Source organism: Ambystoma mexicanum, chromosome 12 (assembly GCF_040938575.1).
Source record: "Ambystoma mexicanum isolate Mex_15411 chromosome 12, UKY_AmexF1_1, whole genome shotgun sequence".
In the NCBI taxonomy this organism is placed as follows: Eukaryota; Metazoa; Chordata; class Amphibia; order Caudata; family Ambystomatidae; genus Ambystoma; species Ambystoma mexicanum.
The window spans coordinates 1,174,197,298-1,175,350,730 of NC_090936.1; the positions used below are offsets into that span (position 1 = coordinate 1,174,197,298).

At 47.7% G+C, this 1,153,433-nt stretch overlaps 2 protein-coding genes and 1 long non-coding RNA gene across 8 annotated transcripts; 2 read left to right on the forward strand and 1 right to left on the reverse strand.

The window, feature by feature from the left end:
• Positions 1 to 28,352: 28,352 nt before the first annotated feature.
• On the forward strand, positions 28,353 to 217,960 carry METAP2 (methionyl aminopeptidase 2). The gene is made up of 11 exons (XM_069629818.1): positions 28,353 to 28,717; positions 54,694 to 54,795; positions 70,357 to 70,422; positions 92,208 to 92,310; positions 93,805 to 93,966; positions 110,130 to 110,311; positions 110,402 to 110,496; positions 132,999 to 133,095; positions 156,832 to 156,935; positions 164,005 to 164,120; positions 217,179 to 217,960. The coding sequence occupies exons 1-11, from the start codon at positions 28,564 to 28,566 to the stop codon at positions 217,429 to 217,431; spliced, it is 1,434 nt and encodes a 477-aa protein (XP_069485919.1). The 5' UTR covers positions 28,353 to 28,563; the 3' UTR covers positions 217,432 to 217,960.
• Positions 217,961 to 314,308: 96,348 nt separating this feature from the next.
• USP44 (ubiquitin specific peptidase 44) lies at positions 314,309 to 881,641 on the reverse strand. 6 transcript variants are annotated; one of them, XR_011281915.1, is made up of 10 exons: positions 881,261 to 881,597; positions 791,390 to 791,449; positions 779,897 to 780,001; positions 769,122 to 769,226; positions 607,052 to 608,523; positions 492,359 to 492,570; positions 490,906 to 491,013; positions 389,387 to 389,495; positions 357,976 to 358,181; positions 314,309 to 316,160 (listed from the first exon to the last, which is right to left on the reverse strand). XR_011281915.1 is itself a non-coding variant. In XM_069629819.1 (10 exons), exons 1-10 carry the CDS (start codon positions 881,490 to 881,492, stop codon positions 315,979 to 315,981), a joined length of 2,778 nt encoding a protein of 925 aa, XP_069485920.1. In that variant the 5' UTR covers positions 881,493 to 881,641; the 3' UTR covers positions 314,309 to 315,978. The 6 variants fall into 6 exon arrangements, 5 of the variants coding, with proteins under 5 accessions (XP_069485920.1, XP_069485921.1, XP_069485922.1 ...); XM_069629819.1 differs by having other exon boundaries at positions 492,372 to 492,570; positions 881,261 to 881,641; XM_069629820.1 differs by having other exon boundaries at positions 389,387 to 389,453; positions 492,372 to 492,570.
• Positions 691,121 to 807,963, forward strand: LOC138514360 (uncharacterized). The gene is made up of 3 exons (XR_011281916.1): positions 691,121 to 691,256; positions 717,491 to 717,605; positions 806,068 to 807,963. It is a non-coding gene; the product is annotated as an uncharacterized lncRNA (long non-coding RNA).
• Positions 881,642 to 1,153,433: the final 271,792 nt, after the last annotated feature.

Below are 1,153,433 nucleotides of genomic sequence, written 5' to 3' on the forward strand. Positions count from 1 at the left end.
GGGCTGATGGACCCACTCCGTGGGTATCTCCCATAGTAGCTGTTCCCAAGAGAGGGTCCATCAACAAGATACGCGTATGTGTCAACATGCTCCAGGCGAACAAGGCAATCAGGCGCGAGAGACATCCCAGAATGCACCTGGATGATATGATCAGCCTAATAAATGAAGCAAAGGTGTTTTCAAAACTTGACCTGAACAAAGGATATCATCAGATTGTGATAGATGAACAATCCAGGTATATCACCACATTTGCCACACCGATTGGGCTCTTCAGGTATAAGAGACTCAGCTTCAGCATCTGCTCGGCTGCTGATATATTTCAAGAGAGTGTGAGGAGAGTGATTCACCATGTAAATAACTGCTTCAATTATAGTGATGACATCTTGATATTTGGGGCCACGCTGGCACAGGATGATCATATGTGTACATGGCACTGGTGGATGTTGGGTTGACGCTTAAGAGCGAGAAATGCGTCTTTCACAAATCGCATCTCAAGTTCTAAGAAAACATCTTTTCACAAGAGGGCATAATTCCAGATACAAGCAAGGTTGCTGCCATCTAAGCGATTTCACCCCCAAAAGATGGCAGTGAAGTCAGATCATTTCTGGGAATGGCTAGCTAGCTACTGTGGCCGATACATCCGAGACTTTGCGACTACCAGTGTGCCCCTCCGAGAGCTCACCAAGCAAGGCAGGCCATTCCAATAGTCACAACACTGCAAACGTGCATTTGCACGGATCAAGAATGTCATTGCATCAGCAGAGCACATGGCCTACTGTGATGTGAGTTTGTGCACAGAATTCACTGTTGATGCTAGTCCAGTCGGCCTGGGATGGATTTTGGCACAACATCAGCCGGGATGGGAATCTCCCCGGACTGTCGTAGTCTATGCCAGCAAGAGCCTCTCAGATGTGGAAACCAGGTACTCACAACCGGAAAAAGAAGGCCTTGCCATCGTCTGGGCATGCAAACTCTTCAAAATGTTTCTCCTGAGCAAACCTGTCACGATTGTCACAAATTATCAGGCGTTGGTAACCAACTATGGAAGTTCTCAGTGCAAGATGCCCCCGACCCCTGATGTGAAAGAATGGGGCTTGAGATTACAGGACTTTGACTTCAGGATCATTCACAAGCCGGGCAAGGAGTACAACCCGGCAGACTTTGTCGCAACATCTGCTGCCATGCGACTCCAACGACAAAAGCCTGGCGGAAGAATATGTTAATTTCCTCACATGCCATGGCTCTCCCAGGGCTATCCCATCTGAAACCACCCGAGTTCACACTAAACGAGATGTCGCACTACTGAAGGTACAAGAACTGATCCGGTATGGGAGATGGAGCGATCTGTGCAGCACCAGTGAAATACGAGAAACCCATCTGGCTGTAGAAATGCACGCGTTCAAGAATGTAAGAGAAGAACTGTCAATATCTGCGGATGGACCTGTCATGAGAGGGCTTTGGATAGTTATTCCCTCGGATCTACGACAAGCAGTAATTGATCATGCACATGAGAGTCACAGTGGAATGGTGGCCATGAAGAGACAAATTTGAGACACCATGTGGTTCCCAGGGCTGGATCAAATGGTAGAGCGCACCATCAATGCTTGCCACCTATGCCAGAGCACCTCCAGAACAAACAGGCCAGAGCCTCTGGTAATGTCGGTATTGCCTGAACAACCGTGGACCCATCTCGCAATTGACTTCTTCAGCCCCTTCGAGAAAAATAAGTACTGGCTTGTCATCATGGACGTGTTTTCTCGATTTCCCCTGGTACACCTGATATCATCCACGGCGGTCAGCACCATCATACTAGTACTGGACAACATCTTCTCCACGTGGGGCAATCCAGAAGTCCTAAAGTCGGATAATGGACCACCTTTCAGCAGTCTGGAGTTTGCGAAGTTCATGTTGCACATGGGAATCCGTCACAGAAGAATTACTGCAGTATGGCCACAGGCCAATGGCATGGTGGAGCGATTCATGGTCAGCTTGAAAAGAGTTCTCCAGCAAAATGAGTTAAGAGCAATGTCGCTCAATTGGGCTGTGTGCAACATGCTCAGGGACTATATGAACTCGCTATTTGGCACAACAGGGAAAGGTCCCTCTGAACTACAGTTTGGTAGGAAAATAAGGACCCGCCTGCCTCATTTCGCAGAAGAACCGAGCAACCACTTGAAACAGACGAGAGATGTAGATGCTTGCAGGAAACAAGAGATGAAGGAATACGCAGATAACAGACAGCAAGCAGAAAGTACTGACCTGCAAATAGGTGTCAGGAGTGGCACTCTATTAAGAGTGGCACAGGACACCCAGAAAGGGTTTGGGTGGTTGTGCCAAATAAAGTGGACAGATAAGAACACACACAGCGGAAAGGAAAGAGAACGAAGAGTAAGCAAGAGTAGCAAGGGAAAAGATACAGAATGAATACCCTCTTGGGGTGTATGCAGATATAGGAAAAGAGTATTCCGCGAACCTTGGAAATACTCTAGCCTTCTGCACAGTTTGCTATAACAGAGGCCCACGCTGATTGCTCATGACTTGGAACAGCAGCTCTGGGTGTCTGTAATGTAGAAACAGGACAAGGGAAGGGGCAGAGGTTGACTGATGGGAACCAACAGACAAGCTCTGTACAAAAGGGTCTACAAACAGTACAAGAGAAGATACTACAGACAAATCCAGTAACAGAGGTGATAGCAAACTAGCAGAAGGAAATGATAGGAAAGTCGTGTAACAGGATAGGATAGCAGAGGACAGTAAGGAACAAGGTTGAGAGCTCAGAGGAGCAGGAAAGCAATGAGTAAGCCCACAGGGGTAGGACTGTAAGGTAGAACGCCCAGAGGAAAAGGGCTTAGGGCAGCAGAGTAAAGCAGACTGCACGGCAAGGATCCCGTAAGGGCCAGGCAGTAAGGAGTGAACCCTGAGGGACAGGGCCGATGAACGTAGAAGGTAGCAGAGGACTGTAGAGAGCTGCTAGGCTGAGAACCCAGCGGAAAAGGTAGGTAGTAGGCAGCGAAGCGGGATAAGCTGCAAAGTAGGAAGGCCCAGAGGACAAGGGCTGTAAGTAGCCAGAGAGAGGTAGGCTGCAGAGCAGGGAGCCCCAGAGGACAAGGGCTGAAGGCAGCCGGAGTGAGGCAGGCTGCAGGGCAGGGAGCCCAGAGGACAAGGGCTGAGGCAGAAAAGCAGCAGAGCGTGATCAGCTGCAATGTAGAGGGTACGCAGGGCAAGGGCGGAGGCTGGAAGGCAGCAGAGCGTGATCGGCTGCAATGTGGAGAGCCCGGCAGGGCGAGGGCGGCGGCTGGAAGGCAGCAGAGCGTGATCGGCTGCAATGTGGAGAGCCCGGCAGGGCAAGGGCGAAGGCTGGAAGGCAGCAGAGCGTGATCGGCTGCAATGTGGAGAGCCCGGCAGGGCAAGGGCGAAGGCTGGAAGGCAGCAGAGCGTGATCCGCTGCAATGTGGAGAGCCTGGCAGGGCAAGGGCGAAGGCTGGAAGGCAGCAGAGCGTGATCCGCTGCAATGTGGAGAGCCTGGCAGGGCAAGGGCGAAGGCTGGAAGGCAGCAAAGCGTGATCCACTGTAATGTGGAGAGCCCGGCAGGGCAAGGGCGGAGACTGGAAGGCAGCAGAGCGTGATCAGCTGCAGTGTGGAGAGCCCAGAGGAGCAGGGCTGTGAGGCAGGGAGCCTGGAAGGCTATGGCTGGAGGCAGCAGGGTGGAGCAAGCAACAAGGCAGGGTCCAAGCAGGAGTGAAGGTAAGCAGCATACAAGATCCGTAGAAAGATGCAAAAGGTGGAGGAAGAACTCTCAGATGCAAGAGGCTGAGCCACTGCAGGCAGCAGCCTTTATACTGCCTAGCCCAGCACAGAGGCAGGCTAATTGGTTGCACCTAGCTAAACACACCTGCAGGCAATCGGCCACCTCCCTTTCTGTTCCTGGGCTGGTGGAAGCAGGGCAAGTCTCTAGGGCTTCTGGGGGGTGTAGTTCCATTGATAACCAATAGGAACAGCCAGGAATCAATGCTTGTAGCCAGGTGCATTATGGTATGCGTAGTTTGTTGGAAATAATAATTAAGCAGCAAAGTCTCGCAAATGGGAAATAAAGTTTCCAAAGTAAATATAGATAGATCCAAGAGTCTGTTGTAAATAAATGATAAACATATAGTCAAAATTGAGTGTAAATGGATGCGCCCATGGCGCAGGCATGACAGTATGCCCCTCTCCAGGCCCCTCTCCAGGCCCCTCTCCAGGTTCCCTGAAGACCGACCTATAGGAAGAATGTCTGTCACACCGTACAAGAGTCTTACTCCAAAAAGGCAAAACATGAAGCACCAGAAACGGGTTGCAAGGTGAGAGTCTTGAATGGCTGTAGAGAGTATCAAGGCGGTAGTAACTGGGTGTGTGGGTGTCATGAGAGAGCCAGCGGGCTGGAACGCACCTGAGACTGGTAGAGTAGAGTCTGGCAGTCTTAGTGCTATAGATACACCAGCAGAAACGACTGGAGCAGTAGTCTTAACAGGAAAACCCTTCGCTGACCCTGCAACAGTTAGCATGGCGGATGTAGGATCAGGAAGAGAAGGTGCTGAGGGATCAGGTTGTGTAGCAGAGGATTCTGCTGCAGCGAGCACAGCTGCGAAGGAAGTAGAAATCTGGGCATCAGGAGCATCAGAATTAGCAGTAGCTTCAGGAATCACAGTAGCTATAGCATCCTCAAGATTTGCAGCAGAGACTTGAGGAGTCTCAAATGTGGCAGGGAGTTTAGGAACCACAGCAGCAGGAAGATCATGGATTGCAGTTGGAAGTTCGGGTGCTGTAGCAGCTACAGATAGTTCAGGTGTTGCAACTACTGGTAGGTCGGGTACCACAGCCACTGGCGATTCAGGGGGTATCGAAGAAACTGAAGATGTTGATTGCTCAAGAGTGTTGTCTGATAGCACAGCCACACTTTGGCAAGCCCCGCTTGCCAACTCAGCATGCTCGGTGTGAACTGCGCCAGTCTCTTCAGCTGCCATTGTGATTTCATAAGAGGTTGTAAGTGTGAGTACTGGACAATAGGCAAGGGTGAGGGCGGAACCATCCTTTGACTCAGAGGGATTTCCAATCAGAAGACCAACCTTGTTTTGTGGTGTAATGGCTGTGTGCGTGATTTGACCCACCGGAGGAGTTAATTCTTTTCTGTCAGTACAACAACCTGAGTTTCTGTGGCTGGAAGGTGAAAGAGCTGTGTCAGTCTTTAGAAGGGATACATATGCTATATTTAGGTCTTCCATCTGCTTGGTATAAGTCTGTATACTTTTCTGTATGGCAATTCCAGGCCTTATCCTGTCGATCTCTAAAGATAAGATGTCAGGTGTTGGACATAGTGTCAGATGGTCTGGTGACTTGTGTCCCTTCATAAGATTCTTATAATGCAAATAAACAAAGTCATCATAGAGGTCTTCGGTCTTTCTTTTAAGGCGTAGGAGTTGTTCGTGTAGCAGGTAAGTATCATTAGTTTGATCTAAAGCTTCAGAAGCTGGTGTGGCAGAAAATTCGGTTGTAGCAATGGGAAGACTGACCTTAGGGTTATTGTGGTTAGTAGATACTGTGGAAGCATTAAGACAACCGATGGTTAGTATAGGTCTTTTGTACCCAGGACCAGATGCACAAACCTCAGGATAATGACTGCCTTGTCCTGTCAAATAAGGGTTTCCAGCATTCTGGGGAGCTTGCCAAGCTGATCTTGCGCATATCACTCTGGCAACAGCGTATTCTGGTTTAGAGTCTCCCGCAATGAGTGCTATATCCTTGGCTGTTGTGGTGTTAGAAGGCTTGTCAGAAGACGCAGGAGTGTTTTTCACTGTTTGGTTTAACAAGATCTGTAAGAATTCATTATCTTGCTGTAGCTCTGCAACAGATAAGGACTGCGGGTCATAGTCGCAGATGTCATAATAATTGTACATGGAAGAAGGGTCAGCTAGCCAGTGAGTATAGTACCGTGTTTGTAAATCTTTGTTTACTGAGGCGAGACTGTCCTTTAGACTAAGGTTCTTGTTTGCTGTCTTTAGGGAAACCATAGGTTTATGCAAAGGTTTCTTTACCCGAAAGGAAAGCATCTTTGTTCTGTGTGTGCCTTTCCGGCCTATGGAACAAGAAATTTTTGGCTCTTGCATTCTGTCAGGAGTGGCACTCTATTAAGAGTGGCACAGGACACCCAGAAAGGGTTTGGGTGGTTGTGCCAAATAAAGTGGACAGATGAGAACACACACAGCGGAAAGGAAAGAGAACGAAGAGTAAGCAAGAGTAGCAAGGGAAAAGATACAGAATGAATACCCTCTTGGGGTGTATGCAGATATAGGAAAAGAGTATTCCACGAACCTTGGAAATACTCTAGCCTTCTGCACAGTTTGCTATAATAGAGGCCCACGCTGATTGCTCATGACTTGGAACAGCAGCTCTGGGTGTCTGTAATGTAGAAACAGGACAAGGGAAGGGGCAGAGGTTGACTGATGGGAACCAACAGACAAGCTCTGTACAAAAGGGTCTGCAAACAGTACAAGAGAAGATACTACAGACAAATCCAGTAACAGAGGTGATAGCAAACTAGCAGAAGGAAATGATAGGAAAGTCGTGTAACAGGATAGGATAGCAGAGGACAGTAAGGAACAAGGTTGAGAGCTCAGAGGAGCAGGAAAGCAATGAGTAAGCCCACAGGGGTAGGACTGTAAGGTAGAACGCCCAGAGGAAAAGGGCTTAGGGCAGCAGAGTAAAGCAGACTGCACGGCAAGGATCCCGTAAGGGCCGGGCAGTAAGGAGTGAACCCTGAGGGACAGGGCCGATGAACGTAGAAGGTAGCAGAGGACTGTAGAGAGCTGCTAGGCTGAGAACCCAGCGGAAAAGGTAGGTAGTAGGCAGCGAAGCGGGATAAGCTGCAAAGTAGGAAGGCCCAGAGGACAAGGGCTGTAGGTAGCCAGAGAGAGGTAGGCTGCAGAGCAGGGAGCCCCAGAGGACAAGGGCTGAAGGCAGCCGGAGTGAGGCAGGCTGCAGGGCATGGAGCCCAGAGGACAAGGGCTGAGGCAGGAAAGCAGCAGAGCGTGATCAGCTGCAATGTAGAGGGTACGCAGGGCAAGGGCGGAGGCTGGAAGGCAGCAGAGCGTGATCAGCTGCAATGTGGAGAGCCCGGCAGGGCAAGGGCGAAGGCTGGAAGGCAGCAGAGTGTGATCGGCTGCAATGTGGAGAGCCCGGCAGGGCAAGGGCGAAGGCTGGAAGGCAGCAGAGCGTGATCGGCTGCAATGTGGAGAGCCCGGCAGGGCAAGGGCGAAGGCTGGAAGGCAGCAGAGCGTGATCGGCTGCAATGTGGAGAGCCCGGCAGGGCAAGGGCGAAGGCTGGAAGGCAGCAGAGCGTGATCCGCTGCAATGTGGTGAGCCCGGCAGGGCAAGGGCGAAGGCTGGAAGGCAGCAGAGCGTGATCCGCTGCAATGTGGAGAGCCCGGCAGGGCAAGGGCGAAGGCTGGAAGGCAGCAGAGCGTGATCCGCTGTAATGTGGAGAGCCCGGCAGGGCAAGGGCGGAGACTGGAAGGCAGCAGAGCGTGATCTGCTGCAGTGTGGAGAGCCCAGAGGAGCAGGGCTGTGAGGCAGGGAGCCTGGAAGGCTATGGCTGGAGGCAGCAGGGTGGAGCAAGCAACAAGGCAGGGTCCAAGCAGGAGTGAAGGTAAGCAGCATACAAGATCCGTAGAAAGATGCAAAAGGTGGAGGAAGAACTCTCAGATGCAAGAGGCTGAGCCACTGCAGGCAGCAGCCTTTATACTGCCTAGCCCAGCACAGAGGCAGGCTAATTGGTTGCACCTGCAGGCAATCGGCCACCTCCCTTTCTGTTCCTGGGCTGGTGGAAGCAGGGCAAGTCTCTAGGGCTTCTGGGGGGTGTAGTTCCATTGATAACCAATAGGAACAGCCAGGAATCAATGCTTGTAGCCAGGTGCATTATGGTATGCGTAGTTTGTTGGAAATAATAATTAAGCAGCAAAGTCTCGCAAATGGGAAATAAAGTTTCCAAAGTAAATATAGATAGATCCAAGAGTCTGTTGTAAATAAATGATAAACATATAGTCAAAATTGAGCGTAAATGGATGCGCCCATGGCGCAGGCATGACAATAGGTGACAGAGTGCTCGTATGCAGACGACAAGATAGAAAGTCAGAGACAAAATTTGATTCAGAACACCCGACAATATTGCATGTGAACAGAACAATGATTACTGCTCGATCACCCAGGAGAGTGGTTACTCGGAACGTCCCTCACCAGGGGTGTTGCTAGGCCCGGAAAAGATCTGGGGCTATGCTAATGTCGGGGCTGCCGGGATTCGGGGCTAGCTAGTTGTTGAGATTCTATCCAGGGCTACAACCAAAGGACTCGGGGCTATAGCCCCCAAAGTCCCCCCCCTAGCAACGCCTCTGTCACTCTCACGTCAAACTATACAAAGAAGAAAGTTGTGAAGATCAAGGGGAGGAAGAGGCGGCTGCGACACAGGAAGGGTCGATGAGTGAGAGAGTAGATGAGCCAAGAGAGCAGCAGACCAGGCGCAACAGGTGTATTCGAAGGCCTGTACCCCTCATTGAAGAGATGTGAAGACAAAAATCTGTGGGTGACTTTTTGTTTGCCTGAAGGGGGGAGATGTTATGTCCCAGCAAGGACACAGTTAACAGAGCGCCTGAGCTCCGTCATAAGAGGCGCCAGCCAATGAGGGGAGTGTACATTGTGCATGCACACTAAGGTTTCCTGTGTGCAGGCAGTTGCTGAGAGGGAAAATAAAGAAGGTTGTAATGTTCTCTGGCTCCTCATAATTATTTCTCTTTACACTGGAGTTAACCCCCAGGTCCCTCCAGTGCATCCAGCTCTCCTTCATGCCATTTCACACATGAAGGACAGGACAGAACCTGTTGAATGGATGCAGGTGCAAGTCCTTCATTTTAGTTGCCTTACCATAGTTAAGCCTATTAACTGGACATGTCTGGCTATTACAATAGGACTCCTCCATAGCCCTCTTCCTCGTCTCAGTACCAAAGTGGTGTGAATGAATGGAAGTGTGCATAACTCCCAGTTGCCCCTCCTTGAAAAGTGAAATGGCTGTGGGACATTTTGTGTGTAAGAAAGAGTTAAAGACTGACAATAGCCTACGAAGGCAGGGGAAATATGGGGTGCCTTTTGATAAGGGAAAGGGGGATACCATGTCTCACCCAAAGACATCCTCTCCCCACCCCCCCTCAAGTTCCCTCCACCCAGGTGATACTCCCTCACATATCTACCCCCAGGGTCGGGATCCAAAAGCGATGCCCCTTCCCTGGCCACCTGAGAGGAGGACCACAGGGAAGAAGAAGTGAGTATGCCGTTAGGCTCCTCACACTGGACAGAAGGGGCTGCAGGGGGGGAGAAAACCCCTTCCTCACACAAGTAAACATGAGCAATGACAGAGTAGCAGACTGCAGGGAGGAAGTCACAAGAGACACGAGAACACCAGAAGAGTCCGGACAGCTGAATGCATCAGTGGCTGCAACACCCCAATTGGCAATGTTCTTTAAGATGTGTAAGGAACTCATGGTGGCCACAGTAAAGACAGACACACGTGATCACAATTGAAGGGTGTTTATTAAACTGCAAAGGTAGGTTGGAAAAACGCCTACTCTAAACCTAAATCTAAGATGGGAGCCTGCTTCAACCATCAAATAATAGTAATATGGCAGTCCTGGTGGTGTTGTGTCATGTAAAAGGACCCATACTAAGAAAAACCTATTGCCAATCCTTACACTAAATACAAAAAGCAGTGTGGGATAATGTTCTTTAAGAAAGAAGGAAGTGTTCACAAATGATAAAGGATGCAGTACTTGAGATATCCCTTCACCATGTTTTTTCAGCACGGGACAAGGTGGGACTTTGGAGCACAGCACACGCTCAAACTTTCCCAGTACGAGCCAACAGTCCGTACCAGCTATAAGGTTCTTCAATGGTTAAGACTCTTTTAACAAAAGTCTCTTGACTTCGAGGGCCTAATGGTTTTAAAAAACAAACACAAAGTTCTATTCCACGTATACTTTGCGTGATGACTTCATCCCTGGGTCTCCCTCTTCTGGGCGCAGACCCCTCACAAAACGCATTAAATCAATCAAATAAACAGTTCCTTTCTCAGTGAATTCTGGGTGAGGACTTTTCACCCATGTATCCCCCTCTTTCTGGGTCGGACCCCTCTTAAAAGTCAGCCTCCCTCTTTCCCTCTTTCGGTTTCACTATGGCTTTTCTTGCAGTCACAAATCACAATGTCCTTTTTAAACAATTCTTCAGACTTTCTCCAAATTAGCTTTGGAGTGACGAATTTCCACCCCTGGATCTCCCTCGTTCGGAATCGGACCCCTTTCAGACATCAGCATCCCTCCTTTCACTTCACTATGGCTTTTCTTGCAGTCATGAATCACAATCTTCTTTTTAAAGAATTCTTCAGGCTTTCTCAAAATTAGCTTCAGGGTGATGAATTTCCACCCTTGGATCTCCCTTGTTCGGGCTCGGACCCCTTTCAGACGTCAGCCTCCTCCCTTCGGGTTCACTATGGCTTTTCTTCTGTAACACACTGTTCATAGGGAATTCATAATTCGCCCCTTATTGTCAGCATCCCCCTGCCGGGTTCACTCTCCCTTTGCTTCACAATCACGTGTCAGTCAAAGACTTTCGACTGCACAGAGGATTTTTCAAGACCCCTGTATGACCACTTTGACCCCCTTTTTGCCTTCTTCCAAGGCCTTCTGGTTATCGTAGTTTCAACAATCGGGTAATCGCCAGACTTTCCTGAATGAGCACCCACGTGGTGCAGGACTCCTGTGTTGCTGGTTTTCCCCCTCTTGCTTCAATAGCTCTTTATGCTTTCACAGTTCAATTAGCCGCTTGTAACTTTTCATTCAACACAGTTTGGTTTCTTATTGACTTTTCCTTCAAGTCGCCAGCTGTGATGAACCACTTTGCCTTCTTTCTCTTTGGAGTCAAGGTCGGTACTTCGGAGACCAGTGTCTCTCCCCGGCTTGGTTATCAGCGGAGGGAGGAGGGTCTTGTGTACCGTTGACATCTGCTGCAACACACGATGGCTATTGTTCACAGTATTACGACTCCGTCCTCAGAGGTTTCACAGGCCTTTGTCAAAAATGGCAAGGTCTCTTGTGTCCTTGTCAACCTCTTGGTATGCGCTGTCTTTCTCCTCCTCTTGAACTGCCATGCTGAGTTAGCTCTCATGTCGTGTGATCTGCCTTGCTCGTACTGTGCTCTCGCGCCCCACCTTTTATTCCAGTGGGGACGGGAAAGGGCCGTCGGTTGTGTGTGATTCTGGTCAGTTGCCTGACTTGGCCTGACCTTTGTATTGGGACATGTCAGGTAAACAGCTCTAGTGTTAGTCCGTTGTCTTTTGTGTTGTGCGAACTCGTTCATGTTGGAAAAGGGGAGGCAGTGTTTTGGAATATCCTACATGGTCAAATGAGGAAAAGGTATTCAAGGAAGGGGGATACCGCTGTCTCACTCTGTGGTCTCCCACTCCCTCTCCGGAAGGACCCCCCATCCAGGTGATCCTCCCTCACAAGTCGACCCCCAGGAACTGGATCTAATATCGATGGCAGTGTCCTGGCCACCTGGATGACAGACCTCCGGGGACTAGTCACAGAGACACCTTCAGGTTTCTCACAGATGTCAGTTTTAAGGCATCACGCTGCTGTACGCTACCTGAGGAGGGGAGGCAGGGTGGGAAAAGCAGCTGGACCTGAATACGAGAGACACTACTGGGCCATTGGTTTATGGTTTGGGAGAAGGTTATAGGTTTCTCTCCCTTTTTTCACTTTTTGTTGATACTGTGATGGATCCTGCAGAGTCCTCATAAAAAGCCTACCTAAAGTCTCCTCCCAGGTGGCCTGGGAAAGGCAGACTCTTCCTAATCCTGACCGTGAGGGTGGTATTAGCTGGGAGGAGAAAGGCCCCAGCGGAACGGGAGGACTCCGTCCGGTGAGATGCCATATTTGTCTTCTTTAAAGAAGGAAGTATCGGCACTGGAATATGTGAGGGCTTGCTGTCAGAGAAAGGTTCTATTTTCCCAAGCTTACTTTTACGAAGTGGTGAAAACTATCATAGCCAGTTATGTATTGAAAGTAAGAAGACTCCTTGTAAAATCACTGACATTCATAAGGATGGAAGCTTCCATGATCCCTGCTGGAATGCTAAAAATGAGTCTTTAAAAATGACCAACTTAAACTCTGAAAATCATAAATCTCCTGTAAAATTAAACACCTCATTAAATCCTTAGATTACTCCTTTGGGGAATATAAATAAGGAAAGAAGTGAACTTTGAGTTGATCCTTTCATTAAAAAAGCTAATTTGGCATTGTGGACTTCAATTCCCAAAGTACTGGGACAAATGAAGAGGTCTTCAGAGGCACGAGACTGCAAGCTGCAGATTGTTAGGGATAATGACCCACACCTGAGGGGCACTAGGAGGCATACAAGGGCCCTCAGGTGCATGCCATTGAGAAGAGTAGCAGCAGGAGGCGGGGCAGTCGTGATCTCTCCACGTTGCAGTAGAATCAGAGGAGGAATCTAGAGGCAAGCAGAGATGCCGGGACCACTGTTGTATGTTGAGCAGTTGCCGGTCCTGAGAAGGTCTCTTTGTCCTTAAATCTTCATTGCAGAGGTCGCTGTCAGGATCAAGTCCGCCTCTAGTAACCTCAGTCGAGAATGATGACCGGGGTATCCTTTCACAGGGAGACTTTCCTCCCGAGAGCACAGCCTGCAGAGAGGGATAAGGCAACTGTCAGGCTAGAGGCTCAGGTAAAAAGGCAGGAGCAACAGCAGAGCTAAAAGGAGGGAATAAACACATACATTACATTGACGTACCCATTCAGCAGACGTATGCTGATAAGTAACACCTCACTCAGACAGTACCCAAGTCCTACCTATTTCTGTGAAGATGAAGATGATGAACCTACTTGATGAGCTCCTGCCAGGATGTCCAGAGAGTAAAGGTGTCCCAAAAGGAAACCACCAGTAAGAAAAACTCTGACAAGGTCTTTGCATAACAAGGATACCTGACCCATACGGTATGAGGATGCAATCTAGGGAGTAGGATGATAGTCCAGAATCCACAGGAGAAGGTCCAAAAAGAGCCTCAGAGCCAGGACAAAAAAGGTAAAAAGAAAGCCAAGAAAATCCAAGTTCAAGACGAACAAGTTCAGGGCAAAATCCAGAAAACAAAGGCAATCTAGGGCGAAAGAGAAATTGAGAATCCTTCGGGTAGTTGAGTGAAGAATCCGAGAGGGGTGAGGTAGAGCAGCCCCAGCCAAGCAGGAAGAGAGAAAGCAGCCCAGGGAGAGGAGCTGAGTTGGGGGGGATCCGGGTGATCAGTCCAGGGAATTGATGCGTCAGAAACAGACAAGGGCAGAGCAGATGCAAAGTCTAGGTAAGCGGATGCTAAGGAAGTCAGGAAACCGGAAAGAAAACAATCGAAGAGCCAAACCTTTAAGTGGTTAAGGAGTGCCGCCTGTCAATTTCCCATTGCATATATACAGTCAGCTTCCGGGTCGCGTCTGCGAACCGAACACATGACAAACCAGTGAGCGAAGGTCTGGGATTCATGGGACATGTAGTCAGTGGCGAACGGCGTGCCAAGCGTTGTCCTAAACACCATGGCAGACGCTACTGTTGGGGTAGATCGGCATCATGGGAATGAGGGGCTGCAGAGGGTCAGCGGACCATGACAGACGCGCAGCGGGATGCGTTCAAGTTGGATGCTTTCCCCCTGAAGACCTGAATTGCAGAGGATGCGAGGAGGGAAGCATTAACGTTGTAAGCATTCCATGAAGGGAGGCAGGCAAGCACTGGAGAGCCTCTGGAGCAGAGGAAGCTCCTTTTCTGAGTGGCACGAGCCACAGGGGACCGAAGGAAGTAGGTTGCCGGGTTGTGCTAAGAAGCAGAAGCAGAAGACCTGGATGCAGAGGAGTGAGCAAACACGCATGCCAGACTCAGTGAGTTTACTATTGAATTGTGACCCCGGAGCACTCCGTAATCACCCACTGACCAAACTGGGGAGTTCTAAACAGAAAACCGTCAGAAAGAAAGGAAAGGGACAATTCACTATTATTTTGAACTAATGAGAAGCTGACTACCATTTCATGTGAAAACCAAGCTGATATAAAAAGGAGGAGGTGGCAGGCTAGGAACTTGACCAACAGACAAAAGCGGTGTGGGGGTGATTGTATGGGTCAGAATAAAGGCCCACAGCAGGAAAAGGCAATAACCAGAGAAAACTTTACAAACAACTATGGTCCAAGCCAAAAGAGAATAATACCAAGACAAGTTAGAAAAAACCAACATTGCCAAAGTGAAGTTGTCCACCTCAAATTTCTGACCCTTCACAATACCCTTTGAGTGGTATGTTTGTCTTGTTTATTGAAGAGTTTGTAAGTTACCAATGTTACACCTACAGACAAAGCATACACATTGTTACTAATTTCGCAGATAGCGGCTCACTTTATAGGGTCTGGCCACCCTCCACAGGTGCACAATGGCCTGGCTCCGGCCATTTTGGCCTGGTTCCGGCCACAAAGCTGGCTCCGGCCGCTTACATGTGCTGGAAAATGAGTAGGGACAGGACCTGAGTTAACATGATGAATGGCTAGCACCGTGAAAGTTGTCAGTTGGAATCTCCGGGGCCTCAATAGTTACATTAAGAGGCTCCGAGTGCATGTATAATTACAGAGGATGGGAGTAAGGATTGCATATCTCCAGGAAGCCCACCTCACGGTGGACAGGCAAAACTCAATAGCTAAGAAATGGAGAGGGAACCTGTACGGTTCCCCATTCGTGACATACACCAGAGGCGTTATCACATGGGTTGCACTGTCGTTCCCCTTTCAACTGATGGAAACCACACATGAAGACCCATGCAGAGTGGTTGTAGTGCATGGGTTTCTCAAAAACAGGAAGGTGTGCATTATAAACACCTACGCCCCCAATCATGATGCCACAGTCTTTTTCAATTCACTCTACACTAGAGTGGCGGCTTATAGGGGGAGCATGTGGTTTTGGGGAGGAGATTAGAACCGCACCCTTAACCCAATCAGGGATAGATCAGGTGACAAATACCAGAAGCCTGCTCCCCCGGCCAAGGCCTTTGGCTCCCTGTTGAGACACGAAGAGTTAGAATACATCTGGCGAATGACACACGGCAATTCCTGCGGTTATTCATGATACACGGCTTTACAAAAGGTGCACACTCGTATCGACTATATCGTCACTGGGCGGGAGACATTGTGAGAGTTTGCAGCCATAGATTCTAAGCTGCGTAGACTACTGACGTGGCTGTGCCGTGGAGAGGAGCTGTGGGAGATGATTTGCAATATTAAGGATGATGAGGCTGTCACAGTGAAAACCCAGGCTGAGATTAACACAGTCTTTTCTAGATATTATGAAACCTTGTACAAGGTAGGTTCGGAGGGAAGTGAAGTAGACATCAAGGATGCTCTGGCTCAGATTAGGCCAGCCAGGCTTGACATCGAGCCGGTAGACGTGCTGGACACCCTGTTCACTTTGGATAAAATTAGGTCAGTTATAATGACCTTTCCATCAGGCAAAACCCATGGACTGTCATGCATGGCAGTCAAGTTGCATCTGGGCTTGTTACACACTCTGCGCACAGACTTGTTTATGCCCATAGAACCGCAAAGCCTTTCTATTCTAGATGGAGGCTGTTTGTTACCTTGCCCGGAAAATGACATCTGCATTATACACGTCATTAGTATCACGTGATTTGAGATTGTCACGTGGGTTCCACTTTACGTTTATAAGCAGCGTTTGGACATCGCTCGCTGCTTCTGATTGAACAAAAATGGAGTCCTGTAGCCGAAACATTGATCTGTGTCCTAGCATCTCTTCAACAACTGCTTTGGCTTTCCTTCTGTGTGTAAATCCCACACGCAAACTCCGGTAGCTGCTTCCACTCATCGCCTTCGCGAATGCGGACCAGATTGTATGCTCCCCGTAGATCCAATTTCGTAAAATAGGTAGAAGTGCCTAGCTGATCTAACAACACATTTATCGGTGGTTAGGGATACTGGTTCTTTATGGTGATGTCGTTAAGAGCTCTATAATCTATGCAGGGTCTTAAGTCTCCTTCTTTTTCGAAACAAAAAATAATGGAGATGCAGCAGAGATGGCCGTTTGAACCCCATATCGAGAGCTTTGTCTATGTACTCTTTCAAGACAACGTCTTCTTTGGGAGTTAAAGAATAAACTCGGCCAGTAGGGACTTTGGCCCCAGGAATCAGTTCAATCGGACAGTCATACCGCCTATGTGGAGGCAGCTGTTCTGCCTTGCCTTTGTCGAATACATCTGCATATTCAATATACTCGCTTGGTATGTGTGTACCCCCCTGATGTACTGCACTGATGATAGCAGAACCTTCCTCCATGGAGGCCACAATATGGGATTTAGTTGACACCACCTGATTAGGAAAACAATGCTCATTACAATAAGCAGGTGGATATTGAATCTGTCCCGTAACCCAGTCAATAGTTGGATTATGGAGAGTAAGGCATGCAAGACCAAGTAACAGTTTGTAATGAGGAGCCGCAATGACAACAAAAACCATCTCCTCTGAATGACCGTTCAGTAAAACCACCCGAATAGGTACGGTCTCTTTAGTTACCATTCCGAGGTCAGTACTGACCCACCCACAGTACTCACTGTTTCAGGTTTATCCTTGGTTATCATGGGTATAGAACAGTTCTTAGCAAATATGATGTCTATATAATTATTCGTGGCTCTGGAATCTACCATAGCCCTGGACGGTGCTGGACTGGCCCACCGGGAGACCGGGACTTTCCCCGGTAGGCCACGGGCGCATAGGGCCTCTTTTCTTGGTTGGGGGAAGGATACATACATTTAAATGGGGACGAACAACGAACATTATGATCATCTCTGATCCAGTCCAACCTGAGCCAGCCTCGGTGGTTTGCTCGTCATCGCTTTTTGCTGGATGCTGCTTTTCTGTCCTTGCTGGCCGTGGCTTGCGCCTGCGCCTTTACGGAGCGGCACTGCACAAACCGCACGTGCCCTAGCATCCATGGGACTGTGCTCGCATGCGCAAGTGCAGCCCGGGCCGACTTCGGTGCTCCGTTGAGGACTGCAGCCTGACGAAACTGGAGGCAGGCATATGGTGAGTGTAATTCTCACATATTAAGATGATTGCAGAGTAATAGACATGTTAATTGTGAATGGCGCTTCTATTGTCCACTCTCGAGCTGTCACGAGAGGGGCATTTCTGCAGTCCTGGCATCATCACATTAGCAACGTGCGCCTGCAGAGCGGTGCATTAGGTGGTGTCAATGCCCGGGCAGATGGGCGGGCTGGCTGGCAGAGCACACTGTGAAAACAAGGCCTCGCTGACAATTCACACACCAAGCTTTTTCTTTTCCCCTGTCCTGAAGCAGGCATTATTCACCATTTGGATCATTTTCCTGCGTGCCATCTATTAATTTAGCATGGAACCCACTAACGCCAGAGGCACGAGTAGCATGGCTGTCTGAATAGAGCGCTTGGTCGTAATATTTGCAAATCAGCAAACCTTTATCATGGGTGGTGGTGAAGGGATTTCATTTGAAGTCTTGAAACTGCAAATCATATTCCTGACTGCAGGTTCACAAAGAGCAGATTTGTAGCAATCTGGAGCTGAGAGCGGGGCTGCACAGGCACTAGTGACAGGTTATTTAGGCAAAGAGGTTAATGAGGACGTGCGTTGCCTGCACCCTCCAGTGAGTATGGGCAGCATAGGACTAATACCCTAGACTTCTTCACTATTCGCTTTTGCTCCCTGCCTTGTTTCCTTTAACTAACACGAGCCTGCCAGTGGAACTCATGTCATGCGCAATTCCTCGTGGTTACAAACTACAGCCACATTTCCAGCATATATTGAGAGAGACATTTTAACTGCTAAAGAAGGAATTGCTTGCCTGCAATCGGCTCTCACTGACATTTTGCACCTCTGTCTGCAATCCCTCGCTTGTTGTACATTTGACTGAATTGAATTCTCTTCCTTATTTTACCACCACCATCTCTACTCATCCTGTATTATACGTTAATGTGCGATGCACCGACTGCCTTGCTGTACATCTATTTACACTCACTGCCTTATTGTACCTTATCACCCCATCCTGAAGACTACAAATACCAGAATGCAATTCCACAAAATGATTTTTAAAAAATGGCTTTAAGGCTGTGTTTCAAGATTTAATCATAACAAAAGATAATGTGAAATGCTAACCTTTTGCATCTTTTAACAAAGGCATGCTTCATATGATGTGAGTTAAATGTGACATTCTCCCCCCCCCAATTCTTTTTTTTATTGAACTCACGAAATGTGGGCATATGAATACTATTGAGATAGTGCACAACTCTTTTTGTCAAAATATTTTAATTGTCTTCAAAGAAGACCGATTTGGGTGGCATCCAGTTTTTCTGTATGTGCTTTCAGAATAAAATTCCCCTTTTCAAGACCTTGTCCAAAACAAAAGTTCTTAAATGGGCCATTACTTTAAACAAAGAGGTGATAAGCCCTAACTGTGAGGCCCCATGGGTCTGATGGGCTGCTCAGGAGGTGGGTGGGAGGTATTTGTCTCTAGAAGCACATCACATGGGGTTGGGATCTGACAGCACGGCCTTGCTAAAACAGGCACAATGAAAAGCCTTGTGGCTGGAAGCAGCCCAGCCTTTATTACTCCTTATACTCACGGCAGCAGGTAGCTGTGCGTCCCCACAAGCGCGGGCCCAGGGCGACTGCACAGACTGCCCATGCCTTGGCCTGGCTCTGAGGGCCGGTACTAGGATTTACAGGGTTCTGGGAGGCAAAAGATGTACAGGCTCCCTTTATTTGCATACAAAGTCAAATCAGTGACATCACGGAAGATGACGTCACAGAATGAGATTTTAATACTCAAGGTGATCATGCAAAGTTATGTTAAAAGAAGTTGCTAGAAGTAAGAGGACAGACCAAGACACTTTGTGATGTCCAGTATATGATTGGCCGCTGTTATTTTTTACATATGTGGCAATATCATGAATAAGGCTTCTTTGGAGTAGTGAAAAGTGTGAGCAGAATCAGTTCTAGGCTCTTTTAATTTTGATAAACTCCAGGGCCTGATTTACAAAATCACACATTTGTGTGCAATCCCATTGGAAAATGCTTTGTAAATAAGCAGTCTCTTGATTCAGGCACTTGAACCAGGGTTGGGATGGCCTCTAGCGAACTCAGGAGATTTTCTGGTAGGCCTCTGCACCCTGGACCTCTTTCCAAATGTTTTCATAGGAACATGGTTGGGCTTGCTAAAAGTGTGTAATATGGGGCCACTTTGAACATTATTTCCAGGGCCTCTTTTGGTTCCCAGTCCAGCCCTGGCCGTGGAACACATTTCTTGGTCTGCAAATTATAATGTCACCTCCATGGCTATAGGAGCAAAAGCCGGAAGTGTATGGGAGTCCGATGTAGCATGTGTGGACGCATTTTCCTGAACTATTGCAGTCGCGTGTAAAGACTAACGTGCTGCTTTCCTAGCTGCGTGCATTATTGCTGCGTGTCAATCCACACGCAGTCTCTTGAACTCTTGCAGCTGCGTGGAAGAAAATCAACGTGCAGCTTTCCTGGCTGCGTGTACTATTAACACACATAAAATCCACATGCTAGTTATTGTGCTACGCTCTAATTGAATCCTGTCGCTAACGTACTGCTTTCCTGGCTGCGTGTATTATTGCTGCGTGTAAAACCACACGCGGTTTCTTGTACTCTCTCTGTCGCGTGGAAGAAAATCAACGTGCTGCTTTCCTGGCTGCGTGTACTATTAACACGCATAAAATCCACACGCTAGTTATTGTGCTACGCTCTAATTGAATCCTATCGCTAACGAGCTGCTTTCCTGGCTGCGTGTATTATTGCTGCATGTAAAACCACACGCGCTTTCTTGAACTCTTCCTGTCGCGTGGAAGAAAATCAACTTGCTGCTTTCCTGGCTGCGTGTACTATTAACACACATAAAATCCACACGCAAGTTATTGTGCTATGCTCTAATTGAATCCTGTCGCCTGTGATGACACAACAGGTGGATTTCTAACTTCTCCTTTGACTCTTTCTTTTGTGCTACATTGGAAAGGAAGGACTGCCGACAACTGTTAATTAGGAAGGTGATTGTGCACGTTACTTTGGACGCTATCCTGTGGTGCACCAACTCGGTATCTAGCGTGACCCTCGTGCCGTTCAGGATAAGTTTCCCTTACTAACCTTCCCTCCTTTTTCGTTGGTTCTATATTGGATTACTTCTGAGACCTGTTGTCCGAGCCTCCAGTTATCTGCATCCACAGGTTAGTGTGTTGTCCTAATTGCTGAATTATTAGTGAGAATTAATGTTGGGATACGTATTCATTACTCCTTAATTTATCCTAGGCTGACTTCTGCTGGTTTTCCCACGCTCTTTCCAGTGATTCCTTCATCTGCCTGTTTTATTAGTCAGAGAGTGGTATCATTTGGAAGGTCTATTTTGACTTCACTACCCTCAAGCAGTTTGCCTCAAGGATCCAGAAGAACCCTATCAATTGTATCCTTTATGGTTATACCTGTATCCTTTACTGGGCAGTATACGATACGTGGTTGATTTATGACATGGACCTGATGGACTACCAGGGGAATTTTATAAAACGTACACAGAAACACTGGCGCCGAGATTACTGGAGATGCTGGAGGAGGCTTACGAGGTGGGAATGCTACCTTGAAGATTGAGAGAATCCATAATAGTGCCTGTCCTCAGACCTGTTATGCGCGCAGGTTCTCGGAATGGTGTACGTACTTTTCGTTCCACCAGAAAAACACGGGAGTCAGCCGAATTGTGTGTTGTGGTTCACGGGGAGGAATATCCCGAACTTCCATCTTTCGAGGTGGCTGGAGGTTGCCATGGAAGCTTAGCAATGCGTTGCTAAGGAGACGCAACATGCGTGCTGGTTCACGGCGGTGATCATGTGACATTGGGTATTTAATCCCGCCCCCCTGCTTGCTCAGTGCTTCTGATCAAGTATTTTTGGCGCTACTTGTTTTCTAGCCTTGCATCTTGTTTACCTGGTATCTTGAACCCTTGCTTCTCTAACCGACCTTGCTTTTGGATATTCCTAGTCTGTTTTGGTGCTTCGGTGATCTACTGGTTTTTCGACCCTTGCCTTCTGCCCTTGGATGTTGTTATTGCCTAATCCTCAGTCTAAGTTTGCTCGTATGGATTTGACCCGGATTGTTTAAAGGATTTCTATGAAGTTTTTGACATCATTCACTCTTGCTACGTTTCTGGTTACTTCTTGTACTGTTAAACACAGTATCAGTTATTTCGTTAACAGCCTCCGCTGCAACGTGGGACAGCCTCAGCTGCCCCACGGGACAGCCTCCGCTGCAACGTGGGACAGCCTCAGCTGCGCCGCGAGACAGCCTCCGCTGCAACGTGGGACAGCGTCTGCTGCATCACAGGAGTTGTTTCACCATTAGGTAAAAACACTTCAACTTTCCGTATTCCTTCTAACTCAGACGGAAATTATCTTTCTCTTTCATCACAAACCTTTACCATGTGCAATTAACCCTGGAATCCCTCTGGTAAGAATCTCTGTGCCTTTTCTTGTTATTGGTAGTTTACTCTTAATAGGGATTGTAACCAGAGAGGTTGTTTGTTTTTGCAGAATATTCCTAGTATTTCCCGATTCCTGCTCAGATCGTGGTTAATCAACTTAGGATCAATACTATCTTTGAGAAGGTTAGTGTGGGAGGAGTGTTAATATAGTGAAGTCACACAGTATACTTGGATACTAATTGTGCTTCTTTCCTTCTACAGCTACGGTGGTCTCGGAGGGATATCCAAACATCTTTCAATTAATTGATTCCTCTGTATGTGAATTGTTACCATTCAGAGGGGTACATTGGTGAGAAGAATTCTTCTTCTACACTACGGGGTCAACCAGTGAAGAGGAGTTCTGACAAAACCTGGCAAGCCCTCACTAGATTGCAGCTCTTAAAGGCCCCTTTCCATGATCAACCAGGACCATAAAATCATCACAGCCTTATTGGCGAACATGCTCAAAAAAGTAGTTCGCCTTGATAGACGCTGACCAAACTGGGTACTGTGAGAAACCTGAGGGTATTCTCACACCTACTCCCCTTGGATCCTCTTCTCAGGTGGCCAGGGAAAACCTGTTGCTTTTGGATCCTGACCCTGGGGGTGGAGACGTGAGGGAGGATCAACTGGGTGGATGGTCCTTGGGGGTTGAGGAGAGGATATCTGCAGGTGAGACATGGTATGCCCTTTTCCTTGTGATGACCAACCTTACCCTCCCCTGCCTCTATAGGCTGTTACCAATCACTTCCCTTCATATACCCTCATTCATACCACTATAGTACTGGGACGAGGAAGAGGTGACTAGGAGTGGTACACACTAACATGTCATTTCACCACTCTGGTACTGAGATGAGAAAGAGGCCTGAAGACTGTTGTGAGGGTCAGGCATTTCCAGAGAACACCAATAACTATGGTCACACAACTGGACTTGAGGACTCACACCTGCACCCTGTTAAATGGTTGCAGGTGCATAAAAGGTGGGGCCGACAATCAGGAAAGAAAGACAGCAGGAGAGAAGCTGGGCCGAGCATTTTGGGCCCGTGAGGGGAGACATCCTGTTGAGAAGGAGGCTGCTGAGGAGGGTGCTGCCTGGAGGCCAAGACACCGGCATATATCCTGGAGGGACTGCAATGCAGAGGCCGGAGGGGCCCTTGAGAGGGTCACAGTCGTTGAAGCCTCCCTGTTGGGTGCCCACAGCAGGAGCTATGACTCACAGAAAAGAACATGTTGCTGCAAGGTACTGCAGCGTCCGTGAGAGGTGAGCAGCGCTGCTGGCAACCCACAGAGGGAACAAATGAGGGCGAGCACGGCTCGCAATCATACCAGAGACCTATATGTGGAGCAGATGCAGAGGAAAGAAGCTGCTCAGGAAGAGCCGCCAGCAACCAGTGAGCTCCTGGGGGCTACTACAGAGCAAAAGTAATTACTGAATGAGCGTAAAGCTATTGGCATGCTAAAGTGTACCCAAAGAGAAGGGTTGCATTGAGCAATACGAAAAAGTTGAAATGCAAGTGAGAGCATATGAATTAAGAACTACTGAATACCGAACTAAAGGAAAGCTTTGATAAACCTATGAATGGAATGCAAGTTTGTGTGAAGCAATCATAAAATATATTGAAAGGCAAAGAACGAATCTTATGAAAAACAATGAAAAGCAAGTAATGAGTATTACTGAAGAGTATGAAAGTAATATGGTGAAGAAAAGAGAGCACCACAGAGTGAACTGTATGAAAGAACACATTGTGGCAAAGTCAAGAAAGTGGCAAAGATGAAAACACATTGTGGCAAAGCCAAAAGACTGGCGGAAAGTAAAGTGAATGTGAACAGGGTTACCGGTTGCTTGACCTGTAATGGGTGGGCCATGTGGCCCGACAACTGCCCCTAGACCGAGGATACCCTCTCTGGGAAAGTTAAAGAAACATAGAGATAAAAAATCTGCACGTATTAATGAGATTGCTTAAGTGAAGCAGAAGAAAGCAATCTGTATAAACTGTCAGGGAACAGAAGGAGCGTAAAGTTGACCTGGAAATGGTTTTGAATGTCAGAGACTGACACAAAGGGCTTCATTACGACTGAGGCAGAACGGGTTAACGGGCTCCGCTAAAGGAGGCAGACCCGTTAAACCCATTCCGCCTCATTACGAGGTTCCCTCGTGGGACCCGGTAAGTAACCAGGCGTCCTTACCGGGTCCCGCGAGGGGACCAGGGAGCTAACAATGAGCCGCTCTTAATCGGCCCGTTGTTAGCTCCCTCTCCCATTCCCATTGAGCCCTATGGGGGCTCAGATGGGAATTGGGAAGGTCTGGGCCCAGGTACCTGGAGGGAGGAATTACCGGGCCCTCCAAACTCGGAATGGCCCGGTAATTCCCGATTCAGGGAACCCGGACCCGATTTTGGCGGCAGCCATGCCGCCAATAGCGTCATGGCTACCGCCAAAGTCGTAATGAGGCCTTAAGTATGAGTTGGTAAACTGGACAAACTGATGTTTTGGGAACGGGAAACCTAAGACCTTATGAACTTTGTTGTTGCCTTGAGAAAGGGAACCTTGAGGCCCTTTTGGAACTGTGTTGTCTTCTTGGGGAAGGGAACCCCAAGATTTTGTGGAACTGTCTTGAACTTCTATATAGAGGAGAAACCACTTCAGAGAGCTTGGTAAACACACAGTCGGTTGTCCCTAAAAGTCATAAGCAGGTGGTCCTAGAGATAGCCCATTCACATCGGATGAGAGGCCATCTGGGACAGTCCAAGACTCAGTTTAAAATAATGAATACATTTTACTGGCCCGGATTACATGCTGATATTAAAAACTTTATTCAGGCTTGTGAAATCTGCCATGAGACTAGCACTCATATACTACCGCCAGTTCCCTTAAATCCATTAACAATAATTGAAATTCTGTTCTCAAGGATTGGTCTGGACATTGTGGGACCACTAGAAACTTCCAAACTTGGAAATAAACACATTCTGGTAATTGTGGACTTTGCAACATGATACCCAGAGGCCGTTCCCCTGAGTGCCAATAGCACACAACAAATTTTGAAGTACCTGCCCCCTTTCTTTTCCTGAGTAGGGTTTCCAAAGGAAATATTAACCGACCAAGGCTCTACTTTCATGAGCAAACACATGGGGGAAGTTAAACAACTGTTACATATAACCATACTTTGAACATCAGTATATATCCCCAGACAGATGGTATTGTGGAAAGATTTAATAAAATCCTAAAGACCATACTACGGAACTTGGTGGAACAGGATGGTAGAAACTGGGATCAAATTATTCCATGGGCTTTGTTTGCAATTAGAAAGACCCCTCAGGCTTCCATGGGATTTTCCCCGGTTGAGTTACTTTATGGGCGGGAACCCCGGGATGTCCTGGTTATGTTTAAGGGGAAACTTGGGAGAAAAGAGAAGCCCCAACCCCACTCTCTCAAACTGTAACTAGGCTTAAAGAACATATGACGGCTGTTAGATCTTTGGCTTAGACTTACATGGTCATAGGACAGGAACAACAGAAAACCTCTTATGACAAAAAGGTCTCTTTAAGGTATGATATGATATGATATGGCATTTATAACGTGCCTATACACAAGTGATTCAAGGCGCGAGATCTTTTCCATAGGTCAAAAAGTACTAGTGCTGTTGCCCACTTCTGAAAATAAACTTATATCTAAGTGGCATAGACCATATGAAGTGCTGAAACAAATGGGTCCATGCAATTATAACATTTCACAACCGGACAGCCGTCTTAAAACCCAAGTCTACCATGTAAATCTGTTAAAGGAATGGAGAGAAAATCCTTCTGATTCCCATGCCATCATAGTATCCTGTCTGTTGCCATAGGGGCTGGATTTGTGGCTCAGACTAATGCATCCACTACAGGGACCTCGTGGTCACAGGTTCGTATCCTGGCAGGTTCACTCAGCCCTTCATCCTTCTGAGGTCGATAAAATGAGTACCATTAAGTTGGGTAACAATAAACATCTGTTATTAGCACCAAGATGCGACTTCGGGGGTGAACATCATTTATCAAATACGCCTGGTATGTTATAATAATGCCTTCATTTGCCCTGATCTTAGTAATGACCAAAAGCAAGACCTGGATGACCTTATAAGATAGTTTACTGATGTGTTTAGAGAGGAGCCCAGAAGAGTGAAGGATATTTATCACCACATCTGTACTCCAGAAGGCAAAGTGGTACATTCAAAACCTTACCGATTATCAGAGTGTTGAAAAGATACCACCATTCAGGAAGCTAAACAAATGCTTGAGGCCAATATCATTGAAACTTCTAATAGCCCCTGGTACTCCACTATCGTGTTAGTGGCAAAACTCGATGGAAGCTGGAGGTTTTGCATAGACATTAGAAAGGTGAATGCTATCTCTGCCTTTGACGCTTACCCAATGCCACGTATTGACGATCTTATTGACCAGCTGGGTAATGCTGTCTACCTTTCAACGATAGATCTCATGAAAGGTTATTGGGAGGTTCTTCTATATGGATCTAAAAAAGAGAAAACTGCCTTTGCTACTACCATAGGACTGTTTCAATGTACTGTTTTCCCATTTGGTCTACATGGTGCTCCAGCAACATTTCCGAGATTGATGGATAAAATCTTAGTCTTACTCAAACTTTTGCAGAGCCTATATAGATGACATAGTGATAATAGCAAGACATGGGAACATCATTTATACCACCTTTACACAGTCATGAGAGTGTTAAGAAAAGCTGGGTAAACCGCCAACCCCAGAAAATACAAATGAGCTCAATCTGCGGTTAAATATCTAGGATTTGTTGTGGGTAATGGTACTGTTCAACCCCAACAGGAGAAAGTTACAGCTATTCTCGATAACCCCACACCAAAAACCAAGAAAGATCTGAAAGCCTTTTTGGGGTTATTAAATTTTATAAGCAAAATGTTGTGCCTATAATTACTTATGGTGCCTAGACCAGAGCTTGTAAGAATACAGCCTTCTGGACTAAGCTAGAGGGTGGATTCTGGAAGCAGGTGCTCTCCTTGCCAGCTAGCCAACCCATGAGCATTATACGTCACGAACTTGGATTGTCATCGCTTAGCATAATCTATATGTGGAAAATGCTTAGTCTATATAGGAAGTGTCTGCTGGCCTCTGATTCAGATTCTTTGTTGTCATCCTTGGCCACTTACTTGAATTCCACCACGGGCAATACTACGGTAGCATGGAAGCAACAGATTGTTGATTCAATGTTGATGGCAGATATCTCTATATTACTTCTAACTTCCAATCCAGATCGAGCCAAAAGGAAGTTGGGGCTTTACGATTAGATATTGACCCGATATGAATGTATGTGATATAAAAACTTAAAAAACTGAAACTTCAGAATCAATGGCCTTAATGAACCCGAACTGTATTTCGTAAAGTTTCCAAGTCCTGCATACAGAAACATGTTTCTTCACTCTCGGCTTAATCTGTGGCCCACAAGGGATGTGATAGGTAAACAGACCAATGCCTTACAAGCAAACATAATGTGTAGCTACTGCAAAGACATCAATGCACCTGAAACACTTAAGCACCTTGTCACTTCTTGTCCGGCCTTACTATCAAAAAAGAAACTTTTTCTACAGCATTTATTTCAGGATAATAAATGCCTAACCTGTGATGCACTATGGTATAAAATGTTTAATGGTGAGCGTACTTTTGTTATCATTGCAGCAATTACATTTTTAGAGTCCTTGCAGTTTGAACGGGAACATGAGGGCTGATTGCTGGAAATATAAAGGTCTTATTGATAATATGCTCGTGCTTAAATTTTACTGATGATTGCACATTTGCCACCAATTCAGTGGCAATGGAATCGCTATTCTTTGGTGTTCGAATTGGACACACGGGGTCTAGTTTGTTAGAATATTAACCATCATCATAGATTGAATTTTAACACATCACAATTTTAATGAAATATTTTTATAAAATTATCCAAAAACGGATGACTGCATTTAAGTATTAATTGGAAATTAGTATTGTAAAAGTAAATGTTGGTCTTGTATATATATACTGGAACATGTTGAAAGGTTGAAATGTCAAGCATAACAATAACAAACAAAAAAATTAAACTTGGTCACAGAAAGTTGGCATGTATGTTTATAGACTACGTTGAACTGTAACCATGCAGCAAGAACATCACAGATCTGTATGATGTGTTTTAAGTTCCAACTTCCAAGTCCAAGTAGAAAAGCTGTACGGAGCATTGGTCGTAAGCAACAACTGATGTTATCTAATGGAAGTGGATAATATATATATGTTGTTTGTTGTTGAATACAATTTGCTTACAAAAACATGAGGACATATAAAATCAAACAGTGAGGACGCCGCGAAATATGAGCGAACGCGGCGGCCATGATTAAATGAGCAGGTGCCCTCCTTTCAGTGTTACTTTGTAACATAATTCTCACTGAGGCAAATACCCGTTTGCGACGGGGCACTGTTTTTTATAGTATATCGGAAGGGGCGGAATATCCAATGTATTTTCGGAAAGGTTTTTTTTATGATATACATATGAAAGTAGAAATGATTTGGGACCCAGCCGCATGTGCAATCGCGTCATCCATTTTGAAACGGTTTCCTAATGGCAAACAGTAAAGGATTGGCCATTTTGCGATGGGGTGTATTTTCATTTTCTTCTGCTATCTGCGCGAGGCGGTGGGCCGTCCTCCATAGTCTGTCTATTGTGTCTACAGCCGAGTCCTCCGGAATGTCGATGTTACATGAAAACGGTCCCGTCACCCCCCTGGAATGGTGTTTGGACCATAGAGTCGTGACAGAGTGGAGCACCGGGAAGCCCCAGCCCGTACCATAGAGTTGCTTGTGGGAACCACACAGTAGCTGTCAGAAACGCAGCCCCCACTCCCCTAACAGGAACATGGCGGCCGTGAAGCAGCCCCAAGTGCTGCTGGAGGAAGTGCCGTACCTTAACGGAGTTCTGGAGCACGAGGACAAGGAGGAGGCGGCCGAACCGGCGGAGGAGCCGGGCAAGAAGAAGAAAAAGAAGAAGAAGAAGAGCAAGGCCCCTGGGGGTGAGGGCGGCGACAGACCGGGGGGGGGTGAGTGAGGTCAGTGGGGACCCCGGTGCGACCCCGGTGCGGCCCCGGTGCGGCCCCGGGCTGTGGTGGAGCCCGGAGAACTAGGGAAGGGGTCGCAGAGGACCAAGGAATGGAAGAAGTGGCAGAGGGGGATGTGAAGGGGTGCAGGAAGGCAAGGTGTAAAGTAGTGGCTGTGAAGGGGTGCAGGAAGGCAAGGTGTAAAGTAGTGGCTATGAAGGGGTGCAGGAAGGCAAGGTGTAAAGTAGTGGCTATGAAGGGGTGCAGGAAGGCAAGGTGTAAAGTAGTGGCTATGAAGTGGTGCAGGAAGGCAAGGTGTAAAGTAGTGGATATGAAGTGGTGCAGGAAGGCAAGGTGTAAAGTAGTGGATATGAAGGGGTGCGTGCAGGAAGGCAAGGTGTAAAGTAGTGGATATGAAGGGGTGCAGGAAGGCAAGGTGTAAAGTAGTGGATATGAAGGGGTGCAGGCAGAAAGGCAAGGTGTAAAGTAGTGGATATGAAGGGGGGCAGGAAGGCAAGGTGTAAAGTAGTGGATATGAAGGGGGGCAGGAAGGCAAGGTGTAAAGTAGTGGATATGAAGGGGTGCAGGAAGGCAAGGTGTAAAGTCTGGGAAAGCAACTGGTGCAAGCTTTAGGGGGCAGTGGGGGCAGAGTGGGTATGAAGGCATGAGTAGTGGGCGGGTGTGGAAGGGACCGCCAAGTATGGGGGCGGAAGGGAAGAGTGCGGGGGGGGTGCTTCGTGTGGTCCGAGCAGCCGCATGAGTTGCAGGTGAGGAAGGGGCTGGTTGAGGGTTTACAGATGTCTCTCGGGGGGCCCTCATGGGGGTTAAAAGCATAGCACCCAGAGCTGTGTGCATCACATGTGCCTGCGTGTTTTAGGAAACCTACTCGCGGAGGCATGCTTGAGGGGAGGGCAGTGCATCTGGCAGATCCCAGGCACTAGGGGGCGCTGATGTAGTGCAGTGTCACTATTGGTTTCTCGGCTGTTTGTCAGCCCATTGCTCCATCCAGGCGCGTTGTAATTGGGCAGACACAAGGGATGTGCCCGACGCTCTGGAGGTGTTTAAGTGCAGCAGAAAATAAGACTAATGCAGCTGTTCGGTTTTGGAGCTTACTGTGGGCGAGGCGGCCAAACCATTGCATTATATAGCAAGCCTGGCTCCTGTTTTGGGCGATTTCTCTGGTGTCAAGCTGTATTTCGTGCTCTGCAGCTTTTATTGCAGCGGCTAAACCACGAGGCTCGACTTAATGACGCTCATTAAAGATTTCTCAAAACTTTAGAAACACAGCTTCTGTTTACGTGTCACATACACAATGTTGTTGTCTGTGGAATCGACCGACCTATGTAAAGCACGCGTAGGCATGCACCTCCATCTCCCTTCATTGGTCTTTTATGTAGTAAAATGTATAATCTGTTTCATAACCGGGAACCTTTTTTTTAAAACACGTTTTGCCAAAACATACGTCCTCCTTGCTTGAATACAACGTTGATATTTGTGGGCAAGAACATAGTTGAGGAAATTTTTCTGCATTTGATCTAAACACTTAAGTGTAGAAAACTTTGGAAATTGTGGAGAAACTACCTGTATGGTGTGTGGATGAGCCTCTAATCACCTTAACCCTAAATTGCCCACCACTTAAGAAGCGAGTGTACGTTTTTCCGTAAAACAAGTTTATTGTACAATAAACCGGGAGGAGCTAGATGACTCTGTAGAGTCAACCTAACCAGAGTCTTCCTGAAGCACGCCAACAGTTCACATTATATACATTTTACATCAGTTAAAAAAAACTCCTACATAATGTTTTACAAATCACCCTCCCCCAACACATGATTGGTCAAATGTATACAATATTGTCTAATGGCCACGTTCTCATTGGTCACATTTATCTAACTACCGTCAACTCCTACTTACAGCACACCCCTTTTTGGGATTTGGCCATGGTAGGTCATGACATCATCATAGTACACTTTTTAAACATTTTAACAAGCATAATTCATTACAAGTTCCAGCTGGCCTGGGACCTTCTAACCCCAGGTGTGATGCACATGGTTTGCAAGGACACTTCAAATAATATGGGGAGATGGAGAATAAAGTTTCCTTTGAACTGGTGACAATGATCTCACCTCCCAGGACTTGCTGGCGTCCTTTTTGTACTATATTCTAAAATACTACCAATTCAACACGTATGGCCTTGGCACACAACCTGAGAAAATAATCAAAAACTATAAAGTATTGGTCAACACTGCCCTTAGGTGTGCCTGCACCCCGGGTTTGTTTTGTCAAAAACAAATGGCCAGGCTACCGTGAACAATGAGTAACAGAATCCCATGTATTTAAAAATATTGCATCTCTTTTCCCCAGTAGCGCCAAGTCATAAAAACCCAGCCTAGCTGTTACTCATTGCATTCCCTCAGCCTCCAGCCCTGCAAAACCAGTTTTCCCAGTCACACAAGAGTTCACCTCGCAAACTCTGGCTGCAGGGACTGGCTTTGGAAAAGCACACAACATATAGATTTGTATAGTCCCCATGTACCCCCAACTGTTATGTTATGGTACTTATAAAGCGCACTGTCACCAACGAACTTGGTCCCCAGGCACTCTGGCGGATCTGTAAACAAGGAGAAGGGGGAGTAGGGTTAGGCGGGAGGCGCGGGAGTGGGAGAGGTGGTGTGCTGTTGGCGGCTTCAGCTCAGTATACACCGCGTGCTGGGCTTTGGTGCAAGTATCGGATCGGGCGGGTCCTCGTGTGCTGTAGGTGCTGATTTATGTGGTGTTGATGCAGTGTGGTACAGTCCGTGTGGATTGCTGGGAGTGAAATGGTTGTGCAAGTCTTGTGGGTTGAGTATGTAGAGATTTGACGGTTGAGTTAGTGGGGTCTGTATCCTGATTCTGATACTTCTGTTTCTGTTTGAGCTGTATCCCTGTGGGTGGCGATGTTGCAGATTCCTTGTAGGCAGTCTCGCTGTGGTGTGTGGTGGTGCGGCGGGGATCCGGCTGTATCCTAGTGAGTATTGTATGGAGTGATAGGTATGCCTGAACCTTTCCTTCGGACATGTAACCGAGGTTGGTGCTAACTATTCTTTTGTTATCTACTGTGACAGTGGTCTGTTGGAGCTTGGAATGGGTCAGGGCCAGTGTGCAGTTGATGAGGCGTCCTCGTGTTTTTATCTTGGTCAGCCTGTGTATTCAGTCATTAGTTTCCTCCTATAAAGACTATTTTTCAGTAAGTCCTTCGGTTTTCCGTGGAGTGACTTCCTTAAGAGCTATTGTGTGTGATGGCGCGTTGTGCTTCCCGTTGTAGCTTGATGAGCATTGTGTAATGTGAATGCTTATGTTCCTCACCCTCTGGTTTGGAGCTAATGGATGGGAGTTCCCCATTTCCTTGCTATCTGACGTGACTAGGTATGTTGGCTATGGCTGTGGTTTAGGTCCAGGGTGCTATTGATGAGTCGTCCTGGTGTTTCCGTCTTGGTCTTGCTATGTATTCAGTCTTTTGGGTCTTATTACGGCTGTCTCTCGTTTAGTCGTTTGGTGTGTCATGTAGTACTTTCCTTAGGATCTTTTCCCTGTCGATTGCTTGGTGTGGATCAGGGTCTGTCTCTTTGTTCATCAAAGTTTTAGTTGTGTGTGTGTGTGTCCCTGTGGGTGGTCTTCTAGTTATGACGTGAAGAGCCACATTTTGAGTAGTTTCCTGAATAGTATGTGGTTTCGTGTTACGTATGTACTTTGGAAGGTCTTTCAAGGTTTTCGGTGCTTGGTGAGAGAAAGAAGATCCTTTGAGTTTTCTTTTGTTGTAGGGTTTCGGTTCCAGGGGGATGTCATTGCTTGATCTGAGCGTTCTTGTTGGTTGATGTAGATGCAGCTTGTCTCTCAGGAACTCGCCGCCTTGATAGTGTACTGCTCTGTGCATGATGCACATTGTTTTGAATTTTATTTGTTGTTTAATTGGTAGCCAATGTAGTGTGTTTAGTGCTGGTGTGGTGTGTTCTCTTCGGGGTAGTTTCAGAAGCAGTCTGGCTGCCGCATTTTATATGCGTTGTAGTTTTCTTAGAAAGCGTTCAGGCATACCCAAGTATAGGCTGTTGGCGTAGTCTACTCTAGATATGACGAGAGCGATGATGGTGGTTGTTTTCATTGGCGAATGATGGGAACGGTAGGATGATCTTTGCCGCTCGCAGGAGAAAGAAGCATTTCTTGAGTAGGGCGTTTACTTGTGGCTCTAAGGTGAGATTGTCCATCAGCACCCCCAGGTTTTTTACAATCTGCAAAGGTGATGGAGAAGTGGTTTTCTCCTGCATTTTTTTGTGAATATTTCTGTTGTTCCTGGGTTGATTTTATGGCTGTTTGAGTTACTCCAGTAAAATACATTGCAGAGGCAGTTTTCTAGCATTGAGTTTATTTCTAGGTTGTCTTGTATTTTTAAGATTATTTGTGTATTGTCGGCGTAGTTGTAGTAGGTGAGGCTGTGACTTTTGATAATTCTGATTAGTAGATCTAGGTAGATGTTTACTAGTAGCGGGGAGAAGGATGATCCATGTGGTACTCCACAGGTGGAATCTCTCGGGCTGGATTTGAAGGGTTTCATCCATACGGTTTCTGTTCTGTTTGTTAGGAAGGATTTGACCAATAGTAGGACGGTGTCTATTATTAAGAGTCCTTCTAATCTCTTTATTAGGGTGTTGTGATTAACTGTCAAATGCTGCGGATAGGTCTAGAATGATCAAGGCAGAGCTATTGTCCGAGTCTGTGTTCCTTTTTAGGTTGTCCCATAATGAGAGGATATCTGATCCTGTTCCTCTCATTGATCTAAGACAACTTGTGCCTGGTCTAGTAGGCAGTGCTCTTCTATGAATTCTTTGGTTGTTTTGTTAATGTACGAGCAGCTTGGCTGTGTACGGGATGTTAGAGATGGGTCTGCAGTTGGGAAGGTCCTTTACGTTTCCCGCTGTAGCTTTGAGTAGTGGCCTTGTGTATGCTGATTTGAAGGCTTGTGGCACTTTCCCAGTTGTGATTGAAAGGTTGAGGGCGTTCCTGTGATATTCCATGGGCGTTCCTTGTTTAAGGAAACAATTGTATATGTCCGAGGGGCAGGTGTCCTCGGGAGACCCGGAGTTATTGCTTTGATTCACCAGTTTGATGAAGGTCTCCACTGATATTTTTTGAAAGCGTCATAGTTTGTTCAGGTGTTCCTCCTGAGTGTAGGTGGGGATCGTAGTAAGATCGGGTGGTCTGTTTGTTGGATGCTGGTGATTTTGTTTTTGAAGTGGTCTGCAAGGTCATTGCATAGTTTCGTAGACCGAGTTGGTGTGTTGTTGCATCCCGGTGAATTTTTAATTTCATTTGATTTTGAAGAGTTCTTTTTGGGTGTTTGGTGCTTCGAAGATTCGGTTGTCGTAGTGTTTTCTCTTCGCTTTTTGTATTTCATTTTTGTATGCACGGTTGTGTTGTAGAAATTTCAGCTTATTCGCAGTGTCGTTTTTGTTTTCTCCAATCTAGTTCTAGTCTTCGGTTTTTCCTTTTCATGGTGCCGAGTAGTGGTGTGAACCATTTTGACATTGCCCTTTTATGTGAAGGAGTGAAAGGTCTTTCTTTGGTGTTGAGTGTTTTGTCTGGTTGCCTGTTTACTGGAGTGGTCATTTTGATTACGAAGGGGATGATGAGGTGGTAGCTCCAGAGTATTTGAATTGGGGGTGCCGTGGTAAGGAGCTGTTTGTTCGTGAAGATTACGTCAAGTGTATGCCCTGCCGAGTGGGTTGTTCCTTTGACTAGTTGTTGATTCATTGCTGCTAATTGGCTGGTTAGAGATTTTTGTGTAGTCGTGGTTTCTTCTCCGAACCAGATGTTGAAATCTCTGAGGACGATCAGGTGATTGTTTGACTAGGATGGTGATTGCTTCCGTGAAGGCGTCTAACGAAGGTTGCATCGTAGGTTGGTGGTCTGTATATTGGTATGAATATCCGGTTTGTTTTGGGGCTTACTGATGGACGTTTGGTTAAGGATTCACATTTATCGATGTTTAGTGGGTCTTCCAGTTTGATATCCAGGTGTTCCTTATGGATTGCCAGCCCCTCCCCCCCCCCCCCCCCTCTTTTGGTTTTTCTGTTTGCTTGGACGCATTTGAAATGTTCAGGTAGGCAGTTGTTGAGGGTGATCTTGTAGTTGCCGTTTAGCCATGTTTCTGTTAAAAATAGGATGTCGATCCCTCTGTCTCAGAGCAGATTGTATATATTTCGGTGGAATGTGTGGACATTGACCTTGCATTGATTAGGTTGCAGTGGATCTTTTTGGTGTGGTTTTGCTTGTTAGTAGTTCCTTCTTTTGGTTTGCAGTTGTTTGGTTGCGGTGCATCTTTAGAGGAGGATCAGCGAAGGCTGCATCTTCATTGAAGCGGTCTGCTAGATTGAAAGCTTGGCTGTTCAATAGCGGCGCTTCCCTATTCATGCAGGTTTGATGATCAGCAAAGGCTTCTTCATTGAATTGGTCCATTAGGTTGATGTTTGTGTTGGTTATTAGTGCTTCGTCATTTTGACTGGTGTGCCGTGGGTGTTGACGGTGTGCTTATGTTCTTATGATGTATGGGGTTGGGATGCAGTCTTTTTCTTGGTTGTCTCGGGCTGTTTTTTGTGTGTCTTGATGTCTGTGTTGTTGGGGTATCTGGGTTCTGGGGTTGTTGCGAGATATGGTGTGAGATATATATATAGATAGATAGATTTTTCCCTTTCGAAGTTCGTTCTGGTCGTGTTGGTTTTTGGCAGGGTTTCCTTCATTTGAGACTGTTGCTGTGGGGATAAGTTGAAGTTGAATTTGTGTGTCTGTCCAATGTGGTGTGGTCTTGTGCTCTTTCTTGGCGCCCCTTCCTGGTCCGGGGCATTTTGGTGCTCGGTGCGGAAATGCCGGTTGAGTGGTTGACTGTGGTATTTTGTGCTAGGCAGTACTGGCGTTGTTTCTTATGTTAGTAAGTTTGGGTGCTTTTGAGCGGTCTATTCTTCACGTGGGTTGGGTATGTCTCCTCGGAGCGCTGTCGGGTCGGGGTGATGGGTGTACGGTTGTCGGAGGTGTAGGCCTAAGTTCAGTAACTGTCTATGTAGGTCTCTAGAGGGTTTTTGGTGTAGGGTTGGAACTATACTATCACGGTCTAGTTCTCTCTAGGTGTGTGTCCAGTTGGTTTAGACTGAGTCTGAGTTCAAGATTAAGCACAGCTATGCTTGATAATCCTGTATAGTAGGAGGGGGGGGGGTCCACCCCTGACAGTGCAAGATGAGTACGAGGCCAAACACAGCAATATTTGAGTCCTGTACAGCGGGAGAGAGGCCTACACCTAACAATGCAATTTGAATATCAGCCTAAACTCAGTTGGGGCCTAACAAGGCAATTTGAGTATCAATGTCGAAACGGCTAGATTTGAGGGTCCTAGTATCAACCTAAATACAGTTAGAGCCTAACGGTGTTATTTCGATATCGGCATAGGCGCTTGCTGTGGTGTAGTGTATTAAGTACATTACTGGCTTGGAGGCGCAGTCTTAATAGTCACATTACTGTTCCAAGGTCTATAGAATTGTGTAGCAGGGTTTCTGGAGTAGAGTGATTGCTCTACTCCCCACCCTGGCATCTCCTACCTTGTTCGTTGCTGCTGGTTGACAGCTGGCTACTGGCTTCCCCATCATAATCTTAACTGTCCCAAAACACATTTCCCTCAAGACCCCGATGTATTGAATGTCTGTACTTATATGTTCCAAACTAATGCGTTCTGTTCCCTCTGTTTCAAATCTCCTTTCTTGCATGCAAATTATGAAGTCCCTTGTCCAGTTTCTAGGCACTTTGTGGCACATCATACCTATATTGCATTTATTTAATCAGCGGTTTTGACATTTATCTTGATGCGCGTGCAAAACGAAATGTATCCACTCAAACACAAGGTAACACTATAAAAGTAACACGTATCCCATTCTCAGTAACTACGCTAGATATATGTAAAATTGCAACCTTGTGCTCACTTCTCTGTCACCAATATGGCGTGTGCAACGTGAACCCCTCTTTCTCATTGGGACCTTTCCTGACCACCCCAACAATGGCAAAATTACTTGTACTTTATGAAGGTTATATTGTAGGTGATGGAAACTTGAACAATAAATATTACATTGTTGTGATTTCAAAGCGGACAGTTCCATGCCGTTTTTCTTGAATTCTGCTCGTAGACTTTGCAGGTGAAGTCCATTGGGACTATATATGCTACTACTGATCATTTTATTGGTAAAATAACAGCGGTTCTGCGTAAAGCAAATTCCCTCTATTGCTTATACAAGAGCCAAAACCGTTGGCTTTGAAGTACAGAAAGCAGGATGTGGGATATGAGGGGGTACCTATCCTGTGGGAGATGTTTGGCTTTTTACTCCCATAAGACCACCTGTGGCCATGCTAGTCGTTACTGTGATTCCCAACCACTCCCTGCCCCCCTTCACCCAAAACACCACCCTCAGCCCAGAAAATCTCTGAGCTAGCACTGTGGTGTTTTTGGGGGATGCAGCCTTTTAAAGGTAATTGCTTATTTGCTGCTTTAAGCCAGCTCCTGGTGTAAGTGTCTTTAATTGTGCTTTAAGCCAGCTCCATACGTACTGTGTGTATCCTTGCTTCTAGCGCTGAATTCCTGTTCAAGAAAACGCACATTGGAAAAGCCAACTCGTCTGGCTTTGTTAAAGGTACTAAATGGGCATTTGTCAGGCGCTGCCTTAATATGCCCAAGTATTTCCACCATTTTCCAACCGTTGCCCTCATGTGGCCAGATATTACCATTATAGCATAGCCTGTAAAATACATATCACATGCCAAAGCCTTTGTTGCTTCTTTTCTTGAGAGCGTATAGGATCGCTGCCAAGATGCATCATGTGGAATCTTTTTGAAAAGGGTCACAATTTTGCACTGTAGTGGCTCCTTCCGCATACCAGTGTGGCTTTCTTTGCTCCTCATGAGCACAATAGGTCAGAATACATTATCTGCCTGTGACCGCAAAGCGCTACTTGCTGCTATTAAGGACATCTTCATTTTGCAACCTTCCCTCAGTTGATTTCAATGGAACTCCAGAATATCTGTCCGTTTTGGTATGTTTGCTGCTTTTTGTGAGTGGGACGATTTTTGTCTCCTTTGCTTGTTCAAATCTTTAGTTTTGGTCACATTTGCTTTTTCCTACGTTTTTAGCTTTTTAACACTCCACTTACGGTGGTTTGTGTTCCGCTGGCTGGCAAAATGTATGCCTTTTGTACAGGCTGGTGGCAGGGAACTGTTTTACAACGGTTTCTGTTGGGCTACTGTATCTCTTTGTGTGATGATGCGTGTTTCATTGGTTAAAACATGTGCGACACATTTTAAGCAATGTCCTTTGGCCCTTTTTCTTTTGGCTGCATGCCTGCCCCGTCTGGTTTGAAACCTCCAAATAAGGTAATGTGAGTGAGATCCAGTACTGGATCCCCGGGCAGCACTTTGTGTCACTGGTATTGGGACCGTCTGGTGTGAATCCACATTTCTCCAAGGGGGGCTTGGAGGGTGGGATGCTTTCAGATGTGCGATCCATGATGGTAGTGCCACTACCTTTCTGAAAGGTGCAGATACTTACTTTTGTATGGCTGGGGTAACACCAACCTGAATTTGGGATAAGAGGCGCGAGTCTGGCGGCATTCTGGCTATTGCCCACTGGACAGTAAACTAACGAACATATTCTGTCACAGCACAATATTTTCTATTTAGTTTTTTGTATTGTACTTAATATTTTAATGTGCAGGTAAAGGGTGAGTCCTGTGCCTAAACATCCTTCATCTAAGTGCTCCGAGACAAATCGGATAACTTTCTAACGCCGCAATTTAAAAAAACTTTACAAATCTCAACATCCTTTTGATTGAACATCGACAATAATTGTGCACAATTATAAAACCTCTACATGCTCTTTTCAATCCTGCAACATTACTTCAGGGACTTATATCAGGAAATGTTCCCTCTTATTTGGCAACTGCCAACATTATCCGGTGTATACTATTCCATTACCAAAACCTTTTTTTTCCGTTTAAAATGGTGTCAAGTATTCGACAAATGCTAGTGCACACTTGTCAGACACACAAACAATTGACAGGTATGTCTCAGAATTATGGGGTTATTCCAATGTGCTTGGCAATCGGCAAAAACAATTGTATTTTTATTAAAGAAGCTTATTCCTCTATCACCGGATACGTCGGATATACCGCTCACATTGGGGGTACTGGGCATTGTTTGTGCCATTAAAACTAAGCCTGTATTGTTATGGTTAAAATTGTATCTGCGAGGATCTGGATGTTATAAGAGCAATATTGGACCTTAGAGGTCATGGTGTTAAACTCTCTGTGTGACTTTCCCAGATGAGAAGGATCCTAAGAATTGAGATGGGCCATCTATGGGATAGCCCTGAGACACTAGGAATGTGACATGAATTTTTTATTTTATTTATTTAATATTTATATTGCGCCGGTAGCTCGCGAGCGAATGTAGTAAAAAGGCATATTGGGTTTTTATGCTAAAGGACCAAACCACTGGGGCGACTCACAACCCATTAAATGAGGACAAAAACCCACCTGGGTTACGAAAACCACCTTCACTGGCACAGTTTCACTAGAGAGGAACTTGTATGTTAAACCCTGGTTGGGACTCTTGTCCGCAATGAGTTATACTAGTAACATAACCGTTGCCCCCCCAGAGGAGGGCATCTTGGCGCTATTGACAGTTAACATATGTTTGTTAAACAATTTAATGATACTCATTTTATCGACCTCAGAAAGATGACGTGCTGAGTGCCTGCCGGGATGAGAGACCATGAGGTCTAACACAGGCCCCTGTAGTGGATGCATTAGTCCAGTGCCGGCAGGATTCCAGCACTAAAGCATGTCTGATGTCCCTGCATCCTACTGAGGATGTAAATAATTTCATATTATGGTGTCCATGTTTGAACAATGTTCGAAATTGGTTGATTGCCAGGTTTTATGCACTTTGGAATTCACACTTTAATTGAAGCACTATATCTGTGCAAATCCATTCGGAAGGAACTTTGTGTACACACAGTCGCAGGTTTCTTAAATGGAGCAGGGAAAAGACGGAGATTTATGACTTGACTTTTATTTTATGTGACCTGTAAATATTGGACATTTATGTTAATGCACAATTTGTGTTCCTGCGTTTTCTCACTTCATGTTTTTAATGTAATATTTTATGGAAATTGTTTCCGACATTATAACTAATTCTAGGGTGGGGAGTCATAATGTCGAAAATAAAATGTCGACAGACAAAAATGTCGACAAAATAATGTCGAAAAAAAAGTCGAGTTTCGTTTTTTTAAATTATATATTTATTTTAGGGGTTCGGGAGTAAAAAAAAAAAAAAAAGGGGGGGCTGGGGGGGAACCCCCCCATTTCGAAAAAAAAATGCATTGAAAAAAAGTGTCATTTTTTTTTTCGACTTTTTGACTGTCGACATTTTTGTTGTCGACATTATGACTATAAACCAATTCTAGTACTTCCTTCATGGTACCAGGAAAACCCCATCACTGGAAAATGCTTGTTGAATTGAGTTTTCTTATTTTATCTTACAGCAAACAGTTTTGTCCCAATTCGAGGGCTTGGTATGTATGTATCCTAATCCTGCTTCTCCATGCCCCACTTTTAGACTGGTTTTCCTTTCTTCTTCCTTTACAATATACCGTCTGTTTAGCCCAGACAAGGTCACCATGCGCAGTTTTCTAGGACAGGCTATTGGCGCCATATGACCACTATGGTGGTGACTGGCGCAGCATAAAAGCTTCATAAAATAGTTTCATGGAAAGGTCAGGATTAATCCCACGACTTTGACCAATTAAAAGTTTGGGGAAAATGAAAGGATTGAAGTGGATTCTTTGCATCCTTGCAATGTCTGGCATTTCCTTCCATGGAAGATATGATGGAACATACAAGTCTTTTAAGTAACTGATTTTCCAAGTTCCCTTCTGCTGGCGTTCACCACCATCTCTGTGCCCTGGTGTTGTGGGGAATTCTCAGAAATGTGCTAAATACCTCTACCTTAGAGACCCCCAGCTATTTTGCTGGACTTTTAATTTTTATCCTCTCGTATTTTTTATTTGATTTGAACCCTGTTTCTTTTGGTTTTGGAGTACTCCATAGGCATCATCCTTTTACATTATGACACACAGCACCTTCAGTGCAGTGTCACAGAGAAGTCCTTTCGATTTCTCAAAAGTTTAAATACCTTCTCTTGGATAAACTACTGTTTCCAAGAGCAGTAAAGTGAAATTGACTTTACTTCCCTTTGTTACTTTATAGACCCAGCACACACTATCTTACATAGAGTGCTGGAGGGGTTACTTAGTATCCTTTGTCTAGTTTCTTAGGCAACATTCTTATGTTGCCCGTTCTACAATTAATGGCTGGTGGCAGTGGTTTATTTTTCCACCATTGTGCAGTTTTTACTGCAGACTGAATCCTTAGCTGCAGTATTACACCCATGGGTGCCTGTTTTGTAAAAATGGCCCGGTCTTCTTTTTTTGCCATTTCTGGTTGGAAAGCTCCTTCTTGAGATTTACTCTGCGCGCCAAACCAGGTTTGGTCCCTTTGTTCGTTTTCTTTGGCGGGGTTCACTGCTGAAGCCCGCCTCTGGCTCCAGCGTGTCTGGCAGTGCAGGAAGCGAGGGAGGTTCCCAAAACTCCCTATACTTAATCTCCTTGGTTGCAGGAATGCACCCAAAGGTGATTGGCTGGCTGCAAGGACAGCCACCCTGCTGTGAGTGATAGGTTGCGAATGAATGGGAGAAACTTGGATAAAAGGCAAGGTCTTTTGCAAGGAAGGAAGTGGACCACTGGATGAAGGAACCGAAGAAGAAACCGAAGAAGCTTGCTGCAACCTCCTGGACTGTTGATTTGGCCAGTGAAGCCCTGCTGCTGTGCTGAAGCTCTGATTTTTAATCGTCTAGAGAAGCCCTGCAAGGAAGACTTCTCCCCTTGGGTTGGTGGGGCCAATCAGCCCCAAGACTAACTTACCTGGAGCCCCGCTCTCTGCTGGCTGTACTACTTTGCTGCTGCAGGAACCAAGTGCCAGTGGACAGGAACAGGACAATTGCATCACTTTTAAGCCAGATCCGAGCTCCAGGAAGATCCTCTGGACTCCCTCGAAGCAGGACTAACCAAGCCCGAGCCACCCCAACAGTGCTGGATCCCAGAAGCAAGGAAAGTCCACAAGGTAAGAACCATGGTGGTGCTATTTGCGAGTAGCTGAAACCACAAAGTGCTGCTGATCTGAAGGTTGCCCATTGCTACCGCCGACCTTCAAACGTAGTGCAGGAGTACCCAGACGTCCTCCATCTTGTCCCCACGACTGAGGCCCAGGAACAACAGGATCTGCAGGAACTAAGAGGAACAGAAGCCAGCTAGAACCTTTTTTTCAGACTCTAGGTACTGTGAATTAGGGGAATTTACTACTTGTTGTGTGCAGCTTGCTAGCGCCCAGTTGAGACTTGCATTGGTTGTTTTTGCAGAGTTGCTTGCAGCTTTGCTCTTCACAAGCCTCCCAGCTTGTGGCCCAACAGTAATTTCTTTTACAACAGAACTCTCTCACATTGTGGAAGACTTTTGTACTAATCTTCAAGCAGTGCCTCAGCTCCCCTAGACTTTGCCCAACTGACATGGGCTGTCCTGGCTCCAATCATATTGCATTGGGGGATTGAAAAGTGCTTACCTGTTAAAGAAACATGTTAACCTTTGTTTCCTTCCCTAACCTTTTCCTTTTGCCACAAATCTCAGTATTGCCTTAAATGTACAAGTGATATATTAATATCCAGTGTCCTAACAATTGAAGTCACCTTAGGGTGTAGGAAGTGTCTGTATGCCTTCCCAAAAGTGTACCTACTTATTTACTGAACTGGGTGTATTTTTGGAGTATATTTTAGTGTTGCATATTGTTCCCTCCTAAAGAAGGCTTATTTTAAAACTGACTGTTAAAAATTAATACATTCTTTTATCAAGAAACTATCAAGAAACCTTGAGTATAAGTGTTAATTGAGTACCTGTCACTGTGGGTCTGTTACGGTACATTTCACATTGAGCCCTCAGTCACCCTACCAACGTGTAGTACAGGCCTATACCAAAGGTTGGGTTACCTATTTCCTAGAGTACAAGGCTGGTGTAGTCTCCCTCGGGGTTACTACATACAATCTTGCCTAATACCTGGTCTTGGATGCCTGTTCTGTAGGATCACAACCATGTTTTCTGAAAGATAATCTGCCACAGTGGAAATGTTGGGGTTCTGTATTAATGGAGTGAGGGTCACTGGCCGAGAGCAAGCAACCTCCCAAAGTCCACCATGGGAGTTCAGGCAGATTTGCGAGAGTGGTCACCTACACTGCAGTCCGCGTGTTGGCCTTTCGGATCAACTTTTATTGCCCGTCTGTGACCTCACCTCTTCAGCCACTATATTCTCCAATCTTCCTCTTCACTTTCTCTGGCCTCTTGTCAGTTTTGCTCCATCTCTTAATTATTCCTTTACTTGAACAATGGCTTACTTTTGTGCTGAGTCTGAGATGATCTTTTTTGAAATTGTGCTCCAAGCACATTAACGGTGTTTGCGTGGAGTATCTGTTGTAGCACTCTGCTCTGTGGTGCGGTCTTCATGTGTTCCGACAGTAAATAGAATGTACCAGGGCAGGGGGGAGGTTAAAGGCGGGGGAAGCACATATTGCTTCAGAGAGGTCCTACCACCATCTTTAAGCTATCGGAGCTGACGGTAGGGCCTCACTAGCCAGCAGGAATGTCTTGAATGCATGGTACTATGGCTCTGGTATGTGGCTTAAAGTATGAGGTGCATCTCTGGCATCACCCCTTTCAGGCATATGCACCTAAATGTAGGTAACTCCACTATTGCACCTGGACAGTATTTTTCACCCCACGCAGGGTGACGTAAGTAACTCCTCACCACTCTGCATGCTCTAATCTCTGCTTTACCTCATTGCAAACTGGTTGCAGAGGCCAACTTGCATTGTTGTCAGACCACCCAGACACCAGCTCTTCACCACATACAGGAAATCCTTCACAAAGGCTCCACCCAGACATGCTGTCAGTTTCCTCAGTTGTGCAGCAACTGTACTTTCAGATGTCTTGGGAGGATAGCTCAGGGGCAACGTACTGTCCTTGGAAGCAAGACGACGCGGAGCAACACAGGTTCGATCCCCAGGTCTGCGCTTAGAAACCTCTGGGTATCAAGCGCATTATAAATAACCTATCGTATCAATACAATGATCCGCACCAAAGGCATATGTGCTGTAAAATAACACTATTGACACCCCTCTTGAGGCATGTTTGAAAGCTGCTTTCCTTGTTGGAATTCTGTTTTCTCTTTTTGAATAGCCTAAAAAAAAATGGATTGTGCTCTTGTATTTTGAATTCTCTGAAAAATATAGGTGCCTGCCAAAATTGCCAGGCATTTAGAACTAAAACTAATCGGCATAAGTGTGATGCAAAATTAGAAACTTACAAACTGGAACCCTCTCTTAAAGTTGCAAACACCAATGAGGAACCCAAACACCTCAAAGTAACTCTTCTTGCAAACGTTGTACAAAGAACTAACAGCTTCATGTTTCATCCACTCATGCTCACGGACCCAAACGGCTATACAAATCCTTCTATCAAACTATTATAGTCACAGCAATACACCTCTCCAATCAACAAACATGTTCCACTGCCCAAAGCATCCACATCCTCACCAGACTCCCGACGTCTTCCATCTAGAAAGAGAACTCCGGAGTTCACATTAGTCTACCAAGAAATCCGAAACCAGTTGCCCTTAGTGCTACACGCATCCCACAGTTGCCCTTAGTGCTACACGCATCCCACAGTTGCCCTTAGTGCTACACGCATCCCACAGTTGCGCACAACACTTTTTTCTTTTCCCTCTACTGTCTAACCCACTTTCCATGGCAGTGCCTTGAGACCAGGAGAATGGCAGTGGTGCAGATACCAATAATTAACTCTGTTCTAATTCCGCAGTTAAAGTATTCTGACATTTGTGGCTAGAACCGCAGTGGGGATTACAGTGTGTACTAGTAACAATACAACATTTCACTAATGAAAACAAAATGGAGAACAACTAAAACGGTTCCAAGATTGGTACAAAGCGCAGACATGTAAATAGAATTTGTTGGGGCAAAGTTACTTGGAAAGAATGCTTGTTAAGGATCCATACTGCTGTTAATGTGGTGCACTCAAGTTTGAAAGTTGTTTAATGGAAAGTAATTGTTAGTAAAAGGGTGCTGTCGTTCACTAGCACAGTGGAACTTCAGAAAAAGTGGAGACTAAGTGGAGAATTCTGTGTAATCGTGGTCCACCAAGGTCTCACCCCTAAATTAGCAGTCCATTCACAGTCTTGAGTTCTTGGTTCATTCAACCGGTAAAAAAAAAAGCCTCAATTAGCCTCATGGATTTTGAGCATGTTGGCCTTGAACAGGACAGCACCGTGTGGATTAAGTTTGATATCCCAGTTGGACAGGATCAGGTCTTCCTACTGAGGTTGATGAACTGAGTAAAGCGAGTATTGCAGTTCTTAGAAGAGACTAGCTATGAACTCCTATTGAGTTATCTTCAACTAACCGTTAGCCATTTTTTTTTTATTTCTTGCATGCATCAGTTTACACTGAGTGCAATACCTTTCCTGGAAGCTCCCTGCTTGTAACTTCTGGCATAGTGACTTTTCTTATTTTAGTATCAGCGGTGCTGCAAGTAAAGTTTTATTTGCTTTAGTTCAAAAAACGTGTACATTTGTAATGCGGGCATACACAAGTATTCGTTATCTTTAAGCATAAATACTCTAGTGGTGGGTTTCCTTTGCAATTCATTATCGGAGCAATACACACTTTTCTGTTTCTAAATGGTTTAACAATATATTTTGCACAATCGCTCCAGTTGATCTAACGCTTGATATATGGTATTTTTAATGCGCCTATACACCAGTGTTTCAAGGCGCGATGCAGCAAGGGAGGGGGAAAATAGGGGAGACAGACAGCGATCCTACTAGGTCAAGTGTCATTCAGATAGTGCAGGGGAAGGGGAAAATTGCAGAGTGGGGTGGGGACAGTGCAGTACATGGGATAAGAGAATAAATAAACAATAAAAGTACGGTCAGCTGGTGGCACGTACAAGGGTAATTGCAGACATCAGGTGTCAAGTGCTGGTGGAGGACTGTAGGGGAACACTAAACAGTCCCTGAATGCAGGGTTTGCCAGGGAGGCAGTACCAGTGTCTAACTGGCGGAGGAGGAGACCCGGGCATGTGATCAGAGGGTGGCTAGGTAACCAGTACAGTTTCAGCCAGGAATTCAATAGGGGTGAGGAGGATAGAAAGCAGAAGCAAAGAGGAAGGTTTTGAGGTGCTTCTGGATCCAGAGATAGTTCTCCTCATTTCAGGGAGGCTGTTCCAGAGGGAGGCCCAGCTGAAGACGGAGATCTACCACCAACCTGTTGCTTGTAGAAGCGACTGACCCTGAGGGAGTTGGAGGCGGATGAGCAAAGAGCTTGAGAAGGAAGATATTTAGGAAAAGAGAGTTGAAGGTATTGAGGCCCCAGAAGGCCTTGTGGACAATGCAGAGGGTTTTGAACTTAATCCTCACCGCCACTCGGAGCCAGTGCAGAGATTTCAGTCCTGGAGAGATACGATCCCTGGGCTTGAGGCCAAGGACAATTCTCCCAGTCCTGCTCTGGATGAGTTGCAGAGGGCGGAGAGTAGAGGCAGGCAGATTTTAGAAAGAGGCTGTTGCAATAGTCCAGCTGAGAGAGAACCAGAGCTCTGGAGACTGAGCTTCTGGGGGGGAGGAAAGCAAGAATACCACTGAGGAGGTGCAGCTTGTAGTGTGACTTCTTAGAGACGTCAGAGATGTGAGGAGAGGACTGTGGGGTCGAAGATGACCCCAAGGTTTTTAGCCTCGCAGGTGGGAGCAGGAAGAGGGCCAAGATAGGCTGTCCAGAGAGTGGCAGGAAAGGAGGGAGCGGGTGTGCCGATGAGGAGAATCTCAGTCTTACTGGCATTAAGGCAGAGATCATTGGCAGCACACCACTCCTGGATGGGAGATGAGAGACTGAGAAGAGTTGGCCGAAGGTAGCCTGAAAATGAGCTGAGTGTCATCCGCATAAGCACTGAAAGTTGGGGCAGAGAGCGGCAATGCGGTGGGCAAGAAGTTCAGCTATTGGTTGAACAGCCAGGGAGAGAGGTTAGACCCCTGTGGGACATGACCGGTAGAGCTAGGGGAGAGGAAGGACCCAAGTTGTACCTGGGAGGGTTGGTCAGAGAGGAAAGAAGTCAGCCACGGCAGGGCCTGACCAGTGATGCCCAGGTTATCACGGAGGTGGTTGAGCAGGATGGCATGGTTGACCATGTCAAAGGCAGAAGAGGGATCAAGTAAGATGAGGACACGAGTGTTGGAATCAAGGTTGGAGAGCAGGTCTTCACGGATGTTCAGGAGAGCAGTTTCCGTGCTTCTGGCAGCTCTGAAGCCAGACTGATGGTCATGAAGACAACCAACAGATTCAGTGTGGATGATAAGCTCGGAGATGGCCATCTTTTCCAGGAGTTTGCCCAGGAAGGGAGTGATGGATATTGGGTGATAGTTAGCCGGGCCGGACGGGTCGTCGGAGGGTTTCTGAAGAAGAGGGTGCACAAGAGAGTGCTTCGGGGGGATGGGAAGACTCCTGTGGCGAAGGAGTGATTGCAGAAGTCGGCCAGAGCAGGCGCCAGGGAGTCAATCTGGTCCTTTTGTGGTTTTGGAGGAACGGGGATGAACATGTTTTGATGAGCTTTTCATAGATCGTACTGGTCTAGAAACCTCAGGGGAGAACAGGGGACGGGCAGAGAGGGAGGAGGAGAGGAGGCCGAAAAAGGGCCAGAGAAAGAGCAGGGAGTAGAGGGGGCAGGGGGAGAGGGAGAGGACAGGATGTCATGAGTTTTAGAGATGAAAGGACAAGCCAGAGCCGTGCAGAGGGCCTGGGAGGGGGACAGGAGAGGTAGACACTGCAGCAGGATTGCCAGTTCCTTGCAGATTTTGAAAGAGTTAAGCCTAGTTGTTTGATGCTGCAGAGACACTGGCTTGGATGCGAGCTCCCCTCTTGGTGCGGACAGAGAGCCGGGTTTGCCCTTGGAGGAGGCAGCAGGCCAGTTTGTCGGAGGATGTACCAGAAGCATGCCATTTCCGCTCAGCCACCCTGCACTTGCGTTTGAGGGTGATGAGGTCTGAGTCGTCCCAGGAATTGCACTTGGCTGTGGGCTTCAAGCGGATCCTCATGACGGGGCCAAGAACATCGAGAGTATAAGAAATAGCAGAGTGGAGCATGGAAAGGGCTGTGGCGGGGTGTGAGGGGTAGGGGGTGGGGGTGAGAAAGTGGTGGCGAAAGCCTCATCTGACACACACGTCATGGGTCTGATAACCGAGAAGGTGGGTGGCAGTGCTGAAGTTGGCTTCGCCTGGGGGGAGGAGAAGAGGAGCTGGAGGAATGGAGAAAGTGTTCACTCCAGGAGAGAGGAATGGTGAGAGGGATAGAAAGGGGAAGGTCTGAGGAGATCAAGAGCATCCAGAGTGTGCCCTGCAGAGCAAGTTGGGCCAGGGGGCAGAAGAGGGAGGGAGTCCAGAGGAAGGACAGGAAGCATCCAGGTGGATGCAAAGTCTCCAAGAAGGAGTTGTTGAGTGGTTGAGACCAGGAGGGAAGAGGAAAGGTCCGCCCATTCAGAGCGGAAGGAGATCTGACCAGGTGGCCGATAGTAGCAACAATAAGGGAATGGTTAGGAGAGAGGGAGCCTGCAGACGAGGCATTCGAAAGGGGAGTAGCCTGCACCCCCTCCGGAGCGGTCGGACTTTGGTGCGGAGAGGATCTTGTAGCCGTCAGGGAGGAGATTGTCAAAGCTCGTGACAGAGCTGGCCGAGAACCATGTCTCGGTGAGACACAGGACAGCAAGGTCGAGTTCCTCCAGGAGGCGGCAGATGTCAGAGGAGTGTGTGACAGCTGAGCGAGAGTTAAGAGTGGCCATGTGGAGAAGGTTGCCGCCCTTGAAAGACTTCCGGGGAGGGGTACAAACAAATCGGAGGTATTCCCTGCGGAGGTGTAGAAGAGGAAGGAGAGGGCAAGGTAGCCAAGGAGGAGACGGCAGGGGAAGGCGAGGAAGCCGTGGAGGGAAGAGAGGGGACAGCAGGAGAAGGAAGGAAATTGATGAGGCGCATGAAGCGTCTATCAAAGAGAAGATTGGCCCAAGGTCCTTGGGCCAAGACGGTACCATTCCAGTAAACCTTAATGATGACCTTGGAGTGGAAGGAGGCCAGGAGGGCCTCCCACCGGGTGCCACCATTGATGGGAGAAGGAGAGAAAGGAGACGGCACAGAGACCATATGAAAAGTCCATAGGTCTGGCGAGGGAATGACGGAGGATGTCAGTGAAGGTTTGCCTAGAGGCGGGACTGGTGTAGGTGTCCGCGATAGGGAGGCCTGGGTTGGAGACCAGGATATCCTTTTTAAACTTCTTCCTACCAGATTTAGTGAGAACAGGACTGTCAATAGAGAAGCAGTTAGAAAAGCTAGGAGAGACGGAGAGCACCATAGAGTAGGAGAGCACCATAGAGTAGGTGGGGATAGGAGAGAAGAAAGGGGGTCAAGTCTGAGTCCTGCAAGGGGTGGGGGGAGAAGGCCTAGGTATACCAAGGCAGTTTTAAATGCAATGCAATTTTGTTTGAACACTCCTATGAGTACCCACACACCTAACATTTGTTGATTTGAACTGATTCTGTAACCATCACAGTAAGTCCGCCTCCTTTTTGTATTAATTGAATAAATCAAAGAGCACTATTACGGGACCAGAGCTTATTGCTAATTTGATTTACACAATTGGTGTGCATAGAAGTGTTTTCCAGTGTTTCGTAATTCGATTTGTTTTAAAAACTCGTATGGGTTAAAATAAGTACAAAATCTTCGCTCTTTGCAGCATGTTTATGTATGTTTAGTTTTTAAACCTGTGCATTTTGGGGTTTAATGTTGCAGAGTTAACTGAGCAGTGGAATTACTGTACACAGGAAGAAAGGCTTTCAACTGCTTTTCGGTAAGGTTGGCGTGAGGAGTTTGCAGTTAACAGTGCTCTTGAAGAATTATGCACAGGATTGCTGTGGCGTGTCATGACGACAGACTTTGAGGATATTTTTGCCATATATTTATTAGAGCAATGAACCCAAGTGAGGGTGCGGGGGGCATTACCATTCGTGTAATGCCCCCGGGCTCCATTTCTAAGCCTGAGCTAAGCGAGGGCTTTAACTTGGCCAACTGGTAATACACCTCTCCTCCTCGGGTTCTATTGCTATTAGTACTCCCAGACATTTTCCGGGGATACTAATAGCAATTGTACTCCAAACTGAGCTTCTTTTTGCGTCAGCAGTTGCATATGAACGCAGAGCTGAGACGAAATGGCCGCCAGCTAACTGGCATCTGAATAGAACGAGAACACTAGACTTGTCATTCTGTGTACAGGCGGCTGGTGGCCATATTGAGTGTCTTCTATAAACCGAACAGCATAGGGATATACCAAGTGATCCCAATGCTGTTTGATTCACAAAAGAAGACTTTACAGGGGTATCCTCCCTCCCCCTAACCCCCCAGAGGTGAAGAATCTGAAGTTAGTCTAGATTTGTTGGGACCTAGTAATGCTGGCGCTTCTGCTATTATTCCAGTCCTGTCCTTTTAGTCATGTTTCATCTGAAGATAGTGTTCAGGTAGGAGGTGTAAGTACCTCTAATGTTAGAAACACTGGGTTCAGTCCTACTGGTGTAGCTTCCTCTATGGTACATCCACATGTTCTTGAGATCCTGTGGGGAATTTTCAGTTGACTGGTAGGCCCTCTCTCAATGCTCCCAGTAGCACCCGTCATGAGAGTTGGGAATAGTGAAATGGTCAGGGCATCTGTAAATATTGCAGAACTGTTTCTAGAAGAGTTCTGGGTGAGATTAGTCAGACTTGGGTCATGATACTCACCAGACCCTTCAAGCAGTAAGTTTCAGAATCGGACTGCCTTAGCCAAGCCTAAGGAAAAGCATAGCCCCAAGGGGAACACCAAAGGCCAAGGAGTCGGGAAGAGGGAAAGAATATTCCCCTTGTCCTACTGTTGAGGTAGTTGGTAGTGTCCCTAATCCAAGCTTGGAAGGAGGACAGCCAGAAAATCATGGATCCTATGGGGCTTGCTGGTAGAGAGATCTCTAGCGGAGAGACTAGTATGGGCCAAAAAAGAAGGAAACCTCATTAAAAGGCCTGTGGATAACCGCTTTCTTCCAATGGGGGAGGGTTCTCCCTCCAGTGAAGCAAATGATACAGTAGGAAGGTGGGTTACTGAAAAGTAAGCCTGCAGAGGACACCTTCAGAGGTTGGAGGTTTCTCAAGATGTGTGGCCCTTTCTCCTACAGTTGGTGTGTGCATTCTTGCTGAGCCAAGATGGGGTTCCCAGGAAAAAATAACTATAGGGGTATCACTGTCTGTCATCAGGCTGACGGGAGTTAAGTATTCAGCTCCTACAGGATTCACTTTTAGGAGTAGACTCATTTTTACCAGAGACGAGACCTAATTTGGTTAGCCCTTTGACTCTGGAGACCTCAGGGTAATACATTACAATTGGTGGTTGCTGATCACACTATTTATTCTTTGTGCCAGCCCACAGAGAATGACTGCGAAGACAGTCATTGACACTTTGTGTCTGTACCAGAGGTAGCTCCTCTGCTGTACTTGGTAATGGTCAGACCCATTGGAAGGAAGGTGCCGTGACCGGTCATGTTTCACCTGTCATCCTTAGGAACATGGTCTGATGGGGAGACTTGTAAGAAATCTGTTTTATTGGAGCCCTTAGTGAGCGCCAGAGAAGGGAATGGGCCCTTCTCCTGTCAAAACTTCTATATCCCTGAGCACGTGAGAGGTCTGGGCAAGGAGAAATATTCCAAAGGCCTTGGTGGACCTAGAAAGGTTACCATAGAGAGCCCTATGAATAGGATCGAGGGTTCCGTCTTGAGGGATATAATTGGAACCCTGCTTATTGCTACAGAAAGGGAGGCGGAGAAATCTGAGTCTATCCGAGTCCTGTGCCTAAGCAGCCATTCCAATGGCTGAGGGTGGCCTAGAGTACCCTCCCCAGTCCACACATCAGCAGGGTGCGGTAGAGATGTTGCTGAGGCAATCTCCCCCTTGGTTCCACTGAGACCCACAATAACCGTTTGGTGAGAGCCATACTGTATTATGAGAATTGGTAAACCTACCAAGTTTGGGTGTTGTGGTGGTTCAGACCCACAAACAAGTTCTAACAAATGGTTTGAGATCAACCCTGTGTTGGAACTAGGTGGAGTGTGAGCCCTCTAGCTGTCATGGGTCCAGTTCTGAGGAGATGGGGGTGGGGGAGGGGCAACATACAAGTAAATCCAGTTTGGGATTCTGTGTGGACACTAGAGCTCTGTATGCTGTCCCTGGGACAAATGCACACTCCCTACCAAGAGGTGACAACTTGGTAGTCCAGCTCTGTACTGAAAAGTGCAGTAGCATTTATGATCTCACTGCAGGGTATGGCAACCTATCCCTGTCAGTTAATGTGAAGGAGAAGACGGCCGTTGAGACCTTTTCAGAGCCTTACTTCAGTGTATCGTTTTCTGAATTGGTATGTGCAACTGACGCCTCTTAAAAGAGATAAGACCCTGTTCTAAATGGGAGAGTGTGTCTCTGCAATATACATCTCGGTGATATGGCAGATTCTGAGCCCACTTGGAAGGAACTTGGAATAACTCAAGACTGACTAGCTGCTGGAACCTGATTGCCGGGTACTCCAGCCTTTGCAGCAATCTACCTTCCTGCTTTTTATTCTAGCTTGAGGGGCTCTCTTCAAGTAAGGCTTTTTGTTTTTGAAATTGTTGCTGTTGTCATTGGCCCAAAGATTAAGACACTGTCTTAATCAAGTAAACCGTGCTTACAAAAGGAGCCTTGTACTGACTGGATTGATTGTTTAGCCTTCATGGAACTAACTTTCTAGGATGTGCTACGAGTACATGCCGCTGGGACTTTGGGTGGTAGTTATTTGTAATTGTATTTGTATTTGGGTGGTAGTTAGTCACAATATCTACCCTCTGGGGGACCCTGTGGTCTGTGGTAGACAATTTGCAGACTGGTCTCACCTGCATTTTCCCATTGGATTCCATTGGGGCTTTTCCTGCGGTGCTAGATCTTTTCTGGGGCTTATGTATTCCACTTCTTTTAAAGTCAATGCCTGACACATTGGTGCTCTTAACTAAATCATCTCGTCTTTTGGTGGCCTCTGGCTGTGTTAAGTAAATCTGCCCATCTTCTCCCCCCCGTCTCTAGGCCCTTCGTGTACTGTCATGTGTATATTTGTATCTTTGAAATAGTAACCCTTTTTGTTGTGTTTTCATTGGGATCCTGTAATGACTATTTTAACTTTCTTAATATCTGCTTCTGTTCTATTTCCACCCCTTGTGTTTACATGCAATGCGCCTATCACCAGGTAGTAGGCCCACAATATAAAATGGGGAGTGTAATGTCTTTCTGACTTTATACTATCCTAGTTATTTTAACTCTATTTTTGTAAACTAGAGAAGTTAATTGAAAAATTGGAGTTATGAATACATGTAGGTTTGTGTGTGTATATAGATCTCAATGTGTTTTTTTTCGGTACACCAGCATGGTTTATATCCTATGATCAGTGTATGAACGAATAATACCTTTTGTGCCTGCCTATTCCTGGAGTTAAGTCTGATTGCTCTGCTATGTTGCAATTTGTGAGAGATTTGGCTTCCCTTTCGGGCTCGGCTGGGTGCTCTGTCCCACTAGTTTGTGACTATACAGCCACAACAATGAGTTTGATACCAGACTCTTTTCAGACCAAAGAAACAAAGTCTGGTGGTGCTCGGTAAACTACAACTTCAGGAGGAATAGCAAGACCTGACCAGATCACCGATGGCCAAGAAACATTGAAAGATTGACCAGAAAGAAATATGGGACAGTAGTATAAATCTCAAAGATTTCAATTGTGTGTTAACCAACAATAATTGGGACTTAATTTAAGGGGGAGAGGCAAGGACTAAGGACCACTGTAACCTGAAGAGAAAGCAAGTTCTTTGTGAAAGTTGGAAAAGTCCTGTTGTGCACTCTATGACAAATTTCAGTGTATTTGTTCTGAGAATAAAGTTAATCCACATTTGGCTTAGTCTTGTCTGTTGATCCCAGCTGTGACTGAAACTACTGCATGTTTCAAACACGTGGGATATATAGTCCACATTTCAAGGAACGATTTTCTGCAGTGAGGAAGAGTGCAAAGGTAATTTCTTATTCTAACAACTGCTCCAGTTCCTTTTCGGAGACAGCAGGCTTAGGTTGAAGAGCGAGCCATGGTGCTAAATTTATTCAGTGAGTTTCTTAAACCCGTTCATGCTAAGAAGACCGAAGCTGTACATTTTCTGTGGGAGAGTCGAAGTAGTTTTGTAGATATTGGTCTGGTTGAGGGTAAAATGTGGTGCTCTTTGAATTGTCCCTCGTATTGAAAAGAAGCAATTTTGAGTGCTTGCTTTTAAAAAAAAATGAAATACATTGTTAAAGTATGATCCCATTACTGTGTGCCTCAACCCATGTAATCTGAGGTTGACATTTTGACTTTCTTTAGGAACTCCATATTGGGACTATTTTTATCTTACCACGCCCCGAAATGAATAGTCGATTTAGGTCTGCAATGTGCATAAGAAACTGCACAGTAAGAAGCCATCCTCTAAACAAAGGTGGTTAGCATAATTGGTCAAATGGAGCTCTGGATACCTTTAGTGGTCTGAGCAGGATGCCGTTATATTATTTATTAACCTTTGCTCTCCAATCATGTTCAAATGTATCTTTTTATATCTTTGTCCAATCAAGCCCCAGATACTGAGAAAGAGGAGGCAGCAGCTGTTGATGGTGTAACAAAACAGTTGGAGAAGCAGGTCCTGGATGACAAGGAAAAAGATGAAGATGATGAAGGTAAGCATGTAACAATAATTTTGTTATCATATACATATAGTTGAGTACGGACTACCCCACCCTTCCACACATAATAGTACGGGTAATAGCCAACAGCCAGACTGGGGTATGGATCCCCTCGACGTTTTTGATCAGAAAACCATCAACAAATACTAAAACAAAATGTATTCAGCATCAGTAATACAAAACAAATATTAAGTCATGAATCATATAGCACAATTAAGGTGCTTGATGTGATGCTGATGGTATTCATCAGAAAAACGCAACAAAAGTGTGGTTAGTAACCCCTATGATTTGGTGCACTATGTTGATCATAAGTGCACTGCAATTGTCGACACATTTTGTGTTTTCAGCCCGGAGGTAAACTAACAACAATTCCAATTTGCATAGATATTGTTCCCTGTGAGCTTTCTTCAGAACACTACGGCTCAACATGTGGTATGTTCCTAGACTCCCAGGACAGAGATGTTGCCCCAAGTATACATTAAAAATGAAATGACTAGAGTTGATATGCAAGCATATAACTCTAAAACTGATCATCCGCCTCCAACTCCCTCGGGGTCGGTAGTTTTCCAAGCAACAAGCTGGTGGTAGATCTTTCTTCGGCTGGGGCCTCCCTCTGGAACAGCCTCCCTGAAACTTGAGAACCATCTCCGGTTCCGGAAGCACCTCAAACCTTCCTCTTTGCTTCTGCTTTCTCTCCTCCTCTCCCCTGCTGAACTCCTGTCTGAAGGGCCCAGGCCCCCCACCCCGTAGCACACCTGCACTGCCTCCCTGGCAACTTCCACACTTGGGGACTGTTTTCTGTATCCCTACAGTCCCCTACCAGCACTTGACACCTGATGTCTGCACTTTTTACTTATTGCCTTTATTTATTCTATTGACTTTATTACTGTCGATCCCATGTACAACTCTGCCCCGTCCGTCTCCCCTGCACTTTTCCCCTTCCCCTGCACTTGTGCGATCTCAATTTCACCTGGCCTAGTAAGATCGCTGTCCGTCTTCCCTCTGTCCCCCGCCCTTGGCTCGTCACACCTTGAAACACTTGAGTATAGGCGCGTTATAAATGCCATGTCGGATCATAACATGTAATTTGTCTCTCCAGGCTGTGGTTCACTACGCACCTAACATTACTTCTTAGTGTCTTGCATGCTTGCGCGGTCGCTGCTTGTCTTGCATGCTTGCGCGGTCGCTGCTTTGTTTGTTTGTTTATTTATTTGTATGGCGCACCTTACCCAGGGGCAACAGGGCGCAGGCAGAAGATAATTCGAAGCTTACAATGTTGCAGAAATATACACTTTGAGGTAGTATGTCTTGCATGCGGTCGCTGCTTGTTTTGGTAATACCTTGATTATCACTCCGTAACTCATAACTGCGCACACCATTACTGCGGTATTCGCATCATTTACAACAAACTGATGCGAAAATATAGATTTGGTGGGGGTTAGGGTATTCATTAAATGCAGACCCCTCTTCAGCGCCGCACATCGTCGGAGGAGAGCAGGAGCCCTCCCTCTCCCCCATTGTCCCGGTGGCTTCAGGAGAAGCGGGACACCCATCCAACCAATCCGACCCAGAGACTTGCCCTGCCGTACATCTATGCAAGTGTTTGCCCCAAATGAAGTTCGGAGCCCGATTGATCAGCCGATCCATCCGTGCCGTGGCACATTAGAATATTCTCTTTGAACCGTGAATCCAACGCGGGAAATGGCCGCTGCCTCGTCATTAGGTTGCTAAGTGACCGTATTCCTCAACCAGCCCAGCGATTGGTTGCCGCTTCCTACTACCAGAGGCCAGCCCCAACGGAAGGCGAGAGCCGGCCTTTGTCAGATGGGCCTCGTTAAAAGTGTCAGGCCTGTTGTCCGTGACGGGCCGGCTGCAAATCACTTGAACACCTTCCCTGTACTCTCGCCGCATGTGACTTCACTTGCCCGCTCATTGGCACTTACCGCTATCCATACCCCCTTGGAACAGCGATCCGACCGTGCATTAACGCTCTGCATATTCCAGCTGCCACACCCAGGACGCTGCCCATCTCGCTCAACCGAACGATGGAGATTCATGCGAATGCACTATAAGACTTTCATAATCCCTCCCTCTCACTTCTGCATGCTTATTTGTAATTCCGCCTGTATATGTAAGAGTGCATTCACCGCTATCCCAGACAGCCCATCTAATGACCGCAGCTTTAGACTCCATTGCCCCTCAAAATGAGAAAAAGCAAACCCAAACCGGACTTGAATACCTGGTTCACCCCACACCTCAAAAACCTGAGGGAGGAAAAAATGCAAATCTGCATGGAGGCAACTACCTTCAGACAACGGGTCTAATTTTAGTAAGCTATCGGCAGAATACAAGAAAGAAATGATCCTTGCCAAACAATATACCTATAACTAGAGAATCCTGCAAGCTAATTCAAGCATGAAGGAACTCTTCGTAATTCTAAAAACTCGAAACAATGATCCCTGTGCCAGACAACTGTACGAAGGATAAACATTGGTGCACAAACATACAATAAGCTCTATCGAATAAAGTAGCTTCCCTCCGGGATAAGATCGATGATTAAAAAGCCAACGACCCCACAACCAACCACTCCCACACCTCTCTACAAACCCTCACACCCCCCCTACTTAAATGATCTATTGACTCTACAATACCCACAAACTACAGGCTGATTAGCACAGTACCGTTCATGCTTAAAATCTTAGACAGGGTAGCAGACCTCCAAATACAGATGTACCTAGAACAGAACCATCTATTAGGAGTCCGCCAATCAGGCTTTAGGCCCCAACACAGGACAGAAACAGCACTGATAGACCTGAAGGCTCAAATCGACGCACTTAGAGACAGTGTAAAAACTGCCTTGCTACTACTACTTTACCTCTTGGCTGCGTTCGATTTTGTGGACCATAAAGTTCTCTGTAACCATTTAGACTGAGCCGCACACTTCTCTCAAGAGGCTATAGGCTGGATACAATCCTTCCTGAACAATGAGTCTTCTCACCGTCTTCATTAGCCGATCCTATTCCCATCACTTGAGTGGTGCCACAGGGATCTTGCGCCTCACCCACCTTGTATAACATATTCACTAAGCCCCTTTTTGAGGATCTGGACGGTCTTGGTATCACCTACACTAATTATGCAGATGCTACCCAGATCCTCATACCACTTACAGGAGATTACGACAAGGATTTGGCCTTGGTGAATAAAGTTTACCTCCTCATCCAGGCATGGATGGCTGCCCACGGTCTATGCCTGAATGATGACAAAACCGAGCTCATCCTCGGCACCACCCCAAATCTCAATAAACTTGGACTCAAATACTCCACCTTTATCATCGATGGCAATATATCAAAGTTGCCAAAGAGGTAAAAACACTAGGTTTTTATCTAGACACCGCCCTCAACTTTACCAAACGGGTAAGCTCTATGGCCTCGGCCACTTCTTACATCTGTAAGCTCATTAGAGCCGCCAAGCCATTCCTCTCCATAAACAGTTGCATCATCTTGGCTAGAGCTCTAATTCTTTCAAAATTGGACTACTGCAGCTCGCTATACCTGGGGTCCAATAAGTATAGCATCAACAAAATCCAGATACTCCAAAACAATGCCCTTAGAGCAGTGCTGGGCATAACAAAAAAAGAACACACATCGGAGATCAGACAGAATAACTGGCTCACTATCGACGATAAAATCCTGCTAAAAAAGGACCAATCACTGCGCCAGGTGCATGCCACCCTGTTCATCCTTTTGCATTGTATATAATTCTGCGTTTTGCAACGCCTACTGCCTGATTAAATCTGATTGTATATAATACCTAAGATTCTGTGTGTATGTTTGCTGTATACATCCGTACATTTATGTAACGTAACCTAAGCTGAACACTTGCCTGTTTTCTCTGCGCGCTGATGCCCTCGGGTCTGGCGTGCGTTACAAATAATAAAATAAAGTGGGCAGGGGGGGGAGGTGTCTCCCCACATTTCTTTTCACATTTGCTGTAAATGATTCGATATTTTCGCATTCACAGGAACGGATGCAAAATGTTCATAGATCAGATTATTCAGTGGATTGCTGGGCTGGTTCTCCCCGAGATTGTTGCTGGCTCTCAACTTCTCCTTACTTTTTGATTGACTGACATCCATGTTTGGTGGGCCTGAGGATTCGAATAACTGGTCACCCCTTTTGAAGTCTGATGGAAGGGTGTCCATCATGCAGATCAGCTCAAGGCTGTATCTGGTGCAATATAAACTGTTCAGACAGTGTAGTTGTGTGGGTTCCACAGTCAGGGCATGGTGGCAATCTGGAACAATGTGTACACTCTCGCCATGGAAGCTAACCACACATTCTTGCCAACCAACAGTTCGATGTGTTTTCATAGACCGCTGTTTAAAAGTCAGCCGTTTGTTCGAGCAATTTTGGTCAACATGCATTCGACCAGTATGTTTAAAAATAAAATATGTATTCCGATTTAACGGACCACCCCCAGATAGACATATATGTAATTCCTCGATTTTGACCAAAATTGCATGAACAAGCTGCTGACATTTATACAGCAGTTTATGTATTACACAACGGACCTCCTTTATTAACTATCACTGCTTGTTGTCGGAGTGGTGAGCCTGTTTAGGGTTGTCCCTGGATTCTCAAAGTGAGTTGTGAGAAGCTTTGTTGGTATTGGCTATGAACCTGACAGCATAGTCCTGCCACAAATGTGTTAGTGTTATAGTTTGGCAACCTGGGTTTTGGATCTGTTTTTCAAAGGGTTGAACTGTAACATGGCTTCTGAGAGAAATGAGATTGGGCAGTGAACTTTATTCCTCTCAGTATATGGGAATTCCTCTCTGCCCACTATTTCAAACACTCCTCTATTCTCATACTTTGGATTTCTCTGCTGCCTTTTACACAGTGGACCACTTACTACTTCTCCAATCTTTCCTCTTTTGGGTTTTCTGGCTCTGTACTTGCATGGTTTCAATCTTATTTGTCTAATTGCACCTACTGTTTCTTGGGCTGGTACTTGTTGTGATCCTCTCTCGCACAGTGTACCCCAAGGTTCTGTTCTCGGCCCATTTCTCTTCTCTTTATACTTCTTCACTGGCTAATATCTCTTCTTTTGGGTTGTCTCATTTTTATGCTGAGGACACAACTTATTTGTAGCATTTTCTTACTTCAGATCAATTGACACATCTTTCAGCCGGTCTCTCTGCTATCAAAACCTGGATGTTTGATCACTTTCTTGTCCTCAATCCTTCAAACACGAAAGTTCTTTTTCTAGTTAACACTATCCCTCTGTCTGTTCCTCCTCCCTTTGTCTTGTTTCCTTCTTCCTGTCTGCCTATCTGTCACTGCCCGCAATCTCAGCCTTCACCTTGATACTAGTCTTTCTTTTGCTCACCACGTTTCCATCATATCCTGCTCCTTTTGGTTCCGTCGTCTTAACATTATTAAACTTGGACCTCTCCTAACTTTTAATGCCACTAAGCTTTTAAGCTCCTCAATTTTCTCACCACTGTTGTACTGTTCAGTACTTCTCTTTGGTCTGTTTCTCGCCTAGCCCCTCATATCGGTTTTTAAAGGATAGTTCCGGGACTTTTTTTTTATTGTCCCTACGGTTCGGCCATGTGTTTTTAAGCATAACTCGGTAGATCGTAGAAAACTTTCCTATGGACCTTACCCGACTTTTCGTCCATTAACGCACTCGAAATCAGCCGCCATTTTCTGATAATCCTATCATTTCCCCCCATCGCCCTGGCTCACCTGCTTTTGCGGCACTAAATCAAATCCCCCGCCCCTGAAACAGACTTTATCAAAACATTCATATTCCCCGCCTCTATCCGTGACGTGTCTGTGCTGCGTAGGCAAACGCGCCCAGGCGTCTTCTACGCGACTCCACACAGAACCCGGAAATCAACACAGATCAGCTCACAACACAGCGCGCCACAATTCGGAATATGAAACTGTACTTTTAAATCAAACCGCAAGATTGTAAATTTGGTAAAGTACATTTATTTGACAAATGTTTAGAGAATATTCAGCGATTTTCATTTTTATTTGCTCACGTTCCAAAAAGTTCGTTTTGAGGCACGCAATGTTCCTTTGCTGTACACAGGGTCTTAGATCATCTCACAATACAGCGCCACAATTCGGAATATGAAACTGTGGTTTAAAAGCAAACTGCAAGATTGTACATTGGGCAAAGTACATTTATTGGACATCAAATTTTTAGAGAATATTCAGCGATTTGCATTTTTCTTTGCTCTCGATCCAAAATAGTTCGTCTTGAGGCAAGCGATGTTCGTGTGCAGTACACAGGGTGTTGGTTTACGATAAAATAAGCTCTTCGGTCGCACTGATAATCGCATGGCTGTTCCAACAACGAGGCACTAGGCCACCACAACGGTCTGTATGTTGCATCTAGCCGTTAGTACCGCGTAAGGGCATACTTGTACTTGGCGATCGTCCCACAAAATGGTCAGGGTGCTAACGTTGTTCACGCGGAGAAGCAATTGGCGATTATAGAAGCCATCCGCCGGTGTCTGGTACTCGTGACACAGACAATAATGGATGAAGTACCTGTTTGAAAAACATAAAAAATGAAATTAGTCTCACCATCAGATCTTTATTAAAATTATTCATTTTATATATTAGGTCGGGAAATTATTTCATAGCTAGGACAGTGCAACTGGGTTTTATACGTCAAGGGGGGGCTGTAGGATACTGAGACAGTCCCCCAGTGCAGGGGTTGACAGGGAGTGCAGGTGGAGAGTGGAAGGGTCCAGGACCGAGATCGCAGACAGTGGACCAGTTGTAGCAGGGGAGAGGGAGAGAGAAAGCAGAAGCAAAGAGGAAGGTTTTGAGGTGCTTCCGTAAAAGGAGACGGTTCTCCCCAAGATAGTGCGCGGTACAAAACAATATGCCACATAGAACGAACAAGTACAACTTAACCCGTCTTTAAAGCTACTGTATAGTAATTAAATTGCGGTATAAACTCATCTAAAGAGTTACTTACACTATATTTGCATTTTCCATTGTGTCTGTGCGTAGGGCAGCCCCGAAATACCACTCCTTCTATGCCGACGTTATTTCTTCTAATGAACGAACATGAAATGGCTTTCGTTTCTGAAATTATATTCATTATCGTTTCTTACGTGGTCCCGGCCTGTCAAGGTCAAATAACAATAGAACCTTATACTGAGTCGTGGGCCATTCTGGCACCCGAGAAAAAATCAAAGCAGCTGACCTTCACTTTGAACGAGCACACATTCCTAGTTAGCTACATTCAGTGTAAGGCCATCTCACAGGACTTGAAATTTACACTCCATCTTTGCATTTTGTCTGCGTGCTTTGCAGCCCCACAGAACCATAAATACGGAGACATTCTATATTTTTTGAAAAATGATTTATATTACTGTTTGGTTTAATTTAATGCGCAAATGAACAAGGTTAGATAGATACACATATTCAATGGGCCTGCGACATGAGGAGACTCGAGAGAACAGACAATCAAATTACAATCATTTAAACCGTGATGTGTATTTCTCAATGAGCTCTTCTTTAGGTGGACATGGAACAGAGGCAATGTTGGGTGGCAATGCAGTTGTCCCCTGCACAGGTTCGTTCACAACTCCATTTATGTGCCTATCTAGGACGTCAACAATAAGTCTCTCAATAAACTCATATTGCATATCCTCAAACACTGGTTTGATCACCCATTGTTTACTTCTTTTAGTGAAGGCCTTATTGTAGCGAAGCGTCCCTAAAGTTCCGGTCGTCCTACTTTGTTGACGGCCAACATTATGGTTATGTGCCAAGACCGCTAAAAGAGTCCGATTTATCATGCCCTCCATGCCAAAATGCAATCGTTTTGGCCTGTACTTTAGGCACATATTGTGGAACACCTCCAAATCTCCTGTGTGGCAGAATTCCGTGAGTCCCCTCAAAGCTTTTGTTATAGTTTTATCAAATACAATCTTTTCAATGGCTTTGTGAGTGGGTGATGAAGGAATCAACCACTTCTTCTTCCGTGCCTCCTCTGTGGACAAATGGCCATGTTCACAATTGTGGAAATGTTGGTTCGTGTTCCATCGGTGAACGTTTGTACAGTGTGGCATTACTGACCGCCATTTTTCCAGTAGAATTTCCAACGACCCTCCACATGTTTTTGAGCTCCACCAAAGATGGTTGCTGATTGACTTGGACCACTGTGAAATACCTTGCATATCTTTTTTTTTTACCTGCAGCCGACAATTTTTTATTGATTGTTTTTGCAAGATGCCAAACGTCAAATTGGTGATTTATATTTTTGTACTGTTCTCTCATTGTCTTGGCAATTGAAACGTGTCTGTCCGTGGCTATCAGGTCGATCACCATTCCCCGCGATTGTAGTTCTTGCAATGATGCTACAAAGCCAACTTTCTCCATGGCCACTGAGGATGTACTTTGTGACACCTGCACGACCACCGAACTCACAATTTTCTTACTTTCCATGTCCTGAAAGTGGTAAGTGCAGTACTTGGCTGAAAATCCTGGGCTGTCGCACTGTCCATCACCGGCTAGCCTGAACCGTTTGCCCGCGAATGTACTATCAATAGACATTTTTTCCATTCTCCAAGCTTCGCTAATGGCTGGAAATAGATAATCGGTTTGTTATTTGTAGAACTGAGTTTTCGCAATGAAATGGATTCCCACAAACTGAAAGAAAGACTCTAATTTTTTAAAACTTGAACCACTAAAAAGTGCAGCCGCTGCACAAAGTAGATTGCCTGCTGGCAGTTGTCCCAGCATAGGTTGTGCAGACCATGAGAAAGGATGATATTTTGTACAGGTGGCATGTATTTTAAGGTTAGTTCCTCGAATTGCACGAGTCACATTAATCAATGGCTCCCCACATACTTCCCCACCAACCGAATGCCCACATTTCATCCGAATAATAATATCAATCAAACAACTATCGAATACAATGAATTTGGCCTCTTTCCTTATACTGTCACTCTGCATCCCAGCTGGTTCGGCCTGTAACGTTGAGGACATGTCACTCACATGAAAGGTAGAATCTCTGATATCGTCTTCCGCTATGTTCAGTGATATTGATGGTGTTTCATTGTCGTCCACTTCATTCTCTTCCATTGCAACATCTGTTCCTTCTCCGGCGATGGGTGAATAAAACAATTTCTTCAACTTTCTCGCGGTCTTAGTTTTTGCGGGTGTGGATTCTGTGAATTGATCTCCGACTGCATCCGAACTACCAGGAGGACATTCACTATCAATGGCTGGTGGTGGTATAGCTCCGTTGTCAATCACTTCATATTCTTCCCATTGGCACGATGCATCTCCAGTCTCAAGTCCCTGCCAAAAGGTTTGACAAGCAACATCTCTCGTTCGCTTAACTGTCTGTGTAGATCTAGTTCGTACACCCACTCGCAACTAGAGGACAGATTGGAAAAGGGATGTTCAGTTTAAACACAACTTACAGTATTGAACTATTAACAGTGAAAAACAACATAATATAGTGACCAGGACACTAACCTTCTTTTGCTTTCTTTTCTTTGAAACTTTCTTGCCTCGAACTTCAACATCAGGACGCTGTTGCTCCGACTCGTGTGTGCATGTCTCCACTTCCTCTTGCGCTGCAACGACTATATTTTCATGATAAGCACATCCATCACGCACTGACGCTCCATCGACTCCCTGAAACATAGAACTTTCATTAGTATGTATAATAATATCGAAAACACAAAATGTACTTGGGGACCAATACCCACGTACAACTCAATAGCAAAACACGAATGAACGCTTTGTGTAGAACATTCAAACGACAATTATTCACGCATTGTTGATCTAGTTAGATGGAACTGTCAAGATCCATACCTCGGGCTCCTCATAGACTTCCATTGATGATATTATTGAAGATGATGCTTCAGTAACTCCCTGAAACACAGTAATTGCATTAGTATGGTTTTCTATTTTGTTAAAAAGAACATAAACTTTGTGCAGGCGTCAACGGCTCATCTAAATAGACCTGCACAAATGATCAGTTGTCTAAAATAAATAATGGATATGTAAATATGATTCGATTTGCTCGATCGTTGGAAGTGTCACCACCCAGAGATCTGCATCAACTACTAGGGGTGATGTTCTTGTAGAAGAAGCTCCGTCATCTCCCTGAAACATAGTACTTGCGTTAATAAAGAAGGAAGTATAGCGGATGTAATCACGTCATATGATTTCGCTTGATCGAACTGTCAGTATCCATACCTCGAAATGCATAAGAACATCAAGGGACGATGTAACTGCGGTGCACACTTCTGCAAGCTGTTGCGCCGACCCGTAACTGCATGCTCCCCCTTCTTCTTGGATTAATGCTCCATCGACTCCCTGAAACATAGGACTTTCATTAGTAATGAACACAATATTGAAAAAAGAAGACACATAGGAGGGCGACGACAGAAGGACATATCAATGGCTAAAAACGAAAGAAACATTGTGTGTAACAATCACGCTACAAGAATGCAAGATCTGATGATCTCCATCGATGGAACTGTCCGGAAACGTACCTCGAGCATCTGAGTGACATCAACGGTTGTCGTCAATACGTTGGACTCCTCAGCATCTCCCTGAAAGACAGTACTTGCATTATTTTGGATAACAATAATTATAACTGAAAACAAAGACTAGAGGACGAGTACAAGGGTGTACCATTAGGTAAAATAATTACACGATAAATTAAAACTATTGATTTACATGCCTAAAACAAGTCAGTGGCAGAATAGCCAAGTAAGATTACCCGATAGGCGCTTGAAGTGGCTGATGACTGCAATAACGACACGGATGGAGAATCTTCCGCCTTCATATTGAGTGGATACATAAATGGGGAAATTATTGTTAGCTAATGCTACACACTACCGCAAGGCCGAGAGATAAATACGTAAACTTGACTCACCAGTGGAGGGATGTGGACGAATAGAGTGGGAATAGCGTTTGAGAGCAATTTTCGCCTCGCTCGCGGTGTGTTCTTCTTTATTAGCAATGATGTGGAGTACATGTCTGAGCTAAAGTGCCTGCTGCAGATGCGGTATCGATCACCCCTCTTGTCCGCAAAGACTTCTAGGACTCTACTTTCAAGCTCAGACGGTGGATATCCGCAATATCGGACCCATTCTCTTATCTGATCTATTGTCTTAGGGAAAACATGCATTATAGTACCTTCAGATTTATTATGGGTCTTCGAAGGGCAACCGCCAATGGAACAGGCAGGCATTGTGGAAAGTTCTGAAAAGTAAAGATCAACAATTCTCTATGAATACCAATGTAAACTCAGAACATGTGACTAGTTCCTTGCATGTACTGTCTTGAACGAAAAGAAATTGGACGCAAAATGATTATGGTACATGGCCTTACCTTGACGAACAAACAGTTAGATGCAGGGATCAGAGTAGTTTCTTGTCGTAGAACAGGGAGCAGTTCACAGGTTGCAAACTGACGAGTTTCCTCGAAGTGGTCACGGAAGTTCACAGAGACGAAGAGCAGATAACCAGCACCTTCACGGGTTGACTAGCAAAGTGCAAAGAAGTTCTCATTAGAAATATGAAGTGGGTTATAAAGAATTCGAAACAGGGGTGTGTTTGTGAATGAATGACGTGTATATGTCGTGGCATTATGCGGTTTGCAGGGGGCCGTCCAGCGTGAGGGGGGATGCTTGGCAGGAGACACGGGGTCTGGAGGTAGACATGGGAACAACAACCCATGCTCTATAGACCACTTTGAAGTGTACATGGTCTTTGGCACCTCTTGGCCTTTATCGCTCCCTGACAGCTCCACTTGCCAGCACAAGTACCCCGGTGCGAACTGCCTTTGATAGGGCGGGGGGTGGATTGGGGCGGTGGTCGTGCAGACAAGACACAGGAACACTCGTGAATGGAGACACACTTATGTGGATTGCAGGGGGGCGTCCAGCGTGAGGGGGGATGCTTGGCAGGAGACACGGGGTCTGGAGGTAGACATGGGAACAACAACCCATGCTCTATAGACCACTTTGAAGTGTACATGGTCTTTGGCACCTCTTGGCCTTTATCGCTCCCTGACTGCTCCACTTGGCAGCGCAAGTACCCCGGTGCGAACTGCCTTTGATAGGGCGGGGGTGTGGATTAGGGCGCTGGTCGTGCAGACAAGACTCGGAGAGGCCATCTAACTGCATGTAAGAGGCAGGCTGCAGGATCTAGTACATGGAAGGCAGGGGGGTGAGTTTATAAATACCTCACCCTCCCAGGAGAATATATGGGTGCAGTTCACCCTGGAGACCCTGGATGCCTAGGCAGTTAGTCAGCAGCAGGCTGGCCTGTGGTGGCAAGGCGGCACGGGCCAGAGGTGGTCATCTCTGTACCCGGTGCCCAAAAGGATGATTTATTATGATCAACCATATTGATTATTTACCTATAACCATGTTTTGTATCAATAAAATCCAAAGGCCTTCCTTTTATTGCCAACGCTTGAACAAAGTGGTGTGGTAAGTATTTTTGGGGGAGGAGGCAAGGCCGGGAGGCTTGATGCCAACCCGCAAAATAACATATGTATGTCTGCTGCATATGGGTTCAACGGTTATGTGGATTGAAGGTGGGCGGCCAGCGTGAGGGAGGATGCTGGCCAGAGACATATGGTGTGACAAGACAAGGCACAGGAAGACTATTCAATGGAGACACACTAGATTCATTTAAAAAATCAAAACAACCATTGTTAAAATATATGTTGGGTTTTATTTTAGATCTTAATTTCAATTGAACATAAATAATAAACATTACACATTGTAAAGTTGCGGTTGCAGCACATCCAGGGAAAATCCGCGGTATTGTCCACTGTCGCTGGGGAAATGTTGTCTAATGGCAAGTACCGCACAGGCAGGTATTACTCTCCGAACGCGGTGTCCGAGCCTCCCGTGAAGCCACCAAGTGAAGCAACGATAGGCCACCAGCCTGTACCACCTGTGAAAAAGAAAGATGCAAACTGTATTAAAATGACAAAACTTTATCACTGTCGATTCAGGTAAAAAATGTCATTCTGCTTTGAAAAAAATTCTATCTAGTAAATGCACAATATGGAACCAATTTACATGCATTCGAATGATATGTAGATGTAATTTTATATGTGGGAGACGACCATGACATAGTAGTGGCATCACTGACATCACAACCAGAGTATACTTACTCGTTACTCGGATTACGCGGACGAACAGTGCCGCGAAGTTCGTGCATAAGCACCATCATCATCCTCAACACGGTCCGTGAGAGGCAGGCTTCCCTGAACTCTGGCAGCTCGGTGATGCATTGCGGACTTGGCTCGCCTTCCGAAATGTAGGCCAAGCACCCGGAATTTTCACGGCAGCAGCAGTTCTCCTCCTCAGTTGGCATTAGCTCGCACCGATTGCACGTGCACCAGGTGGAGACGCCGTCCATGCGACATGGTCCAGGCTCTTCATCCGTTGACTGGTCCTCCCAACTGCCGTCCGAATCCCCATCGTTTTCGCGTGCTTGCCTTTCCAGTAGTTCTTCCTCGGTGTACTCGGGCTCGTACATATACGGCATTATTGTAGCCATTGTGTGGTAAAGAAAGTAAAATAATTTATAGCGGTGGTACTGGTATCTGTTCACACGGGCTACAATCAACGAAGGTAGCTGACCAGAGCACAGAAACGAGTCACAGAATACTCAAAGTAACACAGAGAGAGGAATCGATTCGAAAATCTGCTGCTGTGTGTTGTGAAACGGTGTGTTTATACTTATTGAGGAAAGAGGCGTCCTGCCATTTCCATGGCGACACTTCATTAGCTGAGGCGCAGCGATTGTTGACACGAAACGTGCTTTGGCGTTGGGAAATGGGCGGTACGCGTCTGCTGATGTCAGGCTCAGGGGCGGGGGATTTGATTTAGTGCCGCAAAAGCAGGTGAGCCAGGGCGATGGGGGGAAATGATAGGATTATCAGAAAATGGCGGCTGATTTCGAGTGCGTTAATGGACGAAAAGTCGGGTAAGGTCCATAGGAAAGTTTTCTACGATCTACCGAGTTATGCTTAAAAACACATGGCCGAACCGTAGGGACAATAAAAAAAAAAGTCCCGGAACTATCCTTTAATTCCTCTATTCGTCTCTTGTATTTATATATTCATGACTCTATTTCTACTTCTGTCCTTTCCTTTTCATTCTCAACTGAAGTACAATTTCCACTGTATTGTTTTCAAGTACCTCTATGGTCTTGCTCCCATTTATCTCAAGTCTTGTTTCCTTTTATGTTCCCTCTCGTGCTGTTCGCTGCCAGACTCCCTTTCTTCTAACTGTACCCTGGCCCCCATGTGCATCGTCACGGTTTTGCCCTCTTTGCTGGCTCCTCTCTATTGGAATGCTCCAACGCTTTTCATTCGGTCTTTTCACTCTTATCCTACTTTTTGTGCTTCAATCTTTGTATTTTAAGTCTCACTGTAGTTTGTCTACTGTATTAATATTTATACTCTATTGCACTATACATTTTGTTTTTGTCAGCGCCTTGGCATAAGGCGCTATTTAAATGACAAATACGAAAATAAATACGAAATGGGTCATAGTTTTGTGATCTTATCCCCAGTGCGTAATACCCTTTTTATTAACGTTGGTAAGCATTTCATGTATTATATCCCCATAATTATCGATGGGCAGCTCCAACAGGTCTCTTTACATTCACACTGCCTTCCCACCATCACCATGGTTGGTTGCTCCTTTTACTGAATACCAAAAGAAAGTATGTCCTTGTAATGTTTTGTTACAGGGCCGCACAATCGGGAAAGCTGTGTGCGTTTTCTCTTGTGACATTACATTATCCGATTAAATTAAACCTAGTTCTGGGGAAAAAGGTGCCAGTTTTCCGGATCTGGGTTGTTTGACCGAAGTCAAACAGTTTGCGGTGAAATTGTTCATAATCGATTCTGCCGCAACTGTGTTTGACCTTCGTTCAAACAACCCAAACCCCTGCACCCAAAGCAGCCTAATAATAATCCCACCCCCACCCTACTTCGCTTCTCGTCGGCCACTGGTGTTTCTTCCACAGCCGAGCAGTGTCGGTTCCGTCGCTGAAACACGGGCCAGAGTTGACACTGCAGGATCACCTTATTTGTTTTTTTTTTTTTTTTGTCCTCCGCTTCCCATGTCAAGGAAGCGGGGGACACCCCATCAACCACCAAAGCCTAATATACCGAACATGGGTAGCTGGGGACACACATGCAGCCCCTGCTCCTCATGTTCGGAATATTTGGCTTCAAACAAATGGTACCACCCAAATTCCATCAAGTCGTTCATATGGACACTTTGATTCGAACAAATTGGGTGATCCTGGTTTTCCTACTCTTGAATTGGGTGCATACAATACCTTAATTGTTACTTTTGATGAGGCGCCTGATTTAGGGGGAAATGCTTGGTAGGGGGATGCTCAAGTCTGTACCCCCAGGCTAGGAATCCATTATGATAACCTTGTCTTTGGCATCAAACTGGTTAGAGATCTATCTGTTAAAAGTTTAGTTTGGAGCTTAATTATGTTTTCTCTACTAGATGGAGAAGGTGACTGCGATGGAGCAGGTGGAAAGAAGAAGAAAAAAAAGAAAAAGAAGAAAGGATGTAAGTTCTCTACTTGCAGATCTTTACTTGGTTGCGGACAGTACAACTTGTAAAACTCTGCAGACAGGTTTCCAACACTTAAACGATAGCAGCCACGTTCGTCTTCATTCCTGAGGGTGTATACATCTTATTTTCCTCATATGATTCCTTTGTTTCTATGTTAAGCATTGAAGTTCAAATGTGCAATCCCTGCTGCAAGGGAATAGCTTTGAGAAACATTTTTGCACTTTTTTCTTTTTTAGCTAGCAACCTGTATGCTTAGTTGTATTCTCTTTGGAGATGCTCTGCTGGATAATGTCTACTTGAGCTGAAGCAGAGTCACTGCTGGTTAGGACTAATGACCTGCTTTAAATGTCACACTTTTCCCATGTTTACCCCATGCCTGCAGTCTAAATAGAAAATGTCCATTCAGGGTTAGGGAAACCATTGTGGAGTGTGATGAAGGCAGAGGGCGGAAGGTGCTCGGAACACAATTTGTGAATTATGTCTCTTACCTTAGGACTGGTTTCCCTTGGGCCAACAGAGTGGCACGCTTGCTTTCCTGATCTATGGATCTGCGCGAGAGTCAACCCTCAAGGCATTGTGGCAAAGCTGCTTAGCTTGAGTTGTGAAAGATTTTATTTTTTTGCAGCATTCCAACCATTGATATCAATGAAACCCGACAACTTTGTGCTATTGTGTCCTGTCCTGACTTTTGAAGATAAAGTATGTTTGCTTTACTTTCCCTGCTTGGCTATCTGTTTTGGAGGCACTGGTCAGTCCCTAGTGCTACCAGTGCAGGGGGGACCATGTCACTTTCTATTAAATGTGTATATGGGCTGCACTCATCCCCTTAAAGTGAAGTGCAGCATTTGCACTTAGTCTTGGGGTCTCCTGTAATCATGGTGGTCTACCTCTGTGCCTATGTTGCCCAGCATCAGGAAAGTAGCGAACCCAGTGAAACAGGAACCCTTGGTTCCGAGTTAAAAGTAAGGGGGACAAGCCTCCCTAGCGAATTACTTCTGTCCTCCCATGGATTCCTCAGTTTTGATAAACTGATATCCTGCTTGCAGTCTTTGTACAATTTTTAACAGCAGAGGGCATTGTGAATTGTCAGGTCGATGTGCCTCGGCGGTTTCCATTTCCGCGCTCGGACGTCGACGATGGTATATATAGCACACACTGCACCCATTGCCTCAGTTCCATTCTTCCGCATGCATGGCATAACGATTCTTCTATGGATTTCTTGTTTCCTTCCAAGTGTGCCTATTCTAAAGACTGTTTATCAAGAGGTTTGCTGACTGTGACTCGAAGATGTTTATCACAGATACGCACAGAATATGCCTTTGGTGTCTCGGTAAGGAGCACAAGGTAGTCTAATGCGGCTCATGTCGGTTGATGATTAGCAAGGCCTTGAGAGAGAGAGAGAGAGAGAGAGAGAGAGAGAGAGAGAGAGGAAGACAAAACTCGCCCTTGGCCGGTCTGTCTAAAAATCTGTCCTATACTCCTTCGAAGAGGAAATCCTCTGGAGGCAGAAATTCATCTGAAATGCCTAAACAACAAAGTGGTCGAGGTCTAGGAGCAGTTTGCATCATTCTTAATCGAGAAAAAGATCAAAGTAGAGATGTTGTCGGACATCAGACTCCTTTCTCGAAAAGAGACGTGCATGTTTTCCAGATAAGTCTGTCTTGGCAGCTGATTGGGAAGTTCAATCATAAAATGGACGTCTTTTGGAAGGCGGCCCCTCTTGGTCCCTTAAAAAAGCTACCAATCCCACCATGCCTTGAAAAGTCAACGGGGAACTGTGGAGGCTTCAACTCGCGTGCCCAAAATCCAGGTCAGAAGGCCTCTGAGATGCCTACTTGAGTAGCATCAACCATAGGGCGAGTATCAAAGCCTTTAATATCCTCGCTTCCAAAGTAGTCTACGTCAAATCCATCTTCAAGCTCTAAACCGCAATTGAAGAAAATCGTTTTCAGGTGTTTGGATCTATTTTCGAGGAAGATAACAGTTGTACCCTTCGGGTCCGGCTGTTTTGGTACACCTAATGTTTCTGAATAATCTTGTTTGGAGGACTTGGCTACTTGCTTAAAGAAGCCAGTGGCTTGGGCACTTCTCCTGAAGTCTAATTTGCTTCACCTGACACAGCTGTCCATCCAAGTGCTGCATACACTACAGTGATGAACAAGGTCACTGAAAACTTTGGTTGGGGGCATCCTGCGAAGTACATGGCTCATGTTGACCTCCCGAACATCCTTGATAAAGGCCCTCCTTTGTGTTGCCTTTTCATTCATCAATCAAAAATACCATCTTTGAGATTTGGCAAAAGCCTGACCCCAAGCCTGCTGTCAATAAGGAGCTGGAAATATAGACCATCTAATCTTGAATTTCTCTCTCTGCACCCTCCTGTGGTACATGCTGCTACCTCAACTTCTTAGGCAACTGTATAGCCATCCATCCCAACTGATTGGGATGTCAAAGTTTGCCAAAAGGGTTTTTTCTGCAGAGTATGGCCCTTAAGGCCATTAATGTGCCTTGGCATAGTATACATTCACACTATGGAATGTAATTTCCAAAGCAGCTGATAACATTCCTCAGGCAGAGATTAGGGTTGGTTTCAACAACCTCTTTGGTGATGGTAAGGAAGCAGCATGTCAATCATCCCAATCTGGGTTAGATGCATTAGACTGCGTTGGTTGCTCTATGGGCTCAAGTGCAGTCATCAGGAGGTTCTGCATGGCTGCGAACATATTTGCTCCTGAGGTCCAGTCAAGGCTTGTGGACATGCCCTTTGATGGGTCCAACCTTTTAGGGGCCACGGCTGAGCGTGTGGAGAAGCTTCATGCTTCTAAGGTGGCTGGAAAGTCCTTGGGAACAGCCATCCATCAGCCACAACAGCAGCGGCGTCCGCCTTCCCAGGTTTGGAAAAGGCACTCTTTTTGCTTCCTCTCTTCTTTTGGATAAAGGAAAGGAGATTTCATTGTGGTACTAGGGGCTGTGGAGGAAGAACAGCTCAGGCAGTCACCTCCTCACTGCCCTCAGCTATAGCCCTGAAACCATTGAGCGCTTTGCCTCCCACCTGAGTCCGGTGCGCAGATTGACCCAGAATCTGCAAGAAGGGCATTGCATTACTGGCCCTTCAGTGGCTCATGGGTACTGTCTGGGAAGTTTTGTTTGGAGTAACCTGCATGTGGTATCACTTATAATTCGTTCACATTTGTTACATTCATACAATTTTGCATAGTCTAATTTTTTTCTAAAGTTTTTTTCTCACACATTTGTGTACGTAGAAAATGTCAAGTGTTTATTTTAGAGACAAAGGCCTTCTTGTGGGTGTCCAATGCATTTTGGTCCTAATTATCATCTTCAGGGATGGTTTCAGGCTTTGTTTCCACTTCTGTGCACCTTTTTAATGGCATCTTTACAATTGGTGTAAGTTATCAATTCAGAATTGATATCTTGTATTCTTGAAGCGTTTCCACAGGACACCAGGACCGCAGTGATGCCGTAATGGGTACTGTCTCCTGTTTCTGAAAATCTCTCCAGATTCTTCCCCGAGTGAGCAATCTCTTCAGGAACCAGATCCGCTCCTTCAGGAGATTCTTTCCCTGTTGGAGAAAGGTGCCATGGAAAGGGTACCTGTAGTGGAACAATAACAAGGTTGGTACTCCGCCTATGTTCTAGTTCCCTAGAAAGACTGAAGACTGAGTCCCATCTTGGACCTGAGGCGCCTTAACAGGTTCCTCAGGAAGGACAGATTCAAGATGGTCCTTCTTTCGCACAGATCCTCCAGGGACCCTTCAGCTCAAGGATTGGATGGTGTCACTCGATCTTCAGGAGGTTTACTTTTATGTGCCTAAACATCTCAAGCACACAGTTACTGAAGTTCGCCATTGGCAATTCACTTATAGGTTTCGAGTACTACCTTTCAGACTTCAAGGTCCGTATAACCTATTGGTACATATCTTTACACTATTACTAATCCAGGAATAGATGGTTGGACCGATGACACTTTTGAGAAGTATATAATACAGTCCTATTAAATAAGAACTCTAGCAGACTTTTAAGAAAGGCAATCAGCAGTTCAAGATAAGGACCTATATACTTTTCAGAGGGGCTACACGCAACTCCAAGACTCATTTAGAAATTAATCGTACACTTTAAGAATGGCAATACATTATTCAGGGTAGGTAAACTGTTGCACTCATTCAGTTAAGAATAATAAAACACTACCAACATAATTACTTTAAAGAAGGGTGGGACACCATTCAAAGTAAAGCGCAACACTATTCAAAGTAAAGCAAATGATATACTTTTGAAAGGAGCAACTTGAAGGTAAGTAATAACTTTTGTAACTTATTCTATTTCAGAGATAGTTACAACACTAACTCATTTACAAGTAAGTACTTTTACACTTTTATAGTTCTCAGACAGAAGCCTTACCTTTTGTAGTCCTTCCCTAGTCTAGCATGAGTTTTCTCAGAGCCAGCTGTAGGCAGGCCAGGATAGGGTGCAGATGCAGGAAAGTCAAAGTTCCAGTGGCTATCTTCTTCAAGTAAGTATTGGCTTTAGAGTTGTTGGGGACTTCACAGAAGGCTCTCTATATGCGTTCCAGTATTAGGTTTGGGCGAATGGTATGGGCAAACTCTCAACCACACGAATCACACTCTGCCTCACAGGATTCACACAAGGCTTAATGTAGGTATTACCCAAGCGAACACAGTACCTTTAGGAGAAAAGAGCTGGGTGGATGCCTTCAAGATGCAGCAGCAGCACAGGACCCTGTCCCTGGATTCTTGGCCTGGAGACTGAGAAATGGACACTGGATGGGAACTTGCTGCATCAGTCAACAGAGGGGGCTTCCAGCAAGCGATTCTTCCTGGTTTTTCGCGGCTGTGGATTTGGTGCCTTTTTACGGGAACCAGATGGACTAAGATCACTGGTCGGATTCTCTTCACTCTCCGTCCTGCACTCTAGTGAGGGGATTTCAGAGATTTAAATCGTGTCTCTGGAGGGCCACCAGGAGCCCACCAAAGTTTCAGCAGGATTCAGACTTCGGAAGACCATGCCATGCACTCTGGCTTGAGGTTCACTGATATTGGCGTTTTGCAGCCCAGGAAGGTCACAGCACTTTGAGTGACTTGTTTTGCAGGTCTTCTTGACTAGTGGATCTTATCAGCCTCTGGGTAGGAGTCATCTCATTCGGGAACCCCAGGTCGATCGGAAGGCTCTGGTTACACAACAGGCTCTCCGGTTGCTGGAAATCGCTACGGCTTCCGTTTCTTCATCTTCCTCTTTGGTTTCAGCTCCAGTGATCGACTTGTCAGCAGCTTCCAGGTTCGGAGTACTTAACAGGACTACAGCACAACTTATGCAAACTCTCCCTGCAGTTTACTGAAGGGGGTGGTCTGGCTGTCCAACCAGGGCAGCCACCCCCAACCCCCAGTGGAACTGGTTCCTTTCAGGCCAGGTGAAAGACAAAGGACTGTGTGGACGACTCACTCGCTTCCTGCCTTTTCAGACACTGGAGCCTCTGTAGGGAATACAAAGGCTTCTCGCCAAAGACCAAACTTCAACTGAGGTCGTTCCTGCCTAGAATGGAGAAGATGACCTAGGAAACAACAAGCAAATAAGAAATGGCAAAAAAGGTGCCCACTGTTCTAGCAGCCCTCCTGTGCGTTACCACGGCTAATCTGCCAGCTTGCGAGTAATGACGACTAAAGGGCATAAAAGTAGTTTAACTTTCACCATCAAGTAAACTTGCAAATGTAACAATGTTACCAGGTAAGCAAGCGAGGGGATACGTTGCATCTCTCCAGCACTCCACATAAGGTGGGGTGTGCTGGCTCACTACCTAAAATGTAATGTAAAGGGGGTGTAAATCCCAATTTACCCCTTGGAAACAGTACATTAAAGAGAAATTAAAAGGAAGCCACTGCATTTTAAATGCGGGGTGGGTTGCCTTAGTACTTTACAGTTAGTCCAAAGTTAACACTCCAATCACACACTATGGAGAGTCATAAAAAGGTCTCCCATATAAAGAGTAAAAGACTAGGTGAGAGGGGGAAAAAGATTCCGACTTGGGAAGAAGGGACAAACAGTCTTGGGGCTGACAGAAGTCGGGAAGATTTATCACTAAAATGAAAATCTTAACCAAAATGTGTAACCAAGAGGTCCAAAGCAAGAATATTAGGACTGTGAGGGCCAGACAAACAGGAGCAGGATCCTGGCCACAGAACCTTGGTGAATGGAACTTTACCCACTGTGTATGAGTAACCGTGCCACTGTGGGCCCAACAAAACACCAGGAATTGTCCTGTAAGGAACGGTTTGTGATATACAGGATTCGCACCCGAGAAAGGCATATTGATCAATCGCAATCTACCTTTCCAGGGCACGATTCTGCATTACCACCAGTGGTAAAGTCAATAAAAGAAAAGGATTACAGTGGCCATTTTGGAACCAGTTTTTCATGGCTGCCGTCATCTGAAAAGGGACAGCCCCTTTTCTATTTTAATGGTGGTGGCCATTTTTTTAAACTTTTTATTTATTTAATTTTTTTCTTCATTCCGACAGATGTACTCACTCTGGCCTACAAAGCTAGGGCTGGTGGGCCGTTCAAACCCATGTCTGCCCTGCCACCGGGGCATGGAAGGTAGTCGCCCTCTAGAACCGGGATTCTTTATCCCAGAACTTTTTGAGTTAAAGTTATTTATTCTTGTAAATGTTGATGTTAAAGGATATTTGTACCACGCACTATCACCACCGGAGTGGTCCCCTGGCGCTCTGGCAGCTCAAAGAGGGAGACGAGGGGGGTAAGTTAGTGTGAATAAGCTGGAAAAGTGCAAGAGAGCAGTGATGTGCTGTTGGCAGCCTCAGACCGGTGGGTCCTTTGGCTGGGCTTGGGGTGTTTTATGGTCGGTAGTCGTCGTGTGCTGTTGTGCAGGTCTGTGCGTTTTGTTTTGTTGTTGCAGTGTAGTGAAGTTTGTGCGGATTGCTGCGTTTTAGGCTTGTGGTTGTTTGGTTAGAGTTTGAGAGGTGTATGCAGAGGGTTGAAATTGTTAGTGGATTGGTTAGTTGGCCTTGCTGTCCCTGCAATTATGTCTAGGTGTGATGGTTGCCATCATTCACCATTCCATCAGAGTGTGGCGCTTGCCAATTTCAATATTCCGTCTAGATGTGAGGAAGGCCAGTGATCATGATTCCATTCAGGTGTTGCACTAGTCATCCAGTTTCATCTAAGTGTGCCGCTAACATTCACATTTCTATCTAAGCTAGAGTCAAAGATTCCATGCAAGTGTGGTACATGCTAACATTATTACACCCATCTAGAGGTGACGCAGGCTAATCTTGACCGTTCTCTATAGGTGTAGCACTAGTTGGCATTGGCTAGTACGTTAGTGTGTAATGCAATGCAACCAGTCCAGCCAAGAATGGATTTATGCTGGTGGTCACAAATTTCTCGAAGTATACATGATGTAAATCTATGGCAGTCTACTTTATGGAGAGGTAAGGTAGAGTGGTGATGGCTTTCTGGAGTAGAGTAATTGCTCTACATCCCACCCATGCCACACTTAGTTTTGTTGATGTCTGTTGGCTGCTGGCTTCCTCTGCGGTCACCTGCAGACACTTCTTGGAGCCGTCAATGCAGGAGCGCCCTTTGCCGCTGGGGCTGCCAGGCAGAGGGCTGCCCAGGTCTGGCCCAAGATGAGGAAGGAATTGACCAATCAGGACTGGAGGAGGGATGGGCAGGGGAAGCTCTGGCACTGCTGGAGAGCCCGCAAGACTCACAAAACTCAGCGCGCCGCCATGATGGTTCCAAGGGGGGGGGTCCAGGGGGTCGCAGCACACATGCTCACCTGCTGCCAAGATGGGAAATGGCACAGGGAGTGTCTGTGCAGCAACTCGGGCCACAAATCCAATGGGATTAATTGACCAATCAGGACTGGAGGAGGGATAGGGAGGCGGGACAAAGGCAGGGGAAGCTCTTGCACTCCTGGGATGCCCGCGAGGCTCACAAAACTCAGAGCGCCGCCATGATGGTTCCAAGGATTGGGGGGGGGGGGCAGAGGGTCACAGAACACGCGCTCGCCTGATGCCAAGATGGGGGAAACACTTCCGCCCCGAAGCACCAGAATGGTTTATATTCAAGACCAATCCAGGGGAAGGGAGTCACCCTCTGGAATAAGGATTCTTTATCTTAGAAGAACTTTTCAGTTGGAACTACTTATATTTTCTTTATGAACACTTTTTTTTCACAAGGCATCAAAGGTTAATTTCACCAGTTTTTTTTTTTTTCTTCGTTTATAGTGGGAGGGTCAGGGTAGAACTTTTGGACTCAAGAACAGCTTAATTTTGACATCCTGACACTGATCCTTAGTTTTGGTTTAGGTAGGGCCAATCTTCCTTCTTGGAGCAGGGTCAGAGGCATTTTCTTTTGTTTACTACGTCTTTAACCAGAAACATAACCAACTTGTGTCTGAATTTCACTCCTGACTCATAACCCTACCTAGAACCAAAACTAAGAATCTGTCAATTGGAAGAATGTCCAAATCAAAACCTGTCCTGTGTCCAAAGTACTATTCTGGCCCTCACACACAAAATATAAGGTCAACAAGATGACGTCTTTGGCCTTACGTGATGAATACATGTTAAAAAAGGAAAAGGTATAACTCCAACACAAGTTCCAGAAGGATAAGTGTTCCTTATCCCAGAGGTAGGTTCCCTTCCCCTGCCTTCTGTTGTAGATTCAAAGATATCAGTTTCTTGAGTATCACTTGCTCCACAACACGACTGATGCACAAATCTTAGACTGTCTGAGTTTCTCTTGTTAGAATACCTGGTGTGCACTCCTGCTAGGCCTTACCTTACTACTTTTCTTCTGGGTTTCACGCAGCCTTTTTACTAGTCCTGATTTTATCCTTCTCAGCATCCTTTCTACACAAGCTATTTCCTATACACTCTTCAGTTCGTCATTGCCTGGTAGGCTCTCCTGCCAGGACTTTCTCAAATGCACTTTTCTGCAACTGCCTGGTATACTCTGGCATACTCTCCATCCAGAACTTTTCTTATTGTGGCTTTGCACCCACTCTCAAAAGTAATGTTTCCCTTTACTTTATCTGACACGGTTTGCTTGGTGTATTACTTTGACAGGGCTCTTATGTGTATTTAATACTCACCACTTTGAAGGTGCCTTGCTTTCACACTTTTATTCCCTTTAAAGAAATGCTCACGCCTTCTTTCTCGCTCTCATATATTCCATGTGTTTTCTTTGGATTTGTCTTTGGCAATATTGCCAATACACCCCGTTGTTCCCTGTTATGGAGAATTCTGAAAAATGTGTTAATTTCCTCCACCTTGGAGACCCCCAGCAACTTTGCTGGATTTTGAGGATTTGATCTTTTAACCTGGAGAGAATAAGACCTTTTCCCATTCTCGTATTTTAATGTGATTTTATACACTTTCTTTTTGGTTATGGAGTCTAACTAACTCCATAGGCATCATCTTTTACAATTGTGTCACAAAGTACCTTCAGTGCAGTGCCACAGGAAAGTCTTCCAGATTTCCCAAGGTTTAAATACCGTCTCTGGGATTAACTGTTTCCCAGAACAGTGGAGTGAAATTGACTTCACTTAGTCATGTAAAATTCTAGACCCAGCACACCCTATTTTACAATAGAGTGCTGGAGGGGTTAATTAGTATCCCCTGTGTCTAGTTACACATGTAACATTTATGTTACCCTTTCCTCTCAGAATGGCTGGTGGCAGTGGTTTTGCAATGAACTACCATGATGTACCCTGACCGCGAACTGTTCGCAGCTCCGGTAACGTTAAATCGGGGGAGCCTAGTTTTTCAAAATGGCGCTGAGCCTCCTTTGTTAAAATGGTCCAGTCTTCTTTTTTTGCCATTTCTTTGTGGAAAGGTCCGAGTTTTTCTCTGCGCGCCAAACCAGGTTTGGTCTTTGTTCATTTTGCCTTTGGCAGGGACAGTCTCTGGCTCCAGAGTGTCTGGGGTAGGCAGGAAGTGAGGGAACTCCCTGTGCTTAGTCTCCTAGGACACCCAAATGCACTCTGTGGGGGGAGTGACAGCTAGGCTGGAATGAATGGAAGAGAACTGAATAAAAGGAGTCTTTTGATTTGTATTTGTATTTTGTTTATGTAGCGCGCCGGGCCCAAGGGCATCTGGGCGCATATCTTAGGAGGCAAAGTTACAATAGCAGACTCTACCGGCTTACAGTAAACCTGCGGGTAGGGCTACGGTATGACAAATATATACAACATAAAGTCCAAAGAAGCATGTGCGGGAGGGATCTACAGACAATTCCTCTATCAATAAATCATAAAAATGTGGGAGGTGCACAGGAAGATAAGTTAACGTACAAGAAATAAATGCAGAGAGGAATACAGGCGTTATATACACGTGAACTATACAGCCGAATGCTAAGGTGAGTGACAGAGTAGCAGAATCCATAGTATGACGTCAAATATCTTGTGTTGTGCTGAGAGCCACACTTTGGGTTTTTTCTTAAAGTTTTGGAAGGAAGGCTCAGTTCTGATAGCATTAGGGAGGGTATTCCAGAGCTTAGAGGCCAGCTTAGCGCCGCCAGCTTTTTGTAGCTTAAACCTAGGGAGGTATAAACTGTGGGCTTGGGCCGCTCTCATGGGTCGATTGGAGGTATGGGATGTGAGTCGGTTGGCTAAGTAGATGGGGGGGGGGGGGGTTATGGGGGGGAGCTGGTTGGTCAAGCACTTGTGAGTTAGGGCAAGTGTTTTCCAGGAGAATCTGTGCTTAACAGGAAGCCAATGTAGATTGCGCCTGTGGTTGGAGATGAGGTGGTTTGTTTAATGCTGCTCTAATGGCATTGTTCTGAATGACTTGCAGTTTAAGGTTAGATTGACTAGTCACTAGATAAAGGGCACTACAATAGTCTAACTTGGACATGAGTGTTCTAGCCAGGATGATGCAATTGGGAGTAGTCAAGAATGGTCTACAGGCGGAGATAAGTTTGCATGTGTGGGCCGATGCTGCCCTGTCAGCATTGGTTTGTCTGCATAATGATAGTGTAGAGTCAAGGTAAATTCCTAAAGTTTTAGTATCCTTGGAGACCTTAATGATGATGCCATCGATGAACAACTTGAAGGTTCAAGTTTATGAAGACGGTGTGAACCCAGAATAAGTAGTTCCGTCTTGTCGTCATAGAGGCAAAACTCATGTTGCGCCATCCATGCCTGAATAACCATGTAGACGTCATTCACGGTTAGTGTCCACTGCATAATCACCCGTGATGGGGATAAGTATCTGGGTGTCGTCGGCATAGTTGGTATACGAGACACCCAGATAGTCGAACATCAAATAATGGTTTGGTAAACACATTAGAGTGTTGGTGACTTACAGGAACCTTGGGGTATCCCACAGTGAATGGGGGCAGGCTCAGCAGATGCTGACGGAGAAAAAACCTGCATAGATCTGTTAATTAAGAAGGATCTGAACCAAGCGGTGGCAGTATCAGAAAAGTGGGCGGCTGAAGTGAGGTGCTGGCAGAGGATTTGGTGATTAACCAAATCAAAGGCTGCTGAGAGATCGAGTAATAATAGCAAGGCTAGTTTCCCGTTGTCTTTCAGTACCTCAATCTGTGTTTTTAGGTCAATGAGGGCGGTTTCCGTCCCATGCCTAGGTTGAAAACCAGATTGCCTTAAGCCAAGAAGACTGTTGACTTCCAGATAGTCCTGGATCTGGAGGTAGGCGGCACAGTCCAATATTTTGAGCATGAATGGGACAGTGGTGATGGGCCTATAGTTGGTAGGTAGGCTGGGATCAAGGGAAGGTTTTTTAAACAGGTTGATGACCCATGCATCATTTAGTTTGTCAGGGACTATGCCTGTTTTGAAGGATGAGTTTATAAAGGCAGTAATGAATGGGGCTAGATCGTGGGAGGCCTCCTTGATAATGGGGGCTGGGGACGGGCCGCCTTGACAATTGGAAGGTTTGATTTTATTAATGATGCATTCAACTTCCGCAACAGTGAGTGGAGAGAAGCTTAAAGGTTTAATGTTAGGAGTGGCCTGGGTGATTACAGTTGTCGGAATAAGTTGCTTGTCTGTAGACAATTTTGCTTATCTTTTTAGTTTGGGGGGTGGCAATTTTGTCCAAGAGTGCTTTCTGTATGTTCGAGCACCATTTGCGGTCTTTAGTGTAAGAATCGGGGGGGGGGGGGGGGGCTAGCAGGCGATTCAAGTTCCTTCAGAATCTTGAATAATTCTTTGGTGTTAGAATTTGCTTGCGTAATACGTTTGTTAAAGATATCTTTTTTTAGCCTGGAAGATAACCTCTTTGTAATTGATGGAAGATATGAGACTGTCCTTATGGGCATCAGATGGGTGACTTTTCCCACGGGCTTCATTCAGCATTGTTTTATTTTCTTCGTAGCAGCTGTGGTGTAAACCATGAGTTAAGATGTGCACGAGGTTTAGATTTCCTACGTTTGATTGGGGCGATTGAGTTCAATGCTGTGAGCATAACATGGAAATAGGTTTCCGCTTGAATCAAAGGGTCAGAGCAGGAAGCAGATAGTTTGCTGAGGGTGGGAAGAATAAGTGGGAGAAGTTTCTCTTGTTATATCCCTTTTCATTTCTAGTAGGCAGGGCCGGAGCAGTAGTCTGTTTGGGACATTGGACAGCTTCTATGTTGAAGGTGATATGATGGTCAGACCAAGCGCAAGGTGAATTAGTCTGAAGGCTAACATTTGAGTCGACTAGCCAGTTGAGTGTCCGCCCTTTAATGTGAGTAGGTTCTGTGATTTGGTGAGAGAATCCCAAGTCAGTTCAAGTATTCTCAAGGTCGGCCGCAGTAGGATCATTCAGATCTTGGAAGCCCAACTTGAAGTCCCCTAGTAGTATAATTTGAGATTTGGTTTCAGAATTATCTAATAGGGATGTGATGTCCTATCCAAAGGATGTGGCAGGGCCTGGCGGTCTGTAAATGAGATGTAGGGTGGCGAGTAGTCCAAAAGTATGGCGAGAGAAAGAAGTGGTCCGGAGGGTGCATGGAGCCAGGTCTCTAATATGGCGATAAAATCAAGATCTTGAGTCTTAATAAGGTCTGCAATGTCCAGTGCATGAGCAGTGTGGGACCTAGCATTGAAAAGAGTGCCCTTAATCAGCGTAACTTTAGGGGTGTGCGGTAAGATGTTGGGATTGGGTTCGGGCTGGGATGTGAAGGGCTCAGGGTGACTAAGACTGGGAGTAGATAATTTAATAAAGAGTTTCTGCGTACGGCTGGTAGCACAGGAACTCTAGAGGGGATTCTAGAACCCAATCTGTAGTTTCTTAGGTGCAGAGCACAAGGTTGATTAGGTATAGATTTCTTGGTGAAATGTTCTAACCATAAGGCAGGTGAGTTTAGATGTGGATTGGTGGATGTGGGTGTATCGCTAGGTAGTGTGATTTAGCTGGAGGCAAACCAGAGTGTAGCTTTGGGAAGGAGGTAGCTGTTGTGGTGGCTGATTCAAAGAATTAGCAAGGTCTGTCATCGTGCCAGTGAATGTGTTGGGTATGGTGGAGCTAGCAGGCTAATGGTAGGCAGTGTACATGTGTGCCCAGGCTAATATGGTAAAGGGTGTGAGTAACCTCTGTGAGGTTAGTGCTAGATGGCCCAGGAGTATAGTGCTAGATGGCCCAGGAGCATATTAAGCAGCAGTGGGGCACAGTGGAGAAGTAGTAATGTAGTATAAAATACTGTACTTTAACGTAGTTACTGCACTAATGGTGGGGAGAACTATTAGGTCTGAACTTGGGCAGCAGGTGTGGAGGGGACAGAGTACGATAAGGCAGTTGCTGGGGCAGTTTGTTTTGGAGCCCTATGTAAGATGCAACTAGGATCGTATTAGCATGGCACGTTGACGGGCACCAACATAGTATTAGCACAACACGTGAAAGGCAGCTGCAGAAACTTTGGCATAGCAAGTAGTAGGCAGCTAAATTTGGCTTGGAGCAACACAAAGAAGGCAACTAGAATCGTGTTGAGCACATTCAGGAGGCAACAATCATTTTGGCAGAACATGTGAAAGGATACTGCGCAACTTTTAGCAGAGCATGTGTAATGGCCACCTTAATTCAGTTTGTGCAAACATGTGGGGAGCAACTAAAATCGTGTTATAGCACGTACATGCTGCAAAAATTGAATTGGCACAACATGTGGGAGGCAGCTGGATTCATTTTGGAGCACCATAACCAATGTTTGTGAAATACAGTACGTAGAGCCTAGGTTTGGTAGGGCTCTTGGCTGTCTAATAAACCTTAACAATCACATACATTGGCTAGCAAGTTAGTATGTATGAGTTATTGTATGTATTAACAGTATTACAGGCAGCGTGAAGGCAGATACATGGGCAACTTTTTCACAATGGCAATAGAATGTAAGGGTTTAAAGCGTATGGCTTATTTGCCGGTAACTATGCAATGCAAAAAGGTCTGATCAGTGGGGCAAAAACAGCAGTTGTTGGGATTGGTAATGGGGCAGATTACATTGGGATGCCACGGGTATGAGAACAGTTTGGAATGCAGTGTCGACCACTGGACGAAGGAACCGAAGAAGAGCTTGAAGAGGACGGCTGCTGCAAATCCTGGACCGTTGGTTTAACCCGGTGAAGCCCTGCTGCACGTCTGAATCGCCAAGTTTGCATCGAGAGAAGCCCCTGCCAGGTCGACTTCTCCCTTTCAGTTGGTGGGATCAATCAACTCCCAAGCAAGCCACCTGGACACCCATCTCGGAGCTGGTTGTATTTCCTTAGATTTGCTGCAGGAAACCATAGAGCCAGGGAGAGGGACACCAGATTGTGTGCGTTGCTTGTAAACTGGCCTAATGCTTTTGGAAGATCCTCTGCACTCCCACGAAGCAGGACTGACGATCCTGACACCCCCTCACCCCCACTCTTTCACACTTCCGCCCCCCGCTCTCCCCTGTCCTCAGTTGAGTGCGGGACCTCATATGTGAGGAAAGTCCATCTCGACAGCCAGGAACCGTGCTTATTGCTATTTGCTGTACTGCAAGGAGTTGAAACACGAAACAACCACTGAAAGTAAAGTTTGCAGGTTGCCAGTTTGGCCAGTGCAGTGCAGAAGTCCCCGGCGTCCTCCCTCTCGTCCCCACGACTGAGGCCCAGGAACAGGGATCTGCAGAGCTGCACAGGAACAGAAGTCTTCAGCTGCATCTTTTCTTCTTTACCACGGTACTGTAAAACTAGTCTAAGAACTTACCTCTTACTGTGGAAGCGCAACTCGCAAGTCTAGCTTGTGGCCCTAAATTTGATTCTTCTTTTTATCAGACTCCTAAGAACTTAAGCAAAGACTTTTCCTTTTACTTACCTGAAGTACTGCATCCTATACAAAGACGTTTGCCTATTGACTTTGGCTTAGCCTATTGAATTGAATGACTCTTCTCTTGCTATCTAAAAGTATTTGCCCTGCTTAAGAATATTTGTAATTTCTTGTGTTCTAATAAACTTTGCCTTTACAAACTCTTGAGAGTATTCTGTATGCTAACAGTAAGGTATTAATGTCCCCAGCACCCTTGTTACTGAAGTCACCTGTCGGTGTAGGTTGTGTCTGTGGGCCATCCCAAAAGGGTCTTGTCTGATTCAGAAACTCAGTGTACAGTATTGAAGTGTATTTGTGTGTTACTAGTATACTGCTCCCTTCTAATGAATGCTTTATAACTGACAAATTAATAATGGTTTATACACGAAACCTTGAGTGTAAGTTTATTTGAATACTTGTAACTGTGAAACTCTGTAACTCCACTACTGCTCACATTTCCCCTCTTGAGATAAGCCTGGCTGCTCAACATGCTACCAAAACTGTGTAGTACAAGCTTCTACCAAAGATTGGGTTGCCTATACCTGTAGTCATAGTTGCTTGTAGTGTTACCAGAGGGTACTGCATTCAAACTTTGCCTAACAGTCCCTGCTTCTCATCCTGGGACACAGCAGCTTTTGCTGGCGTGTTCTCTCGCTGGAAGCTGGTGGCAGGCGTTCAGTGAGGTTCCTAGTGACTTTTTCGAATGCAATATTTTCGAAATGCCATTTTGTCGGCACAATTGCCAGGGGGAAAAAAATTAAATATTTTTTTTTTTGTTTTTTAAATGGGGGTGCCCCCAACCCCCCTCATATAAACACTTTTTTTAACTCGCGAAACAAAAAGAAAATAAAAAATAAACACATTCGGAATTGTTTTTCGGCAATTTGTTTTTGACAAAGACATGTCAAAAATATTTTTTCGATAATTTAACCGGATACTGTTCAGTTATTCTTACCGTCTTGCCACCTTCATTCAGCTTCTCCATCTCTTGCTGTTGGTGCTGGACTGGTCTGCCGCGTGTCGGTAAGGCGAACGCTGTCTCGTAACACCTGCAAACATCCAGCAGCCCTTTTCTGGTTTCACGCGTTACCACAGCAGCAGCTTCTCTGGCTCGGTTAGCTCTCCGACACCTTCAGCCCATTGGTCTCATGGGTAGTCTAGAGAGAAGCAGCTTTCTCCCTCCAACCGCAGCGCACAGCAGTTAGCTGCGGCTGCAGTTTAATTCTCTGGGTTCCAGGTATGTGCTCAGAACTAGAGCGCAGCCTGTATTCTTGGTCTTTTCTGCTCTGGTTTGCTCTGCTCATCTTCCGCGTCACAATATTCCCATGGTTATGGGAATGGTAGTCCATCTTTGTGCACGTTTTCTCAGAAGTATTTGAAGGAAAGTTGGTTTTGAGTAACTTGTCTGAGGAGATACTTTCGTGAATCTTAGGAGAAAAGCCAAATGTATTTCACATGGGGACCTTGTTCAACTGTCTTACCTTTTCTAGAGAAATGAGGGGAAGTGTAACCGTATGCTATGAGGCCATTGGCTATTGATGGGGGAATACCTTGCCTTGTTTTTGATGTCTCACTACTCACCGGAGGTTGGCTCCCCGCATGTGATCCTCCCTAATATAGACATCCCCCAGGGTCAGGATCAGTTCTCGGCTGCCGTACCCTGGCCACATGAGAGGTCACCGCCGGGAAAGAAGTGACGACCCCATCAAATTCATCACATTTAATAAATCCTAAAATACATTTTTATAACTATCTAAATTGTGTGCCATACTGTATGGACTCATTGAGCGCCCCCTGACCCCGCTCACTCTTGAGACCAAGACTTGACCACTACCTTGATTGGGTTTTGGTTATCTTCTTGGAGCTCCCAGTTCATCATTACTAGGGTGGCCTCACAAAATCTGTCCTCCAGGCCAGATTGTAGAATCCATCATAACAGCTAGTTTGGCCACCTAAGAACATGTTGGCTCTGCCATAAATGCCAGTATGAAATGCAGTGCCACGTAAGAAAATATGCCCATGCTAGCTGCCCAAATGGTCCCTGCCACATATTTAAGTCTAGTCGTCATGTTGACTTTGCCCTTAACGCCACATAAAAATGCCATCGTAAGAAAACCTTTGCAGACTGTTTGCTCCAAGGTAGGCCACTATGGCCACATAACACTTAATGTATATGCGCAAGGAAAAAACCAAGCCTCAAAAAGAAATCCCCTTTTTGCTGGTGGCACATATGCTCCCCAGGCGTTATAAGAACACTCATGATGTTGCGTTCTAAACCTCAGTCCAAAATGCCATGCCACTTTAAACATGGCTTTGGTTGCTGCAGACATGCTCCCCGCCCCATGTAAATCTCTTGTTGGCATTACCAATAACGCCTTTGTAAAATGCAATGCCATAGTAAGATATTTTGGATGGCTTCATGCATGAATGCGCCAGCATTGTGTGCACACCCACTCCTACACGTACTTCCATTCACGAGTTTCACCATATTCCACTTCTCTCAATCATTCACTTGTGCACTGTTGGGGAGCATTCTCATTTCTGTGCTAATTCCCTTCTGCCTTAGAGTCCCCCAGCTCTTTTGCTGGATTTAAGGACTTTTTAATTTTAATCCTGGACTGTGTCCTTTTCCCTACTCTCATGTAATTTTGTTTGATTTGAACTGTTTCTTTGACTTTGATAGGCATCGCCTTTTTGTATTGTGACACACAGCACCCTGTGTGCAGTGTCACACAAGTCCTTTGGATTTCTCTTAAGGTTTAAATACCTTCTCTTGAATGAACTACTGTTTCCAAGAGCAGTAAAGTGAAATTGACTTTACTTAACTTAGTTACTTTGTAGACCCAGCACACACCATCTTATGTGGAGTGTTGGAGGGGATACTTATTATCCTCTTGTGTCTAATTTCTAATGTAACATTTTTGTTACCCTTAACTACAATTAACGGCTGGTGGCAGTGGTTAATTTTTCCTACCATTGTGCGTTTTTACCACAGAATCCTCAGCTGCAGTATTGCACACATGGGTGCCCGTTTTGTAAAAATTGCCCGGTCTTCTTTTTTCACCATTTCTTGTTTGTAAGGTCCTTGAGATTTACTCTGCACGCCAAACCAGGTTTGGTCCCTTTGATCGTTTTGTCTTTGGCAGAGTTCACTGGTGAAGCCTGCCTCTGGCACCAGTGTGTCTGGCAGGGCAGGAAGCAAGGGAGGTTCCCGAAACTCCCTGGGCTTAGTCTGCTTGGTTCCAGGAATGCACCCAAAGGTGATTGGCTGGCTGTCTTTGGAGGACAACCACCCTGCTGTGTGAGTGACAGCTAGGCTGCGAATGAATGGGAGAAACATGCATAAAAGGTGCAGTCTTTTGCAAGGACTGCAGTGTCGACCACTGGACGAAGGAACCGAAGAAGAAATGAAGAGAAGCTTGCTGCACCCTCCTGGACCGTTGGTTTGCCCAGTGAAGCCCTGCTGCAGTGCTGAAGCTCCGAATTTCTAATCGACTAGAAAAGCCCGGAAAGGATGACTTCTCCCCTTGGGTTGGTGGGACCAATCAACCCCAAGACTAACTTGCCTGGAACCCCTCTCCGCTGGCTGTACTTCTTTACTGCTGCAGGAACAGAGTGCCAGGGGACAGGAACACCAGGACCAGTGCATTGCTTTTAAGCTGGACCCGAGCTCCAGGAAGATCCGAAGGACTCCTTCGAAGCAGGACTTCCCAAGCCTGAGCCACCTCAACAGACTGCTGGACCACAGAAGATAGTGGAGCCCACAAGTTGTCCAAGAACCGTAGCAGTGCTATTTGCGAGTAGCCAAAAGTGCAGTTGATTTGGAGTGTGCCCATTGCTGCTGCCGACCTTCAAACCGTAATGCTCGAGTCCCCAGACGTCCTCTCTTGTCCCCACGACTGAGGCCCGGGAACGACAGGATCTGCAGGACTACAACAGGAACAGACACCAGCTGGACCTTTTTCTTCAGACACAAGGTACTGTTTTACAAGGGGTACTTACCTCTTGTGTGTAGCTTGCTTGCTCTCACTGGAGACTTCCATTGGCTGTCTTTGCAGAGTTGCTTGCATCTTTGCTTTTTCACAAGCCTTACAGCTTGTGGCCCAACAGTGATCCTTTTCTACAAACTCTTAACAATGTGCAAGACTTTTGTGCCTATCTTCAAAAAGTGCCTCAGCTCCCCTAGACTTTGCTCAATTGACAGTGGCTGTCGTGGCTCCCTGCAGACTCTTCCTACCCTCTGACATTGACTTTTTGGAAGGACAGATAAAAACATTCAGAAGTTACTTATATAGCTGGGAAATGGTTAACCTATACTGCATTGGGGGATTGTAAAGTGACCTGTTGAGAGAAAGTTGTTAACCATTATTTCCTTCCCTAACCCCTTCCTTTTTCCATACCTCCAGTATTGCATTTAAGTGTTAGTGATATATCAATGTCCAGTGTCCTAACTATTGAAGTCACCTCAGGGGGTAGGAAGTGTCATCCCAAAAGGGTATCTACTTAACTGAAAGAGTGTATTTTTGAAGTGGATTTTAATGTTGCACATTGCCCTTTCTAAAGAAGGCTTATTGTAAAACTGACTGTTTAATAAATAATAATTTTAATGAGAAACCTTGAGTAGAAGTGTTATTTGCATACCTGTCACTGTGAATCTGTTGCATTTCTACAGCTCAAACTGACCCCTCTTGAGAGGAGGCCTGGCTGCTCAGTCACTCTACCAACTTGTGTAGTACTGGCCTATACCAAAGGTTGAGTTCCCTATTGCCAAGAGGACAAGGCTGGTGTAGTCTCCCATAGGGTTACTACATACAATCTTGCCTAACACGCACTCACACTTGGACACCCTCTTCCCCCTCCTCGCATGCATGCATGCATGCATCCATCCTCATGCACGCATCCATCCTCATGCACACATACAAAAATGTTTTTTTCCCCCAATTATGTTTCTCTCCAACTATGGGCACAAGGCTCTTCTGTCCAGGCGTTTGGCCCCCACGCTCCTCGAGACAGGATCCCTGAAGCAGGGAGAGCTTTTTACATGCACAGTAAAGCTGGAGTGGCTCCATCTTGCCACTTGACCTCCGTGTGAGGGGAGGAGCAGTCCAAGGCCTAGATGTGCTTAGTCTAGGCCTGCATTTCCCTGGCCCGCATCGCAAATGGGCCATGCATGGCTGGGAAAGCAAAATGCCCCGGCCTCGCATTGCCTATTGGGCAAGTGTGCTGGGGAACTGAATTGTAAAAGGAAATCAGACGTGCCTTTACTCTGTAATGGGTGAAGGAGCGGTGCCCTGCTGGCCATTATCGCCCAGCTGCCCCTAGCACTCGTTCAGAACTCCCCCACTTGAGTTGAAAGCAGAGGTCTGCAATGTAGGGGGGGTTGGCTTCAACTAATTCTAGTCGTCGTGGCAGTCCTAGGGTTCTCTTGCAGTCCTTTGGCGTTGTGTGGTTGGGTCATATAGTTTACTCTCTATAGTTGCTCCATTCAGTCTGGGGGAGACTCCAGCCCTCCAATGGAAAGGACCTCCAACATTGAAACTGGTAGACTGTCCAACCATGGACTGCCAACTACATCACCCTCTGCCCAGCAGCCAGACACACTGGCTGGGATGTAGATTGGGAACAGACAATACCAATACCCAGTTCCAACACAGTTCTGGGGAGAACGGTCCAAAAAGGACAGGGCTTGGTCCTCCAGGAGCAGCCATTTGAGATGTTTGTGGTATATGGTACTCCAAGGCATTATCGCTGTGAAAAATAAAGGTGCATGGTAGTGCACTGGAAGGAGTAAAAATCTGTTCACTGCCACCAGTCTGTTCTATAACCAACATGTTAACTTGCAGAACAGAAAAGGGGACAGTGTCCCTGTAGCACTCATCTAAAGATAGCTTGTGATGCAGTGCAATAATAAAGGTAAAAAGAAATGCAACTAGCTTTCCCTGCACTTGAAACCTGAAGAGAACCCCAAACAAAGTGAGTTGAGAGGGGTGAGTGAGACTAAAATGACATCTACCCAATAAATCAAGTTTTAGTCAATGGAGGAAAGATGCAAAACAAGGGTTGTATAAATCTAAATTATGTATCGGTCTGTTTTGTACCGTATTCTTTTCCACATACCTGCTTCCCCGGAAATATTTAAATGCGTATTGTTTGTGTTTACAAGAAGGATCACATAGACCAGTCTTGTTCAGTTTCTTTGTTTTGCATGCATTCAATTGTTTTCCTACATATTGGTAATAGAAAATGGTTTAAACAACCAACTATGCAAAACATTTAATAAAAGCCCTGCATTATTGTATTAATAAGCTTAAAAAACGGACGTGCTTTAAATCTACAAGGTATTGAAAATGTTTGTGATTGACCAACAGCACACCGGTAAGATTGATCTTAGGGTTGTTGGATACATTTCTGTGCAAGAAGTGTCCACTTGAAACTTTTTTTTTTATGTTAACAGCTAAAATTCAAACTGATCCACCATCTGTTCCAATATATGATCTCTATCCCAGTGGTATATTTCCAAAAGGACAGGAATGCGAGTATCCGGCATCACAGGATGGGTAAGTGGCTTTACTCAAAATCTGTCAATCAACTGTCTTTCAGAGAGTGGGAACAGAATGGACACCAAGAGAATCTAAATAAAATCTGTTCCATAACCTAACTTCACATGTTTCATGCTGTCGGAATTGACAAAAATATTGTGCATGTCGCTTGCAGATTAGTAATGTAGTGTCCTGTGAATTCTAGGAGTGATCAAGGTGCAAGCATTTACCAACATTATTGCCATAAATTGCTGTATTTGTCCTTTTGGGTTTCCAGAAAGTTGGAATGCTACTAGTTGATTGTACGCTTTTCAATTCCATAGCACACTTTCTGGCCATCCCCCGACAATCATTTGAATTTAGCCCACTACTACAGGAGGCAGTGTCGTTCCTGTCTGGGCCTCAGAAGCAAACTAATTTTGTCCAGTGAGCTTTACCTGCCAGTTTGCAAGCTGCAATTTTTCATTTCAAGCAGTGAACTTCTTTATTTTTTATAACTATTTTGTAGAGCGATTAGTCCTCTTTTGGCTCAACGCTGGCCTCTCATCTGCATCTTGAGGCAATTTGGTTTCCAAAGAGCACTCTAAATATTAAATGTCGTTGCTGCCTCAGCATAACCGAGACAGATCTACGGGTTTCCTACCAAGCACAAAATTGCGAATCCGAAAATATCAAAATCCAAAATCGCGCTGTGTGAAATAATCATATAGATCACTTTCCTGGCATCCCACATCCCTCTGTCGACTCCCCCCTCCGCCCTCCCCACTTATCTTGTGCCGCAGACTCTCCTCTATCCCTGCAACGTGATTTGCTTCCCTAACGTGGGTTGGAGCTGGTGCCGCAGAGTCCCTTTTTTTTTGTAAAAAAATGTTTTTCTCCCGCTGCCAATGTCATGGAAGCGGGGGACACCCCTGTAGCCCCCAAAGCCCATAATGCAGAGCAAGGGTACTGGGGGGTGGGGAGGGGGGACAACCCTTCTCCCCTTAAATGCGCATTCAGCATTTATTTTTCATACAAAGCGACAGAAAATCACTTTACAGTATCCTAGGTCCCTGCTGCTTAGACTTCTCCTGTACCACCCGAAACTCCCAGTTGTAATTTTTCCATGTAATATGTTAAATTCCATGTCTTGACCATTCTATAAATGCATCCATCCATAGAAATGGCAGATCTTGTGCCCCTTAATCTCTTCAGTGGAAGTCCTCTCTGCTCGGCCTTCATTAGAGGTTTACTTGTAAATTCATTACAGGCACACGTGGCTCATTCGGTTCGGTCTTGTTTTTGTTGTTGCTTTGGCTGACCTAAATCAGTTTAGTCTGTGAACTGTCCCTATCGCAATATTTGTTGCTTCTGATGACCTGCCATAATCCACTGGGCATTGAGGCCTAGAAAATCTGGTTTGTCCTTAAATTGTAGTGAGTCCGTGCTCCAAGGGAACTTATGTGCATGCCTGGATCTTTGGAAGGATCTGGCCATCTTTTTGAAGCAGATTATATTTGTTTTATTATTCAGGCGTTCTGCTGCTTGGAGGGCAACAAATGATGAAAAGAAAGCCTTGGATCAAGCAAGCGAAGAGACCTGGCTGGATTTTAGGCAAGCTGCAGAAGCACACAGACAAGTGCGGAAGTATGTGATGAGCTGGATCAAGCCTGGCATGACTATGATCGACATATGGTAAGAAGTTTATGGCATTCCATGTTACCTGCATTTGATGGATTGCCTACAATTGGCATACTTTCTCTTTACAAACCTTATTTTCACTGCTTGCCGTGTTTGGCACTTGGTGATTTTAGAGCCTCTTCCATCGACTCCATCTTCTTCGCCAGCCACTCTCATGACTCGTCTTCCATTCTGTATTTTATCCATATCTAAGGGCATGATTGACTTGGAGTTTAAAAAAAAATCTTTATTAAAATGTTCAAATGGAAACTAATTAAAATAAAAATATAAATAGAGTTAATACAATAACCTTAGAGCAATATCCGTAAATAAATTCAAATGTTATGTCTTTCCCTCTCCCCTAACTCCATTCCTCACCTATTCTCCCCCACCTCCCCTTTTATTTTCTTTCTTCTCGTTATATTACGGATGTCTACAGTTGGAGGGATGTTGAAGGAAATAAAAGAATCAAGAGAGGTGGAAGTGAGAGGGAGGAAGAGAACGAGGACCGAGAAAAAAATACAGATAATTGAAAACATCCCATATGGCAACGTATTTGTCCATTTTTCTCAACCTCTGATACATTACTTTCTCCCTACTTGAAAAAAAAGAAAGGTCATGTAACCAGGCATCAATAGAAGGTATGTTAGGACTGTGTCCAACTAAGGGCTTAGTAAAACCATTCAACTGAAGCAGTACAAGACTCCACTCTTAGTATAAGGCTGTACCACCTGAGTTCAGGGTAGCGTAGTGTGAGCAGCCAGGCTCATCTCAGGAGGGAAATAGGCTGTAGAATCAGTACAAATGAAATTGTAGTACAAATGGTCCAAAGAAACACTATGCAGTAAATATAAAGGGTTTATTTAAATGCAAGTAGGCCAGGCTAACTATTGGGGGAAATTAGTACTATCAGATTAGATATAACCACAATTCTAAAAACACAAAACTGTGCTGAAAGGACCTAATTTGGAACACCTAACAGGAGTTCTAGGGAAGTCAGACCCGATAGTTACTTTTAGTTTGTTTACTTTCAGTAATACCAGGGTAGTAGACCCTATCAGTTGTACTGTGACGCTCAGCAAGAAATCATAGTAATAACTGCTGATATAGTGAAGCACAGAATCTAGGGACGGTATAAACCTATAATTCTGATTCAGGATAACAGTTATTCTAGGAGAGTTGGACCTTTTGGGTGTAATATTCAATAACAGTTAGTGATGGGGAGAATTTTCATTTGTGCCAATTCCCTTTAACCTTAGAGACCCCCAGCTCTTTTGCTGGACTCTGGGCTTTTTAATTTTTACTCCTGAGGGGGACCTTTTTCTCACTCATGTGTTTTCCGGTCTATGATTTTCTATGTTCCTTACTGTTTTATGGAGTCGGGTGAACTCCATAGGCATCTGCTTTTACATTGTGACACACGGCACCTTTTGTGCAGTGCCACTGAGTCCCTTGCACTTCTCTTAATGTTTAACTACATTTTCTTGGGTGAAATACTGTTCCAAGAATAGTAAGATGACCCCTGTCTGTCTTACCTTTACTTTATAGGCCCAGCACACACCACCCTATGTGGAGTGGTGGGTGTTACATATTAACTCCTTTAACCCATTCCTCATGTAACATTTTGTTAAACTAACTTACTTGAATGGCTGGTGGCAGTGGTTTCTTTTTTACTAGCTAGTGGCATGTATCTGCAGGCTGATGCCTCAGCTGCAGTGCTGCATCAAAGGGTGACCATTTTCAGAAAATGGCCCAGTCTTCTTTTTTCACCATTTCTTAGTTTCTTCTGGGCTTTTACTATTTGCATCAGGTTTGAGTCCTTGGTGTGTTTTTGCCTTTGGAGGGCTTCAGCCTTAATGCCCTCCCAGGCTCCAGTGTGTCTGGAAAGGCAGGAAGTGAGGAAGGGTCCTGAAACATTGCTGTCCTTGGTCTATAGATGTGCCTGAGGGAAACCAGTTCCAATGGGCAGGCTGGCTGTTCTGGAGGACGACAGCAACCTGGCTGTGTAAATGAATAGGAATTTGCCTAAAAAGTGAGGTTTTTGGGACTAAGGACAGAATCAACCACTGGAGGACAACATCTGAAGCATAAGACAAGAGAAGATGCCAGCAGCACCTTCCTGGACCGTGAAGTGCCCAGTGAAGCCCTGCAACTGTGCTGATGCCGTTTTTGAATTGACAGGAGAGACCCGTAAAGGACTTCTTCCCTTAGGCTGGTGGGACCAACTAGCCCTGAGACAAACTATATATTGGTGTAACCCCCCACTTGCTACGACTTTACAAGGCTACATAAGCCCAATACCCGGGGTACCTTGACTACTTGTGAGTGCATTGTCTTCTGAAGTCTGAATCCGTCCGGATCTTCATGAGCATCCAGAGGACCCTACAGAACCAAGAAAACTGCATCCAGAGCCCCCTCGCCAAGTCCAGGACCGAGGGATCAAGGAAATCCTAACTAGAGCTTTTTCGTTGTTCAGTAGAGCTGAGAAAAAGGCACCAAAATCATAGAGCTGCTGAATCGACAGAAATCAATTGCTGCCAAGTTCCTCTCGAGTGCTGCCGCAGGAGCCTGCCAGACATCCTCCCTTTCGTCACTACAACCGAAGACCAGGAACAACGATCTACTGCATTGTGATGGCAACCAGCTGGAACACTCTTCATTTTCAAGGTACTGTGGGGCTTAGGTATTTTATCCTTCGGCCATTTGGGGTGCTTCCCATCTTTGGGAGTGCGATTTAACCCTACACTAAGTTGACCTCAACTTACCTGCACTGGTCTTAGAGCTTGTGCTTCTAAAGGTGACTTCTCTTGAGTTGCTGTGATTTCTCTTTTGAACACTATTTGAGAACATAAGAGCATGAGACTTTCTAAACCTATTGGCTTAGGCAGTGCGTGTTCCCTTACAGGTTTTAAATGTTGAACACTTTAATGCTGGGATAATAGACTGCCTGCATCCCTATGGGAGAATCGAACTGTTCTTATAAGCTATCCGTCTGGTCTAATCTAACCCTAACCGTTCCTTAAATATTAAGCAAAGGTGATACTATATAAATGCTTTACTGACCTCAAATGACATCACTCCCGGGTGCTGGAACATGTGTAACATATGAATGACTTACTCACCTGCTTTGTTCACTTTTTGAATAGAATCCTAACTTGGGATTGATGTTAAAGCTAATTATTGCTTTTAAAAGAATGCTTTAAATATCTGTGTATAAATAAATGTATATAACGAAGTGTGTGTGTGTGTAAGTGTTTAATTGCATACTTGTATTTACTGGTTTCATTGCACAGCTCTACAGCTCACATTACCCCTCTTAAGACAAGCCTGGCTGCTCCGTCACACTACCAACTTGTGTAGTACAGGCCTATATTAAAAGGTGGGTTACGTAATTCCAAGAGATGTCTTTTGTAGCCCTACACCAGTTGGACTGCACTCATTCTTAACACACAGACTAAGGGAAGCATTAACTAGAACTTATGTTTTAGGAGTTATAGGCAACTTAAAGTCAGGTATAAACCAAAGACTGTTTCTGTGTCTGTCTATAAGAGACCAAGGAAAGCAATACCAAGTGTTACAATTGATGAATGACTCCAAGGTATTCTAGGTAGGTAGAACCTAATGCAGACTTATTCTTGACAAGTTAACAGCAAGTCAGGGAAAACAAGACCCAGGTTGGCACAACAAAATCACAGCTGAGTAATATACCCTTGCATCTACTTTCTGTTAAAATGGCGCAACAGTTTCTAAGGAAAGAAATAGGTTGCATATACTTTTCAGAATGGTAAAACATTTCTCAAGTGAGTAATAACTTTTGTAACTGTTCACTTTCAGAGTTAGTTACCAACCAACTTCTTTTGCAAGTAAGTCACTTTTAAACACTTCTTTTATTCTAGGCAAAAGGCCCAATCCTTAGCCTTTTCCTTTGTTAGGGATAATTCTCATTTCTGTGTTAATTCCCTTCAACCTTGGAGACCCCCAGCTCTTTTGCTGGACTTTAGGACTTTTAATTTGAATCCTGGAGTGAGTGAGACATTTCTCCCTCTCGTATTTTGATCTGATTTGGATTATCGGTTTCCTTTATTTGTGGAGTCTGACAAACTCCACAGGCATCTACTTTTTGTATTATGACACACAGCACCTTCAGTGCAGTGTTACAGAGAAATCCTTTAGATTTCTCAAGATTTAACTACCTTTTCTTGGGCGAACTACAGTGCCCAAGAAATAGTAAAGTGAAATTGACTTTACATGCCCTTTTCCTGTGTAGGTCCAGCACACCCCATCTTATGTGGAGTGCTGGGGGGGAGGGGCTAGCTAGCCCCTTTTCCTACTTACTCGGGTAACCTTTTTTTGTTACCCTCACTAATTTAAATGGCTGGTGCCAGTGGTTTCATTTTCCTACCATTGTGCTTTTGTACCGCAGGCTGAATCCTCAGCTGCAGTAGAACACCTGTGGGTGACCCATTTTGTCAAAATGGCCACGGTCGTCTTTTTTCACCATTTCTTGCTTGTGAGGTGGTATTAGGTTTTACTCTGCGTGCCAAACCAGGTTTAACCATTTGGTTTTTCCTTTGGCAGGCTTCAGTACTGAAACCCGCCTCTGGCTCCAGTGTTTCTGGCAAGACAGGAAGTGAGGGAGGTGCCCGAAACTTAACTGTCCTTAGTCTCCTTGGTTACCTGAATGCACCCAGCCCTGATTGGCTGGCTGACTGTCCTTGCAGGACAGCCAACCTGCTGTGAGTGACAGCTAGGCTGTGCATGAATGAGAGAAACCTGCATAAAACGGGGCTGCTTGAAGTGAAGACAGTCTACCACTGGATGAAACATCGGACGAAGGAATTGTGAAGAGAAGCTTGCTGCATCCGCCCGTGTGGAACTGCCCAGTGCAGCCTTGCTGCTGTTCTGAACTCCTTTTCTGAATCGACAGTAGAATCTCCGGAGGGTACTTCTTCCCTTGGGTTAGTGGGGCAAACTAACCCAGCGACTAACTTTTGCTGGAGAACCTTCCTCAACTGGCTGTACTACTTTACTGCTGCTGGAACAGAGTGCCTACGGTCGAGAAATCTGTAGTCGAGTGAAACGTCTTTAAGCCGGACTGAAACTCCAGGAAGATCCTGAGGACCCTCCCGAAGCAGGACAACCCAAGCTTGAGTCACCTCACCAAAGTGCTGGACTCAAGGAGTGAAGGAAACATATCCAGTGTCCAAGATCTGTAGTGGTGCTATTTGCCGGTAGCTGAAACCACAAAGTGCTGCTGAATTGAAAATAGCCCGTAGCTGCCGCCGACCTCCGAACTGCTGTGCAGGAGTCCTCCTGACATCTTCCATCTCATCCCCACAACTGAGGCCCAGGAACACACGATATGCAACACTGAAACCAGGACAGAAGTCAGCTGGATCCTCTGTAACCTAAAGTACTGTTTTGACTAAAGGTTACTCTTTGTCTGTAGCTCTCTTTTCTCAGTTGAGACTTGGAGTAACTGCTTTTCTAGAGTTGTTCTCTGTTCTAACTTTACACAAGTGTCACAGCTTGTGGCCCAACAGTTGTTTTCTACAACAAACTCTAACTTTGCAAGACATTTTTGCTATCCAAGTGTGTCAGCTCCATAAACTTTTCTCCAAATTGACTTTGGCTGTCCTGGCTCCCTGCAGACTCTTCTAACCCATTGACTTTGATTCTTACTGTCCTCATAGGTGATGCACTGGGTTTTAACTAATATTGCTGGGAAAGGTTTTATCTAGTCTCCATTGGGATATTTAGAAGTGCTCACATTTTCTGAGAACCTGACCTTTTTCCTTTCATTAACCTTTCTTCTTTTACCAACCTCAGAAAGTATACCAAAGTGATATATATTCAACCCTGTACGCGAGTGCAGGGAAAGCGGAAGGCACTCCAGGAAGCGAGTTCTGCTGGTAACAATTACGGCAAAACACTGAGGCAGCAATCCATTAAGTTCAGTCAAAAAATTGTACTTTATTTGTTATTTGGACATATGTCCAGGACAGAAAAAGAAAACACACGGTAAACGACGCGTTTTGCGGCAACTGGCCGCTTGCTCACGTTCAGGGCAATGAACACTAAGGAAGGACAATTTATCCACATTGAAACTCTATGATTGCAGTGTAGAAAGTCACGCTCATTCTCTATTCGTTCGTTTCACATATCCACCATTTTACGTTGGGTTCAAAAGGTAAAAAGTTAAAAACTCGCACGTATTTGTGTTCAAAACGACCATTTCTAAACATAAATGGAAACATATTCAAGTCACATCAATAATATTAAATCTTTTGATTTTTAAGTTTTTAACGTAATTGAATCAATGCAGTTATTTTACCCATTTGATAAAATCAAGAAAGGATTGTAGTGCATAGTGCACACAAACTTCATTTTTAAGACACAAGTATGTTTAAATTACAAATTCTAATACAGTAGTACCTTTTTGGAATTGTTGTGCAAAATATGCTCTGTACAGCTTAATGCTGTTAAAGTGCTATGTGCTAGCAGCCTCCACGGTGTATAACTCCGGATAATAAAGTGCTTAGTGCATCTAATGACCTTCATTAAAATTCTCCATTTCAATATGGAATAAAGTGCTTAGTGCATAAAAGGCTTCCCTTTGGTACATTAAAGATTACATGTGTCATGATTTACTGCATGAATATAGAGTTCTAATTTACCCTTCTGGAAAGAGAAATGAGCGTATAGGTGGTAAAGTTCCTGTGTCCATGCATATTTAAGCAAAAAATAAAATGCTAGCCCTGCCAAAAAAAGAGAAAGATATATATTTTCTCCTAGTTAGTGAAGTCACCTCAGGGTGTAGGAAGTGTGTATGAAGCATCTCTAAAGAGTGTCTACTTGCTTAGCATTGATTCTGAAAAAGTATTTTGAAGTCTATATTGTTGCACATTGCCCTTTTTAAAGACTGCTTATTTAAAACTGACCGTTAAATAATTTACTAGAAAACCTTGAGTGTAAGTTTTATTTGGATACTTGTATTTGTGGATTTGATGCTACAGCTCACATTCACCCCAAGTCTGGCTTCTCGGTCACAATAACTTGTTTTGTACAAATCTGTACCATAGGTGGGTTACCGAATACCAAGAGGACAAGACTGGTGTAGTCTCCCACAGGGCTACTGCATCAAATCTTGCTTAACACCCTTATTCCTGGAGCATGAGTGTTCAGTGGCACAAAGGGGAGGGGGGTCCACTAGGGTCTAGTGTCCAACAGGCAAGTCAGGATAGGTTCTAAGTAGCGAAGACAGTTGGAACAAGTAAGCACTTTACAGAGTCCAGGGGCTTAAGAGAAGAGCTGCTAGGAGGATTCCGTAAGGGACCTGGGTGCACTGATGTGTCGCCTCCCAATCACAGGAAACACCCAACAAATAAACACAAATTGCAAGAGACTTATGAAGTAAATACCCAAGCTAGCACTGTACCTCAGCACTGAAGATTATTTTGCAGCAGGAGGAATTTGGGATCTGCAGCCAAAAACCTGGTCGTTTAATTTCTTCATCCACAAGACAGGGCACTTGTAGGACTTTTGCAACAAGGATCACAGGGAAGGCGCTAGGCAAGGTGTTCCTTGCGGCTGGATGCGGCTTTGTGGATTTGGCAACTTTTTCAAGAGCACGGAAGACAGATTATCGCTGGTCGGATTCTCTTTATTTTCAAGGTCCATCCCTCTGGGGTGAGGACGTTTCGGACTGGAATCGTGCCTCTGGAGATCCAGCAGGATGCCCACGAAGTTTCAGCGAGATTCGGAAGACACTGCACCCCACGATGGCTTGAGGTCCCAGGGTATTGGGGTATTGCAGCCCTACAAGGTCAGAGCACACCGTGGGATGGCTCAAAATGCAGGTTGTCTTGAATCTAGTGGGTCTCACCAGGCTCTCGGTTGGGGTCGTCTTTTTCGGAGTCCCCAGCAGGGGCGTCATTTCACAAAAATGCCTGGGGTAGCAGAAGTGACTTGACATCACAGGAAGTGATTGTCATTTGGCCGAGCCCCGAAGTGACGTCACGGGAAGCGAAGGAACACAACCCTTCGCCCCTTGACAAAACTGGAAGGGGCTTCACATACCATTGTCCCGAAGTACACAACAAAAAATATGGTTACGATATCACTATAATGTGATACATTTCATACAAGAATGGATCACCATAGGTATTGTTGATGTCTGTATGTATAGACCCATATCAAATTACTGTGAATGCAAGCAGACGTCCAAGGCCAAATAATGTGTCATTATAAAGCACTTATCACCAAACCTGTGTTGGTACTCATTTATCGACCTCAGAAGGATGAAAGGCTGAGTTGAGGTGTTTAAGAACCGACTAAATCAGGAAGTCGCCCCTTGAAGTGTTCCTTAAATAAACCTTTAATGAGTCTAGCAATTACTGTATAGAATTCCAGAAAGAGAAATAGTTTGTTATTCCCATTCTTTATTTAGGGTCATGTCATGAAGTCAGGGGCACAGGCATGCAGGGGTTGTATGCACAGGAGACCTGAGTGGACACTGTCCTGGCACCTCTGACAATCAAAACCCAGCTTTTTGTCTAAACTGTATGAGTCCGCCATTTTATGCTGTAATAATGATTGCGTTGCATAATTAATTTAAAACTAACCATGTGAACTAAATTGTATTGATGTTTGTAACTCTTGTATCTTTATCAATGTACCTAAGAGACCACCGTGTCACAAGTCACCTCTAATTCAATATTCTTACAAATACTTCGTAACAGCGCCTCGATGTCTCTGGGCTGCAAGTGCGCTATACAAATGGAAATAAATAAATATACAAAAGTAAACTAACATCTATTTAACACCAAAAAGCTTTTATTATGGACACAGCACTTCAGATGCATTAACCTTGAACATTCCATCCATTAAGCAGCCCCAAGTGTATTCTTGGGTGTGGCTGCTAATGGATTGCCTTTGCACGTTTAGGAGTGGCAGGGTGTGGCTGGTAAGCCGGCCCTAATGGGCATGCCCACGATCTCCGCTATATAAGCTGACCCGATCCTCGGACGCTTCGCATTATTCTGCACTTGCAAGCAGCGTACGTTACGCTCACCGTCACCTGAGGACAGACTTGCCTTTGAAGATCCTGCATCCTGGTTCCTGCCAGCACACTAACCAACTGGGGAAGCTGTTCTTACCTGTACATCTCTCCGGCGAACCAAGTATTCATCTTTACACTTTCCGGAACGCCGACATCATCATCTTGGCCCCGCAGCACGACAATCTCCATCGTCGACAGCAGTGCCTGCAAGGAAAAACGGAAGACCAGGTTAGACATCGAAAACAGTCCGTTTAAGGTTGCGCTTCGCCATACTTCACGCTTTTCCTTAAACCATTGTATCTTGGGCAAGGTACAACGGCTGTTGCCATGAATGTCGCATGGGTAAGATCCATCAAGTCCCTACTTGGCATGATGTAGTCATGCATTTACCTCATTCGGCTGTGCATGCTGCGGATGCATCCACATCAGGAGTTCCTCGATGCCTGCTGGATACAAGTGGAGGGGAGCTTCGAGGACAAGATCACACAACGAGAGTCTGTCGAGCGATACAGTGGTGGGGAGTGCGTGCACAGCTGTCCGCAGGCGCACATTTCCGGATCCCACCTCATCAGGAGACAGTCACAATGGATGCCTCCCTGGAAGGATGGGGAGCGCATTCCGGTAGTCTTCATGCAAGAGGCCCATGGCTACTGGTGAAGTCGTTGCACATCGTGTTGGAGCTGCGGACAGTTTTTTGGGCCCTCAAGTCCTTCCTTCCATCCTTCAAGGGCAAAGTGGTACGGGTCTTCACAGACAACAACACCACAATGTTCTACATCCGGAAGCAGGGGGAACCAGATGCCCAGCGCTCTCCAAAGAGGTGCAGGACCTTTGGCACTGGGCCGTAGCCCAGGGGGATGTTCCTCGTCCAGTTTAATCTAGCAGTAGTGAAGAACACAATCGCTGACTCTCTCAGCAGGGAGATGAGCTCTTGAGTAGGAACTTCAGCAGGACCAATTGGATCACCTGTTGAGCAGATGGGGCAATCCCCAGATCGATCTGTTTGCGACGGCGACGAACACCAAGTGCTGGAGGTTCGCCAGCAGGTTTCCCCAGCCAAGGAGCCTGGGGGACGCATTATTTTTCCCCTGGGACAGCCTGTTTCTGTATGCGTTCCCTCCGTTGCTGTTGCTTCTTTGACTAGTCAATCAACTCAGACGGTCCCGGTGCAGGATGATCCTCGTTGCACTGGCGTTGCCGAGACAGATATGGTACCCAGACCTTCTGGACATCAGCGTCCCCTCCAGTCAAGATTCCGGCGGACGCAGATCTTCTCGCCAGGGAAGGAGGCGCGATTCTGCACCACGAACGAGGAGCGCAGAACTTGAAGGCCTGGCTCCTGCAGCACTAGAGTTTGGGGGCTACGATCTCCCGGCAGAGTGTAAGGAGATGCTCGCCAGAGCTTCATCTACTCTCAAATGCTATGGGCACAAGTGGAAGAGGCTCGCCGTTTGGTGCCATGCTCAGAAGATCGACCCTCTACGAGTCACTGCTCCGCAGGTGCTTCTGTATTTGTTTTTGTTGGCCAAGGCAAAACTGGCCCATCCTTTTTGTCGCATTGTTTGGTCAAGGAGTTCCTCAGGACTATTTCGCTCGTTCCTGCCGGTGAAGGCTCCGGCCCCAGCGTGGGAGCTCAATGTGGTTCTTACTTTGCTCATGGGTCCACTGTTTGAGCCTATGCATTCGGCGCCACAGAAATGTTTGTCGTGAAAAAAAACGTTTTTTGTGGCCATCACCTCCGCATGACGATTGGGAGAGATCCAGGCCCTCTCATGTAAACCAGCTTACTTGACATTCCACAAGACTAGGGTGGTGCTACGGACGCACTCCTCCTTCATGCCCAAGGTGCCGTCGGACTTTCATCTAAACAAGCCCTTGGTGTTACTTGTAGTCTTCCCGACGCCTTTGTCGCCGGCTGAGAGGACTTTGCACTCTGTATGTGGCTAGAGCGCTGAAGTTCTATGTGGACCGCACAAAGTTTTTTCAAAAGATGTTGCAACTTTTTGTGAACTTTGGCCCTGTGAACCATGGGGAGGCCCTCTCCAAGGCTTCCATTTGCAGGTAGCTCTCCGGCTGCATCACCCGTTGTCACCGGTTGCCAAACTGACCATTGCCTGGCCATCTAAGAGCCTATTCGTCCAGAGCGATTGCTGCAACTATGGTGTTCCTGTCTGGTGTGCCCCTGCAGATGTCTGCAGGGCTATTTCGTGGAGGTCGATGCACACCTTCACGAAATTCTACTGCGTCGACAGGGATTTCAGGGAGGAGTCCAGAGTCGGCCAAGCAGTGCTGCGCAACCTGTTCGCGAAGGTGAGCCTGGTGAGGAGGTAAGATGTTTCATGTTGAGCCTTGCCACGTCCCGTGGTTGTGCATGTGTGCACTGCTATGTATTCTTTATGCATGAGCATGTGAATCCATGCCAGACCCCATGCTGGAGAAGGAACAAGTTACTTACCTGTAACAGTTATCCAGCATGGGTGTAGCATGGATTCACATGCAAACCCTCCCGCCTACCACTCTGCGGCTCTTCTCTTGGCCCTACTGCCACTTTACGTGCTACTAAATCTGAAGATGGCTGCCAGAGGAGGGGCCTGGGTAGAGGGCAGTCATTGGCCGGGGGCAGTTTGACCCAGAGACCAGTGATTGGTTGTCAGGAGATTGACATTTCTGAAGTAAAACAAACTGATTTTTTTCTTTACCTAGCCTGACTGGGAATATTCATGAGCGTGTGAATCCATGCCAGACCCATGCTGGAGAACAGTTACAGGTAAGTAACTTGTTCCTCAACCTTCCTTCCAATCAACCTAGGTCGTCTGGAAAACGACCCTCGACCCAGAGCCCGTGCTGCGACCTTGCATGGCTGCAATACCCTTGGACCTCGAGCCATCTTGCAGTTCATGTTCTTCCGAATCGAGTTCTTTGGTGGCCTACTCCTGGCTCTCCGGAGACACGATTTATGTCCTTGACGTCCCTTCACCAGAGTGCTGGACCAGATTAGAGAAGAGAATCCGACCACTGATATTCAGTCGTCTCCTGGCTCCTGAAAAGGGTACCAAAACCAGAGCCGCATCCAGCTAAGGAACTCTTGCCTGGAGCCAACCCCATTGATCATTGCTGCTAAATCCCTTCCTGTCTTCAGTCTTCATGATAAGGAATTAATCAGCCTGGTTCTTGACTGAAGATCCTGAAGTCTTTCTGCTGCAAACTCTACTTCTGTGCTGATGTAATGTGTTGGCTGGGGTGTATACTTGCCGTAAGCTTTTGTGATTCCTGTGTATCTTTGGGGTGTTTCTTGTGATTGGGAGTCCTCTCAAGTACACCCAGGCCCACTGCTAGAATCCTCCCAGGGTGTCTTCTCAGAAGCCCCTGGAACCTATTTAACTCTAACTTTGAACAGGAACTCTGACTTTTCCTACAACTGAACCCCATCTCACCCTGCCTACAGCTGGCACCTAGACCACTAGGGTCCCTCTTCCTCCTCTGAGAGGACTCATGCTATAGACTAGGGAAGGACTGGATAAGAAACGGATTCTGCCTTAAAGTAGAACAAGTTTTTAAAAGTGAGGTACCTGTGAAAGAGTTGGTTGGTAACTGCCCCGTGAGAGTGAGCAGTTACAAAAGTTCTTACCTTGAATGTGTGCTGCCATTCTGTTGTTTTTCCTGATAATTGGTTATGCCTCTTTCCCAAAAGTAATGCTGTTGGCTTCACTTCAATATTTCTTTCAGAATATTAGTGTTTAACTATACCAACTGGGTCTTGTTTCCCCTGACATGCTGTGTAGCCGGTCTAGAAAAAGTCCACCTTGGGTTTTATCTTGAATAGCTGTGTGCCATCTTAAATTTAGTTGGCTACTGCTTAACCTGGTCTGTGTTCCACTGATCTGAAAAGCATCTATAATTGTGCATTACTCCATAAGGTCTTACTCACCTAGTAAACTGTTATCCTGAATGTAGTTAAAGGGTTGTACTGTTCCATGAATTTGTGTTGCACTAATCAAAAAAGGATCCTGGTAACAGGGTTGGTTTACTAAGTGATTACTTAACTGAGTCACTGTATGACATGGTCTACCACCCTTAAGTTACTGTATTTTTGAATTTATTTTGCATTTATTTCAGCACACCTAACCCTAAGGCATCTGGGCGCTAGTTATAGAGTGCATGTTTCAGTTCATAAAGTGCGAGAATGTGCAAAATAGATTAAAGCAATGGTAGTAGGTATCCGCATGTAATCAAGAATATTAGACAAAATAGGTGAGTACATGGACTGTTAGACCTTCACCTCATGGTACTGGGGCTACCTCAGCAATGCAGACAGCATGAAGGCATACACGTTGTGTAACAGACTGGTAAAGCATTGTTGCATGGTACAGGGGGCTACTACAGACATGCAAATGTCAGTGGTTGAGCCTTGCGTCGTTTTAACATCAGGTGGGTAGGCCTTGTGGCCAGGTAATATCATGGTCCAAGTGTCAAGGTATGCGAACATTAGGTAAGGTTCGTCATGTTCCATGTCTCAAGATGGGCATGCCATACACTAAGATATAGTAAGGTAGGGCTCTTGTTACCTTTGCAGGTTGTGCAGATATAGCATTCCAGTGTGATCCAAGTCTGTGTGATATTAGAGTGGGGAAAAAGCAGGGTCTCGCTTCAGCAGAAGGGTGCAGGATCCGCCAGGACAGGCCAAAACGGGCAGGAAGGTGAGCCTTAGTAAAGAGCCTTTGTGAAAGGCTGGCTCCACCTCCCGGGGCTCCAGGACCATTTCAGATAACGGCCAATGGGAAGGCACATCTGAGGCACGTGGCTGCAGGGCTGTTGGGGCCATGCTGAAGATGGATGCTTTGGTGCCGGCCATCTTAGTTTGTCGATCCATTGTGTGAAAGAATGATGGAAGTGCTGCAGGGGTCTTGGAGTCGAGCTGCTTTCCATGGCAGGAGGCTGCAGAATGTGCAAAGACTGTAAAGTAATCTAAAAGTAACTGATGGGTTTTACTCCCTATGAAATAGGTGTGTCCTATGCTAAATGTGTTTGATAAGGTCTGACTTCCCTAGAAGTACTGTTGTCTGAACAGGGTCTATGCTTTGGTCTGTGTACTTGAAAACATTGTGTTGTGTTATAATTGTGTTTATATGTAATGTGATGGGAAAATAAGTGCTAACATTCCTCTTGGCCTACTTGAATTTAAATAAACCGTTTATTTTTACAATACATAGTGGCTCCGTGTTTCTTTGGACGATATGTATGCTACAATTTTTGTACAAAGCTACAGCCCTCTCTCCCTTTTAAGAAGATGAACCTGGCTGCTCTGTCTATGCTACCATATACTCGGGTGGTACTGCCTTATACTAAAAGTGGAGTTGTGTCCTCTCTGTTGTATGGTTTTGCTAAGCCCTTAGTTGGACTTCAGAAAAACTGTCCTAGCAGCGAGTTCAACTGGACTCTACAGCTACCCATTTTGAGTCAAATATAATCGGAGTAGTGTAACTGTTCGGAATGTGACAGTTGGGACCGACCAGTCTCTGAGGGGAGTTGGTAACTGGAGCCAGGAGAGCAGATGGTGTATATATCCTAGAACTAAACGTTTCCTCTTAAGAGCTTCTGGTCCCCCTCCAACATGCAACATACAATAGACATCTATACTTTAAATGTATAACCGGCATAACTATCGAGTGATCATAGGGGTTTGCCCCCCTGGCATGCCCTGGCACCAGTGAGCTGAAAATGTGGCCTATCCTGGCTAGTCAAGATGCATCTTGGGAGGGGAAGTTGGCCTTTGCTGCCTTGAAGGTGCACTAATAATTCATGTAGCACCTCCCTAAAGCTCACTTAAATAGTTTGAGTATATTTGCCCTCCTAGCCCAAAAATGTCAATAAAGGTGTCATCTGTCCTATTTGCGTTCAGAAATTGAGATGCATGTAGGCATTTCCCAATTCGCTGTATACAATGAACCTACTGAATAATGGCACACGTCCTGTGTGACCCTGTTGTTCTGAGGCACTCTTCAGTGCAGAATGAACGCTTAACTGTTCGTGGAACCCATGGTGCTTTGCGGTTAGTGGCTATCCAAGCTAGTCTGAGCTTGTTTCAGTACCTTTGAACAGCCTGGCTGGGGCAAGGGGCTCTGTCAGCTTATTTATTCATATTTATATAGTGCGCAGCAGCCCAAAGGCATTGTGTTGCAACATATATAAACCTGAGGCAGAGCCACAACCTCAATGCCCTGCTGTTCTGACCCGCCGGTTTGAGGCAGTGTGCGCTGTTACTTTCCTTGTCAATTGGTCCAGTGTCGGACCCACTTGTAACGATTAATGAACTTCGATATGCCTGTCTTTTTATTTTTTTATTTTTTCTATACCCAGTGTAAACTGTTCATGTCTCTAGTGTATTGCCTGGTGAAGGGTATGCGTTATATTGTCTGTTGGTTGGAGAGGGTCCTTTTAATCACCTATTTGTGGAAACTGGAGGAACTATTCATTTACTCAGTGGTTGTACAAGTAGTACTTTAGGTTGCTCTCAGACTCTCTGGTCTTTATGTTCATGGTTGACCAATCAGCTGGCTGGCAGCATGGGCTGACACTGCTAGTGGCTGTCCATGTTCACAGCCACCCGTGCCCCAATACCTGGATGCTGCCTTTTTGTTTTGAACCTTTAGTTATCCTTCGCGCTGCCCGACGCTTTCCTGCTCCATGGACTTACCAGCGGTCTTGGCACTTTCCTCTCCCATCCACTGCACTCGTTCCCAGCCAGGCTCACCACAGAAATGGAAAAGGTACTTAGAAAGCCTATTTACTATGGCGCCAGCCATCTTTGAAATTGGGCTCACGCAGTACGGGTGGACACTTTATTCTATTGAACGCAACCCTACTCACTATTTGCACCCAGAAGGGAGCACTAGGGTGCGACTAGCTATCCCCTCATTTGGGGCGTGCAGCAACCGTAACCTAGGCTCTGGCATTTGGCTGGCCCTTTATTCACCCCAACGCTGGGGTGATAGCTATATTAAACTATAAGGGTTGGCAATTGCAGATCCATGCTCACCAGACACAAAGAAGGATAATGGCTGAAAACTTGTGTAACATATTTTATAATGGCTAATCCTCTTTTTCCACCTTCACATAGTGAGAAGCTAGAAGACTGCTCACGCAAGTTGATCAAAGAAAACGGGTTAAATGCTGGCCTTGCATTTCCTACTGGCTGTTCTTTGAATAACTGTGCAGCCCACTACACGCCTAATGCCATGGATCCAACGGTTCTGCAGTATGATGACGTTTGCAAAATAGATTTTGGAACCCATATTAATGGTTAGTTTGATGTGCATTCTAAGACTTTAGTATATTTTTATTTAAAAAAAAGTTGTGCAAAATCTAACTGAATTAATCTTGTCTTTGCAGGTCGTATCATTGATTGTGCTTTCACAGTGACCTTCAATCCAAAATATGACAAACTGCTGGAAGCTGTCAAAGATGCCACAAACACTGGAATTAGGGTATGGGTTTTGTGGGGAAGAATGTTTTAAATAGTCAGATTTTAGCTTCACGTTCGACATTACCTGCTTACCATAAATCTAAGGGAATATTCAGCATCACAGCTGCCTTCCTGCTTTCAGCATAGTGACGTTTCTAGCACGTCTACTAGATCACCTACCTTGCCACCTGACCAGTTTATGCAACTATCGGCTGCTCCAAACACATTTTGCTCCTAAATGGTTTTAGGCTGTGTTGTGGTCATGATTGTATTTACTCATTCAAATTCCATGTGAATTTACTGGCTCCTTTGCCAACCATGATAAGTGATTTGATTAGGAACACTGTACAGTAGCAACCGTATATATCCAAGCATTCAACTATAAAGGTTACAAAATGGCGGTCTGGCAATTAAGTCCTAGACCTGCATTATCCACAAGGCTTTCTGGGGCCTGCATCCAAAATACCTTCAACTATCCCTCCGTAAATACCTCCCCTCTCGAGCCCTTCGCTCCTCTACTTCTAACTCCCTCAGGGTTTGTGGTTTTGCAAAAAAAAACGAGCTGGGGGTAGATCCCTGTCTTCGGCTGGTGCCTCCCTTCGGAACAGCCTCCAGGCCACCTTGAAACTTGAGGAAAAACATCTTCGGTTCTTAAACTTCTCAAGGCCTTCCTCTTTGCCTCTGCCCCCCTTCTCCCATGTTGATCTGTTTCTTCTCATGGCATTGTGCACCTGGCCACCCTCTGTTCTTTCGGGCCCAGGTATTCTGCTCACCCTGTCACCCTCCTGCACTGCCTCCAGGCCACCATCTGCACTAGGGTTCTGTATCTGTACCCATACAGTCCCCCTCCCACGTTTCTTCTGCACTTATCAGATATACCTTTCTGACTAACTTTCACCTGCCACTTGCTGGCTGCACTACCATGGTTTAAAGCCCTTATTTATTATTTATTCTATTTAATATTTATTTGTTTTCTCTCCTCGGCTTCGTACTTTCCACTCTCCCACCCCCTTCCTTGCACTTTGCCCCCATTTTTTCCTTTCCCATGCACTTGCACTTTCTTAAATGTCACTGGGCCTAGAAAGATCGCTGTTTTTTTTCTTCTTTTTTTTCTCTCCCTGTTCCCCTCCCTTTTTGCTTGGTCGCGCTCTGAAACACTTGTGTACGAGCGCAATATAAATAAAGTATCATTTCATTTCTAGTGATGCAGGAGGCACATGATAAAATGAGGATGTTTCATTGCACCTACTTTAAATCCCTGGATCATGGCTTTTATTTTTGGGGGACGGAGCAGTGGTTGGGGCAGTTAAGGTGTCCCCGTTTATCTAAGTCTTACCCAGACTTCATAAAAACGATATCTGAAGCAGTACATAAGCTCCACTCTAAGGCTGTACTATTCCTTCAGACAGTTTGTGTGATCCCAAGGGGCCTCCTTGGCTCAAGTCCCAAGGAGTAAACTCCAAAACACACACACGTCTTGGACTGTTTAGGGTTTCATACCTTGAGACTTCCCCATTCAGATTTTCACACAACAGAATCTCAGGTCAGTTTACTACAAAATTTAACTAATGACTTCAAATGTAGTTCTAAACTTCCTTGCCCTTCAATCCCTCTGAGCTAAACCCTTATGTATTACTATCCCTAGGTTGCACTGTTTGCTCTGCTTATCTAGGGTGAGGGGATAGTACAGAGAACTTCCTATCGCTAGACTATTATACACACCATGAGATCTAACTCGCATGGTTTTTCTAAAAGACACATGACCCATTTCTCGTAGCATGTGTCTGCCTTCCAAATAAATGTATTTCTGATGTTTGTTAATCTGCTTAGAATCACATGCTGTGCATGGGTCCGACATCCAGTGGTCACTGCAGAGTATTGCATTTTGTTTTTCGTAGTCGAAAAGGGACGTCGACAAGGCGTGTCTGAAACACTATCCCTATAGTGACGTGCGTTGTACCCACAATCCTTCACGCGTCGAGGTCCCTCAGATTGTTTTTTTCCGCCCAGCTACTGGTCGCCTTTACGCGGAGCTCCTCGAGAAACATTGCAGATTTCATCTCCTCGACCTTTGGTCGTTTTTTCCTATTAATATAGAACATATCGATCCCTCCCTTGACGCAGTTGTGAAGCTGTCTCCGCCGAGCAAGATCTTCGACGGAGGGAACGAGAGGAGGAGATCCTTCGGCGTTGCCGAACACGTGGCCTGGCCTCGCAGGCCATATACAGTAGGGAGAGTGGGGTCGTGGGACATCTCTGGTTCTTTCTGAGAATGCCTTTCCTTTTCCCCTTCCTTTCCCTTGGGGTGGTTATCACGATTTATTGCCTCGGCTATGGAGAGGACACCCTTTTAGGTTTTGCCCGCTTTGCAAGGGCAAGTTTACTTGGAAGGACAAGCATTCACGGTGTAACCGCTGCTTGCCCCTCGATCACAAAGAGGAGGGTTGCACGGCTTGTCGGCTTCTTAAACCAAAGACTCTAAAAGACCGTAGGGTCAAGAGGTGGGCGGCCTACGCTATGTCGAAGGCCGATGCTTCACCCACCGTTGCTACCACTGACAGTGACGAGGAACGTGATAATACGACCTCCGCTACGGAAGTCGAAAACCCCTCTAAGAGCGCTCACGCGCTTCGTCGTCTGTCCCCGGCCCCGACGGGCTCGGCTCACGCCCTGCTTATGGGGATGAACACCCCGGCGACATTGACGCACACAAAACCACACATAAACACACAACCCATGGCTCTTCTTCGTCGAAGGCGAAGAGAGCATCAGTGCCCAAGGAGACGCAGGTTCCACCAGCGGCCTCCTCGGACCGTTCGGGTTCGAAGCTCCTCTCGCAACCGCAGCCGCGACCAGCGACTGGGCTTTCGGCAAATAAGGGCGCCGCCCCCAAATCATCGGCCGGCGCGCATCAGCAGAAAGCGCATGCCGCCGTAGAGCGATCGACACCCGTAACGTCGAAACCACAGCCCTCCGCTGACAAACGAGTCGCTGAGAGCTTGGCGAGGATCGTGGTAGCCGACGCCCACAAGCGTAGGCCGAAAGACTCGTCGAGCGCTACGCAGAGGTCGAAAGACACGCCGAAAAAGCCCGAAGTTAAGCAGGGACTACCCCCTTCAGTCGAGGGGACCCCCAGCACACCTGAAGGCTTTTCGGAGGGCGACGGGACACTTTCCTCGACGTTGTGGGAGAGGTCGAGCCGTTTTCAGCTTGATGACACTACCCTTCCCCCGCTAGACCGCTCAGGGGTACCCCATGAAACCATGGAAAGGCTCCATCTCTGCATGGAGAGAATGGAGAGGTTTATGAATACCCAAAACCCTCCCACTCCCAAGAGAATAAGAGAAGAGCCTCAGGAGGACCCCAGGGCCAAATATCCGAGACAGGACACAGCCTCAGACTTCCATAGTGTGTATGACCTCACTGGGGAGGAACATTACTTAGAGGAGGAGGATGATTTTATGGACGATGAAGAGGGACGGAACCAGGAGGAAGGTCTGGAAGACAGCCCAGACATGGTAGGAGAAGGCTTCGGAGAAAATCCGGAAGAAGGACCTTCTCACCCCTGGCAATCCCCATCAGTATATTCCGACACTGATGTCCTGAACCTAAATCCTCCTGACAATTCACCTGTTAGAAACACGTCTCCCATTGACGATCAGCCCACATTCAATGCCCTGTTGCGCAGAGCAGCAGCACATTTCGAACTGGACACTGGGGAGCTCTCTCCCGAATTAGACTTTGTGGAAAGAGTAATTAAAGAGAAACCCCCGGTCAGTCAGACCATTCCCCTCCTCGCTTCGGTGAAGAGAAGAAACATCCCTTCGCTATCCACACCCGCACTAATCAGAGGGGTTAATCCTAGAATTGAAAAAACTTTTCACTCCTTCACCCTCAGACCCGCTGTACATCAGGGGACATTCCATTCCGGATTCCCTGGTAGTAACCAACACAAGGAAGAGGGCAGGGGTACCACTTTCCACCAGTGAGGCACCACCTGACAAGGAGGGCAAGAGGTTATATGCCCTTGCAAAAAGAGTTACATCCTCGGCTGCCTTTTCGGCAAGAATTGCGAACAACAATTCTTTGCTCGCTAGCTATGCGGACGCGCAGTGGGCCAAACTGCGCAAAGACGCCGAAGAAGCGCTGGAACCACTACGTACACGCCTACTATCAACTGTTGGCGAGGGAACCCAAGTCAACCAGAGTATTGTAAAGAACTCTCTGGATGCAGCAGAGACAGCGGGACGTTCCTTGGTTCAAGGAATACTCCTAAAACGCCACGTATGGCTGCGCAACTCAGGGTTCAAACCGGAGACACAGGCGTCTTTAATAAATAAACCTGTTGAAGACTCAAACCTCTTCGGGAAAGCGGTGGATGAAGCTCTGGAAATGGCCAAGAAAGAGTTCGATACTATCAAAACTCTTGACCAAATCTGTAAGCTCTCTACCAGACACGGTTATGGCAACAAACGCTTTTTTCGTGGCCAACGCCAACAGCAAAACCAGCAGCAACAGTACCCTGCCACCAATTTCCAGACCAATAGTGGGCAGTACAGCCAAAGAGGCCAGCGCCGGGGCAAAGGAAGAAGTCGGGGGTCCACCCCCAGAGGCTCCCAAGCCCCCAACAACACCAAGTGACGCGAAGATTCGCGTCCCCTCCCATGCAACACCGGTCGGGGGCCGGATAACATCCTTTCTTCCAGCATGGGAGGGTATAACGTCAGACCGCTGGGTACTTTCCACCATAGCCCACGGATACTGCATCGAATTCAACAGTTCCCCAACATACAAACCCCCAAGGGGACCACGCATGACACCGGAACATCTTGCCATCCTTCTCCAAGAAGTACAACTGCTGGAAAAAGGAGCCATAGAGGTCGTGCCTCTATCTCAGGTAACGGAAGGTATTTATTCAGTGTACTTCCTTGTACCCAAAAAGGATCTAACCATGCGCCCTGTATTAGATCTGCGCCCAGCGAACAAGTTTATCAAACCCCAAAAGTTTCGTATGGTGACCTTACAGGAAGTGATCCCACTGCTTTCACAGGGAGATTACATGACAACATTGGACATGAAAGATGCATACTTTCATATTTTAATGTTGCCAGCGCACAGAAAATACCTCAGGTTCATGATAGAGGGCAAACACTACCAGTTCAGAGTGCTACCCTTCGGCATAGCATCAGCACCAAGGGTATTCACGAAGGTGCTGGCAGTGGCAGCGGCCCACCTGCGCAGGTTGTCCATCCCAGTTTACCCTTACCTCGACGACTGGTTCATAACAGGGGATTCTTACGAAACATGCTTCTCCAATACCCAAAAGACTGTAGACCTTTTGTTCCAGTTGGGCTTCTCTATCAACGAGAAGAAGTCCAGCCTAGACCCCAGCCAAATCAAACAATTCCTAGGGGCTCTAATTCAAACAAAGGACGGCCTCGTCTTCCCCTCCAAAGAGAGGGTCCAAAACATGCTGTTTCAGATCCCTCAATATGTGACCGTCGAGAGGTGACGGTACGCAAAGCAATGCGCTTGCTAGGCATGATGGCGTCGTGTATTTATTTGGTACCTCACGCGCGCCTGCGCATGCGCCCAATGCAAGAGTGGCTCAACAGCCAGTGGTGTCAGGTCAGAGGACTATGGGACGATCTAGTGGTGGTCTCGCAGGCCTTGGTTCTCTCGCTACGGTGGTGGACAAAGGAAAACCTGGAAAAAGGGAAACCCTTTGCCACACCCGCGGTGGAAGCCACTCTAACCACAGACGCATCCCTCACAGGATGGGGGGCTCACCTATCCCATCAGACTGCTCACGGAGTATGGACTCCGAACGTAGCATCCAAACACATAAATCTACTGGAGCTACTAGCGGTGTTCAAGGCGCTGAAAGCCTTCCAGGAGCACCTACAAGGCAGGACAGTGATGGTCCTTACAGACAGCACCACAGCCATGTATTACATCAACAAGCAGGGGGGGAACCCACTCTCCAGGACTGTCCAAACTGGCCCAAAATATATGGAAGTGGGCTCTCAAACAAGACATGTTCCTACTGTCACAACATGTACCAGGGGAACTCAATCTGCTGGCAGACAAACTCAGCAGAGATTTCCCCCCTGCCCGTAGAGTACGAATGGCGACTGCACGAAGACATCGTCTTCGATGTCTTCACACAATGGGGATTCCCAGAAATAGACCTGTTCGCAACCCTGAAGAACTCACAATGCCTAAGTTACGCCTCCAGGTACCCCCAGAACCAATCCAAGGGGAACGGTCTGTCGATACAATGGTCAGGGAAATTTGTTTACGCTTTTCCCCCCCGACTCCCCTTCTCAACAAGGTGGTGACCAAGATGCACCAGGAACAAGTAACCATGATACTGGTGGCCCCAATGTGGGCCCGACAGCCATGGTTCGCTCACTTAATGGAGATGTCTCTATCTCCCCCAGTGAAACTCCCCTGCCCATACAACATGCTGTCACAAGACAAGGGCAGGACTCTGCATCCATGCCCCCAGAACATGAACTTAGCAGCTTGGCTCCTGAGATCATAGAATTCGGACATCTACAGCTCCCGCAGAGATGCATGGACATCCTCAAAGAAGCCAGAAAACCTAACACTCGCCACTGCTATTCTAGCAAATGGAAGAGGTTTGTCATCTGGTGCAGGGGTAAAAGCATCAACCCGATTGACTGCTCTCCCACACATATTGTTCTATACCTGACCCACCTGTTGGATTCAGGTCTAGTGTTCAATTCCATTAAAGTCCACCTAGCGGCACTTTCTGCATACACCACTTCCCAACTCAAGGTGTCGTGGTGGAAGATCCCTGTTATAAAGGCCTTCATGGAGGGAGTAAAAATAATACACCCCCCGATAGCTGACCCAGCTCCCGGATGGGACCTTAATGTGGTACTTGCCAGACCCATGGGCTCACCATTCGAACCCATGCACAAAGCATCTCTTAAACACCTCACTATTAAGACTGCTTTTTTAATAGCTATCACCTCCATCAGGAGAGTAAGTGAACTTCAGGCTCTTTCTGTTCTAGACCCCTTCGTTACAGTTCAGAGATAAGGTGGTTCTACGCACTCACCCAAGGTTTGCTCCGAAAATCATCTCAAAATTCCACGTAAACCAGGCTATAGAACTACCAACGTTCTTTCAAAATCCTTCCAACTTGGGAGAAAGGACTCTGCACACACTAGATGTGCGCAGAGCGGTCATGTTCTACATGGAAAGAACCAGACCACTGAGGAAGACTAATCAGTTCTTCGTCTCGGTGGCAGCAGGAAGAGAAGGGGATGCAGTTTCAAAGTCCACTATTTCTAGATGGACTGTTCAATGCATCACTCTCTGCTATACTCTTGCTAAGAGAGAACTGCCCTTTAGGCTAAGAGCACATTCTACTCGAGGCACGGGGGCGTCCATAGCATTCATTGCAAATGTTCCCCTTGAGTCCATCTGCAAAGCGGCTACCTGGAGTTCTGTGCACACCTTTACAAAACACTACTGTTGAGATGCACACTCTAGATCTGACTCCCAGGTGGGACAGGCAGTATTAAGACATCTTTTCTCTACTGTTCCTTCGCATAACCCACCGCCAACTCCGGGTACTGCTCGCTAGTCTATACACAGCATGTGATTCTAAGCAGATTAACAAACATCAGAAGACAATGCATTACTTACCGTAAAAGCATTTCTGATGATTGTATCTGCTTAGATTCACATGCGCCCACCTTCGGAAGGAACATAGACTTCCTTTTATATCTCTTTTCTGTACTCACTCACGTCTAGAAGGCTCCCTCAGGGCAGAAAAATACAAACAGAGGGACCTCGACGCGTGAGGGATTGTGGGTACAACGCACGTCACTATAGGGATAGTGTTTCAGACACGCCTTGTCGACGTCCCTTTTCGACTACGAAAAACAAAATGCAATACTCCGCAGTGACCACTGGATGTCGGACCTATGCACAGCATGTGAATCTAAGCAGATACAATCAGAAATGCTTTTACGGTAAGTAATGCATTGTCATATTTTTTTATTTTATTGGGCTTTTTGTTCGGCAGATATTTTAAAAAATAGGATTCAATGAAAGTCAGTTTCATGTATTATTGATGGAGTAACACAAACTGAATATGTAATGTCAGAGAAATCTAGACAGACTATCTCTGCATATGTTGGCTGCAACCCCAACTGTTGCACAGAAAGAATTCTTTACACTAAGCTTGATCTGTGTTTAGTTCGTAGGAACTATGATCTATATTCTTCCTAAAGATTTTGAAAGAATCTTTAGTTATTACCGACCTCTCGCCATCTCAATGGTCAGTTTTTTAGCGAGTTAAATGTAGTTAAAGGGTTGTACTGTTCCATGAATTTGTGTTGCACTATTCAAAAAATAATCCTGGTAACAGGGTTGGTTTACTAAGTGATTACTTAACTGAGTCACTGTATGACATGGTCTACCACCCTTAAGTTACTGTATTTTTGAATTTATTTTGTGTTTATTTCAGCACACCTAACCCTAAGGCATCTGGGCGCTAGTAAAGCCTACCGGTTTGTGGTCTGTTTTCAGTGAACCACTTTCTTCAGGGCTATATACAGCATGTTTTGCTATGCTGTGTGTTTTCAAGCAGAGAATGTGTTTTCCATATAGTGCCCCACCCTGCTCATTCGAATATCCAAGTTCAATTTCATTTAGTGCTATTGGAGCAGGTCAGGTCTATTCACCTGTTGGATGCCTTATTTTTCAGCATTCCATAATACCTTGTCTGTGTCTCAGGGCCCACTATCTGCAAATCCTGTGTTTCGAGAACGGCATAGACCAGGAGCCGTGATTCGGCGCACGCAACATGAATACCGATAGATCAGAAAAGATAAACAAAATATCAATTATATACCGCTCCGCACAGGATTTGTTTGGATTCTCTGGAGGAAAAGTCTTCACTGTTTCTGCACCCTTGGTTAAAACAGACGTACCTCCACACAAGAGGATGGTCCATTGACTGCACCCTATTGCTTCATATGGAACTTTATACCTTCCAGGATATCACCTAAACAGACTCTGGGGGTACTTGCCTGCCCCTGGATGACTTTCCTGTAACCGTAAGGTGTTGCAGGTGTTGCAGACCAGTACTAGAATTTTCAGACTTGTCTTTTTTTTTTTGTGGTGTTTTTATAGTCGTGTTTTGTACTTCTGTCATTGTGACTGCTAATTTTGATGATTACATATTTTTTTCCTAAAGTGCAAAGATAACTTTCTAAAATGTCTCTTGGTGGCCTTTGGCTAAATGTTTCCTAACCTCGATCGCCATATTTAATTCCTCTAGAGGATCGCAGTTAATTTAGAGTGTGACATGGCTTATTTTCCTGTCTTGTTCCTCCTTCTGACCCATGGTCTAGGGCCTACTAGATCTAGCATGGGTGGGTGGTAGCTATAGGACACTACTTAATTGTGCATGGCCTTGGGGAGGGATTTTACTTCTTTGCTAGGTTATGTTTCCCTAAAGCTCCCACTGTGCCCCCGTTATGGAGGGTGACTGATGGTAGGCCCAAACTAAGGCAGTGCTTTGAGGAGTCCTTAGACGTTTCTGGTTTATATAATGTACTATGTATTTTATTATGTGCAAAGTAAGTCTTGGACTTGATCTATGTGTAACATATAATTGAAGTATTTATTCTCCAGCATGGGCTCTGGCATGGATTCGCATGCTCATGAATATTCCCCGTCAGGCCAGGAATCCTCTGTAAAAGAAAAGTTTCACTTACCAACTGTATTTCTCCTCTAAACCAATCACTGTACTCTGGGTCACACGGCCCCAGCCAATGACGGGTCTCTCCCTAAACCCCTCCTTTGGCAGCCATCTTCAGATTTTTACTTCACGTTCAAGTGTTGGGTGTCCTCAAGTTTTGCTCTGAGAGCTACTTCTACAGTATTGTCATTTTTCGACAGAAAAGGTTTTTGTCAAAGAGCCTGTTTGCTTTTCTCTCAATCTTCTGACAGCAGGGATCGGTTTGTCTGTGAATTTCAGCGCCCCTCAAGGGCAAGGCTCTTGGAGTTACGGGCCATGCTGCAAAAAGGGGGCGATAGATCTGTTTCCACGATGACTCCAGGGACCGGGAGTCTACTCCAGATACTTTTTGGACAATAAGAAAACCGGGGGCTGGCGGCCCATTCTAGACCTGCAAAGAGTCAAGTCCCTAAAATTCAGGATGGTCACGTTGCAGCACATGCTCGGCCAACTGGAAGAATGAGACTTATTGACGTCGCTGGACCTGGAGGATGCCCCATCCAAAGGAAGCACCAAAAGTTCCTATGCTTCGTAGTGCAGGGTCGGCATTGCCAGTTTGGCCCACCCCATCAGTCTGAAATCGGCCCCCAGTGTGTTCTTGAAGAGCCTGGCACCAGTGGCTGCCCATCTGCGTCTAGGGGGGGGGGGGGGGGATACTGTCATGACCCTTGCCCCTGGCCCTCACTGGCAAGTCAGCCTTCCAGTTAGGGCCAGGTCAAAGGCCTTAAAACCTCATCCAAGACTTTCTTGGTCATTCCTGGCGCCTTTGGCGCCATGCTCATAACCATCATGAAGACCAACATTAGAATGGGACTATTTACTTGGGACTATTTAACTTTGGGGGGGGGGAGGGAGGCAGGGAATGGTTCAGCCAACATGGAGGCGCACACATAGCTCAGTTACAAGGAACTGAGCTATGTGGTCTAGTCTTTTGGGTGTGGCAGGCCTGGGACTATTTTACCTGGACTACTTTACCTGAGACTATTTAAACCACACCCAAACAGCAGAACATGCTTTGTGTTATTCTGCTGTGAGCAGCGTAACACTCACTGTGTCCAGTTCTTTGATGCCAGGTTACCTGAAACCAAGGACCTGCAGAGAGAGAAAGAACACTACGAAACTTACCTGGAACAGTATCCTGTCTTCAATCCATCGCCGACTTCAGTTCCACTCACCTGAAGGTACGAACTCCATCATCCGGCACCACAATTCTTACCTGGGTAGTCATCCCCTGGTCATTATCATTGCTGGAACATTACGGCGCTCGGCGAGGAACATCACAACTTCCAAGGAGAGAAAAGACACAGGTTAGCAATATAAAAGGCGAAACGGCGCTGTGCATCGCGCCTTACTCACAGGACAGCATCGCGCACACCGCGCTTTCGCCTACCGGCCCATGCTCATCTTCAAACTGCATGACAACACCAAAATACCTTTCCATACCTAAAAGGAAAGAAGCAAGACATTATTATTCGAACTAAGAGGAACATAAGAACTGCATATAAAGACTGTAAAGCAGCAAACCTACGGAGTCGCAGCAGGCCTGGATTCCCACAGGGGGGCTTGCACCAGTGAAGGAACTTGGTTGCTGCTCGCCCCCACATCTACACGCCCCTGCCACGAGGAGCAGGACGGAGAATCCACCTTTTACAATATTAAGGTGAGGAGAAGGCCCAAGGGGGAGGAAGGAGTTGAGGCCAAGGGAGGTGGGAAAACATAGACAATCTGGTATTGAATCCAGCTCTCCTATATTGCAGACCCATCTTTAACCAGAGGCATAACCAAGGGACCGGGAGAGGGTTCGAGAGTGCAAATCATCCAACCAGGGCTGGGTGGCGTCCCCGTGGATATCAGGTGAGTGTAACAGATACACTTGTACCCGTACCTCGATGACTGGCTCATCTGGGCCAGTTCGCCAGAGTTGGCTGTCAGACCCACGGAATAGACTGTCCAGCTGCTGATGGATCTGGGATTCTCCATCAATTTTCCAAAGTCCTGCTTGACACCATCGCAGAACACAGTTCCTAGGAGCCATGCTCAATACGGTCTCCTTCCTAGAATCGGCCTCGGAAGAGCGGGTAAGTGGCCATTTTGGGGAGAGTGCAGCAACTGTTATTGCTGAAGACTGCCCCGGTGTGGACCATCAAATTGTTGCTTGGCATGTTGTCTTGCATCTACCTTATCCGACTTTTCAGGTTACGGATGTAACCTCTTCAGGAGTTCCTGGATGCTTGCTGGGATCAGATGTCCGGAAGCTTCGCAGACGAGATCCCTCTCGACAAGGAGTTCCAACCAGTGGTTTGGTGGTGGGGAATCCACCCCAACCTCGTCCGGGACACAGGGTTCGAAAGCCCCACCCCTCCTCTCCCCCCCTGTACCAGGAGATGGTCACCATGGATGTTTCCCTGGAGGGCTGGGGAGCCCACACTGGACGCCTGCATGCCAGGTGGAGGAGAAGGAACTTCACAACCATATCCTGGAGCTGCGGGCAGTGTTCTGGGCCCTCAAGTCATTCCTTCATCTCTGAAGGGCAAGGTGGTGAAGATCTTCATGGACAACACCACCACAATGTTCTACATCAGGAATCAGGGGGGCACTCGATCCCCAGCGCTCTCCAAAGAGATGCAGGCCTTGTGGCACTGGGCCTCAGTTGGACCACATCGTCACCAAGTGGGGCAGGCCCCAGATCGATCTGTTTGCGAAGGCAGCAAACTCCAAATGCCAGAAATGTGCAAGTAGGTTCCACCAACTGGGGAGCATGGGGGAACGCGTTCTCCTTCCCGTGGGAAGGCTTGTTTCTGTACGCGTTCCCTGTTTCCTCTCTTGCTGCAAGTCCTCAATCCTCTCTGTGACGATGCAGGATAATGCTCATCGCCCAGCGTGGCCGAAGTAGATTTGGTACCTGGACCTTCTCACCCTGTAGGCGTTGCCTCCGGTCCAGCTGCCGATGGTCACAGATCTACTCACCAGAGGAGGCAGCGCAATCATGCATCACGACCCACAGTTGCCAGCGGACTGCAGGGAAGTACTTGCCAAGGCCAGATTCTCATTGACTCGGTGCTACAGTCACAAGTGGTGTTGGTCGCAGAAGATCACCCCTCCGAGGGTCTCGGCCCTGCAGATTCATCCATACTTGTTGTCCTTGGCCAAGGCGGGCCTGGCACACGCCTCTATCAAGTTGCATCTGGCGACTATCTCCCGCTACACCAGTTCTCAAGGTAGATCTACTTTGGTTCCACCGTCTAGTCAAGGAATTCCTCAAGGGACTGTTTCGATCTTTCCTGCTGGTGAAGGCTCCTGCCCCGGTCTGGGAACTCAACGTGGTGCTTACTAGGCTCATGGGGGATCCCTTTGAGCGTGTGCATGCTCTTGTGCCTCTCGTGGAAGACTGCTTTCCTTGTGGCCATCACCTCTGCCAGGAATGTAGGGGAGATCCAGGCCCTATCCTGCATCTGACTTTGCGTGAGTCGAGGGTGGTGCTGCAGACGCACCCCTCATTTATGCCAAAGGTTCCGTTGGAATTCCACCTTTATGAACCTTCAGTGTTTTTTACGAAACAATAATCACCGACTGGAAGGGACTTGCGCTCGCTGGAAGTTGCTCGTGCCCTGAAGATCTACATCGCACGCACAAAGAGTTTTTGGAAGACCTCAACTGTTCGTGAACTTTGGTCCTGTGAACCATGGGAAGGCCTTGTCCAAGGCTTCATATCAAGGTGGCTCTCCAGCTGCATCGCGCACTCATTGGCTGCCGAACTGACCGCTGCCCGGCTGTGCAAGAGCCCACTCCACCAGAATGAGCTGCGACGACTGCGTTCCTGCCTGGTGTGCCCCTGCTGGACATCTGCAGGGCTGATATGTGGAGGTTCACCCACACCTTCACGAAGTTCTACTGCGTCGACGAGGATTCCAGTTAGAGTCCAGAGTCGTCCAAGCAGTGCTGCGCAACCTGTTCGCTTGAGGTGAGCCTGTTCCAGAGGTAAGGGTATTACTTCTGTGAGCCTTGCCACCTCCTGTGGTTGTGTAATGTTGTACTGGTGTGAATCCATGCCAGGCCCATGCTGGAGAACAGCATTTACAGGTAAGTAACTTTTCAGTATCGGTGTGGTATATTTTGTAGAAGTGTGTGGAATAATTGTACCTTTTGTGGCAGTCTGCTACCCCTACTTGAGAGTAGACATGTCGGTCTATCCACGTTCCTTACCTTTAATGCAGGTTTGGCTTACCTTTCTTGTTGGTACTTTTTCCTCGCTTTAAGATCAATGCTAGTAGATCTCTAAACATACGGTTGTTCAAAAACTTGTCTTAACACTGTGGCTCATATGAGCCCCAGTCTTACCTGATCCACATCGAGTGTCTGCACTGCCTGGCTACTGGATCCTTCTATTGCTGCGCCATACCCCTGCCTGATGGGCAACAACCTTTGTAACTGTAAAGGTTCCCTTTTCATGGGCACATTTTCCTCATCGGCAGACTTTTCTTTGCTTAACCAGACATTGACAGAGGTGGCTTTGAATTCCATAACTATTTCTGAACTTTTTGCCAGATAATATTGCTTTCCAACAGATGGCTCTTGCCTGCTGCATTTACCCTGCTGTTGAATCCTATTACACAAGTTTAGTCCCTTTAGAACAGACATTGGGGCATTTTAACTCCAACTTTAGGCCATGTGGGTCTCGGTTGGCACTGGTTGACCACTTTAATTTCAAAAGTAACTTCCGTCCCACCATGCTTGCCTGTAATACTTTACGATACATAGCAGACGAGTTCTATTTTGATTAATGTTATGTGCTCATTCTCTTTACAGCGGAGGTACTTGGCCTTTATACAAGCTGCTCCCCTCCAGAGTGTTTAGCCTTTGTGACTCTACCAAATGTACTGTTAAGATTGAGGTGGGGTGTAATTCTGCTGCCAATTTGTGGACTGGCTTCTCTCATACCTTGAACGGGAGTGGGGGGGTGGGCGCAGAGGGACTCTTCGAATAGATTGTGTCTTCCGACATATTCCACATCTTTGACATGTAATGTCCACAGCTGTGCTGCTTCTGAAATTTTTCGCCAGAGGGTGTCCTGCGTTGATGGATCCGGGTCGAACTCCCTCGAAGGCCTCCGTCGAGGGTGACGTCATCGGATGTTATAAGTAGGATGCACGGCGCCCGTAGCATCAGTTCTGTTTTTTCCGGTGTCTGGGTGAGGGCCACGACACCAACTGCTCGAAGTGCCAGTCGTTGACTGCCAAGGCCTTGCAGAAGCGTTAAGGGGAAGTTTCAGGTAGGTCGGGTATCCAAATGCCGGAAATTCAAGAAGTCTACTGTCTTTCTACCGAAGACTTGAGGGGTGACTCTCCCCGTCGGAAGGAGTCAAGGGGATCTGTGTCCCGGAGTGGTTCTCGCCACTCATCCTCGTTCGGGAGAATTTTCAAAAATGTATTCCCTCCACCTAAGAGACCCCCAGCAAGTTTGCTGGATTTTTAGGACTTGATATTTTTTAACCTGGAGAGAGAGCCTTTTTCCCACTCATGTATTTAATGTGATTTTATACACTGTTTCTTTTGGTTATGGAGTCTAACCAACTCCATAGGTATCCTCTTTTCCAATTGTGTTTCAAAGCACCTTCAGTGCAGTGGCACAGAGAAGTATTTCAGACTTCCCAAGGTTTAAATGCCTTCTCTGGGATCAACTACTGTTTCCCAGAGCAGTAAAGTGAAATTGACTTTACTTGGCATTGTACTTGCTAGACCCAGCACACCCTATCTTACAATAGAGAGCTGGAGGTGTTACTTAGTATCCCCTGTGTCTCAATGCTCATGTAACATTTTTTGTTACCCTTTCCTCAATTGACTGGCTGGTGGCAGTGGATTTGTTTTGTACTACCTTGGTTTTCATTTACCGCAACCATTTGCGGCTCTGGTAAAGTAACTGCAGAAGCAATCGTTTTCAAAATGGTGTACAGCCATCTTTGCTAAAATGTTGCCCGGTCGTCTTTTTTCGCCAGGTCTTTGTGGGAAGCTCCTTCTAGAGAGTTTCTCTGCGCGCCAAACCAGGTTTGGTCTCTTTTTTGATTTCGCCTTGGCGGGGTTTCTGAGAGAAACCCACCTCTGGTGCCCGAGTGTCTGGGGTAGGCACAAAGTGTGGCAGGTGCCCAAAACCCCCTGTGCTTAGTCTCCTAGGAGACCCAAATGCACTCTGTGGTGATTGGCTGACTGTCCGGCAAGGACAGCCAGCCTGAGTGACAGCTAGGCTGGAATGAATGGGAGATAACTGAATAAAAGGTGAGTCTTTTGGCTTGGAAGGCAGTCGACCACTGGACGAACGAACCGAAGAAAAGCTTGAAGAGGACAACCGCTGCAATTCCTGGACCGTTGGTTTGGCCGGTGAAGCCCTGCTGCAGTGACTACTTGCCAAGATCGCATCGACAGAGAAGCCCCTGTAAGGACGACTTCTCCTTTTGAGTTGATGGGACCAATCGGCTCCAAAGTAAGCCACCTGGGCACCATCTCGGAGCTGGTTGAATTTCCTCAGAGTTGCTGCAGGAACCGTATAGCCAGGGAGAGGGACACCAGATTGTGTGCGTTACTTTTAAGCTGGCCTAATGGTTTTGGAATATCCTCCGGACTCCCACGAAGCAGGACTGACCAAGCCTGAGGCCCCTCAGCAGAGTGCAGGACCCCAGAAGTAAGGACAGTCCACCTTGACAGCCAGGAACTGCGCTTATTACTATTTGCTTTACCGCAAGGAGCTGAAACGCGAAACCGCCACTGACAGTAAAGTTTGGCGGTTGCCAATTTTGACAGTGCCAGTGCAGGAGTCCCCTGACATCCTCCCTCTTGTCCCCACAACTGAGGCCCAGGAACAGTGAGAGCTGCAGAGCTGCACAGGAACAGAAGTCCTCGGCTGCATCTTTTCTTATTTACCAAGGTACTGTAAAACAAGTCTAAGAACTTACCTCTTACTGTGGAAGTGCTTGTTACTTCTGCAACTCACAAGTCTAATCAGCTTTTGGCCCTACATTTGATTATTCTTTTTATCAAAGACTCCTAAGAACTTGTGCAAAGACTTTTCCATTTACTTGAAGTGCTGCATCCTATACAAAGACTTTTGCCCATTGACTTTGGCTTAGCCTATTTGAATTGAATGTCTCTTCTAAGGGCCATCTGAAAATATTTGCCCTGCTTATGAATATTTGTAAATTCTTGTGTTCTAATAACCCTTGCCTTTTGTGTTCTGAATGGCAACAGTAAGATACTAATGTTCCCAGCACCCTTGTCATTGAAGTCACCTGTGGGTGTAGGTTGTCTGTGGGCCATCCCAAAAGGGTCTCCTCTGATTCAGAAACTCAGTGGACAGTATTGTAGTCTATTTGTATATTGCTCTCTTCTAAAGAAGGCTTTATAACTGATACACTCAAGGTTTCTTGCATAAACAATTAATGTAAGAGTTTATTTGAATACCTGTAACTGTGAATCTTTGTAACTCCACTACAGCTCACATTTCCCCTCTTGAAATAAGCCTTGCTGCTCAACACGCTACCAAAACTGTTTAGTACAAGCTTTAACAAAAGGTCTGGTTGCCTATATCTGTAGTCATAGTTGTTTGTAGTGTTCCCAGAAGGTACTGTATTGAAACCTTGCCTAACACTCGTCGAGGCATTCCTGGAAGCTGCATCACCGGTCACCTTCCCCGTCTGATGATGGCTTCGCGAGGAAAGTGGCATGCCCCACTAAATCCTCTACTCCGGAGATGTGGGAGGCATTCAGGGAGAAAATGTTGGAGATTTTTCAATCTCGGGGGCACTGCCCTGCCCCATCCGTGCCTTTGGTTCAAGCTGGCGGTGGAACGGTCTCGGTCCGACGTGCGCGCGCCTTCGGGCCCAGGCGGTTGGCGCAATAAGCATCGAACAGATGTGGTCCCGTTCGGACAAGGCTCCAGTAAATCGTCAGGGCTCATGCTGAGTTCTCCTATAGGAGGTTGATGTCAAGTGTTCGAGAGTACCTGGGGTGGTCCGGCCCTCCAGTTGAATTCGATCAGGATGACCTGACTGACATTTTAGATCAGCGTACGTCCACTGACCCAGTGTTACCGTTTCACGTGGCGTTAAGATTGTCTGCTGCTTGGAACACCCCAGGGTCTCTTCCGGCGGTCAACAAGTCGTTGCCTAAGAAATACTGCCCATCCTGTAGCGACCCCAGCTACCTATCCTCTCACCCCACTCCGGAGTTTGGTGGTTCAGGTGGCCATGGCCAGCTCGAGGCAGGCGGCGTTACCCTACCATGCCTTCAGATTGGGACGACAAGCGCTTCGATGGAGGGGCACAAAGGTATTTTCGGCTGGGAGTATGGCCCTTAAATCTGCCAGCTCCACCTGTGCCTCATTTTTGCACACTCTGTGGAATTCTCTCTGGCGGCTGAGCAAATTCCCAAAGGCGAAGAACGGGATGGGTTCCTTGTGATTATGCAAGATAACAAGGATGCCATGTGTGAATCCCTTCAGTCTGGGTTGGACACGGCAGACAGTGTCTCGGTCAATGGCTGCAAGCACCGTAATACGCAGGTTTGCATTGTTGCAGAAGTCGGGATTTGCACCAGACGTGCAGGCCAGTCTTCTCAACATGCCCTTTGACTGCTCTCATTTGTTTGGCAGCAAGGATGACGAGAGTCCTGAGGTTTCAGACCCCAAAGCAGCTGCTAAATCTTTGGGCGCAGCTGTGCGTCAACCTCCGCCTTTTCGTCCTAGGGGACAGCAGTGGAGGGGTTCCTTTCGCTACTTCTCTTTTGGTAGAACGAGAGGAGCGGCCAGTCAAAGGGGCCACCATAAGGTTCTTCGTGGTAGACGGGGACGAGGTGCCAAAGCCGTTCAAGCAGCTGCTTCTTTGCCTTCAGGCGCTGCCAGAGCTGCTCCGAAACAGCTATGAGGCCAGGTCTCATTGTTCACCGGTTGGGGACAGACTGTCTCAGCATCTCGAAGAGTGGCAAGCCATTACTTCAGATGCGTGGGTTCTGGAAACAATAGCCCACGGCTACTGCCTAGCCTTCCTAAATCGGCCTCACGACAATCCACTGGGAAACTCTTAGAAGATTCCGGATCCGCTCCTTGTGCAGAATATCTTGACCCTGCTGGAGAAAGGCGCTATAGAACTAGTGCCTGTGACGGAGAGGAACAAGGGCTGGTATTCCCCATATTTTTTGATTCCCAAGAAAGACTGAGGACTGAGACCCATCGTGGACTTGCGTCGCTTGAACAAGTTCAAGATGGTCACGCATTCTCAGGTCCTTCAGGCCCTTCGACTTCAGGATTGGTTGGTGTCATTGGACCTACAGGATGCTTTTTTTCACGTGCCGATCCATCCAAATCACAGAAAATACCCGAAGTTTGCCGTTGGCAGCTTGCACTTTCAGTTTCGGGTCCTGCCATTCGGGTTGACCTCCGCCAGAGGGTTCACCAAGCTCCTGGTGGTTGCAGCGTATCTCAGGAGATGGGGGGTGGGGGGGGGTTCACGTCTACCCCTATCTGGATGGCTGGCTGATCCGAGCGCGTTCTCCCGAACAGGCCTTGGATCATCTCAGCCTCACCTGCCACTCCCTACACGGGCTGGGCTTCTCCCTCAATTTCAAGAAGTCGCATATGACACCTCAACAGCTCCAGTACACAGGGCTGTGTTGGACACATCCTTGGAAGTGCTTGCCTCCCAAGGTGAGGGCTCATCACATTGTCCAGATGGTCGACAAATTTCAACATTCCCAGAGTCTCCTGGCTTTCTAATTCTTAAGGTTGCTCGGCCTCATGGCATCCTGCATTTTTCTTTTGCCGTTGGCAAGACTGCGGACGAGGTCCCTTCAGTAGACCCTCAGGACGCAGTGGTCCCAATTCTCGGGCAAGATGTCGGATCTTCTTCAGATTCCGCTCGCGGTCTCACAGGATCTTCTTTGGTGGGCCAGCAAAGGGAATCTGGTGAAGGGAGAGCCGTTTTGGTAACCATGGCCAGAGGTGACTGTAGTGACTGATGCTTCCCTCACAGGATGGGGGGGGGCTCACGCGAACAAGCTGACCGTCAGCGGTCATTGGTCTCTTTCGGAGTCCAGTCTTCACTTAAATCTTTTGAAGCTGAGGGCCATCAGCCTAGCCCTGAAGGCTTTTCTGCCTTTTGTACGTACGCAGGAAGTGTCTCCATGCATTACGTCAAAGAAAATGGGGGTGTAGGGTCACCCCCGCTGTGCAGAGGGGCGATGCTGCTCTGGTTCTGGGCAATACAGCAGGGAATATAACTCTCGGCAGTTCATCTGACCGGAGAGGAGAATGCAGCGCCAGACATTCTGAGCAGGCAGAGCGCGGTATCCCACGAGTGGGATTGGGAGTTAGCTCAGGAAGTCCTGCAGGAGATCTTTGCCCTTTGGGGAAACCCTCAAGTGGATCTGTTCGTGACTGATGCCCACTGGAAGTGCGAGACATATTGTTCAAGGGAATTTCCTCCAAGAGTAGCTTTAGGGGACGCGTTAGTTGTGGATTGGTCATTCCCACTTCTGTACGTGTTTCCTCCGGTCCCCGTCATTCCTCAGGTTCTAAGGAGGTTGCGAAGGTTCGGGTTCCACATGATCCTAATTGCTCTGGATTGGGCCAGGAGAGGGCGGTACCTGGACCTTCTAGAAATGTCCTTCTGCCCTCCACGCCGTCTTCCCCACAGATAGGATCTTCTGTCTCTCGCGAGAGAGTTAAGGATCTTCTGTCTCTCGCGAGAGCGTTAAGGGGGAGTGTGGGGCCGGGGGGGTGTTCTCCATCTAGAGGTCAAGACTCTCCACCGTCACTGAAAAGTTGAGGTACAAGGATTGGGACCTCCCGGATGACGTGATGGAGGTGTTGCTTTGGGCCAGGCGTCCGGCAACCAAATCCCTGCACTGTTGCCATAAGTTTTGCGACTGGTGCAGAGGACACAATGTTGATCATTTTCAGTGTTCCATTCCGATGGTTCTTTCTTGCTTTGGCCCACAAGGGTCTTCAAGTAGGTACCATTAAAGGTTACCTGCCAGCGCTGTTTATTTTCAAGCGCTCGTCTGAAGAATGTTCTTATTTTAAGATTCCATTTGATTACCCAGTTTCTAAAAGGGCTTCTGTGTTCCCCGCTGTCCCCTATTCAGGTGCCGGTTTGGGATCTGAATCTAGTCTTGACATTCTTGATGGGTGCTCCGTTTTAACCTTTGCACTCTTGTCCTTTGAGACTGTTGACCTTCAAGACAGTTTTCTTGATTGCAGTTATATCTGCTCGCAGAGTGAGCGAGTTGGAGGCACTTTCGTCTAAGCCACCCTTTACTGTGTTCCACACGGATAGGGTAGTACTGAGGGTATGTCCATCCTACCTGCCTAAGGTAGTGTCTGAGTTGCATTTGAGCCAGAAGGTGGCACTTCCTGCTTTCTATCCTCATTGTGGTAAGGAAGAGAAGAGACTCCATAGGTTGGACCCTAGGAGAACGTTGAGCTTATATATTGCTAGGATGTCCAGGGTCAGAGTGGACGACCAACTTTTTGTGGTATACACTGGACACCGATTGGGCCAGGCTGTTACCAAACATACCTTGTCCAGGTGGATTATCCTCACCATTGCTGAATGTTAGATTGGCTGGCAAGGACCCTCCTGAGGGTTTGCAAGCTCACTCCATCAGGGGTGTGGCTATATCCACACCCCTACAACAGGGAGTTCCTGTTAAAAACATTTGTGATGCTGCAACGTGGTCTTCCATCCACACCTTTGTCAAGCATTACTCCCTGGATACTTTCCATGGTCAAGATATGGTCTTTGGTAAAGAAGTGCTCTATTCTGCCATCTGATTGGGTATATCCAAAATCTTCTCCCTCCTCCGTTCACTGATCCTGCTTTGACAGTCTGTCAAAGATGTGGAATGCTTTGGAGGACCCAATCCATTCGAAGAACAAGTTACTTAACTGGTAACGTTCTTTCAAGTGGATGTTCCTCCAACGTATTCCACATTGCTCTCCCAGCCTGCCCCTCTGAAGAATTTCCCATGCTATTGCAGCTTACGTTCCCACAAGGCTATGTGCAGTCATGGAGGGTTGGTGTGCGTTTATGGCACACGTTGTGGAGGGAAAAATATGAACTGAGGCTACGGGCCCCGTGCGTCCTACTTATAACATCCGATGACGCCACCCTCGACGGAGGCCTTCGAGGGACATCAACCCGATGCCAGCAACGCAGGACACCCTCTGCTGAAAAATGTCCGTTCCAAAGGCGCACAGCTGTGGACATTACATGTCAAAGATGTGGAATACATTGGAGGAACGTCCAGTCGAAAGAACATTACTAATTGGTAAGTAACTTGTTCTTCTAACTGGCACAAATAGAAACCGATTGCTGTGATCACAATTCATCTACTCCGCACACAGAAAAGTACAGGTGGCTGGAGCATGAGAAGATCCTGCAAGGGATTGTGGCTTTGCATTCAGAGAAGCACTCTGACCGATAATCTAAAATGCTACTTTGGCCCCTACTCTTGACCGATGTGCTTTCTGGGTATGACAACCTATGAGGTGTGAAGGAAAGGGGATTGGCTGTAAGGAGTATGGTGTTAATTCAGTGTGCTTCCCCATCAGCTCAAGCTCACCAAATAGTAGGATGTGACCCTTAAAAATACATATCTACCAGTACACATCTGGTTCTAGTGTTAAGGAACAAAGGCTTGCTGTACACCTTAAGCATTTTCCCAAATTCCTAACAAATGAACTTTTCCTTCCAGTGTGCTGGGATAGATGTTCGCCTTTGTGATGTTGGGGAAGCCATTCAAGAAGTGATGGAGTCCTACGAGGTAGACCTTGATGGCAAGACCTATCAAGGTAGGCTGCATTTCTGTTCAAGATTTTGTGCCAAATTAAAACCCATGGGTGGTTCGGACTACAAATGGGTTGGGGGATGGGTAGGTTTTACAGTTTAACAAACTGTCAGGGAGAATTTTCATTTCTGTGCCAATTCCCTTCAACCTTAGAGACCGCAGCTCTTTGGCTGGATTTAGGGCTTGGGACATGTTCTCACTCGTGTTTTTCCTGACTAGGATTTTTGTGTTTTACTGTTTCATGGAGTCTGACAAACTCATCAGCATCTGCGTTTTGTATAGTCACACACCGCACCTTGGGTGCAGTGCCACTGAGAAGTCCCTTGGACTTTTTTAAATGTTTAAATAGATTTTCTTGGGTGAACTACCATTCCCAAGAATAGAAGATGATCCCTGGCTTTTCGCTTTGTGGGACCAGCACACACTACCCGATGTGGAGTGCTGGCGGGGGGGAGTTACTTAGTAATTCCTAGCCCACTTCTCATGTAACATCTTTTGCTACACTTAACTAACTTTAAATGGCTGGTGGCAGTGGTTTAATTTTATTACCAGTGTGACCAGTGTGTGTCTTTACCGCAGGATGAACCCTAAGCTGCAGTACAGCACCCATGGGTGTCCATTTTCTCAAAATGGTCGTCTTCTTTTTTTTCCCCATTTTCTGTTAGTTTCTTCTGGGCTTTTACTCTAAGTTGAAACTGGTTTGAGCCTGTTATGTGTTTTGCCTTTGGCAGGCTTTCAGCCCTGAAGCCTGCCCAGACTCCATTGTGTCTGGAAAGGTAGGAAGTGAGGGAGGGTCCGAAACAGCCATGTGCTTTGTCTCTAGGTGTGCCTGAATGAAACAAGTCCTATTTGGCCGGCTGGCTGTCGTGAAAAGCATAAAAAGCAAGGTTTTTGGGACTAGGGGCAGTCTACCACTCGAGAGGAACATCCACAGCAGATGTGACGAGACACCAGCAGCACCCTCTTGGACGGCAAAGTGCCTGGTGAAGCCCTACAACTGTGCGGACCCTATTTTCCTATGGACTTGGAAGACCCGTTCGGGACGGCTTTCTCTCTTTAGCTTGTGCGACCGGTATTCGCAAACTTGATCGAAAAACATTTGACCTTTTCAATTTGATTGAATTTTTATGCTTGTTTTTTTCATTCAAATTAAGTTAAATAAATGGGGAGTGGTAAGGGAATAGGTTAAAGTGGGTGGGGTGCGGTGGTCTCCCCCTGCATTTTCGTCAAAAAAATCAACCAAATTAAATTAGGTAAAATTGGAAAAGGTCAAATATTTTCTATTAAGTAGACTTAAACCAGTGGGACCAACTAGCCTCAAGACCAGCTTCCATTTGGCACAACCCCCGACTTACTGTACCTCACCATAGCTGCAGCAGCCCAATGCCAGGGTTCCTGTGACCATTGATAAGTGCATCGTCTTGCAAAGTCCGAATCCAGTCAAATCTTTGTGGGCATCCCGTGGACCCTACAGAGACAGAAAACCTTGATCCAGAGTCCAGGTCTGAGGGAGCAAGCTTCTTCCAGCCAGAGAGATTTGTTCTTTGACACTGAGGAAAAGGTGTTGAAACACTGCAGTGCCGCTGAAACAAAGGAAATCCGTAGCTGAGGAGTCCCTCTCCTGGGTACTACCGCAGGAGACCGCCAGACGTCCTTCTTTTCGTCACCACGACCAAGGTCCAGGAACAAGGTCTGCCAAGCTGTAGCAAGGTGGAATCCAGCTGGAACCTTTTTTTCTTCGAATCACAGGTACTGTGGGGCTTAGGGTGTTCACCTTTTAGCCATAAATTGTACTTCCTGTCCTGCGAAGTACTTTTGTTCAGCTTCAGAGTTGAGACCAACTCACCTGCACTGGACCAAAAGTGTGTGCTCTCTACAAAGTAGCTCGCTATAGTTACTGTGGTTTCTTCTGAACTTATTAACTTTGTCAATACTTTATCTAAGAAGTGCATCAGAACTCTTGACATTGTCCATTTGACTTTGGCTGTCCTAGCTCCCTAAAGGCACTCCTCAGAACCTACTGACTTTGGCAGCACTTGTTCCCTCATCGGTTATAATTGAAATACAAGTTTAGCTGCCTCACTTTAGGAGATTGTAATTGATTTACAAACTGTTGAAAGTATGTTCAGTCTTATTCTGTCCTTTCCTTACTTTATAAACTCAATAACTGAATTGGTAACTGACAATAAGTGCAATACTGACCTTAATTGAAGTCACATCCGTGTGCTGGAATATGTTAGCATAAAGTATTTACCCACTGTCATTGTCCTTTACAAACTGAATCCACACTTTGATTGTATGTTACTAGTAGATACACATGTTTAAATAATGCTTATTTAAACCTTGTGTATATTTTAAATAAATAATTATATAGAACTGTAAGTGTTACTTGGCGATTTCAATTGTACACCTCTACAGCTCACACTACCCCTCTTAACATGAGCCTGGCTGCTCAGTCACAACTTGTGTCGTACAGGCCTATATTAAAATGTGGGTCACCTAATACCAAGCAGATGAGTATTGTGTAGTCCTCACCAGTTGGACTGCACCAATTCTTCCCCAACACTAAGCACTTGTGTTATATACATTTGTTATGTTGCAGAGCTTTAGTAATTTTCTCTTCACCACTGTAGCAGTCTTCTTAGTGCACTGTGCCCACGCCAGGATTAAACCAGACTCTAGTATGGAGGTAGGAGAAACTAAATCGAACAATGGTGTGTAGGAAGGGTAAAAAAGATGCACAGTACTGTTGGGACAGTTATTCTGAAGTCCTACCCGACTTCATCAAAACCATACAACTGAGCCAGTACATGACTCCCCTCTTAGTATAAAGCTGTACATGGTAGCGTAGACAGAGCATCCAGGCTTATCTTGGGAGGCAGAGAGGGCTGGCTGTACGAAAGTACAGAGAACCTGTAGTATACCAAGGAATCAATAGAAACACTTGGAACCAGAAGTATTATTAAAAAATAAAGGTTTATTTCAAATAAAAGTAGGCCAAGTTAAGTCTTGGGGTAAGTACTGGTCAGTCATAAATACATTTCTAAACACAAACCACATCAAGGTGATACATGCTGAGCATCTGTCATAAAGGAAGAGGCAAGTGCACTTGCCCTCTTCATTACCAAGCAAATCAACGCCTCCTTCCTCACCTGTACTGTAACCACTAATCTAAACAATTCTTTAGTCCTCCCACTCCTAAAAAAAAAAAAATCTAATTTTTTTAAAACCCTTGTTGGACCGTAACATCCCCACCAACTTTAGGCCCATCGTGACAGTCTTTTTTACTAAAGATCATTGACAAAGCGGCATACAATCCTATCGGGAAAATAATAAGCTTCTTGGACTCCCATCAATCTGGCTTTAGACCTCAACATGGCATTGAAACAGCCTTGATTGATCTAAAGATTCAGATTGACGACCTGAAAGATGAAGGAAAATCAGCCCTCTTGCTTCTGTTGGACCTTCAGCCACCGTTTGATCTTGTTGATAACGTGGTGCTATGTAACCACCTCTCAACGGCCCATTTTTCAGCATAAGCAACAGCCTGGATTGAATCCTTCCTTAGCAATAGATCCATGAGTCTTCTCAGCATCAGCTGCTGCAGACCCCATTCCCAAATCCTGCGGAGTCCCCCAAGGATCCTGCATATCAGACTATGTACAATGCATTCACCAAATCATTGTTGGAAGATCTGGGTGTCACCTATACTAATTATGCAGATGACAACCCAGATCCTCATACGTCTGACAGGTGACTATGACAAAGACCTAGTGCTCATCAACAAAATCTACCTCATCATTCAGGCCTGGATGGCCACACATGGTTTATGCCTGAATGATGATGACTCCTAGCCACACCTACCAATTGGAAAAAAATAGGCAATACCTATCCTTTAATATTGATGGGAACGACATTAAGGTGGATAAAGAGGTAAAAACCCTAGGCTTTTTCCTAGACTCCGCTCTGAATCTGCACAAACAGTTCAGTGCTACAGCTTACACATGTAAGCTTATCCACACGTGTAAACCCTTCCTTTCCACTAAAAGCTGTATCACATTGGCCAGAGCATTAGCTGTATCTAAAATTGACTACTGCAATGGATTATACCTAGGTGCTAGCAAATATATTACTAGCAAACGACCGATACTGCAGAATAATGCACTCTGAACTACCTTGGGTATCAGACGCGACAACAACTGGCTCTCTATCAATGAGAGAATGCAATTATAAACAGCCTGCCTAACCCTTAAATACTTCAATAACTCAGCCCCTCCCTACCTTGTCGATAAGTGCTCCAAAGATAACACTGCACGACTAACCAGATCCACAAACTCTGGCTGCCTGAAAGTGCCCAGATGCACATTAAAAAAGAAAGGGCCCGTAGTTTCCCGGTAATGGCGGCTCCACTCTGGAACTCACTACCTAATTCCTTAAGAGCTTACCCGTCTTTCTATACATTCAGGAAAGAAACCAAACTTTGGCTTACCGCCAAAGATTCACCTGAATAGGCACCCTCCAAAGGTTCCCCATTACACTCCTACACCTGCTCTTACACTCGATAGCTAGCTCTCAAAACTGCCGTCTGACTATGTAGATTCTGAGTAACTCGGAATTGTATATTAATGTATATTCTTAGATTTCTTTGCAATTCTCACTTTCCTAGACTGTTAGTAAGCCTGATTCCTCCTTATTGTATATTATTGTACACTCCCCTGTGTTCATCTGATATTTTTGTTATTCTCATTATTGTAATACCACCTGTGTAACCAAGAAACTGAGTTACTTTTAAACTGTGCCCAGTTACCCCCAGTTGGGAGGGTATTATAAATAAACATGATATATATTTTATTTGTATCGCGCCCATACACCAGTGTTTCAGAGCATGCAGAAAACAAATGTGTTCATTTCAGCCTCTTTACTGCTATTTGATTTAATTATACTGGGTGCCATTGCTCCTCTTGGCCTCTTGAGACTGGCTCACTCTACCTTATATAGACTTTATACGCGTTTTAATTGTCTAATACTTGGCTCTTGTGGATTTCCTCTTTTAAACGAAGAGAAATGTGTCTCGTCCATGGCTTATCCACCTGCCTCCCTTTGAGCTTTGCAGCTATTCCTTAAAACTAGCTTCCTTGATCCCAAGCCAACAGACACCTCTTTGCTTTGCACACAAAGCTGTTCTTCCAGCATCTCCTGACTCTGCAACTCATCTGTTTTCTGAGGTTGCTGTATTCAATATTAACCTGAGCCGGTGTCCATTTTCCACCTAGGGCCGTCCTTGCCACGTTATATATTCCTCTATAGCAAGCTTCTATGTATCTTTTCTACCTTGCGTTACTGCGTCTTTACACTTAATCAGCAAGTTATTTTATCTTTTGCATTCATGGTTACTTTGTTTCATGCATGTTTCTCTTCGCTTCAGTTAAATCGTTCCTCTTAAGTATTTATGGTATGTGCCGACATCCTTCCCTATGGCATTCTTCCATACTTTCAGTGCGACGGTACATTTGATACAGCTATCTGAGTTGATATGGTCTCTCGTACACTCGATGCGGTATAGGCAGAACACATGGAGTCTCACATGGTGCCCTTCTCCTACTGTTCCACTATGACGGCAGTGAGGGGGTGGGAGTTTGGGGAAAATGCGTTCAACTGCCCCTCTACACAGGAGTTCTCTCGGAGGCAGAAGAGGAAACTTGGTGGTCTAGATGCCAACTATAGGCAGAGTGAGGGGGTTCTGTTGTAAGAAAAGTCAGTGTTTCTGCAGAAGTCTCTTCAAAACAAGTAGTTTCCTTTAGATTTAGTTAGGGTCTAGGGACTTCAGAGAAGACACCCTAGAGGGATTCCAGCAATGGACCTGGGAGAACTGGATGAGAGGACTCCAAATCACATGAATTACCCCAAAGCTTCAGAAGACTCCCAAAAGGCTTAAGGTAAGTAATACCACAGCAAACACAGTACTTAGCACAGAAGTGTGTGACGCACGAGGTCTTCCTGGATCCTCAGCCAAAAACCTGGTTGATTAATTCCTTGTCGTGAATACTAAAGACAGGACACTGTAAGGGAATTTGTAGCAGAGATCAAAAGGGAAGGCTTCATTCAAGAGTTTCCTCAGCAGCTAAATGAAGAACAACTATCGCCGGTCAGATTCTTGTCACTCTCTCATTCCTGCACTCTGGTGAGGGGGCTTTAGGGATTCAAATCGTGTCTCTGGAGATAGTTTCGTACCGATTTGGATGTCAGACCATGCACAGCACAATGACTCGAGGTCCCATGGTATTGGGGTATTGAAGCCCAGCAAGGTCGCAGCACGTTGTAGGATGGATCAAAATGCATGTCTTCTGGAGACCAGAGGGTCTCACCAGCCTCTGGGTAGGAGTCTCGTTTGGGACCCCCAGTTCGAGTTCGATTGGAAGGAAGAGTTACAGCAGGCTCCGGTTACACAGCAGGCTCTCTGGTCGCTGGAAATAGTTACTGTTCATCTTCCTCTTCGGTCTCAGCTCCACTGGTCGACTTGTCAGCAGCTTCCAGGTTTGAAGTATTTAACGGGAACTAGAGCACAACGTCTGCATTCTCTCCCAGGATTTTACAGCAAGAGGCGGTCTGGCTGTCCAATCAGGACATCAGCCGCCATTCCTCCCTGTGGGAACTGGTTCCTTTCATGCAAGGTGAAAGACAAAGGGCTGCGAAGTCGCGTCCTGCCTTCTCAGACACACTGGAACATGGGCAGAGAATACAAAGGATCCCTGCCGAAGACAAAACTTCCATGAGGTAGTTCCCGACTAGAGTGGCAGGGGAAGACCTCACACTGCAAGTACACATATGGCAAAAAAAGGAACCCACCATTTTAGAAAATGTGGCCTTTCTGTGCATTACCAAGGCTGATTTAACAGCCTGCGAGTAATGAGACTAAAAAGTCACTAAGGTAAAACCACTGCCACCAGCCATTCATGTAAAACTTTCAATTGTAACAAAATGTTACAATGTATCCCCTTCCTTACTTACCTGGTATCTCCCAGCACTTCACTTAAGGTGGGGTGTGCTGGTTCACTTATACAAAATGTAAAGGAGATGGAAATCCCCCTTTACTAATTGGGAACTGTAGTTCACCCAAGTATAGGAAAGAGAAATTAACAGGGTAGCCCAAAGGGACAACCCAGCCTGAGCCCAAAAGTTGTAGGATACAAACTTCAACCATACACTATGAAGAGACATAGAAAAAGTAAGACGGGGCGATTGGGGGGGGAAGAAGGGGAGAAGGGTTTCCCTTCACCTAGGAATAAGGTAAAAGTTACCAAGTTCAAGCAAAAAGTTCTGGGGTTCACATAGGGCAGGAAGATATATCATAAATATGCAAATCTTACCTAATGCTGGTATTGGGAGATTACCTTTAGAAAGGTATACTGAACTTTTATCCTCACCGGCTTTTAAGCCGGTAAGATAGCTTGGTGCAGGATAAGCGGGTCCGAATCCTGACACGGCCAACTCAGCCATTCATCCTTCCAAATTTGATAAACACGCACCAACAAATGGGTGCTATGTACCATACTTTGGCAATATCGCTATATAAATCAAAATGATTGTAGTCTTTAATGCTTTGTACACCGTATTGGCGTTGTAAAGGCTTGTTCAAATGAGAATTTAAAGAGATTGCTTCCTACACATACACTTACCTGGAACTGTTATTTTGATTTACTGTGCACTGATGCTATATTCATGGTCTCGGGTGCTGTTGTGGCTCTGTAAGGCAAAGTGGGAGTGGGTTGGTTGGGGTGGACAGAGGAATACGACCAGTGTTGTGCTGTGTGTGTGTGTGTGTGTGTGTGTATAGCCAGGAGTAACTTGTCTGTGCTGGTAGGCTTTCTTGGTTTTTGTGGAGCACTGGGGTGTATTGTTTCTGGATGGGAGACCTCCGGTGTTTGGATAGTCGTGCGTTTGCAGCATAGTAGTGTTATCAGTTGGTTTCCAAAAAGATGTGCGGTTGAGGGGTGTTTGGTGGGTGGCTTTTCTAGATATCTGTAGTGTATGGTGAGGGTGGTTGAGAGAGGAGAGGCTTAGTATGGTTAAGGGATCCGGGTTATGGGTAGTCCCTTCGTACAAACATGCGATTTTATTCTTTCTTGCCCCCGCTCTTATTTTACTTTGGGCTATTTCCTTTTCCGTAGGTGTCTTTTGTTTTAGAAGTTCATGTTGCAGAGTTGGGTTTATTCTGTGACTGGGGTGCAAAGCCTACTTACCTGGAACGATTTCTCAAGTTATAGGGGCCTTATTATAAGACCAGGTATATGGTTTTTCGTTTAACTGCATTGCTGGTTTTCGCTTAACTGCTCAGTGGAACTACTGTTAAGTACTACGGCAGCACACAGCATTTTAAACGCAGTGACTTACTTTCAATATATTTTGATTGTACTGTTCCCAAAAAGTAAAATGGTATTCTGTTGGGGAGTATTCTCTGAAATGTGCTAATTCCCTTCTACAGACAAGACTCCCCCCTGCAATTTTGCAGGACTCTAGGACTTTTAATTTCTATCGTGGAGAGAGAGCTTTTTCCCACTCATGCATTTTGTTTAATTTGAACTGGTTTTGGAGTCTGACGAACTCCATAGGCGGCATCGTTTTACACTGTGACACACTGCACCTTCAGTGCAGTGGCACAGGGAAGTCTTTCAGATTTCCCAAAGGTTTGAATACCTTCTCTTGGTGAAACTACTGTTTCCAAGAGCAGTGAAGTGAAATTGACTTTACTTCCATTTAGTAACTTTCTACACCCAGCACACACTTACAATAGGGTGCTGGAGTGGTTACTTGGTATCCCCCTCTGTCTAGTTTCTCAGGTAACAATTTTGTTACCGTTGCTACAATTAATGGCTGGTGGCAGTGGTTTACTTTTTACTGCCATTGAGTGTTTCTACCACGGGCTGCAATTGCTCTGCAGTAAAGCACCCATGGGTGCCCATTTTGTCAAAAGGGTCCAGTCTTCTTTTTTTCGCCATTTCTTGTTGGCAAGGTCCTGGAGATTTATTCTGCGCGCCAAACCAGATTTGGTCCCTTTGTTAGATTTTCTTTGGCGGGATTCACTGGTGATGACCGCCTCTGGCTGCAGAGTGTCTGGCAGGGCAGGAAGCGAGGGAGGTGCCCGAAACTCCCTGTACTTGGTCTCCTTGGTTACAGGAATGCACCCAAAGGTGATTGGCTGGCTGGCTGTCCTTGGAGGACAGCCACCCTGCTGTGTGATTAACAGCTAGACTGCGAATGAATGGGAGAAAACCTGCATAAAAGGCAGTCGTTTGCTTGACCACTGGATGAAGGCATCCGAAGAAGAACTTGGAAGACACCTGCTGCAACTCCTGGAGCATTGTTTTGCCTGGTGAAGCCCTGCTGCAGTGCTGAAGCTCTGAATTCTCCTAGACTAGAGAATCACCGCAAAGAATGACTTCTCCCCTTAGGTTGGTGGAACCCATCGACCCCAAGACCAACTTACCTGGAAATCCTCTCGGAGCTGGCTGTACTGCCATTGCAGCTGCAGGAACCGATTGCCAGGGAGAGGAACTCCAGAATCGAGTGTGTAGTCTTTAAGTAGGACCCGAGCTCCAGGAATATCCTCCAGACTCCCATGAAGCAGGGCTGACAAAGCCTGAGCACTCCTCAACAGAGTGCTGCACCCCAGATGCGAGGAAAGTCCATACAGTACCCGAGAACTGCAGTTGTGCTATTTGTGAGAAGGTGAAACCGCGAAGTGATGCTGATCTGATGTTTGCCCATTTCTACCGCCAACCTTCAATTCGTACTGCAGGAGTCCCCACGACTGAGGCCGAGGAATAGGATCTGCCCTATTGCAACTGGAACAGAAGTCAGCTGGAAACAATTTCTTCAGACCTAAGGTACTGTAAAAATAAGGGCTTCTTACGTCTTGTTGTGCAGCCTTGCTAGCTCTCAGTTGAGACTTGTCTTGGTTGCTTTTGCAGAGTTGCTTGCAGCTTTGCCCCTCACAAGCCTCCCAGCTTGTGGCCCTACAGTGATTTCATTTTCTACAAAAACTTCTAAAACATTGTGGAAGACTTTTTACTGAAGTGCTTCAGCTCCCCCAGACTTTGTTCAGTAGACATAGGCTGGCCTGGCTCCCTGAAAGACTCTTCTATCCTCTCACTTTGTGCTTTAAGTATCATTCAACAAAAGTCACACATTCTATAACTTGTTTAGCTGGGAAAGGGTTCATTTACTTTGCATGGGGGGTTCAAAAGTACTTGCATGCTTAAGAAATATTTGTTAACCATTGTTTTATTCCCTCACTATTTTCTTTTTGACACCAAACTCAGTGTTGCTCTAAATGTGCCAGTGATATATCCGTTTCCTAGTTATTTGTCACCTCGGGGTGTAGGAAGTGTGCGCCATCCCAAATGGGTATCTACTGATTTATTGAAACATGTATCTTTGAAGTATATTTTGTCACATATATTGCTCCCTTCTAAAGAAGGCTTATTCAAACTGTTAATTGTTAAATCAAGAAACGTTGAGTGTAAGAGTTTACTTGGATGCTTGTCATTGTGAAACTGTTACAACCCTACAGATCACATTGGCCCCTCTTGAGATAGGCCTGGCGGCTCAGTCATTCTACCAATTTCTGTAGTACATGCTTATACCAAAGGTTGGGGGTTAACTATTGCCAAGAGTATAAGGCTGGTGCAGTCTCCTACAGGGTACTGCATACAATCTTGCCTAATAGATTCCCATCCCCATTACATTGATTTTAGTGAGCCAGTACACCCCACCTTATGCGGACTACTGGTGGGATACAATGCATTGCCTTTCTTACTTACCTCGTAACTTTTGTTACAATTGCAAGTTAACTGAACTTGCTTCTGGTAGTGTAACTACATTTATGACTTTGTCATACTCATACGTCCCGTCTTAATAGCTCCCCTGAGAGGGGCCTCGAACCGTGGTTCGGTACAGAAAGCCTCGGGGCACACCCCGGTGTCTGTGTGGGATGCTCCAGACAAGGAGACCTTGAAGCAAACTCTGGTACCCAATGCCTCAGCACGACTATGCTGGCTATTAACACCGGGTCTGTGAACCTTGGATCGTGAGGAAACCCCTCAGAAAACCCTCTTATGCCTATTAGGCCTGCGAGGCACCTCAGGGATAACCCTGGTAGCAGAGCTTTTGAAGCCCCTCCCGGACCTGAAGGACCCCAGGAAGGAGTCCTCTGGCCGGGGTGCCCTGAAAAGTAAAGAACTTACCGGGCATCTCTTCTTCCCATCAATGAAGAGTTGGAAATGCGATGGAGGAACCTTCTGGAAGATTTCCTCCCACCTACGAAGACGAAGTTGAGGGACCCGGAGCGAAAGGGAGTCGCAGAAGAAACACAATTCCCAACAGTGATCCGGCCCCAGACACTGCAAGCAGAGAGAATGGGGATCCACCCTAGCAAAGCGAGGCTCGCAAGAGGAACAAGTGAAAAATCCCAGAAGCTCCGGCATAGACATACTACGAGACCACAGAATCGGAGCAGGAGAGAAGGACAACAGGAAAGAAAAAACGTCTTCCCGGCAATGAGAGTGCGTCCAATCACGAATGTGCAGCGAAAAGGACTGAAGGGTGATGCATGGGGCGGAGCTAAGGAGGGCGGGGTTACGGCTGCGTGCAGTACCCCGCATAAAAAGGACACATTTTCAATTTGATGCTTTCTTTACAAGTTCTCTGGTCCCGTCCCACCGGACGGAATGTCCCAAAAGTATGGAGGAAAGAGGACTATGGTGTAGGGGTAAGGTAGTCACTACGGTGAGTAACTTTATTATTGCTCGCAGTCTGTCAAATCAGCCGTGGTAATGCACAGTAGGTTCACCATTCTACCAGAATTGTGGGTTCCTTCTTTTTTCCTAATTTCTTGTTTGCTTTTTGTTTGAGGTCTTCTGCCGTTCTAGGCAGGAACATCCTCGGTTGAAGTTTTGTCTTCGTGGGATTCTTTTGTATTCCCTGCTGAGGCTCCAGAGTGTCTGAGAAGGCAGAAAATGGGGGAGGATTCCAGAACTTCGCAGCCCTTTGCCTTTCACCTTGCCTGAAAGGAACCAGTTCCCATTTGGGGGGTGAGGGTAGCTAGCTTTCCTGGTTGATCAGCCAGGCCGCCCCTTGCTGTAAAATGCTGAGAGAATGCAGAAGTTGTGCTGTAGTTCCTGTTAAATACTCCGAACCTGGAAGCTGCTAACAAGTCGACCACTGAAGCTGAAACCAAAGAGGAAGATGAAGAAACGGCAGCCGTGGTGATTTCCAGCGACCTGAGAGCCTGCTGTGTAACCAGAAACTGCTGTAACTCTTCTTCCTTCCAATTGACCTGGGGGTTTCAAGCATGACGACCTACCCAGAGGCTGGTGAGATCCACTAGTCTCCAGAAGAACTGTATTTTGAGCCATCCCACAACGTGCTGCGCTGCAGTACCTCCATGCCCTGGGACCTCAAGCCATTGTGCCTTGCACAGTCTTCCGAATTCCCAATCTCGCTGGAGCTTTGGTGACATCCTTCTGGCCCTACAGACTTGATTTCAGTCACGTCATTGCTCCTGAAAATGGTGCCAACAGAACCGCAGCCAGGCTTGAAGAAACCCTTGCCTGAAGCCTTTACTGTTGATCCATACTGCAAATTCCCTTTCATTGTCCTTTCTTTAGTCTTCACGACAAGGAATTCATCGGCAAGGTTTTTGGCTGCAGATCCTGAAGATGTTCTGCTGGAAACTAGTCTTCTGTACTGAGGTACTGTGTTGGCTGGGGTATTACTTACCTTAAGCCTTGTGCGATTCCTGTGACGCTTTGGGGTTGATTCATGTGATTGAGTCCCCTCATCCAGTCGCCCCGGCCCAATGCTAGAATCCTTTTAGGGCGTCTTCTCTGAAGTCCCCAAACCCTAGCTAACTCTAAAATAAAATGCTTACTTGTTTTGAAGAGACTTCCTCAGGAACTCTTGACTTTTCCTGCAACTGAACGCTATCTTGGTCCAACTTGGGTCCTTCCTCTCCTCTATCTCTACTGTGATGTTCCCCAGGGGTCTAACCTCTCTCCCTGGCTGTTCAACCAATACCTGGCACTTGTTGCCCACCGCCTTGCCGCTCTCTACCCCAACTTTCAGTGCTCTGCGGATGACACTCGACTCCTCTTCAGGCTCCCTCCTGCCACCTCTTCTCTCATCTCAGACTTTCTTTCCGCCATCCAGGAGTGGCGTGCCGCCAATGATCCCTGCCTTAATGCCAGTAAGACCAAGATTCCATCGGCACACCTGCTACCTCCTTTCCTGTCACTCTCTGGCCAGCCTCTCTTGGCCCTCTTCCTGCTCCCACCTATGAGGCTAAAAACCTCCGTCATCTTCGACTCCACACGTTCCTTCTCTCCTCACATCTGACTTCTCTAAGAAGTCACACTACCAGCTGCACCTCCTCAGAGGTATACTCCCTTTTCTCTCCTTCCCCCATAAGCTCACTGTCTCCAGACCTCTAGTTCTCTCTAGGCTGAACTACTGCAACAGTCTTTCTAAATCTGCCTGCCTCTACTCTCCGCCCTCTGTAACTCATCCAATACAGGACTGCGAGACTTGTCCTTGGCCTCAAGCCCAGGGATCGTATCTCTCCAGGACTGAAATCTCTGCACTGGCTCCCAGTGGCGGCAAGGATTAAATTCAAAACCCTCTGCATTGTCCACAAGGCCTTCTGGGACCTCGATACCTTCAATTCTCTTCCTAAATCTCTTCCCTCTCGAGCTCTTCGCTCATCCACCTCCAACTCCCTCCTGGTCATTCGCTTCTCCAAACAGCGAGTTGGTGGTAGATCTTTCTTCTGCTGGGGCCTCCCTCTGGAACAGCCTCCCTGCCTCTCTGAAACTTGAGGAGAACCAACTCTGGTTCCAGAAGCACCTCAAGACCTTCCTCTGTGCTTCTGCTTTCTCACCAGCTCCCCCCTGCTGATCTCCTGGATGAAACTGCACTGGTTACCTGGCTACCCTCTGTTCTTGGGCCCAGGTCCCCTCCCTGCCAGTTGAACACCTGCACTGTCCCCCTGGCAACTCTTGCACTCGGACTGTTTCTGTATCCCCCCAGTCCCTACTAGCACCTGACACCTGATGTCTGCACTTACCACCAGCTGGCTGCAGTTTTATTTATTATCCTTCTTTATCTTACGGTTATCCTATGTACTGCACTGTCCCCTCCCCTTTCTGCCTTCCTACCCTTCCCCCTCTCCCTGCACTTGCGCGATCTCAATGTCACTTGGCCTAGTAGGATTGCTGTCTCTTACCCGTTTCCCCTCCCTTGCCTCGTCGCGCCTTGAAACACTTGTGTATAGGCGCGTTATGAATGCCATATCATATATCGCATCTCCACCTGCCTACAGCTGGTACCTAAACCACTAGGTTTCCTCTTATGCCTCTGAGAGAACTCCTGCAATAGAAATGGGAAGGACTGGATAGGAAAAGGATTCTGTCTTTAAGTATAACAAGTGTTAGAGTTACTTGTGAAAGAGTTGGTAACTGTCGCTCTGAAATATGAGCAGTTACAAAAGTTCTTACTTTGAATGTGTTTTGCCCTTCTTAAAAGTGTTTATATAATGTTATTTTACTCGCCTGGGAATTGGGTCCCCCTCTTCCCGAAAGAAATGCTGGTGGCTTCATGTAATTATTTTTCAGAATAGAAGTTTACCAACTGGGTCTTGCTTTACCTGACCTGCTGTACAGCTTGTCTAGAATAAGTCTGCTTTGGGTTTTACTTAACTTGAATAGCTGTGTGGAATTCATAATGTATTGTGGGTTGTACTAACATGTGTCTGCCTTGTGCCATCCTGAAATAAATTAAGGAGCCTTGGTCTGTGTTCCTCCGACCTGAAAAGCAACTAATAGTTTTACAACATTAGGTTTTACTCACCTGGTATAACTGAGGGATATCCTGAATGCAGTGTTGGATTCATACTGTTCCATGAATTTGTGTTCCACTATTCGGAAAAGTATCATGGCAACAGGATTGGTTTACTAAATAATTCCTTAACTGTCACTGCATGACTGACCGGGTCTACTACCCTTGAATTGCTGACTGTATTCCAAAAGTATATGTAACCTGATTTTACTGCCGAAGAATAGCTGATTTCATTCTGAATGTTAGTTTTACCTAACCTTGAACTGCTGACTGCTATTCTTAATAGTCATACTTTGGGTTGTATCCCTTTAAGTATTGAGTCGGTTTTTATAATTGTTTACATATTATGTGCACTTATTTACCCAAGATTAATTTTGGCCTACTTGTATTAAAATAAAGCTTTTTTATTATAATTTAATATAGTGTTTGTTTTTTTTGGACCATATGTATGCTACAATTTGTACCATGCTACAGCTTTCTGTCCCTACTAAGATAAGCCTGGCTGCTCTGTCTATGCTACCAAATACTCTGGTGGTACAGCCTTATACTAAGAATGGGGTTTTGTACTCTGTTGTATTGTTTTACTTAGCCCTTAGTTGGACTGCAGAAAAACTGTCAACACTGTGGCTTTCGTTGGCAGAGGGTTCAAGTCTTAAAAAGGTGAACCCTACAAACCACACATGCAGAGAAGAGACTTGCACTTACTGAATTGTTTTGGATCTCTGGAGCCCTTTCCACGTCGTGATTACTTACCTTGGGGGCCTCAGTAGAGTGATTGTTCCTTCCCCGGTCTTTCCCTGTTCCATGATGGACCTTCCTGGGAGGCAAGTCCTGTTAGGACAGTTTTTCTGAAGTCCAACTAAGGGCTTAGTGAAACATTGAACTGAGACTGTTCAAGACTCAACTCTTGGTATAAGGCCGTACCACCTGAATTCATGCTAGCGTAGATCGAGCAGCCAGGCTTATTTTAGGAGGGAGAGAGGACTGTAGAATCAGTACAAATAAATTGTAAATCAAGTGGTCCAAAGACACCAAAACACTATGTATTTCACACATAAATGGTTTATTTAAATACAAGTAGGCACAGAAAAATCTTGGGGGAAATTAAGTACGATCACATATATAACCACAATTATGAAATCACAACACTATGCTTTAACTTACACAGACCAAAGCATAGACCTTATTTAGAAAACTAACAGTATTTCTATGCAAGTCAGACCTTATCCAACACATTCAGTATAGGTCACACCTATTCTTGGGGTAAAACCATAACTAACTTTCAGATTACTTTACCGTAATTCCAGGGTAGTATCCAGGGTGGTACTGTCAGTTGTACCATGACGCTCAGCAAGAAATTACCTAATAAGTCAACTGGACAGTATACTTTTCTGATCAAGTGAAACACATGAAACACAGATTCTACGAACAATATAAACCTATAACTCAGATTCAGGATAAGTTATTCTTGGGGTGTAATATTCAATTTACAGTTGATTTTCAGTTCAGACTAAGGGAAGCAATAACTTCTTTTAGAATAACAGTACTACTGAAGATGATTAAAACCTATAAACTTTTTACAGCCGCTATCAGCAGCTTAAATGCCGGTATAAACCGATGACTGTTTTTGTGTCTGTCTAAAACAGACCAGGGAAAGCAAAACACAGTGTTACAAGTTATGAATTACTCCGTTATTCTAGTTTGGTAAAACCTAAGGCAGACTTATTCTGTACAGGCTAACAGCAAGTCGGGGGAAGCGAGACCCAGTTGGAAAATGTATACACCTATTCTCTGAAAGAAATATTTGGTGAAGCCAACAGCATTACTTTTGGCAAGAGGCACAACCAATTCACAAGGGAGTAAAATAACTTTACATCTACTTTCTGTTAGAATGGCAAAACAGTGTCTAAGGAAAGTGACTTTATATATACTTATCAGAATGGCAGAACATTTCTAAGGTAAGTAATAACTTTTTGTTACCTACCAACTTCTTTTGCAAGTAAGTAACTTTTAAACACTTCTCTTTTCTAGGCAAAAAGCACAAGGCTTAGAAGTATTTCCCTTATTCTTGGCGGATGAGTGTTCCCAGTGGCAGAAATGGGTGTCACTATTGTCTAGTGTCCAACAGGCAGGGCAGGGCAAGTCGGGCTAGGTTCTTAAGTAGCAAAAGTCTGAGTTCCTAAGGAAGACAATTAGAACGAGTACTTGCGGCTTCACAGAAGACACCCTAAGAGCATTCCAGCAAGGGCCTGTGTGCACTGGACAAGAGGACTCCCAATCACAGAAAACGCCACAAAACTACAAAGGAATCACAGGAGACTTAAGGTAAGTAAATAGCCAAGCCAGCACAGTAGATGATTTTGCATCAGGATGACATAAGGATCTGCAGCCAAAAACCTGGTCGTTGAATTCCTTCATCCAGAAGACGGGACACGAAGGACTTTTGCCGCAATTGTCACTGGGAAGGCTCTAGGCAAGGTTTTCCTCACAGCTGGATGTGGCTCTGTGGATTTGGTGCCTTTTCAGGAGCACAGAAGACAGAATATCGCTGGTCGGATTCTCGTCATTTGCACTCTTGTGACGGGACTTTTCGGACTGGAATCATGTGTCTGCAGATCAGCAGGATGCCCATTAAGTTTCAGCGAGATTCGGAATACTGTGCACCGCACAATGGCTCGAGGTCCCAGGGTATTTCAGCCCCACAAGGTCGCAGCACGGCATCGGATGGCTCAAAATGCAGGTCTTTTTGAGTCTAGTGGTTCTCTCCAGGCTGTCAGGGTCGTCGTTTTCTGTAGCCCCCAGATAGATTGGAAGGAAGGGCTACAGCAGGCTCTGGTTACACAGAAGGCTCTCCAGTTGCTAGAAATCATTTCAGCTGTGAATTCATCTTGCGCTTCGGTTTTGGTTCCAGTGGTTGACTACCTCTTCAGCTTCCAGGTTCAGACTTTTATGCAGGAACCCAGCAAATCAAACAGCCTTGCAACATTCAAACGTGAGGTGTTTGCAATCCTTTCCGGACAGCCAGCGTCCCAGTTTGAACTGGAATCTCGCACTCGGGTTGGAAGACAAAGGGCTGCCGAGTTTTTGACTCCTGCCTCGCTTCCTGCCTTCACAGACCCTCTGGAGTCTGGGCGGGCAGTCCACAGGACTCCCGCCGAAGATGAGAATCAGTGGAATTTCCTACCCTGTATTTCGGGGGACGGAACAAGAGGACAAGGAACACTAAAATGGTAAAATGGCAAAACAAGACAGGGGGGCAATTTTTGTAAAATGAGCACCCATGGGTGCAACAGCGGTAAAGGTGTACCGAATTAATAAAAAAGGTACATCAGAGGATAACCTTTAAAAGACACTATGGAGGGTATTAAAATGACACCCATAAAGAGTAAAATATTCTGTGAGTGTGGGAAAAGGTTCCCACTCCGAGGTATAAGGAAAAATAATCCACCAGCAGTAAAAGTGAAACTTTCTGGGATTGACACAGGTCAGGAAGATTTCATTGCTCTGAAAATCATACCTAACAAGTCCTAACTGCGGTTCCCCGTAGGGAGCGGGTTTGTGGATGGGGGGTTGGGGGGGGGGGGGGGGGATTTGTGGCCTTCCCTGGGACTGATCGTTGCAGCATCTGCACTTGTGGGGTACAATCGTACTTGCCGCCAGTGTGGATGGCACTTTTTTGCCATCATTTCCTATGGCGCTTTAAATCAAACTGGAACTCTCCTTAGGGACTCTGGGGTACTTCTCTTCCCCAGAACATAGTTTTACTGGATCCCCTACGGCTAAGCAAGTATAAACACCAAATGCCATATCATTGTTTCCAGGTACCCCAGGCAATGCGTTGTGAAATGGTTGGATATTTGCATGTACTTCCATCACCTTCAATCCACAAACTACAACACAAAAGCATTACTCTAATCCCCAGGTGTGGTAGGCCCCACCTTCGCAGCATGGCTGTAGAACCGCCAATTGCACAATACTGTTGCATAAATACAGATGCAGCACACACAGCACTATGCACTTCATTATTCTGGGCCAAGTTATAAGCTATTGTCCTTGTTCAGAAATTGATGTTCATTCAGGACACCTGGATTAAAGGAATGCAAGATGGACAACGTTTATAATCACTCCAAAAGCACGACACAGCTGGTGTTTTAAGCACGATGCATTGGCAAATGTACCTGTGCCAAGCACTAACAATGCCATCGCAGTAGCGCACACTTTCAAGTGTACCAATTATTATTTAATATAAATTGCTAATGCATGGTCCAGAATGCATGCCGTAGCAGGGAAACCTGCACAGAAAGTATGACTAAAGGAATGAGCAGTGAATCACTTTTCAAAAACCGCTCCAGGATTACCCCACGAGGTAATTAAAACCAAATATACACTGCCTATTTTAACAAAGATTTAATGGTAAATCCAATGGTTAAGCTAATTGGACATTGTGAACTAGTGTGTAATAATGTATATGACCAGCCCTATTCAATATGGTGGTACAACGACGAGGCTGCAGCAAGAGTCACCTTTTCAGTTTTCACAACCAAGGGGGTTTTATATGTTCAGGTGGAGACACTGATCAAGCCACTAGCTTGTGGCGAAACGCGTCGGGCTGCCTGCTGGCATGACTGACTGGGAAAATTATGCTTTTAAAACTTCAAATGAATGGAACGAAATAAAGGTTATCATTTTTTTTTCAACCTTGGTAGTCATTTTTCCTGTTCTTGGCGTGTCTTTATACACCATGTTTGGCAATTTCATTACGGGAGTGCAACCCGCCGGAACAGCATTTCTTTTCGCTGTTCAGCTTTGGAAATACATGAACAGGTTCACAGGCGAGTCGAGCATTACGTCATGTATTCACTAGCATGTTATTGGCATCCTCTCTTCCGCACTCACACTGCTCTGTAATATATGCCCAAAACCCAGAAGAAAGTTGTTTTTTTCTGATTCTTGTATTTAGTCTCATATGCCAACCCATCCTCAACACATTGACAGAATATAAACCATAGTGGGAGGGTGCATATTGGAAGCCTACACACGTAGAAAAGGAATAGTGACGGGCATAGCGTGTTACCTAATGTTACTTTAGAAGTAAAACACTTGTAATACACTGGACCAACCACTATATGCACATGTGACTAAACAGTTACAAGCACCAGAAACACTATTGCTGGGGTAAGTAACATGTATAATGGATAGATGTTTATCTCCATAAGCCATCTGCAGAAAAACCTTTAAATGGAACATTGTGCACATGCGTTTTATGTCAGATTGGGTCAAGATTCAAACGTCCTGTGGCTTTGACTGCACGTTAGCAACCCTCTTATGTTCAGCTGCTCTGCAGCTAATGCAGCAAACTGCATTCATAAAACTCCATAGCTCATCAATTTAAAGTGTGACTCCAGGTGCAAGTTTGTCCTGCACTTTATTTTATCTGTAGGAGCATACACAGCTAGCTGCAAGAAAGTAGCCGCCTACCAGTAACATTTTCTTTGTAGCTTAATCATGGTATAAATGTCTTCTGTTTTAGTTCAATTCCATTTGAGTTGGAATCCAATCAGAAGTGGGCACTATAATGCCTGTCGGTCATTAAGTGTAATAGTCCTGGATCCAGTACAGTGCAACCTTAAGTGCCTGGGATCCAAGGATTTGGAATGATCTACCCCTCCATCAGGCTGCTGCCATCGTCTGCCCAATTCAGGAAAGCCCTAAAACAGACCTGTTTGAGGGCAGAGGAGGAATCTAGATCTTTATAACTTTCCTCATTTCCTGGACTCACTGCCTCCTGTCTTTGTTTTCTGTTTGTATTGTCTGTGAATGCTCTGAGGCCCGTGGGCGAGTTGGCGCCGAATATAAATTCAATAGAATAGAACCTTCAGAAGACTAAACTGAAAGTGTAAGTGTATTATGTATGCCTACATTATCTAAAAGTGCATTAAACAATGTCAAGTTCAAATGCAATAATCAGTCAAGTGGAAGATGTCAACGCAATATACTGTCGTACTTTGAATTATCTGTAACTTTGTAAGCTTTGCACCATCTTACTGCTGCGCCCTGTTATCCTTGAGTCTGGTGCACATTACAAATAAAATAAACAAGCATCCATTTCTAGCACTACCCAGTTACACAGGTATGGCAAGGAGATTTGTTAAAAACCTATGCACCACTTAGTTATCCCTGCACATTATAATCTTTTATGGGTCATTGTAGATCCTTAATCCGTAGCCAAGATTTAAAAAAGACTAACCATAAATAAGCCATTTTAAGTTGGTTACCCCGGTGTTGCGACCAGTAGGTACATTCCTGTTGAACTGTAAATGAAGGTGGCTGTAAATTTCTGTCTCTGTAAAATCATTCTCGAATCCTTCTCTTCTAATTCACACTTTTGCACCAAAACTATTTTGATGCACACGCAGTAGGGTCAGATGGAGAAAGCAAAATAATGGAATCCTTTGGAAATTAAAAACAACTGCAAAAGTCCCAAAATCTGAAGCTGCAAAACCCATTTGGTTATGCGCAGTAGGTCCCCCTCCACACATCTCACCCCTGTCTTCCCAGTACACAAGAAATTCCTCTATCCTAATGCACACATCACCAAATGTCACCCCCTTGCACTGTTTTCGGAACCACCTATATGTATATCCATCACATAATCTGCACACAAACCAAACAACTTGCATGCAACTATTACAAGAAATACGCACATACATGTAATTTCAAACAAATGTAACTCACCTACAACTAATACAATATACCCTTAAAAACCAGTTGGTTTTAAGGTTAATGCCTATAAAATTGTCTGCAAATGTTGGGAAGGCCAACATTGATTTCATCTATTCAACAACAAATCTAAAACTTAGATTTAACATTGTTGGAACCTTAAATCGCCCTTTTGTTTTAGTTTAATGGTTCAGTGAACACACTGACGATCTAAAACAAAAGGGTGAGTTAAGGTTCAAACAAAATGTTTAGGGTAAATTGTGTATTGTTTTTTGCGATTGTCTGTGCTCCTTTGTACTTTGCATATGGAAATGTGTAGTAAAAGCTCAGCGGGTTAAGCGCTTCTGCAATCTGAGTGAGCTGCAGGAAGCAGGTTTGAATCCTTGCAAGACCAACTTTCCCTTTTCTTCGTTAAAGGAGCAGGGTAAGATAAAGTTTTTGTACAGAGCTTCGGCAGAAGAGCTATAGATTTGTTGCTGGGGTGAAATGTATACGTTTCTGAGAGTTTGTTTTATGGTATCGCACGAAAATGCCGTGTATAAATACCAAATGGTTGAAATGATCGGATTTCAGCTGTACCAAAAGTACGTACAGCCGAAAATGGCAAACATTTTAACAATTTGGATTTCATTGTAGCGAACAAGGGAAGCGGGGGTTGCAGCGGTGTCCCCCGCACATTTGTTCACTATAATGGTATCAGGGGTGACCGGGGTGTCCCCGGCTTTTGGAGAAAGAAAAAAGAAAAGGACTCTGCAGCACCAGTTCCCATCCATGGAAGTGAACTGGCACTGCAGGGACTCGGCGGCACACAGTGAAGTGTGCCGCCAAACGCTATGTAAGGAGATAGGGGGTGAGGGGAGCGGGGTGTAGAAAGGCCATGTAGCACTGGGGTGCCTATTTCGAATACAAACATTTAGAATGTTCGATTTTCGTCTTAGTAATGTTCGTATTCGAAATGATCACATACATCCAGTAAGCTTGGGTGTATGTTTCACATTGTGTGAAACGGGGCTAGTTTTAAAATGTGTTTGTATTGTATGTTTGCTAGATATCTTGGTTTGTTTATTTGGCACATATGTCGCCAATACTCGTACTCTTTTGACTTATTTGTTAGAGTGAGTTAAGGTTACAGCAATGTTGGTTTTAATTTGTTTAAGCTATTAAACCGTACATTGGTATTTTCAAGTTTTGCAGACTAACTTTCTATAGCTAACTTATTTTTAAAACCTTTTTTTCCTACTGATGTTTGTTTTCATTTTACATCATGGATAATGGCAAAGTGCTTTCCAGTAAAGTCGCAGTAAATGGGGCAAAGCATGACTGAAGCAATCTAATTACTGAATGCTTTACCGCATGGTGCCATGAGGGGGGACTAGTAGAAAGGTTAGAATTGCTGCATTGATGGTTACTGAACTTTCTCACTTAGTTGCAATCCATTTTCAGCAGAATTTTCCATCCCTGCTATTCTGAAGACCTTAAAGGGAGGGTGGGGGGGGGAGCTGTAAAAGGTGTCAAACTTGATTGGAAATGGTGCTTGACTAGAGCTATATCTAAAAACATCTCTGAAATATGTACAGTCGACTTATAGATCCAACATTGAAGCAGCAGAAACACCAACGCATTTTGTCAAAAGTAATCTGTTTTGTCACAAAGTATATCTAAACTCTGTTCATTCTGTCTGTCTCTCTCTCTCTCTCTCTCTCTCTCATTATTGTAATCTACCCCTATGGCGCACATGATGCAGCAAACTTCATGTTCCCACAGGGGCTTGAGGACCTGCTATTCTGGTGCAATGGTTGTAGGGTAGGGCATCCAGGCTTTTAAGTTGTTGCCTACAACCCCACGCCTGCCCTCACTGGGTAGGAACCCCAAAATAGCACAAACCTGCTGCTTCCCTATATGTATCAGCACTAAGCAATTCTGCTATTAGGCTGCTTTTTGGCAGAGGTTGGTGGTGTGGATGCACTCGCTTGCACAGGGTTGTACCTGCATCCAAGTTCATGACCAGAGTATCTCATAAATTGGGCTGCAGTATAGGTGTTAATGATTGCTACCTTCTTTAATAAAACTGGTTAAGTAGCATTGCTTTGTATGTCTGCAATACATAGTGACTGGTATTTCTTTGAAACAGTGAAACCCATACGCAATCTCAATGGACATTCTATTGGACAATATAGGATTCACGCAGGCAAGACTGTGCCAATTGTCAAGGGAGGAGAAGCCACGAGAATGGAGGTAAGGTGTCATCTACAGTGTTTGACTTGTGCTGTAAATCTGTTCTGCTTGTAATCCTTACTTTCGCACTGCGCTTAGCTGCAAGTGTTTTTGACAGATTCCGCAATCAAATCAATACTCTGCATAATGATAGCCTGGGGAGGGTTGAGTTAATGGGTTATCACTCTGTCTCTCCAAGGGCACTTTCCTTAGAGCCCTTTCGTATCTGGTATCAAACATGTTTTTTCCATATGCCTCTGGTGAGCGGAGTGTAGAGATCCTATCAAGTGCCTGCCTCGAGTACGAGTCCCTCTGCCCTGGGTTCCTTACTCTTTCTTTGCCAATAACAGTGCTTCCATATGAGCGACCAACTTGCTCCAAACGAAACAGTCCCACATGAGAAACTCAACAGATCCCTCGACACTCTGGTCCAACCAGTCGATCCCTCAGCCTTTTCTCAAGCCGCTTTCTGGTAGCACCTACGAGAAATAAAGAAACCATGATGGTGGCAATGCTCTAAAGCTCTTACAGTATGCACTCGCATGCGTGAATATCAAGACTTTTGCCATTTTGGGTGCGCTATAATGCTCACCTCCGTGTCTTTAATAGAATCAAGACTACCCTGCGCTGTAAGCCTGGGCAATCTTCTTTCTATGTCCAGACCGGAGGTGAATGTTATGCTTGTTCAAAGCTCGCTACCACCCTACTAATTATATCTGATACAGGCTTAAAATAAAACGTTTTAAATGTTGATTCAGAAGACCAATCGGCTGATTTTCATTGTCCTGCAATGACTCCTGCCGGGAAAGCTCGAAGCCATCGCTCCCCTTGCTGAATGTGCACCAAACAAGATAAGTCTATGCCAACCCACTGCATCACTTCTCGAACCAATTTAGCAATTATTGCTGTAGCTATTGTGTGATGAGGCCTCCTACGCGCTATAAGTAGTTACGCTCTACGGTCTAAGATGCGCTGTCGCCGCTTTATAATCCTTTATGCATTGTGCTATGCATATTTTCTTTTCAGCAAAGAGTAGGAAATTATCTTTGAGTCACTCTTCGTCCTCTTAGCTTTGTTGAATGCTACCCCTTCTGGGTAAAATCTTCCTGTCTATTTCCAGCGCCTTGACATGTGATACTCTTCGACATGCTACTAAACATAATGGCATTGCTAGTTTACCTGAAAACTGAAAACTACAGAGGTTATCATTCTCGGGCTACCTGAGAACGAGACGAAGTAAGTCTGACGTCCCATAACATTGCATACTTTAGTTCTAGCGGCCTCTTCAGCTTTATTCCTTTGAGAAGGCTCACGACTGCGGGGTGCTTCCCCACCAGTTCGCCTTCTACTTTGTCGTGCCCTGCCGAAACAGCTGATCTATAGACTCCTAGTATCCTAAGGTGCCACCTTCTTGAAACCGATCAGCTAAGAAGTTGAGGTGAACTACAGGGGTTGAAACAGGATCCATACCACGTTCTGCGCACCATTGGGTCCAACGGTCCCATGCACCGCCATAGCTCTGTATGGTGGAAGGCGCCCAGGACTACTTGATACAGTCGGCAGGAAGTTGCGAAATGCCTGGCAACTCCCATCTCTTCCTGAAACCCTGCAGACGATTAGGTGTAGTGCGCCCGCTTCTATCAACGGGTGAGGCAGGCCGGTTTGGGCCGAGAAGGTTGTCATGCTGATGAGGAACTATCCTCTGGAAACCCGAAGAACGTTCCATCGCTACTGGAAACCAGGCTTGGGACTTCCAAAACAGTAATCCTCACAAGCTCTGCTCCTTCCCTGCGGACCTTTGCTAAGGCTTCTGTCAACATGAACGGTGGGAAGGCATAGTGCACTGCCCCGCTCCACAGGTACAAGAAGGCATCTGTCCCCGCTGCTCCCAGGTCTTATTTCCAACTGAAGTATTTGTGCATCTGCGCATTCAGTCTGGACACAAACAGTTCGGTGTCTAGAGAACCCTAGATCTCCTGTAACTGGCTGAATATTTGGAGAGGCAGCTTGCAGTCGCTAGAGTCTGCGAAAATGCAAATTCCAGTCTGCTACATTGTTCTGAACCCCTGGCAAGTACTCTGCTGACACTGCAATTTGGTGTTGAAGGCAATGATGCCAAAAGTCTTTCGCTAGCTCTGCCAGCATCTTGAACTTGGTCCCTCCTAACTTGTTTATGTAGCGTACGGCTAGGATGTTGCGCATCTTGAGCAAGACACAACATCTGGCTTTCTTTAGTGAAGGTGCGTACTGCAAAAAACCCTGCTAGGAATTGGAGACAGTTTGTATGTAATTTCAATTCTTCTCACCATTTCCCCTCCTGTTTCTGCCTGTTCTGCTTGCGTGGGACTCTATCACTAAGTCTATCACGTCGCCGAAAATCGCTCGACCGTTCCAGGCTTCCATTTTCTGAAGCCACCAATGGAGCTCGGTAATAGCCTCCTGATCTAGAGTCACTAGCTGATGGTAGCATACTCCTCCTCGCAAGTGCCTGATCTTGAGCCTCTGTAAAGCTCGGTAATGCAGAGGCCCGGTGAAAATTGCCTGAATCGAGGCCACGAGCATACCCACTATCCTGGCTAGACTGCGAAGCGAAATGGTGGTCTTTGCTATGACCGCTCTGTTCCTTCTTGATTGCTCTCACTTTGTACCCCAGAAGTTCGAGAACTGCTTTTGTGGTATCTATTGTGAAACAAAAGAACTCTATCCTCTGCACTAGTTGAAGCTGAGACTTTTCTAGGTTCACTAAAGTCCAGCGAGGATAATGGATTGAAAACCCAACGTGCATTCTCGCCGAGGGTCATTTTGTCTTGACCCAACACTAGAATGTCGTCCAGAATGATAATTCTTATTCCTCTCTTATGGTTGTTGCGACGGGTCTCATTATTTTGGTAAAAGCCCAAGGGGTGGATGCTAGACCGAATGGGAGGCACGTGAAGCGCCATGTCTCAGTTCCACTGAAAGCGAAGGAACCTGCGGTGCGCTGTCGCTATTGCAATCGTCAGATGCACATCTTTGAGATTTAGCCGCGCTAGCGAATCTCCTGCTCGCAGGAGGTCTCGGAGCAGATGAATACCTTCCATCTTGAAATGATTGTATGCAAGCCATTCCTTTAGGCTCTTTAGCTTTATTATTGGCCTTACATTTTCTCCCTTGTGCACTAGGAACATATTGCTGATGAATCCCGCGCCCCCCTGTGTATCACGCTCTGTTGCACTCTTGTCCACTTGTTTGACTAGTTCGCTCTGCAGCAGCGCCATTTCTTCTTGTTGCATATGTATGGGTTGAGGCTCTATCCTCTGTATCGGGTCGCTGACAAAATTGTAGCCGCAATCCTACTAGTGGTTGGAGCACCCATGCATAGCTTGATAAAGCTTGCCATGAAAAAGCTGAGGGTTCTCCCTCACCCCACTTGTAAAGCCGGTTTGCTTGCTGTACTCACCAACTGCAGCACTCGACTGTCTGTAGGAGCCTCTTCCTCTACGACCTCTTCCAAATCGTGTTCTAGCCGAGAAGAATGTGTCCTGTTGGCTTCCCGCCCAATATTGAGCTCAAGGCCTTTGGGGTCTGCGCTGAAAGTTGTAGCGACTGGACGACTGACCCCCGGTGACATCCAGTCCCGGCAGAAACTTGCCCTGGAAATATCTTCCTGATGGAGCTCTGGCCCTTTACCAATGCTGAGTAAGTTCTGACGAATTGGACCATCTCCTTTGCAAAGGATTCTCCAAAGAGTAGCCCTTTAGCCCCCTCCCTCACCTCATAGGAGGCCAGGTCGCTGAGTTTACTGTCAATTTATAGCTGTACTCCTCTCTGAAGAGGGCGCAGTTGCCATTGCCAAGGAGGCATACTGGGCGTTGGGCTCCCACTGGTGTTTTCCTGTATCTTTGGACTTCTCACCCAGATCCATTATTTTAGCCAACGACCCTGCCATGTCTAGGAGCTGGCACCCTCTCCAGGCGCGGTTCATGGGCCTTCCTGATGTCTCTGCTTGCTTTGGTCACGAAGGTCACCAATTTCGGGTCCAAGTCTGGTGTCTCCGCTAACTTGCCAGGTAGCTCAGGCCGCAGACATTCTGTCCTCATTCGGGAACATATTTCCTGTCCAGGGGCTTCCTAATATGCTGCGCCTTATATAGCGCCACTCTTGGCGGAGGCACCCATTCCGATGATTTGAGGTGTCCGATGGCTTCGGGGTCAAATATATCCCCTGTATTGTCGTCCCCCTCTGGGACTGCACTCTTTCATGGCCTGTTTGAGGACCTCTTCCTCTGCTTCGTCATCGGGCATGTAGCCCTCATTGTTCCCTAGATTGTCCATTCCCCTGCGGTAGGGGGGTCTATCGTGGCGTTCAGCAAACTTTAAAAGGAAGGTTTTCTTTAATCTGGCGACAGTTGTCTGGTTCTTGGAACAGTGTTTGCCCTTTCCACCTTGCTCGTGGGGAGGTCAAAGGTCTTTCCTTTGCTCAACCCCTTCCTGAGGGTGTCTAGCTGATGTACCTTCTCCAGGGCTATCCGCCCATCTTTTACTAGATGCTCCCTGTGCTCTATTGGGGCTTCTAGCATGTCCAACCTTTGTGCTATGGGCTGCACCCCATGAGCGACTGCCTGAGACGGGGACTCTCCCAGCACCTTCTTAAAACTGTTTCTTCCTGCATGGGCTCCTCGACCCATTCCTCCTCACTCCACTCTGGGGAGGATGACTGTGATCCCCTAGGATCTTCATAATGAGCCATAATTGTTCTGGTTGGCAGAGCCAACTCCGCTTTGATAACGAGGCTCAACAGCAGAGTAAAGCTTACTGCTAGTACTCTGTGCATCCGTGTGTTCGGCTTTAAATCTTTTTTTTAATTCTTTCGGTACAAAGCTGAGCTCCTTGTACTGTTCTCCTCTGTGTGCCGTGTTGCTGCGTTTGCAAAACGCTAGATGGCTGTTGGAGAGTCCCAGGGGATGCTGGGAAGCCTGGAAGGCTTCCCGCTCCCCTGGGTCCTACTACCCGCTGTGTTCGGGCCACGAGTGGAATCTCCAGAGAGGGGCTGGGTGCCTAATAAGAGCGTGTTTGCACGTGGCTCCGGCCCGACACTCCAGTACCTTTGGGAAGTATAAAAATGAGTTATAGGAAAGGTAGTCACGCATGTGTTAATTCCTCATGTGAGGCTGCCGCTTACAAGCTCTGAAACGCAATGTGCGCGTCGCTATCATAACATTAGACATTCGCTTTGCGCAATTTCCCATAAACGAACAAAGTTCTACAACATGCTATGGCAAGTAAAGCAGTGAAACACTTCTAAACAATCTTAGCCAATACATGAGTCGCTTATCTGAAGCAGCAAAAAGATAGAGGAAAGAACCTACGGCAGAGAACCCTTATAGCCCAGGCAGTCACCTGATAGGTGGAACAGAGGGGCCTCAGGACTACCAGGGACTGCAGACTCATGGGACTTGTGCCATGTGGAAAGAAATGCAGAATGCTTGCCTCCGGTCTTGACACAGACGTAGTTTTGCTAATATTGTAGCTACCTAGCCTTGGTGGTGCACGTGGGTTTTCTTTTTTTAAATGTGGCGATGGGAAGTTTGGGCAAAACAAAAGGATGATGGCTGGAAGGTTAAGAAAAAATGTTAACCTCTGGCATTGCTCTGGGCAACCCTCCAGACCATTGTGCTTTGCCTGTCAAGCCATTGCAAAGGGGGGGGGGGTGCATATGCAAATCTGTCATGGTCCCACGTCCGGCCAAACTGCTGGGTCACATCCCTTCTGTACGAGACAGCAAGCATCCCCAAACATGGATAGCCCTTGTTGGGTGTATCTGTGAGGAGTAGTTTGGGTCTCTAGGCTCAGCAGGCACAGGGCCATATGCCTGGGCATACCCGTCCCTTTCAGGGTGACTATAGCAAAACAAAAGGATGATCGTTGGAACGTTTAGAATGAATTCTAACCTCCGGCATTGCTCTGGGCAACCCTCCAGACCATCAGTTTTTGCCTGCCAAGCCATTACAAAATGGTAAAAACCTTATCCAAATTGTGGGGCCGTGCCTGCTGGGCCTAGACTCCAGCTACTCCTCACTGAGGTCCAACAAGGCCGAAACATGTCTGGGGATGCTTGTGGTCTTGTGCAGAAGGGATGTGACCTAGGAGTTCGGGCTGGACTGTCCCTTTTGCCTGATTTGCATACGTTTCCCCCTTCTGTAATGGCTTGGCAAGCGAAAAACTATGGTCTGGAGGGTTGCCCAGAGCAATGGCAGTGGTTAAGATTAATTCTAAAACTTCCAGCCATCACTGCTTTTGTTTTCGTAATGGGAAGTTTGGTGCAGCAGTGCATTGTCTGCATACCTTTGGAAATGTACCTCCCGTTTGATATTTTGAAATGGGCACAGTATTGGTAAAAAATGGTTCGCATTGGCAGATATCTGTCTGTCAGTGAAGTAATTTAGCCATGAAGAGTCTATAAACAGAATCCTAACATTGATTTTATGCATGCCTATGTTGGCACATGTTCCTCTGCCCCATCCCTTTACAAGAGTGACCACCAGTTTCATTTTGTAGCATGTTAGAACTAAATAAAATGTAGAAATACGGAGGTACTTCTAGTATTTCCCGCTGCAGGGGTCATTTATTCTAACCTGGCAGTTGAATGGAAGAGATTGGATTCAGCCTTGATATATTTCCCAGATGTACCGACCTCAAACCTCTTAACAAAATGTCATGGTATATAGTGCCAAATGGTACAAAGGGGTGTAGAAGTAACCTGGTGGCCAGTTGCATATCGCTTGGACTGCTGTGCGTCTTCCGTGATGATCAAACTTGTTCCTGCCACAGCTTCCTTGGATTGACAACCGGGCTGAGTGTAGATATGACTCCCGACCCGCCCTGCCCCCCCTCTCCCCCCACCCCCCCTCCAATCCGAGCTTCTCTCCCTTTCACTTGGGATGGCAGTTGGACAGTTGGAACAGCTTCTCAATGATCTGCAGTGGTCAAAGGTCGACAAACCAAGAAATGCGTATGAATGGGGATGCATTTTGTGATGGGCATGTTAAGAGCTTTGGGATCCACTCCTGCTATGGATCGGCTTGATCATGCTCTTAAATCTCATTTCCCAGGAAGGAGAAGTCTACGCCATCGAAACCTTCGGGAGCACAGGAAAAGGGGTTGTTCATGACGACATGGAATGTTCTCACTACATGAAGAACTTTGATGTTGGACACGTGCCAATAAGGTATGTTGGAATGGTTTAGTAGACACTTTACTAATTGGTATTTCATAAAACACTGAGATGAAAATGGATTGGCTTTCAGCTATTGAACTCTCCTTATCCTCACTTGCATGCCAATATTTGGGTGACCGTTTTACGAGCATCAAGAATGACAACCTGATACCTCTCATAGTATTGTGATCACACACCTCGTTTTGTTTGCTTTGTAAAAAAAATAAAAGAAATAATTCAGTGGTCGGGGCACTATTTTGTGCAATGCTATCAAATTTTATGTGGATTTTAATTTTGGCGGCCATGGGATTCCGTCGTCTTCAACTGCTAAACGTTGGCATTAATTCCTCATAGTCCCTCAAATTCACCAGTACATTTTTTTTCTCTAGTTTGCAAAGTTTGCATAAGTAGACATTATGTTCCTGCATAATCCTTAGTGCCCGTGTTCTCCTACTTCTGATTAAGTGGTAGCTTAAATAAAGGGCATGGCATTGCTATGTATTGAAAATGTTTTCCTAAAATAGATTGGATTGCATTTAAAGTTTACTATGCTGTAAATGATATGGGAAAATAAGGAAAACCACACAGCAGCGTATGGCGACTATGAAACAATGACCTGTTGGAACAGCGCACAGGTTGGGAAAATGACACCTATCCTGTTGAGTCTATAACCCATACAGGCCAATAGCGGTCTCCCTACAAAGGCAGAGATGTAAGCAACACGAGTCCAGGGGAGACTAGGGATTGTAGCAGTCAATACCCATGCAAAGTCAGTAACCAGCTCAAGTCCTCCCATGCTATCTTTGTTGCTGGAATTATCCCAAAAAGTATAACCCCCTTTGTGGGATTCTGCAGAAAAGGCACACCTGTGTTGCAAATCCCACCACACAAGCCTGTTTTGTGCCGACTGTGTACTTGCTGCATCAGAGCCTCATAATCACTTGGGCAAACCTGGGCATGTTTTTCTTAGTTGTCACTGCTCTAAAGTTTTATTGATGGGGAATGGAGAGATAACTGACTTCTACACAGGGGAGTTGTTAGGAGGTGGTTACATTTACTTCATTGAGTTTACAATCACATCAATTCAGCTGCTGCCATGTAACCTAGTTACCAAGGAACCTTTGTTGTTATGATTAAGCAAAGGTTCCACATTCTAGCAGCAGAGAGAGAGAGGATTGAGAGCAGGAGGACAGCCACAGCTGGGGGCCTTTCTCTTGGATGAACTAAAGAAATAAAGCCTCTCCATAAAGACAAGCATCAGCGTGAAGCGTGGTCATTTACATATTAACATTGGCGACGAGGATTGGGCCAAGGAGAAAAGGCCCCCAGCAGCAGCAACACTGCAGCAATATTGATTACAGTTTGGATGCAAATGGACGGAGTGTTACACTAGATGTGTTGTGTAATAGCAGGCGAGAAACACGGCCATCCTCCTGGAGCGGAGTAAACCAGCAAAGCGCATTTTGGAGCGGAGCACCAAGAAAGAAGTCAGTGCCTGGCAGTGGAGAGAACCATAAAAGCATACTGGAGCTGAGCACGAATATTGAGGAGGTTGGATGACCTGTGGATCACAAATTGGATCACCTGTGGATTACGGAGGAGGCTGACCTGTGGATCACAAATTGCAACTACCACAGACAGCGCTGACAATATCAGCACAGGTTCCACCTGAAATCACACCTTATAAAATTTAAGTACAAGTAAGTGACAGTGTGGCTGTGTAAGGTTTCCTACCTGGGGATGACATTAATTAATTCACAACATGGCAAACGTCCCAGCCCCAATTTTCTTCCTGCCTACACCAGGTGAGCCCAGAGTGCGTTGGATAGACTGGAAAGAGGGTTTTCAAAAATATGCACTGGCAGCATTTGGACCCAATTTCTCCAATGAGCGCAAAGAGGCGCTCCTATTTCACTGTTTAGGTGCCGCAGGACAGGAAGTGGTCAAAAAACTACCAGAACCTCCAGACATTCCTGATGGGGGTCCATATGAGAAAACATTAGCAAAATTAGACAAACACTACTGTGTTGAAGAAAATATAATTCTTGAAAGGTACAAATTTGCCACGAGAACTCAAAAAACTGGAGAGAGTATTGAGGAATTTGTAACTGCTCTTAGAGGTTTAGCCATCAAATGTAGATTTGACCATTGTCGAGATGAGCATGTCAGGGACCAACTCATGATTAAGTGTTCTAATGATAACATCAGGAAGGAGTTATGGAAGGAAAGAAATCCTTCTCTTGATAGAGCAATTGAGATAGCGAAAATGATAGAACACACAGACAAATGTATACAAATGCTTCAAGTGGATAATACATCTCAAGATAAGCCCAAAACTGATGACAATGAAGCTGCCATACATAAGGTTTCGAGAGTGATGCAGAGAGGTGCGGCAACTGCGCGTCGCACTTGGCAAATGGGTAGGAGACCTGAGGGTCGCCAAGGTCCCTTTACCAGAGCATGGGGACAAGGATCATCTACCAGAGGGTCGCCCAGTGAGAATGTTACATTCAGGGGTGGCAGGGACTCTGGTTATCCTAGAGGTGCATCAATTAGGAGGTGTTTCAGATGTGGGAGTCTATATCACAAAGCATCTGACAAAGAATGTTATGCATCAAACATCATATGTAATGAATGTGGGGTCAGAGGACACATGGCTAGATGCTGTAGGAATTTTTATACCGCCCCAAGTCAAATACATGAAGTCAATGCAGATCAAGAATTTATATCAATTGATGATGCTGGTAGAGAAGTTATATTTTCAGTCAATGCCATTGATGGGAAGGTCAAGAAAAAGAAACCATATGCAACTGTGTTAGTTGGAGGGGTGCCAGTATCAATGCTCATGGACAGTGGAGCAGATTATACTTTGATAAGTGTGCAAGTGTGGAAGGAGAAATTTGGATGTTGTACATTGTGGGAGAATGTAGTCAGAGCAAATGCTTATGGAGATGTGCCCATAGAAATTTTAGGGTGCTTTGAAGCTGAGCTCCAATTCAAAGACAGGAAGGCGTTAGGGACTATCCATGTAGCCAACAGAGGTGGAGAGCTGTTGTCCTGGAGCGATCAGGCAGAGCTCAAGATAAGACTTGAAGCAAGCCACCCAGAACAGGTTTTGACTGTTGAAGGTGGAAAATCCGGTGGAAAATCGGTCTCGAGCATTGTTATGGAAGGGGCCAGAGGGCATATGAGTGGCACTAAGTTAGGGTGCTTGAAGGGATTTGTGCACAAAATTCGTTTGAAAAGGGATGCCATTCCCAAAGTTGCCAAATTACGGACCATTCCCTTGGCCCTGAGAAAAGATGTAGAGAGTGAATTGAATAAAATGGAAAGTGAAGGGGTGATAGAGAGAATTGATTCCTCAGAGTGGGTTAGTCCTATTGTAATAGTGAGAAAGAGCAGTGGATCTCTGCGGATATGCATAGACCTTAGACACCTGAATAAAAATGTAGTGGCTGACAAATTTCCTTTACCCAGAATAGATGATTTATTGGCAGGGGTGTCTGATTCCAAAGTATTTTCTCTTATTGACCTCAAATCTGCATATCACCAAGTAGAATTACACCCTGATTCGAGAGATCTCACAGCTTTCATTACCCCTATTGGCCTTTTCAGATGTATAAGAATGCCATTTGGATTGATTTCAGCAGCTAGTGTATTTCAGAACGTCATGTACAGATTACTGGGAGGAGAGAGAGGTGTCATGTGTTACCAGGATGATGTGCTAGTATGTGGGAAAAATGAAGCAGAACATGATAAAAGGTTAGAGAGAGTGTTGAACATATTCAAAGAGGCTGGCCTTACAGTATCGTTAGAGAAATGCATATTCAAAACTGACAAAGTTGAATATCTAGGTCATGAAATTACAGGTGAAGGGATAAAACCCAAAGAAAAGGCCATAGAAGCTATTCGCAAGATGGAAGCACCAAAATCCAAAGCAGATATACTATCTTTTCTAGGTCTGGTTGAATTTTATGGCAAGTTTGTTAGAGGGTTGGCAAATTTGTCAAGGAACATGAGGATGTTGACTCGTAAAGGTGTTACGTTCAAGTGGAATGAATCTTGTGAGGAAGAGTTTGGTAAGATTAAAGATGCTATAGTCAATGCACCCATCTTGAAAACGTTTGAAGAAAGTAGACATTCATTAATATTTGTGGATGCAAGTGACTATGGTATTGGGGCAGTCCTAATGCAGGAAGATCAGGAGGGCTTACACACCATAGCATTTGCCTCTAGATCTCTCAAAGGACCTGAGAACAGATATTCAGTGGTAGAAAAGGAAGCATTGGCTTGTGTCTGGGGAGTGGAAAAGTTCAAAAGATATTTGTGGGGCAGAGAATTCACAGTATGTACAGACCATAAACCCCTAATAGGAATATTTACCAAAGGTGGTCTGGAGGGAGTCTCCAGACGCATCATGAAGTGGGTGACATCCCTACAAGGCCTGCAATATGATATGCTTCACATTAGTGGTGAAACCAACGTAGTTGCTGATGCCTTATCCAGATCAGTAGTGAGAGAAACAGTGTCTGAGGAGTCTCCTCTGACTCGTGAGAAAGGTGTTGAAATATTTCAGGTTCATGAGTCAGTAAAGAAAGAGGAGTGGGACAATGCATGTTCAGAGGATGAATTGTACCAGAGAGTTTTAACATTGGTGACGCAGAACAGAATAAGAAACTATATTGGTGATTTAGGCGGGTTTGCCAAAGTTAAGGAAGAACTCTGGATTGATAAAGGATACTTACATAGAGGACATCAGATGGTTGTACCTATTAAAATGAGAAAACTAATAATTGAGCTAGCTCATGTTGGGCATTTGGGACTGCCTAGAACCAAAGGCTTGGTTAGAGCAGAATTTTGGTGGCCTAATCTTGACAAAGACACTGAAGAAGTGGTCAACAATTGTTGTGATTGCATTGAAGGTAATAAGGGTCTCAGGATTCAAAAAGTACCCATGACTGTTAGAAAGCCATCCACAGTTCCATGGGATGAGGTTGCTTTAGACTTACTAGGGCCTTTCAATATCAAGGGTGGGAGAGACACCTATGTACTGGTTGTCATAGATTTATTATCCAAGTGGCCCGAAATATTTACACTAAGAGACATATCCAGCAGTAGCATCATTAAATGTTTGGAGCAATTATTTTGGAGAGAGGGATTCCCCAGAAAGTGTTTATCAGATAATGGGACCCAATTGGTTTCCAAGGAATTTAGAGAGTTCTTGAGTAACCATGGAATAGAACAAGTAACCACTTCATTATATCATCCCCAGACCAATGGGTGTGTAGAACGCTTCAACCGCACTCTCATGGATGCAATTAGAATTGCGGTAGCAACAGGAGGTGACAGGATCAGGACCATAATGGAGAGAACATTCCAATATAGACTAGCACCACACAGTGTTACGGGTGTATCCCCATTTGAACTATTAAGAGGGAGGAAACCTAATTCACACATGTGTCCAGGCTGGATGGGAAGGTCAAAATTCGTAGGAATAGATCTGGAGGGAGTGAGAGAAGATATTTGAATCTGGGGTCAGATCCAAGGAGCAATATGACAGGAAGAATGCTTGTAGAGAATTCAGTCTTGAGGAAGGTGATTGGATCAAGATCAAACTTCCCACCAAGGTGCGCAAAGGTGCATCCATATTTTCACAGCCCAAACAAGTTGTTAAAGATTTGGGATCTTCGGTGCTTGTTAAAGGGGGTGGGGTCTGGAACAAGGAGAGGATAGCAATTTACAAAAAGGTAAACAACAACTTGTAACTGCACTGCAAGGTATTTAAAGCAATTTAATTATTTCTTCATATAGCGGTGTATCAGATACTATGTAAATAATGAACTACTTATGCTCAATGAAATATATTATCTAGTTTAGGCAAATACTTATATTTTGGTAAAAGGAAGGGAGGTGTTAGGAGGTGGTTACATTTACTTCATTGAGTTTACAATCACATCAATTCAGCTGCTGCCATGTAACCTAGTTACCAAGGAACCTTTGTTGTTATGATTAAGCAAAGGTTCCACATTCTAGCAGCAGAGAGAGAGAGAGGATTGAGAGCAGGAGGACAGCCACAGCTGGGGGCCTTTCTCTTGGATGAACTAAAGAAATAAAGCCTCTCCATAAAGACAAGCATCAGCGTGAAGCGTGGTCATTTACATATTAACAGGAGTGGTGGGTGCTCTGGTCTCTAGCGGCACGTGCAGATCTGCTCCATTCCAAAATATTTGCACATCTTGAAAGGGGACATGTCTGGAACATGGATATCCTGTTGCTTGCTGCGCTGTGGAACTCTTTCTAGGGACACCGTTGTAACTCTGCTCTTGTGCCCATCAGGCTGAGCTAGCCCACAAGAGTTGAAATCCTTTGGCTCCCCAGTGCCAGCAGGCCCTTACTGGATCACCTATGGACTGCCCTCCTCTGGTATCATGGGACATCTGTAGGTAGGGGTATCCTGAATTACAGCTACAGGCACCTTCTGTGACGAGTTATACCGTCGAGACTCTGGTCTCCTGAACTGCAGCCATCTGCGTGAGGTCTTCTGATTTAGCAGAGTCATTGCTTGCCTTTTTGGTGGACGGGAAGGAGGCGCTTGCGTTCACTCCTGCATCTTTTATCATGCACCCCCCCCGGCCCACCTAAATATCCCTAGTGTACAAAGCCCTTGCCTGTACCCATCCATGGCCTTGTTTTTTGGTGATGGTAACTGGGCATAGACATCTTCCGTGGGGTCCATTTTCCTATGTCTCGTTACATTCTTATATTCGCTTTCTACTCTAGTTTCACATTGCAATAGTTAACCTGTCATACAATTTTCTCCAGCATTGGATCTTTCATGGATTCACATGCTTAGAATATTCCCCGTCAGGCTGGGAATCCTCGGTAAATTATATAGACCTTTTCCATAGGAAAAATGTTGACACTTTTGTGTCCCATCTACGTCGTTTTGGGCCGTGTACGCCTGCGCCACTAGGACGTAGAGGTATAAGTAGCCCCGCCCCTGCGGCTCCCTCAGATTTCAACCGTCTTCCAAAGTAGTGGGATTACCTCAAGTTTCTGATATTTTTGCTAGGTTGTGCGTTCTTTTTCTTCGACTTCCTTTGAAAATGTCTTTAAAAGGTGGTGTTCCGTCCGTGTGCTACCTGCGGTCTTAAAGTGTATGAAGGTGATGGGCATATGGACTGTATTTACTGTCTTCACCCTCATCATTCAGCCGACACGTGTGAGATCTGTCAAGGCTTCTCCCAGAAGACCCTGAAGGACGGAAACAGACGCCTGGTGTCTTGGCTCAATGACGGGGCGGGTGCGTTCCCTGCATCACAGGTAGGCTCTACAACCTCAAGATGTAAATCTCCGGTACCCCCTCGTCGCTCTGCGTCGGCAGAGCCCCTGACGAAGAAACCACGTTCATTGGAAAAACGCCGCTCTTATAAACATCCTGCGAGTGACTCTTCGTCAAAGAAAACGTCCTTCTTCCTCCTCATCAAAAAAGAAGAAATTGAAATCCTCCTCGGGAGACCGCCATGGCTCTACCTCGAGCAGTGTCGTCGACCCCCAAGCCGAGTTCAAAACCGGCGAGTGCGCCACAAGGCTCTGCGCCAAAAACGCTGTTGTCGACGGTCAGATCGTCAACGTCTTCTTTGCCATCTGTGCCTGCTCTTCCCGCGATCACTTCGGCGGGTCAAACGGCGGTTATGGAGAAGATTTCGTCGACGGTGGCACCTTTGGTGGTTTGGCTGCCGGACGTTTTCGTCCCGATCTTGCCTGAGGCCTTGTTGCAGCCAGAAGCGGCCCTTTCCATCTCATCGGCGGAGGATGACCGTGGTCCAATTGTACAGCCGACTGATCTGGGGTTACGTGCAATCAGTTCGGGGGAACTCCCGAGTGGAAGTGCCATCCCAACCACCTCTTCCTTGCTGAATCCCCAGTCTCTATTATCCCTGGAGGTGTTGAACACGTTGCAGAAGCTGTTAACAGCGTCTGGACACGCAGTTGCCTCACACTGGTGTCCCGACGGTACCGCAGGCTACGCCGGTCGTCGCCGAACCAGGCCCGGCTCCGCGCTCGACGATCAGAATACCTACAACTTGCCCGTTGGGGGAGGATTGTTCTCGCCAACATTCGGAGGAGGGAGAACTGCCGGAGTCGGAATCCGAGCATGAAGGGTCCCTTTCAGACGTCTCATTATCCCCCTCAAGGGACCCCACATGGGAGTCGGATGCAGAGATAGAACCTCCAAAGAGCCCGGCGCAACCATCTCCGCCGGATGACATCGGGGCCTTTCATGCAATGATGGGAAAAGCGTGTGCGGAATTTGGCCTGGCGCCGGAAGAAATGAAGAAAGATTGCTTTCTCTTCGATCATATGGGCAAGAGAGGAAAATCGATGTTTGCCATCCCAATTTTGGACCATGTCTAGCAAGAGGGGTTGAGGACAATGCGTCATCGTTTCTCAGAACCGGCGATAAAAGGACGGTTAAAAGAAATTCAAGGCTCTGGAGTCAACCCCCAAATGCTTGACATCTCAACCTTCGCCGGATTCGGTGGTGTCGCTGCTGCGGCCAGAAAAGCGAGGTCGCAACACAAGCGCATGACCCCGCCGGACAACGACGCCAGGAGACGAGATGCGTTTGGAAAGAAGGTATTGTCAGTCGGTGCGACTACAGTGAAAACAGCCAACTCCTCTGGCCATTATGGCACGGTATGATAGAGATGTGGCATCGTTTGGCTCCTATCTTAGACCATCTGCCAGAGGAACACAGGAAGTCCACTATGCTACTAGTACGTGAAGGGGAAGAGGCTTCCAGTCACTCCATAAATATCGCTGTCGACCTGGCGGAGGCTGGTTTTAAACAAATTAATAACGGCGTAGTGTTAAGGAGGCAAGCCTGGCTTAAATGCACAACTTTTAGACCAGAGGTGCAGTACAAGGTGCTGGACATGCTGTGCGAAGGGGAACAACTGTTTGGCGAGAAAGTTGATGAAGCCTTGAAGGGCATGAAAGAAGACTGACACTGCTCGGTCACTCGGAGCCCTCCAAAGTGGCAGAAATATTCGTTCCTTTGGTCCTTTCAGGGGTGCTTCCGGAAACTCCCGGTTTGGATCACCTAGAGACCGAGGTTTCAGTCGACCCTCCTACTCTTCCCAAGGCTACAGACAAGCGGCCCAAGCTACTCGTAGAGGCAGAGATTACCAATCCTCAAGAAGGAGAGGCTCCTACTCATCGTCGGTGAAGGATCGACAGGCAAAAACCCAGCAATGACATGTTTCGAGACGTCCTGGGGGGCAGTGTTTCGTCGCGTCGAGTGGGAACGCATAACGGACCAATGGGTTTTGGACACGATACGTCTGGGTCACTCCCTACAGTTCAAGGACAAGCCACCACACATTCCGCCACTGTTCTCGCCGCAATCCCATATTCAGGTACTGGTGCAGGAAGTAACGCTTATGCTGCCGAAAGGGGCTATAGAACTGGTCCCGGTGGCCGAAAGAGGAAAGGGAGTGTACTCCTGTTACTTCGTGGTCAAGAAACCCAATGGAAAATGGCGTCCCATTCTAGATCTACAGGCTCTCAACAAGCTGCTAAAGAATCTAAAATTCAAAATGCTTACTCTGCAGGAGGTTATCCGATCGATACAACCGGGAGATTTTTTGTCGTCGCTAGACCTTCAAGACGCGTACTTTCATATCCCGATGCGTCGACACAAGATTTCTGCAGTTTGTCGTCGGGCGAACCCACTCAGTTCAAGGTCCTCCCATTCGGACTAAAATAGTCTCCCAGAACGTTCACGAAATGTTTGGCACCAGTGGCAGCCTGGTTACGGAAGGAAGGTCATCATGTGTACCCATATCTGGACGATTGGTTAGTTAAGGGGCTTATATCCGGAAAGGGCACGGGAAAGTCTGAATGCCACCATGTCCCTCCTACAGCGCTTGGGCTTCTCAGTAAACTTGAAAAAGTCCTCCTTATCGCCATCAAGGACCTTGGTCTTTCTGGGGGCGGAGTTCCAGACGCAGTCAGGATTGGTAAAACCATCCGTCGAAAGAGTTCTGAAACTACGACACAAGGCATCAAAATGGAAAGTCAACACCAGAGTGTCGGTGAGAAGCTACATGTCCCTGCTGGGGACCATGGCGTCCTGTATACCCTTGATCAACAATTGTCGCCTCTTCATGAGGCCCATTCAGGAATTCTTGACGGATCGATGGGCACAGAGTCAAGGTCGTTGGTCGGACATTGACCATCAACAGCAGGCTTGTGCAGGCACTTCAGTGGTGGAGAATCTCCAAAAAATCTAACAAGAGGGGTGCCCTTACTGGAACCTGGGTTCCAGATGACGGTGGTGACAGATGCTTCTCTGACTGAATGGGGAGCTCATCTGGATTCCCTTCAGGTTCAAGGTCGGTGGTCATCGGAGGAGTCCAGCCTTCACATCAACGTGCTGGAGTTAAGGGCAGTGCGTTGGGCCCTGAAGTCCTTTCTGCCACGCACAAAAGGATCTGTTGTACGGATAATGACAGACAACATGACAACAATGTTTTACCTGAGAAAGCAGGGGGGTACTCGCTCCAGGACTCTGTCGACTGAAGCCCAGGAGATCTGGCATTGCGCCCTCCGCCACAGGATACATCTATTGGCGTTCCACTTACCAGGAGTCAAAAACATGCAAGCAGACTCTCTCAGCAGAGAGATGAATCGACTACACGAATGGGAATTGAATGACCAACAACTACACCGTGTCTTCAAAAAGTGGGGTCTTCCGGCTCTAGATCTCTTCGCGACGAGAGAGAACAGGAAGTGCTCACAATACGCGAGCAGGTGGCCACAACAAGACTCACTGGGAGAAGCGTTCTCCTTCCCGTGGATGGACAAGTTTTTGTATGCGTTCCCCCCGTTTCCACTCATACGTCAGACGCTGCAATGGATTCACAGATATCCATGTCGGGTGATCCTGGTGGCCCCGTACTGGGCGAGACAAGTGTGGTTCTCCGATCTACTCCATCTTTCAGCAGCGGAGCCCATGAGGTTCCAGAGGGTCCCGAACCTTCTGTCTCAGGACAAAGGGGCAGTTTGGCACCATGACCCGGACAGCCTGTCTGACAGCCTGGCTCCTGATTTCTCAGTTTGGTATGTTAGCAATTCGGTTACCAGTCAAATGGTCGAAAACATTTGGTCGACAGACAATTTGGTCGACACCATTTTGCAAGCTGCAAGGGCGCCGTCCACGAACGCTTCGTATACGTACAAATGGAAGAGATTCTGTATTTGGTGCGGGGGATCAGCCAGGTTTACGTCCACTTCACATCACACCGGAGCAGCTTCTACCATACTTACTACTCCTGGCTTAAAAGGTTTGTCTTTCATCGATTAAAAGTGCATCTGGCGGCCATCTCGAGATTTACTCGGAAGAGACATTCAACTCCATTATTTAGTGACCAGTTGATTAAACATTTCATGAAAGGATTGTTCTGAACTTTTCCTCCTAAGAAGTTGTTTCCTCCGATCTGGAGTCTTAACCTGGTTCTAGCAGCACTAATGAAGGCTCCTTTTGAGCCGATGTCATCGTCCTTGAAATTCCTATCATGGAAACTGGCCTTTCTGGTGGCTATTACTTTGGCTAGGAGTCTGGCAGAAATGCAAGCGTTAGTGATCGATCCACCATATTTGAGGTTTTTCAAGAATAAAGTCGTGTTAGCTACTAATCATCATTTCATTCCTAAAGTCCCTACCATGTTCCATAAGCACTCTTCTATGGTGCTACTGACATTTTTTCCAACACCTTCGTCTGCGGCGGAGAGGACTCTCCATACGTTGGACGTGAGAAGGGCTCTGAAATTTTACCTCCATCGCACTCAAAATCTCAGGGACACAAGACAGCTATTTGTGGCCTGTGGCCCTTCGGCTAAAGGTAAAGCCATCTCAAAACAAGGACTGTCCCGCTGGGTGTCATCTACCATTTCTTTTTGCCACTCAAAAGCTGGGAAACTGCTGGAAAGACGTCCACGAGCCCATTCGACGAGATCTGCTTCGTCGGCAGCATTGTGGTCTGGGATTCCGCTGGGAGATATGTCAGGCGGCTTCCTGGTCGGTACCACATACGTTTACCCGGCATTATTGCCTCGAACAACCTGCTGAGGATACACAGATGGGTTGTGCAGTCCTACGGCACCTGTTTCAATAAGCTAGGCCCCAGTAAAGGGTGTATATCCTTCGGCTAATGTACAAAGTGTTGTTTTTTTTAGCTGTTCATGTACTATGATTTGAAGTCTAGCCAGGGCGAATATGCATTCATGGTTGAAAATGTTATTGGTTTGCATACACACCTCCATCTATGGGGGATACTGCTGTACAATCTATTCTAAGCATGTGAATCCATGAAAGATCCAATGCTGGAGAAGGGATTAGTTTCTTACCTGTAACTCCATTTCTCCAGCATTGGCATCTTTCATGGATTCACATGCACCCGCCGGCCTCCCCTGGCATGCAAACCAGATGTACCCCCATACTACTTAGGGGGTCAATCTGAGGGAGCCGCGGGGGCGGGGCTACTTATACCTCTACGTCCTAGTGGCGCAGGCGTATGCGGGCCAAAACGACGTAGATAGGACACAAAAGTGTCGAAATTTTTCCTGAGTGCTGACGTAGTTTCGAGAAGCAACGGAGCGTTATACAGAGGTATACAACAATGCAGATGAATAACAGAGCACTTTTCAGAGGAAGCAGAGCTACAGCGGGGGTGCAGGGTTTCAGAGAGTAGAGGGGCGGATGGCGTCTAGCGAGCCTGGTGGTCCACGTGATGGCCTACTAGGCGTTGAGGAGGGTTACGCCTTGAAGGTCCTTGTTGGTCTCCCTTGTAAGTGATCTGTGCTCGATACTGCTTTCCACACCACCAGTTTTGTACCCACTACCCCGAGAACGTTTTACAATAATGGGTTGGAATGGTGCATTTTACAGCGCATACCTTTGGGAAATTGGATAAAACCCAGTTTGCATTCTGGTTTGCAGGGTAACTTATAAAAAGATCCAATAGATGCAAGTCCCCAACAATGCACAGTAGCATTTTCCAACACATTTATTTCCTAACACATTTTCTAGTATGGCTGTGCCCATACATGTCCGTGCTAGCTGCACTAATATATGCCAGTATTTACATATAAAAACCCACTCTGGTTTCCTTTGTGCATGATGCCAATAATGCTACCGTAGGGAAATACGTCATGCAAGCTCTGCCAAGGTATGCCATTCTCCCACTTAAGAACATAACTCCTGTTGGTTTAGCCCATAAAAATGCCATGCCACAATAATAAAGTACACGCAGACTGGTTGCACCACTGTAGGCCAGTCTAGCCACATAGTACCACGTTTGCTTTACCTTTGCTGCCAAGTAAAAAAAAATCCAGACAAAAGCATTCCAGACATGTTGTAAGAAAATATGTTCAAAGTGGATGCACAAATGTAGGCCATTCGCGCAGACCATGTAAGAACACTTATGATGTTGGCTTTACCCCTTATGACTAAAAAATGCTGCGCCAAAGCTAGTCTGGACATAAGTTCTTACTGTAGATGCCTACGAAAATATGTCCAGACTGGCTGCACAGTGCACCAATGTAAAGACCCCTTCCTCAGACATCCGAAAAGTCACGTTCTCTTTGCCCATTATTACATATTGTCTTTAAATATTGCTGGAATAATGAGCAAATACAGCATGGGTGTTTTTATGATGTCCCCATACCCTCACTCTGAGTGAAGTGGATACATTCACTTGTCAGTCATCATACACAACCCCAGCCTCCCTCCCACACACAATGTACTCCTATGCCCTGTCCCCTTTCCTCCATACTTGTGGGACATTCTGTCCTTCGGGAAGGGACTGGAGCAGGTTTTTTTGTCGCACCATACAAAAAACTCTTATGGACCAGCGCATGCGGGGCTGTAGGCTCTGCCTCCCCAATCCACTGCGCAGGACCTTTTCACTGCACAGTTGGGGCTGTAGGCACTGAGCCAGCAGATATATGTATATGTATTCCCCAGCCATGGTTTCCTGCGGTCAGTTTTTTCCCTTGTCTCCGGTCTGTCTTTTTCGTCCGCTTATGCCGGGACTAGAGGGCTTTGCCTCTTGCACGTTGTGTAGTCTGAGCTACTTTGCTTAGTGTCTTGGCCAAGATCACAGGGGAAAGAAATGCTTTGCCTTTGATACACTTAAGTAAGATTTTCATAGTAATGATAAATCTTCCTGACCTGTCAACCCCGGAACCTTTTGCTTTGCGGATGGATTATTTTTCCTTATAACTCAGTGAGTGGGAACCTTTTTCCACACTCTGTCTTTTACTCTTTTTATGGGTGTCATTTTTTAGGCTCTACATAGTGCATTTTTTATTGTATCCTCTTTGATAACTTTTTGGCAATAAGTGCCTGTTGTGCTGGGTTGCCCTAGGGGCTCCCCTTTTTAACTTTCTCTGGCTAACGTTTAGAGAACTACAGTTCCAAAGGGAAGAAAGGATCTTTGGATCCCCTTTACATTTTATTTGGTAAAACCAGCACACCCCACCTTATGTGGAGTGCTGGGGAGATGCTGTGTATCCCCTTTCTCATTTCAAAAGTAACATTTGTGCTACAAGGATGTCATGATGCCTACCCCCGGAGCACCAGGCCAGGCCCAGCACCCCCGGAGCAGGCATCAGGCCCCCGGCTAAAAGCCCAGCGGCCCTTTATAGGGGCTCTTTGGACTCTGTCCTGGCGTCGTTGGCGCCAGTCTCATGTTGGACATCAGTCCTGGCGCCATAGGCGCCAGGCACATAAAGGGAAGTGTTTGGTGCACTTACCTGAAGCAGACCATGCTGCACACTCACCTGATGCAGACCATGCTGCATGAAGAACCAAGCCAAATGAGGCTTAGGAGGGACTATTTTTCTGAAGGAACTATTTTGTTACTTGGGTGGGGCTGTGGAAGAATACTCACCTGGAACTTCTTCCAAGGCTATTTAAGCCACACCCGGACAGCCACACGTGCTTCGCGTTGTTCTGCATCCCAGCAGCTGAACGCTCACCGTGTCTGCTCCTGCACCTGGACTCCAGCCACGCCCGCCTCGAACCTGGAACACCTGTAAGGGAATAAGAGAAGAGAAAGGTGAAAACCAAGAACTATTTCAACCTTCTTACCTGCATCCGGAATCTTCACGCCAGCATTCCTGAAGGAAGACTTCCATTTGAAAGCACCGCGTTGCTCGCTGCAGTGCCGCGCTTCACTCACCTGTTCCCGAGACCCCGCCCGGCTTCATCGCGGCTCTCAGTGCCGGTCGCCACATCTCTGCACCGCACTTAAGGGAGAGAAGAGACAAAAGGTGAGCCAGGGAACACAAGAGGAAAGCCGGGTTTTCAGCCATATTACTTACCGGCTATTCTTGGTGAGCCATTCCACATCTCGGGTCGGCGCCACATCTCTGGCAGGTACCGCACCCCGGCCCCTATGGGGAAAGGACAAAAGACATTACTGGGGAATTATAAAGACATTTAGAGGGGTCGCCCTCATCACTGACTCACCTGATTTTACCCCGGCAATTTAACCCCTCAACGCATCGCCTTTGTTCTGCACCTGAAATAAAGGACAGAAAAAGGCAACATAATAGGAGGCTCACACTTGAACTTTTGCATCTTCATACTTACGGCGTATCGCTCAGTAAAGTCAAGTGGATTTGCCAGCGCCATTCTGAAAACCAGTGAAGTAACTGGACGAACGCGCGCCCCTGCATCAGAAGCAGGATGGAGAGTTCATCCTTCCAAACCATAAGGTGAGCTTAAACCGGGGGTTTTGGAGGAAGTCAGAGGAGAACGAAGGGTGTAAGGGGGGAGCAAGCACATTATTCAGCAGACAGTTAATCCCCTTTCTCATCTGCAGAAGGATATTCCTACGGGCCAGACAAGCAAGATTTGGGGGTCCTGTTCAATCGGTGGTCCGTATTCTGCGCATCACGCTTGAAGAGGCCACAGCAACCCAGACCAGACCAGCGCCTCCGTGGGAGCCAGGTGAGCGTTACAAAGGACAAACTTTAATAGCTGGTGGCGGTGAACCTTTTTATTTGGTACACTTTTACTGCAGGCTGTTTGCACTGACACGGTAAAGGCACCCAGGGGAGCTTATTTTACCACAATGGCCCCGGTCTTGTTTTTTTTGCCATTTTAGTGTTCCTTGTCCTTTCTTGTTCATTCCCCTGACATCCAGAGGGGGAAATTCCTTTGTGTGATTCTTTTTTTTTTTGTATTTATTTTTTTGTATTTTTTATCTTCGGCGGGAGTCCTGTGAACTCCACACCCAGGCTCCAGAGGGTCTGTGAAGGCAGGAAGCGAGGGAGGAGTCAAAAACTCAGCAGCTGTTTGTCTTCAAGCCTAAGTGCGAGATTCCAGTTCAAACTGGGAGGCTGGCTGTCCAGAAAGGATTGCCAACACGTCAAGTTTTAATGTTGCAAGGCTGTTTGATTGGCTTGGTGCCTGCATAAAAGTCAGAACCTGGAAGCTGCAGAGGTAGTCGACCACTGGAACCAAAACAGAAGCAGGAAATGAATTTGCGCCTTTAATAATGTCCAGCTACTGGAGAGCCTGCTGTGTAACCAGAGCCTGCTGAAGCCCTTCCTTCCAATCAACCTGGGAACTCCGAAAATGACCTTCGCATAGCCTGTATAGACGCACTAAACCCGAAGACCTGCATTTTGAGCCATTCGACGCCGTGCTGTGACCTTGCAGAGCTGCAATAGCCCAATACCATGGGACCTCGAGCCATTGTTCGGTGCACGGTCTTCTGAAGTTCCGAATCTCGCTGAAACTACATGGGCATCCTGCTGATCTGCAGAGGCACGATTCCAGTTCAAAAAGTCCTCTCACCAGAGTGCAAATGACGAGAATCCGACCAGCAATATTCTGTCTTCTGTGCGCCTGAAAAAGGAACCAAATCCAGCGCCACATCCAGCCGTGAGGAACATTTTGCCTAGAGCCTTCCCAGTGATCATTGCAACAAAAGTCCTTCCAGTGTCCGGTCTTCTGGATGAAGGAATTCAACAACCGGGTTTTTGGCTGCAGATCCTTAAGTCCTCCTGCTACAAAATGTTCTACTGTGGGGACCCCCAATATACACGAAAACATGAATACATTAGATGGAGCTGTCCAGTGCTTAAATGACAGGAGTGGACAGCTCCATGTAACATTTCAACATTACAAACAAAACAGCATTGAAATGCTACTTTTAACATGTAAACGTGCATTTAAATTGAAACCAATCCATGACTATTGTCGACGGATTGGTTTAGAAAGAAATGCACTTTTTGCATGTTAAAAATAGTATGTCGAGCCTTTTTGGTTTTCGATACTTTTGATTCGAAACTTTGACCATAAATAAACCGAGTAAGTTATTAAAATGTTTTGCCATTCTGAAAAGTATATGTAACCTCTTGCTTTGCTTAAACTGGTTCGCTATTCTAACCAAGTAGATGTAAGGTTATATTACTCAACTGTGAATTGGTTGTGCCTCTTCCACAAAAGTAATGCTGTTGGTTTCACTTCTATCCTGTTAGGATAATTGTATGTGTCCCCCAACTGGGGTCTTGCTTCCCCTGACTTGCTGTTAGCCTGTCCAGAATAAGTCTGCATTAGGTTTTATTCACAAAGTGTAACACGTTTTGCTTTCCCTGTTCTGTTTTAGACAGACACAAAATCATTCTTGGCTTTATAGCTGCCCCAAGTTGCCGATAGCTACTTGAAAAAGTATGGGTTTTTTACCTACCTTGAGTTTCCTGTGTGCCATCCTCGGCTACGTTACAAGAGTTATTGCTCATCTCCAATCTGTGTTTCACTGATCTCAAAAGCACCTGTAATTGAATATTACATCCTTGGGTTTCACTCACCTAGTATAACCATGTTATCACACAAGTAGTTCGTTTTTACTGTACCTAGAATAAGTGTTCCACTATTCACAACTTATTTTGTCCAGTTGACTTATGTGATTTCTTGCTGAGCATCATGGTACAACTGTTAGAGTCTACTAGCCTGGTATTACTGAATGTTCTCCGAAAGTAAAAATTGGTTTTACTCCCCAAGAATAGGTGTCTTATACTGAATGTGTTTGAAAAGGGCGGACTTCCCTAGAACTGCTGTTGGGTGTTCCAAATAAGGTTACATGCTTTGGTCTGTGTACCTTCAAGCATCATGTTTTTTTTCTTTCTTTTGATAATGCGCTTGTCTTTGACAGTACTTACTCCAAGAATTAACTCTGCCTCATTGTATTTAAAATAAACCTTTATTTTTTGTATACTTCTGGTTGTCGGTGTTTTTCTATTGATTCAAGTGTTATAGATTCTTTGTATCTGTCCAAAGACAAGCCTGGCTTCTCTGTCTAGGCCATCATGAACTCAGGTGGTACAGCCTTCTACTAAGAGCGAGTCTTGTACTGACTCAGTTGAATGGTTTTGATGAAGATTGGTAGAACTTCTGAAAAACTGTCCTAACATCCACTTTCTGCTCTGGCCTTCACTCAACACCTTCAATGCTAGGAAGAAGTCTGACAGCCAGCGCTGGAGCACATTTGTGAGTTTGTGTGGCGGTAGAAGCATTGACCACTAAGTGACTTGTTTTCCTGGTACCCCGGGCCAGTGGTTAGTCTTAGGTCGCAGGAGGGGTTGACTGCACCCTAGCACTACCGGGGACATGTCCCAAGCCCATTGGGCTAAATTGGATACCAGAGGTTCCCCAACTTGGGGGGGAAAAAGTGAGTACTGGCAGCGCCGAGGTTCCTCTGTTGGAGGCTAGATCTAACACCCCCCTAGATGTCCTCAAGTAGGGCTTTTCTTTGCAATTTAGCTGAAGTTTCCGTAAGCAGGGGCAAAGTATATTGGGGCTACACCCGACGGGCCTCACAGAGGGCTAAACCTTGTATCGGCAATACTGAGGATACCTGCACAAGGGCTATAAAGACCAGGCCCAATCAAAGGGGCCTTCGGTTGTGCCACAGGCCACAATCCAGTCACCAAAATGGAGCCAGCTCCCTCAGTTGTTCGCACATTCCCCTGTGAATTCTACAGGGTCATCTGCAGCAAAGGATCGTCCCAGGTCCACTCCAAGTGCATCCTTGAGACAGGACCCTTCTGGGCCTTTCCCCAGAGCTCCATCTGCAGGTGATCCACTTGCCCAGAGAGAGGAGTGGTCTGCCACTACTTGTATGTCCTTACCACCAACTGCCTCTGCCCCTCCCATCTCTGCAGATCCATGTATGTCTATGCTCTCTTGGCAGCCGATCTCCACAGAATTGTGGTCCAGGCCTACACCACCTGGGACTACTGGTCAGGAATGAACCAGCATTATTCCTTGAGGACAAGGAATATATGCTGGGTTTCAGCAAAATCTCGACAAAATGTAGCAGGGACCTAATGGCTCTTACCATAACAGCACAACGCATCCACGCCAAAATACAACAAGATCTAAAAGAAGAAGAAACTAAATTTCTAAATGACGCAAGTTTGTCTAATGCCAGGGAGAAGTTGAAAGAAATTGACAAAGCCTTTGACCAATTTACCTCTATCACATTGGAGAAAAAACATAAAAAACTAACAAAAGACATTAGCAATTTCAAAATAGAATTGGTATACCCATACCTATCGGCAGAATACAAGGACAAAAAGGAAAAGGAAAGACTGGCGAACCAAACCTCAGCAACCCGAAACAGACGTAAATGGGTCTCTTTCTCAGACACCTCAAGTTCGGATTCATCTTCAGGAGATCCCAACCAAAGTAGGCACAAAAACAGACAACATGGGCAATATCAACCACCCAACCAGATGCCTTTTTTAGGACAAATGGCCCCCAGAGGCGCATACTGGGGGCCCCCTCCACAACCACAGGCAATGGAGTTTTTCAACTATCCCCAGTGGGGACAACGCAACCAGAGGAGGAGAACCAACCGCAGGTTCTAACTGAAATACCAATCTTCAACTTATCAGGATATGTGCTCTCAAAAGAAGAAACTTCCGTCCTTACCAAAGGACTATCATTTGTACCCACAGAACATAGACTGGTTCCAACTAGACACTGAACTATCGAATCTCTTTAGAAGTATCAGAAGGAAAGTGTACTTCAAGGATAAAGACCTTCGTCCAGAACAAGAAGACACAGGACTAAGAATTAAATCTACATTCAATCCCTCAGAAAACGAGGTACCCAGCTCCTTGCTTACTTTTGAAAAATGCATATCAAAAGAAATCAGAAAACTCCAAACCAATCCCCAACAGTTGAGACAGAATTTGACCACTGGGGAACGCAAGGCTTTAACAACAGTAGCAGAAAACAAGGATTTGATCATAAAAACAGCGGATAAAGGGGGTGGAATTGTGATTCAGAATCTCACGCAATACAAAGGAATGGTGATGCAATTGTTAAATACAGAAGGCAACTACAAAAAACTAAGGAAAGATCCTTCATGTGCCATAAAACATAAAATCCAGGAAACAACTAGATTTGCACTAGAGCAAGAGTGGATTACAGAAAGGGAAGAAATTTTCCTCAACACTTCTGAAAATAGAACACCAGCATTTTATGCTCTTCCAAAACTCCACAAAGACAGCCTAAATCCTCCAGGCAGACCGATGGTGTCTGGTTGTGGTTCAATCCTTGAACCAATCTGCAAATTCATAGACCATTTCCTGAAGCCCCTGAGCCAACAAACTCCTACGTATCTAAGAGATACTATGTCCACTATCTCAAAATTTGAAGAACGTCAATTCAACAGTGAACAGGAAATCCTAGTAACCATGGATGTAGTTAGCCTCTACACTAACATCCCACAAGAAGCAGCTATAGAGTGTATTCGACACCATTTAACCCACTATATGACCCAGAGAAGAGTTCCAACCAACTTTATAGTGGAATTGCTAGAAATTGCACTAATCAACAACTTCTTCACTTTTGATGATGACTATTATCTCCAAACAAGTGGGACAGCAATGGGAGCCGCCTTTGCCCCGAGTCTGGCGATAATCTTTATGGCAGAATTTGAAAAGCAACACGTCATTAACACTTCTAACCCTTTCCAAGATCAAATCTCCTCATGGTACAGATATATCGATGATGTCATCTTAATATGGAATGGGAATGAAAACAGCCTCACCTCATTCTTTGAGTGGATTAACACGCAGACCCAAGAAATAAAATTCACCATGAAAAAGAGTAATACCGCCATCGATTTTTTTGGACCTCACCATCCTAGTCAAAAATGGCAAACTACAATGTGATCTTTTTACAAAAGAGACTGAGAGGAATACTCTGCTTCACTACAACAGCCACCACCCAAGAAATCTAAGGGATAACCTTCCATATGGACAATTCTTAAGACTAAGACGCAACTGTACAGAGATGGAAAAATTTCAAGAACATGCCATTAAACTACAAAGTAAGCTTCAAGAAAGAGGTTATCCCAAAAAACTTGTTAAGCGGACCATAAAAAGAGCAAAATATACACCCAGAGAAAGCCTGCTAACACCCAGAGTCAAAAATCTAGAGCAAGAGAATATCCTCACATTTGTCTCTACTTTTGGCCCTGACACAACTAAAATCAAAGGTTTACTGAAAAAATTCTGGCCTTTGGTACAATTGAGCCTGCCTGAAGAAAAAACTCCACGAATGGCGCTTAAAAGATCCAAGAATCTAAAAGACATGCTTTCACATGCCAGACTAGAGAAGAAGTCACAAAGATCCACGCTCTGGAACATGCGGGAAATAAGGGGGCATCACCCCTGTGGCACTTGTACGGTTTGCCGCTTCACCAAGAAAATGTCCTCATTCAGAATAGGGGAAAAAGACTGGCAACTCAGACAGTTTACAAACTGCAAAACAGCTAATGTAGTTTACATTATTGAATGTCCTTGTGGTCTTCGCTACGTGGGGCAAACTACCCGACAAATCAACAAAAGGATCGGTGAACATAGATCTCGAATCCGATGTAAGTCTGCATCTGCCCCAATGGTAGAACATTTCATCGAAAACCATCATGGTCCAGACGATATCCTGTGGTGGATAGCAGACACAGTACCGAACACAAGTAACGTTACTAACTCACTTAACCACAAAGAAGCGTGGTGGATATTTAAACTCAAAAGCACTACCAACGGCCTGAATGAGATAGATCCCATACACTTCAGCAGATAAACATACAAACTAGAGCCTTACTCCCCTCCTCCTGTGGTACCTGACAATTCTCCTGTCCTCTTGTTGAGACCACGATTGGTGGCAACTTACCATATTCTCATTTAATTGGATGCTGTAAAGAATTGGTCCCCATACTTCACTGCTACTCACACAAACCACAAGGACACAGTCCCCTTCGTGTACATACAGCAATGTGAACCGCGTTTCCCAAACACGCATGCGTTAGCGACTAGCATTTCCATCTTTTGATAGGCTCGCTCGGCAACGCTACAGGAGTTCAGGCACGGGCATGCGCAACCGCCGAATACTACTCGCGGCGCGCATGCGCACCCAGCACCGCTGTGCACAGCTCGGCTTTTTCTTTCTCTTTTTCACTTACTGCTAAGAGCTTCCCCAAGTGAACGTGGCGCTCCGTTCGCAAGCTGCCCACGCAAATTTACTCGCCAGACTGCAGCACACTTTGAACTCAACTCAAGGTAATAAGAACCCCTTTTCCTCTGTAATACTTTACCTATACAACAAATCTGGATCTTTCACTCCCTTTCTTTATTTCATTCTTACTAATGCAGACCAGACAACGAACCTGGCTCAAACCAGCAATCTTCACGTTGAAGTCAGACTTCTGCTGACCTTGGCCAACATACCGGCTTCCCATGATTCTCCAGTATTTTTGGACACAGAAAATACCCAGTAAGGTGAGCGCCCGCCATTCTCACGCTTCATAGTCATTATATATCGGCCCGTATTACCCTGTACTATATGTTTTTGACTCCTGCATATTTTTCTGACTCCTGTAGCCTTTCTCAGCCTGCCACTAACGCCCAGAAGCTTACTCAACCCTGCACCCTATTTGTCTTGGGTGCCACAAACAATCCACAGAATCTAGCAGCATCGCAGCCCCCAAGGTCAGTTCTGTATCTCCCTTGCCCTTGATTTTATTGTGGTGTACCATATTCTTGGAACAGATTGTGTTTTTTAAAAAAAACAATAGTTTTTAACCCCTGATTCAGACATTAATAGTGTCCCCATATCTCTATCCTAGGGAGACCTATTCCAGGCCCAAGATGAAGGCTACCAGCCGAAACGTCTTAAGGACCAATATCTACATATCTCTCCTGGTCCCAAAATCCTTTTGATCTAAATCTAGACGTCGACCACGTGTTGGGTCACCCTCCAGCCTGGCTACAGACAACCAAGAATTTTCCCATTTAATGTTTTTGTTTTGGGTTGTCTTGCATCTGAACACACGATAATCACTTGTCACTAATTGTGGTGGTTACCCTGCTTTTTGTTTTATTGCATTTTGTCAATTAATTTGGCCATTATAATGGTGTGAGGACAGGGCTAAGACTGTGTTCTAACCTCCTGCACACCAAGTATCTCTGAATGAAAAATTTGTTTTGCATTTCTGTTTGCTCTCGGTACAAACAGTCTTTCATTAATAATACTGATGCATGATTAACTAAATGCACCCAACAGCAAAATAAACTTATAAGCTGTACATATGATACCTATTTTTGTCTGAACTACTTCATGTACATCTTCACATTTACAGTGTTTTTGTATTTCCTTGGACACAATAGAAATTACTTGGGCCTACTAGAATCAGGAAGTAGTCCCGCCCCTAAAACGTTACACGTCAGAACAGACCCCCCCTTGTTAACCAACTACACCACCTGAGAGGCCTATCCCACAACAGCAGAGATCACAACAGTCTGAAGTCCTATGAGATAGCTTCAAGGAAATCATTTTGAAAACACCCCTCTTTTACCCCCAGTGAAGCCACAGCCCCTTCCACTACTGCCTCAGGCCCCAGAGCCTCCCATGGTTCCTCCTGCCTGGTATCCTGTCCGCCACCACAGCCAACCTTAAGGACCCTGATCTTGCCATGGTGGGAGAGGAAATCCCGTCGGCAAGAGCCTTTCACGACAGGCTCATCGACCTAATGGTATTCCTTGAAATTCCTGCCCCAGAGCCTCCACCTGCGGAAGGAGGCATGCTGGCTGTCGCTCAATCCTTTAAAAGCTAGAATGGGGCTTCAAATGGCATCCTAGAGGAGGCAAGGAAAGTTTGGGCTAAACCTTGCATCAACCTAAGATGGACTACTTCAGACTGAGGTCTCTTTGTCCTGCCATCAGCTGTCTTCATCGGTGGTTGCGGCTGCTATGTTTTCTGGGCCTGGATCATCCTTTTCTGCCACCTTTAAAGTGCTGTGCAAGGAAATTCGCGTGCTGCAAGCCCTCTGCAAAAAGTCTTTGTGAACTCCGCCCTCTAGCTTAGACAAGCTAATGCCACATCACTTAGCAGCAGCAAACCAAAGGCTGCATAAGGATCTGAGCATGTATCAATTTTTAGGTGTCCTTGTGGATGCCAGATTGGTTGAGCAAGATCTCTTGGAAGTGGCTGCGCACCATGTACTCCCTTCCGCTAGGGGCATCACTATTGGCACAGACTTGTGCAGGCTTGGCTTCATGCTGTCAAAATTCACAAGAGGTCCAGACGGAAAAAAGATGTGTTCCATAGCACAACAGATGAGAAGCTAGCAAAAAAGACAGCGGCAACACTCTCACCAAGATCCCTGTCTGCTGACAAAACCGCCAGTAGCCATTGGCTATCTTTAGAGCTGATTCACTCTCCAGCTTCTTATCCGGTTTATGGGGTTTTCAGGAGTGAGTCTGCAGGACGGGTCAACAGCACCCAAATGCTGCAACAGCAGAACACCTCTGCTATAGGTTTCTTTCTCACGTCAGGCCTCAGTTATGGAGCCATTTCCGCCGATAAAACATAAACAATGTTCTAGCTCGTTCCCACGGGACTCCGTGTTTGGGGGAGAATGGATGCTTGGAGTACCAGTGTTGGGGATAATTTTCATTTTTGTGAAAGTTCCCTTTAACCTTGGTGACCCCCAGTTTGCTGGACCTGGGGCTTTTTAATTTTTACTCCTCGTGGGACTTTTTTCTCAATCCCTTGTTTTACTGACTATGATTTTCTGTGTTTCTTACTGTTTTATGGCGTCTGGTAAACTCCATAGGCATCTGCTTTTAGCATTGTGACACACAGCACCTTTTGTGCAGTGTCACTGAGAAATGCCTTGGACTTCTCTTAATGTTTAACTACATTATCTTGGGTGAACTTGTTCCCAAGAATAGTAAGATGATCCCTGTCTTAACTTTACTTAAGGGTCCAGCCCACACCACCCTATGTGGAGTGCTGGGGAGGTGGGGTTACATAGTAACTCATTTAACCCATTCCTCATGTAACATTTTGTTACACTAACTCACTTATGGCTGTTGGCAGTGGTTTCTTTTTTACTACCTGGTGACATGCATCTTCTGACTGATACCTCGCTGCAGTACAGCACCCACGGGTGACCATTTTCACAAAAAAGCCCCGGTCTTCTTTTTCCGCCGTTTGTCAGTTATTTTATTCTGGGCTTTTACTCTGCTGTTTGAATCGGGTTTGAGTCTTTTGTGTGTGTTGCCTTTGGCGGGCTTCAGCCCTGAAGCCCGTCCAGGGTGTCTGGAAAGGCAGGCAGTGAGGGATGGTCCCTAAACGTCCCTGTCCTTAGTCTCTGGGTATGCCTGGGTGAAACTAATTCCAATTTGCTGTCCTAGAGGACAGCCATCCTGCTCTGTGATTGACCGCATAAAAGCAAGGTTTTTGGACTAGAGCAGAGTCGACCACTGGAGGGGACATCATCTGAAGCAGAAGACGTGCAAACAGCACCCTCCCGAACCGCAGAGTGCCCGGTGAAGCCCTGCAGCTGTGCTGGCCATGTTTTCGTTTCTACTGTTAAGACCCGAAAGGAACGACCTCCTCACTTGCACTCTTGGGACTAGTTTCATTTTGGCGCAGCCATCGACTTGCTGTGAATTTCCAAGGCTGCAGAATCCCAATGCCCAGGGACCCCTGACCATCGAGTGGCTTGTCTTCAAAGTGCAAATCCAGCCACATTTTCGTGGGCATCCAGAGGTCCCTACAGAAGAGGGAAATCTTCATCCAGAGTCCTCACCAGAGTCTAGGACCGAGGGATGAAGTAACTTCCAACCTCAGCTGTTTGTTGTTCTTTGGTGCTGAGAAAAAGGTGCCAAAACCACAAAACAAGTAGAATCCATTGCTGCAGAGTCCCTCTCGAGTGCTGCTGCAGGAGCCTGCCAGACGTCCTCGCTTTCGTGACCAGGAACAAGGTTCTGCTACGCAGCAACAGGAGGGCATCCAGCTAGAACCAATTCTCAGGTACTGTGGGGCTTGGGGTACATGTACCTTTTGCTATTTGTGGTGGTTCATAGCTCGAGGGAGCACTTTTATTTTTAAATTTTTTTTAATTATTATTTTTATACCCTTTTGAGTTGACCCTCAACATGCACTGGCCTCCCAGCTTGTGCTTCTTCAAGGTGGCTCCTCTTGAGCTTGTCATTTTCTACTGAACTAATGACGATCTTAAATACCTGTTCTAAGAAGAGAGAATCAGAACTTTGAACTGGTGCATTGACTTTTGCTGTCCTGGCTCCCAAAAGGCCCTCTTCTAAACCTATTGGCTTTGGCAGTGCTTGTTTCCTTACACGTTTTAATTGTTGAACACCATTATTGCTGCCTACATCCCTCTGGGAGAAGCTAACTGTTTTTCTTAACAAGTATGTTCTGACTAACTTTTCTCCTCCTTGAAACTCAATATTGTAAAGGTAAACACAAATAAGTGCCAATACTGACAATATGTGCTGGAATATGTTCAGCATAAGAAGTTTTTACTTGCCTACTTTATTGGTCTCCTGACATTTTAGAGGTCGGTAAAGCCTTCTTCTTTACTTCCTTTGCCGGTTTGCTCATTCGTATTTAGAAACAGACTAGTCCCTAAGACAATCGGTACTGAGAGACTCATGTGTACAATTGTACCAGTACAAGAATTCACAATCGCCTTCCAGGGAATTGCAGTTGGAATGCTTTGCATCCTTAGAACTATTTAATATAATAACTTTTAGGTTACTTTTAGAAAGTGCTGAAAACAAGGTGGTGCCAGCAGTGCTATATTTGTACAGTTTTGAAAGCTGTTTACTCCTGCACTTTTGCATTTACTGTTAAGAATTACTGAAGGGGGCTAGCACCCGAAGATGTCCAAGCCACAAGGTTTTGCGGTTTTTCTTTACCCCCTGAACGGGTGGGTACAACCAGTTTCAGCCCCTGCTCGAGGATCTTGGAAGTGTTCTTGGGCTGACCGGTGGAGAGACCAGCTCTCTTCTAGATTAGCTTGCTGCAGCTGTCACTGTGCCAAGTGCATTCTTGGAACCTGGAGAATCTTCAGCTTATGGAACAAGACACCTCTTGTATTTTTAGCCTTCATCGGTGGATGAGCACAGGAGCAGGCCAGCACAACTTCGTTCATGCAAAATGACCTGACGCCGCCTTACTGTGGTGACTCCTGTTGCAACTCTTCTTCAGTCCATGGAGGTGCTTGATGGTCTGCACCGCAATCCGTTTGGGTGTCCTACTGGAAGCTGTTTGGAACTGTGACACTAACTTTTGACAATGGCAAGTTTACATACCTGTTCTGCCCCAACCCCCTCACCAAAAATCCCTTTCCTCCATAGCATCCCTTCCTGGGGATTCCCTAAGGAATGGCATTGAGCGATTCTACTTTTCTTACCTTTGACTCTAAGCCATGCCAGTGGTTATGATTATCTTTATAAACCCACCTGAAACATCTACTTTGGAACTGGTGACTTTTGGGCACAAGGCCCCAAACCATTTTAGGATTGAAAGCATAAGAGCTAGGCAAGCTGTTGTCTGTTCTAATTCGGATGCATCCGAGTACTTACCTGTGTTTCACTGGTCTTCGAATCAAATGATTATCGATTTTCTCCTACAAGTTAATGTATATTTCTCCAGCATGGGGTCTGGCATGGATTCACATGCTCATGAATATTCCCCGTCAGGCTGGGAATCCTCGGTAAAGAAGAAAATCAGTTTGTTTCGTTTCTGAAATGTCTTTCTCCTAATAACCAATCACTGGTCTCTGGGTCATACTGCCCCAGCCAATGACTGCCCTCTACCTAAGCCCCTCCGCTGGCAGCCATCTTCAGATTTTTACCGCGCGTTCAAGTGTTGGGAGTCCTCGTGCTATAGCGCTCGAGCTTTTACTGCGTTTTGCGTTTTTTTTTCTTCTTCAAAGAGTTTACTCATTTTTTTCGGTCAATTGAGCCTCAAGCTCCACTGTTTCTACTTCTGATCAACGGGGACCCGTTTCGGATTTTCCTATGCCCCTCAAGGGCGAGTTTTCGTCAGGTTTCACTTCTTGGAGGATTTTGGAAGATCTTTGAGGCCTACCTTGCGTGGACATGGCCCAGGACAAAGGAAACACGACACCCGGATCCAAGCTTTTCAGGAGCTGCCCTGGATGCGGATTACAAAATGTCTTCAAGGAAGATGAGCACTCTCGGTGCCTCTACTGCCTTCACGACGACAAATCGCACATGGAAAAGGACTGTGTGTTTTGTAAGAATAAGTCCAAACGGACAAAGAGGGATCGTCATACTCGACTCACCAACTGGCTGGAGGGGAAGAGCCCAGCAGCAGGTGAGAAGTCCGAGCGGTCTTCTAAGAGCTTTGAAGGCGCTCCGGTGGCCCAACAGAAGGCAACGCACTGCGAGTCCATGGGCACCAGGAGCGCCGATGGGTCGGGCTCTTTGGCTGCCAAGCAGGGCGCGATGTCACTGATGCCATCAACCATGGCCCGGGGGGAAAAGGAAGTCTGAGAACCCGGGTAAGCTTCGGGAGAAGTCTGGTCGATCCCAACGGCGGCAGCCGAGGGGGAGCGAGGCGGCGACCCTCCATCCAAACCCCCCGCCCGCCAAGGTTGAAGGCCTTAGGCGCGCCCAAAGTCACAAAGACCCCGATTCACCCGGCTAAGGCCTCGATAGAGGGAGTCGTGGCGGCCCTGGCGAAGCCTGTGGAGGCGACCTCCGGGCCTAGATTCCCTGCCACCACTGAGGGAATCCTCTTTTCAGCCTTATCGATAAGACCCCCGTGAAACCCCGGGCAGAGAAGGGGGGGGGGGGGGGGGCACAGTAGATGTTGCGGACACAGATACCACCTCTGAAGATGAGCTGGCTGGCGTCGCAAAGATCCTGGACAAGAAGTTCGAGGAGGTCCGGTCCTATGGGAGGGATCCCGATGAGGCGGATGAAGAAAGCGACAGTGGTGCCAATGAGCCTCGTGCCGTGGAGAAGACGGAGGATTCTACTCCCCAACCGTCGCTCCTGACGCAACCGGTACCTATGCCACAAGACAACTCGGGAGCTATCTTGATGGCTATTCAGGCCTTGTGTACGGAGAATAGGACAAGGTTGCCCTTACCCCCAGCGGACGATCCAGCGGAGCCTGGACCGTCGGGAAGCCCACTGAGCAAGCAGAGGCGAATCCATCCCCCTCCTGTCCAGCCTTCACAACCTTCTCAGCCCTCACCACGTTCCCCTCCACCGAGGGATGAGATGGGAACAGAGACTACTGGGACGGACGACGGTGGTGACGATGGAATGAACCTCCCATCACCACCCGCTCGGGCCTGCCCTCCCTCCGACAAAATTGGCTCCTTCCACGCCATGATCACCAGGCCATCTGAGCTCTTCCAGCTCTGTCCCGAAGAACAGGAGGACTTCCTCTACCAATGGCGGGAGGCCAAGAGGAAGACAGTTCTTACAGTCCCGCTACTGGACGACATCTGGGACGAGGGGCTGTTGCTCCTGAAGAACCCGTCCACGGCCCCTGCTAAGAGACTGGTACAAGAAGTAGTACCGGGTCCCAGACTCCGCCCCTATGTGCCTCGGGGCACAGTCGTCCCCGGACTCGGTGGTCTCCTTCCGGACAAGAGGGCTGAGGCCCTAGAGATCCTACAGGAAGGCGAGGTGGCGTCGGACCATGCCATTACGGTGGCCACGGACGTCGCAGACACCAGCTTTCGTCAGATGGGCAACATCGTTTGCCTTCGCCGGCGCGGTTGGCTTAAGGCCACCGACTTCCGCCAGGACATGCAGACCAGGGTTCTGGACATGCCATTTGACGGAAACAACCTGTTCGGCAAGACAGTGGACGAGTCACATCAAGCTATCAAGGCCATCCAGTCGGACACCGAGACAGCTTGGGCCTTGGGAGTTCTTCAACAATGACGGCCGTCCTTTTGGAACTCCGGAGGCAAGCAAGGTGCCTCCAAAGGATTCGGCTCTGGTTCCTCATACCGCCAAGCGGTCCGCTCTTTGTCGCAAGAAGCCTACAGAGGACGCGGCAAGACGGGAGGATCGCGTCGTCGCCAGGGAGGCCAAGGCGGCAAAGCCGTGACAAAACGGGACTGAACCGGTTGTAGCGTCAGGCCCCCACCCGACCACCCCGGTGGGAGGCCGGCTGGCGAAATTTGTCAGCGTGTGGGAGTCCATCGCCACTGACTGTTGGGTGCTGGATGTCCTGGCCCGCGGGCACACTATGGAATTTCAGAGAAGGTGCCCCCGTATACCACCCGTGGCCAGGAAGGAAAATCAAGACCCACAACTACTTCTGGAGGTACGAGCGATAAGGGAGCCATAGAACCCGTCCCAAAAAGGCTCCGGAGTGTACCTCGTCCGGAAGAAGGCCGGCGGTTGGCGACCCATCCTGGACCTTCGTCGTCTGAACAAGTACATCAAGTCTCAGAAATTCCGGACGGTCACCCTTCCAGCACGTGCTGGGACAGCTGGAGGAAGGCGATTTCCTATGGTCGCTGGACTTGGAGGATGCCTACTTCCACATCCCCATTCTAAAGGGACATTGCAAATTCCTACGATTCGTGGTCATGGGGCGGCACTATCAATTCAAGGCCTTTTCTTCGGATTGAAGTCTGTGCCCAAGGTGTTCATTAAGTGCCTGGCACCTGTGGCGGCGCGGCTGCGCCTGCAGGGGATCCATGTCTACCCCTACCTGGACGATTGGCTCATCCGAGCAAAGTCAAGGGAACTCGCCGTCGATCACACAGCGAAGACCGTCCAACTGCTCACAGATCTGGGATTCTCTATCAACTTCACGAAATCCCACTTGGTACTGTCGCCCTGTTCCTGGGAGCCAGACTCGACAAAGTGGCGCGTTTGGCTTTCACTGTCGGAGGAAAGGACGAAGGCCATCCTGGTCAAGGTGCAACGGCTGTTAACCATGGACGCTGCCAGGGTGAGGTCCATCAAGTCCCTACTTGGCATGAAGTCCTCGTGCATCTACCTCGTGCACCTATGCAGGCTGCGGATGCGACCACTGCAATTCCTCGACGCCTGTTGGATGCAAGCAGCGGGAAGTTTCGAAGACAGGATCTCACTCAACGAGACTTTCCACCAAGCGATCCGGTGTTGGGGCACCCGTGCACATCTTGCGGCGGGCATGGACTTCCAGACTCCGGCACATCGGGAAACGGTGACGATGGATGCCTCCCTGGAGGATGGGGGGCGCACACCGGAGATGTCACGCTGAGCCCTGGCCGATGATCTGCAGAAGCTGCTGAGCCCCACCAGACCCCCAAGAATGTGAAAAACTCAACTCTTGTTTCCACAGCTAGGTAAATCGCACCCCAAAGGGAAAGGGGGAATTGGAGAAAATAACAAAGAACAGACACCTTCCGGACCTATGGACCCTCAGGATGATCTGCAGCATAGGAGGAAAAGATTGGTTATGACAACAAAGAAAATAATGTACAATTTCCTTTTGTATAGAATTGACCTCTTATGCAGCATATCTATTTATCCTCTGCAATATGCTCAGAGGATGACTGTAATGCTTGTCTTTATCTGAAGAAACATACTATTAAGTTTCACCAACAAGGAATTAACAATCACTTCTTCTCATATGTTCAAAATAACCTGTCAGATACTTGATCAGAGTATTTTTAAGCAGTTCCTTAAGAGAATCTCTTCTTTCAACTGACAGCAGACTCGTGCATAAACAAACGATAATATGGAGAAGATGCACTATTTTCACTTATGAAAGTTATATTGGAAAGCCTTCTTTACAGTGAAACAGTGCTCCTGTCTCCATGGATAAGGGTTTAGTCTCTGCAATTTATTTTTATCCTGAAGTTCAAATCCTTGTTGCCTAAAAGTTTATAAGTATTCACTCCTTACTGGCTATTAAAAGCCTTTCGCGTGCCTGTAGAGCGGGCGGCAGCGCTAACCAAACAAATAAAAAGGCTCGAATGTACCCGCGAGCCGCTGGCAGCTGACTCTTAATTACTTCAGTCAGCTTAAATAAACAAACACGGCCGAAAGTCTCTGGTCGAGCGCCACTCGCAATTAATTTCATGCGTCAAAATGTCACTGCACAGTAAGCCTTAAAATGTACATTCAAATATATAGTTATTCTTTAAACAGAGTTTCTTCCTACACTCCCAAATAAAATGGTAAACGTGTTCCACTCAAACAAAATTTCTGAGGCTTGTGGAATCTGCTTAGATCACATGCTGTGCATAGGCCGACATCTAGTGGAAGCTGCGGAGTATTACAGTTTGTTTTTCGAAAATGGGCGTCGAGACAGGGCGTGCCAGTAATACTATCCCTAGTGTGACGTCCACTGTACTCATGATCCCTCACGCGTCTAGGATCCTCAGATTGTTTTTTTCCGCCATTCTGGTCGGAAGCACTTCATCGGAGTTCCCTGGCTTTGCCATATTTGCACTCAAAACTAATTCTAATTTGCCCCGTTTTGTCACCCTTACGTCGATCAACATCTCGACGCCGAACCGGGGAGGAGATCAACGTCGAATACCCGACGGATTGGGCCTTGAGGCTTCCGCCTCGGCTCGGGCCTGGGCCGCTGGCCTCGGCCCTACAAGTAGGGAGAGTGGGGGGTGGTACACTTCCACACTCGGATATATATATAATCATATAGACACCTTCTTACCTACACACACTTGCCCGCTGCCCACAGGCGCGTATGGAGGGTACGCCCTTTCAGTTTTGCCCCAAGTGTAATAAGAAATACCCTTGGGTAGATAAGCACGCTACGTGCAATCTTTGCCTGCCCAGAGACCACCCCGAGGCGGGTTGCAGGGCCTGTAGTAGGTTTAAGACCAAAACTCTTAAGGACCGCTCCACCAAGCGTTGGGCCCACCACGCCAAGCTAGCAGCTATGGAGGCGGAGGGTACCTTCAGCGACGGCAGCGACGCCGGACTTTCGGACGGCGAGGGCACCAAGGCGTCGAAAGACAGCCTAACGCACGTCCCCGGCCTCGGAAGGTCGTCCGTCCCGGCGACTATGGGGAAGTCCCCCGGCGACAAAAGCGTTACACATACACACGCTAAACACAAAAAAGCCACCCGAGATTCGACGTCGTCGAAACCTCGAAAAGAGGCACAGAAGGAGCGGTCCGAAAGGACGTCCTCTGGGCGGTCGAGGTCGCCGCACGACGTCAGGCAAGCCTCCACACTTGCACATAGTGCCTCGCCCATTAACATCACGGAAGATCACTCGTCCGGAGACGAACACGACTTCCATCCCCAGCCTGCACCCCAGGAAAAGGGTACATCACTTGGGAGTAAGGAGGGCCCAGTTTCGAAGCCTAGTTCGAAACACAGGCATTCCACCTCCGATCCTCGACGCCAGGCGTCGAAAGATAAGGGAAATGGTAAACACACTTCCACCCACGGGGAAGGGGGTAAGCAGCAACGGAAACAACCCTTGCAATCCTCCACAACAAGAGAACTGACTTCCCCGTCCAAGTCTTCTCAGGGACAGTCCATAGAAAGTTCCAGCAAGGTCACCCCAAGCTCCAAACTCTGGTCATGCGAGGACATTGACAGAGTAATGTCAAGGATGTCTTCCTTGGCAAATTTCTTCGAAAGACACCCTGACCAACTCCTAGCTTTAAACCCTCAGGAATCTTCTCCCTCAGGTTCAAGGGACCCTATCCCTTCAAATAAAAGGCCCCGGGTCGAGACACCATTAAGGGCTTCAGACCCCTTTGAGGTCCAACCCTATTCTTGCCTTTTCCCTACAGGCCAAGGAGACTCTTCCCTTATAGAGGGTCAAGAATTTGAGACGCCAGAAGATCTCGCAGTGTCAGATTATTACGGGGAGGACGAAGACGAGGATGAGCCAGAAAATAGCCCAGATATTTTCAGAATGGACTCACCAGTCGAAAGGGAAGCCCCAGTGTCTGATTCCCCAATAGATAATCAGCCCCTCCTGAATGAACTGCTCTCTCGGGCAGCTAACCACTTCCACATAGACACACAAGGTGTCCAAGAAGAGAGGGACTTCGCGGAGGAACTAATAGGGGAAAGGAAGACAGTAGCCCAGACCATTCCCATCCTGAAATCTATTCAACGCAGAATAGCACCATCCCTTATCAACCCAAACCTGACAAGACCCGTAAACCCGAGAGTAGAGAAGCTGTTTAAAGCAGCCCAGTCGGACCCTCTATATATTAGAGGTCAACTTAAGCCAGACTCTCTAGTCGTAACTAACACCCGCAAGAGAGCTGGAACCCCATTATCTTCCTCTGAGGCTCCCCCCGACAAGGAAAGTAAGAAACTCTATGGTTTTGGTAGAAAAGTAGCTTCCACGGCAGCCTACCAAACCAGAATCGCGAATTCCACCACACTGTTGGCCAGCTACAACTGCCATCAGTGGGAAGAAGTGGCAGCACTAATAGATTCCGCTCCCGAACCCCTTAAGAGCCAGCTATCTCGCATTTGTGCAGAGGGAAGAAACGTCTCAGGCTGCATTTTAAAAGCAACTTTAGACGCCGCAGACAATGCGGGTAGAATTATAGCAGAGGGGACTGTCATCAAAAGACATGCTTGGTTGAGGCAGTCGGGATTCAAAGCAGAAACACAAGCTGCACTCTTAGACAAACCAGTGGAAAGTGATCTCCTGTTTGGTAAGGCAGTCGAGGACGCTCTAAAAAACGCTAAGGAGGAATTCGACACCCTCAAATCCCTTGGCCAGTTAACTACAAAACCACCTAACCAAAGAGGGAACGGCAATTTTCGTCGCCCCCGCGGCCAAAATTCCAATAGAGGAAATAGCTATTCCCACACCCAGGGTACACAGTGGAACACCAACTCACAACAGTCTACCCAGGGGTATGGTAGGGCTAGTAGAAGAGGACGTGGTAGAGGCAGAGGCAGCCCCAGTAAAGGAGGCGGCACGCCTCCACCAAAGCAGTGACGCTCATTTCAGGGTCCCTTCCCATGCAACCCCAGTAGGGGGACAAATATACAGCTTCACCCAGGCATGGGAAGGGATAACATCCGACAGGTGGGTGCTGTCAACGGTATCCAATGGGTACTGTATAGAACTACTGCAACGTCCCCGAAACCATCCTCCAAGACAAAAAGTCCACTCTTTAGAGCATCAGAAGATCCTCCTCGAGGAGATCTACAATCTGCTCCAAAAGGACGCGATAGAAATCGTCCCAAGCCACCAGGTAAACTTCAAGGTGGACAGCCAACACTATCAGTGCTGCCCTTCGGGATAGCTTCGGCACCAAGGGTATTCACCAAGGTACTGGCGGTGGCGGCTGCACACCTACGCAGGAAAGCTATCCCAGTATACCCTTATCTGGACGACTGGCTCATAACGGGGGAAACCCCAGTGATTTGCAGGACAAACATTCAAAGGACTATCGACCTCCTTCACGAATTAGGCTTCTCAATCAACGAGAAGAAATCAAGCCTAGTGCCAAGCACCTCCAAACAGTTCCTAGGAGCTATCCTGGATACTCAAAGAGGGTTAACGTTTCCTTCAGAGGAAAGAATTCGGAATATACTACTGCAAATTCCGCAATATCAGGCCGGTCGCCAAATAACGGTACGCAGGGCAATGCGTTTGCTGGGCATGTTGGCTTCATGCATTTACCTGGTCCCCCACGCGCGACTGCGCATGCGTCCCATGCAGGAATGGTTGGCGAAACAGTGGTCTCAGGCAAGGGGTCAGTGGGACGATCTAGTGGTCGTTTCGCCAACATTGGTACAAAGCCTTCACTGGTGGACAAGAGTAAATCTTGCTCAGGGGAAACCTTTTCACGATCCCGAGGTACAGGCAATAGTCACTACCGATGCATGCCTCACTGGGTGGGGAGCTCACCATCTCCTCCACACAGCCCAAGGTCTCTGGTCTCCCTCAGTAGCCAGGAACCACATCAACCTGCTAGAACTTCTGGCAGTATTCAGAGCACTTCTAGCATTCGAGCCCTACCTGCTCAACCTGGCAGTGCAAATCCGGACGGACAGCACAACAGCCATGTTCTACCTGAACAAGCAAGGAGGGACTCGTTCACCAAATCTGTCCAAGCTTGCCCAGAAAATCTGGATATGGGCACTCAGACGGAACATCTTCCTGTCAGCACAACATGTTCCAGGGGAACTCAATTCCCTAGCGGATGCTTTAAGCAGAGACTCCCTCCCAGAGGAACACGAATGGGTTCTACACAAAGAGGTCGTAGAAGACATCTTCTCTCAGTGGGGTTGCCCCACTATAGACTTATTCGCCACAAGCGAAAACGGACAATGCCCAGGATTTGCATCCAGGTTCCCCCAACCAGACTCCCAGGGGAACGCCCTGTGGATGAACTGGTCAGGGATGTTTGCGTACGCTTTTCCACCAACTCCTCTCCAGGAAGGTGGTCAACAAGATGAACAGAGAGTCGATGACGCTCGTCCTAATTGCTCCCATGTGGGCAAGACAACCTTGGTTCCCACACTTACGCAGGATGGCGGTGTGCGAACCCATCAGACTTCCAACCTGGTACAACCTTCTGTCCCAGCACCAGGGTCAAACAGTGCATCCTCAACCCAACTCAATGAACCTCGCAGCATGGCTCCTGAGGTCATAGAGTTTGGACATCTCAATCTACCACAAAGATGTATGGACATCCTAAAAGAATCTAGGAAACCAAACACAAGGCACTGCTACTTTGACAAATGGAGGAGATTTGTTATTTGGTGCCAGAATAAACAAATCAACCCAATTGAATGCACTCCTTCCACTATTGTTACATACATGCTCCACCTGCTAGATGCAGGTCTGGTTTTTAACTCACTCAAGGTGCACCTGGCAGCTCTATCAGCCTACACCACCTCCCATAACAAGGTATCGTGGTGGAAAATACCAGTGGTTAAAGCTTTCATGGAAGGAGTAAAGAGACTTCATCCTCCAATTTCCAACCCACCACCAGGATGGGACCTGAACGTGGTGCTATCTAAACTCATGGGCCCGCCCTTCGAGCCCATGCATAAAAGTAGTCTCAAACATCTGACTTATAAAACAGCCTTCTTAGTAGCCATTACTTCTATAAGAAGGGTCAGTGAAATCCAGGCTCTGTCAGTGCAGGATCCCTTCTTTACTGTCCACAAGGACAAACTGGTTTTACGCACACACCCTAGGTTCTCACCTAAATTTATCTCTAAATTCCACGTAAACCAGTCCATCGAGCTTCCGGCTTTCTTCCAAAACCCACAAAGCTCGGCTGAGGTGAAACTACACACACTAGATGTGCGTAGGGCGGTCCTCTACTATGTAAACAAGACCAGACCGTTACGAAAAACAGATCAGCTGTTTGTCTCCGTAGCTACAGGCAGAGAGGTGGATCGCGTCTCTAAGGGTGCCATCTCTAAGTGGATTGTTAACTGTATCCAGCTGTGTTACTCACTCGCTGAAAAGACTCTGCCTTTCACGCCTAGGGCCCACTCTACAAGAGGTATTGGGGCCACTCTGGCTTTCATTGCAAATGTACCCCTTGACACCATTTGCAAAGCAGCTACTTGGAGCTCTATTCACACTTTTACTCAGCACTACTGCATTGACACTCATTCCAAGACAGATACACAAGTGGGACAAGCGGTTTTAAGACATTTATTTGCTCATGACCCTTCTCACACCCCACCTCCTTCTTCAGGTACTGCTCGCTAATCTATGCACAGCATGTGATCTAAGCAGATTCCACAAGCCTCAGAAGAGATACATTACTCACCGTAATCGTATTTCTGATGCTTGTATCTGCTTAGATTCACATGCGACCCACCCTTCCTCCCCTCTGAGAGAAGGCGCATGGTTGCTTGTAGTCCTACCTTTCTACCTATCTGCTTGGATTATCTGTACTCGCGCTACTCCTCATGCTACCTCATGTCAGGAAAAACACAATCTGGGGATCCTAGACGCGTGAGGGATCATGGGTACAGTGGACGTCACACTAGGGATAGTATTACTGGCACGCCCTGTGTCGACGCCCATTTTCGATTTTCGAAAAACAAACTGTAATACTCCGCAGCTTCCACTAGATGTCGGCCTATGCACAGCATGTGAATCTAAGCAGATACAAGCATCAGAAATACGATTACGGTGAGTAATGTATCTCATATCTTTGTCACTTATCTTAAAGGATGAAACTTTCAAACTTCCAGAGATAACAGCTTTCAGTTCAAGGAAACGGATCCAAGATATTTCTTGTTACAGGAAAAAATCTGCTCCTGATTGAAACTTGAAAATTGGCCCAAAACACTGGAGACTTGAAACGCCAGACCTGCTCAGCTGATTTTGAAACGATGAAAGGCAGTTGGAATACCCTTCCTTCAAACACAAGGAATTCCCAGCCAAGCAGCTCACTGACTTTGTCCTCCATCTTGGCTTTGGTTCCTATCTGTACACTATCCTGAAGTTAAGGAAACCTTAACAATGGAATGAATTCTTAACATATTCTCCTCGAATAACTCCCCAAACTAATAAACTCACACACCAGACCTCCTTAAACATTCTCAGTAAATAATCCTGACAGATCTCCCGGAGGAGAAGTCACTACACATCAATGTCCTGGAGCTCCGAGCCGTGTTCTGGGCCCTCAGGTCGTTCCTTCGTCCCTCAAGGGCAAGTTGATGAGGGTCTTCACTGACAACACCACCACAATGTTCTACATCCGGAAGCAGGGGGGCACCAGATCCCCCAGCCCTATCCAAGGAAGCGCAGGATCTGTGGCACTGGGCCGTCGCCCAAGGGATGTTTCTGGTACCCTTCCATCTGTCAGGAATAAAGAACACCATTGCCAACTCACTCAGCAGGGAGCTGCGCTCGTGCCACGAGTGGGAGCTGCAGCAGGATCAAGTGGATCTCCTATTCCAACGATGGGGAAATCCCCAGATCGACCTATTCGCGACGAACTACAAGTGCCGGAGATTCGGCAGCAGGTTTCCCCAGCCGGGAAGCATGGGTGATGCCTTCTCATTCCCCTGGGACGGCCTGTTCCTGTAAACATTGCCGTTGCTACTGCGACTCATCAGTCAACTCGGACAGTCCCGGTGCAGGATCTTCGTCGCACTGGCGTGACCCATGCAGAGTTGGTTCCCGGACCTTCTGGACATGTCAGCGTTCCTCCCCCACAGTCAAACTGCCGACGGACGTTTCTCACCAGAGAAGGAGGCGCCATCCTCCACCACGACCTGGGGTCGTGAACCTGCAGGCCTAGCTCCTGCAGCGCTAGAGTTCGGAGGGTACGATATCCCGGTGGACTGCAAGGAGGTGCTTGCAAAGGCCAGGGTGCCCTCGACTCTAAGTGCTAGGGACACAAATGGAAGAGGTTCTCTGGTGCCGCGCACAGAAGATGAATCCTCTGCGGATTACGGCCCCTCCAGTGCTGCCGTACTTGCTGTCACTGGCCAAGGCGGGGCTTGCTCATGCCTCCATCAAGATCCGTCTGGTGGCTATCTCCTGCTACACCAGAACTCCAGGGCGATCATCACTGTGGTCCCATCGCCTGGTGAAGGAGTTCATGAAAGGACTGTTCCGATCGTTCCCGCCGGTGAAGGCCCGACCCCGGCGTGGGAACTCAACGTGGTGCTGACCAGGCTCATGGGGCCACCGTTGAAGTTCCTGTCGTGGAAGACAGCGTTTCTTGTGGCCATCACCTCCGCACGACGTGTGGGAGAGATACAGGCCCTTTCCTTTAAAACTCCATACCTGACATTCCACGAGACGAGGGTGGTGCTGAGGATGTACCCCTCCTTCAGGCCCAAGGTGCCGTCGGACTTCCATCTCAATGAGCCCTTGGCGTTACCTGTTTTCTTTCCATCGCCTTCGTCGCCGGCTGAGAGGACTTTGCACTCGCTAGATGTGGCTAGAGCGCTGAAGTTCTACTGGACCGCACGAAGAGCATGCGGAGGACATCACAGCTGTTTGTGAACTTTGGACCTGTGAATCAAGGGAAGGCCCTCTCGAAGGCTTATGCACTGTCACTGGTTGGCAAACCGACCCCTGCCCGGCCGTCCGAGAGCCCATTCGAACAGGGCGATCGCTGCTACCACAGCATTCCTGTCTGGTGTGCCCCTGCTGGACTGCTACGTGGAGGTTGACGCACACCTTCACGAGCTTCTACTGCGTCGACCGGGATTCCAGGTTGGAGTCCAGAGTCGGCCAGGCAGTGCTGCACAACCCGTTTGCCTGAAGGTGGGCCTGGTGAGGAGGTAAGAGATGCTTAATGTTGAGTTTATGTAATGCTTAATGTTGAGCCTTGCCACCTCCCGTGGTTGTGCATGTGTGTACTGCTATGTATTCTTATATTCATGAGCATGTGAATCTATGCCAGACCCCATGCTGGAGAAGGAACAAGTTACTTACCTGTAACTGTTGTTCTCCAGCATGGGTCTGGCATGGATTCACATGCGAACCCTCCCGCCTACCCCTCTGCGGCTCTTCTCTTGTTCCTACTGCCACTTTATGTGCTACCAAATCTGAAGATGGCTGCCAGAGGAGGGGCTTAGGTAGAGGGCAGTCATTGGCTGGGGGCAGTATGACCCAGAGACCAGTTATTAGGAGAAAGACAGTTCAGAAACTAAACTGATTTTTTTTCTTTACCGAGGATTCCCAGCCTGATGATTGGGAATATTCATGAGCATGTGAATCCATGCCAGACCCATGCTGGAGAACAACAGTTACAGGTAAATAACTTGTTCCATCTGGTTTATTGGTGTGACATATTTGACTAAAGTTTTTACTTGCTTAGTGTGTATTTTAAAGGCCTGGTGCTGGAGGGAGTGGTTGCTGGGTGGGGTGTTTGGGGGAGGGGGGGTCATGCGCTGCATTCCAGCACAGGCAGAAGTCACGAAAATATATAGCAGCATCCATCTCAATCACTCATCACCAGGGCTTTAAGCGGGGTAAGAATTTGAGGGGGGGTCCTCATTTGGGTGCGTGGCCTATAAGTGCACTAACCATAGTAAGGTATGCAAACAAATATATAAATGCATGTACGCATTTTATGTTTGTGTGCGTACCTGGTTTGTTTACATTTCAAGCCATCTTTTATAAACATAGCAATATGTCATTTCTACGTTTATAAAAGATGGCTTGAAAAGTACACAAACCATAGTAAGTGTTGGGGAGGATTCTCAGAAATGTGCTAATTCCCTTCTACCTTAGACCCCAGCTCTTTTTGCTGGACTTTTAATTTTTCACCTGGAGAGTGTGACCTTTTTCCCCCCACTCTCTCTCGTGTATTGTTCTGTGATTTGGACTCTGTCAGACTCCAAAGTCAAAAGAAACACTAACTCCATAGGCATCATTTTTACATTGACACACAGCACCTTCAGTGCAATGACACAGGGAAGTCTCTTAGATTTCCCAAAGGTTTAAATACCTTCTCTTAGTGAAACTGTTTCCAAGAGCAGTGAAGTAAAATTGACTTTACTTTTTATAACTTTGTAGACCCAGCACACACTGTCTTACAATGGGGTGCTGGAGGGGTTACTTAGTATCCCCTTTGTCTAGTTTCTCATGTAACTTTTTTATGTTAACCTTTCTACAATTAATGGCTGTTGGCAGTGGTTTACTTTTTCCTACCATTGTTCCTACTGCGAGCTGCAATTGCAGCTGCAGTAAAGCACCCATGGGTGCCCATTTCATCAAAATGGCCCCGGTCTTCTTTGTTCACCATTTCTTGTTGGAAAGTTCCTTATTGATATTTACTCTGCGCGCCAAACCTGGTTTGCTCCCTTTGTTCGTTTTGTCTTTGGCAGGATTCATGAGTGAAGCCTACCTCTGGCTCCAGCGTGTCTAGCAGGGCAGGAAGTGAGGGAGGTTGGTCTCCTTGGTTACAGGAATGCACCCAAGGGTGATTGGCTGTATGGCTGTCCATGGAGGACAGCCACCCTGCTGTGTGATTGACAGGCTGCAAATGAATGGGAGAAACCTGCATAAAAGGCGGGGCTTTTTGCTTGGACGGCAGAGTCGACCATTGGACGAAGGAATCTGAAGAAGAACTTGGAAGAGACTCCTGCTGCAACTCCAAGATGGTTGGTTTGCCTGGTGAAGCCCTGCTGCAGTGCTGAAGCTCTGAATTTGCCTCGATGAGAGAAGTTTTGCCAAGGACTACTTCTCCCCTTGTGTTGGTGGGACCAATCGACCCAAAGACAAGCTCATCTGAAAATCCTTCCCGGAGCTGGCTGTACTTCCATTGCTGCTGCAGGAACTGAAGTGCCAAGGAGAGGAACACCAGAATAGTGTCTTTAAGTTGGACCCGAAGTTTCAGGAAGATCCTCCGGACTCCCAGGAAGCAGGACTGACCAAGCCTGAGCCACCTCAAAATAGTGCTGGACCCCAGATGTGAGGAAAGTCCATAGTGGTATCAAAGAACTGCAGTGGCGCTATTTATGAGAGCCATGAGTTGAAAGCGCAAGTTCTGCTGATCTGTTTGCCCATTGCTGCCGCTGACCTTCACTTCATAGTGCAAGAGTCCCCACACGGCCTCCCTCTTGTCCCCACGACTGAGGCCCAGGAACAACAGGATCTACAGACCTACACAGGAACAGAAGCCAGCTGGAACTAATTTCTTCTAACCAAAGGTACTGTACAACTAAGGGGATTTACCTCTTTTCCTGTAGGCTGCTAGTTATCCATGAGACTTGTCTTGGTTGCTTTTGCAGAGTTGCTTGTAGCTCTGCCCCTCATATCTCCCAGCTTGTGGCTCTACAGTGATTATTTTGTTTCTACAAAGACTTGTAAAACATTGTTCAAGACTTTTACTTACCTGCAAGAAGGGCTTCAGCTCATCTACACTTCTCATCAATTAACATTGGCTGGCCTGGCTCCGTGAAAATGCTAATCTTACCTCTGACTTTGTGCTTTACCTTTCCTCCAGGAAAGGGTTAATGTACTTTGCATGAGGGGGTGGGCTGAGGGGGGGGGTTCAAAGGTACTTACCTCGTTCAGAATATTTGTTTAACCTTGTGTACCAGTGATTTATGTCCAGTGTCCTAGTTATTTAAGTCACCTCAAGGTGTAGGAACCATCTGTGTGCCATCCCAAATGGGTACTTGCTGATTTAAAGAAACTTAGTGTGTATTTTGAAGTGTAATTTTGTGTTACTTATATATTGCTCCCTTCTGAGGAAGGCTTATTCAACTGACTGTTAAATTGTTTAATCAAGAAACCTTGAGTGAAAGAGTTTATTTGAATACTTGTCATTGTGAATCTCTGTGTAAAAACTCTACTGCTCACGTTGGCACCTCTTGAGATGAGCCTGGCTTCCCAGCCACACCGAAATATCTAACTTCTCCAGCATGGGGTCTGGCATGGATTCACATGCTCATGAATATTCCCAGTCAGGCTGAGAATCCTCGGTAAAAGAAAGTTTCACTTTCACTTACAAACTGTATTTCTCCCCTAACCAGTCACTGTCCTCTGGGTCATACTGCCCCATCCAATGACAGTCCTCTCCCTAAGCCCCTCTTCTGGCAGCCTCAAGTTTGCTCTGCGAGCTTCTTCTACGTTTTTCATGTGCTTTTGCAGAAAAGGGTTCTATTTTTGTTCCAAAAGAGCACTTGTGCTCTTTTCTCCATCTGCTGACAGCAGTGATCCGTTGTCTGTGAATTTCAGCGCCCCTCAAGGGTGAAGATTGCCAAAGTTTCCAGAAGGCCATCAGGCCTACTTCGTGCCCTCAACCATGACGGAGGAGAAGGAAGGAAGATGCCTCTTCAGGCCCTGCACCAAGTGTGGGCTATTGAATGTGTCTGTGGAAGACCAACACCTACAATGCCTCTATCTGCATCCAGACTACAAAGGAGGAGAATGCGAGATATGCCTTGGTTTCTCCAAGAAGAAGACAAAGGACAGGCACAGTAGACGGGTGTCGTGGCTGAGCATGGTCATGCCTCACCCAGGACTGGCCGGTCCAAGGAGCAGTCTTCTAAGTCCTCCAGGGCGCATCATCCGTGGGGGGCCCACACAAGGCCAAGAACTGCAAGTCTGGGTCCACCGTGGTCACAGCGGAAGCGGGTCCCACGGTGGCCAGGGAATGCTAGACAGTCGTCAGCCTCCATTGCCACCGGGCAATCAAGCTCCTCCTCAAAAAGGAAATTGTCCAACCCGGCTAAGCTGCGGGAGAAGCCACAGACGGAGGTGAAGGCTGAACTGCCTGAGAAGCCCAATTGGTGCAGGATAAGTCTTTGACAATAGAGCTGGTGGCGGCAGCTCTTACAAAGGTGTAGGGGTATGACCCTGTGAAGGTATCCCCCGTGGCACAGCTGTCCCTGAGGCGCAAAACGGCTGCATTGACTGGTGAAGTCTGCTGGCACGCTGGAGTAGTGGTGGTGCCGTTTCTGAGCCCGGTCCCGACTCGTTGGGGTGGAAACAAGGAGAGGGGGGGGTGCGGAGCGGCGGATGCCCCAGATCAGTGCCTGGCGGTATCCTATGCCATGGAGGTTTTGTCCAGACTGTGACCAGGAATTCTTACACACGCTCCATGAGGGTGTGGAAGATGGCGACGACACAGGCAGAGTGTTCTGATCACGCCAGCTCAGCCAAGGGATGTCTCTCTGGACATTGTCAGCCATCCACACCTTGGGGTCGGAGATTCAGAAGAGGATGCCACAAGTCCCAGTCCCAATGGTCCCCCATGCCCTTGATCATCAGCCAGCGAAGAGGAAGAGTCAGCCGATGCCCCCACATCTGCATCGGGCCCTCTCTGCCCCAGCGGACACAGACAACCACGATGGACTGCAATATCGTCACGGTGGGTCTTTGTGCCGTAGGACGTCCCCACCGATGAGGTGGGGTAGTTTTATTCCATGATTGCCAGAGCCTCTGAGCTGTTCCAGCTTGTGCCCGAAGAAACCAAGGAGTGTTACTTGTACCAGAGGCGCCAGGCCAAGAGACTATCATGGCTGTCCCCCCTCCTGGACGACATATGGGAGGACCCTTACGTGGCTCTGGCCAAACGGGATAGGCTGGAGAAGAATTACTGGAAAGCCCGAATACACACCCAAGTGCCTGAGGTCGCAACCATCGCCGGATTCTGTGGTTTTTGGTACCGTGAGTAAACTGTCTAGCCCGTCCTAGTTGTCTTCCGTTCCTCTGGACAGCGAGGGGAAGATAATGGCCACCATGGGAAGGAAGGTGATTTACACTGCAGCGTCCACCATCAAGGCTGGGGTCGGGCAGCCCCAACCGTGCATCCTGGTGTGAGGCCAGCTGACAAGGTTTGTCAGTGAATGGGAGAAAGATCACCACCGACAGAAGGGTGCCAGATGCTCTCGTCCAAGAACATAACCTATAGTTTCAGCGCAAGTGTCTGCGGATCCCTCCAGTGGCCCGTCGGGAGCAGCACATCCCTCGGCTCTTAGAGGTGGTAAGGGAAATGCTGCGAAAAGGGGCAATGGAGCTAGTCCCCCAACAATGGGGATCAGGCGTCTAATCCAGATACTTTTTGGTCAGAAAAAATACAACGGGCTGGAGGCCCATTCTGGACCTACGACGACTTAAAAAAAGTACCTCAAGTCTCAGATTCAGGATGGTCAAGTTTGCAGCACGTGCTCGGCCAACTGGAAAAAGGGACTTTCTTGACGTCGCTGGACCTGAAGGACACCTACTTCCACGTCCCTATTCACAGGAAACTCTACTGCTTTGTAGTGCAGGGACAACACAATCCTTTCAAGGCCCTACCCTTCAGCTTGAAGTCGGCCCCTAGAGTGTTCATGAAATGCCTGGCACCGGAGGTGGCCCATCTGTGTCTATGGGGGATACATGTATCCCTGTACCTTGACGACTGGCTCATCCGAGCCCACTTGTGAGAGTTGCCCGTCGAACACACGGAGGGGAGCGTCCAGCTGCTGACAGATATAGGATTCTCCATCAACTATCCAAAGTCCTGCTTGACACCATCACAGAATGTGCTGTTCCTAGGAGCCTGACTCAATAGTGTCCTGCCTGGTGTCACCCTCGGAAAGAGGATACCGGCCATTCAGGGGTACATCGGCTTTTGTCGGTGTAGACCTCCTCGGTGCAAACCATCAAGTCGATGCTGGGCATGATGTCCAGCATCTACCTCATCCGGCCCTGCAGGTTACAGATGAGCTCTTGGGTACAGGTGTCCGGAAGTTCCGTGGACAAGCTCCCGCTCAACAAGGTTCTGTGGGGCAATAAGGTGGTAGGGAGTCCACTCACGTTTCAAACCCTTCCATATCAGGACACGGTCACCACATGGATGGCTACACACCAGAGGCCTGTGGTTGCCGCAGAAGAACCGCCTTCTCCAGCATGGAGTCTGGCATGGATTCACATGCTCATGAATAGTCCCTGTTGTCGGGCCAGGAATCCTCGGTAAAAGAAAAGTTTCACTTGCAAACTATTTCTCCTCTAAACCACTCACAGAGCTCTGGGTCATACTGCCCCCAGCCAATGACTGCCCTCTCCCTATGCCCCTCATCTGGCCGCCATCTATAGAGTTTTACTGCACGTTCAAGGGAGTCCTCGTATTTTGCTCTGTTTATCGCCAAAAGTTCAATTTGTCAAACCAGAGCCTGTGTGCTCTTTCTCTACATCGGCCGACAAGCAGGGATCTGTTTGTCGGTGACTTTCAACGCCCCTCAAGGGCAACAATTGAGAAGGCCATCAGGCCTACTCCGCATGCCGGACCATGTCGGAGGAGGGAAGCTCCCTTTTCAAGCTCTGCTTCTGCTGCGGACTGCGGAACGTGTTTGTGGAGGCCAAATTCCTTCAATGCCTCGGTCTCCATCCGGATCACAGGGAAGTGGATTGTGAAAATCTGCCTCGGGTTCTCCAAGCGAACCGTGACGGGCGGCGTGGCTGAAAGCCAAGGCCTCTGCCCCCCTGCGGGAAGCATCCCTCACCCAGGACCCCAGACCAAAGAGCGGCTTCTAAGTCCTTTGAAGGTGCTCCATCCGTAGGGGCCCAAGCACTGCAAGTCTGTTTCCGTCAGGGGCGCCCTCATCTTCACCATCTACCGCCATCACTCCAACTGCTCCTCGAAGAGGAAATCTGCTAACCCGGCGAAGCTGTGGGAAAAGCCTGAGAAGACGAAGGCGCAGGAAAAGACTGACCTGCCCCAGAAGGCCCAGACAGCCCAGTCGACGATCGAGTTGGTGACGGATGCCCTCTCTGAGGCCAAGGGTGCTGACCCAGGCAAGGTAGCCCCGGCGGTGCCCAGAGTATCCCTGAGATGGGAGGCATCGGCCAAGGCAGTGGAGAGGACAACAGAGAAGAGGATGCCATCCCTGAGCCCAAACCTGCCCCCCCCCCCCCGGGGAATCAAGAAAAGGGGGGTGGGGGGTGGCCCTCAACTGTACTAAAGGGCATGGATATTTCTTCCTCAGGCGATGGAGCACCAGGCATCTGTCCACACAATCCAGGAGGACGTGGGAGATGACACCTACAATCCCAATGGGATGACGACTGAGGTGACGACAGCAGATTTACTGACGGTGCAGGGCCCTGTAGGTCTACTGCCTGACCCCTCTGAGGGATGTATCACTGCACATCCTTCCAACCCTAGACACACACACACACACTAGTGTCAGTGATTCAGAAATGGATGCCGATGACACTGCTGGCCCTGGACCAACCTCCCTCATAAAAAGAGGAAGCGGCACCCTACGCTGCTGTATCAACCTCCCCATGCTGTCACCCCCCAAGACTCTGGGACAGACATGACGACTGGCACGGACATGGGCACGGCAGGCAGTTCGCCACAGCTGAGGTAGTCTTCCCCCGGGTGAGGTGGGGTTGTTCCATGCCATGGTCGCTAGAGTGTCGGAACTCTTTTAGTTGACACCAGAGGAGACCAGGAAGGAAGGTTTCCTAGATCAACGACGTGAGACCAAGAGGAAGACCATTTTGGTGGTGCCTCTCCTGGATGACATTTGGAAGGAGGGCCTGGCTTTGAGGACCCGGCCAAATTGGCCAGACAAATACCGGGTGCCCGAGTCTGCACCCAAGTGCTTCTGTTCAAAGCCTTTCCCCGGAGTCAGTGGTCTCGGCGGCAGCAAGGAAGAAGTCTTCATCCTCCATCCCTCCGGATAGCGAGGGGAAGAGGTTGGATGCCATGGGAAGAAAAGTAACCTACCAGGCGGCGTCAACGGTCAAGGCGGCCAACGCCCTTGTTATCCTGGCTAGATACGACAGTGAGCTGTGGTGTAAGATGCACCACTGCTGGAGTTCCTACCTGACGACAAGCAGGTCAAAACACTCTCCATCCTACAGGAGGGGGAGGTGGCATCGGAGCATGCCATCGCGGTGGCCCTGGACATAGTGGATGCACGATTCTGACAGATGGGGGAACAGGGTCTGCCTCCATTGTTCTGGCTGGCTGAAAGCCACCAACCTTCGTCGAAGACCAGACGAGGATAGACATGCCCTTCGACGGGGGCAACCTCTTCGGGAATGCCGTCAACGAGTCGGCCTGAGATGGCCCGTGCCTTGGGCACACTTCAACACCGCCCAGCCTTTCGTGCCTCCGGTGTGTAGTCGGGCAGATCGTTCAAGGGTTTCGGCGGAGGGTCCTCTTCATACTGCCAACCCTCCTGGTCCATGACCCAGGAGGCCTACAGAGGCTGTTCTAAGGCTTTCTGTGGAGGTGGCTGTTGTCGCTCCCAAGGCGGCACGCATGCCCTGAAGCAAGATTGAACAGGCCAGGACGTGGGGCCCCCCCACCCATGCACCCTGGTGGGAAGCTGGCTGGCAGGCTTGTCAGCGAGTGGAAGATCTCCACTGACTGATGGGTGCTGGACGCTGTCGCCCACGAACACTCTAGAGTTCCACAGAAGTGTCTGCGGATACCACCGGTGGCCCAGCAGGAGCAGTGCATCCCTCAGCTCCTGCAAGAGGTACGGGCCATTATAACAAAAGGGGCGATAAAGCTGGTTCCAAAGCAACTCCGGAGTCTACTCCAGATACTTCTTGGTAAAGAAGACCAGTGTCTGGAGGCCATTCCAGAACTGCAGCGTCTCAACAAATACCTCAAGTCCCAAAAATTCAGGATGGTCACGTTGCAGCACGTGCTCTGCTAACTGGAGGAAGGAGAATGCTTGACGTTGCTGAATCTAGAGGACGCATACTTCCATGTCCCCATTCACGAGAAGCATCATAAGTTCCTGTGCTTGGTGGTACAGGGAAGGCACTACCAGTTAAGGTCCTCCCCTTCAGACTGAAGTCGGCACCCAGGGTGTTTACGAAGTGCCTGGTACCAGTGGCGGCCCATCTGTGTCTACAGTGGATACACGTGTTTCTGTACCTCAACGACTGGCTCATCCGGGCGGGTCAAGTCTAGGGAAGTAGCCGTGAAACACACGTAGAAAACTGTCCGGCTGCTGACAGATCTGCGATTCTGTCAACTATCCAAGTACTGCTTGATACCATTGTAGAACGAGCTGTCCCTGGGGGCCAGGCTCAGCAGTCCCCTGCCGTGCGACCCCCTCGGGAGAGGGTAGCGGTCATGCTGGGCAAGGTTCAACATCTGCTGCCACAGTGCGGACCAGCAAGTTGCTCGGCATGATGTTCTGTATCTACCTGATCTGGCTCTGCAGGTTGCAGATGCAACCCCTTCAAGAATTCCTGGACGCTCAGTGGATCCAGGTGTCCGGAAGCTTTGCAGACAAGATGGCTCAACGAGGAGGTCCATCAAGTGATAAGGTGGTGGGGCGTGCACCAGACGCACAGGTTTCCAGAGCCCCCGTACCAGGAGACAGTTACCACAGACGCTTCCCTGGAGGGCTGGGGAGCCCACACCACGCGTCTCCATGCCGGAGGACCGTGGCTGCCGGAGGAGAAGGATCTCCACATCAATGTCTTGGAGCTGCAGGCAGTGTTCTGGGCCCTCAAGTAGTTCCTTCCCTCAAGGGCAAAGTGGGGAGTGTCTTCATGGACAATACCATCAGTGTTCTACATCGGGAAGCAGCGGGGCACCAGATCCCCAGCGCTTTCCAGAAAGGTGCAGGACTTGTGGAAGTGGGCTGTCTTCCAAGAGATGTTCATTATCCCTTTTCACCTGTTGGAGTCAAGAACACTATCGCAGACTCACTCAGCAGGGAGCTGCGTTCCTGCCACGAATGGGAACTTTGACAAGATCAAGTGGACTGCCTCTTCCTCAAATGGGGCAGGCCCTAGATCGATCTGTTTGACGGCAACTAATTCCAAATGCTGGAAATTTAACAGCAGGTTCCACCAGCCTAGGAGCATGGGGGACAAGTTTTCCTTCCTGTGGGAAGGCCTGTTCCTGTACGTGTTCCCTCTGTTGCCTCTCCTGCTGCGAGTCCTCAATCATATCAAACGGTGCTGATGCAGGATGAGCCTAGTCGCCCCGGAATGGCCAAGGCAGGTTTGGCGCCCAGATCTTCATAGCGTGTCAAATTGACCCCTGATCAAGCTGCCAGTGGTTGCGGATCTGCTCGCCAGAGAATGAGGCTCAAGCCTACATCACGACCCAGGGTCGCAGAACTTCAAGGCGTTGCTCCTACAGCCTTGAGAGGGTACGAGTTGCTGGCAGACTGCAGAGAGGTCCTTTCCAGGGCCAGAGCATTGTTGACTCTTAAGTGCTACGGACACAAGTGGAAGCGTTTTGCGATGTGGTGCCTGAATCAGAAGATCAGTCCTCTTAGGGTCATGGCCCCGCAGATTCTGCCGTACATATCCTTGGCGTGTCTGGCGCACGCCTCTATCAAGGTGCATCTGGAGGCTATCTCCTGCTACACCTGATCTCCAGGATGGTCTTCTCTTTGGTCCCACTGTCTCGTCAAGGAGTTCATCAAAGGACTGTTATGTTCCCGCTGGTGAAGGTGCAGGCCCCGGCGTGGGAACTCAACGTGGTACTGACAAGGCTCATGGGTGCACCCTTCGAGCCTATGCATCAGGCCTCTCTTGTTCCTTTTATGGAAAACTGCTTTCCGCATGGCCATCACCCTCTGCCTATCCTGCAAACAGCCTTATTGGACCCCTTGCTGGCGAAGGAACAAGTTACTTACTTGTAACTGTTGTTCTCCAGCATGGGGTTTACATGCGAACCCTGCCTCCTGCTCCTCTGTGGCTCTTCTTGGTCATGCTGCCACTTTGCAGTGCTTATCAAATCTGAAGATGGCTGCCCGAGGAGGGGCTTAGGGAGAGAACTGTCATTGGATAGGGGTAGTATGACTTTGAGGACAGTGATTGGTTTAGGGGAGGAATAGAGGATGCCCAGCCTGGTGGGTAATACTCATGAGCATGTGAAGCAACTTTTATATATTTGTGTGTATACTTTTCAAGCCATTTTTTAAACATAGAAATATTTCTGTGTTTTATAAAAGATGGCTTGAAAAGTACACAATCCAAGCAGTCTCTTATAAAGCTTTGCCGATGGACAAAGACGCCGTGAACTTTGTCCGTCAAAGCTCAGTTAAAGCACTGCTCATCAAACTGTGAAAATTGGTACTGGGTTTTAACAGGAGCTTTTAGAGCATCCCCTTCCAGTTCAGCAAGATGTAATACCACTATTCATGGAAGGGTAAAGCCTGCTATTAACCAGCAGAGACCACACAACTAACCTAATGATCTTACTTGCATTTTGCATCTTAACTGGAGACATTTGGGTTTTCACATGTGACACATTAGTGATGTCCCGGGTTAGGCTGTGGAGCGATGCATCTGGCTGAATGGGTCTGGGGTGCAATTGGTTGGCAAATCAGTTAGGGAAAAAGTCCTGCCCTTTGGCCAGAACTGCAGGTTAGCATATTTTTATAATCTCCATCAATCAATAGCTGAAGTTTACTTTTGTGGCCACTCACCTTCAAACTACATCGTTGTTTTGATTTTAAAAAGGCTTTTCACACATCACCATGGTGACTGTTCCGGGTAGAATACCTTTTACATTTGTAAGACAAACCCCTTTAGCAATTCCAATAGTTGGTATGTGGATGATTTTTCTACAAGGAATGTCTAGATACATGTATGGTTTTCTTGGCATTACTGGAGAGTGGACTTTGAGTAAGCAATATGAGTTTGCTATTATAGCAATAACGCCCGATCTGGTGGGCCCCAGGTATAGGCCTGAGTGCAGCAACAGCCTTAATGATGCACCCTGGGGGCCGTTACCACAGGCCAGATTGGGTGTTATTGCTCCTAGCACCCCAGGTTTGAAATCTGTAAATCTGGGGAGCTAACAGCAATGCTCTGTGTTTCAATGAGCTGGACGCCTCATGGTCTCCCCATCATTAAAACAAAATATTGAAGTTGGTTGAAGTGGAAGGCGAGGCTTTATTCTGTGCCCCTCTTCCATTTCCATGGCAGTAGGTGGGGACATGCAGCAGTGGTTCCTCTGCCGAGTGACTCGGGTAAGTTGGGCTAGAAAGGTAACCGAGACCGAAGGGGAAGGGAGGGGGGGAGGGGATGGCGTGGAGCGCCGGATGAGAGCATGGGATTCAGCTTGTGATCTGAACAACCTGATTGGCTGTCTCCCTCGCCCTGGATGCTAATTATACAGTTAACAGGCCTTCACCACTTTCTATTTGCAGGGGTACTTTGGTGCTCTGGGTCTAGCGCCTTGAATTACATTACAGAGAATGCATGTATTTTAGTTGGTCACTGTTAATGACTTCTAAAAGGATTCACTATGCTACTCATGGCTGCCTGTTTTCTTTATTGCAGACTTCCAAGAGCGAAACACCTGCTAAATGTCATCAATGAAAACTTTGGCACCCTTGCCTTCTGCCGCAGATGGCTCGATCGACTGGGAGAGAGTAAATACTTAATTGCTCTCAAGAGCCTGTGTGACTTGGGTATAGTGGACCCGTATCCGCCACTGTGTGACATAAAAGGCTCCTACACAGCACAGTTTGAGCACACCATATTACTGCGCCCAACCTGCAAAGAAGTTGTCAGCAGAGGAGAGGACTATTAGGCTACATCGCCATCTTTATACCTTGCTTTTTTTTAAAAGCATTAAACCAGAGTTAATTTGCAACATGTGTGTCTTAACAGTGGACCTATCTCTTCCACTTTTTGCAAAGGGATTTATTCAAAGGCAAGTCTTCTAACTTAACACGAAGTGGGGTAAAACACGATCTAAGGCCTTTCGGATATTTAATGTTCAACTGTTCTATCCTTGTTTTCTGCTGGAGGTGTGCAACAGCACACAATTCTTGGAGTTCTGTATTCCCATTGACAGCCTATTTTCTGATGTTCAAAGCTTCTTCTCTACCACCAATGGTTTTCATAAACTAAACTCCAAGATTCTTTCACTCAATAGAATTGCCTTTTAAATTCCTAGAAATTAATTTTGTAAAAAAAAAAATAAAGTTGAATTTTGAGACCTTAAACTATAAACCATTTTAACCCTTGTGTGGGTGATTGGATTATCTGGGGCTCTGCAATTTTAAATATATTCTATTAAAAGAAAGAGCATGTTATGTTTTTGTTTGACTATGCAAGTTGTGCCTGGTGATTTGATTTCATTTAAAATGCTTAATGAAAAGTCGCCTTTATTATTCCTTGATGGAGTTCGACAAATGATTGCATGAGGATCAGACCAATATTGATTAATAAGCTGGCTGCCACGGAATTCTTGGGGTGCTCTGACAGTCTATGGCGGTTCTTATGCCGATAGTCTTGTTTAGAGCCACAATGGGATCTTGACATTTGTTGTGAGTGGTAATTTAGACCTTGCTCAAACCAAGATACAAATATATCCTGTAGCCAAGGTGTGAATGGCTTTTGATTGAAGTGTATCTTATTTGATAATGTAGGCTGTGCTTTACAGAACTTTGCACAGCATAACTTTTTTTTTTTTTTTTCCTCTTAATTTTTGGATCTGTGTTAGAAATGCTGCTTGTTCTTGTCTGGGTGTAAAACACTTGTAATTAGTTTTCCCCTTTTGAATGGAAAGGTTGTGAAGGGCTTTGTAAATCAAATCTGTGTAAAAACAATCTAAGAGCTGATCTCATGAGATCCAATATGCCATCCTGTCACTGTTGTGGAAATGGGTTTGATTGTCCCCCCATTTCTTTCACCCCACCCTCCAATGTGGCAGCTTTTATTCTACTGTGGTAAAGACAGGTTTCACATAGTGGTTCATGTTGGGGATGTCTGGTCAGACACTTACTAAAAATAAAAAGTAAATGGTGGACAAGGCTGTCTGTGTGAAGGCTAATGTTGCCTTAACTAACTAGCTATGACATGTTTATAAAAGGGCGTTCTAGAATGCAAGCCTGGCTCCATAGCTGTCCCACACCATCTTTGCCACACATGCTTTCAGTCAGCTGGACCATGTGTGGCCCCTCTCCGATTCTTTCTTCCTGTGCCCGCTCATGCCTTAATTTTAAGATGTTTTCAAGTAACCAGTCCTGCAGACCTTGTACTTCATATAAAGTATGGTCTGTGGTTTCTCACCACCCCAACGCCCCCCTCCTTTTACCAGCCTGCAATGGCCCCTCCTGGCTCCACATAAGGATCACATCTTCCCTACATCTAGTGGCCAGGTTTGTTGCACTACCACGTCCATGAGCGCTACTGTGGGGGACTCAGCAGTGCTCTCTTATCCTAATAGATTAGACCCATTGGGCTGAAACCTTGAGATGCTTCCTGGATGGTCTAGTCCTGGTGTTGTGATAGGCATCAGGTTGAGACTCTATTGCTGGCTGTGCTGTCCTATGACCTACGCTTGTCTAAACCATGTTGGGGCATGAGGGGGCTTGCTCTGTTGAGATTAACTGAAGGGCATTACAGGAAAGACCTCACGAGGGGCATTGCATCCCCTCAATGGTCAAGAGATAGGCTTGGAAATGTCATATCACTCAGATTGGGTGTCTCCACTTTCTTGCAGCTGTGGCACTGCCTCACCTCATCGGAATGTACCTGCATACCCCATGTACCGTGTTTAGATTCCTGGAACAGCTCTGGGCAACTCCTATGTTCAATCAGATCTCTCAGCAGGGTTTCCTAATACGTTTAAGCAGATCTTGTTCATAGATACTAAGGTTTCTATTTTTTCCCCACAATGTCATCTGGGAGCTGGTCAGTAGTAGCAGGGCCCCACCCAGTGTCTGCTGACTCCTCCTACAGTTCTCCAGATTTCTCGGACACCCACCTTGATTCCTCCGCTATTGCTGCCTGCATGTAAACCTGCACCCTTTACAGATGTGGCCCCAGTTGTGCCCACCACTCCTCTTTACGAGTGATGCTGAAATGGGCTTAGATGCTGGAGACACCCATCTGTCAATGCTTTTCCTGTGGGGTTGATCATGGGCTGCCTATGCCTTTGGATTACCCTCGACCCCTTCTATAGAAACACATGGTATCGATTGTTTGGATGGTTAAGGCTTCCAGAATGGGCATCCCTTTCCAGTCCAATGTGCTTTCAGAGGCAAAGAGGGTATGAGATGTTGCATGCCATCAGGACCAGTAACCAGTAGTGGTGGCCTCTGGTGGAGGGCAAGGAAGTTTTAGATGCAGCGGGAATGCAAGTGTGTGCTAATGTGTCTCCATCTCAGGTGGGGAATGCAGACAACAGGCCAGCGCTGTGGGATAGTTTGTGGATTGTCTCCTAAAAGAGGGGCTGGACTTGGCTGAAGCTTGGAAAGTTGCTGGAAGCAGCAGTCACCCATGTAACCAGACGTACGAGCAGTGCTCCAGATAAGATTTGGAGGTGTGAATATTTTACTCTCTATTTTCTTAAGTTGGGAGTAAACTTATTTTTTTAGGGAGTACATTTCCAATAGATGGGTAAAAATGTGTTTGAACTAGAAAATAAGTGTTTTTGTAATCTTTCTTTGCACCTAGTTATTCATGCACATTTAAAGATGCATGTTTACTTCTTCTGATCAGGCACTATTGGTTTTCTTCCTATGGTACTACCAAACCTATCCATGGAGCTGTGTGGAGCAAAAGGTCCTACATGTCTGTTTCCAATTTATTTGGTGGGAGTATTTTTACTCCCTATTTCTGGGGATTATTTGCCTGTTTTTAGGGAGTAAAAGTGGCCTATAGACCCCTTATCTGTAGGGCTGCGTACGGGTAATGCGTACTGCATGCCCTCAAACACAATCTTGAGGTCCTTGGAGAGTATTGCAAAAGCTTTGTCCTGGCTGTAAACCTAAAAAAAGGACCCAAATCCTGGTATTCCAGACAAGGCAAAGGACATAAACACTTTCTTTCTCTCACTTTTTTTTTTTGAGTCATAAGTTATGCAATTCACAACAACGGTTGTTAATCCATGATAAGAAAAACTCCTCGAATTCAATAATCAGCTGTATAAACAAACCTGCTTATTACATATGTAGTCTAACTATTAAAAGGCAGTCTGATACAGCATCAATCCCTAATATCACAGTCTGCAAAACATGTTCTTCCTGTGAAGCCACGCTCTATGTATATACTTTGCAGCCAGAGGCACATTCCTCTCATTGTACGAATGTCTGCAATGGACCAAGGCTTCATTTCCCTTTTCTAAGGGAATCTGGCATTAGAACTGTTAAATTATATAGTGACCAGCATCACAGAAAATGGTAATAAGCTTCTGTATAAATCGTACGATTCCTTAACGGCACCCAAAAGTGAATCCTCTTAGGAAATACACTAATGCTGACGTCAAGTGAATGTATCTGGACGTTTTAAACGGCCAACAAAAAGCACAATTAAAGAAAGAAATGCCTCTTTGTGCGTTCTATGCCACTGAGAAACAATGTGCATATTTCAATCCATCTTTAAAATTTGACAGCACCATCTTTCCGTTCCTACTTTATAGGTGTGAGGTTCAATGTTAAATCCTGTGCAATGGGTCAAAACTACAGAATGCCCACTTCCAGTCCTGCAAACAGGTGCTGTGTCACATGCTTTTCACAGGCTGCCATGTAGTGGCTGATGCAGAGTATTGCATGTTTTTCATTTTAAAAATTGTGCGTTGACTGGGGTGTACCGTAACCCTATCCCGCGTGTATGGGTACCACAGATCCTTTGTGCTGTGACATCCTCGGATTTCTTCTGTGTCCCTCCATTAAGGTTGTATGCTAAACTTTGATTATGCCACGACTTCTTCAGAGTCCAAGTCCACTTCACAAGAGCTCTGCAGCATTTGACACTGGACGCTGAAAAGGCGATGCAGTAGGGAGAGTGGGGGCAGGTAAGAGACACTTTTCACAAAACGTTTAGGGAATTCCTTTAACGCGCATTTAGCTCGCCCATTTCCAGGTTACCCAATGGAGAAAACGTCATTTCAATGTTACCCTAGGTGCAATATCAGATTGCCTTGGAAGGACTCGCACCAAGTCTGCAATGGCGGCCTTCCAAGGGTGTACTGTCACTCTTGGTATAAAGCTTTTAAACTGAAGAAGTGTTGAACAAAAAGGTGGGCAGCCTATGCGCAATGCAGGCCAAAAAAGAATTTGAGTGAATATACTGTTACAGTGGAAGATTTCAAGGCAGAGGAAGCGGGCATCTGCTATAAGAGAGGCTGGCTGCGAGCTCTTTAGGGCCAACCTCAAATCATGCTTTGGAGATAACTCGGTGGCATCTGGAAGGTTATGCATGACCCCAAAACCAAATCGGATGAACAGTGAAATAAACATTCGTCTGAGAGTTTGCTTTCAACATCAAAACACTCCAGTCTGATGCCTTAATCTAGGCTGTTGATGGGTTAGGGCAGTTTGGTACAAAAGCGCATTTGATGATTGTGTGAAAGCTGAAATACAAAATGGAACCAATTGCCAAGTTGAGCGGAGAGAATCCTACCTCAAAGGACATTTTGGTGTCCGACACAAATCAAGTTCCACACCTACAGAAGGAAAGAAGATGTCCATGGAAGAGAAAAGTAAATTGTCATCTATGCAGAAGAAGGGTAACCTCTGCACTTCATAGTCAGAATTACTGCAAGAACCATTTCAGGCTAGGGAACACCATAGTCAGAGAACACGCAACAGCGACCATAACCTTTTTCAAATGACATGGTCAACTCCATGCCTCAAAGCCCACGAAAGTGCAAGAGCCTTGAACGACCAACATGGAGACCTACGTTAACTCCACCCGCCTAAGGTTGAAAACCTCAACTGTTACGACACTAATCTCTAATTACTGTCAAGCAAAAGCATTGGACAACTCAAAAGAGGCCGGCCACTTCACGGATTACTGCCCACTACTTCAACCATACCAGATTAGAAAAACTGGCAACGGAAAAAAAGTAAAGACCCACCACCACAACAACGTAATCCTCAGAGAAAAAAGGCTGGTGATGAGACGAGCCTCAAAAATGGCCAGAAGGTTCCCCACACCCACCAACATTGAAACAGCCAGGACAGTTACCAAGGCCTATAAGAACTGGCTAAAAGGTTTTAAAGTCCAGTTACATCAAGATGACTCTGAACAAATGCTGCAAGTGTTGGCCGGCAAGCAAACAAAGTCGTTCTGGTTACTAGTCGATTCTAAAAGCTCATCAAGAGAGGAGGCTATAACATCCAGTGTCCCAGAAGAAGCCTGGATCATGCATTTTTCGGCTCTCTTTGGCTCATTGGGCAATGAGTCGAAACATGGGAAACATCGAAGTACCCGGTGGGCCATATAGCCCGACCCAATCGGCATCGAACCCAAAATTAAGAAACTCAAATCATCGCGAGCACCCGGCCCAGATGGCCTGTCAAACATGGACTTAAATCTAACTCAAAAAGCTGGTCCATTCTGATAGCTGAAATCTTCGAATCATGTACGGCAACCAGATCCGTTCCGAAGTCTTGGAAAACAGCAAACGTTGTGCCTATTTACAAGTCAGGAGACAGAAGCGATCCGAACAACTATCGCCCGATAGCACTCCTTGACTGTATCGGTAAACTTTTCGGATCCTTCCTACTGGACAACTTTAAAACCTGGGTGGCCTCTTCAAAAGGGTGGGACAACTTTCAAACAGGTTTCCGAAAAAACCTGAACACCATGGCAAACATATTTACCATCAACATTCTGAAGGCCAGAGTCCAGGAAGGGGCGCCTCCCCTATGGATGGCCTTCATCGATTTATCCAAAGCATTCGACAAAGTAAACAAACTTTGGATAAAACTTGCAAACTGGAATTGTCCCCCGTCTCTGCTAGATCCAATACAAGAACTTTACTCTGAAACATCAATGAGAGTGAGACTTAACGGCACAGGGTTACTCTCGCCTGCAATTGGAACATCTAGCAGAGTAAAGCAGGGATGCCCTCTGGCACCGGAACTTTACAACGCCTATATCGGCGACTACCAACAGGCTGAAATGAACGTAAAAGCCTTCCCGCCCTCCTTAGGATCCGAAAAAGTCAGCAGATTGCTCTATGCTGACGATATCCTAATCGACCGAACAAAGATAGAACTACAGCGAAAATTAGACAACCTGAACGAATACCTCCATACCAACGATCTGGAAAGCAATGCAATGAAAACCAAAGTGATGCGACTGACAAAAGCGGCCAAACGAAAAACCTCAGAGGCATGGTTTTTCAACAACACCCGCCTCGAAGAGGTAGATGCCTTTTAGATACCTGGGCACTGGGCACCATGTTCAGTAACAAACGGAACGAGCAATCCATGCTAGACCTCCTGACCAGCAAAAACAAAACCCTGTCAAACCAACTGATCATCATGGACAAAATATTTGGCCGCTTTTCAATAAAAGCGGCAACAAACTTTTACAGGATGAAAGTAGTCCCAGCGCTCACATATGGTATAGCAGCCATGTTCGGTATCCCAGACTCAACTTGGCCTAAATTGGAGGGCTCACTCTGGAAAAAAGTGCTCCGACTGCCCACTTTGATCCCAATTGCCTTGGTAAGAAGAGAACTTGGTCTCACCTCGCTCCAAGGAACAGTATCCATCAACAGTCTGATGTTCTATAGAGAAGTTGGATCATCCGTGGAGAAAATTTATACATTGATTAAAGAGGAAATTGAAAAAGAATCAAACAAAACGCTCAAACTCTGGCTAGAGAAAAATCAAACTCTCCTGAAATCAATAGGTAGCTCAGAGGAGGAGCTCTTGACAAACCCGAAAAGAACGGCAAAAAAACAAAGACTCAGATTGGTGTGAGACTCAACAGATAGCAGCAAATTACAAATCTGTGGGCCACCTTCCGGCATTTGCCCAAAAACTAAACAAGCCCATTAACTACCTATTGCAATTTCCGAGCAAGACACAGCGCTCGACTTTTCTGAGAGCAAGATTGAATATTTTAAAGACCAATGAGGTCCTGAAAATCTGTGGTAAATCTGCATCGGACGCCTGTCGATTCTGTCTGAACGCAGACTCAAAGGAAAGCCTGAAACACTTGATTATTCATTGCCCAGGAACCATTGGTAACAGAGAAACCCACTTGGGCCACCTTTATTCAAACTTTTCAAGAATGGACGAGGACTACTGGTGGTCATACCTAATGAACGGGCTAAGTCGAAGACCGGTAATCGCAGTGGTAAACTTTCTTCATAGTTTGAAGCTTGACACCATCTGCGAGAGATTAAAAAGCTCCCCCTATCCCCCTCCCTAAAAGGACTTAGCCCCTTTGACAAGCATCTGGAACAAATGCAAACGGAAAAAGGACTTTTCTTCTTTTGTAAAAACTGTTAGCAGTTAAACACAATAAAAAAAAAAAAGTCAGAAGAAAGAGTTGCTTTATGTAATGGGTAAAATGCAGTTCATGGTATTTTGTGATAAACTGCCACCAAAGCGAAAAGGGAACCACATTTTGAATACACTTCTAAAAGGGCTAAACTAGTACCAGAACAGATACATGACGAAGAAATAGTTCAGGAACACATGTATACAGATGAGAACATTATTGGAGATGATGAGGAAAACAGATTGATTATACTCTTCCTTCACCAGACACAGAGCCCTCAACCACAGATGATATGATGGGTTATTTATAGTGCACTTAATACCCAGAGGTTTCTATGCGCGGACATGGGGATCGAAACTGTGTTGCTCTGTGCCGAGCACGTTGCCCATGAGCTATCCTCCCGAGATCAGGTTCTGTATGCTGATCTAAAAAGAGTAGCATGGATTCAAGATGGCTGCTGGAATCAGATAGATGTACTGGCCGCCACTCTGTTAGCTTGTGGACATGTGGCTCCCCCACAACACCGAGACCACATACCCGACCGCTGTGCAGAGGAAGGGATAGGGGATACCTAACCCCCTGACTGAGGGCCCCAGATCCGCAGGACTAGGAGCAGTGTGCTTGCGGATGGGGTGGTGTCACCCCATCTGGGGTGATCGCCCTGTTGCAGGAAAGCTGAGACCAGGAGCCTGCTCAGACATTCTGGCTAAAAAGGGGCTGAGCGGGCAGTGGCTGCAGTTTGGGCCAATTAAGAACTCGCTGGCAAGGAGGAGTGGGCTAGATCAGCGTCCGCTGGTCCAATACCTGCTGTGCACAGTGAGTGCAGGAAGTGCCTATCAGCATCGCCCGGCTGCTGGAGCAAGAGTGTGAACAGGTGCAACCCCATCCCCTTGCGGAAACGTTGAAGTGGGAGAGAAGCCCTGACCGAGCAAAAACACAGCACTCAGTGGAAGGGGAGGGTGCAGTGGTGAACCGAAAGGGAGCCCAGCTCACTTGGAGCACTGGACACAGTCTGACACCTACTCATTGTGCCCCAGCAGTCAATAGGTGAGCAGGGGGCTTTGGAGTGGAGCAAACCCGGCCTGGATTACCCCCAGTGGGAGAACATGCCCCCCTATGGGTAAGAGGCCAGGATGAGCAAAACTGTTAATTGAGTGAGAGGCTGTCCCACCAGAGGGACCCCCAAAGGAGACCCACAACCAGCGAAGCCTGTGGAGTAAAGGAGCAGGTAATTGTGGGCGGGGAGAGGTGGTGCCACCAGCAGGATCGGCCCGGCAATACTTTCCCCTGTCCCCCACCAAGACCAGGGGGTGGGGGGGGCAGAGATAAACTGCATATCAGTAGCCACGGAAGGGGAAGGCAAAGATGACCCCAAGCTGTCCCCATCACAGTCTGGAGCCTAGGCGACCTGGGTGTATGTCAAAGGCCTCATCGGGCAATAGCTACTGGGAACACGCTGGGCTCCCACCCTACCATATGGGGTCTGAGTGAAGTGATCGTGGAGGATCAATGTAAGGATCAAGAATTTGCCCAGACAGTCTCAGACAAGGACTTGTAGGGGGAGTCCTGGAGGGTTTTTGCAGACCTCCTGGGAGGTATGAACCCGGAGGAGATTGAGCTGGACCGGATCCACAGAACCGGTAGATTGGCAAGGGGCTCTAATGGCAGGCCAAGGGATGTCTTGGTGGCATCTTTGCACACTATACGCAGTAAGAAGCGGTCCTGTGAGCAGCAAGGGAGTGAAAGAACCTAGATTCTACCAAGGAACCCGATTTCCCTATTCCAGGACTTGGCAGGCAGCACCCTGCTCAAGAGGAGGCAGATGGGACGGTGGTATGGGAGCTGGCCCTCAGAGGAATCTGCTACAAATGGACTGTTAGGGAGAATTCTCATTTCATGGCTAATTTCCCTTACCTAGTGAGTCCCTCAGCAGCTTTGCTGGATCTCTGGAGTTGTTTCTTTTCCACTTAAGAGTGTGAGCTTTTCACCACTATTACTTGTATTTTGCTATGTGTTTTCACCTGTCTTGGGGATTGTGTGCTCTGGAGCACACCACTTCAGTAGCCCCCTTCTTTGTGTGTGTCACACCGCACCTTCTGTGCAGTGGCACAGGGTTGCCGTTTAGACTTCCCACCAACTCCATTTTTGAGGTGACCACTGTCCCCCAGAAAAGGGTAAAGTTACCATTAACTTTACTTAGTCAAAACTAACCACAGATCCAGTACACCCCATTTTACATGGAGTACTGGAAGGGTTAACTATTAACTCTTCATCTGTACCTCCTAGAGCATTGTTTCGCTCTTTTAACATTTAAACATGGCTGGTGGCAGTAGTATCTACCCTAAATTTCTACCGCGGTTATCTTATATAACCGTGGTAACATTGAAGGCTATTGCGTTAGCCTTAACCCTAAACCTGTTTGGCTCCGGTGCGGTTTATTCGCCATTTCTTTGTTAAACTCCTTCTTGTGTTTTACTTTGCGCGGCAAACTAGGTTTGCCTTCTTTGTTCACTGTCTTTTGGCGGGCTTCTACCAAGAAGCCCTCCTCAAGGCGCCTGGGTGTCTAGGTGGGCTGAATGTGAGGGAGGGGTGTAATCACCCTCTGCACAGGGTATCCTAGGAAACCGAAGTCGCACTTTGTCAAGATTGGCCAGGCTAGTTTTCCGGGCTGGACAACCCCCCTGCTGGGTGATTGACAACCAGGCTGTGTGAATGGGGTTTTTTTTGCATAAAAGGCAGGTCTCTTGGGCTAGAAGTCAGAGAGTCGTTACTAGAACTACAAGGAACCGAAGAGAAGCGGAGAGAACGACGGCTGCTGCAACTACTCCGTCCCGGTGAAGCCCTGCTGCAGTCCTGAGCTATCTGCCCTTCAACGACTCAGAGAAGATCCAGTCCGGAGTCGTCTTCCCTTGAGCCTGGTGGGGATAACCAGCTCATCTTCCACAGCCAGAGGATCCTCTTCCTTGGTCGAAATCGCTGCACACAGCTGTAGTGGTCTGGATAGCCATTTGAAGAGCCTTGCCTGTGTTTTTAAGGAGCACACCTTTTTATTCGTCGTTGCTGCTGCCGGCTTCATCCCTGTGTGGTGCAGACCCCCTTCAGACGTCCTCCTTCACAACGAAGCTCCAGGAATCGTGGGTCTGCGGGAAACCAACAGGAACAACTGCCAGGGCACCAGCTGCACCATTGGAATAAGGTACTGTGTTCTGCTTGAGGAAACTGGGTGAACCCCTTTTCTTCATTTCCAAGGCTTGCCCTTGTCTTCCCTTCTTATAACTTTTTTTGCTTCTGAACATTGACAATATCGAAGTACTCTTGGCTACGTTGAATTGGGAACTCTGACTGTGTGATCTTCGGCAACAGGACCCAGTGCCACTTGACCCTGGCTCCGGCCCTTTGACTTTTGAACTCTTGTCTGAGTGTTTCTCAATTCTGTTTGCCTAACCAAAATATTGCCCGTGATTTTTGCCTCCAACTCCCTCTGAGTATCTCAGGTGCTGTGTGTTTTTGCCCCGGTAGCATTTCATGTCACGGATACGCGTTTAATTAGTAGACCGAACTGTCAAAAAGTGATCGCAATCGTATTTGCGGTAACATGTTTTGTGCCTAACACCGGTTCATTCAAACACTTACCTTGAGACGTACTGTACAAAGTGAATTGGTTAGTTGTAGTATATTTAACGTGTGTTTTTTTTTGTTTTGTTTAAGTTTAATAGAAGTGTTGTGTTTATAACGAATGGTTTAAAAATAAATGTACTTATATTTTTCTACCTGAAACCTTGAGTCAGTGTTTACTTGAGTCACAGTAATTGTGGTCCCTTTGTGTAATCTCTGCTACTGCTCATATACTCTTGAGATAAATCTGGCTGCTCCGCCACTGCTACCACTCCGACATGGCAGTACAGGCTTGTACCAAAGGTAAAACATGTATTGCCACCTGTAGTCTCAATTGTGTGTAGTGGTCCCTAAGGGCACTGCACAGAATTCTGTCTAACGTGGACCTTTAATGGGAGGGTGCTCAAAAACTCGCCACATCCACTGAGGAGGGAGCTGGCCTCCTGCAACATGACTTAAACCAGGGTCTCCAGGAAGATCTCGCTCCACAGGTGGAGAACCACACAAGACCTCGGACCTGGGAATGGGCAAAAGCAGGAAAACGATGCAGACGCGGGGCCTGCAATCAAGGGCTTGGTGGCGAAAGAGAAGGGGATCTGGAGCATACATATAGACCCACTTTAAATGGGTGGTGGGATTGGAAGGTAGGAAATTGGGCCATGGGAGCGCAGGCGGATGTTTAATCTTGTTTCCAGTTAGGGTGGGAGCGCCGGAGGGGAGGATTGAGGAGTGGGGAGGTGGTTGGGGTAGGAATGGAAGGGTGTGGGGCTCACCCCGGAGGTGGAGGGGGGGGGGCGATGAACAGGGGAGGTTGGGGACGGGTGAGGGGGGCAAAACAAAGTTTGGAAAGGAGACGATGGCGGCAGAGCATTGGGAGAAAGCAAAGGGGGGCAGCCTGGTGAGAGACCTGAGTGGGCGCACCAGTATGATGACCATTAGAGATTAGATCTTGACACATAATGTAAGAGGGCTTAACCTCGCCTCTCAAGAGGAACGAATTGGAGCATTTTACTAGGGAATCCTTCCCAGATGTCTTTGCGATCCAGTGGACTCCTCTCCTGAGGAAAGATCAGACGAGACTCGGACTGAAGGACTTTCTCTCAAATCTTTCACGCCCCCAGTCTGACTAAGACATGTGGGGTGGCTTTGGATATTTGGGAGAGGGTGGACCTCAGGATAAAGGACTCCATGGTGGACAGATGAGGCAATTTGTAATTGTAGTAGGGGAATATGTGGCAGTTGCATATACTCTAGCCTCAATCTATGCACCTAACCCTGTGCAGGAAGCTTTTCTGAGGGATCCTTTAAACGCTCAAGGGGTTTGCGGAAAGGCCATATGAACTTGATGTGTAAGTTCAGTTTGGCTGTGTTCCCGGAACCAGACAGTTGTTCCCGGGACAAGGGGGGGGGGGATTGGAGACTCGCATGTGAGGGGCGGGAGCCACTGGTTCGCCTTGTGAGACATGTTCAACTCCACTATGGGACGTCTGGAGGGGTATGCAAGGGGACAGGTAAGGCTTCCCAGTTTTTTCCAACGTGCATGGATCACAATCTCGGATTGACTATGTGTGGGTTTTGACCGCCTGCTGGGAACAGTCTTGGATATTGGGGTGGGCCCCCCTTGGAGTAGCCGACCACACTATAGTCCCGATGAGGTGGTCAATCCTAGAATAGAAAAATGCAAAGCAGACCCCAACGACCCGCTATAAAAAAGGGGTCACCATAAAGTAGATTCACTTGTAACAACAACAAGAAAGGGGTGGTGCACCCTTATCAAGTACCCACCAGACAAAGGAAGCAAGAAAATAATAAGCTCTCAGGCGAATAGCTACTTCAGCAGCTCACAAGGTCAGAATTACTAATGCAGCAACCCTCATGGCAAGATATAGTAGAGATCAATGGGGTGAAAGTGAAGGTCTCACTGATCGGGCTGCTAAATCCCCTAAATCAGCAATGATTAGAATCATGACTGAGGATAAAAACCCTACCAATGCAGTTATTAAAAACACCCTAAATGCTGCATAGACAGCCGGGATAATATTGGGATCTAGCATAATCAAGAGACACTTCTGGTTTAGAGGGTTGCGGTTTAAACCCGAAACACAAGCTAACCTATTAGACAAAGCAGTTGAGGATGAGTTTGTTTGGAACAGCAGTACATTAGGGTCCCTAAAGAAGATCAAAAGGAACATGACACTATAGAGCCTATTACAAATAACAGGCAAAACCTTACAACTATGCATAGGTTAAGCATGTGGTAGAGTACAGGCCTCAAGGGGGGCAGCACCCACCACAGAATGACTGCCTAGTGTCCAGACACAATCGAAACGGTCCTCTGAGGAAAAAGGCTCAGTGCACCTCTTGCAAGGATGAGATTTATTTTGTATACAAAAAGAAAAAAGGTGACTGAGGGTGCCGTAGAGCCCAACACCACAGAGATCTCTGGGTTAGACATTCTAAAGTACTTTGTCACTGGTGATGCACACAGGGAACTGCATTCCTTCCCCACCTCGAGTGGCCACCCCCTATATACATACTACCAGTCCCCTATAGCACCTTGGCTGATTGGCTACTTCTAATCTAGTCCGACCCCCGACATGTGGTCTTCTGCCCCCATCCCCATTCCTCTTGGGTTCTGCTTCCATGAATGGCGGGCATTTGATAATGTTACCCTCCCCAGGGGTCAAATCCCATGATGTGCACCTGGTCATTGATATAGGTTCAGTGGGTACTTTTGAGGTCAAATTGGTCTTCTAGAATAAAGAAGCGCTTATTGTGATCTCCGATATGCAGGCACCTCGCCATGCCACCGTGGTGCAGAACTGAATTTGTTGTCATCACCCCCTGCACCTTGTACTACACATCACAAGATCTCTTGCTCTTTGCTCCCACCCCCCTTGGCAGCTGCCCCTCCCTTGAGCTTCTCCTGGCCACTCTAGGACCCCACTAATCAGCCAAATTGTGAAGGATGTAGATGTCCTGTTCGTGGGCATTTGTTAGTTCAAATAGGATGACCATTATTCTGGGGGCGCAAGTGCCCTAAATCTGGGTTGGATTGTTTGTCAGCTCAGGACCTCGCAAGGGGTTGTCCTTCGGGACGTGAGCAGCCCTACCCATACTTGGCCATTCACATTCCTTTCTGGTCTTGCAGGTCTGAAACACAATACAATTATGTTTTATCTATTAGGCCTGAAGGCCTCTTTGCCCAGTTCCCTTGCTGGGGAATGAGATGGAAAAGTGACCTGGGACTTATTACTAATATGGCTGTGCTTCAATATAATGTATAAGAGCAGAACCGAAGGTAATTACCCCATTTCTCAAACCTCTAACAGGATAGTGCACCAATATAGGACTTGCAAAAATGTCCCAATGTAATTTGAATGGCACAACATGGAATTTGACAAATTTTACCCAAGACCAAACAATATACAGAAAAATATATTTATTTTAGTGTTAGTAAAGGCTGGAATTAAAAAGACCCTTTAGGGGTGTCTGAGAAAAATAACCAAATGCTACAAAATGAACACAAAATAAATTCAGTTCAATACAATTCAGAAAACACAGTGGGATTAGTACGTGTTTTATATGTGCGCAGCTAGTTGCACAATCACAAAATCAGTATTAGCAGAGGTATAACATTTATCAAAACTCTGTCAGACAAGCTTGTAGGTGTTTAGAGCTAGTGTGATAGTCGACATATGTTTCGCCATATTGCAGTAGATCAAACACTATCACTAATGTCAGTCTTTGCGGGTGTAGCCGTATTCAGGACGTTGATATGATCTTGAATAAACAATACCATTTTCTATTGTAAATATTTTGTTCTAGATGTTTCAGACCCCCTCTGAAATCAAATAACACAAGATTCTAATAAAAAAAACGATAAAAATACATTTAAAAACCAGCAAAATGGTTGGGTTATGAGGGAAAACAGCAATGCCCAGTAGTGTGCACTAACCTGAATAGTTAGAAAATGCTTCAATATAAGGCTGGCTGTTAGGTTATTCTGCATGGTCTCTTCATAATTATATTCGAACACCGCCCCCATACCTGGGCCTACCTAAGGCTCCACAACTTGCTACACAAATACCCACCCACGTTACCTCTACTTTGCATATTTCCCACCTGCAGGCGCACGTGTCCATTCCTGCATGCACCTAAGATAATTCCTTCAGCCTAAATTGCTTAGGAGGGGGGAGGGGGTTGGAGCATGGGAGATGGACATGCATCCCAACACCCCCACCCCTTTACTTAATGTTATGCTATGTTATTTTGCATTTGTATAGCGCCTGCTTTATGTACCATTGGTATGATCTCAAGGTGCTGGTAGGTTGAACGCCCTCGGGAAACGCAGTTCAAGTCAGTTGAGAGAGAGTCGTAAAGTGTGTGGGCGCACCAGGTATGTGTGCAGCTGGTGTGGTTGTTGCATGATCGCTGCTTCTTAGCGGTAGGTCTGGTGCTGAGGAGATCAGTTGAATGTGTTCAGTCTGGAGGGTGGACATCCAGACTGTTATGGCTGCGTTAGGCCTGAGGAGACGCCTAAGCTAGCCGGTGTGTGCTAGCTAGCTGTGTTTTACTAGGATGATGGGTGGTTTGATGGGTCATGTTAGTATGAGAACAGCTTTACCGAATGCGTCATAGTACTGCTGTCTTCTAGTTGAATGGTGGTGTATAGGAGAGAGTAAGCGTAGTAGTGTGATATTGTGGTAATCAGTGAAGTGTATGCAATCGGGCACAATCTACCTACTAAATTTAACTTTTAACACAGTGATGCTCTAAGGGAACATTCAATGTTGTTGGTGATACTATCTTAATTCAACTCTAATACAGTGACTCTAATAGGGGATGCTTCTAGGCTGAACTTTAACACAGTGACGCTATTGGCGCACACTCAATGATGATGGGAATACTGTCTAGGTTCAACATTAACAACTTTAAGATAATGACCCTATTAGGGCACAGACATTGATGTTGGGAATATCTTCTAGATCCTCCATTAATTAACCCATCTGCCTCCTGGCCCCTATACTCGTCATCCTTGGGCACCCATACCCTACACACAAGACATAAGCATTCCCCTGCTTGGGCATATTTCTCTGTGGTACAAGTGAGGTAGATGCACCCCTCTCCCCCTGCTAGTACGACCCAATGCTCTACATAATTTTCTGGGTCTGGTTGGGGGGGAGTCAAGAGTTCCTGATGGATCTATGGGCCTATCAATTATCACCATCTGTTTGAGCATGCCCATTTTTTGTACTAGAAGGTGCCATGCTTTCCCCCTATTGAGACCATCATCATAGCACTGTTCGGGAGTGTCTTTACATAGCACTGGAGTATCATTTCACACGTGCAGAACATCACCAGCAGGAGTACCCTGATGGGGACCAATATCTTCAGCACTTCTCCGAGCCATGTTGGTGCCCATGAGAACATTGTGTCAAACAAATCTTCAGTTTCCACCAATGCTTCACTTTCCATGCATTTATGGAGGTTATGGAGGGCCCCTATGAAGTGCGACGGGGACCCGTTTTCAGCATCGTTTGGCGGGGGCGACGATATGCAACATGGTAGTCTTTTTTTTGCACACGCTCCCTTCTATGGCCGTCAACCGGTCTAACACGTGCCAGTTCTGGATGGTCAACAAACGGATTGCATGCATCTTGGTCTTGATTGCATTCAATCCTTTCTCTGTGTCATTTGCCAACTGGACCATTTCCCACCTGATGATTTAAAGCTGTTTTGCGTTTGCTGTGGCCTGGACCCCTGGTAACAAGGGAAGCGAAGAAGACCTCTGTCTTGGTATATGAGCGATATTTGTTTGTAATTTCTTTCAGCAGTTTGGAGGAATCTTTGGATAGTTTGGCCGCCTCTTCTGTTGTCGTAGTGAGTGCTTCTTTCTTCTTACTTGTGGTTGCTGGGATGGGGGTTGCTCCAACTGTGCTGTGGCATGTTTTGGTGCTATGATTAAATGTGCTTCAGGAACCACGAGGATGGCTGAATGTAATGTCGCCAGCGAACGTGTTCCTCTCCATGATGGTGGGAGATGCATTTACGCCTGCTGGCCACACACCCAATAAATGTCCATGAGGGCTGCTGTGCCCATGCTTGGATCAGGAATGCATAGTGTCTTGTTGCATTTGCTGTTGGTTCCCACTGTAACAGTTCTGTGTCCTCAAAAACAGAACTTGTATTATTCTGCCGCCTGCACCTTCACAGGTGTTTCTTTTGTTTCAATCCATGTCCGTTTTGGAACGTATGTGGCCCAAATGGTGAGACAGTTATTATTGACATTCCATATGACATCTATGTTGAACCTCACCAACCTTGCAGCTCATTACCGCTTCTTGCCACCTATTTGATGCGAATAGCACACAATCCATTTTTAGCAGTGGGCGTAGCTTACATTGTGGGTCTTGGTTGTTTGCACACTTCTCTTTGTCCATCAACACACCTCGTACTCTGTGTCCCTGGAACATGCTGTGGACCCAGCATAGTGCTAGATGAACTAAACACTGCGCGTCCAGTGATGGCATTTCTGGGTGCTCCCGACGTGTGGGGCTTCAGAGAGAAAACATAGTAGCTCCCACTCGCACTCTGCTTCCCCACTGAGCGCATGTGGCTGTACCATACATTACTGAATCCTGGATGGTGCAAATTAGGCAGCGTATGGAATATGACCCCTTTATACTAGTCACTCTTTCCGTCTCTTCATCCACCACCAGCCTGTAACGCTCACCTGATCAAAACCATTTCATGATCCACATAATTGCCGATGGCACCACTGTCGACGTAAGCTTCAATTGCATGTAATCGATCCGGATTATCAGGGCTAATGAGGACCATAGGTATCACGAAATGCGAGGTCACGGAACTGGTTTTCACGCTCGGCAAGAGGACCTCTATTCTTGTCGGGCGAGGTTGTTGCCCTGCTCAGAGTTTGTAACTTTGGTAACTGCAGCTCCTACTGCCTTCTTGGCAGGTTTCACCGGACAGTCTCGAAGAAAGTGCCCTGAGTTTCCGCAATAGAGGCATAATTGCAACTGTTTTCTCCTTTCCCGCTCCTTTTGTGTTAGAGGACCTTTCAGGCCCCCTATTTGCATGGGTTCCCCGGAGTCTACTCCTTTGGAAGGAGTTGGCGGTTTGGAAAATACTCGAGCATCAAACTTGGAACGATCGGCCTTCCTGTTCTGCAGTCTGTGATCTATTTGAACGACTAAGTCTATATAGTCCGAACAATCTTGTGGGGGATTCACTACTTGGGCTAACACATCTTTGAGCTCTCCACGTAGACCTCTATAAAACAGCGTAATCCTTTTGTCCTCAGGCCATTGAGTTTCCACTATCAGTCTGTTGAAAGACGCAATATAAGCCAAAAGGTCTTGATTACCTTGTCGCAGCGAAAGAAGCTCATTGTCCAAGGCCTGCCCCTGTGAATGTCTTGCGAACAGTTTTTCCATACTGAGCTGAAAAGCTTGAAAATCATGGAGGACCGGATCATCTTGATTTACTAGAGGGATCGACCAGTCTGCCGCATTGCCACTAAGGTACGAAAGCACGAAAGCTACTTTAGCTTGATCAGTTGGAAAGGCTGCTGGCCGGCATAAGAAATGCAACCGGCACTGATTGATAAATACTGCAAACCTCTTTGGGTCACCAGAAAATCGTTCGGGCGGAGCCAGAGGTACATTCCCAGGTAGGTTGATCTGCACTGGATTCATAGAGGATGTAGAAGGAAGATTTCCCCCAGATGCGGGTAACGGGGTCTGTCCGGCTTGTGACTGTAGCAATTGTCTAGCGAGATCATCTGTTCGCTCCTTGGAAATAATCAGTTCCCTTCTTAGAGCGTTCGTTTCCTGACGGGCTGCATGCACTTCTGCCCTTAGTTCCCCAAGTAACTGGGCTAGCTGGTCGGTATCCGAGGTTTCCATAGCGCCTGGACGGGAGTTTTGCGGTAGGCTTTGCGTTCTGTAACGCTCACCTGATTCCCGTAGAGGCGCCGGTCTTGACTGGGCGTATACCGTATCTTCAAAGGTGATGTGTAACACACGGCTGGCTCTTTGGGCTGGACCTCCGTGCACTGTATGTCTGACTCGAAGGGTAAGATGTCTGCAGATAGAAAATATGGGATTAATGAACTGGGTTATTGAATGTCTCTCTCTTCTTCCCTTTCTCTTCTCCTGTAGAACCCCAAAGGTTAACGCTCTCACCTTAGGTAAGTGAACGCCGTGCTCTCCATCTGCCTCGGGGCAGGGTGCTGTAACCAGTTTCTTCACTGGATAAGGGGAGCAGGCCTCTTGACTTCAGAGGACTGCTGTCCGTCGTTTACTGCACGAACGGTAAGTTTCGAGTAATTCTAATGTCTTTAAAAGTCTTTAGTAATGATGTCTCTTGTTTTGCAGGGTTCCGGCGATGGCGGATGACGGGCTGAAGTGAGTTGAAGATGGAGCCCGTGTGATGAATAGAAGCGCCTGGAAGCACGTAAGTAAGCGCTTGTTGCCTGCTTCACGATGCGCTCTAACTGTCTTTTTATTTTGCAGGTACAAGTTCGGAGCGGCTGCAGGGTGCCGGAATACCCACTGGGTTAGATGTGGAAAGGAGTAATGGCACGTGAGTATTAAAGTTCCCCAATGTCTTTAAACGCACCTTGTTTTGTCTTTCAGATGCGGGATGCAGCGCCGAAGACCTCCGGAGCGTGCGAAGAGTTGGTAAGCTTTTGTCTTTCAGATGCCGGAATGCAGTGCGAAGACCTCCGGAGCGCATGAAGAGTAGGTAAGCCTTTGTCTTTCAGATGCCGGAATGCAGCGCGAGGCGTTGGTGACAGCCGATGGACCAGGTAAGTGAAGCGCTGTCACTGAAGACCGTAATGCTAACCTGTTCTTTCTTGTCTTTATAGGTGTTGCTGAAGACTGGATTCAGGATGGTAAGCCTTTTTCCTTAGGCCCAGGATCAGATGCAGAAGACACGATGAGCGTTCTGCTGCAGAGGATGCAGAATAACGCAAAGCAAGATTCATCCATCGGGTGTGGTTTAAATAGCCTCCTGTAGTGCTTAGGTGTCTCCTTCCACAGCCACGCCTAGGTAAGAAAAGAGTTCCTGCTTTCCAGAAGAGTTCCAGTGTTCTGAACCTAGGGAGTGGCTCCTGCCCCACCCAACAGGAAAAGTAGTTCCAAACAGAAGAGGATCAGAGGCTCAACTGGCAGGCAAGTAAGCAGCATGGTCTGCTGCAGGTAAGTCCACCCAAGCATTATGAGCCCGGTGCTTCCAGCGCTGGGACTGGGCATATTTATGAGCCTGGTGCCACTGGCGCCAGGACTGGGTCCCAATTGGGACTGGTTGGCACTCGGAACCTGGGTTATGGATCTGCTTCCAAGGGAGTTGGGAAAACCCTGACCTTTTGGAAGCAGAGATCATGACACAGCCCCCCCTTTTTATTATTATTTTTTACATCTGTTTCCATTGCCATGTGACTGTGTCAATGATCCATGTCCTTCGCAAATTCATTAAATTGTCCAGAAGACCATCAGTGTGGAGAGTACCATACCCCCAACAGGTCATTTTCGCATATACCCCCCCTCTGTATATGCCTCAACCATATAAACCGGTTGACTATATAAATGCTGAAACCGAAACATGGGTATAACAATACATTGATCAACCGATGCATGTAATGAGAACTCTGTAAAGGGCGGGAAATATTAGTTAATGTTGCTTTTCCTAGGGCTTGCTGCATATTAGCAAATGCAGCAATAATTGCTGATGGCATTTAGTGAACATTATAGCAGGAGAAATCCACATCTTCTGATGATGCCATTATTAATGCTGGAAGAGCTGAGGTAGTACGGTTGGCTCAATGCAAAAGAACACTACTTGAGTGGAAGAAAGTGGACATGTAACACAATAGGCAAGCATTGAAAAAGATCAATCTGCTGTGGATGCCCAGTAACCAAAGAGCGTTCACGTTAATTAATCTGGGGATGCAGATTTGGGCTGTGTCCCTATACCGCAGATCTTTAAGTTTGACTGCAAATGGAGTGGAATACACAACTGTGAATGGACTGTTGTACCTTTGTTCACTCGTTGGCTTGAGGATGGTAAATGGAGCACAATTTGTGTTTGACCCCCTAAAAAAAGCTGATTCCTTTAAGTAGCTCATTAAGGAAGTGGGTGCCACTATCGAATGTTAAGTGCTTTGTATACTCCACAGCGGGGAAACACTTCTTGCACTAGAAATTTAGCCACTGACTTAGTGTCTGGATGTGCACCAGGTCCAGCCTCAACCCAACGGGAGAAGAACGAAATGTGTTGCACCGTTCTCCCATGTCAGCAAATTCAATGTGTAGCTCTTTGAACAGGCGCTGGGGTGCTGTAATATGTCTCACAACATTTGCTATATGTTGTATGCTTGAATGATCATGCAATTTGAAATGGAATCATTCAGTATCTCTTGTATGTTTGGCATGTAACAATCCTCCTGTATGTCCACAGAGATGTGGTGTTTTGACACATTGAAGGGGTGGTGCTTCTGCTCAAATGCTACCATCACCAATTCCTCTGGCATTACCACCTTACCTGTGGTGCCCTGCCTCCATATTAGAACAGTGGGAGATTGTGCACACCCTCTTTTCTGCAATAGCTTTTCGGCCTGCAGTGCTTGACCCTGTAGCTCTGTTATCTAAGTCACTGGTAGTGATGTGTACGGGACCTCCAATTGTAACTGCGTGCTCGCTATTGCTGGGTATTCTGTCATTTCTGATACCGGGAGATTGGCTGCCTGGTCTGCTGCATTGTTCACAAGAGAAATTGGGTCTGTGTGCGCCGCGCATTTGACCATTGCTACTAAAGCCGGCAGCAAAAAGCATCAATTAACCTGTCTAGCAGGGCAGCATGTTGCACTGGGGACCCCTCTGCTCTTTTAAATCCCCTTCTTTTTCATCGTGGCAGCCCTGAGTGCACTGTGGTAGTGAGTAGGCTGAACCTGAGTAGATGGTAACTCAACACCCCTGGGGCACTTCTATCAAATCAATGTTCTGCAGCTTGGGCTGAATAATCCACGGGTAGTCTCTTCTGCACTAAACTTATTTTCCCCATCCATTAACCAGACCAGGGCTGCACCTGTGTGCCTTTTGGCCGTTTCTTAGTCTCAATAATCGCTGACCGTCAACAAAGAATACGTCATCATCCAGAGCAGAGTCTCGTGCCTTTGGGATGTCATCATTGGGAACTTTGTTAGTGGCACGGTCATGCACATTGTCCGCATCAGTGATTGGTTCAGTCAGAAAAGTGGCTGGGCTCACAGCCTTACATTGGACAATGTGAATGGACGGGCTGAACAGTATGACCGTGTATGCAGCAGCCCTGTCTGTGGTGGCAAAAACTGTGTGCTTCGTATATAATACAGAGCATCCCATTGTGGTAGTGGCAGAGCTTTCTATAGCAAAGGCTGCTGCTGCAGCCAGTGCTTTTTTTTTTTTTAAACCGTACTTTATTAGTTTAACAGTAGATAAACAAAAACACCATTCTCATGTTATTGCCACAGAGACAGTAATAATCAGAGACATAATCATGAACTCATAGTAGCACCCCGACGTTATTGCCCTAACTGTTCACACACTTCTCCAACTTACGTTTACACAGACCGGGCCAGGTGTTCAGCATAAAAAAAGTCAGTTTGTAGGGTGGCAATGAGCTGTATGCCTCCAGAAAGGTGGTGTTCAATAATAACGAGAACCTACATTTCTCCCTCCGTTTGTCCCCTGCCACCATGCATCAGAGATGTATTCTAAGCATCACTTTTCACATAGTTGACCTGTACAATGCACCATATATTCATCCTTTTGCAATCTAGTCTCTGCTTACATCCAAGACTAACTTTTAGATCCCCTCACCGCGACCCACTCCAGCGAGGGTCGCAGAGCAAAGGCATCACGGACCACTTGTAAGCACCAGTGCAGGCCCCCACTTTCCCCCTCTCAATCTGGACCCACCTCCTTCATTGCTTCCCTGTGCGCTGTGTAGAAGCCAAATCGTATCAATGTGAGAATGGGATTCTAGCAGCCCTGCTGTTATGCTCTCCATCTGATATATAGAGTATGCTTTCATAAGCTATTCCCCTTTTGTCGGCACCGCACTGCTGTTCCACTTAACTGTCAGTCACTCTCTAGCTGCAGCAACAGGTTTCTAGGCATGTGAGTTAGAATCATATTCGTGTCACACTGGTCAGTGTCGATGCCCACCAAAAAAAGCAATGGGGAGAGCTCTCTGGAAATCCCATCTATATCGTGAATCCACAGCAGAACCTCCTTCCAAAAAGAGCCTGTGCCTTCACACATCCCCGCCATTGATGCCAGTAGTCGCCTATGTTTCCGCACTCCCTCCAACATAGTGGCACCATCCCTGGAAACGTTTTTGACAGTCGCTGTGGGGTGGGGTGCCACCTCACCAATAATCGTCCATTGTGCATTTTATATTGCATAGATATGGATGTATTCCACACAGCTCTATATATTATGGTTACTAGTCTTTGCATCGAATTCTTTGCATTGAGAATTAGATGCATCAAATCATTTCCATCGAAAAATGATTCATTGAATTCCAATTCATGAAGTGCAAAGTGTTTATGCATCGAAACCCTTCCCTCGAATATGGTTTTGTCATATAAACACTTGACATTTTTTGCATGGAAATTCGATGAAACATGCCTAACGTTAGAGGGAGCTGTCCAGTGCTGAAATCTTAAGTATTTCAGCACTGGCCAGTTTCCTCTAACTTTATTGTGGGGTGGGTGGGGGGGGTTCCCCCCAACCCTAACCATCCATCGAAATTCATTCAATTAATATGAATACATTTCAATGGATAGTAATTCGATGCAAAGACTGGCTACCTATATCACTGCCAATACCTCTGGTTGGTCTTGTAGCTTTAACTCTTCCTCCAATTTAGTCTGAGTAGTGGGTTGTGTTAAATGGCCCCTGGTGAGCAAGGCGCTGTATAGTTGGGCAATCAACCCACTGGTTCCCTGGCACTCGCTTAGGATGTGTTTGAATGTCGTAAGGGGCCTTCGCAGGGAGTCCGCCCAGCAATGGGTCCTGTAGGACGCCTCTCGGCTGGAGGTATGGCAGTGGCGTTATTATGGTGCTGTGTTGCGCTTCCTCCAACTCTGGTGGTACCCGCCTTCCACATCTGTCCCGCCCTTACCAGACCATTTTTGTATTGGGGCTGAAAGTGGTGTACACCAATCAAGTGGTCTCAAATGGGGGGAGCCCAGATACAACTAAGGGGAGAAGGCCAGGACGTGATTTCCTTCATGCTTTGGGTGGGACGCCATAGAGCCTGCAGTGCTACCAGGATTGTGTGTTTGCGAATTCTACGTGGCAAGGATTGATGAGGAGCCCATAACCATTTGCCCAGGGTAATGGGCATGAATAGGTCATTCTCCAAGGCTACCCATTGTTTTTCTGAGTTTTCCCATAGGTGATCTGCGAGGATGCAGAATTGGTATCCCATGCCCCCCCCCCCTGTCTTTTGGTAGAGTCAGGGTTGCAGAAGAGACTCAGGGTTTCAGGTCTGCCCACAGATGGGCCAGAAGGGATCGCTTGGCTTCCGTGTGAAAGGCCGCAGGGAGAATTACCAGGAGAGATTGGAAAAGAAACAAGAATCAGGGGAGTATGTTCATTTTAATTAATGTGAACCTTGTGTCCCAGGAGAGTGCAAATTTAGACCACCTCTCCAGATCTGCTTTGACGGCACTCCAAAGGGGGCCATAATTTGCATCAAATAGGCTGGCCAGATTCTTTGTGATTTCTACACCGCAATATCTTAGTCCCGAGGTGTGCAATTGGAAACCCCATTCTGCCACGAGGTGAGCTGTGAGGGGCGCATTTGGTTGAAGAGTTAGTGCTACGGTTTTTCCTAGATTTGTGCGAAATCCTGACTATGCTCCATACTCTCTCAAGGTTGCAAACCGAGCGGGTACTGATTCTAGTGGCTGGGAAATATAGGTCAAGATGTCATCGGCGAATAGCGCCAACTTATACTCTCTTCCCCCCTTTCTCCATCCCATGAATACGAGGATTGGATCTAATTGACTGTGCGAAGGGCTCCACTACCAGGGCATACAAAAGGGAAAACAAATGGAAGCCCTGTCACATACCCCGCATCAAGCTAAAAAGCTCTGAGGCCCCTCAGTTAACCAAGACTTTAGCAGAGGTGTTGCAGTAAAGTGCCAATGCCCCCCATATCCATTGGTCCCCCAAACCCGCCCACCTCATAACCGCACGCAGGAAAGGCCATTCAACTCTGTCGAACACCTCTGCGTCGATCGACATCAAAATGGGACAGTCTTCTCTGTCATGAATGGTCGCCATCAGATCAAGGGTTTTGCAAACATTGTCCACTCCCTGCCTACATCTTACGTAGCCGACCTTGTCGGTGTGTACCAACTGGGGCAAGCGATTCGCCAGAAATGCTTGCATAGATCTTTGCATCCACATTTATGAGTGCAATAGGGTGATATGATGCGCATTCTGTAGGGTATTTACCGTCCTTGGGTAAGACTACTATTCTGGAATCAGTGAGCGATGGTGGGGCTAGACTTGTTTCTAGTAAAGAGTTAAAAGGTTTAGCTAGAAAAGTGGTCACTGAATTGGAGTTGCCTTTATAGAAGGCTGGTGTGTACCCATCCTGTCCGGGCGCTGAGTCAGCCTTCATCTTGGAGATGGGTGCTTGAATTTTGTCTGTCGTGATTGCAGCATTGAGCATGACCTGGCTTTCATGCGACAACAGCATGCGGGGGAATCTTGACAAATACTGTTCAGTCTCAATCTCCTCCCCGCCCCTTCAGCAGTGTACAGGCAAGCGTAGAATCTCGAGAAGCACTCTGTAATTTCCAAGGGATCTGACAAATCCAACCCTAGTTCATTCTTAATTCTAGGAATTGCCCTAGCCGCTCTTTGCTTCTGCAAGCGGTTGGCTAACAAGGTGTGGGCATTGTTGCCTTTTTCATAAAACTTCTGTTTTAAGTATCACAGTTGCATTAGTGCCTTTCCCTGCCAAATATCTTTTAATTCCCCCCAGAGCACGCTAATCTGTGATAGGATTTCCTCTCTCCCAAGGGAGTATGCGCTGAGATCTCGTTCTTTGCGTGTTATCTCCAGTTTGAGCTCTCTTTCCCTTTTCACCCTAAGCCTGTTTTTATATGCTCCCTCCGCGATTAAGACACCCCTAATCGTGGCCTTTGCCGCCTCCCACACAGTGTTTAAGGGCAGTTCACCCGTGTCGTTGGTAGTGAAGTAGTTTATTATCCCTTCAGTGAGGGATTCTTGGAATAACGCTTTTTTGTAGAGTCTCATTGCATATCCATCTTCGGTCCGTACAAGAGGGTGGACCTACATCTAGTTCCAGTGTACAGAGATGATCTGTCCAGGCCACTATCTCGATAGACGTGTTTAAAATGGAACCCTCCCTTTCAGCCCCAACCAGTAAGTAATCTATCTGCAAGTAAGTGAGATGGGAGAGGGGGGTGGGGGGAAGAGTTAAAAGTGAAAGCACTCTCGTTTGGGTGTGTTATGCGCCAGGTATCTATTGGGTTGCTGGCTTGTAATTGGCTAAGGAATTGTTCCCCCGTGGAGCTGCTTTGCAGGCTTGCGTCCTGTCTCATGGAGTCCCAGTCCAGGTTTGGGTCTGCTATAATGTTAAAATACCCTCCCTCCAACTATCCAGGAAGTCAAAGAGGGGCTCGTTAAAGTGGGTTTGGTTCTGATTTGCATCATAAACCGAGCAGAGTGTAATTGTGCGTTATCCTATCTTCCCTTTTAGGGCTATGAACCTACCCTCCTCATCCCAATGTATTTGTTCTATATGGAGGCCTACTGACTTCTTGTATATAATTCCCCCCACCCCCCTCTTGTTACCCCCAGAAGTCCATAGCGTGCATCCTATTTCCTTATTGGTAATCTTGAATTCTTTCTCTTGGGCACATTTTGTTTCCTGCACAAACAGCACTTCTAGCTTGGAGAGAGAAATTCCCTTGCTAGCATGGGGCGCTTTTGCAGGGAATTGAGGCCTTTGACTTTGAGGGATCCAAATCTTATGCCTCCAAGTAATGCCATGCTGGTATATTCGATAGCGTAGCGTGTCCCAGCTGAGGTGGGTGATCGTGTCGTAAGTATTGGGCGTGTGCCTGCGCTGTGGCGAAATAAAGGGTGCATGTGGCCGAGCTGGTGAGCAATTAGTGACATTCAGATGTGATTCATTTCCCTACTGATGCGTGTCCCTCCCTTCTCCAGAACGCCATCTTGGGCGTTTCTCAAAGTGTGATGCCCTTTAGAAAGAAGGGCCACACTTCAGGAGCCCCTCTCCAGGCTTTTATCTAAGACTCAATCATACAGTAAAAACCAATGGTCGAACCATCCCACGACATAACTAGCTTTGACAACTTGCAAACGAATATGACCAAATTGAGATTACGTTTTCATTCTCCATCTTGCTTTTCGTGTGGATCGGTTTACTCTTGGTAACTTGAAGAACTGTACCCCTCAGTGAAAGGAGTGTATCGACACCACCCCAAAATATCTCCACTAATATGGAATTCCCCCCAAGGGTAATGACTCTCAGGGAGTGTTGTAGCGTTTATATTTTCAGGATCCAGGAGCTCGGCCTCTCCTTGGTGATGAAGGTAAAGGTCTATTCATTGGGCCCATGGGTTTTCTAGATTTATCCCTGCCAGAGCGTGACGTGCCTGCTTGTAGGCCCTCCAGGACTCCTCTTGCTTCATCCTCTGAAGTAACATGGTAGCCCCTTCCTTCGTGTTCAAAATTGAGCGAAAAGGGAAATCCCCCCTCCCCCCAGACATATCGAATTTCGTGCTCCTGTAACCAAGTAAACAAGGGACAGCAGCCTCATTGCCTGTTCAACGTGGCCGCTAAGCGATCTTGAAAAGTTTTTACATTTGAACCTTCCAACTCTTATAGGTTCCCTCTCCCTTGCCCTCTGAAGTATGTCCTGCCTTTGACGGTAATAGTGACACTTGACAAAAACGGATCTTGGGCAGTTTGGGGGCCCCCAGCTCTGTGTATTCAGTCAAATGACTGGGGCTTCAGTGGGGTCAAAAAGTGTTGCCACCAGAGCTTTTACTCTGCTCTTGAGACCGGCCGGGGTCTCGCCTTGCTTCTCGTTGAGGCCTATTATACGCACATTGGTCCTCTACTCCCGGTTTTCCAGGTCGTCCAGCTTCAATTCTATGTCTCTCTTTTTTGCTCTAGATCTTGGAATCTGGTTTCACAGTTCATCACTGCCAAGTCTCCCAGGAGTTGATTGTTTTCCACTGCTTCGAGCCAGTCTTTGACTTTCACCATCCTGGCCTGTAAGTCTGAAACGGTTTCGGTGAGGCTAGATTTTATCGAGCGGATTTCCCTGAGCAGGAGGCGGATGTCTGATTTGGTGGCATTATCCTAGTCATTTCCAGGTATTTCAATGGAGCTCTGGACTTCGTCCTGTTCCATTTCTCTCAGTTGGCGGCTAAATGTCCTCAGCCTTATGAGCGTGTTCGGGTCCAGTGCACCGGGGAAACAAGATTAAGCAATCAGCGGTACTATGGGTTCGCTGAGGGGCTTTTTGGGTGGCCAGGCCCACTACCAGTTTCTCCTTCCCATGTTAGGAACACCTGCACTTTGGCTGGGCTGGTTACCAGGTCCTGGATCTTTGCCTTTCTGGTTGCACTTTGATTTCCCCCCACCCTTTCAAACATGTTTATCTGTGTTTCCTCGGGCTCCAACTTTAACAGTCGCTCCAGCGGGCCCCTGTGCCTCCCTAGCAGTAGTTTGATGGCAATAATATGCAATGGGGGTGTCTTGCGCCTGAGTGTGCTATTTTCTCTGCATTGGTGCCCTCTGTCTTGTGTGAGCAGTTATTGAGGTGTTCTGTTGCCCAGGGTGGGGCAGCGCGGCAGTGTCCCAACTTTGAAGCCCTTCCAACGACATACAGCCTGGTCAGGCCCGTTTCCAGACCATAGCAGTTTTCCTTCCTTACAGAGAATGAGCGGTGCTCAGAGACTCGTGTCTCACCTTGTGTTCCCTGTGGGTCCTACTGAAGCAGCAACTGGCCACTACGTTGGGTGGGCGACCTCCGTTCCTCTTGCCGCCTGGTAGCTTGAGCAGGACGGCTTACAGTCGCATGTGGAACCAGCTGTGAGGGTGGGCTGGTATAGCCGGCGTTCTGCATTCCTCGGATTGGGGGAGGGGGGGTTTGCAACAAAATGTGCCAGCGAGCATCAATTGCTTACCGGCCTGGGTATTCATGCCACTCCTTCCTCCCGTTCCGCTTGCCTGCGGTGCTGCTGCTGTCAGGCTGCTCTCTGCTCCGCAGGAGGGCTGGGATGTCTTTACTGCCCTTCACGCGGTCTGCCTCGGTGATGTGCGCAGTGGCCACTTCAGGATGCGTTCAGCTGCTAATTACACAACCCTAGGAACTTCTGCATGTCCTTAACCGTCACTGTTTGGGATGTGCTGCACAATGCTGATGCATACTCTAGTATAATTTTTTTTGCCGTGGACAGAAACAGTTGGCTGCGGTTGTTCTTCAGCGCTACACACAAGTAGATCATCTACATATTGAAGATTGGTACTCAGCACGTGCATATTGCCTGAATCTGCATGTAACGCTCTGTTAAAAATACTGGAGGATTCACAGTGCCCCTGTAGGAGCCTCATGTGCTGGACTGGCCTTGCCTTCCACCATTTGTAAACACTAAGGTAATGAGAGTCGGGGTGCAATGGGACAGTGAAGAACATATTTTTCAAATCAATGACCGTGAAATTAGTTGCTGTGGTGGATAGGTTACACAATATGATTGCAGGATTGGGCACAACCAGAAACTCTGAATGATATAGTACAAGCACAGGGCATACATCCTGGATCATCCTTCAACTAATCCGCTCTGATTTTTTTTTTTTTTTGTAAATGGGGTATATGGCTGTTGCTTCCTTGGACAAGGAATACTGTTTGACCTTAGGCAATACCGCTCCTGGTTTAAGTGTAATCTGTACTGGTGCCACACTCCACAAGAGTCCTACATCATGGGAATCTAGTTGTCTGGTACCTGCAATACACGGCTTTGGGCAAAGGGTGGAATGCTTTCTGCCACAAACATGGGACACAGGATATGATGATATTGTATCATGATCTTGCATGGGAGACGCACTGCCACAATCATTTCCCCCTTATTGTTCGTTTCTTCGAGCAAGCCGGTATGTCACTTCCTTTAAAGGCTGGGTTGGCTCTATGCACAAAACTGTATGCCACTTTCCTCCCTTCACATCTGTCCCTAGCAGGACAACCTCTTTTGACACCAACAACTCTTCTAAGTCCAGCATAATGATGGTCTCTGCAACATATTCTTGGGATTGAGTTGGTCTAAACAGGAATTCAGATGGTACTCTCCAACACTGATTGGCAATGTGTGGCACTGCATTCAGAAGCGCTGTAACCCTGTGTAAAAAAAAAAAAAAAAGTAAAAAAAAAATATTGGTGTGCACTGGTATCCATCTTGCTGCTGTTTCACTCCCTAGTGTGTGTATGACCAGCAAGGCCCTTATGTGGCATATTCCTGGGGTTGGAATACACCACTCCCCTCTCAGTGAAGGAGCTGGTCATATTCAGCTTGCTGAGCACATCTTGCCCCAGCAAGTTGACAGAGGATGCTATCAAAACCAATGGTGCCCATACCACCATGTCCCCCACTTTGATTAAATTTGATTTCCATCTTCGGTAATTATCCCCTACCATGGATTGATAACTTAATTTATTTATTTTTAATGTGATAGTTTTTTAAAAACAAAAACTTTACACATAAGTCTAAAAAGAAATTTTTGAATTATTAAACAGCAATTTTTAAACAGCAATTCATCATTAAAATGAAGAAAAGAAAAAACGTTTAAAATCATGTTCATATTCATTCTTATTAAAAAATGTCACAGGTTATAGTCAGAAGTTAACTTTCGTGCAGTTTCATGTGATAGCATGTAAAGGCTCATTTATTATTATTATTTATTGATGCAAAGAGAGTAAGCTAGCTTTCAAATTTCTAGTATTCCCTTAACTGTATACCATACTCTATATAAGGCCAAATGTAGGCTAGGATTCAAAGTGTTAATACATGCTATCCAGAAGTCTTTGGACTTAATATGGTCGAGATTGTGTACGTATCTGCTATAATGTTTTATGTAAGTTAATCCCAATCTAGGGCATAGTGTGAGAACGTGTCTTGCAGTTTCAGGTAAGTCTTTATTCTTACATACCCTGCAAAAACGCTCTGTTTTAGAAATGGCCCGTTCGGGGCCCAACACCGCTAGGACTGGTAGATGGTTGATACGTAGGAGTAATAGGAAGCGTCTTAAATTAGCCGAGGGGCAAAGGTTGAGATATCCTTGTGCTCTCCTGAAGGTATATAAAACATGAGTTATAAATCCGTAACTGGGAAGACTCGCAAGATGGCTAAAATTGTCTTGCCAGTCCCAAATTTTAAGTCGTTCTACCATTTGGGACTTTAGATTTATAAAATTGTCCTCCCAGTTAGGGGTCCATTCTATCGCCTTAAATAGAGCATTCATTTCTCTCACAAAACGGGCCTGCTTATTCCTGTCGATTTCTTCTTTCACGGTTATCAAAAGGGGATTAATCGGGTTAGTATGCATCTTAATATAGACCTCGGCTCTTTTCTTCAAGATCAGAGCTTTTAGAGAGGGTAAACCTAGCTCTAATCTTAGTATCGCCATGGGTATTCCCGGTGGCAATCCCAACAGCTTTCGCCAAAAACGTCCTTCCAGTTTCTGCAGCCAGTCCAAATTAAGGTTAACTAGGGCTTCCAGTCCATAGATTACCGTGGGTATCAGGCACTGGATATAAAGTTGGCGAGCTGCCCACATGGAATATCCACTCTTCTTACGAGTGAACTGATATATCATAGAGGTAAGTTGCGCTGCTTTTGCTTTGCGGGCTTGTACACATGATTGGGAATTACCCTTAGAGTCGAATTCAACTCCCAGATATTTATAGCTATGGGTATATTGAATTTCCTGACCTCTTATAGTCATTCTGGGACGGCTCACTTTGCCTTGACTATATAGGATCAACTCTGTTTTCGTGTGATTAATTGCGAGTTCATTCTCCTCCGCATACTCCCAAAGTCGCTCGGCCGAGCGTAGGATGCCACTAAATGTGTGGTCAAAAATAACCACATCATCTGCGTACGCCAGAATTAAGCAGTGTTGGGAGCCAACTTTGGGAGGGCAGTTACTCACCTCTCTGATACATTTTGGAATATCGGAGACAAACAAATTGTATAGCATGGGTGCGGTGACACAGCCTTGTTTCACCCCTCTTGTTTGCTCTATCACCCTAGTTGTAGATCCACTTCCGTCAAGCCTCAACTGGACTGTGGTGTTATGGTGTAAGAGTTGCAGATAATGGAGCAAGCCTTCAGGGCACGCCAGGCCCCTAAGTTTCCTCCATAGCTTCTCTCTATTAACCATGTCAAAAGCTGCCTTAAAATCTATATATAAGGCATACAGTGGCGGATTATTGGGGAGTAGAGCTTTATCTCTAAGGCTGTTCATGATGAGAAGATTGTGAGTGGTAGAGTAACCAAATCTGAATCCACTTTGAAAGTGGTCTAGAATCCCTTCCGTTTCAGTCCAAGATTGTAGTTTCTGTAACAGTAAGGAGGCAAATAATTTACCAGAGCAATCTAACATAGATAGCAAACGGTAATTGGCAGGATCAGATCTATTGCCTTTCTTAAAAATAGGCACTAAAATTGCTCTTTGCCAGGACTCAGGTATTACTCCCTCTTTTAAGACTTTTTCAAAGAGGATTTTCAAAAGGTTAGCCCAGAAAACTGGGTTACTCTTCATAAGTAAATTAGAGAGACCGTTAGGCCCCGGGGCTCGGGAGGATTTAAGTTTAGTAATCTTACCTATCAGGTCTTCTAGGGAAAAAGGAAACGGCTTTGGAACTAAAGAGATGGTTGGAAGAGTTCCGGGGTTAACTGCTGTCATACCATTACGCGTTTCCAAAAAATTAACCCATTCCTCCGCATCAATCGGGTTTATTTGGGGAGTTACCCTGCTTCCCCTAGCTTCTCCTAGAAGTGCCCAGATGTTCCGGGGATTTCTCGAGCAAATAGTCTTCACAGTTTTTTGCCAGTTTACCAATTTTTTCGATCTGTTCCAGTGTTTTAACCATGTTCTATACCTATTTTTTATCTTTCTGATCTTAGTATGTGTATCCATAATTAGATGGGAGTAGGCTCTGATTCTACGTATCTCCCCTCTGAGTACGCTTAGCATCACAAATTGTTTTGTCATAAACCTCAATCGAGCCCTGTTCTCTAATAACAAGTAATGATTTTTTTTGTAGCATACTTACCCGTAAAATTATAAATCCACCCTTCGAGTTGTTCTATTGAGAGGTTAACAAACATAGTGTGATAATCAGCATCCCATTCACCACAATCTTGACAAGCTTTAGCTATATTTTTCTCAGACCATATTAATCGTGAACCAGCATGATTAACCAACACACTTCCTATAGCTATTGTTGAAGGAGATACCGGATCACATTTCAGACTTAAACTCAGGCCTCTATGATCACTCCAGTCATTGTCTATTATTTCCATGTCATTAACCAGGGAAGCCACCTCCGGGCTAATGAAACAGTAATCAAGAGTGCGGCGAGCAGTACCTGCTTTCCAAGTATAATGTCCCGGGCGGTCGCTCATAGTTCGACCGTTTAGGCATTCCAAGTCCCAGCTCTTCATAAAACACAACCACTTCTCCCCTTCTTTATCGCTATAATTCTGAAGCATGAGGGGATACGGGTGTAAATATTTGTTATTAGATGTACCACCATCCCCTTTGATGGCGCAATTGAAATCTCCAGCAATAACAAAAAAATTATTTTGGTGTTCATTCGTCCACTTAGTGAGTAAATCGTGTAGTCTATCTTGTATTTGATCACTCATTGATGCATCGTATGGATTATAAACATTGACCAGCAAGAGTTTCGTCTGACTATTTTTGATCGGTATAATCACCTCCACCGCATTAATATTAACCTCATGATCGTTAGTAATTTCACTAGATGCTATAGTTTTACTTACACCGATCAACAACCCCCCCAAAGGTCTTCCCTTTTGGCCTTTTTTGGCAAAAGTGTGGTACAATTTATACATATCTATTATAATTGGGGCAGTTAGCCAAGTTTCCTGCAGCAGAAAAAAGGTATAGTTCATAATGAAAGGTAACGAGCCATTAGTTGCGGTAATATGTTTGAAACCCCTGGTATTCCAGGATAGTAATGAGCAAGTTCAGGGTTGATTTATAACTGTGGGCAAGGCCTCTGCGAGCCATTTTAGAGTGTTCTGGATGTCACTCATTTGGACTTTGGTCCCAGCAAGAGGAGGTGGTTTAGTTTTATTGTCAGTTTTAGTAGACTCGGAAGCTTCTTTGATCAGAGGGTCTGCATCGTCAGGATTCACATCTACCCCCAATCCTACTTGCGCTAAGTTGACTTTATGCTTACGGATCAGCTGAGCTGAGGCCAGGACCGTACAATGCAGTGCTGTAACATTAGGATTAGTGGTACATAAAGGCTCAACAAATGAGAAATCCTCAGATCTAATAACTCTTAGTTGAGGTATTAGGTGAAGTTTCTCGAGCATGCCTGTCCGAGGAAGCCATTTGCCACGGCATTGCTGATTCAGATTCTTCACAATGCAAATCCTATTTCCTTCTCTATTCTCTTCCTTTGCTAGAGCTGGTGTATCTCTATCAGTTTCCATGCTTTCAAATGTACTATTAGGATTATTCCTTTGAGGGGTGGAAAACTGATTGTCAATAGAATGATTTCCTGTAAGAATAGAGTCTTGGCTAGCATTGCTCACTGCGGAAATTTCTTTGGATTTTTCCGTCAATATCCAGCTGGTGAGTGTACCCGGACCTTTATTTCGGTTTTTCTTTCTTTTAAGAGCCCTTTTTCTAGCCTTTTTAGATTTCTGTTGTGGAATTGCTGTATTTGGTAGTGGAGAGGCCACCTCTACCGGAACATTTCTTAAGGCTGCTCTTTTCGCCATTCTACGCTGTTTCTTAGTCAGGCGAGCATTTCCTTCGTTTGTCGGGTGTTCGTTCCCCTCGACGTTAATTGGGCTAGATGGAATCTGAGGCTCCTTTACCTCTACATGACCTACTTCATGATCTAAATCTGGAACGGGGAGATTCAACTGTAGAATTGTATTCACGTGTATTCTACCGCATAGTTTTAGGAGAATTTTTAGGGCAAATTGGAGAGAGGATAAGGACGCCTGTATCTCAGTAATAGCTGCAGAGTTTAACTGTGAAAGTTCACTAGGTTGGTCGGCCTTACTTTGCTCTAGCTCCTCTAAGTCGATCAGTAGATTTGGTGATTCAGACAGTCGCCCAGAACATAAAGATCTCTGAGGGGGATTGGCAGGTTGTAGCACTTGAGCCTCCACTGTTATACTTGCAGCTTTCTTGGCAGTCCCCATCTCGATAATCCCTAATTCTCCTGAATTAGGAAGAGGGGCCATAGATTTTTGTATGGACAGGCATAAATCCAATAACGAATTATTGTCAATATCGTCAAAGGATGTAGCATCCAGTGGTCGGCTTGCGTTCTGTTCAGCTGGAAGTATCACCTCCGTATGTTCGTCGATGCATTCAGACAAGTATTTTTTTTTTATGAAATAGCTCAGGAATGGTGCCTTTAACGTTAGCTGGCGATTTCAAACTGTCCCCACCACTTGGATTGATAGTAGGTGTATAGGGATGATTTGTTCTGCCTTTCCGTAAATTGTAGGGCGCTTTTGCCCCGCGTGCTTTAGGCAGCATTTAGGCTCCGAGGAGTAGCGAGGGAGAAAGTAAAAGTAGTAAGCCGAGAGAGCCAATCTTTAGGAGTGGCAAGTCGTTCAGCAGTAGATGCGTATAATTCAGGTTAGAGGGTCTATGTAGAAGGTTATTAGTTCCTAGTAAGGATCGAAGGAGATTGTAATCTTCCACAGACTCCCCAGGACTATGCCGGTAGATGATACTTAATTGTGCGGTTAGACTTACCTTATTCTTCACGTTCTGCAGTGAGGCTTAGTGGCTGATGCGCCCACGCGCCAAACAGCCGCACAACAGCCAGTGGGCTTTACTTGGCCGGGCTTAACGCCGCAAGGGTGGCTCTCGGCTCAATATGAGTCCCAAAGATGTCACGTGACGTCGCTCGGCTCTGCCTCCTCCAGGAAGCCCGAGGTCTCAGCAAGAGCTGCGTTCAGCTCGCAGTGCTGAGGGGGTGAGTTTCACAAGGATTTACTTCCTTACTCCAACGCGATCCTTCAGCATACAATTAGACAACTTAATAGAATAACTGGATATGGCCAAGTACATTTCTACACTCAACTTGACTAAAGGATACTGGCAAGTTACATTAAATTCAGTGAATGAATGAAAACGGGCCTTGTGGTGTTGAAAGGGCAAAGTCCTACCCTTTGGGTTCCATGGAGCTCTGGGCACGATCAACAGCTCATGGACTAAGTCTTGAAACCATACACCGCTTTCTGTGGGGCCTATGTGATGACATAGTCGCCAGTAACAGCTAGCCAGAGGACATACACCACCTTTATTCAATTACACATGCCCTTAGGAAAGCCAGTTTAAGAGTGAAACGCTGATGTTCCTTTTAGACCAGCCCGCTGTAAAATATCTGGGATAATTTTGTTGGGAATGGCCTTATCCAACCCCAGGCTGAGAAAGTGAAGGCGGTGCAGCAAACACCAACCCCCTAAGCCAAAGAGAAATCTCTTTCCTGGGACTATCCGGATACAATAGGTTTGTCCCAAATTACTCCACTCTGGCGGCCAATCTCACAAACTAATGGCCACTCAACCCCAGAAACTGACTTGGGACAGGAAAGACCAAGCTAGCTTTGAGGGCCTGGAAAACATCTTATGTCAGGAACCAGTTCTTAAGATGCTAGATTTTAACAAAGAATTCCTTAGACAGACTGCTGCCTCTAAAGTTGGCTTGGCGGGGAGGAGGGGGCTCTCTCAAGAATATGTCAGTATTGAGCGTCCAGTCCTCTACTCTAGCAGGAAGCGCTCTACTCAAGATCAGTCATATGCCACTGTAGAACTTGAGATCTTGGCGATCCATTGGGCCATTGCACACCTCTGATATTACCTAACAGGGAGGAATTGATCACTGACCACTCACCGTTAACCTGGATGAGCCTTAGGAAAGCCACTAACCAGAGAGTAATGAGATGGTTCCTGGATCTAAAACCTTTCTGTTTCACTGTGGAACATCAAAAAAAGGTAGGAATAAGGAAATGTGGCCTTTGAGTCGATACCCTCTTAATACAGATGGGAAGTCGCAACCGTAAGGGGGAAGGGTAGATGACCTATCAAGGGTATTTTGTCCCTTCTCTCCAAGGGGGAGCCACCCCCCTTTGAGGCTAGGGAGGTGAGCCTGCTCTGCAAGATGCTCCCTAGGGGGTCTAGGCAAGTGGGACTTGAATCAGCGTGACACCCCCTTATGGGACAAGGACTCTTGTTCCCATGAGGAACGCCCTAGACTTATCACATCAGCACATATAGCACTGCCTGCTATGAAGAATAATGTGGCCTTACATTTGGCTGCAGGCAATGCTGAAGCGAACCAGTCATCAAAAGGAAAAGATGTCTCTTTAAGGAGATGCGTGTATTTTATTGGAACGAGTAGATTACAAGGAGGGAGCATTTATAGTGTGCAGGGGAATTCCCCCTGACGTAATCAAGCCTTGGAGGGGCGGAGCTGAAGCAAGCCACGGAGCCTGTGACTTTCAGAAAAGCAAAGAATACCAACTTAAGACGCAGAGGGACTGCGAGTTGAACAACGAGTAAGCCATTGGCACTAGGAGAAGAGGAACCATGTGCAAGGTGGTGGTGTTGGTTTGACCACAACCTCATCGCAGTGGGCGAGATGCCTGGCTAACAACATTAAGACCCTCATAACCAGGAGCATTAGCAGCTCCCAACATCTGTAGATGGCAGCAGCATTCAGGGAAGCATAGAATGGAACAATGGTGAAACCAAAGACTGAGAAACTAGAGAACTAAATCAAGTGACAAGCCCTGCAATGTTCCCCTGCATACACAAAGGTACCGGGGAGAAGCGGGAGGCTGCCGGAGCAACAGTATATGAGAGGAGAAACTCATCCCAGTTATAAAGATGATATAGGAACACTAAACTAGTCTAATTGGAGTTGTGAGAAGCCAAGAAAGAATGTAGCAAATAACCATGTATGGGAAGTAAAGACAGGCTGCAAACAAATACCCTCGGAAGAAGGGGAACGACACCATGAGCACAGGGTGGAAGAGTGCAGAGACCGAGCCACAAAAACAAGTAATGTGTATTGTGAGATAAATGAACAGTATAAGAGAAGGCATACCTCTATACAGAGAACCCAGGAGAGGGGGGACACTAAAAATTGATAGTCATGTCAAACTTAGGAGAGGTTAAAATTTAAATACAGAGATGTATGACCAAAGACAAGAATGTGACGGCGTGTCTCAAGGAAAGGGGTCATAAGCTTATCACTAGATAGAGTACAAGATTCAGGAATGTTTTGCAAGAGCTACAAGAACTCAAAGGAGATATCAAGAGAATATCCAAGAAGATTGTCTTAAGAAACAGATGTTTGAAAGAGAGACATTTCTATAAAGAGAATACGCAGACATGACCAGGAGAAGAGAGACATTCATTTGACCTACTCTGAGATCTTCATATTGTATTTGTATTTATTGTTTTATATAGCACCTTAATCCAAGGCACTTTACAGTTAACAAAAACACATCAAACATGGAACAGTAGAAGCAATAACAGTATACATGAATCAAACCATAAAATCTGTATTTAGAACAATTTACATGTAGGAGAGGATGGGGGTAGGGAAGGAAAGAGAAAATAATGAGTTAAGTGAGCAACAAAAGAAAGAAGATCACAGGAGAGAAGGGAAAAGATAAGGAGAACAGGGAGAGGGTATTAGGAGGAAGGTGGGAATGGAGAGAGGGGGGAAAGGTGTCTGGGAGGGGAGTTAAGAAGGGGTTTCTGTCAATGAGGAGCAGAAGGAGGAATACGTGGGGGAGGAGCAGATAGGGAGAGGTAGGGAGTTCGAGTGTAAGGGGGGCAAGGAGCGGAAACGAGAAGAGGCACATGGAGGTGGGGGCAGGGGGGCAGAAAGTTAGAAGAGATCAGCAGAACGAAGGGAGCGAAAGGGGGTATAGAATGAAAGGAGAGAGAGGCGCGGAAAGGAGGGGCAAGGTCATATTAGTGGTAGAGTTACGTTTGAACTGAGAACATTTGTTCTGGACTTCCTGATGATAGACTAGCACCTTTAGTTAGGCGGGGTAATCCCTTTAGCGATAGGGAAAGTTGGGCCTTTTCCTTATAGTTTAAATAAAAGAACCCTTAAAATGTCCTTAAAGTGTCCGACTCATTCCGACCCGCCACACCAGCTATCAAGCTTCAGCCAATCCAAGACCAACTGAAACAGACAAACACCACCAGACACCTCAGACAACCAACTTCACATCCTGGCTCCTGAAGTCATAGTTTGGTCATTCAGATCCCCTCACGATGTATAAATATTATAAAGGAGGCATGAAAACCAAACTGCTATTTCAATAAGTGGAAAAGATTTGTCATTTGGTGTAAGAAAAACCAAATCAATAGCATAGATTGTTCAGCTACAGATGTGGCAATATACTTTCTATATCCATTATATACCTAGGTGTAGTTTCCAATTCTCTCAAAGTACATTCAGCAGCTTATCCCACATCACAACAGAACATATGGTGGCGGCTACCAGTAGCTGCAGCCAAACCCATCTATCCTCCAAAGCTCCCTTCCCGACTCCAAACAGGGTGGGATTTAAGCACAGTGCTCTCGCAGTTTATGGGTCCACCCTTTGAACCAACGCATAGAGCCCCACTTGAACTGTCTAACAAGGTGGCCTTCCTGGTTGCCATCACATCAATCAGAAGGATCCGTCTGTTATAAGCTTTCCTGGTATAGTAACAATTTGTAACTATACATAAAAGTAAGGTTGTGCAACAGAATTCATCTTAAAGCTCCATGTCAATCAATCTATCGAATTACTAGCGTTCTTCCCAAATCCACAAAGTAATGGTTTAACTGCAACAAGTAGAGAAGGCAATGCAGTCTCTAAAGCAACTGTTGCAAGGTGGATTGCCGGATAGATTCAAATGTGCTGCTACTATTTAGCAAACAAAACACTTTGGTTTACCTCAAAAGTGCATTCAATCAGAAGTACGCAAGCAACACAAGCTTGCCTTGCTAAGGTCCCTTTGGAAGTAATTTGCAAGGCAGCTACATGGAGTTCTGTACATACTTTTACACAACATTGTATGAACGCACAAACAAAAGCAGACCGGCAAATAATTTCAAAACATTTTTTACATCTACTCCTTCAGCACACCCACTGCCTTCACAAAACACTGGTTGCTAATCTATGCCAACCATCTGAATCTATGCAGATGCACAAGACCCAGAAGGTAAATATTACCAATAACAGTCTTCCTATGGATTGTACCTGCTTAGAATCACATGTGCCCACGCATCCTCAACACAAAAGGGGAAATAGAAGAAAAAATTAAAAAAAACATACTTTGATATAGCATGTCAGAACAGTCTGAGAATGTTGACATATGAAGGATTATTATTTTAATTTTATAACACGCCTAATACCAACCACTAAATGGCAGCCTATGCAAAGCAACTGCATTGCACTCGGCTGATAGCAAAGGGCCCATCAGCCCGCCATCAGGCATTTTCCTATTTTAGGATACAAGCGTTCTGAACACTGCAGCACTTGCACCAGCTCCCTTGGGCCGGAGTCCCTGTCTCTCCATCCTCTCGCCACCTCTGATTGGTGCCCCAGAACACTGAAACATCTAGGCAAGGGTGGACAAAGAGCCTCCCGCTCCCACTGTATGCACCCGGGGGATAGCACAGGGCCCAGCAGCCCTCCATCAGGTTTGGGCCTGCATTTTCCTTTTTAATTTTTTTTAGAACACCAGCACACCGAGTGCCGCAGCATTCATATAAGCTCCCTTGGGCCAGAGACTTAGCATCTCCCTCCTCTTCGCATCTCGTTGGTGTCCCAGAACAACCTACTTGAGCCTTCTGCCCAAGGCAGCCTTGCCCGGGCAGCTGGCTAAGGACACCACCACCTGTTTTCCTGTTCACCATGAGCGCCATGGCCATGCCATGACCCACATCTGTTGCAACAAGTTATTCTAACTAACAAAAGTTACGTCACGGGTCCTCTTGACGGTAGCACTCCGAAGGTTCGCCAAGGTAAGTCTTGTAGGACAAACTGAGGATCCTCCAAGTTCCAGTGCAGAATGGTGACGTTGGCAGGCCAGTATCCTAAACTCAGAGCTGGTCAGCCACAGGGCAGTGCCGGGGCACTTCTGAAGGCTCTTCTTCGCAATGTACCGAGCAGACGACATGAATGGAGGCTCCCTCCACTCCAAGTGTCGCAGGTCCAGCGCAGGACTGCTGGAGATCAACAGCAAGACAGGGATTTTCCAGGACAGCACAGAAGTTGGTCACCAGGCCTCCTTCAGACCGGTCACCGGTCTCCTTATAGGTCTCACAGCTCGACAGAAGTCTTGGCTCCTTCAGGTTTACCCAGGATCTCTCTAGATTGGGTGCAGGGGTCCTCTTCTTATCCCAAAAGCCATCTAAGAGCAGAAACTCCCACTAGCCAACAGCAGACTAGCCCCCACACACATCCCAGCAGTGGTCCAATCAGGACCACTGGCAGGATCACTCATTCAGACACACTGAAACCAGTTTGTGGATTGGGACCAGATAGTCCCAGCCCACATCCTGCCAGCAAACACGCATAGCCCTCTAGAAGCCCACCAAAAGCCTCTGCTTTACCGGGCACTGGAAGTCCACATAAGGATTTTCCTGGCCTCACAGGCCAGGAAGAAGGCTAAAAGACAAGATGGCCAAAGGACCAACGAAAGACCTGGTGGCGTGGCCATGTTTGGTCACTAGCTGCAGTTAGTAGCCAAACACGGTAAGCACAGTAAGGCTAAAATGGTAAAAAAAAGCACTGCTGCCACCAGTTTGTCTATTTAGCACACCTAGAGTAACCTCGGAGTGTTAGTCTAGGGTAAAAACAAAAGTGTACACCCATTGTACAATGATAAAAGTTACAAAAGTGATACAAAAATTAACAAAGTAGTATCATCAGTATCAAGGCCAAGTGAAACAATGTTTCCCAGTACTGACAGCTAGAAGGACATGACAGTTTCCCCATAACAGATGAACAAAAGACAGTGTAGTGAAGCTTATGGCTTCACTGCACTGTAACCAATAGGACAGATTCAAACATAAAAAGCTAAATGTTTGGGGGTCCATTACAATGGAAGGAAAGGTGCAGCAAAGAGAAATCTTTCCTAACAATCAACGTGATTCTAAGCAGATACAAGCCACAGAAAGACAATTACTGGTATGTAATATTTGTCATTTACTCATACATAGACAATATAATATGCTGCTAGGGTTGTAGATAAACTATGAGTCTTCACCTGCCCCTCTACTGCTCAACACCCAATAGCAATTTATTTTTATTCTGGTGCAAATCAAGAGCTATAACCAAAACTCCCTCTAATACCAGGTGCTGCAGGATGAAAACTGTAAACCCCACCAAACAATCCCTTGAACATTATTTTACAAATCTGCAGACTAATTGAAGCAGTGCCCCCACAGAGTCCCAGTGTAGGAAACAAAAGAACGGAGGAGAAATTGGGTAGGGTCTCAGACACTCCCTAAAGAAGGAATATACAATGTTCTGGAACCATAACCAGGACAGGAAAACTAGCTAAATTACTAAAAGCTAAAAGGCTCACTTAGTAAAAACTGTAAACATTCTGAGGACTTCATGGCCAAAAACTGGAAATCAAGACTGGCTGGCTGAATTAGTGTCAACAAGAAGATATGGAAGGACAGAATCTGTCACTGTTGTGACTTAGGAGAATTATAGTATTTCACCTGCACTGAGGTGCATATAAGGAGGTCTTTACAAGTAAAACAGGACAAGAACATCTCTGCACCTTCCTTGGATAACCAGTAGCGATAGCAGGGAGAACAGCATAATGTCAATGTAGGTCAGTCACCAAAGCAGGCAGGTGTGTGAAGCAATGAACAAGTTATTTTCTTACCTGGTAACGTTCTTTCGTTGGGATGGTCCGATGACATATTCCATATCTATGACATGTAATCACCACGGCTGTGCTGCTTTGGAAACTTTTTTTGGCATCTGCGTCCTGCGTCGATGACGTCGATGCGCCGTCGTCAAGGACCTCCTCCGACGTCCGACGTCATCCGATGTGATAAGTAGGACGCACGACGCCCGTAGCCTCAGTTGTAGTTTTTTCCCCCAGAACGTGTGACATTAGTCAACTGCCAGTCAGACACAAAGCCTTGCGGAACATAAGCTGCAATCGCAAAAGAAATTCTGCAGCGGGAAGGCAGGGAGGGAGCGATATGGAATACGTCCTCGGACCATCCCATCGAAAGAACGTTACCAGGTAAGAAAGTAACTTGTTCTACGAGGGGATTGGGTCCTCCGACGTATTCCATATCTATGACAGACTCCCAAAGCAGTACCAGAGCAAGAATTTAGAATCAAAATTTAGAATTGCCAATCAAATAGCAGAGCAAAGGACCGCCTTGCCAAAGGCCAGATCCTGTCCTCGGATGGAAACGAGGGAATAGTGACGTACAAACGTATGTACAGAAGCCCAGGTGGCTGCATCACAGATGTTGCGAACAGGAACACCCCTCTGCAGGGCAGTAGATGCAATCATACCCCTGGTAGAATGGGCCCGCAAGCCAGCCGGCGGGTCCTTACCCGCCAAGCGGTAACACTCCGAGATGGCCAAAATAATCCAGCGAGACAAAGTCTGTTTCGTCAAAGCCTGTCCAAAACGCTTTCCAGCGTAACCAACAAAGAGTTGATCATCCACGCGATCGTCCATGCGTGAAACAAAAGCTTAAAGCTCTCCTAGGATCAAGCCTATGGAGTCTCTCCTCTTCCTTACCAGGATGCGGAGGAGGATAGAATGCCGGAAGAACAACCTTCTGGGCCAAATGAAATTCCGAAACCACCTTCGGAAGAAAAGAAGGACTAACTCTAAGGACAACCCTGTCCTTGTGAAATACAGTGAAGGGTGGCTTAACTGAAAGTGCCTGTAACTCACTCACTCTGCGAGCGGAAGTAACCGCAACCAAAAACACAGTTTTCAGAGTTAACAGCCTCAAAGGGCAAGAGTGCAAAGGCTCAAATGGAGCACCCATAAGAAACTTAAGAACAAGGTTTAAATCCCAACCGGGCACCAGGAAAGGTGACGGAGGGAACACATTAGTGAGCCCTTTCAGAAACTGTGAAATCAAAGGGATTTTAAAGTAGGAACACTCTTCAGACGAGCGCTTGAAGATGGACAGCGCCGCCAGGTAACCTTTAATGGTACCCTCTTGCAAGCCCCTGTGGGCCAAAGAAAGTAAAAAGGACAGAACCATGGGGATGTCACATGCAAAAGGATCCACATTCTGAACTCTGCACCAGTCGCAGAACTTACGCCAACGGTACAGAGACTTTGTTGCTGGCCGTCGGGCCGAGAGCAACACCTCCATCACATCTTCAGGGAGGTCCCAATCCTTATACCTCAACCTTTCAGAAGCCAAGCGTGAAGGTTGAGGGATCTGACCTCTGGATAGAGAACCTGACCCCCCTCCCGTGAGAGCAGATAGTCTCGGTAGGGAAGACGACGTGGAGGGCCGATGGACAAGTCGAGAAGGTCCGGAGTAATGAGGATCATCCGTGAACCGAACTTCCGTAACCTCCGCAGCACTTGCGGGATGACGGGGACTGGAGGAAACGCGTACAGCAGCGGGAATGACCATTCCACCACAAACGCGTCTCCTAAGGCTCCTTTTGGAGGAAATTCCCGAGAGCAGAAACTCTCGCACTTCCGGTTGACACTGGAGGCAAAGCTATCCACTTTAGGGGTCCCCCAAAGGGCGAAGATCTCCAGGAGAATCTCCTGAGCCAACTCCCACTCGTGAGAGATCGTGCTCTGCCTGCTCAGAGCATCCGCCGTCACGTTTTCGTCTCCGGCCAGATGAACTGCCGAGATCGAAACTTCCTGCTGGATGGCCCAGAACTCGAGCTGCATCGCCTCCCTGCACAGAGGAAGTGACCCTGCCCCCCCCCCCCCCTTTTTGTTGAGGTAGTGCATGGCCACTGTGTTGTCCGTCAGGATCAGGACATTCTTTCCTCGCACAGTCGGCAGAAAAGCCTTCAGGGCTAGCCTGACGGCCCTGAGCTGCAACAGATTGATATGGAGTCTGGATTCCGACGGAGACCAACGACCGCTGACTGTCAGCTCGTTGGCATGAGCTCCCCATCCCGTAAGGGATGCATCCGTCACGATCGTCAACTCCGGCTAGGGAAGCCAAAATGGAGCCCCCTTCATCAAGTTGCCTTCGACGGCCCACTACAGAAGGTCCTGGGCGACCGAGGGCGGCACCTGAACCGGGTCCGACATCCTGCCTGAGGCCTGCGACCATTGCATCTTGAGTGCCCACTGCAAAGATCTCATCCGCAGGCGAGCCTCTGGCACCAGAAGAATGCAGGATGCCATGAGGCCAAGCAACCTCAAGAACTCGAACGCTGGGAGCGTCTGGGCATGCTGAAACTTGTGCACCATCTGCTGAATGTGAAGAGCCCTCACCTGGGGAGGAAAACACTGCCCCAGGGAAGTGTCGAGCACTGCTCCGATGTACTGGAGCTGCTGTGTTGGCGTCAAATGGGACTTCTTTAAATTGAGGGAGAAGCCCAGCCTGTGAAGGGAGTGGCAGGTGAAGGACAGATGATCCAGGACTTGCTCGGGAGCGCTCCCCCTGATCAACCAATCGTCCAGGTAGGGGTAGACGTGAATCCCCCCCTTGCCTGAGATGCGCTGCCACCACCACCATGAGCTTGGTGAAAACCCTCGGGGCGGAGGTCAATCTGAACGGCAGGACCCGAAACTGAAAGTGCGAGTCGCCAACCGCGAACCTCAGGTACTTCTTGTGCTTGGGATGGATCGGCACATGGAAGTAAGCATCCTTGAGGTCGAGAGACACCAACCAGTCCTGAAGCTGAAGGGCCTGGAGGACTTGAGAGAGAGTAACCATCTTGAACTTGTCCTTCCTGAGGAGTTTGTTCAAACCGCGCAAGTCCATGATGGGTCTCAATCCCCCGTCTTTCTTTGAAATCAAAAAATAAGGGGAATACCATCCCTTGTTCCTCTCCGCTACAGGCACCAGTTCTATGGCGCCTTTCTCCAGCAGGGCTTGAATTTCCTGCGCAAGGAGCGGATCCAGACTCTGCAAAGAGAGGTTCCCCGGTGGATTGTCGTGAGGCCTCTGCCAAAAAGGAAGACAGTAGCCGTGGGTTATGATCTCCAGAACCCACACATCTGAATTAATGGCATGCCACTCTACAAGATGCTGCGCCAGTCTTCCCCCAACTGGCGAACCATGGGACATGGCCTCATGACTGAGTGGTAGCGGCTGCGGCGTTACCTGAGGGCAAAGAGGCAACTGCCCGAGCCGCCTTGGCACCACGGGTACCCTGTCGTCAACCTCTGGTACCCCTGCGCTGGCCTCTGACTGCCAGCCCCTCTCGCTTTACTGAAGGACGAGTAATAGCGAAAGGAACCACCCCTCCATTGCTGTCCCCTAGGACGAAAAGGTAGAGGTTGGCGAACTGCAGCGCCCAACGACTTCGCTGCAGCTTTGGAGGTCTGCAACCTCTCAAGGCTCTCGTCAGCCTTGCTGCCAAAAAGGTGTTCACCATCAAAGGGCATGTTGAGGAGCCGGGACTGCACATCAGGAGCAAACCCCGACTTCCGCAACCAAGCAAACCTGCGTATCACGGTGCTCGCCGCCATGGACCTGCTGACGCATTCAGTCATGTCCAAACCCGACTGAACGGACTCACACATGGCACCCTTACCATCCTGGACCATAGCAAGGAAACCATCCCGTTCGTCCCCTTCGGGAATATGTTCAGCCGCTAACGCAACACAGTTCCACAGAGTGTGTGTGAAACGAGACAAGGCACAAATGGAGTTGGCCGCCTGAAGCGCCATACCACCAGAAGAAAACAGTTTCTTCGCCCAGCCATGAAAAAGTTTGTCGTCCCTATCAGGAGGGATGGTAGGGTATGACGCCTGCTTTGCCGGGGCCGTGGCCGCCTGCACCACCAAACTCTCCGGAGTGGGGTGCCTGGTCAAGTAGCAGGGGTCCCTACTGGCTGGACGGTATTTTCGCGAAAAGGACCTGCCCACCGCCGGGAGACTCTTCGGAGCAGTCCAAGCCGCCGCCACCCTTCTCTGTAGAGTCATATGAAACGGCAGTACCGGGTCAGTTGGGGGACCAACATCAAGGATGTCCGTGAGATCATCCTGCACAAACTCCCCTGGGGGAGCAGACCATCCCAAGTACTCGGAAACCCTAGCCATAATGGCGCCGGTACGCGGAATCGGCATGAGAGCCAGGCTCAGGCCTACAAAACTCTACCTCCGGAGAGGTGTCCAGTCCACTGGCATCATGCAGTGACTGCCTCAAATGGTCAAACTTACTATGGCCCGAGACCAGTTCATCTGGAACCTGACTAGGAACGAGGCCATCAGAATCCTCATCCACCTCCGAAATATATTCCAGGTGGCAAAAAGAAGGCACCCGAGAGTGCTTTCTCTTAACCAGAGCCTTCCTAGGGGGTTCCCCCGTGCCACGGGGTACCTTTGACACCCCGGCGTCGAGTGAATCGGCGTCAGATGCAGTGCCGCCAGCATCGACGGCGTCGACACAGTCCTCGAAGCCGGAGCCCTGTGCGTGTCCTTCGACGACCTGAGCGTCGACGGCTTCGACGACTTCCTCGGAGCATCGAGAAAGCCTGTCGACGCCCTCGACACCTCAAGCGTCGATGTCTTCCTCGAAGACATCACAGGTGCACACGGTCTCGAACGCGTCGAGGACCGGGACCTGGAACGGGTACGTCGAGAACGAGTCCCCTTGTCCGAACGGGACCTCTCCCGTGACTCGTGCCAACCACTCTTGCGAGTGGTGTCTCTCGACCTCTCACGCCCGACCAAACTCGGGGGAATCGCCAGCATTTTCTTCCCGAAGGAAGCCCATTCCTCCGGCGTCGCACGGCTGGAGGGGTAAGCGACGTGCCGGGCAGAGTCCTCAGAAGAGGACCTGGAAGACGACCGCTGTCGGCGCTTCCGAGAATGCCTCGAAGAGGCCGAGGAGTGACGAGACCGACTCCTAGAAGGAGACCCACGAGACTTCCGATGATGACGCGGAGAGTCACCTCTCGAATCATCCATCGAAAGCCCCGCAGACTTACACTTCCGGGGCTTGGACACCCGACCTACCGACAACTTCTTACGTTCCCGTAAGGCCTTGGACGTGAGCAACTGGCAGTCGATACAGTCATCCGTGTCGTGGGACCTCCCCGAGGCACCAGAGGCAGGCATCGTGCCAGTCCGTCACCGACATCTTGGACCCACACTCCCCGCACTTCTTGAAACCCGGACGCAGGGTCGAAGACGAAGTAGAAGACATCTTCACACGAAGGATTTTCTCACAAACAAACAGGTTCGAAGAACCGAGAAGAACAGAACTCCAAAGAGTCGAGGCGTAACCGAGATTCACGAAGCAACACGTTCGCGGAAAAAACAGAACTGAGGCTACGGGCGTCGTGCGTCCTACTTATCACATCGGATGACGTTGGAGGAGGTCCTTGATGACGGCGCGTCGACGCAGGACGCAGAAAAAAGTTTCCGAAGCAGCACAGCTGTGGTGATTACATGTCATAGATATGGAATACGTCGGAGGACCCAATCCACTCGAAATGCATTTTTATAAAAACCTGAAAATTAGAATCCTTGAGAGAATGCGGTCACGCCTAGAAACACTTGTGTAAAGGCACGTTATAAATGCCATATCAGATTATATTTTATTATCCCCTTTTGTGGCTGTATTGTTACATTTGTCATGCTAATGAAGTACCTAGTATAATAGGCAAGTATGGAGGCATGTGATCAGCTTTTCTCCAAAGCTCCAGCAAGGTACTGGGGTTTCCATTTGTTGGTCTTCAGTTATTTCATCCAACACCCTTGCAGCAAATTCTTCGGGTCTCACGTTGTTTCCTCGAAGTAAATTACTTCATGGAAATAACATTGCATTACTTCAAATATATATATATATTTGTGGGTTAAAGGGCAAAAGAGGGGCGGGAGGGGTGGTAGTGTAGAGGAAAGGAGGACTTGGGGTGATGGGGGCATAAATACAAAAATTAATTGAAGTACAATTCTGAGGTTATTTCCACAAAGTAATTTATTTTGTGGTAATGACGAGTAACCATTCTTAGACCACTTTCTGAAAGCCCTTGTAGAAGCAGACTACATCTACTCCTCCAAAGACTGGGGATGTCCCTTGTAGGGGGTTTCAGCAAAGGTAAGGAGCACAGTGTTTGGCTAAACTGTTCCTCTGGTGCCCTTTCCCTCAAAAGTAACGAACCAAGGGCTTTTTCCCCCTAATCTTCAGCAGGGGGATATCAAGGTAAAGATTGTGGGCTCGGGGAGAATCACCCAGGAAGTATGGACCAGATCAGTAGTTTTATATTTGATCACTTCAAACAACACTACAGTGACCTCAGAAGTGGGGGGGTACTGCATGTACCTCAACTGTCCCCCGATCCCTGTTGTGCAATAATGTCTCCAACCTTGGAATCAGATACAGTCACGAGGGATCCTCGAGGAAGACCAAGGGTTCAGTTTAAATTGTTTCAGTCAGAGGTCCAGGCTGAACCTAGACCTCTCCCACTTCAGTCTCTTCCTGCCCCCCATCCCCAGTGAAACGTTCATGTTGGCGTCAATCCTCTCCTCCTTCCCGCAGGGAGGCCTAGCTGTTTTCAGTGAACATATAAGATGTTTATCTACACATCCCTGCCAGGCTCCCCTCATTGAACATTCCTATACGTTTCACTGCGGTCCCTTCATCTGCTGTACCATGTGCTTTATGTGGCCCCAGCACTGCCCACTCGGTCCCTTTCCTGGTGATGTGACATTTGGCCGCTGAATTTAGCTGCAATGTCTTGCACATTTCAGATTGCCTCCTGAGCATGTATTTATTATTTATTTATTTGTATATGGTGCTCCTGAGCATTTACCACACCATTACTGATGATCCAGATACTGCAGCTTCCTTGTTTGCTGTGTATTTCAATCAATAGGAGAAGTCAACAATTGAACTGTCCCAACTTCTTTTGTTCAATTGACACTTGCCGGTCACTTGAGCATTGGCCTAGCCTCCAGAGAGCAGGACGCTATCCCTCACCAATATGTTGCACCTAAATGGCTGACCCTCTTGTGGCTGCATTCTTTGTGGTGGTTCTAAGCAGACTCTATGAAGTGGGCCCAGTTGCACTTAGCCTAAGATTGGAAGCACTACTCAGCAAGTCATGGTTTGTTTCGACCCCGGCACTGGAGGCCCTTATTTGGTTGGCTCAGTCGAGGTTCCTGCCCACTCCCCTGAATCTGCATCCTCTGACCTCCTTGAGTCACCTTCGTATCTGCAACCCTTGGCATTCTTAGGACCCAAAACCACAATTGTTTATTTTATTTGTGGAGTAAAGTGTTTCTCTTGGTTCCTACCCTACACATCCAGGGACCTGCGGCTTTGATTCTCACAGATGAGCAACAAGACATCTAGGAAACACTAAATAGACCATGGCAACTCTCAGGGAGCATATCATTTCCAGTCAGAGGGGGCCTTTATTCACATACCTCAAGTCTTATCTGAGCTTTACATTTGCATTGCACAGGGACAACAAAGTTACCAAAAGCAAGGACGTTATAGGTAGCGGGGATGAGGGTGTGGTCACAGTCTTGGTGTCTCCAAAGGCAGGCCTGCACCAAATAAGTAACTGCCTGTAAACATCCCTCCCTTGCTACTCCAGCACGGGGATGAAAAAAGAACTGCACCCAATGCATGGGAGAAGATAACTATGTAAGATACAGTGAGGGGACACGGTCTAATTTCAAAAACCCATGCACAATACCACCAAGTAAAATGCATGCATGACAGGAACAGCAGCTACTGCTAAAGGCCAAAGTAGCGGCTGTGTCACAAAAGACAAGCATTGAAATAGTACCACCGCAATAGATCAGCAGCATAGTGTAGGGGAGGACAGGCCTTAAAGGCCCCCCTCTCCTGCATTCTTCTCCCCAGGTGAGGACCCTGGCTCGCCAAGCGTCCCCCCATGCCACCTGAGCCCAGGTGGAGGAGGGCTTGCCCGCCGATGACATTGCCCCCGCATATCCACCATACACTCACACTAACGTTTAGATAGGCCTAGAAACCTTCTTGCCCAGCAAAGATGGCGTGAGTTCAGCGCGCTGTAACACGGCCCCCACCTTTGGAGAAGCTTTCCAAGTATCCCTGCCGCTGCAGCCCTGGTAGATCCGCTGCGAGCGCGTTCCCATGAGAAAGTCTGGTATGAGCTAACCCGAGATGCTAACACTGTAACATTTTATCGTTCACACTGTAATATTGCACCTCGCATGACCTGGTCCGCGAGGCCGGGGTGACGGGGAAAAAGCTGAAGCATCACTTTCTGAAGAAAGTAGAAAATAATTCAAGTATTGGTATTAACGAACTACCTCTGTTTAAACGGATTTTGTAAACTATGAATCAACCATAAAGATGTAACGTTATATGATGTCACCCCAGGTCTGGACTAATGCTGCTATAACTACAGAGAAAGATGTCGACAAAACGTATAACCTTTATCTGTATAAGTGTTCTCCCAATTTTATGTAGAAACCTGAACTCGTATATGTTTTCTTAAAATCACCCCAAGCGGCGAGTATCAATCTCTGTAGGCCATAACCTAGAACTACCTCATGTACTGTAGTGAATATAATGTTATGCAACGAAATGATTAATGAACTCGAAGTATATATGCATGGTATGATAGTTTATAGAAGACAAATGATATAAAAGTTTTGTATTCAGAATCAGGCAACACACGAGGAAGATACCTTTTGTGAATATATGCAAGGCCATTCTCCCTCCCGCCCTACAAAGCCTGCCAAGGAGAAGAAAGCTAAGGCCTGTACCGTGCTCCCCCACCTCCCCCGGCCAAGCTGGAACTACTCCAGAGAGTCAGAGGCCCCAACACAAGCATCCAAGGCCACCGGCCGCCACCTGTGTTATTTACAGCACGATAATAAACGTGCGTTTGAATCCTCTGATCTACCAGCACCCTATCGTAAATCCCACAATCCCCCAGACCAACCCAAGGAGACCCCCGACAATGAGACAAGACACAGAGCCCCCTTCCTAGTAGCGTCTAACGTAGTAACAAAACATGTACCACCCGGCACAAGCCCCCAGAGCCTAGCCCCTCGACCTGAAATACCAGACGTCAGAACACCGGTAAATCCAACAGATGACCACCAGACCCCTCACAAGGTGCATTCCTCCAGTGTTGTATTGATTGAAAGATTTACTGTAGAAGTTAGATATGGGGTTTCAAGTAACTGCAATGTGCATGATCTAGGGTACCTAAGTCAGGGAAGGCATTCATCTTTGTCACAGGCTGCCCCAGCGTACCAACACCGCCCGGATGACCTCGAGCCGGCCTGCCAGGCCCAACCCAACCCACGCGGCTGACCAGTGACGACATCTCACCCGGACCAACCATGCTGCAGCAACACCTATAGTTAGTCGACGCCACCCAATCCCAATTAACTTGTGCCCCCTATAGTGTGTAGGTTCTGATGACGTTTTTTGTATTAGAAATACGCCTGCCTTTGCGATTGTCAGGCAGAGCGCTCTCGGAGGTTGCAGAGTTCTTTGCATGCCATTTTCTTTGGATAAACTCCCACTTACGCTCACCCGCACTCTGTCTTGGCCTTATTCCCATTACGGGAGTGTCCATTATTGTCTCCCATTGCGGGGAGGATCGTGCTAACTTGGGGGCGCTTCCACTCAGTGGTGACCCCGATAGCGTGATATTTCCAAATTTATTTTTCCTGAACTCCTTTTAACGACCCCCTTTTGGCACGAGAATCTCCGGTCAGAAAGGGAAACGCACGGTGAGCCGGCTCCAGGAAGCTACCCACCAACGGCGACCGGTACGCTTAGAAGTGCGCACTCAAACTAGATGGGGTACGGGATCCCGGTTGCAAAATCCCCTTTGAGTACCGCTCGCCGGAGCCGGGGCTGACTGTTGAGCAGAAAGGCAACACCGCCTGGACGGACCCAGTTTCGGAGACTATCGATTCAAGACGGGCACGTGAGTACCGAGTGCGAGCGATCATAAAGGGGGAGGGAGGGGAACTTGTGAATAGGAGAACGTGGGCAGGTAGGGGAGAGAAGTACGGGAGTCTACTAAAGACAGGTCTTAAAACTTTCTTTATCTTTTCTTTGCATATGGCCATTAGGAGTAAGAAGTAAGTGAAGAGGTAAAAGTGACGGCAACCTAGCTCCGAGAGGGGGTGGAAGGCGGCGCCGCATAGTGCTATCTAGACTAGTACTGGGAATATATGAAGAAGTAAAAAATAAGTTATTGGTGTCTGGCAAAGGGAGACACTTAGGATACTGTTAGTGATTGCTACTCTTTCTATTTCTTTTTTTCCAGTCCACGGGGCAAGGGGTGAACGTGAAAAGGGTATAAGGTAGACATACTTGTAGAAGAACCATAAAATAGGGAGCACTTTTTTAGGAGTGGGATTAAGTAGTGGCACGTACAGACGTGAACACAGTAAGCTTAGCAGAAAAACAGGGACAGCTGGCCAGGGAGGAAAGGGAGGAAAAACGAAGAGGTGTGAGTGAGAAAGTATTGTGAGGGGTGCGCGCACCGTGCGAGTAGTGGAGACGAACGGGTGACCGCGAGGGGGTGCTAGAGAGTGGTGGCCATAACCAGTAGTTGCTTGGTTGTAAGTGAAATTACATGAGTGTATGTGCATGGGAAGGGGATGAGTTGTGGTAAGTAAGAAAGAATTTGTGCAGTGAACAACTTTGGGTGATATCGGTGAGAGGTCCGCTCTTGTCTGTGCCATAAAGAGATAGATAAATATATCTACACCTAACTAAAGGTAAAGAAGGTGGACACGGTTGTTGCTAGTGATTTAGAATATGGGGGCGGAAACTCCCTTGTCGCATATTTGTAAGAGCTTACCGGGGTACGCTGAACGAATAAATAAATATCACGATCAATGGGTAACAGAATTGAAAGGGGAGGGATTGCCCCAGATTTGGCCAGAGGGAGGATCTTTTGACAAAAGCGTTCTTGATATGGTACGAGCATGCATTAGCCTCAAGTATAAGGGGAAACAATGGCAAAATAGGAAGGAGGTATTAGACCTCTGGAGATTGTTTGAGGAAGTACCCCCACCCAAAGATCCGGCACCTACTGTCGATCTGCCGCCCACAACAGACAACCCACTCCTGATTCCAAGGGGGGAAAAGGACCAGCTAAATGCAGAACAACCTACGGAGGTGATTAGCTTGTACCCAATATTGAACAGACCAGCCCCCGCAGCAGGATATAGCGACCCTACTTATGTGCCTCCCCCCACAACTGTTACACCACCGAGACCAACAGCCCCCCCGCCATACGAAAGCACTAGAGAGCGCGCCCAGGGAAGCACACAGAGGGTGAATATAGAAAAGCTAACGAGTGACTTAGAGTCGAGGCTTTTTGTGGCAAGGGATGAGCTCTCAAGAATAAAAGACATATGTGAGCGTACAGCGTGCGCCCCTACACAATCAGGACGCACGTCTAGAGCGTCAAGTGAAAGTAGAGAAATTGAGGAAGGATGGAAAAAGGGGGAAATACTGTTCAGAATTGAGGAAGAGCCGACACGAATAATAGAGGTAGGAGCAGTAGAAGGAAGCACTGGTGATGCATCACGAGATAGAGGGATCAGAGAGGACCTGTTGTGCGATGTCAGAGGAGGGTTAGATGAGAATGATAGGTTGAGTATGGCAGTAGGAGGGGAAAGTGAGGAGATGGACGGTGCATGTTCGCTAGGGACTATAGATGATGAATGGATGGGACGATTAAGAAATCGAGTGGGGAAGATGGCGTCATTGGAGTCAGCAGCGACTAAGGTAGGGGAGGGGGCAACTACAAAAGGGAAGTTACAACTTCCATTGATACACAGAGGGGGGGGGAGACCAAACTACATACCGTGGGCCCAGATGGACAAGGCTAATTTAATGAAACTATTGCCCCCGTTGTCAGGAGGGGCGAGCAAGTGGATATATGCATTTGAGAAACATACCGCCGGCATACCGTTGGCAGTAGGTGATGTGAAAAGCCTACTAGTATCCGCAGTAGGGGATCAAGCGGACAGAGTATGGGCTAAGGCTGGTTTCCCAGGCGTGGCGTTGAGTTGTGATCGCCATGACGGGGCTTCCTTCAATACAGTGCGAGCAAGGGTGTGGGACGCACTGCGGGAGACGTTCCCAGATACCCCTGATTTACAGTCAGTAATGCAATGTACAATGAATGACGGGGAGGATGCTATGGATTATATTCTCCGGGTGCAGGAGATGTGGAGAGCGGAAACGGGCACGCCCTGGCATCAGTCAACGTCTCTGTTTTACTTTATCATCAAGAGAGGGCTCCCAAAAGAGGTGCAGAAGGCGCTCGACAAAATAGCAGGGGTTGAGGCGAAGGGGTGGCCGGAGATCCAAAGCATAATAGTGCACCACTGCAAAAGAATTAAAGAAAGAGAGAGGGAAGTAGCACAGAAAAGGTTGGCAGACGAAGCGAAGTTGGTACAGTCAAAGTTAGTGAAGGTTGCAGCCGCGGTAGCCGGACTCCCACTCATGAGGGAGGGAGATGAAGGAGAGGAGGGGCAGATAGCAATACAAGGGAGAATAGCAGCTAATTGGGCCGGACAAGGCCAGCGACAGTGGAACGAGCAAGAGCAGAACGGAGGTCTGGCGCGGCAAGAGTGGGCCCCAAGAGGAGGAAGAGGTGGGTACAGGGGCCGGAGAGGACAAGGGTATGGAGGAATGGGAGGAAATGGGTGGCAGGGTCCCAGAGGTCCACAGGGGAGCTGCTGGAATTGTGGGAGATGGGGGCATTACTCAAGGGAGTGCAGGAGCGGACAAAACAGCGGGTTCCAGGAGACAGAGCAGTACGGTCACCCCCACCCAGGAAGCCCATACGGCCTCCCCATGGGACAATACCAGCAACCAGAAAATGCAGGGCAGAGAAGTAACGCACAACTACACGGACATCAGTACAGAACACAAAACCACCCACAGAATAATGACGATATGCACTACACGCCAGGTAACACTTTCGCCACAGTAGCTAATGGAGCGCCTGCCCCCGCACCTTATAGCGGGGTGTCGGTAGTTTCGGGGAACATTTTTGATCAAGGGGGGACAATGAGACACCCCGCATAGGACAGCCCACAGAGAACACTTGCGTGTCCAGTACTATCTACGACCCACAATGCATCAGAGGAACCATTGGTAGGAGCGCAGATAGGAGACAAGCAATTCATATTCATGGTGGATTCGGGAGCGGAGAAATCATGTATTAGAGAGGGCCGGTTCCCGTTATCTAATAGAACGTTAGAGACGCAGGGGTTCTCTGGGGCTGTAATTGAAGTTCCTTACACAGAAGCATTGGATGTGACAGTGGGGGGTAAGACAGTGAAAGCACCCCTACTGTACTATGAACGCTCTCCCATTAATTTACTGGGGAGGGATCTCTTAGGCAAACTAAATATGACAATATCATTCACAGAAAGCGGTATCGTATGTTCAACACCAGGCATATGTCCCCTCCGCGTATTAGCAGTAATACACGGCCACACGGTCATACAAGAGATCAGAGGGCTACCAAGAAACGAGGAGATGTTTGTTGAGGGCATGAGAACCTTGGCTCTCATAGTACCAGAACTAAAAAGGTCGGATTGGAGGATCCCAGCCGAATTCCTTTTCCGCCCCATAGTGAGCCCCGACACTGCTCCCGGGTCAGTACTATCATTGGATTTACACGCAGTACACGTGTCAGCAAACAGAATATGTGTGATTGGAGTTGACATGGAAGGATGTGAGTGGCGGACAGTACTGTGTACAAATGCAAATATCCCACTGCGGGAGCTATCGGACGAGGAGCTATTTTACGACACTGAAACAGATGGCGAAATAGTGATGGAACTAGCAATGCCCTGCGACATTGTAGTTACAGCAAGAAACACTAAAGTTGAATTGATGGCGGTAGTAGGAGCGCCACATACATTTTTTGATGAGGACATGAGGTCAGTACCAACTAACATATGGACAAATGGCCCCCATGATGTGGGGTTACTACATGGGGTTCCGCCTGTGGTAATTAAACTGAAACCGGGAGCAATTCTACCCCGGGTAAAACAATATCCATTGTCACGCGAAGCAGAAGAAGGGATCAGAGAGACAATAGATGCACTACTAGCGCAAGGAATAATAGTGCCCTCAAACTCCCCATGTAACACATGCATTTACCCGATTAAAAAGGCAAAGGGAGGTTCTTGGAGGATGATACAAGATTTACGCCCACTCAATGATGTGATTCAGAAGGAGTTCCCTTTAGTGCCGAACCCGGCGACAATACTATGCAATATTCCAAAACCAGCGTCCCACTTCACGGTCATTGACTTGAAAAATGCATTTTTCTCGATTCCCTTAGCAGAAGAAAGCAGATACTTAACAGCGTTTACACTAGGGGGGAGGAGGTTCGAACATTGCAGATTACCGCAAGGATATTGCGAGAGCCCAAGCATATTCAACAGGGTACTACATGAAGATTTGGGGAATTTGCCTGTAGAAAGCACAGTGATTCAGTACGTTGATGATTTATTGGTTTGTGCACAAACTGAGGAGGAGTGTAGAAAGGACTCAATAACACTCCTGACACTATTGGCCAATAAAGGGTACAAGGTGGACAAGGGGAAGTTACAATACTGTCTGACAGAGGTCCTATACTTGGGACAGCTGATATCAAAGGATGGTAAGCGAATCATACCAGACAGGGCACAGGCGATTAGAGCAGTTGGGGAGCCCAAAACAGTAAAAGAGATGCAGAAATTTCTGGGTATGTGCAACTACTGCCGTGCATGGATATTGGATTATGCAGCATACACAAGGCCCTTATTACAGGCACTAAAAGAGGCCCAACAGGTAAACAAACACGTAGCATGGACAGAAGAAATGAACACATCATTTAACTCACTGAAAGAACTGATATCAAGCGCTCCAGTGCTTGCGAATCCAGATTATGGGCGCGAATTCTTCTTATTTTCACACTGCAAAGGAACACTGATGACAGCAGTACTGACACAGAAAACATCGTTAGGGCACAAGCCACTGGCTTACTATAGTGGCACCCTAGACGCAGTAATGCAAGGCCATTTCGCGTGCGAGCAATCCCTAGCTGCAGCTGCGTTCGCTATCGAGAAAAGTGCCACGATAGTAATGGGCTGTTCTGTGACACTTTTTGTAGAACACTCACTCTTTGCAATATTAGAAAGATCCAAGAGCACATTGACAACACAGCGCGCCACAGCATATGAAATAATATTGTCGAGCGCAAACATCCATATAGTGAGATGTAAAACAGTAAACCCAGCCACATTCATCACAGAGGCATGCACTATAGAAGACATGCAAAACCACAACTGCGCAACGCACACAGGTGACGAAGGTCAGGACCAGGTGGTTTTTGAGAATGCCCTGAACGAGGGAGAGGTGTATTTCGTGGACGGATCAGCATCAATAGACATGGAGACAGGAGAGAAACATGTGGGTATGGCAGTTGTACGATTAGAGGAAGATGAGTACGAGACACTAGTGCAACACCGCCTCCCATCACACTATTCAGCCCAAGCAGCAGAACTAATAGCGCTAATAGAAGCATTGCATGCAGCCAAGGGGTGCGCAGTGACAATATATACAGACTCAGCATACATGACAACAACAGTACATGGCGGGCTGGCACGGTGGGGGCGGAGAGGGTTTCGACGAGCAGATGGAACACCGGTTCAGCATGCAGAATTATTGAAAGAACTGATTGAGGCCCTGCAAGACCCCACGGCAGTAGCCATCGTAAAATGCCAAGCCCACACCACAAATACAGATTTTATATCTTTGGGGAACGCGGCAGCAGACGCCGCTGCCAAAGACGCTTCATACTTGCAGAAGGGTGAAGTAGGAGAGTACATATTGCACCACACAACAAGCCACGAGGTCCCCACAGGATACAACATGATGCCCACACAGGAAATAATAGAGCTGCAAGAGGGAGCTAGTGCAGACGAAAAATTGCTGTGGACTAAGAGGGGATGCAGTAAATCGCCGACTGATTTATTGTGGCGACAAGAAAGTTCAGGAAAAGCGGTGATGCCAGTTACATTGTTAGAAACAGCGTTTCAACAACTACACTTCCCCGCACATAACACAAAACAGCACATTATGGCAGAGATACAAGAAGATTGGTTTGCACCTTGCCTCCAGGAACACATAACAAGGTTGGCATTGGAATGCACAACATGCCAAATTTATAACTCAGGTATGACATTGCGTACACTAAGAGGCACGATACCAAAACCAAATGGCCCATTCAGAGAGCTCCACATTGATTATGTAGATATGGGAGAACGATGTAATGGGGCTCGCTACATGATTGTGGTTGTATGTCCATTTTCAAGGTGGGTGGAGGCAGGTCCCTGTGCACGCCCTGATGCGAAGGGCGCCGCGAAGTTCCTAGTGCGGGAAGTATTCCCGCGCTGGGGAATTTGCGAGGTCATTCGCTCAGACAACGGCACACATTTCGTCAATGAACTATTCAAGGAAGTGACTACGTTATTGGGAATAAAGCACAAATTATGTTCGATTTATCATCCTCAAAGTAATGGCGTAGTGGAAAAGATGAACGGCCTGTTAAAAGGCAGATTGTCAAAATTATGTTTTTCCCTCAAAAAAACCTGGATGTACTGCCTACCTCTGGCCCTGTTCGAATTGCGCAATCAGCCAAGTAAAGACCACCATTTGTCCCCGCATGAGATCGTCACGGGAAGGAGAATGAACACAACACATTCGCCTCTCCGTGAACGTTCTGATGCACACAGAAGCGCAGCGGTATTGGGAGAGGAGTTCACAGAATACTTGAAAAAACTGACAAGGGCAGCGCGCATAATAGCGAAACAACTAGCCCCCCCCTCTACAAGAGAGGAGGGGAATACAACAGAAGTAGTAACACTGCCTGATAAACCATTACAGCTAATGCCCGGCGACTTTATTTATGTCAGAAGTTTTGTGCGAAGGTGGAATGCGCCACGTTTCCATGGCCCTTATGAGGTAGTATTTTGCACGCCCACGGCAGTCAAGGTGAAGGGCCTAAAATACTGGGTGCATTTGACAGACGTGCGCAGAGCCTATAGCGCCGTGGAAGGTGAGGCGCAGGACGAGGCACAGGCAACCGCGGACAGTGGAGTTGTGCAGAATGAGTGAAGGTGATTTTCTGTATGTGCAGCGATTGACAATGAATGCAACTGATGACATGGCATTTGTATGAAAAAAAAAAAGAGAATATATTTCTGCTCTTTTAATTGAATGTTTTTTTGGTCTCTCATTTTTTGAAATATCTCTTTCTTTTGAAGAAGTTTTTTCTATACAAGATACAATGATCTAAAAGTATTGATTGTAAATACCCGTGTCTGTGGAAACAATCCCTTCCCCCACCCACGTCTATGTTTTATGAAAAAAAAAAAAAAGAGCTTCCAACGTTGGAAATGTTTACATGTCTGTACTTAATGAACTTTTGTATCTCAAACAGGAATTACCATGGCATCCAATGGGCAGCCTGCAACTAATAGATTTGTTAGAATTAAAGAAATGTTAATAGACTTACATATTCATATGAATGTGGATTGTCAATTTGTGTTATTGTATTTTTCCTATCAATATTTTGCCTGGTAACATATTGGTTTATAGCGTTCATCTCTATCGAGATGACCGAGGGGGGAGGGGGGAGCAACGTCACCCGAGCTCCTGGGAGCAATGCAACCACAACTGTAAATTTTAAAGAAGGTGACTTTCTGGTGTGGGATGGATCACACTTTGTATGGGGTTATTACACTGAACCACCAACTGTCGCCCTGTCAGATTCAAGAGGTATACAAACAGAAATGGAAAATAACACAACGTCCACACCTGAACTTTCTAACGGCCCCAACACCCTCCCCACCCCATCAGAAGAAAGTGACTTGTTGTTTATTGAAGAAGATGGGAATGTTATAACTATCAAAGAACATAAGGAAACATATCAGAACCTTGACAAGGGGGGTGGGGAGGAGGAAGGGGGGCTCATTTTTTCTTCTATCAAAAACAGCAGACAAAGGAGAAGCAAGGATAGTAGGTGGAGAAGAGAGACAAGCAGGAGGGGGTATGACGAGTACTATGGGTTAGGGTTAGACAAAATGGAAGATCCTCGGCACCCCCACCAAGCAAACAAATGGTATGCTGATATGAGTGCCACAGCCAAACAAACTACAAATGAGAGCTGTTATGTCTGCTCGCTCATTCCCCATGCATCAGGCACACCTAAAGTGTTGTTGCCCAGAGAATTGCCCATTATAGATGCCCAGTGTCTCCTTCATCTCACTCTATGCCGTATAAAAAACACCTTCCAGGCACACGACGTCACTTTCAAGGTTATACAGACTGAAAAAACATGCTACCCAAAAGCAGCTGGAGTGGTGTGTCTCAAAGAACCATTTTTTGCGATACAAGGGACACTGTTTTCTGAAAACAAATGGAAAGATGAAGAAATACTGTGCAAAGCGGAAGCACTGAAAGGTGTCCAGCCAGCCAAACTACGATGGATGGAAGAAACATGCACACCAGTATGGAAGGAGCACATTTCCAAACTGACATGGGTAACAGCAATGGAAAAGCCCTTCAAGCTACAAAGTGAGATCAAGAACGAACTATGTTTTAAGGGAGAAGGAAAAGTGACAATAGGGACGAATAAAAACTGCAACAAAACCCTCACCATCCCAGAGATGAGAAAAGGAACAGCCGCATTGATGGACACATACTGGGTATGTGGGAACCAGGCCTACTTACACCTTCCCCAGGCATGGAGCGGCAGCTGCTCCATGGCCACTCTGCACTCGGCCCTAATGGTAATTCCAGAAAGCCACGTTGACGAAAATAAAAGAATGCCAGGGAACATGCACCAGGGTGTGGTTCCTCCCACCGCAACATCACGCCTCTATGTCCTGTCCTCCGGAGAGAAGGGAGAAGAGCTATCACGGAACAGACGGGCATCCAATTACATATCTCAAGCCTCGTCTGATTTATTGGCACAGATCCCAGACAGGTACCGACTGTTCAGCTCTGTAGAAACATTCTTTGCCTCGCTAATTTCAAGTGTCCAAGCAAGGGCAAATGCAAAATGGCTCCAGATAACACGGTGGGAACTAATTCAGTTAGCCAATGACACTGAAGAAGGGTTTAACATAATAAAAGTAGAACTGAGAGCTCTACGCCTGATGACCATGCAGAACAGGTATGTTCTGGACCTACTGACGGCGATTGACGGAGGTGTTTGCCGAAAAATAGGAAGTGCCTGCTGCACTTTCGTACCTTCTGAAGACGCGGAAAATGGTTCCTTATCCCACGTGATCGAAGCAGTACACAATCTGGGAGAGAAGATGAAGATGGAAGGGGGAGCAGAAGCCAGCACGTGGTTTGACAATATCTTCTCCTGGGTTCCCTCTTGGCTTGGAATAGCAATGAAATTTCTGGTACCAACTGTGGTGTTCCTCCTCGTGACGTTCTGCCTGTGCCAGTTGGGCCTCCGGTGTTGTGCAAATGTGGTCCCTAACGGCGCAATGATGATGGTGACAATGGGCAACTCTGGTGGTACAATGAGGGCAACACAAGAAGTATATGTGCAGACAGGAACAGATAACACCCCCCAGTACCGATTAGTACCTATGTACCGTGACAAGGACATAGTAGATAAGCTATGGCATACCACTATCAAGGAGCCCCGAAACGTGGAATTAGAATGGTACACAGAGGTTTGGGTAGATTTGGAGGGAAGTGGTGACTGTATATATTTAACGTGCACACCAGACGAATATGCCAGAAGAGGAGAGAGCTTAAGGGGGGTGTGTAGGGCATGGATGCCCATCAAGGGAACACCTGCATGGGATGACGCGATAGTAGAGGAACAAGAATGCAGAAGGTTGGACGACCTGAAGAATTCGTTACTTTAGTAACGAAAGGGGGGAAATGTAGGGGAGGACAGGCCTTAAAGGCCCCCCTCTCCTGCATTCTTCTCCCCAGGTGAGGACCCTGGCTCGCCAAGCGTCCCCCCCATGCCACCTGAGCCCAGGTGGAGGAGGGCTTGCCCGCCGATGACATTGCCCCCGCATATCCACCATACACTCACACTAACGTTTAGATAGGCCTAGAAACCTTCTTGCCCAGCAAAGATGGCGTGAGTTCAGCGCGCTGTAACACGGCCCCCACCTTTGGAGAAGCTTTCCAAGTATCCCTGCCGCTGCAGCCCTGGTAGATCCGCTGCGAGCGCGTTCCCATGAGAAAGTCTGGTATGAGCTAACCCGAGATGCTAACACTAACATTTTATCGTTCACACTGTAATATTGCACCTCGCATGACCTGGTCCGCGAGGCCGGGGTGACGGGGAAAAAGCTGAAGCATCACTTTCTGAAGAAAGTAGAAAATAATTCAAGTATTGGTATTAACGAACTACCTCTGTTTAAACGGATTTTGTAAACTATGAATCAACCATAAAGATGTAACGTTATATGATGTCACCCCAGGTCTGGACTAATGCTGCTATAACTACAGAGAAAGATGTCGACAAAACGTATAACCTTTATCTGTATAAGTGTTCTCCCAATTTTATGTAGAAACCTGAACTCGTATATGTTTTCTTAAAATCACCCCAAGCGGCGAGTATCAATCTCTGTAGGCCATAACCTAGAACTACCTCATGTACTGTAGTGAATATAATGTTATGCAACGAAATGATTAATGAACTCGAAGTATATATGCATGGTATGATAGTTTATAGAAGACAAATGATATAAAAGTTTTGTATTCAGAATCAGGCAACACACGAGGAAGATACCTTTTGTGAATATATGCAAGGCCATTCTCCCGCCCTACAAAGCCTGCCAAGGAGAAGAAAGCTAAGGCCTGTACCGTGCTCCCCCACCTCCCCCGGCCAAGCTGGAACTACTCCAGAGAGTCAGAGGCCCCAACACAAGCATCCAAGGCCACCGGCCGCCACCTGTGTTATTTACAGCACGATAATAAACGTGCGTTTGAATCCTCTGATCTACCAGCACCCTATCGTAAATCCCACAATCCCCCAGACCAACCCAAGGAGACCCCCGACAATGAGACAAGACACAGAGCCCCCTTCCTAGTAGCGTCTAACGTAGTAACAAAACATGTACCACCCGGCACAAGCCCCCAGAGCCTAGCCCCTCGACCTGAAATACCAGACGTCAGAACACCGGTAAATCCAACAGATGACCACCAGACCCCTCACAAGGTGCATTCCTCCAGTGTTGTATTGATTGAAAGATTTACTGTAGAAGTTAGATATGGGGTTTCAAGTAACTGCAATGTGCATGATCTAGGGTACCTAAGTCAGGGAAGGCATTCATCTTTGTCACAGGCTGCCCCAGCGTACCAACACCGCCCGGATGACCTCGAGCCGGCCTGCCAGGCCCAACCCAACCCACGCGGCTGACCAGTGACGACATCTCACCCGGACCAACCATGCTGCAGCAACACCTATAGTTAGTCGACGCCACCCAATCCCAATTAACTTGTGCCCCCTATAGTGTGTAGGTTCTGATGACGTTTTTTGTATTAGAAATACGCCTGCCTTTGCGATTGTCAGGCAGAGCGCTCTCGGAGGTTGCAGAGTTCTTTGCATGCCATTTTCTTTGGATAAACTCCCACTTACGCTCACCCGCACTCTGTCTTGGCCTTATTCCCATTACGGGAGTGTCCATTATTGTCTCCCATTGCGGGGAGGATCGTGCTAACTTGGGGGCGCTTCCACTCAATAGGAAGGTACTCCCCATGTCCTTGTTACAAGAGGTAAGCTATTACTCAAACCAGGGCATTACATGGCATTATTCGACTTGAAAGATGCGGAGGTTCATACTTCCACAGTCCCAAAACGCAGGCAACATCTAAGGTTCAAGGTCAGCTCACTACTAGTCCTAAATTCTCCCTTTTGGGATAACATTGCCGCCATGTGTGTTCACAAAGGTACTCTCTGTGGTAGATGCAAGTCTAAGATGACAGGGTGTTAATGTGTACAATTTTAGAGACAGACCACACCACAGCAATGTTCTACATCAACAAACACGGGGCCCGCACTAGCTGGTACCATCTCAAATTGCTGAACAGATTTGGCACTGGTGATTTGCGATGTATATCCGACTTCAGAGCCAACATGTCCCTGTGGTGGTGAACTCCCCGACAAGACAACCTCAGTTGTCCAGTGCAGCAGAAACACAAATGATCACAGAGGCATTCAAATGAATTGTCGACAAATGGGGCACTCCGGCATAGAACTGCTTGAAACAAGCATACATGCAAAATACCAAAGCTTCACATACAGTTACCCAGAAAAGGAGCCACTGGGAAATGCACTGTAGATAGCAAAGTCGGGGATGTTTGCTTATGCTTTTCCACCATCACCCATGACGCACAAGGTAGTACACAAGGTACTGCAGGAGAATGTAACCCTAATTGCCCCAATATGACACGTCAAATATGGAACCCCCAATCAAACTCCACACAGCACACAACCTGCTCAAAAAGCAAGTAATACATTCAAAGCCTCAATGATCCTTGAACTTAACAGCATGGATCCTAAAGTCATAGAACTATAATGCTTGCAACTGCCTTTTAGATGTAGGTAGATCATAAGGGAGGCTTGCAAGCCAAGTAGATGAAGAAAGGCTCACTATATCAAGAGCCATGGTTCTCTCTAGGCTGGACTACTGCAACAGCCTCTTTCTCAATCTTCCTACTTCTAGTCTCCGTCCACTACAACTTATCCAGAACAGAAACAAAAGACTTATCCTTGGCCTCAAGCCCAGGGACTGCATCTCTCTGGTACTGAAATCCCTTCACTGGCTCCCCTGGCTGCTAGGATCAAGTTCAAGACCCTCTGCATAGTTTACAAGGCTACAACAATCTCTTCCTAAATACTCTCCTTCTAGAGCCCTCCACTCGTCCTCCTCCAACTCTTTGCGGGTGAGCAATTTTTACAAGAAGAGATTTGGGGGTAGATCTTTATCCTCTGCAGGTGCCTCCCTCTGGAACAGCCTCCCCCTGCCTCTCTCCATCTTGAGCCAGAGCTCCTTAAGTTTCGGAAACTCATCAAGACCTTCCTCTTCTCTTCCTCCCTCTCCACCGCTAACCTCTCTTTTTCTCTCCTGCCTCACTCCTCCTCCTCTTCCCTAACTGTTCAGTTTTTTGCTGACAGGTCGCCTGGTTCACCTCCGGAGTCTCACAGGTCCCAGGCTCCCTTGCCAGTCTTTGCACTTGCTTCCGGGCCTCTGCACTATGTTCAGCACTACTGCACTTTCAGTCTATGCTCCATGAGTGGGGTAAGCTCTCTGCACTTAACACCAGGGACCTGTTGGACTGGTTGCACTTGTATCCCCCTAACCGCTGCCTCGCACTTCCATCTGTACACTTGCATGACCTGAAATTACTAGACTAATAAGTTCTGTCTTGTCCCCCCCTTTGTCTCCCCTCCCTAATTTGGTTGCGCCTGAAACACTTCATGCACTTGCACTAGTAGTGCTGTCAAGCCTAGTACGCTAGTTACTGTTTTGTTAGATCATTCGGAAACCTCAGGGCCCAAGAATGACTGCGGTATTCCCTTGCTCCCCTCCCACCTTGAAGTGCTTTGAAGCACTTTACTTGTGTATAAGCTCTGTACAAAAAAACAATTACAACACGCTACTTCAACAATAGCAGAGGTTTGTGGTTTGGTGTGGAAAAAACACTACATCTTTGGCCGTACACTCTCTAGTGTTAACAGTTACCCATTTGCTGTACCTTCCAGATTCGGGACTAGTGTGTAGCTCTTTGAAGGTACATTTGGCATCTTTGGTTGCATGTACCACACCTGGACACGTTTCCAGGCGGAATATCCCAGACACGGAAGCTGAAAGCTTCCATGGAGGAAGTTAAACAGATCTACCCACCAGTGTCTAACTCGGTCGCACATGGAATTGTAAACATTGTGAACCCATTCAAAGTGCTTGCTAAAACATCCAAAATAAAAGGGAGCTTTCTCAGTAGCTATAAGCTCAATAGGATGTGCAAGAAAACTACTGGCTCTGTCAGTAGAGAACTACTGTACTGAAAAATGCAGTAAAACCCTACGCTCTGGACCAGGGTATTATCATACCAGAGGAAACTGAAAAATCATCCAGAGGACTCTATTAAAATATTATGTATCAAAATTATTTATTTCACTTGATACCAAATTTACAAAAATGAGTCAATCATGTATAAATCAACACTCTAAAACACATTTAAGTTGCAGGAAGAACAGAATTAAAAAAAAAACATTGCAGATAACCAAACTCATTTCTGCAGTGAGCAATTTAATCATTCGTCAACAGACATTCTTATACGCACATACAAAAATACATACACAAAGGTTTAATCTATATGTAAAAAGGGCATTCAGATGACAACATGAAAGAATTTTGAAACAAATTTCATAATATTGCAGTAATTTAAGAACATGTCATCAAATATTGGAATGGATCTGGTTAGTAACGTTTACAAAATTCATTTGGTCTTGTCTCCAACAATCTTCGGTTTGACCGGTTTCGATGTATTGGAATTATTAAATCTGCAACTTCATCAGGGAATCCTAAATATTATGCCAAATAGTCAGCCACTAATTTTGTGGACACAGCGGAATCTGCCTGCAGTGGAGTGTCTGTTGAACTAACACAGGTCTCTCAAGTAGGGAGAAATTATTGTACACTTCCACTTGGTAGTGCCGCTACCAATAATCTCGTGGGTCTACAGCATGAGATGATTATAATAATCTGAAGTGGCACTTGTGAAAAGAATGCAAGTTGCAATTTCACTGTACTTCAACAAGGTCATTTTTCATTCTGACATCCTTTCCGGCAAAGTACGTCCTTTGGCCTGGCATAAACTATGCCGTCAGTAGATAACCATTTGTAGCCATTGACATAGACGAAGTGGTCTTTAGAGCTTGCCTCAGTACTCACTGAAATGTTGCTCTACATTTCACCTTAATCAGTGAGTTCAGATACTCCCTGTCTTTGCAAAGCCACAGACTGAAAAGTCCTTACATAACTCAGATTTAGGACAAACCTGTTTAACATGGACAGGATTAAACAATGATAAACCAATTCTTTGTTTCGTTCGTGCCAAGTCAAGAAACATGCTCCATCCAGTATTGCTAGATGGACTGTGTGTTGCACACAAGAATGTTGTTCCCTGGAATAGATCCCCTTGCCATCCACACCATGTGCTTACTCTGCAAAGGGAAAGGGGGCCTAAGTGCCTTCCTAGTTAATGTCCCCTTAGGCTACGGATCAAGTTGAGGGTACGAGTGGGTGGACGCCGTCCCCCACTATTTCCAGAGGGCGGACACCATCCCCCAGGGTATTTTAGGGGCCGTGTGTAAAAGAAGACAGTTTGACTGTCTGTGTCTAAATTATGATTTTAAGTTCGACTGCGGTTGCAAGGTTCACAGGTCGGGCACTGCACCATCTAACCTGGTGAGCAATAACAAACAACTAAAGGTGAAATGTCCCATTTTGGGAGTGCACTCTCCAGGTAAAATATGGACATTGATTTTTGGGGTTTAAAACATGAACACTTTTTAACATTTTCAAACCCTATTAGAAGAAAATCTCCTCACTTTCATTTTTGTGTATGTTGATTTTATGAAAGGCAAGTGCCCATTTGTCCTGTGAAATTTGTATGGTTATCCAAAGGCATTTGAATCAGATTTGCATATTTCACCTGGATATGCTAATTTCTGGTGACATCACATCCCTTCGCGTATGTTCACGAGACCCCCCAATTAATTTTTTTTTAGGACTCAACCCCTGCCTCAGCCAATATATGCGCAGCGGCAAATTGAGACTCTGTGCATGCTTTCACAAAACCCTGCTGTGTAGACACACAAGAGCAGATTCAAAGGCGGTCGGCAATGCTGTATAATTTGTTTTCTACCATTCCATCGTAATACCACCACCAAATACTACACTGCTCACTAGTATATAGCATATACAGGTTCACTAGCCCCAGAAGATAAATGTTACTTACTGAGTAATAGTCTTTATGGTGCTTGTATATGTTTGGAGTCGCATTCACTTACCAAACCTCTGTTGTATATGCACAGAAACCAAAGATGACAGCATTGGTAAACAAAGCATTAATCCTAGGCCACCCTGCAACACATAAGGAAAGCAAACAATCAAAGAGTGCAGGCACCGATGGGCAGTATGGAGAGTAGCTAGCAATAGTGCCACTGGAATGCCCCTTTGGAAGTGAATGTGTAATACTCTAGACAACCACTAGATGGTGGGATATGCATAACATGCGACTAGATAAAAGCATCATAAAGACTGATATTGGGTAAGTAGTGATTGTCATACTCTTGATACGGTTTTAGCATTAGCGATAATGTGCTATGTTACAGGCAAGTAGCATTTTAAGATATTCTTTGAAGGCAGTAACTTCAAAGGTCTCTAAAAGTTCAGTATTTTAGTATGCATTGTTTTCAGATAGTGTTTCTAGAACTTTACAAAACACCCATGTCAGTCAATAGGAAGTTTGCGGTTTTTGTGAAAAGGAGTTGTCAATCTACCGAGAGAATGTTAGGTAAAAATGCCATTTTTTGCCTCTAGCCCGCAGACTTTTTGTGCAACATTTCTGACAATTTAGCTCGAGTGAGTCGCTCTCCAAGTGTTACAGGGGGATGCAACTGTGTGCCTCTCATAGATTCTTAATGCCCCCACATTTGAGGCAAAGACAACGGACACCTTTAAGAAAACGTTACATGCCCAGGGAAATTAGACAGCCTGCCTTGGTTGTGGTTGGTGGAAGTGTTACCTTATGCTGAGACTTTATTACCACGCAGGGAGACTCTTGTGTTCCCTAGTATATTCTTAACACGGTGGCCTGTCTCAATTACATCCAGGAATCCGGCAACTGTACCTGGTTGCCCATTGTGTGTCTATGTGGTGACCAAGAATTCCCATACAGAGCTGGAGTGCCCAGAGTGCTTGTGAGAATGTGTCATCTTATGCATGGCGGTGGGATGCATAGGATTCCTCTGGAGCCCACCCCAACCCCTCAAGTTTTCCCTTGTAAATCCCTAACTGCAGAAGTTTGCATTTGCGATCCAGCAAGGATTGGCTGTCTGCCAAATGTGTGGATGGTGCATGGCTCCATGACTGAAGCCTAGGGTCAGATCCTATCTCTGATTTAGGGATATAAACCAAGTATCTTGTTAAATGCTGGCGCATGTTCCTAACACTTTGGGATGGAAGGACGCGCCCATTGACAGCAACAGCAACTCTGTAAACCCTGAGTGCGAAGCTCCAGTATTCCTATGACTCAAGGATTCCCGTTAGTCGCTACTTTCCCTTGATCCTTTAGGATGAGTTGGATCTCCACCTCAGAGAGGTTTTGTGTTCTTGACCTCCAGCACTTGCTTGTATTGCCTGGCCCTGGCTAGCAAGCACTGCACCCTTCCAGGTATGGCTGTCACTACTGCTAGAGACTGAATTGTTCAGCAGGACACTGGTTCCGGTCAGTGTGGGGACCCCCTCCCCCAGTGGCTTCTCCTGCTCTCTCTATTTAGATGACAACTTGTGACCCTGGCTGGGGTCACCATTGTGCTTTTCTGAACATGGAGCTGTTCCTTCACTGAATCCTCATCTGTGGGTCCTCCAGTCTTGCACAGAGATTCTCTTTCGTTCATTTCCTCTGGGGGCCAGGTCCTTTGTTGCTGCCCATGCCCATCTGGCAGACAACCAGACTTCTCTGGCTGCACATTTGGGACATCACTCTGCAGGCTGCTTATCCATGAGACACCAACTCTTTTGGGATCTCTTAGCTCGGACTGGCTTCTTGGTTCTGCTCCTCTGGCCATAGGGTCCTCTGCTGATGACCCTACCAATCTGGTAGACAACAGCAATATCTGCGATTGCTGTCCTAAGACCACCTCTCTGCAAGCTCGAAGAACACAGACGGTAAAACGAATACACCATCAGAACGAGAGTAGGCTGCAGAAAACAAGATACACCACAACCTGATCAACATTGGCTTGATGTCTAAGCACAGAACAGAGATCTTCTGCCAAGAAGGCACTGACATACTGTTCCTCACAGAAACCTGGCTATCTTGTGTTTACAAAGCAGTAGAACAATAAACCACCCCCAATCAATATAAGTTCCTATAGGCCAATCTAGAAGGAAAAAGGAAAAATATGAGGAGGAACAGCCATTGCACACAAAGAGCCTTTGCACATTTTGGAACGCAAATTGCTCCTTATCCATCTACATTTCAACCAACAGTCTAACCTACCTTTGCTGCTTCAGTACAGAGTCATGCCTCATTTCGGCAGGACAGGATGGTCCTGCATATCACATCTGGTAAGAGGTCCAGGTCGCACGAGGTCCAGGCCACCAGCAAAAGGAGGCACAAGGAAACCTCAGGCGATGTACCAAGATCCTCGCACAAGGACTGTTCTTCACCAAAGGTCAAGGTCCATGAGGTGTCGGCAGGAAACAAAGGCCAAGGCCTTTTTCCATTGCCCCAAGGATGCAACATCATCTAAGTCCATGTCCAAATCGGGGGCCACTCTTTGGCCTTCAGCGTCAAAAGCTGCAAGTACATCGTCGACGACCAAGCCGTCCTCCAGGTCATCTACCCCAAAGCAGTCAACTGGCAATCTGTTGACTAAGTCATCATCGGCCAGGACTAGATCTACTATGTTGTCTACAAAACCGTTGACAGCCATGACTACGACTACTGCATCATCGAAAACCTTGTTGACAGCATCTATGTCCACGGCTGCCACTCACTCATCGACGGCCTCGTAGACGGGGAAAAAGTGCATCTTCTCATCGGGTGGTTACCACTGCCATTGTGACGAATGTCGCTGACACCCAAACCAGCACAGTGTCCGCGTCAACATCTCGTCCATGGGCTTCATACCCTAATCTTGGGGTGGCCATGTTACCGGGAGGTACTATAGTATTAGATCCAAGTCCTTCCCTATCGGAGGGTGTGGAAGTGCCAGGAGGAGGAGACCATCATGTCACCACCTTCGTCGCCACAATGCATAACATTGCCTCCCAGGAGGCAATCAAGTTTACCGCAGGGTGAGGCAAGCCTGATCAGATTGCCACCTTTACCTCCTCTGCATTCATTCCAGGCACAGGTCAGTTTGCCTGTAATGCAACCGGCTCCAGTACTGCATCCACAAAGAAATGTGTCACTGGACATTTTGTCTACCTTCACCCCACTGGTGGCAACCTTACAACAGCTGCCTGCAGCAGCCCTGTTCCAATGCCTCATAGGTGTCCTCATGCAGATGTCCCGAGGCTCACCAGGGAGATGAATGACATCCCCCATCCCCACAGAAGGGGTGGACACCTGCCAGTACCGGAAAGGATGTCAGGCACTGGGAATGACACTGATCCTGACCAGCTGGACAACGTGGTTCACACGCATATCAGCGCAGGAAATATGTAATGCCCATCCTGTTAGAAGGTGTCTGGGAAAAAGGCCTAGTCACCTTGTCACATCCTGCAATTCCCCGGCTAAAAAGGACTGGTTTGATAAAAAGTACCAGGCCCCAGAGAGCACTGCCACCTGCCTCCGCACCCAACCCACTCCAGACTGTTGTCTCTGCAGCAGCCAGGAAAAGGTCAACCATCGTCCTCCTGCTCTGTCCCTCCGGACAAGGAAGGCAAATGCCTCGATGCCTTCGGAAAGAAGGTTATTACCACCACAGCCACATCTGTCAAGGCAACAAATGCAATGGCCACACTAGCACGCTACGACCGTGAACTATGGTACAACAGGGGTCCCCTGCACAGGTTTCTTCCATGGAAACAAGAAACAGGAGGCCATGGACATCTTCCATGTGGGTGAATTGGCGTCAGACCATGCCATCACAGTGTCAGTGCACATCGCAGATACTGGGGTTCGTCAGCTAAGGAATGGAGCGGTTCTATGCAGACAAGGTTGGTGAAAGGTCACAGACTTTAGAACCGACGTCCAGTCCGGAGTCATGAAAATGCCCTTTGACCAATCTGCCCTTTTTGGAAAAAAGGTGGATGAGGCCCTGCAGTCCATTCAGCACCAGGTGTGTAAGTCTAGAAACTACCCTAACAAGTATAGAAGGTATATTATGTTGGCCGAAAACCAATCGCATCCTATGCCCTACATCGCCAACGCGGAATCGCCAGTATAACAATAGGGCGTCCATTTTGAGTAACATCTGTCATTTGCTTTCTCTTGCCTTCTGTGAAATGCTTTGCAAAATGTATTTTATTCTGAAAGCTTATAGAAGGTGCGAGGCCACAGTCTGCATGTTGAGAGATCAGCCCAGACAGAAATGTCAAACAGTACAGAAATACATTTGTTTCCTCCCTCACAACTCCTTGAAGGCGAGCAGAGATGCATTTAATCAGCGGCCCAGGTGCCAGTTGGTCTTGCTAGAACTGAAGAAACGGACCGTTAAACACGAATTATACTTTTCCAGCGGCCCCCCTTCGGGGCTCTCCTTAGAGCGTGCTGACCCCTAGTTCACGAATAGAAACCAGTAGATAAGCTTTAGAGTGTGTCTCTCCCACAAACACAGCATCCTTGCCGAACAAGTGCCTTATGTTTTTCATAAAAAAGAACTATGTCTGCAAGCTGTAAATTGCAACTGTTGCTAAAACGCGTATAATAGATTGAGTAAGAAATATGTCATAATGTGTCATATTTGTCATAATTGCCAATTACCAAACCCTAGCTCGAGAAGAAACATTATGAGCGGTTTTGATGCGTCACAAAAAGATTGTATGATTGCATGTTTATATACATGATACGGTTGTAGAATGTTCGCTCTCTTGCATCTCATGAGGTCTGGGTGACACACGTTGCGAGACGTTAGACCCAGTCGGCCGACTGAGAAAAATATTTGCTTTGCAATAAACCCTAGTACTTGGAAATCGAACCTCGTGTCTGTCGTATCACTAGTGATTGTGCCTTGTTTCCATATGCAAAGGGTCTTCAGGGCCTAGCAAAAAATGGCACCAGAATAGGGACCCTCCCCCTTTTGCTCCATCGTGTACATTTAATTTGAAGAAGGTGAAAACGAATCAAGGACGAGGCGTCAAACCGGGATCGAAAGGTGTTCGGGGTGCCCCTATGAAAGTGATGAGACTCCTTTGCAGATCTGTACACACCCGATCCCTGATCGACGAGCTCATGATGTATGAGCCTGGCGCCACAGGCGCCGCGACTGGCCCCATGAGGGCTTTTGAAGAGGATGCCAGGCTCTAGAGGCCCGAGTCCGGACTCCACCTGGCCAATGGGTTTGCCAGAGGGGGTTTTGGGCGAGGGTCGTGACATGGTCCCAGATGACACTACCATTCTAACTATGATTCCAGCATCCGCATCGCATTTTAGTTTTGTGGATCTGAAGAACGCATTTTATAGCATTCCAGTACATCCAGATAGCAGATATTTATTTGCTTTTACATTAGGACGATGTTCTTTCACATTCACACGAATTCCACAAGGTTACACTGAGAGCCTGAGTATTTATAGAAGAGCATTAAAAGAACTAGACATGCAAGAGCTACCAACAGGCTGTGTACTATTGCAATACATCGATGACCTATTGATTGCTGCTGACACAGAAGACATTTGAAAGGAGAGTACCGCTAAATTGTTGACACATTTGGCAGTACATGGGCATAAAGCTTCATGAAAAAAATTCCAGTATTGTCGAAAGGAGGTGGCCTATTTGGGCTACCTACTTTCGATGGAGGGAAGGTGACTGACACCAGAAAGAATAGAAAGCATCTCTGGTATGCCTATTCCAAAGACACAGAAGGAAGGCAGAGCTATAATAGGCATGGCTTCATATTGTAGGCAGTGGATTGCTAACTTCGCATAATTGTGAAACCAATGGTGGCATTGACAAAGACGGATGTTGCATTGCCTTTGCCATGGAGCGTGGAATGTCAGGATGCATTTGATCTGTTCAAAGTTGCATTGTGCTCAGCTCCAGTTTTGGGCACACCAAATTATGAAAAGGATTTCAAGTAATTTGTGCGAGAGTAATGGTTGTGCTTTGGCTGTTTTGACTCAGGAACAAGGAGGGAGAAATAGACCATTCGGTTATTTTTCTTCCGCAGTGGATCCTGTTGCATGCACTTTGCCGCACTGTTTGTGAGTTGTTGCTGCGGCTGCCGCATCAGTAAAACTGAGGGAATGGTTTTGGGTCACACCCCATCCTTAATGGTGCCTCACACAGTAGACGTTCTTTTAAATAGAACGCAGACGCAACATCTTACATCAGCTAGACTGACAAGATATGAAATTGTCCTATTTGCACCACATATTCTAAGTTTGAGATGTTGCGCTTTGAATCCTGCAGAGTTAATGCCCCCTCACAATGAAAGAATGGGTGAAAAGGAACCGTCACCCCATGATTGTATAATGGTTACTGAACAAGAAACAAAAGGAAGAATTGACTTAACAGATACCACACAGAAAGAGCCAGATAGAGAACTGTTTTGTGACAGTTCTGGTTTCAAATTACCCGATGGTACATCAACTGCTGCATATGCCATCACAACACTAAAAAGAGTATTGTAGAGAACAAAAGGATCCCATATAATTCAGCACAGGCTGCAGAGATAATAGCGTTAACCAGAGCATGTGAAATTTCTGAAAACCTGAATGTAAACATATATACTGACAGTCAGTATGCATTTGGGGTGGTACACAATTTTGGTCGACTCTGAGCTGAGAGGGGCACTTGCGCGTCCTAAACGATTAGGTATAATGAAATGCGAAGCTCATAAGAAAGTAACATGTAACATTGGAAAAGGAAACAAGTTTGCAGACAAAATTGCGAAACAAACTGCCACTGATCTACATACAAAAATGTTTGAGAGGTCAGCTGAAGTACCCTGCGTGATAGAAAATGGGATTGCCACAGTTAAGAAGATGCAAACAGAAGCAACTGCAGATTAAATAAAAACTTGGTCTGAGGGTACAGCAGAATTAGACATGGAGGGTTGCTGGGTAGACAAAGAGTAAAAAGTGGATGCTGCCCAACTCCTATGTAACAGCAATGGCCATTATGGCCGACAGACAGACAGACAGACAGACAGACACGAAAAACTGCTGAAAGACTGGTTCAGAACTGTATGACGTTTACAACACAACATTGGAAAAGGAACAACTACTCCAGTAGGTAGTTTTGGCCCCCCCCCTCCATGCCATTCGAAGTGGTACATTTTGATTTCAAAGAAATGGAACCTCAAGTACGTCTTTGTGGTAGCCTGTGCATTCAGTAAATGGGTGGAAGCATACCCGCTTAAGGAGTGCACAGCGATGAGCACAGCAAAAGTGATGCTGAAGGAGTACTTTTCCAGATTTTGCCTGCCACGAGTCATATGGTCAGATAACGGCCTGCATTTTGTTGCGGCTGTGATACTACAAATGTGTGCAGGCCTCAAGATTGAACAACGATTCCATTCGGCCAGGCATCCAATGAGTGCCGGTCTTGTTGAGCGCCAGAATGGTATTTTGAAGAACAAAATTAGTAAAATCTGTTCAGGAAGTCAGTTGAAGTGGCCTGATGCGCTGCCATTAGCTTTGCATGCGCGCGTCTGTACAGGCAAGGACTGGACTCTCCCCATACGAAATTGTGATGGGGAGACCCGCAAACGTTTGGAGCACCCCGCAGCGTAGAGGTTTCAATGAAATTGTATACCCTTTGCTCAGCACTTATTGAAATGTGTTAACTCAAAAACTGCGTTTGATTCATCAGCAGGTGCAGGAGTTTCTTCCTGTCAAATACACTGGCCCAGGGCATTGTCTGCAGCCAGGAGAATGGGTTCTGGTAAAGAATTTTGAAAGGAAGTGTTCGCTTGCACCGCGCTGGAAGGGCCCATACCAGATCCTCCTGGCAACACAGACTGCAGTCCAAGTGGATGTTCGAAAGGCATGGATCCATGCCACACACAAAAAGAATTCCATTCCTGTTGAAAGAGCTGGCTGATCCAGACGTCGGAAAAGACAAAGCTGCACTTGATCAGAAAGACATGATCACCAGTTCTCTGCCAAAAGTGCTGCCTAAACACAAGAAAGGGCCTGGGGAAATTGCAATGAGGGAAAGAGGGCCAGAGGTGCCTCCTCAACGTTGCCCAGCTGTGGCTGCATCATCGCTCATTGCATCACAGGCTAACACTAAGCCTGCATCCGGAAGCGAAACTGCATTATTTTTGGATCAAACAGTACCTGGAGCGATAAGATACAACCTACATTCTCAAAATCGGAAGTGATCTGATCTGCATGTTTGTTTTGCCTCTATTCCAGACACGGATGAATTGGGAATCGGAGGCCTAGGGAAGTGGAGCGTGGGGGCTGTATCAATCTGCATCAAATTGAAAGCTCTGAAACGCAGCTTCCCGGTGCTACTTTTGGAAAGTGAAGGACCAATGTAATCACCCCGTGCGGTACAAGCCGGGGCATATGGTACCGACACAACTGACGCTTCCTCCAACGTCGGAGTACTGTGCAGAGCCACAACAAGCTTGCTACTCCTTTATCAAGCAGGCCAATGAGAACTGGCCTAGACGCTTTGCTGCTGAAACGAGTGCTGCTGTGTAGAAATTATGCGCGGGACGAACAATGCCGAGAGTGGAACTGCAGACAATGCCTATACTTACTTCTGTTCCCTCCTGCACCAACGCTGATGATATTATAGAGACTAAAAAATGGTCTAGAAGGATTTGCTGTAGGTAATGTATGCTAATGATTATAACACTACTTTGTATTCTAGGTACACTGATCCCAATATTATGGTATCTGGAGAGTGTGCATCCATCAAGTTCTCTTTTGCCAGCTACCAATGCTCCTGCCACCGACAGTTCAGTCCATGTACTCTTATACTCTCCCTCCACTAGAAGACACAGAAAAAGGTACAACGACAACACATTGCTTTTGATCATGAATATGACTCACACGGAATAGAACAAATTGTTGGGTCTGCTCCCATTTGCCCCAGCATGGCGGGAAAGGAATGGGTTGGTATGTACAGCCATTACCCCTTAACACGGCGTGTTATGCACCATTGAGTGCACTATTTTATGGGAAATGGAACAAGAGTGATACGGGTCAATTGGACGGAACAAACATGGAGGAGTTCGAAAGAGTGATAATGGAACCGGGGGATTGTTCCATATTTAATAGAGCAAGGGTAATCAAACCGGTGGTGAGACCAGTAGATAGACTTTATGTGCCTTATAAATCATCTGTAATCACTTTTCACATGAATCTAGTAGGCAACAAGGATGTTGTGCCCCCCCCCCCTCCTATACCATAAATTACAACCCGCGCACTGTCCCATTTTGCTTATGAAAGAAGGGTTCCTATTCAGTAGGGACATTCACTAGATGCATGAATATTTCAGTACTTGAGAAAGAAGAACCAATATATGTAGGTGATCCTGTATATTTCATATGTGGAGAAAAAGCTTATCCCTGGTTGCCTAGAAATTGGAGAGGGACGTGTTACTTAGGGATCATTTTCCCTGGTATATTCCTTTCCAAAATGTCAGATATATCCAAATTATCCAGATCCAGGCCACAGCGGGATGAGACAGGATTAATTGCACAGGACATAGCTAAATCATTTGTCCCATTCTGGGGGCAAGCCATAAACTCTTGGAATGCAAGGAGACTGTTCAGGATATTAGAAAAAAACGATAAATGGAACAACCAAGATATTATATAATATGACATTGAAAGAGAAGGCAGTTAGATTAATGACACTTCAAAATAGAATGGCTCTTGATATAATCTTGGCCGATCGTGGAGGTGTGTGTAAAATCGTGGGGTCAGTGTGCTGTGTATTTGTGAGTGACTCCTCCCCTACGATTTTTGAGGCAATCAAGAAATTTCACATTCTGAGTTCTGACATTCATACCCCGACAGGCGGTTGGGGGCTGAATAGAAGTTTATGCGTTTGTTAGTTACTGCGCTTCTGGGGATGGAAACTAATTGCAATTCTAGTAACATTACTTGGAATCCTTATGACATGTTGTTGCATACACTGCCTGCCAATCTTTTGCTCTGAAATAACAAATGAATGTGTACACATGGGAACAGAAAAAAGAACTCCCAAGTTGAATACGAATGCAAACAACGGAATAGAAACAATGAAAGAATTCATGTCAATTAATATTGATGATGAAGATTACAGTAGCATGCATAGTTCAGAACTAGATACAGGGTCAGATGAAGATGCGATGTATGGATGATGCTCTTGGCTTATGGCCAAAAGGAGGTTTTCTAAGTCTAGAAACTACCCTAACAAGTATAGAAGGTATATTATGCTGGCCGAAAACCAATCACATCATATGCCCTACATCGCCAACAGGGAATCTCCAGTATAACAATAGGGTGTCCATTTTGAGTAACATCCGCCATTTGCTTTCTCTTGCCTTCTGTGAAACGCTTTGCAAAATGCATTTTATTCTGAAAGCTTATACACAGTGCGAGGCCAGAGTCTGCATGTTGAGAGATCGTCCCAGACAGAAATGCCAAACAGTACAGAAGTAAATTGTTTTCCTCCCTCACAAGTCCTTGATGGCGAGCAGAGAAGCATTTAATCAGCGGCCCAGGTGCCGGCTGGTCTCGCTAGAACTGAAGAAACAGACCGTTAAACATGAATTATACTTTTCCAGCAGCCCCCCTTCGTGGCTCGTCTTAGAGCGGGCGGACACCTAGTCCACGTATAGAAACCAGTAGATAACATGCTTTGGAATGTGTCTCTCTCACAAACACAGTATCCTTGACGAACAAGTGCCTTATGTTCTTCATAACAAAGAACTATGTCTGCATGCTGCAAATTGCAACTGTTGCTAAAACGCGTATAATAGAATGAGTAAGAAACGTGCCATAATGTGTTAATAAATTGTCAATTACCGAACCCTAGCTTGAGAAGATACATTATGGGCGGTTTTGATGCCTCACAAAAAGATTATATATATATATATATATATATATATATATATATATATATATATATATATATATATATATATATATATATATATATAGATACTGTTGTAGAATGTTCACTCTCTTGCGTCTCACGAGGTCTGCGTGACACACGTTGCGAGACGTTAGACCCAGTCGGCCGACTGAGAATAATATTTGCTTTGCAATAAACCCTTGTACTTGGAAATAGAACCTTGAGTCTGTCGTATCACTAGTATATGGGGATTGTGCCTTGTTTCCATATGCAAAGGGTCTTCAGGGCCTAGCAGGTGGGAGGACTACTGTCAAGGTTCGCTGCAGAATGGGCAAACATCAAAACAGACTATGGCTGCTACCCCTCCTCCAGCAGGACCACTCACTGGAGTTCGCAGACTATCCACCGGACGTTCCTCCCGCACACAAACCAGAAAAGTTACGACACCTCTTGTTGCAGGAAGTGAAAGCTCTACAACTAAAGGGCGCAGGGGAGAAGGTTCCAAAGGACAAAGTGGGTACAGGCATCTACTCCCGCTACTTCCTGGGAAGGAAAGAATCACTGCACAGTAAGTCAGGGGGGTGGAGGCCCATACTAGATCCAAGGGTGCTCAACAAGCTTCTCATTGCACAGACGTTCCACATGGTCACACTGCAACAGGTGTTGTCCCAACTGCAACACAGAGATTACTACATTTTGTGGTGGCAGGAGTGCACCATCAATTCAAGGCCCTTCCATTCAGCCTGCGGTCTGCTCCGCGCAGGTGTTTATCAAATGCCTGGCACCAGTGGTGGTGCACCTGTGGCAGAGGGGCATCTACATCTACCCGCATCCAGACGACTGGTTGGTGAGAGCCCTCTGTCCTCTCCGTTAGCAGAGGCCAACACCACAATCACCATTCAGTGTCTACAATGACTGAGTTTCTCCATCAACTTCCCCAAGTTGTGCCTGGTCCCATCGCAGCAGGCACACTATCTCAGAGCAAGGCTCAAAACCCCCACCACGCCCTCGGAAGAAAGGGTGCCACCAGTCCGCAACTACAAATCCCTGCTAAGGATGCTGTCATCATGCATCCCGTAGATCAACTTCCGGCTACACATGAGGCCAGTACAGGAGTCCCCGTTTGCCCGTTGGATCCAATCCTCATGGTCCTGGGACGACTGCATTGCCCCAACGCCAGCTTTCAGACAGAGTCTTCACTGGTGGTCAGTGAGGGAACATCTGGTGCAGGGCACACCCGTCAGGTTGCCGGACCATCAGGCCACCGTCACAACGGACGCTTCACTGGAGGGCTTGAGAGCCCACTCTTAGGACCAACACACCACAGGCCTTTGGTCGGAGGAAGAAAAGAGCCAGCACATCAACATATGAGCTACAGGCAATCTTTTGGGCCCTGAAGTCCTTCCTCACCCTCCTGACAAGGAAGATGGTTCAGATTTACGCTGACAACACAATATCCATGTATTATGTCCGCAAGCAGGGAGGGACGAGGTTCCCACAGCTTTCCTGGGAGGCCCAAGCCCTGTGGCATTTGGCTTTACAGCACAGCATCTTTCTCATCCCCCTTCACCTACCAGGAATTCAGTACACTTTGGTGGACTCCCTCAGCAGGGAGTTACACTCTCGTCACAAGTGGAAGCTGCACGCCGATCAGCTTCGCCTGTTTCAGACGTGGGGCACTCCAAAAATCACAATTCTTGCCACCTACAACAACAGTCGCTGTAAGACCTTTGCCAGCCACGTTCCCCCATCCGGAGAGCCTGGGAGACGCCTTTGCGTTTCCATGGGTGGGGAAATTTCTGTACGCATTTCCCCAGATTCCTCTGGTGCCTCAAGTCCTACACACTTTCAGATTATCAGTGCAAACTGATATTAGTGGCCCTTGCATGGGCAGACAGTTTTGGTACTCCAACCTCCTTGCCCTCTTGTCAGCGGTGCCGATCAAGCTGCGCCTGCTGCAATCGCTCCTGTACAGGAACCAGGGGGCAGTGCTGCACCACAACCCAGCCTCTCTCAATCCAATGGCCTGGCTCCTGTGCTCTTAGAATTCAGGGCGCTGTCCCTTCCGCAAGATTCCCAGGAGTAATCTCTGCAGGTACTTAGGAGTACATTTCAATTCTCATCCAAAACTACCTGGTGCGGTTCATTGGAAGCCATGAAAGTGTGGACTGTTGCCTTTATGCTCATTTTCATGTTGCAAGGCTAGGCTGGCAGCCCTTGCCTCTCCTTTGGTCTGAACTATCCTAGAGGCTAAACACCAGATGAGCTGCGGTCGCTCTCACATCCTCCTGTCTGGGGATTATCTCTTTGGGGCCCTGCACATCTGCAACTTACTGACAGCCACTATTTGGGGGGGGCCTGCTGGGAGTGGCCCTTAAGGTATGCAAGTGTCCTACTTTCTATGGGAAATGACCCTGCCCTTAACTGGCTCACCTTTGGAGCAATCCATTGGTCTGACGCCGCTGCTTGCAAGCTTAGGTCATCCACCTTGGAATCCGTAAGATGCTGGTGCAAATGTGTGCAGCAAATGTCCAAAGTGTGTTCTAACATGATGAGGTTTATAAAAAGATCCCCGACACCAATTACCCGGGTTCCACAATTAACATTCTCTTTCCTACGGAAATCCCCAAAACTTCACTGCAAACATTGAGCCAGAGTGCTCCCAAAACCTTGCAGTGCCTCTGGCATGCTGCTCAATTTCTTTTGTTCCCTCACACAATTCCTTAATAACTTGACTACCGCTCTAAGGTAAGCAGCTGAGTAAGCAGGCACCGTTGGCCTCATTCACTCAGTGTACTGTACAGGTCCAAATCAAACTATACTAGCCATACTACAAAAGGATAACTGTATTGAGTGGGTGTAAATATGCTCTATTCAACTTGTACTGACCATCTTTGTGCAATTGAATGTAATTCTGTTTCTCGACTGTCTACATTGTGCAATATGTGAATAATCTTGTGTGATATGTGAACTATCGCTCTGCAACCACGCTGTGATACCCAAGGGTCTGGGCGTGTAACAAATGTAATAAATAAAATAAATAAAAATATGGGGTAAAATACCAATAAGGTACACATCCATCATACTGTATGGTTCAAATCAAACTATACTAGCCAGGGTAAAACACCAATAAAGTACACACCTATCATACTGTACAGGTCCAAATCAAACTATACTAGCCAGGGGTAAAATGCCAATAAGTGGCACACCTATCATAGTGTACAGGTCCACATCAAACTATACTAGCCATACTACGGGGTAAAATACCAACCAGGTACACATCTATCACACCGTACAGGTCCAAATCAAACTATACTAGCCAGAGTAAAATAGCAAGAAGGTACACCTATCATGCTGTACAGGTCCAAATCAAACTATACTAGCCGGGGTAACATACCAATAAGGTACACACCTATCATACTCTCAGCTTTGTGAGATTGTCTTACCTTGGAGCCGAGATGTTCTGTTAATGCTATGTATAGTATGTCCATTTGTATGAGAGGACACTATACACACACTATATACACAAGTCTACCTAATCTCAATATGGAAGGGAGCAACCCACAGCCGTGCTCATCTTTGAGCCCTGTGGGACGTGAGGCAAGGCTAGTCATTGCTTCTAAACTCTCCCTGAAAATAGGAGAATGTGTTTTAGACGACATTGGAACATCACAATCAGGTAACTATAGAAACGACATGACACTGTGGTCCAGACTGTGCATGAGCAAGGGAGTAGTGTCACCAGTACCACACACGCATACATACCTAAGAACATGATGAAGACTAACATCACAATATGAGTTTAAAAATGTGTAGTTCATAAATGTGCGGTTGGGCGAGTTTGAACGCGAAGGATATTTTGAAGGATTCAATTAAATAGGGCTTATGGGCTCCTTTACTTCGACCATTAATGTCATGGGTACAAATGCGCATGCGCGGCGTAGGGTTCCCCATTTTAGCTTCCCGCGACCCGCGGTGTGGCTTTTCGGAATGCAGTGCTCACATAGGAGACAGCTCTAAAGTAAGCCAGTCTCACAAAGCTGAGAGTGATGTATGCTAGGAGATACGCTGCAAATGTGTTCTAAGCAGATAATTTAGCCAAACATGTGGTTTATGTTTCCACAGAGCGTGACCATCTGATACATCAAGAGCCTTTAAGTCAGGGGTAGTTAAATTTGGGTTAACAATGTTATGTTCTGTTATTTTGCATTTATATAGCACCTTATGTACCATTGGTATGATCTCAAGGCGCTGGTAAGTTGAACGCCCTCAGGAACTGAAGTTCAAGTCAGTAGAGGTGGAGAGAGAGGTAGAGGTAGAGAGAGAGAGAGAGGTAGAGAGAGAGAGAGAGGTAGAGAGACACAAGGTGCGAGTGCACCAGATGTGTGCAGCAGGTGTGGCATTTGTGCGATAGCTGCTTCTTAGCGGTAGGTGTGGTGGTTGGGAGATCAAGAGTATGTGTTAGTTCTGGCAGGTTGTTATCCAGACCGATTCTGGCTGCGAGAAGCCTGAGGAGAACGCCTAGGCTGGAGGGTGCGTAATCAGGTATGTTTAGTTAGGATGATGGGCAGTATGAGGCAAGTGATCGTACGAGAACAGCTATACCGAATGGTGTCATAGTATCGCTGTGTTCTAGTTGAGCGGTGGTGTGAAGAAGAGCGTGAGCATGTGGATGCGATATGGTGATTTATCTAGTTGCTTGATATCGAGCACACTCCAATAGTTCCATGCACTCCGACTGTTCTATGCATTCAATGCACTTCGATCGTCTTATGCACTTGAATCATTTTTGTAAGTGTCCATTTCATGCACTATATCTGTTCTGTGCATTCAGTCCGTTGCATGTACTCGCTCAGTTCTATGCACACTATCAGTTCGATCATTTCTATGTATTCCTTCTGATCAATGCACTTCGTCAGATCAATACATCTATACATGTCATACCTTCATCATCCGGTCTGCCCATTTCCACGTTATCCATTCTCCATGCATCATCCATCCACATACTTGACCCGTTCCATACACTGTTTCACCCATTCCATCCACTTGTGTCATCCGTTACTCCACCCACTTCACCCGTTCCACTCTCATATTTCACCCGTTTCAACCTAACACTTTGTCCGTTCCAAACACATGCTTCATTTGATTCATTCACTTTACCCGTTCCATCCAAATACTCCATCCATTTCATTCAACACATTTGATCCGTTCTGTCCTCATACTTCACTCGTTCCATCCACATACATCACCCGTTTGATCCACATACTTCACCCGTTCCTTCCACCCACTTCACCCGCTCCGTCCACATATAACACCCGTTCGCTCCACACTCCACAACCTACATCCGCTCCGTCCACATACTTGACCTGTTCCTTCCGCCTTCATCACCTGTTCATTCTACATACATCACCGTTTCTTCCACCCACTTCATCCGTTCGTCCACATACTTCACCCATTCCTTCCATATGTATTGCCCGTTCAAACCACATACATTATCCGTTCGCTCCATGTTCTACACCCTCTCCACACTCTACATCCCTTCCATTCATCATACTTGACCTGTTCCTTCAACTAGATCACCCGTTCCGTCCACATACTTCACCCGTTCCTTCCATATGCATCACCCGTTCCTTCCACGTTCTACACCCTCTCCACTCTACATCCATTTCACTCATCATACTTGACCCCTTCCTTCCACCTACATCACCCGTTCATTCCACCCACATGTTCCGTCGGTATACATCCGCTCAACACCCTCACATCCGCTCCCCACCCTACATACGTACCACACCCTACCTCAGATTTACACTCTAAACTGCTCCATGCTTTCATCCCCTCCACGCTCTCATTCATTCTGCGCTCTCATCTGTTCTACACTCTCGTCCGCTCCATGCTCATTCATTCTGCACTCTCATCTGTTCAGCGCCCTCATCCGCTCTATGAACTTTGTCTTCTCCACAGACATTCATCCGCTCTACCAACTTCATCCACTCCGCCGACATTATCCATTTCATTCATTTCATCCATTCATCCTGCAGTATCGATTCAGCCCATGCCACTTGTTGCACGGACTCGATCTGTCCCATGTTTTCCATCAGTCCCATGCACTACACCTGTCTCATGCACTTGAACAGTCTATTCTATTCGTTGTTTATACCATGTACTCTTACATTCTATGCCATCTATCAGTTTCATGCACTCTACCTGTTCCATGCACTCCTCCGTATCATGTGTTCATCTTTTCCGTCATCTCCACTTTATTCCTCGTCCATTTTGTTCTTATTGTCCATTACATTAGTTGTATCCATTTCATTAATTTCAACCACTTTACTGCTTTCTGCAATTTATTCTTTTTAACCACATCACTGTTTTGATCCCCTTTACTTATTCTATTCTGTTTGTCCTTTTACTTTACATTAGGTGTTATTAGTTTTCGAATTCTCCCTTGGGTCTTGATGTTGGAATGTTATTTTATGTTGTTAGTTATGATCTATTGGTTTGGGCTAGTTGGATTGCTGTTATCCATTTTATTCCTCTCGTCCACTTTGATCTTGTCCATTATATTTATTTCATCCATTTCTTTAATGTCAACCCTTTTTACTGTTCTCATACAACTTAGCGGTTGGTTTTAGGGGAAAAGCCATGTTTTCAGTAATTTGCAGAAAGTGGGGGCCAAGGCAGAGATTGATGATCCACCTAACCTGACTGAGTTTGTTTTTGGTATGACCAGGAGGCGGGCAGAGCTTGATCTTAAAGTGCGTGGTGGATGGTAGGGTTTTAGTTTGTCTTGAAGATATTGAGGTCCTGTTTTATGAAGTGCTTGGTGAGAAATACATAAGGTTTTGAAGGTCACTCTTCGGGCAACCGGAAGCCTGTGCAGAGTTTTGAGGGCTGGGGAGATGTGGTCTCTTGGGCCATGCGCTAGTAGCAGTTTGGCTGCAGCGTTTTGTGCTCTTTGTAGTTTAGTCAGTTGGTATACATGGACTCTGAGGTAGAGGGGGTTAGCATAGTCCAGTCTTGATATAACAATTGATTGCACTGTGGAGAGTCTGTTGGGAAAGGAGAGCTAAGGAAAAATGCATCTAAGAGTTTTAAGGTGGTAGTGGCAGGATTTTGAGACGTCGTGTCTTGGTGTGAGAGGTTTAGGTCCGAGTCCAGGGTGCATCCAAGGTGTTTTACTGAATTAGAGGGTGTGGGTGAGCTGCCCATGTGCTGGTATAAGTTGGTGAGAAATGACATGGGTTTTGTTAAATTCCATTTAGGTGCACAATACGTGTGAAAAGACTGATCTTGGTCTTAATATTGACAACATATCTATGTAGAAAACATTAACTGAATATGTTCAAGAGAGATGTTGAACATGGACCAATAACAGTTTATTGTCATGAATATCGCTAGTGGCATTCCTAACCCGGCTTCTGAGCCTTACCTGAAGTGGAATTCCTTCAATATGGAGTTCAGAGTAGTCCCGAGATGCGGTCTAGTGAATTCAGTCTGGAAAGACTCGCAGCAAGAAACGCCTACTTCCAGAAGAGTATATCCACAGACGGGATTCAGTGCATTTCGCGTTGCTACTCTCCAAGGAGTTCCGCAACGCTCTGTGTTCGTTAGGCAGTATTTACGCTGGTTACGTGCTTATTACTTAAGTAACTCTCTCATTCTAAACCTACTGTACCTACTGTACTACAATTCTAACCTTTACTTCTGTTCTATCCTACTTTCCTATAGATTTCGGTATTGCCCAGTTTGGAGAAACGGTCGAGCCCTCTTTCTTCGAGTCTGATTACCTTCAGGGATTCGGACGCCTCACGCGCAAATAGTGGGTCCTTTCTGCTAATCTTACGATCAGTTCCGGATTCGGTATGCGACTCCCGATCGTCGTGCTTACCGCTTTGTCTATCCTTTCAGACCCAGCTTGTAGCACCACATCCCCGGCATCTCGCTCCGACAAGAATCCTTCCCCGAACTAGGAGCTTACCAATTCTCTAGCGGTAAGCTTATTTCCAGATCTATAGATTCCGCAGAGGTATTTCCTTATTAGAGATGAGGTACTCTACTCTTCTATTTGTCTTTTGTCAGGGATTCTATTTCCGCCCGTGCGGTTATTCCTTGGAAGCATTCCCCACTTTGTTATCGCGCATTTGCAGGAGTAAGCAGGTAGAGGGAGGGGGTAGAATCGGTTCACTCTTTAGTACAGTGCTAGCCCTAAAAATCTACCCTAAACCTATTCTTGTGTGCTCTAGTGCTCTAGTGAACACCGTCCATCATCGACCTTCCAACTTCAGCCTGAGTGCAGAGTGAATCATCAAGTAGAACAGGAGCCATTTCACGGACCTTCGCTCTCAAGCCGCCCTGCACAGGTTTTTTTTTCCCTTCGGGGTTTCCCTGGAAGTCTCTGTTTCCAAGCCTTGAACAGGGGATCAGAGGGACAACCAGGTAGGCTCTAAATTCGTCCCAAGTAGGGAGATCCAATCCTGTAACCTCAGTTCCCCAGAGAAACAGGTGGGTGATTTCTAGTGATTACGTGAGCCTGAAGATTGTAATTAACATTAAGTATAACAGTTAGCAACGCCCGTGTATTTATCAGGTTTCTGAGATCACGTGAAGCACCCACCTGTGGGGTGGGTAGCAGCTGGTATGGATCAGCAAATACAACAATTAATTGCCGCAGTGAAGTCCCTTACCACAGAGGTACAACACCTCAAACAAGAGAACGCAGCTTTAAGACAAGGTCAACAACAAGCTGCACAAGCTAGTCGAGTTCCCCACTGCTCAGAGGTACCCCCCCGGTCCACTGGTCCACTCCCCGGGCGACAATTTTCTGTTTACTCTGCGTTTTGTTTTTGTTGCCACCACGAACTTCACAAACAGTATGTGGATTTCTATAATATTGGTTATATTTATGACTGTCGATGTTTATCTATAATTATATATATATATTATTATATATATCAGTGCCAAAAAAAGCTCTGACGATGGACTATGTCCGAAATGCATTGGCACATGATTTTGGCTCCGAGTTGTCAGTCAGGCTTGATGCCTCTTATTAAATATTTTGGATATTTGAATCGCAAAGAAGAGTGGTTTCTTCTACAATAGAAGACAGAAATGCAATTTGCTTGAGTGTGTTGGATTTTGATTTCTTTGATTTTGCATTGAAATTACTAGTAACTCTAGCAGGAGTACATGGAGTGAGCACACCTAGAATTAAATTGTTTTTTTGGTTCTACTTTTCGTTCATTACAAGCATTGGCCCCAAGAACCCCAATCGAGACATCCCAAGAGTCCACAGCAGATCATATTGGATACACTCACAGTTCAGAGAACATGATTTTAGCACACAACCGCAATATAGGGACCGTCAAACTCTCGTCCTTTCCAGAATATCAAGTGGAAATTCAAATCTTTTAACTATGGGTGTTCTGAAATGTTTTGGTGATCTAAATCAGATTAATTTAAAACTGTGATCCAGAATTGTTTAAGACTTGCTTAATTGATGTAATTCGCGTGTTTATGGTCTATTAACTATCAATTGTTATACATGGTTTTAACTTGTTTTTTTATAGATACTAAAAGGTGTAAGGTTGCTAGTTTAACAAATTCACAATAAAAGAAAATAAAGGATGCGCTACGCAGTTTTAAAATTCACTGGAATCGAGCAGTCAGACTTCAAGAGCGACTGATAAGTATGCCAAGATGTCCTGGCCTCTCCTTTTACTGTGAAGATTGAGGCATCATGTGATGAGCCAATGACCTTGTATGAAGTGGACATGGTAGATTTTCAGGTTTGCACACGTGCAAATAAATCGTGGACAGATTAGCAAACCCAGAAATACCTTGCAGAATTACACATCTGTGGAAGAGGCTTTCCATGTTTACAGTTAAAAGGAGACCATCCTGCCTATGTTCCATACATGAATGAATGCAACCCCAATTCCCCCTTCTGTGCATTTTCTCAATTTACCTTACCCTTTTATTTTGCTCCTCTATTTGGCCCCTGCTCCCCAGAGAAAGAAACCTGTTCTTCCTTTATGCTTTCCCATTACACCTTCCCTCGCTCACTGAACTCCCAGATTTGGGGGCTTGGGAGAGGATTTAGACCCATGTATTCACCACTATTTTGCAAACAAATAATTCTATACTGTTCTTGAACAGCAGCCCTCCAGCCCCAAGAAAGTACTTGCTGTGCCATTTCATTATCTCTCATCTAAATCTACTAATGCAAGTGCAACCATGGAAATTGGTCCCAAGTTAAACTATATGCCACTTTAGCCCCCACCAACTGGTATTAAAATGCATTGAACTGCAAAATAACCTTACTTTACAAGTAATTTGTATATGTAGGTTTAGTTTTGTCTTTATAAAGTATGATGTTGAGTTTCATCTGTAATGTCTCTAGACTATATCACATTGTGATCCACCAGCTGGACCTCAATACATCATGATCATACTTCTGCAAAGAACCAAACAGGTCTGGGCACCTCATCTCTGTACTCTTGTAAGTTTTTAATGTTCACCATGACTAAATAAAATGTTTATTTGTAGCACCTTTCCCAGTCTCCACGCAGCCATCATCTTACCTTGCGTTGCTGCTACCTCCACATTGTTGACCATCTTGTTGGTGTGATGGCTGTTTGCACAATAGAGTTACACCAATCTCAACGTTTCCATTTCATAAGGCAGTGATTCAGACAGGTTTATAGTATATTAACACTCACCTCTCACTTTGAAAGGGGATTTATGAAGCATATAATGACCACTAAATCTATAGGTACCTGGTCTGTCACAATTTGTTGTATGATTGGCATGTTGTCTTGCAACCGTCTTCATACACACATTGGACTATAGTATGCATGGTGGTGTGGCCTCTAATAAGCAATTGGCATTAATCAATATATTCCAAGGTAGTTTATATACAACATAGAACCAAATACCAGTCCTCACAACTATCAATAGCCCCCAACCACAGGTCATCCTACTGGGCAATCAGCAAGTACCATTGACACTCTTGACCTCATCTTCCACGCCCACCCTCCAACCCCACTGGTTTAGGTGTTTGCTATGTTGCACCATTCAGCTATGGGGCACCCACTGGGCCAGTAAACTTCTCTAGAGTTCCAAGAGTTAAAATAGCTTACTCTCAGATGACCGCACCCTGTCGGCCAATGGTGGAGCTTCTTGATGCGCCTTTAGCCTTGGCCAGCCGGCAGTGTAGCCACCGACAATGCGGGTGTGCCGTCCATCTTCACTGCACCTCTCCCAGTAAAGATCTTTGCCTTCTTGCTCATGATCTTCAGCTCAAGCTTCTTCACTCCTTTCTAGGACAACGACCGGTGCCCTGACCTTGGATTCAGAGTAGTAATTTTTCAATAATTCCCAAATGTCTTCTTCCCTCACACAGCAATTGGTTATTCCCACTTATGGCTCATTTCCCTGTGGGGGCTTTCCGTTCCAGATAGCTCGGATCATTTGTTTCCCTATGAGTTGTTGCCAACAATTAATCATAGGGCAAGAACAGGCGAGTCCTCAAAAAACATTATCCGTCATCTTGCGTCAGGCAGAAGGGAAGAAACTGCTTCCAGGCAGGTTCAAGTCCTCCTGTTGACTCAGTCCTGTGCCACAATGTCTAGGACAAGGTATGAATGTTTTACTTCACAAACCAGACTGCAACAGAAGTAGTCGTGCATGCAGTCTGAAGAGCTTTAACAAAGACACCATTGATGAAACCAGCCACTGGCACTTCATATTTATTTCAGGGACCACAAAGGACTGCTAGAGGGGCAGGTTCGCTCTCCTTTTAACTTCTTGTGCTGGCAAGCATCCCTTGTTCATAGAGAACCACTAGGACTAAAGAATGAGGTATCCCATGCAACTCACGGATGTCTCAAGCAGTTCTATAAGGCGAGGTGCTACTTGATACCAGACAGGCCTCATCGGAAAGCAGGCTCCCAGGTATTCTCTGCAGGCAGAGGCCTCTTAAGTGTGAAGAGTATTTCAGGAAAGTATGTTGGTCCCCACTCCACACAGGGAAACGGGACAAGATGTACTCTTTTTTTCATGTGTCTGGGGGATGATTGGATTGTGCTGAATCTCAAGAGATGCAATGTATGGACTCCTTCAATCCCTTTGACAATGCAGTCTCTCCGACTGGTGGTTCTGCTGGTAAGGACTGGAGAGTTTCAATAGGAGGACACTTTTCATATCCCAATAGCTCAGTCACAAGAGGTTTCTCAGATGTCAGGTAGTCAATGCAATGTTCTATGGTTAGGTGGCGAGGCAGAGCTATACCAAGGCCCAATTGGGGAATTTTTCACAAAAAGAAATCATGTTATATACATAGCTTGATGACTGCCAGAACTACACAATAAATGTCTGGTGTGTGGTCGCCTTCAGAAAGAGGGGTTGCTTAACCTCCAGAAGTCAGGCTTGAGAGATGGAAACTGAAGTACTCCAGAGTTCAGATTGTGGGGGAGAGGCCATATTGTGCCATGTCATGTATTTGTATGCTCTCCTGCATTTCACATCTAGCTATGCCATGTTATAACTTGTTTTACACCTCATAATGCCTTATTAGGCTTCAATATGAAAGTTAGACCATTAGGGTCACACTCCGCCTGGGCACAAACTGAGCCTGCAAAACTCTGCCAGGGTGTGAACTCTGGGCTCACAAATTATAGTAGATTTGCCAGGATCTTCCTTCCAACTGCTCATGGACCTCAGATATTCCTACCAATGCTACTCATCATTCTGTGGGGTAACTATACAGCACAGTTGGACAAGCATCTTGCACAAGCAACTGTCAGGGCAGGGCACACCACAGTGCAACCACAGCATGATGCTGCTGGCATTCACTGGTACGGGACAGCCAAATATGTTCAGCCAATTTCATATGCTATTATGCATGCAATGTTAATGCCAATTTGCAAATATACATCCAGAAACTGCATACCTTTCTGCAATATCCTACACAATGACACTTTGTGCAACAGGTTAGCACCACATGTCAGCCAACCATTTGTATGCCAGCATTCACTCTTCCTCCTGCCAATATCTGGCTCCCATCACACCCACAATACTTCAAGAAGTTGCCCTAGTTCAGACATTACTATAGAGGAACTTGCAGAGGTATGCACATCACCTCATTAAACTTGTAATGGAAGGTGAGATAGGGCAGTCAGGTCTCCAACCACCAGCAAGGACCAGCCCTTCAAAAACCCAGCATGGATGGAAAATTATTGGGAAGTCTGCTGGGTTTCATACCACCTGCAAGGACCATCCACTCAGCAACCCCAATTTATATATCATGTCTGGCCAACATAGGAATTCTTAGCTATCACACAAATTTATGGTCCACACCGAGGTCAGGTGAATGGCAGATGTGTGCTATTCAAATTACGCACACAATGACATATCTTAAACATAGTTTTCTATGGGCACAACTCTGAATCAGGTCGGTCTGTGTGTACTTCGAGGTTGTTCATGCTCCAAGAAGTTTTATCCAGAAGGTAATCAACCATCAGATTGTTCAAGGGTGCCAGTAGCCAAGACTGATGAGAAACCTGGAAAGGACACATCACAATAACACTGGTTGGAGAGTCTGCTGAACTCTTAGAGCTGGAATCTGTGCTCATCTGATATTTGGAAGTAAGGCCAGCAAACTCTTGATATGAGCAAACATGGTGCTCAAAGCTCATGAATCTCAAGAACAGCACTTTAGCATCTTGACATAGTTGGCAGCACAGATCATCCCCTGGGCTTAGATGAACTTTGGGTCCAAGAATAAAACACATTCAGATGGTAAATGGATGGTGGGATGGCTCAGCAAGGTATTTGTCCTTTCTGAAGATCTGTCACTTAACAGATAGCTTGCACACCGACTACAAAGGGTATTGATTAAATTGAAGAGGGAGAAAGCAAACTAAACTGAATTTCGGTAGTGGACATTTGCTCTGGAACAAAGGGAGGCTCTGCAATATGGGGGTAGATCAGGTTTGGCTTGATTTTGAAGCTGGTTCTTCTCAGACTGCTTTCAAATTGCTCAAAATGTCAGCATGGCTGTTCAGCAGGCAAGAGGTTTCTAGATGCATACATTTAACGATTATCATTGGATGACATTCCACCAATGGTGTTTGGGTAAGCCTACTGATTTTCAGTACAGGACTGAAATTGTGGACGGTCAGGTTTGCATGAAAGTGTAGATGTTGCTGCTCTGAAGTTCGAGATGGCGACAAACAGCCCATATAAAGTCCCTTGAAGTGGCGGTTGTAGTGGACCTTAAAGGTTTGAGTCTTTGGTTGCAAGGCTGCCAAAGGGCTTTCTTTCCTCAAATCCACCATCTAAATCTAATTTCTTTTGGTAGGACTCTGTTATTAGGGTGCTGCCAGGCCCTCATCAGGATGCTGAATGGAGAGGATCAAGACTTTTCCTAGAGGCTGTGCCTTTGGTAGAGAGCCTGGGGGGGATTTGGGTGCTTGGCTTTGTTGGGTTGTCTTCCCCATTGTAAAATCATTCCCGAGGCCCTAGTGTTCGTGCATTTTTCTTCCCATGGCCAGTTCCTCCTTCCACTAAAGTCAGGTGGTTTCTCTTTGTCTGTGCCCTTGGCCAAATGGCCAAAAGATGTAATGCTTCATCCCGCGGATGTTAAGAGAAGCATTCATTTATCTACCCATCAATCTTACAGGTTGTGTGGCAGTTTCCTTCAGGAGGATGAGAGGATATCAAAGTCAGTGGAGACCTTAAATTGTTGGATTAGGCAGGTTACTTATGTTTAAATCCCATTAGATGTCCGGTGCCCCCCTTCTCCAAGTTATCCAGGATTGTGCCACTAGGAGCTGCAGCCTCATGGGTGGAAGCAGCAGGAGTTCCCCCAAGTTAGGTTTGCAGAGTTGCAACTTGGAATCTCCCTTTCACAACATATTACCAAGTACATTTGGGAGTGGGCTAGCCAGGCCATGTATGGGACATCAGTAATGCCTTCGTAGTGGGTAATGATTCTAGATTTCAGCGAGATTTGGCAAAATACAGGTGTTGTAGCCGTTTCGAAAATTGGGTTCTTTTCCTAGATCACAAAATGGGCAATCACTAGCCATTGGCAAGTGATTACTCACTTTTGGCCTTAAAAAAAAAAAAAAAAAAAAAAAAAAATGTAAAAGCCGTCCTCTGTACAAATGATTACTGCCATTCATTCTGGGACAAGTGACTTACCAAACTACTATCTTGCAACTTTACACCAGAATGCTGTATACATGTCCATAAAAGATCAGGTACTTCTTCGAAGATGCGAGGAATGCGATCAGAGGGTACACAACTGGGGTAATTTCCAGATTACATTAAGCGACCCCTCCTTACGCTAGTAACCTTTTTTCACACGACTCAGTCCCCACCCACCAGCCCAAGGAGGGACCAAAACACCAGAAAGCAGCATTGGGCATTACAAGACTATCATCTTGCTCCCTCGGCTTACTGATCCAAACGGCAGCTTGAGGGACAGAGCAGTCAGGAACGCAGTAGTTTGTCACCTTCTTTGGTATAGGGTTCGTTCAGAGACAAGAGGGTTTAAAGATCAGAGTCTTGTGAAGAGGGAGGCGACCCAGCATAATGAGATTTGCTGGATGCAACTTGGAAATTTGAGGACTAGGTGGAGTGATCGGGAGGACATGGGCCACACCTCAGGTAACATTAATGCGCTTTGTATAATGGATGATTTTCTGTCCTCTGTAGCATTTGCTACAGCAACTTTGCAGAAAGACACCATACTGAGCTATTGACATTGGAACACCACGAGAGTGGGAAGAGTACATACTGAGTCACTGACATTGGGACTAAAACCGCTGACCGGAAGGTCAATTAAAAAGCATGTACATATCCATCACACAAATTATCTTTACAAATCAGCCATGTAGCTCAGTTAGCTCAAAAGGCTACTGTAAGGCACACTGAAGCTTGATTTAGGGCAACATTAGGCAGAGCAACTTTACACATCACAAGACGCTCAATGATCTATCCCAACATGAAAAAGTAACACCACACAGCAGCACACAAAAAATACACTTGTTTAATGAGGTATGAGCCAACAGCTGAGGTAACAATTTGCATAGGTTTTCATGTAATGGCAAACACATTCAACGTCTGACTGTAGATACACGTTAATACTTCAGGTCAATGCTTTCCCATTTGCAGAAGGCAATGGTTTCATTTAGTATTCTTGTTTCCTCACTCAAAGAATAAAGTTTGATATTTGAAGCAGAAAAATACTGATGTAGCAAGTTACAGAATTGATGCATGAAAGACACGCTTAGCCTTCAGAGAGATTGTCCCTTAATGTCCCTTATAACCATTCCCTTTTAAAACATTTTACTCCTAGCCAACACCCCCAAGGAAGGTTAGCTGAACCTTGGATTTAATTTGAAGGCCGCCCCAATTACCCAACTGGCACCATTCTGAAATTCATTCTAGCCTATTGCCAATCCTTATGCAGTGTGTCTGGGGGTTCGACAACATCCATGCACGTAGCCCAACCAGACCGCAACATAAGATGTCTGAAATGCTTGCCTAGATTAAATTTAAAACGGGACAGAAACCATCACATTTTTATAAAACATTCCACCAATGAGAACATTGAAACCCTTCAAAATGATTCCCTGAGATCAAAAGGACAATGTTGGATGAGCAGAAGCCAGCTGGGAATTTCACACACTCCAACTCGGACTACAACTCCTTTACCAATATCTGCGTAGCTGTTTGGGAAATTTTCAGGTTATTCTTCTGAAAGATGCCCCACATCTAAGCCTAGACTTCCTTTCTTTCCCCAAAATGGCAAGACTGTAGAGGCTATGCAGTGTAACGGGAACACACACTATAAAGCAATTCCAAGAGTGACTTGCACAGGGCTCTTTGTACTACATAGGTATTCGTTTAAAAAGGGGATGAGTTGCTTGGACATGCACACCCATTTCATGCGATCTGCCAGGTTGCAGGAAGGTGCTTACTGAAATGATGGACCGGGCTCTTAATGGGACACAGGTTTCAGTGTTCTCATAGTATTGGCACATCCCCATGGCCCGCCAGTGCTCGAGGGTGCATGTTACAGTGGAACAAGAATATTTTTACAGAAACCACAATGCTAAATGGTCTAAAAAAGTAAAAACTAGGAAGAGCCACATTCTAACATGAAAATGATTCTTGGCAGCCCATGGAAATTGTAAATCGTAGACCTCAGCTGTTATGAATATCTGCTTTGAACTGCTTCATCTCCCTGAACTAAAAATGTACTTGATAGTTTGTGACAAGTTACCAGAATTGAATATAAAGATAGACATCAAGTGAAACTGCATGATTTATACCTTTTCTTATCCAATTATAATATTTTATCAAAATAGGACAGCTGAAAATATCCCGAGGTAAGAATAAAAAAATGTTAGGTTCTCGGTAGAAGCACTCTAGGTACTTTTAAAAGTTTCTACTGCTAATATACAAATGTTAATCTGTACTAACCATTTAAAAAGAGTGCTTGCTTTGTTAATACAAAAATGTACAAACATAATGTACACTAATTCACAGGATAGAAGGTACAACACTATGTGAGTCTTCTATTTAAAACTATGTACACAGGATTCAGAAGACGTTTATTTCCACTGTACATGTACATTGTCTTTGGGTTATTTGCTGCTCTTGCCGTTCCCATATATAAAAAAGCACATTGTCGCCTCAATGCACTTCCATGAGCGCAGAGTTACTCAGCGGTGGTGCAGGACATGGTATTTCATTTAGCGAATGTCCAGTTTCTTGAGCAACTCTCTGCGTGTAAAACAAGATGTAGGCTTGCACTTTGCACACCTCTTCCACAGTGCATATGTTGAGCTTGGAATCGTTGCAGTGGACCCAGAAGCCTAGGAGGAAAGGATAGCATTCCTCATTAAACGGCAACATTCTCACTTTTGTTTTTACACACACTGCTGGTTTCTTGATGTCACAACTGTACATAGAGAAAATCACAGATCGCCCATATTGTTGGAAACCACAGTAGTCCTCTGCACAAACCTAGACATTTTCTGATGGCCTCTCGATTAGCACCGAAACACATTATCGACCGACCTTTACAGTAGCCACATTTTTACATGCAATACATCAATTCCTGTACAGCTGGCAGAATGCTGAACTTGCTACCCATGCAGAAATGTAGGTTTGAAGAAGCAAAGCATAGTGGTGACTGTGTAGTACCATAGCTAGAGCTGCTGCAAAGCCAAAACAACAAACTGCCTGATGGGAAGAGGGAATAAAAGATTCCCGCATTATGCATCTCTCCAACCATGTCTCCATCCATCCATCCATCCATCCATCCATCCATCCCTGAAACATTTGGTCATGAATGCAGTCATTATACACATGCCTCGACAAGGAGCAGTCCTACTTGTAGATATTCTCTGTAGTAGAGCAGAGACCGGAACCTTCACTGCTAAATGAACGTGCAACCCAAAGGTTTGCTGCGGTATCAAGATCTATACGACCATTACATGGTCATGTTTGGTCCATCAGAACAGCGCCTGATTTTGCGTTGCGTCAAACGCCATAAGAAATTCTCAACCCACATCGCCTTAGAGAACCCATCATCTACCGGCTGTCTGATGTCCATCCATCCAAGTCTTCAACAGAACAATAAACAAGGATTCTTGCTACCAGGAGGGTGACAGTCTGCTAGTACACATTCATCCACATATCAATGATCCGCTTGTCAGGTTTCCTTCCAGCACAGTCATTCTAAGGTTATGTTGAATTGGTCTTGCTAAAGCATGCACTGTGCCAGTCTTTCACAGTTTAGGCTTCGCTGGATCTTCCTTTTGCTGCACATTTCCTCTGAGATGCAGCCATTCACAAGACCAATTGCCCCTGGATATGAAAACTAACACCAGAAAGACCTTCCAAATCCGCCATGGTAACATTGTTAAGAAAGTGAAGATTACAATACTATGTAATAGTTAAATAATTCAATTGGCAACACACATACAAATCAAACAACTCGATCATACCTACCCAGTGCAATTCAGGAGTAGCAAGAATCAAAACTGGGGGGGGGGGGGGGGGGGGGCGAGGGGGGTTTGGGGTGAGCCGACATGGGTTTTAAAGAATAATTCTTTGTAAATTGTCCACACTTGTTCTGTTTAGGGCAAAGATCTATACCACCTGCACCAGTGCGCATGACTCGAGGCAACAAATCGAATTCAAGAGCGTCGCAGTCATAAGTTATCTTTTCTTCATTACACAGAAAAGAAGAAAGTCTCACATTCAAGATGCAAGGAAATGTCCTTCAAAGATGCCATAGCATATACAGCCAATGGCGTTAAAAGGTAACCCTACTGTATAGAAAAAGGAAACGGACAAACGCAGGCAGCCTGATAAAAATATATCCCATTGGAAAGGAACATTTAGTAAAGTAACTCTCCTAATCATATTTGCAGTATGGTGTATGGAAATTCCCACTCTCCACTACACTGCTGTCTGGATAGGGGTTGTGTATAAGAACACAGACCCAAGTCAATACATAAACACTGATCAGGGATACAGGAAAAGTAATGAGCAGAGGCTTTATAGGTAGAATAAAGTCTTAGTTACTTACCTGTAACTGTATTTCTCCAGCAATGGTATCTTTCATAGAGTCACATGCTTGAATATTCCCTTTCAGACTTGGAATCCTCAGTAAAAGAATCTATAAAAACGTTTTCCTTTGGGTAAAAAGCTACACCTATAGAGCCCTATAGTCCCTCCACCAACTTTGGCCCTTTTATGCCCCAACCAATGAGGTGGCAGGGCTTAGGCTTCACCCCAGTCAGCCATCTTCAGATTTTGGACCGTGAAGGCTAGTAACTGACTGGAGAAGGAGCAGCCACTCACCAGGGGAGGAGGGCAGGGCAGGCACATGTGAATCTCAGTGGTCGAAGTGTACGAAAAGAAGTAGTGGAACTATGCTCCCTGCTGGCCTACCCCCGCTCCCCACAAACCCCATCACCACGCCCCCCTCCCACGCACCATACAAACACCCAAACACTTGCACCTGCTGTTTAAGGGAATGTTCAGTGCAGTGCACTGAAAGTGCAAGTTTCAACTTCTTCCTACACTTATTTTAAAACGAAACCATTCTGGAACGGTTTCTTTTTAAAATAAAAGTATAGGAGCTGTAAAAGGTAATTAAAGAAAAGTAGAGGAGCACCGCTCCCGCTCACTTCGACCACTGGGAATCCATGAAACATACCAATGATGGAGAAATACAGTTACAGGTAAGTAACTAAAACTTCTCCAGCATTGGATCTTTCTTAGATTTACATGCTTGAATAGAATACCAAGCAGTTAACTACCATCTAGCATGTCTGATAGCCAGAAGGCTGCACCTGTATGTGCATGCACTATATATATAGCTTGTGTAACATACTTCTAGCGTACAAAGTAAGGATACCAGAGAAATACAGGCAATGGGACGGTGGGAACAAACAAGAGTCAAAGTTAAGGAACAAAAGGCTGCTCCTAAAGTGAGTAAGTGCTGAAGTACTGCTTGTCCTACCGCTTATTCCCTTCTGCTGTCTTCTTCCAAGCAGTAATGCCAGGCAAACATGTGGAGAGTACTCCGGTGTATGCCCAGCAGATGTCCTTCAGAGACACTACTGGCTGGAACGCTCTTGAGGCTGCTCTCGCTCTGGTGGAGTGCGCCGTGGGCATGGCTGGTAGAGGGTTATTTCTGATTTCGTGACAGTGAGTAATGCAACTGGAAACCCAACGTGCCCTTGGCTGTTTCTGCAAAGGAGACAAAAAGTAGTTTAGAGGTCCTGAAATCCTTTGTTCGACCTATGTAGAAGTGTTCTCGCCATATCCAGTGAATGTAGCGTCTATTCCGCTGCGGTTGTGTGGTTGCCAAAGAAGGTGGACACAACGATTCTTTCTTCTAAAATGGATTCAGATATGGCCTTTGGAATGAATTTAGGGCGAGGTCTCTGTGAAAGTTGGTGAGCCGTGGCTCGGTGGACAGTGCTTGTAGCTCCCTGATGCGCCTGGCTGAGATGATGGCCACCAAGAGGGCAGTTTACCATGATAAAAACATTGTGTCGCACCTGTGAATGAATGGGTTCATAGGGCGCTCTCATTAGCCTGGCCAAGACTTAAGACTCCAGACAGAAGCAACGTTCCTTTACCTGGGAAAAGAGCACATAAGCCCATTAATTAAGGCCTTGCCCGCAAGTGTGAAAGCAGGGAGTGTTTGAGACCTGGTGATATAAGAGGAGATGGCCGAGATGGACCTTGAAGGAAGAAATTGATCCTTGCTAGATGTAGAACGCAAGATTTGTTCCGCAGATGCCAAGGAGGTATGTGCACCAGCTTCCAAATATCAGGAGTTGAACTGTCAGTTTTCTAGTATATGCCAGTTCGGTAGACAGCCATGGCAGCTCACAGAATACCCCAGCTTTCGGCATCTAGAACGAGGTTGTGTAATTTTCGCTGCCGAGGAGCCAGCCCCCGAGGGATAAGCTGGCTGTGTTGTGGTGAAGTAGTTCGCTCCTGTGCTGCGACAACAGATGCGGGTGAGGCTGGAGATGAATAGTCTTCTCCAGTGCTAGTTGGAGTGCAGGGTACCAAATCTGGCATGCCCACGTCGGTGCTATCAGTATCATTGTGTAGGGTTGCTCGTTCATCCTGCGTTGCACCTGCAGGATCAACGGTGTCGGAGGGAACCGGTAAAGGAATTTCCCTTCTGTTGTATGGAGAACGCGTCTCCCAGGTACCTGGAAGCAAACTGATCGCATTTCTTGTTCACGTGGGTTTTCCCCACCCGAGGAATAGTTTGTCCAGGTCACAGTTGTTGATTTCCCATTGAAGGAATTGCTGGCTGAGTTTGTCTACCAACACGTTGTCCTTGCCGGGGTGATGGTCTGCCCTCATGTGCATTCTGTGGTGTAGTGCCCAGTTTGAGTTCCAGCCAGAGGGTATTGGACTTGATGTCACCCTGTTTGTGTAGTGCATCGACGTGGTGTTGTCCATCTGCACGGTCACCATTTGCCCGGAACGTACTGGTAGGAAGGACATTAGCAGCCAGAGTACCAGCACATTTATGTGCAGACGTGATGGTGCTGGTGACAACGCGTTGGCTTTTAGATCACTCAGATGGCCCCAGCCCGATGATGCCTTCCTTGTTCAAGAGTAGAGTGGATGTGGACAGGTAAACCCTGTAGAAGATTGGCATGCCTGGTCCATCAGTTGAGGGCCTTGTGGAAATTTGGCATGAGGCGCACAATGTCATACACGATCTGCTTTGTTGAGCCCATTGGCTGTCGAGCACCTCCTGAAGCCGTCTCATCTTCAGTCTGCAATTTGCTATGAGGATAATACAGGAGGCCATCTTGCCCAGGAGGGACTTGTATGACAGTGGAGCCTGTTCTCTTTGAAACATGCAATGAGGTTTTTGCACTGTCGCCACTCTGCCCAGGGAGGGGCGAACCCTGGGAACTTGAGTATCGAGATCTGCTCTTGGAAAGATTGCCCTCTGTGCGGGTAGGGGCAAAGATTTGTCCTTGTTGATCGAGAACCCTAGGTCTACAAGCAGGGTTCTTCCCACTGCTTCTGACGCAGTTCCCAGGGAGCTTTCTTTCACTAGCCAGTCTAGGTATGGAAAAACCTGTACCCCCGGAACGTCTGAGGTGAGTGCCCCCTGGGGTCAGGCATTTTCGTAAACGCACTTAGTGCGGACTTCAGCCCGAAAGGAAGTACACCTTGAACTGGAAATGGCCGACAGTGAACCGAAGGTACTGTTTGTGGGATGAATGGGGACTCAAGTCTAGGGTAGTGAGAAATCACCCTTTTTGAGCCATGGAAGGACAAGTTGAAGGGAGGTCATCTTGAATTTCAGATAAACAAACTTGAGGGCCTGTAGATCTAGCATTGGGCGCCACTGGCCATTTTTCTTCCTTATTAGAAAAGAGTGCGAGTCAAATCCTTTCTCCTGTTGTAGAGGTAGTACCCACTCTAAGGCGGCCTTCAGTAAACGTTTGGCGACTTCTGCCCTTAGTTGTTGCAGCCAGAGTATATTTTTTCTCGGTATGTCCCCCTTTTACTAACTGAAGCACCCATTTGTCCAATGTTAGGGTGTACCAATGATTGAGGTACAGTGAAACGCGTCCTACCACATTAGAATCCCAATCGTCTGTCTGGAGCGTCCTGAGGCAGTTCCCCTTCTTCAGGCTCGTCATGGGGGTCGGAAAACTCCTTAAAATTGTCACCAGGTTCCCCGGCGTGGTCTGCGATGTCGCCAAGCCATGCAGAAGCTGTAGCAATTCAGAGCGCATTGTGCGCTCTGGTTCTTGGAGGTGAAGCCTTGGAGGAGATGGAGTCTTTTTTGAGGCCTGGGTGACCCACCATAGTGAGAGCGTTGCCCTTGCTGGCTGCCAACTGATGAAGATTGCTGAGGCGGCGGTGAGTTGTGTGGGGGTATGATCTCTAGGAGACTTGCTTCCAGTGCATTGCACTGGTGTTGTGCTTTGCATGGGCCGGCTTACAGGAATTGCTGGGTGACAAGGAGCCTTGCCCTTTGCCTCCTCTGGAACTCTTACATAATTCTGCGCATCAATTGCATTAGAGTAGTGTCAAAAGGGTCTGCCATGTCTTCTATTATCGGTTGCCAGTGTGGACTGTTCTCTTTAGGTTGAACGAGCAGTTGCTTCCCCTCTCTGAAAACTCTTCCTGCAAGATGTCAGGCAGTTAATTCATTTCAGTTATAGGGGACGTGCCTTCAAAACCCTCTAGTTGTGCTTTTTGAATGCTTAAAACTTCCCATGGCTGTGCAAAAGGCTCACCAATGATGTCTGGTGGTATTAAAATAGACTGACGTTTTGCTCTGGTTTTGGGAGCACGTTGAGTATTCCTTTGTCGACTAGGATGGGTCCCTTCGTTGCCAACTGTTTGGACGTCAACGAGTGAGTCATCGACGAGGTGGTCTTCACCAACACGTGCTTTTCACTAGTGTCCTTTGTGGACAGGTGCTTTGTCGACGATTCTTTCGTCGACTAAGTGGTTGGTTTGACGGTGGACGACAGTTTATCCGTCAACGGGACAGTTTTAGTGGACGGGGAGACTAGTTTAATCGTGGATGGCCGTTCACCCACAGAGAAAAAGTGGACAAACCTTTACCTTTGTGTAGTTCCTTCCAGCTGTGAGAAACCCAAAGGTGTCTCACCCGCTAGTCCCTGGAGATCTGTCATCCAGGTGGCCAGGACACGGCTATAGTTATTGGATACAGTTGCTGGGGGTGGATCAGTGGGGGAGGATCAACTGGATGAAGGGTCTTCGGGGAGTGGAAACGTGACACCGGAGGGCAAGATGCGGTATCCCCTTCCTTATAAACCATGCATTACTTATTGTAATAGCATTTCTAATGATTGTATCTGCTTAGATTCACATGCTGTGCATATAATCCGACATCTAGTGGTAACCGCAGAGTATTGCATCTCGTCTTGCGAGGATTGAAAGGGGACGTCGGCATAGGCATGCAACACTAGCCCTAACGTGATGTGTAGTGTACCCAGAAATCCTCACATGTCGAGGTCCCTCCGATTGTATTTTTTCTGCCGTGAGGGAGCCTTATGACTATCGTGAGCGAGTAAAGAAAGAGAAGTAGTAAGACGTCTATGTTCCATCCATCCATCCATCCATCCAAGTGGGAAGGAAGGGTGGGCACATGTGAATCTAAGCAGATTCAATCAGAAATGTTATTACGGTAAGTAATGCATGTCTTCTGATGCATGTTAATCTGCTTAGAATCACATGCTGTGCATAGACTAGCGAGCAGTACCCGGAGTTGGAGGTGTGATGTGAGAATGAACAGTAGTGAAAATATGTCTTCGTACTGCTTGTCTCACCTGAGAATCAGACCTTGAGTGAACGTCTAGGCAATAGTGTTTTGTAAAGGTGTGTACAGAACTCCAGGTTGCCGCTTTGCAAATGGACTCTAGAGGAACATTTGCAATGAATGCAATGGAAGCCCCCGTGCCCAGAGTAGAGTGTGCTCTAAGCGTGAAGGGCAGTTCTCTCTTGGCAAGATTGTAGCAGAGTGATGCAGCGGACAATCCACCTAGAGATGTCTGATTTGGAAACCGGGTCCCCTTCTCTACCAGCTGCCACTGAAACAAAAAACTGGTTTAGTTGTTTCCAGATAGTACATGACTGCACTGCGCACATCTAGTGTGTGTAGACTTTTTTCTGCCACGTTGGTAGGGTTCTGGAAGAATGTAGGCAGTTCTATAGACTGGTTTGCATGGAACTTTGAAATGAATTTAGGCACAAACCTTGGGTGAGTGCGCAGAACTACCTTATCTCTGAATTGTGACAAAAGGTCTGGAATAGAAAGGGCCTGTAGTTCACCAACTCTTCGTATGGAAGTGACTGCCACTAGGAAGGCTGTCTTGTGAGTGATTTTAGACTTGCCTTGTGCATAGGTTCAAAGGGAGACCCCATAAGTCTGGTTACCACCACATTAAGGTCCCATCCGGGAGCTGGGTTGGAAATCTGAGGATACATTCTCTTAACCCCTTCCATAAAAGCTTTAATCACTGGGCTCTTCTAAGACACATTCTGCTGGGACGTAATGTAGGCTGAAAGTGCATCTAGGTGAACCTTTAGGGAATTGAATACAAGACCCGAGTCCAGCAGGCGAGTCGGGTATAACACTATGTGTAGGGGAACATTGAATGGCATTGATGTCCTTAGTATTACACCATATGACAAAGCGTTTCCATTTATTGGAGTAGCGCTGTCTGGTGTTTTGTTTCCTTGCCTCGGAGAATATCCATACATCTCTGAGGAAGCTGGAGATGCCCAAACTCTAAGATTTTAGGAGCCAGGCCGCTATGTTGAGAGCTTACGGGCATGGATGGAGCGTTTTCACTTGTCCTGAGACGTGTTGTAAGGGCAAGGCAGCTTCACTGAAGGAAATAGAGACATTTCCATCAGATGGGAGAACCAGGGTTGGCGTGCCCATTCTGGGGCCACCAAAATCATTGTCACTGGTTCCTGGTGCGTCTTGCGCACAATCTTGTTATGTAGGGGAGTTGGGGGAAAAGCGTAAACAAATCTCCCCGACCAAGTTATTCAGAGACCGTTCCCCTTGGACCGGTTCTGTGGGTACCTGTAGGCGTAATCTGGCCATTCCGAGTTCTCCTGAGTTGCGAACAAGTCGATCTCTGGGAAACCCCATTCTCTAAAAACTGGAGACAAGAACTTCGTGTAGTTGCCATTCGTACTTTAAGGGCAGTGGGACGTCTCAGCTGAGCACGTTTGCCAGAAGATGGAGTTCCCCTGGAATGCATTGAGACACTAGAAACATCCTGTGTTTGAGAGCCCACTTCCAAATGTTCTGAGATAGTTTGGACATCCCTGGAGCATGAGTGCCCCCCCCTGCTTGTTCAGGTAGTACAAGGCTGTTGTGCTGTCCATGAGGACCAGTACTGTCTTTCCCTGTAGCTCCGTCTGAAAGGCCTTCAGTGCTTTCAACACCGCTAGTAGCTCCAACAGGTTTATGTGTTGGAACCTACCGCTAGGGGCCATGCCCTGTCCGCCGTCTGTTGAAGGTGAGCCCCCCCACTACGAGGGATGCGTCCGTTGTAAGAGTGGCTTCTACTGTGGGGGTGGTGAAGTTTTCCCCTTCAAGAGGTTTTCCCTTGACCACCACCTCAGCGAGAACGAGGGCTACCGAGACAACCACTAGATCGTCCCATAGTCCGCTGGACTGACACCATTGGCTGTTTTGCGCATGTGCTCCATGCAAGAGTGGCTAAAGCACGGGAGGAACCAAGTAAATGCAGGACGCCATCATACCTAGCAGTCGCATGGCCTTGCGTACAGTCACCTCGCGACTGGCTACATACTGAGGGATTTGAAACTGCATGTTTTGAACCCTCTCGTTGGAGGGGAAGACAAGCTAGTCTTCTGTCTGAATAAGAGCCCCCTAGAAACTGCTTGACATGACTGGGGTTGAAACTGGATTTCTTCTAGTTTATGGAGAATCCCAGACTGAATAAAAGGTCGACCGTCCTTTGATTATTTGCTAGCATGTTTCGTAGGAGTCCCCTGTTATGAGCCCGTCGTCGAGGTAAGGATAAACTGGGATGGATTGCAAGTAAGCCGCTGCAACTGTAAGTACCTTCGTAAATACCCCTGGGGCTGAAGCAATGCTGAAGGGAAGGACCTTGAACTCTATCATGAACCTTAGGGAGTTTGTGTGCCGGCAACATTGAAATATGAAAATATGCATCTTTCATGTCTAATGTTGCCATGCAATCCCTTCATGAGAAGATTAATTACTTCTTTCAGCGTCACCATATGAAACTTTGGTGTTTGACAAACTTGTTCGCTGGGTGCAAGCCTAGCACAGAGCGCATGGTTAGATCCTTTTTGGGTACAAGTACGTACACTGAATAAATACCCTGGTTTACCTGTAGAACGGGGATGACTTCGATGGTGCACTTTTCCTGCAGGATCTTGACCTCTTGTAGCAGGATCTCGAGGTGTTCCGGTGTCAGGCGCCTGGATCTTGGGGGTCTGTACCGAGGAGGCCGGCTGAACTCTACAGTATCCGTGGGTGACTGTCCTGAGCACCCAATGGTCCGATGTGATCCCTTCCCATGCATGCAGGAAAGATGTTAATCAACCCCGACCGGGGAGGCATGGGAGGCTACCCCAGACTAGTCATTTTTGACCAAAGGCCGGGGAGCCTCTAGGGGTGGCGTTGTGACCCCTTCCCCAGATGTTGTCCTCTGGGAGGGTAAGTAGTGGGGGTGTCAGAACCTTGTCCTGAAGACCAGTTGTTCCCTGAGCCACACCGATTATGGGGGGAGGGGAAAACGTTGATAGGATTGGCCGTGAAAGGAGCAGCGAGAACTTCCCCCTCTTTGAAAAGGTCTTTGGGCAATTTGGTTCAAAGACTGCAGGGTCTCATGTTCCTTTTTGACTGTCTACAGTGCCTCGTCCACCGCTTTTCCAAACAATCTTACACAAGTTTGTTAATCAACGATGCCAGAGGCACGGGTTTAAACCCGCAATTTCTCAGCCAGGCATGGCACTTTAACGGGGTACCTTGTGCCAGGGAGCGACCAGCTGTTTCAGCAGCATCCAAGGTATTCTTGAGAATGGTGTGATGAACTTGTTCGCCCTCTGTTACGATTGCAAGTAGGCGGGTGCGCACTGGTTCTGCAACCTCCTGCAGACCCTTTTTCAGTAGGTTCCACTGGACATCTGAATAAATAGCCAATAGGGTGGTATTATTGGCTATGTGCGTGGAGTAAGCCGCAGCAGTGGTCATTCTTTTCCCCAGAGCATATAATAAAATTACTCACCGTAGTGACTACCTTACTCCTAGTACATAGTCCCCTTTGCTCCATACTTTATTTTCTTTTTAAAGGGACATTCCATCCTGTGGGATGGGACCGGAGCACTTTTGTAAAAAAGCATCAAATTGAAAGTGTGTCTTTTTACGCGGGGTACCGCACGCAGCCGTAACCCGCCCTCATTAGCTCCACCCCACGCATCGCCCTCCAGTCCTTTTCTATCGCAAGGTCCGAGACCATTTAAGCAATAATAGCAGATACTTATTAGAGGGGACGGCGGGCGTATGGGGGAAAGGGGACTATGGACTAGTAGGAAGGTAGACACTATGGTGAGTAACTTTATTATACTCCTACATCCCGTCCCCTTTCCTCCATACTTTCGGGAGATTACCAAGCACTTCTTACAGAAGAACGGGTGGATGGAACTCCTTTATTGAAAGAGGTTTCTAAGAACAGCCTGCCCGGACTGAGCATTGGCCCTGGAGCTCAGATCAAGGCAGTAATGTTTCACAAAAGCTGATGGGGAAGCCCATGTAGCTGCTTTGGCAATGGTTTCCCAGGGAACATATTCTTGGAAGGCAATGGCAGCTGCCTTGCCCCGCACAAGATGGGCATGAATCCCCCTCGGAGACTGAAAGACCTGAACGGCATAAGCCTCAGAGATACAGAAAGCAATCCATCGGGTGATAGTTGCTTTCGAGGCCGACTTTCCTTTCGGGTCTCCGAAGGTCACCAAGAGCTGGGTTGAGCTCCGAAGATGAAATGTTCTGTTCAAATAAAACCTAAGCGCTCGCCTTACATCCAAATTATGTAGAAGCATCTCGGCATCAGAAGCCGGTTCTGGGAAGAAGACAGGCAAGGAAATAGACTGGTTCAGATGAAAATCGGATACCACCTTCGGAAGGAAAGGAGGATTGGTCCGGAGGACAACCTTATCCTAATGAAAGGTGAGGAATGGGTGCTCTACCGACAAGGCCTGAAGTTCGCTTACACGCCTTGCCGAAGTCACCACAATCAGAAAGGCCATTTTCCATGAAATAATTTCAAGTCTGCCAGGTTTATGACAGAGCAGCAAGGACCACATTCAGATCCCACCTGGGATGTGGGTTACACACAGGTGGATATAGATGCAAAAGACCTGCAAAATGCCTTTTAATGACAGGGAAGCGGCAATAGCCGACAAGTAAGTCCTACAGGACAAGACATGCATGCCCGAAGCTGCCAGATGAGAAATGAAAGACAGGACCGTATCGATGACAAGCTTCTCTGGGGTCCAGCCTTTAAGCTAAACCCCAGTGACAAAAACTGAGCCATTTGCTCCTATACTGAGACCTGGTCGAAGGTTTTCTAGCCGCTTGGATAATACGCATATTATCAGTGGATCTATTTAAAACTCTAAAGATTTTAACTCTGGCACCAGGCCGCCAAGCTGAATGATTTTGGGGAGGGGTGCCACATCTGCTGATCGCTCTGAAGCAGGTTGGGAATCAGCGGAAGCTTGATCGGTGAGCAGACTGACAGATGAAGCTCCGAACACCAGAATATGGTTGCGAACAGGAGAGTGCAATTCAACATGTTTCTGAGCTTGCATAGCGCCCAGTGAATCAGAGGAAGAGGCGGGAAGGCATAAGCCCTCATGTTGTGCCACGGAATCTCGAGAGCACCTTCAGGGAAAAAGCTCCAAGCCCGTTCCTGGAAGCATAAAGAGGAAGTTTCTTGTTCAATGACGTCGCCAAGAGGTCCACTTCTGGAGTGCCTCAAAGGTGAAAAAGTCCGGAGAGAATCTCTGTGTTCAGCTCCCACTCGTAGCTGACCACCGCTCGCCAGCTGAGAGAGTCTGCCGTTACATTCAGCTGGCCCAGAATGTGTACCACCAACAGCCAAACACCAAATCTGAACGGCTAGATCTACAAAAGGTAGGTGACCTGGTACCCCCCCTGCTTGTTGACGTAGAACATGGATACCGCATTGTCCGTGCGGATGCGGACAACCTTGTTCACAGTGCCTTGCTTGAAAGATTTGAGCGCCAGGAAAATCGCCAAAAGTTCCAGATAATTTATGTGAAATGGTCTGTCCTGCGGCGACCACAGGTCGCAAAACCTGAAGTCGATCCATCGTCGTGCCCCACCCGATAAGGGAGGAGTCAGTCGTAATGGTCACCTGAGGGAAGGGCCTGAAAGGGCGCAGCCACTGACGGATTGCTGGAAGACGACCACCAAGGGAGATACATCCTCCTGTAGGGTGGAACCGGGATCATTTTTGTGTCCGGGTCCACCAACTGGAGCCAGGAGCTCTGAAGAGCCAACTGTGTAAGTCGCATCTTGAGACGTGCCAGAGAGAGCAAGCATGCACAAGGCCATGAGGCCCAGAAGCCTCTGGAACCACCAAGCGGACATGTTTTCCGACTGAATGAAGACCCGACACGTGGTTCACAGATCCGCCATCCTGTCCACAGTCCAGTACACTCTGCAGTCGATTGTGTTCCAACGGAAACCCAGGAATATCAGGTCCTGAGAGATCATCATGGAGTATTTACGCCAGTTCACTGACAGCCCAAGACAGAACAGGAGCTGAAGGAGAGACTGAAGATTGCTCGTGGCTTTCACTGGGCAAGGACTGCGCAGAAGCCGGTTGTCCAAATATGGATACACATGAATACCCTATAGGCTTAAAAAAGCCGCAATGACCGACATCTTTGTGAAGACACGAGGCGCAGAGCTGAGACCAAAAGGGAGCACTCGAAACTGATGGTTCTCCTCTCCCAGAGAGAACCGCAGATATTTCCGATGCGGCCTCCAAATCAGGATATTCATATAAGCATCCTGAAGGTCCACAACGCTGAGCCAGTCGCCCTTCTGAAGAGAGTACTTTATTTGGCAGGGCGTAATCTTAAATTTCTCTTGGGGAAGAGAAAGGTTGAACTGAGAAAGGTCTAGAATGGTGCGCAAGCCAGCCTGGTTGAGTGGGTTTGGGCACCATGAACAGACTATAGTAGAAGCCCTCCCCTCGTTCCCCTAGGGGAACGGGTTCTATCGCTCTGAGATCTAGAAGTTTCTGGGCCTCAGCCTTGAGAGAGGGAGGAGTGAAGGGTGGCGTACGGGGGAGGGGCAAGCGGAAGCCCACCCGAGCGATGATAAAACCCACCAGTCGTCGGTGACGGTTTGCCACGCCTCCAGATGAGACGAGATTCATCCTCCCACCGGAGTCTCATGCGAGCGCCAAAAAATATCATTTTGCAGACTTTTCGGCAGAGAGAACACCTGTCCCTGAAGAAGAGGCTGAAGACAGAGAAAAAAACCAACCTCGTTGCTGTCTCGATGGGAGTGCTCTCGGCAGGTCAGACTTTCGAGACCTCCGGTCTTGGAACCCCCTGAAGCCTGAGGAGGACTGAGGCTAGAAGCCAGATCTGAGTGTTGACTGGGGCCTTCACTAGCACCGATAGAGACTTGGCAGTTTGCGTGCTGGCCTTGGTGAGCTCCTCATCCGTCGAAGAAAGAAACAGCTCTTTGCCCTCAAAAAGGCAGGTCCAGAACTTTATCTTGGACCTCCTTTGAAAACTTGGTTGCATGAAGCCAAGCTTGACAAGAGTGGTTCACCCCCAGCATGAGGCCTTGAGCCGAAGTGTCGACATGGTGCGCAGCAGCCTCCAGCATATCCTGCGCCAACATCTTGGCGTCTGACGGACCGCCCATGAAGTCTTCCAATTTGCCTGCCAGAATGAACTCTTGGAAGTCAGCCAGATCTCTCCAGTTTCATATTTGCTACTGCCAAAATGAGCTCAGTTAGCCTGATGCAACTGCAGCGCTGACTTAGCAAGAATCTTCTTGCCTAAGGAATTGAGCAATTTGTTCTCCTTGGCCAGAAGCTGGGCCACAGCTGCGGAAGTCACAGCAGCCGGCTTAGATGGCAGAGTGTTGGCCGCTACCACCATCGAGGACGGAACCGGACATGACGCCAAGGCTACTCCCTCGGAGGTGTGAAGCCTATAACGGCCGTCAATTCTTTTATTTGTGTAGCCCAGTGTGGGGCTTATCCCAGACCTTGCAGGCTTCTGTCAGGACGTCCCTCTGGAGGAACAGGCCAGTGGGATCCTGTGGAAACTAGATTAGCGCCCCCCAATAGCACCCCTTCCTGCGGAGCAGGTGCCTCAGGCACTGGTATGTCCAGGAGTGACATGTCTAGTACCCGGTCCTGAAGTGCTCTGAGCGGGGCTGGTCTTCACTATCCTGATCTGCCAAGGGGTCGGCTAAAGCATCCGGGTCCCCCAACTGTGATGCGACAGGTGTCAGATTGACATTGCGCTCTGCTGAGGACTTGTCCATCGGTGACAAGGGAGGCAGAGCCGGAAGAGCCGGAAGAGGCCCGCGAGGCAGAGGAGGTGCTGCCGCCGGAGCAACAGGTGCCATGACCCAAACCCCCAATGCCTCAGTGAAAAGAATCATAAGACCACGAACTACAGCTTGTTTGTGGTGCAACAGATGCCAACAGTGACGGGCCCCTCCCACACTGAAAACCAAGGCATGGACACTTGCTACTGTCCTAGACTCCAGAGACACGAAACGGCAAGGAGTTCAGCACATCTGGTGAGTAGGAGGGAGAACCGTTAGTAAACCGGACTGTGTTGAGCGAAAGTTGCAAACGGCAACATGATATGAACTGAAAGAACCTATCTACAAAGAACTTGTGTGTTACTGAACTTTTAAAGCACAGGCAAAGACCAGCTGCAGAGTGGTCCGGCGCCATGTAGGCGCTCATTCGAAAGACTCTGGCCCCTTTGTTGAAACTACAAATACAGGGAGGCTCGAGGAGAGCCCGACGCAAGAGGTCAAAGTGAGCATACAAGGGTAGAGTAAGTCTGACAGTCAAGAGGAAAGCTAAGGGAGGTGAATCCTGCATTGTGATAAAGCAAAGTGAACGGTGTATCTGGCCGTAGTGAAACCGACTGAGGTAGGATAACATTAAAGTAGTATCGTAGCATGGTTGAGAGGGATCCAGGGGTGAAGAGTCATCACCCAACGTAAAATACGGAAAGGAACTTTTGTTTCGTTATCGTCGACACATCAGGCCCTTGGAGGCAAGGGACTTTGCATGAAAGACTTGGCCACAGAAGGTCTGGATAATCATGGAAAATAACTTATCTTGTGCTGGAGAAACCCAGAGTGTGTTGTGCTCAGGAGTCCCGTCTTGCCCCGTGCTAAAACCACCCAGAATTCTCATTTTGTGAACACTTTGCTTTTCTGGTGAACATTATCGAACATTATTTTGTAACATATATTTGATAGTTGTCGCTTGCTCCCATCTTAGATTTAAGTTTAGGTTAGGTGTTTTCCCACACATTTATACAGTTTAATAAAAACCCTTGACATGTGATCACTTGTGTCTGTCTTTACTGTTGCCACCATGAGTTCCTTTAGACAGCAGACCTTTAGGGACTCCTGTTTGAGTATTTCCCCACTCCTCTTGTTGCCCTTTGGTGGCAGAGAGTCTGCTCTTTCCACTGCCTTGAGGGCGCCGTTTTTTTTCTGGCTACTTTATCAGATGACGTCTTGTCTGCTCTGCAGGTGAAGTAATCGCCTCCTAGATCTGTCCTCCAGTCTCTTCTCGGAAAAATTCTGACATTTTACATGACTATGTCATGTGAGTAAAGGCAATAGATGCCGTTTGTGGGGATCTCTGATGAAGATGATCCTTTCACCACACTTGGAGCAGTCCCTGAAAAGTGAGGTCTTCTCCTCAGTCTGTACTTCAGTATCAGCCATGAGGTGAAAGTAGGCAGCCTAAGAACACGACTTTTTAGGTATTAAAAAGGTGAAAACCTGAGCCCAAGAGATTAAGCCAGGAAGCCCAAGTGATGTGGAAGCTAGAAAAGCTTTAAGTATGACATAAATGTCTAGGATTAGTTTGAATAAAAATAGAAGTAGCCCAGAGAGTTGAAGAGGATTCCCCTGTTCAGTAAGACAGTGAAAGATCTTAAGATGGCTGACTGGGGAGGAGCCTAAGCCCTGCCATCTCATTGGTTGGGGCCTAAAAGGACTCGACAAGTGAAAGGCTACACAGGCTCTATGGCTGTAGCTTTTTTCCGAAAGGAAAACATTTTCATATACCCAGGATTACCAGTCTGACGATGTGAACGTATGAAAGATCCAATGCTGGAGAAATATATGTGCCTACCCCCCCCCCCCACCTTTCTTAGTATGAATTCATCCAGTTTCCTCACCCTAACGTCTATTTTTACGTTGCACTCCTAGCAGACTTTTTCATTAGAATGCCCCTTTTGACCCCATTGGCTTTGGCCAAAGCTGGATATTAACTTGGCTGCGCATGTGCATCTAAACTGCTGACTAAAAACATTTGGCCTACCTGAGTGCACTGAGGCAAAGGTAAGTTTAAGATGCCAATGGATCATGCTGGCTTGAACCAGCAAAGACAATGGACCGCATTGACGGTAAAAATCGTGTGAAGGGGTGGGAGGCTTTTGAGGCCCTACGTCCCTTGCATGAAGTGTATGAGACCTCGAGTTGATTACAGCAGCCATGTTAGCCCAGAACTTGGTCACATGATGCTGTTCAGCATTACCACAAAGGGACTGTACTTTTGAAAAAAGTATTTTAGGCAGGAGGCAGGAATAGTATGCCGGAAGTCCTGCCAAGTTTTGCTACAGAGTTGTCATGATCACCAAACAGTATTACAGTGGTGGACTTGGCGATCATCTGGTACCTCGGGATTGGAGCCTTCTCTCTGAGGCATGACGCCTATAACTGGAAGGTGATCCTGAATGGGCGGCGAGATGTCCCTACTGCAACCCTTGACACTGCATGTGGCAAAGCCACACCCCAGTACCTATTCACATCGTGCCTGGTTATGAATTCCTCCTACCACTAAAATGCATACTCTCCCACCCTTCACCCAAAGAGGAACAAGGCAGTGACTGTTGGGAACGCACAGGAGTTGGCTTGGAGTCTGGAGACATGCTCACGCAGGACAGCCCATGTGCTACATTTTAGAAGGGAATGTTCGCTGGTGTAGCTTTTTATTTAGGTCCAGCCTGGAATGCAGGCTTAACAGACAACATACCAGTTAAGAAGTTATCCTATGCACGAACACCCAACAGGAGAGGGGCAGTCTAAGCAGAGAAAACACTTCAATGCAGTACCGTACATTGTTACCATGCCAAGGTAACCAAGACCCACACTCAAATAGGTGTTCATTGGAGCGCACACTTTACTTGAGGTAGTCACCCGTGCCTGTGGCTGCCTTGCAGGATTTTGGGATTTATTCTCCTAGTCAGGCTTTTTCCAAAGCCTGACAGTGGCAATATTTTTGCGTTCTGCCTTAAGAGTTCACTCCTAAAATTGTGGTACCCCTACATCCCCCCCCCGTTAATCAGGCAACTTGACTGCAGGTGCCTTCCCTTTGTATCGAATGACTTGCACATTGTGGAATCGATTTTACCTGGCTTGGAGGTGGAGGTTGCCCATTTGTCTCAAATAACTAGGAAGGGGCCACTTGACTCCTTTTTCCCAATGCGCGTGTGGAAGGAAGTGGCCATATTTGGGCACAGGATGCTTGCAGCCCCCAGTCCTGGGATACAATCAGCCCAATAACCGTTCTGACTGGCATAAGCAGATGCGGTCTGCAACTGGAGCACAAGAGCCCTTCCCCAATGCCTCATGGGATTGGGGTGAACAGCCAGTGGCAGACCACCCCTGTATTTGAAGGTTGCATGGTTTGATCGGTTCATGTGCTCACTCACTGCCCCCCTCTAGGGGATTAAAAGCAGACAGCCTTACCCACATATCTGGTTTACTGCTGGAGCTCAGAACCTGCACACCTGAAAAACCTGCTGCACAAGGAAGGTCTAACTCTCTGCATCAGCGTCCTTACATGCTCCACCAAACCAGATGGTGAAGCTCTGCCTTTCCGGAAGGCCAGAATAAACGGACTGCTCCTCTGGCTTTGACGCTCTATCCCGAAGAAGCCAACTCTTCAGTAGTTCTTCACAAGGCTCTTGGGGTCCCTCCTGCACTGGTGTCATCACTGGAACCCTTTGTGGTCACCCAACAACATGCACAGTGAACCCCTTCTGGAAGTGACAACTACCTGTTTAAGAGCTACTTCTAGGACCTAGGGTATTGCATAACCGACTCTGTTATTGTGGGAAACTCATCTAAGTGCCCCCTCTTCTTCACTAAGCCAGAAATGTCCCCTTTGGATATTTCTGCAAAAGGTAACTTTTTGCAAAAGTTTCCCTCGGCCTCTTTAAACACTAGATTGAGAAAGTATCTCACTTCCTTGTCATCACATTTTCTCTTCTAGCAAAGATCATTTAGCATTTTCTAAACTCTTCAAACTTTTCTAGTTACACTATAAATTGTTGCATATTTGTTTTTAAAAGTTTACTTTTAACCAGGTTACTCACCGTAGTGACCACCTTTACTCCTAGTCCATAGTCCCCTTTGCTCCATACTTAAGGGATATTCTCTCCGTCCTGTGGGACGGGACCGGAGCACTTTGTAAAAAGGATCCCTAACATTTTTTCAAAAATGTGTCCTTCCTCTTTCTTGCGTGGGGCCCGGAACGCGGCCGTAACCCCGCCCACCTTGGCTCTGCCCCACGCATCGCCCATCAGTACTTTTCTATCGCCAGGTCAGAGACCTATTAGAAATAACAGAGGAACCTTATTAGAGGGGACGGCGGGCGGGTCTATGGAGGAAAGGGGACTAGGGGTAATGTGGTCACTACTGTGAGTAACCTGGTTATACTCCTACGTCCCGTCCCCTTTCTTCCATACTTGTGGGAGATTCCCAAGCACTCCTAACAGGAACTACGGGTGGATGGAAATACCCCTTACTGAAAAAGGTTCTTCAGCACAGCCTGAACAAACTGAGCATCAGCTCTTGAGTTCATGTCAAGACCATGCTTACAAAAAGCAGATGGGGAGGCCCAAGTAGCTGCCCTAGCGATGGACTCCCAGGGGACATTTCTGAAAAGCAACCGCGGCTGCCTTGCTCCGCACCAGGTGTGCATGAATACCCTTAGGAGGTTTCAGCCCTTGGATGGTGAAAGACTCCGTAATGCAGGCGGCGATCCACCGAGAAATAGTCGCCTTAGACGCCTGCTTACCCTGATGGTTACCAAAAGTCACAAACAGTTGAGAAGAACTCCTAAGCTCGGAAGACACAAGTCCAGATAGAACTTAAGAGCCCTTCTGACATCGAGACAATGCAGAACCCTTTCTGCCTCCGAGGTAGGGTTCGGAAAAAAGACCGGCAGGGAGATCGACTGATTCAGATGGAATTCAGTTACCACCTTCGGCAGGAAAGCAGGATTCGTCCGTAGGACTACCTTATCCTTGTGAAAGACGAAAAAGGGATGCTCCACCGACAAGGCCTGGAGCTCACTCACCCGCCTCTCTGACGTAACGGCGACCAAAAAGGACACTTTCCAGGATAGGTACTTGAGGTCCACTGTGGCCATTGGTTCAAAAGGCTTATGGCACAACGCCGTCAGGACTACATTTAGATCCCATGGCAGATGCGGACTTTCGAATTTGGAGGGTAGAGGCGTGTCAAGCCTGCAAAATGCCTCTTAACCACTGGATTACACAGAGAGTAAGAACATTGGTCCGTAGCAAGATAAGCAGAGACCGGTGAAAGGTAAGTTCTGCATGACAGAACGTGAACACCTGACTCTGCTAGGAAGGATACGAAGGACAGCACCGTGTCAATCGTAGCCCCCCTTGGGTCCAACTGTTTTTCCAAACACCAATGACAGAACCTGAGCCATTTACTTCTGTATCGGGATCTAGTCGAGGGTTTCCTGGCTGCCTGGATAATACGCAGGTTATCCGCAGACAAGTTAAGATGTTCTAAAGACTTGAACTCAGGCACCATGCCACCAAGCTGAGCGATTGTGGGTAGGGGTGCCACACCTGCTGTTCCCCCTGATGAAGATCTGGGGTCACCGGTAACCTGATCGGCGGATACACCGACAGGTGTTGAAGTCATGAGAACCAAAACCTGGCCGGCCACCACGGGGCTAAGAGTAGAAGGGAACAGTTCACTGAGTTCTTCAGCTTCCAAATTGCTCGATGGACTAGAGGCAGAGGTGGGAAAGCGTAAGCTCTCATGTTGTGCCATGGAATCTCGAGAGCATCCACCAGAGAGGAGGCTCCCAGCCCCCCTCTGGAGGCATACTGAGGAAGCTTCTTGTTTACCGCCGTAGCGAAGAGGTCCACCTCCGGTGTGCCCCAACGCAAGAAAATCCATGAGAGGACCTCTGCCTTCAACTCCCACTCGTAGCTGACCACTGTCCGCTGGCTGAGGGCATCCGCTGTGACATTCAGCTGGCCCAGGATGTGCACTCAAGCAGCCAAACACCATGAAGCACAGCCCACTCCCAAATCTGGATGGACAGGTCCACGAGAGGGGGAGACTTGGTTCCTCTTGCTTGTTGATGTAATACATCGACACCACATTGACCGTGCGTATGCGGACCACCTTGTTGGCTATGATCGGTCTGAACACCCTGAGCGCTAGGAAGATCGCCAGAAGCTCTAAATGATTTATGTGGAGGAGCATGTCCTGAGGCGACCAGAGATCCGAGACCTGAAGAGGATCTAACGTCGCACCCCACCCCAGGAGGGAGGAGTCCGTCGTGATCGTCACCGTAGGGGTTGGGTCCTGAAACCCCACACCCACCGACAGGTTACTGAGAGATGACCACCATTCCAGGTCCACTCATGGAAGCCGGAATCATTATCAACTTGGAATCCGGGTCCACAGCCTGACCAAGAACTCCGAAGAGCCATCTGGGTCCGCCTCATCTTGAGAGGAGGAAGAGGAAGAGCCAACACGCACGAGGCCATGAGGCCCAGAAGCCTCTGGAACCACCAGGCCGACATGCTCTCCGACTGCGCAAACATCTGACACGTGGCTAACAGATCCACCATCCTGTCCCCGGTCAGGTACACTCTGCAGTCTAAAGTGTTCCAGCGAAAACCCAGGAAAATCAAGTCCTGCGAGACAGTCATGGAAGATTTCCGCCAGATGGAACAGGAGCTGAAGGAGAGACTGAAGATTGCCCGCTGCTTTCAACGGACAAGGGCTGTGTAAGAGCCAGTCGTCCAAATATGGACGTGAACATCATCTTCGTGAAGACACGCAGCGCCGAGCTGAGGCCAAAAGGAAGCACTCGAAACTGGAAGTGCTCCCCTCCCAAAGAGAAACGGAAATATCTCCTGTGAGAATTCCAAATCAGAATATGCATGTACGCATCCTGAAGATCCACCACGCTGAGCCAATCGCCCATCTGCAAGGAGGACCGTATCTGGCTGGGCGTCATCTTGAATTTCTCTTGGGGTAGGAAAAGATTGAACTGGGAAAGGTCTAGGATGGTGCGCAGGCCAGCCTGTTTGGGTTTGGGCACCATAAACAGCCGGGAGTAGAAGCCCTCCCCTCGTTCCCCGAGGGGAACGGGTTCCACAGCTCTGAGGTCCAGAAGTTTCTGAACCTCGGCTTTGAGGGAGGGCGAGCCTGACAGCTGAAAAGGACGGTTGAAGGGTGGGGTAGGGGTAGGGGTAAGCGGAAGCCCGCCCAAGCGACTGACGAGACCAATCTGTCTTCATTGATGGTCTGCCACGACTCTCAATGAGACGCAATGCGTCCTCCCACCGGGGTCTCGTGTGAGCGCGGATAACCCTAAATGTTGTATGTTTTTCAGTGGGGTTGCCACCTGAACTTGAGGAGGAGGATGAGGAGCGGGAGAAAAACTGAGTCCGTTGTTGCCTATGGCAGTTATTCCCCGAAGGGGTATCTTACTCTGCGAGATTTCCGATCAAGGAAGCCTCTAAAGCCAGAGGAGGGTCGGCTTTGCGACAACGGTCTCTGGGTTTTGAAAGGGGTCTTAACAAGGACCGACAAGGACTTAGCTGTCTGAGTGCTATCCTTCGTCTTGGTGAGCTCTATATCTGTTGAATGAAAGAGCTCCTTACCATTGAACGGAAGGTCCAACACCTTGTCTTGCACTTCTTTTGAGAATTTAGTGGCATGCAGCCATGCCTGCCATGAGGTATCAACCCCCAGCATGAGGCCCCGAGCCGAGGTGTCTACGTGAGGAGCTGCAGCCTCCAGGAGATCCTGGGCCAAGACCCTGGCGTCGGATAATCCCGCCTTCAAGTCTTCTAGCTTCTCGACCGGGATGAACGCTTCAAACTCCGACAGACCTTGCCACATCCGCATATTAGCCCCCGCTAACACCAGTTTGGCATTGGCCTGCCTGAGCTGCAAGGCCGAGTTGGCAAAAATGTTTCTCCCAAGGGAGTCAAGGAGTTTATCCTCCTTCCCCAGAACCTGAGTAACCGTCGTGGAAGAGGATACTGCAGGCCTGGACTGCAAAGTGGCCGCAGCCACCAGTGTCGAGGAGGTGGGCGGACAAGACAGGGCCACCTCTTACAAAGAATGCAGCCTGTATCGCGCGTCAATTTTCTTATTGCCAAAAAGTCCAGAGTGTGGCTTTTCCCAGACCCTGCGGACCTTGGCCAGAACGTCCTTCTGCAAGAAAAGGCCGGTACGCTCCGCTCAGAGCACACCTCATATTGACTCTTGTACTTGTAATGGCATACAGTGCTGGTAAAGCATCTGCATTCAAGTGCTGCATCTGGTCAGGCAAACGTCTAACTCTATATAATGCCCAGCCTAATGGCCAAAATGAGGCTTGCACACAAAAGAAGTACTCCACCAGTAGGGCTGACGCTGGACACAGGGGTCCACCCGTGAGACCCAGGGAGACGGAGGCAACAACTCCAGCCAACCCTTACCATCCCCCACCACCCGTACAGCCACAACTAGGTACCACAGGGCTGTGGAACGGACGAGATACCACCAATCACCCCACAATCGGAAGTATGGACACTAGCAGCTGCGCTAATCATGTGGGGGGTGGGGGGGGGCTGAGGAGCATGCAAAGTTATTAAGGGAGCGGGCGGGACAGCTAAATCCTCAAACGGCCTCGAATGCAAAAACAGGCACATACCTCCTGAGGCACAGGGCGTACAAGCATCCCGTTGTGTAAGATTACACAAGGCCAACTGACTCAATCCAGGATAGAGATACCAACTAACCAATACCACTAACAATTTCCCTCTCTGCATACACCTCTCAAACTCCAAATCAAATAACCACAAACCTCTAGCGCAGCAAACCGCAAGAACTTCACTACACTGCAACAACAAAACACACAGACTCGCACATCAGCACACGACGACTACCGGCCGCATACACCCCAGGCCCAGCCGACGGAACCACCGGCTGAAGCTGCCACCAGCACATCACTGCAATCTTGCACTTTTCCAGCCTCCACCCACTAACCCACCCCTCCCTCCCTCCCTCCCTCCCTCTTTCAGAGCCGCCAGGGGACCACTCCGGTGGTGATAGTGCGAGGTACAAATGACCTTTAACATTAACATAACATATTATTAACTGTTTCCATTCTCACTTTCTTTGTTGCCCCATCACGTAGCTCACTGCACTCTTCCTGTTGCTGGAATTCCGGTATTTGATTGTCTAGTATCTTCTGTACCTTCACCCCTCCTCCCCACCACACCTTTTTTCTGTGTTGCTTAGGTTCAGAGTTGCTCTTCCTCTTCTGTTTTTCCATTTGTCTTAACATAGCAGCAATAAAAATCCAAAAAGCTGAAAATGCCTTTTCTATTTAAAAATCTACTGCAGTTTTACCATCGGGTGCTCCTTTTTAGATGTGTGCAAGCCTTCTTTTGGCCATTAGGCTGGGCATTATATAGAGTTGGAGGTTTGTCTGACCAGATGCAGCACTTGAATGCAGATGCTTTACCGGCACTGTATGCCATTACAAGTACAAGAGTCCACATGAGGTGTGTTCTGAGCCATTACAGGTATAGCAGCCTCAATGAGGTGTGTATTCTGAGCCATTACAAGGGAGTCGTTTCTTACCTTTAACTTCATTTCTCCAGCGTTGGTATCTTTCATGGACTCACATGCTGTGAATATTTCCCATCGTCAGGCTGGGAACACCTCAGTAACTTTAACATAAGGTTTTCGTATGGAAAACTTCGATAGTGTCCTATCAACGTCTTTTTTGGTGCTTTAGGCTGCACCAATAGGACGTCTAGTATAAATGAGCCCCACCCCCTCGGCTTCCCTTCAGATCTTAACCTCCCAAAGTAGAGGAACCAAGGTTTGCCTTCAGGGGCGGCCGGTGGGCGCATTTGAATCCATGAAAAGATACCAACACTGGAGAAATGGAATTATAGGGAATAAACTTCTCCAGCATTGGATCTTTCATGGATTCACATGCTGTGAATAGATTACATAGCAGTATGACAACTTGGTGGTGCATGACAGGCAAATAAAAACCCCAGGGCATAGTAACCACATAATGAAAACAATCCAACAAAAGGCATGAAACAAACTTTATTAGAACAAACCAAACCCCGGAAGATGTGGGTCTTCCCTTATTGGAAAAGGCGTTGAAGGACAGCACGTCCAACCTGTACATCCTCCACATGTTGTTGCCCCAGACAGCAGTGTCTGGCGAAGATATGCAGCACTGCCCACAACGCTGCTCGGCAAACGTCACTGAGCGGTATACCCACCCACAGCGCCGTCGACACCATGGATCTTGTAGAATGGGCCTTAGGGAGTGGCCCGCAAAGGCTTGCCAGCTGTTCCAGGGCAAAAGGAAATCGTAGAGGAGACCCAAAGGGAAAGGCCTTGCTTAAAGATTGACTGCCCCCTGCTGAGGGACCAAAAGCCACAAACAGCTGCCTCGACTTCCTGAAGACTCGAGTTCGGTCGAGATAAAACTTCAATGCCCAAGGAGTGCAGTGCTCTCTCCGCAGGAGTGGCAGCTGTAGTGAAGAAAGTGGGCAAGGCAATTGTAGAGTTCTAGCAAAACTGACAGCCCTTCAGGGATAAATTATGGATTAGTAGACCGGAGAACCTTGTCCCTTGAACCAGAGATACAGCGGGTCGATGACCAAAGCTTTCAGCTCAGAGACCCTCCCGGCCGATTTAATAGCCACCAGAAAAGTGAGTTGCCACGCGAGGAACTGAATAGTCGACATCGGTTCAAACGGTGGCTTCATGAGAGCTGAGAGAACCACATTGAGACTCCATACCGGAGCAAACCTCTTCTCCGGGGGAAACTTCCTGAAAAGACCCTTGAAGTGGTCACTGAACAGAGACGTAGAGTGGCTCTGTCTCGTGAACCTGGAGATCGCTGCCAGATGGATCTTGATCAAAGAGGACAGCCCACCCTTTGCCAGCAGATGGCAGAAGCTGAGCTGGTGACCTGTAATTGCTGCACATCTGGTTCCTCTGCGCACCAGGCACAGAATCTAGTCCACTTTCGACAGTACAACACGTTGGTAGACGGCACCCTTGCCGCAGCCAAGATCGGACGGCAATCCAGCAGGATTTCTAGATGTCCAGATTCAGAGTGGTCAGGCGCCACGCTGCAAGCCGGAGAGAACCTGGGTCGTAATGCCACACCTTTCAGTCGTCCTGGGATAGCAGATCCGGCTGCGACCCCAGATGAAGTGGGTTGTCCACTGCAAGGTGAAGCAGATCCGAGAACCACGTTTGCCTTGGCCAAAATGGGGCCACCAAGATCACCCTGCACTGGACCTTGCAGATCATCTGGATCGTTCTCCAAATCAGAGGCAACGCGTATGCGAACAGACCCGTCCACGGGAATGAGAACGTGTCCCCCCCTAGAGTCTGAATGCCCCACCATGCTGGCAAAAAGCGGGCACTGCTCGTTTTCTGTGCTGTCAAGTCTAGATGGGAAGACCCCCATTTCCTGAAAATCTTTGTCAACTGGGCATCCTTCAGCTTCCATTTGTGCAGCTGAACTGCGTCCCTGCTGAGAGCGTCTGCCTGAACATTCTGCACTCCCGGTAGATGGTAAGTGATGTGAATCCCGTGAGCAACGGCCTAATGCCAGACTGCCTGAGCCTCTCGGGACAGGAGCCGTTTACGCAGGTAACACGTGGTGGTGGTGTCTGTCAGAATGCAGACCACTGTACCCTAAATGAGCTTCAGAAAAGACTTCAGAGCCCAGTGCACTGCCTTCAATTCCAAAACATTGATGTGGCAGGATGCCTCCTTGAGAGTCCACATGCCCTGAACCTGGTCGAGGTGCGCACCCCAACCCACCTGGGACACATCAGTTACGTCATGTATCGAAAATCCGGCTCCAGCAGGGGCATGACCCTCACAATGTTGTCGGAGCAAGGCCACCACCGCAGGGCCTCCGCCAAAGCCTGGGAGACGACCACCTTGTCGGATCAGGAACAGAGACTCTGCTACCACCTGGAGGCGAGAAACTCCTGCACCAGCTTCAAACCGACGACAATTTGGGATGAGAGGGATGCAGGATGCCATGGAATCCAAGAAAAGACATGTACCCTCGGCCCGTGATCGATGTTCCTGGCCCCCATGGAGATCAGCTTCTGTATCCCGTCGACCAACGGCTTCACGAGATTGAGCTGCATGTGAAACTGGGCCTCTAGGAAGGAACAAGTTACTTACCTGTAACTGTTGTTCTCCAGCATGGGTCTGGCATGGATTCACATGCTCATGAATATTCCCCGTCGTCAGGCTGGGAATCCTCGGTAAAGAAAAAGCCAGTATCAGTTTCGTTTCCGATCTGTCTTTCGTAGTAATAACCAATCACTGGTCTCTGCGTCATACTGACCACAGCCAATGACTGCCCTCTACCTAAGCACCGCCTCTGGCAGCCATCTTCAGATTTGGAAGCACGTGAAGTGGCAGTATGACCAAGTGAAGAGCCGCAGAGGGGTAGGCGGGAGGGTTCGCATGTGAATCCATGCCAGACCCATGCTGGAGAACAACAGTTACAGGTAAGTAACTTGTTACTTCTCCAGCATGGGGTCTGGCATGGATTCACATGCTCATGAATAAAGAATACATAGCAGTACACACATGCACAACCACGGGAGGTGGCAAAGGCTCAACATTAAGCATTGCATCAAACTCAACATTAAGCATCTTACCTCCTCACCAGGCTCACCTCAGGCGAACAGGTTGCGCAGCACTGCTTGGCCGACCCTGGACTCCTCCCTGGAATCCCGATCGACGCAGTAGATCTTCGTGAAGGTGTGCGTCGACCTCCACGTAGCAGCCCTGCATATGTCCAGCAGGGGCACACCAGAAAGGAACGCCGTGGTAGCTGCGATCGCTCTGGTGGAATGGGCTTTCGGACGGCCGGGCAGCGGTCGGTTTGCCAACCGATGACAGTACATGATACAGCCGGAGAGCCATCTGGAAATGGAAGCCTTCGAGAGAGCCTTCCCCTGATTGACAGGTCCAAAGTTCACAAAGAGTTGTGACGTCTTCCGAAAACACTTTGTGCGGTCCACGTAGAACTTCAGCGCTCTAGCCACATCCAGCGAGTGCAAAGTCCTCTCAGCCGGCGACGAAGGCGACGGGAAGAATACAGGCAACACCAAGGGTTCGTTGAGATGGAAGTCCGACGGTACCTTGGGCATGAAGGAGGGGTGCGTCCTGAGCACTACCCTCGTGTTGTGAAAAGTCAAGTACGGGGCCTTGCAGGAAAGGGCCTGGATCTCTCCCACCCGTCGTGCGGAGGTGATGGCCACAAGAAACGCTGTTTTCCACGACAAACTTCAACGGGGCCGAGTGCAGAGGCTCGAACGGAGGTCCCATGAGCTTGGTCAGCACCACGTTGCGCTCCCACGCCGGGGCCGGAGCCTTCACCGGCGGGAACGATCTGAACAGTCCCTTCATGAACTCTTTCACCAGACGATGAGACCACAAGGACGTCCGTCCCGTGGTTCTGGTGTATCGGGAGATCGCAGCAAGATGAATCTTGATGGACGCGTGTGCCAGTCCAGCTTTGGCCAGCGTCAGCAGGTACGGCAGAACTTGGGGAGCCGTAATCCGTAGAGGGTTAATCTTCTGTGCGTGGCACCAGACAGAGAACCTCTTCCATTTGTGTCCGTAGCATTTAAGAGTCGAGGACGCCCTGGCCTTTGCAAGAACCTCTCTGCAGTCGGCCGGTATGTCGTATCCTCCAAACTCTAGCGCTGCAGAAGCCAGGCCTGCAAGTTCAGCGATTTCGGGTCATGGTGGAGGATGGCGCCTCCTTCCCTGGAGAGCAGATCCGCGTCCACCGGCAGCTTGATTGGCGGGGACGCTGACAAGTCCAGAAGGTCCGGGAACCATATCTGCCTCGGCCACGCAGGTGCGACGAGGATCATCCTGCACCGTGACCTCTTGAGCTGGTTGACGAGCCGGATTAGCAGTGGCAAAGGAGGGAACGCGTAGAGGAACAGGCCCTCCCAGGGGAACGAGAAAGCATCGCCCATGCTCCTCGCCTGGGGAAACCTGCTGGCGAACCTCCGGCACTTGGAGTTCGTCGCCGTCGCGAACAGGTCGATCTGGGGTGTGCCCCACCGTCGGAAGAGGCGATCCACTAGATCCTGCCGTAGTTCCCACTCGTGGCACGAGCGCAGCTCCCTGCTGAGTGAGTCGGCGATGGTGTTTTTTTATCCCTGCCAGATGAAACGGCACCAGAAACATCCCTTGGGCGACTGCCCAATGCCACAGGTCCTGCGCCTCCTTGGACAGTGCTGGGGACCTGGTTCCGCCCTGTTTTCTGATGTAAAACATGGTGGTGGTGTTGTCGGTGAAGATCCTCACCACCTTGCTCTTGAGGGACGGAAGGAAGGACCTGAGGGCCCAAAACACTGCACGGAGCTCCAGGACGTTGATATGTAAGGATTTCTCCGTCGGGAGCCAAAGGCCCCTTGCATGCAGATTTTCGGTGTGCGCTCCCCACCCTTCCAGGGAGGCATCCGTGGTCACTGTCTCCTGGTGGGCTGGGGTCTGGAAGTCCATGCCCGCCGTCAGATGCGCGCGGGTGCCCCACCACCGGATCGCTCGTCGGAAACTCTCGTCGAGTGTGATCCTTTCCTCGAAGCTGCCCGTCGTTTGGATCCAGCGCGCGTCCAGGAACTCCTGCAACGGGCGCATCCGGAGCCTGCACATGGGAATGAGGTAGATGCAGGAAGACATCATTCCGAGGAGGGACTTGATGGACCTCACCTTGGCCGCGTCGGCCACCAACATCCGCTGCACCTTGCCCAGGATGGTCCTGGTCCTCTCCTCCAACGGGGAGGCCAGAAGGGACACTGTGTTGAGCCTCGCTCCCAGAAACAGAGTGTCTTGCGCGGGTACCAGGTGGGATTTGGCGTAGTTCACGGAGAATCCCAGGTCCGTGAGAAGTTGGACGGTCCTTGCCGTGTGAACCACGGCGAGCTCCCTTGTCTTGGCTCGGATGAGCCAGTCGTCCAGGTAGGGGTAGACGTGGATCCCTTCGCGGCGCAGCTGAGCCGCCACCGGTGAGAGGCACTTGGTGAACACCCTGGGTGCCGACCGTAGACCGAAGGGGAGGGCTTTGAACTGGTAATGCCGCCCTTGGACCACAAACCTGAGGAATTTTCGGTGCCCCTTCAAGATGGGAATATGGAAGTAGGCATCCTCCAAATCCAACGACGACAGGAAGTCTCCTTCCTCCTGCTGACCCAGGACGTGCTGGAGGGTGACCATCCGGAACTTTTGCGCCTTGATGAACTTGTTCAGACGTCGCAGGTCCAGGATGGGGCGCCATCCCCCCGTCTTCTTCACGAGGAAATATCTCGAGTAGACTCCGGAGCCCCGAAGCCTCTTTGGGACGAGTTCGATGGCACCCTTCTTGAGCATCGCCTTCACCTCCAGGAGAAGTTGAGGGACGTGAAGTTCTTTCCTGGCCACGGGGGGGACGCGCGGACACTTTCTTTGAAACTCGAGCGCGTGGCCCCGGGTCAAGGCGCCCAGCACCCAACGGTCGGTGGAGATGGACTCCCACACGCTGACGAAGCTCGCCAGCCGGCCTCCCACCGGGGTGCTTCGGTGGGGGCCCGACCCCCCGGCTGGTTCAATCCTGCTTCGACGAGGCTTTAGCGCCTTGTCCTTGGCGACGACGGCGGGGTCCGCCAGGCTCGCCTCGTCCTCTGTAGGCCTCCTGAGATGACGAGCGGGCCGCTTGACGGTAGGAGGAGAAACCGCCGCCGGAACCTTTGGATGCGCCCTTGCCTCCGCTGCTCCGAAAGGGCGTCCGTCGCTGTTGCAGAACTCCAAGGGCCCGGGCCGTCTCGGTGTCCGCTTTAATGGCCTGAAGGGAATCGTCCACCGTCTTCCCAAACAGGTTGTTCCCATCGAAGGGCATGTCCAGGACTCTGGTCTGAACGTCTTGACGGAAGTCCGTAGCCTTGAGCCATCCACGCCGCCTAAGGCAAAAGCCGTTGCCCAACTGGCGGAACCCAGTGTCGGCGATGTCCGTCGCAACGGTAATGGCGTGGTCCGAAGCCACCTCACCTTCCTGCAGGATCTCCAGGGCCTCTGCCCTCTTGTCATCCGGCAAGAAGTCCAGCAGGGGAGCCAGTTTGTACCAGAGCTCCCTGTCGTATCGGGCCACGATAGCCAAGGCGTTGGCAGCTTTAATCGTCGTCGCTGCAGACGAGATGACTCTGCGTCCCATAGCGTCCAATTTCTTTCCCTCGCCGTCCGGTGGGGAAGTCGATGTGGAGGCCGCACCCCCCCCGCTTTTTTCCTGGCCGCCGCGGAGACGACGGAGTCCGGAGTAGGCTGCGCCCGGAGGCACAGGGGGGCCGTGTCCGGGACCCGGTACTTTTTCTCGTACCGGTCTCTTCTAGCTGGCGTCGTGGACGGGTTCTTGAGGAGGGTGAGGCCCTCATCCCAAATGTCGTCCAATAGAGGCACCGCGAGGACCGTCTTCCTTTTGGCCTCGCGCCGCTGATAAAGGAAACCTTCCTTCTTCTCCTCAGGGCAGAGTTGGAAAAGCTCGGATGCCCTGGCGATCATTGAGTGGAACGATCCAATCTCGTCGGGCGGAGAAGCCCTGGTGGGAGGCGACGACGGTACATCCTCGTCGTATACCTCGTCGTCCGTACCCGTCGCTGCCGTGTCAGTCCCCGTATCATCCCCTCGGGTGGACGGGGAGGAGGGCTGGAAGGGGCGCGACGGCTGAAAAGGAGGTGGAGGGTGGATCCTTCTTTTCTTGGTAGGGGGAACACCAGAAGGTCCCGGTTCTGGGTCCCCCGACGGGAGAGGTTCCGTCGGCAACGGTAGTCTCGTCCTTATCTCAGAGCATAAGGACTGTATAGCCAACAAAACGGCCGCCGAGTTGTCTCGCGGCGCTGGCAGAGGGGAATCCGACGGGCGATCAGGGGCCCCGTCGGTACCCTCGACGATGTCGTCGTCACCTGCGTTGGGATCCATCCCGACGGGCCGGTCTTCTTACACGCCGAGGCCGTGGCTTAAGACCTCGACCAGCTCCTCCTCCGAGGTTGAGGCCGAATCTACGACGACGCCCTGCCCCCCCTGTTTCTTCCCCACGGGGGATTTCACGGGGGTCCTATCGATGGGCACAAAAGAGGACTCCCTCCGAGGTGGCAGGGAGACTCTGAGCCCCGAGGTCGCCACCACTGGTGTAGCCTCCACAGGCTGAGCCAGGGCCGCCGCGACAGTTTCGATAGAGGGCTTGGCCGGATGGATTAAGGCCTTCACCACCTTAGGTGCGCTCACCGCCTTATCCTTGAGGGGGGGGGGACACTGCCTTGCTCCCCCTCCGAGCTCGACCGGGGCCTCTCCAGGAGCTTCGCCGGGTGCTCGGCCTTCCTCTTACCCGACCCAGAGCGTTGGCTTGTGGTTGATGGTGCCGGGGAGGGTGCGCCCTGCCTGGCGCCCGTAGAGCCCGACCGTTCGGCGCTCCCGGTGCCAGCAGACTCGCGGTGCTTGGCCTTATGTTGGACCCCCGTCGCCGGGGCGTCCTCAAAGGTCTTAGAAGACCGCTCAGATTTCTTCCTCTTCTTCTCGCCGGACGGGCTCTTCCCTTCTAGCCAGTTGGCGAGACGTTGATGGCGGTCCTTCATGGTCCGCTCCGACATGTTGCCGCAAAACGCACAGTTCTTCTCCACGTGCGTCTTGTCCTCATGTAGGCAGTAAAGACAAAAAGAGTGTTCGTCCTCCTTGAAGACGTTCTGCAGCTGGCATCCAGGGCAGACCCTGAACAGCTTTCCGGGCGTCGAGCTTCCCTTCTCCTGGGCCATGGCCGGGCCTGAGAAACTTCTGGAGTCCTCCAAAAGCGTAGCTCGACGAAATCTTCACCCTTGAGGGGCGCAGACGAATCCGAAACGGGTCCCCGTTGATCGGATAGAGAGTCGGTGGAGCTTGAGGCTCTTTTGACCGAAAAAACGAAGTTTTTGAGAAAAAACGTGAAAAAATAGCACTAACGCTCGAGAGCAATAGCACGAGGATCCCAACACATGAACGTGCGGTAAAAATCTGAAGATGGCTGCCAGAGGCGGTGCTTAGGTAGAGGGCAGTCATTGGCTGTGGTCAGTATGACGCAGAGACCAGTGATTGGTTATTACTACGAAAGACAGATCAGAAACGAAACTGATACTGGTTTTTTCTTTACCGAGGATTCCCAGCCTGACAACGGGGAATATTCATGAGCATGTGAATCCATGCCAGACCCCATGCTGGAGAATACCAAGTTCCTGGATGGCATCAAACAAGTTGACCGCAAAGCCCAGCCACTGTAACAGTAGCACTGCTGCCTGGAGAGACAGACGTCCTTTGAGGAGACGCCCCCTGACCAATCGTCCAGGCATGGGTAAACATGATGCCCTTCCCTGCAGAGGAAGGGTGTCACCTGAGCCAGGCACTTGGTGGAGGTTTGGGGAGCCGATTTGAGGCTAAACGGGAGAACCCGAAACTGGTAATGCTTGCTGCCGACCACGAACCTTAGAAACTTGCGATGTTTGGGGAGCATCGGGAGGTGGAAGTAGGCGTCCGAGGTCCAACGACGCCAAGAATTCCCCTGGCTGAACCGAGCGTATGACATCCTGCAACAGGACCGGTTCGATAGCCACCTTTTTCCAACAGACGCACCACCGGCTGGAAAATAGACAGATACGGCTGCGCCACCTTCACTGGTGGGATAGGGAGTTGCGGGCGCTGAAACTGAGTGGCCATAACGTACTGCATCCAGCACCCAACTGTCCGTCGTAATTAAATGCCACTCGTCGACATGGTGCCCCACCCTGCACCCTAGTTGACTGCCTATATGGCAGTTATTGCTGAGGCTTGGACTGCCGGCCTTTACCAGCCGAGGCCGCCGGACCTCTCCTCCACTGCACTCGAGTCTCCCTGGTCCTTTGTGTGGACTGGAAAGAACGTCGGAACCCTTGGGAGAAATTATCGGGGTGACCGTAGCCCCCATCGCGGGAACCTGTAAAACTGGAATTCCCGAGGCTCCTCGAAAGACACAAAAGGGCGAAAAAAAGCATCCACTCTGCAGCGTGCCCAGAGACCTCGCTGTATCAGAATCCTCCTTCATCCCTTTCAATGCCTCATCATTCTTAGCACCAAACAGCTCCTCCCCTTCACATGGCATGCCTGCCACCTTATGTTGCACCTTAGGCCGGCAATCAGTGCAGCACAGCCAGGCCTGTCTACGGAGCACCTTACCATTGTTGCTCTGCTTGCACCCCGCCTCTGGCAGGTCCACCGCAATGTTAATGCTGTTCTCTCGAACCAGCAGCATCGCCTCCTTCCTTTGCTGCTCTGGCAGATGATCCAAGAGTGGAGCCAAGGGGTGCCACATCTCGTCATTAACGGTCAAAGAGTTGCCCGCCTTGACCCCCACCGTAAGAACCTTCTTGCCCAACGCAACACTTGTGCTGACTGCGCGCCTTATGACCCCGCCACCGCTTACACCACCATGGGTTGTGACGCGAGGCACTTGGATGAAGGCTCTGGTGCCTTAAACTTCTCCAAGCAGCCCTTGATCGCAGGCTCCGAGAACAGATGGTGCATCGTACGCAGCCACTCTAGCCACACATGGTCCAAAATGGGGACAGAGAAGAACACCTTCCACCTCTTTCCCATGTGATCGAACAAAAAAACAAAAGAAAAAAAAAAAAGGACTTTTCACCACTCCTCCGGAGTAAGGCCAAACTCCGGGCACGCCTTCGCCATCATTGCATGAAAAGCACCAACATCATCTGGTGGAGAGGGATGAGCGGGCTGCTCGGGGGATCCACTTCTGGGTTGGTATCCCAGGTATCTCACCTGCCTGGGAGATCATGCAGCCGACAGGGTCACGTCGAAAACTCTGGATCCGAATCCACCAGCTCCCCTACTTCTGAATGTGTCTGAACTGTAGGTGACGCACGTGGTAGGGCCAGGCGAGGTGCACCCACGCACACATCTTGTCACGGCACAACCCGTACCTCCTTCTCCACGGGACCCACCGGGCTCAGCGGGACTGGGAGCCATGCATCCAACTCCCCCAACAACAACTGTAGCGTGGTCAGCAACGAGGGCGGATTCACCAGCGGGTACTGCAGCGGGACAGTACTCAGGCCAGCTGACGTGGACGGCACTGCCAGCTGCAGATCCAATGCTGACGGATTGAAAAACTGATGATTTTCTTCCTCCGGACTTGAGTCCAAGTCGTATGTCGCGGGGTCCTGCTGCAGAATCTCCAACGGGATCACTGGTCCAAGGCCGGACCCCGACTACCACGGCACCTCTGAAGTCAACAGTGCACCTGCCTGTCATGGCCACAGAGCAAGGACCACAAGCTCCATCACTTAAAGGGTCCAGTTGGACCCAGTCCTGGCGCCTTTGGCGCCAGGCTCATTAGAAAGTGTGCTCTGCACACTATTTCTAGTGCACGTGTTATTTAATCTCTTACAAGTCCCCCACGTGCATCCAGGCTGGGCGTGGCCATAGGAATGCATTGGTCTCCACGTGCAGCATCTTCAGGGAGTGGCAGGGTGGAGCCATCACACAGAGCAAAGGGGGTGTGGCTGGGACCAGGCTATTTAAGCCTGCCCCGCCCGCATGCCAGCTTCGCGTTAGTCTGCTCATGCGTAATGCTCACCGCCGCCTGGAGCGCTTCTTACCCGATTCCAGCAACACCATTGCCAGAAGCGCATCTTACTCGATTCCAGCAACACCAATGCCAGAAGCGCATCTTACCTGCTTCCAGCAATACCATTGCCTTCAGCGCATCTTACCCGATTCCAGCAACACCATCGCCTGCACTGCTTCTTACCTGCCCTAGCAGTCACCTCAGTCGGGGCGCATCCGTACCTGTTCTACAGTTCCAACACTTCCGCAGGAGCTATTCTCGGCCAGCATCCATGCGGGCCCAGCCATCCATCACCCGCAGGCAGATCTTCGGATAGCCAAAGTAAAATTGGGGCTCCCGCACCTGGGGTGGTGTGGGCATTCACTTTACTGGGTCGCTAGAGAAGTCACACTCAAAAGTAATTATGGGACAGTGCAAGATCGAAGTCTAAGGAGAATACAACCGGACTTCATTTGAAAATACAGTTAATAATGCAATTTTAATAAAACTCATACAAATATTAAAACCAACTGTGTAAAACTGGCATATAAAATCTAACATACGTCCTGACAAAAGTGACTAGTGCTCACAACACAAAGTGCTAAGTGCTGTTTGCCAAATGGCTACAAACGGGTGAGGAAGACAGATCATATCAAGCTCCCATTGTACATACAGATTTATAAACCATTTGTATACTTTTGAATGAGTCCAGTATACAGCTTCAATTTGAACAAAAACAACAGCCACACAAAGTGTGTAAATAGAAGCCTTCTTTGTTGGGTGTCTCCAATTATGATGCCTTAGTCATGGAGTACCTAAAGTGCATCCATGGCGTACTAATCCAAAAGAAAATACTTCACATTAATATCTATCCAAAAAACCCAACAGGTTTCGTTCCTACGGTCCAATGGGTTGATAGTAGGAACTTCTTCAGGGGAAAAAGAATGTGTGGGGGTCGGGGCGAGAGACACTCCCAGCCCAAGTTGAAATGGTAGCTGTCAGACTCTCGTAGAAGTGTGAAATCTTGTTCTATGTTTTAATGGACAATTCGGAGAGATAATGTCCATGTAGTCTTGTTGAAAATACAAGAAAATCGATCCAGGCCACACCTATTTAAGCAAAACACAAGAAAACCACATCTTAATTAGTGTGGTTGCTCAATAAGCTACATCCATACTCTATTGTAATTAGAAGATGCACTTAGAGTGGGCGCTTACCGTCAGTGTCGGTAAGTGGTCCATAAATACTGCGAAGAATCACAGTGTTGCAGTCTCCAGTAGGAACCCTATAGGTATACAGATACAAAATACACCATCCTATCAGACCCAATAGATTAGGGTTCTAAATGAATGCTATAAAAAATGTTATGTAATAAAGACGTTCAAATAAAGTTGCATGGATATAAGTAAAAAAGGACTTACTTAGAACTTCACTCATGATCTCGGAGAGTTATTGATGGTTAAGAATGCTTGTTAGAATATCGTTGATGTAGGCGTGTAGGGTTATGTACCAAATTCTGTGGGATAGAAAATAATTGTCCATGTCAATATGTATTTAGTGATAGTCATCTAATACATTCATCATTAATGAAATAATGTAAGGTATAGTGCTGGAAGCAGTAAAAAATCTATTTTGGAAAAAGTGGAAAGTTAAAATCCACAAGATTAAAGACGCCGCCTGTCCAGGTGCAAGCCAGAACTGGGGCCAGTTGGTTCCGAGGCAATGGACAGCCATGTTTCTATGTGGCGAGGTCGAAAAACGAGTGCGGTCACTCGGGCAGTTAATTAAAATACAAAGAGAGGGCTGCAGTATAATCTCTATTGCAAAGCTCAAAAGGACACGTTAATGGTATGATAACTCACTCAAAGTGTTCCCTTCAAAGGGATGTGCAAAGACGCTTCGTCATGGTGTAGCTGCAGTAGGAGATTCCGCTCGGGAAGAAAGGCTGCCATTGCTAGGGTAGCCTTTTCTGTACAAGCTGATACGTGTACAAAGCTGCACGCGCGTAAGGTGACTAGTGTCTATCTTGGCGCGTTCATAGAGAGATGAGAATATATAGAGCTGTTCGCTACAAAACAGGGAATATGTGAGGTCCTGTTGTAAAAATATTCCCTTTAGTAAGATGCCACCATAAAGTGTTGGCATCTAAAAGTCTATAGAGAAAATAGTGCAAGTGCGCTCATGGCTGGAAAGTGTTGTGTCGATCTAAGTAACGAACACGCGCAGTAACAGGGATGCTGGTCTCTGATGTCGCTGAGCTGTGGTCGAGTGATTTCCAGCATCCCTGGAAAGAAGGGAGTGGCGGAAGCTCTGGGTGGGGAGGGTGGGGATGGGTAATGAAATGACGTATGATAGTACATGAATGCAATATGCTGAGTAAAGCATTTGACAGTGACATTCAGATTTCCTGAGTGTATCTTCCAAAGAAAGCCGTCTGATTTTAAAGTGGAGCACATAACTAGAAAGAGGGATGTTGTTTGTAAACGCAGCGTGCGTAGTGACAGCATGTATCACGGCACTTGTGTGTCACGTATTTTATCTACCCTCGGGGTGCTAAAATGTAGACATCCTCGGGAGAAAAAGTAGTAGAGTCCCACATGTCTGAAGTCGCCTGGGGATGTAGTATATTTTAAGTATGTTAAAATTATGGAATGAGAAACACCCTTGGTTGTCAGGGTTCTGTAGTTGAACACAAATGGACAGCTGGAAAAATACCTTGGAATATGGGTGTAAGTTGAAAGATGGCTCATCACTAGAGTAAATAGAAAGTACCTCTTAAGTCTGTAAGATACCAAAGAGTTCTTACAAATGATTAATGGTTCATTTTATAATCTTCGGACAGCTGCTCCTCGTCCGACTTCGCCAGGCAATACCTGCAGGAGAAAAGGGCAAATCAGGTTAGAAACCACGTAAAGACAATACAATAAGGTTGCGCGCCATACAACCCTCGCCCTGACCTTGGACCAAATTTACCATCTATTTGGGACACTTAACTCCTCAGCACTCCATTGGGGCTCACTTCCAGCTCTGCTTGGCCTCTCAGCACCTATTGGGGAGAAAGAAAGACATTACAAGGGATACGAACAATAATCATGGGAAAAAGACATTGCAAAAGAATACAGACAATCATTGTTGAAGAACACTTACCTTAGAAGTGGATCAGTCACAGCCGGTCTGAGCTGCCACGCACATGGACCAGTGAAGGAACTAGGTCCACTTGAAGCGCCCCTGCACTTGAGAAGCAGGACGGAGAGCTCATCCTCATAATTAAACAGGTGAGACTATAGGCTCACCACATTCTGGGAAGAAGGGTTCGAGAACTACAGCCATATCGCACCATTCTCACAACCTCTCGTATCCTCACAGGGGCAGTTTCAACAACCGGAGCAGTTGACTGCACAGGAGCAGGGGAAGAAGCCTGATCCAGGGGAGCCAGTTCCTGGGAGGGGTGCAACCGTGCCCCAATGTCCCCTCAGAGACCAGGTGACCGCAACACTGCCACCGCAGTCGATGAAAACATCCAGCGCTGTCGACGGAGCAGTCGTTACCAGAGTCTTAGGAAGAGAGGACAGCACCAACACCGCCGACAGCAGGTTTTCCGTCGATGATGGAACCAAGGCCGTCACTGGCCTGGCCTTCTCTGGCGTAGTGGACCGTTTGGACATGGACCTGGATTGAGGTTTGGAAGATTCACGGCCTGAAGAGGAACGGTGCTGGTCCTTCGACAATCGCTTCGTCGACGAGGACGCTGCCCGAGACTTCGCCTTCTCTCCATCAGCCGCTGAGGCCTTCTGCGATAGCGTCACCGACTACTCCGTCCTGGAACGCACCTCCTTCGACTTGTCAATCCTGGGAGCCTTGTCCTGAGAAGGACTGTTCGAACCCCCCCCTACTCAGCAGCACCGACCTGGTGCCCGACGACTCCCCGCCATTCCCCACCTCCGATGCAGGCCCTGCCATGCGCTGCTTCTTAGGGGTTTCCGCTGACCGCGCCCTCGGGAGCGAAGTCGACACTTTCTCTGCCGTAGTCGAGAACTTGCCCCTGCCAGCCGAACCAATCTCTTCCCCTTGTTGAACCAGCAAATTAACCGAACTACATTGTACAGGAAAGGCTGTAAAAACCTTCCTTTTGCCAGTTCGTTCTGAAAGAGCAATGTATGCATGTAGGAGGAGAAAAAGCAAAATATGTATATAAAAAAAAGGTACATGTTATCATTCTATACCCTCAGAGCTGGGTATCGTAAATGACATTATATATACAGATCACTGGATCATAAGAAGTACGCAAGCCAGAGCCTCCACTGCCTTTCAAATCTCAACATTTAGCCCTCTGCACTAAGGCAATTACCTCACAAGTAAACCAAGATCAAGAAAACAGATTGCTTGTACATCTAGGGGTCCAGTATTTAACTTTAATTATGGCTACCAAAGTACCCTGCTTTTTTTTTGTTTTACTTTCACTTTCTCAAACATTCTAATTTTGGACAAAGCCACCTTATGGACTACTCTTGGCAGCTGCAGAATTACTATTTGGGAACATGCCTATGGTGCTGTAGACACTGCAGTCTTGTTCACATCTGCCAAGACTGCCAGAGCATACTTTCAATCCCCTCATACATCCAAATACTTCTCTCTTTAACCTATAATTAAGGCTCTGTCTTACTGATTCAATTGGTTTCCCGGTCAAGATATTTCCATGCCTGCACAGATATTCGTTCGGGCAGCAGCTTTTAGCAGGCCATTTGTTTTTAAGGTGAAAATGGATTGCGGCATGATGTGCAAGAACCAATCTCTGAGAGCACCCCATTGCAATGAACCAAGCACCACATTTTCATTTTATTGTATGTGGATAAATAAGACAGTAAAGTTTGAAAAAAAGTAAATACAAAAAATAGGCAGCCTCTTCTATAACTTTCAAAACTGCCTATGAAACAGAAAACGTAAATTAACTCAAAATCTACTTTTCAGTGCCTGCTCTCACTAAAAAAGTTTATATAGTGGGCAATACACATCCACATTAATACAGAGTCACTCCATGAGTGTGCAACCACGTTCCCTTGCTCTCTGTCTTCACTCTTCCTCTCCCTTTGCCAGTAGACTAGAGTCAGTACTCCACAGAAGAGGAGTGCTTTGAAACTACTATGATGGCGATTTGGCAGAGTATAAAAGCATAGTAACATAACAGAAGAATGCCAGACTCTTACTGCATAAAGGAGGAACCTTCTCGTCCTACCTGCCAAGTTTGTTAAATATACACCTCCACCTTTCAGAGTCTTGTGAACACAGCCTGCATAGGAAGGGTATATTGTCACACCATAGATGGCTAGGTATTAAGATACCTGTAGCCTACCCCCAAGTAAGGTTTTTAATTGTACTTGTTTGACCACTTCAATTACCTTCTGCAACAAAGTTTCACCTACATATACAGTCTGCTCAGTACTACACCACTCTTGGCTCAGGCTGTCAGTAACCGAACATCGTGGTGTATAACGTATAGAGATGCCTGGGCAAATAAGTCACCAAGCTTCCAGGATTGCCCAAGCACACACTCGTGTACTTTCTGACCCCCCCCCCCACATCATATTACATAACTTGCAATTCTTCAAACCTGCCTTGACAACACCAGCAGATTATCACAAAACTGACAAATAGACTGCCCCCCTTTTGCAGAACTAGGGGCGCCTAACAGGACAGACATCCGTCCTCCCGGTTTTGTAGCATCCTTTGCCTGGTTTCCGACCATCTTCACCTAGATCCATTTCCTTTTTTCAGCAGATTGAGGTCTGGATACCCCTGGCGGGGTCACAGTACTCCATAGACAAGCCCAGCAGTCTATGGTGGTGATATGGCTCACTATAAAACCATACTAAATATATAACAACCTAGAAAATGGTAGTCTACAAAAATGAAAACGTTATTTTTAAGTAGCAAACATTCAGCCCAAGTTCAAAGATCCATAAAACCACAAATTAAATTATAGAACTGGTTTCATGGGTGTGCAGGTGCCTACATATAAAACATTCACAAAACCTACCATGCCAGGGCTACTGAAGTAATAAATTGGAGGATGGGCAATGTACTTACACTTCTCAAACATGACCTGCTAAGCAATTTGGCATTGCACCAATACTGATCTATGTAGGCAATTGCGAGGCAAACTCGCATGCTTCTTTGACAAGATTTTAAACTTTCCAGCGGAAGAACAGAACTCCTTTCTAGGTTACCATCGGTAGATCCAAATATTTCTTAAGTTTAAACCAGAAGGGCGGCATGCATACTCAGATGTTCTTAAATCACTGGACAATGAAAACAAGAAAAAAACAATTTCTGCAAATGCTCATACCTCCTTCGGGATTGTAGCAGAAAGCAGTGTAATGCCCAGATCCAAATCCTTTCCCATGATGCATGACGACTGCAGAGAGATCATAAATAAAGCATTCTGGGAGGAGAGATTTTGTGGACTCCCTGCAGCAGTAAGGCTCCATGTTTAGCATCTGGTCAAAGTTGACGTGCACGCCGATTTTCTCACGATGGTTACGGCCTGACCATCTATAACGAAGCAGTGTATTTTTCTGTTAAATTTACATCAGAGTAAACCATTAAAAAAAACAAAGAACACTGGCGTTTTTCAAACGTTTAAAACAGACTGCAAAATTCATCAGAACAATAGAGCACATCAATGGTTATTTCCGAGCCATGTCATTGGTTTCCAAGCCACGACAACCGTATGGAGCAGGACTAAAAGGGAACTATATGCCTGCTGGGCTGTTTACATAGCTTCACTACTATCTGGCTGTATGTTTCCTGTGGACAGGACCAGAGAAAGCAGCCTAATATTCTGAGACTCCACATCCATACCTTTTCTAAATCCATGTTTTAATACTTTTGACACGCATGCACTCCATGTGTTTCAGTGTGGCCTGTGGCGCTGAATTGAGATCTGACAAGTTTATGGTGATTTCACACCTTAAAAAAAAGAAATCACATTTACAGAGTACAGACCCAATGAGTCCAGGGATTTGCGTTCGGCTTTTGTCTTGATGCTCCATTACTTTCAATTTAACAGAGTGCAGTCAACTCCTTGAATCCATTTGATAAGATTTTAAAGTACACGTTAGGTTTTCTGTCATTTTTACAAAGCACAGAACTCTATGGTACTATGACCTATACAAATGAAAGTACAAGTTACTCACCGTAGTGACTACTGTTCTAGTCCAGGAACTTGCAACTTTTGGCCCTCCAGATGTTTAATGTAACTCCCATCATCCCTAGGCAGCATAGTCATTGTTGAGTTATGGTAGTTGTAGTCAAGTCCAGAACATCTGGAGAACTTCATTTTGCAGACTGTAGCCCCTTTTCCCCCATACTCATGTGATTGTCTCCTCTGAAGAATGATGTACAGCAGCATTCAATTATAACAAAAACAATGTGCCCGGGTACTTGTGCAGGTTCCATTCATGGACTCCTATTGGCATGGAAGGTAGGAGGGTTGCATATAAGGGAACTAAGCTCCAGGAGCACAGACGACGGTGAATAAGAAAAATGTTACCAGTAATAGTAACTTCCATCTTGTAACTGGATTAGAGACTTGATGCATAATTAATCTACTCGTGGGACCAAATCACAACTTGTAATATTTTCGAAGCTAGGCATTGACAGTAGTGTTCTTGTAATCTATGTATTAAGTGTACCTCCTGCTTCCCATTGACAGATTTAGAAACGCTGGCAACTACTTGAACCTTAAGAATTAAGTATTAGTCTTCCTATTTAACTTCAGCATTCTTCACTAGAGACATGTTAGTTATTTTTATTATTTCACACAGCACGTGTGTTGCCTTAAAAACTCCTCAAACTAGCCTTACTGCTGTCGGATGATGTACCACTTTGCAGGGAGGTTGTGTTGGGTGCATGTGACTAAAATGGATACAAGCTGCAAAAAGACGTTTGCAGCTTATGATCAGTTTAGATTCACGTTAATCATGTATTGAGGAAAATGCCCTCCTGATTGAGGGTGTGTGGAAGTAAAACCACGTTTACAGAAAAATGCAGAGAAAAAACAGTCCTAAATAATTCAACATGTTTGCGCAACCTGTGCACAGCATCAGAAAAAAACATGTGGGAAATCTGTGATGTTGGATGCCCTAGGGCCTGGCGGCGCTATACAAATAATAAACTAACTAACTAACATAGAACAAGAGCATATGTCCAAAGTAAAAGACAGGCACAAAAAGACATTTTCAGGTACATGGTAGAATCAGTTGTTGAATTGAAAAACAGTCCAATCTGGGAAGAAAAGCACAACAGTTTGTAGAAAATAAAATACCGAATTGGGCCCTGCATTGTTTTTCTTTACATGACTGGTAATCCACTTCATATAAAGAAGCATACAGATACATGAGATACACATTTTCATAGGAGCTTCCTTGCAAAAATGTATAATGTTGCCCTGTTTTGTGCAAATGTAATAGAAATGGGGGTGGGGGCGTTAGGGGGAATAACTCCAAGCTGCATTTGTGACTAAAGGCAGACGTGTGGCCTTGACAAGCCAAATGGCATTCCTTCTGCCAATCACAACCACAGCAACAGGAGGGGATAGCTTGCTTTCCAATGAGAAACCTGAACACTGGTTTTGAAGCTCAATTGTAGAGAAGTGTATGACTTTTCTTGGAGCTCGTTCTCAGGAACTAGGCATTGCAAGCAAAACAAAAATGCTCCCCATTTACTACTTCCAGATGGAAGTTAAGCTTAGGCTAAAGTTAGGCTTGGGCTCCCCACAATTTGGCAAAGACTTGAACATGCCTGTTACCACTAATGTTGTTTGCATTATTGTGACACTAGCGATGCTCCTTGATAAACCACCACTCTAGATTGCTCATCCGTTACCCCCAATTACACTAATGCTCTTCCATGACTCTTTTCGTCAAAACTAAAACCGATCGCTTCTGCTCGCTGTGAACACCTATTAAAGCGTCTACTCCCTGTGTATAACTATTAGAGTGCCTATTCGCTGCGAATACCTACTAGAGTGTCTGCTTGCTGTTGTATACCCATCAGCACGCCCAATTGCTGCACCCCACATCGTATACACTGCTGGTCACACAGTGCTGCCTCGCCAAAACATATTACTGGAGTACTACCACGGCAGGGTAACTGCCCGACGGAAAACACTACCTCACCAGCATTTGTTGCTGCCACCTCCACTGCAGCGCGCCTGCTTGCCACTCTGTATACCTTATTGAAGTGCCCGCCTATTGCTCACGCTATAGACCACACTACTGCTAATCTAGCGGTCTACCTAAATACCATATTAGCCTATTCTTCCTATCGCCAACCATATTGAATGTATTCCGTACCCAAAAATATCAGCCAAATACAGAGAAGGTAATTTCATACCACTAGAGATCGCACCCTCAATTCACTAGCCCTGTGCCATTGCCAACGCTACATATCCTCCCAACTACTACCTTATACAATATTGGGACAGCCACGAGTATGCCATGTTATGTCTTCTAGCTTCTCACATCTCTCCTAAGTCTTCTTCACGTCCATACTTATCACAACATATTCATTAACATGAATCCCAGCTGCAACCATACCAGCAAAAGTCAACGCACCATCTCAAGCACCCCCGACACTCTGACAACATAGCCAAACATTCCTACCACCATGCCCTCCAGATCACACCAGCAGACTCTAAACTCACTTACACACACCTCCCTACAACACTGCTCCCACTTGCATCACCTAAGCCATACTCTCTCAGACCTATAACCAACTAATCCTGGCCAACCATAGCCAGAAACCTTAGACTAGGATCCAGGACACACCAAACACCCACCTTGTTCAAAGCGCAACATAAATCCAAACCTTCCACGCCCGCCACAGGAACCACAGCATCCCCCAACACCACCCACATTCCCAACGACTCCTCTACAGCTCTCCACAACAACAAGTCACAGACCTCACGCCCAACCACGACCAGAAGGACAAGTTACTTACCAAACTGGTAACGTTCTTTCGATGGGATGTTCCTCCGACATATTCCTTACTTTTGATAAATCCACTTCCAGCTCGCTGGCCTCGGAAAAAAATTCTCAGTAGAGGGCGCTAGGCGTCGACATCCCTCGAAGGCCTCCGTATCGACACCGACGTCACCATGAGTACAAATAGTCTTGTGCATGGTGCGTTGCTCAGTTCCGTTTTGCGATGTTTTGCATGAATCGTTTAACCTTGAAGGAGCGCAAGCTGCAACTACAAGGAAAGTTTTACTGCAGGGAAGGATGGGAGGGGCGATAAGGAATATGTCGGAGGAACATCCCATTGAAAGAACGTTACCAGTTTGGTAAGTAACTTGTTCTTCGAAGGGATTGTGTATACTCCCATAGCAGTAATATATAGAGGAGGCGGGAGTACAAATTAAATGTTTCCCTTTAAAGATGCAGAGTGCAACACAGCTTTTCGAAATTGTCTCCTGGCTGGAGGAGGAATCAAGACTGTAAAATTTGGTAAATGTGTGTGTGGACGACCATGCGGCAGCCGCATATATGTCCTTAATTGGAACTCCTCTTTGGAAAGCTGAAGAGGCTGCGATACCACTGGTTGAATGAGCCCTAAGATGTTGAGGGGGCTCTTTCCTAGCCAATTTATAGCATTCTATAATGGTTAAAATAATCCATCTTTAAATGGTTTTTTTGTAATGGGTAAGCCTAATTTGTGCCCTGCATACCCCACAAACAATTGGTCTGCTTGCCTGATCCTTGCAAGTCTGCTAATGTAAAAGCTTAAGGCACGCCTTGGATCCAGCCTGTGTAATCTCTTCCTTTTTCCCTGGATGGGGAGGATAGAACGAGGGTAAGTTTATCTTGTGTGATGTGGAATTCCGAGACCACCTTTGGGAGAAAATTCGGCTTCACTTGTAGAACAACCTTATCTTTGTGAAAGATTGTATGTGGAGGTTTGCAAGATAAGGCTTGTAATTCGCTCACTCTTCTGGCAGAAGTTAAAGCCACTAGAAAGACTGCTTTAAGAGTAAGAAATCTTAACGAACAGGAATGAAGGGGTTCGAATGGAGTACCCATTACAAATCTCAAGACTAGGTTTAGGTCCCACATTGAAACTTGAAAAGGAGTTTGGGGGGGGCATTAGTTAACCCTTTCAGAAATTGAACCACTAAGGGCAATTTGAAGTATGAAGGCTCCTCTGCAGTGCGCTTGAAGAGGTAACCCTTGATTGTGCCAACTTGAAGACCTGAATTTGCTAAATAAAGCAAAAAAGATAACACCATCGGTGTATTACATGAAAAGGGTTCAATATTCTTTTCTCTACACCAGCTGCAAAATTTGTTCCAACGGCAGCGGTATAAAGAGCTTGTTGCTGGCCTTCTGGCTGAAAGCAACACCTCCATCACGTCATCCGGGAGATCCCAATCCTTGTATCTCAGCCTTTCAGAAACCAGGCGTGAAGGTTGAGGTCCTGATATCCGGATGGAGAACTGGCCCTTCCTTCTGCGAGAGAAGATCCGCTCTTTGTCGAAGACGAATCGGAGAACAGATGGACAGATCTAGAAGATCCGGGTACCACGTTCTCCTGGCCCAATCCGGGGAAATTAGGATCATGGGTTTCCGGAATCTTCTCAACCTCCTGATCATTTGAGGAATGACGGTGACTGGAGGAAACTCTTACAGAAGTGGAAATTCCCAATCCACTACGAACGCGTCCCCTAGAGCTCCCCTCGGGGGAAATTCCCTTGAGCAATACTGATTGCACTTCCGGTTGATACTGGTGGCGAACAGATCCACTTGAGGGGTTGCCCAAGGGGCGAAGCTCTGTTGAAGGACTTCCTGAGCTAGTTCCCACTCATGGGAGACTGTTCTCCCTGCTCAGAGCGTCCACCATCAAATTCTTCTCTCCGGCTAGGTGAACTGCCGATAGAGGGATTCCTTCTTGGATTGGCCAAAACCAGAGCTGCATTGCATCTCTGCACAGTGGCAGTGACCCCACGCCTCCTCTTTTGTTGAGGTAGTGCATGGCCACTGTGTTGTCCATCATTAACAGGGAATCTTTTCCCTGTACTGATGGCAGGAAAGCTTTCAGCACTAGTCTGATCGTTCTCAGCTCTATCAGGTTGATGTGTAGTCTGGAATCCGATGGAGATCGACCATTGATGGTCAACTCATTGGCATGGGCTCCGCACCCTGTGAGTGAGGCATCTGTGACTACTGTTATCTCCGGCCATGGTTGCCAAAATGGTTCTCTTTTGTTTTTTTTTTAAATTTCAATTTTATTGGTTTTGTAAAAGTTCGACAGACAATTACATTCAAATTCCAACACTGAGTCGAAAGAAAAAGATTGTTCATAGCAAGTAACATTTTCATATCAAGAGTATAAAGTCTCTTGGAATCAAATAATTACCCAATAACGTCTACAAAACCCACTTTCTTTACCCCGCCACCCCCCCCCCCCCCCACTCCCCCCTTCACATGTCACCGTCCGGGGATTGAAAACAAATTTAAACATTACCAAAGAACCGCTAATATACTCATGTCATAAAGCAAGTGTACCCAGCATAACACATGACCCTGGCATGACAGGCTCCAACAGCAATTGACTAAAATGACACAAAATTCGGCAGTGTTTTGCACACATTCTTTTCACGTGATATATGTAGCACGAAATTTTGACCATGCGTTCTCAACATTGGTACGATCTCCATGTAAGGCTGCAGTCAGGTTTTCCATTCTGTAAATACTCAGAGCAACACCCAGCCACTCAGTCTTGCTAGGGAGTGTGGCTCTTTTCCATACCATGGTTAGACAGGCTTGTGCAGCCATCAACAGACCTAACACCATTTTGGGTGCTTTCAAACTGTTCTCTTTTCAAGATGTTCTCCCGACAGGTCCACCAATGAAGGTCTCGAGCCATTCTGTCCGGGTTTAGTAGGAGATGGGACATTCTCCCTGAGAATTGTGACCACTTGGTCCTTAGTGCCCACTGGAGAGATCTCATTCTTAGGCGAGCCTCTGGCACTAGGAAGATGCAGGATGTCATGAGGCCGAGCAACCTCAAAAGGTCAAAGGCTGGTAGATGTTGGGCATTTTGAAACCTGGTGACCATCTGTCGAATATCTTGAGCCCTCACCTCAGGTGTCGAGGCTTTTCCCAGGGATGTGTCCAGGACTGCTCCAATGAACCAGAGTCTCTGTGATGGTATCATCTGTGACTTCTTTAAGTTGAAGGAGAAGCCCAGCTTATGGAGGAAGTGGCAAACAATCTAGATGGATCTGAGCTTGTTCCGGGGATACTGCTCTGATCAACCAGTCGTCCAGGTACGAGTAGACGTGAACCCCTTCCCTCCTTAGACTTGCAGCCACAACCGCCATTAGCTTGGTAAAGACCCTTGGGGCGGAGGTCAACCCATACGGCAGAACTCAAAATTGATAATGGGAGTTGCCAATTGTAGACCTCGGGTATTTCCTGTGTTTGGGATGGATTGGCACATGGAAATAAGCTTCCTGAAGGTAGAGACACCAACCAGTCCCGAAGCTGGAGAGCCTGAAGGATCTTAGAAAGGGTTACCACCTTGAACTTGTCTTTCCTGAGGAATTTGTTCAATTCTCGCAAGTCCAAGATGGGTCTCAATCCTCCGTCCTTCTTTGGTACTAGAAAGTAGGGGGAATACCAACCCTTGTTCCTCTCCGCAACAGGTACCGGTTCTATGGCACCTTTCTCTAGCAGGTCTAAAATCTCCTGCATAAGGAGTGGGTCTGGAAACTTTAAAGAGTTGCTCCCTGGTGGATGGCTCTGAGGAGTTTGGAGGAAAGGCAGGCAGTAAACTTGGGCAACTGTCTCCAATGCCCAAGCATCTGACGTAATAGCCTGCCATTCTGCCAGATGCTGAGTTAACCTGCCTCCTACTGGTGTCTTGAAAGGGCCGACCTCAGAGGGGTTTAGAAGCGGCTGACGCAGATGCTGAGGGTAAAGTAACATCTGCTGGTGCGGATTTGGTAACTTTGACCCGTCCACCACGGGTAAATCGTCTCTGGCCCCTTTGAGCTGGCTGTCCTCTGCCTTTTCCGAATGCGGAGTAAAAGCGCAAGGACTTACCTCTCCAGGATGTACCTGTGGGGCGATTTGGAGTTTGCCGGATTGCAGCCCCAAGAGATTTCGCTGCAGCTTTGGATGTCTGCAATTTCTCCAGGCTGTTGTCAGCCTTTTTTCCAAATAGAGAAGTGCTGTGAAAGGGCATATTTACAAGTTTGGCTTGAACGTCCGGAGCAAAACCAGACTTCCGCAACCACGCAAATATTTGGATTGTGGTACTCGCTGCCATGGCTCCACGGATGCTGTCGGCAGAGTCAATGCCTGTTTGAAGGGACTCGCATTCCATCCTTCCCATCCTTGACGTTCAAGAATGCTTCCCATTCTTCACCTTTTGGAAGACAGTCAGCCGCAGATGACGCACACTACCAAAGGGTGTGGCTGAATCTTGCTAGCGTGCAAGTGGCGTTGATAGATTTCAGCGCCATACTGCATGCCGAAAATACTTTTTTTGACATGGCGTCAAATCTTTTGTCATCCCTGTCTTGAGGAATAGAGGGGTATGCCGACTTGCTGCTTGATGAAGTCGCTGCCTGCACAACTAGACTCTCTGGAGTAGGATGTTTGCTTAGATATTTAGGATCTGAAGCTGACACTATTTAGCAGAGTTTTTTTTATTACTGCAGGGATAACTTCAGGAGTCTCCCAATTTGCAGATATTTTCCTTTGCACTGCAGCGTGAAAAGGGACAATAGGATCCTCTTGGGGTCCTTTATCTAATACATCAGTAAGGTCATCTTGCTGAAAAGAGGTTGTAGGTGGAGTCCACCCCATAGATTGCGTTATTCTAGCCATAAGGGCCCTGTAAGGTATCTCTGCATGTTCTCCAGGTTCTGGTCTAGCAAATTCTGCCTCTGGAGCGGTATCTATACCACTGGCCTCCTGTAGAGACTCCTGTAGGTCCTTCAATCTATTTTCTTCAGAAATTAATTCCTCTGGAATGGGTACTGTAGTCCTTTGTAATCCAAAAGGTCTCATTGTCAGAGTCCTCCTCTTCCTCATATATGGAAGATAATCAGATCTAGGATAGGGAGTAAAACCCATTTCTAGAGAGGAAGGAGCCAAGTTTGTGGTTATTGCCTGTGAAAACGTTGTGGTTGTCGACGTGGATGTTGTAGGCTTCGACAACCTCTCCGAGGGGTTGAGGCTGCTTTCTCGAAGACGCTACAGAATTCTTCCCACTTAGCCGGAGAGCTGTGTTTTGTGGGGCAGGTGACCCTTTCCGGGGAACTAGAGGAAGGAGATCTATGGCGCCTATTCTTAGAGTGTCTCGATCTCGAAGAGTGATGGGAACCGCTTCAAGATCTCGATCGGCAATGTTTCTTTTGACAGCGAGGAGACGAATGTCTCGACTCAGCCGAGGAAACCTTTGAAGGGCTAGAAGTTTTAATAGCCTTACCTCTTTACAACTTCCCCTTACGCTCCTTTAAGGCTTTCGCCATCATGGACATGCAGTCCTCACACTCTGAACACTGATGCTCTGATCCCAGGCACCACAAATAGATCCTGTGAGGATCTGTTAGAGACATCTTATTTCCACAGTCGTGACATTCTTTGATCAGTCATGCCTTATCCTTCCAAATCCCAAAACCAGTGTTACAACTTAAGGGAGGAGCAGCTGCCACTATGGATGCGGTTCTGACCAAAAAAGGGGCTGCAAGGGGAATATAGTCGGTAAGGGTTCCTTACCCTGCACAAAGGCACCATACCTGCATTTTTTTGCAGGACCCACAAGCATTTACCTCGCAACCGTTAATCGAAAGCCCCATTGCAAGAAGGAGAGCGGCAACGCGATTCGATGAATTTTGAAGACATTGACAACAATCCGCTCCTTGACTTGTACCTCTCCATACAGCAGAGTATGGTAACAGCTACAGAAGCAGTGTCAGCAGGGAGAGGGGAGCCACTGGTGATTAATGCACAAGTTAAGGGCGGATACTGGCTCGTCCTTGCATATGGCTCCTAACACTTGTCAGCTTCCCCTAACCTGAGCATCGATTCCTCAAGGTGCTGTTCAGGCTGAGGACTCTGTACAGAATGACCACTCAATTTTGGGTGAAGCAGCATTTGCTGAGCTGCAATCATTTATGGCTTCCATTCTATTTGCCATGAAAATTCTGTTAAAATTGTGTGGTCTAATACATGAAAATATGCAGGCCACACCGAGTATGACTAATCCTCATATCACCATAGAAGATGAACACCCCATTAATACATCAGTGGTGGGAACACATCTGACGTCGGTTTTAGCTCCCCCCCCCCAATGACAGTGTGACCCCCCCCTCGGATTCTTCTGCTGCTTTTTATTCGAGGAAACAGCATAGGCTTGCAAGACCGGAGTGCTCTCGTAAGATTCCTTGTGACATAGCGGCCTCTCTTCCTGCCACAAAAATACCTGTAAAACAATCTAAAAGGCACATAAACAAGGTTGCCCGCAGCAAAAGACATCAGCAAAGAGTACAAGGGAACCTTACTAGCTGGATATTAGCTGGTAAGACGGCAGAGAGGGCACACTCCCCTCATCAACAAGATGAGACTAGTATGGAGTCTACGATGTCTCAGAACTTCGTAAAGGATCCTGATAATGACTCTACCCCGATCTCATGGAAAAAGCCAGGAGTCACCAGAACCCTGCAAAAGAAGGATAAGGAGGGCAAGGCAAGCAACCCCATTTAGGAAACTCTACTGGGGGAGGGGGGAGTCTGTATTAAGAACTTCAACCAAAGTGTTAGGGAGAATTCTGTTTCGGCTGAATTTCCTAACCTAGTGAGTTCCCCCCAGCAGCTTTGCTGGATTTTTAGGGTTTATTTTTTTCTCCTGCCAAGAGTGAGACTCTTTTACCCTCACTCTTGGGCATGATTTGAGTGTGTTTCTTTGAATGGGCTATGGGGTCTTTTACTCCATAGGGCTTCATGTGTTTTTGTGATGTGTTACACAGCACCCTCAGTGCAGTGACACAGGGGTGTCATAGTGACCCCCCCAGTATAGACTCCATACCCTGGGACTGACTGTCTCCCAGGGCATGTAAAGTCACCATTGACTTTACTAGTCTTAAATTCTGAACGGAACCAGTACAAACCATCATATTGTGGACGTACTGGCTGGGGCAATTCAATTGCCCCAGGGTCTGTTAGTCGAGGGGGCATGTCTCCGTCCCCCCTGATCGAGTTTTGGCTGGTGGCAGTGGATACTACTTTTTATATTCAACCGTGAATATTTTCCTATGGGATTTCCCATTGTTTTAGGCTACTATCTTTAATCATTTACGGTAGCCTCGAACATACCGCCGGTTTATTTAATTAATATTAATTCTCCGTTGGTATTTTTTTGCCAAAACTTGATTCTAAAATGGCATTTGTGTTCTCTTCTGTGACTCCAACCCAAGTCGAGCCCTTTGTTCCACTTTTTGGCGGGCTTCTCCACAGAAGCCCTCCAAAGTGGTGCCACTCTGTCTGGGGTACTTAGGAGGGGTGGAGGGAAATTTAGGCACCCTGGACTGAGTTGCCTAGGCAACTCAAGTCGCACTCCATCCTGATTGGCCCAAGTGGTGAGCCGGCCGGCCGGCTCACCACTTAGCATGTTTGAGTGACAGCTAGGCTGAGTGAATGGGGGTTTTCTGCATAAAAGCAGGGCTTTGGGGACTGGAACTTCAGAAGTCGCCACAGGACCTAAGAATCCGAAGAGGGAGAAGCTGAGCTGACCTGCCACGACACCACCACCACCGGTGGAGCCCTGCTGGACAGCCTCACCACTTTTCCCAACGACAGATCTCCCGCCGGAGAGTCTTCTTCCTTTGACTGGTGGGGATAACCAGTTTCACCGTCTTTTCGCCTTCCCGACGTACCTCGTGGCCGCCTTGCCTGTGCCAAGCACCCCGGCAACCGGGATACCACGTTTTACCACAACCGCGAAACAAAAGGTACCACCTTTAACCGGAAAACTCCGCGGCTGGTTTCTTCCCTGGTAGTGCAACGACCTTCATCTTTCCTCCACATCGAGATCTTCTCTTCCCCTGGATGACGACGCAACTTGCACCCACTACCAGGAACAACTGCCACCGCTGGAGGATCCTTCCCACTTAAGGTACCGTGTCCCGCCTGGCTTCCCTTGCTACCGACTGTACGGGGTAGATTTAGCCCCCGGCTTTCGAACCTGGGTTAGCCTGGGACACCCTGGCTAAACTTTCCTAAGCCTCTCTAAACTCTTTTTGAACCCTCTGCAAGAATTTCTAAGCCTAGTGTAACTGTGTGATCTTGGGCGCATTTGTGCTCTGCTCTCTCTAAGAGTGGGCCCAGCCTTTGGACTTTGGCTCACCAGTGACTTTTGCTCTTCTGCCTTGCGAACAGTGTTCCTGAACCTTGGTGTACCTTTCCATATTCTGTCTTTTTCCCTCCCTTTTTCACAAACTTATTGGAGTGCCATTTAGTTAAGCGCTCATCTCTGTATGAAAATAAGTGGTGTTTTACTGTGACTTATCTGATAAGGAAAAAGGGGTGTATATATTACAATAGTAACTGTGTTTAGAATATTTTACAATAAGAGTGCTGGAGTGTTTCAAACAGTGCGTTTTTAAATAAATAATGATATACTTTGATACCCAATCTCTGGTCAGGGTTTGCTTGTATTATTGTATCTAAGTGCCTATTGTGTATACATTTCATACTGCCCAACTCTTCTTGAGGGAAGTCTGACTGCTCAGCCGCAGCTACCAGGTAAATCTGGGTGGTACAGACTGCTACCAAGTGGGTTTACTGCCAACACCTGTAGTCTTAAGCCTTTTGCAGTGTTCCCTAAGGGGACTGCACAGGTTTCTGCCTAACACAAAGGACCAGAGATAAATTGCTCTCAAGGTCAGTCTTTTAGCTTGCCTACAGCGAGTAACCCAGTTACACGTTCTGGTGTCAGACTGATTTTTTTTGAGCCACCAAGGGGCTCTAACCCGAATGTTTCTGCAGTACATTGCAAACATCTGGAAACAGCTTACTTTCTGCATAGCTTTCAGATTCAATTACTTGCAGCAGGTGTCAAGTAGGATGTCGAAGTGGATGCGGACAATCTGGTCTTCCAACTACAGGGGGTTGGGGTAGAGCACCATCGTCGGTTCTAGCGCAGCTCCCCAAAATGGACAATGTTCAGCTATCGGACATACAATGCTAAAGTGGCTACCAGAATCACTGCCGATAGCGATTGGTAAACAATGAAAATGCACTGTACCATCGTGGAATACACACGGTTTCTCCCATCTTTTTTCTTCCCCAGACTCACTGACGTATATTACCCAGAACACCCATTTCATGCTGCAAGAAATATGGTTAACCACTGCGGTGGTGGTGGATGGTTACACTATTTACCAGATAATGGACAAAAAAGGCAGTAAAGTTAGACCATTGGGGGGCCTAGTTATTGGGGTAACATTGCATGAACTCCCGTAAAATCTCCTTTACACATCACGATGATGCACTAGTACTTGAGATTACTTTTGGCCCGATTGGTGATATAGGGAAAATACTAATAAATGTTTATAATCTCCCTGCGGCCAAAGACAGAACAGTTCCAGGAGGAACTGCATGATATTATGACCTGTTGGGATGGTGGACAGGGGGAGGATTGTGTTATTGGGGGAGATTTTAATTGTAGGTGTGCCGATGGGAAGGGTGCCACCATAAAGGACATACTTTCGTCTGGGAGCACAATGAGGCAGAGTTACTCTGATGAGGAGGGCATGGGCTGGTTGAGGTACTTCGACAGCTGGGAAATTGAGATCCTGAATGGGCGCACAAAATGTGACATCCCTGGTGAGCTCACCAGGAAGCGAGGCAGCATGCATGTTACTGTTGACTATATGTTTGTCACTAGGGAGGCAGCACAAAGGGTCTTGGAACTCTGGCAATAGCATCTGGAGCGACCATGAGGCGCTTGTCCCAAGACTAAGAGCACACATCTCCTATCCCAACTTGCAGAATCTTGGGGATCTGGTGACCAATCACCAGGCCAGCTGCACTAGATGGACAGAATGAAATATACAAAGGGCTCTAAACACTGCAAGGCTCCAGCCTGACAATAACATCGAAGCCCTCCGCAATATGAATGTGGAGGACATTGAGAGATGGATCTGCTCATTCTCGCATGTACATACAAATATTAGGACTCCATCAGCAGAGAATTTAGACCACACCTTTAATTTCGACATGGGTATTAGAGACATGAAACGTAAACTTTACGGGGACATACGCAGAGATGAAGTCTCTAACCTTTGTCTTCGGTCTTACCTCACTGAGGCCAGACGCCGTAAAAACGCATACCGAAACTGGATGCATTGGTGGCGTTGTTCTAATAGAGACGCAGCACGGCAAACTATGGTGGCTGCCCTTTGGAGTGTAAACTCACGCAGCATGATAAACACCTTCAATGAACATTCATGGGTGACTTTTCTCTACAAACATAACTCCACCAATGTCCCAAGTACATAACCACAGATCGAGCACAAACCATCTGTTAAGACTCAAGATGGAGGAAGCAGACACATTTTTAGAAATTACAACACTCAACTCCTCATGTGCCCCTGGACCGGATGGTCTTGCCAACATGGTCTTTAAGAGTAACCCTACATTTTGGGCTGCTATTCTTAAGATCCTATTTGACAAAGTACTGAAAGAAGGGATTATACCTTCCTTCTGGCAGACTGCTATATTGATCCCTGTTCTTAAAAGGGGCTCTGCCAGAGACATCAATAACTACTGTCTCTTATCGATGCTGGACTGTACAGTGAAAATATTTGCTTCCTTTCTCCTAGTAGAGCTGCAGAGGTGGGTTGAACAGGCGGGTATACTCAACAGTATTTGAGTGGCTTTCGACCTGAATACTCCACATTCCATAACTTGCGTCTGTTAGACTTCCTAGAAGAGGAATCACAGGGGAAATGCACCTCCATGTTACGCTTTGTCGACTTTAAATCAGCTTTCGACACCATTAATCGATAAATATTATGGCAAAAATTGGAGTATTTAGGCTGCCCGCTGGGGATCTTCTATTATCTCAAACTATTGCATGAGAACACCACTGTTTCCATCAGACTCTACTCGAGAGGCACCATTGGTAGAACAAACTAAGGGGTGGGGGGGATGTGTTAAGGCCCCACTTTTTTTAAAACGTGTACACTTCAGCTCTACCCCGGTTTTTATCATCATCCCGGGTCTGCCCACCCAAAATCGATCAGACATTGCACAGTTCTTGCATTTGCCGACGATCTTGTCCTTTTAGATCATACGTTCTCTGGTATACAGCGCATGGCAGCTACTCAATGGTCTCACGATCAACAAGGACAAGACACAGCTTATGCTGTTCAGTGCAAAGCAGGTAGCTCGTCCCAATCTAATTACTCCTAAAATGGCAATTCTGTATACTCCCTCAAATAGAGTAGAATTTGATGTGAAATCAGGTTCTACAATTTGTATTGAGACCCGTATTCGGAAGGTTAACCAACTAACCTTTCAGATTCCTCAATTTAACAAAAGACGGGGCGGCTCTGCGCTATACATGCAATACCCCACTCCTGCCGTTATCTATGGCCTTAAGATCTTGGTGAACATCGGCTTGGAATGGTTATAGAGTGTGGAAGGTCGATTTTGGAGATGCATATTGGACTTGCTGCAAAGTGTCCCTATGGCGATTCTGCGTTTAGAACTGGGTCTCCTGTCCCTCAAGGCCTTGGCACTCAAGAAAAGAGCTGGCATGTTCCTTAAAATGATGGGTTATGCCAACTTGCTGCTTAAGAGTCTTCATCAAGCAGAATGCAGATTGGGCCACAGATCTAGTTTCAACTGCGCCATGAACACTTTTGTGAAAAGGTTGGACACCAGAGAGTGGGGAGAAAACTATCACACCCTTCGCCTGGTTCCAGGAGGCTGAGAAGGGTAGCTGCAGTCGCCTCATTTTGAGCCTTGTATGCGGCACTGCCAAGAGACATGAGGCCATGACCACCATGCCAAGGTCAGTGCTCTGCTGAGAAAATGCCCAATGTCCCTATTGATCGCTGCAATCTTGTCCACTAGGGGGAAGATCCTCTCGGAGCTCGCGTTCCAGATAAAGGCCAGGAAGGTCAGCCTGTGGGCACCAACTGCGACTTTTTGAGATAGATCGAAAATCCTGGGTTGTATACTGTATCCATGAGGGTGGAGGCCGTATGCCGGACCGCCTCCGGAGACCTCGCCCTGTCTAGATATGGATAAATGTTATGGCCCCGAGTAAGGCTGCCACTGCTTTCATTAGCCTTGTAAAGACCCTGGGGGGCAAATTGAGTCCAAAGGGTAGACCCTGTATTGAAAGTGAAAACCTGTGAGCCTGAACCTCGACCGATGGGGTTCCCAGATCGGGACGTGTAGGTAAGCAGCCTTCCGATTCAGGGAGCACACCCAAAGCTCCCTCACAAAATGTCTCAGCTATGAAGGCTGGGATTACAATCTTGAACTTTTGGAGGAGGGAAATGTTCAAAGTGGAAAGGTCCAACAACTCTCAGGCCAGCCTGGTTCTGTGTGTATGGCAAAAATGTGTGAATAGAAGCCCATGCCCTGCTGCGAGGCTGGGACTTCCTCCACTGCCTGGCTCGCTACTAGCGAGCGTATTTCTGCCAACAGAGTTGCTGTACCAATCTGTCGGAGGGGAGGAAGGTGGAGAAGGAGGAACGGGGACCCGGAAGCCCATGGATACTGCCGAGAGGATCCAAGGATCTGAACTTTGTCCGCCAGCGGTGTATGTGAAGGGCAAGCCTGCCCCCCCCACAGGAGACTCGTGGATCCGGATGGGCCCGTCACAATTCCTTCCCCTCAGTGGGTGGGACTGAGGAGGGGGATTGGAAACTAAGACCCCCCTCCCCATTAGCCACCTTGCGCTGTTTGCACCGGTGCTGGCTAGGGGATCTGTCCGGTTGCCTGGACTCTCCTGGAAGCCTCTGAAGGATCGACCCATGTCCGAGCACTGGTGCGTTCGGCTGTAGGTCTTATGAGTGTACTTGGTGAGGATAAAGATTTAGCTGTCAAGTTCCTCATCCGTTGTTGAATGGAACAAGTCTGCCCCTCCGGTCTAGTATACGTTCAGGCACATCTGGATTGAATTTTGTTACCCTTAGCCAAGCCATCCTTATATCAGTGCCAATACAAATGGCGCCACCTGAAGTGTCAATGTGGGCCACCGTGGACTCCATTATTTCTTGTGCCACTATTTTGGCCTCAGCCAGCCCAGCCTTGAAGCGAGCCTGGCTGTGAGCAGGGAGCTCCGGGAGGAAATAGTCAATCTCACGCCATAGCCTCTGGTTGACAGCCGCCAACATGACATTCGCGTTGGCCTGGCACAGGAGGAGAGTGGCGTTGAAATACATTTTCTTCCCAAACGCCTCCAAGCTCTTTTCCTCCTTACCCAGAAGAGCTGAGGCTGAAGTCACCGAGGACGATTGGAGTACAGTGAAGCAGCTGCTATAACTGAGTAATGTGGTTGGGGTGCGCCGACAATGACAATGGGGGGGGGGCAAGTACCCTTCCGTACCCCTGTACTTAGCAATGAGAGAGCCATTACATCCGTCTGAAGTGGGATTCCAGTTCTAGCAGTAGGGCGCAGCGCGAGAACCTCAGCCAGTACCCCCGCCTCCAGTATATCCACCTGTGGCTGCTGGATTCCCAAGTGCTCAGCCAGGCCTGCCAGCCGCACATGAAAAGCTTTTGCCGACGATGGAGTGTCTGGGTCATCGTCCTCGTCCACTGTTGTCCCCTGCGGGTTCGGAGGAGCCAGAGGAGTGCTGGGCGCAGGCAGCTGTGGCGTGCTGAATATCAGTGCCAGAGACTGCTGAGGTGGCAGAGCCGTGACTGCCTTGACTGCTACAGGCATGGGGGCCAGGGTTGCACTTGACCCAGGAGCGGTGTGTCCGTGGGTGCTTGCAGTTGTACAGGAGGGAGCAGGTCCCTGAGGATGGTACCCATCTGTTGTGATCCCATGAGTGCGAAGAACTTCTCAAAGAACCTGTCTTCACAGGCCGGAGGAGCGCCTGATGGTATAGGCATAGGGGTCAGGCCCTGAGGCTGCTGTGTCCTGGGCACGTCCTGCTTTGCTGCATAAGGTGAAGTATACCTGTCCTGCAAAGTGGATGGATAGGATGTGGACCAGTTGACAGCGGTTCACCAATCCCACCTGGAAGCTCTTTCCCCTGCCTGGTCTCCGAAGGAAAAAGGCGTCGGGTGAGCCGCCATTTTGTCAGGCCCGGTGGCCATTTCGTTTTGCTCCGTGCCACGTGCCTGTATCATGGAACTTGCCGAGCTGGGACTGGCTTCCACCAGTGCGCTGAGTGGTTGTGACCTACCATGCAACCCAGGTTGGGACTTGGTAGGCAGAGTGCCCTCGGCTCTGGTGCCAGTAGTGCTGCGTACAGGCACCCCCTCAGACATGGGTCCTGTGTTAGGGCGTCACCCATTGGGTTGGGACCCAGTAATAAAGCCGTTGGCTCCTCAGCTGTATCACCGGTAGGATCTTGTGGACCCCCCCCTCGGTCTGGTGGCCGGCAGGTGGCGCAGCCTTGTGTTGCCGGTCTTAGGAACCAATAGGTCCCTCCCGCATGGGCGCTTCCTTGGGAAAGAGTCACCCATGTGGGGTGCGGAGGAGACCATGGGCCTGGTCTTCGGCTTCACAAATGCTTTGAAGGCGATCTTCTGCCACCTGGCTAGTCAGTTCTTGAGCGCGTGTGTTGTCAGGGCATCACACGCAGTCCAGCTGTCGTCTGGGCCAAGGCACCGGAGTCAGAAGGCGTGGGATTCTGAGGTTGGGAAGGGACCCTCACAGGCTGGACACCATCGTCATGCATCGGGGATGAGCGTGGCACCAGAGGACAAAGCAGTACCAACTAATTGAAAAGAAAAAAAGACAAGAATACTTCTCCGGGGAAGAGCATGTGGTGTTACCAGGCTAGAGGTCTATGCCAGGAATGCTGGTGAAAGCGGTCTGTTCCTGTCAATGCGGATAAGAGGAATGGGGAGTGGTGCCGGTGGGCAGAGTCAGGGGAGCGCATGCTCCCAGGGCCACGCCCCTGCGTGCATCTAAATTTAAAGGGGAAGATGATTTTTCTGATGAAAAAGGTTCTGTTGGGGATAATTCTCAAAAAATGTGCCAATTCCCTCCACCCTAGACACCCCCAGCAACTTTGCTGGGTTTTGAGGACTTAATTTTTTGTAACCTGGAGAGAGACCCTTTTCCCCCCCACACTCATGTATTTTAATGCGATTTTGAAATCTGTTTCTTTTGGTTGTGGAGTCTGAAACTCCACAGGCATCTTTTACATTGTGTCACACAGCACCTTCAGTGTAGTGACACAGGGTTGTCTTTCAGATTTCCCAAAGGTTTAAATACCTTCTCTGGGTTGAACTGTTTCCCAGAGCAGTAAAGTGAAATTGACTTTACTTACATTTGTAATTTTCTTGACCCAGCACACACTATCTTACAATAGGGGGCTGGAGGAGTTACTTGGTATCCCCTTTGTCTAGCTTCTCATGTAACATTTTTATGTTACCCTTTCCGCGATGAATGGCTGGTGGCAGTGGTTTACTTTTAACTACCGTGGTGTGCATTTATTGCGGGCCGCGTTCGCAGCTGAAGTAAAGCACCCAAGGGAGCCATTTTTTGTAAAAATGGCCCGGTGGTCTTTATTCGCCATTTATTTGTGGAAAGGTTCTTTGAGATGTACTCTGCGCACCAAACCAGGTTTGGTCCCTTTGCTCGTTTTGCCTTTGCCGGGATTCACGAGTGAAGCCCGCCTCTGGCTCCAGGGTGTCTGGTGGGGGCAGGAAGTGAGGGAGGTGCCGAAACTCCCTGTGCTTAGTCTCCTAGGAACCCAAATGCCCTCTGTGATGATTGGCCAGCCGACTGTCTGGCAAGGACAGCCACCCTGCTGGGTGACTGACAGCTAGGCTGGAATGCATGGGAGAGAACTGAATAAAAGGCGAGGCTTTTGGCTTGGAAGGCAGAGTCGACCACTGGACAAAGGAACCGAATAAGAACTTGAAGAGGACACCAGCTGCAACACCAGGACTGTTGGTTTGCCCAGTGAAGCCCTGCATCTGTGCTGAAACTCCAAATTCGTATCGACAGAGAAGCCCCTGCAAGGACGACTTCGCCCCTTGAGTTGGTGGGACCAATCCAACTCCAAAGTAAGCCACATGGACATTCTCTCAGAGCTGGTTGCATTTCCACAGAGTTGCTGCTGGATACCGAAACGCCAGGGAGAGGAACACCAGATTGTGTGCGTTGCTTTTAAGTTGGCCAAGAGCTCCAGGAAGATCATCCGGACTCCCAGGAAGCAGAACCTACTGAGCCTGAGCTCACTTAGAGTGCAGGACCCCAGAAGCAAGGGAAGTCCATCTCGATAGCCAGAAACCGGGGTGTTGCTATTTGTGATAGTCGCGAGGAGCTGAAATACCGAAGTGCCACTTGTTGGAAAGATTGCCGGTTGCGAGCTGTGACCGTCCCATTGCAGTGCAGGAGTCCACAGAAGTCGTCCTTGTCCCCACGACGGAGACCCAGGAACAGTGAGATCTGCAGAGCTGCACAGGAACAGGAGTCATCTGCTGCACTTTTTCTTTAATACAAAAGGTACTGTAAAGTCTGAGAGAACTTCCCTCTCATGGTAGAGTTGCTTGCATCTTCTACTATTCACAAGCCTAACCGGCTTGTGGCCCTACATTGATTCTTTTCTTCAAAGACTTCTAAAACATTGTGCAAAGACTTTTCTACTTACCTACCAGAAGTACTTCAGTCCATATAAGAGTTTTGCCCATTGACTTTGGCTTAACCTGTTATACTGAATGAGACTGCTTAGGGGACCCAAAGGGTATTTGCTTGCTTAGGAATATTTGCAGATAACCTTTTTCCTTTGAACAAGTTCTAAGAGCATTCTAAATGCAAACAGTAAGATATTGATGTCCCCAGCACCTAGCTATTGAAGTCACGTGAGGGTGTAGGTTGCGAATGTGGGCCATCCCTAAAGGGTCTTTACTGATTTAGAACTTAAGTGCGTAGTTTTGGAGTGTATTTGTGTGTTGCTTTTATATTGCTCCCTTCTGAAGGCTTATTCTAACTGACTGATACATTAATAATTGTTTTTTCAAGAAACCTTGTGTGTAAGTGTTTATTTGGGTACTTGTCACTGTGAATCTCCCCTACAGCTCATATTGACCCCTCTTGAGATGAGCCTGGCTGCTCAACATGCTACCAACCTGTTTAGTACAGACTTATACCAAAGGTTGGGTTCCTATTGCCAGGTCATCAGGGTTGTTGTAGTGCACCCAAAGGGTACTGCATACATTTTTACCTAATAGGTTCCGTCTCCCTTCCCTAGAGAGGGAGGCCCATACAGTATGGAGGAAAGGGGATGGGACGTAGGAGTATTAGAAATATAAATTGACACTAATGCCACAGAAGCACCATTGAAGGGAACCTAGCAGACATACATTTTTATTTTCTAAGTGATACACATCTGGGAATTGTAAATAGCTTGTCCTTTGAGTTTTCTAGAACGCTATTTAAAATTCTGACCTGTCCATCGAGTGTGGGGGGACAATGGGGACGAAGTTTACTTTTTAAATGAAGTAGAGACAGATATAACAGGGTGCTTCAGGTATGAACGAGGCTGCTTGGTTACTGGGTTATTGCGTTCTTGAACGCGGTGAACTAGTGTTTTATGGATGCCGTATCCTTGAACAGGTTTGTAATCCACAAATGACTGGCTCGGGTCAGAAACAAGCGACTGACAAAGTTGCATTTTAAGGGACCTTTTTACTTTTCCCCGCAGAAAAGCTGAGCTGTCGCCATGTTTAAGATGCTACTCTAAAGAGAACACCTAGAAGGTGGATGGTCAGGATGGCTTTACAAAACCAAGAATGTCCTCGGACCAGAAACCTATACTAACTGTCCCCCGCACTAAAGAAAACGCAAATAAAGAATTCCAATAAAAGATGCACTCTTCTTTTCCGACGTTTGCATTATTCACGTTGAATTCACGTGATTCAGGGTAGTCACGTGTGTTACTGCAGTACGTTCATAAGCAGCGTGGAGACCTTGCTCGCTGCTTCTGATTGAACCAATATGGCGTTTGGTAGCTGACCTCTTGATCTGCGTCCTCGCATCTCGTCAGTTAATTCCTTGGCTTTCTTCGGCCTGTTCCTTCACACGCGAGTTTTGGCAGCACTGTCTGCGTGCTCTTTTGTCGAGTGCATCTCCACACGCGGGTTCCTGATATCTTCGCATGCTGCGTTCCTGACTGCGTGTAAATTGTTGCGTGTTAATTCCCACGCAGATGCTCGAACTCTCCAAGCGCGGCTGTCCTGGCTGCGTGTACTTTGTTCGCAGGTAAAACCCCACGCGGACTCTGGAACTTTTCAGGTGCGTGCACTTCTGTTTGCGTGTAAAATCACATGCGGTCTACTCTACTCTTTACACGCTGTGGTCCTGTTTGCATGTACGTTTGTTGCGTGTAAATCCACGCGTTTTCTACTGTACTTGCACAAGCGCAGCTGTTCAGGCTGCGTGAACTTTTGTCGCATGTAAATCTGCACGCGGGTTTTTGAACTCTTTGAAATGTAACTCCACACGCATCCCTGGCACCTGTGATGAGATAAAGGTGGACTCATTTCATTTCTGTTCTACGTGGGAAAGGAAGTATTAACAAATGTTTATTTGAAGGGGATTGTGCACAGTACTTTGGACGCTATCCTGTGGTGCACCAACCCGGTATCTAGCGTGAGCCTCGTGCCGTTCGGGATAAGTCTCCCTTACTAATCTCCCCTCCTTTGTCGTTTCAATTCCTGGATTCCATCTGAGACTTGTTGGTGGAGATTCCAGTTCTAAGCCTATAGGTTAGTGTTGTAATTAGTGCTACTGCTGTATTATCAGTGAGAGTTTAGTTGGGACAAGTTCTCATGATGCTTTATTTATCCTAGGCTGACTTCCTATAATGCTCCCACGCCCTTTCCAGAGATCCCTCTCCCTCTGCCTATTTTACTAGTCAGACAGTTGTATCATTTGGAATGTCTAATTTGACTTCACTACTATCAAGCCGTGTGAATTCGAGGATCCGGAAGAGCCCTACCAATTGTATCCTTTTTGGTTACCGTATCCTTTTCATAAGATACCTTGGTGATCTATGACAATCAGAAGCCATAGAGGGTACGGATCCTTTAACGGTCTTGACTCAGTGAATCACGGATTTGAGAAACGAAATGATTACGGCACAGGACACATTGCGTCATCGCATGGATGTTATCCAAGACGCCATTCATGCCGCACCTCAGGGAGCACAGGCTCCAGCGGCCACTGCATCTGGATCCGGGACACCGGCACCACAACATGAAACCCTTAAAGTGGTTATGCCAACAGTTTCCTTTGGCTCCCGCGGAAAGGTTCACAGGTGATCCTAAAACCCATAGAACCTTTGCCAACCATTGCCGACTTAATTTCTGTGCCGGCCTAACTCGTTTCCAGATTTAACTACAAAGGCAGCATTTGTGTTTTCCCATTTGGGGGGCACAGCTGCTGCTTGGGCTAATCCTTTCTTGGAGTGAAACAGTCCCTTGCTGTACGATTGCGATGATCTTCTGGCTGCCATGAGTAAGGTCTTTGACATGCGCTATGCCACTCAAGCCACAGATTTGGAGTTGCTAAGTTTACAACAAGGTAGTCAAACCCTGTTGGCTTACATAGCCAGATTCAACCAGTTAGCAGCTGAGACCCAATGGCCTGAAGACAAGAAAACGGCTGTTTTTACAAGGGTCTTTCAGAACAACTAAAAGACCCCTACAGGGTTCACAGAATTGCTCAATCTGATTCTACAAATCGATGCGACGAAACGCTTGCAAAGGAGAGAGAAAACCTTTCTTGCAAGCACATGTTCGTCCAGAGGTACCGGCAGCCTCCTCGAATGACCCTGAACCAATGCAGATTGGTGCCGTGAGAGGCCGATTATCTAATGCAGAGAGAGAGAGAACCGAATAAAAAACAATCTATGCATGTATTGCAGTTCATCTGAGCATTTACTGGCGGCATGTCCCAAGAAACCAGTTAAGCGTTCGGGAAACACCAAAACTCGACATTAGCAGGAGTCCCTGTGTCGAGTGTTACATCGGACTCCCATACCATTCCGGCATACGCACCTATAGCTGTGGCGGTGACGTTACGTTTTGGTGACCAAGAATGGTTTCTAGGGCTATGGTTGATTCTGGAGCCACAAATAATTACATTGACATCACATATGCTAAGAAATGTTCTATACCTCTTATAACCAAGAAAAATCCTGAGACTGAACACTGGATGGGTCAGTTTTGACTTGGGGTATGGTAACCCAGGAGACTGCACCTATTCAAATGACTTTATCAAATGGTCATTCAGAGGAAATGATTTTTGAGGTCATTGCGGCTCCTCAATACAAACTATTGCTTGGTCTTGCCTGGCTGACTCTTCATAATCCAACCACTGACTGGGTTACGGGATTGATCCAATATCCTTCCGTTTATTGCAACGAACATTGCTTTACCAGTCAGAGGGGTGTCAACCAAATCACATCCTGGCCTCTATAGAGGGAGGTTCCTCTATCAGTGTTGTACATAAGAGCGGTACACATACCATGCAAGTATACGGAATATGCAGATGTTTTTGACAAAGGCCAGGCAGAACAGCTGCCTCCACATAGACAGTTTGACTGTCCAATTGAATTAAATCCTGGGGTCAAAATCCCTACTGGTCGTGTCTACTCTTTAACTCCCAAAGAAGATGTTGTCCTGAAAGAATACATCGATAAAGCTCTTGATATGGGGTTCATACGGCCATCCCAATCGCCTGCTGCCTCACCATTATTCTTTGTTCTGAAAAAAGAGGGAGATCCAAGGCCTTGCATAGATTACAGGGCTCTTAACGACATCACCATAAAGAACCAGTACCCATTACCATTAATAAATGTTTTGTTAGATCAACTAGGTACTTCCATGTACTTTTCTAAATTAGACTTACGAGGAGCATACAATCTGGTTCGCATTCGAGAGGGCGATTAGTGGAAGACCGCTTTTAAGACTCGTTACGTTCTTTATGAATATCTTGTGATGCCTTTTGGCCTTTGTAACGCTCCCGCCACGTTTCAGTTCTTCATGAACGATATCTTCAGAGATATGGACCAATTCGTGGTGATCTATTTGAATGACATTGATATATTCATCGTCTTTCCAAGAAATGTTAAACATGTGTCCGCTGTCCTACAAAGGCGCAGAGAGAACAAACTCTTTTTTAAAGCCGAGAAATGTGTCTTTCATACACAGGAAGTGGAATTCCTGGGTTATGACATTACAAATCATGGTGTCCGAATAGAGTCGTTCCAAAGTGAAGGCCATATTGAATTGGCCTATTCCACATAATGTCAAGTCTCTACAGTCGTTGCTAGGTTTTGCGAATTTTTATCGCAGATTTATTTGTTCCTTCTCCAAAACAGTGGCCCCATTGACAGCTTTAACCAGTTCAAAAGTACCATTCTGTTGTAACCATAACACCCAAGCATCTTTTGAGATGTTAAAGGAAGCATTTACCACTGCACCTGTAGTACAACATCCTGATCGTCATTTTATCGTAGAGGCGGATGCTTCCAGTGTCGCTACAGGAGCTGTACTTTCGCAAGTTTGTGCAGAAACCAAGGAGAAGCATCCAGTTGCTTTCTTTTCTCGTAAGCTAACCCCATATGAACAAAACTACACCGTTACTGAGCGGGAATTGCTTGCGATCAAGGATGCTTTCCGAGAATGGCGACATCTTCTGGGGGCCAAACATCGGGTGTTGGTGTACTCTGATCGGAATGTTCGGGCATTCAAAACTATGAAATTTCTTACAGCTCGACAGGCCACACGGCATGTGTTTTTTGCTCAATACGATTTCCAAATCACAAGTCGCCCTGCCAGACAACAGATCAAATCGGATGCTTTATCCCGAATCGGTGAGCAGGTGAAGGAAGAACCTTCGGTTCAAAATACGTTGTTGGCAGACCACGTGATACGTAGTTCTGCACAGTTTTCCCTAAAACATGAATTACAGGAATGGGTTGAACAAAATCCACGATTGGTTCAGGAATTTAATCTAGACATACACAACGGTTTGCCTTTCACACAAGGGGTGCTTTATCTACCAACAGATACCACTCGGAACAAGGCTCTCATTTGAGGACATGACTTCATTGCGGCAGCCCATCCTGGACAAAAGAAAACCCTAGAGCTGCTCAAGAGATGTGTTGGTGGCCTTCCATTACACGAGATGTAATAGATTATGTTTCTACATGTTCTGTATGCATCCAATGCAAGAACACTCCTGGCAAACCAGTGGATTTACTACAATCTTTATCTGTTCCTCACAAACCATGGTATATGATATCGATGGATTTTGTGGTAGAACTCCCAAGAAATAAAGGTTACAATACCATATGGGTTGTGGTGGACTACTTTACGAAATTGGCTTTTTGTCCCCTGTATTGGGTTACCAACAGCTGCTGTCCTGGCTGAATTATTCATCCGCCATGTATTTCAGTTTTTTGGTCTGCCTTCAGTGATAATTACCGACAGGGGTTCACAATTTGCGTCCCGTTTTTGGAGAGCACCAACCTCTGCATTGCTTATTGATGACCGGATGTCTAGTGCTCATCACCCCCAAATGGACGCACAGACTGAGAGGGTCAATAGCACTATGGAACAATACCTGCGGTGTTTGTGTCTTCAGTTCCAATCAGACTGGGTCACTGTACTGCCGGCAGCAGAATTTGCCTACAATAATTCCTACCATAGTGCCATAGGCACTTCTACTTTCTATTCTCTGTATGGGCAACACTCCAGATTCATTCCTTTGGATTCCAGTTTGTCTATGGATACTCCTGCAGCAGTTTGTAAATGCTTTAGATCTCTGATATTACGGACGAAGGTGAAGCAGCAATTGGAGCAGGAGATAAGATCTATGCTGATGCTCGTAGGCTACCTGCACCAGTCTACAAAATAGGAATGAAAGTATGGCTGTCTAAACTTGAGGATACCTGGTAAAAAGAAACTGTTGCCAAAGTACATTGGGCCATGTGAGGTGCTCAACGTGATTAACCCGGCTGCTGTCTGTCTGGCATTGCCACAACGATGGCGAGTGCATCCAGTATTTCACATGTCGCTCATCAAGCCATGCTCTGTTGCTACTAGATTGCCTCTGCGGCCTGTTGCTGTTTCTGTGAAAGGTTCAGATGAATTCGAGGTACAAGAAATACTGGATATGAGACTGCGTTCTGGTAGGCCTTATTATCTGGTGGACTGGAAAGGATATGGTCCAGAAGATAGGTCCTGGGAACCTCTTTCCAATATCCATGCTCCCGCTTTATTAAGAAAATTCCACTTGAAAAGGGGAGAGGCTGCTCCTTTGGGGGGTGGCACTGTCATGCATGCTGGACACATACCCTCTGGACCTGGAATACCATCTTCACGCAGAACGGGTTATGCTCATGGAACTGCTAGACCGTTCTATTCTAAATGGAGGTTGTTTGATGTACTGCCGGGTAAACTACGTTTGCATTATTCACGTCGTTGACTTCACGTGATTCAGGGTAGTCACGTGTGTTACTGCAGTACGTTCATAAGCAGCGTGGAGACGTTGCTCGCTGCTTCTGATTGAACCAATATGGCATTTGGTAGCCGACCTCTTGATCTGCGTCCTCTCATCTGGTCAGTTACTTCCTTGGCTTTCTTCGGTGTGTTCCTTCACACGCGAGTTTTGGCAGCACTGTCTGCGTGCTCTTCAGTCGCGTGTATCCCCACACGCGGGTTCCTGATATCTTCGCATGCTGCTTTCCTGACTGCGTGTAAATTGTTGCGTGTTAATTCCCACGCGGATGCTGGAACTCTCCAAGCGCAGCTGTCCTGGCTGCCTGTACTTTGTTCGCGGGTAAAACCCCACGCGGACTCGAACTTTTCAGGTACAGCTGTCTGGCTGTGTGCACTTCTCTTTGCATGTAAAAATCATACGCGGTCTACTCTTTACACGCTGTGGTCCTGTTTGCGTTTACTTTTGTTGTGTGTAAATCTGCACGCTTTCTACTGTACTTGCAAGTGCGGCTGTTCAGGCTGCGTGAACTTTTGTCGCGTGTAAATCTGCATGCAGATTTTTTAACTCTTTGAAACGTAACGCCACACGCATCCCTGGCACCCGTGATGAGATAACAGGTGGACTCCTTTCATTTCTGTTCTACGTGGGAAAGGAAGTATTATCAACAAATGTTTATTTGAAGGTGATTGTGCACAGCACTTTGGACGTTATCCTGTGGTGCACCAACCCGGTATCTAGCGTGAGCCTCGTGCCGTTCGGGATAAGTCTCCCTTACTAATCTCCTCTCCTTTGTTGTTGTTTCAATTCCTGGATTTCATCTGAGACTTGTTGGTGGAGATTCCAGTTCTAGGCCTACAGGTTAGTGTTGTAATTAGTGCTATTGCTGTATTATCAGTGAGAGTTTAGTTGGGACAACTTCTCATGATGCTTTATTTATCCTAGGCTGACTTCCTATAATGCTCCCACGCCCTTTCCAGTGATCCCTCTCTCTGCCTGTTTTACTAGTCAGAGAGTTGCATCATTTGGAAGGTCTAATTTGACTTCACTACTATCAAGCCGTGTGAATTCAAGGATCCGTAAGAGCCCTACCAATTGTATCCTTTTTGGTTACCGTATCCTTTTCATAAGATATCTTGGTCATTTATGACAGTTGTTCTCCAAAGTGCTGAAAACAATTCAGGAAGATTTCACTTGTTTGTAGAAAGGTTGGGAGCATACTTTCAATCCTAGTGATCGATTTAACCTTTACTGTACCCATTACGTTGGTAGAATTATTCAGCTCGTCAAATGTCACTCAAGTAGTCACATGTTTGGGAGCTAGAAATGAACATAATTCTTTAATAGTCTCAAGAGCAGGAGTAAAGAGACATTTGAACTTTTAGCACATACAGAAAGACCCCATTTGTATCAATGTATAGATACTACTGCTCAACAATGAAAGCAATCTCTCGCATATTCTTGTGATGGCCATTGTGCGGGTATGTCACGACTTACACAATCAATATTGTGTTTCGTCACCATTAAATTGGCAGATTTACTTTAATGATTCTGTGCAAAGGTCTTTGTTGCATCAAGCCAACTCGCATGCAATTTAATCTGAAACGAGAACATCCCTATGGACTAGTCTTTAACTCCAAACAAGACCTTATACTGTTGATTTGATTTTGTAAATTTGTATAGCTCATAACCTGAGGGGGTCCCGGTGGAAACCGGGATCTGGTAGCAGATGGCAATTTCACACAGAAATTGGGGAACTTGCAAAAAAATAGGATTGCACATGAGCAAATGAGTCTACAGTTGCTTCCTAAATGTACTCCGGGATTCACTTTGTCGTAGGTTATCGGGGAGTGAGTTCCAGGTCTTGTGAGGGAGAAACGTCCATCACCCCACATAGATGTTCTAGAAGAAGGAACAACCAGCAAACCTTGTCGCGCAGATCATAATGTATGGTTGGGACAGATGGTAATTTTAGATAAGTAAACTGGGGCCAAGCCATAAATACATTTAAAGACCAGACACAGAATTTTAAGCAGGATCCTTGGCTGCACCGGGAGCCAATGCAAGCTCCTTTGAAAAGATAAATAGCAATGTTCCTGGGTAGATCAAAGATCAGTCGGACCGCCAAATTCTAATATTTAGGAATGCCCATCAAAAGGGCATGACAGTAATCCAGCCTGGCATTGAGGAGCATCTAGTCTGGCATTGAGGAGTGTTCCGACCACTGTTGGTCGATCTTTCTCCAAGATAAGAGGAAATAATGGTTTTAGGAGTTTAAGCTGGAAGTAAACTGATTCCACAGTCTGATTGACATGGAGATTGCAGCTCAGACTGGACTGCCAAAGGCAGCCAATATGTTCTGGTTAGAACCCCAAATAGGGTTCACAGGGCACATGTAGAGCATTAGCTAGTTTAGCCAATGATCTCAGTTCTTTACGGATTTTGCTGCAGCATACAATTTTGGATTTTTTTCGGCACAGGACATAACTCACTCCAATGCCTCCCTCCAATGGATGCTTTAGCCCGAGTTAGATCTGGGTATCAGCGTAGGAATGATAGCAAAGATCAAATTGGGAGAAAATATCAAGCAATGGGCGACAAGGAAGAGCCCCGAGGGACTCCACAGGTAACAGGCAAGGGGTCAGATAGATATGGACCAGTTTTAACCCCGATTGGTCAAGAAAGACTTAAACCAATTTAGTGCATCATCAAATATTCGGGCCATTGATAGTCTAGACCTAAGGACGTCAAACTCTACTGTGTTGAAGGTTGCTGATAGGTTCGGAATGACAAGCATGCTGATATCACCATCATTGGCAGCCAAAAGTTTGGCAGGCCACAAGAGACTTACTGTACCAGATCCTTGTATGCCTGTGGCCAAGCCTTGCAAATCAATAAGAGACTGCGTGCAGTTATCACAGTGGGAGGTTATCTGTAAAGCAACAGTGCAGTAAAAGGATGATACAGTAAGAGTACAGTAATATGGTATGATTAGAAAGATCGACTATTAAGGGTACACTTGAAAGGTCATGTAGAGCAGGGACAGAGAGGGGAAGTGGATAGAGCTTAGGAAGGCAAAGCCCGACCAAGTCTTAATTAGCAGATTGATATGCAGCTCTCCTCCCCCTGTAGCTATATTTGTGAGCTTTACACAATACAACCATCCAACAATGCAATCACTGGATGGATCAAGGATGCAAGCAAAATGTGCCATATGTTAGCAAGTTTGAACTAAAGCTTCAGCACAAACTATGTATGCTATAAGGTTGAACCACCTCTTCATAGACTTATGCAATTGGCCTTTTAGAGAGAACCCATCTTTTCCTTCAGACATCAATAGCTGAAGTTTGGACCAGAATGTGTATTTCAGAATAGGCTTAAGTATGCCAATCTAGATCAAATGCTTAAGTGCTCAGATTCCGTAAGATGCTCAATATTTATGACTGGTTACATACCGTAATCAAGGTAGTGCCTGAACGTCTGAGGCTTTGATGTGAACGTTTTAGGATTTTTTGCATTACTCCAACTTAAGAATGTAGTTCTCTCAGGGTAGTCTTGGTCTACAACATTGCGTGATATCAGAATGTGAAGGTTAGGTTGACCTTGCTCACTGCAGTGGCTGGGGAGTGTATTTTCTCTCAGGGTGGTCAGTGTTTGCAAACTTCTGCCACAGCCGACGGTTGGGAGAATTCTCTTCTGGTGAGATTCTCAAGTTCGCCTTTTTCTGAGTGGTAACACTTGCCAGCTTCCCGTAATACCTGAATGTTAATAAGGGTGTATGGAAGGCTTTGATATCTTTATTATGAAAAGGCCCACATTCTAAAAAAGGACATTAACATCAGAAACCTGTTGAGCAGAAAGGACAAGCTGGGATAATCCTAGCTAACTGAAAAACAGTTCCAATCAATGGAAAATCCCCACCGTAGAATGGAAATTCACTTTTCTTTTTTAAGCAAGACTCCCTCAGAACAATTAAAGATGCTACATGAGATGGCTGGTTGACTAACAACGTTGCTGTACAATGCTGCTTACCTGAATCTCTTAAGATGCAACCGCAGAACCTGAGGTAGTTGACAGACCATCAGCTGCTTCTGGGCTTCTGTAAGAATAACTGGCTTTGATGAAAATTTCCTACGTTTAGCTGTAGCAGACAAAGAACACATTTATTAATAGGGAAGGCAATGAGGCCCCAGTCAACAGTGGCAAGCTCTACAAAATGAACAGACAAGAGTCCATACAATCACACAAAGGAGTACTGAAAAGGGATCTACTGCAAAGATTAATTTATGACACTTAGAATTTAATTACAGCGTATAATGTTGCACACTTGCAGAAATTGCATTTTCTATTCATGACAGATGGAAAGCAGGCTACAGCACCGTGGCAAGTATCTTGACTTTGGTGGGCCCATGTATCCCGGACAACATTTATTTTTATTTTATTGGTAAAGCAACACTGTTGGCTTTGAGTATGCTTTCCATCGATCAATGGGAGGTAGCATGTTTAAAAGAATTCTGGGTAAATTGCATAATGAGGAAAGGAGGGGCGGAGATCATTTATTGGTGGGCAGGACAATACATAGGCGAGAAAGAGTGAGGAGGACAAAGGACATTACACAGAATTAATCTGTTTATTCTGTTTGACATGCAAATACAGTGGATGGAGATTTACAAAGTTACGCGAGGTACATAACAGTACTAAAAACGATGGGGAGTTGAATAGTTTCCACCCAACACCAGGAAACTGGCAAAATCCATTTTGGAAGTGCTACTCTAGTGACTCGACTAGGTTGAAAACAATTTATGGCCACCAGGGATTAGCTGCACCTCACAATAAGTGCGTTAATACACTGGGAGATGAGTGCAGCGCAATGACCTGGGCTGGAAATGAAAATGCTGGGATGCTATGAAATCAGGTGGGGCGTCACAGGGCAGGGAGCAAAGGGGTATTGCAGGGGATGCCTGCAACAAGTCAAGTGATGGGGTTGCAGCACCTTTCTTTAACTCAGTAGACCACTTGAGGACTGATGCAGTTAATAATTTAAGGCAGACCGGAAGCACGAGCAATGGGCAGTATTTGTGCCGCTTCATTCTCACAAGACACCACTCATTTTTAATATTTATTTATTGTGATCTGTGGGTGTACCAACATTACAACATAATGCAACATAATGCAATTAACCAATCAAACAGTCAGATCAACCATATACATCTTTAGCTTTTTCAAGAAACCGGACCAAACATTCATCCCTCCCCCGCCAAGGAGAAGAGGAACAAAAGCAAAATAAGGGGAAGAGTAGGAAAAATGTGTGCCTAACTATGGAAAGCAAGGTAACAAGACAAGAGAGAAAGAACCGAAAAGTGGACGTTTCCATGTCATGAATTTCCTTTGCTTTTCGCAGCCACTCATTTTTGGATGGGAGGGTCGGGGCCTTCCACCTTATCGTGATGCAGACGCGCGCTGCTAGCAGAAGGTTCCTGGGCATGTGTCGGAGGAGGGCATACTCTTCGTCGGGAACCTCAAGTCCGAAGAGGACCAGCAGGGGGGTTACGTTTCTGTGAATGCCTTCCACCTTATAGATCCACCCCAGAATTTCCTTCCAAAAAAACCTGTATGCGGGGGCAGCTCCACCACTGGTGCCAGGAGGTACCCACTTGCATGCATCCCCTCCAGCAATAGGGGGAGATCCCATTATACATTTTGGCAAGTCGTGGGGGTGATAGGTGCCATTGTATGAGAATCCTACAGTTGTGCATTTTATATTTCACAGCAATAGAGGGCTTCCACACTGCTCTATAAATTGCACCCCAGCCTTTTTGATAGTCTTCTAACCTCAGTCCTACTGTACTAGGAGGCAAGCAGTGTCCCCTGTCTATAAGAGCTCTGTATATGCTAGCTATGAGACCTCTTTGGTGATCGTGTGCATGTTTAATATTTTCTCGAATGGGGTGAGCAAGCACTGTAGCTGGCCTTTCCATCTTTATCTGTGAGAACCCCTTTTAATTGCAGGAATGGCAAGGGATTGATCTCAAGTTAGTCTTTGGTTAGAAAGGTCCTGTCTCTCCACATTTGACCTGCTCTGACCAGGCCTTGCTCTTACTGGGGTTGGAAGCGGAGGGGTTCTGCGATGGCATCCCTGATCGGGAGGGGGTGGGGGGGAAGAGAGGGCCCAGATGCAGCCAAGGGGTGAGGCCCAGGTCGTGACCCCAGCCATGCCGCGATTCCCCTTGTCCCATAATGCTTCCAATACTGGGCGTACCCTAGCTCTATGCGGGATTTCCTTGCGGGGAGCCCATAACCACTCTCCCAGGGTGACTAGGGCGAAGAGGCCGTTTTCCAAACTAACCCATTGTTTGCTTTTCATTTCCCTGATATGGTCAACCAGGATGCGCAGCTGAGCTGCCGCATAATATTTGTGACTATCTGGGTAAGCTAGACCGCCTTTTTCCTTTGGGAGGATGAGGGTACTATACTTGATTCGTGGCCTCTTTCTCCCAAAGGAATGCCAGCAAAGCATTCTTAGTCGTGGTTAAGTATGCCCTCGGGAGCGCTATTGGCAGCGATTGGAACAGGAAAAGACGACGCAGCAAAATATGCATTTTGATTGCTGTGAGTCTGCCCGCCCATGTGGGGCCAAGCTTGGTCCAGTTGATTAGGTCTCGTTGAATGGTGGCCCAGAGCAGTTTGGAGTTAGCTTGGTATAGATACCGCATATTTTTTTGTGATTGTGATTCCCAGATATCTAATGCTGGTCTGGAGTCCCCAGGTTCAGAGCTGGCGGGGTGTCTGTATCCTTGAGGGAGAGGACTACAGTTTTGCTGCGGTTTATACGTAATCCGGACTGTAACTCGTATTCCTCCATCTCTTGCAGGAGAGCTGGGATGGACTGTGTGGGGTGCATGACATAGGCAAGCACGTCATCTGCGAATAGGGACATCTTATATTCCGACCCGTAGCGGACTAACACCTTTATTCTGTCATTATTCCTGATGTTTTGGGCAAGGGGCTCCATTACCAATACATAGACTAGCGGGGAAAGGGCGCACCCCTGCCTCGTCCCCCTGGTTAGCCTAAACTGGGTAGATGCAATTCCGTTTACAACCACTTTGGCACTTGTGTTTTTGTATAATGCTTTTGCCCCCCCCTCTTATCCACTCAGGGCCCAGACCCGCTTTATGAAGGACATTTGACATGAAACTCCACTCTGTCAAACGCCTTTTTGGCATCGACCGGGCTCAGCGTGGGTTCTACCTCTGGGGCCTTGAGAGAGGCCATTAAATCTAGTGCCTTGTGGACATTGTCAGCTCCCTGTCGCTCCGTGACATATCCCGCTTGGTCGTTGTGGACAAGTGTTAGGGAGAATTCTCTGTTTAGGCTGAATTTCCTAACCTAGTGAGTCCCCCCAGCAGCTTTGCTGGATTTTTGGGGTTTATATTTTTCCTCCTGCCAAGAGTGAGACTCTTTTACCCTCACTCTTGGGCATGATTTGAGTGTGTTTCTTTGAATCTAGATGTGTTTAATGGGCTATGGGGTCTTTTACTCCATAGGGCTTCATGTGTTTTTGTGATGTGTGCTACACAGCACCCTCAGTGCAGTGACACAGGGGTGTCAGTGACCCCCCCAGTATAGACTCCATACCCTGGGACTGACTACTGTCTCCCAGGGCATGTAAAGTCACCATTGACTTTACTAGTCTTAAATTCTGAACAGAACCAGTACAAACCATCATATTGTGGACGTACTGGCTGGGGCAATTCATTTGCCCCAGGGTCTGTTAGTCGAGGGGGCACGTCTCCGTCCCCCCCTGATCGAGTTTTGGCTTGTGGCAGTGGATACTACTTTTTATATTCAACCGCAAATATTTTCCTATGGGATTTCCCATTGTTTTAGGCTACTACCTTTCTTTAAATTATTTACGGTAGCCTCGAACATACCGCCGGTTTATTTCATTAATATTAATTCTCCGGTTGGTATTTTTTGCCAAACTTGATTCTAAAATGGCGTTTGTGTTCTCTTCTGTGACTCCAACCCAAGTCGAGCCCTTTGTTCTACTTTTTGGCGGGCTTCTCCACAGAAGCCCTCCAAAGCGGTGCCACTCTGTCTGGGGTACTTAGGAGGGGTGGAGGGGAATTTAGGCACCCTGGACTGAGTTGCCTAGGCAACTCAAGTCGCACTCCGTCCTGATTGGCCCAAGTGGTGAGCCAGCTCGCTCACCACTTAGCATGTTTGAGTGACAGCTAGGCTGAGTGAATGGGGGTTTTCTGCATAAAAGCAGGGCTTTGGGGACTGGAACTTGAGAAGTCGCCACAGGACCTAAGAATCCGACGAGGGAGAAGCTGAGCCGACCTGCCATGACACCACCACCGGTGGAGCCCTGCTGGACCGTCTCACCACTTTTTCCCAACGACAGAGGAGATCTCCCGCCGGAGAGTCTTCTTCCTTTGACTGGTGGGGATAACCAGTTTCACCGTCTTTTCGCCTTCCCGACGTACACCCTTGCCGTGCCAAGCACCCCGGCAACCGGAATACCATGTTTTACCACGACGGCGAACAAAGGTACCACCTTTAACCGGAAAACTCCGCGGCTGGTTTCTTCCCTGGTAGTGCAACGACCTTCATCTTTCCTCCAATTCGAGATCTTCTCTTCCCCTGGACGACGACGCAACTTGCACCCACTGCCAGGAACAACTGCCACCGCTGGAGGATCCTTCCCACTTAAGGTACCGTGTCCCGCCCGGCTTCCCTTGCTACCGACTGTACGGGGTAGATTTAGCCCCCGGCTTTCGAACCTGGGTTAGCCTGGGACACCCTGGCTAAACTTTCCTAAGCCTCTCTAAACTCTTTTTGAACTCTCTGCAAGACTTTCTAAGCCTAGTGTAACTGTGATCTTGGGAGCTTTTGTGCTCTGCTCTCTCCAAGAGAGCCCAGCCTTTGGACTTTGGCTCACCAGTGACTTTTGCTCTCCTGCCTTGCTAACAGTGTTCCTCAATCTTAGAGTGGTGTACCTTTCCATATTCTGTCTTTTACCCTCCCTTTTTCACAAACTTATTGGAGTGCCATTTAGTTAAGCGCTCACCTCTGTATGAAAATAAGTGGTGTTTTACTGTGACTTATCTGATAAGGAAAAAGGGGTGTATATATTGCAATAGTAACTGTGTTTAGAATATTTTACAACAAGAGTGCTGGAGTGTTTCAAACCGTGTGTTTTTAAATAAATAATTATACTTTGATACCAAAGCTCTGGTCAGTGTTTGCTTGTATTATCGTGTCTGAGTGCCTATCGTGTATACTTTGCATACTGCCTAACTCTTCTTGAGAGAAGTCTGACTGCTCAGCCACAGCTACCAGGTAAATCTGGGTGGTACTGACTGCTACCAAGTGGGTTTACTGCCAACACATGTAGTCCTAAATCTTTTGCAGTGTTCCCTAAGGGAACTGCACAGGTTTCTGCCTAACAAGCCGGGGGAGGACATTACTAAGTCTCTTGGCTAGTATGCTTGCGTACATTTTAGCGTCAACATTTATTAACGATATAGGCCTATAAAAGCCACAATCAAATTTATTTTTCCCTTCTTTGGGGACGACAATAATTCTGGCCTCTGAAGGTAGGCGGGGCTATGCCGGTTGCTATTGTACTGTTAAGGAGGAGTGCTAGGAATGGGATTAATGCACCCTTAAACCGCTTGTAGAACGCGGGTGTGAACCAGTCCGACCCCAGCGCGGGCCCTGTTTTTAGGCAAGACATAGCCTGTTTTACCTCTTCTGCATCGATTGGGGGCGTGGAGTCCCGGTCTGGCACAGACAACACCGGGAATTATATTTTAGCCATGTACTCCTCGGTACTCTCAGGGGTTGGGTTTGAGTCTGCTGTGTATAACCGCTCGTAGTACTGTGCAAAGCGAGCTTTGATTTCCATTGGACAAAATAGGACCGCATTTGAGGCAGAGTTAATTTTCAAGACTGCCCTACCTGCTCTTTCTTTCCCCGAGTCTGGCTACCAGCAGGGTTTAGGCTTTGAAGGCACCCACCCTGTATAATTTCCAGTCCAGAGCCGGGGTCATAATCAGATTGAAGTCCCCCCCACAGATTAGGTGGCCCGCTCCCACCCAATCTAGCTTTGCAAATAAGTCTCTGCTAAAGGAAAGTTTCTGGGCGTTTGGTACGTAGACTGAACACAGTATGACTGCTGTAGATCTCACATGACTTTGCACAATGAGGAACCTCGCCCGCTGGATCTCTGGTTATATGTGAGGTTTGGAGTCCCAGAGAGGAGCAATACAGGATTCCCACCCCTCATTTCTTTTCCAGTCCTGAAGCCCATATGGTTTCTCCCAGGTTTTTGCCTCTCAGATCCCTTTCGCTTAAACTTGGTCTCCTGGACAAAAAGAATGTCAAGGTTTGCCTACATGAATGTTTGAGTTAACAGATCTTTTCTGCTATGAATTTAGCCCTTTCACATTAAGAGTCCCTATCCGAATGGCCTCACCCACCATCGCTCTTATGCTGTATGCATGCTCTGTATCGAATAGTGTGCTCAGCAGCTTTTTGGACCCTCTGCTTCACACCCTTCCTGTGGACATCATCAATTCCTTCAATGGCTCGATTGGACACCTGGTTTCCCACCCCCTTCAATCCCCCTTGTGAGCGAGATAGAGTAAAGAGCATTAGAGAAAGTGAGTAAAGGTAATTTGAGACAATCTGAGTCTTTGGAGACGACCTGGGTTGTCACTCAGGGCCACACAACAGGCGTCGCCCAGGAAACCCTCGAACACTCACTTAAATCATAACCTTCAGGTATGCAAATGCGCAGTGTCAACTAATTATGTGCCCAGCCCGGCAGCTTTCATCTTCATGCTAGCATTCCTTATGCTTTCTGTTTCAGTCCCTTGTTAAACCCTTTCGTGATCTTGTTTTATGGTGTATTCAGTCTCTGAAACGTCTTGCCACCCTTGGATTTAATACTCTGCCTTCGGGGGCCCGAGAGCATTTATGCTGTCTCTGATGAGGAAGGCATTTCTTCGCTTTCCGCTGTGCCTGCCCGACCCTGCAAGTTTCTCAGAACACCTTTGGCTTCCTCCCATGAAGAGATTCTGTATTCTTCCTCATTGTGGGTGAAGACCAGTGTGAATGGATGGTTCCATCTGTATGTCATGCTGTTATCTCGTAGCCATTGGGTGAGCGGGCGGCATGCTCTTTGGGCCAAGGTGGCTGCCGACAGGTCCTGGTAAATTCTGACTTTGCAGCCCTCAAAGTCCACTGTATCCGTTGCTCTTGCCTGCTGGAGGATACCCACTTTATGTTTGTAGTGATGACATCTAGCCAGGACCGATCTTGGGCCCCCGTGAGGGTCAGCCGCCCGGTTAACTTTTTCGAATTCCAGCTGCGGTGACATTGGCAGGGGGGGCATGGTGTCAATCAGATCTTTAACCCTTCATTCCAGGGATGTCGGTGTTTCACCAGGGAGTTCCATAAGGCCCTCGATTCTTATATTCAAACAAGTCTCTATTTTCCAAGTCGTCTACTTTTGCCTCCAGGTCTCGTCTTTTTTGTTCAAGTTCTTGGAATCGCCCCTCGGTTTTAATTTCCATTATGTCTGCCGACTCTTGATTTTTCTCAAGGGCTTCGACCTTGTCCTCAATTCTGTGGACCTTTTCCTGGAGTACACTAACTGTAGATGTCATACTTGTTCTAAATGCTCGGATTTCGTCGAGCAGGAGACGGATGTCTGCTTTCGTGGACGTTTCTTGGTCCCCTCCCAGTATTGAGAGCTCCAACTGGGGTGGGGAGGATGCCATGCTGTGTACTCCTCCCGAAAGTCCCATAGCTTTAGGGCCGTTGATGGGGCCTAGTCCATCTGTGTACACAGTGTCAGCCCGCTCACACGTCAGGGAAAAGTTGCAACTACGCCACGAGTTAGCAGTGTTAGACCACAGGTCAGTGGCTCGATGTGGCTGGCTCCGTGCCTCTGTTAGTGTGCCTTGGGCGTGTATTGTCCGAGGGGGCGGCTAAGTGGGGATGGGTCTAGTCTGTGTGGGCTCCGACTCTTGGCTCTGGGGGGGGGGGGCGCACGGCCCAAGAGCCTGTTCAACTCTTTGGGGTTCCTTGTCCACTTATCACTCTGGAGTTGTACGCGAGGAGCAGACTTTCCCCAAGGCCTCCTTTCTCCGACACCGGGGGGACTGAGGAACCCTCCTCACCCCTGCCCTGGGAGACAGAGGTCTGGACTGGCGCCCTATTTTCCTTGGTCCGTTGAAGGGCCCCACACTCGTCCGATCAAGGACCAGTACCGCTCACTGTGCCGCTGTATGCTTTTCTTCACTAGGGGCGTGGTGTGGCACTATGTTGTCAGGGGAGGACCAGTGACCACCACCCGCTCCGCTCTGTGCCAGACCCAATAACACAGTTTGCCCCCGACTCGAGAAGTTCCGGCGAGTGGTTCGGGAATACCACAGACCCAGTATCGGCAGCACCCACCAGGGCAGACCCAGCTCCCCGGTTAACGCCAACCGCCCGAGCCGCCCTGTATGGGAGCTAAGGCCTGGTCGCTTTCCCGGGCCCATCCAGGGCTTCACAATGGGAACTGGAGTGCTGGCCGCCCTTCGACACCCCTACCACTCTCCTTACCCCAATGTGTCGCCCGATTGGGCGGATGGTTTCCTTCTAGGGCAGCAGGTAGGAGCCACCTCCGAGCGGCTGCGCCGGGTCCTTCTCCGTTCTACAATGCGGTCTTCAGAGTTCGGGCGGGAGTTGACCACGACCCTGAATGGTCTTAGTTTCTTGGGCCCTTGAGATCTCCGTTCCATGGGCAGGTACGTGTTTGCCTTCACTCTGCTCCCCTAGGTCCAGGACCTCCTCGGTAATGGTGCCGTTCGATGCCTGCAGGGCCGACTGGGTGTAGCTCTCCAGAACAGGGAACAGCGGTGGCAAGCTCAGCCTGATGTACTTCTGGCAGGATTCCGCCTCTGTCAACCTCTGCCTCGAGACCCTGACCACTCTCCGGGATCATACAAGACGTGGTCTACGCCGCTTGCGCCGCAGTTCACTGCTCCGAAATGGAGGAGCAGAGGGGACAGAGAAGTGTCTCTGCCCCTATGCCCCAATTGTGTATTCACTTCGTGGAGAAGGTCCGCGGGGGTTTAGGGGGCGGTCGTTTGCTGTGTACTGCTAATATGGATCACTGGGCACGGGTGTCGGGTTGACTTGGCAGCTCTGTGGTGGGACACTGTAGATGGGATCAACCCGTCATAACACTGTTGGCCTCCAACGGCATAGCTCCACGTTGGGGTACCCTCTTGATCGCTGTGTAACAGGACGACTGCTCGGATCGGGCTCGCTCCTCTTGATGTTCCTCGTCGCTGCTCTGCGCCCTCAGGCGTTACTGCACTCCATCTGTGTGACCCAGCTGTTCGGAGCCACGCTGGTGGGGGGGACGGGGGTTGGTGGGCGAACACCTTATCGTGGTAGTTCAATGGGGTCCCCGCTCAGTTTTCCCCCAGAGTTTGATCGACAGCTTCACAAACCCTTCAGCTTCAACCCACTCCAACTTCCATTGGTTGCGGGCTGGGCAATCCGGTGCTTTTCGCTGCTATTAAACGGTGTACCGTGAGACGAGCGCTCATGCGGCCATACTGCCATCTCACCACGCTTATTTTTAAATGAAAAGGCGACGAGTTGGTCTTTCAAAAGAAGAATCTACGCGTGAAACATATGTAAAGCTGGTGCCCTGCTGCGGGGGTGCAGGAAGGAAGAAGAGGACAACACTGCCCCCAAACGAAGTAAGGCCCATCACCCAGGGTGGCATAAGGGGGAGATGGAGTGGTGTTTCCAGGTGCCCAAGTCGGAATTGTCTGCCCACGTACTGCAGGGCTGAAAAAGGGAAGCTAACCCTTATGTTGAAGAAAGGGAAGCTGTTTCCATCAGCAGGAGAGAGAGGCACAGCTAGGTCCCATAAGCAGGAGAGGGAACAACGGATTGGTTATTAGCCGGATTATGATCCAGGGACATCTTTATGGAGTCATCTTCCCAGTTTTGGGGTAGTGCCAATTAATGGAAGATGCATAGAGCTTGGATGCAGAGCATGAATTGCATGGCAGGTGAAGCGAGTCTCATGTGCAGATGAGGAGTCTGATGGTCTGGAGAATAACTGCTGTGGTTATGTGCACTAAAAACTACTGCTGCGGTTATGTGTACTGAAGCCTAACATCATAGCTGGGCTTATGTGCATGTATTTACTGCACTTACAACTGCGAAGGGTGTAGATGTACCTGAAATGGTGAGAGGCGGACCAGCGTTTGCTCCAGGTAACTGTCTGTTAACATGGTACAGCGCGGGAAAGATCCATGGAGCCTGGATTTGGGTAGAACTACTTATGATTTACCCCATCATTTCTCACCCCTGACACGATACAGCCGCATTTTTTAAGCCTCCCGATTCTTGCAACTCCTGAAAGTTCAGCTGGTTTAAACCTCGCAAGCAACGATTCCTGCATCTCCTGAGCATTCGGCTCATTCGCCAACTCCGTTCACTTCCATACTGACGTCACCATTCCCTTGGCAGACACAGGGTAGTGGAGATCTCTGCTCACCCAATGGTCACTGTCTCTGGCATCTACTGATTCTGCTTTATGCGCCATGATCGCTTTACCAGTACAAAGGACACATCCCTTCACCCTGGCTTCATTTACTTTCATTTTCTTCATCATGGGGAGCTTTCCCTTGGTTTGCCTTTTCACTTGTTTTATCTGCTGGGACATATGATTACACCTAATGGGACAACTCTGCTCTTCCTTTATGGGCAAACCTCCCACTTTACATTGAAAGCACGTACTTTCCACTTCACTTAACCGGGACAGCATCACTTTTCTCCCTATGGGCCAGCTCCTTTCTACATCCTATGCAGCATGACTTCTCATTTCATTACTGGGACACAGCTTCCTTTCATCTTCTGGCCCAGCTCCCTCTCCAGCCCCCAGGACTCGCTCTCCCTCCAGATCATGAGCTGCTGGTCTCTCATGCTACGGGATCTACAGGGTCTTTTTCCTCCCCCTTTGGCACCCTGGGTGATGGGTCTTACTTGTATTGGGGGAAGTGTTGCCCTTCTTGTCCTTTCCTTTCCTGCACCCCCCGCAGCAGGTTTCTTCAGCTTCCTACTTTTTCTTGCACTTGGGTTCTTCTTCTTTAAGACCGACTCGTCACCAATGTTACGATGGGCGTGATTGTGATTAGTTGCGCAGGGTTAAACAGTGTACGTGGGTTTATGGTGGTAGTGCCACCATATATGTCGGGGCATGACTAATGAGTTATGCATGGTTATCCCACGTATGGCTGTGTGAGGTGGTAGCGCACCCAAGTGTTGGACCTTGACTGTGGTCAGTCATCCGAGGTGAATGGTTTGGCATCTGGGTGGTAGCGCCCACAGTAAGTGTAGGGTTGTGACTGCAGTTTAGTTTAGTTTAGTTTATTATTTGTATAGCGCCGCCTGGCCCTAGGGCATCCAGGCGCTTGCGATGAATACAACAAGAATAATGAATACAACAAGAATAATGCAGCAGAAATGTACAAATCGATTACATATTTACAAATTTACAGTCTTGGTGCATGCTAGTGCGGTAGGGCTAGGCAGTTTCTTTGGATAGAAGCCAAGTTTTGGTGTTGTGTCTAAATCTGTGAAAGGACGGTTCTGATCTCAGCTCGAGTGGAAGTGAATTCCAAAGTTTGGAGGCAAGCACGGGGAAGCTGGAGCCACCTGCTTTTTGGAGCTTAAATCTTGGGATATTTAAGCAGTGTGTTTGAGCTGATCTGGTAGGGCGCGCTGGGGTGTGGTGCTTGAGGTTGTCGGATAGGTATCTGGGTGCTTGGTTAGCTAGGCATTTGTGTGTGAGTGAGATGGTTTTATATTCAATTCTTTGTGGTATGGATAGCCAATGGCAGGTGCGTCTGGCGTCCGAGATGTGTTCTTGTTTGGGTATGTTCAGGGCTGCTCGCAAGGCGTTGTTTTGTATGACTTGTAGTTTGTTGATGTTTTTCTGACTGGTTCCCAAGTAAAGCGCATTGCAGTAGTCAACTTTGGAAAGGACTAGCGCTCTGGCTAAGGTGATGCAGTTGGATGGTGAGAGGTAAGGTCTGCTGGCATTGATAAGTTTACAAGTGTAAGCAGTGGCTGAAGAGATGGAGTTGATCTGTCTTGTCAGTGTGAGGGAGGAGTCGAGGTAGATTCCTAGGGTTTTGACGCTGTTAGAGACGGTGATGTTATTGCCGTCTATGGTGAATGCTTGATAGAGTTTGTCGAGTTTATTAAGTCTGGGTTGGGAACCTAGGAGGAGAAGCTCGGTCTTGTCGTCATTAAGGCATAGGCCATGCTTGGCCATCCATTCTTGTATAATGGAATAAATGTTGTTGAGAGCAGTGAGGTCGGTGGAGTAGTCGCCTGTTAAAGGGATCAGTATTTGGGTGTCATCTGCGTAGTTGGTGTAGATGACACCCAAGCGGTCCAGTATGTCAAAGAGGGGTTTCGTGAATACATTGTATAGAGTGGGGGAGACGCAGGAGCCCTGGGGGACACCGCAAGTGACTGGGGCTGGGATGGCAGAGGCTGTGGGTGCGAAGACTCTCATGGATCTGTTGTTAAGGAAGGAATGGATCCATGCGTTGGCGTTATCTGAGAATTTGGCTGCTGAGGATAGATGTTTGCAGAGGATGTCGTGGTTGACCAGGTCGAAGGCGGCCGATAAGTCAAGGAGGAGAAGGAGGGCTAGTTTACCATTGTCTTTAATGTTGTCCATCTGTGTCTTAAGGTCAATCAGGGCGGTCTCAGTGCCATGTTTGGGGCGGAATCCTGATTGTCTGAGTCCTAGTAAGTTATTTTTCTCGAGGTGGTTCTGTATCTGGAGATAGGCAGCTCTGTCGAGGATTTTTAGTAGGAAGGGTACAGTCGTTATGGGTCTGTAGTTGGTGGGGACATTAGGGTCAAGGGTGGGCTCCTTGAGTAAAGGAAGAACCCAGGAGTCCTTGAGGTTGTTGGGCACTATGTTGGAGGTGAAAGATGCGTTGATGAGGGTGGTGATGAAGGGAGCAAGTTGTTTGGCAGCATCTTTAATGATAGGGGCTGGGCAAGTGTCGCCTTGGCATTTGGACGGTTTAAGGGAGTAGATTATTTCTTCAACCTCTTTAATGGTTATGGTGGAAAACTCAAAGAGGTTATTGTCACCATTTTGGGGGGTGGTGTGGGTGTGTGTAGAGGGGGTGATGTTATCGGAGAGGGTGAGGCTTTCTTTCTTTGTCAAGATTTTGGCTTGTAGCGTGGCAATTTTGCCTAGGAGTGCTTCCTGGATGTTCGTGCACCAGTGGATGTCTTTGTTGCAGGTGTCTGGAATGGGGGAGGGTGATTCGAGTTCTCTCAGGATATTGAAGAGCTCTTTGGTATTAGATTTGCCGTTGCTGATTCTTTCATTGTACATGTTTTTTTTAGACTGGATGATGGCTGTTTTATAGATGTTCGATGCTAGTGCGTAGGAGGTCTTGTTAATGGTGGATGGTGACTGTTTCCATGCTAATTCAGCTTGTCTTTTGGCTTTGCGGAGTGTTTTTAGTTTGGGGGTGAACCAGGAATTGAGGTGTGCTCTTGGTTTGGCTTTCCGAAGCTTGAGTGGTGCTATGGTATTTATGGCCTTAAGGATAGTTGTGTTGTATAGATCTACTAATTCAGTAGGGTTGGTCATGGTGGGTGAGAAGTCGATGATGGGTTGGAGTAACGGGAGGAGTTTCTCTAGTGTGATATTTTTGTTGTTTCTTGTGAGTGTGGGTGGGGCATTGGAGGAGGGCCCTGGTGTTTGAGTGCCTTTGTTGATGGTGAAGGTAATAAGGTGGTGATCGGTCCAGGCGCATGGAGTGTTGGAGAGGATGGTAGTGTTGCAATTGAGGTCAGCTATCCAGTCAAGGATGCGTCCTTTGTTATGTGTGGGTTGTGCGATATGGTGGGTGAGTCCTAATTCTGAAATAGTGTTGGCGATAGTGTGAGCTTTGTCATCTTTCTCATCATTGAGACCTAGATTAAAGTCTCCTAGGATGAGTAGTCGAGAGTTAGGTTTGATATTGTTAGAGAGTAGAAGGGCTATGTCGTCATTAAAGGATAGTATGGGGCCTGGCGGTCTGTAGATGAGGTGGATGGTGATAGTGCTTGTGTGCGTTGTGGATAGTTTGAGGGTGAGTAATTCCGCTGATGTCAGTGATTGGTTTTGTATGTGTCTAATGTTGATGGAACTTTTTGCAATAACGGCTACTCCACCACCTTTAGCTGTTTGTCTGTCTGCACGATAGATGGTATAGTCATTGGGTATAGCAAGTGATAGAGAGGGGCCAGATGCTGGGTGGAGCCAGGTCTCTGTAATAGCTATGAAGTCGAGATCATTAGCGGTGATAATGTCTGCAATGTCTAAGGCATGGGCGACTACAGATCTCGCATTGATGAGTGCACCTTTAATGATTTCGGTGGTGATGCATGATTTTTTGATGTGGGTGCGGGGGGAGGGTGCGATCAGGCCGTGTGATATCTGGTCTGTCGGGGGTGTAGGGCGTGTGCAGTGAGGGGCAGATTTGGTAAAGGTTATGTTTTGTTTGTTGCCTAGATTGGGGAAGGATGCGGGTGTGTGTGTTCTGGATCTGAGTCGGGTGAATCTCGATAATCCTGAGCAGGGATAGGATCTGCTGATAGTAAGGTTCGTGATAGTGGGTTTGCCGATGGGAGTAGTTTGTGATGCTTCTTGGGGGCTGGGGGTGTCTGCTATGCGATGAGAGTCAATGGAGGAGGTAGGCTGGAAGGGGTTGATGTTAGGTAGGAAGGGGGTGGGGCAGGGTATGGGATAATGTCTGGGGCAGGCTAGTCTGCTGAGGCCGTTGGGGTGTAAGCGAAAGTGTGACCCTGTACAAGGGGTGTCATGGGGGACCAGGCAGAATGGGAACATAATGAGGAAGGTCCAGGTTATCATTTCTGAGTTTAGAGGGAACTGACGCACAAAATCGTCAGAGAGAAGCTAGTGCGCAATGTTAGTACGCAATGGTGCTGCAGTGCGGGTACTAGCGCAGAGAATCGGAGAAATGCTAGTGCACAGTGCTGATACTCAATACTAATACGCAGTGTAATCTGGCGACCATAAGGCACTACACAGTGTCACAGTAGTCTCTAAGCGACCATAAGGCACTACACAATGTCATAGTGGTCTCTAAGCGACCATAAGGCACTACACAATGTCACAGTAGTCTCTAAGCGACCATAAGGCACTACACAATGTCTCAGTAGTCTCTAAGCGACCAAAGGCACAACACAAGTGGTCACAGTGGTCTCTACGCGACCATAAGGCACTACCCAATGTTACAGTGGTCTCTAAGCGACCATAAGGCACTACACAATGTTACAGTGGTCTCTAAGCGACCATAAGGCACTACACAATGTTATAGTGGTCTCTAAGCGACCATAATGCACTACACAATGTCTCAGTAGTCTCTAAGCGACCAAAGGCACAACACAAGTGGTCACAGTGGTCTCTACGCGACCATAAGGCACTACACAATGTCGCAGTAGTCTCTAAGCGACCATAAGGCACTACCCAGTGTGAGCAGTAGTCTGTGTTATACCGTGCTGCGAGAACAGGGTTCAGTGAAGGCTAGAAACAGTTCAGGTTGCTGGCTGGAACAGTTGAAAAAAGGTTGCAGTAAGGGGCGGTATGTTACCCCAAAGGAGAAGGGCGGGGGATCTAGCCCTATGCTCGGTGGTGTGTACAGGCTAGAGATAGGCACAGTGCACAGTGCCTTCGAGGTGGGCCGGTTCGGAACCTACTGGCTTGTGGTTGGCTCCCAATAGAGGAGAGGGGCCAATCACGATGTTTGCAGGGTAGCAGGGCCGGATGGAGGGGTGAAGATGCGGCGGGCAGCCATCTTTAAATGGTGTGAACCTCAGGGCTTCAATAGGTGGCTGGATGCACTTAGAGTGCATTAATGGGGCAGATCCTGGCAGGAAGGGCCGCACTGGGCAACGCAGGAGCAGTGCGGATATTGCTAAATAATTTGCCGCGTGTTGCCTTCAAGATGCACGCTCGTGCTGTAGCTAGGGACTCGTGACATACCTGGTGTCAGCAGCTCCTGCAGTACAAGTCACGCATGGTTAGGGGTATGTGTGAGAATGGTGACGTCAGTATGGAAGTGAACAGAGTTGGTGAATGAGCTGAATGCTCAGGAGATGCAGGAATCATTGCTTGCGAGGTTAAACAAGCCGAACTTTCAGGAGTTGCAAGAATCGGGAGGCTTAAACAATGCGGTTGTATCGCGTCAAGGGTGAGAAATGATGGGGATTTCCGAGTAAGGAACCCAAAGGCGTGAGGCTGCGTGTTCGTTCATTGAGGAATAGTACGGCACACAGAAGTTGTGTGCGCTGTGTTGTACTGTGGCGGGACGTTCAGGTAGCGGTCTACCCAGCGAAGGGAAAGTATGCGATGCCCCGTTGGAGTACTACTTATGCATTCTGAGCGGCATAGAGAGGGAATAAGTATGTATTGTAGGTTCTTAAATATTAGAAAGCAATGAACCTTTGATAAAAATGCAAAGATGCAACAACTGTACCAATTGCTAGGACACAATCCTTAACTCAAAATGCAAGGTGGTTTGCACTCAAAAGCTTTGGTTCTGCCAGGAAAAAAGTCTGACGAATTGACTTCTGCCCTGCAGAAGTGAAAGGTTGAGAAGAGGCCCTCAATCTTCTACAAACTAAGGGCCAACACAAAGCAGGCACCGTTGAGATCTAGCCACCTTTGCCTTTTGTGGAAACATGGGCGAGGGAAAGCTATAGTCGCAGAAGGGGTGTGAATATGACCCAGAAGCAATCCAAACAGCAAAGTACAAGAATCCAAAATAAAGGTAATGTCAATCAAGGTTATATTAAAATATAAAGACTAATTAAACACACAATATGCAGTAATAACAAAATAGAAAATGCTACAAAAACCCACCCCTGTATAAAGAACACAGAATATGCAAGATTCTAAGCTGCAACACTCTGGGTAATGAGACGGGGGTGGGGGGAACGCAATAAAAACCACAATGCTCTTGTAGGTTCTTGAAGTAAAAGAGGGGTATTAAGGTTACCTATCCAGCCTCCAGGGCCCAAATGCACCAAGGGGGCAGTTATCAGGGAAGAATACCTTTGCAGTGAGTCTGCTGTTCGACAATGGCCAAACAGGCTTCTCGTGCAGTCAGCGGCTTGATTCGGTTCAAAATGTAGCAATCGTGGTAGTCCAGGGGCAAGCAGATGTCAAGGCGGCGGCGAACAGCTGTGGTTCCAAGTAACGATCTAGCGATGCGTATGGTGGCTGTCACATGGTTCAGTTCGACAGCAGATGGGGCCGATAACTGATTAGCAGTCAAGTCTGTTCGATGCAGTTCTTGAAGGATGCAGCTTAGAGAAGACCAGGGTCAGTTCAATCATAGGCTCCATCAGCAATTAAGACAATAGTGCTTTTAACAGAGGTTCAAGCAATGCTTCTTTGTTCGAGTCCATCAACAACATGGTTCAGCTAGCACGGCGTGGCAGCGAACTGAAAGAAATGCGGTTTAATTGTCGGTGAGTGCCAAAAGCATCTCTGGACATTTAGGTTAGTTCAAGACTGTCAAATGGGCTTGAATCACAGCTCGACATCGAAAGAGCAGTCTTGGCTCGCTCTGTCAACACTAACCATTCCCCCTTTTCTCATTCGAATCAAAAAAGCCCTTTTGGTATACATCACCCTGGTGTGAGGCTACTCCTTTTATGAATGGGTGTGCCCTTTGATTTCCAGTTCCCAGGACAGATTCCTGTGGAGTGGCCATCTGTCTGGGGAGGGTATTACCCACCCTCGCAAAGGTACAAAGAGGCTTTGGGGAATACACAAATCCTTCCACAGCTGAACTTGGCTTACATACAATATCATTTTAATGTGGCTTGGATAACTAAGATGTAGCCACTATACCTATACCTCAAACTCCAGTATGGCTTAAATTACAGTTTAACGTACCACCAGGCCAGCATTTTCATAGTTCTGCTGTTTTTGGAACAAAGACGCATATCTTAAATGCTGGCCCTTTTACCATGTCCATTTTTCCTCTGAAGGGCCAGTAAAGAGATTTAAAATATTTGTAGGTGAAGGAAACTGATTTTGTTTAGGAAATTATATTACTGATGCAAAAATATGCAGCACTAAAGTGAAACCCCAAGAAGTTGACAATTATGCAAAAACTATAAAGCCCTGGCGCCAAATGGTAGAGGATTTAGAAATGACAGTGCCCACATTGCGTTTGGGCCTTCCTTTTACATGCTATACTTTATTTCAAGGAAATACCTTTTTGGGACATTTAGGCTTTGGGTGCACCAAACACGTCTGGACTGGCCATGTTTGCAGAAATGAAACCATGATTGTATTGTTTGGTACCTAGGAAGCTGTGCATGTTCTCAAAGCTTTTGTCCCAACAGATAGATTATTTGGTGGTGCGATAGAGTAGGAGTTTTTTTTTTTTAATCTGATGGGTACAGACCCATCTCTTAAGGAATCTCTCCTCAACACCCAAGCCATCACATCGCCCCTCGTGCCAACAAGACGCTGCCCGCCCCTCCCTGCCACCAGGTACAGCTGTACCCCTCCGTTTCCTACCCCCCACTGTAAATCTGTTTTGTTACCTCTGAAAAGTGCTCCGTTACACATCTGTTGTATAACTGTAAAGCACTCTGTTGCTTCTCGGAGCAAGGTCTGCGCTCAATAAATACAATACTACATCGACAGACTGTTTAGCACTTTATACCATGCTAGAAACAATTCCTAAAAGATCAGGGTTTGTATATTTCAGTAGAAGAGTATTTGGATGGTGGTTTTAGCAATAATGAATTTAGCTGATGGACAATGTTAATCCATTATGCAATACGTTTGAAATACTAGTTAATAGCCCTTTAATTATTATGGATGAAGTAGGCGTGGAATGTGTTCTAAAACTATACAATAAATCAAAAATATGAATACAATAATCATTGGCGAGGCAAACTGTTTTAAGCTTTCGTCTAGGCACGAGAAGGTATTTGTCAGGCACTGCCACAATGGTGCGAGCTGGCCCTTAAATAGATACCACTGGAAAATAGTGTTAATAACTCACCATATGATGCAAAGGTCGGGCAAATGCCTACCTAATGCCTTTACAAAGCCAAAACTGTTATATTTGACAAGTTTCATTGGAACTTCGGTGCAAGGAACAGATTCAAGGATACAGCAATTATAAATCAAGTGGCTGAAGGCAAACCTACTTGAGACATTTTATTACACCAGGAGCTAATTTACAGTGACAATTAAGCCATTCACACAAGATTACTTCGAAATAACAATGGCAGAACCTATACACATCACTAAGTTGGATGTTCATGCATGGTCGAGGTAGCCCAATGAGACTCGGAGGATGCGTTTTATCTGGGCAGAGACAGGTAGTGGGTGGTAATGGTCATAGGGTTTAGCACGGCTAGCTGGTCATGGGCAGTGGGGGTAAATAACTGAACACCCACAGGCTGTGTCCCACCAGGCACCCCATCTCGCTTCCATTTGTATGCAATGCCATGGTTTCGGCCTAAAGGTAGCACTTATTCACCAAACTAAAAAGCACACCATATACTTGGAGATCAGTACGGAAATTGAGACATCTCTCCCACACTCTTCAAAAGCCAAGTAGTACTTAAAACAGTTTATTGTTTATGGTAGCATACACTAGAAGTACTAAGCAAATTAAGCCCTACATCAATGTGTATGGCAACTCTTATTTGGGCAAATAAGAAACCGGAAAATCCTCAAGGTCCCGGTTCACTGGGGAGCCAATATTAATATGGGTGCGCTTCCTAGACAATCTACCCCCAGCCAACAAAGGGAGAGGGCTCAAGGTGCACAGCTGAGTAAAGAATTTTCCCACAAATTAAGTATACTGGTGGGGTTGTCCATGTTCCAACAGCCACTTCCCACAAGGTTAAACCATTTTAGGGTGGGCGCTGATGGTAGTTAGAAGGAATAGGGTAGAGAGGAGTTTGACAATCATAAGGGGTAGCCATGAACCGACTCATAACAGGCAATTAAAATGAACAGTGCATGATTAAAGGGGGAGATGGTGCTTATACAGGAGAAGTAGGGGGGTTTGAAACGGATGCCCAAGGAACCGAGGCTGTTCAATAGTTTTCTTCAACTGATTCAAGACTTCCAGCTCCACATCAATTCATTTGACCAGCTTTAATTTCAGCGCTACAGGGCCTGTTGTGACGGGCTAACTCATTGTTCCCAATTCCTTTCTGAAATGCTGCCTTTAAACCCTCTCACTCCACAAATCAAATGTCTCCTAACTCCACTGTGCTCAAAGATGCGCCATGCTTGTCCAAAATGCGAAACTATCGAGTGGATATGAATGCCATGTTTTAAAACAACAAGACTGCATGCAACATATCAAGAAATATATTGGAAATTGACTTAATTTGCATTCTCTAAATCAGGAATGGAGTAAACGAAATTCCACAACTACAAAAAGTTGGGTGGAAGGGAGACTGACAAACTTATCCACTTACTCAAGAAAAGATGCCTGGCAGCCTCTCCTCCACAAGCATTCATTCTTCAAAATCCAAAAGCGCTCCAATTTGTCGAAACTCTTCACACCAAGTTTCGTCCATTTCCGAGCCCTGCCAAACTAATACTAGGCATCATCTAGAACATCTAAAGAGGAAAGTATGCAGATTTCTAGATCGCCCTTCAACAAAGCTGCATTCTCTGCTGGCAATTCATTGTATTTGTATTTATTTAGGGTTATAAAGTGCTTTCGACAAACTGGTAAACAAAATCAGGCACACGAGAAATGAAACAGCCCACATATGAAAGCTGCAGTTAGAAAGAGCAGAAACAATGTGAGCTTTAAGACTAGTACTGAATAGATGAGGGTGTGGAGCGGATAAAACAGTGGAAGGGACTAGAATTGAGAGTAGAAACGAGAGGGAGAACCAGGAAAAGTAGCAGTGAGCAAGAATTGGGATTGTGAAATTGGAGAGCGAGGAGTGTAAAGTGAAAAAGGAGGAACGAAAGGAACAAGACTATGGATACACTTGAAAACAGTAGTGAGAAAAGGAAAAAGGCTCCAAGCGTAAAAGGGAAGAAAATAGATATAGTGGAACTCTAGATGGTGCAGAGGGGTGCGTTAGGAAATAGGTAGACCAATCAGGGGAGAAAAGCTAAAGTTAATGAGATGAGAAATGAAAAATGTGTTGGCCTTGAAAGTCAAGTAAGCACAGGCGGGAGGAATGTTACAGAGAAGGAAATAGCAGACACTAGCCATTTTAGATATATGCAGTGCTCCAGATAAGATTTGAAGGTGGGAGTATTTTACTCCCCATTTTTTAAAGTTGGGAGTAAAATGATTTTTTAATTTGTAAACAGTTAAGTCAAATTTCCAATGAGAGTATTTTATAAGCGAGTAAAAATGTTTTAACTGAAAAACAGAAACGTTTAATCATTAAACGCCTCAAACCATCCAGGTGCCTAAGGGGACATTTGTCCCGCCCAGTCAAAGAATCCACAGAAGCCCTGGCTCCTTTCGCCTCTTTATCCACCAACATAGTCTCATCCCAACCTCAAAGATGGCTGAGTCCTACCGTTAGGAACAAGTTACTTACCTGTAACTGTTCTCCAGCATGGGTCTGGCATGGATTCACATGCTCATGAATATTCCCCGTCGTCAGGCTGGGAATCCTCGGTAAAGAAAAAACCAGTATCAGTTTCGTTTCTGATCTGTCTTTCGTAGTAATAACCAATCACTGGTCTCTGCGTCATACTGACCACAGCCAATGACTGCCCTCTACCTAAGCACCGCCTCTGGCAGCCATCTTCAGATTTGGAAGCACGTGAAGTGGCAGTATGACCAAGTGAAGAGCCGCAGAGGGGTAGGCGGGAGGGTTCGCATGTGAATCCATGCCAGACCCATGCTGGAGAACAACAGTTACAGGTAAGTAACTTGTTCCTTCTCCAGCATGGGGTCTGGCATGGATTCACATGCTCATGAATAAAGAATACATAGCAGTACACACATGCACAACCACGGGAGGTGGCAAAGGCTCAACATTAAGCATTGCATCAAACTCAACATTAAGCATCTTACCTCCTCACCAGGCTCACCTCAGGCGAACAGGTTGCGCAGCACTGCTTGGCCGACCCTGGACTCCTCCCTGGAATCCCGATCGACGCAGTAGAACTTCGTGAAGGTGTGCGTCGACCTCCACGTAGCAGCCCTGCATATGTCCAGCAGGGGCACACCAGAAAGGAACGCCGTGGTAGCTGCGATCGCTCTGGTGGAATGGGCTCTCGGACGGCCGGGCAGCGGTCGGTTTGCCAACCGATGACAGTACATGATACAGCCGGAGAGCCATCTGGAAATGGAAGCCTTCGAGAGAGCCTTCCCCTGATTGACAGGTCCAAAGTTCACAAAGAGTTGTGACGTCTTCCGAAAACACTTCATGCGGTCCACGTAGAACTTCAGCGCTCTAGCCACATCCAGCGAGTGCAAAGTCCTCTCAGCCGGCGACGAAGGCGACGGGAAGAATACAGGCAACACCAAGGGTTTGTTGAGATGGAAGTCCGACGGTACCTTGGGCATGAAGGAGGGGTGCGTCCCGAGCACTACCCTCGTGTCGTGAAAAGTCAAGTACGGGGCCTTGCAGGAAAGGGCCTGGATCTCTCCCACCCGTCGTGCGGAGGTGATGGCCACAAGAAACGCTGTTTTCCACGACAGAAACTTCAACGGGGCCGAGTGCAGAGGCTCGAACGGAGGTCCCATGAGCTTGGTCAGCACCACGTTGAGCTCCCACGCCGGGGCCGGAGCCTTCACCGGCGGGAACGATCTGAACAGTCCCTTCATGAACTCTTTCACCAGACGATGAGACCACAAGGACGTCCGTCCCGTGGTTCTGGTGTATCGGGAGATCGCAGCAAGATGAATCTTGGACGCGTGTGCCAGTCCAGCTTTGGCCAGCGTCAGCAGGTACGGCAGAACTTGGGGAGCCGTAATCCGTAGAGGGTTAATCTTCTGTGCGTGGCACCAGACAGAGAACCTCTTCCATTTGTGTCCGTAGCATTTAAGAGTCGAGGACGCCCTGGCCTTTGCAAGAACCTCTCTGCAGTCGGCCGGTATGTCGTATCCTCCAAACTCTAGCGCTGCAGGAGCCAGGCCTGCAAGTTCAGCGATTTCGGGTCGTGGTGGAGGATGGCGCCTCCTTCCCTGGAGAGCAGATCCGCGTCCACCGGCAGCTTGATTGGCAGGGACGCTGACAAGTCCAGAAGGTCCGGGAACCATATCTGCCTCGGCCACGCAGGTGCGACGAGGATCATCCTGCACCGTGACCTCTTGAGCTGGTTGACGAGCCGGATTAGCAGTGGCAAAGGAGGGAACGCGTAGAGGAACAGGCCCTCCCAGGGGAACGAGAAAGCATCGCCCATGCTCCTCGCCTGGGGAAACCTGCTGGCGAACCTCCGGCACTTGGAGTTCGTCGCCGTCGCGAACAGGTCGATCTGGGGTGTGCCCCACCGTCGGAAGAGGCGATCCACTAGATCCTGCCGTAGTTCCCACTCGTGGCACGAGCGCAGCTCCCTGCTGAGTAAGTCGGCGATGGTGTTTTTTATCCCTGCCAGATGAAACGGCACCAGAAACATCCCTTGGGCGACTGCCCAATGCCACAGGTCCTGCGCCTCCTTGGACAGTGCTGGGGACCTGGTTCCGCCCTGTTTTCTGATGTAAAACATGGTGGTGGTGTTGTCGGTGAAGATCCTCACCACCTTGCCCTTGAGGGACGGAAGGAAGGACCTGAGGGCCCAAAACACTGCACGGAGCTCCAGGACGTTGATATGTAAGGATTTCTCCGTCGGGAGCCAAAGGCCCCTTGCGTGCAGATTTTCGGTGTGCGCCCCCCACCCTTCCAGGGAGGCATCCGTGGTCACTGTCTCCTGGTGGGCTGGGGTCTGGAAGTCCATGCCCGCCGTCAGATGCGCGCGGGTGCCCCACCACCGGATCGCTCGTCGGAAACTCTCGTCGAGTGTGATCCTTTCCTCGAAGCTGCCCGTCGTTTGGATCCAGCGCGCGTCCAGGAACTCCTGCAACGGGCGCTTCCGGAGCCTGCACATGGGAATGAGGTAGATGCAGGAAGACATCATTCCGAGGAGGGACTTGATGGACCTCACCTTGGCCGCGTCGGCCACAAACATCCGCTGCACCTTGCCCAGGATGGTCCTGGTCCTCTCCTCCAACGGGGAGGCCAGAAGGGACACTGTGTTGAGCCTCGCTCCCAGAAACAGAGTGTCTTGCGCGGGTACCAGGTGGGATTTGGCGTAGTTCACAGAGAATCCCAGGTCTGTGAGAAGTTGGATGGTCCTTGCCGTGTGAACCACGGCGAGCTCCCTTGTCTTGGCTCGGATGAGCCAGTCGTCCAGGTAGGGGTAGACGTGGATCCATTCGCGGCGCAGCTGAGCCGCCACCGGTGCGAGGCACTTGGTGAACACCCTGGGTGCCGACCGTAGACCGAAGGGGAGGGCTTTGAACTGGTAATGCCGCCCTTGGACCACAAACCTGAGGAATTTTCGGTGCCCCTTCAAGATGGGAATATGGAAGTAGGCATCCTCCAAATCCAACGACGACAGGAAGTCTCCTTCCTCCAGCTGACCCAGGACGTGCTGGAGGGTGACCATCCGGAACTTTTGCGCCTTGATGATTTTGTTCAGACGTCGCAGGTCCAGGATGGGGCGCCATCCCCCCGTCTTCTTCTTCACGAGGAAGTATCTCGAGTAGACTCCGGAGCCCCGAAGCCTCTTTGGGACGAGTTCGATGGCGCCCTTCTTGAGCATCGCCTTCACCTCCAGGAGAAGTTGAGGGACGTGAAGTTCTTTCCTGGCCACAGGGGGGACGCGCGGACACTTTCTTTGAAACTCGAGCGCGTGGCCCCGGGCCAAGGCGTCCAGCACCCAACGGTCGGTGGAGATGGACTCCCACACGCTGACGAAGCTCGCCAGCCGGCCTCCCACCGGGGTGCTTCGGTGGGGGCCTGACCCCCCGGCCGGTTCAATCCTGCTTCGACGAGGCTTTAGCGCCTTGTCCTTGGCGACGACGGCGGGGTCCACCAGGCTTGCCTCGTCCTCTGTAGGCCTCCTGAGATGACGAGCGGGCCGCTTGACGGTAGGAGGAGAAACCGCCACCGGAACCTTTGGAGGCGCCCTTGCCTCCGCTGCTCCGAAAGGGCGTCCGTCGCTGTTGCAGAACTCCAAGGGCCCGGGCCGTCTCGGTGTCCGCTTTAATGGCCTGAAGGGAATCGTCCACCGTCTTCCCAAACAGGTTGATCCCATCGAAGGGCATGTCCAGGACTCTGGTCTGAACGTCTTGACGGAAGTCCGTAGCCTTGAGCCATCCACGCCGCCTAAGGCAAACGCCGTTGCCCAACTGGCGGAACCCAGTGTCGGCGATGTCCGTCGCAACGGTAATGGCGTGGTCCGAAGCCACCTCACCTTCCTGCAGGATCTCCAGGGCCTCTGCCCTCTTGTCGTCCGGCAAGAAGTCCAGCAGGGGAGCCAGTTTGTACCAGAGCTCCCTGTCGTATCGGGCCACGATAGCCAAGGCGTTGGCAGCTTTAATCGTCGTCGCTGCAGACGAGATGACTCTGCGTCCCATAGCGTCCAATTTCTTTCCCTCGCCGTCCGGTGGGGAAGTCGATGTGGAGGCCGCACCCCCCCCGCTTTTTTCCTGGCCGCCGCGGAGACGACGGAGTCCGGAGTAGACTGTGTCCGGGACCCGGTACTTTTTCTCGTACCGGTCTCTTCTAGCTGGCGTCGTGGACGGGTTCTTGAGGAGGGTGAGGCCCTCATCCCAAATGTCGTCCAATAGAGGCACCGCGAGGACCGTCTTCCTCTTGGCCTCGCGCCGCTGATAAAGGAAACCTTCCTTCTTCTTCTCCTCAGGGCAGAGTTGGAAAAGCTCGGATGCCCTGGCGATCATTGAGTGGAACGATCCAATCTCGTCGGGCGGAGAAGCCCTGGTGGGAGGCGACGACGGTACATCCTCGTCGTATACCTCGTCGTCCGTACCCGTCGCTGCCGTGTCAGTCCCCGTATCATCCCCTCGGGTGGACGGGGAGGAGGGCTGGAAGGGGCGCGACGGCTGAAAAGGAGGTGGAGGGTGGATCCTTCTTTTCTTGGTAGGGGGAACACCAGAAGGTCCCGGTTCTGGGTCCCCCGACGGGAGAGGTTCCGTCGGCAACGGTAGTCTCGTCCTTATCTCAGAGCATAAGGACTGTATAGCCAACAAAATGGCCGCCGAGTTGTCTCGCGGCGCTGGCAGAGGGGAATCCGACGGGCGATCAGGGGCCCCGTCGGTACCCTCGACGATGTCGTCGTCACCTGTGTCGGGATCCATCCCGACGGGCCGGTCTTCTTCCACGCCGAGGCCGTGGCTTAAGACCTCGACCAGCTCCTCCTCCGAGGTTGAGGCCGAATCTACGACGCCCTGCCCCCCCTTTTTCTTCCCCACGGGGGATTTCACGGGGGTCCCATCGATGGGCACAAAAGAGGACTCCCTCCGAGGTGGCAGGGAGACTCTGAGCCCCGAGGTCGCCACCACTGGTGTAGCCTCCACAGGCTGAGCCAGGGCCGCCGCGACAGTTTCGATAGAGGGCTTGGCCGGATGGATTAAGGCCTTCACCACCTTAGGTGCGCTCACCGCCTTATCCTTGAGGGGGGAGGGGTCACTGCCTCGCTCCCCCTCCGCCTTCGAGCTCGACCGGGGCCTCTCCAGGAGCTTCGCCGGGTGCTCGGCCTTCCTCTTACCCGACCCAGAGCGTTGGCTCGTGGTTGATGGTGCCGGGGAGGGTGCGCCCTGCCTGGCGCCCGTAGAGCCCGACTGTTCGGCGCTCCCGGTGCCAGCGGACTCGCGGTGCTTGGCCTTATGTTGGACCCCCGTCGCCGGGGCGTCCTCGAAGGTCTTAGAAGCCCGCTCGGATTTCTTCCTCTTCTCGCCGGACGGGCTCTTCCCTTCTAGCCAGTTGGCGAGACGTTGATGGCGGTCCTTCATGGTCCGCTCCGACATGTTGCCGCAAAACGCACAGTTCTTCTCCACGTGCGTCTTGTCCTCATGTAGGCAGTAAAGACAAAAAGAGTGTTCGTCCTCCTTGAAGACGTTCTGCAGCTGGCATCCAGGGCAGACCCTGAACAGCTTTCCGGGTGTCGAGCTTCCCTTCTCCTGGGCCATGGCCGGGCCTGAGAAACTTCTGGAGTCCTCCAAAAGCGTAGCTCGACGAAATCTTCACCCTGGAGGGGCGCAGACGAATCCGAAACGGGTCCCCGTTGATCGGATGGAGAGTCGGTGGAGCTTGAGGCTCTTTTGACCGAAAAAACGAAGTTTTTGAGAAAAAACGTGAAAAAATAGCACTAACGCTCGAGAGCAATAGCACGAGGATCCCAACACATGAACGTGCGGTAAAAATCTGAAGATGGCTGCCAGAGGCGGTGCTTAGGTAGAGGGCAGTCATTGGCTGTGGTCAGTATGACGCAGAGACCAGTGATTGGTTATTACTACGAAAGACAGATCAGAAACGAAACTGATACTGGTTTTTTCTTTACCGAGGATTCCCAGCCTGACGACAGGGAATATTCATGAGCATGTGAATCCATGCCAGACCCCATGCTGGAGAAATAAAGCAACCCACGCTAGATCCAAACATCCCCACCAACTACCACCCCATCACAACCGTCCCGTTTCCCCTCAAAATCTTAGATAAAGCAGCCCATCTACAGATTCAAGCGCACTTTGAATCCAACAACCTTTTGGGCCTGCATCAATCTGGGTTCCGCCCAGGCCATAGCATTGAATCAGCCCTTCTAGACCTAAAAACCCAACTAGATTAAAAGCAAAGACAGCAGTAAAATGGCTCTCCTGCTATTGCTGGCCCTTTCAGCTGCCTTCGACCGGGTCGACAATCAAATCCTCTGGAATCATCTTGCCATAGCGGACCACTTTTCCAAGGAAGCCACTACCTGGATATACTCATTCCTCACTAACAGAACCATGAGAGTTTCTCACCCTCCGCATCTGCCCAGTCACCTGTGGCGCCCCACAAATTTCTTGCGCTTCTCCCACCCTCTACAATGTCATCCCAAAAAGAGTCCAAAGGTATCTCCTACACAAACTATGCGGCTGATACGCAGATACTTCTCCCCATTTCAGGCAACTACACCACAGACAGCAACACTCTCACCATTCAGGTTTGGATGGCACATCACTCTGTCTAAATGACGATAAGACGGAACTGCTCCTGCAAGGCATAAATTAGTTTTGCAAAATTGGTCAAAAATCGCTACATAAAAAATGTATTATCAAACGGCGTTAATCACAACAAGACATCAATAAAGACTCAGCAGTTTGTGTGTGCAGTTTTTATTTTAATACAAAGATAGAACGTTTGCCACTTTCGGCATTAACGTATGCAGTGAGAAGCAATTGGTTGGTTTAACAATAGGGAAAACATTTAAAAAGAAATCTATGGCCCACACGTGTTCAATCAGTGTGCCAGCTTGCTTTTTCCTGATGCTGCTATATTGTTTTCTGGTTACCAGGCATTATGCTCTTAGTGTTTGGGCAACACTTGGTACACAAAGGAATCCAATCAAATTTGTCTTCTCAGATTCTGGGCTTTCTCACCTTAGAGGTGGTGCTTACCGAGGGGTGGGCTGGACCACAGGGAACTCTGGAGATTCCCTGGTAGGCCTCTGCGCACTGGGCCTTTGTATTTTATTTCCAAATGTCATAGGAAAAGGGTTTGGGTTCGATGGAAATGTGCAATATGGGGCCAGTTTAAAAATGATTTCCAGGGCATCTTTTGGTTCCCGGTTCATCCCTGGGCTTACCACATCCAATAGCAGAGGAGAGCGATGATGCACTTTGCTCTGTCCTTGTCAGCATGCATGACCTCTGCATGTAAAGTTTGCATGTTTGGAAGTAATTCCTTTTTGCTACACATGCCTATGTCCCTACGTAGTACGGTGTGCTGGGTGGCTTCCATGGTAGGAGCTGAAAAATGTGTTAAAAGGTTGTTCTCATAGGCGGCGAGTATACAGGGGCCAAGTGGTAAAATAGCAACATGACACTATGTAAATTATTATAGCAAGATTATAGCCCCTGCGCGGCATTGAGCATCAGTTGTTTCTGCTTCCCCGAGGAGCGTGCTGTGATTGTCTGGGCTCAACTTCTTCAAGCAGTCGGCAGGCAATCCCTGGCTCCCTCAAGGGCTTGGAAGACACCAAGCTTCGGAATAGACCCTGTGAACAGCAGCCCCCTGCACTCCAGATCTTGCACATATTTATCTTCTCTTGGCGACGTCTCTTTATCCACACCAAGGATGCTGTTTTCGCTTGGAACTGTCCTCTTGTCTGGCAAAGTGCAAGATTCTATGAATAATTTGGCATAAGGCAGCATCAGATGTACACCAGCAAATGGTTGAAGCCCTAATTTGTGGAAGCTGGTGGACTTGAATAAAGGCCGGAGCTGTGAGCCTGAGGTGTGAGCCAGTCTACTGCAGCTATCCACATCGTTGTGCTAAACCAGCAGGAAGTGCCCATTTCTACTGAGATACACTGCGGAGCGGTGAGCGGAGCTGTGAGCCTGAGGTGTGAGCCAGTCTACTGCAGTCCGCTGCGGACGCAAAGCCAAATGGAGCCAGAGGTACGTCCAGAAGCATGTCCTTTGAAAACCTCTAAAGTATTCAAAAGCCCAAAACACTCCTGAAAGAGTCGCACCCGAAAAAAAATCGGCATACCCGGAGGGGAAATCCAACCCCGGTATGAGGTGGAGGAGGAGCAAGTCCGATTCGACTCCTAGGCTGGGGGCCTCCCAAACGGTGCCTCCATCGATTCTAGAATTGTTACACACGAAGCAGCAAAACTCGAAGCCTGCCTTATGCAAGGCACTGAGGAATACTCAAGACGCAGCCATGGCGCCCGAGACGCCAGAGAATACCAAAGCAGGAATGACGACCATACCTGACCCACGAGGACAAGTGGGGGAGCTTGTCGGGGTGGCGGTTCCCCTGCTGGTGCCGCCGCCGCCGCCGCCGAGAGCAGAAAATCAGCTCTCGAGTATCCGGGCGTCGCGGTCGGCGCCCGTCCTCAGCTCATGGGACGTTGACCTGAGTCCAAGGTGTGGGCTCGGAGATGAGCCCGGTGCGGCGGAAGAGACATACCAGCAGGATCGATACAGCCAGTTGAGTCACGGTGGAGAGAAAGACCTGAAAGACGCGCAACCTGATGAAAAAAGTGAGTGCCCTGCAACACCTCACCCCTCCAATCCAGTCTCATCTAAAGAGGTGAGACGGACTGGAGTGAGAAACGCTACTGTTGCCAATGGGGACTCAGAAGGGACAAGGGGGATAGCGCTCCAAGAAAAAATATCGGACAAATCAGAAAAAAGAGAAACAGCAAGTCACAGCAAACCCAGTGAGGAGGGGGAAATAAGTCTTGTAGTGGAAGGAATAAGGGCGACTAAACTACCCTTAGTTTCACTAAAGGAAAACTCCATGCCAAATGGGATAGCCATTCGAGCCCAGCTCCACGCATTGGAGCAGGACACCGAAAAAACGGCGCAAGGCCTGGGGGAAATTCAGGCTAACATTGCAAAGCTCTCAAGGGAAGCCAGTGACTGTGTGAGAACTCCTGATCATGATAAAGACACGGATTCGGATAATTAAGACTCTGAGAGTGAAAACTCTTGAGGGCGAGCCGGATGACTCCAATAAAGAAACAGATGGGGAACAGCTAAAAATGGGCTCTTGCCCTAAAAGAAAAAAACGAGGCAAAATAAACACCATAGTAAAATCTGGGCCTCAAGGAGCAAAGAAAACTGCGAAAATACGAGCGCAAAAAAATACCACTCTGGGGGATCAAAAAGTGAGAAAATTAAACAAAAAAGGGTTGCCAATTCTGTTACTTTCACGCCCGCTAAAAGCCTTTTTCACACTATAACAGAAAAGAAAACAGAGCGCTGATACCGAAGTATCGGACGCAGAGATGTTGGAAATAGCAAACCTAACCCAGCCGGTACATAAACAGAGAAAAACTGAACCGCTTGTAGCGGCAACAGATAAACAAGTCCGGCCAAATGGATGTGTGCAGGATAAAATCATGGCTATCTCACATCTAAATAGTGGTATCAAAAAAGTTAAAGAACCAGAAACCACTGAAATTAGCCAAGTGGGCGAAAAGGATCCCCAAAGAGGTAGGACCGAGATGCCTCAGACTATATCCACACCTAAAGGGGTTCATCAATTTATAGAGGAGATCTTAGTGTCCGATAATGATCAGGAAGAAGAGCCCTATGAGGGGGAGAGTCTCGACTGGGAAGCCAACCGAACGAATCAGATACAGCAAGATAAAGAAGAGCGTCTGGCTTCGACAAAACGCCATTTTTCCAGGAAGGCTGACGCTGCGTCTCCGCCTTTATTGACGAATTCCGGATTTCAAAGAAACCCCCCTAACAACGACAGAAATGTAAGACCAAGAGGGGAACGCCCGGATCTTAACTCTTCAACACCTTCAAGAAGATCTGACAAAAGTCAACAGTCACCAAAAAAGAGACGTCTCAGCGAAATCGCTGTGGCTCTACAAAATGAATCGCCAAATAAAAAACCAGAAATGATTGCCATCATGTCGGCTATGACAATCGTACTGGCTCCTTTCTGCAAGCTGTACGAAACAATTAAAGACAACGTACAAGACAATTCAGCAATTCTTTCCAACCTAATGGCTAAATTAGCCAAGATGGAGTCCAATTTACCAGGAAATGCAGACCTCATGCTCACATTGGAAAAAAAGATTGAGAACTTGAAAAATGCGACGGGGACCCAAGGTGAGAGAACGATAGACAGATCGCAAATGTGGCCAAATCAGAAAACAACGTGGGAAACCAACTTTGAAGCATTGGAAAAAAAGATCGAAAGGTTGGAAACTTTGAATAAAGGTTTCTCAACCATCCCTACGATCTCCGACGAAGGTGCAGACGAGTCACTGACCCACGCGAATGGAAAAAAGAAAACTGTGCTGATCCTGGCTCAAGACAAACCAGATGGTAGGCTACAGGCTACAGGCTAAAGCACAAAAGGCGCATCTCGTAAAAACAGATCTGAGTAAGAAAATAATATATGAACAAAAGGAAGCCATATCAGCGGATAAAGTCGTCAGCATGGGGCAGAGGCCTAGCGAACCGCTGGCGAGTAAAAAACGACAAGAGTCAAGCACTAAATCAGAGGCGATTGGCCTGATGCGATCACCACGATCAACAGAGGATTTCCTACAATGCACCGACTCAGATAATGGGTCAGTTAAACTAAAGGATGACGACAAAGAAGTAGGGGCGAAAAAGTAAAGAGATCTTGCAGAAACATACACAGCAAAGTCTAAAAATGACAGTGAGAGACCTAGCCAGATGGAAAAGACTGCACCTAGTCTGTCTGATGGACAGGGAGCTGTTTTTCAACCAATGCCGGAAAGTGAAAAAATCCAAACGGAGGGGGAGAAATCAAGAAAAAGCCCTCATAAACAGCGATCAAGGTATGAAGGTGAAGACTGTCAAAAAAGTCCACGTAAGCATCGAATGGAAAGAAGAGATGTGGGTAACAGAAAGGTACCCAAAGAAGCGATACGAATTTTCAAGCTGGAGCAAAGGGAACTGGAGAGAAACTTCCATATTTTGAACAGACCAACAATACTCCAGATAACAAAAAAAATGAAAACCCTAAAAAAACTTAGGACAGAGGATCTGGTGCTTGTCGAACCCTATCATAGGGAAAAGAAGGCGAAAGCATTTATACACCTGAAATCAGCCGCCATCGAACATATCGACGAGGCAGTCTATGAGGAATTCCAGCAACTAGGCCTGTCCTTGATGGAACATAAGAAAATTACGGAGTACCAAGAACCCGAAGAGGAAAGGACAGAGCAATATAAACGACAAATTCACTACAGATCGAAAACGGAGGATCTATACCGGCAAACCCGAGGGTATAACACTCGAGAAAGTAGGGAGTTGCACAGACGACCATTCTACCAAGGCTGGGGTACAAGACGGCCCTCAGATAGGAGGAGGAGAGAATATATAAACCAAAGTCACGGCCAATACACCAAAATACACTCTGACTGGATAGAAAACACTGCAAAAAGCAATAAAAATGATCAGAGATCGATTAAATACTCCTCCAGATCTGACTGTATCGCCCGAAGTGTTCACAAATAGTTCTGACAAGCATCGGAAAAATACGGAAGATGAAAGAAAACCGAAAGGCCCATGGAAGTGGCTCATGTCAAACTGGTCGAAAAAGAATGACAAATAGCAACGACCTGGGTTAGCTTGTCGCAGTGACTTTAACAAAACCTGCAACGATAAATGCAACGAGCAACCCGAAATGGCAGCCTTAAAATTGGGCTCATGGAACACGAGAGGCCATATGCACCTCACGTCACCGGGAGATGTCGATCTGGGCGCCTATGATATTCTCTGCCTCCAAGAAACCTGGCTCGTCCACCAACCGTTTCTGGACGGGTTCTCCGTGAAGATCTCTCCTGCAGTTAAAGGCCTCTTAGGTAGACCGTCATCGGGTTTACTTACAGCTATAAAAACAGGGACAGGACTGAGTGAACCTAAAAACTGAAAACAGTCCTACGAAATGCTTGTCATCCTGACATCCATATCCCAGGGAAAGATCAAAAGGAAAAATGGACATCAAAAGACGATAGCTATTATAAACTGCTATTGGAACCCCCAGCGAATGTCTACCAAAATATTCTGCAACAACATCGCCGAAACAATTGACCAGCTATATGCAGAATTTGATAAAATCGAGCTCATCCTATGCGGCGACATGAACGCCAAATGTACCGAGGGCTTGGAGTCCACTCCGAGGGTCCATTAGGGAGACATGGATTCTGCTACCGAAAGAGGCATAGCCTTGAATGAAGTTATGAGTAAAAGAAATGTCCAAAATGTGGCGAGGTTATTCCCCTATCAAATTAACTGTCCGACATGGGAACATAATGAATCAAAAGCAACTTTGGACTACATCTTTATCTCCAATGGCTTCATCCAGGAGCTGTCAGGTTTCGAGGTCAAAAAAACCATCCATAGTGATCACAACCTTCTGTGCTGTTCATGGAGTATCACTACCAGGATATCCAAAACCTACAATTGGACGACAGAGGTAAACCAGCAACAGACTCGCCTGCGGTTAACCGAACGAGACATTGAGAAAATTAGAAATACCTGGGAGGTGAGAGTAAAAGATCAGGCTTGGACCAACAAGAGAGAAAGACCAAACTACCTACCGTTATTGCTAGCTTTCCAGGTCAAAAGGAGCAGGGAAAGCGAAGAATATGCCCCAGAACAATCACACGTATGATAAGACGGTGGCAGAAAAAAGAAAAATTGTACGTCGTTTGCGAAGAAAAGCTATGAAATCCAACGATAAGCTTGATTGGGAAAATTGGCGCAAGGAAAATTTAAGCTACAGAAATTGGCATAAACATCACAAAGCCACTCTGTACCAAAACGATGCCGAGGCGATGATGCAAAAACTTCACACAAAAAAATCTAGTGACTTTTGGGGTTTAATAAAAGAGATGAACAGGCCCCTGTCCGCCGCAATGGGAAATGCTGTAGCGGAAGAAAACTGGATCCAATATTTTACGGCCGAATTCGACGGCCCCACCAGTGATAGCCAAGGGGCAAAGCAAAACCAAGGGATAACGTGGGTCGATCTGTCTAATACTATGGACATCGAAACAGCCATACGGAACCTGAAAACATCTAGAGCGCCGGGCCCTGATGGACTCTCCAACATGGACCTGAAAATGTTCCTGAAAAAATGGGCTGAAATGATCAGTGGTATCTATTCGGAATGTGGTAGAACCAACATGGTGCCGGAATCATGGCAGAAAGCAGTAATTGTCCCGATTTATAAAAAGGGACCGAGACAAGAACCGGCGAGTTATAGACCAATCGCCCTTTTGGACATTCTGGGTAAAATCTATGCGACCCTGCTACTCGTCCATTTTCGAGCTTGGGAAAAAGTCAGCCAGGCTAAAGATCAGCTTCAAACTGGCTTCCAGAAAAATGGGTGTACATCAATCAACCTTCTCATACTTAACATCATGAAAGCCAAAGTCAAAGAGGGGGCGCCTAAAGTATATTTGGCATTCGTGGACCTCTCAAAGGCCTTTGATAAGATCGACAGAAAAAGCCTGTGGACGAAGCTTCAAGATTGGAACTGCCCGGCAAAAATATTGGAGCCAATAAAAGCGCTCCATTCGAAAACCAAAATAAGAGTTAAACTCAACAATCAGGGCATGCTCTCAGAGGAGATAAATGTTAAACGAGGAGTAAAGCAGGGATGTCCTTTGGCAAAGGTACTGTTCACAGCTTTCTTGGGCGACTATCAACTCTCCGAAGAAAAGAATTCGATCTTTCCCCCCCAAAATCGGGAAAACTGAGATCCCACGGTTACTCTACGCAGATGACATCATTGTGATTGACCAGACGAAGGTGGGCCTGCAAAGAAAACTCCGTAATTTGGAGGCCTAAATCCTGGAAAATAAGCTGGTACTCAACAAATCGAAGATAAAGGTCATGGTGCTCGAGAAAGTCCCCTGCAAAAAGATGAAAAATCTAAAGATCTTCCTGGACGAGTCAAAAATCGAAATCGTAACCAACTTTAAATATCGGGGGATTCAATTAGACAGTTCAGGTGTTGAAAAGAGCCTTGTTGACCAACTCTGGGAAAAAGTGAAAAGACTGACTACGCAAACCAGAGCAGTAGACCGCAAATATGGCAAATTCTCCCTGATCCCGGCTATAACTTTCTATAACACTAAGGTTGTTCCGGCCCTGACTTATGGTACGGAGTGTGTGCTATATCTCCAGCGCAACATCTGGAGCAAAATCGAAGGCCACCTCTGGAAAACGGTCTTAGGCCTACCCAAATCTACCGCCATGCCAGCCATAAGGAGAGAGTTGGGGCTCATATCATTAGCATCGACAGTGGATCAAAGCGCCTTGCGCCTCTACAGACGAATCATCATGTCTGACACCCTATCCATTTATAATACCATACGGGAAGAAATTGATTTAGGCAAATGTACGGCTTTGAATAAATGGGTGGAAGCGAGAAAGAATGATCTGAGAAAAGTTGAATGCACCGAGAAAGAGCTAATAGAAAACCCAGAAAGAATTTAAAAAAAAGACGGAAAACATGGGCTGGATTGTGACAACAGAAAAGGCGGTGGAAAACAAACTCCTGAAACATCTCCCACCCACTTTCAACAAGGGGAAAAAAACGCTCCAGTACTGTGTAAAGTTTCCAAATAAGAAGCTGAGAATTTCTGTCATGAGAGCCACATTCAACCTCCTCCCTACGAGAGAGATCATAATTTTAAGAAGAAACGGAACCGAAAGCCGCTGCCGTTTATGTAAAAACGAATCCGCTATTGAGACTTTAAAACACCTCGTGGTCGAGTGTCCCAACACAATGGAAAACAGAAGGCTATACCTCCCCTGCCTGGCCGAAAATATGTGGATTTTCCAAGTAGATGAACTATGGAATAGACGGATATCGGGTGAGAAGACAAGATGGACCCTGGCTTTGGCCAAACTCATCGACCTAGTATTTGAACAAATTAACAGTCTTCGGACTGAAAGTACTTCGGTGACGGTCTCTGACCCTGCTGAATGAGGCCTTTTAGCTTCCCGGACAAGGTTTAGGACTTGGACTGTGGCCCGGTTTGCCAGCCTCTAGGGGAGGTTTTTGTGAGAAGCTACCATTCGTGGGTTCGCTTTCTTTTATGATATGCAAGATAGAGAAGGTTTTTGACAAAACTCAGTCTTTACTGAGTAAAGTTCAAATAAAAAAAACAAAAAAAAAATTATAGCAAGATTTTGAGCCAAAAGAATATCACTGTAGCTTTATTTTCCACATCCTGCATGGAAAACTACACGTCCCAGAATGCAATCAAAGCGATGCACATTCCAAAATAAACGGTGTACAGTTACCTAGGTATAGAGACAGTTTTCACATTTCGAATTGCTAAGAACATTCCACTAAAAATCAATATTTTTCTCATGTCAAGCTGTTAAATACATAAAGGTATATTTAAAGGGGAATTTCATTGTGTTACTCACTTTAATTGTGCTGTAAGCAGACCAATTTGGTAGGAAATATGATATGGCATTTGTAACGCGCCTATACACAAGGGTTTCAAGGCACGATTAGGCAAGGAAGGGGGAACCAGAGGGAGGACAGCGACAACAATCTTACTAGGCCATGTGACATTGAGATTGCGCAAGTGCAGGGGAGGGGGCAGGGGAAAAGGTGTTGGTGCTGTGTGGGTTGAATAGGTGGAGAGTCTTTCACTTGCAAATGTCCCATTAAATGCCAAATTGTTTAGTCATTCATACATAAAAGTGCTACAGAGAACAAGAATGTAACTGTGAAGCCTTTTTTTTTGCTGCAGAGCCCTAAACGCTGTTGTCCTGCTCATGAGTTCTGAAGGTGAGCAGGTCTCTTTAGCAAAAGGCCAAGAATTTCAGAAAGCTGGAGAGGAGGTGAAGACCAACACCAATTAGCCCATTAATGGTGTTGCTGGCTTAGGGCAGGAAGTCCACTTTGGCCGTCCACGTTTAGCGACTTAACATGGGTCAAGCCATATGCTGAAGCACATTTATATAGTCCTTCGGGCTCCTGGATCCAGCCCTGCAGTGGCTACTTGGAGCAGGTACGGGCGGGGATCTTTTTATTAGCCTGCCTCACAGCTGTCTGAACTTACTCAATAGACTCTGCCCGCTTTCTTTTCTGCAGTTGACACATGCGTTGTGTGTCATGTGCAAGTCCTAATAATTCTCACTGTGGGGTGGCATAGCTTCAGCAAACATGTAATAAAGTAAATTCTACGCTCCTGAAAACTGCAAAACCAAACAAAGTGAAACAAATGCAACAGTTTCTGGGATTATGCAACTATGTTAAGAGCCTGGGTGTTTGATAACAGTTCATATAAGACCTCTTTTGCAAGCGTTAAAGAAAGCACAAGTAAAAGTGAAAATAGAATAAATGGAGGAAAGGTTTGAGGAGTTGAAAAAAGCAATTTGTACGGATCCTGGTTTGGGAATTCGCAATTATGCAGAGGATGTTTTATTTCACACAAATGGGACAGTTATGACAGCGGTACTCACACAGAGGACTCCACTGGGGTACAGGCCTCTAGCATACTACGGTGGGATTTTAGAACCAGTTGAACATATGGCTCTTTGGGTAGCAAGGCATGCAGTGGATGGGAGGCAGAGTAACTCTTACACCAAATAACGGAACCAACTCAGGAAGATGGCAAAGTATATCCGTTTTAATATCAATTGTCTAAAACGGGGAGTTACAATGGACATTGCACAAGCTCTGAAACAGTTTAAATAAAAAACATGCTTGTATACTACAAATACGCCATACGCGGCGTCATACTACGTGGCAAATAAGAAAAACCTACGATGGGTTGTGATAGGATCAAGGCGAACACCCAAGTAGATTTTCTATAAGGGGGTGGGTTGCGATTGGAGATCTACTGTCAGGTGGACAACATATGCCCTCCTTTAGTGCAAGTCATCTTCAACACTATTAAGCACACGGTATTTCATTGGCTATCAAACTATAAGCCCCTTTGGTATATGGCCCTCTATAATTGGTTGGCACACTCGTGCTAGTCTGGAACATTCGGTTCACTTAGCAGCACGTAAGCGCATACCCAGGTGCTAGGAGGTGGACATGGCTTTGCCTCCCCACCCTATTAGCCCAACGTCTCATCACCCATGCCTTCTGCCACGAAGGTGGTCTTTGAACTTGGCCTTGCAGAGTATTCGTGCCTCTAGGAATATAAGGGAGTGTGAGCACGTGCTATCATAATTCTGGAAGGCAATGCCCAACTCTATTTCCATCCTTGACTCATGTGACAGGAGACCACGATCTGGTCCATTTTGCAATAATTAAACGTCTTAAATGAATAAACTTTGGCATGCATGGCACCAACTGAGTGAGGCTGGTCGTGCCGCACTAAGGAACTCTAGACTGGGCACTAGACTACTCAAAAAGCCTGCGCCGTTCACCCAGACCCTACAGAGTCAAGCCTACCCCACCGAACTAAGGAACCTCAGACTAGGCTCCAGACTTCCCAAACCACCTAGCGTACACATAGCCCTTAGCCACGCTAAGAAGGAGCTCAAACACACCAGCCGAAACAGGCACACAAGGAAACCCAGCTGCAATCAAACCCTTTGCACCAAATCCTCTGAAACATTGCCCAACAAGGTCCACACTAGCAATAACACTGAAATAACTCAAAACCTCAAGGGAGGTCTCATCAACGCTAGATCCCAAATAGCTCACCGCTCGGAAATTGCTGACATCACCACCTGTAACCAACTTGACATCCTAGCAGTCACCGAAACATGGCTATACAAAGCCGCTGGCCCTGCCCTCATGATAGCCATACCCCCAAACTTCACCATCTTCAGAAAAGACAGGGACATAGCTCTTATCTGCAGGGCCAACCTCACCATCAAAGAAATCGACAGCATCACTATGCCGTCAGCTGAACTACTTTCCCTTAAACTAGAAATCTCTGCCACACCTACTATCACAATACACCTTATCTACAGGCCCCCTGGTCCACTAGGCACCTTTGAAGATGACTTAACCACCTTACTAAACACTAATGCCAAACCGGGAACAAATCATCCTATTAGGCGATTTCAACTTAGGTTATAAGGACCCAAAAGACTCCAATGCCTCCACCATAGCTAACACTATTGGGGACGCAGGCCTCACTATTCGGAATAACGGCCCTACTCATTCTAAAGGCCGCACATTGGACTGGGTCGCAGACATCAATTGCGTCTCGCTCATAACGGCATTTGAACCTTGTATATGGACAGATGACTATCTGATCTCACTGACCATTTCGGACCTTCCACAACCCAAATCTACCAAACCTCATGCTCCACCTGCTGCAAAACAATTATAATACTTGCGAATCTTCTCCCCCTGCTCCAACCTATCACTAATCACTCTAGCCAGTACTCTAACCCCAACGATCTAGTCGACCTCTACAACAACACCATCAACTCGGCGATCGACGCCATTGCGCCGCTGAAACCCATTAAATCAAAACCTATTGCCCATCTGAACACCTGGTTCACCCCCGCGCTAAAAGCCTTACGCAAAGAGAAACGACATGCAGAAGCCTGTTGGAGAAAAAAACCCTCTCCCCACAAAGACCTTCTCACTGCCCTCACTAACAGCAACAAAAAACAAATCATTCAGGCTAAAAATAAAAAGGGACCTTTAATGACAGAATCAAAAAAGAGAATTCGAATACCAGGGAAATCATCTCCATTCTGAGAGAATTAGAATCCCCAATTGCACCCATGATTCTTGCACCAAAGACAAAGCCTGGTGCACTAACATTCAAAAAGCCCTATGCAAAAAAATCACAATGTTACAAAACAAAATACGAGCCAAAAATTCCGCCCTCCACAATATCGCCCTCTCCACGCAAGAAACCATCCTCCAGGAACTTGCCACCAACCAAACTAAACCCCCTAACCAATAGCTTTAGAGCCATCTCTACTGCAGAAACTAAGATCATCATCTTGTCCTTGAAACCGTCCCGATGCCTTGGGGACACCTGTCCAGCCCCAATTATTAAAGAGGCTGCACATGAACTAGCCCCCTTCGTCACATCATTCATTAACTCCTCATTTAAATCATGCTTTGTGCCAACAAACCTTAAAGACGCATGGATACTACCTCTACTAAAAGTTAACCTGGACCCTAGGGGTGTCACGGTATTAGTTTTATGATGGTACAATAACCTTCTTGCCAAATGACAGTGTATCATGGTTATCGCGGTATAGCAGGTGGAGTTAACTAATCTTAAATATTTTCTAAAAGGTCATAAATTGTCAGATTTATCATCACAATCAAAACCATGCACCCAGGGACAGAATTGGGCTTTTCAACATACTTTCCACTGAAATGCCACCCCTTGCTTGCACCAAACACAAACGCACGTGTGGAGAGGAGGGGGAGGTGGGGCCCTGCTGCGACTGGCAAAGCAAACTGAATAGCTTTTCTTAAGTGGTCATTTAGGCTTTTAGCTCCCCCACTGGCTACTGGTGAAGATGAACATGTTGCCATATTGATAATCTGCATGCCACAGATCAATGGAGTCTGATGGTAGTATACGCTTGTGCGCATACACACACACACACACACGCACACGCACACGCACTCTCTCTTTACGTTACAGCCTTTAGTTTACTTCTGGGCCAAAAGGTGTTCAGTAATCACGGACATGTTACCCTTTGGTATGGCAGCAGGGAATACCCACAGAGATGATTAAATTTCGCAGTGTGACTTATTATATGTAAATTCAATGATAGAACCAGAGAAATCCGCCATTGTCATATGTTTAGAAAACATTATCCATTATAAATATATAAACCCCAAAGCCGCCAACCCAAAGTCCCGGGAGGATAGCTCAGCAGCAACGTGCGTGCCTTGGAAGCAAGACGACACAAAGCAACACAGGCTCGATCCCTGGGTCCGCGCTTAGAAACCTCTGGGTGTTTAAGCACGTTATAAATACGCAACTAAGACAAAAACAATTACGCAACAAAATAAACAAAACCAATTTCTTTAACAGTGCCTCGATGCCCTGGGGCTGTGTGAGCGCTTAAAAAAAAATGTAAATAAAAAAAAGTAAACCCCTTTCCTTCTTGGCACTGTATTTATTCTTCCTATTGCTAACATGTTGATTTTGTGTCAGGCACGTGTGGTTTATGGAATGGCATTAAAAACTGCTCAAACTGAAACTACTTGGCAGACGGCACATCCAACAGTGCAAGACCAAGACTGCGCAGAACTTGCTTACTGCAGCCTTTCCAAATCAGATTGAAAAGCACACTTAACGGTATGAACGGTATACCGGTATAAACAATGTGACGGTTATTATTGTTCAATTAAGTGGTTCACGGTATCTTGAACGGTATACCGTAATACCGTTACAACCCTACTGGACCCCAATGTCCCAACGAACTACAGGCCCATAACTGCCCCGTTCCTCCTTACAATCTTAGATAAAGCTGCATATCTTCAGATCCAAGATTATCTTGAGAGCAACAATCTACTAGGGACAAAAGACAATCAGGATTTAGGCCAAGTCATGGAACCGAAATGGCTCTCCTTGATCTTAAAAACTAGCTAGACGAGCGCAAAGACAGAGGAGATGTGTCTATACTCCTAGACCTATCAGCTGCTTTCGACCTGGTAGATCACAAGGTACTGTACAATCACCTCAAATCGGCAGCCAACTTCTCTACAAAAGACACGGCATGGATAAATTCATTCCTGGACCAGACAACCATAAGAGTTTTCTCACCTTCATGAGCAGCAGATCCAGTCCCCATCATCTGCGGAGTCCCTCAAGGGTCATGTGTTTCCCCCACGCTATACAATATTTTTACAAAGCCTCTTTGATATATTGGACAAACTAGGGGTCTCATACTAACTACGCCGATGATACCCAGATCCTTATCCCAATCCAAGGTGATTATGAAAAAGACACCAGACTCAAACAAAATTTACCAGATCATCCAAACCTAGATGGCCACTCATGGCCTATGTCTTAATGGCGATAAGACCGAGCTCTTAATCCTTGGTTCTACCAATAAACTGAACAAACTACCCCAGCTTTACAATTCTATCACGATCGATGGCATCAAAATCAAGGTAGCTAAGGAAGTTAAAACCTTAGATTTCTACTTAGACTCCGCTCTCACCCTCGACAAGCAAGTAAATGCTACAGCCTCAGCAACCAGCTACACCTGCAAACTCATCCACGCCTGCAAACCATACCTTTCCACAGATAGCTGCACCACCATAGCGCGAGCCCTCATCCTCTCTAAATCAGACTACTGCAATGCACTGTACCTAGGCACCAGTAAACATAACACTAACAAACTCCAAACCCTACAGAACAATGCCCTCAGAAAAGCCCTAGGCTTCCCCAAAGGACAACACATATCTACCCGGAGAAGAGCCGTCAACTGGCTGGCCATCAATGACCGTATCAAACTCAAACCTTTGAACATTACACACAATTGTCTGAACAACAAAGCTCCTGCATACCTGACAGAAAAATTCACAAAGCACACATCAGAAAGGCCCTCTCAAATAGCATCAAAGTCCCTAACTTTAAACTGAAAAGAACTGGTGGTTCCAGCTTCCCGGTTCTAGCAGCGCAGCTGTGGAACTCCATCCCAGATGCACTTAGAGCCACCCCTTCCTTCCATGTGTTCAAAGCTAACGCTAAACTTTGGCTTAACACCAACGAGCGCTAAATGCCCCAACTGTACCAAATACTATGTATATTTATTGTAAACACTAACTGTAACTTATCTTTACTGTAATTCATCCGACAGTGCAACACAAAAAGATTCTGATATATGTAACATCTCTTGTAAGTAAGAAATGCTTGATATATGAGCTTGTAATATATGATCCTGTAACCTAAGCAATGTAACGTATTCATGTACCTGTAACCCAAGATTTATTTTCTGCAAGCGCCCAGTTGCTTAACGGCCAGGCACGCTCTATAAATAAACAATACAATGGTGTTCTTTCTTTGCACCTTTACAAGGAATGATTCAGCCTCACTTTTTACTGCCCTGAGAATAGATAACTGGCCTTGGCTTTCCTTAACGTTGATACCAGGCCAGACAGCTTCATTCACCATTGGAATCCTCAATATCAGCTAATCCCTTGCTGCGACAACTCTCCATCGTCCTTTCACCATGGGTCTGAGCTTACTAATTCATGACACCATCTATTCACTACGAATAGCCAGCTTCTAAGATCACTTAGTCTACTTGCGTTGCTGCGTCTGAACATTTATTGAACAACGTGTATTTTCAGCAATGCTTTTCACACGCACACTTTTCTTCGCATCTGAAAGTTTGAGTCTTAACTTGGTCATCAGTTTCTATAACGTCCACCACATTTCTTTCTTCTTTAGCCAGTCTTCTCAGGGAGTCAAGAGAGAGTCCCTTCCTCCCTCCCTCCCTCCCTCCCTCCCTCCCTTCCTTCTGGTATGGTTTTCTCAGTGGATACCTTTTCACGGATATTCGCAGTGGTATGGTCACAACTGCTGGTGTGAAGCATGGCACAATCTCAGACTCCCAACATACTGGAAGGAGGGGGGCGGAACTTCCTGTAGAGGCATTCAGCTATACCTCTGCACTCCCAGCCTATAGAGCTATTAGTATACAACCCGCATGGGACCACATACATAATTATGGTCCTTTATGAACAGAGAACTCCCTTGGGGCATCCCTACCCCCACACGATGGGCAATGACCCTCGCCTCAGCAGCTACAAAAGGAGCACCGTGCTGGTGCCTCAGTGAATTCCCCTGTCCTCATGTCCACAATAGGGCAGGCGGTGCACAAACACTGCAGCTCTCAAGTGCTCCTGCGCAAATGCCTTCTACCATCAGCAACGTGCGTTTGGCGTCCGAGTTGAGTTCATGAATGGAAACAATGTTTCAGCCCAAAGGGGTGCCTCTTACTCGCCTGCACGCTCTGCGCACTACGGGCTCCAAACAGCACCACTTTGCGTTAAATGCATTGGCTCTACTAATCATGTTGCAGGTAGAGCGACATAATTAAATCAAACTCAAATCGGTAGTATTTAATCGCAAATTGCAATGCAATGCCACCAATTTCATGCCTTGTCCTGGTCGGCTCTCGTGCCACCTAATAAGCTTGACATCTACAAATCGATCATCGAAGACCTCTCAATTTCAGTCTCTCAGGAAGTCAAAACGCTTGGGAGTTTCTCTCGACTGCATCTCTCACACCACACCGAAATATTCATTTGCCAAATTCAACAAAACTCAAACCTCCAGGCCTACCCGATCTACTTACTTTAATCGCCTCATTGCACCTAGATACAAACTCCGCCTCAGCTTCCCAGTGATCGCGGCCAAGAATTGGAATGCACTCCCTCATTAAGATCAGAACCTGCATATTGGTTCTTCGGCAATAATCTGAAAACCAGGCTTTTCTCATGGGACAGTACTTAAGACACTATGCACCCCCCAACATGTTGCTCGTTTTTGGACTCTACTGAACTTCATGTATTTCTTTGCTATGCATGCTTTTTTCTGTGACAGCGCCTTGATGTTTAAGGGTTTAGCGTGCTTTATAAATGGCAAAATAAATATTTATTTCTTTGCACCTAGTTATTCATGCACATTAAAAGATAAATGTTCAATTCTACCAATCAGGCAGGTAAAATCGTTTGTGATACTTTGTGCACTGCTGGTCCAAACATACCGACGGAGCTGTGAAGGTGAAAGCAGGAGCACAAAATACTAGATGTCTTTTTCTATTTTCTGTCGCGAACACTTTTACTCACAATTTATTTTATCGGAGTATTTGCCACTTTCTTAGAGAGTAGAAGTGGCTCATACACCCTTTATCTGTATGACTGGACATATGTGAAGAGAAAGATAAGAGGAATGAAGGTTAACAGCGAGGTTACAAGTGGAGGACAAGAAAAGTAAGGAAAAAAAGGAGGACATTAAGTGGTTGGGGGTAGGGTGGAGATCAGGTATTGCAGGAAAGAAGAATAACTCAAGCTTCAGCAGGATTAAGATGAAAATAAATGTCGGAGGCCATCCAAGATTGGATGGCAGAAAAGCTGTTGGAAACAGTGTGCAGGAAGAGAATGTGAAAAATATTGGAGATGTTTGCATAGAAGTGACGATGGTTTGCAAGAAGAAATTAAGGGAATCATAGGGAGACAACAGTAAAGGGCCAAGAACAGTAGAGTGCACTAATCCAGCATCAGCACGGATATGATAGTGTGGATGCTGGTATCCAGAGGCTAAGACTAAATGGCTGATAAGCACACCCAACATTACAATTAGATTTAAGATCTCCCCTTTGAGGTTAGGTAGGGGAGTCCACCCCGTAAGACCCTCCCTAAGGGTCTGGGCAGGTGGGACCTCACTGGGAGAGACCACCCCTTAGGGTTATACTACAATTGAGGTTGAATGTTGGCAGGCATGCCCTCAGACCTCATTGTCCTGATGCGAAGAATGGTGGTGGCACCATTGTGATGGATCTATCCTGGATCACCCACAATAGAAAGCCCAAGTAAAGGAGCCATGCTTCAAACCAGCACTTTTAAGCAAACAGTGCTTGCTCCCCAAGCATGCTCCCTAGGCTTGCCTTCTCAAACGTCAATTACAGCACTTGTGCACTAGTCTCATGAAAGACGACCGTAGCTCTTGACTGCAGTTTAAAAGCACATAGGTTGGAAAGGCATTTCACTGAACGGAATGGATCCCTGGACTAAAACCCTCAGGATGAACTCCTTGCTCTTAACCAAAACGTTCTCCTACTGGTTTCCTGGGGGCTCAATCTCCTGGGACAACATCTCAAGGAGCATGGCTATATGAGGACGTTTTACCACAAACCTGAATACCAAAGCTGGGTGCTTCACCCAGCAGAAGTCTCACAGGATCTTTTCACCCTTGATGATCAGGTCTGTACCTTTGCATCAGGAAGTGCGGATTGCAGTCTCCATCCAGGAACAATGATTGAGAAGGAAAGATTTTTGCCACCAGAGACAAGTGCCAGACTCAACGTTCGCCAGGAGGACCACACAAATGAACTACTTCACTTGAATGACTATTGACATCCAGTATGATTTTGCTAGCACACTTTAAAGGAGGAGTACTCTGCCAGTTCACTTTTTCTTTGCACCTGAGGGAGATCTGCAGGTCAATTAGGTGGGGAGGAATGCAGGTGGCATCCAGCATTAACACACTTCATTCTCCTGGCGACCAGTGCCTTTGCTGTGTGCCATTACCTGCCACACAGCCACTGCCTCCAGAGCTGGATCCCCACCCCCCCCAACCTCACCACCACCCCCGCCCCCCAATCTCACCACCCCATCCACCATCAACTGTCCCACTTTGCCAGCCTACTTCTAACAGCTATACATAAAGTAAAGAAAAAACATTTTTGGTATTCAAGGGAAATGGGGCATGCACGTTAATCTTTACTTAAAGGAATGTTGCTCCAGCGTGAAAGGTCTGATGTGCTAATATCCATCATCCCATTCCAGCAGTTGCCAGTTACTGCCCCTGTGTACTCTGGAAGAAGGTGTGATAACCTTTCAGCAATCATACTTGATACTGGAAAAACATGAACTTAATTTTAAGGATTGACCTTTTCTAGAAACAAATGCCTACTTGAACAGTATACAGAACGTATGTACAGAACCTACTTCTGTACAATCATTCACTAAAAACATTTTCAAATGATATGCCCACTGGTCGGTTTGTTCAGCCATGGACTTCAGAAGGACCGCTCAAGTGATTCAGCCTCCCATATAGGAGCTCTCTCCAGCTAATTTCACCGGTTCTCCATTGAAATGCAGGTACAATGCAGCAACACACTGGTAAGAGTAATACTCGGTTTATTGCGTGTCATCGCATTACTAGGAAATGTTTTCCACGTAACTCACCGCTTGCCACTCACAGAAGCTACTTCTTTAAAGGGAGATAAATACCTTTCTACATCATTGGCCGAGCTCAGGCTTGATGGAAATTAATTTACTTTCTTTCGAATTATGAAAGGGAGATTCAGAGAAGGTGAGCTGATCCATTATCCAAACCAGAGGGGACAGCAGTAGCCCGGAAGAATGTCGGTTTTATTCTGGTTGCCACCGTCAATACTCAATAGCCATCACCAAGGAACTCCTGCTCACTGGAAAGGTTGCGGCTCCTCATTCGATTCTCCTTCAAGCGAATCAATCTGCTCAGTCTGCAAACATGGCATTGACAAGCCTTTCCACAGAAGATTAAACCATTTTAGTGCAGTTAGCGAAGTCAAGCCACACTTATTAGAACATTCTTTAGCTTCTTCACTGTCCACCATCAACAGGTTATATACATGGCAGATTCATATTTGAATGGGCAGAAATACTGATTGCACAGAAACATTAAAAACCTGAGCAGAACTAAATCTGTAGCAAACACGTACAGAGCGAAACAGAGGTGCTGATCAACTCCAAACTGGGAAGGGGGTGTGGCGGTAGAAAGTTGGTGTCAAAGATTGCACATGGGGCCAGTGAAAGAGGAAGTACTTCAGGCTTTTCCTTAAGGACAGGTGGTTGGTGTCGGATCTCCACAGGTCAGTTTAGAGACCAGCAAACGAAAGGCATGTCCCTGAAATCTCTTACCAGAACTCTGAAACTGCCATAAGCAGTGGATTCTTGTAGCAGTTATAAAGTGTTTCATGCCCGACTCCTCATGCTGCTATACAGTCAGTGTTAAACATTTTCAAAGTACTAAGTGAAAGGATTAAGTACTTAGTTGGCCTTGCAGGCCAATCACGTATGGCTTGAGGAGATTACTCCACTCCGGGCCAAAGTTTTGAATTGATCCTTAAAAATTGGCTCTTGACATTAAAACCACCATGCAACATCCTATACTTACCATTTACAAAGTTAATTACCAGCCCCGGTAATGACCCTCTACTCCGCCCTGCAAGGGTAATATTGCTATTACTAATAGTTTTTTTTATGTTGAGAAACGACAGGTTCACTGTTTCTCAACTTTAAAAAAACTACAGTACAAGATGGCCACCACGGATTGGGTTGTTCTCCCCATCCATTGCAGCTATTTGCGCATCAAGGACGCGCTAGGAACACTACTGTTCCAGGTACCAGCGAGGGACCACAGCACAGGGTTAGTGGGACGAAATATGTGGAAAAGGGGGTGGGAGGATGGGAACGCACTTACATGATTATCCAGCAGGGGAAGATGGCGGACTCCAACTCTGAGGTGGCTTTACCATATGGTAAAGCCCCTGTTCTGACCCTCCTCATTGGCTGGTAGGCAGAAGCCATGCCGCCACCGGGTGTAATATTTATTAATTTGTACAATAGCAGGACCTTTTGCAGGATGACGGCCATAGATCACCTACCAATATGGTAAATAACTGGAAATTGTTTGTCTGTGGAACAAACAGGACACCTGCGCTGATCACGCACCACTTTGCAGCATGTAGAATCCTGTTGCTGGTGTTGAATTTCTATCGGGCAAGACTACTAACAGAAATGAGGGGCCTGTGTTAACATTAATGTGACCAGACATTAGCAAATCAACTCTACAACTTCATAACAGAGGCCTTTAGAAGATTTCCAACTCAATGAATTACAAGATCACAGCACATGGTCCTATACTTAAAGCCCTTTAGAGTTGCTTTGGTTAAAAGTAGACCTTTGGTTAAAAGTAGCAGGTGAACCATCACTACCCAAGTATAGATGTGACTCCCTGCAATGCAGTGGAAATGTCCGATATAACACCTTGTACTAGGCGTGACGGGGGGTTGCTATCATAATAGGTCCAAGGACAATTCTGATAGAGTAAGTGCATAGAAAAAGGTGAGGAGAGAGGTAGGGGAGGATAGAACAGAGTAAAAGCAGTGAAAGAGGAGAAGAGAAGCAAAAGGGGAGAGTGAATACAGTTGCAGAAGTCAGTAAAAACAATGTTGCAAGAGAACAGCAAATGCGAGCCAGGATTCAAGATGAAGATGGGCACAGCAAGATACAGGGCCACCATCAGTACGAGATGCTGGGGAAGTCCAGCATGAGTCAATGAGGCCATAAAAGTAAAATCCAAGCATTGGCCAACAAGACTGATGGTGAAAGGACAGACTCCTGCAGAGGTTAGATGTAGGGGGGTTAAGGGGGAAAGGAGCAGGGTAGAATAATCAAGCAAAACCAGGCAGCACCTGTATGTGAGAAGGGGGGCACACGGACATCACAGGCAACCAGAGGGGGTGGAGGGCACAGAGACATCACGGAAGGGCAGAGGCGGTTGGGGGATACAAAGGGAGATCACGGGAGGCCAGGGGGACTTGGGGGTGTACAAAGGGACATCAAAGGAGACCGGGGGGGGGGGGGAGGAGGGAATGCCCTTGCATGCCTTATGGAGCAGGTAGCCTATGTATAGGGTCGCGCCAACTAGCCATTTGGATTTGTACATTATTTAACTTCCGTCACTGATGACGCTTTGTGCCTTCATAAAATGTTGCTCGGACTGAATTTCCCCGGAAGTTTGTGGCAGCAGAGTACTTTGCTGGCGCATTTATTTTTTGGTGGGAAAAAAACCACCTCCTTGCAAGAGGTGTGCTGCGCCTTTTTCCATAGTGGGTTGTATTTTTTCTGGTGTGACCTTCCTTTTGTATACTTTAATGTGAGCGGAATCTCAATATTTTTGTTGAGCTCGACGTGATCACAGCAACCCCTGCAAAGACAGGGGCTTTCAGGCCGCATCTCTCGAGAGGCCGTGCCCACCTACAGTGACTAGTCCCAAGTGCGCAACCCACAGTGGTTTACAGGAGCAGTTCACACAGAATTCCTGTCTGCTCTTTGAAGCACGGCGTGGCTCCTAGGAGGGTGCCTGCTGCTGTTGCGACCCTGTGACGGAGCAGCTCAGGTTAATACACAGTTGTAAGTACACCTCTTGCAAGCGACAACAGGGGTGAGGGGGTGAAGGGAGGGCAACGTTTGTGTATGTAAAGAGCGTGTGAAAGGCCATTTGGCGGGTTTACCATTATTTTTTATTATTGAGGAGATCGAGGAAAACGAGTGTGGGTTCCTTTCCGAGTAAGGGGAGGTGGTGGTGCCATTTTTTATTGTGATAAGGAGGATACAACAGTAAGAGCAAAGTAAAATTAGAGTGCTCCGCTTCCTGTGCCCAATATGTTCCGGGTGGGGGAAGGAGGCAGAGTAGTGGTTGTTTTAGCTTATTATTTTCGTTTTTTTCTCATGTACAAAATTATTATTGAACATTTAGTGGAGGCCAAATGAGGGCCTGTGGAGGTGTGAGTGTGAGGAGTGAGAAGCATGAAAGTGCACGCAGAGGGGGAGGAGTGGACAGGGGGTGACTGGGAAGTGGGGACGGAAGACTGGTAGCAACGGCTGCATTAACATTGTGTGTGATGCATACCTAGAAGCTTCTTTCGAATACATGTTTGTCAAAATGGGGGTGATGACTCCGCTGGAGTACATGTATAGTGCATTGCCATTGTAGAAGGATAGGATCGAGCAGTACCAGAGCAGTGGGTGGTGGAGACCCAAGGGGGAATGCCCCGCCCCTGGCCAGCACACGGTACTAATAATTGAGAGATTAGAGAACATTCCTAACTGCCAAGTATAAAGGTAAACTACTGCAGAAGCAGAAAGATTTCAGACAAGTGGAAAATGGTCGAAGATGTAGAGCAGCGGTATTCATACTGTGCTTACACCCCCCCCCCCCCCAGGGGTCCACAGGTTCATCCCTGGGGGGCCCTGAGAGCTCAGCATGACATTCTAAAAATTAAAATTTAAAAACGGTTCTTTTTTTAGATTGAAGAAATGGGAAAGGGTGGATCACATGGTCGGGCTGAAGCATGAAACTGTCTGAGGCAACAATGAAAAAGTGGCCCGCAGTTGTAAATGGATATTCATTCCATTAGTCACAGACTGGGCCTCATAACCATAGTAGTACGGTAACAACTGTGCCGGTAAGCTACCAGCACTGTTGCTACCATACCGCCATAGTAAGAGTTGTGCTCGTGGGTGCCTGACAGCCTGCCAGGTCTGACCTGGTGCCGGTGCATCCGAGCTCCCCATTCCCATTGAGCTCTATGTTTTTTTAGAAGACCACTCTGCTGGGAATTAGTAGAGACCAAGGGATTAAAAGAAAGCCCAATCTGCTGGGGCTCAATGGGAATGGTGATCTACCGGTACCAGCACCCGCGAAAGGGCAATTATCAGGTCCGCCTAACTCGGCATGACCCAGTAATTGCCCATTCGCGGGTGCTGGACCCGGATCCAACTCTGGCGGCAGCCGTGCCGGTTTTACCGGTATAGCTACCGCCAGGGTTGTAATGAGGCCCACTGTTTCAATAGTACCCAAGGGGGTGCTTTGTGTTAAAATGTAAGTAAATTGTGATATATTCAGCAACAATGGTCAAAATTACTAACTGCATAGTTAGTTAACTCAAACTGGAGGCCCATTTTGACTGGCCCACACTAGCATTTTACATTTTTGGTACAGGCATTGCCCTATAGGCCAGTCCAAGCCTGGCGGCTCATCCATAATGGCGAGGGGGCGCCCACCCAGTGGCCCCTCACCGATTATGGAGGAGCTAAGGAGCCAGCCCAGTGAAACAGTGAGCACTCCCTCAGCTGCTTTTTCCAGCTGATGGAGTGCTCCTGGGCTGGCTGAACTGCCAAAGGGAAACTGTTTCCCTTTGATAGTTCAGTTTAGTTCCCCAGCGGCACATGCTCACTGAGCCATACAAGTGCTGGGGCGTTTTGCTTCGCAGGCATGGCACAGCTCATTGGAAATGCTGGCTGGGGCACTGCATGTCTATGTCCGAGGGGGAGCTTCTGCGCCTCCTCGCACATACGGAGGGAGCACCCTTGAGCAGGGCGTTTCAACACCCACACGCAGGCCAATGCAGAAGGTACGTTATGTTCATTGTTTTTATTTAAACATGTGTATTGATGCGTGTATGCTTATGCTATGAGTGAGTGTATGGTGATGAATGATAGAGGGATTGCTGTATGAATGTGCAGCGCCTTGCATACACACAATCATGTTGATTGTGTTAGGCCCAATGGGGCCCAGGAGGGTATCTTTTTACTGGACATCTATGATAGATGTCCAGTAAAAAATGTCATGCTTGTCCCCTGGGCCCCCAATCACCAATTGAAAACGGTTTGGCTATTTACCCATTTTTTTGTTAAAAGTATGCTCTACAATGCAACATTTTAACCCATTATTTAAAAAAAAAAAATCACAGGGGACAAATGCCCCCCCCCCCCCGAAACCCTTTTTATTGGTTCAGGCTCCCTCACTATGCTCGGTTGCTATGGCATTTTTGGGGGAAATAGTTCTGCCCCTCCACTTAATAAAATTACCAGCCGCCACTGGCCCTCAGACTGTGTTGGGAACCGGATTTGGGGGGGGGGACCCAGGGACTATGGTGGGAGCACAATGGGTGGGAACCATGGGATAGTCAGACCCTCCAGAAAATTGCGGCATGAAATGGAAAATTTTGCGGCACAAAAAAGAAAAAAATTGCGGCACACAACTGCGTTTTTTGCGGCATTTTCTAACGTTGAAAAATATATCATTTAACATCTTTTTTAGCCTAAAACCAAGTAATTGCAAGGCTTTTGTTAGTGAGGAACAAAATGTTGTGTTCTGTCTGGCCATGCTCTGTAGGACAGCCAGGTGGAGTCACCACAGCCTAACATTTTGGATTGTGGTGGGGGAGGGGGGATATTGCCTGATCAGCTCCATGGAAATGGTGCTGCGCCACTACTTCCAGCAGACAAGTGGAAAGCAAATAAACAGATAGGCTTGAATTCAAAAGTGTAACCCTGGTTGAAGCCCACAGGTTTGCTTTTCGCTTGTCCTATGACCCCAGGAGAGAGGGGGAACAACTCTACACTTCTCAATGGAAGGAATCCATGAGGCCCAAGACACAGGGGCAATGCAGTGGCAGTACCTGCAAGCCCATAATACCTAGCCAAACAATGAACTCTTGGGTGGTAATCATTCCTTGGTTATGCCACCCACACATGGTGACTTAACACACCCACAAACAAATGAAACATCACAACACTATCAGGGGTCAAGTCCTACAAATTAAAGTGGGGGGACTCATCAACAAATGCAATGGCATGTGAGGTCATCAGAAACTAGCATATCAAGGTGAAATATGCATATATCATTAAATTGGCTTTGCATAACCACCAAAATTGCACAGGACGAATGGCGTTTGCCTTTCATAATTAATAACCCAATTTTGTGCGTAACATGGGCTGCATGATACCAATTGTATGCAATTTGAAAACTAATACAGCTACGAGCGTTTGTATCATGCAGCCCAGCCTTGACTGAAGACTCTCGTTTCAAATTGCTTTACAATAATTGTAAAGCAATTTGAAATTAATACAGCTACGAGAGTCTTCAATTGGTATCATGCAGCCCAGCCTTCAGTCAAGGCTGGGCTGCATGATACCAATTGTAGACGACCGTCAGAAAGCATTAAGTTTATGCTTTCTTTTCCGGTACTCGACAGGAAAGTAATTTACTTTCCTGACGAGCGCCAGTAATGAAAACAGTCCAGTGGCCTCTTTGGGGGCAGATGAGCGGATAGGCCAGTGCTTACCTGGCTACGCTTCACCAACTGTCAGCTCGGCAGGGCGGGCACTCAAAGTGCCTTGGAGGTGCCTGGGGTCACAGCCAAATGCTGTGCATCTCGCATGCCTGCGTGACCCTCCACCAATCCTGGGCCTGCACTAATCTAACAAACTAAGTTCAAGAGAATTACCCCCTTCTCCCTTTGGTGTATTGGTTTTCTACAGAGTTGCTCTTAATATCACATTTTTAGATAGTTGATGTAGTAGGTGACAAGAGACTAACTCAAGGGTTTTGGCCTTTCCCCGATCATTGTAGTCTGTCCTCCACAAGTCCTTTTACTTTGTTCGGTCCTTTGGTCCAGGCTATTGGGCCTTGGGTATTCTTGAAAGTTCTACTTTCCTGGATGGGGTATCTCTTCATACACATTTTCCGCCTTCTCAGCCGTGGTATTTCCTGTGTACCTTTTGTCTCATATGCTTCTCTTGATTTCAACTTCATGGTATTTTCTCTCTTCCCATGGTAGTTACCCCAGAGTTAATTAACGTATTCCCTGGCATGTTCGGGGTTCTCCTTCTCAGATTAGGATTGTTCAAGCTCATCAGTTTTATATTTAAAGTTTTGTTAATTTCAATGGGACTAGTTTCTTTCCCTCCATAATGAGTCCCCTGTGGTCCCCTGGTCCTCCTGTTCTCCCAGTTACCTCTATCCTTACGGGGGAACATCTACTGGGCCTGCAGTCACTCGCGACCGTTCTCTTCCTTCCACTTTTGTCAGCATGCTTTCACCAGCATCCTTTTCTCATTCCACTCAACGTCCCGGTATTCTTTCTGCTATCAGGATAGGTTTCTACACTCGCAACTGGGTTGTGTTGGCGTCGTTGATCGGGCAGCCTGCCCACCACAGAGTCACTCTGGTATTCATCCTCATCTGAGGTTTTCCCAATGCCAGAGTATTTAGTGATATGTTGCCACAGTAAGGCCTCCCCTCCCATGCTTACCCAACATGCCATGTATGAGATCCTTTTTGTAACTATGGAAACGACTATAAGGGACAGGGAGTTAATACAACTACTTTTAGTAGTTCTGATTCGACCCCATGGTATTAAAATAGACCGCTGTGCAAGAAAGCATTTTTTGAATAAACCTTTAAATTAAAGCACGCTGGCCACAACTCTCCGATTTACAGTAATTGGATAGGAGAATATTGTAACCCGCATTGCCAAAGCAAACATGGCCAATAATACAAAACCAAGTGGATGAAATGTTCCCGAAGAGGGATATCCAACAAGGGGACATCTGAATGTAGCAGCCCCAGAACAAGATACCCTGTGGGAGAAAGTTGCAAACCACATTGCCAACAGGCAATAGGTTGTGTAGAAACTTTCCCCATTGAGGATGTAAGGGTGGAAAGTTTGGAACAAGCCTCACAAGAGTACGAGTTGTACAAGCTTTATTCTGGCAGGCGAGTACACCAAGAAAGGGATAGTGGTTAGTCCTGGAAGGTGAGTGGACCAGGAAGAAGAGTATTTTTAGTACTGTGAATGTGGTGGAAAAGTGGCAATTTCATTACTGTGTTTTGATGAAGTGTTGTATAACCATCATGACTAAGGTGTTGCTTATGAAGGAGGAGTTTTGATAACTGTTGTATAATCAACTGGACTAAAGTATACTTTTCTGAATGAACCATCCTGACTGTTTGAAGCAAGAAATATGATGGGATGGAAAGTGAATGTCTTCAGAGAAAAACACATTGACTTTCGATGAAGAGTCCTTTTGGTTTGCCAAGCAGAAGGCTGTGAAAGAACAATGGTCTTAAGAGTGAGAAACCTTTTTGGAACCGAGAGTCACTTTGCCAAGGGACTGACATATTGAATGAAAAGAACTGTATTCTCTCCCTGGAGTGGAACGTAGCTAGTGAAAAGAACTTTCTTGAAATTGAACTTTGGTTTGAAACATCCTGAATTGAATCAGTGGAAGGTGATCCAACTCTGGTCACAAGGATTTGATTTCTTTTTATAACTTTTATGTTTGAATGCATTTTATTTTTGTGGAGTTTAAACCGCAAATTCATTCCTGTACGATTTTGTTGTATGTAGTAGTGCGAGGGACAGAAACCTTTGGACACTAGGTCACTTTCCTGTAGCCTTAGTTTGATAGGTAGGGAACCTCTTGTTAGGTTTGGGAATGATTGGCATTGTCTCCCCCTTTATCATTTAATAAACAGCGACTTGTGGGAAAACTCCACCTATGTGTCCGTCTCCCATGTCTGACGTCTCACACTAGACTTACAGTAGCCTCAAAGGGGGAGGCTCCCCCTTGGGGAGAAGGGACAATTTGTCAGTGTGCTGGACAGCACCCAGAGCTTGTGGTGTAGGATGTTTTAACTGGGTGATATCCAATTCAGGGGAATTTCCACCCACGCCAAACCAGGAATGCACACTTTTCCTTTATTTAATAACCTTGTTATGAATCTGAGACCACAATTTAATATAATCAATTGCCATAATCTCCCTGCCCTTTTGGGAAAAATATGCAGGGTTTCACAGGTGGTCTATTAACGAATAGAAATAATTGAATAAGATTACAGAACAAATTGTTTTTCAAAAAAATGCAAATGGTAAAAAATAAACACACAAGTCACTTTAGTTTTTTCAATGCCACAGACCTGGAAATAGACACTTTAGTAATGCACACCATAGGCATCTATGCATTTAATTCACCCTGAGCACACAGGCACCATAGATTGGATGCATGAGTGTCCAGGAGGAATCTTTCATTCATCAAAACAAAGGAGTTAAAATATCCCTGAAAATCCACTTCTTGATACTTCGGCTTTATTCAAAATACCACCGCCCTTAACTCAATAGATAGGTCAGAGTTGCAACACAATTGTAATAAGCTATTGGACCTTCGGGTATGTGAATGGCTTGTTAGTGCATTCATTTGTAATGAGCACAAGAACCCGAGGTATCAGGGCGCAGCAGGAAGATACATTTATACTTTCATTTATGTCACCTTTGTAACACTAAGCTGAAAGATCATGGGTTCCCTAGTGCGATGCCACTGGGGAACTGGCAGCGTGTATATACAAACACTAGACCCAGAGGTCTATGAATATTAAATGTACAGCATTAATATGGGATACATTACTCACCGCAATCGTATTTCTCATGCTTGTATCTGCTTAGATTCACATGCTGTGCATAGGCCGACATCTAGTGGAAGCTGCGGCGCACTACAGTTTGTTTTTCGAAAATCGAAAATGGGCGTTGACACATGGCGTGCCAGTAATACTATCCCTAGTGTGACGTCCACTGTACCCATGATCCCTCACGCGTCTAGGACCCTCAGATTGTATTTTTTCTGACATGAGGTAGCATGAGGAGTAGCGCAAGTACAGATTATCCAAGCAGATAGAAAGATAAGACTACAAGCATCCATGCGCCTTCTCTCAGAGGGGAGGAAGGATGGGTCGCATGTGAATCCAAGCACATACAAGCATCAGAAATAAGATTACGGTGAGTAATGCATCCCTTCTGAGGCTTGTGGAATCTGCTTAGATCACATGCTGTGCATAGATTAGCGAGCAGTGTTAGGAGGTGGGATGTGAGAAGGGTCATGAGCAAAATAAATGTCTTAGAACCACTTGTGTATCTGTCTTGAAATGGGTGTCAATGCAGTAGTGCCAAGTGAAAGTGTGAATAGAACTCCAAGTAGCTGCTTTGCAAATTGTGTCAAGGGGTACATTTGCAATGAAAGCCAGAGTGGCCCCAATGCCTCTTGTAGAGTGGGCTCTTGGCGTAAAAAAGGCAGTTTTTTTTGAGAAAGGGAGTAACACAGCTGGATACAATTTATAATCCACTTAGAGATGGCACCTTTAGAGACGCGATCTCCCTCTCTGCCTGTAGCTACGGAGACAAAGAGTTGGTCTGTTTTTCTTAGCGGTCTGGTTTTGTTTACATAGTATGGGACCGCCCTACGCACCTCTAGGGTGTGTAGTTTCACCTCAGCCGAGCTTTGGGGGTCTTGGAAGAAAGCCGGAAGCTCGACGGACTGGTTAACGTGGAATTTAGAAATAAACTTAGGTGATAACCTAGGGTGTGTACGTAAAACCAGTTTATCTTTATGAACAGTAAAGAAAGGATCCTGCACTGAGAGCCTGAATCTCACTGACCCTCAGATGTAAAGGCTACTAAGAAGGCAGTCTTACAAGTCAGGTGTTTGAGACTGCTTTTATGCATGGGCTCGAATGGGGGGCCCCCATGAGTTTGGATAGCACCACATTAAGGTCCCATCCTGGTGGTGGGTTAGAAATCGGAGGGTGAAGTCTCTTTACTCCTTCCATGAAGGCTTTAACCACTGGTACTTTCCACCACAACACCTTGTTATGGGAGGTTGTGTATGCTGACAGAGCGGCCAGGTGTACCTTCATTGAATTAAATACCAACCCTGCGTCCAGCAGGTGGAGCATGTAGGTGACAATAGTGGAAGGAGTGCAATCAACTGGGTTGATTTGCTTATTCTGGCACCAGATCACAAATCTTTTCCATTTGTCAAAGTAGCAGTGCCTCGTGTTTGGCTTCCTAGATTCTTTTAGGATGTCCATAAATCTCTGAGGTAAACTGAGATGTCCAAACTCTATGACCTCAGGAGCCATGCTGCCAGGTTCATTGAGTTGGGTTGAGGATGCACTGTGACCTCGGTGCTGGGACAGTAGGTTGTACCAGCACGGGAGTTTGATGGGTTCACACACCGCTAGTCTGCGTAAGTGTGGGAACCACGGTTGCCTCGCTCACATGGGCGCATCTAGGATGAGCGTCATTGATTCCCTGTGCATCTTGTTGACCACCTTTCTGATGAAGGGTTGGTGGAAAAGGGTACGCAAACATCCCTGACCAGTTCATCCACAGGGCGTTCCCCCGGGAGTCTGGTTGGGGGAACCTGGATGCGAATCCTGGGCACTGTGTTTTCGCTTGTGGCGAATAGGTCTATAGTGGGGAAACCCCACTGAGAGAAGAGATCTTCTACGATTTCTCTGTAGACCCCATTCGTGTGCTTGTGGGAGGGGATCTCTGCTCAAAGCATCCGCCAGAGAATTGAGATCCCCTGGAACATGTTGAGATGACAGGTAGATGTTCCGTCTGAGTGCCCATATCCAAATTGTATGGGCAAGCTTGGACAGATTTGGCGAACGAGTCCCTCCCTGCTTGTTCAGGTAAAACATTGCTGTTGTGCTGTCTGTCAGGATCTGCACTGACAGGTTCAACAGGTAGGGCTTGAACGCTTGAAGCGCTCTGAATACTGCCAGAAGCTCTAGCAGATTGGTCTCACTCAGTGGACAAGAATCATATCAGAGACCCTGAGCTGTGTGGTGGAGAAGATGTGCTCCCCACCCGGACAGGGATGCGTCTGTTGTGACTACAGCCTGTACCTCAGGATCGTAAAAGGGTTTCCACTTCGACAGGTTCCCTTGTCCACCAGTGAAGACTTTGTACAAGTGTTGGCGAAACGACCACTAGATCGTCCCACTGACCACTTGCCTGAGACCACTGTTTTGCCAACCATTTTTGCATGGGACGCAGGCGCGCGTGGGGAACCAGGTAAATACATGACGCCATCATGCCAAGCAAATGCATCGCTTTGTGCACCGTTATCTGGCGACCGGCCTGATATAGCGGAATTTGCAGCAGTAGATTCCAAATTCTTTCCTCTGATGGAAAGGCCAACCTCTCGTGTGTTTAGGACAGCTCCTAGGAACTGTTTGGCGGTACTTTTTCTCGTTTATGGAGAAACCCAATTTGAAGAGGAGGTCGATAGTTCTCTGAATGTTTGATCTGCAAATTACTGAGGTCTCCCCCGTGATGAGCCAGTCGTCCAGGTAAGGGTACACTGGGATTGCCTCCCAGCGTAGGTGTGCCGCCGCCGCCACCGCCAGTACTTTGGTGAATACCCTTGGAGCCGAGGCTATACCGAAGGGCAGTACCTTGAACTGTTAGTGCTGACTGTCCACCTTGAAGCGCAAGAATCTTCTGTGCGCTGGGAACATGGAAATATGAAAATAGGCATCTTTCATGTCCAATGTTGCCATGTAATCCTTTTTTAGGAGGGGGGGATTACCTCTTGGGAGAGTTGTCATGCAAAATTTTTGGGGCTTGACATACTTGTTTGCAGGCCGTAAATCCAATACTGGGCGCATTGTCAAATCTTTTTTTGGCACAAGGAAGTAAGTTGAATAAATACCCTTGTTTACCTGGTGTCCCGGGACGAGTTCTATCGCGTCCTTTGCTAGAAGATTGGCGATCTCTGAGGAGGATCTTCTGGTGGTCTAAGGAATGTACCTTTTGACGTGGAGGGTGGTTTTGGGGACGCTCTAACAGTTCTATGCAGTATCCTGCGGACACTCTGGACAGCACCCATCTGTCTGATGTGATCCCTTCCCAAGCTTGGGTGAAGTTGGAAATGGTCCCCTACTGGGGATGCATGAGAAGGGACCCTGAACGGAATGTCACTGCTTTGCGGGAGGCGTGCCACCGCCTTTATTGGAGATGCGTCTACCCTTACTGCGTCTTCTTTTGTTACCCCTGCCATAACTTTGGGTAGACTGCTGGTTGTTATTCCATGGAGTACCCTGCCCCTGGGAATAGTTGGAGCCTCTCTGCGAAGTTTGGCTGCGTGGGCGACAAAAATTGCCATTCCCTCTTTGATTAGGGGGTTTGTTGGTTAACTGGCCCAGGGATTTGAGTCTCGTACTCCTCTTTGGCATTTTTTAATGCGTCCTCTACCGCCTTGCCAAACAGTAGATCAGGCTCCACCGGTTTGTCTATTAAAGGCATGGTCTAGTAAAAATGTTTATTGTCCCTACGGGTCGGCCATGTTTTTTTAAGCCTAAGTGGCTCGATTTTAGGAAACTTTCCTATGGACCTTACCCGAGTTTTCATCCATTAAACGCACGCGAAAACAGGCACCAGGGAGCTGCCATTTTGTGATAATTCTATCACTTGCCGCATCGCCCTGGCTGACCTGATTCTGCGGCACTAAATCAAGTCCCCCGCCCATGAGCCTGTCATCAGCAGACTCGTACCGCCCATTTCCCAACGCCAAAGCACGTCTCGTGCCAACAATCGCTGCGCCTCAGCTAATGGCGTGTCGCCATGGAAATGGCAGGACGCCTCTTTCCTCAATAAGTATAAACAGACCGTTTCCCAACACACAGCAGCAGATTTTCGATTCCATTCCTCTCTCTGTGTTACTTTGAGTATTCTGTGACTCGTTTCTGTGCTCTGGTCAGCTACCTTCGCCGCTTGTAGCCCGTGTGAACACCTGTACCATCTCTGTAAATTATTTTACTTTGTTTACCACACAATGGCTACAATAATGCCCTACATGTACGAGCCCGAGTATACCGAGGAGGAACTACTGGAAAGGGCAGCACGCGAAAACGATGGGGATTCGGACGGCAGTTGGGAGGACGATTCAACAGATGAAGAGCATGGGCCTAGTCGCATGGACGGCGTCTCCACCTGGTGCACATGCAATCGGTGCGAGCTAATGCCAACCGAGGACGAGAACTGCTGCTGCCGAGAAAACTTGGGATGCCTGGCCTACATTTCGGAAGGCGAGCCACGACCGCAATGCATGACCAAGCGGCCAGACTTCAGGGCAGCCTGCCTCACACGGGCCGTGTTGAGAATAATGATGGTGCTTATGCACGAACTTCGCGCTACTGTTCGTCCTCGTAATCCGAGTAACGAGTAAGTATACTCTGCTTGTCATGCCACTCCTATTTCATGTTGTTCTACTATATCCAAAATTATATATTCATATCATAGCAACGCATGAAAGTCGTCAATAGTGTGCATTGTCCATGCAGAATGCCATTAGTTACAAGAATTGTCATTGACAACAAACGTTTATTAAACTTATCTTGGTCATTTAAAACCAGTTTGTTTCATTCCTTTTCACAGGTGGTACAGGCTGGTGGCCTATCGTTCCTTTACATGGTGGCTCCATGGGAGGCTTGAACACCGCGTTCGAAGAGTGATACCTGCGCCTGTGCCGTTCGTGCCATAAGAGAAACGTTCCCGAGTGACAGCGGTCAGTACAGGGGATTTTCTCTCGCTGTGCTGCAACCTGACCTGTATAATCTTTGTCTTGTATTTTTGTGTCATGAAAATAAGATACAAAATAAAACACCACATATTTTAACAACGGTTGTTTCGATTTTCTAAATGAATCAAGTGTGTCTCCATTCAAGGATGGACGTCAGATATCTGTGCTCCGAATGGGTGAAGGTCTGGTCGCTGTGAAGCAGGGGGGTCACTATCTATCTAAGCTAACATAAAATATTCTCGATAATGCATGCACTAAATAACACTTGTTCAAAGTCCTTCAGTAGGTTATGTCTCTATAAAAGTCACATATCTATACTAACAATTACCATTGGATTATACAGGCCTTAGGTTAAGGGTCTTGACCACTATAATACACCGGTTGAAGTGTGGGTCTGTGCTCACAAGAATCTCCGGTATGTGGCATTTGTTATTGATAAGCAACGATATACTATCAAAGGCAGTTGGCACCCGTGGATGAGCACTGGCATGTGGGGCTGTCTGGGGCGCAAACAGCCAAGGTGCCAAACAACATGTACACTTCAAAAGGTATCCCACGCCAAGGGGCCATCGCCCACATGGCCTTCTCAGACCCCGTGTCTCCAGCCAGGCCTCCCCTTCAAGCAGGCCGCCCCCCTGCAATCCACATAAGTATGTCTCCATTTAGCAGTCTTCCTGTGCTTTAACTGCACGCCCCAGGCCCATCCATCCCACCCCCTCTATCAAAGGCGGTTCGCACCAGGGGATGAGCTCTGGCATGGGGGGCTGTCACGGGCGCAAACGGCCAAGGTGCCAAACAGCATGTACACTTCAAAAGGTATCCCACGCCCAGGGGCCATCGCTCACATGGCCTCCTCAGACCCCGTGTCTCCAGCCAGGCCTCCCCTTCAAGCAGGAAGCCCCCCTAAGACCACGACATACATACGTCATTCATTCACAAACACCCCTGTTTCTAATACTTTATAAACCACGATATGTCTCATGAGAACATCTTTGTGCTTTGCAAGTCAACTCCTGAACGTGCTACCTGGCAACCACTGAGATCTACGCTAATCTGCTCGTCGTCGTGCTATCCGTGAACTTCTGTGACCGCTTAGAGCAAACCCATCAGTGTGCTACCTGTGGCCACCCACCTATTCTCCTGCAACATACTGCTCTGCTTGCTGAATCCAACTGTTTGTTGGTCAAGGTAAGGCCATGTATCCTAGTCATATTTCGCAGATTTTTAAATTTCTATCTATTTGCGATTAGAGTACACAATAGTGCTATGTTCATTGGTCTCATTGCTATTGACTTGAGTTTCCATTGCTATGCTATCAATAGATCTATTTATTTTCATCTTTGTCTATAGTCATCGACTTGCATCCTTCGGGGGTCCAGTCTATAATGTAAGCATGTTTCCTTCTCGTGCATGACAGAACATCCAAGGGCTGAGTCACATGTTCAGATTTTAGTCACATCATTTATACGTTTCTGCAACTTATGCAAATACTAAGCCGCACATAATGAACTGGTATAGTTCCTGCGACCAAAACAAACCTTGCATTGATCATTGTATGATTCATTTACTTTTGTATCAAATCTTTATTCATGAAGATTGTATAATAATGTCGATATTTACTTTTCAGATTTATCAACAATGTCTGCCTGTTCGATTAGCGGTTGCCCTTCAAAGACCCATGCGAAATCTGAAGGCACTACAATGCATGTATTCCCGAAAACTGTTGATCGAATAAGAGAATGGGTCAGACATTGCGGATATCCACTGGAGGAGCTGGAAAGTAGAGTCCAACAAGTCTTAGAGGACAAGAGGGGTGATCGATACCGCATCTGCAGCCGGCACTTTTCCTTGGACATGTACACAACATCTTGGGTAACAAAGAAGAATAAACGGCGAACGACACGGAAATTGCTCGAAAACGCTATTCCCACTCTATTCGTCCACATTCCGCCACCGGTGAGTCAAGTGTCCGCATTTAGCTTTAGGCCTTGCGGTAGTGTGTAGGTAGCCGAATGGATTCATTGATATTGTAGGTGTTCTATCCCTTGTAATAATTTCGATATTGATATGAGTATAGCTTTTTGAATAATAACATTTATCAGTATATTCTTTTTCGATTTCATAACCCACAAACGAAATGTATATATGGGAAGAGGGAACTGTGCTGTATTGAGCATTTTTCAAGTATTCTGTCGCCTTACATGGCTATTTTTAATATTGTTATTTCATTATCAATCATTAATTTACCTTTACAACTTCTTGACTATCCCTTGAATCTGAAGCAAGAACATTCTACATCCTTGACGTGGTCGCAGTTATCAACCACTTCTAGCGCGTATCAGGTAATCTTACTAGGCTAATCCGCTACAGGCTTGTTTTCTGCATGTCAAGTAATAGTTTTATTCTATCGTGTAATTATTTTACCGAATGGTTGGTTAGTGCTTTCCAATTGATATACACCTTAGTTATCGTCCACTGGTGTTTGTTTTCATTTATAATTAGTGTTATCCATACTAATGCAAGTACTGTCTTTCAGGGAGATGCTGAAGCGTCCGCCACATCTACAACATTTCTAGATGTTCTTCACCAGCAGGAGGTATGGATACTGACAGCTCCATCGAGCGTCAGAGCTGGAATTCTTGTCGTTTGATTGTTCTACACAATGTTTCATTCGTGGTTAGCCGTTGATATGTACCTGTGCTGTCGACCCCAGGTGTGTGTTACGTTTTCACTATTGTAATCCTCACTAATGCAAGTACTAGGTTTCAGGCAGTTGATGGGAGCGTCAACCCCTGCACTTGATGCGGAGCCTGACATTCACGTAATTCCAGGGGAAGTGGAAGCGGGACCATGCGTATACGAATCAGCGCAACAGCTTTCCAAAGTGCGCACTACATTTGCAACATCCATAGATATTCTTCAGCAGCACGAGGTATGGATACTGACAGCTCCATCATGCGTGATCATATAGCGTGATTCCATTTGCTATACTTTCTTCCCTATTAACGCAAGTGCTGTGTTTCAGGGAGACGACGGAGCTTCCACTACAATCCCAACATCCCATTTAGATGATGCAGATGTACATAAATCGGAGAAATAAGTCGATGAAATGTGATCATATTTAGATTTTCCTTGATTCTTTTACACAATGCATCATTTGTGGTTATCTCTTTATATGTACCTGTGCGTTCGACCCCAAGTGTGTGTTATGTTTCCAATATTGAAAACCATACTAATGCAAGTACTGTGTTTCAGGGAGACGACGGAGCTTCCACTACAATCACAAGATCCCATTTTGATGATGCAGATGTAAAGGAATCGGAGAAATAAGTCGATGAAATCTGCATACTTCTATTTTCCTTGATTGTTTTAGACAATGCATCATGTGTGGTTATCTCTTTATATGTACCTGTGCCGTCGACCCCAAGTGTGCGTTAGGTTTCCAATATTGAAAACCATACTAATGCAAGTACGGTGTTTCAGGGAGATGCTGATGCCTCCTCTCCAATACAACCATTCATGGCAGTCCATGCAGTGCCAGACGTATGGATACTGACATTTCCATCGAAATAGATCATCACAGGTCGAATATTTGTCGTTTGATTGTTGCACACAATGTTTAAATCCTGTTTGGCTATTGAGATGTACCTGTGTGTTCGTCCTCGCGTGTGTTTTATGCTAGCAATATTTTGATACATAGTAATGCAAGTACTATGTTTCAGGGAGACGATGGAGCCTCATTCCGTGCTGTCTATGCGGATACAGAAAATATAGTTGTTGCAGCGCAAGAGGAAGGGAGGACATGCGGAAACGAATCGGAGCTAGAGCGTGCAGATGTTGAAAGTCGAGTCAAAAAAGTTGCAAAGAAAAAAAACCAAAAAAAAGGTTAGTTACAAACAGTTCATAACTTTAAAAAAATGTTTGTGCTGGGGACTATTTTATGTTTTTTTCCAGTCAATTGGACTACATTTTCCAATCTCTCCTCTAGTTACCCGTGGGTGTCAGAACTATACATACACAGACAGTGAAGCGAATGAGAGATGGTGCTTGCCAGACCATGTACACTATGGAGGAACTATTAATTGAGGCGAGGCGTGTTCAGGCTCGAGATGCTCATGTCCAATGGCCAGAACATGCATTAACTGTGTTTGGAGAATATAGCAAAGTTGCATTGGACCATTGCTACAGTACGACCGCACCACCACAAAAAGATGATATTGAATGTATTGAAGATAGCTCAGAAGAAGTTGCAGATCAATTAACGCAATCTACACCCGCCAAATAATTGCCACCCAAAAACATGTCGACATTGTTGTGTTCTCTCATCAATGTTGAAGTAGCAGATGTCGAAATGACAGAGAATGAACCAGCCGCAGCATCCATAGACGCATCTGAACTTGATAGCAGCGATATTACTTTCCAATGTGTTGAAATCGCCGCAACGTCACAGGCCGAAACAACGTTGACGCAGGATGACAGTCTAATGAAAGAGAGCAAATACATTGTATTCGACAGTTGTTTGATGGATATTATAAGTATGCTGAAATGTGGGCATTCAGTTAGAGGGAAAGTATGTGGGAAGCCATTGATTAATGTGACTCGCCAAATAAAAGGCAGTAACGTCAAAATAAATGCTGCCTGTCGATTAAATCATAGGTTCTCATGGTCTGCACAAACGATGCTGGGGAAAATGCCAGCAGGCAATCTACTGTGTGCAGCTGCATCACTTTTTAGTGGCTCCAGCTTTAGAAAGTTAGAGGCTTTCTTTCTGTTTGTGGGACTCCATTTAATTTCTAAATCGCTGTACTACATATACCAACGTGATTATCTGTTTCCGGCCATTAGTGATGCTTGGAAAATTGAACAATTGTCTCTAGCAAGTACATTCGAAGGGAAACGTTTCAGGCTAGCCGGCGATGGACAGTGTGACAGCCCTGGATTTTCTGCCAAGTACTGCACCTACCACTTTCAGGACATGATTAGTAAGAAAATTGTGAGTTTGGTGGTCGTGCAGGTAACAATGCACATCCTCAGTGGCCATGGAGAAACTAGGATTTATAAAATCAGTGGAATATCTACAATCAAGGGGAATGCAAATCGACCTCAGCCACGGACAGACACGTTTCAATTGCCAAGACAATGAGAGAGCAGTTCCCGCTTATTAATCATCAATTTGACGTATGGCATCTAAATCAATCAGTAAGAAAATCTCGGCTGCAGGAAAAAAAAAAAAGGTTTTGAAAGTATTTTGCAGTGGTCCCAGTCCATCATCAACCATCTTTGGTGGAGCTCAAAAACTTGTGAAGGGTCAGTGGAAATACTACTTGAAAAATGGCGGTCACTAATGCACCACTGTACCAACGTGCACGGCTGGTCGGAAAACCTACATTTCCACCAATGTGAACATGACCCTTTGTCCCCAGAGGAGGCACGGAAGAAGAAGTGGTTGATTTAATCTTCACCGACACACAAAGCCATTGAGAAGATTGTTTGACAAAACTATCAAAGATTTGGAGGTGTTCCACAATATGTGCCTAAAGTACAGGCCAAAGCGCTTGCATTTTAGCTTTCGGGGCATGAAACATCGCACTCTACTAGCGGTCATAGCCCATAACAGCAATGTCGGACGTGAACAATCTAGGACTAGGGGTAAATTAAGGATGCCTCGCAACACTAAGGTGTTTTCAAAACGAAGTAAGCAATGGGTGATCAAACCAGTCTATGATGAAATGCAGTTCGACTTTGTGAAAGGCCTTATTGTTGCTGTGTTAGAGAAGCACAGATATGGAATTTTTGACGTTTCTGTGCAGAGCAGTGATCCATTGCCACCGAACATTGCAACTGTGCCATGTCCACCCGAAGCACAGCTGGTTGTGAAGTACAAATCCCGGTTTAAATAATTGCAATACAATTGTCTTTTTGTAAATGTTATTGTACAGTGTACCTGTATAACCCTAACCCCTACCTTCACCATCATGGGTGGCGAACAAGCTGGGTGTCATCTTTGAATTCTCTCTATTCACCTCATATGTGCATGTATATATTTTTCTCATGTCTCATCTCATGTAAATGCTGCGCACTGTTGCGCACTGTTAACGGAGGGGAGGCTTGCGTATTGCAAATAATAAAACAAACAATAAATCTCACTTTTAACTCAACTCCTGTGGTACTTTATACTTTCCCTGACCTTCTGCCAAAAATTAAATGTCTCCATAGTTATGATTCTTTGGGGCTGCAAAGCTCGCAGACAACGGGGACAAAATTGGGGGCCTTAGAACGCGCTAAGCGGGCCGTGGCATTTGGGAGAGAAGCCAGTTCGCATTTGCACATTGTGGCGCACTACATAGAGGGATTCTAAACTTCAAGTTCTCACAGATGCCTTTACTACGGGATGTTGCAAATAAAGAACGCGAAGGACAGCGGCTTTGATTTTCAGCTCACGCCCAGAAGAGGCCCACAAGTCGCACTGGAAGTATAAGGGTCTATTGTTTTTTGACCTTGAGACAGGGACCATGCCGAAAGAACTTCATTTGAAGGGGGTGCATAATAACGTAAGACGATAAGGCAGAAAATTCAGAAACTAGACCGAGTTTCATTTTAGTTCAGTATATGAAAAATCGTCAAGAGCACGGTCGGATTTACAGACTGCATTAACGCAGAGACACAATGGAAATTTAAAATATAATGCGAGTAAATCTTTAGACGCTTTTATACCGGAATGAAGAATTAATGAATGGATGCATGAATGAATGAATGAATGACGAGCTAGGAAAATCAAGGAAAACGTGTATGTAGTGGGCACATGGGCATGCAGGTCCACAGGTCTCACCGATCTCGGTCCTTGGCCCAGCCACTTTTCCCTGCACTGCCTACCTTCACTACGAGACTGTCTCTGTATCCTTCAGCCCCTTCTCCCGGCATTTACCTTGCACTTGCCACCAGCTGGCCCCATTATTTATCTTGTATTCTACTAACCATGTACAGCACTTTTACCCCCCTCTCCCCTTCCCATTGCGCGATCTGAAAGACACCTGGCCTAGTAGGATCGTTGTCTGTCTGCCCTTGTTCCCCCCTGCCTCGTCGCGCCTTGTAACACTTGTGTATAGGCGCGTTACAAATGCCATATCATATATTATATCATTCCACACGCATGTAGACAAACTGTCGTTTCTCATTGTGTGTTGGCCTGGATTTATTTCGTTACTTTTCGCATTGATTTTAGAGCCGAACATACTCCATTGAACTATCCTTGCAAGCAAATAGTTTCTGATCGACCGTAATAAATAAAATAATTTTTTTGTTTTCATAACAGGTATTTGATCCCGTTCTGCTACTGTCATCTGTTTGAGACACCGGCAGATGTTTTTTTTCAACAGACACCTGCAGCTTCGTGTGAACAACTGGAGCACACTGACAATTTTATGGGATGATCGCCAAGGGCCCACATGCCCTTACGCTGTACTAGTGGCTAGAAGCAACATATCAACCTTTACGATGGACTGTGTACCATAAAGGAACAGCGCGTGACTCAATATAAACTTATACGGATTTGCGGATACAGATAAAAGAAAATAAATGGCTTTCGGAGTTCATATGGCAATTGCTGAATATTCTCTAAACATTTAATGTACAAATAAATGTACTTTACCAAATGTACCGTGTTGCTGTTTGATTTTAAAGTACAGTTTCATATTCCGAATTGTGGCACGCTGTGTTGTGAGATGTCCATGTTGGTTTCCGGGTTCTGTGTGGAGTAGCGTAGAAGACGACTCGGCGCGTTTGCCTACGCAGCACAGTACCGTCACAGAGAGAGGCGGGGAATATGAATGTTTTGATAATGTCAGGCTCAGGGGCGGGGGATTTGATTTAGTGGCGCAGAAGCAGGTCAGCCAGGGCGATGTGGCAAGTGATAGGATTATCACAAAATGGCAGCTCCCTGGTGCCTGTTTTCGCGTGCGTTGAATGGACGAAAACTCTGTTAAGGGCCATTGGAAAGTTTTCTAAAATCGAGCCACTTAGGCTTAAAAAAACATGGCCGACCCGTAGGGACAATAACATTTTTTACTAGACCATGCCTTTAAGGATGCTTGTGTCTCTGGTTTAAACCCAGATTGTCTTAACCAAGCATGCCTTTTGATAACCGTGCTCTCTGCTATCAGCCTGCCGGCGTTATCCGCTGCATCAAAGGTTGCTTTAAGGATGCAACCGGACACGGCTCTTCCCTCCGACGCAACCTGTGCCAGCTGGCTTTTTAAAGGTTCCGGAGCGGAGTCGATGAGTGCCGCAACTTCTTCCCACTGATGGCAGTTGTAACTCGCCAGCAGTGTAGTGGAGTTGGCAATCCTTGCCTGGTAGGCGGAAGTGGAGGCTACCTTCCTTCCCAACCCATAGATCTTTTTGCTCTCCTTGTCGGGGGGGAGCTTCAGACGATGATCGGGGTGTTCCCGCCCTCTTTTGGGTATTAGTCACTACCGGGGAGTCAGGTTTCAGTTACCCCCTTATGTACAGCGTGTCTGACTGGGCTGCCCTGAACAGTTATTCGATCCTGGGGTTTACTGCCCTGGTGAGGTTGGGATTGAGAAGGGAAGGGTCTATTCTCCTTTGTATAGACTTGAGAATAGGGATGGCCTGGGCAACGGGTCTCTTTTCTCCCACTAGTTCCTCAGCAAAGTCCCTCTCCTCCTGTGCTCCCTGAGTATCTATGCGGAAGTGTTCTGCCGCTCTAGACAAAACCTCATTTAAGAGAGGTTGGTTGTCGACAGGAGAGTAGGTAACCGGAGGTTCTTTGCCTACTGGGGAGTCTACTCTGTAGGCTTCTGGGTCTTCCTCGTCCTCCTCTTGGTCCTAGTCATCCCCATAGTAATCCATCCCAGTTTGGTCGTCCAACGTGGCCAATTCTGGATCTACATTTAATGGATCCTCATACTGAGAGTATGGCTGTACGTAGAAAGGGTCAGAAGACCGACCTTGCTTTGGCGCCTCAACTCGAGGTTTCTTACCAGGGGTTTGCGGGTCCCTAGACCCTGAGGGAGTAGCCCCGTCAGGGGTATAGGAGAGGAAGTGCTCTGGATTCTTGGCATAGAAGTCTGCTAGGGATGACATTCTAGACATAATGTCTATATCCTCACTTGACCATTCTTTAGAGCTGGGGATTACCCTTTCCTGGGAGGGTTTCCCTGCTATATCCTGACTGGACCTATGGCCTTGTGCAGGGGTCTTGGATATTTTTTACAGAAGACTGTGACCTGTCTTTATGTTGTGGTGCAGATGAAGGCTGAGAATGTTTCTGGCGTGGTGGGCACAACGTTTGATCGAACGGTCCTTTAGAGTCTTTGACTTAAACAGACTACACGCTCTGCAGTTCGCCTCGGGGTGGTTCCTCGGCAAGCAGAGGTTACAGGTGGTCTGTCAACCCAAGGGTACTTGTGGTTGCACTTGGGGCAAAATTGGAAAGGGGTACCCTCCATATGCACCCTGTGGCAGCGGGCTAGTGTGTGTAGGAATATATATATGAGTGTAGAGTATGTACCACCCCCACTTTCCCTACTTGCAGGGCCAAGGCCAGAGGCCTTCCAAGGCCCGGGACGAGACCAGAGGCCTTCCGAGGCCCAAAGTCTGTCGTGCAGCTCTCGACGGTTGTATTCTTCTCCGGGCCGGCGTAGAGCGTCGAACTTCGCGGACTCGACGTTGGGATGGAGAAAATTGGGAAATATGATATTTTGCAAAATTATGGCTAAAGTCAGGGAACTCCGCGGGATGCCTATGACCAGTATGGCCGAAAAAAAACAATCTGAGGGTCCTAGACGCGTGAGGGATCATGGGTACAGTGGACGTCACACTAGGGATAGTATTACTGGCACGCCCTGTGTCAACGCCCATTTTCGAGTTTCGAAAAACAAACAAATACTCCACAGCTTCCACTAGATGTCGGCCTATGCACAGCATGTGATCTAAGCAGATTCCAAAAGCCTCAGAAAAAAGGTTATGAATAAATTTACAATATTAATATACAACATATTTAAACAATCACAAGTACTTTCTACAGTTAGAGAAAGTAGTTTATGTTCATACAATAATAAGGCAGTCAATGAATGCGAAATTTACAGTACTAATCTACAAGATGTTCATGCGTTGCAAAACAGGACACCATTAGAGCAAGTAGCTACAGCTGTGTGGTGTGCTGGGGAGGGGCAAAGTAGTACTAAGCAATCTGAGTTAGCAGTCCTGGTAGGGCGGTTAGTAACTCGATTCTCTCCATGAGATAGCGAATAGCAGCATTGCTAAGGCATTTGAGAGTCAGTGATACCGTTTTGAGCTGAATTTTGTCACTAATGGACAGCCATTTGATCTGCCTTCTTGCCTCAGAGATGATCTCTTCTTGCTATGCCATATGCCTTATGCCTTCTCAAGGCATTGTTCTGTAATATTTGGATCTTATTAATGGAGTGTTTGGTGGCTCCCAGGTACAGCGAGTTAGAGTAGTCCAACTGGGACAGAATTAGGGCTACAGCAAGTACAGTCTTTAGATTGAAATGGTTTGCCTGCTCTAATCAGCTTACAAGTGTATGCTGAGGTCGAAGCCAAGGCGTTAGCCCGTTTGGCAAAGGTGAGAGTAGAGTCTAGCCTCTTTAGCAACTTTGATAAGATTGCCATCGATGTTGAAGGAGACATTTTGGGCCAAGTTTGTGGCGGTTGAAAGCAGTCCCTAGAATGATGAGCTCCGTTTTGTCATCATTCAAGCAGAGACCGTGGGCGGCTATCCATGCTTGGATGAGGTATATTTTGTTTACTAAGCCCACATCCTTGTCATAATCCCCTGGAAATGGTATGAGGATCTGGGTATTGTCCGCATAGTTGGTGTAGGTGACACCCAGACCATCCAGATCAAACAGGGGCTTAGTAAAGATATTGAACATTTTGGGAGATGCACGAGCCCTGCAGCAGTCCACATGTAATAGGAATGGGGTCTACCACCGCAGTTAGCGAGAAGACTCAGTCCTAAGATTAAAAAATTATTGAATCCAAACTATGGCATCCTGAGCAAAGTGCGCCCCTGAATCAAGGCGATTGCATAGTATTTTGTGGACCACCAAATCGAAGGCGGCCAAAAGGTCAAGAAGCAGCAGCAAGGCTGTTTTCCCCTTGTCCTTCAAGTCGTCAATCTGGGTTTTAAGATCTATCAATGCTGTTTCCGTGCCGTGTTGGGGTCTGAATCCAGATTGTCGGAACCCAGGAGCTGATTAGGCTCGAAGTACTCCTTAATTTGCAGGTAGGCAACCCTATCTAGTATTTTAAGTAGGAAGGGCACTGTCTTGATAGGCGAGTATGGATAGGCCTAGTGATTGTTTTTTTGAGAAGTGGAAGGACCCAGGATTCTTTTAAGTTGCTGGGGATTGTACCGGATGAGAAAGAGGCATTAATTAGTTTGGCTATGAATGGGGAGAGATCTCTTGCAGCATCTTTAATGATTTGGGCTGGGCAGATGTCTCCTTGACAGTTCGAAGGTTTCAGTGAGAGGATGATTTTTTCAACTTCAAGGATTGAGACTCTCGAGAAGCTAAAGTGTTGGTTTAGTGGCGAGCGCAGGAGTGAAGACTGGAGTGTCAGAGATGTTATTTTTTTTTAACAGCAATCTTATTCTGCAGTAGGGTGATTTTATCAGTTTGGACATTCTGTTTGTTGTAGCACCAGAGTTTGTCCTTCGAACAGTTGTCAGAGGGGGGAATGGGCACTTTAACTCTTAAGATTACAAAAAGTTCCTTAGTACTAGAGTTAGCTTGGAAAATCCTCTTGTTATACGAATCCTGCATGGTGAGTATTATTTCTTTCTTGTTTCGGGCTGAAATGTTAGTAAGGTTAGTTTTGTTTCCCTCATTAGGAAGAAGTCTCCACATGACAAGGGTTTTAAGTTGCGGAGAGAACCAGGAGTTGAAATGAGCTTTGGGTTTACTTCTCATTTTTAATGGGGTGATCTTATTTAAGGCTTTGGTGATGTTTTTGTTGTATGCGTCTACTAACGTCCCAGGGTCGTTTGTGTCAGGCAGCGAGTACAGGAGGCTATGAGGGGAATAAGTTTGTCCGCCGTAATGTTCTTTTTATTACTAGTCAGGGTTGGGGGAGCTACTGGGTTGTTTTGGGGGGTCGGGGGATGAAATTTGAGCGCAAGGGTAAAGGATACGAGGGAATAGTCAGTCCATAGTTGGGGAGTAAATGGAAGTGATTAAGGCATTACAGTTGAATTCCGCCACCCAGTCTAGAGTTCTGCTTTTGTTATGTGTGGGGGGCAGATTCACACTTTGGATGAAGACAAATTAGGTGAGTGCATTGGAAATAGCTGTAGCTTGCTGGTCATTAGGGTCATTAAGGCCCAGGTTGAAGTCCCCCAGTAAGAATTTGAGAGGCCGTTTTCATATTGTCAGATAATATTATCGAGATATCCTCTTCAAATGCACTGCTAGGGCCTGGGGCTGTGTAAATAAGATGGATATGTTACGCTCACCTGGTTCCCACAGGGGCGTAGATCGAACCCGCAGCTGCGGACTCCACCAGCGTGAAGCGTAGGGCAAAGATGACCGTCTGGACGGACGCCCTCAGTCTTGTAAGCTTGACTCGTAGAAATATTCTCCTGTAGATGGAGAAAGGTATTTAGCCCCGTGGGTATGAATGCAGACCCTGCTCCCGTTCTCCCCACTTGCCACCTCCGATATTCCCGGTCAGTGTTCTCACCTTATATTTTTGATTGGTGAGCTCTCCATCCTGCGTGGCATGCAGGGGCGCGTAGATACCAGTTACTTCACTGGTTTTTGGTGTTGGGGTTGGGGTTCTGGACGATTATTGAGTCCTGAGTTTGCCAAGTTTTTAAAGAGTTCAAAATGTCCAAAGTTCAATCTTGCACTCCCCTGTTGATTTGCGGCGGCAAATTCTGTCTGGAGGTTGCTGGCGGCGTTCAGGTAAGAGTCTGTATTACCCAAACTGTCCTGTAAAGGTGCGTGAGAGTTGCTCACTGTCTTTTCCTTTTTCCTAGATGCGGCGTATTGAAGGATAAAGCCTCCGGTGATAATCAGGTAAGTCTTGTAATATAAGTGATTGTCTTTTTAGTCTCTTTAGGCTCACCTTGCTTTTTCTTGTCTTTTCCCCAGGTGTTGAAAATCCCCGAAAAAGTGATGAGGCAGCGCCGAGTCGGAGATGCTGTGGGCTGGTGAAAATGGAGCGGCGCTGCAGCTGGGATGCGACGCGTGCCGGAAGAATGACCCTTCAGGCTCGGAGTGATGCAGGATCCAAAATCAGATTTAAGTCTGTAATCTAACCTCTTCTTCTATTTTCCTTTCTCTCCTAGGGGCTCCGTGTTCGAGGCGGGCGTGGCAGAAGGCTGGATGCAGGTTTGCTGACACGGTGAGCGTTACGCTGCTAAATGCAGAATAACAGGAAGCGTGTGTTGAAGATCGGGCGTGGTTTAATTCGCTTTGAAAATAGTCTCAGGTAAGAAGTCCCTAGAACCACACCCGAGTGAAAAGTAGACCTTGTGGAAAAAATAGTCCCTCCAGGTCTCACATTGGCCTGGATACATGTGCAGCATGGTCTGCCTGAGGTAAGTGATGACTATGAGCCTGGCGCCTTAAGCGCCAGGCCTGATTTCTATTATGAGCCTGGCGCCCAAGGCGCCAGGACTGAACCCAGATAGCCCCTAGCTGGGGCTTTTGAGGTTTAAACAGATGTCCGGATGCCTGCTTCTGGGGCAGATGGGCTTGGTCCAGCTGCCCGGGGGTAGGCATGACAGGATAGTCAACGTTTGGGAGTCAGATATGGGAAGATTAGCAGTAAGTAATTTGCATGATTTGATATCAGGTGCCAGGGCTATTCTTTTAGCCAAGTTGGATTTAGCTATAAGTGCTATACCACCTCTTCTAGAGTCCGTCCTGTCAGCTCCAAGTATGGTATAATTATCAGGGACTGCGGGCATCAGGGCAGGGCCGGCAGCTACATGAAGCCAAGACTCTGTTATGGCTAAAATGTCGTCGTTTTCGGCACGTATTACATCAGCTATCTCGATGGCATGTGCACCAAGGGATCTAGCACTGATTAATCCGCCTTTGATGTCAGTGATATTGTTAAATAGGGGATTAGACGGTTTAAACTGACTGGCTGTTTTGGCAGGCAATAACTTAAGTGGTTCATTCAGTGTAGGTTTTTTTTTTTTTTTTAAAGGAGTGCACATTGGGCTTTGGCTTGAAAGAGGTGGTACTGTCATGTATGTCCTTAATGTGAGATTTATTATGTGGGCGATCTCTCATAAGGCTTTGGTGAATGGTCTTTCTGCTTGGGGGCTCAGAGTCTGGTCAGTCTCGAGCAGAGCCTAATGTTTCATATTTGGGTAGGGCATGGGAGGTTAGTTTTACTTGGACCACGGTTAGGATTGTGGTAGGAGGGTGGACACTGGTCCGGAGTGGCAGTGTAATGTTGGGCAAGTCGGGCTTTGATATCCATCATTGTCCCAGTGGGGTGTGTTAGGCTGAGTGTTGCAGTTCCTCTAGGATGGGGAGGTAGGAGGAGTGGTCCCCATCATGGGTACACTAGAACTTCCCACAGTAGAGGAAGGTGAGATTGTTATGTTCTACGGCATAGGTTAGTTGTGCTAGTAGGGCAATTAGTGAGAGTAGGTGTAGATAGGTAGTGCCCTACATAGTGCAGTTGACACCAGTGGGTTCAGTAGTCAGCTAATGCGAGGTGCCGCTAGGCTGGTCAGTGCAATTGTGTGCTAGATCAATGCAGCAGTAGTCTAGTTCAAACTAAGGATTAATGAATATAGCAGTAGCCAGTTACAAAAAGGTGCAGCTAGACTAGTTCAATACTGTGGTGGGGGTTCCATGTAACAGTGTAGCAATAGACTAGTTCAAGCAACAATGGGCTAAGTCAGAGCAGCAGTAGGCTGATTCAGAGCAGTGGTGGGTTAGTTTGAAACAGTGGGCAGTCGTGTGGGTATTGAACACCTAAGGGAGTTAATACCCTACTGATAATACATGTGATGTATTCAACAATGTTAATGAACCATATACAATAGTGTAGCTGATGGTCACATTAATTTAGATAAAACAATAACCAAATAACCTCCTGATCACTGCACCAGGCTAGCATTGGTTAGCTCTGCTCATCTATAAGTACGGGCAGTACCAATCGAGTAATATAGTCAGTGAATCCGACACAGACAATATTCAATAGTCAAATAGTTTGGATGTTACGTTCAAGTAGACCGCTAAGTGGCAATAGCGGCCATGCTAGGGTAGAGCCGAAGTAATGCTGGGTGCTCCGATTCGGCGTGGTGCGCGATTCCCCTCTGCCAAAACGGGGATTCCACTGCAAACCGATGTAGTCTCCCTGGTCAAGAACGGTTGGCTCAAGCCCTGCTCAGTACAGCCGGTCAATGGACGTCTGGACGCCAAGTACAGGCAGACAGAGGGATACGCTCTTGCTCTCGGTCCATCCTCAGCCACACTGCTCAGTGATCACTGCAGCATCACTATACTCAGTCGTCCTCAGCCTCCTCTGCAGCGCTGCTAGGCAAGGAGGAGATTATCTTGGAGGCGTACGAGAAGAAACTATTCCAACGCATCCTTGCATCTTCATCAGGCCGATGCGATGCTGGCTGCCGCTAACCAAACGTTAAGGTGGGAAATTGCAGACTTCCTTCCAGAACTCCCTACACAGAGCCAATCACGTTTTAAGGCGGGGCTGGCTGAGGCCAAGCTGGTGGCGCAGGACCTCATGGAATCCGTGTCCCATATTGACACCTCTGGCCGTGCCATCTGTATCGCCAGACAGGAGAAGGACAGTCTGGCTCCGGATGACGAAATTCAACCCAGACGTCCAGGAACACATTAGATCTACCGTTCGAGGGGGCCTCTTCCACTCCTCCACGGATGAAGAGCTGGACAAGAAGAAAAGCAGGTCACAAACGGCCAAGTCTTTATCCATCTTGACAAAGACCACGCCCAAGCCGTACACCCATTCACAGCAGCACTCCGACAGGGGGCGTATGTATGAGGGTTCCGCGGCTTCCAGGAACGGATATCCAGGCAGCTGGACCGCTCGGCATCTCAGAACTGGCGCAAGCCACAAAAAAAGCAGGGGGGTGGCAAGAAAGGGTTTTTTTCCAGTCCCCCTCCTCTGTGACAGCCTCAGAGGGAAAGAAGGCATGACACACCCTTTCGAATCCACGTGTCTCCAGGGTCGGGGCAGGCTTGCTCTCCATGTACATTTCTGGCGCCAGAATTTCACGGACCCCTGGATCCTCTCCGTAGTATCCACGGGGTACTGTCCACTCCACTCCAGTAGGGACAGCGACTCTTCTGGCAGAGATCCGCTCACTCGTAGAGAGCCAGGCAGAGGAGGAAGTCCCAGCCTCCCAGCGAGGCTTGGGCTTTTACTCCAGGATTTGCGTCATTCAGAAGAACCACCAGGGGTGCCTGAGAGTTGTGCTGGACCTTTCCACCCTCAACCCTTACCCCTACCCCTACAAAAATTCAAGATGATTACACCAGCTTTTATAGCAGACACATTGTGCAAGGGAGACTGGATGTGCTCCCTGTATCTGAAGGACGCATACCTACACATCCCGATTTGGCAGCCCCATCATTCTTTCTTAAGGTTCAGGATCATGGGCTACCCCCTTTCAATACATGGTCCTTCCTTTTGGCCTCATCTCAGCCCCCCAGGGCCTTTACCAGGCTAATGAATCCGGTGGCTGCCCTCCTAAGAGCGCAGGGCCTGCACATCTACCCATTCCTCGACGACTGGCTCATCAGGGCTACATCTCCGGGAGCGGTTCACCACTCTTCCCATGCCCTTATGAACACACTGCATGATCTGGGCTTCTCGCTCAATCTCAAGAAGTCACAGCTGCAGCCCACACAGACTGACATTCTTGGACCTCATCTGGGACACGTGCTCCAAGAAGGTATTTCCGTCAGAGGACAAGATCTCGGCCATCAAGAGGGCCACCACCCACTTCCTCAGCAGAGGGGTGACCTCGGCATGGTGGTACCAGCATCTCCTGGGTCTCTTGGTGGCGGTCCCATTAGCCGTTCTACACACGAGATTGGAGGATGATTAGGATTCAGCTGCACTTTGCGGCTTCATGGAACCAGGAGCGGGGCTCCCAATCCGAGATGATCAACGTTCCTCCATCTCTCCACCCGGACCAAACATGGTAGTCCAGGGACTGCAACCTACGGATGGGCAACCCCTTTTGGCCGCCCACCCTGCAGGCCACTATCACCACAGATTCCTCGCTCGAGGGCTGGGGAGCACCCTAGACGATCTCAAGGTCCACGGCACCTGGACTCGACAGTAGCAGGAATACCACCTCAAGGGCAAGGTTGTCCTCATCCAGACAAGACAGAGACAGACAGACTCGACCAGCATGTACGTCAACAAGCGGGGAGGCACCAGATCCCCTCATCTGTGCAGACTGACAATCAGAATGTGGGAAAACTACATCTACCTCACAGAAGTCCGGGGGAATCCAACCAGGAGGCAGACAGGCTCAGCAGGTTGGGAGCGGACAATTACGAGTGGCAGCTAAACAATCTCGTTATTCAGGAGATCTTCAACAGGCGGGGTCATCCCCAGGTGGATCGCTTTGCCACCGAAGCCAACAAGAAGTGCCCTCAGTTCACCTCCTGGCAGGGACAGGGTCTCTCTGGGTGACGCATTTCGGCTTCAGTGGAACAGCATGAAGGCTTACGCCTTCCCGCCTACTCTGCTGATACAGAATGATTTGCAAGATCAAGGAGCCTCGCCAAATAATTCTAATAGTTCCATGGTGGCCAGCCAGGCCATGGTTTTCGGAGCTGCTCAGCCTCTTTGAGATGCCCTGATTCACCTCCCGATGGGCCCAGCACATCTTCTGGCGGAGCAGAGGGGGTGCGGGGGGTGCAGGGTCATCCACCCCGTGCCTCAGAAACTAGCCCTCACAGCATGGTGCCTTAGCAGGTAACGCTGCAGCACCTCAGCCTCTCCCAGGCTAACCTGGAAATCATACAGGGCGCAAGGAGCAAGGCTACCAGGGACCAGTATAAAAGTAAATGGACCAGGTTCGGCCACTGGTCAGACGCCAAAGAAATCGACCCCCTGGCATGTACTTTGGACGACATATTTGCCTCCTCGGCGCACCTTGCCGACTCTGGTGTGCATGTGGACACCTGCCGTACATACCTCGCAGCCATCGGGGCATACAGGAACTCAGAGGAAGGAATTTTCTCCTCCTCCAATCCTATCGTCAAGAAACATTTGATGGGGCTCGCAAAGCTCTACCCACCGATCAAGAGGCCGCACCCCATGTGGGACCTTTATAGTCTTAGACGCACTTGCACACAAACCGTTTGAGCCAATGGCGTCCGCTGACATAAGAATGGTCACCAACAGGACGGCCCTACTAGTCGGCCTCACCTCGGCTCGTAGAGTCAGCGAAATCCAGGCGCTGGTCGCATCAGAACCATATACGACCTTTCACAGGGACAAGGTAGTCCTGCAGACACACCCAGCATTTCTGCCCAAGGTGCCGTCTGCTTTCCACTTGAACGAGGGAAATTGTCCTTAATATGTTCTTTGCCGATCCTAAGGACGAAGCACAGAGTGCTGCACTGCCTGGATGTCAGGCGTGCCCTGAAATTCTACTTGGATAGGACCAAGGGCTTCCGCAAATTAACACCCCGTTTTGTCACTTTCAGAGGCTCAAAACCAGGCCATCACGCCTCCATATCCCGTTGGATGGTCTCAGCCATCAAAGAAGCGTACGAGGCCAGCACAGGCTGCTTCCGGCCAACATGCATGCCCATGCAGTCAGGGCCAAGGCAACGGCCATCGCTTTCCAGCGCCATGTCCCTTGACAAGTCATAAGCAGGGCGGCCACTTGGGCCACTCCCTCGGCTTTCTGCAACCATTACTGTTTGGATGCCGGCTCTAGATCTGATGCGGCTTTTGGACAGGCGGTTCTCAGGTCTCCCCTCCACCCTGAGGCTACATTCATTTGCAAGTGCCCTCCATCAGCCTTGCTGGCCCAGGGGGAGGAGACGACGATGCAAGGCTCTTTTAAAAAGGGAGCATGTTGATGGCTTTTAATAGAAAATATAAGCTGATCTGGAATCTGGGGAGGCCCTGCAACAATATTTTTACTCAAGGGGAGGCTTGGGAACAATATATTTAAACAAGTGGGGGTCAGGGGCTCAAAGTTTGAATACCACTGGCGTAAATAGTGCCAAGACATCTTGCCACCATCAGTACAGCAACAAACACTGCCCTACCCACATTTCCACTGTCCAATTCCCATTGTTGGGTGAAATGTACCAGTTTTGTAAAAATGTTTTGGAGCTCTAGTAACTGGATCTTGCTATGAAAGTCAGATCTGCTCAACAGTCTCACTTTCAGACAGAAACAAATTGTGAGGGGTAACCATCTGCACAGGCTGCGCTTGTTACCTGTTGTATGCTCACTAGATGTGGTAAGTTTGAGCAGGGTGGATGAGGAGTATTCACAAAAAGGCACAACTGATTTGTGGTTCAATTGATTTATGGTTCAAAAAGCCCAGCTTTTTTTCATTCAAGTAAGTAATAGTACATACTGATTTAAAGTTACAAAAGAAAAGTGGTACATTCTTGGTACACATAGGTACACATTTCATGTAAGGTACTTGGTACTAAAAACAGATAAATACCAGGCAGTGTCCAAAACGAAGTTCATGCAAACAATGCCAAGAAATACAGAAGATGCCAAACAATGCCAAGAAATACAGAAAATGCCAACACGTGTTTCAACCTATGAGGTCGTCATCAGGGCATATAGATACATGTAGTACATTGGACTATAATGCTAATGCTAAACCTGAACTGTGTTCATTCTAGAAATCTTATTGTAATTGTTCTCAGAAGGGTCATAGTCAAGCTATAGAAAATATTAAGCAGCGGATGATTCCCAAAACATGTTGCTGGTCAGTTCAGTATGCTTAACTCGGGGCAAGTCGTGATGTATTGCTTGGCCGAGGTACCGTAGCTTGACCGAGGTACCGTAGCTGTAGCAATAATACAGTATAAAAGTTCGTGTTTGGTGTGCTTATTCCGGATATCTAGCCGTGATCGGCTTGGGGATTTGGCGTGCTCAGTGGCGGGTCGTTTCTCAAACGCTGGGCAGACAGAACTGGTGTTGTGAGTTTGTACCCAGATGGGCCTGCCAGAAACTGATTGCATTATGGTACAGCACACTTTTCACACAGCCATTTTCCAGATATGCAGCTTTGCTTGCACCACGGCCTGTCAGGAATTGCTGCATGTGCCGGTCGCAAACTGACGCCGGAGCAGAGACCGGTAAGGAGTGGGGCTTTTGGTGGGGGTCTGAGTGCACAGGGCCAGAAGAGGGGAAAATAAGGGTTCGCAAGGGGGCCTGGGGAGTTGTCCTCTGCACAACAGAAGGGAAAGGGTGTTAGAAGGTGCAAGGGGTGGGGAGGTAATGGGGAGAAGGTTAGGAATGCCCTCCGCACACCAGGAGAGTTGGGGAACGACGACATTAGAAAATTGACCACAATGCCAAAGCAGGCCCATGAAACCACATCTTGGCAAAAGTAGCTTGCAGGCAATTTCATATATCCTGCATACACTTTGCAATATGTCTCCAAGAAACATGGCTGCGAGATACACCTGCAAGAGACAGCTACCTAGTCCTATTAAATCATGCTGAAAAAAAGCTACAAGGAAGGCCATTTTCTGGAATAACAATGATAAAAAACGGCATAGGATGGGAAGTGATCTCGAATGAAAGTCCGAACATTTCCGTTCAAGCAACAATCATATGAAGTAGTGGTTTGGGAATTGAGAAAATGAAGCATCTGCTGTTGATTCATATGCACTGGAATCCCGCAAAGGTAACTAAGTTTGTGGATTCAATCACGACTTTAATAGACAAGTCAAATACAATATAATCTAATTATTCTTTGAGGTGACATGAACCTTTCTTGGCTTGGGACAATGAAGCAACAAATCAATAGAGATCAACATGCAACAAAGTCAACAAGTAGACAAGCCCGTTGGGAAAACACCATGGACTCACGCAATTGTGTGATGGTAAATGGAAATGGAAAACTTCACATAGCACAATGAAGGAAGCCACAAAACATTGGATTATATCTGGACTTCTTTAAATGTGTGGCATAAAATCGATACATTTGCAATAATATCAGCTGCAAGAAGAGATCATGATGTGTTGGAAATGATCTGGCATCTGCAATGCAAAAAGTCCACACTCAAACATAACCAACAAATTAAGAATTATGGAAGAAACAGGCTAAGAATTAATGCTAAGCAGATTGACAACTTAACTACACTATGCACAACGACAAGCTTAACAGAAGAGATCATAAACTACGCACCATTGTTAATGCAATTTTACAATTCAAAACAGCTGGAAAAACTGTCCAAAAATGTGTATTTAATTGTGGAGTATGAAAGTGAACAGTGAAACGAATTACACAAGGAGGTTAGAGTTCTAAAGAAAAATCTAGGAGCACTAGCCGCAAGCGCAATCTAAAAACGGAAACAAAAATACCGAAACTGGTTAAAAGGATTCACGTGCATGCGCGATCAAGAACGTAGAGAACAGATGTTGAATTTAATAAATAAACACAAATCAAGAGAAATTTGGTCAATTCTGAATAAAGGATTCTTAAATCAAAGTGCAATGCATGCAACCGGGGTATCAGAAGGTGCATGGATCAAACACTTCACAGAGGTGTTCTGTGCAAAATCAACCACAAGGCTGCATGAAAAGAGGCAGAACCAGACAGACATATGCGAAGCCGCAGAAGACATCGCCCAGGCAATAACAAAACTAAGAAATTCCTGTACTGCCGGGCCCGATGGCATTACTAATGTCATACTGAAGGTAAACAAGATCGTATGGGCAAGATTTATTGAATCTGTTTTAGAAGTCGCTGCCCTGAAATTACTACCACAATCATGGGTTAGTGCAATAATCGTGCCAGTGTATAAGAAGGGTAATCTGGATGATCCATCGAAATATCGCCCGTTTGCCCTTCAGGATACGATCGGCAAGATTCTGGCTAGTTTTTTGCAGCATAAATTAACCCTGTGGGCACAAATGCCAGAATAATGGATGGTCGACAGACTGGGTTTACAAAAGGCGTCGGCACCGAAGCCAATCTAGTCAAATCTGCTAAAACGCGAAACAATGAGGAAGTAGTCAAACCTTTTCTTGGCATTTGTGGACATGCGTCAAGCATTTAAATCGTGATATCTTGTGGGGAAAATTACAGACCTGGTCATGCACAGAAAGCATTTTACAACCAGTTACGGCATTGCATGCAAATATAACTATCCGGGTTCGTATAAACGTAAAGGGCGATTTATCAGAGGCAATTACCACAAATAAGGGAGTGAAACAGGGCTGCCCCTTAGCTGTCATGCTATTTAAGTTGTTTATTGCAGATATTCCGAACGCACTGATTTCGGTGAACTGCTTCCCTCCAAAGATAAATGGCGATCATAAGTTTGGCAACATATGCTGATGACTTGGTCCTATTTGACACCACACAGATTGGCCTTCAAAGACTCCTATTTGCTCTACAAAGATACATGCAAGTAAACTTCAGTTGGTCGATCAGCGAAGAGCAAATTGAAATAACGCCAGAAATCTGCTATTTAGGAGTCCTTTTCAATAAGGTCAATCAGGGCATGGAGCTGGACACAAGATCTAATCCAGCGGATAACAACCTTTTTGCTGAAAGGAGCAAAAATACATAGATTATATGGAAAAGTCAGCCCGATTCCTACTTACTCCTTTTACCTACAAAAAAGGTCATTCCGGCAATCACTTTTGGTGCAGAAGCCGGCTGGAACCTAAATTATTATATCTGGCCCTACTTAGAAGAGCTATATTGGAGAAGAGTACTGAGATTACCAAAAACATCTAAATGATCAGCATTCATAATGAACTTGCACTAGACGCTCTATACGCAACAGTGCTGTGCAGATCAATAGCACTCATGAGGAAGATGTGTATTAACAATCCTGAACCTGCATATGAAATCTTTGTCCCAACAGACAAGAACCCGCATGATGGATTGTTAAAGATATGGGTAAAGACACTGAAGGAGATACTACAGTCTGCAGATATGAATATGGAAACAGTATTTTGCCAGCCGCAACCGGCAAAAAAAACAAACAATGGCACTGGATTCAAAACTTGGAAAAATATAATACCCTAGCATCTTCCCTCTTTTTAGGCTCTGCATCGAAAGCCTTAGAGAACCTTCCAAAATATTTACAAAAATGTCCGTCAAGATACCATTGAGATAGTATCATGCGATGGGCTAAATGCTCAAAAAAACAAGGAAACATTATTTATGAAACAATCTGGAGACCAAGGATAATGTATGTAGATACTTCCAAAAAGATATGGAATCAACTAAACACCTGATAATTCAGTGTCCAGTACTAGGTCAGTTTACCTTGAAAAATGTGCTCCCTTGAATAATATGGAAGGCTGGTGGTTTCTCATTCTGAGCGGACACAACATACAGCTAACCTGTGCAATTGTTAATTACCTAAATAAAATGTTTGCTTTAACTAGATGCGAGACAGAATCGATGCTGTAGAACCAGAAAGCATTCATAAATGACTAAGAAACACAAGAGACTGAGAAATAAGGGAATGGAGAGCTTGTGACAAATGTGTAAAATGTGATAAATGTGATAAATGTGATAATTTGTGAAAAGTTTGTTATAAACTGAATGTTACAATAGAGGAAAAATAAATCCTGCATAACAACTTACCAACCTTCACATATAATAAAAATACACCATATGCAACTGGCCTGATGCCAAAAGTCTTCAAACTGCTTGGGGCACTGGCATGGTCCCGTGTAATTATGTGCGTGCAATCAGACTGGGGCTGCCCGGGCTCCCGGTCATATCACAGTAGGAAAGGGAGCGCAGCGAGTTTAGATATAGGGGATTCAGACACAGTAGCTGGCACAGCGCAATAGACCACAAGGGGGAATGGAAAGGAGGGGGCATCATTTGCTTGGTACTGGGGTAACTGGTGCAGCTCAGGGCACAGGGCTGGGCTTTATGGGGTATTGTGATAGGGGGATTTTAACCAATTTGATGACATTAGAGAAGACATCGTTTATAGGCCCACTTTAGGGAAGCATTTTTGTAGACCGCTAATAATAAAGAGCGGCAGGCTTTCGTGTTATTTTGACTATCCAGCAGAAACATTGCCCAGTGATATTGCAAGACTGAAGTTTCCACAGGAGAACACAGTCCAATCGAAGTCCTTCCATGATACTTTCGAGGCCATGTGGCTAGGCACCTGGGTGTCCAAAGACAATTGGCAGGGAAAGCAGAATCAAATATAGTTAATTAACATATATTCACAGTGTTGGATTCGTTTCTAGAAGCATGCCTGGCAGTGAGGTGAGAGAAGAGCTCTGGGGCTAGTGCGATGGGGCAGGAGCTGTCAGGCACACGACAGGGACCATCCAAGAGGTTCCTCAAACAAAATACTTACTATTGACATTAGGGACACAGCATAGCGTAGCACCATTATTGCATTCAAAAGACACACCCATTAACATTAGAAAGATATGCAAGCAAATTGAAAGCCACAATTTCATTTTCAGAAAAAGGGATGGCGCGCACCACACCTGGGATGCACCCAGCCAGGGAGGCAGTGTGGATACAAGCACCAGCACATTGTTTGTACGGGGTACAGGTACTGCTAGGATAGATCCCAGCGATAGAAGGGAAGGCGATTCAACTGTCAAATGAGTTCCAGTTCAGACCATGGTGCTCCTCCATCATCACTCCAGAGACAGACGGACAGACAGACAGACACACACACAGCTATACCTAGAGGAAGCAATAGTGAGGAAAGACATGGTTGTACTGTTTGCTGCAGATGACAATAACGGAGTGGCGATCGCTACTGTGCATCAACCCCACACAAACACTGACAGGAGGGACAGACAGAATTGCTTGCTACACTAGGTGGAGAGAAGTGGGAGATGGGGCATACCCTGTCCAGTGCAGATAAAGGAAAGAGCAGTGCCCCAGATGCCAACTGGCGAAAAAAGAAAATACATAGGAGGATTTGGAAAAAGTCCCAAGGAATTTATGGACTACAGGACCTCATGATGTGGGAATACCGAACTGAAAGTGCACCTGGAAGTAACTCACCTTGGATCTCCCAGCTGTGTTCTTGAATGTCATAGTATACTACAATTGACTACCTCTTCACTCTGCCGATGTATTGCCTTTTCTCCTTGTGAACTGTATCCTAAAAGTGTACTGACCGCATGTTTAGAAAAAAAAAAAGGAAGCAGCACCTACCACGAGTGAAGCAATACCCCCCTCTCCCGAGAAGCAGGCAAGAGCATTTATGAGACACTGCATGCCTTATGGCAGCAAGGAAGGATACAGGAGTCTACATAAAAATAGAATTCAGCTATCAATCCGATAAAAAAAACCAAAGGGAGGCGCGTGGCGTTTCATACAAGATTTACGCTCTTGACATTATCGAAGCACAATGCCCACTAGTTCCAAGCCCTGTGACAATTATCTGCAGCTACCAGCAGAGGAGAGTTACTTCACTGTAGTAGATTTGATGAATGCTTTCTTCTCCATTGCCCTGCATCCAGACTACGGGAATCTCACAGCGTTTGCGTATTGTGGTACGAGATTTGAACACACTAGAATGCCTCAAGGGTACTGTGAGGGACCCAGCACATTCAAAAGGGTTATACAAATGGATTTGAGCAATCTGCAGGTTACAAGTACAGTGATACAATACGTGGATGACCTTTTAGTGTGCAGCACAAAAGAAGATTAGTGCAGGAAGGACTCCGTGACACTAACGTTACTGGCTGACAAGTGGTACAAAGTAGACAAAGAAATTGCAGTATTGTCAAAAAGTGGTTTACTTTGGACAGATTGTGTCAGCAGATGGGAGAAAAACACCAGAAACAGTTGAGGCAATACATAAAACAACCCAAGACAGTGAAACAAACGCAACAGTTCCAAGGACTTTAATTATTTCAGAGGATGGGTTTTCGAATACTCCACTTACACCAGGCCACTTCTCCAGGCACTCAAGGAAGCTCAGAATAACAAAAGCAGCATAAAATGGACATCTGAAATGAATGAAAATTTGGAGGAACTCAAACATGAACTGGCACATAAACCAGTATTGGCTACAACCAATTATAAAGAGATATTCACTTTTATTCCCATTCAGACGGCAAGGTAATGCATAGCTGCGTTGACACAAAAGGGGGGCGGGGGAACAGGGACACAAGCCACTAGCCTATTACAGTGGATCACTAGATCCAGTGATGCAGGTAATTCATTGCAGAACCAATAAAGGAGGGTATTACACACATGACTATTGAGTGTATGGACAGGAATGAAGTGTACCCATGGTAAAAGAATAAATAATTGGGGTGGGCGCATGATTGACAGGCGCTCAGGTATCAATCCATAGGGGCACGATTATTGAAGGGCGTTCAGGTATCAATCCATATTCAGGACAAAGGCATTCTGGTTCAGCAGTAGTGGGACACAAACAGAATATGTAAGGAAGGAGAGTCAATCGTGTACTCCCAAACACGTCAGCACTACTCCGCACAAGAGGCAGAATGGGCGGCATTAATTGAGGTACTAAGCATGTCAGAAGGGCAATCAGTGAATACATTTTATGACTGCGTACTAACATCCACTGTACATTCAGTACTAGCAAGGTGGGAAATGAGAGGATTCAAGATCAAGAGAATTGAGGGCACACCAGTGCAATATGCAGCACTTGAGTAAATTATTGGAAATGCTGCCGCTTCCAGTAGAATTGGCAATAATAAAGTGCAAGGCCCATACAGGGGGACAAGATTTTATTTCACTGGGTAACGAAAGAGCAGACAAAGCAGCGAAAGAAGCAGCATATCTGCAAGAAGGGACACATGCTGTTCCCTGGCGAAGAAGAAAAAATACCACTTCTAGCATTGATAAAAACAAACTAAGACAAAGATGCACTGATGGGAAGCTTTAACAAAACCCCGATAGTGCAACTAATAGAATTACAGGGAGAAGCACCAAATGAAAAAGCTGTGGAAGAAAAGTGCGTGCTCACAAGCAAATAGATTTAATTTGGCGGCATGACAGCACAGGCAAAGAGGTGATGCCAAAACAGTTGTTGAATGTGGCCATGGAGCAGCTTCACTATCCCGCCCACGGATCTAAAGAGCATGTGGCTGCGGGAATAAATGAGGACTGGTTCGTGCCAAATGTATACAAATGTGTGCAGAACTTGTTCATAATGGTGTGATTTGTCAGAAATGTTTGCCAGGTCACACTTTTGAGAGTGGTACAGGGAACATTACCGCAACCGGAGGGGCCCTTCTGGCACTTGCATGTATATATCGACTGTCGATATATACATGCTTACTGTGGTGTGCCTGTTTTCACGCTGGTTTGGGGCTGGTCGCTGTGCCCATAATGACACCCGCACAGCGGCAAATATTCTTAGTGAGGGAAGTGTTCCGGGATCCCAGACAAAATTTGCTCTGGCAATGTCAACATTTCACAAATGATTTGATTAAGGAAATAACTGCCCTTCTGGGGATACAGCACAAATTATGCACCGTTTACCGCCTGCAAGCAAACTGACAGAGAAAAACATTTTCTAATAAAGGAGTGCTTGGTTAAGCCAACACAAACGCTGTGCAAGTCTTGGTTGCACTGCTTAACTCTTGAACCCTTTCCTTCATTCACCTGGAGGAGATCATCTCACTCCACATGAGATGGTTACTGGCCAGAGAATGCATGCGCCTATATCACTGGCACGTACCATTTCTGACGCCAACTCTTGTTCTAACAAACTGTGAGAGGACTTTCACATGCATCTCACAGAACTTACAAAATCACTTGTATATATCCTAACAGACCAGACAGAGTTCGGACTGAGCAAGCAGGCACACAAGATAGGGAATTTCTGCAAGCAACACCTCTTTACCCTGGGGACAGAGTATTCGTAAAAAACTACATTAGGCAGTGGACAGACAGGTTTATGGGTTCACATACTGGTATATGCAACACCTGCAGTGAGGATCGAAGGGCCCAGAGCACAACGTGATGGGGAGTATAAATCAGCTTTCGTTTACTTTTTTCTCAGCAACCGGGTTCTATAGAAGACCAGTAGTGAAGGAGGAGAGGGCGATGTGCAGGACAATGTTTTTATAACAGACAAAGTATTCGATTTTTGGAGTGTGATAATATTAACATGCATTAGTACAGGATTAATACTGTTTTTATGCTTTTTATTTAAAGAAAAGACTGATGCGTTCAAATATTGGGGGAAAAGGAATGCGTTGAAGAATTCCATCATGAGACTAAAAAAGGGCAGGTTATAGCATCAGGAAAATTCTGGTATGATGAAATAGTGTGTGGGAAGATAAAGAGCCAACGGCACACGTTACATCCGATCCCTCGCCATACATATAATGGGGCACCCAAGCTTTTCCTGCACCAGGCCGTATCATATGAGGACGCAGGATGCCAAATGCACCTATCCCTCTGTAAAACCAGGGGTCTCTTCCAAGGAACGACAGAGGTCCAGTGGGTGAAGGTGTATACAGATAATTACATACAAATTGGCAGGAAGGCAAAAAACAAACAAAAAAGATGATTGTAGAATACATAACAGAATGCTCTAAAAGGGGGGAGCAGATGAGTGAAAACAAATGACTGCATAGGGTAGAGAAAGTGGCTCAAATGAAAATAAAATCAGTGTGGTATGGTGGCCAATGGGAGGGGGGAATAATGTAATCTCGTGCTGAAGGTTTGGTGGGACTCAAACAAAACGTTGTGTCAAAAATAAATAGCTGCAAGGCAGTGTGTGGGAAATATGTGCATGCATTGACTTGGATTAGTGAAACTCCAACCAAGTGACATCAAGAGCTTTACACAAGTCCCTTTGTGTTTCAGGTAAAGTGGTCAATCCATTTGGGAAGCAACACTGGCTGTGCCAAGGTGATTATGAGTGCAGCGCTGACGCAGGGGACAGCTGGCATTATGGGCATGTGGATCGAAGGCCTATGCCCAGCTTCCGGCAGATTGAAGTGTGGTTTGTGTGATCGTTACACTGCACAGCCCTGCCCAGATGGTGCTCCTAAACAGCAGTGCCGTGGGGCTTGCACTAAAGGAGCAGTCAATCGAGCTGAGGGAAAAGATGGCGCAGCAAAGCGAGAACATTACTAAGTGGTTAGAGAAGAGCCAATACCTGGCCCGAAAAGAGCACTGAAAATGTGGCCACTATTCCTGATGCGTTTTGACTAATTTTCCGGGGGAAGCCACTTTCTTCACGTCTTTACTGCTTCCAGATGTGCATGCTGCAGCCAATACCAAGCGGCTTCAACTGACAAGGTATGAGTTGCTGCAACTGACCAATTCAACAGCAAAAGGCATAAATGCAGTAAAGGAAGAGTAGTGGCTCCTCCAGAACAGGTATTTAAATGGACCTTCTTAGTGCAATAGAAGGAGTGTGTCCCAAGTTGGGGAGCAGTTGCTGCAGGGGGGGGTGCCCGATGGAGAAGCCTCAAATGAAACAATGAAAGCAGCTCTCAGTGAAACACTCCACGAAAGCATGACAAGTGAAGTTAGTGAGGTGCAGCCGAACAACTGGCTGGACAGCATTTTCACGTGGGTGCCTGTCTGGCTTTCTGGAGTATTTAGAGTGACGGTCCCTGCACTCTCATATGCTAGTCACCTTCTGCATTGGCAAAACTATCTAGACTATACTAACAAAAAGAGGAACAATCATGATGCACCAGAATGTTGACGGGGTAAATGGTAAACAGAAACACACAAACTACCAAGGATGAGAAGATTGAGAATGAAGTTGACTGGGTAACAACACAACCCATCGACATGGAAAACTAGGACCTACCGGATTTCATGTGATAAGGATGGGCTTGGGTGTATCATCATAGAGGGACAGTTGGAAAACATGGAGGATAAGGCGATATGAGTAGATTAAAAAGAGTATGGATCCCTAAAAGACAGTAGCAGAGTAAGGATTTGGGGGGAGGGGCGGGAGAAATTTTTATGGATGGATCAAAGAAAGGGGGGGGGCTATGTGGTCAGAATGCAATTTCAGCGCAGTAAAGTGAAACTTATCCGCTGCGGGATTAGCCCACTAAAATGGAGGAGGCCATGTTGATCGCCACCCAGTCCTACCCATGCACTAAGCTGACCCCAACAAATTGTGTGCTACATAAATAACCTATAGCTAGTATAGCTTGAACTATAGCCAAGTATGTACAGCTTAGCATTATACCCAGGCCCTGTAAACCGGCCTGCAGCTTGCTTTCACTGGAAAATAATTTGCATTTTATTAATCTGCCAAGCAGCCATAGAAGCTAGCTGCACATTGCAAACTACATGTTCCCAGGATCATGTTGTAAGAGATGAGCAACCTTTGATATTTTCGAGGTCAGAAGCAAAGCTCATGGGTGCCAGGGAAGGATGTGAACGCACAAGCATTTATAATTTGGCATATTAGTCTAGGAAACTGATCTGACACTGATCAAAGTGTCCGATGGCAGATTCAAATTGCCCCTTGGCACATCTCAGGCTGGGAAGTGGTCCGAAGAGTTCCTAAGATGCAACATTACGCTAGTAACTTGTCAACAGCTCAAGGCTCTTGTAGCGTCATGATCTATTGAGTTCCCATGAGAAACCGATGGAGATGACCAGCAGCAGATGAATAAAGATACGCTGGTCTTCTCAATGTTTTGGCACCATGATATGGGAATTGTGGGCTGGACTGATGTCAAAGAAAGGGCCATTGGTGGTGTGGTAAGGTTTGCAGGAGCCAATAATTTCAAGATGTATGGCCTTCTATAGGGGAAATTATACGACTTTGCCAATCAACTTCACATAGAGGACTATCCTAACATTGCTATATGTGTTGATGCTAATTACTTTGTGTGATTATAAAAGCTTTGGTTCTTGGGGCATATCTGACAGCTTCTCATGCAGGTCTGTTCCACATTCTTTTTGAATTCCGCTTTGCCAGCTGTATCGCCTGGTGTAGACTCTTTTCAAACTACTTTTGTAATTTTTACTGGTGAGTTCTTAGGCGATCCACATTACACCACAATGAGGATAAACTACAGGGACATAAGCTAAACTGGCACCAGTCATTGGCGTTTGTAGTACCTTCTGGTTAAGGAAACACCAGAGACCATATTTTGGAGGCCTGATAACAAGCACGAAAGCCAGCAGGTGGTCTGGAAGCTTTGCTTAGGGTTTTTTCTATTTTGGCTCTCGGATAAGTGATGTGTGGGTTAGACGGACCATTGGGTTCCTATTAGTGTGGAACAATCGTGCGTTTCAAATACATACAAATATATAAATACACAAAGCATAATGACTGGCTACTATATATAAATCTGGATTCCATTAAACACCTAGTGTTCCTGTCTTTCCATTAAACTCGAAATCTTTGCTATCCGATGTAGCCTTTACTCAAACAGTATTGTCAGCTGACATCAAAGATGTTAAAAATGTGAAGTGATGAGGGAAGGCAAAAATAGCATTACTAAAAGGAGATTGGTGTAGCAGGTGTAAAATACAACCACTGTACTCATTTGCAGATTTACATTTAATTTATTGCCACAGTGAATTCATTGGTTATGAATTCAAAACCATTTGTCTTCAATAAACATTGTTACTTTTTGGAATAAGTGCGTGGTTGTCAAAACTCCAGTATTAATGTTCTGAATGTATCCCTTTGGGAACTTGGATATAGTCTGATGCCTCGGGTTCCCATAGGAGTATCAAGAGGAACCCTTGTTCTTGATGGCCATGGGGTACTTGATAAACCACGACTTGGCTTCGTACAAATCTGGACAAAAAATAAAAGGCATAACCCTTAAGCCACAAAGGTCTGTGCAATGGCAGCGCCACACTGCTTGCCCGCTTCTGGCCATGAAATATCTGGTTACACCGTCTCAAAGAATGTGAAGCCCGAATGCTAAAAACCGCTACAAGTGTTAATGTGAGGGCCACTGAGCTGGCTCAATTTAACACATACTGGATGGAGCCGTGGAACTGGCGAGTTAGCTTCATACAAAATATCAGACACTATTAATTTAAGCTCCACACCAATTTAATATTTGCAAGAAAAAAGGCCATTTACAAATCTCCACATCAACACGAACTGGAAAAAGTAGCAATCTTATTCTGAGTGAGTTCAGTGTGGTTATACGCCAGTCTGAAGAGGGGGTAGTGAAGGAATAAAGAACAGGTTACACTTTGTTATAAATCAGGCTACAGATGAACAAGTTACTTTCTTACCTGGTAGCGTTCTTTCGATGGGATGGTCCGACGACGTATTCCATATCTATGACAGGTAATGTCCACAGCTGTGCTGCTTTGGAAAATCTTCGGCGTCAGCGTCCTGCGTCGATGACATCGATGCGCCGTCCCGAGGACCTCCCCCGACAGCCGACCCGATGTGATAAGTAGGACGCACGACCCCCATAGCCTCAGTTATAGTTTTTTCCCCCAGAATGTGTGCCACCAGTGTGCCGCCAGTCAGACACACAAGGCCTTGCGGAACGCAAGCTGCAATCGCAAAAGAAATTCTGCAGCGGGGAAGGTAGGGAGGGAGCAATATGGAATACGTCATCGGACCATCCCATCGAAAGAACGTTACCAGGTAAGAAAGTAACTTGTTCTTCGAGGAGATTGGGTCCTCTGACGTATTGCATATCTATGACAGACTCCCAAAGCAGTACCAAGCAAGGAGGAGGGAAAAGAATTTAGAACACAAATTTAGCATGCCCAATCAAATTGCGGAATATAGGACTGCCTTGCCAAAGGCCAGATCCTGCCCTCTGATGGAATCGAGGGAGTAGTGACGTACAAAAGTATGTACTGAAGCCCAGGTGGCTGCATCACAAATGTGACAAATAGGAACACCCCTCTGCAGGGCAGTAGACGCAGCCACTCCCCTGGTAGAATGGGCCCGCAAGCCAGCCGGAGGGTCCTTACCCGCCAAGCGGTAACACTCGGAGATAGCTCAAATAATCCAACGAGACAAAGTCTGTTTCGTCACAGCTTGTCCCAAATGCTTTCCAGCGTAACCAATAAAAAGTTGATCGTCCACTCCGACCTGGGACATGTGCGAAATATAAAAGCTCAACGCTCTCCTAGGATCAAGCCTATAGAGCCTCTCCTCTTCCTTACCAGGATGTGGAGGAGGATAGAACGCCGGAAGAACAACCTCCTGGCTCAAATGAAATTCCGAAACCACCTTCGGAAGAAAAGAAGGACGAACTCTAAGGACAACCCTGTCCTTATGAAACACAGTGAAGGGTGGCTTAACTGAAAGTGCCTGTAACTCACTCACTCTGCGGGCGGAAGTAACCGCAACCAAAAACACAGTTTTCAGAGTTAACAGCCTCAAAGGGCAAGAATGTAAAGGCTCAAACGGAGCGCCCATAAGAAACTTAAGAACAAGGTTAAAATCCCAACCGGGCACCAGAAAAGGTGACGGAGGGAACACATTAGTGAGCCCTTTCAAAAGCTGAGAAATTAAAGGAATCTTAAAATAGGAACATTCTTCAGACGAGCGCTTAAAGATGGACAGCGCCGCCAGGTAACCTTTAATGGTCCCCACCTGCAAGCCCCTGTAGGCCAAGGAAAGCAAAAAAAAGACAGAACCATGGGAATGTCACATTCAAAAGGATCCACATTCTTAACTCTGCACCAGTCGCAGAACTTTCTCCAACGGCAACGGTACAGAGACTTTGTTGCCGGCAGCCTGGCCGAGAGCAACACCTCCATCACGTCTTCAGGGAGGTCCCAATCCTTATACCTCAACCTTTCAGAAGCCAAGCGTGAAGGTTGAGGGATCTGACCTCTGGATGGAGAACCTGACCCCCCCCTCCCGTGAGAGCAGATTGTCTCGGTAGGGAAGACGTGGAGGGCAGATGGACAAGTCGAGAAGGTCTGGGTACCACGTCCTCCGGGCCCACGCCGGAGCAATGAGGATCATCCGGGAACCGAACCTCCGCAGTACTTGCGGGATGACGGGGACTGGAGGAAACGCGTACAGCAGTGGGAATGACCACTCCACCACGAACGCGTCTCCTAAGGCTCCTTTTGGAGGAAATTCCCGCGAGCAAAACCTTTCGCACTTCCGGTTGACACTGGAGGCGAAGAGATCTACTTGAGGCGTTCCCCCAAAGGGCGAAGATCTCCAGGAGAATCTCCTGAGCCAGCTCCCACTCGCGAGAGACCGTGCTCGGCCTGCTCAGAGCGTCCGTCTCGTTGTCGTCGGCCAGATGAACAGCCGAGATCGAAACTTCCTGCTGGATGGCCCAGAACTCTAGCTGCATCGCTTCCCTGCACAGAGGAAGTGACCCTGCCCCCCCATCCCCCTTTTTGTTGAGGTAGTGCATGGCCACTCTGTTGTCCGTTAGAATCAGGACACTCTTTCCTCGCACAGTCGGCAGAAAAGCCTTCAGGGCTAGCCTGATGGCCCTCAGCTCCAACAGATTGATATGGAGTCTGGACTCCGACAGAGACCAACGACCACCGACTGTCAACTCGTTGGCATGAGCTCCCCCATCCCGTGAGGAATGCGTCCGTCACGATCGTCACCTCTGGCCAGGGCAGCCAAAATGGGGCCCCCTTCATCAGATTGCCTTCGACGTCCCACCACAGAAGGTCCTGGGCGACCGAGGGCAGCACCTGAACAGGGTCCGACAGCCTGCCAGAGGACTGAGACCACTGGAGCTCGAGTGCCCACTGCAAAGATCTCATCCGCAGACGAGCCTCTGGCACCAGAAGAACGCAGGATGCCATGAGGCCGAGAAGTCTCAAGAACTCGGACGCTGGGAGATTCTGGGCAAGTTGAAACTTGTGCATCATCTGCTGAATGTGAAGAGCCCTCACCTGGGGAGGAAAACACTGCCCCAGGGATGTGTCGCGCACTGCTCTGATGTACTGGAGCCGCTGCGTTGGTGTCAAATGGGACTTCTTTAAATTGAGGGAGAAGCCCAGCTTGTGAAGGGAGTGGCAGGTAACGGACAGATGATCCAGGGCTTGCTCGGGAGAGCTCCCCCTGATCAATCAATCGTCCAGGTAGGGGTAGAAGTGAATCCCCCCTTTCCTGAGATGTGCTGCCACCACCACCATGAGCTTGGTGAAAACCCTCGGGGCGGAGGTCAATCCGAACGGCAGGATCCGAAACTGAAAGTGCCAGTCGCCAACCACGAACCTCAGGTACTTCTTGTGCTTGGGATGGATCGGCACATGAAAGTAAGCATCCTTGAGGTCGAGAGACACCAACCAGTCCTGAAGTTGAAGGGCCTGGAGGACTTGAGAGAGAGTAACCATCTTGAACTTGTCCTTCCTGAGGAGTTTGTTCAAACCGCGCAAGTCCATGATGGGTCTCAGTCCCCCGTCTTTCTTCGAAAGAAAAAAAAATAAGGGGAATACCATCCCTTGTTCCTCTCCGCTACAGGCACCAGTTCTATGGCGCCTTTCTCCAGCAGGGCTTGAATTTCCTGCGCAAGGAGCTGATCCAGACTCTTCAAAGAGAGGTTCCCAGGTGGATTGTCGTGAGGCCTCTGCCAAAAAGGAAGAGAGTAGCCGTGGGTTATGATCTCCAGAACCCACACATCTGAAGTAATGGCTTGCCACTCTACAAGATGCTGTGCCAGCCTTCCCCCAACCGGCAAACCATGGGACCTGGCCTCATGACTGAGTGGTAGCGGCTGCGGCATGGCCTGAGGGCAAAGAGGCAACTGCCCGAGCGGCCTTGGCACCTCGAGTACCCTGGTTTCCACCTCTAGCACTCTTCCGGTGGCCTCTTTGACTGCTAGCTCCTCTCGCTTTACTGAAGGATGAGTAATAACGAAAGGAACCTCCCCTCCATTGCTGTCCCCTAGGAAGAAAAGGCGGAGGTTGGAGAACTGCAGCGCCCAACGACTTTGCTGCAGCTTTGGAGGTCTGCAACCTCTCAAGGCTCTCGTCAGCCTTGCTGCCAAAAAGATGTTCGCTGTCAAAGGGCATGTTGAGGAGCCGGGACTGCACATCAGGAGCAAACCCAGACTTCAGCAACCATGCAAATTACAGTGCTCGCCGCCATGGACCAGCTGACACAATCTGCCATGTCCAAACCCGACTGAACGGCCTCACACATGGCATCCTTGCCATCCTGAACTATAGCAAGGAAACCATCCCATTCGTCCCCTTCGGGAATACGTTCAGCCGCTAATGCCACAGAGTGTGTGTGAAACGAGACAAGGCACATATGGAGTTGGCCACCTGAAGTGCCATACCCCCTGAAGAAAACACTTTCTTCGTCCAGCCGTCAAAACGTTTGTCGTCCCTATCCGGAGGGATGGTAGGATACGATGCCTGCTTTGCCGGGGCCGTAGCCGCTTGCACCACCAAACTCTCCCAAGTGGGGTGCCTGGACAAGTAGCAGGGATCGCTACTGGCTGGACGGTATTTTCGCGACAAAGACGCCTACTGCCGGGAGACTCTCCGGAGCAGTCCAAGCCGCCGCCACCCTTGTCCACAGAGCCATATGAAACGGCAAAACCAGGTCAGTGGTGGGACCAAGATCAAGGATGTCTGAGATCATCCTGAACGAACTCCCCTGGGGGAGCTGACCAACCCAAGTACTCGGTGACCCGAGACATAAGGCGCCGATATGAAGAATCGGCATGAGTGCCAGGCTCCGGCCTACAAAACTCCACCTCCGGAGAGGTGTCCAGTGCACTGGCATCATGCAGTGACTGCCTCAGGTCATCAAACTGGCTATGGCCCGAAATAAGCTCATCTGGTAAGCCGTCAGAGCCTTCATCACCCTCTGAAATGTACTCCAGGTGGGGAGAGGAAGACATCTGGGGACCAAAGCAGTGCCTGACCTTAGCCAGAGCCTTTCTAGGGGCTAACCCCGTGACACGGGGCCCCTGCGACACCACCGCCTGGAAGGTCGCAGAATGAGTCGGCGCCGACAGAAACGGCATCTACGCCAGCTGCAGCGCCGTCGCCATCGACGGCGTCGACACAGGTCTCGAAGCCAGAGCTCCGAGCGTGTCTCGACGACCTAGGCGCCGACAACCCCCCTCGGAGGCGGAGCCTCGAGAGAAATCGTCGACGACCTCGGCACCACAGGAGTCGACGTCTTCTTTGAAGACGGCACAGGATCACGCGGTCTCGAGCGCGTCGAGGACCGGGACCTGGAACGGGCATGGCAAGAACGGCTACCCTTGTCCGAGCAGGACCTCTCCCGCGAGCCGTGCCGACCACCCGAGCCCGAAGGCGTACGAGCAGTGTCTCTCGACCGGTGCCGACCGACCCCACTTGGAGGCGCGGACGGATAGGTGCCCTGCGATTCAAGAATCGCTAGCATCTGCTTCCCGAAGGAAGCCCATTCCTCCGGTGTCGGTTGCATGGAGGGATAAGCGATTGGCCGACGGGCGGAGTCCTCGAAAGAGGACAGGCAAGGCGACCGATGCCGGCGCTTCCAGGAATGCCTCGAAGAGGCGGAGGAGTGGCGAGACCGACTCCTGGAAGGAGATCCACTGGACTTCTGATGATGCGGAGAGTTGCCCCTCGAGTCATCCGTCGAAAGCCCCCACAGACCTCGACTTCCGGGGCTTAGACACCCGACCTACCTACAGCTTCTTGCGTTCCCGCAAGGCCTTTGCCGTGAGCGACTGGCAGTCGACACAGTCGTCCGTATCATGGGCCTCCCCGAGGCACCAGAGGCAGGCATTGTGCGAGTCCGTGACCGACATCTTGGACCCACAGTCCCCACATTTCCTAAAGCCCGGACGCGGGGTTGAAGACGAAGTAGACATCGCCACAAACAGGTCTTCACAAAGAACCGAACATGTTCAACGAACCGAGAAGAAAACAGTAAACTCCAAAGAGTCGAGGCGTACCGAGATTCACGAAGCGAACAAGTTCGCGGAAAAAACAGAACTGAGGCTATGGGCGTCATGCGTCCTACTTATCACATCGGGTGACGTCGGCCGTCGGAGGAGGTCCTCGGGGACGGCGCATCGACACAGGACACAGACGCCGAAGATTTTCCAAAGCAGCACAGCTGTGGACATTACCTGTCAGATATGGAATACGTCGGAGGACCCAATCTCCTCGAACGACATTTTTAGGAACTGTTGATAGTCCTGAATAAAGATACTCAAAAGCAGATGGAAAATACTGCAAAGAAGAGGGGCCACTCAGTGCTGTCAGAACAGTTAAGCAAGCACCCCCTGCGCCATGCAACCACCGCTTCAGCATCTGGGCGGCATCCTACCGTTAAGCTACAAGGTTGTCTCATATGACACCACAAGTCTCTAAAGAGCAAAGGAATGTAGACTGGCAACGGAGTGGCAAGGCAAAGGGAGGAGGGGCAGGGGAAAATGGGATCATCCACATCAACAGGACAGAAGAAACCGAACGTTTCTGTCACCCACAGCCCCTTCATCTAGACGGAACACAGTGAGCTAAGCGCCTGCCCCCAATACCCGAGTAGCTTGCTGTGGCAAGTTCGAATCCCAGCATCAACTCAGCCATTCATCCTTCCGAGGTTGATACATGGGGTACAAAGTGGGCTAATGTCCTATTTCTGCCCCCTGAGATCCATGGGTGTGTAGAGCTATATAAGAAATAATGTATCTGTTCCCTTGTGCTCAGTCCCTCACCACACCCTCCTTTGATACAAAAAACTCGCAGATTTTACAAACTGATCTCCTTAGTGCTGCAGAAAAAAATAGGTCACGCAGAGACACCAGAATGGGACAGGGCCCCATGCTACATCGCCCTCTAGCGTGCTAGCTGGAGAAGACTGCTTGATTCCAGTATCTTCCACACAGACTACCATTCATCACGCCAGTGAGTCATGTATATGGCAACTTTGCAACTGCTGTAAGTATCCCATCATTGTATTTACCTGAGAGTTTCTGTCTTGCAGATTGTGTCGATGTTGCCCTGTCTCCCCTGCCTGATTGCAAACAGCTGCAGCTCTGCTGCATGACTGACTGTACGGGTAGATGGCGCACTAAAAATAAAAATGCATCAGGTCAGAAGCAGCCCCCTTCCTGCAATACAACTCGGAAAGTAAAGCTGCAAGGGCACTTCACAGCACCCATTCCCAATTCAGTCTCTCGCCTGCACAACTATGGCTGCTGAGCAGCATGGTGCATTCAGTGTTCTTGCCTGTACGTATAGGATTTAGGTGGCTGGCTAGTGGATTGCAACTTGAAATTTTGCACCCGAATAGGAAACACAATGTGCACTGTTTTAGACTGTGTATTGCATATTAAAAAGCATAAAGAAAACGGAATACATACTAATCAAATCCAACTTCACATTTTTTAAACACATTTAATTAAAACAAGTTAAAAAAAGATTCAATGTGGTGTCCATTAGAAAATACTCTGGAATAGAGACATTGGACATAGAACGCTGAAATTAACAAGTCTATTGCCAAAAGCAAAAAAAGAATAAATATACCAGAAACCCAAAATGAAAGTGTCAGATTCTTTTTACAATTTATATGACCAGTGGAGAAAGAAAAAAACAAAATCCACAAAAATCTTCAGGATGAACGCATAGCTCAAGCATCTACAAACAGATCAAACTTTTGTCATTAAACAAGCTAACAAAAAGGGCAACAATTGTTTACTAAACAGATAACATCACAATGGGGGGGGGGGGAGTCCGATTGTAGAGAACCCATTAAAGACTTAAGACTTACGAGTAATTAAATGCATCAATGAATAGAAAAATAGAAGCTCGTATTTGAGAGGGGGGAAGGAGGGGAAGGGGGCCTGGAAGAGCGTTAGATTCAAGAAATTAATACAAATAAAATGTACTATATAGATTCTGATCAACACTCTTGCAACGCAAAAATGGCTTGAAGAACCACGCTACAAAATCGACAGGCGCTGAAGCAACACTTTGGACTTAATTTGATTGTCCTCGAAGTGCAAAACATGTGTCGGACGAGTAATGTGTAGTTTAGATTGTGACCAGAGGTTAGAATGTATCTTCTTGACAGGATAAGTGAAAATAAATTATTTTTAAAAAGATGAAGGAATGCATTTAACAACTTAGATTTGACTTGTGTGTATTAGAACGGTTTATGCTTCACAAGATGGAATAAATAGTCTTAACAGCGCACCTAGTGTTCCTGTCTTTCCACATATACCACCAAATACACTCCACAAACTGGTAAACAAAATCTATATGGTAAACGTTGCAGAGGGCCTGTGCTACATAATGTATGAGCCACAGAAAACGTTCAATGTCATTTTGTTAAGGGAATTCAATAGATTAGGTCCCGCCAGCATGCTTTTCGTTCAATTTGCATTAGTGTACAAAACATATGTATGTATACATACTGCCTTTACTCACTGTTGCACAGATCACACGCATAGATCTTTCCTTCTAAGGCTTCTGTCTCTGTGAACTTGGCCAACATCTCCGTCAGTAAGCACGGGTACAAGGAAGCAGCGTCTTTCCCACTGCAGTGGTACCTTTCAGGAAACTCGAGGGATAAGTCCCAGAAGGGCTCCACTGTGTTCGATTTGTTATCACACGCCAGGCAGGTTACCTGTTCAAACAAGCATTTAGCCAGGTTACAAAAAGAATACTGCAAGACTTCAAAATAGACAAGTTACTGGTAACAAGAGTTACTGGTACTCTTGCTTAAGGCTCCCTGCAGTGGTGTGCTAGAACGTTCAAAGAGCAAAGCCTTTGTAAGAGGGATTTTATTATGTTCTGACCTCTACAGGAGGTAGTCAGATTACTGAACCTCCAACGAGGCAGCACTACATAACTACATTAAAAACAAATTACAAAAAGGGCAACATAAAATCTGATGTGCATTTCTACAAACAAGTGCCTTTATGGTCATAGTTCTACGAGCTAACCGCAAACAATGGTAGACAACTTGACATGAGTAGTCCCTGGTGGGAGAGGACGTGGGCTTGGACAATAGACTTGAAGTCGGGGGGGGGAGGGGATTTTTGTGCAGAAGAGTAGGTACTAGGAGTGTTCTGTGAGCCTTAAAGCATACGCCGACATACGTAGCGAAGCAGGGACTTTATTTATTCGTATTTGTTAAGCGTGCAGCAGCCAGAGGGCATCGTAGCGCTAGTTACAGAGTGAGAACAGGAACTTAGTTACACATAAGACACAAACATGCAGGATTAATGTACAGTTGCAACGGAAGGTGCGTCATACAGATGGTGGTAGTTTTAGTTAAAGAGACGTTTTGAGGTTCTTCCTGAAGGCAGGGAGAGAATTTTCTGCTCTTAGGGCAGTGGGTAGTTCATTCCATAGCTTTGGGGCTAGATATGGGAAACCTATACCTCCTGCTTTAGCCTTATTAATATGCGGTACAGCGAGTTGGTTGGTGTAGCACAGTCTAGTTGGTCTGATGGTGACAGGTCTGTGGAGTGTGTCTGCTAGATAAGGTGGAGCTGTGCCGTGGATACATTTATGAGTAGTAGTGAGAATCTTGAATGTAATACGCTATTTGACCGGGAGCCAGTGAGTGGACTGTCTTGCTTCTGAAATGTGGTCTCTTTTTGAGATGCTCAAGGCTGCTCTTAGGGAGTTATTTTGGGTGATTTGAAGTCTACTTATGTTTTTTACAGAGGTGTCGGCTAGAAGTGCGTTGCAGTAATCGAGTTTGGCACCTATGGTCGCTCTAGCTGTTGAGAGGCAGTTTTCCTTTGTTAAGAACGGTTTTATGGCACTGATGAGTTTGGTGCTTAAGGCAGAGGCGGAGACAATAGGAATCAGAGTGATTTGCCCGCGGCTCAAATTACTGCGAGCAAATCGTTCGCATGAGAAAGGTGCAAACTACCAAATGTTTGCACCTTTCTCATGCGAACACACAACACACCCATAACACCCCCACACCCCCAACATAAACAAACCACACTTACCTTGTCTTCACGCTGGTTCCTGTAGCGCCAGTTCCCTTTCACTTCTGTGATCGTGAACTGGCGCTGCAGGGTCCTTTTGTTATCTTTTTTTCCAACGGAAGGCTGTGGGGTGTCCCCCGCAGCCCCCACTCACTATACCATGAAGTATAGTGAGTGGTGTGATGCAGGGGGACACCCACACAGCCCCGTTTTATTTTTATTTTTTTTTTAATGCTACCACCAAAGGTTCGAACTTTTGGTGTTCAAACCTTTTGTGGTAGCATTTTTGAACAAAAGGTTCATGCAAACCTTTTGAGTCGGGAAAACCGTCCTAAACCGACAATAGCGTTGACCTGCTTATTCATGTACAGTGGCGCATCAATGCACACACCTACCGTTTTGACAGATAAGACTGGGTTAGTACAAATGTCATTGTTGAAGTTGGGGTAGAGACTGTCTAATTTAGCAAGAGTGGACTTTGGCCAAGAATAAGGTACTCTGTCTTATCCCCGTTAAGGCAATGGCCATTACTGGCCATCCATGCTTGAATTATGGTGTATATTTGTTTTAGAGCTAGGTCGTCTGATATGAGCCTGTTAGGGGGAGGAGCACTTGGGTATCATCTGCATAATTGGTATATGCGATCCTCGTGCATCAAGTTTATCGAAAAGAGGCTTTGTGAAGAGATTGTACAGTGTGGGAGCAGTACATGATCCCTGTGGGACACTGCAGTGTATGATGGTGGGTGATGTATTAGAGAAAACTTTTATGGCTCTACCTTCCAAGAAGGATGCGATCCAGGAAGTAGCTTGGTCAGAGAAGTGTGCTAGTGGGTGAGATGTGCAGTGAGGGTTTTATGGTCCACTAGTTCGAATGCAGCCGAGCGGTCTAGGAGGAGGAGGAGGGCGGGTTTACCTGTGTCCAAGATGTTAGTAATTTGATTATTTAGATCCAGTAGAGTTGTTTCGGTTCCATGACCTTTACGGAATCCCAGTAGAGTTGTTTTGGTTCCATGACCTTTACGGAATCCTGACCGTTTCCTGGGATGGAGTTTGTTTCAAGGTCAAGGTAAAGTTGGATTTGACTGAGCTACCTGGTCTAATATTTTGAGAAGGAAGGGGACTGTTATAGGTCTGTAGTTGTTAGGCTGAGCAGGGTCTAAAGTCGGCTTTTTTAGGAGGGGGTGTACCCATGCCTCTTTAAGACTGTCAGGGACAGAGTAAGTCTTAAAGGATGCATTGATGAATGCGGTAATAAGTGGAGCGAGAGGTACAGCGCAGTCCTTGATTATCTTAAGAGGCAAAACGTTACCTTTGCAAAGTGATGTTTCAGGATGTCTAGGACTTCCGATTCTGAGACGTCATTAAAGGCAAATTTCGGGAAGTTAATCGTGTTGCTAATGGGTAGAGTTTGTGTAGGCCGATTCACTTTTTGGTAGAGTATTGTAATGGTCAAGGATTTTGTTTTGTAAGAGGTCTATTTTCTTGAGCATAGCGGCTTGATTGCTACTGCACCAAGCTTCATCTTTGACGATCTCGTCAGAGGAGATTGTAGGAACTGTAAATTCCTTGTTCTTTCGAGTGAGATTTGCACTGACAGTAAGGTTGTCTGGGGTGGGGTCAGGGTAATGGGCGTGGTAACCAATATCATTCAAGATTAATTTCTGCCACCAAGTTTTAAACTTAGTTGTGCAAGGATGAGGTGCCGAGGACGAATTCGGACATTCTTCACTTCATGAGGAAAATAAACTTTCGTTGGTGCAGTTTACCTTCAAAGCTTTAAGATGTCCACACATTGGTGGGGCTTGGATGCTGTAGTTAAGTCCCCTCCCCCCACCCCTGTTGCTCCGTGGACACAGATGGCTGGCGAGACAACACCCCATTGTGATAATGCATGTTATTGGATGGGTCTTTCGGTTCCGTTAGCTCCCATCTAGATGAGATACTGGCAATGCTAGAGAAACATTGGAAGAAAGCTGTGAAGCCCATATGTGAGGACTAGATGGTGAGGTGTGCGATCGATCATTTCAAATGAATAAAGCACACATTGGTCTTTCAAGTCTGATGCAGTCATTCACCTGCTAGAATACAGTGAGGAGTTCAGCATACCTGCAGGACCAGATCAAAGAGTTCCACAATATTGAGCAATGCCCCAACATTAGTAAAGAAGTGTGCTGGTGTCGCCACACTCCACTTTCCACACTAGCCGGAACCCTGCTGAACCATCACAAGTGACTTATCTAGTTTGGTCCTCAAATGGAGCACAGTCATACCGCTGCCAAAAGAGAAGTTTGCATTAATTGCCATCAGTAACTAACTTCCACCTTCATCTAACGGAAGTACAGCATGCAGTCAAAAACAAAAAAATATAGATGATATTCTAAAGTACAACTAGACCAAACCAACTATGCCAGTAACTGCATTACATTAAAATATGAAAAGAGGATGCTTCAACCTCACGAATCTCCAACAGAAATGAGAGACGGACACAAAGCTGTAATGTTCTCATTATTAATCATTTTATTTAAACAGAAATTGGCTGGACCAACACCTCTCTATGCCCATTTTAAAAGAAATTGGTTCCCTACTGATCAAACTCAAAATCAGTCAGTCAAGTAGCTAGTAATTGAGAACCCTTCCTTGTGTCCAAAACATTCTAAACTGACCCTCAAACTAGAAACAAACTAAAGGTGCAAGGAAATGGCTCAGACTTGTGCTTAGTGCAAAATATTCATGTTCAAAATATAAAGATAAATCCCAAAAAGTGTTTTCCAAGGATAAACATTTGGATTCAAAGGATGCTTCATTTCCCCTGGAATGTTTGTAGGATTGCCCAAGTGTTTCTTTTAAAGAGTTTTTGTATCACAAGAGCCTCTTTATCCAATAATTTGAGGCTTTTACACTGGATTCAGAAAGTTCTTGTTCTGTAAACGTAAATGTTTGGCTGGTGTATTTACATATCAGAACTCCTAAAATGTACTTTCCAGATTCCTTGGTATACTTCCTTGCCAGGTATTTTGTATCACTGTTAAACTGTTCTTTACAACTCTGGTTGATTACCTGGCATACTCCTCTGCCAGGAATAATCCAATGTGTTCTTCAGATCCCCTGGTATACTTCCCTACCAGGTATCTTCCCACAGTTTTCAAAACGCCTGGTAGATTTGGCTGCCAGGACTTCTTGTATACATTTCATCTTTGGTGGATTACCTGGTATACTCCCCTGCCAGGCATCTTCCCAGATGGTTTCAAATGCCTTGTGTATTTAACCTTCTGGATTTCTCTTTATGGCCGCCTTAGATCACCTGGTATACTTCCCTGCCAGGTATCTTGCCACAATGTAAAAGTATTTTCACAACTACAGCAGATTACCTGGTATACTCCCCTGCCAGCAATCATACTTCCTCTGGCTATTACACATACCCTGGTGTACTCCCGTGCCAGGTATCTTTCCTCAAATGTCAGCTGCCTGATGTCTTCTCTTTACCAGGACTTCTTTATTGGTTTCACTATAACTTTCAATATATCACATCAGCATCTACTTTGTTCTGTCCAATGTCTTTACTTAGGATAACACTTGTTTCAGCTCCCCCAAAATTACATCTTATGCATATGTATTTGTTCAGGTTTCATTACTCCACTTTGATGGTATTCAAATCTTCCTTTTAAACATTGCCTTAACATTAACTTTTGTCTGTCTTTAAATCGCCTTGGAGTATTGTCCAAAATATCAATCTCACATGATTCATTCACTGGATTGCCTGTTTGTACGGCCCTGGGTCCCCAATGGCTCTGGGCCGACTCGTTTGTGTCGTCTCTGCAGTGAAGCTTCCTCCCTGGATTGTCTCACACAATGCGGATGTCTCTTCAACGTTTCCTGCAGCTCTATGGTCACTGGTCAGCTTCCTTCGGTGACCTGGACCGGAGCATGCAGTTAACAGCCACAAGGGTACTTACAGGAGCTCCGTTGTGCCTCCTGGTGCTCCCACAGTCCTTCAGGTATGCCTGCCACGGCTCTGCTTCCTTCACGCCTTGCCAGTGTCTTACTCGCACTCGTGAGCAGCCACATGAATGCGCCAGTCTTCCCTTCCATGGATCTCGCCCCTATTGCCTTGCTGCATATTGTGGTTGCCATTTTTAAATGTCCCGGAACTTTAGTTTGAATTAAACTAGTCTGCACGTTATTCTTTGACTGCTTAGTTTGCTTTAACTCTTCCCTCTTCGTCTCAGTATTCGAGGCTTTATGGGCGCTGAAGTCCATAGATGCAATGGGATTTCCATTATGATGTTCAAAAGCTTCACATAAAGAAATGTCAGAAACAGAAGATGTTTTGAGTGTTTGAGGTATACATGGGTTTTTGTCTAGAGTGAAATAAAGGAAGGAGTTTGATTTTCACCACAAGGAGGAATCGTGGGGTGACCAAAAGCTTTTACGAACTTAGATGTATAGAGCCTTTGTTAGGAAAAAGTGAGGAATACCACTCTCATCCAATGCAATCATCCCCGGTAGTTGTCCCCTCCCATGCGATCCTCCCTCATATAACCAACCCCAGGGTCAGGATCAGTTAGCGGGCGGTTGTTGCCGTCTTTGAGGGGCCCCCCCCACCGACCCCTCAGACAATAGCTGTGAAGCCCTCATGAGGGGAAGGGCACAGGGTGTTTGTGCTCTGTGGTCTAACATGAAACTTGATTTCTCTGCTTTTTTTTTTGTAACTGTTTACCGAAAGGAGAAACTCCACCTTAAGGTCTTGCCAGCACTTGGCATCTGCTGGAAAACACTGGCGCAGGTCACAAAGGCTCAGAGCACAGGTTTCAGATGAGAGCCAACTCGAGAGTTAACCCTGACAACTCTTGAAAAATCGTGGCTTTCGATGCAGCTGATGCAAGCGGGAATGCCCAAGTGCAAGTGTATAGTTGACGTTAAATAGAATGTCTAATGAGTTTATCGGCTATGACAACCATCGAGGCTCAAGATACTTCTAATACTTTCAATATGCCACTGAACCCTGCACCAGCGCCTGTCCCCTTATTACAACAGAAAATAAGGACAGTTAAAAGGAAAATCCCAGCAACAGAAATTCTGACCTCTGTACGTGCAGGAGACCCAAACCCAGCTAATCCCATAAGGCCAACAGGTGATGATTTTTTCCCTTATTAGTGAAATTAATTTTCTAGAATCATTTGGAGCCCCAGTCAGCATGGACCCCTGGGGGAGGGAGGTGGCAATTGCTGTTCATGGTACTGCTTCCCTTAAACCTGAAAGAATCACCCGCTTCTGCCCATCCAAGGAAGGTATGGTAACCGTGCTGCAATTAATCAAGGATTTCTCCCTCCAAGATGGCTGCAAAAGGGGGCATTGCTGAGGAACATGTGACTTTAATCCCGAATACTTGCAACATGACTTCAGCAGCTCCTGTTTGTTCCCCAGACTGTCAGCTGGAGTGTAACTGCAATCCATCTGCCAGCGATTACCCTGCACCTTGCAGGGGAGGAAGAGCCACGCAACTTAAGATGCCCGCTGCGGATGAGCCCTCCTACCTCCCCAAGGGCAATTACCTGTCTACAGGGGCCTTCCATTGAGCAGCCGATCGGTGACAAATCCCTTGAGACAAAGCAGGGGGCCCATGGAAAAGGGTCACAAGCAGTATTGATGGGGGGTTACCAGTGATCTTTAGACCCTTTCTGCCCCCATTGCCCCCTTCAAGCAAGTGGCAAATATCACCCCAACAGTCTGAAGGAGGAGACTCAGCTCCTAATGTTTGTAAATGCAGTACTGTGTTGGTTGTAATCTTGATTCTCAAAAATGTAGTTTCATCTTTGATTACATTAGTTGGAGGGGACAGTGACTGATCAGGGGGGTGAAACGAAGGACACAAACTAGTGGAAGCTGGTATACTCATATCCGAGGACAGCCCCACCATCGCCAGTGCTGCCCAGTGGGCTAGAGGTCCCAAAATGGGACTGAAGCAAGTATCAAGCCTACATTCATTCCAGCGGATGAGGTATTGCTCAAGACAGACTTAACTATAGCCATAGCAGGAACATCCATCGCCCTGCTGTCTTTCCTCGGTCACATCTGCATCCTCTTTGCCCTAAGGTAGTCAAGGAACCCAAGACAATCACTATCCCTGGCAAGGCGACAAGAAAGTTGGGCCGTGCTGCTAGTATGCCTATGCAAGCACTCCTAAACAAGTGCACTCACTGGATTCGGGTGGCGAGGGTCTGCTTATTTGTCACACGGAAGCAAATCTCACACTGCACCAGGATCCATCACCAGGGAGGCAATGTATTGGACTCTATTGGAATTGATTTTGGCGGTCAGGGTCTTGCTAAGGGCCTATTGAAATTTTAATAAGAGGTCAACTACCGCCAACCTGCCAAAGAGAAGAACAAGCTACTTCTTACCTTGTAACGTTCTTTCGATGGGATGTTCCTCCGACGTATTCCTCATCTTTGATAGATCATCTCCCAGCTTGCTGGCCTCGGAAAAAAAAATTCAGTAGAGGGTGCTGCGCGTCGATGTCCCTCGACGGCCTCCGTATCGGCGCCGACGTCACCACACGTATAAATAGACTCGCGCAGCGTCCGTTGCTCAGTTCCGTTTTGACGTTAACAGTTTTACATGAATTGGTTATTGACCTTGAAGAAGCGTAAGCTGCAACCACAAGGGAAGTATTACTGCGGGGATGGATGGGAGGGGCGATAAGGAGTAACTTGTTCTTCGAAAGGATTGTGTCCTTCGGCGTATTCCTTATCTTTGATAGACCTAGCAGTGGTGTGTAATTGGAGGTGGGAGTAAAACGCCATGTTTTCAGGAATGAACCGAATGTAATACGGCTTTGCCAAACCTAGTCTCTTGACTAGAGGAGGAATCCAGGTTGTAAAATCTTGTGAAGCAATGTGCGGACGACCATGTGGCAGCCGCACATATGTCTCGAACCAGAACCCCTCTTTGGAGGGTCGAGGAGGCTGCGATACCCCTGGTTGAATGAGCCCTAAGATTTTGAGGGGGCTCTTTCCCTGCCAGTTTGTAACATTCTAGGATGGCCAAAATAATCCATCTGGAAATGGTTTGTTTTATCAGTAGTCCCAACTTGTGCTCCGAGTAACCCACGAACAGTTGGTCTGCTTGCCTAATCCTAGCAAGCCTGATGATGTAAAAGCTTAAAGCCCGCCTTAGTATCAGCCTATGTAGCCTTTCTTCCCCTTTCCCCAGATGGGGAGGCGGATAGAATGAAGGTAAGGTAATTTTCTGAGTGATGTGGAATTCAGAAACCACCTTTGGGAGGAAATTAGGCTTCACCTGTAGGACAACCTTGTCTTTATGAAAAATTGTATGAGGGGGTTTACAAGATAGAGCTTGTAATTCGCTCACCCTTCTAGCAGATGTTAAAGCCACTAATAAGACAGTTTTAAGGGTGAAAAATCCTAGCGAACAAGAGTGGAGTGGCTCGAAAGGAGTACCCATCAGGAAATGTAAGACTAAATTTAAGTCCCATAAAGGAACCTGGAAAGGTCTTGGAGGGTAGACAGTTAATCCCTTTAGAAATTGTATTAAGGGTAATTTGAAATACGAAGGCTCCTCCGCAGTGCGCTTGAAGATAGATAGCGCTGCGAGATGGCCCTTGATAGTGCCAACTTGAAGGCCTGAATTTGCCGAGTAGAAAGGATAACACTGTTGGTGTACCACATGAAAAGGGGTCGATATTCTCTTCTCTACACCAGCTGAAACATTTGTTCCAACGGCAGCGGTATAAAGACTGTTGCTGGGCTTCTGGCCGAAAGCAACACTTCCATGACGTCATCAGGGAGGTCCCAATCCTTATATCTTAACCTTTCAGAAGCCAGGCGTGAAGGTTGAGGGTTCTGATGTCTGGATGGAGAACCTGACCTCCCTTCTCTGAGAGAAGATTCTCCTTGAGTGGAAGGCGAATTGGAGGGCAGATGGACATGTCCAGAAGGTCCGGGTACCACGTTCTCCTGGCTTAGTCTGGGGCAATTAGGATCATGGTCCTCCGGAATCTTCTCAACCTCCTGATCATTTGAGGAATGATAGGGACTGGTGGAAACGCGTACAGGAGTGGAAACTCCTAGTCCACTACGAACATGTCCCCTAGAGCTCCTCTTGGGGGAAATTCCCTTGAACAAAACAGATCGCACTTTCTGTTGGTACTGGTGGCAAACAGATCCACTTGAGGGCTTCCCCAAAGGGCGAAGATCTCCTGAAGGACTTCCTGAGCTAGTTCCCACTCGTGGGAGACTGTGCCATGCCTGCTCAGAGCGTCCACTGTCAAGTTCTTCTCTCCGGCTAGGTGAACTGCCGATAGAGAGATTCCTTCTTGAATTGCCCAAAACCAGAGTTGCACAGTGGCAGTGATCCTACGCCTCCTCTTTTGTTGAGGTAGTGCACTGTGTTGTCCGTCATTATCAGGACATTTTTCCCCTGTACAGATGGCAGAAAAGCTTTCAGCGCTAGTCTGATTGCTCTCAACTCTGTCACGATTCTGCTCGCCTGACTCCCAGCAACTTTTCATGCGCCTATTCCTTTATTTCCTTGTTTTACCACTGCAGTTTTGGACTAATCTAATTGCATGTGCCATTCCGGATTTTGGATTAAACCAGCAGATGCATTCTGGGACATGTAGGCTGCCCAAAAGGCGAAGGGCTGGAGGAGGCATATTAAATACATTTGTTTGCAGCAAGCTACTAAGAGCTGCAGAGAGCCTTATTGCATTCACATGTTCCAAGCTACTGCAGGCTCGGCTGCAGAGAGCTGGAGAGCACTTGATTAGAATCCACTGCTGCTACTGCTGCAGACTACTGAAGCCAGGGCTGGACTTAATTGAACACAGCTGCCAGAGTCTGCAATCAGCTCCACCCTGCTGGCCTGCTGGCTCAGAAGGCCTTCATAAGCTCACTCTGAACAGAAGCAGTTGTCTGTCAACTGCTTTCTCTGGGAGTTCGTGCTGGTGCTCCCGTTAACAGTTTTTGACCTTTCCTGAAAATCCTCTTTTGGCCTTTGGATTCCTGTTGCTGTTGATGCTTGCAGCTCCCTTTCCATTCTGCTGCTGCCTTTTTGCTCTGTTCCTCTGGGCTCCCACCTGGTGGCTCTGCCACACTCCGCTAACTTCGGCCCTGCTCCTCTGAGCTCCCACCTCCCCGCCTTCTGCCCTGCTCCTCTGGGCTCCTACCCGATGGCTCTGCTGCACTCCGCTGCCTTCCGCCCTGCTCCTTTGGGCGCCCACCTGACAGCTCTGCTGCACTCCGCTGCCTTCTGCCCTTCTCCTCTGGACTTCCCTGCCTGGCAGCCTTGCCACACACCTCTGCCTTCTGCCCGGTTCCTCTGGGCTACTTGCCTTGCTTCCTGCCTGTTCCAACTTCTGATATCCTATCCTGTCCTGTACCTGGTTATTTCTTCCAACACTGCTTTCTACCTATATACATCTTGGTCCACAGTAGTGTCTCCACTTTATAGTGTGACCCTGGGTTGGTCTCCGTTCAGATCAGATAAGGGAAGACTTCTGTTGCCTTCAAGTAGTCCGTTGAAGTCGTACCTGCCTCAGTATATGGTCTTTCAGTTTTACCCTTATACTGAGTACAACAGTTTCCTCGGGAAGCCCAAGTCATGACGTTGCTATATGACTGTTAAGAGTAATCTGCTGGTACCTATCCCAACGGCTTTCCTTAATCCCTGGAGACCCCTTATCATATTCCAGTACACCCTTATTTATGATCAATCATAGTTGCCCAGCGTACTTGCTTGTCTTTGCCTTTTATCTGTCTCTTTGTTTATAGCCTGCTCCTGCAGTTCCTGTGAATTCCCGTTTCAACTAACAGCTTGGTATGTACCTTTAATCTGTTATTTGCTAGCATTGTCTCCGGAATCTCCCTTATATCTACTTACATACAGGGAGAGACAGCCTCTGCCCTGTGCTCTCCGCCTAGACTTCTGAGACTAACAGGTTGATATGTAGTCTGGACTCCGATGGAGTCCAACGACCGCTGATGGTCAAGTAGTTGGTATGGGCTCCCCACCACGTGAATGAGGCATCTGTGACTACTGTTATCTCCGGCCATGGTTGCCAAAACAGTTCCCCCTTCAAGATGTTTTCCTGGCAGGCCCACCACTGATGGTCTCGAGCCACCTTGTCCGGAACCTGAAGGTCTGTCATTCTCCCCGAGAATTGCGACCACTGAGTTCTCAGTGCCCACTGAAGAGATCTCATTCTCAGGCGAGCCTCTGGCACAAGGAAGATGCAGGATGCCATGAGGCCTAGCAACCTCAAAAAGTCGAAGGCTGGGAGACGTTGGGAATTTAGAAACTTGGTGACCATCTGCAGACTATCTTGGGCCCTCACCTCTGGTGGCAAGGCTTTTCCCAGGGAAGTGTCCAGGACGCTCCAATGAACTGGAGTCTCTGTGATGGTATCATCTATGACTTCTATAAATTGAGGGAGAAGCCCAGTTTGTGAAGGAAGTGGCAGACATAATCTAGCTGGATCTGAGCTTGTTCCGAAGATACAGCTCTGATCAGCCAATCGTCCAGGTAGGGGTAGACGTGGATCCCTTCCCTCCTTAGACTTGCAGCCACTACCGACATCAGCTTGGTGAAGACCCTCGGGGCGGAAGTCAGCCCAAATGTCAGAACTCGAAATGGATAATGAGAGTCGCCAATTGCAAACCTCAGGTATTTCCTGTGTTTGAGATGGATTGGCACATGGAAATAAGCATCCTTGAGGTCCAGAGATACCAGCCAGTCCAGGAGCTGGAGGGCCTGAAGGATCTGAGAGTGTTACCATCTTGAACTTGTCCTTCCTGAGGAACTTGTTCAATTCTCGTAAGTCCAAGAAAGTCCTCAGTCTTTCGTCGGTATGAGAAAGTAAGAGAGGGGGGTGGGGGAGGGGAAGAGTACCAGCCTTTGATCCTCTCCGCTACAGGTACCGGTTCTATGGCACCTTTCTCTAGCAGGTCTACAATTTCCTGCAAGAGGAGCGGATCTGGAACTTTCAGAGTGCTGTTCCCCGGTGGATGACTGAGGAATGCGTAGAAAGGGCAGGCAGTAACCTTGGGCAACTGTCTCCAATGCCCAAGCATCTGACGTAATAGCCTGCCATTCCGTCAGATGTTGAGTTAACCTGCCCCCTACTGGTGTCTTGTGAGGAGAGTCCTCAGAGCGGTTTGGAGGCGGCTGATGCAGATGCCGAGGGTAAAGAGGCACCTGCTGCTGCTTTTGTATTTTTATCCTGTCCACCTCGGGTGCATTTTTTCTGACCCCTTTGAACCGGCTGAATGCGGAATAGAAGCGAAAGGACATACCTCTCCAAGAGGTTCCTGAGGGGCGAAATGGTGTCTGACGGATTGCAGCTCCTAGGGATTTTGCTGCTGCCTTTGAGGTTTGTAGTTTTTCTAAACTGTCATCCGACTTCTTACCAAACAAAGAAAAGCCGTCAAAGGGCATATTCAAGAGTCTGCTTTGCACATCTGGAACAAAACCAGACTTTCGCAACCAAGCAAATCTCCTGGTTGTTGTACTTGCCCCCATGGCCCTGTTGATGCTGTCAGCAGAATCAATGCCAGTCTGAAGGGATTCGCACATTGCGTCCTTACCATCTTTAATGATGTTGTGAAACACTTCCCTTTCTGCTCCCTCCGGGAGGCAGTCAGCCGCTGATGAAGCACACTCCCAAAATGTGTGGCTGAACCTTGCGAGCGTACAAGTAGCATTGATGGTTTTCAACGCCATGCTACATGCGGAAAACACTTTTTTGGCCATAGATTCCCATCTCTTATCATCCCTGCTCTGTTGAACAGTAGGGTAAGCCGATTTACTACCTGCTGAAGTAGCTGCCTGAACAACCAGACTCTCTGGAGTTGGGTGTTTGGATAAATATTCAGGGTCAGCAGAAGACACCCGATATTTAGCTGATAATTTTTTGTTAACCGCCGGGATTACCTCAGGTGTTTTCCCAGTTTGCCAATATTCTCCTTCATAACGCCGCATGAAATGGCAACACAGGATCCTCCTGTGGCCCTTTGACCAAGATGTCTGTGAGGTTGTCTTGCTGAAAAGTAGGTGAGGGTGTGGACAATCCCATAAACTATTATCCTTGCCATCAAGGTTCTATAAGGGGTTTCAGCATGTTCCCCTGGGTCTGGTGTGGCAAATTCCACTTCTGGGGAAGTGTCCAACCCACTTGCTTCCTGTAGGGATTCATGGAAGTCTTTCGACCTACCTTCCTCAGAGGTAGATTCCTCTGCTGCAGGAGTTGCAGATCCCTGCAACTCGAAAGGTCTTTCCTGATCCGAATCCTCCCCGTCTTCATAAATAGAAGATAAGACTCTGGAGTGATCAGGTCTTGAAAATGGTATAAATCCCATTTCCAGAGCAGAAGGAGCCAGATTCGTCATGATTGGCTGAGAAAACGTTGACGTGGACGTTAAAGGCTTCGAAGCCATCGAAAAAGGCATCGAGAAATGTGGTAGAGGCCTCGATGAACTCGAGAGCATCGGGATTCTACTCGAGGTTGTAGACGACATTCTCGTGCTCGAGGCTCTGGGTATGGCCGTGGGTTTATCCTTTTTCGGCGTCGACTCGACTGACCTGTGCGTCGAAGAACCCTTCAATAACGGCGTCGATGACGCCGATCTATGCGTCGAAGGGATCTTCGACGACGGCGGCGAAGATGCAACTTTGCCTTTACTCAAGGGTTCGTGACGCTCTCGAGTGGCTTCTTTCGCCGGGTGCTGCGACTCGCTGGTATCACTCTCAGCAGTCTTCGAGGGGGTCGAGGCCGCTTTCTCGAAGACGTTTAGCATCTTTTTCCTGAATTCCTCCCACTCAGCCTGAGAGTTATGTTTTGTGGGGCAGGAGACCCTTTTTGGGGAAACGGAAGACTAAGACGAGGAAGGGGATCTTCAACATCTCTTTTTTGAATGCTTAGATCTCAAAGAGTGATGGGAACTGCTTTGAGACCTAGAACGAGAATGTCTTGTGATGGCGAGGAGACTAATGTCTCGACTCCGCCGAGGAAACTTTCGAAGAAGTTTTAACTGCCTTACCTCTCTTGAGCTTTCCCTTATGCTCCTTCAAGGCTTTCACTGTCATGGACATGCAGTCCTCGCACTCTGAACAATGGTGCTCGATTCCCAGGCACCATAAACAGATCCTGTGAGGCTCCGTCAATGACATTTTCTGTCCACAGTCTCGACATTTTTTGAAGCCGGACCGTGGAGTCGTCGGTTCGGGTGAGGAAGCCATCGAGTACGAGTCGGTATTCACGAGGAATAATAATATATTTGACTGAAGAACTGAGCAACAATATTCCGAGGCCCCACGAAGCGCGGAAAAACGGAACTGAACAACGGACGCTGCGCAAGTCTATTTATACGCGTGGTGACGTCAGCAACGATACGGAGGCTGTCGAGGGACATCGGCTCGAGGGACATCGACGCGCAGCGCCCTCTACTGAAAAAATGTCTGAGGCCAGCAACCTGGCAGTTGATCTATCAAAGATAAGTAATACGTCGGAGGACACCATCCCTTCGAACTTCGCCACCTGCCCTGTGAAAATATTGTGCAGTGGTCTGTGCTCCGTTCAAATGTTGTCCCACTGGGGAATAGCCAACAGATGACACCCCGGGGCCCAGAACTTAAAGGTTTATGGCCAATTAAAAGAACCATGCTAAGAACGGTCTGTACAAGTTGGTAACGTCCAGGTGCCCTCGTTAAAAACGCCCTTGCTTCGCTCGGGCCTTTAACTTTGGGCCCGGGCTGTTACCACCCAGTACAGCCTGTGGAACGGGTGCTTAACACTAAAGTTGTGCCCTGTTCATTTTAGAATTATTTATCATTGCAGAAAATCATAAAATATCTGGTTTCCCAGACACCCACTTCCATGATCTACCCATCCTACTCCGTCATGGAGGAAGAGGTCCTATCTGACGAAAATATGAACTGTGCCAACATGGGCCATACAGAAAACGTCAGCATTTCCTATGATGAACAAGAATAACATTTGGCTATTCACCATACAATAGGAGACGCTGTCGGACCAACTTAAGCACACAACATTTTTCTATTCGGACAGGACAGTAAAAGTTGTCATTGTAATGTGTACACATTCTCAAGCTAGGAAAGGACAATGGAATACATTTAAGTGGTTATTCAAGGGGCGTAACAATGCCAACAATTACAAGAACCTTGTTCTGTCTGTTATATTTAATATGCCGATCCTTCTCGTATCGTTATTTTTGAAGGGACTTTTGCTAACGTGGGTACCATGAGTGGGCTGCAGCAAGCCTCTTTTTATTTTTTCTTGTTTTTCTTTTAGCGTGAACAGGGAGAGCAGTTTCACTAATGAGGGGCTCCGTGGTGGGAGGCAACTGTAGTAATCTGTTTAATGGCTTTAACGTTCGAGGGCATGCAATCTTGCAAAGTTGTATTTTGGAAACTACGACCTCCTCATCCCAGTTTTTACACAGACACCATTTGCAAACATTGTCATTTTTAAATTTTCTTCTTTCAATATTAAGCAAAACCAACTCTGAAATATGCGTATGTTTTTCGTTATGTCCATGTTTTTAAGGTGTATAACATCCAGGTCAATTTATATAATGGTTTTGGGTTTTTAGAGGAATTCTTTGCATTACTCTTTGTTGAATCACATTGCGTTATTGCCCTGACTTTATACTGACTTTTTTCTTTTTATGTTGTTACCACCAATTATGGGGTAAGTATTTGAATGGTCTGTATTCTTTTGTATGTTACATGAACAGTGTCCAGCCCTGACGACAGACGGTATTCCGAAATGCATTGGACATTCTATTGGACACACCATGGATGCCCACTGCTTTTTATGAAGACAAAGGCGATATTTGGACTTTACTACAAATAAAAGAATGATATTTGAACTTTAATTGAATGTTGGAAAATAATTGTAACTTTCTAGGAAGGGCCCAGCGAGAGTATTAGCTAAGAGACAGCCCTTAGCTTTCTAAGGGATCTTCTATCTCCCATCTGTCGCCACCTTAAATCTTCAGAAATGCGTACTGCTTCCTCAGATTTCAGGCTGAGTGAAGTAAAAGGTGTATGGTGTTCCCCTTCTTTCCTTTCATATGGGTCAACAGCACCGAGAATACATTGGTTTCTTTGCCATTCCTAATGCAGACATGGCAATTATTTTCCTTCCAGTGCCCAGAGTGCGAGTTTCTGATCATTGCTATGTTAATTCCGAAAGAACGAGATCAGCACTCTATCGCAGACAAAGATAAATGGAGAATTAAGCACTAGATTGCTCACTGGAAGTAGAGAAAGGGGAAGGTGGTGGCCATTTTGGGTGAGGAATGATGCATCAGCAACCCTAGTCACTCATTGAAATGCATGTGGAATTGGCAGAATACATGCAATTTCAAGGTGGATTGCACAATAGGCAAAGTAAACCAAACAGTGCATTAGATAAAAAGTGAAATTAAACAAAAACAAATTGAACCAGATAGATGAATGGCCATGAGGAGTAATGGTGGCGATGGCAGAATTGCAGCCGGGTACCATTGACTCCAAAGCGAGGCTCATTGCAGAGGTGAGTGATTAGGTGAGAAGGTCAGTAGAGGAAAAGGAGTGGCGAGATGCCACATATCTGATTTGGCAATGAGCGGCCGTTCAATAGAGCAGAGTGATTTGCATTCACTTTAGCTACATAGAAGTGAAGCAAATGGTAGACAGGAAAACGTTCAGGGACACGGCAATAAGGTGAGGGGTCAGATGGAACACAGACTGGGTGAGATTAGCAGATTCTGCCTTGTGGTTCCAATCAGGTGATTGGATAATGCAACATTCCAGAGTACTAATTTCTAATATGGTATTCGTTTATGTGCAGGCATGCCCATTTGCTACCCGCCTGTCTGGGTCCCAAGCCCAGGAATACTGCGTGTCCCTAGGTTTAAGTGTGCATGCTTAATACTTGGCACATCTGCCAACTGGTTGTACTGTTAGTAAATCGAGACCTGGATCAAAATCTGCAAACTGTTGCTCCTACCTTCTAGAGATCAGGTACAGAAAGCAGTGCACATTTTCAAGCTTAAGGTGTGTAGAATGGAGAGCAGCAATTTCACTTTAAAAACAAGTTTTTGGTCACCACTGGTAGAAGTGGATCCTCCCTCCGCCGGTAGGGTTTGAAGAGTTGGAGCAGAAATACTGCAAAAACAGCATAGCATCAAAGTCCTACTTTCACAGTCATCGGGTGGGACTTCAAAGTGAGATGGTCGCATTGGCAGTATTGCTAGAATAGACTCCAGCAATGGGCTTTAATTGGAGTATACCAGCATTTTCTGCTTTAAAGGACAGTATGTATGGTGACCAGGGCATAGATACCAGAGTATGGTGCCAGGTCTACAGACCGTCACCAAGCCAATTTTTCTTTTTGCAAAATGCTGCCTCCCACAGCGTGAGCTCACGCAACAATAGAGCGGGCACATACTGGCAGCCCACAAAGCCAGGTTAAGTGGAAGTACTAATCTTAGCTTGGAAATTGCCCAATGATATCCTATCCAACCCGCATGAAAAGAGAAACATTTGCCTTGGCTTTTATTTACAGACTACGGCGAGACAAATGCCATTCCTTTAGTCAGCTGTAGTATGAAAGTGGCAAGAAAAGCAGCATACACGATTCTTCAGATGTGGGTAAACAATTTCAAACCCACAAAATAGCAGCTATTAAAGTTTCGACATTTGAATGTACAGCATTTTAAATTAGTCAAGGGTACGAACATTAAGACAGAAAAAAAAAAATCAGGACAGTAGCTGTGCCATAAATCAAATAAGCAATGGCAAGAACAAGAGTTGTGTTCGCTATTGCTCGGCCACACTCCCTTCAAGGAGAAGAGCTAGGACCCAGGCACAGAAAGGGGAGGCAGCCTATAGAGCCAATGCAGCCCCAGCATAACACAGGAGTACTGTACCTATGCACTCCCACTGGTGCCTGTTGAAGTATTGCCATCTGCTGCATCCCAGGTTCATAAAATGTTTGGCTCCCTCTTGATGTGCACCTCACTAGGAGCCAAATAAACTGGTGGTAGCAAAGTGCCTGTTGTGTTCCAAACCTATTAGCACTAAGATCCAAAACTAGTTGCAGTCTAGCAGGGAGTCGGGATGCAGACTGACAATGGCCATAGCTCCTTTTATTTTCCCCAATCTGTCGGCGAAAGATGGCAAGGCCAGTGTTTAAGCAAGGGGCTGGCTTGAAACTCCACCCAAGCCAGCCATTTGGCTGGGTCAGCCAGAGCTTTGCTTGGCTCACCCAGCTCTAGGACAGACTTGTGCAGAAGAAAGATCATTCAATAAAGGCTCACTGGGTCGAGCGATATAGCTTACGGCGGTCCCTTTATCAGTCATTCTGAATGGTGCTTCACCAGCAGGTAATGAGGGGCGAAAACCTGCACTTGATTTTCAGCAACTTCCCTAGGATAATTGAGGATGGAGAGGGGGGAAGCTTCACACTTTTTTGCCAAAAACTATTGGGAAAATCTTGCATTTCCCTTTTTTTAACCATTATGGATTTTGCATCCAACGAATGCTTATAACCATCCTTTTCGACTTGCTTTTGAATATACTACCACCCTGATTTCCACACTTACCCCATTGAATGTCTTTATCGAGAGGCAATGTGCATCCCCTTCCATGATCGCTACCGTTGGTACCCCTTCTAAAGGGAGGGGTACAGAAGTCCCCCAAAGCACCAACGTCCACAGATATAATCAGGGATTTTAACCTAAAAAAAATAATATTTGCCCAGTAAGTTTAACTTTACATTCTATCTGAACACCATCAGATCTTCCTTCATAACCTTAAGCCTCCTCATTTAAACTGGCTCTTCATGACTTCAACCTAGTTTATAGCTTCTCTTCCAAGACCCACTTCTCCTTGCACACCACCTCGCCCTCTACTCAACATCCTAAATACCCAGATTATACAAGTGATCTTTAAGCATAAAAGTAATACGAGTCAACCTCACCATCAGTGTCGAAATCCCAAACTCCCACCCCGCCCACTTAGGTCAAACAAACAAGGCAGCCCTGCATTCGACTCATAAAAAAAGTCATTGCAATTACGACTACTTTACCCACTGATCGCCTCTACCCCTGTAAACTCTACCCCTTCATCCCCTTCTCACTCATGCTGAATCTTCCCTTTCAGCTGTCTATGCACTATACATTACTTCTAAGATCTGTAAGAAATTCAAGTGTCGAAATTGGAATTCATGGAGCAGGATATTCTTCCTGGGTGTCCCCTCTGATAAGGAGTTGCTCATCGTGTCCCAGGAGCTATTAAAGTTCAACCTCATGAATGGAGTGCCTAAAAGATGGCAGAATGTATTTTCTTTCCCAAACTGACATGCACCGAACTGCACATTCCTTGACGCCACCTCTCTTGTACTCTAATGCCAACTGTTTCTGTTGAACACCCTCTGTCTCCTGCCATGTTGCTTAAGCAGTCTTCACTTCTTACGCCCTCTTAAATTGCTTCCCCTTTTAATTTTGTTTACATTGTATGCAAGCTCTTCAGTCATGCTACCCTCTCATTGAGCATTCACCTATCTATGCTGCCATTTTATAACTGCTACTACATCCGTTACTGCATTTATATTTATTATGTCTCCATCACCACGTTTCATTGCTGCCACCTCTTTTCCTATGATACGAGCTTGCTCACTTGGATGCTCAATGAGTTGCTCATACATAGTATGCAACACATCCAACGTCCAAACGAGGTGCAACTTTGCCTGCATGCAGTACATGGGACCATTCATGTTTGATATATCTTCTAGAAGATTATTATTGCACCTTTTTGCAAATTCAGACACATAGCTAATGTCAGATAAGTATATTTGAATGGCACCAGTTGGCTTATTGAGCCTAAAGTAGCTCTGCGTAGCCGTGTCAAACTAACCAGGCTCTTCAAGGCCCTATCCAGGTGCTAAATAGCTTCCAACATTTTCGAACACTAATACTTCAACCATCTCCCCCTCCCCTGCACCCACCCCTTGCACCCACTCATTGTCCCTTCTTGCCTTTACTCTTTCTCCACTTATCGAACTGGCTAGCATTCTCTGCACCGCAAACACTTTGTTTGCTTAAGTGGAGCAACTTGCTCTGCAAACCATATAACAACTTGCACCAGTAACGTGGCCCGATCCCTTCCCTCTTCAGCCTCTGCCACTAGAGTTTTTCCTGCATGCTTCAATGCTGCCATTGTACTCTGTATAATCTATCCTTAAGCAGCTGTCCAATAATCCTAACTGCCCTGCTAACAGCCATCACCCCACCCACTATTCAAGAACCCGGAAGCACAATGTGATCAGGAGGAAAATGAGGTGGCTGGAACCTAAATGATCCTCCGGAATACACAACCTTTGCTGTACGGAAACAGTCTAGGAATGTGTGCAGTACTCCGAGCTCTCCTCCAACCACTCACGACTGCTTTTAACAAAGCAGATTACTATTCTCTCCTAATTCTTGAATCCAAGCCCACACTCCCACCTGGATGATCCTTTCCCATTTGCTGTAATAGACCCCTCATTTTACACCACCCTCAGTGAAAGTCGCCCAACGATGGTCCTGGATCCACTGCTCTTGATAAAATCCTCCAATTTGGGCTCTCACAGAACATCCTAGCCCCTCCGACAAGGATTCCCAAATCATATCCACCTGGCTGCTCCCCGAGGATCTAAGATGCCTCTCCAACATCCAGCACTGGATAGTGCTTCACTGTCTTATGCTCAACTCTAGCAGCCTTAAATGACCTTCACTTCCAACTCATTTAGTTTCCCTCCACTTCCCCATCCTCCTCCAAGGAATGCAACCATGGGGTTCTCGTCCAGCAATCTAACATGAAACTCTGCAGTCACTGCTGCTAGGATCGCTCTACTTTTAACACCAGACGCTGTGACCCGAGAACCTCCCCATTTACTCGGACGCCAGTTTGCTCAAAGCCCATTTGCTCATATTTTACCACATTAAAGCAAAATGTAGATGGGGTTGGGTTTACATATTTAGAAAGGTAGGGGATGTGGGGAATTGCAGTGTTCTCAGCCCGCATTCTTTGAATTTGAGCAAATAGGCGTTGAGCAAATTGCTGCAAGGACATCACATATGCACCCCCAATCTCTCACCTATCAAATACATCTCTCCATTCTCCTCAGTCACTAACCACGACCCCAGACTACTCACTGATTTCCTCCCCGTGACAAAACAATCACCTGTACCCTGAAAAAATCTTCAAACTCCTATCCCACCTTTCTTCACCACCTTCATTTCGGTCCTGCTACACATTTCTAGGACTCCTATTCAAATCTGTCAAATGATCCCCATGCCATGGTGACTTCCAATTCCCGCTAGTCCTGCCATTGAATTAAGCTCACCGTCTGCAATCTGTTCATCCATCGCACATTTGTTCCCTCGGTAGTTTCCATGCCTCCCACTGGAAGAACCTGCCACCCCCGATATCAAAAGCATTCACTTATTTTAAATCCCTAAAGCGCCGTCGCCTGCATTTTAAATGAGGGAGTGGAACCACTTTTATAGCACACACTAAGTATATCGCATCTTGGAACACCTACAGACTACAAAACCATGCCCCCTTCATAACACTGTACACCTACTGTCCCCTAAATCTCTCCCCTGCTGTCTAAGTAGGCCCTGTTCCATTATTAATCCAAAACACTCCAGGCATATATGTGTAGTATGCTAAGAGAAAAGTCCAACAGCTGGATAGACTTCTTAGTCCCTTGGGTGTTCTTAGAACGTGTACATAATATAGACAACGCACATGTCAATCCACACAGGGAAAAACGGATGTCACGTCACTAAAAGTATTATAAAGTGACCAATAAATTCCATGTCACTTGGACTCATCTTCCAGTATTAGGAGAGTGTCTGTTAACTGACTTTGTCCACAAAAGGTGGCCCAAGTATACAACTCCCAGAGTTCATTCAGGTACATGACATCCCCTCCTCCCAAGGACTCCGGAAATGGCGTGCTAGAAAGCAATATATACTCAAAAAAGGCGGCAGTGTGCCGATACATAAGCATTTGGGCAGAGAAGGTGCCACTTGCGCTAGGGACGCTATCAGGAATTTTGTTGACTAAAGAAAGGTTTTGAGGGGCATTACATCCCATTTCCCAATCAAGAAACGCTGATTGGAAAGGGAAGGCTTTTACATATGTGTCCTTGTGGAGAGGTCCTTTTAGTTTGCGATTATCCAACCAAACTGCTCCAATTTGCATCATAAGATACGTGGATTCCTAACTTCACTGGGTAGTGTGTGGCTGGGACCAGTATCAAAAGCCAGGTGAGCATACATGCCCCTTAGTCCATTTCCATGTTTGGCCACAAAACACCACCATGGCACAACATGGGTCCCTGTTGCAAGTTTCAGGAGAGCGGTCAAACAAGAGTCAACTGGTATGGAGTCGGAACTTGCCCCAGTGAGTGCCCTGACTCACTGGGGCAAGTTTGGAGGCAGAGTGCCTCACTGAGCATAGTTCCATAGATTTTCACGTTTCCCATCCATTATCTATCCCCATTCCCTGCCAATCTTCCTCGATCCTATACCCCTCCTTATTTCAGGGCACTATGTAAAACATTAGTCATCAAAATGGTTTCTGTAGCAAACAGTCCATTAATTGAACTGCTAAAAGTTCATACCAGTCTGCCCCTCTTCCATCCAGTACCTTCACTGCACCAAGTCCACCTAGCGCCAAGATTTAATTTAGTTCAGATTGTGTTCCTCTGGTAGCTGAATACACAGTAGTTCAAGTCATTGTGTTTTCTAGTGTAATTTATACTACACATTGAGAAACCACGCAACCCTATATAATTTATATATCTGGAGGACAAGTACTGGGTGGTGAGGTCCACAACACCGGCAGTAAAACATTTTGTTTTAAAAAAAAAAAAGCATCATAGGGCGAATGACCGCGGTGTGGCGCACAGGCTGGGGATAACACACGTCTGTTTCTAGGGACTAAATCGGAGGGCAGCCATCCTGCAGCGTGTGAATGGAACAGTAGTAAGTCACTCGATCCATCAGACCGTTTCCAGAGGTAGGGGCCCTCTGTGGGCCAGAGAAAAGATTGCCACAAGACCTGAAAATACTAATCAGCAAAGCAAGCTGCAGCAAGGTTCACTCCATACCTTCTCGTTACACAGGCACATTTCACAGTATACCATCTACCGTTTTATTTCAAATTCACAGGTTGTACTTTCGCAATTGACATGGCAGGGCTGGGGGTGGCACCAGAGTCATTGTGAGTATTCAAAGCTGCGGGGAGCATTGCAAATAAAGAGGCAAATGCCCGGATGCTGCTGGCCGCCTCAATTCAGCGCGGAGCAGCACTGCATTTCCACGGAACGGGACATCTCGAGTGTTTTGGTGCCTAGGAGCACACCAAACTTGCTCCCTGCACCGAAAAAGAAATTAACGGTTCCAAAGATCTGTTTCCACACCGATTCACAATCCCTACGGTCAGAGACTGGTGTGGAATCAATCGAAATAAGCCTGGCAACCGTTTGAAGTCCGATTCCCTATATCCATGCAGCCTTTATTAAACCAGTGTCATTTCAAGGGCAACTTTAGCAATCCAAGAGGAGTCCATTTGTGTTCTAGCCGAGATCTAGCACACCATTTATCAATGGCAGCCAAGGGGAAGGTAATACAGGCCGTAGCCGAACCTTGGGAACACATCAATAGAGAGCCTCTATTAACAGCCGCACAGAATGGCCAAGTGATGAAGTATGGATAAAATGAGGCAGATGCCAAGTGACGAGGAAGGTAAGCATACTATGGTATAGATCGGGAATAAATGGGTTAATCCGGAAGGAGCACATATCCATCCATAGATGTAGGCAGTGTACAAGGGAAGGGGCCAAAAGTGACACTGACACTGACACTGACTGACACACACACACACACCCACACACACACACACACACACACACACCCACACCCACACCCACCCCCACCCCCTTCCCGGGCCTCTGTTCTATCCCAAGGCTCTTATTGTATTCCACATTGCACTATCCACGGGCAGTTCGAAGGAAGAGATGTTGCAAGCACAGAATTTGACATTCCAAAGCCCGTGGCCACAGGGCTCTGAACAGCTAAATAGAAATATACTAAAGGGTAGCTAAGGTTCGTGAAACACAAGTGTGAGCTTTGTGGGAGCCAAGGGGAACCACAAGACGGGCCCAATCAGAGACCAGGGGAGGCCTGCGTCACCATACTGAAGCCAAGTGGCCATGGAGGACATACTCAAGATGGCCAACAGTCATTAGGTTTCCATGCTACGTGGAGAAGTAACTGGAGAGAAATGTGAGAAAGTGGTGGAGAAAAAGCTAAGGAGAAAGGAAGGCACTCCGAGGAAGGAATTGAGTCCAAAGAAATCTGAAAAAAGAAAGAACGGAAGCAGGAGGAGCACAACGGAGATTGAGGCAGCAGAAAAGGAACTTTCACAGAGGAAAGAAGAATGCCAGGGTAAAAGTAAGGATTAACATGTAAGAAAAAGTAAGAAAAAGTATAGGGGAGTAAAGGGGAGGAGAAAGATTAGCAGGTACTGGGAGGAAGAAGGGCAGCCTTAGAACTCAAGACCTTGGTCAGGAGGGTGCTCACAAGGTGGTGGCAAGGGCCCAGATTAAGGGATAGACCCACTGGAAATAGGGATCAAAAGGAGGGGACACAATGTTCATTCCTACATTTAGCAAAGTGCTTTCAAGACCAAACATGAGGGAAACCTTCGAGCACCCTGTTGACCAACTCTTTGAGCAGTGCCCAATAGCTTACCTGCATCGAATGGCATAAGGTACCAGGGTCAGGGTACCTGGTAGAGTTCAGGAGTACCAACACAATGATGACACCTGCAGCACCCAAGAAACAAACAGAATCAAGACAGAAGTGTTTGAGAGAGTATAAAATCATCAGGCTGTGACTTACTTGCCCAGCGATGCGACCCTGGATTAAAGGAGAGGAAATAGCATACCAGGGTGTTTACCACATGTGATCAAACAAAATGATGGGGTTTGATTACACAACCCCGCCATTTTGGGCCCAAGGATAAAGTGCCTAGAGTATTTCAATTTGATTTTGATTTGCTGAACTCATAGGCTATTACGATGATAAAAATGAATATACATGAATAATTAAACAAGAAGCAATTAAAATCCGCGACTGGAGCGCTGCGAAGAGCAGGGGAGGGGGGGGGGGTAATTGTCAGACTACAGATACCCCCCCCACCCCTTAGACAGTCGAGCGTTCCCCCGAACCTCTTGCTCACTATGTTTTATAGAATCTGGATTTTAAAGTTGCACATTCGACAATTTGTTATCTTTTTTAATCCAAGAGCATTTCTATTTACCCTATCCAGTTGGTTTGTGTGAACTGATTAGAGTTTAATTTTATGGCAGCATTGTCTGCTATTTGATGATATACTGAAATGGAAAGCAGAGGGTCCTGTGGTAAGAAGGGGTGGTGGCCAAAACAAAATATTTAGGTTGTTTAAACAGATTTATGAGGTAAATTTACGAATATCAAAGATGTTATATGATATCAATGGGAGTGATGAGGGGCTATCAACAACTAACCAGGAGTGTAAATTGGTGAAGGGTAGTGATAACGAGGTAAAGAAGCATAATTGTAAAAACTCAGCTAAGCTTTCCAATTGTCTCTCGACCCAGTGGCTGATGACCCAATTTCTTTCTGCAAAGTTCGTCTTGCAAATGAATCATCTAATGCAGGTCGTAGGCCCTGCATTATGAAAGAAGATCTAGCCCCTTTTGGAAGTAGCGCCAAATTCTGACCACGAAGTAGGTAGAAACTGTTCCAGGCAAATTGGAAAAATTGGGTGAGAGACTAGTTCTTGCCTCTCAGACCTCTCCTAATGAGTCATTGGGCATGGATAATGAGGGGCATTTACTATCTGCAGGGGGTATTTTAGCTGCACCAATATACCACCGTCCAACTCCTTAGAGCCCCTTTCTAACTGCGTTCTTCTGCAAATGGCGATACCACCCAGGTAACTATCCCTTGGCAGAAGGTGACCCAAAAGAAGCGCACCAAGGCTCAGGGAGTCTGCCTATTGGATAAGAGAAATTCAGGTGCGTCTTACCAGGGTGCAGAAATGCATACACATGACGCGGCTATACAGACATGTCCAGTTGTCGAGATTTGTAATGTTCGCCCTGATAGCAAAGACTTGTATTCACCTCCAGAGACACTACTCCTACTCATCCATCAAATAACTTATAACCAATACCACTGTGTCATATGCAGGCATTGCTGGTTGAGTGTAGGGAGCTAAAAGAGAAGGAGGTTTCATTGTTTAAGAGGGTAAGAGTCGAATGGGATGATCATCCACTGTGTTGTCGGTCATTATCAGAACATTTGTCACTTGTACAGAGGGCAGAAAGGCCTTCAGCGCAAGTCTGTTCAACCTCCGCTCTAAAAGACTGAAGTGTAGTTTGTACTCTGATGGAGACCAACAACCACTGATTGTCAGAAGGTTGGCGTGGGCTCCCCACCCAGTGAATGAGGCATCCATAATTACGGTAATCTCCACCATGGTTGCCAAAACATTTCTCCCTTCAGAATGTTCTTCTCGCAGGCTAACCACAGGAGATTCTGTGCAACCCTGTTCAGGACCTGAAGGTGGTCTGACATCTTGACCGAGAATTGAGATCACTGTGTTCTGAGAGCCCAACCCTCATCTTATCATCGACCCCCAAAAGCAGTATTTGGTTCTTTTTGGGGGGGGGGGGGGGGGGGGGAGAAGAGAGAATGGCTTTATTGTTTGTCCAGAATGGAGCATAGAACTACCTTCCCAAATCTTCCTTCATTGTTTGAAGTGTCTAAACAATGTTTTGTGAACGTGTGGAAGGTGGACCAGGTAGCAGCCTTGCAGATGTTATCGGAACTCTCCTCTGAAGGGCAGAGGAAGTTACCATGCTCCTAGTGGAATCCCCCCTTAACCCTTCTGCAGGATCTTTTCTAGCTAGCCTGTAACACTCCGAAATAGCCAGTATGATCCATCTGGATAGGGTCTGTTTGGTGACTGACCGACCTAGTTTGTGTCCTATATATCCAATGAAAAGTTGGTTGTGCCGTTGCAACTTTGCCATCCTTAAAATATAAAAGCTTAGAGCTCTACTCAGATTGAGTCTATGGAATCTTCTCTCTTCCTTGCCATGAGGGAGTATAGAAGGCCGGAAGCACAATTTTCTGTGCTAAACGGTAATCCGACACAATCTTAGGTAGAAAAGAGGGTTTGACTTTAAGTACAACCTTATCCTTGTAAAAAGCGTTACACAGAGGTTTACAGGATAATGCCTGCAACTCCTTCACCCTGCCGGCTGATGGTATCGCTAACAAAATGGTTTTGTAAGTTAGCAGCCTTAAAGGGCAGGAATGGAGTGGCTCGAAAGGAGTGCACGTCAGGTTCCTGTACCCAGATTCTGCATGTTCTGCAGGATCAGGTTTTGCAAAATCTAACTCTGGTGATGTATCAAGGCCACTGGCATAGTGAAGAGTGTCACAAAGATCTCTCATTTTTGACTCTGGGTCAATCAATTCCTCTGGTACATCTCTAGTACCACATTTTACTCTCAATGGAGAAATATCTTCCTCTGAGACACTTTCCTCCTCAAAAAAGTCTGATTTCGGTTAAGGTGTGTACCCTTTTTCTTGCTGTTGAATTTTCCTCAAGGGAATCGAAGGAATCTTTGAAGGTGTCAATGACGTCTTCGGTAACGGGAGTCAATGTCTCCTCTGGCGTCGAAGCAATCGGCGCTGACAGCGTCGATGAAATGGTCGAATGCTTCGACGGTTTATGCTTCTTAGCCAGTGTCCGAGAATCACTCTCTCTCTCGAGGATCCATCGACATTTGAACACCGGGTCAAGAATGTCCAGTTTCTGCCTTACTACTGGTCTTAGCTGAAGTAGTTTCTGACCTTCCTGCATTGTCCAAAAGAGCGACCAGGCTCTGGCTCTTCCGAGGTTTCTTTGAGGGGCTCGGGGGGCTGCATTCTCAAAGACCATCATGTGCACTTTAAATTCTTCCCATTTTCTATGGGAATCCGACCTAGACAGACATCTTACAACCTCGGTAGAGGTATCAGATGAAGAAGAGGGATAACTAGGTCTGCTCTTCGCCGTCTTGGAAGAATGTCCCGATCTGCTCTTAGAACCAGACCTCTTAGTGCTTATGCCGGTCCGAGTCTTTCGACTCACCAGACTTCCTATGCTTCTTCAAAGAAGCCTTCAAAGCTTCCCGCCCAACCGCCAATTTACCTTTCCGTTCACGAAGAGCTTTCTCAGTCATCGGTCCGATCCTAAACACCAAGAGGCAGACACGGTGAGGGTCTGTGATCGACATTTTTGAACCGCAGTCGATACACTTTTTAAAACCTGCCTTAGGAGTGGAAGGGGTCGAAGATGACATTTTTCGGAGGAAAAGCATGCAGTTAACTCGATTGCGGAGCTATAGGAAAAACAGAACTGAAGCCATTTGGCGTGGCACAAGCTACTTATACTGCTGGCGACGTGGACACGCTACAGAGACAGTCGAGGGACATAGATGCCACCACCTTGTGCACAGCGCCCTCTGCCAAGAATTTTTTTTTTCGAAGCAGCAAAGCTAGCAAGGTACGAATATCAGAGGAGGAATATGTGGGAGGACACAATCCATTCTAAAGTGAAAAATCTGGTATTCTCTTCTGGGCACTAAAGTCATTTTGCTCGGTCAGCCAAACTGTTGAAAGTTGTGAGGCTATGGGGAGGCTATGGGGAGGCTATGGGGAAGCCATGACCAGTCTTGTTCCGTCGGCTTTCTGTATGGTGCTGAGTTCACCAGTTGAATAGTGTGCCCTTCCATATGGCAAATTTTAAGAAGCCCATTTTTGCATAGATGAGCAGACACATTTTTGGATATTTGTTTTTGCTCCAGACGAGTTGCCAGCTGGCCAAGGGCAAAAGACCTTGGCCCATTTGTCAGAATGTTTCAATTTCATGGATTAACATTTTTTCTATCACTTTCGAAGGGATCATCAATAGTAAGTCTGTTCTGTGTACTATGTAAATGTCCTTAAAGTCACAAACATGGAATTTCAAAGAGCCTTAATACATTCCATACGATTTAAAAGAATGTGTTGGTTACTCTGCAATACGAATTCCAGAAGGTTATCCGATCAGCCTCAGCCGATTCCTCCATTAAAGGCAGATTTTGAAAACTTCCTAGAGTTCTTTTTATTCCTTTTCTATTTTGATGTTTGGATTTCTTCTGGGTCTGTCTAGCCACACTGATTATGTGCTAATGCACCCCTTTTTTGTTTTCTTGTCACTTCAACTGATTAGTCCTAGGTTTTGAAGGAGGCACAGGAGTAGATTGATCTATTTGATCAAATTGTTGATTTGTGGCTATATTGGATTGATAGACATCTGCCTTGAAAAAGATTCCCAGTAAGAAGCAATGTTTGCTCCCAAGATCTCAATTGAAGTTATATTTCACTCAATACTAGTGTGTGGGATTTAACTTCCACACTAATGTTGCTGTATAGGTTAACAAAGAAGCTCAAGACCAAGTGTGAAATGGGAGTACTCAATTAGATCTGGTCTTCCAGATCACAGAGAGTGCAATGAAGTGATGAACTAGTTGAGGGACTACTACTTCGAATTGAAGAATCAATGTCATTTGCAAAACCATGTCCCATAAAGAAAAATGTAAATGCTCAGAGAGCAATGAAGCATTTGATTCCATGTGGATGTCTTGTTTGAGGCAGGAGGGGACTTTTTGCAGATTTTATTAGAACTTTCGAGGGCCAGCAGACTAAGATAGATTACAAATGGAGGACTTTATTTGCTGAGGGAGTTGTGAAGGAGGCTTGGATGGTTTTTACACTTCTGCACTGGTACCAGCCTTTGGATAGTAATACGTATTTTGATGCTGGGATCACAATTTTTAATTTCGCTTGACCTCCACATTTAGAGGGGTCATACAAACCGGTGGGTCAGGCTCTTGGGTGGGTGACGGGCTAATCTGTGGGCTAGGTGCATGTAGGCGCACCTCAGGTGTTTGTGCTTCCCCAGGTTGGGAGTCTTGTAGTGTAGCAGGCAGCATAGCAACAACCTCAACCCATTTCCTTACCCCTCTCCAACGTAGAGTTACTACTGCAAGCTAAACATTTGAAAATGTTGCGTTTTTATTTTCTATTTTCAAGTTTAAAAAGAAGTTAGCTTGGTAGCACTTAACAAGCAGGCATGCACTGCTCCACTGGCCTCTAACTGCAGCCACACTCCGAAATAATAGGTGACTTGCAATGGTAACATTAATTTAAGGGGATACGAGCTTCCAACTAAAGAGGAATAAAATATAAATATACAAAATTACATTCAGCATCAACAGGGAGTGGTGGCATCAGGTAGGGAGGATGGGGAAGAGCACAGGAGCTCCTCCCTCTTTAGAAAGTAAGCAACATTTAAGCAGAACTTTGAAGTGATCCACAGTTGGTCTGGCCTGGATTGTGATGGGCAGTAGGTTCCAGTTGAGTAGGGCTAAAGTGTGAAAGCGAGAGGAGTCAGAGGGGCAAGTAGACTGAAGCAACCAGACAAATATGAGAAAGGCCATTATGGCTTGGAGTCTAGGAAAAGGAAGTTGAAAAGGGAGGAGCTGTGCATGGAGAGCCAACGAGCACATTGTTGGTAGGTAGAAGTGTGGGGAGGACCTGGGTAGATAGTAAAAAGTACAGGTTGCAAAGCTGAGGACTGTCTAGGAAGGAATAGAGAGTAAGGCCAAGGAGTGGCCTTGAGCAGCAGTCAAGTTTGCTGTGCACGAGGGTGGAGATTAGAGTTTGAGTATAGAGTGGATACAAATAAATGGATGAATATTCCAAATGTTAATATGAGCTGCAGAGGCAGTGATGAATTGTTGCAGTCATAGGTCGCTGTTAAAGAGGGCCCCATTGTTGCATGCCACAGGCGAGGGAGCAAGAAAGTCAAACAGGAAAGAGATAGGGGATGGTAAAAATAGCATTTGAAGCCATGAGAAAGAAAAGAGGACATTGCTCTTTTTTTTTTTTTTTTTTTTTTTTTTTTTTTTTTTAAGAAGGTTCAGCATGAGGTGGCCGGGAGCCGTCCAGTGATGAATGGCATTGAGAAGGTTGGCACTGCAAGATGGCTGGGGTGAAGGTGGGATATGTGAGCGTGAAAGCCAAAGGATAATATCAAGTATAGAGTGTGAAAAGCAGAAGTCCAATGACAGATCCTTAGGGGCGTGCCAACACGGAGAGGGGGTGGGACCAGAGGTTTGAGAGTGGAGGAGACTTATGTAGACCTTGCAGCTAGGAGGTGAACCAGGCTAGAGCTGATCTATGAAACCCAAGGTCCTGGAGGGTGAGGTGGAGAGGAGTGGCCCACTTATCAAAAGCGGCAGAAGTCCAAAGGATGAGCCTAGAAGAGAGTGTCATAATGAGCATCAGAAAGTTGGAGTACCCTCAAGGTACTTAAGGATCCGGTTGAAGACCACCTGTTCAAGAACCTTTAGCTTGCCGGATGTTTTGCTCAGAGGGTTTCATCAATATGGTTAGGTCAGTGGCAGATTTGAAGGAGGCTGGGAAGAGACCAGCAGAATGGGTTGGGGGGGGGGCGAGGGGGGTGGAAGAGAAGGGGCGAGATTAAAAGCTCAGCAAGATAAGGGCAGGCGATTGAGACAAAGTCTGACCATTGGGGAGCAAACAGTTTATGAACAAAAAGGAGGGTGTGGAAGGGCAAAGAGCAGTGAGTGTTCACATTTTCAAACACCCACCGAATTTCATCCGTTTTGTTGCGATCCATCCAATCTCAACTAAAGATATTTCTCTGAATTGTCCGTTATGCTGCCCCACAGGCCCCACTACGGCCATCCATGCTGCACCAATTACTTAAAGATAAAGACTCACTAGTCGTGCTAGTGTCCCCAGGCTACGGCAAGGCAGATTCCCCACCCCTTAACTAACCAGTTCCCACCATCGCAGCCTTTGCCAGTGACCAATGCCCTCCTTTAATTTGCATGGTAACTTCCACTGGGAAATTCCCATGGTCATCATTTACTGGTAATATTTCCTGCGGTAATGCATCTTTTCAGATTACAGCAGGAATGGGAAAACACTAAAATGTAAAAGTCTTCCCCATACCAATTGCAACACTCCATGTTGACCCCTCCTTCCTAGGTCCTCAACACCCACTTGTGCAAATCCTCCCTCATCCTCTCCAATGACCGCCTTCACTCACTGGTTTGAGAGACAAGCGGGCCTTCTTAAATTCCACAGTAAGATGAAAGCATTCTGGTACATATAGGCGCCCCAGCCAACCACTAACTCGACCACTACATGGACGGTCCTCTTTTCCACCATTCCCCAGATATTAATACCCCTTTCCCTCCTGCAAATATTCCTTTTGAGATGTAAGTGTTTTTTTTTTTTAACGGGCCAAGGGCACCCCTTCTCCGAATTACCTAAAAAGTACTGGAAAGATTTATACCGAAAGAGACACCTGTAATGCTTTGCAAACAACTTATTTGATGTAACTTCGTCCAGCAGTTTTCACACTATAGGTGTGAAATGAAAGCCCTGAGTTGCTGAACTCTGAGGAAGAGCAGTTTGAGCAGCTTGAGCAGCTTATAACTTGGGGCCCATTCAATATATCCTCATGAAACTTTAAGTATGCAGCCTCCTCTGAATTATTTTGCGAATTCAAGTACAATTTTGTCAAGGGGTGGAAAAGGTATAGCAGCTGTCCCAAAACTTTAGCTATCTGGATAGACTTGAATGGGAAATTTTTTTTTTTTTTTTTTTAAAAAAAGTGCACGCAGCTGTAGCCCAAACTGCCGGACGGATTTGCAGCAATATTGCGTGAAGAGCAGCAGCAAGGTCCTGAAAGCGTTATTTTGAAAATTTAGTGTTAATCCGTCCAGTAGATTTATTTTATAAAATGCCCAAATTATAGCGATTTCCATCCGGGTGACTAACTTCCTGGTTGTGTCCTGTGGACACCACTGACCCAATCACAGAGCCGCGTAGCTTTCACGAACACCGTAAGCGCCTGTTGATTGGTCAATTTAAAAAGCGAGGTGCGCCAATAATTTTGTAATGGATGCCATATTGGATTCGCAAACTGCGCCTGCAGTCTGCGACCAAGTACATTCAAAAACACAACTTTACACTGGTCAAACAAATGAAACCCTCTCTGGGAAGGGGAGGGGAGGAGAGGGGTGACTAGGATGGATGTGTCTAGAAAAAGGTTTTTTCTTCTCAGATGTCCGCAAACATCTTGATGTTCGAACATTGCTGTGTTGTTCGGAGCTGGAGAAATGTTTGTCGAGCCCTCTGCAATTCAACCAAGACTTGCAACACTAGCATGTGCTGCTGAAAATGACACATCAGTACGTGCTGCAAAAATATGTTTGTTAAAAGGAGGTTTATAGTCCCTTCATATATGTTGAGGAATTATTAAAAACTCAGTGTAACATGAAACATTTTCACTTATTCAGTGAAAAAACTGAAAAGGACGTTATGGTTAACTTGCACTGATACGAATTTATGAAATTCATTGAAAAAATATTTTTAAACGGGACGCTGAAGGTTGCAAAGTAAAACCAAAAAAAAAAACAAAACTACATTTTGCCAGTTCTGGAAAGCTATGCAACCATAACTCATGCCACCGCCATGCACCAAGTCTTACACCTAAGGACATCAAAGATTACATCACAAACGGTCCCAAACCCCTAAAATATTCTAGATGCATATTGGACAGCACAAAGTTTAAAAGGAGGTGACATTGAGTGATGCCTTCCTATATTTTCTTAGAAAGCTCCAGGTGGTTTGGGGAGCAGTTAGATTTCTCGGCATGAATGCCAGAAGAAGCTTGGAAAAGCCCCTCCTTCCAAAGCATCAAACCTATGCTATTGTTAAAGCGAGTCTTGTGATTAAGTGGTGCAGTGCGGGTTAAGGTTTCATTTGTGGTATTTAGAATTTGTATAATCACTTTTTCAAAATACTCTTGCGTCTCTTCAGTCCCACCTCCGAGAGAAAGTGCTTAATGAGATCAAAGTAACCCTTCATCAGGCATAGTTCCTCCAGGAACTGATGGACCAGTTTTAGACTTTGTATAGTCTAGAGCAATCAACAGTACAGAAGTGTAAAAACCATCCAACCCTTTTAGAGTAAAATTAGGCTGCATGCGCACTAACTTAGGTTTGCTAAGTGACTAGATATGAAGGTATAGGTACAGTGATCTTTAATGTTGTATTGCATAGTACATCTGGCATGGCATTACTTGCAGCGTGTCAATGCTTCAATGGCAAAATACCTTTTACCCCTTTATTTAGAAATCATTTAAAATACAATGGCAACTGGCTACTAAAACAGTTTCAACTCAGCCAATTTCGGTAATAGTACTACTTTAGTATAATGTTCCTTCACAATTTATCAATCTCACAAGATCACCGTGTCGATTTTTTATTCCACTCCTTTAATGCCATGTCTATTGACTAATTCATAGGCATCATGAGCCAACAAGGGTCACACATGAACCTTTTAACCCCCTTAAGGGCGTGTGTATGTTTGCCTGAATTCCCATAGAAAATCATTGTTGGCTCCGCCCACTCCCACAGTAAAACTAGCTTCATGAGCTAGTAAGAATTGAAAGAAATATACGAATTCCACTGGAATAAAAAGCTACAAGTTTTTAAACAATTTTCTACATTTGGCTTACTGTATAGAAAAATCAGGCTGAGCTGCAAAACAATGCAGCTTCGATAAACCTCTTCCCCAATCTAGAACACGTGCATGTAGCACACGTGTGCAATTAATGTATTAGCAACAGTATCAAACAGTGATCATGTCACTATAACTGAATGTCATCAGAAGGTTAAGTATTAGTCAAAATGGCAGAGAATTTAATAATAGGTAGAACATTTCCCAGCCATTTACATGCTATGTTAGTTGGCATTTATATAGCGCCTTATGTATCATTGGTAGGACTTCAAAGCGCTGGTGGGTTGTATGCCCTCGGGGAACCGTAGTTCAAGTCAGTAGAGAGTGTGTGTCGTAAGGTGCACCAGATGTGTGCAGCTGGTGTGGTTGTTGCACGATAGCTGCTTTATAGCGATAGGTGTGGTGCTGATGAAATCAGTTGGAGGTGTTCAGTCTGGTGGGTGGACACCCAGACTGGGTTCTGGATGCGTTAGGCCTGAGGAACGCCTAAGCTAGCTGGAATGTGCTCAGCTAACTGTTTTATTAGGGCGATGAGGTGTTTGTGGGGTCGTATTCGTATGAGAACAGCTAGGCCGAATTGTCATGGTATAGCTATGTTCTAATTGAATGGTATATAGAAGAGAGTAAGCATAGTGGTGGTGTAGGGTGGATATCAGTACAGGTCTCTGAGACCGGGCACATGATGGGACAGTGGGGACGTACATAGTGACATACATATATATAGTGACAGGATGGATAGGGGGTATATATATGGGATACAGATATATAGGTAGATACTGGTACATGGCATATATAGGTGATACAGATATTAGGTAGCATCATGGTGAACAGGTGTTGTCTCTATCCGCAGTCTTTGCACCATCTGTGACATCCATAAAACCCGCGCCAAGCGCACCATCAGATTAGTTTCCGTTCACTCCGTCCGTTCCATCCACTCCGCGAGTTCCATCCGTTCCCATCCACACTTCAACCTGCACCAACCGTTCAACCTGCACCAACCGTTCCACCCGCACCTACCGTTCCATCCGTATTACTGTTCTGTCCGCACCAACCATTCCATCCGCACGAGCCGTTCCGTCCACTCAAGCGTTCGATCCATTCCATAAATTCCATCCTCTCTTCCATCAGCAACAGCCGTACCACCCGCACCAACCGTTCCACCCATTCCATTCTCTCATTTTGTTCAATCCACTCATTCCATTCCGTTCCGTTCGTGCGGTCCATCCGCTCTCTCCGTTCCATGCACGCTTTTCATGCCATCCAGTCCCTGCATGCCATCCACTCCGACTGTTCCATCCACTCGACCGTTTCATCCCCCTATCCGGCTTGTGGAAGAACGGTGAGCGGGTATAAGGTGATGGGCGTCCACTCCATCCGCTGTGGTTGGGAGCTGAGGTTTTGACTGCCAGGAGGCTAGTTTCATAGTGCGTTTTGGGGTTATTGGGAAGTTTCTTGCACATCATTTATGAATTTGTCTGGATCCCTCTAGACCCCAAAGGCTGCCTTTAAAATCAGACATTGAAGTTAGGAACAAGTAAAAATAAATCCATAGGTATGTCAGAGAGCCAAAATGCTCCCTGCAGCCAGACCTAAGACCTTTGTATCATTTCCATGGTTTCAGCTGCTCCCACAGCTCCATTCATTCTCCCATAACATCTTGCGTGCCACCGGATGAGGTACGACTGTGTCAAAAGGTCTATCCTTCAGTTCTTTTCTCGGGGACTGGGCTTCAATTTTACAGACCTGTCCAAGAATTATTACGTTCTGCGAAGCATTTTACTTGCAGCCAACAAAATGCAAAGGCCCAGCCTACGGTTAACAAAAACACGATTACGTCTGTGGTTCTTCATTTGTACTACGATCAGCCTGAAGTCTTCTCTTTGTTCGGTTGTAGCGATACTCTGGTTGCCTTGCATCAACACTATTTAGTGCGTATTACAGGATCTCAACATTTGGCTCTCAGACACTTCCTAAACAGACGCTTTGAGCTGCAGACGAACGACAGGAGGCATGTGAGGAGAGGTGTATTTCCCCCCTCCCGCCCATGCATGAAAACATTTAAAATCGGCATATATATTTTATCATGTTACAAGTAAGTTTGCAAATGCTTGGAGACAGTTGACGCACACCTTGCTTTATTTATGTAGTGAGGATGCCCCAGTATTGAGTGTACTTGTGTAGTGTAAATGTGCCAAGAATCCCCACATTCTCTTTAAAAGTTTCAGAAACCCATATGTACAGTGTGTGCATTGCATAACCTAACAGAAGCAGGACTTCATAACTGGGCCATTTGTGTTTACTAGGGCCAAATTTGTCCACCATTACATTCAGAATACGTGTCACTAAATTCAGAATGCGTGTCAGTTTAACACGCAAGGCTTCCCAATATGCATGTAATGTGAAGTTCCGGTCTTTCATTAAATGGAGAGTCCTCAACTGCAACCAGATGCTCTAGGAATCTAATCCGGTCTATACAGGCAATGCTTGCTTACGTCTCAGTGCAGAGTCCCCATAATAGTTGATAAGTCCCAGATCAAATTTAAGTTACATTTGGTTCAGGCTGACTAACCTGCAACTTATAAAATCCATATAAAATCAATAGGTAATGAGGAGTACCTTCTACATGGATTGGTCTTCAGCCTCTTTTGTGCCCCTGCCTCTTAGGAAATGAAATTAAACCCTCAAAACTACTAGGCATTCATAGAAATCACTTGCCCCTGGCATGAAAGCCAATTCCCCACAAGTTCAAAACACAGTATTTCTAGCTTAATAATTGCTAAATTGTCACTGGTCAGTGCAAATGGTGTGGCCTAAAGGTTCTTTACTCCAACCAGGAGGCTTTATACAAAGCTTATAGTTGCTAAATGCCCTTTTTTTTGCTTTTATCAGCGTATTGCCCCTTACCCTAGGAAGCGCGCTTCATACATGGAGTAAATTTATATAGACCAGTATTCATTGAACTAATACTTTAGGTGCTGGAATTGTGCCTTATTGCATTCAATTAGTGGGCGCGTATAACCCCTTCCCTACAACTACAAACTGTGGGAAGCCTGTGACGAACATACGTACTTCTCCAGATAATTTGCTATTCTCTGCAGATGACACTGAACATAACCTTCATTTATGAATATACCGAATTTGTATGTGCAAAAACACAAAATATACACCAAGAGACTGGAGGTCTGTTTTTGCAAATCATGGGAGAAATGCTCTCAAGTACATTCAAGAAAATGCAGCTTGTACCATTAAAACGTCCATTTTAATACAAGCAGAGCCATTCACCTTTAATTCATAAACCAACATATCCTGTGCCTTATTCACTTAAAATGTAACAAAAACTTGGAGTATTTGTAAACTGCCCGTGCACCATACAAAAGTACCAAGGACAGAAATCATACATATATTGTGGTTTAAGCGGTATTACAAACATCCAAGTGCCTGAATTGGCTTTACATAAACTTGTTCTACAGTGAAATTCATGAGACAAGGTACGAGTTCACAATGCATGCAAGTAACATGTTTTCCAAGTGTGGAGCTTCAGAGTAGATCACAAATTAGTCATTTGTCAAAAACGATAGTCTATCCATCATTAAAAAACAATTAGGTCGAAATACAGACACTTACTTCAACTGGGAAAACAGAAAATTAAGGCTGGATTAAAAGTTGAAGAATATATTTCCACTGTCTCCCAAAATGCATCTTAGTTTAAGATTCTGGATGGCACAAACTGAAAACCCGGCCTTTTATATAACAAAAGGATCAAATGGCTTGGCTCCAACTACATTTCATACTTTGTCTTCTAGCTTCCCAATAAAATATCGGCTTCCAATAGACAAGAGTCAGTTCTACGTTTAATGATTAAATCTTAGCGCTCCGAGCACAGAATAATATCTACATTTAAATTTGCACATAATGCAGACACTATTTTCCCCAATAATCCCCCAACTATTTGATAGAAAAAAGGGGCAGAATATCTTCAGGTAAAACGGAATTCACGGTGTGCTGCAAACACTGTAGGTGGAGAGGGCTGAGAGTAAGACAAATAGATAGCCATTCGTTTTTCAAGAGGTATGGTTCAAACAAAAGTCAGTCATGAAGCCATTAGGTTACATAGAAAATAAAGTTTATAGTAAAATTTAGAACAGGTCTGCCGACACGTGTTTCGATCCCAAACCGGGTCCTTTTTCAAGGCAAAGCTGTGTATAATTCAATCCAATCAAACACATATGTGACGTAACATTACAGAAAGAGCAAAAAGGTCAATCGCAAATAAATGCTCCCACAAAAAAAAAAAAAGGGGGGGAGTGGGGCGCATATAGTTGGTGCAAACAGAAATGTACAGACCATATGTTGACATCACACACAGTTCATGAGGGCGGGGTCAGGTACAAAGGGGAAACAGACCGAAAGTAAAATAAACAGTAAAGGGTCCAAAAAAAACGACCCAATATGTTAACAACACAAACAATGGAACATTACCAATGGAGATGAAGGGTGTGGTATCTGAGATGGAGTATTGGGGCACCCTCGGGAGAGGACGAACACGACGCGTGAAGCAGGAACAATATAATTTGTAGTTGGGATTGAACCCATGATTTCAGAACTATACCCATTAAAGGGTGAATCGCAAACTTGTAAAGGCCCGGATTTGAAAAAGGCGGAGTGTAAATGCCGCAACACGTGTATTCCAAAAAGGGCTAAAACTTCAAAACAAAAAAAAAAACGGATAAAACCAACAATCTTGAATGAGAATCGTTCTTTCACCAACGTTGGCGCAAAGTAGTGCAGGCGCAAGTGTGCTTTCTTCCAAGCATTACAAAAACAATACGTGTGCAATAGCCACCAATACAGAACATTCCAGTGAGTATTTATTCACTTCCATTTACCACCTGCAACAGTACCCCTCTAGCATAGGTGGGATAGGAGGTACCATACACCAAGCCCCCACATTTTCATTCCAATTTGGCCAACTCTTCAGAGTAAATGGGATTGTTGCAATAGGGAAAATTGGATCGTCCATCTATCGAGGGGAAAAAAGCTTCACACAAGGATTCAAACCATGAGCATTCAAAGCGAAACCACTTCTATCAACATCTTGCCTAACATACAACTGCACCTGCTCCCTTCCATGCTGAGAATCAAGAACGTGATAGGAGACGCGGAACCCTGCTTTCTCAACAGTTTGGTTTTGTGTAGGCATCACAGCTATGAAGCTCCACATTTCACATATCATGCATTTCCAGCGTTGTCGGTTATTCACACTTGCTGGCCAGGTCAGTAGTCAGCGATCTGTGTACCAAGTTTCTAAATCGTGTCATGCTCCATTACTGGGCTTGCTTCTGTCACTATCTCTTGAAGGTTTGTGCCCCTGCTGCTCCAGTCCGAATGGTTTGATATTATGAATACATGAGGGTGGATAAGTAGAAGTTAGCTAATTTTAGGCTGTGCTGCTGTAGAAAACATTCCTAAATAGTTTCTACTTGTGTGTAGTTCGAATAGTGACAAGTTGGCACTCTCATATTTCCTTTCTGCCTCGAGAATCCGAGAAACCGTTGTTTTGGAAGTTTTGAATCATCACAATCAGGGCCTTCTTTGTGCCAGATTAGTTCTTTCTAGTCTAAAGAAAAGACAACTTGTTTGTTCGTCACATTCAATCAGTTTGTCCAGAAGAGTCCATCCCATCCTTGTGACACCGTGTAAATGCCCATTGAGATTTCAATATGTATCTAAAGGCAACATGGAACACGTGTGGCAGCATTGCCTTAATAGTTAACTTCAACTCCTTTTCAGTCGACGTGGGTATGGTGTTTTTGCAAGTCACAGCTAATTACATTCCTCCACTTAAACTTCTCCAATGTTCTGCTCATGTGCTGCTCTGCGTTTATGTTGCAAAATGTCATGTTCTGTGGAAAATCGGAGTTGACCAGTCACCCCTATGTACAGTTAGAACCTCTGAATAACATTGTCTGGGAGGTCTAGCTTAGCCTGCTTACTACCTTTGGGGAAATTCTCCACCTGCCGTTTCTGTGATACAAACAGGATCAGACTTTGGTGTTAAGATCTACCTTATGTGTCTCCCTCACCCATTCCACAACACTGACCAGGATGAAGCAGTGTTAGAAGAGGTGGGCGGGATGTAAATGGAGTACACTCCTCATTTAAAAACATTTTTTTTTTTAAATCCAGTAAGCACCCTCTGCCCTCCAGATCCAGTTATGGCACTACCAAGCAACTAAACCACCCCGATGCCCCTCCCTAACCGCAGTCCAGAGTTAAAACGACTGTACTACACATTTCAGGGATGATAACCTGAAGGGTCAGATCGTGAGGAAACCGGTCTTTCAGCAGAAGGCCATGCCACATTTGACAAAGGACTTCACTGCATTATCCAATTCCTGTGCAGTTGTTGTGCTCCATCAATGGCAGTTACACTCAGGTTAATAGATCAGCCCCTTGCTCTAGATTATGTGCAGTGGGAGTCTAAATCTATTCCATTCTTTTAGGTTTCTTCTTTCGTTTAGTCTAGCATGCAAGTCTAGTAAGAGGTTCAGTCTGTTCCAGATAGCCAAGAGGGATGAGTGGAGGATAACGCCAGAAAACAGAGCCACGTGTATGAAGCGGTCCTGGTATGGAACTACATTGGTTTCCAGAAGCACCGTAAACGGAGCGTTTGGGAGAACAAAAAAAAAAACACATCAATGCCAGTATCATTCTCATTGGATCAGATTGTGTGAAGAGTTAAGGTGGCATCTGTGATGGGTACCTCTCCAACTGGAATAAGGGGGGAAAAGTCGATTCAAATTCTAGTGAATTAAGACGAAAAGAAGATTAGGGTATTTACTGAACGCAGATCTACCTTCAGGAAGCAAGGAGCGCTTCACAATCATAGGGGGAAGAATACAGCGAGGAAAGCAGAGAAAAAGTCAGCAGGGTGTCAACAGGATAGGTCGAGCGTGGGCCATTAGCAGCATGGGATTTACAAGCAACCAGGGGAGGAGACAGTGGAGAGCAAGTCAATGTCTGGTAGGGTGTGCTAGGGAGGGGTCATTCCTTGAAGAGGAAGGTATTGAGCTCTTTCCTGAACTCTAGAAGTGATGGGGCAAGTCCAAGTCTTGGAGCGTAGACAGAGAAGGCCCGTCTGTCTTCTGGTTCTTTCCTTCCTGCACCGGAGTTCGTCGGCCCATTTCCTTACTTGTGGTGGACTACAGGTGTCCGTAGAAGCATAGTTTCAGTGAGCTAGCTTAGGGACTTCAGGGTGACATCCTTGTAGGGGATGCAACAGGATTTGAAGAGGATATAAAAGCTTGCAGCAGGAACCAATGGAGTTCGGTGATGGTACGGGTGAAATTTGCAGTCTCTTTTAAGGAGTCTCTCTGCAGCATGCAGGACACATCTTAGGGATGCCAGAAGCTCTTCCGCAAGGACAGTGCCACAATCTGTGCGGGAGGGGGACAAGGCTTGGACAGCGGATCTGAAGTTGGATGAAGGGCTTCATTTCCCCCAGGAGAAAGTTGGTACCAAGCAGTTTGTGTCTTTCTTGCTGCAATCTAGAAGGATCCGCTAAGGATAACACTTGGAAATCAGCCTTAGGGGCTGGTTGATGCTCAGCGAGTAGTTTTTGGCCAGTTTCATGTGCTCGTGTGGAGGGTGAGGGTAAGAGTGAGTGAGTTTTCTCACCCTGTTTTTCTGAGCTGGCCTGCATCTAGAGTGCAGTCCCTGGAGTGTAGTCCTTTGTGTCTGGCTTTCTTTTTGTCCCCACCCTCCCCTTGCAATTGATTGGAACAGTCAGGTTGAGTGTCTGCCTTTGTTCCTGGCAGCCATTTCCACTTGTCTTCTGGAATTGTTCCATTTCTCGGCTGCACGTGTGTCACCTCTTCCCTGCCCCTTATCCATGATTGGCTGTTTCCCTCCAGGAGGTAGGCTCTTAACCACACACCCTAGGGCAGCCAACTGCCTGTGCAGCCCCTTCGACTAAGGGCCCCAAGGCAAAGGGCAGCTATCAAAAGGTGCATCTCCAGACACTGTTTGCCCGTTTTCGCCTGAGAAGCCAGTAGCTAGCGGTCAACCAGCAGCGACTGACAAGTGTGGTCTGGGTGGGGAGTACAACAATCACAAATAGAAAGCACTTATATTACCTACACAACATAAGCATACCAAAGTCAGCCAGCAAGTAAAGAATACGACAACACTGCTGTGTTACAAAAGCTCAATGGTGTTATTCACTATTGTGTCCCATACTTGGGTGTTCGCCATCTATTGAGATATCTCAAGTCTAGGTGTTTGCACTTCTGCTGTGCTTCCAATTTAGGCATGAACATTCTGCCATGGTGAAGTTTAGTCACATCTAGACAACTAATACTGCTTGCGTCACATCTAGACAGACTTGTGAAGATTAGCATTGTGTCACATCTAGACAGAATTGTGAAGATTAGGTCTGAACATAGTGACCAGCAATCACTATCCCCCCATTAGGCTGTCTGACCCTATCATATCTCCTGTCTCCAATAGCATTCAGCCTAACTGTGCCAGATAGCTATACCTCGTATTCAGCATGATTGTGCAAGATGGACATACCCTGTATTCAGCATGCATTTTGTAAGATTGTGCCGGATCGAAAGACCCATTTAGCTGTTTTTCTCCCATTATCCAGGTGTTCCAAACATGGGTGCTACTATATTTGACTGTTGAAAGACCCATTAGGCGCTTTCTCCCATCAGACAGGTGTCCTACCACTGTACTTCACTGCCTACAAATCTAGGTGCCAGTCCATTTAGTGTCTACTTCTGTACCCCAGTAAGGAGTCTCTCCCACCACCCAGCCGTTCCCAAATCCAGGTGACACTGCATTCAACCATTCATTGTTATCCCCCTCATCCTGAAAATCCAGATTCTAAAGCGCCTTACTTCCTACTGTAGTGCCCTTTGTTAGGCACACCCTCTCCCACTCTAATCTGGTATCGCAAAACATCCACCCAGTGCCCTGACCAGGTGCCATAGGCCGGGTAAGTACACATCTAGCACTGTATCCCAGTTGGAGGTTCACCTCTCCTAAAACACAATCTGGCGTACCTGTCCCAGAAGACACCAGGCCACACACTGGACAGAGCAGCACGCTTGCACACTGGTAGGCCTGATGAGACCCAACACAGCCAATCACCCAAACCCCACAACCCATCAACCTGCCACCGTTACAACTCACCTAGCTCCCCCCCTCCTCGCCAGACCAATCCCTCTCAACCAGACCACCCCCCCCCAAAGTAGATTTTGCTCAATTAAGAGCAGCAAGATGGAGCAGAGACCATTGTCCCCCGGAACACACCGGACCGCTCGGCGACCCATATAAAACACACCACCCCTGCCACAAACCACTCACCCGCAGCAGGCAACTGCTCACACCGTTTCCGAACAACATAGCACCTCCAACTTGTGCTTCCCCAGTCTCAGCCAGCAAGAGCAGCTCTGGCCAAAACCCAAAGCTCCACAGCCCCTCCCACTCTCACCCCTTGGGCTGTGCAAAATCAAAGGAAAGGCCTGAACCAAGGCTACCTTACGCCCCTCATAGCATCACCCATTCTTCAGCCCAGATCACAAACACTGCCTCACGCTATAGGACCCAAACCTCCCCCACCCACACCCAGCCCGGTCCTAGCCCTATTCCCTTCATCTCCCATTCCTGCTGTTCAACTCCCCCCCCACACTCCACCCCTCCCCTCACCCTGATCCACCCACCTCACCTTGCTCTGCCCACCTTTGCCCCCTCACTCCAGCCCCCCCCACCACTCACAACCCTACCTGCCCAGCACCTACAAGAACACCCCACCAACCAACTGTCGTGCGTATTCATCAACCCAGGTCAGTCTCCAAAAATAAACTCCACATCTCTGACATCTATTCACAGAAGAAAACCCAGACATCCTTTTCATCACCGATAACTGGTTTACTGATTATTACGAGCAGATCGCACACAAGGCCTTCCCAACCAGGCTACAAACTTACGGAACAGATTGCGAAGGGGTGGAGGACTTCCCACTCATCTACAGACCCCCTGGCTACAACAAAAACTGTGAAGACACTGCAAAACGCTGGCCACCAACCTCAACCTACATCCAACACTTACCATCTTAGAGATTTCAACATCTGGTTCGACTCACGCTTAAAGCCTATGACCATATCAGACAATCTAGAATCACTCAACCTGACAATACATCGCCACAGCCACCCACAAAGGAGGTCACACGATCTTTAGCACTACAAACACATCTTACCCAGCCCCCACCACTCCCTATCAGACTGATCACTCATCAATTTACTTCTCCATACCAGTGAGCAGGGCTGCCAAGGTCACCAGCGACCATCACCAACCAGCTCTCCTCTCATTTCACTATGGAATAAAGTTGTAATCATCCCAGATCTAGCAAACTTCCTCAACTCTCTCCCTACACTTTACCTCCAGGAAGGACTTCCAGAGATCTAAATCTTCGACCTCTGGCCTTTAAACACCCTTACACCCCACACTCCAGCAAAACTGACCTCTCAGATCAGGACCCACACCCACGTGGTTCACTGCCAACCTCAAATCACTAAAAACCCTCAAGCACCGTCTGGAAGGGACCTGGAGAACCAACCCTATGGCCCAGAATGAAACCACCCTAGCAAGAACATCCAGAGCATACCGACAGGAAATCAGAAAAACCAAGAAAACAATCCTACAGGAACTGCATAGAATCATATCCAAATTCAAGTCCCCGGCCTGCTCAACCCACCAGACACCCAGTCACTATGTCACACCTTACACTTCCACAATGCCGCTATTGACAGACACTCCATCTAAATTGGAACACATGCCCCCCCCTACCCGTCCACTGACGGACCATCACTCCTATCCCCCAGCTCCCTCCCCCCCCGATACAAACCTTCAACTCTTTTGCTCCCATTTCACACCAGGAGTTGCACTCGCTTGCAGCGGAAAGCCACCCTTCAGGATCCCCCCCGAGGACCCTTGCCTGCCCACACTCCTCAAAAACATCCTAGCCTCAATCTGTGCAGGTAGTATCGCACGCTCAGTCCTCAACCACTCACATCAGGATCATTCCCGGAAGCCCTAAAAAGATCCTACATCAAACCAATCCTCAAAACGACACTCGACCTGCTCCTCCCCCAGAACCGGCCAATCTCCAATGCACCATTAATGGCCAAACTCATGGACCGCACAGCTTACAAGCAGCTTGGTCTATTCACTGAAGCCAACAACCTCCTAAACCCGCGCAATCGGGCTTCAGGCCGCTCAAAGGAACAGAGTCCCAATCTGGGACGACCTAAAAAGAACAGCTGATGCAGAAGGCTGCACTGTACTTCTCCTCCTTGACCTCTGCACAGCCTTCGATCCCACAGTATCCTACTAGACTGGCTACAAACATTAGGAATCAAAAACAGCCCTCATGGATCTCCACTTTCATCTCAAATCGCTCACAAATCATGCACCTCCACCCCACCTACTCCCCTCCACCTCAAAATAAGCATCCCATCTCCCCTAATCTTCAACCTCTACCTACAACCCCTGTCCGCAATCATCCACTCCCACAATCTTACTTGCTACAACTACACAGACACCCAGATCATCCTAAAAATCCCAAATCTCCAGGCTCCAACAGTCCGCACCTGGCATCATGCCTCTCCGATATCGACCACTGAATGACCACCAGCCACCTCATCCTCACCCTTGGGAAAACAGAAATCCTAGTCTGCGGGGAAAACCGTGCTCCTTCCCCAACCGATTCCGTGGCCTCAATTCCTAGGACTCGCACCGGCAACTACAAACTTGATAAAACAAACCTTGGATGCACATCGGACACTGATCTATCCCTCGCCCAACACACCAACTCTGTATCTAAAACCAGTTTCTTCCATCTACGGATTCTCAGGTGTATTTTCCCTTAGCTCACCGCTTCTTGCCGTCAACTCCATCATCCTGTCCCACTTAGACTACGCAAACTGCCTGTATCTAGGCGCACCAGCGTTTCAACTAAGGAAACTGCAAAGAAGCCAAAAAGCTGCAGCATGCCTGCTCATTAATCTACCTCCCAGAGAACACATCAGCCCTACACTAAAAGTCCTCCATTGGCTCCCGAATGGTCGACGCACTACCTTTAAAGCCATGTGCATCACCCACCAGGCCAGCCACAATACTGGTCCGGAATTCCTTCAGGAGAAAATCCTGCGCTACCAGCCTCTAAACACAGCACTTCACCCAGTGGTCCCACTTCACAACTCCTCCAGGCTGGGCTGATCCTCATTCTCCATCCAAGCACCGATCATCTGGAACTCCCTACCGCTACACATTCGCAATAATGAAAATCGTCTCAAATTCAGAAAGGTCCAGAGGCACTGCAACAAACTTTCGCCCTCACAGGTGTCCTCCCTCACCCCCATCGTAGTCCTCATGCCCCCCGCCCGCCCTCCTCCAGGACTCAACCCGCTGCTCAGACTTTCGCTCCAGGAGGGACCACAAACAATGCCGTCCACATTGGACAAAGAAAAAAAAACACTTCAGCCGAAATACAAAGCATACGGTACGTATACCTTACACCACGTCTGTGGACACAGGCTGCAGGCACGGCCATCCATCCATGCACCATAGAATGCAGCTATGGCTATGCCATTCCAGTCCAGACAGCCTTCCAAAAAAAATAACCCTGACTTACCTCAACACCTCTGCCACTAGCATACAGCGACTGACTACCAACGAAAATATAATTTGGTATAGCTGGTCACACATCGAATCTTCAGCAATAGCCCTCTATCCTAAACCACCAACAGTGCCCACCCATGTGCCTGACCTCTGGGCTGCTTACTGGAGCCTAGCCAGCCACCTAAGTCCTAAGCGGGCGAAATTGCACAAAAGCATCTCTTAATCTAAACTCTTATAACCTCCTACACATTGACTGCAGTCACTGAGGGTGTTCGAACCACAAAGCGCATTGAGGCCATACAAATGGGGAGAGTACTATATAAATAATGAATATAATACAATGTGCTGTTTGAAGGCGTGGTGTCCGTCGATGTTGAACCCTATGGACTTGGGGTGACCCCAGCTGGTGCATGAAGCTCTTGAGGCTCATTGCAGAGAGCCAGGTGTGGATGTCCAGGTGGTCAGTGTTGTTGGTCAGCAGAAGAAATTCAGTCTTGGGGAGTTGAGCTTCGTTCTGGTAAGCACTGCATATTCAGGACTGGATCAATGTGAGGCAGGCCATGAGCCTGTGGATGTCTTTCATGGAGGATACCTGGAGGTATCTCTCTGTGTCATCCGAGTATTGGTGGCTGTTCTGTCGAGCGGGGAGGGTTCAGAGCAGTTCCATGTAAAGATTGAAAATCACATGGGACAGGATGGATCTTTGCAGGACTCAACAGGTGATCTGGAAGAATCCATTTATACAAACTGCTGGCGATTAGCAAGGTAGGATTTGATCCAGCCGAGTATGATCTCACGGATCCTCGTGCAGTAATGTAGATTGTTGGTGATGGTCTACCGTGTCAAATGCTGCTGAGAAGTCAAGGCGAACTAGGAGGCAAGGATGGCGATCGAGGATTTTAAGGGCATTGTATATCATCTTGGTTGTAGCCATTTCTGTGCTGCATCTGCGTCTGACACCAGATGGTTAGGCCTGAAGGAGGTTATTGGCTTTGATATGTTAGAGGAGTTGCATGGCTACTGCTTTCTCAAGGACCTTACCTAGGAAGAGAATATGGTGCCGTAGTTGCTGAGATGGTCAGGGTCCAGTGTTGGTTTCTTATGAAGCGGGATGACTTGCCCAGTCTTCTGGATTGAGGGGAAGCGGCCTTGAGTTATGGAGTGGTTGATTGTCAGGTAAGGGATGAGTGTTTCAGTCAGAAGGGTCTTGAGTATGGAGGCAGGGAGGACGTCCACATACAATGTCACCTTGTGGGATGCTAAGGTGGCAGTGGGGCCTTCACTAGTTAGTGTCTTCAAAGTTGTCCTGGTAGTTGCAGTTTTGAGAGATGGGATGTGTACTGTGGGTTCATGTGGTGCTTGATGGCTTTGAAGAGGGCTTGGTTTTCATTGTTGGCCTTAGCAGTGTTGGTCTGCATGTATCGCAGAGTTCCTTGAGCAGGGCGAGGTCGGATGTGCTGCAGGATTTACGACTAGACTTTTCTTGGTTTCTCATGGTTCGTTTGTTGAAGTAGAGTTGTGCACCAGGGTGCATAAAGTTTAGGCTTGAGGGTGCACTGTTTAACTGGGACATGGAGATTGATGTTTGTGAGGGTGCTTTTGAGTTCTTGGATAAGCGAGTTCCTGCCCTGGTTCGTCAGAGGTAGATCAGCACATATGAGCTCGAGTTTGGGGAGGTTTTCCATGACAACCTCCACTGGGATGTTCTTGAAGTAACAGAATGCTTATTTGCTTGGTTTCTAAAATGTTTGCTTGAGAAGTGTGGTGTGATTAATCTCAAAAGGAGATTGCCAGATGGTATGACTAGTCAAGCGGACTAGGAGGGCTCCGATAGAAGGTGGGCAGGGTGGTGATGGTAGAGGATATCATTATTTGTGAATTGAGTCTTTTGTGCGCTGAGAGGTTCAGTGTGTCCCGCATGCAGTGGAGATCATCCTTAATGGACTTGGTTGCCAGGGATGTTGAAGTCCCAGAGGAAGAGGTTGTTGGCATGCATGGGAGACATGTTGGTGACCAAGTTTGTGAAGTCTTCATTGAAGGAGGTGTTGGGCTTGAGTGGTCTGTAGAGGAGGTGACAAGTGACTGGCTGTTGGGGAGAGAGGAAAGTGGCAGGATAGGTTTTCGAAAGAGCCAACGCTGGCGACATCCATTTGGGTGCATGGCCAGGATGTCTTGTGAATGATGGCGAGGCATTCGTCAAGTTGTTTAGGCGGTTTCATTGTAGAGTTCTATAGCCGGCGAGGACATCTAGGATGTGGGTGGAGGTGGATGCCATCCAGGTCTGAGTAATGAAGATGGCATCCATGGCATGTGAAACTATGGTCAGCTGCATGGTTGATTGCTGAGCAGATATTGGCGAGCATCAATTTCCATGTAGTGGTGAATGCTGGGGTTTATGGTGACATGGGTGAGGTTATTGCAATACAGTGTCCATGAGGTTGATGGTGAGCAGCGTGGTTGGCAATGAGTGGTGATGGTTGGGACGGACTGTTGGCAGAGAGTGGTAAACACATTCAAGTGACCTTGCCCGAGGTTAAGAGGGGCCAGGGTTCTTGTGCTGGGTCCTGCTGGTCTGAACTGGTCCAAACAGGAATTGCCCTTTTCTTTGTCTGACCTTCACATCGGACGCCCTCTAAGTTACCAGAAAGGAAGAGGCAGGACTAAGAAGGTGGGTGGGTCTTTGGTCACGTGACCTAGACCCACTTGCACATCCTCACAAACTACAAAGGAAGAGGCTGGAGGGCTGCTTAAGAAGGGAAAAAAAGAAGGCACCAAAAGATTATCAGCGATCGACAGGTGGGTGGGGCACAGGTCACGTGCCCTAGATCCAATTGCACTTCCTCACTAACTGCAAAGGTAATATTTCACTAAAGAGGTTGGGACCCCAAGTCATTCCATTTACGGGATTCAGACACAATATTTCAAGAGAAACAATCAAATGCTTTTTCAGCATCCAGGGTGACACAGCGAAGGGTGGATTTAGCATGATTTAAGATACTCCAGAACAGACTAGTGCTCGATGAGGCAAATCTTCCTTTGATGAAAGCAGATTGCTAGTCATTAATAGATGGGACATACCGTCAACTCTTGGTAAGAGGTTTTTACCATTAGATTGCCGGATAGTTTTCGCCATCTAAAGGATCATTATTAGGATTTGGGGGGAAAACGAGAGTAGCATCAGATACATAACTGTAAAATGAGAGTCCTGATAGCAAAGATTGTTCAACTAAATAGGCCTTTATTCAGGATACAGAGATTGCGGATTTAAATCAAAGGTTCTAAGAAAGGTTTCTTCTTTCTTCTATAGTAAGGATGAGGCTTCACGAAGGTGTAGCTAGTCCTCATAAGCCCACAGCGTCTCGGGTGTAGCTCCTCTCTCGGGTTCCTACAGGGGAATGGCGAAGACACACACAGTCCGTCATTTGTGTCCACCTTATAGAGGGGTTGGAGTGTAGTGAACCAATCAGGGAGGTCTTGTTCAGGTTTTCTATAAATGTTCCCATAAGCGCCGCCCCCTTCCTCTCGTAACGAAGGCTGCCTCCTTGCCTGGTCCGCCAAGCCCAGGTAACAGAGGAACGCTGGTTTCCACGCGAGCCAGCACGGCCGCTGGACCGCTGCAATTAGAAATGAAAGGTGAGCGTTGGTGGGGAATTCCATAATACGGTACTCCCACATTTTCCTCTGTCGCGGCTTTCCGCTGCAATGGGAACTGAACCGCTCGATGGTAATCCGCCGGCTGTTGGGGAGCATATCTGGCCTGATTGTCACCCCGCTTGCATGAGAGTATATTTCCCGGGTAGAGGGGAGCGGGTACGGCCGGGAGGCTTCTATTCAGGTCTTCTATAACCCCGCCTTCCGAGTACTCGCGGTCATCAGCCGCCAGTGACCGTGGATGTTCCCGACATTGTTGTTCTACCCCCTTCGTTTGGGCTATGCCGGGCAAACCATGCTTTCTTCCTTCCATTGCGCGGTAAGTTATTGTTCTCCTTGGATCTCCTTCTCGGCGGGCTGCTGCTGGTATCCCTCCCTCAGTGTTCCGTTCACAATAACATACTGTAAAAATGCAACGTTTTCTTTTAAAAACGACTGCCTAACAGTAGTCACTCACACTTTTTTCATAGATGCGATTGGGCAGGTATGCAGGTATTAATTTTATTTATTTGGAAGACATGTCATTTGTTTAAATAAAAGATGTTTTTAAAACAAGACCTGGGTACAGTAGTGCATCTGCAATTGGTTCCCGGCAGGGGTTCTCTTCAATGGACTGTCTCTTGTAGCTTTGTACAAGCCACAGCTGTGAAATGGTCCAGATTTCGCAGAACTCTGAAACCGGTAAAAATGGTCTCCCCAATTGCGGAATCAGAGGAGCAAGGCCCTTGTCAGAATCCCCACACACTACCCCCCACAATGATAGGGAGCACTCTAAATAGAGTATTGCTAGAATGCAATACAGGTGTCAAAATATACCAAGAATTGGAATGACTTTACTCGTCAAGTCTGTGGCGTGGACGATGCATCTATTGTTCATGCCATTCTTTTTTGCCAGGGATATGAAACGCTGAGGGGTTTGTTTGGCACTGGGCGAGTGAACGACTGTCTAGCCATTTGTAAGGTAACCAATGACCCTAATGTTGTTTATTATGTAGCCAAGTACATTCATAGTGCTTGGCTGAGGAGAAGCATGCTGATCAAATGAGTAGCTCAAGGCTAGCTAGGTGACAAACCAATAAGAAACTGACAAATGAAGTCTCTTCAATGCCATGATTTGAGAATTCCCATATCATGAACAACGTGTTCCCCCACCAAACTGCTTTTTCTGATTTCATAGGTTGCGGAATATTGAAATGTTTATAATCTGTTTTAAGGGATATCAATTATGATGTATGAATTGTGTTCTTCCTTTTATGGTTATTATAGTGAATAAAGTTGATGATGATCTGAACTTAGCATCAAATTATGAACCCAGAACAGCTCTAGCCTGAGAGAGGTCTGTGCAGGTGCGGATGGAGCGCTATTAAACATGGGAGTGCATAAAACTACATACTGTGCGAAATGACTCCAAGCAGTTGATAGCTTAATGTATTTGCTTTCACCGTTTCCCTTTCAGTCTTGATGGTACAGTTTAAAACACAAATGAGATTGTTTCATGCTGATAATTGTAGGCTTACATTTAGGCTCGTGTAAATAATGCTATTCTTTTAGATACACCGGTTGCTATAACTATAATGTGGAGTTAGTGGATTATGGAGTTTCTGTACGTTTGTTTTAAGTAAACGGTATAATATAAAATGCGTGATATTTGAGCTGTTCTATAACACAAGCCTCATTTGACTGCCATGACCACCATAGACCCAAGAAAAAATTCTGCAGTACTTTAATTGTGGAGGGCAAAGGAGAGCGGGGAAATATAGCCATGCCGGTGCAAACTATGAGTGGAAAAGTATTGATAGTGCAGGGGTGGGTGAAGAGTAGCGATGAAGACATTTGCAGAGATTGGTGCGCAGTCTTGAACAATATTACGTGTCAGTGGTGCAATTATGGAGGGAATACAATTGGCATAATAGCAGTGCTCTGTGCAGAAAACAAGGTTTGCTTGCTCTTCAAACGGCTCAAGGCAGTGTTCTTATCAAATTATAGGTCAATGGAGTGTATTTTTCACTTCAGTAGTTGCCACTGACTTCTCTGGCCTCTTGGATATTGCGTCCCTGATGCAAAAATAAAAAAAACGGTCCAATACTAAAAGATGGAGCACCTATGCAGCCAATCCTTTAACGCCGGATTACTATTGTCCCCTTGATAAACCAGTCATTTAATGTCTCAAATGTTCTTGGAGCAAGTGCCTCTGCTGGGAACCTGCTAGGAATGTTTGTGGGCTCAAAGAGTCAGTCGATGATTCTTGCCAAATACAAGATACTCTGCCTCGCTCTCTCCAACTCTGCTGCAGAAGCTCATGCACAAAAACGATCTTGAGCTTTTCCCAATAATATCCTCGCACACTATGCTCCCACACAATTCATGGGTCCCCCGATTTGCACTCTAGCCCAATGTAGAGTGCACACGAAAACAGACTGGGTAAGACTGCGTAAAGCACAAATGTAGGCAGACGTACATTCATAAAGCCAGACCAGAGAAATGTCAAGGAACAGAACACCACCTTATAGAAGCCTCTTGGAGAATGCACTTAAGGAGGCAAAGACTATTTTCTTGAATTATTTTTTATTGTTAAGAATATAAGCAGTTGGATAAAGTAAGACCTTTTCGGCCGTCGTTCGCATGCTGGCTCCAAAAATAAAATATGCAACCAAAAAAAAAAGTTTAAATGCGTTACGCTTTCATGCAGTTAGAGCAACGCCAGTTGTCCGTCAGGATGTGAAACGTACACCAAAGTAAATTAGGCTGAGATTTCTCTTTTGTACAGGCCGCCAACGCAGCTGCAAAGGTTTAGCCATGACATGAGGAAGCTCATGTCATCAAGTGCCCACATCTCAGATTAAATGTGTAGAAAATCTACCTCTGCAAGGTTGCATGGGCTGGCCACACAGAAGCGATTTTGCGTACAAGACCCTGCGCTCCCACCCCCTAAAAAACAGCACTCACTTGTCATTTTCAGCTGTGCTGCAACAATTTGATGCTAGCGCTAAACATGTGCAACAGTTTTGATTTTAATCACCTACCAGTTATTTGAATTCGTTTAAAGCAGGAATCAAGGATAACTCTCGATATCTGATGGTGATGGGAGCAGCATGCCAAAGCCCACACATCATTTGAACTAATGAACAAAGTGAAGCCACCCAATTAGATCCGTTGCAATGAAACTGTAGACGTTTCCAAGCAAGCCTACTATAAATACTGCAATATTTGTTTGCTGCCACACAATTTGGAAATCAATGCGAATATATCCTGGGGTTCTGCTGTATAGGTTTTGCAGTTACCAGACTAACTGCCAGACCTGCTGCCGCGCATTTAATAATTACGCTGTATGGCGTCTTGAATGACCGATCCCTGAACTTGCATGAAATACGCATGCGCCGCCTCACACCAAGCACCAGGTCCAAGCTGCATCTTTCACAGGCAGAGCATTTTGCAAGAGGATCCAAAGTCATGCTCCAAAACACGCTGATCAACAGACTCGGCTTAATGTCACCGTTCTTACGTGGCCCTGTATGGTCTTTACGCTTGCAGTGGAGTGCATCAAGACTTCCCTTGTTACAAAGTCCAAACCCACATCAAATTTGACTATCCTTTTTGCATGTTTCACAGGGATCCAAATATGTCAGATTATCCAGGTAGAGCGCGAAGGCTTCCCGATGGCACACCCCCAGCCTCCGCTTCTTGTTGCAAACGGACTGCTATGCTTTTCTCCGTTTCCTAATGTAGCGAGCGTAGGAATGCCTTTGCTTCCAACTGATTTTTAAGCCATCTAAGTATTTTCGCACTTGAGTAGCTTCCTTCCATTTGCACAGAAGTAATCGAGTAGGAGGGCCAGGCATGCTACATGGCCGGCCAGATGTTGAAAAGCCAAAATGCCAGTCCAGTAGGTTCAAAACAGCGAGGAGATTCTTCAACAGCCAGTGAGTTGGGGGTAACAGAGTAAAAATAAATAAATAAATAAAAAAAACTTTTGGGACTGCGCCCGTGGGGGGGGGGGGGGGGGGGGGGGGGAGCAAGGGTTTTGTCAGAGTGGGTTATAATACCACAGCTCTCCCACTCTAACAAGGCAGAAGCCCCGATTCCAGCAAACTCGGCCCATTTGGATGCCTCAGATGAGGCTTTGCGGTGTTCCCACTCTTTCTTGTGGTTGTAACAACCAGTGAGTCTTGTTTTAATTGACCCCTGATGTAAAGGGGGTCTGAGGGAGCTCGTCGGAGGACCTTTTCAATGCACGGATTGACCTCTTGTGTTAAGTTGGGGATTACCAAGAGGGTTGGATTCGCCTCTGTACGGATTGGAGTGCGGACTTTTCACCAAAGTGGTTTTCCAAAATCTTTGTCTACCTGGGTCTCCTGTGTATCTATTTGAAAATGTTCAGCTGCTCTAAGAGCATAACATTATATTGGATCTGATGTCGACCACCAAGTCTGCCACTGGTGGGTCTGCATGATCTGGCAACTGTAAGACGTAGACTTCGTCATAAAATTGGCCTACACCCCCGCCTCAACCCCCCCACCCCCTCAATGTCCCCTTGGTCCTCAGTGTCTGACCCCAATGAAAGCTTCCATGATACTGGAGCATACACATAGTAAGAAAGCAGCCCTGCTGAGGGGTGGCTTCTCAGATAGTGCCTGTACGGGCACTTTTGGAGGGGGTTGTGTAAGTACGGCCCCACTAACTGGTGGAGTGCCCTGAAGATTTTCTAAAACTTCAGAGTGGCTGTTAAAGAAATTGGCTAATGAAGACATACATCTCAAGACCCTATCTATTTCTTCTGCAGGCCACTGGGACGAACTTGGGACAACAGGTAAAGGGGCAACAGGTGGGGTAGGAGGGATAGTTGCTGGCTCAGTTGCAGGGTGTTTCTTCTGTCTCATGGCCCCTGAAATGGAGTCCTCCCCCTGGGTCATAGTCCTTAACCTAGAGCCCTCTTTTTGCTTTGAGTACTTGAGATTTTGACATCTGACCTTTTAATAACGTGTTCGTGTTGATAAGCTCAGACATTAACGAGCTCAAAGAGGACTTTGCAGTGGCCTTCGACACGTCTTAACTGTTGTTCATCGGCATGTGTGTGGGCCACCGACGCCTCTTTAGACGCTCTGTCGTCGGCATGAGCAGACTTGAATGTTTTGGACACAGCGTAAGAAACAGACTCTTCGGTCGATTTGGGGGGCCTGTAGTGAGGCGAACGCGATGGAACCGTCAGACCTTCTTGACTGTGTGTGTGGCCTTCCGGTCGACGTTGAAGTCTGCTTGTGGCTGCGGGTTGTGTGGGAATGTTTCTGTGCCCGTGCCGCGGGGTATCATACCCGTAGCAGAGCCGCCAGCCTTCCTGATGAGGTCAGGGGCTTGCACACGGGCATCTGAAGGATCCTGTTCGCTTTCGGCATCACTAAGAATGCTGATGCTGCTGTCACTGGAGGCACCCTAAACGTCAATGGCAGCTTCAGCCTGCATTGCATGATGGGCCCAGCGCTTGGTTTTACGGTCCTTCAAAGTTTGGGGCTTGAAGAGCTTGCAAGATCTGCAGTGGCCTTCGTTATGGTCCCTTGGGAGACAAAGATTGGAAGTCTTTCCAGGGAAATTTTTGGTTGAAAGATGGACAAAATTTAAAGGTTGTATTCTCCATTGTGTATGGGGAAGGCAGCCTGGCGAATAAGGTGGGCAGAGGGGGAAATATGCATTCTCTTAGAGAAAGCTAAGAAATTAACCACCCACCACTCTCCCTACTATGAAGGCAGAGGCCCGGAGTGGCCTTCCGAGGCAGTCTGTAATGTTCGATCGAGTTCAAGCAGTCGTCGACGAAGGTAGCCCTCGAAGCCATTGCCAAAGGTCTTGTAGGGTAATGGCTAAGAAATGACAGTAAGAGTAAACTAGATTTAATTATATTTGTAAATAATGGCAATAGCCAAATGGAACTCCACTCTCAGCAACCGACAATGATGGCGGAAAAAACAATCCGAGGGACCTCAACGTGTGAAGCACCATGTGAACAGTAGACGTCACTAGGGGTATTACTGGCACGCCGGGTCGACGTCCCTTTTCGAGTTTCGAAAACAACAATTGTAATGCTCCGCAGTCAATTTACAACATATAGCCAGCTTCTAAGATCACTTAGTCTACTTGCATTGCTGCTTCTGTACAATTATTGAACGGCTTGCATTTTCTACAGTGCGTCTCACGCATGCAATCTTTTTTCACGTATGAAAGTTCACCAGTTCCTCTTTCGCCCTTTTCATATTCCTTCATGGAGTTGCCCCCCCCCCCCGCTTAGCTTACGGTCTCTTCGAAGATTCATTTGATACAGTTTTCTCAGAGGGTATCTTCTTCCGAATATATGCCATGGTATGGTCACAACTGCTGGTGTCAAGCATGGCAAAGTCTCTGCCTTCCAACATACAAGAGGTAGCGGGCAGGATTTCCTGCAGATGCATGCAGCTGCCCCTGTAGACTTGTAATTGGATACCCTATTCTAACCTTGCCGGGGAAAACACTGAACATAAGATTGAGATCTTAGATGTATTCTTTCCTTGTATTGATGAAACTACTATGCATTAAGGGATATGAATACATTTTTTTCAGTTGTAATGATTGAGGATTATTTTAGGTCTAGGTTTACAATTGAATTATATTAAGGAAATGATTATCGTGACTTCAGGGAAATGAATGAAGTCAAAATAGCTAATACAGGGCAGTTAAAGATGTACTACTGGAGGTGGATGAGAGGTTGTTTTGCATGAAATCACTTAGCTGATGGTTTTAGTTAAGATTTGCAAGTCATTTTTATAAATGAAATGCGTAATGTGATTTTAGGGTATCAATTCAGTTTTAAAGTTATGTTGATAAAGGATGATTTTGGTAGATTTGTTCTGAAGGGTTTTCTAATTTGTGAAAGGTTTTATAAACCATAACAATAAATATTGTCCACGACCCCTGTATCTAAACCAGGAAAAAAAAAAAGAAAAAAAAAGATTGACAAGGGGAACTTTGGTTTATCAAGCAACATGGATAGGTCACTCTTGTGCCTCTGGTTAGTGTCTACGATATCATGAATGAAGATTTAAAAGCTACCTCAAGGATTATTGCAAAAATCTGGGCGAAAATAGACTTGCACTGATCTTTGGGATCAAATGTAATACCTACGCACTCCATTCCGTCCGGCACCCCCGTGTGTGCTGCAGGCGCCGTCACCAATGTCTTCCTTCTCTTCACTGCCTTTACCAAATATTTCTCCTAAAGGTTTGCTGCTCCGGTTAGGCTACAACAATAGACTCCCCAGTGGTGGCTCTAGGATCTTCACCGCCTATGGGCGGGCATAAGCGGGTTTCAACATGGAGGAAGCTCAGGAAAATGATGAAAACCGGGGGGCGGACTGATATGGTAGTAGTGTCTTACAGGGAAAGCCAAACAAAAGCAGAAGAAGAAAAAAAAACAGGAACACAAAAAAGAAAACTGAACCATGTCCACAAGGGGCGGCACTGAAAGTTTCTATGTTCATTAACTCTTACCAATTCCAACAGGGTGGTCTTGCCTGGGGAAACCTTGTGTGAACCCTTTTGACCAACAATGGCCATTCAACAACAGAAAACAAAAAGACAGAGCATGAGGGAATACCAAATAAGACTACCACAAGGGATAAAGTCAATTTTGGCCTATGTTTCAGTGCCCCCTATGATGAAGCAGGAAGATCTCAGCCATACCACTACCTCTTTAGAGGTGACAGCAAGTGCTCATCCTCTGGTTGGATCTAAATCTCCTTTGGCAGAGGCTTGTCTACTGGCTCCTATGCCAGATCACTTACAAGAGTGCAAATAAAATAATGTGGAAGTTGGAAAATAAGCTCCAATTAAACCCATCAAAAACAGAGGTTATTGTATTCGACTCTAAGAGAAGGATAACGAGTGCTCTACAATGCACTCCGTCTCCTTTTTACGGGGCTCCGACCAAATTCTCTGGTGCAGTAAAAAATCTTGGCTGCATCCGACAGTCCAGTATGGACTGCAATCTTTAGGTTAATCAGATAGTTAAATCTGTGTATTACCACCTTAAACTCATAAAGCCTGTCTTGTGTCTGACTGCTGAAAAGGACCGTCCAACAGTGGTGGTTATACTCAAATTTAAAACTGGATTATTGCAATGCCCTTCTTGGTGTGTAAGAATTTCAAACTCCGAGATTGCAGGTTGCACAGAACTCTGCAATCAGACATTACAGAGGACGGCGACTGTTTCACACTATCGAAGAGTCTTCATTGGCTTCAAGTACAGCAGAGAATCCTGTATAAATTTCCAGGTTTGGTTTTCAAGTGTATCCACGGTCTACCTCCGGCATATCCAATTTCAAAAATCCAAACCGATCCCTTCAATCTATGGGTCAGTGCCTTTTGACAGTTCCATATGTCAAAACAACTTGGGGTGATGGGAGTTTCTCTTCCTTTGGACCTCATTCCTGGAACTCTCTCCCATTGGACCTTCGACAGATTGAGTCATTATCCAACGTTAGGAAGCAACTAAAAACCCACCTCTTCATGTAATCTGTTCTACCAATGATACAATTATCAAGTGAAAGCTCTCAGTGAAGTCTATTTATTTTTGTATTTAACATCTGCGCCTAGATGCAGTCCCTGCTTGGACAAGTGTGTACGAGCGTGATATAAATAAAATATCAATTGATCTCAGTGGGCCTAATGATGGATTTTCACCAGCCATTCGCATACAATGGCCTGCCACCATAACCAGCATGTCTCACAGGAAAAAAAATATATATCTTTTGGAAGATCCCCATCCCTGGATGTTGTGCGTTTTGGAACAGCTCACAAATTCAAAACAAAAAAAGTGCATCTCCCAAACCCTTGCTTCTTCTAATTTAATATGTTTTTCCAGATTCTGACTCAATGCCATTAAACAGATTTCAGATTTCGAAACTTCTCAAAGATCCCCTACTGAGACCATTTGATTCTTCGGATAGAACCGAATTTGTGGTGGATTATCAAACAGAGTGGTTTTACATCTGAAATCAAAATTGATTTTTAATTTAACCCAGAAGGTACTGGAATCTTTCTTGAGCTTGGGTCTGGATGTGTCTAGATATTCTAAAATGGGATAAAAAATTCCACCGACCTCTGCAGTTAGGGCTTTCCAAGTGGATGGTATGGTGACTTATGTTGTAAACTTCAAGGTCGATGGCTCAAGAGAAATGTTAATCCCAGTCTGTTACATCTATTGGTCATGACTGGTCTTGATTGACCGCTTCTTTGCGCCAAACCAAATGGACGCATGCGTCGGCACCATCTTTAGCCAATCAGCTTGCTCTCTCCCATCTTGGAACACTAGTTTTATTTCCAGTTTTGCCATTCACAAGAGTTGCTAGACATCATCAAATTATGATATATTTGTACTGCAGGAGGTTTGGCTAATGACTATTTTGGATGGCTTCACTCGATTTGAACAAAGCAAAAAAGGGTCATCAGTGGCAACCATATGGGGGCCTTTTAAGGGAATTTCTCTTTTTGCCACAGAGTTATGGGATAGAGAGTCATACTCCATGATTGCAGCAACCTGGCCGGGGTTAGGTATCTGCTTCGAGCCGAGTTAGTATGAAATTAATTCATGTCAAATTGGCACTTGTGTAGAATAAACAGGAATGTTGTAGGCGACAGGCCTGGTCACCACACTTGGCACAGAGGAACTAGGCGATCTATGATAGACTTTTGCTTCTGGCCTCTCTATTTGACAAAATAAGGGCAGTTCTTTACTGACCAACTTAAACAACCATGCTTACCCGTTACCGTTGGTATTGCATGTTCCTACGCTGCAGAAGCCTGATGGAACGAAAAATTTGACAATTTCAAATAAAATAAAAAAATAAAAAAAACATGTATTGTTATCAAAGTGGTGAAAAAACAAAATGTAATGCAATTCTTACCAAGAAATGTCTCATTATAAAGTCTGAATTGATTACATTTAGATATTCCGTCCTATTCTCTTGCAGTTAAGTTAGCACTGAAAATGGTATTTGATAACCCCTCAGGAGGGGCATTGTCAAATCTACATAATCATAAATACAATCATATTATTTATAGGCAGAGGCTGCTCTTAGGGAAGAAACTTGCAAAAAAACTATCCATCCCTGAAATACTTTGTAGGACAAGGTTACTTAATGAGAACTACAGAAATTGAATAAAGAGTTATAAGACGCAACTTTCACTGTCGGGCAATATATGATGTCAATTTTAAATACATTTGACACTGGAGTCTTTTGAAAGACTATTGTTAAAACGGATTTAAGCCATACAGACATATTCAGCAATTCACAAAGTAATAGTCAATTCCGTCTGGTTGACACATTAAGTGAACATTTGGGATTCCTACAGAGACCAGGCCAGCATTTGACTTAAACAATCTGGGCCCCATTCATTTCAGTCAATAATGGGGAATATAAATGTAAAAATGTGGCTGTGATGGGCCCAGACTGGATTCCTACTATAGTCTTTAAACATAATGGATCCAAAATGCAGCAGCAAGACTAGCCCTCAAACTATCCAGAAGAGACCACAACATCCCAGCCCTAAAAACACTACACTGGCTCCCAGTTAAACATTGCATCACCTTCAAAACAATGTGCATAACGCACAGGGCAATCAGTGGACAAGGAGCAGAAGTCCTACAAAAGAAAATCTGCAAACCAACAAGACCCCTGCGGTCAAGCAATGAAGTCTACCTGGAAATCAAACCATACCTTAAGAAAAAACTTGGAGGCACCTCCTACTACTTAACTACAACACCGCAAAAGAAATAAAACACTGAAGATCACCTAAAAGTCAGGAAATCACTAAAAACCTGGCTCTTCAACACCACTGATTCAAACTGAAAAGTGAAACAGAGAAAAGGATGACAAAACTGGAAAGGACACGGACAGCCCCAGAAATGATGGGGAAGCTGCCACGGCACCTGGACGGGTGACACCGGATAGACTGGAACTCAGATGACACGCACGGAGACCGGGTCAACTACTCCACCCGCCCCTTAGTTACCACCACGTACCACAGTGTTGTGGAATTGCCGAGATATTGGCCGTTAGCACACAACCTGACTTGTTGACATTGGCGGATGCACTGGCCACAGACAGGAGTATGAAGGGAGGACAAGTGGGCTATGAGAAAGCCTGATAGAGGTGGGGACAAGAGGAGTAAGGAACCTTGAATGTCAGAGGGACCCAGATCAGGGCAAATGCATCAGGGGAGACTACACAAGCCCAGCGCCTCAATTCAGGAAAGAGATGCCAACTAACCAACTCCTTACCAATTTCCCCTCTGCATACACCTCCCACATTCCAAAGCAACACAACCAAAACCTACAGCACAACAAAACGCACAAACATTACTACATTGCAACAACAAAACAAAAAAGACAGACTCGCACAACAGTACACAGCCACTACCGGCCGCAAACACCCCAGGCCCAGCCAACGGATCCACCAGGCTGAGGCCGCCAACAGCCCATCACTGCTCTTCTGCACTTTTCCTGCTTCCTCCCACTAACTCAACCTCCCCTCTTTCAGAGCAGCCAGAGCGCCAGGGGACCACTCCGGTGGCGAGTGCGCGGTACAAATGTCCTTTAACATTCACATAATCCGGAATTATGGGCTGGATTGATGCTGGCTCTTTAATAACCATCTCTGGGTGGATCCCCTCCCCACCCCTGGCATGCTTATGATTTATTTTAAAACTTAAATGGCGTCAGGAGCCAGACAACTATCACCCTATTGCGTTATTGGACGAGTTTTACGATTTTTGCTGCATTTATTTTTAGACGATCTGGACACTTGACCCTTGTCAATAAAAAAGCTGTCAAAGTTCCAGACAGGTTTTCAGAAGGGGTGTGGAACATCTTTCAATAGCTTGTTGGTAACCTTGCTTCTCGGGCAAGCAAGAAAAACGAATCCAGAGTACAATCTTTGTATGGCCTCAGTGGATCGGTCTTGCGCTTTCGACTTAGTCAAAAGCGCAAGATTGTGGAATAAGTTATATACCTGGGGGCCTCCTAAATATCAGCTTGTAATTCAAGTAAGACTCAATTTGGAAGCATTTTGCTGCCACTTTAAGTGTGATTGTCCTTGTAAAGCCATGTAATATTTACACATACAGATTGTGGCCAAAGCTGGTGTTGAGTCACAGTGGGTTATAGTGCATCGCCTGCCATGATGGTACTCTTTGATGCAGCCAACCCCTAGTATAGTGTGGATGTTTGTGTGACAAAATGCATGTTGAAAGAATTCTATTAGTTAGGAGCATGCAGAGGGTTTGCACATTACATATCGGTCAATGCATAGGCAGAGCCAGGTGTGGTGGAGATCAAGAGAACTTTCAATATGTTCCTGAAGAATAGTACATCTCCAGCCCAGAAATATAATATAAAGAGACTGAAAGTCTTGCAAACTGTGCATGCATCTGGATAGGAAGGGATACATTAATGTGCAAGGAAAGACCCATCTATATAAATAAAATAAAAGTCCTGGTTTAATGAGCCACAAATGCAGGTCTATAGAGAACTGCACCCACACATGCAGAAAACAGTGTACATGTGGATTCAAGGCAGAAGATCTAAATTTCCGAGGACAGTGTTTGTGAATGCCAACTTATGAGTGTCAATGCAAACATTTGACCTTTTGCATGTATATGGCTGAGCCGTCCTGTGTTAGCCGGTCCTTGCCTATATGTCAAGCGACTCCTATATAGCTAATATATTCACCATCTCATGTCTGCATAGGTCTGCTTGGGGGAGTGAAAAATCTGAGTTTTATTTTCTGTCTAACTTTTACCAGTACCATACTTGTTGATGCTGGAGGAAAATAAATCAAATGGTGAACCATATTTTTAATCCATAGAATTATTTAGAAGGAGAGCAATGCTAAGCATAAATGTCAGTAGGCATATTGTCTATTAGAATATAGTATATTTGTAGGGCGATTGTTATGATTGAAAGTTAATGCCTTTGTGGATTGTTGAACAGTGAAATTCATAAAGTCAGGTAAAATTTCTTTTAGTATAATTATATATGCACCATATTTTAGTGCGCTCCAGGGTAAAGCAGAAGACAGTTGTCTAAAAATAACTATTTTAAATAAATGTAGATTTTTTTTAATATCACACTGCCTATTCTTTGCCCTGATTTACGGGATGGGATTGTAAGTGGGAGCATTAGATTGACGTGTCAGATCTGCATGAGCCAATATTAAAACGTACTAAGACTAAATGTCCAAGTAAAAGCATAGCCCCATGATGCATCAGAGGCCAGTGCTCTTGCACCCAGTCTGCTCCCAAGGCAAGGAAAAAGTTTATTTTCCATTTAAATATAATGAAACCTGAAATGTCATGATTAGAATAACTATATACATTATTATAAAATAACACAAATACCCCACCCCCCCAAATGTACACGGTTCACATCATAACATACAATTATAAGGTTCAGTACATTGCAAGGAATTTTCCCCAAATCTTCGTAAACAACCCAGTCTTGCCTTGATTTGTATATAAAAATCTCTCCACATCCGCTAGATTATGCATTTCATTTAACCATACTTTCTCTAAAGTAAGAGCAGACTTTCAATTCCTGAGGATGATTTTTTTTACCCACTATGGCACCTCTAAATAGCCACCTTTTGATATTGAGTGAACTTCTCCAGGGTTACATCATTTCCCCAGTATCAATCTTTCAAAATCAAAACCAATCTGTTCAATCAAGATCTTCTCCAAAATTATACACATTTCACTCCAAAATTCACGCACCTTCACGCAATCCCACATCCCAAGGCAAGGAGAAAAAATCCCCGAGCACTCGACACAAATCAACGCTTGCCCTCAAGGTCCCAAAGTAATATCAGCTCACGTGAACATCCACATTACCAAGGAAGAGAGATTCAGGCTGCTGAAAAACGTGTGCAGTCAATATAGCCAAATCTAAAGGTAACAGCATAGCTGCAGGTAAAGTACAAAAAAGACCGGACACAGAGGGGCCAGAAAGTAGCGCACGACCAACCTAACCAGTTTAAGCCCTCGTCGTCAGAGAGCCTGCATTTTTAGTGCAAAAAACTGAATTTGCCATAGGTCTGATTAACTAAAGTGGGGCAGAAGAAAAGCAAGGGCACAGAAAAGAAAATAGATCATCAAGAAATACGTTACTCAAATGGGTCTGCAAGCTTGGGTGCAGTGTGAAATAAACAAGAGCAGGTGACACGCTTGGGTGCTTGTGTTGACAAAGCATCTGCCTCCTTTCTCGGTCCTTGTTGTAAGCTGCAACTACAAGCAGCTTACTTTCAGTTGATTGGAGTTGAAGGTCTGCACTGTATGTGTAAAACGTATCTATCAGCTATGGCAGAGCATGCTTCAGTTCAAATCATCTTTCCATAACTCTACATGTTCAATCCCTATTCTATCAAAGAAAGTTTAAAGGGTGCTCATACAACATAACTTAGTGAGAAGAAACATAGCCCCAGAGGGGGGGTTGGGGAGTAAGAAACGAAGCCCCAGAGGGGGTGTGGGAGTAGGAAGAAACCAAACCCAAGGGGTGGGGTTTTATGGAGGAGTGAGAACCCTATTCTGGGCTAGGTTTCTTCTCACTCTCCCCCTATGGGGCTAGGTTTCTTTTCACACCCCCTCCGACCCCTCTTTGGGGTTTGCTTTCTTCTTGCTCCCATCTCTGGCGTTCGGTTTCTTCTCACTCCACTCCTTAGGATTTGGATTCTTCTTGTTCCCCACTCACTCTGGGTTTTTTTCACTCACCACTCTGGGGTTGAGTTTCTTCTCGCCTCCCATTCTAGGGTTCAATCTTTCTCCTTTCCAGTTCTGAAGTTCATCCGTTTCCTTCACTCGCCTCCCTCCATTGTTGAGCCACCACATACCTGGCCTTTGGTGGCAGTGCTTCTTTGTGTGCCGGCATAGAGCCGCTTCCGCAACTTTCTACTGGGCACCTCTCTTCGTGGCAGGCTCTGTGCTGACCTCACCAGTTTTCTGCTCTGTGCCGTTGCGCAACCACGTACCGGACGTCCTGCAGTGGTGCTCTTCAGGAGATTAGTCTAGTCTCTCGTCCTCCAGCGGCATGGATCTGCTTATGCAAATCTTCAAATTGGCACCGTCGGTCTTCCTGTTGCACCCCACTACACTTTCCTGCAGCACAGCACGTCGACACTGGCCTTTGCCTCCATGTTTTCCTGCCACCCCTCCGTGATTGGCTCTCTCCCGGACACTCCTCCAGGGGGCTGGTTCACTCGTCTGTACTCTTTGCGGGAGATTGGGTCATATCGACAGACAAAAGCCAAGTCAACCACGATTAAAGGGTGTGTACAAAGCTTAGCCCCTACATAACCTATAAAAGGTGTTGCCGGCGCGGGAGGAGAGATGGCATACCCCTAGCAGATCCCACTTAGACAGTCCCAAGGGGGTAATAAACACAGCAGCCTCATTGCTAGTCCCAAATAGGGTGGCTGCCCCTTGGGGAGAGGGAACTCTGGATCACATCAGGTATTTAAGGTAAAGCCCTTTAATAGATTTCTTTTCGGCACTGTTAAAACTGGAGCATCTCTTGAACCATTCGAGACATGCCCATTGTGTTAAAGTGACATTGACAATCTAGGGGCATCCTAAGCGCTTTGCAGTTATGCTGCCATGCAGAGCTTACAATAATAGACCTCAAAGTGTGCGCTCGCCACTAGCCATTGGCTAGTGATAACTGACTCTTGGCAAGTAAGATGATGTGTGCTGCATTCATATGAACTGTGGTGGCAAGTGCCTTTTTATGTCCGGCTAGCAATTTGATTGGCCCCAAAACACCACAAGAATCTCTTAAACCAACTCGAATTAGAATAATATAATAATTCCAAATAACTCCTTGCCATCCTCAAAAAGTACCCTCCTCCCCCTTCATCTCAGATCTGCATAGACAATGGTTGGTGCACTGCAATCTAAACAGCCCTCAACAAAATCGACAAGCAAAGAATAAATTCCAGCCAAAATAAAAATCCAACTCGCCACTAAAAGCTAACGTAGTAGTATACGCCCCTGTAAGATGAGCATGGATGCCTTTTGGAGGTTGAAGACCTTGAATGCTAATACATGAGACAATCCATTGGGAGATAGTTGCTTTGGAAGAATGTTTCCCTCTTGTGTCTGCGAATGTGACAAAGTTGTGAGGAGCCCCCGAGTTCACTTGTTCTATTGAGGTAAAATTTCAGGGCTCGTCTGACATCCAGATTGTGCAAGACTCTCGGCATCCAATGCCAGATTAGGGGAGAGAGGGGAAAAAAATAAATAAATAAAAAACACATGTAAGGAGATTGATTGGTTCAGATGAAATTCAGTAACCACCTTAGCAGGAAGGAAGGAGAAGCACAACCTTAAGGACCATGAGGAACATTTTCCACAGAAAGAGTTTGGAGCTCACTTACTCGCCTCGCTAATGTTACTGCGATCAGAACCGCGACTTTCCGAGAAAGGAAATTTCAGATCGGTAGTGGCCAAGGGTTCAAATGGCTTATGGCATAATGCAGTGAGGACCACATTCAAATCCCATTTGGGATGAGGGGTGCGCACTGGCGGGAAGAGGTGAAGCAGACACAAAATGTCTTTTAATGACCAGGTTAGTCCGGGAATAGCGGTCCATGGACAAATGGGTCGCAATGGCAGATTAGTTCTGCAAGACAGAACATGAATGCCGGAAGCTGCGAGGTGAGACAAGTGATAAAACAGTGTCAACCGTAGCGTGCCTGGGCTCAAGCTGAGTAGCTAAGCACCAGTGCCAAAAACGGAGCCATTTGCTCCTATATTGAGCCCTCGTATAAGGTTTTCTGGCTGTTTGCATAATGCGCATTTTGTCCTCGGACAGATTAAATTGTTCTAAAGATCTGAATTCAAGCACCAGGACGCCAAGCTGAACGATTGTGGGGAGTAATGCCACAGCTGGTGATTGCTTTGGAGAAGGTCGGAATCAGCGGCAATCGAGAAAGACGACAGATGCTGAAGTTCCGGAAACCAAAATCTGGCTAGCCACCAAGGAGCTATGAAGAGGAGGGTGCAATTCGATGTGCTCCTGAGCTTGCAGTGTGACCTTGGAATCAGAGTCAAAGGAGGGAAAGCAGAAGCCTTCATGTTGTGTCACGGAATCTCGAGTGAGTCTCCCAGTGGATGCTCCGAGGCCGTCCCTGGATGCGTAAAGAGGAAGTTTCCTGTTTTAGAACGTCACAAAGAAGTCCACTTCTGGAGTGGTCCATTGGCGAAAAATGTTGGAGAGAACATCACTGTTTAATTCCCACTCGTAAATGGCTGCCGACTGGCGGCTAAGTGAGTCTGCAGTCACACTGATGTGACCCAGGATATGTACAGCCTGTAGCCAGACCTTGTGCTGGATCGCCCGTCCCAAATGTGTATGGCTAGGTCCACAAGGAGAAGTGACGTTGTGCCACCCTGCTTATTGATGTAAACAATTGCCACATAATTGTGCGAATACTTACTACCTTGTTGGTGATTAACGGTTGAAAAGCTGTGAGTGCCAGATAAATAGCCAGAGTTCCAGATAATTGATATGGAACTGCCTGTCCTAAAGCATCCAGAGGTCGAATACTTGTAGGGGACACAGTGTTGCTCCCCACCTCAGAAGGGAGGAGTCTGTGGTAACAGTCACTTGTGGGCAGGGCTCCTGAAAGGAGGCCCCCACAGAAAGGTTGCTGGTTGAAGACCACCATTGTAGGCCCGCCGTCATGCAGGATGGAACTGGTATCTTGGAATCCGGGTCTGAAGCTTGAGACCAACAGCTCCGAAGAGTCAGCTCTGTACACCTCATCTTCAGACGTGCGAGAGGTAGAGCTAGCACGCAAGAGGCCATGAGACCCAGAAGTCTTTGGAACCACCAGGCCGTCATGTGCGAGGACTGAAGGAATTGCTGACATGTGGACAATTGGTCTGCAATCCTGTGACAGCCCAAGATGGAACAGGAGCTGAAGGAGACTGAAGATTGGTCAAGGTAGTCTGTGGGCAAGGAGTGCACAGGAGCTAATCGTCCAAATATGGATATACATGAACCCTGTGGAGTATGAGGAAAGCTGCGATGATCGATAGCTTCGTAAAGACGTGCTGAGCTGAGACCAAAAGTGCGCACACGTAATTGGAAGTGTTCCTCTCCCAGGGAGAACTGCAGGTATTTCTGATGCGGGCTCCAGATCAGAATGTGCATGTACACGTCCTGAAGGTCCACTACAGTGAGCCAGTCGCCCTTCCGAAGAGTGGACTTTATTTGGCAAGGTGTGATCTTTAATTTCTCTTGGGGGGTGGGGGAACAGAAAGATTGAACTGGGAAAGTTAGAGAATAGTGCGCAGGCCAGCCTGGTTGGGTTTGGGCAATGAACAGACGGGAGTAGTAGCCCTCCCCTTGCTCCCAGAGGGAACAGGCTCCACCGCCCTGAGGTCTAGAAGTATCAGTACATTGGCTCTGAGGGAGTGCAACCCAGTCTGCTGGAAGGGAGGGGCAAGCGGAAGCCTGCCTGAGTGATGGACAAAACACGCCGTCTTTGGTGATGTCTGCCACGCCTCCAGATGAGACGAGATCAGTCCTCCCACTGGAGTCTCATGCGACCGACAAAAAAATTATCATTTGGATGATTTGTCAGCAGGGGGACTAGCTGTCCCTGGAGAGGAGGTTGATGGCCGAGAGAAAACCTGACCACCTTACCGTTGTTGCTTACGACGGGGCCTGCCAACTGCAGCTTCAGATCAGCGCACACAGCGATCCTCAAACCCCCTGAACCCAGAGAAGGACCAAGTTTGGGACCCTGACCCCTGTATAAAGGGGCCTTAGCTGGAGCTTCGCCAGGACTGAAAGACTTGGCAGTTTGGGTACTGGCCTTAGTCTTTGCTAGTTCCTCATTTGTGGAGGAATGGAATAACTCCTAACATCAAAAGGAAGGTTTAACACCTTGTCCTGCACTTCCTTTGAAAACTTCGGTCGCATGGAGCCACGCTTGGCGGGAAATGCCAACCCCGACCATAACGCCTCGAGCTGAGGTATCCACGTGGTGTGCCGTAGATTCCAGAAAATCCTGTGCCAACACAATGTCGTCCAACAAGCCGGCATTGAAGTAGTCTGGCCCTACAGGAATACATTCTTGGAAATCGGCTTGCTCCTTCCACAGCTCAAGATTGGCTGCTGCCAGGATGAGCTTGGTGTAAGCTTGACGAAGTAGGAGCGCCGAAAGAGACTTTCTTGCCAATGGCGTCCAGAAGTTTATCCTACTTGGAGAGGATTTGGGCTGCTGCAGTGGCGGTGCGGATGCCAGCTTGGACTGGAGTGGTAGCTGCCACCACAGTTGACGAAGGGAGCAGACAAGCCGATAAGGCTATATCTTCTGATGTGTGAAGCTTGTATCGAGCGTCAATCCTCTTGGTGAGATGGAGCACGGTATGGGGTTTGTCGCAGACTTTACAGGCCTCAGCCAAGACGTCCTTGTGGAGGAACAGGCCGGTGCGCTCCTGCAGTGATAGAAAGGCTCCAGAAAGCACCCCCTTCATGTGGAGCGGGGGTCTCGAGTACTGGAATATCAAGCAAGTTCATCATATCCAGCACCCGGTCATGGAATGCTCTGATAGAGCAGGGCTGTTCATCGCTGTCCTGGTACAGTGAAGCAGGAACAGAAGACTGATATGCTGCACGTGGTGCCTCAGGTGTTAGCGGCGCACCCCATGTGTTTTCTATCGGGGACAGCAGAGGAAGCGTTGGAGGAGGTCCAACAGGTAGAGGTGGAGGAAGAGGCACCACCGGGACCTGCATAGGGTCAGCCAGGGCCAAAGACAGTATGGGAGGAGCAGGGTACAACTACCTAAAAAATACCCTTAAAATATGCCCTCATGGGATCAGAGTGCACAAGTGTCTAAAACTTAGAAATAAACCCATCCTCCAAAGGTCGAGGCGCTGGCATTGGCAGAGGTCACTCTTGAGGGGCATAGCCCAGGAGCACAACGAGGATGGTTGCCAGGACGGCCCAACACTGGCTGGGTCCACAATCGGTGGTGCAGAACCAGGGGGAAAGCGAGACTGTATGAGGCAGCGGTGCAAGAGCACACCAATCCATTGAAGGGCAGAACGGGTTCTTGTCCACATGGCATGGAAAAAACTGCTCAGCCACAAAAGAAATACTCCCCACACCAGCCGTCGTGAACGTTGGTATCCAAAATGGCTGCAGTAGACCACAGAGGTTGTGCCGCCATTTTGTTAACAATTGAAGAGAACACCGTCACAGGAGAATGTGAGGCAACTGTCTCCTCAGGGGTGTCAGTGGTCTTAAGTGGCATTTTACCCTTGAAACTGGACATCTTCGGTACTCCCCCCAGAATTAGCCTCCAGTGGAGGAACCTCAGCCGAGCCGGGAGCCTGTGGTGCGTGACAGCCTTTTTCGCCCCCTCGACAGAACTGGTACCACCACGACCCAGAGTATGGGAAGGTTGAGGAATGTACCTCACCGACAGGACCCTCAAAGGAGGAACCCTTGATTCTGGCAGAATTGGATTTAGCACCAAGAAGAGGAACCTCTGGTTCTAATCCGGTACATTTGTTTCCCTCAAAAGGGTCCTCGAGTCACAACTGTGTGAAAAGCGCCAACTCGTCCTGATCCCTAGCCTCCCTACACCATACCCCCTGATCCCCCATAACTCACCCCTTGCAGCGCTTAACCTGCACTCTAGCGCCGAACTTCACGACCCCCACCTTTGTCCCCCACCTCATCGCAAACCACGACGCCTCCCCTCATACAATACAGCCGGATGTCGCCCGCAGACTCTCCTACAATCATCCCTTGTCCAACTCACTCTGGCGTGCCAAACACCCGCCTCCTCAAACACCCATCCCCACTCCTCATCCCACCCAATCGCATAGACTTAGACATGTATTGAGAACATCCGGATACCCCCCTGCCCATACACCACATCCATTAACAAACTCCCAAGCCAGAGGAGCCCTCTGGCCTTTCAAACAGCGCAAATCCACTACCACACCCCCCTTGTGCCCACCGAGGAACTCTCCACCCTCTCATCCTACCCCCATGCCGCCCTCTCCCTCCCAGTTAACCACTACTCGACCCCTGCCAACAACACCCCCCCCCTCATATCCCTTCCCGTCTCTGAAAGCAGCTCGTCTCGCCCTTGCTAAAACAGGACCGTCATCGTCATTCCCCCAGCACCTCATACCCCTATGGCACCAAAAACCACAAAATGCAGAAAACCTGACTGGTCCTCGACCTCCACACCTCACCGCTTGTGCCCAACCACCCAACCTCTTCCTCCACTACCCCCAAACAACCCCTTCCACAGTTTCCACCCACTTTGTTGATTTCTCACCCTATACACCCAAACCCCCAGCACCCTCCAGACTCATTCCAAAATCAACCTGCCTAAACCCCACACCTCAAATGTTCCTATCAGCACCCTCCCAACCCCAGTGACCCTGCCCTCGTCTCTCATATACCTACCTCCGCCTATCTACTCTTCCCGCCCCCCCCAATCAACTTAACTTTCTCTCCCAACACTCAAGTCCACAAGCACCCAGCCCCTGCCGTACCCCACCTCAACCCGTCTCAACCACCCTGAATGATCCTACCACAGCCACCACCCCACTAGGCACCCATGTCCCCCAAGCTCCCACTGCGATGAGCATCACGAAAACCACCTCTTCTCACAAAATCCCATGCATGCTTTTTAATGCCCGCTCCGTAGCAAGAAACAGACAGCACTTTAGACCTCCTATCCTCTGACATTCCCAACCTCATTTTTATCACTGAAACCTGGTTTTCCGATGACTTTGCCCCAGTAGCACACAAAGCCTGCCCTCCTGGGTACTCACTCATCACCGACAATAGACCCTCCAGAGGTTGTAGTCCTCTTCAAACCCCATTTCTCTGTCTCACTTGTCGAATCCCAGACATGCAATGCCTCCTGTGACATCTTGTCTAGTACAACTCTCGTTACCATTGACTTTCACCCACAGCTTCCAACTCATCGACAGACCCCCTGGGTACGACAGACATTTTGCCAACAACCTCGGTAACTATATAGCTACCATTCAGGTAAATCACCCATCTATTACACTCCTGGGAGACTACAATATCTGGTTCGATATGCCCAACAACCCCATGACTCCTCCACTGGTTGACAGTCTTGTTGTGCTCAACCTCTCCAAACATACCACTGGTCAAACCCACTCTTTATATATGCTGCCCCAAACCACTCATCTGGACCAACCACTTTGCCATCCCTTTCTCTATCCATACACCTGCCCCTCCCCTCCTACAGCTCCGCCGGCTCCCCACCCCTGATCTCAAATGCTGGAACAGAGTCAAGATCCTTCCCGATCTAGCCGAAGCCCTGCTTCTCCGTCCCCCTACAATGCTGCCCCGCGATAGACCCGTAACCAGCGATTGCTTCGACTCCAGGCTTAATGACTCACCAATTCCCATCACCCCTCGCACACTGCATCCTCACGCAAAGGACAGTCCCTCAGGTGGGGTGTGAACCATTTGGGGAATGCCAAAAAACAAAATAACTCTTGAACGCAAATGGCGAACATCTAAAACCTACCTCAGCAGATCCATGTTCGGCCTACACCACCAGAACTACAAATCCGAAAGACCAAAAAAAGTATTACAATAAACAAATTCTCAACTGTGGCAACCGCAGCAAATAACTCCACATGATCAGATCATAATTCGTGATACCTAAATGCACCTCTACCCAATCCACCCCCCACACAATCACTCTGCGACTCCCTCACTACATATTGCACAACACTGCACTTGCCAAGAGAGCAACTTTTAACACCAAACTGTCCTTGCCCCCCCCCTTCCCATCACCAACATCTCCTGATCCCATTGCCCAGACACCCAATCTCCCTACTTTTGACTCCTTCAAGCCCATCTGCAGAGACTAGTTCCTTGACCTACTTTCAGCCAGCAAACCCTACGAGTCGCCCCTCGACCCCCAGCCCCGCCTCTGCCCTGAAAGAAATATTCTCGTCTACCTGCGCAGGAGAACCTGCAAGAGTCATAATAAATGACTCTTGCAACTCTGGCATCTTCCCTGAAGCTTCAAAATAGCACATGTCAAGCCACTTCTAAAAAAGTCATCCCTTGACCCCAAGAATTAAAGGCTGATCGCCAACACCAGATTTATCGCAAATCTCATGGACCAGACAGCATACTCCCAGCCCAACTCCTTTGTAGAATCCAACTGTCTCCTGGACCCCGCAATATCAGGCTACAGACCACGACATGCAACTGAAACCACTCTGATCGCGATCCGGGATGATCTCAGGGTCACTGCAGACTCTGAAGGCTGTGCAACACTGATTCTCTGCGATCCCTCTGCAGCCTTTGACATGGTTAACCACTCAATCCTCCTTGACCGCCTTCACTCCCTAGGAATCCGTGGCACTGCTCTCAAATGGCTTGCCTCCTTCCTCAGCAACAGGAAACAAATGACACTCCTTGCCCCTTTTGCCTCAATTGCTCGCTCAGTGAGCACTGGAGTACCCAAAGGCGCTTGCCCATCTGCTCTCCTGTTCAACCTCTATTTGACCACTCGACCAGGAATCATCCGCACGCACAACATCTCCCGTTACAACAACGCTGACGATACCCAAATGCTTCTAAGAATCCGCAAGACATGCACCAACCCCCGTCCCAACCTTGAAGCTTGTCTCTGCGATACGGACCGATGGATGACTAAAAACCACATCCTTTTGAACCCTGATAAAAATCATGTTGTGTGGCAATATCGCCCTTCTCCCACATCTGCTCCCATGCCCCCCCCCCCGTCGGATTGTGTCAAAAGGCTTACACTACCACCTCAAACTTCAGACACATTTTTCCCTACCTTTCCTACCCAAACAGACTGGCCGCAGTTATGTCTATTGTAATGTAGAGACTGCACTATGCCAACTCCCTATACCTAGGAGCACCAGCATACAAACTCAACGAACTCCAAAGAGACCAAAACGCTGCCGCAAAACTGACCCTCACCCTGGGTCAAAGACCACATCTCACCTGCTCTCCGAACCCTCCATTGGCTCCAAGTCGGACAAAGGGCCACCTTCAAGACCCTATGCATCACTCACCGATCAGTGCACAAGACCGGCCCAACTTACCTATGAGAAAAGATAAAACCCTACCTCACATCTCGCACCCTAAGATCAAGCACTGCCCTCTTTCTAGTGATTCCAACCTCATCCGCTTTCTCAACCGCCAAAATCGCCCTAACTGTATTGGCATAGATCAAACCTCTCCTAAAATGGCCGCTGCCATATGTGAATGCGGAATCCCCAGCCCAATACAGCTGATCTAAGCCGATTGGCTGAGCTGCACCATATTGCCCAATCGTGAGCCGGCAGGACTACAAAGGCTTCTGTCTGAGCCTGTCCGAGACTGCGGCTCTGCGTGACCACACTCCATACCACAGTGAGCCCTTCCCTGACATAATGGCGCCGGACCACATGGGTCCAAACTTCCCAGCTTGTATCCATTGTCTCCCCACCACCCATCCCAGCCTCATAAGTCCACCAAACGGCTGCATCTTTGTCCGTTCCCCTTTTTACTCCAAAACTACTTTGTGACAATACGGAGTGATCCACCGACCCAAAGGCAAGGCAGCATATCCACCGCCCACACCTGAATTCCCATGAAACAAAGTAACACTGTGCATTTTATGTATCTTAACACAAGAGTCTCTGTTTGCACATGCCATAATATCGGAACACCTCCTCCCACCGCTCCAACCGATGTTGAATTGCCCGGACCGAAAGGGAGTCGCAGTAAAAACAGCAGTCCCAACGGTGATCCGGACCCAAGCACTCTAAAGAGGATGGGGATCCGTCCTCGCGAAACGACGGTGACACGATGAAAAATCTGTAAAGTCTAGTTTGAACGACATAGACAGACAGTACACGATCGCTAGCGAGAGCCAGAGGAAAAAAGGGAAGAAAATCTTCGAGGATGCAAGTGCGTCCAGTCCCGAACGAGCGGAGAAAAGGACTGATGGGCAATACGTGGGGTGGAGCCAAGGTGGGTGGGGTTACGGCCACGTGCCAGGCCCCGCGCAGAAAGAGAGGAAGGACACATTTTTTAAAACATTTTTTGGATGCTTTTTACAAAGTGCTCCGGTCCCGTCCAACAGGACAGAGAGATGTCCCATAAGTATGGAGGAAAGGGGACGGGACATAGGAGTATTGTGTTTATTTCCAGCCAATTTCAGAGATATTTCCCTATGTCAACTCACCGAAACACGTCGCCAACAACAGATCGTACCTTCCTGCGTTCCCACAGGTGTCCCGACGAAAACGGTACCTCACATGTGTGGGTGCACCTACCTGGGCGCAAAAGGAAAAGGCTAACCCACTGGTAACCCCAAGCCTTTCGGCACAGCACAGCACATTTTGTTCATGTGGGCAACCTACAGATTTGGGCCTAGGGTGTCGAAGCCAGCAGGGAAAACAGGGAACACCATGCATTTCCCAAAAGAGGACACCCGTGGGAACCCACAGGGGTCTGCTTTGTGCAAATTGCACCAGAATATATTACCCACAATCCCTGGCAAAGTGCAAACTTTGTTGATAAAACACAATTTTCAGACATTTCACTCTGTTCACCCACCGAAACACGCTGCCAATGCCCCATGGCTTACCTTCCCGCGTTCCCACAGGTGTTCCGATGAAACAGGTACCTCACATGTGTGGGTGCACCTACCTGGACGCAAAAGGAAAAAGGCTACACCACTTGTAACCCCCAAAGGGTTTGGGGAGACAACCTACAGATTTAGGAAAACAGGGACTCCCATGCATTTCCGAAAAGAGGATACCTGTAGGAATCCGCAGGTCTGCCTTGCGCAAATTGCCCCAGTTTTTACTACCCACAATCCCTGACAAAGTGGGGTATTTGGTGGGCGAAAAACACAATGTTCACTTTGTCGGGGGTTCTATGTAATAAATTCCAGGCCGCTTTGCGCAGGGTAGGCAATGTGTTGGCGGCGTGTTTCAGTGGGTGTGCCGAGTGAAATGTGCAGAAATTCTGTTTTTTTTTGCCACATTTCGGACTTTGCCGGGGTTTCTGGGCGGTTTTTGCAAGTCAGACCTCTGCAGATTCCCACAGGTGTCCCCTTTCCGGAAATGCATGGCGTTCCCCTTTTCCTTGGTGGCTTGGACACCCTAGGCCCATATCTGTATGGTGTGAGCTTGAACAGAATCCCACAAATTCTGCTGTCCGAAAAGACTTGGGGTTGGCTGTGGCCACGTTTTCGGCTTTCCCCTTGGTGCCCAGGTAGCTGCACTCACACGTGAGGTATCGCTTTCGTCAGGACACCTGTGGGAAGGTATGACATTTGATGTGTTTGCATAGTTTTCATAACGTTTCGACCCATTTGCTGGTGCCCTTTGTCACACAACCCTTTCGTTTCCCAAATGTGCCCTACATTTAGTGGCTGCTTTAGGCACCATACACTTGTAACATGCACAAGTCACCTAGCCTTGAAAAGGTCTGCTTGTGCTCTTTCAAAAAATGTATGCTTGCCGTTACTCGCCACTTTGGTTTTCCTGACTTACACATGGCAAGTACGTCCGTTTAGGCCGTAAGCATAAATCTCCTGTGTACCATTGCTCAGTTTTTGGCTTGTGGTATTGCTTGTTTTGTGAAACACTAGAAAAAATGTGCGATTTCCTAACTGCAAGAGTCGGGGGAATGTAGCGGAGCATTGTTTTATTTCAAAATTCATAGAAGCCATTGCCGTACCAGGCCAACCATGTCCACCACACACCTTTTTTTTTTCCAGTCATTTTCCAGCTTTCCCCCCAAACGATGGAATTTTCCGCTACCTAGTTGCTGCCTGACGTGTGCAAATCACCCCTTCCTAAACTTGGAATTTTGTCTATTTTTCAGAAATGTATGCTTATCTGTCCTCTAATTCAGCTTTTCTTCCATTCCGTCCACACATGTCCAATTGGAAAAAATGGTCAAAATTGCCTACCTCTCACAAAACGGTTGATAAACACATCAAAATAAGGCTTTCGTTTCCACTCAACCTGTTCTTGAAAGCAAGGAAATTGGGGAATTCAGCAGAGCAAACCATTTGTTTCTATCTCTTACAAGGAAAAAAACCCACCGACTTCTTTGTACATCATTTTATTGGCATTTAAAAAAAAAAAAAAGAAATGTCCATCCTTTTTGGTTATTTTCTCTCACCCACCTACAGCAACCTAGGATTCCTGGGCGGCGTTATGACTGCCTACATGTGGGGAAAAAAAAGGGGCCAAATTTGGCCGAGATACCTCATGTAACAAAAAAGTTACAAGGCATTGAATGGAGATATACCAAAAAAGGCCTTGGCACTGGGAAACCCCATGGCAGTTAAAGGGTTAAGCAAACGCAGACTTGAAATCTGGAATAGCAAACTCCTTAGGTCATAACTCCACCCAAACACTCACCTCCCATAGCTCTATGGTTACTCTACACCATCACACAATTAGAATGCAGCTACACACCTCAATCAATTTCGGCCTAGCTGTTCACAACACCTCATTCTAATAAAACGCAGCTACATCCCATGACAACTAGTCTAGCTAGTGTTAGGCAGAAACCTGTGCAGTTCCCTTAGGGACCACTGCTAAAAGTTGACTACAGGTGTTAGCAGTAAACCCAATTGGTAGCAGTCTGTACCACCCAGATTTACCTGGTAGCAGTGGCTGAGCAGTCAGACTTCTCTCAAGAAGAGTTAGGCAGTATATAGAGTATACACAATAGGGCTCAAAATACAGTAGCACAAGCAAACACTGACCAGAGCTTTGGTATAAAAGTATAATTATTCATTTAAAAACACACTTGTAAAAATACACTGGCACTAATATGTCAAGAAAGTTCAAACACAGTCACTGGAAATATATACACCTCCCTAATTAATTATTTGACAAGTCTAATGTTAAAGGACATTTGTACCGCGCACCACCACCACCGAAGTAGTCCCCTGGCGCTCTGGCGGCTCTGAAAAAGGGGAGGAGAAGGGGTGGGTTAGTGGGAATAAGCTGGAAAAGTGCAAGAGAGTAGTGATGTGCTGTTGGCAGACTCAGCCCGGTGGGTCCGTCGGCTGTGCTTGGGGTGTTTTATGGTCCGTAGTCGTCGTGTGCTGTTGTGCAAGTCTATGTGTGGTTTGTTTTGTTATTGCATTGTTGTGAAGTTTGTGCGGATTGCTGCATTTAAGGCTTGTGGTTGTGTTTGGTTATAGTTTGAGAGGTGTATGCAGAGGGATGGAATTGTTAGTTGGTTAGTTGGCATTGCTGTCCTTGCAATTGTGGGATTCCATCTAGGTCCGGTAAATGCTAACAGTCACATTTCTATCTAGATGCTGCGCAAGCTAGGTTCATAATTCTAATTGTGGTGCATGCTAGGAATCACATATGCTAACAAACACATTTCTGAAATTCCATCTAGGTGTGGTATTTGCTAACAATCATATTTCTATCTAGATGCAACGCGGGCTAAGCTTGAGAATTCCATCTAAGTGTGGCATATGCTAACAATCACATTTCTGTCTAGATTTGGCGCAGACTAAGCTTCGGAGTTCATCTAAGTGTGGCAAGTCTAGGTTAAGACACCACTTATTTAGCAAAACAGAGGTGAGCGCGTAACCATAGATGGCACTCCAATAATTTGTTTAAAAGGGAGAGAAAAGGCAGAATAGGACAATCACACAGTACCAACACTTTTAAAGAACAGCAAATCAAGAAAGGCAGGGTCTACTGTAGAGCAAAAAGTTCATAGACCAGGCCCACTCTTGGAGAGCAAGGCAGAATGTGCCCAAGATCACACAGTGGAAAAGCACTCGAGGTCTTTGCAGGAAAGTCAAAAAGAGGTTGGATCAAGTAAGAAAGGTAATGTTAACGGGTCCGAGGTCACCCCAGGATAGAGAGTCAAGGATTTACGGGACACTTTGGACCGTCTGTTGCAAGGGAGACCAGGCGGGACACAGTACCTGAAATGGTGAGAAAGCTCCAGCAGGGGCAGTTGTTCCTGGCAGCGGGTGCAATTCGGGTCTTCGTCCAGGGGAAGAGAAGATCTCGACGTGGAGGAAAGCTGGAGGTCGTTGCACTGCCAGGGAAGAAACCAGCCGCGGAGTTTCCCGGTTAAAAGCTACTACCCTTTTATTTGCTGTAGTGGTGAAGCGTGGCTATCCGGCCGCCGGGGTGCTTGGCACAGGCGATCCGACCACGAGACGATCCAGGAGGCGAAAAAAAAGGCGAACTGGTTGGTCCCACCAGCTCAAAGGGAAGAAGACTCTCCTGGAAGAAGATCACCTCTGTCGTCGGGAAAGTGGTGAGTTTCGTACAGCAGGGCTCCACCGGTGGTGTCGTCAATGGCTCGGCTTCTCCCCTCTTCGGATTCTTTAGGTCCTGTGGCGACTTCTGAAGTTCCAGTCCCCAAAGCACTGCTTTCTATGCAGAAAACCCCCATCATCAGCCTAGCTGTCAATCAAACATGCTAAGTGGCGAGCCGGGCAGCTCACCACTGGGCCCATCGCACAAGAGTGCGACTTGAGTTGCCAAGGCAACTCAGTCCAGGGTGCCTATTCTCCCCTCCCAGACAGAGTGGCACCACTTTTGGAGGCTTCTGTGCAGAAGCCCGCCAAAAAGTGGAACAAAGGGCTCGACTTGGGTTGGAGTTTCAGAGGCGAACACAAACGCCATTTTAAAACCGAGTCCTGGCAAAAAGACCCAACCGGGGAATAAATATTAAATAACCCGGCGGCATCTTTAACATTGCACCAAAAAGTGGTGCGTTTAAAATGAATGGGAAAATCCCATAGTAACCACTGCTAGCAGCCAGAAACTCGACAAGGGGGGACTGGACAGTGGCCCCTTGGAAAACAGACCCAGGAGCAATCGAATTACCCCTACCAGTACTTCCACAATGATGGTTTGTACTGGTTCTGTTCACAATTTAAGACTAGTAAAGCCAATGGTGCCTTTACATGCCCTGGGAGACAGTAGTCAGTCCCAGGGTATGGAGTCTATGTTTGGGGGTCACTATGACACCCCTGTGTTACTGCACTGAGGGTGCTGTGTAACATACCAAAAACACATGAAGCCCTATGGAGTAAAAGACCCCATAGCCCATAAAACACATTAAATAGTCAAAGGACATTCTCAAATCATTGCCTAAGAGTGGGAGAAAAAGAGTCTCACTCTTAGCAGGAGAAAAAATTAAACCCCAAAAATCCAGCAAAGCTGCTGGGGGACTCACTAGGTTTGGGAAATTAGCCTTAACAGAGAATTCTCCCTAACACACCCCTCAATCAATTTCGGCCTAGCTGCTAACATACGAGCGTTACTCCATGAACACCTCATTCTAATAAAACGCAGCTACATCCCATGACAACTAGTCTAGCTGCACATAAGCGTCCTACACAGGCCTAGCGCAGCCAGAACCCAGTCTTGATGGCCATCCTCCAGACTGCACACATTCAACTGATATCAATACCACCACACCTAATGCTAGGCTGCAGCTACCATCAGGCAATTGCATCAGCTGCACACAAAGCACCCTGTGAGACCTTAATCTCTCAACTGACCTCGACTATGGTCCCCGAGGGCGTTCAACCAACCAGCGCTTTTAGGTCATACCAATGATATATAGAGCGCTATATAAATGCCAAAGGAAATAAAATACTTTGGCCATAATGCAAGACTCCCCTTATGCGAGTTAAATTCACATAGGTGTGTTTGTGGGTTATCAGTTGGCCTGGGGAGCCACAAGTAGCTACTGGTAGCTGTTGGTGTCAAGCTAACCAGGCTCTTCTAGGCCACAAGCAGGAGCTAAATAGCTGCCAGCTCCCCTCAATTTCAAATCCCATCACCCCTGCAGATGTACTCAAGACCATCCAACCCCTGAAGCCCACTTACTGTAAAGGAGATACCTGCCAGGCCCAAATTGTTAAGCTATGCGCAGAATCTCTCGCCCCACCATTACTACATTTATTAACTCCATCAAAAACTTTGTCCCACACCTGCCTCAAAGCCCCATGGGTCACAACTCTCCTAAAAATATATATATATTTTTTTTTTTAAAAAAAACCTTGCCCCTTCTCCCTACCAACTACTGCTCCATTACCACAGTCCCCCTTCTCAAAATCCTAGATTTCACAGCATACTCCCAGATCGTATCTGTCCTAACAGCATCACGCCAATCTGGCTTTCACCCCCCGAACAGCATGGAAACGGCTCTTCTTGACCTCAAAGTTCTGCTAGACAGCATCCATGACCCAGGCAACATCGCTATCCTGCTGCTTCTTGACCTCTCTGCTGCCTACGATCTTGTCGACCACGACATACTCCCAACAACTTTCCTCCAAGTTCCACTTCTCAAACGAGGCTACCGCCTGGATAAAATCTCTTTGTTAGGGAGAATTCTCTGTAAAGGCTAATTTCCCAAACCTAGTGAGACCCCCAGCAGCTCTGCTGGATTTTTGGGGTTTATTTTTTTTCTCCTGCTAAGAGTGAGACTCTTTTTACTCCCACTCTTAGACATGATTTGAGGTGTTCCTTTATCTTTCCATGTGTTTTATGGGGTCTTTTACTCCATAGGGTCTCGTGTTTTTAATGTGGGTTACACACCACCCTCTGTGCTGTAACCCAGGGTTGTCGTAGCGACCCCCCAACATAGACTCCATACCCTGGAACTAACTACTGTCTCCCAGGGCATGTAAAGTCACCATTGGCTTTACTAGTCCCAAATTATGAATAGAAACCAGTACAAATCATCATATTGTGGACGTACTGGACGGGGCAATTCGATTGCCCCGGGGTCTGTTTGAGGGGGCACGTCTCCGTCCCCCCTGAAGGAGTTTTGGCTGGTGGCAGTGGATACTATTTTTTATATTCGACCGCAAATATATCTCTATGGGATTTTCCCATTGTTCGAGGCTACCAACTTTAATTATTTAATTCTTATAGCCTCGAACATACCGCCAGTTTATTTATTTAATATTAATTCACCGGTTGGTATTTTTTGCCAGAACTCTATTCTAAAATGGCGTTTGTGTTCTCTTCTGTGACTCCAACCCAAGTCAAGCCCTTTGTTCCACTTTAAGCTGTGCCACTCTGTCTGGGTACCACAGGGGGAGTGGGAGGGAGTTTAGGCACCCTGGACTGAGTTACCTTGGTAACTCAAGTCGCACTCTTGTAGGATTGGCCCAAATGGTGAGCCGGCTGGCTCACCACTTAGCATTATTGATTGACAGCTAGGCTGAGTGAATGGAGGTGTGCTGCATAAAAGCAGGGCTTTGGGGACTGGAACTTCAGAAGCCGCCACAGGACCTAAGAATCTGAGGAGGGAGAAGCTGAGCCGACCTGCAACACCACTGGTGGAGCCCTGCTGAACCGTCTCGGCACTTTTCCCGACGACAGAGGAGATCTCCAGTCCGGAGAGTCTTCTTCCTTTGACTGGTGGGGATAACCAGTTTCGCCTTCTTTTCACCTTCCCGGAGCATCTCATGGCCGCCTTGCCAAGCACCCCGGCAACTGTAATACCACGGCTTACCACTACCGCAAAGAGAAGGGTAGTACCTTTTAACCGAAAGAACACCGCGGCTGGTTTCTTCCCTGGCAGTGCAACAACCTCCTTCTTTCCTCCACGGAGAGACCTCCTCTTCCTCTGGATGAAACACCAACTTGCAACCGCTGCCAGGAACAACTGCCCCCGCTGGAGCTTCCTTCACACTTAAGGTACTGTGTCCTGCCTGGCTTCCCTTGCGACAGATCATTCGGGGTGACAGTAAAGCCTCAACTTTCTAACCTGGGCTGGCCTGGGACAACCTAGCTAACTTTTCCTGACTTTAATTTAATCCTTTTTGTGCGAAATATCTACAAGACTCTTTGGGCATAACCCCACTGTGTGAACCTGGACCCCTTCTGCTTGCTCTCTCCAAGAGTGGGACTTGCAATTGACTTCCTTGCTCTCCAGTAGAACTCTGCCTATCCTGCCTTACTGTGGTTCTTTTAAAAGTATTGAAACTTGTGTGCTTCCATAACTCTGCCTTTTTCCCCTCCCTTTTTTTAAATAACTTATTAGAGTGCCATCTTATGTTAAGCGCTCACCTCTGAAAATAAGTGGTGTTTCTCACTAAGACTTGTCTAATAAGTAATTAGGGTTGTATATATAATAGTGACTGTGTGCTGAATTTACTTACCTCTTTTGTGCTAGTGTAATTTAGAAGTGTCTTTAAATAAATAATTATATACTTTTACACCAAAGCTCTGGTCAGTGTTTGCTTGTGCTACTGTATCTCTGTACCTACTGTGTATACTCTACATACTGCCTAACTGCTCAGCCACAGCTACCAAGTGAATCTGTGTGGTACAGACTGCTACCAAGTGGGTTTACTGCCAAACACCCGTAGTCTTAAATCTTTTGCAGTGGTCCCTAAGGAAACTGCACAGGTTTCTGCCCAACACTCCTCAATGAACACATTCAGAGCATTCATTGGGGACCAGGTTGACAATCCCATCCCAGTCCATCACGGTGTCCCACAAGGCTCCTACATCTCTCTACAACATATATACCAAGCCTCTTCAACCACCTAGATACCCTTAGCATCACCCACACCAATTCGCTGGACACCCAAATCCCCGGTCTCATCACAGGACACTATTCCCACAACAATGGCCATGTACAACCTCTGTCTTGACACGCCAGAGCTGCTTAGTGTAGGTTCCAGGCACTGACTCAAAAGCCTTAACCTCGCCTTTTCCTCATTCAACATAGATGGCACCACCTCCCCAGTCGCCAAACACAAAAACCCTTGTTGTATGCCTTGATTCTGAATTCAACATGACGGAACACATCAACGCCTTGGCTTCGTCCACAGCCTACACAGCTAAGCTCATCTCATCGAGCAGACAATCCCCCCTCACCTGATAATTGCTTATCCCTATCCAGAGCCATCATAGGTAGCAGATTGGATTAGTGCAATGTCCTTGTCCTGGGTACTTCGCCTAAGGACCTCCCCAAACTACACCTACTTCAAAACATAGCCCTCGGAACTTCCCTGGGTGTCAGACGCTCAGCTCACATATACATCAGACGTGATGTCCTGTCCACTGCCCCGCCCCCCCCCATCAAAGCTCAGACATAATTTAAAGTTCTGACAATCACCCACCATTGTATCCACAACAAAACCCATCTCAAGAACTGCATTTTCATAAACCCTACAGTACACCTGCTTCGGTCCTCGGCCAACCTGGTCCACTCAACCCCCAGATAGAAAAATAAATGGCCCAGTGGCTACAGTCTTTGTTATCGCACCCAAGCTATGGAACTCCCACCCCTCAGACATTACAAATGAGCCAGCCCACAGAGCCTTCAAGAAATTAGTCAAAACCGGGCTGTTCAACAAATATAACGAATAACGTGTTCGCCAGCTCACTCTTATCGGTCCACCGCTTTACAAGTCTGTTTTTCGTACAAGCGATGCGATACCTCCGGGTGTGGGCGCTACACAAACGCAATACAATTTGACAATTGTAAACCTGCTCAAGATCTGCAGATTGCTACCGCTGCCAATACAGAGCAATATCTGGCCTCCTATAGTGAACAAGCAGGTTTACATCTGCATGGGCAGAAATTCCTTCTGTCCAGGATTAGGTTTGGGATTGTAACCTACACTTTGTGATTAATCTGTCAAGTAAATAAGGGATACTGCCAGGCGCAGTTTAAGCGACAATGGGATCCTCGGTTTAACTGAATCACAAGAGTTTTAGATTTACTGGGGCCAGCTATAGCTCAACCCTAACTGGATTTTATTCAGTCACTAGACCAGCACATCGGTGGTAACCTTGCGATTTGCGGTGAGCACCAACAGTCTATGACACTAGATTTATTTTTTACCATGAAGCTTACTTAAAGAGCTGGATACAAATATCTAATGATCTCTGAATGGGGAAGGACAGTGGTGACACCTGCAGGACACGGCTCTCGCCTTTCTAAAAATGACAGGCACCAACTAAGAGCGGTACCCCCAACTCAGCCACTGGATGATAACCGTGAGGCCAGGAGACTGTTCTGGTGTGCAAAGCTGACCAGCAGTGAAAAAAAAAATGGAACACAAAAAAAAGGTTCCTAGCCCCAGTATACCTTCATAAGAAAGTTCACCAATTAAATGGCCGAGGTGTTCGTGCTACGTTTGTGTCTGAACCCAAAAGGGAGATCACGCATCTACTCATTGCTTACACCATTAAATAGAGTGCTGTATTCCACAGTTCCAGGCACAGCTTCAGCCAGTTGCAGAGCACAACCGGGGAACAATTTCCAGAGCTTTTGTAAAGGGCAAATCAAGCGCATTTTTCTGAGGGAGGTCCACCGAAGGTGTCAGAGAGTTGCCCCTATTAATGCAGTCCCCTCTGTGCTTCTACTGTTATAAATGCAAGCTGCACTGTCTTCCAAAAAACTACAGAATTTTAACTACATCTACTGATCACGGTACAGTTATCTTACCACCAATGTCAATTTAGTCACCAAAAATGTTATATGCAAACCAACTCGGCCATGGGCATGAAAACAAGGCCCAGCTCATCAGCAAGCGATACATGTATATGAAGACACCAGGTGTCTAGATGCTCTCCTACACAACAAATGATTGCACTGAAAAAACGAATGCAATATACCTGCCTCTTTGTACATGCTGGCGTATTGGTTGGTCTATGTACGGCAAACAGGAATTTGCTTAGTCCCACTTGTTGCTGTGAATTTAGATCAGTGGGAAAGCTTACAGGTGAAGGGGGCAGCATAAGAAACAGCAGTTCGGGTATTCACAGACGATACACGCAAGATTGACTGAAGTGTGTGATATTAGTCCAAAGGTTGCCCTCTGCTTCTAACATTGCAAAGTCTAACAGAAGGAAAGAAAAAGACCACTAGCACAGCGAGACTTGTAGGATATGAAACAAGATTCACTAGTTAAATATAGAGTGCAATGGGAAGGTGATATATGCCTTGAACTAAGGGACGAGCAGTGGACAAGGTCGTGCAAGATCATCCAAAAGGTATTGCAGGAAAGCAGCTACATAAAATTTGGTCCGACCCTCCTCCACCCAGGCATTCTTTTTTTTTCTTCTTGAGCTTGTGGAAAAGGAGAATCCGGAAACAATCACAAAAGAAAGGACTGCAAAATAAATAATCCTGCACATTGCATGTGAGTAGGGTGACCAGACGTCACGGTTTTTGCAGAGACTGTCCCGGAATTAGGCCCTCTGTTCCCAGAGTTTTTGTAATTTAAAAACCACGTCCCTATTTTGGGCAAGGGAGGGTTGCCATGAGAGAAATGCAACAATTCAAGATTACATTTTTACATAATAAAAGTTTCCCAGCTTCCCAATATCACTTTAGTCAAAACCTCAGACATCCCTGGTCAGCCGCAAACCTACCACCGTTTTGTTCATAGCCATTTGCATTTTCTGATTGCACCACAGAGACCGATCAAGCCTGCAACAATCAAAGAGCTCTAGTGATGTATAATTTGCAACAAAGCAGTTCATATACAGGAGAGGTGCTGGCAATATTTATTTTACCATAGGGATGGTGGCACATGGGAGGGATTACGAGGTGGGAAGAGGGGTGCAAGGCCTACTTTCAGGTTTATGGCATGCCCAGGTTTTTATATTCAAAATCTGTCACCCTACACGGGAGACCGACCAGCCACCCACCCACCCACCCACCAAGTTTACAACAGGAGAACCAAAGCACTCTTAATGCACTGAAGAATCCTGCAGATCCCTCACTGAAACCCAGTCTCCTCCCAGGTGGCAAGGGGAAGGCAGATGCTTCCTGAACCAAACCATGGGGGTAGTGTACTGCCGTAGGATCACCTTGGTGGAGACCAGGCCCCAGGCAGTGAGGAGATTCTGTGGGATGAGAGAGTAGGTTTCCTCTGAGAGCGACGCTTAACACTATGCCAAAAGATGTAATGGCTGATAGTCATGTTATTGTCTCTCAATCTCCAGTTAACTTAAGGTGGTGAACACTAAGGTTGTAACAACAAAGTGTACTAGACCAAAAGAGACTCTTTGGTGTACAATTAAATGCCCTTCTCAATTCCAAGGGTATTCTGAAAAGGATTGTGGAACTGTCTTCTCTAAACCATCTTCCTCTATACAAGAGAAAACCCACAGCCCATGTTAAAATTAACAATTCTACCCTTAAAAGTAACCCAAGAAGTAAAAAACCCGAACTTTGATAAGAAACTACATGTCCCAGATTCCTAGTGGCACTGAGACAAAGAAGAGGGCTGAAGAGGCATGTAGATGTAGCAGTGAGGCAATTAAGCCTAATAGCCAATTCAGAAGTCAGGAATTTGAGAATGATGGCTCACCCATGAAGCCAATTGTCAAACCTATAGGGCATAAGGAACATGTTACTTGCCTGTAACTGTTCTCCAGCATGGGTCTGGCATGGATGCACATGCTCATGAATATTCCCCGTCATGCTGGGAATCCTCATGGAAAAAAAAAATCAATATCAGTTTCGTTTCTGATGTGTCTTTTAGTAGTAACCAATCACTGGTCACTGGGTCATTCTGCCCCCAACCAATGACTGCCTTCTCCCCATGCCCCGCCCCTGGCAGCCATCCTCAGATTTGGTAGCACGTAAAGTGGCAGTATGACCAAGTGAAGAGCCGCAGAGGGGTAGGAGGGAGGGTTCGCATGTGAATCCATGCCAGACCCATGCTGGAGAGCAACAGTTACAGGTAAGTAACTTGTTCCTTCTCCAGCATGGGGTTTGGCATGGATTCACATGCTCATGAATATAAGAATACATAGCAGTACACACATGCACAACCACGGGAGGTGGCAAGGCTCAACATTAAGCATTACATAAACTCAACATTAAGCAACTCTTACCTCCTCACCAGGCCCACCTTCAGGCGAACAGGTTGCGCAGCACTGCTTGGCCGACTCTGGACTCCTCCCTGGAATCCCGGTCGACGCAGTAGAATTTTGTGAAGGTGTGCGTCGACCTCCACGTAGCAGCCCTGCAGATGTCCAGCAGGGGCACAACAGACAAGAACACCATAGTAGCAGAGATCGCTCTGGTCGAATGGGCTCTCGGACGGCCGGGCAACGGTCGGTTTGCCAACGATGACAGTGCATGACGCAGCCAGAGAGCCATCTGGAAATGGAAGCCTTCGAGAGGGCCTTCTCTCGATTCACAGGTCCAAACAAAAAGCTGTGATGTCTTCCGAAAACTCGTAGAACTGGAGCGCTCTAGCTACATCCAGTGGGTGCAAAGTCCTCTGGGCCGGCGACGAAGGCGATGGGAAGAAAACTGGCAACACCAAGGGCTCGTTGAGGTAGAAGTCGGACGGCACCTTGGGCATGAAGGAGGGATGCGTCCTCAGCACCACCCTCGTCTTGTGGAAAGTCAAGTATGGAGGCTTGCAGGATAGGGCCTGGATCTCTCACACTCGTCGTGGAGGTGATGGCCACAAGGAACGCTGTTTTCCACGACAGAAATTTCAACGGTGCCGAATGCAGAGGCTCGAATGGTGGCCCCATGAGCCTGGTCGGCACTACGTTGAGCTCCCACACCGGGGCCGGAGCCTTCACAGGCGGGAACGATCGGAACAGTCCCTGCATAAACTTCACCAGGCGATGAGACCACAGGGATGACCGTGCCGTAGTTCTGGTGCAACGGGAAATTGCTGCAAGATGGATCTTGATGGAAGCGTGAGCTAGGTCCGCCTTGGCCAGCGACAGCAGGTACGGCAGCACATGAGGGGCCATAATTCGCAGAGGGTTAATCTTCTGTGCACGGCACCAGACAGAGCACCTCTTCCACTAGTGTCCATAGCACTTCAGAGTGGAGGACGCCCTAGCCTTTGCAAGCACCTCCTTGCAGTCTGCCGGGATATCGTACCCTCTCTAGTGCTGCAGGAGCCAGGCCTGCAAGTTCAGTGACTCTGGGTCGTGATGGAGGATGGCGCCTCCTTCTCTAGAGAGAAGATCTGCGTCCGTCGACAGTCTGAGGGGACGCTGACAAGTCCAGAAGGTCCAGGAACCATACCCGTCTCGGCCACGCCGGTGCGACGAGGATCATCCTGCACCGGACCTCTGGAGTTGGTTGATGAGTCGGAGCAGAACCGGCAACGGAGGGAACGCATACAGAAACAGGCCGTCCCAGGGGAATGAGAAAGCATCGCCCATGCTCCTCGGCTGGGGAAACCTGCTGGCGAACCTTTGGCACTTTCGTTGTCGCAAACAGGTCGATCTGGGGTTTGCCCCATCGTTGGAAAAGCAGATCCACTTGATCCTGACGCAGCTCCCACTCGTGGCACGAGCGCAGCTCCCTGCTGAGTGAATCGGCAATGACGTTCTTTATTCCTGCTAGATGGAAAGGCACCAGAAACATCCCCTGGCAGACGGCCCAGTGCCACAGATCCTGGGCCTCCGTGGACAGGGCTGGGGATCTGGTGCCTCCCTGCTCCCGGATGTACCACATCGTGGTGGTGTTGTTGAGGGACGGGAGAAACGACCTGAGGGCGCAGCACACTGCTCGCAGTTCCAGGATGTTGATGTCGAGTGACCTCTACTCCAGGAGCCAAAGGCTCTCCGATGTGTGCTCCCCATCCCTTCAGGGAGGTGTCTGTCATCAGTCTCCTGATGTACCGGGGTCTGAAAGTCCTTGCCCGCCGCGAGATGCGCGGGTGCCCCACCATCGGAACGCTTGGTGGAAAGCCTCGATGAGCGGGATCCTGTCTTCGAAGCTGCCCGTCGCTTGTATCCAACGGGCGTCGAGGAACTCTTGTAGAGGAAGCATCCGTAGCCTGCACAGGCGCACTAGGTAGATGCATGAGAACATTCCGAGCAGGGACTTGATGGCTCTCACCCTGGCCACATCCGCGGCCAGCAGGCGTTGCACCTTGCCCAAGATGGCCTTCGTCCTTCCTCCGATGGTGAGGCCAATCGCACCACTGTATCGAGCTTGGCTCCCAGCGAAACAGTGCTATCTGCGACGGAACCAGGTGGGATTTTGAGTAGATTGAGAATCCCAGGTCCATGAGAAGTTGGACGGTTTCGGCTGCGAGTTCGACGGCGAGTTCTCTTGTCCTTGCACGGATGAGCCAATCGTCCAGGTAGGGGTAGACGTGGATCCCCCTCCCTCCCTCCCCCCCCCTCCCCTCCCCTGGGTGCCGATTTCAGCCCGAACAGCAGGGCCTTGAATTGGTAGTGCCGCGCCTGGACTACGAATCTGAGAAACTTTCGGTGTCCTTTTAGAATGGGGATGTGAAAGTAAGCATCCTCCAAGTCCAGCGACGATAGGAAGTCGCCCTCCTCCAGCTGTCCCAACACGTGCTGGAGGGTGACCATCCTGAACTTTTGCGCCTTGATGTACTTGTTTAACCGCCACAAGTCCAGGATGGGGTGCCAACCACCTGTCTTCTTTCTGACGAGGAAGTACCTTGAGTATACTCCGAAGCTCTTGGGGACGAGCTCGATGGCACCTTTGAGCATCACCCTTACTTCTAACAGCAGTTGAGGGATGTGATTTTCCTTCCTGGCCACGGGAGGAATGCAGGGGCACTGAAATTCGAGTGTGCGCCCGTGGGCCAGGGCATCCAGCACCCAACGGTCGGTGGAGATGGACTCCCACACGCTGACGAACTTCGCCAGCCGGCCTCCCACCGGGGTGCTCAGGTGGGGGCCCGCCGCTACGTCCGGTTCAGTCCTGCTTGGAGACGGCCTTGCCACCTTGGCCACGACGATGAGATCCTCCTGACTTGCCGCGCCCTCGGTAGGCCTCCTGCGACGAGGAGCGGGCCGCCTGGCGGTACGTCGAGGAGCCGCCGCTGGGTCCCTTGGATGCACCCTGTCTGCCTCCGGCGTTCCGAAAGGGTGGCTGTCGTTGCTGCAACACTCCCAAGGCCTGAGCCGTCTGGGTCGGTCTTGATGGCCTGGAGTGACTCATCCACCGTTTTCCCAAACAGGTTGTTCCCGTCGAAGGGCATGTCCAGAACTCTGGTTTGCATGTCCTGGCAGAAATCAGTTGCCTTGAGCCATCCCCGCCAAAGGGAAACGCTGTTGCCCAACTGGCGGAATCCGGTGTCAGCGATATCCGTGGCCACCGTTATGGCGTGGTCCGAAGCCACCTCACCTTCCTGCAGGATCTCCAGGGCTTCCGACCTCTTGTCGTCCGGTAGGAAGTCCAGCAGGGGAGCGATCTTGTACCACAGCTCCCTGTCGTAGCGGGCCACAATCGCTAGGGCGTTGGCCGCCTTAATTGTTTTCGCCACAGATGAGATGACCCATTGTCCCACGGCATCCAGCTTCTTTCCCTCGCCGTCGGATGGGGTGGTCCAAGTGGAGGATGATTCCCCCCGCAGTTTTCTTCTTGGCCCCCGCCGAGATGACCGAATCTGGGTCGGCTGGGCCCTAAGGCACAAAGGGGCGGAATCGGGGACCTGGTATTTCTTCTCGTACCGTTCCCTCTTGGCAGGCGTCGTGGACGGGTTCTTTAGGAGAGCAAGTCCCTCCTCCCAGATGTCGTCAATCAATGGCACAGCGAGGACCGTATTCCTCTTGGCCTTGCGCCGCTGATGGAGGAATCCTTCCTTCTTCTGTTCCTCAGGGCAGAGCTGAAAAAGTTCGGACGCACTGGTAATCATGGCGTGGAAGGAACCAATTTCGTTGGGCGGGGAGGCCCGAGGGAGTGGTGATGGAAGGCCCGTCCAGTCGTCACCATCGTCATCGTCATGCTTCCCCGTCGTGGCCGTCTCCGTTCCTGTGTCATCCCCCGGGACAGGGGAAGGAGCAGGCTGAGCAGGCCGTGAGGGCTGGAAAGGCAGGGGGGGGTGGTGGGGGGGTGTGGGATGAACTCTCCTCCGCTTGCCCGGAGGGCTTCCCGATGGGCCCGGCTCTGTTGGGTCATCCGTTGGGCTGAGGGGCAATCTCGTCTGTGCATAAGGCTTGGCTTGCCATTAAAACGGCCACCAAATTGTCCTGAGGCTCAGGCCCCGGCTACGACGGGCGCGATGGTTGCTCCACCTCTGTGGGAGTCTCGTCAGCACCGCCGTCGCTCTTCGTCCACCTCCTCGGGGTTCCCCCCCGCGGGACCGGACCTCCTCGAACCTCTTGTTGAGGCCCTGCACGACTTCAACCAGCTCCTCAGAGGCTGTATCTGTGTCTGACGGCCACCCCCCCCCCCTTTTTCCACTGGGGTCTTATCGATGGGCTGAAAAAAGGATTCCCTCCGTGGCGGCAGGGAAACTCTGGGCCCCAAGGTCGCCTCCACAGGGCCGCTGCGACTCCCTCGATAGAGGCCTTCTCCTGGTGAATGAAGGCCTTCACCACCTTGGGCGCGCTTGAGGCCTTCACCTTCGGGGAGTGGTCACCGCCTCGCTCCCCCTCGGTTGATCCCTTAGAGATCGACTGGGGCCTCTCCAGAAGCTTAGCCGGGTTCTCGGACTTTCTCTTTCCCGAGCCAGAGCGTTGGCTCGCGGTTGATGGCGTCGGTGAAAGTGCGCTACCCTTCGGCACTCCCGGTCTCGCGGTGTTTTGCCTTCTGTTGGGCCCCCGTCGCCAGAGCGCCCTCACAGGACTAGAATACCGCTCAGACTTCTCACCTGCTGGGCCCCTCTCCAGCCAGCTGGCGAGGCGGATCCGACAATCCCTCATAGTCCGTTCCGACAAGTTCTTGCAAAACGCACAGTCCTTCTCCACGTGCGTTTTTTCTTTGTGAAGGCAGTAGAGACATCTCGAATGCTCATCCTCCTTGAAAACATTCTGTAATCCGCATCCAGGGCAGCTCCTGTCCAACTTGGATCTGGGTGTCGAGCTTCCCTTGTCCTGGGCCATGTCCACGAGGTAGGCCTCAGATCTTCTGGAATCTTCCAAGAAGCGTAACTCGACGAAAACTTTGCCCTTGAGGGGCACAGAAAATTCCGAAACGGATCCCCGTTGATCGGAAGTAGAAACAGTGGAGCTTAAGGCTCGATTGACCAAAAAATGAGAAAACTCCTTGAAAAAAAACGCAAAACTCAGTAAAAGCTTGAGAGCTATAGTACGAGGACTCCCAAAACTTGAACGTGCAGTAAAAATCTGAGGATCGCTGCCAGGGGAGGGGCTTAGGGAGAGGACAGTCATTGGCTGGGGGCAGTATGACGCAGAGACCAGTGATTGGTTACTACTAAGAAAGACAGATCAGAAACTAAACTGATAGTGATTTTTTCTTTACTTTACCGAGGATTCCCAGCCTGATGACGGGGAATATTCATGAGCATGTGAATCCATGCCAGACCCCATGCTGGAGAAAAGGCCACAGCAGGACAGGAGAAAGAAGCAGCAGGAGTTGGAAGGCTAGTAGTAGTCGTAGAATTAGGGGGAGCAGTGCGAGGCGTGCAATTCACGAGGAAGTGGGAGCAAAGAAGGGACGCCGGAACATGGAGACATCAGATTTCACCTGCAAGTTCTGAGAGGGTCCTGTGTTCCCAAAACCTGTAATACAGAGGTTGTGCAGAGGAAGATATGCTGGAAGTGAAGTTTACTCCCATGTGATTGCACAGCCGTGATCATGTGGGAACCCAAGGCCAGAGGCAGAAGGCAAGCCGAGGGTTTCGGGAGCGAAGGAAACTACCAATTAAGGAGGACCGACCTGAGAAACCAGTGCTGAAGAAGGGTGTGGGTCCCAAGTGAGCCCAAAGAATTAGCAGAGTTTGAGGAAATCGGGAGGGCGGAGCAGCCTGCAACCAGTGTCCCTGAGGTCAGTGAGTAAAGCTCTGTGTTCAGAAACAGCCTTGCTGCCAACTGTAACTAGCTCCAAAGTAACTCACGTAGAGTTGAAAGCAAGTAGAAGTGGTCGTCACTTACAAGTACACTGTTAACAATGACAATGTAACACGCGCACATTCTGAAAGCCGAAGTTTTAGTGTGGAAAGTAAAGACCATTCTATTCCTTGCTAAACACTAATTACCAGTGTGGTCGCATGCCTTTAATTGTGGAAAAGGAACGCTCCCCTCGATCGACATTTTCAAATTTAGTTTTTCCCCATGCCATTTTCGCACTTTCTACCTTTCGGGTTTGGATGCTGGACAGAAGAGGCATGAACAAGTCTGGGGAAGGGAAACTGGGTGCTTAGAAGGAACATTGGGGAAATAACCTGTAATGTTGAAGCCTGTTTGTTAGGGAGAATTCTGACTTCTGTGCTAATTCCCTTCAACCTTAGAGACCCCCCAGCTCTTTTGCTGGACTTAAGGACTTAATTTTAACCCTGGAATGAGACTTTTCTCACTCACTCTTGTGTTTTGACCCGATTTAGATTATGTGCCTCCTCTGTTTTTGGAGTCTGACAAACTCCATCTAGTTTTTGTATGGCGATACACAGCATCTTCAGTGCAGTGTCACAGAGAAGTCATTTAGATTTCTCAGAAGGTTTAAATACCTTTTCTTGTGTGAACTACTGCTCGCAAGTATAGTAAAGTGAAACTGACTTTGCTTACCTTTTCTCTTTGTAGGTCCAGCACACCCCATCTTATGTGGAGTGCTGGGGGGGGACAGAGGGCTTACCTAGTAGCCCCTTATTCTACTTTCTCATGTAACATTTTTATTTTACCCTCACTACTTTAAATGGCTGGTGGCAGCGGTTAAATGTTCCCACCATTGTGCTTTTCTACCGCAGACTGAATCATCAGCTGCAGTACAATACCGATGGTTGACCATTTCTGTCAAAATGGCCTGGTCTTTTTTCACCATTTTCTGTTTGTGAAGTCTTTCTTGGGTTGAGCCAGGTTTGAGCCCTTTGTTAGTTTTGCCTTTGGCTGGCTTCAGCCCTGAAGTCCGCCTCTGGCTTCTGTGTCCCTGGAACGACAGAATGTGATAAAGGTCCCGAAACTCCTGTCCTTTGTCTCTGGGAATGCATGAATGCAACCAGCCTGGATGACAGCCACTCTGCTGTGTGATTTACAGCCTATGCTGTGCATTAATGGGAGAAACCCGTTTAAAAGACGAGGGTTTTGGGACTAGAGCAGAGTCGACCACTGGGAAAAACACCAGACTAAGAAACCGTGAACGAAGCTTACTGCATCCTCTTGGACCTTTGAATTGCCCGGTGAAGCCCTGCTGCTGTGCCGAAACTACTTTGTCAAGCCGACAGATGTGCCGGAAGGGATGACTTCTTCCCTTGGGTTAGTGGGACCAACTAACCCCACTGGACCATCTTCCCTGACTGGCTCCAAGGAGTGAAGGAAGCCCAACCGGTATCCGAGATCTGCGACAGTGCTGTTTACAGAGCGCTGAAACCGGGAAGTGCAGCTGACCCCGTAGCTGCAGACTACCTCCAAATAGCCGCCGCAGGAGCCCTCCAGACAGCCTCGCTCTTGTCCCCATGACTGAGGCTCAGGAACCCAGGGTCTGCATCGCTGTAACAGGACAGAATCCAGCTGGACCACTTCTTCCAACCAGAGGTACTGTTTAGACTTGGGGTACTTCTGTCTTTTTAGCTGTGTTCTTCTCAGTTGGGAATTGCATTAGCTAACCTTTGAGTTGATTTCAACTCTGCTTATCACAGGCTTCACACACAGCTTGTGACCCTACAAGTGATTTCTACAAACTAACTTTGTGCAAGACTTTTTATCTAAGAAGTGCCTCAGCCCCATAGACTATGCTCCAATTGACTTTGGCTGTGCTGGCTCCCTGCAGACTCTTCTAGTCCACTGACCGATATTTCTGTCCCTCATAGGTGGTAACTTGTCTTAGACTGTTATTCCTGGGAAAGGCTTGTCTAGATCCGAGTGGAAGATTTAATTGTCCTCACCTATACTGAGAACCTGTTCAACCTTTTTTCTTGCACAAACATTTCCTTTCTGCAATCTCAGAATCTGCAGAGTGTATTCAGTTTGATATATAAATGCCATTAATGTCCTTGTGAATGAAGTCACCTCAGGGTGTAGCAAGGGTGTAATAAGCATATCTTAAGAGTATCCACTAAAATTGTGCCGATTCTGAAAAGTATTTTAAAGTAGATTTACTGTGTTACATAAATTGCCTTTTTAACTAATGCTAATGTGTACTTAAAAATTGATGTTAACTAAATAAATATTTATAACTGAAACCTTGAAATAAGTGTTACTTGGTTAGCTAGATTTACAAACGTCATTGCTACAGCTCTACAGCTCACATTTAACCCTCTTGGGATAGTAGTGTGACTGAGCAGCCAGGCCTAACTTGTGTAGTACAGACATATACCAAAAGGTGGGTTACCTAATACCAAGCAGATAAGTGTTGTATAGTCTCATACAGTGTTACTACACCAATTCTTACCAAACACTGCTGAAGCGGAGAGGAATTCAGTCTTCTGGGCAGAGGCAGGTTACCCGTGGTGGCAGTCCGACAGAAGAGACAGAGGATGCCACCTTTTTTAGGTGTCACTGTAGGGAAGATTCCATTGCCTACCTGAAGAGGTTGAAGTGTGCCATTGCATGCCTAATCATTCTGCAATATAAAATGGAAGCAGAAGTACCTTAACTGTGGTGGTATATAAAACCTGATACAATGAAGTGGTTTCCCAGGACAGGCAAGTCATCCAGATATTGTTCAATTCTTGTTTATTATGCTATGTTGCTTTATTATTTGTTGAATGTTTCGTTAACCCAGGTTATGAGTTATTAACTTAGCCTTTAGACTAGGTATGGAATTCCCCAAAAGAGTAGGGCAAGCAAGGCTTTATTTGCAAGCTTTCTTTAATAAGTCCAATCTTGAGAAAACTACAAGCATTTCTGTTTCTGAAGTCAGGGCTTAGTAAAACCATTCAACTGAGACAACACGAGGCTCCACTCTTAATATAAGGATGTACCACCTGAGTATATGGTAGCGTAGACAGAGCAGCCAGGCTTACCTTAAGAGGGAGAGGGCTGTGGAATCCGTACAAATAAATTGTACTAGACATATGGTCCAAAGAAACCCTGAACTGAAACACTATGTATTGTAAAAATAAAGGGTTTATATAAATACAAGTAGTCCAATATGAATCTTGGGTAAATAAATACCATCACATTATATGTAACCACAATTATAAAAACACACTATGCTTTCAAGTACACGACCAAAGCATAGATGTTCAGAAAACCTAACAGCAATTCTATGGAAATCCAACCTTATCATACACATTTAGTATAGGACACACCTATTCATGGGGAGTAAAACCATAAATTACTTTCAGATTACTTTACACTAATTCAAGGGTAGTAGACCCTGTCAGTTAGGCAATGACACTCAGCAAGGAAATCACAGTCAACCAACCCTGTTACCAGGATACTTATCTGAATAGCGGAACACAGATTCAAGGAACAGTATATACCTATAACAGTTATTCTCGGTGATTAAGATGTTTTTGGTGTATTACCATTTACAGTTGCTTTTTAGCTCGGTGGAACAGTGTTTAAGATGAGCAATAACTCGGTACATTAATTTTGGATTGCAAAAGGCACACCAAGGTCAGCTATACCTAAAGAACATGTTTTAAGAATAGCACAACGATATTCTAGGCAGGTAAAACCTAACGTTGCAATATACTATTACAGTTGGTTTTCAGATCAGTGGAACACAGACAAGCAATAACAAACATTTTAGGATGGCACACAGCTAACAAAGGTAAATAAAAACTATATACTTTTTAAAGGAGCTACCAGCAACTTAAAAGTAGGTATAAACCTAAGACTGTTTTAGCATCCGTATAAAACAGACAAGGGAAAGCAAAACCCAATGTTATACATTATGAATAACTCAATGCTATTCTATGTAGGTAAAACCCAAGGCAGACGTACAGGCTATACAGCATGCTAGGGGAAGCAAGACCCAGTTGTGGAACTTCTACACATATTCTCTGAAATAAATAGTTAGTGAAGCCAAGAGCATTACTTTTGGGAAAGAAGCACAACCAATTCACTGGTGAGTAGATTAACCTTATATAAACCTTTCAGAATGGCACAACACACATTCAAGGTAACTACTTTTGTAACTGTTCACTCAGAGTTAGTTACCAAATAACTTTCACAAATAAGTGCTTTGCAAACACTTGTTATGCTTTTCAATACAGAATCCTTTACTTGTCCAGTTCTTCCCTAGTCTACTCCAAGAGTTCACTCAGAGGCAGAGGAGGGAACCTAGTGGTCTAGGTGCCAGCTGTAGGTAGGGTACGATAGGGTTCTGTTGCAGCAAACAGAAAGTCAGAGTCCCTGTAGAAGACTGTTCAAACAATAAGTAGTCCACTTTAATGTTAGTGAGGTTGCAGGGACTTCTGTGAAAACACCCTAAGAGGATTCCAGCAGTGAGCCTGGATGAGAGGACTCCCAAACACAGAAAAAGCCCCAAAGCTTTACAGAAATCACAAAAGGCTTAAGTGCATACCCCAGCCAACACAGTACCTTAGCACGGAAGAAGTTGAATCAAGAAGACTTCAGGATCTGCAGCAAAAACCCAGTCACTGAATTCCAGGACACTTGAAGGGATTTTGAAACGGGGATCAACAGAGAGGGCTCCAGGCAAGAGTTTCTACGCAGCCGGATGTGGCTCTGTGGTTTTGGCACCCTTTTCAGGAGCCAGGAGAAAACCCAATATCTCTGGTTGGATTCTTGTCACTTGCAAGGTCCAGCACTCTGGAGGGGGGACTTTTCAGATTCGATTAATGTCTCTGGAGGTCCTGCAGGATGCCACCAAAGTTTCAGCTGGATTCAGAAGACCGTGCGATGCACACTGGCTTGAGGTCCCGGGTATTGCAGGCCCGCAAGGTCACGGCACAACCTGGGATGACTAAAAATACAGGGCTTCGAGACTAATGGATCTCACCAGGCTCTGGGTCGGGGTGGTTTGTTTCAGGATCCCCAGGTCGATTGGAAGAAAGGGTAACAGCAGGCTCTGATATCACAGCCGGGGGTGGACTTCACTCTAAATTGCTACAGCCGCCGTTTATGCATCTTCCTCTTCGGTTTCAGCTCCAGTGGTCGACTTGTCAGCAATTTCCAGGTTCTGGGTCATCAGGAACTACAGCACAACCTCTGCATTCTCCCCACATTTTACAGCAAAGGGCGGTCTGGATGTCCAACCAGGACAGCCAATACCCCATACCCTTCCCCCAATGGGCGTTGTTTCTTTTCAGGCAAGGTGGAAGACAAAAAGGCTGCAGAGTTTTGGACTCTTACCTTGCTTCCTGCATTTCCAGACACTCTGGAACCTGGGCAAGGAATCTAAAGGATTCCCGCCGAAGACAAAACTTCCACCGAGGCCATTACCACCTAGAATGGCAGGAGAAGACCTCAGAAACAGCAAGCACACAAGAAATGTTGAATAGAAGGACGAGCCTACCTTTAAAATGGTGGCCCTTCTGTGCATTATCGAGACTGAATTAACAGCCTGTGAGTAAAAAAAGTCTAAAAGTCATAAAGGTGAAACCATTGCCATCAGCCATTCAAGTAAAACTCACAATTAACAAAATGTTACCAGTGAAGTAACCCCTCAGCACTCCACATAAAGTGGGGTGTGCTGACTCACTATATAAAAAGTGAAGGGGGATGAAAATCCCTCTACTACTTGGTAACTGTAGTACCCAAGTACATGAAAGAAATTAACAGGGGAGCCCATAGGGGCAACCCAGTCTAAGCCCAAAAGTTGTAGGAAAATATAACTTCAACCATACACTATGGAGAGCCATAAAAAGGTCACCCATAAAAAGCGTAAAAGGCTAGGTGAGAGGGGAACAAGATTCCCCTTCACCTAGGGACAAGGTATAACAGTTACCTACTCAAAGCAAAACGTTCTGGGGTTGAAAAGGTCAAGAAGATTTCTCATTGATATGAAAATCAACAGTCCGCCTCACATTACTGAGTGCAGGAATAGTCTGGTCCTTACTAGTGAGTTAAGTGCCGTTTTCTAGATTCTGGGCACCGATTACAGGAATCCTCCATGAAATGAAGGGACGTGGGTCCTTATTAGTGTGCCAGTTGCTCTATATAAACTGCTTCGGGTACCGAGTGCAGGACTGGTACATTACATGAAGTTGTGTACTTGCAGGCTAAGGGTTCTCCCATTTTACAGAATTTTGGAGAGTGGTCAAAGTCCAACCGGGAGCAACATAATGGGATGGGGGAGGGCAGCTGACAAACTTTAAGGACCCATAGCGAAGGGTACTGCAGTCTTGCGGGAACCGCAGCAAACTCACCCTGGAGGAAACAGTACTTGACAGGGGCACAAGGTCACCTTGGCTAAATGGGACACTCCAAGCAGGTGGGGGTTGAGGGAGCAGTGGAGAGTTTGAGGCAGGAGAGAGGATGTGATGGATCAGATAGGAAAGCAGCTTCCAACCAACCAGGAATCCCTCTTCCAACGTTTTCTTTCAGGAAGGTTTTTTCCCTCCTCCACCCCCCAATCCAAATAATCCCATCCCTGCCCTCCAACCCCATTCACCTGCTTTTTGGTCCATTTCGGAAGCAAACGCGCTGGGGACATATCTGTCCCCCGGGCGTCCGCTCGCAATCCACGACAGACTGCCATGGAAAGGAAGAAGGTACCACATAGTCCCTTCTCTCCTTTCCATAGTGGCCACTTTTGTTTACATTCTTATTTTTGAATGGCAGCCAAGGAAAGGGAATAGTCCCTTCTCCCTTTCCATGGTGGCCATTTTATTGGTTTACCTTTTTCCATTCACTACAAATGGCCGCCATGGAAAGGGAAAACTGACTCCCTTAACCGGCGGCCATTTCTTTTAACTTATTTTTTCTGTTCTGAAACACCATAGCTTTTTTCCGAACAGAAAAACAATGCTTTCAGTACCCCGGTCTTGTGAGCCGTGGTAATAATAGCAATAAACCCCTCGTGCGAGGGCATTACCGTGTCCGTTAATGCCCTCGGAACTGTAACTATGGTCCCGGGGCATTACCTGATTCGGTAAAGCCCCCGCGGCTCAGAGTTTATATATACATTTTTACCTTAAGGTTCCTCTTCAAATCAAGTAGCAGCAGTCCTTCCTGTGTTGCTGCTCTGCTGTTATCATTCCCAGCCAATTCTGACACCTCTCTGCCCAAAATATACCCTACTGGGATCGGAGGAAGCTCATCAAGCTGCAACATTATCCTTTGCACTGAAGGTGTTATTTCAAAGCAGTCTTCCGAGAGTTAATGGCTTTATTGGTGTTGTAAACACACTACAAGTGTAATACAAATTCCGTATGCCGGTCTGCCTTTGGCCACTTGAAATGTAAGCAGTGTGTGTCCTTCACTGAAGACCTGTAATATGCAAGCATTGGCAAAGCTTGTTTATCAGCATGAGATAGGCATTTACCAGGCACCACTATTATATGCACAGGTACTCGCACATGTTTGTAACTATTATTAACGACCAGTTACTACCATTATGGCAGTGCCTGGTACATGACTTTTCCAGGCCTGTTGGTATTGCCAATGCGCGTTTGTTGCAAGTAGTTTTTCCTCACTCCTCTTTTCTATTCAGTGTATAAGTGACTGGTAAGGTACTTCTCTGTAAGGCTGCTGGGGGGAGGGGAGGGAGAAGCGGGCGTAGAGGATCTACAAAAGCAGACAGTCCGCGTTTTATGTATGGCTTATAGGCATACAGTGATAGCCAATATCTCAGTCCACTGTGCCCCCCCCCCCTCCATCAACACTGAAAATAAGAGGGTGTTCTTTAAAGCCAATTTACTTTGTATTCAGAAACAAATTTAAAACTGAATGCATTTTGGTCCCACTAATGTGAAACTGCTGTTGTAAAGTTAAGTACCCCAAATAGAAGTAGTGATTTTGAGCCGATCCAAAGTCATTTTAGGTCACGATATTGTTGCAAAATTTCAATGATTGATATTTTATTTCTATCACGCTCGTACACAAGTGTTTCAAGGCAAGGGAGGGGAACAGGGGAGAACAAAACAGCGATCTTACTATGCCCAGTGACATTGAGAACGCGCAAGTGCATGGGGGAGTGGAAAAGTACATGGAAGGAGGGAGAAGTGCGAAGTAGAGGAGAAACAGATAAATAACAATAAAGGCAACAAACAGTGGTAATGCAGCCAGCAATTTGCAAGTGCAAGGTTTAAGGCAGCAGATAGGGTAGGTCTGATAAGTGCAGGAAGAAAAAAGGGGGGCCTAGGGCGATCAAGCATTCATGTAGCCGTTGGAAGACAGTTATAGTTCAAATGTTGGCACAACAAAAATTACTATGAAAAATTAGATTTCGAGTGCAAACCCCTGCATTCCCCAATCTTTAACGCAGACCGGTTAATGTGTAAGGTATTGAAAAGGGGGGATTTTTAACATTGTATCTGTTAATAATGTTAAAGGATATTTGTACTGCGCACTATCACCAACGGAGTGGTCCTCTGGCGGATCTGAAAAGGAAAGGGGGTAAAATGGGAACCAACGGGATAAGTGCAAGAGAGCAGTGATGTGCTGTTGGCAGTGTCGGTTCAGTTAACACTGCTCGCTGTGCTTGGGGGTGCTTCCCGGTCGGTAGCAGTCATGTGCTGGTGTGCATTTTGTTTGATTGTTGCAGTGAAGTTTGTGCGGTTTGTTGTGCTTTAGGGTTGTGGTTGGTTTGGTTAAAGTTTGAGAGTTGTATGCAGAGGGGTGAAATTGTTAGGGGGTTGGTTATTGGCCTTGCTATCTAGAAATGTGCTAAATTTCCACGTTCTTTCTAGATGTGGAAAATTAATCTCTGCATTTCTATCTAGATCCGGCACTTTCTAATATTCACAATCCTGGCTATATGACGCATGCCAATATTTACAATTATATCCAGTGGCCCACCTTCAAAATCCTGTCTAGATGCGAATCAAGCTAGCATTGACACTTCTATCTAAAGATGGCATTGGTAGTATTCCCAATGCACTCTGGATGTGGCAAAGGCTAATATTCTCTATTCTATCTAGATGTGGCACTGGCTAGCATTCATAATCCTGTCTAGATGTGACGCTGGCTAACATTCACAATTCTATTTAATATGGGCCACTTGCAAACCTTCACAATCCTATCTAGATGCAATGTCATTTTCTTGCCTTCAGGATGAGCCTGACTGTTTTGGCTGTTGGGGGCATGTGATGGATTGCGATTTGGTAAGGGTGTCCCTGCCCTGGCCTTGAATTTTGTTAAAATAAAATCCATGTCACTGCAACCAAGATATGCACATTTTTACAAAATACTGTAATTCTGAGCCTAGCTCCCGGGGCAGAATAATCTTGAATACTGTTGCGTTCAGTCCCCTTTCCTCCATACTGTATGGGTGTCCCTTCTTAGGTACGGGAGACGGAACCTTTTTCACAAGAAAAACCTTGTTCCCCTTCAAATCTAGGAGGTGCGCGAGGGTACGACCCAAGCGCATGCGCCACTCCTCAGTCCCCTTTTCTGCGTCAACGGGAACAGGACGATTTCACCACCGATCCTGGGTTTGGCTTTGCCATGTAATTCCACGCGCTCTTCGCCCGGATTCCTCACTCATCTTTTTGTCTTTGTCATCTAGGTACTTGGTCCTCCGGCATCGCACTCCTCCGCGGAGCATGTCTACTTCAGCGGGTTTCAGCAGGTGTCCAGCTTGCGAGGTACTCTCTCCCCATGTCTGACCCCCACGCTCTTTGCGTTAGTCAGGAAAGCACAGCATTTATTGTGAGGAAGGCGATCTGGGGCTGGAGCCAAATTCTTCTACCCCAAGGGTCTCCAAAATACCCCAAACGCCTCTCAGATGGAAAACCCACACAAAGACCAAAAATGACCACCACCCCTGACCCTCCCCCCCCCCCCACTCACCTAGTATTGTAGCAGTTGACCAACTTTGGTTTACAAATGTTGCCGAAGCCTTGCAGGAAATTCTTCAGATGTCGAGGAGATGAGTGGCAGGAACAATGAAAAGCGAATTAAAAATGGTCACAACTGCCCCAACAGCCTTGGCCTAACATGGGTTTGGCATGAATGTGAAAAGAGCATGAGAACAAGGAATGAAGAAGGCTGGAGTAGTGGCGTTGGGAGGGTGCATGGGCAGGACACTGAACACAAGGGATGCCCTTGGATTCAGTGGACAGCACAAGCAAGTGCTCTTTATCCAAGGTCCTTTTGTAGCAGCAGGGTCTTCCACCTGGCCATAGAGCAATTGCGCAAAGAGAATCAATCCTTAATTTAAGGCTCCAAACTTTCAAAAGAAACATGCATTGTCAAACAAGTATGTTGCATTTATGAAAATTGTAGGAGACGAACCTCTGATTGGGGGTGGGACAAGAGGTGGGCAGGTGGCACTAAACCTAAACTACAGATGGGAGAGTGGAGGGGATTTAGGGCTGATCTGCAGAAGGTCTGAAATGTCTGTCCGTGGCCTGGGGTCTAGAAGAAACCTGCATTATAAAAGGATGGAGGGGTGTGTTTTTTCAATAAGACGCCTCGCAGAGTTTGTGACCATACACAACCCTACCCGCCACACTCTACTGATTTGGCCCATGGGTGGTAGCGGTGCGCAGTATAAAACATAACCATTAACATGTTGCATGACTTGGTGTCATCACAAAACGTGTGCTCACAGTTTAAAGCTAAATACCGCTGCCATGTGCACCCATTTAGACGCCTGGTCATTTTTCAAATCCTAAAATTGGCTTAAAATCATGAACTAAGAAAATACTAGAAAAAGTCTCATTTCGCCGAGAGGGATTTGGACCCACAGTTGGCATTTTGGACACGCCCCATCCACATGTTACAAGAAAGTCATGTATGTGATTGGAAGCCTGTGGCTGAAATGTTTGATGGAGAAAAGACCAAGTTATTTTTCCGAAAATAACTACCTCCACTCCTGTGAAAATGTCAGCCTTTGCCCTTGCCCCCACGCCCCTACTTACCTTGCAGCGGCACACTTCACTGCGTGCCGCTGACTTGCTGTGGGTCGTTGCGACGCCTGTTCCCTTTCACTTCCGTGATTGGGCACCAGCGCCGCAGGGCCTCCCCACCCCCCCCTCGGGGACAGGCTTCAGGAGGGGGCGGGGGCCACCCACGCAATCCCCACTCACATTGCCACCGAAGGGGGGGGGGGGATTTAGTCTCACTTTTCGGCCATTCGGAATTTTCGAACTGCCAAAATTCGGCCAAATCTCCCATTCAGGATTTTAAACAGTCTTTTGGGGCGTTTCTGATAGGATTTGCTTCTCCAAAGACATGATATTTGACTATGGTATGCATTTTCTGATCAGAGGAGAACGTTGATATTGGTTTAGACCCTTTGCATTATCCACAAGGCCTTCTGGGGACTGGGACTACAATATATGCAGCTTTCTCTTCTGAACCATCTTCCTACTCGAGCTCTTCACTCTTCCATCTCCTTCAGGGTCAGTCGCTTTTCCAAGCAATGACTTGGGGCAGATCTCGCTCTTCAGCTGGCGCCTCCCTCTGGAACAGCCTCCCTGCCCCCCTCTCAAACTTGAGTAGAACCATCTCTGGTTCCGGAAGCAGCTCAAGACTTATTTGCTTCTGCCTTCTCTCTTCCTCTTCCCTGCTGATCTCCTGTCGGATACTGCACTGGTTTCCTGGCTACCCTCTAAACCACAAGCCCAGGTCCCTGCCCTCCCAGTTGCACATCTGCACCACCTCCTGGCAACCCTGCAATTCGGGGTATATCTGCAATCCTACAGTCCCCCCTACCTGCACTGATCTAACACTTGTTGCCTGCACTTAAACCCTGCACTGCCACCTGCTGGCCGCACTTCTTGTTTTCGATGTTTTGATCCTATGTATAACACTTGCTCCTCCTCCCCTTCCCCTGGCACTTTTCCCCTTCCCTCTCCACAGCACTTGCGCGATCTTAATGTCACCGAGCCTAGTAAAATCGGTGTCTTGTTCCCCCCGTTTGTTCTCCTCACATGCCTCGTTGTGCCTTGTTTATAGGCGCACTATAAATGTCATATCAAATCACTAGCTCCTTCTTGAGGAGCACTTTAAAATTCTCCAAAACTGCAATGTCTAGTTATCATGGGTTGAAGTCTCTCTACAGCTTTTTGCCCACAAACTTAAGTGTAAACGGCTGGGCCGGGCGACCCTGTGTAGTTTAAGAAGCAAATGCTGAAAAAGTGCATGCCAGGTTTTCCAACTAAAAAGCTGTAAAATGACAAACGGCACACCAACCACGTTACAAGCAATGCAGAGGCTTGTTGGAGGGTGCTCCTGGCAGGGGGGGTAGGGGTCTAGTAGGATCGAGCAGCACTTCAGGAAGTGCATTTCTGCTTGATTACAGTGATAAATCCTATAGATCCCTCACCAATTCCCTGCCTGAAGTCTCCTCTCAGGTGACGAGGGAAAGACAGACACTTCCTGATCCTGACCGAGGGTGGCGATCTGCATGAGGATCACCTGAGAGGAGAAAAGCCTCTGGGGAGTGAGAGGATTCCATGGGATGAAACACAGTGTTCATCTTCCTCTGAAGAGGAAGACTATGTAATGCCAAAGTATGTAATGGTTTGCTATAACAACTATCTTGCGGTACCACAAAATCCATGTGCAGACAAGGGTAAAAACGCTCATGAAACCCTAGAGCTTGAGAAAATAAAGGTCTTTTAAAAACCCCAGAGATGCGTAAAACTCAAGACCTTTGTTACACCCAAAGGTATAGTGAAAAGGAATACATAGATTACAAACATTGCCTTCAGGTTAAGAGACTAATCATGAGGTTTCTTTAAAACATGTTATAAAGAACAACGCGAGATGTGGAAATGAAAATAAGAAACCCCAATTTTGTCACTGGGCACTTCAAGCCCCATAAAGCTCCAAGTACTGGAATGAGTAATGAGGGGCAGCATTATAGGAGTGGGCAGTTAATAGATTACCCAAAGGAGAATGAGAGGCTTAAAAAGCCCCCTCAGGTGCAGATTAGTAGTTGCGGTGGGAGAGAAGGAGCAAGCAGAAGCAGCATGAATTTTGAGGTATTTTTAAAGCGCACACACACAACAAACCGAATTGTATCCTGGCGCAGATGGAACAAGATGATGACACTCAGAAGGCCAGAAAGACCAACTAGTTAAACCAAACAAGTCAGGATCACAGATTTATTTAAAGAGATGAGTTTTGAGACCTGCTCTAAAAGTCATCAGGGAGTTGGCTTGTCTCAGATATAGCGTAAGACTGTTCCACAATCTAGGCCCGGTCACTGAAAAACACTGATCTCCCCTAGACCTGCATGGTGTATGCAGACCATCCAAACTGCTGCAGGAGAGAGAATACACTGGGATCATTGCGTGGCAGAGAGCAACTGTCGTTCTTGAGAGGGTCTGTGCCTCTCAAATTCTAGATTGTAGAGGTTGCGCAGCAGGAAGTGTTAGAGTGGCAATATTGCCCTCTCGCGATCAGGTCTGCAGAAGCAAGCAAAGAAGAGGGAATTTTCCCTTCCTGAAGGCCGCCTCAGGTGGCTGGCGTGCACCAGAGGGCCTAGACGTCTCACATAAGCATGAAGATTGTTATGAACTCACATCATCCAAGTCAAAGGAAGAGAATTAAAAAACCCTTTTAAATATCAGTCATTGGTTACTTGTGCAGTGATATGGAATTCAGAAACCACCTTTGGAAGGAAATTAGGCTTCACTTGCAGGACAACTTTGTCTTTGTGAAAGATTGTATGAGGGGGTTTACAAGTAAGAGCTTGTAACTCGCTCACCCTTCTAGCAGATGTAAGTGCTATTAATAAAACAGTTTTAAGGGTAAGAAATCTTAACGAACAAGAATGGAGTGGTTCGAAAGGTGTGCCCATCAGGAAAGTTAGGACTAAGTTTAAATCCCATAGGGGGACCTGGAATGGTCTTGGGGGATAAACGTTAGTTAACCCCTTTAGAAACTGTATTACCAAGGGTAACTTGAAATAGGATGGTTCTTCCGCAGTGCGCTTAAAGATGGATAGCGCTGCGAGATAGCCCTTAATGGTGCCAACTTGAAGGCCTGAATTCGCCAAATAGAGTAGGAAGGACAAAACCATTGGTGTACCATATGAAAAGGGGTCGATATTCTTTTCTCTACACCAGCTGCAAAATCTGTTCCAACGGCAGCGGTATAAAGACTTTGTTGCTGGCCTCCTTGCCGAAAGCAACACCTCCATAACATCATCAGGGAGGTCCCAATCCTTGTACCTCAGCCTTTCAGAAGCCAAGCGTGAAGGTTGAGGGTTTTGATGTCTGGATGGAGAACCTGACCTCCCTTCTGTGGGAGTAGATTCTCCGAGTGGAAGTCGAATTGGAGGGCAGATGGACAAGTCTAGAAGGTCTGGGTACCACGTTCTCCTGGCCCAATCCGGGGCAATTAGGATCATGGTTTTCCGGAATCTTCTCAACCTCCTGATCATTTGAGGAATGACAGGGACCGGTGGGAACGCGTACAGAAGCGGAAACTCCAAGTTCACTATGAACGCGTCTCCCAGATCTCCTCTCGGGGGAAATTCCCTTGAACAGAACAGATCGCACTTCCTGTCGACACTGGTGGCAAACAGATCCACCTGAGGGGTTCCCCAAAGGGCGAAGATCTCTTGAAGGACTTCCTGAGCTAGTTCCCACTCGTGGAAGACTGTGCTCTGCCTGCTCAGAGCGTCCGCTGTCACGTTCTTCTCTCCGGCTAGGTGAACTGCCGATAGAGAGATTCCTTCTTGGATTGCCCAAAACCAGAGCTGCATCGCCTCTCTGCACAGGGGTAGTGATCCTACGCCTCCTCTTTTGTTGAGGTAATGCATGGCCACTGTGTTGTCCGTCATTATCAGGACATTCTTCGCTTGTACAGCTGGCAGGAACGCCTTCAGCGCAAGTCTGATGGCCCTCAGCTCTAACAGGTTGATATGTAGTCTGGACTCCGATGGAGACCAACGACCGCTGATGGTCAAGTCGTTGGAGTGGGCTCCCCACCCCGTGAGTGAGGCATCCGTGACTACTGTTCTCTCCGGCCAGGGTTTCCAAAACTGTTCTCCTTTCAGAATGTTCTCCTGACAGGCCCACCACTGAAGGTCTCGAGCCACCCTGTCGGGAACCTGAAGAAGATCTGTCATTCTTACTGAGAATTGTGACCACTGAGTCCTCGGTGCCCACTGGAGGGATCTCATTCTCAGGCGAGCCTCTGGCACTAGGAAAATGCAGGATGCCATGAGGCCTAGCAACCTCAAAAAGTCGAAGGCTGGGAGACGTGGGCATTTTGGAACTTGGTAACCATCTGTAGAATATCTTGAGCCCTCACCTCTGGTGGGTTTTCCCAGGGAAGTGTCCAGGATCGCTCCGATGAACTGGAGTCTCTGCGATGGTATCATTTGTGACTTCTTGAAGTTGAGGGAGAAGCCCAGTCTGTGAAGGGAGTGGCAAACGTGATTTAGCTGGATCTGAGCTTGTTCCGAAGATACAGCCCTGATCAACCAATCGTCCAGGTAGGGGTAGACGCGAATCCCTTCCCTCCTTAGACTTGCAGCCACTACCGACATTAACTTGGTGAAGCCCCTCGGGGCGGAGGTCAGCCCAAATGGCAGCACTCGAAATTGATAATGAGAGTTGCCAATTGCGAACCTCAGGTATTTCCTGTGCTTGAGATGGATAGGCACATGGAAATAAGCGTCCTGAAGGTCCAGAGATACCAACCAGTCCTGGAACTGAAGGGCCTGAAGGATCTGAGAAAGAGTTACCATCTTGAATTTGTCTTTCCTGAGGAATTTGTTCAATTCTCGCAAGTCCAAGATGGGTCTCAGTCCTCAGTCTTTCTTTGGAATGAGAAAGTAAGGGGAGTACCAGCCCTTGTTCCTCTCCGCTACAGGTACCGGTTCTATGGCACCTTTCTCTAGCAGGTCTAAAATTTCCTGCAAGAGGAGCGGATCTGGAGCTTTCCGAGAGCTGATCCCCGGTGGATGACTGAGGTATGCGTAGGAGAGGCAGGCAGTAACCTTGGGCAACTGTTTCCAATGCCCAAGCATCTGACGTGATAGCCTGCCATTCCGCCAGATGTTGAGTTAACATGCCTCCTACAGGTGTCCTCTGAGGGAAGTCCTCAGAGTGGTTTTGGGGCGGCTGATGCAGATGCCGATGGTAAAGAGGCACCTGCTGTTGCTGCGGCTTTTGAATATCTACCCCGTCCACCTCGGGTAGTTCTTCTTTGTCCTCTTTGAGCCGGTCGTCCTCTACCTCTTCCGAATGCGGAGTAGAAGCGAAAGGACTTGCCCCTCGCAGAGGTTCCTGTGGGACGAAAAGGTGTCTGACGGATTGCAGCGCCTAGGGATTTTGCTGCTGCCTTTGATGTTTGCAGTTTTTCTAAACTGTCATCCGCCTTTTTCCCCAAACAAAGAAAAACCATCGAATGGCATGTTCAAGAGCCTGGCTTGCATATCTGGGGCAAAACCAGACTTTCTCAACCAAGCGAATCTCCTGGTTATTGTACTTGCCGCCATTGCTCTGCTGATACCGTCAGCCGAATCAATGCCCGTCTGGAGGGATTCGCACATGGCGTCTTTACCGTCCTGTATGATATTTAGGAACGCCTCCCTTTCTTCTCCCTCCTGGATGCAGTCAGCCGCTGTAGAAGCACACTCCCAAAGTGTATGCCCGAATCTAGCAAGGGTGCAAGTAGCATTAACAGATTTTAACGCCATGCTACATGCCGAAAAAAACTTTCTTTGCCATAGCATCATATTTCTTATCGTCCCTGTCCTGTGGGACGGTAGGGTAAGCAGTCTTGACATCAGTAGAAGATGCTGCCTGTACCACCAGACTTTCTGGGGATGGGTGTTTTGACAAAAACTCCGGGTCTGCAGAAGATACCCTGTATTTAGTAGACAGTTTTTTATTTACTGCCAGGACGACATCTGGGGTTTCCCAGTTCGTCATAATCTTCCTCTGAAGAGCTTTATGAAAGGGCACTACAGGATCCTCCTGTGGACCTTTATCAAGAATATCCGTGAGGTCAACTTGTTGGAAAGCCTGTGAAGGTGTTGACCACCCCATAAATTGTGATCCTGGCCATTAAGGCTCTATAGGGGGTTTCAGTATGCTCCCCTGGATCTGGCCTAGCGAACTCCACCTCAGGGGGACGTGTCTAACCCACTTGCCTCATGTAAGGAATCATGGAGATCCTTTAACCTGCGTTCTTCTGAGGATAACTCCTCTTGAACTGGGGTTGCAGGTCCCTGCAACTCAAATGTGTCTTCCTGTTCAGATAGTTCTCCCTCTTGCATAATTGAGGAAATAGTTCTCAATTGTTCTGAACTCACAAAGGGTGTGAAAACCATCTCCAAGGCAGAGGGTGCCAAACTTGTTGTAATTGGCAACGTCAATGTCGTAGACGTCGAAGGCTTCGGGCGTGGCGTCGAAAACAAAGGCGGAGGCCTCGAGGACCTCGACAGAATTGGGATTCTGCTCGAGGAAGTCGACAATCTCAACGCCATCGTCATTGAGGACCTGGGGATAGCCACTGAGTGCGTCGCAACCGTGACTTTCCTTGGCGTCGACGCCGGTGTCGAAGATGGCGTCGAGTCGACAGACCCGTGTGTCGAAGGTCCCTTCGACAACGGCGTCGAAGACACCGACCTCGGCGTCGACGCAACATTCGTCGACGGAACCTTCGAAGAAGGTTGAGGTCATAGCTTTACTCGAGGGTTCGTGACGCGCTCGAGAAGCTTCCTTTGCCGGGTACTGCGACTCGCAGCGTTTTTGACCTTCGGGTCTTTCGACCAGAGCATCGCTCTCGTCAGTCTTCGAGGGGGTCGAGGCCGCTTTCTCGAAGACGCTCATCATATTTTTGCGGAATTCCTCCCATTCAGCCCGGGAACTATGTTTCGTGGGGCAAGGGATTCTCTTAGGAGAAACAGAGGGAGAGGAGGACGAAGAAGGGGATCTTCGACGTCTCCTCTTCGAGTGCTTCGATCTCAAGGAGTGATGGGACCCACTCCGAGACCTGGAGCGCGAATGGTGACTAGGAGACGAATGTCTCGACTTCGTCGAGAAGGGAGAAGCTTTTGAAGTCTTACCTTTCTCCAGCTTCCCCCTACGCTCCTTCAGGGCCTTCGCTGTCATGGACATAGTCTTCGCACTCCGAACAATGGTGTTCAGCTCCCAAACACCACAGACAAACTCTGTGAGGGTCAGTCAGCGACCTTTTTTCCACAGTATCGGCATTTTTTGAAGCCGGACCGAGGGGTTGTCGGTTCCGACGAGGAAGCCATCGAGTATGGATCGAATATCTCGAGGTAAATAGGATAAATTCTCTACGAAACTGAGCAACGATATTCCGAGGCACTGAGTAAGCGCGGAAAAACGGAACTGAGCAACGGACGCTGCGCGCGCCCTTTATAGGCAGGATGACGTCGATACGGCGGCTGTCGAGGGACATCGACGGACGTCGACGCGCAGCGCCCTCTAGAGAAAAATTCCCAGGCCAGCAAAGCTGGAAGGAGATATCTAAGATAAGGAATACGTCGGAGGACACAATCCCTTCGAAAGACTGTGGTAACATTACAAATTCAATCATCGTTTATCGAGGATGGTTATATTTTTCCTTGTTTATTTTCTGCATGTATAAATGTGAGAGACCGATATCCTTTGGTAGAGCATTTCTTTTAGTTTATTTTAGGCAAGAAAATCCTAGTCAGGCTAGGGGTAGTGAGGCGTTCATCCAACCTTATTTTATAATAAAATGGCAATTGTTGAGAAAATGTTATAAAGTTGCCCGCCTCACATTTCTGATCTATCACATTAAACAGGTAAATCGGCACACTTCAAGTCATTTGAGGAGACTGCATAACACCGGGCAATAAATTCAGGCACAACAAACATGCCATGTAAAATAAGTAGTTAAACTAGACCTTTGACATGAACAGTCATTGATTATACAATGAGTGCTGCAGGAATATTTGAAAAAGCTCAATAAGTACATCAATTACAAGCATATGATATGATCCACCTGTAAGCCTACATGTTCCACTTCTGAGAGTCAACGGAGTAACCGTGCTGCAACGTTTCCAAACGTACCTGGCTGAGGAGCTGTCCTTGAAAGATAGTGTTGACCACATTGAGCACTTGTGTGATGAGCTTCTTCTGAGAACCGGGGATTATAGCCTGGTACCGTGTACCAGCTGTCTCCAGCTCCTGCTGGACTTTATCTAAGAGTTCGCAGAGGAATTCCTGAGCATCCTGTTGGGCATAGCCTCGGAAAGCTGGGATCAGCCGCCAGACGGAATGAAGCATGGCAAAAGGAGACACCAGGGCCCATTTGCCAGACCACATCACATGGAACAGGGTATGGAGTTCATGGCAGAGAGAAATATGCTTGGAGCTCGGTTCCTTGGGCTGAATAAGTTCCATATTTTTCCTTTTGGAGGCTCCACCGCTCAGTCCTGAAGACAAGCTTGGGCGCCTTGCTACAGGAGCTTTTGCTTGGTCCTGAAATGCTTGCAGGATTGCAGGTGGTCTCCTGGATGTAGTTTTCCCATTGGCTGTGGACGGCAGTAACTCCTGAGCTTGGTTGAGGTCAAGCTGCAGGAAACATTCACGGAATACATTCAAATGACTCAAGATCTGCAGGATAGAGTTCATGTAGCAGGTATTCCCCAGGTTCCTTAGGCCAGTTACACCAGGAGTCACTGTTGGCCTTCGTTTGCTTGGAGAGTCACCAATCTTTTTCAACCGTACCTCATCCACTTTACAGGTTGTTGGCTTTGAAGGTGCTGCTGGTTTTTGTTGCACTCTTTGTGCGACAGATGCTGCTTTAGTGGAGACCGAATAGGTTTCTTTTTGCAAACGGGAGCTTTTTCTTGGAGGAGTGTTCTCAAATTCTGCTTTCCACTGGCGCTTGAGCTCCTTCCGCCGTTTCTGCCTCTCCTCTTTTTTCATCTCCGCCTCTTCTAGACGTTTCTCTTCCTCTAACCTCAATTGCCCCAGAGTTGTTTTCTCAAACCAGGCTCGAAACACCCGCCCCATTAACGCATGTCGCCGGTGCCAAAGAGCAGTGAACATCCGGTCTTCATTTTGAAGCATGGCCTGAGCACCACCGTTTGTTGGGTAGGTGTCATCACTTGCTGCCATAGACCGCAAAGTCCTGCCGCTGCGCGTTGTGCAATCATAGTTCTGACTTTTGATAGCGCTCAATGTACTTCGCAAGAGTTTAAGGTCACCAGTGGCATTATCATTCAGCACATAGTCGTCACATAGGTAACAGAACACATACAGTTCATTGACCTCCAACGCAACAGGGTGCTCACTTTCCTTAAAGTGCTTGAGTGCATGTTCTTCAATGTACCGTCCACATGCTACATGCGAGCAGCCCAGGCATGCCCACACAGACTCTGTAGTATTGCAATCAACACAATGCCACTTCTGGGGATTTAGAATAGAATGGTCTTGAGCTAGTCGCAATCGCCCAACGTGTTTGCACTTATCCATGGTAATATTTATAAGCAGCTGAGAATCGCACGATCCATCACACACTTTTCCCACATGATCTCCTGAAAACAAAAAAGAAAACATTACAATTAAATGCATAAGAACAGTAATTTAGCATGGAAATTACAACGTTAGCAGAGGTAACAGATCATCCCAAATCACATCATGAAATCCAAATGGATTTCCCTCTCCCGTGAACACTTGTCTGCACAAAATGCTAACAACCCGTTTAAGGGGAGTCGACAATGTACACTGGGCAAGTTTGCTTTATCCCAATCTAGTGCTGCACTGCCACTGCCCCATGCCAAACAACAACTGAACAATCTACCATGATTACTCCGTTTAAAGCACCAGACTGCAGAGATGTTTGGAACTCAGTTGTACATACCTGCCAACATTATCTATGCCACGGTTGGCATTCATCGTTTGTAATCTGTTTGGACACAGTATACCTGTTTTCAGGTACAACGGATCGTGTAGCTCTTTTCAGCACTTCTTGCCCTTTTTTTATGGGGCAGAGCTCCCCCCCTCCCCTACTTCTCACTAACCACAACAAGTCAATGTAGCCGAACCATGGGCCCTTAACACTACAAAAAGGAGGCGGCCGGAGGGGGTTGTGAGGGGGGGGTGGGGAGGATGGAACTGCAGTGAATGGCTTCTTAAACCACACTGCTCCAGGGCAAAGGGAAATAAAAAGGGTATGACTCACCCACCCAACACCTGAATCGAAGAATTATAGGTCAGCGCCCCAGGAGTGTTCCGGCACCACCTGTCCGATTCGGGGAGCCCCAGAAGGTCGACCGCTCAAGCAGGCCATGTGGTTAGGGTGACCGGTAACTTGAGAAGGTCTGGGGCGGCGACAGAGCTTCAGCCCGCGTCAGCGGGATGCCGCTGTCTCGGAGGCTGCCCCGCCAGGAGAGGTGGGCCACCAGGGAGGTAAAGCAGCTGGAGACGCTGTGCACAGAGACGCACAGTCGAGACCCGCACACGACCACCGAGCAGTAGACTGAAGAGCTGGTGTGGCCTGCCTGCCTTGCGTGCCTGGTGATCCGAGGCTATGTGGAGACGGCAGAGATCGAGATCGGCGGGCTGGTCCTGGCGGACCTAGGGAAGGGACTCCCTGCGGAAGGAGGAAGTGCCGGAGCCCAATTGCTTGGGGAAAGTAACCCTGACGGTGCGACAGGGTGTCCCCTTGGACTGGATGACCCTGGGCAGCCCCAAGTGGCAAGTTGGAACTGAAGGTAGAGATTCGATCCGAATGGAGACACAGGCAGGGGCCCGCAAACGTGACAAGGTCATATATGGAGGCATTGCTCCGCAGGTGAAGGCGGTGCTGGCTGTTGGCCTTTGAGATGGAGGTGGCCCTGCCCTAGAGTGGGGGGGGGGCACTGAGCATGATGGAGGGGACTGCAGCTTGAAGTGCTGGGAACCAGTGTTGGGGACCAGTGCTGCAGAGCTCTGTGACTCGCACCAGTGAGGGCAAACCCAGGCTTGAGGAGTGAGATGGGGGTGCAGGGCTCTCGTCTTGGACAGTGGCACCGAGTGGGTGAGGGACAGCTAGGGTCGGGGGGAGGGGGCAGTTAGGGACATTATGGTAAGCGGCTTTGTGGGGGACTCCCCATTTAAGGACTGGAAATCTTAATTTCAGAGATTGCGGACAAACCTCACCATGCCCCCCCCAGGAGCAGGGTCACCTGAACATGAGAGTTACCGGTGGATAGGGGCTCCACTAAGGGGGACACTGCGGCCTTGGAGGAGGTAATCCGGGGGATCAGAGCCGCCATTGATGGCAGGCTCGACATGCTGTGGACAGGCTACAGGATGTTGAACATAATCTTTGGACACGGTTGAACTTCAGTTTGTTATGCAGAGAGGCCGAGATTACACAAGATGGGTGACTTCTAGAGGAGGAATAATTATGGTTTTTTGGCATCCCAGAAAAAGAGGGAGACACAGAAAGAGATCTTTGGAGATCGATCCACAAGTTAGTCAGGCTGTTGCTTGGGAATGACGTGACAACCAAGCCCACGATTGACCGGTTGCACCATGCTGGGAGAGGAGGCAGAGGACCACGGTCAGTGCTGGCACGTTTCCACTATTACGAGTATAGGGAGTGGATCCTCGATAAGGCAAGGAAAGAGGGGCCATTTACATTGGGTATGTCAAAGATAACTGCCTTTCAGGACCCATCAGCCCTCAAGTTGGCAATAAAGCAACTGTGTAACCCCCTCACCAAGTGTCTGAACGAGAGGGGGGTCAGATACCATTGGGGGTTACCATTTTCCTACCTCATTAGACTATGATGGCCATAAGTATATGTTGATTACAGAGGATGATATCCAGAGAGTAGAGAGTGAACTTATAGGGACGGTGGAAGACCACATTCCAGAGGAACATTGAGACCACAGCTAGAGATCTCAAAGGGGAAAGAAGGGTGGGAGACAGAGTCCCTAGTCAGCAGAAATAGAAAATTGAACACCCTGCCAGGGGGAACTCTTGAAGCTGATCGCCTCACAATACTGCATTGGGGCACGTACCAATAGGTTTGGGGTGGAGGGGGGGGTTGCTGGAATGAGGACCGGAAAGGTGCCAGGTTGAGGGGAGGGGGGACACACACCCTGAAGTGAGGCAATATGGTAGTGTGGGGGGAGCGAACCTGTGGGTTTGAGTTCATCGACGATGGTCGACACACGGTGTTATGCAGCCATGTCTGGGGTAGGGTTGTGATCTAGAAAGGGCACGGTTGAAGGATTATTTCCTCAGGAACCGGGGACAGAGGGGGAGGAATGGTTTTTGGAGTATTGGTTTTGGGGTGGTGGAGGAATTTGGGGGGGGGGGAGGGAGGGGGGGTGGACTCCTGAAAAAGAAAAGGGGGGTTGTATAATGTAGTCCCGGGGGTTCAGGGACATCTAGTGGTTCAGTTCTCGACCAGTGATGCTAATGGGGGGAGGGGGGGTTTGCAGGGGGTTGGACTGTACGCCGAGGTGAGTGTGTTTGGGAGGGGGAGTGAGTGGCAGTAGAGGAAGAGCCTGTTTTATGTGACTTTTGGGAGGGAGACAATTATTGATGCCGAGTTGGCATTGTTTCGCGAATATTTTTCGGGCGGAATGGCAAGGAAAGAGGTAAACGAGGGGAGAAGGGCAGACCATCTGAACATTGGTACATTGAATGCAAAGGGACGGAACTTCCTGACCAAGCGGTCATTGGTGGGTAAAGAAATCCGAAGGATGGGGGTGGATGTGCTTTTTACAGGAGACTAGGTTCCTGCAGGGAGAGGAACAGAACATTCCCTGTGGCTATATAGGATCTGCATTTTGGGCTTCGGGGGTGATGTGAGCAAGGGAGGGGTGGGGATCCTCTTTCATAAGAGACTTAGGATGGATAACAACGATTTGCAAGAGAGCAGATGTCGGTCTCGGGGGTTCTTTTTGGGAGTTTGGCTCTCCTTTGCTACGGCCTATGCCCCCAACCGGGGAACAAAGGAATTTTCCGAGGCCGACCATGCGGAAAGTGAAAGTACCGGTTTATTCCCCGCTGTACGGGACGTACACGCATATCGATTAGCTTGCTCGGTCCCGGGATTTGTGGGACAGTGTGAAAGGGCTGTGAGATACTCCTGGTGAATTGGTCGGACCAAGATATGGTACTAATGGAAGTAGCAATGGAGGGCCTAGCTGTGCGACACTCCCTGTGGAGGTGTAACAGGTCTCTCTGGAAGGAACAGATCTTTAGAGAAGAGTTTGAAGGTGCTATAAGGGAGTTTGTTCTGATCAAAGTCACAGGAGATGTGGATCTGTGCACAGTGTGAAAGCAACGCTTAGGGGGATGTTGAAGGCAGGGGAAAAGCAAAAGAGAGAACTCTTGGAAGACAGGTTGCGGAAGGAGTCGGGACCCTGGAAGGGAGAATATGGGAATCAATGATGTGGGTGGGGGACTGAGAGGATGCCAGAGGCAGGAGGGAAGAGTTGTGATTGTTGGAGGTTTCCTAACAATTGTCACTCCAGTTCCTACGGCAACGATATTATGAGAAAGGAGACAAGGCGGATGAGTTATTGGCGGCCTGCCTGCATGTACAGAGAGCGGACAGATACAGTAGGGGGATTGGACGGGCTAGTGAAGATTGTGGGTAGTTTTGTGGCCTTCTACAAGAGGCTATATGCAGAGGAAACAGAGGCCTATTTGGAAGGGGTCTTCCTTCCGAAATTGTGACTGGACGACGCAGTGGAGATTGATTCCCCTACAACAGGCGAGGAGATAGTGAATGTGGTGCGCCATATGCAGTTGGGGGAAGCCCATGGGGGAGGAAGGATATACGGCATGGTTTTATAAAACATTTTTGGCTGTGCTTGTCCCCCACATGGTGAAGTTGTTCAACCACATCCTGATGACAGGGCGGCCGCCGGGTTCCTTTGTGAGGGCACTTCTCTCGTGGATACCAAAGGAAGGGAAGGACACAGCTTCATGTGGATTGTATAGGCCTATTTCCCTCCTCAACATGGATGCAAAGATATTCACGCAGGGTCTTGCTTTGACTGGGCCTGTGACAGAGGGGACCCTACCTGCTGTCCATAGATGTTAAAAAAAGGCATTCGATAGGGCAGACAGCGCCTTTCTAGAAGCAGTGCTACATAAGTTTGGTTTTGGCGACAGGGTGATGAATGGGATTATTGGGTTAAACTCAGGCCCCAAGGCATCTGTCACAGCAAACGGGAGATTTTCAAGGTTGTTTGGGCTAGCCAGGGGTACGAGGCAAGGTGGTCCTCTTTTGCCGTGCCTTTTCGCACTTCGCTGGAACCTTTGGCCCAGAGAAGACCCAGGAGCGGAAGGTATAGGAGTAGGGGAGTTGGAATGCACGTTAAACCTATATGCTGGTGATAGCCTCCTACATCTTCAGAACCCTCTGAGCTCAGTCCCAGCAGCGTTGGGGTTGATCGAACAATACCGGGTATTCTCAGAATGTAAAATGAATAAGGGGGCAATCCATCTTGTTCCCGCTGGGACAGGGGGGAGGGGGTTATAGGGTTAGTGAGCTTAAAATCAACTGGGAATGGAGGTGAGGGAGGACCACCTGCCGTACCTGGGGGTCCTACTTACCTAGAACGTGCAAGGGTCGTATGAAGCCAATTACCCGCCGCTGCTGGAGACATTGTATGTGGACATAGAGAAATGGAATAGGCTTACTTTTCCATTGATGGGCCGTTTGAATGCGCTAAAGATACATTTCTTACCCAGATTGTTGTATCTATTCCCGGTGCTCTCGGTGGGGGTGCTGGAGACTGTTTAGGGAAATGAAGGGGTGCCTCTTGGAAGTTCCTCTGGCAAGGGAAAAAGGCGAGGGTTGCATACGAGGTCCTGGTGCTCCCGACAAAGAAGGGAGGAGTGGGCTTCGTGGACCTCTGTTTATATAATAGGGCTGCACAGCTTCATGTAGTGGTACCACATTTGCGAGAGTAGGTGGCCCGTCAGTGAGAGGGGTTGGATAACTACTTCCATTGGCCAGCAACTGTGGGGGAGTGGCTATGGGCGCCATGGGAGGGGATCCCACGCAGGATAAGGGACCACCCCATACTTGGGGTCATCTGGAACATATGGTCAAGGGGCTCAGATGCAAGGGGTCAGGACTTGGCCATCCGGGTTGAGTCATAATTGGTCTCCGGGAGTGAGAGAATATCTCCAAGCTGGAACGATGTCAGACCTGGTTTGAGGCAGGCCTGACGAGAGTGGGCTAATTGTGGAGGGATGGACAGTCTCTATTTCGGAGCTGGAGGAAGCACTGGGAATTGAGACCTTGTCTGTGTTTTCTATTTACAATTGAAGGGGGCGATTGGGGCGGATAGGTGTGAGTAGAGGTACAGCGGGAATTGATCCCTATGGAGAAAATGTTGGACTCCCATGGAGAGCAGGGACTAATCTCTTGATCTATGGTTCCATGATCGAAGCCGGGAGAGGGAACACAAAACTACGTAGAAGGTGGGAAAGATTTGGGAATCGAGTTGGATAAAGTGCTTTGGTTTAGAATGTGCAGGAGAGTTTACAAGGTGTCGATCTTGTGCCAGTACAAGCTTCGTGCCATCAAGTAGTTACATCTGTGGCAGTATGACCCAGTCCGTCTCTCAAAGATGCTTTTAGGAGTGAGCCTGCTCTGTTGACATGGATGTGTGGGAGGGAGGAGCAGATTATTGGCATTTGTGGTGGGGTTATATAACTGTACGGGTCTAGTGGGAGGAAGTGCTGGCATGGATAAATGAGATAGATGGGGCGGATCGGACTGGAGGTGGTCAAGGGGGAATCTGTCGCAATTGGTACACTGTTAGTAGCAAGGGTGGGTCGGCCCATGCATTGGAAGAGAGCGACCTTGCCTGGAAAAAGGAGTGGGTCAATGCGGCTAAAAATATGTATATAATGGAAAGGATAACGCCCTTCATGATCAGGGAGGTGTCATGGAAATGGAGTGTATTCTACAGTAGGTTTATGTGCACGTAAAGGTTCCTGCAGTGGGGAGGAGGTGGTGGGTGAATATGGTCCTGATGGGTTAGAGTTCTGCCCTCTTAAGGTGGTCGGCTCGGGGATACAAACGGTGGTGGAAGGTTGTAATGCTTGGCATATGTCCTCAGAAGCCTTGACGGTTGAACGCTTTCTGTCTGGGTTCATGAGGCATTGGTCAGTAGTGCCAGGGTGAGAGGGTTTGGAAAACAGGCGGGGGGGGGGGGAATAGAATCCTTGATTTTGATCAATGCTGCTTATGTTTTTTGAGTGTTTGAACATTTTCACTGGTTTGGAGTTTTGGAAAATCTTAAAAAGAAAGGGAAAAACAAAGTGGTGAACCAGCAGTGATCAGATGGGCCGATGCCATCACTACATCCACAAAGTGTTCCTTTTGGTCCATTGAGCAACGATTCTTGCAGTGGAGTAAGAGTCCAAGATAAATCATCCAGGCGCGTACACCTTTTTAGATCCTGCTTGTAGCCTAAGAGCTGCTTAACTTGACAAACTGCTAGCAGGAACTACTTTTGACACTCCAGCACAACTGATGCCATACAAAACACACTGTGCCAATCATTCAGCTTAGGAGCATGAGGTAGAAGACATTTGAAGCCAAATCGGTCAAACTAGACCAGGAGTCTCCAACCATTGGATCCAGTCCAAAGCCTGAGGTTGCAGACCACTGCATTAGGCAAAACGCTATATATTGTGCATCTCGTCTAGAGTTCAATTTGCAGAACACTATGTACTAGCCCCTCATGAAATTTTTATTTTCATTATGTGTGGAGACAGTGCGAGCTCTTATTTGGAAATGTGCAGCAACAGAAAAACATGCAGGAAGGGTGACTTTTTCGTAACCGCAGGAGGGAGTTAATCATTGGAATAGGGCACCGATTTTACTTCACTCTCCTTCCATTTGCTACTGCGTTTCCCCTGTCTCTAATTTTGATGTTCTGCCTCAACCTTAAGTGTTGCTATGCCATGTTTTGAGGCCTCTTGTTCTGCCTCTCCCATCAATGCGTTCTATTATTGCTGTTTCGCTCCTAGATTGTGCTGTATCGATTGATTTAACTCCTCTTCCCCTCTTGTGTCATTACTCTGGCTATATCTATGTTGTGGTTGCTACTCTTTTTTTTAAAGCTTTCTTGAACTGCCTCCTATGTTATTGGGCTGCCTTTTTGAAGTCTGGATTTTCAATAGCCAACTCTTCCCGTCTGCTGCTGATCTGTGTTTTCTTATTTTACTGTCTCTAAAGTCTCTTTTGCTCCGCTTCTATTACTCACTGATAGTGTCTGCATCCTATTATTCATCAGTTTCCCTTCTCACTTTTTGTTGCTCTCTTAAGTAGCTCAAAGGTCTCCCTCTTCCTGCTGCTCAAATCCTGTTTTGTATTTTCTAATACATTCACTCTGCCCCCCCCCCCTCCGCCACATGTTCTCTGTATTGCTTAGGTTCAGAATTGCTCTTCTCCTTTGTCTTTAGCAGCAATAAAGATTCAAAAAGCTAAAATGCCTTTTCAATTTACAAATCTAGTGCAGCTTCACCATAGAGTGCTCCTTTTTAGATATGTGGAAACCTTTTAGCCATTAGGCTGGGGATTATAGAGTTAGAGGTTTGTCTCCCCAGATGCAACACTCGCTTGAATGTAGATGTTTTACCAGCACTGTATGATATTACAAGTATAAGAGCCCAGAGGAGATGTGTGTTCTAAGCCATTACTAGTATAGCAGCCCTCATGGGATGTGCTTGTTCTGAGTCATTACAGGTATTAAAAAAGTTACTCACCGTAGTGACTACCTTACTCCTAGCCCATAGTCCACTTTCCTCCATACTTATGGGGCATTTCTTCGTCCTGTGGGACAGGACCAGAGCACTTTGTAAAAAGCATAAGATTTTTCAAAAATGCGTCCTTCCTCGCTTTATGCGGGGTACCGGACGCGGGCGTAACCCCACCCTCCTTAGCTCTGCCCAGCGCATCGCCCATCAGTCCTTTTCTATCGTCAGGTCTATGACCTTTAAGCAATAACAGAGGAAACTTTAGAGGGGACGGCGGGCGGGCGTATGGAGGAAAGAGGACTATGGACTAGGAGTATTATACTCCTACGTCCAGTCACCTTTCCTCCATACTTATGGGAGATTCCCAAGCACTCCTCACAAGAATTACAGGTGGATGGAAACTCCATATTGAAACAGGTTCCTAAGCACCACTTGACCGAACTGAGCATCAGCCCTGGAGCTCAGGTACAGACAGTAATGCTTACAAAAAGCCGATGGGGAGTCCCACGTAGCCACTTTCGCGATGGTCTCCCAGAGAACATATTTTTGGAAGGCAACAGCAGCTGCCTTGCCTGGCACAAGAGGAGCATGAATTCCATTTGGGGCCCGAAGACCCTGAATGGTATACGCCCTGAATGGTATACGCCTCAGAAATACAGGCCGCAATCCATCGGGAGATGGTCGCTTTCAAGGCCGGCTTTCCGAAGGTCACAAAAAGCTGCGAAGAGTTCCGAAGCTCAGATGTTCTGTCCATATAGAATTTAAGGGCTCTTCTAACGTCCAGGCAGTGCAGAACCCTTTCGGCCTCCGAGGCCAAGTCTGTGAAGAATGCAGGCAGTGAGATTGACTGATTCAAATGAAAATCAGAGCCCACATTCGGAAGAAAAGCGGAATTTGTTCTCAGGACAACCTTATCCTTTTCAAAAGTAAGGAATGGACGTTCCACCGACAAGGCCTGAAGCTCACTTGCACGCCTTGCCGAAGTCACAGCGATCAGAAAGGACACTTTCCACGAACAAGTTACTCGACAGTAGCCATGGGCTCAAAAGGCTTATGACAAGGCCGTAAGGACCATATTCAAATCCCACCTTGGATGCAGGTTGCGAACAGGAGGATAAAGATGCATCAGGCCCGCAAAGTGTCTTTTAATGACTGTATTAGACCATGAAAAAGAGCAGTGGACAAATGAGCAGCAACAGCTAATAAAGATGTCCTGCGGGACAAGACATCGATGCCAGACTCCGCCAGATGTGAAACAAAAGACAGGACCATGTCAATAGTAGCCTCCCTGGGGTCCAGCTGCCTGGCCAAACACCAGTGACAGAACCGTAGCCATTTGTTTTTTTTTTTTTTTTTTACTGAGATGTTGAGGGCTTCCTGGCCAATTCAATAATGCGTGCGTTATCCACAGACAAATTAAAGCACTCTAAAGATCTGAACTCTGCCGCCAAACTGAACGATTGTGGGGCGGGGTGCTACAGCGGTTGATCACTCTGGTGAAGCAGGTTAGGGACCAGCGGAAGCTTGAGCTGTGGGCACACTGATAGAAGCTGAAGCTCCGAAAACCAAAACCTGGCCGGCCACCAAGGGGCTATGAACAGCAGGGAGCAACTCACTGTGTTCCTTAGCTTGCAAGCGCCCGATGGACCAGAGCAAGAGGCGGAAAAGCATAAGCCCTCATGTTGTGCCATGGATTTGTGAGAGCATCCCCCAGTGAGGAGACAGCTTGTTCCTGGAGACATACAGGGGAAGCTTCCCGTTTGTAGATATCGCAAAGAGGTCCACTTCTGGAGTGCCCCAGCAGCGAAAAATATCCGAGAGGATCTCTGTGTTCAGTTCCCACTTGTAGCTGACCACTGCTCGTCGGCGGAGGGCATCTGCAGTGACATTCAGCTGGCCCGGGATGTGAACTGCTACCAGCCAGATACCATGCTGAATGGCCCATTCCCAAATCTGAATGGCAAGATCCACAAGAGGAGACCTGGTACCCCACTGCTTGTTGATATAGAACATGGACACCGCATTGTCCGTGCGGACACTGATCACCTTGTTGACAATGCCTGGTTTGAACGCTTTCAGCGCCAGGAGCTCCAGATAATTTATATGAAGCCGTCTGTCCTGTGGCGACCAAAGATCTGAAACCTGAAGATGATCCAGCATCGCACCCCAACCCAGAAGGGAGGAATCTGTTGTGACAGTCAACAGTGGGCAAGGGTCCTGGAAGGGAGCGCCCACCGACAGATTGTTGAGAGAAGACCACCACAAGAGGTCCGCCCTCATGAGAGGTGGAGCCATTATCATTTTGGAATCTGGATCCACTGCTTGAAGCCATGAGCTCCGAAGAGCCATCTGCTGCGTCCTCATCTTGAGGCGAGCAAGATGAAGAGCCAGCACGCACAAAGCCAGGAGGCCCAGAAGCCTCTGGAACCACCAGGCTGACATGCTCCCCGACTGCACAAACACCTGACACGTGGCAAACGGATCCACCATTCTGTCCCCAGTCAGGTACACTCTGCAATCGATTGTTTTCCAACGAAAACCTACGAAGATAAAGTCCCGAAAGACAGTCATGGAGGATTTCTGCCAGTTCTCCAACAGCCCAAGGTGGAACAGGAGCTGGAGGAGAGACTGAAAGTTGCAAGGATTTCAGTGGACAAGGACTGCGCAGCAGCCAATCGTCCAAATATGGATACACATGGATACCCTGTAGCCGAAGATAAGCTGCGATGACCGACATCTTTGTAAAGACAGGAGTGCCGAGCTGAGACCAAACGGGAGCACAAGAAACTGGAAATTCTCCTCCCCCCATGGAAAACCAAAGGTATTTCCGACGCGGGCTCCAAATGAGGATATGCATATAAGCATCCTGAAGGTCCACCACGCTGAGCCAGTCGTCCTTCTGTAGAGAGGACTTTATCTGACAGGGGGCGATCTTGAATTTCTCTTGGAGGTGGGGGGGAAATAGAGAAAGGTTTAACTGGGAAAGGTTTAGGATGGTGCGCAGGCCAGCCTGGTTGGATTTGGGCACTGTAAACCGACAATAGTAGAAGTCCTCCCCTCGCTCCCCTAGGGGAACAGGTTCTACCGCCTTGAGATCCAGAAGCTTCTGGACTTCGGCTCTGAGGGAGGGCATCCCCGACTGCTGGAAGGGCGGATTGAAGGGTGGGGTAAGGAGGAAGGGACAAGCGGAAGCCTGCCCAACGGACAAGACCCACTGATCCTCGTGATGGTCTGCCACGCCTCCAAGTGAGACGCAATGCGTCCTCCCACCGGGGTCTCGTGCGAGCACCTAAAAACCTTATTTAGCGGATACCCAGATCCTGAGGAGGCAGCAGAGGACCAAGAGAAAAAAATCAGCCTTGCTGCTGACGCCGACGGGAGTTTCCAGCTGGAGAATCTATTCTAAGTGTCTTTCGACCCAGAAACCCCCGAAAACCAGGACGACGACTGAGCTCTCTGAGCCCTGAAAGGAGGTTTCACCAGAACGGACAAGGACTTGGCTGCCTGGGTGCTGTCCTTAGTTTTAGTCAGCTCTATATCTGTTGACGAATGGAACAGTTCTTTGCCGTCAAAGGGAAGGTCCAGAACTTTATCCTGAACCTCCATGGAAAACTTGGTCGCATGAAGCTGTGTGGGAGCGAGGGGCCAATGGGCCCCATTCTGCCATCACTTCTCAGTACAAAATTCGGACCAAGTGCCTCTAGTGGTGGGTACGCCCCTCGCCCTTACGCAATGTTAATCTTGGGTTACATTCGCGTAGATGGGACCACCGAGCAGGACACAGGGCATCCATTTTTTGTACCCCCCTTTCGACTCCACCTTGGGGACCAGGCCTCACTGCGATAGTACAAAATGCCTCTCTCCGTTTTCCCCGCCGCAGCAGCCCGGCGCACATGGCCCCCACCCTCGTTCCCACTCCGACTGGAAAACTCCACAGCTCCATTCTCATGCTGAAGCCGGAGATGCTTGCAACAAATAATAAATGTAACCTCTCTTTTCCTCTGAGATCACTGTCCTGCATGTGAACCAACATGAGCCAAGCACATAGCTCGTCCAGCTCCACAAAAGTGTCCTTTCCCCACTTACCCTCGCCAGTTGAAACTTATTGCCATTCTAACCCTGCATCCTTGCAAGGCATTCCGTTCATGTGCCAGACTGCTGACCATGCTATGAAGCCTACCCAACAGACCCTCAACTAACATTAGACCCCCCCGCTGCTGTATATCGTGCCCAATACTAACAAATTCCACATAACAGATTCTTGTGAGACTAACCCTACAGTAGTTCAATGACAGTATTATAGTGGTCAAGACTCGTAAACCTGTGATCCGTATAACCCAAACGTTATAGATAACTGTGATTTGTATAGTGACATGATAAACTACTGAGTGTCTTTTGATCAACCAGTATTTAGTGCATGCATTATTTAGAATGTATTTTCTTAGCTTAGATAGTGACCACCATGTTTCACAGCGACCTGACCTTCACCCATCCGGAGTACAGATGTCAGACGTCAATCCTCCCGCCAAGCGAGCAACCAACCCGGAGGAAGAGATGATGCTCACACCCAAGACACCACCCTGGCTGACCAATCCGGGTCCAATGTAGCACCATGTGTTAAAATGTTCCAATGTACTATATAGTATGGTGTAACTTTGATGTGTTCAGAGCGCTCTCAGAGATCTAGATAAACTTTTCCTTGAACTCTCGCAGCCTGCCCTTTTGTGTCTTATTCCCCGCCCAGGGAGTGTCTGTTTATTTATTTCTACACGCATGAGTCAGAGAGGGCACAAACAAAGCCAAGCCTGATGAGGTGTCCACGCCAAGCATGAGGCCCTGAGCCAAGGTGTCGACATGATGCGCTGCAGCCTCAAGCAGCTCCTGCGCCAGGACTCTGACAAGCCAGCCTTAAAATAGTTTAGTTTGTCCGCAGGAATAAACTCCTCAAATTGATTGCACATTTTCATATTCGCCCCCGCTAATATGAGGCCCAATTAGCAAAGATCTTCCTCCCCAAAGAGTCAAGCAGCTTGTCCTCTTTGGCCAGAACATGAGCTGCCGCTGTAGATGACACTGAAGCCGGTCTGGATTGAAGTGTGGCGGCCGCCACCACTGTGGAGAAAGAAGCGGGCAAGACGCCAAGGCTACCTCCTCTGAAGTATGAAACCTATAACGAGTGTCAATCTTTATTTACATGCAGGACAGAGTGTGGCTTATCCCAGACTTTGCAGACCTCGGCAAAATCGTCCTTCTGGAAGAACAAGCCGGTGCGCTCCTGTGGAGACAAGGTGAACGCCCCCGAAAGCACCCCTTCATGCGTAGGGGGTGCCTCAGGTACTGGAGCATCCAAAAGAGTTGTCCAGTATCCGGTCTTCGAACCCCCTAACAGAGCAGGGCTGGTCATTGCCATCCTGATCCGGACGCTTTGGATGACACGCGAGGGTATCAACCTGCGTCAAGTCTGGCTCCACCAAAGACTTGTCTATTGAAGACAAGGGTGGCAGAGGCGGAAGGGCTGGAGGTGGGCCAACTGATAGATGTGGGACAGCTGCTGGCACAACCAGTGCTGCGACGGAAGCCGTCAGTACAGGAGGGCAGACTTCCTTAAAAAGACCTCTGAAATATTCCTTCATGGGGTCGGAGTGCATTAGCTTCTGAAATTTTCCGAAGAAGGCATCCTCCGCCAAAGGCTTAGACACTGGCAGGTGGAGGCCTCATGAGAGGAATAGCTCCAGGGCCGCAAGGGAGAGGGCTGTCAAGAGGGGCCCTCACCAGCTGGGTTGCCATAGATCAATGGCGGAGACGCCGCAGGGAGCGAGACAGAGTGCTGTAATGACATCCGAGCGTTCCAGTCATACACTGGATAAAACGGTGCACAAGGAAAATGCGGTTCACCTGAAAACATGCTCCCAACGCCCATGGCGTAGGTGTAAGGGAAGAGTCCAAAATGGTTGTTGCAGTTTGTGCGGGGAAACGGGTGCCATTTTGTCAACGCCTGAGGAGAACTGCGTCACGTGTGATTGAGGTAGGGATCTCCACAGATCGGTCAGGGGGTCTTGACTTTAGCCTCGGCAGAGCCGGTACTGTGTGGCCTAGGATGTTTGAGACATACTAATAGCCAAATTAGCCTCTGAAAAAGGAACCTACGGTCAGCGACCTCACTCTGTGCCCCCTCAACAGAACCTGTATCCCACTAGAGCGGGACTGATTAGGAACCCACCTCACCGACAAGCCCTTAACAGGCCTCTCAGTTCCGTCTGTCACCTTAGCCTCCGACACAGGGACCTCGGACCAGAGTCCAGTAACAGCTCCCTCACGAGGGGGCTCGAACCTTGGTTCGGTACAGAAAACCTCAATAGAGGACTCGGGGCACGCCCCAGTGTCTGTATGGGAATTCCAGATAAGGAGACCTCGAAGCAAGCTCCGGTACCTACCGCCTCAGGAGAACTGGGCTGTTGCAAAGCCCCACAGTAGGGGCCTCAGACTGCAATCCGGTGTGAGCAGGCCCCTTACAGAGGGCCTCGGAGAAAACTCTGGTACTTTTCATAGGCCTGGAAGGCACCTCAGGGGAAACGCTGGTAATAGAGCTTTTAAAGCTCCTACCGGACCGGGAAGACCCCTGGAAGCGATCCTCCAGTCGGGGTGCCCTGAAAACTAAAGAACTTACCGGGCCTCTCGTCTTGTCAATGAAACTGAAAATGCGGAGGAACGTGCTGAAACACCTCCTCCCACTGCTCCAGACGACGTGGAAGTGCCCGGACCGAAAGGGAATCGCAGTAGAAGCACGAGTCCCACCAGTGGTCCGGACCCAAACACTCCAACAAAGAGGATGGGGATTCGCCCTAGCGAAGCATCGCTCGCAGGAAGAACAATTAGGAAAATCTAATCGAAACGGCATAGAGGGACTACTACGCAACCGCTAAGCCGGAGCAGGAGAGAAGGACACTGGAAGGAAAAAAAATATCTTCCGAAGATGCAAGTGCGTCTACTCCTGAACGTGCAGAGAAAAGGACTGATGGGCGATGCACTGGACGGAGCTAAGGAGGGCGGGGTTACGGCCGCGTGCGGTACCCTGCGAAATGAGAGGAAGGACACATTTTTGAAAAATGTGATGCTTTTTACCAAGTGCTCCGGTCCCGTCCCACAGGATGGAGGAGTGTCCCATAAGTATGGAGGAAAGGGGACGGGACGTAGGAGTAAGCAGCCCTGATGAGGTGTGCGGACTGAGCCATTACAGGTATAGCAGCCAATGAACATTTAGTAGTCCTTCTGATAAGTCAAAAGCTAAGTCAGTTCTATTACAATTGATTACCTGCATCTTAAACGCATACCTCGGATGCAGACGCATTAACTCACCCATCAACAGGATTTGAACTAACAGGTGACAATTATCTCTGCAGCAGGGCTATTGACCCACTGAGGTACCTTTCCTAACAGGCTGTTGACTCGGAAAGGTACATAGGGTTAGGGCACTGGCAGCTCCACGTGAGGCTTGTCTGACATTACTGGCTTGTCAAAAGCTCTCAGCCAGTTTGGACTATCCTACATGAGTCGGGAGAATCCAAATGAGGCTTCGAAATATGCTCGATTTTTGGCAGTGGGACTCAGTAATCAGACATGGGAGAAGCATACGTTTTGAAGACCGCAAGAAGTGTAGGAGGTATTGAAGTATATGACAGCAGTGCCATCTTCTCACACTGGTCGCCAGTGTGCATCACACCAGCGCAGGAGGATGGTGAGAAGGATCTACCTGAAAATACCACATTTTTTTACTGTGAGCTTGAAAACTTTGCATGTAAAACACCACATTTTCTGTATTTTTACCTCCCTAGCCCCCGCAGCCCTCACACCACCCTTTGCTAAATACCTCTACCACCCATTTGTTGGGGGCAATTCATTGTTTTCCATGCAAGGTTTCCTACCTCACAGCAATGGGATTCAGTATTTTGTAGTAATACCGGTGGGAATAACTCATTCTTGCTTAGTACTTTAGCTCGCTGCAGAAAACGCCAACACGTGTTTGTGCTTTGTCATTACAGCAGCACTGTTAAGAAATGCAGGTACTGTCGCAAAACAGTCCTGCTAAGGTAGGTGGGCATGATGCAAAGAGCCCTGCTGTGAAGAATTAACATTGTGCCAGACATGCACATAGCAGCTCTGCTGATAAATGAGGCTACTGCGTGAAAATATAGCAGTCCTGGAGAGGTACTGGTACAATCTGTGCCACTGAGAATATATACAGCGCGGCTTCTACCTGCATCCATTATACCCACTTGCTTGCAGTGGGTGGTCAGAAAGGGAGGGAAGTAAAGTTCAGACTACATGCCCAGCAGTTCCTTGCTCTCCAAGACAAGTGTGTAAGTCCCCTTTCATGCATGTGCATGCATGCAAACACATGCAATCTCAAGACTAAAAAAAAAAAAAAAACATCTTCATATAAACACCAAAAGCTTGTCCTTCTCACAAATGCCAAACAGGTTGCTGGGAGGCTCTCCTAAAACATCAAGAACCCAAAGCCAATTGATGTGCTTGTGATTAAAAGAAAACAAATTATGAAATGGCCATGCAACTGCACTGCCTCTATTAAAGCCGATTAATACAGTGGAGAATGAAGCAAAAATGCAGCCCTAGTTTAAGACCATTTTCATTTTACACAACACATGTGAAAAGCATGTTCATGATTCAAAATGTTTTAATGACAGCGAATAACAAATGCAAGCAGTTGACCAAAGGGAACAAAACACAAACTCCCTTCTAAATTACTCAGAAAGTATTATCTTGATAGAATTATTAACAGAGGAGAGTGTTGAAAAAAATAAAGGACCAGGACTCATCCCAGTTGCTTTTTTTCAAAGAACTGTGTGGATTTCTAGTAAATAGTGGATTTGCGAGCTGCTGCTGGCTAGGCGGTCACCAGTGAACTCCCATGATTTATGGGGTTGCAGTCATAAATAGCCTGTGAAAACTGTTCGGAAAAGGGCTGTATTGACACGATTATGGTGCGTAAAAAGGCCTCATACACACCTTATCTGGAGGGCTGGTGCCACACTGGAAAGCTTGGCACCAGCACAAGAGCTGGGCTTTATAATTTCAACAGGGCACCGGCCACTCTTCCGGGAGTCTTCAAGGGCTCCCCCGAGCTGGTGTGGCGAGTGGCTAATGGCACTCTTACCCAGGAGGCCCTGCCCCAAATACAAACTTGCGGCATCAATGCACTTTAGGTGGACAGTGACTTCCTGTGCTGTGGTGATGGGTCAAATATCCATGGAGCTTTTGGACTGTAGCCAGTAACCGTAAACCCTTGCGCCCCCAATTCCCCACCCATTCGGAACGTGTGGTGGCCCTGGATGAACATCAACCTGACCATTTATAGCATCGAGTAATATTGTCATGCTGCCATACTCGCTTCCCCTGGAGCTGGTTAGGATTGGATGTATGGTTAGAGTAGAAAACATGTTTGACTATGGTTGTGCAGGTTTAGCGCAGTATGCATGCGGGATTGAGTGAACCATCATCATGGTTTTACTATCACTTTCTCTTGACGCTCCCCCGCCCCCCCCCCACCGCATGTGTATCAGTGGGAGAAAAAACTCGGACACCTTTAGATAAATGGGGGTGGTCAAGTTAATGCAGACATAAGCACCCTCAGAGGTGCCTTAGTGTCGGGCACTTCCCTTCGCGGCCCCCCCTTCGCATTAGCACCCATGTAGATACCTACACTGTGAAAACGTATTTACCATAATACCGCCAGACAGTAAATATTGGCCTAAGCACATTCGCATCGCACTATAATATCACAGTGAATGAACCTGAAATAAACAGACTACGTTGCCATTTTGTTTCGTCTACCATCTTGATCATTTCCTGCTTTCTGTTCCATGCTCAGATTATGTGTTTTGGGCTTCAACACAGAAAGAGTCCGCTGTGTGAAATTTAAACTGCTTTATGGTGTGGACATAAACAGGAATGTTGAAGTTACTAAAGTGGATTGTTTATCCTACACTGAAGGGCCTTGAAGCTAAACAAGAGCTCTGCTAATCAATTTAGGTGCCATCATGTCCTTACAAACAGTAAATTGGGATAATGAGCACCTGAATGTGCTCCTCCGCTGAAATCCTTATTTTCTCTACTTTAAGAACTAACCTTAAACCCAAGTACAACAGTAGATAAAGCAAGTAAAACAAGGAATGTTACCTTGTACTAAGAAAACATATGCCGGCTCCGCATAAGAGTTCACCCCGCTCCCAGACCGTAAATTGTCTGATGGAAAACAGCAAACCATGCAATAATGCTGTTTAAGTATAAATCAGTCACGTAAGCAGGTCACAAACCCTAGGCTTTACATTACATGGAGGGGGTTGGACGAGGTCTCCAGGGCCGTGGACAAACAGTATAAATGTATGTACTTGTGAAATGTTCCTCTCCCTCATCTCACAGTGTCTGCTTGTACACATTATGGGGTGTTGAGAACGGAGTAGCCACTTGCTTAATAAATGCAATTGTAACTTTGACCTTGTGACTGGCGTAGTTCTATTATGTGGTAATAAACCTCGATTCTGGTCTTTCAACAAGGGTGCTAATTATTTTTTTATTGTGTAAACTGAAAGTAAAATGTACCTTTATCTCGAAGACCATCTCCGCATAGTGCCTTCAGGCAGGCAGTCCCCTCTTCAATGTTCATGAAGAGGGAACTGCACAATCTGAATGACACAAGGCCTAGTAAGATAGTTATGTCCTCCCTGGTTCTCCCTCCTGGTCTTGTCGCGCCTAGAAACACCCGTGTACAGGCACATTAGAAATGCCATATCATATGAGGTCTGTTATCAATATTGAAAATGCACTTCCTGGCTGAAGGCGCTGTGCAGCATGGGGCACAAGATTAAGTTACACATTTTTACAAAATAAAAAAAAAAACACCCGTGTAAGGATCTACACGAGTACCAATGGCAATATGCCCCTTGGTGGCTGGGCCCACAGTGTAGTTAATGGCCGCCACCCTCGTTAAGGGAACCTTGCTTAGCTTGGGCTTGCACAGTTACCTACAGGGTGGGCCCGCCACCTCAAGGCACATCATCCCCAATAGTGAAACTGCTCCAAGCTTGGGAAGAGAAAGAGAAAGCAATTTGTCCCACAATGGGTCAGTGGGAACGTTTCTATTTTGAGAAAATCAATTGTAACTGTGTTGGAAGGAAATCTTGGCCCTTGCTGCAGTGTCGCGGTAGGTAACTTGTAATTGTGAACCTGTCACGATGTACTGCATCTGTAGCACAATGCACACACACAGGCACTCCACCATCGTCTTATGTAAACTGATCTTTAAAATAAGAAACACAAAACACACTGCATTGGTGATTCCAAGACACAAACCAAGTGTGCCAGCATAAAACTGTTTTGAAAATTAAAATGCTCACCAGGTGTGTTGTGGGGGTTTGGGATGGGAGGCTTGGGGAAACGTTGCCAGGTTGGTAGAAAGGATGCGGATTGGGTGGTATATGACAGGGTTTTTTCGAAAGTGCAGATTTTGGAGAGGTACGTTATGAGAGTAATAATCCACATAGGCAAATGCTGTTGTGGTTGTGAAAAGGGGGCTGGCTGAGCAGTCTTAAAGTGGGCACATTGAATGTTTAGGGGCTGAAATTCTACCACTAAACAAGCCCCAGTTGCCAGGGAGCTTCGGAGATTGGCTTTGAATATTCTACTCTTGCAGGAAACAAGAGTTTAGGTGGCAGAAGAGGCATATTCCTGGCGCACAGGTGGGCCAAACCATTCGTGCTTCTGGAAAGTCAAAACGGTGTGTTGTGGGCATTTGCTTTCTTAGGAAGTGGTGGGTTACGGACCCCGTCCCTCAGGTATATAGGACCATGGGTGGTCATGTTCTGCTGGTACGATGATTATCGGGGGTGGGGTATTGAGGTCTGTGGCAGCAGTATATGGTCCAAATGCAAGGCAGACATTTTTGCAACTTGTTGCAGACATTTGGAGGCACAAACACCAGAAAAAGGATTTCTTTAGTTGGCCGCATGGAACGTATACTAGGATAGACTTGTGGAAATATACAAGTGTTGCATGACAGTTTTGACCACGGTACACAAAAGTGAAGTCCCAAAAGATTGTGTGCCAAACTGCAGGCACTGCTCTTTCCCATTGAAAGGCTGGAAGCTAGGAAATAGCTTGTGGTCAAAATAGCACGCACAAATACCAGATGGTGGTGACCCTCCCACCGGACTTCAAGCTAAGGATAGAAACGAACACATGTTGAGCCTCCCCCTGCATGTCTTTATTTGTTCTTCACTACAATTACTTACCAAGCTTTCTGTTCACCCTGTCAGTGATCATATTCCAAGGACCCTGTGTTATTTACGAGTCATGCAAACGCAGCTGAAAAACAGCATTTAAAGAGCAAAAGATTGTAAGTCAGAGCATTATCGAAACATATGTGGTCGCCTCTCCGCTCGAGTGCTTTGTTTGATGCTAACTAAATGTTTCTATGCGACTATGTAATTCTGTGAAGGTGTCATTCTTTGTTTTATATTCCTGGTGGGAGAACCTTTGGAGGGGCTCACATCCTTACTCCAATTGGCACCTTTTAGCAGACTCTTTGGTCCTGGAGAGGGGCATGGTGAGCAGGGTTAAATCTTGTGAAATTATACCGATTAGGGAGGTCCAATTATGAACCAGTTTTTATGGACATGGTTCCGATGAGGTTGGATAAACAGGACTATGTGGCACTCCAATGGCTTTCTATGGAGAGACCATTTTTTGTTGATGAATTTCAGAAGGCAATAGTAGTTTGAGGTTAACAACACAGGTGAGGCGGATGTCTACATGGTCTGGGAAGCTGCAAAGGCGACCGAGGGAAATCTTGATAAAAGAGGGAGACAGCAGGGAGAGGGGAATGATTTGTGGGTGGGTGACTAAGGGGGCTAAACTCCACAGGGAAATCACATCTTCGGAGCAGAAGGTTCACAGGGGATTGGTTGATCCAATGACACAAGGACCGTAAGAGGAAAATACAGTAGTTGAAATCACAGAGTATAGGGGACGTTGAGAGGAAGTTGCAATTCTTGCAGCAAATGCATTATGAGAAGGGTACACAACAGCGAATGTGACGTTAGCGGCGAGGGTGTGGTGCGCTCAATGGAGGATATACGGAGTCCGAGTGGTGAGCCCTGCACTTATTGGGTGAGAAAGCCAAATGTTTCACAGAGTGCTATGAAAATCTTTATCGCAGGGATGAGTACTTCACTGTTGAGAATGAGGGATTCCCAGAGTAGGTTCCCTCTCCCGACACAGAATACTGGAATGGCAGGACAAGTTGACGCTCCAGTTACAACAGAGGAGACTTTGTTAGCAATAACAAGGATGCCTGCAGGGAAGGCCCCAGGAGGAGGATGGGTTTACATCTGCATTTTATGAATGCTACCTGGATGTGCTGGTACCCCCACGTAGCCAAATTATTCAACATTATCTTTGATGCTGGGACAGCTCCTCTATCTCTCCGTCAGGCTATAGTGGCAGTAATGCCGAAAGAGGGTAGGGATTGGGTCTCATAGGCCAATTTTGAGCCGCCATGGGGAACGCAAACATTTTCACTAGGATATTGGCTACTTGAAAGGATTGGTCCACCCGGATAAGGCGAGTTTTATCTCAGGGGCAGACAGGCGACAGACAATACGAAAATACCCTGAATTTACTGGAATGGTGGCAAGGGGGGATGGAGGAATCCAGCAACGGACAGAGAGAAAGCATTCAACAGGGTGCTGGTTTATGAGGTTTTGGGGAAATTCAGATTTGGTAAGAGGTTCTTGAATGGCGTCCGAGCAGTGTATATGGATCCGAAGGCACGGGTTGCTGTTAATAGTAAGCTTTTGGCTCGTTGAGCAGGGCACAATAGAGGAGTGCCTGTTGTCACCACTGCTTTTTGCTCTCTTAGGAGCTGCTGGCAGAAATTAAGATCTTCCCCTTGATAGAGGGTATATGGGTGAGTGATAAAGAGTTCAAGCCGAGATTACTATACAGGAGCTGCAATCTAGTCTTAATGTTGGCGAGTTCTCTGTGTTTAGTTTTCTACAATTGATGAAGTCGAGGCAATACCCGAGAGAGACTTGACCCAGATTGAAAAGAAATTGGATACGCACATGGCTTATAGATGATTTAAAAGCTTTACACAGCGTTGGTGGCGGCAAAGTAGAGGGCACTGGAGGACTCAATGGGAGGTGGGAAAGGGCTATGGAAAGGGAGTTGGATGACAAATTGCAGACAAGATTGTGTAGCGGGGGGGGGGGGCACATAAGTCTATAGCATGCCCGTATATATAAAAATTGCACAGAGGCAATATGATCCAGTAATGCTATCCAAGATGTTTGGAAGTGAGCCCGGTCTGTTTGAGGTGCTGTGGACACAGAGCCAATTCTTGGCATATGTGGTGGTCTTATATTAAGGTAAAGGGGTATTGGAAAGAGGCTCCGAGCTGCTCGCATAGAAAACAAAGTAAGCCTGACCCAATGTTGGTGTTGTCTGGGCTCGAGGATTGGGAGGAGGGGCTTGTCACATATGCTCCACTTTACACTGTTGTCCGCTAGGGCCTGCCTGACCGGGGGAGGGGAGGGGGGTTCTCTCCTCTCTCACCCCTATACCTGGCACTTCTTGCCCACCTCATTGCCACACCCAGCCCCAACTTCCAGTGCTATGCGGATGACTCAGCTCGTTTTCAGGCTACCCTCAGCCACCTCTTCTCCCCCGCTCATCTCTGACTGTCCGCCATCTAGGAGTGTTGTGCAGCCAATGATCTCTGCCTTAATGCCAGCAAGACAGAGATTCTCCTCATCGGCACACCTGCTCCCTCCTTTCCTGTCACTCTGGCCGGCCTGTCTTCGCGCTCCTCCCACCTCTGAGGCTAAAAACCACTCTCCTTCTCTCCTCACATCTCTGCCGTCTAAGAAGTCACACTACCAGCTGCACCTCCTCAGAGGTATTCTTCCTTTCCTTCCCCCAGAAGCTCACTGTCTCCAGAGATCTTGTTCTCCACAGGCGGGACTATTGCAACAGCATCTTTCTAAATCTGCCTGCTTCTACTCTGCAACTCATTCAGGACTGCGAGAGGATCGTATCTCTCCAGGACTGAAATCTCTGCTGCAAGGATTAAGTTCTAACCCCTCTGCATTATCCACAAGGCCTTCTGGGGCCTGGGGCCTCAATACCTTCAACTCTCTCTTCCTAAATACCTTCCTTCTTGAGCTCTTCACTCATCCGCCTCCAACTCACTCAGGGTCAGTCGCTTCTCCAAGCAAAGAGTTGGTGGTAGATCCCTTTCTTCAGCCAGTGCCTCCCTCTGGAACAGCCTCCCTGAAACTTGAGGCAAATCATCTCTGGTTCCAGAAGCACCTCAAAACCTCTTTGCTTCTGCTTTTTCTCCTCTCCCCTGCTGACCTCCTGGCTGAAACTGTACTTGTTACCTGGCCACCCTGGGACCCAGGTCCCCTCCCCCACCATTCACACACCTGCACTGCCTTCCTGGCAACCCCTGCACTTGGTGACTGTTTCTGTATCCCTTCAGTCCCAATATCAGCACTTGACACCCGATGTCTGCACCTACCCTTGCACTGCCACCTGCTGGCCGTACTTTTACGTGTTATTATATTATCCCATGTACTGCAGTGTCCCTGCCCCCTCCCCTCCCCCCAGCACTTTCCCACTTCCCATGCACTTGCGCGACCTGAATGACACCTGTCCTAGTAGGATCGCTGTCCGTCTTCCCTCAGTTCCCCCTCCCTTGCCTTGTCGCGCCTTGAAACACTTGTGTATAGGCGCACTATAAATGCCATATCATATCATGGTCTTTAGAAAGAGGAAGTTTTCTTCAAGTCTCAATGTAGGAGAGGAAATTCCAAAGTTGTGCTGCACGGACGGGGAAAGATCTTCCCAGGCCTTTGGAGCGTTTGAAAGCAGAGCAAGAGAACTGAACTTGGTCAGACGAGCGGAAAGGTCTTGCTGTCGAGTGACGAAAAATGGCAGATTCAAGGTAGGAAGTAATGTTGCCGTAAAGACCGCGGTGGACAAGGGAGCATGTTTTTAAGTTGATACGATCTTGTATGGCTAACCAGTGAAGATCTTTCCGATGTTTGGAAATGTGTTCCTTCTTTATTTGATCCATACTGCATCATCCTGGATGTATCGACATCATTAGACTAGTAGTGTTTGCCCCAAGTATTAAGGCATTGCAGTAGTCCAATCGCAGTAAAATAATCACACTTTGGCAATAGTAGCAGAATTCTCCTCAGTTATGAATGGACTAATGTTTCTTAGCAGTCGGAGACAAGAATTACCATTTCTGCTAATCAGTGGTAGGTTCATCAGCAACGATTTTTTTCCCCTATACTGAATTGGGATGGTGGTGTCATTTATAAGCAAATTTTCATATTTCAGCACTAAGCTTACAAGCGAAAATCGGGAGCTCGGTCTTTCCTCGATTTATACACAAGCAGTTTGAGACATCCAAGATTCAATCTGATTGTATAAAGAGAAAAGTCTTGAGGAGTCTTGGGAAAAGTCCCCACTAAGTTCCAGAGGCAATTGCATGTAATCCACCTAGTTGGTGAAAATTAGGCCTGAGTTCTCAAGGAGGGAGCAGAGGGCAGGATATAGATATTAAACAGCACCGGTGATGAACAGGTGCCATGTGGCACCTTAGTTTGTAGTCTGCATCCAAGCGGGAGGGGAGTGTTCCATTTGTGACAAGCTTAATGCATCTTTGTATTGTTTTCTAAAAACAACGATTAAAAAATGCTTACCGGCCCAAAAAAAAGAGCCCAACAATGAGAACTACCATTGTACCCCCCACACGCTCCTCCCAACTGTAGGCAATAACAATCCCACCTTCAAAGCCCATCTGGATCCCTGCAGCAAGTTGTAGCGTGGGGAGGGGTGACTTGGTCTTCCATAAGAGAATTTTAAATAGCAAGCAAACCTGGGCCTGTCCAACTGTGCATCTATAATTCAGTGCAGTTGACTGGCTACCCCATAACTCACATGTTCAACCTGTGTATAAAGCTTCAGGTAAATTCACAGGCAATAAATCTGCAAGGACTGAGCACTAACGGGAAAAATTCAAATTCTAGAACCGATACCAAAAAAATGTCAGGGCATCCCAAAGACTTTTGCAGAACGCTTGATGCAGAGGGTTCGATAATTGCTTTTTCGGTGGAGCACCCAATTTCAAAGTAAATGGGCCAAACAACCTATACTTAACGTGTATTTGTAATGCGCACATATACCCGAGGGTCCCCTGGTGCTGAACAGACGCGCATTGTGGCCAAAGTCAACGGTACTCATTTTATAGACCTCTGAAGGATGTAGGGCTGAGTGCACCTGCCAGAATTCCAACCCGTGACCATGAGGTCAACTGATTTCTGCGGTTGAAGGAATCATTGAGCCACAGACACTTGATTTTGGATACAAGTTCTGAATAACAATGATTTTTGATATAAGAGTTCTGAACAACATGTTTCACTATGTGAGAAAAAGCAAAACCATTGCCATGAACAAGCAATATGAAAAGCCACGTAAAATGAACACATGGGCCACCCCTCCAACATCAAATGTCAAAGATCATTTCCAGGCCAGGTGATGGTGGTACCCAACTAGTGGAGCATTTTGGAGGAACCCATGCACCTTTATCCTTCTAGTTTCATTGTGAAGGACCCCCTGCAAGGTGGAGGATTCACTCTGAAATGGAAGTCGCGGTGCAGCCTCAACACCTGGCGAGTTGTGGCCAGTGGGTGGAGGCATAATGAGGTGGATTTCATTTTTGCCCCGTCGCTGTGTGCCCTGTGTGGGAGAAAGCAGGAAGACGTCTGGGAGAAACGTTCAAGGATTCTGGCACATTCAATCATTCCTTTGATTTACAAAAAAAATTGCCTTTTTGGATCTTGAAATGTATAAAACTAAGATAATGAACTAGGAACAAACTTGTTTAGAAAGTCAACTGATACACTCCTGGCTTACGGTAGCTTCCATCCACAAAGCCCAAGGGAAAGCCTTCCCTTCGGCCAATTTCTCTGTATTCGGCGCAACTGCACCAGTATGGAAGATTTCAACATCAATAGCAAGCAGCTAAGTGTCAGATTAAAAGAACGCGGATACCCTGCATTAGTTTTCGGGAGGGCACGCAAAAGAGCTCCAATGTTTGTCTCCCAGATTTCTTCTCTGGACCGTCCTAGCCTGGTAATCCTGTTAATTCAGGACCTGTTTTTATGTTTTGTCCACATCCTAATGGCCACGGGTCCATGAATTGCGCATTATAAATATATTAAAGTAAAGAAACAAACTAGACAACAAGTAGATGTGTCACATCTTATAAGTCACCAGTTAAGAACTATTCTTCAAAACTGGATCATTACACGGATTATTCCAACATCAATAAACCACATTTTGCGCTCAAAAGAATGCAAAACTTAAGACAGATTGGTATTATTATTATTAGCATTTTCAAAGCACTCACACAGCCCGCGGGCATCGAGGCGCTTTTACAGGAATGCTTTTATTTTTCAGTTGCGCAATTGTTTTTTTATTGTCGTCTTAGTTGCTTATTTATAACGCGCTTAATTACCCAGCGGTTTGTAAGCGCGGACCGAACCTGTGTTGCTTCGTGTCGTCTTGCTTCCAAAGCGAGCACGTTGCCGCTGAGCTACCCTCCCTGGTACATACCTATGAGACACCTTGAGTCAGTCAATTGACTGAACCCATCCTGTGGGGCACTTCAAATGTGGGAACAGTTCGGCATGTTGCCTTACTAAGGACATGACGGAAGTGGACTCGTGGAATTTTGATTCCTTTACCAATTGCTGTACCAAATGGGCAATTTACAGTATAAACTGCCCTTGTGGAATATATATATAGGTTTGTAAATGTCCCTCACAGGAGCGACCACAATCAACTTACCGCCCACTCTGAAGCGACACTGGAAAAAATAGAGTCAGCATTACCATCTCCTCTATTAGAACTAAACGGAACAACAACAAGACTGAGAATCCCACAAGCATCCTTAGCCTCATTACCGGAAAAATTCCTACAGGCAAGTCTGACAAATGCTCTAAAAATCGACTACGAATGGATCCTAATTCCGTTCCGACAAACCAGTAAAAATCGCCTGCAGAAAGACCATCGACATTCCTACAACCAAGAAATTGCCGAAAGGAAAAAAGCCTTAAACCGAACAATAAGACAGTTAAAGAAAACTCCAGCTCTCGATACCTCAAACCAGATTAAAATTCTGAAAAACAACCATCGAAACTGGACTAAATCACAAAAAAGTCTCATTCAGCAAGCAGATGCAGAAAACATATTGAAAATCCACAAATCCCACAATACAAAAGAACTTTGGAACTTATTCAATGACAATCAACAAAAACAGCACAAGTTTACAGCTAATGTAACCCAAGAAAAATGGATAACGCACTTTACTACCATTTACGCACCACGAGAAACAGATCAACAGAATACACAGCCCACAACAGACCCAACATGGAAAGTACACGCAGAATTTGAAGATGTCATCCTCCTGATTAACAAACTCAATACTTCTAGAGCACCAGGCCCAGATGGACTATCCAATGCCATAATTAAAGAAGATCCTAACGCTTGGGCAAGCCTCCTATGCCACATCACAAAACTGATCAATAAACTGCACAGAATACCAAACTCCTGGAGAACAGCAGTAATTGTACCAATCCACAAACAAGGCCCTAGAGAAGAACCCCAAAACTTCCGACCGATCGCTCTGCTCCATCCGCTAGGAAAACGATTTGCAGCAGTACTTCTAAACCAACTCACCGCGTGGGCCATAAAAAAACAATAAATTCTCGACCAGAAAACAGGATTCACGGCCAATGTTGGAACAAACCTCAACCTGATATTACTACAAGTAATTAAACATGAAGCTATCAACTCCAACTCGACAATCTACGCAGCATTTATTGACCTAAAAATGGCTTTTGACGCAATCTCACGCGAAAAACTATGGTAGAAACTTAGAACATGGAACTGTCCACCTGATATCCTAGAACCGATTATTCTGCTGTATTCAAAAACCACGATAAAAGTTAGATTGTCGAGACAAGGAGCTACAACATCAGCCATACCAACAGAAAATGGACTCAAACAAGGCTGTCCTCTCGCAGCGACACTCTACAACTTGTTCACTGCTGATATCGAAGAACATCTAAAATCACATAAAACCAATCCCCACAAAATCAACTCGATCCCAGTCCAAGTCATGGCATAGGCCGATGACATTGTGTTATTATGTGTTATTAGACAAAACACCGACTGGGTTACAAACGACACTGGCAGACCTAAGCCATTACATGAAAAAAAACGAACGATCAATACGGAAAAAACAAAAGACAATGACTCTCACCAAACCTCGAAAAAAAAGAACAAACCAGCGTATCTTTACGATCAACAATGTCGAAATAGAAAATGTTACTTCGTTCAAATACCTAGGGATCACAATAAACCAGTCAAAATCAGAAGAGCAGTGGATAGACAAAATCGAACAAACATCTCAAACGCTATCAAGACAAGGCTGCCTCCTTCACAGAAAATACGGCAAGTTCTCCTTCAAGCCAATTATCTCCTACTACAGACACAAGTACATTCCGATTCTGACCTACGGTACTGAAGCAATGTTGAACGCTCAGAGAGTCAACTGGACAAAATATGAAGCGGCTTTCTGGCGCAAAGTCCTTCGACTCCCGCAAACATTTCCAATGCCAAGAATACGCTATGAATTGGCAACTCAATCAATTGAATCAGTCGTACAATGGAAAAGACTAGATATTTTTCGCAAAATACTGACAGATGGGAAAACTCCAGCAATTCAAATACTGCGACATAAAGAAAACACCTTCAATACGACAATATTGCAAAAATGGAAAGATACAATGAGAAAAGAAATGGATAGTGAAAACATCACAGAAGAACTGCTTATACTTCGTCCACAACACGCAAAAACAAAACTGCTGCACAACGACTGGATAAAGACCATCCAACAAAAAAATACCTACAAACAGAATCTACATTGCACAAAAGACACTAGGAGAATCCACGAACCACCAGCCTACCTGCAAACCTTCCCAGACCAAACCATTCGAACAACATTTCTAAAAATTCGCCTAAACATTCTTCCTACAAAAGCATACCTATCTACAAAAAGACAGATCAAGCACAAAGACAACTACTGCAGGTTCTGCAAAGACCACAAAATCGAGGAAACCATATTCCACCTCGTCATGGAATGTAATGAACTCGCCTCACAACGCAAAGAATTTGGTGCTTTTTTTCAACTCTCATCGACACAAATGTGTACGCAAGAAAGATGGACCGCTCTCCTCAGCGGCCACAACAACAAGTACACTTACACAATTGCTCTCTTCCTATCTTCTATACTCGAACTAAACAAACAAAATTAAAAAAGCCAATCCAACTCAAGCAAATGATGAGTTTTCAAATAAACTACAGCATCAAAAAAAAAAGTCCCTCACATGGAGGTGAGGAACCTCCTATTGAGGAAAATGGAGCAAACGTGGATTTTCAATTGTGATACTGTAAAAGAAATGGCCTTAACATTTCCATTAAATTTAGTGTACTCATTCATTAAATATTAATGTGCTCGCCTCCTTGAAGTCTTGCCCCCATGGATCTAAGTAATGTAAGGTAGATAGGTTTCGCTGGGGACTCCTGTGCCCCGCCCAATAAGGGCGTTGCTTCCGGTTTCGGTCTTTCCTTTTACAACCCGCCCCCCACCTCCGCCACAGAGGTTTTGAGTTAGTGTTACGCAGCATGTTAATTGTAGGGGAAATAAATAAATAAAAAATAAATAAACAAAATCGCTCAGGGGCAACGTGCTTGCCTTGGAAGCAAGACGACGCAAAGCAACACAGGTTCAATACCCGGGTCTGCGCGCTTAGAAACCACTCGGTATTAAGCGAGTTATAAATGACCAATCATATATCCGATCTTGGGCTCATCAACATAAGTCTATCCGACAACCCCACAGTAAACAGATAGGCACACAGAAGCCAGTTACTTCTGAACTACACCCACCACCACAGGTTTCACATCGGCTTCTTCCATTAATGAACCCCCATTTTGGTTACAGCCCTACATTCAGGGAGCGCCCCCAAAAGTGGTAGAAGGGTGCTATCCAAGACCACTTACACATCCATTCAACGGCTAAAGAGGATTTAATAGCTAGACAAGCTTTATTTTTACAATGCTGCAGGGCAATCAATGCAGCATCAAGCACTAAGTTGCAAGTTACTAGTCAGGCATGGAAAGTCACTGGGCATTCATGACGGTTGTATATAGCACACCATTTTAGTGCCCAAGAGTGAATTATGATGCTCTAGTGACAAGTGCAAATTTTGACGCCTGCGCACGCACACAAAATCAGGCCACAATCTTCGGAATACAGACACTAAGTGCATTCACTGCCAACAATCATTTTGAAGTATCTCAATGATATGTTACTTTACATTTATATAGCGCCTTATGCGTCATTGGTATGACCTCCAAGCGCTGGTAGGTTGAACACCCTCGGGAACCGCAGTTCAAGTCAGTAGAGAGAGAGAGTGTTGTATGGTGCGTGGGCGCACCGGATAGGTGTGCAGCTGGTGTGGTTGTTGCACGATAGCTGCTTCTTAGCGTTGTGTGGTGCTGAGGAAATCAGTTGGATGTGTTCAGTCTGGAGGGTGGACACCCAGACTGAGTTCTGGCTGCGTTAGGCCTGAGGAGACGCCTAAGCTAGCCGGTATGTGCTCAGCCAGCTGTTTTTTTATTAGGATGAGGTGTTCGTGAGGTCATGTTAGTATGAGAACAGCTAGGCCGAATGTGTCATAGTATAGCTGTGTTCTAGTTGGATGATGGTGTATAAGAGAGTAAGCGTAGTAGTGTGATATGGTGGTTATTAGTAACGTTCCATCCACTTCATCCAATGCAGAATTTTAAAGCTCAGTTTAGAGATTAGGGGTCAGATTGCACCCTCCACGATGTATCTGAACTGATTATGTGTCATGCATGGTTTAACAGTAGTTACTCGTGCATTCCCCATGCCCCGCTCCCCCGTCTTAATTCATAATATGAAACCTTGGCCTTTTATGAACCCCTCGCAATCAGAACTGTTTTGCATTCGTGGCAGAGCTTTACGGATTTCTGCAGAGTGCCTAAACCTGGAACCACTGTAGCTGTTCTTCCAATTAATCATAAAGCACACAATGACAGCTACAGTACAGGAGTTCAGTGTATAGGACGACGGGCACTAATATTCAGAGCAGATAACTCTGATCATCTTATATTGGTGGGGACTAGCTGTGTAAAAGGTACGTCACAGGCAAGACATGCAGTAAAAGACAACCTCTAGATTTTTCTTTGATTCAAAAGGCATGTATGCGTACACATGAACAGTGTTTAGATTGTGGTGGGACTAAAAGGAGGCAACGGTGTAAAATCGTTATCATTGACAAATGTATTTTCAGGCAAGTAAAATACAACAAAACCACCAAAGCTAAATATAACGTACTATAACTTTATCGTAAAGGCCCTCATCAGTTAATGCAACAGCAGAGCTCCCCTATTTCATGAGCTGCCAATGCCCCTGGTCCGAACAAAATCAGCACAGCAAAGCCGGCTGCCCCAAGAGGAACTACTCTATTTCAGAGGACTTGCCCGATATGAAGGCAGCATGTAGCTTATCTGGCGGTCTGCACCCACTAATGTGGAGACCATGAAGGACACCCTCAGTCATACATAACCTGGAGATGTCGGGGAACTAGTTCCCTCAAATATGAATCCAGGAAATGCAACTATAATACAAGTCACACACACAAACAGAGGTGGTTGTGGTTTGAGCTCAAATCATACTCGCACATGGAAATCCTGAAATAGTTCAGGCACATGAGACCACTGGTACTAGAAAGAAAAAATCCATCGACAGTGGAGGAGGCGAGTGTGTACAAAAAAGGTATCACACACCAGATACTGGACAGACAAAATTCAAACCAGTACTATACAGTACTAGCATATCTTCCAGCCAATTGGAATGCTCAGAATGCAGTCAATAACTACAAATCCTGAACACATTCCAAGCACAGAAACAAAAGTAATTAAGGAACTCACCCACGTGTTACTACTTTCCGTCAAAACACCAAAAACGACCAAGTACGCAAGTTAAGAAATTCCTCCCACTTTGTCATTTAAATATTACAAAATATATATATTTTTTTTTATTAAGACAGTTTGTCAGGTAACTCACTACTATAGTGACATTTTTCAACTTGGTCACCAGAACTCCAAACATATAATTCTATCAGCATGTGCCAACAGCCTTCTAGATCTTAGGAGGGGGTCATGATCGTTTGGAATAAGGCACCTCCCCTAAACTGCAGCCTAGCTTAACCCCCCCCGCCCTGTATATACAACTATATTTGTCACCCATGTCATGGCAGACAAACGTTCATTCACAAGTTCAGAGTACAGTAACTAAGCTTTTCCAATGGAACCTACCTGCTAGTTTGCTTACATTCCAATGATGACAGAAATTCCCCCCCTTCCAAACGCCCCCTCCAACCCCTCCCCTCCTCTCCTCTCCTCTCCCCCCTCCAAACGCCCCATCCAACCCCCCCCCTCCCCTCCAAATGCATCCGTACCACAGTTCAGAAAATTTTCCACCATCTTTCAGGCACTCCATACAAGATAGCAGACTTGAATAGCTCTTCGGGCACGATAACTAGATCATGGTCAAAGGAAAGTCCGGACTGCCAGATTTCCAGCTCCTGCGCCATGAATTACATTTTCGGCCCCTGCAAACCCATGAAACCCCTTACTCTGAAATACACAGGTGGTGAAATGACAGGGTTGCTTAGGTTCATTAAAAATAATCTAAAGACTCTTCCAGAACTGACAGGGGGAACTGAAATTGTGTGTACAGTGGAATTAGGAGAACAACTTCCCTAACTCAAAACGTGTAGATCTAAGTTACGGTAAGCATAGTGTAAATTACATTCACCTATCGGGACGTGCCTGGTGAGTAATGCGACCATCCTCGCGGTGGGCCTGGGCTTTTTTGAAATTTTTATTTAAATGGAATGATGGTGGACCAACCTCAAGGAAATGTGGGGGGCTAATCCACACACGTTTTCCTATGCTCACACCACGACAAACATCGACATGCGCACGCTGGGTGGACACAGCCTACAGGCACGGCTCGCACAGTCATATTTAGTTGGGATTATGACAACCAGGAGTACACCATGTACACCCAAGTTAGTGTTGAAACAGAGGGGGAATTGTAAGGGGGCCTGTTGGGCATCCCTTTTGAAGGAATGGGGACTGTTTATGTTGAATGAGGGAACTGAGGGTGACAAGCCAGTGAAGGCTACATGGTCCCTGAATGACAAAACATCAACCCTTGATAACCATCACAGCGCACTCATTGCTAACAGAGGTAGAGTCACTGCAGGTATGTGGGTCAAAGTACAGTGATCATTCTACAATGGTACCGATACTGTTGGGTGTCCTGACCCACGTTCAAGTTATTATGCTGCAACATTTGGTGCTGTGGGCTTAGAAAATCCATCATGACGGAAAAGCCCACATTTGCGCCAGAATCCAGGAGAAACGCGCAGTTTTGCACACCAAAATGGTCCCCTGACCTGCCACCCACCAGTGCAAAGAAAGATGGCTCTGTTCAAAATCCGTTTTTATTAATGTCAAAAATTGCTAAGATCATGGGCCCGAAACCACCAAACAAAAATCCAACTCTGGTTGACTGTTCTACTTTACTCTACTGCAGATCCACATCAATGCCATGTCAAGCAAGGATCATATACTATCAAGTAAAATCCTTTCTTTTTGAAATGTATTAATTCAAGACAGCTGTCAAAAATAGGTGCAGTACTGGCATTGGACACTAGCCGGCGCTAGCGATCTAAACTCTGATAGGAGAACTGTATTTCAGGAGTTGCAAAAGGATCCTGAGCTAGCTGGGACCTGCTTTCCCAGAAGGCAGTCTGATTCAATTAACAGTTCAGAGACCCACACAACAGCCCAGGATATCACATGGCCCTGTTGATAGAGGGAGGAGTTTCCCCTGCAGCCTGCAGGACACAACACAATAGACCCTTTCAATTGAATAGAAATGCAGATTAGGGTGTAACTGTCCACAGCTGCCCTGCCAGGAAGGAGAGGCCTGTGATCTCTGACTCACCAAGTTCTGGGGGGCGGGCCAGACTGGTATGTGAATTCAATTAAGGGCAAATGTATGTTTGATGAAATTGCTTATAAAATCTTGTATTAAGCTCACAGAAATGTACAATTTGGGGGTCCTTAATATGGAAAATTGCCTCACGATTTGAGACCAAACTTCACTTTGTGCGGTGTTCTGGGACCGAACCCCGCTATTTATTAATATTGCAGACACAGGGTTTATGCTAGAGAAATAGTAAATTACTGTAATATGCTCAGGGAGAGGGTAAACGTCTGTGTAAAGATTTGATGAAAAACCAATGTTGCTAAAGCTACCAAAAGCGAAAAAATTTCATTTCTTAACCCAAGCTCTTAGAAAGATCAGAGTTGGGCAAGAATGTACCTTAATTCATCTGCAATGTGTACATGTAATTTCAACAAACTGTATCTGGGAAATGTGTTTTGGGTAAAATTGATTTTTCTAAGTAAAAGCAAAGGGGCGTTTCTTCAATAGATTGTAAAATGATGACTCACTTTGACTCACTCCGACACTATGCCTTCTCAAATCAGGTCACAGAGAATCTGTAACGCTCACCTGACTCCCACGGAGGCGCTGGCCTGGTTCGCGCTGCTGTGACCTCTTCTAAGGTGATGCGCAGGGTTCAGAAGACGGACTGGACCGGGCCCCCAAATCTGGCTCGTCTGGCTCGCAGAAGTATCATTCTGTAGGCGAAAATAGGGGATTAACTGTCTGCGGGGTAATGCAATCAGCCTCCCACTTTCCCCTCTCACGCTCCTCAAAACCCTTCTGTGATTCCTCGTAGTGTCTCACCTTAGGATCTGGAAGGACGAGCTCTCCATCCTGCTTCTGATGCAGGGGCGCGTTGGTATCCAGTTACTTCACTGGATTTTCGGATTGGTGAGAACCAAACTTGCTTGGCTTCCAGGTAGGTTTTTTGATAAGAGGTTCCCCTTGTGTCCATGCATTAATGTACTAATGCTAGTGTCTTTTTCCCCATAGGGGCCGGGGTACGGAATGCCGGGGAACAGGCACCGACCCGAGATGAGAGGTGAAATCCTTGTAGAAATCAGGTAAGTCTTTAATGAGCGTTTTTTGGTAATGTCTTTTCATTCGCTCATTAACGCTGACGTCTCTTTTTCCCCTTAGGGGCCGGGGTCCGGAATGCCAGGATGCGGCACGGACCCGGAATCAATCAACAGGTTAGTCTTAACATGGAGATTTAGCTTTCCTTATTCCCTTCTCTCTCTCACCTTTTGTTCTGGTCTTTTTCTCTCTAGGCGCTGGGGTGTGACTGCGAATCCGGATGATCGCTGCTGAACATGGAGGCACCCTGTAAAGGTGAGTGGAATGCGGCGCTGCAGCGATCGACGCGATGAGCTTTTAAATAAAAGTCTTCCTTTTCAGGATTGTCGGCAAGATGTCTCCGGGATGCGGATTTAGCAGGTAAGGACTTTTCCTTCTTCTGTTCTCTTCTTCTCTTCCTTTGCAGGTGATCCAGGATGCTGGCAGGCGTGGCAGAAGTCAGGATGCAGGAGCAGACACGGTGAGCGTCCAGCTGCTAGATGCAGAACAACGCGAAGCACGTGTGGCTGTTTGGGTGGGGTTTAAATAGCCTTGGAAGAAGTTCCAGGTATGTATCCTTCCCCGACCACGCCCGGATGGTAAATTAGTCCCACAGGTAAAGTAGTTCCTTTCAGGCCTCAAGGAGGCCGGGATCCTGCAGCATGGTCTGCATCAGTTAAGTGCACCCAAGCACTTCCATAATGAGCCTGGCGCCATAGGCGCCAGGACACTGTCCAAAGGGCCCCTATATGGGGTTGCTGGGTCCTTCCTTGGGGACTGGATGTCCGCTTTCGGGGACGCAGGGCTTGAACCGGCTCTCCGGGAGCGGGCATCATGACAGAATCCTTGACCTATCAAATCATGAGAGGGTTGGGCATGCAGAATGAGCCGACCCACCCTCTTTCAAAACACATAAAAAGAGACTGCTTTGGACAGGCAGGACACTCACTTTCCATTTTCTTGCAAAGCACTCTGCCGGACCAGACAATATCCAGGAGGACCATCTCCAGAACTTAGAATCCAGACATCAGAACTTTTTCAGCAGGCCTCAAAATCTTTTGCTAATTATTCAACAGCCGGGCGAGCTGTTTGATTCTGGCAAGAACCTTGGGCCAGAACCATATCCAGACCCAAAAAGCAGAGCTGTATCCAGAATCCACTTGATCCAGACCAGCAGAACCAGAGACCCAGACCAGACCGCAGTGCCGCTAGCAGACCCAGACCAGATCGCTGTGAGCAGAACCAGTACCAGAAGCCGCCAGAAGTCCAGTCCGATCCTGACCCGATCCGTGACAAAGTCGCATTCCTGTCTAAAATTAGGAGTGAGTATCCATCCAGAACTGTGCAGAACCCATCCCTTAGTTTAAAATAATCTGATTCAAAACATTTGAACCTGTCCAGAACTGCATCATAGGAATCGTGTGTTAATTCTGTCATTTCAAATCTGTAAAAGTGTCATTTTGTCATTCTGAAGTTTACTTTCATTTCGAGAACTATCTCCACAAAATCGTCCGTATCTCTGGAACCGCATTAAGATTCTAAGCTTTCCAACAAGCCTAAAACCCACTTCTATTCCTTGTACTTTTTCCGTAATCGCGATCGACGCACTCGGGAAAAAAAGTGCCGCGATTTGGTCCAATTAGCTCATGTCAAAATAGCCGCTTTTGCTTGAACTACTAAAATTCGTTTTCAATCTGCTAATCCCTCATTGAGCATTGCCAGTGTGACTTGAACTAATCTTAAATAGCCATCACCTACCCTGAACCTCCTACAGGGAATTAAAATCATTCTTAGCATATTTTTCCCTTCTTTGCATACCACATTTAAAAGTACGCCTGTGTTTAAAACCATCCCCGTTTCTATAACCTTGCTAGGGGGGGGAACTGAAATTCGAATTGTATTGCGATTGTATTCCTGAAAACTGTGCTTTACTCCATCTCCTTATATTGCATAGGGGGGGAGGGGGAGTGAATAGCCACAAGGGGAAAGTGAACATATCTCTTGTGGAACCCTATCAGTTTATTTCTGTACTGCATTGTCTTTCCATCATTGTTATTCCTTGAAACCATAAAAGCATTCTCAGTTACCTTTTCCTTCCTATACCAACTCCTAAGTAATTAAATAAGCGTACAATTGTAATATCCATTGTTGATCACTGTCATATTGTTAAGTGTGATATCAAATATTAATTTATTATAAAAGTGTGATATATATATTGTTTAATTTTTCCAATAAATCTTTTAAATTGCAAAACACCTACTTCTTGGCTCAGTGAGGTCAGGGGGATTCAAAGAGGGGCGTTATATAAGGGTTTTATCATCCAGAATATAACTTGTCATAAAAATATATAAATAAGGGCTTCCCCTTGGGCGTCCCAGACAAGGCACTGACTTAGTGGGATTGCTGAATTGAAGTCACTTGACAGATTGGGGGCTCGAGCTGGGGATTCTGGATTAGATCTATCACTTGTGCAGATTAATACAGTGTGCTGACTGGGATACATAAATTCTGTTGGATCACCACGCCGTGTTACACTGTAAAAACACCATTCAAAGGAACGCTCTAAGGAAACGGTCTGTTTTGCAAAATAAAATACAAACTTCTGTAAGTCAGGAAGGAAATCAATTTCCAGAATGACGACCTTGGTAGATATCAAAATAGCCAGAGAACACCTCTTACATAAGCTATGTGTGAGAGGTGAGTGGGCTCATCAGGACCAGGCGGTCTGGTTGCAGGCAATTGCACCCCAGATCACTGAAACAGGGTCAGACATATGGAGAACCAGGGTCCATAACATGTGGCCCTGAGTGAACTATATATGGCCCCTAAGGCCAAGGATGAGCACAACAGGATTGCCAGGGTAGCGGCATATTTATATATGGGAGCCAGACAAGACAAATGTGCTGAAGGCCAAGATCTGGCAAATAGGCAACTGATGGCATTAGAGAACGCCCAATCTGACCTGGTCTCTTCCGAGCAGAGGAGCCAGGAGTCAGAAAATGATAGTAGGCAGTATATCATTAAGATAAGAGGATATGGGTATCCTGCAACAGGAAAAGTCAGACCAGGATACCAGATTCCTGGCCTTGCAGAAGGAGTACCAAGAAGGTTTGGACGCTGGAGCAACAACTGGACTTCAACAGGGCATGCGCAGAGCAGGTAGTCACCCTGCAAAGCCACCTAGATAGGGAGAAGACAGAGAGCAACAAACTGATCCTGAAAGACCTGGATACCCAGCCAGAATTTGAAGAAGAGCGCCAAAAAGCTGGGCCTTTAAAAGGCAGAGGGACGACGTAGCGGCACAGATGCAGGCTCTTAGTCAGGAAAGGGACACCTCAGGATAGGAAGTCTGCCAATTAAAAGAAAAAAATTGAAGAAAATCACCTGGCCCTCCAGGGACTGGGTGACCTCCAAAAAGAGCATCAGAACTTGTTAGAGCACACCAGGAGGGTGGAAGATGCTCTGGCAAGAAAGGAACAGGCCAGTAGGGATGGGACTCAGGAGGTAACCCTCCTGCAGCAAAGACTGGCCCAGTATTCCAGGACCAACCAGGAGGCACAGAGAGAGAATGAGGCTCTCTGTCAGCACAGTGATAGGCTCCAACAACAGGTAGCCATGCAGGAGAGACTGAGAGTCTAGTAAGGCCTTAACTGAGGAACTGAAAGTGCAGGCTCTTGCATTGCAACAGGGAGCAGGGGCTGACGGAGATTAAGTTTGCTGGGAAAGGGAAACACCTGAGCATAACCTCAGGAGCCCTAGTACCAGAGGCCTGCATCTCTCCCAGTCCTTGGACTCTGCCACCCCCATGTCCCCTAGTGTACATGAGCACAGGGCCACAGGGATGGCAGAGTACTATCCAGCCAAAAGTATGGGGGCTCATAGGCCAGTACCACCCAGGAATGGATGGGCGGGCATCCGGGTATGGGCACCCAAGCACAGTGCAATTTAGTGGGGAACCCCAGGAGAGTAGGCCCACTAAGGGCATCCTAAAAACCTCTGCCCAGTTAGGTCAGTGGGGGTGGGGGGGGGAGGTACCCATCAAATCCTGGCAGCAAGGAGGGATCTGAAGACTCCTCCGAGCGGCCCAGAACACAGGAGACTAGGTCCCCACATTCTGCCAGCCATTCCCAGGCTTGCAGAATCCGGGAAAACCTGGAAGATCAGACGGGCACCTCTGGGAGCAGTGCTTCTGAGTCAGAGGATGAATGGACCAGGGTTACCCGAACCAAAAAGGCCAATAAGGCAAAAAAGCGCCTTGCTTAAGGACCCCTTAAAACAGATTAAGGCAATAAGGAGTGTCATCACCCCTTATCACAAGAACGCCAAGTATTCTGTTTGGGAACACTTGGAGCTTTACGAGCAAATGGAGACTTTCCATTTGAAGGACAGCAGTAGCTGCATTCAGTATGTCAAATGCACATTCTCCCCAATACTCCAGTTTCTTTGCGGGGCTGGAGGACCAAAACCATTCAAGATGGTCCACATATAGGGTGACCATCTTAAAACATTTTTCTGTTCACAGAAATCCCCAAGAGGCTTGCAAGGCAGCCTATAATTTGCAATGTGGGGAGGATCAGGCCCCACAAGAATTTGTGCAGGAGTTAAAGCGTGCTTTTGCGCAGACTACAAAAAGGGTACGCACGGACAGTAAAGAATTTGTTCATACGTTTTTCTATGCCTAACCCAAATACATGATGACCCAGCTCGTGAGAGACTTTCACGAGAAAAGATCTTTAGACTGGGTCATTGAGCAAACCACCAGCATCTATGAGGTGCAGAAACCGGTGGAATGTAAGAATCAGCCCAAAAACCCCAAAACCAACAGCACCCCTGCTGCTGCCAAGGTGGCAGAGGTAAAGGTTGCCCCCGTTTTAGATTTGGAGATGGAGGGGCCTAAAAACCTGCCTGCACCGAATAATTCACAGCCCAGAAGGCCCTCGGGCCAGTCACACGCAGGGAGTCAAGGAGGTGATCCCACAAATGGGGTCCCTCGCTACCCTGACTATGTGTGTCCCCGCTACAAGAGAAACAGACCCATCCTGAGTTACGTGTGGACTCCTCCAGCCCAAGGGGGGGGGGGGGAATCCAGCCAAGCACCTGACCCAGGGAACTTCCCTCCTAAATTCCCACAGGAGGGCACAAATTCCCCAAATCCTGCCCAGACAACCTAATCCGGGAGAGGGGAGGCCAAGGGTGGAGGGGTACCTAAATCTTCCCAACCCAGGGTACTACCAGAGAAGGGATAGCTACCCTTCCCGGGACCAGCCCAGGGGAGAAAATAGAACCCTGTATCAGCCTGAGAAGGTTTCACAGTTAGAGCGCCAGGTCCAAAATATGGCACGGGATCTGGGTCACATACTAAGGGCTCAACAGAACCCTCAGATGAGCATACCACCGCAGAATGCCCCAAACTCTGGGCCTGGTGCTCCAGAACAATGACGGGGGCAGCACCCCGATAACCCACCGTTCTCCAGGGAGGAGGCACAAGGGGAAGGGGGTGTAAAGCCTTGGAGGAAGCTTCCTTCCCCACTTGTAAACAGCCCCTGAAAACCCAGGAACCGGAAACAAAATCTCCTGCTCCTGAAAGTCTGCCTCCCAAGGAGCAGAGGGGGGGGGTAGGAGAAACAAAGTACCCAAACAGACCCACTTTGAGGAGGAGGTACAGATCTTCCAATTTGAGGGAGAGGGATCCCAAGGGGATCCTTGGGAAAGGACCTTCTCCTTCAGAGATGGGGGAACTCCTCTCAAGGAAAAATGGGTCCCAAGGGATTCCAACCTAGACTGGGTAGATGTGGGGATTGAGCTGTTGCCGCCCATCATTCTATCCCAGAACCAACAATACCAAAAACCCCTGGTTCAAACCCATCCTGGTGACTGCCTCCAAAAAAGGAGGGGACGGCCCAGAACCGGAACCAGGGGAACCCAAAACCATATCCAGTTGCCAACTTTTTCTTTCAGATTCCCGAGACTCTCCACAGAATTTTGCCCAGATCTCTTCTCTCTCAATGTCCAAAACCAGAAAAGTAGCCCACCCGTTGTCCAAAAATGTGCATTATCTGTGCCCCCTTGAGAAGGAGGGAAGATACTATGCCCCGGTACAAGTACAGGGGCAGGGTACAATTTTGGCACTGGTGGACACTGGATCCCAAGCTACCCTTCTGTCCAAAAGGGCCTTTGATGAACTAAATGCAGGAAGGGGGGAGAATTACCATATTCCTCTCACCTCTCTTCCTGGACAACTACAGAACTTTGACGGGAAGGAATTCCCGTTGAGGGGACTGCAGATTTGGACATTAAAATTGGGCGACACAAGGTGAAACACACGGTCATAGTAGTGACTCCAGAGGGCACCCCTCGTTTACTAGGGAATGACCACCTGAGAAGGTTGTCACCCCTAATAGATTGCTTAAACAAGGTCCTCTGGACCCAGACTAGCCGACCAATAAAATTGAAACAGAGTGTCAACCATGTTAGTTTAAACGGCACCTGCCACATGGTTGAACAAAAATCTGACCAAGTAGAATTCCACTTCCAGAATAACCAAATTCCAGACGTCACAGTAGGACAGACTGGTGATGGGGGGTTGGTTCCTCTCAATTTCTGAAAATTAACCTCCCTTCCAGTTTAAGGTGGTATTCCACACTGGAAGAAAACACTCTGAAATTCTTTACTAATCCACAATCAGACAATCCCACTCGATAGTCCAGAAAGATGTGAAATCAGCTCAGAGCTTGGCTGATATTCAGCAAATTGGAGAGCAGTTGTTCATCCCCGTTCAGTTAAATGAAGGGAAGGACTCTGTTCTCGCCCGAGTGTGTGTGAACAACGGTAAGAGCTTCATCAGCGAAGCCATGTTCCGCCAACTCCAAAAAGATCCAGCCATTCCCACATTCAAACTGATAGACAAATGGGAAATGGACCTGGAAGCACCCAATTCCAAACATCTCCTGCCAAGCAGGTGTATTCTCACAATCTCCGTTGGTAACAAGAGCATAGTCCATAATTGTTGGGTCGTGCGAGACGTCACTGCCGCCTTTTACTTAGGCAGTGACATTCTCAATCGCTTTGCCATTAGTTTGGACCTAATAAACTTCAAAGCGTGGTCCCGATTAGCGGATAATCCCATGGGCTTTGATGATCCAGAAAAAGCATTTAGGTCAGCTCAATTGCTACCTTATGCAGTTGAAATTCAGGTTAAAGAGGAAGTCACCATCCCAGAAAGGACCCGACAATTCTCCCTGGAAGTGAAAGTTAAGAGGACAAAAAAAATTGAAAAACCCTGATGCATATTCTAAATGCTTTTCTCCAACAGCAAGGGTTGGGGGTAAACCCAACACCATTAGTCAACATAGAACATGACACCATTCCAATAGAGGTGGATAACAGCGACTTAAAAAGAGTATTACTCTAGCCGCAGGCACCATTATTGGAATGGCGGTTGATGACCGACATTTCTCCATTGATTTAGGAAATTAACTGTTAGGACCAATCCCCAAGGACTGTTTTGACAGTGACAGTGAGGACAATACAACGCCAGACAGGATCTTTACCCGGCATGGGGGTGGAGGGCGGGAACTTCCTGGTGTACACCTCCTGCCCTTATGGTAAGGAAGATGTGACCTGTGACTTCAGGAGGGATGAGGCGATTTTCCAGGTCCATGAGGGCTGCCTTTCCCACCTGAAGCCTCCAGTCCAAATCAGTACTCGGACCAGGGACTTCTCCACCCAGCTGGAGGAGGCCGCTGAGATAGCAAAACCAGAAGTCTTTCCAGGCTTCAAGCTGATGGTGGAAGAGAGTCAACCTAGCTGACGCCTATGTGACTCTGGAGCAGAAGCAAAAGTTGAAACAAGTTTTTTTGCATTTTCAAGATCTCTTTGCGGTAGACTCATGACTGGTTGCACCGACATCCACACAACAATTATTCCCACGGACCCTGGCATGACTCCAGTGTTAGTGAAGCAATATCGCTTGCCTCTTGCATCCATGGAGTCCCTTACTGAAATAATTAAGAACCTTGAGTCCCAGGGAATAGTCCGTCCAGTACACAGCACCTTCAATAATCCGGTGCTGGGAATATTGAAGCCAAACGGCCAGTGGAGACTCTGCGCCGACCTTAGGGAGCTCAACAAACAGGTCCATACTTCCCGATGGCCTCTTCCCTACATTGTTCAAGGGCTGGCCCAGATCCAGGGGTCACAGGTATTCACTGCAATAGACCTGACCAATGGATACTGGACTGTGCCCGTCAGTAGGGTGGACCAATACAAACTGGCTTTTACCTTTGGGGGCCAGCAGTACACATGGACCCGGACTCCCTTCGGATACCTCAACTCCAGCAATGAGTTCAACATTTTCCTACACAGGGCCATGTATGCGACCTGGATGCGAGGGGTAACCTGGCTTGATGAGGTCCTCATCAAAAGTTCAACTGTGGAGGAACATATAGCGGAGATCCGTTATGTTCTGACCCAGTTGAGGGCTGCCGGAGCAAATCTTTCCTTTCAGAAAGCACAGTGGTGTAGAACCCTTGTTAATTTCTTGGGGCATGAGATTACTCCTCAGGGTCTATGTCCCCAAGAAAAGAAAGTGGAAGCCCTTCAGAAACTGAAAGACCCCACAACTCTGCGGGAACTAAGGAGCCTCCTTGGACTGACTAATTACAGCAGAAAGTTCATTGAGGGCGACGCAGAGATCACCAGACCCCCGATTCATCTCTTGAAGGGGGAGGAGGGGGGAATAAAGTGGGAATGGGGTCCAGAACAATCCGAGGCAGTAAGACAGCTCAAAAGAAGCCTCTCACAAGCGCCTTGCCTAGCTTACCCTGTCAGAAACAAGGAGTTTTTCTTGGAGACAGGGTTCTCTAATACATGCTTGACTGCAGTATTATATCAAAAGCATGACAACGTCAATAAAGTAATCTCCTATGCGAGCAAAACTTTATCCAACGACTGAGAAGGCACTCCTGGCAAAGGTGTGGGCATTGAAGAATAACCGCCCATTTATCCAGGGGGAACACATCATAGTGGAGACTCCACACCAGCCTCTGCAATATCTCCAAAGTGACAGAATCCGGGCCGGAAATGTGAGCAATTCCCGAATTACTTCCTGGATTCTGTCAATGCAAGGCTTTCCTGTGGAGGTCAGACATGGCCAAAACAAGAAGAGTCCCCTCGCGCAAGGTCTGGCTGACTTGCATGATTGTGCCAGAGAAAACTGTCTCGAGGACGAAAGTCTAAAAATCATGGACAACATGGAGGCATACCTTAATTCCGCACACAAAGTCTTTGAAGAAGACAAGTGTGAGGGAATGCCCACTGACTATGTGGATGGATGCTCTTACCATGTTGACAACGGAGAAAATGAACTTGTGGCCGGCGTAGGGAATGCATGGGTGAATGAGTCCCCAGAACCGTCCGCTGGATACAAAATTGGTCCCCGAAGTAGTCAGGTGGCAGAATTGATGGCTGTGTATCAAGCCAACCTCACTGCTGTCCAACATCAACTCCACGAACTGGTTATAATCACAGACTCTTTACTATGTACGAACGGGTTCGTGGAGCACCTGGTTAATTGGAAAACCAGAGGCATGTTCTGTGCTAATAACAAACCCTTGAAACATGGGAAGTTAATTCAAAACATTGATGATCTGGTCACAGTGAATGGGATGACCATCTACTGGAAAAAGATCAAGGGTCATTCCAAAGTAGAGGGATCAGACAAAACTGGGAATGACTCCGCTGATCAGCTGGCCAAAACCGGGGCCATCCAAGGGGATCTAATACAGATTGAGTCCCTGTTGGGGGAAATCCAGGTCACTGCTATCACTAGGTCCCAGACAAATGCTCACAATGATCTTTCAACTGCACAATGGAGTAAGGAGACCCCAGATGCTGATTTGATCACGGCTCAGAAAGGGGATCCAATAATTTAAGTTTTACCAACACACTGAGGACCCTGAGAAATTTCCCGACGGATACCGATTACATTGGGAAAGAGGACCTTAGAGTGTTGTTGAAATGTCCAAAAATGTTCCGAATCCAAGACGGTTTGTTGGTAAGGAAATACCAAGCTGGCCATGATCAGTGGGTGGTCCCTACCTCACCTGATAAGTCATGCCCATGATGCGGCCACCGCCGGTCATAGGGGGTTTCATACAACACTTGAGATCTTGAGAGGTTGCTTACTGGCCACACATGGGGCAGGACCTCGACCAATACTTGAAGGGGTGTCTTGTGTGTGCACAATTTCAGCCAACATCCCTCACACACCGTGCGCATCTCCAAAAGAGGGGGATGACACTGCCATGGTCAGATTTGCAAATTGACTTCATAGGCCCTGTGATTCGCTCCTCTAGGGGGAATAAGTACATGTTGACGGCGACATGCTTATTTACCAAATGGGTGGAATGTCTCCCGGCCCCAAACTGCAAGGTAGAAACAGCAGCTGCCCTGATCAACCACATCTTTGAGTTTTGGTCTACCCCAAAGGATTGAGTCAGACAGAGGTAGCCACTTAACCAGCGAAGTAATGACTAAGATGTGGGAGATACTTGGGTTCAAAGGGAAGCTACACATTGCTTACTGGCCAGCCTCTTCTGGTGCAGTGGAGAGATACAATCCATTGTGAGCATATTAAAAAAGTTTGTGGCAGATTCTGGGCCAAGTTGGTATATCCGATTACCGCTGGTCTTAATGGCCATCAGATCTACCCCTTCATCTGCAACTAAAATGTCACCGTTTGAGCCGATGACTGGACGCAAGATGGTGCTTCCCCAGCATTTGCTCTACAGGACTCAAGAGCAGACATTGATCAAAGCCTCCACAACTCAAGAGTATGTGGAGAATTTGAGGAAACACCTCCAACATGCTTTTGCCTATGCTCAGCGGAATCTAGAAAGATCAGCCGAGAGTATGAAAACGCACTATGATTTGAAAACTACCATGAAAGAGTACAATGTAGGAGACTGGATTTATCTATACAATTTCCAAAGAAACCAGGCCAAACAGCAAAAATGTTTGCCTACATGGAAGAGACTTTTTGAAATTATAGACAAGATCTCCCCAATTGCCTACAAGATCCGCATCCCCAAAGGCAGTTTGGCGGAAGGGGAAGACAAGTGGGTCCACATCAATCAGCTAAAGTGTTGCCATCCCAGGCACACTCTGCAGCAACTGGAGGAGTCCTCTGCAATACCAGAGGGGGCCGCTCCAGAGTAATACAGTTCCAACCCTAAAATATCCCACATCTAGTCTCCAAAACATTATGGTTCTTGAATAATTCTTGATTATATCTCGTTTTTTAAAAAAAAATAAGAATGTAAATGTCTACTGATTTTGAGGGAGAAATGTCTACGAATAGGTATTGCCGCTTTGCTTTGTCATCCTAGGAGAAAGAAAACCTGGAGACTGACCACGGAAGACGACCCGGGGACGGGGAGCAAAGATCCGAGGGGCCCGGGGTACCACCCAATACTCCCATCAGGACCGGCGAGGAGAACCAATCGATCCTCCCTGATGGAGGAAAAGATGCTGAACGTTGTCATCTGTGGAATCGGAAGAAGATGATGCGGACATCCCAGCTCGTGGATCAAAACATCCTTTGCACCCGACTCCCCCTCGACTCGAAATCAAAGCGCAGTCAGGCGGGGGCTTGTTGGGTGTCTTTACACACGTTCAAGTTATTATGCTGCAACATTTGGTGCTGTGGGCTTAGAAAATCCAAGATGGTGGAAAAGCCCACATTTGCGCCAGAATCCAGGAGAACCGCACAGTTTTGTGCAAACCAAAATGGTCCCCTGACCTGCCACCCACCAGTGCAAACAAAGATGGTTCTGTTCAAAATCCGTTTTTATTAATGTCAAAAATTGCTAAGATCATGGGCCCGAAACCACCAAACAAAAATCCAACTCTGGTTGAGTGTTCTACTTTACTCTACTGCAGATCCACATCAATGCCATGTCAAGCAAGGATCATATACTATCAAGTAAAATCCTTTCTTTTTGAAATGTATTAATTCAAGACAGCTGTCAAAAATAGGTGCAGTACCGGCATTGGACACTAGCCGGCGCTAGCGATCTAAACTCTGATAGGAGAACTGTATTTCAGGAGTTGCAAAAGGATCCTGAGCTAGCTGGGACCTGCTTTCCGAGAAGGCAGTCTGATTCAATTAACAGTTCAGAGACCCACACAACAGCCCATATCACATCACATGGCCCTGTTGATGGAGAGGGAGGAGTTTCCCCTGCAGCCTGTAGGACACAACACAATAGACCCTTTCAATTGAATAGAAATGCAGATTAGGGTGTAACTGTCCACAGCTGCCCTGCCAGGAAGGAGAGGCCTGTGATCTCTGACTCACCAAGTTCTGGGGGGCGGGCCAGACTGGTATGTGAATTCAATTAAGGGCAAATGTATGTTTGATTAAATTGCTTATAAAATCTCGTATTAAGCTCACAGAAATGTACAATTTGGGGGTCCTTAATATGGAAAATGCCCTCACGATTTGAGACCAAACTCCACTTTGTGCGGTGTTTTGGGACTGAACCCCGCTATTTATTAATATTGCAGACAAGGGGTTTATGCTAGAGACATAGTAAATTACTGTAATATGCTCAGGGAGAGGGTACAAGTCTAAAGATTTGATGAAAAACCAATGTTGCTAAAGCTACCAAAAACGAAAAAATTTCATTTCTTAACCCATGCTCTTAGAAAGATCAGAGTTGGGCAAGAATGTACCTTAATTCATCTGCAATGTGTACATGTAATTTCAACAAACTGTATCTGGGAAATATGTGTTTTGGGTAAAATTGATTTTTCTAAGTAAACGCAAAGGGGCGTTTCTTCAATAGATTGTAAAATGATGACTCACTTTGACTCACTCTGACACAATATCCCTTCTCAAATCAGGTCACAGAGAATCCTTGACCTATCAAATCATCAGAGGGTTGGGCATGCAGAATGAGCCGACCCACCCACTTTCAAAACACATAAAAAGAGACTGCTTTGGACAGGCAGGACACTCACTTTCCATTTTCTTGCGAAGCACTCTGCCGGACCAGACAATATCCAGAAGGACCATCTCCAGAACTTAGAATCCAGACATCAGAACTTTTTCCAGCAGGCCTCAAAATCTTTTGCAAATTATTCAACAGCCGGGCGAGCTGTTTGATTCTGGCTAGAACCTTGGGCCAGAACCATATCCAGACCCAGAAAGCAGAGCTGTATCCAGAATCCACTTGATCCAGACCAGCAGAACCAGAGACCCAGACCAGACCGCAGTGCCGCTAGCAGACCTAGACCAGATCGCTGTGTGCAGAACCAGTACCAGAAGCCGCCAGAAGTCCAGTCCAATCCTGACCCGATCGTGATGAAGTCGCATTCCTGTCCAAAATTAGGAGTGAGTATCCAGCCAGAACTGTGCAGAACCCATCTCTTAGTTTAAAATAATCTGATTCAAAACATTTGAACCTGTCCAGAACTGCATCATAGGAATCGTGTGTTCATTCTGTCATTTCAAAGCTGTAAAAGTGTCATTTTGTCACTCTTAAGTTTACTTTCATTTCGAGAACTATCTCCACATAATCGTCCGTATCTCTGGAACCCCGTGCGCAAGGAACGAGATTTAACTTTCATTTAAAAGAAGATTCCGAGCTTTCCAACAAGCCTAAAACCGACTTTCTATTCCTTAGACTTTTTCCGTAATAGCGATCGACGCACTCGGAAAAAGTGCCGCGATTTGGTCCAATTAGCTCCTGTCAAAATAGCCGGTTTTGCTTGAACTGCTAAAATTCGTTTTCAACATGCTAATACCTCATTGAGCATTGCCAGTGTGACTTGAACTAATCTTAAATAGCTATCACCTACCCTGAACCTCCTACAGGGAATTAAAATCATTTTTAGCATATTTTTCCCTTCTTTGCATACCACATTTAAAAGTACTTTCGCCTGTGTTTAAAACCATCCCTGTTTCTCTAAGCTTGCTAGGGGGGGGGACTGAAATTCGAATTGTATTGTGATTGTATTCCTGAAAACTGTGTGCTTTACTCCATCTAATTATATTGCATAGGGGGGGGGGGTGAATTGCCACAAGGGGAAAAGTGAACATATCTCTTGTGAAACCCTATCAGTTTATTTCTGTACTGCATTTTCTTTCCATCATTGTTTTTCCTTGAAACCATAAAAGCATTCTCAGTTACCTTTTCCTTCCTATACCAACTCCTAAGTAATTAAATAAGTGTACAATTGCAATATTATCCATTGTTGATCACTGTCATATTCTTAAGTGTGATGTGATATATATATATATATATATATGATATCACTAATATATATATTTATTTTTCCAATAAATCTTTTAAATTGCAAAACACACCTACTTCTTGGCTCAGTGAGATTCAAAGAGTGGGGCTTTATATAAGGATTTATCATCCAGAGTATAACTTGTCATAAAAATATATAAATAAGGGCTTCCCCTTGGGCTTCCCAGACGAGGCACTGACTTAATGGGATTGCTGAATTGAAGTCACTTGACAATACTCAAAATGGGTACCCCTGCACCAAAAGACAAAAAGGGGCTTGCATAAAAGTAAACCACTCTGGTAATCGAATCTGCTGGACAGAAAGAAATACAAGCAAAGCTACGTGGACCACAAGGTGTCTATAAATATGAGCTACCTAACTTTCTTATGCTCAGTGTATCCGAGATGGGTGATCGTTTGAGCCAGTTAGCTCAAACGACTGATTCTTTACCACAAAGACAGCTTGTGGTTCACCCGCACAAGCACAAAAACCCATTTGATTACTATATCCAGGTAGCAAAGTGGAGTATGCGCTGCGAAATAAGAGTAGCCCAAAGGGAGAACGGGGCTACTACATTGGGATGCGAATTAGAAAAGAAAAAAAAATAATAAACAAACACAGGGGCAATTCAAAAATGCCCACTGGCAGAATGTGATTCCAATCATATGCCTTAGGAACACCAGAGAGATGTGGTGGCACGTCTCAAAAGCAACGGGTGAGGAGCAACAGGGCTTAGTAAACCCAGTGCAAGCAGCTATATGGGTCCAATACTAGCGTCTAAACATAAAATTATGAGATCAGGAACATTTGATCGGGCAAGTGTATAGAACGGGCAAGTGTATAGAACGGGCAAGTGTATAGAACGGGCAAGTGTATAGAACGGGCAAGTGTATAGAACGGGCAAGTGTATAGAACGGGCAAGTGTATAGAACGGGCAAGCATGTCGAGCGTATAGAGCGGATGAGCGTATAGAGCGGATGAGTGCGTATGAGCGAACGACTTTGTAGAACTGAGTGCATATAGCAGATGAGTGCGTGGAAAGAACGATTGCATAGAGCGGATGAGTGCGCGGAGCGTGATGGGTGCGCAGAGTGGCAGAGTGCGCAGAGTGGCAGAGCCGACGAAATGGGTGAAGTATATGGATGGACCAGTACGCAGAACGGATGGAGTGGCCGAAGTATGTGGATGGAATGAAGACGTATGTGGATGGAATGGGGACGTATGTGGATGGAATGGGGACGTATGTGGATTGAACGGATGAACTAGGTGGAAGGTACTGATGTAACATGTGAACGGTACGGGTGAAATATGTGGAAGGTACAGATGAAAATGTGGACGGGGTGCATAAAACAACTTAGAATTCACGGAAATGATCAGAGTGCATGAAACGGTTTCAGAGTGCATAGACGTGCGCGACATATATGAATGGTTTGGAATGCATGTAACATTTGAAAGGGCATGTAAACCATCTTATCACATCACCATGCTTACTCTCCTCTTTACACCACCACTCAACTAGAACACAGATACTATGACACCATTCGGTATAGCTGTTTTCATACCAACATCTGCATCATACTCCACATCACTAACTAATCACTGCTGGTTTCACACACCCCAGCCAGACGTTCTCCTCCGGCCTAACGCAGCCAGAACCGGTTTGGATAAAACCTACCAGAACGAACACATACCCCCTGATCTCTCAACCACCACACCTACCGCTATGAAGCAGCTATTACACAAATGCCACACCAGCTGCACACATATCCGGTGCTCACAAGCACCTTTGACTCTCTCTACTGGCTTGAACTTCGGTTCCCGAGGGCGTTCAACCTACCAGCGCCTTCAGACCATACCAATGGTACATAAGGCGCTATATAAATGCAAAGTAACATAACATGTCCCATTATCATCTTGGCCGCTCCAATTCACGACAAAGTATATACAGAAATTGGTCATCTCATGGGATAACGTGCAGCAGGACCAAATGGTCTGTCAAAGGCCGTCATGAAGGCCAACCCTGCCGAGTGGCTTAAGATATGGTACAACAAAATCTGTAATGATGGTGCGTTACTGAAAGACTGGCAGTGCGCTATACTGTTACCTGTGTACAAGAAAGGTGATATGGAAGCACAGGAAAATGACCAATTGCTCTACCTACTTGATGTATCTGGAAAGCTCTTTGCCTCTCTGGTCTTGGCTAAATTGCAGAAATGGGTAGAAAACTCAACTGCATTCCATCCTACACAGGGATGTGTCCCCTCCCCTCCCCCCGTTTAACCTGTTCTTGTCAGCTCTACCCAAGGTATTAACAGCAGAACTTGGGTGCTCTGTGAAACATGGCTTAAACCTGGTGGGATGTGCACTCTACACATGACTTGGTCATTGTGAATCGATCTATAAAAATTCATGGCCCCAATTGATTACATTGATAAAAAACGACCTAGTGATTAATATGCACAAACTTTTTTTTTTTTTTTTTTTTTTTTTTAAAGTCATCGCAGGTAGAAAAGCTCACAAGCTGGACATCGAATTTAAAGTAGAAATCCTTGAAAAAGTAACTAACTACCCGTACCTGGGACTTGAGCTTTCATCCTGTGGTAAATACAAAATAATAATTGAGGGGGGGAAGAAAAGAAAAAAAAAAAAAAAAGGCCTGTCAGTTAATAAGTGCAATAAAAAGGTTTGCAAGTCAGCCTGCAGGCTACACATTGGGAGGCATAATAAAACCGTACAAGCAAAGCTATGTACCAACAATCCTCTAGTGCCTGGAAACCCTTGAAATGAGATTTGTCATGGCTGGATGTCCTGGAGCGTCGTTTTTAGAGGATGTTTCTTGGACTTCCACCAGGGACCCCTCAGGCTTGAATTAGGCCTGATAATGTTACGGGCAGAGGTTCCGTACAGCTATATAATTGTACATGAAATCCAGGAGTTGCCCGCAGGGTCCATTGTTGAGCATCCTAGGCCAAAGTTACTTGACGAATACTTAAAACCAAGGGGGGGGGGGGGGGGGGGGAGCTTTCACAGTTTAAACGAGCATTGCTGTAAAATGATAGATAACCTGATTTTAATGACTGATTTTATGACCCCGAAACTAATTTTTAAAAATAAGCTTGAAAACTGGGGTTGGGTAAGTAACTTAATCTCATTGGAAGAGCTAAAAAACTATAGCCATAGCTCAAGTGTTACGTATAAATATCTAAAACCTGAGCAATATTTGGTAAAAAGTCTGAGCCCATTGGTAAGAGACTTTAGATCGCGAATAAATCAAATAACCCTGTGCAGGGAGTTTATACCCAAATCCCAGTTGAAGAGCAGTTTTGAACCTGAGAGTTCCAGGCATGCCTTGACACAATGTCTGGAAATGTGTACCCGGTATATGAATGTTTACAGTGGATTTTGTGAGCCAATACGATGCCATCAAATCAGATGCTTCTTCGGCCTAAAGAGTACAAATTACTTTGTATAGATTGTGGCCCCAGGTTAAAACACGGTTGGTGTAGCCGAAACTGAATGCCCAACGGAGGACGAAATCCTAAATGAAAATCTTATGTAATTTTAAAAAAGAAATTCGATGTGCAAGGTAATGTAGAAAATTGTAAAATTGATTTAAAAGGAAAGATACATGTATAATGCATGGTAGATGAACTAATGAATAGTAATGTTTAGTCTAAATAGTAATTTTTTGTAAAAGTTAATTATAAAACAAATACCTAAATTGTTGATAATAAAATGTATCGTTGGAAAAAGGGGGGGGGGAGAAAGAGTCTCCCCTTTACACCGACACCTCTCTCGATCAAAACGGCATCAAAATGCCAGACTTCGAGGGAGAAACCTACCTTCTGTTTCACTGCCGCAGCCAGAAATGGCTGCAGCAGTGACATTTCCATTCAGCGTCACGTCAGCGTGCATTACGCACTCTGACGTGAAACTGAAATGAAATCCAACCCCCGGGGCTATTTATGCTGCACGTAAAGTATAGCAGAGCCCTCAACTGTAGACAGCGACCCTAGGGGTTCAGACACATTTTTATTCCTGCTACATTCCTCCCATAGCACTGTGCCACATGGCATATAGCCGAGTCTCTCAAAAAATGTGTCATGTTGTCAGGATCTACCACCTTCAATGCACTGCTTGCCTTCCAACAACGCCACAGTAGACTTGCTGTTTTTTTCCAGTTCAGTTCCTATACTACAATTCATGCTGCATGCATTGAGATTCTCGTTTGTCTCGACTTTCGAGATCATGGTCTGCTAAAGGGTCCAGCTTCCCTACAGCAATTTAACACCATTAACATATAGCAGGGGGTGCTAAACAAGAAGAAGATCAATATACATAATAACATGTATATTTATTGATGGACAAGGTTGTCACTTCAACCAGAATGGGATTACAGAGTAGGGAAGAAAAAAAAAAGCCGATTCAGTGCCTTTATAAACAAGCATTTGCAAATCCAACATGTTTTTTGTTTAGGCGTTTGCCAGGTACGGACATGATGTTAGTACCTGGCCACAAGATGGAAACAGCTGAAAAATCGCATGATAACTTCCATTTGCCAGGCACTGCCATCATAAACCAAATACCTACATGCAAGTTAAAGTCAAAAAAACCTTTTACAATGCATGTTTTAACAGGACTGCGGTGCACGGGACAGATATAAAGAATGGCTGAAGGCTCACTTGGTCAAAACATTACATTGGTAGAACATTTACAGCTGTAACTAAGCAATTACCTCTCAGTAGACCGCTAAGAACCAACTATCAGGCCAAAGTTCGATGTAACATATCTACCTCAAAGAGATACCAGTTGGCTTGCTGTGTTTTGGGCTCGGAGGGGTAGTTAGTGAGTGGCAATAGCCATAGATTTCAAATAAGTGTTTAGATAACCAAACATTCACAAACTGTGTGCTTCTGCACATGCCCTCTCCCTCCTAGCTGTACTCCAGAATAATCATTTTGCCTCATACGTGGTACCAGTGCTCCAGATAAGATAGATAAGATTTGGAAGTGGGAGTATTGTACTCCCTATGGGAGTAAAATGATTTTTAGGGAGCAAAGGTGTGAATCCAGTTATCAAAAAGGAGTATTTTATAAACGAATAAAGTTATGTTTTAACTGGAAAACAGAGGTTTTTGAAAGAATTATTATTCTGCACCTAGTTATTCATGCACATAAAAAGATATAGGTTTACTTCTTCTGATCAGTCAGTAATAGTCGTTTCTTTCTGTGGCACTACATGCACTAATGGCCAAACCTATCCATTGAGCTGTGGGGGGTGAAAGCAGAGGCACATGGTCCCAACTGTCTAGTTGGGAGTATTTTTACTCCTTTTTGGGAATATCTGCCTATTTCTAGCGAGTAAAAGTGCCTTATATACCACTTATGTGTAGGGGCGGGTGGCACTTAGGCAGCACCTAAGAGCCAAAACTAAAAAGCTGCTATAATGCACAAGAGTCGATTATGGACCAGGAAATGGAGACACATCACAAGCACAGTGAATGTACCTACATAATAAGTATTAACACTGCCTAAACCTGTGGTCAGGAAAGTCAGTCGGGGTATTAAGAGATTGCTTCAATTGCCAACCAAGTTAAAGTCCTACTTTTAAAAAGTTACCCCGATTAAATTGCTTTCAATACCCCAGCCATGAAAACAATTAGTCTAGAGAGAACAAGTAGTGAAAAAAGGTGCACAAGTGGGAGGAGACGTGGGGGTAGGAGAAAGATGGACTGCAGAGACAGGAGCAGCAAAGAGTTCCAGTGGAACAAAAAAACAGTAAGATGCACTCAGCAAAGTCATGGGGGAAAGCCATGGAAGGTTTTAAAACGGAGGAGCATGAAAAGTCATTTTGCATGGAGACACATGGGTCTGGGAGGGCAAAAAAGGGTGTTGCAAAGTTTTTTTTGTTGAAACATTTATTTTCCAAAACTACCAAAATGAGAAAAGACAAACAAAAGCAGAGCATACAAAATCAATTGAATGAACACCCAACTATATATAACCCCCCCACAGAGCCACATTTCATTCAATATCAGGCATAATAGACATTTACCCCAAATCTTGTTGAATAATGCACTTTTCTCCCCCCCCCCCCCCCGATTACTTGAATGAGCGAAGTACAGTAGTATAGAGGGTGGTCAAGAAGAGGGATTGTGCAGCCAAGTTTGCTAAAATACTATTTTTGAGGTTAGGATTTTAATTGAGTAGTGCAGAAGGTTTTTCTGATGTTTAAGAGATTGAGCTGTGGTGACAGTGGCCGTGATTACCTGCAAGACTTTAGGTAATTTCCAAAAAAGAACCCCAAGCTTGGGAGCCAATGGTTTAGGAGGTCTGAAGGTAAGAGATGGGGTAGTGGGGCAGGCGTTGGAAGCAGAGAAGAGAGCATCTCAGTCCTTGTGGAGATGAGTGAGGGGCAGCATAAGGCCATTCAACAGCAGGTAGTCATTTGGCAACTGGTTAGCAATAAAAGATTGCAGGTACGAGGAGGGGACTGGAGAAGGTTACACAATGGACAGGAGTCACACAGGACGGAGAAATACACTGAAGAGGCTGGGCCTAAGACTAATGCTTGTTGAATATGCCAAACTGAAAAGGGTGAGATAATAGCAGGCTGGAAAGATGGCAGTTGGAAGAGTATACTAGTGTCCTGGGGATGCTCTCCCTAACAATGTCCATTATAGTCTGGAATCATGATCACAGCTAATATATGCTTATAAATTCAAGAGACTGCAAACCAGTCATAATGCCCTCGATCCCGGGAAGAATCCCACTGTCACCCCCACCACCAGGGCTTAAGCTGAGGTAAATGCCACGCTGTGATACCCCAGGGTCTGGCCGTGTATCAAATGTAATAAATTTTTTTTAAACATTTTTTTAAATCAATAAACATGAGAAGATGGCTTCAGGCTATTGTTTAGTAACACCCTACCCCCACCCAGTGTTTGAGAATTAAAAGTGCAAGGTGAGTGGAGCTCTAGAATCCGCAGAGCACTGTGCTGATCTTACAAAAGTAAGGAGAACCTGCTGCCGGTGAGGGGGTCCTTACAAGACAGTGCTCTTCAGTCTTGGCGAGGGATGGAGTTTATTTGGATTGAAGAACCGTAATCACCGGGGCGCTGGTTCATTGAAGTAATGTCTCTTTGTATGATTGTATACAGATTTTACAAAGAACTGTAACAGTCTTGTCGCTTTGTATTTGTTGGCGATTACTACACTGCGCCAACATGTGTTTCGACCCAACAAGGGTCTTTTTCAAGGCGTGTGTGGTGATCACAAAGTATATGTTATGTTTGATGAGCTCTGCAAATAGGCTCTTGTTGTATAAACCAGTGGGCCACTGCATCAAGATGGGCAGTCACGAAAGATTGCTGTGACAACCCATCTTGATGCAGTGGGTTCACAGGTTTGAACACATTTTGCGATTGTCTAACATTTGGCTCTCCAACTGTTTTGGACTACACCTCTCCACCGGCTCTAGCCAGCATAATCAATAGTGAGAAATCATGGGGTGTTGTATAGCAAAATATCGGGGAGAGTCACAGGTTGCACACCCCTGTCCCAATGGCAGTCGTCACCACCTCCCCAAATCGACAAGAAGTCAGTTAAATTCACTATATGGATGGAAATGTATTTTAGGCAAACATCTGCTTGGTTATGCCGGATAGCAGATCATTCTAATCTGATCTGGGAATTACTGTAAATATTCTTTTCTTGAGTATACAGACACCCAAAGATGTCCAAGACAGTGCCCCAAATTTGGCTGTGCCAAGTAGCAACTAGGGGAGGTGGCATTTAATGTCACAAGTGCCAACTGAATATTCAAGCAGGGGATGCTACACATCTCCAAAGGTCCAAAAAGATGGACGTTTGAACGTAACCAAACGTTTCTTCACTCGTCAAATTAAAGAAAACAGAAAAACGAATCCATCACTTCATGGAAATGCTTAACACGATACACTTTGAGGAGTCCCCAAAATTACATATGTGCTTTAGTTGAAAATTCCTAAAGTACAAGGTGAAGCCTGTCTTAAATGGAGTTGCACTCCCTTCTGCTGTAATAATGCCAATCCCTGGCTTCAATTGCCGCCTGTAAGACTTTGGATTTACAAGAAAAAAATAAAAAAACAAAAAAAAAAAAAAAAACTTCTGCACAATTGCTTAGAAAGATGTAAAAGATTGTATTCAATGCTAGCGGTTTTAAAACCAAAAGGCTTCCAAGGAAAAAAAGAGGCTTGCTGGCGCGTTTCGCCACATTCCCGTGGCTTGCTCACGGTATAGATGTCCAAGCATTGGCTGCCCGATTACTAATGTACAAGAAGTCACTAATCCGCGATAGACAATCGATGCGTTTTTAATCGCAAGCTGGTACTTCGTTTATTCTGTGTGGAAGGCGGCTGGAAATGGAACCATGCACATCAGAAAGTGTAGTGCAGCCACAGCCGTTTTACAACAAGCATGATAAACGGCGCCGACTAGTATGCAGAAGCGAGAAAGGCTAAATACCATACACGATTCTCATTTATATAGGCTTTCCAAAGACTATTTATATGCAAGTGTCACCAAAGAAAACTGGCAAAGATTCAGCCTCACACACAGATCTCGGCAGTGAGCGATTAACCCAGTGAGCAATCATGGTGTGTCAAACCACTAGTGGGCTCTTCAGTCCTACACGTGGATTCGCCACACTTCAAACATATTTCCTGTGCACCCATTTTGAAGCATTATGCGTGTTGGGGTGCTGCAAGCGGCCTGGCCCAAGTACACGCCTCCTATGGTAAATTGAAAAACACGGACACAGTGCCCAAACTTTACACTGAGATGGCAAGCATTTAAAGCTGGTTAGCTGAATTGGGGGGGAACCCGAAGACAGTGCATTTCATGTTGTGCTGTAACAGAGTACAAACGAACATGTCCTTCAGAACAAGAAGGGACCTTTTCTGGCCTGGCCAATCAAAAGCAACCGCGGGATCCCAAATGCAGTTTATTTGGCGCCAGGTTCAGTGATCGAGCTACCTTTGGAAAAGAATAACTTAGAAATAGTCCAAACTCCATGTAAAACTAGAAACGGGTCCTCTGCCGAAGGACGGTCGTAGTGTGTACATTACAGAACAGTGACACGCCAATTCAAGAGGGCTTAAGACAGATGTATACATAAGTACTGCCCTGGAAAAAAGAATAAAAGCAATCGAGAAAACAGATTCAGTAATATAGGTTGAAAGCACCTCAATGCTAAAGAAATAGGTTGTTGTAGGGTGCAGATTGGGCTGAGATGCGGTTTAGGTGGGCTGGCCGTGCTCCGTTACGTAACCCGAGATGGCCAGGCATATGGAGGGAGAGGTGGCACTTGGGGTAGATCAGGAGGAGAGCGTGCAAGCGATTCACTATGTGACCAGCTTCTTGGGCTTGAGGTTGGGTATGTGTTCGCTCGCTAGCTGCAGTCCGATATCTGCTATTGTATCGGAGTGGAGTATGGATGAGAGTGAGCGTGCCGTGCCAGCGGCTCGTGTCCACATAGTTGGACTTACGTACCTTGATGAATCCGAGTTGTCCCTTCTGTTCCTAGAGTTGTACTTCATTTCCTGCTTGTGCAGGGCATGACTCCTGTGTCTAAGATGGGTTGAGTGTACTAGAGATCCAGCACATGAGGCGCTGCAACAGGGGACACAGGAGTTCAGGGATATAATAGCACCTCGTGTGGGACCCTGAGCTGATGCCTCCATTACAGTGGACCGAGGGTAAATTAATATCAAGTTATCATATGGAGGAGGGGGGCAGCACGCAGTGTTCTTCGAAACATCGATCACACAGCAGGCACGTGCAAGAAACCCACAAAAAGCAGTGCGACTCACGTGCTACCGCTCCCACAGACAGACACAATGTCACCTAAATTATAAGTGACACAATGTGCCAACTAAATCACAGTGCCCAGATGTAGAAAGCGTCTTCTTGGCGCGTAATTTCAGGTGCCGCGAAACAGATGAATGGCCAATAGATTGCTGATGGGACCGCAGAGGTACGCACAGATGTATCCGTCATATAAAAATATATTAAATATTAAATTCGGGTGGCAACACCTTGGCAATAGAGTGGAATTAGAAGGACGACGTGCTTTCTTCTCAGGAATAATGGAGTCAAGGGTTTCTGGGTCATTGACGCATGAATATTAGGAAACGGAACATTAGAATATGAACTGTTTGCCATTCTCTAAAATAGGCCCTTCCGCAAAAAGCAGCAGGTAAAAGCAGGGGGGGGGGGGGGGTGAACAGCCGCAGCTTTGAAACTATATTTCGCTTATCAAGCAGAAGAAGCAGGATTTGCTGCTATTCTTCAACTCATCAGGCATCGCCTTCGAAATATACAGCGACCAAACAAAGCTTGTTTTATAAATAAAAATATGTGATGCCCATGGAACTGGTTTAAACGTGTGCTGATCGAATCCCTGGCAGGCTTTCCCTTGTCGGCCCAGGGTTACACACTGCCAGGTTTAAATGAGTGGCTGCAACCCCTTGCTACAACGGCCCACCCAAGGGATAAGGGGTTGTATGGCATTTCTGAAGCTAAAGAGCAGAGACAGTGAATGCAGGTTTTACAGGTGGACAGATAATACGCGCAAGGGAGTTCACCAAGAGCCCACAGCACACAGGCAGAACCCTCTAAAAGGGTTTGCGCGTTAAATAGAGCTCCTTTCCTTAAAAGTACATGCGTCGAAGGCATAGTACTTTTAGTAGCGATACTCTGCTCAAGTTATTTTATTTTTTTAAAAAGGGTTTCAAGAATTATTAGCTATGTTTTATTGTAAACACACTCTTTGTAAAAACCATCAGAAAGTGTGCGACTGTATTTAGAAAGCAGTTACATTGGCAGTCACCACACTCCCTCAAATGCTCTTTATGCACGAGTATATTTAACAATTGGATAAGACAATGTGCAACGTATTATACCAGCACAAACTAAGAAAGGCTTGTGTACCAGACAGCCTCCTCCAACACGGACATTTACCAGCCACAAATGGGCTAACCTAGCCAAATGGTCCCATAAAATGTTTTCGGTTAAAGGTGCATTTTTGCTCCAACTCAACAACCACCAAAACATCTTCCATTAATTTCAATACGCATTTCGAGCATCGTCAAGGCCTCACAGTGGAGAACATAGCTAGACTTTTACCTGGGCAAGTAAACGCCAAGCACCACAATTCGCAACAAAACCCTAGCCCTTTACTACAGATGGCCACATAGCACCACTGGCATGGCAGTTAGGCATCTGACCCTTGAGCCTACATAGCTAGATATATCGCACGGCTATGTGGACAATGCAACCACCTTCCCAAGTGGACATGCAACGTCAGTTTCCCTTTGTTGCCCAAACCCACGCATTCCAAGGTGCGCAATGCCAAATCTTGCTAGGGTGAGCCTTGGGGTATTTATCACTACATTTTAGTTAGGAAACCTGTCCCGTTAGGTGCACAAGGATACTTTTCTCTGCAGCTGGGTGTAAATGCAATTTCTTCAATGGGCGTCGGATACTGGAACATGCTGTTTTTTCAACTAGGTCCACTGAAAAAGAGCAAAACCTCCTAGACTTGGAATTGGGATTACCACACACCATTTTTAAAAGGAGGAACAAACGCATGCAATTCAGGGAGGTGGGTTTCTTGGTGAGATTGAAAGGGGGTGTCAGAAGAAGCCCACTCCCAATAAAAGCAAGTGGTGTGGAAGATGGAGCGGGGTGCTGAATCGAAAAGACGAACCCCTAATTCAAAGAAACATAATCGGCCAAGTACTATACCTCACCAAACCACCACAGATATATCCCACTTAATATCTAAAAAAAATAGACAAAGTACTCCCAAAAAGAAAAACAGGGAGGACAAATACCCCTGCGCCCCCAATAAAAATAAATGTGAACACACGACATAGGAGCTGGTCCTCCTGCTTTCACCCACCTCCATGGATGGGTTTGAACTAGTAGTACATATAGTGCCACAAGAATAAACTATTATTACTGCCTAGCCCGTAGAGGTAAACATTTTAATGTGCACGAATAACTAGGTGAAAAGAAATGTTGATCACAAAAACATTTCCATTATACAGTTACACAAGATGCAATGTCTGAAGCATTTTATTGGACCAACTGAAAATACACTATGTAGAGATGAAGCAAAGCACTAGCTTTCGAAGTGCCACAGACTTCAAATGTTGCAGAGCTGTTCACCCTGCACTCATGAAGAGGTCGGTTAGATTTATCAATCCGATGCTTTGTTCATCATCACTTCATCATATTTTCAGTTAGTTCAATAAAGATATCAAAACCTGCTGCGCGTGCGATCTGAAAACTACACTAACAGTGTACAATTTTTAATTGCATTTTACAGTTAAGCCATTTCTCCTTGCTTCTAAAATACTCCATCTGGGAAGGGGACTGGTTAACTCCCAACATTAAAAGCAGGGTGTTAAACAATCATACTCTGAAAGTCTTATCTGGTGCATTAACCAGAGATTTCACACCTGCCTCTCCTGCTAACCCAATAACGACGCTTTCTCCTTGCATAACCACATGCACAAATGGAAGAAGCGTGCTACACAAGCACACTTACTGCCACATCCCAGGTGGGGGCACAGTTGGCAACCAAACAGGCACCCTTTTACAACTTCATTGGTTGCCCCACGCCCCCTGTTCCCATTTGGGCGCACCATGCCACCTAAAACAGATACACCACCACAGCCAACGCAAGCCCATTCTAAACTCCCACACAAGTACGGCACCTCATCTGCACAAACACCACCCCCTGCGCAGCCCCAACCACACAAGTGTGCGTAGGGATCCGCCAGTGCACACATGCATTACCTGTGCCGCTCTCAACTTTTCTGCCCACTCTCGGTTTAAATGTGGGCAATTCACCCGGGGATGGGGGAGGCTGTCCCCGCATGCCCCAGAGCGCACAGCCCGGTGTCAGGCTGCCCGGGGCAGCACTCTGCAGCCAATGCCGAGCTGCGCATGGGCGGCCATTGTCCACCAGAACCGGGAATAGGGGGTTTGAGAGGCACTCTACTCCCTCAGCCGGGGGGCAGTGGTGGTAACAGACACCGGGCACGGGGAGGGGGCAGTCACAGACCATGGGCAGCCAAGGACAAGTGGAGCAGGCGAGTGTATGGAACTGGAAGAAGGACTGCACACGATGTTTGACGTCATCCCGACAGCCATGTTAGCTCATAGCATTCATTACCGAAACAGAAAAGGGAAAGCCTTACACGCAGCGGCCACTTTGCAGCGGTGCACTTCTTGATACAAGTCGGTGGAAGACCAACTAATTTCACGTAGGGATACTGGCAGCCATCTTAAAATTAAAGAGTATGACGTTGTTAGAAAGTGGAGTTGATCCATGTACGTCACACAACACGTCAACGTCATACAGTTATTCAGCTCAGGAGAGCCACGCAGTAAACAGTTTAAAAATAATTTCCTGCTTTTTCGAAATTATGCCGATTGGGGGGGTGAAATTCTTGCAGAACGCAAAAGAACATATGCGAGTAAAATAAGAATAGTAACGGATTAAAAAAGCGAATATATGTATAACAATTGTTAAAAACGAATTTCTGATTTTGAACTCGTTTAATATGTTGCGAGTTTCTTGATTAAAAAAAGATCTACAACTTGCATAAGGTGTAAAGCGTGGCGAGGGCTATGTCCTGAACTGCATCGCGTTTATTCAGAGATTGCTTTTTTGGAAGCCCGCCCTCGAAGTTCCATGTTGATAGTGACACCGTCTCGCGCTTAGCCAGTCAAGTGCCAAACATGAAATGTTACAAAAATGACAAACCCCTTCGCTATGTGTGCCCTTTATGAAACATTGGTTTATCTCAACGCCAAAATCGCCTTCGTGACTTATAGTTGTACATCTTTAGAAATATTCGAGGCACGGATATACATTCCGAACATGTATAAACAAACCATGTTGAATAAATGAATGCAGTCACTTGGTGCGTACACCATTCCAAGATGGCAGCCTCGTTCTAGGTCTGTGAGGTATTTCCAATATGAAGCGTGCACCCCATTTTGATACCAAGGCGCTCTACTTTGAAAGGGGTCACACTGCCGTTTAGAGGCGGGAACTTCAAGCTACCTCAAAGCCTGCACAAAAATAACGTTGTCGGTTGAGAAGCGGTTAGTTAACCAGTAGGCTGTGTTATCTGTTATGAGTACCTGAGCGATCCCTGTGGAAACGAGCTAGAGAAGCTGTAATCCACTACATCTGCTGATGTGATTGACGGTTCGAGAGGGACCAAGTAGAAAGACCCCTGAATTGTCTGGATTGTAGCAGTTGCGGGCAGTACGAGTGAACAGTCGAATTGAGGACTTGTGAATGAGTGGAAAGCAGGGAGAGAGGCTGATATCCACGCTATAACAGGATTGTGTTCATGGCGGGACGCTTCGGGCCCTGTTATAGTGACTAACACTGCATATATACACAAAGAAAACCGGGCCCAGCTGAAGTGTGTTGACCCATTTCAAGTAACACAATCGTTGGCACCCCCTGCTTAGAGAGAACACAGTCTGAGGCATGGGCGTCATTTTAGGAGGGGATCAAGGGTGTTTTGATGTTATGTCCCCCACCATACATGCCAACCCTCCTCCCAAGTCAAACATGAAGATCTTCCTGGAATCATTCTTGAGTCATCAGGTGGCTCCATCCTAGATTCATCCATGGCTATTTCAGGGAGATCATCCGAAACCATCCTGAAGTATGTGAATAGGCTGAAATATTCAAATGAGATGACTCTTAAGAGTGATCACAGAAACTACTCCAAGAGGAGTTCCGATTACTTCGTGATGACCTTATATTACTCCAGGGTGACCCCCATGACAACTTCAGGATGGGTGGGGGGGGGGGGTTACTCCAGGATGACCCTGTGACAACTTTAGGAAGGGTTTGAAATTGTGAACGACTATTGCAGACCATTTCAGGAGGATGTTGCTTTCAAACAATTTAGGAAAAGGGTTTTGATTCCTTGTGTGCAAGATGGATGGTATTACTATAGGGTTAGACTTGTGGATAGTGTCCTGTAAAACATGAAATTTGCAGCCGTTACTTGCCTTCTTTGCTAGAGCACTCAAATGTCATTAACTAAGGTTTGCTGATTTAGTATACAAAACTACAAATCCACCCCACAATGTCACAAACCAACCTCTAAACAACAACTCTCATTTCATATCTCACCTCTAGCTAACATGGCATCACTCCCAATAAACTCCCACAATTACAAATCACTGCACTAAAATAAACACTTTCAAGGACCTAAACAGAATCCGTTAAAGGTCTACCTGCAAGACAAGATTGCTGATCACTTCACTCAATATCACTACGAACAGCTAGCAATTAGTTTGACCATTCATCACACCCAAGAAAACATTAGCTGACCCCCAACAGAAATCCAACAGCACAAAAACATGTACCATTTACAAGATGGCACCAACCTATAAATTCACCAGATCAACTATAATAGTTCTACACACAAGAGCAATTGCAGCTTCAGTTTTACAGAGCAGCATGTGCGCTACAATTACATTGTATATTAGTAGCACGGGCGGACGTAGCAACCAAACTCAGTTGTGGGGATGTTACAATTCCATTGTTTTTTTTAAAAACAATAATCTGAAAGATTGCAGGTGTGTTGTAACGTGTAGGTGTCACTTCATTGTCCAAACAGGCAAGACCATCATACTGTAACAAGAACACACTGTTAAGAAGACGTGATGATAGAGTTGAGCTTGTCAAATTAGATCTGGCCGACAAAACATTTGTAGCAGACAGTTGACAGGTTACTTTATAGTCCAATATTTTGCAGTTGTTGCACAGCTACATCTCCGGGAACTGCAACATTACACAGACATTTGCATATTTAATGCTGTCTATCACTTGCCCAGGTGAAGTAAGAGGCAGTTTCTGAGGACGGAATGTAGGAGGAATGAAGAACATTAGCCATCCCTGCCAAAAGACGGTTTTCCAGCTTTTGTGAACATCCATTAATACATTTAGGAATAGTCAGTTTTCACCCATCAGCTTTTACAATCAATACAATTCTCTTGTTTCACTGCATCTTCATTTTCCAGATTCCACCAGTAGCTGCTTTTTCTCCTGTACCTTTCTTTTTAAAGCCTCAATTATAACTTATTATTTCATCAAATGTTTCCTGTGTCTTAATATGGTTTATTGGCTGCGGGTATGAAAAAGGCAAGTTGAAACTTCATAATGTCACTACCAATACAACAAACATTTTGCCTGAGCTGTACACTGGGGTGACTCCCCTTAAGCGCGATCCTATCCGCCCCCTTGGAGTTTTGCTTATTCTTGCTCTCTTTAGCGCTTTCCCTTCCTCCCCATGCAGCTACCCACAACTCAGTGTAGCTGCACACTTAAGTGTGTATGGGTACACACCCTTGAGTGCGCTGTGACCACTATAATTTAATTTATAAATAGCGGCAAGCTGCGTCACCAATTCCACATGGTCTACGTATAAAGACCTTGAATGAATAGGACAGAAAACGGATTGGTATTTGCGAATTCCACTCTACCTTGGACATCCTAGATTGGTTCCCCAACCTGTGGGCTAAGCTTTCAGGATTGCATCGAAGGTAAACAAAAAAAATCTAAAAAGATGATCTGAGGAACCAATCCAGGATGTCCAAGCACCACTAAAGACTTTGAGCACAACGCGCCAGCCATTTACAGGTCTCTTGGGACTCAACCCTTTATCATCAAGTACCATCAGAAAATTGTTTCAAGATATTTTCACAATCAACTTCCAAACCTGGTCACCATACCAAGTGTTCAGTTTCAAGGCCGTAAAGACGGCTAAGGTCGAAACATGTGTCAGCTGACTTTATGGGAATAAATTCACCTACAAATGAATAACCAGATATTGTTTTACTTTCATTTGAAAAGATTGTATACCTAACTTTAAGGAGGTTCTCTGTCGAAGCTGCACAAATACTCTGACCTGGACTACGGTCCCCAAGGGCATTCACCCCATAGCACTTTGCCAATAACACAGTAGACCATCTATACTTTAGAGAGTTATTCTAGAGGAAAGAGATGCTGTAAATGAGGCAGGCATTGTGCAGCATTCATCTGTATGTGTGAAAAAAGGGAACGACTCCGCATAGGGACGTCAGATGTACCCTCCTCCCCCAAACTTCAAATAGATGAACCAAAAAAAAATATAACATTGCTTTCCCAACTAAATAAGCACGACTGCCTCGAAATCCTTTTCTTCACGCATTTCTCTTCTACTTTCGATACCCTCTATCAGAGAATTTACAATTAACTTCACCAGGCATTGCAAAGGCTCAAATTCCCCATCCTTTCAAATGCAGAGAATTGTCAGAATCAAAAAGACTGCCATGATTTGAGTTATTGTCTAAAAGAAGAAATTACACTTTTTTTTTTAAAAGTACATTTTGTATGCGCCAAGTATTTGTGAACCAGGTCTGTACCCAAAACAAATTAATTTATAGTGGGCTTGCTATGGATGTTCCTGCCTGATGTGTCCCGATTTATGAGTAACTAGTTGCACCTGTTCGCAAAATTAGAGGTGGATGTTCCGGAGAGGCAATACGTTCTTAACTGCAGAGCTCTTTTACCTAAAATGTTGCCGTCATTTTGTGTGTGTCCTTCAAAAGACAAGCACCTGTTTCAGTTTCTTAAACGTACATAACCATAGAGAGCCCCAGCTTGCAGACAGCAACATGTACAGGAGATAGGAGGGTATACAGGGACAGGACCCATGACCAAAGTGATCTTTACTGGGGGAACAAAAAGTCATTACACCTTAGCAGGAAGGCCTATCCTCCAGAAGACTCAGATGTCGCCACACTGGGGGGTTGGGGGTGTGGGGGGGAGGTTCGGGGAGGGGAAGAAATTATTTTACTTGGGGGGGGGGGGGGTATGTTAGCATAAAAAGGCTTGAAGACCACTGCCATAAGGGAATAATTGCTCTGCTATTTGATGGGAGGTAACTTTAACAGTACTCGTTCATGCCCAGGTCAGACAACTCCCGCTCATCAACCTATATAGAGAATGTGACATAAGTATAACTAGAACATGCAGTAATCCCGAGTCCCTAAAACTTACATTTGTATATATTAAAATCATATAGCGATTTCCCCAAAGTGTTGAACAAACTAAAAGTAGATGGATAAGAGCATGAGTCGAACCGAAAAGGCAACGGAAAACGGGGGTAAACAAGCCATCTATGTGTTCTTTAAAATAAATGGCGTAAAAAGCTCTGCCTCACGGGTTTAGCATCCGTAACTTCCAGCAGTGAAAAAATATTCAAAAGCATTACAATACAAAATGAGTCTTAGAATGTCGGACAGTTCGCTTTTTATGGGGGGCAGATTTACAGAACCTGCTTTGACCTTGAACTTCACAGAGTACCTGCCCTTTGCACACATCTCAATATTCCCCAGCTTGAGAGAAGGGGGGGGGGCGTTGAGACTCTCCTTTAATGAAAATTCAGTTGCCGGACATGCCACTTTTTTGTTTTAGTTGGCTGGTGTTCAGTTGCTTAAGTGAAAGCAATTATCAGGTTGCAAGCATTGTTAAGGGAAATAAATAGATGGGGCATCGGTCCACTGTCGGTTAGAGGAGTCTTTTTCTCTCCCTCCAAGAGTTTGGATGGCCAATGCACAGAATCACAACAGCAGATCTAAGCCCAAAGCACCCCGTGCCACAAGGAGGAGGAATGCAGAAATCGAAGAACTCATTCGTCAGGGCGTTACAACCATCCCCAGCCTGAGAATACACCTGGCGGTGTGTGCGGCACATCCCGTAACACACAGCGGCTCAAACAGTCTGCCACACTTCACAACTTTGCCAGCCTTCATGCTAGCCAAACAAAACTTTGCCACTTGGCACACTGCTTCAGAATTAAGCAATATTAAAGATAAGTCACACATGCTTCCCACTAGCCACACATCAACAATCCCCACATGAGGGAAATCTATGCCAGCGGGTGTCTGTGCACTGGCATGCAGCTGTCTGGGCAACGTCTTGAAAATTTCAAGCATTGTGCCCTTTATATACAATAGACACATTCTCATAGGGGCTATGGGACACTGCAATGTTCTTAAGCAGACAGTCAAATCTTGAATATCGCTGGGTCCGTGCAACTCTTTTCTTCCAGTAAAGCACTGCAATGATATCGCTCATACCCACTGAAGGTGCGGTCATGTGTATGAGTTGCAGATGCACAGTACCAGACACAAAGCAACGTCTCACACAAGGGCACAGCAAGCACGTGGATGATGGACCACTTTAACATTTTAACTGCCATGGGTTTTCCCCCCAGTGCCAAGGCCTTTTATGGTGATTTCGGTATTTCGTCAATCAATGCCTTCTAACGTTTTCTCCTTCATTAACCCCTTAAGAGCCAAGGACGAGCTATCTCATCCTTGGCAACAGGGAGGTAATCCCAAGGACGATATACCTCATCCTTGGCACTTAAGGGGTTAAAGCAACCAGGGATTTTGCAAAGGTTTAATACATTAAGCTTCTGCCGTTTAAGCCCACACGTGCACTGTCCCCTAGGGACCAGGGAGGATAAGTGCTCATCCAAACTAGCAATCAAAATATATGTTAACATATAGCGGTGCCAGCAAGATAGTAATTGGGTTTTTTGCCTTTTTTTTTAAAAAACATTTTCTTGATAACGAAATAGTAGGCAGTAGTCTTCAAACTTTGACCTTCCCCCTCCCCCGAGCACTCCATAAGAAAAAAAAATAAAGGTACCTGGCTTGGGCCCCTCTATACAAAATGTTTATCTGGTGTAGAATGGTACCAAATGGAGGTGCGGGTGCCAAACATTCTTTCAAAATCATTGCTTGCAATAACTCAAATTAGAGGGCAAATACTTGTAAATTCAGCATTTTTCGCTACAGGGGACTTGACTAAAAGTAGTTGGATATTTATTTCACACTGTAACGTAGGACAAGTACAACAACTTGATTACCATCAATGCAGTCACTTGCAAGTTGGACAGTGGCATACTGGAGAACCAGTGTGTAGGGTGGGCCTGCCCTTCAGCAGCCAGCCATTGCTATTGGGTTACATTTTTGCAATAGCCAACTACAGGTTTTCTTCCAGCTTTGACTGATATTTAGTCTTTAAGGCTGCAAGTGTTGAAAATCCAATCTTGCAAAGGTACGAGGTGCTGAAAGGTAACGGTACATTGACTGTGCATTTGGATAGAGTAGGAAACTGCATATTGCCAAAATCCACCCAAGGACAATTTTTTGAATTGGCTCTCCAGTAGGCAGCCACTTTGAAGTTCCATTAGTTCCTCCTGGAGGTGTATTGGGAGGTGGGCGGGCCCCTACGTCTGCTAGGAAAGGCTGAACCACTCAGTCATTGATGCTACAATTGCCCTCTGGAAAGTACTTTTGAGAGTGTTTGAGATTTTTTCCCCATTAGTTCAGCAACACATGAAAAGGATCATACTCTGCCTCCTCAAGAGCATCTGCTAATAATGAAAACGCATTTGGAATGCAGATATTAACCCTCCTACTCAAAAGCTCCAGCTTCTTCTTGAATGCTGACATTTTTGCGTTCATAGCCAATGATGTGGTTTCTTTTCTGTGCCTTGCAGGGAGTGGCTTAGAAAATTTAGCTTACTACGGCGAACTCTTTGAAAAGCTAACAGTAAAAGCCAGTGTGAATCATACAGAGGCTCTTCTTTTGTCTGGTCTAAAACCAGGAGAAGCATCTCACATTGTTCCCGAGCTCCTAAACACAATTTAAAACGTTTCCCCCCGGAGAGCAACCTGACCTCCGTGTGAAACAAAGCATGTTCAGCTCCCATTTCTGCACATAATGGCTTGAAAAGCGTGCTTCCCGGCGCTCCCTACAACTGTTGTGCAGCGGTCTGAGCCGAGAAGCGGCATGCCTTACCAGGCAGTAAGACGCTGGCGGCACAAAGCAGGAAACAACAATGTAGTGTGGACACGCGATCCAAATGCATGAAAGCGCATGTCCAGGCTGCATTTATGCCCCGTGCCCCCATCATATTGCACTGACTGAGCACATATTTTCTCTTTTCTCGCTGTCCTGGATCACACGCCCCACAGATAGAAGACCTCTGCCTACAGTATGGCTATTTTTTTAGGGCTAAATATTCAGTTATCTTGCTCGCAAGACTACATAGGAGTTTGCATTTTCACTGTATACTAGCAAGCAACATGCAGGCACCTAGTCAGTGAGACAACGCAGGTAAATCAAGGAAGTCCCAGGGAAATGAAGTCATCCCTATACAGAGAGAATGAAATAATAGGTGGGGGTCAATGCACTGCCTGGCAGCACTGAACGGCTCCCCGCAATGTTCAGAACCCCTCACCTCGTAAAGGCAGTAAAGTTACAGAAATCATACCAAGGGAACTGCATGCCGTCGTAGGGAGCCCATTGCTGTTTTAACAGTGAAATCCGTGTTGCGCAGATAACGGCAGCACTTGTCATTGGCCCGGCTCTCGCCGGATCCGAGATCCCGCACCAGGTGTGTAGCCGGATCCGGCCAGAGTCAGCCGCAGCAAACCCCAAACCCATGCTCTGTACACAGCAGGACTGATACAGTTCGCAGCTGCAGGAAAAGCAAACTGTAGCTTCCTCTGGTGACCCTGTGCAGGCTGCACAGGGTTACCAGAGGAAGTTAAAGTCCTCAGCCACGACCTGGTTTATTTATGCAAGGTTTGTCGGATACATGGACCCGGATTATTAATTTATGCAATGTTTGTCGGATACTTGTATCCGACAAACACTGCATGAATAAATAAATACCCCTATTATCATTTAAACTATCCCACACGATGCAGCCACCCATCTGCTTCCATAGAGGAGCTGCAGGAGCCGTGCCAGGTGTGGTTCAAGTAAAAAATAAAAATAAAACGTTGCTTATGGCGGAGTGTGGATGCTGAGCGGGACGAAGTCTGTTGCAGTCAGGCGTTCCCTTTGGTTTGCAGTCTTTTCTACGCGCTCCATTAATCCAGAGGAAGCACATTAAACAGTGTCGTGGACATAGTGTGGACGCTGAGTGGGACATAGTGCGTGGCTGTCGGGGCGCCAATGGACGAAAACAGAAGTCTGCACAGTGGGCGCCATAGGATTATGGAGCAAGAATCGTGCCCTGCCAACTTCAAGCAGTCAACGGCAACTCCAATCAGGAAGTGGGGCAGCGAGAAGATTGAAGGTAAGTGCTGCGTCTCCCGGGAGAACCTAGTCTGACACACTAAACAGAACTGACCGCTGAGGCAACGCGGCCAGCGTGCCGAGATGAATACAAAGAAAGCAACTCGAAGACCATCTGAAGCTGGAGATATTGTTTCCATTGCTATAAACACAGCCCCCCCCGTGGGTGAATTCTTACAGCGGGCTACAAATCAGAAGAAAAGACTAGACCCCGAGTACACACGTGTCTGCGCCCAAAAGCGTTAAAACCAAAACCTTGTTTTCTCTCTACAGCAAACACCAGTGCTATCTAGCACATTGAAACATTTTTTGCAACAAAATCAATGGGGGAGCAGCTTCCTGTTGAAGCCTGTCACACGGTAGCGGGTGTCGGTGCCCGGGCTACATTACAAGTAAGCTCAGCAGACAAGCTTCCCCTACAGGCCCGTTGCAACGACGGGAAACAAGCACTAAGGGCCGGGGAGGACCTGCCCAAAACCACAACATTGATAAAATGGCATTATGTCAGGCAAGAAAAAGGACGGTCCAATGGCCAATTAACTGAGGACATTCTACAGAATCGCATTCCAGAGATGACAAACGAAACGGCTGCAACAACGGATCCCCCATCGTCAAAAGAAACGACTGCCTGCCTAAGGCCTACAAATCCCTTCAGCATGGGTTGACCTTAGAGAGGACTCCCCCGAGGAGACGGCTCAGCGAAATTTCAACTTCAGTTTCACAAGATACCCCTTCCAAAAAATCGATTTTATGTCCATTATGACAACGGTCACAATTGCGCTAGCCCCTTTTTGTAAACTATACAAGGCTATGAATGAAGCCAACGAAGACAACTCAGCAATAATGTCATCCATGCATTCAAAACCAACCCATCTGGAGGGTTATATTGAAGCCAAAAATCAGAACACCAGACACTCAGAACTAGTAATAGCAACAACTTCAAATCAAAAAACAGTACGAGATTCCTCTGAACAGAGTTCCGAAGTGGCCACATCAGCCGGCACCCAAAAGGAAGTACTGGCAGTAACCCAAGCCAAGGGTAGAGCGGCTTACGTATCGGAAGGCATTATCCCACGTCTGCAGTCACAAGAGATGGAACCTGCACAAAAGTAACCAGGGGAGAAGGGGCTATTGCAAGAGATCTAGGACCTTTGGTTCCAATTGAGCCTTTACCCCGGCAAAATCCTACACAAAAACCATTGTGGGATTCAAACGTAGGGCATATGGCATCCTATGGGATCTTTGGACAAAATGGGCTAGGAATTGCGAAGGATGTGATGGTATTTAGAGGGAATAAAAATTTAAAAAAACCACAAAGGGAACAGGTTACGGGGCAGTGGCTCAGGATGTGAAAACCAAAGCTGACCCTCGGAAAAAAAAAAAAAAACGACAACACTGAAATTAAACATAAAAGAAAAAGGGGATTTACCACAAGAGACCACGAGAACAACGTCTGGCCATGAACTTTGTAGACATCGAACAGATGAAGGAGTACTGGAGCTAAGTGTCTACTTGAAGACGCAACTCCCATGCCAGCTGTAAAAAGAAAAACTGATGGCCTGCGGGATGAACTAAAGAAAATGGAACCAAAAGGAAAAAAAAATTAAAAATGGATAAGGGAAGCAAGAAGAAACCCACCGCCAAAAAGGAAGATCGATGCTCCAGCCCCCAGGCGGAACACAGGGGGGTATGGGGTGCCCCAGCGGAAGCCAAAGTAAAGAGGAAAAAGCTCAGTATAAAAGGCCAAGCAAGAAATCCAGAGCGAGGCGTGAGAAAACCCGGAGTAACTCTAGGTCACAGGAGAGAGTGGGAGATTCAGTAGGGAGGTATGCCTGCCGTACCCGACGGACTAAGCAAAGACACAAGGAAAACTCAAAAAGGGAGTTCATTAAGGAGCAGAACCACACATGGCCCCCTAAAAAAATATATGTATGGAGAACAAAAGACCACAAGAAAAGAGTGTCTTTAGACTCGAATCGATGTCCAACAGAACAAATGTGGTACTCAACCGAAGGAAGGTTATAACAACTTTGCGAACTGCAAGCCTGAAAAGACTGCACTCAGGGGACATCCTGATTGGTGAACCAAGGGAGGAAGATGATAAAGAGTGTACATATCTCCGTATTGAAGCAACTAACATAAGGAGCCTCTTCAGAAACTCTATAGGGGACTTCAAAAGGATGGGTTATGAAATTAAGGAGATTCACGAACCAAAGAGACAAAAGTTTGATATGAATCGAGAGAAAGATACATGGGCAGAAAAGCTCACCAAGAAAGCTCAAGTAATACAAAATTTAAGGACATAGATTATAGATGCACAGGAATCTACATAAGAACGCCTAACCACAGTCGGTGGGGGTATCTTCGAAGTTGTGAACGCCGTCCATCATATGAATGGACCCTTAATGACTCTTCGCCAACAAGGCGAGACAGCGGACTCTCTGAAAAAGCTAAAGAGATTCCCACTAGGCCCGGCCTTCAGGAGAAGCAATAAAGAGGCAAACAAAGAGTATGAGATTCCGAGAAACCACCAGCACAGGACGTTAGGCCTATTGTTTTTGGATTAAACACTGGGATGTTTACTACCAGTGACTAATGGGAAATGCTCCATTAAGAGACATCCAGATCAGCCACTTAAAGCTTTATGCATACATGCTAACGTTGCTTCTATATCCATTCCTTGGCATTCTAATGATGCATTGGCTAAGGAACATTTTGGGAAGCTTTGATTCTGAGCGGCGATACAGTCAGCTATACTGACCCAGAGCTTGCATTGGGCTTTGTTACACACAATGCAGTTTTGGGGTAAACTCAGCCACTTAGAAATGACCATGCATTAATTTTGACGTTTGTGTGCTGTGCACATAATATGTATGCAGTTATTTCTTGCTGCATTTTGATGCAGGATCCGGGGCAGTGTTAGGTCTACTGCATATTAGCCTAAATAGGATACTGTGTTTTATGCCCTACGCTGAGGGAACCCGCACCCATAATATATCTTTATTTTTGTTTCTTTATATTAGGCTACCCAAACAAGGATCAGCCCTTTATCTTTTACCTTGATTGAAAGGTTTCTACACCTTGGACTCTATTCAGTTTCATCTTTCTACAGTCTTTCATCTGCCTTTCAAGTTTGGCAACACTTGATAATGAGAGGTCAGTATGGTTTTAGTAGTTTAGTGGTGCATATTCCTTGGGTTAGGTTTTGCTGTGCTTTTAGTGTAGACTTTGAGATGATTTAGTAATACCTCCAACTCCACTTTTGTCTCCTCGGATGTAAATTGGTTTTCATCTGTTTTTGTTCGGCTGCGTCTACAAAATAATGACTTTCCGCGCCACATGCAGACTAATCTAGGTGAGCATGCTCGATATTGATAGTCCGCTTTTCATTGTCTAGATGTGTTGATTTGTTAGAGGTTCCGTCTGTGTTTTATTCTACCTTTTGGTATTTTTTCTTTTCCCTTTTTTCTTCATTTCATTTGTTGTCTTAATGTATGTTTTTACCATGGGGTGATGCTTTCATTAGATTTGAGACCTACAATCAAGTTTGTAACAACTCAACGTTTCTTCTATGAGAGTTACTGGGTTACTTACTAACCATGTATACATTTTTGCACCAGTAGGTCTCTAATGTGACTTGTACTTTACAGTGCGCCCTGATGAAGGCGACTACCAGTTCATCTGAATGAACTAGATAGAATCTAGTCACCGAAACTGTAATGTGTATGATACCATAACATTCTGTATCTACAGCTCTTACTGATAGTTATTTCTACAGCTTGTACCTACAGTTGGCACTTAACACTTTATTTGCCTGTAGTAATGTTTGCAATAGTATCTCCATCACCTAATGAAATTTAATATTGAGATCGACATGCATGATTTCCATTAGCATTGGTCAAGAAACCTATTACCCAAATACCTTTTTTAATGATTATGATACAAATACCTTTCATTATTATTAAATCTTTTTTTTTTAATGTTGATATTTCTTCTTTGCGAATGTATTATGTATTTTTTTTATAAATTTTTTTGATTAATATTAAAATACGAAGTGATAATTGTTTACCTGACAACCTCTTCTCACCACCCACAAAAATCGATCTCACAATAATTTTGGGTGACTTAAATTCAGTGTGCGTACCAGAGGGGACAAAGGAGGCACACCTTCATTCGAGAGTGCATTCATATCTTAGGGGCAGAACATTGAATCTGCTAACGGATGCATACGATCTGCATAACCTCCACAAAATAAAAAACCATCAAATACCATCTGTGCTGACATGGGAAGGAAAAGGAGTGGGTCTCATGATAGATCACACTTGTGTCTCAAGAAAATTGCTGGAGCAAATTGAAGACTTTGAAGTCGTGAAGACTTTGAAGTCGTGAGAACCTTAAACAGAAACCATAGCCTAGCAACCCCCTGGAAAGTCACACACCCGTACAGGGAAAGCATGCTTAATAACCTGGAACCTTGTAAGGGGAATACACGCCTTAGACAAAAAGAAAAAGAAATTGTCTCCTTGACATCTATCGCCAAGCAAAGGAACAGTGGGGAAAAAGAGGCATAGAGGTTCTTGCCTATCAGCCCTTCCTCTCCTCAAAGTACACAAAGTTAACAAACTGCAGAGCTCTGACACCTTAAAACCAAAGCTCCACATGTACAAAGTAGCTAAAAGGCGAATGGTTAGACAAAGCAAATGGTTGGTGAAAAAAAATCCATTATTAATAACTAAAGCAAAAGAGGAGGAAAAAAACTACAAAGTCTGGATACGGCAGGAAAGAGAAAATTTATACCAAGCAGACTCGGAAGCAATGCTGTGCATTCCGAGTGGCAAAAACTCCAGGGTCTTCTGGACCCTGATTGGGCCAGGTGCAAATGAATCAACACTTGAAAACAACGTGGCTGAACAAGCTTGGATTTTACACTTCAAGGAATTATATAGATCATTGGGAAACAAATGCCCCCTTGACCCACCATCTGTTAAAGTGCGCTGGAACATCGCCAGTGACAAGAAGACTATAGAAGACAAGATAAGAAAATTAAATAACTCGAGCACCGGGCCCAGATGGGTTAACTAATTATAACCTGAAACAGCACCCGGAAGCCTGGGCATCCCCGATAAGTGAGATATTCCGGGACAGCGTAGACTGCTTTGCAATTCCCTCAACATAGAAAAACGCCATTGTAGTGCCAATCTTTAAAAAGGGAGACAAGAATGATCCGAGGCAATATCGTCCAATCCCTCTACTGGATACCATCAGCAAAATGTTGGGTTCCTTAGCTCTGGAGAGCTTCCAAGAGTGAACCTTTGCCTCCGATAATTATGATCCACTACAGGCAGGCTTTGTTCGTGGACTGAACTTCAGCAAACATTCTTCTAACAAGTGTTCTGAAGGCAAAAGCACTTGAAGCCAAAACACGATTATGTCTAATCTTCGTGGAATTGTTGCAAGCTTTCGACGGGGTGAATAGATAAATCTTGTGGCAAAAACTGATGCATCGAAGGTGCCCGAGCTCAATTTTACAGCCTATCCTCACAGACCTCAATGAGAATAAGGCTAAACAAAGCTGGCCTGTTAGAGAGGATCGTAACAGCGCGTGAGGTGAAGCAAGGATGCCCTCTGGCGCCAGCTTTATCCAACTCTTACATTGCTGACTATAGGGACTCCCAGGCATTAATTTGAGCCTTCCCACCGTCATTGGGAAATACAAAAATCCCAAGAATCTTCTATGCGGATGACATAATACTGCTTGACCAAACCCCTGTCGGGTTCCAAAGACAGATGGATAACTTGAAGGTCTACCTGAGAGACAACCACTTGGAACTGAACGAACAAAAACAAAGAGGTAATGTTTGGAAAAAAAGGGGCATAAATAAATAAATTTAAAAAAAATAACAGTCTCAACTGTTCACGGAGGGTAACAGGTTGGAAAACTTCACCAGTTTCAAATACTTGGGGATAATACTGAGCAACAGCAGAGCTGAAACACCAATGCAAGACCATCTACAAGCAAAGATGAGAACCTTAATAGCCCAAACAAAAATCATGAGCAGAAAGTTTGGACCCTTCTCATTAATGCCAATCCTGAAATTCTTTAGATCAAAAGGTGATCCCAAGTATAGTTTTTGGAGCTGAAGCGATGCCATCACTTCTGGACTCCAAATGGATTAGGCTTCAGGGACTCTTTTGGCAACTAGTGCTGTCATTGCCACAGTCGACTCCTATGGTGTTGACTAGATGTGAACTGAGTTTGTCCTCCCTGAAAGCAACCGTTGAAGGAAGCGGTCTGATGCCATACAGGAAGATCATTCAACCGGCTGCGAAATCAATTCTGGAGCTTAACAGAGCAATGTTGAACGATGGAAACCAAATGCTCACAAAATGGAGATCAAAGGACAGGAGCGTATTGGGAAAAAAAATAATCAGAAGTTCAGAAGAGGAACTCCCCTCCAATCCAGTGAAAGTCAATAAAAAGATCCTAGAAATGGATTGGATAGTGACTCTGCAGCCGAACAATGCAGCATGACAAAGGATCTGTCACATAATCCAAAAAAGTAAACGAGATTATACCATACCCAGTGAAACTCCTAGAAAATGCTCTAAGAGCAAGTTTCATGAGAATTCGCCTGAACTTAATCAGCACAAACGAGATCTTAGCGATCAGGCGACAAGTGGACAAACAAATGCTGCTTCTGCATCCAAGATTATCAAATCGAGACAAGAAGGCATCTCCTATCCTGTACAGGCCTCGCAAAAGAAAGATCCACATGGCTAGGCCACCTGCTTAAAAATGTTTATGATGAACAGGAATGGTGGGCTCGCTTAATAAGCAGGGAAAAGACGAACTGGGTCATCGCAGTGGTGGGTTTTTTCAAAATGATTTGCCTGGTTGCATAAGTGACAAAAAGGATCTGACCGATAAAGAAACATTCACTTGTTCGTCTAAACCAATGAGAGGAATGGCACGGCTACATAGCTAATGAACTTCATAAAGCAAATGCACCGGAGAACTTGAATTGTTTTTTTAAAATACTCCTCTGCATGAGCTCAGATCACAGTGTAGACTAACATTGCTTTTGGTAGTTTAGGTGCACAGATGCCTGGTACGGTTTGCTTCCGTCTACACATGTGCGGGTCGGACTGGGTCATAAAATTGTCTCGGGCACCAATGAAAAAGTGGCCCATAGTTGTAAATGGCAATACATACCTTTTCTGACCCTGTTTGAATAGTACCCAAGGGTGTTTTTTTTAATTAATAAAATGGGATGCAAATTGTGCATTTTAAAGAATCTTTACTCAGCGACACTGGTCAAAACTATTATCCGCATAGCGAAGTAACTCATCACCAGTGCCATGGAAGTGGCTTAAAGTGGAATTTATATATAGTTTGGAAAAGAAGCAGCATTAAGTAAAGAAATCGCGCCGCTTTAAACTATTATTTTGGACCTTTCCTTTCAACTGCCAGCTCCGCCCCCTTTAACCACGCCTCTGTGGGCACCGCCCCCTTCACCTACGCCCCCACCCCGGCCCTTGTGCGACCCCCACCAAAATGTTTCAATTTCCACCACTGGATAAGGGTGAAGATGGTGGTACAACCCGACGTGCTGCCGGCAGCTGAATCTGCCATAAAGCACTTCTGTTTGGGGGTGGGTGGAGCCGGGCAGGAGGAGGAGGATACCGGCCAAGAAGACACGCACAGATCCGCTACTGCTGCAACCCAAATCAAAATAGGAAAAAGAAACCCTTCGGTGCTCTGCTCTCCCTGTTCCCCGCCCTGGCCGCGCTGTGAAGCACCTGCCTATGAGCTCGATGCAGATACAAATATCATCATGAAATATAACAGGCCCTCTGCCGAGATGAAGAAGCGCACCATAAATGCGCAATAAAACACAAACACCTGCCAGTGCACAGCGTGGGCCACCCGTGCCTCCCTCCGCTTCCTGGGCACGTACACCACCCACGTGAAAACGTCACCACGACGTCACGGGAACAAGTCCTTACGCCGTAAAGTTCAGAGAGTATCGGCAAACTTTAAAACAAACACAATGCTGGCGGCTCTCGCGGGGACTTTAAATGTGCGCTTAAGCCTCCTCTTGCACACATGGTAAAGGGATAAAGGAACCACCCCCCTCCCCGGGGAATGCCAAATCGCTCCCCGTGCAGGAGAAATAAAGAACCGAACTGCCATGCTGCAAATTCGTACACATATGCGCTGTCTGCATAAGACACATCTGTCCCCCCATCTGCTGCACATACCAAATCCTCCAACTCCCCCCTCCAACGGGGAGGATAACTAACCGTTCACTGGTACAGTGCAAGTCCCACTGGGAAGGGAGGAACGCACTGCGCCCAGCCCCACTCCATAAGACATCTCCCCCGGGAAAAACACATCTGCATGATAAAATCCCCCAAAAACTGAATCCGCATGTAGTCTAAGTAAATATCACCCCTGATGGACATTAGAAACCCCCAAAATACATAGAAATACCCCCTCCCCAATAATGCCTGCCTCACCTCTGATGCACATAACCCCCCCCAAATACACAGAAATACCCCCCTCCCCAATATTGCCTGCCTCACCCTTGTGACGCACAATCCACATCCCCAAAATACACAGAAATAACCCCTCCCCAATATTGCCTGCATCACCCCTGCGATGCACATTCCATATCCCCAAAATACACAGAAATACCCCCTCCCGAATATTGCCTGCATCACCCCTGCGATGCACAGTCCATATCCCCAAAATACACAGAAATACCCCCTCGCGAATATTGCCTGCCTCACCCCTGCGATGCACATTCCATATCCCCAAAATACACAGAAATACCCCCTCCCGAATATTGCCTGCCTCACCCCTGCGATGCACATTCCATATCCCCACAATACACAGAAATACCCCCTCCCGAATATTGCCTGCCTCACCCCTGCGATGCACATTCCATATCCCCACAATACACAGAAATACCCCCTCCCGAATATTGCCTGCCTCACCCCTGCGATGCACATTCCATATCCCCAAAATACACAGAAATACCCCCTCCCGAATATTGCCTGCCATCCCCCGGCGATGCACATTCCATATCCCCAAAATACAGAGAAATACCCCCTCCCCAATATGGCCAGCAAAACCCCCGTGATGCACAGTCCATATCACCAAAATACAGATATACCACCTCCCCAATATTGCCTGCATTACCCCTGTGATGCACAGTCCATATCACCAAAATACACAAAAATACCCTCTCCCGAATATTGCCTGCCTCACCCCTGTGATGCATTCCATATCCCCAAAATACACAGAAATACCCCCTCCCGAACACTGCCTGCCTCACGCCTGCGATACACATTCCATATCTCCAAAATACACAGAAATACCCCTCCCCAATATTGCCTGCATCACCCCTGTGATGCACAGTCAATATCCCCAAAATACACAGAAATGCCCACTCCCCAATATTGCCTGCATCACCCCTGTGATGCAGTCCATATCCCCAAAATACACAGAAATACCCACTCCCCAATATTGCCTGCATCACCCCTGTGATGCACATTCCATATCCCCAAAATAAACAGAAATACCCCCTCCCTAATATTGCCTGCATCACCCCTGTGACGCACATTCCATATCCCCAAAATAAACAGAAATACCCCCTCCCTAATATTGCCTGCATCACCCCTGTGACGCACATTCCATATCCCCAAAATAAACAGAAATACCCCCTCCCTAATATTGCCTGCATCACCCCTGTGATGCACATTCCATATCCCCAAAATAAACAGAAATACCCCCTCCCTAATATTGCCTGCATCACCCCTGTGATGCACATTCCATATCCCCAAAATAAACAGAAATACCCCTCCCTAATATTGCCTGCATCACCCCTGTGATGCACATTCCATATCCCCAAAATAAACAGAAATACCCCCTCCCTAATATTGCCTGCATCACCCCTGTGATGCACATTCCATATTCCCAAAATAAACAGAAATACCCCCTCCCTAATATTGCCTGCATCACCCCTGTGATGCACATTCCATATCCCCAAAATAAACAGAAATACCCCCTCCCTAATATTGCCTGCATCACCCCTGTGATGCACATTCCATATCCCCAAAATAAACAGAAATACCCCCTCCCTAATATTGCCTGCATCACCCCTGTGATGCACATTCCATATCCCCAAAATAAACAGAAATACCCCCTCCCTAATATTGCCTGCATCACCCCTGTGATGCACAGTCCATATGCCCAAAATACACAGTAATACCCCCTCCCCAATATGGCCGCTTTGCATTAAAGTAACAATGTACAAGAGATAACTACAAGACTCACCAGAAGCCAAATAACACCCAACTGTACGAAATGTTCCTTGCTATGGAGGACTCGCTCCCGCAACGCATTACCTTCCCGCTCGTGCAAAAAAAAATAAAATGACGAAATGAACGTACAAACCCACGTGATGCAGAACAGCCCACGTGATGAAGAGGACGTTGAAACATACGTCATTCAGAGCAACTCACGTGATGAAGCTGACGTTGAAACACACGTGACAATGAGCAGCCCACGTGATAAAGTGAAGGCGGAACGTGCTAGGGTCCGTTTCTCGAATGGGAATTAGCCAGACACTAGCCTTTAGGAAACGCTCATGGCCTCATTGCAGGCTGCATTAGGTGAGTGCCTGTTATCCAGTGCTTTTAGTGAATTTTATATGCATTTCTTTTAGCATCCATCAACTCAAACCCCTTTGTTGCTCTGTTCTTAAGGGGAGGCAGGAGCCCTTTTGCAACCTCTGGAAATGCACATTGAAGCTGTAATTCCTTGTATTGTACTTATCACATGTTGAAAGTAAACATGGTAAGTACGTGACTTTCCAAACATCTGGTTTTGATTTTAAACAGGGCAGTCTGTTGTTGGTATTATAGACACAATAACTGCGCCCGAAGCTCATTTATGGTACGGTTCAGGCTCTGCAATGCTCTCAGAGGCAGTGACTGCTGTGCAGCTGCTGCACAGACCCTGCTCTGGTGTAAGTGACTACATATCTAATAATACCTGCACAGGCTAATGCTCTGAGGCAGTAACTGCTGTGCACCTACCACACACACTGCTCTGGTGTAAGTGACTACATATCTAATAATACCTGTACAGGCTAATGCTCGCAGAGGCAGTAACTGCTGTGCAGCTACCACACACACTGCTGTGGTGTAAGTGACTACATATCTAATAATACCTGCCCAGGCTAATACTCGCAGAGGCAGTGACTGCTGTGCACCTACCACAGACCCTGCTCTGGTGTAAGTGACTACATATCTAATACCTGCACAGGCTAATGCTCTGAGGCAGTGACTGCTGTGCACCTACCACAGACCCTGCTTTGGTGTAAGTGACTACATATCTAATAATACCTGCACAGGCTAATGCTCGCAGAGGCAGTAACTGCTGTGCAGCTACCACACACACTGCTCTGGTGTAAGTGACTACATATCTAATAATACCTGCACAGGCTAATACTCGCAGAGGCAGTGACTGCTGTGCACCTACCACAGACCCTGCTCTGGTGTAAGTGACTACATATCTAATACCTGCACAGGCTAATGCTCTGAGGCAGTGACTGCTGTGCACCTACCACAGACCCTGCTCTGGTGTAAGTGACTACATATCTAATAATACCTGCACAGGCTAATGCTCGCAGAGGCAGTGACTGCTGTGCAGCTACCACACCCCCTGCTCTGGTGTTAGTGACTACATATCTAATAATACTTGCACAGGCTAATGCTCGCAGAGGCAGTAACTGCTGTGCAGCTACCACACCCCCTGCTCTGGTGTAAGTGACTACATATCTAATAATACCTGCACAGGCTAATGCTCTCAGAGTCAGTAACTGCTGTGCAGCTACTACACAGACCCTGCTCTGTTGCAAGTTACTACATATCTAATTACACCTGCACAGGCTAATGCTCGCAGAGGCAGTGACTGATGTGCAGCTGCTACACAGACCCTGCTCTGGTGCAAGTTACTACATATCTAATAATACCTGCAGAAGCTAATGCTCTCAGAGGCAGTGACTGGTGCGCAGCTGCTACACAGACTCTGCTCTGGTGTACGTGACTACATATCTAATAATACCTGCACAGGCTAATGCTCACAGAGGCAGTAACTGCTGTGCAGCTGCTACACAGACCCTGCTCTGGTGTAAGTGACTACATATCTAATAATACCTGCAAAGGCTAATGCTCTCAGAGGCAGTAACTGCTGTGCAGCTGCTACACAGAATGTGCTCTGGTGTAAGTTACTACATATCTAATAATACCTGCACAGGCTAATGCTAGCAAAGGTAGTAACTGCTGTGCAGCTGCTACACAGGCCCTGCTCTGGTGTAACTGACTACATATCTAATAATACCTGCACAGGCGACTGCTCTCAGGCAGTAACTGCTGTGCAGCTGCTACACAGACCGTGCTCTGGTGTAATTGGCTACATATATAATACCTGCACAGGCTAATGCTCCCAGAGGCAGTGACTGCTGTGCAGCTGCTACACAGACCGTGCTCTGGTGTAATTGGCTACATATGTAATACCTGCACAGGCTAATGCTCTCAGAGGCAGTAACTGCTGTGCAGCTGCTACACAGACCGTGCTCTGGTGTAATTGGCTACATATATAATAGCTGCACAGGCTAATGCTCACAGAGGCAGTGACTGCTGTGCAGCTGCTACACAGACCCTGCACTGGTGTAAGTGACTACATATCTAATAATACCTGCACAGGCTAATGCTCTCAGAGGCAGTGACTGCTGTGCAGCTGCTACACAGACCCCGCTCTGGTGTAATTGACTACATAGCTAATAATACCTGCACAGGCTATAGCTCGCAGAGGCAGTAACTGCTTTGCAGCTGCTACACAGACCCTGCTCTGGTGTAAGTGACTACATATCTAATAATACCTGCACAGGCTAATGCTCGCAGAGGCAGTAACTGCTGTGCAGCTGCTACACAGACCGTGCTCTGGTGTAAGTTACTACATATCTAATAATACATGCACAGGCTAATGCTCGCAGAGGCAGTAACTGCTGTGCAGCTGCTCCACAGACCGTGCTCTGGTGTAAGTTAATTTCAATAATAAAGGGGATAGCCCAAAAATCTAGAGTCCTATGGGCTAAATATGCAATGCAATATAGAAAGGGATCCCTTAGATGGAGGATGACACCATATGCATTTATTTTTTTTTATAAATAATAACAAATGATTCAATATTTTTACTTAAACACTGTTTTTTAAATAATGTTTTGTATATAAAGTAACACCCAATGGTGTAAAAATTATTTAAAACGTAAAACACAATTTACACTTGCTTAAGATCCACAAAAACTTTCAACCCTACATACCATTAATTTCACTTAATCATACCAACATTCACACAAATACTTTATAACCACAAACATTCGATCACACTCCCAACAGTCTACTATATAATTGTTCAGTATTAAATCCTTTTAGTACAATCTTCACATATGGATGGCTGCCTATCTCTAATTAGGTGTCAGGTTTCCTTCCCCTATTCAGGCTATTTTCCCTTATTCAAGTTTCTTTCCTTTTATTTCTCTTTTATTATCCTTTTTTAGATTAGCCTTGTGTGGGTGGGAAGTTTTCTATTGTAGTTGGTTTGGCCTTAACTTCCTGATTCAGAATCCTGGTTCTGACCCAAGGCAACATAGAGTTTCACAGTGACAGCTCTGATTGGTTAGAAAACACTGCAGAACAACAATGAACATTCTAAACTGTCACTCTTTTCCTTTCATCATCTAAGCCCCAGCTGAGAGGACGTGTGTAGTGGCTTCTCCTGCTTAAGACATGGGCCTGGTGGATTTTATCCTTCAGGCGTTAGCAGTTGAGCGGCTACTTTCTTGGGGGTTTTAGGAGAAGTTCTCAGCTGTCAGGAATGCGATTTGAAGAAAGGAAACTGAAGATCTTTAGGAAATCGTTCTGGAGATAAGTGACTTTGTTTAGAGATTGTTAGACTGCCGCTCTGTTTATCTTAAAGACATTAAGTGAGAACTCGTAAAATGTTTTCTTTGAATTTATATTTTGAACTGTTTGAGTGTGCTTGAAAGTAAGCGCGAGGTTAACGGGTGAACGCTATTTGTTAAACACGTACTACGTGTAATCTGAAACTAACCGTTGAACCTTTGCGCGTGTGAGCTCCAGCGCGAGAATCTGTTCGCCGCGGGAGAACTCTGTTGCGCGTGTGATTACCAGCGCGTGTGCTTTTTAACACAAGAATCCGACCGCGTGCGAACTCTGTTGCATATTTGTTTTCAAGCGCGTGTGCTTCTGCGCGAGAACTCAATTGCGTGTGTGATTACCAGCACGTGTGCTTTTTAACACGAGAATCCGACCACGTGTGAACTCTGTTGCAAGTTTGATTTCAAGCGAGTGTGCTTCTACGCGAGAACTCAATAGCGCGTGTGATTTCCAGCACGTGTGCTTTCTTACGCGAGATTCAGTCCGCGGGTGAACTTTTTGGCGCGAGGGTTATAAGGCGCGTGTGTGTTTTCTGCGCGAGAATCCATTTGCGCGTGTATTCTGCTTCGCGTGTGTTTACAAGCACGTGTGTTTTCTGCGCATGGACTTTTCTTACAGTGCGCGTGTTCTTCAGCGCGGGAAGTTTTCAACGTGCGAATCTTCAGCATTGAGATCATCTGCGCGTGTGCTTTTCTACGTGTTTCTTCAAGAATTCGCGAACTCTATTGAATTGTAAAAAGGTTTTGGAAACTAAAGAAAAGTTTGAAAGGAAAAGAGAGACAATATTAAAGACAATTTAACTGGACAATTAGTTAACTTTGGAAAAAGGCAAAGAGCAAAACTTTCCAGGTTTGCCCAAAATAAGAAGTTGCTGTGAATTTCAAGAGACTCAAGTAAGAGATTTTCAGCTTCTTTACAAGCTTCTCTAAGAAATTTAAAGAGAAGAACCAGGTATGATTCTTACTTATTAGTTAAGGATTTAAAGTCTTTCCAACTCTAAAGGTTAAGTAAGTAATAAAAGGATTTGTATCTGCTTTTCTTGTATCCTCTGCAGGTTCAGCTTTGGTTAGCCTTGACACAGTCAACCTGGTGTTATGTTATCCACTTCCCCCTTTCCCTTTGGGGTGTAGTTTGCAGAGCTGAATGAATATCTAGTTCTGGGAATTACATTTCAGGGGGATTGTCGGGGATTCAGCAGCTTCCGCGGACACAGGACCTCTCAGCCTGACATTAGGCAGTAAGTTGACACGTGTTTCAGGTTGTATTTTCTAGACTTTACTCAGTCCAATATATATATATATATATATGTGCCAGGTAATGGTCGCAGACGCAGTAACTGCTGTGCTACTGCACAGGCTGTGCTCTGGTGTAAATGACTATATATACCTGCGACGGCTAATGCTTGCATTGCAGAGACAGTAACTGCTGTACAGCTGCTACACAGACCCTGCTCTGATGTAAGTGACTACATATATAATATCTGCACAGACTAATGCCCGCAGATGCAGTAACTGCTGTGCAGCTACTACACAGACCCTGCTTTGGTGTGATGTTTGTCACAAAGTGTCTGTGTAGGGGTGATAGAGTTGTTTGCCGATTCTTGTGGCGTAGTCTTTTTTTTTTTTTTTTTTTTTTTTTTTTTTTTTTTGCTTTGAGGACTGTTTCTTTGTACAGTTTGAGTTGTCTTTGATATTTTATTTAGTCTTGTCTGGTGTATTGTTTTCTGTTTTGTTTCCATTTTGCAGTTGTTTTTTTTTTTTTTGGGCGTTTTTTCAGTTCTTCTGTGAACCATTTTGCTGCCAGTTTTTTTGGTGTTGCTTTGAATGTTTTAGCTGGTGCTAATTGGTCAATGGCCACGGTGATCCAATTGTTGAGTGTGTCTTCTGTTGTATCTATGTTTGTATCAGTGGGATCTCTTTCACCTAGGTTGTCGTAGTGTGTTGATGGCATGGTGGCCTCGTCCGCTAGTTTTGTTGCAAAGTTGGGGTTGTAAGAAGCTGGTTTGTAGATCAGTAGGAATACTATGTTGGATTGGTCGTTGAGTTCTATCTTGATTAGGAGGGATTCATAGTCTTCCACGTTGGTTGTGATGATTCGAGATGCTCAGGCATGTTTTTTGTGTATAATTGCGATTCCACCTCCTCTTTGGTTTTCTCTGTTGGAGTGTATTCATTTATAATTGTCAGTTATTGCTTCGTTCGCGATGGCTTTATAGTTGTCTGATAGCCAGGTTTCAGTAAGGAAGAGCACGTCTGTGCCTCCTTCGCTTAGGTCATTGATTTCTGAGTGGTTTGCCATGGATCTAATGTTGAGGAGGCTGCAGTGTAGTTTGCTGGATTTACCTTTTGTGTTGTTGTTAGTATTGTTTGTTCTGACCGGTTTGTTGTTGGTTGGGTTTCCGTTCCAGGTGGGTTTTTCCTGGTTGAGTCTTTTGGGTGGGGTGGTTCTTTGTTGGTCAGTCTTTGTCGAGTAAACTGATGAGCTTTATGGTGGGTTTGGTTCATTTCCGGGTGGTAAAAAGGGTAGCTAGCCCTCTGTTGTTCCAACCTTGGTGATATAGGGGGTGTAGAGTGAGTGTGATGGTTTCCAATTTGTTCCTTGTTCTGGTTGGGGTATTGTCCATGGTGGAGACTGGGTTGTGATGGTTTATTAGTTGTCATCCGTTTGTGTCCTGGTTGGGTCTGTATTCGTGAAGCTTGTTGGCTGTCGGTTCGTTGTTGCTTTGTTGTTTTTGTTGACCACGTTGTTGTATGTGGACAGGTAGCGAGCATTGCAGTCTCTTTGCTCTGTTATTTGTAGGTCTCTTTGGGCCATCTCAGATGTTTGTCGAGTTTTTTGGGGTTGTGGGAACATGCTGGTCCGAGCCTTTCCGACTGGTTTGGGATTTCTTATTATTTCTGTTGTCTTTTCTGACTTCTTTGTCTTTCTTGTGGCGAGGCATGATGCGTGGGTTGTGTTCCTTAGTGGGCGCCCTCTTTCGATTTGGTGTTTTACATGGTCTTTTGGGTTTAGTCTTTGCTGTTTGTGGTTTGTTGTTGCTTGTATTTGGTAGGTTGTGGGTAGTTGAGACCTCGGTTGATGGGACTTTATGGTTCCGTTTGTTTATTGCTTCTTTCTTTTTTGGATCCTTTTCTTTTTTTTTTTTTTTTATCCTGGAGGTACTTTTCGTTATGGTTGTTGAGTATTGGATTTTGCGCAAAGCAAACATGAATGCTGTGTGAAGGAGTGCATGTGAATACTAGCATATATTGGTGCAGTCATGTTGGGGAGAATTCTCATTTCTGTGCTAATTCCCTTCAATCTTAGAGAACCCCAGCTCTTTTGCTGGACCGTAGGACTTTTTAATTTTAACCCAGGAGTGAGTGAGACCCTTTTCCCACTGTCTCAGGACACTCTGGACAGCTAGGCAAGGGGTCTGGTCTCTGCACTCTCCTTGGTATGGTTCAGCTGCCTCCTCTCCGTCCTCCTCCTCCTGTCTCCCCGGATTATTGCGTGTGTCTGTCTGTCCCCCTTTATGAAGCCCAAATGATATCCTTCACTTTACAATTTTGGGGGAGTATTCTATGATTACCCCTATCCTCTGATGGATAATCTACCCTTCCTCTCCCCACCCCCTGGCATCATTGGTTCAAGGGGAGGGAGCACCATCTGTCTGTTTGGCATTTATTACATTTCTTTGTAACTTAAATTTTTAGCAAAACGGAGTTATGTTTCCTAACTTCATATTTATACTAGCCACCGCCATAAGAAATGGATATGCGGTTTCAGTTAGTCATAGGGAATTGGGTAAGCCGATCGCCAACTCCGTGCGAGGTAGCATGGCCCTTTAGCGCATTTTTGTCCTTTTCATAAAATATATAACAGTTATAACTCTGCAAATGATCTTTTTGGAAATGCATGGGGTTCCCTGTTTCCTTGGTGGCTTCCACACCTTAGGCCCAAACGTGTAGGTTGTCCACAAGAGCAAAATCCCACCAAATCTGCTCTGCTGAAAGACTCGGGGATACCAGTGGTTTAGCCTTTTAACTTTGCCCCCAGGTATGTGCACCCACACATGTGAGGTACTGTTTTCGTCGGGTCACCTGTGGGAACGCGGAAGGTAGGACATGTGGTGTTGGCGGTGTGTTTTGGTGGGTTGGCTAGGGGAAATGTCTGAAAATTGAGGGGGGGGTTTTGCCAAATTTCAGACTTTACCAGGGATTGTGGGTAATAAATCCTGGGGTGATTCGCGCAAGTCAGACCTCCTGTGATTTCCCACGGGTGTCTTCTTTTCGTAAATGCATGGGGTTCCCTGTTTCCTTGGTGGCTTTGACACCCTAACCCCAAATCTGTCGGTTGTCCACAAGAGAAAAATCCCTCAAAATCGGCTCTGTCAAAAGACTTGGGGTTACCAGTGGTTTAGCCTTTCCCCTTTGTGCCTAGGTAGGTGCACTCACACATGTGAGGTGCCATTTCTGCCAGGAGACCTGTGGGAACGCAGGAAGGTAGGACATGTGGTGTTGGTGGCAAGTTTCGGTGGGTTGGTAGGGGGAAATGTCTGAAAATTGTGGGTTTTTTCACAAGATTTTAAACTTTCCCGGGGATTGTGGGTAATAAATCCTGGGGCGATTTGTGCAAGTCAGACCTCTGTGAATCCCACGGATGTCTTCTTTTCAGAAATGCATGGGGTTCCCTGTTTTCCTTGGTGTCTTGGACACCCTAGGCCCAAATCTGTAGGTTGTCCACAAGGACAAAAGCCCTCAAAATCTGCTTTGCCGGAGGGTGCTGTTGCGATTCACGGAGCATGGCCGCTTAATCAGGAGCTCTGTGCTGGGCGACTGCAGTCGCACAAATATTTGCTGATACACGTTGAATCCTGAGAAAGGAAGACTGGGGGCTCCTTTCATCTAAACCCCCCCCCGCCTGCAACCTGAAGATGGGTTCAAGATTCTGCCCCGTATTGTCAATACGGTGGCCTTGGGTGGGCCGAGAGGCTGCTCTGTCCCGATACGTGTACCACATCCGACGGGATCCTCCTCCTAAACCAGACACTACCGAGGCTGCAGGGCATGCTGTGGGGGAGGGGTGAGCGACCGCAGCCGTTCAGTCATCCTCCATTGGAGGAGATATCCGGCATCCACTTCGGGGGCCGCTGGCATCCTGGCCCCTACGCATCACAACCTTTTGCTGCAGCCCCTTCCCTCCCTGTGACGACCCTCCACGAGGCCATCCCCTGTACCCTTATCCCGGGCTGGAGCCCGCACCCTGTGGACGACCTGGCGGCCTGTTGATAATTATCCCCTTATCTGCAGCGGGGCGGGCGGACATCCTGAGACGACGCACCCACCGCGACAAGAAACCCGGGCTGCGGTGTGTGAGGAGGCCCCTGCGGACCCGGTCACGTGGTGCGCCCCGTTGCCAGTGTTGCTGCTCCTGCTGGTGGCGGTAAGTCTCCCGCTGGTGATGACTGAGGCTTCCCCACCGTCTGCTGCTCCTCACTTTCTGCGTCCCCCAGCCGCCTCCGTCTGCTGACTATTGCTGCGATCGCCCAATGCTGCCCCCGGGCTTCCACACAGAGTGCCGCGGCTGCTGGATTCTCCCTCTGCAGCGCAGCTGCTCCACACCTCCTATCAATCTGTATACTTAGTGTGGCACGTACACAGTGCCTAATGGCTGGCCAGCTCCCTAGGGAAGAGAGTCTCCCACTTTTCCCTTAATATGTGGGGAGACGCAATACACTCGGCTGTCGAGGAGCCCAGCTGAACTCACCAACAAGGCCAGCTCTGCCGCAGCCTACAGAGCTTCTTGTTAATGAACCCTTACTCCTCAAGAAGGGATGTATACCTTTATATTGCACTGGACTACCTGCCAGCTGGTCTGAATCCTGAGTCTCCTCTCCAGTTAACTCTACCCCAGGCCGGGGCGGAAGTCCTGGGCTGGGGCTCTGCCTTCACAACTCACACCCTGCTATCTTCAGCCCCTGACTCCAGCGGCTGCCACACCACCATCTCTGCATTTTCACATATGTGGATTCAGGCAGGTATGCAGCAGCCTAAGATTTGTACACTCTATCATCACCCCTGCACACCTATAGCTGTACGCAAGCCGGATTCCTTTACCTCATCATTTGTGAAGATCACACCTATCCTTGCACCGGACCTGTGCACGCCTGCGCATACGGGGTGCTGCAGCACCTGTTTCCCTGCTGGGGTCCCTCTGTCTGGTCCCTCTCTTAGGATCCTCGCCCGAGCCTTTTGGACCCCACATACGCCTGTCAAGGGCCCGCGCTGACGCGAATGACGGCTTCAGGTCCAGACTCGCTCCCCGAGACCAGCCTGACATTCGGCTCTACATTTCTATCCCAGAGGTCCCTCCTGGCTCTCCGCAGGTCCACTCTAGCTACCTCAGTGCAGATTGCGCGTCAACAGTGACCCCCTGCTGAGACCATGACCAAGGGAACTCTCAAAAAACAAAGTTCCATCAATATGTTTGCGAAAGCCTCAGCTAAATCGACTGAACCCGAGTTAGAACCCGAGCCTACTACATCTACACCTCCTGACCCCCCAGAGTCCCAGAAGATGTTTGAATTAATGCGGGAAGGGTTTACTACTCTTCATTCCAAGCTCAATGACATGAATGGGACCATATCTTCAATCAAAGCCCGCATGGAAAAAACTGATGGCTGGGTTACGGAGGTCGAGTCCAGGGTGGGATCTGCAGAGGATGATATAGCTGCCCTTTGCTCCGAGGTCGCCACATTGTCCAGACAAGTTTTGTAGGTGGCCAAGATAAACGAGGATCTTGAATCACGATCGAGGCTTAACAACCTCTGCATCATCATCATCCCTGAGGAAGGATTGAAGGCCCCATGGAGGACTACATTGAGTACACCGTGCTCCAACTACTTCACTCCCCTAAGCTATCTCCACAATTTGCTATAGAGCGGGACCATCATGCTCTTACGGCGAAACCTAAACCCAGCGTGCCCCATCATTGGGCGAGTTTTGAACTACTGCGATCGAGACACTCTACTCGGGCAGCAAGAGCCCAGGATGAACTTCTACTGGGATCCGCCAGGGTCCACTTGTACCCTGATTTCTCAATCTCCGTCCAACAGGAACGCAAGACCTTCATTGCAACCAAGAGGAGATTGCGAGAACTGGGGGTCAAATACGCTATGCTGTACCCTGCCAAGGGTCGAATCGAACACTTGAATCAGGTTTTTTTCTTTACAATTCCAGAAGAGGCTTCCAAATTTGTAGATGAGCATTTCCCCAGGTGAACATTTCTGTCCCAGTAGCTGCAAGGATTCTTTGCTTATTGCTGAGTAGCCCACATCCCGATCCGGGCAGCCCTTGTCTGCTTGTTGGCGGAAAACTCTTTTGTTCTAGTTACTATGTTGAATTATTATTTTTGTTCATTGATCATTTGATCCTAAAGCCGTGCTTGGACCACCAGTCTTGATCACTCCTTGCATCAGTACCACGCCGATCTTTATTACGTCCCCCGCTAGGAAGCGTTGCCGCCCAACCGGCGCACAAGCCCCCAGGAAATGATGCCGCTGTTACTGGTTTGGTTGAATGGGTGTTGGATTTTCACCCCTCTGATTGGGAGAGGGTCGTGGGTGAGGGCGGGTGGGTTGGGGTGTTATGACAAAAAATGCTTGACATGCACGGTAGAGGAAGAGTATACGCTTATACCTTGGAGGACGCACCTTGTTAATAGGCACACCTACAGATCTCTGGACCTGGTCCCTCGAATACTGCAGCAACACCTAGTAATACCCCTGTGTCTTGCATATTCCGATGACAGAACATTACCTAGGTTGCATGAGTTGGAATGTGAGGGGACTTGGTAATCGCAGAAAGATGCGAAATATACAACTATATGTAGAACGACATGGGGTTAAAATCCTCTTCTTACAGGAAACACATGCTCGATCCGAGGGCTGCTTGATGTTTGCAAAGATATGGGGTCCCCAAAGATACTACACTGATTACTCCACTCAAAACGGAGGTGTCATGGTTCTGATCCATGAGAGTATTAAGTTCCAGCTCATTGTGTCTCACATTTACCCCCTGGGGCGATATGTTCTACTCTATGGCCGACTACACGACAAAGAGATTGTGTTCCTTAATGTCTACGGGCCCAACATCGATGATCCTGAGTTCTATTCACACCTCAGTAGTCTACTGGCCAGGTTCCCCCTTGTACCTATCTTTTTGGGTTGGGGATTTCAATAAGATCCTGGACGTTGATTGGGACAGGTCGGGTACCAGACCCCGGCAACTCTACAGGGCTGTTAAAGTGATCTTGGGGGCCCTGTCGCAGCTGGAGGTCTCAGACACATGGAGACTGGTGCAACCCAGTTCCCGAATATATTCTTATTATTCCTCCGTACACGACTCACATTCCCGGATAGACAGATGGCTTACGTCCGACATACTCATTAGGAACATTACACACGTCAATCCTTCCCAGGACACACTCGGACCACTCCCCAGTTACTATCTCCCTCAATTGGGATACTGACCATAACAAAACTCGCTCATGGAAATTGAAGCCGCATTCACTATCGGATGTAGCCTTTAATGCTGACTTGGAATCCGCCATCGACGATTATTTTACATTGAACACTGGGTCGGTCCGCACACAGGCCACCTTGTGGCACTCGTTTAAGGCCTACATTAGGGGTATAGCCATTTCCAAAGAGTCTGGTCTCCTCAAGGTTATTTGTAGAGACATATTGAAGAGCGAAGCAGCACCCTCTTCTCTCGAGGCCCAATATGCTCAGTACCGATCTTCAGAAGCCCTCTCCAATATTGGTATTGAATTGGACACATTTCGAACCCACACCAAAAGGGAAAGGAAGTTTATTGATAATCCTGGATTTACTAGGCAGTATGGTGAGGGCGAACGGCCTGGCCGCGTGTTGGCCAGACTTCTCTGCCAGGAAACGGGATCCCCACATATCCCAGCTATAGAAAGGCCTGATGGTTCCCTGGTCCTGCTCCCACAGGAAATCAATGTGGAATTCCAATCATTCTAGGAATCCCTATCACAAATTCCGACACTGTCCCTGGGTCTGAGGTTGACTTGTACTTGGACAGCCTGCCCCTCTGTTCTTTCTGATGAAACTCGTATGTGACTAGACGCACCTTTTGCGGCCAAAGAAATATCTACAGCTATTGAACCTAGGGGTGTCACGGTATTCGTTTTATGGCGGTATGATAACCTTCTTGACAAATGACGGTATATCATGGTTATCGCAATATAGCAGGTGGAGTTAACTAATCTTAACAAATATTTTCTTAAAAGGTCATACATTGTCAGATTTATCATCACAAACAAAACCAGACACCCAGGGCCAGAATTGGGCTTTTCAACATGCTTTCCACTGAAATGCCACCCCTTGCTTCCACCAAACGCCACAAAAACACGTGTGGAGAGGAGGAGGGGGAGAGGGGTGGGAGCCCTGCTGCGGCTGGCAAAGCAAACTTAATAGCTTTTCTTAAGTGGTCATTTAGGCTTTTAGCTCCCCCACTGGCTACTGGTGAAGATGAACATGTTACCATCTTGTTCATCTACATGCCACAGATCAATGGAGGCTGATGGTAGTATGCGCTTGTTCTTCTCTCTCCCTCTCTCTCTCCCTCTCCCCGCTTCAGCCTTTAGTTTACTTGCGGGCCAAACGGTGTTCAGTAATCACGGACATGTTACTGTTTGGTATGGCAGCAGGGAATAACCGCAGAGATGAGTGAATTTCGCGGTGTGACTTATTATATGTAAATTCAATGATGGAAGCAGCGAAATCCCCTATTGTCATATGTTTAGAAAACATTATCCATATTAAATATATAAACCCCAAAGCCACTAACCCAAACTAAATCCTTTTCCTTCTTGGCACTGTATTTATTCTTCCTATTGCTAGCAAATTAATTTTGTGTCAGGCACATGCAGTTTACGGAATGGCATTAAACACTGCTCCAACTGAAACTACTTGTACCAAAAAAAGATATATATAATTTTTTTTTTACATTGCCTTTTTGCATTTAAAGTTCTTTAACTTACCATTAAGTCAATGCTTTTTAGTTAACTTACGAATACGCAGGCAGGAGTTTCCAGCTGTAGCAAGGTAGCTTTTTGAAACTTGTGTTTGCACATATTTAGCTGATCCTCCAGGAATCTAAGGCGGCTGCAGAATTGGTCTTTCATTCAAGGCGATCAACGAGTTAGCACTATGAAAGTGACTAGTGGGAAGTGTTATAATTCACATTTTGAGCAATGAGCTTGCTGCTCAGTCACAGATCATCGCTTTGAAAATTGGCCTCGACTTGCATTGTTTTGGAACCACGTGGCATAGGCATCATGACCCCTCGCTGCGACAAAGTTTTGTTTTGACAACTCTATTGCATTAAAGGGAGAAAAGTCACTCGCGTGCGGTCTGAAAGCGCAAAATGTCATAACCAACACAAACATACTGAAAGGTTGCACAGTGATCTAATCACTATAGCTTGTTTACCATCTGCCTGGTGTATTATGAAGGTCTGATGTTGGAGTCACCACTGACCATGTAATCCTAAGTGACAGCGTTCATGGGCACTGTTGATTTCTTTCTTGATTCTTGCAATACATGTTCATTTACCTTCTTGAAGATAGTGGCAAAAAAAATGACAAAGTTCAAATACATATCAGCACAAATATGGCCTAGACCACCACCTCACCACAGCCCCATCATTACCGTTTTCCCAAGGTCTGAATGCATTAGGACCCTTGTGATGAGAGTTCAGAGGGAGGAATGCTTTCACCCCCATTGCTATGAATAATTAAAATTGAATGTAGAATCTGTCCTGCCTGCTTGAGTCCAGTGCCATATGCAGAAGACAGGTAGGTGAAGGATCAAGCGAAACAACAACTCTAGTGCCAATGTGCAAATCTACACAGAGGACAGTGTGGGGGGGGGGGCAGTTTATTTACTAGCAGAAAGCACTGATAGGCCCAGTGTTCACACAGTCTACAGCAGGGTGGGACGGGGGCATAAAATTGTCTCAGGCACTAACATAAAAGTGGCACACAGTTGCAGATGGGAATTCATTCCTTTGGGAACCCTGTTGAATAGTACATAAGAGGGAGTTTTGATAAAATGTGATGCAAATTGTACATTTAAAAGAATATTTATTCAACAACAGTGGTCAAAACTATTAGCCGCATAGTGAAGTCACTCATCAAATTGTCCCACTTTGGCCAAAAAAGTGCCCCACTTTATCCCAAAAAACACAAGCATTTCGCGTTTTTGGTTCGGCCATGGGCCTATTGCCCTAAAGGCCAGTCCATGTCTGGTCTACAGAGCTAACGTTGTTTGTGGACATGCATCAGAAGGGCATCCAGTTAATTCCCACTTTTGTATTCTGGGATGTGTATCCCACCTTTGTATTCTGGGATGTGTAGTTCCCCCATCTTTCAAATTGGTGGGAAAACTACAAATCCCAGAATTCTAAACAGAACTGGGTGGCTATCCGATCCGTGACCATGAGAAAAGTTCCATGAATCTAAACCTTGCGGAGAGTAATTCGATATGCATGACTTCACTGGCTGTCCTTTTTTGTAATTATTTTTTACAATTTGCACAACTAGAGCAAGAGCTGTTCCAATGTGTGTTTGCTCAGTGCTTTAGGACCTTAACTTACTGAACTAATGGCACATGATGCCGGGCCAGGCTGAATGATACATTTCTGCTCCTGCTGGCTGAGTGGTTGCTAAGCAAAGTGCTGCTGGCTCCACTGTTTTGCAAGACACTGAAAGTTTTATTAAATTTGTTTACAGAAGAACAAAAGGAAAAATAAAATGCTCACTTTCAGTTCAGGCCCGCAGCTCACCCCCCGTGATGTCCCTGTGGTCTTGCTAATTGCAAATTGAAAATCGGGACAATCACCATAGAAGATCTGACCTGTAGCCTGGGGCAGCATGACTGTGTGAAAACCTTTATAATATGTATTCTGCCTTTCAAATAAATAATGCCTGAAACAAAACAGCTTTGTTCTAGTTTGCCCATGAAATCCAGGTGTGGCGGAGTCTATGACTGGACTCTCCAGTATGCTTATAGAGCCGATCAATCAGCTCATCATTACCAGCTTTGCCTGGGGAACACAAAGGTTCAGTCACTGGGAAAATTTCAACACAATTGGCGCAAAGTCGGCTGATCTTTGACCAGACTCTACTGATCACAGATGGAGCGGTCACAGCAGCAAAGCTGCATTTACTAATGTGGCCTCACTTCCCCTATGCTCTTGTCTGCCAAACAAGGCCCCCTTGGCAGACGGCACATCCAACAGTGCAAGATCAAGACTGTGCAGCACTTGCTTAATGCAGCCTTTCCGAATCAGATTGAAAAGCACACTTAACGGTATGAACGGTATACCGGTATAAACAATGTGACGGTTATTGTTCAATTAAGTTGTTCACGGTATCTTTAACGGTATACCGTTACATCCCTAATTGACTCCCTTGCATCAGGTACAGCCCCTGGGCCCTACGGCTTCCCGGTCGAATTTTATAAACAATATAAATCCTGTCTGGTCCCCCAACTTCTAGCATTATGGGAAGAATCCTGCGTGGTGGGCACACTTCCCCACCCTTTGCAAAGCCATTATAACTGTCTTACTCAAACTGGTCAAACCTTCCACTCAATGTGGTTCATATCGGCTCCTTTCCCTGATCAACTGTGATGTTAAGATTTACGCTAAGGTTATGGCCATACAATTGACTTCTTACATGTCCACATTATTCACTCGGACCAGTTGGGATTTATCCCAGGCAGGTCCACATCCCTTAACCTACGAAGCCTCTTTAATATTGTCAGTCGAATCGATCCTAACACACAAGCAGTAGCAGCAGCCCTTGATATGCAGAAGGCATTTGACTCCGTCTCATGGAATTACTTTTGGCGGGTGCTCAAGAAATGCAACTTTGGGCATCGCTTTCTATCTTGGGTCAAACTGCTATATTCAAATCCAGTAGCCAGGGTCCACACTGAGGACAGGTGCTCCCCTCCTTCTACATAGCCAGAGGCACGAGACAGGGCTGCTCCTTCTATCGTCTGATTTTCGCCATAGCCCTTGAACCCTTGGCAGATAGGATACGGCAAGCACATTCGCACCGAGGCTGAGATTACTAGGCAGACCGGTCATTGTCTCCTTATATGCAGACGACTCTTTACTCTTCATTCGTTCACCAGAACGCAACCTCGCCCTGATTCTTGAGGACTTCATTCACTTTGGGTTGATATCGGGCCTCAAGGTTAATTGTTCAGAATCTACTCTTTTTCCACTCACTGACATTACCACCCCTCCCCCCGACATCATGGGATTCACGTGGTCACAATTGGAACTCACCTACCTCGGTGCAGTGGTTGCTCGCCATCCTGACAAGGTGTATGACTCCAACTACCGGAGTTACCTAACCACGCTCACCAAGAAATGTCTGGGCTGGGCCAAACTACCACTCTCCCTCGCCGGGAAGATTGGTATCTTGAAAATGGTTATGCTCTCCCAACTTCTGTATCGATTCCTTAACCTCCCCCTGTGGCCCGGTAGGGAATTCCTCCAGTCGCTAAACCGCACGCTCAACACATTCTTGTGGCATTCCGGTGCAGTCCATCTTAAACTTAACAGACTGGCTGCTCCCATGGATGGCGGTGGTTTCGGAGCTCCCAACTTCGAAAAATACTGGCTGGTTGCCCAGGTACAATTTGCGTGATACTAGTTCACCATCTAAACGCCACCCCCCCACCCCCACCCCCACACATAAGACTCGAGTGTTGGGGTGGTTGATGGACGGGATATTCGTACCTTAGTCCCTTCTCCTCCTACCCTTAGTTGTAGACCTTAGTCCTTTCTCCTCCTACCTTTAGTTGTAGCCCTCTGGACCCGGTAGGCACCATGTTCTTTGCTTTAACCAAAATATGGACACTGTCCGGTGGCACTCACCCCTTTCACAGCTGTCTGCCCCTTTGGAACTTCCTCCCAGGAGTCCCCTGCATTTTCTTGACCGAGGTACACCACTGGGCGGAGGCGAGATTCGAGACCCTTCGAGATGTCTTCGATCAGGGTAGCTTTTTAGAATGGCCCGACTTACCAGACCCCTCCAATGAAGATCACCCATTTGGCTTCAATACTCAGGCCTCTGCCGATTCCTTAAAAGAAATTATCCAAGTTTCCCCAGTATACCCCCCAACTATCCTATTTTAGCCGAAATCATGAACGCTACAACCACTAGAGGGAAGGTCTACAGGCTCTACTCCTTGCTACAGTTCAGAACCTCTACGTCATTTGATAAGCTTAAACACTCTTGGGCTGCAGATCTGGGGGTGGACATAACTGACCAATGCTGGAAGCATATGTGTGCTCGCACCCACAATGTATCATTTAATTCCCGTTTCAAACTTATTCAATTTAAGATCTTACACAGATTCCACTACACCCCTATTAGACTGCACCGCATGTCACTGGATCACCCCCCAGGTACCCGAGGTGTAGATCTGAACATGCTACTTATATTCACATGATCTGGTCCTGCCCCCACCTTACCCAATTTTGGGCTGAGATTTGCTCCACGCTCTCAGCTGTTCTAGACCACGAGATCACTCCATCCCCACTGAAATGTCTCTTACGTGACTTCCCCGACCTTGGCCGAGATTCCCGTAAGTTGGCGGGGCTATGTATGCTAACAGCAGCATGCTGTATTCTGCTATGCTGGCTCCGCCTCCGAGTACCCACACACAGTGGCTGGCTGCCATGACCTGGGCCTCTGACACAGAGGAAGCTTGGGCGATTCAGCAGCCTCCAACGTCTAGTCCCAGAAACATCTGGTCCCTGTTTCAATCCTATATATCCTCTATTTCAGATGATCATGAAGGTGACTCAACTGCACCCTCTTCCCCTTCAGTGCGTCCTCCTAAGTGATGGAAAAAACAAAGGCACTGACAGGTCGACTACCCCTTCCTTTGTGTCCTAAATGACTACAAGTCCGTCAAATTGACAATTTCTACTAATTTAACAGATGTCTAGTACAAAGCTCTGACATTCAAACAACCATTGTTGTGAGTGATGGCCTTGAATGTTGTCATATATGTGCATTGTTTGGTTATTGATCCCACACCCTCTTGACCTGATTATCTATAATGCATACCAACTATTCATGCCAATGCTGTTACTGTTTATTGCTCACTCCTCCGTTGTTATGTCAAGCACAATAAATGAAGTTAAAAAAATAAAAATCTGCTTTGCCGAAAGCCTTGGGTTACCAGTGGTTTAGCCTTTTCCCTTTGCGCCCAGGTAGGTATACCCACACATGTTAGGTACTGTTTTCATCGGCACATCTGTGGGTTAGCAGGAAGGTAAGACGTGGTGTTTGTGCCTTGTTTCGGTGGGTTAGCAGGGGGGAAATGTCTGAAAATTGTTTTATTTTGGCCAAATTTCAGATTTTGCCGGGGATGGTGGGTAATAAATTCTGGGACGATTCACGCAAGTCAGACCTCTGTGGATTCCCACGGGTGTCTTCTTTTCGGAACTGTATGGGGTTCCCTGTAAATCCCGCAAAATCTGTTCTGCTGAAAGACTTGGGTGATTTTGCCCAGGTAGGTCCACCCACACATGTGAGGTACCGTTCGCGTTGGGACACCTGTGGGAAGGCGTGAAGGTAGGAATTGTGTTGTTGGCGCCGTGTTTTGGTGGGATGGCAGGGGGAAATGTCTGAAAATTAGGGGTTTTGGGCCAAATTTCAGACTTTGCTGGGGATTGTGGGTAATACAATATGGGGCGATTCGTGCAAGTCAGACCTCTGTGGATTCCTACAGATGTCTTCTTTTCGGAAATGCATGGGGTTCCCTGTTTTCCTTGGTGGCTTCTACACCCTAGGCCCAAATCTGTAGGTTGTCCATAAGAGCAAAATCCCTCAAAATCTGCTTTGCCGAGTTGGGGGTTACCAGTGGTTTAGCCTTTTCCCTTTGCACGCACGTAGGTGCACCCACACATGTGAGATACCGTTGTCCTCGGGACACCTGTGGGAACCCGGGAAGGTAGGACATTTGTTGTGTTCACATGGTTTTCATAACGACTTCCTACAATTTCTGCTGCACTTTGTTACACAACCCTTTCATTTTCCAAACGTGAGCCACATTTAGTCGCTGCTTTAGGCACTATACGCTTTTGTAACCTGCACAAATGACCTACCCTTTAAAAGGTCTTCCTGTGCTCTTTCAAAAAATGTATGCTTGCCCTTCCTCACTGTAAAGACTAGAGGGGGGTCTGTACTTCTGCTCTCTATATAGTAGAGAAGAGGCACAGAGGACCCCAGCCAAGATCCTCTATTAAGGTAGCAATGGACGAGCAATCAAGGCTTAGCTTCTCAGGAGGTGATGCAGGCTGGTTCTTAAGTACAGTGTAGTCCCCAAGCCCCCACAAAGGAATGTCCATACACTGCATTAGTTAAAACAGTCTTTATATAATTAAGTTCAAGGTTATTATTACAATAACTCACTTTGCAAATATATACGTTTCTAAGTGGCACCACAATTATTATAAGATTTCATTAAAGTGCATCAACTGTACTCTGGTTAAATGTCACACAAATCACTTAATAAAGGTAACCAACAATAGACCTAAGAGGAAAGAAGTTGGTTAGAACAATTGGCAGAATACTGGCCCCTACCAACCAGATAAAATTCTGTGTGCAGACCCCCCCCCCCCCCAGCTGGGCAACCTGTAAAGTAAAGATCGATCACAAGCCCAGTCCATATATTGTTCTATAAGTCTTATTTCCTTCTATAATGTCTATACCACCCCAATGTACATGGAATAGCAGAGTTTGACGACGAGTCGTGGACGGATCCTTCTTAAGCGGCTCCCTTTTAAACAGAAGCCCCGGATCATCGAGATCCCTCGGAGAAAGTGAACTCTGCGTCGAGGGGGCAGCTTTGGTCCCAGCGGTGCTCGACGACGATAGAAGACTTCCTGCAAGGAAGAGGCGTGCAGGGCATATCGATGTCGATAGTTCTGGACCGCAAAGAGTTGGTGAAGAACTGTGGCAAAGCAAGGGCGTCAAGTCGTCTGGCGTCTCTACGGTCGTTGGGTGGCGGGAAACCCACTGGCGGATGTTCCTCGGCGTGTCGATGGCCTGGCCTTCTCCGGTGGGATAAGGTGGGCTGCGGTGCGGACGAGCGCGTCTGTGAATGAAAAAGTCTTGGGCAAGGGAGCATGCGGCTCCAGTCGTCGACAGCACGGCGTCAAGTGGTCCCCGCTTCTGGGCAACACAGCTTCAATGGGCCTCCAGCAGTTACAGCAAACTTGCGAACCCTGGTCGACGACGGTGGACGGAAGTCTGGTGCTGATCTTCGTTCTCCTCGGCGGTCCCAGTCTCCGGTCGGCAGCCTTTCGGGGGTCTGACTTCCAGGGCGCTGAAGGTTAGCGGTGCTCGATGGTCCCTCGGAGCACGGGAAGAGGGCGCCCAACCAGGTCCTCTCTTGGATCAGTCTCAACGGCTTTCAGATTTCGGCGAAGGGAGACAGCAGTCAACCTTCTTGCTCGACTTCAAGATTAAGTGTCTGGTTTAACTTCAGCTTCTGAACGAATTCTAGCAGTGAGAGGCCCCCAGATATACTAGTTGATCTCTCAATCATTCTGCTGGGTCACACTCAGGCAACCAATCAATCAGAAGGGCATTCAGCAGTCAGTCAGCCAATCGGGCATACAGTGCATTCAGGCCATTCTCCTCACTCTCAGATACTCGCAACAAGGAATGTGTATTGGGACAAGTACCCAGCCATTCAACACTACACAATGTATTCAGACCAGTTTCGGGCAGGGCTATCTCAGTCATTGTGTCAAACACCAGATACCAGACATCCACAACAAGAAGTGCATATTGGTCACACACACCATTCACCCAGGTCCCACCCACAGGGTGTACCCACAACATACAGTCACTGGGAAGGCTCCAGCAAGTCTGGCCTGGACTTCACAACACCACCATATTTGGAACTTGCATCCAATAGCCAGTAAGGGGGAAGGACAGAGTCGGGGCTTCCCAGGACTTTGGTAACAGGCAATAGAAAGCAAGAGGCCACAGGGGCCATCTTGTTTCCTATCAGGAGTCAACTGATTCCAATGGCAGGGCCTGGGTATCCCAAAATGGAGGATACTCAGAGCACCTGTCAAATTCAGCATGGAGCTGCTACAAGCCCATACCCTGCTCTGTGGGTCACACACAAGTGCTCAAAAACATACACTAGTGGCACAGGGTTGTACCCCCACCCATGGGTGCCACAAGGTTATCCAATGGGTCTGTACACCAAACCAAAAAACAGGAAGAGCTACACTACCAGGAGTCTCACATGGACTCCTGGGCAGAAAACAATAAAGAACACAAATGAAAAGGACTACTAAAGGACAAGGACAGGGAGGCCCTGTCCCTCCAATGCATTTCCAGCATCACACTCGCCAGATCTGTTTTCCTTATTCACACATGCTAAGTACATCTGTTTAGGCCGTAAGCATAAAGATCCTTTGTAGCATGGCTCAGTTTTTGGCTTGTGGTATTACTTGTTTTGTGAAACATTACAAAAAATTTCCTAACTGGAAGAGTCGGGGGAATGTAGCGGAGCATTGCTTTTCTCAAAATTCACAGAGGCTATTGCCTTACCGGGCCAACCATGTCCACCACATATCTTTTTCTTTTTTTCTGTCACTTTTTAAAATTTTTGCCCAAACTATGGAAATTCTCCCTACATAGTTGTTGCCTGACCTGCACAAATCACCTCTTCCTAAACTTGGAATTTTAGCTACTTTTCATAAATGTATACCTTTCTCACTTCCCATTCAGTTTTCCTACCCTCCTCTTGCATTCCGTCCACGCATGTCCTATTGGAAAAGAAGGGCAAATCGCATACCTCTCACAAAACGGATGGTAACCATATAAAAATGTTTTTTTTGGTTTCCACTCAACCCGTTCTTGAAAGCCTGGAAAATGACGAATTTAGCACAGCAGACCATTTGTACCTAGCTCTTACAAGGAAAAAAACACAGGCTTCTTTGTACATCATTTTATTGGCATTTTCTGAAAAAAAAAACAAATGTTCTTCCTTTTTGGTTACCTTCTCTCACACCCTTCATCAAACTAGGATTCCTTGTTGGCGTTATAACCACCTACATGTGGGAAGAAAGGGGGCCAAATATGGCTGAGATATCTCATGTAACAAAATAGTTTCAAGGGATTGAATGGCGACATACCGAAATCACCTACAAATGCTTTGGCATTGGGGGCCGGGGGGACCTGGGCAGTTAAGGGGTTAAGAGTGACCCACAAATCTGGCTTCGTTCGATGAGTGTGCTATTTAAATAGGTGTTCGCTACCCATAGGGTCCCCAGGACGTGTAGGGAATCAATCATCATCCCTATTTTTAAGCAAAGTAACAGTGATTTGATTTGTGAATTTATAACGCGCACTTTACAAAATAAACTGTATAATGGCGCAGATGACAAAAATCAGATAGAAGATGTAACCAACATTAAATCCTCAACATAAGGAGAGTTGTCTATCTGAACAAAAAGGTTTTTAATGCTCAGCAAAACTGAGACAGCGAGCTCATATTCCTTAATTCAAGTGGCAAATAATGCCACAGCCTTGGGCCAAAGACAGCGAATCTTCTATCGCCCCGTGATATGTAGGCTGACTGAGGGATAGCCAAGAAATGACTATCACTAGAGCGTAACTGTCTTACAGGGTGATCTGGCTGAATTAGCTTTTCCAGATACAAAGGAGCAATACCATTAACACACTTAACGCCGATACAGGCTTTCTTGAACCTAATACAGTCCTCAATAGAGAGCCAATGTAGCTTGCGACGAAATGGAGATACATGAACAGTTTTCTTCAACTTAAATATCAATCTGATTGCTGCGTTCTGTGTTCTCTGTAGTCGCTGGAATTGCTTAGCTGGAATACCCCAAAGTTAACTATTACAATAGTCTAGGTGGGCGCTGGTTAGAGCTCCTACCACAGCTGCCCGATCTTCCGTGGGTATATAGGTGAGCACTTTACGCAGTAGTCTTAGAACAAAGTGCCCAGCTTTAATCTTGGCTCCAACCTGGGCTTCAGCCCCAAGATCATCCTGTTAAATGCAGCCCAGATTTTTTACCTTGGATGCAAATTTTAGGCTTTTTGCCCAGAAGCAGGGCAATAGGCAGGTTCTTTGCAAAATTCAACAAATGCTTTGGCTCAAGCAAGATTAACTCCGTCTTTGAGGCATTGAGCTGGGAATTGTACGAACGGACCGCATCCAAAAGTTCACATGGACAAAAAGTCCTAAAAATGCTACCACCAAAGGTTTGAACCACCAAAAGTTCAACACACACGAGAAAAAAAAAACGGGGGGCTGCAAGGGTGTCCCCCGCAACACCCCGCTCACTATACTTTACAGTATAGCGAGCCGGGGTAGTGGGGGGAAACTCTTGCATCTTTCTGTAAGTGAAAGGGAATTGGCGCCGCAGGGACTCGGCGTGAAGAAAAAGTAAGTAGGGTATGTTTATGTTGGGGATGTGTTGAGGGTGTGGGTGGGGGGTGTGTCGTGAGTGTGGTGTGGGTATGTAGGTGTTGTCTACGTGTGTTCGCATGGGAAATGTGCGAACCTTTGGTGGTTCGCACATTTCTCATGCAAACATTCCGGCTGCGGGAAAATCAGCCGCGGTAAAATCGTGCAGAATCATTGAGCTGTAGATAGCTTTTTGACATCCACCCACTTACTTCCTCTAGGCATTGGCCTAGTCAATTAAGTGCTTCCTCAAAATTGGTAACTCGGGTGAAGATCTGTGTATCATCCGCGTACGAGTGAAAATTCAGCCCGTAACGCTTCAGAATTTCCAAAAGAGGTCCGATGTATAGATTGAACAGCAGAGGAGACGGGGCAGACCCCTGCGGGACTCCACAATTTAATTTGATGAGGTCCGACAGGAACTCCCCCAGCTTCACTCTCTGACGGTCAGTTAGAAAATACCTAAACCAGCCCAATACCAAGTCAAGTGACCCTAAAATGTTAGAGCAATTGCTCTGTTAGATGCCACAAGTAAAATCTTTGGATCACTACTGCTCAGGGAACTTAAACCACAAATCTCAGTCCTAAAGGTAATTTCATGCTATCCGGTGGGTTTTTGTACAGGGATGGGTACTTCTTTAAACGCTACCACCCTGTCCCACGTGTTGACGGCAGTGAAGAGGGGAGTGGTAGGGACAACATACATGGCGTCAATTGACATATCAAATGCCTGACACTGCAGACAGACCTGTGGAATAAACTAACGTTGCAAAAGATTTCTGCAGAGATGATACAGCTTCTAACACTCTTTCACAAAGGAACTTCTCTGAGGTGTGTTTGAGCATGGTTGGGGCTCTGTCAGCAAAGGTACCCACCTTTGTTGAGTTAAGACATGGTTGTGTGTTTGCAACAACCCTGTTCAACCTATGCATTGCAGTTCTGGAGTGTCTCTGGAACTCGGGGGTCTCAAACTTGGCCTGAATGGGCGAATTAAGCCTAAACCCGGTCAGAAGGGGCAAACTAAGCCTAAATTGGCTCGCGTTCGTAGAGGACATCATTCTATTGGACAAGAACCTGATGGGGTTACATAGGAAGCAAACTCTTTTCTACCAATATGCCTCGATCAACAATCTGAAGGAGAATGGACAGACATCAAAGGTAATGATCTTCACCACCAGTAGAAGTCCAAAAACATATAACTGGATGGTTGGTGCTTAGCTACTGGATAAAGTTCATTCAGTGAGGTATCTGGACAACAATTTGATTAACTCAAACTCACTTGTAGTATGGAAAACCTTTTTAAGGGGAAATCTACCCCTCTACTATTCAGTTGTGTAGATATTCCCTCCTGCCTTTGGTGAAATCTTACTTACTCAAGGTTGAACCCATCATTCTATATGGGTTGGATTCACACTTGCTGATTTGAGTCCCTTCTTGAACTCTTTGCAGGGTATGCTTTGGAAGCAAACTTTGGGGTTGGCAAATTCTGTTCCGAATGCCATTATCAGGTATGAGTTTGGGCTAGTTTCACTGGCAAGAAGGGCTCTGTGGAGGAAGTTGTCTGAGTTTGCAACATTTTTATCTCCTCCAAACAACTCGCTCTACCAGGCGCTTGGCAAAAACACAAAACTGGCTTTGGCCGTATCCCTGAATGAATTCAGGGTGAGCATGTGTAGAAACCTTCAATTCGGTCCCTCTTGCGAAGAACTAGAAGTTGAGCCTAATGCTGTGAAAAAGAAAATGTTCATTTTTGACTGGGCGGAAACTAGATTTGTTGGAAAAATACGCACTGTACAGAGAATTTGCCAAATTTTAGAGGAAGAGAACTGAATTACCAAAGTATGTGCTTATTTTTCCTTGTCCTAAAGTATGTGCAGATCTGTTTAAATCCGTTTCTAACTCTGGAACGAAAAAAGTAAATGAGACCAAACATGTCAAGATTCTTACTGTAGATTTTGTGGATGGAGGCTTTTAAGGAAACATTGAAGCACCTGGTCTTAGAGTGTTATGTGTTCGAGGACTGTAGAGGTCGGAAATTGGGTACAGAACTGTTGAGTGATTTTAGTGTGGGTTATATTGATGTTGAGTGACAATGTCATTTAATTTTAGCGCTGCATGCATTTAAAAAATGTGTATTTTGTAAATTGGGAACTATTTGAACTCTTTTTTTTTTTTTTTAATTAAATTAAATGTTGTGGAATTATATTGTAAGATGAAATGTGATGGAAGTTGTTTTATTAACTTTGCGAATGGTTTATACACTTTTTATAAGCTAAAACACAATTTAAAATGTTTTTCTTTCTGGTACCTTTCATTTCAGTCCAAACCAAAGAGAAGAACAACAGTCAGTGTGAGACAGTGATGATCGTCCTATGGCCCAGATGAAGCCAAACAAGCCTCCACAGACAAACAAGTGGATTGGGGCATTGACAAAGGTATATATAGGAGCTTAGCTTGTGCTATACGCCGCCACCTATTCTTTGTACACAGCTGAAACAGCTCTGGGGGGGCCTTAAGATGCTTTCCAAAGCCCTTCATGAGAGAACTGGTCTGGTTTTACAAGCAGTCGGGACCCAAGTAAACTTAATTTCCACTTTGCCCTGGCTTCTGCAATGGCCATGGGGTCTACCATAACAGGTCTTCGCTACATGCACATTCAGCACTGGCACACTGACTCTTACCAAAAATCCTCATCCATGATAATTCCCCTTGAAGGCCATATATTATGTGTTGATGCTCTAGAGTACAAAGTCCATCAAGTTTTTAAGGCTTATAAGCATGTGCGGAAGCTGCTGAAAAAGACTAATTCAAAATCCAGGTCCTCCTTTCCTCCGGCAGAACCGGCAAATCAAAGACATCAGGTTATGTTACCCCACAGACGCCCATGTAATGACATTCCAAGATGGGCACAAAGTCGCAAACATCCTCTCTCCTCCGAAAATGCAGAAGTCCTGACAATGGGCCTTTTGGGGATCACCTCAAATGGTTCTGAGAGCAATGGTGCAGAGTCCTTGGAAATTCCTGGGTCAATAGGCTAGTTCGATGGGGCTATGGAATAGAATTCAGATTTGTCCCGAGTCCCTCTGGGACCGTTCACACCCCCTTGCTCAGGCCATGTAGTCTATTTTTTTCTTTTGGGTCCCTAACCATTGGGGATAGTACAGACTGATCGTAGACTGAAAAGACTGAAACTCTCTAATTACACAGCATTTTAAGTTGGAATGTCTTCAGTGCTTGAGTCCCCTGATCAAAGTCAAGGACTTCCTGCTATCCCTAGACCCTGAGGATGCTTACTTCAATATACCTATTTGAAAGAAATAGCAGTTCTTCCGATTCTCTGTGGCTGGTGAGCACTTTTAGTTCAGAGCTCTTCCCTTTGGGCCGAGTATTCACAAAGGTTTGAGGGCTGATAGTTGCCTCCTTCCATATGAATAGGATACATGTTTTTTCCTAATTAGATCTGCTAGTGACACAGGTGGAGCAGACTTGCTGGACCCTGACTCCCAGTTGGATTAGTCATCAACAAACCAAAGTCATAGTTTCTTCCCTCCCAGGACCTTCAGTTTATTGTGGTGAGATTCTGGATGTCAGCAGTGAATTTGATGCGCCCAGAGGTCAGAGCAGCCAAGCTATAGGTAGCCATAAAGAACCTTCTATCCACATCCACAGTGTACCGTGAGGGAGTTCCTACAGTTTGAGAGACATATGGCTTTGTGCCTTTCTAGTCCCCTAGGCTCGCCTTCATGTGAAACCATTGTCAGACCCCGGCAGGTTCTGGAAGAGGGAATCCCAGGACCTGGAGGCTCTAATTCCAGTCCCTTCAAATTTGGGGTTTGAACTGCAATTGGGGGCTACTCGTGGACTATCTCCTGAAGGGTTTTCCCTCCTGAGTCAGCTCTTCCTGTCCATTATTACAGCAGATGGCAGTATGGTGGGTTGGGGGCAGTTGAGGAAAATCAGTTGTACTAGGAACAATGGGTGGTGCAGGAGGTGACCCACTCCTTGAATTAGAAATGGCATCCTGAGCCCTGCATTTCCTCTCTCTCTGAAATACAATGGCCCTGTCTTACATTAACAGCCAATAGGGTCCTTGCTCCAGAGCTCTGGATTTTCTGGCAAAAGATCTGGGGGAATGAGCAGAGGAGGACCGCCTGTCCCTCAAAGCAGTGCATCTCGGCGGCCTAGACCATTCAGTGACGGACATATTGTGTGTGGTATTTCCTCCTGCAAATATTGAGGAAGTATTCCTCCGTATTTGTGAGAGGTTTGGGATGATCAGTATCAATCTCTTTGCTTCTCTGCTGAATGCAAAGACAGCTCAGTTTTTCTCTTTGCCGGGAATCCTGGGGAGTGGTTGCAATGCTTATAAAGTGGCTAGGTGGTCTTTCATATTCTTTCCTTCCTCTCCCACTGATCCTAGTTCTACAAATCAGAGAGTCAGCGTCGGAAATCATCCTGGTGATCCGGTTTGGCCATGCAGGAGCTGGTCCCTCTCCTCATGGAGCTGGCAATGTCTCCAGTGTTTCTTCTCCTGAGAAATCTGTTCCATAAATTGGGGCTCAGGAGTTACAGGCCCAAATATTCCAGTTGGAGGGCCTGGAAGTTGAGAGGTAAACATTGCTGCTCCAGGCCCTGTCCCAATAGTTATCCCAGACAAGAAACACTTGTGTACGGGCGCAATATAAATGATCATATCTTATATATCCAGAATGATAAAAAACGACCTTGAAAGCCTTTGATGGGCATTGGTGTAATTTTCAGGGCTGCTTTCATAAGAAGGGACTGTCTGCAGTCAAGAGCCACATTTTCACAATTCTTCAAATTCTTTGAGGGGTATAATTTGGGGTTGCCTGTCTAGCCCATTGGTCAGCAGTTTAGACTTTCAGGGAAACTGGGGGTAGGGGGATTCTGAGGATCATGCCATGGTAAATCAGCTGTTGAAAAGTTGTTCCCCTCTGCAGGTCGGCGGCTGTGTCTAGGCTACTTCCCTGAGACCAACCGCTTTTCTTAAAAGCCTTACAGTCTGCTCTCTTTGAACACCTGGAAGAAATATCGTTAAAACTGCTGACCTTGAAAACAGTATTCCTTGTGGCCATTTCTACAGAAGGTTGTGGGGGGGATGGTAGGTGGGGCAGGTGCACTTTTGCCTGTGCTCCTTATCTACTGCTTTAGGCAGATGAATCGGCCATTTTGTTATTTTTGGGGGTGCACAGCCCAACAGATAAGGGTTTTATCGGCCACTTTTACTCTCTATAAATAGGTAAATACTCCTGATTAAAATAAAGAGGCACTAAAAATACTCCCAACAAAAAATGTGAAACCTACACATAGGAGCTTGTCATCCTGCTTTCCCCTACAGAGCTCCATGGATATGTTTGGGCCACTTGTATGCATAGTTCTGCAGCATGAAACTACTATTATATTACTATCTGGAGGTTTAGGAGCTTAAGGGAACTGTGGATCACTGCGCTGATCTGTTAGTGACCCTGTGGTTAGGATTCCAGTGGGACAGCGCTCCTGAAGTCTCAGGGTTTTAGGAATTGTACGTTTTGGTTATGGAGCCCCTATCTCCTTGGCGCTGGATAATGTGGTTGTCAGATGGTATGTTAAAACCCAAGATCAGGTCTCCAATAGTTCAGGACACCGTTCTAGGCTTGAGGTTGGTTGTTTTTAATAGTTGTTGGTTTAGTTGTGATAAGTGCCATGGATTGGCAGAGCACATTTTGCTGTTTTCATATCTAGAATGCCAACACGTGTTTTGATCTAGGGTCTTAAGGCGTGAAGCAGGGGCCTGGTAGGTCCTTCAGCCACCCATTGTGCTATGCTGAATTGTTGTGGCTGGTGGCCAGTACTGTGCCTTTGTCGTTCTAGGAACCGATGCAACAGTTCATTGCTTTCATCTTCACCTTCTTGAGATTTGTATGCACCACCGGCAGTCAGAGGTTGTAACCTGGTACAGCGTGTTGGTAGATTCCTGAGCCTCGGGTGCCCTGTGTAGGTGTGCTATCTCCTGGAATGGCTTGGCATGTTCGGGACGTTCAGCGCTCCACTGTTAGCAGCTGTGGATTTTGTAGTTTATTCCTGGTAGCTGATGCAGGGGTGCTGGCCCTTTTAAAAGAAATCTCTCCTGTGCATGCTGATGTGGCTGAGGAGGTGTAGGGGCTTGGCGTTCTGCTGGGTGTGTGCGTGTGTGGCAACAGCTCAGTTGGGATTGGATACTGGTAGCTGTCACATTGGCATTTCTGCTGTCGATGGCTCTTGTGCTGCCATGTTCCAGGAAGCATACTGAGAAGGGGCGCATCTGTCCTCATATGAGGAATCTGTGAGCATCTCCTCCTCTTCTGCTTTGAAGTGGAGGGCCTTGAGGAATACAAGCATCTGGCACCTGTAGGGCCTGAGATAAAGCTGGTCTGCATTTGCCAGAAAGCGTTGCAGGTGAAGGCGAGACAGCGTTGGAAATCTGAAAGGATGCTTTTTCCAGCCTCATTGTCTTCGAGTGGGGGCAGTTTGTCTTCATAGGAGGGGGACCGTGTTCAGAAGATGTCCAGGAGGAAGTATCTGGATAAGAGGGCCCTTGCTGCAGTGCCGGGTCAGTTATTGGACTGTATGTGCTTTCCTCAGTCGCCAGCTGTTTCAGCGGTCATCTCTGGGGCCAGACCTCCCCCAGGAAATTTCGCAATATTATCAAAATGGGGCTTTCCTTGCTGCATGTAACTAAGAAGAATGTCCTGAAGGGCTGGATGGAGTTGGAGAATACTCATGTTTTTCTCTTCATGTCTAAGCGTTCTCCCTACCTTTTACCATCGCAGTTAATGCACGTGGACATGATCCTGTTGGGCCGCTGATCAATGGCTTCAGAGGAGTCTACTATGGGGACCGGGTGAACTCTGCATTTAAAAGGGCCTACACTGGGGCTCATATAACTGGGGTAAACATTTCAAGTGCATGCTACTAGCCAGCCATAAAATGTCATTTGCCATCTCAATTCTATACATATACACAGTACACTAATTCTTACTCGCCAATAGATGGTTAACGGCTAGTGATGATTTCATATAGCAGTCTGTGCTAACACGTATGCATTATATATGGCAGAGACTGTACTTGCTGATTTTAGACAGTTGGCGAGTCTTGTGAAATTTTGTGTCAATATTGCATGACATACAGTCGCAAGCGGAACTGCTTTCGGTCCTGGCCTATACTGTTTTCAATGCCGCAATGACGATGTGGGCTGGTATGTCAGAGCACCATCACTTACTCCTTAGGGACAGGCATGCAGAAGTGCATCACAAGACAACTGCTCTGAAGATTTCTGTTCTGTGATTCTTTGGTCGAGAGTGTGCATCTGATGCTTAAGGCAGAAAAACAGTGACAAGCTCTGTATGTGCTCTGAAGCTACGACTCGGACAGGGTCGTCTTGAGCACAGAGACGTTTTTAAGGCAGAACCTCATGCATGAAACAGCAGAAATTGCCTCAAATGGTGGGGAAACTGCTTTCTCAAGTCTAAACCCTGACTTTGGAGCCACACTCTGGTGGTCCTTGCGTATGTGGGAGGCCATATCCTTGGAATCCTGGATAAACAGGCAGGTTTACAAAATAGAATTTGCCTCTCATCCTCTTTGGCCTGGAGCGTTGGTAACCCCTGTTTCCAAGGAAAAGATGGTGACAATGGCCATGTTCAGAAGGTTGAGGACTTTTGAAGAAAAAGGGCGATTCTGGAAGTTCCAGAAAAAGTAATTTTACTCCATCTTCGTGGTCTTAAAACCGAATGGCGAATTCCGGCTACTGCTGAACCTGAAAAGGTTGAATATATGCATGCAGAAGCAGGACTTCAAGATGGAGTTTTCAAAGGATTATTCCCCTGATAGGGGAGTCAGACTTTCTGGCATCTCTGAATTTAGAAGCTGCATGCTTTCATGTACTGACCAGGAGGTTGTAGACATACATTTCTGAGGTTCCTGATGGTAAAAGGGCATTACTTTTGATCCGTCCTTCAGCCTCAAAATGGAGCTCGGTGTTGACCAAGTTGATTGGGTCTGGTGGTCCCTCATCTTCATGCCATGGCAGTTCATCTTTTCTGTACCTGGACAATTGGATAATCAGGGCTGCCTCCAAGGCACTCTTGGTCAAACATGTGAAGCTCCAGTGCAGAGTGCTGAAGTCTCTGTGATTTCTGCTAATCCTGGAGAGGTCTGCCATTATTGCATACTGCCATTGCAAGCCATTCCGTACCGTGGGGCTTGATTTGTGGACTGCTCAAGGGTAGTGTTGCTCCTGTGAACAGGCTGCTGTGTCGGGAATCTGCCATCGGACTCATTGATGGGCACGGAGATTCTCAGAGTTACAGGATCATGTGCTGCCAGCATGTTTCGTTCCATGGGCAAGGCTCCACATGTGCCCAAAGGTATCTCGCCTCTGCAGGTGTCGGAGAACGTGCTGTCGGGCATATGCCGACTGTCTTCCGATCATTCCGGAGTTGAGGGGCAAGCTGCAGTGGTGGTTGGACAAGGAGAATCACCTGAGAGGGCTTCCGCTGCAGCGGCCCTTGTCAAGCATAATTATTAAATATGCCAGTGGCATCAACTGGGGAACAACGTTTGGAAAGATTCAATAAAAGGAATGATTGACTCCCCAGCCGCTGCCCGTTACTCCAACTGGAGATGTTTGATTTCTTTAGGACTTCACAAGTCTTCTATCTCACAGCATCAAGGGGTTGTCTGTGCTAATCAGGATGGACAACACATCCGTTATGGCCTATGTGAACCAATAAGGGAGTAGCCAGTTCTGGTAGCTGGAGGCTCTTGCTTTGTAAATGCGGAGCCAGGCAGAACACAATTTGCTATGTCTGAGAACGGTCCATATCAAGAGAATGGGCAATGTCCAGGCAGATTTTCCGCATTGGTGACCCAAAAAGTCAGTGCTATTGATTGCTCCATGATTCCACAATTTCTTAGGAAAGATGGGAAAGGGCCTTGGCAGCTTTCTCTAAACACTCTCAGTCGGCAGATGTTTGGGCATTTCTCCTTCCTTCCTTGCTGTTATGTCTTCCCACAGGCTGGAGAAGATTGTGGCATCACTGTGCAAGTCTTTGTTCCCAAAAGTGCAGTCTGATGCCCTTGTTCTGATGTGTGACCCAGTTTTTTTCCTAAACGTGTCTGCATTTCAACAGGCACATTATATTGTCCGTCCGTCATTTGTCCCGGCGGGGAGAGTAACAGGGGTACTGGTTGGATGTTAAACAGTTTGTTTTGACATATCTGCACAGAACTCTAGCAGTATGACCGACAGGCAGCCTGCTCATAACATTTGAAGCTCCCAAACCTGTGAAATGGGCATTAGTTCCCACTATCAGCAGGTGGTACCGGCACACTATTTCAGCAGCATATTAAATGGCGAATAGTCCCTTGCCTGACCTAGTCTAGGGTTGTTCTATTAGGGGCATGAGCGCATTCTGGGTGGCGTCACTGTGATGAAATGACTCCTGCTCTGCAGGAGTTCAGAGACGAGTAGTGGATAAAACTCCTACGTGGCCCCACACTACTACTAAGCCAGCCGCAAGCCCAACCATAATGGGGAAATGGGCATAGCCCCACAAATATACCTCCTTCACCTCTTAGGGTAACACGGACAGGCTATACACTTCAGGAGGGTGTGAGCTGGCAAAGAAGCGTACCATCAACGATAGTAATGGAGTACCAAAATATGAATGTCCAACCAAGTTTTTTTTTTTTAAATAGACTTTAGTTAAATTTAAAAATACAAACACTAATCAAAAACACTAGATCCCACCCCTGTAAGACAAGACACCAAATTTGCAGACTTTAAGATGAACGAGGCACTTGTGTTCTGAAGGTAGAGGGAGATGGACAATATTTGCAGCAGAAATGTTCAGGTTCATTAAAGCTTTCTCTACATAGGTAAGAAGATGGTATTAAATGTCACTATGGGCCTTTAACATAGATCACGAGGGTGGAACCATTACAGATAACTTGTGGGCTTGTTCTTGAGTCTCGAAAGCATCAAGACAGGCTCACGTCCGGGTTACGTCAACATCAAGATGGTCAAGTGTGCTGTTCCCAAAGGTTTGAGTGCGTTGAGACAGTTAGTAGGCTCGAGATGGTCCAGCGATGCAATGCAGTTCTGCAGCAGTGATCGAATCTGGCGAGAAACACGCATGCGATTGGCAAGTTGGCATCTGAAATCGGTTGAACAAGGTCCAACGATGTGATACAGTTCTTCAGTGGCGATGAGCTCGAGCACATGCAGGTGATTGTCGAGTCAGGGGCTCAAGTGTGGTCGGTGGGTCAAATCAAATTGAAAAGAGATGAGTGTCAACAGCATCCCCGGGGTCCTGCAGTGACACAAATGCGACTTGAAAACAGTTCATTCAGCTCAAAAACAGATTGCAGCTGTAAACTGAGACCAGGGTGTTCCTTGACTCCTGGGCTGCTAGGGGACCCCGCCCATGGTCCCTAGATATAAGGGGTGTCCTTGTTCTGCCCTTCCTAATCAGGAAGCTTTCCATTGAGCAGTTGCGGGGGCTGTCGCCTCCAGTGAGCTGGTTCCAGTGTTCAGGCAGCAGATATGCCTTGTCCACACAGCAATTCACCCCAAGTGTTCATCTGGAATGGCTGAGGAAAGGGTATTTCTCCCTTCTTGGAGGCCCTTATCTATACCTCTATGTTAGACGATTAAAGATGCATTTCACAGATTCACAGCAGAATTGCCCATTCCAAGCATTCTGCAAGGGTCCATACTTGGTGGCTGTGGTCTGAGTATTTTCCTGTTGATGTCAGTGTCTTGTCTGCAGGAAGTGGGAGGGGACACAGTAAGCGAGTGAGCCCGGGCAGATTCCAAGATGGTGGGACCCTTCCCTCGACTGTTATTCCTCGCCTGCATACTCCAACTCTGCTTCTAGTAATTAACACCCTTGTGTGACTAGCCTCTTGCTGGCAGCACCTGCCCTTTAAAGCGCTGGTCTTCTACCTACCTTATGGGGTAAGTTACTGTTCTCCTGGGTGGTGACCAGTCTTTCTCAGTGAGAACAAAGGCTGCTGTGCCCAAATGGTCTGTTAAGGGTGAAACCCGGTCCCAGACAGTGAATACACAGAATGCCCTGACTGAGTCACTAGAAACCAAGCTGACATAAAATACCACCAAAGGGTTTTGTCTTGTAAAAGGTTAGATTTCCATAGGCTATTGTGTCAAAACTAGTCTGCCCTGCATCCTGGTATGGCTTCCCTTTTGGTGGCAGAGCCTATCCTTTGAAGCACAAGTCCTCTTCCCTGCCCCTTGTGGAAGGAAGGTGATCAGTCTTTCCCAGCGAGAACAAAGGCTTTACAGGGGTTCAGCACCAATGGGCTGCTTGGGTGAAACTTGGTCCCAGACAGTAAATGTAAAGAAGGCCCTGACAGAAGGGATATTTAGAAACCAAGCTGTCAATAAAATGACACCCAAGGGTTTTGGACAGTCTAATTGTAGATTCCCAGAGGTCACCATGTCAAAACTAGACTTGGCTTTTATTTAGATATTACTCTGCTACCAGGCCACACAATTCTATATTTTGGGTCAGGGCTGCCTGTGGTTAAAGGCAGTCCCAGGCTTTTGAAACTTTAGGTTCTGTCAAGCTGTTAACCTGAATTTGCCTGTTACTCTGCAACTGCCATCTTTACAATTTACAAGGCAACTGCTGAAGGGTGTCAGTAGGTACTCACAAAACATTACTAGATGTTTTAAAGTTTCGACCTCAGTCACCATCGCACAAAACCGACATTTACCTGATCGAATAGACCCAACTTAATTTTCCCAGTGTTGAACATGTTCATTCGTTGGAAATTGATTTAACTTGTACCGTAAGTAGAGGTTTCGGGCATCTAAACATGGAAAATGCATTAAATATCTTGGGCAATTACCCCATTTCCTTCTGAATTTTGCAAATTCATAATATGATTTGTAACATCCAATTCTATCTGACTGTGTACACCAATAAAACCATCTTACAACTCGGTAGGCCTGCAACCAGTTCTTCACTAGAAACCATTATCGTATCCAAAAATTATATTAATTTTTACCCTGAATTCCGACAAGGATCTCAACGAATCTTTCTGGATCATAAGATTGAAGTTCTCATATAAATAATTCCTTGGGGGGAGTAACACCTTGGTATAATTACTTACTTGATGCCAGTGCCACTTTACAGATAGTGGAAGCAAACCTAATCCGTGGCGTATGATGTCATTAGGGATGGAACAAGACCAGCCCAAAATCCTTTCCCCACATTAAACCTTGCAATTTATCCAATATATCATCAACCTCAACATTGCATATATCCAGGATATATAAGACCACTGGTTCAACCTTTAACAAATAAAACTGTATAATAGGTAACGAGGAAGTCGAGGACTGCAATAACGTTATAAGTGCCACTAGATGAGGAGGAGATCCGAGGTGCAACATCTTTGCCCACAGGAGTTCCCTAATCACAGTGTCAAACGCAGCACTCAGTCAAGGGAAGCCATATAGACTTATCCGTGGAACTTTGGCCCCTACCTATCGAACCCAACCCTGAATGTGAATTAGGTACAACTGGACCTGGGCCCTTTATCTAGATGACTGGGCGATAAGAACTCCTATAGGACACAGTCAATTCGTAGTGATTGGTCCTGAAGTTACCCAAGATGCGTGGATCAGAATCAAAACCAAACAGCTTCTGCAGCCCATGGAACCTCCTCAGTTCTTGTGCATGAACAGATTTGCACCTGGTCAGTTATTGCCAGATGGAAAAATGGTCTGCTGGGAAGCGGAAGCTGAACGACCGTTGCTGAACAAAATGAGACTTTTGTGGCTATCGGCTGCAACCATCAGATCAGTAAACTTTCACAAGATATTCATTTTGTGCTTGTTAAACAGAGTGGGAAACACAATATCTAGTGGCCTGCAGCACAAAAGATTCAAGTAAACCTGCATTACAAAATTTCATTTGACTAGTCTTTTGAAGTCCTTCAGCTATTCGATACGTTATTGGAACTTTTGCATCAGGTTCAAAAGATTGATGATATAATTAATATATTTTGCAAGTAATTTATGACACAGAGAAAAGCTTTCCAAATAGATCATAGAATGTCCACTCTTCGATTCTCAAAAGATAATCTGTTTCACTGATGGCCGCTACGCAATAGTCTCCCTAGGGGTGTTTTAATGCCAGAGGAGCTCATGGGGAGGGACTCCCCCTCTGGGGACAAGGACGATCACCTTGTGTACAACCCATTGAGCAACATTACACCTCCATTTCAAACCAATGTATTGAGAGTGGACCAATTTATTTCTGTAGTGACGATTCAACAGGTATCATCACTTCTCCCCAGAGGGAGCCCTTTCCCATGAGGCTAGGGAAGTGCAGCCACTATCCAATAGCTCCTCCAGGTGGGTTTGATGCAGGAGGAGCTCATGGAGAGGGACTCCCCTCTGGGGACAAGGACGGACACCTTGGGTACAACCCTTTGAACATCATTACACTCCCACATTCCTTAGCCACCCTCCATTTCAAACCACTATATTGCGAGTAGACCAGTATATGTCTGTAGTACCTGGAACAGCACGCAAGATTGGCCAGGGGAACCAGAAGTGAAGAGACAATGGGGAAGGAAGGGAAAGGATATAAGGAAGGGCAGGGTCAGGACGGTATGGGTTGTTTGTGTGAGGTCAGAGGAGGAGGAGGTGGCTAACTAGATTCCAGAAGGAGGAAAGATGGAAAGGAGTGTGGATGTGATTTGCAGAGGTGAGGTATTGGTTAGTGAGAGAAAGTGGTATGTGTTGTGATAGTGTGTGTAAGATGTATGAGTGAGAAAGAATAGGGAGTGAGGGAGTGGTGATAGAGGGAGTAAACGAAGGGTGAGTGAAGGAAATGTGGTGTGGAGTAGTATTAGTGCAAAGAGTGGAACAATGGTGTGAAGAGGTGAACATATTAGCGGTGTGGACAGAGGAGAATAGGAGTAGTGTGGTGGAGGGGAGAGTAGAAGTGATGTGGGGAAGAGTAGATGTAGTTCGTAAGAACAAAGCGTGGAGGGAAGCCATAGAGAGAGGGAGTGAGGACCACAGGGAGGGGCAGTAGAGGGAGTGTGAGGGAGAGATGGGGGAGTTGGCGGGTACAGAAGAAAGGAATAGAGTAGAAGGAAAAGAGGGCTAGTGATGGAGAGATAGGGAAAGGCACAGAAAGACCAGGAAGGGTTAACACCTGAGTGTCTGCAAGGCACATCCAATTAAGCCATTCCTGTGGAGCAATCATTGGATAGCAGACCCTAGATTGTTCCCTGAGGAAGTTTAGATATAGAAGGCATTCGCCCTTCGGCAATCACCAGAATACACATACATTTTTAGATGGTAAGCGTTACTAATCTCCATTAACAGTCTGGAAACAAGGGACACTGGGTTAAGATGGGAACGCCTCATTCTAGGTTTGAGGGAGGGGGATAGCCATTCGGCCCATTGCTGAATTGAACATAAAAACCCTTGAACAATTTGTGGGAGTTGGTGAGTTATTGAAGCCACCTCCCTCGGCATTAAAATGTTTAAAAAATCACTTGTGAGATCAACTTATTTAACATTTTCAAGTATTGATCCTCAACATACGTTGGACCTCCACCAAGTCTATTACAGGACAACTTTCAATTTCAGACTAATTACATAGCAGTGTATTCTTTTGGTTTATGAAAATGTTGATATTTACTCAACTGCTAGTAAGTCTACGACATGCATACATGGAGCTAGAACAAGAAGGTGTGCATGTTGTCTTTTAAATTTAAACTGAGGGTCTGTTTATAAAATAGCTTCATTAGTGACTTGCTTTCTAGTTGCATAATTAAACTGTCTAGCAATGAGATATGAGGCATCTTCCATGTAGAAAATATAGTGCATTTGATTACGTTCTTCAGATTGAGAGGAATTGGTGAATATGGCAATAAAGCAAAAATACACAAATTAGAAATGTATCTCTTTAACGGATAAACATGCATTGTATAAGAATGGATGCCTTTGTAGCAAGCGTTGCAATATAGGCATTGCAATATGCCTGGTTAATACTAGAATTATGGAACACTTACTAGCGATTAGAAATAGATTCTGCATACCTGCTCGGTATGATGGCATAATGCATTTACATAGTTCCAAATGGACACCTAAACATGAGAACAATACAACAACGGCTATGAGGACAATGGCCCTATGTTTCCGGCCAATGATATGATCTTGTGGTGGTTTCCAAGGAGGATGTAAATGCTCTACAATGGTGGACAAAAGAGACGATCTTAAAAGAAAGGCCCTTAAAAATTCCATCAATTCAGGTGACAGTAACTACAGACGCCCCAATGTCAACACAACCATCCTGGAGCTCTTAGCAATAAAAATGGCATTGCTATCTTTCCAGACAAGACTATGCAACAAAACATGTTAATCAACACAGACAGCACTACAGCCATGGCATACATAACAAACCGGGAGAAATGCATTCTGTAACACTGTCCATGCTGACCGCAGGAGATATTGCAGTGGTGCATCAGAATAGAGCCTCACATACAAGCACTACATGGCCCAGGGGAGGGGAACAACCTGAGCAGAGTGTTTCAATCATGAGTGGAAAGTTAACACATCCACACTCAAACGGATCTTCAGGTTGTGGGGACAGCCAACAGTAGACGTGTTTGCAACAGCTCAAAACAAAAAATGCGAAAGATTTGCATCGAGGTCCCTGAGGAAAGCCCTATGGATGAATTGGTCAGGGGGCATTTGTTTACGCTTTTCCCTCGACAGCACTACGATGCAATGTAATCTACAAACTTTTGTATAAGAGTGCTACAGTAATTCGAATTGTGCCAATGTGGGCCAGACAAACCTGGTACCAACATCTCCTAAAAATGACGATGCAGGCTCTATTCAAACTATACCCAAGACACAACCTCCTCACCAAGCAGGGCAAGCTAACACTGAACTTAGCAGCATGACTCCCGAGTGCATAGAATTTGGTAATTTACAACTACCTCCTAATGGAGTATTTTTCCTCTAGATTTTCACCAGTTCCCGATTTTCCTTTTTTAAGTGATGCAGTCTGGTAGTCTTTGAAAGCTTTTTCAGGGGCAACGCAGTCCAATGTGGAAATAACCCAGTTGTGAATGTTGTGGAGTTTTGCATCCAAGGTGGTTGTTGGTCCATCTGCGGGTATGGTAGATTTGGTTGCTTCTAGTTCTTCTAGTAGGGAGTTGATGTGTATTTGTTTCCACAGTCTGGTCATACTTGATGGTTCTTTTGAAGGTCCTGCAAAGTGTGGTGTCTCTGTGAATATTATGAATGGATTAGCTAAGTGATCCCCAGGGGAGGTGCAGAGAGGAACAGACATGTGGGTGGGCCCTTGACCATCTGTTTGAGGTGCAAAGTTTGCCCCAAGTGACTTTGTAATAGCGCTGTTTTCTTTCTATAGCCAGATGTTGGAATTTCCACTTATAGCTAGTAGCTGGTGATCTACGGACAGGATGGCAGCAGCGACTTTGTCAGCAAAGTGAGGGCTATAGGAGGGAGGTTTGTTGTTTAAGGGGGAAGCATACATCAAAGCACTCCTTAAAGACCAAGCAAGAAACACGGAAGACCTAACCAACTACCGACTAATTTCAAACATCCTGTACCTGGCACAACTCCTAGAAAGCTATGTCTACCAAAAGATCCTGGAACATGTAGAATATAAATAGATTCTACACCAGGCAAAAGTCGGCTTCAGACCCATGGGAGGAACAGAAACAGCACTGCTATCTATATGGGGCGATGTAAAAACCAACGCAGACTCCAATGCCACTTCGGCACTAATACTACTACATATATCAGCAGCATTTGACACAGCCTACCAAGAAGCGCTCATCAAAAACCCTGAAGAAATACGAATCAGTAACCCTGTGTTACTATGGTTAAAATCCTTCCTGGTGGAAAGAACAGAAACAACATAGCTAACCCCCTTCAACTCGGAACCAAATAAAAACAATCTGCAGTATTCACATGGCTCATCATTCTCACCACTCCTCTTCAAAATCTAGTTGACCCCTCTTTTAGACCTCATCAGAACACAAGGGCTAACCAGCTATAATTACGCAGATGACACACGTCTTCTACAAAATCACCACTAGTGGAGAACAACAAGACCCATGAATTATCAACTGCTTCACAGAAATAAACGACTGGATGAGCAGCAACAGCCGCAAACTCAACCTGGATAAACAGAAATCATGATCACGCCCATCAACCCATTGATCCAACACCATATCCCATGGCCTACCGAAATGGGAAACGTAACGGAACCTTCCCAAGTGGTTAAAAACCTTGGAATCCTAATATACAGTGACTTAACATGCAAACCATAAATCAACACAGTAAGAACGAAGTGCTTCTTCCACCTAGACACAGTCAAGCAGATCCTACCTTTCTTTACCTGCACGCATAAAATACTCAGTGTCATCTCACTTGTCATTTCAAAAGACTATGTGCCCCCATCTCAGAATGCCTGAATACCTCAGCCAACAACTACAGCAAACGCAGAACACAGAAAGACTAATCCTCAGGCTTACTGAGAGAACACATCACATCCGAACTGAGAACACTACATTGGCTGCCAGTCAATAAAAGAATCTTCTTTAAAACACTCTGCATAACTCACAGAGCAATCCGCGGCCAAGGAGCAAAATTCATATGGGGAAAAATCTCCATCTACAAACCAAACCAACCACTTAGGTCCAGCAATGACATTTTCCTCGAACTGAAACAATGCAGAAATGTGGTGGATCAGCTTTGTCCTGCATGTCGGCAAAGCTCTGGAATACACTCTGGAAGGAAATACGAACAGATGATCACCTAAAATTAAAATTAAAAAAAATGCTAAAAACATGGCTCTCTAAATCGCAGAGTAAACAGGAAACACAGCTGAAAAGAAACGACCAGCATGATAAAAGAGAAACCCCCCAAACAACTGAAACCTTATGATCCAAAACCTGGATACTGTGAGAAACCAAAGGGTGTCTCACCTGCTAGCCCCCGGGACTTGCCACCCAGGTGGCCATGACACGGCTATCGCTTTTGGATCCAATTCCTGGGGTTGGTCCAGTGCGGGGGGGATCACTTCGGTGAGGGGTCTTCAGAGAGTGGGGGTGAGGCAGGTGATGGTGAGACGCGATATTCCCCCTTATTTTGTCTATCTGACCCATCCTATTTTTTAGGATTCTCAGACGTCCCAAATTCCCCAACATCCCTTTTTTACACAAACACTGGGCTGAAGAAGAGTGTGACTGAGAGTAACAACATTAACTTTCACACATCGTACTGGACATGTCCCGCTAATCGGGTCAGCCAAAGTCAGGCACTTGACTCTAAGCACATACAACTGATACCAATTAGCTCTCCTCACACAAATAAAAGGCAGAACCTAGAGACACCCTCTTAGCAAGGCGGAACACGAGTATGAGCAGGGCTTTCGGGTCCAAGGCAAACTTACTGGAGCAGAGCGACGGACCAAGGGACGAGAGCAGCGGTTTGAAACCCCCAAGAGTTCACTACTGGAGGTCAATGCCTCTGACAGGCCGCGAAAGACACGTGGAGAAGGCCAGATCCCGCAAACAAAGACTGAATTGTGTTTCAAGGATGCCAGCGACCCTCCCGGGTGAACAGCAACGTTGGGGAGGCGAGGCCAAGCCTATGCTATTAACCTTGACTTGTGAATTGGAAATCGCAAAACCAAGAAAGAGATGCACACAGCCGGTGAGTTGGCAAGCGACCTGAGAGACAGGTGTGTGTTAATGTTTTAAGTAGTAACATTATATCACAAGTGAAGGCTGAACGCGTGTGGATGGGACGCGAGGAAAGGCATACTTGTTAGTGAACTGTGAAGTAAGGACAGCTGTGAAATCAGTGATACTCAGTAAAGGAGTACTAGGAGAAGTAGCCCACTGGAAAGTGTCAGTGAAAGGTACATAGTTTGAAGCTAGTAGGCAAATGGACAGTAAAAATGAAGTAAACAAGATTAATTCCTAGAGATGGAGAGAGTGAAAGTTAAACCGTGAACTTTGAGTCGAAGTGGTCCTGCAGTGGTCTGTAAATTATTAATCACTTGGGCAATTAGGCTTTGGATTTAGTCCTCATAGATGCATATCAATAGATCTAGCAATGATGGACATTGTCAGGCAGTTTTCATGTACACTGTTCATATTCTAGGAACAGGGATTATCCCGGTACTTCATGTTTCACCAAGAACAAATTCATCAAGCTCCAAGAATTTATCTTTTCAACTTTTGGTGTGAGTAATACCCTGCACCTGTGATCACAGAACAACAATTAAATGTGAACCATCTTTGTCACAACATTAGATGACTTTGAATTGTAATGATGTGTAATGTTATGTGTGATTTTCATTTATTTAGTGACAGACATTGTTTATCTTTTCAGTAAATTTTATATATCATTTGCAATTGATTTTGAATACTGACCAGGTTATTGGTCGTTTTACTAATGGTGTTCATTATTGTTTAAACAATTAAGACATCCGAAAGTGGTCTGCGCCCGACAGAGGGAGACACGAAGTATAAGCTTGGGGAAGGGAGCCCCCTTGCAAATTTGTGTTGAACTTTGTTGTGAGAGGTCTGTGCCCGACACAGGGGGACCTTTGTGAACATTTTGTTGAAGCATTATTTTGGAAGCCGGGAAAAGAGACTTTATCGTGGAAGGCCAGGCGTGCTGCGATTTACGTTTTGGGACTGCTTATTGTGTTGGAAACAGAGCCAGAGTGTGTCAACCTGCCTACAGGGACAGCCTTACTTCGTGAGATCTAACGTGGGGAGGAGAGCTGGTTCAACCACTTTTATTCTTTTGAACACTGATATTTCCTTTACATGTCAAGCCGGTCAAGTGGCACAGCGAGTAGAGCGCTCGCTTTGACATCAGTGCAGAGCCTGCGAATGCAGGTTCGAATCCCGGCAGCGCCAAACTCAGCGTTTCATCCTTCCGAGGTCGATAAATGAGCACCACACACCGTGGGTAATAATAAGCAGCGCTCAGATACCTGAGGGTTCGTAGCGCTATATAAATGCCAAATTATTAAATGCCAAATTATGTGTTACTCCTTTATACACTTTTTGTACTAGAGATAGTGCAGGCCTTAGGTTTTGTTAGCATAGGCCATTTTGATTTGACGGACTCCTTTAGGATTGCGCTATTTATTATTTGATTGGTCGATGATCTTTCCAATATTCAACTTACTCACCCTAAAAATCCGCCAGATCACCTAGAGACCATGCAAAATGGCATTAGTGCACAGTATAAGCCACAATAACATAACATTCCCGATGGCTACTGTTAGGAAAGATTTCGTAATTGTAGGTAATTTTCCTTCCATGTGGCAACCCCTAAACTTTTTGCTGTTGTTTTTCACCTTGTTCTTGACTTTGCCAGAGAAGTGCAGCCTTCTGCTGCACTCCTCTGGGCTTTCGCTCCTTTTCTGATGGGGAAACTGACATGCCCTTAAGACAGTCAGTACCGGGGAATGCTGTTTCCCGTAGTTTCTTTTATCATGTTGTGGCTTTAGTGCAACATGACACAAGAGGGCACTGTAGGCTAAATTACAGCTCTCTCGGGTCTCTAGCCTTCTACAGGCCCTAGATACTCGTTTAGGATTGTATTTGATCGGTGCAAGTAATTCAGGGACGGGAATGGTGGCCGCAATCGTTTTCGTGTGTTTTGAGCTCCTTTTGGCGTTCTAAGCGCGTTTCTCGCGCTTAACCCAAAATGGTGGCCTGGCTCCCAAAATGGCCAGACCACGAGGCTCCTTTGTCCTGTCCGCTGACCGTCTTGCTCCCTTCACCTTCCCCAGGTCGAGCCGACCCGGGGCCTTCCTTATTTGGGCATGTACTTTCCCGCGAAACACGGATGCTTTTGCGGGCTTCTACATGTCGTGTGTGTGCCTCCAGGATGTGGGCTGGGATGTCTGGTCCCAATACACATCCTGGGTGCCAGAGAGTCTAGGGTGGTGTGAATGCCTGGGACCACCGTGGTCCGTGATTGGTCCACGTATGGTGTGAGTGTTGATGAGCGGATCTCCCATTGGGTCCCCTCCGTTTTGGCGCGAAGGGAACCGTGGATAAGAGGGGGCTGGAAACACCACTACCATGTCGATCTCCTGAGTTCTCACGAACGAAGGAATACAGGAGCCAAGTATCCTGCAACCAAGAGGCTGGACCGAGGAATCACTGGTGACCCGTTGAAGGACTTCTCCTCTGCACTGCTGTCGCCTGGTGAAACCCTTTTCACCTTTGATCGAACCAGAAGGCCTGTACTGGTACTTCGACCCTTTGGAATAGCGGGAACAGCTATTCTCGGCATCCTCACCATCTCCTGCCAGTAAGCCTTCGGAAGCGTCTCTGGGCCATCCAACTGACTGACCAGCTTACACGGGAGTCTTGCTCTGTAACCGCCGCCAGGTTGTGTAGTATTTCGAGTCCTTGGCACTCTCACACGCTTCGTACACTTGGCGTTCCCAAGTCTGAAGTGAGTAGTGTACATTTGGCTCAGATACACACGGCCGCTCCGTTGCCCTGCTGTGGTAACAAACTGTGCAGGTTTCTTCGATTGGGACGTCTTTTTACTCAACACGACGACGAGGCGTTCCCTGCTCTTCTGAACCTGCCAGCTGCTGAAACTGACACGGAGAAGCCTGGGTCTGCTTGCATCGGGGACAGGTGAGTAGCATAGCTAGGATCTGGTCGCCCTCCTGCAGGAGCCCATTGCTTTTCCCCGCTGTGTTAAACAGCACCCTTTTCCGTACTCGCGCTCTGCTTCTGCCCACTGTGGAGGCTGCACTTGAGTCGCGGAACTTGTTCTCCTTCATTTGTGCACTGAACTGAACTGCCTGATTTCCTTAGAAGAGACCCCCCCTTTTGCCCGTTGGCACCAGCGTGTGCAGGTACTTTTGAGCACAAGGCTCCACTCTTCGCAGGGCTCGGACTTCCATCTAGTTAGGTGCCTCTGAAGGCGAACTGGGCCTAAGCATTATTTCGCACTGCCTGTTTTCCTTCCCTTTTAGGTGGACTACATATTTCGTGCATATAACGCTTGAGACTTGTATTTGTATATATATTGTGTTGATATGGTATGTGTTGGTTTAATATTGTGATATTGTGATTTTCTCGCTGCGGTCATTGTTTTAAAGGCCTTAAAATAAATGTGTATATATTTTTTATATAACACCTGTTTTGAGTAGTTTGTAAGTGATCTTGCTTTGTGTGCTCATTGCGGGCTTTCAGTCACCCTCACCCCTCTTGAGACCTAGTCTTGACCGCCGCGATCGCTACCTTGATTGGTCTGGCTCGTCCAGAGGTTACCCTATTCCAAGTAATTAGGTTGGCCTTCTGAACTTCTGCGCCACCAGGACAGAGTTCAGAAATCCGTCTTAACAAATTGGTGGCAGCGGTGGGATACGACTGAAGGTATCCAGTGTTGCGCACGAACTAAGGCATTTCAGGTTATTCCAACCAGGACACGTAGTGAATTGTTGTAGTATAACTTTAAAAAGGCCATAGTCCTATCTAACAGTATGGAAACAAATACCTTGTTAACTTTAAATGCTTCCAAATCAGAAACATTGAAAAAGGTGTGTGCGGAGAGAGGTGTTTCCTCTCAAGGCACGAAATTGGAAATGATCCAAAGAATCGTGGCGTGGCAAGAAGCGCAGCTTGACGCTATAACTTCTGAGGACAGTGCGGAAGGTGGTGGGGCTGCTCTCACTGGTAGAACCGACGGTTCTGCCGCTGCACTGATCCATCGCGACCACGAGGACAGGGAGGACGAGATGTCTAATGTTTCCTCTGCCATTGCTGATGGGGAGGCTATGCTTGAATTCAAGAAGCAAGAGCTGCAGTTTAGGCAGCAGGAGCTTGAATTCAGCATAGCCAAACTAAAAATCGAACAGGCAGAAAAACAAAAAGACAGGGATCACCAGTTGGAACTGACCAAGCTTCAGTTTGCAAATGGGTCCAAGGGTCCTGGACATGGTTCTGGGGCTGCCTCTCATCCACGGTTTCCGAAAGATCTGCTCAGTGTGTATGAAGAAAGGAATGACATTATGGACTGGCTGAATGCGTTTGAGTATGCATGCGAAGTTCAACAAGTTGACAATGCTGATAAGATTGCCTGGTTACTCAGCAGACTGCCCCATTCTGGCTGTAGTGCCATTATGGAAATGTCGAAGGTTGAGCGTGCTGATTTCGCAATGTTAAAGCAAACTCTCATTTTAAAGTTTGGGAAGACTCCGGCCCAATATTTGAAACGTTTCAGAGAGTATAAGAAAAAGGAAGGTGGTACTTGGGTATCTTATGTCACTGAATCCTTGAAAAACTTAACTGGCTGGGTCGAAGGTTATAAGGTTTCTACCTTCGGAGGCATGATAAATCTTGTCATGCTGGAACACATTTTTGCATCTTCTTCCCCGGAGCTTAAGCAGCATTTGGCCGATTCGAAGGAGATAGATCCTAAGAAGCTGGCCATTGCAGCAGACTTATGGGTGTCACATCGAGTGTCCCATAAGGACAAAACTCATCCTGGTAAGCAGGAGGAAGGGAAAAAGTCCAAAGATATGGAGGGTGGAGAATCTGATAAATCTTCTTCTCATAAGGGCCACAAAAAGAAAAATAAGGGTAAGACACAAGAGAACTCACAGGGTAGTGGAGGTCCGCCTCCGAGACAAAACTCTGGTTACAATAAGCCTCCCTATGTAAACAGACCCAATGGATCTTGTTTTGCTTGTGGAGCAACTGACCACGTGAAGGGGGATCCCCGGTGTAAGGTTAGACCTTTGGGGGTCCACTCCGCTAATCTGGCCTTCTCCTCCTACGAGGAAGAAGAGATTACAGGAGCATCCTTCTCCTCAGACTCATTTCCCAGCGAGATAGAGGCTCAGGTAGTTTTAGTGTCCCTGGGTTCCTGGGAGCCTAAAGTCGCAGAGGCTTATGCTAGGATTCCGGATAATACCAAGCACTACTTTAAAGACAGTGTGCTGATCAATGGAGTAGATACTCCAGCTCTTAGGGATAGTGGGTGCAGTCGCACTGTAGTGGATTCTACCTTGGTAGACTCAGAGGAAGTTGCCAGAGCTACTCTGATGCCCACTAAGTTGGCTGACGGCCCACTCCGTATGTTTCCAGTAATACCTGTAAATCTTACTTTAAATGGTACAGCAGTCAGGATTCCAGTGAGCATTCAGAGAAACGTCCCGGGAAAGGTCTTGTTAGGTAATGATCTCAGAGCTTTAGGGCTCGTAGGAGACACTGCCGAAAGACCCTACACACGGTCTCAAGCACGGGCAGCATTGGCCAAGACCAATACGCCGCCCCAGCCGAAGGGGAAACCCAAGGCGAAAGGAGTCGACAAGTCAAGACGAGGGAAAGAGAATATTCCCCCGAGCTCGCCTACCAATGCGGTGGAGGAAGTTGGTCAATCGCCCAGGCCTGACGAGGAGGTGGCGATGCCTGAAGTATTCGACCCCAACAATCATCCTGAACTAAAAGACTTGTTAGTTGAAGGAGGTCCTGATAGGGACGAATTCAGTAAAGGCCAACGTGAGTGCCCATCTCTGGAAGGCCTAAGGAGACATGCCTGCTCCCAGCTTGAGGGTGAACCTCCTGGGACGCATAGGATTTATTGGGAAGGTGGACTCCTGTATAGTGAGCCCACAGAGTCTACAGAAGGAGACCATAGGAGGTTGGTGGTTCCCCTTGCTGTTAGGCCCTTCCTCCTGCAGTTGGCGCATGAAGTTCCCCTTGTTGGTCACCTTGGTATGAAGAGGACCAAGCAAAGGTTATCCATGCACTTCTTCTGGCCCAAGATGGGGGTGCAAGTAGAAAGTCGCTGCAGGAGTTGTGCCTCCTGCCAGTTGTCTGGTAAGGTTGGCGCGACAATCCAAGCTCCGTTGGTACCGCTCCCAGTTGTGGGGGTACCATTTGAAAGGGTAGGGATCGACATCGTTGGTCCCCTTGACCCGCAAACATCCTCAGGCAATAGGTTTATCCTGGTGCTGGTCGACCATGCAACCAGATATCCTGAGGCCATCCCATTGAAAACTGTAACTGCCAAGTCAGTTGCAAAAGCTTTACTTGGCATATTTACTAGGGTTGGCTTCCCTAAAGAAGTTGTGTCGGATCGTGGCAGCAACTTTATGTCAAAGTATATGCAGGCTATGTGGAAAGAGTGTGGGGTCACCTACAAGTTCTCTTCTGCATACCACCCCCAGACCAATGGTCTGGGGGGGCGTTTTAACAGGACGTTAAAGAGCGTGATTGGGGCTCTGGAGGAGCCTCAGAGAAGAAAATGGGATCTTCTGGTTTCATGCTTACTGTTTGCCTACCGGGAGGTACCAGAGGAGGGTGTTGGCTTCAGCCCCTTCGAACTTCTGTTCGGTCATCCCGTACGGGGACCCTTAGCCATCGTCAAGGAGAGATGGGAGATGCCCACTCCCCCTGTTACTACCAACGTAGTTGATTATGTGCTAGGGCTCAGAAAACGGATGGTACTTCTAATGGGCTTGGCTAGTGATAAATTGAAGGCAGGGCAAGCGCTGGTGAAACATTAGTACGACCAGAAAGCTTCCCTCATCAACTTTACACTTGGTCAGCAAGTCCTGATCATGAATCCCATAAGGCCTCGAGCTTTACAGGACAAATGGTCAGGCCCTTACCCCGTGGTGGAGCCCCTGGGTGAGGTTAACTATTCAGTGGACCTTGGAAGGCCTGGACAGGCTCCAAAAGTGTTTCACGTGAATAGGCTGAAGGCTTTCGTCCCAAGCGTCGAAATCGCAGCACTGCTACTGGCTTCAGACGTTGAGGAAGAGGAGTCTGAACCTCTCCCTGACCTGTTCCAAAGCAGTCCTTCAGATAGCTCTTTTGAGGGTGTCCGAGTGGCCCCTCACCAAAATGGACAAGGCTCAGTGGTTTACCTTGGACATGAAGTAGGTGGAGGGAGGAGACAGCCTCTTCCCAGTAAAGTACAAGCAGTACAAGACTGGCCTACCCCCACTACGCAAACCCAAGTGAGAGCCTTCTTAGGACTCACGGGGTATTACCGCAATTTTGTGGCAGACTATGGCACCATAGCTACCCCTCTGACTGCCCTCACAACTCCGAAGAAACCCAAGAAGGTAACTTGGACCGACGAGTGTGAGAAGGCCTTCAATGGCTTAAAAGACTCCTTGTGCCAGGCCCCTGTCCTCAGGGCCCCTGATTATCAAAGACCTTTTATCGTGCAGACCGACGCCTCTGACACTGGGATAGGAGCTGTACTATCACAAGTAGATGAGAAGGGTAAGGAACACCCTATCGGTTTTATTAGTCGCCAGCTTAAGGACAGAGAGCTCAGATGGTCCACGGTAGAGAAAGAATGTTTCTCTGTTGTGTGGGCCCTAAGGAAGCTGAGGCCCTACCTCTATGGGACCCACTTCACTGTGCAAACTGACCATAAGCCGTTAAAGTGGCTAATGAACATGAAGGGGGAGAATCCAAAGTTGCTTAGGTGGTCCATAAGTCTACAATGCTTCGTCTTCACTATTGAGCATAGGCCAGGTGTCCAACATAGCAATGCTGATGGGTTGTCCAGAATGTTTAACCGACCTGAACAAGAGACTCATCCAGGGGTGGATTAGTTCCCCCTGTCCATAGTCTGGGAGGGGCGAGTGTTAGGAAAGATTTCGTAATTGTAGGTAATTTTCCTTCCATGTGGCAACCCCTAAACTTTTTGCTGTTGTTTTTCACCTTGTTCTTGACTTTGCCAGAGAAGTGCAGCCTTCTGCTGCACTCCTCTGGGCTTTCGCTCCTTTTCTTATGGGGAAACTGACATGCCCTTAAGACAGTCAGTACCGGGGAACGCTATTTCCTGTAGTTTCTTTTATCATGTTGCGGCTTTAGTGCAACATGACACAAGAGGGCACTGTAAGCTAAGTTACAGCTCTCTCGGGTCTCTAGCCTTCTACAGGCCCTAGATACTCGTTTAGGATTGTATTTGATCGGTGCAAGTAATTCAGGGACGGGAATGGTGGCCGCGATCGTTTTCTTGTGTTTTGAGCTCCTTTTGGCATTCTAAGCGCGTTTCTCGCGCTTGACCCAAAATGGTGGCATGGCTCCCAAAATGGCCAGACCACGAGGCTCCTTTGTCCTGTCCTCTGACCGTCTTGCTCCCTTCACCTTCCCCAGGTCGAGCCGACCCGGGGCCTTCCTTATTTGGGCATGTACTTTCCCGCGAAACACGGATGCTTTCGCGGGCTTATACATGTCTTGTGTGTGCCTCCAGGATGTGGGCTGGGATGTCTGGTCCCAATACACATCCTGGGTGCCAGAGAGTCTAGGGTGGTGTGAATGCCTGGGACCAACGTGGTCCGTGATTGGTCCAAGTATGGTGTGAGTGTTGATGAGCGGATCTCCCATTGGGTCCCCTCCGTTTTGGCGCGAAGGGAACCGTGGATAAGAGGGGGCTGGAAACACCACTACCATGTCGATCTCCTGAGTTCTCACGAACGAAGGAATACAGGAGCCAAGTATCCTGCAACCAAGAGGCTGGACCGAGGAATCGCTGGTGACCCGTTGAAGGACTTCTCCTCTGCACTGCTGTCGCCTGGTGAAACCCTTTTCACCTTTGATCGAACCAGAAGGCCTGTACTGGTACTTCGACCCTTTGGAATAGCGGGAACAGCTATTCTCGGCATCCTCACCATCTCCTGCCAGTAAGCCTTCGGAAGAGTCTATGGGCCATCCAGCTGACTGACCAGCTTACACGGGAGTCTTGCTCTGTAACCGCCGCCAGGTTGTGTAGTATTTCGAGTCCTTGGCACTCTCACACGCTTCGTACACTTGGCGTTCCCAAGTCTGAAGTGAGTAGTGTACATTTGGCTCAGATACACACGGCCGCTCCGTTGCCCTGCTGTGGTAACAAACTGTGCAGGTTTCTTCGATTGGGACGTCTTTTTACTCAACACGACGAGGCATTCCCTGCTCTTCTGAACTTGCCAGCTGCTGAAACTGACGCGGAGAAGCCTGGGTCTGCTTGCATCGGGGACCGGTGAGTAGCATAGCTAGGATCTGGTCGCCCTCCTGCAGGAGCCCATTGCTTTTCCCCGCTGTGTTAAACAGAACCCTTTACCGTACTCGCGCTCTGCTTCTGCCCACTGTGGAGGCTGCGCTTGAGTCGCGGAACTTGTTCTCCTTCATTTGTGCACTGAACTGAACTGCCTGATTTCCTTAGAAGAGACCCCACTTTTGCCCGTTGGCACCAGCGTGTGCAGGTGCTTTTGAGCACAAGGCTCCACTCTTCGCAGGGCTCGGACTTCCATCTAGTTAGGTGCCTCTGAAGGCGAACTGGGTCTAAGCATTATTTCGCACTGCCTGTTTTCCTTCCCTTTTAGGTGGACTACATATTTCGTGCATATAACGCTTGAGACTTGTTGTATTTGTATATATATTGTGTTGATATGGTATGTGTTGGTTTAATATTGTGATATTGTGATTTTCTCGCTGCGGTCATTGTTTTAAAGGCCTTAAAATAAATGTGTATATATTTTTTATATAACACCTGTTTTGAGTAGTTTGTAAGTGATCTTGCTTTGTGTGCTCATCGCGGGCTTTCAGTCACCCTCACCCCTCTTGAGACCTAGTCTTGACCGCCGCGATCGCTACCTTGATTGGTCTGGCTCGTCCAGAGGTTACCCTGTTCCAAGTAATTAGGTTGGCCTTCTGAACTTCTGCGCCACCAGGACAGAGTTCAGAAATCCATCTTAACAGCTACTCCTGTTCACAATGTACATATGGGAAAATAGCCATCTTCACCCATTTTTGCATCGATGAAATAAAACCTAACATATGTAGAGGTAATGATATTCATCATCATCATAATAATGAACCTAAATGTAAATTCCTGAGCATCTGTATGTTGTCATTTTAGCTTGTGTGGAGTTGGTCTTTAAAATTTAGGAGTCTATGGCGGTGACACCCTACATTAATTCCCACGTCTGATTTAATAATATGCAAATGCTTGCATGAAGCATGGTATTGAAATCTTGGCAATTACAAGTTAGAAAACCGATGTGTCTGGTTCCCTTTTATTAAGTTTAAGGCATTGGAGCTTGATCTATGTAATTTTATTGTATATATGTCCTTTTAAGGTTGTTTTTGCATAGTCTTTCTGGCAAAATGTATCGGCCACATTTTTCATTTGTATTTCATTTTTCGTGCATTTTCTCTTGGCTTTCAGCTTCTCACCAAATGCAGTACTGTTCATTCAGCAGCTGTGACGTGCTCTATAATAATGTAATTTGAGGCATTGCAGCCAACATTTGCAGATACTTAACAGGGCCTTTCAAATCCGTGATCCTTAGATAATTCCAAAAATAAGTCAGATGTTACACCAATGACTTTTCACATTACTGGACCATGCCATACAATCAATACATCAATATATTGAATCCAGTAATTAATACTTGTTGAACAGGTGCACAGTTTTTTGGATTCCGTATGGTGTCTGCAAACCAATCCATTGTGTTTCTCGCCTACCAAGAGACACATTTTGGCCCCATCACAGTTTGAAAAATTGAAGTAAACGTGCCCTTTAACTATACAATTACTATCTAGGCTGAACGAGGTCCCTCTGAATAAAAAGCATTCAAACACACACACACTTAGTTAATAAAATATGTGCTTTTGGAGGAGAGAGCAACTTGGAGCCATTTAATGGCTATCAAATAAATGTCGTTTTAAGATGAGAATACATTTTAAACACTTCCTTGTCATTATATCTTTCCTAGAAATATCATTATTTTGTATATTGACAGTGGCATACAGTATATTTACTGAAGGTTACAGGTCCATTGACTTCATGGGTCTTCAACATATTTATAGCCCGCCTGTTTTTGAGGCATGTACTTATTCAGAAAGAGCGCAACCATGACAGTTCCTGGGGTGCAGGCTGTAACCGAGGGACTGCAATGATTCACTGCATGATGCAGAGTTGGGCACATGCCTAACATTGCATTATATGGCGAATCTCATCTCTGCCATTCAACTGCATTCAAGTGCACGGCAGAAATTGGTAATGGACCCCGCCATAAACAAATGGAGGGTGCCATTACAGTGGATCCCTATGGACTCCGTCGGCTTTTTAGCATGTGCCAAGATCAGCTAGAATTTGTCATGATACATTAATCATGGAGGTGGAGTCTCATTTGAATCCCCTGCAGGGAGCGGGCAACCTCACAGAATGAATTTCCAACCATAATGCCTGATCCATGGGAGTAATCCGAATGTAAATGATGTAGACCGTCATGAAAATGAGTGTGTAAGAGTGCATTTTGTTGACACTAGCCATTCCTGAAAAAGAGACTGTGAATGAGGCCCAAAAAAAGGTTGCAGGAAACATCCAGAAATATTTCCAATTCAAATGGATTGTGTCCTCCCACGTATTCCTCATCTTTTGATATCTGCCCTTCCAGCTTCAGCTGCATCTGAATAGGCAGTGGGTGCTGTGCCTCGATGCGGTCGACTCCCTTGAGGGCTTCCATCTCAGAGTTGACATCACCGTCGGTGTATATAGCACACGCAGCACCCGTTAGCTTCAATTCAATTTTTCCGCGTTAAGCAAACGTGCCGAGAAATACAGCTTGCTTCGGTTTTTCTGTGAGAAACTTCGATACTCGAGTAGATGGCCTTGTCTTCGACACCATCAACATCGAAGACTGCAGCGCCAAGATGTTCCTCACGGATCCTCATTGTGTGTGTCTGGGGTGCCTCGGCACGGGGTATAGGATGGCGGGCTGTGAGTCCTGTCAGTCCATGCCTGGTAAGGCTCTGAAAGAGCATAAAGGGAAATTAGCGGCGTGTAGGCCCCCTACTAAATACCCATCGATCACTCCTTTGAAAAAAAGATCTGACAAGTCTAGAGGTGACTCCTCGAAGGAAGAGATCGAAACAGCTTTCTCGCTCCAGGAGCGGGTTGCACCATTCCTCGTCCTCTGCCACGAAGGCGAAGAAAAGGCACTACAGATCGCCTTCTTCATCTTCATCCGGTTCCTCTCCGGAGAGAATGATAACCTGCTCATCCAAATCCTCCAGTCAAGTGGGAAGAATTCAGGCAAGAAATGCTTAAAGTTTTCGAGAAGGCGGCCCGGACCCCTCGAAAGAGAAAGAAAGAGGCGATGCTCCTGTCATGCCATCAAACGCAGACAAGGAAGGGGCTAAGGCTAAATCCTACATGCTCTCAAACCCGGGATGTAGGCTGGAGACCCCTTGAGATCCCTGAGGTCTTGACACAATGACAAATAATCGAAGACTCTATCGAGTTGAGGGTCCAGCCCTACGAGGGCTCGGTCAATGGCAAAATTGACTAAGAAATCGAGACCGTCAACACCATTGGCGTGAGACGGTCAACGCCGTTAGTGTTGCAGCCGTCAACGCCATCAGGGTTGAAGCCATCAATGCCTTTGCCCACTAAACCTCTGACAATTTCAACACAAGTTGAAAAATCCTATAAGCCTTTGCCAAAGAAGGATTTTTTTCAAGTCTTTATCCTACATTTATGAGGAGTATGAGCTATCAGACCAAGACACTCCACCATTTGGGTTGGAGCTTGGCACACCTAACGCCCCAGAAATCCTCATTTCAGAGCAATCCAGGTTAAAAGATGTATATGAGAATCTTCAATCTGCTAGTGGTGTTGACACATCACCTGAATTGGAGTTTGGCAAGCCAGACCCGGCAGACCATGCAGAGGCATTTTATAGACACCTTATGAACAGAGTTATAGATTTTCTGGGATGGGCCAGACCTGCTCCACCATTCGAGCAAGACGACCTAACATATATTCTCGATAAAGGCCCATAGAAGGATCCCATTTCATGTTGCACTTCAAAAAAGGGTTATGGCAAATTGGGAGGTCCCAGGATCAAGTCCAGCTGTGAATAACAACCTCACCAACAAGTACAGGCCCTCAAATAATGACTCCAGCTATCTGTCAAAGCACCCAACACCAGAAGCAATGGCTATTTCCAAACAGGCTGCTTACCCAACCATCCTACCAGACAGGAATGACAAGCGTTTCGATGCTTGGGCTAGGAAGGTATTTTCTGCTGGGAGCATGGCTCTCAAGTGAAAACGCCACTTGCGCCTTAGCAAAATTTACATTCACCCTGTGGGACTGTGTAGCTATGGCAGCTGACCATATTCCCGAAGGGGAAGAGAGAGGCGGCTTCCTGAATATTGTAAGCTACGTAAGGAGGCTATATGTGAGTCTCAACAATCAGGACTGGACTCAGCTGATCGCATCAGCAGAGCCATGGTGGCAAGCACAGTAATACGCAGGTTTGTGTGGTTGAGGAAGTCAGGTTTTGCTCCGGATATGGAATCCAGACTCCTCCATGCCCTTCGATGGCACTCGGCTGTTTGGCAGCAAGACTGACAAAAGCCTAGAGAAGCTGCAGACGTCAAAGGCAGAAACCAAACCCCTTGGTGCCGCCATCAGACAGCCACAACCATCTCAGCCCAGTGGATCATCTTGGAGGAGTAAGTCCTTTCGCTTCTACTCCTCAGTTGGAAGAGCGAGAGAACTGGCTAATCAAAGGGGCCAAAGAAGATTCCCTCAAGGTGGACGAAGGAGAGGTGTGAAGTTCGCCCAAGCAACGGCTACTTTACCCTCAGCCGCTGCATCAGCCACCTCAAAACCTCTCTGAGGCCTTAACCTCAGGGAGGACATCTCAGGGCCAACGCGCTCGCCTTTGAAACAAGACGACGTGGAGCAACACCGGTTCGATCCCTGGGTCCGCGCTTAGATACCTCTTGGTATTAAGCCGTTATAAATAACCAATTACATTACATTATAACCCACAAGACCCCAGTGGGAGGCAGACTCTCACTGCTTCTGCAAGAATGGCGAGGTATTACTTCAGATGCGTGGGCATTGGAAACAGTAGCCCAGATTTACTACCTCCCCTTTCTAAACAGGCCTCGGGACCATCCACCGGGGAGCCACTCATTCAAAGTTCCGGATCTGTTGCTTGTGCAGGAAATGTTGAGCCGAAATGTTGAGCCTGCTAGAGAGAGGTGCAATAGAACCAATACCTGTAACGGAGAGGAACAAAGGGTGGTACTCTGCCTATTTCCTAATCCGCAAGAAACACTGAGGATTGAGACCCATCCTGGACTTGAAATGCTTGAACAAGTTCTTCAGGAAGAACAAGTTCAAGATGGCCACACTTTCTCAGATCCTTCAGGCCCTCTATCTCCAGAATTGGATGGTGTCATTGGATCTTCAGGATGCTTCCTTTCATGAGCCTATTCATCACAAGCAGAGAAAGTACTTGATGTTCATCGTTGGTGGTTCTCATTATCAGTTTCGAGTTCTGTTATTCAGGCTGACCTGCGCCCCAAGTGTTTTCACCAAGTTTCTACCACCCTGTTCCTCTCTGAATGGGCTGATGTCTCCTCCTCTCTCCTCACAACCACCTCTGAACTCCTTCTCCTGGGTGACTTCAACATCCACCTTGACACCTCAATCACGGCATCCGCTCTCTTCTGTGACCTCTGCACCTCGTTCTCCTCTCCACTCTGGTCTTACTCACTCGGCTGGACACACTCTCAATGCCTTCATCCACACTGATTTGTTTTGCTCTCCTCTTCACTCATCACCCCACTCTCCTGGTGAGACCATTCCCTCTTCTCACCTGGGTCCTCTCTGCTGTCTGACAGCATCTCCACCAGCCCTGCCAACCTCATTCAAGAACATCTGTCCGATGAAATGAGTGTCAGCTGCTGCATTCGCATCTACCTTCATCCCCCCTCTCTCCCCACTGCAGACTCTACCCCGACCGTGCTCTTAATAACCTCCATCTTCCCATCACTAATACTCTTGACACTCTTGCCTGAGTCATGAGGAGCTGCCTGAAACATGTCTGCAAGCGTAACACCTGGTACGACTCTAAACTTGCAGCCCTGAAATCCAAGTGCAGAGCTGCGGAACAAACTGGCCTGTCGCCTGCTCCAAAGGCAATATCGACTCGCCATTCTCTCCAAGAAAAGGGTCCACATGCAGGTTCGCATCTCTGGTGCATCCAACAACACGGCTGAATCTGCAAGCATCTAGCCAACCCTACCACAGTCTCCATCTCACCTCTTCCCTCTCAGGCCCTCTGCAACGCACTGACCACACACTTCATTGCAAAATCTCAGGACATCCTGACCACCCTTGCTTACCTTTCCCCCTTGCCTTTCCTCACACCCTGCCTCCTATGGCTTCCCCAATCCCCTCTGCCTTTCTCTCCTCCTTCTCTCCTATCACACCTGATGAGGTCATCAGATGTGTCAGCTCCATGAAGGTCTCCTCCAAACAGGAACCTCCAGAACCATTAAAGACAATATTGTCTTTCTTGCCCTTGCACTTGCTGATTTCCACAACCACTCTTTTGCTACTGGATATTTCCCTTCCTCACTCAAGCACTCCCTTGGGCGCCCCCTCCTGAAAATACCTTCTGCAGCCCCTTCTTGTCCGGCTAACTGCCACCTCATCTCTATCACCCCCTTCTTTGGTAAACTCTTGGAGAAGCTGGTCTTCCCCCAACTGACCCAGAACACTGAACTTGTTGGTTACCTACATGACCATCAATCTGGATTTCGAGCATCCAGAGACACAGAAACCTCTATTCTGAACACCTGTGAAGAACTGCTTGCATCTCTTGATTCTAACGGTCCAGCTGTTCTCATTCTACTTGATCTCTCCTCTGCATTTGACACGGTCAACCACTCAATCCTCATAAAACGGCTCCACAATATCCCAGGTATCCCCGAGCGGGCACTGGACTGGCTGACCTCTTTCCTCAATGGCCGTCCATCTTGGGTCTTTCTGGGCTCTTTTTCCTCCCCCATCTTTATCTCCAGCTCCAACCTTTCTCCCTGTCTCTTTAACATCTATCTTGCTCTGCTTGCACACCTAATTTCCAACTTCTCCCCTAACTTCCAGTGTTATGCGGATGATGCACAACACTTCTTCAAATGTCCATCTGATCCTCTACTTACTTCCGCCATCATTCCTTACTGCCTATATACCATACAGTCCTGGTGTGCCTCCAATGGTCTCTGCCTCAATGCCAGCAAGACTGAGATCCTTCCCATTTGGACATTTGCTGCCTCTTTCTTCCAATCACTCTGGCCACCCTCTATGGGCTCTCCCCCTTCTCCTTCATTTGAAGCCAGAAAACTTGGAGTCCTCTTCGACTCCTCTTTCCTTCCTCCCTCACATTCAGGACCTTGCCAAGAAGGCCCACCTTCAACTCCATCTCCTCAAAGGAATTCTCCCTTTCCTCACTTTCCCCAAGAAGCTCAAAGGCCCCAGAGCTCTGGTTCTTTTAAGAATAGACTACTGGAGGCCACCAGGGGGCGCACAGGCAATGGCTGCCTGATTTCCGCGCTCCGCCACCGGCCGGGTCCGAATCGGGATTGAGCCCCCCCATAGACCCCCCCGAGGCGAAAGAACGGGTGGTAGAGCGGGGTGAACCCCTAGTGCCCCCGTGGAGCGAAACAGCGGGGTCAAAGGACCCAGGAAAAGCAGAGATTCAGGGCCGCGGATCCAAGGCCGCGGGACCAGCAGCGGAGTTGCGTCAGAGGTAGCCGAAAGTCGGAGCCGAGGACCATCGCACTGGAGACAGGCAAGGGAGAGCCGACCTCCGACGCCGCGGGGACCGCCCATCCCCCGCTGCGCCAACGCAGAGTGAGAACCGGTGGGACCCACCCGGGGGTGAGGACCGCCGACGGAGAAGGCGGGGACCGCGTGTGAGACGCGCCCGACCCGGGGAGTGGAGTAGGAGAGGAGCATCGGCCCGAACAGGCCACGAAGAGGTGAGAGCCCCGGGGCGGACTCAGGGACCCCCGGTGGGGGTAGCGGACTGTCTACGGGGCGGACAGCAGCCTCCCCGCCCACCCACCCCCACAGTCAGCGGGGGGAAGCGCCCCCACGGCCAACAACGCGAGCGGGCCGCCTCAACGGTCGGGCACCCCACCCGCGGTAAGGAAGACACAAGGGGCAAGGAAGGCCCGGAAGACGCCGGGTGTGAGGCCCCCGCCGGAGAACGGCGGGGCGAGTGCCCGCCCTGAGGGGTCCCCCAGGCACGGCAGAAGCAGGCGGGAGGAGAAAGAAGTGACGGATCCCCTCGGCCCCCCAGCCCCGCCACCGGAGAGGGCTCTGGGCCCAAGCAGCGCAACATAAGGGCGAGCAAGCCCCCCCCCCAAGGAAGACAGAGGGCACAGAAGGCCCGGTGGTCACCGGGTGTGAGGCCCCCGCTCGAGACAGGCGGGGCGTGTGCCCGCCCTTCCATGATCTCAGGTGGTCCCGCGAAGTGACCCTCCAGGAGCTCCCCCCCAGCCCAAGTACAACCAACGGAACGTCCAGGGGGAGACTGAATGGACTGGCAAAAGAATCTACAGAAATACCGCTACCGAGACCCAAGCCCACACGGAAGAGACTCGGCCTGTGCCCGGGAGATGGCCCACTCAGAGGCCACTACCCACGCAACGGAGGCAATGGAGAGGGGCTTTGCATCCATATTGCAAGAAATTAGAGACATGCGCTCCGACATAGCCCAGAAGCTTGAGAAGATGGACTGACGGGTTGACAAAGTGGAGGACAGACTCCTGCAGGTTGAATCCAACCAGTCCTCCTCAACAACCCTGGAGATGGAGACTAACATGAGGTTGTCAGCTCTGGAGAAGGAGGAGGAGGAGAGGTCCAGACAAATGGATGATTTCGAGAATAGGGAACGTAGAAACAACCTCAGGTTTTTTGGAGTTCCGGAGGCAGAGGGGGAAACGGAGAGAGAGCTTACCAGAATGGTGCAGAGCATAATAGCCCTCCTCTTCGAAGAGGAGATGACCGCTGAACTCACATTTGACCGGGTACACAGGGCGGGAGGACGAGCAGGGGGCCCTCGCTCGATCCTGGTCCGGTTCCACTACTACCTAGAGAAAACACGGGTACTGGAAGCAGCCAGGAAGACTCAAGAGATAACGTACAATAACTCGCAGGTCTCCATTTTTCAAGACCTCTCTGCATACACTCTTTCCAAACGCAGGATGTGCCGCCCCCTCACACTGCTGCTGAAGGATAAGGGAGTACGATATAGATGGGGCTTTCCTTTCTCCCTGACCTTCGAATATCAGGGCCAACGGACGACGCTGACCACTGAGGAGGACATTAAAGGAGCCATCCAGGACTATGTGGTGGACCCGCCCCCCCGAAGGGAGCCATCAGGACCGGCGACGGGCGGAGCAAGTGGCCCGGGCCCGGCGAGCGAAAGGAGAAAGAAATCTGGGGCACGGAAATTTAGAAAAATGAACACACCCTCACCAGCGAAAGAGGCAGAGCGAAATGACTCGGAGGGATGATTACCAAGGGGTCCCAGCCAGCACTGGCGCGAAAGACCGGTCTCCCGGAACGACCGGAGTTAGCAGACTAACTACAAGGCAGTAACCCGGGGACCGCCGAAAGGCAAGAACGGTTCCAGAATCAGGCTGAACAGCAAGTACAAAAGGGGGCAATTACGGGAAAGAAATCGGGGGGGGGGGGCTCACACGAAAGAGATTCCACAATGATTGCCTGGCCGAAAGGGGCAGGCTGGTGGTCCGGCCAAAAAGCCAGTAGTGGCGGAACTATCTGGCTGGACGCCGGGGGAGGGGGCGGGGGTTTATGACCAAGTTGGGGTTTGTTTGTTGGGGAGAGGGTTAGAGGGGCTGTTGGGGGTTCATTTCAATAGTGTCCAACCGCTGAATCAAGGGGAGCGAAAAGGGAGAACCGATGCGAAGTTGTTGACCAGTATGGCAGGAAACATTGACTATGGCTGACAGCCATCCGGCCCTGGGAGTGGGCACCCTGAACGTGAGGGGGCTGAACACCCCCACAAAAAGATCTCTGATTTGTAGAGAGTTTAAGCGGGCGAAACTAGACTTACTGTTTGTCCAAGAGACACACTGGGCTAGGGGGAAGAAGCCCAGGCTGCAGGGGGGTGGAATTGAGGAGGTCTATCACGCTTCCCACAGGTCTAAGAAAAGGGGGTGGCCATATTAATAGGAAGGAACGTAGGGTTCGAGAAGGAGGCGATCTTGAAAGATCCTGAAGGCCGTTATCTGCTGATACGGGGCACCCTACAGGGGGCCTCCATCACCCTGGCGGTGGTGTACGGCCCGAACGAAAACCAGGCCCAATTCTGGGAGGAAACCAGGGACAAGCTCAGGCTATTCATGCAGGGCCCACTAGTGGTGGGAGGTGATTTCAACATGGTCCTGGATCCCACCTTGGATAGGAAGCGGATGGGCCCCCTCGACCCCAGGCCCATAGAAGAGGCCATGGCACAGAGCTTCCGGAGAGTAAATGAGGACCTGGGCCTTATAGATACTATCCCGACCCCTAGGACAGGGATCCCCTCCTTCACTTACCACTCAGCTATACATAATTCATTCTCCAGGATAGATTACATCCTAACAGATGACAGTCTTTGCCCGTTTGTATCAGGCTTCAGGATAGACCCAGTCCCCTGGTCGGACCACGACATGGCCCGCATCAGCATCACAATAGGCTGGAATAAGGAAAGCAAAGGGCGCTGGAAATGTAATGACGCCCTGCTAAAGGATGAGGTCATTGCTCAGGAGGTCTTGGACTCCATAACGGAGTTCTTTGAGCTTAATGACAACGGGGAGGTGACCACGCACACGCTCTGGGACGCCTTCAAGGCAACCCTAAGAGGAGTCCTCATAAAGATAGGTGCCCTAAAGAAGAGGGAGAGACTGGCCCAGGAGAAAGCCCTGCGAGAAAAGATAGCCCGGCTCCAACCGGGGGGATCCCCGACCCAACCCCTAGACCGCGACCGGGTGGCAGCACTGGCGGACTATAGGCTCCAGCTTAAAAACCTCCTCCTACACAAAACGGAGAGGAGTCTTCAAATGGTTAAGCAAAAATATTATGAGAAAGGGGACAAGGCGGACAGGATGCTCGCCTGGAAGTTAAGGGAGGCACAGAAAAGCAGGAGGGTAAAGGAAGTGAGGGACACCCGGGGACTCAAGGGATGTGACTCTCCCCACATAGGAGAGGCTTTCCGGCAATACTACAGAACCCTCTATTCATCCGAATACGAAGGGGACGACTCCCAGATAGAAAACTTCCTGGACTCCATACGGATCCCGTCCCTCTCCGGGGAAATATCCGAGGGGTTGGAGGGCCTGATAACCGAGGATGAGGTGGACAAGGTGATTAGTGGGATGAAGGTGGGCACTACCCCGGGGGAGGACGGCTTTTCCGTCCTCTTTTACAAGACATTTCGCTCCACCCTGGCCCCTTACCTTGCAAGGGTCTTCAACGCGGTGCTGGAGGGGGACATCCTCCCAGAATCCATGATGGGAGCTATTATAGCAGTCTTGCCCAAAGAGGGAAGGGACCCAGCGGTTTGCTCTTCCTATCGCCCCATATCACTATTAAACATTGACGTCAAGATCTTGGCCAAGGTGGTGGGGAGGAGGATGGAAGGTATCATGCCGAAATTAGTACACGGGGACCAGGTGGGCTTCATTAGAGGAAGGCAGGGGTCAGATAACATCCGCAAAACAATAGACCTCCTCCACTTCACCCAATCATCGGACTTGGACGCCTGCGTCCTTTCCCTGGACTCCGAGAAGGCCTTTGATAGGGTGGAGTGGAGCTACATGGAGCTCCTCCTCCGGAGGATGGGTTTTGGTACTCACATTATGCTTTGGATAACCGCCCTCTATCGGGCCCCAACGGCAAGGGTACAGGTGAACGGGACATTGTCTGAATCATTCCCCCTCTCCCGCGGGACAAGGCAGGGATGCCCACTCTCTCCCCTGATATACGTCCTTACGATGGAGGCGTTGGCAATAGCGGTCAGAGCCAGCCCAGATATTAGAGGTATCAAAAAGGGCGAGGTGGAATTTAAGCTCTCCCTATTTGCGGACGATGTCCTGGCCTACCTGGTGGACCCGGTCTCCTCACTCCCCCCCTTCCTGGCCCTGATCTCTGCGTTTGGTCGCTTTTCAGGCCTAAAAATTAACACGGGGAAATCCGTCATGCTACCAATGAGAACAACAGACCCAGTGCTAGACCCCTTGGTTAGGTTTCACGGGATTAAGGTGGGTAAGGTTGCCATAAAATATCTGGGGGTACTTCTCACCAGGGATCTAGCGAATTTAGGAGCAGCCAACTATAACCCCATGATTGCGGTGATCACTTCAGATTTAAGGAGATGGGGGAAGATGATCCTCTCTTGGTACGGCCGAATGACCGCAATCAAAATGAACGTACTCCCTCGGCTCCTGTACCTCTTCACTGCACTCCCGACTAGAGTCCCAGCACAGAGCTTCAGAGATTTGCAGAACGGGGTACGAGACTTTGTATGGCAAGGGAAAACCCCGAGAACCGGAAGGGCTACGCTGACCCTGCCAAGGGAGGAGGGGGGATTTGGGCTACCGGATTTCCACCTATACTTCTGCGCGGCCCAACTGCGCGTCCTCCTGGAGCACATGAAAGAGGGGCTGGGAACGTACTGGTCCTACCTGGAAGACATGGACGCTCACCCCCTAAAGGTCAGAGACCTCCTATGGCCCCCACGCAAAACGATCCCGAAACACTTAAAATCACACCCGACCCTGGGAGTCCTCTGGGACATCTGGAAAGAGGGCCCCAGCACCACTCATCTTACTACATGGCCCTCTCCAATGTCCTCTCTTTGGGGTCACCGTATCAACTTAGGAGGGCAGGGGTTCAGGAACTCTCAGACTTGGTCAGATAGGGGCCTGGAGTGGGCAGGGCAGATGTTCAGAGAAGGCGAATTTCTGCCTTATGAGGACTTGAAAGCTGCCCTCGGACAGGGATCACTTTCCATCTTCGAGTACCTCCGCCTGAAGGGCATCCTTTGCGCCAAAGCATGGGGCCCAAACCTGAGTAGGCAGTTGACCCCTTTCGAGAAACTGCTAGACTCCGCGACGTCCAGGAAGGGGGCAGAGTCCAGTGTGTATAAACTACTGAATACCTACAATCTCAAAGGAAGAAGGAGCTTCCGCCGGTTCTGGAACGATCTGGCGGGCGAGGAGATCTCCGAGGACGCCTGGGCCAAAATATTTAAGATAGCATTCCATGGAAACCTATTCACCTCGGACATGGAGCATAACTTTAAGATAATACAGGGGTGGCACAGAGACCCGGTAAAACTGTCCAAAATGTTCTCCGGGGTGTCCCCGAGGTGTCCGAGAGGTTGCGGTCAGACGGGATCTAGAAGCCACATGTGGTGGCACTGCCCGAAAGTACAGTCCTACTGGGAGTCGGTGAGGGGCTGGATAGAGGAAGTAACGGAGGATAGTCTGCCGCTAAACCCCTTAACGATGTTGCTGGGCCTCCCCCCGGAGGACACGGAGCTCCACCGATACCCAAGGATGTGGGAAACCATGCTGAGAGCAGGCAGGGTAGCCCTGGCCCAAAAATGGAAGAGTCCAGAACCCCCATCCAAGGAGGACTGGCTGAAAAAAGTAAAAAACATGTTCTTGATGGACAAATTAACCGCCAGGGTGAATAATGACTCCAGCTCATTCCTTACAGACTGGTACGGGGTGCAGCAGTCCTGGGGATGGGATGTCCACTGAACTTAAGGGAAGGTGCTTCTCCAGAAAGGAACGGGTCTAGCCCAGCAAGACAGAACAATACGGACTGGGTCCCCGCGTCCGGGGGTACGGATGCATTAAGCCAACCAAAGACGCAGTCACAAATCGCATCGACCTCGAGGCTCAAGAGACGGAGCCACACGGAGTCTCCCAAAGACAAATAACCGGAATGGACACGGGGGGGGGGGGGGGGGGTGGGGGTCGGGGTTCGGCGGGGGCTACTAAGGGAGGGGGGGGAGGGGTCATTCAGTTCTTTCTTTGTTGTTTGTCACATAAAAAATGCAAATAAAAACTAAAGTTTAAAAAAAAAAGAATAGACTACTGCAATAGCCTCTTCCTTAATCTACCCTCTTCTTCTCTACGACCCCTCTAGCTAATCCAGAATAGGGCTGCAAGACTTATCCCTGGCCTCCAGCCCTAACATCTCTCCACTGGCTCACGGTCGCTGAAAGGATCAAATTCGTATCCCTATGCATCATCTAAAGGCTTTCTGGGGCCGGGGACCATGCTATATTCAACTTACTCTCACTAAATACTGTACCTCTAGATCTTTACGTTCCTCCGGCACCAACTCTGTGTGTCAAGCTCTACGCTACACAGCGATCTGGTGGCCAATGTCTTTCCTCGGCTGGCTCCCTCCTATGGAACAGGCTCCACCTTCCTCTTGAGCTGGATCTCCTCACATTCCGGAAGTTCCCCAAGACCTTCCTTTCCACCTCCTCCTTCTCTTTCTCCCGCCTCCTTCCCTTCCTCCCTCCCTCCCTCCTCTGCTAAATCCCACAGTGAATGAGATTGGTGACTAGGGCCCTTTTGTGTCCACCCGGGTCCTGGCCTCACACACCCAATCGCCTTCAGCCTTCGCCCGCTCGTAGCACTTGCCTTGGCACCCACTTGCATGTGCTTTCACAGGCCTGCACTTATTTATTAACAGTTGACCACTCTCGCCAAATCACTTAACAGCTGCTAACTCCCTAGCACTTCCCCCTCATGGTACTCTTAGAATTTACCCCCCCATCCTTTCTTTCTCTCTGCACTTCAATGTTCTAAATGCTCACAAGGCCTAGTAGGGCCACCTCTATATTTCATTGTTATATTTGCATTTCATTCCCATGTTCCCTCCCCGTTGCCCTGTGGGCGCTTTAAAACACAATGTACTTGCTGTATTAGCACCTTACAAATGCACAATAAATAAACAAGTTGATGGCGGTGGTGGCAGCAAGTCTCAGGAGAGGGACAGGGGGTTCACGTCTACCCCTAACTGGATGATTAGCTGATCAGGGCACGTTATCCCAAATAGGCCCTGTAACATCTCAGCATCACCTGCCGCTCTCTCCACAGACTGGGCTTCTCCCTCATTTACAAGCAGTCCCACATGATAACATCTCAAAGACTCCAGTTCGTCGGAGCGTTCTTCGATGCATCCTTGGGAAAAATCTCGCCACCCGAGGGGAGGGCTCAGCATATTCTGCAGATGGTCACCAAATTCTGACGTGCCCAGCGTCCTCTGGCCTCAGGCTTTTTGAGGTTGCTCGGCCTCATGGCATTCTGCATTTTCGTGGTGCCATAGGCTCGCCTAAGAATGAGATCCCTCCAATGGGCTCTCAGGACACAGTGGTCTCCATTCTCTGGCAGGATGACAGACCGTCATCCGGTCCCAAATAGGGTTGCACAGGATCTCCTGTGGTGGGCTTGCAAGGACAATATTCTGAAGGGAGACCTTTTTGGCAACCATGGCTGGCGATAACCGTTACGGACGCCTTGCTCATGGGGTGGGGGAGCCCACTCCAATGATCTGACAGTCCGCGGTTGTTGGTTCCTGTTGGTCCAAACTACGTATCAACCTTTTGGAGCTGAGGGCGATCAGACCAGTGCTGAAGGCCATCTGTACGGGGAAAGAATGTCCCGATAATGATGGACAATACAGTGGCCATGTACTACCTCAACAAGAGAGGAGGTCTAGGGTCACTACCACCATGCTGGGAGGCAATGCAGCTCTAGTTCTGGGCAATTCAAGAAGGAATCTCCCTACTGGCAGTTCACCTAGCTGGGAGAAGACCCTGGCGGCTGACGCTTTAAGCAGGCTGAGCACAGTCTCCCACAAGCGGGAACTAGCTCAAGAAGACTTTCAAGAGATCGTCACCCTTTGGGAAACCCCTCAAGTCGATCTGTTCGCGACCAGTGTCAGCCGGAAGTACGAGCTGTTCTGCTCCAGGGAATTTCCCCCAAGAGGAGCTCTAGGAGACACGTTCGTAGTGGACTGGGAGTTTCCACTGCTGTACATGTTTCCTCCAGTCCCCGACGTTCCTCGCATGATCAGGAGGTTGAGAAAGTTTATGAAATCCATGATCCTAATTGCCCCGTATTGGGCCAGGAGGACGTGGTACCCGGACCTTCTGGACATGTCCATTTGACCTCCAATGCTCCTTCTGCAAAGAAAGGACCTTCTCTTGTGAGAGGAGGGTTGGGTTCACCATCCAGAGGTCAAGACACTCAACCTTCATGCATGGTTTCTGAGAGGTTGAGATATAAGGATTGGGACCTCCCAGATGACGTAATGGAGATTTTACCTTCGGCCAGAAGGCCAGCAACAAAATCCTAATACCGCTGCCATTGGAATAATGTCGGGCTGAGAGGTCCTGTGTCCGCGGAAGCTGCTGGACCCCCGACAATCCCCCTGAAATGTAATTCCCAGAACTAGATATTAATTCAGCTCTGCAAACTACACCCCAAAGGGAAAGGGGGAAGTGGATAACATAACAACACCAGACTGACTGCGTCAAGGCTAACCAAAGCTGAACCTGCGGAGGATACAAGAAAAGCAGATACAAATCCTTTTATTACTTAACCTTTAGAGTTGGAAAGACTTTAAATCCTTAACTAATAAGTAAGAATCATACCTGGTTCTTCTCTTTAAATTTCTTAGAGAAGCTTGTAAAGAAGCTGAAAATCTCTTACTTGAGTCTCTTGAAATTCACAGCAACTTCTTAGTTTGGGCAAACCTGGAAAGTTTTGCTCTTTGCCTTTTTCCAAAGTTAACTAATTGTCCAGTAAAATTTGTCTTTAATGTTTTCTTTCTTTTTCTTTAAAACTTTTCTTTCGTTTCCAAAACCTTTTTACAATTCAATAGAGTTTGAGAATTCTTGAAGATACACGTGCAAAAGCACACGCGCAGATGATCTCAATGCTGAAGATTCGCACGTTGAAAAACTTCCCACGCTGAAGAACTCGCGCACTGCAAGAGAAGTCCACGCACAGAAATCGCACGCGCTTGTAAACACACGCGCAAACGGATTCTCGCGCAGAAAACACACGCGCCTATTCACACGCGCCTTATAACCCTCGCGCCAAAGAGTTCACACGCGGACTGAATCTCGCGTTAAAAAGCACACGTGCTGGAAAACACACGCGCTATTGAGTTCTCGCGTAGAAGCACACGCGCTTGAAAACACACGCGCAATAGAGTTCTCACGCGGCGAACAGATTCTCGCGCTAGGAAGCACACGCGCTGGAACTCACACGCGCAGTTGAATTCTCTCGCCAGGAAGCACACGCGCTGAAACTCACACTCGCAAAGGTTCAACGGTTAGTATCAGATTACACGTAGTACGTGTTTAACAAATAGCGTTCACCCGTTAACCTTGCGCTTAATTTCAAGCGCACTCAAACAGTTCAAAATATTAATTCAAAGAAAACTTTTTACGAGTTCTCACTTAAATGTCTTTAAGATAAAAAGAGCGGCAGTCTAACAACCTCTAAACAAAGTCACTTATCTCCAGAACGATTTCCTAAAGATCTTCAGAGTTTCCTGTCTTCAAATCGCATTCCTGACAGCTGAGAACTCCTCCTGAAACCCCCAAGAAAGTAGCCGCTCGACTGCAAGTGCCTGAAGGATAAAATCCACCAGGCCCAAGTCTTGAGCAGGAGCAGCCACTACACACGTCCTCTCAGCTGGGGCTTAGATGATGAAAGGCAAAGAGTGACAGTTCAGAATGTTCATTGTTGTTCTGCAGTGTTCTCTAACCAATCAGAGCTGTCACTGTGAAACTCCATTTTGCCTTGGGTCAGAACCAGGATTCTGAATCAGGAAGTTAAGGCCAAACCAACTACAATAGAAAACTTCTCACCCACACAAGGCTAATCTAAAAAAGGATAATAAAAGAGAAATAAAGGCAAAGAACTTGAATAAGGGAAAATAGCCTAAATAGTGGAAGGAAACCTGACAAATACATTCTGCAGCTGCTGTATTGTATTGTGTTGTATTGTATTGTATTTGTTATTTAGATAGCATTCTTTCCCCATTCATATGTCCTCAATGAGCTTTGTTATTGGAACACTCTTGGTAAATGCAGTACATGTGTAGGAGATTCTAAGAGTTTAGATCAAGAGATGCTTGTGTGCATTTTCGCCGGATAAGGACTTAGGTGGCTGGCTAGGCTGCAGTAAGCAGCCCAAAGGTCAGGCAGGTGGGTGGGCGCTGTTGGCGCTTTAGGATAGAGAGCTATTGCTGAAGACTCGATGTGTACCCAGCTAGACCAAATTATATTTCTGTTGGTTGTCACTGTATACTAGTGGCAGAGATGTTTAGGTCCATCAGGAGTTTCAGTGTGGACGGCTATGTGTGCTGTTAGACCAGAATGGCATAGCCATAGCTGCATTCTGTGGTGCACAGATGGATGGCCGTGCCTGCGGCCTGTGTCCACAGACGTGGTGTAAGGTATACGTACTGTATGCTTTGATGTAGTTTGACTCCAGTGTTCTTTTTCTTTGTCCAATGTGGATGGCATGGTCTCATTATTCGTGGTCACTCTGAAGCGAATGTCTGAGCAGTGGTGCGTGTCTCAGAGGGGTGATGGCGTGGGGGATGAGGATGATGGGGGGGAGAGGGAGGACAACTGTGAGGGTGAAAGTTTGAAGTGAAGTGCCTTTGCAAAAGCTGCTGGCATACGTGAGATATTGGTTAGTAGAAGTGTTGTTTCTTGGGAGGAACAAGGTTTACTGCGGTGTGCCTCAGTGAACGCTGCTGGCATCCCTGCGTTATTGATGGGTAGGAGTGTTGTTGTGCATGGGGCGGGGGCGATAGTTTGTCAAAGTGTGCTGCTGTGTACGCTGCCACCTGCCAGCATCCGGGCTGTGATTGGTGTATAGGAATGTTATTGTGTTTGTGTTTGGGTTTGGTGATATCGTTTAGACAGGGGCAGGGTTTCAAGAGGAGGCTGGGAAAAGCCAGATATTGAGGGCCTTTCTGAATTTCAGGTGATTTTCAATATTGCAAATGTGTAGGGGTAGGGCGTTTCAGATGATCAGCGCTTGGACAGAGAAAGAGGATCCGCCCAGACTGGAGGAGTTGTAAAGTGGGACCACTAGGCGATATGCTGTGTGAGATCTGAGACTCCTTGAGGGGTGGTAGTGCTGGAGTTTGCCTTGAAGGAATTCTGGGCCGGTGTTGTGGATGGCCCGGTGGGTGATGCATGTTAGGAAAGATTTCCATTCATGGGTAATTTTCCCTCCAGTTGTGCACCCCCCAACCTTTTGCTTTTGTCTGACCATCCTAGCCTGACTTTTACCACTGGAGCCCAGCCTTCTGCTGCACTCCGCTGGGCTTTTGCTCATCTTGTTATGGGCAAACTAACATGCCCTTCAGACTGTTAGTATTGGGAGACGTTTCCCTTAGTCTTTCGCTTTGTTTATATTTCTTTGCAACATTTTATCAGTGCCCAATGTACCTTCCAGTACAGTGCGCTGGGTCCCTTTTTCATTTTTAAGGCCCTAGACACCTTCGAAGGATTTTTGGAGAATACACAAGTGTGTCCAGTGCAGAGCTGGTGGCAGCCGTTACTTTTAAAGCATTTTTGACTCTTTTCTATGGTCCAAACTGTGTTTACTGCATTTGGCCAACGACAGTGGCCAGTGCCTAAAATGGCCATGCCACGAGGTCCTTTGTTCTGTCCTTTGGCCATTTTGTCCCTTTGCTTTCCCCAGGTCGAGCAGACCCGGGAAATTCCTTATTTGGTCATGCAGACCCCCGCGCAACCCGAGGCTTTCGCAGCCTTTTGCGTGCCTTGTGTGGGTGCGCCCAGGATGTGAGCCGGAACTCTCTAGTTCCGATACACATCCTGGGTTTCAGGATGTCTGGTGTGCTGGGATGACTGGGACCACAGTGGTCCATGATTGGTCCACGTCTGGGATTGCTGGATGTGAGCAGATCTCTGGTTTCTCTTCATTTTTGCGTGAAGGAGATTTTGGATAAGAGAAGGCATTTTACACCCATTCCAGGTCGATCTTCTGAGTTCACACCGAACTTAGTAAAGGAGACAAGTATCCTGACACGAAGAAGCAGATCTGTAGAACTGCTGGTGACCTGCTGGAAGGTTCGGCACCCTGACCCTGCTGTTGTCCCGTCCAAGCCCCTGTTTCTGTTCGATCATAGAAGGCCTGCAAGGGCACTTCGACCCGTTGGAGTAGTGGGACTAACTACTCTAGGCACCTCCTGCTTAACCTGCAAACAAGCCTTTTTCTTAAGTGTTCCTGGACTGCCCAGTGAACTGACCAGCTCGTACAGGACATTTGCCCTGTCACCAACCGCTGTCTCGAGTTTCGACTTGAGCCTTTGAGAACCGTAAGCTCTTGGTCGAAGGCACTCTCCAGTCGAGTTTCGCACACCTAGTATTCCTAGGTCTGGAATTTGTCAAGTCCACCTGAGCATACGCAGATCTCGTGTTGCCCCGCTGTGGTGACTATCTTCATGGGTGCCTTTCTGCTGTGCCCCCATGTGCCCTAAGACGAGCTGCAGTCAAACAGCCTAATCCCGTCACCAGAAGCAGAGAAATCGCCACTGTCCGGCAAGGACTGAGGTCCCAGAACCCAACCCCTGAAAGCCGGAGGGACGCGCAACTGCGGGATTCGAAATTGCGAATGAACTGGACTTGACTGGCGAAGTTTGGTCCGGAATGCGCGGAGGGTCGGTGAGTACTTGCACAACTTAACAGTGGCCCCTGGCGCATCCATAGACTTTTACGCACAAGTGCCCCCTCAGGGCCAATCTCCTTTGTTAAAGTAGCCTGTGCTACCAAGCTATTCCGGATTCTTGGCAATCGCTCTGCCCTCTTGTGTAGACCCTCCTTGATTAGTGGGACCTTATTCTTGATCACCCCTCCCACCTTCCTGAGCCAGTACAGCCCCCTGAAGAAGACCCGTTTTGAACTTAACCGCATGGACGAGTGCTCCGGCACTGAATGTACTTTTGAGCGCAAAGCTCCACACTTCTTAGGGGCTGGACTGCCTATTAGTTAGGGTTTGATTTGTTGAAGGACTGCCTAAAGTATATACGCATGGTGTGACCCCTTTCTTTGCAGGTTGTGGATCTCTACTTGTGTAATATTCCTTTAGGCCAATAGTTGCTGTATATGTTTCCTAGTCAGTTTTATGTTAGGTTTGTTAATATTGCTGAGATTTACTTTGTTTTTGAGTAAAAAGGCCTTTAATAAATGTATATGTATTTTTGATATATACACTTGACTGCAAGTAATTTGTGGTGGTGTTTACTGTTTGTGCTCATTGTGGACTTTTGATCACCCTCACCCCTCCCGAGACCTAGTCTTGACCGCCGCCAATGCTACCTTGGTTGGTCCGGCTTGTCTAGAAGGTTACCCTGTTCCAAGAAACTATGCTGGCCTTCTCACCCTCTGCCCACCAGGTCAGAGTTCAGAAATCCATCTTAACAATGCACATGGCTTTAGAGGTAGTGCGTCGACATATCGGGAGCCAATGGAGGACTTTTAGTGTAGGGCTGAAGTGTTCTCTGGGAAGTAGGTTAATGAGCAGCATTTTGGATTTTTTTGCAGTTTCCTTAGTTGAAATGCCAGTGCACCTAGGTAAAGGCAGTCTGCGTAGTCTAAGCAGGAGAGGATGATGGAGTTGATGGCCGAGAAACGGTGATTTAAGGGAAAATACGCCAGTGGATCCATAGATGGAAGAAATAGGTTTTAGATACAGAGGTGGTGTGTTGGGAGAGGGATATGTCTGTGTCCAATGTAAAGCTGAGGTTTTTCACCAAGTTGGACATTGCTGGTGCAGGTATTAGGGATTGAAGCCATGGAATCGGTTGGGGAAGGAGCGTCGTTTTCCCTCGGACTAGGATTTCAGTTTTCCCAGGGTTGAGGATGAGTTGGTTGGTCAATATCTGAGAGGCATGATGACAGGTCTGGACTGTTGGAGCCTGGCGATTTGGGGATTTTAAGGATGATCTGGGTGTCATCTGTGTAGTTGTAGCAAGTAAGATTGTGGGATCAGATGATTGCGGGCAGGGCTTTTAGTTAGTGGTTTAATATTAGGGAATATAGGGATGCTCCTTGTGGGACCCCTTTCCTTAGTGGTCGTGTGGTGGATGTGAACGGGTGGAGTTGTGATAAGGAGTGAAGTACCCCCACCTCAACCATCTCGCCCACAGCACCTTTATGTTGAATGCTAGAGTGTGAAACGCGTGCGATACCAATGAAAATAACGATACCTAGTAGAATCTGGGAGGCAAGGTTCCCATTAAGGAAGCCATACTTGCATACGAGAAAATACAATGGTCACCTGAATGAAGTTCTGGAAGAAACTTGAAAGTTGCACGACGAGGATGAATGGTGACTTCATGCAGAGCAAGGTTGACGTATAAGGGAAGCGATGCAGAGAGTAGAGAATGCAGACAAATCTATAAGGCATTAAGTATCGAGATAAATTACATCTTGGGATCAAGATGAAGGATCTTAAGCTTCAGACATAAATAAGAGAGCAAGCAATTTCACACGTATATACATGCAAGAAAACGTAGGCAGACTAAGTATTTGTAAAGGCTAGCTAAATAGTGAATAGATTGCGGCATGCGCCAACATGAACATATACATATATTGGAGTCAGTAGAAGATGGATGTTCCCACTACATATGAAAGCAGTGCTGAGCAAAAGAAGGAAGTCCGCTTTTCCCAGTTTCCAAGTGTGGCTCAGTTGGAAAACAAGTGAATTAACAAGGGTGAAACTCAGAAAAGCGAGGTTCGATGAGCCAAGGTCATATCAGACAGGGGTGAACTGACATTGGATACAAATCGTGTGAAAGAACAAAGCTCCTGTTCAGAAGGCATGGACAAAAACAAGAAGACGTCAGAGGTCTATTAAAGAATAGTGTTTTAATATACTGAAAACTCAATTTCGTGGTCTCTAGTCACGTGGGGAGAAGTTGTTGTACGGGCATGATGGTCACACCTAAGCATGAGGGCAGAGCGTGCCTCCACTCCCCTGAATTCCCCGGAGCAAAGAACATGTTCAAAGACCTAATTGACATTGGACCACTGGGGTGGTGATGGATGAATATGCTAATTGGTGGGAAGTTATGGTTAAGACAAGCTCATCTGCATCTGAACTTTCAGCCTATGTGCTGCTAACGTAGGTTGGGAGGGTACTGACGGAGGTTAGAAAGTAACCAATGATAGAGGACCACATGATCAAGGGTCCTATAGTTGTGTAGCCAATTAGATGTATATTTAGTGACGTTCATAGTGACCTATTTTAAGGGAAGGGCTTAGTTGCCCCACCTGATGAAACTAATCATTTTCTGCCCTAAACAAGTATGGGTTGTATATCTAGATTATCCTTGTAGAACCTCTCACACTCGCCATTAGTTTTTTGTAGTTTGCCACGTAGGATGACGTTAGTAATACGCAGGTTAAACGTCACCTATGACGATTATTTACTATACAAATTGATTCTTCTATGAAATGCTTTGAGAAGTCTCGAGAGAGATCATGATGAGCAATGTCTGATATCTGTTGTACTCCCTGTTTTAGATAATTGATATTAAAACAGTATGTTTTGCCAACTACCGGAGTTGTTTCTATTTTTGATGTTTGAGTAAACTCTGCATCCGCTGTCCATCTCTAAGGTATTGCTAACCCATCTTAAAGGGCTGAGAAGGAACCTCAGTTCAGTTGCATGATTAGTGAGTGATTTGAGATGAGGAGATCCATGAGAAGGCTGTGTTTTTGATTCCTAGTGTTTGTAGCCTGTCTAGTAGGATAGTGTGATCGATGGTATCGGAGGCTGCAGAGAGGTCAAGGAGGATGAGTACCGGACAGCCTTCTGCGTTAGCTGTTCTTTTTAGGTCATCCCAGATGGACACTAGGAAGGATTCTGTTCCTCTGAGCGGTCTGAAGCCCGATTTTTGCAGGGTTTAGGGGGTTGGTGGCTACAGTGAATAGGCCAAGCTGTTTGTATGCTGTGCGATCCATGAGTTTGGCCATGAAGTGTGTGTTGGAGATTGGCCGGTATTTCTGGGGGAGGAGTGGGTCGAGTGTAGGTTTTCTGAGGATGGGTTTGATGTAGGAGGTTTTTGGGGCTTCCAGGAAGGCTCCTGATGTGAGTGTTGAGGATAGAGTGGGCAATGCTGCCTGCACAGGTTGAGGCTAGGATGTTTATGAGGAGGGTGGGTGGGCAGGGGCCCTCAGGAGAGCCTTATGGGTGGCTTCGTGCTAGGAGCGAGAGGCACTCCTGGTGTGAAATGGGAGAGAAAGAGTTAGATTTGTATCGATGGGGTGTGGGGGGGTTTGACAAGGGTCAGCCTGTAGTTAAAAGGATGTGGACCCTTTTCAATGCAATGCACCTATGGTGCTATCTTTTTGGTTACATCTAGCAAATCTCTGGCTCCAGATTGGGACCATTAAAGGATACTTGGTGGCGCTTTCAATCCTCAAGCGCACGTTGGAAGAGAGATCCTACTTCAAGATGCCATTAATCATACAATGCCTAAAGGGACTCATTGCTGTGTTCCCTCCCACACCTTTTCAAGTACCAATTTGGGATCTTACTCCTGTGTTGAAATGTCTGATGTGTGCTCCCCTTGAGCCACTCCATTCATGTGCACTAAGACTACGGACCTGAAAAACCATTCTATTAGTTGCGTTGACATGAGCCCGCCAGGTGAGTGAATTGCAGGCCTTCTCTAATAAGTCTCCACTTACAAATTTTTTACAAGGACAAGGTTGTCATTGGGGTTAAACCGTCTTTTGCATTTATCCCAGAAAATCGTGCTTCCTACATTCTATTTGCCTCCTCATCCTGGCAAGGAAGAGGAAAGGCTACATAGGCTTGATCCCAGTAGGGCTTTGAGCGTTTACATTTCACAGATGGCAAAAATACGTCAACATGACCAGCTTTTCATTGGGTACACTGGACACAAACTGGGTCTTCCAGTTAGAAAACAAACTTTGTCCAGATGGATAATTCTTGTTATTACAGAATGCTACAGATTGGCCGGGAAAGATCCTCCAGAAGGCCCGAGAGCTCATTCTACAAAGGTCATGGCAACATCTTCTGCTCTGCAAAGAGGGGTGCCTATAAAAGACATTTTTGTGGCAGCCACTTGGTCTACCATTCACATATTTACTAAACATTACTGTCTAGATTCATCCTCTAGTCAGGAAGGAGGATTTGGGAAAGCGATCCTACATTCAACCCATGACAATTCTTAAGTCTGAAAATTCTTACTCCCTCCACCAAAACCTAACACTGCTTTGGGAGTCTATCAAAAGATGAGGAATACGTGGGAGGGCACATATCCATTAGAAGAACAGGTTACCTACCCCTGGTAACGTTCTTACGACTAGATGTTCCTCCCACGTATTTCCCAACCTACACCGATGTAGAATTTCCAGGCATTACACTTTACGCTATTTTAGAGTCTGCTACTGTCTAGGACTCACTGATGCTGGTATTTTCTGGAAGAGGAAGGCGTGAAAAACAGAACTGAAGCCAACGAGCACTGCACATGCTATATATATACAGACAATGACGTTGACTCTGAGTTGGAAGCCCTAGAAGGACATTGAGTCGAACGCATTGGTCCACAGCGCCCTCTGCCATTTTTCTCTCCCCCTGAGCAGCTGAAGCTGGAAGGGAAGATATCAAAAGATGAAGACTATGTGGGAGGATCATTCAGTCAAAAGAACGTTACCAGGGGTAAGTAACCTTTTATTCTGTGACAGTAAATCTCAGTTAGCAATGCATAAGATATTGAGCAACCTTTTTCAGACTGCCTTGAACATGGCCAGTCCCAGTAAAAGTGGTGGTTGCCTGGTCACATTCTGGATACAAGCTGCAGCACAGGAAGTTGGAATGTGAATGGTTGTCGGCAAGGCTTTATTTCGAAGCAAACTATTAAATATGTCTGTAAAGGTCACCTGATGTTTCCTGAATGCAGATCTCTTGGCTTAGCTGATCATCATCTTCTGTACGTAGAGGTATCGTCTCTCTAGCCCTGCTTTCCATTATACTTTGCACCGACTCTAATGGCGAGAGACATACATTATGTTGTTTTTCTCTTCAAAAATAGAATGTACTCCCCCCACCCCAGCCAAGCCCCCAATGTAGTCTTCACAAGTCTGCAACTACATGGATAATCACAGAAAATAAGGAAACAATATATTATCTTTTCTTGTAATATTGCTTTTTATCCCTAATCTCAGATAATCGATACCTTACTAATGGCAATATGTGTTTCTAATCCCATGTGCTTTCCAAGGAGCTGCTAGACATGATACATTGTGTGTTCTTTATCGCCCATGTTCCATTTGTCCAAACTTCTTGTGAGAGGCTTCCCCATTTAATAGAGTCCAAAATTCTTAAGCCCAAACCCAGGGCTTGGATAGTTGCAAGTTAGCTTCATACTACCACTATTTGAACGCTCAACAATCCTACCCCCTGCAGTTTTCTCCTTGTTAGTTGATATTTTAGACAAATATTTAAGAGGGCTTGGATGTCTTTTTATAGACCTTTCCTAGATTAATTTTGGGGAAAGGAAAATTGAAAATGACATTTTGTTAGAGTTTGTATGCCTACTCCTACCTTTCCTCCTTGTTTGTTTGTTTTTTTTAAGCCGCAAACCTAGCTACAGAAAGCAACAGATTGCTTGACAGAGCAATAGGGGAAACTACAGCAAGGAGGGAGTTAGGAGCATGGACCAAAAGTTGAAGCGGAGAAGGGAGGCAATCCAGAGTCGAAGGCAACAGTGGGCTATTTAAAAGTAGTAGCTCCCAGGGAGTGGTGGTTTAACACAGAACGGGGTACAGTAGGAAGTGTTCGGAAAGAGAGGGGGGGGGACACAGAAGGGTGGCTTCTAAAGGACAGGGGCAGTCCTTGTACCGGCCGTGGGGAACGTGTAAGAAGGAAGGGACTTTACGAGGGAATGGGGGCACACAGCGGCCCCAAAGCTTTGGTCCAAGGGTAGAGCAATAATAAAGCCCTAGATGTTGAGAAGGAACACGTCCTTCAAGAGGAAGGACTCAAGCTTCTCCCTGGATTGCAGATGCTATTCCACACTAAACAACCAAAACATTTTCGAGAAGGAGGCCCCGACCCCCTCGAAAGAGAAAGAAAGAGGCCATGCTCCTGTCATGCCATCAAACACAGACAAGGAAAGGGCTAAGGCAAAACCATGCATGCCCTCGACCCCAGGAAATAGGCTGGAGAGCACTTGGTCTCGACACAATGAAGAATCATCGAAGACTCCATCGAGTTCAGGGTCAAGCCCTTCAAGGGCTCCGTCAATGCAAAATCGACAAAGAAATCGAGGCCATCAATGCCATCAGCGTCGAGGCTGTCAACACTGTTAGTGCCGAAGAAATCAATGCCATTAGGGTCGAATCCATCAATGCTGTTGCCCACTAAACCTTCAACAATTTAGAAACAAGTTGATAATTCCTACAAGCCATTGCCAAAGAAGGATTTTTTTCAAGTCTTTATCTTCCATTTATGAGAAGTACGAGCTATCGGACCAAGACACTCCACCATTTGGATTGGAGTTTGGCACACCTAATGCCCCAGAAAGCCTCATTACAGAGGAATCCAGGTCAAAAGATTTATATGAGAATCTTCATTCTGCTAGTGGTGTTGACACATTGCATGAACTGGTGTTTGGCAATCCAGACCAAGCAGACCATGCAGAAGCCTCTTATAGACAGCTATAGATTTTCTGGGATGAGCCAGACATGTTCCACCATTCAAGCAAGTCGACCTAACAGATATTTTCGATAAAGGCCCACAGAAGGATCCCACTCTCCCATTTCATGTCGCATTTCAAAAAAGTTTTATGGCCAATTGGGAGGTCCCTGAATCAAGTCCAGCGGTGAATAAGAATCTCACCAACAAGTACAGGCCCTCAAGTAGGGACCCTAGCTATCTGTCAAAGCACCCAACACCAGAAGCAATGGCTACTTCCAAACAGGCTGCTTACCCAACCATCCCTTCAGACAGGAATGATAAGCGGTTCAGCGCTTGGGCTAGGAAGGTATTTTCTGCATGGCTCTCAAGTCTGCAAACAGCACTTGAGCCTTAGCAAAATTCACATTCACCCTGTGGGACTGTGTAGCTATGGCAGCTGACAATATTCCCAAAGGGGAAGAGAGAGACGGCTTCCTGAATATTGTAAGAGACAGTAAAGAGGCTGTGTATGAGTCTCTACAATCAGGACTGGACTCGGCTGATAGCATCAGCACAGCCATGGCGGCGAGCACGGCAATACGCAGCTTTGCATGGTTGAGGAAGTCTGGTTTTTCTCCGGACATGAAATCTAGACTCGTTAACATGCCCTTTGATGGCACTCAGCTGTTTGGCAGCAAGACTGATGAAAGCCTAAAGAAGCTGCAGACCTCAAAGGCGGAAGCCAAATCCATTGGTGCCACCATCAGACGGCCACAACCATCTCACCCCAGTGGATCATCTTGGATGGGTAAGTCCTTTCAGTTCTACTCCTCAGTTGGAAGAGCGAGAGGATGGTCTAGTCAAAGGGGCTCATGAATATTCCCTTGTGGTGGACGAGGGATAGGTGCAAAGTTCACCCAAGAAATGGTTACTTTACCCTCAGCCGCTGCATCAGCCGCCTCAAAACGTCTCTGAGGCCTTTACACACAAGACCCCGTGGGAGGCAGACTCACTGCATCTGCAAGAATAGTGAGGTGTTACTTCAGATACGTGTGTGTTGGAAACAGTAACCCAGGGTTACTGCCTCTCCTTTCTAAAAAGGCCTCAGGACCATCCACGGAGGAACCATTAATTCAAAGTTCCGGATCCGTTCCTTGTGCAGGAAATGAGCCTGCTAGAGAAAGGTGCTATAGAACCAGTGCATGTGACAGAGAGGAACAAAGGGTGGTATTCTCCCTATTTCATAATCCCCAAGAAGAACCGAGGATTGAGACCCATTTTGGACTTGAGATGCTTGAACAAGTTCTTCAGGAAGGAGAAGTTCAAGATGGCCACACTTTCCCAGATCCTTCAGGCCCTCCAGCTCCAGAATTTGATGGTGTCATTGGACTTTCAGGAAGCTTACTTTCATGTGCCGATCCATCACAAGCGCAGAAAGTACCTAAGGTTCATCATTGGCGGTTCTCTTTATCAGTTTCGAGTTCTGCTAAGGGTTTTCACCAAATTTCTACCACTCTGTTCCCCTCTGAATGAGCTGATTTCTCCTCCTCTCTCCTCACAACCACCTCTAAACCCCTTCTCCTGGGTGACTTCAACATCACCTTGACTCCTCAATCACAGCATCCACTATTTTACGTGACCTCTCCACCTCGCTCTCCCTCTCCATTCTCCCCTCTGGTCCTACTCAGTCGGCTGGACATCCTCTCGATGCCTTCATCCACACTGATCTTTTGCTCTCCTCCCCACTCATCACCCGACTCTCCTGGTGAAACGATTCTCTCCTCTCACCTGGGTCCTCTCTGCCATCTGACCGCACCTCCCCCAGCCCTGCCGACCTTGTTCATGAATATCTGTCCAATGAAACAAGTGTCAGCTGCTGCCTTTGCATTTACTTTCAATAACCCTCTCTCCCCACTGCAGACTCTACTCCTGACTCCTCACTCAGCAACCGCCATCTTGCCATCACTAATACTCTTGACACTCTTGCCACAGTCTTGAGGATGCACCTGAAACATGCCTCCAAGCGTAACACCTGGTACGACTCAGAACTTGCAGCCCTGAAATGCAGGTGCAGAGCTATGGAAAGAAAGTTGCAGACCTCAGGCTCACCCTATGACAAACTGGCCTGTCGCCTGCTCCAAAGGCAATACCGACTCCCCATTCTCTCCAAGAAAAGGGCCCGCATCCAGTCTTGCCTCTTTGGTGCAGCCAACAACACAGCTGGCCACTTTAAAATTTGCAAGGAACTAGCCAACCCTACAGCAGTCTCCATCCTACCTATTCACTCCCAGGCCCTCTGCAACGCACTGGCCACACACTTCACTGCCAAAACCAGGACATCCTGAGCACCTTCACTTCCCTTTCCCCTGCCTCAGATGGCCTGCCATCCCCCCTCTGTCTTTCTCTCCTCCTTCTCTCCTATCACACCTGATGAGGTCACCAGAGTTGTCCTCTCCATGAAGGTCTCCTCCAAACAGCTCTTCCCCTGTTCCCCAGAACCATTTTCTGCAGCCACTCTTTAGCTACAGGATCTTTTCCTTCCTCCCTCAAGCACTCCCTTGTGCGCCCCCTTCTGAAAAACCTTCTGCAGACCCTTCTTGTCTGGCTAACTACCACTCCATCTTTGTCACCCCCTTCCTTGAGAAACTCTTTGGAGAAGCTGGTTTTCCCCCAACTGACCCAGCACACTGAACTTGTTGGTTGCATACACAGTATTGTACAAAAATGTCGCCCTCATTTGTGCGCCCCCGCAGCACTGCGACTTTGGAGGCGCACAAAATGAGGGTGACATTTACTGCGCCCAAGCAGAGCAGGGGTTGCGGGGTTGTCCTCTGCTCTACCTGGGCGCAGTAATGGGGGTCAGGGGTTGCGGGGGTGTCCCCCGCTTACCATTTCAGAAAGCGGGGGACACGTAAGAAAAAAAAGACCAAGAAAAGAAACCACCCTGCAGGTCCAGCTCTAACCCACGTTAGTGGGAAGAGCTGACGCTACAGGGATCGCAGGGGGTGGGCGGCACTCTTCTGCGTGTGCCGCCCTAAAGGTGAGTGGAGTGGAGTGGGTGGTGTAGGCCGGGGAAAGCAGGCACAGTGATCCATGTGATCACTGCGCCGCGCCGTAACTGGTGTCGCCATTTTCGGCCGTCACAGTTACGGGGGCGCAGTGATCACATAGATCCGCATACACAACCATCAATCTGTATTCCGAGCATCCAGAGATACAGAAACACGGATGTTGCTCTTCTGAACACCTGTGAAGAATTGGTTTCATCTCTTGATTCTAACTCTCCTGCTGTTCTCATTCTACTTGATCCCTCTGCATCATCCATAAGGCTGTCTGGGACCTGGCACCATGCTATCTACATCTTACTCGCACTAATTTCTGTCCCTCCAGATCTTTACGTTTCTCCGGCACCAACTGTCTGTGTTTCAAGCACTTCACTAAACAGTGAGCTGGTGGCCGATCTTTCCTCGGCTGGCTCCCTCCTATGGAGCAGCCTCCCTCTTCCTCTTGAGCCGGATTTCCTCAAATTCCGGAATCTCTTCAAGACCTTCCTTTTCACCTCCTCCTTCCCTTCCTCCCTCCTCTGCTAAATCTCACAGTGGCTGAGATTGGTGACCAGGGCCCTTGTGTCTACCCGGTTCCTGGTCTCACACACCCAATCGCTTTCATCCTCCGCTCGCTCCATGCAGTTGCCTTGGCACCCACTGGTCCATGCTATCACAGGCCTGCACTTATTAGCAGTGGACCACTCCCACCAAGTCACTTAACAGCTGCTAACTCCCTAGCCCTTCCCCCCGTGATACTCCTAGCATTTACCCCCCTCATCATTTCTCTCTCTGCACTTGCACGTTGTAAATGCTCACAAGACCCTGTAGGCCCGCCTTCATCTTTCATTGTTATATTTGCATTTCATTCCCATGTTCCCTCTCTGGTGCAGTGTGGGAGCTTTGAAACACAATTTAATTGCTATATAAGTGCCTTACAAATGCACAATAAATAAACAAGCTGATGACTGTGGTGGCAGCGAGTCTCCGGGGAGGGGGCTCACGTCTACCCCTAACTGGACGATTTGATGATCAGGGCTCGATCTGCCGAATAGAACCTGTAACATCTCAGCATCACCTGCCACTCTCTCCACCGACTGGACTTCTCCCTCAATTACAAGAAGGCCCAGATGATAACCATCCACTCCAGTTCATCGATGCATCCTTGGGAAAAGCCTTGCCACCCGAGGTGAGGGCTCAGGACATTCTGCAGATGCTCACCAAATTCATTGTGCCCACCCTGGAAGACTCCAGGCCTTTGACTTTTTGAGGTTGCTCAGCCTCATGGCATCCTGCAGTTTCAGGATGCCACAGGCTCGCCTAAGAATGAGATCCTCCATTGGGCTCCCAGGACACAGAGGTGTCAATTCTCGGGCAGGATGACAGTCCTCCTTCAAGTCCCAAATAGGGTAGGACAATATTCTGAAAGGAGAATCTTTTTGGCAACCCTGGCCAGAAATAACAGTAGTTACAGATGCCTCACTCATGGGGTGGGGAGTCCACTCCAATGATCTTGCAGTCAGCGGTCATTGGTCTCCAACGGAGACCAAACAACCCATCAACCTTTTGGAGATGAAGGTGATCAGACTAGCGCTGAAGTCCTTTCTGCCCTGTGCACATGGAAAGAATTTCCTGATAATGACGGACAACACAGTGGCCATGTACTACCTCAACAAGAGAGGAGGTGTAGGGTCACTACGACTGTGCAGGGAGGCAATGTAGCTATGGTTCCGGACAATTCAAGAAGGAATCTCCCTGTCAGCAGTTCACCTTGCCAGAGAGGAGAGCCCGGCGGCGGACACTCTGAGCAGGCAGAGCACAGTCTCCCACAAGTGGGAACTAGCTCAAGAACACCTTCAAGAGATCTTCGCCCCTTAGGTGTAACCCCTCAAGTGGATCTGTTTGCGACCAGTGTCAGCCGAAAGTGTGAGCTGTTCTGCTCCAGGGAATTTCCCCCAAGAGGAGCTCTAGGGGACGCGTTTGTTGTGGACTGGGAGTTTCCACTGCTGTACATGTTTCCTCGAGTCCCCGACATTCCTCGCGTGATCAGGAGGTTGAGAAAGTTTGGGAAATCCATGATCCTAATTGCCTCAAATTGGGCCAGGAGGATGTGGTACCCGGACCTTCTGGACGTGTCCTTCTTCCCTCCAATGCGTCTTCTACAAACAGAGGTCAAGAGATTCGACCTTCATGCATGGTTTCTGAGAGGTTGAGATAGAAGGATTGGGACCTCCTGGATGACCGATTGGAGATTTTACATTTGGCCAGAAAGCCAGTAACAAAATTCTTATACCGCTGCCATTGGAATACATTCGGCATCTGGTGTCTTGCATTGTATTCATTCTTTCCCCCTTTGTATGGCCTCAATGCGCTTTGTGGTTGGAACACCCTCTGTGAACTCAGTACATGTGTAAGAGGTTCTAAGAGTTTAGATTAAGAGATACTTGTGTGCATTTTCGCTGGATAAGGACTTAGGTGGCAGGCTAGGCTCCAGTAAGCAGCCCAAAGGTCAGGCACGTGGGTGAAGATTCTGTGTGTACCCAGCTAGACTGAATTTTATTTTCATTGGTTGTCGCTGTATACTAGTGGCAGAGGTGTTGAGGTATGTCAGGAGTTTCAGTGTGGACAGCTATGTGTGGTGCTAGACCAGAATGGCATAGCCATAGCTGCATTCTTTGGTGCATGGATGCGTGGCTGTGCCTTTGGCCTGTGTCCACAGATATGGTGTAAGGTATACGCACCGTATGCTTGGATGGAGTTCGGCTGTAGTGTTCTTTTTCTTTGTCCAATGCAGATGGCTGTTCTTGCTATTCGTGGTCTCCCTGGAACGAAAGTCTGAGCAGCAAGGGTAGGTCCCTGAGGCGTGGGGGATGAGGCAGGACAAAAGGGGTGAGGGAGAAAAATAGGGAGAGTGAATGTTTGTTATGGAATGCCTCAGCAGACGCTGCCGGCATTCGTGAGATATTGGAGGGTACAAGTGTTGTTTTTCTTGGGAGAAACAAGGTTTATTGCGGTGTGCCTCAGCGAACGCTGCCGGCATCCCCTCAGTATTGATGGGTAGCAGTACTGTTGTGCATGGGGGCGGGGGGTGATAATTTGTCACAGTGAGATGCTGCGAATGCTGCTGGCATCTGTGCTGAGATTGGTGGACAGGAATGTTGTGTTTGGGTTCGGTGATATAGTTTAGATTTGGGGAGGGTTTCAAGCAGAGGTTTCAAGATCGGTGATTGGACAGAGAATGAGTATCTGCCCAGGCATGAGGAGTTGTGGAGTTGGACCACTAGGCAATATTCTGTGTGCGATCTGAGACTCCTTGAGGGGTGGTAGCGCTGGATTTTGTCTTGATGGAATTCCGACCCGGTAATGTGAATGGCCTGGTGGGTGATGCACATGGCTTTAAAGATAGTATGTCAACCAATCTGGAGCCAATGGAGGACTTTTAGTGTAGGGCTGATGTGTTCTCTGGGAGGTAGGTTAATGAGCAGGCATGCTGCAGCATTTTGGATTCTTTGCAGATTCCTTAGTTGAAACGCTGGTGCGCCTAGGTAAAGGCAGTTTGCGTAGTCTAAGTGGGAGAGGATGATGGAGTTGATGGCCGAGAAACGGTGAGGATAGGTGAGGTAAGGGAATATACGCATGAGGATCCATAGATGGAAGAGACAGGTTTTAGATACAGATGTGGTGTGTTGGTATCCAATGTGCATCTGGGGGTTTTCACCAAGTTGGACATTGCTGGTGCGGGTCCTAGTGATTGTGGCCACAGAATCAGTTGGGAAAGGAGTGCTGTTTTCCCACAGACTTGTGAGGTGGAGGAGCATAATTTGTGAGCGATTAGAGATGAAAGAGCAGATCCAAGAGAGGGATGTGTCTTTGATTTCTAGTGTTTGTAGCCTGTCTAGTAGGGTAGTGTGATCAATGGTATTGAAGGCTGCAGAGAGGTCAAGGAGGATGGGTACAGCACAGCCTTCTGCATCAGATGTTTTTAGGTTGTCCCAGATGAAACCTAGGGAGGATCCTGTACCTCTGAGTGGCCTGAAGCCCGATTGTGCGGGGTCTAGGAGTTTGTTGGCTTCAGCGCATAGGCCAAGCTGCTTGTATGCTGTGCGATCCATGAGTTTGGCCATGAAGCGGGGGAGGAGTGGGTTGAGTGTATGTTTTTGGAGGATGGGTTTGATGTAGGAGGTTGTTAGGGCTTCCAAGAAGGATCCTATGTAAGTGAGTGGTTGAAGATAGGCGTGTGATACTGCCTGCACATGTTGAGGCTAGAATGTTTTTTGAGGATGGTGGCGGGGGGAGGCAGAGGCCCTCGGGGGAGCCTGATGGGCGGCTTTGTGCTAGGAGCGAGAGCAACTCCTGGTGTGAAATGGGAGAGAAAGAGTTAAAGGTTTGTATCGAGGGGAGGGGGGTTTGAATCGAGGGGGGGGGGGGGTTTGACGAGGGCCGGCCTGTAGGGAAAAGGATGTGGACCCTTTTCAATGTGATGCACCTATGATGCTATCTTTTTTGTTACATCTAGCAAATCTGGGGCTCCAGATTGGGACCATTAAAGGATACTTGGCAGTGCTTTCAATCTTCAAGCGCACGTCGGAAGTGGTATCCTAATTGAAGATGCCATTAATCATACAATGCCTAAAGGGACTCACTACTGTGTTCCCTCCCACACCTTTTCAAGTACCGATTTGGAATGTCTGTGTGCTCTCGTTCTGCCACTCCATTCATGTCCACTAAGACTACTGACCTTCAAAACCATTCTAGTAGTTGCGTTGACATGAGCCCGCCTGGTGAGTGAATTGCAGGCCTTATCTAGTAAGCCTCAATTTACTATTTTTTACAAGGACAAGGTTGTTGTTGGGGTTAAACCTTTTTCATTTATCCCAGAAAATTGTGCTTCATACATTCTATTCGCCTCCTCATCCTGGCTAGGAAGAGGAAAGGCAACGTAGGCTTGATCGCAGAAGGGCTTCGAGCTTTTACATTTCACAGATGGCAAAAATACGTCAACATAACCAGCTTTTCATTGGGTACACTGGACACAAACTGGATCTTCCAGTTACAAAACAAAGTTTGTCCAGATGGATTATTCTTGCTATTACAGAATTACTACAGATTTGCTCGGAACGATCCCCCCAGAAGGCCTGAGAGCTGATTCCACAAGGGGCATGTCAACTTATTTCACTCTGCAAAGAGGGGTGCCTGTAAAAGACATTTGTGTATCAGCCACTTGGTCTACCATTCACACATTTACTAAACATTACGGTCTGGATTCATCCTCTAGCCAGGAAGGAGGATTTGGGAAAGTGGTCCTACATTCAATCCATGACAAATCTGAAAATTCTTACTCCCTCCTCCAAAACCTAGCACTGCTTTGGGAGTCTATCATAAGATGAGGAATACGTGGGAGGACACAATCCATTTGAAGAACAAATTACTTACCTCTGGTAACGTTCTTTCGACTGGATGTTCCTCCCACGTATTCCACATCACCCCTCCGAGCCTACGCCGTTGTAGAATTTCCAGGCATTACACTTTACGCTCTTTCAGAGTCTAGTACTGTCTGGGACTCACTGATGCTGGTATTTCTGCAAGATGAAGGAGTAGAAATAGAACTGAAGCTAATGGGCGCTGCGCGTGCTATATATACTGACGTCGACTCTGAGATGGAAGCCCTCTGCTGTTCTTTTTTCCCCAAAGCAGCTGAAACCAGAAGGGAAGTTATTAAAAGATGAGGAATACGTGGGAGGAACATCCAGTCGAAAGAACGTTACCAGGGGAAAGTAACTTGTTCTTCTCTGACAGTAAATTTCAAATAGCAAAGCATAAGATATTGAACAACCTTTTTCAGACCGCCTTGAACATGACCAGACCCAGTGAAAGTGGTGGTTGTCGGGTCACATTCTGGATACAAGCTGCAGCACAGGAATTTGGAATGTGAATGGTTGTAGGCAAGGCTGCATTTCGAAGCAAACTCTATTAAATGTGTCTGTAAAGGTCACCTGATGTTTCCTGAATGCAGATCTCTTGGCTTAGCTGATCATCTTCTTCTGTACGTAGAGGTATCGTCTCTCTAGCCCTGCTTTCCATTATATTTTGCACCGACTCTAATGGCGAAAGACATAAATGATGTTGTTTTTCTCTTCAAAAATATAATTACTCCCCCCGCCCCACCCAAGTCCCCAAAGTAGTCTTCACAAGTCTGCAACTACATGGATAATCACAGAAAATAAGGAAACGATATATTATCTTTTCTTGTAATATTGCTTTTTATCTCGAATCTCAGATAATTGATACCTTACTAATGGCAATATGTGTTTCTATTCCCATGTGCTTTCCAAGGAGCTGCTAGACCCAATACAATTATCTCTCTCGTTCTATTTGTCCAAGATTCTTGTGAAAGGCTTCCCCATTTAATAGAGTCCACGAGTATTACACCCATACCCATGTGTTGGATAGTTACAACTTGGCTTCAGCCTATCACTAATTGAACGCTCAACAATCCAACCCCCAGCAGTTTTCTCCTTGTTAGTTGATCTTTTAGACTAATGTTTAAGAGGGCTTAAACATCTTTTTATGGACCTTTCATAGATTAATTTGGGGGGAAAGGAAAAATTGAAAATAACGAAATATCAGAGTTTGTCTGCCTTCTCCTAACTTTACTCTTTATTTATTTAGAGAGTTTAATTAAGTGCAAACCTACCTACGGAAAGCAGCAGATTGCTTGACAGAGTAAGAGGGGAAACTACAGCAAGGATGGAGTTAGGAGCATGCACCGAAAGTTGAAGCAGAGAAGGGAGGCAATCCAGAGTCAAAGGCAACAGTGTGCTATTTAAAAGTAGTAACTGCCAGGGAGTGGTGGTTTAACACAGAACGGGGTACAGTAGGGAGTGGTCGGAAGGTGAGGGGAACACAGAAGGGTGGCTTCTAAAGGACAGGGGCAGTCCTTGCACCAGCCGTGGGGAATGGGGAAGGTGGAAGGGCCTTTACGAGGGAATGGGGGCACACAGCGGCCCCAAAGCTCTGGTCCAAGGGGAGCGAAATCATAAATCCCTAGATGTTGAGAAGGAACACGTCCCTCAAGCTTCTTCCTGAATTGCAGATGCTATCCCATGCTAAGCAACCAAAACTGCTGCCAATTGTAGGGATCAACTCCGTGCCTGCATTGTTGTGCTTTGCAAACTCTACTAATGTATACATAGGGCTGGCACCTGCTACCCCTGGCATGGCTCTTGGGAGGGTAAAGTGGCTAGGGAGCAGTGAGGTGGTGTGTTGTAAAGTACTTAGGATGTGTGTTGCCTGTGTAGCATTCCTCTGCGTGTCATCTGTGTTTCTTGTAAAGAAAGTAGAGTCCTTTTTTTTGTTTCGTGTTAATTACCTAGCCACTGTATTTTGTATTACTCCTGTGTCCCAACCCCTTTCCTTCATACTTTTGGGACATTGTGTCCTTCAGGGCGGGACCGGAGAACTTTCACAAATCTTATACTATTTTAATGTTTATTGGAGGGCCAGTGGACACCTTCCTATGCCCCGCCCGAGCCTCACACTTCAGTACTTTTCTCTGCACGATTGGCATTGTATCCATCTTATCACAATTTGGTCTATAGCCTATGCTAGAGAATAAAGGATTTGTGCAGTGTGCTTCCTGTGGTCATCACTACATGGTGGCGGATGCCCACAATCTTTGCCTTAAGTTTCTAGGTCTGGATCATCGAGGGAGCCAATATTTCTTCTGCGACTCCCTTTCGATATGTGCATTCAGGAGAAGACTCCAGAGGGGAGAGGAAGTGTTCCAGTGCATTCCTCCAAACCACCTCATGGACGTCGTTGACGAGAAACATCGTTGTCTGGTAAGTTTCGTTCAGAGCACTCCCGTCCGGCCACCTCTTTTCTGTGTTTGGTTCAGTGAGGAGTCACCCTAGTGCCCACAGTATCTCATAAGAGGTCTATGCTGGAAACCAGAGTTTCCTCTGAGATTCCCTGTAAAGTGGCTAAAAGGTACCTGGGGAAACTCTGAGGTTCTCTGATTCCGGGGCCAGCAAGCCAGAGGATCCCTACTATGGCTTAAAATTACCAGAGTCCTCAGAGTTTCCCCAAAACGGAGACTAAGAAAACGACCAAACGTGCCGAGGATCCCCTAGTTGGGTGGTTAAAAAGTCAGTAGCTCACACCAAGACACCCGGCGCAGCCGAGAAAATCTCACAAGAGTGCTTTGAAAAGATTCAGTCAAAGGCTTAATATCAAATGGCCAAATTGACCAACTGATCTGACAGGGCTGTGAAGCACTTCGCCTCAGCATATCTCAAAATGGCCACTCCACATGATACTGTGGCGATGTCCATTTTCTCAATGGCAACCTTATCTAACCCAACTGATACTAGAACAGTGTTGATGCCTAGCGTGTCATTAGGCAAAGAGCCTTATGCACTGAGTGTCGCGTAGTCGGCCCCCACTTGCCCCCCATGTCTTCTCTACTTCACTATGTTGATCCTTGGCTATGGAGAATCATTGTGGCAACCCACTTCAATAAATACAATACTTCGGTGGATATGTGGTGAGAAACCCTGTTACGTAAACTGTTTCCCATGCTTCAACCAGAACCACGTCAAACCTCAGAAGAAGCCTTTTTGAAAGAATTTCCAGGCATTAATGCACTCTGACCCTATGAAGTCTTACATTAAGGACACAGGAGCTCCCAAACCTCAGCTAGAGGCACACCATGTGGATACCTCGGCTAGAGGTTTAGCGATCGGAGTTGATACAGTACAGGATAAATTACTAGCTCTTCCTTTTGACGGGTAGGGCCTTTTCCAACACACAACTGATGAGGAACTGACAAAAAGAAAGACTATTACCCTGATGGCAAAGTCGCGATCAGTGTTGCCCGAACCTGCTCATCAAAATGTTATTTTCACTCGGAGGTCTGACTTTCGTTCCCTCTCTTTTGCATGATTTTTTGATTTGCAGTGCAGACCATTCTCCTAATGTGCAGCAAAGAAAACCTCAGAGGCTTTTTCTATTATTCTGCTTCCTTCGACGGGGATAACCTCTTCCACCTCTAATAAAATCTCAACATGATGGTCAGAACTGGTCCTGTGGGACTCCACTGGGTGTGGTGGGGCGCATTTCCCATCACCTGGAATGCTGGAGGACCATCACTACAGATTCATGGGTCCTTTTAATGACTTGCATGGCGTTCTGCCTTTCTCTTTCTCCCATTACTCCTTCCCGCTATCCTCTCCATCAGAAGGGATTCCCGGCTCTAAGAGAAGGAATTGGAGAACGTTATTTCTATGGGGGCAATAGAAGATGTACCACCAAGAGAGGCGGGAAGGGCTTTTATTCCTGCCTCTTTACAGTCCCAGACCCCAATCGGGGGTAGCCTATGAACAATACTAGACCTGGTGGATTTCAACCTTCACCTTTCCCAAGAGAAATTCTAAATGATTACCCCACACAGATTTGATCAACTCTACAACAGGAAGAATGGGTCTGCAGTGGGTCTGAAAGATGCATATCTCATATTGCCATTTGACCACTTCATCAGTAATTACTACAAATTCTCGATAGGAAATGCCCACTTTCTTTCTTTCAGATTGACCTCGCCGCTGAGAGTCTTTATGAAGATGATGTTGGTAGTTGCAGCTTACCTCAGAATTCAAGAGTCCATGTGTATGCATGCTTGGACGAGTGGCTCCTAAGGTCTCACAGTCCACGTCTGGCAGGACTCCATCTTGAAATTCTTCTCCACCTGCATTATCATCTGGGCCTCATGGTAAACTGGCCGAAATCTTCCATGACTGTCTCTCAAGACCTGGTGTTCATAGAGTTTTGATGTAGTACAGTACTGACCAGGGTATTTGTCATGCCAGAGAGGATATTGGCTTTACGACACTCATTCCATCCTTCTCCAATCAATGCACATGAGTGCTTTGTGGTTTCAGAGATTGCTGGGACTCATGACCTTGTGAGTCCTAGCTGTGACATTAGTGAGACTGAAGATGAGGACAACACAGATGGATCAGAGGCAGGCAGGTTCTCACCACCCTTAGTCTCAATTAGTCCCTGTGACAGCGGATGAGAGACAGGACCCGTTATGGTGGTCAAATGTCAACAATCTTTCTCAGGGTGACCCCGTTTTTCGGTGCCCATTCCTTGCATTGCTCTCATGACAGATTCATCTTTGCTATGTTGGGGGTGCCGGGTGACCTTGGGGGAAAAATGGAGGTGGTCGATTTGTTGATGCCTCTGGAAAGGACTTAGCAAATAGATATCCCGGAACGTACAGCAATTGTCCTGGTTCTCAGAACTTTCCAGCTACACATTTTGAACAAGACAGTATGCATTTGAACTGACACGGCAGCAGAAAATCTGACCTCCTTACCTCTTATCTTGCTGGTGGGCAGGCAAAGTTTTTGGAATCGGCAATGCAGAAACGAATCTGGCTTCAGGCGGTTCATCTTGCGAGAGCAGAAGACCCCTCAGGTGACTGTGAACCACAAGTGGGAACTGACCATCGAGGTCCTGAATCAGATCTTCAAGATGTGAATTGAAAATAACAATTGGAGCTCAAGGCTTGCATTTAGGCTCATTTGCATAACAACAATGCTTAGTTCATGTGGTTCTGAACTGGAGGTGAACTTCCAGTGATGGCTAGTGGGTGGTGCTGTGGCATGTGTGACTTGGTTCAAGTGGCCTATTCTACACGTATATATGTATAATATTGTTGCCAGTCTTGTTGTTTCACAGCACTCTAAATGCCTTACCAGCTGTGACTTCATGGCTCCATTTTCTGGAGTTGCTCCCTGATCTTGTACCTCTCTCATGCTTCTATGCGTTTCTGTGTGGCTGCAGCCATTTTGATACTCACTGGTGCCCTTGAGTTAATTGTCCCCGTGGATATTTCCTTTTGCTGAAACAGGAGCACAGCATTACTAGCGGAGAGCAATGCTTTGCTCTTGTGGCTGTGCACTGGAGGTGAAAGTCCAGTGGTGGGTGGCCTGTGGTGCGGTGGCATGAGTGACTTGGCTAAAATGGCCTAGCATGATTTATTGAAGAACTCCTTAAGGGTTAGGAATGTACTGGCCTCTTTATAACCTCATTGCAAAGCTCGAATGCCGCTTGTCTTCCAAGGGGCATACTCTGCAGGTTTCCTGGACCATATTAACATATAGCTGAATGTTGGGGCTTGAACAGCAGCAAGAGTAGTGGCTTCTGACTGTTTTTATGCTAAATCCCCCTTGAGTAAAAATACTGTTGGCAGTCACCTCAAATGCCAGACCTGTCTATATTGTGCATAGCTACCAAGAAAGAGCCTTGTGACCACAGGCGGTGCAAGGGGGTCTTGGGGAGGAGTATGGGGGGGAGGGGGCAGCCCCGTTGTTTGATGATTACCCGACTAGTGGGAAGCCAGAGTCAGTCAGGGTGGGAACCGCTAGCAATGCTAATCAATCTGTACCACAGGCCGTACAATTCCCACCCATAGGTTCAGCTGCAAGCTTCTCTGAAAGTGCCAGCAGGGAGCTCTGGGACTTCTGGAAAACAGTGATAGGACGCCCTGCCAGACTGTATTAAATGTGGCTGTTCGAGGATCAGTGGGGGGCAGAAGCTTGGTGGGCCTAGAAGGCCCGTGTTTCTTTCCTGTCTCGAAGGAAGTGTTTGTAAAATGAGCTGCTGTGATGCACGTCCTAACGTCATACACCTTTATCCGGGCAGGTGCCGGTGTGCGTTATTTGATTTGTTATTTATTGGGACTTGGTAACATGTGCATTTGAATTGGTGGAAAGATTCTGGCAGGTTGAGAGTTTGGTGAGTGAGGAGAGGGGGGGGTATGTGGTGGTGAGTGAGGGGTGGGTGCAGAGATTAAATTGCCTGGATATAAGATGGTTCAGAAGCTGAAGCTAAACGGGTGTATTTTTTTATATTTCTTCTGAATGTGGGGTAGACTGCTTCTTAGAAACTTAGGGGACAATGGAAGGAGAGTTCCAGAAGAATTGACCGTGCAGCAGTGTTTTCTGGAGTGGCAGCCAGTGCCATAGTGCCACAATGTGATGTAGGGGAGGGACTGAGAGACTGTGATTGTGTGCGCTTTATGTATTGGGAAGGCAGATGGGTTGCCAAAGGAGTTTCCAGTTAAATTAAAATCTCTCCAGCTAAATGTTTTAAAGGGGTTTTAACTGAAAAAGGTTTAGTGCAAAGAATTCCTCTTCAATATTAGATAATTGTTCCTCATTAAAATGTTTTCTTAGAAGTAATCCTCTCATTGTATTGAATGATAGTACAACCTCATGCCATCGCAGTTAGTATGTGTCTTTAAAAGGGGTCTCTTCCTTGATACCTTTTTCAGAAATCAGTAAAGGGAATGGCTCAGGCGGGTGCCAGGGGTACCAGCCGCTACACTTGCCAACACGTTTGCTACCTGTGGCACTGCTCCTTTAACCTCTGGCTCAGGAACAGTCGGAGCAGCACCATTGGCGGAAGTAAAGCTTGACCTTCCAAGGAGTCGCCACCCTGGCCCCTTCTCTAGCCCCCAAGCAGCTTTGTAATCGTGTCCTTACAGCTGCTGAGGGATTAGGGGAGCGAGCATGGGTGGGGCCCCTTGCTCCATCCTCGCTGCATCAGCAGGTCTTTGTTGTCCTGGAGCATGGAAGAAGAGAAAAAGCCTCTGTGAAGGGGCACTAGTGATCAAGGACAGCACACAGAGGGGTCTAAGCATTTCCCAGGCATTTGAAGCCGGATTGCCATGTGATGGCACCATCTGGACAGGTGAGGCTGCACATGGCTAGGTGATTTTAATGTAGACATGATGCATTAACTGGCATTCGGTGGCATTGCTGGGCATTTGAGGTTGCAATCCATATGATAGCAGCATCTGCACAAATGGGGCTGCACTAATCCATTTGGTGGCTTTGTAATGCATATGAGGGAACCAGCTGCCATTGGATTCCCTTACTGGCCATTTGGACCTGCTCTTGGCATATGATGGCAGCGCATGCACATGTGAGGTTGCGTGTTACATGTGGTGAATGTAACCTGGATACCGGTAATTAACTGGCATTGCATGGCATTAGTGGGGCATTTAAGTCTGTGCTTGGAATATGGTCAAAGTAAGTGAGCACGTGCGGCCGCAGAATACACCTGAAATATGATATCATGCATCTAAGTCAATCACAGACATTACCTGCGCTTTGCATACTGGTGGCGCCGGGACATGTGAGGCTACATCCTAGATGTGATGACTTTACAGGCATATGAGGCATTGACTAGCATTAGATGTTATTTCTGGGGCATTGGGGGCTGCACTTAGAATATCATGGCAGCACCTGCACATGCTAGTCAGTACCTTACATATGGCAGGTCTTCTTGGCATGCGAGGTATTAACTGTCGTTACATGGCCATACTGGTGCATTGGAGACTGCTCTTCACATATATTGGCAGCACATGGACATGTGTGACTATACCTTTCTTATTATAATTGGTTATTTATAACGCGCTAAATACCCAGAGATTTCTCGGCATGGGCCCGGGAATCGAACCTGTTATTCTGCGTCGTCTTGCTTCCAAGGCGAGCGCGTTGCCCCTGAGCTATCCTCCCTCATGGTGACTATACTTTGCACAGGAGGCTTTTACTATGATTACATGCTATTTCTGAGACATGTAAAACCACCCTTGGCATATGATGGTGGCTCTGTTACATGTGAGACAATCCTTAGGTGCGACGACTATACCAGGGTTATATCATTTTATTTGGTAGTCTTGTAGCGTGCCAACTCTGGGGCATGAGAGAGCCTCAAAGCGCAAGGAAGAATAAACATACAATACAGATGGGTGAACCAACATCGGGCTTGAGTTACAATCCCAAGAGGTTGTTGGACAAAGGGGCTGCTAACAGAGTATAGCCAATAGGTATTCTGAGATTTCGCGAAACAAGCGGAAATCAGAAACCTTTCACAATATCAGCTACGGCAAATTCGAGGTTTGCTGTCAGACATATTACAGTGGCTGGAGGGCAAGTAGTGTTGGCTGTTGTAGGTAAGTGCTAGCATAGGTCAGAGGTATAGTAAGAGGAAAGGACCCCATGGGGGAGGGGTTTCAGTTAGTGAGACTGACAGGGGCGTAGCTTTGCATCTAATTGTTGAGCTACTATTTCAGCAGTTCCGGTTTGTTTTTTCAAGGGCATGTAGATCATCCCAGTGTTTGCCTCCCAATGATGAGTGGCATTAGAAAGTTCTTGCTCTGCAAGGAACCCCCTGTTCTTTTTTTTAATGTATCCACTGAGACAAGGATTTAAGTAGTCAGGGAAGGTTCTCCCAAGAATAAGGTAGGTTAGGAATAGTGTCTCTTGATGGATCGGTTTCTCGCCCGAACAGTAGCCATTTAAGGTCATTCAAGCCTTAAGGGATATAGTCCCATGGTTAGATTTGTCTGAGGATGATCCTGGCTGCATTATTGTGGGGCAGTTGTTATTGTTGTATTTGATTATTACAACACGCTGAGCATAAAAGTACAGGGGTCCTGCTTCAGTCTATTTTGTAATTCATGTTCAAGTAATTTTCTTAAGAATGCCAAATTCTAAATTGGATTTCTGTTTTATTAGGTTGACTAGTCGGAGGGTGAGGTTTTTTTATTTTATTGTATTTTTTTTTTTTTTTATCGAACATTCTCGCTAGGTTCTTTGCTTGTTCGGTGGGGTTCAGTGCTATGCCCATCAATTCAAGCTATTAAAAATGGGTGCGGGGGCATTAGCAGTGGGAACGCCAAAGAAAATACATGATCTCTTTCTTGGATGCATTTTAGCAGAGGTCATTATCGGGGGCCAAATTTTGGATGTTTGGGGGATGTCATAATATGAGTATTACTGTTACGAGGTTCCAGATTCAGGAGGGCTTGTGCATCGTCCACGCAAATTTGAAATGAGTGGGTGAAAAAGTTGATGAGGTCCAACAGTGGTTTCATGTGAACATTGAAGAGACAATTTGAGATCGATTGATTCTGTTTTTGTAACAAGCACCCCTTTGCCTAATATAGGCCTCATGGAACTGGCAAGGGATAGAAAAAAGGTGACATGGTTGCAAAGAAGGTATACAAAAGATATACATAGAAACCAATTTAAACACTGAAAAACGGGATAGACAGTTATGCAAACCCAAAGGACCAAAAAACAAGTCCAATCAGAAGAAAAATACTCTGGATGAGGTCATCACATAATTGCAGTATCGATGCCACCGAGAAGACCCACCGCCAAGATCATGGCACTCACAGATGGAGTTTAATAAGATGACAACAGAGTGTTTAGTGGTAATTACCCACATCTGTTATAACGTTCTCACCTTTACAGAGGCGTCAGACAACTCAAGCCAGTTCGTGTCATGCCGGCTGATGACCAAAACACTTGGATCCGCTCCTGTTCCACGGCATGCCCAACACCCACACGCAGAGGTAAAACCCTATCAATCCACATCACCTCGGAACCACAGTGCCTCTAGGGTCTGTCCTGGCACATTCCAGAGAAAATGCTGCCCCCGCCCTCCTCCATACATTTCACAAATTCCTTACTGACCCCGCATCCCAAAGCCTCTCCGAAGCTCGACTGCAGCCCTCCTCCACCCCGCTCGCCTTTGCTCTCATCTCGGGTGCTCCTCCAGCTCGCCACTACCGGTAACCATGCAGTGCGTCAACTCCTCCACTTCCAGTCATATTCCAATGACAAAGTTTCCCTTCTAATGATGGGATCATGTGGCACTGTGCAAGTGGCCTTAGTAGTTAATAAACCATTTTGACTTCAGATGTGCAATCATTTATGTAATTAGTGATCCAGTCCAGGGCCATTACATCTTTTCCCATTTGGTTTTGTGAATGAACAGTAGGGTTTGGCTGTTGACAGTATCATTGATAGACAGAATAGTAGTAATGTTGTGGGCATCATTTTGTCCATTCATTTAATGATTTCTCTTATAAAAAAGACACTAGTTTCCATGTCCCTGCTGAGTAGGAATCCTGAATGATTTTCCTGGAGCGGTTGGTTATCTTCACTATATTTACTAAGTTGAGTGGTATTGTTTTTTTGTCTTGAGGGGGATCTTCAAGGGATGTGAGACATTAACTGGTATTGGTTTGCCTGTCTCAATAAATGGAGGCTGAACTTACCATACGAGGCAGCTCTTAAAAATGTGAGGCTGCACCTCACGCATAGACTTGCACAACAGCACCCGACGGATACCGACCGTACACCCACACCAAGAAGCTCAGCGAACGGTGTTAACCGATTTGGAGCTGCCAACAGCACATCACAGCTCTCTTGATCTATCTCCAAACTTTGTCCCACTAACGTACCCAAACCGACCCTTTTTTTCAGATCCACCAGAGCCTCAGGGGACCACTACGGTGGTGATAGTGTGCGGTATAAATATCCTGTAACTGTAACATTAACATATAAAGACTATCGGCAATGTGAAGCTTATACAGGCAAAACAGTCGTATCTGCATCTGGGAGTCTACTCTTGGCATATTAGGGTAGCAGCTGGGAGTGTGTGGTTGTATTTAACATTTAATGACTATATCTCCCATGTGTGGATATAATTGCCAAAACATGACAATAATGGCTATACAAGACGGTGCTGACATGTGAAGGTATTGCACCTGACATATGTAATTTTTAATCCACAATGAGCCTTTAAAATCAGAGAGCGAATATATTTGTGGGGAGAACGCATCGTTTACTGAAAACAACATGGAGTGGGAAGAGACCCCCCCAGCAAAATCCATATTTTAATTCATCAAATCAAAAGTTTCATACTCTTAACAGTAAGAAGTTAAGAGTTTACTTCTGAGGGTTTTGTAATATGCATTTAAACTAGTTAGTTCCTCACAAACAAGGGCTGATTAATGCCACTTCTAGGATTTTTCATACTAATTAACATTTTGTATGAGTCCAAAACTGTTTAAAGTTGGAAAACCAAAAACTAAGCAATGCACCTAGTTTTTGGGAAAAAAAGTTAAATTAATTAATTCATTTCTTTATCATGCACTCAATGCCAGAGTCCAGCCTCTAAGCGTGGGACCGGGATTCAAACCCGCCTTGTCTTGCTTCCAAGACAAACGTGCTGCCCCTGAGCCATCCCCCGGCCTTAACATAACATTTGTAGCCCTTTCCTAGAAGAGCCTGGTGGCTAACAGATTGGTGGGAGATTTATAAGCTGACACCAGAGGTATGACTAGAAAGGAGTGTGGGGAGGATGTTGGAGAAGCGGTGTGGGAGGGGCTAGGAGACCCATCACATGACTGTCTGAGTCCACATGGTGACTTTGATTGTCTGTGTAAGGAAATGCTTCTTGGACTTTTCTAAGTTAGTGGGCCTCCCCTCTGTTATTCACAAGTGGCGTGGCCTGTCCAACACTGTCTCCCGACTATGGATTTCAACCTCACCCCTCCTCCCCATTTGTGGACATTTTCACTATACATCTTAATTGGTAGAAGGTTTCTAGAGGTTACCTACCACGCAATATAATCTCCACTGTATAACTGTTTTCCAAAATATCCAGAGACACGCTTGTGGCTGAAATTGACCAAAACATGGAAAGGAGTTTTAACATAGTCGCGTGGGGGGGGGGAAAGATGTTGATGGAACAAACAGGAAGGGTAATAAAAAGTAAAATCATAGCAAATATCATTCAAACAACAATTTATTTTAAAAAAAGATCCATAAGGAGGACACAAAAGATTCCCAAACAAATAAGCAAACTATAGCGGTGTGACATAATCTGAACATAGTACATGCTTTACTTGTGTGTCCCTCACCAACCAGCTGCATTCAAATATGTATGTGTATTTATTTATTGGGTGCCATGTAGATGGGACATGACTTGCAAAATAGGCAATAACAGAGAAAAGGTGTCTTTGCCGTAGAGCATTGTTTGACTTAGTGACGTACACCGGGTATACAGGGGAAAGAATAGTAACATTAACCTGTGACAGGGAATGTAGGTCATTGCAAACATTTTAACATCGAGAGCTTGAAGTTTGTATTTGTATGTTTACAAATTGCATGAAGTAGTCCTGAGGACAGAATGCAGGAGAGGTGGGTTTGGTTGTTAGTTTGGGTAGGAGGACTGAAGTGTTTGGGGGAGAGGGGGGTCTTCCACTGCTAGCAGGTGGAGTTTGAGCTTAGTTTTGAAGAGTTCCATTGAAGAGATGGCTTTGATTGCCGGGGATAGGGCACTCCAATGGCGTCCAGCAATTATAAAAGGGGTAGCAGGAGAGTGAGGTTTTGAAGAGATGAGATGCGCAAAGGGAGAGTACAGTGAGGCGCCTCCAGTGAGGGAATGGGGGGGGGGGCTACACCATGGATGGATTTGTGGACAAGTAGCACACATTTTTAGAGACAGTGATGTTGCATGAAGTGCCATCCAGCATGGTGATGGTGGGTAGAGGTGGGGGAGGACCTGAGTCGGTTGAACGATCAGTTGCGTCTGAGCACCTTCACCCCACACAAATGCGGGAAGATTGCATGAGATGCCCCATCAGAAGCACCTTGGCTGCTTTGTGTCTGCCAACCTCATTCTCTTCGTGCCACATGGCCGCCCCATGCATATTATCTGGAAACTCACAATTTGAAATAGAATGTCTGATATAGGGCCGTGCTTGCCAGAATCGTTCAAAATAAAAAAATAAAAAATCAAAGTGGAATCATTTGTGTTTAGAAGAAGATTTATAATTATATTTGGGATAAGGTTACCTTTGAGTTAATAGTTATATCAAACAAGGATTTATGGAAACAATTCTCTTCTCTTATGGTCTTAAAAGCATTTTTCTGCAATCCTTATACACTTGATACCCAGTTAAATAGACATCTACCTACTGTGTTTCTGGAGAATGGAAGAGGTCGAGTGGAATATTTTTGTGGCGTTCCAAGCCAGCTGCAGAGCCTTGGAATTCTTATGTTTTTTTAAGGATGTATTAACTCGCATCATGCTTTCAGATGTCTACAGTTGGACTTTTAAATACAAATGTTCCTGATTTATGGTAGTTGGGTTAGACATGTTCTTTAGCGGAAGGCACTGAAACAAACTGAGGTATGCCCCAAAATGTCAAGAACTAGGTTATCTATATCGAATTTTAAAAAAGGGAGCATGTGCCTAACAAATATGGATAAACACACATTTATCATTCAATCAACATACATTGTTTGTTGGTTATTCACTATTAGACAATTTATTCAAAACTTGTTCATAGCTTTTATTTTTTTTAAAGGTTTTATGTTCCTTCATTGGCATTCTTTTTTGCGATGAGTTTTTTTTAAAAAAAACTCATCGAAAATGTGCATTCCCCTATTTATTTTAGACTATTCCCTACCTCCCCCACCCCTTATATACCCTTAACCACCCCCATATATTTTTCAATTAGTTTTTTTCAAGAAAATAAATCATCAGAAGAAAACCCATCGAAAAAAGGACTGGCGCTGAATGAACGTTATACCTTTTTAAAGACATACCAATTTGACACTCACACCAATAGATGAACTACAAAAAACATTCAGCCATGAAACAGTTATCTCACAAACATACACAATAATTCATCCAGAAATAGAGAAAGCAGATACAAAAAAGACATCTATTCATTCATCAGCCTAAATGTTGAATTAATCATATATGCGGTGGATACAAAATGTTTCCAGCACTAATCCTGTAACAATTCATCAACTATATTGAAATGACCAACAGGTTTCAATGCTTGTACCTACAACAATTTAGCGGCACCGTTTCTTTCAGGGTCTGACATAAATTTAAATAGTCCTGATTGGTAGATCATAGTTACAAGACTTCATGGTTTCATTTCTTTTCTTAATTTAAACAGGAGCACTGGAGACACCAATACTTTCATCCATGCATTGATTTTAATAAGAATGGTGATAGATGTTCTTCATCTATATATTGTCTGTTATAGTCCACCAACTCAAAGGGTATTTCAAAATTAACATTTTCAATATGCACAACGATGTTTCGAATGGATTGTGTCCTCCCACATATTCCTTATCTTTGATAAATCCACTTCCAGCTTGCTGGCCTCGGGGAAAAAAAATTCCCAGTAGAGGGCGCTGCGCGTCGACGTCCCTCAAGTCCTCAAAGGCCTCCGTATGGGCGCCGACGTCGTCATAGGTATATATAATCTTGCACAGTGTCTGTTGCTCAGTTCCGTTTTTCCACGCTTCGTAAGCCTCAGACGCAACGCTCTGTTCCTCAGTGAATGTTTCCTTAACTTCGATTTTATTGAAAAATTCTTCGATTCTACGATGGCATCTTCGTCCGCTTCATCGAAGCCGCGATCCGGTTTCAAGAAATGCTGGGATTGTGGAAAAAAGATGTTAACCGATCCTCACAGAATCTGCCTATGATGCCTGGGCTCAAAGCACCAGTGTTCGGAGTGTGAGGAATGTATGTCCATGACGGCGAAAGCCTTGAGGGAGCATAGAGGGAAGCTGGAAAAAGGTAAGACCGGTAAATCCTCTACCACTTCGAAACTGTCCTCGGCCGAGTCGAGACATTTGTCTCCTCGCCATCAGAGAAAACATTCCCGCTCGAGATCTCGTAGTGGTTCCTACCACTCATCCAGATCGAGACATACTGAGAGGAGGTGTCATAGATCACCTTCCTCTTCTAACTCACCAGAAAGGGTCACCTGCCCCACTAAACACAGCTCTCCAGTTAAGTGTGAGGAATTTTGCAAAAAAATGCTAAGGGTCTTCGAGAACGCAGCCTTTATCCCCTCGGAGATGCCTGGAGGTGATAATCTGGGTGGAATACCCAAAAAAGAGAAACGCCGTGAGTCGTCAACCTCAGAAAATAAAAACTCTCGAGAGCATCATGAACCCTCAAGTACAGACAAGGGCCCTTCGAACAAGACTGCGTCATCGATGCCGTCGTCCCCGTTGAAGGAGAGACCATCGAAGCCTCATGCCCCGACCGCACCACCGGCACTCGCGGCGTCGAAGTATCCTTCGAAGGCGTCGAAAGGGGCTTCGGCCATATCGATGACGTTGAGTAGAATTCCGATTCTCTGGACAGCATCAAGGCCATACTCGAGTATATCGACGCCGTTTGTAAGTTTGTCGAGACCTATGATGTCTACATCGACAACTACAACCGTATCTCAAGCAGTGTTGACCAATTTGGCTTCCTCATCACTGGAAATGGGTTTTACCCCTTATCCACGCTCTGACTACTTCAGCGCTTTGTCCTCCATTTATGAGGAAGGGGAAGACTCTGATAATGAATGGCCGTTTGGCTTACAAACTACAAGAGTTCCTATACCAGAGGAGCTAATATCAGAGGAAGTCAGATTAAAAGATCTTCAGGAGTCTTTACAGGATGCCAGTGGCATAGATACCTCTCTAGAGGCTGACTTCGGCAGACCAGAACCTGGGGAGAATGCAGACATGTCTTATAGATCTCTTATGGCGAGAATTATGGAATTTATGGGGTGGTCAGCACCTGCACCCTCTTTCCAACAAGATGACTTAACAGACATCTTAGATAAAGGACCCCAAGAAGACCCTATAGTTCCTTTTCATGCAGCATTACAGAGGAAGATGACTGCAAATTGGGAAACACCGGAGGTTATCCCTGCAGTAAACAAAAATCTCTCTGCAAAGTACGGAACGTCAGCCTCAGATCCTCTGTACTTAACTAAACATCCGACCCCAGAGAGCTTGGTAGTACAGGCTGCGACTTTGGCGAGCAGTAAATCGGCGTACCCCACAATACCACAAGATAAGGATGACAAGAAATTTGATGCCATGGCCAAAAAGGTCTTCTTGACATGCAGCATGTCACGTAAGTCAGTTAACGCCACTTTCACGCTAGCGAGATTCAGCCACACCCTTGGGGAGTGCGCTTCATCAGCGGCTGACCATCTCCCAGAAGAGGAGGAACGAGAGGCATTCTTGAATATCATCAACGATGGGAAGGATGCGATGTGTCCAAACAGGTCTCGACTCTGCTGACAGCATCAGCAGAGCCATGGCGGCCAGTACCACAATCCGCAGATTTGCGTGGTTGCAGAAGTCTGGTTTTGCTCCTGATGTACAAGCCAAACTTCTAAATATGCCCTTTGACTGCACCTCTCAATTTGACAAGAAAGCTGATGACAGTTTAGAGAAATTGCAAACCTCCAAAGCGGCAGCCAGATCCCTTGGGGCTGCAATTCGTCAAACTCCAAACCGCCCCTCAGGTACGTCCTGGAGGGGAAAGCTGTTTTGTTTTTACGCGCATTCGGAAAAGGCAGAGGGCAGCCAGCTCAAGCTCAAAGGGGCCAGAGACCATTTACCCGTGGTGGACGGGTCGAAGGTACCAAGTCCACATCAGGAGCTGCCTTAACCTGAGCATCTGCGTCAGCCGCTCCAAAACCCCTCTGAGGTCTTTCCTCACAAAACACCAGTAGGAGGCAGGTTAACTCAACATCTGACAGAATGGCAGGCTATTACGTCAGATGCTTGGGCATTGGAAACAATTGCCCAGGGTTACTGCCTGCCTTTCCTACACACTCTTCAGAGTCATCCACCGGGGAGCAACTCTTTGAAGTTTCTAGACCCGCTCCTTATGCAGGAGATTTTAGACCTGATAGAGAAAGGTGCCATAGAACCGGTACCTGTATCGGAGAGGAACAAGGGTTGGTTCTCCCCTTACTTCCTAATACCAAAAAAAGGACTGAGGATTGAGACGCATCTTGGACTTAGAAGAATTGAACAAATTCCTCAGGAAGGACAAGTTCAAGATGGTAACCCTTTCTCAGATCCTTCAGGCCCTCCAGTTTCAGGATTGGTTGGTATCTTTGGACCTTCATGATGCTTACTTTCATGTGCCTATCCATCTCAAGCACAGAAAGTACCTGAGATTCGCCATTGGCAGCTCTCACTATCAATTTCGGGTTCTGCCATTTGGGTTCACCCCCACCCGAGAGTCTTCAACAAGTTAATGGCGGTCGAGGCAGCAAGTCTAAGGAGGGGAGGGATTCATGTCTACAACCTACCTGGACGACTGGTTGATCAGAGCAGTGTCCCCAGAACAAGCTCAGATCCATCTAGATTATGCTTGCCACTTCCTCCAGAGGCTGGGATTCTCCCTCAACTTAAAGAAGTCACAGATGATACCATCACTGAGCCTCCAGTTCATTGGAGCAGTCCTGGACACATCCCTGGGGAAAAGCCTCGACACCTGAGGTGAGGGCTCAAGATATTCTACAGATGGTGACCAGATTTCAAAATGTCCAGCATCGACCTGCCTTCGATTATTTATTTATTTATTTATTTATTTATTTGGGGTTGCTCGGCCTTGTGGCATCCTGCATTTTTCTAGTGCCAGAGGCTCACCTGAGAATGAGAGCTCTCCAGTGGGCGCTAAGGAACCAGTGGTCTCAATTCTCAGGAAGGATGTCAGATCCCGTACAAATCCAGAACAGAGTAGCATGAGACCTTCAGTGGTGGGCCTGTCGGGAGAACATCTTGAAAGGAGAACTGTTTTGGCAACCATTGCTGGAGATAACAATAGTCACGGACGCCTCACTCACGGGGTGGGGAGCCTATAACAACGACTTAACCATCAGCGGTCATTGGTCTCCATCAGAGTCCAGACTACACATCACCCTATTAGAGCTGAGAGCAATCAGATTAGCACTGAAAGCTTTTCTACCATCAGTGCAGGGAAAAAAAATTCTGACAGTGACGGACAACACAGTAGCCATGCACTACCTCAACAAAATAGGAGGCGTAGGGTCACTGCCACTGTGCAGAGAGTCAATGCAGCTCTGGTTCTGGGCAATTCAAGAAGCAATCTCTCTATCGGCAGTTCACTGAGCCGGAGAGAAGAACACGGCGGCGGACGCTCTGAGCAGGCAGAGCACAGTCTCCCACAAGTGGGAACTAGCTCAGGAAGTCCTTCAAGAGATCTTCACCCTTTGGGAAACCCCTCAAGTAGATCTGTTTGCAACGAGTGTCAACAGGAAATGCGAACTATGTGTCAGGCTGAGAGGTCCTGTGTCCGCGGAAGCTGCTGAACCCCCGACGATCCCCCTGAAATGTAATTCCCAGAACTAGATTTCAATTCAGCTCTGTAAACTACACCCCAAAGGGAAAGGGGGAAGTGGATAACAAAACAACACCAGGCAGACTGCGTCAAGGCTAACCAGAGCTGAACCTGCAGAGGATATAAGAAAAGCAGATACAATTCCTTTATTTACTTACTTAACCTTAGGAATGGGAAAGACTTTAAATCCTTAACTAATAATTAAGAATCATACCTGGCTCTTCTCTTGAAATTTCTTAGAGAAGCTTGTAAAGAAGCTGAAAATCTCTCTTACTTGAGACTCTTGAAATTCACAGCGACTTCTTACTTTGGGCAAGTCTGGAAAGTTTAGTTCTTTGTCTCTTTTCCAAAATGCACTAGATGTCCAGTTAAATTGTCTTTATTTATTCTTTCCTTTTCTTTCAAACTTTTCTTTTGTTTTTTCAAACTATTTACAATTCAATTGAGTTTGTGAATTCTTATAGAAACACGTGTTAAACTCACACGCTGGTTATTTTCATGCAGATGAAGTTCACGTTGAAAAATTTCCTGCGTTGAAGAACACGCGCACGGTAAGCACGCGCTTGCTGCCCTACCACGTCAAGTAGAATTCACGCGCAAACGAGAACACGCACAGAAAAACACACGCGCTAAAATTTCCGTGTTGAAGAACTTCCGCGCCTATTCACACGCGCCTTATAATCCACGCGCTATGAGTTCACTCGCGGTCGAATACACGCGTTTAAAACGGACACGCGCAAGAAACCACACGCGCAATTGAGTTCTAGTGCAGAAGCACACGCGCTTGAAAACACACGCGCTATAAAGTTCTCATGCGGCAATCAGATTATCGCGTCAGGAAGCACACGCGCTGGAAACACACACGCGCTCTGGAATTCTGACGCGACGAACAGATTCTCGCGCTACGGAGCACACGCGCTGGCAAACACACGCACTCTTGAATTCTCGCACGCTCAAAGGTTCAACGATATTTTCAGATTACAAGTAGTACGCGTATTTACAAATAGCGCTCAAGCGCACTCAGGGAGTTCAATAGAACAAGTACAAAGATAACTTTTTACGAATTTTCAAGGAAATGTCATTTAGATGAACAGAGCTGCAGTACAAACAAAGTCACTTATCTCCGGAGCGAATTCATAAGGATCTTCAGAGTTTCCTGTCTTCAAAAACGAATTCCTGACAACTGATAGCTCCAGAAACCCCCAAGAAAGTAGCCGCTCAACTGCTAACGCCTGAAGGATAAAATCCACCAGGCCCAAGTCTAAAGCAGGAGCAGCCACTAAACGCGTCCTCTCAGCTGGGGTTTAGATGATGAAAGGCACAGAGTGACAGTTTAGAATGTTCATTGTTCTGCAGTGTCTTCTAACCAATCAGAGCTGTCACTGTGAGACTCCATTTTGCCTTGGGTCAGAACCAGGATTCTGAATCAGCAAGTTAAGGCCAAACCAACTACAATAGAAAACTTCCCACCCACACAAGGCTAATCTAGAGAAATAATGAGAAGGAAACTTGAATAAGGGAAAATAGCCTGAATAGGGGAAGGAAACCTGACACTATGCTGCTCAAGGGAATTTCCCCCGAGAGGAGCTCTAGGAGATCCGTTTGTGGTGGACTGGGAGTTTCCACTTCTGTACGCGTTTCCTCCAATCCCCGTCATTCCTCACGTAATAAGGAGGCTCAGGAGTTTCCGGAAACCCATGATTCTAACTGCCCCGGATTGGGCCAGGAGAACGTGGTACCCGGATTTTCTAGACATGTCCATCTGTCCTCTGATTCGTCTTCCGCAAAGAGAGGATCTTTGCTCGCAAGAGGAAGGTCAGGTTCTCCATCCGGATGTCAGGACTCTCAACCTGTCAGGTTTCCTTCTCTTATTCAAGTTTCCTTTTTATTATTTATCCTTTTCAGATTAGCTTTGTGTGGGTGGGAAGTTTTCCATTGTAGTTGGTTAGGCCTTAACTTGCTGATTCAGAATCCTGGTTCTGACCCAAGGCAAGATGGAGCCTCACAGTGACAGCTCTGATTGGCTAGAAGACAATGTTGAACAACAATGAACATTCTAAACTGTCACTCTGTGCCTTTCATCATCAAAACCCCATCTGAGAGGACGTGTTTAGTGGCTGCTCCTGCTTTAGTCTTAGGCCTGGTGGATTTTATCCTTCAGATCTCAGCAGTTGAGCGGCTACTTTCTTGGGGGTTACAGGAGAAGTCATCAGCTGGCAGGAATTCGTTTTTGAAGATAGGAAAAGCAGGAAATCTTTGTGAATTCGCTCAGGAGATAAGTGACTTTATTTTTACTGTAAATCTGTTCATCTTAATAACATTCTCCTTGAAAATTCGTTAAAAGTAGTGTTTCTACTAAAACTATTGAACTCCCGGAGTGCGTTTGTGATTCCAGTGCGGTGTTCCTTAGCGCGAGATTTTGACTGTCGCGTGCGAATTCATGTGAGCGCGTGCTTTCTAGCGTGTGTATTCCGAGCGCGAGTAGATGTTGGTCTCGTGCAATTTTAAACGCGCGTGCGATTTCATAGCGCGGGTGATCCTTAGCGCGAAAAGCTATATGCTGCGTGAGAACTACAAAGCGCGTGTGAAATACAAAGCGCGTGTGATTTTTAGCGCGGGTGTTCAAAGCGCGAGAATCTGTTCGTCGCGTGCCATGTGAGTGCGCGTGTATTTCCTAGCGCGAGTGTTTCTTCGTGTGAGTATCAATTCGTCGCGTATGGAACAAGGATCGCGTGTGTTTTTTCCAGCGCGAGTGATTTTGCGCGTGAGAATCACTTCGTCGCGTTTGAACTCAATAGCGCGGGTGTTTTTATTTTGCGTGTCTCGCAGGAGAACATTATTGCGCGTGTGGACTATTGCGCGTGTGGACTATTGCGCGTGTGGACTATTGCGCGTGTGGATTATTTTGATCGCGCGTCTTCATCCGTTTGCGCGTGTTCTTCAACCAGGAAGATTTCTATGTGAAGTTCATCGATAATTTAAATGGAAATAACCTGCGTGTGCATTTAGCACGTGTTTCCTCTTTCTTCAAGGATTCAAAGACTCAAGATAATTATAAATAGTTTGAAAAGTTTTGAAATGACAAGAAAGAATATTTTAAAGACAATCTAATTGAACTACCAGTGCATGTTGGAAAAAAGACAAACAAAGAACTAAGACTTCCAGTTTTGCCTAATGTAAGAAGTTGCTGTGAATTTCAAGTATCTCAAGTAAGAGAGATTTTCAGCTTCTTATCCGCTTCTCTAAGAAATTTCAAGAGAAGGACCAGGTATGATTCTTAATTATTAGTTAAGGATTAATGTCTTCCCATTCATAAGGTTAAGTAAGTGAATTAAGGAAGTGTATATGCTATTCTTTATCCTCTGCAGGTTCAGCACTGATTAGCCTTGACGCAGTCTGCCTGGTGTTGTTTTGTTATCCCATTCCCCCTTTCCCTTTGGGGTGTAGTTTACAGAGCTGAATTGAAAACTAGTTCTGGGAAATACATCTCAGGGGGATTGTCGGGGGTTCAGCAGCTTCCGCGGATACAGGTACTCTCAGCCTGACACAACCTTCATGCTTGGTTTCTGAAAGGTTGAGATACAAAGATTGGGACCTCCTGGATGGCGTAATGGAGGTGTTGCTTTTGGACAGAAGGCCAGCAACAAATTCTTTATACCGCTGCCGTTGGAACAAATTCTGCAGTTGGTGTAGAGATGAGGATATTGACCCTTTTTCATATAGTACACCGATGATGTTCTCTTTCGTGCTATATTTGGCAACTTCAGGACTTCAACTTGGCACAATCAAGGGGTAACTCGTTGTGTTATCAATCTTTAAACGCACGGCTGAAGAACCCTCATATTTCTAAATGCCTCTAGTCATTCAGTTTCTGAAAGGGTTGACTAACGTCTTTTCCCCCCAACTCCTTTTCAGGTTCCCCTGTGGGATTTAAATCTAGTCTTAACATTTCTAATGGGCACTCCATTTGAACCTCTTCATTCCTGTCCATTAAGGTTTCTCACTCTAAAAAAGACTTCCTAGTGGCTTTAACTTCTGCCAAAAGAGTGAGCGAACTGCAAGCTTTACCTTGCACACCTCCACATACCATCTTTCACAAAGATAAAGTAGTACTTCAAGTGAAGCCGAATTTCTTCCCAAAGGTTGTCTCAGAATTTCATATCACACAAAAAATAACCTTGCCTTCATTTTACCCTCCTCACCCAGGGAAAGAGGAAGAGAGATTGCATAGGCTGGATCCAAGGCGTGCCTTGAGTTTTTACATTAACAGACTTGCAAGGATTAAGCAAGCAGATCAGTTGTTTGTGGGGTATGCGGGACATAAACTAGGTTTACCTATCATGAAACAGACCATCTCAAGATGGATAATACTAACTATCATAGAGTGCCATAAATTGGCAGGAAAATATCCTCCTCAACACCTCAGGGCTCATTCAACCAGGGGTATCGCAGCCTCGTCAGCTCTCCAGAGAGGAGTTCCAATTAAAGACATATGTGCAGCTGCCACATGGTCGTCTGCACATACTTTCACCAAATTCTACAGTCTAGATTCCTCCGCTAGCCAGGAGACTAAATTTGGGAAAGCTGTGTTGCACTTCTTAAAAAGTCACAAAATTTTACTCCTGCCTCCTGTACACATTACTGCTTTGGGAGTCTATCAAAGATGAGGAATACGTGGGAGGACACAATCCATTCGAAGAACAAGCTACTTACCAACTGTAACGTTCTTTCGACTGGATGTTCCTCCCACGTATTCCTCATCGCCCCTCCCATCCTACCCCGCAGTAAAACTTCCATTGTAGTTACAGCCTAGGCTCCTTCAAGGGTACTAACCATCTCATACTGGACAAACCCAGCACCTCAAAACGGAACTGAGCAATGGATGCTCTGCGAGAATACATATATACCTATGATGACGTTGGCGCTGATCCAGAGGACTTCGAGGGATACCGACGTGCAGCACCCCCTACTGGGAAACATTTTTCCAGGGCCAGCAAGCTGGAAGTGGATTTATCAAACATGAGGAATATGTGAGAGGAACATCCAGTCGAAAGAATGTTACAGTTTGTAAGTAACTTTTTCTTCTCCTCCGATTCAGTATGCATGGTTCCAAATATCATTTATATAGCGATTGAATCATCGATTTGTATAGCGGTTTCAAAATTTAGGTTTCAACGTCTCCTGGGCATATGCGACATCCTAGCGTGTCGGCGGGCTCCCTCTTTAGTGGAAGGCAGGCAATGTACATGCATTGTCTCAGAACTGGAGCTTTAAATTACCTGCTTTCAGTGGTCGGTGGAAAGGGCACTACACAGCAGGCATGCAAGGTCGGAGTTTGACTGATTTTCTCGAGCATGATTTCTTCAAGGTTAGCAGGAAACACCAGGACATGACCAGGTAATTTACTTTGCTAGAAAGTCTCTTCCACATGCTCCCTTCTATTGTGATCTTAATTTTATTGTGGAATTTTCTCCACCTGACACCATTAATCAATTATTTTTCATCATCTCTCAAATAGCAAGACAACACAAGCTGGACTTTCATTCTCTGAAGGCTTGCCTGCATATACCCAAAATATCCTCACACCCACACACAACATTCATGCACAGGGAACGCACCACACGTGCATTGTCCAAACACACACAGATGTTCACATCAGTATACAACAAAGTCCTATCTCAGACACACTCATGCACACCAGTGCATCTCTTGCATACACAAATTGTGCACACACTGCTTGCAAACCTATCACACAGTACACACACGCACTTTCAGAAGATGCTGTACACTATGAAACAATTGTACACACCCAAACCACCTATACAAAGGGATTTCAAAAGATGTTGTGGTATGTTAGCAATTTGTATAAAGTGCTAGGGACCCTAGGGCATTAGAGCACTGATGGCATCCCTAAGTAGCCAACTCACGGTCTTAGTGAAGGAAAGTTACATTTTCAGAACTTTGTGATACCACTGAAGATTACATAGTTTTTATTTCTAGAGGGAGATTGTTCCCTGTTCTAGGGCCAGGAACAGAAAAGCTTCTACCACTTGCCAAAAGTAGTTTAAATCTGGAAATTTGCTGGGCATGGGGAATGGTAAGGCATGTATTTTATAATTATTTTACACAAGTATTTAGAGACAGAGCGGTGAATACATTTGTGTCCTAACTTTAGCTTGGCAGCAACCACTGGCATAAAGCAAGAGTGATATGAGCGAGCTATGTATGGAGTACTAGTGACTATTCTGTCTGTGTTGTTTTGAAGAATCTGAGGTTTGAGTTGTAGATTTGGGAAGCCACAGGTACAGGGGGAAATCAGTTTAATTGAGCTCTTTAGAGGAGTTTGAGAGTGGGTCAGTTAAAAAGTACCAATTAAAGTGGTGAAAAGGAGACGATTGTGAGTTAAAGAATTAGTATGTGAAAAAACATGTTTTGATCCCCTTTTCAAAGGTTTTAAATGACTGGATTGCTCTGATCGTATGTGGCAAGGAATTCCAGAGTTGGGATGCGAGAATAGAGAATGATGAGCCACCTGCAATTAGACAGGATGGAGCCCCCGGGTAGATTGTCAATGTAGTCTTATTTTGTGGAAAGGATGATGGCAATAATGTCTGTGTATCTCTGAGGGAATGCTAGGAAAGGACATATTCTTTTTAAGGTTGTGCGATGACAAAAAGATTGTCTGACGACATTGATCAAAGTCACCGGTCAGTCATTGAATATACTTACATTTTTGGCCTGAGAGGATAATGGAAAGTGCCGCAAAGATGCTTTGGCCATGATTGTGATCTCTGTTTTCTTAGGGTTTGGGATAGGTGGTTAGACACCACCCAGTCATCAATTAGTCTAATGCACTATGTGATATTGGTGTTAGTTTAATGATCAGCTGAGCGTCGTTTGCATAATTGGGACAAGAAACATTAATTGATTGCAGGAAAGAAGGAAGGAGAGATAGAAGAAGGCTGAAAAGGAGAGTGAGAGGAATCTTGCGGGATTCCGAAGAGACATTCTTTAGCTTCAAAAATAAAGGATTGAATGTAAACATGTTTTGAATTTCTTTTTAAGAGAGACGCTAGTCCATTTCAGCGTGCGTTTCCGGATACCTGAATTGACCAGGCAGTAGTCCAAAAAGTTGCGATCAGGCGTGTCAAACGCAGCATCGATATCATGAAAATAAGCACTTCAGCACTTCCCTGGTCACTATTTAAATTCGTGTCATTCCATATGGAGAGTAGGAGTGATTCAGGGCTGTGCTTGATCCTTGACTCACCAGCTTGAGTTGGATCAAGTACAATATGTTCTTCAGTTGATATTTGCAGTTGGTTGGTATTGCCCTAAAGTTGTTACGTTTTGTAAGGTCCAGTCCTGATATGTTTGTTTGAAGCAAACTTTTTTGAAATCCTGAGGAAGGATCCTGGACAAGAAGGAAGTACTGATGATGTCCTTAGCAGAGCCTGATACTAAGGTAGTTAGTAGTAGAGCTGTGAAAGCTACAGGGAGACTGGGATGTGAAGGAGCACCTGACAATGCACCCACTTCCTAACACTAATGTGTGGAATTCCTCTGAAGTTTAAAACCTAGCAAAGTTTCAGTTGGGGTTGCTGGAGTGTGGCATATTGATATGAAGAGCCGATAGCTTGCTCCAAATTTCCTGGTTTGAGAAATAAATGGTTAGCCATGGACTTGCAAAGGGAGACGGAAGGTTTGATGTAAGTTGACAACGATGCAGGGTTGCAGAATTAAGCAATTGTTTTGAAAGCCTCTCTCAAAGGGTTGCTAGCACTGGAGAGGCTTTCAGAATAGTAATGAGATTTTGCATTTCTAATGTCTATGTGGTGGTGTCTGCTGTGATGAAGGTAAATAATATTTTCCTTTTTACAGTTGTGAAAAGGCCACTACTCTGGCCTGGTCAAGAGGGGGGAGACTTGCCACAAAGTAATTCAGAGCCAGGCTAGGCTCTGAGGGAGAAGGTGGCAGTTTGGAGGGTCCCAGTCTATACCCCATGCCCTGCTGCCTGCATGCTTTATAGCAGTATACCTTTGTCTCACACCATGCCTCTTTCTAACAATGCTCGCCAATTTCTTTCTGTTCCTTACAGTGCATCAGCAGCAGACAACCTGGTGAACACGTGAGACCAAGTTGTGCCCCGCCACTGCGCCACATTATTCAAGACTGGGACGTCCATAAAGAACAACCACCCTCCAGGATGCAGTGAACCCAAGGCAACCGCAAGAGGAGCCCAGGAAGGACAGATCAGTGCCAGAGGATATACGCAACCACACAACCTACATGTTTGTGAAGCAGCTGTGAGAGTGAAAGAAGGGTGTGTTGGAGAGAATGGGTGGCGTGGCAGGAGAGTTGTAGTGGTGAGAGGAGATCAGTAGTAGGAGGAGAGCAGTGGTGGTGGTGGTGAGAGGATAGTAATGGTGGATGTAGAGTAGCAGTGGTAGTGGGAGAGCAGTGGTGGTGGTGAGAGCATAGTAGTGCTGGATGTAGAGTAGCAGTAGTAGTGGTAGTGGGAGAGCAGTGGTGGTGGTGAGAGGATAGTGCTGGGTGTAGAGTAGTAGTGGTAGGAGGCGAGCAGTGGTGGTGGTGGTGGTGGTGAGAGGATAGTAGTGCTGGATGTAGAGTAGTAGTGGTGAGAGGAGAGCAGTGGTGGTGGTGAGAAGATAGTAGTGCTGGATGTAGTGTAGCAGTAGTAGTGGTGAGAGGAGAGCATTGGTGGTGAGAGGATAGTGGTGGATGTAGAGTAGCAGGGGCAGTATTAGTGGTAGGGGGAGAGCAGTGGTGGTGGTGAGAGCATAGTAGTGCTGGATGTAGAGTAGCAGTAGTAGTGGTAGTGGGAGAGCAGTGGTGGTGGTGGTGAGAGGATAGTGCTGGGTGTAGAGTAGCAGTAGTAGTGGTAGGAGGCGAGCAGTGGTGGTGGTGAGAGGATAGTAGTGCTGGATGTAGAGTAGTAGTGGTATAGTGGTAGGAGGAGAGCAGTGGTGGTGGTGAAAGGATAGTAGTGCTGGATGCAGAGTAGCTGTAGTAGTGGTAGGAGGAGAGCAATGGTGCTGGTTTGAGGATGGTAGTGCCGGATGTAGACTAGCAGTAGTAGTGGTAGGAGGAGAGCAGTGGTGGTGGTGGTGGTGAGAGGATAGTGCTGGGTGTAGAGTAGCAGTAGTAGTGGTAGGAGGCGAGCAGTGGTGGTGGTGAGAGGATAGTAGTGCTGGATGTAGAGTAGTAGTGGTAGGAGGAGAGCAGTGGTGGTGGTGAAAGGATAGTAGTGCTGGATGCAGAGTAGCTGTAGTAGTGGTAGGAGGAGAGCAATGGTGCTGGTTTGAGGATGGTAGTGCCGGATGTAGACTAGCAGTAGTAGTGGTAGGAGGAGAGCAGTGGTGGTGGTGGTGGTGGTGAGAGGATAGTAGTGCTGGATGTAGAGTAGCAGTAGTAGTGGTAGGAGGAGAGCAGTGGTGGTGGTGAGAGAATAGTAGTGCTGGATGTAGAGTAGCAGTAGCAGTGGTAGGAGAGCAGTGGTGGTGGTGAGAGGGTAGTAGTGCTGGATGCAGAGTAGCAGTAGTAGTGGTAGGAGAGCAGTGGTGGTGGTGAGAGGGTCGTAGTGCTGGATGTAGAGTAGCAGTAGTAGTAGTGGTAGGAGGAGAGCAGTGGTGGTGGTGAGAGGGTAGTAGTGCTGGATGCAGAGTAGCAGTAGTAGTGGTAGGAGAGCAGTGGTGGTGGTGAGAGGATAGTAGTGCTGGATGTAGAGTAGTGGTAGGAGGAGAGCAGTGGTGGTGGTGAGAGGATAGTAGTGCTGGATGTAGAGTAGCAGTAGTAGTGGTAGAAGGAGAGCAGTGGTGGTGGTGAGAGAATAGTAGTGCTGGATGTTGAGTAGCAGTAGTGGGGGCAGTAGTAGTGGTAGGGGGAGAGCGGTAGTGGTGAGAGGGTAGTAGTGCTGGATGCAGAGTAGCAGTAGTAGTGGTAGGAGAGCAGTGGTGGTGGTGAGAGGGTAGTAGTGCTGGATGTAGTAGTGGTAGGAGGAGAGCAGTGGTGGTGGTGAGAGGGTAGTAGTGCTGGATGTAGAGTGGCAGTAGTAGTGGTAGGAGGAGAGCAGTGGTGGTGGTGAGAGGGTAGTAGTGCTGGATGTAGAGTGGCAGTAGTAGTGGTAGGGGGAGAGCAGTGGTGGTGGTGAGGGGATAGTAGTGCTGGATGTAGAGTAGCAGTAGTAGTGGTAGGGGCAGAGCAGTGGTGGTGGGGGTGAGAGGATAGTAGTGCTGGATGTAGAGTAGCAGTAGTGGTAGGGGGAGAGCAGTGGTGGTGAGAGGATAGTAGTGCTGGATGTAGAGTAGCAGTAGTAGTGGTAGGGGGAGAGCAGCAGTGGTGTTGGTGTTGAGAGGATAGTAGTGCTGGATGTAGAGTAGCAGTAGTAGTGGTGGTGGTGAGAGGATAGTAGTGCTGGATGCAGAGTAGTAGTGGTAGGAGGAGAGCACTGGTGGTGGTGAGAGGGTAGTAGTGCTGGATGTAGAGTAGTAGTAGTAGGATGAGAGCACTGGTGGTGGTGAGAGGGTAGTAGTGCTGGATGTAGAGTAGCAGTAGTAGTGGTAGGAGGAGAGCAGTGGTGGTGAGAGGATAGTAGTGCTGGATTGGCAGTAGTAGTAGTAGGGGGAGAGCAGCAGTGGTGGTGGTGGTGAGAGGATAGTAGTGCTGGATGTAGAGTAGCAGTAGTGGTAGGAGGAGAGCAGTGGTGGTGGTGAGAGGATAGTAGTGCTGGATGTAGGGTGGTGGTGGTGAGAGGATAGTAGTGCTGGATGTAGAGTAGCAGTAGTAGTGGTAGGAGGAGAGCAGTGGTGGTGGTGAGAGGATAGTAGTGCTGGATGCAGAGTAGCAGTAGTAGTGGTAGGAGGAGAGCAGTGGTGGTGGTGAGAGGGTAGTAGTGCTGGCTGTAGAGTAGCAGTAGTAGTGGTAGGGGAGAGCAGTGGTGGTAGTGAGAGTTTAGTAATGCTGGATGTAGAGTAGCAGTAATAGGAGAGCAGTGGTGGTGGTGGTGGTGAGAGGATAGTAGTGCTGGATGCAGAGTAGTAGTGGTGGTAGGAGGAGAGCAGTGGTGGTGGTGAGAGGATAGTAGTGCTGGATGTAGAGTAGCAGTAGTAGTGGTAGGAGGAGAGCAGTGATGAGAGAATGGTAGTGCTGGATGCAGAGTAGTAGTGGTGGTAGGAGGAGAGCAGTGGTGGTGGTGAGAGGATAGTAGTGCTGGATGTAGAGTAGCAGTAGTAGTGGTAGGAGAGCAGTTGTGGTGGTGAGAGGATGGTAATGGCGGAAGTAGTGTAGCAGTAGTGGGGGCAGAAGTAGTGGTGAGAGGAGAGGCGTGGTAGGAGAGCAGTGGTGGTGGTGATAGGATAGTAGTGCTGGATGTAGAGTAGTAGTGGTTGGAGGAGAGCAGTGGTGGTGAGAGAGTAGTAGTGCTGGATGTAGAGTAGCAGTAGTGGTAGGAGGAGAGCAGTGGTGGTGGTGAGAGGATAGTAGTGCTGGATGTAGAGTAGCAGTAGTAGTGGTAGGGGCATAGCAGTGGTGGTGGTGGTGAGAGGGTAGTAGTGCTGGATGCAGAGTAACAGTAGTAGTGGGATGAGAGTAGCAGTGGTGGTGGTGAGAGGATAGTAGTGCTGGATGTTGAGTAGCAGTGGTAGGAGGAGAGTGGTGGTGGTGAGAGGATAGTAGTGCTGGATGTAGAGTAGCAGTAGTAGTGGTAGGAGGAGAGCAGTGGTGGTGGTGAGAGGGTAGTAGTGCTGGATGTAGAGTAGCAGTAGTAGTGGTAGGGGGAGAGCAGTGGTGGTGAGAGGATAGTAGTGCTGGATGTAGAGTAGCAGTAGTGGTAGGGGGAGAGCAGCAGCAGCAGCAGTGGTGGTGGTGGTGAGAGGATAGTAGTGCTGGATGTACAGTAGCAGTAGTATTGGTAGGGGGAGAGCAGCAGTGGTGGTGGTGAGAGGATAGTAGTGCTGGATGCAGAGTAGTAGTGGTAGGAGGAGAGCAGTGGTGGTGGTGAGAGGGTAGTCGTGCTGGATGTAGAGTAGCAGTAGTAGTGGTAGGAGGAGAGCACTGGTGGTGGTGAGAGGGTAGTAGTGCTGGATGTAGAGTAGCAGTAGTAGTGGTAGGAGGAGAGCAGTGGTGGCGGTGGTGAGAGGATAGTGCTGGATGTAGCAGTAGTAGTGGTAGGGGGAGAGCAGCAGCAGTGGTGGTGGTGAGGATAGTAGTGCTGGATGTAGAGTAGCACTAGTAGTGGTAGGAGGAGAGCAGTGGTGGTGGTGAGAGGATAGTAGTGCTGGATGTAGAGTAGCAGTAGCAGTGGTGGTGGTGAGAGGATAGTAGTGCTGGATGTACAGTAGCAGTAGTAGTGGTAGGGGGAGAGCAGTGGTGGTGGTGGTGGTGAGAGAATAGTAGTGCTGGGTGTAGACTAGCAGTAGTAGTGGTAGGAGGAGAGCAGTGGTGGTGGTGAAAGGATAGTAGTGCTGGATGTAGAGTAGCAGTAGCAGTGGTGGTGGTGAGAGGATAGTAGTGCTGGATGTAGAGTAGCAGTAGTAGTGGTAGGAGGAGAGCAGTGGTGGTGGTGAGAGGATAGTAGTGCTGGATGTAGAGTAGCAGTAGTAGTGGTAGGAGGAGAGCAGTAGTGCTGGCTGTAGAGTAGCAGTAGTAGTGGTAGGGGGAGAGCAGTGGTGGTGGTGAGAGGTTAGTAGTGCTGGATGTAGAGTAGCAGTAATAGGAGAGTGGTGGTGGTGGTGGTGAGAGGATAGTAGTGCTGGATGCAGAGTAGTAGTGGTGGTAGGAGGAGAGCAGTGGTGGTGGTGAGAGAATGGTAGTGCTGGATGTAGAGTAGCAGTAGTAGTGGTAGGAGGAGAGCAGTTGTGGTGGTGAGAGGATGGTAATGGCGGAAGTAGTGTAGCAGTAGTGGGGGCAGAAGTAGTGGTGAGAGGAGAGGCGTGGTAGGAGAGCAGTGGTGGTGGTGAGAGGATAGTAGTGCTGGATGTAGAGTAGCAGTAGTAGTGGTTGGAGGAGAGCAGTGGTGGTGAGAGGGTAGTAGTGCTGGATGTAGAGTAGCAGTAGTAGTGGTAGGAGGAGAGCAGTGGTGGTGGTGAGAGGATAGTACTGCTGGATGTAGAGTAGTAGTGGTAGGGGGAGAGCAGTGGTGGTGGTGGTGAGAGGGTAGTAGTGCTGGATATAGAGTAGCAGTAGTAGTGGTCGGGGGGAGAGCAGTGGTGGTGGTGAGAGGATAGTAGTGCTGGATGCAGAGTAACAGTAGTAGTGGGATGAGAGTAGCAGTGGTGGTGGTAAGAGGATAGTAGTGCTGGATGTTGAGTAGCAGTGGTAGGAGGAGAGTGGTGGTGGTGAGAGGATAGTAGTGCTGGATGTAGAGTAGCAGTAGTGGTAGGGGGAGAGTGGTGGTGGTGGTGGTGGTGGTGAGAGGATAGTAGTGCTGGATGTAGAGTAGCAGTAGTAGTGGTAGGGGGAGAGCAGCAGTGGTGGTGGTGGTGAGAGGGTAGTAGTGCTGGATGTAGAGTAGCAGTAGTAGTAGTGGTGGTGGTGAGAGGATAGTAGTGCTGGATGCAGAGTAGTAGTGGTAGGAGGAGAGCAGTGGTGGTGGTGGTGAGAGGATAGTAGTGCTGGATGTAGCAGTAGTAGTGGTAGGGGGAGAGCAGTGGTGGTGGTGAGAGGATAGTAGTGCTGGATGTAGAGTAGCAGTAGTAGGAGGAGAGCAGTGGTGGTGGTGGTGGGAGGAGAGCAGTGGTGGTAGTGAGAGGATAGTAGTGCTGGATGTAGAGTAGCAGTAGCAGTGGTGGTGGTGAGAGGATAGTAGTGCTGGATGTAGAGTAGCAGTAGTAGTGGTAGGAGGGGAGCAGTGGTGGTGGTGAGAGGATAGTAGTGCTGGATGTAGAGTAGCAGTAGTAGTGGTAGGAGAGTGGTGGTGAGAGGTTAGTAGTGCTGTATGTAGAGTAGCAGTAATAGGAGAGTGGTGGTGAGAGGATAGTAGTGCTGGATGCAGAGTAGTAGTGGTGGTAGGAGGAGAGCAGTGGTGGTGGTGAGAGGATAGTAGTGCTGGATGTAGAGTAGCAGTAGTAGTGGTAGGAGGAGAGTGGTGGTGGTGAGAGAATGGTAATGGCGGAAGTAGTGTAGCAGTAGTGGGGGCAGAAGTAGTGGTGAGAGGAGAGGCGTGGTAGGAGAGCAGTGGTGGTGGTGGTGATAGGATAGTAGTGCTGGATGTAGAGTAGTAGTGGTTGGAGGAGAGCAGTGGTGGTGAGAGGGTAGTAGTGCTGGATGTAGAGTAGCAGTAGTGGTAGGAGGAGAGCAGTGGTGGTGGTGAGAGGATAGTAGTGCTGGATGTAGAACAGCAGTAGTAGTGGTCGGGGGAGAGCAGTGGTGGTGGTGAGAGGATAGTAGTGCTGGATGTTGAGTAGCAGTGGTAGGAGGAGAGTGGTGGTGGTGAGAGGATAGTAGTGCTGGATGTAGAGTAGCAGTAGTAGTGGTAGGAGTAGAGTGGTGGTGGTGAGAGGATAATAGTGCTGGATGTAGAGTAGCAGTAGTACTGGAAGGGGGAGAGCAGTGGTGGTGGTGAGAGGGTAGTAGTGCTGGATGTAGAGTAGCAGTAGTGGTAGGGGGAGAGCAGTGGTGTTGGTGAAAGGATAGTAGTGCTGGATGTAGAGTAGCAGTAGGGGGAGAGCAGTGATGGTGGTGAGAGGGTAGTAGTGGTAGGGGGAGAGCAGTGGTGGTGGTGGTGAGAGGATAGTAGTGCTTGATGTAGAGTAGTAGTTGTAGGGGGAGAGCAGTGGTGGTGGTGAGAGAATAGTAGTGCTGGATGTAGAGTAGCAGTAGTAGTGTTAGGAGGAGAGCAGTGGTGGTGAGAGGATAGTAGTGCTGGATGTTAGGTAGCAGTAGTAGTGGAAGGAGAGTAGCAGTGGTGATGGTGAGAGGATAGTAGTCCTGGATGTAGAGTAGCAGTAGTAGTGGTAGGAGGAGAGCAGTGGTGGTGGTGAGAGGATAGTAGTGTTGGATGTAGAGTAGTAGTTGTAGGGGGAGAGCAGTGGTGGTGGTGGTGAGAGGATAGTAGTGCTGGATGTAGAGTAGCAGTAGTAGTGGTAGGAGAAGAGCAGTGGTGGTGGTGGTGAGAGGATAGTGCTGGATGTAGCAGTGGTAGGGGGAGAGCAGTGGTGGTGGTGAGAGGATAGTAGTGCTGGATGTAGAGTAGCAGTAGTAGTGGTGGGAGGCGAGCAGTGGTGGTGGTGAGAGGATAGTAGTGCTGGATGTAGAGTAGCAGTAGTAGTGGTAGGAGGAGAGCAGTGGTGGTGGTGAGAGGGTAGTAGTGCTGGATGTAGAGTAGCAGTAGCGGTAGGAGGAGAGCGGTGGTGGTGAGAGGGTAGTAGTGCTGGATGTAGAGTAGCAGTAGTAGTGGTAGGAGGAGAGTGGTGGTGGTGAGAGGGTAGTAGTGCTGGATGTAGAGTAGCAGTAGTGGTAGGAGGAGAGCAGTGGTGGTGGTGAGAGGATAGTAGTGCTGGATGTAGAGTAGCAGTAGTAGTAGGAGGAGAGCAGTGCTGGTGGTGAGAGGATAGTAATGCTGGATGCAGAGTAGCAGTGGTAGGGGAGAGCAGTGGTGGTGGTGAGAGGATAGTAGTACTGGATGTAGGGTAGCAGTAGTGGTAGGGGGAGAGCAGCAGCAGTGGTGGTGAGAGGATAGTAGTGCTGGATGTAGAGTAGCAATAGTAGTAGTAGTGATGGTGGTGAGAGGATAGTAGTGCTGGATGCAGAGTAGTAGTGGTAGGAGGAGAGCAGTGGTGGTGGTGAGAGGGTAGTCGTGCTGGATGTAGAGTAGCAGTAGTAGTGGTAGGAGGAGAGCAGTGGTGGTGGTGGTGAGAGGATAGTAGTGCTGGATGTAGTAGTGGTAGGGGGAGAGCAGCAGCAGCAGTGGTGGTGGTGAGGATAGTAGTGCTGGATGTAGAGTAGCACTAGTAGTGGTAGGAGGAGAGCAGTGGTGGTGGTGAGAGGATAGTAGTGCTGGATGTAGAGTAGCAGTAGCAGTGGTGGTGGTGAGAGGATAGTAGTGCTGGATGTAGAGTAGCAGTAGTAGTGGTAGGAGGAGAGCAGTGGTGGCGGTGAGAGGATAGTAGTGCTGGATGTAGAGTAGCAGTAGTAGTGGTAGGAGGAGAGCAGTAGTGCTGGCTGTAGAGTAGCAGTAGTAGTGGTAGGGGGAGAGCAGTGGTGGTGGTGAGAGGTTAGTAGTGCTGGATGTAGAGTAGCAGTAATAGGAGAGTGGTGGTGGTGGTGAGAGGATAGTAGTGCTGGATGCAGAGTAGTAGTGGTGGTGGGAGGAGAGCAGTGGTGGTGGTGAGAGAATGGTAGTGCTGGATGTAGAGTAGCACTAGTAGTGGTAGGAGGAGAGCAGTGGTGGTGGTGAGAGGATAGTAGTGCTGGATGTAGAGTAGCAGTAGCAGTGGTGGTGGTGAGAGGATAGTAGTGCTGGATGTAGAGTAGCAGTAGTGGTTGGAGAGCAGTGGTGGTGAGAGGGTAGTAGTGCTGGATTTAGAGTAGTAGTAGTGGTAGGAGGAGAGCAGTGGTGGTGGTGAGAGGATAGTAGTGCTGGATGTAGAGTAGTAGTGGTAGGGGGAGAGCAGTGGTGGTGGTGAGAGGGTAGTAGTGCTGGATATAGAGTAGCAGTAGTAGTGGTCGGGGGGAGAGCAGTGGTGGTGGTGAGAGGATAGTAGTGCTGGATGCAGAGTAACAGTAGTAGTGGGATGAGAGTAGCAGTGGTGGTGGTAAGAGGATAGTAGTGCTGGATGTAGAGTAGCAGTAGTGCTAGGGGGAGAGTGGTGGTGGTGAGAGGATAGTAGTGCTGGATGTAGAGTAGCAGTAGTGGTATGGGGAGAGTGGTGGTGGTGGTGGTGGTGAGAGGATAGTAGTGCTGGATGTAGAGTAGCAGTAGTAGTGGTAGGGGGAGAGCAGCAGTGGTGGTGGTGGTGGTGGTGAGAGGGTAGTAGTGCTGGATGTAGAGTAGCAGTAGTAGTGGTGGATGCAGAGTAGTAGTGGTAGGAGGAGAGCAGTGGTGGTGGTGAGAGGGTAGTAGTGCTGGATGTAGAGTAGTAGTGGTAGGAGGAGAGCAGTGGTGGTGGTGGTGAGAGGATAGTGAGCTGGATGTAGCGGTAGTAGTGGTAGGGGGAGAGCAGTGGTGGTGGTGAGAGGATAGTAGTGCTGGATGTAGAGTAGCAGTAGTAGGAGGAGAGCAGTGGTGGTGGTGGGAGGAGAGCAGTGGTGGTAGTGAGAGGATAGTAGTGCTGGATGTAGAGTAGCAGTAGCAGTGGTGGTGGTGAGAGGATAGTAGTGCTGGATGTAGAGTAGCAGTAGTAGTGGTAGGAGGGGAGCAGTGGTGGTGGTGAGAGGATAGTAGTGCTGGATGTAGAGTAGCAGTAGTGGTAGGAGAGTGGTGGTGAGAGGATAGTAGTGCTGGATGTAGAGTAGCAGTAGTAGTGGTAGGAGGAGAGCAGTGGTGGTGGTGGGAGGAGAGCAGTGGTGGTAGTGAGAGGATAGTAGTGCTGGATGTAGAGTAGCAGTAGCAGTGGTGGTGGTGAGAGGATAGTAGTGCTGGATGTAGAGTAGCAGTAGTAGTGGTAGGAGGAGAGCAGTGCTGGTGGTGAGAGAATGGTAATGGCGGAAGTAGTGTAGCAGTAGTGGGGGCAGAAGTAGTGGTGAGAGGAGAGGCGTGGTAGGAGAGCAGTGGTGGTGGTGGTGATAGGATAGTAGTGCTGGATGTAGAGTAGTAGTGGTTGGAGGAGAGCAGTGGTGGTGAGAGGGTAGTAGTGCTGGATGTAGAGTAGCAGTAGTAGTGGTAGGAGAGCAGTGGTGGTGGTGAGAGGATAGTAGTGCTGGATGTAGAGTAGCAGTAGTAGTGGTCGGGGGAGAGTGGTGGTGGGGGTGGTGAGAGGATAGTAGTGCTGGATGTTGAGTAGCAGTAGTAGGAGGAGAGTGGTGGTGGTGAGAGGATAGTAGTGCTGGATGTAGAGTAGCAGTAGTAGTGGTAGGAGTAGAGTGGTGGTGGTGAGAGGATAATAGTGCTGGATGTAGAGTAGCAGTAGTACTGGAAGGGGGAGAGCAGTGGTGGTGAGAGGGTAGTAGTGCTGGATGTAGAGTAGCAGTAGGGGGAGAGCAGTGATGGTGGTGAGAGGGTAGTAGTGGTAGGGGGAGAGCAGTGGTGGTGAGGAGAGGATAGAAGTGCTGGATGTAGAGTAGTAGTTGTAGGGGGAGAGCAGTGGTGGTGGTGAGAAAATAGTAGTGCTGGATGTAGAGTAGCAGTAGTAGTGGTAGGAGGAGAGCAGTGGTGGTGAGAGGATAGTAGTGCTGGATGTTAGGTAGCAGTAGTAGTGGAAGGAGAGTAGCAGTGGTGATGGTGAGAGGATAGTAGTGCTGGATGTAGAGTAGCAGTAGTAGTGGTAGGAGGAGAGCAGTGGTGGTGGTGAGAGGATAGTAGTGTTGGATGTAGAGTAGCAGTAGTAGTTGTAGGGGGAGAGCAGTGGTGGTGGTGAGAGGATAGTAGTGCTGGATGTAGAGTAGCAGTAGTAGTGGTGGGAGGCGAGCAGTGGTGGTGGTGAGAGAATAGTAGTGCTGGATGTAGAGTAGCAGTAGTAGTGGTAGGAGGAGAGCAGTGGTGGTGGTGAGAGGGTAGTAGTGCTGGATGTAGAGTAGCAGTAGCGGTAGGAGGAGAGCGGTGGTGGTGAGAGGGTAGTAGTGCTGGATGTAGAGTAGCAGTAGTAGTGGTAGGAGGAGAGCGGTGGTGGTGAGAGGGTAGTAGTGCTGGATGTAGAGTAGCAGTAGTAGTGGTAGGAGGAGAGCAGTGGTGGTGGTGAGAGGATAGTAGTGCTGGATGTAGAGTAGCAGTAGTAGTGGTAGGAGGAGAGCAGTGCTGGTGGTGAGAGGATAGTAATGCTGGATGCAGAGTAGCAGTGGTAGGGGAGAGCAGTGGTGGTGGTGAGAGGATAGTAGTGCTGGATGTAGATTAGCAGTAGTGGTAGGGGGAGAGCGGTGGTGGTGGTGGTGAGAGGATAGTAGTGCTGGATGTACAGTAGCAGTAGTAGTGGTAGGGGGAGAGCAGTGGTGGTGGTGGTGGTGAGAGAATAGTAGTGCTGGGTGTAGACTAGCAGTAGTAGTGGTAGGAGGAGAGCAGTGGTGGTGGTGAAAGGATAGTAATGGCGGAAGTAGCGTAGCAGTAGTGGGGGCAGTAGTAGTGGTGAGAGGAGAGGAGTGGTAGGAGGAGAGCAGTGGTGGTGAGCGGATAGTAGTGCTGGATGTTGAGTAGCAGTAGTAGTGGTAGGAGGAGAGCAGTGGTGGTCAAAAGGACTTCCTCAGACTTGTATGCAATACAATGATCACTGCTTCCAACATATTTAAAATACACACTGGTCACTTCCTCTTCCTCCGCAATCATGTATTGTATTGTATTTAGTTATTTATATAGCACTCTTTCTCCACTTGTGTGGCCTCAATGCGCGTTTTCCTTGGTTGAACGCCCTTGGTGACCGTAGTCAATGTGGATGGAAATTCTAGGGGGATTAGCTTAGGGGTTGTGTGTGTGGATGTTGCTGTTCTAGGACTTGGGTGGCTGGCAAGGCTCGATTTAAGCAGCCCCAGAGAGGTCAGACATATGGGTGGATGCTGTTGAGGGATGGCGATAGATTGCTATTGGTGAGAGAGTCTATGTGAGGCCAGCTATACCAGATTCCTTTTGGATGGTGGTCGCTGTATGCTAGTGGCAGAGGGGTTCAGGTAAGTCAGGTGTTTCAGTCTGGACGGCTATGTGTGCAGTAGGCCGGATGTGCTTAGCCGTAGGCGTGTTCTATCATGCATGGATGCTTGGCCGTGCCTGCGGCCTGTGTCCACGCTAGTGGTGTGAGATATACGTACCGTAGGCTGCGAATAAAGATCTATAAATTTCAAAGCACACAACCAGCGCCATATTGGCGTTGTTGTTTTTTATCACAAGGAGCCTCCCTTTCACCCCTCCTCTTCATCTACCTAAGCCCACCAGCTCTCATCCACTCTCACAACCTTACCTACTACAATTATGCAGACAACACCCAGATCATTTTCAAAATTCCCGACCTCGCTTCTTGAATATCGACCTGAGGATGATGACCAACCACCTAATCCTCAACCCGGGGAAATCAGAAATCCTAGTACGCAGCAAAACTGCTCTGATTGTGCAACCTTTACCATGGCCACAAGCCCTGGGAGTACCACCTCCATTAAAATTCTTGGCTGCACCATGGACTCCGACCTATCTCTCTTTCTAAACACATCATCTCTGTATCTAGAACCTGCCACTTACACTTACGCATCCTAAACCAAATCTTTCCTTTTCTCGCCTATTCTCAAAGTCTCTCTGCATTACTGGCCATCATCATTTCCCGCCTAGACTATGCCACCTCCCTCCATCTTGGCGTCCCAGCACGCCAGCTCAGGAAACGCCATCTAATCCAAAACTCAGCAGTCAGACTGTGCCCTGAGAACATATAACCCGTTCTCAGAGTTCTACACTGACCCCGTATCAGCCTAAGAGAAACCTTTAAAGCCATGTGCATCACACACCAAGCCCTTCATAATACAGGACCATAGTTCCTACAGAAATATATAATCCACTAACAACCCCTTAGAAACCTCTGATCGGACTCCGATCTCCTCCTCGCTATTCCCCCTTACCACTCCACCAGAGTTGGTGGCTCAGCCCTCTCCCAGTTCCCACCGTCTGGGACACTTCTTCTGCACATCTGCCACACCAAGGACTACCTTTACTTCAAAACAGTCCTCAAAACCTGGCTGTTTACTGCATTATCTTGAAACCCGTCCATAACCTTCCAATTCCCAATCCGAGCATTTGAACATTCAGTACCATGTGGCACTGGCCGTTTTCATGGTGGCTCGTCCTGGCAGCTCCTGCCGGTGCTGACTGTTATTACGCGGCCCAGACCACACACACACACTATCAAACACCAATCATGACCCTAATTCCCAAAAGCACCACCAGCTGATACACAGGCCTTCATATTGTTTTACACACAATGAAATGTCACAGGATTGAGTTGTCACTGCACCTGCCATGTACGAGAAAAAGGCAAATCACACTCAAAGTGGTTATGATAGAATCACAATCATTGCACTGGGACAGATTGGGATGTACTTCAGGGAATTGTCATGGGAGGGTGCGAGAAGGCCATGTGGGGTTTTTTCGTGCATTAATCATGGAAGACAATCGAGAACTAGCCTGAAACCGCACTGACAGGACTTGAGGTATGGGCGGGTATTGTGCATGGATGGGTGGGCCGCCCATGTAAGGTACCAATTGAGAAGGTTCAGTAAGCGCACAATATCTGGGTAGATTCGCCAGGCTGTCCACCTAGAAGAGCCTGTAAGTATAGCCTGTGCTCCTCTAGTTATAATTCGTTGAAGCATTGACTGTCGCTAACCATTTTATCACAGCCGCAAGAATCGACGGAGGAAGCCACTGCTTGATCGGGCGCAACTACAAAAAATCACCACCGAATCTGCTAGGTACGTATAATGCACCACTCCAGTGGACACTGACCAAAGGCATGGCTACCCGCACACATCAGAATACAGCAGCGACTATGACAAATTCAGTCACGCTGGTCACATAATTTCCGCCTACTTACACCAGGCTACGCCTCAAAACCTGTGACATCAGTATGCAGCAAAGACCTATGACAAATGTGGGCACGCTGAACAGATAGCGAGTCTCTAGCACTCAAGCCATCTGACTCCTCTCAGCACCCATCCACATGCCTGACCTCATGGGTCGGTCTCTATCAGAGCCTGGCCAGCCCTGCTAAGCCTTGTTTGGCCAAATGCACAGCATTCTAATCTAACTCCATGACTTCCAACACTATGGACTTTGTTCCGAACGGGTGTTCCCACCACCAGCGCATTGAGACTATAATAATGGTAAAAGGCACTATATAAAATGACAGCTACAATGTAGGATATATTTCAAAAAGCATAAATACTTGTAGCACATATAAATTAGATGTAATAATCTTAATATTATTTACAAATGCATAATAACAGTGAAATATTGTGTAGAAAATAATCAACAATTTTTAAAGAAGCTGAAATTGCAAGTGTAAACAGTATTAAAAATGCCAAAGCGGGTTGTAAAAATAAACATGCAACCAGTTCACGGCTGCATTCACTGCAAGGTGAATCCTGAAACCACTGAGCAACCATTATTTTAAAAACATCTATGTTCACTCATACAGACCATTATTTCATTACAAAACGAGTTGAATACAATGTTGATAAACACATATATGACCGCAATATAATTCTTAAGACAAATATAAATCATCCAAATAGCAGACTAGTAAAGTGGAGGTGCAAATACCACTAATCCCATGTGTCTACATTAGAAGTACCTAACCGAATGCAATACCAATGTTCAAATATAATTGTCCCGGGAGGATAGCTCAGCAGCAGTGTGCTCGACTTGGAAAGAAGACGACAGGGAGCACCACGTGTTCGATCCCTGGGTCCGCGCTTAGAAACCTCTGGGTATTAAGCGCGTTATAAATAACCTATCATATCATATCATAAAGTCCGTGAAGTGCAAGTGCAAAGGCTGCTAGTACTATTGTACATAAACCAAATAGAATATTATATCAAAAAGCATTCTCAAGACAACAATAAATACAATTCCAGTAGCGTCTTAATTCAAAAATACATAAAGCTCTTAATCTCCATTAAGACCACAACAGGGAATTCTAAGGGCTATTTACCAATTTCCGGCAGAAGGAGGCCTGGTGCATCTTGAGTTGGTTAACAATACCATTTGGGCCAAATTTAGCATAGGGATAATCTACTGGTAAATGTTTTGGACTATTAGTGAGGGTTTTAAGGCACGACATGTTGGCAGCACGTTATGACCCCATACTTCTGTGCCATACAAAATGACAGGGGGGGGTCTTTGCCTTGTATACTTTCAAGAGAGAGTCAATGGTCTATCCACAATGGCCTCTGACAAATCTCGTGATTGCCCCAATTTGATGGTGTAATTTTATCTCTAGTTCTTTTAGCTGCAGGCACCATGTCAGTTTTTCATCTCTAGCTACGACCAGGTAGTCATATCTTTCTCCCCTGTCCCCCTCCCCTTTTTATGTCTTGTGGTGCATTGAAACACCATTTGTTGTCTATGCGCCTTACAAATAACCAATAAATACAGTTTCAAGATCATGAGAACCAATCTTCCAGATAAAACTGAGTGGGTCTTTCCTTCCCTGCATTAAAGATCATAATTTTTTATTTATTCACATTGATGGAACGCCCATTTGTAGTTGTATAATTGGTCAGTTGTTGTTGGAGACCATTTGCAGCATAATCCAGTAAAACTATGTTCTAAGCATATCCGAGCCATTAGATATGCGTAGTTCCCAATGGGGGAGGGGATGGGATAGCTGTTCCTAGAATTTGCTTCATGCATTAAATCAGCAAGGTAAAGTACAGTGGCCAATATACAACCTTGCGTAAGTCCCATAAAGTATGGCATGGTGTTAGTGGGAGCCCTAACAGAGGAAAGCCTAACTGTAACACTGGTATTACGGTGGAGTGAAATAATCATTTTAAATGAGGCCATGGGGATACCACGCTCTCAACTTCTGCCAAAGGACTGCCCGCTGTACAGTGTCCAATGCTGACCTGAAGTCGATGTAGGCAACATGGACAGTTTGTTTTAGTATCCACCAAGCAAACTGAACTGTAGATGTCGATGCTAGTAAATTAACATGAGTGTCCAGACCCTTCCGGAATCCCGTCTGATTGAAGGGAATTATATTATTAGTAAAAATCAAGCTATTCAACTCTTCAATAGAATTTGTGCAAATATCTTTGACGGAATATCCAAAATGGCTAGACTTCTGTAACTCTTTGGTTCACTTTGGCTTCCCTTTTTAAATACAGGTGTGATTTTGCTTTTAAGCCACGAGGATGGGAAAGTACCACACCTGCTTATCTCCTGGGAAAGAACGTGTAACACTTGAGCCCTTCAAAGCGAATTCATTTTAATCAGTATCATTACAGACGCTATTGGGACCAGGAGCCGGGGAATTTTCTAAGGATTTAATAATGGTGATAATCGTAGCGATGTCGCCCATATATGATCCGTGCACAGTGATATCAGGAACCCCAAACACTGAGGGGACCAGTTTCCCGATTGTGTCCCGTATTTATTTTTCCCAGTCTTCCTTGGGAGGCACTGCCCTTGCTGTATGTGCAGGTTTTACAACACTCCAGAACCCTTAAATATAATTACTACTTCAGACCATAATCAAGGCCTGCCATTGTTTTTAAAGGTTTTGCTTACGGTGCATTCTCAGCCATTTGTTATAAGTGGCCTTCCGATTCTTAACTGTCTTGCGAAGCATGTGCGCGCAATTCAGGTTATTAGCAAGTTGGGGCAGATCTTGTATTAACAATCTCTTCGCATTTCTTTTTTTCTAGTCGTTGGTATGCTTATGATTACCTCTATAATGCAAGACAGCCTTATTTGTTAGTCCCTTCCTATTTTCCTTGATATGGTCTTGTAATATTTGCATTGGGGCTTTATAGCATCCTAAAATAGTTTTAACGTGTTCAGACAGTGAGATTGAAGCCGCAACCCCAGCAACTTTTTTGTCACTGGTATTCGTGTGACACTCACCAAATGAACTGTTGCATGCAGTGTCAAAGCCAGAAAAAGGTCACCAGCTAGAGCATTATAGAAGAAAGAAAGATGTGTGTCAAATTTGCGTTACCCTTATTCAAATTACTAACACTCCAACTAATCCTAATCAAACCACAATTCACTGTCACATTCCCGACGTTATTGTGTAGTGGCCTGGGTTCCAATAGCCCCAAGGAGGCAATCAATGCAAAGTGACCATCTCTTCTCTTGGTTTAACAATAAAGTTAGTATCATGACTATATAAGGTCTGAGTGAGATGAATTGGATTCTGCTCTACAGGAGTGAAAAGATGAGTAGACATAACAACGCCCAATGAGCCCTCACACTTCTACAGACCAAGAGCGAATGCAATCATAAAAGTAAAACAGGCACAGTTAAGAGATATACCTCCTTCGCCCTTTGTGGTAACGTGGACCGAGGGAAGGCTATACTCTCAAGAGGGGTGTGAATGTGATCCAGTAGCAATCCAAACAGCGAAGTATAACAGTCCAGAATAAAAGGGAATGTCCAATCAAGGTTCTATAAAAATAGATATACTTCAATATGATATGATAGGTTATTTATAATGCGCTTAATACCCTGAGGTTTCTAAGCGTGGACCTAGGGATCGAACCTGTGTTACCCTGTGTCGTCTTGCTTTAAAGGCGAGCATGTTGCCCCTGAGCTATCCTCCCGAGACTGGAATATAACACACCATCTGCAAGTTAACTAGATAGAAAACACTGTACAAAACCCACCCACGTGGAAAGACAGAGAAAATGCAACAGACTGAAGAAAGTGGCAATCTGATTGTGAATACAGAACTGATCATCAAATTACCAACCACAAAAAATATGTCTTTGGGTAAAAGAAGGTTGTAGTAGTGACTTAATGAGTCTCTAGGGCCCAAATGTACCAAGGGGGCAGTTAGTGGTCAACCTTCCTTGTTTTGGTTCTTTGGTGGGTTCACAATGTCAAACTCTTTGTCAAATGTTGATGCCAGTGGATCAAGCTCAGTTCAGGCCCGTTGGATCATGTGGGCCCAAGCAGCAAGTGGGCGTCGAGCAGGGGTGAATGCAGTCGCTTTCTGCCGTCGAAGGGGGGGGGGGGCTCTCTACAATGCAGGTCGGGCAGTCCCAGGATCTCGTCACAGCTGGGTTATGCCAATTCGGGCTCTAGCAGCTGGGAGGGGTTGGTGCATGACACTCCAGGGGTTCAAGTCTATGGCTGACAGTCATTAAAATGGTGATCTTGGGAGGGTTGGTGAAGCGGTTGTTCGAAGGCTAGCTGGGTTAAGCCATGGTTTTCACCCCTGGCTAGAGTCGACGTGTGTCTCTCCAGCAGTTCGGACTGGGTCCCGACGTTGTGCAGTGGATTCAGGCTTAGCAGGTGATGGGCTGAGCCAGGGCATGATGCTGGTTTGAAGTGCAAGAAATAGTTCGGACTGGTGGAGGAGAGCAAAAACCAGTGTCAATGTCTTCTATCATTCAAGGTTCAGTGAATACGGAGCAACCGTTTGTTGCAGCAGAACAGGGCTCTTCAGCAGGTACGGTCCTCTGGCTACTGTGAAGCCCACACAGAAGGTCTTGAGAATAGGATGGTTCTGTGCAGGGTCTGCTCTCCCAGTTTTAGGAGAATCCGGTGCAGAGTAACAGGTCCTGGTCCACAGCAAAGGTTTCCCCCAATGCCCTGGGAGTGGGTAAGGGATGGATGTCGCGTCTGCCTTGGGCAACTCCTTCTTCATCTCACGCTGAGGGCTTTGAAAAGTGCAACTTTCCCAGAGGCCGTCCAGTGAGTTTTATTAATGTATTGGTTATTTATATGGCGCTTATACAACAAGACAGTGTTTCAAAGCGCCACAAGCCAAAACAAAGGAACAAGAGAGCAAATACAATGGAAATGAATAAATAAACAAGCAAACAGCGGTCCTACTAAGCCTTGTGACATTCAGAACGTGCAAGTGCAGAGAAAAAGGGGGGGGGTAGGGGATGGAGAGTAAGTGCTAAAGGTTCCCCCGGGGGGGGTGGGGGAGTACCAGAGGTGCCTGCTGTGGAGGCAACAGGTAAGTGCAAAGGCGGAGTCAACCCAAGCCAAACCAAGTCTAACGCCCATCAAGTAAGTGCAGGGCTGAGACAACCCAACTAGCAGGTCTGTCCCAGAGGGCAGTGCAGGGGGTTGGGGGTGGAGGCTGGTGGCGTTTAGGCAAGTGGCCCGGACCCTATTGTGCTCTTGAGGGACTGGGCCGCCAAACTCGGCGGCAGTGGGGATCGTTAGCAAGGGAGGGAGCGCGAGAAGGAGATGGAGAAGATAAAGGTCTTGAGTTTGATTAACTTGAGGTGATCTGGTTCAAGAAGGAGAGGGAGACTGTTCCAGAGGAGGGAGCTAGGCAAAGAGAGAAATCGGCCCCCACTTATCTGCTTGCAGAAGCGTTTGACCAGCTGGGAGTTGGAGCCAGAAGAGGAAAGGGATCTGGAGGGAGAGTATTTAGTGAGAGAGAGTTGCATGTAGCGTGCTCCTAGGCCCTATACATCCCTATGGATGATGCAAAGGGCCTTGAATTTGATCCTTGCGACACCCAGGAGCCAGTGGAGAGATTTTAGGGCTGGAGAGATTCGGTCCCTGGGCTTGAGGCCAAGGATAAGTATTGCAGCCCTATTCTGGATTTGTTGAAGAGGGCGGAGGGAAGAAAGAGGTAGGTTGAGAAAGAGGCTGTTGAAATAATCCAGCATGGAGAGGACCACAGCTCTAGTGACATTGAGCTTCTGGGTGAAAGGTGAGGAAAGGGAGAGTGCCTCTAAAGAGGTGAAGTTGAAAGTGGGCCTTCTTGGCAAGGTCAAAGATGTGAGGAGTGAAGGAGAGGGAGGAGTCGAAGATGACACCAAGGTTTCTGGCTGCAGTGGAAGGAGAAGGAGGAAAGTCCAAAGAGGGCAGACAAGGAGCAGGAGGGAAGAGAAGAATTGGTGTCCCAATAGGGGACTTTCAGTCTTACTGGCATTAAGACAAAGATCTTTGGAGGTGCACTAGGACTGGATAGTAGACAGGCAGTCCAGGATGATAGAGGAGGAAGGGAGCTTGAGAAAGAGCTGTGTGTCATCTGCGTAACACTGGAAATGAAGAGAGAATGCAGAAATCAGGTGGGCAAGAGGTGCAAGGTAGATTTTAAATAGTCAGGGCAAGAGGTTAGAGCCCTGAGGAACATCACATGTAGAGAGAGTGGTGGTGGAGGAGGAGAAGGAGCCCAGTAGAACCTGAGGGGGGCGGGCAGAGAGGAAGGAGGTCAACCAGTCCAGTGCTCTGTCTGAGATACCAAGAGTATCTTGGAGCCGCTTTATGAGAATAGAATGGTTGACTGTGTCAAAGACAGAAGAGAGGTCAAGGAGAATGTGAACAGCCGAAGATTTAGAGTCAAGGTGTACGAGCAGTTCTTCGCTGGTGTTCAGGAGAGCAGTTTCCATGCCTCTGGATGATCGGAATCCAGATTGGTGGTTTTGTAAACAACCAACAAGCTCAGTATGTTGGGTCAGTTGGGGGAAGACCAACTTCTCCAGGAGTTTCCCGAGGAAAGGTGTAGTGGAGATAGGGCGGTAGTTAGCCGGACACACAGGGTCAGCTGAAGGCTTTTTAGGAGAGGGTGCACAAGGGGTGCTTGAGAGATGAAGAGAAAGAGCCAGAGGCTAAGGAGTGGGTGCAGTCAGCAAAAGCTTGTGCGAGGCAGGAGATGTTGTCCTTAATGGTTCTGGAAGAACAAGGAGAAACCTGTTTGGATGAGACCTTCATAGTGCAGACTAATCTAGAGATCTCATCTGTTGAGATAGGTGAGAAGGAGGAGAGAGTGGTTTGGAGAGGCCGGGGGCAGGGTGAGGGATGGAGGAAGGGGAAGAGGAGAGAGGTCTGAATGTCCTGGTTTTAGAGGTGAAATAGGAGGCCAGGGCTGAACAGAGGGCCTGTGGGGAGAGGCGAGGTGGAGACTACAGTTGGATTGGCTAGTTCCTTGCTGATCTTGAAGATTTCAGCTGTGTTGTTAGAGGCTCCAGAGACACGGGCCTGGATGAGGCCCTCTTCTTGGAGCGCATATTGGACGGTATATTGCCCAAGGTCTGCCACTTCCGTTCAGCAGTTCTGCACTTGCGTTTCAGAGCGGCTAGATCGGAGTAGTACCAGAAGTTACACCTGGAGGCTGGTTTCAGGCAGATCCTCATGACAGGGGCAACAATGTTTAGAGTGATTGTGATAGCAGGATGAAGGTTGGCAAGGACAGAGTCAGTGGGAGAGTCAGGAGGAGGGATGAAGGGGTGGAGGCAAACGCAGCATCTGTCACTCATTTCATTGGTCGGATGACTGCAAAGGAGGCTGTCAGTGCGGGTGGAGGCTCAGTCAGGGGGCCGAATGGTCACAGATGAGAAGAGAGGAGAGCGTGATCAGACCAGGAGAGAGGGGTAGTGAGAGTATTGGAGAGCCGGAGATCAGCAGGGATGAAGGCATCAAGAGTGTGGCCGGCAGAGTCTGTTGGGCCGGAGGGGAGAACGGTGAGGGAGAGAGAGGAACAGAGATCACAGAAGAGTGAAGAGGCAGGAACAGTGGAATCAAGGTGGATGTTGAAGTCTCCAAGGAGTAGGAGTTTAGAGGTAGAGGTCTGAAGAGAGGAGGTGAAGTGAGCCCATTCCGAAAGGAAAACAGACACAGGGCCAGGGGGCCTATAGATAGTGGCAAGGGTGAGAGAGAGTCAGAGGGACACCAAGCTTGCAGACAAGACTTTCAAAGGAGGAGTAGGGCTGGGTGGTTATGAGAGAGGTAGGGACTCACTCAGGAAAGATCAGGGCTACTCCTCCACCAGATTGGTTGGGCTGAGGTTTGGGGAGGATCTTGTAGCCATCAGGGAGGAGGGAGTCAAAAGTAGTGACTGAGCGGGCATTGAACCAAGTCTTGGTGCGAGCGAGGGTGTCGAGATCAAAGTCAAGAAGGAGGCAGATGTCAGAAGAATGACAGCAGAGTGGGTGTTCAGAGTGGCTAAGTGTAGCCGGTCAGCACCTTTTGAAGGTTTTCCGAGGAAGGGTACACAGGGGTGGTACGCTTGTCGGAGGTGGTAATGGAGGTGAAGAGTGAGAGGAATGAGTAGTAGCAGGAGAAGGTGGGAAGTTCATGACGGCCGTCAGGTGATGGTCAAAGAGAAAAAGATTGGGTCGAGGACCCTGCACCATGACAATGCCATTATGATAGACATTAGTGGTGCACTGCGAGGATGAGAAGTACGCCAAGAGTACTTTCCATCGAGTGCTACCATTAATGGGAGAAGGGGAAAAAGGGAAGAGGGTAGAGATCAAGTGGTAGGTCCAAAAGTCTGGAGAGGGGACAGAGAAGAGGATATTGGTGATAGTCTGTCTGGAAGTAGTACTTGCGTAGGTGTCAGCAACAGGTAGGCTGGGATTAGACGGCAAGAGATCTTTTTAAAACTTTTTTCTTTCAGGCTTCGTGAAGGAGGAGGGATAGGTGATAGAGTAGCAGTTAGAATAGTTGAGGGGGTATGGAGAGTGCCATTGAGATGGAGGAAAAACTGACAGTGGAGTGGCACAATGCACGGGCAAACTCACCAGGTGACCTAGCAGCCTAGGAAGGCAAGAAGGTGCACAGATTTGAAAGCACACCTAGATTTGAATTTACCAAAGGGCACAAGTACAGCACAAAATGGGGGATGCAAGATTTGAAAGCACACCTAGCTTCGAGACAACATAGTTGGCTATCCATTGTGAAGTCAGCAGTGGGAGGGAAGTAAAGTCAGCGTTGCACACGTTGGCATGCTGGTGATCATGGTATAAGTGCAGTATGAGGGAGCATAAAAGTCAGTGAGATCTCAAAGTACAGCTGTGAGACGTGGTGGCCACCGGTATGTGGTGGCAGTAAGGGGAGGTAGAAAATTGCAATGCTGGATGTTGAATTGCTTACTGGTGGGTGCTGGGAACACCACGGCAAGATGGAAATCGGTGAAGTGATAGTGAAGTGGTTCTTCGCAGGTGAAGTTCCAGAGTGAACCTCCAGTGTCTTGCGAGGATCTAAGAAGTGGTGGGAGACACCTACTTTAAAAGGCAAAATCCCGCAGGTGATTGGACTAAAGCAAGCCTGCCTTAATGGTCAATCACTGTTCTTGAAAGGAGTGGACTTTGCCCTTCTGATATCACACCTGAGTTCTTTGCTCTAGAGGAAGTGGTGAGGACAGGAAGGGGAGAGAGGGGCAGAGAGAAACAAAATGGTGGAAGTTACCTTCCACTGAACAGATCATTCCTGACTATTCTACCTCTACCCCCTTTCCTTCTCACTAGGATCAAAGGCCTTTAGAAGTACAGCAGCCTGGTGTGAGGCTACTTCCTATGAAGGGGTGTGCTCTTTTGATGCCTGAGCCCAGAGCAGCTGCCTGCTGTGCGGCTGCCCCTGGCAGAGGGTGTTACCTGCCCTCACAAGAGAGATCAAAGAAGAGGCATGGCCATTCAGGTTCCTGTCCTATCAGGCTCAAACCGTCTGGCCTGAATACACATCACCTTCAACAGCTGAGCTCGGCTCACAGGAACTGACACATTTCTGATATCAGTTTGGATGTGGCTGTAATACTTATCAGGATACCATCCACCATATCCTAACTCGGGTATGTCTGATATTTAAAGATTATTCTGCCAACAGGAGGTAGACCCATAATTATAAAGTTTTGGAACAGGTGTGCATATCTTAAATGCAGCCCCTGCACTTCAGAGACTTGGTTGTCACTGCAGCTGTCAAATGGGCACCTGTGACCTTTGAACCTGCTCTGCAAGCCTGGTATGGCAGGCACTGCAAATATAGGGTACTGATGTAGCAGGACACAGGTACGCAAAATGCTTTTGGCATGGAGTTTATGTAAGGGTAATTTGATTAGAAGATTACCCTTTCACAGATGGAATTATCCACATAATTTTCTTAATTTAATAAAAAATAAAGAAAGTCAGGGCTACCACACCCTTGCCAAATGACATTCTGCTACTCTAAGAGACAAAAATCTAGTGAATATTTAAGGCACTGTTAGCAGACGTCCTTGTGAAACTACCTGGACAGTCCCCCTGCCATCGACCATTTAACATAATGAGGACAAACAATCATAGCAGCTTAGCACAGGTTATCCCACAAGAGTAATACACAGTGTGCTTAAGAATAGAAGTGGGGATAACTATATGGGTAGAGGGGTTGGCAAGGATCCTTGAATTGAAATCTCCCAAAATAATATGTTGGTGGCTAATGTAATATCTGTTAAAGCTCTCTTTCCAAATGAATAAGAGAAGAATTTGGCTGTCGTCCTGGAGGATCATACGCATTTAAAAATAAATCAATATGGCATATCCAGGTTAGAGTGCCAGCTAATATTATAATAATATAATTGAGGGCACATCTGACTTAGCAAGATTAAGAAAGTGCCCACCATTGGGCCAGCCAAAAAACCCTTTAGTAGCCACCGTTTGGAACATCTTTTATCGATTCCCAGGTCTTTAGTTATCCAAGTTTACCACAATGCCATAGTTTGTACCTACCCAAAAAAGTCCTTCTTGGCTACTTAAATTTGAAAAGCTTTGGGTGTTTTAGGATACATAGGTAAACTGGTTAGCTATGATCCTATGGACTGGTTGATCGGTAGGAAAGAAGATAGCCAATGCCAACTGCAACCATCAGCATCACTTATAACATCGTTTTTGAATTCAAAGTGGGCAACTCTAGACGTGTGCCTGTCGATATTAATATTGACATTATTTAAACATTTCTGAAGTTGCTCGCCGCCTACGGCCGAACTCCCTATGGGATTAGCAGAGTCACTAATTGCCCTCGAACGATGAACCATGTTACATGTTGGATCAGGGTTTTCGTTATTAATTCCGGTAGCGCAAGGAAGCTTTATGTGTTGAAGAGAAGGGTCATACTTGTGCTGTACTAAGTCTGATTCATATGCTAATACAATTTCGAATATGTTATCAGAGTAAAAATGAATATGAGATGTGGCATATTCCTTTTCTTCTAGAAATCTCAATATCCTCAGAGGTGATCGAACACAATGGCAAGATTCTATAGAACAGATGTACTAAGGCAGAGACATTTAATGTACAAAGACTACTATAACAAAAGAGGCTCTGGATTCTAAAAACGCATTTGGAGACCAAGTTTACCAGTTGCAAGTTATCACTGTTGGGTTGCCTATTTCCACTTAAATCGGCAACCTTCCTATAATCAGGTTTTGCTTTCTTGGCGTTCGTTCAACCAGTGATGTTCTGCCTCAGGTTCGATTGGATGTTTTTGTCCCGAGACGTGCCATTTATCTTGGATGGGCATGTCCTTTGCAACATCGTTTTCATCAAGATGAAATAGATTTTCCAGGCCGTTCAGTGCGAGGGTATCATGAGCAAAGTTCGTTCCGACACTCTCCTCATGCCGTCGTTAACTTTTTTTTTTGTCTTTTTGTTTACAACCTTAGTAGCCATTGTAAGTAGATATAATCGAATGTCATTAGACATGGGAATAATATCTGATGCTATGTTCTCTGGGAGGTAAGGGTCTTTTTCTTGTTCCCCCTTTCCAGTCCCTTTGTGGTGTTTGATTTTTTTACTCAATTCTCTAAGGTATACAACCACAAATTAACCTTTGTCATTCGCAATGAGTTGCGTATTAGTAGTTCTCAGATCTCATTCAAGGGTCACATTTATGGCAGACTCAGCACTCCCAACTATCTTTTGTGTCTTGTTTGTCTTACTGATTGATTTTCCAGGGCCAACTTTATTGACGCTCTTTTTGCTTTTGGTAGCAGTGTGTTTAGGCACGGCAGTGGGCCTATTTTCTAAGGTGTTATATTCATCAAGCTGCGAAGTCAAGTCATTACATGAATCATTTATAATAATAATGTCATCAGGTGTAAATCCAAAGTTAACAGTGACAGTACAGTCCGAATGGTATGCAACTGTCCAGAGAATCTGTGATCAAATCACTGGAGACTTTGCCTACTCTGATTGGCTCAGGAAGAGAAGATACTGATGGTAATGAGGGAGCTAATAAGGCAATCAAGTCGTCAAAGATACTGAAGAAGAAATCTGTAGAAATCGTTTGATTTGGTAACGCGTGTTGCTACTTGAGTAGGGATATTTAAAGAGAAAGGCAGTGCTGAGTGGTCGGCCCAAAGAAGGTTAATGAGAGGTTAGTTGGTCCAAAAATGGAATCGCAAGTGTGACCGGCTCAGTGCGTTACTTTGGTTTTAAGAAAGTGTACATATAGGCACTCTAAATCGGGAGTAAAGAATTTTGTAATTCTATTCCGAGGTTGCTCCAACCAAGTGTTGAAATCTCCTAAAATGCAAAGGTTAGGGTGCAAAGTGAGAGTTGAAGATGCAAAGTCAGAAAACATTTTGCCAAATTCGGAGTTATAACCTGGTGGTGTATGTATGAGGAGAAGGAATAAGCAAACGGAAGAGGTTGCCTTGCAATTGGCAGAGAAAGGCTCACACATAGTCACAAACAGGTCAGGGAAAGAGGAGATGGCACAAGCGGGTGAGGGTGAAAAGGGGTGCAAGGGAGAATGGGGCTCTGAGTAAATTGTAGACAAGAGAGAAGGGTACGACGTCCTTTCATCGACACCCATTTTTTGGGGGGGGGTTGGGGAAAGGGCATATAGAGGGTTGGGGGGTCGGGAATAACAAAAAATAAGTAGAGGGAGGAAGGACTTGTGGGGGGAACCCCCCCAAAAATATATATTTTTTTAAATGTCGATTCCTTTTATCAGCAAAAACTCTTTGTAAAATCACCAGTCGAAAAAACGGGTATCGATGAAATGACATAGAACTGAGAGAAGGGCCCTTGCCGAATGCAGGATGAGGGTAGGATGGCCAGCTATCTGGGGATAGCAATAGGAGAGGAAGTAAGGATTTCGATGGTGATGCAAAGGGTATGAAACCATTGAAGAGAGGGCTAGTTAGAAGGGTGCCTATCACTTCCGGATTATTAGCTAGCAGTGAAGAGTGCAAAAACAGGAGGAGTTCATCTTGAAATGAGTAAACGTGATGAGGACAGTATGTAGATGCACTACATAGTTGTGTCCAAGTGTCATTTGTGGGTGAACAGGTTCATTCTCTGAGAAGGGCACACGAGAAATTAAGGGGTATGGGAAAAAGGGGCAAATTAGATTAAAAAAAAGGCTTATGTGCAATCAATGTCTTGATTTCCTGGATGGATGCGGTGGTAGCCAGTCATTATATTGCAAGAAAAAAAAAGTTTCACAAAACATTGAAACATTAACATTGTTTTATTAATTTTACCATTTAAAAATACAACGTTGTGTACATCGAATTCATAGAAATCAAATTCATTTTTATATTAATAACAATGCGTGTTTCACTTACACAAAACTTTCTAAATTCATTTTATGTCCTATAAACAATAATGTATTTTAAAATGTACTGTTCTCCAGCACGAGGTCTGGCATGGATTCACATGCTCATGAATATTCCCCGTCGTCAAGCTGCGAATCCTCTGTAAAAGAAAAAATCAGTTCTATCTTTCTCCTAATAACCAATCACTGGTCTCTGGGTCGCACTGCCCTCTACCTAAGCCCCTCCTCTGGCAGCCATCTTCAGATTTTTACAGCACGCTCAAGTGTTGGGAGTACTCGTGCTATAGCTCTCGAGCTTTCACTGCGTGTTGAGTTTTTTCAAAGAGTTTACTCTTATTTTTTCAGTCTAATTGAGCCTCAAGCTCCACCGATTCATCTTCCGATTAACGGGGACCCATTTGGCAAATTTCTACACCCCTCAATCGTGATTTTTGTCGAATTGCAATTCTTGGAGGATTCCGGAAGACCTTTGAGGCCTACCCCGTGTGGACATGGCTCAGGACAAAGGAGACTCGACGCCCGTTGGATCCAAGCTGTTTAGGATGTGGACTACAGAATGTCTTAAAGGAGGATGAGCACTCCTGGTGCTTCTACTGCCTGCACTCCGACAAGTTGCACGTGGAGGAGGACTGTGGATTCTGCAAGAACATGTCCGTCCAGACCATTAAGGACCGTCGTTAACGGCTCGCTGACTGGCTGGAGGCGAAGAGCCTGGCAGCAGGTGAGAAGAAGTCTGAGTGGTCTTCTAAGACCTTTGAGGGCGCTTCAGCGATGGGGGCTCAGCAGAAAGCAAAGCACTGCGAGTCTGCGGGCACCGGGAGCGCTGTTGGTTCGGGCTCCTCGGCTGCCAGGCTGGGCGCAACATCACCAACGCCGTCAACCACGAGCCAACGCTCCAGCTCGGTGAAAAGGAAGTCGGAGAACCCGGGTAAGCGTTGGGAGAAGCCCCGGCTGGTCCTGACGGAGAAAGCGAGGGGGAGCGAGGTGGTGACCTTCCCCCCCACGGTGAAGGCCTCAGACGCGCTTAAGGTCGTGAATGCCCAGATTCACCCGGCTTAGGCCTTGATTGATTGAGGGAGTCGTGGTGTCCCTGGCGAAGCCCGCGTAGGCGACCCCAGTGGAGGCGACCTCCAGGCCTAGAGTTTCCCAGCCATCCCGGAGGGAATCGTCTTTCTAACCGATCGAAAAGACCCCCGTGATGCTCTGAGCTGAGAAGGGGGGGTGCGCGGTAGTCCTAGTGGACTCAGATACCTCCTCCGAGCAAGGGCTGTCTTTCATCAAGTCAGACCTGGACAAGAGGTTCGAAGAGGTCAGGGCCTGTGGGAAGGATCCCGACGAGACGACGTGAAGAGCGAGGTTGGAGCTGACTAAGAACGGCAGGTTGACGAGGAACCGGAGGATACCATGCCTCTGCCGGCGCTCCCGTCACAACCGATGCCACCACCGCCGGACAGGTCGGAAGACATCTTGAGGGCGCTGCACACCCTGTGCACAGAGATTGCCCTTACCCCCGGCGGACGATCCAGCGGCATCTGGACCGTCGGGGAGCCCTCCGAACAAGCAGAGGTGAGTCCATCCACCTCCAGCTTTCCACCCTTCACCTCCTTCCCCTACACCGAGGGATGAGACAGAGACTGAGATGGCGGCGACGGGGACAGACGGCGACGACGACGACGGGACGGATCTCCCATCGCCGCCTCCCCGAGCTTCCCCTCCTGACGAAATTGGCTTGTTTCATGCCATGATCACCAGGGCTTTGGAACTCTTCCAACTATGCCCCGAAGAGCAGAAGGAGGGATTCCTTTATCAACGACGAGAGGCCAAGAAGAAGACCGTACTCTCAGTCCCTCTGTTGGACGACACCTGGGACGAGGGACTGTCCCTTTTGAAGAACCCGTCCACGGTCCCTGCGAAGAGACTGGTACGAGAAGAAGTACCGGATCCCAGATTCCGCTCCTATGTGCATCAGGGCCCACCCGTCTCCAGAATCAGTAGTCTCTGTGGCGGCCAAGAAGAAATCGGCAGGGTCGACGGCATCGACTTCCACATCCCCACCGGATGGCAAGGGGAAGAAGCTGGATGCCATTGGAGGTCAGGTCATCTCATCAGCAACAACGACCATTAAGGGGGCCAACACTCTTGCTATCGTGGGCCACTACGATAGGGAGCTGTGGTTTAAAATCGCCCCCCTCCTGGACTTCCTCCCGGACGACAAGAGAGCGGAGGCCCTCGAAATTCTGCAGGAGGGCGAGGTGGGTTCTGACCACACCATCACAGTAGCCACAGACATCGCCCACACTGGTTTTTGCCAGATGGGCAACAGCGTTTGCCTTCGCTGACGCAGTTGGCTCAGGGCCACCAATTTCCATCTGGATGTACAGACCAGGGTACTGGACATGCCCTTCAACGGGAATAACCTGTTCGGCAATGCTGTGGACGAGTCACTGCAGGCCATCAAGGCGGACACCGAGATGGCCCGTGCCTTGGGCATGCTCCATCAGCGACGGCCATCATTTCGGACCTCCGGAGGCAAGTCTCAAGGTGCCTCCAAAGGATTCGGAAGCATCTCTTTGTCGTACCATCAGGCGGCCCATTCTTCATCTCAGGAAGCCTGCAGGGGCTGCAGCAAGGCCGGTGGACATCATCGTCACCAAGGGGCCCAAGGTGGCAATGCCTCAGCGAAGCAGGCCTGAACCGCTGGGAAGTCGGGCCCCCACCCGAGCACCGCGGTGGGAGGTCGGCTGACGAACTTTGTCGGCATGTGGAAATCTATCTCCACCGACCGTTGGGTGCTGGATGCCCTGGCCCACGGACGCACTCTGGAGTTCCAAAGGAAGTGTCCCCATTTTCCACCAGTGGCCAGGAAAGAAAACCACATTCCACAGCTACTTCTGGAGGTACAAGCAATGCTGGAAAAGGGTGAGATAGAGCTTGTCCCGAAGAGGCTCTGGGGCTCTGGAGTATACTTGCGGTACTTCCTTATCCGAAAGAAGACCAGCGTCTGGCGGCCCATCCTAGATCCCCGCCGCCTCAACAAATACATAAAATCCCAGAAATTCCGGATGGTCACCCTTCAGCACGTGCTGGGACAGCTGGAAGAAGGTGACTTCCTGTTGTCACTGAACCTGGAGAACGCATAATTCCACATCCCCATATGCAAGGGACATCGAAAATGTCTGTGCTTTGTGGTCCAAGGGAGGCACTATCAGTTCAAGGCACTGCCCTTCGGTTTGAGGTCGGTGCCAAGGGTCTTCACCAAGTGCCTGGCACAGGTGGCGGCACGGCTGCGCCTGCAGGGGATCCACGTCTACCCCTATCTGGACGAATGGCTCATCCGAGTGAAGTCAAGGGAACTAGCAGTCGAGCACACAGCAAGGATCGTCCGCCTGCTCACGGAACTGGGGCTTTCGATAAACTATGCTAAGTCCTGCTTGGTGCCATCGCAGGACGCCCTGTTCCTGGGAGCCAGACTCAACACGCTGGCGCAGCTGGCTTCACCGTCGGAGGAGAGGATAAAGGCCATCCTGGGCAAGGTACACCGGCTGTTGACCATGGAAGTTGCCAGGGTGAGGTCCATCAAGTCCCGGCTCGGCATGTCATTGTGCATATACCTCGTAAGGCTGTGCAGGTTGCGGATGCGGCTGCTGCAGGAGTTCCTCGACGCCCGTTGGATACAAGTTGCTGGAAGCTTCGAGGACAAGATCGCCCTCAAGGAGACTTTCTGACAAGCGATCCGGTGGTGGGGCACCCAAGCGCATCTCGCGGCGGGTATGGACTTCCAGACCCCAGCGCATCAGGAAACAGTGACAACAGATGCCTCCTTATAGGGGTGTGGCGTGCACACCGGAGATCTCCACGCAAGAGGCCTTTGGCTCCCGGAGGAGAAGGAGCTGCACATCAACGTCTTGGAGCTCCGGGCCGTATTCTGGGCTCTCCAGTCCTTCCTTCTGTCCCTCAAGGGCAAGGTGGTACGGGTTTTAGCCGACAACACCACCACGATGTTCTACATCCGGAAGCAGGGGGGCACCAGATCCCCGGCTCTCTCCAAAGAAGCGCAAGATCTGTGGGACTGGGCCGTCGCCCAAGGGATGTTCCTGGTACCCTTTCACCTGGCAGGAGTGAAGAACACTGTCGCCGACTCACTCACCAGGGAGCTGCGCTCTTGCCACGAGTGGGAGCTCTGGCTGGATCAGGTGGATCTCCTATTCCGACGGTGGGGCAATACCCAGATCGATCTGTTCGCGACGGCAACGAACGCCAAGTGTCGGAAGTTCGCCAGCAGGGTTCCCCAGCCGGGGAGCATGGGGGATGCATTCTCCTTCCCGTGGGACGGCCTGTTCCTCTATGCGTTCCCACCGTTGCCGTTGCTTCTGAGACTCATCAGTCAACTCAGATGGTCCAGGTGCAGGATGATCCTCGTTGCACCGGCGTGGCCGAGACAGATATGGTTCCCGGACCTTCTGGACATGTCAGCATCCCCTCCAGTCAAGCTGTCGACGGACGCAGATCTTCTCGCCAGGGAAGGAGGCGCGATCCTGCATCACGACCCTGGCTCGCTGAACCTGCAGGCCTGGCTCCTGCAGCACTAGAGTTCGGAGGCTACGATATCCCGGCAGACTGCAAGGAGGTACTTGCCAAGGCCAGGGCTTCCTCGACTCTCAAGTGCTATGGACATAAATGGAAGAGGTTCTCTGTCTGGTGCCGTGCACAGAAGATCAACCCTCTACGGATTACGGCCCCACAAGTGCTGCCGTATTTGCTGTCGCTGGCCAAGGAGGGGCTGGCACATGTTGCCATCAAAATTCATCTGGCGGCTATCTCCCGCTACACCAGAACTCTGGGCACATCATGCACTGTCACCGGTTGGCGAACCGACCGTTGCCTGGCTGTCCGAGAGCCCATTCCACCAGAGCGATCGCTGCTTCTACGGCCTTCCTGTCTGGTGTGCCCCTGCTGGATATCTGCAGGGCAGCGACGTAGAGGTCGACGCACACCTTCACAAGATTCTACTGCGTCGACCGGGATTTCAGGGAGGAGTCCAGAGTCGGCCAAGCAGTGCTGCGCAACCTGTTCGCTTGAAGGTGAGCCTGGTGAGGAGGTAAGAGATGCTTAATGTTGAATTGCTTAATGTTGAGCCTTGCCACCTCCCGTGGTTGTGCATGTGTGTACTGCTATGTATTCTTATATTCATGAGCATGTGAATCCATGCCAGACCCCATGCTGGAGAAGGAACAAGTTACTTACCTGTAACTGTTGTTCTCCAGCATGGGTTTGGCATGGATTCACATGCGAACCCTCCCTCCCTACCCCTCTGCGGCTCTTCTCTTGTTCCTACTGCCACTTTACGTGCTACCAAATATGAAGATGGCTGGGGGCAGTACGACCCAGAGACCAGTGATTGGTAATTAGGAGAAAGACAGTTCAGAAACGAAACTGAAACTGATTTTTTTTTCTTTTACAGATGATTCCCAGCCTGATGATTGGGAATATTCATGAGCATGTGAATCCATGCCAGACCCATGCTGGAGAACAACAGTTACAGGTAAGTAACTTGTTCCTTTTATTGATATTTTACCACTCATTTAAACAAGCATGTGTGTTAACAAGTGTAACTTTCTAGTTCTACCATAGGCATAGCTCTCAACCATTTGTGTCGCAAAGGCGGGTGAAATCACCCATTTTTGTTTTTGTCTTGTGAGACGCCCATTGGAATGAATGGGCGTGCAGGAAGCTTGGCGGGTGAGTCAGCCCTTTACAAGGCGGGTGACACCCGTCAAAAGCGTGTGAGTTGAGAGCTATGCATAGGCTTAATGAACGTGCATTTTGAATTCTATGTAAAGATCCGCAACCTCTATTATGCATAACTCTCAACCAACTCAAATGAAAGGACTACGATTTCCTTAGAAAGGCGCAGTCTCTTTGTAGTTGAAACTCGACTACTCCTGACTCGACACCCACATGACTCCATCCACCAATCAGGACGCATCTGTCCACATAAACTTTCCAGACTCTCCATATTCCTCCACTCTTTCTTTGCTGCTCGAGCAGCACCTGCACCTAGTTCCCTCGCAGTCCGCACCCGGAGACATTGTTTGTTTGTTTCTGCACTGATCTGCAGATCTCTCCTATCACCCAGCCCAAGCTCTCCACTTCAGCGCAGGCCTTCAAGATACGTCGGCATAAGACGGATTGCTGAGTCATGGGGCACGCCACCTTCTGGCCATTCTGTAATACTGCAGCAGGCCAGCCACGCACCCAGTACAGACGGGTTCAGGCCCAAGCAAACCTGAGAACATTTTTACCTGGGGCAGTACACCGCCAAGCCTGCTAGGTGTATAACCCGGTTGGTGAGTCTGATACTGTATTATTATTTGGAGCAGAGGTGAGCTAGAGCCCTAGGATGGCTTTGGTGGACTTTGATGGGCAAATCTTCGTCAGACTCGGAGTCGCAACAGGGAGGCCCATCTGGATCATGTTGGCTGCCCGAGAAACAACAATTACTACAGAAGGCGGTTTGGGCAGGGCTGGGGCCTATATCTGCCAAGGCAGATTTGATCAATGACTGGATCTCCTTCTCGCAAGGCCCAAGTGCGTTCCGACCTATGCAGAGAAAAGAGAAGAGTCACACACAAGGGGAAGATAGTGCCAGCAAGCGCAAGTCCCACAAGGTGACAATAGCTGTGACCCCTCCGCCCCCCCAGCAATCACCTTCCAAGCACCACAGCAGATGCTCACGCTCTTCCAAGCGACTGCCGAAGTAGAGTAACCGCGCATGATGCAAGAACGTACCCTCTAGCCAAAAGGATGACCAACAGGGCAACGTATCCAGAGGCACACCCGGCTACACCAGTGACGAAGAATCGGTGGTGACAGTTAGCTCTTTGGCTAGCTCTCAGAGAGGGGAAAAGCCCAGCATGAAACACAAGAGGGACAAAAGCCCACCAGAGCAGTCAAAAGGGGAGTTCGACCCCATCTTATTGGTGCACCCCAGATCCTCGGAATGTGAGCCTCTGGCAGCCTATCTCAGAAAATGTTTGATGGCGCCACTAAGCAAGGAGGCATGCAATAAGCTGATGGATCAGAGTCCCAGACCCTTGCTACCAGACAAGGAGGCCGACACACCAGCAATAGTTGCAAAAATGCTGACCTTCATGGTGAAATATTCACAAGACATCCATAAAGAAATTGACAGATCGTGGACTTCCTGCCAGGATACATTTCAAGACGCAATCGGTCCACTGGTGAAAATTATGGAAATGACAGACGATGCCAAGGAGAAAACAGTGATATCGACCCGCTTGTGGTTGCAGGTTGGGCCCAACGGGCTTCTTGTCTCCTCAGGAATGCTAACTGCGCTCCATACAACGGCAAAGGTCGATTCTTATGACAATCTATCCAAAGTTGGGTGAGTTGGCATCTTCAGAGGCCGCCACCACAGCATAAGGCTGCCTCTTCAGTGACGCCTTTGTCAAGGACATATCCAAGTTTGTTCACACGTTCGCTGCCTTGGGCAAGGCACAGGCATCCCTCAGGAAGGTCTTCGCTCCCAGAGTTTTTTGGCAAGCCCGCAGTGGACAGGGCCGCTCAGCTTGCCATGCAGATGGTCATAAGCCTTCCCACAGAGGCTCCTGGTGCTCTCGTGAGAATGGGAAACCCAACCCCCTTTTCCCCACACGAGGGAGAGGCAGAGATCAAGGATGTAGAGGCACCGGTGGAATTCCAAACCACACAGGAGGTGAGAGCACAAGTTCCCGTGGCAAACTCCAGCACTGCAATACCCTCGATAGGCGGCAGATTATCCATGCAGTTAGACAGGTGGCAAGGACTCACTGGGGACGCCTGGGTCTTGGAGGCAGTGCAGGGTTTTTGGCTGAAGTTCTTTAAGCAACCCAGCCAGTCTAATCTTCCCTGGGCGCTGGTCTTCTCAGAACAAGACCGGATTCTTAAGGGAGAAGAGGTCCCAGAGATTCTAAAAAAGGGGTGAAGAAGACGAGCCAGGCGGGTTTGTGAGCAGCCTTTTCATAGTGAAGATGAAGGAAAAAGACCAGTCATAAAACTCAGAGCCCTCAACAAGTTTCTTTTTTCTTTTTTTAAACATATATTTTTATTGAATTCTGATGGACATGGTACATAGGTGAGTTCGTATGATAGTCAACACAGGATGAAAACCACATGACATTGAGATTTCCGGTTTTGTAATATATAACTGTTAAGCTTAACATCGCAGTACAATCAAGTGGGTTTGTGGGGAAAGAGGAGAGGGAGACAATAAAAGAGAGAGGAAAGGGGGAAAGAAGGACAAATTAAACTAAAAGGAGAAAGAGAAAGGAAAAAAAAGAAAAGGAAGGAGATGTAACACATTGCCAACAGTACGGACTCTGTCTTGAGTTAAGTGAGGATCTCCGCCATTGAGTTCACCCTTATTGAGTCATGGCTTGGTGAGTTGTTCCAAAAGTATCGGCTGGAATAACATCAGCTCTTTGTCTACCACATAGTCCAGGAACGGCCCCCATATGCGGGAGAACTTGGGTAACCTTTCTGCCAACGCTGTAGGTTTTTCCATCCCCATCAATTCCCACTTTCACCCACCAGTAGGAGATATGTGGCTCGTCTTCCAGCTTCCAAAAGCGTGCTCAGGTGATTCGGGCTGCCATAAGCAGTTGGGAGGTCAGATTGGCTCTGGCACCTGACATTGGGAACGCTCCATCCTCAGGGACGTCACTCAGTAGCAGAACTCGTGGGTCCATGGGGAGTAGAGCCCCCGTAATATCTTTTATTTTAGAACTAACATCTAACCAGAACAACGGTATTACGGAGCAGTGCCACCACATATGGGCCAGATCTCCCTGCTCCCCAAAGCCATGCCAGCATCTCTCTGGGTAGGCGGGATTCATAGCGTGCAAGTGCTGAGGGGGATAAGTGCCAACGGAAACACAATTTAAGCGCTCCTTTCACGATGGTGCAGCAAGAACTTTTTTGGGCTCTGGTCCATATCCTTTGCCAGGATTCTCCAGGGATCTCCAGGCCCAGTTCCCTCTCCCAGGCCACCATGCGGGGGAGCTTCTCCTCCGGTGTGGCGCTTTCTAGAAGCCTATAGCATGCAGCTAATCTGTGAGTCCTTTGTCCTTTAAGGATGTTAAGGTCTATCCCTGTTGGGGCCTGGATGCTGCTTGATGTATGGCGTTATTAGTCAGCCACTGACGCAGTTGGACATACCGAAACCGCTTACATTTATAATTTCTCCTTGCATTCTACGAAGGTCAGGGGCCCCTGGTCGTTGTAAAGGTCCCATAATCTCACAGGTTCACCCGATGTCCAGAGCTGGAAGGTTCTAGCTTGTAGGCCTGGGGTGAAAGCAGGGTTTTGATTGATAGGTGAGGGAGGACGCAGGTCCGATTTGAATCCTTTCTGTGCACAGGCTTTATCCCAGTTCTGGAGTGTCACTAGGATTGAATTCAGTATGGTGCTTCGCAGTCCACGAGCTTCCTTGGGGAGGAATGGCAGGTAACTCGGGGGGGGGGGGGGGAGGGTGAGGCGAATTACTCAATATCTCACCATTTGGGGGCCTCAAATGGTTCCGCCAACCCCAGCATTACGGCTACCTGTGTCGCTTGGTAGTATCTTGGGATTGAGGGTATCCCTAGGCCGCCTAGCATTTTCCCTCTTGTGAGAAGCTTGCAGGGGATTCAGGGCTTTTTGCGCTGCCAAACGAATTGTCCCACAGCCTTCTGAAGGGCGAGAAGTTCCCGTTCGCAGATATGCACTTGCAATGCTTGAAAGATGTATAGCAGCTTTGGGAGGAGAGTCATTTTGCTAGCGCAAATATGTCCCAGCCACGAAATGTTGTGGTATTTCCACCTTTGAAGCCACTCCTTGGCTTCCTTCCAGAGGCCTGGGATGTTCGCCTTCAGCAAACCAGAGTAGGTGGGGGTTAAGTGCACTCCCAGGTAGGGGATGTCTGTATTCGACCATCGAAAGGGGAATCTTTCACGAAGTGTGGTCAGGGCTGGCGAAGTTTCCGTGAGGCACATGCCTATGGATTGGGTTAAGACCTCTATTAAGGCTGGGAGAGAGGTTAGTGCGTTACTCAAGAAACAGAGCACATCGTCTGCGTATAATGCCACTTTATGGCATTTTCCTGCATAATTGAAGCCATGAATATCTGGATGAAGGCAGACTTTCCGATCGAGGGGCTCCATTGCCAAAGCAAAGACCAGGGCGGGACAAGGGGCACCCTATGTCTAGTCCCTTTGCCCAGAGCTATCGGGGGGACCAGAGAGAATTGACCCTGATGCGGGTGGTCGGGATCTGAAAGTTTGAAAGTACTAGGTTGGTAAACCGCGGGCCAAAGCCGAACCCCCGAACGGACCATTTTCAGATAATCCCAGGACATGCTATCAAAAGCCCGAAGGATAGTAGTGATAGTTTTCTCTGGCTTTGAGGGGCCAAGGCTATAAGGTCAATCGCGCTGCAGATATTATCGTGGGCCGAGCGGTTTTGTATAAAGCCTGTCTGGTCATTATTAGTGTCGGGAGGACGCCCCTAAGGCGACGCAGTATTATTTTACTGAAAAGCTTTGCGTCAGTGTTGAACAATGCAATTGAACGGTAAGATGTACATTCCAGGGGGTCTCTACTCAGCCTCAAAATTCTGCCAGAGTCTGCGCTACTGTCTCGGTGGACAGAAAGGAATTACACAGTTTGGTCAAGTGGGGGGTCAGCTCTGAGCTAAATATTTTATAGAATTTATTTGTGAAGCCGTTGGGTCCCGGGGCCTTGCCCAGGGGGAGGGACTGAATTGCAAGTAGCACCTCTTGATCAGAGATGGGGTCCTCCAGAGGATCCCAATGTGATTGGGTGAGGTGGGGGAGATGGGAATCGAGTAGGAAATCCAGAATAGCTTGCGGGTCGCCGTGATGAGCAGCCGAGTGCACCCGGTAGAAGTCCTCCATAATTCGGAGTTTACCCCCCTCCGAGATCTCGCGCTTCCCTTTGCCATTCTGTAGGGCTTCTATGTGATTACGCCTAGCCCGCTTTTTCAGTTTTACTGCCAACAGCCTGTTGGCCTTGTTCCCCTTCGTGTAAAAGTATTGCTTTGTAAGCAGCATGGAGTGTGCTGCGCGCCCCGTGTGATGTGCCTCTAAAGCCTTCTGTGCTATTCGCTAGTCCCTATGGGATCGCTGTGATTCCTTCTCCCTATGTGTTGCCTCTTTTCTTCACAGTTTCTCCTCCAGCTGGGCCTGAAACTGTTTCCTGACCTTCCCTCATGCCATGGCTTGTTCTAAAACCTGGCCTCGGATTACCGCCTTCCCAGCATCCCACAGCATGTCGCACCCCACATCTGCAGTGTCGTTCTCCCTGAAGTAGAGCTTTATTGCTTCAGAGATACGGGAGTGAACTAAAGGGTCCTCCAGCAGGAACTCGTTCAGGCACCAAGAGGGCTTGTGCGGGGGGCTCGTGTAGGGGGAATTCATCATGAGTAGCACTGGGGCATGGTCTGATAAGGTTTTTGGGAGAATCTCAATTTATTTACATGTGGGATAAGAGTATCGGAAAGGAGGAACATATCCAGTCTGGAAACCCCTTGTGGGCAGCTGAGAAAAAGGTGTAGTCACGCTCCTCCTGATGATGGAATAAGCGCTAGGCCTTGATTAGTGAGTGCTTGAGCAATATAGTGGTAAGGGCTATAAAACTTTTCTTATCATTGGCCATCGGGGTAGGGATTTGTCGACCAGGGGGTTGACCACTGCGTTAAAATCTCTGCCCAGAATGAGGTCTTCCTCAGCAAACTTTGTGTTTCTGACAAGGGAGCAAAGAATCTCTCCTGATGGCATTGGGGGCATACATCGAAACCCAAGTTACTTTTCGTCCCCATAACATTGCCACTATTATGATATATCTCCCCTCCCCGTCCTGCAAGACGCTCAACATTTTCAAAGGGGTTCCATTGCATATCAGGATGGGGACTCCACGTTTTTTCAGACCGCTGGAGGCACAGAACTTCGTGGGGTATAGTTTATTATTGAGCTGAAATTCGTCTGAGGGTAAGAGATGGGTCTCCTGAAGGAAAAGGAGGGAGGAATTAAGGGTAGGCATTCTATGAAAGAGTGCTTTGCGTTTCAATGGGGAGTTAAGGCCCTGAAAATTCAGTGTGAGACAATTAACATCAGGAGTCACCATCCAAAGGCCGCTCAGGTGTGTTTGTGAAGCAATACGTGGTCAGTTCCCAAAGCCGAGGTAGGGTCACAACCCGCTTGTCGATAAGCCCGCATTTCCAGGCATTGTTACAGTACCAGTAAAAATTCATAAGGTTGAAACATAAAAGAAAAAACATAAAACCTATTTGAACTTTCCAAAACTTAACCAACAATGACATTATGTCTACAGTAATGGGCGTAACACGTTCAGGGCGCCCGATCTAAGCCAAGACCTTTTCCTCCTTCTTATAGCAGAGGGGAGCCAGCGAGACTGAGTGAGAAGTAGGGGGTAGCGTTTGAGTTAGGGATCTTCCCCATGTTATTTAAGTCCAGTGGTGCATGGCCCTCAGTTCAGTTCCTCTCCGGCGGTCAGGGTCTCTGCCTCTAATATTATTCGTGCCCATGCAGGGCCTCTAGGAACTGATGGGACTTTCAGGGGGGGTCACGAGGACTCGGTCTTTGGCCTCGGCATCGCTGTTAAAGTCTGCCAGCCCCTGGTTTCCTTCTCTTATCTCTCGGAGTGGGCTCAAATTGGGGAACCTCAGGCTCTCTGGCCTCAGAGGTGATGTCGTTGTTCGCCTCACGGATCAGATCCTCCGCTTCCTCTTCTGAGTTGATGATGTAGTGCCGTTTATGAAAGCCAAAGATAAACTTGCAAGGGAACCCCCAGCGGTACCAGATTTTCCTTGCCTGTCGCCATGAAGTGATGTTTTGCAGGTGGCGGCCGTTTGCTAGGGTATAGGGCGAGAGGTCCTGGAACAGCGCGAGGGATGCCCCACAGAATTTCACTGGCTGCTGCCATGATCTCCTCTTTTTGATGGTAAAAATGCACTCGGGTAGGCCGTCCAGCAGGAAGATGTGTTTCTGTTGGGCAGAGGTGTACACCCGATAGTTCCTATCCAGGACGAGTTCCTCCGAGTCTGGGAGATCGAGAAATGATTTAAAAAGAGCACTCGCATATGCCATGAGTTCTTGGTCTGTAACCTGTCGGGGATCCCCACGTAGGCGAACATTATTTCTTCTTGACCTGTTTCAGGTCAGCTTGTTTCATCCAGACGTCCTCAAATTGTTCCTCGATTCATTTCACTGTCTTTGTGAGCTCAGCGTAGTCGTGTGCTTATTTGCATGCTGTGTTTCGAGGTCATTAACTTGGCATTCCAGACCCAGCAGATGAGTATTCCTATCTGCTATCAACGAGCCATGGAGTCCTTGAAGGTTTTTATTTCCTGCTTTATTTCGTCTGTAATGTCTTGCTTAAAGGCCTTCAACATGCCTTTGAGGTCCTTCCTGGAGAGGGCAGAGTCAAGGATAGGGGGGCCCAAAGGGGGCGAGTGGACCTCCGGCCTCACCGCCTGCATTCCCGATTGCCAAGAGTCTTGAGGGGATAAGAACCCAGTGATATATGTTGCTTTCGCTGCTGCTTTGGGCATTGCTGAGGAAGCCTTATGTGTTTCCACAGCGAAGAAAGGATTGCCCCGTAGCACCGGCTGTGTTGCGTCGCGGGGCGTAATCCCGTAGTCTGCTAGAGGTGTGGAGGACCCGACTATGCAAAGAGAAGCATGGAATGTAGTCCCGGAAGGGATCCGGAGATCTAATGTGCTACTGAGGAGGAGCCGTACCAGTGATGAATTGGAGAACCAATGGCGGTTCAGAATCAAGGATGCTGTCACTGTTGTCAAGAGACTAAGCACTCCACCCGGGACTACCATGTATTAATTGGTCAGGTAATTCGCTGCACCTTTTCTAGGTGTGTCAGTGTCCAGCTGTACAGCGATTTCTTTGAGGCCGGAGTTTCCAATATGGTGTTCGCTGCCTCCTCCACCGCCCATGTGTGCCTCCCAGGGGTCCCCCTTTATCCAATCTGCTGGCCCGTATATGGCTGCTTATTTGAGCTTTGTTGGAGCAGACGGCAATGGCTGGTGTAGCTCTATGAGCCCTGGGGTTGTCCAGCCGGTGTCGGGGTGGCTGAGGTGGGCAGGGGAAAGTGAAGTGTGCATTATCTCGCATGCCAGCTCCAGTTGTTCACTCCACTGAGCCCGCCCCTGCTTTAGTGTCCCACCGGGTGCTCGCAGGCAGCAACTCCTTCCACAACCGGCTCACGGCTGAGTGGGAGCATGTGGGGGATGATCGGGGTATCCCAGTTGTCATGGCGTGCCTGCATGTGTGAGCGCCCCACCCGCTCCTCACCTTCGTGTCCCAGTCAGACACAGATGTCCCGATGTCAGTCTGTTTCCCGGGCTCCAACCACAGCACAGGGTGGGCTCCCTGCTCCGTCTCACCAAGTTTTCCAATGCCGGTGCATCAGCTTATAGGAGGGTTCAGCGGTCCATACTGGGAAGGGTTCCCCTGTCAGCTCACTTCATTTCGGCACCGATGTGACCCAGCTTCTCAAGCACGGGCGTGCAAACCGCCATCTTGCTGTCACGGTTGCTCAAGCATTTGAGAGCAAAGATGGCTTATCTGCAGGTTCCCACACCGTGGTATCGCCCTCTGAACCGGCCGCATCGCCCTCTGAACGGCCGCTCACTCAGACACCTTTGGAGTCTATTTGGGAGGAACAGGATCATTTCGCCATGCAATTTCAGCAGATTGGGCATTCAACACATAGCTCACGGCTAACACGTCTTTATGGCGTGCTGCCTAGCCCGCCAACACGTTTGTTTTTTTCAAGGTGGAGGGTATCCACCTTTTGAATGATATCCTGCAAGAGGGAGACTAGCTAGCACGCATAGATCTCAGAGACACCTACCTAGCGATCCCCATTTATGAACCTCACCAATGCTTTCTTCAGTTCTATTGGGAAGGTCAAAAGTGGCAGATCACCTGCCTTCCGTTTGGTCTGTCCTCAACTCCTTCGTGCTTCACCAAGGTGCTAAAGCCAGTGGTAACATAGCAACAAAACAAAGGCAAAGATTATATTCTGGTATGGTTCCTGTTCCCTCAAAAACACCCCTAAGTTTGTCTTGCTGGAGGACTTATCCGGTAGAGGGCTAGTGGTTGTGGTGCGGCTGCTTTAAGACAGACGTGACGGAGTGATGTAACTCTGTCGCGTCAATAAACGGGTTGTTTCCGCAGTCCTAAGTGATATAATAGTTTTTTTTCAAAAGCACAGAGTGGTCTTTCTAAATAAAACTGTCATGTCCCTATTGCACAAGAGTGCGTGCCGGGGCTGACAGGCTGACCAGGACCCAGAAGGGAGTATGGGTAAGTGTATGTATGTATGTGTGCGTGTCTGTGATTTGTTTTGGGGGAGTCTTCGTGGAGGCTGAATGAGGGGAGTTTGTGGGATGAAACCCCCTGATTTCATACAAATCCGGCGAGGGGGATAGGGGTATGGGGAATGGTTGGGTGTGGGGAAGCGCTTTAGTCTTTTTGCGGACCACCTAAAATCGGTCGTTTAGTTAAGCAACCTACAAAAAGCGAAAATAAGACAGAACACGGCAGTGCACGAGCAAAGCACGGATGAGCAACATGTGTCTCTGAGTCCCTGTGGGGGGCCCGGGTTTACAGCTTAGTCAGGCATAGCGGCCCTGATTCCAGTGGCAACGAGGAGGTTGCTGTGATGAACCACAGGCTCGGGCTGCAGGGGGAAGAGCAACATCGTGAGACACTTAGTGGCCGCAGAATCAATGCACGGACAACAGTGAGGCATACCCTGGCCAGCCTGACAAGTAGCGGTTGCAACTCCCCTAGGGAGTGAACGTGCATCTCTCTTCACCCATTTTTGGAGCATCCACGGAGAGAGGGAAGATTTCTTTTCTCCAACATTCCTCTCTGGTGTCAGTGTCCTGTGCCTAGACGCAGACAGCAAGTGATACTGGGTTGCGGCCCTCTGGGTGGGGGTGCCTGCGCGCTCAAAGAAGTTCTCCTGCCAACTAGGTCGACATCTTGTATGGAGGTCAGGGATATGCTCCTGCAACTGCTGTGGCTGCCCCGGTGGCTGTACAAATGCCCCGTCAACAAGGGTCCCTTGCACCAATGCCTGAGTTTGATGTCTCAGTTGCTCCATCTAGCCTGGGCTCAAGATGGAATCTGGATAGAACATTTGGAGATGTATTTCAAAGCCATGTGGGAGGTGAACAATGAGGTAAAAGTGTCGACCCTCATTTATGCAGCGAGACCAGCAGTTAATAACAATTTCAAGACTTTGCTACCGGTTAATGACTCTTCCGTGGCAGAGAAAAATGTTTTGAGGGAGTACTTCATGCCGTTAACCAATTTGGACCACCACCAAACAAAAGGATGATGAGGCATTGGACACTTTCCCTGGCAGGCTAAGACAGCTAGCATCCACATGTGCATGGGACAATGAAGAAAGCATCCCACGCCAGAAGCTCATTCAAGGTTGTGCCTCTGGAAAAATGGAATGCCAAGTGCTGAGGGAGTCTGGACTAACCCTGGCACACATCTTGGAGATGGGTCAATCACATGAGCTGGCAGACACTTGTGCGTCTAAGATGGATGCGGCAATACGAACATTTGAAATTGATGAGGTATGTACCGTGAGGTGCCCACAAGGTACGAGAGAGGCGCAAAGAGTATGGCTCAGCTGAAGGAGAGAAGCACAGAACCAACAGCGCCCTGCCTTCAGTGTGGGTATGATCTTCCACATGCAGTTGAATGTCCTGCCAAGGGCCGGTCGTGCGGAAGGTGTGGTAACCCCAACCATTTTGCATGCATGTGTCGTGCACCGGTCCCAGTGTTGGTCCAGAAGGGACTAGTCAGAGTGGGTCCGTTTGGTCAGAGGGGCCCTCCAAATGTGGCCCTGATGAATCAGGAGGAAGATCAGAGGGCGCAAGAGGTGGAGGATGAAGATGTGGAGAATATTTTATTTATCTCCAATGTGTGCCAACTGAAGGCGAGAGCGAGATGGCAGCCGAGATGTGTGGTCAATGTCAACGGATCTGAGGAGCCTGTGCTGGTCGACACGGGAGCTTCTGTCAACATCATGATACTGAAGCACTATGAAGCACTGCCGAATCCCCGTGCTGAGCTCGCAGAAAGCTTGCATCTTCATGTTTGGAGGAGAGAGATCCATCCCACTAATGGAAGCATTCATCTCACAAGTGGGCTTAAGGCAAGATTGTTTGTTACAGACATCGGCGATAACACCCTACTAAGCTGCGCAGCAGCAGAAGCATTGAAAATTGTGAGCTGTGGTCAGGCGATATTGGAAAGGTTTGCCGATTGTTTTCATTGGCATTGGGAAGCTGGTGGGCAAACCCATCAGTATCCATATTGACAACTCGATTCGTCCAGTGGTGCTCGAAACACAGGAGAATACCATTCCATCTAAGGGAACAGGTGGATGAGGAGCTGGATCTGTTGGCCCAGCTGGACATTATCGAGAAGGTTGAAGGCCCAACACTATGGGTGTCTCCAATTGTGGTGGCGAGAAAGCCTAAACAACTGGACTCAGTCCGGATCTGTGTAGACATGAGGTTGCCGAACAAAGCAAATAGGAGGGAACGGTACCCAACACCCACCATTGATGACATTTTTGCAGAGTTCCAGGGAGCCACATTTTCTCAAAACTTGACTTGAGGGCAGGATATCATTAGGTCGTACTCCACCCTGAATCAAAGTACATCGCCACGTTCACCACGCTTGGGGGACTGTATTGCTATAAGCATCTCAGTTTTGGGATGTCGTCTGCGGCAGAGGTGTTTCAAAACATAATTAGAGGCGGTCTGACAGATCTGGCGGACAACCTGAATATAATTGACAACATCCTCGTTTTTGCAAGCTCAGAAGTGGAACATATGGGGCGACTGGTCAAAACCCTTGAAAGGATAAAATCGCTAGGACTCACTCTTCACAAAGAGAAATGTGAATTCCTCAAGACCAGCATTGACTTCTTTGAGTTTGCTTTCAAAGAAAGGGATGTGTCGCCAGACCCAGGGAAGGTGAAAGACATTTAAGATGCCAAACCTCCAGAGACAGTATATGAGGTATGCAGCTTCATGGGTATGGTGACGTATTGTGGACAATTCATCAGAAACATGGCCGCCCTTGCAGAGCCACTAAGAAATCTGACGAAGAAAGACACTGCGTGGCAGTGGGGCCTGCTGAAACAGGCAGCGTTTGGCGAAGTCAAGGAGACCCCTCACTCTTAATGACATCATGACGTTCTTTGATCCATCTTTGGCGTCAGAAATTATAGTGGATGCAAGTCTGTTTGGTCTAGGGGCTGTGCTGACCCAGCAGGATGCAAGCTGGAATGTGAGACCAGTGGCGTTCGCCAGCCAAGCCCTGTTGGAGATGGATTAACGGTACTCTCAGATTGTGCGGGAAGCTCTGGCAGTCCTCTGGGGATGACAACATATCCGGTTATACATCTTGGGGAGACCAGTTACTGTAGTCACCGACCACAAGTCCGTCATTCCGATTATAGCTGGCTCGTCTTCGAAACTGCCTGCCAGAATTGAGAGATGGATGCTGGCCCTGCTGGAATATCAAGTATTTATTTATGTATGTATTTATTTATTTATTTATATTTATATAGCGCTCAAGCAGCCCAAGGGCATTGAGGCGCTGTTAGTTGCAAGAGCTTAGTTACAAGGGCACAGGAATAGTAGCATTCAATGGCACATTATGAATACTACAAGGCATAGCACTGCTATTCCGACTGGTACAATTGGTCATTACATTACAACTTATGCAGTGGGTCATATGATAGGTATTCAACTGATGCGACGCACCATATGTGAAGAGGATGGTTTTCATGGCTTTGCGGAAGGCGCTGAGGGAGGCCTCACCTCGGATTGTGGGAGGTAGGGCGTTCCAGTGAGTGGGTGCGAGATATGGCAAGTATGCCTGGTGTACATACCAAGGGCAAATAACGCTGCAGGCTATCTCTTGAGGCATTCGCTTGGGGAACACGGTGGCACTGAGACTGGAGAGGCAGAGGAGTCCGTCCGAGCCCTAATTGAATCCTCCACCCCAAACCCAATTCTCATTCAGGAGCTGACCGCTGCGGCCGAAGAAGATGAATGTTTGCATCTCCTTCGGGGATCACTACAAAAGGGGGAGTGGATAGGGATCCTGGAAGGTTTGAACAAAAAGACTCAGGATGCCCATACAACACTCGAGCAACTGGAAAGTCAAAGAGGAGCTAGCGTTCGCCACTCAGGTTTGCTATTGAGGGGGCCAAAGATGGTGATCATCGCGTTGGCGCATCAGGGGCATTAGGGTGCAGCCAAAACCAGGGCATGCCTGAGGCTGAAGGTGTGGTTCCCGAACCTGGAAAGGCAGGTTGATAAGTTTGTGGCCGGATGTGTGTGGTGGCAGGCAGCTGCTCCGGCGCAACGTGAACCATGGATTGAGTCCATGCCGAGAAGGTGCCAGCCATGGGAGACCATACATGCAGATTTTGGATCGGCTGGCAGGGATACACACTTCATGGTGTTCATTGACCAAGGGACGACGTATCCGGAGGTCGAATTCGTAGACTCTGTGGCATTGGAGCACATTGTGCCAGCACTAGAAAAAGTGTTCACATCACATGTTTTCCGAAGGAGATCTGCTCAGGCAATGGAACCTCATTCCAAGGGGAGAGTTTTGGGCAGTTCATGCAGCATTCACCACAGGAACATTTCATCGGTGTGGCCAAATGCCAATGGGGAAGCTGAACGTTTCATGCGATTTCTCAACAGTGTTTCGCATTGCCCATGGACAGGGCCAGTGTCTGAGAAGGGCCCTGTACCAGTTCTTGAGGGAATACTGAGCTACTACCCACTGCTCGACGAGCATTGCACCCACTGAAGCACTGTTCAAGAGTTCGTCCTGGGGTCTGTTGCCGGATTTGGGGAGGAGAGTACCTGCGGAAATTGATGAGGTTAAAGTTTCTGAAGAAAGAAGAACACGAAATGACGGTAAGAATCTTCGGAGGGGTCTACAACCACATCAGTTGGTGCCCGGAGATGAGGTACTGGTGTGGAACATACATCCGCAGCGAAACCTCTCGCTGACTTATGAACCTCGACCCATGAACGTGGTAGAAATGAAAGGGTCCATGGTGATCGCATTCAATGGCAATGCCACTGTGACGAGGAACTCAAGTTTCTTCAAGAAAGTCGGTGAGGGTGGTCTGGTGGGGGCCACGCCATGGAATGTGAACACAGTGGATCTAAATGAAAGAGGAGAGGACAGCATTCAGCGAAAGCCCGCTGACCAAGAAATTACAGGTGATGAAAGGTCAAGTGCGGGAGGAGGGAAGGCGATACCCTCAACACACTATACGAAGCAGGCGTTTCCGTCTAAATGACTATGTGCTGGACGCATAAAGGAAAAGCCACGTTACGCTGGTCACCAATACTATTATAATTTTGATGGTTGTGTTAATAAAGAAAAGGGGGGTGAATGAAATGTTACTGTGTTTTCCACACTACTCGTTGTTATGAAAAAGGAGGAGTGTGGTGCGGCCGCTTTAAAACGGACGCAGCGGAGTGACGTAACTCTGTTGCGTCAATAAATGGGGCATTCGTGCTACAGTACGACAGTGCACAAGCTGAGCCCGGACGAGCAACATGTGTCTGAGTCCTCTGTGGGAGGTCCGGGGTTACCGCTAGCTAAGTCAGGCCTCGCGGCCCTGACAACAGTGGTCCTGTGGAACTGCCGGCACTCTTCAGCCTCTTTTCGATCTGTGCAGTTAGGGATTGGTAAACCCTACTGGGAGGAAAAAGAAGACAACGTAGATAGCCCATAAAATGGGTGCAGAAGCAACAAGTGTGGTTTCAACCCTGTCTAGGTGACCATGGATAAAAGGGGGAAATTCAGAGCCAGAATAGGGCTGAGACAAAAATGGGAGAAAACGCAGACACCGAGGATACCCTGAAACTCACAAGGCTTGGAACCAATCAGAGGAAGGCCATTGAAGAGCACATTGTCCAGCAACCCTTTTCCCTCCACCTTTTGGATATTTATGGACAACCTCCACCACTACCCGGGAGTCCTTGTTTCTTCTTGTTTTTTTCGGGGCTGTTTTGGAATGGTGATTGACCTCCTTACTAAAGTTTAACTGTTAGCTAAAAACCCAGACTAACCTAGTCTTTCCTAAACTTTTCTTTCCCACCTCTATTTCAACTAGATGTTTCAGTGCCCCTGTAGTTTTTTCCAGGTGGAACACTGCTTCTGCCTGTTTCTCTCCTTTTTGAACGGGTTGACACGTGTGGTTGGAGAGGTTAAGTTTAAAGAGATGTTGGGCCCTGCGGTGGGGGGCGTCTTGGTGTGGTAGGGGCTATGTGAAGAAAGGGGAGTAAGAGGAATGTGGGGGCTGACTAGTGCACATGTGGACATATGGAAATAAGTGAGAATTAGGGTCGGATTAAGGAATCTGTGTGTAGCATTAGGAGTGGGAAGAAAGATACTATCATGTTGGCTGAAGAGAACAGTGAACAGGAGTGTGCAGCCGAGCAGTTGGAGACATGGCAGGTATTTCAGGGAGAGGTAAAGTGAAAGAAGAAAGTGCGCGTTCGAACAGAGAGTTCGAACAAGCCCCTTGATGGAAAGCAGGAAAAAAATGGGCGAGGTGGGAGTTTTGCAGACCTAAAGTTGCCATGCATGGAGGGGAATTTCGCTAGGAGGTATACACAATTCTAATATACTTCCAGCATACACAGTACCATTGTATATTTACAGCTTGCACAATTTCAGCGTACACCTCTTCCACTATGTTGGCATGCTCATACTACACTATGACACACTACAATTTTACACTCAGCTTACCTTTGCAGAATTGTATATTTCCAGTCCGCTCCAATATTGACAATCACAGTATACTTTCCCTTTGAAATTCCCAGCACAATCAGACATGTATAGTCCCAGTTTTCCAAACACAGTATTTCCCCAGTTTGACAATCGCAGGGTACTTGCAGTCCCACAATTTCAGCATAGTCTGTGATAGGGTCAGAGAGCTGCCCCTGCCAAGACTGAATGGTGTTCCCGCAGAGCCTGGGATGGCTGGGGGTCTTGCCATTGCGATTCCCAGTGCCAGCCAGTGTGGGAGCTGGGAGGGCCCCAGTCTCTGTCCCTTCTTCATGTGCCTGCATGTACCAATAGAGTACCGCTGTCCAACACCCCATACCCGCACTGCCCAATCCTGCCCAGTTTCTTTCTGTTTGTTCCTTAAGACTGTTACTACCAGCAGCCTCAGTAGTGGAACAGCGGATAAAGAACCAGACCCAAAAAGAGATCGAGCCAAGTTAATGAGATACAGAGCCGACTGTGCCAGCAGCCTGAATATATTAAGCCACTGCGCGACCCACCTTCACAACACCAGCGCAGCTAGTGCGCGCAGACTGTTCCACCACATGCTCAGAGACAATTTACTCCCATGCAATGGGGCCCATGAAGTAGTACCCTCACCAAGGGATAACTAATCGGCTGGAAAGCCCTCACACGAACTGGGACTTTGAACGCTGTGGGCTGCCATTGCTTGAGACCAGTGTATTGCATAAAAGAAAGGGTTCTATGTGATATTTCCGCATTTTAAAGGCTGATGGCAAAAAATATTCTTTCCGGCCGTTTTTGTGTGACCCTTAAAATGCCGAAATATTATTCCGGCCCTTCCCCCCCCCCACCACCCTCGGAAGGAGATCCCGTCCCCACCCTCTCCCGCTGGCTTTCCATTAAATTGGCTGGTGGGGGGGTTAACCCCCCCCCCGTATCACCCCATTTCCTAACTCAACACCCCTTTCCCTGCCCAATACACACATACTCCCAAAACACACACGCACTGGAACAATACATTACACACGCTTACCTGATGCAATGCTCCTTTCCTCTCCTGCCCACGCTTGTCAGCCTCTGCGCGCACTCGTGTGCGTCAGGGGCATAAGAGTTTGATGTAGAAGGCCGATCTGTGCTGTCACAGAGCGGTCTTTCTAAATCAGTCTTTTTTTTCCGACTTTTAAAAAAACTACATTTTTACTTAATACCATAAGAAAGGGGCAGCGCTTAAGACCCCCTTTTTATGTTTTCTTGCTTGTAACAGCTCCCCAGAGGACAAGGCCAATCACTGTTTGGCTCGGAAACAGCTGTGGGGGGGGGGGGGGGGGGGCAAATAGAGGATAATAGGGAGGACAGTAAGAATTATTCGGACGAGGTCAAGGGAGGAGTAGGGCCAAGAGAACAGGCAGAGAAAGGATGGAGCTGAGGAGCATGGAGACTTACTGAAAGAGTGTACACAGTGAAGTATTGATTGGTGGGAGAAGGTGGTACTTCTATTTAAATGTGCGTATAAGGTGAGTGAGTGAGATCAGTAGGGGGTTAATGAGAATGTGACTCGGAGAGTTAAAGAAGAGTGAATGGAAGAAAGAGGGGTGGAGTGGGGGTGGAGCAGAGATATGATATGAGAGGTTATTTATAACGAGCTTAATATCCAGAGGTTTCTAAGCACAGACCTGGGGATCGAACCTGTGTTGCTCAGTGTCGTCTTCCTTCCAAGGAAAGCCCGTTGCTGCTGAGCTATCCTCCCGAGACTGTAACAGGGAGACATCTGAGGGCTAGAGGAGGAAGTGCCAGGGAGAGAGAGGTGAGATGGTCGATGGTTTAGGAGGGAGGACAGTAGAAGGAGGAAAGGTAGAGTGGCAGAGAGCCCTGGGGAGAGGAACATCAGAGCACAGAAAGATAAGTGAAGCCTGAGTGTCCATACGTTACATCGCATTGGGGACCCTACAATGAGGACTACCTGGATTGTTCTCAGAGGGAGTTTCCAATGGATAGGGCATTTGCCTTCAGGCCATCACATCCAGTTAGAGAGATCTGTAGATAGTAGGGGTTACCAATCACTAGTGACAAGCCTGGGTTAGAGCAGCAACGGCCAGCACTAGGATATAGAGGGATGGCACTTACCTAGATAGCCCCTTCACTGTTCTGAGAAAAAAATCTCTTGAGCCGTCTTCGAAAGTTGGGGTGTCCTTAAAAGTCATTTGTGACAAGCCCCAGTTTGTCAATCCCAGTGTCTTCAGTTTGCAAAATCCTAATATTTTCGCCCATTGTATTCCCAGGCTGACAACCTCAATGTATCCTATGATTCTTGTGCAATTCATATATATTTCTAGATTGACACTCCTACCCCTACGCACCTACTTTTTAGTGTTCAAAACAAAAGTGTCTTACATAGGTATGTCTCCTCTACTTCTGTTCTACCCATAAAAACGAGGGTTTTTCTCCTTTGGCTCTCTCCTTGCCACATGGGCAGTCCTCCAATGGCTCTCCAGCAGAACATACCTTTGCCTCCTACATCTATTGCCAGCTGTTAACTCAGGGCTTTGCATGTTGGGTGCTCTTGCTGGCTGTAATGGGGTTTTATACAGAAGTGTGCCCCTGCTCTGCCCACTTCTTCCTGTGATACTTTCTCCAGAGCCTGGCTTCCTCCTCTTGGCTCTTCCTATTCTCTCCCCAGTTTATCTTTGAAATCTCAAACTTCCTCCTGCTTTTTTGCTCTCCTCTTGACCAACATTGCTCTGCAGGAGCCATCCTACCCTTCTGACTTTCTCTTGTAGTAGTTTCTATACCTCTTGGTCTCAAAGTGTCTAGGCCTCTCTCTTTAGCTCTTCGGTTTCCTCGGACAATATTCCTTGTCTTCGCTTTCCCAAATATTCTTTCTCTTAACTTCTCCATCTGTCTTCTCATTCTAACAACCCCCCTCTTCTCTGTGGACTCTCTCATTAAACGTCTTTACTACACTTTTTTCATCAACCTGTCCTATATTTAACCTTACCCGCCCTCTTATGTCACCTTTCTAACAATTTCCAGATCTGGTGTAATCTTAGCCTCGTCACAAACAATTTCTTTCTTGATCTTCCCAGTTTGGTTCTGTTCCCCATTCTCTTCCACTTCCAAGGCGGTACCCCTTGTTTCCCTTTCCAAGCTGCTACTCTTCTCTCTCTCTTTCCAAGCACCTCTTCCTCTCACTTTAAACCCTTCTGGTTCACTTTCTGTCTTACTTCCCAAAGTCTAACTCTTATTTTCTTCTCCGAAATGGTACTTTTCTCACTGTGTTCACACACAATCTCTTCAGCTCTTGGTATTCACTCTAAGACTTCCTTCTGTTCCACTCTATCTCTTCCAAGATGGTACCACTTGCTTCTCTCTCCAAGCTGTTACCCTTCCTGCCCAGTAACCCTCCTTCTAACAATCCCACTCTGCCTCCTATACTGTTGGTGCACACATGGTGGACTGTGAAAGGGACATTGCACACGTAACCAGTGCAAAACATCTATTGCACAATCCAGGAAGTGAATGGCGCCGTAGTAGCGGTAAGTGGAGAGTAGTCATGGGAGGGTATGGAATTTGAGCCAACAGATTTAGGAGAATGGAGGGGTTGAAGGAAGGGAGAGGGGGGAGCGGCAGGTGTCCCCACAGATAATGACAGAGGGGAGCCAATCAAGGTGGTACCCGGGTGACGGGAAAGGGAAGGGACTGGGATTCTTTGGTGTCCCCAGGAGTTGAGGATGGACAAGGAAAGGTGGGCGAGGAGCTAGGGAACAAGGGAGATCCTTTTTGAAATTCCCATTTGGCAAAGGTCTATGCGCAATGGGTGTTTCAAAAAGGATCTATTTGCATTGATCCTATACAATTGTTTCATGCTTCTCCACTTATACTCCTCACTACGGCTAAACCCTGCAGCGCCCAGTTGTTGTATTTTCTTCTTCTTGGAGAGTCTCTCTGGTTAAGGTCTTCCAGGGTCTGCGGCGCTTCACTGGCCAACTCTGCCTGCCTAGGGCTTTCACTCTCCTTTGCAAAGTTTCCTCACTTATGATCTCCCAGTATATTCTGAGGTTCACAGGTTTTTGAGTCCTAGTATATTCCTAAATTGACATCCTCAATATTGTTCCAGTTGAGTATATTCACAGTTTACAGTTGCACAATTCCAGTTAACACCCAGTTTGGAAAATGCCAGCTTCTTTCCAATCGGCACAGTCCCAGAATTCTAAAACATTAACAACCCTGCTAGACTTCCAGTTTGATACCTAATTTGCAAAATACAAGTATACTCCCAGATATAAAATCCCAGGGTATTTACCAATTTTCACAAAGCCATTACACTCCCAGATATACAATCCCAGGGTATTTACCAATTTGTGCAACACCATTATACTCCCAGATATACAATCCCAGGGTATTTACCGATTTGTGCAACACCATTATATTCCCAGATATACAATCCCAGGGTATTTACCAATTTACTCCCAGATTGCCAACATTGGTATGTGCAGTTTGCATAATCCAAGCATATTAGAACTTTCAGAATTCCAGTAAATTCCCGTTTCGACAACCTGAGTGTATTCTGCGCTTAACACTTTATACTCCAAATTCAACAATCCCAGTGTTTTTCCAGTTCAGTTCCAGAACAATCCCAAGATATTTCTAATATCAGCATGCCAGCATATTTAATGTTTTTGCAATCCGGTTTGTAGAATCCAGGTATGATTTTAAAGACTTCCACCATACTGCCAGCTTCAAATCCCCAGTATACTTTAAGTCTACACAATGTTAGTATACCCCGACTGCAGTGCCTATCCTCGCACATTTGCCCCTTCTTCAAATTCCTTCTGTTGGTCTGCAAATCAATCTATGGTGCTTGACTCCCGGCTGACTCTACTGCCTGCTATTCACTGCCTCACAATGTTCTGACCAAAGCCCTACTTAACTGTACTGTTGTTCGTCCACCCCTGCACCCTCCACAGTTTTTGCTCTTTCGCCCTTGTGGCTCCCTATCACTGTTACTTCCTACCCCTAGAAATCGAGAACATAACCACAGTAAGAGGGTTCAGGATCTCCATTTTCAATGGAAAGTGTGTTTTGTGCTGCTAAGGGGAACGTTGGATACTCCCAGAGTCTGTCTTCACTGTTGTTCCTGCTTCACAGAGTAGGAGGAGACTTTGAAAGCCTTTTCACAGTGCGGAAGCGCAGCAGTGTGTTTTATGCTGCTAAGTGGAATGTTGGATACTCCCAGGGTCCGTAGTCCCCGTTGCCTGGTTCACAGAGGAGGAGACTTTAAAAGCCTTTACACTGCGCGCATCGAGGCGGTATGCAGTAGTGTGTTTTGTGCTGCTAAGTGGAACGTTGGCTACTCCCAGAGTCTGTCTTCACTGTTGCGTGGTTGACAGTGGAGGAGGAGTCTTTAAAAGCCTTTACACCGCGTGGAGAGCAGCGGTGTGCAGCAGTGTGTTTTGTGTTTGGTGAGGGGGGGCAGTGGTGGCCCTATGTGAAGTCTGTAAAATAAGGTAAGAGCATTTTACACGTCCAGTGACTGAAACCTGTCCCACGCTACCTCCTGAGTACTCCTCCTGCTACCCATCCACCTCTGGTATAGCTGCACTGTTCTTCCATTTTTATGCTTTTTAAACCTTCACGTATGAAATGTGCCCCTGGTGAGCTGGGGAGAGCACATTTGGAAGACCACGAGCTGCAGTCTAATTTGACTTGTGGTGATCTGCGACAGGTATAGACTGAATAAGTGTGCAACAAGTATTATTATATCTCCTTGTTTGCTGTGTTCTCATCCTGCCTGTGGAGTGACTGCCTGGAAAAACCCTACATCATGGAGGAGGCACAGTAATTGCAATGTATTTTGAGTGGTGACTGCAGGTCTAGTACCTTTGCACCACCCACATTTTGCTTAAATCTACATGGATACAGATGCTGGAGGAGGGGCAGGGCAATGGACCAGGAGCCAGGCCCGCTTGCATCTCAGAGAGCCCCTGGAGAGGAATGAAAGTGGTGCAAGCCATGGCCGGCTGCGGACCACATCAGCTTCAGACCTGCACCGTACAGCGGTGTTCCAGAAGGAATGTGCCAGGAGTGGCAATGGTGTAGCGTATGCCCCCCTGCGAACCTCCTCCCTGTCTGATCCCCCTGCTCTGTCCTCCCCTTTTCAGAGACCCCTCCCTCGGGCGAGTGAAACTGAAAGGGAGCGTCCTTGTAATACAGGCTCCCTTCTGAGGGGGGGGTATTATTAGCGAGGGAATCAACGAGGGGTTGGCCAGCTCAATAACAACTGTGATGTTACATGCCCCTCCTGAGATTGCGGAAATAGGAAGGTGGAGTCCGCTGGCCTCTATAGATAATTCAAGTTTGTAAGAGGTGAACGGGGCCTCCACCTGAAGCACCAGCAATCGAATCAGTAGACCTAGCAGAGCACAGCGGGACTGAAGGTGTGACCCAGATAGAACAGGTACCTGGAACTGTGCCGGCTGGAGAATTATCTGTGGCCCTTGGGGCACCGAAAGCAGCAACATCTCATATGTTGGTAAGGAAAAGCAGAATTGTACGAGAAGGGGGGACAAGGGTGCGGGTAAAACTACCTTCCATGGAATTGTGTGACGTGGAATTACTGGAGAACGAGAGCCTCCTTTTGGGCCTATCACAAAATCCGTTCCACAAACCACGCCATCCACCCCTAACTCATGCTCAAACTATCCCGGCTCCTTTGATGGCACTGGACCACCACTTAACTGTAAAAAAAGAGATGCACCTCTGATTTACAGACCCTACCTGTTCTACCTTCTGAGCTCTCACATGGTGAGGAACCAAACCCTGGGGTAAGACAAGCCCCGTCATGGGGGCAACAATTACTGGGCGACACTCCTAGATCACCAGTGGTGACCCCCTTCAAGAAGGTACCAGCAAGAAAAAGGAGCATACATGAAACGAGCCACTATTCCCCTATATATGTGAATACATCTAGAACGGCTGATATAAACGACAAGGAAGCACCCCTGACTAACGCTTCACAGGCGAGAGGAACCACTACCCAGGGGGGCTTGGAGAGTGAAACGATAAATTGGATCAGAGTTCAGATTCGGAATCACCATCTTCAGGCTCATTGCCCACCTTGAGAAATAATACAAGGTCCAGAGTGAGCTTTAACATTAAGAACAAGAGGGTGGACCGGATTAATGCTGAAAAAACACCACATTTGCAGCTGCAATGTAGCCTGGTGGCATCCTTAACCATGTCCCATCCTCCATTTTTAAAACTATACAAATCTATTAATGACAACTATAAGGACCAAACTACCCTCATATTGAATCGTGTTTAAATTCCTGGCACAGCAGACCGGACAGAGAATCAGAGTTGGAAAGTACTCTGCGACCACATGAGGGAAGTGGGAGTAAACAAAAAACTCCAACTCAAAGCGGCAAAGAAAATATTGAATTGTGGTAAAGAATCGTCAAAAAAGGGCACCCTGGAGGTTGCTAAAATGTCTCAACTTGCACTGAAAGTATGGCAAATGATCAGGCTGGGTCTAGTGACTTGAACGGTAGGAAGAGGGCGGAGGTACCACCTGCCAGAATTCAAACACCACCATTACCACTTCCACCATTAATCCCGGCAGGGGAGTGGGTGGAAATCGTAAATTGTCCGGCCGAAGGTCCGATTCTGGAAGTGGTAGGTAATGCTACACCGGGTGCGCCGCTGAAAGCTGTCAATGATGATCTGACGGTAATCGAGCCCAAACCAGTAGGTGAAACAGCGGAGCAGGGAGAGGATGTTAACTACGAAATCTTCTACTCACGAAAAAAAGAGGAAACAACTAGCTAAAAACAAAAGCCACGTCACAAGGGAAGCAGCTACAAAAGAAATCTAAAAGCCTGCCAGCTAAGAAACCTCTAAAGTCAAATGGCGCCAGAGACTTCATCTGGAACTTTAAAATCCCCCAACTTGAGCAGGTGACTGAAAAACAAAAGTCAAACAATAATAATGCAGCAGGAGGAGCAGTGGTTGGAGACAACACCTCAGGTGCTTAGGAAGAGGCACAGAAGATACATCCACTGAGGGCCAGTTGAAGCCGGAGCAGGGAGTGTCCGGACAAAGACTTACTGGACCTATCGGTCTATGAGATGGACGATAGTGCCCATTAGCCCCCGCTCACATCGTCCTTGAATGAAGAGGATGGAAACTTAAATGGTGGGGATCTCTCAGAAGCCTGCATTGTCAGCATGGACATACACCGCCTGTCTCAATGGACTGTCCGGCGGGACACTTCTGGACTTTGGAAGATAAACTATGACAACTGATAGCGGGAGCTAAAAACATTGAGCCCTGTGAAACCCCAAAACATCAAAACTGGAGGGATGTGAAGGAGCGTGATTCCAGCATGGCTAGTCGGTATGAGGAGAACGACAGGCGGGAGGAGAGACAGTCGGTCCAGCCACAAAAAAGAACCACAAGAGAAATGTTGCAGACTACCAAGACAGACGTAGAGAGGCTGACCAAAACATTCACATTGGCAGCAACTCGGGTGCCCTCTTGGATAGAATACTATCAGATGGGCTAAGATTAAATCGAACAAACATCTCGAGACTGTTCCAACATATCCCCAATTTAAGAGGATATCACAGCAGTGGAGGTCCCAAGAATAAATAATTTGGATCAGGTCTGTCTGCACATCACATCAAAAGAATCATCTAGAATCTTTTATTGGAATCAGCAGAGGCCTTATGGCCCTTAGGCGTTGACATCAGAGATAAAAGAGACTCCAAACTCCACAGAGGACAGGTTCTGCGGTGAACATCGAGTCAAGGCCGTTCCCCACTATTATAGAGAGCGGTCACCATCACAATATCCCACAGGAATCTGAAGAAAATCAGGATATGAGAGTAGGCGACTCCCCAATCTTGGGTAAAGACCAGTTTCAGAATAAACTGCCCCTAAGGATCACATTCAACCGACAAGGAGAGATGGGGAGGTCGATAGTGACGAAACCTATGCTAACGGTGAATGCACCAACTGGGAAGAGCTGGGAATGGGTTTTGTTTGTTTGTTTTATTATTTATAATGCACAATCATACCCTCATGTTACAGGGCGCAGCAGCTACAAGTATATGCAAAGCTTAGTTACAACTGCGAGATTATATACATACACACAGTTAAAGCATGGTTATATACATGTATACACATGTGGGTACAATATATGTAATGAGAGGGAGTACTGGAACAGGCAGACTACATACTGGCTTGGAATTGTGAGCAAGTAAAAGTTAGATAAAGTATGCACATGTAGGCAGCAAGGTGGAGTGCTATGCTCCTCACGGCAAGACTTAACATCATGTAGCGTTTAAGAGCCTACGTTTTCAACCATAGGACAACCTTAGACCAGAAGTTATCGTAGGGCAGGTCCATTCTAAGACTGGGAGGTAGGGAATTCCACAGTTTAACTGCTTTCACTGGGAAGCTGTTGCCCCCCCTATGGTGGAACGATTGAAGTTAGGGACAGAGAGGCAATCTTTGTAAGCTGTTCTTGTGGCAAAGACCATAAATGTCAGGAAAGACCAGTAGCGCCCCAGCCCCACAACTGGAGACTCGATGATTCTGGGTTCCTGTAGCACGAGAGCGTATAGCCACCTGTTTAACTGTGATCAGGGAAAGCTGGTAAAATGTTTAATTCTATGCTTCCAGGAAATGTGTCTCTCCACGGCTTCTGTGGTGGAGGGCTTTGATCTTTACTTGAACCCGGCAAAGAGGGGTGTCAAAGGCAGGCCCTTTACGGGCCTATTGACATTGATAAAAAAGCGACAGGCACTGAAAATAATTAAAACCAGAAAACCAAAACTGCTTAGAAATAGAGCCACAAGTGAATATGCCTGGCAGCTGGGTGATAATAATACATAATTGTAAATGAATGGAATGGAATATCTCCTTTTGCAAAACATTTGTAATCAATGAATGCAAAATACATAAATAAAGAAATACTTTGTACTGGAACCCAATACATTTGTACGGGAACCCGATGGTATGGAAGGAAGAGGTAGTTGTTGACTCTGTCATGAGATTGATTGATGATTTGAGGCTGAATTTTCAAAATCTGTTGATTATTTTGTATGGAGAGCTTAACATAAATTGTGTAAGAGAAACAGCACAAAGGGGAGAAACTCACTGGGAGAAAAATTTGAATGGGAAAAAATAACCTAAATCTGAATCCTCGTGGAGGGAATTGGAAGAACGTGAATTCCATATGGTAAATGGCCAAACGCTGGGGATATATCAGCGGCCCCAACCTGGAGAAGAGGGAACCAACACTCTACCCTAGACTCGATTCTTGTCTATGTTAGTGCTTTACCACTGGTTAAATACTTGGAGGAAACCAAAATGGAAAATAGCGATCATGACCTAGTCCAGTTAACAATGGGGTTTCCAGTAGATGTGAAATCTGATGTATGGGAACATGAGCTGGAAGTTGGACAGGGCAGAAATCGACTTGTATTAAATCGGCTAAAAAGTCACCTTCCTTAGCAATCGATATATCTCAGCCGTGAGACACAGGAATATGGGCTGTGATTATTTTCAACTGCTGAGGGATTACTAGGAGGTCAAGGGGGGCGGGGGAGAATTTAAACCCCAGTTTAAGCCAAAACATCAATATGTCTTCAAAGTAGCAGGGAAAAAAGGGAATTGGGCAGAGATATAAGAATATTGCGGCAGCTACGGGGCTCCGAAAGAGTGCTCCTACTAAAAGAACGGAGGCAGCAACATGAAAATTGGTTAATAACCCATAAGACTAGCAAGCTGCAACGGGACACTGAAAATATGTTGAAGACCCTTGTAGCTAATGACTCCAAGAGGCTATGGTATCTTCTAAATGTGGAAGGGGGCTCGCAGCTTGGGGGAAAAGGAGCCCCAGCAGGGACCCACAATGGAAGGAATTGAGTGGGACCTGAATATTATGAAAGAAGTACTGGGGTTCATAAAGAGGGCAAATAATTCTCGAGCCCCTGGCCCGGATGGCCTATCAAATCTAATGCTCAAAAAAGCCCCGAATGAGTGGGCATCTTTCTTCATGACCTTATTGAACAAGTTGATGACCAGGAGGGTGGTGCCGAAGTCATGGAGAAGGGCAGTGGTTCTCCCGAAGTTTAAGAAGGGTTGTAGGGCAGATACGGAAAACTACCGCCCTATTGCCCTTCTTGACGTCCTGGGAAAGATTTTTGGATTGCTTGTTTTGGTCAGAATGAAGCGCTGGGCGAGTGAGTCCGGACATTATGATGAAAGGCAAACTGGCTTTGTCAGAGAGGGGGGATTTATTAGTTTTTATTTATTTTGATATTTATATAGCGCAGAAAGCCTAGAGGCATGCAGGTGCTTTAACTTAAGAATATTCTTACAGTAATTGCTTGAAGAAACAAGTTACAATAGTTACAGACCAGGCATACATGGACCTGGGTAGTGCAAAAAATACATACTTGGCAGAGCTCGCTATTGTTGCCGGGAGCTACATCAGGAGTACCGTATGAGGGGCATAAAAGGTACATTTCAAACAGACACGAAAGTCCAGCAATGGGCAAATACATGGTGCCTACCCCGTGTTGCGGGGCCGTAGCAGCACACAGATGCCAAAGTCCAGCAAGGGGCGAATACGTGGTGCCTACCCCATGTTGCAGGGTGGCAGCAGCACACAGATGTAAAAGTCCAGCAGTAGGCAAAATACATTGTGCCTACCCCGTGTTGCGGGGCCGCAGCAGCACACAGATGCGAAAGTCAAATCAATGGGCAACTACATGGTGACTTCCCCATGTTGCAGGGCCACAACAGCACACAGATGCCAAAGTCCAGCAAAGGGCGAATACGTGGTGCCTACCCCATCTTACAAGGCGGCAGCAGCACACAGATGTGAAAGTCAAAGAATGGGCAAATACATAGTGCTTACCCCATGTTGCAGGGCGGCGACAGCACACAGATGCGATAGTTTAGAAATGGGCAAATACATGATGCCTACCCCATGTTGCAAGGCGGCAGCAGCAGCAGCATGCAGATGCAAAAATGAATTGGGGGGACTATTTGGCTTGAAGGAAGGGGATGCGGAGAGGGGGATAGCGGGAGGATATCAAGGGAAGAAAGGGGGTTGAGGGGCACACACAGCATCACAGGCGACCAGGGGATTTGAGGGGCACACACAGCATCACAGGCGACCAGGGGGGTGGGGACACACACAGTATCACAGGTGACCAGGGGTGGGATGGGGGGCACACACAGCATCACAGGCAACCAGGGGGTGTTGGGGGCACACACAGTGTCACAGAAAACCAGGGGGGCACACACAGCATCACAGGCGACCGAGAGGGCACACACAGCATCACAGGTGACCAGGGGGGTGTAGGGGCACACACAGCATCATAGGCGACCAGGGGGGGTAGGGACACACACAGCATCACAGGTGATCAGGGGGTGGCGGACACACACATCATCACAGGCGACCAGGGGAGGCACACACAGCATCACAGGCGACCGATGGGGCACACACAGCATCACAGGGGACCGGGGAGGGGGGAACACACAGCATCACAAGCGATCGGGGGGGAGGATGGGCGTTACACACAGTATCACAGGCAACCAGGGGGGGCACACACAGCATCTCAGGTGATCAGGGGGCTGGGGGGCACACACAGTATCACAGGCGGCTAGGAGGGGGGTGAGGGGAGCACAAACTGCATCACAGGCAACCAGGAGTGGTTGGGGGGCACACACAGCATCACAGGCAACCAGGGGTGTGGGGGGCACACACAGCATCACAGGTGACCGGGGGCACACACCACATCACAGGTGACTGGGGGGCACACAGCATCACACATGGCCAGGGGGGGCACACACAACATCACAGGCGACCAGAGGGTGTGGGGGATTCACACAGCATCACAAGTGACCAGGGGGGTGGCGAGCACACACAGCATCACAGGTCACCAGGAAGGGTGGGGGCACGCACAGCATCACGGGCGGCCGGGGGGTGGGAAGCGTATCTGTAGATCTGTAGCAGACAGGGAGCAGACAAGGGCCTTAGGAGTGGGCCTTGGGTGAGGGGGGCCGACTAAAGTCTGCCGGTCCCCAGTTGGACAGAAAGAGGAAGTCAGTAGCCAATGGCAAAGCAGATATGGGATGGAAGGCTGCTTACCCCCACTGCCTCACACAAAGGGATCCAAGTCGGCCATCTTGGAAGTGCCGTATGTTGCAGTGAATGGCAAACAACAATCAGGGCAAATCGAGAATCAAGATGAAAAAAAGGCAATAAGAGGCAGCCTGAAAGAAAGGCAGGCGGCGCGCTGGTAATGCACAATAAATGCAGAGATTTTATCAAATGCAGCCTGACTCTGTTTCTGTTGAATATTCTTGAGGGCACAGCATTAACAGAGAAACAGAAACTATAGGTTGCATTTGTGGACTTCCCTCAGGCATTTGATAGTGTTGGCCGGGAACTACTGTGAACCAAAATGGCTGTGTGGCAATGCCTGAATGCCCTTTTGGTCCCAATAAGGGCCATGTATTTAGATACATCGATGCAGATTAGATTGACTCAGAAGGGCATACTGTCTACAGAAATCCCCACATCAATGGGACTAAAACAGGGCTGTCCACTCGCCACAGAGCTGTTAAATTTATTTATATCTGACTCAAAGGGGGCTGTTGAAGGGAGCGGGGGACTGCCACTCAGGTTCAATGGGGAGCCAGTAGGTTGGATGTTATATGCAGACAACTTGGTCATTCTCGATCAAGCACTGATTGGCCTCCAAAGAAAATTAGACGCCCTGCAGGCTTATGCACAAAAGAATGGTTTGAAAGTAAATGCGTCGAAGTCAATGATACTGGTGTTAGAAAGCCTAAAAGACTGTAAGCGCAATGTATTTAACTGCTGGTTGGGAAACAAAAGGGTAAATACAGTAAGAAATGTGAGATACCTGGTAATTCAGATAAATTCTAGCTTGGACGATACCCCCCGTAAATTGGAGTTAAAAGCCAAAATGAAGAGCTTAAACTTCCAAGGGCTCATAATATCTAAAAGGTTTTATAAGTTCTAACTCCCGGTTGTGAAGTTCTATAAGCAGAAGGTCATTCTAATTATAGCATACAGAGCGGATGCTTTGTTATTTCTGTCATGGGAAATTTGGCCACAGTTAGAAGGTGTGTTTTGGAAAAGAAAACTCAAACTGCCCAGGAGCATGCCGATAGCGATTATAAGGCACGAACTGGGACTTCTCTCAATTTACGCGATAGTGGTTTGGAAATCCCCACCATTGTATTGGAAATTAATTATAGAGAAGATGCCTACACAATACAATGTACTAAAACCCCAAAAAGGAATTAAGCTGGACGGCATGCTAGAATCGTGGCGAATGCATTGCGTGGCAATACTACGCCACGCAGGTGTCACGGAGGAACTGTTGAAATCCAATCCAGATGCAGCTAAAAAGAAAATATGGGACTGGGATTGGATTTCCACAGAAACATTAAAGTCCCAGTACAAACTATTCGAATATCTGGGTAGGGAACCAAAAGCAATGAACAACTTGCCTAAATATTTGGTAACATTTCCCAGCCCGCATCACCGTACAATCTTTATGAGATTTAGAATGAATTTGTTTCAAACGAGAGAGATTCTGAATACCCGTAAACAAGTTGTGGATAAACATGTTGATTGTAGGTTTTGTAACGCCCAGAAAGAAACGCTGAAGCACTTGACACTTTACTGCCCAGTTAGCACTAATTTGACAACACAATTCTTGGCAGAGTTTTTCCAGGAAACTCTGTCTAGGAGTACACTCGAATGGTGGGAACATCTACGCCGGGGTGAACATTACAAATTGATCTTTGCATTGACAACCTTTATAGATGAGATGTTAAAACTGGTTCAAGTGGAATACGCTGTCTGTAAGGAGAGTGTGATTAGAGGGGGGGGTAATATGGTGCTGTAAGCAGGGAAAAGGCCTAATTGTTTTCTTATGAATTGTTAAAATTGCATGTATTAATGATATAGAATTTTTCACTTTTGTATTTGCTAGGATATTTTAATCTACGGAGTGTAGTTATATTTTTTTTCTTTCATCTGTTCTCTCTTCTCTGCTTTCTTTGTTCTGTTTTTAATGGTTATCTTAAATTGTTTCTTATATTATGTACTTTTTTCTGGCGAACATTTGTAATAAACTAAATGCCAATAAATAGAATTAAAAAAAATAATAATAGAAGGTCCCTTTGCCATGATCCACACCCCAGTCTACACTCATGTATCTATATATATATAAAATACTTAGGTTTGTTTACGTACTCAGCTGATGCATTTTATCAGTGTTAGTTTGCCCTCTGCTGTCCAGATGACAACGTGCACCCACTGCAACAACGGCTACCATTTCAGTAAACAGAATGAGCATGGTTCTGTGTTGTCACTTTCACCTTCCAATATCACAAACATTCAGAAGTTACTTCTTTCCACCCCCACTTCTCTTCACACAGAGCACTGCGGTTCCAGTGTCAATGAACAGTTAATTACCAGCTCAATGTTTCAGTCTCTAAAGAGCAAAACGCGGTTGGACAAATTCCTCGTCACAAGCTAAAACTGAAAGTAGGTGCTGTCATTATATTACTGTGCAACGTATGCCACCACAGGTGCTCTGCAATGGAACAAGGTTGACAATTATTCGTCTACAAAGACACATCATAGAGGCCTGCGCGATCGGTGGCAGTTAGATACTGTTCTTATACAGTGAATGCCTCTCATTCCATCTGATATGTTTAGCCTTTTCAATGAGCATTAATAAGTCACAGGGACCTACGCCCACTTCCTAGAAGTGATCAGTGGTAATTACGATATTTAAGAAGGGGAACGGAAGTGACCCCTGGAATTACCTACCGTTATTGACCTTGAAGATATGCTAGAACGGCGTATGTTACGCCGGGAACAGCTAGTACTCATATGAATACGGTAAACCTTAATTTACATTTATGTGAACTAGTGTGCATCTATGAAGTCCTCTCTTGATGTGCCCAGATTGTTCCTCTTCCGCACAACCATCACCCTAATTATGTACCATTCATTTTAACATGTTGTCTAGGAACAGTGCTGTTTGTTGTGTTATGTTAAGTCCTTTTGTAAAGCTTGTACATGCACTATACTCTTTCAAATAAATACAAATACATATTTACAGTATACTGTGGGTTAACAATTTCAGTTTGCATGATCTCAGAGTAGACCCAGATCGATTGGCCATCCCAATATATTTGCAGTTTGACAATCTAATATACTACCAGTTCACAAATCCCAGTAAACATGCAGCTTGACCAAAGGGGGTGTTTTCAAAGTTTGCAATATACAAGTATATTCTCAGTTGAACAACCACAGCATAATCAGCTTTCAAAATCACAGTATGATTCGAGTTTGCCATTCACAGTTTACTTCCAGTATACAATCTTACGATCTTTTCATTCATTTTTCATAATTCAAGTATACTTCTAGACTAGAAACCTCAGTATAGTCCCAGTTGGAGCACCCCAGTATACCCCAGTATATTGACCAGTTCCACAATTACAGTATATTTCTGCTGAGACATGACTTTCCACCAACAGAGGCATAACACCAAATTACCATATAAAGTGATAACAGGGTATGCTAAAGGTGCAGAAGTATGAGTCTGACACAGTGGTGGCATGCTTGTTGGCAAAGACATTTATTATAAAAGTAAAGAAAAACCTATCTTACCCTATTTCCATGAGGGGATGCCCTACTACAACAAAAGCACTAAGGACTCTGCCAGGATGTCTTGTAAAATATACTGTCCACCGCCCTGTGTCCAAACCTATTTCCTTGCCTTTCACTAAACTAAGGAAAAACTGGGCGTCTTCTTGATCCATGAGGAGGCGTCTCTCGTTCTGGAAACAGACCTTTGAAGTTCAATTTGTGGTGTGAAAACACAATGAGTGACTCTTTAAACACAGTTCCCAAATAGTAAGGGGGCTGAGGGGACAGGTCTCTTCCCCTTGTTCTTGTCTTCAAATTTCCAAACATAGTGTTAAGCCTGGTTCACTATCCTGACAGACTTAACTGTAGACTGTTTTATCAGAAAACATATCTTCCTTGTTTTAGGGGGGTGTCTCTTCCCCTTGTTTTTTCCTCCAACTCAAAACTGTAGCACGTGGTCTGTTGCACTATCCTGCCAGACTGGACTATAGAACGCAAGAATTCCAGAAAACGTCTCTTCCTTTGGCAATGGGTCTTCAACCCCTTGTTTCAGCATCTTTCACTTCTCTTTCTCTTTCATGTGGGTCCTAGATCCCTCTGAGCTGCCTTGGGATCTCCCCAACTTGTTCTACAAAACCTTTCTCTTCTGTGTGGGTCCCAGACCCCTTTTATGTTCTCTCAGGCTATCTCTCCGACTTGCTTTGGGCCTCAGCCCCTTGACTATGTGTTTCTTTGCTCTTGTATGGTCTCTGACCCGTGTGCTTTGCTTTTGTGGGCCTTGCCCAACTTCCTATGGGTCCCAGACCCTGGTGTGTTGCTGGTGTGGGCTCTCTACCCCTGCTTCACTCAATGTCCAACTGAACAGACCTGGTGCACTCTCCTGCCGGGTACTGTTCCACCTAGGATACTTTGTAACGTTTGTTCTCGCTTTTACAGTATGTTTGTTATCCCTTTCTCTCTCTCTCTGGATATTGCTTCTGCCAAGCATAGCCTTCATTCCCTCACATTTTGATATTCTCAGGGTCCAGACCCTCTGTGTTGGCTTTGTTCTTGTATTTCTGTAGTGTCTCCAACCTGTTGATTTTGGCTCTGCCTCTGTGTTTTCCTTGGGTCCTAGACCGCTTTGTAATGGCCTTCCAGGACACTTGGTTTACTCCCCTGGCAAGTGTCTACTGATGTGGCATATGTCTGTGTCCTTATATTTCTCTTAGGGCCCTTGATCCATATGTTATCAGCTTCAGTTCCCATCGGGTGCCCAAACCGCCTTAGGCTTCCCTCTTTCTGTCCCTAGCCTCTCTCATGGACCCAGGCAGCACCCGTACCGTGTTTCCGGGATCCTGCTGCATGACGTCCTGCTCAGGCTCCTCCGATTCTCTGGGCAACTTTCCTATCCTCCTTTCTCAGCTCCCACTGTCATCCGCATCCCTGCTTCGGCTTCAGTGAGTCGGGCTGCGTGGCTTTCCTCCAGCAGGCATCCCAAGACTTCGGCATATTTGGTGTCTCTTGATCTGCCTGTTCTTGGCGACACCATTAGAGACGGCGGCTCCGCTCCACTGTCTTCCCGGTCTACAGCTTCTTCCCATGTCTCCCCGTCTTGGGTATTCAAACTTTCTTCTCGGTTCCTCTGGGGCTGGCTTGACAAATGGTCTAGTCCTTCTTCTAATTTGTACTTTGGGTAACCACTAGGCAGTCTCCAACAACTAGACTATGTATTCTGGTTCCTATAGGTATTCCTCATTGCTCCACCCTTCCTCCTCGTCACAGTATTGAACTGATGATCATCATAGAGTTCAGTAGCACCCTTCTTCGTCTCAGTATTCTCTTGGGACTTGGTTTCTTCAACTCTACACAGATAGAGATGTGGGGGGCCTCAGGGTACTGAGTGGGGTGAAAGGAAGGAGGGGACAGAAATGAAGGAGGGGAATACTGCATTCTGCCAAGGGGATTCTCACTGGTCCCATGGAGGGTGTCACTCCCCATGAGATTCACCTGCTGAGTACCACCTCCAGGGGGACTATCGGGTAGCAGCCTCACCTCCCTGGCCTCATGGGAAGGCGCTTCGCCCATGGAAGCAGTAACAATACCCTGGGATTTGTCACAGTACCTAGAACCACACTAAAAACATTATTCATAGTTTTTTAATCCATCATGAGATCCTTATATCCTCTGCGGGAATGTCTGAGAAACTAAACCATATTTACTCACCATCTCTGGGGGCCTCTTCACTGCCCGAAGCCACCCAATCACTAGGGTTGAAACAAAGAGTCACAAGAGGGGAAAGACCTAAGCAGATAAGTCTGGCCTCCTGATTTGCACACTTCAGTGAGAACCTGAAGACCCTACTCTTCAAGGAACAACTCACCAATCGCTGATCACTCCACTCAAACCTTATTCCCTCCCTCTCGATCTCTCCCCCCCCCCCACCACTCCCCCTATGCACACCGGCTCCTTTGCCGCACCTGAACCCTTATGTGTAACCTCTTCGGTGCATCTGCCAGGTAGATGCTGTGTTGCCTACCAGCCAGGTTCACTCTCTGAATCCCATACTTGTAAACATACTAGTTTAAAAAGTACAAGGCGCACTTGTCCCAGCCACACGTGTCTTGCCGTGTCCACTTTGCAACCTCTGCATACTTGACCCCTCCCTTCTGACTTTGGATAGCCACATTAGGGCAAAGGAAAGTTTGCACGGTATTCGCAATAGTGCAAAAAACATTTGAACCAATAAGAAAACCTTTGCACTGTTGCAAGTGCAATTCTGCATGGTGCTAACACTAGGGCAACATTTGTCCTAGTGCAAAAAACATTTGGGCCATATTAGAAACCTTTACTTTGTTGCAAGGGCAATTTTGCATGATATTAGCATGAGAGCCAAATTTGCCCCTCGGCAAAACACTCTTCTTTCAATGCATTTTTGTGTCTGGGCAGTGTTTCCTCTAGTGCTAATACGGAATGGTATTAGCTCTAGGGCAACATTTGCCATGGTGCAAAAACACACCGAAAGAATATGTTTTTTGCACTATGGTAGTTTTTGCCTTCGTGCTTATACTATGCAAAGTTGCACTTGCCATGCTAATACCGTCCAAAAATGCACTTGCACTGGAGCAAAGTGTCTGTAACCTGGCCCCAGAAATACCAAAATGCACCATAACACATCCACAAAAAAGCATGTATGTTGCTGATGGAGATCATGCATGGACTGGGCATTCTAGAGTTGTTGCCATTGAGCAACATTTGCACCTGCACTTTTGGTGAGGTAACCGTTTGCACCTGGACTGCTTAAGGCAGACTGAGTTTGCAAGTTCATCCATGCACACACACAGCATATGCTCTCAAGGGAACATTTTACAGGGCTGCCCAACTGATGGGTTTTCAGGATATCCCTCATTAATATTCATGAGAAAAGATTTGCATACATTTAGAATCATTGTATGCAAATGTATCTCATGAATAGGAATGAGGGGTATGCTGAAAGCCCGGCATGGATCCGGGCCTGGAGTTAGACAGGATACATCCTCTGTAGCTGCCCTACACATCTCAGAAATAGCACTAGGTTTTGATACATTGCTGAAATCTGTTCTGATTAATTATTTGTGTTGCAGTTGAAGTAAAATAATAGATGTTGCATCTGCACCAAGGATACACATTGTTAATGCCCAAGTGGATCCCAGCCGCGTGGAATGGGGCATATTCCTTGCCCAAGAAGGACAGAGTCGTGTAACATGATGGGAGTTATCTATTGGTTGATATGAAAATCTGAAGATCCTGGGGAGTGAACGATGGACCTTTCCTGTCACACTGGGCTCCACGGACCACAACCCCACCCCCACTGTAGATGTGGACAGTGTTTCCCTGTGCGAGTCTGTGAATCCCCAAGTCTGCAGACATGAACAGGGAAACAAGTACGGAAAAGCTAATTCAGCCATATGTTGATTATGATGTGTTATTCATATAGCACTTTCGTCAAAGCACTTTACAGAGAACATATTTACATACAATTATCACTCAGTCGAAGTTGGTACTGTTTTATGGACCTCGGAAGGATGAAAGGCTGAATTGGCCTTGCCAGGATTCAAACCTGCAACCTGCAGATCACACATAGATCGTAGCAACGAGTGCTCAGCCCGCTGAGCTGTCTTACCAGCCCTATTCCAGGCCAAAGGAAGTCATTCAAATATGGTGGTCTGGACCTCTATATGTTTGAGCCAGCACACCAGCCTTACAACATCCCTAATGTCCTCAGTATTGGCCAGCCAACAACAAGCCCCCAACACTCCCAAGAAAGAGGTGCAAACACCCATGGGGGGCCCAACCCAGGGGGGGTAGGATTACCACCATATATAACCGTGAGAATACAGTCAGTGGGAAGGAGCAGAGTGGCAAGTGTAGAGATTCCATGCAGGAGGATGGAAGAGAGGCTGGAGTCAGAAGGTGCGCAAAGCACCATGAGGTGCTTGGAGAGAGTGAGGAGTAGGGCGTCAGAGGAGGGGAGAACATCAAAAGGTGGTTGGAGAAAATGAGGAGATGGGAGAGAAAGAGAGCATCAGGAGCAGCTGATGAGAGAGCCTTGCTTTTGTTTTTTGAAGCTGGGTCAAGCACGGTGAAGCCATGGATTTGTATGGCCTTTTCATACCCATCACAATGCGATACTGTATAATACTGGGTATTTGCATCGTATTTACAAGTGCTCCCACCATAAAGATATTCAGATCACGTGCCCAGGTTGTCCCATAATACTCATTGGTACTATTGATCCATAGGGCTCTTTAAAACGAGGTAACACTCTACAGGGTGGATGGGGAGGGAGAAATTACTCAAACATCAATAATAAAACCGACTCAGGAAGTTGGCAAAAGACTTGGTCTGTTTTAATATCAAGTATCTAAAACATGGAGTACAATGGACATAATAGGATGTCTGACAGCAAGATCTCAGAGAAAATCATAAAAAACACATTTATATACTAAAAACTTTTCATTATTGACGTCACACTATGTGGCAAACTGTGAAAACGTATATAAGTCTGTGATTGGCTAACAGAGGTTATCTAGATATACTTTCTATGAGGGTTGGTGTTGTGATGGGGTCTCTACTGTCAGGTGGACAACTCTGCCCACCCCAAGTGCAAGTCATTGTGAGCGTCATAAAATACACAACGTCTCATTGGACCTCTAAACTATAGGGCTCTTTGCTATGTGGCCCTCTATGATTGATTGGCACTCTTGTACCCTTTTGGAATATTCCACTTGTTAGCAGCATGCAAGCTGGTACCCCAGGTGCTGGTGGTTTCGGCCTGGTCATGCCTACCCACCCAATTAGCCGATCATGCATCATCACTCAAGTTCTCTGTCATGAGAATAGTCTTTGAACTTGGCCTTGCAGAGTATCACTGCTCCTGGGAATAAAAGGGAGTGTGAGCATGACTTTATCTTCTGCTCTCAATGCATAGTCTCCAAAGTCCATTTTCATTTGATCATGTGACCGGAGACCATGTTTTGAGCTTACTTGTTGTATTTAATAATATTACATTAATAAAACTTGGCACTCATTATCCTTCTGCCGCACCTTAATAGGAGCTCGGCTCTCGCCTTCTCGTCCACTGTATCTTTTCTTTATAATTAACTCGTTTCTTGGCTGCCTCATCCCTTGACACTGGGCCAGGCAGGCCTCCTGGATTCTTCTTCCATCTTTAGCCAGGCGTATTCTGCTGCGCCACACGTTTCCAGCCCTTCTATTCACGGGACCAGTTTGCCCAAATACGATGTGGAACTTCCAGATTCCTATGCATATATATATACCTTGCTGCATCACCACAATCTATCACTACGTATAGCCAGCCTTATGATTACTTTGTATACTTGCGTTACTGCATCTGTACACTTATAAAATGGCTGTCTGTTTCTTCCATGTTCTTCACACGTGTGATCATCATCCCATATATGAACGTTTCCTCAATTCTCACTTCGTCATCAGATTCTATTTGATTTATTCATCTTCTTTCCTATCATCTCTTCTGAGGTGTGTCACCTTGCTTCGTGTGACATCACCAGTCTCGTCTTCTATCCGTCTGCACGCGCTCTTCTGGGATCTTTCCTAAGAGTCTGTCAGTTCTCCGTGGATACATAAAGAATGGTTTCCTTAATGGACGCTTTGCTTCAAAGGCTGCTTCTGTTACAGGCATCGTTACAGGTGTCTTGCTTGTCACTATTTACGGTTCCCAACATATAGGCAATTTAGGGGCGGGACTTCCTGCTGAGGCTTTTGGCTCCTCCTCTACACTATTGTTGTTTGCCAGGTGCTTACAGTACAGGCATTCCCATCATATGGCTAGGTTTTCACACCATATGCCAGGTGCAGCCCTTGTATGCCTATGTACTTGCAGCATAAATCAGTTATTGCCATCATACGAGTAGCTATTCCCACCACGTGCCTTCGTGCTGTGATACACGTTGGTATTCCCTGCATATGCCCTGGTATTCACAGATGTGTGTTCCGTATAGACAGATATGGCCATCTTTGCCACACTTCCTGTTGTGTGTGTGGCCTCCGTTCATGGTATTTTGGTCTTTGTCGCTGTGTCTAGTACTGAGTCTAATACTTGTCTATGTTGGCGCATGATAGAGATGCCCTGTGCCACGCCAGCTAGGTGGCTCCATCATGCTGGTGCAAGGTGTGGAGCAAATGGGTTGCCTATTTGGACTTGGCATAAGTGGGCATCACACATCATGGCCACATTGTGCAGCGATTGCGGTGCTGTGAGCTCTTTGCTGAAGGCAAGGGGCCTGAACCCGCAGAATGGACTGCGGGGGTGACTCGTTGGCAAGCAGATGTTGCTCATGCTAAATCGCCTGTCCGTCGAAGTTGCAGCAAGTGTTGCCTGTACACGGCGAGTCAATGTGTGATGATAGTGATGTTATTGTAGAGCATGGTCCTGCAACCTTTGGCTGCTCAGATGCTTCGGACTACAATTCCTACCAACCCAAGCCAGAATAATCAGTTGTGAGGGATCATGGGAGTTGTAGTTCAAAACATCTGGAGATGAGAAATGTGGTATTTCATTCAGTGGTTGGGTTTTAAAGCAGAAGCTGCTTTTTATAGACATTGATCCAATATCATGGAGTACCCGCTGGGTGATACATAAGGCATTAAAGAGATGGCAACATTCTCACACTAGGTGCCAGGTGTTTCTATTATTTACTATAATAGAGTACTGCCAGTACTGAGTACCAGGTACTATCAGGATTACTCCCCATACACAAAGCCAAATGCTCCCATAATGAAACACCTGCACTCACACGGTATGCACGCAGACCCCACACCCGCAAACAGTACTGACACACCGCCGCATGTACCCACATGCGTACCCACAAATACACTCTCATTTCCATGCTCTCGCTAATCCATATGACCACAGACATACAGAGGGGCACACATCACATACCCTGGCACAGACATATCATGGAACACATTCATGCTCAGAGAAACACGAAAGGAAAGAGTTTGGCGCGGGCGGGGGGGGGGGGGGGGGGAGTGGATAGTTCATTATTGACTTACTTGATGATATGATAAGGCATTGAGGGTCCATTTCCTTGACACCCATTATAGCCTTTGAACTAAAAACATTCTTTGGAGTAAGTTCAGAAGGTAAATTAATGTCTCTACTCACTGCAAAATCAAGAGGTAATGGGGCAATCTGAAGCAGGCTAAGCTCACGTTACACCTGCTTGACAGCTCACTCCATGTAATAGACATGGCTCTCCAGGGGTGTTGCACTACAATTCCCACCAGTCCTTGCCAGCATGGTGAATGGTGAGGGATCATGGGAGCCGTAGTCCAAAACATCCGGAGAGACGCAGGTTGCAGACCGGTGTAGCCTTGACCTAAACCTTAGACTGAAACTTGCAGTGCTGAACCTCTACGTTTTGTTTATTTGGGGGACATCTGCCTGGAGCGGCACATTATGGCGCGGGCTGGTTTGGCGCAGAGCGCGGCCATTTTGACGTCCCCACTTTAGCGCGATTTCAATTAACATGCACGTTTAATAAAATAAAATAATATATACTTAGGTGCATTGCGAACCCTGTCCTGCAGGGCTGCGTGATCGAACAGTTAACCGCAAGGCCATTGAGGTCTTACTGGTTTTAGTTGCACCAGTTACTCACATTAAGTGCCAAGAGCGTTCTTAACAACCCACGTTAATATAAGTAACTGCTGCACATAAACATGATAAGATCTTGATAGCCCAGTGGTTGGCTGTTCAGTATCGCAGCCCTGCAGGCCAGGGTTCGAAAGAACATCGATTCTTTATTTATTTTTTTATGTACTGCCGCGCAAAACATGCTGGCGCCAAAAGATCCGAGCGCCGCACTGGCCGCGCCGAAATGCGGTGTACCAAAATCCGCTTAGTCTACCAGTCATCTGTATGGAGGCATGGCAGCCGCCTCAATTGGAAACCTTTGGCTAATCTTCACCGCAGCTGGTCATTGGGCCGGATTCTCCCGGATCCGCGATCCAGCAAAATATGGCTCTCCGCTTTATGCCCAGTAAGGTAACCGTGCTTGTGTCCCCTTGACTGGGGTTCGACCCCCTCGGATCACCAAAACCAAAGTCAAGTGATTTAACCACTAGACTACTGGAACGTCTCCTTGGGACACTCGTGAATTCTCCCGTCTGGATTGTGCTCTGCAGAGAATATTCAAGCACAGCTTTGCAAAGAGGCGCACCTTTTCTAACTCGCTTTCAACATCCCAGGAAACTCCTCCTTTCATTAATAATGTATTAATTAATCTCCCGAAATATAAATGTTTAATTATGGCCGGGTGCTGGGAAAAATCTCGTGACACCCCTCCTCACCTTAATTTACAACCCCTGTGCGTGCTCCTAACCGCCCCCTCCCCCGCTGCCCCGGGTCGGGTGGGATCCCACAATTAATCATGTCCATTTCCAGCCCCTGCTGTCTCGTGGCTTCTCATCCAGCACAGGGATCTCCTTGGGTAGAAACACAGCAGCACAAAGCCTGCCTTTGATGTCTCAAATCTCCATTCTTTCAAAGCCATGGCCACAGCGAAAGCAGCAGTGAACACATGTCCAACTTTCACGGAAAACGACAGAGCGATCCTCTCCTTCGCCATTACAATCTGCGCACCTGTATCCCATCACCTGACTGTTTTGGGGGAAGGGCTGTGGGCTAGTGGCTGAATTACCCACCGGCCTCAGCAAGCTCACTTGCCAACCATGTTTGATCCTTGGCAAATTATTTCATAAACCTGTGCCGCATTTGCCATTTCTGTCAACATTGGGAACACTTTGAATTGTGCTAACTGGTGTGAGCCGCCGCATAAAAACCTATGCACACCCATATTAATCTCCGATCGCACTTTAGTGTTAATCTGACATGCACAATGCGCTTCGATGCCATGAACTATGGCAGAAGGCGCTAAACAAATGCACGATGACATAACATATGACTTTTGAGTATGCAGTAGTGCTGAGAATTAGCAAGGCAGTGATTTAGTTAGAAGGCCAAGCCTGTCCCAAGTTGGGGGAAGAAGGCTTACCACAAGTAGGTCCCGGGCTCCTTTGCTGACTTTCCACGGCATCTGCCTGCGCCTTCCTCCCCCTTTCTCCTAGCACCCTATTTCTACATCTGTTTACTTTTTTCGTAACTCCCCGCTTGGCCCTCCCCTTCTTGCCCTTCGGCGCCCTACTAGCACGGCGCCCCCCGGCGGCCTTGTGCGCCTCTGTCGCCGCCTCATCCGACTCGTCGCCTTCCTTCTGTTTGCCCTTCATGGTTGTACATTTGCCCCGCGTTCATCCAGCAGATTGCTGCGTCTCCTGTGTTCCCGTCTCTTCCCCCCGCGCCCCTCTGTCTCGTGCCCTTCTGCTCTCGAGTTTCCCATCCCCTCCCAGGGCCTTCTGCTTCTCTTGCCTCACTCCAAGCCGGGCCATGTCACAATGGCCGCTTCACTCAGAGTCCTGTTCTGTGACATCATCTGATCCGGCTGGGTCAAGCAGGCATATGGTGGCCAGGGTCTGCTGCCAGCTGGGGACCAAAAGAGGCCACGGGAATAATGTTCAAATTGGCCCCATATTATACATTTTCAGCAATCCCAACCCTTCTACTATTATGAAATACCCCACTAGAGAGGCGCAGGCTGCAGAGGCCCTCCGGAAACCTCCAGAGTTCCCTATAGGCCAGTCCACCCCTGCCCAGGGTGCAGAGGCCCTACGGGAAACCTCCAGAGTTCCCTAAGGCCAGTCCACCCCTGCCAGCAGCACCAGTGTCTCCTCTCCATCAGAGATTCGCGCGACTCAGGGATCCTGCCCGTGGATGGACGCTAGAGGGCAGCCGAAGACCAGAGATCTCAAGTTTCCCAAGCGAGGCAGAACGTTTAGGCGCGACCCTTTCGGCGCGGCCGCTTAACCGCGAGCACGTCTCGGCGCGCCCTCTTGGCCGCAGCCGGTTTGGAGCGGGGCCCATTGGGCCCCGGATGTTTTGGCGCTAAACTGAGCAAGTAACAAATGTACAACACTTTGTAAACTATTAAACTAAATAGCAACTTCATCTGATTGCGACCCGTGCGGCACAACGCCACAATAACGTGGAACAAACAAAGAATAATGGGAAAAATCAGAAGAGGACAGAGTCTTACATGTGACCCCTGCAGCTACATAGGTGAATGATCAGCAGATGCCTTTAAATAAAGGAACGCACCTTGGAATAAAAGACTGCAGGGCACGCGCAGCGCACTTGCATGTGAGGTGAACCGTGCAGGGCACGGCGTATGCAGGCCTTAAAGTTTGTCAAGTTCAGAGCACTTCAAGCTGCAGAGGGAAACAGCGTGCGCTGCCAAGTGCATGCAACTAAGGATTGCGTGTGCACGTGCAGTTGCCTGATTTGCTTAAAGACCAGAGAGGGCGCAGGTGTACACTGCCCTGAACTGCAGAGCATAGGTTTATAGAGCCGAGACGCGCAAAGATCGCATGCAGGCGCCTATCGCTGTACAGTGTGTCGTGAAGCTTGTCTGGCGCAGATAAAGGTGTGAGGTGCGCACAACATGTATGTTTATAGTACTGTGAAGTGTACCGTTCTGCCGTGTGGTGTTGTGAAGTGTTGGGCACGCGCAGTTGTCAATTACTTTCAAGTGAGCAGTTCATACGACACGCAAGTATGCACTTGCGTGAAGTGTGCATTGCAGACCAGATGCCGATGTGAAGTGTGCACTATGTGCAGAGCCGGCCATGGGGGTTTGGGGGGGGGCGAGACGGGCGATCGACCGGGGCGCCATTAGCCCCTGCCACACCAGATCGGGGAGTCTTACCGAGCTGGCGTAGTGGGTGAAGGTGTGGCAGGTGGGCTTTTGCTGTTAAATGCGCCCACAGCGGCGGGGGCATTTAAAATGCACCCCTCCGCTGCGGGCGTCTTTAATGACAAAACCCCTACTGGACTTTAGGCCTGGGCAAATAATGCCTGACTCAGCATATTGTCACAGCAGCTTAACACACCGACACCTGCCACTTCAGCTCCACCCCCACCACCCCCCAGGTGTTTATGGTTTCTTTTTTTACTTTTTTCACAATTCGAATTCTCCGAAAACCTACAAGGAAGTCGCTCTATTCCAAAAACGACCAATGTGTCCTGGTAATACTAAGCCTGCCAGTCTTTCGCAGGATGTACAGCAAAAGGCGATATATAGTTGGTGCCGTTCGCACATTCTGTGCCAAATGTTCCCCTACAAGCTGAAACTATTGCTTTGGAGGGCAGCTAGGAAGGCGATGGCATGCGACGAGGCACAGACAGCTGGTGGGTGTGGTTTAGTTATTTACACACCCATCGACTGTAGCACGAGGTGTGTGTCTTGGAATAGAACATCTTGTATTTTTTTTTTTGTTTTTTTTTGTTACAGTTGATAAATCAACTTTTCAATATAAAATACAGAATAAAAATACTAAATTAAAACATTACAAATCAATGAAATTCCGCCTTGACAAAATGACAACATAGATTAAAACTTAAAAAAGAAAGAAGAAAACATAACCATACTCCAAGCCTTGGCCAGCGATTAAAAATCGACCCTCAACTCATGACCAATCAAGAACAATCCTTAATGTCCCTAACTAACAAAAATTCAACTCTCTATTTACAATACAACCTCCAGAAAGATAACGGAAAGAAAGAGAAGTAAGAAGGAAAACTAAATTAGAAATTCCTTCTCCCCTTCTTTGCCCTCATAATATAATTTATTCTCATTGTTTCAACAGCCGACTCCCTTTACCGAAAGCAACGTTAGATACATTTAACATGACCAAGGCATTGGTTTAACACAATATTGCTTATCGACCATGCTCAAAACACATAAAACATTGAATCAGTTGTTGTCATTAGTTAAGTTCAAGGCCAATAGATAGTTGACTATAGTAAATCTGACTTTGGTCAGTCTGGTATTAAATAAATACCACCATGTCTGAGATTGGGAACTTTGCTTATTCTAGGTGTTATATAATTAATCACAGATTTTCAGCTTATGTATTGGGCAATAACAGTGGATGTGTTCTTCTGCGGTAAGTCTTGTGCAGGTACGTCACTTGAAGCAAGGTACTGAGTTTAATTCCCTTTGCATGGTTGATCCTGTCTTCAACTGGGTAGGACTCGCTTCATAGCCAACAAATATAAACTCTTTAAATCGATCTGTACACAGCATTTTTCATCTAAGCGTTTGGTTAAACTCTGCTACTCTAGGCTGTTGTTGTTCAGGCTGACATTATGTAGCGCCAAGAGGCCACCCCCAATGGTGAAGCACTGGATGCACTCTATAAGTGTAATTAACATAACATAAAACCATAGCTTCACCTTCATTTCCAATGGAAGAGTTCCGGTAGCGTCTCCTGACGCTTAGGATATCTTTATAGATAAGGACACTGGCACATGTATGTTCCATATTAGTCAAAGGGGATGGAGAGGTTTAAGAAACCGGGGGAAAAATCCTCGTCGGAGGGGATTCATTGGGGGTAATAACCCCTGATTGAGAGATAGAAGCACTCCCAAGAGGTGATGGGAGCTTGGTGGATTCCGTTTCAAGGAGATCCAACTGCCCCAAAGTATTCGGGCACGAGAGCACTACCTTGAACAGTGCCTGTGGTTCAGATTAATTTGAAACCTTCCACACATCACTTTTATGGTTTTAGTTTGTCCCCCTATGTGAGCGAGGGTATGCCCATACCTGGGTCCCTTGCTCTCTGTGCCATAGGGAACCAAGCTGCACCACCCTGAGGAGGCCAAACAAGGCTAAAACATGCATGGGGATGCTGAATGATTTGCATATGGCTGTACCCCTTTTGCAATGGCGCAGACGGGCTAATAAATGGTGGTGTGGAAGGTTGCCCAGAACAATGCCAGTGGTTCAGATTAATTTAAAACCTCCCCCCCATCACTTTTTTGGTTTTAGTTTGCCTCCCTGTGTGAGAGGGGGTATGCCCATACCTGGGTCCCTTGCTCTCTGTGCCATAGGGAACCAAGCTGCACCACCCTGAGGAGGCCAAACAAGGCTGAAACATGCATGGGGATGCTGAATGATTTGCATATGGCTGGACCTCTTTTGCAATGGCGCAGACGGGCTAATAAATGGTGGTGTGGAAGGTTGCCCAGAACAATGCCAGTGGTTCAGATTAATATAAAACCTACCCCCATCACTTTTTTGGTTTTAGTTTGCCTCCCTGTGTGAGAGGGGGTATGCCCATACCTGGGTCCCTTGCTCTCTGTGCCATAGGGAACCAAGCTGCACCTCCCTGAGGAGGCCAAACAAGGCTGAAACATGCATGGGGTTGCTGAATGATTTGCATATGGCTCGACCCCTTTTGCAATGGCGCAGACGGGCTAATAAATGGTGGTGTGGAAGGTTGCCCAGAACAATGCCAGTGGTTTAGAATAATTTAAAACCTCCCCCCCATCACTTTTTTGGTTTTAGTTTGCCTCCCTGTGTGAGAGGGGGTATACGCAGACGTGGCTCGCTTGCTCCTCTCTGAGGAGGCCCAACAAGGCCGAAACATGTCTGGGGATGCCTGTGTTTTTGTGCAGAGGGGACCCGGCATAGCAGTTTGGGCTAGGCAGCTCCCATTGTAGGCAGTACCTGGCTGATTTGCATATGACTGAACCCCTTTTGCAATACAGATACGCTAAAAAACAGCGACGTGGATGGCTGCCCAGAGCAGTGCCAGTGGTTCAGATTAATTCAAAACCTTCCAGCCATCACTTTATTGCTTTTAGTCTGCCTCCAAGCCACCTGAAACCACTGCTGCTTCACACATGAACACAAGCATCCCCTATGGACAGTGACCTTTTGGTACACGCAGCACACTCAGTTTTCCGCTGACTGGCTCACCACGTATGGTAGGTAGGGTGAAGATAGCCAGCAGTACAGATTATCACTCGTGAGTGGAAATAACTGATATGAAGTGATTTTATTGGTAAAACAAAACATTGTTGGGAAACTTTGTTTTACTTTTTTACACACTATCCCCACATATTCTGGGACGAGAGTTTAATTAATCCCCACTCTCTACAATATATTCACCCTTCCTCTCTTCAATGACCTCGACTGTCGTAACATAGCGTACACCAACTACGCAGACGATACGCAGGTACTACTCCCTCTAACTGGTACCTACGAAGAAGATGCGACAGCATTAACCAAAATCTACACAGCCATCCAAACCTGGATGGCGGCCAACGGCCTCTGCCTAAACGGGGACAAAACCGAAATCCTCATAGTAGGGACCAATGAAATTCTCAACAAACTCCCCCCCCAATACAAATCCTTCAACATCGACAACTCCACCATCACAGTCTCCAAGACTGTTAAAACCTTAGGCGTTCACCTAGATGCCTCACTATCTATGTCTCGCCAGGTCAACGCCATAGCCTCTTCCTCGGCACTTACCACCAAGATGATAAATGCTGTCAAGCCTTTTCTCTCCGCTAAAAACTGCCTGTCCATCGCCAGAGCCACTATAGGGACAAAACTAGACTACTGTAATGCCCTGTTCCTAGGCACCTCCGCCCACAACCTAAAAAAACTCCAAATCACGCAAAACAATGCGCTCCGGGCAGCACTGTCCATTCCAAAAAGAGAACACATCTCGCAAGCAAGGAAAGATGCTCACTGGCTACCCGTGAAGGAACGCATACTCTTCAAAGCCATGACCATCACACATAGATGCCTATCCCTGGATGCCCCACCCTATCTCGCAGAAAGAATCACACCGAAAGCCTCCATCAGACCCACCAGAGCTCACCGCACCAACATGATTGATGTCCCCACGTTTCAAAGATCCAGGGCGGGAGGAACCAGCTTCCAACACCTCGCACCTAAAAACTGGAACTCCTTACCTACCTCACTAAGGAACGAAAAATCATACCATACCTTCCGTAAAAACCTCAAAACCCTCCTATTCCGCTAAAGTCTACCACATGCACTCTCATGCTTGCATTGTAACCACAGCATAGCATAACCTTTAAGCTCAATGTTTATTACCAATGTGAAATGTACTCTGTAACTCGGTTTACATCTGTAAACACATTCCTATGCTTGTGTTCATGACTAAGTCTGCTGTAACAGCGCCACGATGCCCCAGGGCAGTTCTGTGCGCTTTATAAATGCAAATAAATAAATAAAAAATAAATAAATTATATAATTGTGCCAGTGTGGAATTATGTTGAGAAGGGAGTTTAGTGGGTGAAAGAAAATATTGTCTACCAAATGATATACAGGACAAAATATTGGGGGCTCCTAAGTGCCCAGAATAGTGATGCCGTGCGAGCCCCTGTGGCTACCTGACCTCATGGCAAAGCAGACGGCTGGGGTGAGGGTGCCGGGCAGGCTGGTGAGGCAGGTGCTAATGCATTTTCTTAACACCGCGGAAGACGGTGACATGTATTTACATCTTTATGCATTTTCTTCTATTGCCTTTACATTGATGTTGCTCATTTGTCAGGGAATACGCAAACTACATGTAAAGAAGCAAAAGGGGGATAAAAACCAAAAGGTAGGGGGGCAACAGCAAACATGCCCCCTGTTTTTTTTGTTGTTTAAATAAAAGATGCAAATGCGCTGATGCACAGGTGGTAGATATGAATGCAGGAAGGTGCAAATGCGCTGATGCACAGGTAGTAGATATGAATGCACGAAGATGCAAATGCGCTGATGCACAGGTAGTAGATATGAATGCATGAAGATGCAAATGCGCTGATGCACAGGTAGTAGATATGAATGCATGAAGGTGCAAATGCACTGATGCACAGGGAGTAGATATGAATGCATGAAGGTGCAAATGCACTGATGCACAGGGAGTAGATATGAATGCATGAAGATGCAAATGCGCTGATGCACAGGTAGTAGATATGAATGCATGAAGGTGCAAATGCACTGATGCACAGGGAGTAGATATGAATGCATGAATATGCAAATGCGCTGATGTACAGGTGGTAGATATAAATGCCCGAAGATGCAAATGCGCTGATGCACAGGTAGTAGATATGAATGCATGAATATGCAAATGCGCTGATGTACAGGTGGTAGATATAAATGCCCGAAGATGCAAATGCGCTGATGCACAGGTAGTAGATATGAATGCATGAAGGTGCAAATGCGCTGATGCACAGTTAGTAAATATGAATGCACAAAGATGTAAATGCACTGATGCACAGGTAGTAGATATGAATGGATGAAAGTGCAAATGCGCTGATGTGCAGGTAGTAAATATGAATGCATGAAGATGCAAATGCGCTGATGCACAGGGAGTAGATATGAATGCATGAAGGTGCAAATGCGCTGATGCACAGGTAGTAAATATGAATGCATGAAGATGCAAATGCGCTGATGCACAGGTAGTAGATATGAATTCATGAAGATGCAAATGCTCAGATGCACAGGGAGTAGATATGAATGCACAAAGGTGCAAATGCGCTGACGCACGGGTAGTAGATATGAATGCACGAAGATGCAAATGCTCTGATGCACAGGTAGTAGATATGAATGCATGAAGGTGCAAATGCGCTGATGCACAGGTAGTAAATATGAATGCACGAAGATGTAAATGGACTGATGCACAGGTAGTAGATATGAATGCACGAAGAGGAAAATGCGCTGATGCACATGTAGCAGATATGAACGCATGAAGATGCAAATTCACTGATGCACAGGTATTGGATATGAATGCATGAAGATGCAAATGCGCTGATGCACAGGTAGTAGATATGAATGCATGAAGGTGCAAATGCGCTGATGCACAGTTAGTAAATATGAATGCACAAAGATGTAAATGCACTGATGCACAGGTAGTAGATATGAATGGATGAAAGTGCAAATGCGCTGATGTGCAGGTAGTAAATATGAATGCATGAAGATGCAAATGCGCTGATGCACAGGGAGTAGATATGAATGCATGAAGGTGCAAATGCGCTGATGCACAGGGAGTAGATATGAATGCACAAAGGTGCAAATGCGCTGACGCACGGGTAGTAGATATGAATGCACGAAGATGCAAATGCTCTGATGCACAGGTAGTAGATATGAATGCATGAAGGTGCAAATGCGCTGATGCACAGGTAGTAAATATGAATGCACGAAGATGTAAATGGACTGATGCACAGGTAGTAGATATGAATGCACGAAGAGGAAAATGCGCTGATGCACATGTAGCAGATATGAACGCATGAAGATGCAAATTCACTGATGCACAGGTATTGGATATGAATGCATGAAGATGCAAATGCGCTGATGCACAGGTAGTAGATATAAATGCACAAAGGTGCAAATGCACGGATGCACAGGTGGTAGATATGAATGCACAAAGAAGCAAATGCGCTGACGCACAGGTAGTAAATATGAATGCACGAAGATGCAAAGGCGCTGATGCACAGGTAGTAGATATGAATGCACGAAGAGGGAAATGCGCTGATGCACATGTAGATATGAATGCACGAAGAAGCAAATGCACTGATGCACAGGTGTAGATTTGAATGCACGAAGCTGCAAATGCGCTGATGCACGGGTAGTAGATATGAATGCATGAAGGTGCAAATGCGCTGATGCACAGGTAGTAGATATAAATGCACAAAGGTGAAAATGCGCTGATGCACAGGTGGTAGATATGAATGCACGAAGAAGCAAATGCGCTGATGCACAGGTAGTAGATATGAATGCACAAAGAGGGAAATGCACTAATGCACATGTAGATATGAATGCACAAAGAAGCAAATGCGCTGATGCACAGGTAGTAGATATAAATGCACAAAGGTGCAAATGCGCTGATGCACAGGTGGTAGATATGAATGTACAAAGGTGCAAATGCGCTGATGCAAAGGTAGTAGATATACATGCACAAAGGTGCAAATGCGCTGATGCACAGGTAGTAGATATGAATGCACGAAGATGGAAATGCGCTGATGCACAGGTAGTAGATATGAATGCACGAAGATGCAAATGCGCTGATGCACAGGTGGTAGATATGAATTCCCGAAGATGCAAATGCGCTGATGCACAGGTAGTAGATATGAATGCATGACGATGCAAATGCGCTGATGCACAGGGAGTAGATATGAATGCACAGAGGTGCAAATGCGCTGATGCACAGGTAGTAGATATGAATGCATGAAGATGCAAATGCGCTGATGCACAGGGAGTAGATATGAATGCACAAAGGTGCAAATGCGCTGACGCACAGGTAGTAGATATGAATGCATGAAGATGCAAATGCTCTGATGCACAGGTAGTAGATATGATTGCACAAAGGTGCAAATGCGCTGATGCACAGGTAGTAAATATGAATGCACAAAGATGTAAATGCGCTGATGCACAGGTAGTAGATATGAATGCATGAAAGTGCAAATGCGCTGATGCACAGGTAGTAAATATGAATGCATGAAGATGCAAATGCGCCGACGCACAGGGAGTAGATATGAATGCATGAAGGTGCAAATGCGCGGATGCACAGGTAGTAGATATGAATGCATGAAGATGCAAATGCGCTGATGCACAGGGAGTAGATATGAATGCACAAAGGTGCAAATGCGCTGACGCACAGGTAGTAGATATGAATGCACGAAGATGCAAATGCTTTGATGCACAGGTAGTAGATATGAATGCATGAGGGTGCAAATGCGCTGATGCACAGGTAATAGATATGAATGCACAAAGAGGGAAATGCGCTGATGCACATGTAGTAATATGAATGCATGAAGATGCAAATTCGCTGATGCACAGGTGTTAGATATGAATGCATGAAGATGCAAATGCGCTGATGCACAGGTAGTAGATATAAATGCACAAAGGTGCAAATACACGGATGCACAGGTGGTAGATATGAATGCACGAAGAAGCAAATGCGCTGACGCACAGGTAGTAAATATGAATGCACGAAGATGCAATTGCGCTGATGCACAGGTGGTTGATATGAATGTACGAAGGTGCAAATTTGCTGATGCACAGGTAGTAGATATAAATGCACAAAGGTGCAAATGTGCTGATGCACAGGTAGTAGATATGAATGCACGAAGATACAAATGCGCTGATGCACAGGTAGTAGATATGAATGCAAGAAGATGCAAATGCGCTGATGCACAGGTGGTAGATATGAGTGCCCGAAGATGCAAATGCGCTGATGCACAGGTAGTAGATATGAATGCATGAAGATGCAAATGCGCTGATGCACAGGGAGTAGATATGAATGCACAAAGGTGCAAATGCGCTGATGCACAGGAAGTAGATATGAATGCATGAAGATGCAAATGCGCTGATGCACAGGTAGTAGATATGAATGCATGAAGATGCAAATGCGCTGATGCACATGTATTAGATATGAATGCATGAAGATGCAAATTCGCTGATGCACATGTATTAGATATGAATGCATGAAGATGCAAATGCGCTGATGCACAGGTAGTAGATATAAATGCACAAAGAAGCAAATGCGCTGACACACAGGTAGTAAATATGAATGCACGAATATACAAATGCGCTGATGCACAGGTAGTAGATATAAATGCACAAAGGTGCAAATGCGCTGATGCACAGGTGGTAGATATGAATGTACAAAGGTGCAAATGCACTGATGCACAGGTAGTAGATATAAATGCACAAAGGTTCAAATGCGCTGATGCACAGGTAGTAGATATGAATGCACGAAGATGCAAATGTGCTGATGCACAGGGAGTAGATATGAATGCACAAAGGTGCAAATGCGCTGATGCACAGGTAGTAGATATGAATGCATGAAGATGCAAATGCGCTGACGCACGGGTAGTAAATATGAATGCACGAAGATGCAAATGCGCTGATGCACAGGTAGTAGATATGAATGCACGAAGAGGGAAATGCGCTGATGTACATGTAGATATGAATGCACGAAGAAGCAAATGCGCTGATGCACAGGTGGTACATTTGAATGCACGAAGTTGCAAATGCGCTGATGCACAGGTAGTCGATATAAATGCACAAAGGTGCAAATGCGCTGATGCACAGGTGGTAGATATGAATGCACGATGAAGCGAATGCGCTGATGCACGGGTAGTAGATGTGATTGCACGAAGAAGCAAATGCGCTGACACACAGATAGTAAATATGAATGCACGAAGATGCAAATGCGCTGATGCACAGGTGGTAGATATGAATGCATAAAGGTGCAAATGCGCTGATGCACAGGTAGTATATATAAATGCACAAAGGTGCAAATGCGCTGATGCACAGGTAGTAGATATGAATGCACAAAGGTGCAAATGCGCTGATGCACAGGTAGTAGATATGAATGCACAAAGGTGCAAATGCGCTGATGCACAGGTAGTATATATAAATGCACAAAGGTGCAAATGCGCTGATGCACAGGTGGTAGATATGAATGCACAAAGGTGCAAATGCGCTGATGCACAGGTAGTAGATATAAATGCACAAAGGTGCAAATGCGCTGATGGACAGGTGGTAGATATGAATGCACAAAGATGCAAATGCGCTGATGCACAGGTAGTAAATATGAATGCACGAAGATGTAAATGCACTGATGCACACGTAGTAGATATGAATGTATGAAGAGGGAAATGCGCTGATGCACATGTAGTAGATATGAATGCATGAAGATGCAAATTCGCTGATGCACAGGTATTAGATATGAATGCATGAAGATGCAAATGCGCGGATGCACAGGTGGTAGATATGAATGCACGAAGAAGCAAATGCGCTGACGCACAGGTAGTAAATATGAATGCACGAAGATGCAAATGCACTGATGCACAGGTAGATATGAATGCACGAAGAGGGAAATGCGCTGATGCACATGTAGATATGAATGCACGAAGAAGCAAATGCGCTGATGCACAGGTGGTAGATTTGAATACACGAAGCTGCAAATGCGCTGATGCACAGGTAGTAGAAATGAATGCATGAAGGTGCAAATGCGCTGATGCACAGGTAGTAGATATAAATGCACAAAGGTGCAAATGGGCTTATGCACAGGTGGTAGATATGAATGCACGAAGAAGCAAATGCGCTGATGCACAGGTAGTAGATGTGATTGCACGAAGAAGCAAATGCGCGGACACACAGGTAGTAAATATGAATGCACGAAGATGCAAATGCGCTGATGCACAGGTAGTAGATATGAATGCACAAAGAGGGAAATGCGCTGACGCACAGGTAGTAGAAATGAATGCATGAAGGTGGAAATGCGCTGATGCACAGGTAGTAGATATAAATTCACAAAGGTGCAAATGGGCTTATGCACAGGTGGTAGATATGAATGCATGAAGATGTAAATTCGCTGATGCGCAGGTATTAGATATGAATGCATGAAGATGCAAATGCGCTGACGCAGAGGTAGTACACATGAATGCATCAAGGTGCAAATGCGCTGATGCACAGGTAGTAGATATAAATGCAAAAAGGTGCAAATGCGCTGATGCACAGGTGGTAGCTATGAATGCACGAAGAAGCAAATGCGCTGACGCACAGGTAGTAAATATGAATGCACGAAGATGCAAGTTCGCTGATGCACAGGTTGTAGATATGAATGCACGAAGAGGGAAATGCGCTGATGCACATGTAGATATGAATGCACAAAGAAGCAAATGCGCTGATGCACAGGTAGTAGATTTGAATGCAAGAAGATGCAAATGCGCTGATGCTCAGGTGGTAGATTTGAATGCATGAAGATGCAAATGCGCTGATGCACAGGTAGTAGATATGAATGCACGAAGAGGGAAATGCGCTCATGCACATGTAGATATGAATGCACGAAGAAGCAAATGCGCTGACACACAGGTAGTAAATATGAATGCACGAAGATGCAAATGCGCTGATGCACAGGTAGTAGATATGAATGCACAAAGAAGCAAATGCACTGATGCATAGGTAGTAGATGTGATTGCACGAAGAAGCAAATGCACTGACACACAGGTAGTAAATATGAATGCATGAAGATGCGAATTCGCTGATGCACAGGTATTAGATATGAATGCATGAAAATGCAAATGCGCTGGTGCAGAGGTAGTACACATGAATGCATGAAGGTGCAAATGCGCTGATGCACAGGCAGTAGATATAAATGCACAAAGGTGCAAGTGCGCTGATGCACAGGTGGTAGATATGAAGGCACGAAGAAGCAAATGCGCTGACGCACAGGTAGTAAATATGAATGCATGAAGATGCAAGTGCGCTGATGCACAGGTAGTAGATATGAATGCACGAAGAGGGAAATGCGCTGATGCACATGTAGATATGAATGCACGAAGAAGCAAATGCACTGATGCACAGGTGGTAGATTTGAATGCACGAAGAAGCAAATGCGCTGACACACAGGTAGTAAATATGAATGCACGAAGATGCAAATGCGCTGATGCACAGGTAGTAGATATGAATGCACGAAGAGGGAAATGCGCTGATGCACAGGTAGTAGATATGAATGTACGAAGAAGCAAATGCGCTGATGCACAGGTGGTAGATATGAATGCACGAAGATGCAAATGCGCTGATGCACAGGTAGTAGATATGAATGCACGAAGATGCAAATGCACTGATGCACAGGTAGTAGATATGAATGCACGAAGAAGCAAATGCGCTGATGCACAGGTGGTAGATATGAATGCACGAAGATGCAAATGCGCTGATGCACAGGTAGTAGATATGAGTGCACGAAGATGCAAATGCACTGATGCACAGGTAGTAGATATGAATGCACGAAGAAGCAAATGCGCTGATGCACATGTAGTAGATATGAATGCACAAAGATGCAAATGCGCTGATGCACAGTTAGTAGATATGAATGCACGAAGATGCAAATGCACTGATTCACAGGTAGTGGATATGAATGCACGAACACAAACCAATAAATAGGTGTGTGTCAAGGTCATCCCCGGCCTCCCACCCGCCTTTTCCCTTTCTCATGTCACTATGGACTTCTTTAGCCCTTCTTCTGAATCAACCAATCATCGCAGCTTGTTCGCTGGAGGATCTAGAAGCTGGGGAAAACTAAACGTCAGTGGATTCAGTGATCCTGAAAAGAAGGAAGATGAAATGCGCATCTGCGCGTCACCACTGCATTGTGGCAGCAGGATCGTCCAGTGCATCTGCTCAAACCAGAGACAATCAAACATTCTGGCCACACTCACCGTTTTAGACCAAAGCTTGCTTCCAGAATCTTCAGTTTTTCAGACAGGGCGATTTCCTCCACTGAAGAGATCTCGATGATCCTTTATTTCCACCCAGGACCGACACTGGATGGCCCTAAAAAATAGTTACACTCCATCTCCAAATGTAAACCTCAAAACCACCAGGAGATGGACAGCGTTCAGGGATCGCCGCCCAAACAGGGTTTGTAGAATTGGTTGGCAGATCCAAGCCCTGGATTGGCACTGCAGGGAGAGTGGGTGGTGAACACGGCTTCTTTTGCTCAGTGCTGCCCTTGGTACTCTTATGAATGGTTAACTTGTGGGTAAAATTATGGGTGTTAGCCTATCACCGTACAGAGTAGGCAAGTCTTGGTGCCAGCTGGCTACCGCCCTAAGCGTGAGGCAAGCTTCTCACGCATCCTGGTGTTGGTATGAGTCAGAGTCTCTGGGCTACCAGTTTAACTGGAGTTTGGAGCTCAGCCCTAGCCAAAGCGGAGGCTCATAGTCTGGCATGATGACAACTCGGCTAAAAGCGGATGTGTTCCAAGAAGTGCCCATCACGTGCCTATTGTCTTCAACACCTACAATTATGACCGCTGCATTAATGATAATAGTGTGCTGGTTCTTTATCCTAATTCCTTTCCCAAAGTAGCATCAGACGTCTTGTTCTTGGGTCCGGGCGACCTCTGCAATACACCCTTTGGCCCAGCGCCACCTCTGGGTTCTCTTGGCCTCACTACTGCCTGTCCTAGGGAAGCTACAATCTTGGCTTCATCTGAGATGCTGACTAGACCCTCAACACACTGATGGCAATTGTGGATCAGGGGAACCCACAGATTGGAAGCCATGTCATTTAAGACTTTGCCACATACGGAGAGTCCTGCCCTTGACTCCCACTGTTGATCATCAGTCGGTTGTGGTGGGGTCTTATCATTTGCAAACAGGACTACGCTTATGCATTACATGCTGGTCTTCCAGTTTACCAACTAAAGAGACTCTGCATCATACATGTGTTTGTGCATCTGATCGTTGGCCTTTCCAGAAAGGCCTTGGGCCTCCTTGTAGGGGAGATGGATTAGTGCTCGAATCCTGCGATATCGGCGCTGCACACACAGGTTATCACAACTCCTGTTGCTGATGAATGTTACTATGTCACAATATGAAAGTAACCCGCACTCGTGCTTTAGAGTTGTGCCAATGGGTCTTTATTGTTACTAGTGGTGCCGACATGTGTTTCGACCACACAAGGGTCTTTATCAAGGCACGTTTTGTATTTCTGACTGGTTTAAATGTTGAGGCGTGGTGCCTAACGAGGTCCTTGAATTGGTTGCACTGGATAGTGCTTGGGAGGCACGGTGCCACAGCTTTACGCATCTTTCACGGTCGGTGATCAGTCACTCTGGTAGGATACCCTCTGGGCTTACACTGGATGCCACACAGCCTTGGATCACTCTGGTGGGATACCCTCTGGGCTTACACTCGATGCAGCACAGCCTTGGATCACTCTGGTGGGATACCCTCTGGGCTTACACTCAATGGAACACAGCCTTGGATCACTCTGGTGGGATACCCTATGGGCTGACACTGGATGCAACACAGCCTTGGATCACTCTGGTGGGATACCCTCTGGGCTTACACTGCATGCAACACAGCCTTGGATCACTCTGGTGGGATACCCTCTGGGCTTACACTCAATGGAACACAGCCTTGGATCACTCTGGTGGGATACCCCCTGGGCTGACACTGGATGCAACACAGCCTTGGATCACTCTGGTGGGATACCCTCTGGGCTTACACTGGATGCAACACAGCCTTGGATCACTCTGGTGGGATACCCTCTGGGCTGACACTGGATGCAACACAGCCTTGGATCACTCTGGTGGGATACCCTCTGGGCTTACACTCAATGGAACACAGCCTTGGATCACTCTGGTAGGATACCCCCTGGGCTGACACTGGATGCAACACAGCCTTGGATCACTCTGGTGGGATACCCTCTGGGCTTACACTCAATGGAACACAGCCTTGGATCACTCTGGTGGGATACCCCCTGGGCTGACACTGGATGCAACACAGCCTTGGATCACTCTGGTGGGATACCCTCTGGGCTTACACTGGATGCAACACAGCCTTGGATCACTCTGGTGGGATACCCTCTGGGCTGACACTGGATGCAACACAGCCTTGGATCACTCTGGTGGGATACCCTCTGGGCTGACACTGGATGCAACACAGCCTTGGATCACTCTGGTGGGATACCCTCTGGGCTGACACTGGATGCAACACAGCCTTGGATCACTCTGGTGGGATACCCTCTGGGCTGACACTGGATGCAACACAGCCTTGGATCACTCTGGTGGGATACCCTCTGGGCTGACACTGGATGCAACACAGCCTTGGATCACTCTGGTGGGATACCCTCTGGGCTTACACTGGATGCAACACAGCCTTGGATCACTCTGGTGGGATACCCTCTGGGCTGACACTGGATGCAACACAGCCTTGGATCACTCTGGTGGGATATCCTCTGGGCTTACACTCGATGCAACACAGCCTTGGATCACTCTAGTGGAATACCCTCTGGGCTGACACTGGATGCAACACAGCCTTGGATCACTCTGGTGGGATACCCTCTGGGCTGACACTGGATGCAACACAGCCTTGGATCACTCTGGTGGGATACCCTCTGGGCTGACACTGGATGCAACACAGCCTTGGATCACTCTGGTGGGATACCCTCTGGGCTGACACTGGATGCAACACAGCCTTGGATCACTCTTGTGGGATACCCCCTGAGCTCACACTGCATGCAACGCGGTCTTGGATCACATTGGTAGGATACCTGCTCACATCACACTGGATGCAATATCTACTTGGGCCACACTGACGGATACATTCTTGGATCACCCTGGACGGGATACCCTCTTCAATCACAATGGGTGAGATATTACAATAGTGGGATACTTGCTTGAATCACACAGGTGGGATACTCTTTTGGATCATGCTGGATGGGATACCTTCTTCAATCATAACGGATGGGATACCACCCTGGGGAGATACCGTCTGGACTCACACTGGATTCAACACTCAGATCCCACTGGATGGGATACCCGCTTGGGTCACACACACAAATACCTTCTTGGATCCCCCTGGATGGAATTCCCTCTTTGAACACAACGGGGTAGAGATTAAAATGGTGTGCTACCTGCTTGTACCAGCCAGGATGGGATACCCTTTTGGATCACCCAGAATGGGATGCCCGCTTCAATCATAATGTTTGAGATACCACAATGACAGGGTACATGCTGGGCTCAGACTAGATGTGATACAGTCATAGGGCAAACTGGTTGCATACATGCTAGGCTCCCGCTTGATGCAACACAGTCTTGGGTCACACTGGTGGGATACCCGGTGGCCTCCAGCTGGATGTGACACAATCTTTGGCCACTCTGGTGGTATGCCCGCTGGGCTCCCCTTAGATGCAACACAATCTTGGGCTACTCTGGTGGTTTAACTGCTGGGCTCCCACTGGATACAACACAGTCTTGGGTCACACTGGTGGGATACCTGGTGGGCTCTCGCTGGATGCGACACAATCTTGGGCCACTCTGGTGGTCTACCTGTTGGGCTCCCACTGAATGCAACACATTATTGGGTCACACTGGTGGGATACCCGCTAGGTTCCCACTGAATGTGTCACAGTCTTGGGTCACAAGGGTGGGATACCCGCTGGGCTACAGCTGAATGCGACGTAATCGTGGGCCACTCTGGTGGGATGCCCGCTGTGCTCCCGTTGAACGTGATACAGTCTTAGCTCACTCTGGGGTGGTACCTGATCTGATCACACTGGATGAGATACCTACTTGAATTTAAGCCATGTCAATTCCTTGTTAGGTTGTGACCTGCCTATCGAAACTCCTCGCTCCAACCTCATGCATGGGTTGGAAGGTTTCCAAGAACCCCTGGTCCTGGGATCACTGGTATTTTTCAGGATTATACTTCCTCTCTGTATGATACAGTTAAGTTAGTCAGTCACTGAATAAGATTGCCAGACCCTCTGTTTCCTACAGGTCGATCGCCGGCATCTCGATGTTTCAGCATTGCCAGCTCACGTTCTCGCTACTTAGCGATGCAGGCTAGCGGGCCTGAAATGTGTCACATGACCCCAGCATTCTGTAAAGACAACGCAATGCACTAATGTTGACGCTTTGCATTCCAGAGAGCGTATTCGTTGTGCTCACTTTGTGAATTAATGGTTACATGTGAGGAAGGATTGGCTGTAGCTCCTATACATAGGGCCTTATTACAGTTTTGCCGGTGCGGTAAAAGTGACGGTAAAACTGCTGGTAATTCCAGCATTCCAAGTGGCGGAAATGGGGTAATTCCAGCATTCCAAGTGGCGGAAATGGTATTACTGTTTTGGTGGCATCCCGCCGGATTCACTGTAATGAGGGCCAATTAAGTAATGCGGGTGCGCGTAGTCATCACGACGTGCATTCTGCCAAGTTACTAATACTTTCCAAAACAAAAGTAATGGCTCTGGGTGTGGCAGTTCTGTCCTTGGGTGACTTGCTGGTGCTGCAGAGTTTCTTGCGGTGACCGTGCAGAGCCCGGGGGCCACATTGCAAAAAACGTGCGCAAGTGCAGGTCCATTTATCACACAAAACATTGACACAGTTATGATTTATACCGCACACTGCTGCCATTTTCATGGTCTCCAGGCGCTGATAGTGCAAAAAAATATAATGTTTCAATGCATTTTTGCACTTGGGCCATGTTTGACCCAGTGCTAGCACTACGGCAGAGTTGCACTGATGTAAGCTTTTGGTAATATGGGTCTCGCTGTTTTGTTGGTAAGAATATATTGGGTTAGAAGCGCTATACAAATCTCAAAATAAATAAATAAATAGCAGCTTCATCTCTATAGGCTTAGAGGAGCTGCGGAGGAATTGAATGTGAGCCAAGCTACTCGGAGAAACTGGTCAAGCGCTTTTTAAAAGAAGGAGCTATGTGTTGGCCATAGCACTATGCTACTCTAAGCGCTGTACGCAATAGTGCTGTGACGGTTTATATAGCTCACACAAAAAACGGAATCCTTTCTGTGCGCTTGACAGGGGAGTTGCTAGGTCTGGAAAAGACCGGGGGCTAAGCTGATGTTGGAACTGTTGGGACTGGGGGCTAGCTAGCCTTTTGGCTGTAGCTCCTGAGATTCTATCCGGGGCTACAACCAAAAGATCAGGGGCTATAGCCCCCCTAGCCCCCCCTAGCAACGCTTGACCTCCAGTGTGTTATTTCTATGTGTTTCCTCACTCAGTGCAGAAGTTGCATTTAACACCTAGTAACAGAGGTGCCCCCTCGTGCCCAGTGCCACCTTATTAAGGACAAATGCCCTACCCTCAAGAGTACCCTTTCCCTGCTGCTAGCGGCACACAACCAATCCCGTCCATCTAGCATAGGCAAGACCCTTCAACTGCATAATGAAAAACATAACCAAAAAAAAAAAAATAAATAATATATATATATATATATCATGTATGAGGATTTTTTAATCTATTTTTCTATCAGAACAATAGTGTCTTGTATAGTTGGGGAAAGATGATTTTTATGTTACACAGAGATTATTGATTATTGGACCTTTTATACTATGGCTGGTTTAATTAATTTTATGATATACATATGCAGTAGGCCACATACACATTTTTTATAGTAATGCTCATTGACGATTTATAACATTTTCGAAGGATATGTTTGGTATAAATAATTTTGCACTAGGCACTTTATTCAAGCAATATTTGCACGCACGATGCACTTCAGCAGCCCATGTTTAGCATTCTAGTATTTGTCAGGTATATGATTGCCTATGTGTTAACTTTGTTAGGTAAATGAATGGTACTTAATAGGTATTTAATCCGGAATTGACTGTCTAGTCTGGGATAGGTATTTTTCCTTAGACATTTTATACACGAGATGTATATACTTTTCTTTCATCTCGAACAATAGCCTTGTAGGGCTATAGAGCACTATGCACTTTATGATGTTGATATTGCCGCTTTGCACATTGTATGCATATCCTTCTTGCTATTTTCCAGCATTTTTGAATGTTTCATTTTATGCACAGAAAATCGTCAAGCGCTTTGGTATTAGCGATGGCGAGACTGCCATGTCAAGCGAGCAGGGGCTAAATTATACATACCTGCGCTGCCTTTGAATATTTTTTGTCAGCGAGTAATTTCATTGCGGTATTATTGACCCGTTTTTTAATTCTCTTTGTATTTGCGGCTAGTTTAGGTTACATGTTAGTACACATTGAATTAGTGTGGTTGCCTTCTGGAAGCGAGACATGGCAGTCTCTATTAGACTCAAGATGAGTTTTGGCTGATATAACATGTACTGCATTTGGCTAAATAATGGACATCACAACATTCAAAGATGGCCGATCTTGTAACTCATTTGTGAACTGTTTTTTACATGTAGACACTCTATGCACAATCATAGAGTTTTACGTATATCTTGGTCCATCACCTGTGTTTCCCACCCCACGTGATCAAGTGGTTGGAATGCCGCGAAACGCACTGTCTCTTCTTACCAGGTTTTCCTATCTCCTAGCACATTGAACAATAAAGATTTATGCTGTTGCCGGGACCAGATGTGGTGTCTCTTCTTCTTGCTGAAAGGACACTGGATCCCCACCTCCTCTGGGAGTGCAGGCCGCTTCACGTACTTTGGTACAAAGGTTTTTGAACATATATTACACGGCCTGCAGTAGCGGCCATGTAGTTATGGTTAAGTTGCTAAACACATAGGAAGAGCACTTTTTGGGCAGCTTATAACTTCGCTCCCCCTGGACGAATCCTCACCAGACTTTACAAATAAAGTGTATGTCCCACTCTGAGTTCTTATGCAAAGTTTGGTGAGGTTTGGTCAAGGTGTGGCAAAGTTATTGGGGGGGGTCCCAAGAGTTCTTTTTTTCCCATAGACATAATGGGAAAACATTTCTGTCGTACCTACAGCCCAAACCGCTGGACGGATTTTCACCAAATTTGCAGCAGGAGCAGCAGCTTGGTCCAGAAAACGTGCTTTTGTTAATTTGGTGCAAATCCGTCCAGTAGAATTTTTTTTTTCAAAGGAGCAAAACATAAGGCAAAAAAATGAGTGATATCTATGTCTGCTCCATGGACACACTTCCCTGTTCGCTCCGCGGACAAGACACCGATTGGATAATCGGCTTGCGTCGTGTCTGCGGCCACGCAACGTGTTCTCTGATTGGCTGGGATGAGGCGTGAGGTGCGTCAAATTGTTTCGATGCGCCCGCCACATTGGATGCGCGGGCATGCGCTGGAAGTGAGCATAAATGCAATTTTGGGGAGTGCGTTTGTGTGTATGAGTGCTTGGAGAGCGTGGGGGAGTAAGAGATGGTGAAATGATGTATTTGTTTAGGTGGGAGAAGGCTGTGATGTGTTCGCGGTGTCCACAGACATATTAAATACTGGGCACACTACTGGCTATATTAGTTTAGTATGATGTTGGTTTTGGGTCGTTAGAAGAGCATTGGGTGAAGAGGGTATATATTGAATAGTTTGTACGTTGGTTGTAATCCTTTTTTAGAATGTTAATTGAAGTGGATAGGTTTTGAGGTGGATGTATTATGTTTTTGGGTTGTGGTCATTTGGTAGGGGTTTGTTTCGATGGGGGTGTTATGCTGCGGTGGTTGTGTCCAGGGCCTAGAGTCTTGGGTGCATGGCCGAAGTGCCATGCACCCAAGACTCTAGGCCCTGGACACAACCACTGCAGCATAACACACTAATTTTACCAAACATTTTGACTGTGGTATGTGGGCTGCTTAGGGGATATGTTTTCAAAAATGTGTGCACTGATTGGCAGTAGTGTAATAGTGTTTATAGGAGAGTGAGATGATGTGTGTTAGTTTGTTTGTTGGATTGTGTTCAGAATGTTGGTATTGAAGACTGTGGGCATTTTGGGATTGTATTTATTGGTGAGGTGTTCGTTTGCATGGCTGTGTTATGTTGCAGTGTTTGTGAGTTTAATTATTATATACTTAGCTTTTCTTTTGGCGAGGCTGTGTGAAGAGTTTTGGGCAGGCTATGCAGTCAAGATTGTAGTGTTTGGCAACCAGGGCTGCAGCGTAAGATACCCATGGAAGCAAACATTTTGGATTGCGGTTTATGGTCAGGTGTTTGCTTGAATGGGTGTGTTATGCTGTGGTGTTTGTGAGTCCAATCATTACATTCTTACTGTTTGACATTTTGTGGTTGTATGTAGTTTTTTCATCATATGGGTAGTTGGAGCAGACATTTTTTTTCAATCACTTTTATAGAAGAAAAATTCCATGTTATTGTAGGTAGTTTATAATGAGTATTGAATTGCACAGTAGATATTTCTGTATTTTGTCGAGCCTCATAGTTAGTACTTTTGAAGTACTATAGTTCAAACCAGTGTACTGTCCAATTTGCTCAGTTCCTGTATTTGTTGATTAAATCATTGGGTCTGTGGGGAAAAAATCCATGCTGAATTAAAAAAAATATTTCTACGTTGCGGTACAATATATTTCTTTCATTTAGTTCAGTAGGAGGAATTGAATATGTGCATGGTTTTTGATTTGGAAGTTGTGGTACTATTGGTGTATTCTATTTGTTTATTTCTTTTTCCATTTTACTATGTGTCTGTATTTGTAAGGTGGCCAGACCCCTACACCCTTCACCTTGTTAGAGATCCAAAGTGGGATAGTACAAACAACGTGTGCAACTCCTAGGCCTCTAATATATAACTGCGGTCATGGGTTCAGGGTACCGAGGCCTGGCCGGAGGGGGTTGCAGCAGTGCTTGCTGAGACATTATCATACGAGTACATTTTGTCAGGGCTCAAGAGTTACTCTTTGCGAAAAATGTTCACGTGATTTGCCCTGTGAAGAGGAGATGGGCTGAGCTGATAGGTGGGTGGGCTGGTTGTGGGAGTTACTGGGAGAGTGTGAAAGTTCTCCAAAGGAACAAAGTATATCACTAGAAATTTCCTGCACCCTTGGTGGATAGTAGCAAACAATTTATATTCTTTTCAAAAATATTTGTAATGCCAGTATGGTCTGAAGAGCTATTGGCTCCCATTGTGAGTGAAGGTCAGCGGCTTTACATTTTTGCCTGTGAGCTCAGCAAACCCACGCATCGTACACAGTATAAGGTTCAATTGTTTTTTGACCTTGTAAGGAAGGGAGGATTTCGAAAGGAATGAATAAAGAGAGGGGGATAATACTGTCAAGGACAAAGGAACATGTAATTTCATTTTATGAAATTCGTTGACCTGAATGGAGTTTGTGCGTTACGGCGAGAGAATGGAAATGCCCAATATTATGTACGTTTTACTTTCAACGATTTCATAGACCAACGAGTCAACTTATCATTTGCCGACCGTTGTTGCTGGCTTACATTGTACTCGGTTGTTGTTTGAGGCATATTGCAACGACATGCAAATATAACCTGTTTGTGTACTTCTCTTTGTTCCGGGCACATGGCCAGTGTAGCATCGAGATGATGTAGTCCACCACTGGATTCCCCCAGGTTCCACAAACGCCTAATTCAACGCTAATATTTAATTAAAATTCCGTCTATGTGTTCTTCTTGCACTTAGCTTGCTCCCTGATTGTAGCGTTAGCCTTCGCATCCCATTTCGCGCTACACATATTTCATAGCACTAACCTCTGAAGCAAATTGTTTCACGTGTGTGTTCATCTTTAGTTTTAACACAGGCCAAATTAATGGGTAAAATGATACATTGTAATAAAGATTGGCTACTGAGACACATTTCTGTTATGTTTTTCAAATAGCTACATCCTGCCTTTCTGCGATTGTCATCGATTCCAGATACCAACTGACGGGTTCTTTAAACGGCAGCTGCAGATACAGGTGAATGGCTGCATCACAATGACGATCTTTTGGGACGATCGCCACGGGCCGATATGCCCTTACGCGGTACCAGCAATAAGGAGCAACCTGACATTGTTTACGGTGGCCTAGCACCAAGCTGATGCCCAAGCCTTGCGATTCACGGTGCACCCAATGAATTTCTTATACTCAAAAGGAACGCTGCATGACTCACGATAAACATTTGTGGACCGCGAACAAAGAAAAGAATTACCCATTTGCTTGAATATGGCAATCGCCGGATGTTCTTAGAGTGTTTATTGTCAAATAAAAGTACTTTACAAATTGTATAGTTTTGCTATTTCTTTTAAAAGTATATCTTTATATTTACAAAATTGGGGCATGCTGCGGTGTGAGATGATGTGTGTTGATATTCCGGGTTCTGTGTCAACTAACGGTAACACGTAGCTGATGACTGGGCACGTTTGGCTATGCTGCACAGTAACGTCCTGGAGATAGGCGGAGAATATCACTAGGTTTGGTGATGTCAGCCTCATGGGCTGGGCATATGAAGTAGTGCTGCCAGGGCAGTCCAACTTGGGGATGCGGCAACGGATACGATTATCACAAGATGGCTGCGCCCTGCTGCCTGATTTTGCATGCGTAAAAAAGAGGAAAAGTACGGTAAGGTGCATAGGAAATGTTTGTACGATCGATCAACATATGCTTAAAAACACATGCCCGAACCCTTGGGACAATAATATTTCTGAGTGCACTATTCTTTTAATAGATCTATTTTTTGCTCCATTCACTGCAGATGATTTTCTAAGGTCTCTGTTGCTGTATTATTTTTAATGTCTGTGTGGTCTGTTAAAAAACAATTTGTTAAGTACACATAAAGTAATAGTTATTAATTGGTTTATATAGGGAAGTGTAGTGTCTACCATTAGTACCACTGTTCTCACTCATTTCATCCCGAGGAAAATGTTCTTCCACTTATTCCAAAGTACTAGACATTTCTGTGTAACAAAAAATATATATATATATTCATTTTAGTGTATCTAATACAGAAAGTTTATAAATATATAAAATAAATGTAGTGTACTTAGTAGTTTCTTGCTAAGTTTTGCTGTTACGTGTGCGTAGGTGTGCTGTTATGGTTAAGTTGCGCTACTAAAAACCTATGAAATTCAGTAAAAAACGTTGTTAAAGGGACGTTATGGTTCCAAGTAAAACCGAAAACCCCCTGAAATTCGCCAGTTATGGTATGCTAAGCAACCTTAACTCGCGCCACCACAGTGCACTGCTAAGACTAACACCCAGGACATCAAAGATGACATCACAAATGTCATTGATGACATCACTGATGACATGACATGTCTGCTTCACTCTTTTTTCCTTTACTGACATATCTAGGCCAGTAACAGTCAGGAACTAAACATTCTAAAAGTAGTATATTTGTAGACTTATACTTCAAATATGTTCTTACAGTAATTCACTTGGGGTTCACTCACAGCATATGAAACATACACATAGGGGAAAGCACAGACTTGGAAGGCAGCAATGCTTTCTATGTATGAAGATGATTAGTAAGGTTATCAACACTGTCTTAGAGTTCTGCTGTTTTTTTTATTACTGTACTTTCCCTGGATATGCTCATATTTGTACACATTGCACTCACACTACTTTCCTTAGGGACCAGTCACATCATGTGATAGTTATACATAGGGAAGTAGTAGCTTTGAAGCAGCGCAATAATTTCTGTGCATGAAGATAATCAGTTAGGTTATGAAATAATACTGCTGTTTTATTGTTTACTTCATTTCCCCTGTATGTGCTCATATTTGTATGTGTTGTTGTCTGTTTGTGTTTTGTTTGCAATAATGCAATTATGTGGTAAGTGGGTTTTATTAGATACTTATGAAATGTTTCACAGTAGGCAAAACTGTAATAAGAAAGCATTTATCATTTTACTATTCAACATGGTAAGATTATTAATATTGCACCATCATCATTGGTCATCATGACCAATAGTAACTTGTCTGTCTAGCCTTGCTGAGCTTCAGAGTCCGTCTCCTACCTCCATTTCCAGTGGGTGGACCCACTCTACAAAACGTGCATCTTGCCACGGAGCGGCCGCGGCGCGACGGAGAGTGACAGTCTTGCAGTACTGTCTAGCCTTGCTGAGCTTCAGAGTCTGTCTCCTACCTCCATTTCCAGTGGGTGGACCCACTCTAAAAAACCTGCATCTTGCCGCGGAGCGGCCGTGGAGTGACGCAGAGTGACAGTCTTGCAGTACTGTCTAGCCTTGCTGAGCTTCAGAGTTTGTCTCCTACCTCCATTTCCAGTGGATGGACCCACTCTACAAAACCTGCATCTTGCCGTGGAGCGGCCGTGGAGTGACGGAGAGTGACAGTCTTGCAGTCCTGTTGGGCTGCTGGACTGTCGGACTGTTGGTTATCCATGCCTCTTTGCTCCGCGGCCCCTACTGTTTGCTATTTGCACCAACCATCAGTCACACATAACACCCAGAATGGATGAAGGGCGCCTGCCTGCGCAGCACCAAACGGCATGACCCGGTGAAGGAAATAGTCAATATACCATCCCCGAGGGAGGATTCGGAGATCGGAAACGCCCACCCAGTCCGCCTTGATCTAAAACATGAGCGGGTCCGACCAAGGTAAACACCAGAACGTCAGACCAACCTTCACCGCCATTACCATCGGAATCTACAGAAACTTCCAGTAACATGGTGGAGGAAGGTAAGCAATTCCCCGTTACGCCAATACTGTACTTATTTTCACCTCCCCTTGAGACCGCTCCACCCGCCCCCCGTACGTGTTACGCACCTTGAGTTGCATTCACAAGGAATGTCTCAGGAGGATAGCTCAGGCGCAATGTGCTCGTCTTGGAAGTAAGATGACACAGTGCATCACAGGTTCGATCTCCGGGTACGCGCTTACAAACCTCTGGGTATTAAGCGCGTTATAAATAACCTATCATATCATATCATATATCATATCATATCATACCAATGGGTGGGGGCCTGGCCCCAGTTGCGGGTAGCCTCGAGGAAGGAGAGCGAGGTGGGGTGAAATTAGGGGGCTCAGGTGAGCGAGTGGACTGCTCCTTCAGCGCGGACTCGAGCCCAGGGCATGAGACAGGGGCGGGGACTGCCGCTACGGAGGGGCTATGGAAGGATACATACCAGAGGGACAGAGCATTACAAGCTCGATAACATCTGTTACACTAACGAAAAATCATACACGTGCCCAATCATACTTAAAGGAGGCTCCCTCTGATCTGGGTACTATACCTCCCGTCATTGATAATGTAAAGACCCCAAAGAACTCAACAGTCTGTACAATTGCGCAAATTCACGCGGCAATTAACAGCGAACCTCCTGGACGAAAAAAGTGCTAGAAAAGGGATACACCCCGCAGTTATTGCCCCTAATCCAAACTCATCTAAAACCAGTGACCAAGATAAAATCAATGTGGAACCAATACACATATTTGACAAGTCTGATAATTCTCCAGTGAAAGGAAACGAGAGTGAACTGTCAGTAGAACCTTGTGGTGTTAGTACCATTGTAACTAACCCTCTAAGACAGGAGACCAACTTTGAACTGCACCCTGCTGGCACCTTGGAAGCTCAGTTGGAAGATTCAGAGACCTTTCCATCTCGGAACCCCTTGGCAGTAATTAAAGTGCCGAACCTAAAGAGGCCAGCAGCATTGAGTGTTGGCTCTAAACTAGGGGGAGCCAAAGGGGCAAAAACAAAAACAAAAACCAAAGGACTAAAATTGAAAAGCCTGAACAAAATGCAAGTAAAGTCGAAGCAACCAATTGTGAACATTCCCAAGGAAAACACAAAAAAATTATCTTCGATCACTAGCACTTACCGAAAAATGTAACCGAAGATACCTCTTCTTTGCGAGAGCTTGAGAAAGTACTTCATAAAACAAAAGATCCAACTTGAAGACATATCTACGGACCTGCCCAACGAAATCTCAGATGCGGAACTCCTAGAAGGAGTCGGGGACGCATTTGACGGATTGGTATATTCTCCTCCAAAAGTAATAAAGGAATTGGAGGAAAATGGTCTGAAAAAAGTAATAATGGTGCAATTTCAGCAGAGACAAGCCAAGTGGGGTAAAAGTTGGACTCGGACCAGTATAGTTTAAGTCCTAACAGAACAAATTCCGAAATGGGGATGCACGCTCATGAGCAAGAGACGAAGCCGTCACCTTTAAAAGGTAAGACAGCTGAATCACACAGCACTTTACCATTAGATCAACATAAAACACACACGACTCAATCCACCGCCGCCAGAGGGATGGAGAAACACACTCATAGAAATCGGGCCATTGGACTCCCAAGTGCCACCTTGGAAGGCCAAAACCACCTTTAATAAACTTAGTCTTACCCCCACAGTAGACTCAATGATGGGTCAGCCGCTGACATCGAAAGCGACATGCCCTCAATCATTAACAGCAATAATGCTAGCATCCCCGAAAGAAATGCGGAGGGGTCGGTTATCGGGTTCTCCCTCCGATGAAAGACCCTTAAAGGTGGTTGACAACACCCCTCGCTTTCTTTTTCCTCAAGCCATTGGCCTTTCAGTTCACGACAGAAGTCCTATTGCGAATAGGTCTACTCGCCTGCCGGCTCGACGGTCGGACCCCGTAACATCAAGATGGTCACGTGACAAAAATGGTTATACATCCACTCCAACAGTACTCTTTGAGACAAAAAACTCTGCGATAAATACCTTGAAGGCTGACGACGTACACGATGCTAGATCAGGGGAGCAATCAAAGAAAAATGACCTACTTTCAATAATGTCAACAGTAACGATAGCTCTGGCTCCTTTTTCCAAGTTATATAAATCTATGAATGATTCATTGAGAGACAACACGACCTTGATAGCTATGATTCACACAAAACTAATTTTTCTAGAGGGTTTTGTGACAGCTATGGGAAAACAACAACCGGCAGAAACAGCAAGCCGGTATAACAAGGAAATGGGAAGCCAGACTACAGTAGGGAAAACAATAGATAAAGCCACCCAAACCATGGTGGAAACTTCTATTCCAAACGCCTTCTTTGATTTGACCTCTGAAAATACAAAGATCACAGAACCATTAACACAAAAAGACTCCAAAAAAGCAGGAAAGTTAATCAAAAACTGTCAACCAGCTTCAACCAAAAGCGGGGATACAAAAGGGTGTGTTATTTTAAAATGAACAGGAACAATAAGTGGAATCACATCTCCAACTAACCTGCGAGAGTCTACTGCTTCGAAAACCGAAGTTAGAGAAAGCTCAATAGATTATCTGATCTTTGAAAAATCAAATATCCCTCAAGTTCAGGACAAAATGAATAAAGTCCCTAATCAAGAAAATGACATGACACAGAATAACCAAAATGAGGGACAGAGTGGGGCTCAAAGGACAAAACTAAGCCCAAACAAGGCCCTGAAACCATCGACAGGAGACGTTGAAAAGCAATTGGGCTCACCTTCCATCACTTTACGTTCAGTTTCCACGGTCATGGAGGACTCAATCGACCCGATGGACATGTCTGTCTATCCAGACGAAAATTCCGACGCTGATATCTCATCCGAGAGTACAGACCATCAGAATTTTCTGCCCAAAAACGTCTTAATTCTATCAGAAAGGAGGAAAAAGATTGAAAGGTCAATGCAGGCAGGTCATGTAAAGGTTTCTGATGAGCACTCTCCTGCCAGGTCCAAACAAAGATACAATTCTTTGAATAAGCCAAAGTTTATTGAACAAAACAATTACCAGCAAAACCAAAATACCAAAGCTGTTACAGACCAGGACATGGGAAGAAGCAACCTCTCCAAGAGACCCAAGTCCAGGGAACGTTCGTATGAGAGGCAAATAAAAGGGGGAAAAAACACAAAAGTCTCTGTTGAATCAGAAAAGCGATCAAGATTATAATCGTCAAAATCCTGCAAAAAACATTAACAGGCCGATTCATGGAATTAATGTGCGCTGAAAATTCCTGCGCAAGCGTGCGAAACCGTGCGAATCGCAGTGCAAGTGCGAAAATCGCAGCAAAACCTGCGCACATCGATTCATGGAAGTCTGTGCGTGAGTAAAATGTGAGATGTGCGCTGAAAATCTGCGTGGCGTACGCCGGCGCACAGGTCATCTAACGGCGTGCGCTACAGCCACAACGAAAGCGCACATAGCGCAGCGCACATAACAAAAGTAGGCGTAATACAGGGCGTGACACGCGGAATGGGCAACAACGCGTGAAAATGTGGGCGTCATGGGGGAAGTACAGGAGGCAAGTGCGCGGAACGCCCACACGCTCGCCTACAACACGTATTCATGGAATCGAATAGGGCAAACCAGCGCACCGGCGAAGACGCGCACAGGCCAAATCACGTACGCCACACGAAGGCAGGCGGTAGCGTCCCTGTGCATGAAAAAAATGTGCGCCAAAATGTGCGCTAACAAAAAGCACATATATACAGCTCTGATGATTGTCCCATACTGTAGCCCTCTAGGACAAATGACGTGCAAAGGAGTACGCGACAAACACAAACACCCGCTGTGTCAAAAATAGCATGTGCGTGTATTTCGGGGGTGCGCGGGAAGTTTCACACGCGATTGGCCTCGGGCGAGCGGGGTGCGTGTAAATCTGGGGTTGGAGGAAGTTTCACAGGCGATAGGCCCTGTGCGAGTGGGGTGCGTGTATTCCTGGGGTTCGCGTGAATTTTCACACGCGATTGGCCTGGGTACGTGTAAATCTGGGGTGCGCGGGAAGTTTCACATGCGATTGGCCTTGGGCGAGCGGGGTACATGTATTTCGGGGGTGCGCGGGGAGTTTCACAGGCGACAGGCCCTGTGCGAGTGGGGTACGTGTATATCTGGGGTGCAGGGGAGTCCTACATGTGAATTGGCAGTGTGGGTCGTCCCAGGTGTTCCCTCTACACCCTCCACGGCCCCTACAGGCAACCCACACCACAGGGGACTACCCTGCACCCCTGGTCATGTCCCGCAGGCAGCCCATCCACCATGGGCATGCCCCCCAGCCAAGCCACATGTCAGCTTGCACTACTGATCAGCAACGCATAACCCCATCCACCCCCACCCCCCAGCAGTGCAGGGCACCTGCCGGCAGGCCCCCACTCATGTACCCTTGCACCCCCACCCCCCAACAGTGCAGGACACCTGCCAGCAGGCCCCCACTCATGTCCCCTTGCACACCCACCCCCCAGCACTGAGGGGCACCTGCCAGCAGGCCCCCACTCATGTCCCACTCATGTCCCCTTGCACCCCCACCCCCCAGCACTGAGGGGCACCTGCCAGCAGGCCCCCACTCATGTCCCCTTGCACACCCACCCCCCAGCACCGAGGGGCACCTGCCAGCAGGCCCCCACTCATGTCCCCTTGCACCCCACCCCCCAGCAGTGCAGGGCGCCTGCCAGCAGGCCCCCACTCATGTCCCCTTGCACCCCCACCCCCCAGCACTGAGGGGCACCTGCCAGCAGGCCCCCACTCATGTCCCCTTGCACACCCACCCCCCAGCATTGAGGGGCACCTGCCAGCAGCCCCCCACTCATGTCCCCTTGCACCCCCACCCCCCAGCACTGAGGGGCACCTGCCAGCAGGCCCCCACTCATGTCCCCCTGCACTCCCACCCCCCAGCAGTGAGGGGCACCTGCCAGCAGGCCCCGACACATGTCCACCAGCCCCCCACCCCCCCAGCATTGACAGGCACCTGCCAGCAGGCCCCAACCCATGTCCCCTTGCACCCCACCCCCCAGCACTGAGGGGCACCTGCCAACAGGCCCCCACTCATGTCCCCTTGCACCCCCACCGCCCAGCACTGAGGAGCACCTGCCAACAGGCCCCAACTCATGTCCCCTTGCACCCCCACCCCCCAGCACTGAGGGGCACCTGCCAACAGGCCCCCACTCATTTCCCCTTGCACCCCCACCCCCCAGCAGTGCAGGGCACCTGCCAGCAGATCCCCACTCATGTCCCCTTGCACCCCCACCCCCTAGCACTGAGTGGCACCTGCCAGCAGGCCCCCACTCATGTCCCCCAGCACCCCCACCCCCCAGCATTGACAGGCACCTGCCAGCAGGCCCCGACACATGTCCCCCAGCACCCCCACCCCCAGCAGTGAGGAGCACCTGCCAGCAGGCCCCCACTCATGTCCCCTTGCACACCCACCCCCCAGCACTGAGGGGCACCTGCCAGCAGGCCCCCACTCATGTCCCACTCATGTCCCCTTGCACCCCCACCCCCCAGCACTGAGGGGCACCTGCCAGCAGGCCCCCACTCATGTCCCCTTGCACACCCACCCCCAGCACCGAGGGGCACCTGCCAGCAGGCCCCCACTCATGTCCCCTTGTACCCCACCCCCCAGCAGTGCAGGGCGCCTGCCAGCAGGCCCCCACTCATGTCCCCTTGCACCCCCACCCCCCAGCACTGAGGGGCACCTGCCAGCAGGCCCCCACTCATGTCCCCTTGCACACCCACCCCCCAGCATTGAGGGGCACCTGCCAGCAGCCCCCCACTCATGTCCCCTTGCACCCCCACCCCCCAGCAGTGCAGGGCACCTGCCAGCAGGCCCCCACTCATGTCCCATTGCACCCCCACCCCCCAGCACTGAGGGGCACCTGCCAGCAGGCCCCCACTCATGTCCCACTCATGTCCCCTTGCACCCCCACCCCCCAGCAGTGCAGGGCACCTGCCAGCAGGCCCCCACTCATGCCCCCTTGCACCCCCACCCCCCAGCACTGAGGGGCACCTGCCAGCAGGCCCCCACTCATGCCCCACTCATGTCCCCTTGCACCCCCACCCCCCAGCAGTGCAGGGCACCTGCCAGCAGGCCACCACTCATGTCCCACTCATGTCCCATTGCACCCCCACCCCCCCAGCAGTGCAGGGCACCTGCCAGCAGGCCCCCACTCATGTCCCCTTGTACCCCCACCCCCCAGCAGTGCAGGGCACCTGCCAGCAGATCCCCACTCATGTCCCCTTGCACCCCCACCCCCTAGCACTGAGTGGCACCTGCCAGCAGGCCCCCACTCATGTCCCCCAGCGCCCCCACCCCCCCAGCATTGACAGGCACCTGCCAGCAGGCCCCGACACATGTCCCCCAGCACCCCCACCCCCAGCAGTGAGGGGCACCTGCCAGCAGGCCCCCACTCATGTCCCCCAGCCCCCCCACCCCCCAGCATTGAGGGGCACCTGCCAGCAGGCCCCCACTCATGTCCCCCTGCACCCCCACCCCCCAGCAGTGAGGGGCACCTGCCAGCAGGCCCCGACACATGTCCACCAGCCCCCTACCCCCCCAGCATTGACAGGCACCTGCCAGCAGGCCCCAACTCATGTCCCCTTGCACCCCCACCCCCCAGCACTGAGGGGCACTTGCCAACAGGCCCCCACTCATGTCCCCTTGCACCCCCACCGCCCAGCACTGAGGAGCACCTGCCAGCAGGCCCCCACTCATGCCCCACTCATGTCCCCTTGCACCCCCACCCCCCAGCAGTGCAGGGCACCTGCCAGCAGGCCACCACTCATGTCCCAACCATGTCCCATTGCACCCCCACCCCCCCAGCAGTGCAGGGCACCTGCCAGCAGGCCCCCACTCATGTCCCCTTGCACCCCCACCCCCCAGCAGTGCAGGGCACCTGCCAGCAGATCCCCACTCATGTCCCCTTGCACCCCCACCCCCTAGCACTGAGGGGCACCTGCCAGCAGGCCCCACTCATGTCCCCCAGCACCCGCACCCCCCCAGCATTGACAGGCACCTGCCAGCAGGCCCCGACACATGTCCCCCAGCACCCCCACCCCCAGCAGTGAGGGGCACCTGCCAGCAGGCCCCCACTCATGTCCCCCAGCCCCCCCACCCCCCAGCATTGAGGGGCACCTGCCAGCAGGCCCCCACTCATGTCCCCCTGCACCCCCACCCCCCAGCAGTGAGGGGCACCTGCCAGCAGGCCCCGACACATGTCCACCAGCCCCCCACCCCCCCAGCATTGACAGGCACCTGCCAGCAGGCCCCAACCCATGTCCCCTTGCACCCCCACCCCCCAGCACTGAGGGGCACCTGCCAACAGGCCCCCACTCATGTCCCCTTGCACCCCCACCGCCCAGCACTGAGGAGCACCTGCCAACAGGCCCCAACTCATGTCCCCTTGAACCCCCACCCCCCAGCACTGAGGGGCACCTGCCAACAGGCCCCCACTCATTTCCCCTTGCACCCCCACCCCCCAGCAGTGCAGGGCACCTGCCAGCAGATCCCCACTCATGTCCCCTTGCACCCCCACCCCCTAGCACTGAGTGGCACCTGCCAGCAGGCCCCCACTCATGTCCCCCAGCACCCCCACCCCCCAGCATTGACAGGCACCTGCCAGCAGGCCCCGACACATGTCCCCCAGCACCCCCACCCCCAGCAGTGAGGAGCACCTGCCAGCAGGCCCCCACTCATGTCCCCTTGCACACCCACCCCCCAGCACTGAGGGGCACCTGCCAGCAGGCCCCCACTCATGTCCCACTCATGTCCCCTTGCACCCCCTCCCCCCAGCACTGAGGGGCACCTGCCAGCAGGCCCCCACTCATGTCCCCTTGCACACCCACCCCCCAGCACCGAGGGGCACCTGCCAGCAGGCCCCCACTCATGTCCCCTTGCACCCCACCCCCCAGCAGTGCAGGGCGCCTGCCAGCAGGCCCCCACTCATGTCCCCTTGCACCCCCACCCCCCAGCACTGAGGGGCACCTGCCAGCAGGCCCCCACTCATGTCCCCTTGCACACCCACCCCCCAGCATTGAGGGGCACCTGCCAGCAGCCCCCCACTCATGTCCCCTTGCACCCCCACCCCCCAGCAGTGCAGGGCACCTGCCAGCAGGCCCCCACTCATGTCCCATTGCACCCCCACCCCCCAGCACTGAGGAGCACCTGCCAGCAGGCCCCCACTCATGTCCCACTCATGTCCCCTTGCACCCCCACCCCCTAGCAGTGCAGGGCACCTGCCAGCAGGCCCCCACTCATGCCCCCTTGCACCCCCACCCCCCAGCACTGAGGGGCACCTGCCAGCAGGCCCCCACTCATGCCCCACTCATGTCCCCTTGCACCCCCACCCCCCAGCAGTGCAGGGCACCTGCCAGCAGGCCACCACTCATGTCCCACTCATGTCCCATTGCACCCCCACCCCCCCAGCAGTGCAGGGCACCTGCCAGCAGGCCCCCACTCATGTCCCCTTGTACCCCCACCCCCCAGCAGTGCAGGGCACCTGCCAGCAGATCCCCACTCATGTCCCCTTGCACCCCCACCCCCTAGCACTGAGTGGCACCTGCCAGCAGGCCCCCACTCATGTCCCCCAGCGCCCCCACCACCCCAGCATTGACAGGCACCTGCCAGCAGGCCCGACACATGTCCCCCAGCACCCCCACCCCCAGCAGTGAGGGGCACCTGCCAGCAGGCCCCCACTCATGTCCCCCAGCCCCCCCACCCCCCAGCATTGAGGGGCACCTGCCAGCAGGCCCCCACTCATGTCCCCCTGCACCCCCACCCCCCAGCAGTGAGGGGCACCTGCCAGCAGGCCCCGACACATGTCCACCAGCCCCCTACCCCCCCAGCATTGACAGGCACCTGCCAGCAGGCCCCAACTCATGTCCCCTTGCACCCCCACCCCCCAGCACTGAGGGGCACTTGCCAACAGGCCCCCACTCATGTCCCCTTGCACCCCCACCGCCCAGCACTGAGGAGCACCTGCCAGCAGGCCCCCACTCATGCCCCACTCATGTCCCCTTGCACCCCCACCCCCCAGCAGTGCAGGGCACCTGCCAGCAGGCCACCACTCATGTCCCAACCATGTCCCATTGCACCCCCACCCCCCCAGCAGTGCAGGGCACCTGCCAGCAGGCCCCCACTCATGTCCCCTTGCACCCCCACCCCCCAGCAGTGCAGGGCACCTGCCAGCAGATCCCCACTCATGTCCCCTTGCACCCCCACCCCCTAGCACTGAGGGGCACCTGCCAGCAGGCCCCCACTCATGTCCCCCAGCACCCGCACCCCCCCAGCATTGACAGGCACCTGCCAGCAGGCCCCGACACATGTCCCCCAGCACCCCCACCCCCAGCAGTGAGGGGCACCTGCCAGCAGGCCCCCACTCATGTCCCCCAGCCCCCCCACCCCCCAGCATTGAGGGGCACCTGCCAGCAGGCCCCCACTCATGTCCCCCTGCACCCCCACCCCCCAGCAGTGAGGGGCACCTGCCAGCAGGCCCCGACACAGGTCCACCAGCCCCCCACCCCCCCAGCATTGACAGGCACCTGCCAGCAGGCCCCAACCCATGTCCCCTTGCACCCCCACCCCCCAGCACTGAGGGGCACCTGCCAACAGGCCCCCACTCATGTCCCCTTGCACCCCCACCGCCCAGCACTGAGGAGCACCTGCCAACAGGCCCCAACTCATGTCCCCTTGCACCCCCACCCCCCAGCACTGAGGGGCACCTGCCAACAGGCCCCCACTCATTTCCCCTTGCACCCCCACCCCCCAGCAGTGCAGGGCACCTGCCAGCAGATCCCCACTCATGTCCCCTTGCACCCCCACCCCCTAGCACTGAGTGGCACCTGCCAGCAGGCCCCCACTCATGTCCCCCAGCACCCCCACCCCCCCAGCATTGACAGGCACCTGCCAGCAGGCCCCGACACATGTCCCCCAGCACCCCCACCCCCAGCAGTGAGGAGCACCTGCCAGCAGGCCCCCACTCATGTCCCCCAGCCCCCCCACCCCCCAGCATTGAGGGGCACCTGCCAGCAGGCCCCCACTCATGTCCCCCTGCACCCTAACCCACCAGCAGTGAGGGGCACCTGCCAGCAGGCCCTGACACATGTCCACCAGCCCCCCACCCACCCAGCATTGACAGGCACCTGCCAGCAGGCCCCAACTCATGTCCCCTTGCACCCCCACCCCCCAGCACTGAGGGGCACTTGCCAACAGGCCCCCACTCATGTCCCCTTGCACCCCCACCGCCCAGCACTGAGGAGCACCTGCCAGCAGGCCCCCATTCATGCCCCACTCATGTCCCCTTGCACCCCCACCCCCCAGCAGTGCAGGGCACCTGCCAGCAGGCCACCACTCATGTCCCCTTGCACCCCCACCCCCCAGCAGTGCAGGGCACCTGCCAGCAGATCCCCACTCATGTCCCCTTGCACCCCCACCCCCTAGCACTGAGGGGCACCTGCCAGCAGGCCCCCACTCATGTCCCCCAGCACCCCCACCCCCCCAGCATTGACAGGCACCTGCCAGCAGGCCCCGACACATGTCCCCCAGCACCCCCACCCCCAGCAGTGAGGGGCACCTGCCAGCAGGCCCCCACTCATGTCCCCCAGCCCCCCCACCCCCCAGCATTGAGGGGCACCTGCGTAGCAGGCCCCCACTCATGTCCCCCTGCACCCCCACCCCCCAGCAGTGAGGGGCACCTGCCAGCAGGCCCCGACACATGTTCACCAGCCCCCCACACCCCCAGCATTGACAGGCACCTGCCAGCAGGCCCCAACCCATGTCCCCTTGCACCCCCACCCCCCAGCACTGAGGGGCACCTGCCAACAGACCCCCACTCATGTCCCCTTGCACCCCCACCGCCCAGCACTGAGGAGCACCTGCCAACAGGCCCCAACTCATGTCCCCTTGCACCCCCACCCCCCAGCACTGAGGGGCACCTGCCAACAGGCCCCCACTCATTTCCCCTTGCACCCCCACCCCCCAGCAGTGCAGGGCACCTGCCAGCAGGCCCCCACTCATATCCCCTTGAACCCCCACCCCCAGCACTGAGGGGCACCTGCTAACAGGCCCCCACTCATGAATTTTCACACGCGATTGGCCTGGGTATGTGTAAATCTGGGGTCCGCGGGAAGTTTCACACGCGATTGGCCTTGGGCGAGCGGGGTACGTGTATTTCAGGGGTGCGCCAGAAGTTTCACACGTGACAGGCCCTGTGCGAGTGGGGTACCTGTATATCTGGGGTGCAGGGGAGTCCTACACGTGAATTGGCAGTGTGGGTCCTCCCAGGTGTTCCCTTGTAACGCTCACCTGATTCCCGTAGAGGCGCCGGTCTTGACTGGGCGTATACCGTATCTTCAAAGGTGATGTGTAACACACGGCTGGCTCTTTGGGCTGGACCTCTGTGCACTGTATGTCTGACTCGAAGGGTAAGATGTCTGCAGATAGAAAATATGGGATTAATGAACTGGGTTATTGAATGTCTCTCTCTTCTTCCCTTGCTCTTCTCCTGTAGAACCCCAAAGGTTAACGCTCTCACCTTAGGTAAGTGAACGCCGTGCTCTCCATCTGCCTCGGGGCAGGGTGCTGTAACCAGTTTCTTCACTGGATAAGGGGAGCAGGCCTCTTGACTTCAGAGGACTGCTGTCCGTCGTTTACTGCACGAACGGTAAATTTCGAGTAATTCTAATGTCTTTAAAAGTCTTTAGTAATGATGTCTCTTGTTTTGCAGGGTTCCGGCGATGGCGGATGACGGGCTGAAGTGAGTTGAAGATGGAGCCCGTGTGATGAATAGAAGCGCCTGGAAGCACGTAAGTAAGCGCTTGTTGCCTGCTTCACGATGCGCTCTAACTGTCTTTTTATTTTGCAGGTACAAGTTCGGAGCGGCTGCAGGGTGCCGGAATACCCACTGGGTTAGATGTGGAAAGGAGTAATGGCACGTGAGTATTAAAGTTCCCCAATGTCTTTAAACGCACCTTGTTTTGTCTTTCAGATGCGGGATGCAGCGCCGAAGGCCTCCGGAGCGTGCAAAGAGTTGGTAAGCTTTTGTCTTTCAGATGCCGGAATGCAGTGCGAAGACCTCCGGAGCGCACGAAGAGTAGGTAAGCCTTTGTCTTTCAGATGCCGGAATGCAGCGCGAGGCGTTGGTGACAGCCGATGGACCAGGTAAGTGAAGCGCTGTCACTGAAGACCGTAATGCTAACCTGTTCTTTCTTGTCTTTATAGGTGTTGCTGAAGACTGGATTCAGGATGGTAAGCCTTTTTCCTTAGGCCCAGGATCAGATGCAGAAGACACGATGAGCGTTCTGCTGCAGAGGATGCAGAATAACGCAAAGCAAGATTCATCCATCGGGTGTGGTTTAAATAGCCTCCTGTAGTGCTTAGGTGTCTCCTTCCACAGCCACGCCTAGGTAAGAAAAGAGTTCCTGCTTTCCAGAAGAGTTCCAGTGTTCTGAACCTAGGGAGTGGCTCCTGCCCCACCCAACAGGAAAAGTAGTTCCAAACAGAAGAGGATCAGAGGCTCAACTGGCAGGCAAGTAAGCAGCATGGTCTGCTGCAGGTAAGTCCACCCAAGCATTATGAGCCCGGCGCTTCCAGCGCTGGGACTGGGCATATTTATGAGCCTGGTGCCACTGGCGCCAGGACTGGGTCCAAAAGGTCCCAATTGGGACTGGTTGGCACTCGGAACCTGGGTTATGGATCTGCTTCCAAGGGAGTTGGGAAAACCCTGACCTTTTGGAAGCAGAGATCATGACAGTACCCCCCCTCAAGGCCCCTCCCAAACCGGGCTTCTCCGGGGGTTTTGGCTTGTCAGGAAATGTTCGGTGAAATCTTTTGATTAGGCGAGGAGCGTGGACATATTCAGCAGGTTCCCAGGATCTCTCTTGGGGGCCGTAGCCTTTCCAGTCAATTAGGTAAAATAGTTTAGATTTGGAGATCTTGGAGTCCAGAATGCTTTTGACTTCAAACTCGAGTTCTCCATCAACTAGGATGGGTTTTGGAGATTTAGTTAGTCGGGTTTGAGGTTGCACGGGTTTTAATAGAGAGACGTGGAAGACCGGATGTATCTTCATGTGCGGGGGCAAGTCCAACTTGACCGTTACTGGGTTTACTATGGTAGTGATGGAATAGGGACCAAGGTATCTTGGGTTGAATGTGCGTGGCCCTTTTAGAGGTAGATATTTGGTGGATAACCAGACTTGATCCCCTACTTGATATTGAGGGGCTTCCTTCCGATGTTGATCTGCTCCTTTCTTGTATTGTTCTTTAGCCCTTTGAAGGTGAGAAACAGCTTCCTTAAAGGCTTGGGTGATTGTAGAATGCAGGTAGTCTACTGCTGGTGTTTCAAGATCTTGGAGGGGATCCAACTCCGAGGTTCGAGGGTGACTGCCGTATAAAAGAAAAAACGGGGTTTTCCCAGTTCCCGAATGGACAGAGTTATTGTAGGCATATTCGGCTATCCAAAGGATGTCTTTCCAAGTTTTTTCAGTTTGTTGCAGCATGCAGCGTAAATACTGTTCCAGAGTTTGATTGGTCCTCTCGGTTTGTCCGTCGGTCTGAGGGTGGTGACTGGTCGATAGTCTCACATCAATTTGAGCCGACCGACAGCAACTTCGCCAAAAATGAGAAATAAATTGACTACCTCGATCCGAAATTAGAACCGAAGGAAAACCGTGCAGTCGGACGATGTTTTCGAGAAATTCTCGGGCCAGAGTTGCTGCTGTTGGCAAGCCTTTGAGCGGAATGAAATGCGCCATCTTGGAGAATAAGTCCACGATTACTAGAATCGTATTGTATCCGGAGCATGGAGGTAGATCGGTGATGAAGTCCATAGAAAGCGTATGCCAAGGGCGAGGTGGGATGTCAATAGGGCGTAAGAGGCCTGCTGGTCTTTCCTTTTGACTCTTGTTTTGGGCGCATACTCCACAGGACATTATAAAGTCTCTGATATCTTTTTTCCAAGACGGCCACCAGAAGTAGCGCTTGATCTTTTCTGAGGTCTTGGCCATACCGGGATGTCCTTCCATTAAAGAATCGTGATAACAAGAGATTACTTTTTTCTGTAAATCTGTGCTGGGCAGGTATAATCGTTCTTGGAAATACAATAAGTTGTCCTTTACTGCAAAGTCCTTTCCCTGCAGATGCCAATTCTGTATGTCTGCTGGAGTTACAAGTTGCCTGGCTTTATCCTTAACTTCCTCTATGGATTGTGTGGCGATTACACCCAGAATTCTTTGTTCGGGAATGATTGGTACAGGTTTAGGGTTGATCAAGTGTTCTTCCACTCCCATCCGAGAAAGGGCATCAGCTTTACCGTTTTTTGTACCAGGTCGATAGGTAATTATGAAGTCAAACTCGGCAAAGAATAATGCCCAACGGAGTTGTCTAGAGGATTGGGCTTTTGCGGTTTTCAAATATTGCAGGTTTCGGTGATCCGTAATCACAGTAACGGTGTGTCGGGCCCCCAGCAGATAATGCCGCCAAGCCTTAAAGGCAGACTTGATAGCCAGAAGTTCCTTGTCAGTAATCGTGTAATTGATTTCAGGAGGCGAGAATTTGCGGGACCAAAATGCCACGGGATGCAACTGATTGGTTACCGGGTCCTTTTGTGATAGAACTGCCCCCATGGCAAGGCTTGAAGCATCAGTTTCCACGATGTAGGGGAGTTCGGGGCGAGGGTGTTTTAAGATTGGTGCAGAGATGAATTTAGTCTTCAAATCCTGGAAAGCTTGTTCCGCCTCGGTAGACCATTCAAAACGTTTGTTTTTCTTTAACAAGGCAGTGATGGGCTGGACTATTCGAGAAAATTCGGGGATAAACCTGCGGTAAAAGTTAGCGAAGCCTAACATGCTTTGCACACCTTTTACGGAGGATGGTGATGGCCATTTGAGAACTGCATCGACCTTCTTTGAATCCATACGCACTCCGCTAGGTGATAATATGAATCCCAAGAATTCAACTTCAGTCACGTTGAAAACACATTTTTCCAACTTAGCGAAAAGTTTGTGTTGACGCAATCTTTCGAGGACCATTTTCACGTGTTTCCGATGTTCAGATTCCGATGAAGAATAAACGAGGATGTCGTCAATGTAAACAACAACACACACATCTATGAGCTCTCTGAGGACATCGTTCATAAAATATTGAAAGGCGGCCGGGGCATTGCAAAGTCCGAAGGGCATGACCTGATATTCAAATAGCCCATATTTGGTGCGGAAGGCCGTCTTCCATTCATCGCCCTCTTTTACTCGTACCAAGTGGTAGGCTCCTCTAAGATCCAGCTTTGTATATATGCATGCTTTTCTGACTTGGTCCAGGAGTTCAGGGATCAAAGGTAACGGATATCTATTCTTGACGGTGATCTGGTTCAGGGAGCGATAATCTATACAAGTTCTAAGGTCTCCTTCCTTTTTTGGAACGAAGAACAAAGCTGAAGAAGCAGGGGACTTGGAAGGACGAATAAACCCATTTGCCAGGTATTGATCCAGGTATTGTCGAAGGTGAAGGTTCTCAGGCTCGGTGAGGGCATAAATTCTACTACAAGGAGGAGTAGATCCAGGTATCAGGTCTATCTGGCAGTCATAAGACCTATGAGGAGGTAGAGAGTTAGCCTGATCCTTCCGGAAAACATCTTGGTATTCTAGGTATTCGGGAGGTAACTGGGGAGTCTCTGAAGAAATTGCTGCCAGTGCAACACCAGGTGGAGGGTGACAAGTAGAGACACATTCTGGAAACTGGACCGTTCTTGCTCGCCAATCGATCAGAGGATTGTGTTTCTCTAACCAAGGTATTCCTAGAATAATCTGAAACTGAGGAGCCTTGATCACATCGAACACGATCTTCTCATGGTGTCCATCTTGACTTACTAGCGTCACTTCTTGAGTGGTATGCGTTACTGGTCCGGAGGCTATCTCCGTTCCATCCACCGTAGTAATGACGTCCTTTACAGCCTTGGGACAAAGAGTTAGATTCATCCTCAAAACCATTTCATGATCCACATAATTGCCGATGGCACCGCTGTCGACGTAAGCTTCAATTGCATGTAATCGATCCGGATTATCAGGGCTAATGAGGACCATAGGTATCACGAAATGCGAGGTCACGGAACTGGTTTTCACGCTCGGCAAGAGGACCTCTATTCTTGTTGGGCGAGGTCGTTTCCCTGCTCAGAGTTTGTAACTTTGGTAACTGCAGCTCCTACTGCCTTCTTGGCAGGTTTCACCGGACAGTCTCGAAGAAAGTGCCCTGAGTTTCCGCAATAGAGGCATAATTGCAACTGTTTTCTCCTTTCCCGCTCCTTTTGTGTTAGAGGACCTTTCAGGCCCCCTATTTGCATGGCTTCCCCGGAGTCTACTCCTTTGGAAGGAGTCGGCGGTTTGGAAAATACTCGAGCATCAAACTTGGAACGATCGGCCTTCCTGTTCTGCAGTCTGTGATCTATTTGAACGACTAAGTCTATATAGTCCGAACAATCTTGTGGGGGATTCACTACTTGGGCTAACACATCTTTGAGCTCTCCACGTAGACCTCTATAAAACAGCGTAATCCTTTTGTCCTCAGGCCATTGAGTTTCCACTATCAGTCTGTTGAAAGACGCAATATAAGCCAAAAGGTCTTGATTACCTTGTCGCAACGAAAGAAGCTCATTGTCCAAGGCCTGCCCCTGTGAATGTCTTGCGAACAGTTTTTCCATACTGAGCTGAAAAGCTTGAAAATCATGGAGGACCGGATCATCTTGATTTACTAGAGGGATCGACCAGTCTGCCGCATTGCCACTAAGGTACGAAAGCACGAAAGCTACTTTAGCTTGATCAGTTGGAAAGGCTGCTGGCCGGCATAAGAAATGCAACCGGCACTGATTGATAAATACTGCAAACCTCTTTGGGTCACCAGAAAATCGTTCGGGCGGAGCCAGAGGTACATTCCCAGGTAGGTTGATCTGCACTGGATTCATAGAGGATGTAGAAGGAAGATTTCCCCCAGATGCGGGTAACGGGGTCTGTCCGGCTTGTGACTGTAGCAATTGTCTAGCGAGATCATCTGTTCGCTCCTTGGAAATAATCAGTTCCCTTCTTAGAGCGTTCGTTTCCTGACGGGCTGCATGCACTTCTGCCCTTAGTTCCCCAAGTAACTGGGCTAGCTGGTCGGTATCCGAGGTTTCCATAGCGCCTGGACGGGAGTTTTGCGGTAGGCTTTGCGTTCTGTAACGCTCACCTGATTCCCGTAGAGGCGCCGGTCTTGACTGGGCGTATACCGTATCTTCAAAGGTGATGTGTAACACACGGCTGGCTCTTTGGGCTGGACCTCTGTGCACTGTATGTCTGACTCGAAGGGTAAGATGTCTGCAGATAGAAAATATGGGATTAATGAACTGGGTTATTGAATGTCTCTCTCTTCTTCCCTTGCTCTTCTCCTGTAGAACCCCAAAGGTTAACGCTCTCACCTTAGGTAAGTGAACGCCGTGCTCTCCATCTACCTCGGGGCAGGGTGCTGTAACCAGTTTCTTCACTGGATAAGGGGAGCAGGCCTCTTGACTTCAGAGGACTGCTGTCCGTCGTTTACTGCACGAACGGTAAGTTTCGAGTAATTCTAATGTCTTTAAAAGTCTTTAGTAATGATGTCTCTTGTTTTGCAGGGTTCCGGCGATGGCGGATGACGGGCTGAAGTGAGTTGAAGATGGAGCCCGTGTGATGAATAGAAGCGCCTGGAAGCACGTAAGTAAGCGCTTGTTGCCTGCTTCACGATGCGCTCTAACTGTCTTTTTATTTTGCAGGTACAAGTTCGGAGCGGCTGCAGGGTGCCGGAATACCCACTGGGTTAGATGTGGAAAGGAGTAATGGCACGTGAGTATTAAAGTTCCCCAATGTCTTTAAACGCACCTTGTTTTGTCTTTCAGATGCGGGATGCAGCGCCGAAGGCCTCCGGAGCGTGCGAAGAGTTGGTAAGCTTTTGTCTTTCAGATGCCGGAATGCAGTGCGAAGACCTCCGGAGCGCACAAAGAGTAGGTAAGCCTTTGTCTTTCAGATGCCGGAATGCAGCGCGAGGCGTTGGTGACAGCCGATGGACCAGGTAAGTGAAGCGCTGTCACTGAAGACCGTAATGCTAAACTGTTCTTTCTTGTCTTTATAGGTGTTGCTGAAGACTGGATTCAGGATGGTAAGCCTTTTTCCTTAGGCCCAGGATCAGATGCAGAAGACACGATGAGCGTTCTGCTGCAGAGGATGCAGAATAACGCAAAGCAAGATTCATCCATCGGGTGTGGTTTAAATAGCCTCCTGTAGTGCTTAGGTATCTCCTTCCACAGCCACGCCTAGGTAAGAAAAGAGTTCCTGCTTTCCAGAAGAGTTCCAGTGTTCTGAACCTAGGGAGTGGCTCCTGCCCCACCCAACAGGAAAAGTAGTTCCAAACAGAAGAGGATCAGAGGCTCAACTGGCAGGCAAGTAAGCAGCATGGTCTGCTGCAGGTAAGTCCACCCAAGCATTATGAGCCCGGCGCTTCCAGCGCTGGGACTGGGCATATTTATGAGCCTGGTGCCACTGGCGCCAGGACTGGGTCCAAAAGGTCCCAATTGGGACTGGTTGGCACTCGGAACCTGGGTTATGGATCTGCTTCCAAGGGAGTTGGGAAAACCCTGACCTTTTGGAAGCAGAGATCATGACATCCCTCTACACCCTCCACGGCCCCTGCAGGCAGCCCACACCACAGGGGACTACCCTGCACCCCTGGTCATGTCCCGCAGGCAGCCTATCCACCATGGGCATGCCCCCCAGCCAAGCCACATGTCACCTTGCACTACTGATCACCAATGCATAACCCCCTCCACCCCCACCCCCCAGCAGGCCCCCGCTCATGTCCCACTCATGTCCCCTTGCACCCCCACCCCCGAGCAGTGCAGGACACCTGCCAGCAGGCCCCCACTCATGTCCCCTTGCACACCCACCCCCAGCACTGAGGGGCACCTGCCCGCAGGCCCCCACTCATGTCCCGCTCATGTTCCCTTGCACCCCCACCCCCAGCACTGAGGGGCACCTGCCAGCAGGCCCCCCACTCATGTCCCCTTGCACACCCACCCCCCAGCACTGAGGGGCACCTGCCAGCAGGCCCCCACTCATGTCCCCTTGCACCCCCACCCCCAGCAGTGCAGGGCACCTGCCAGCAGGCCCGCACTCATGTCCCCTTGCACCCCCACCCCCAGCAGTGCAGGGCACCTGCCAGCAGGCCCGCACTCATGTCCCATTGCACCCCCACCCCCCAGCACTGAGGGGCACCTGCCAGCAGGCCCCCACTCATGTCCCACTCATGTCCCCTTGCATCCGCACCCCCCAGCAGTGCAGGGCACCTGCCAGCAGGCCCCCACTTATGTCCCCTTGCACCCCCACCCCCCAGCAGTGCAGGGCACCTGCCAGCAGGCCCCCACTTATGTCCCCTTGCACCCCCACCCCCCAGCACTGAGGGGCACCTGTCATCAGACCCCCACTCATGTCCCACTCATGTCCCCTTGCACCTCCACCCCCCAGCCGTGCAGGACACCTGCCAGCAGGCCCCCACTCATGTCCCCTTGCACCCCCACCCCCCATCAGTGCAGGGCACCTGCCAGCAGGCCCCCACTCATGTCCCCTTGCACCCCCACCCCCCAGCACTGAGGGGCACCTGCCAGCAGGCCCCCACTCATGTCCCCCAGCACCCCCACCCCCCCAGCATTGACAGGTACCTGCCAGCAGGCCCCGACACATTTCACCCAGCACACCCACCCCTCAGCACTGAGGGGCACCTGCCAACAGGCCCCCACTCATGTCCCATTGCACCCCCACCCCCCAGCACTGAGGGGCACCTGGCAGCAGGCCCCCACTCATGTCCCATTGCACCCATACCCCCCAGCACTGAGGGCCACCTGCCAGCAGGCCCCCACTCATGTCCCCTTGCACACCCACCCCCCAGCACTGAGGGGCACCTGCCAGCAGGCCCCCACTCATGTCCCATTGCACCCCCTACCCCCAGCACTGAGGGGCAGTGTTAGGGAGAATTCTCTACTTAGGTTGAATTTCCTAACCTAGTGAGTCCCCAAGCAGCTTTGCTGGATTTCTGGAGTTTGTTTTTTTCATCCTGCCAAGAATGAGACTCTTTTCCTCCCACTCTTGGACATGAATGTGGTTGATTTCTTTGAATGTCAATGTGTTCTATGGGCTATGGGGTCTTTTACTCCATAGGGCCTCATGTGTTTTGCTATGTGTGTTACACCGCACCCCCTGTGCCATAACACTGGGGTGTCCTAGAGGATCCCCACCATAGACTCCATACCCTGGGACTGACTACTGTCTCCCAGGGCATGTAAAGTCACCATTGGCTTTACTAGACCTAAATTTAGTAACAGAACTAGTACAAACCATCCTATTGTGGACATACTGGTAGGGGTAATTCGATTACCCCTGGGTCTGTTGTTCGAGGGGGCACTGTCCCGTCCCCCTCGTCGAGTTTTGGCTGGTGGCAGTGGATACTACTTTTTATATTCAACCGCGAATATATTCCTATGGGATTCTTCCCATTGTTCAAGGCTAATACTTTTTCACATTAGTCTCTAACATACCACCGGTTTATTTGTCTTAAATAAATCCACCGGTTGGTATTTTCTGCCAGAACTCGGTTTTTAAAATGGCGTATGTGTTCGCCTCTGTAACTTCGAACCAAAGGTTGAGCCCTTTGTTCCACTTTTGGCGGGCTTCTGCACAGATGCCCTCCAGAGTGGTGCCATTCTGTCTGGGTACTACAGGGGGTGTGGGAGGGGGTTTATGCACCCTGGACTGAGTTGCCTTGCCAACTCAAGTCGCACTCTGGTGTGATTGGCCCGAGTGGTGAGCCGCCCCGCTCACCACTTAGCATGTTTGATTGACAGTTAGGCTGAATGAATGGGGGTTTTCTGCATAAAAGCAGGGCTTTTGGGACTGGAACTTGAGAAGTCGCTACAGGACCTAAGAATCCGACAAGGGTAAAGCTGAGCCGACCTGCAACGACGACACCTCCGGTTGAGCCCTGCTGAACCGACTCACCACTTCCCAACGACAGAGGAGATCTCCCGGCTGGAGAGTCTTCTTCCCCTGACTGGTGGGAACAACCAGTCCCTTGCTTTTTGTTCGCTTCCAGGAAGTCTAGTGGTCGAATTGCCTATCATGAGCACCCCGGCAACCGGATAGCCACTAACCACTGTACCGCGACCAAAAGGTGGTGCCTTGTGATTGAGCACTCCGCGGCTGGTCTCTTCCCTGGTGGTGCAACGATCTTCAACTTTCCTCGACGACGAGATCATCTCATCTTCTGGCAAAGCCCCGACTTGTATCCACCACCAGGAACACCTGCCCCCGCCGGAGCTGCCTCTTCACTCTCAACGTACCGTGTCCGCCTGGCTTCCCTTGAAACGGTTAGCGTGAGGTGTCTTAAATCCTTACCTTTCCATTGGGTCGCCTCCAGACCTTCTTAAACTTTTGTTCTAAACTGGTCCAACCTTTCTGTGACATTTTGCTAAAAAGACTTGAAGTGCATTTCCACTGTGGTACTTTTGGAACATATCGCCTTGCCTCTCTCCGAGTGGGCCTGGCCTCTGAATTTTGTGATTTACAGTAGACCCTGCCTTGCTTGCCTTGCATTTGTTTCGAAAAAGTGTTGGTACTGAGTTGGTTTCATACCCTGCCTTTTTCTCTCCCTTTCTAACGAATACTAGAGTGCCACCTAGATTAAAGCATTCACCTCTGTCTGCAAATAAGTGGTGCCGTTGAACCTAGACTTGTCGAAATATTGTTATGGGATTGATATATACTTATAGTAACTGTAACCGTGATTGAAGTCGTTTGCCATATTAGTGCCAGTGTGTTTTCCATAGATGTGTTTTTAAATAAATAATTATATATCTTTACACCCAAGCTCTGATCAGTGTCTGCTTGTTCTACTGTGTAAATTGCCCTATCCTGTATACTCCAAATACGGCCTAACTCGTCTTGAGAGAGGTCTGACTGCTCAGCCACAGCTACCAGGTAAATCTGGGTGGTGCAGACTGCTAGCAATTGGGTTTACTGCTAACTCCTGTAGACTTAAACTTTTTGCAGTGATCCCAGAGGGAACTGCACAGGTTTCTGCCTAACACTGGTGTACAGCGGTGGGATTTGTATCGAGTATACAGTTTAGAGTGCTTTTCAACACTTTAGGATAACTAACCACAAAGCTTAGCACTAAAAAGCAACTTTCTAAAAACATGTCTACTATGGAAGTTTACAGTCAAGAGTCCTTGTCTGGTAAAAATACTGAGAGTTTGAGAGCTCTCTGTAGACAAGAGAATCTTTCTGTAAGAGGCAAGTAAATAGAACTAATAGCAAGATTGCTGGAAAACCAAAGTCTGGGTACTGGTTCAGAGGAACCAACTTCTCCAGCAAATGTAGATAACAGTAATGGTGTTGATCTAAATCAAAGTTCTGATGATAGTAATGAAGAGGCTGAAGAGGAGGGAGAGGCTAATGAAACTGTCGCCCCTGCTCCTCTGTCTGCCTTACCAGCTGTACCTACTGGGCCTATAGCAGGTCCCACACTAAGTCCTCAAGTCCTTGAACTAGAAAAAATGAAAATAGACTTGGAATTCAGAAGGATTACTGCTCAAACTGAACAGAAACACCAAGAAATGCAACAAATTCTTAGGCTCAGAGAAATGGAGCTCAAGCATGAGTTAGAAATGAAAATGTTGTCTGTCGAAACTGCTTCTGTCTCTGGCTCTTCTAGAAGTTCCAGTCCCAAAAGACCCCGGATGCCTAAGGAATTAATTGGTATGTATGAACCAAAGTTGGATGTGTTGGATTGGCTGAGTTTGTTTGAGTACAATCATGGGCTCCAGAACATCACAGGTAATGAGCTACTTATCTGGTTGTTCTCTAGGCTCCCCCCTGTTGCAACTGATGTGGTAATGGAGTTGGGGGAGGAGGATAGGAAAGAGTATGAAAGTGTGAAACTCGCTTTGATAGCTAGATTTGGGAAGACCCCTTCCCAGTATCTTAAGAGGTTTGGATCCCTCAAAAAGCATGATGGTACTGTCATGATGCCTACCTCCAAGGAGCCACACCAGGCCCAGCTACCCCAGAGGCAGACATCATGTCCCCGAGGGAAGTCTCAGCAGCCCCAAGTAGGGGCCCTTTGGACTCAGTCCTGGCGCCTTTGGCGCCAGGCTCATATTGGACAACAGTCCTGGCGCCATAGGCGCCAGGCTCATAAAAGATGACTTTGTGTTTAAAGGTGCTTGGTGTAAACTTACCTGATGCAGACCATGCTGCAACATCCGGGCCATCTAGAGGCCTGAATGGGACTACTTTCTCTTTGGGGACTACTTAACCACACGGGTGTGGCCGGAGGAAGAATACATACCTGAGAGGAAGGATACATACCTGGAACTACTTTGAAGGCTATTTAAGCCACGCCCAAGCAGCAACTCACGCTTCGCATTGTTCTGCATCTAGCAGCTGGACACTCACCGTGTCTGCTCCTGCATCCTGACTTCTGCCACGCCCGCCAGCATCCTGGAACACCTGCAAAGGGAGAAGAGAAGAGAATAGGAGAAAGAAGAGTCCTTACCTGCAAAATCCGCATTCCGGAGACATTTCGCCGACGATCCTGAAAAGGAAGACATTCATTTTAAAAGCACATCGCATCGATCGCTGCAGCGCCGCATTCCACTCACCTTTACTAGGCGCCTCCATGTTCATCAGCGACCATCTGGATCCGCAACCACATTTCAGCGCCTAGGGAGAAAAAGACAAGAACAAAGGTGAGCTAGGGAAGAGAATAAGATAACCTTAATTTGCCATCATAAGACTTACCTGTTGGGTCATTCCCACATCATTTTGGGTCGGTGCCGCATCCTGGCATTTCCGGACCCTGGCCCCTAAGGGGAAAAAGAGACATCAGCGTTAGTGAGCGAATGCTAAGACATTACCTGACCGCTCATTAAAGACTTACCTGATATCTACTGGAACTGCACCTTTCACTTCGGGTCGGTGCCATATCTCCGGCATTTCCGAACCCCGGCCCCTATGGGGAAAAAGCACACAAGCATTAGTGCATTAATGCAAGGACACTAAAGGAACCTCTCATCAAACAACTCACCTGAGTTTCCTTCGTCGGTTCCATTGCTCATCTCGGAATCTTTGTTCTGCACCCGAAATAGAGACAACGGACAATTATTATTTCGGGCTCATACTTAAACAGAATTCTCACAGTACTTTACCGGGAAGGTCAAGCAAACTTGAACTCTCTACAATCCATGATCCAGTGAAGTAACTGGATTACAACGCGCCCCTGCATCAGAAGCAGGATGGAGAGCTCGTCCTTTCAGACCCTAAGGTGAGACTTCACGGGGAATCGCAGAAGGGTTTCGTGGAGGGTGAGAAGGGAGAAGGAGGCTTACACATTATCCCGCAGATTGTTAATACTCCCTTTTCACACACAGAAGGATATTTCTGCGAGCCAGACAAGCCAGATTTGAAGGTCCGGTCCTGTCCATCTTCCGAGTCCTGTGTTTCACCATAGAAGAGGCAACAGCACTCCAAACCAGGCCTGCGCCTCCGTGGGAGTCAGGTGAGCGTAACAGAATGCGAAGCCTACCTACAATTTCCCACCCGGGCGCTATGGAAACTTCCGAGACAGACCAGCTGGCCCAGCTTTTGGGGGAATTACGGGCAGAAGTACACTCCGCCCCCCAGGAGACTAACGCTCTCAAAAGAGAACTGATCCTAGCTAAGGAAAGAACCGATGACCTGGCCAAACGGTTGTTGCAGGGTCAGGCAGGACAAACTCCTTTACCTAGTTCCGGGGGTAATCCCACTTCTATGATTTCGAATAACCCGGTACAAATCAATCTACCTGGAAACATGCCTTTGGCCCCGCCTGAACATTTTGCTGGGGACCCCAAGAAATATGCCGTTTTTATGAACCAATGTCGCTTACACTTCCTATGCAGACCTGGGGCCTTCCCTAATGACCAGACCAAGGTAGCTTTTGTATTATCTTATCTCAGCAGCAGTGCTGCCGATTGGTCAGTTCCTTTGGTAAATCAAGATGACCCAATTCTCCAGGATTTTGAAGGCTTCCAGGCAAGCATGGAAAGATTATTTGCTCGACACTCTCAGGGACAGGCCCTAGACAACGAACTGCTATCCTTACGACAAGGTAACCAGGATCTCTTATCTTACATCGCCACCTTTAATAGGTTGGTTGTGGAAACTGGGTGGCCTGAGAATAAAAGGATCACATTATTTCATCGAGGTCTGCGCGGAGAACTTAAAGACGTGCTAGCCCAAATAGTAAGTCTGCGCGGAGTACATAGACCTTGTGGTCCAACTTGATCACAGACTTCAGAATAGAAAAGCAGATCGATCCAAGTTTGAAACCAGAGTGTTGATCAAAACTCACGCTAACCCCAAGAGTACCGACGTTTCAGAACCTATGCAAATCGGTGGAGTTAAAGGACCGTTAACGCAGAAGGAACGGGAGAGAAGGCGGCAAAAGCAATTATGTCTCTATTGCGGAGCTTCTGGTCACTTTCTACGAGATTGTCCGGTAAAACCACCTAAGAAGGTGGTTGGAGCCACTGACAACAATTTAACAGAACCTGATTCGGGAAACGACCAAGCCCGACAAGCGTAGAGGTCCGCTTGCCGAGCTTGAAAACAAACTCTTTGACCTCACATTTCATCATGCCAATGGTCCTCGTGGATCCGAAACAGCCTCGGCGGTTGCATGCTATAAAGGCATACATCGACAGTGGAGCTATTGGAAACTATGTAGATCGTGAATTGGCCTCCAGGATTAATCTCCCTCTCCATCCGAAAACTAACAAGGATGTCATTACTACAGTTGATGGAACCGAAATAGCCTCAGGGCCGGTAACTCATTCCACTACAGAAGTGACACTAGTGGGTCAGGATGGACATCGGGAAGCTATATGTTTGACGTGATCAAGGCCCCACAGTTTCAAGTAATTCTATGAATTCCTTGGTTAGAAACACATAATCCTCGAATAGACTGGCGAGCAAAGAGAATAACCTTTCCTGATTGTGAACAAACTTGTTATCCAAGAAATCCAAATATGGGCCTGGCCTCAGTAACTTCCGCCACTATACAACTACCGGCTGAGTACCAAGAATTCCAAGACGTTTTCCAAAAAGAACAGGCCAACACATTACCTCCCCAGCGGTCGTACGATTGTCAAATTGATCTGGTACCCAATGCTCAACCGCCTTGCAGTAGGATTTATGCTCTTACTGAACCTGAGAACCTTCATTTGCGTCAGTATTTAGATCAGTACCTTGCCAATGGTTTTATTCGCCCGTCAAAGTCTCCTGTTTCCTCAGCTCTGTTCTTCGTGCCGAAAAAAGAAGGCGACCTTAGAACATGTATTGACTACCGCGCCCTAAATCAAATAACGATTAAGAATCGTTATCCTCTGCCTCTGATCCCTGAACTTCTCGACCAGGTAAAAGATGCTTGTATGTACACCAAGTTAGATCTCCGGGGAGCTTATCACCTGGTGCGTATAAAAGAAGGCGACGAATGGAAGACTGCATTCCGCACCAAATATGGGCTCTTTGAATATCAGGTGATGCCCTTCGGATTGTGCAACGCACCTGCCGCCTTTCAATACTTTATGAATGATGTTCTTCGGGAACTTATCGATGTTTGTTTCATCGTATATATCGACGACATCCTGGTGTACTCCTCTTCGGAATCCGATCACAGAAAACATGTCAGGGCAGTTCTTGAAAAATTGCGCCAGCACAAACTGTTTGCAAAACTCGAAAAATGCGTTTTTCATACCACAGAAGTCGAGTTTCTCGGATTCATCCTGACACCTAAAGGAGTCCGAATGGACTCGCGAAAGGTGGACGCCATCCTCAAATGGCCATCTCCTAGCTCTGTGAAGGGGGTTCAGAGCATGCTTGGTTTTGCCAATTTTTATCGAAGATTCATCCCGGAATTTTCTCGAGTGGTCCAACCCATCACAGCTCTCTTACGGAAGAATAAACGCTTCGAATGGACTCATGAGGCAGAACAGGCCTTTCAAGACCTAAAGACTAAATTCACCTCTGCACCTGTGTTGAAGCATTCACGCCCAGATCTCCCTTACATTGTTGAAACCGACGCATCCAGCTTAGCCATGGGAGCTGTCCTGTCTCAAAGGGATCCAATAACTAACCAACTACACCCTGTAGCCTTTTGGTCCAGAAAATTCTCGGCTCCTGAAATTAATTACGCAATCACCGACAAGGAGTTACTAGCTATTAAGTCCGCCTTCAAAGCTTGGCGTCATTACCTCCTCGGCGCAAGACACACCATCACGGTGATTACAGATCACAGAAATTTGCAATATTTAAAGACGGCCAAAGCCCAATCATCACGTCAACTCCGATGGGCTTTATTCTTTGCGGAATTTGATTTTGTAATCACATATCGCCCTGGTTGCAAGAATGGCAAAGCGGACGCTTTATCCCGGATTGGGATGGAAGAAACAAATTCGAGCTTAGAAGCTGTACCGATTATACCTGAACAGAGAATTTTGGGTTTGACCTCTTTACAAACTATTGAGGACGTTCAAACTCGAGTTAAACAACTATTAGACTCCACAGCCTTACAAGAATGGAGCCAAAAGGGGTCACACTTTTCCGTTAATAACGATTTACCGTATTTCCAGGGGCGATTATTTCTGCCTAACAAAGAACTGCAAGAACTCGTTATTGCCCATTATCATGATACATTAATGGAAGGACATCCTGGTATCGCTAAAACTGAGGAAAAGATCAAACCACAATTCTGGTGGCCATCCTGGAGAAAAGACATAAAATCTTTTGTGATGTCTTGCGGAGTTTGCGCCCAAAATAAAGGTCAAAAGAAAAGACCAGCCGGTCTTCTACAACCTTTGGATATTCCACCGGCACCTTGGCACACCTTGTCGATGGACTTTATTACCGACCTGCCTCCTTGCTATGGATACAACACTATCTTGGTGATTGTGGCTCTCTTCTCAAAATGGCCCATTTTATCCCTTTAAAAGGGTTACCCTCAGCCTCCATCTTGGCCAAGGAATTTCTGGAGAACATAGTTCGTATGCATGGTTTTCCATCCATATTAGTCTCAGATCGAGGAAGCCAGTTTATTTCCCATTTTTGGAGGAAATGTTGTCAACTGGCGCAAATTGATGTACGACTATCCACCAGTCACCATCCCCAAACCGATGGCCAAACCGAGAGAACTAACCAAACCCTTGAACAATATCTTCGGTGTATTTTGCACCAATCTGAATGCAATTGGAAAGACATTCTTTGGATCGCAGAATATGCATATAACAATTCTGTACATTCTGGAACAGGACAAACCCCTTTTTACACCTTGTATGGTCATCATCCTCGAACCTCAGACCTGGACCCTCCTCAAAACCTGGAAATGCCTGCGGTAGATCATTTGCATTCCACGATAACCCGAGCTTTCAAAGAAGCTACGACTCATCTTCAGCAAGCCAAGAGAAAGTACAAAGAAAATGCTGATTTACATCGAAGTGAAGCACCTCCGTACCAAATAGGGGACCAGGTGTGGCTAGCAACTAGACATTTACCTCTCAAAGGACCGCAGACTTTCAATCCCAGATACATAGGACCCTATCCCATCAAAGCTATAATCAACCCGGTGGCCTTTAAACTCGATCTACCAGCGAACATGCAAATTCATCCCGTTTTTCACGCCTCACTGTTGAAACCGGTGCAACCAGGAACCAGACTGATCAAACCACCAGAACCAATTCAGATTGATGGGGAATTAGAATTTGAAGTTAAAGACATATTGGATTCCAAGGTGTTAAAGTCAAAACTCTTCTATCTAGTTGATTGGAAGGGGTATGGACCTCAGGAGAGATCTTGGGAACCAAGCGACCATGTACACGCGCCGCGATTAATACAAAAATTCCACCGAAAATTCCCAAACAAGCCAAAACCCCCGGAGAGAACAACCTTGGGAGGGGCCTTGGGAGGGGGTACTGTCATGATGCCTACCTCCAAGGAGCCAGACCAGGCCCAGCTACCCCAGAGGCAGACATCATGTCCCCGAGGGAAGTCTCAGCAGCCCCAAGTAGGGGCCCTTTCGACTCAGTCCTGGGGCCTTTGGCACCAGGCTCATATTGGACAACAGTCCTGGCGCCATAGGCGCCAGGCTCATAAAAGATGACTTTGTGTTTAAAGGTGCTTGGTGTAAACTTACCTGATGCAGACCATGCTGCAACATCCGGGCCATCTAGAGGCCTGAATGGGACTACTTTTTCTTTGGGGACTACTTAACCACACGGGTGTGGCCGGAGGAAGAATACATACCTGAGAGGAAGGATACATACCTGGAACTACTTCGAAGGCTATTTAAGCCACGCCCAAGCAGCAACTCACGCTTCGCGTTGTTCTGCATCTAGGAGCTGGACGCTCACCGTGTCTGCTCCTGCATCCTGACTTCTGCCACGGCCGCCAGCATCCTGGAACACCTGCAAAGGGAGAAGAGAAGAGAATAGGAGAAAGAAGAGTCCTTACCTGCTAAATCCGCATTCCGGAGACATTTCGCCGACGATCCTGAAAAGGAAGACATTCATTTTAAAAGCACATCGCATCGATCGCTGCAGCGCCGCATTCCACTCACCTTTACTAGGCACCTCCATGTTCATCAGCGACCATCTGGATCCGCAACCACATTTCGGCGCCTAGGGAGAAAAAGACAAGAACAAAGGTGAGCTAGGAAAGAGAATAAGAAAACCTTAATTTGCCATCATAAGACTTACCTGTTGGGTCATTCCCACATCATTTCGGGTCGGTGCCGCATCCTGGCATTTCCGGACCCCGTCCCCTAAGGGGAAAAAGAGACATCAGCGTTAGTGAGCGAATGCTAAGACATTACCTGAACGCTCATTAAAGACTTACCTGATATCTACTGGAACTGCACCTTTCACTTCAGGTCGGTGCCATATCTCCGGCATTTCCGAACCCCGGCCCCTAAGGGGAAAAAAGACACAAGCATTAGAACATTAATGCAAGGACACTAAAGGAACCTCTCATCAAACAACTCACCTGAGTTTCCTTCGTCAGTTCCATTGCTCATCTCGGAATCTTTGTTCTGCACCTGAAATAGAGACAACGGACAATTATTATTTCGGGCTCATACTTAAACAGAATTCTCACAGTACTTTACCAGGAAGGTCAAGCAAACTTGAACTCTCTACAATCCATGATCCAGTGAAGTAACTGGATTACAACGCATCCCTGCATCAGAAGCAGGATGGAGAGCTCGTCCTTTCAGACCCTAAGGTGAGACTTCACAGGGAATCGCAGAAGGGTTTCGTGGAGGGTGAGAAGGGAGGGGGAGGCTTACACATTATCCCGCAGATTGTTAATACTCCCTTTTCACACACAGAAGGATATTTCTGCGAGCCAGACAAGCCAGATTTGAAGGTCCGGTCCTGTCCATCTTCCGAGTCCTGCGCTTCACCATAGAAGAGGCAACAGCACTCCAAACCAGGCCTGCGCCTCCGTGGGAGTCAGGTGAGCGTAACAGGTACCCCTTGGGCTACCTGGGTGAGTGAAGGGTTGAAAAACCTAGAGGGATGGATTAAGGGTTACAAGGTGAACACTTATGAGGGTATGAAGAATCTTTTTATGTTGGAGTCTATTTATGATGCCTGTTCTCCTGAGCTCAGACAGCACTTGGCTGATTCGAAGGAATTGGATTCCAGGAAGCTAGCTAAGGCTGCTGACTTGTGGGTTGCCAACAGGGCTACTCATAAGGATTCTGGGGCAACTCAGAAAAAGGGTGAGGGAAAACAGCCTAAAAAAGACTCAAAAGAGAATTCTAATAACTCAAATTCCAAAGAGGGATTCCGGAATGTTGGCCAAGGTGGAAGCAGCTTGAACCTGCAGCTCCTGGTCCCTCCCTGAAGCTATTTCATACTAATATGAATACTAAGAAGAAAATTCAGGAACCTGAAAATCCTTCATCTAAAAAACAAAAGCAGCTTTCAGATATGGATGAGGAGAATCCCAGCATTCAAGATTTGTTCAAATTGATGAGACAAGTTGCTCTGGACATGGCTGAAGTGAAGACAACCATGGCTGAGATGAACCTAGCGGTTGTACATCTGGATACAAGAGTTTCTGAATTGGAGAAAAAATCTTCTAATATGGGGTCTGAGATGGCAGGGAGTTACAGAGCCTATAAAAACCTGAAAATGGATTTACAGAGTGAGAAAAGCAAACGCCTGGAAATTGATTTGAAATTGAGGGAAAGAAATATCAGACTGGTCGGTGTTATGGAACATGCTGATCCCAAGGCTGAGGAACTGATACCACTGGTTATGCAGATTGCTAAAGAGTGTTATGGAGTGGACAACATCAGTGAAAATGACATTGATCATGCACACCGAGTCGGTAAAGCCCCTGGCTCCAGACCTAGGCACATATTGGTATCCTTCACTCACTCCAGGAAAAGGGAATCCTTTTTGACTGCATCTAGGAATAGAGGAACAGCTTCCTTCAAAAGTAAATCAATATATGCCTATCCTGACTACCCTAAGGAACTTGTGGAGGCTAGGAGAGCCTTTAAGGGTGTGAAAGACTTGGCAAGGGAGCTTCTGGTGAAGGTCTACTTGAATAAGTTTAATTTATTAACATTGATGCTGCCAGAGGGTGATAAAACTACATCTGACCCTAAGGAGGCGTTTTCCTGGCTGGAGGATTTTCGAAAGACAAGTAATATTGCTGATTAATTGAGTTATTTGGCAAATACACTCCGTTTTCAGTGTTTTTGGAGTTGTATTTTTTAACATTAAAATGGCGCCTGTTATATGCTGCAGTTAAACGTTTTTTTTTTCCCGTGGAATCTTGGCTCGGCAGTGCTGGAGAAAGCTTGTTTACTTGAGGAAAGAACCTTCGTTCATCTGACCAGCTGATCAGTCATGTGCCCGGATGTTTGTCTCAAGATACGTCTGCTCGCCGGAAAATGGGACCGTTTATTTACGGAGCTGCTGGGGAGTGTAGGCATCGCTCGAATGGCAGAGCATGGAATGGACACGGTGAGGTGTATGGTTTCCCCTCCCCTCTCCTTACTTTGCGTGGCCTGCTTCTTGTCAGAATCTGTGTGCAACAGAAGTGAATCAACTGCTTACGAGGAGGGGGCGTTCATGGGAGCGCGGTGGCTGTCTGCTCCGGTATGCAGGGCTTGCGGGAGCGGAGAGCTGCGTTCGAGGGCCTGCGCTCTCCAGCTGAAATGCTGACTGACCTTTGTCATCTCAGGGCTTGCTGGGGACGGGGAATACTCGAATGTACGAGGGCCCTCTCTGGGGAGCGTGCATGCATATGCATATGCGGTCCCCCCCCCCCCTTTTCCTCCAGTGAAATCCTTTTGTGCTGGGGTCTGGTGCCACGTTATGCTTAACTCCCAGGGCGTGAACTCCTTCTAGCATGTTTGGGAGGGCCCACCTGCATCAGGGTTGCAGGGCGTTGTTATTTTAGCGAATGCCATTTCCATTCCAGACGTGGGGCTTACATTTCCACGTTATCATCGACCTCGTCTCAGACACTTTTCCATGGTGCTCTATTTGGATCCCAGTGTAGTCACCACATTACGGTCACGGTATATGACTGCCCAACGTGTTGAAGTGGAGACTTTACATTTTCTTTCATACTGGAGTGTTGGAGCACCTGAAATATCGCTGCGCTGGGGGTGTGTTTTTTTTTTTTTTGGCTGATTTGTTTCTGCAAGCACCAGCTTCATGCTGCCAAGATTTCCCACATGTGTCAGTGCTCCTGTGTCCTGTCTCTTCTGGGCTGTGATTGTGCTCACGGCTTGTTCATCTTTTTACGGACAAGTTCCGCAACTGACCACTTTCTGAACCCGATGGATAACTTCCCCTCCTTCGTTTTCGTGACCATGTTTTGCACTGTTCTCTCGGGCCCATTTTCGGCTGCTGGAGGGATGGGGGGTGAGGGGTCGCGGGGAATGCAGGTCTGAAGGTGCTCGATTAGACTTGGAAAGAGGCCCTTGCATTTTAAGTGACACGTGACTTGCTAGGGTGGTTTTAGTGACAAACATCATTTTGGTGGATATATTTCACCTCCTTGCAGTGCCCTTGCAGTGTGCCCCCGCTTCTGGTTCCTTCAATGGCTGCCTGTGTTTGTATCAGTTTGAGGGGGGGGTAGCGGGTTAGTTATTGTTTGCTATGGTTTTGTTTTCAAAAAGCGATATTGCTTATTATATATATACAATAATCTATCCTTTTGGATACTAGCACAATGTGGGATTTTAATAAGTATGTTATTTAGTGTGTTAGTTCACTGATATACTGCATTTAGTACTTGATTGTGGTTGCCATTCGACCTGTATAGTGTCTTATTGTCACTTGGGGGGGTTCCGATTGATAATTACTTGTTCTTGAGTTGAGTGCTCCATGTTTTCCTGGCATGTGGTGTGGTAAGTATTTTGTTGGCTGTTGGTTCATGTTAAGATATGGGGAATTTGCAGCTATTCTTTGTATCATACTGCACACCTTGTGTTGATTGTTTGCGGATGTGCACTATCTGCTATGTCTGGGGAGATTTTATTGGCACTATTGGGGTACTGTGACTTTGCTGCCGTGATCGGGTTGGGCCTTTTGTTGTGAGCTACATGTGTCGGCTTGTTTTGACTGCTAGGCTGAGGGGACATGTATTGTTTATTTATTTTTTTACAGATGGTTTGGTTAATTGCTTTGTGGTTGTTTTTTCTTGTTGAGGTATGTATATGGATGTAGGGATTGCAATTTGGTTTTTGGTTTTCAGCAGTGATGCTTGTGTTCATGTATGGACATTTGTAATCTTATTCGGGAGGGTGCCAGGGGTATTGGGTTTTTTTTCTTTTCTGAGCGCTTGTAACGTTGGCGTCATATTTCTGTTTTAGGGGGTTAGGTTTTTCTTGGGTTATTTTGCTTTTTGAACTAGTGCTTACTTTTTGGTTTTATTTTGGACCTTTCACTATGTCTGCTAGCAGGGAATCGTGTCTTTCGATCACCTCATGGAATATTAATAGTATGAATAATCCGGTGAAACGGCAGAAGATTCTTAATTGTATTGAGGATATGAAATGTGATGTTTGTTTTTTGCAGGAAACTCACCTATTGAAAGAGGATGTAAGTGTTTTACAGAAGAGGTGGGTTGGCAGTGCCTTCACCTCATGCTATTCCAGTAGAAGCAGGGGTGTTGCAATTCTTGTTCGAAAAGGTTCGCCGATTAAGATTTTGAAAACTTGCAGTGATAAAGCAGGCAGGATGATTGCTCTTTTGATGGATATTCAGGGGACTAAGAATGTGTTTTGTAGTATTTATGCTCCATCTATGGATGATGGCTCCTTCTATAGGGATATGTCGCAGTTATTGCTTGATCTGGATTGTTCCAATATTTTGATTGGAGGCGATTTTAATTTGGTTTATGATCCTTCTATTGATCGTTCAACTCAGAGGATGATTCAGAGGAAAGATATTCACTATCGTTCATTTAGGAATCTTATTGAGGATTTTGATTTGAAAGATTGCTGGAGGCTGCAACACCCTAATGTAAGGGGATTTACCTTTTATTCTGGCTCGCATTCGAGTTATTCGAGAATTGATATGCTACTCACGGCGGGTGGAGTGACCGCAAATTTGTTAGACAGCAGTATTGGCTCTATTGCTGTTACTGATCATGCTCCTGTCTTTATGAGGATAGCTCTGCATTTTGAGTGCTGTAGATCGTTTCAATGGAAAATGAATACATCAATTTTATACGATGATGTCCTTTTGGAGAAGCTTCGGACTGAAGCTGAATTTTTTGTGTTGGAAAATACTTCGGAAGAACTCAGTAAAAGAACTATCTGGGAGGCCTTTGAATGTACAATGCGAGGTCTTGCTCTTAGTTTGTCTAGCAGCAAAAGGAAGAAAATGGATAGGTTGACTTCGGATATTGATGCTCGTATTATTGGGGTGACGAAGGAATTGGTATGTGCTCCGAATGATGATGGTAAGAGGAATGAGTTAAGGAAGCTGAAGAGGGAACTGGATGACATTTTGAGTATGAAAGCTAATAACGATTTGTATAGGATCAAGTGTACTTATTTCGAACGAGGCGAAAAATGTGATAAGTGGCTAGCTTACAGATTGAGACAACAACACTCTGAGGGTGCCATTACTTCAGTTCAGGATGGGAATGGTGTGACCACTTTTGATCCGCGTGAGATTAATGCAGTCTTTAAGACCTTTTATGCTGATTTATATAGAGATGAATCTGATGTTACTGGTCAAGGTGAGCATTTTATACACAGGTTGGATGTTCCAAAGGTTAATTGTGATGAGGAGGAAGAGTTGAACAGACAGGTCACAATTGATGAAATCAGGTTTGCCATTGGTAAATTGAATTCTGGGAAGACTCCGGGACCTGATGGTTTACCGGTTGAGTTCTATAAAATTCTGCCAGAGAGGGTGCTGGGCCTTTTGAAGGATATGTATACTGAATCCAAGGAAGCTGGATTTCTCCCGTTGTCTACAAACCATGCTACTATTTCAGTCTTTTTAAAGAAGGGCAGGGATGGTAATTTGCCGTCAAACTATCGACCGATCAGTTTGATAAACACTGACAATAAGATTTTGGCTAAATTACTTGCTTTACGGATTGAACAACTTATGCCGAAGCTTATTCACACTGATCAATCTGGGTTTGTTAAAGGCCGTAGGCAGTAATATCAGGAATTTGTTATTGACCATGTCACATGCACAGGATTTAGATGAAGACGTGGCGATTTTCTCCCTAGATGCTGAGAAAGCATTTGATCGAATTAACTGGCAATATTTGTTTATGGTTTTACGAAATATGAACATGGGAGAAGAATACATTGCGTGGGTGGCCCTTTTATATGCTCGCCCCACAGCTAATGTTAAAACTAATGGCTTATTGTCGGAATCTTTTGATTTACATAGGGGCACTAGGCAAGGTTGTCCATTGTCCCCTTTGCTGTTTGTCCTAGCCATTGAACCGCTGGCTATTGCATTGAGAGGTGATTTGAATTTGCAAGGTGTTTCCTTTCACGGTGTTGAACAGAAGATTTGGATCTACGCAGATGATCTTTTATTAGTTTTGAGGAACTTGGATTTGTCTTTGCATTCGTTGATGAACACACTTAATTGGTTTCATGAAGTGGCTGGATATAAGATTAACTGGTCTAAATCGGAGGTAATGCCGGTGACTGCACTTTGTGATAAGTCTTTGGTGGTGGGGTTTGGATTTCAATGGTGTGAGGAAAAGCTGAAATACTTGGGGGTTTGGTTGACTCCGGATGTCAGTGATATGGTTAAAGAGAACATGGGCATGGTCTGTAAGGAACTGAAACTGAACGTCCAAAGGTGGTCGGTATTGCATCTATCTCTGTGGGGTAAAGTAAATGCGCTAAAGATGAATTCTGCACCAAAAATTAATTATATTCTGAGTATGCTTCCCCTGAAAATTGGTCAATCCTTTTGGAAGTTGATTGATACCACTCTCCAGTCCTTTCTTTGGGATGAGAAGCCGCCTAGACTGAAGCTTTGGAAACTCCAGCTCCCGGTTGAGAAGGGGGGATTAGGTGTCCCAAATTTTAAGGCATATCATATGGCCTTCTCGTGCCAGTTTTTTCTTCCTTTTTTGAAGGATTCTCCTAGTGAGTGGGCGATGGCAGAGGCAAGTGTGATGGGCCCACTCGCCCCAAGAGCGATATTCACGACTGTTAGCAAACGTGGTAATAGATGCCCCTTGACGGAGTTTCTAAGAGACGTTTGGAAGAATATCTATGATATGTGTGGCTCGGTTGCTCTGAAATCGCCTGATGCATCTCTGTGGCTGAATAAAGCTATAACGGACAATGGCAAGTTGTTGTTTTGGCCGGAGTGTTTTCTTGGCGGAATTCAATGGATTAGTGATGTTTTTAAAGATGGAAAATGGATTGACTTTGCTGAGTTAAGTGCTACTTTTAATGTTGAAAATTTTTCTATCTCGGACTTCAGGAAATTGAAGAGATGTATTGGTGAAGTGCATTGTGACGGGGATGTGAATGTTGAACTTTTCACTACTGGCGTTCAGTCGCTTGCGAGTAGGGTGTATCATCGAATTGTATCGAATTATAAGGAGAATACTGAATTACTTAATGAATGGAGCAGAAGACTGGGTTGTGAAATCACTTCTGACCTGTGGCTTGTGATGTGTGCGAATGTGAAGCTTTGTTCGATAAGTTTGACTGAACGGTCGAGACAAATCAAAATTCTCAATAGAGTTTTTTGGAGCCCGGAAAGGCTTAAAAATAGAGGTTTGTCTGATTCTGATGTTTGTTGGTGTTGTTGGAGTGAGAAAGACAGTATGGAACATTTGCTGTGGGACTGTGTGAGGGTTCGTGGCTTTTGGCATGAGGTTTGTATTATTTGTCTCGGGGTTCTGAACCAAAATGTTGACTTGGATTTTAAGACTATGGTGCTGGGTTGTGATGCTTTACTGGACGACCTTTCACTATCGGAAAATAAATTTTTGTTCAGAGGTGCTTCTATTTGCAAGAAAATGATTTTGAGGAGCTGGAAGTCGTGTGTCTCACCAATATTGGAGGATTGGATTACAGAAATGAACTGCTTAGCGAATATTGAGAAATTTATATACAGAAAAATGGGGAAATTGAGTTTATATACGAAGGTCTGGGGTGCTTTTTTGAGTAGGTACTAGTGCATTGCTAAGTTCTTTCTTTTTCTATTCCTACATGTCTATATCCTTTATGCTGTGTTATGATATTTTGTGATTTATTGGTCAGTTCTGTTCTAAGTACTAAAATTAAAATAAAGAATTAAAAAAAAAAATTAAAAAAAATTCCAAAGAGGGCCCCAAACAAAACCAGAAGGGTAAGCCACAAGGAAAACCACAGCAGAATAGTGTACCTTCTGTGCCAAACCAGAGGGAGGCCAGAACAAGCCACCATTCCAGAAATAATTTGGAAAATGCTTTGTTTGTGGCTCTACTGACATGTGAAAGGAGATCCCAGATGCAAGGGTAAACCTTCAGGGGTCCAGCTTGTCTCCTTAGCCTTCGCTCCAGAGGAGGAAGTCCAAATGGCAAGTGGAAACTTTCTACTGCTGGCTGATGAACCCATTGGAGTCTCAGCCAGTGTTTCTTTAGTGTCTCTGGGTTTGTGGGAACAACAGAATTTAGATGTCTATAATTCTATCCCAGATAATACTAAAGAGTATTATAAGGACAGTGTCCAGGTGAATGGCCAGGAGACTACTGCCATTAGGGACACTGGAGCCAGCATAACTGTGGTGGATAAATCTTTTTTTCAGGCTGAGGATGTTGCTAAGGCACCCAAACGCCTCACCAAGTTAGCTGGAGGGCCTGTGCAGATCCTTCCCCAATTACCAGTTATCATCCAGTGTAATGCAATGACTGTGAAGATACCTGTCAGCATACAAAGTGAGGTACCAGGACGAGTTCTGTTGGGTAACGATTTAAAAACTCTCGGAGTTGTGTCTCATACCCCCAGACCTCCTAGTAAACGGTTACAGGAGCTAACCAGACCTGCAAGGGAGAGAACCATGAGAAGTACTCCCCAGGAGATGATGAAGAAGGATATCACTCCTGCTCCACTGGAATTGTCAGCTGCTGTCTCAAAGAAATCAGAAGCGAAAGGGAAACCTAAAACTTCTATACCGAAACCAGCAGCCAGCACTTCAGTGCAGCCAACAAGGACTTCCCCTCGGTTGTCCACAGTTACACCCGTAACTCCCCCTCCAGCTGAGGCTGAGAGGGTGGTACAACCCTGTGTGGTAGAATTAGACTCTGAAGAAGAGCTAATGGAAGGCCAGGAACTCATTGGAGATCTGGATCCTGTTGACCATCCTGAGCTGCAGTCTTTACTGGCAGAAGGTGGACCCAACAGGGCAGACTTCAGTAAAGGACAGAGGGAATGTCCAACTCTGGAAGGTCTTCGCCACCAGGCAGAAGCTCAGGCTGAAGGGCAAGAGCCTGGGAAATACCGGTTGCACTGGGAAGATGGCCTCTTCTACAGTGAACCGACCGAGTCTGAACCTGGAGACTACAAACAACTTGTAGTACCAGAAGAGAACAGACAACAGTTCTTGCAGTTAGCCCACGAGATTCCTTTGGCTGGTCACTTGAGTTTCAAGAAGACCAAGGAAAGGCTCTCTCTCTACTTTTATTGGCCAAAGATGGGGGCCGAAGTAGAAAAACACTGCAGGAGCTGCCACACCTGCCAGACCTCTGGTAAGGTTGGCTCCGAGAATGTGGCACCTTTAGTGCCTCTCCCAGTTGTGGGAGTCCCATTTGAGAGAGTAGGGATTGACATTGTTGGTCCCCTTGATCCTCCAACCTCCTCAGGCAACAGGTTTATACTTGTTGTAGTAGACCATGCTACTAGGTATCCTGAGGCAATTCCTATGAGGACTGTTACAGCTCCAGCTGTGGCTAAGGCCCTCCTTGGTATTTTTACCAGGGCCGAGTTTCCTAAGGAAGTAATCTCTGACAGGGGGTCGAACTTTATGTCCCACTACATGAAAGCCATGTGGAAAACCTGTGGAGTTATTTACAAGTTCTCAACCGCTTACCACCCACAAACCAATAGGTTGGTGGAAAGGTTCAACTGAACCATGAAGAGCATGATAGGTGCTTTAGAGGAACCCCTTAAATGGAAGTGGGACCTTCTACTGCCATGCCTTCTCTTTGCTTATAGAGAAGTCCCTCAGGAGGTAGTAGGTTATTCTCCCTTTGAACTTCTCTATGGTCATCCCGTCAGCGGTCCATTGGCCCTGATTAAGGAGGGGTTGGAGAGTGCTCCTTCCCCCAAGCCAGTCAGAGTGACTGACTACGTGATAGGTCTCCGGAGGAGAATGTCACACATGATGGCGGAAGCGAGTGATAACTTGAAAGCTGGACAAGCATTGGTCAAGCACTGGCATGATCAAAGGGCTTACATGGTTGAGTTCACTCAAGACCAGCTAGTTCTCGTTATGATCCCAACAAGGCAGAGGGCCTTGCAAGACAAATGGATGGGACCCTTCAGAGTTGTGGGTAAACTTGGAGAGGTCAACTATCTGGTGGACTTGGGCAATCCCAAGGAGGCTCTGACAGTCTTCCACACCAACAGACTCAAAGCGTATGTCTCGAGACCTGATGTAGGAGCGTTGCTTCTAGCATCATCAGAGGAAGAAGAAGAGAGTGAATCCCTTCCGGATCTCCTCAGAGGCTTACCTTTAGACGAAAAGATTGAAGGAGTAAATCTCTCTTCAAATCTGACACCTGAGCAACAAGAAGAGTGCAAATCTATGTTGAATCAGTTTGCCTCTCTGTTCTCACTTTCACCAGGCTTGACCCCTTGGGGCCAGCATGACATACTCACTGGTGACTGTCTGCCAGTCAAAAGCAGAGGATACAGAATGTCAGAAAGTGTAAGAACCCACATCAAAGGTGAGGTCAGCAAGATGCTTGATCTCGGGGTAATAGAGCCCTCTACTAGTCCATGGTCTAGCCCAGTTGTGTTAGTACCAAAGGCAGGATCTAAAGAACTTAGATTCTGCGTGGATTATAGAGCTCTTAATGCAGTCACCAAGACTGATGCCCACCCTTTGCCAAGAACTGATGGGTTGGTGGATAGACTTGGTTCAGCCAAGTTCCTCAGCACATTTGACTTGACGTCAGGCTATTGGCAAATAGCCCTGACAGACCATGCCAAGGAGAAAACTGCATTTTCTACCCCAGCTGGCTTATACCAGTTTAAGGTGATGCCTTTTGGATTGACAAATGCACCTGCTACATTTCAACGGATGGTAAACCAGGTTCTGAATGGGATGGAGGACTTCTGCATGGCATACTTGGATGACATAGCAGTGTTCAGCAATTCCTGGGAAGAACATGTAGCCCACCTAAGAGATGTTTTGCAGGGTCTTGGATGAGCCAATCTGACCATAAAGGCGAGTAAATGCCAAATTGGACAGAGTAAGGTAGTCTATCTTGGACATGAGGTAGGAGGTGGAGAAATAAGGCCTTTGCTCAGTAAGATTGAAGCTGTGCAAAATTGGACAACACCTACTACTCAGACCCAGGTGAGAGCCTTCTTAGGTCTCACTGGGTATTACAGGAATTTCATTGAGAACTATGGGACCATAGCTTCTCCTCTGAATGTCATCTCCTCTCCAAAATTCCCTTAGAAGGTTAGATGGAACGAGGAGTGCAATCAGGCCTTTGAAAACCTGAAAAAGGCTCTTTTCCAAGCCCCAGTACTCAGAGCTACTGATTACCACCAGACTTTCATTGTGCAGACAGATGCTTCAAATGTAGGAATAGGTGCAGTACTCAGTCAACTGGATGGGAAAGGTAGGGACCACCCCGTTTGCTTCATCAGCCGCAAGCTGAAGGATCCTGAAACATGGTGGGCAACAATCCAAAGAGAATGCTTTGCTATCTTGTGGGCTCTGAAGAAGTTTAGGCCATACTTGTATCGTTCTACTTTTGTCATTCAGACTGACCACCAACCCTTGAGATGGTTAATGCAAATGAAAGGGGAAAACCCAAAACTATTGAGATGGTCAAACTGCCTGCAAGGGTTTGATTTCACCATTGAGCACAGGTCAGGGTGTCACCACCAAAATGCTGATGGTCTCTCTAGGATGTATGCCATCGACTAGAGGTATGAGATTCATCCAGGAGTGGATTAAATCCTCCTGTCCCTTAGTCTGGGGGGGGGGCGAGTGTTAGGGAGAATTCTCTGTTTAGGCTGAATTTCCTAACCTAGTGAATCCCCCAGCGGCTTTGCTGGATTTCTGCAGTTTGTTTTTTTCATCCTGCCAAGAGTGAGACTCTTTTCCTCCCACTCTTGGACATGAATGTGGTTGATTTCTTTGAATGTCAATGTGTTCTATGGGCTATGGGGTCTTTTACTCCATAGGGCCTCATGTGTTTTGCTATGTTTGTTACACCGCACCCTCTGTGCCATAACACTGGGGTGTCCTAGAGGATCCCCACCATAGACTCCATACCCTGGGACTGACTACTGTCTCCCAGGGCATGTAAAGTCACCATTGGCTTTACTAGACCTAAATTTACTAACAGAACTAGTACAAACCATCCTATTGTGGACATACTGGTAGGGGTAATTCGATTACCCCTGGGTCTGTTGTTCGAGGGGGCACTGTCCCGTCCCCCTCGTCGAGTTTTGGCTGGTGGCAGTGGATACTACTTTTTATATTCAACCGCGAATATATTCCTATGGGATTCTTCCCATTGTTCGAGGCTAATACTTTTTCACATTAGTCTCTAACATACCGCCGGTTTATTTGTCTTAAATAAATCCACCGGTTGGTATTTTCTGCCAGAACTCGGTTTTTAAAATGGCGTATGTGTTCGCCTCTGTAACTCCGAACCAAAGGTTGAGCCCTTTGTTCCACTTTTGGCGGGCTTCTGCACAGAAGCCCTCCAGAGTGGTGCCATTCTGTCTGGGTACCACAGGGGGTGTGGGAGGGGGTTTAGGCAACCTGGACTGAGTTGCCTTGCCAACTCAAGTCGCACCCTGGTGTGATTGGCCCGAGTGGTGAGCCGCCCCGCTCACCACTTAGCATGTTTGATTGACAGCTAGACTGAATGAATGGGGGTTTTCTGCATAAGAGCAGGGCTTTTAGGACTGGAACTTGAGAAGTCGCCACAGGACCTAAGAATCCGACGAGGGTAAAGCTGAGCCGAACTGCAACGATTACACCTCCGGTGGAGCCCTGCTGAACCGACTCACCACTTCCCAATGACAGAGGAAATCTCCCGGCTGGAGAGTCTTCTTCCCCTGACTGGTGGGAACAACCAGTCCCTTGCTTTCTCTTCGCTCCCAGGACGTCTAGTGGTCGAATTGCCCGTGCTGAGCACCCCGGCAACCGGATAGCCACTAACCCCTGTACCGCGACCAAAAGGTGGTGCCTTGTGATTGAGCACTCTGCGGCTGGTCTCTTCCCTGGTGGTGCAACGATCTTCAACTTTCCTCGACGACGAGATCATCTCATCTTCTGGCAAAGCCCCGACTTGCATCCACCACCAGGAACAACTGCCCCCGCCGGAGCTGCCTCTTCACTTTCAAGGTACTGTGTCCGCCTGGCTTCCCTTGAAATGGTTAGTGTGAGGTGTTTTAAATCCTTACCTTTCCATTGGGTCGCCTCCAGACCTTCTTAAACTTTTGTTCTAAACTGGTCCAACCTTTCTGTGACATTTTGCTACAAAGGCTTGAAGTGCATTTCCACTGTGGTACTTTTGGGACATATCGCCTTGCCTCTCCGAGTGGGCCTGGCCTCTGAACTTTGTGATTTACAGTAGACCCTGCCTTGCCCGCCTTGCATTTGTTTCGTAAAAGTGTTGGTACTGAGTTGGTTTCATACCCTGCCTTTTTCTCTCCCTTTCTAACGAATACTAGAGTGCCATCTAGGTTAAAGCACTCACCTCTGTCTGTAAATAAGTGTTGCCGTTGAACCTAGACTTGTCGAAATATTGTTATGGGATTGATATATACTTATAGTAACTGTGATTGAAGTCGTTTGCCATATTAGTGCCAGTGTGTTTTCCATAGATGTGTTTTTAAATAAATAATTATATATCTTTACACCCAAGCTCTGATCAGTGTCTGCTTGTTCTACTGTGTAAATTGCCCTATCCTGTGTACTCCAAATACGGCCTAACTCGTCTTGAGAGAGGTCTGACTGCTCAGCCACAGCTACCAGGTAAATCTGGGTGGTGCAGACTGCTACCAATTGGGTTTACTGCTAACTCCTGTAGACTTAAACTTTTTGCAGTGGTCCCAGAGGGAACTGCAAAGGTTTCTGCCTAACAGGCACCTGCCAGCAGGCCCCCACTCATGTCCCCTTGCACACCCACCCCCCAGCACTGAGGGGCACCTGCCAACAGGCCCCCACTCATGTCCCCTTGTACCCCCACCCCCAGCAGTGCAGGGCACCTGCCAACAGGCCCCCACTCATGTCCCATTGCACCCCCACCCCCGAGCACTGAGGGGCACCTGCCAGCAGGCCCCCACTCATGTCCCACTCATGTCCCCTTGCACCCCCAACCCCCAGCAGTGCAGGGCACCTGCCAACAGGCCCCCACTCATGTCCCCTTCCACCCCCACCCCCCAGCACTGAGGGGCACCTGCCAGCAGGCCCCCACTCATGTCCCACTCATGTCCCCTGGCACCCCCACCCCCCAGCAGTGCAGGGCACCTGCCAGCAGGCCCCCACTCATGTTCCATTGCACCCCCACCCCCCAGCAGTGCAGGGCACCTGCCAGCAGGCCCCCACTCATGTCCCCTTGCACCCCCACCCCCCAGCAGTGCAGGGCACCTGCCAGCAGGCCCACACTCATGTCCCACTCATGTCCCCTTGCACCCCCACCCCCCAGCAGCGCAGGGCACATGCCAGCAGGCCCCCACTCATGTCCCCTTGCACCCCCCCAGCACTGAGGGGCACCTGCCAGCAGGCCCCCACTCATGTCCCCTTGCACACCCACCCCTCAGCACTGAGGGGCACTTGCCAGCAGGCCCCCACACATGCCCCCTTGCACACCCACCCCCCAACAGTGCAGGGCACCTACCAGCAGGCCCCCACTCATGTCCCATTGCACCCCCACACCCCAGCACTGAGGGGCACCTGCCAGCAGGCCCCCACTCATGTCCCACTCATGTCCCCTTGCACCCCCACCCCCCAGCAGTGCAGGGCACCTGCCAGCAGGCCCCCACCCATGTCCCCTTGCACCCCACCCCCCAGCACTGAGGGGCACCTGCCAGCAGGCCCCCACTCATGTTCCCTTGCACCCACACCCCCCAGCACTGAGGGGCACCTGCCAGCAGGCCCCCACTCATGTCCCACTCATGTCCCCTTGCACCCCCACCCCCCAGCAGTGCAGGGCACCTGCCAGCAGGCCCCCACTCATGTCCCACTCATGTCCCATTGCACCGCCACCCCCCAGCAGTGCAGGGCACCTGCCAGCAGGCTCCCACTCATGTCCCTTTGCACCCCCACCCCTCAGCAGTGCAGGGCACCTGCCAGTAGGCCCCCACGCATGTCCCCTTGCACCCCCACCCCCCAGCACTGAGGGGCACCTGCCAACAGGCCCCAACTCATGTCCCCTTGCGCCCCCACACCCCAGCACTGAGTGGCACCCACCCCCCAGCAGTGCACGGCACCTGCCAGCAGGCCCCCACTCATGTCTCATTGCACCCCACCCCCCAGCACTTAGGGGCACCTGCCAGCAGGCCCCCACTCATGTCCCCTTGCACCCCCACACCCCAGCAGTGCAGGGCACCTGCCAGCAAACCCCCACTCATGTCCCATTGCACCCCCACCCTCCAACACTGAGGGGCACATGCCAGCAGGCCCCCACTCATATCCCACTCATGTCCCCTTGCACCCCCACCCCCCAGCAGTGCAGGGCACCTGCCAGTAGGCCCCCACTCATGTTCCAATCATGTCCCCTTGCCCCCCACCCCCCAGCACTGAGGGGCACCTGCCAACAGGCCCCCACTCATGTCCCCTTGCACACCCACCCCCCAGCACTAAGGGGCATATGCCAGCAGGCCCCCACTCATTTCCCCTTGCACCCCACCCCCCAGCACTGAGGGGCACCTGCCAACAGGCCCCCACTCATGTCCCACTCATGTCCCCTTGCACCCCCACCCCCCAGCAGTGCAGGGCACCTGCCAGTAGGCCCCCACTCATGTTCCAATCATGTCCCCTTGCACCCCCACCCCCCAGCACTGAGGGGCACCTGCCAGCAGGCCCCCACTCATGTCCCTTTGCACACCCATTCCCCCAGCAGTGAAATGGCGATCTCATGACACAAACCAAAAGTCAACTATGTACATCAACACATGTCCGCCACACGAAGGCAGGCGGTAGCGTCCCTGCGCTAACAAAATGCCTGTATAAACAGCTCTGATGAATGTCCCATACTGTGGTCCTCTCGGACAAATGACGTGCAAAGGGGTATGCGACAAACACGGACACCCGCTGTGTCAAAAATAGCGTGTATTGCGGGGGTGCGCGGGAACTTTCACTGTGTACTTCAGGGGCTCGCAGGAAGTTTTACACACGATTGTGCCTGTGTGAGCAGGGTACGTGTACTTCAGGGGCTCGTGGGAAGTTTTACACGCGATTGGGCCTGGGCGAGCGGGGTACGTGTATTACTGGGGTGGGCGGGGAAGTACAGGAGGCAAATGCGCGGAACACCCACACGCACGCGCCAAAAAAGACACGCTAATCCGGAAACACGTACGCCAGCAGGAAGCAGGCGTACGTGGACCCGCGCAGCATAAATGTGCACGCAAACAACAAGCAAGCTCAGACGCCAGGATGAACATACCGTTCCTAGCAGCAGTGGTCGTGGAATACCGCAGGAGGAGGAGGAGGATAGTCAGGCCCAGAATTTTCACACCCAGAACCAGCCTTTTTGGCATGCCTGATGACCAGGTGTATGGGAGGTACAGGTTTCCACCTCACATAATACTGGTCAGTGAGTGGGAGGATGACCTCACATCACCCACCCTCTGCTCCCAAGCACTCAGCCCCCTGGAGAAGGTCCTCAATGTACTGCACTTTTTGGCCACCGGATCATTTCAGCAGACAAGTGCCATAGTGGGGGGAGGGGTGTCACAGGCCACGCAGTCACGCTGCCTACACCAGGTGTTGGGCATCATGACTGTACGCCCATCAGTCCTCAGGCACATATACCTGCCCAGAACACCTGCAGAAAGGCAGGCTGCCGTCCAGGATTTCTACGGGGTGGCACAATTCCCCAAAGTCCTAGGTGGCATTGATTGCACCCATGTGGCTCTACGTCCCCCCAGGGCATCAGAGCACATCTATAGAAACCGCAAGCACTGGCATTCCATCAACGTCCAGGTAGTATGTGATGCCAAGGGAATCATCACCTCAGTATATGCCAACTATCCAGGGTCCACCCACGACAGTTTCATTTACAGAATGTCAACCCTAAACCGGGACCTAGAAGCTGGGCGGCATGGCGATACATGGCTGCTCGGTGAGTATAAATGCCACAGCACATGCATGTATGCCAGATACTGAGTAATGTCACAACCCTACTAATGATAGCCATCACCACCTCCCCAGGGGACAGTGCCTACACTCTGAACACCCACATGATGACGCCAATTCGGAACCCCACCACGCCACCCGAGGTAAGATATAACACAGCCCATATTGCAACCCGGGGCATAGTGGAGCGCACATTCGGAGTGCTCAAGTCACGCTTTCGCTCACTTGACCGTTCTGGCGGGCAGCTGTTATACGCTCCCCCAGCAGTTTGCAGGATCATAGTGGCAGCATGTGTCCTGCACAACGTTGCAACACGCCGGGGCCTGCCGGTGGACATGGTGGTGCCTCCACATCCCCAACCACATGCACGCCCGTTGCGCATGGGAGGGGAAATGGCACGGGGTGAGGCAGCCCGAACGCAGCTGGTGGCTAATTACTTCACTTAGAATCACACCCCTGTGGAGTGCACACAGCCCTGCCACATACCAGCTGACAATCGATGATGACACAAGGGACAGTGAACTGTCACAACCATACCAGCCTGAGATTGGTCACCTGGATGTGTCACAGTGTGTGCATCCCTACCTACAGAAACACCACCAATGCTGTGTCATCAAAAGACACATATGCTGCTAAATGCATTACCCCCTTGCAAAATACAACATGAGAACAGTGCTATGTCACCCAACCCCTCCCCAGCACCACCACCCAACACACCATGGCATGTCATGCTATGTGAGAGCAAACAAAGCAATCCCGAAAACCTGATACAAGTGTCACAAAGTACAGTTTCCCTAATGGAAACTGGCCACAAACAATATGCTCCCAGTAATGTTGAACTAACAACACACATGACGAAATACTTACCAACAATACAATGCAGCTACACAAGCTCCAACATAACTAAAACATGACAGTACTAAGTTAAAGTAGTCGTAGTCTTACAACCTGAATATGCCACCACATCGCCCCCTTCCAACTGTAGTCTTGCAGGCTTCAAAACTTGTCTGTGTACTGCATACAACATGAACTCCATCTCCAAAGTAGACGGCCTTGTGAAGACATGAGGAATGAACCTGCAAATTCAGAGGGAGACATGGAAGCAGAAGCATACATAATTCCAACATGAAGTGTACAATACAGCAACAATATACACAAGGAATGTCTACACAGTATTGACTACAGACTGCCCACACAGCTCATGGGAGCCCAACATCACTGTGTACATTACTGTCACTTGGTCACACCCTTTGCAAGCCCACGGAAACGGGAAGCAGGAGGGGTGTGTGTCTCACGAACCCAAGCATCGAACCCAAACTCAGGACAAGCCTGCATGTGCCCAGCCGGAATACAGTGGATGCCCACGGGAGCCACACAAGGCAACACACTGTTAAAAAATAATCAAAAATCAAAACTCAAAAATCAAAAATGCAAAAATCAAAAATCAAAAATGGCCATGTGGGGGCCAGGTGGGGGGGATGCCACCCAGGAGGTCCGAGGACAGGGTGCGCGCCAACAGCCGCCTGTGTGGATGTTGGAAAAAAAAAACACCTCCATGGGCTCATGGCCTGCACGGCTATGCCAATGTGGGAGAACTGCTGCTGTCGCTCTGAACACCCTCTGCTGCTGCCACAGGAGGTGGTGGTGCTATGGGAGGCAGCCCACGCAAAGCCCTGGTATGGTCCTCCATGGCAGCAAGCATGCGGGTGTGGAAGGTCTCGTTCTGGAGGGTTTTAGTGCGGAGATCCCCATGCAGCACCTGACGTGATGCCCGGATCTCCTCCCGAGTTGCCTGCATCTCAGCTGAGAGCGAACGTGTGAGCCGCTCCAGCTGCTGTTCTGTCCTCAAGTTAGTGGAAGTCTCAAGGTCAACAAGAGTCTCCCTGGGGTGATGGAGTTCTACCCTCAGGGCTTCCCTGTGGCCCTGGGACTCTATTGATATCGATTGGCGTAGAGTCTCCAGTGCCACCCGTCTGTCCCTGTTGGACGCCAACATGTCCTCACTGTGTGATTGGCAAATGGAGTCTGTTGCCTGCTGTAGTAGCTCCATCTGCCTTTCAGGGGGGACAATGGAAGTGGCCACCCTCTCCATTGCTTGAGCCATCATCTCAACTGATGCTGCCTGTTGGGTTGCCATACCGTAAATGGATTGTTCCCATGCGGTATTGCCTGGTGGCGTATGGCCACCGCATCGGCGGGCACCACACCTGTTTGGGGCAAGGCGATCTGCGCCTTGCTGTGCCGGCACTGCCTGAGGCTGCAGGACTGCATTCCCCCTCTGATCTGCTGGCCCAGGAACAGGATCAGATGTTGTGGAGTGTGACCCTGCACCCGTAACCGCCAAAGGCTGACTAACCAACACTGACATATATGCCAACTATCCAGGGTCCACCCACGACAGTTTCATTTACAGAATGTCAACCCTAAACCGGGACCTAGAAGCTGGGCGGCATGGCGATACATGGCTGCTCGGTGAGTATAAATGCCACAGCACATGCATGTATGCCAGATACTGAGTAATGTCACAACCCTACTAATGATAGCCATCACCACCTCCCCAGGGGACAGTGCCTACACTCTGAACACCCACATGATGACGCCAATTCGGAACCCCACCACGCCACCCGAGGTAAGATATAACACAGCCCATATTGCAACCCGGGGCATAGTGGAGCGCACATTCGGAGTGCTCAAGTCACGCTTTCGCTCACTTGACCGTTCTGGCGGGCAGCTGTTATACGCTCCCCCAGCAGTTTGCAGGATCATAGTGGCAGCATGTGTCCTGCACAACGTTGCAACACGCCGGGGCCTGCCGGTGGACATGGTGGTGCCTCCACATCCCCAACCACATGCACGCCCGTTGCGCATGGGAGGGGAAATGGCACGGGGTGAGGCAGCCCGAACGCAGCTGGTGGCTAATTACTTCACTTAGAATCACACCCCTGTGGAGTGCACACAGCCCTGCCACATACCAGCTGACAATCGATGATGACACAAGGGACAGTGAACTGTCACAACCATACCAGCCTGAGATTGGTCACCTGGATGTGTCACAGTGTGTGCATCCCTACCTACAGAAACACCACCAATGCTGTGTCATCAAAAGACACATATGCTGCTAAATGCATTACCCCCTTGCAAAATACAACATGAGAACAGTGCCATGTCACCCAACCCCTCCCCAGCACCACCACCCAACACACCATGGCATGTCATGCTATGTGAGAGCAAACAAAGCAATCCCGAAAACCTGATACAAGTGTCACAAAGTACAGTTTCCCTAATGGAAACTGGCCACAAACAATATGCTCCCAGTAATGTTGAACTAACAACACACATGACGAAATACTTACCAACAATACAATGCAGCTACACAAGCTCCAACATAACTAAAACATGACAGTACTAAGTTAAAGTAGTCGTAGTCTTACAACCTGAATATGCCACCACATCGCCCCCTTCCAACTGTAGTCTTGCAGGTTTCAAAACTTGTCTGTGTACTGCATACAACATGAACTCCATCTCCAAAGTAGACGGCCTTGTGAAGACATGAGGAATGAACCTGCAAATTCAGAGGGAGACATGGAAGCAGAAGCATACATAATTCCAACATGAAGTGTACAATACAGCAACAATATACACAAGGAATGTCTACACAGTATTGACTACAGACTGCCCACACAGCTCATGGGAGCCCAACATCACTGTGTACATTACTGTCACTTGGTCACACCCTTTGCAAGCCCACGGAAACGGGAAGCAGGAGGGGTGTGTGTCTCACGAACCCAAGCATCGAACCCAAACTCAGGACAAGCCTGCATGTGCCCAGCCGGAATACAGTGGATGCCCACGGGAGCCACACAAGGCAACACACTGTTAAAAAATAATCAAAAATCAAAACTCAAAAATCAAAAATGCAAAAATCAAAAATCAAAAATGGCCATGTGGGGGCCAGGTGGGGGGGATGCCACCCAGGAGGTCCGAGGACAGGGTGCGCGCCAACAGCCGCCTGTGTGGATGTTGGAAAAAAAAAACACCTCCATGGGCTCATGGCCTGCACGGCTATGCCAATGTGGGAGAACTGCTGCTGTCGCTCTGAACACCCTCTGCTGCTGCCACAGGAGGTGGTGGTGCTATGGGAGGCAGCCCACGCAAAGCCCTGGTATGGTCCTCCATGGCAGCAAGCATGCGGGTGTGGAAGGTCTCGTTCTGGAGGGTTTTAGTGCGGAGATCCCCATGCAGCACCTGACGTGATGCCCGGATCTCCTCCCGAGTTGCCTGCATCTCAGCTGAGAGCGAACGTGTGAGCCGCTCCAGCTGCTGTTCTGTCCTCAAGTTAGTGGAAGTCTCAAGGTCAACAAGAGTCTCCCTGGGGTGATGGAGTTCTACCCTCAGGGCTTCCCTGTGGCCCTGGGACTCTATTGATATCGATTGGCGTAGAGTCTCCAGTGCCACCCGTCTGTCCCTGTTGGACGCCAACATGTCCTCACTGTGTGATTGGCAAATGGAGTCTGTTGCCTGCTGTAGTAGCTCCATCTGCCTTTCAGGGGGGACAATGGAAGTGGCCACCCTCTCCATTGCTTGAGCCATCATCTCAACTGATGCTGCCTGTTGGGTTGCCATACCGTAAATGGATTGTTCCCATGCGGTATTGCCTGGTGGCGTATGGCCACCGCATCGGTGGGCACCACACCTGTTTGGGGCAAGGCGATCTGCGCCTTGCTGTGCCGGCACTGCCTGAGGCTGCAGGACTGCATTCCCCCTCTGATCTGCTGGCCCAGGAACAGGATCAGATGTTGTGGAGTGTGACCCTGCACCCGTAACCGCCAAAGGCTGACTAACCAACACTGACATCCCCATAGAGGGTTCTACCCCTGGTGCAAGTGGGTTGGACAGAACAGAACCCCTTCCAGAAACACTTACCTGCAATGCCACATACGTCTCATCATCCGAATCAACACCTGAATAGAGGTATGGGGAGGTGCACCCAGAGACACCCCTTGACAGTATCGTCTGCAGCAAGAGTGGGTTCTCACCCACCACCACACCACGTCCCCCACTGGTGGCCGGTTGTGCCTCAGGTCCCTCCTGGGTCTGCACCATCTCCTCAATCTCACCAGCATCAAGTGCGTCATCCCCTGCAAAAACATGAAAGACAAAAAATGGAAACAGGCATTAGCACCATAGCACACAAATAGGCCTGACAAGCTACAGAACCAGTACATGATTTACACACGTCCCACATGACTATAACCCTCCCATGCATGCACTGTCACAGAGTTGGAAGGGGAGGCAAAAGTCTGACACTGATGACACCAAGATGGAAGAGCAACACATTTGCTGCATGCTGGGTAGCACTGCCATCACACATTGGCCTGTGAGTGGCATGTCCAATACACATACATGACACATGCCATCACACAGATGGCATGTACCATAGCCATGGTACATTCCACAAGTACATCCATATGTCAGTGAATGAGTACTGTCACCCATCCATGTGAGATGGACATGAAGAGATGAAAAATGCCACATAGTGTGAAAAGATACGCCATGTGCCACACACTGCAACACATCCAGTGTACAAAAATACAGTGATTGCAGCGCCATGTACACATCAATGGTTGTGCACTTCAACATGACAGGAAACAACTAGCATGTTCCACATTCAAACAGGCCCAAAAACATCATTTGATCAGGACAATACTCATTCAGCCTGAATGGTCAAATCTTTCAACTACCAAGGTGACACATGTGGGCCTATGTGGGGTTCTTCACTGACAGAAGCATGTCACATATGTCACAATAGGGCTGAGGAATGTGTTGCAAAAGTGGGAGAATTGAAACAATCAGCCTGAAATAACACTGAAAAATACAAACAATGTTGTTGCATGATGCCACCTCAAGGGCAACTGCCGGAATGTTGCTCTAAATCACTACTGTGGGCAGAAGGGATAGTGTCACACCCAAATTCAAGGCCGCAGAATGTTTTGGATGAAGCACATGGGTGACCCATACTACTCAGTCACACACACCCTCACCTGCCACTCAATCAGAACCCGTCACCCAAACAACATACACATGCATTACACACACACGCATGGGCACTCACCGGACAATGTGTCATAATCAGGTAGTTCTCCCACACCTCGGATCTGTTCCTCTGTGACGAAGGTCCCAGCAACAGACTCATGTTCAGTGAGTTTGTTGTCCTCTTGTGGAGACCCACCGCCAGTCACCAGAGTAGCGGCATTACTTGAGGCCAGCTTGTCCTTTGCTCTGCGTTTCAGGTCGTTCCACCGCTTGTAGCAATCATCAGCTGAGCGCCTCACAAATCCAAGGGCACTTATGTCGTTGGCGATGGTCTGCCAGTGTGCCTTACGTTGACTAGGTGTGGTCTTGGACCCTGCAGTCACCACCATTTCGTGGCTATGTTGCAACACATAGCTCACAAGTGCATTAAGCTCTGCGTCATTAAAGCAAGGCTTCCTTGACGTGCCGGAGTGTGTAGCCGTGCCTGGCGTCTCAGCCTGTCGTGCCAGAGCACCCTTCTTCCTCTTTTTAGAAGGTGGAGCGGAGCCAGAGTGGCTAACGCTGCTCTGGTCAGTAGGGGCAGAATCACTGGTGGACTGGGTTGTTGGAGTGTGCGAATGCACATTGACCATAGGACTTGGTGCAGGCATTGTCTGAAGTGTGATGTTGGCAGGGGGAACATCAGTATGATGGACCAGGACCGACACTGTCCTGGCTGGGAGAGTCAGAGCTGGGGCGGATGGAGCTGCAGCTGCCCCTGCAGCCTCACAAGAAGTACAGAATCCACCCACTCGCTCTCCACAAAAATCACGTACAAGGAAATGGTGTCCTACACGTACCTTTTAAACCGGCCCACACGTACACTTCACTTACGAGTGTACGTGCCCTTTCCTCCAATTACACGCGCTGACACTCGGACGTGCAGCTTTTTCACGTGTGCTCTGTCATCACGTGCATACTTGGGGCAGCAGATGACATAGCTGCCCCAGATCCACGTGCCTTCGTGACAACTTGCACCGCCACACGTGGCCTAGACTTGCTGACCTGGAAGTCAGCCAAGGAGTCATCCTGTGCCAGGTCAGGTGCCACAATGGGCTGATCCAACAGGGGCTGAGCTGGGATGGTCTCAGCCACGTTTCCCTCAACCATGGGGGGGGGGGAGCATGGGTGTCCCTGATTGGTCTTCCACAGATGGGGGTCTAGGGGCACCCTGCAAATCCTGGCCACGTCCCCTACCGCACCCACCACGTCCACCTTTTGAAGGTCGGCCACCTTTACCTCCCTTACCGCTTTGTCGCCTCCCAACCATGGCACTGATGTTCTTGTGCGTATGGGAGGAGCAGTAAACTATTGTCCTGGGCAATTGGGGGTAAAAGGGGTAGGGTACTAGATGGAATTCATACCCTAGTGCTCTAACAAGGCTGTCTGTGACCCCTGGGGGAAGATGACTGGTCACTCAACGCACAGGCAGCCCAAAAACAAAAATAAACGTGCACGCAACCCCTCGTAGACCATGTGCGTGGAAAAATGAACCCTCACTACGATGTGGCACCTAGAAACACAAAAATAAGCGTACACATGATACACGCAGCCTACAATGACCTCTGAAGGGGTACACGACACATGGGGCAAGCACAGTTGCTAAGTACGTGCAGGACTCACCGTCTGCCTGGAAAAAGAACGTGAAAAATACGCGCGTGTGCGCGTTGGCAACACCCCCAGCCAAAAGAAGAATTGTACGCTGTCTGAGGAGACAGGACAAAAGGAGAAGTGAACACTGTTTGAGGAAACAGGCCCAAAAAAAGTAGAAAAATGAAAGCTGTCAGAGGTAACAGGGAGTACGAACTTGAAACGCTGTGAAGTAATCACATGTGAACCGACAAGAGGTACAGAATCCACCCACTCGCTCTCCACAAATAGCACGTACAAGGAAATGGTGTCCTAGACGTACCTTTTAAACCGGCCCACACGTACACATCACTTACGCGTGTACGCGCCCTTTCCTCCAATTACACGCGCTGACACTCGGACGTGCAGCTTTTCCACGTGTGCTCTGTCATCACGTGCTATGAGGGAAACACCCGTGCGCATCACGTCACAGATGCGCTTACACGCTAAGGGCCTTTGGTCCAATGAAATCGCGTATGTGCGCTGACGCGCTTACGCGCTAAGGGCCTTTCCTCGAATTACACGCTGACGTGCAAGATTTTCACGTGCCAAATCACTCCGTATCAAGCTGGCCACGCGTTCACACACGGAAGACCACGCTCCTGCCCAGAAGGCCGAATTACTGCCCCCCAGAGCCCCGAGCACACTCTCACCTGCCATCTGCTGCTGCCTGATTGCCTGCTGCCCACGTGCCCTGCCATTTGCTGCCTGCACGTCAGCCAGGGGTGCTGTTGCTGTGACCACCCCTGCTGGAACCAAAGACTCCCGACTGGGATTCCATCGCTCCACAGCCCAGCCCCAGGACCCAGTTGCCCACCCACTCCTGTCTCTGGGGTTGCCATGTCGGGGACACTACCATCTGAGACCACTGGCAACCCCCAGCCAGAGAGGCAGAGGGCCACCAGCTTCACTGCCACCGAAGTTGGTGTCCTGGTGGAGCAAGTCCTGGGGCAGTATGATGCCCCCTTCGGAAGGTCGCGCGCCGACAAGGAAGGATGGACCAGGATCTGGACGGACATCCTGACTGCCATCAATGCAGAGGGGTTGTCAGTCCGCGAATTCCATCATGTCAAGAAGCGCTGGGAGGACTTCAGGTCCAGGACCCTCAACAAGGCCCGGCGCCTCTTGAAGGCAGCGGACGCTAAGGCGCGCCGGGGCCACCTGTCGGAAGACCAAATGAGGGTCCTGGAACGCGTATGCCTAGCGCTCCACATCCAGGTCCTGGAGAGGCAGACCCGTCTGGAGTCGAGCGGTAAGTGTACATGCATACTGATTGGAAGCTGTGCGTGTGGTCGTGTGCCAGTAGTGTGCAGGTTGCACAAGTGGTTTTGTAGGGCCATGTATGGATGTGGATGTACAGGGCCGTGAGGCTGACACATGCGAGTCCTTTCATGTGTGAGACACATGGATGGTGTATTTGTGGGTAAGCATGCAGGCCAAATGCAGATGTGTGAGCACACATGTTTGAATGACTGTGTATGTCAGTTGTCAAGGTTGTGGTGTCACACATAGATGTTGGTTCCAGCTGCATGTATCTGCACTGTGTACATGTGCATGTATGTGTATCTGACAAGTGTGCAACTGTCATGCAACATGGATGCATGTGAGACTGATATGTAGAAGACTGATTGCCAGATGTGACATGGATGCCGATCTCATCACTGCGACACTTGGTGGAGGTGTACACATGCATGTAAGTGTGGTGGCGTGTGTGCATGTCTAGTGCACTCCCTGTGTCTCATGTGATGTCTGGCTCACCTTTGCCTGCTCATGCTGTTGTATGTGTATGGATGGTGCTGGCTGTTTCGATGTGGCTGTGGAATAGCTCATGTGTGTGATTTGAAATGACATGTGTGTTAGGGGATTGTGATGCCATGTCTGAAGTTTGACAATGACACTTGTGTGCAACTGTCATGTGTGTATGAGTCCATTGTACAGTGCCCTGATGACTGTGTCCTATCTCTCCCTGTCTGCAGCGTCGACTGATGAACATGGCGGAGAGGGTACTGTGGTGCACAGTGGCAGGGATCGCACCGCCAGCCGGAGATGCAAGGCCCGGCTCCCCTCCCAGGTTGTCATCTCGTCGGGGAGTGAGGAGTCCGGTGCCGCGTCGCAGGTCGTAGCTGCCGAGGGGAGGTCCAAGAGACGGAGGTTGGAGTTGGACTCCTCGGCAGCCGAAGGTGCAGCTGAGACCCCACAGGGCCCGAGGGAGGAAGATGGCACGGAGTCATCCAGGTTGGTGGGGGGTTTGGTGGAGGAGGAGGCCGTGCAAGGGACAGATACGGGGTCTGGAGGTGGGGATTCCACTGGTGCTAGTGGTGCAGTGCAGGGGCAGGGACAGGAGGCAGCACAGGCCGCCGCGGAGGTGCCTGTGTGTAATCCTGTCCCCGATCCTGTGACTGCATCATCTTGCACCAGCAGGGATACCTACGTCCAGACCCGTTCTCAGGGAGGGGATCGGCTTACACCAACTGGCCTTCCTCTCCCTGAGGATGTGGCTATCCGGCACTGGGTTGAGCCTGTCCTGGGTGGGGTGGCGTTGCGTCAACGTGCCATGCGAGCTGACCTGCAGTCTTTTCATGAGGAGATTGCATGTCTTCTCGCATGGCTCGTTGACCGCGCTGACCCACTGGGACAGCTCACCAGGGCCGGATTCCCCTGTTTTCTGGACCTTGTTCCGACCCCCTTCTCAACTGAACCCCCTATGCGCCAGTCATCCTCCGTGCAATCTTCCCACCCATGTGTCACCTGGGTGCCTTGTGGAGCTGCCTCTGACCCTGCGGCCAGGCTGGTGGAGGACACATCCCTGCCGCAGTCGGGAGTTGGACGTCCAGCAGGGGTGGCCACCTCAACAACTGCACCCCAGCTGGAGGAGGATGTGCAGGCCGCAGGAGCCAGGGCACAGGCAGCGGCACAGCAGCAGCAGCAACAAGGTGGGAGCCATGATGGCTCGGGGCCTTCATCATCGGAGGGGCAGGCATAGGTCGCAGGGTAGGAGGACCCTGGACGGGAAGTGTCTTCCGTGTGGCAGCGGTTGGGCCATGCGATAGAGGCGGAGCGGCAGCGGGCGGAAGAGGCACGGCTCACAATGGTCAGGCCAGAGAACTCCATGCGTAGAGCCCTGAGGTGGGCCGAGTGCCTCGAGGCCATTCGCAGGGACCTGGAGATCCAGATGTCATTGTCCCTGCGAACCCTCGGGGCCATGGAAGAGGACCGCCTCCGGGACATCGAGCAGGAGTTCGATGATGCCCTGGCCCAGGAAATCAACAAGTGAGCCGTTGGACTTGCCCGCTGCCCTTGTAAATAGTTAGTTAGTTAGTATTAGGTTTCCTTTCATTTTTTCTTTATTTTGGACCACTTGGACAATGCACCACATTTTTGTATATAGTCTTTTTATTAGGTAGTAGTTTTTGGTAGGTTTCATTTCTTAAATTGGGCTCATGGACCCTGGATTCTTCAATTGTACATAGTTCTACAGTGGATTCATCTTTTTTAATATTTTTTTGTGTTCACCAGGGAGCAATGGTTTTTACTTTTTATTTTCCCTTGGATTTGCTTTTTTGGACTGTGACTTTGGACAACATTTCTTTTTGGATTTCTTTTGCTTATGTTTTCTTGATTTTCATTATTTATCGGACATGGACCATTTATTTTGTTATTCCCATTGTTGTGTGTTTAATTTGATTTACGTTCATGTTATCTTTAATATATATTTTGTTATAGTTCCATTTGTGGTATTATCTCATTGGTTTCATGCATGTCATGATATGGGTTTTGACATTCACTTGCACCCATTGTGTGTGTGTGACAGACATGTGTTCATTTACATACTTGCCATTGGGGTTGTATCATGTAATTGGCATTTCTATGTGGGTGGATGCAATACTTGGGTGGGTCTTTGGCATGTGGAGGCTGGCCATAACAGCCAGGGATCTAGATTGTGATGACGTGTTGGCTGGGGGACATGTGTCGGGGCCTGCTGGCAGGTGCCCTGCACTGCTTTGGGGTGGGGGTGCAAGGGGACATGAATGGGGGCCTGCTGGCAGGTGCCCCTCAGTTCTGGTGGGAGGGGGTGCAAGGGGACATGAGTGGGGGCCTGCTGGCAGGTGTCCCGCACTGCTGGGGGGTAGGTGTGAAAGGGGACATGAGTGGGACATGAGTGGGGGCCTGCTGGCAGGTGCCCTGCACTGCTGGGGGGTGGGGGCGCAAGGGGACATGAGTGGGACATGAGTGGGGGCCTGCTGGCAGGTGCCCTGCACTGCTGGGGGGTGGGGGTGCAAGGGGGCATGAGTGGGACATGAGTGGGGGCCTGCTGGCAGGTGCCCTGCACTGCTTGGGGGGGGTGGGGGTGCAAGGGGACATGAGTGGGACATGAGTAGGGGCCTGCTGGCAGGTGCAACGCACTGCTGGGGGGTGGGGGTGCAAGGGGACATGAGTGGGACATGAGTGGCCGGCCTGCTGGCAGGTGCCCTGCACTGCTGGGGGGTGGAGGTGCAAGGGGACATGAGTGGGGGCCTGCTGGCAGGTGCCCTGCACTGCTGGGGGGTGGGGGTGCAGGGGGACATGAGTTGGTGATCAGTGGTGCAAGCAGACAGGTGGCTTGGCTGGGGTGCATGCCCATGGTGGATGGGCTACCTGCGGGACATGACCAGGGGTGCGGGGTAGTCCCCTGTGGTGTGGACTGCCTGCAGGGGCCGTGGAGGGTGTAGAGGGAACACCTGGAGGACCCACACTGCCAATTCATGTATAGGACTCCCTGCACACCCCCGAAATTCACATACCCCGCTCTGACAGCTAAATTGCGTGTGAAACTTCCCGCGAACCCCTGAAATACACGTACCCCACTCGTATAGGGCCTATCGCGTGTGAAACTTCCCATGAACTCCAGTAATATACGTACCCCAATCGCACAGGGCCTATCGCGCACGTGTGTGTGTTTGCGCACCAGAGAAGTGTGTGTTTGACTTTGAAACGCCATGGATGCATGTGACTTTGAAGGCAACATCTTGGTTTACAGGGGCCCTTGTACATGGGTGTTGATGTTGATTGCAGGCGCCGGGAGTGTTTCTGCATGTGTGTTGCATGCATTGACCCATGTGTTGTGGAAGGACAGGATGGAAGTGACATTTGACAGTGCCACTCATGTGTTATTGCTTCCTGTCTAGGGTATTTTGTGCTGTACCCTGATGCTTGTGTTCTATGTCTCCCTCTACGCAGCGTCAAGTGAAGAATAGGGCGGAGACGGCGCTGTGGAGCCAAGCGGCGGGGATGCCTCCACCGGGCGGTGACGCATGGCCCAGCCACCCTCCCAGGAATTACCATCATCCGGGAGCGAGGGGGCTGGTGCCGCTTCTGCCACAACGGCTGTGGCGGAAGGGCCGGGTGAGCCCCCACAGGGGCTTCCAATGGCGGAAGACGGTGTGGAGACATCCAGGTTGGTGGTCTCCACAGAGGAGGAGGAGCCCGCTACTGAGCCGCACATGGGGCCTGGTGGGGGTAGTTCCACTGGTGCAAGTGGTGCAGTCCAGGGCCAGGGTCAGGAGGCAGCACAGGTCAACACGGAGGGGCCTGTGCATTCGCTGTCCTTGACCCCAATGAGTGGGTGCAGTCACAACTGCACCATCATGCACCAGCAGGGAGGCCCTGTCCCAGGCCCGTCCGCAGGTAGGGGAGAGTGCCATATCACCTGCCTCTCCACTACCTGCGGGCGAGGGGTCCCGCGACCGTATGGGATCCGTCCTTGTGGGTGTCGCGTTGCGCACGCGTGCCATTTGTGATGACGTGCGTGGTTCCTGGGCGGAGAACGCACGCCATCACGAAGAGCAGCGTTGTGACATGGCACTGCTTGGAGGGGCCCTGGTCGGTGGGTTCCTACATGTGACGTGCACTCTGGCGGACCTCTCCTCCTCTGTGGAGGCTATGCGCCAGCCGTTCTCCACATCGTCTTCCGGCGCAGATTCCACCAAGGCCCCCTGTGGACCTGGCCTGACCAACACAGCCAGCTTGGTGGAGATCCCATCCCTGCCACAGTCGGGAGTTGGCGGTCCAGCAGGGGTGGACACCACAACTGGAGACCAGCAGATGGAGGATGTGCAGGCACCATCGGACAGGGCACATGGACAGCAGCAGCAGCAGGAGCAGGCTGTAGGTGGGAGCAATGATGGCTCGGGGCCATCAACATCGGAGGGGCAGGCATCGGCCATAGGGCAGGAGGACCCAAGAATGGGAGTGTCTTCCGTGTGGCTGTGGTTGGGCCAGCAGATAGGTGCGGAGCGGTGGCGGGCGGAAAAGGCGCGGCTCACGATGGTCAGGGCGGAGAACTCCATGCGTAGGGCCCTGAGGCAGGCCGAGTGCCTCAAGGCCATTCGCAGGGACCTGGAGATCCAGATGTCATCGTCCCTGCGAACCCTCGGGGCCATGGAAGAGGACCGCCTCCGGGACATGGAGCAGGAGTTCGATGATGCCCTGGCCCGGGACATCAACAAGTGAGCCGTTGGACTTGCCCGCTGCCCTTGTAAATAGTTAGTTAGTTAGTATTTGGTTTCCTTTAGTTTTTTCTTTATTTTGGACCGCTTGGACAATGCACCACATTTTTGTATATAGTTTTTTTTATTAGGTAGTAGTTTTTGGTAGGTTTCATTTCTTAAATTGGGCTCATGGACCCTGGATTCTTCAATTGTACATAGTTCTACATTGAATTCATCTTTTTTAATCTTTTTTTTGTGTTCACCATGGAGCAATGGTTTTTACTTTTTATTTTCCCTTGGATTTGATTTTTTGGACTGTGACTTTGGACAACATTTCTTTTTGGATTTCTTTTGCTTATGTTTTCTTGATTTTCATTATTTATCGGACATGGACCATTTCTTTTGTTATTCCCATTGTTGTGTGTTTAATTTGATTTACGTTCATGTTATCTTTAATATATATTTTTTTATACTTCCATTTGTGGTATTATCTCATTGGTTTCATGCATGTCATGATATGGGTTTTGACATTCACTTGCACCCATTGTGTGTGTGTGATGGACATGTGTTCATTTACATACTTGCCATTGGGTTTGTATCATGTAATTGCCATTTCTATGTGGGTGGATGCAATACTTGGGTGGGTCTTTGGCATGTGGAGGCTGGCCATAAGGGCCAGGGATCTAGATTGTGATGACGTGTTGGCTGGGGACATGTGTCGGGGGCCTGCTGGCAGGTGCCCTGCACTGCTTGGGGGTGGGGGTGCAGGGGACATGTGTGGGGGCCTGCTGGCAGGTGCCCTGCACTGCTGGGGGGTGGGGGTGCAAGGGGACATGAGTGGGACATGAGTGGGGGCCTGCTGGCAGGTGCCCTGCACTGCTGGGGTGTGGGGGTGCTGGGGGACATGAGTGGGGGCCTGCTGGCAGGTGCCCTGAACTGCTTGGGGATGGGGGTGCAAGGGGTCATGAGTGGGACATGAGTAGGGGCCTGCTGGCAGGTGCCCTGCACTGCTGGGGGGTGGGGGTGCAAGGGGACATGAGTGGGATATGAGTGGGGGCCTGCTGGCAGGTGCCCTGCACTGCTGGGGGGTGGGGGTGCAAGGGGACATGAGTGGGACATGAGTGGGGGCCTGCTGGCAGGTGCCCTGCACTGCTTGGGGGTACAAGGGGACATGAGTGGGACATGAGTGGGGGCCTGCTGGCAGGTGCCCTGCACTGCTGGGGGGTGGGGGTGCAAGAGGACATGAGTGGGACATGAATGGGGGCCTGCTGGCAGGTGCCCTGCACTGCTGGGGGGTGGGGGTGCAAGGGGACATGAGTGGGGGCCTGACGGCAGGGGCCTTGCACTGCTGGGGGTTGGGGGTGCAAGGGGACATGAGTGGGACATGAATGGGGGCCTGCTGGCAGGTGCCCTGCACTGTTTGGAGGTGGGGGAGCAAGGGGACATGAGTGGGGGCCTGCTGGCAGGTGCCCTACACTGCTGGGGGGTGCGGGTGCAAGGGGACATGAGTGGAACATGAGTGGGGGCCTGCTGGCAGGTGCCCTGTACTGCTGGGGGGTGGGGGTGCAAGGGGACATGAGTGGGACATGAGTGGGGGCCTGCTGGCAGGTGCCCTGCACTGCTGTGGGGTGGGGTGCAAGGGGACATGAATTGGGGCCTGCTGGCAGGTGCCCTGCACTGCTGGGGGGTGGGGGTGCTGGGGAACATGAGTGGGGGCCTGCTGGCAGGTGCCCTGCACTGCTTGGGGGGTGGGGTGCAAGGGGACATGAGTGGGGGCCTGCTGGCAGGTGCCCCTCAATGCTGGGGGGTGGGGGTGCAAGGGGACATGAGTGGGACATGAGTGGGGGCCTGCTGGCAGGTGCCCTGCACTGCTGGGGGGTGGGGGTGCAAGGGGGCATGAGTGGGACATGAGTGGGGGCCTGCTGGCAGGTGCCCTGCACTGCTGGGGGGTGGGGGTGCTGGGGGACATGAGTGGGGGCCTGCTGGCAGGTGCCCTGCACTGCTTGGGGGTGGGGGTGCAAGAGGACATGAGTGGGGGCCTGCTGGCAGGTGTCCTGCACTGCTGGGGGGTGGGGGTGCTGGGGGACATGAGTGGGGGCCTGCTGGCAGGTGCCCTGCACTGCCTGGGATGTGGGGGTGCAAGGGGACATGAGTGGGGCCTGCTGGCATGTGCCCTGCACTGCTGGGGGGTGGGGGTGCAAGGGGACATGAGTGGGGGCCTGCTGGCAGTTGCCCCGCACTGCTTGGGGGTGGGGGTGTAAAGGGACATGAGTGGGACATGAGTGGGGGCCTGCTGGCAGGTGCCCTGCACTGCTGGGGGTGGGGGTGCAAGGGGACATGAGTGGGGGCCTGCTGGCAGGTGCCCCTAAGTGCTGGGGGGTGGGGGTGCAAGGGGACATGAGTGGGACATGAGTGGGGGCTTGCTGGCAGGTGCCCCTGACTGCTGGGGGGTAGGGGTGCTGGGGGACATGAGTGGGGGCCTGCTGGCAGGTGCCCTGCACTGCTGGGGGGTGGGAGTGCAAGGGGGTAATGCGTTGGTGATCACTAGTGCAAGGTGACATGTGGCTTGGCTGCGGGGGCATGCCCATGGTGGAAGGGCTGCCTGCGGGACATGACCAGGGGTGCAGGGTAGCCCCCTGTGGTGTGGGCTGCCTGCAGGGGCCGTGGAGGGTGTAGAGGGAACACCTGGTAGGACCCACACTGGCAATTCACGTGTAGGACTCCCCTGCACCCCCGAAATACACGTACCCCACTCGCACAGGGCCTATCGCATGTGAAACTTCACGCGCACCCCAGAAATACACGTACCCTGCTGAAATCGCGTGTTAAACTTCCCCTCTCCCCAGAAATACACGTGCCCTGCTGAAATCGCGTGTTAAAATTCCCCACACCCCAGAAATACACGTACCCTGCTGAAATTGCGTGTGGAACTTCCCGCGCACCCCAGTAATACAGGTACCCTGCTGAAAATGCGTGTTAAACTTCCCTGCACCCCAGAAATACATGTACCCTGCTGAAATCGCGTGTGGAACTTCCCGCGCTCCCCAGTAATACACATACCCTCCCCGCACCCCAGAAATACACGTACCCTGCTGAAATCGCGTGTGGAACTTCCCGCGCACCCCAGTAATACACATACCCTGCTGAAATCGCGTGTTAAACTTCCCCGCACCCCAGAAATACACGTACCCTGCTGAAATCGCGTGTGGAACTTCCCGCGCACCCCAGTAATACACGTACCCTGCTGAAATCGCGTGTTAAACTTCCCCGCACCCCAGAAATACACGTACCCTGCTGAAATCGCGTCTGGAACTTCCGGCTCACCCCAGTAATACACGTACCCTGCTGAAATCACGTGTTAAACTTCCCCGCACCCCAGAAATACACGTACCCTGCTGAAATCGTGTGTGGAACTTCCCACGCACCCCAGTAATACACGTACCCTGCTGAAATCGCGTGTTAAACTTCCCCGCACCCCAGAAATACACGTACCCTGCTGAAATCACATGTGGAACTTCCCGCGCACCCCAGTAATACACGTTCCCCGCTTGGCATTTGCTGTTTGGCAGCCCTGTATACTGGTCCAGGGTTAGCGCAGCCCTTTGCGCTGAATTGGGAATTTTGATGCCTTTTCCTTGCCCGAGGGCGTTCTTGAGGGCGTAACTGGCGCTGCTGCAGGGTCGCTGCGCCACTCTGCGCCACGGCTGGTTTTGGAGGCTAAAATCCATGAATACGCTGTGCGCGGTAATCGATTTTAGCGCACGCGGCTGGCGCAGACATTCGCACATGCACACTGTGCGCCAGCCGCGTGCGCCACTTTTGTGCGAAATTCTATGAATTACCCTGTATGTTGAGTGAACGTTCATTAAAACTGGAAAGTTTGTTGGGGAAATCTGAAAAACTGATTTTGAATAGTTGTCACAAAGGACAACCTAAACATCGTAGAATTTGGGATTAAACATTGTACTGATATCGTCTTCCTTCATATATCGTCTTCAATTGTGAAAGAGATGTTAACGAATTCCATAGAAAATCTTCGATCTTGGGATTCGATTTCATTCCAATTCAACATCCTGTGCCAGAAAAGGCGTCCTCAAATAAGGACAAATTAATAGTACAGAATAATGAGAGAGAGGCAAATGCGGACCAAAGACCATTAGAAAGATCACTCACAAAACATACTGGGCTTGAACCACTCTTAGATCCATTGGTAGTGGGTAGGAAGCCGATTGGCGCTCATACCATTAACAATTCGATTAAAATTACGTTTGATAAGGAAAACAGACAAGTCTGTCTACTGAAATCGGTTGAGAAAAAGGACCGATCCATACAAAAGAGCACTGGTCCTGGGTGGCTGAAGCCTTGGTAAGGAATGAAGAATAGCCACCATGGTCGCCAAAGTTGGAGAACACATAGAGCGAGGAGAAGGTTTTGACCAGGCACAACAATAACAAAAGAGATTTGATTTAAGCATCCTGGAACACCTGAGGATTCGAACACCTGACTAGACCTGGTGATGTCAACCTCGGTCTATATGACATAATCTGCCTACAAGAAACTTGGTTGCTGAAGACACTGTACCTTGATGGATACGAAGTGACCACAGTCGCAGCGGGGAGAGGTGAGAAGGGACGTCCATTCTCTGGCCTATTAATCGCTTTAAAAGCAGGTTCCAGGCTACATGTAATGGAAACTCTGAGCTCAGTTCTGCATTGTCTAGCGATTTTAGTGAATTGGACAGACGCCCCCGAAAGGGCCAACTTAAACAACAGAAGCAACATGGTGGTAATAACGTGCTGCTGGAACCCCCAGGCCATCACAAATAACAACTTTATTGAGAAAATAAATAACATCATGGAAAAGATCTGGGAAAGTTACAAAGTAGAATATGTTGTGATCCGCGGCGATTTAAATGCTGTTTGCGCCCCGCACCGTAATAAAGGGGATAACAAAAAAAGCACAACATCATGTCAGCTCAGAGAGGAATAGGGTAAAAACAATGAAGTCTTGGGACATGCACCACTTAAAATCAAAAGAGCGGAAAGCTCTCAACCCGATCCCGACCTGGGAAAGAGGAGAGCAGTGGGCCGATTTAGACTACATTTACGTCTCAAGTGACTTATTGCAGATAACATCAAGCTTTGACATTATGAGAACGGCGAACAGTGATCATAACCTACTCTCCTCGACACATATGGGAGCACAACAAATTTGTCCCCAATTTATGTCCACGAGTGTGGAGGCGAACAATAGGGGGAATCGCCTGAAGATGACTCAACAAGATATACAGATTCTAACAAGGAACTACACAGAAAAAAGGAAGGGGGAATTCCCCACGTTAGACCTGGTAGGATATTTTTCTTTCTCACAACTGTATAGGAGTAACAAAAAATCAAACTGTGGGAAGATAAAGCAACATTGTCATATCTATGACCCAGGGGTGCCCCCTGTCCCCTGCGATTTATAACTTTTTCATTTCAGAAATACAAAGATTTGAGCCTCATCTAAGATCATTCCCTCCAACAATCGTCAATGAGAAAGTAACTCGACTCCTCTATGCGGACAACCTTATCCTAATCGACCAGACTAAAATTGGTCTTCAAAGACAGCTGGAAAGTCTAAACAGATATGTTATGTTATGTTACTTGGCATTTATATAGCGCACTATATATCATTAGTGTGACCTCAAAGCGCTGGTAGGTTGAACGCCCTCGGGAACCGTAGTTCTGGTTATGTAAAACAAAACCAGCTGGAGATAAACCAGGAAAAGACCAAAATATTGTCTTTTCTGCAAGGGAAGCCAAAGAACTAACCATTTAAATGGTTTCTGGTACAAAACATCATCGAGAAGGTGGAGACATTCAAATACCCTGGAATAACAATTAACAACAGCAGAGTCCAAACCTCCATGCAGGAAGTATTGATAACCAAATCTAAGTAACTGGCAATAAAGGATAAACTTGTAGCCAATAAGTATGGACGGTTCTCGCTTTTGGCAGCAATCAAGTTTTACAAAGGCAAGATAGTACCGACTCTAATTTATGGCATCGAGGCATTTCCCACGATCTCGCCAAACCTATGGCTTAAAATTGAAGGCGTGATATTGAACAAAATCTTGAATCTATCACACGCCGTGCCAATGATAATAATCAGAAGAGAACTAGGCCTCATGTCACCAAAGGCTTCAGTGGAATGGAAAGGTTTGGACCGGTTAAGGAAGGTGATTTCCCCTTCCAGCCCATTCATTCTACAATTAATTCATCAAGAACTGAAGAAAGGTACCCCCCCTTTGCTAATCAACTGGGTCAACAATGACAAAAATCTATTGGAGGATTTAGGTTATAGGGAAAACCTTCTGATGACGAACCCATTGAAGGTGAAAAGAAAACTACTAGAACTGGACTGGATCCATACTGAATATAAAGCACAGGCCTATAGGTTGACGAGAGATTTACCACCGAACATCAGAAAACGATATGAACTACGTCCGTATCTTCTGAAATTTCCCAACGGAAGCTTCAGAAACACCTTTATGAGAATCCGCCTTAACCAGATGATGACAAGAGAGGTGATGCGATCTCGAGGTTTATCTGCGTCTGATACATGCAGATTCTGTACGAAACCTAATGAAGTGGAATCAGTCAAGCATTTAATAATGGTGTGTCCAGGTTTGACCTCAGAGCGTGATTTCTATCTTAAACCACTGATAAAAGGGCTTAACACTATGACTAACGAGACATGTTGGTCAGCATTGATCAATGGTGAGAAGACAGCTTGGACAATAGCAGTAGTGACCTTTTTCCAGAAGATCTTTCCCCAGGACACTAGATCTCCAATACATGGAAAGGACACCAACAGGATATTGGGACTGACGCAATTAAAATCATGTTTTAAGACTATTGAATTTTGATATCTATCAAATGTATTAATGCGATAACATTTCTTTAGAAGTAGAATCTTTTGTCTTACCTTGTCTTACTTTGATGTTTGATGTTGATGTGTTTTTCTTTTGTAAAAATTGCATTGCAATTAAATCAAATAAAAAGAGAAACTACGCAGCCCGCGGGGCCAGGTGCGCACAAATTACAAATGTAGGGCACCATATCGAGGCCCAGGAGGGACAGCAAGGCACAACACTCACCTGGGCAGTCTGGTAGAAAGGAGCCGCGCACTACCTATGCCGGTGAACTAGGCCAGGCAAAAAGGAACATGAAGGCCAATCACGGGTGGAGGGCGGGCTGGGAGGCGGGAGGAAGGAGGGGAAGTGGAACGAGAGGTCTGGAAGGGGTCACGAGTAACTACACTGTATGCGGGGCCAGGGGGGTACAAATTTAGGGCACCAGATCAAGGCCCAGGAGGGACAGCAAGGCACAACACTCACCTGGGCAGTCTGGTAGAAAGGACTCACACACTAGCACTTGACCCCCCTAGCACTTGACCCCCCTAGCACTTCCCTGCCACCTTCCCTGGGTAGCCCACTCCTGCACTTCTCCCTCTACCCCCTCACCCCATGCACTTACCACCTTTTCAAGCATTTGCACGGTAGGGTTGTCACATGGCCAATATAACCTTCTTTTGTTTTGTTGTTAATCCATTGTCCTCCCCACCCCCTCCCCATCTTGTCTTGTGGCGCCTGGAAAACTTGTGTATAGGTGCCATACAAATGTCCAATAAATAAAATAAAATACATTAAAAAAACAAAGAAGAAGGGCCTCCCTCTACCCTTAGGGTATTTATGTTGGGGTATTTCTGAGTATTCCGGTGGATTAAGAGTGCACTCATATGTTTTGCCTGCATAGTAGTTGATGAAGAAAGAAGAAGGTTGTGAATAGGACATTCGACAATTCCTGGATAAGGTGATGGTTGAAGAGTGAAGGCTCGGCTTGCTCAAGAATTTGAAGTTGTTGAACACGAAAAGATTGTACTCCCGTTGGGTAGGGCTCTGGGAGCATTGGGAGGTTTGGATTGGCCTTTAAGGCAGAAGCTAGAGTGTTGGCGGCTTGTGGGATGTGCCCTAGGCGATGTTGGTGAAACCAGAGAGGCGGGTGGAAAATATCTGACATTGTTGCATTTTTTGAAGAGCTGATTTCTTGTTGACAAGAAATGTAACAGTAAGATTGACATTGTTTGAAACATATAAGAATCCTGCTTTGAGGTCAAGTAAGTATCGGCAGTCAGAATATGACGTGCCATCATGAGGGACACTTCCCTCGGACATTTGTGCAAGTGCCTTCTGCGATATAAGTGCAAGATATGCAAGTATAGCGCGGAATGGACTTGCGATACAGAGGGCAAATTGGTGTGGCCATGGCCCCGGGAGGGAAGTCTTTCGAAATCTGTGCTGCAAAACATGACCACATATTTGCATGCCGCATACAAAGGAAAGAAATTGAGCTACAGATTAGCGATATTGGAGCTATGAAAGATGTTTGAGGACAAGGAGCCTGGACCCACCCAAGAGAGATGTGAAGGCACACACCCAACAATAGCACGTAATATCCGAGACCAAATAATGGACACACCCCGCAAGGGAATGAGACCAGGAGATGAAATGCAAGTAAAACAAATGTATACAAGATAAATTGCAAGCAAAGAACTCTGCTGCCCGAGGGCGCTCTGTGAACAGATACACGGGCAGCACATTAAAAAGGCACCAAGCATCATGCGTGACATCATGTATAGGTGATAAACTAACAGAATCGAATGGCTAGGTACATATACTAATCCCAGCTCCATATAGGATGTGTGGGTTCCATTGGTTGCTGTCTCTTCATCAGTCACAGTGCACGTGGTTATCTGGACTCATCGCCGCGGTGAAGGTCAGGGCAGAGAGGCGCTAAAATGCTATCTATCTTAGCTAAACAACAGGAACTGATTGCAAAAGATAAATGGCAAACATAAAAGTTTTTGCATGAATGGAGGTACGTGCAGAAACCACTGGCAGATATATTGGCATTTCTACCCCTGTACTCAGGGGTACATAAAACACGGTACCCCAGACCCAGGTGTCTTACCTCGTGGGTTTTGGTCTACTTGATGCCTCATGATACAGATGTACATGTGTTAATTTTGGGGAGGACATATTGGTGCATGGGATTAAGGCTATAGTGGTTGTCCTGGAATGGTCACTGCGAGGTGCCAGATGTGTATCTCTATCAAAGAGTAGAGGGGCAAGGGACTGGTAGACCGTGGCCTGACGGGGTGGGGGTCGAGAGTGCATGGGCAGGTTAGTGGAGATATGATTTGATAGGTTATTTATAACGCGCTTAATACCCAGAGGTTTCTAAGTGCGGACCCGGGGATTGAACCTGTGGCGCTCCATGTCGTCTTGCTTGAAAGGCGAGCACGTTGCCCATGAGCTATCCCCGAGACCCCTGGAGATGGATGGGCACATGAGCTGTGGCCTGCTCTGGTCTCACACTGTGCAATGAGCTCATTTGACACGAAGCGATACTAAACGTTGCAACAATGAATGGCTGGACCTCAGTGAGAACAGGGCTCGTGTGGAGCTGGCAGGAGGCGGTGGGGGCTTGGGCTGTCTATGCGCTGCACTGGGGAAGGGAGAGACGTGATTACTGAGAGATCATTCTTGGGCATAGTAAAAGATGGCGTTTGGTGTAGCAAAAATGGAGTTGCTAGGTCACAACAAAGACTACTTGTTCGGTGACTGGGCCATGGCGGATGGTATCCGTCTCCCTCTCATAACACTCCAGACAAGTCCAACGGCCTCGCATGTAAGGCCCTCCCGAGTTGTGATCCAGCTTGATGTTTCTGAAGAGAGAGCTGGCAGAAGTCTCAGACTCAGATGTTGCATATTCGGGAGGCGCTGATGCTACAGTCAAGCAGTTGGGAGAATCAACTTGTGTAAAAGGCAGGCATTCTGGTGATCCCCCTGAAGCATAAGAAGGGCAGGCTGGTCATTCTGTTAAGAAAGGAAGAAGGCAATGAATATGGCAAGGGAAATGTGCACGGAATCGCACAGTGAACAACTTTGAATCTAACAACGTGCATACAATACCCAAGACTCGTGTATACTAAAACCCAGGAGTGCAAATAGAGTGAAACAATAATACCAATATATGAAAAGGGATGTGGGGTAAGCACTTAGAACCTCCTTATGACTGAAAGGAAAGTCGGCAAACTCCTTACCCACTATGCTATTACAGATACTGACAGCGCTAAGCCCACGTAGAGGGCAAGCAAGGACAGGATCTGTGAGCTGACACTCTGGATGATACTGAATAAGGAACTTAGAAACAGTACTCACGAGGACCGGAAAGACCACTTGAATGTCAGTAAACCCACAAACCCAGTTGATCAAACAGGGACCCAGAAGGCTATAACTGCAATGGGTGGAGGATAACTAAATACATAAGACCCAAGTCAAGGGGCAAGTAGGAATTGTGATTAGAATAGTGAGGAAAACAAAGGCATTCACACAGGGACTAGTTACAACAGCACCCCACACCTAACAATCAATGGGAAATAAATGCAGAAGTGCAATGGCAAACATGGAATGGATCCCAATAGAAAGTAAGGAGCAGGAGCAGGGAAAATTATATCACAAAAGGAAACCTTTCCCACCCATCCAAGGAGAAAAGGCAGGGCGCTAAATCTATAAAGGGAAAGACTAATGCATCAAGTTTTTCAGTAGCAAAGGACAGCATCAAAGAAACAGAGAAGAAAGGCAAAATGGGCAGCATCAAATGGTAAAGCACAGAGAAAGGCTGCCTGCAGACAGAGGAAGACAGAAAGGGAAATCCAGAAAGCAGAAATCAATTAAGCACATAAATCCGAAATCCAGGGCAGAGGAACAAGAAACAGGAACTAGGAACTAGGCACTAGGCACAAAGCTAGGAACAAGGGACCAGTCACAACAGGAACACTGCAACAATGACCAGCGCTGGACTGAAGCAAACTGAGGCTTTTAAAGCTGCTTAACGAGCACACCCCTCAGGTGTGCCGCCTGCTGCACCTGCAGCCACAGGTGTTGTCTATCCTCCGCCCAACCTTGTCCTGCAAGGGAGGAGGTGAAGCAGTGAGCCAGGCATTCTGGGAAGCATAGTCATTAGATTAAAGTAGCATGCTGGCTGCCAAAAACCTGGAATGGATCCGGAAGGGAAGTAACTTGGAAAATAAGGTTTTAGCGATCCCACTTCATCAGAGCACTGTAGCATAAGGTTTGGAGGAAATGACCAGTAGGGAATAAACCCCAAAACATGCCCCCAAGTGACGGGAACGGGAGCGAAGGGAGCGAGCCGTGACAATGAGGAAGGAATAGAGGAAGTATAAAAGGAGAAAGAAAGAGAATAAAAGGAAAGGAGGAGAAAACAGAAAGAGGCAGAGGGGAATGAAATAAGAGAAACTGAAAAGGAACAAGAGAGGGTAAATTGAGATGGGAGAAGAGGAAAACTGAGATTGAAAGGATTATCAAAGAACAACAGCAAAGAGAGAAGGAGGAAAGGAATAAAAAGCAGGAGCGGGAAAGAAAGGAAAGTAGGGAGATGCGCCTTAAGGAAGTGGAAGACATAATGAGGGTTCCCAGACTGTCGGATGAAGAAGAGGAAGCGGGAATACAACAGAGGATTGGGGCACTATATCTCAGCAGGAGAGATAGTGCTGTCACCCTTAAGGCAAGCAGAAGCACAGCAGGATCTCCACTGAGAGAGGGAAGCGACCCATTGGGCAGAGCAATGAGGGGACGACAGAGAGAACATATACTGAAGTGACTGAGCTTCGAGGACCAAGGAGTCAAAGAGACTGATGACAGTTTGGGGACATTGGGGTCAGATGAAGAACAAGGGGAAAGCGATGACGAAGAAGGGAGAAGGAGTTTGTGCTGCCCCTTCGAAGAGCACAGAATGGAAGGCACTATGAGACAAAGAGGAGGATATAGATAGAGAGAGGCTAGAACCTGGAGGGCGCACCAAGCGCTCTAAAGGCTGATCACATAGTACAGATGAAGTTACCACATACGTGCAGAGGTTGAGGGTGTTACCAGGACGAAGAGAGCAAGCATGACTGGAGCATTTACAATAACGATAGACATAAGGAAACCCAAGAAAGGTGCAGGGCTGACACAATTTAATCTGTTAGAAAAGGGTGGAGGACTACCACAATATTTACGATGGTAACAAATGAACAAGGATAATTTGAGATGTAAATTGCCATTGTTGACTGCAGGGGTGGGAAAATGGATTTATGAGTTAGAAAGGTTGACAGCAGGGACAGCCTTAGCAGTGGGTGACATTAAGAGCTTGCTCTCCGCCGTTATTGGAGAGGTCGCTGACGGCGTTGGGAAGTGACCTGGGTATCCTGGAGTGACAGCACAAAACACAGCGCAGGACGGACCACCGTTCAACAACTGTAGGGCACCTGTATGGCAAGCCCTGAGAGTAGAATACCCAGACACATCTGAAATAAGTGCCATTATAGCACGCAAAATGCATGAGCATGAAGACCCAATTCAATATATTCAGGAGGTATAAGAACGCTGGCGTTTTGGGAAGCGTGAACCGTGGGACAAACATTTGGGTTTGTTTTACCACATACTAAGTCAGAGACTACCAGAGCAAGTACAGAAGCAATTGAAGAAATTAGTGGGGATGAAGGCGAATTCAATGGAGGCGCGGTCGGAAATTCAATTGACTATAATGCATTATTGTAGGTTAATGCAATAGAACGCGAGGAAAGGAAACAAGGGGAAGCGAAGATAGTTTAGAAGAAATTGTAAAAGTATTCAATGGAAGCGGCAATGTTGACAAGTGGAGAGGGAGTGGTCACACAGAATACATGGTACCATCAGAAAATGGCAGGGGTAAATTTTGCAGGAAGAGGTGACGGTAACTATTGGCCATGGGGAGGAGGAGGCATGCCCAGGGAGAGTGGAGTGGGATACCATGCACAGCAAGGAGGGGAAGGGCAGCCCCAGCCCATGGGACTCCCACCACAATGTTGGACATCTGGGAAGATTGGCTACGTAGCCCGAGTATGTAGAAGCAGGGAAGGGATTCAACAGAATTGGCAAGAGGGGGGATGACACATCCACCAGCATACACACCAGAGCAATCTGACTATTATGCCAAAGATCACACACAGACACAGACTTATGTGCCACAAATGGCACCATCACAGCAGCCCATGGGGCAGACACTGCAAGCACCTGTATACACACAGCAACCGCAGGCAACAGAATAAGCACCGGCACAGCAGAACACTGTAGACACAAGACATTTTGACACTGCAGTATCAAAAGGCTAGGGAATGTGGCGTTAGTGGGAGGAAATTCCTTCACAGAGACATTGATGAGCTTATAACCACAATAGGACAGCCCACAGACTGACTTGATGAGTTCAATGCTATCTGTTACACTCAACCCGAATGAGGAACCACGTGTGGGGGTAATGATAGGTGACAAGACTTTCTCTTTTCCCGTAGATACGGGAGTCACCAGGTCCTGTGTTAAGGAGGGGAAATACCCTGTGTCAGGCATTGCTATGAATGTTCAAGGTTTTTTCTGAGGCCACAGATTTGGTTCCATTCACTGATGAATTGCCAATTTCGGTTGGAGAGCATGATCTTACCATGCCGCTGTTATATTTCGGCCAGACACCAGTTATAATGGGAAGTGTGAAAAACCTGAAGGTGGTTCACGACTTGGTCCCCGGGGATCCCTTATTCAGGTGGCCAGGGAAGGGCTGTCGCTATTAGTTCCCAACCCTGGGGTTGACAAGTGAGGGAGGATCACCTGGTTAGAGGATCCTCAGGGAGTGTGGAGGAGACACCGGAAGGTGAGACATGGTATTCCCCATTTCCTGACCCTATATTCCCTTTACCTTTATAGGATGCTACAACTCCCAGAACTCCTGTCCGTTCCTTATCAGCCTAACTACAGAGACGAGGAAGAGGAAGACTGAGAATAGGAAGAGTACCATGAGTAACATGCACTGGCCTTGTCCCACTAATAAGGCCAGGCAAGGTCAGGCACTCAGTCACAATCACACACACTTGAAACTCATGGACCGTTTTCCAAGCTATAAAAGATGGAGCACAGAAAGACACAGAGAGCGAGACAGGGACCAAGAAGGAAGGGAAGCTGGATGGCAAGATAGAGGAGCAGCTGAGAGAGAGCTACCGAAAACTAGGCCAGGGAGAACATTACGCTGAGATGCTGACAGGCTGCAAGTTGAGGCAGGAGAAAGCGTGGCGAGGGAGCTGTGGCTACAAGAAGCTAGGATAGTTCAGAGAAGGGAGCCGAGGGGCCAGCTAATCTCTTTCCTCCATGTTCCAGAAAACTGTTTGTTTTCTCCCCAGAGTCGTGACGCCACCCGGGAGAGTCTGAGGGGCAGGTGGGCAAGACCCTGACCTCGAAAACAGAAGGATGTGCAAAAGTAATCACATCCAGTGAGTTCAAAGAAAGGGAGAGCCTGGTTTCTGATACGCGTGATTGTGGACAGCCACAGTGTTACATGCAAGGTTACGCGTTGAAGGTTAAAAACATTGGGCCTCATCACGAGTTGGGCGGTAACGCCGGCGTTATTACCGCTGGCGCTATTAGCCCTACTGCCAAACTCCCCGCCGGATCACGGGTTTGGCAGAACGGTTAGTGCCCATTCCCCATTGGGCCCATTCGGGAATTCCTCATTACCCATTGGGCCCAATGGGGAAAAATCACGCTATTACCGCTGGCGGATTTCGGCAAATCGGCAATTTTGCCGCGGATTTCCCCCCAGCTCAAAGCTGGGGGGAAATCCGCCAAGGCCATGATCTGACGGACCCTTAAATGTGGCGGTAATAGCACTAATGCCGCATTTAAGGGTTACCGCCAGACTCGTGATGAGGCCCATTGAACTGAAACCTTGAATGTATTTAGCCGGTGAGGGAGCTGATGAGAAACAAAGTATCAGAGCTGTGCCATGTGAGAAGGCACGTTGTTAGACACTTCTTGAAAGATAACAGAACAGTGAACAATGAAAGCGAGATGTGCTGCAATCCATTGAAGGAAAAAGCATGAGGGAAAGAGAGCGTGCAGAGATACCGAAAGGCTAATGTGAAAGTGAACTGATATTTTTGTGAAACGAGGAACAGAGTGGCCGTGGGCCCGTCCTAATTAACTATATGCTTTTGTGAAATAAGGAACAGAGTAGCCGAGGGCCCGTTCTGCAAAACCAAGTGCAAGAGGCACAGACATTGAGAAGTCAACCCTATTGTCAGAGTGGTCACGCCTAGGGGTGAGAATACTGTGCTGTTGCGAAAGTCTCTGGCAAGGCGATAATGATAAGGACCCTGCTGTCAGAGGTGCCATACATGGGGGTGATAATACTATGCGGTTGCGAAGGTCTCTGACAGGTGAACATTGAGTAAGAGAAGTACAAAGGTTGGGGATGGGAGTTCTCCCTGAGCTCCGTGAAGCGGAGCTGTTTAGCTGGAAAGTGTTTGAGCCACGTTTAAGTGTTTGGGGACAGACAAGGGAAGACTGTGAAAGTAACTAAGAAGGAACGTTGTGAATATCTGTTTGTTTGAGAATTGTGAAGCCGGGTGAGGGAAGCCCGAAAAAATCAATCGAAGAAAACTGTGATGCATATTGAACTGACATTGAAATAGGCGAGGGAAGCCTAACAGATTCATGGGAAATCTTTGAACTGTGCTTACTATCCACCTTGAAGGGACTTTCTAAGAACCCCCATGAACTAACCTTGGGGAAGGGAGTGGAAAGCCACTTTCATTGCCATTCTGGCATTCTTTTGATACACTCTTTATTTTTATACATTTTCCCACACTTAGTTATTGTGTAACGTGAGGGCAAGTTTGGGATTCTGACACAGACTTTTCATTTGTTTGACTGACTGACTCTGACCAGTTTATTTTACTTTGATGGTTGAGACTACTCCCATTATAGAATTAGGGTCAGCTAGGAAGTCTCCAACCCCAGTCAAACTTAATAAAGGTGTTGAAACTTGTACCTTTTGTGTCTGTGTCCTTACTTGTGGTACCATGCCTGCCTAACAGAAGAGACATGATGAGTAAGCTCAACATGACCATCTCATTCACTGATCAGAGGATAGTATGCTCTACTCCAGTGATTCACGAGAATGTATTCAAGCATTCTGCGGCCATACTGTACAGAGGGGGGTGCCCCTAGATCCTGAGATATTCCAGTACCGGGTGAATATATTGCTAGCACGGATCCCAGGGATGCAGGGTAAACTACTTTGTTTACCGAACAAGATTTTGTTCATGCCAGAAATTCCCTGGATGAGGTTGAAGGACATGTATTCCCATTAGAATTGGTAACTGTCATCGTAAGGGAAGAGAGAGTAGTAATTCACAGGAATGATGATACAGGGAGAGCTTGGACAGCAGTAATCGCAGTAGGGGAGGGATACAGACAAAGGACTGTTTCGGGACGACTATTCAGATATGGAGACAGTGTTTTACATGAGCATTACTTACTGATAAGAATAACATATAGGGACGTCCCACAGACTTTGGCTCTGACGTAAAAGACACCCTCATTTCTTGAGGACGATCTAGCACAGGTGCCAAGCATATTATGCAAAATCAAGCTGAAGCCAGCGGCGATCTTACTAAGGGCAAAACAATACCCACTATCGAAGGTGGCAGATTAAGGCATTTTCGAGACAATTATTGTGCTGGTACATCAGGGAATTCTGGGAAACCTGAGGGTATCCTCAGACCTATTCCCCGGCGATCCTCTTCTCAGGTGGTCAGGGAAAGGCCATCACTTTTGGATCCCGACCCTGTGGGTTGAGATGCGACGGAGGATCACCTGGGTGGAGGGTCCATGGGGAGTGGAGAGAGGATGTCTTTGGGTGAGGTATGGTATCCCCTTTCTCTTGTAATAACACACTCTAAGCTCCCCCTACCTTCACAGGCTGTTGCCAGTCATCTCCTCTTATTTCCCCTCAGTCACACCACTCTAGTACTGGTATCTTTACATACTAACATTCAGTTAATTGTGGTCAGGCAATTGAACTGAAGGGCTCGCACCTGCAACCTGTTAACCGGGTACATAAAAGGTGGAGCCAACAGCAAGGGAGGGGAAACCATCAGGAGGGAAGCTGGGCTGGGAGAGACAGGCCTGAGAGGGTAGAATTACTGCCCAGAAGGGGGCTGCCGAGGAGTGTCCTGCCTGAAGGCGACGATGCTGGCTATGGCAGAGGAGAGACCGTGAGAGGGGCAAAGCCGTTGGAGTCTCCTCTGCCTTGTGCCCCCAGCTGGAGCTGTGGGGCAGGGAAGACTCCCCAGTGCTGTAAGACACTGGTAGCATCCGCGTGTGGAGAGTGGAGCTACCAGCAACCCACAATGAAGATTGCAGAATGCGAGCGCTGCTCGCTTAGCTCCCGAAACGTGTGTGCGGAGCTGATGAAAGCCAGGAGAAAGACAAAAGAGGACGCCCGGAGGCGCTGCCAAGGTCTGGTGAGTGACACTCGTCCCGTGCACACATGCTTAGGGCTCATGATACTACAAAGCTCGGCATCTTGAACACAACGCCAGTGAAACCGTGTCTGTAATAGACACAGCGAAAAGCCAGATTCAACCTGACTCAGTGCATCAAGCCACCCAGAGGCATCTAGTTCAGTAAATCACCATTGAGAGGGTCAATCAAGCAAACAGGCTTTTCATAACCCCAATCATTAGGGTGACCACTGCCGCTTCCTTCTCGAGGGCTTATATCCATTTGCTCATTCCTGCAATAAGGCAGGGCAAGCTGTGTAGCAAATTGTCTCTGTCCATCATCTGCCATGGTACATAGTGTGCGTCTTCCCTCCCCTTTTGCAACAGGGGCAGTTGGGTCCGTGGACCGGGGCCCACCTTCTTCTGCGGGGCCTATTCTACCACCATCTTTGTATTTCTACTACGGAGGCTTTTGGACCAGTCCCTGCTCTTTCCCTCTCTATCCCCTTTTTCCCTCTGTATCCACCCCCTCTCCTTCTTTCTATCTGCAGCCCATGGCTCGTCATCCCAGTATTCGGTCCTGGCTCATCGTCCCCATTCGAGGTGATGGAGTCCTCTTCAGGCAGGTCTATCCATTCCTCCTCTTGTCTGACTTTTTATTTCTCTACACTTCCCAGCAGGCACCCAGGTGCCTGGCTCGCTGACCTCGAAAGTATCTGTTGACGCCATTCCCCTGCGGATGAGTTCTCCAGAGAAAGTCCAACTAGCAACATTTCTCCAGCACTCTGCTGCAGCTGAGCGCTCGAGAAATTCATGTTTGCTCACAGCACATGGCCTGTGACTGCGAAAAGACAAATGTTTTACTTACCTGCGGCCTATACTCCAAAATGGCTGCTATGTTGTTCATATTGTGCTACACTACCGCTTCTACCCACCACCCCTGCCCCTTATCCCTATCCCCAGCGTGCCCCTTTATGCTACGCCCCACTTGGTGCCCCCAATCCCCACTCTTTCCCACAGACTTCTTTTGGCTGCACCTGCTCATGCAGCACATACGTTACACAGCGCAGCTGTCAATGATGTCCTCACCACTAGGAGTGCCCCCCCTTCCCTGGTGTGTCCCCCCATCAGTCATGTAATTGATAGGTGTGCCCCCCTTGGTAGCGTTGGATTTGCACCTTTACCGCTTTCCCCCCTGACCGATCTATCGATCAACACTTTCTTACTCGTCATGTTTTTACTTACCAACTTGGAGATACACAACCTAGTAACCCTATCCACCATGATGGGTGTAAAACTCACTGAATGATACCCCAGATGCCGTGATGGGTGCAGAACTCACTGAATGAAACCCCAGATACCATGATGGGTGAAAAACTCTCTAAACGAGAACTGATGCCCTGGCTGATTTCTGCAACCTCTCCTTTTCCCCAGGAACCTTTCCTTCCCCTCTGAAGCACTCTCTTGTGCAACCCCTTCTCAGGAAACCCAGAGCTGGCCATCTTGCAGCTGAACCTTCACTCTGATTCTGTCGGTTGTCTCCGCGACCATCAGTCTGGCTTTAGAGCTGCCAGAAGTATGGAAACTGCTCTCCTGAACATTTGTGAAGATCTGCTCTCCAACCTTGACTCTAACATCCCCTCTGTCCTCATCCTATTCGATCTCTCGTCTGCCTTCGACACGGTCATCCATACCATCCTGCTCAACCGTCTCTGTGACAACCTGGGTATCACCGATCAGGATCTGGCCTGGCTGACCTCTTTCCTCTCTGATTGACCCTCCCAGGTCCAACTTGGGTCCTTCCTTTCATCTGCCTCCCTTTCTACCTGCAGTGTTCCCCAGGCGTCTAACCTCTCATCCTGGCTCTTCAACCAATACCTGGCAACTCTCGCCCACCGCATTGCCATTTTCTTCTCTGATTGTCAGTGCTATGCTGATGACACTCAACTCATTTTCAGGCTTCCCTTGGCCACCTCTTCTCCTTCTCTCATCTCTGATTGGCAATCTGCCATTCAGGATTGGCGTGCCACCAACGATCTCTGCCTGAATGCCAGCAAGATGGAGATCCTCCTCATCGGCACACCTTCACCCTCCTTTCCTCTCACTCTATGGTCAGGCTCCATTGGCCCTCCTCCTACCCCCACCTGCGAGGCTAAGAACCTCAGGGTCATCTTCGACTCCATGCTTTCCATCTCTGCCCACATCTCTGATGTCTCTAAAAAGTTACACTACCAGCTGCACCTCCTCAGAGGTATTCTGCCTTTCCTCTCCTTCCCCCAGAAGCTCAATGTCTCTCGAGCCCTGGTTCTCTCTAGGTTGGACTTTCCTAATCTACCTGCTTCTACTCTCTGCCCTTTGCAACTCATCCAGAACAGGAATGCGAGACATGTCCTTGGCCTCAAGCCCTGGGATCGTATCTCTCCAGCCCTGAAATCTCTCCACTGGCTCCCAGTGGCTGCAAGGATTAAATTCAAGACCCTTTGCGTTGTCCACAAGGCTTTCCGGGGCCTGGGTCCAAAATGCCTTCAGCTGTCCCTCCGTAAATACCTTCCCTCCCGAGCTCTTTGCTCCTCCACCTCTAACTCTCTCAGGGTCAGTCGTTTTTCAAAGAAACGAGCTCACTGGAAGACACCCCAGATAACATGATGGCAGATTTCTGTCTTCAGCTGGGGCCTCCCTCTGGAACAGCCTCCCTGCCACTCTAAAACTTGAGGAGAACCCTCTCTGGTTCCAGAAGCACCTCAAGACCTTCCTCTTTGTTTCTGCCTTTGTACCTGGTGGAAACCCACCACTACCTAACTCAATTAAGTCCCATTCCAGCAGACCGTTAACAACCTAACCCCCCCGACAGTGCACCCTTAGGAAACACACCCTACCCACCGACAGAAAGCAACACTGAGCCAGAGAACACCCCAGCATATCCAGAGAAGGAAAAACCGAGGGCACTGCGACTGCACAACATAGCATAGAGGACCAACTACATTACTACGCCTGCATTTAAACTGGAAAATGGCCCGACCCAGAAAAGGATGCCGAGAAAGAGAACAAGACCGTGCAACAAGAGACGCGAACACACAACGCCGACAGACCCCACAAGAAGCAGCTCCACTGGAAGGAAACACGCCCAACACAGCCATAACCGGAACAAAATCTACAAGAGAAAAATCCTTATACCTCACACCTTACCTCGCAACAACCACGGTACACCAACACACCAACACGGAAACCTCAAAACATGCAAAGAATTTCCTGAAACACGCGGAAAAACGATGGGAGCACTCAACAAGAGAGTGGGAAGGCTCCGACCCCATCACACCTTACATCACAAGAATAGAGAGACAACATCGATTTCCACTACATCCAGCACAATACGGCGAAGCACCAACAACCAGCAATGCCACCTCCCACCCAACAATCGGACTCAATGAAGAAACCACGGCTGATCTCCATTCGAACAGCATCACAGCAGAAACACCAAGTATAATCCGCCCTGTTACCAACCTACTGGACCGCTTCAATGAAGAAGCAGCCGTCGCCGTTCTTCATCCTACCGACATCAACGCGGAAACACCACGAACAGACAACTACAAACTTGAACAACAAACAACCTCAAAACAAAATCTCACCCAGAGAATCCACTGTAACCTAATAAACGCAAGGTCAATGTCCAAACACTCAACTGAAATATACAACCTCCTCTCAGAAGGCGGGATAGAGATCCTATTTATAACCGAAACATGGCTAGACGACAACTACAAGATCACCCTCAACAACTGCCTGCCTGAAGACTTCAAATGCATCCAAACAAACAGAAAATCAAAAAGAGGTGGGGGAATAGCGATCATCCACAAGGAACAACTGGCCATCAAAATGGAAGATCCTCTAAACATCGAGAAATGCGAATCCTTAATACTACGACTTTCAGTAAACCCCAAAACTAACCTGAAATTCATATTGATATACAGACCACCAACCTACGATGCGACTTTCATAGATGCTTTCACGGAAGCAATCACCACCCTAGCCATCAAGTACAATCATCTGATCATCCTAGGAGATTTCAACATCTGGTTCGACGAAGAAACCACAACCACACAAAAATCCCTAACTGCCCAACTAGCAGCCATGAACCTACACCAACTAGTCAAAGGAGCAACCCACTCAGCAGGGCACACACTTGACACAATCTTCGCCAACAAGGATCTCATTACCACAGCACCCCCAATTCAAATACTTTGGAGCGACCACCTCATCATTCCATTCATAATCACAACGGCCGCTCCAACAAAAAAGCAATAAGAAAAACGACCCATCACGATGAAAAGAAATTGGAGAACCATAAAAAACTCCAACCTAACCGAACTCCTAGAACTCAGCAAACCACAAGCATCAACCATGGAAGAAGCAGATCTAGACAAAAAAGTTGCCCTACTTCATACCTGGATCGCAACAACCCTAGACGACATCGCCAAAGAAAAGCGCTTCACCCCATCCCGTAAGAAAACCACAGCAAAGTGGTTCACCCCACTACTCAACGCCATGAAAAGAAAAAAACCAAAAACTAGAATCTGAATGGAGGACGAACAACACCACCGCAAACAAATTGAAATTCCTACAACAGATTCGTGCATATAAAAAGGAAATACAAAAAGCAAACAGGAAACATTACGACAACCGAATCTTCAGAGCACCAAACGCTCAGAAAGAACTATTCAAAATCATAAACGAAATAAAAAATCCATCGGGCTGTAACAACACGCCAATTCCATCGCTGAATCTCTGCGAGGACCTCGGAGACCACTTCAAAAACAAAATAACCTCCATCCAACACACCATTCAAAACAGACCAAGCGATCACAGCGCAAACCCCACCGACACCGACGAGGAACACGCAAACAAGCTACAGAACTTCCCAGAAATATCAGTTGAGGCTTTCGTCAAACTGGTATACCAAAGCAACAAATCAGGCTCTCCTGAAGACCCCTGCCCTCCGGACATATACAAAACAATTCTCAAACAAGGAACCTCCATGGAATACCACAGCCACCTCCTTAACCACTCAATCTCAACAGATAAAGTACCACAGGCCTTCAAATCAGCCTACATCAAGCCGCTACTCAAAGACACAACAGGAAACGTAGAGGACTTATCTAACTATAGACCCATCTCCAACATACCGTACATAGCCAAACTGCTAGAAACGTACGTCTACCAAATAACCCAAGAATTCATAGAAGAGCATTGCCTACTAGACCGGCACAAGTTGGCTTCAGACCTATGAGAGGAACAGAATCGGCTCTCCAATCAATATGGGACAACCTAAAAACAAACGCAGACTCGGACAACAGTACCGCCCTGATTCTCCTTGATCTGTCTGCAGCCTTCGACACTGTCAACCACACCATCCTCATAAAGAGATTAGAAGGACTAGGGATAACAGACACTGCCCTACTATGGATCAAATCCTTCCTAACAAACAGAACAGAAACAGTATGGATGAAACCTTTTAAATCCAAACCCAGAGACTCCACGTGCGGTGTACCACAAGGTTCAGCCTTCTCCCCGCTGCTATTCAACATCTACATGTACCTACTAATCAAACTCATCAAAAAACACGGCCTAACATGCTACAACTACGCCGACGATACTCAAATAATCTTCAACATACAAGATACCCGAGAAGAAAACACCTCACGAGAGAATTGCCTTTGTGACATATTCAACTGGATGAAGCTCAACCATCTCAAAATCAACCCAGGCAAAACAGAGATAATGATCGTATCAAAAAAGAGCGGAGACATAAACTACATCCGCTGGCCAAGAGAGCTCCCCACCACACCAGAACCATCATCAACTGTAAAAAACCTAGGGGTCCTGATGGATAACAATCTCACTCTAGAGCCACAAGTAAACTCGGTAATCAAGAAATGTTTCTTCCTCCTGCGAGCAGCAAAAAGGATCCTACCGTTTCTGTCGTTCGCCAACAAAACACTTACAATCATCGCTTTGATCATGTCCAGAGTAGACTATGCCAACAGCCTATACCTGGGCATGCCCGAACAACTTCTAAAAAAAACTGAAACGCATACAAAATGCAGACTCCTCCTCAAGCTACCCCGAAGAGAACACATCACACCCGCGCTAAAAATACTACACTGGCTACCACTAAAACAGTGAATAAAGTTCAAGTCCATGTGCATCACACACAGAGCAATACAGAAACAAGGCGCAGAATTCCTAAACGACAAACTACGCCTACATCAACCGACAAGAACACTAAGATCAAGCACCGACATACGCCTGGAACCAAAACCCTACAACAGAAAAAAACTCGGAGGATCCTCTTTCTCCCACCAGGCACCCAAAACCTCGAATGACCTACCTCAGAATATACGGAACACAACAAACCACCTACCATACAGGAAACTCCTCAAATCATGGCTCTTCACAGGGTAACCACAACAGAGATGCACCAGAATGCGCAGACATTAAAACAACGATGAAAATAACTCCAATCCCGGCCACTCTCAATCTGGACAAACACTCAAACCAAAGAACTAACCACCCAACAGAGCATAAGATATTATGAAAAATAGCCACAAAATGAAGACTCCAGACTGACCACATACTTAGACCCAGACGAAAACCCTCAAGTGACTCACCCACTCACACGTACCGGACGCACCATATCCAGACCGGCAGACGCATTTAGATAGAATTGAAAATATTAGCATGGCCACACCTTGATGGAATTGTGGACATTAGCTTGAGTCGCATCTAGAGGGGACTTTGAATGCTAGCATGCCCGCCCTTAGATAGAAATATGAATGTTAGCATGTCTACATTTAGATGGTATTCAGAATATTGGGCTGAATCACATCTAGATTGGACCATGAATGTTGGCATGCCCGCACCTAGGTGAACCCTGAATGCCAACATGCCCACACCTAGATGGATTTGTGAATATTAGCCTGCGCCACATCTAGATAGGACTTTGAACGTTAGCATGCCCGCACCTATGCGAAACCTGAAGACTAGCACAAACCACACCTAGAATTGTGGACATTGGCCTGCGTCGCATCTAGATGAGATTGATTGAAGTATAGCAAGCCCGTGCCTAGATGAAACTTGAATGTTGGCGTGTGCCACACTTGGAATTGTGAACACCAGCCTGCGAAGCATCCAGATAGGGTTGCGAGTGATAGCACGCCCATACCTGGACAGATTCCTGGACGCTAGCTTGCGCCGCATCTGGATGGGACTGTGAATGCTGGCTTGCCCACACCCAGATAGAATTCTAAACATTGGCCCGCACTGCATCCAGATAGAGTTGTGGGGGTCAACTGGTGCCACACTGGGACAGAACTGCAAATGCCACCATGCCTAAGGTCAGGTAACCCACTAACCAATATAAGCTCAAAGTCTGCATACTAATCTCACTCAAAAACTCACACAACCATCTCTCGCACAACAAGCCACACGCACTTCACAACACTGCAACAACACATAAACCGGACCAACAGCACACGCGGCCTGTCACCGATCCAATACCTGCACCAAAGCTCAGCATCTGGTGTATACCGAGTTGAAGCTGCCAACAGAACACCACTTCTCTCACTATCCTACTCCCTCTTCACCTTACTAACCCACCCCACCATATCATTTACAGATCCGCCAGAGCGCCTGGTGACCAATTCTGGTGGTGACGGTGCGCGGTACAAATACCTTTAACATTTAACATTCTCTCCCCTGCTGATCTGTTCTGTCACGTATTGTGCACCTAGTTACCCTCAGACTTTCGGGCCCAGCTTTCTGCTCACCCTGCCACCCACCCGCACTGCCTCCTGGCAATGCCTTGCACTGGGGTATGTATCTGTAACCCTACAGCCCCCCCCCCTTTTCTGCAGTTATCAGACACACCCTGTCTGTTGCCTTAAACCTAGCACTTTCCACTTGCTGGCTGCACTACCACGGTGTGTTGCCTTTTTTTTTTTTTTTTAATTTATTATTTATTTAATTTTTATTCCTTAGCTCAGCACTTTCCACTTTCTCCTCACCTCCCTTGCACTTTCCCCCTTTTTCCCTCTCCTATGCACTTGCACGTTCTCAATGTCACTGGGCCTAGTAATATCGTTGCTTTGTTCTCCGTTGTTCCCCTCCCTTGCCTCGTAGCGCTCTGAAACACTTGTGTGTTGATGGGTGAAGAACTCACTGAAAAAACCCACAAATATCATGATGGGTGCAGAACTCACTGATTGACACCCCAGATAACATGATGGGTGCAGAACTCACTGATTGACACCCCAGATAACATGATGGGTGCAGAACTCACTGATTGACACCCCAGATAACATGATGGGTGCAGAGCTCACTGAATGACACCCCGGATAAGATGATGGGTGAAGGACTCACTGAATGACACCTCGGATAACATGATGGGTGCATAACTCACTGAAAGACACCCCAGATAACATGAAGGGTGCAGAACTCACTTAAAGACACCCCAGATAACATGATGGCTGCAGAACTCACTGATTGACACCCCAGATAACATGATGGGTGCAGAACCCACTGGAAGACACCCCAGATAACATGATGGGTGCAGAACTCACTGACTGACACCCCAGATAACATGATGGGTGCAGAACCCACTGGAAGACACCCCGGATAACATGATGGGTGCAGAACTCACTGGAAGACACGCCAGATAACATGATGGGTGCAGAACTCACTGAAAGATACCCCGGATAACATGATGGGTGCAGAACTCACTGGAAGACACCCCAGATAACATGATGGGTGCAGAACTCACTGGAAGACACCCCAGATAACATGATAGGTGCAGAACTCACTGGAAGACACCCCAGATAACATGATGGGTGCAGAACTCACTGAAAGAAACCCCGGATAACATGATGGGTGCAGAACTCACTGGAAGACACGCCAGATAACATGATGGGTGCAGAACTCACTGACTGACACCCCAGATAACCTGATGGGTGCAGAACTCACTGACAGACACCCCAGATAACATGATGGGTACAGAACTCACTCAATGACACGTCAGATAACACGATGGGTGCGGAACTCACTGGAAGACACCCCAGGTAACAGTGATGTGTGCAGAGCTCGCTGAATGACTCCCCAGATAACAGTGATGGGTGCAGAACTCACTGAAAGACACCACAGATAACATGCTGGGTGCAGAACTCACTAGAAGAAACCCCAGATAACATGCTGGGTGCAGAACCCACTAGAAGACACCCCAGATAACATGCTGGGTGCAGAACTCGCTGGAAGACACCCCAGATAACATGCTGGGTGCAGAACTCGCTAGAAGACACCCCAGATAACATGCTGGGTGCAGAACTCACTAGAAGACACCCCAGATAACATGCTGGGTGCAGAACTCGCTGGAAGACACGCCAGATAACATGCTGGGTGCAGAACTCACTGGAAGACACCCCGGATAACATGATGGGTGCAGAACTCACTGAAAGACACCCCAGATAACATGATGGGTGCCGAACACACTGACTGACACCCCAGATGCCATGATGGGTGCAGAACTCACTGACTGACACCCCAGATAACATGATGGGAGCAGAACTCACTGGAAGACACCCCGGATGACATGATGGGTGCAGAACTCACTGACTGACACCCCAGATAACATGATGGGAGCAGAACTCACTGGAAGACACCCCAGATAACATGCTGGGTGCAGAACTCGCTAGAAGACACCCCGGATGATATGATGGGTGCAGAACTCAATGAAAGACACCCCGGATAACATGATGGGAGCATAACTCACTGGAAGACACCCCAGATAACATGCTGGGTGCAGAACTCGCTGGAAGACACCCCAGATAACATGCTGGGTGCAGAACTCGCCAGAAGACACCCCGGATGACATGATGGGTGCAGAACTCACTGGAAGACACCCCAGATAACATGATGGGTGCAGAACTCACTAACTGACACCCCAGATAACATGATGGGTGCAGAACTCAATGAAAGACACCCCAGATAACATGATGGGAGCAGAACTCACTGGAAGACACCCCAGATAACATGCTGGGTGCAGAACTCGCTGGAAGACACCCCAGATAACATGCTGGGTGCAGAACTCGCTGGAAGACACCCCAGATAACATGAAGGGTGCAGAACTCACTGACTGACACCCCAGATGCCATGATGGGTGCAGAACTCACTGGAAGACACCACGGATAACATGATGGGTGCAGAACTCACTGACTGACACCCCAGATAACATGATGGGTGCAGAACTCAATGAAAGACACCCCAGATAACATGATGGGAGCAGAACTCACTGGAAGACACCCCAGATAACATGCTGGGTGCAGAACTCGCTGGAAGACACCACCGATAACATGATGGGAGCAGAACTCACTGGAAGACACCCGAGATAACATGCTGGGTGCAGAACTCGCTGGAAGACACCCCAGATGACATGATGGGTGCAGAACTCAATGAAAGACACCCCGGATAACATGATGGGAACAGAACTCACTGGAAGACACCCCAGATAACATGCTGGGTGCAGAACTCGCTGGAAGACACCCCAGATAACATGATGGGAGCAGAACTCACTGGAAGACACAGCAGATAACATGCTGGGTGCAGAACTCGCTAGAAGACACCCCAGATAACATGATGGGTGCAGAACTCACTGACTGACACCCCAGATAACATGATGGGTGCAGAACTCACTGACAGACACCCCAGATAACATGATGGGTACAGAACTCACTCAATGACACGTCAGATAACACGATGGGTGCGGAACTCACTGGAAGACACCCCAGGTAACAGTGATGTGTGCAGAGCTCGCTGAATGACTCCCCAGATAACAGTGATGTGTGCAGAACTCACTGAAAGACACCCCAGATAACATGCTGGGTGCAGAACCCACTAGAAGACACCCCAGATAACATGCTGGGTGCAGAACTCGCTGGAAGACACCCCAGAAAACATGCTGGGTGCAGAACTCGCTAGAAGACACCCCAGATAACATGCTGGGTGCAGAACTCACTAGAAGACACCCCAGATAACATGCTGGGTGCAGAACTCGCTGGAAGACACCCCAGATAACATGCTGGGTGCAGAACTCACTGGAAGACACCCCGGATAACATGATGGGTGCAGAACTCACTGAAATTCACCCCAGATAACATGATGGGTGCCGAACACACTGACTGACACCCCAGATGCCATGATGGGTGCAGAACTCACTGACTGACACCCCAGATAACATGCTGGGTGCAGAACTCGCTAGAAGACACCCTGGATAACATGATGGGTGCAGAACTCGCTGGAAGACACCCCAGATAACATGCTGGGTGCAGAACTAACTGAAAGACACCCCGGATAACATGATGGGTGCAGAACTCACTGGAAGACACCCCAAAAAACATGATGCGTGCAGAACTCACTGGAAGACACCACGGATAACATGCTGGGTGCAGAACTCGCTAGAAGACACCCCGGATGACATGATGGGTGCAGAACTCAATGAAAGACACCCCAGATAACATGCTGGGTGCAGAACTCACTGGAAGACACCCCAGATAACATGATGGGTGCAGAACTCACTGACTGACACCCCAGATAACATGATGGGAGCAGAACTCACTGGAAGACACCCCGGATGACATGATGGGTGCAGAACTCACTGACTGACACCCCAGATAACATGATGGGAGCAGAACTCACTGGAAGACACCCCAGATAACATGCTGGGTGCAGAACTCGCTAGAAGACACCCCGGATGATATGATGGATGCAGAACTCAATGAAAGACACCCCGGATAACATGATGGGAGCAGAACTCACTGGAAGACACCCCAGATAACATGCTGGGTGCAGAACTCGCTGGAAGACACCCCAGATAACATGCTGGGTGCAGAACTCGCCAGAAGACACCCCGGATGACATGATGGGTGCAGAACTCACTGGACGACACCCCAGATAACATGATGGGTGCAGAACTCACTGACTGACACCCCAGATAACATGATGGTTGCAGAACGCAATGAAAGACACCCCAGATAACATGATGGGAGCAGAACTCGCGGGAAGACACCCCAGATAACATGCTGGGTGCAGAACTCGCTGGAAGACACCCCAGATAACATGAAGGGTGCAGAACTCACTGACTGACACCCCAGATGCCTTGATGGGTGCAGAACTCACTGGAAGACACCACGGATAACATGATGGGTGCAGAACTCACTGGAAGACACCCCAGATAACATGATGGGTGCAGAACTCACTGACTGACACCCCAGATAACATGATGGGTGCAGAACTCAATGAAAGACACCCCAGATAACATGATGGGAGCAGAACTCACTGGAAGACACCCCAGATAACATGATGGGTGCAGAACTCACTGACTGACACCAAAGATGCCATGATGGGTGCAGAACCCACTGGAAGACACCCCAGATAACATGATGGGTGCAGAACTCACTGACTGACACCCCAGATAACATGATGGGTGCAGAACCCACTGGAAGACACCCCGGATAACATGATGGGTGCAGAACTCACTGGAAGACACGCCAGATAACATGATGGGTGCAGAACTCACTGAAAGATACCCCGGATAACATGATGGGTGCAGAACTCACTGGAAGACACCCCAGATAACATGATGGGTGCAGAACTCACTGGAAGACACCCCAGATAACATGATAGGTGCAGAACTCACTGGAAGACACCCCAGATAACATGATGGGTGCAGAACTCACTGAAAGAAACCCCGGATAACATGATGGGTGCAGAACTCACTGGAAGACACGCCAGATAACATGATGGGTGCAGAACTCACTGACTGACACCCCAGATAACATGATGGGTGCAGAACTCACTGACAGACACCCCAGATAACATGATGGGTACAGAACTCACTCAATGACACGTCAGATAACACGATGGGTGCGGAACTCACTGGAAGACACCCCAGGTAACAGTGATGTGTGCAGAGCTCGCTGAATGACTCCCCAGATAACAGTGATGGGTGCAGAACTCACTGAAAGACACCACAGATAACATGCTGGGTGCAGAACTCACTAGAAGAAACCCCAGATAACATGCTGGGTGCAGAACCCACTAGAAGACACCCCAGATAACATGCTGGGTGCAGAACTCGCTGGAAGACACCCCAGATAACATGCTGGGTGCAGAACTCGCTAGAAGACACCCCAGATAACATGCTGGGTGCAGAACTCACTAGAAGACACCCCAGATAACATGCTGGGTGCAGAACTCGCTGGAAGACACGCCAGATAACATGCTGGGTGCAGAACTCACTGGAAGACACCCCGGATAACATGATGGGTGCAGAACTCACTGAAAGACACCCCAGATAACATGATGGGTGCCGAACACACTGACTGACACCCCAGATGCCATGATGGGTGCAGAACTCACTGACTGACACCCCAGATAACATGATGGGAGCAGAACTCACTGGAAGACACCCCGGATGACATGATGGGTGCAGAACTCACTGACTGACACCCCAGATAACATGATGGGAGCAGAACTCACTGGAAGACACCCCAGATAACATGCTGGGTGCAGAACTCGCTAGAAGACACCCCGGATGATATGATGGGTGCAGAACTCAATGAAAGACACCCCGGATAACATGATGGGAGCATAACTCACTGGAAGACACCCCAGATAACATGCTGGGTGCAGAACTCGCTGGAAGACACCCCAGATAACATGCTGGGTGCAGAACTCGCCAGAAGACACCCCGGATGACATGATGGGTGCAGAACTCACTGGAAGACACCCCAGATAACATGATGGGTGCAGAACTCACTAACTGACACCCCAGATAACATGATGGGTGCAGAACTCAATGAAAGACACCCCAGATAACATGATGGGAGCAGAACTCACTGGAAGACACCCCAGATAACATGCTGGGTGCAGAACTCGCTGGAAGACACCCCAGATAACATGCTGGGTGCAGAACTCGCTGGAAGACACCCCAGATAACATGAAGGGTGCAGAACTCACTGACTGACACCCCAGATGCCATGATGGGTGCAGAACTCACTGGAAGACACCACGGATAACATGATGGGTGCAGAACTCACTGACTGACACCCCAGATAACATGATGGGTGCAGAACTCAATGAAAGACACCCCAGATAACATGATGGGAGCAGAACTCACTGGAAGACACCCCAGATAACATGCTGGGTGCAGAACTCGCTGGAAGACACCACCGATAACATGATGGGAGCAGAACTCACTGGAAGACACCCGAGATAACATGCTGGGTGCAGAACTCGCTGGAAGACACCCCAGATGACATGATGGGTGCAGAACTCAATGAAAGACACCCCGGATAACATGATGGGAGCAGAACTCACTGGAAGACACCCCAGATAACATGCTGGGTGCAGAACTCGCTGGAAGACACCCCAGATAACATGATGGGAGCAGAACTCACTGGAAGACACAGCAGATAAAATGCTTGGTGCAGAACTCGCTAGAAGACACCCCAGATAACATGATGGGTGCAGAACTCACTGACTGACACCCCAGATAACATGATGGGTGCAGAACTCACTGACAGACACCCCAGATAACATGATGGGTACAGAACTCACTCAATGACACGTCAGATAACACGATGGGTGCGGAACTCACTGGAAGACACCCCAGGTAACAGTGATGTGTGCAGAGCTCGCTGAATGACTCCCCAGATAACAGTGATGTGTGCAGAACTCACTGAAAGACACCCCAGATAACATGCTGGGTGCAGAACCCACTAGAAGACACCCCAGATAACATGCTGGGTGCAGAACTCGCTGGAAGACACCCCAGATAACATGCTGGGTGCAGAACTCGCTAGAAGACACCCCAGATAACATGCTGGGTGCAGAACTCACTAGAAGACACCCCAGATAACATGCTGGGTGCAGAACTCGCTGGAAGACACCCCAGATAACATGCTGGGTGCAGAACTCACTGGAAGACACCCCGGATAACATGATGGGTGCAGAACTCACTGAAATTCACCCCAGATAACATGATGGGTGCCGAACACACTGACTGACACCCCAGATGCCATGATGGGTGCAGAACTCACTGACTGACACCCCAGATAACATGCTGGGTGCAGAACTCGCTAGAAGACACCCCGGATAACATGATGGGTGCAGAACTCGCTGGAAGACACCCCAGATAACATGCTGGGTGCAGAACTAACTGAAAGACACCCCGGATAACATGATGGGTGCAGAACTCACTGGAAGACACCCCAAAAAACATGATGCGTGCAGAACTCACTGGAAGACACCACGGATAACATGCTGGGTGCAGAACTCGCTAGAAGACACCCCGGATGACATGATGGGTGCAGAACTCAATGAAAGACACCCCAGATAACATGCTGGGTGCAGAACTCACTGGAAGACACCCCAGATAACATGATGGGTGCAGAACTCACTGACTGACACCCCAGATAACATGATGGGAGCAGAACTCACTGGAAGACACCCCGGATGACATGATGGGTGCAGAACTCACTGACTGACACCCCAGATAACATGATGGGAGCAGAACTCACTGGAAGACACCCCAGATAACATGCTGGGTGCAGAACTCGCTAGAAGACACCCCGGATGATATGATGGATGCAGAACTCAATGAAAGACACCCCGGATAACATGATGGGAGCAGAACTCACTGGAAGACACCCCAGATAACATGCTGGGTGCAGAATTCGCTGGAAGACACCCCAGATAACATGCTGGGTGCAGAACTCGCCAGAAGACACCCCGGATGACATGATGGGTGCAGAACTCACTGGACGACACCCCAGATAACATGATGGGTGCAGAACTCACTGACTGACACCCCAGATAACATGATGGTTGCAGAACGCAATGAAAGACACCACAGATAACATGATGGGAGCAGAACTCACTGGAAGACACCCCAGATAACATGCTGGGTGCAGAACTCGCTGGAAGACACCCCAGATAACATGAAGGGTGCAGAACTCACTGACTGACACCCCAGATGCCTTGATGGGTGCAGAACTCACTGGAAGACACCACGGATAACATGATGGGTGCAGAACTCACTGGAAGACACCCCAGATAACATGATGGGTGCAGAACTCACTGACTGACACCCCAGATAACATGATGGGTGCAGAACTCAATGAAAGACACCCCAGATAACATGATGGGAGCAGAACTCACTGGAAGACACCCCAGATAACATGCTGGGTGCAGAACTCGATAGAAGACACCCCAGATGACATGATGGGTGCAGAACTCAATGAAAGACACCCCGGATAACATGAAGGGGACAGAACTCACTGGAAGACACCCCAGATAACATGCTGGGTGCAGAACTCGCTGGAAGACACCCCAGATAACATGATGGGAGCAGAACTCACTGGAAGACACCCCAGATAACATGCTGGGTGCAGAACTCGCTAGAAGACACCCCGGATTACATGCTGGGTGCAGAACTCACTGGAAGACACCACGGATAACATGCTGGGTGCAGAACTCGCTGGAAGACACCCCAGATAACATGAAGGGTGCAGAACTCACTGACTGACACCCCAGATGCCATGATGGGTGCAGAACTCACTGGAAGACACCCCAGATAACATGCTGGGTGCAGAACTCACTGGAAGACACCCCAAATAACATGATGGGTGCAGAACTCACTGGAAGACACCACGGATAACATGCTGGGTGCAGAACTCGCTAGAAGACACCCTAGATAACATGATGGGTGCAGAACTCACTGGAAGACACCACGGATAACATGCTGGGTGCAGAACTCACTGGAAGACACCCCAGATAACATGATGGGTGCAGAACTCACTGACTGACACCCCAGATAACATGCTGGGTGCAGAACTCACTGGAAGACACCCCAGATAACATGATGGGTGCAGAACTCACTGACTGACACCCCAGATAACATGATGGGAGCAGAACTCACTGGAAGACACCCCGGATGACATGATGGGTGCAGAACTCAATGAAAGACACCCCGGATAACATGATGGGAGCAGAACTCACTGGAAGACACCCCAGATAACATGCTGGGTGCAGAACTCGCTAGAAGACACCCCGGATGATATGATGGGTGCAGAACTCAATGAAAGACACCCCAGATAACATGATGGGAGCAGAACTCACTGGAAGACACCCCAGATAACATGCTGGGTGCAGAACTCGCTAGAAGACACCCCGGATGCCATGATGGGAGCAGAACTCACTGGAAGACACCCCAGATAACATGCTGGGTGCAGAACTCGCTGGAAGACACCCCAGATAACATGATGGGTGCAGAACTCACTGACTGACACCCCAGATAACATGCTGGGTGCAGAACTCACTGGAAGACACCCCAGATAACATGATGGGTGCAGAACTCACTGACTGACACCCCAGATAACATGATGGGAGCAGAACTCAATGAAAGAATCCCCGGATAACATGATGGGAGCAGAACTCACTGGAAGACACCCCAGATAACATGCTGGGTGCAGAACTCGCTAGAAGACACCCCGAATGATATGATGGGTGCAGAACTCAATGAAAGACACCCCAGATAACATGATGGGAGCAGAACTCACTGGAAGACACCCCAGATAACATGATGGGAGCAGAACTCACTGGAAGACACCCCGGATGACATGCTGGGTGCAGAACTCACTGGAAGACACCCCAGATAACATGATGGGTGCAGAACTCACTGACTGACACCCCAGATAACATGCTGGGTGCAGAACTCACTGGAAGACACCCCAGATAACATGATGGGTGCAGAACTCACTGACTGACACCCCAGATAACATGCTGGGTGCAGAACTCACTGGAAGACACCCCATATAACATGAAGGGTGCAGAACTCACTGACTGACACCCCAGATAACATGATGGGAGCAGAACTCAATGAAAGACACCCCGGATAACATGATGGGAGCAGAACTCACTGGAAGACACCCCAGATAACATGCTGGGTGCAGAACTCGCTAGAAGACACCCCGGATGATATGATGGATGCAGAACTCAATGAAAGACACCCCAGATAACATGATGGGAGCAGAACTCACTGGAAGACACCCCAGATAACATGATGGGAGCAGAACTCACTGGAAGACACCCCGGATGACATGCTGGGTGCAGAACTCGCCAGAAGACACCCCAGATAACATGATGGGAGCAGAACTCACTGGAAGACACCCCAGATAACATGATGGGAGCAGAACTCACTGGAAGACACGCCGGATGACATGCTGGGTGCAGAACTCGCCAGAAGACACCCCAGATAACATGATGGGAGCAGAACTCACTGGAAGACACCACGGATAACATGATGGGTGCAGAACTCACTGGAAGACACCCCAGATAACATGATGGGTACAGAACTCACTGACTGACACCCCAGATAACATGCTGGGTGCAGAACTCAATGAAAGACACCCCAGATAACATGCTGGGTGCAGAATTCGCCGGAAGACACCCCAGATAACATGATGGGAGCAGAACTCACTGAAAGACACCCCAGATAACATGATGGGAGCAGAACTCAATGAAAGACACCCCGGATAACATGATGGGAGCAGAACTCACTGGAAGACACCCCAGATAACATGCTGGGTGCAGAACTCGCTAGAAGACACCCCGGATGATATGATGGGTGCAGAACTCAATGAAAGACACCCCAGATAACATGATGGGAGCAGAACTCACTGGAAGACACCCCAGATAACATGATGGGAGCAGAACTCGCTGGAAGACACCACGGATAACATGCTGGGTGCAGAACTCACTGGAAGACACCCCAGATAACATGATGGGTGCAGAACACACTGGAAGACACCCCAGATACCATGCTGGGTGCAGAACTCACTGGAAGACACCCCAGATAACATGATGGGTGCAGAACTCACTGACTGACACCCCAGATAACATGCTGGGTGCAGAACTCACTGGAAGACACCCCAGATAACATGATGGGTGCAGAACTCAATGAAAGACACCCCGGATAACATGATGGGAGCAGAACTCACTGGAAGACACCCCAGATAACATGCTGGGTGCAGAACTCGCTAGAAGACACCCCGGATGATATGATGGGTACAGAACTCAATGAAAGACACCCCAGATAACATGATGGGAGCAGAATTCACTGGAAGACACCCCAGATAACATGATGGGAGCAGAACTCACTGGAAGACACCCCGGATGACATGCTGGGTGCAGAACTCGCCAGAAGACACCCCAGATAACATGATGGGAGCAGAACTCACTGGAAGACACCCCAGATAACATGATGGGAGCAGAACTCACTGGAAGACACCCCGGATGACATGCTGGGTGCAGAACTCGCCAGAAGACACCCCAGATAACATGATGGGAGCAGAACTCACTGGAAGACACCCCAGATAACATGATGGGAGCAGAACTCACTGGAAGACACCCCAGATAACATGCTGGGTGCAGAACTCGCTAGAAGACAACCCAGATGACATGATGGGTGCAGAACTCAATGAAAGACACCCCGGATAACATGATGGGAGCAGAACTCACTGGAAGACACCCCAGATAACATGCTGGGTGCAGAACTCGCTGGAAGACACCCCAGATAACATGATGGGAGCAGAACTCACTGGAAGACACCCCAGATAACATGCTGGGTGCAGAACTCGCCAGAAGACACCCCGGATAACATGCTGGGTGCAGAACTCACTGGAAGACACCACGGATAACATGCTGGGTGCAGAACTCGCTGGAAGACACCCAAGATAACATGAAGGGTGCAGAACTCACTGACTGACACCCCAGATGCCATGATGGGTGCAGAACTCACTGGAAGACACCCCAGATAACATGTTGGGTGCAGTTCTCACTGGAAGACACCCAAGATAACATGAAGGGTGCAGAACTCACTGACTGACACCCCAAATAACATGATGGGTGCAGAACTCACTGGAAGACACCACGGATAACATGCTGGGTGCAGAACTCGCTATAAGACACCCCAGATAACATGCTGGGTGCAGAACTCGCCGGAAGACACCCCAGATAACATGATGGGTGCAGAACTCACTGGAAGACACCCCAGATAACATGATGGGAGCAGAACTCACTGGAAGACACCCCGGATAACATGCTGGGTGCAGAACTCACTGGAAGACACCCCAGATAACATGATGGGTGCAGAACTCACTGGAAGACACCCCGGATGACATGATGGGTGCAGAACTCACTGGAAGACACCCCAGATAACATGCTGGGTGCAGAACTCACTGGAATACACCCCAGATAACATGATGGGTGCAGAACTCACTGGAAGACACCCCAGATAACATGATGGGTGCAGAACTCAATGAAAGACACCCCAGATAACATGATGGGAGCAGAACTCACTGGAAGACACCCAAGATGCCATGATGGGTGCAGAACTCACTGGAAGACACCCCAGATAACATGATGGGTGCAGAACTCACTGGAAGACACCCCGGATGACATGATGGGTGCAGAACTCACTGGAAGACACCCCAGATAACATGATGGGTGCAGAACTCAATGAAAGACACCCCAGATAACATGATGGGAGCAGAACTCACTGGAAGACACCCAAGATGCCATGATGGGTGCAGAACTCACTGGAAGACACCCCAGATAACATGATGGGTGCAGAACTCGCTGGAAGACACCCCAGATAGCATGATGGGTGCAGAACTCGCTAGAAGACACTCCGGATGACATGATGGGTGCAGAACTCAATGAAAGACACCCCGGATAACATGCTGGGTGCAGAACTCACTGGAAGACACCCCAGATGACATGATGGGTGCAGAACTCAATGGAAGACACCCCGGATGAGATGATGGGTGCAGAACTCACTGGAAGACACCCCAGATAACATGCTGGGTGCAGAACTCACTGGAAGACACCCCAGATAACATGATGGGTGCAGAACTCACTGGAAGACACCCCAGATAACATGATGGGTGCAGAACTCACTGGAAGACACCCCAGATAACATGATGGGTGCAGAACTCACTGGAAGACACCCCAGATTCCATGATGGGTGCAGAACTCACTGACTGACACCCCAGATGCCATGATGGGTGCAGAACTCACTGACTGACACCCCACATAACATGCTGGGTGCAGAACTCGCTAGAAGACACCCCGGATAACATGATGGGTGCAGAACCCACTGACTGACACCCCAGATGCCATGATGGGTGCAGAACTCACTGGAAGACACCCCAGATAACATGATGGGTGCAGAACTCACTGGAAGACACCCCAGATAACATGATGGCTGCAGAACTCACTGGAAGACACCCCAGATAACATGATGGGTGCAGAACACACTGACTGACACCCCAGATGCCATGATGGGTGCAGACCTCACCGACTGACACCCCAGATAACATGATGGGTGCAGAACTCACTGACTGACACCCCAGATGCCATGATGGGTGCTGAACGCACTGGAAGACACCCCAGATAACATGATGGGTGCAGAACTCACTGACTGACACCCCAGATAACATGATGGGTGCAGAACACACTGGAAGATACCCCAGATAACATGATGGGTGCAGAACTCACTGAAAGACACCCCGGATAACATGATGGGTGCAGAACTCACTGGAAGACACCCCAGATAACATGATGGGTGCAGAACTCACTGACTGACACCCCAGATGCCATGATGGGTGCAGAACTCAATGAAAGACACCACGGATAACATGATGGGTGCAGAACCCAATGAAAGACACCCCAGATAACATGATGGGTGCAAAACTCAATGAAAGACACCCCAGATAACATGATGGGTGCAGAACTCACTGACTGACAACCCAGATAACATGATGGGTGCAGAACACACTGGAAGACACCCCAGATAACATGATGGGTGCAGAACTCACTGGAAGATACCCCAGATAACATGATGGGTGCAGAACTCACTGGAAGACACCCCAGATAACATGATGGGTGCAGAACTCACTGGAAGACACCCCAGATGCCATGATGGGTGCAGAACTCACTGACTGACACCCCAGATGCCATGATGGGTGCAGAACTCAATGAAAGACATCACGGATAACATGATGGGTGCAGAACTCAATGAAAGACACCCCAGATAACATGATGGGTGCATAACTCACTGGAAGACACCCCAGATAACATGATGGGAGCAGAACTCACTGGAAGACACCCCAGATAACATGATGGGAGCAGAACTCACTGGAAGACACCCCGGATGACATGATGGGAGCAGAACTCACAGGAAGACACCCCAGATAACATGATGGGAGCAGAACTCGCTGGAAGACACCCCAGATAACATGCTGGGTGCAGAACTCGCTGGAAGACACCCCAGATAACATGATGTGAGCAGAACTCGCTGGACGACACCCCAGATAACATGATGGGTGCAGCACTCGCTGGAAGACACCCCAGATAACATGATGGGTGCAGAACTCACTGACTGACACCCCAGATAACATGATGGGAGCAGAACTCACTGGAAGACACCCAAGATGCCATGATGGGTGCAGAACTCACTGGAAGACACCCCAGATAACATGATGGGTGCAGAACTCACTGGAAGACACCCCAGATAACATGATGGGTGCAGAACTCACTGGAAGACACCCCAGATAACATGATGGGTGCAGAACTCGCTAGAAGACACCCCAGATAACATGCTGGGTGCAGAACTCGCTAGAAGACACCCCGGATAACATGATGGGTGCAGAACTCACTGGAAGACACCCCAGATAACATGATGGGTGCAGAACTCGCTGGAAGACACCCCAGATAACATGATGGGTGCATAACTCGCTAGAAGACACCCCGGATAACATGCTGGGTGCAGAACTCAATGAAGGACACACCGGATAACATGATGGGTGCAGAACTCACTGGAAGACACCCCAGATAACATGATGGGTGCAGAACTCACTGGAAGACACCCCAGATAACATGATGGGTGCAGAACTCACTGGAAGACACCCCAGATAACATGATGGGTGCAGAACACACTGACTGACACCCCAGATGCCATGATGGGTGCAGAACTCACTGACTGACACCCCAGATAACATGATGGGTGCAGAACTCACTGACTGACACCCCAGATGCCATGATGGGTGCTGAACGCACTGGAAGACACCCCAGATAACATGATGGGTGCAGAACTCACTGACTGACATCCCAGATAACATGATGGGTGCAGAACACACTGGAAGACACCCCAGATAACATGATGGGTGCAGAACTCACTGGAAGATACCCCAGATAACATGATGGGTGCAGAACTCACTGAAAGACACCCCGGATAACATGATGGGTGCAGAACTCGCTGACTGACTCCCCAGATAACATGATGGGAGCAGAACTCACTGGAAGACACCCCAGATAACATGATGGGAGCAGAACTCGCTGGAAGACACCCCAGATAACATGCTGGTGCAGAACTCGCTGGAAGACACCCCAGATAACATGCTGGGTGCAGAACTTGCTGGAAGACACCGCAGATAACATGATGGGAGCAGAACTCGCTGGACGACACCCCAGATAACATGATGGGTGCAGAACTCGCTGGAAGACACCCCAGATAACATGATGGGTGCAGAACTCACTGACTGACACCCCAGATAACATGATGGGAGCAGAACTCACTGGAAGACACCCAAGATGCCATGATGGGTGCAGAACTCACTGGAAGACACCCCAGATAACATGATGGGTGCAGAACTCGCTGGAAGACACCCCAGAAAACATGATGGGTGCAGAACTCGCTAGAAGACACCCCGGATGACATGATGGGTGCAGAACTCAATGAAAGACACCCCGGATAACATGCTGGGTGCGGAACTCACTGGAAGACACCCCAGATAACATGATGGGTGCAGAACTCACTGGAAGACACCCCGGATGACATGATGGGTGCAGAACTCACTGGAAGACACCCCAGATAACATGCTGGGTGCAGAACTCACTGGAATACACCCCAGATAACATGATGGGTGCAGAACTCACTGGAAGACACCCCAGATAACATGATGGGTGCAGAACTCAATGAAAGACACCCCAGATAACATGATGGGAGCAGAACTCACTGGAAGACACCCAAGATGCCATGATGGGTGCAGAACTCACTGGAAGACACCCCAGATAACATGATGGGTGCAGAACTCACTGGAAGACACCCCGGATGACATGATGGGTGCAGAACTCACTGGAAGACACCCCAGATAACATGATGGGTGCAGAACTCAATGAAAGACACCCCAGATAACATGATGGGTGCAGAACTCACTGACTGACACCCCAGATAACATGCTGGGTGCAGAACTCACTGGAAGACACCCCAGATAACATGATGGGTGCAGAACTCACTGACTGACACCCCAGATAACATGATGGGTGCAGAACTCGCTGACTGACACCCCAGATAACATGATGGGTGCAGAACTCGCTGGAAGACACCCCAGAAAACATGATGGGTGCAGAACTCGCTAGAAGACACCCCGGATGACATGATGGGTGCAGAACTCAATGAAAGACACCCCGGATAACATGCTGGGTGCAGAACTCACTGGACGACACCCCAGATAACATGATGGGTGCAGAACTTAGTCAGTGAGTTCTGCTCCCATCATGTTATCTGGGGTGTCTTCCAGCGAGTTCTGCACCCATCATGTTATCTGGGGTGTCGTCCAGCGAGTTCTGCTCCCATCATGTTATCTGGGGTGTCTTCCAGCGAGTTCTGCACCCAGCATGTTATCTGGGGTGTCTTCCAGCGAGTTCTGCTCCCATCATGTTATCTGGGGTGTCTTCCAGTGAGTTCTGCTCCCATCATGTCATCCGGGGTGTCTTCCAGTGAGTTCTGCTCCCATCATGTTATCTGGGGTGTCTTCCAGTGAGTTCTGCTCCCATCATGTTATCTGGGGTGTCTTCCAGTGAGTTATGCTCCCATCATGTTATCTGGGGTGTCTTTCATTGAGTTCTGCACCCATCATGTTATCTGGGGTGTCTTCCAGTGAGTTCTGCACCCATCATGTTATCCGGGGTGTCGTCCAGCGAGTTCTGCTCCCATCATGTTATCTGGGGTGTCAGTCAGTGAGTTCTGCACCCATCATGTTATCTGGGGTGTCTTCCAGTGAGTTCTGCACCCATCATGTTATCTGGGGTGTCTTCCAGTGAGTTCTGCACCCATCATGTTATCTGGGGTGTCTTCCAGTGAGTTCTGCACCCATCATGTTATCCGGGGTGTCTTTCATTGAGTTCTGCACCCAGCATGTTATCCGGGGTGTCTTCTAGCGAGTTATGCACCCATCATGTTATCTGGGGTGTCTTCCAGCGAGTTCTGCACCCATCATGTTATCTGGGGTGTCTTCCAGTGAGTTCTGCACCCATCATGTTATCCGGGGTGTCTTCTAGCGAGTTCTGCACCCAGCATGTTATCTGGGGTGTCTTCTAGCGAGTTCTGCACCCATCATGTTATCTGGGGTGTCTTCCAGTGAGTTCTGCACCCATCATGTTATCTGGGGTGTCTTCCAGTGAGTTCTGCACCCATCATGTTATCTGGGGTGTCTTCCAGTGAGTTCTGCACCCATCATGGCATCTTGGGTGTCTTCCAGTGAGTTCTGCTCCCATCATGTTATCTGGGATGTCAGTCAGTGAGTTCTGCACCCATCATGTTATCTGGGGTGTCAGTCAGTGAGTTCTGCACCCATCATGTTATCTGGGGTGTCGTCCAGCGAGTTCTGCTCCCATCATGTTATCTGGGGTGTCTTCCAGCGAGTTCTGCACCCAGCATGTTATCTGGGGTGTCTTCCAGCGAGTTCTGCTCCCATCATGTTATCTGGGGTGTCTTCCAGTGAGTTCTGCTCCCATCATGTCATCCGGGGTGTCTTCCAGCGAGTTCTGCTCCCATCATGTTATCTGGGGTGTCTTCCAGTGAGTTCTGCTCCCATCATGTTATCCGGGGTGTCAGTCAGTGAGTTCTGCACCCATCATGTTATCTGGGGTGTCTTCCAGTGAGTTCTGCACCCAGCATGTTATCTGGGGTGTCAGTCAGTGAGTTCTGCACCCATCATGTTATCTGGGGTGTCTTCCAGTGAGTTCTGCACCCAGCATGTTATCTGGGGTGTCAGTCAGTGAGTTCTGCACCCATCATGTTATCTGGGGTGTCTTCCAGTGAGTTCTGCACCCAGCATGTCATCCAGGGTGTCTTCCAGTGAGTTCTGCTCCCATCATGTTATCTGGGGTGTCTTCCAGTGAGTTCTGCTCCCATCATGTTATCTGGGGTGTCTTTTATTGAGTTCTGCGCCCATCATATCATCCGGGGTGTCTTCTAGCGAGTTCTGCACCCAGCATGTTATCTGGGGTGTCTTCCAGTGAGTTCTGCTCCCATCATGTTATCCGGGGTGTCTTTCATTGAGTTCTGCTCCCATCATGTTATCTGGGGTGTCAGTCAGTGAGTTCTGCACCCATCATGTTATCTGGGGTGTCTTCCAGTGAGTTCTGCACCCAGCATGTTATCTGGGGTGTCAGTCAGTGTGTTCTGCACCCATCATGTTATCTGGTGTGTCTTCCAGCGAGTTCTGCACCCAGCATGTTATCTGGGGTGTCTTCCAGTGAGTTCTGATCCCATCATGGCATCCGGGGTGTCTTCTAGCGAGTTCTGCACCCAGCATGTTATCTGGGGTGTCTTCCAGTGAGTTCTGCTCCCATCATGTTATCTGGGGTGTCTTTCATTGAGTTCTGCACCCATCATATCATCCGGGGTGTCTTCTAGCGAGTTCTGCACCGGGGTGTCTTTCATTGAGTTCTGCACCCAGCATGTTATCCGGGGTGTCTTCCAGCGAGTTCTGCACCCATCATGTTATCTGGGGTGTCTTCCAGTGAGTTCTGCACCCATCATGTTATCCGGGGTGTCTTCCAGTGAGTTCTGCACCCATCATGTTATCTGGGGTGTCTTCCAGTGAGTTCTGCACCCATCATGGCATCTTGGGTGTCTTCCAGTGAGTTCTGCTCCCATCATGTTATCTGGGGTGTCAGTCAGTGAGTTCTGCACCCATCATGTTATCCGGGGTGTCTTTCATTGAGTTCTGCACCCAGCATGTTATCCGGGGTGTCTTCTAGCGAGTTATGCACCCATCATGTTATCTGGGGTGTCTTCCAGCGAGTTCTGCACCCATCATGTTATCTGGGGTGTCTTCCAGTGAGTTCTGCACCCATCATGTTATCCGGGGTGTCTTCTAGCGAGTTCTGCACCCAGCATGTTATCTGGGGTGTCTTCTAGCGAGTTCTGCACCCATCATGTTATCTGGGGTGTCTTCCAGTGAGTTCTGCACCCATCATGTTATCTGGGGTGTCTTCCAGTGAGTTCTGCACCCATCATGTTATCTGGGGTGTCTTCCAGTGAGTTCTGCACCCATCATGGCATCTTGGGTGTCTGGGAGCAGAACTCGCTGGACGACACCCCAGATAACATGATGGGTGCAGAACTCGCTGGAAGACACCCCAGATAACATGATGGGTGCAGAACTCACTGACTGACACCCCAGATAACATGATGGGAGCAGAACTCACTGGAAGACACCCAAGATGCCATGATGGGTGCAGAACTCACTGGATACCCCAGATAACATGATGGGTGCAGAACTCACTGAACTCACTGGAAGACACCCCAGATAACATGATGGGTGCAGAACTCGCTGGAAGACACCCCAGAAAACATGATGGGTGCAGAACTCGCTAGAAGACACCCCGGATGACATGATGGGTGCAGAACTCAATGAAAGACACCCCGGATAACATGCTGGGTGCAGAACTCACTGGAAGACACCCCAGATAACATGATGGGTGCAGAACTCACTGGAAGACACCCCGGATTACATGATGGGTGCAGAACTCACTGGAAGACACCCCAGATAACATGCTGGGTGCAGAACTCATTGGAATACACCCCAGATAACATGATGGGTGCAGAACTCACTGGAAGACACCCCAGATAACATGATGGGTGCAGAACTCAATGAAAGACACCCCAGATAACATGATGGGAGCAGAACTCACTGGAAGACACCCAAGATGCCATGATGGGTGCAGAACTCACTGGAAGACACCCCAGATAACATGATGGGTGCAGAACTCACTGGAAGACACCCCGGATGACATGATGGGTGCAGAACTCACTGGAAGACACCCCAGATAACATGATGGGTGCAGAACTCAATGAAAGACACCCCAGATAACATGATGGGAGCAGAACTCACTTTAAGACACCCAAGATGCCATGATGGGTGCAGAACTCACTGGAAGACACCCCAGATAACATGATGGGTGCAGAACTCGCTGGAAGACACCCCAGATAACATGATGGGTGCAGAACTCGTTAGAAGACACCCCGGATGACATGATGGGTGCAGAACTCAATGAAAGACACCCCGGATAACATGCTGGGTGCAGAACTCACTGGAAGACACCCCAGATAACATGATGGGTGCAGAACTCACTGGAAGACACCCCGGATGACATGATGGGTGCAGAACTCACTGGAAGACACCCCAGATAACATGCTGGGTGCAGAACTCACTGGAAGACACCCCAGATAACATGATGGGTGCAGAACTCACTGGAAGACACCCCAGATAACATGATGGGTGCAGAACTCACTGGAAGACACCCCAGATAACATGATGGGTGCAGAACTCACTGGAAGACACCCCAGATACCATGATGGGTGCAGAACTCACTGACTGACACCCCAGATGCCATGATGGGTGCAGAACTCACTGACTGACACCCCACATAACATGCTGGGTGCAGAACTCGCTAGAAGACACCCCGGATAACATGATGGGTGCAGAACTCACTGGAAGACACCCCGGATAACATGATGGGTGCAGAACTCACTGGAAGACACCCCAGATAACATGATGGGTGCAGAACTCACTGGAAGACACCCCAGATAACATGATGGCTGCAGAAATCACTGGAAGACACCCCAGATAACATGATGGGTGCAGAACACACTGACTGACACCCCAGATGCCATGATGGGTGCAGACCTCACCGACTGACACCCCAGATAACATGATGGGTGCAGAACTCACTGACTGACACCCCAGATGCCATGATGGGTGCTGAACGCACTGGAAGACACCCCAGATAACATGATTGGTGCAGAACTCACTGACTGACACCCCAGATAACATGATGGGTGCAGAACACACTGGAAGACACCCCAGATAACATGATGGGTGCAGAACTCACTGGAAGATACCCCAGATAACATGATGGGTGCCGAACTCACTGAAAGACACCCCGGATAACATGATGGGTGCAGAACTCACTGGAAGACACCCCAGATAACATGATGGGTGCAGAACTCACTGACTGACACCCCAGATAACATGATGGGAGCAGAACTCAATGAAAGACACCCCGGATAACATGATGGGAGCAGAACTCACTGGAAGACACCCCAGATAACATGCTGGGTGCAGAACTCGCTAGAAGACACCCCGGATGATATGATGGATGCAGAACTCAATGAAAGACACCCCAGATAACATGATGGGAGCAGAACTCACTGGAAGACACCCCAGATAACATGATGGGAGCAGAACTCACTGGAAGACACCCCGGATGACATGCTGGGTGCAGAACTCGCCAGAAGACACCCCAGATAACATGATGGGAGCAGAATTCACTGGAAGACACCCCAGATAACATGATGGGAGCAGAACTCACTGGAAGACACGCCGGATGACATGCTGGGTGCAGAACTCGCCAGAAGACACCCCAGATAACATGATGGGAGCAGAACTCACTGGAAGACACCACGGATAACATGATGGGTGCAGAACTCACTGGAAGACACCCCAGATAACATGATGGGTACAGAACTCACTGACTGACACCCCAGATAACATGATGGGTGCAGAACTCAATGAAAGACACCCCAGATAACATGCTGGGTGCAGAATTCGCCGGAAGACACCCCAGATAACATGATGGGAGCAGAACTCACTGGAAGACACCCCAGATAACATGATGGGAGCAGAACTCGCTGGAAGACACCACGGATAACATGCTGGGTGCAGAACTCACTGGAAGACACCCCAGATAACATGATGGGTGCAGAACTCACTGGAAGACACCCCAGATAACATGCTGGGTGCAGAACTCACTGGAAGACACCCCAGATAACATGATGGGTGCAGAACTCACTGACTGACACCCCAGATGCCATGATGGGTGCAGAACTCACTGACTGACACCCCAGATAACATGCTGGGTGCAGAACCCACTAGAAGACACCCCAGATAACATGATGGGTGCAGAACTCGCTGGAAGACACCCCAGATAACATGCTGGGTGCAGAACTCGCTAGAAGACACCCCAGATAACATGCTGGGTGCAGAACTCACTAGAAGACACCCCAGATAACATGCTGGGTGCAGAACTCGCTGGAAGACACGCCAGATAACATGCTGGGTGCAGAACTCACTGGAAGACACCCCGGATAACATGATGGGTGCAGAACTCACTGAAAGACACCCCAGATAACATGATGGGTGCCGAACACACTGACTGACACCCCAGATGCCATGATGGGTGCAGAACTCACTGACTGACACCCCAGATAACATGCTGGGTGCAGAACTCGCTAGAAGACACCCCGGATAACATGATGGGTGCGAACTCGCTGGAAGACACCCCAGATAACATGCTGGGTGCAGAACTCACTGGAAGACACCCCGGATAACATGATGGGTGCAGAACTCACTGGAAGACACCCCGGATAACATGATGGGTGCAGAACTCACTGGAAGACACCCCAAAAAACATGATGGGTGCAGAACTCATTGGAAGACACCACGGATAACATGCTGGGTGCAGAACTCGCTAGAAGACACCCCGGATGACATGATGGGTGCAGAACTCAATGAAAGACACCCCAGATAACATGCTGGGTGCAGAACTCACTGGAAGACACCCCAGATAACATGATGGGTGCAGAACTCACTGACTGACACCCCAGATAACATGATGGGAGCAGAACTCACTGGAAGACACCCCGGATGACATGATGGGTGCAGAACTCACTGACTGACACCCCAGATAACATGATGGGAGCAGAACTCACTGGAAGACACCCCAGATAACATGCTGGGTGCAGAACTCGCTAGATGACACCCCGGATGATATGATGGGTGCAGAACTCAATGAAAGACACCCCGGATAACATGATGGGAGCAGAACTCACTGGAAGACACCCCAGATAACATGCTGGGTGCAGAACTCGCTGGAAGACACCCCAGATAACATGCTGGGTGCAGAACTCGCCAGAAGACACCCCGGATGACATGATGGGTGCAGAACTCACTGGAAGACACCCCAGATAACATGATGGGTGCAGAACTCACTGACTGACACCCCAGATAACATGATGGGTGCAGAACTCAATGAAAGACACCCCAGATAACATGATGGGAGCAGAACTCACTGGAAGACACCCCAGATAACATGCTGGGTGCAGAACTCGCTGGAAGACACCCCAGATAACATGCTGGGTGCAGAACTTGCTGGAAGACACCCCAGATAACATGAAGGGTGCAGAACTCACTGACTGACACCCCAGATGCCATGATGGGTGCAGAACTCACTGGAAGACACCACGGATAACATGATGGGTGCAGAACTCACTGGAAGACACCCCAGATAGCATGATGGGTGCAGAACTCACTGACTGACACCCCAGATAACATGATGGGTGCAGAACTCAATGAAAGACACCCCAGATAACATGATGGGAGCAGAACTCACTGGAAGACACCCCAGATAACATGCTGGGTGCAGAACTCGCTGGAAGACACCACCGATAACATGATGGGAGCAGAACTCACTGGAAGACACCCGAGATAACATGCTGGGTGCAGAACTCGCTGGAAGACACCCCAGATGACATGATGGGTGCAGAACTCAATGAAAGACACCCCGGATAACATGATGGGAGCAGAACTCACTGGAAGACACCCCAGATAACATGCTGGGTGCAGAACTCGCTGGAAGACACCCCAGATAACATGATGGGAGCAGAACTCACTGGAAGACACCCCAGATAACATGCTGGGTGCAGAACTCGCTAGAAGACACCCCAGATAACATGATGGGTGCAGAACTCACTGACTGACACCCCAGATAACATGATGGGTGCAGAACTCACTGACAGACACCCCAGATAACATGATGGGTACAGAACTCACTCAATGACACGTCAGATAACACGATGGGTGCGGAACTCACTGGAAGACACCCCAGGTAACAGTGATGTGTGCAGAGCTCGCTGAATGACTCCCCAGATAACAGTGATGTGTGCAGAACTCACTGAAAGACACCACAGATAACATGCTGGGTGCAGAACTCACTAGAAGAAACCCCAGATAACATGCTGGGTGCAGAACCCACTAGAAGACACCCCAGATAACATGCTGGGTGCAGAACTCGCTGGAAGACACCCCAGATAACATGCTGGGTGCAGAACTCGCTAGAAGACACCCCAGATAACATGCTGGGTGCAGAACTCACTAGAAGACACCCCAGATAACATGCTGGGTGCAGAACTCGCTGGAAGACACCCCAGATAACATGCTGGGTGCAGAACTCACTGGAAGACAACCCGGATAACATGATGGGTGCAGAACTCACTGAAATTCACCCCAGATAACATGATGGGTGCCGAACACACTGACTGACACCCCAGATGCCATGATGGGTGCAGAACTCACTGACTGACACCCCAGATAACATGCTGGGTGCAGAACTCGCTAGAAAACACCCCGGATAACATGATGGGTGCAGAACTCGCTGGAAGACACCCCAGATAACATGCTGGGTGCAGAACTAACTGGAAGACACCCCGGATAACATGATGGGTGCAGAACTCACTGGAAGACACCCCAATAAACATGATGGGTGCAGAACTCACTGGAAGACACCACGGATAACATGCTGGGTGCAGAACTCGCTAGAAGACACCCCGGATGACATGATGGGTGCAGAACTCAATGAAAGACACCCCGGATAACATGATGGGAGCAGAACTCACTGGAAGACACCCCAGATAACATGCTGGGTGCAGAACTCGCTGGAAGACACCCCAGATAACATGCTGGGTGCAGAACTCGCCAGAAGACACCCCGGATGACATGATGGGTGCAGAACTCACTGGAAGACACCCCAGATAACATGATGGGTGCAGAACTCACTGACTGACACCCCAGATAACATGATGGGTGCAGAACTCAATGAAAGACACCCCAGATAACATGATGGGAGCAGAACTCACTGGAAGACACCCCAGATAACATGCTGGGTGCAGAACTCGCTGGAAGACACCCCAGATAACATGCTGGGTGCAGAACTCGCTGGAAGACACCCCAGATAACATGAAGGGTGCAGAACTCACTGACTGACACCCCAGATGCCATGATGGGTGCAGAACTCACTGGAAGACACCACGGATAACATGATGGGTGCAGAACTCACTGGAAGACACCCCAGATAGCATGATGGGTGCAGAACTCACTGACTGACACCCCAGATAACATGATGGGTGCAGAACTCAATGAAAGACACCCCAGATAACATGATGGGAGCAGAACTCACTGGAAGACACCCCAGATAACATGCTGGGTGCAGAACTCGCTGGAAGACACCACCGATAACATGATGGGAGCAGAACTCACTGGAAGACACCCGAGATAACATGCTGGGTGCAGAACTCGCTGGAAGACACCCCAGATGACATGATGGGTGCAGAACTCAATGAAAGACACCCCAGATAACATGATGGGAGCAGAACTCACTGGAAGACACCCCAGATAACATGCTGGGTGCAGAACTCGCTGGAAGACACCCCAGATAACATGATGGGAGCAGAACTCACTGGAAGACACCCCAGATAACATGCTGGGTGCAGAACTCGCTAGAAGACACCCCAGATAACATGATGGGTGCAGAACTCATTGACTGACACCCCAGATAACATGATGGGTGCAGAACTCACTGACAGACACCCCAGATAACATGATGGGTACAGAACTCACTCAATGACACGTCAGATAACACGATGGGTGCGGAACTCACTGGAAGACACCCCAGGTAACAGTGATGTGTGCAGAGCTCGCTGAATGACTCCCCAGATAACAGTGATGTGTGCAGAACTCACTGAAAGACACCACAGATAACATGCTGGGTGCAGAACTCACTAGAAGAAACCCCAGATAACATGCTGGGTGCAGAACCCACTAGAAGACACCCCAGATAACATGCTGGGTGCAGAACTCGCTGGAAGACACCCCAGATAACATGCTGGGTGCAGAACTCACTAGAAGACACCCCAGATAACATGCTGGGTGCAGAACTCGCTGTAAGACACCCCAGATAACATGCTGGGTGCAGAACTCACTGGAAGACACCCCGGATAACATGATGGGTGCAGAACTCACTGAAATTCACCCCAGATAACATGATGGGTGCCGAACACACTGACTGACACCCCAGATGCCATGATGGGTGCAGAACTCACTGACTGACACCCCAGATAACATGCTGGGTGCAGAACTCGCTAGAAGACACCCCGGATAACATGATGGGTGCAGAACTCGCTGGAAGACACCCCAGATAACATGCTGGGTGCAGAACTAACTGGAAGACACCCCGGATAACATGATTGGTGCAGAACTTACTGGAAGACACCCCAAAAAACATGATGGGTGCAGAACTCACTGGAAGACACCACGGATAACATGCTGGGTGCAGAACTCGCTAGAAGACACCCCGGATGACATGATGGGTGCAGAACTCAATGAAAGACACCCCAGATAACATGCTGGGTGCAGAACTCACTGGAAGACACCCCAGATAACATGATGGGTGCAGAACTCACTGACTGACACCCCAGATAACATGATGGGAGCAGAACTCACTGGAAGACACCCCGGATGACATGATGGGTGCAGAACTCACTGGAAGACACCCCAGATAACATGCTGGGTGCAGAACTCGCTAGAAGACACCCCGGATGATATGATGGGTGCAGAACTCAATGAAAGACACCCCGGATAACATGATGGGAGCAGAACTCACTGGAAGACACCCCAGATAACATGCTGGGTGCAGAACTCGCTGGAAGACACCCCAGATAACATGCTGGGTGCAGAACTCGCCAGAAGACACCCCGGATGACATGATGGGTGCAGAACTCACTGGACGACACCCCAGATAACATGATGGGTGCAGAACTCTCTGGAAGACACCCCAGATAACATGATGGGTGCATAACTCGCTAGAAGACACCCCGGATAACATGCTGGGTGCAGAACTCAATGAAAGACATCCCGGATAACATGATGGGTGCAGAACTCACTGACTGACACCCCAGATAACATGATGGGAGCAGAACTCACTGGAAGACACCCAAGATGCCATGATGGGTGCAGAACTCACTGGAAGACACCCCAGATAACATGATGGGTGCAGAACTCACTGGAAGACACCCCGGATAACATGATGGGTGCAGAACTCACTGGAAGACACCCCAGATAACATGATGGGTGCAGAACTCGCTGGAAGACACCCCGGATAACATGCTGGGTGCAGAACTCAATGAAAGACACCCCGGTGCAGAACTCGCTAGAAGACACCCCGGATGATATGATGGGTGCAGAACTCAATGAAAGACACCCCAGATAACATGATGGGAGCAGAACTCACTGGAAGACACCCCAGATAACATGCTGGGTGCAGAACTCGCTAGAAGACACCCCGGATGCCATGATGGGATCAGAACTCACTGGAAGACACCCCAGATAACATGCTGGGTGCAGAACTCGCTGGAAGACACACCAGATAACATGATGGGTGCAGAACACACTGACTGACACCCCAGATAACATGCTGGGTGCAGAACTCACTGGAAGACACCCCAGATAACATGATGGGTGCAGAACTCACTGACTGACACCCCAGATAACATGATGGGAGCAGAACTCAATGAAAGACACCCCGGATAACATGATGGGAGCAGAACTCACTGGAAGACACCCCAGATAACATGCTGGGTGCAGAACTCGCTAGAAGACACCCCGGATGATATGATGGGTGCAGAACTCAATGAAAGACACCCCAGATAACATGATGGGAGCAGAACTCACTGGAAGACACCCCAGATAACATGATGGGAGCAGAACTCACTGGAAGACACCCTGGATGACATGCTGGGTGCAGAACTCACTGGAAGACACCCCAGATAACATGATGGGTGCAGAACTCACTGACTGACACCCCAGATAACATGCTGGGTGCAGAACTCACTGGAAGACACCCCAGATAACATGATGGGTGCAGAACTCACTGACTGACACCCCAGATAACATGCTGGGTGCAGAACTCACTGGAAGACACCCCAGATAACATGATGGGTGCAGAACTCACTGACTGACACCCCGGATAACATGATGGGAGCAGAACTCACTGGAAGACACCCCAGATAACATGATGGGAGCAGAACTCGCTGGAAGACACCCCGGATGACATGATGGGAGCAGAACTCACTGGAAGACACCCCAGATAACATGATGGGAGCAGAACTCGCTGGAAGACACCCCAGATAACATGCTGGGTGCAGAACTCGCTGGAAGACACCCCAGATAACATGATGGGAGCAGAACTCGCTGGACGACACCCCAGATAACATGATGGGTGCAGAACTCACTGACTGACACCCCAGATAACATGATGGGTGCAGAACTCACTGACTGACATCCCAGATAACATGATGGGAGCAGAACTCACTGGAAGACACCCAAGATGCCATGATGGGTGCAGAACTCACTGGAAGACACCCCAGATAACATGATGGGTGCAGAACTCACTGGAAGACACCCCAGATAACATGATGGGTGCAGAACTCACTGGAAGACACCCCAGATAACATGATGGGTGCAGAACTCGCTAGAAGACACCCCAGATAACATGCTGGGTGCAGAACTCGCTAGAAGACACCCCGGATAACATGATGGGTGCAGAACTCACTGGAAGACACCCCAGATAACATGATGGGTGCAGAACTCGCTGGAAGACACCCCAGATAACATGATGGGTGCATAACTCGCTAGAAGACACCCCGGATAACATGCTGGGTGCAGAACTCAATGAAAGACACCCCGGATAACATGATGGGTGCAGAACTCACTGGAAGACACCCCAGATAACATGATGGGTGCAGAACTCAATGGAAGACACCCCAGATAACATGATGGGTGCAGAACTCACTGGAAGACACCCCAGATAACATGATGGGTGCAAAACTCACTGACTGACACCCCAGATAACATGATGGGAGCAGAACTCGCTGGACGACACCCCGGATAACATGATGGGTGCAGAACTCACTGGAAGACACCCCAGATAACATGATGGGTGCAGAACTCAATGAAAGACACCCCAGATAACATGATGGGAGCATAACTCACTGGAAGACACCCCAGATAACATGATGGGAGCAGAACTCACTGGAAGACACCCCGGATGACATGATGGGAGCAGAACTCACTGGAAGACACCCCAGATAACATGATGGGAGCAGAACTCGCTGGAAGACACCCCAGATAACATGCTGGGTGCAGAACTCGCTGGAAGACACCCCAGATAACATGATGGGAGCAGAACTCGCTGGACGACACCCCAGATAACATGATGGGTGCAGAACTCGCTGGAAGACACCCCAGATAACATGATGGGAGCAGAACTCACTGACTAAGTTCTGCACCCATCATGTTATCTGGGGTGTCTTCCAGTGAGTTCTGCACCCAGCATGTTATCCGGGGTGTCTTTCATTGAGTTCTGCACCCATCATGTCATCCGGGGTGTCTTCTAGCGAGTTCTGCACCCATCATGTTTTCTGGGGTGTCTTCCAGCGAGTTCTGCACCCATCATGTTATCTGGGGTGTCAGTCAGCGAGTTCTGCACCCATCATGTTATCTGGGGTGTCAGTCAGTGAGTTCTGCACCCATCATGTTATCTGGGGTGTCTTCCAGTGAGTTCTGCACCCAGCATGTTATCTGGGGTGTCAGTCAGTGAGTTCTGCACCCATCATGTTATCTGGGGTGTCTTCCAGTGAGTTCTGCACCCAGCATGTTATCTGGGGTGTCAGTCAGTGAGTTCTGCACCCATCATGTTATCTGGGGTGTCTTCCAGTGAGTTCTGCACCCAGCATGTCATCCGGGGTGTCTTCCAGTGAGTTCTGCTCCCATCATGTTATCTGGGGTGTCTTCCAGTGAGTTCTGCTCCTATCATGTTATCTGGGGTGTCTTTCATTGAGTTCTGCACCCATCATATCATTCGGGGTGTCTTCTAGCGAGTTCTGCACCCAGCATGTTATCTGGGGTGTCTTCCAGTGAGTTCTGCTCCCATCATGTTATCCGGGGATTCTTTCATTGAGTTCTGCTCCCATCATGTTATCTGGGGTGTCTTTCATTGAGTTCTGCACCCATCATGTTATCTGGGGTGTCTTCCAGTGAGTTCTGCACCCATCATGTTATCCGGGGTGTCGTCCAGCGAGTTCTGCTCCCATCATGTTATCTGGGGTGTCAGTCAGTGAGTTCTGCACCCATCATGTTATCTGGGGTGTCTTCCAGTGAGTTCTGCACCCATCATGTTATCTGGGGTGTCTTCCAGTGAGTTCTGCACCCATCATGTTATCTGGGGTGTCTTCCAGTGAGTTCTGCACCCATCATGTTATCCGGGGTGTCTTTCATTGAGTTCTGCACCCAGCATGTTATCCGGGGTGTCTTCTAGCGAGTTATGCACCCATCATGTTATCTGGGGTGTCTTCCAGCGAGTTCTGCACCCATCATGTTATCTGGGGTGTCTTCCAGTGAGTTCTGCACCCATCATGTTATCCGGGGTGTCTTCTAGCGAGTTCTGCACCCAGCATGTTATCTGGGGTGTCTTCTAGCGAGTTCTGCACCCATCATGTTATCTGGGGTGTCTTCCAGTGAGTTCTGCACCCATCATGTTATCTGGGGTGTCTTCCAGTGAGTTCTGCACCCATCATGTTATCTGGGGTGTCTTCCAGTGAGTTCTGCACCCATCATGGCATCTTGGGTGTCTTCCAGTGAGTTCTGCTCCCATCATGTTATCTGGGATGTCAGTCAGTGAGTTCTGCACCCATCATGTTATCTGGGGTGTCAGTCAGTGAGTTCTGCACCCATCATGTTATCTGGGGTGTCGTCCAGCGAGTTCTGCTCCCATCATGTTATCTGGGGTGTCTTCCAGCGAGTTCTGCACCCAGCATGTTATCTGGGGTGTCTTCCAGCGAGTTCTGCTCCCATCATGTTATCTGGGGTGTCTTCCAGTGAGTTCTGCTCCCATCATGTCATCCGGGGTGTCTTCCAGCGAGTTCTGCTCCCATCATGTTATCTGGGGTGTCTTCCAGTGAGTTCTGCTCCCATCATGTTATCCGGGGTGTCAGTCAGTGAGTTCTGCACCCATCATGTTATCTGGGGTGTCTTCCAGTGAGTTCTGCACCCAGCATGTTATCTGGGGTGTCAGTCAGTGAGTTCTGCACCCATCATGTTATCTGGGGTGTCTTCCAGTGAGTTCTGCACCCAGCATGTTATCTGGGGTGTCAGTCAGTGAGTTCTGCACCCATCATGTTATCTGGGGTGTCTTCCAGTGAGTTCTGCACCCAGCATGTCATCCAGGGTGTCTTCCAGTGAGTTCTGCTCCCATCATGTTATCTGGGGTGTCTTCCAGTGAGTTCTGCTCCCATCATGTTATCTGGGGTGTCTTTTATTGAGTTCTGCGCCCATCATATCATCCGGGGTGTCTTCTAGCGAGTTCTGCACCCAGCATGTTATCTGGGGTGTCTTCCAGTGAGTTCTGCTCCCATCATGTTATCCGGGGTGTCTTTCATTGAGTTCTGCTCCCATCATGTTATCTGGGGTGTCAGTCAGTGAGTTCTGCACCCATCATGTTATCTGGGGTGTCTTCCAGTGAGTTCTGCACCCAGCATGTTATCTGGGGTGTCAGTCAGTGTGTTCTGCACCCATCATGTTATCTGGTGTGTCTTCCAGCGAGTTCTGCACCCAGCATGTTATCTGGGGTGTCTTCCAGTGAGTTCTGATCCCATCATGGCATCCGGGGTGTCTTCTAGCGAGTTCTGCACCCAGCATGTTATCTGGGGTGTCTTCCAGTGAGTTCTGCTCCCATCATGTTATCTGGGGTGTCTTTCATTGAGTTCTGCACCCATCATATCATCCGGGGTGTCTTCTAGCGAGTTCTGCACCGGGGTGTCTTTCATTGAGTTCTGCACCCAGCATGTTATCCGGGGTGTCTTCCAGCGAGTTCTGCACCCATCATGTTATCTGGGGTGTCTTCCAGTGAGTTCTGCACCCATCATGTTATCCGGGGTGTCTTCCAGTGAGTTCTGCACCCATCATGTTATCTGGGGTGTCTTCCAGTGAGTTCTGCACCCATCATGGCATCTTGGGTGTCTTCCAGTGAGTTCTGCTCCCATCATGTTATCTGGGGTGTCAGTCAGTGAGTTCTGCACCCATCATGTTATCCGGGGTGTCTTTCATTGAGTTCTGCACCCAGCATGTTATCCGGGGTGTCTTCTAGCGAGTTATGCACCCATCATGTTATCTGGGGTGTCTTCCAGCGAGTTCTGCACCCATCATGTTATCTGGGGTGTCTTCCAGTGAGTTCTGCACCCATCATGTTATCCGGGGTGTCTTCTAGCGAGTTCTGCACCCAGCATGTTATCTGGGGTGTCTTCTAGCGAGTTCTGCACCCATCATGTTATCTGGGGTGTCTTCCAGTGAGTTCTGCACCCATCATGTTATCTGGGGTGTCTTCCAGTGAGTTCTGCACCCATCATGTTATCTGGGGTGTCTTCCAGTGAGTTCTGCACCCATCATGGCATCTTGGGTGTCTGGGAGCAGAACTCGCTGGACGACACCCCAGATAACATGATGGGTGCAGAACTCGCTGGAAGACACCCCAGATAACATGATGGGTGCAGAACTCACTGACTGACACCCCAGATAACATGATGGGAGCAGAACTCACTGGAAGACACCCAAGATGCCATGATGGGTGCAGAACTCACTGGATACCCCAGATAACATGATGGGTGCAGAACTCACTGAACTCACTGGAAGACACCCCAGATAACATGATGGGTGCAGAACTCGCTGGAAGACACCCCAGAAAACATGATGGGTGCAGAACTCGCTAGAAGACACCCCGGATGACATGATGGGTGCAGAACTCAATGAAAGACACCCCGGATAACATGCTGGGTGCAGAACTCACTGGAAGACACCCCAGATAACATGATGGGTGCAGAACTCACTGGAAGACACCCCGGATTACATGATGGGTGCAGAACTCACTGGAAGACACCCCAGATAACATGCTGGGTGCAGAACTCATTGGAATACACCCCAGATAACATGATGGGTGCAGAACTCACTGGAAGACACCCCAGATAACATGATGGGTGCAGAACTCAATGAAAGACACCCCAGATAACATGATGGGAGCAGAACTCACTGGAAGACACCCAAGATGCCATGATGGGTGCAGAACTCACTGGAAGACACCCCAGATAACATGATGGGTGCAGAACTCACTGGAAGACACCCCGGATGACATGATGGGTGCAGAACTCACTGGAAGACACCCCAGATAACATGATGGGTGCAGAACTCAATGAAAGACACCCCAGATAACATGATGGGAGCAGAACTCACTTTAAGACACCCAAGATGCCATGATGGGTGCAGAACTCACTGGAAGACACCCCAGATAACATGATGGGTGCAGAACTCGCTGGAAGACACCCCAGATAACATGATGGGTGCAGAACTCGTTAGAAGACACCCCGGATGACATGATGGGTGCAGAACTCAATGAAAGACACCCCGGATAACATGCTGGGTGCAGAACTCACTGGAAGACACCCCAGATAACATGATGGGTGCAGAACTCACTGGAAGACACCCCGGATGACATGATGGGTGCAGAACTCACTGGAAGACACCCCAGATAACATGCTGGGTGCAGAACTCACTGGAAGACACCCCAGATAACATGATGGGTGCAGAACTCACTGGAAGACACCCCAGATAACATGATGGGTGCAGAACTCACTGGAAGACACCCCAGATAACATGATGGGTGCAGAACTCACTGGAAGACACCCCAGATACCATGATGGGTGCAGAACTCACTGACTGACACCCCAGATGCCATGATGGGTGCAGAACTCACTGACTGACACCCCACATAACATGCTGGGTGCAGAACTCGCTAGAAGACACCCCGGATAACATGATGGGTGCAGAACTCACTGGAAGACACCCCGGATAACATGATGGGTGCAGAACTCACTGGAAGACACCCCAGATAACATGATGGGTGCAGAACTCACTGGAAGACACCCCAGATAACATGATGGCTGCAGAAATCACTGGAAGACACCCCAGATAACATGATGGGTGCAGAACACACTGACTGACACCCCAGATGCCATGATGGGTGCAGACCTCACCGACTGACACCCCAGATAACATGATGGGTGCAGAACTCACTGACTGACACCCCAGATGCCATGATGGGTGCTGAACGCACTGGAAGACACCCCAGATAACATGATTGGTGCAGAACTCACTGACTGACACCCCAGATAACATGATGGGTGCAGAACACACTGGAAGACACCCCAGATAACATGATGGGTGCAGAACTCACTGGAAGATACCCCAGATAACATGATGGGTGCCGAACTCACTGAAAGACACCCCGGATAACATGATGGGTGCAGAACTCACTGGAAGACACCCCAGATAACATGATGGGTGCAGAACTCACTGACTGACACCCCAGATAACATGATGGGAGCAGAACTCAATGAAAGACACCCCGGATAACATGATGGGAGCAGAACTCACTGGAAGACACCCCAGATAACATGCTGGGTGCAGAACTCGCTAGAAGACACCCCGGATGATATGATGGATGCAGAACTCAATGAAAGACACCCCAGATAACATGATGGGAGCAGAACTCACTGGAAGACACCCCAGATAACATGATGGGAGCAGAACTCACTGGAAGACACCCCGGATGACATGCTGGGTGCAGAACTCGCCAGAAGACACCCCAGATAACATGATGGGAGCAGAATTCACTGGAAGACACCCCAGATAACATGATGGGAGCAGAACTCACTGGAAGACACGCCGGATGACATGCTGGGTGCAGAACTCGCCAGAAGACACCCCAGATAACATGATGGGAGCAGAACTCACTGGAAGACACCACGGATAACATGATGGGTGCAGAACTCACTGGAAGACACCCCAGATAACATGATGGGTACAGAACTCACTGACTGACACCCCAGATAACATGATGGGTGCAGAACTCAATGAAAGACACCCCAGATAACATGCTGGGTGCAGAATTCGCCGGAAGACACCCCAGATAACATGATGGGAGCAGAACTCACTGGAAGACACCCCAGATAACATGATGGGAGCAGAACTCGCTGGAAGACACCACGGATAACATGCTGGGTGCAGAACTCACTGGAAGACACCCCAGATAACATGATGGGTGCAGAACTCACTGGAAGACACCCCAGATAACATGCTGGGTGCAGAACTCACTGGAAGACACCCCAGATAACATGATGGGTGCAGAACTCACTGACTGACACCCCAGATGCCATGATGGGTGCAGAACTCACTGACTGACACCCCAGATAACATGCTGGGTGCAGAACCCACTAGAAGACACCCCAGATAACATGATGGGTGCAGAACTCGCTGGAAGACACCCCAGATAACATGCTGGGTGCAGAACTCGCTAGAAGACACCCCAGATAACATGCTGGGTGCAGAACTCACTAGAAGACACCCCAGATAACATGCTGGGTGCAGAACTCGCTGGAAGACACGCCAGATAACATGCTGGGTGCAGAACTCACTGGAAGACACCCCGGATAACATGATGGGTGCAGAACTCACTGAAAGACACCCCAGATAACATGATGGGTGCCGAACACACTGACTGACACCCCAGATGCCATGATGGGTGCAGAACTCACTGACTGACACCCCAGATAACATGCTGGGTGCAGAACTCGCTAGAAGACACCCCGGATAACATGATGGGTGCGAACTCGCTGGAAGACACCCCAGATAACATGCTGGGTGCAGAACTCACTGGAAGACACCCCGGATAACATGATGGGTGCAGAACTCACTGGAAGACACCCCGGATAACATGATGGGTGCAGAACTCACTGGAAGACACCCCAAAAAACATGATGGGTGCAGAACTCATTGGAAGACACCACGGATAACATGCTGGGTGCAGAACTCGCTAGAAGACACCCCGGATGACATGATGGGTGCAGAACTCAATGAAAGACACCCCAGATAACATGCTGGGTGCAGAACTCACTGGAAGACACCCCAGATAACATGATGGGTGCAGAACTCACTGACTGACACCCCAGATAACATGATGGGAGCAGAACTCACTGGAAGACACCCCGGATGACATGATGGGTGCAGAACTCACTGACTGACACCCCAGATAACATGATGGGAGCAGAACTCACTGGAAGACACCCCAGATAACATGCTGGGTGCAGAACTCGCTAGATGACACCCCGGATGATATGATGGGTGCAGAACTCAATGAAAGACACCCCGGATAACATGATGGGAGCAGAACTCACTGGAAGACACCCCAGATAACATGCTGGGTGCAGAACTCGCTGGAAGACACCCCAGATAACATGCTGGGTGCAGAACTCGCCAGAAGACACCCCGGATGACATGATGGGTGCAGAACTCACTGGAAGACACCCCAGATAACATGATGGGTGCAGAACTCACTGACTGACACCCCAGATAACATGATGGGTGCAGAACTCAATGAAAGACACCCCAGATAACATGATGGGAGCAGAACTCACTGGAAGACACCCCAGATAACATGCTGGGTGCAGAACTCGCTGGAAGACACCCCAGATAACATGCTGGGTGCAGAACTTGCTGGAAGACACCCCAGATAACATGAAGGGTGCAGAACTCACTGACTGACACCCCAGATGCCATGATGGGTGCAGAACTCACTGGAAGACACCACGGATAACATGATGGGTGCAGAACTCACTGGAAGACACCCCAGATAGCATGATGGGTGCAGAACTCACTGACTGACACCCCAGATAACATGATGGGTGCAGAACTCAATGAAAGACACCCCAGATAACATGATGGGAGCAGAACTCACTGGAAGACACCCCAGATAACATGCTGGGTGCAGAACTCGCTGGAAGACACCACCGATAACATGATGGGAGCAGAACTCACTGGAAGACACCCGAGATAACATGCTGGGTGCAGAACTCGCTGGAAGACACCCCAGATGACATGATGGGTGCAGAACTCAATGAAAGACACCCCGGATAACATGATGGGAGCAGAACTCACTGGAAGACACCCCAGATAACATGCTGGGTGCAGAACTCGCTGGAAGACACCCCAGATAACATGATGGGAGCAGAACTCACTGGAAGACACCCCAGATAACATGCTGGGTGCAGAACTCGCTAGAAGACACCCCAGATAACATGATGGGTGCAGAACTCACTGACTGACACCCCAGATAACATGATGGGTGCAGAACTCACTGACAGACACCCCAGATAACATGATGGGTACAGAACTCACTCAATGACACGTCAGATAACACGATGGGTGCGGAACTCACTGGAAGACACCCCAGGTAACAGTGATGTGTGCAGAGCTCGCTGAATGACTCCCCAGATAACAGTGATGTGTGCAGAACTCACTGAAAGACACCACAGATAACATGCTGGGTGCAGAACTCACTAGAAGAAACCCCAGATAACATGCTGGGTGCAGAACCCACTAGAAGACACCCCAGATAACATGCTGGGTGCAGAACTCGCTGGAAGACACCCCAGATAACATGCTGGGTGCAGAACTCGCTAGAAGACACCCCAGATAACATGCTGGGTGCAGAACTCACTAGAAGACACCCCAGATAACATGCTGGGTGCAGAACTCGCTGGAAGACACCCCAGATAACATGCTGGGTGCAGAACTCACTGGAAGACAACCCGGATAACATGATGGGTGCAGAACTCACTGAAATTCACCCCAGATAACATGATGGGTGCCGAACACACTGACTGACACCCCAGATGCCATGATGGGTGCAGAACTCACTGACTGACACCCCAGATAACATGCTGGGTGCAGAACTCGCTAGAAAACACCCCGGATAACATGATGGGTGCAGAACTCGCTGGAAGACACCCCAGATAACATGCTGGGTGCAGAACTAACTGGAAGACACCCCGGATAACATGATGGGTGCAGAACTCACTGGAAGACACCCCAATAAACATGATGGGTGCAGAACTCACTGGAAGACACCACGGATAACATGCTGGGTGCAGAACTCGCTAGAAGACACCCCGGATGACATGATGGGTGCAGAACTCAATGAAAGACACCCCGGATAACATGATGGGAGCAGAACTCACTGGAAGACACCCCAGATAACATGCTGGGTGCAGAACTCGCTGGAAGACACCCCAGATAACATGCTGGGTGCAGAACTCGCCAGAAGACACCCCGGATGACATGATGGGTGCAGAACTCACTGGAAGACACCCCAGATAACATGATGGGTGCAGAACTCACTGACTGACACCCCAGATAACATGATGGGTGCAGAACTCAATGAAAGACACCCCAGATAACATGATGGGAGCAGAACTCACTGGAAGACACCCCAGATAACATGCTGGGTGCAGAACTCGCTGGAAGACACCCCAGATAACATGCTGGGTGCAGAACTCGCTGGAAGACACCCCAGATAACATGAAGGGTGCAGAACTCACTGACTGACACCCCAGATGCCATGATGGGTGCAGAACTCACTGGAAGACACCACGGATAACATGATGGGTGCAGAACTCACTGGAAGACACCCCAGATAGCATGATGGGTGCAGAACTCACTGACTGACACCCCAGATAACATGATGGGTGCAGAACTCAATGAAAGACACCCCAGATAACATGATGGGAGCAGAACTCACTGGAAGACACCCCAGATAACATGCTGGGTGCAGAACTCGCTGGAAGACACCACCGATAACATGATGGGAGCAGAACTCACTGGAAGACACCCGAGATAACATGCTGGGTGCAGAACTCGCTGGAAGACACCCCAGATGACATGATGGGTGCAGAACTCAATGAAAGACACCCCAGATAACATGATGGGAGCAGAACTCACTGGAAGACACCCCAGATAACATGCTGGGTGCAGAACTCGCTGGAAGACACCCCAGATAACATGATGGGAGCAGAACTCACTGGAAGACACCCCAGATAACATGCTGGGTGCAGAACTCGCTAGAAGACACCCCAGATAACATGATGGGTGCAGAACTCATTGACTGACACCCCAGATAACATGATGGGTGCAGAACTCACTGACAGACACCCCAGATAACATGATGGGTACAGAACTCACTCAATGACACGTCAGATAACACGATGGGTGCGGAACTCACTGGAAGACACCCCAGGTAACAGTGATGTGTGCAGAGCTCGCTGAATGACTCCCCAGATAACAGTGATGTGTGCAGAACTCACTGAAAGACACCACAGATAACATGCTGGGTGCAGAACTCACTAGAAGAAACCCCAGATAACATGCTGGGTGCAGAACCCACTAGAAGACACCCCAGATAACATGCTGGGTGCAGAACTCGCTGGAAGACACCCCAGATAACATGCTGGGTGCAGAACTCACTAGAAGACACCCCAGATAACATGCTGGGTGCAGAACTCGCTGTAAGACACCCCAGATAACATGCTGGGTGCAGAACTCACTGGAAGACACCCCGGATAACATGATGGGTGCAGAACTCACTGAAATTCACCCCAGATAACATGATGGGTGCCGAACACACTGACTGACACCCCAGATGCCATGATGGGTGCAGAACTCACTGACTGACACCCCAGATAACATGCTGGGTGCAGAACTCGCTAGAAGACACCCCGGATAACATGATGGGTGCAGAACTCGCTGGAAGACACCCCAGATAACATGCTGGGTGCAGAACTAACTGGAAGACACCCCGGATAACATGATTGGTGCAGAACTTACTGGAAGACACCCCAAAAAACATGATGGGTGCAGAACTCACTGGAAGACACCACGGATAACATGCTGGGTGCAGAACTCGCTAGAAGACACCCCGGATGACATGATGGGTGCAGAACTCAATGAAAGACACCCCAGATAACATGCTGGGTGCAGAACTCACTGGAAGACACCCCAGATAACATGATGGGTGCAGAACTCACTGACTGACACCCCAGATAACATGATGGGAGCAGAACTCACTGGAAGACACCCCGGATGACATGATGGGTGCAGAACTCACTGGAAGACACCCCAGATAACATGCTGGGTGCAGAACTCGCTAGAAGACACCCCGGATGATATGATGGGTGCAGAACTCAATGAAAGACACCCCGGATAACATGATGGGAGCAGAACTCACTGGAAGACACCCCAGATAACATGCTGGGTGCAGAACTCGCTGGAAGACACCCCAGATAACATGCTGGGTGCAGAACTCGCCAGAAGACACCCCGGATGACATGATGGGTGCAGAACTCACTGGACGACACCCCAGATAACATGATGGGTGCAGAACTCACTGACTGACACCCCAGATAACATGATGGTTGCAGAACTCAATGAAAGACACCCCAGATAACATGATGGGAGCAGAACTCACTGGAAGACACCCCAGATAACATGCTGGGTGCAGAACTCGCTGGAAGACACCCCAGATAACATGCTGGGTGCAGAACTCGCTGGAAGACACCCCAGATAACATGAAGGGTGCAGAACTCACTGACTGACACCCCAGATGCCTTGATGGGTGCAGAACTCACTGGAAGACACCACGGATAACATGATGGGTGCAGAACTCACTGGAAGACACCCCAGATAACATGATGGGTGCAGAACTCACTGACTGACACCCCAGATAACATGATGGGTGCAGAACTCAATGAAAGACACCCCAGATAACATGATGGGAGCAGAACTCACTGGAAGACACCCCAGATAACATGCTGGGTGCAGAACTCGCTAGAAGACACCCCAGATGACATGATGGGTGCAGAACTCAATGAAAGACACCCCGGATAACATGAAGGGGACAGAACTCACTGGAAGACACCCCAGATAACGTGCTGGGTGCAGAACTCGCTGGAAGACACCCCAGATAACATGATGGGAGCAGAACTCACTGGAAGACACCCCAGATAACATGCTGGGTGCAGAACTCGCTAGAAGACACCCCGGATTACATGCTGGGTGCAGAACTCACTGGAAGACACCACGGATAACATGCTGGGTGCAGAACTCGCTGGAAGACACCCCAGATAACATGAAGGGTGCAAAACTCACTGACTGACACCCCAGATGCCATGATGGGTGCAGAACTCACTGGAAGACACCCCAGATAACATGCTGGGTGCAGAACTCACTGGAAGACACCCCAAATAACATGATGGGTGCAGAACTCACTGGAAGACACCACGGATAACATGCTGGGTGCAGAACTCGCTAGAAGACACCCTAGATAACATGATGGGTGCAGAACTCACTGGAAGACACCACGGATAACATGCTGGGTGCAGAACTCACTGGAAGACACCCCAGATAACATGATGGGTGCAGAACTCACTGACTGACACCCCAGATAACATGCTGGGTGCAGAACTCACTGGAAGACACCCCAGATAACATGATGGGTGCAGAACTCACTGACTGACGCCCCAGATAACATGATGGGAGCAGAACTCACTGGAAGACACCCCGGATGACATGATGGGTGCAGAACTCAATGAAAGACACCCCGGATAACATGATGGGAGCAGAACTCACTGGAAGACACCCCAGATAACATGCTGGGTGCAGAACTCGCTAGAAGACACCCCGGATGATATGATGGGTGCAGAACTCAATGAAAGACACCCCAGATAACATGATGGGAGCAGAACTCACTGGAAGACACCCCAGATAACATGCTGGGTGCAGAACTCGCTAGAAGACACCCCGGATGCCATGATGGGAGCAGAACTCACTGGAAGACACCCCAGATAACATGCTGGGTGCAGAACTCGCTGGAAGACACCCCAGATAACATGATGGGTGCAGAACTCACTGACTGACACCCCAGATAACATGCTGGGTGCAGAACTCACTAGAAGACACCCCAGATAACATGATGGGTGCAGAACTCACTGACTGACACCCCAGATAACATGATGGGAGCAGAACTCAATGAAAGAATCCCCGGATAACATGATGGGAGCAGAACTCACTGGAAGACACCCCAGATAACATGCTGGGTGCAGAACTCGCTAGAAGACACCCCGAATGATATGATGGGTGCAGAACTCAATGAAAGACACCCCAGATAACATGATAGGAGCAGAACTCACTGGAAGACACCCCAGATAACATGATGGGAGCAGAACTCACTGGAAGACACCCCGGATGACATGCTGGGTGCAGAACTCACTGGAAGACACCCCAGATAACATGATGGGTGCAGAACTCACTGACTGACACCCCAGATAACATGCTGGGTGCAGAACTCACTGGAAGACACCCCAGATAACATGATGGGTGCAGAACTCACTGACTGACACCCCAGATAACATGCTGGGTGCAGAACTCACTGGAAGACACCCCAGATAACATGATGGGTGCAGAACTCACTGACTGACACCCCAGATAACATGATGGGTGCAGAACTCGCTGACTGACACCCCAGATAACATGATGGGTGCAGAACTCGCTGGAAGACACCCCAGAAAACATGATGGGTGCAGAACTCGCTAGAAGACACCCCGGATGACATGATGGGTGCAGAACTCAATGAAAGACACCCCGGATAACATGCTGGGTGCAGAACTCACTGGAAGACACCCCAGATAACATGATGGGTGCAGAACTTAGTCAGTGAGTTCTGCTCCCATCATGTTATCTGGGGTGTCTTCCAGCGAGTTCTGCACCCATCATGTTATCTGGGGTGTCGTCCAGCGAGTTCTGCTGCCATCATGTTATCTGGGGTGTCTTCCAGCGAGTTCTGCACCCAGCATGTTATCTGGGGTGTCTTCCAGCGAGTTCTGCTCCCATCATGTTATCTGGGGTGTCTTCCAGTGAGTTCTGCTCCCATCATGTCATCCGGGGTGTCTTCCAGTGAGTTCTGCTCCCATCATGTTATCTGGGGTGTCTTCCAGTGAGTTCTGCTCCCATCATGTTATCTGGGGTGTCTTTCATTGAGTTCTGCACCCATCATGTTATCTGGGGTGTCTTCCAGTGAGTTCTGCACCCATCATGTTATCCGGGGTGTCGTCCAGCGAGTTCTGCTCCCATCATGTTATCTGGGGTGTCAGTCAGTGAGTTTTGCACCCATCATGTTATCTGGGGTGTCTTCCAGTGAGTTCTGCACCCATCATGTTATCTGGGGTGTCTTCCATTGAGTTCTGCACCCATCATGTTATCTGGGGTGTCTTCCAGTGAGTTCTGCACCCATCATGTTATCCGGGGTGTCTTTCATTGAGTTCTGCACCCAGCATGTTATCCGGGGTGTCTTCTAGCGAGTTATGCACCCATCATGTTATCTGGGGTGTCTTCCAGCGAGTTCTGCACCCATCATGTTATCTGGGGTGTCTTCCAGTGAGTTCTGCACCCATCATGTTATCCGGGGTGTCTTCTAGCGAGTTCTGCACCCAGCATGTTATCTGGGGTGTCTTCTAGCGAGTTCTGCACCCATCATGTTATCTGGGGTGTCTTCCAGTGAGTTCTGCACCCATCATGTTATCTGGGGTGTCTTCCAGTGAGTTCTGCACCCATCATGTTATCTGGGGTGTCTTCCAGTGAGTTCTGCACCCATCATGGCATCTTGGGTGTCTTCCAGTGAGTTCTGCTCCCATCATGTTATCTGGGATGTCAGTCAGTGAGTTCTGCACCCATCATGTTATCTGGGGTGTCAGTCAGTGAGTTCTGCACCCATCATGTTATCTGGGGTGTCGTCCAGCGAGTTCTGCTCCCATCATGTTATCTGGGGTGTCTTCCAGCGAGTTCTGCACCCAGCATGTTATCTGGGGTGTCTTCCAGCGAGTTCTGCTCCCATCATGTTATCTGGGGTGTCTTCCAGTGAGTTCTGCTCCCATCATGTCATCCGGGGTGTCTTCCAGCGAGTTCTGCTCCCATCATGTTATCTGGGGTGTCTTCCAGTGAGTTCTGCTCCCATCATGTTATCCGGGGTGTCAGTCAGTGAGTTCTGCACCCATCATGTTATCTGGGGTGTCTTCCAGTGAGTTCTGCACCCAGCATGTTATCTGGGGTGTCAGTCAGTGAGTTCTGCACCCATCATGTTATCTGGGGTGTCTTCCAGTGAGTTCTGCACCCAGCATGTTATCTGGGGTGTCAGTCAGTGAGTTCTGCACCCATCATGTTATCTGGGGTGTCTTCCAGTGAGTTCTGCACCCAGCATGTCATCCAGGGTGTCTTCCAGTGAGTTCTGCTCCCATCATGTTATCTGGGGTGTCTTCCAGTGAGTTCTGCTCCCATCATGTTATCTGGGGTGTCTTTCATTGAGTTCTGCACCCATCATATCATCCGGGGTGTCTTCTAGCGAGTTCTGCACCCAGCATGTTATCTGGGGTGTCTTCCAGTGAGTTCTGCTCCCATCATGTTATCCGGGGTGTCTTTCATTGAGTTCTGCTCCCATCATGTTATCTGGGGTGTCAGTCAGTGAGTTCTGCACCCATCATGTTATCTGGGGTGTCTTCCAGTGAGTTCTGCACCCAGCATGTTATCTGGGGTGTCAGTCAGTGTGTTCTGCACCCATCATGTTATCTGGTGTGTCTTCCAGCGAGTTCTGCACCCAGCATGTTATCTGGGGTGTCTTCCAGTGAGTTCTGATCCCATCATGGCATCCGGGGTGTCTTCTAGCGAGTTCTGCACCCAGCATGTTATCTGGGGTGTCTTCCAGTGAGTTCTGCTCCCATCATGTTATCTGGGGTGTCTTTCATTGAGTTCTGCACCCATCATATCATCCGGGGTGTCTTCTAGCGAGTTCTGCACCGGGGTGTCTTTCATTGAGTTCTGCACCCAGCATGTTATCCGGGGTGTCTTCCAGCGAGTTCTGCACCCATCATGTTATCTGGGGTGTCTTCCAGTGAGTTCTGCACCCATCATGTTATCCGGGGTGTCTTCCAGTGAGTTCTGCACCCATCATGTTATCTGGGGTGTCTTCCAGTGAGTTCTGCACCCATCATGGCATCTTGGGTGTCTTCCAGTGAGTTCTGCTCCCATCATGTTATCTGGGGTGTCAGTCAGTGAGTTCTGCACCCATCATGTTATCCGGGGTGTCTTTCATTGAGTTCTGCACCCAGCATGTTATCCGGGGTGTCTTCTAGCGAGTTATGCACCCATCATGTTATCTGGGGTGTCTTCCAGAGAGTTCTGCACCCATCATGTTATCTGGGGTGTCTTCCAGTGAGTTCTGCACCCATCATGTTATCCGGGGTGTCTTCTAGCGAGTTCTGCACCCAGCATGTTATCCGGGGTGTCTTCTAGCGAGTTATGCACCCTTCATGTTATCTGGGGTGTCTTCCAGAGAGTTCTGCACCCATCATGTTATCTGGGGTGTCTTCCAGTGAGTTCTGCACCCATCATGGCATCTTGGGTGTCTGGGAGCAGAACTCGCTGGACGACACCCCAGATAACATGATGGGTGCAGAACTCGCTGGAAGACACCCCAGATAACATGATGGGTGCAGAACTCACTGACTGACACCCCAGATAACATGATGGGAGCAGAACTCACTGGAAGACACCCAAGATGCCATGATGGGTGCAGAACTCACTGGATACCCCAGATAACATGATGGGTGCAGAACTCACTGAACTCACTGGAAGACACCCCAGATAACATGATGGGTGCAGAACTCGCTGGAAGACACCCCAGAAAACATGATGGGTGCAGAACTCGCTAGAAGACACCCCGGATGACATGATGGGTGCAGAACTCAATGAAAGACACCCCGGATAACATGCTGGGTGCAGAACTCACTGGAAGACACCCCAGATAACATGATGGGTGCAGAACTCACTGGAAGACACCCCGGATTACATGATGGGTGCAGAACTCACTGGAAGACACCCCAGATAACATGCTGGGTGCAGAACTCACTGGAAGACACCCCAGATAACATGATGGGTGCAGAACTCACTGGAAGACACCCCGGATGACATGATGGGTGCAGAACTCACTGGAAGACACCCCAGATAACATGCTGGGTGCAGAACTCACTGGAAGACACCCCAGATAACATGATGGGTGCAGAACTCACTGGAAGACACCCCAGATAACATGATGGGTGCAGAACTCACTGGAAGACACCCCAGATAACATGATGGGTGCAGAACTCACTGGAAGACACCCCGGATTACATGATGGGTGCAGAACTCACTGGAAGACACCCCAGATAACATGATGGGAGCAGAACTCACTGGAAGACACCCCAGATAACATGCTGGGTGCAGAACTCGCTGGAAGACACCCCAGATAACATGCTGGGTGCAGAACTTGCTGGAAGACACCCCAGATAACATGAAGGGTGCAGAACTCACTGACTGACACCCCAGATGCCATGATGGGTGCAGAACTCACTGGAAGACACCACGGATAACATGATGGGTGCAGAACTCACGGGAAGACACCCCAGATAGCATGATGGGTGCAGAACTCACTGACTGACACCCCAGATAACATGATGGGTGCAGAACTCAATGAAAGACACCCCAGATAACATGATGGGAGCAGAACTCACTGGAAGACACCCCAGATAACATGCTGGGTGCAGAACTCGCTGGAAGACACCACCGATAACATGATGGGAGCAGAACTCACTGGAAGACACCCGAGATAACATGCTGGGTGCTGAACTCGCTGGAAGACACCCCAGATGACATGATGGGTGCAGAACTCAATGAAAGACACCCCGGATAACATGATGGGAGCAGAACTCACTGGAAGACACCCCAGATAACATGCTGGGTGCAGAACTCGCTGGAAGACATCCCAGATAACATGATGGGAGCAGAACTCACTGGAAGACACCCCAGATAACATGCTGGGTGCAGAACTCGCTAGAAGACACCCCAGATAACATGATGGGTGCAGAACTCACTGACTGACACCCCAGATAACATGATGGGTGCAGAACTCACTGACAGACACCCCAGATAACATGATGGGTACAGAACTCACTCAATGACACGTCAGATAACACGATGGGTGCGGAACTCACTGGAAGACACCCCAGGTAACAGTGATGTGTGCAGAGCTCGCTGAATGACTCCCCAGATAACAGTGATGTGTGCAGAACTCACTGAAAGACACCACAGATAACATGCTGGGTGCAGAACTCACTAGAAGAAACCCCAGATAACATGCTGGGTGCAGAACCCACTAGAAGACACCCCAGATAACATGCTGGGTGCAGAACTCGCTGGAAGACACCCCAGATAACATGCTGGGTGCAGAACTCGCTAGAAGACACCCCAGATAACATGCTGGGTGCAGAACTCACTAGAAGACACCCCAGATAACATGCTGGGTGCAGAACTCGCTGGAAGACACCCCAGATAACATGCTGGGTGCAGAACTCACTGGAAGACACCCCGGATAACATGATGGGTGCAGAACTCACTGAAATTCACCCCAGATAACATGATGGGTGCCGAACACACTGACTGACACCCCAGATGCCATGATGGGTGCAGAACTCACTGACTGACACCCCAGATAACATGCTGGGTGCAGAACTCGCTAGAAAACACCCCGGATAACATGATGGGTGCAGAACTCGCTGGAAGACACCCCAGATAACATGCTGGGTGCAGAACTAACTGGAAGACACCCCGGATAACATGATGGGTGCAGAACTCACTGGAAGACACCCCAATAAACATGATGGGTGCAGAACTCACTGGAAGACACCACGGATAACATGCTGGGTGCAGAACTCGCTAGAAGACACCCCGGATGACATGATGGGTGCAGAACTCAATGAAAGACACCCCGGATAACATGATGGGAGCAGAACTCACTGGAAGACACCCCAGATAACATGCTGGGTGCAGAACTCGCTGGAAGACACCCCAGATAACATGCTGGGTGCAGAACTCGCCAGAAGACACCCCGGATGACATGATGGGTGCAGAACTCACTGGAAGACACCCCAGATAACATGATGGGTGCAGAACTCACTGACTGACACCCCAGATAACATGATGGGTGCAGAACTCAATGAAAGACACCCCAGATAACATGATGGGAGCAGAACTCACTGGAAGACACCCCAGATAACATGCTGGGTGCAGAACTCGCTGGAAGACACCCCAGATAACATGCTGGGTGCAGAACTCGCTGGAAGACACCCCAGATAACATGAAGGGTGCAGAACTCACTGACTGACACCCCAGATGCCATGATGGGTGCAGAACTCACTGGAAGACACCACGGATAACATGATGGGTGCAGAACTCACTGGAAGACACCCCAGATAGCATGATGGGTGCAGAACTCACTGACTGACACCCCAGATAACATGATGGGTGCAGAACTCAATGAAAGACACCCCAGATAACATGATGGGAGCAGAACTCACTGGAAGACACCCCAGATAACATGCTGGGTGCAGAACTCGCTGGAAGACACCACCGATAACATGATGGGAGCAGAACTCACTGGAAGACACCCGAGATAACATGCTGGGTGCAGAACTCGCTGGAAGACACCCCAGATGACATGATGGGTGCAGAACTCAATGAAAGACACCCCAGATAACATGATGGGAGCAGAACTCACTGGAAGACACCCCAGATAACATGCTGGGTGCAGAACTCGCTGGAAGACACCCCAGATAACATGATGGGAGCAGAACTCACTGGAAGACACCCCAGATAACATGCTGGGTGCAGAACTCGCTAGAAGACACCCCAGATAACATGATGGGTGCAGAACTCATTGACTGACACCCCAGATAACATGATGGGTGCAGAACTCACTGACAGACACCCCAGATAACATGATGGGTACAGAACTCACTCAATGACACGTCAGATAACACGATGGGTGCGGAACTCACTGGAAGACACCCCAGGTAACAGTGATGTGTGCAGAGCTCGCTGAATGACTCCCCAGATAACAGTGATGTGTGCAGAACTCACTGAAAGACACCACAGATAACATGCTGGGTGCAGAACTCACTAGAAGAAACCCCAGATAACATGCTGGGTGCAGAACCCACTAGAAGACACCCCAGATAACATGCTGGGTGCAGAACTCGCTGGAAGACACCCCAGATAACATGCTGGGTGCAGAACTCACTAGAAGACACCCCAGATAACATGCTGGGTGCAGAACTCGCTGTAAGACACCCCAGATAACATGCTGGGTGCAGAACTCACTGGAAGACACCCCGGATAACATGATGGGTGCAGAACTCACTGAAATTCACCCCAGATAACATGATGGGTGCCGAACACACTGACTGACACCCCAGATGCCATGATGGGTGCAGAACTCACTGACTGACACCCCAGATAACATGCTGGGTGCAGAACTCGCTAGAAGACACCCCGGATAACATGATGGGTGCAGAACTCGCTGGAAGACACCCCAGATAACATGCTGGGTGCAGAACTAACTGGAAGACACCCCGGATAACATGATTGGTGCAGAACTTACTGGAAGACACCCCAAAAAACATGATGGGTGCAGAACTCACTGGAAGACACCACGGATAACATGCTGGGTGCAGAACTCGCTAGAAGACACCCCGGATGACATGATGGGTGCAGAACTCAATGAAAGACACCCCAGATAACATGCTGGGTGCAGAACTCACTGGAAGACACCCCAGATAACATGATGGGTGCAGAACTCACTGACTGACACCCCAGATAACATGATGGGAGCAGAACTCACTGGAAGACACCCCGGATGACATGATGGGTGCAGAACTCACTGACTGACACCCCAGATAACATGATGGGAGCAGAACTCACTGGAAGACACCCCAGATAACATGCTGGGTGCAGAACTCGCTAGAAGACACCCCGGATGATATGATGGGTGCAGAACTCAATGAAAGACACCCCGGATAACATGATGGGAGCAGAACTCACTGGAAGACACCCCAGATAACATGCTGGGTGCAGAACTCGCTGGAAGACACCCCAGATAACATGCTGGGTGCAGAACTCGCCAGAAGACACCCCGGATGACATGATGGGTGCAGAACTCACTGGACGACACCCCAGATAACATGATGGGTGCAGAACTCAATGACTGACACCCCAGATAACATGATGGTTGCAGAACTCAATGAAAGACACCCCAGATAACATGATGGGAGCAGAACTCACTGGAAGACACCCCAGATAACATGCTGGGTGCAGAACTCGCTGGAAGACACCCCAGATAACATGCTGGGTGCAGAACTCGCTGGAAGACACCCCAGATAACATGAAGGGTGCAGAACTCACTGACTGACACCCCAGATGCCTTGATGGGTGCAGAACTCACTGGAAGACACCACGGATAACATGATGGGTGCAGAACTCACTGGAAGACACCCCAGATAACATGATGGGTGCAGAACTCACTGACTGACACCCCAGATAACATGATGGGTGCAGAACTCAATGAAAGACACCCCAGATAACATGATGGGAGCAGAACTCACTGGAAGACACCCCAGATAACATGCTGGGTGCAGAACTCGCTAGAAGACACCCCAGATGACATGATGGGTGCAGAACTCAATGAAAGACACCCCGGATAACATGAAGGGGACAGAACTCACTGGAAGACACCCCAGATAACATGCTGGGTGCAGAACTCGCTGGAAGACACCCCAGATAACATGATGGGAGCAGAACTCACTGGAAGACACCCCAGATAACATGCTGGGTGCAGAACTCGCTAGAAGACACCCCGGATTACATGCTGGGTGCAGAACTCACTGGAAGACACCACGGATAACATGCTGGGTGCAGAACTCGCTGGAAGACACCCCAGATAACATGAAGGGTGCAAAACTCACTGACTGACACCCCAGATGCCATGATGGGTGCAGAACTCACTGGAAGACACCCCAGATAACATGCTGGGTGCAGAACTCACTGGAAGACACCCCAAATAACATGATGGGTGCAGAACTCACTGGAAGACACCACGGATAACATGCTGGGTGCAGAACTTGCTAGAAGACACCCTAGATAACATGATGGGTGCAGAACTCACTGGAAGACACCACGGATAACATGCTGGGTGCAGAACTCACTGGAAGACACCCCAGATAACATGATGGGTGCAGAACTCACTGACTGACACCCCAGATAACATGCTGGGTGCAGAACTCACTGGAAGACACCCCAGATAACATGATGGGTGCAGAACTCACTGACTGACGCCCCAGATAACATGATGGGAGCAGAACTCACTGGAAGACACCCCGGATGACATGATGGGTGCAGAACTCAATGAAAGACACCCCGGATAACATGATGGGAGCAGAACTCACTGGAAGACACCCCAGATAACATGCTGGGTGCAGAACTCGCTAGAAGACACCCCGGATGATATGATGGGTGCAGAACTCAATGAAAGACACCCCAGATAACATGATGGGAGCAGAACTCACTGGAAGACACCCCAGATAACATGCTGGGTGCAGAACTCGCTAGAAGACACCCCGGATGCCATGATGGGAGCAGAACTCACTGGAAGACACCCCAGATAACATGCTGGGTGCAGAACTCGCTGGAAGACACCCCAGATAACATGATGGGTGCAGAACTCACTGACTGACACCCCAGATAACATGCTGGGTGCAGAACTCACTGGAAGACACCCCAGATAACATGATGGGTGCAGAACTCACTGACTGACACCCCAGATAACATGATGGGAGCAGAACTCAATGAAAGAATCCCCGGATAACATGATGGGAGCAGAACTCACTGGAAGACACCCCAGATAACATGCTGGGTGCAGAACTCGCTAGAAGACACCCCGAATGATATGATGGGTGCAGAACTCAATGAAAGACACCCCAGATAACATGATAGGAGCAGAACTCACTGGAAGACACCCCAGATAACATGATGGGAGCAGAACTCACTGGAAGACACCCCGGATGACATGCTGGGTGCAGAACTCACTGGAAGACACCCCAGATAACATGATGGGTGCAGAACTCACTGACTGACACCCCAGATAACATGCTGGGTGCAGAACTCACTGGAAGACACCCCAGATAACATGATGGGTGCAGAACTCACTGACTGACACCCCAGATAACATGCTGGGTGCAGAACTCACTGGAAGACACCCCAGATAACATGATGGGTGCAGAACTCACTGACTGACACCCCAGATAACATGATGGGTGCAGAACTCGCTGACTGACACCCCAGATAACATGATGGGTGCAGAACTCGCTGGAAGACACCCCAGAAAACATGATGGGTGCAGAACTCGCTAGAAGACACCCCGGATGACATGATGGGTGCAGAACTCAATGAAAGACACCCCGGATAACATGCTGGGTGCAGAACTCACTGGAAGACACCCCAGATAACATGATGGGTGCAGAACTTAGTCAGTGAGTTCTGCTCCCATCATGTTATCTGGGGTGTCTTCCAGCGAGTTCTGCACCCATCATGTTATCTGGGGTGTCGTCCAGCGAGTTCTGCTCCCATCATGTTATCTGGGGTGTCTTCCAGCGAGTTCTGCACCCAGCATGTTATCTGGGGTGTCTTCCAGCGAGTTCTGCTCCCATCATGTTATCTGGGGTGTCTTCCAGTGAGTTCTGCTCCCATCATGTCATCCGGGGTGTCTTCCAGTGAGTTCTGCTCCCATCATGTTATCTGGGGTGTCTTCCAGTGAGTTATGCTCCCATCATGTTATCTGGGGTGTCTTTCATTGAGTTCTGCACCCATCATGTTATCTGGGGTGTCTTCCAGTGAGTTCTGCACCCATCATGTTATCCGGGGTGTCGTCCAGCGAGTTCTGCTCCCATCATGTTATCTGGGGTGTCAGTCAGTGAGTTTTGCACCCATCATGTTATCTGGGGTGTCTTCCAGTGAGTTCTGCACCCATCATGTTATCTGGGGTGTCTTCCATTGAGTTCTGCACCCATCATGTTATCTGGGGTGTCTTCCAGTGAGTTCTGCACCCATCATGTTATCCGGGGTGTCTTTCATTGAGTTCTGCACCCAGCATGTTATCCGGGGTGTCTTCTAGCGAGTTATGCACCCATCATGTTATCTGGGGTGTCTTCCAGCGAGTTCTGCACCCATCATGTTATCTGGGGTGTCTTCCAGTGAGTTCTGCACCCATCATGTTATCCGGGGTGTCTTCTAGCGAGTTCTGCACCCAGCATGTTATCTGGGGTGTCTTCTAGCGAGTTCTGCACCCATCATGTTATCTGGGGTGTCTTCCAGTGAGTTCTGCACCCATCATGTTATCTGGGGTGTCTTCCAGTGAGTTCTGCACCCATCATGTTATCTGGGGTGTCTTCCAGTGAGTTCTGCACCCATCATGGCATCTTGGGTGTCTTCCAGTGAGTTCTGCTCCCATCATGTTATCTGGGATGTCAGTCAGTGAGTTCTGCACCCATCATGTTATCTGGGGTGTCAGTCAGTGAGTTCTGCACCCATCATGTTATCTGGGGTGTCGTCCAGCGAGTTCTGCTCCCATCATGTTATCTGGGGTGTCTTCCAGCGAGTTCTGCACCCAGCATGTTATCTGGGGTGTCTTCCAGCGAGTTCTGCTCCCATCATGTTATCTGGGGTGTCTTCCAGTGAGTTCTGCTCCCATCATGTCATCCGGGGTGTCTTCCAGCGAGTTCTGCTCCCATCATGTTATCTGGGGTGTCTTCCAGTGAGTTCTGCTCCCATCATGTTATCCGGGGTGTCAGTCAGTGAGTTCTGCACCCATCATGTTATCTGGGGTGTCTTCCAGTGAGTTCTGCACCCAGCATGTTATCTGGGGTGTCAGTCAGTGAGTTCTGCACCCATCATGTTATCTGGGGTGTCTTCCAGTGAGTTCTGCACCCAGCATGTTATCTGGGGTGTCAGTCAGTGAGTTCTGCACCCATCATGTTATCTGGGGTGTCTTCCAGTGAGTTCTGCACCCAGCATGTCATCCAGGGTGTCTTCCAGTGAGTTCTGCTCCCATCATGTTATCTGGGGTGTCTTCCAGTGAGTTCTGCTCCCATCATGTTATCTGGGGTGTCTTTCATTGAGTTCTGCACCCATCATATCATCCGGGGTGTCTTCTAGCGAGTTCTGCACCCAGCATGTTATCTGGGGTGTCTTCCAGTGAGTTCTGCTCCCATCATGTTATCCGGGGTGTCTTTCATTGAGTTCTGCTCCCATCATGTTATCTGGGGTGTCAGTCAGTGAGTTCTGCACCCATCATGTTATCTGGGGTGTCTTCCAGTGAGTTCTGCACCCAGCATGTTATCTGGGGTGTCAGTCAGTGTGTTCTGCACCCATCATGTTATCTGGTGTGTCTTCCAGCGAGTTCTGCACCCAGCATGTTATCTGGGGTGTCTTCCAGTGAGTTCTGATCCCATCATGGCATCCGGGGTGTCTTCTAGCGAGTTCTGCACCCAGCATGTTATCTGGGGTGTCTTCCAGTGAGTTCTGCTCCCATCATGTTATCTGGGGTGTCTTTCATTGAGTTCTGCACCCATCATATCATCCGGGGTGTCTTCTAGCGAGTTCTGCACCGGGGTGTCTTTCATTGAGTTCTGCACCCAGCATGTTATCCGGGGTGTCTTCCAGCGAGTTCTGCACCCATCATGTTATCTGGGGTGTCTTCCAGTGAGTTCTGCACCCATCATGTTATCCGGGGTGTCTTCCAGTGAGTTCTGCACCCATCATGTTATCTGGGGTGTCTTCCAGTGAGTTCTGCACCCATCATGGCATCTTGGGTGTCTTCCAGTGAGTTCTGCTCCCATCATGTTATCTGGGGTGTCAGTCAGTGAGTTCTGCACCCATCATGTTATCCGGGGTGTCTTTCATTGAGTTCTGCACCCAGCATGTTATCCGGGGTGTCTTCTAGCGAGTTATGCACCCATCATGTTATCTGGGGTGTCTTCCAGAGAGTTCTGCACCCATCATGTTATCTGGGGTGTCTTCCAGTGAGTTCTGCACCCATCATGTTATCCGGGGTGTCTTCTAGCGAGTTCTGCACCCAGCATGTTATCTGGGGTGTCTTCTAGCGAGTTCTGCACCCATCATGTTATCTGGGGTGTCTTCCAGTGAGTTCTGCACCCATCATGTTATCTGGGGTGTCTTCCAGTGAGTTCTGCACCCATCATGTTATCTGGGGTGTCTTCCAGTGAGTTCTGCACCCATCATGGCATCTTGGGTGTCTGGGAGCAGAACTCGCTGGACGACACCCCAGATAACATGATGGGTGCAGAACTCGCTGGAAGACACCCCAGATAACATGATGGGTGCAGAACTCACTGACTGACACCCCAGATAACATGATGGGAGCAGAACTCACTGGAAGACACCCAAGATGCCATGATGGGTGCAGAACTCACTGGATACCCCAGATAACATGATGGGTGCAGAACTCACTGAACTCACTGGAAGACACCCCAGATAACATGATGGGTGCAGAACTCGCTGGAAGACACCCCAGAAAACATGATGGGTGCAGAACTCGCTAGAAGACACCCCGGATGACATGATGGGTGCAGAACTCAATGAAAGACACCCCGGATAACATGCTGGGTGCAGAACTCACTGGAAGACACCCCAGATAACATGATGGGTGCAGAACTCACTGGAAGACACCCCGGATTACATGATGGGTGCAGAACTCACTGGAAGACACCCCAGATAACATGCTGGGTGCAGAACTCACTGGAAGACACCCCTGATAACATGATGGGTGCAGAACTCACTGGAAGACACCCCGGATGACATGATGGGTGCAGAACTCACTGGAAGACACCCCAGATAACATGCTGGGTGCAGAACTCACTGGAAGACACCCCAGATAACATGATGGGTGCAGAACTCACTGGAAGACACCCCAGATAACATGATGGGTGCAGAACTCACTGGAAGACACCCCAGATAACATGATGGGTGCAGAACTCACTGGAAGACACCCCAGATACCATGATGGGTGCAGAACTCACTGACTGACACCCCAGATGCCATGATGGGTGCAGAACTCACTGACTGACACCCCACATAACATGCTGGGTGCAGAACTCGCTAGAAGACACCCCGGATAACATGATGGGTGCAGAACTCACTGGAAGACACCCCGGATAACATGATGGGTGCAGAACTCACTGGAAGACACCCCAGATAACATGATGGGTGCAGAACTCACTGGAAGACACCCCAGATAACATGATGGCTGCAGAACTCACTGGAAGACACCCCAGATAACATGATGGGTGCAGAACACACTGACTGACACCCCAGATGCCATGATGGGTGCAGACCTCACCGACTGACACCCCAGATAACATGATGGGTGCAGAACTCACTGACTGACACCCCAGATGCCATGATGGGTGCTGAACGCACTGGAAGACACCCCAGATAACATGATTGGTGCAGAACTCACTGACTGACACCCCAGATAACATGATGGGTGCAGAACACACTGGAAGACACCCCAGATAACATGATGGGTGCAGAACTCACTGGAAGATACCCCAGATAACATGATGGGTGCCGAACTCACTGAAAGACACCCCGGATAACATGATGGGTGCAGAACTCACTGGAAGACACCCCAGATAACATGATGGGTGCAGAACTCACTGACTGACACCCCAGATAACATGATGGGAGCAGAACTCAATGAAAGACACCCCGGATAACATGATGGGAGCAGAACTCACTGGAAGACACCCCAGATAACATGCTGGGTGCAGAACTCGCTAGAAGACACCCCGGATGATATGATGGATGCAGAACTCAATGAAAGACACCCCAGATAACATGATGGGAGCAGAACTCACTGGAAGACACCCCAGATAACATGATGGGAGCAGAACTCACTGGAAGACACCCCGGATGACATGCTGGGTGCAGAACTCACCAGAAGACACCCCAGATAACATGATGGGAGCAGAACTCACTGGAAGACACCCCAGATAACATGATGGGAGCAGAACTCACTGGAAGACATGCCGGATGACATGCTGGGTGCAGAACTCGCCAGAAGACACCCCAGATAACATGATGGGAGCAGAACTCACTGGAAGACACCACGGATAACATGATGGGTGCAGAACTCACTGGAAGACACCCCAGATAACATGATGGGTACAGAACTCACTGACTGACACCCCAGATAACATGATGGGTGCAGAACTCAATGAAAGACACCCCAGATAACATGCTGGGTGCAGAATTCGCCGGAAGACACCCCAGATAACATGATGGGAGCAGAACTCACTGGAAGACACCCCAGATAACATGATGGGAGCAGAACTCAATGAAAGACACCCCGGATAACATGATGGGAGCAGAACTCACTGGAAGACACCCCGGATAACATGATGGGTGCAGAACTCACTGAAAGACACCCCAGATAACATGATGGGTGCCGAACACACTGACTGACACCCCAGATAACATGATGGGAGCAGAACTCACTGGAAGACACCCCAGATAACATGATGGGAGCAGAACTCGCTGGAAGACACCACGGATAACATGCTGGGTGCAGAACTCACTGGAAGACACCCCAGATAACATGATGGGTGCAGAACTCACTGGAAGACACCCCAGATAACATGCTGGGTGCAGAACTCACTGGAAGACACCCCAGATAACATGATGGGTGCAGAACTCACTGACTGACACCCCAGATGCCATGATGGGTGCAGAACTCACTGACTGACACCCCAGATAACATGCTGGGTGCAGAACCCACTAGAAGACACCCCAGATAACATGCTGGGTGCAGAACTCGCTGGAAGACACCCCAGATAACATGCTGGGTGCAGAACTCGCTAGAAGACACCCCAGATAACATGCTGGGTGCAGAACTCACTAGAAGACACCCCAGATAACATGCTGGGTGCAGAACTCGCTGGAAGACACGCCAGATAACATGCTGGGTGCAGAACTCACTGGAAGACACCCCGGATAACATGATGGGTGCAGAACTCACTGAAAGACACCCCAGATAACATGATGGGTGCCGAACACACTGACTGACACCCCAGATGCCATGATGGGTGCAGAACTCACTGACTGACACCCCAGATAACATGCTGGGTGCAGAACTCGCTAGAAGACACCCCGGATAACATGCTGGGTGCAGAACTCACTGGAAGACACCCCGGATAACATGATGGGTGCAGAACTCACTGGAAGACACCCCGGATAACATGATGGGTGCAGAACTCACTGGAAGACACCCCGGATAACATGATGGGTGCAGAACTCACTGGAAGACACCCCAAAAAACATGATGGGTGCAGAACTCATTGGAAGACACCACGGATAACATGCTGGGTGCAGAACTCGCTAGAAGACACCCCGGATGACATGATGGGTGCAGAACTCAATGAAAGACACCCCAGATAACATGCTGGGTGCAGAACTCACTGGAAGACACCCCAGATAACATGATGGGAGCAGAACTCACTGGAAGACACCCCGGATGACATGATGGGTGCAGAACTCACTGACTGACACCCCAGATAACATGATGGGAGCAGAACTCACTGGAAGACACCCCAGATAACATGCTGGGTGCAGAACTCGCTAGATGACACCCCGGATGATATGATGGGTTCAGAACTCAATGAAAGACACCCCGGATAACATGATGGGAACAGAACTCACTGGAAGACACCCCAGATAACATGCTGGGTGCAGAACTCGCTGGAAGACACCCCAGATAACATGCTGGGTGCAGAACTCGCCAGAAGACACCCCGGATGACATGATGGGTGCAGAACTCACTGGAAGACACCCCAGATAACATGATGGGTGCAGAACTCACTGACTGACACCCCAGATAACATGATGGGTGCAGAACTCAATGAAAGACACCCCAGATAACATGATGGGAGCAGAACTCACTGGAAGACACCCCAGATAACATGCTGGGTGCAGAACTCGCTGGAAGACACCCCAGATAACATGCTGGGTGCAGAACTTGCTGGAAGACACCCCAGATAACATGAAGGGTGCAGAACTCCCTGACTGACACCCCAGATGCCATGATGGGTGCAGAACTCACTGGAAGACACCACGGATAACATGATGGGTGCAGAACTCACTGGAAGACACCCCAGATAGCATGATGGGTGCAGAACTCACTGACTGACACCCCAGATAACATGATGGGTGCAGAACTCAATGAAAGACACCCCAGATAACATGATGGGAGCAGAACTCACTGGAAGACACCCCAGATAACATGCTGGGTGCAGAACTCGCTGGAAGACACCACCGATAACATGATGGGAGCAGAACTCACTGGAAGACACCCGAGATAACATGCTGGGTGCAGAACTCGCTGGAAGACACCCCAGATGACATGATGGGTGCAGAACTCAATGAAAGACACCCCGGATAACATGATGGGAGCAGAACTCACTGGAAGACACCCCAGATAACATGCTGGGTGCAGAACTCGCTGGAAGACACCCCAGATAACATGATGGGAGCAGAACTCACTGGAAGACACCCCAGATAACATGCTGGGTGCAGAACTCGCTAGAAGACACCCCAGATAACATGATGGGTGCAGAACTCACTGACTGACACCCCAGATAACATGATGGGTGCAGAACTCACTGACAGACACCCCAGATAACATGATGGGTACAGAACTCACTCAATGACACGTCAGATAACACGATGGGTGCGGAACTCACTGGAAGACACCCCAGGTAACAGTGATGTGTGCAGAGCTCGCTGAATGACTCCCCAGATAACAGTGATGTGTGCAGAACTCACTGAAAGACACCACAGATAACATGCTGGGTGCAGAACTCACTAGAAGAAACCCCAGATAACATGCTGGGTGCAGAACCCACTAGAAGACACCCCAGATAACATGCTGGGTGCAGAACTCGCTGGAAGACACCCCAGATAACATGCTGGGTGCAGAACTCGCTAGAAGACACCCCAGATAACATGCTGGGTGCAGAACTCACTAGAAGACACCCCAGATAACATGCTGGGTGCAGAACTCGCTGGAAGACACCCCAGATAACATTCTGGGTGCAGAACTCACTGGAAGACACCCCGGATAACATGATGGGTGCAGAACTCACTGAAATTCACCCCAGATAACATGATGGGTGCCGAACACACTGACTGACACCCCAGATGCCATGATGGGTGCAGAACTCACTGACTGACACCCCAGATAACATGCTGGGTGCAGAACTCGCTAGAAAACACCCCGGATAACATGATGGGTGCAGAACTCGCTGGAAGACACCCCAGATAACATGCTGGGTGCAGAACTAACTGGAAGACACCCCGGATAACATGATGGGTGCAGAACTCACTGGAAGACACCCCAATAAACATGATGGGTGCAGAACTCACTGGAAGACACCACGGATAACATGCTGGGTGCAGAACTCGCTAGAAGACACCCCGGATGACATGATGGGTGCAGAACTCAATGAAAGACACCCCAGATAACATGCTGGGTGCAGAACTCACTGGAAGACACCCCAGATAACATGATGGGTGCAGAACTCACTGACTGACACCCCAGATAACATGATGGGAGCAGAACTTACTGGAAGACACCCCGGATGACATGATGGGTGCAGAACTCACTGACTGACACCCCAGATAACATGATGGGAGCAGAACTCACTGGAAGACACCCCAGATAACATGCTGGGTGCAGAACTCGCTAGAAGACACCCCGGATGATATGATGGGTGCAGAACTCAATGAAAGACACCCCGGATAACATGATGGGAGCAGAACTCACTGGAAGACACCCCAGATAACATGCTGGGTGCAGAACTCGCTGGAAGACACCCCAGATAACATGCTGGGTGCAGAACTCACTGACTGACACCCCAGATGCCATGATGGGTGCAGAACTCACTGGAAGACACCACGGATAACATGATGGGTGCAGAACTCACTGGAAGACACCCCAGATAGCATGATGGGTGCAGAACTCACTGACTGACACCCCAGATAACATGATGGGTGCAGAACTCAATGAAAGACACCCCAGATAACATGATGGGAGCAGAACTCACTGGAAGACACCCCAGATAACATGCTGGGTGCAGAACTCGCTGGAAGACACCACCGATAACATGATGGGAGCAGAACTCACTGGAAGACACCCGAGATAACATGCTGGGTGCAGAACTCGCTGGAAGACACCCCAGATGACATGATGGGTGCAGAACTCAATGAAAGACACCCCGGATAACATGATGGGAGCAGAACTCACTGGAAGACACCCCAGATAACATGCTGGGTGCAGAACTCGCTGGAAGACACCCCAGATAACATGATGGGAGCAGAACTCACTGGAAGACACCCCAGATAACATGCTGGGTGCAGAACTCGCTAGAAGACACCCCAGATAACATGATGGGTGCAGAACTCACTGACTGACACCCCAGATAACATGATGGGTGCAGAACTCACTGACAGACACCCCAGATAACATGATGGGTACAGAACTCACTCAATGACACGTCAGATAACACAATGGGTGCGGAACTCACTGGAAGACACCCCAGGTAACAGTGATGTGTGCAGAGCTCGCTGAATGACTCCCCAGATAACAGTGATGTGTGCAGAATTCACTGAAAGACACCACAGATAACATGCTGGGTGCAGAACTCACTAGAAGAAACCCCAGATAACATGCTGGGTGCAGAACCCACTAGAAGACACCCCAGATAACATGCTGGGTGCAGAACTCGCTGGAAGACACCCCAGATAACATGCTGGGTGCAGAACTCGCTAGAAGACACCCCAGATAACATGCTGGGTGCAGAACTCACTAGAAGACACCCCAGATAACATGCTGGGTGCAGAACTCGCTGGAAGACACCCCAGATAACATGCTGGGTGCAGAACTCACTGGAAGACACCCCGGATAACATGATGGGTGCAGAACTCACTGAAATTCACCCCAGATAACATGATGGGTGCCGAACACACTGACTGACACCCCAGATGCCATGATGGGTGCAGAACTCACTGACTGACACTCCAGATAACATGCTGGGTGCAGAACTCGCTAGAAGACACCCCGGATAACATGATGGGTGCAGAACTCGCTGGAAGACACCCCAGATAACATGCTGGGTGCAGAACTAACTGGAAGACACCCCGGATAACATGATGGGTGCAGAACTCACTGGAAGACACCCCAATAAACATGATGGGTGCAGAACTCACTGGAAGACACCACGGATAACATGCTGGGTGCAGAACTCGCTAGAAGACACCCCGGATGACATGATGGGTGCAGAACTCAATGAAAGACACCCCAGATAACATGCTGGGTGCAGAACTCACTGGAAGACACCCCAGATAACATGATGGGTGCAGAACTCACTGACTGACACCCCAGATAACATGATGGGAGCAGAACTCACTGGAAGACACCCCGGATGACATGATGGGTGCAGAACTCACTGACTGACACCCCAGATAACATGATGGGAGCAGAACTCACTGGAAGACACCCCAGATAACATGCTGGGTGCAGAACTCGCTAGAAGACACCCCGGATGATATGATGGGTGCAGAACTCAATGAAAGACACCCCGGATAACAAGATGGGAGCAGAACTCACTGGAAGACACCCCAGATAACATGCTGGGTGCAGAACTCGCTGGAAGACACCCCAGATAACATGCTGGGTGCAAAACTCGCCAGAAGACACCCCGGATGACATGATGGGTGCAGAACTCACTGGACGACACCCCAGATAACATGATGGGTGCAGAACTCACTGACTGACACCCCAGATAACATGATGGTTGCAGAACTCAATGAAAGACACCCCAGATAACATGATGGGAGCAGAACTCACTGGAAGACACCCCAGATAACATGCTGGGTGCAGAACTCGCTGGAAGACACCCCAGATAACATGCTGGGTGCAGAACTCGCTGGAAGACACCCCAGATAACATGAAGGGTGCAGAACTCACTGACTGACACCCCAGAGGCCTTGATGGGTGCAGAACTCACTGGAAGACACCACGGATAACATGATGGGTGCAGAACTCACTGGAAGACACCCCAGATAACATGATCGGTGCAGAACTCACTGACTGACACCCCAGATAACATGATGGGTGCAGAACTCAATGAAAGACACCCCAGATAACATGATGGGAGCAGAACTCACTGGAAGACACCCCAGATAACATGCTGGGTGCAGAACTCGCTAGAAGACACCCCAGATGACATGATGGGTGCAGAACTCAATGAAAGACACCCCGGATAACATGAAGGGGACAGAACTCACTGGAAGACACCCCAGATAACATGCTGGGTGCAGAACTCGCTGGAAGACACCCCAGATAACATGATGGGAGCAGAACTCACTGGAAGACACCCCGGATGACATGATGGGTGCAGAACTCACTGACTGACACCCCAGATAACATGATGGGAGCAGAACTCACTGGAAGACACCCCAGATAACATGCTGGGTGCAGAACTCGCTAGAAGACACCCCGGATGATATGATGGGTGCAGAACTCAATGAAAGACACCCCGGATAACAAGATGGGAGCAGAACTCACTGGAAGACACCCCAGATAACATGCTGGGTGCAGAACTCGCTGGAAGACACCCCAGATAACATGCTGGGTGCAGAACTCGCCAGAAGACACCCCGGATGACATGATGGGTGCAGAACTCACTGGACGACACCCCAGATAACATGATGGGTGCAGAACTCACTGACTGACACCCCAGATAACATGATGGTTGCAGAACTCAATGAAAGACACCCCAGATAACATGATGGGAGCAGAACTCACTGGAAGACACCCCAGATAACATGCTGGGTGCAGAACTCGCTGGAAGACACCCCAGATAACATGCTGGGTGCAGAACTCGCTGGAAGACACCCCAGATAACATGAAGGGTGCAGAACTCACTGACTGACACCCCAGATGCCTTGATGGGTGCAGAACTCACTGGAAGACACCACGGATAACATGATGGGTGCAGAACTCACTGGAAGACACCCCAGATAACATGATGGGTGCAGAACTCACTGACTGACACCCCAGATAACATGATGGGTGCAGAACTCAATGAAAGACACCCCAGATAACATGATGGGAGCAGAACTCACTGGAAGACACCCCAGATAACATGCTGGGTGCAGAACTCGCTAGAAGACACCCCAGATGACATGATGGGTGCAGAACTCAATGAAAGACACCCCGGATAACATGAAGGGGACAGAACTCACTGGAAGACACCCCAGATAACATGCTGGGTGCAGAACTCGCTGGAAGACACCCCAGATAACATGATGGGAGCAGAACTCACTGGAAGACACCCCAGATAACATGCTGGGTGCAGAACTCGCTAGAAGACACCCCAGATTACATGCTGGGTGCAGAACTCACTGGAAGACACCACGGATAACATGCTGGGTGCAGAACTCGCTGGAAGACCCCCCAGATAACATGAAGGGTGCAGAACTCACTGACTGACACCCCAGATGCCATGATGGGTGCAGAACTCACTGGAAGACACCCCAGATAACATGCTGGGTGCAGAACTCACTGGAAGACACCCCAAATAACATGATGGGTGCAGAACTCATTGGAAGATACCACGGATAACATGCTGGGTGCAGAACTCGCTAGAAGACACCCTAGATAACATGATGGGTGCAGAACTCACTGGAAGACACCACGGATAACATGCTGGGTGCAGAACTCACTGGAAGACACCCCAGATAACATGATGGGTGCAGAACTCACTGACTGACACCCCAGATAACATGCTGGGTGCAGAACTCACTGGAAGACACCCCAGATAACATGATGGGTGCAGAACTCACTGACTGACGCCCCATATAACATGATGGGAGCAGAACTCACTGGAAGACACCCCGGATGACATGATGGGAGCAGAACTCAATGAAAGACACCCCGGATAACATGATGGGAGCAGAACTCACTGGAAGACACCCCAGATAACATGCTGGGTGCAGAACTCGCTAGAAGACACCCCGGATGATATGATGGGTGCAGAACTCAATGAAAGACACCCCAGATAACATGATGGGAGCAGAACTCACTGGAAGACACCCCAGATAACATGCTGGGTGCAGAACTCGCTAGAAGACACCCCGGATGCCATGATGGGAGCAGAACTCACTGGAAGACACCCCAGATAACATGCTGGGTGCAGAACTCGCTGGAAGACACCCCAGATAACATGATGGGTGCAGAACTCACTGACTGACACCCCAGATAACATGCTGGGTGCAGAACTCACTGGAAGACACCCCAGATAACATGATGGGTGCAGAACTCACTGACTGACACCCCAGATAACATGATGGGAGCAGAACTCAATGAAAGAATCCCCGGATAACATGATGGGAGCAGAACTCACTGGAAGACACCCCAGATAACATGCTGGGTGCAGAACTCGCTAGAAGACACCCCGAATGATATGATGGGTGCAGAACTCAATGAAAGACACCCCAGATAACATGATGGGAGCAGAACTCACTGGAAGACACCCCAGATAACATGATGGGAGCAGAACTCACTGGAAGACACCCCGGATGACATGCTGGGTGCAGAACTCACTGGAAGACACCCCAGATAACATGATGGGTGCAGAACTCACTGACTGACACCCCAGATAACATGCTGGGTGCAGAACTCACTGGAAGACACCCCAGATAACATGATGGGTGCAGAACTCACTGACTGACACCCCAGATAACATGCTGGGTGCAGAACTCACTGGAAGACACCCCAGATAACATGATGGGTGCAGAACTCACTGACTGACACCCCAGATAACATGATGGGAGCAGAACTCAATGAAAGACACCCCGGATAACATGATGGGAGCAGAACTCACTGGAAGACACCCGAGATAAAATGCTGGGTGCAGAACTCGCTAGAAGACACCCCGGATGATATGATGGATGCAGAACTCAATGAAAGACACCCCAGATAACATGATGGGAGCAGAACTCACTGGAAGACACCCCAGATAACATGATGGGAGCAGAACTCACTGGAAGACACCCCGGATGACATGCTGGGTGCAGAACTCGCCAGAAGACACCCCAGATAACATGATGGGAGCAGAACTCACTGGAAGACACGCCGGATGACATGCTGGGTGCAGAACTCGCCAGAAGACACCCTAGATAACATGATGGGAGCAGAACTCACTGGAAGACACCACGGATAACATGATGGGTGCAGAACTCACTGGAAGACACCCCAGATAACATGATGGGTACAGAACTCACTGACTGACACCCCAGATAACATGATGGGTGCAGAACTCAATGAAAGACACCCCAGATAACATGCTGGGTGCAGAATTCGCCGGAAGACACCCCAGATAACATGATGGGAGCAGAACTCACTGGAAGACACCCCAGATAACATGATGGGAGCAGAACTCAATGAAAGACACCCCGGATAACATGATGGGAGCAGAACTCACTGGAAGACACCCCAGATAACATGCTGGGTGCAGAACTCGCTAGAAGACACCCCGGATGATATGATGGGTGCAGAACTCAATGAAAGACACCCCAGATAACATGATGGGAGCAGAACTCACTGGAAGACACCCCAGATAACATGATGGGAGCAGAACTCGCTGGAAGACACCACGGATAACATGCTGGGTGCAGAACTCACTGGAAGACACCCCAGATAACATGATGGGTGCAGAACTCACTGGAAGACACCCCAGATAACATGCTGGGTGCAGAACTCACTGGAAGACACCCCAGATAACATGATGGGTGCAGAACTCACTGACTGACACCCCAGATAACATGATGGGAGCAGAACTCAATGAAAGACACCCCGGATAACATGATGGGAGCAGAACTCACTGGAAGACACCCCAGATAACATGCTGGGTGCAGAACTCGCTAGAAGACACCCCGGATGATATGATGGGTGTAGAACTCAATGAAAGACACCCCAGATAACATGATGGGAGCAGAACTCACTGGAAGACACCCCAGATAACATGATGGCAGCAGAACTCACTGGAAGACACCCCGGATGACATGCTGGGTGCAGAACTCGCCAGAAGACACCCCAGATAACATGATGGGAGCAGAACTCACTGGAAGACACCCCAGATAACATGATGGGAGCAGAACTCACTGGAAGACACCCCGGATGACATGCTGGGTGCAGAACTCGCCAGAAGACACCCCAGATAACATGATGGGAGCAGAACTCACTGGAAGACACCCCAGATAACATGATGGGAGCAGAACTCACTGGAAGACACCCCAGATAACATGCTGGGTGCAGAACTCGCTAGAAGACACCCCAGATGACATGATGGGTGCAGAACTCAATGAAAGACACCCCGGATAACATGATGGGAGCAGAACTCACTGGAAGACACCCCAGATAACATGCTGGGTGCAGAACTCGCTGGAAGACACCCCAGATAACATGATGGGAGCAGAACTCACTGGAAGACACCCCAGATAACATGCTGGGTGCAGAACTCGCTAGAAGACACCCCGGATAACATGCTGGGTGCAGAACTCACTGGAAGACACCACGGATAACATGCTGGGTGCAGAACTCGCTGGAAGACACCCAAGATAACATGAAGGGTGCAGAACTCACTGACTGACACCCCAGATGCCATGATGGGTGCAGAACTCACTGGAAGACACCACGGATAACATGCTGGGTGCAGAACTCGCTAGAAGACACCCCAGATAACATGCTGGGTGCAGAACTCGCCGGAAGACACCCCAGATAACATGATGGGTGCAGAACTCACTGGAAGACACCCCAGATAACATGATGGGAGCAGAACTCAATGAAAGACACCCCAGATAACAAGATGGGAGCAGAACTCACTGGAAGACACCCCAGATAACATGATGGGAGCAGAACTCGCTGGAAGACACCACGGATAACATGCTGGGTGCAGAACTCACTGGAAGACACCCCAGATAACATGATGGGTGCAGAACTCACTGGAAGACACCCCAGATAACATGATGGGTGCAGAACTCACTGGAAGACACCCCGGATAACATGATGGGTGCAGAACTCACTGGAAGACACCCCAGATAACATGATGGGTGCAGAACTCAATGAAAGACACCCCAGATAACATGATGGGAGCAGCAGTGCCTTAAGTGGCACTACAAATCGAGCCGGGGCCCATCGAGGGGGCGTGGCCTAACAATGGGGTCTTGATGGGCCGTTAGGCCACGCCCCCTTGACGAGCCCCGGCTCAATGGGCTACTAGCACCCCTGCCAGGCAGCCTTTTGTAGAGATTAGCACCCTCTCCCCTACTGGGGAGAGGGTGCTGATCTCGGCATTTATTTTGTATAGGCTTGCCTGGCAGGGGACAGCGCCTCGCCTATTCAGCCTTAATGGTGTTGCTGCCCCTCGCCAGCTGGGGAGGGGCAGCGTCACCATTAAGGCTGACAGGGTGAGGCGGGAGCTTCAGTATTTAGAAAGCAAGGCCTCTGCTTCCAGCGGCCTCACGTTTCTCCATAATGGTGGCGCCGGCCCACGTGCATCCCTTGATTAAAGGGATGCCTCGCAGGTGCGGCGCCACCATTATAGCTGAAAGGCATTTTTTTCTGAAGCCTGAAGCTCTCGCACACGAGCGAGAGCTTCAGGCTGTAGAAAAAAATGCCTTTTCGTGTAGTGGCCGGGGCTGCCCGGGGAGATTAGTGGGCCCCGGCAGGGCCCCGCCTCAAAACGGAATTTTGGAGCCTGCCGGGGCCCAGCCCCGGCAGGCCCCGGCCCACTTAAAGCCCTGGGGAGCAGAACTCACTGGAAGACACCCCAGATAACATGATGGGAGCAGAACTCACTGGAAGACACCCCAGATAACATGATGGGAGCAGAACTCACTGGAAGACACCCCGGATGACATGATGGGAGCAGAACTCACTGGAAGACACCCCAGATAACATGCTGGGTGCAGAACTCGCTGGAAGACACCCCAGATAACATCCTGGTGCAGAACTCGCTGGAAGACACCCCAGATAACATGCTGGGTGCAGAACTCGCTGGAAGACACCCCAGATAACATGATGGGAGCAGAACTCGCTGGACGACACCCCAGATAACATGATGGGTGCAGAACTCGCTGGAAGACACCCCAGATAACATGATGGGTGCAGAACTCACTGACTGACACCCCAGATAACATGATGGAAGCAGAACTCACTGGAAGACACCCAAGATGCCATGATGGGTGCAGAACTCACTGGAAGACACCCCAGATAACATGATGGGTGCAGAACTCACTGGAAGACACCCCAGATAACATGATGGGTGCAGAACTCGCTAGAAGACACCCCAGATAACATGCTGGGTGCAGAACTCGCTAGAAGACACCCCGGATAACATGATGGGTGCAGAACTCACTGGAAGACACCCCAGATAACATGATGGGTGCAGAACTCGCTAGAAGACACCCCGGATAACATGATGGGTGCAGAACTCGCTGGAAGACACCCCAGATAACATGCTGGGTGCAGAACTCAATGAAAGACACCCCGGATAACATGATGGGTGCAGAACTCACTGGAAGACACCCCAGATAACATGATGGGTGCAGAACTCACTGGAAGACACCCCAGATAACATGATGGGTGCAGAACTCACTGGAAGACACCCCAGATAACATGATGGGTGCAGAACACACTGACTGACACCCCAGATGCCATGATGGGTGGAGAACTCACTGACTGATACCCCAGATAACATGATGGGTGCAGAACTTACTGACTGACACCCCAGATGCCATGATGGGTGCTGAACGCACTGGAAGACACCCCAGATAACATGATGGGTGCAGAACTCGCTGACTGACACCCCAGATAACATGATGGGAGCAGAACTCACTGGAAGACACCCCAGATAACATGATGGGAGCAGAACTCGCTGGAAGACACCCCAGATAACATGCTGGGTGCAGAACTCGCTGGAAGACACCGCAGATAACATGATGGGAGCAGAACTCGCTGGACGACACCCCAGATAACATGATGGGTGCAGAACTCGCTGGAAGACACCTCAGATAACATGATGGGTGCAGAACTCACTGACTGACACCCCAGGTAACATGATGGGAGCAGAACTCACTGGAAGACACCCAAGATGCCATGATGGGTGCAGAACTCACTGGAAAACACCCCAGATAACATGATGGGTGCAGAACTCGCTGAAAGACACCCCAGAAAACATGATGGGTGCAGAACTCGCTAGAAGACACCCCGGATGACATGATGGGTGCAGAACTCAATGAAAGACACCCCGGATAACATGCTGGGTGCAGAACTCACTGGAAGACACCCCGGATGATATGATGGGTGCAGAACTCAATGAAAGACACCCCGGATAACATGATGGGAGCAGAACTCACTGGAAGACACCCCAGATAACATGCTGGGTGCAGAACTCGCTGGAAGACACCCCAGATAACATGCTGGGTGCAGAACTCGCCAGAAGACACCCCGGATGACATGATGGGTGCAGAACTCACTGGAAGACACCCCAGATAACATGATGGGTGCAGAACTCATTGACTGACACCCCAGATAACATGATGGGTGCAGAACTCAATGAAAGACACCCCAGATAACATGATGGGAGCAGAACTCACTGGAAGACAACCCAGATAACATGCTGGGTGCAGAACTCGCTGGAAGACACCCCAGATAACATGCTGGGTGCAGAACTCGCTGGAAGACACCCCAGATAACATGAAGGGTGCAGAACTCACTGACTGACACCCCAGATGCCATGATGGGTGCAGAACTCACTGGAAGACACCACGGATAACATGATGGGTGCAGAACTCACTGGAAGACACCCCAGATAACATGATGGGTGCAGAACTCACTGACTGACACCCCAGATAACATGATGGGTGCAGAACTCAATGAAAGACACCCCAGATAACATGATGGGAGCAGAACTCACTGGAAGACACCCCAGATAACATGCTGGGTGCAGAACTCGCTGGAAGACACCACCGATAACATGATGGGAGCAGAACTCACCGGAAGACACCCCAGATAACATGATGGGTGCAGAATTCAATGAAAGACACCCCAGATAACATGATGGGAGCAGAACTCACTGGAAGACACCCCAGATAACATGCTGGGTGCAGAACTCACTAGAAGACACCCCGGATGATATGATGGGTGTAGAACTCAATGAAAGACACCCCAGATAACATGATGGGAGCAGAACTCACTGGAAGACACCCCAGATAACATGATGGGAGCAGAACTCACTGGAAGACACCCCGGATGACATGCTGGGTGCAGAACTCGCCAGAAGACACCCCAGATAACATGATGGGAGCAGAACTCACTGGAAGACACCCCAGATAACATGATGGGAGCAGAACTCACTGGAAGACACCCCGGATGACATGCTGGGTGCAGAACTCGCCAGAAGACACCCCAGATAACATGATGGGAGCAGAACTCACTGGAAGACACCCCAGATAACATGATGGGAGCAGAACTCACTGGAAGACACCCCAGATAACATGCTGGGTGCAGAACTCGCTAGAAGACACCCCAGATGACATGATGGGTGCAGAACTCAATGAAAGACATCCCGGATAACATGATGGGAGCAGAACTCACTGGAAGACACCCCAGATAACATGCTGGGTGCAGAACTCGCTGGAAGACACCCCAGATAACATGATGGGAGCAGAACTCGCTAGAAGACACCCCGGATAACATGCTGGGTGCAGAACTCACTGGAAGACACCACGGATAACATGCTGGGTGCAGAACTCGCTGGAAGACACCCAAGATAACATGAAGGGTGCAGAACTCACTGACTGACACCCCAGATGCCATGATGGGTGCAGAACTCACTGGAAGACACCACGGATAACATGCTGGGTGCAGAACTCGCTAGAAGACACCCCAGATAACATGCTGGGTGCAGAACTCGCCGGAAGACACCCCAGATAACATGATGGGTGCAGAACTCACTGGAAGACACCCCAGATAACATGATGGGAGCAGAACTCACTGGAAGACACCCCAGATAACATGATGGGAGCAGAACTCAATGAAAGACACCCCAGATAACAAGATGGGAGCAGAACTCACTGGAAGACACCCCAGATAACATGATGGGAGCAGAACTCGCTGGAAGACACCACGGATAACATGCTGGGTGCAGAACTCACTGGAAGACACCCCAGATAACATGATGGGTGCAGAACTCACTGGAAGACACCCCAGATAACATGATGGGTGCAGAACTCACTGGAAGACACCCCGGATAACATGATGGGTGCAGAACTCACTGGAAGACACCCCAGATAACATGATGGGTGCAGAACTCAATGAAAGACACCCCAGATAACATGATGGGAGCAGCAGTGCCTTAAGTGGCACTACAAATCGAGCCGGGGCCCATCGAGGGGGCGTGGCTTAACAATGGGGTCTTGATGGGCCGTTAGGCCACGCCCCCTTGACGAGCCCCGGCTCAATGGGCTACTAGCACCCCTGCCAGGCAGCCTTTTGTAGAGATTAGCACCCTCTCCCCTACTGGGGAGAGGGTGCTGATCTCGGCATTTATTTTGTATAGGCTTGCCTGGCAGGGGACAGCGCCTCGCCTATTCAGCCTTAATGGTGTTGCTGCCCCTCGCCAGCTGGGGAGGGGCAGCGTCACCATTAAGGCTGACAGGGTGAGGCGGGAGCTTCAGTATTTAGAAAGCAAGGCCTCTGCTTCCAGCGGCCTCACGTTTCTCCATAATGGTGGCGCCGGCCCACGTGCATCCCTTGAATAAAGGGATGCCTCGCAGGTGCGGCGCCACCATTATAGCTGAAAGGCATTTTTTTCTGAAGCCTGAAGCTCTCGCACACGAGCGAGAGCTTTTGGCTGTAGAAAAAAATGCCTTTTCGTGTAGTGGCCGGGGCTGCCCGGGGAGATTAGTGGGCCCCGGCAGGGCCCCGCCAGGGCCCCGCCTCAAAACGGAATTTTGGAGCCTGCCGGGGCCCAGCCCCGGCAGGCCCCGGCCCACTTAAAGCCCTGGGGAGCAGAACTCACTGGAAGACACCCCAGATAACATGATGGGAGCAGAACTCACTGGAAGACACCCCAGATAACATGATGGGAGCAGAACTCACTGGAAGACACCCCGGATGACATGATGGGAGCAGAACTCACTGGAAGACACCCCAGATAACATGCTGGGTGCAGAACTCGCTGGAAGACACCCCAGATAACATCCTGGTGCAGAACTCGCTGGAAGACACCCCAGATAACATGCTGGGTGCAGAACTCGCTGGAAGACACCCCAGATAACATGATGGGAGCAGAACTCGCTGGACGACACCCCAGATAACATGATGGGTGCAGAACTCGCTGGAAGACACCCCAGATAACATGATGGGTGCAGAACTCACTGACTGACACCCCAGATAACATGATGGAAGCAGAACTCACTGGAAGACACCCAAGATGCCATGATGGGTGCAGAACTCACTGGAAGACACCCCAGATAACATGATGGGTGCAGAACTCACTGGAAGACACCCCAGATAACATGATGGGTGCAGAACTCGCTAGAAGACACCCCAGATAACATGCTGGGTGCAGAACTCGCTAGAAGACACCCCGGATAACATGATGGGTGCAGAACTCACTGGAAGACACCCCAGATAACATGATGGGTGCAGAACTCGCTAGAAGACACCCCGGATAACATGATGGGTGCAGAACTCAATGAAAGACACCCCGGATAACATGATGGGTGCAGAACTCACTGGAAGACACCCCAGATAACATGATGGGTGCAGAACTCACTGGAAGACACCCCAGATAACATGATGGGTGCAGAACTCACTGGAAGACACCCCAGATAACATGATGGGTGCAGAACACACTGACTGACACCCCAGATGCCATGATGGGTGGAGAACTCACTGACTGATACCCCAGATAACATGATGGGTGCAGAACTCACTGACTGACACCCCAGATGCCATGATGGGTGCTGAACGCACTGGAAGACACCCCAGATAACATGATGGGTGCAGAACTCACTGACTGACACCCCAGATAACATGATGGGTGCAGAACACACTGGAAGACACCCCAGATAACATGATGGGTGCAGAACTCACTGGAAGATACCCAAGATAACATGATGGGTGCAGAACTCACTGAAAGACACCCCGGATAACATGATGGGTGCAGAACTCGCTGACTGACACCCCAGATAACATGATGGGAGCAGAACTCACTGGAAGACACCCCAGATAACATGATGGGAGCAGAACTCGCTGGAAGACACCCCAGATAACATGCTGGGTGCAGAACTCGCTGGAAGACACCGCAGATAACATGATGGGAGCAGAACTCGCTGGACGACACCCCAGATAACATGATGGGTGCAGAACTCGCTGGAAGACACCCCAGATAACATGATGGGTGCAGAACTCACTGACTGACACCCCAGGTAACATGATGGGAGCAGAACTCACTGGAAGACACCCAAGATGCCATGATGGGTGCAGAACTCACTGGAAAACACCCCAGATAACATGATGGGTGCAGAACTCGCTGAAAGACACCCCAGAAAACATGATGGGTGCAGAACTCGCTAGAAGACACCCCGGATGACATGATGGGTGCAGAACTCAATGAAAGACACCCCGGATAACATGCTGGGTGCAGAACTCACTGGAAGACACCCCAGAAAACATGATGGGTGCAGAACTCGCTAGAAGACACCCCGGATGACATGATGGGTGCAGAACTCAATGAAAGACACCCCGGATAACATGCTGGGTGCAGAACTCACTGGAAGACACCCCAGATAACATGCTGGGTGCAGAACTCGCTGGAAGACACCCCAGATAACATGCTGGGTGCAGAACTCGCCAGAAGACACCCCGGATGACATGATGGGTGCAGAACTCACTGGAAGACACCCCAGATACCATGATGGGTGCAGAACTCATTGACTGACACCCCAGATAACATGATGGGTGCCGAACTCAATGAAAGACAACCCAGATAACATGATGGGAGCAGAACTCACTGGAAGACAACCCAGATAACATGCTGGGTGCAGAACTCGCTGGAAGACACCCCAGATAACATGCTGGGTGCAGAACTCGCTGGAAGACACCCCAGATAACATGAAGGGTGCAGAACTCACTGACTGACACCCCAGATGCCATGATGGGTGCAGAACTCACTGGAAGACACCACGGATAACATGATGGGTGCAGAACTCACTGGAAGACACCCCAGATAACATGATGGGTGCAGAACTCACTGACTGACACCCCAGATAACATGATGGGTGCAGAACTCAATGAAAGACACCCCAGATAACATGATGGGAGCAGAACTCACTGGAAGACACCCCAGATAACATGCTGGGTGCAGAACTCGCTGGAAGACACCACCGATAACATGATGGGAGCAGAACTCACCGGAAGACACCCCAGATAACATGATGGGTGCAGAATTCAATGAAAGACACCCCAGATAACATGATGGGAGCAGAACTCACCGGAAGACACCCCAGATAACATGATGGGTGCAGAATTCAATGAAAGACACCCCAGATAACATGATGGGAGCAGAACTCACTGGAAGACACCCCAGATAACATGCTGGGTGCAGAACTCGCTGGAAGACACCACCGATAACATGATGGGAGCAGAACTCACCGGAAGACACCCCAGATAACATGATGGGTGCAGAATTCAATGAAAGACACCCCAGATAACATGATGGGAGCAGAACTCACTGGAAGACACCCCAGATAACTTGCTGGGTGCAGAACTCGCTGGAAGACACCCCAGATAACATGATGGGAGCAGAACTCACTGGAAGACACCCCAGATAACATGCTGGGTGCAGAACTCGCTAGAAGACACCCCGGATAACATGCTGGGTGCAGAACTCACTGGAAGACACCACGGATAACATGCTGGGTGCAGAACTCGCTGGAAGACACCCAAGATAACATGAAGGGTGCAGAACTCACTGACTGACACCCCAGATGCCATGATGGGTGCAGAACTCACTGGAAGACACCCCAGATAACATGCTGGTCGCAGTTCTCACTGGAAGACACCCCAAATAACATGATGGGTGCAGAACTCACTGGAAGACACCACGGATAACATGCTGGGTGCAGAACTCGCTAGAAGACACCCTAGATAACATGATGGGTGCAGAACTCACTGGAAGACACCACGGATAACATGCTGGGTGCAGAACTCACTGGAAGACACCCCAGATAACATGATGGGTGCAGAACTCACTGACTGACACCCGAGATAACATGCTGGGTGCAGAACTCACTGGAAGACACCCCAGATAACATGATGGGTGCAGAACTCACTGACTGACACCCCAGATAACATGATGGGAGCAGAACTCACTGGAAGACACCCGGGATGACATGATGGGTGCAGAACTCAATGAAAGACACCCCGGATAACATGATGGGAGCAGAACTCACTGGAAGACACCCCAGATAACATGCTGGGTGCAGAACTCGCTATAAGACACCCCGGATGATATGATGGGTGCAGAACTCAATGAAAGACACCCCAGATAACATGATGGGAGCAGAACTCACTGGAAGACACCCCAGATAACATGCTGGGTGCAGAACTCGCTAGAAGACACCCCGGATGCCATGATGGGAGCAGAACTCACTGGAAGACACCCCAGATAACATGCTGGGTGCAGAACTCGCTGGAAGACACCCCAGATAACATGATGGGTGCAGAACTCACTGACTGACACCCCAGATAACATGCTGGGTGCAGAACTCACTGGAAGACACCCCAGATAACATGATGGGTGCAGAACTCACTGGCTGACACCCCAGATAACATGATGGGAGCAGAACTCAATGAAAGACACCCCGGATAACATGATGGGAGCAGAACTCACTGGAAGACACCCCAGATAACATGCTGGGTGCAGAACTCGCTAGAAGACACCCCGAATGATATGATGGGTGCAGAACTCAATGAAAGACACCCCAGATAACATGATGGGAGCAGAACTCACTGGAAGACACCCCAGATAACATGATGGGAGCAGAACTCACTGGAAGACACCCTGGATGACATGCTGGGTGCAGAACTCACTGGAAGACACCCCAGATAACATGATGGGTGCAGAACTCACTGACTGACACCCCAGATAACATGCTGGGTGCAGAACTCACTGGAAGACACCCCAGATAACATGATGGGTGCAGAACTCACTGACTGACACCCCAGATAACATGCTGGGTGCAGAACTCACTGGAAGACACCCCAGATAACATGATGGGTGCAGAACTCACTGACTGACACCCCAGATAACATGATGGGAGCAGAACTCAATGAAAGACACCCCGGATAAGATGATGGGAGCAGAACTCACTGGAAGACACCCCAGATAACATGCTGGGTGCAGAACTCGCTAGAAGACACCCCGGATGATATGATGGGTGCAGAACTCAATGAAAGACACCCCAGATAACATGATGGGAGCAGAACTCACTGGAAGACACCCCAGATAACATGATGGGAGCAGAACTCACTGGAAGACACCCCAGATGACATGCTGGGTGCAGAACTCGCCAGAAGACACCCCCGATAACATGATGGGAGCAGAACTCACTGGAAGACACCCCAGATAACATGATGGGAGCAGAACTCACTGGAAGACACCCCGGATGACATGCTGGGTGCAGAACTCGCCAGAAGACACCCCAGATAACATGATGGGAGCAGAACTCACTGGAAGACACCACGGATAACATGATGGGTGCAGAACTCACTGGAAGACACCCCAGATAACATGATGGGTACAGAACTCACTGACTGACACCCCAGATAACATGATGGGTGCAGAACTCAATGAAAGACACCCCAGATAACATGCTGGGTGCAGAATTCGCTGGAAGACACCCCAGATAACATGATGGGAGCAGAACTCACTGGAAGACACCCCAGATAACATGCTGGGTGCAGAACTCGCTGGAAGACACCCCAGATAACATGATGGGTGCAGAACTCACTGGAAGACACCCCAGATAACATGATGGGTGCAGAACTCACTGACTGACACCCCAGGTAACATGATGGGAGCAGAACTCACTGGAAGACACCCAAGATGCCATGATGGGTGCAGAACTCACTGGAAAACACCCCAGATAACATGATGGGTGCAGAACTCGCTGAAAGACACCCCAGAAAACATGATGGGTGCAGAACTCGCTAGAAGACACCCCGGATGACATGATGGGTGCAGAACTCAATGAAAGACACCCCGGATAACATGCTGGGTGCAGAACTCACTGGAAGACACCCCGGATGATATGATGGGTGCAGAACTCAATGAAAGACACCCCGGATAACATGATGGGAGCAGAACTCACTGGAAGACACCCCAGATAACATGCTGGGTGCAGAACTCGCTGGAAGACACCCCAGATAACATGCTGGGTGCAGAACTCGCCAGAAGACACCCCGGATGACATGATGGGTGCAGAACTCACTGGAAGACACCCCAGATAACATGATGGGTGCAGAACTCATTGACTGACACCCCAGATAACATGATGGGTGCAGAACTCAATGAAAGACACCCCAGATAACATGATGGGAGCAGAACTCACTGGAAGACAACCCAGATAACATGCTGGGTGCAGAACTCGCTGGAAGACACCCCAGATAACATGCTGGGTGCAGAACTCGCTGGAAGACACCCCAGATAACATGAAGGGTGCAGAACTCACTGACTGATACCCCAGATGCCATGATGGGTGCAGAACTCACTGGAAGACACCACGGATAACATGATGGGTGCAGAACTCACTGGAAGACACCCCAGATAACATGATGGGTGCAGAACTCACTGACTGACACCCCAGATAACATGATGGGTGCAGAACTCAATGAAAGACACCCCAGATAACATGATGGGAGCAGAACTCACTGGAAGACACCCCAGATAACATGCTGGGTGCAGAACTCGCTGGAAGACACCACCGATAACATGATGGGAGCAGAACTCACCGGAAGACACCCCAGATAACATGATGGGTGCAGAATTCAATGAAAGACACCCCAGATAACATGATGGGAGCAGAACTCACTGGAAGACACCCCAGATAACATGCTGGGTGCAGAACTCACTAGAAGACACCCCGGATGATATGATGGGTGTAGAACTCAATGAAAGACACCCCAGATAACATGATGGGAGCAGAACTCACTGGAAGACACCCCAGATAACATGATGGGAGCAGAACTCACTGGAAGACACCCCGGATGACATGCTGGGTGCAGAACTCGCCAGAAGACACCCCAGATAACATGATGGGAGCAGAACTCACTGGAAGACACCCCAGATAACATGATGGGAGCAGAACTCACTGGAAGACACCCCGGATGACATGCTGGGTGCAGAACTCGCCAGAAGACACCCCAGATAACATGATGGGAGCAGAACTCACTGGAAGACACCCCAGATAACATGATGGGAGCAGAACTCACTGGAAGACACCCCAGATAACATGCTGGGTGCAGAACTCGCTAGAAGACACCCCAGATGACATGATGGGTGCAGAACTCAATGAAAGACATCCCGGATAACATGATGGGAGCAGAACTCACTGGAAGACACCCCAGATAACATGCTGGGTGCAGAACTCGCTGGAAGACACCCCAGATAACATGATGGGAGCAGAACTCGCTAGAAGACACCCCGGATAACATGCTGGGTGCAGAACTCACTGGAAGACACCACGGATAACATGCTGGGTGCAGAACTCGCTGGAAGACACCCAAGATAACATGAAGGGTGCAGAACTCACTGACTGACACCCCAGATGCCATGATGGGTGCAGAACTCACTGGAAGACACCACGGATAACATGCTGGGTGCAGAACTCGCTAGAAGACACCCCAGATAACATGCTGGGTGCAGAACTCGCCGGAAGACACCCCAGATAACATGATGGGTGCAGAACTCACTGGAAGACACCCCAGATAACATGATGGGAGCAGAACTCACTGGAAGACACCCCAGATAACATGATGGGAGCAGAACTCAATGAAAGACACCCCAGATAACAAGATGGGAGCAGAACTCACTGGAAGACACCCCAGATAACATGATGGGAGCAGAACTCGCTGGAAGACACCACGGATAACATGCTGGGTGCAGAACTCACTGGAAGACACCCCAGATAACATGATGGGTGCAGAACTCACTGGAAGACACCCCAGATAACATGATGGGTGCAGAACTCAATGAAAGACACCCCAGATAACATGATGGGAGCAGCAGTGCCTTAAGTGGCACTACAAATCGAGCCGGGGCCCATCGAGGGGGCGTGGCCTAACAATGGGTTCTTGATGGGCCGTTAGGCCACGCCCCCTTGACGAGCCCCGGCTCAATGGGCTACTAGCACCCCTGCCAGGCAGCCTTTTGTAGAGATTAGCACCCTCTCCCCTACTGGGGAGAGGGTGCTGATCTCGGCATTTATTTTGTATAGGCTTGCCTGGCAGGGGACAGCGCCTCGCCTATTCAGCCTTAATGGTGTTGCTGCCCCTCGCCAGCTGGGGAGGGGCAGCGTCACCATTAAGGCTGACAGGGTGAGGCGGGAGCTTCAGTATTTAGAAAGCAAGGCCTCTGCTTCCAGCGGCCTCACGTTTCTCCATAATGGTGGCGCCGGCCCACGTGCATCCCTTGATTAAAGGGATGCCTCGCAGGTGCGGCGCCACCATTATAGCTGAAAGGCATTTTTTTCTGAAGCCTGAAGCTCTCGCACACGAGCGAGAGCTTCAGGCTGTAGAAAAAAATGCCTTTTCGTGTAGTGGCCGGGGCTGCCCGGGGAGATTAGTGGGCCCCGGCAGGGCCCCGCCTCAAAACGGAATTTTGGAGCCTGCCGGGGCCCAGCCCCGGCAGGCCCCGGCCCACTTAAAGCCCTGGGGAGCAGAACTCACTGGAAGACACCCCAGATAACATGATGGGAGCAGAACTCACTGGAAGACACCCCAGATAACATGATGGGAGCAGAACTCACTGGAAGACACCCCGGATGACATGATGGGAGCAGAACTCACTGGAAGACACCCCAGATAACATGCTGGGTGCAGAACTCGCTGGAAGACACCCCAGATAACATCCTGGTGCAGAACTCGCTGGAAGACACCCCAGATAACATGCTGGGTGCAGAACTCGCTGGAAGACACCCCAGATAACATGATGGGAGCAGAACTCGCTGGACGACACCCCAGATAACATGATGGGTGCAGAACTCGCTGGAAGACACCCCAGATAACATGATGGGTGCAGAACTCACTGACTGACACCCCAGATAACATGATGGAAGCAGAACTCACTGGAAGACACCCAAGATGCCATGATGGGTGCAGAACTCACTGGAAGACACCCCAGATAACATGATGGGTGCAGAACTCACTGGAAGACACCCCAGATAACATGATGGGTGCAGAACTCGCTAGAAGACACCCCAGATAACATGCTGGGTGCAGAACTCGCTAGAAGACACCCCGGATAACATGATGGGTGCAGAACTCACTGGAAGACACCCCAGATAACATGATGGGTGCAGAACTCGCTAGAAGACACCCCGGATAACATGATGGGTGCAGAACTCGCTGGAAGACACCCCAGATAACATGCTGGGTGCAGAACTCAATGAAAGACACCCCGGATAACATGATGGGTGCAGAACTCACTGGAAGACACCCCAGATAACATGATGGGTGCAGAACTCACTGGAAGACACCCCAGATAACATGATGGGTGCAGAACTCACTGGAAGACACCCCAGATAACATGATGGGTGCAGAACACACTGACTGATACCCCAGATAACATGATGGGTGCAGAACTCACTGACTGACACCCCAGATGCCATGATGGGTGCTGAACGCACTGGAAGACACCCCAGATAACATGATGGGTGCAGAACTCACTGACTGACACCCCAGATAACATGATGGGTGCAGAACACACTGGAAGACACCCCAGATAACATGATGGGTGCAGAACTCACTGGAAGATACCCAAGATAACATGATGGGTGCAGAACTCACTGAAAGACACCCCGGATAACATGATGGGTGCAGAACTCGCTGACTGACACCCCAGATAACATGATGGGAGCAGAACTCACTGGAAGACACCCCAGATAACATGATGGGAGCAGAACTCGCTGGAAGACACCCCAGATAACATGCTGGGTGCAGAACTCGCTGGAAGACACCGCAGATAACATGATGGGAGCAGAACTCGCTGGACGACACCCCAGATAACATGATGGGTGCAGAACTCGCTGGAAGACACCCCAGATAACATGATGGGTGCAGAACTCACTGACTGACACCCCAGGTAACATGATGGGAGCAGAACTCACTGGAAGACACCCAAGATGCCATGATGGGTGCAGAACTCACTGGAAAACACCCCAGATAACATGATGGGTGCAGAACTCGCTGAAAGACACCCCAGAAAACATGATGGGTGCAGAACTCGCTAGAAGACACCCCGGATGACATGATGGGTGCAGAACTCAATGAAAGACACCCCGGATAACATGCTGGGTGCAGAACTCACTGGAAGACACCCCAGAAAACATGATGGGTGCAGAACTCGCTAGAAGACACCCCGGATGACATGATGGGTGCAGAACTCAATGAAAGACACCCCGGATAACATGCTGGGTGCAGAACTCACTGGAAGACACCCCAGATAACATGCTGGGTGCAGAACTCGCTGGAAGACACCCCAGATAACATGCTGGGTGCAGAACTCGCCAGAAGACACCCCGGATGACATGATGGGTGCAGAACTCACTGGAAGACACCCCAGATAACATGATGGGTGCAGAACTCATTGACTGACACCCCAGATAACATGATGGGTGCAGAACTCAATGAAAGACACCCCAGATAACATGATGGGAGCAGAACTCACTGGAAGACAACCCAGATAACATGCTGGGTGCAGAACTCGCTGGAAGACACCCCAGATAACATGCTGGGTGCAGAACTCGCTGGAAGACACCCCAGATAACATGAAGGGTGCAGAACTCACTGACTGACACCCCAGATGCCATGATGGGTGCAGAACTCACTGGAAGACACCACGGATAACATGATGGGTGCAGAACTCACTGGAAGACACCCCAGATAACATGATGGGTGCAGAACTCACTGACTGACACCCCAGATAACATGATGGGTGCAGAACTCAATGAAAGACACCCCAGATAACATGATGGGAGCAGAACTCACTGGAAGACACCCCAGATAACATGCTGGGTGCAGAACTCGCTGGAAGACACCACCGATAACATGATGGGAGCAGAACTCACCGGAAGACACCCCAGATAACATGATGGGTGCAGAATTCAATGAAAGACACCCCAGATAACATGATGGGAGCAGAACTCACTGGAAGACACCCCAGATACCATGCTGGGTGCAGAACTCGCTAGAAGACACCCCAGATGACATGATGGGTGCAGAACTCAATGAAAGACACCCCGGATAACATGATGGGAGCAGAACTCACTGGAAGACACCCCAGATAACATGCTGGGTGCAGAACTCGCTGGAAGACACCCCAGATAACATGATGGGAGCAGAACTCACTGGAAGACACCCCAGATAACATGCTGGGTGCAGAACTCGCTAGAAGACACCCCGGATAACATGCTGGGTGCAGAACTCACTGGAAGACACCACGGATAACATGCTGGGTGCAGAACTCGCTGGAAGACACCCAAGATAACATGAAGGGTGCAGAACTCACTGACTGACACCCCAGATGCCATGATGGGTGCAGAACTCACTGGAAGACACCCCAGATAACATGCTGGTCGCAGTTCTCACTGGAAGACACCCCAAATAACATGATGGGTGCAGAACTCACTGGAAGACACCACGGATAACATGCTGGGTGCAGAACTCGCTAGAAGACACCCTAGATAACATGATGGGTGCAGAACTCACTGGAAGACACCACGGATAACATGCTGGGTGCAGAACTCACTGGAAGACACCCCAGATAACATGATGGGTGCAGAACTCACTGACTGACACCCGAGATAACATGCTGGGTGCAGAACTCACTGGAAGACACCCCAGATAACATGATGGGTGCAGAACTCACTGACTGACACCCCAGATAACATGATGGGAGCAGAACTCACTGGAAGACACCCGGGATGACATGATGGGTGCAGAACTCAATGAAAGACACCCCGGATAACATGATGGGAGCAGAACTCACTGGAAGACACCCCAGATAACATGCTTGGTGCAGAACTCGCTATAAGACAGCCCGGATGATATGATGGGTGCAGAACTCAATGAAAGACACCCCAGATAACATGATGGGAGCAGAACTCACTGGAAGACACCCCAGATAACATGCTGGGTGCAGAACTCGCTAGAAGACACCCCGGATGCCATGATGGGAGCAGAACTCACTGGAAGACACCCCAGATAACATGCTGGGTGCAGAACTCGCTGGAAGACACCCCAGATAACATGATGGGTGCAGAACTCACTGACTGACACCCCAGATAACATGCTGGGTGCAGAACTCACTGGAAGACACCCCAGATAACATGATGGGTGCAGAACTCACTGACTGACACCCCAGATAACATGATGGGAGCAGAACTCAATGAAAGACACCCCGGATAACATGATGGGAGCAGAACTCACTGGAAGACACCCCAGATAACATGCTGGGTGCAGAACTCGCTAGAAGACACCCCGCATGATATGATGGGTGCAGAACTCAATGAAAGACACCCCAGATAACATGATGGGAGCAGAACTCACTGGAAGACACCCCAGATAACATGATGGGAGCAGAACTCACTGGAAGACACCCTGGATGACATGCTGGGTGCAGAACTCACTGGAAGACACCCCAGATAACATGATGGGTGCAGAACTCACTGACTGACACCCCAGATAACATGCTGGGTGCAGAACTCACTGGAAGACACCCCAGATAACATGATGGGTGCAGAACTCACTGACTGACACCCCAGATAACATGCTGGGTGCAGAACTCACTGGAAGACACCCCAGATAACATGATGGGTGCAGAACTCACTGACTGACACCCCAGATAACATGATGGGAGCAGAACTCAATGAAAGACACCCCGGATAAGATGATGGGAGCAGAACTCACTGGAAGACACCCCAGATAACATGCTGGGTGCAGAACTCGCTAGAAGACACCCCGGATGATATGATGGGTGCAGAACTCAATGAAAGACACCCCAGATAACATGATGGGAGCAGAACTCACTGGAAGACACCCCAGATAACATGATGGGAGCAGAACTCACTGGAAGACACCCCAGATGACATGCTGGGTGCAGAACTCGCCAGAAGACACCCCAGATAACATGATGGGAGCAGAACTCACTGGAAGACACCCCAGATAACATGATGGGAGCAGAACTCACTGGAAGACACCCCGGATGACATGATGGGAGCAGAACTCACTGGAAGACACCACGGATAACATGATGGGTGCAGAACTCACTGGAAGACACCCCAGATAACATGATGGGTACAGAACTCACTGACTGACACCCCAGATAACATGATGGGTGCAGAACTCAATGAAAGACACCCCAGATAACATGCTGGGTGCAGAATTCGCTGGAAGACACCCCAGATAACATGATGGGAGCAGAACTCACTGGAAGACACCCCAGATAACATGCTGGGTGCAGAACTCGCTGGAAGACACCCCAGATAACATGATGGGTGCAGAACTCACTGGAAGACACTCCAGATCACATGATGGGAGCAGAACTCACTGGAAGACACCACAGATAACATGATGGGAGCAGAACTCAATGAAAGACACCCCAGATAACAAGATGGGAGCAGAACTCACTGGAAGACACCCCAGATAACATGATGGGAGCAGAACTCGCTGGAAGACACCACGGATAACATGCTGGGTTCAGAACTCACTGGAAGACACCCCAGATAACATGATGGGTGCAGAACTCACTGGAAGACACCCCAGATAACATGCTGGGTGCAGAACTCGCTGGAAGACACCACCGATAACATGATGGGAGCAGAACTCACCAGAAGACACCCCAGATAACATGATGGGTGCAGAATTCAATGAAAGACACCCCAGATAACATGATGGGAGCAGAACTCACTGGAAGACACCCCAGATAACATGCTGGGTGCAGAACTCGCTAGAAGACACCCCAGATGACATGATGGGTGCAGAACTCAATGAAAGACACCCCGGATAACATGATGGGAGCAGAACTCACTGGAAGACACCCCAGATAACATGCTGGGTGCAGAACTCGCTGGAAGACACCCCAGATAACATGATGGGAGCAGAACTCACTGGAAGACACCCCAGATAACATGCTGGGTGCAGAACTCGCTAGAAGACACCCCGGATAACATGCTGGGTGCAGAACTCACTGGAAGACACCACGGATAACATGCTGGGTGCAGAACTCGCTGGAAGACACCCAAGATAACATGAAGGGTGCAGAACTCACTGACTGACACCCCAGATGCCATGATGGGTGCAGAACTCACTGGAAGACACCCCAGATAACATGCTGGGTGCAGTTCTCACTGGAAGACACCCCAAATAACATGATGGGTGCAGAACTCACTGGAAGACACCACGGATAACATGCTGGGTGCAGAACTCGCTAGAAGACACCCTAGATAACATGATGGGTGCAGAACTCACTGGAAGACACCACGGATAACATGCTGGGTGCAGAACTCACTGGAAGACACCCCAGAAAACATGATGGGTGCAGAACTCACTGACTGACACCCCAGATAACATGCTGGGTGCAGAACTCACTGGAAGACACCCCAGATAACATGATGGGTGCAGAACTCACTGACTGACACCCCAGATAACATGATGGGAGCAGAACTCACTGGAAGACACCCGGGATGACATGATGGGTGCAGAACTCAATGAAAGACACCCCGGATAACATGATGGGAGCAGAACTCACTGGAAGACACCCCAGATAACATGCTGGGTGCAGAACTCGCTATAAGACACCCCGGATGATATGATGGGTGCAGAAGTCAATGAAAGACACCCCAGATAACATGATGGGAGCAGAACTCACTGGAAGACACCCCAGATAACATGCTGGGTGCAGAACTCGCTAGAAGACACCCCGGATGCCATGATGGGAGCAGAACTCACTGGAAGACACCCCAGATAACATGCTGGGTGCAGAACTCGCTGGAAGACACCCCAGATAACATGATGGGTGCAGAACTCACTGACTGACACCCCAGATAACATGCTGGGTGCAGAACTCACTGGAAGACACCCCAGATAACATGATGGGTGCAGAACTCACTGACTGACACCCCAGATAACATGATGGGAGCAGAACTCAATGAAAGACACCCCGGATAACATGATGGGAGCAGAACTCACTGGAAGACACCCCAGATAACATGCTGGGTGCAGAACTCGCTAGAAGACACCCCGAATGATATGATGGGTGCAGAACTCAATGAAAGACACCCCAGATAACATGATGGGAGCAGAACTCACTGGAAGACACCCCAGATAACATGATGGGAGCAGAACTCACTGGAAGACACCCTGGATGACATGCTGGGTGCAGAACTCACTGGAAGACACCCCAGATAACATGATGGGTGCAGAACTCACTGACTGACACCCCAGATAACATGCTGGGTGCAGGACTCACTGGAAGACACCCCAGATAACATGATGGGTGCAGAACTCACTGACTGACACCCCAGATAACATGCTGGGTGCAGAACTCACTGGAAGACACCCCAGATAACATGATGGGTGCAGAACTCACTGACTGACACCCCAGATAACATGATGGGAGCAGAACTCAATGAAAGACACCCCGGATAAGATGATGGGAGCAGAACTCACTGGAAGACACCCCAGATAACATGCTGGGTGCAGAACTCGCTAGAAGACACCCCGGATGATATGATGGGTGCAGAACTCAATGAAAGACACCCCAGATAACATGATGGGAGCAGAACTCACTGGAAGACACCCCAGATAACATGATGGGAGCAGAACTCACTGGAAGACACCCCGGATGACATGCTGGGTGCAGAACTCGCCAGAAGACACCCCAGATAACATGATGGGAGCAGAACTCACTGGAAGACACCCCAGATAACATGATGGGAGCAGAACTCACTGGAAGACACCCCGGATGACATGCTGGGTGCAGAACTCGCCAGAAGACACCCCAGATAACATGATGGGAGCAGAACTCACTGGAAGACACCACGGATAACATGATGGGTGCAGAACTCACTGGAAGACACCCCAGATAACATGATGGGTACAGAACTCACTGACTGACACCCCAGATAACATGATGGGTGCAGAACTCAATGAAAGACACCCCAGATAACATGCTGGGTGCAGAATTCGCTGGAAGACACCCCAGATAACATGATGGGAGCAGAACTCACTGGAAGACACCCCAGATAACATGCTGGGTGCAGAACTCGCTGGAAGACACCCCAGATAACATGATGGGTGCAGAACTCACTGGAAGACACTCCAGATCACATGATGGGAGCAGAACTCACTGGAAGACACCACAGATAACATGATGGGAGCAGAACTCAATGAAAGACACCCCAGATAACAAGATGGGAGCAGAACTCACTGGAAGACACCCCAGATAACATGATGGGAGCAGAACTCGCTGGAAGACACCACGGATAACATGCTGGGTTCAGAACTCACTGGAAGACACCCCAGATAACATGATGGGTGCAGAACTCACTGGAAGACACCCCAGATAGCATGATGGGTGCAGAACTCACTGGAAGACACCCCGGATAACATGATGGGTGCAGAACTCACTGGAAGACACCCCAGATAACATGATGGGTGCAGAACTCAATGAAAGACACCCCAGATAACATGATGGGAGCATAACTCACTGGAAGACACCCCAGATAACATGATGGGAGCAGAACTCACTGGAAGACACCCCAGATAACATGATGGGAGCAGAACTCACTGGAAGACACCCCGGATGACATGATGGGAGCAGAACTCACTGGAAGACACCCCAGATAACATGATGGGAGCAGAACTCGCTGGAAGACACCCCAGATAACATGCTGGGTGCAGAACTCGCTGGAAGACACCCCAGATAACATGATGGGAGCAGAACTCGCTGGACGACACCCCAGATAACATGATGGGTGCAGAACTCGCTGGAAGACACCCCAGATAACATGATGGGTGCAGAACTCACTGACTGACACCCCAGATAACATGATGGGAGCAGAACTCACTGGAAGACACCCAAGATGCCATGATGGGTGCAGAACTCACTGGAAGACACCCCAGATAACATGATGGGTGCAGAACTCACTGGAAGACACCCAAGATAACATGATGGGTGCAGAACTCGCTAGAAGACACCCCAGATAACATGCTGGGTGCAGAACTCGCTAGAAGACACCCCGGATAACATGATGGGTGCAGAACTCACTGGAAGACACCCCAGATAACATGATGGGTGCAGAACTCGCTGGAAGACACCCCAGATAACATGATGGGTGCATAACTCGCTAGAAGACACCCCGGATAACATGCTGGGTGCAGAACTCAATGAAAGACACCCCGGATAACATGATGGGTGCAGAACTCACTGGAAGATACCCGGGATGACATGATGGGTGCAGAACTCAATGAAAGACACCCCGGATAACATGATGGGAGCAGAACTCACTGGAAGACACCCCAGATAACATGCTGGGTGCAGAACTCGCTATAAGACACCCCGGATGATATGATGGGTGCAGAAGTCAATGAAAGACACCCCAGATAACATGATGGGAGCAGAACTCACTGGAAGACACCCCAGATAACATGATGGGAGCAGAACTCACTGGAAGACACCCCGGATGACATGCTGGGTGCAGAACTCGCCAGAAGACACCCCAGATAACATGATGGGAGCAGAACTCACTGGAAGACACCCCAGATAACATGATGGGAGCAGAACTCACTGGAAGACACCCCGGATGACATGCTGGGTGCAGAACTCGCCAGAAGACACCCCAGATAACATGATGGGAGCAGAACTCACTGGAAGACACCACGGATAACATGATGGGTGCAGAACTCACTGGAAGACACCCCAGATAACATGATGGGTACAGAACTCACTGACTGACACCCCAGATAACATGATGGGTGCAGAACTCAATGAAAGACACCCCAGATAACATGCTGGGTGCAGAATTCGCTGGAAGACACCCCAGATAACATGATGGGAGCAGAACTCACTGGAAGACACCCCAGATAACATGCTGGGTGCAGAACTCGCTGGAAGACACCCCAGATAACATGATGGGTGCAGAACTCACTGGAAGACACTCCAGATCACATGATGGGAGCAGAACTCACTGGAAGACACCACAGATAACATGATGGGAGCAGAACTCAATGAAAGACACCCCAGATAACAAGATGGGAGCAGAACTCACTGGAAGACACCCCAGATAACATGATGGGAGCAGAACTCGCTGGAAGACACCACGGATAACATGCTGGGTTCAGAACTCACTGGAAGACACCCCAGATAACATGATGGGTGCAGAACTCACTGGAAGACACCCCAGATAGCATGATGGGTGCAGAACTCACTGGAAGACACCCCGGATAACATGATGGGTGCAGAACTCACTGGAAGACACCCCAGATAACATGATGGGTGCAGAACTCAATGAAAGACACCCCAGATAACATGATGGGAGCATAACTCACTGGAAGACACCCCAGATAACATGATGGGAGCAGAACTCACTGGAAGACACCCCAGATAACATGATGGGAGCAGAACTCACTGGAAGACACCCCGGATGACATGATGGGAGCAGAACTCACTGGAAGACACCCCAGATAACATGATGGGAGCAGAACTCGCTGGAAGACACCCCAGATAACATGCTGGGTGCAGAACTCGCTGGAAGACACCCCAGATAACATGATGGGAGCAGAACTCGCTGGACGACACCCCAGATAACATGATGGGTGCAGAACTCGCTGGAAGACACCCCAGATAACATGATGGGTGCAGAACTCACTGACTGACACCCCAGATAACATGATGGGAGCAGAACTCACTGGAAGACACCCAAGATGCCATGATGGGTGCAGAACTCACTGGAAGACACCCCAGATAACATGATGGGTGCAGAACTCACTGGAAGACACCCAAGATAACATGATGGGTGCAGAACTCGCTAGAAGACACCCCAGATAACATGCTGGGTGCAGAACTCGCTAGAAGACACCCCGGATAACATGATGGGTGCAGAACTCACTGGAAGACACCCCAGATAACATGATGGGTGCAGAACTCGCTGGAAGACACCCCAGATAACATGATGGGTGCATAACTCGCTAGAAGACACCCCGGATAACATGCTGGGTGCAGAACTCAATGAAAGACACCCCGGATAACATGATGGGTGCAGAACTCACTGGAAGATACCCGGGATGACATGATGGGTGCAGAACTCAATGAAAGACACCCCGGATAACATGATGGGAGCAGAACTCACTGGAAGACACCCCAGATAACATGCTGGGTGCAGAACTCGCTATAAGACACCCCGGATGATATGATGGGTGCAGAAGTCAATGAAAGACACCCCAGATAACATGATGGGAGCAGAACTCACTGGAAGACACCCCAGATAACATGCTGGGTGCAGAACTCGCTAGAAGACACCCCGGATGCCATGATGGGAGCAGAACTCACTGGAACACACCCCAGATAACATGCTGGGTGCAGAACTCGCTGGAAGACACCCCAGATAACATGATGGGTGCAGAACTCACTGACTGACACCCCAGATAACATGCTGGGTGCAGAACTCACTGGAAGACACCCCAGATAACATGATGGGTGCAGAACTCACTGACTGACACCCCAGATAACATGATGGGAGCAGAACTCAATGAAAGACACCCCGGATAACATGATGGGAGCAGAACTCACTGGAAGACACCCCAGATAACATGCTGGGTGCAGAACTCGCTAGAAGACACCCCGAATGATATGATGGGTGCAGAACTCAATGAAAGACACCCCAGATAACATGATGGGAGCAGAACTCACTGGAAGACACCCCAGATAACATGATGGGAGCAGAACTCACTGGAAGACACCCTGGATGACATGCTGGGTGCAGAACTCACTGGAAGACACCCCAGATAACATGATGGGTGCAGAACTCACTGACTGACACCCCAGATAACATGCTGGGTGCAGGACTCACTGGAAGACACCCCAGATAACATGATGGGTGCAGAACTCACTGACTGACACCCCAGATAACATGCTGGGTGCAGAACTCACTGGAAGACACCCCAGATAACATGATGGGTGCAGAACTCACTGACTGACACCCCAGATAACATGATGGGAGCAGAACTCAATGAAAGACACCCCGGATAAGATGATGGGAGCAGAACTCACTGGAAGACACCCCAGATAACATGCTGGGTGCAGAACTCGCTAGAAGACACCCCGGATGATATGATGGGTGCAGAACTCAATGAAAGACACCCCAGATAACATGATGGGAGCAGAACTCACTGGAAGACACCCCAGATAACATGATGGGAGCAGAACTCACTGGAAGACACCCCGGATGACATGCTGGGTGCAGAACTCGCCAGAAGACACCCCAGATAACATGATGGGAGCAGAACTCACTGGAAGACACCCCAGATAACATGATGGGAGCAGAACTCACTGGAAGACACCCCGGATGACATGCTGGGTGCAGAACTCGCCAGAAGACACCCCAGATAACATGATGGGAGCAGAACTCACTGGAAGACACCACGGATAACATGATGGGTGCAGAACTCACTGGAAGACACCCCAGATAACATGATGGGTACAGAACTCACTGACTGACACCCCAGATAACATGATGGGTGCAGAACTCAATGAAAGACACCCCAGATAACATGCTGGGTGCAGAATTCGCTGGAAGACACCCCAGATAACATGATGGGAGCAGAACTCACTGGAAGACACCCCAGATAACATGCTGGGTGCAGAACTCGCTGGAAGACACCCCAGATAACATGATGGGTGCAGAACTCACTGGAAGACACTCCAGATCACATGATGGGAGCAGAACTCACTGGAAGACACCACAGATAACATGATGGGAGCAGAACTCAATGAAAGACACCCCAGATAACAAGATGGGAGCAGAACTCACTGGAAGACACCCCAGATAACATGATGGGAGCAGAACTCGCTGGAAGACACCACGGATAACATGCTGGGTTCAGAACTCACTGGAAGACACCCCAGATAACATGATGGGTGCAGAACTCACTGGAAGACACCCCAGATAGCATGATGGGTGCAGAACTCACTGGAAGACACCCCGGATAACATGATGGGTGCAGAACTCACTGGAAGACACCCCAGATAACATGATGGGTGCAGAACTCAATGAAAGACACCCCAGATAACATGATGGGAGCATAACTCACTGGAAGACACCCCAGATAACATGATGGGAGCAGAACTCACTGGAAGACACCCCAGATAACATGATGGGAGCAGAACTCACTGGAAGACACCCCGGATGACATGATGGGAGCAGAACTCACTGGAAGACACCCCAGATAACATGATGGGAGCAGAACTCGCTGGAAGACACCCCAGATAACATGCTGGGTGCAGAACTCGCTGGAAGACACCCCAGATAACATGATGGGAGCAGAACTCGCTGGACGACACCCCAGATAACATGATGGGTGCAGAACTCGCTGGAAGACACCCCAGATAACATGATGGGTGCAGAACTCACTGACTGACACCCCAGATAACATGATGGGAGCAGAACTCACTGGAAGACACCCAAGATGCCATGATGGGTGCAGAACTCACTGGAAGACACCCCAGATAACATGATGGGTGCAGAACTCACTGGAAGACACCCAAGATAACATGATGGGTGCAGAACTCGCTAGAAGACACCCCAGATAACATGCTGGGTGCAGAACTCGCTAGAAGACACCCCGGATAACATGATGGGTGCAGAACTCACTGGAAGACACCCCAGATAACATGATGGGTGCAGAACTCGCTGGAAGACACCCCAGATAACATGATGGGTGCATAACTCGCTAGAAGACACCCCGGATAACATGCTGGGTGCAGAACTCAATGAAAGACACCCCGGATAACATGATGGGTGCAGAACTCACTGGAAGACACCCCAGATAACATGATGGGTGCAGAACTCACTGGAAGACACCCCAGATAACATGATGGGTGCAGAACTCACTGGAAGACACCCCAGATAACATGATGGGTGCAGAACACACTGACTGACACCCCAGATGCCATGATGGGTGCAGAACTCACTGACTGACACCCCAGATAACATGATGGGTGCAGAACTCACTGACTGACACCCCAGATGCCATGATGGGTGCTGAACGCACTGGAAGACACCCCAGATAACATGATGGGTGCAGAACTCACTGACTGACACCCCAGATAACATGATGGGTGCAGAACACACTGGAAGACACCCCAGATAACATGATGGGTGCAGAACTCACTGGAAGATACCCCAGATAACATGATGGGTGCAGAACTCACTGAAAGACACCCCGGATAACATGATGGGTGCAGAACTCGCTGACTGACACCCCAGATAACATGATGGGAGCAGAACTCACTGGAAGACACCCCAGATAACATGATGGGAGCAGAACTCGCTGGAAGACACCCCAGATAACATGCTGGTGCAGAACTCGCTGGAAGACACCCCAGATAACATGCTGGGTGCAGAACTCGCTGGAAGACACCGCAGATAACATGATGGGAGCAGAACTCGCTGGACGACACCCCAGATAACATGATGGGTGCAGAACTCGCTGGAAGACACCCCAGATAACATGATGGGAGCAGAACTCACTGGAAGACACCCAAGATGCCATGATGGGTGCAGAACTCACTGGAAGACACCCCAGATAACATGATGGGTGCAGAACTCGCTGGAAGACACCCCAGAAAACATGATGGGTGCAGAACTCGCTAGAAGACACCCCGGATGACATGATGGGTGCAGAACTCAATGAAAGACACCCCGGATAACATGCTGGGTGCAGAACTCACTGGAAGACACCCCAGATAACATGATGGGTGCAGAACTCACTGGAAGACACCCCGGATGACATGATGGGTGCAGAACTCACTGGAAGACACCCCAGATAACATGCTGGGTGCAGAACTCACTGGAATACACCCAAGATAACATGATGGGTGCAGAACTCACTGGAAGACACCCCAGATAACATGATGGGTGCAGAACTCAATGAAAGACACCCCAGATAACATGATGGGAGCAGAACTCACTGGAAGACACCCAAGATGCCATGATGGGTGCAGAACTCACTGGAAGACACCCCAGATAACATGATGGGTGCAGAACTCACTGGAAGACACCCCGGATGACATGATGGGTGCAGAACTCACTGGAAGACACCCCAGATAACATGATGGGTGCAGAACTCAATGAAAGACACCCCAGATAACATGATGGGAGCAGAACTCACTGGAAGACACCCAAGATGCCATGATGGGTGCAGAACTCACTGGAAGACACCCCAGATAACATGATGGGTGCAGAACTCGCTGGAACACACCCCAGATAACATGATGGGTGCAGAACTCGCTAGAAGACACCCCGGATGACATGATGGGTGCAGAACTCAATGAAAGACACCCCGGATAACATGCTGGGTGCAGAACTCACTGGAAGACACCCCAGATGACATGATGGGTGCAGAACTCACTGGAAGACACCCCGGATGACATGATGGGTGCAGAACTCACTGGAAGACACCCCAGATAACATGCTGGGTGCAGAACTCACTGGAAGACACCCCAGATAACATGATGGGTGCAGAACTCACTGGAAGACACCCCAGATAACATGATGGGTGCAGAACTCACTGGAAGACACCCCAGATAACATGATGGGTGCAGAACTCACTGGAAGACACCCCAGATACCATGATGGGTGCAGAACTCACTGACTGACACCCCAGATGCCATGATGGGTGCAGAACTCACTGACTGACACCCCAGATGCCATGATGGGTGCAGACCTCACCGACTGACACCCCAGATAACATGATGGGTGCAGAACTCACTGACTGACACCCCAGATGCCATGATGGGTGCTGAACGCACTGGAAGACACCCCAGATAACATGATGGGTGCAGAACTCACTGACTGACACCCCAGATAACATGATGGGTGCAGAACACACTGGAAGATACCCCAGATAACATGATGGGTGCAGAACTCACTGAAAGACACCCCGGATAACATGATGGGTGCAGAACTCACTGGAAGACACCCCAGATAACATGATGGGTGCAGAACTCACTGACTGACACCCCAGATGCCATGATGGGTGCAGAACTCAATGAAAGACACCACGGATAACATGATGGGTGCAGAACCCAATGAAAGACACCCCAGATAAGATGATGGGTGCAAAACTCAATGAAAGACACCCCAGATAACATGATGGGTGCAGAACTCACTGACTGACAACCCAGATAACATGATGGGTGCAGAACACACTGGAAGACACCCCAGATAACATGATGGGTGCAGAACTCACTGGAAGATACCCCAGATAACATGATGGGTGCAGAACTCACTGAAAGACACCCCGGATAACATGATGGGTGCAGAACTCACTGGAAGACACCCCAGATAACATGATGGGTGCAGAACTCACTGACTGACACCCCAGATGCCATGATGGGTGCAGAACTCAATGAAAGACACCACGGATAACATGATGGGTGCAGAACTCAATGAAAGACACCCCAGATAACATGATGGGTGCATAACTCACTGGAAGACACCCCAGATAACATGATGGGAGCAGAACTCACTGGAAGACACCCCAGATAACATGATGGGAGCAGAACTCACTGGAAGACACCCCGGATGACATGATGGGAGCAGAACTCACTGGAAGACACCCCAGATAACATGATGGGAGCAGAACTCGCTGGAAGACACCCCAGATAACATGCTGGGTGCAGAACTCGCTGGAAGACACCCCAGATAACATGATGGGAGCAGAACTCGCTGGACGACACCCCAGATAACATGATGGGTGCAGAACTCGCTGGAAGACACCCCAGATAACATGATGGGTGCAGAACTCACTGACTGACACCCCAGATAACATGATGGGAGCAGAACTCACTGGAAGACACCCAAGATGCCATGATGGGTGCAGAACTCACTGGAAGACACCCCAGATAACATGATGGGTGCAGAACTCACTGGAAGACACCCCAGATAACATGATGGGTGCAGAACTCACTGGAAGACACCCCAGATAACATGATGGGTGCAGAACTCGCTAGAAGACACCCCAGATAACATGCTGGGTGCAGAACTCGCTAGAAGACACCCCGGATAACATGATGGGTGCAGAACTCACTGGAAGACACCCCAGATAACATGATGGGTGCAGAACTCGCTGGAAGACACCCCAGATAACATGATGGGTGCATAACTCGCTAGAAGACACCCCGGATAACATGCTGGGTGCAGAACTCAATGAAAGACACCCCGGATAACATGATGGGTGCAGAACTCACTGGAAGACACCCCAGATAACATGATGGGTGCAGAACACACTGACTGACAACCCAGATGCCATGATGGGTGCAGAACTCACTGACTGACACCCCAGATAACATGATGGGTGCAGAACTCACTGACTGACACCCCAGATGCCATGATGGGTGCTGAACGCACTGGAAGACACCCCAGATAACATGATGGGTGCAGAACTCACTGACTGACACCCCAGATAACATGATGGGTGCAGAACACACTGGAAGACACCCCAGATAACATGATGGGTGCAGAACTCACTGGAAGATACCCCAGATAACATGATGGGTGCAGAACTCACTGAAAGACACCCCGGATAACATGATGGGTGCAGAACTCGCTGACTGACACCCCAGATAACATGATGGGAGCAGAACTCACTGGAAGACACCCCAGATAACATGATGGGAGCAGAACTCGCTGGAAGACACCCCAGATAACATGCTGGTGCAGAACTCGCTGGAAGACACCCCAGATAACATGCTGGGTGCAGAACTCGCTGGAAGACACCGCAGATAACATGATGGGAGCAGAACTCGCTGGACGACACCCCAGATAACATGATGGGTGCAGAACTCGCTGGAAGACACCCCAGATAACATGATGGGTGCAGAACTCACTGACTGACACCCCAGATAACATGATGGGAGCAGAACTCACTGGAAGACACCCAAATGCCATGATGGGTGCAGAACTCACTGGAAGACACCCCAGATAACATGATGGGTGCAGAACTCGCTGGAAGACACCCCAGAAAACATGATGGGTGCAGAACTCGCTAGAAGACACCCCGGATGACATGATGGGTGCAGAACTCAATGAAAGACACCCCGGATAACATGCTGGGTGCAGAACTCACTGGAAGACACCCCAGATAACATGATGGGTGCAGAACTCACTGGAAGACACCCCGGATGACATGATGGGTGCAGAACTCACTGGAAGACACCCCAGATAACATGCTGGGTGCAGAACTCACTGGAAGACACCCCGGATGACATGATGGGTGCAGAACTCACTGGAAGACACCCCAGATAACATGATGGGTGCAGAACTCAATGAAAGACACCCCAGAAAACATGATGGGTGCAGAACTCGCTAGAAGACACCCCGGATGACATGATGGGTGCAGAACTCAATGAAAGACACCCCGGATAACATGCTTGGTGCAGAACTCGCTGGAAGACACCCCAGATAACATGCTGGTGCAGAACTCGCTGGAAGACACCCCAGATAACATGCTGGGTGCAGAACTCGCTGGAAGACACCGCAGATAACATGATGGGAGCAGAACTCGCTGGACGACACCCCAGATAACATGATGGGTGCAGAACTCGCTGGAAGACACCCCAGATAACATGATGGGTGCAGAACTCACTGACTGACACCCCAGATAACATGATGGGAGTAGAACTCACTGGAAGACACCCAAGATGCCATGATGGGTGCAGAACTCACTGGAAGACACCCCAGATAACATGATGGGTGCAGAACTCGCTGGAAGACACCCCAGAAAACATGATGGGTGCAGAACTCGCTAGAAGACACCCCGGATGACATGATGGGTGCAGAACTCAATGAAAGACACCCCGGATAACATGCTGGGTGCAGAACTCACTGGAAGACACCCCAGATAACATGATGGGTACAGAACTCACTGGAAGACACCCCGGATGACATGATGGGTGCAGAACTCAATGAAAGACACCCCGGATAACATGCTGGGTGCAGAACTCACTGGAAGACAACCCAGATAACATGATGGGAGCAGAACTCACTGGAAGACACCCAAGATGCCATGATGGGTGCAGAACTCACTGGAAGACACCCCAGATAACATGATGGGTGCAGAACTCACTGGAAGACACCCCGGATGACATGATGGGTGCAGAACTCACTGGAAGACACCCCAGATAACATGATGGGTGCAGAACTCAATGAAAGACACCCCAGATAACATGATGGGAGCAGAACTCACTGGAAGACACCCAAGATGCCATGATGGGTGCAGAACTCACTGGAAGACACCCCAGATAACATGATGGGTGCAGAACTCGCTGGAAGACACCCCAGATAACATGATGGGTGCAGAACTCGCTAGAAGACACCCCGGATGACATGATGCGTGCAGAACTCAATGAAAGACACCCCGGATAACATGCTGGGTGCAGAACTCACTGGAAGACACCCCAGATAACATGATGGGTGCAGAACACACTGGAGGACACCCCGGATGACATGATGGGTGCAGAACTCACTGGAAGACACCCCAGATAACATGCTGGGTGCAGAACTCACTGGAAGACACCCCAGATGACATGATGGGTGCAGAACTCACTGGAAGACACCCCAGATAACATGATGGGTGCAGAACTCACTGGAAGACACCCCAGATAACATGATGGGTGCAGAACTCACTGGAAGACACCCCAGATACCATGATGGGTGCAGAACTCACTGACTGACACCCCAGATGCCATGATGGGTGCAGAACTCACTGACTGACACCCCACATAACATGCTGGGTGCAGAACTCGCTAGAAGACACCCCGGATAACATGATGGGTGCAAAGCTCACTGGAAGACACCCCGGATAACATGATGGGTGCAGAACTCACTGGAAGACACCCCAGATAACATGATGGGTGCAGAACTCACTGGAAGACACCCCAGATAACATGATGGCTGCAGAACTCACTGGAAGACACCCCAGATAACATGATGGGTGCAGAACACACTGACTGACACCCCAGATGCCATGATGGGTGCAGACCTCACCGACTGACACCCCAGATAACATGATGGGTGCAGAACTCACTGACTGACACCCCAGATGCCATGATGGGTGCTGAACGCACTGGAAGACACCCCAGATAACATGATGGGTGCAGAACTCACTGACTGACACCCCAGATAACATGATGGGTGCAGAACACACTGGAAGACACCCCAGATAACATGATGGGTGCAGAACTCACTGGAAGATACCCCAGATAACATGATGGGTGCAGAACTCACTGAAAGACACCCCGGATAACATGATGGGTGCAGAACTCACTGGAAGACACCCCAGATAACATGGTGGGTGCAGAACTCACTGACTGACACCCCAGATGCCATGATGGGTGCAGAACTCAATGAAAGACACCACGGATAACATGATGGGTGCAGAACCCAATGAAAGACACCCCAGATAACATGATGGGTGCAAAACTCAATGAAAGACACCCCAGATAACATGATGGGTGCAGAACTCACTGACTGACAACCCAGATAACATGATGGGTGCAGAACACACTGGAAGACACCCCAGATAACATGATGGGTGCAGAACTCACTGGAAGATACCCCAGATAACATGATGGGTGCAGAACTCACTGAAAGACACCCCGGATAACATGATGGGTGCAGAACTCACTGGAAGACACCCCAGATAACATGATGGGTGCAGAACTCACTGACTGACACCCCAGATGCCATGATGGGTGCAGAACTCAATGAAAGACACCACGGATAACATGATGGGTGCAGAACTCAATGAAAGACACCCCAGATAACATGATGGGTGCAAAACTCAATGAAAGACACCCCAGATAACATGATGGGTGCAGAACTCACTGACTGACACCCCAGATGCCATGATGGGTGCAGAACTCAATGAAAGACACCACGGATAACATGATGGGTGCAGAACTCAATGAAAGACACCCCAGATAACATGATGGGTGCAGAACTCAATGAAAGACACCCCGGATAACAGAAAGTGTGTAGAATTCAGTGAATGACAACCCTGATGGATGATGGGTCAGTGCCTCACTCATGGCACACACATACCGTGATGGCTATGGAGTGCGAAGAACCCCCTTGATGACTGCTCAGAGGTGATGATAGGTGCACGACTCACTGATCGACCCCTGATACCACCATGAGTGCAGAACTTTATGAAGGACAACGGACACCAGGACACCCCGGTGGTGGATGAACTCACTCAATGACACCCAATGCCATGATGGGTGAATTACTCACCGGAGAACCCCAGATATATTGATGGTTGATTAGCTTAATGAAGCCCTGGATGCTGAGAGGAGTGCAGAACTCAGTGGGTACAGAAATGGGTGAAACATTGAATGAATTGCACCTGATGACAAGCTTGGTACAAACCTCACTGAATGACACCCCCTGCACTACAATGGCTGAAGAACTCTGGGAATGCATTTTGCACTGGTGGGTTTTGGTGTAGGCTATACCTTACGTAAACTAAATATATCGGGCATATGATGGCATTATTGTGGGCCTTAAGGCTGCTCCTTTCCTTGCATGGCCATACAATTGGACGTCTGCAGCTATATTTGATGAATGGTGAGCATACAAGACATATGATAGCATTTGGGGGTTATTTGAGGCTCTTGGACCCAAACATGTGCGGCTATATCTTACATATGGTGACTATAGCACAGGGCATATGATTGCCATGCCCGCACATGTGGGGCTAGTCTTTCACATAGAAGAAGCTCACATTTTCGGCAAGTATTGCCATCAATTGTCCAGTTGCTCGCACCATTTGGAGTATGGAGGTGGTGTAGCCTGCCCACTCGCTCAGTGCGATGCCACATGGCAATGCCTGGAACAAGATGGTCCTATCTAAGATGTAAACAGCTGGCAAATGGTGTGAGTACCTGGGCATATGGGAGTGTCTGCCAAATGCCGAAACAAAAGCCACAACCATTATCTTTACCAAGGTTTGACAAGTGCTAGTTCTTAGTAAAACCTTTTTTTGTTGGCATTCAGTCCTTTCTTTCTGATGTTAGTTCTAAGGGGCAGCATTATTTATTTTTTATGTATTTATTTTATTGTTCATTTATAACGCGCTTAATACCAGCGAGTGGTTTCTAAGCGCAGGGTCGGGATTCGAACCTGTGTTGCACCGCGCTGTTTTGCTTCCAAGACAGACGCCTTGACTCTGAGCTATCCTTCTAATGTTAGTGTGCAGAGTGGGCCCAGAGGCGGGCTTCTGTGCTATGATCAGTAGAGATTATGCGCAGTAAAGGTTCAAACTTTGCGATAAAGAATTCAGGCAGAATATTTGGTGAATGGAGCAGCTATGCTCAATCTGCCTTTTAGGGCTTTACAGAACAAGAGACGTTGGAGAATATTATATAGCATTATATAGAGCAAAAAAGGCTTCAGTGACATCATGGTCAAATGGAAACTACTGTTTACAAGGGGGTTGGGCAGTGTATCTTCTGCCCTAGTGCGCAACCCCGAGAAATGCGCAAGTCATTGGCCTCCGGAGGATAGCTCAGGGGCAACGTGCTCGCCTTGGAAGCAAGACGACGCGGAGCAACACAGGTTAGATCCCCTGATCCGCACTTAGGAACCTCTGGGTATTAAGCGCGTTATAAATAACCTATCATATCATATCAGCTTTGCCAATATAGTGGTGACCTCTGGATTTCGTATACTTGTGCAAATAAAAAAAAGCATTCTCTATCACAGGGGTATTGCTTGGTTTGTAAAAGATCCTTGGCTATGCTAATGTCGGGACTGGCGGGCCACAGGTCTAGCTATAGTCTTTTGGTTGTAGCCCCTGAGCTTCTATCCGGGGCTACAACCAAAAGACCCGGGCTATAGTCCCCCCAGGATTTACCCCGCCTGGCCACCACTCATAATGATGTCACAATTCTACTGCACCAAGTAGCGATAAAATGAATCAGTTCTGGAGGTAATTCCATGGTTTAACTTCCGAATTACGGCCAAACTCATGATGATCCCCTATGCCTTAGCCTCATAATATCCGAATTCATGGGACAATGGGGTCGGGGAAATGCATAAGAGGTTCCTCAGGTGGGGATCTTCAACTAGGATCAGAACAGGTGGGGGAAGGGGGATGGGTTGGTCCACCGTGTCGAAGGCTGCAGATAAGTCCAGCCGGGCCTATGCTGTATTGTAGAGCACCCCAGGGGAATTGTGGGTAAGGCTGGAACTGTGGGAAGGCAAGCCAATTCACCTGTGGGCCACACTGAGAACAACTCATACAGTGTTTGAAGGATGGGAGCGGAATGGTGGCGTGAAGTGAGCAGGTCAGCGAGTTAAATAGGTCTTCAGGTGTTTCAGGAATTTGGAAAGTGAAGGTAAGTGGCCAGTGGGTTGTTGAGCAATGACGAAGGAGACCTCACGGGGTTGGATGAGATGAAATTGTGGTCAGAAATGTTGACCAAAATGCATCCATCTGAGTGATTTTGTTTTGTTTTGAGTTGACAACTAAAGTCCCAGACATAAAATGTGCTTGATGTCTTCTTTGGTAAGTAATTGAGGTTTTGGTGGCCTTGGCTTGGTGGTGTATATGGCTAGCTTGGACACTTGGTCCAGGAACTGGGTACCATAGTGCCGGCGTCTTAACTTCCAGACAGAGAGAAAGAAATGTTCTCGCTCACAGTTGCTGGTCACTAAATGCACACATGTTGGCAGCTGCCTGGGTGCAGTGGACGGTGCATGCCTGGGATAATGAGGGTCTGCACCTCACTTCTCCCCAGTTTCTATGGAGGAGTCTGAAGCCCTTTGGAATGTAATACATTACAGGCAGCGAAGCAGTCACTCTGTGGACATCTGCCGCAGGCACGCTCTCCATCCACGCACTCTAGAATGCAGCTACGGCTATGACAAATTCAGGCAAGCTGCTCCCATAACTTACCATACTGAATCCCCAGACGTGCCTCAACACCTCTGCCATTAGTATACAGCAGCAACCTACGACAAATTCCAACTAGCTGGACACCCATCGTGTCTCCAGCACTAGCGCTCTGTCATGAGCACCCACAGCACCCGCCCACCTACCTGACCTCTGGGTTGCTTACTAGAGCCTAGCCAGCCCTCCTAGGTCCTAATCTCGGACAAATACACACACACGCATCTTAAAGTCTACTAATAGAACGTTTTCCCATATGTTCCGGGAGGATAGCTCAGCGGCAACGTGTTCGCCTTGGAAGCAAGACAACACGAAGCAACACGAGTTTGATCCCCGGATCCGCGCTTAGAAAAACAAGCAATTCCTGTAACAGCACCTCGATGCCCGCGGGCTGTGTGAGCGCTTTAAAAATGTGAATAAAATAAATAAATAAATAAATGCATAGACTTCGGCCCTTTAAAGGGTTCCAACCACAAAGTGCATTGAGGCCATTCACATGGGAAAACCGCGCTATATAAATTACAAATACAATACTCTGCAACCACGCTCTCTCTAGGCCAGTCATAGCTGGACCATGCGTCTGGGGAAGATATAGTGTAAATGCGAGCAATCGCCACACATGCAGTGGTCTTGGAACTGTGGAGGATCTCCAGGGAAGGCATGAGGCTCTATAAAAAGGGGGAATGGTGACTGTTTTCAATAGAATATATAAATAAATATTGCATTCACGGGAAGGTGGTTCCTATTAATTAATTTTAGAAATCCAAAAAGCAAATGATCGAATTTAAGCAACGAAATATCCGCAGTCGCACCTGCAGTGGCACTCACTACTTGACGTCTCTGGGGACCAGTTTACTAAGAGCAAAGCGGCATGCGGCAAAAGCCAATATCGCCACTAGAAGGCACTGTTGGATAATAGTTAAATGCTCTACAATCACTTTCTTCTGCTAAATGTACATTAGAAAATAATAAATACATGTATTCAGCTATGTTAATAAGCATTGTGTGTACTGCGCTGGTCACCGCGGCAGTGCTCTTTTGTAACCTGGTCAGCAAAGCTTCGTTCCTTGAATAGAGGGTTTCATTTGACGATTACAATTCACAGCCAATAATAGGCCGCACACAGATCGAAGGGTCTGAAAGAAATTGAGAGACCTGGTTAGTATTGGCTGACTCTGGGGGCTAAAGCATCCCCCCAGACGCTCTAAGGCACAGCAGCAAAAGCAGTCACGGTGTTGGTCCTGTTTTAGGCTTTTCTTGGACCATCTGTCAACATTATGCTGAGATGGTGTAGACTCCTGCTTCAGATGGTAGTCAAAGAATTAAATAAGAATAAGCTATAAAATAATGTGCTGGCCATTTTAACCCCGTCACAAAGTTAAAAGAGTCAAGTCAAGCGGTTCTTTCCTCCCCAACCCAAACTTGCTGGACATGATCCAGAACTCCCCCTTTCAACAGATCCAGAATGATCGTGTTTAAAGCTCCTTCTGAGGGATCGGCACCTCAACATGATCACCACCTCACAAACCTGTAATTGTAATAGGTTATTTATAAGCGCTTAATACCCAGAGGTTTCTATGTGCGGATCCGGGATTCGAACCTGTGTTGCTTCACGTCATCTTACTTTCAAGGCGAGCGCATTGCCCCTGAGCTATCTTCCCAGCCCCCGTACTGTACGAATCCCAGATTGGTATAAACCGATGCAGAAAAAAGCAAACTCCAGGCAAAGGAATGAGGCCGGAAATGAAGAGAAGCAGCCAATGCCATGTGTAAAGTAATTAGGTTCTGCCAACAGGCACCAGCTTCATATCCATCTTACAGGCCCAGGCCCTACCTGCATGGACAGAGGAAATTCCCTGCCCACCCGCTTACCCACAACCACAACCACCACCTTACGTTAGCCCTGTGCACCTCACCAAAGGCCTCCGTAAAGAAAACCAAAAAGTGAGCTTCACTGGACACACCTACAAGCACACCTCAGCTTTAAAGCCAGTGGCATAAAATGCCAAGCTGTGACCGTGGAAGCTCCCACCACGGTCGCTGGTGGTCAGCACATCACCAGAAGTCAGCACCCGGAGAGACTAAAGCAGCACAAATGCGAAAAAAGAAACACATAGAAGACAAGTATTCCTGGTCTACGCCCCCAGACTGTGGAACCTCTTACACCTCAACATCACATTCGGCCCCACCCTCATGCAGTTCAGAAAAGAAATCAAATCCCTTCTCTTCAAGGAACCCCTTCTCCACACCCCTTAAGCGCACTGTCCGCATGCTCGGGCCTCTGAAACCTAACTGTATGGTTCTAGCGGCATGTGGGTTCAACTGGAAGTGGCGTGGTTGCAGAGGGACTGTGCCTAATGACCGGTAAGCCTGAAACTGTATATGCAGTAATGTGCATGTGTGTGCGCCTATGGGTGAGAGGTGCAAGTGTCTGCGGGCGTGTGTAAGTGTGAGAGGTGTGGGTGTGTATGTGCGTGTGTGTGTGAGCTGGCCAGTCAGTGAGCATGTGACCCTGAGAGTGGAAGGTGCAGAATTCCGCATGTCTGTATGCTAGGGGTGTAGCAAATAGTAAAATTACTACTCGGACGACTACCGAAGAGTTGGCCCAAATATTCAGCGGAAGCCGAATAGGAGCTGGATAGTTAATTAGTTGACATTACATAATGCGCCTGCAGCACTCCATTAAGGTTTCATTGCGCCCGAGGTGGGGGAAACAACCAAACAGGTTGATCAGATTGCAGGCTGAATCCCAGGATCCTAGCCTGCGTTCCGAGCAACTTGACGGCTGCTTCACTCGCCCGCCATCTTCCCCCACCCTCCCATCCCTTTCCCGCTGTTTTCCCATCCCTCCCACCCCCACTTACCTCATTCCTTGAGCGGCGGCGACCCCACCACTCTGTGTCCCTACTAGCCACTATGGAAATGGGAGAGGGGCTCTGCTTGGAGCCCGTCTTCCAGCTCCGTGGCAGCCATCTTGCACAAGGATTTTGTATGAATGACACACTCTGTGAGGTGTCCTGCTCATTCATACATAAAACATTGCTGTTACCCCGGTTTACCGGATTGGCAAACCAGGGGTGCTAATAGCAATGTCACCCAATCTGACCCACCAGATAGGGTGTTATTGCTAAAATATACTGCTGGAAGCGCATTATGTAAATGGTAGAGCATTTTCCTATGGATTCATGGATATAGATAGAACTTATTGGCTGCTGCGGTCTTCCCCCGGCAGTTCCATTCCATGTGATTGGCTATCATCTCGATAACAGAGAGAAGATAGCTAATCATAGAAAGTGGACTTCGGCTTTCAGTGAGTGTTCCAGGAAGTATTTGGTCAAAGCTGAATGAATGGATTTAAGCTGAACTTTGGTTGAATACTCACTCCGAAATTTGGTACATCCCTAGAGTGTACAGGGCACAAGCCAAGGGAAGATGCGAGTGCCTGGCGCCCATCCACTTTTTTTTAAAGTGTTGGCTCCATCTCCACTGGATGTTTGAAGATTTATTAAAAAATGCACTGGCTTCATTTGGTACAGTGGACATGCTCTGCCAGGCCTGGGGTCTGGCCGAGGCGTGTGGAGACCATAGCCATGGTTCACCATCACCTGCAGTCCTGTTTGGGCTTCTGCTCTTTGAAGGCCGCTGAGGAAGTGGTGCGTTCTGTAGAGATGCTGCCATGCGCCGGGGATGGGGGAGTGGGCAATAACCCGCCTCAGAATCCGCATTAACTGGTGGTGGCCTTAGCCACTTGCAAAGTTTCAAACTCCTAAAAATACATACTCTGTTTTCCCCAAAAAATAGATAAAAAATAAAACAGTGCCTAGGCCTGATTTCAACCCTACGTCATTGGGTATGGGGTAATACTGAGATAACGGCTCCAGTAACCTACCCATGTATTTGGTCCGACCACTACAAAATTGAAGCCATACTTACACAGAAACAAAAAATTGGTAAACCTATAAACACCCCTAATAAAGTTCAAGGCAGGAACCTAAAGAAAATGACCACTGCTATACTTACTCAAGGAACTGCGCACATCATGAGCACCACGACAGACAGTGGGGGTCATTACGAGTTTGGAGGTAGCCACGGTGCTATTAGCACCATGGCTGCCTCCAAAGTCGTGTCTGGGTTCTTTGAATGGGGATTTACCGGGTCATTCCAACCTTGGAGGACCGGTAAGTCCCCATTCAAAATACCCTTCCCCATTCCCATTCGAGCCCCCACAGGGCTCAATGGGAATGGGGAGGAAGCTAATAACGGCCTGTAAATAGCGGGCCCGTTATTAGTTCCCTTGTCCCTTAGCGGCTCCCGCTTAGGAAGGCTGGTTGTACCAGCCGGTCTTAGTGGGACCCGCTAAGGGACCTTGGAATGCGGCAGTAAGGGGTTAACGGCACTAGCATCCTTACCGGCGCCGTTAACCCCTTACTGCTGCACTCGTAATGAGGCCCAATGACCCATGTGATAAGATCTTACAAACTTATAATAACCACTTTCAGGAACTTTTAGATACTCGTGCTCCTGTAAAAGACAAACAAGTCAGGCCTAACATACATCACCACGAATGGTTTAATGAGGAACCCACTCTATTTAAACAAGAAAAAAGAAAACTTGAAAGGAAATGGATGAAAGACCACACTGAAGCAAATAAAACCAACTGGAAGAACGCAGACACCAAATACAAGAACAAGCTGACAACACAAAAAGATAAACACTACAATGAACAAATTGATTCTGCCACAAATTCTACAGGAAAACTCTTTCAAATTTCAAAACAATAGAGAAACCCAAAGCTCTTTCCCCACCCACCATTTCAAAACACAGAGACAGACTGCGAAAAAGTACAAATAGCTTTTCAAAATAAAATTCTCAAAGCTTAGAGAGACTATAACAATGTGCAAGACACTTAGCCCTCCTTAACCTAACCATATTAGTGAAGAAATTCAAAAGATCCACTGTCCTAAATTTCGGTTCACACCAATAACCACGGACAGTATGAGAAAGACTCTTTCCAAAATAAATTGCACATTGTGTACAGAAAATGTACTACCAAATAAACTGATACTTGACAACCGAGAAACATTCATCCCGTTCCTTAGCGGAATGGTCAACGTCTCCTTTAGGGACCAGACTGTACCGACGAAAATAAATCAGTCACAGTTACACCTCTGCCCAAAAAACCAGAACAAAACCAACAAGACCCCTCAAATCTCCGACCCATCACCAACTGTAATTTCTTACTGAAAATACCAGATAAGATCGCCACAGAACAGTTACAAGAATACGTAGATAACAATAATCTCCTCCACCCACAACAGTCGGGATTTAGAAAAGCCCACAGCACCGAATCTGCTCTGCTTGACCTACAGACAGAAATGCTGGGACTCTTAGACCAGGGCAAAGAAGGCCTATTGATCTTACTGGACCTCTCGGCAGCTTTCGATTTGTTAGATCACTGGAAGCTCTGAGAGGCCCCAGACCTTGCCAGAAACTCCTTTCAGGGAGCTATTGACTGATATGCTTTTTCCTCCAAGACAGACAATCCAAAATAATTTGGGGGACCCACGCATCTACAACAAAACTTGTGGACTGCGGCGTCCCACAAGGAGCCAGCTTCCCTCCACTGTTGTTTAATTTGTATCTGCGGTGCCTACGCACATTACACCCATCTTGGCATATTTTTCACAAACTTTGCAGACGACACACAGTTGGTATTCGAACTCAGTGGAGACTGTAATCAGGAAAGCAAAAAACGAACATTTATCTACACCACCATAGAGGCCTGGATGAAGGCTAACTGGATGTGCCTCAATGGCACCAAAACTGAGCTTATGATCTTTGGCTCACCTCACACCAGAACAAAACTCAGTTCAGTTTACTCTACATTTAACACCAAAGAAACACCAATTCTTGTTTCAGAAAAAGTCACGTTTCAGAAAAAGTCAAAACGCTAGGAATCGACATGCAGGCATCGCTGGCAGCTGAAACCCAGGTAGCCTATTTAAAAAGAAACTGCCAATACTACCAGAAACTCCTGAGGAAAATCAGACCCCTGCTAAATAAGCAAAACAACACAACTGTAGATAAAGCCACCATACTATCACGGCTAGATGATGGAAATACCCTACTGCTGGGAGCCAGTAAAAACTGCATGAAACAGTGCCAGGTGATCCAGAACAACATGGTAAGAACCATAACCGGCAAGACCAAAAGAGAACACATCACAGGAGAAAGGACTACACTGGCTAGACATAGATGAGTGAGTCACATTCAAATCTTTGACCTTGGTCCACCGCTGCCTAAATGGAAATGGCCCAATATACCTTAATATACCTTCACTCGGGAGGGAGCAGGAGCTCCGGTCTACTGCAGGAGCAGTGGCCTACATCCACCATCCGAGTGAAGGACAGCACTAAGGTATGGCATCAGAGTTAAGAAGCTAACTCAAAATGTTTTTTAAATGGTTATTCTGAGCGCACTAGGTGCGGTAACCAGGAGCAGCATTTCTACTTGATAATGCTGTAAATGGAAACGCGCACATTTCACCTGATGCGCATTGCAGCCCAAGCTGCATCTACCCTTCAAGCTGTGCCTCCGCCATTACAGCACACAAGTTTAAGCAACTCCAAGATGGCCGCACGGGCCATTTGATTCCTTCCTTGCACCCACTTCCTCAGCAGACGGGAGGCGCCTGCTGATTGGCCCTAGCAGCCTAGTTTCCATCCAATCCCACGCCGGAAGGCGTAAGCCGGCCCTTCCTGGAAAGGCCCTGAGGGCAAGGCCAACAACTGTCCAGAGACTGTCCTGAGCTGGCCAGAGCCCAGGGCCATACCCCCTGCTTGTTTGAGGCTGTGAGTAACTTATATTTGCCTTAAGCTATACTACCTGCTCTATCCTCCCAAACGGCTCTCCTCATTGCCTTTCTAGCACATATCATGTGTTGCAGTCACTGCACGGGACGTTCAGGTTGCCTAAACTGCCACAACATTGCGCCACCATAGCCTGCCTTATGTTCACCACACCCCGATGAGCATCACTACTATGCTTATTATGCCCTCTCACCCTCTGGCAATTTACATTGTTGTGCTCTTTTTTTCTTTGCTCATACACTTTGATCTTGTGTCCCACTGCATTTTAAGTTCATCCTGCTAAATTCGAATCTAGGTACCCCGGACTTATGCATTTAATTTGTGTCCCATTGCATTATCAGCCAGTGCCTTTCTGGCTCCTCCTGCTAAATTCGAATCTAGGTACCCCGGACTTATGCATTTAATTTGTGTCCCATTGCATTACCAGCCAGTGCCTTTCTGGCTCCTCCTGCTAAATTCGAATCTAGGTACCCCGGACTTATGCATTTAATTTGTGTCCCATTGCATTACCAGCCAGTGCCTTTCTGGCTCCTCCTGCTAAATTCGAATCTAGGTACCCCGGACTTATGCATTTAATTTGTGTCCCATTGCATTACCAGCCAGTGCCTTTCTGGCTCCTCCTGCTAAATTCAAATCCAGGTACCCCTGATTCATGCATTTAATTTGTGCCCCTTGCATTGTTAATGCATCGATTCATGTTTGCATGATTTGATCTAGACCCGTACCCACGATAACTGCCATAGCTGTGTCCACATACTTAGACCCTAGTTTTCTTGGTGCTACTTATACCCAGGTGTTCATGGTTCACCTTATTGTGTTGTGCCTTATGGTCGCTAACGGACCACTTCAACTGTGTTGTGCCTTATGGTCGCTAACGGACCACTTTGCCTGTGTTTTGCCTTATGGTCGCTAACGGACCACTTCAACTGTGTTGTGCCTTATGGTCGCGAACGGACCACTTTAACTGTGTTGTGCCTTATGGTCGCTAACGGACCATTTTAACTGTGCTGTGCCTTATGGTCGCTAACGGACCACACTGCCTGTGTTGTGCCTTATGGTAGCTAACGGACCACTTTGCCTGTGTTGTGCCTTATGGTCGCTAACGGACCACTTTAACTGTGTTGTGCCTTATGGTCGCTAACGGACCACTTTGCCCGCGTTGTGCCTTATGGTCGCTAACGGACCACCTTGATTGTGTTGTGCCCTATCATCATTAAAAGACCATGCACTCTAGCTCACACTGTGTTTCGTGAATATCATGCCCTTTATCACTAGGCACAGCCCTGGCTTCAACTAGCCACTTGCACTACACATTGCGTCACCCTAGCCAGACATCTTAGCGAAATAAGGGAAGTAAATTGCATCAGTGAACCACACCAACTACCATGTGCAGAAACTTGACCTCCCTGACCCTCCTAGTTACAATCATGACCTTTGCTACCTTTAGCACTCGTCCCCCCACAGACAGAAACCTGAGACTCAGGGCAAGGCTACCTTGCATATACGAACCTAAAAGAAACAGTACTAACAATACTGCTAGATTCCCATCTATACAGACACACATGGATAAGGAAACTCAAGCTACGACACCTTTAACTCCAACCCCAACTCCTACTCACCTCCACCAAAAGAAACGCCGGAGTCAAAATAAGCATACAGATACACTTGCAAGTCACCCTATTCCCAAGAACACCCTATCACTTACTGGATCCCTTATCAATGCCAGATCCATGGTAGCCCATGCAATTGAAACTGCTGACATACTAAACAACAGTAGCATTGACTTCCTTGCCGTAACAGAAACCTGGCTCCATGAGGCAGCAGGACCTCCACTGATGTTAGCCATACCTGACAACTACCAGATCCTTAGAGTAGACAGGCCCAATGCTAAAGGCGGTGGCCTAGCAATCATCGCGAAAACCACTTTGCCTATCAGACTCACCACCTCACCCCCCTGTGCTTCCTGCGAAGTACTCTCAGCAAAAATGCAACTCTCCAATAACCGCACGCTAACCATTCACTTGATCTACAGGCCCCCAGGTCCCCTGGGAACCTTTGAAGATGACCTTACCACCCTCATAGCGAACAATACCCAAAATCATTCGCAAACGCTGCTGCTGGGCGACTTTAACATTGGCTTCAATGAGCCAGACAATAAAAACGCCCTCTCTATAACAGCTATCCTAAATGACCAAGGCCTTACCCAAAAAGTTCTCTCCCCCACACATGCTAAAGGCAGAACCCTTGACTGTGTATCAGAACTCAACTGCAACATAGTCATCACTGCCATCACCCCTCAACTATGGACTGACCACTCTCTAATAAATTTCACTACCACACTTCACCTCCCCAGCCCTAAAACTAGCAAAATGATACCACCACTCCCTACCAGAAGTAAAAAAGACATTACTACAGAAAAACTCATCCCCCTCCTCCTGCCTACTATCAATGGCCTGAAGGACAATACCGACCCAGACATACTAGTAGACACCTTTAATAAAGCTATGTCTCACACACTAGACACCATTGCACCTGCAAAACTACGCAAAGCTAAGCAAGAAGCCCACCTCAATGCCTGGTTCACCCCCCAGCTTAAGGACCTTAGAAAGCAGAAACGAAAACTCCAAACTATCTGGAGTAATTTGCCCACCAACGACAACAAAGCTAAGCTAACCCAAGTTACAAAACATTACAAGTCAGAAATTATCAACACTAAAAAAAACGTATTCAATGACAGAATTACCAATGCCAAATCGAATAGCAAGGAACTTTTTGCCATCCTCCGGGAAATGGAATCCCCTATCCAACCAACTGACACGGTCCCAAAGGACAAGATATGGTGCACTAATATACAGAATGCCCTATCAAACAAAATCTCCACCTTCCAACTTAAAATAATGAATAAAAAAGACACCCTCTCTCCTACTGATCAACAAGTGCCTCTAGTAACTGAACCTATTACTATCCCCCCTTTTAGCTTTAAACCCATCTCCATCATCGACACTGAAAAGGCTATCCTCTCACTGAAGCCCTCCAACTGTAAGGGCGACAGCTGCCCAGCTCAAATAATAAAGGATGCTGCCAGAGACTTAGCCCCTTTCATCTCGAAGCTTATCAACTCATCCTTCAAATCCAACACAGTGCCAGCCAACTTAAAAGAATCTTGGGTCCTCCCCCTTCTCAAAAAACAAACCCTCGATCCATCTATCCCCACTAACTATAGGCCTATCACCACGGTACCCTTCCTACTAAAAATTATCGACAGAGTAGCCTATCTCCAAAATCAAGAGTACCTAGAAGCTAATCATCTACTAGGCTCGCGCCAATCGGGCTTCCGCCCTCTCCAAGGCACGGAAACAGCCCTGATAGATCTTAAAACTAAAATGGAGGAATTTAAGGATCATGGGAAAACAGCGCTGCTACTTTTACTGGACTTGTCAGCAGCTTTTGATCTGGTGGATCATGCAGTCTTATGCAACCACCTCAAGCTGGCTGCCAACTTCACAGGAGATGCTATAGCATGGGTCCAATCCTTTCTAGCCAAACGGACCATGAGAGTGTTCTCCTCTTCCACTTGTGCCGATCCCATCCAAATCACATGTGGAGTCCCACAGGGCTCCTGTGTCTCACCCACTATGTACAACATCTTCACCAAGCCATTGTTCGACAAGTTGGACAGACTGGGCGTCACCTACACTAATTACGCAGATGACACCCAGATCCTCATACCCCTTTCGGGCAACTATGAAGTGGACTTGGCTCTGGTGAATAAAATTTACATCCTCATTCAAGCATGGATGGCCACTCATGGCCTCTGCCTGAACGACGATAAAACTGAAATCCTGCTCCTCGGTTCAGACCACAACTTATCCAAACTCACCCCTGACTATGCCTCATTTAACATCGATAACAATACTATTAAGGTTATGCGCGAGGTCAAAACTTTAGGTTTTTACCTCGACTCAGCTCTTACCCTCAAAAAACAAGTGAACTCCCTCGCCTCCTCAACCACTTACACGTGTAAACTCATCCGTGCCGCCAGACCCTTCCTGTCCAGTGCCAGCTACCTCACCTTTGCCAATGCCCTTGTCATGTCCAGACTGGACTATTGCAAAGCCTTATACTCAGGTGCAAATAAGTCAGTCATTGACAAACTCCAGAGATTACAAAATAATGCTCTTAGAGCAGCTCTGAACATCCCACGCAGAGAGCATATCTCCAAAAACCGGACAGAAGCCCACTGGCTAAAGATAAAGGACAGAATCCTCCTTAAAACTATTTCTCTCACTTCTAAATGCCTCAACAATCTATCACCCCCCTACCTAGCGGAAAGAATCAATTGGAGACCCTCTAACAGACTGACAAGATCTGCCAACACCTTCCTACTGGAAGTCCCTAGATTCAAACTTACCACAGCGGGCGGAGCGAGCTTCCCAGTTAGAGCTGCACAATCATGGAACACACTCCCATCCGACCTTAGACGCCCTTTACCTTACACAAGATTCAGATCCTACGCTCTCAAATGGCTGCACAATGACATGCAACGATCCTCATCCTAGCGGAAACGTTACAACCTGTTAAGATGTTATTCTTATGCGCTTAACCCTTGTTATTCTATATGTATTGTATCACCTATTGTAAGCGACCACTGTTTTTCTGTAATAGCCTGTGTCAGGCATTGTAACTAAGTTTCGAGTCCTCTTGTATTGCTGCGCACAGATGCCCACGGCCTTGGAGCGCATTACCAAATAAATAAACAAACAAACAAACAAACAAACAAACAAACAAACAATTCAAGAGATACAAACCAATTTGAAATCTCAGATCCACAAATAAAGGACTTTTACAGGCCAAGCTATCTAAAAAAAACTACCGGCCTAAGTAGGGCTTTCTCAACCAAGGCAATAGCAAAATGGAACTATATGGAGCGCGCTCTGATGCGTGCGGGCTGCAGCACTATATATATATATATATATATATATATAAATAAATACACTTACCCAGAGGCAGATTTAACGGTCGCCAGGAGGACAAATGTCGAGCGGGCCCCAGTTCCCTTCCCCGCCCCGTTTTCCCCTGTCTCTCTCTCAGACACAACAAGACCCACAACAATTCCTGGTAAGGTCAATTATTCGATAGATTACAAAAAAAACTCTGTGCTCAGCCTTTGATCGGATCCGTAAGCGCTGCATAAATAACGAAGTGCAATAAATGGAGATATGAGTTGTTTCCTGGCAGAGCAGTCTGTCAACTTCGTATTGCGGAGCCCCAGCGACACGCTCCAGGCACAAAAACAGAGAAAGGCTCTGACAACATGGAGAAGGTGCGCAGTAGTCAGAGGACGTGAAATGTGCGAGGACAAGACAGGCCAAGCTTGTTTTCATCCACCAGCTCCAGTAACCAGGGGTGTTGCTAGGTCTGGAAAAGATCGCGGGCTACGCTAATGTCGGGACTGTCGGGACTCGGGGCTAGCTGGCCTTTTGGTTGTAGACACTGAGATTCTTTCTGGGGCTACAACCAAAAGACCTGGGGCTATAGCCCCCTAATCCCCCCCTCTGCCAGTCTCCCCAGCCCACTCAACCCCTGTGTTCCCTGGCAGAGGAGGGAGGCAGCGTTGGGAGAAATTTAACTATTCCACCTTGCCGTGAACTGTGGGGTGTATTATCCCAGATGTGCTGTAATTCAGGTGCCACAAGTCTCACTTCTGCGCCCACTCCTCTCGGAGGTAGGTGGGTGTGAGCTGTGAGAGAGGAGGAGCTTCGTCCAGCAGCCATCATTACACAGCGCTCGTCTCCTCTATTGGATTGGTCGGGGTGAAGAGAGAGCACGCTGCGCAGGATATACCCAAAGTAGTCGCCATCTGTTCACTATTTGAGGGCGCACCCTGTTGTACGGCTTTCTCTGACTAGCTGGAGCGAGGTGCTTTTATAAAAATAAAATACAATGTTCAAAGGCAGAAAGAAGCAGAATGGCACGTATTACACGACCGCGTTCTTCATCGCCGCCGGACTTCTCAAAAAATTAGCAGTCTGCACGTATTCCTTCGCTCTGGAAAGCCGCGGAACCATGATTTGTTTCGATGTGCCGGGCATTCAACGTTAATGGCAACCACCTGCCCACCTCACAAATATGCTCCCCTTGTACTCCTTTCCCTCCTGCTTCCATTTTCACCCCTACAGCAGTCTTTTTACCCTCCTTTTTTTCTCGCTAGTGATTACCTGTCTACTATCCCACAAATTCCTGCTCTTTCTTTAATACTCACATTCTCTGTTCATGCCTCATTCGGTTAATCCTTATCTTGCCTTTTCCGTCTCCATTTCTGCCAAAAGTTCTTTGTAATAAAGATACTGATCTTTCCCATGTTGCTGCTGTTCGCCTACTCGTCTGCCTTCCTTCACTCAATGTTTCCCTCCCTTGTTTACCCACGTCACACCAGTTGCCTTTACATTGCTGCCCCTCCACTGCCCGTTCCTCTCTCACCTCCCTTTCTCCTGCCCTCCCTCACACTTCATTTCTCCCTGACTCTTTAGACCTCCATTATTCCCATTCTCCTTACAGTCCTGAACCCCCGGCCTCTATTTGCCTGCCCTTTTATCCTCTTCGACCCCCTGCATTTCCGCTCACTAGTGTGCCTTATTAACCATTGCCCCATTCTCCTGCTCTCGTTCATCCTCTGTACCCTTTTGCCCTCTCCTGGCTCTGTTCAATCACTTTATTTCCTGCCGTACCTCACTCTCAATCTCCCTCACGCTTCTTCCCTCCTTCATTCTCCACTCTCCTGTCCCATCAGTGTTCATGTTCCCTGGCCAATCTCTACTTTCCTCCCTCGCTAGCCTGCCTTTATTCCCTCCCCATTTCCATTCACTGCTCTGCAGCGGGGCCCTGTGGAGCTGGAAGAGATATGCAGGTGGTGGGTTGGAGTTAAGGGGCCTTTCAAGTGCCTCAAGCAGCTCCCACAAAAAAGGTAACCCCTGGTATGTTGTGATATTAAAAGGTGAACTGTTTTAAGTTTATGATGTTCAATGACATTTCAAGTGTGTGAGGTCAGAACACCGGGCACATGTACAAAAGGGTGTTGCATGCTGTAGTAATTATCCTCTGGTATCACCTCCTGTAATGTCCCTTGCCACAACCTTGAACCCTATAATTTCCAACATTAGCTCAGGCTTCATCTTTCAATATTACCACCATTGACAGCAAAGCGTGGCAAGGGGCCCAGCTGTCTAGCTAAAGTGAGACCCTAAACACAGAAAACACAATTTTTAAAAAAGTAGCTTTTGCCCCTAAAATTTGTCATTGTGCAACCCTACCCACTCTAGGCTCCGCCTCCATGACACGCCCACCTGGGGCCCTCCGTCCCTTTTGCCTACTGGGCCCTTTTGCCTTAAATCTGCCACTGCCCACATGAACCTCTGTTTGTGATTGGGCACCAGCATTATGGAATCAGTGGCAATAACATATCGGGGTAGATTCTCAAGACTTCTTTTTGGCGCGAATGATGAGCTGTGCCAAAAAAGATGTTCCCTATCTTGAAAGGTCATGCCCTATACTACCCCCTTTACGCATTGATGCATATCAGATGGCGTTTCTGCACGTTTTAAGGCGCATCCTTAACCCAGAAACGAGAGGCGCTTTACAATGTGAAGGCAACAAAGACCTTTCCCGGCTCCTGTTTGGAAGAGATGCCGGCGATGACCGGATCAAGCCTGACCTTCTTATTCTCTTTTCGTTTAAGTTTAACATCAGTGGTAGAAACGGCTGCTGCCTCATTTGCCTTTCTACCCCTCAAGCAGGGATAGAAATGCTTTTCTTTTTTTGTTTGCATTACAGGGCTCCTCCCTATAAAATGTGGGCACTGGGAGCCTGCAATTCATCAGTGACGACGCATGAAAGTGGGGGCGGCCAGAGAATTCTTTTGCACTGACGCACAGCCCCTCAATTTGTGGATAAGTGATCTGCACATTTCTGCAATGGACGCGGGTGATAGAAGCGCATCCTCTGTGCTTTTTTAATTTGCATTCATTTTTCAGCAGCAGCCCTCATAATGTGCCTAAAGCAGCATGAAAGTGATTAAAGTGGCAGTAATGATGCATATTGGTCTCAACGTCATAAGAAATTACCGGGGCTGGGTTTGAGCGGGATCCCACCATGTCGCTGGCTGGAGCCCACCATGGATATTTCCATTACTAGTTCTGATAAGGACTGATCCCGCTGTAACTAACTAGTGTCTTCCTGTAACCCCTACTGATGACACCACTCCGTCAACTCCCTAAGCAAGGTTTGCATTCAACAAACATGTTCAATGTGTTTGCAAAATAAAATACATACAATTCAAATGAACCATAGGAATGGAATTCTGCTCCCTACACTGGACTAGAATGCATCCTAGAATGGTAGAAATCCAGTCAATCGGCCTCATTACGAGTACAACGACGTAGTCAAAATCGGCGATAACGGAGTGACCTCTCCACTACCACTGCATCACCGCACCACTGCACCACCGCACCACCGCACCGCCGCACTACGAGTTTGCCGCAGAGGTGGAGGGTTCACCTCCAGCTGAGAGCTCGAGGTAAACCTGCCACCCTTCCGCCAAAAGACAGCAATTTCGGTGGAATGTGCTGTTTGCGTTTGTGGGTGTTTTTTTGGTTATTTAGCCACCCGCTGACTGCACTTGGCCATGCCACTCCCTATGGCCATTCCCACCCACATGGCACTTTCCTCTGATGTGAAGTTTAGGTCTATTTAGCAGTTTTCAGTGGAGGAACAGCAGTTACATGGCATTATGAATGTGGAGGGCTGGATACGTAAGGCAACCATAGCAAAGCGTGAGGAGTGGGAGACACATAATTGGCAAGCACTGCTGCCATGAATAAAGGATTTACATAGGAGGAAGTGAAGTGTTGACGCTCTTTCATGAGCTCAGTGCTTAGGAATTGGTGCCCGTTGTTCTTTGAAATATATATATATATATATTTTCAGTAAGAAGAACATTAGTTGAAGCACTGTTAACGTAAAACAATCTGATACAGCGAAAGCCTTGACATTCATTAAACAAATGTTACTTGAAGTGGCGGTAAGGTGGCGATGTAGGGCAACAAACCCCTTGAAATGCCACAGGTGCTGCAAGCTACGCCACCTTAACTATGAGGCCTCCACTGCACTGTCCCTAAGCACATTCATGACATCACAAATAGCATCACTGATGACATCACATATGACATCATGAATGGGTTCCATATCAGTTCATCGTGGGATTTTTCTGCGTTTTATATTTACAGTAGATTTTTTAATGAAAAAACTCTTTTAATTTTATTTTTTTATTTTTGGGGGGGTCCCCCCAAACCTCCCATCCCCTTTAATGTTCTCATATATTCCCGAACACCCACACCCCAAATTATATTTTTCTAACCCGCTAAACATTTCGATTCATTTTTTTCATTAAAATGTCCGCTATAAAAAACCTAGCGAAAAAACATCCTGTGATGAAAGGACGTTGTACCCATGAGTGACATTACTGGTACAGCAGATCACGCATGCAAGAAAGAGAGATGCATGATTTAAAAAGTTTTTTTGCATATAAGGGTGGCGTCAAGTGCAAAGCTGGATTGGAGTGTGCATTTAAAAATACTGTTCATTTACAACCATGGAATTCTTACACAACAAAGTTGCTCTCCATTGACTGAGCATTGACCATGATAAGATACTCTAGTACCTGTATCCCTCTGTTCTAAAAGTATTCCCCTATGAAAAGTAGAGATTTGGGTAGTACAATTATGACTTTGCACCAGACCACGAAAGAATACAGCATACATGAGAAGGAACAGTTTCTGAAAGCATTGTTTCTCCATATAACAGACAACCTACTGTCAGTAAAATAAATCGCAAGGTAGGCCTTGACCATGTCAATTGGTCAAGATTAGGGCAAAGGGCCTGCAAGGGTCAATGAGGTTAAAAACACGTTCATGTTGTGAGGACACATGATTATGGGGACTTGAGTAGCTAATACTGGATGAACGAGAGTTGTAATTATTTTAGAGCCATTGTTTGAAGCTGGCATTCCGCAAAAGGATGTGGACTTTGACTCCCATGGATCCACCATTGCCTGAGCGGGGTAAGACTAGTGGACGTTTTAATGTAAAATCTCGGGAGATCCAACGCTTTCAGACTTCTCCTATATTGCATCTAAATTGTCAAGTGCTATGTGCAAGAGCAACTTTCGGTAGTTCCCCAACCATTACTTACAATGCTTGACACGTGTTTTCATAAAAGACAGGGCACATTGCATCTGTGCTATATGTTCAAATACAGTGAAAAATGGGTCTCCATGGTGGGCACTTAGCAGTAAGGTCCTTGAGGAGGTCGCAGGTGGTGTCCTAGCTGATTTCTCATATGATGTCATCTGACATGCCCCAAGTCTCCAGGGAGCATGGTTAAGTGGGTGGGCTGTAAATCCTGCAAGTATTGCCAAGTGTGGACACACCTTAGCCCACATGCAGTGTCTGGTTCAAGCCACTGCACATGTAGATGTCACGGTGCGTGTGCATGTGCAATGTTAATGCACACATGCAACATAGTTGGGAATGCAAATGTTCCTGCATCTTACCCGTGTACTTTGCCATATCACAGGGATTGTTTTTAAATGCACTTGAATCCACATTTATATGCCGAAACATGCTTTTTAAATGTTGGGTCTCCCTTGCACGCATGATCTGATACATCAGTGATGTCACTCGTGATGTCATACGTAATGTCATATGTAATTCAATTGGAAGGTTTTTTTTTAGACTTTTAAACCCACCACAACTTTGCCAATGTTTGCTCAACCTGCCCCAATGCTCCAACCACAAGGATCCCGAGTATACAGCACTGCTGATGCATACCTTTGCGCCAAGAAACACTTGTGTGCAGGCGCGTTATAAATGCAATATCATATCATATCATACTAAGGGTCTGTCTTGGGTGGAAAAACTATGTATTACATGGGACTGCCCTTTAGAGAAAGACATTTTCATGGAGCAATGTTCGACATTTGAGCTAATTTGCATACCCACAATGCATTGCCCACACCTGGTGGCACTGGACTGTGTGTGACTCGGCAGAAAAGTCTCACTCTCCATAAATATATAGAGAAAGCTTTTCTTGCTGAAATGTATCATCTTTGCTAATATAGGAATATCATTCTTCATTTCAAAACATGTTATTAATTAGATCGAACAGGGGATTGACTGGCCGGAAGTGTGCCCTCATTACTTGCTGAAATGCAGGTTCTGCGTCAAGATGAGAAGCCGAGAACAACGCAGCCTTCTAGGTCGAAGCTGAAAGCTTCGACTGCACTCAGCTGCCAATTGTCCCCCAGCTTTCCACATAATGGAAGCGGGGGACATCCTTGAAACCCCCAAACTCCTTGTTCGTCCCCACTACCCTTGTTCGGCATTGTGTGATTCGAGATTTTCGTCCATGCCGGATGCGCACTAATCGCATAGAACGCATCAAATATTGTCATACTGGGAACCGATAAATCTGTGAGGCAAAGTCAAACTCAAGAAATATGGCCACTGGGCCGAAAATGCCGACTTTTATTTTTTAACCCTTTACACCACAGATATATGCGAAGACCCCCCGCCAATCCCCCATATTAATATTATACTCTAAACCCCCCCCCACATATATATGTGGTGTAAGGGGAGGTTAAAAAAAAGTCTGCATTTTCGACCGTCGCAATTCCCAGGTCGACATTTTTGTACGATTCCACTGGGCCCACCTGGAATTGCACTCGTGAACCGTCCTATGACGTTCTGTATCCACAACATCAGCAGTGGCTCTGCCAATAAGGGAGGCTTTCGTTCTCTTTATTTCAGGTACTAAACACTTTAGGACGAGTGGTTGAAAGGCTTAATTGTTCCCCGAAATCCTTTCTGGAATTAGCCATTTAAAAATTAAGTGGCAAATTAAAGGATTAAAAGATTAAAAATGAGCCCTCTAGTTCTCGAGGCATAGCACCATGATGCCAGGTGCCCCCTTGCCCTGCTTATGTGGTGCTGCTCCACTTGCTTGCATTGGAAGCCCTGCATGCCGGCGCTTTCCGAAGCGTTAAATGGACGCATGTAGGCGGATGTCTGCCTTCTCTGACTTGCGCACGGATCAGAGAGGTGTTCTGTCTGCCAGGGCTATATTTATTTATATTCCAGTTAAAGGTAGTTGGGAAAGTCACCGGAATCCACCAAAATCAAGATTTCCAAATGGTAAGGGAAGACACAACATGAAGAAATATTGCTCTTATCTTCTGGGCAAGGCGCTGGTCAAGGAAAGACATAGCGGGAGACTGGCTGAGTGGGACAAAATGGCTCCTGTTCTGCAGGGGTAGAGGGATGAGCAGTGGCTACTACTGAACCAGCAGTGATCCCAATCATAAAGGTGAAAAGGGCACAGCCCGACAGGTATAATTCTGTCACCCTTTTCAATAGCGCCTATATCTTCAGGAGTCGTGTGAGCCGATAACAGTAGCAGCCCAAACAGCATTAGTACAATGGATTCAAAATACAAGAATGTCCAGTGAAGGCGCTAGAAAAATAGAAGCTTTAATAAAAACAATAAATATATATAACTAATGGAAAACACTAAGGTCCCACACCTGTAAGAGAAATACAGAGAATGCAGACTTTTGATGAGCAAGGGCTCACTTGGTTGATGAGCAGTTGTGTTCAGGAAAAAGACTGCAGCACCAATATCAGTGTTCAAGGAAATGTTCTGAGGAAGGCAGAGAAGGGGGCTCAAAAGTCACTTGGGCAGGTGGGGCAGGGTCTCTTCACAATACCTTTAGTTCTTGTCTTGGGTGCTTGACAGCATCAGGACGGGTTTAAAGCTGAGGCTGAGATGCTCAAGTCTTGTGGTCCCACTGGCAAGTCGGCGCTGAGTTAATTGGGGTGTGCAGGCTCCTGGTGGTCGAGCCCAACTGTTGAAAGCAGTGGTTGAGATGGCGACAAAATGGTGCTTCTGCTCTGTTGAGTCAATGTTTGCTGCCAAGTTGACGGTTTCCAGTAGCTTGAGTCAGCATTCGAAATAGTTGGTTGAATGGAGTTGAGCAGAGGTGAGGTGGTCCATTTCAAAGGGTTGGGCGAGCGTCTGGATGGCTTGAAAGAAAATTAATTGGTTCAAAGACGTGTAGACCTCCAATAGCAGCAGCTGCATGGCTCCTATGGTGGCTCATTGTGCATCAAGGGCAACTAAACTGGTTTAAAGGTGCCTTAAAGCAATGAAACAGAGTTCCAGCTGCTTCTGGACTTCTGGGTTGCTGTGAGGCCCTATTAAGGGTCTCCGGAGACAGATGATACATGAATTCCTCGCCTGCAGTCCAGGAAGTTGACTGGGACATGCCGTCAGTTAACTGCAGTGAGCAGGAAACTAGTTCCCCAGCACAGGCAGCAGAAAGACCTGGTTCCACAGCAGTGTCTCCCACCAATGTTCCCTGGAGATGGTTAGGGAGCAGAGCTTGACTCTGCCTTGCATACCTTCTGTCTTCACCTCTGTGGCAGAAGCCTTCGGTCGAGTTTCCAACAGAGATCCAGTGAATCCTTCTTCTTGTGTGAGTCCAAAGATGAACCAACCAAGGACAGAATGTCCTGCCCTTACGAAGGTAAACTGGTTCACCGGATTGGTCTAAAACTAGTGTGGTGTCAGGGTTCCAAGCTAGGCTGCTGTGCCAAAAGTCCTTTTCCTTCTGACATCATACCCAGAGTTCTTTGTCTGCAGGAAGCAAAAGAGGCAAGGACGTTCTAGATTGCCTAGCAGAAACCAAGATATTTGAACCCCTCTCTTAGCCCACCTCTCTCCTCTGTCTTCTCTAACTCCACATCTTTCTATGTCTGTTGACTTCAAATGGAATCCACTGATCAATACCCAAGTGTGAGTGTGGATTCGTTATGTCAGGACACCCGTTGAATTACCTGTTCCAATGGGATCACCGGGGAGGATTCCTCTGTCCTGGGAAGAAGGTGTTGCCCTTCCTCTGGGAGGATCAAAGCGCAGCTAACTAGCCATTTTCCCACTTGGCTGTTTTGGAGACACCCAGGCTAGATGGTTAACACACTCCCCTGTCATGGCTGATCCGTGCCCACTGAGCTAGCACTAGTATGATTTCACATTTCTGGATGTATAATTGTGAGATCCTAATAGCCACCATGTCATTACTAGACATGGTTTATGCTTACAGTTTAATGTGCCAGCAGGTTGACTATGGTATTATATTTTTAATCAGAGGTGCAGTACAATAAAAGGCTGCCTCTGCCTGTTGGAACTTTGTGTTTCAGCAGCTGGCAGGAATGCAAATGTGGCCTTTAAACCTGCCTTGCTGCTTCAGCAGAGCAGTTGCTGTAGTTGTCAGGAGACGGGTACAGCAAATGCACGTGAATGCACAATGCTTTTGGCATAGAACTAAGAAAGGGTGTCTGATTAGCAGACATCCCTTTCAGAAACAGAATTATCCAAATAATGTATTTAACCAAAATCAAAAAAGTTTGGGATATTCCCCCTGCACCAGCTGGCATTCTGTTACAGCCGCACCAGCCAGAATTCCTTCCACATGCCTTGCAGATCTGTCAAGACCAATCTTCTTGCTCACTCTTCTCCCCACAACCCATTTTAGAGTTTACTACCATTCTCTTTTCAGAATCAAAGGGCCACATTACAAGTGTGCCGGTCCAGTAACAACGGTGCCGGTAAGCCTACCGGCACCGTTGTTACCGGACCAGCACATTCCGAGTCTGTGAGCGGCTGCCGTCCTGCCCACAAGGGCTGACCTGGCGGGCAAGACGGAACCCGCTCGCAGACTTTCATGGAAGCACCGGCACACTGTTGCACACATTGCTGGTGCTTCCATGCTCGGATTTACCTTTTATGGTACCCTGTAATGCCCCGGTAAATCTAGCAAGTCAGGCGCTGGAAAATCTTGCAAGTCCGGCGGCAACCTACCAGTTTTACCGGCACAGCTGCCGCCGGACTTTTAATGAGGCCCAATATCCTTTCTTCATCATCGCACACCACATCATACCTTTTCTTCCACCAAATTCCCTGGTTTCACTTTCCCCACAACCCTGCCATCTATACCTATCAATGTGGTCGGCCACCACTGCCCTCCTCTAATCTAACACCCAGTTTCACCAGCACTTTTTGAGCCACCCTGTCCTGCTATCCAGCCACCTCTTGATATCCACCCTTTCTCTGCAATGCAAGATCCTCTCCCAAATACTTGCTATCTTGCCTCCCTCTCCTTCCCTGTCCTATCTTCATGAGCTATCACTTTGGTTTGAATAATTGTAATAACAGTTACACCATAGTGGTAAGAATAAAGTATGCTGTTACAGAATAGAATAGTTCAAGCTCATGCGATTAAAGCGCTACACAAATTTCTGCAGCTGCAACTCTAGGCACAGAAGTTACTTGCCTACCTCAGACATTGACAAAGTGAGAATCAATGCTCCCTAGGACTCTGAGCCAATGATTGTCGGACATGTGTGGCGTGTCTTGAGCGGAGGTGACGGCGCGCATGTCCCTGAAATGATAGGTGTGGGTGGTGAAGTACTACTGGGCTTTGTCTAAGTCAGTGATCTGCAACCTTTGGCTCTCCGGATGCTGTGGACTACAATTCCAGTGGCTCCTAGTCAGCGTGGTCAATGGTGAGGGATCATGGGAGTCGTAGTCCAGGAGATCTGGAGAGTCGTAGGGTGCATGGCCCTCGCGTAAGTTAAAGACCACCAGGAAACATTGCTCATATGTCACTGTAGTACTCTCGCTCTTCCTAGACCCTGTACTACCTGCTTCGCCCATTCATATTCTGTGAGTATGTCTGTGCCCTGACCTCTCCCTCACCCCTGATCCTTTCACTCTTGTGGACTTTTCTCATAAACTCTATTCTCCCTGGCTTCTCCCCTGGCCCACCAGTGTGCTTTTGAGTATTCTACTGCTTTGTCCTTCCTTCGCCTTCATCTCTGATCCTTTCAACCACCCTACTAGCATTTAATTTGACCTCAGACCTCTTCATACCTTCTTCACCCACTGGGAATCCTAAATCACGGCCGGCTGTGGAGCCCCCGCTGGACGGCTGCAGGGGCCAGAAAGAGGCAGTTCAGCTAAGTAGACTATATCTTCTATTGGCACTATGGCTGATGACTTAACTCCTACACATGTGATGCTACTCTTCCTGTGTCCATCTTCATCAGGTGACCTCATGCCCCCAATGCTCTCCTCCTTGATCACCTATGGTGATGTCCAGATACACCCACAGGATCTGGGGATCTCACACGGATCCCAAACCTCCCCATATGCTTTTTATTTTTAAATCCCTGTTGATTTCTCTCATGAGTTCAATCAGCCTCTTAGGTTTCCTTTCGTGTATCCTGATCTCGTTGCTTCATGCCTCGGATCCCCTATTGACTGAACCCTCCCTCGATGCTTGTCATCCAAGTTAGATGCTGTTCCTTCTGATGTTCTCCTAGGGGTGGGTAGTGTTTGCTGACTCTGCAGTGAATTTGGTGATCATCACTGGAAAGAGGTTGAAAATGTGGTCTCTTTCCCCAAAGGCAGGTGGTTTCGCTGTACGTCGTTGAGCCACATACTCTGCCATCTTTGCATTTGCTTTTTAGTCTTTCATGCATAGGCATTTCCTGTCTCATCGGAGCTGGACGTGGTTGCTAGAGATTAGATTTTTGGGCTCTCGGGCCAACGTGAGCGCTGATGGGCGACTCCCGTGGAGCTGTGTTTTGGGTTTCTGTATCTTCATAACATAGCACAGGCTCTTGATTCAGAGGCATGCCGCGTGCTTCACTCTTATGATTAATCCCCTTCATGATACTCATAAATCTTTCCACCATGCCGTTGGCTTGCGGCCCGTGTTTTATTTTCCTGTGAGCCGCTCCCATGTACTTGGTTGCCTATTTTCAGCATTTGTAGAATGACTTTGATGGAGAATATGTCATCCAAGAAAGGTATCAGTGCTCCTGCAGCAGTTGACAAGGTCTGGGAAACCCTGAGTACTCATCCATCAGGGCGAACAGGTACTTAAATCACAGAGAAGTCTGTCACTACCCCTTGCCACACGTCCTCGGGCCCCGGTTTGTTCTGCCTGCTCGTGCATTGACAGAGATAGCCGGTTCCTTCCAGTAACCCTTACATCCAAGGTCTGGGCCCACATGGTCTGTTTGACACAAGCTGTTCAGGATTACCATCCTGGACCCACAAAGGGTTCCCTGTCTATATACTGACCGATTATTCAATGCGCATCTTTTACCCTTTCTTGCCTAAAAATGCGGTTGGAGGTGACCCCTATCATCTCCCCTCACCTTTCTCCAACCCCAAAATCCCCCAAAATACAATATTAGCCCAAATAAAGCTACAATCTACCTTTTGCAACAAAAACAGCATTGAAAATTGTTTGGTGACAAGGCTGGATGCCGCCTGCATATTGTTAAATGCATTACCTCTGAGGCATATCTTCTCAATTCTGTAGCATGCCTTCACTCATCCGCTTGCACACCTCTTTGAGTGACAGGTCTTTTTTTGTGTGATACAATATTTGTGCTGGGTGTTGCTAGGTCTGGAAAAGATTCAGGGCTACACTAATGCCAGTACTGTCGGGACTCAGGGCTAGTTAGCCTTTTGGTTGTAGCCCCTGAGCTTCTATCCGGAGCTACAACTAAATGATCTGTGGCTATAGCCCCCTCTGCCCCCCTAGCAACGCCTCTGTGTGCTAGTGTTACCAGTGCCGTGTTTGCTCCCTGCATGATGAAATTAACCTACTCTTCCACCTGCTGGGTTGTAGTCCTTGCCTGGTTTCTGCAAGATCAAGATGCTGAAATTATATTCGAGTAATCTTAATCCGCATCTTTCAATCTGTGATGGGATCATGCACTTTGGCCTTCGATGTATCGATAATAGAGCTTGTTGAACTGTTGTTCGCACCCAGGGAAGGACGTTCAGTCAATCAGGCGGCTGGAAGCATGGCCAAGAACTGACAGTGCCCCGCCCGTGTTTTTCTAGCCATCCGAGGCCCTTCCACAGGTGCTGCAATTTTTTGGTGCCTCAGCACCTCAGCCCCTTTGCCAGCCCCTCTCCCAGGCCCACCACCCCCACGACATCCCCAAAACCCTTCCACAAGCTCCCACCACCACTCCATCTCCCAAGCCGCTTCTTTTGTGGGGGTGTTTGCCAGGGCTCAGCCCTGGCACTTATTTTTGAGCCCTGGCACTTATTGTCTCAGAATCAGTAATGATAGTCAGAGCATCCATCAACCCCAATGAACAGATGCGAGCTGTAGTGTATCCCCAAATATGTCGACACTGTGGGGAGCAGCTATGGATGGTGGCAGCAGTGGTGAGGTACTGCACCCCCCCCAGCAGTGTCACAAGCGTGCTAGAAAATATTTGGGCCCTGGCATTTATTTTTTGTTACATATTAAGCAGAGCACAACAACCTCCTTCAGCCATTTTGATACCTCCACAAATCCTGCCACCCACTGCTCTGCCCTGCATTCCGCGCTCTCACAGCGGCATAGGCTTTGAAGTATCTCCAAGGGTTTGGGGGTTGGTAATATTGCTAAATGGAGGAACGCTGCAGTTGCACTCACAAGAGAAGTGCGCTGGGACCTGAAGAAGTGCTTGAGCAGCAGACCAGACAAGTTACCCTTGAATGGTAGACCGGCAAAGTCAGTCAAAGACTAAACGAGGGGATGAGTCACCTACCTGTGGAAGACCCCAGAACTCGCAGAGGCGGACGGGAAAAAAGATAGTGGGCAAAAGGCAGATGGGAGCAGGGAAAGGGGCTCCTGCTCCCATCAGATATTAAATTCCTCATGCAGTGCAGTCTTCAAGGTTTGACTGGGACATTGGACTAAGTGGGCGCAGGGATGAGAAACAAAACACTGTTAGCATGCCCTCAGGAAGGCATGAAGGTGTGGCATGGCGTCAGCCATGGGCGGTGCAGTGCTGTGGAAGATTGGTGGTGGGGCAGTCATCCGCATTTCGAGCTTCTGCCTCCAGGCAGCTGGTAGTGAGGGGGCACATTCAGTCATGTGTTAAGCCTTTGACTGGTGGAGTCTGGTGTGTTAAGGCTGTGATCAAGCACCATATCTAGACTGTGTTTCTCTACACACGATGAGGAAAGGGCAGAGTCCTCCAGGAACCTCGTGGGGCTTGGGCGTTTAGGGGGCTGACTCATAGAGCTGGGCTGGTCAGAAAGCATTGCCTCCCAGACTCTAGAGGGGCTGGTGCAGTGTCAGGCAGACGCCAGTGAAGAGCATGTGATCGAAGGTGCCACCAATCGGTCATCATCTTTGTATAAGTCCTATTTCCATTGTGAATCATCTTATTTTTATTAGTCTGGGACAGTGGGTGTCCAGCAGTGAAAAGGTCCAGGAAGGTCCAGAGACTACAGAAAAGGGGTTTAAATAGAAACGTGTCTGTACCCGGTCACCTTGCACTGTTAGTTTAAATTGATTGACATCTATACCCAAGGTGTTAACCTAAGTGTGGTTTTTATTTGGTGTTAGCAAGTGGTCAGCCGACGCGTGTTTCAACCCTTCAGGGCCTTTATCAAGGCTAGATTCGAATTGGTGGGTCCACTTCCTGTTAGATCATGGATCTGAATTTTCCTTCAAGCCTGGTGGGGCTGTTCAGCAGCTCGATTCCCACTGTTCGGGAGTATCGCTCCTGGTACTCAAATCGTCGACCTTGGGAGGAATAAGGGCAGAGTCGAACTAGGGATTCAAGACTCATAGAATAGGTCAGTGCTCAACTCACTGAGCTATCTTACTAGCTTTCAAGGAAGCACACATTCAGGTTTCCTTGCTTTTATCTGAGACTGATTAATGCTTTACAGATCTCCTCTGTTTTGGAAAAATATTTATTCCACCTTTTATGGACTGAGAAAACATATGCCATACAATAAACCAAGTGTGTACATATGGCTACTTCCCACTATTTTTGTTTACGGGGGACCAGCTTCAATTTGGGAAGGTCATAGGCCAAAACAGCAATATTAGGAAGCTGATTACCCCTCCCTTGACAGTTAACACTGAGCGGTGTGCACACTGATACCTGCTCTACAGCTTGCCCAATTGTAGGCATAAAACATTAGAGTGCAGATAATACACACACAATTTTTTCAATTCTATTTAATTAGTTAAAACCACAATTAATCAAAATGACATAAAAAATGAATGGAGAAGAAGGAGAAGAAGAAGAAGAAGAAGCAGAAGGAGAAGGAGAAGGAGAAGGAGAAGGAGAAGAAGGAGAAGGAGAAGGAGAAGGAGAAGGAGAAGGAGAAGGAGAAGAAGGAGAAGGAGAAGGAGAAGGAGAAGAAGAAGAAGGAGAAGGAGAAGGAGAAGGAGAAGGAGAAGGAGAAGAAGAAGAAGAAGAAGAAGAAGGAGAAGGAGAAGGAGGAGAAGGAGAAGCCCAATCTGTGGAGGCTCCGCCCCGTGGACCAGCTGCTGTTGGGGAATGTTCTGGTGACTGGAAATGCTAGGATGTGAATTCAGATGGAAGGTTCCGAGCAGGGCCGGCCTTAAAGCCAGCAGAGCCCTGGGCGAACTGGTGCCCCCCCTCACCCACCGCGCCCCCCTGGTTCACAGGGGGCACGGAGGAAGGGGCGGGGCCAGGATGGGCAACTTTTTTTGCGAGGAGCTTAAATAGGTGCCGTTAGCACCCCGTTGTCATTGCGGGTTCATTCAATGACAATGAGGCGTCTGCCACACCTTCTGCCACCACGCCAACTCGGGGGAGCACTTGAAAGACTCCCCGGAGCTGGCGTGGTGGGGGGCTTATGGCGCCTTTTCTTGTGAAAAGTGTCCACGGCGGAGGGGCGCATTTAAATGCACCCACCGCCGCGGGCACCTTTTACAGTAAAAGGCCGCCTGCTGCGCCTTGTCCCACAACGCCAGCTCCGGGGAGCCCTTGAAAGACTCCCCGAGCTGGTGTGGCAGGGGCAAAAGGTGCTCTGGGGGGCGTGGCACCCCGGGCGGTCGCCCGGCTCGCCCCCCCTAAGGCCGGCTCTGGTTCCGAGTAGAAAAAGCCACAGGGAAAGCTGCGTTGCCTGGGCGCAGAGTCTGAACCCGATTTCCGTAGGGAGTGGACCATTGGCCGGGAGAAAGGTGAGTCGATATAGCACAGTCACTGTATCCGCAGCTTTAGAAGGATTACTCCATCCGCCTAACTTGTGGGTAGAACCCTTCGGTTTACTATCACAGTGAGGCAAGAGTGCCTAATCATTGTAGTTTCCATGTAGAAGAACACCAATAATGTGCTCCGGTGATTTTGATATCCGCACCTATATCAACTACTTCCTTATTACTGTTATTCACCGGCAGGTGCGTTATCTATCAACCGAAAACCTTGCCACAATATAACCGACTGAAGCAAGTGTTCTTGCTACCCTTTGAAGATGGACATGAGTATATGTCAATGAATCATAGATGACTAATGTCCGCCACGCATGTCCATTCTACCCAAAGCCGTGCCTACCTTTGACATATTCACCTCAGCTGTACTCCTACTTTCTATGATCTGCAACATTGGTGGTGCAAGGATTGGTGCATTCACAACTCCGTGATAAAGGGCCGCGTTCACGCCCTGCTGCCCAGGTCCTCAACGCAGTCTTCCAACAGCTGAGTCCTCCAACAATGCCCCTCCATCTGCGCAGCTGGTGCAAAGCTCTCAGCCCTGGCCTCCAGCAGGCGAGAGTCATCCACACACCCTCCTGTGCCCTGAACTCCTCCAACTCATGCTATTAACCACATCTCCCTTCTCCTGTCCTTCCACTGCCGGCTATCTATGACCGGCCGGCTCATGCTTACGCCACTTTCACACTACTTCATCCTTTCACCTTTCTTAGCGGATGGTTTAGCTTTGTGTGTCTTTTTAAAAATATTGACACTTTGTCTGTCCTCTGCCCTTTTTCCATTCACCCACGCCCTCACCTTCTCCTTCCTCTCTTACTTCCCACCTACCACTCTGACTGAACTGGCATCCACCCTCAATGTATTGTTGCCCGGCAGTCAGGGCAAAGTCAGTGCATAGTCATTTTTGCAGTACAAAATGACTTTGCCTGGACTTTGCACGGCAGAAATTCACTTTGCACAGTTCCATGATTCAGGGTTTGTGTCGGCAGTGCAAAGTCACTTTTCAGCAGTGCAAATTTACTTTGAACCGGGAAAATATTCCATGAATCGGGCCCCTAGAGTGCGCAATGTTTCAATGCACCACAGATGCACCCTCTTTAAATTGCATCTAGCCTGGCTAGCTCCTTACCCTGCAATGCTGCCTCCACACACTCAGAAATCTCAAGCCCTCATTGAGCCCTGTCCCCCGTCCCTCCCAGTTCCACCACCTCCCTGCTTTTGCTCCCTTGTCCCCATTGCTCTGTAACTCTTGAACTCCCTAGTCCCGGATATCCTCCCTGTCCATACCACTGTTTCACGATTCAAAACTGCCCTGAAGAATAACCTTCTTATAGTTGTAGGAGCACCCAAATCGTTTGGTAGTACATTACATTTCATTACACTATATTTCATTTGTTAAGCGCACTATTGACCCTTAGGCATAAAGGCGCTGACAACGGAAAAACATATAGCACAAAAGAGGACAGGCTTAGAGATGAAGTACCACCCCCTGCCTTTACTCGCTGTGCTATCTTTGTCTGATTAGACAAACGTGTGTACCACTTGCGATCCCTAGCGCTCAGAGAATGCACTATGAGCCATCAGCTTTATCGCTGCTTGCGAGTGTGGTTTTTATAGGGCTTGTTTGCCCCAGTTTTGGGCAGTTTGTTTGATATAAAAGTGTACCTGCAAATGCTGACTCCGCGGCCATCTGTATCACCCCTTTCCCCCTCCAGCAGGCTGGCGTAAAAAATACGGCAAAATGTGCAAACTTCACCCCCTCTGCTACTTTCTCTCCCCCTTCTTCACGCCCTCATTCCTCTTTGATGTCAGCCCTAGGAGACCACTCTGCAGCAGTGCCATAAAAGCAACCAACGTAAGGTGCACGTGAACATTTGGACGCACACCAACTCTCAACATGTCAGTTTCTGTCTGGAGTGGATACTTAACTATTTTCTTGTTCAGTTTCTGTTGGATGTATATGTTTTGGCCGTGGCACAATTGTTTTCGGACAAATTAATCGTTGTCAATTCAGTCGTGAAGCCAATGTTGACGCGACCAAAACCGCCCTAATAAAAAAAAAACACTCCATATTTACCTTTTCAGCATCTGTGCATGTTCAGACCCTGCGGCGTCTGATCCGTCCCTCCTACGCGGGTCGGATTCTGATGCTGCAGGGTCCTCTTTTCTTCTTTTTTTTTTTTTGGTCCCCCAGTCCTGCTACCCCCAAAGGAATCACCACCAAACATGGGGAGCGGGGTACACCCCCACAACCCGTGCTTACCTTGTTTGTTAGTGATCACTCAAATTGGTCGTTTCCAAACGACCAAATGGTACTGGCCAAATTCGGCCAGTTGTACCATCAATTAGATATGACCAATTTGGGTAATACCATGAGCAGGGCTCCCAGCAAATATGACTTCTCTAGATACGCATTCAGGCTTCACCTGTGGCCACCTTCTAATGCAGGGAGCTAACCCCAGCAAAGAGACAGAGTTGGGAAGCAGTGCTATATGCAGATGGACCTGGTTTAAGAGGTCAGTGTCCTCAAAACACCTTTGGAACCCCCAAGAAACTGCTAGTATGAGAGAGCTGCTGGAGCTCCTCCAAGACCATCATTAACGTCTATCTGAATGGCACCGTCTTGGGCCAGGGCCCTTAGCCCAATCTCCTCCTTTTTGATAGGCATCTCCCACATCTTATCCACTTCGTTCCTTCCCCTGCTACTCCTCCTAGCACCTCTCATGCTCCTCCGCTGCCTTCTCCTTCTGCTGCTTCACTGACTCCTTCCTCCTCTCTGGCTACTATGCCGCCTCCTGCTACCACTTCTGCCCAGTCTAGGGCCCCTATATCACTTGCGCTGTGTGTCCCTCAAGCCTGCCACCCACCCTGGAAGTCTTTCACATGTGGCAACCTACTCCACGTCGCTACTCTCAACTCTCGCTCTCCTGTCAAATGATCCTCTGTCATCTGCCACCTCCTCGAAGAACTTTACCTGATGTCCTTGTTCTCACCGAGACATGGTTCATGACCAGCTCTGTCACAAGTTTTGACACTCTCCTCCCTGATGACTACAAGATCCTCTCCAAGCCAGAACCAACCCACACGGAGGTGGAGTAGCTCTGATCTTTCCAGATTGTGCCCCTGCTTCTGTCATTCCTACACAGGCCTACTCCTCCTTTGAATGCCTGGTCTGCAGGATCCCTATTTCTCCTGACCTCTCTCTCACTGTGGCCACCATCTACAGGCCCCTGGCCAGGTTACCCTCTGCCTCTTCCTCTCAGAGTGCTCTGCCCTCTCCTCTTCTCTCATTGCCTCTACCTCTCAACTTCTCCTCCTCTCAGACCTCAACATCCACCTGGATGCCTCTAATCCCTCCTCTCGGCTCTTCTACAATCTGTGCGACTCTCTCTCCCTTTCCATTCTACTCTCTGGTCCGACACACTTTGCCAGACACACATTGGATGTTCTTATCTCCTTAGACCTCCCCCTCTGTAACCCTCTCACCACTCCTCTCTCTTGGACTGACCACTTTCTGCTTTCCTCTCATCTGAAACTCTGCCCCTAAGGCAACACTCTGGACATCCTTGCTCCTGTCATGAGAATCTGTCTGAAGCCTACCTCCAAATGCAACTCTTGGTATGGCTCCATCCTTGTCACTCTGAATCGCAAGTGCAGGGTGGCTGAGAGGAAGTGGAGGGTCCGGGTTCATCCTCTGACAAACTGCCCTGCCGCCTGCTCCAAAGGCAATATAGACTCTCTCTCCTGTACAAGAAGAGAGTCCACATCCACGCCTGCGTCTCTGCGGCCTCTAACAACACGGCTGAACTCTTTAAAATCTGTAAGGAGCTGCCCAATCCTTCTGCAGTCTCCACCTCCCAGGCCCTCTGCACAGCTCTGGCTTCTCACTTCACCACTAAAACTCAGGACATCCTGTCAACGTTTGCCTTTTCCTCTCCCTTTACCTCTCTCGACACCCCTCGGGCTGCCTCTCCCTCTCCTCCTCTTTTCTACTCATTCTCTCTGACAACACCTGACAATGTTTCTAGACAAGCCCGATCTATGAAAGTGTCATCCAAACAGGTGCTCCCCTGCTCCTCCAGAACCATCAAGGACCACATTGACACCCTCACTCTAGCCTTGGCCGATTTCTGCAATCACTCCTTCTCCACTGGATCTTCCCCTCTCTCCTCAAGCACTCCCTTGTGCACCACCTCCTTAAAAAGCCTTTTGGTGATCCTACCTGTCCGGCAGACTATAGCCTGATCTCTATCACTCCTTTCCTGGGAAAACCCCTGGAAAAGCTGTCCATCTCCCAGTTTACACTCCACACTGAATATGTTGGTTGTTTCCATGACCATCAGTCTGGCTTCAGAGCAGCCAGAGGCAGGAAACTTCTCTCCTGAACACCAGTGAAGATCTGCTCTCTAATCTTGACTCCAGCCTTCTCTATGTCCTCATCCTCCTTGACCTTTCCTCTGCTTTTGACACAGTCAATCACGCCATCCTAATCAATCGACTCTGTGAGAAACTGGGCATCTCGGATCAGGCCCTGGAGTGGTTGACCTCCTTCCTCCTGGACCAACCCTGACATGTCCAAATTGTGCCCTTTCTCTCCACCACCTGTTTCTCCACAGGTGGTGTTCCCCAGGGCTCTATCCTCTTACCCTGGCTCTTCAATGTCTACTTAGCCCCTTTGGCCCACCTGATCTCTACTTTCTCCTCTAATTTTCATGTGTTATGCGGATGACACTCAGCTCTCCTTCAGGCTCCCCTTAGCCTCCTCTCCTGCTTATTCCTGACTGTCTACCTGTGATTAAGATTGGTGCACCACCAGCGATCTCTGCCTTAATGCCAGTAAGACAGAGATCCTTCTCATTGGGACCCCTGCTCCCACTTTCCCTCTCTCACTATGGCCACCCACCTTGGGCCCTCTTCCTTCGCCTTCCTGTGAGGCAAAAACCTTGGTGTCATCTTTGACTCCACTCTCCCCTTCTCTCCTCACATCACAGACCTTGCCAAGAAGGCCCACTACCAGCTGCACCTCCTCAGAGGTATTCTTCCTTTTCTCACTTCCCCCAGAAGCTCACAGTCTCCAGAGCCCTGGTTCTCTCTAGGCTGGACTACTGCAACAGCCACGTTTTCAATCTGCCTTCATCTATTCTCTGCCCTCTGCAACTAATCCAGAACAGGACTGCAAGACTTATCCTTTACCTCAAGCACAGGAACCGTATCTCTCCAGCCCTGAAATCCCTCCACTGGCTCACAGTGACTGCAAGGATCAATTTCAAGACCCTCTGCATCGTCAACAGGGTTTTCTGGGACCGGGGCACACACTTCAGCCAATTCTTTCTTCCAAAATACCTTCCTTCTCGAGCCCTTCGTTCAGCTACCTCCAACTCTCTGAGGGTCAGATCAGGGACGTCATTTCAACAAAATGCCAGGGGTAGCGGAAGTGACATCACACGACCCTTGACCCCTGATGACATCACAGGAAGTGATGTCATTTGACCCCACCCCGAAGTGATATCGCGGGAAGCGAGATGGAACAGTACCTTTCACCCGTTGACAAAACAGGAAGTGGCATCACATAGGATTGTACACTACGAAACATATGGTATTGTTAAGATCAGTGTGTATAGGCCCATATTACCAAATTACTGTGATTGCAAGCAGACGTCCATGACCAAATGATAATGATGTGTTATTATATAGCACTTACGCTTAAGCGCTTTACATAGAAGAAATATACACACAATATCACTCAACCTGTGTTGGTACCCATTTATCGACCTCAGAAGGATGAAAGTCTGAGTTGAGGCGTTTGAAAAAAGACTAAATCAGTGACTCACCCCCTGAAGTGTGCCTGAGATAAACCTTTATTGAGACTAGCAATATAAGCCGGTCAAGTGGCACAGCAAGTAGCTTTGACATTTGTGCAGAGCCTGCTGACGCAGGTTCGAATCCCTGCAGGGACAAACTCAGCCTTTCATCCTTCCGAGGTTGATAAATGAGCACCACACACTGTGAGTAATAATAAGCAGCGCTCAGATACAAGAGGGTTCATAGCGCTATATAAATGCAAAATTATTATTATTGTATAGAATTCCAGAAAGACACATTATTTGGTATTCCTATTCTTTCTTATTTAGGGTCAGAGCTGAAAGTGTTAGACTTGTGGCCCTCATGTTCTTATTTTTCTTCTTTTTTTAAGGGGCGTGAACAAGAAAGCCAGCCACTCCAGAATTAAAGAGCCACATGCTGGCCACAGCCCAGGAGCTTGCATTGCAAAAAAAACAAAGCAAAAAAAAATTTTTTTTAGAGGTCGCAAGGGAGACCTCAGAGGTCGCACTTGCGACCTCTGGCCACCCCCAAATGACGTTACTGGGTCAGATGCTTCTCCAGGCAGAGAGTTGGGTTGGATCTCTCTCCTCTGCAGGTGCCTCCCTCTGGAATGGCCCTGCCCCTCTCAAACTTGAGTCAGACCACCTGAAGTTCTGGAATTATCTCAAGACCTTCCTCTTCTCCTCTGCTTCCTCTCTCTCTCACTCCCTCCTCCGCTGACCTACCTGTCTGCTGCGCTGACTGGTTGCCTGGCTATCCCCAGAGTCTCACTGGGCACCAGGCTCCTCCAGGATCAGTTTCCCCTGCACTGCCTCCGGGCCTACCGCACACTTAGGGGCTGTAACTGTAACCTCTACAGCCCCTGTCTCCCTGCACTTACCAACAGCTGCACTGCCCTGGCTGCACTTACTCAGAGCAATGCTGCCCTGATTGCACTTCCCCCTTTCCCCTCCCTGCTCCCTGCACTTTGTGGTGCTGCACTTGCACATTCTGAATGTCACAAGGCTACTAAGATGTTTGTCTTGGCCTCCCTCTGTCTTCCCTACCTTGTCTTGTCGTGCCTAGAAACACTTGTGTATAGGCGTGTTATAAATGACATATATCATATTGCCTGACCCCGCCTCTTCTTCACAATAGAGAGCACATCTACAGGCATATGAACGTGTGCCAATCTGTCACTTTGCGGTGGATCTGTAACACAAAAGTGCTCATCACTGTATGTACAATACACCACCACAATCCACCGATGATGCCTGGGTGCTGAACAGGCACAGGTCCCACATCAAATGCACTATTTGACAGCTCAGCGGGCAGGGCTAATGAATGGCAATAGACTTGCACATGTAGCAGGACTGTGAATATTCTAGTCATGTACGTTGAATTTTTCTCTGCAGGAGTTTGCTCAAGGAGGGACACCACACGTTTTCGATATATTGGAAGGTTTACTTTTTGGAAGAAGGCGAAGACATAATAGCGACAACTGAATTAATAATTATTAATATAATGCACATTAAATGGGGGACATTCTTAAGGCACAAAATGCTGGCTTGAGCATGGGAACGCCTCAAGAGATTTTGATTCTTTTACTGAAAATGCAACTGTTCTGCGACGGTTATAACTAACAACTATTTGCATTTTCAGGACAAATTCATCATGACTATGAGAGAAAACGTTGTGCAAATGTGATTATGCTGGATTGTGAGAAGAAGAGAGTGATGAAGGGGAGAGGGGGTATATACTGGCAGCGGCATAGGTTAAGCGATGATATGTTTGCGGTTTGGGAAGGATCTGGTGCTGACCGAATGCTGCGATTCTTTTCTTTATATTGAGCAAGCCCCTTGGGATGTTCCATTTATTCAGTTTTGACCACAGCTTGCTCCTTTCCACGGTATCGAAGGCTGCGGTATAGTCCACAAAGGCTACCTATACAGGCCATTTCTGAATGAGCCAAGCTGGTTCTGTGGTAGTAATTAATGAGAATCCATTATCTGCAGTGCTCGATCCCTGTCTAACCTCAGTTTTGGTTAAAGTGTATCATGCAATTTTGCAGAACCCAAGTAGTTCTTTTAGTATCGGCTTAGCAAAGATTTTTGCAGGGTCATCGAGCATAGCCAGTAGCTGTTAATTAAACGGATCTTGTCTCGAACCTGTTTTATGAATTGTGACTATAGTGATAGCCCTCCGTGTCTTAGGGAGTTGTTGGGTAATCCTTATCAGAGTAAAGAGCCGCTGAAGCGCACCTGCCCATACCTGCTGCCCGTTCTTGATGAGCCGATTACAAGTGCCGTCAGGACCAGGTGCTCTGGAAGATTTACACGCTCCAACAGTCTTGGCTATGTCAACCCGCTCCATACAATATTCCCATCGCACTTTGGCAGTTTCGGTACTTAGTGCCATTGTGGAGGATATAACACATCGGCTGCCTCGGTGCGCCTTACCCAGTCTGCCTCAGCTACATCGCATACAACTGGGCTATAGTCCTTGGTTGAATTGATTATCCCCCAAAGGGTTTTGGTGCCATTTGTAATGCTGCTGTACACTTGTCAAACCGGATATTAAAGTATGCCTCTTATTACAAACGATTTGTATGTAAATTGGCCTACGCCAAGTTGCTTGAAAATTGTACGCGAATAACTCTCTGCGGCAAGGTCTTGACCTTAGAAATTGATGTAAGCCGCCATCTTGAATCAAACCTCCATTTTAGGTTAGAAACCGCCATTTTGGGGTTTTATACAAAGTCACCCTGTAATCTAAAATGGCCGTTTCGTGTGTCCTTGTTCTTGCCTTAACCTCTCCAACCTCTGTAGGGAAGTTAATGTCCAACCTGCCCTCAGGCTACATGTTAGGGTCATGTAGACCTTGTCCTTTGTTGACCTCGGAGCAGGGGATTACTTGAATTAGCAATGATTACAATTTAAACTACAAGTATACAAGAACAGTAAAATGCTATCCGAATATAATATGCAAAACAATGTTTGGTCTGTATTTAAAGCAATATATATAAAGAGTGTAAATATTAAATTGAAGAATAGTAGAGTGTGTTAGTAAATGTATTGAAAAGTAAACCGCATGCACGAGATATGTAAATTAGGAAAGTGAACCTGGCGCGACCCTAGCCCAGTGCATGATTAACCTGTAAGGGGGCTGGACACCATTTTACAAATTGTATAAAAGCACCGATGTCCAGCTAGGAAATTCCCTCACTGCTCATATTGGACCTGCTGGTGGTCTCTGTGATGTATTGACGGCCAAATAGCTATTTGTGTACTTTGTTGAATACTGTTCAGTTTTGTAATAAAGATTCTGGGAATCTTTATAAACCTGTGTCGGTGTATTTTCCTTTGCTCGGTGTAACAGCCGTAATGTTGTATTTTTTCTGATTCCACACACTAGTCTACACCATTCTTGTTGATATTATGCTTCTTCAGCCAAGTTCTGTACCATGCACATTTTCTTACAAGTAGGGCGTGTATCTTTGGTTCGGGTTGTTCACGTGCAATCGCCCTTAGTTCAAATCTTAGCTGTCTATTTTTATTCCTCAAGGCGATATCAAATTCATGTCGATGCACTGCCTTAATCTCACTGGCTCCCTGATGAATTAACCTTCTCTTTCCTACCATAACGCTCCAGTTGATGTCCTTCACACAGCTCTCATCATAACAGTTCAGTCGATGTCCTTCACGCAGCTCTCAACATAACAGTCCAGTTGATGTCCTTCACGCAGCTCTCATCATAACAGTCCAGTTGATGCCCTTCACGCAGCTCTCATCATAACAGTCCAGTTGATGTCCTGCACGCAGCTCTCATCATAACAGTCCAGTTGATGTCCTTCACACTGCTCTCATATTTATCAATTCAATGTGTTTCGCTTTCGGAAGACATCATATTAGTGTGCTGCAGGTTATACTCTGAAGTAAATTTTATGAGTAAGTGTTTAGCTTCCTCACCCGTCATTTCCAGATTGTAATTTGACCAGGAAATATGACGATTGTTCTGTGAGTGACAGCAAGCACACGCTGCTCTCCCCCACTCCTCCCTTTTCAGCAGGAACGGACCAGTTCAGAGCACTTATTAGAGGGTAATGGCCCCTTTCCTCTTGCTATTTATACAAACTGTACTTTGTTGGCGCTAGGTTTTTCATTCAGCGCTCAGCCGGATTGTATGGGTAAGACATAGTGTTAGAGATGATGAAAGAAGTTGAGACTACAAACATATGGGTTTCGTGGACATAATGTGAACACTTTGGAGAACACACAGTGGTGGAAGATAAAATTCTAGCAACGCATAGAAACGCAAATGATGACCTGTTTTGGTAATAGTACCAACACACTAGTATTGAGAAATATATCTAGAAATCGTTCTGGTACAGAACAGAAGAAAATATTTGATGTTAGCCAACTTTACATGTCGAAGGGGTAACAATCTGAAGGGTTTTAGGTCATGAAGGACTTGAAGGATATATTTTTGCAGCAGACATGTTTGATAACGGTGACCAAGAGAATGAGTAGTCGCGTCCAAGTGACCCTGGTTGTTCTGAGGGTTCACCAAACTCTGACCGTGAGGCTGTATTTCTCTATTGCTCAGCTGCTCTTCTGGAACTCCTTCCAGCAACTTTAAGACTTACACCCTTCTTCATATCTCACCAAGACCTCAACATATTACTCTTCCACAAACCCTAAATTCTTTTTCGGGGATCCATATTACTGTGCTTCATTTGTTGACTATTTCGAGTTTTTACATACTGTTATGAAGTGACTTCCAAGGCGCGTCAGTGTCAGGAATTGAGTTGGGGGTTCATCTTTCCCGTCTCCTTTCTCACAACGTGGGTTTACAAAAGCACATGATTCATGTACTCACGCTCACCATCTCACGGTAATCAATCTAAGATACTTCTGTTGCCATCCCACAACACGTCTGTCAAAAGATATTCCTCCTTTGCTTTGCGGTAGCGGTTGCCATGGAAATTGGGGCAGGGACATTTATCCTTTCCACGTCATAATTACGCTATGATCATGTGATCTCAGGCTCTTAAGCTTCTTCCTGATTAGTGTTTATCGCTTCTGATTGTATGAAGTGTGCTACGTTGTTATGCTCAAGTTTCCTGTTCTTCTTTCCTTTGACTTTGGAACAATCCTTGCACCTGGCCTTTCTTTTTTCCATTCCGTTAAATATTTCTCGGAACTTTCTCGCCCTTACCAACTCTGTTTACTTTGTTTTGTACTCAACCCATGTGTAAACGAACTGCCTGCTGCCGACCCGGACTCCGCTAAGGACTGCCTATTTGCCTCACGTTTGTCACTGTTCAAGAACTGCCCGCTGCTGACCCAGACTTTGTTAAGGACTGCCTATTTACCTCACGTTGCTCATTGTTCCAGAACTGCCCGCTGCAAACCCGGACTCCGCAAAGGACTGCCTATTCGCCTCACATTTGTCACTGTTCAAGAACTGCCTGCTGCCGAACCGGACTTCACTAAGGAGTGCCATCGTTACACAGACTCTCCACGCTACAAGTGCTATCCAGTAAGACCTCCGGCACTACCTTCCCTGATTCACCCCGGTACGGACTAGGGACTGCCTTTGTACCATACGTGGGGGTGAGTAGGGAGCATCCTCGTTCCGTTGGGTATTCCTATTTGGACTTCCTATACCCAAGGCGTTCGCGTGCCGTCGGGAATAGCCCTGTCCATTCACAGTGCCTCGCTGTCTTACCTGTAGCACTTGTCACTCTTGCAGACAACACAATCAGCTCATGGTAAGAAGTGTCTGTTCATTACTTTTGATGATCTTGTCTATCCTCATAGGGTTTCTATACTAAAGATTCTTTATGTTGTCTTCTATTATCACAGATATTCCAGGACTTCCTTTGATGTTGACATTGCTCATAACCAGTGTTACATTGAGATATTAAGCACCAACAAGAAGGTAGTTGTAATACTGTCCGAATTTACTCTTTTGGTATAGCAAAAAGGGTTGTTTCTAATTCACCTTTTCCTTTCCGGTTTTAGGGAGTCTCCTGCTATGCGTTTGGGTCCATTCTTCCAACCAATTGACCCCGGGTATTGTTTTTTTATATCCATACACAGGGTTACATTGTAGGGTAGAATTCGTCATCTACACTACGTGGACAACTTTGACGGGGCATTCTTGACATAATCAGAAGCCTTCTCATGGACCCAAATGATGCTTTAACTCAGATCATGCAAATGGTTACAGATCTACGGGCGGACATGACCACCGCTCATGCTGCCCAACAACGTATTAATGAAATACAAGCTGGGATGCTACCTGTGACACCTCCTGTACCTAAACCAGCTTTACCTTCAGGTTCTGGGATGGCCATGTCAGGACAGGTTTCAGGGCCTATCTATATGACAGCTAATTTTCCTCTGGGTCAGCCAGAACGGTTCTGTGGCGACCCACGAACTTACTGAACTTTCTTGAATCAATGGCGTTTGCATTTTTTATGCAGACTATCTTCTTTTCCAGACTCTAAGACTAAGGCTGCATTTCTGTTGTCTCATCTTGGTGGTACAGCAGCCTCATGGGCTAACCCTTTACTCGAACAGGGCAGTCCTTTGTTGTTTGACTGTGATGCCCTGATTGAAGCCATGAGTAGGGTATTTAATACCCGTCATAAGACCCAAGCCACAGATCTTGAGATCTTGAATTATTGGGTATACATCAAGGTGACTCTGCTTTGTTGGCATACTTAGCCAGGTTCAATCAACTCGTGGCTGAAACCGATGGCCTGAAGATAAGAAGGCTTCTATGTTTTACCATGGGTTATCTGATTCCCTTAACAACACTATGGGCCTCATTACGAGTCCAGCGGTAACCGAGGCGGTAAAACCGCCTGGTTACCGCCGGACTCGTATTACCATTCCGCCTCCGTGATTCCCGGAATTACCGGGGCATTACAACCCCGGTTTTCTGGGAATCACGGAGGCGGAATGGTGTTAAACCCCATTCCCATTGAGTCCTGTGGGACTCAATGGGAATGGGGATCATGGAAACACTGGCAGCATCTCGTAATGCTGCCGGTGTTTCCTCGTGCGCCTGCAGGCAGGCGGTGTTAAACCCGCCAGGTCAGACCTGGCAGGAATATCACCTCCCGCCTGCAGGAGTTGTGATCGCCGGCATGGAAACAACAGTGGCGGCGGGTTTACCGCCACCGTTGTTTCCATACCGGGCGATTTGTAATGAGGCCCTATGTCCACGGTTCCTATCGTGCCCACCACTTTTCCCGAGCTCTTAGATATGGTACTTCAAATAGATGCAAGAAGAGCAGAAAGAAAGGGAGAGAAAAGATCTTCTGCAACCTTGACCATGTTATCTCTGGCTCCCGTTAGCGGAGGCCCTGAACCTATGCAGATAGGTGCAGTCCGGGGTCCATTGACCGCGAAGGAAAGGGAGTTAAGAAAGAGTAACAATCTATGTTTGTACTGTGGTTCATCAGAACATTTATTAAAGGCTTGTAATAAGAAGCCGAAATGTCAGGGAAACGCCAAAGCTCGGCAGTAGAAGGGGTCAACCTGTCGAGCTTAGCACTTCTTGACTCCTTGATTTCGAAACCTTTTACCATCTCTATTAGGCGTTCCTATCCACCGGATCACGAATGGTTTGTTGACGCAGTGCTTGATTCTGGAGCCACAGGAAATTACATTGACGATGCCTTTGCCAGGAAATTGGGTGTACCTGTAATCTCAAAATCTCAACTGGAACTGGTCAATGCTGTAGATGGTTCCACATTGCTTTCCGTTTTGGTCACGGAACAGACGGTTGATCTGTCATTAACCACAAATCACGGTCATGTTGAAATCCTTAGTTTTGATCTCATAGTAGCTCCACAGTATCGCTTGATCCTGGGACACCCTTGGTTGAGACGCCATAATCCGGTGATAGATTGGAATTCTGGGGAACTGGAGTTTGTGTCTCCCCATTGTGAGGCTTCATGTTTTCCCTCTGCTTCAGAACCATGTACACCTTGTCGACCATTGTTACAAGTTACCTCTTCAATTGGATCAGTTACTTCTAACACACTACCAAAGTAATATGCATCTTTTCCTGATGTGTTTCATGTCAAAGGAGCAGAAACCCTTCTGCCCCACAGACCATATGATTGTCCTATAGATTTGGTCCCTGGAGTCAAGATACCTGTAGGGCACATTTACTCACTTACTCAGAAGGAGGACGTGATCCTTAAAGACTACATTGATAAATCATTGTAATCCACTTTTACCCGTCATTCACGCTCTCCTGCTGCTTCCCCTATGTTTTTTGTACCCAAGAAAGAAGGGGATCTAAGGCCTTGTATCGACTATAGTGCCTTGAACGCCATTACTATTCGTAACCAGTAATTCCTCTAATAACTGTCCTCCTTGACCAACTTGGTTCTTCCAAAATCTTTACCAAATTGGATTTACGTGGGGCTTACAATCTGGTGAGAATCAGGGAGGGGGACGAGTGGAAGACGGCGTTTAAAACCAAGTATGGTCTCTTTGAATATTGCGTAATGCCCTTTGGTTTATGTAATGCTCCTGCTACTTTTCAACACTTCGTTAACGACATCTTTAGGGACATGATAGATTGCTTCCTCATTATCTATCTTGATGACATCTTGATCTATTCCGAATCTTATGAAAGCCACGTACAACATGTTCATCTAGTTCTGCAACGGTTAAGGGAACATGCTTTGTATCCTAAGGTGGAAAAGTGTATCTTCCATGTTTCTTCTGTTGAGTTTCTTGGTTATGAAATAACAGATCAGGAAATACAGATGAGTTCTGTAAAAGTCAAGGCGGTTCTTGACTGGCCAGCCCCAAAGAACCTGAAATCATTGCAATCATTCTTGGGGTTTGCCAATTTTTACAGGCATTTTGTACGCTCGTTCTTTGAAATAGCAGCCCCCCTAACGGCACTTACCAGTAGTAAGAAGTCCTTTTTGTGGGATTCTGCGGCTAACAACGCTTTCGAATCACTCAAGCTAGCATTCACTACGGCCCCAGTTCTTCAACACCTGAATCCAACTCAACCTTTTGTGGTCGAGGCGGATGCTTCGGACACCGGCTTGGGGGCTGCGTTATCCCAACCTTGTTGTGATTCACATGCTTTACATCCTGTAGCAAATCACTCAAGGAAACTCACCCTTCATGAACTGAATTACACCATCACTGAAAGGGAACTCTTAGCCGTTCGAGATGCCTTTATGGTCTGGAGACATCATTTGCTTGGTGCTAAAGTTCACGTCCAGGTGCATACAGATCACCGTAATCTTGTGGCCCTTCAATCTGTGAAATGCACTACAGCCAGACTAGCTCGTTGGCATGAGTTTTTTTCTGCTCTTGATTTCACGATAACATATCGTCCCGGGTCTTGTAACACTAAGGCAGACGCTCTCTCATGCATACCTAGTAATGACATTTCAAGACCTCCTCATACCTCTGTCTTGCTTCCACACCAAGTGGTATGTGATTGTACCATGGATTCTTCTTTAAGGTCTCTTCTTGTCACGTGGGTTAAGCAGAATCCTCAGACTGTCAAAGATGAAGGAATCAGGGTGGTGCAGTCGCTACCCTATGTTCACGAGAGGCGTTTTCTTCCGAACAATGTTACTCGTACCCTGGCCCTGCAGTGGTGTCATGACTCCAAGTTTTCTGCACACCCGGGTACCAGAAAAACATTGGCACTACTACGTAGATGGTGTTGGTGGCCAACCATGACTGCGGATACTAGTCGGCATATTAAAATGTGTACCATTTGTGCTCAAGGTAAAGTCTTGAATGCAAAACTTATGGGATTGTTACAACCCTTGCCCATTCCCAAGATACCATCGACTATGATGGTATCATATGGATTTCATTGTGGACTTGCCACCGACTCAGGGCTTTGATACCATCTGGGTCCTTGTGGACTATCTAACCAAGTCGGCTCTGTTCATTCCTTGTCGTGGGTTACCATCCACTCCTGCTTTGGCTGATCTGTTTGTTACTCATGTCTTCAGGAGATTTGGTCTACCTAGTATCATCATTACAGATCGAGGATCACAATTCACTTCACGCTTTTGGAGGGCGATTACCACAGCATTAGGCATTGAAGACAGATATTCCAGTGCATATCATCCTCAAACAGATGGGCAGACTGAGAAGGTTAACGCTACCCTTGAGCAATATCTTCGTTGTCTCCTGCTTCACCATCAGGGATCTTGGTTATCCTTGTTAGCTATGGCGGAATTTTCTTATAATAATACTTTGCACACGGCTACTGGTACTATGCCATTCTTTGCTCTATATGGACATCATCCTCGTACTCTGCCTTTGCCGCTCTTGTCGGAGTCTAGTAACCCTGCGGCTAATTCTTGTGTCCAATCTCTTACTACTTTGCACTCCCAGATCAGACAGCATCTTTTGGAGGCACAACATCGCACCAAGAGACATGCTGATGCCCACCGTCTGAATTCCCCAGTATACTCCAAAAGGATGAAGGTGGGGTTGTCTACAAAAAATCTACGCTTGCCTGGTCATAGTTCTTTGTAAACACGTTTCTCTGGTCCTTTTACTGTATCAGAAGTGATTAATCCAGTAACCGTCCGTTTACAACTTCCAACTTCTTGGAAAATTCACTCTGTTTTTCATGTTTCTCGTCTAAAACCTGTACAGGGGAGTACTCGATTCATAATTCCCAAGCGGCCCCTGCCTGTGGTGGGGCCGGATGAATATGAGGTTCAACGAATCCTGGACACTAAGGTTCGGCATGGGGTGCGTCTTTTCCTTGTAGTTTGGAAGGGTTATGGTCCTGAGGATCAGACTTGGGAGCCTTTGGACCATGTCCACGCCCCTGCTTGTTTGCGGGATTTCTGGTCCTCCCGTCAAGGGAGGTGTTCTTTGAGGTGGGGTACTGTCAGGAATCGAGTTGGGGTTTCATCTTTCCCGTCTCGTTTCTCACAACATGGGTTTACAAAAGCACAACATTCATGCACTCACTCACGCTCACCATCTCACGGTAAACAGTCTAAGATACTTCTGTTGCCATCCCGCAACACGTCTGTCAAACGATATCCCTCCTTTGCTTTGCGGTGATGGTTGTCATAGAAATTGGGGCGGAGACATTAATCCTTTGCACGTTATACTACGCTATGATCATGTGATCTCAGGTTCTTAAGCTCCTTCCTGATTAGTGTTTATCGCTTCTGATTGTATGAAGTGCGCTACGTTGTTATGCTCAAGTTTCCTGTTTTTCTTTCCTTTGACTTTGGAACAATCCTTGCACCTGGCCTTTCTTGTTTCCATTCCGTTAACTATTTCTCTGAACTTTCTCGCCCTTACCAACTCTGTTTACTTTGTTTCGTACTCAACCCATGTGTAAATGAACTGCCCGATGCCGACCCGGACTCCGCTAAGGACTGCCTATTTGCCTCACGTTTGTCACTGTTCAAGAACTGCCCGCTGCCGACCCGGACTTCGTTAAGGACTGCCTATTTACCTCACATTGGTCATTTTTCAAGAACTGCCCGCTGCCAACCCGAATTCCGCTAAGGACTGCCTATTCGCCTCACGTTTGTCACTGTTCAAGAACTGCCTGCTGCTGACCCAGACTTCGCTAAGGATTTCCATTGTACACAGACTATCCATGCTACAAGTGCTGTCCAGTAAGACCTCCGGCACTACCTTCCCTGCTTCACCCCGATACGGACTAGAGACTGCCTTTGTACCATAAGTGGGGATGAGTAGGGAGCGTCCTCGTTCCGTCGGGTATTCCTATTTGGACTTCCTATACCCTAGGCGTTCGCGTGCCGTCGGTAATAGGCCTGTCCATTCACAGTGCCTTGCGGTCTTACCTGTAGCACTTGTCACTATTGCAGAGAACACAATCAGCTCATGGTAAGAAGTGTCTGTTCATTACTTTTGATGATCTTTTCTATCCTCATAGGGTTTCTATACTAAAGATTCTTTATATTGTCTTCTATTATCACAGATATTCCATGACTTCCTTTGATGTTGACTTTGCTCATAACCAGTGTTACATTGAGATATTAAGCACCAACAAGAAGGTAGTTGTATTACTGTCGGTATTTACTCTTTTGGTATAGCAAAAAGGGTTGTTTCTAATTCACCTTTTCCTTTCCGGTTTTAGGGAGTCTCCTGCTATGCGTTTGGGTCCATTCTTCCAAACAATGGACCCCTGGTATTGTTTTTTTATATTCATACACAGGGTTACATTGTAGGGTAGAATTCGTCATCTACACTACGTGGACAACTTTGACTGGGCATTCTTGACAGTCAGGTCAGTTTCCATGTAAGGAAGTGTAACATATATCAAGTTACATCTTGCAAGTTACATTGGAGCTGGACCCACAGGTCCCCACCACCAAGGCGACATCTTTCCACCTGACCATCCTGCAACTCTGAGGGTGGGCTTCATTCCACTCGGCTTGACATTCCAAACTCCACCAATGACATCGCACAGCCATTCAGGTAAGACACAGGCACAGCACACTCCCCTCCGTTCCACACAGACAAGACCGGGATATAACACATACTGTATCCAGTATGGCTTTCTTAGTGTTAAAAATGGTAGAACATCTTGTGAGACTTTTGTGGTAAGGACTTTGCTTGATTAAATTATATAAATAAATAAATAATGAAACCCAAAGATATTCTTTCTGCATACTATATGTAGTCACATGCCATGAACAATGGCCACAGCTCTATTTGGCTACTTTTTGTAACGGGGAGTATGGACCCGACTGCGACCGGTGGAATCTGGTAAATTATTGGGCAGAGGGATATGGGCTACAGCTGAGCATGGGGGACATGGGCCATAGGGGGCGCACTCGACCACTGGCTGTGGGATAGGCTCTTATGGGTCATCTCCAGAGACAAGAGGATGCTGTCTTTTTGCCTTATTTTGGCTACATGGACAGTGGACGTGGCTGAAGAATGTGGCTACTTCATCTGGTTACTTACTAGGTAGGGTGGTGTGAGCCACGACTGTAGCCCTGGTGAAGGCCACGTCCAGTGGGTCTCTGTCTTTTATAATAATTGGTGCTACAGGAACAGTGGCTGCGGCCGATGGCAGTGGCCAACGGCATGGTGAGAGGGTCCTGGAGAAGATACAGAATTTGAAACCCTTGAAATTCAAGGATACATTGTACTGAAGACAGAGTTAAGGTGATCTGATTCATCCCAACAAGACCCCTGAAATTCAGTAGGTGTGGGAAGTGACAATCATCTTAAGTGGGAGACCACCCTTGTTGCTCGGATAAACAATTAGATGAAAAATGACATAACAGGGGACATCCACGGGGGACCCCCGCTGTGTCCGCGTTTGTCTGCTTGCTTCTATTCATTCATGGGGGCACTACATTTTTATGCTTAAATCCTAAGAAGACAGAAATTCTTTTCTTTGCAACTTCTGCCTCAATCCTCCCTCGACATCTCTCGTTGCCAATTTCGATATCTGCCCGAAATTAGGATTTTTGTAATGCTAATTTCGCTTGTCAAGATCATAACTTGTCAATAGGAAGCAATGGAGAGCTCTTCCTAACAAAATACGATCTATCCCTTCCCTGCTTTAAGAAAGCAGCTAAAACTATTTTTTTGGCTAATCCTTCTGGCAGTTCATTTTTTGCTTAGTTTTGTACCCTAGCACCTCCCTCTTTGTACGTTATCTGTCTTTTTTTTTAGGAATGCAGCTAAAGCACACTCTTGATTGGCTAGTCCGCTTGGCTATGCAGCATCATGTTCGTTGTCTTGTGTTCTTCTTCCTAAAGTGACCAGATTATTTTAAACAGGACAGGTCATAGAAATAGAAGTAGGACTAAAGTAAATACAAATAAAAAGTGACTCCTACTTCTATGTCGCTGGCCTGTTGCAGAGGGGGGGAGCAGGGAAGGGGTGCGCTCACAGGCACACTCCTCTCATTGGAGGAGAGCGCCTGGGAGGGGAAGGGGAAGGAAATGGCAGGGGCACCCCCCATTCGCGCAGGTAGAGTTGCGCCGGGACCCAATTTTGGGATTTTCGAAATCAGATCCCAGCAGAACCCAGACAGGGTTTATAAAATCAACAAACTCCCAGGACCCCGGGACGGAGGGTGATTTCCCGGGTCTGTCCTGGGAAAACCGGGACGTCTGGTCACCCTACTTCTTCCCCTCTATTAATCTTGTCGCTGTACATCATTTGTGTGCGCCTCGAGGCCCCTGGGCATTTGGTGCGTTAGAAGAAATCAATTTTTTAAAAATGTGTTTGCATGTGTCGCTGTCATCTGCGTAACCGCCCAAAAGGCTGCTGTCTCCTTACTGTTTCTGCAACTAAAGGACTATTGCTTTGCTGCTGCCTCGTTATTCTATCTGTCATCAGCGTTCTGGTCTTCGCAGGTACTCGGACTCTGCTTGTTTTCTCTTCCTACTACAAGTTTGAGTTGTATTTGCTCTGTAATATTTTTAAAATGTGTCCAGGCATCCCGCTATCAACCTCCCCGACCACTTTGTTCTACTTCTAAGGTTCCTCTTTCTTCTCTTCGTCCTCCTTGTGCTTGGTCTCGTTTCTTTCAACTTTTGGCTCGTAAACTTTGGAGGTCTTTTTACGACTGGATACTCATTCCTACCCTACCTTCTTACCGCATAAATCCCTTTTGAGAGAACACCTTTTCTCTGCAGATTAGTGTAATTGACTGATTCTGATTTCAGCGAGAACACCTTTTAAGAACTTGGAGGGTAATTTTAGAAGAAATCTAAATTGCATTCACGGGATCGCTAACATTAGCACTTACCTGCTTTTGGACGGGATCGCTAACATTAGCACTTACCTGCTTTTGGGTGGGATCGCCAACATTAGCACTTACCTGCTTTTGGGTGGGATCGCCAACATTAGCACTTACCTGCTTTTGGGTGGGATCGCCAACATTAGCACTTACCTGATTTTGGACGGGATCGCTAACATTAGCACTTACCTGCTTTTGGGTGAGATCACCAACATTAGCACTTACCTGCTTTTGGACGGGATCGCCAACATTAGCACTTACCTGCTTTTGGGTGGGATTGCCAACATTAGCACTTACCTGCTTTTGGACGGGATAGCCAGCATTAGCACTTACCTGCTTTTGGACGGGATCGCCAACATTAGCACTTACCTGCTTTTGGACGGGATCGCCAACATTAGCACTTACCTGCTTTTGGGTGGGATCGCCAACATTAGCACTTACCTGCTTTTGGGTGGGATCACCAACATTAGCACTTACCTGCTTTTGTACGGGATCACCAACATTAGCACTTACCTGCTTTTGGACGGGATCGCCAACATTAGCACTTACCTGCTTTTGGACGGGATCACCAACATTAGCACTTACCTGCTTTTGGGTGGGATCGCCAACATTAGCACTTACCTGCTTTTGGACGGGATCGCCAACATTAGCACTTACCTGCTTTTGGGTGGGATCGCCAACATTAGCACTTACCTGCTTTTGGGTGGGATTGCCAACATTAGCACTTACCTGCTTTTGGCTTTTGGGTGGGATCACCAACATTAGCACTTACCTGCTTTTGGGTGGGATCGCCAACATTAGCACTTACCTGATTTTGGACGGGATCGCTAACATTAGCACTTACCTGCTTTTGGACGGGGTCACCAACATTAGCACTTACCTGCTTTTTGGTGAGATCACCAACATTAGTACTTACCTGATTTTGGGTGGGATCTCAACATTAGCACTTACCTGCTTTTGGGTGGGATCGCCAACATTAGCACTTACCTGATTTTGGGTGGGATCTCAACATTAGCACTTACCTGCTTTTGGGCGGGATCGCCAACATTAGCACTTACCTGCTTTTGGGCGGGATCGCCAACATTAGCACTTACCTGCTTTTGGACGGGATCACCAACATTAGCACTTACCTGCTTTTGGGCGTGATCGCCAACATTAGCACTTACCTGCTTTTGGGTGGGATCACCAACATTAACACTTACCTGCTTTTGGGTGGGATCGCCAACATTAGCACTTACCTGCTTTTGGACGGGATCGCCAACATTAGCACTTACCTGCTTTTGGGTGGGATCACCAACATTACCACTTACCTGCTTTTGGACGGGGTCACCAACATTAACACTTACCTGCTTTTGGACTGGATCGCCAACATTAGCACTTACCTGCTTTTGGACTGGATCGCCAACATTAGCACTTACCTGCTTTTGGACGTGATCGCCAACATTAGCACTTACCTGCTTTTGGGTGGGATCACCAACATTAACACTTACCTGCTTTTGGACTGGATCGCTAACATTAGCACTTACCTGCTTTTGGGTGGGATCACCAACAACATTAGCACTTACCTGCTTTTGGACGGGATCGCCAACATTAGCACTTACCTGCTTTTGGACGTGATCGCCAACATTAGCACTTACCTGCTTTTGGACTGGATCGCCAACATTAGCACTTACCTGCTTTTGGGTGGGATCACCAACAACATTAGCACTTACCTGCTTTTGGACGGGATCGCCAACATTAGCACTTACCTGCTTTTGGGTGGGATCACCAACATTAGCACTTACCTGCTTTTGGACGGGATCGCCAACATTAGCACTTACCTGCTTTTGGACTGGATCGCCAACATTAGCACTTACCTGCTTTTGGACGGGATCTCCAACATTAGCACTTACCTGCTTTTGGGTGGGATCGCCAACATTAGCACTTACCTGCTTTTGGACTCGATCGCCAACATTAGCACTTACCTGCTTTTGGACTGGATCGCCAACATTAGCACTTACCTGCTTTTGGGTGGGATCACCAACAACATTAGTACTTACCTGCTTTTGGACGGGATCGCCAACATTAGCACTTACCTGCTTTTGGGTGGGATCACCAACATTAGCACTTACCTGCTTTTGGACGGGATCGCCAACATTAGCACTTACCTGCTTTTGGACTGGATCGCCAACATTAGCACTTACCTGCTTTTGGACGGGATCTCCAACATTAGCACTTACCTGCTTTTGGGTGGGATCACCAACATTAGCACTTACCTGCTTTTGGACGGGATCGCCAACATTAGCACTTACCTGCTTTTGGGTGGGATCACCAACAACATTAGCACTTACCTGCTTTTGGGTGGGATCGCCAACAACATTAGCACTTTCCTGCTTTTGGGTCCCCAACAGTAGCACTTACCTGCTTTTGGGGCCCCTACATGCAATTTTAAACGTCCATGAGGCTGAAGCGACAAGGAAAGAGTAAAAAGTGAGGCAAACTCGCTTTTACTCTTCCCATTTTTCACTCGGTCTTGTGGAAAAGTAATCTCCGTCGGCAAATATGCTTGGCAGGAGGTGTTTGTTCTGCCAGGTCTTGATCAGGTACAAAACCGAGGCGGATGCCATAGGCACCCATTCATCAGATGCTTGCATGGAAATCTCATACAACGAGGCGAACTAACAGGACAGAAGAGGACTGCACAACAGGAGATCTTAAGTCCGCTGCGTGCCCCTCCTCCGTCTCGTCACTGCTGTACAATGGGGCAGAGTGGGAAATGGGGGCTTAAAAGCATCATGCCATGCGTTAAGGCTTCTATTTCCTGCTCGACCCCATTTAACATGAGGCCGTCTGCCTTGCTCGAACACTTTCAGGTGTTAATATTGTAATTATTCGGTGATATTGTACTGTAGGATGGCCAGATTTCCAAAATCAAAAACTGAGATGGATGATGGACATAGAAGTAGGACTACCGTTTAGTGGACATAAACAGAAAAGATGGACTAAAACATAATTAGCACTCCAATAAAACTGTAGTACTACTTCTATGTGGGTGGCCTGTCCCATGTCATGTTGCAGCGCCCGGGGTCCCGAGGCTATTTTAAGTTTTAAAAACCTGTCCTGGATTTGCAGATCTGGTGCATACCGTCTTGGTTTTTGTCAAAAATCATGATATCGGCCAAAAACCGGGATGGTATCCACCTGATCCCCAACTCCAGGGACAGGGTTTTTAAACTTAAAAAAAGTCTTGGGGCCCGGGGCGAAGGTGCAATTACCTGGACAGTCCCGACAAAATCTCGATGTCTGGTCACCCTAAAATATGGGTGTATATATTAAGCAGAGAGCAGCGCTGGGGGCGATTTCGGGATTTGTTTATCGGCTCCCAGCAAAAACCGGGACTGGGTTTTAAACATTAAAAAAACTCTCAGGCCGAGCGTTGCTAGGGGGAGGGGCTAAGGGGGCTATAGCCCCTGGTCTTCTGGTTGTAACCTCAGATAGAATCTCAGGAGCTACAACCAAAAGGCTAGCTCGCCCCCAGTCCCACAGTTCTGACATTAGCGTAGCACCGGGTCTACTCTCAGGATGCCGGGACCAAGGGGAAAATACCGGGACAGACCTCTGATCACCCTATTGTACTGCCCTTTTCTTCTGTTGTAAAATTAAATAAGTGGGACGCCTCCGAAATCTGAGTGTTTCCCTTTACTATCTGCTCCCACCTTTTGACCTGACGCTTTGGGGCTCCATGGTCATGAGAAGGGAGGCCTCCCTGAGGTAGAGTTGATATCGGCGGCAGTGAGGAATAGGGCGCCCACAGCGTGCTGCCAGGGCCGAGGAGGAGTGTAAATTACGCAGGGAGTGGCGGGGCAATCAGAAGCGGCACGCTACCCGCCACCCCTGAAGTTCAGAGGCTTTGAAGCGCTCCCAGTCAGTTGCTAGCACGAGGGTATCCATTACGGCAAGAGAAGCCTTTCAGAAAAGAAAGATCTCCTTAAATTAAATTCCTGGTTAAGCCGCCCCTCGTGTTTTCTATCAAAAGGCCCCCTGCATACCGATTTCAAGAAATGCGTGTTTCTGCCGCAGAAACAAGCCCTCGCCTGCACACCTGACAGGAACAGGTGCCCCCCCGGGCAGGGGCCCAGGATCAGGAATGCCAGCCACGTGCACGATACGGTCTCATTATTCAGGAGACCACCCCTCCCCGAGACTTGCTCTACCAACACCGGCCTGGCAGTGATTCAGCGAAAAGAGTGGGGAGTAATTTCAGCGCATGTTTCATTCGCATCGTTTGGGGAACTCACGTAAGGCTCTCGGTTTGGAGGCGTGTTAAATTGTTAGCATTCCTCTATTTCTTTCAGGTTATCGTGGGAACACGCATTTCTGTTCTTAACCCTGGTTGCATCTAAATATTTCAGCTTTGGGGCCAGCACGCTTGCGTGTGAATGTTTCAAGCACTTACTACATAAGAGCGCCTGGTAGCGCCGCCTAGCTGTCTAGTGGGCCATACTCATTCACTAACTAGACCAGGTCTCAATTCACAGGTCGGTGTAAAATAAAAAAGTGTTGCCCTGTGGAGTAAGAACACTTTTCCTAAAAGCACCATATTTTGTGAAAGAAAGTGCCATTATAACATCGGAGCCTGGACTCTTGCATGCCCCTGATTGATTGCCTGAAAACAGCCCGGTATCTGGTCATTGCATCGAATGCAATACCATCAAATGCCTTACCATCGAAAAAATTGCATTGAAAAAAAAAATGTTTTTCATTTTTATTTTGAAACTTCAGCTCAGCGAACTCTGAAAGCGAACTGACAGGATGCCGAACTTTTGTTACAACAAAAGCAATTCATGCCTTTCCAATTTTCCACATAAAGCGGTAAACAAATCCTAAAAGACACCAACCTCCTTTATAACAATTTCAGTGGCATTGCCATTAGGAAAGAATAGAAGGAGAAGTTCATTATGAGGCAAGAATTCTCATT

Excerpts from the sequence above, each read along its gene's own strand:
- USP44 (XM_069629819.1), bottom strand. The coding sequence starts at position 881,492 with ATGAAGGGCAAACAGAAGGAAGGCGACGAGTCGGATGAGGCGGCGACA. Across the intron at positions 780,002-791,389 it reads AGTGGAGATTATATTGCGTG|AGTCGGTGCAAAATATAATG; the intron begins GTAGGTAACCTC and ends TTTCGCCATTAG. Across the intron at positions 608,524-769,121 it reads CTGCATTCAGGAAACATCAG|GAGATCATGTGGGAAAAGTG; the intron begins GTGACCTTTACA and ends TTTTGTTTTCAG.
- METAP2 (XM_069629818.1), top strand. The coding sequence starts at position 28,564 with ATGGCGGCCGTGAAGCAGCCCCAAGTGCTGCTGGAGGAAGTGCCGTAC. Across the intron at positions 54,796-70,356 it reads AAAAGATGAAGATGATGAAG|ATGGAGAAGGTGACTGCGAT; the intron begins GTAAGCATGTAA and ends TTTCTCTACTAG. Across the intron at positions 93,967-110,129 it reads ATGACTATGATCGACATATG|TGAGAAGCTAGAAGACTGCT; the intron begins GTAAGAAGTTTA and ends ACCTTCACATAG.